The 1,070,756-nt window shown below is 41.4% G+C and overlaps 3 protein-coding genes, 3 long non-coding RNA genes, 1 other non-coding gene and 2 pseudogenes across 26 annotated transcripts; 5 read left to right on the top strand and 4 right to left on the bottom strand.

Moving 5' to 3' along the window:
• Positions 1-41,642: 41,642 nt before the first annotated feature.
• On the bottom strand, positions 41,643-44,768 carry LOC100984014 (small ribosomal subunit protein eS4, X isoform-like; annotated as a pseudogene).
• Positions 44,769-77,521: 32,753 nt separating this feature from the next.
• On the top strand, positions 77,522-206,966 carry GFOD1 (Gfo/Idh/MocA-like oxidoreductase domain containing 1). 2 transcript variants are annotated; one of them, XM_003823155.5, is made up of 2 exons: positions 77,522-78,591; positions 199,150-206,966. In XM_003823155.5, the coding sequence occupies exons 1-2, from the start codon at positions 78,339-78,341 to the stop codon at positions 200,067-200,069; spliced, it is 1,173 nt and encodes a 390-aa protein (XP_003823203.1). In that variant the 5' UTR covers positions 77,522-78,338; the 3' UTR covers positions 200,070-206,966. The 2 variants fall into 2 exon arrangements, with proteins under 2 accessions (XP_003823203.1, XP_008975004.1); XM_008976756.5 differs by lacking the exon at positions 199,150-206,966 and adding an exon at positions 94,546-95,907 and having other exon boundaries at positions 77,596-78,591.
• Positions 206,967-235,583: 28,617 nt separating this feature from the next.
• On the top strand, positions 235,584-259,582 carry TBC1D7 (TBC1 domain family member 7). 11 transcript variants are annotated; one of them, XM_008976749.3, is made up of 8 exons: positions 235,584-235,860; positions 237,214-237,390; positions 239,007-239,087; positions 243,083-243,270; positions 247,497-247,634; positions 256,788-256,933; positions 258,006-258,135; positions 259,346-259,582. In XM_008976749.3, exons 2-8 carry the CDS (start codon positions 237,279-237,281, stop codon positions 259,430-259,432), a joined length of 882 nt encoding a protein of 293 aa, XP_008974997.1. In that variant the 5' UTR covers positions 235,584-235,860; positions 237,214-237,278; the 3' UTR covers positions 259,433-259,582. The 11 variants fall into 11 exon arrangements, with proteins under 11 accessions (XP_008974997.1, XP_008975001.1, XP_003823200.1 ...); XM_003823152.5 differs by having other exon boundaries at positions 235,616-235,860; positions 237,271-237,390; XM_003823154.4 differs by having other exon boundaries at positions 235,624-235,880; positions 237,271-237,390.
• A 14,855-nt stretch (positions 259,583-274,437) lies between these two features.
• On the bottom strand, positions 274,438-849,368 carry PHACTR1 (phosphatase and actin regulator 1). Of its 8 annotated transcripts, none has more exons than XM_024928986.4 (16): positions 849,076-849,368; positions 848,418-848,462; positions 847,117-847,269; positions 818,170-818,316; positions 513,855-514,019; positions 403,789-403,869; positions 381,515-381,682; positions 379,210-379,416; positions 358,040-358,361; positions 336,273-336,517; positions 334,133-334,289; positions 291,661-291,716; positions 286,240-286,301; positions 281,002-281,142; positions 278,365-278,441; positions 274,438-277,522 (listed from the first exon to the last, which is right to left on the bottom strand). In XM_024928986.4, exons 3-16 carry the CDS (start codon positions 847,217-847,219, stop codon positions 277,507-277,509), a joined length of 1,947 nt encoding a protein of 648 aa, XP_024784754.2. In that variant the 5' UTR covers positions 847,220-847,269; positions 848,418-848,462; positions 849,076-849,368; the 3' UTR covers positions 274,438-277,506. The 8 variants fall into 8 exon arrangements, with proteins under 8 accessions (XP_024784754.2, XP_034817342.1, XP_034817343.1 ...); XM_034961451.3 differs by having other exon boundaries at positions 848,228-848,462; positions 849,076-849,367; XM_034961452.3 differs by lacking the exon at positions 848,418-848,462.
• LOC134730573 (uncharacterized) lies at positions 281,152-291,482 on the top strand. Of its 2 annotated transcripts, none has more exons than XR_010112381.1 (2): positions 281,152-283,139; positions 291,070-291,482. It is a non-coding gene; the product is annotated as an uncharacterized LOC134730573 (long non-coding RNA). The 2 variants fall into 2 exon arrangements; XR_010112380.1 differs by lacking the exon at positions 291,070-291,482 and adding an exon at positions 283,412-284,526.
• On the bottom strand, positions 349,983-350,146 carry LOC112440299 (U1 spliceosomal RNA). Its single transcript, XR_003028465.1, has one exon. It is a non-coding gene; the product is annotated as a U1 spliceosomal RNA (small nuclear RNA).
• Positions 558,554-594,883, top strand: LOC134730574 (uncharacterized). Its single transcript, XR_010112382.1, has 2 exons — positions 558,554-573,978; positions 576,419-594,883. It is a non-coding gene; the product is annotated as an uncharacterized LOC134730574 (long non-coding RNA).
• Positions 819,262-823,059, top strand: LOC117980526 (uncharacterized). The gene is made up of 3 exons (XR_004671836.3): positions 819,262-820,663; positions 822,671-822,819; positions 822,922-823,059. It is a non-coding gene; the product is annotated as an uncharacterized LOC117980526 (long non-coding RNA).
• Positions 829,009-829,158, bottom strand: LOC112440323 (U2 spliceosomal RNA; annotated as a pseudogene).
• Positions 849,369-1,070,756: the final 221,388 nt, after the last annotated feature.

Genomic DNA, 1,070,756 nt, shown 5'->3' with positions numbered 1-1,070,756 from the left:
CCAGCCTGGACAACATAGGGAGACATTGTCTCTACAGAAAATTTTAAAAATTAGCTGGGTGCGATGGTATGTGCCTGTAGTCCCAGCCACATGGGAGGCTGAGGTGGGAGGATCGCTTGAGCTGGAAGGTTGAGGCTACAGGGAGCCTTGGTCTTGCTACTGCACTCCAGCCTGGGTGACAGAGTGAGACCCTGTCTCTAAATAAATAAATAAATAAATAAATAACAACAACAATAACAAAAGGAGGCTAGGTATCTCAGAGTCACCGAGGCCAGGTCTAGGACCACCTGTCAGGAGCAATGCTCAAAATTCCACTGCAGAACTGCTGCAGAAGGAACACCTCAGTAGCAACTACCAGGATCAGATCTGAGCTTGAACCATGGATGCTGCACATTGTGGATATGGAGGTTACCCCAGGCACACTCTCTCTGCTGCCCGAGAAGTTGAATTTCTGAATCCTCTGCCATCATCAGTGAGTTATTTTTGGTCCCTTCTTTTTGTCATTTTTCTAAGTCAGGGTGGATGCCTCTGCAGAACATCAGTCCTGCGGCTGTTACCTGGGAAAGCAAGCATCTTGCATTTTCACCTTCTGGAGTGGAAGACTGACTCTGCTTCCCACCAGAGCTCACAAGGTAGGAGAATTCCCCAAACATGGGAAAGAGGTACAGGTACTGAGCAGCCAAAAAGAAGGACAATGCCCACTGCAATAGCAAGTACAACCTTCTTACAAGTGTTGCCTTATATAGGCCTCTTTGGGTCTGGAAATGCTTCATATTACAGCAGCAGACTTACATGTTTTCCGAAACATGAGGATGAGTGACCAGGTATCCGCTTGCCTGTGCGTCTCTTCTTTCACATACTCCACTACAGTTTCTAGACAGACCCTTACACACTCTAACCCTGTTAGCGTTTTCTGCTCCAGCATGCTTCATAACACAAACTTTTCTTTCTGCCTCCTTGGCCGATAAAGGCCAAAGGCAATGAGCAGAGCTCAGGCTTTTTGACACTTTATAAAGACAGCTTTGAATCACACATCACGTCCTTACAGTACACCCAGAGGGAAGTGAGTAAAAGGCAAGTTTGCAAGTGTCCTTTACTTTGATGTATTTGTCCCTTGGCAAAAGTTCCGTGGTGGAGTAAGGATATCCTTCATCGTCTTACATTTCACTGAATGCCAAAATGGTACCTATGCAGCTCATTTCCACCATGGCAGCTGGCTACCATGCTTCACTTAGGCTATCCATATATTATTGAAGGAGAGATTTTTATAGCACACTATAGGTCCTAAGTGCTTTCACATCATTAGTAAGATATTTTTCCCTGAATCTTCACGTCAATGTTAACATCTTTTGTTTTAAGTGCAACTACTTGGACATACAGGTTATGTGATGGGCCTAAGGTTAGGGAGTGAGGCACTGTCAAATCTGGGATTGTGTGATCTCAACATTGTATCATTCATTGGTAGAAGGCTGCACTAAATCCAGGCCACTTTAAAAGTCAAAAGCAAGAGAAGAATTAACTAAGTGCTGAGCTGATTCTTTTGGAAGCTTGGCTTAGGGAAGTGCTGGCTTGAGAAGGGTCTTAAACCTTGCTGCTGTAAGACTTCTAAATCAATCCAGCTCAGCGCCTTAACCACAGACACTAAAACGGTCACTAGAGATCTCTCTCCCTGGGTTTTTGCATATTCACACACATGTTCCAACATGACCTTCTTAGGGGTTAATGGAAGAGGTGGTTTAGACCCAAAGTCACTAAACTTGATATAAAGAAAATATTTACCTAAATAAAGCAGTCATTTCTTGGCTGTTAGCCAAGCTATCAGTTATTCACAGTTGCTAGCTAATATTTTATTATTCTTTTCTTCACAGTCAGTTTAAAATATATTTTACAAAAATACTACACTTTCTTTTTCTTTTTCTTTTTCTTTTTGAGGCAGAGTCTTGCTCTGTCACCAGGCTGGAGCTGGAGTGCAGTGGTGCGATCTCGGCTCACTGCAACCTCCACCTCCTGGGTTCAAGTGATCCTCCTGCTTCAGCCTTCCAAGTAGTTGGGACTACAGGCGCGTGTCATCATGTCCAGCTAATTTTTGTATTTTTAGTACAGACGGGGTTTCACCATGTTGGCCAGAATGGTCTTGATCTCTTGACCTCATGATCTGCCTGCCTTGGCCTCCCAAAGTGCTGGGATTACAGGCGTGAGCCACTGCGCCCGGCCAATACTACACCTTTTTTAGGACTCTCAGTCAAGGAAAGGTTAAAAGCACTGAAGTGAATCCTAGGGCATTGCCATGCAAAATCAATAGTTGCTACCTCTGGGCTTTAGCACCAGAAGAGTGCTTGTCTTTCAATTTTTAATTTTACCTTCCTCAAAAAGGCTGAAGGAAAGCTCTAGAAGGGAATTCAAATTCAGTTCTCCTTGCATTCTAGAAAACCCTACAATTAAGCAATAGTAATCTAAAGAGAGAATCCAAGAGAGTCAATCATTCTTCAGCCTAGTAGAAAAAGCTTCTACCTAAATGGACTTTTTTGTTCACTCTTGCATTCTATCATCTCAGCATCAACTAATTTTCTGAGCTCTTCACTGTCAGCTATTTATTTCTGAGGCAGCATAATGCAATATTGTAGAGAAGGCAAGTATTTAGGTATTTGACCCGGACCAGGTAGGAATGGAGCCTGTTGAGTGTGGAGTAACAAAACCCACCAGCTAAACTATTGAAATGTCATTTCCAAATCGGCCATTGAGTAATCCTGCTGCTAGCTCAAAAAGAAAACGAGTGACTTTTGGGCCTGCCACATGTCAGTGTTCAGGTCACAAAAGGTCAGCAGAGGCGAATGTTGGAAAGAACACTTAGCTGGAAGTTCAGGCCGAACACAGCGAACCAAGCTCACTGGCAAGTTTCCTGTTTGGTTAAATTGGGGGAGATTGGGTATATCATTTTCAAGCTTTTTTTTTTAAGATGCAGAATATTTTCTTCAAATGAACCCTTCACACAAATCTGATGGGCAGGATGTTCCACATTTAATGACGTATGTAAACAGAAATGATTACAAAACAGAAGCCATGCAACATTAGCAATACAAGCTGAAGATTCCTTCTTTTAGGGGCTACGTTTAGCATGCAATGAAGCTGACATAGCTTCATTTAATTAGGCCATATAAGCGTTTTCCCTTTGACAAAATATTAAACTGGGAGGTGGTTGGAAATTGTGTTTTTCTTCAGGCCACATAAGCAAAACAAAAACAAACACTTCCGATTTTTAAAAATTTTGTATACACTTTTGAGAACTTTTTTTTTTTTTTTTTTTTTTTTGAGACCGAGTTTCCCTTTTGTTGCCCAGGGTGGAGTGCAGTGGCGCGATCTCGGTTCACTGCAACCTCTGCCTCCTGGGTTCAAGCGATTCTCCTGCCTCAGCCTCCCGAGTATAGGATTACAGGCGCGTGCCACCACGCCTGGCTAATTTTTGTGTTTTTAGTAGAGACGGGGTTTAGCCATGTTGGCCAGGCTGGTTTCGAATTCCTAACCTCAGGTGATCCGCTCACCTTGGCCTCCTAAAGTGCTGGGATTACAGGCGTGAGCCACCGCGCCCGGCTGAGAGCATATCTTAATAATAACAAACATTTATGGAAGACTTAATAGGTGTCAACCACTGTGCTAAGCATTTTACATATTGCTTTAATCAGAGCTCGTGTTGCAAGAGGCAGAAACCTACTCCACACTGGCTTACGGAAAAGAGAATGTATCACGTACAGTTGAAAAGCCCAGAAGTATAAGAAACTTTAGAAATGCTGAAATGCAGAAACTTAAGCTCTTTTACTCTTTTTATTCCCAGGCAGACTCTCCCTAGGTGATGGTAAAAATGGTTACCAGCAGTTCTAGGTTTACATTCCCTTTTCAGGAAGAGAATGCCTCTTTCCCACTGGGGATCCTAATAGGGGCTGAATCTCATTAACTTTGCTTAGGTCATGTGACCACCTAAAACTTACCACTAAGCCAGGAGGCTGGACTATCCTGATTGGCCAGATTTGGGTCACATGCTCTTCCATGCAGCATGGAGAAGTCAGTCAGCTTCATCTGTGCTGCGTGTACTAAATAAGAATTGAAGAGGGTGATCATCCCAGAGAAAATTAACGTGCTATTAGAAGTCAAGGAAGAAATAAATTCTGGGCAACCAAAAACAACAGATGTCACTGCAAAAGTCTATTTTATACATCAGATAAACGAAGGCTCAGAATTTTTAAGTAATATGGTTAAGGCCACATAGCTGGTGGTTCACTAGGCTTCACACAAACTTAAGTAAAGATTAATAGCCTAAGCTTTGGGATTAGATAAGTTTGAGTTTAAATCTTGCTCCCACTGCTTATTGGCTATGTGGTCTTGGTTAAGTTAATAGTTTCTCTGAGCCTTAGTTTCTTTATCTGTAAAATGGAAATAATAATAATACTGTTAGTGATCAATGGGCTGCTTTTCCAATGCATGTAGAGGCCAATACCATGGCACTGACTTTTGAGAAAAGAAATGTTTAATTGTGAGTTGACTGGCAAGCAGACAGGGAGAAACATTCAAATCTGTGTCCTCAAGCTGGGGCTGGGTCAGGTTTTATAAGCATGAAATAATAAGATGTAATCTGATAGGATCTTGGATTGAGGTGACATAATCTGATTGGATCCTGCCATGGGGTGACACCAGAGCTTGATCTGATTGGATCCTGGATCCTGCCATGCATTGTCTGCTTCTTAATTGAGACCCCGCTCCTCCATCCCATCTCTTAGATTCCCCTGGTGGTTGCACACCTGGTTCATTGAGGCATGCTCAGATTATGTCACCTTCAACCTGGGAGTCTATGGCTATTGAAAAGCAATTTACAACATTGTTACATAAAAATTGAGCTGGAGTGGTCTGGCGTGATTACAATATCTGTTTCACAGAATTAAATAAAATAACATATAAAGCATTTGCTGTATTGTTCAGCACATAGTAAGCTTGTATTTATAATAAAGTTATACTAACAGTAGTAATTTTAATATTATAACTCATTATTTTTGGCCTTGCTTCAAATCCCATAACTATCTAAAGGTATCAGTCTATTTTGGCAAGAATTATTAGTAAATTTAGACATGTATAACTAATTGATGTTTTAGGGTTATAAGGCCCTACATAAGTGAAAATAAAGTTTAGAAGTTTGATTAATTCTGATTATATCCTTCCTACTATTTTCTGGTGGCCATCTTTCTGGTGGAAATACTACCTATCTTTTGCCCTATTCCACTTTTAAACCTTTAAAAAAACAAACAAACTGGCATCTTCCTATTCTGTCAATGAGTGGCCCTGACCCCAGGGCAAAGCTCTGGTCTCTGTTTGGCTTGTTGTGTTGGTAACGATTTTCACCTGTGAGTGAGGTTTTTGGCACAGCCTCTGAGCCCTCATTTCACTCATTCTCAATTCAGTTTGAGTAACAACTAAGGTTGTCAGACATGGAAGGAGACACTTATGATGATTTGAAATTCAAACCACACACATTCAGTTTTGAAGCAAAACAATAGGCATCAGTCAAGACTCTTCCCTTTTCCAAACTGTAGCTCTTTTATTCCAAAGTAATAACGATGACCTCTGTCATCAGATTACTCAGATATAAGGTGACCTAGAAGCCAGGCTTATAGCACTGTTATTTTTATTAGTCTGATTTTTCTTGGGAGTGTTTTAAGGACTGGGGAATGTATGCTGTTCTCAGAGAAAAAGGGAAATACCTTAATCATGTCGAGAGTTTACATATTGGACTGTCTGTTGGCTTTAATATATTGTCTTGTGATAATGATAGTTTCATTAATAACAACAATATGTTATTGTTGAAATTGGCTAATCTTCAATCCAGTGTCAGGTTGTGAGCCAAATTAATTCCTCCCCGTGCCTGGCACTCCTGTGCCTGACAGCCCAGCTCTGTCCCAGCCCTGTTTCCTGCGGCCTGCTGTCTGCATCTCAGCCTGCATCTCTGCCAGAGGAAAGCAATGCCTAACAGTCATCCATACCACTTCTCCCACTGCTTTTGGGTGGGCCAAACTGTTGCCAAGGGTGCTACCAGCCCACCTCTGGGAGGGTTCTGGGGCAGGGGTTATAGGACCGACTCTTGTCTGTCTCAGCTTGGAGACTATACTTCAAGAGGACCTTGAGCACCTGGCAGCACCTGGAAGGAAATCAGAGAAATACAAGGATGATCCAAAGGGTTAAAAAAAAGAAATGGTAGGGTCAGGCGTGGTGGTTCACACCTGTAATCCCAGCACTTTGGGAGGCTGAGGCAGGCGGGTCACTTGAGGTTAGGAGTTCGAGACCAGCCTGGCCAACATGGTGAAATGCCGTCTCTACTAAAAATACAAAAATTAGTTGGGCGTGGTGGCAGCTATTTGGGAAGCTGAGGCAGGAGAATGGCTTGAACCTGGGAGGCAGAGGTTGCAGTGAGTGGAGATTGTGTCACTGTACTCCAGCCTGGGCAACAGAGCGAGATTCTGCCTCAAAAATAAATAAATAAATAGATGGTTGTTAGCTCACTTAACTTGGAGAAAGGTAGCCCAAGAGTAGTTTTAATTAGATATTTTAAGTATCAACTTTAATAAAGAAATATTTATTAAGAGTCCACCATATCCTGGGTAGGTGTTATACATGAAGAATCATTACCTGGAAAACAATGGCTAGCCACTCTGTCTCTGCTGAGGATGGAACAAAAGCAAATGGATTTGCATAGCAGAATAAGAGTTTCAAATTAGCTGTAATGAAGAATTTTCTACATCACATAATGAGAGCTATTAAATGCTGAATGGCTTGCCAAGGGAATGGAGCAGCCAGGAGGGGGCCTGGGGCTGGCTTTGCTAATCAGTTCTGGGTGGGTTGAGACCCACAGCTCACAGCAATCAATTGTCCAAGTAAACCTGGGGATGTGTTGTTTATCTCTCTGTGTTATTTTGAACCATAATTTTTACAAATACTACTGAGTAATCTCTCAGAAGTGTTAAAAACATGTTACTCAGAGAAAAGAGAAATGAATATCTGAACTCTAGATGAGAAATCTCACAATAAAAACAGCAAGAGGTTTCAGTAAATATTTTCAAATATGTAAAAAAAAAAAATGTTAAAGGGAAATAGCAACCTGAGGACAATACTAAGTCTATAACAAATGACAAATATTTGTGATCTAATTATTCATTCAAATTGATTAGAAAAACATTAACTCCCCAATAGATAACTGGATTAAAACAAAAACAATCCATAAAAGGAGACTTATGTCTGGCCAACGAATGAAAAAAAAATCACTGGACCTGATTACTTATAAAATACAATTAAGTCCAAACAACTCACTAATTCTTGATTTTAAAAATCAACTATATTTTTAAGTAATAGTTTTTATTGCTGATGAAGATAGAGAGAAAGGGGTCTAGTTGGACATTAGTATGACTCTCTATATGTAAAGCTACTTGAAACATTTATAGCAATTCCATTTTCATTTTTAGAAATCCATCTATCCTAAAGAAAATCTAAATCTAAATATAGTTTTGCTCAAAGATGTTCATTGCATTATCCACAATCACAAGAAAAGTTCAACATTATCTATAAGCAGAAAAAATGGGAAGTAACCCAAATGTCCATTAATAGGTGAATGATCTCATAAATTGTGATAAAGCAACTCAAAACATTGGACAACAGCTACAATTATGTTTAAGTAGAGTTATTATAACATGGTAAAGGTCATGTTCAATATTAAGTGAAAAATGCATGATATGCCTGGTTGTGCCACTTTCTAGCTCTGTGGCTAGTAAGAGATTCCATTTCTCATCTGTAAAATGTGAAGTAACAAAACTGTCTTTCCATCAGTTTGTTTTGATCATTAGGTAAAATTAGCCCAGCACTTTGGGAGGCCGAGGCAGGAGGGTTGTTTGAAGCCTGGATTTAGAGATCAGCCTGGGAAACATAGCAAGACCCTCTACAAAAAACAAACAAAAATACAAAAAAATTAGTCGAATTGGTGGTGCACTCCTGTAGTCCCAGCTACACAGGAGGCTGAGTTGGGAGGATCACTTGGGCCCAGCAGTTTGAGGCTGCAGGGGGCTATGATTGTGCCACTGTACTACAGCCTGGGACAGAGGGAGATACTGTCTCTAAAATATATATCTATATGGATATATAATTATGTACACAAAGTGCTTAACAAAATGTCTGGAAAATATCAAATGCTCAATACATTATAGCTTTTTTTTTTTTTTGATATGTAGTCTCGCTCTGTTGCCAGGCTGGAGTGCAGTGGCACCATCTTGGCTCACTGCAACCTCCGCCTCCTGGGTTCAAGCGATTCTCCTGCCTCAGCCTCCCGAGTGAGTAGCTGGGACTGCAGGCATGCGCCACCACACCCAGCTAATTTTTGTATTTTTAGTAGAGACGGGGCTTCACCATGTTGGCCAGGATGGTCTCGATCTCTTGACTTCGTGATCCACCTGCCTCGGCCTCCCAAAGTGCTGGGATTACAGGTGTGAGCCACCGTGCCCGGCCAGCTTTTTTTTTTTTTTTAGAGTGAGATATAACCTTGCATTTAAGGAGTCATCACAAGTATTTAAATTCAAAAGCTAAGCCTACAGAAAACCCTAGAAAGAAACAGGTCAAAGTCGGGGGTGGTGTCTGTAAGTGATTAACTATAGGTTCAAATATGTTTCAACTATTATATACTCTACTTTTTACTTTTTTTGAACTTTCCAAGTATTTTTCCCCCCTTCTATATCTCCACTACTTTTATAATGGATGAAAAAAGCTGGGTTCTTTTCTTTCTTTTTTTAAAAATTTAGTTAAGTTTATAACAATAGTTTCCAAAGATGAGTGGCAGAAATAGATTGCCACCAAAGTTCAGGTAGACATTACAAACATTATTTGGCAGTAAATTCAGTGACTTCACTGGTCATGGAAAAGGGAGGGGTTGCCACCTCACGCCCCCAGCTCCTCTCCCCCCACTCTGCTATCTAGGCCATGCCAGGACACAGCTGAGCCTAAAAAGGGCTTTTCTAGTGTTTATAAAGCTGCCCCCACGGCCTGTCTTCTTGTGCTTCTTGCATTCTTTTCTCCCGCAAGCAGAGAACTGCAAAGACAGATTTTCCATAAAAAGCCGAGCTTTTATATAACCAAAAGCCTGATTCATCTTGCTTTACTTAATGAACGCCCAAATGGATTTTTATTTTTACATTCTCAAAAAAACTCCCTTCTTTATCCTTGAGTTAGAGGTAAGTGGTATTTTTGTTTTTGTTTTCAAGTTGTCATATTCTTTACTGAAAAATAAACTATAGGGAAAAACTCTGCTAGTCATTCTTTTCCCAGGACCATCGTCTACAAATTTTGGGGATAAGGGTGCATGCTCACTCTGTTTGCACATATCCTCACAGGTGTGATGTGGAATACAGGGATCTGTGGGCAGGGAAGAAAATGGGGGCAAGTCATTGCAGAAAAGTCACGATTATCCCTGAATTCTAATGTTCTGGTATTCATTTCAAGGACAACCGTGAATAAGGCTTGGGATAAATATCCTCAAATAACCTCCCATGAATTTATACACATCCCATAACCAGAAAACATTCAGAACTTTCTCCACCCATTGCTTCCTTCCTCTCCAGTCTTTTTAAAAGTTGTTTGATTCACAGCCATGTCATACTGTCCCCACCTAGCGCTGCCTGCTCCCCTCCACCCTGGCGCCTGCAAAGAAAGCGGCTCTTCATGGAAAGGCAGCTGCATGTGGCTTCCCTCCCTCCCATGGGCTGGGAAGGTAGAACTCCCGCCTGGAGGAGCTGGGCAAGCCTGGCGCCAACCCCACCCCCAGCCCAGCTCTTCCCAGCTGCTTGGTGAGGCTGGCTCTGAGCCTGGGATTTACCAGGAAAAGGCTCAAGGAGCATAGGCAGGCTGGCCTTCATGCCCCTGAACTTGAGATAAATGCTGTCTCCTCTTGGCCAGCACTTCCTTGCAGTGCCTATTAGATAGAGAAGAAAACTAACAAGAAAGACTATTTCAGTCTTTGCTGTGACCATGGAAAAAAGATCATGCTGAGATTTATAAAATAGATGAATGTGCCCCAACCCAGGCACAAGAGCTTTGCCTTAGAGTGAGGTTTCTCAACCTTGGAACAATTGGCATTTAGGGCCAGATAATTATTTGTTTTAAGAGGCTGTTCTGTGTGTTGTGAGATATTTAGCAGCATCACTGGTCTCTACCCACCAGGTAGAGACCCCCACCCCAAGCTGTAACAACCAAAAACATCCCCAGACATTGCCAAATGTCTTCCAGGAGGCAGATAAAATACAAGGTGCCCAATTAAATTTGTATTTCAGATAAATAATGTGATATTTGGAAGGTACTTATGCAAACAAATTTTCTGTTGTTTTCTGAAATTTAAATTTCACTGAGCGCCATGTATTTTTATGTGCTCAATCTGGCAGCCTTACCTGGGGAACAAAATCATTCCCAGTTGAAAACCACTGCCTTAAAGATACCAGAAACTTGGGGGACAGTCTTGGGGCTTGGGTTTCTCATCAGCGGGATTGATCGTCTGCCCAATCTAATGATTCTGAAAGCTGGAGATTTGGAATAGTCTCACCCCCGAGCCCCTCCATCTTGCATGCTCTCCAGCCACCTCTGCCCCAAGGCAGACCTGCAGGGAAGAATTTCTCTCTGGAGAAACTGACTGGGGACACAGAAACCACCTCATCACATTGATATTTGGGATTCTGCAAAGAAAAAAAGGGCAGACCCTCTGGTTGATCATCCTAGCAAGAGGCCTGCCCTGCAATAAGCCTCACCCAGTGGAAGATTGCTTCCCACTAGCAATTTTTGATGCCTCACTCTTGGATAAAAATGGACAACCAGTGATTTAGGAGGGAAATCTCCCAATATGACAGAGATAGACTATAGCCTATCCTGCTGGTCTCGTTTCTTTCTTTTAACAAAGCCCTAAATGTATTCAGGGTAGTAATGTGCCCAGTTCTGTATGATGAATCATCATTGGGCCACGCCAGAAATGGCTGGCATTCCCTTTTCCATTATTTTTTCTTGCTATGAATGCAGATGTGATGCTTGGAGCTATGGCAACAATCTTATGGTCATGAGGAAAAAGCCAAAAGAACTCTAGTGCTACCAGCCAATATCTGGTTGGCATTAACCAATGCCAACATCTACCTATTACTGTATTTCTTGTGATAAGAGAAAAATAAACTCCTTTTTGTTTAAGTTTTTTGTAACTTGTAGCTGAAAGCATTCTTAACTGATACGAAGACCAAAGTAAATAATTCAGGACACAGAAAAACAAAAGAAACCCACAACTTACTCAAATCTATGTAACATCCTTAGAGAAATCAAATATTGATTAATCATTCCTCCAAAAGAGAGTATTTTTATGAATTTCTCATTTCTAGTATTTCTTTAAGTACAATATATATTCTTTTTTTTTTTTTTTTTTTGAGACTGAGTCTTGCTCTGTCATCCAGGCTGGGGTACAGTGGCACAATCTCAGTTCACTGCAGTCTTCACCTCAGCAGTTCTTCTGCCTCAGCCACCCAAGTATCTGGGACCACAGACATGCACCACCATGCTTGGCTATTTTTTTTTTTTTTTTGTATTTTTAGTACAGATGGGGTTTGGACATGTTGGCCAGGCTGGTCTTGAATTCCTGACCACAAGTGATCCACCCACCTCGGTCTCACAAAGTACTGGGAATACAGATGTGAGCCACCACACCCAGCCCAAATACAATATATATTCTTATTCCCTCCTTTTTACACTAAAGGTAGCATACTATATACATTCAATCAAATAATATTCTGTACACTGTTCTGAATTTTGCTTTCATCACTTAACAATACAGTCTGTGATCTCTCTGCATCAGCATGAGATCTACCATATTTCTTTTTACAGCTCCATCAAATTGGTGTACCCTAGTTTGTTCAGCCAGTATTTGACTGTTCAATGCCTGGGTTGTTTATAATCTTTAAATTTTACATATTATGCCACAGTGAATAGACTCGTACATATGTTCTTTCATACTTATGTATGAGATTGTGTAGGATATATTCTCAGAGCGGAAAATATGTCTGTATTTTTGGTAGCTGTTGCCAGATCCCCCTCCATAAGGAGTTGTATGATTTTGCAATAAGAAAATACAAGACCAGCCTGGCCAACATGGTGAAATGCCATCTCTACTAAAAATACAAAAAGTAGCTGTCATGGTGGCGGGCACCTGTAATCCCAGCTACTCAGGAGGCTGAGCCAAGAGAATCGCTTGAACCCGGGAGGCAGAGGTTGCAGTGAGCCGCCAAGATCGCGCAACTGAACTCCAGCCTGGGTGACAGAGCAAGATTCAGTCTCAAGAAAAGAAAAAAAAGAGAGAAAGAAAGAGAGAAAGAGAGAAAGGGAAAGAAAGAAAGAAGGAAAGAAAGAAAGAAAGAAAGAGGAAAAAGAAAATACAGGAGTGTCTATTTCTCTTCAGCCTTCCCAACAAAATATGATGTCAAATATTTAGGATTCTTTTCCCCCCCCCCACCATATTAGGGAAAAAATGGCAGCTTGGTATAGTTTATATCTATATTTTTCTTATTATAAGTGAAATTGTTCCTATTTTTATATGTTTAAGGGTCATTTGTAGTTCTTTCTTCCATGAACTCTCCATTGCTTCTACTTTTTATTTTTGTCTTGATTTCTAGGAACACTATAAAAGGAGATTAGCCCTTTGTGATACAATTTACAAATATTTTCCTACTCTGTCTTTTGATTGCACTTTTGATGTTTTTGCCACATAAAAGTCTTTGTTATTTTATGTGGTTATCAATCTTTGATGACTTCTGAATTCCAAATCATAATTAAAAATGCCTTCTCTGTCCCTTAAAGAGGAGTTTACCCTATTCTCTTTTATTAGATATTCATATATTTTGCAGTTTAATTACTTACATTTAAATCTTTGATCCATTTTGAGTCTACCTGGCCATATGGTGTGAAGTGTGGATCTAGCTCTATCTTATTTCAAATGGCTGACCAATTACCCCAATACCTTTTGCTAAAAAGTTGGTCTTTATTCCATGAACTGGAGATGACACCTTTGTCATATATTAAATTTCTCTGTAAGGTTGAATCTCTCTGTGGGCCTTCTATTCTACTCCATGGATCTGCCTGTCTTTCATGCATAATACCATACTGTTTTTATTACTAAGGCTTTGTGTGTTTTAATATCTGGTAGGACTTGTCCTCTTTCAATGTGTTTCCTCTTAGAATTTCTCTGGCTTTTCTTGCTTATTTATTTTCCCAGATGAATGTCAAAATCAACTTCAATATTTCCAGAAAAAAATGGTTATGTTTACTGAAATAGCATTAAAAACAGATTAAGAATGTTGGCTGAAATAAAAATTAATGATGAAGTTTGAAAATAATCAAATAAATCTTTCAGAAAAAAATGGACAAAAAGAAAATTTGAGAGAGAAAAAAAATATCTGAAAGCTCAACTCAGGAGGTCAAATGATCAACTAGTAGGCATTCCAGAAAGTGAACATAGAGAAAATGAAGGAAAGGAAATTAATAAGGAAATAATTTTTTAAATGTTTAACATGAGCTTCCTGACTAAAACAGCCCAGTATATTCCCAACACAATACGTAAACACATATTCCCTCTCCCTACTTATTCCCACCCTCTCCCCAGGAATAATTTGAAAACACCAGAGATAAAGATTATAAAACCTTCCAGAAAAAATAATAGGTCACAATCAAATTAATGAAAATTACAATAGCATCAGGCTTCTCAACAGCTCCACAGGGTTCTTGAAGAATCTCTAAGAACAACACAGGATTCTTGAGCAACGCCTTAAAATTCTGAAGAATAATTATTTTCCACATAAACTTCTGTGCACAGGCAAACTACTAGTCAAGAGTAAGAACCAAATAAAGACATTTTAGTTAGACATTTAAGGACTCAGAAAAATGTATATCTGATGCACACACCTTTCTGAGAGGGTTACTTGGAGGATGTTCTCTATCAAAATGAGGAAATAAACCAAGGAATAGTGAAAGATAAGGAAGTCAGTGGCTGCAGCAGGCCTCCGCAGGACTTATGGTTCTTAGATGTGGCTGTACATTAAAATTGACTGGGGAAACTTATTAAGCATATGACTATATCCCTCCACTTCACCCTCCCCATCTCCAAATTCTGATTTAATTTCTCTGGAGTGGAGCCCAGGTATTAGTGTTTCTTCAAAGTTTCCCAGGTAATTCTATTGAGCAGCAAAGGTGAGAAACACCAAATTATGAAGAAAAGTATCTTTCTATATACAGACTTTTAGTCATTATGGATGGAACAATCATTTGCTGCTTTTATTGTGTTTTTCAGCCAGATCTGCAGGTCAGAACTTTAAACCACAGGTGAATTCCATGTATGATACAGAGTATTTATGTATTAACTACTAGCTTTAAATGGTTAATATTCACAGGGGAAATACAATAGGTTTTTAGAGTTTTTCAATATATCAGAGAAAAAAACAAAAAAGATAAGAAGGCTGGGCGCAGTGGCTCATGTCTGTAATACCAGAACTTTGGGAGGCCGAGGTGGGCAGATCACGAGGTCAGGAGTTTGAGACCAGCCTGACCAACATAGTGAAACCCCATCTTTACTAAAAACACAAAAAAATTAGCTGGGTGTGGTGGCGGGCACCTGTAATCCCACCTACTTGGGAGGCTGAGGCAAGGAGAATCGCTTGAACCTGGGAGGCGGAGGTTGCAGTGAGCCAAGATGGTGCCACTGCACTCCAGCCCAGGTGACAGTGCGAGACTCCATCTGAAAAAAAAAAAAAAAGATAAGAATAAGATGCAATGATTGGGGGACAGTTTGTAAATTTCTAACCTTTGTAAGAAAGTAGGGATGTCTTGAACGCTACTCTTTAATATTCTTTAAAAGAAACAACAAACGTAAGTAACCCTCTCCATTGGTAAATAGAGTGCTCTCATTAATTTCTTGGTAGGAAGAGTCTCCCAATTAAGCTAAAGGGCACAAGTCATAGATCCTGTATAACTAGGATTAACTAGTTTTTGCCTGGTGTGGCCGACACCAAGACTTTCTCTGCCTTCTCCTGCTCCACTCAGCTATCAGTGTCTTTGGCAACACCAAGGTATTGGTTTCTAGATCATAATTTTTGCCTGGATAACTAAGGGCCAGGGCCTGACTTGGTTTTTTGTTTTTGTTTTGCCAATTAATAGATACAGGACCAGTGCCACCATAGCCTTGCCTCTTGTGAACACTTCAGATGTTCTGAAAAGTGATCGGATGAATGATGTTTTGGGCATCCTCAAAGAACATGATCGTCCCAGGCTGGGCTTGTAGAGGAGTACCTCCATCTGCCCAGTCACCAACAGCCCTCTGGTGGGAAATGAGTAGAAGAAATTGGGGAAGATTTTAATTTCTTTTCTTTCTGTGTTAGTTTGTTCTTGCACTGCTATAAAGAAATACCCAAGACTGGCTAATTTATAAAGAAAAGAGGTTTAATTGGCTCACATTTCTGCAGGCTGTACAGGAAGCAGGCTGGGGAAGCCTCAGGAAACTTACAATTGTGGTGGAAGGCAAAGGGGAAGCAGGCACATCTGACATGGCTGGAGCATGAGGAAGAGAGTGAAGGAGGAGGTGCTGCTACACACTTTTAAACAACCAGATCAAGTGAGAACTAACTCATTATCACGAGAGCAGCAAGGGGTCAGTTCACCCCCATGATCCAATCACCTCCCACCAGGCCCCTCCTCCAACGTCCCACCAGGCCCCTCCTCCAACACTGGGGATTGCAATTCGACATGAGATTTGGGCGGGAACACAAATCCAAACCATATCTCTTTCTTTCTTTCCTTTTTTTAGAGATAGACTCTTACTCTATTGCTCAGGCTGGTCTCAAAATCCTGGGCTCAAGTGATGCTCCCCTCTCAGCCTTCCAAATAGCTGGGAGAGCATGCGTGTGCCACCTTTAGTTTCTTTTTTAGTTAACCTAAGGGATTTGGACTTTACACTTTAATTCACAAGGGTAAACAAATTGGATTAATTCCTTTGAACTGTAACATAAAATTCCTGGACTTTAACTTCTTTGAGATTTTAATCTTTGAACTTTGATTCCATGGTGACTTCATGACAGGAGGCATGTGTTGTTGGCATTTTATTGTCATTATGATGTCATTTGAGCTCACTGCACAACCTTTGGTAGGCTGTACTGAACAACATGATGAACTTAATTTGAGATGGAAAATAGAAGAGGAAGTTAGTACCTCAGAGTTAATTTGATTAATGTGGGGGTGGGGGGATGGATCTAGGTTTTGTGAGGCCTGATGTGTATACAATATGAGGGAAACTTTTAAGAACAAAATTATGAATATCAAATTAGATATGAAAGTGAATATTTGTTTAGATTGAAAAGAGAAGTCATAGCCAGGCACGGTGGCTCACGCCTATAATCCCAGCACTTTGGGAGGCCGAGGCTGGCAGATCATGAGGTCAGGAGATCGAGACCATCCTGGCTAACACGATGAAACCCTGTCTCTACTAAATATACAAAAAATTAGCTGGGTGAGGTTGCGGGCGCCTGTAGTCCCAGCTACTCGGGAGGCTGAAGCAGGAGAATGGTGTAAACCCGGGAGGCAGAGCTTGCAGTGAGCTGAGACAGTGCCACTGCACTCCAGCCTGGGCAACAGAACGAGACTCTGTCTCAAAAAAAAAAAAAAAAACAAAAAAAGAAAAGAGAAATCACAACAAGTTATGATTTTATAAAACTGACAAAGACCACAAATACTGCTCATCTAGAAATTGACATGTTAATATTATTTTTAACCAAAAAATATATTTATTAAATACATATTAATAAATATTGTCACTCTTCTACATTATTTTGAAAGCTTTATTTTGAAGGTTCTAGCAGGGGAGCGCAGCTACTTGTATACCCTTGACTGAAGACCGGTCCTCCTCTATCGGGGACGGTTGTCCTCTTCGACCGAGTGCGCAGCTTCAGGAGGGACACACATAGAGTGGTAAGGGAGGAAGGGGACACCCACCTAGCCAGCCAGATCAGCCGAATCAACCCTGACGATTAGTGGGGTGACAGATGTCGCAGCCAGATTGCCCTCACATCCTCTCTACATTATTTTGGCTGCATACTCTTTGATTAACCCTTCACAAAACAATGGTTTTATAATATCATTTTATGTAGAAAGAATAGAAAGACAATTCAGTCTTCCAGTATGGTTAAATAAAATTTTCCTCAATTGCACAACATTTTTCATTAGCAACAAAACTTTACTTGGAGATCTTGAGCTTGATCTTAAACCAAATATAAAAGGGACGATGACTTCTGTGTAAATCATTTTCCCAAAGCAAAAGGCACAAAGGGATTACTTGTATCAAATTCACCACTTTGCTGATTCTCTTTCCTGAGAATCAATGAGGAAGGTGTGGCAAGACTGTTTGGGAAAAAAATCCCTCTTCACAGTACCAGAAAAATGGAGTTAGAGGATTGTCTCTCCTACTGTCGATGAAAAAAAATTAAACTCTGTAAAATATTTGATGAGATTTATTATGAGCCAAATATGAGTGATCAATGGCCTGTGACACAGCTGTCAGGAGATCCTGAGAACATGTGCCCAAGGGAGTCAGCCTACAACTTGGTTTTATACATTTTAGGGAGACATAAGACATCAATCAATACATATAAGATGTACATTGGTTTGGTCCAGAAAGGCAGGACAACTGGAAGTGGGGGCTTCCAGTCATAGGCAGATTCAAAGATTTTCTCATTGGAAATTGGTTGAGTTATTATCTAAAGACCTGGAATCCGTAGAAGGGAATGTCTGGGTAAAGATAAGGGGTGGTGGAGACCAAGGTTTCATCATGCAGATGAAGCCTCCAGGTAGGAGGCTTCAGAGAAAATAGATTGTAACCATTTCTTATCAGACTTAGAGTCTCTTCCATCACCCTTAAGATGTGTTTTAATGTTACTGTTGATCAGATGTGTCTGAATTACAAAAGGGAGGAGGGAATAATGAGGCATGCCCAACTCCCGCTTCCTATCATGGCCTCAACTAGTTTTTCAGGTTAACTTTAGAATGCCCTTGGCTGAGAAAAAGGGTCCATTCAAATGGTTGGAGGGCTTAGAATTTTATTTTTGGTTTACATTACCTTCCCCAGCATTTTGCTCCAATAACTTGTTGGGCATAACCATTAAATCTACGGTCAAAAGAATGCTGTTGGTCCCCTTGGAGGAGAAGACCACAGTGGATCAGGGAGGTCCTGCTCCTACCTTCCTTCAAAACCAGGCCCTGCTGTTTTGCAGCAGCTGTTGGCTATATTGGCAGGCAGCATTGATTTTTGTCCTCAGAAATGTTCTCAAAGTGGCTCAGAAGCCCAGAAGTACATTTACTTTAAAGCAAATGAAATTTAAGTTCTAGAGCTCCTCCATTGTGCAGGCCTCTTCAGAGGCTCACTGTATTCCATAGAGAAAAAAGCTAGGTCTTTATTGCCTTCTGCAACATCACCAAAGATCTGGGCCTCAGGTGGCTCAAGCCATCTTTCTGCCTAGGGAGAAATGAAATTTGTTAACACCAATAAGGCAAAGAGAAAGGTAATTCTCTGCTTCTGACATGGAAAACAGGATTATGCAGCAAGATTTCAGCCATGGGAGGCAGGCTATAGTGTTAAAAAGGGATTTTCTAAATGCCTTTATCCACCCTCCTTTTCTCTCACCCTGAGACCAAGCATGCCTTTTTCCCTGCTAAATCCCTAGTGCCTCCAGAGCTCCTGGGACAAAGCTGGCACTCAATTAATACAAGTTGAATAAGTCAGTGAATATATCCAGAATCTAATCCTGTTAATGCATCAAAGGATACTGTCAAGAGAGTGAAAAAGCAACCCACAGAATGAAAGAAAATATTTGCAAATCACATATCTGATAAGGGATTTATACCCAGGATATATAAAGAACTCCTACAAAAACCAAAAAACCTAAATTCATAAAATGGGCAATGGACTTGAATAGGCATGTCTCCAAAGAAGATACATAAATGGTCAATAAGCTCATGAAAAGATGCTTAACATCACTAGCCATCAGGGAAACACAAATCAAAACCACAGTGAAATGCCACATCATACCCATTAGGAAGGCTATTATGAAAAAAAAAAACAAACAAACAGAAAATAACAAATGCTGGCATGGATGTGGAAAAGCAGAAACCTTCCTGGGTTGCTGGTGGGAATGGAAAATGGTGAAGTGCTATGGAAAATAATTTGGCAGTTCAAAAAATTTAACAGAATTAAACAGAATTAACATATGATCTAGCGGTTCTACTCCTAGGTGTATACACAAAGCAATTGAAAGCAGGGGCTGGAACAGATACTTGTACATTGATGTGCATAGCAGCACTATTTACAATAGCCAAAAGGTGAAAGCAATGCATGTCCAATGATAGATGATTGAATAATCGTCATGTAGTATATGTACATATGTATATAATATAACATCATGTGGTGTATGTGTATATATGTATATTGTAATATGTATATATGTATATAATAATATATATATGTATGTATATATATACAACAAAATATTTTTCAGCCATAAAAAGGAATGGAGTTGTAATGTTAGCAGTGGTGAATTCATACGGGTCTGCAGCAACCTCAATGCTTGCCTCCTCAGAAGAAAGAACTCGACTGAGGGGCATAAAGCAGGGGGAGAGACCGAGGCAAGTTTTAGCGCAGGAGTGAAAGTTTACTAAAAAGTTTTAGAGCCAGAACGAAAGGAAGTAAAGTATACTTGGAAGAGGGCCAAACAGGTGACTTGAGAGATTCAAGTGCATGGTGTGACCTTTGACTTGGGGTTTTATACATTGGCATTCCACATGTGCAGTGGCCTGCCAGCACTCGGGAGGGGCTCCATGCACAGTGTGTTTACTGGAGTTGTACGCACGCTCCCTTGAGGCGTTTTTCCTTTACCAGTTGAATGTTCCTAGAGGAAAGTCATATACGGGTTAAACTCTGCTATTTTGCCTCTTAGTGCAAATGCTTGAGTCCCATTTGCCTAACTCCTGAGATCTTACTGGGAAGCTGCTGATCACAGTTTCAGGTGTTTCTATCTACTGGGAGACTGCCTTTCCCTGGTACCGGCTGTGATCCATTACTATTCTAGAGAAACAGTATGACAACTGCCTGGCCATTGCCTGCTGGCTCCCTGACATTCCTGATAGGGGTGGGGGAGCCCTCTCCTGCCCTGCTGATGTCTACCTAACAACCTACTCTAACAGTGACACATGCCACATGGATGAACTTTGAAGACATTATGCTAAGAAGCCAGACACAGAAAGATTGTATGATTCCACTTATATGAGGAACCTAGAATAAGTATATTCATAAAGACAGAGAGTATAATAGAGGTCACCAGGGGCTTGGGGAGGGAGGAATAGGGGTTGTTGTTGAATATGGGTACAGAATTTCTGGACAGATGAAAAATTTCTGTGGATGAGTGGCACTGAGCACAATGGTGTCAACGTCCTTAATGCCACTCAACTGTACTCTTAAATATGGTTAAGATGGTAAATCTTGTGTTATGTGTATTTTACCACAACAACCACAACAACAAAAAAATTTGGGAGGCTGCTAGGGAAAAAGGTCTAATCCTATTGACTCGACTTACATATCTCTCAAAGAGCTGTGTGCTCTTTTCTGTTCTCACTGCTACTGGCCTAGTGAGTCCAGCTCCCATGGCCTGTACCTAGATTATTGCAGTGGCCTCCTCATCTGTCTTCTGTGTTCATTCTTTCCCTAATTGATTCTCCACAGAGCAGCCCGAGGGGACCTTCAAAATGTAAATGGATTGTGTCAGCCCTCTGCCTAAGAAGTGCAGAATGCTGGAAGGTTCAAGCCAGGAGTGCTATGACTAGGTTGACCCTATTTAAAAAACTGTGGCTCCTGTAGGGACATCAGATTTGTAAGAAACCAAGAGAAGTGGTTCTCAGACTTTAGTGCCATCAGCTGGAGGGCTTGTTAAGACCCAGATTTCTAGGTCCCAACCCTAGAGTTTCTGACTCAGTAGGTCCAGGGTGAGGCCTGGAAACACGCATTTCTAACAAGCTCTCAGGTGATGCAGTTGCTTCTGATCCTGGAACCACTGGGGTTTTTTATTTTAAATTTTTATTTATTTCATTTTTTATTGTATATACTTAAGGCGTATCACGTTTTGATGTACACATACATGGCAAAATGATTACTACAGTCAAGCAAATTAATATATCCATTATCTCACGTTTTTTGCGTACATGTGGTTAGAACACCTAAAATCTACTGTTAGCAAACTTCCAGTATACAACACACCATTATTAATTATTGTCCCCTGCGTGCAATAGATTCCAAAACTTATTCCTCCTAACCGAAACTTTGAGACAGGGTTTTGCTCTGTCACCCAGGCTGGAGCGCACTGGCACGATCTTGGCTTACTGCAAACTCTGCCTCCCGGGTTCAGGTGATTTTCATGCCTCAGCCTCCTGAGCAGCTGGGATTACAGGTACCTGCCTTGGCACCCAGCTAGTTTTTGTATTTTTAGTGGAGACGGGGTTTCACCACGTTGATCAGGATAGTCTCTAAACTCCTGAACTGAAGTAATCTACCCACCTCAGCCTCCCAAACGGCTGGGATTACAGGTATGAGTGACTGAGCCTGGCTTGAAACTTTGCGCCCCTCAGACGAACATCTCATTACCACCACCCCACCCGCCCAACTTCAGACCCTTGGCAACCACCATTCTACACGGGTGTTTCTATGCACGTGACTTTAAGACTCCACATGTAAAGTGAGATCATGCAGTATTTTCCCTCTACCGGGCTTGTTTCAGTTAGTGTAATATCTTACAGATTCATCCATGTTTTTGCAAATGGCAGGATTCCCTTCAAGGGCCAAATAATATTGTGAGCAACATTGGCGGGTTCTTGGTCTCACTGACCAAGAACAAAATCACAGATCCTCACAAGAAGTGTTAGTTTTTAAAGGTAGCGTTTCGGGAGTTCGCTCCGTTCGAAAGTGTTTGGAGCTTTTTTTTCCCAGCAAAATCACGGTCTCGCTGGCTCAGGAAAAGCTGCTGGACCTTCGCAGTGACTGTCACAGCCCTCAAGGCAGCACCTCTGGAATTGTTTGCAGTAGGTTCTACAGTCTCTTTGAACTTGAGAAACAAAGCTACACCCTCCGCGGCCAGCGTTTTAACTCACAAAAGGAATACAGACCCCAACTGAACTACAGCAGGAGTTATTGCAAAGAGCGAAATGAACGAAGCCTTACACCATATATACAAGGACCTAAACGGGTTATCACTGCTGGCTAGGCAGCCTGCTTTTATTCTCTTATCTGGCCCCACCCACATCCTGCTGATTGGTCCATTTTACAGAGAGCCGAGTGGTCTGTTTTGACAGGGCACTGACTGGCGCGTTTACAATCCCTGAGCTAGACACAAAGGTTCTCCACCTCCCCACTAGATTAGCTAGATACAGAGTGTCGATTGGTGCATTCACAAACCCTGAGCTAGACACAGGGTGCTGATTGGTGTGTTTACAAATCTTGAGCTAGATACAGAGTGCTGATTGGTGTATTTACAATCCCCTAGCTAGACATAAAGGTTCTCCAAGTCCCCACCAGAGTAGCTAGATACAGAGTGTGGATTGGTGCATTCACAAACCCTGAGCTAGACACAGGGTGCTGATTGGTGTGTTTACAAACCTTGAGCTAGATACAGAGTGCCGAGTGGTGTATTTGCAATCCCTAAGCCAGACATAAAGGTTTTCCAAGTCTCCACCAGACTCAGGAGCCCAGCTGGCTTCACCCAGTGGATACCGCACGCCGGCCGCATGGAGTTACCTGCCAGTCCCGCGCCCTGCGCCCGCGCTCTGCAGCCTTTGAGCGGTGGATGGGACTGGGCGCCGTGGAGCAGGGGGCGGCGCTCGTTGAGGAGGCTCGGGCTGCACAGGAGCCCACAGAGAAGGAGGAGGCTCAGACATGGCGGGCTGCAGGTCCCGGGCCCTGCCCCGCGGGGAGGCAGCTAAGGCCTGGCGAGAAATCGAGTGCAGCGCCGCTGGGCCGGCACTGCTGGGGGACCCAGCACAGCTTCCGGAGCCGCTGGCCCGGGTGCTAAGCCCCTCATTGCCCGGGGCCGGCAGGGCCGGCTGGCCGCTCCGAGTGCGGGGCCCGCCAAGCCCACGCCTACCCGGAGCTCCACCTGGCACGCCGGCGCCGCGCGCAGCCACGGTTCTCGCTCGCGCCTCTTCCTCCACACCTCCCTACAAGCTGAAGGAGCCGGCTCCGGCCTTGGCCAGCCCAGAAAGGGGCTCCCACAGTGCAGCGGTGGGCTGAAGGGCTTCTCAAGCACGCCCAGAGTGGGCGCCAAGGCCGAGGAGGCGCCGAGAGCGAGCGAGGGCGCACGCTGTCACCTCTCGATATGACGTTAATGTACATACTATAATTTCTTTACTCATTTACCCAACGACAGACACTTAGGTTGATTCCATCTCTTGGCTGTTGTGAATAGTGCTGCAATGAAAATGGGAGAGCTCTTCAATGCACTGATTTCAATTCCTCTGGATATAAATCCAGGAGTGGGATTGCTGCATCATATAGTAGTTCTAATTCTGATCTTTTGAAGAACCTCCAAACCATTTTCTGTAGTGGCCAGTTCACATTCTGGGACCACATTTTGAGAACCACTGTCTTTACATGTAAGCAGGGAGAGCACAACTCTGTGGCCTGGTCTTACTGTCTTAATTCTTGCCCTTCTGTCCCTCAAATAGAATATTTGCCAACGTATCCATTTTTTTTTTCATGTTCCCCAGGCTGTCATCTAGTAAGTTCTGTCTGCCGGGAACACTCTTCTTTCTCTATTCCTCCAATCTCCTGTACTCCCGTGTTCTGCCTGGTTAATTATCATTCATCCTGCAGGTATCTGTCTATTTGGGTGTATGTTTGTGCATCTATTTTTAAAAAGCAAATGTATTGAGATAGAATTCACATACCATACAATTCACCCATTTAAAGTACACAGTTCAGTGGTTTTCGTAGAGTCACAGATACGTGCAGCTATCACGATCGTCCATTTTAGATGATTTTCACTTCCCTGAAAATAAATCCGTTTGTCATAAGCTATCACCTCTCTGCCTCTCCCTTTTCCACTCCCAACCCTAAGCAACCAGTAATCTACTTTCTGTCTCTATAACTTTCCCTGTTTAGGATATTCATGCAGATTAAATCTTATAGTATGTGGTCTTTTGTGACAGGCTTCTTTCACTTGGCAAAATATTTTTAAGGTTCATCCTTGTTGAAGCATGTATCGACATTTTATTCCTTTTTATAGTGGAATGATATTCCATGCCTCATTTTGGTTCTCCATTTGTCCATGTGTAACCCTGGACAATTGGGTTGTTTTCATCTTTTGGCTATTACAAATAATGCTGCTGTAAACATTCTTTTTGTGAGATGGAATTTCACCTTGTAGCCCATGCTGGAGTGCAGTGGCATGATCTCGGCTCACTGCAACCTCCGCCTCCTAGGTTCAGGCAATTCTCCTGCCTCAGCCTCCTGAGTAGCTGGAATTACAGGCGCCCGCCACCATGCCCGGCTAATTTTTGTATTTTTAGTAGAGACGGGGTTTCATCGTGTTGGCCAGGCTGGTCTTGAACCCTTGACCTCAGGTGATCCACCTGCCTCGGCCTCCCAAAGTGCTGGGACTACAGGCATGAGCCACTGCACCCGGCCCTGTAAACATTCTTGTACAAGTTTCTGTGTGGACAGATGGTTTTATTTCTCTTAGATATATATCTAGAAGTGGAATTGCTGGGTCATATAGTAACTCTTGTTTAATTGGTTGAGGAACTACCATCTGTTTTCTAAAGCAGCTGCACCCTTTCACATTCCTACCAGCAGTGTGCGAATGTCTAATTTCTCTACATCTTGCTAACACTTGTTATTGTCTGCCATTTTAAAAATCATAATCATCCTAGTGTGTGTGAAGTATTATCTTATCGTGGTTTTGATTTGCATTTCCTTGGTGTCTAGTGATGCTGAGCATTTTGTCATGTGCTTTTTGGCCACTTGTATAATCTTCTTTGAGGAAGAGTGTATTCAGATATTTTACCCATTTCTGATTGGATTGTCTTCATAAGAGTTCTTTAAATATCCTAGATGCAAGTCCCTTATCAGATGTATGATTTGCAAACATTTTCTCCCATTCTGTGGGTTATCTTTTCACTTTACTGGTGGTGTCCTTTGAAACATAAAAGCTTTTAATTTTGATGAAATTTAATTTATCTATTTTTTTCTTTTGTTTTTCATGATTTTGTTGTCATATCTAAGAATCTTTTGCCACATCTAAGGTCATGAAGATCTACCTCTATTTTCTTCCAAGGGTTTTATAGCTCTTGCTCTTACATTTAGGTCTTCGACCCATTTTGAGTTAATTTTTTGGAGATGGTTTGGGTAGAGGATCCAACTCCATTCTTTTGCATGTAGCTATCCTGTTATCTCCACACCATTTGTTGAAAAGACTGCCCTTTTCCCATTGAATGATCTCAGCACCCTTGTCAAAAATCAATTAACCATGGGTATATGGATTTACTTCTGGACTCTATTCTATTCCATTGATTTATGCATGTCTCCGTGTGCCAGCACCACATTGCCTTGATTACCCTTTCTGCTTAAATGTTGTTACAGTATTTCATCAAATGCATTGTGATCTTGCAGATGTTAAAGTGTAAAAAGGAAGGATCAGTGTTTCTTGTATCCCAGTGCCTGAGATGTTAAGGTCTTAGGATTGATTAAACGCATGTGTCTGGGAAAACTTTCTCTATCCCGATAGACTAGATTAATCCTCTGCTCTGTGTCCCTGTTTCACCCGGGACTCATCACAGCATTTATCATACTATTGTGACTGTTCCTCTTAAAGCCAGCGGTTCTCAAAGTGTGGCCCGCAGACCAGCAGTATCACCCTCACTTGGGAACTTGTTAGACATGCAAATTCTCAGACCCCACCCCAGCCCACTGAATCAGATACTCTGGAGGAGGGGCCCAGCCATGTGTATTTTATCAAGGCCTCTGAGTGAATCTGACACACACCGAGGTTTGAGAGCTCCTTGATTCAGAAGGTCTGTGAGGGTAGAAAGCACACCTATCTGCCCACCATTGTGTCCCTAGCACTTGGCATGGTGCCTGGTATGGATTAACAATCAATAAATGTTGAATAAATAAATAAATGAACGAAGTGCCGTGACTTGCCCAAGGTCATATGGACAGTAGGTGAAAGCTGAGAGCTACATCACCTCTTTCTGTCTTGGTTGCTGGGCTTATGGTGTGAGGTTGACAGGAATATCCTAATTCATTCAACAAGCATTTGTTAAAGAATTACTGCGTTCTCAACATTTTGCAAAATTTGGCCAAATGCTCTAGCTTTGGTAATAAAGTGTGAGGCATCAGTTAGATAACTTTGTAGGATCATTAGAAGCACTTCAGGTTCAGAAAGAATTGGGGAAAGTTAGACTTTATTAAACAGCAGGGGGAGCTTTGTGAAGAAGAAAGCAGCCCATGTTGTAGGGCAAGCCAACCCAGCATAAGGACACTTATTTATTTATTTAAGAATAAATTGGTTCAAAGCTGCTTTTACACTCAATTCCTATAGACAAACCCTTCTTCCTATTGGATTTCATTATCTGGACATTCTCTTTACACAGGCTTAATAAAATCACTCTTAAGATAACAACAAACCTTTAAAGAACATATTTGTGAAAAAACAACAGTATTCTAATATTCTGAAATAAAAAATTCAGCTAATCACAAAATAAATGCATGTCACTGGGGTTATATATGTTTTATATTAGGCATATTATGCCTAATAGTTTTAAGTTCTAATGAGGCAAAAAAGGTGAAAGGTTAACTAAACAAAGGACATTGTTCTCCTTGATTTTTGAATGGTTATATGGATTCTGAGGATGTGTTTTCATAATTATTAGAACATCGATGCTTTTCTTTTAAATCTTTGAGAGTATTTAAAGTGCATTCTAAACAATGTTTGGCACAGTAGTAGGAAACCACTCCTGTAAATTTTATTAGATTGCTTTGGGAAGGTACAGGTTATCAGAACAGAGGAAACGGAGTTATGCAGAAGACAAAACACACTGTTTATGGCCAACTTCTGCATCTCCACAAAACACACTGTTTATGGCCAACTTCTGCATCCCCACAAAACACACTGTTTATGGCCAACTTCTGCATCCCCACAAAACACACTGTTTATGGCCAACTTCTGCATCCCCACAAAACACACTGTTTATGGCCAACTTCTGCATCCCCACAAAACACACTGTTTATGGCCAACTTCTGCATCCCCACAAAACACACTGTTTATGGCCAACTTCTGCATCCCCACAGAGTCTCATTACTAAGCAAAAGCCTTCCTCAATCATCCAACTTTAATTTTATAACACTGTTTTAATAGAAATCCACATTGTATCCTGCTTTATTGGAAGTGGGTCTCATTTTGATGGAGCCAGTCCTTTGCACAAGTTTTCCCCTGAAACCTCCTGAGACTTTTATCAGTGTGCAGAGGAGACAACCTACAGCTGTTTTGTGTGAATTGGCTGCTGTTAAAACAAGACAGGCAATAAAAAGAGAAGGCAAATTTAAAGCTGTAAAGCAAAGACTTTGAAATCAGAGTGCAGTGCCAGCCAGTCATTCTGGAAATATTTTAATCATTCAATAAGAAAAAAAGGTTTTCTCTAGAGTGGATGATTCTACAAAAATTTTCAACTATAAGCTTTCAACTTCAATGGAGATGGAACAAATGAGTGGATTTATTAGTCATATGACTTCAAACAAGTTATTTAGCCCATCCATGCCTCAGTTCCCTGATTTTTAGAATGGGGATAGTAATCAATAGCACTTACCTTGCAAGCTGGTTGCGAGGGCCGCACATGTACAGAGCTTGGCAGAAAGCCTGGCAAACATTCACCGTCCAGTAGATGTTTGCCACTATGTGCAATTGTTTTCTTTGATGCTCATGTTCACAATCTCTTATCTGCATTTCCCGAATCCAAAAAAAGCTCTGCAAACCCCAAACTTGCTGGTACGATCTGTTCTGAATTGACAGGAGGCTGATGGGAGGCTTTTTTTTTTAAATCCCATTTGGGATAAATTTTATATGTTTTGCAGTACAGATATTAATGTATTTACCCTTCTAAAATCCAAAATGTTCTAAATTCCAAGCCACTGTAGCCCCAGGGGTTTCAAATACATGATTTAGGGCCTATTTCTACAAGATGCCAATGCGACTCAGAGAAAAATGAACAAACAATGGATTCATAGATACCTGGATTTGAATCCAGATGTGGCCATCTACCTTGTGGGCCTTGGGCAAGCTACTTAACTTCTCTAAAGTCTCAAGTGATAGATACACAATTCCTGTTACTGCACAGGGTGCAAACTTCTTCATATTCTTGCACCTCCACTCACAAAGGTATCTTTCCCTTCATTCATCCTTACAACCAACCACTTTTGGGGATTGCCACATACCTGGTTTGTTCAAGGCCACTCTCCCACTGCACCCTTAGCTAACTATACCACAGGTGAACTGCGTATGAGCCAATGAAAAAGTTCTGTGGATTCCAAGAAGGGAGGGAATGATTCAGAGGAAGGAATTGGTTGATACATTTCTGATACCAGCTAACAATCAACTGGGATAAATTCCCAAAGGGCTGCTGCCCCACAGGTAATTTGCACCAAGGTAAAAATGGTTAACAGCCCAAGGTGGTGATGGGTTTAATTCACTTGCAAATTAGGGAAAAAGTAGAGTTTCACCTCACCATGTCATTGCTGGCTGCCAAAAGATTGGAGAATGTGGGAAAGGCAAGATCCAGAGGTGGTTCATTGGCCTGGACTGATTTATTAGAGAGGTCGCTTTAGGCCAGAGAACCTCAACCCTGACTGCACAGTAGACTCCTCAGCCAGCACCTTAAACAATGCCCATCCAAGGCGAGCAGATCGCTTGAACCCAGGAGATCAAGGCCAGCCTGGGCAACATGATGAAACTCCATCTCTACAAAAAATACAAAAATTAGCCGGATGTGGTGGTGCATGCCTGTGGTCCCAGCTCCTCAGGAGACTGAGGTGGGAGGATCGCCTGAATCCAGGGAAGTCAAGGCTGCAGTGGGCTGTGATTGTGCCACCGCACTCCAGCTGGGGTGACAGAGTGAGACCCTGTCTCAAAAAAAAAAAAAAAAGGAAAAAAAGAAAAGCCAGGTCCCTGTTCAGATCAACTGGATCCGAATCTCTGGTGTGGTGTGTGTGGGGGCGGCAGGGGCAGGGGGTGGGCCGGGGGTGTGCAGGCAGATGTCAGTAGTGTAAAAAAAATCTCCAGGTGATTCTATATTCAGCTTGGTTGCCACCTGCTCACTGAAGACACCTGGGAGTTTTAGGAAATAAGTACTGATGCCCAGGTCCTCCCCCAGAGATGCTGAGCCAACTGGCTTGCATATAAAAGGCCTGGAATGTGATGGATCATCAGGATTTTTTTTTTTTTAATCCAGAGTGATTCTCAGTGATCCAGGTTATCTCCCAATGTGCAGTATTCATTTCGCCTCACAACTAGGTTTCCTGGAATTTTTATCAAGAATTCCAGCTACCGTAACAATAATGTTCAGATAATACAATTTGAAAGTTTATTTGGTTCTTTACTGAAAATTCACCTTTTCAGGAAAAGATTTAATTTTTGAAGTGCCTTAAATAGGCTGGGCATAGTCTAGTGAAAATTGAAAACACAACTGACAGCCATTGAATTGATTACCTGCCTGGGTATTTTTCTCATTACCAAGAATTACTATTATCAGATGAAGGAATGGAGAATACAGAACATGATTCATGGTTGTTTTAAGTAAGTCTGCAAGGTTAGTGTGTATCACATACATGATGTACCTTTACCTATTACTATATGTTTCATGTTTGAGAATGTCTTATTTTTCACTGGCAGCTAAATAGTTGATTGACATCCCTGCCTTTATGGCACTTCACCAGGTACCTGAGGCTCCAGAAGTGAGGTGACAAACCCTGCCTCTCAGAGCTGAGCAGTGACTGAGCAGTGGAGACTGAGCTCACTTACTCTGCTCTTTCTCATCATTCCACGACTTTGCTTTGCATCTACTGTTGGCAGTTGGAAGGGCCAAGGGTCCTTGCATTGCCCTGACCTTCAAGGGCTCCAGATTTCCTGTGAGAGATGTCCAAGCTCCTTATCTGGGCATGCACAGCCTCGTTGGATCATCAGCCTCTTCTCCTGCCCAGCCCCAACCATGCCAGCCACGTCGGGCTGCTCCCTGCTCCTCCAAGGCCTTTCCTGGCCCCTGCACCTTTGCCACTCTCCACCTGTGATGCATATAAATACCTCTTTGGGGAAAATAAGAATTAAAGCCCTAGTCCCTCTATGATCCAACAGAAGTGTACTCGGTTTGCTTAAGAGAGCCCTGGTTTGTATCAATATATGTCGGCACTTTAACTTTCCTAGCGCAGGAGTGTTTTATATTTATTTTGATAAAAACATAATTCAGAATATTAGGTGAGCCTTTTAGGAAGCTTCGATTTATTCAATGCATTGGTGAACTCCAGAGTTGACATAAATATGCTCTTTTGGGTGAGAACTCATCCTGCCTCTTGTTTACAGGACCTAATGAGATAGAATTATAACGTAATTTTTTTTTTAAGACAGAGTCTTGCTCTTGTCGCCCAGGCTGGAGTGCAATGGCATGATTTCGGCTCACTGTAACCTCCACCTCCTGGGTTCAAGCAATTCTCCTGCCTCAGCCTCCCAAGTAGCTGGGATTACAGGCACCTGCCACCATTCCCGGCTGTTTTTGTATTTTTAGTAGAGATGGGGTTGGCCAGGCTGGTCTTAACTCCTGACCTCAAGTGATCCACCCACCTCGGCCTCCCAAAATGCTGGGATTACAAGCGTGAGCCACTGTTCCTGGCCAATGTTTTTTACATATAAGAATCCTTTCCATCCAGTCAAAACTCTAACACTCACTGAATGGTCATTGCGGAGTTTGAGAGGGAAATCCACTTAGAGCATGAAGGACCAGCCTGATACCCTGGGCCTTCTGATTTCTGGTTTTGAGACATGTTCTTTGCAGTGAGTACTCACTCCTTCTTCCTCTGTCTTCTCCTTGACTTTATTTCTCTCTGTGGGCTTTATGTCCACTAGGTCAGGCTCCAAAATCCCCAGATATTGCTTTATTTTAAAAATAAAATGTAATTAGTGGTACACATGAACATAAAGATGGAGAAAATAGACTCTGGGGACTCCAACAGGATGGGAGGCTGGGTTGAAAAATTACCTACTGGGTAAAATGTCCAATATGTGGGTGATGAAGACACTAGAAACCCATCTCCCACCATTATGCATGTAATGCCCATGTAATGAACAAGCACATGTACCTCCTGAATCTGAAATAAAAAAATAAAACACAACTGGTATTTGACAGGCAGTGTGGTCAGAATACAACCGGTATTTGACAGGCAGGGTGACAGGCAGTGACAGGCAATGGTAAGCACACAGAGCTGAACTCAGCCAGTTTGGGTTCACAGCCTGGTTCTGCCACTGACTAGTTCTATGATTGTGGCAGTGAACTTAATTTCTTTTTGCTTCAATGTGTGTGTGTGCGTGAGTGTATGCGTGCATGTGTGTGTATGTAATGTAGGCTTCAAGCTCTAAGCTCTAATGAATTGAAAGTTCCCAAGGTGGGGAGTGGCTAACAGCTTGTCTTTCTAGGTTCTGAAATCGTGCCTGGTCTATCACTCACCTGTCCCAAGAGACACACCACCACCAGGTACTCACTCTTTATTCTGAAACCTAGCTCCTGCCCTTAAACTTGCTTGCTTTCTCACCTGGTAATTGAGTTGAAAAACTAGAGCAGCCTGAGATGTCAACTTACTGGTTCCTTATTGGGGGCCCCACCTGGATCCCTTTTGGTTCCTGAAAGTAAAAGTCATTCTATACCCTGAAATGTACCTCCACCCTAGAACAGTTTTCAAAAGACAATTGCCAAAAAATCCTTCCCTAATGTCTATTAGCTGTTATCATATGTCTCCCCTTTCAAATGTCTTACCCTCAGCTCAATCATTCATTCATTCAACCAACCAACCAACCAATCAACCAACCAACCCACCCACCAACCCACCAACTAACAAGTATTTCCTGAGTTCTAGGCACTCTGTGGGAAGCCCATTCCCATTTGAAGTTAGGTATAAGTGATATATAATATAAGTTATAAGTTAGGAAGCTCTGGTGACCTGGGAGCCTGGAGGAGAGACAGACAGTCCAGCTGAAGGGTAAAGGGATAACCATGGCAGGCTTCCTAAAAGAGATCACTTTGAGCTGAGTCCTAAGGGCAAGTGGGAATCAGCCCTGGGAGGGGCTGGGATATGCAAGAAAGGCTTTCCAGGTAGAAGACAAAACAACCAGGTTGGGAGAGGGTGCAGCAAGCCAACTCCCATGGCTCCTTCTGGGAGCTGCAGAGCCTGCAGAGGCTGAGTTCAAAGTTTGGTTCCACTCCTTTCTTGCCATATGAGCTGAGGAGTGGAAGACAGAATAACGGCTCTCCAAAGATGCTGCCGTCCTAATCTCTGTATCTTGTGACTATGTTACCTTACCTAGCAAAGGGATTTTGCAGATGTGATTAAGTTAAGGATCTTGAGAAGGGAAGATTATCCTGGATTATCTGAGCGAGGCTAATGTAATCACAATGGCCCTTAAAAAAAGGAGGCAGGAGGTCAGAAAGGAGAGCAGGAAATGGATGATGGAATCATAGGTGGAGTGATTGTAGCCTTGTGGCGAGAATGCAGGCAGCCCTAGAAGGTGGGAGTGGTAAGAAAATGGATTTGCCTCTAGAGCCTCCAGAAGGAATGCAGCCCTGCAGGCACCTTCATTTTAGCTCGGGGAAACTTGACTGTGGACTTCTGACTCCAGAACAGTAAGATAACAAATTTGTTATTTTAAAGCACTAGGTTTGGGCCGGGTGCAGTGGCTCACATCTGTAATCCCAGCACTTTGGGAGGCCGAGGTGACAGAACACTTGAGGCCAGGAGTTCGAGACCAGCTTGGCCAACACGGCGAAACCCCGTCTCTATTAAAAATACAAAAATTAGCTGGGTGTGGTGGTGCACACTTGTAATCCCAGCTACTCCAGAGGCTGAGGCAGGAGAATAGCTTGAACCTGGGAGGCAGAGGTTGCAGCAAGCCAGGATCGTGCCACTACACTCCAGCCTGGGCTACAGGGTGAGACTCTGTCTCAAAAACAAACAAACAAACAAATAATAATAATACATAAATAAATCACTAGGTTTGTGGTAATGTGTCACAGCAGCAATAGGAAACTCACACACGGACAAGATGAACATCCCAGTGCACGACTGCCTCTCGTATAATGGGGCTAGAATAGGATTTCCATGGGAGTGCTGTTCGGAGAGGTAGGTTAAATAACATAGTAGACAGTGCTTACAATAGTGCCCTGCGTGTGGGAAGTACTAAATTATCATCTCTTGCTAGAAAGTTTGCCTTTGTATTCCACATGAAGTAACGCTACAGGAGCATTTTAAGCAAGAAAATAACGTGAGAGATTTGCATTTTAGGCGGATCCAATGGGAGGGTGTGGAAAATGGGTGCAGGGGGTGAGAGAGAGCAGGAGAGAGCAGGCTAGTAGCTGGAAGACCAGCCAGGGGGCTCCTGCCATAGCCCCGGGCAGTGGCAATGGGGACAAGATCTAGGGCAGCCTTTCCTGAGCCCTCTGTCTCACTACCCTATTGGGTTTTTAAATGCCCTCTTAGTGTTGTCAATACTGTTGGCTGCCAACCCAGAATTTGTTTCCCTCTTCTTCCTCCTTAAAGGAACCCTAATTCTGGTCAGATTTCATCTTCCTACATACCTCCTTGGGGCAGAGACTCCATCCTGTTTGATCAAAAGTTAATTTGATTCCCTCTGCCAGTTTTTGGTTCTGGGATGCGCAAGTGACCCAATTCTAGTTAAGGAGACATGAAAAGAAGTCTGTGAGATCTTTTAGCGAACAGTCCCTCTCTCCTTGGGGAGTCACAGGAAGGAAAGGCCTCTTCTCCCTCTGGCCCTGGTTATACCTGAATGGATGCCTGGAGCTGCTGCAGCCACCTTGCTTCTAATCTTAGGATACAGCAAAACAAGAGAGGTGGAACGAACTCCAGTCCTTGTTGACATTTTTGAACCACTAAGCATAACCCCTTGTAAGTCGTTTCCATAGCTAGAATTAAGCCAGTTTCTTTTACCTAACAGATAAGAGCAGGCTTACATACAATCTGAGGCAGTTTTATTTATTTATGTGCTTATTATTGTCTCCCCTGATAAGATTGGAAACTCTTTGACTGTGAGGCCTTCATGCCTGCAATCCCCCAGTATCTTTTTTTTTTTTTTTGAGACGAAGTCTCACTCTTGTCCCCTAGGCTGGAGAGCAATGGTGAGATCTCAGCTCACTGCAACCTCCGCCTCCCAGGTTCAAGTGATTCTCCTGCCTCAGCTTCCTGAGTAGCTAGGATTACAGGTGCGTACCACCACGCCCAGCTAATTTTTGTATTTTTAATAGAGACAGGGTTTCACCATGGTGGCCAGGCTGGTCTTGAACTCCCGACCTCAGGTGATCCGCCCGCCTCAGCCTCCCAAAGTGCTGGGATTATAGGTGTGAGCCACCGCGCCCGGCTGCAATCCCCCAGTATCTTGACTGTGCTTGGCATATTGTTGCTGCACAGTAAATTTTTTTTTTTGAGATGGAGTCTCACTCTGTCACTCAGGCTGGAGTACAGTGGCATGTTCTTGGCTCACTGCAACCTCCGCCTCGCGGGTTCAAGCGATTCTCCTGCCTCAGCCTCCTGAGTAGCTGGGACTACAGGCGTGCGCCACCACACCCAGTTAATTTTTGTATTTTTAGTAGAGATGGGATTTCACCATGTTGGTCAGGCTGGTCTTGTACTCCTGACCTCAGGTGATCTGCCCACCTCAGCCTCCCAAAGTGCTGGGATTATAGGCGTGAGCCAACACACCCGGCCATAAATATTTTTTATTTGACTTTTAAGACAAATCTGATGACTTGGATGCTGAATGGTGAGGAAAGGGAAGAATCCAAGATGACTTCGTGGTTTGGGGCCTGAGTGAGCAACCAAGTTGAGGAGTGTGCCACTAGCAGAGTGAAACTAGAGGCGGAACGGCCCAGACCTATGACCCCACTGGGCATTTTTACGGTGATCCTTTTGACTTCTCTCTCTACTGAGTCCCTGGTTGTTACCATGGGTGCTTTGTGGAAACAGTGAGTAAGGAAAAACATGTGGGACCCCAAAGACAAGGCTAAGAAACAAGGATTTGGCCATTTACAATTCCTCATCCCACCTTTTCCCATACTACAGTGTTTTGGGGACATGCTAGTCTTTAAATATGGGCCTCTCATCCTGATTTGGCATTTCGTGAAATCGTTCTTCACTTGAGAGCAGTTCTTGTCAAACAGTATCAGGATTTTGATGTTAAAGGTGCCTTGGGAGATGAAGCTGACTGACAGGTGATATAGGAAGCAGGAAAACCCTCCCTCCTCAATCCCATTCAAGTTAAATAAAACCCATTTTTATTGCTAACTATATATATAAATTCCTCTTCCAGTCAGCCCCCATCCCTCGCCTGCCCAAACATTACAAAGCAGTTGTCACCTGGGCTTTGAGATTCTGGGTCTCCTAAATGGCCCAGCAGGCTGGGAGGGCCGCCCCAGGTTGCTGCGGGCCTCACGGTTTGGCCATAAGCAGGCCCTCCATTGCCTGTATTGTTTTGGGGCCCTGGAGGTTGCTTTTTGTTTTCAAGCTTGCTTACCTCTACTCTCTCTGTTTTCCTGATTATCAGGAGAAAGCCCTTCCTCTCCCCCTTCCATGGTGACAGCCTGAGCTGTGCGTGCGTTTCCCGCCCTCTCCTTTCCTCCTTTCCCACTCTAAATGCTTGGCAGGCAGACACAACTCCCTATCAGAGGTGTTGGTGCAGAAGTTGTCACCTCTGCCTACATTGACAACTACACACTGTCTGCTCCAGGACTGTGTAAGCACAGCCAGGCTGGAAATTGATTTGCTCTTTGTTGCTGCCTTCCTCTTGAATTACATTTTTTTAAAAAAAAGAAAAGTGAGAGAAGCTAAAAGTAAAAAGACAGATGCAGAAGAGAAATACAGCTCTCAGATCTTGCTTCAACTCATCTTTCTTTTGGGGGAGGGGATTTCTTTCCCTTGGCTTTATTGAAATATAATTGACAAATAAAAAATAGAAATTAAAGGCATACAACACGGTAATTTGATATAAATATATATTCTGAAATGACTACTAGCATCAAGTTAATCAACACAAATGTCACCTTATATAGTTACTGTTTCGTTTCTTGTGTGATGAAAACACTCCATTTGCTCTCTTAGCAAATTTCAAGTATATAATACACGATTATTAAATATAACCACCAGGCTGTGCATTAGAGCCTCAGAACTGATTCCTCTTACAACTCAGGTTTGTATCCTTTGACCATGTCCCCATTTCTCCTCACTTCCCAGCCCCCCAAACCCCATTCTACTATGAGTTTGACATTTTTAGATTCCACATATAAGTGAGGTCATGCAATATTTGTCTTTCTGTGTCTGGCTTATTTCATTTAGCATAACGTTCGCATCTATGTTATAAATAACAGGATTTCCTCCTTTTTATCAATGAAGAATACATATATATGTGTATATATGTACATATACACATATATATGTACATACACGTATATATGTACATATATATGTATATATGTATGTATACACATATATATGTACGTATATATATGTATACACGTATATATGTACATATATACGTGTATACATATATATATATATAATGTGTGTGTGTCCCATTTTGTTTAACCATCCCTCTGCTAATAGGCACTTAGATTGTTTCTACATCTTGGCTACTGCGTGACTAATGCTGCAATGAACACAAAGGTACAGATATCTCTTCCACACGCTGATTTCACTTTTTGTGGATATATACCCAGAAGTAGGAATGCTGGATCATATGGCAGTCCTACGATTATTTTTTGAGGAACCAACCCATTCTTTATCAAGGTGGAGGAACCAAGAAGGAAGTCCTGTTTAATATATGAGGCCAGGCAGTAAGGCCCTGCAGTCACTGATTGAATGCCACAAGAAAGGGAAGACGGCACAGCCTCTGGGAAAAGATATTGGTGCTCCTTTTAATGTTTGGTGTGCTTAACACAGTTGCTTTTTTTTTTTTTTTTTGAGATGGAGTTTTGCTCTTGTTGCCCAGGCTGGAGTGCAATGGCGTGATCTTGGCTCACCGCAACCTCTGCTTCCCGGGTTCAAGTGATTCAGCCTTCTGAGTAGCTGGAATTACAGGCATGTGCCACCACGCCCAGCTAATTTTGTATTTTTAGTAGAGATGGGGTTTCTACATGTTGGTCAGGCTGGTTTCATACTCCTGACCTCAGGTGATCCGCCCACCTCGGCCTCCCAAAGTGCTGGGATTAGAGGTGTGAGCCACCACACCCGGCCCACAGTTGCATTTTTAGAGAAAACATGAGCCAGAGCACATTGGTGCTGAAGCAACTAGTGCTCAAATGCTGTGTGGCTTTGGCTAAAGCCCTTGTGTGGGCAGGGTCAGGATGAGAGGGGTCATCCCCATTCATTCTCCACCTCTCTCTACCCTGACTGTGTGGCCCAGGAGATGCATCTCTAGGGACAGCTTCACCAAAGCTCTTTGCCCGACAGCTTCTGGGCATTCCTGGCTAATGGGGGCACCTGGCGGGGATGGAAGGGAGGAAGGCCGCCCTGGCAGTGGCTTTGTCCTACAGCTCCTGGGAAGCAGTCCCTCTCCCAGCTCTGGCGGTCACTGGGCTGCGGCACCATATTCTGTCCCTTTGCCCCTGCAGTGCTAGAGGGGGTAACCACTCGCAGCGTTTGTTTTCTCTGGTGCCACACCGCCCCTGATAGAGTCCTTTCATCCTGCCTGCACTTCCGTAAATAGTCCCCTCATTACATTTTTTTTTTTTTTTTTTTTTTCAGTTAAGCAATTTGGAGTGTGCCATCTGTTTCCTGCCCGGCTCTGGCTGATACTGTGACTAACCTTTTCACTGAGGCTTAAAATAAGTTGGTGACGCCTGTTTACACGGATTTAGTAGCCAACACCTGCAGCTTGCTGTTTTAGGTCTGAACTTGCAAATAAGCCCCTCTTGCCAGGGTCTTAACTGTTGACTCTGTACTTTCCAAATTTTCTATAGGGGTGCTTATTATTTTGTTTCCTAGCCTGAGTTTGCAGTTTGCAGTGAAGTAGGACTAGCAAAAATTTAGGAAGCTATAGGATAGAGTGGTATGGCTGCATGACCGCAGCAATTGCTTAACCTCCTTGTGCCTCAGTTTTCCTCATCCCTAAGATGGGCATCATAATAGCACAACCTTATCTTATAGGGTTTTCCTGAGGGTTAACTAAATTTAAGTGTGTAAAGTACATAGCATAGGGCATGGCACATAGTAAATGCTCAAAACAGGTAGTTCTTATTATTATTTTATTGGAGGAAGGGTTTTACTCAGAATTATATGATAAGGTTAGAATCCCAGCTCTGCCATTGAGTAGATGGGTGACCTTGGAACTATTGCTTAAACTCTTAACTTAAACTCTTAAACTCTTCGAGTCTAAACATCTACATGGGATTAGTAATACTTGTCTCACTTAGTGGTTGTCAGACCAAAATGTGATCATGTGTAGGAAAGGTCTTTGTAAATATTTGTTTTGTTTTGTTTTGTTTTGAGACAGGGTCTCACTCCAACGCCCAGGCTGGAGTGCAGTAGCACGATCTCAGCTTACTGAGTTCAAGTGATTCTCTTGCCTCAGCCTCCCGAGTAGCTAGGATTACAGGCATCAGCCACCACGCCTGGCTCATTTTTGTACTTTTAGTAGAGACGGGGTTTCACCATGTTGGACAGGCTGGTGTTGAACCCCTGTCCTCAAGTGATCTGCCTGCCTCAGCCTCCCAAAGTCCTGGAATTACAGGTGTGAGCCACCATGCCCAGCTGGTCTTTGTAAATTCTAAAGCACAAATACGAAGTACAAACTGAAGATCATCTGATCTACACATTGTAGAAGATTCCTTTTTGTCCTGCATGGGTCTTTGCTCTGGTTCATAAGTTAGGACGGTTTCCTAAAGGAAAAATGGGTGTTTGTTTCTCGTCTAATCATTATGGGGAATGTAGTTTTATCCGGAGAAGAGAAGAGAAAAGGCAGTGTGGTGATTTTGGAGGGAATTTGTCATGGTGATGCAGGAGGAGTGAGCATGTGTCAGGGAGGTATAATTTATTTTTCAGCTTTCTGGAAGCATGATGCTCTTCAGAAGCCTGAGGCCAGCACTCCCTGGCTAGGAGGCAGGCATGCCTAGAAACCTGGGTGACAAGGAAGGATAAGGCAGGGGAAGACCTGTGTTAACACTTGCGCCATGTTGGCCAGGCTGGTTTTGAACTCCTGACCTCAAATGATCCACCCACCTCAGCCTCCCAAAGTGTTGGGGTTAGAGACGTGAGCCACCACATTAGCCGGGCATGGTGGTGGGCACCTGTAATCCCAGCTACTCAGGAGGCTGAGGCAGGAGAATCGCTCGTGCCTGGGAGGCGGAGGTTGCAGTGAGCAGAGATTGCGCCACTGCACTCCAGCCTGGGCAACAGAGCAAGACTCCGTCCCAAAAAAAAAGAAAAGAAAAACTTTAGACAAGGTGAATTTAATAGAGTTTAATTAAGCAAAGAGTGATTTGCAAATCGAGCAGCCTCCGAAATCAGAAAAGGTTTAGAGAAACTGGCAATTCCGCATGGTTGGAGAGGATTTAGGGACAGAGAAATGAAAGGGACAGTGACTACTGAAACAGCCAGATTGGTTACCGCCTGGCTTCTGCCTTATTTGCACATGGTGTGAACAGCTGGCTGCTTGTTGTGATTGGCTGAGACTCCACTACTTGTTCCTAGAGTAATTTACAATCTGTTTATACCTCTAGTTGGGTTACAGTTCACTGTGTATGGAGACACCTTTAAGCTGAATGTAAACTATGTAAGGAGGCAACTTCAGGCTAAACTGGAATATTCAGCCATGAGAAAAGAGACAGTGCAACTGGGCTGGAATGGACGGAGAGTTGAGGGGCTACAGAGACCACCACTGCTTATCTGAAGGGCCCAGCCTGGGAGTGAGACACTAGACTGCATGGGCACCTAAGGCTGTCCCAGGATGTTTGTGTTTACATTTCCTCTTAAGTGGGCCTCCCTCTACAGGAGCCAGTATATGGGATGCTGCTTAAATAGATCGTGCTCCCCACTCCCAAAAGTGGTCCTTGTCCACATCTCCGGCTGTTTTTGGTACAGAGGTGCAGAAAAAAGTTTGCTGTTACAGTTTCCGGTTCTGGGCTCCAACCACCCACATATAATTTGCTCTGGTCTTCTTGCCCTAGGTGATTTCTGGAAAATCCTGCTGGCTCAGCTCCTCTGTGATCTTGCTGACTTTCCACAGCATGGCCTGAGGCCCATAGCACGCTCAGAGCCCGCAGTCCTCCCTGAGCCTGGCCAGCTAGCGGCAGGGCCTTGTGGCCTGATGCAAATGCTACCACTACCCAAAGGCCATTTATGAGACTCTCCAAGCAGCTGCCTCTAAAGGCCATCCTACCAGCATTTAAATGACCCTCATACAAGTTTTCTTCATCTCGGGGCTCTCCTACCAGCTCCTGCTGCCTTTTTTTTTTTTTTTTTTTCTGGCAAACATATTCTTCTGTGACTTTCTCTTGATTGACATGGGGTGATGGGATGTTTCTATGCTCCTATTTGGGTATTTTTAGAAGCTGACTGACTGACCTGCTCCTCCTTCCTAGAATGGTTTAGTTTTTTGTGTCACTTGGCAGAGACACTGCAGGGCACTGTGTGGCATCTGCCTGGTCTGTTTGTCAAACACCGGCTCAGGGTCGCAGCTGTCAAGTCTGGAGGGCCCAGAGCACAGGCAGCCTTTTCCTGCAGCCCAGATGAGTTGACATGGGACCTGGGCTCTCGCCGGGCTCAGCCCACACCTCTCAGAACAGAAGGCAGTTGGAGGAGTGGAATAGCGGACTGAAATGTTAAATCAGGGAGCCCAGAGGTTCTCTACCAAAAAATTCACGCACCCTGATTCCCACTTCCACTTAGAAACAATTCTGCTTAGTCCCGTCTTTCAAGCCCACTGAGCACCACCTATGAATTATCAGGGGCACCAGGCAGATGAGCGACTCTTTCTGTCCACTTCAACATGCTCTCTGACCCAGCCCTGGCTGGGGTGAAATTTTTAAATGATTTTTTCATTTGCATATTTCCATATGGACTATGAGATTCCTGAAAATGCCTATGCTTAAAATAATGAAAATAAATAATTAAAAATAATTAAAATGCTTCAACCTTCAAGAGTGCATTTATTATTAGATAAAAAGGCTTCCATTATTCTCAAGGAAAAAAAAATCAAAGATCCAAAATAACAACTTTGGTTCTGGTCGTTTTATATACAGATAGATAGATAGATGATAGATAGATATAGATAGATAGATTTTTGTTTGTTTGTTTCGTTTTGTTTTTTTTAGATGGAGATTCACTCTTGTTGCCCAGGCTGGAGTGCAATGGCACAATCTCGGCTCACTGCAACCTCTGCCTCCCAGGTTCAAGTGATTCTCCTGCCTCAGCCTCCCAAGTAGCTGGGATTACAGGCATGTGCCACCATGCCTGGCTAATTTTTTTGTATTTTTAGTAGAGACGAGATTTCACCATGTTGGTCAGGCTAGTCTCGAACTCCTGACCTCCTACCTCAGGTGATCCACCCTCCTCGGCCTCCTAAAGTGTTGGGATTACAGGCATGAGCCACTGTGCCTGGCCCAATATATTTTTCTCTTTTGTTACAGGATGCATATGACAATGTGGTACACTATCAAGGTCTTTGGAAGGCAAATCTCAAAACAGGGTTTCAGTTGCAGAAAACTGAATGGCACACTCTGCCGTAGGAAGGGAATTTTTTTTTTTTTTTACAGTGTTCTTCCCACTATATGATTTGATGATCATTGCAATGAACCGTATGTCCTTGAGTCATATCCTAATGCGAAATTGCTTGCTGACTAGGAAAAAGGAAGCTACGAATCAGAGCTGTACAAAAGTATTTTAAAATTTTTATCATGAAAACATTAATCTTCCAAGGATACTTGGAAGAGGATGTATGAATTCTTCCTGTCATTGTTGGGTTGGAACATGATGGTCTCATGAATATTTATTTTAAGTGGTTTATGATAGAAAATTTCAGATGATAATGTAATGAAACTCCACCAATCTGTTGACCAATTTTAACAATTATCAACATTCTGCCAATCACGTTTCATCTATCCTCCTTGTTTTGGTGTGTGTGTGTGTGTGTGTGTTTTTCCAGTATTTTAAAGCAAATCCCAGCATATATAAATGCTTTTAAATGCTTTGATACGTATCTCTAATGACAGGGCCTCAAAAAAAAAAAAAAGACCCATGCACAATTATACCTAACAAAATTAACAGTAACTTATAATATCATCCAACACAGATCACGGTCAATTTGTTACATTTGTTCAAAAAGTCTTTTTATCAGTTGGTGTGCTTTAATTGGGGTTTAACAAGAACTATGCATTGTGTATGGTCGAAATACTTCTTGAGTATTTCTCCCTTCCACTCCTTCTTGCATTAAAAAGATTTTTTACTATAATGAAAAATTTCAAACATATACAAATGTAGAGAGAATAGTGAAGTAGAGCCCCAAGTGCCCATAACCCAGTTTCAATTTTTTTTTTTTCTATTAATCATGCCACATTATTTTTAATTACGTACAAAGATCTGACATGTCACGCAGGGACCATTTCACCCAGTGCTCTGTTTGGCCTCCAGTCTCTTGTCTCTTTCTTCAGCAATGGTGAGGCGGATACCCTTTCCTCAGGGAAGAGAAATCCATGGTTTGTTGCCCTTGCCAATAACAAAAATGTTGGAAAGTTGAGTGGCAAAGCTGTGGCCATTGGCATCTTTCACGTGAAACACGTCAAAAGATCCAGGGTGCCTCTCTCTGTTGGTGATCACACCAATTCTTCACAGGTTAGCACCTTCAGTCACCATACACAGGTTACCAGTGTAACTTGATGAAATCAAGTAATCTTGCCAGTCTCCAAATCAATGCGAATGGTATCATTCACCTTGATGAGGGGATCAGGGTAGCAGATGGTGTGAGCATCATGCGTCACCACATGAGGGATTCCTTTTGTGCCCACAAAGATTTTTCTCACTTTGCACAACTTGTACTTGGCTTCCTCAGGTGTAATACAATGTACAGCAAAGTGACCCTTGGTGTCATAGATCAGACAAAAATTCTCTCCCATCTTGTCAATGCTGATGACATCCACGAATCCAGCAGGGTAGGTTTTATCAGTTCGGACCTTGCCATCGATCTTAATGAACTGCTGCATGCAAATCTTCTTCATCTCCTGTCAGGACATACTTAAGTCTGTTCCTTAGGAAAGTGATGAGGGGGAGACACTCTCTCAACTTGTGGGGACTGGTGGATGGACGAAGAGCAAACACACTGGTCAATTTATCCAGCATCCAATGCTTTGGAGCTGCTACCTGCTTTAGATGCTTCCTGGGACCATAAGCCATGGCTGTGTTAGGCAAGGAAAGGTGGCCTTAGTCTTCTGGTGCACATAGAAATTCATTGTTTTTTCTGTTTTGTTTTGTTTTGTTTTTTTGAGACAGGTTCTCATTCTGTTGCCCAGGCTAGAGTGCAGTGGTGCAATCACAGCTCACTGCAGCCTTGACTTCCCAGGGCTCAAGCAATCCTCCCAGCTCAGCCTCCCAAGTAGCTGGGACTACAGGTGTGAGCCACCATGCCCAGCTAATTTTTTATATATTTTTTTTAGAGATTGGATATCACTTTGTTGACCAGGCTGGTCTCGAACTCCTGGGCTCAAGTGATCCTTCCACCTCGGCCTCCCAAAGTGATAGGATTAGAGATGTAAGCCACAGTGCCTGGCCTTCAATAGTTACTGATAGATGGATGATCTCATTTCATCTATATCTCCTTTCCAACCTCTACTCCTACCGCTAATATGTCATTTTAAAACAAATCCCAGGCTTTATATAATTTCAAAGGTAAATACTTCTGTATGTATCTCTAAGAGATAAGGAATTTTAAGAAAGCAACCACATCTTTGTTAGATCTACAAAAAATTAATGATTCCTTACTATCATCTAGTATCCAATAGGTGATGTTACCATTTCCCTGATGAGGCTAAGTGTAGTGGCTCACACCTGTAACACCAGCACTTTGGGAGGCCAAGGCAGGAGAATCACTTGAGCCCAAGAGTTTTAGACTAGCCTTGGCAACACAGGGAGAACGCCTTTCTACAAAGAAAAAAAAAAGAAATTAGCCAGGACTGATGGTGTGTACCTATAATTCCAGCAACTTGGGAGGGTGAGGTAGGAGGATCACTTGAGCCCAGGAGTTTGAGACTGCTGTGAGCCATGATTACACCACTACCCTCCAGCCTGGGTGACAGATGAGAGCCTATCTCAAACAACAACAAAGACAATTTCCCTGATTGTCCCATAAATGTCTTTTTACAGTTGGTTTCTTACAAGTGGGATTCAAACAAGGTCCATACATGGCATATGGCTGATACATGCTATGGACTGAATTGTGTCCCCGCTAAATTCATATGTTGAAGTCCTAACCTCTAACGTGACTATATTTGGAGATAGGGCTTTTAGAAGGCAATTAAGGTTAAAATGAGGTCATAAGGGTCTTAATCCCATAGGATTGGTGGCCTTATAAGAGGAAGAGAGAGAGATCTTGCTCTGTCCACGAGCATGCGCTGAGGAAAGGCCATGTGAGCACACATGAGAAGGCAGCCGTCTATAAGCCAGAAGGAGAGCCCTCACCTGAACCCAACCCTGCTGTCACATTGAGCTCAGACTTCTAGTCTCCAGAACTGTGAGAAATAAATTTTTGTTGTTTAAGCCACCCAGTCTGTTGTATTTTATTATGGCAGCCAAACCAATACAATATGCTTCTTAAGTCTTTTACATTCCCCCACTATCACGCCCTTTTTATGCCATTCATTCGTCAGAGAAACTGGGTCACTTGTCCTATAGAAATTCCCACATTCCAGATTTCACTGGTTGTATTCTCCTGGTGTCATTTAACTTGTTTCTCTATCCCTGTATTTCTTATGAACAGATAGACCTTGGTTTGATTTAGGTTCATTTTGGTAAGACTTAAAGGTGGTTTGGTATTCATTCTGATTGTAACATATCAGGAAAAATATGATGTCTGATTTTTCTACCTTTACAGGTTTAAGCTGATGGGTTAGTGCTAGGTGTTCTCAGCCTGATCCATCCATAATAAAGATCCTCATCAACCTATTATCTAATGGTTTTTGCAGCCATTGCAGTTCATTGCCAGAATCCATTAATTCAATAAGGACTTGAAAATGATAATTTTCTAGTTCTGTCATTTCTTTTTCTTGGCTGTGATCCTTCTATAAAGAAGAAATTTCTCATATCAACTACTCAGTTATACTGAAATACAGTTTATACAGAAAAAGACAGGATAAAATCCTTTCCTTTTATTTATCAGCCTGTCAGCAGTTGGTGCCCTTACAATCTCCATAGGTGACCATGGATTTGTTTTTAAATTATCATTATGTGAACTATTGGATTTTTAGATACTTGATGGTTTCACTCTATTATCTTTTTCCATAAAACTGACCCAACTATGGCCAGAGAGAACCCCTTCAAGTTAGCCTCTGCATTCTTTTGCCATCATCCCAGGATTCTTTCACAGTGCCTTTGCTTTGGGGCATAATAAGATGTTCTAGCCTTATATCGAAAAACTCCTGTCCCAGATCATGACTCAGATGTTTTCCCAAGGGTCCCTGGTGTCTTTTTAGTAAGAAGTAGTATTTAGAAATCATATCTGGTGCTAGAGTTGCTCATTGCTGCTGAATTGTCATTGCTTCTAGGTCTGATGGACAGTGCTGAGGATTGCAAATGTCTTCCATCACCAGTGAAACTGTAAATAGCTCTTTGAAACTTAGTAAATTGCTCAAAAAAAAATTTTTTTTTTTGAGACGGAGTCTCACCCTGTTGCCCAGGCTGGAGTGCGGTGGCACAATCTCGGCTCACTGCAAGCTCTGCCTCCCGGATTCACGCCATTCTCCTGCCTCAGCTTCCCAAGTGGCTGGGACTACAGGCGCCCACCACCACTTCCGGCTAATTTTTTGTATTTTTAGTGGAAATGGGGTTTCACCATGTTAGCCAGGATGGTCTTGATCTCCTGACCTCGTGATCCGGCCCTCTCGGCCTCCCAAAGTGCTGGGATTACAGGCATGAGCCACCGCACCGGGCCGACTTTTCTTTTTTTATTCAGGGTCTTACTCTGTTGCTCAGGCTGAGTGCAGTGCTGCAATCATGGCACACTGCAGCCTTGAACTCCGGAGCTCAAGTGATCCTCTTGCCTCAGCCTCCCGAGGTAGCTGGGATACAGGAGTGTGCCACCATGCTTGGCTAATTCTTTATTTTTTGTAGAGATAGGTTCTCGATGTGTTGCCGAGGCTGGCCTCAAACTCCTGGACTCAAGTGATCCTCCTGCCTCTGCCTCCCAAAGTGCTAGGATTACAGGCATGAGCCACAGTGCCCAATCAAAGACTTCTTAAGCGTTTTTTCATTTTACTAAGAGAAGAGGGCCAGTCATGGTGGCTCACACCTGCAATCCCAGAACTTTGGGAGGCCAAGGTGGGCGGATCACCTGAGGTCAGGAGTTCGAGACCAGCCTGACCAACATGGAAAAACCCCATTTCTACTAAAAATACAAAATTAGCTGGGTGGAGGCACATGCCTGTAATCCCAGCTACTCAGGAGGCTGAGGCAAGAGAATTGCTTGAACCCGGGAGGCGGAGGTTACAGTGAGCTGAGATTGCGCCATTGCGCTCCGACCTGGGCAACAAGAGTGAAACTCCATCTAATAAAATAAAAAAAAAGAAAGAAAAAAAAAGAGAGAGAGAAGAAATAAAGAAATAATAACTGAGAAAACTGAGCACTGCTAGAAAATAAGTACTAAAAGAAAATCAAAGTATCAACTTGGACAGATAAATGTTGGATACAAATGATGGCACAAATATTAAATATATATTTTGCTGAACATTGTGTTTTTCATGTTATTTTACTCTTTCTAATAATAGTGGTTTATTCAATATATAACAAAATATTAATTATTTATACTTGTTAGAAAAGGCCCAATAATGACAGTTAAATGCATGAATGACACTCATAAATCAGGCTAAATTTGTTTGTCAAGCCGTGTGTTCTGATTTGGGGTTCAGACATATGCTTACCTCTAGTGGACAATGGTACATCAAAATGACCATAGCTGCATTATTTGACCAGTAGCCCTTGTTCCAATTCTTTACTCACACATTAACCTTTTGATCATCATTTGCATTCCCCTACAGATTGCTTCATAGGGAAAGGAATGCATTCACCAACAGACCTGAATATTTCAATCTGCTAGGTAGTCGTATTTCCTGTGTCAAAACTATACATAGGCATTTTGATTTATACATCTGTTTTCTGTGACTTTGGTCAGTGTGAGTCAATCCTCTGACTCTAACTGATCAGATGAACTGGAAAAACTGGATTTTTGGACGTTCTCAAATCAAACTCTGGACTGACAACCCCACCAAGATTCCACCATCCTGGGGAAGTCCTGTCTATGAAGGCAGCCTGCCTCTCTTTTTAAGGTAGTACATTATTTTGGTCCTTTTAGGAGAGGGTGCTGTCACCATTTAGAACAATGGACGGAGCATTAGCTTTGTTTTCTGTTTCCAACATGTTGACTAACTGTGTGTGCTGTGGCCCTGCATTCGGTTCTGCCTCAGTCTTTGCACGCTTTGGCCTGGAGCCATCCACGGCCACCTACAACATACACTCTAACACAGCCACCTCCCGGTCACTCTCCAGGTCTTGACTCAATTACCCCTTCTTGGGGAAAACTTCCCCTACCCTCAGACTAGGCAATGTTCCACGTTCTCATGGCATGCTATGCCTTTCCTTCCCACCACCTGTCACAGTTCATAATTAAACATTTATTTGTGTGATAATTAGATTAGGGTTGAGAGATAGGGACCCCCTCTGTTGTGTGCACCTTTTATCTTCTGTGCCTATCATGGAACCTGGGATGACCGTAGGTGCCCATTACCCATGTGAGTACCTGAATGAATGACTGACGTCTGCCCAAGAGAGGCCAGTGAGTGTGGCACACTGGGAAACCAGCTCATGGGGGCCCACATAAGGGGCAAATTCAGCCTCACCCAGATTCTCTTTTCCTCTCCTGTAGCTCAGCACCCCTTAAGCCTGGGCTAGAAGTTCATTAGCATTCTCAGACCCACCAGCTGGCTTATCCATGGGGTGTAATCCTTCATCCTAGTTAGTCCTGTGCTGAGGTTGGGATCGAGTGTGTTCTTGGGGTATCATGCTCATTACTCTTACCTCTGCCATGTTGGCCCCTGGTTTCTGATAGGGTTCCCACCTTAAATCCAGTGTTCTTCTGTGACAGCCACCCTACCCCAAATGTCAACCCACTCGATGCTCTGCTCAGCATCCTCTCTCCTGTCCCTCCAGGGGATTCCTCCACTATCATGTGACTTGGGCTTTAGTCTGTCCCTTATTTATTGTGTGATCTTGAACATACTGCATTGGCTCTTGAGCCTTCATTTCCTTAATTAGAATACCGTATAGGGCTTATCTAAGCGTGCCACTCCACTATCATGCCCTGGCGCTTGAGGAACTAACTAGATAATACAGCAGCACTTCTTCACTGAAGGTAACAAAAGAGTGCCTGGCCAGTCCACATTTGGGGAAAGCATCTCTAAAGAGGGCACCTTGGAGGTGAGAGCTGAAGGACAAACAGGAGGTACTTTAAAAGGTGTGAGGTGGCTATGATGACAACTTAATCCATTTCAACAAGTATTTAATGGAGCAATGTCTGTTTCTGGAATTGGGTTATTAGCCAATTTGGAGAAAACAAAAAGGCACATTATACTCCTGGGCTTCCTGCTGCTGACAACTGAGCTCTAGAGACCACATATACACACAGCCCCGTGGTTCTCAGCCACGGGGGGTTCTGCCCCACATAGGAGGAAAATTTGGAGACATTTTTGGTGGCAGGGGTGGCATGCCACTGGCGCCTGGGGGTAGAGGCCAAGGATGCTGTTAAACATCCTGCGATCTGCAGGACAGCCCTCCATGACAAATGTGAAGCGTTGAGACTGAGAAACCCTGACACAGCCAAAGCAATGAGCCCAAACCACAGTACTGAACATCAAGGGCCCAAATCAGGGCTGCAGACATTTCCACTCTTAAAAATTTTTACTCATTTTCAAAATTTGTCTCAAATACTCTCTCACCCTTGAAGCCATCCCCAGTGCCCCTAGTCAGCCTTCCTAGGGCCCGTTGTTTAAGAGCACGGGGCTCGAAGGCAGACACAGCTGGGTTCACATCCCAGCTGCACAACTGATTAGCTGGGTGGCTTTGGGTGAGTCTCCTCACCTCTACAAGCCTCTGCTTTCTCATCCATAAAACACAGGTAATAGAACTGGTAATACCACAGTGGTACTACTACACAGTGTTCGAGTGGTGATCACATGTAAATCACAGCATCTGACGTCCAGCGTGCATCCAAGAAAGGGGAGAATTCTTTCCTTTGTATTCCCACAGGGGCTTTGCCTGTAAGCTGCTGAGGTGACTTGGCTAATTTCACCCTGTACCAGGTATTGCTCCAGTGCTTAACATATTTTAATCCATTTAATTTTTATAACAACTGTGTGTTCCCCTCCAAATTCATATGTTGAAGCCCTACTCCCAATATGATAGTATTTGGAAATGAGGTCTTTGGGAGGTTATTAGGTTTACATTAGGTCATGAGAGTGGAGCCCCCATCATAGGATTAAGAAGACAAAGAGACACTAGAACACTCTCTCTCCTCTGCGAGGATTTGGCAAAAAGGTGGCCATCCTCAGACCAGGAAGAGAGCCCTCACCAGACATCAAATCTGCCAGCACCTTGATCTTGGTCTTTCAGTCTCCAGAACCGTGAGAAATAAACGTTTTTTAAAGCACCCAGTCTATGGTATTTTTTTCATAGCAACATGGACTAAGACAACAGCCTCATGAAATGGGAAGCATTTTTATATGCTTTTTACAAATATAGAAACGGAGGGCAGGAGAGATCGCATGGTCCCTAACGTTCAGCTAAGAGAGATGCAGGATTATAGGTATGGCTCTTCCTTTTGTTCTTTCAGGAGCCTTTTCTAGCATGTGCTATTTATCAAGGACTTTAAGGATTGGGATATAAAATCAAAGGAGACGCTTCCAATTTTCACCATCTAGTCAGAGAGTCATGCAAATCAATGATTACAGGATTTTATGACAATTCAAAGATACAGTCACACAGGGAGCTGCGGGGGTAAGAGAAGGGAGAGTTAGGTCAGGGCCACAGGATGGGTACAAAACAAAACCTGACTTTCAATCTCTGTTTTAGCCTTCTGTGAACCACTCAACCTCTCCAAATTTCGGTTTCCTCCTCTGAAGAAAGCGCACAGCACTTACTGGCACCTGGTAAAGATTAAATTGAATTGTATATGTGGAAGGGACTCCCTAAAACGCCAGTGAGCGCCCTGGGGCCTTGTGTAGCTGGGAAGGCTTCTTGAAACAGGTGGTGTGTTTGGTTTGGAGAGAACAGGTTGCTCTAGGATGTGAGGACAGCACCTGGGTAGAGGGTTGTGGTTCACCAGAATCCAATTGCTAGAGTAGTCCTGAGTTGAAGTTGCCTCTATGAATGGACATGGTCTAATGTGGCTTCTTCACTGGCCCACTCTGCATAGCAAATCGCTCTCTGCCTACTTCCCTTTGCCCAGCAGCTGTGGTGAGCCCAAAGGCCTCTCTTTAGCTAATGAGGAAGGAAATACATCGCTAGATGTGGTGAAAGAAAAGAGGGGGGAGTGGCTAGGCAGTGGCTCATGCCTGTAGTCATAACTCAGAAGCCCGAGTTGAGTGGATCACTTGAGGTCAGGAGTTCAAGACCAGCTTAGCTAACATGGTCAAACCCCATCTCTACCACAGATACAAAAGCCAGCCAGTTGTGGTGACACATGCCTCTAAACCCAGCTACTTACTGAGGCAGATAATTGCTTAAACTCAGAAGAGAACAGCAGCACGCCCAGATCGTGTCTGGAATTAGCAGGTTCTTGGTCCTGTCGACTTGAAGAATGAAGCCACAGACCCTCATGGTGAGAGTTACAGTTCTAAACGATGGTGTGCCTAGACTTTTTCTTTTCTGGTAAGTTCATGTAATCACTAACTACAAATCTCCACGGTGTTACAACCCTTGAAAGTGTCACGTGTTAAGTTTATTTTTCCCAGGGGGTTTGTAGTCTGTCCTAACCTACGTGAGTGAAGCTACAGACCTCCACAGTGATTGCTTCAACTCGAAAACGTACGTATCCTAAATTGTTCACGCCCACCTGCCCAAAGTTTTTTTCTCTCCCAGCAAATTCATAGTCTCCTAGCTTCAAAACCCAAGCCACAAACCTTTACAGTAAACGTTACAACTCGCAAATCTCACGGACCAAACACAAAAACCAACACGATGAAACCTCCACCACCCGCCTAACAACATCCCAGTGATTTTTCCCATTCTAGAGTCGGGTGGCCTGCTTTTATTCCCTTATCTGGCCCCACCCATATCCTGCTCATTGGTCCATTTTACAGAGAGCTGATTGGTCTGTTTTACAGAGAGCCGATTGGTCCATTTTTAACAGAGTGCCGATTGGTGTGTTTACAAACCTTTAGCTAGACCCAGAGTGCTGACTGGTGCGTTTACAATCCTTTAGCTAGACACAAAAGTTCTCCAAGTCTCCACCCGATTAGCTAGACACAGAGCACTGATTGGTGAGTTTACAAACCTTTAGCTAGACACAGAGTGCTGATTGGTGCATTTACAATCCTTTAGCTACACTGAAAAATTCTTCATGTCCCCACCCATCCCAACCCAGCTGGCTTCACTTTTTCCTGGTACTCACCAGGGAGCTTTGCGGCACCTAGCCCAGGCACTCCAGCAGCTGAGTAGAGCTCGTCCCAGACAACTAAGAGGAAAAGAAAGGAAGGAGAAACAGACGGAGACTCTCCATTGTGGCCAGCGACCCCGTGAAGAGAGAACGGAGATCCACGCAGGACCCAGCCTCTGATCAAACCCAGTAGGCGCCGGCTCACAAGCGCCGCCCGCAGCCGCGGTTCCCGCTCGCGTCTCTCTCTCCATACCTCCTCCAAGCAAAGGGAGCCAGCTCCGGTGTCAGCTAGCCCCAGAGAGGGGCGCCCACAGCGCAGCGGTGGGCTGAAGGGCTCCTCGAGCGCTGCCAAAGTGGACGCTGAGGCCGAGAAGGCACTGAGAGCGAGCGAGGGCTGTTAGCATGTTGTCACCTCTCAAGATCACGCCACTATACTCCAGCCTGGGAGACAGAGCGAGACCTAAGGTCTCTGCAGCACCAGTAAGGTGCCCCACCGGTCATCAGATGAGACATTGCTATCGCATGCTTGGCCTTCTGAGTTCAGCCCCCTTCAAGATGGCCCTAGATGTTGAGCTTGTGCAGGAGGTTCCTCACAGTCGGAAATAAAGAGCGCTGAGCCCTCACAGTGGAATTTGTCCCTCTAGGACTTCAGGAAGGAGCCTGGGCTTTGGAGCAGATGCTGGCTAGCTGCCTAGCTCTGGGCAAAGGTTAAACATCTCTCAACTGTATTTTTTTTATTTGAGAGCTAGGGACAGCGTCAGCTATTTTGAGTGTCTGTTGTAACGACTGGAGTCAATTTATGTGTTGGACCTAACACAAAGCATAATATACAGTTGTTATGCCATAAAACGGTAACCATTCTTGCTAAAGATCTGAGGAGGCTTTGTGCTCCTGAGCAAGGAATGAGCTATTTAATATCTTAAGCTACTAGACTGTTGGGAAAAAAAATCATGCTAATAGACCACACTTTCTCTAAACAGCAATCTTATTTTTTTAGAATACTAGTCTGTCCGGGCAAACGGAACGAAAAATTCTAGGCTATATACAACTACGCAAAGGCCCCAACATTGTAGGTCCCTACGGACTATTACAGCCTTTCGCTGACGCCATAAAACTCTTCACTAAAGAACCCTTAAAACCCTCCACTTCAACCATTACCCTCTACATCACCGCCCCACAGTGGTTCACACCTATAATCCCAGCACCTTGAGAGGCCGAGGCAGGCAAATCACCTGAGGTCAGGAGTTGGAGACCAGCCTGGCTAACATGGCGAAACTCGGTTTCTACTAAAAATACAAAAATTAGCTACTCAGGAGGCTGAGGCAGGAAAATCGCTTGAATCTGGTGAGAGGTGACAGCGTGCTGGCAGTCCTCACAGCCCTCGCTCGCTCGGCGCCTCCTCTGCCTGGGCTCCCACTTTGGCGGCACTTGAGGAGCCCTTCAGCCCCCCGCTACACTGTGGTAGCCCCTTTCTGGGCTGGCCAAGGCCGGAGCCGGCTCCCTCAGCTTGCTGGGAGGCGTGGACGGAGAGGCGCGGGCGGGAACTGGGGCTGCACGCGGTGCTTGCGGGCCGGCGCGAGTTCCGGGTGGGCGTGGGCTCAGCGGGCCCCGCACTCGGAGCGGCCCGCCCGCAAGCCCCGGGCAGTGAGGGGCTTAGCACCTGGGCCAGCGGCTGCGGAGGGTGTACTGGGTCCCCCAGTAGTGCCGGCCCACCGGCGCTGCGCTGGATTTCTCCCCGGGCCTTAGCTGCCTCCCCGCAGGGCAGGGCTCAGGACCTGCAGCCCGCCATGCCTGAGCCTCCCGCCACTCCGTGGGCTCTTGTGCGGCCCGAGCTTCCCTGACGAGCGCCGCCCCCTGCTCCGTGGCGCCCAGTCCCATCGACCACCTAAGGGCTGAGGAGTGCGGGCGCAGGGTGGGTGACTGGCAGGCAGCTCCACCTGCTACCCTGGTGGGGGATCCACTAGGTGAAGCCAGCTGGGCTCCTGAATCTGGTGGGGATTTGGAGAACCTTTACCTCTAGCTAAGGGATTGTAAATACACCAATCGGCACTCTGTATCTAGCTCAAGGTTTGTAAACACACCAATCAGCACCTTGTGTCTAGCTCAGGGTTTGTGAAGGCAACAATCGACACTCTGTATCTAGCTACTCTGGTGGGGCCTTGGAGAACCTTTGTGTGGATACTCTATATCTAGCTAATCTAGTGGAGACATGAAGAACTTTTGTGTCTAGCTCAGGGATTGTAAATGCACCAATCAGCACCCTGTTAAAACAGACCACTCGGCTCTCTGTAAAATGGACCAATCAGCAGGATGTGGGTGGGGCCAGATAAGAGAATAAAAGCAGGCTGCCGGAGCCAGCAGCGGCAACGTGTTCTAGTGTGCTTCCACCCTGTGGAATCTTTGTTCTTTTGCATTTTGCAATAGCTCTTGTTATTGCTTACTCTTTGGGTCTACACTGTCTTTATGATCTTTAACACTCACCATGAAGGTCTGTAGCTTCACTTCTGAAGCCAGCGAGACCACTAACTCACTAAGAGGAAGGGCTAACTCCGGATGCACCGCCTTAAGAGCTGTAATACTTTAGAGGTCTGTAGCTTCACTGCTGATCACAAACCCACCAGAAAAAAACTCCAGACACACCGACTTTAAAAATTCTAACACCGCGAGAGTCTGCAGTTTCATTCTTGAAGTCGGTGAGACCAAGAACCCATTAATTCCGGACACGCTGAGAGATGGAGATTGCAGAGAGCCGAGATCGCACCATTGTACTCCACCCTGGAGGACAGAGGGAGATTGTCTAAAATACGTATGTACGTAACAGAAAAGTGCACCAATCATCACACCTTGGCAAACTATTACAAAGTAAATACACCCGTGTGACTAATAATCCAGATTAAAAAAACACGACTAGCACCCCAGAAGGGAAGCTCAAAACTCCTCCCAATCAGCCCTGTGTTTCGCATGTGATTCTGACCCATGTCGCCATAAATTGGTTTCCTATAAATAAAATCACACAGTATGAACTCTTTTGTGTTTGGCTTCTTTCACTGATTGTGAGATTTGTCTATCATCTCTAATAGTTGTAGTTCATTCGTTCTCATTGCTACTTAGTATCCCACTGAGTGAATACACTTTAGTTTATCGCTTTTAATCACGACTCTTAAAAACCGTTTTTAATGTGAGGTATCAGGATAATTTTCTTAACTGGCTGTGTAACTTTGTACTTGTACATACAAAAAAGTATCTTAACCATGGGACCTTGCTAAACTTGGCAAGAAGTAGGTTAAGTAACCCAAGGGGCGCTGGTGAGCCCATTCTCTCGCGATCTTGTCAGAGAATAAATTCAAAGCTTTACAGGGGTGAGAAATACAGCCGTACACGGAAAAATCAAGTTTCTGGTGGAGAAGGGAACAGCCCCAGTGGGTATTTTAGTATCCTTTGGAAACCTTACCCACTTTATTTCCAACTACAATTGCTTGTTTCGTATCAAGAAGAAGGAAGTTTCCAACCTTAGATACTGTGGAGGTTTACTTTTTTTTTTTTTTTTAATCTTCAAACCTGTCCTACTTCTTGGTGGAACTATGGGAACTGTGGTTATATTAAAAATGTTTGCTTATTTACTTAAGCTCCAGTGAGTGACATTGCTTGATAGTGGTGAGTCTAGCTTCTCTCAGTATTTTGTTTTATTGAAATCCCCATGATACAAGAAAGTCAGAGGTTGTCCAGCCCAGCTGTGAATTATTTGAGCTTAGCATCTGGAATTCCTTTTCAGCTATTTTGGCAACAAGGAAATCCCCAATGTATTTTGCCCCAAGCACTTTTGCACTTCTTTTTTTTAAAAAGTCTGTCGTTTAGAAAGTAATTTAATCTCGAAACCCCTAATTATAGTATTTTAAACTTACTCATTCGAATGGTGTTTGTAAAAAGATACTTGTTCCAAGAAACCTGTAAGACATTAAAAATCCTACTCACTCGACTTTCCCTTGCCAGAAATAGAAAGAGTGGCTGCCAAGAATAAATGAAGCTGTACAACCACTTTGTAAAACTATTTGGCATTATTTCTCAAAATTGAACATTCATATAACCTATGACCCAGCAATTTCATTCCTGGGTATCCACCCAACAGAAATCCATGCAGAGATATGCACAAGAAGACATGTGCCAGAATGTTCATACCAGCACAATTTGTAACAACCTCCGACTGTAACCAAAGCCGAATCTCTCTGAATAGTAGAATCAATGAATAAATTGTGGTATAGTCATACGATGGAATATTACACAGCAATCAAGTGAATGAAATGCAGCTGTGCATAGCACACTGACTGAATTTCCAAAACATCATGTTGAATAAAGGAAGTCGTATGAAACAGAATACATATTATATCATTCCATTATATGATGTTAAAAAAAAACCTTTGTCATTAGAGGTGAGAATAGTGGTTGCCTTTGGGGAGAGGAGAACAGACAATGATAGAGGGGGCTAGAAGGGGACTTCTTGGGTATTGATAATGTTCCATTTCTTGACCCGGAAGGTGGTTACACAGATGTGAGCACCCTGTGATAATTCACTAACATCACTTTTGGTTAGTGTACTTTTTAATAAACAAGTTTTTAAAAGTAAAACAGAATAAATGCATGCTAAACCTCATGAATTTTAATATTTTTGAACAGCAATCTAACTCTGAGAAAATATATGTATTCCCCACCCACCCACATCTCATCTTTTTTACTTCATCTAATTAGAAGGTAGCCTCCATTATACATTAGAAGGTAGCCTCCATTATAAAGTACATAGTTATGTACCTTAATCATTTGCAATACCCAAATGTACCATCAGTATAACAGTTTAGTTATAACAAAAATATCTCATCAATTGGTCTCCTGATTGTAGCAGATAAAAGATCCTTACAACTCTCTTTACAAATAAACTATGGTTTTCTTATAATTCATTAAAAATACTTCTCTATTAGTTAAAAAATAAAAACTAAAAAGAATTCCACAATAGACAGCTCATCTCATTTCTAGAGCAATATGGTTTTTTGAATCATGACACAATTTTGACATCAGATTATATGTATAGAAATATACATATAGAAACTTTCCACGTCTCCACATGATAAAATATATTCTGTGCATTTCATTTGCTTCCTGATGAGTTACATGCTCCTGCTAAGAGTAACTGTGAATTGAGTTCTTGAAGGATTAAAACCAACCACCCAGATTTTCCTTCAAAGCTCCTGGGTCTTTGGTCAGGTCATGAATATTAATGAGGTTGGCATAGTGTCCAGCATGGGTATATTTAGGTAGTTAGGTCTCCATGTAGTGGATACAGTGATAAGTGCTTCCACTGTTCTCAGACAAAAAAAAAAAAAAAAATGTGGCTACTGCATTTTGGAGCCAGCTTTCAGGGAGTGTTCTGCTTAACCACAAAGCCTGTGCACACACAGGTTTTATAAAGAATATGCGATGGTTAGAGGGAGTGAGAGGGAAGAAAAGCAAAGGCAGCCTTCTGCCTTCCAGAGCAACATCTGGACTGATCTGAACTTCCACTACAGACCACCTATTTCTGTGTATATATATATATTTTTTTGAGACAGAGTTTCGGTCTTGTTGCCCAGACTGGAGTGTAGTGGCACAATCTCGGCTCACTGCAACCTCTGCCTCCTGGGTTCAAGTGATTCTCCTGCTTCAGCGTCCTGAGTAACTGGGATTATAGGCGTCCGCCACCACGGCCAGCTAATTTTTGTATTTTTAATAGAGACGGGGTTTCACCATGTTGGCCAGGCTGGTCTTGAACTCCTGACCTCTGATGATCCGCCTGCCTCGGCCTCCCAAAGTGCTGGGATTACAAGCATGAGCCACCACGCCCAGTCTTATTTCTTTGTACATTTTTTAAAAATTGATTGAGTCAGTGACTTTTACAGTTTCTCTTTTCCCCTATGGCACAAGCTTGGATTTCCAAAATAGTCCAGCATGGTACCTGGCAGGTATTTACTGTTCATGGAATGAATGGCTACAAGGCAGGGGATACTGGGACTGCATGGGACCTTGGGCACCCACTAGCACAATTCTCATTTTTCAGATAAGGAAACTGCGGCCTCAACAGCCTTGAGGGTAACTGGACGTACAGATGCAGAGAGGCTGCGGGTTTCCCTGCTTCTTGTCTAGTTCTCTCGCTGACCCCCTGCCTGGAAGAGTTGGGCATATGTCTGTTACACTATTTAGCAGAACTTTGGGTCGGGAAGCCGATCAAAGAACCAGGACTTTTCTCTCCAGCACTGGGCACAGTGCCCAGCCCATACTAGGTTCTCAATAAACACTTGACTAATGAATATGTGCGGACTTAAGAAGTACATTCTTGGCCAGGCTTGAGGGCTCATGCCTGTAATCCCAGGGCTTTGGGAGGCAAAGGTGGAAGGATTACGTGAGGCCAGGAGTTTGAGACCAGCCTGGGCAACAGAGCAAGACCCTGTCTCTACAAAAAGTTCAGAGAAAGCAACTGAAAAGAAAACCTCCAAAATACAACAACAACAAAAACTTAGCCAGATGTGGTTGTGTGGGCCTGTAGTCCCTGCTACTTGGGAGGCTGAAGTGGGAGGGTCACTTGAGTTCCGGAGTTTGAGGCTGCAGTGAGCTATGATTGTGCCATGGCACTCACTCCAGCCTGGGCAACAGGGTAAGACCAGGTTATATATATATATATATATAATATATATGTTCTAACAGGTTAAGGTCACAGAGCAGGGTTTCTCAGCCCTCGTCATCTGCCACCCACTCATACTTGGTGTCCCTGCCTTTAGAAACCTCTCCTTTTTTTTCTTTCTAACTTTTAAGTTCAGGGTACAAGTGCAGGTTTGTTACATAGGTAAACTTGTGTCATGGGGGTTTGTTGTACAGATTATTTCATCACCCAGGTATTAAGCCAAGTACCCACTAGTTGTTTTTCTTGATCCTCTCCCTCTTCCCACCCTTCGTCCTCTGAAGGGCCCCAGTGTGTGTTGTTCCCCTCTATGTGTCCATGTGTTCTCATCATTTCCTCCCACTTACACGTGAGAACGTGCAGTATTCAGTTTTCTGTTCCTGCACTAGTTTGCTAAGGATAATGGTCTCCAGCTCCATCCATGTCCCAGCAGAGGACACCATCTCGTTCTTTTTTATGAGAAGCCTGTCCCTTTGCTGTCACTCTTCCATCCCAGGGCTCTACTCTGTGCTTCTGTTTCCAAAGCTTGGCTTCCAAGTCACTGTCTCGGAAGTTGCCAGTAAAAGTCCTACACTCTTACCTCTACTGAGCATTCTAAATAGACGCTGTGATTACCGTTCGACTTTGTACCCGGTTTCATTCTAGTGAGTGTTTTTTCCCTGCTACTCTGAACTATTCTACTGACCCTTATGCAATAAAACCGCGGCCTCGTTGTGTTTCTGCAACCTGGGCAAGAAGAGACAGGTCACCTGCTTGACACTCAGTCTGAACAGAATCCTTCACAAGTTGAAAATTGAGAGCAAAACTTACCCAGAGAAGGAAGAGATTCTGAGCAGTTGAAGGGCCAACTAATTACAAATAAAACTGGTGCTTCTAAATCCGGAGTCCCTTGAATAAATAACATGGAACGCCACTCCTGGGGCAAGCTCCTGCCTTTAGTCTGGGGGCTCAGTGGTCACTGGTGCACAGCCCTGGCAGAAGCCAGGCCAGGTTACTTACACAGAGGATGATGTGAACACCTGTATGTCCCGTGACCTCCACAAATGCAGGCCTCATTTCAAAAGGAGCCAGAATTTGGTTAGCAATTCTGGGTGCCTTCCAAGAGTGATTGAAATGAAAATATGTTCCTCCTAAACAAGAGGAAATTCCAATAGGCTAAGGACCTTAGGGGACCTTAGTGGGACCTTAGGACCACTGAGAGCACATATAATTAACTCAGTACACATTTACTCAATACACATCCATCCATTCTTGAAACATATGTATATTTAAAATATAAATTAGTATTTTAAAGATTTTTCAGGTTGGTGTTGGTACAAACAAAAACTGTTATTGGTTAAAGATTTGAGATTTTATTAAGAATTCCAGGAAGTTAGATGCTTCCTGGAGATAATACAAAAGCCACAGAGATGTCGGTCCAGATAGTGTTGAAAAGTCTAGCTTTTGGTGTTGGCAAGGGTGTGGGAAAGTATAAATTGGGACAACCTGTCTGGAAGGGAGAGTAGCTTGCCAGTGTGTTTCAAAAGTGATTAAAATATAGCTATTCTTTGATTAACTAATTTCACTTTAGGAATCTATGCTTAAGGAAATAAAAAGATAAAAATGTGTATATTTGAGGATTTTCATTGCAATAATATTTGTTAAAGAAAAACCCAACAAACAAATCTAGAAACAACTAAAATAGCTATAAATAAGAGATTGGTTAAATAAATTAGACTTCAACCATTCTCTGAAAAACATTATTCAGTGTTTCAAAATATTGATGTGGGAAGATGTCTGTTAAGACTTTTTAAAAATTATTATTTTAAAATTATTATTATTTTTTAGAGACAGGGTTTCTCCATGTTGTCCAGGCTAGTCTTGAACTCCTGGGCTCAAGCAATCCTCCCATCTCGGCCTCCCAAAGTGTTGGGATTGCAGGCATGAGCCACCATGCCTGGCCTTGTTAAGACTCTTGATTGATAAAAGCAGGCTATAAAACAGCTATTTTTATAAGGTGGAGGGAGTATATATACATGCAGGTATGCCCTATGTATATGTAAAGAAAAGGTCTAGAAATATATACGCCAAAATGTCAACAATTGTGGAATCTTGAGTAATTTTTACTTTCTGTAAAAGTAATTTATACTTTACTTTCTGAATTTTGTATAGAGGGCAGTTTATTCCTTTTTGGAGAAATTTCAAAAATAGAGCAAAGTATGAAGAATGATATAACAACAGCTGTCAATCCACAACCCAGAAATGATTATCATTAGCACTTTGTTATGTTTGTTTCAGCCTTTTTAAATAATAGAAATGAAATATTGAAGTTTAAGTAGCCGTTCCCATTCCCCTTTCCTTATCTGAAGAACGAACTGCTACTGGGTGTTTAGTGTATGTACAGAGGACATACACTGAGATTGGTCAGGGTTTCACAGAGGGAAAAAACAAATAGAACAAATATAACATATATACATTATATATACTAATGTATATTGTACATGTAATTGTCTATACTAATGTGCAACATGTATACATTATATATACTAATGTATACTACATATATAATACTACTAATATGTACTACATATATACTACTAACATATACATCTATAACTGCAGTATATTTTTTTACTCTGGTTTTATATATACTAATGTATATATGTTGCACATTAGTATATATAATGTATATATACATTTTACATTTGTTAATTTTTGTCAATCTGATGGATGGGAAATAGAATCTCACCCTGGTTTAATTGGCATTGCTCTTGTTACTCAAGATGGCTTAATGGTCATTTAGGTTTCCTCTTCCATGGATCATCTATTTATTTATTTTATTTGTTTTTCTATTGGGCTGCTTATCTTTTACTTAATAATGGATTCTTTTTATGTTCTGGATATTGTATGATGCAAATATACAATATACTAATGTATATATAGTGTATATATGTTGCATTATAATGTGTATATATAATATATATACTAATTTACTAATGTTATATGTATATTTTATATATAATATATGTAATATCACATGATTATGCAGGTGGGAAAGTCCCAGGAACTGCAGGGTGAGTTGGCAAGCTGGAGACCAAGGAGAGCTGATGGTATAGTTCCAATGTGAAGGTGGCAGGCTCTACACCCAGAAAGAGGTGATGTTTCAGTTTGAGTCCAAAGGCAGGAAAAAAGCCAATGTCCCAGTTTGAAGGCAGTCAGGGAGGAGAAATTCTCTTTTACTCAGGGGAGAGCTGGTTTTTTGGTCTAGTCAGGCCTTCAAGAGACTGGATGAGGCCAACCTCCACCTCTCCCAGGGTGAAGGCAATCTGCTGAATTCAGTCTATGGATTCAAATGTTCATCTCATTAAATGTTATTCTAGTATTCAGACATCCACAATAATGTTTGACCAAATATCTGGACACTTTCTGGCCCAGTCATTTTTACATTTGACATATAAAATTAACCACTGCAGTCTTCCCAGTCTATTTTTTAAGCCATGTATTGAAGTTTAATTTACATACAGTTTTAGCACACAGTCCTATGAGTTCTTCCAATTTGTTTTAAACAGACACACACACACATGCACACACACGTATGTATTCATTAAAATGCAGAATTGCTTGCATGTGGTTTTAACATCAATATAAAAGTAATCACATTTTTATTTTAATCAATGTTATGTTTCTGAGACCAATGCATGTTGACACATATAACTGTGGTATATTCTTTTAGTCTGGTATAGTATTGGTTTAAATATACTATCTTTTTTTTTAAGTTGTTCTTTTTTTGAGGCAGAGTCTTGCTCTGTTGCCCAGGCTGGAGTACAGTGGTGCGGTCTCAGCTCACTGCAACCTCTGCCTCCTGGGTTCAAGCGATTCTCCTGCCACGGCCTTCCAAGTAGTTGGGATTACAGGAATGCACCACCATACCCAGCTATTTTTTTTGTATTTTTAGTAGAGACAGGGTTTCATCATGTTGGCCAGGCTGGTCTTGAACTCCTGACTTCAAGTCATCCGCCCGTCTAGGCCTCCCAAAGTTCTGGGATGACAGGCGTGAGCCATTCTACTTGGCCTTAAATATACTGTATTTTATTTATTCATTTTATAAATGGACATTTAGGTTGTTTCCAATATTTCCCTACTGTAGTCAATTCAGCAATAACTACCTTGTATGGGTCTTCTTGTGCTATTGTGCCAGAAATGCTCGATGGAATCTCTGGAACTGCTAAAAGTGGACTTGTCAGTTCACAGAGTATGTACATATTAGGTTTAACTACATACTGCCAAATTGCTTCCATAATGGCTATAACAATATGTATTCTCACCAGCAATGTCTGAGAATTCCCATTTTCCCACATCCTGATCAACCCTCAATATTTTTATATTTGTTAATTTTTGTCAATCTGATGGATGGGAAATAGAATCTCACCCTGGTTTAATTGGCATTGCTCTTGTTACTACAGATGGCTTAATGGTCATTTAGATTTCCTCTTCCATGGATTATCTATTTATTTTACTTGTTTTTCTATTGGGCTGCTTGTCTTTTACTTAATAATTGATTCTTTTTATGTTCTGGGTACTGTAGGATGCAAATATCTTCACCTTCTTTGTCATTCATCTTTTAACCTTGATCATCGTGTCTTTTTCTTTATTGCGTGTGTCTACGTGTATGTGGATATGTGTCTGATTTAAGAAACATTTTCTACAACCACAGATATTCTCCTTTTATTTTCTAAGAAGTTCTAAAGTTTTTTGTGTAAGGTGTGATCCAATTTTACTTTGTTTTAGGGATAAGGCATTATATTAGTTATCTACTGCTGCATAACAAACAATCCTCAAGTTTAGCAACCTAGAAGCATATACATTTATTATCTCATAGTGTCTGAGGGTCAGGAATCTGGGAACAACTTAGTGGGTGGTTCTGGCTCAGCAGTTAAGCTGTGGGGCAGGGTTGCAGTCATCTTGCTGTGGACTAAATGCTTGTGTCCCCCCAAGTTCATGTGTTGAAGCCTTAATCCCCAGTGTGATGGTATTTGGAGGTGGTGTCTTTGGGCGGTGAGTAGGTTTCGATGAGGTCCTGAGAATGGAGCCCTCATGATGAGATTAGTGCCCTTACCAAAAGAGGAAGATACCAGAGCTCTTTCTTTCTCTGCCATGTGAGGACACAGCCAGTCAAGAGACAGGTCCTCACCAGTCACCAGATCTGCTGGCATCTTGATCTTAGACTTCCCAGTCTCCAGAACTGTGAGAAACAAACGTTTGTTGCTTAAGGCATCCAGTTTGTTGTTGTTGTTATTGTTGTTGTTGTTTTGTTTTGTTTTTGAGACGGCTTTTCACTCCATCTTTTTGCCCAGGCTGGAGTGCAATGACGTGATCTCGGCTCACTGCAACCTCTGCCTCCTGGGTTCAAGCGATTCTCCTGCCTCAGCCTCCTGAGTAGCTGGGATTACAGTTGCCTGCCACCACACCCAGCTAATTTTTTGTATTTTTAGTAGAGACAGGGTTTCGCCATGTTGGCCAGGCTGATCTTGAACTCCTGACCTCAGGTGATCCGCCCGCCTCAGCCTCCCAAAGTGCTGGGATTACAGGCATGAGCCACCACACCCGGCCTGTAGTTTTTTTTTCATAGCAACCTGAGCAGACTAAGACACATCTGAAGGCCATGCTGGAAGATCTGCTTCCAAGATGGCACATTCAGATGCTTGTTGGTGGAAGGCCTCGGTTCCTCCACAAGGTTGCCTGAAAGTCCCCATGACATGGCAGCTGGCTTCCCCCAGAGTGAGTGAGGCAAGACAGAGAGAAAATGTGAGTAAGTAGGAAGCTGCAGTGCCTTTTATGACAGTTTCTAGAGTCACTCACTGTCCCTTCCATTTTACCCTGTTCATTAGAAGTGAGTCACCAAGTCTAGCCCACAGTCCATGGGAGGGGAATTACACTCCATATCTTAAAGGGAGGAGTATCAAAGAAGTATAGCAGTTGAAATGCATCATAGGTACAAAGTATCATTTGTCCCACCCCTACTTTTAAAAGTCTATCCTTTCCTTACTGATGTATAATGACACTTCTTTCATCAAGTTTCCACATATGCAGACATGTTTCGGGGGTCTCTATGCTGATCCATTGACTGATTTATCTAGTCTTGCACCAACACTACAATGTAACTTTACTACAATGTAACTTTACAAACACTATACTGTAACTTTACAAATCTTGGTGGGTGATAGGCCCCTGGTGGCAGATTCAATGATGAACACACCTCCTGTATACAAACCCTTGTGTAGTCCCTTCCCCTCAAATCTAGGTTGGCCTTGTGACTTGTTTTAATCTTAGCATGAACTAGAAATAATACTATGTCAGTTCCTGATCTAAACCTTAGGCAAGGGGCTGGGCCTTGTGGCTCATGCCTGTAATCCCAGCACTTTGGGAGTCCGAGAGGGGCAGATCACCTGAAGTCAGGAGTTTGAGACCAGCCTGGCCAACATGGCGAAACCCTGTCTCTACTGAAAAAACAAAAAAAATTAGCCGGGTGTGGTGGCAGGCACCTGTAATCCCAACTACTAGGGAGGCTGATGGATGAGAATCGCTTGAACCCAGGAGGCGGAGGTTGCAGTGAGCCGAGATCATGCCACTGTACTCCAGCCTGGGGGACAGAGGGAGACTCTGTGTCCAAAAAATAATAATAATAATAATAATAATAATAATAATAATAAATAAATAAATAAATAAATAAAAATAAAAAATAAACCTTAGGCAGGGCCTTGCATTCTTGGAGTCCTGAGCCAGCGTGTAAGCAGTCTGGCTACGCTGCTGGAGAGACCCACAGGAAGAGACCACAGGCCCTGAGACTTCCTAGGCAAAGAGAGGAGCGCCCCCATCTTAGCAACCCAGCTGACTGGTCCCCAGCTAAATGGGGCCACCTGAGTGACCGCCTGCAAGCACAACAGCACTGCAAAGCTGAGCCCATTCCAGACTGCAGAATCATGATGGTTGCTTCAAGCCATTAAGTTGTGGGAGGTTTGTTATACACCAATAGATAATTGAAACAGCTCTTTTCCCATCCTTGTACTTCTTTTTCCAAATTACCTTTATTGAACTATTGACTCATCTGGGGAAAGAGTATTAAATCTTTCTTTTTATTCATGTATTCAGCTTTTCTTTTTCCTTTTTCAGCAACTTTTGCTATTTTCCCTATAAAGCCCTGAATGTAATTTGCTTAACTTATTCTCAGGATCAATATCATTTCTGTTGCTATTGTGAATGAGAATATTTTCTTTACTATGTTTTCTAATTGGTATCAAGGAATGCTATTGATTTTTATGTGTTGATCTTGTATCCAGAAACTTTGCTGAATCCTCTAATAGTTTGCCTGAAGATTCTCTTGGGTTTCAAGTAGACAATCTGAAAATAATGGCCATATCGGCTGGGCACGGTGGCTCACACCTGTAATCCCAGCACTTTGGGAGGCCAAGGTGGGTGGATCACCTGAGGTCGGGAGCTGAGACCAGCCTGGCCAACATGGAGAAACCCCGTCTCTACTTAAAATACAAAATTATCCGGGTGTGGTGGCGCATGCTTGTAATCCCAGTTACTCGGGAGGCAGAGGTTGCAGTGAGCCGAGATCACGTCATTGCACTCCAGCCTGGGCAACAAGAGTGAAACTCCGTCTCCAAAAAAAAAGAAAAAAAAAATGGCCGTATTATCTTTTCGTCCGTGATTCTTTTGCCTTTTCTTTTCTTGTCCCTTTTCATTGGGAAGAACCTCCAGTGTGATATCAGGTAGTAGGAATGATAATGAGTACACTGGCTTAAGTAGAAATGTGTTTGAAGTTTCATCAGTTATTATGACATTATTACAGGTTCAAAAAAAATCTTTATTAAGTTAAAATCTCCATCTATTCCAAGTTTGCTAAAAGTTTTACTATTTTTTAAATAAATGGGTGTTGAATTTTATTGCCATCAATTTATGGCTGTCCTCCCTTTAATATCTTCATATTTTAAAGTAACTTAATACAGGTTTCTAATGTTGAGTCATGGATATTTTTACAGGATAAACCCCACTGAGTTATGATTACTTTTATATACTGCTAAATTAGATTTGTAAGGTTTTTATTTAGAATTCTTTATATTCATAAATTATACTGGCTTATAATTTTCTTTTCTTTTCTTTTTCAGACAGTCTCGCTCTGTCGCCCAGGCTGGAGTGCAGTGGCGCGATCTCAGCTCACTGCAAGCTCGGCCTCCCGGGTTCACGCCATTCTCCTGCCTCAGCCTCCCAATTAGCTGGGACTACAGACACCTGCCACCTCACCTGGCTAATTTTTTGTATTATTAGTAGAGATGGGGTTTCGCCGTGTTAGCCAGAATGGTGTCGATCTCCTGACTTCGTGATCCGTCCGCCTCGGCCTCCCAAAGTGCTGGGATTACAGGCGTGAGCCACTGCACCCGGCTGTTTTGTTGTTTTTGTTAAAAAATACATACTTTTATGTCTATAGTAACCTCAAAAAATGAGTTAGATAGCTTTCCCCTTTTGTTCTATTATCTGGAACTGCTTGCCTAAAATAAAATTGTCTGTTCTTTGAAAGTTTGGTTAAACCTGCCTGTAAAGTTGTCAGAACATACTGCCTTTCTTGAGGAGAGATATTTGACTAGCCATTCAATTATTTTAATAGTTATTGGCATATTAAGATTTTTTATTTCCTTTTGAGTCAATTTTATAATTTCTATAAAGTTGACCATTTCAGGAAAGTTTTCAAAATTATAGGCAAAGATTTATTTATAGTATTTTTTCCCAAATATTGTTTTAGCCTTTTCTCTTTTTTCTAATTGGTCTTTCCAGAAATTTATCTATCTTATTAGTCTTTTTATTAACAACCTTTTGGTTTATTAATAATATTTATATTCTTGGTTTTAGATTCTTTTTATGCTTTTATATTTATTTCTCTTTTCTTCTAGTTTTTTCTTTCTAGAGTGTTTATTATTGTTTCTTTCTAGATCATTAAGTCGAATGCTTAATTCCTTAAATTTCAAATCTCTTTTGTTATCTAAAAAAATGAATTTAAGCTCCAAATTTCTACTTGGGTACAATTTTAGCTGTACCTCATATGGTTTTATATGGGTGCTTTTATTGTGTTTCATTTCTAAATATTTTCCATTTTCATCAGGGTTTATTTTCTAATCCGGAAATTGCTTAGAATAATATTTTTAATTGTCAAATTTATGAGGTGAGGGGATACGTTCCTACTGTTGGTTTTTATTTTCAGTGCCCTGTGGTGAAGGAACACGACCTAATGACCTCATTCCTTTGGAATTTGTTGAGATTTCCTTTGTGGCCCAATAAATTGTCAAGTGTGTAAATGTTCTGGGTGGGTTTATAAAAAATGTGTATTCTTTGTTGGGTAAAGATTTTTTTTTCTAAATATCTATTATTGTTTCTAAATATAATGTAAATTTATTGTTTGGAAAAGAGGAAGAGAAAGAGTCTACATCTCAGGAATCTAGTCTTATCAGAAAGGAAAGAAGGATTGCAGAAGCAGAACTTGAATAATATCCTGGGAAACCAAGAAAGCTAATGGTTTGCAGTGTGTGTGTGTGTGTGTGTGTGTGTGTGTGAGAGAGAGAGAGAGAAACAGAGAGGAGGCTCCCATAGAACTGTAGCTTACCTCTGTGATTGCACTTCTCACACACTATATTGCAGTTATCTGTTTGCTTGTTTGATGCACAAAGCCATGAGTTCCTTAAGGGAAAGCTTAAGGATGGAGCTTTTAGCTCTGTATTCTCAGTGAGCATCTCCAGGACTCAAACACAGCAGGCAGTAAATGAACAGAAGTGGAAAGAAGGTAGGGCTGCTGGTCAGCTGGTATACAAGTACCAGGTATGATTGTGCTGCTTGGTGAAATATTCAGCTGCTGCCCTGAGCTTTGAGTACCGCTTTGCCACCCACTGCCTTGACCTCTTCCCAAGATCCCCCAAGCCTTACTGTGATCTAGTGAATGAAAGTGTTGAGGCTTGGTCTAGCAAGGAACCTCCAGGACTCTGCTCCAGAAATATACATATTTGCTCTGATTGGTCGGTGCCCATGGCATACCAGTTGTTAAATATTTTTTCTATAATCTCTGGTTGAAGAAATGAATAGTCTTCGTTTCCTTCTACACCTTTTTTGCTGAGTTGTGTGATGTGTTCTCTCTGCCATCCTTCTCCCAGGCTGCACTTTGGCCCTGGTTACTTCTATCTAAAAACAAACCCAGTGTCTCTCAGCCTTTTGAGTGGCTTTCTTTTGGACCTTATAATTACAAGGCCACAGCCTACGTATGGTGTTACTGCCTAGATACTTCCAGGTCAAGTGATCTATCTTGGATTCTGCATGTTGCATCTATTAATAAATAGGTGAGATGTTTGAAATGGAGCATGTATTGTTTTATATATCTACTCTTTAAACCAGAAACTAAGGGCCTAAAATAGTACTCTTAATTTGAATTGCAGATGCCATGTCATTCTCCTCTCTCAACTGGAAATTAAAAATTTAAATAGTATTTATTTACTTTCTGCCAGACTGTTATAAAGGTTATTTTTCTGGTGCACTAAATCTGTGTGTATAAGCAGCGTGTTAATGACTTGGGACGCTAAATAGTTTTCCTATGTGCTTATTGATCTGCCTGGAAAGGGCACCATCCTTGCTGTCTGTTTATTTATAGCGCAATTATATCATCTGCCCTACACACCTTAATAGGCTGACAGAGGCAGCAGAAACGTACACTGAACAGCATTACCCCAGAGAAGCTGTGTGCATGAAGAGGCCAAGCACCCTGAGACCTTCACACACCAAAAAGAAAAGTTCTGTATTTTGCTCAGAAGCTTCTGTGATGCCTAAACTCCTATGCATTGACGTAAGGGCATTCCCGCTCTCCAAGAGCCACGGATTGGCTGGTGGTAAGTCAAAGAGTGTCTAGGCTTCTCTTGGCCTGGTGGGTGACACAGATAAGCAACGTGTTGCAGTACAACCTACTTGAGTCAACTATTATTTTGGGCATTTCAGAGGACTAGTGACTAGCTAGACACTTTTAGGTCTTGACAAGTTCATGTACTCAGAATGGAAGAGGAAAGAGATACTGAAGCATCTGACCAGAACTGTTAGTTCACTTACACATTTAAATGGTTTCTTTTCCTTATTGTGACTGTAAGAAAAAAAAATGGAAAAACCAGAAATGCAGGCAAAGGTGTATTACTTTTCATTTTCTAGGCTATTTATTCTTAAAAATTTATAGTTGTAGGCACAAAAATGTGAATTACTTAATGTCAGTGTGGAGTTAAAATAATTAAGATGGTAGCTTTTCTATATTTTATCATATACATATGTATATTTTATCATAACACAAAGACGAAAATATGTAGTTGTGATCATATTATACATACAATACTGACTGGCATTGTAAACCCAACGTCATGCTATAAGCATTTTGTCATGCTATTACATGACGTTAGAAAATGTTTTCATGGCCGGGTGCGGTGGCTCACGCCTGTAATCCCAGCACTTTGGGAGGCCGAGGCAGGCAGATTACCTGAGGTCAGGAGTTCAAGACCAGCCTGGCCAACATGGTGAAAATGCTGTCTCTATTAAAAATACAAAAATTAGTAATCCCAGCTACTTGGGAGGCTGAGGCAGGAGAATTGCTTGAGCCCAGGAGGCAGAGGTTGCAGTGAGCCGAGATCGTGCCACTCACTGCACTCCAGCCTGGCCGACAGAGCCAGATTCAGTCTCAAAAAAAAAAAAAAAAAAAAAAGTTTCCACGCCTTTGTGGCTAATTTGTTCATTCAACAAGTATTTATTATGTATTAGTGAGGTACCGAGTACTGTTTTAGGCCCTGGGATATAGCAGTAAATAAACCAATAATATCCCTTGCCCCAGTAGGCTTACATTCCAGCCAGGGGCCAAGGAAGTGAACTCAAAGCAGACTGTGGTAAGTGCTGTGAATGGAATTAAACAGGGTGGTGTTGGAGAGCAACAGCAGGGGTTTGGGAAGGATGGCTACCTCAATAGGGTGGGAAGGATGCAACATGTGAATTGAGCCCCAATGGCCTCTCCAGCCAGGAGAATGAAGGGCTGAGGGAAGAGCACTTCCCAGATGAGAAAACAGAAAGTCCAAGTGTCCTGAGACAGGAAAGATCCAGGCAAGACCAAGGAACCAAGGGGAGGTGAGTGTGACTGAGGCAGAAGGGGCATCAGGTCAAGAGTGGGTGGCACTAGAAGTGCAGAGAACAGAGCCACCTGGGTCATGCTGAGGGGTTTAGATGGCATTGTCAGTGCAGCGCAGGGAGCAGGGGAGGGCTCTAAACAAGTCAGTTTCATGAGTGATGCTTTTGAAAGCTCTCTGATTACCTATGGATTGCAGAAGGCAAGAGAGTGACAGTGAGTCCTGTTAGAAGGCTACTGCGGTAGTCCAAGGCAGAGTTATGGTGGCCGATACCGTTCCATGCCTCTGTCCCCGAGGAGCCGCACCACAAACACAGTGTTGCTTTTCCTGACCTGGACGGCAGCTCTAGTAACCCCCTGCTTAGGGAGCCTGTTGACCTGTGTTAGAAGGGGAATTAAGTGTGCTTCCCTTCCCTACAGGGACCAAGTGCTTGCAGGGGAAAATAGGGGCTGTGGTACCCTATTGTACCACAATGTAAGTTCAAGGGCAGCATGCTCAGTGGTCACATACTCTGATTTTGAAATTAGGTGATTTAGTTCAAATGCTTGCCTTTATGATCTCAGGAAAATTACTTAACTTTAAAAAATCTATCAGTTTCTTTTGTAATAATGGGGATAATTGTATCTTCCTGAAAGAGCTAAATGTAAATATATGCAAAGTGCTTAGCTTAAAAACAAATTGGACCTGGCTTGTTGGCTCATGCTTGTAATCCCAGCACTTTGTGAGGCTGCAGCGGAAGGATCATTTGAGCCTAGGAGTTCGAGACCAGCCTGGGCAACATAGTGAGATCCCATCTCTCAGAAAAAAGAAAAGTGCTTAGCTTAGTGCATCATGTATAATGAACACTTAGTAAGTGGCACCTATTATTAACAACAAAAAGAACAAAGAGTTGAATGTATAATGATGAATGGATGCTTTTAAAACTCTCCTAATGAAAACTAGTTCTGGAGCATATCTCAGTGCTATGAATATTAGACTGTTTATAGACCTTTACTATTCAAGTTTTTGAACCTGGCAAAGCTATAATTCCACAAAAAGCAAAAGTATTTCATTCCACAGATATTAAGATTTATAGGAACACTGGGCATTTATGGACAGTCAACTAAAAAGAATCAAAGCCTGTTTCTATTTTGTGTCATAAAGAACAATAAACAAATCTAATTAAAGAGCAAAACTTTTCTATTTCATTAAAATAGTAACATGTTTCCAATATTGTGGAAGCAAGTAAACCAAACTATTTACAGTGGCTGTGTAAGGATAGAATGATTAAGGCTGACTTCGTCTTATTTTCTAAAATGTCTGTAATACGTACAAATGACTCTTACAGTGAAAAATACCTTAAATTATCATTAAACTAAATTAATATGAGAAGAAATTCCATTTTATCATCATCTTAGAGATAGGAATACAATTATTTCATTTATTTTATTTCATTTTATTATTACTATTATTATCATTTGAGACAGGGTCTTGCTCTGTCTCCCAAGCTGGAGTGCAGTCAATCATAGCTCCTGCAACTTTCAACTCCCGGGATTATGCAGTCCTTCTCCCTCAGCCTCTCAAGTAGCTGGGGCTACAGGCACGCACACCATTCCTGGCTAATTTGAAAAAAGTTTTTGTAAAGACAGGATCTTTTTATGTTGCTCAGGCTGGACATTTATTTTCAGTGACATTCAAGTGGGCCTAAAATCTTCACACAAATGCAAAAAGTAGAGGCTGGCAGCTAAATCATGGATGGAGGGAAAGAAAATTTTAGGCTTATTTTCAGAACTGTTTTAAAATGTCAGAACCTCAGGTTGTGTTACAGGTTGGGATTCAGGATCCACGGTTTAAGAGGGTTTCACATGAGCCGGGCGCAATGGCTCACGCCTGTAATCCCAGCACTTTGGGAGGCTGAGGCGGGCGGATCATGAGGTCAGGAGATTGAGACCATTCTGGCTAACACGGTGAAATCCCATCTCTACTAAAAATACAAAAAATTAGCCGGGTGTGGTGGCGGGCGTCTGTAGTCCCAGCTACTGGGGAGACTGAGGCAGGAGAATGGTGTGAACCCAGGAGGTGGAGCTTGCAGTGAGCTGAGATCGTGCCACTGCACTCCAGTCTGGGTGACAGAGGGAGATTCCGTCTCAAAATAAATAAATAAATAAATTAATTAATTAAAAAAAGAGGGTTTCACATGAAGAACTTGAAGAATAAGACTGGTCTGTGGGGACCATGTGCACAGGCACTGTGTGTGCAAAGGTCTTTATCATCAGAACCTCAGAATAGATGCATGCTCAGAGTTATCCTCCCATGCCCAGGATGGATGAAGCAAGACCTGCCTAACTAGTGAGCACACAAGTGCACGCCTAGCTTCTCCACTAGCCTCAAGCTGAGAAATGACGCCAACATTTTTTTACTCTCCTCCCATGTCCAATTAGCTGCCAGGCCCAGGAGACTTCATCTCTTTGTTATGATATCTCTGTGCTGGTATTTTCATTCCCATAACTGCCACCTTTCTTAGTCCTCTTTCCCTCACTCTGGGGTCACTGCAGTGGGCTCCCTGAAGGGCTGGGTCCAGTGGCCCCTCACGAGACACCCTCTGTACTGGAAGTTGAGTAGTGGCTCTAAAACACCAATCTAATTATTCATTCTCCCCACCATGCTGGCCTCCGCATACACCTTTCCACCTTGAGTTAGCCTGTTCATAGCTTTCCTCTGTCGAGACTATTCTCCTCTCTTTCTTCTGGCTAACTCCAGGAAGTCTTTCAAAACCTGGGCCCAGCCCACTTCTCTCAGTGCATGTCTTCACAGTCTTCCCATTCAGATTTCAGAACCCTCCTCTGCTCTCGAATCAACCCATGCAGACCAGTCTTATGGGTGCGTCATGTTGTGTTGCCATGGCCAATTCATGTCATCAATCAATGGGCTACCAGGCGTAAGCAACCTGGGGGCAGGGGCTCTGTCCTACTCCACTGTGCATCTCCATTGCATGCGCCATTCTTGCACATGGCACTTGGCACGGTTCTGATGACTTTATAAATATTAACTCATAACAACACATGATTGTTAGAGGAATGTGCAAGCATTCATTCAACAAAAGGGTACTGAATATTTAGCAGGTGCCAGGTACAATTTTAGGTGTTGGGGATTCAGAAGTGAATGAGACACCCAAACTTCTTATCTCAGTGAATTTGTAACCTGTCAAGGCAAATGAATGATAAACAGATAGGCAGGCATATAATATAATGTGAGGCAGTGACAGGAGGTATAAAGAAAAATAAAGCTGGACAAAGGGATGAAATATGACAGAGTTGTCATTTTAGATGAGATGGTCAGGCCAGGCAGTCTGAGCAGAGGCTTGAGCAAAGTGAGCAGAGAGCCCCGTGGATTTGTGTGTGTATGTGTGTGTGTGTTGGGGTGGGGGGAATGGGGTGTCAGGCAAATGAAACAGCAAGTGCAAAGGCCCTGGGGCAAGAACAAACTCAGCCTGTAAAGAGCACAGCAAAGAGGCCAGAGTGCTGGAATGCAGGGTATGGGGAGGTATGCAATAGGCCTATGGGTTAGGCCAGGTAGAGTCTTTCAGGCATGCTGAGGCCTTTGGAGTTGATTTGAAGTGTGAAGGGTATTCACTGGCAGGTGCCAAGCATGACGGGTGATGATTCAACTTATCTTTTATGGGATCTATGGACTACGAGGGGCATCACTGGAAGCAGGTAAACCAGTAAGGACAGTGGTCCTGATAGTGATGATGGTGACTTGGACTCCCCAACCATGGCAGGGAGAGGTGGGCAGACTCTGGATGCATTCTGCAAGTGGAGCAGACAGGATTTGCTGATGGTTGGCTATAAAGGATATGAGGACCAGATGACTCCATGGCTTTTGGCCAACTGGTGAACTGGTGATTTTATTTATTGATGAAGGAGGAATGGCTTGAGAGTAAGGTTGGAAATGAAGTGTTCTGTTTTAAACCTTTAAGTTGGACTTGCTAGCAGGACATAGTTTTGCCTTCTATGAAATGGAGATAATGTTTATTTATAAATTTTAATGAGAATAAAATGTGATCATTTTCTTTGATGTTATATAGATAGAAGGTCTCTTTTCTTTCTTTTTTAGAGAAAAGGTCTCCCTCTGTCACCCAGGCTGGAGTGCAGTGGCATGATCAAGGCTAGGCCCACTGCAGCCTTGAACTCCTGGGCTCAATCCCACCTCAGTCTCCCAAGTAGCTGGGACTACAGACACACAACACACCACCATGTCCAGCTAATTTTTAAATTTTTTAGGAAATGAGGTCTTGCTACGTCGCCCAAGCTGGTCTAGAACTTCCGGCTTAAGCGATACCCCTGGTTAGGCCTCCCCAGTCAGTGGGATTATAGGTGTGAGCCACCACAGCAGGCTTAGAAGGTCCATTTTTTATTCACACTCAAGCTAGGGGTAGAGTTCTTTTTAAAAGAACACAAACAAAACTCCACCTTATTACTTAGATATTGCTTCACTGTACAATGGTCTCTCTCATCAAGAAATGACATTGGTAACAGACCCATTCTCTATATTTATTTATTTAACATTTATATAGAACTTACTATGCATCATGCCTTATTCTCAGGACTTTGTAAGTATTAGTGAATACGATCCTGTAAAACCCCTTGTGGTATATACCATTATTACCCACCCATTTTACAGATGAAACTATGCCGCAGAGAAGTGATTTGCTCAAGGTCCCACAGCTAGTAAATGGCAGAGCCAGAAGTCAACGCCAGTGGCTCTAGCTGTGCTCCGACCACTACTGCACATCCTCTGCTCCCTGAAAGCCTGGCCATCTCTGACATGTGACAAGCCTGTGATGTATCCAGCCCCTTGGGTCTGACACCACTGCCTGCCCCTGTGCCCAGATAGGCGTTCCTGCCTTGGTTCTTACAAAACCCCTGCTCAAAAGAAGCCTGTTAGTATTGAGGGCAACACCCCTCTTTGTCTCTCAGTCCTCCCCAGGCTGCTGCCAGCCACCCAGCACTGTGTCCTTTGTGCCTTTCTTCTAATGCCCTAGGTCAGCCTCCACCCCGCATTGCCACACACAGCTTTTTTGGTATCCTGCTCTCTCCACGTGCCCCGCCTCACTGCCAGTTGTTACAAGTTGTTTTAAACTCTTGCAAGTATCACGTTTTCCACTCGTGTTGCGGCAGACCATGTGCTACATTGAGCCCAGTGCTGAAGACAGGAGATGAACATGACCTGACCCATGACCTCTCCAGAGACCTTCAGCTAGAAGACGTGCCTTTCACTTTTTAGTCCCCTCTCCCGGCACCAAATGGGTGCGAAGCGGGCATTCGATGAATATGCATTCATTTATTTAGCAAATGTTTATTGAGCGCCTACTACATACAGGGCAAGGCAGTGTGCCAGGTGCCAAGGATATGGCGGAAAACCAGACAGACGCAGAGTCCCCATGGCTCCAGAGGTGCGGGGCCAGCCTTGGCCAGTCCTCCTCAGTGCCCCCTCGAGGGCCTGGGAAGGGTGCAGGGTGGTGGAGGTGGGGGCAAGCTGGGAGAAGTAAAGGCTGCGGTAAGTGGCGACGGCAACAGGAGCCGAAGCAAGAGGCGGGCGTGGCATGTGGCCAGGGCGACATATCCGTCTCGAAACTAGACACGAGACGCACGTGCCGCAGCGGCCTCGGAGACCCCCTGCCCCGCTGCGGCCGTCCACACCACAGCGTCTACGCGGGGGCGGGCATGGGCCTAGGGGCGGGGGAGGTGGGAGGCAGATGGGAGCCCGCCAAGACTGGACTGTCTTGGAAGAAGGCGGCTGAACCGTGCGTGCGCGGCCGGAGCGGGGGCGCGCGATTGGAGCAGGCTAGCTTGGAAGGAGACCGTAGAAGTCTGCGGTTCCGTGCCCAGACTCTGGGGCCTGGATTCCAATCGCAGGCCTGTTGCTTATATATGTCACCTTGCGCAAGTCCCTTAGCCTTCATTGCGGCTCATTCACATCACTGGTAAAATGGGTTTCCAATAACCTTAGGTTGCTGCGAGGACTAAAAGGGACAATACCTGGAAAGGCGTTAGTATGATGCTCAGCACGCAAGAAACGCTCCGGGAGCCGAGGTTATTATTACCGGCTGTTCGCACCTCGCCGGGTCCCCTCACCTACCCCAGGCCAAGGCGCCCACTGCTCTCTTCCAAGGGACAGGCGACTAACCTATTAGGGCGCGCCCTGCCTGGATAGATGTATTTGCTTGCTTGGGGCGGGGTTTGGAGTGAAGCAGGGAAGAGAAGGAGATGGTGAGGGCAAAGAAAGGGAAGAAGCGGAGGGGCAGGAGGCGGGCGAGGCGGGCGAGGCGGGGCCGGGGAGGAGCCGGGCTGGGCTCCCGGGGCCCGGGCGCAGCGCGCACCCGGAGCTGGCGGCGGCGGGGGCGGGGGCGGCGCGCGGCGGCCAATGGCGCGCGGCGCTGCAGCGAGGGCGGTGCAGGAACACCGGCCGCTGACAGCCAAACTCGCCAACTCCGCCCTCGTCCCCGCGGGATCCCGGAGCCTGAGCCGGCCTGGGGCCGAGGCCGCCCGAGCCGCGAGGCGAGCGAACATGGCAGCAGAATGAGGAGGCTGGCGCCGGGTCGTGGCCGCCGCTGCCGCGCTGCAGCTCGGGATCCCAGTCCGGCGCGCTCCGGGCCGCATCCTTAGCCGGCCTCCTGGCGGCCGCGGGATTATTTCATTCCCAACGGAGAGCTAGGGAGAAAGGAGACTCCCCCGCGGAGCGGTTCCGTGCTCTGGCAGGGTGTAGACGTTTGTCTGTGCGATTCGCCGGCTGCGCAAACGACGCGGGAGAGAGCCGGTCCCGGGCTGCGGCGGCGCGGCCGCGGGGATGAGCCGGCCATGGAGCGGCCTTGGCGGGGCGCACGCAGCGGACTGGCGCTGCCGCGGGAGCGCAGCCTGAGCCGGGGCTCCAGGGGGCTTCGAAGCCTCCGGCCCCCTGGAGGGGTCCCTGCCGCCGACTCCGGGAAGGACGCGAGCCCCGCGTGGCGGACACTGCCGCAGTCACCGTTCTGAGGCGCCCCGAGCTTGCTCCGCCTGCAGCTCGGTGCGCTCTGGGCACCCGGGCGCCTTGCCCGGTGCACGGCGGCTGGCGCACCGCGGCTAGATTGGCTACAGGAGCGGGGTGCAGGACTGGCTAGAGGTGGGTGTGTGCGCGCGTTGGACTGGAGATCCGAGCAGAAGCAGAACCAGGCGGCTCTGAGCAGCCATGCTTCCCGGGGTGGGCGTGTTCGGCACCAGCCTCACGGCCCGTGTCATCATCCCGCTGCTGAAAGACGAGGGCTTCGCGGTGAAGGCGCTGTGGGGCCGCACGCAGGAAGAAGCGGAGGAGCTGGCCAAGGAGATGAGTGTCCCCTTCTACACTAGCCGCATTGATGAGGTGCTGCTGCATCAGGACGTGGACTTGGTGTGCATTAACCTGCCGCCGCCCCTCACCAGACAGATCGCTGTCAAAACCCTAGGTGAGCGACCCCTACCCCGCATCCTCCGTCCCACCCCCGCCCTTTAACCTTCTCTGGGTTCCTTCCCCCCTGCCTTTCCCTCTCCGCATCCCAGAAGCTTACCCTGCATCTACGCTGCCCCGGGGATCTGAGATCCCAGATCCAACTCAGAGCTCCCTCCTTCCTCGTCCCCGGCCTTCCCCACCTTTGCGCTTCCCTCCTGCCTCCTGGCACCACTTGGACGCGCTTCCCCACGTGTGTAGATTGCAGGCTGGAGAAGGCGTGTGTTCCGGGGATCCGAACTAGGAAGATCAGATGCCGATAATAGGGGATAGGGTGCTCCGCGAGAAGAGGAAAGTTAGTCCTCAGCTGTGTGTGTAGTGTCCAAGCGTGTGTGTGTGTGGGGGGGATGGGGGGGTGGAGGAGGGTTGTGCGCGCGCGCGCCTGGGAGAGGCGAGTGCGCGCCCAGAAACGCCTGAATAAAAGGCCGCACACGTGTGTCGGGTTTTCTTGGGTGCGATAGAGGACCTGCCCTTCAGCAGCTGTGGCGCCCTGCTAGGGTCGTTTGTTTCTTTCTGCTGTGAGTTAGTTTAGCGTGAGATTGCAGATGTTACCATCGGCTGGAATTATTTCGTCTGCGCTGGAGGCAAGGACGGTGGGAGTGGTTGGATGGGGGTGATGATGTATTAGAATGTTTTCAGAGGCGTCATAGGTTAGTAAAGACTGACTTGGTAAAACCAGGGGGTTTTAACTTTTGACTGCAGCCTCCCGGGAAATGTCTTCTGCCCCAATTTGGAGTAATAGATTTTAAATTTTTAGGAGGATGGGCGCAGTAGCTCCAGAGGCATGGATGCTTTGCATCAGAAAAGGCCCTCCCTAATCGCCTTCAGGAATAGTTTCGGAAGGCACAGTGTTGACCCGCGGGCTGGAGATGAGTTCAGGGTGCCTCACCATCTGGTCCCTGCTCCCCTCAACTCCCAGGCAGTCTGAACAATCTCTGAGGACAGAGTAGCAGCCTCTCAGCCTATGCTCAGGGGAAAGAGAAGGGCATGTTTTGTTCATCATCAGTTCTTGCACGTAACCTAAAACAATCCCAGGAAGGTTGCTTGATCTTACAATTCCAAGAAAATGAGCAGCTCACCTTTGAAAGCTGAAGTTTCTATTGGTGAGGAAAAACACAAAGCTTATAACAAGAACAAAGCTTATAACCAGATGAAGCGAATAGTAGAACAGATTAGAAGGGAGGAGCTGCGAAGGAACAGAGACAACATCCAGAAACCAGCCGGAAGTTATGTAGTCTTGGAAAGACTGTTTTATTTGTTAAAAATAGGTATGGATTCAGGGTAGGTGAAATATACGTGTGTTTTAATTCTGTCTTCGAAGAGCTATGAACAGAATGTAAAACTCTTTCTCCATAGAAAGGCATTTTCATCAGGCCATTTGGCTATTGACTCAGATGCAACATCTGATAGAATTCCTAAGAAGGCTGCCCACATTGTCAGTTTTAATTGTCAGTTAATTTTATTAAGTGTCTGCCCTTTGTGGCCTGTTTCTTTGGCCTTGAACTGAATGCCATTGAGTCTGGCTAATATTTATTTTCTGTTTAATGGAACATGTATGTTGGGTGGATAACTCCCTTGTTTACATTGGCTCTTTGCATATCAAATATTTTATAACGATCTTATGGTATAATTCTATTAGTGCAATTTGTACAAAACTGATCCCTGATGAGCCCTGCGTATACTGGAGAGCTTAGGACTGGTCATATCTGAAAGACCATGTTGTTAACATCGTTTCTCCACCATAAAGATGGCAGTTCCTGTCCTGGGTTCAGACGCACAGAGCAAACCTAGAGCAGGAGGGTGGCAATTTGGGGAACAAGGATGACCTTGTTTTCTGGCTGTCTCTGGGACCGTGGCCATGAAAGTGTCTGGGGGCTCTGGTTTCAAGAGATGTGACACAAATTAGACATTTCTGGATACTTCTTCTGTTCTTATTTTTCAAATATCCCTGTGACTTTAATGAACAAGACATGTCTGTTACCTCTTCAAAACCAGCGATAAGAGGCATAATAGACCTAGTTTAGTAATGGTGATGACAGAATAGGGTTTTGTTCATGTTTTTAGGGTAGGTTTTGAGCTTCTTTCTTCTTTCTTTTTTTAACTCCTTCTTTTGCAGGGTGCCCCTGCGAGTGCACAGTGGGGTGGTCGTCTTGGTTTGCTTTACAGTCACTGTTGAAGGTTCAACACATAGAACGTAGGAAGTGAAAAACCCCAAACAGTTATCAGGCTGATCTGGCTGTTGGGAGTGTATAGATACGAGTGTTTGCCTGGAATTGAAACTAGCTACTTTGACTCATCCTGGTAAATTGTCCTTTTAGCAAAGGCCTGGACTTTGAATTGCTTGCCCAGTGAGGGTGACAGGTCTGTAGCCCTCGATCCACACTCATAACTGGTCACAGGCCTGTCAAAGTAAGGGGCTAGGGACCCTACAAAGTGTGGTCTAGGGACCACAGTGAAATGAAACTTCAGATCAATTGAATCACACACGTCCTCCTTTAATTTTTAAAAATTTCCTCAAAATCCCTACCTTTGTGAATGAGGCATTCCTCTGTTGTAGAGGCATTTCTACCAAGTGTACTTTCTACACTGTCCAAGGCTGCCTCTTATTAAGTACATACTTTATGCCAGGCAGCATGGTAAGTGCTGTGTATAAAGCATTTCATTTCATGACTAAAATAATCCTCTAAGATAGATATTAGCTCCATTTCACAAATGAAGCAACTGAGATTCAGAGACCTGAGTCACTTTGCTCCTAGACCTACAGCTAGAGATTTGAACCCAGCACTCTACCTCCCCCGGAGTCATTTCTTCCTCTTCCATCAGCTGTACCTGTTCCTCTGCCATAGATCATGGCAGCCCAGGTCAGACTGTTGGAGTTGTCCTTTATTCCATCCCAGCCCTGGAATCGGTTCCTAAACCTGTTTGATGCCATCTGAAACTCTCTGTGTCTGTTCCCCATAGAAGTCAGGTCCTTTCGTAGTTTCTGAACTAGGTTCCAGTCCACCCCACCCAACCCTGCCTCTAGCCACTATCTACACTGCTGCCAGGTATGGAGTATCTGGCAGTGCTAGAGACCTGGTCATGTCATTGTTTCCCCTTTCAGGAAAAGCCCCAGCTGATTGGCGTGACATGCCCAGCCTCACATCCTGAAGAAGTGAGCCCAGCCTCACGTCCTGGTGGCCATTCCCGAACCCAAGGGCTTCAGCGAGCCCACCCTGCTGGGGTTTCCTTGAATGGGCCCTGTTGGCGCACATATCCAGGTCTCTGTCAGGAACTTCCTTGTCCCTTGAGGTCTCCTTCCATGTTCGCCCTTCAATACTCAGCCCAAGTGTTACCGCTTCCTGTCCCTCAAACCCCCCACCCTACATACCCTTCTGTTGTCTCAGCACCGTGTGCCCCCATCTTGCCTAGCACCTATTTTAAGGCATTCATTTAACATTTAAATTTTATTTAGTTATTTTGAATTGGCTATATATTCATGTGGTACAAATTTCAAATGCTATAAAAGTACACAGTGAAGACTGAATGTCCCCTAGTCCCTGTCTTTGGACAGGAGGCAATCATTATTACCAGTTGTTTATGTCTCCCATTCAAGGCCATATATATATGTATATATAACACATAATATATACATATATTTTACATATACACTAATATATAGATGTATATATAACATAAAATATATGCATATATTTTACATATACACAAATATGTGAAACTCTGAATGTGAAAGTATTAAAAATAATATATATTTTTCAAGGTATATCCTGGCAAGTATATGTATGGGAATTTAATTTAATTTAATCTAATTTTATTTTATTTTTTGAGACGGAGCCTCGCTCTGTTGCCCAGGCTGGAGTGCAATGGTGCGATCTTGGCTCACTGCAACCTCCACCTCCTGGGTTCAAGTGATTCTCCTGCTTCAGCCTCCTGAGTAGCTGGGATTATAGGTGTGTGCTACCACACCCAGCTGATTTTTGTATTTTTTAGTAGAGATGGGGTTTCCCTATGTTGGCCAGGCTGGTCTCAAACTCTTGACCTCAGGTGATCTGTCTGTGTTGGCCTCCCAAAGTGCTGGGATTACAGGTGTGAGCCACTACGCCTGGCCTGTGTGGGAATTTTAAAAACCTTTTACACAGTTGGTAGCATGCCATTCATTCTTATGGACCTTACTTTTGTCATGCAACAATATTAGCTTGAAAATTTATATATGTTAAAATTTAAATATTATTTTAAAAATATATTAAATGTATTAAATTTATTACATAAATTTAATATAGTAATATAATCAATGTTAAGCAATATAAATATTAATATAAATTAATTATATTTAATCAGTTAATATGCATTATTAAATTTATGTTTATATCTTTACATATACAGCATATACATATACACATTTGTATATATACATATATTAACATATTTATAGATATACATGTATGCACATTTTTATATATATTACAATATATAACATATAATATATACATATATTTTACATATACACAAATATATGAAACTCTGAATATGAAAGTATTATTGTTCCTATTTTTGGCTACCTAGTATTTCATTGTATGGATACATCAAAATTTATTTAAGCAGTTCCCTGTTACTCAACATTTAGGTTGTTTCCAATTTTTGCTTATACAACCATGTAATGAATAATCTTGAGCATATGTCATTTTGCACACATGCCAGCTTGTTTGTGGGATAGATGTGTAAATTGCTGGTCAGAGAGTACATGCTGATTACATTTAACAAAGATATTGCCTAATTAACTGGCACCTAAAATGACACTGTATTTTTTGTTAATTTCCTTGTTGCTTCTCCCAGCAAGCGTCTTGACGGTCAGGATGCAGATAAGGCAAAGAAGCCTCACTCACCTTTGTGTCCCCAAGCCAGCCTGCCTGGGTCCAGTCTTGTTTCTTATGCAGTCTACTCTGTACAATGGGGAAAGTGAGCACATGTGCACACGTGTGTGTGTGTGTGTGTGTGTAAGGTATCACTCTCCACTTTCAGTGGCTCCCACAGCACCTAGAATAACATCCAAGCTCCTTGGCATGACTTTCTTGGCCTGAAATGGCCCTGCCTTGTCCATCTCTCCCACTTCTTGGATGGCTTCACACACTCCTGGACTCTATATTCCGGCCACCTGGCCTCTTTTCTGTTCCTCACATGCCAATCTCTTTCCTGACTCTTGGCCTTTGCACCAGCTCATCCCTTTGCCCAGAAGGTTCTTGCCTCACTTTTTGGAATGGCTAGCTCATTCTCACTTTCAAGTCTCAGCTTACGTGTTACTTTGGGTGAGAGGCCTTTCTGGATCCTCCCCTCCCAATTAGAAGGTTCTCCTCCAACCTCAGTCCTGCCTCTGTCATCCTCTTTCTCTTCCTGGTAACACTCTTCATGGTGTGTGATGATCTCTTTCATTTGCTTGGTTGCTTTCTTGCTTGCTATTTGTTTCCCCAGCTAGAATGTGAGTTATTTCAAGGTAGGACCCTTGTCTGCTTGGTTCACCAGGGTACCCTTATCTCCCTTAGACAGTGCCAGACACTTAGTCACCTAGTAGACACACTATAAATATTTATTGAATGACAAATGAATGCATTTTCACTGAATACATGTATGCCTGGGGGAAGGCAAAAGGTTCTAAACAGAATGTGTCAATTAACACATAGTATTCTTATCCTCCTGCATGCAGTAGCTGAATGCCTCTCAAACTTTCATGTGTGGTTGTTTCACCTGGGGATCTTATCAAAAAACAGATTCCAGGTCAGGCACAGTGGCTTACGCCTATAATCCCAGCACTTCGGGAGACGGAGGCAGGAGGATTGCTTGAGCCCAGGACTTCGAGATCAGCCTGGGCAACATAGTGAGATCCTGTCTCTAGCCAGGCATGATGGTGCATGCCTGTAGTCCTAGCTACTTGGGAGACTGAGGTGGGAGGATCACCTGAGGCCTGGAGGTCAAGGCCGAGATCATACCACTACACTCCAGTCTGGGCGACAGAGTGAGACCCTGCCTCAAAGTAAAATAAAAACCAGATTCCTGGGTGGGACCTGAGATTCAGAATTTCTATCCAGCCCTCAGGCAGTGTAGATGCTGGAACAGTCAGACACTAGAGATGAGATAGCTCTCTGCCTTTGGGAACAGAAGACATACCCTCCTGTGAGTAATTAACCTGGCAGGGGAACCCTGCTAAAATACCTGTTGCCTTGTGTGGAATGTGATGACATCTGTTTTCATGATCTCTGTTTTTGAGACAGCAGTGCAGACTCTCTTGGTGAAGTTTCTCCATGGGAGTGCAAGGCTCTTTTGGGGTGGTGAGTAAGGCCACAGGGTTTCCATGAGCTTTGATCTTGCTGCACATTGATCTTGTCCCAACTTGTTTGGCGTCATCAGCTGAGGACCTGGAGCAATTGGCCCTTTTCTGTCCTTCTTCATGGTGTCAGCAGTTGCTTCATGTTGAAGAGGGCTGCCAGGAACAGAGGTGAGGGAACAAGGAGGAAATGGGGTTGAGAGAGGATTTTGCTGGCCAGCATTGCCACGCCAGCGGAAATAAGGCTGCAGATAATGCTCATGATGCACTTGGACTTGACAGCAGCCATTCTGACATCCTAGCAAACCCTGCATTTCCAGTTCTTGCTTGAGGTCTCTTCTGGATCTATGTGAAAAAGGTGATTGCATTTTTCTCTTTGGGTTCCTGCCCCTGAGCACTGAGTGAAATGATTTTTGGTCTATCAATTTGTCGTAGAGCCGAGGAAGCCCTTGGGCATTATTGTTAGGAAAAGTCAAGCATTACCAATCTCATTTCATCTAACTGAAATTAGGTGCAGTTGAATGATTATTTTGTTGATGATATCTGGCTTTGATAATGTGCAATTCTGCAGAAGTTTCCATTGGAGGGAGAAGAAGCTAAATGAAGAAGTTGGACATTTTGATACCTTAAACTGGGGAAGAAGAGCAACAACAAAAAGTGGAAGTCAATAGCATGTTTTAAGGGTTTCACCAAGAATGAAATATACAGGCACTTAGTTATATATTTGACTCAGGGCAATCATAGCCCAGGAAAGAGCATCATTATATAAGATGTTGTGCTTCATAACACTCATCAATGAAAGGAAAGGTTGACAGGTTACTACTGTGTGACTTTGGGAGTCATAATCATCCTTCCTGAGCCTCAGTTTTCTTACCAATAACACACAGCTAACACTATCATATAGGGTTGGTGTGATAAGTAAAATGAGAGGGAAAATATAAAGACCTACCCGGAGGCTGCCCTCAGCTCTCTGCATCAAGCTCAATAAACAGTAGTTTTTACTTTGCCCTAATTCAGTTAGTTCTTTTTAAAATTTTTAAAAATTTTTAAGTGAGTAGTTCTTTAGACTCTTCCAAATGATGCTTTTGAAGATTTTTTAAAACTATTTTTTGAAGAGATGATTCCCTCCTGCAAGACTCAGAGACTATATTTAAATTTTTTCTTTTTCTTTTTTTTTGGTAAAGGGACGGTACCTAAGCCAAGCTTCAGGTGTCATATTTGCTGTGAATCCAGTACGTGCTTCACAGCTACGTGATCACTCAAAGGTACTGATGGGGTTACCAAGAGCTCACCATGCTGCTGTGAAGATTTACTATCCCTTGCAGTGGGGGTGCTTAGGGGGGTTTCCCACATGACGCAGGAACAGGGCTGCAGCAGGGCTTTAGTAGATACCTGGAAACCGGAAACCCTCTGAATTTTATTCTGCTTCTCTCTGTGTGTCTGCTTCCTCATTCACCCCTCTCTACACCAGCATCCTCTGCTTCACATGTTCATGTGGTGGGTGAAAGATTGTCCACACGCAGCTCCCAAATATGAACATGACAGGTTCAGCCACCTGAAAGGTGCAGCCCTGCCCCCCGCACCCAGCTGTCTCTGTTTGTACCAGATGCCTTCTCCCTGCTCAGTCTTTCCTGTGGTTACCCACGGTGTGGGGGATACATGACCAAATGCTGCGGAGACCACCCTGCTGGAGGGGTGGAGGGATTGTTAAGAGCAGTCATTCTGATCTAGGCTGCACTCTCCAAGAAAAGTGCTGATTCTAAGAATCTAGATGGTGGAAGTTATTACAAATATAGACATTTCGGCTGGGTGTGATGGCCACGCCTGTAATCCCGGCACTTTGGGAGTCCGAGGTGGTGGATCACCTGAGGTCAGGAGTTCGAGACCAGCCTGGCCAACATGCTGAAATCCTGTCTCTACTAAAAATACAAAAATTAGCTGGGAGTGGTGTTGTGCACCTGTAATCCCAGCTACTCGGGAGGCTGAGACAGGAGAATCGCTTGAACCCAGGAGGTGGAGGTTGCAGTAAGCCGAGATTGCACCATTGCACTCCAGCCTGGGCAACAAAATGAAAAAAACTCTGTCTCAAAACAAAAACAACAAACAGCAAACCAAATGTAGACATTTCTTGATTGTGTAGGTTTTTTTGGTTTCTTTGTTTTGTTTTTTTTTTTGAGATAGATTCTCACTCTGTTGCCCAGGCTGGAGTGCAGTGGCATCATCTCAGCTCACTACAGCCTCCACCTCCCAGGTTCCAGCAATTGTTGTGCCTCAGTCTCCCAAGTAGCTGGGATTACAGGCATTTGCCACCACGCCTGGCTAATTTTTGTATTTTTGATAGAGATGGGGTCGCCGTGTTGGCCAGGCTGGTCTCGAATTCCTGGCCTCAGGTGATCCACCCGCCTCAGTCTTCCAAAGTGTTGGGGTTACAGGCATGAGCCACCATGCCTGGCCTGATTGTGTAGGTTCTTTATCCACTTTGTGAAATACAAATTTGGCATTTCACTGTTTTGATAATAACCATAGCAAAACAGTGAAAGAAATAGTAGATGTGATCATCTATTAATACCAACCTAGTTATTATTATTAAATTATTATTAAATTTAAGACATATATATTTTGAAGAGTGTGATGGGAAAGTAGATAAACATGACCAACTGCATGGAGTTCTGTGGTCTTGGTAGGTTTGTAGACCTTTACCAAGAGCCTCCTGGGTAGTGTGTGCAGCAGGTCACAGGAGTGCCACGAGACATAGTCCCTTTCTGCTCAAGTATTGTCTTAGGAGCTTGAAGGAGCCAGGAGTCAGGAAAAGATTGAGGGAGAAGGATTTCTGCCTCCAGACTGCCTTTGTACTGGAAACTGCAACATCAACTCTTCTATGGGTCTCCAGCCTGCCTGTCTGCCTGCCTGCCTGCCCTGCACATTTTAGACTTGCCAACCCCACAATTGTGCGAGCCAATTCCTTAAAACGAATCTCTCATCTATACACACACACACACACACACCCTATTGGTTCTGTTTCTCTGGAGAACCCTGACTAGTACCGATTTTGCCTGGATCAAGGCCACCTGGCTAGGCAAGCTGAGCAAGGAGATACCTGGAAGACGCGTCGGTGGAGAAACTGCTCTGGTTAGTTCCGCTGGTGGGTGTGGGCCCCCTAGGAGAGCAGCAGGCCTCTGAGCACTTGTCCTCAAAGCAGGAGACCTGGAAAGCCAGCGTTCTTTTGGGTTCAGACTTGAGCTAAGGAGAATGTTGGGAAAGAGGCTGTCACACTCACCACTGAGAGCCACAGTGACACTTCACCCCGACCAATTCTATACCCGTCTACAGGTCTTTGACTTCTAGGGTTTGGGCAAGTCTGGGATGCCTTGGGGTTTAGACTTTCCTTGAGAATTGTTGATATCCTACTGTGGAGAATTAAAAAGTGCAGGAAAAATAACTTTACATTAAAATGTTATGATTTAAAAAAATTTTCCAGTCTCTAATTTTAATAGCCCTTAGAGTATTAAGATGCTTCTTTGATTAATGTCCTTAAACTGAAACTATAAATTACTCCAAAATTGTAAAGCTCCAATTAAGTTGGTTTGCAGTTTTAACACTACTTTTAAAAAAAATAGCTTTATTGAACTATATATACCATAACATTCTTCATTCTTTTTATTTCACAATATTCACCCATTGTAAGTGATTCCATTATTTTTAGTAAATTTATATATTTAGAACATTTTCAACACACTAAAACATTTCCTCATGCCAATTTGCAGTCAATCCTCACTCCCACTTCTGGCTCCAGGTAACTACTAATCTACTTTCTGTCTCTATAGTTTGCCTTTCCTAGAACTTTCATATAAATGGAATCATGAAGTACGTAATCATTTGTGCTTGAGTTCTTTCACTTAGCATAACGTTTTTGATGTTCAGCTATGTTGTTGCACGGATCAGAAGTTCATTTATCTTTATTGCTGGGTGATACTCCATTGTGTGGATATACCGCATTTTGTTTATCCATTCACCATCTGATGGATGTTTGTATTGTTTCCAGTGTTAAGTGATTGTGAATAATGCTGCTGTGAACATTTGCATATAAGTCTTTTGTGGAGCCATGTTTTCATTTCTCTTGGTTAAATACCTAGGACTGAAATTGCTCAGTTGTATAGTGTGTATATATTTAACTTTTTAAGAAACTACCAAACTGTTTTGCAGAGCAGTGGCATTATATTACATTCCCACTAGCAATGTAGGAGAGTTCTAATTTTCTGATATCATCACCAACACTTGGTATTGTCAGTCTTTTTTTTGAGATAGTCTCACTCCATTGACCAGGCTGGAGTGCAGTGGCATGATCTCAACTCCCTGCAACCTCCATCTTCTGGGTTCAACTGATTCTCCTGCCTCAGCCTCCCAAGTAGCTGGGATTACAGGTGTGCGCCACCATGCCTGTCTAATTTTTGTATTATTATTATTATTATTATTATTATTATTATTATTATTATTTTGAGATGGAGTCTTGCACTGTCACCCAGGCTGGAGTGCGATGGTGTGATCTCGGCTTACTCCAGCTGCCGCCTCCAGGGTTCAAGCAATTCTCCTGCCTCAGCCTCCTGAGTAGCTGAGATTACAGGCATCCGCCACCACACCCGGCTGATTTTTTTTTTTTTTTTTTTTTTGTATTTTTAGTAGAGACAGGGTTTCACCATGTTGGTCAGGCTGGTCTCGAACTCCTGACCTCGTGATCTGCCTGCCTTGGCCTCCCAAAGTGCTGGGATTACAGGCGTGAGCCACCGCGCCTAGCCTAATTTTTGTATTTTTAGTAGAGATGGGTTTTCACCATGTTGGTCAGGCTGGTCTCAAACTCCTGATCTCAAGTGATCCGCCCACCTCAGCCTCCCAAAGTGCTGGGATTACAAGCGTGAGCCACCGTGCCCAGCCTTGTGAGTCTTTTTGATCATAGCCATTATAGTTGGTATGTAGAAGCATCTTGTTAGGACTTTGGTTTGCATTTTGTTAATAATAATTAATGATGTTGAACAGCTTTTCATGTGTTTATTAGACAGTCACATTTTTCTTTGATAAAATGACTATTCAAATCTCATACTCATTTTTAAATTGGGTTGTTTGTCATTTATTGATTTGTAAGCATTGATTTTGTGATTTTCTTATTTTGTTGAGGTAGCAGACTTCACTTCGGGGAAGGGGTAGAGTTTTTGTTTTTGGTTTTCATATACTTCCTCTTATTTTTGATTTTGGAACTAGTACAGCGGAACGAATTCTCCAACCCAAGAGAAATTAGTTTTGCCAAGTATTTACTGAAATGGTTCATGGAGTAGAAGAGCAAGACTACCAGGTGAGGGGTGCTCATGCCTGGGGCTCTGGCGTTGCCCAGGGCTGTGAGAATCCACTGAACCCTCTGCCAGGGGCATTTCCAACTTGAAGATTGTCTTCCAGTAGGGTTTTCTAACCACCTATTCTGCCCAGTGTCTGGAGAGTGTTTCTTTTTTTCCATTTATTTTTAGTTAGTAAATGCCTTTTGAATCCCTGTAGCACTATGTTAGCTGTGGTGAGAAATGCCCTATAAAGTAAGACATGGTCTTTGTCCTTGAAAGAAGAGCGCATAGGCAAACATGGAGCAATGCAATGAGATACATGACTAAGTGTAGAGTGAATGGTTATATTGCAATGCCAGGAAGAGCTTGCTTGAGGCAGTAGAGTAATCCCTCAAAAATCATTATTGGATTAAGGGTCGATCACCTGGGTAAGCTTCCCAGTGCCAGTCTACAAAAGGCACTAAGGCAAAGGGGAAAAAAATGGCATTTTAATTTTAATTTTATTTTATTTTATTTTTTCCCGAGACGGAGTTTTGCTCTTGTTGCCCAGGCTAGAGTGATGTGGCACGATCTCAGCTCACCGCAACCTCTGCCTCCCAGGTTCAAGCAATTCTCCTGCCTCAGCCTCCTCAGTAGCTGGAATTACAGGCATGCACTACCACACCCAGCTAATTTTGTATTTTTAGTAGAGACAGGATTTCTCCATGTTGGTCAGGCTGGTCTCGAACTCCTGACCTCAGGCGATCCACCCGCCTCGGCCTCCCAAAGTGCTGGGATTACAGGCATGAGTCACCGTGCCTGGCCGCAAAAAATGTGTTAACAGGATCCCCCTCATAAAACATTTTGTGTGTTTGAATGAGACACTTGCAGCACCAGGGGCCCGGAAGGGGCTTCCTCTAAGAGCTGGTGAATTATTGCTTCCAGTTTACTGCTGCACATTTGTTTTGTTGAGTAGGGAACATGAGCTTGACATCAGAGATAAAATGAGTGGGGCCCCATTCGTCCCGGGTGCAATTCCCCTCTTTGGTGGGTTGCTGAGAAGGTGGCACTGCAGAGAGTGGGTGCTGCCTGAAAGCTGAGGAAAGGGGCATTCCTGAGAGCTGGAAGGGTCCCAGAAGACCTCTTGGAAAAGGTGGGTTGGTCTTCAACTGGGCCCAGAAGAGGGGGTAGGATTTAAATAATTGAAAAGGTAGACATGGGAGGCTCTATGATGTAAAGTCCTCCTCAAGGAACCACTGGTTCTGCGAGATAAACTGTGTGGCTTGCAGTTGACCTGCTAGGGCAAAGTTAGAATGGTTTAAGAATGTCTGAAATGCTACAAATACTTTTCTTCATCAGCAGTAAGTGTCACTTGCATCTTTCTCTCCCTTCATATCTCAAATGGTGACAGCCACAAATGACAGAGCTCTGGGGTCAGTCAAGGCAAACAGCTTGCTGGAGTGTTGGAAAGGACCCTGTTGAGAGGAGCCCAAATGGCCGCCTTAGAGGGCGTGGGAAGAACTGCAAAAGTTGATTCAGCTAGTAATGCTGTCAAGACAGCTCTGTGTCTGATGGAGTCAGGGGCATGCTATGGTAAACAGAGTCAGCTGTTGAGAGGATGCCTTGAAGGGTGCCCAGCCCCTGGTTTGGTGCTTACATCCGATGGTGGTGGGAGCACATGTTCTCTTGTTATACAGTTGATACCTGATGGTGCAAGGGTCAGGGCTGGCTGCAGCAATAATTTACTAGATGAGCAAGGATGCAATAATCTCCTTGGAGAAGGACATTTGCATATGACATGTGGACATGCCTCTCCCATCTTTCATGGTGGGTGGGGCTACAAACTCTGGATTTGTGTCACTGGTGTTTCAAATCCCTTTCTCACCTCCCTTTCTCCTCCCTTTCTCACCTCTCAGCATTCAGAAGTGAGAGCTCATGGAAATGATGATTGTGAGGCTCTCTCAGAGTAGTCTGCCATCTTGGGAGATGGTTTGAGGAAGAGGCCACAGTGGTGGAATGAATAGTTAACTCTTGACTTGGGATCCAGAAGTCAGACAACAGAGCCTTGCAAAGTTACTATGCTGGCTAGGCTTTTAAAAGATCCCTAGATGTGACAAAAATTGTCTATCTTCATTTTTTCTATTTCAAAAGGAAAAGTTCCTTGGCTAATTTGATGTCATTCTGGTGAAAGTAAAGTGATGCTCCTGAAGGCTTTTTATGGTCAATGGAAAAGGCAGTTTGAAGAGGCTGTCCCATCAGACTTCAGAAAGCTGGAGGCACTACAGAAATAGGTGTGTGGGCACTGCCCGGGGTTGAATCCTTGGCTGGCCATGTGCTATGTGGGTGTGGGCTCCTCACTTAACTCTTTGAAGCCCCAGTTTCTTTATCTGTATAATGGGGATAATAAAAGTACCCATCTCAGAAGGTTGTTGACCTAAACAGGGCTTTGTTTAAAATGAGGACTCAATAAATATGAGAATCTTGCTTAATCAGAACTTATTATGGTGAACTATGGTCCACTTATGATTTTCCTTGAACAAAGATTTATTGAGTGCCAGCTACATACCAGATGCTCTCTGGGTCTGTGCTATGCAGTACGGTAGCCATTAGCCACATGTGGCTGCTTAAATTTACATAAAACTAAATAAAATGAAAAATGCAGTTTTGATGTGGTTTGGCTGTGTCCCCGCTAAAATCTCAACTTGAATTGTATCTCCCAGAATTCCTATGTGTTGTGGGAGGGACCCAGGGGGAGTTAACTGAATCATGGGGGCCGGTCTTTCCTGTGCTATTCTGGGATAGTGAATAAGTTTCACGAGATCTGATGGGTTTATCAGGGGTTTCCACTTTACTGTCTCACTCATTTTCTCTTGCTGCCACCATGTAAGAAGTGCTTTTCACCTCCCGCCATGATTCTGAGGCCTCCCCAGCCACATGGAACTGTAAGTCCAATTAAACCTCTTTTTCTTCCCAGTCTTGGGTATGTCTTTATCAGCAGCTTGAAAACAGACTAATACAGTTTCCTCAGTTGTCCTAGCCACATTTCAAGCACTCAAAGGCCACATGGGGCTGGCTGGTAGCTACCATATTGGACCATGCAACATAGAACATACCCATCATTGCAGAAAGTTCTACTGGACAGCATTAATGGATATAGCAACGGGCAAATCAGTCACTTATGTGAGATCCAAACATGGATTTTTGAGCAACCCCAACTTGTGGGTGTGTTTCATTTTCTCCTGGGAATGTGTTGATAGTCTCCACATTGGGCTATGGGTGTCTCAATACTAATTAGTAGAGGTTTAACAAGGTCTGGGTGCTGCTTTCTGGATTTATTAGTAAGGACTCTATTATTAATGAGAAGAAGATGTGCTGTGGGAAGTTTCCTAAATTCTTTATTAGACACAGGGACTGAGCAACGAGATAAATGACAGTGCCCCTCCCTGCTCCACCCGCCTTCCCTCAGGTTTATTACAGGACTTTAGGTAGCAGATGGCACGGACCTGGGTGGGGTGATGCCAGGGCAGGAATTCTGCCTTTGCTCATAGGTAGCATCTTCCTTAACCCTCTCAGCCATCCTCTCGGGGAGGTAAGAAAGACATTTTCCCTCCTCAAAGCACCAAGAAGCAAAGGGTCTTAGTAGATGGCCCAGGAAGGTGGTGAGGGGAAGGAAGTATATGCCAGGCCTCTTTGTCCTGCAAGAACTTTCGAGAACACCTGGCAGCTAGCTCCTGAGGACCTGGGCCAGGGGGAGGAATTTTGACTTCAGAGTAAGGTGCTTTCTGCCTTACTGCCAACATGCTGTGCAGTTCCATGGGCAATGGGGTTTCCGACTTTATTCCTCCTCTCTCCACTCCCTTGTCCTTTCCTTCAGCCGAGGGGAGAGGCTACATAAATACTGAAGCATGAAACCTCAACTAATACGTACTTACTGTTTTGCTAATTATTATTGCTTTTTTTTTTTCTTTCGAGTCCCATTAATGTTGTGAAAGCCACATCCATCTGTGTGAGCAATCTTTAGGGAACTGGGACTGCTAAGTTCCAGCTTGTGGGGGCTTGGAGGGAGAGGTGAGTGTGCATTTGTGAGAGTGTGAGTGCACACACACTACAGTGTGCTGCCCACAGAATGTCTCCTGACTGTAGTCAAGGGCAAAGTAATGATTTTAGAGTACTTGTTATTTAAATGTGTCCCTGGCAGGCTCTTCTTATCTCCCACATGAATATGAATAATCAAAAGTGGGTGGTAGAAAATGAGATGTGTTCCTCTTCTCTGTCTCTTCTCCCTTTCCAACAGAACCAGGACACCAGAGGAAGAAAATCAGCAGACAGAAAAATACTGGGGAAAATAAAATGCCACGTGGTTCTGTTCAGCTGAGCTTCTGCTCCCTCCAGCACCCCCACGTGGGACATTTGTTTACCCCCCACGATGCTGCTCTTGGAGAGTCCCAGGGGACAGGTTTCAAGCCCTTGGGGATGCAGCCTGTCTAACTTAATATGCACAGCCGTTCACATCCAGGGCACAGAGGCAGCCTGGCTTTCCCTGGAGGCCCACGGGGACCACAATGCTGCATTTGTCTGTGGAACTGAGATTTAGCTGCACATTCTTGCCTGAATGCAGCGGGCCTCCAGCCACAGCCTGCTGGCATGGGGGATTCCAGGAGGGATGTGCTTCATGAGCCGGCAATTGCTCTTCTTTCCAGTCCCCAGACCCAGCCAAGATTACAGATAGATGCGTTCATCGCGCGCAGGTGCTGGGGAAGCCAGTGGGACATCACTGGCTACATTCACCAACAGGATTTTCCAACTGCAGTATTTATCGGTTTTTCAAACGAATTCAACATCTGTATTCCTCACCCATTTACTGAGTGGCTACAATGTGTAAGGCAATATTCTCAGTCATGGGGAGTTAGAAAAGGTCAAAGGCATATAAGATATGACATGTGCTCTGAGAGAACTCATCATCTATCCAGAACCTACTCATCACATTTGGAAAGAGAAGAGAAACTAGCATTCTATGGAGTACTTACTATGTGCCAGATTTGGAGTGAGGCATAGTATGAGTGTTACTCATTTACATCTCATGGCCAACCTCCAATGTGGACATTTAGCATCTCCATCTTACAAGTGAGAAATTTCACTGTAGAGAGGTTAAATATCATGTGTCATTGATTCTGTGACATGTATTATTTTCACATTTGGACATCTGAAATATAGATATGTCTAAAAGGGCTTTTTTTCTTGGTAGTAAGATAACTGTAGGTCTTTGCAGTAGTGTCTTAGATTCTGTGAAATATGGTATTTTGGCAAGTGTACATGGCTAAGAACAAGTGGAATCAGAATTCAACTTAAGTTTGCTTGACTCCAAAGCTTATGTGTTTTCCAGTATAATGTGCTGCAGTATCAATGGTCTGTATGAACAAAGGCCATATCATTTTTATTGGCAAAGTATAGAAACGGGGAAATGGTGACTGAACTGGAACTTGCATCATCTAATTCCATAACTGAGGAGACAATAGCCTGGGGACTGCATGTATCCCACAGGATGTTAAAAAATTGAGAAAATGTTATTTCATGATCTTCACTTCTCTGTTGATTATAACTTATTTTTGAAGAGGCTAAAATAAATGGCAAACTCTTGTATGGATAAGATATAAAAGGCGAGTGTGATGTATTCCTCCATCTGTTCTGGTGTGCTCCAGGCTGAGTGTGGTGCTGTTACCAACAGGGATTCTTTAGGGGATGTGACCAGTGGCCTCTTTACTGTTCTGGAGGGCCATAATAGGAGACACAGGCCGACTCCCTCTCCTACATAACTGAGTTCTGGGAAGTCCCCAAGAGCAGGCCCATGTGTGTTTATTATTGTCACAATGCCCCGTGGCCAGCACTTGCAGAGAAGAAGCAAGGTCTGTTGAATTCCACGAATGACCTGGATTCAGAAAGCAGTAGCAAGGGCTCCATAGGGGAGGAAACAGCTGATCCTGCTGCTGGCTTTTGCACACCATAGGCTTGATCTGCCTGGCTCCATATGCTTAAACACATTTGGTTCCATAATGGGCTTTGATTAAGTCATTTTCTCGAGCAGCTGATGTGAAAAGCAGAGAACTGGAAGGGGGATTGGTCAGGGGGGCCTTGATATCTCAGATGGGAGGCTGTGGGGAATAGTGGAAAGAGAACACCGCTGGTAATCAGAACACCCAGGACAGGCTGGAAGCTCCCTCTCTCCTAACACCCAGGGGAAACCAAGTCTCAGAGGAACTGAGTGGCTTATCCAGGTTGTCACAGCTGATCACTGACAGCTAAGTCAGGACCAAACCGAGGTCTCTGCAGAGTGTGCCTATTACCTTATGAGGTCGTTTAATCACTGGGGAACTGTGCTTTTCCAACAATGAAGAAAACGAGGCGGTTGACTTCTTGGAAGTTTCTGAAGGAAATAACCTAAAATAACAACAATGAAAACACCTACATGCACAATAATGTTCAGTGAAGCCTTATTTGTGATTACTGAAACACTAGAAACAACATAAATGTTCCACAGTAGGAGAACAGTTAGGTAAATATGATAAATATAATTGATAAAATACTAAATAGCCATTAAAATTATGTGTAGGAAGACTAGCAATATAGGAAATTTTCTTATTATAAATTTCCTATATTTTAGGTAAAGAAAAAGGACACAGAAGCATTTGTATATTATGATGATAGCCTTGTTTAAAATCACACACACACACACACACACACACACACACACACCCTAGAAAATTAAAGTCTGGTAAGGAGCCCAAATCCTAATGATGTTTGTTATCAAATAATGGGATTATAAATTTTTTTCTTCTCTAAATTTCTTGTTTTAAAAAAAATCATAATGAAAAAATATATTTTTCAAAAGAAAGAGACAATAAGATGGGAAAAAATGGTTTGGTTGGGGTGACTCTCCAGTTCTTATATTCTGTGATCCTTTGGCTCTGGACTGGCTCTTCCCAGCTGCAGGTACTTGTTTTTCATAGGGCAAAAATGAGTTTAGCCTTGGCCAAAGGAAAAAGGCAGTCTTCTAGGAAGTGGAAGCGGTTGAATAAAGGTCTAGGGACTCTCCCGTTGTTTAGGAGAGTAATTGGGCATGACTCTGAATTTGGGGAGAAACCATAGACTCTTGGCTGCAGGGTAATTTATTTGTATTTCTAACCTTGTGTGCCCAAAACCCAAACAGGGCAGAAACAGCTGGAACAGTCCTATCATTTTTCTCTGCCTCCTGCATTTGCCCCAGGGTGGGAAGTAAAGCTCTTGTTGGCTTCATTCAGCCTTCCAAAGAAAATGTGCAATTCAGCCTTCCAAAGAAAATGTACAATTGCAACATTTCCATTTTTTATTTCCCCTTTTCTTTGCAGGCAGGTTTCTTTTCAGTCAAACCTGTGTTGGTGTAAATGGTTAGCAGTTTTAGAACCCTGGGCCTGAGAAAATTCATCACCATCTGCTTGAATCTCTTTATGGGCTGTGTGTGTGGTGGTGTGCAGCCAAAAGGGTGTTGGCCAGAGAGCCTGGACAGGCGGTTCTTGTCCTGACACCATACTAATTAGTGGTGTGACCTTGGGCAAGTGACTTCACCCTGCTAGACTTTCATTTCGTTACCTATATAACACAGGCACCAGAGTCAATTTTTAAGAGTTCCTTTTAGCTCCCACCTTTTATGTTTATTCTAATAACTCACTTTAAAAGCTTGGTATTGACTTAACCAAATTATTTAATTTGGTAAATATTTTTATGTGCTGTTTTATTATGACTGCTGTCATATGGTTGGTTCACTTGGCTTCTGCTATTGCTTCTTTATTTTTTTTTGAAATCAGTTACACAAATATACACAGCTCTCCTTTATACCAGGAAGCATTCTTACTTTTATCTGTAAGGGAGGAGATGTATTCCAGGGCAAAGTAGCATGGCTCATTCTTGGTTAGTGGGATGGCTGCTTGCCAGTAGTGTGTGTGTATGTATACGTGTGTGTATGTGTGCATATGTGTATGTGTGTGCCCATGGGTGTGTGTGCACATCTGCCCAATGTGTCGTGCCTTATTTTTTTCCCCTCTTTAATGGCACTGCTGAGAACACATCTGCATGAATAACTGCTAATACCAACTGTCAAGCTAGCAAAGCAGTGGGGTTGGGTATAATTTTCTAGCACAAATTTATCAGCACAGTGGGCGTTTGGGGTTAGCTCCTTCTGCAGATGCCTCGTGAAGCAGGTTGTGGTCCACTGCACCAAGGAAAGATGTAGTTTTGCCAAAGAAGAAGTACTGCGCCGTCAGCAGCAGATCAAGGGGATATTATCCATCCCAAGCAACTGCAGGTCAGAAATTGTATCATGGACAGTTCACAGGAGGCCACAGGGAGGGAGGTGATTGAGAATGTCACCCTGTCACACTTGAGTCATTGGCAGGTACAGCCACTTTTTATGTGGGTGCCTGCCACTGACAGGCTCCCTCGGCATGTAGTCACCCTTCTTCAAAGGTGGAGGATGTGACATTAGTAATCTGTGTGGGTGGAAAGCCTGTTGTTACTGGTCATAACCCTGACGGAAGAATTAGTGGACCTCACCAGGCCAGTATAAATGTAAAACCCAGAGAGGGTCTTGAAAGGAAAAGAAATCTGTTTACTTTACTTCTCTCATCTTTTCTGTCTATTATCTTCTAACTCAGATCAAAACTCCATGCCATATGGCAATAAAGAGAAGGCACTATACCATCATCTTGTACCTTCCAAAGAAGTGACATAACCAAAGCATCCCAGGATCAGCAGAGAATGAAGGAGCCAGTGGAGACTTGCCTGTATCCACATGGGACATTTTTGGGTCCTCCGAGATCAGAGGTGGCACCCACCTGCCCTAGCAGTAACTTTACTCTTGGTGTAAATTTGTCAAATTTGGTGTTTGACAGTCATTTTAAATGAGAAGTGTTCCTAAGATCCAACCTAGGCTGAGTCATTTCTTTTATTTCTAGAGAATCCTGCTGGTTCCTCCCTACAGAGGAGATATTTGGTATGATGACAGTTTCCTGTGTCAGCTGGGTGTTGGATGACCCAGGTTTCATTATAAATGTGCTGATAGTGCACATGGATCTTTTTCCTCTTTCCTTAAAACATTTTTAGGGAGACAGGAAACCTTGGTAGGATTCTCATTCCTGATACTAACTCACTTTATGACCTTAACAGGGGTCCCTCAGCTTCACTGGGCTCAATTCTCCTTCTAAGACAAGGGGTTTGTTACGGTGGTTCTCAGGCTTGGCTGTGAGTTAGGAACACCTGGGAAGGTGTCAAACATCCTGAAGCCCAGGCCGCACCCCAGACCGGTTACATCAGCGTCTCTGAGGGTAGGAACTAGGTATACGTATTTTTTAAAGCTCCTCAATGTTAAGAAGCACTTGTTTACAGCAGTGCTGCTTAAATTTTAATGTGCGTGTGAATCACCTAGGCATCTGTTAAAATGCAGATTCTGATTCTGTAGGTCTGGGGTGGAGCCTGAGATTCTGCATGTCTAGCAAGCTTCCAGGGCATGCTGATGCTGCTGGTTCACGGACCAAGCTTTGAGCAACAAGATTTAGAATCTAAGCTTTAGATCAAGCTTGTCCAACCCCTGCCCGTGGGATGCATGTGGCCCAGGATAGCTCTGAATGCAGCCCAACACACATTCATAAACTTTCTTAAAACATTATGAAAATTTTTTGCATTTTTTTTTTAGCTCATCAGCTATTGTTGTATTTTATATGTGGCCCAAGACAATTCTTCCAATGTGGCCCAGGGAAGCCAAAAGATTGGACACCCCTGCTTTAGATGATCAATTAATGATAGTACAAAGCTTAGTAATTGTTTGCAAAAATGTGGCACAAGAAATATACTATGAGAATGAGCACAGAAGAAGAAGCAGTTATATCTGGCAGAGGAAATCAGGTGTGGCTGCACAGAGGAGGTAGCATTTGAGAGAGCCTTGAATGACGAGAAAGGTAGTAGTCAAGGAAACTTCTGTTTCTTCAGAGAAACAGAACCAAAAGGATACACACACACACACACACACACACACACACACACACACACACACACACACGGAAAGAGGAAGAGAGGGTGCAGGGAAGCCCTGCAGGGTAGACCTGGCCAGTGGGCTAGAGACCTAAAGAAGAGTTAATGTTGCAGTTCAAGTCCAAAGCAATCTGCTGGCGGAATTCCTCCTCTTCAGAAGAAATCGGTTTGTTTCTTGTAAAGCCTTCAACTGATTGGATGAGGCCCAGCACATTATACAGGGTGTCTGCTTTACTTAGTATCTACTGATATAAATGTTAATCTCATTTAAAAAATACTTTCACAGGAGCATCTGGAAAAGTGTGTCACCCAATATCTGGCTGTTGTGGCTTAGCCAAGTTGACATATTGAAATTAACCATCACAATGAGGGAAAGAGTATTTCAGTTTCTTCTGACCTCTAAGAACTATAGAACTATAGCTGGACAGGGAGGAGCTTGTGGTCCTAGGGAGCAAGAATGATTTCTGGACACTGTTGACATTCTAACAAGTCTTTGTTCTGTGGTAAGGATAGAAGGGCAGGACTTCACAAGCCATAGCATGGATGCTGGCTCAGCTGTGGTCTCCCTGCCCACTGCCTTCTGCCCTTACTTGTGCTGGGGGCACTGGAACCCAGATGAGCATCTGGAGCCTTCCACTTGCCTGGCTGTGTGTCCAGAGGAAATGGGTTTACAGGGAAGAGTGCATGGAAAATCAGGTCTGCAGGAAAACCCATGTGTGGCAGTGTGGAGCAGACACTTTGGCCTCACTCTCTCGTGATCTGAGTCATTTGGGAAAGGGGAAAATGAGTGGGGGTAAATCACCCAAACATCTGCAGGCCAGCAGAGTAACTTTTTCTGATCCTGACTTACAGGGAGAACAAATTTTATATTATGATCCGGTATATACGTATATATGGTTTGTTTTTTGTTGTATGTTGTTTGTAAAGCCAGTGATTAAGTTTGAGGTTTGGCAGATAGGATTTGTTTAAATTCCAGCAGATGGAACTAGAAAAGACCCATGATTTCACTGACCTCAAGACCCTGCTGGATAGATATATGTTTATCTTTGTATTTATGTACTGGATCATAATTAATGTATATAGTATACATATATAGCATATATATACTATATCAGTGTTAAAAAATTTACAGATAACCTACATATGTATGTATGAATATAAATAAAAATAAACATAAGGTTTATGACATGATGCTTACCCTTGTTTCATTGGCACGTGAAATGCTATCGTATTTTCTTTCTGTCATTTCATTAACAAGAAGAGGAAAAGCTGGCTGTGACCCACTGAACTGATTTCACCATGCTTAATGGACGGATAACTGTGGGTTAAAAAAAAGACCCACACCCTGGTGATGTGGAAAGAGCTTGTGATCTGGAGCAGTCCTGTCCATAGACGTTTCCAAGACAATGAAAATATTCTGTTTTGCACTGTCCAACATGGTAGCCACTGGCCCCGTATGGCTACTGAGCATATGAACTGAGGCCAGTGTGAATGAGGAGCTGGATTTTAAATTGTCTTTCATTTTAATTAATTTGTGGCTCCTGTGATGGACAGCACAGATCTGGGTTGCTGCCCTGTGCCTGCCCCTAACTCGCTAATTGGCAGTGAGACCCCTTTTTCCAAGTGCAGCATCTGTAAACTGGGAGGCCAGACTCAGTCATCTCCCCAGGGGCTGCCAGCCCCACCCTTCTGCATTCCGGTGGTCTGGAAAGCCAGGCTTTGGGCTTTCAGCTGGGCATGGAGTTAATTAAGTACCCTGGGCAGTGTCACAGATAATGTGCTTTGCATTTTTAAATGCTCTTTAAGAAGCTGGGTCCTTCTTCCCTTTCAGTTGCTTAATTGCTCACCTGTATTTCTTGACAGTTTGAAAAGAGAGCTGCTCTCTGCCTCGTGAAATCTTAGCAGCCCGTCTTCGCTGACTTGCTGAGCTCTGGGATGGCATTTGCAACCTGAACAGGAGATGCTTCACTTTTATCTCTCTGTTGCTTTCTTCTCAAGGATAAGAACTCTCTCAGCTGAGAGGCGGAATGTTCCGAACGGAGATGACAGTGGCAGTTTGGTGCATAGGTTAACCATCGGGTTGGGTTTAGTTTGTTTTTGTTGTGTGTTGTTTGTAAAGCCAGTAATTCTGTTGGAGGTTTGGCGGATAGGATTTGTTTAAATTCCAGCAGCTGGAACTAGAAAGGACCTATGATTTCACTGACCTCAGGACCCTGCTGGGAACATTAAGGGGCCCAGGAAATGATGGGGGAGGGGTGATTTCTTCCTCACTGTCAGCAAGAAGAAAAATAATGATAGTCAACCTTGACAGAGGAGGTGGGTTTGGCAGACTGTATCACTTGGCTTATTTGACTTCTCAGAAAGCACTTCCTTCTCCCAGGTGCTCACAGTTGACCGGACTGAAGATGAATTGGGTGTGAGGCTCACACAGCCCATTGATTTGTGCTGAGCCCAGAAGTGATCTGAGACGTTCTGACAATTCCTTGTGGCTCTGATGGGTGGGGTACAAATAGGGGCAGAAATCCTAGGAAGAACCCTAATTTATGACATTCACAAATTGGGAACAAAAATATCCATTCCCTGATTAGAATGAAGCGGTCCAAGGTTGCGAGGTCCTTGTTTGCTTCTTATTCTCTCTGTATAGAGATAATGAGGGGCATTTTAAAAAATAGTGCAATACTATTGAAGACACACTATATCAGATCCTTCCTCACCCGCGACATAAATGCAAACCCCATGGTATTTGCCATGTGCCAAGCATCTCACTTAATTCTTACCACTACAGTCTGAGGAAGTGACTCTTCACTTGCACATGGAGAAACCGAGAGGTTAAGGACCTTGCCCAGCGTTACACAACTAGGAGCTGGTGGTGTCAGAGCTTGACTTCCAGCATTTGTGCTGTTGCGCTGCTCTGCTGCCTCTCAACTTGAGGCCTGACCAGCTGGAGGTGGCCTGCTCTGCCCCAGGACATTGGTGACTCATTGCACCATGCTTGGTACACAGGGTGCAAGTGGCGTTCTTGGTGCCCATCACTCTGAGAGGTGGGAACCCTGGTCCTCCACAATCCAGCTCTCTTGGTAGAGGCTGAGCCTGGCTCGTGTGTTTTCTGGAAAGAGCTGAGCCTGGGGTGAGGTGGGATGATGGAGAAAGAGCCTCCTTTCTCTCTGAAGTCAGAGGCAAGAAGTTCATGTGAGGGAGAGAGTGAACCCTGGTACACACCAGCTTAAGGGAAAAACACCAGCACACCACTCACAGATGCAGCTGACAGCAGACAGCCACAGAGGTGACTGGGCAATGTGGGGGCAGAGTGGTGCCACCCTGCTGCGGAGGGTGGAAGGTATGAGCTGACAGTGGATGTAAAAACAAGCGGGGGCCGGCAGCTTGGGCTCAGCCAACTGAGGCCATGGTGATGGTGACAAGTCTGCACTGGAGGAATCCCAGCTGTGGTAGTTGACTTGGGAGCCCCAGCATGTTTCAGATGGCATTGGAGCAAGGGTCTGTGTGGGGCTGGGCCTGTAAAGGCTGGATGCCTCCCTTCCCCTTCAAACTCAGTGTCCCTCCTTCTCCCTAGCAGCTCTGGCTCAATGACACTACAAAGAGGGCCGAGGGCTGCTCCTGATCAAGAGAGCAGCACACTTACTGAGGACCCACCATGCACAAGATACCCCACCAAGGGCTGTGAAGGAGACTGCAAACATGGTGAGGTGGACTCTGGGCTTCTAGGGAGTCAGTGTGGAAGGTTAAAAGTAGACAGTACACACACTCATAACCCATGCCAATAGACAAAGATACATCTTAGACAGTCTTGTGCTGCTGTAACAGAAGAGCACAGGCCAGATAATTGATAGCAAACAGAAATGTATTTTTCACAGTTCTGGGAGACTGGAGTCCAGGACCAAGGTGCCAGCATCTGGTGTCTGCCGAGGGCCTTCTTGAGGTGTCCTCACGTGGCAGAATAGGGCAAAAACTGGCAAACTCTGTGTCCTCACATGGTGGAAGGGCAGAAGAGAGTAGACTTACTCCTGCAAACCCTTTTTAAAAAAATGTTATTTTATTTTAAGTTCTGGAATACGTATGCAGGACATGCAGATTTGTTACATAGGTGAATGTGTGCCATGGTGGTTTGCTGTACCTATCAACCCGTCACCTAGGTATTAATATGCATTAGATATTTATCTTGCATGCATTAGATATTTATCTTGCATGCATTAGATATTTATCCTGATACACTCCCTCTCCCCACACCCCCAACAGGCCCCGGTGTGTGTTGTTCCCCTCCCTGTGTCCATGTGTTCTCATTATTCAGCTCCCACTTATAAGTTAGAACATGTAGTGTTTGCTTTTCTGTTCACAGGAACAGAAGTTTGCTGAGAATGATGGCTTCCAGCTCCATCCATGTTTCTGCAAAGGACATGATCTTGATCCTTTTTATGGCTGCATAGTATTCCATGGTGTATATGTACCACATTTTCTTTATCCAGTCTATCATTGATGGGGATTTGGGTTGATTCTGTGTCTTTGCTATTGTGAATAGTGTTGCAGTAAACATATGCATGCATGTATCTTTATAACAATGATTTATATTCCTTTGGGTATGTACCTAGTAATGGGATTGCTGGGCCAAATGGTATTTCTGGCTCTAGATTCTTGAGGAATCACCACAGTGTCTTCCACAATGGTTGAGCTAATTTACATTCCCATCAACAGTGTAAAAGTGTTCCTATTTCTCCACAGCCTTGCCGGCATCTGTTATTTCTTGACTTTTTATTTTTATTTTTTGAGATGAAGTCTCACATTGTCTCCCAAGCCGGAGTGCAGTGGCGCGATCTCGGCTCACTGTAACCTCCGCCTCCTGAGTTCAAGTGATTCTCCTGCCTCAGCCTCCCCAGTAGCTGGGATTACAGGCACACAACACCATGCCCAGTTAATTTTTATATTTTTAGTAGAGATGGGGTTTCACCCTGTTGGCCAGGCTGATCTTGAACTCCTGACTTCAGGTGATCTGCCCACCTCAGCCTCCCAAAGTGCTAGGATTACAGGCGTGAGCCACCATGCCTGTAATGAGCCTCTTGACTTTTTAATAATCACCATTCTGACTGGCATGAGATGGTATCTCATTGTGGTTTTGATTTGCATTTCTCTAACGATCAGTGATGTTGAGCTTTTTTTCATATGTTTGTTGGCTGCATAAATGTCCTCTTTTGAGAAGTGTCTGTTTATGTCCTTTGCCTACTTTTTGATGGGGTTGTTTTTTTCTTATAAATTTAAGTTCCTTATAGGTTCTGGATATTAAACCTTTGTCAGATGGGTAGATTGCAAAACTTTTTTCCCATTCTGTAGGTTGTCTGTTTGCTCTGATGATAGTTTCTTTTGCTGTGTAGAAGCTCTTTAGTTTAATTAGATCCCATTTGTCAATTTTTGCTTTTGTTGCAATTGCTTTTGGCAGTTTCATCATAAAATCTTTGCCCATGCCTATATCCTGAATGGTATTGCTTAGATTTTCTTCTAGGGTTTTTATGGTTTTGGATTTTATATTTAAGTCTTTAATCCATCTTGAGTTAATTTTTGTATAAGGTGTAAGGAAGGGGTCCAGTTTCAGTTTTCTGCATATGGCTAGCCAGTTTTCCCAGCACCATTTATAAAATAGGGAATCCTTTCCCCGTTGCTTGTTTTTGTCAGGTTTGTCGAAGATTAGATGGTTGGAAATGTGTGGTCTTATTTCTGAGATCTCTATTCTGTTCCATTGGTCTATGTGTCTATTTTGGTGCCAGTACCACTGCAAGCTCTTTTGATAGCAGCATTAACCCACTCATCAGAGCAGAGCCCTTGTGGCCCTGGCACCTACCATTAGACCTCACCTCCCAACACTTTTACATTGGGGATTAAGTTTCCAATTCATATATTTTGGAGGGCACACAAACATTCAAACCACAGCAAGATAGGACAAAATCTCTGGATCCTTTCTGCATGTGCCTTTCTTCTTGCTGTCCACCTGCCTTTGATAAACAAACACAGGCATTATCTATCAGTTACCATTCTGGCTGTTCTTTAGGCTTCTCTTCTCACTATTCCATCATCACTTCTTACAAGAAATCATGCCCCAAATGCTCTTCAGCCCCCTCTCACTTTTTTTTTTTGCTCAAGGGGAAATGGAATCTTTTTGCTGGCTGCCTTAGTGACAATACCACCTGCACAAAGCACTTTCATATCAGCATATTTTTGTCCCTCTAAGGTCCCAACAACCCTATAATGCAGGTATTAGTACCATTTTGTAGAAGAGGAAAATGGGGCTTAGAGAGTTTAGGTCACTTGTTGAAGGTCACACAGATAGTACAGGAAGGGCTCTGGGACTGAAATCAAGGTCAGTGTGCCTCCTCCACCATGCGAGATCACCTGATGAGTTCAGTGGAGAGCATTATTGATTACATCTTCATTTCAAAGGGGTTTGGAAATAGTATATAAAACATTGTATAATACAGGCTGGACATGGGGGCTTGTGCTTGTAATCCCAGCACTTTGGGAGGCCAAGCGGGGGCGGATCACAAGGTCAGGAGTTCAAGACAAGCCTGGCCAACATGGTGAAACCGTGTCTCTACTAAAAATACAAAAATTAGCTGGGCATGGTGGCAGGCGCCTGTAATCCCAGCTACTCGGGAGGCTGGGGCAGGAGAATCACTTGAACCCAGGAGGCAGAGGTTGCAGTTAGCTGAGATTGCACCACTGCACTCCAGCCTGGGCAACGGAGCTAGACTCCATCTCAAACAACAACAACAACAACAACAACAAAAATTGTATAATTCAAAGAGGGTTTAAAATTATGGATGAGGAAAACAGGGCGAAGGTACTAGGAAACCGTACTTTTGCATTTTAATTGTCATTAGTTCAAACATGAGCTTTTGGATGAGGTGAGACTTCTGGGTTGATGAGAAGGAATGAAATAATCCTTTTGAGCCACTGCCTCCAGGCAGAGCTCCAGGCATCGCACTGGGACCTGTGCTGTTGGCTGGATAGAAAATGCTTCTTGATTTCAGCTGCAGGCTGCCGCTGGAACGGGTCAAGCGAATGATGAAGAGCACACTGAGCCAAGCCAGTGGAAGCCCCCAAGTTCATTTTTCTTGCAAGAACAGGCCGGCAGCCACTTTCAAAGAACATGTGTCATAGAGTCTAGTTTAGAACTGCGTTAAGGATGACTTGCTTACTCTGAATCACATCCAACTGCAGAGCTTTGTTATAGATGGTTGTTGGCACTTAGAGGGAAATACCCGGTCTCTATCAATAATCAGTCATGCTCTGGCACAAGAGAAGCAGCACTGAGTGGGGCATTATCCGACCACATTCTAGTCGCAGCTCCATCATCCCTGGGTGTGTGACATGTCGGGATCAGTGTCTCTCAAAGTGTATCTGAGGACCACTTCAGGAGGACCCTGGGTTGGGGGTAAGAGGGAGACTCTGGGTCCTGCCCCGGAATATTGGGTGCTCCTGGTGCTGTGTGAGCCAAGTTTCTTGGTTGGCTCTCTGCTTATGGCAGGCTGATTTCTCATCATCCCCAAATGTTTATTGAGTGCCTGTTATCTAGAGGGCACAGTTTGGGATATTGTAGAACTTTCTAGACACCATCCCTCCATTTTAGACTCTGGAAAATTTCAGAAAGTCCAGGTCACCTCTCAAATTCCTGGCAGGTGCCCATTTGCTTCTGGCAAGGTCTGACTCAGGATCCACAGGAGGGATTGTTTTCTGGGAAGGTTAAGATCCTTTTGCAGTCTGTTTTCACTTTCCGTGTTGGGCAGATGTGGACCTGCTCTGCTAGCTGTGGGCTGTGGGCAGCATTGCCCATTTGCTTCCTGTTTATGAGAGAAAAGCCCCATCTTTGATTTTCCCAGGTGGGCCACTGAAATCACCTGAATGCTCTGAAACTGTCCCTGACTTCTTTGCTCAGGTGCCTCCGAGTTGTGAAGTGGCTTAGCTCAAAGCCTCCTGCAGGGCACCACAGTCTGTAGGAGGTCTCTGGTTCTTATTTGAAAAGTTCACGTGAACTTTCTGTTCTACTCAATAATGTCCCTGTGTTTGTCTGAATAGGAAGGTTTTCATTCCCAGGAGGCTCAGACCTCCTGGCTCCCAAGACAGATCTGTGCAGGGCCAAGACGAGCAGCGTGCAGGCCGCCCACTCTATATGGTGCAGCCCTAGGAGGCTGTATGTCAGGACCTATCATCTGTTCAGGTTTAATCACCTGCAGTAAGAGAGCAGTCTAATCTGTCTATATATTTATTTAGATTCTTGCTTTAGTCTAGAAAGGATTAGAGGTGACCGTGATGGGTAGTTCAAAAATTAACCTGAATTTAATGGGCAAAAGAAAGTGGAATAAGCTTGCACCTGTAGTCATGACAATATTCATGAGAAATTTTTAAAAGCTAAAGGAGGCCAAGTGTGGTGGATCACACCTGTAATCCCAGCACTTTGGGAGGTCGAGGCGGGTGGATCACTTGAACTCAGGAGTTTGAGACCAGCCTGGGCAACATGGCAAAACCCCGTCTCTGCAAAAAATACAAAAGTCAGCCGGGCGTGGTGGTGGATGCCTGTAGTTCCAGCTACTCGGGAGGCTGAGATGGGAAGATCGCTTGAGCCGGGGAGGTGGACACTGCAGTAAGCCAAGATCATGCCATTGCACTCCAGCCTGGCATGAGAGAGGGTGACAGAGCCAGACCCTGTCTCAAAAAATAAAAGATAAAAACTTCAAAAAGCTAAAGGAGTCTCTTAGAAGCCTCATTTCCTTTCAACCCTCTGAGATCTTGCTTCAAGGTAGGGCTGTTGCACTTTAAAACCCACCTCTGAGACCCATGTCCTTCTTGGGATGATGGAACTTAGCCAAATGAGGAGAGAGCCCCCAGCCTGTCAGGCCTGCTATAGCAAAATCGTGCCCTGCAATCTTGTCTGAATAAACAGCAGTCAAGACAGAGGTGTGCCTCTAGTAAACTCCCATCCTGTCTATTGGACAATGCTGTCCCAAGAGGGCTGACGAGGCCAGTGTTAAACTGTGACCAACTGGGAGTTGAGGATGCTCCGGGTAATGAGTCCCCCTCCCTGTTAGCAGAGTTCCAGTAGGTGGGTGTTCCAGTGCCTAAGTGCAGGCAAGTCACGGGGCAAGGTGACCTTCTGTGCCTGTCATGATCTAATAGAGCTCTTTGTGTGGGTGTCTGTGCTTAATTTGGCTGAAACATTTATTTCTCTTCTGAATGGGCTTCCTTGTTTCACACAGAAAGTTGGCCCATGTGGGGTGCTGCTGACAGGCAGTAGCAGGGCGTCTGGTGGGCTACCGTTTTGGCTTAATGTTACTCCTTTGCCTGCAGTTTTAGGCATCCCTCTGTCAAACTATCAACCCTTGGTAAATATCATAGGATTTTCTCTTTAGAATAACCTGTGTTCGCATCCCAGGTGTTTTTATAATTCAATTCAAACCAATGACAAGGTGGCTTTCCCATTCATAGTAGCCACCCGTCTGGGGACCATTCCCCACGGTTTCTGTGAGTCCAGAGTTGGCTTCACTCTCAGGAAACAAAATCCCTGATGGGCATCTGGAATTACCAAGGTGATTTAGTGATAGGGACTTCTAAAAGAACTAACCCCAAGCACAAAACTCAGTTCGGGTTGGGTCAGAAACCTGACCCACCCCGCACATCTCTGGGTGTATTGCTCACTGCCAGGCTTTGGGGCTGTTTCAGGAGGCTATGTTCTTGCAGGGACAAGAGCCAGTGTGTGTGCGTGTGTGGGTGTGTGTGTTTGTGTGTAGAGCCCTGGTGTGTCAGGCACACGTGCAGAGAGATTTAGATCAGCAGACCTCAGATGACGAAACCCTAAACTCTAGCGGAAGCAACTGCATCAGATGGTGGAAAATCTCATCCAAATGCCTTTACAGTGTCTTTCAGGTTTTTGTTTGATATCAAGGCAACCAGAAATTTGCTGTGAGTGACAGCCAGGGGGTGACGCTAATATCCTGGGGTCTGAAGATTCCTCCCGTCCCTCTACGAAACTCTTGCTCTGGTGTCCATTTGTGGGGCCACCTCTCTCCCCCTCTTGCAGCCCACAGAAGGACTGGGAAGCATTGACAGTGGTCCCCAGCTGCCACCTGCTGTCTGTGACTCATGCACTGTCTGTGGGAGGGTGGAGAATATCATCAGTGGGTTGCGGGGCAGAGAGTGGGAAGTGTCTGCTTTGTGGCTGATGTGTGAGTGTGGGAACATGTGTGCTCCTGGACGGGAGTGGTGGCATTGCTCATTCTGAGGAGCTGGTGGGTAGCATGGAAATGTGTCTTCACTTGGTTTTTTGGGTTTCTAGTTTCCTTTTTTCTTTTTTTAAGACGTAGCTACTGAAAGGCCAGGAAGTAGGACTTGGGGGCATGCCAGTGAGTTGGAAGCCCCATTAATGTCCTGTATCTTTAGCTCTTCAGTCCAACAAAGGTGCAATTATTATGTTATGCACATGCCTTCTGCAGGATTATGTATTGGCATTGCTGATTCTAGCTAATGTCTTTTAGCAGTTTGATGGGCTCATATTAGTTTCCAGGAGTTGCCGTAACAAAGTACCATCAGCTGGGTGGCTTAAACAACAGAAATTAATTTTTTTCAGTTCTGGAGGCTGGAAGCTGGAGGTATCAAGGTGTGGGCAGGGCTGGTTCCTTCTGAGGGCTGTGAGGGAGTCTGTTCCAGCCCTGTCCTGGCTTCTGCTGGCCTGCCGGCAGTCTTTGATGCTCCTTGGCCTGAGGATGCATCACCTCGTCTCTGCTTTCATGTTCAGTGGGGTTCTGCCTGTGTGCGTGCCTGTGTCTGAATTTTTCCTTTATATAGGTGGCACCAGTCATATTGGATTAGGGCCAACCCTCATGACTTCATCCTGACTAATTACATCTGCCACAACTCTGTTTCCAAATAAGGTCACATTCACAGGTACTGGAAGTGAGGACTGTGACATCTTTTGGGGAGACACAATTCAACCCATAATGAAAGCAAAAGGGGGTTTTGTGTTCCCCTTATGTGAGAGGTCATGTGATCATAGGTTATGGAGGCTGATGGCCTGGGATTGACAGCTGCCACTTACTAGCTGTGTGTCTTTAGGCAACTTGCCTGTCTTGTTTCCATATCAGTAAAATGAACAAATTTTAAAATATGGTTGACAGTTTATAATTTAATACACATAAAGTTCTTTAAAGAATACTTGGCATATTGTAGCTTTCACTAAATCTAAGTTGCTTCTGTCACTTCTGCTACTACCTCTATTTCACTTGCTTGTTTAAAGTTATGGGAATATAGTTTTATTGAGGATGCTTTAAAAAGGGTGAATTGAAAGGAATAAGGACATTGCCACCTGAATTTTTAGATTTATGTATCTTCAAATGACTCAATAATTGCTCAGTCTAGGAAATCTGCAACTATGCATTGTGTTTTGAATACTGAAAAGAAATTATCTTTGAAACCGCATTTATTCATTTGATAAACATTTATTCAAGCCTCGCTGTACATGAAACACTTTGCTAGGTAGTGAGGTGCATACAAAAATGACTGTGATAATAGCTCTGGGTTTTAAAGAGCTTGCAGCCCAGTGAGAGACACAGACATAAAGTGATGCAATAATAGAAGGTAACAGGCGTTCTTCAAAATGCTGCACCTGGATCGACCTGGAAGCAGGATGGAAATTTCAAAAGAACCCAAGGAGATAAACACAGTTCCTTACCTTCAATTCTGAATTTGAAAAACAAAACGAAATGAACCTTTGAAAATTGAATTCTTTCTTTGATAGGTTTGGTGCAAACTCAATTGCTTATAAAACCTGAGCTGAACTGATGTGAGGCAATAGTTTTATCTTCTTTCCCGGCATGTGAATGTTCACAAAGTTTGCTGAAAAACACCAGGGATGGTACGTAACATCCAGTAAATGCATCACCAGATTCCCTTTCACATCTGGCCCAGAATCCCTGGAAAAGGGATGGTGGGACTGTCTAACTAGATATTTTACAGCCAAGGAACACTGAGCTTCAGAGGAGTCAGACGGTGTGCTCCAGTCCCAAAGCTTGGGAGCAGTGCGATCGTGTCTTTAGTCTCCTTTCATCTGGAACACTTCCACAAGCTTTATTTGTCATAAAGAGTGAAGAAGCCAAGTCTGCCTGCTTGGCTCAGCCGATCCTAATGGTAAATGTTAGGCCTGCTTTGTTTACAAGTCACAGAAGCCTGCTTGAGGAGTAGACAAAAAGGGGACAAGGTGGGCAAGGTATGATTAGGATATGGGGTGCTCTGGTTGGAAAGTTTGTATCCTTGCAAAATTTATATGTTGCTGTGAGGACACAGCGAGAAGGCGCCCCCTGTAAACAGGAAGGGAGCGAGCCCTCACCAGATGCCGAATCTGCGGGCACCTTGATCTTAGACTTCCCAACTCCAGAACTGTGAGCTACAACTGCCTGTTGTTCATAAACCACCCAGTTTATGGCGTTTTGTTATAACAGCCAGGATGGATGCCATTAGTCCATCCATTAGTCTGAAATACTTCAAGTGTGTGGTTCCTAAGAACTGGCATGTTTTCTTACATAACCACAGGAGAATGATCAACTTTAGTATTTTTAATATCGATGCAATGCTTTTATCCAATTCACCGTCCATATGCCAGTGTCTCCAGTTGACCCACTACAGCATCCTCCCCCTCTCAATATGATCCAGTCTCGGGTCAGGCATTGCATTTGGTTGGATCTCATGGAGCCCCAGACAGAGCCGTGGCTTAGCCTCAGGAAGGATCAGAATCAGGGACACAGGGAACCCAGGAATTTTCTTCCTTTGCCTCCCACCTGAGCATCTCTCTTTGACCATTCACTTTTTCTGCTTCCCAGTCCACGTGATAGAAAACAGCTACTACCCGCCAAACCTAACTTTTTATCTCCTGAATTTAAGACAGTGCTGAGCCGAACTGGAGCCTTTTAAATCCAATCCAAATCCCCATGTGTCTGCTTCCCGTTTGCATGAGGATGGAAAATTGTGGCGGTGAGTGGGGCCCTAGTCAAAGAGAACATGACATGGAACACACACATGAATGCAGTGGAAACCCTCACTCCCGTGGTGCATTTGACACAGGATCATTCGTTTGCCGACCTTAACCTGGTGTCCAGCGTGTCTTTGGGGTGAGCATTCCCAACCCTGGTCCTTGCCACCTTCTGCAATTGCTGACTTGCCCGCCTGCTCCCCTGAGTTAATGGTGCATCCTGTTTGCCTGGGGCCAAGGCAAGCTGCTTGGCCTTTGGCCGCCCCTCTCCCCCAAGCTACTGGTTTCAAATTGATGGACCCTAGAGCCCCCATGCCACCACCTGCTTGACAGCTACTCGGAGGGCTTTGCTGATGAAGTCTCAAGACACCTCAAGGTGACCCTGTGTTGATCAGAGTGGACTGGCCCTGAGCCTGTGTTCTCTACAAGCTCTCGTACATCATGACTGAACTGCTGGTGATGGCTCCCTGACCTCACCAGGCCTGGTTGCACAGCCAGGCCACTCCCTAGGCTCGGGCCTCCGTGTTGCTGTTCTGTTTCCCTCCTCTCAGGCCTGTGGGTCATGGATGAGGGCCGTGGATGAAGGCCTCGTCAATGTCAAAGCCCTTCCCATGTTTGGGGCCAGTAGAGTCTGGCGGAAGAGGAAGGTTTTCAAGGCCAGACTTAGTCTGGGCAAGTCACTAAACCTCGCCACATCTATATTCCAAGGGGAATGAACCAGATGTTCTTTCAGGGCCCTGTGGCTCTAAGAAATTCTGTGATGTCACTGAAAACTCCGGCAGGAGTTGCCCGAAGTGTACAAAGAATGAGCACCATTGCATCACATGGGGCCAGCCCAGAGGTGAGGGCTACTCTAAGGTCAAGGTGTGGTAGGAAACCTTAACAAGGACAACCAATCACAAAGCAGCTGAGGCCTGGGATTTACATACCTCACCGGAGTCTTGGTTTATTCATCGTGCAGGCCCTAGGCTGCTGTCCTTATAAGGGCCTGCCTGCAAAGTTGACCCTTGGCTGGTGTCTGGCAACTTAACTGATAAACAGTTTCCTTCGCCAATATACAATTTTTCCTAAATCATAAGATGGGCTTGCTGTGCCGAAGCTGCTTGTGCAAACAGTATGATTTATACTGAACACTGCTTTCCATTTGGGAGTCTGGAATTTTGGGACATGGTAGGCAGAGGCTGCCTGCATCAGCAGCCCCACGATAAGGTCCCTGGGTGATGAGTTTCTACCGAACTTCCCTGGTTGACAACACTTCACATCTGTAGCCACTGCTATTTGCTGGGGGAGTTAAGCACGTCCAGTGTGATCCACTGGAAGAGGACTCTTGGGAGCTTGGGCCTGGTGGGCTCCGGTCTTCATCCCATGCACCTTCTCTTTACTGGTTGTGCTTCATCCTCTTTCACTGTCATAACTCTTAGCCATAGGAACAGCTGTATGCTGAGTCCTGCTACCAGATCACCTCTTACCAAACCTGGGGGTGATCTTGGAGACCCCAAACACACTCATGGATTTTCAAAGTGACTAAGCGCAAGTGAAGATAAGCCCAGTGTAATTCCCTGGTGCTAATTCATGCTACAGAGGATTGGGCCCCTCTGCCTGTGCTAAAAGGAGCTTTAGCTTAGTTGACATCTGCAACTGTGGCGTCATGATTACTTACATCCCCCTCAGCCCCACCTAGAATCCAAATGTTGTGCTGTCCATTGAGAGGCCAGATCATTTGTGGTCTAGGAGTAAAAAATCACAGAAATCTTGGCCTGGTTTGACATTCTGGAATATGGAGGAAATTCTCAGGAACAGAATTTGGCTGGTGTGCCTTCTCACCTGGGCAGCTCTGGCAGTGTTCTTCGGAAAGAGCAGCAGCAGCATTCCTTAATTGAATGGTGGTGACAGTTCTCCAGAACCAAGTCAGGAAAGCCAGTTAGTCTTATAGAAGTTGGGAAAATTTACTGCTGGAGGAAATATTATTTGAGAGGAAGCACAAAGTCTTAACCTTAGTGTATTAGTATGTTTTCATGCTGTTGATAAAGACATATCCGAGACTAGGTAATTTATAAAGAAAAAGAGGTTTAATGGACTCACAGTTCCATGTGGCTGGGGAGGCCTCACGGTCATGGTGGACGGCAAAAGGCACATCTTACATGGTGGCAGGCAAAAGAGAATGAGAGCCAAGCAAAAGGAGAAACCTCCTATAAAACTATCAGATCTCATGAGGCTTATTCACTACCATGAGAACAATATGGGGGAAACCGCCCCGATGATTCAGTTATCTCCCACTGGGTCCTTCCCACAACACATGGGAATTATGGGAACTGCAATTCAAGATGAGATTTGGGTGAGGACTCAGCCAAACCATATCACTTAGCATACTTAGAGTTTCTATGAGCTTTGAATAGAAACCACATAACTTTTTCTGAATGCTTTAGGTACCCATAGAGTTCTGTTCTGTGAAGGCAGAGTTTTTGCACCCTTCATGGCAAGAACTGTGGCTCTGTAACTAAGGAGAGGAGAGTATGCACTGTCATGCTTGGCTGTCGCATCATTTATGGGCCATGAGAATGCAACAAAGGCTGTTCTTTGTTTTTCTTTGAGATAGGGTCTCCCTCTGTCACCTAGGCTGGACTACACTGGCACAGTCATAGCTCACTGCAGCCCCAACCTCCTGGGCTCAAGCAATCCTCCTACCTCAGCCTCCCAAGTAGCTGGGACTGTAGGCATGTGCCACCATGCCTGGCTAATTTAAAAATTTTTTTTTGTAGAGACGGTGTCTCACTAGGTTGCCCAGGCTGGTCTCAAACCCCTGGTTTCAAGTGATCCTCCCAACTCAGCCTCCCAAAGTGCTGGGATTACAGGCACCAAATCAGTTTTTGTTTTTTTGAGTAGCCCTTTCTTCTTCTTGCAGTTGCCCTGGATTGCCCAGGTGGCTCTCCAAGGGCAGAAGGAGTCATTCCACCTCTCTGTATTCCAGCGTTAAAATTAGCCCCTGTTTTAGAGACTTTTGGTTCTGTCTCCAGAGCTAGGGCTAGAAGTCAGCAGCTTTAAGAACAGAGCATCTCAGGAGGTACAGCCAGATCTCTGTCCACCAGGTTTCTAGAAGCATGACCCTCAGAGGCTGTTTTGGAAAAGTTTATAAATTCCTTGGTGGTTTAATGGTGCGAGACACTGACTTTAGCTGTATGCCCAGGAGCTGCTGCAAAAAACATGCAGGCAGTAGGCAGATATTGTGCCTCCCTTGACACTTATGAGGAAGACTGAGTGTTGCAATGGCATTTGGAAACTTCCATTTTCTATTCAGATTTGTTCACCAGATCCTTATCAGGTGGAAGACTAATAAGAGCACAAATAGTGAAGGGGACCTGAGGCTTACCCTTTCCTTGAGGCTAAAGCAAGAAAAGGAAACCATTGGCCAGCCACTTTTGTCAAGCACTTCCTTTGTGCAGAGAACATGCTGTGCTCTGTGCCTTATAGGGGTGGAGGATAAACAATTGGGAGGAGGGGCTCCCTTCCAGAACATCCCATGGGCTGCATGAGAGGGCAACACTGAAGCCCTCACCATCACTTGCAAGAAATGACTGATGGGCACTTACAAAACAACAGGTAAATGAACGAGTACATTAGCGTTCCATGTATAAGATGATTGTCCCCAGAGTCAGGTGTGGCCAATTAGAGAAGTTGCTAAGAATGAGGTTTTTGAAGGAACTGCTGAAGCCAGACCTTTATAACAAGCATGGTCTTGTTCCCTGCTGCATCAGCTTGCTCCGCTCCTTTCTTCCCTGCCTCTGTTCAGGGCACCACGAGTGCCCCCTCCGTCCCTCCACCCAGGCACACACCAGAGACTTGGAAGCCATGCTAGATGTCCACCTCCCTCCTCCCTCCAAATCCACCCCAAATTCTACCACCTCCATTCTCTCCATTGTGGCCAGTAATGCCCAATGCTTCCAGTGACTCCATTTCACCTTCAGGATAGAGTTCCAGCCCTCCTCAGCCCTCTGTGCCTCTTTCATCCTCACCTCCTACCCTCAAATGTTTGAGGCTTTATAACTCTGTTCTCTTTACTTTTTTGATTGATGCCTTTTCCCTAATGGCTTTGCTTTGACTGGAAAACTCTTCTTTTTTTTTTTTTTTTTTTTTTTTTGAGAAGGAGTCTCACTCTGTCACCCAGGCTGGAGTGCAATTGCACGATCTCAGCTCTCTGCAACCTCTACCTCCCGGGTGCAAGTGATTCTCCTGCCTCAGCCTCCCAAGTAGCTGGGATTACAGGTGCCCGCTACCATGCCTGGCTAGCTTTTTTTGTATTTTTAGTAGAGATGGGGTTTCACCATGTTGACCAGGCTGGTCTCAAAGTCCCTAACCTCAAGTGATCTGCCTACCTCAGCCTCCCAAAGTGTTGGAATTACAGGCGTGAGCCACTGCACCCAGCCTCAGAATATCTTAAGTTCATATTTTAATATCTTAAAGGTAAAATGAGTTCACTAGGATGGGCCCTGATACACCATGTCGGATGTTCTTATAAAAAGGGGGGAATTTGGACACAGACACACAGAGAGAGCACCAGCACCTGACTTGTAGGCTGATGCATCTACCAGCCAAGGAATGCCAACGATTGCCAGCAAACTACCAAGAGATAGGAGAGAGGCCTGGAGCAGATTTTCCTTTACAACCTTAAGAAGCATCCAGCCCTGCCCACACCTTCATCTCAGATTTCAGCCTCTAGATCTAAGACAATAACTCTGTTTATTGAGCCACTTGCTTTGTGGTCCTTTCTTACAGCAGTCCTAGGACACTAATAAGCCTTCTGACACCGATCTTCTGTGATCTTTTGGGATGGTGGTGAAATCAGCGGATTGTTTATTTTAACATCTAGGAGATCAGATAGGTTCCAAAAGCATCCCTTACAGATGAGCCCATTTTTGCCAATACTTATTGTTACTTAGAGCTGGATGGACTCAGAATTGGGGAAACCATCTCTGTTTTGGACACCTAGAAGATGGGCAGAGAAATGACTGGTGGGGATGAAGGATGTTGTTGCTGCCAGTTGGTGAAAGGAGAAAAGGCTCAAATATGTGCTTCTGATCTCTAAAATCCCTTTCCACCATCAGCAGGACAGATGAGTGGGATCACATCGGCCCTTACCCTTTTTCTTGGGACCCCTGCTTCCATGCAAGGCTCCCCTTGCTGTAGCTGGTGGCCACTTGCATACATGTGCTTGGGGCAGTGGATGTGGCCTACACATGTGATTCGCTGCCAGTGTCGGGGTGTGTTTGCTGACACTGCTTGATAAGCCACTTTAGGATTAGCAGGTGGCCAGAGTGGGCCTGGTGTATCCCTTGGCTGTTGCTCAGACTCTCCCGGCTTCACCATGTCCTGTGTCTGAATCCCAGGCTCTTTCCAGGCTTTTCAGGATGTGGATCCTCCCCACACTGTAACAACCTCCAACCTAGAGATCACAGCCACCAGTCAATATAATTAATGACCCCAGTGGTCCCCCGGGTTCTAACACATACTGTTCTCTGTCTTGATGCTTTCCCCCTCATTCTCCTGGGGCAGCCTGGGCATGCTGGTTCTTAGGATTCAGTTTTGGGAATTGCAAGTGTACAGGCCTGTGTTTGGAGGTTTTAAAGGTGATTTGAAACAAATTCCATTTAATGATGTGGCTATTTCAAAAGCCTGTCCCTGTCACGTTAGAATCCCCAGAGCTGCAGCTTTGTTAACTTTCAGTTTGTTACTGGGCTAGGAATGGGCTGTGATTATTAGCAAAGTGGACAGAACGATTGGTTCAGACTCCGGCATGGTGGTTTTGAGATCCCGTCTCCCTCTGCTAGTCTATTTTTGACCCTGCCAGCATCATTTTTTTCCTTTTGAGGTTGAACAAACAGACATTCTCTAACCTTCCTCCTGCCACCCAGCACTCTCCTTCTGATCAAGGTTGACACATTTAGTCCACTCTGTGGTGTGATGCTCTATGAAAAGATCAGACCTACATTGTGGCGTCCACCTGAGAGGTGTAGGACAGCTGAGGTTGGACGTCTGGACTGTGCAACCCAGCAGGACAAGCCTGTGTCACACATGGCCAGAAGCTATTGATCTCTTGAAGATTAGTCCTGAGTTTTACTTGGTTTGTGTGTCTTCTAAGTGGCAGCATTAAGCTTTCTTGTTTTAGAGCAAACCTCTTGATTCTGCAGAAATAAGGGAAAAAATGTTGCCTTTCTTTTGAAAGCAAGCCTGTTAGGAAGAACAGAGATGCCAGACCCAGCTGTCTTTTCCTCCTGGTTCTTTGGCTGTAAGAATCTTCTTCCCACTTCAGAACCATACTTGGAGGGGAAAGAAGCCAGGCATTGCCAAATGACGAGATCTGTTTGTCCTTGGCTCTGGATAATGTGAAACAAGAGCTTGTTTCCCTAAATAGTTTTAATTCTATGGCTATTCTGATAGGGAAACGGTGGGATTGGATCTTGGTCTCTTCAGATTGAGGGCCCAGTACAAGTACAGAACATTATTACTGTGATCGATAGGAGATTATAGCCATGGGCAGTCTCTGGAACTCATTTATATGCATATTATTTCCTTAGTATTCAAATATGAATCTGAGAAGTGGTGCTCAACGAGCATCAGGAAATCTGGCTCCTGATGAAGACAGGAGTTGGTGAACATCTGCAAGCTTGGAAGGCTGCCAGCCGACACCTTCACCGGAATGCTAACTCCTCCCTCCTCCCTGTTCAGCCTCGGTGCCTGTGGCTGGCTGCTGAGCCCTCTTCCTTTGCCGTGTTTAGTCCCCGCCAGTGTATGCAGAAGTTGGTGTGTTACTGATCATTAATGTGGTGTTATTGCCAGACTGGTATTTGTATTCTCAATCAATTTCCTTTAGAAGGGGATTCATTTAATACTTAGAGGGGGTTGATTTTTATGGTGGAGCTGGGGAGATGAAAAGATACATATTTAATTTTTATGTTTTTAATTAACATATAAAAATTGTATATATCGATCATGTACAATGTGTTGTTTTGCAATATGTATAGGCTTACTTTGGAGAATTGTGGGTGCGGTTCCAGGCCACTGCAATAAAGCAAGTCAGACACATTTTTATATTTCCCAGTGCATATAAAAGTTATGTTTACACTACGCTGTAATCTGTTAAGTGTGCAGTAGTATTATGTCTAAAAAACAATGTACATACTTTCATTAAATTTTTTTTTATTTTTAAGTTTCCGGTTACTTAGACATAAAACGTTCTATATTAAATATTAAATAATTGAAATTCAATCCCAATAAAAATATTGAACATAAATGTAAAGCACTATCTTAGATGTGAACATATATTTTCATTAGGATAAAGAATTTTCCAGATTTTTTTTAAACTCTAGGGAAATGTTCTTTTTTTTTTAACAGGAGCATGTGTATATTTGTTAGCTAGGTAAACTCATGTCACAAGGGTTTGTCATACAGATTATTTTGTCACCCAGATACTAAGCTTAGTACCCAATAGTTATTTTTTTTTGCTTCTCTCCCTCCTCCCACCCTCCACCCACAAGGAGGCCCAAGTGTCTGTTGTTACCTTCTTTGTGTCCATGAATTCTCATCATTTAGCTTTCACTTGTAAGTAAGAACATGTGGTATTTGGTTTTCTGTTCTTGTGTTAGTTTGCTAAGGATAATAGCCTCCAGCTCCATCCATGTTCCCGCAAAATACATGATCTCACTCTTTTTTATAGCTGCATAGTATTCCATGGTGTTTATGTACCCCATTTTCTTTACCCAGTCTGCCATTGATGAGCATTTAGATTGATTCCATGTCTTTGCTGTTGTGAATAGTGCTGCAGTGAACATTTGTGTGCATGTGTCTTTATGGTGGAATGATTTAGATTCCTCTGGGTATACCCATAGTGGGATTGCTGGGTCCCAAATATTTTAATTTGCTACAAAATGCTAATGATCATCTGAGCCTTGAGCAAGTTGTAATCCTTTTGCCGGTAGAGGGTCCTGCCTTGATGTTGATGGCTGCTGACTGGTTAGGGTGCTGGTTGCTGAAGGTTGGGGTAGCTGTGACGATTTTTTTTTTTTTTTTTTTAAGTCTGAGTCTTGCTCTTGTCGCCCAGGCTGGAGTGCAATGGTGCAATTTCTGCTCACTGCAACCTCTGCCTCCTGGGTCCAAGCAATTCTCCTGCTTCAGCCTCCCGAGTAGCTGGGATTACAGGTGCCCACCACCATGCCCAGCTAATTTTTGTATTTTTAGTTGAGACGGGGTTTCACCATGTTGGCCAGGCTGGTCTCGAACTCCTGACCTCAGGCGATCCACCCACCTCAGCCTCCCAAAGTGCTGGAATTACAGGCATGAGCCATCGTGCCTGGCTGGCAATTTCTTAAAATAAGACAATGATGAAGTTTGCTGCATTGATTGATTTCCTTTCAAGGAAGATTTCTCAATATCATGTGATACCGTTTGATAGCATTTTACCCACAGTAGAACTTCTTTCAAAATTGGAGTCACTCCTTTCAAATCCTGCTGCGCCTTTATCAACTAAGTTTATGTAATATTCTAAATCCTTTCTTATCATTGCAACAGTGTTCAGAGCATCTTCAACAGGAGTAGGTTCTATCTCAAGAAACCACTTTCTTTGCTCATCCGTAAGAAGCAACTTCTCATCCATTCAAGCTTTATCATGAGATTGCAGCAATTCAGTCACATCTTCAGGCTCCACTTCTAATTCTAGTTCTCTTGCTATTTCCATCACATCTGCAGTGACTTCCCCCACTGAAGTCTTGGATCCCTCAAAGTCATTCATGGGGATTTGAATCAATTTCTTCTGAACTCCTGTCAATGTTGATATTTTGACCTCTTCCCTTGAATCACTAATGTTCTTAATGGCTTCTAGAATAGGGAATTCTTTCCAGAAGGTTTTCAGTGTACTTTGCACAGATCCTTCAGAGGAATCACTATCTATGGCAGGTATCATTTTACAAAGTATATTTCTTAAATAATAAGATTTGAAAGTCAAAATTGCTCTTTGATCCATGGGCTACAGGCATGAAAACAACACTCATCTCCTGGGACATCTCCATGAAAGCTCTTGGGTGACCAGGTGGATTGTCAATAAGCAGTAATAGTTCGAGAGGAATCGTTTTTTCTGAGTAGTAGCTCTCAACAGTTGGCTTAAAATATTGTGCTGTCATCCAAGCTTCGTTGTTCCATGTATAGAGCACAGGCAGAGTAGATTTAGCATAATTATTAAGGACTCTAAGACTTTTGGAATGGTAAATGAATTTTGGCTTCAACTTAAAGTCACCAGCTGCATTGGCCCCTAACAAGAAAGTCAGCCTGTCCTTTGAAGCTTTGAAGCCAGGCATTGACTTCTCTCTAGCTATGAAAGTCCTAGATGACGTCTTTTTCCAAGAGACGGCTGTTTCATCTACATTGAAAATCTGTTGCTTAGATCACTATGTTTCATAATACCAGTAATGAAAAAGTCTGAAATATTGTGAGAATTACCAAAATGTGATAGAGAGACATAAAGAGATCACATGCTATTGGAAAGATGGTGCTGATAGACTTGTTTGACGCAGGGTCGCATAAACCTTCAATTTGTTAAAAAAAATGCAATAGCTGAAAAGTGCAATAAAGCAAAGCACAATAAAGTGAGGTGTGCCTGTATATACTGTGGAATGGCTAAGTCAAGCTAATTAACATAAGCAGTACCTCACATACAATGTTCAGCATCCTTTCATTATAATGATTAGAAAAAAAATTGATTCCCAGCCTTGGCCACTGTCTGTATGGAGTTTGCATGCTCTCTCCATGTCTGCCTGGGTTTTCCCCAGGTGCTTTAGTTTCCTCCTACATCCCAAAGCTGTGTTATTAGGAGAATTGGCGTGTCTACACAGTCCCCATCTGAGTGAGTGTGGGGGTGTGTGTGTGGGTGTGTCTGGCCATGGGATGATATCCTGTCCAGGGCTGGTTCTCTCCTTGTATCCTGAGCAGCCAGGACAGGCTGCAGCCACACATGCTCCTAAACTGGAATAATTGGGTAAATGATTATCTTACTTGTTTTTGTTAATCTTTCTTAAATATGTATCTATCTATCTATCACATTTACTTCAGTATGTAATATTATAAGTGTTTTGGGTGTTTATTTAGAAGTTTGGTGATATTTTTGTGACCAGAAATATGCCATAGGAACTTAACTCTTGTTTATATCAATTAGTCTATGTCAAATTGGTTTCACATTGGTATGTTGTTATACCAATACAATATACTCAATATACTTTAAGTGCAAAGTTGCAATTTCCAAGAACGTATTGATGAAGGGAGAACTGACTATTCGTAACATTTATTTTTGCAGTGAGACTAGTTAAAAATCTACTATCTTACCAATTTTCAAGAAAAGATACATTTTTTAACACAACGTATGAAATCGGACAGAACCCTAAATTCAGTTATTTTCTCCTTTTTGTTGGGTGTTTATGTGATGCGTAAGTTACGTGTGCCACATTTCATTTGAAAGAGATTTATCACTTGCAGTGGTCTCAGATTTGTCATTTTATAGGGAGTTTTTCACCCCAAACCCCACTCATTTAGAAAGAAGAAAAGTCAGAGCCCATAGGTGTGTGCTGGCAGCGTGGATATGGGATGATGAAGAAGGCCAGACATCCACGGTGGACCTCATGCACCTTCAGAGCTGGAGGGAGGTCTCAGAATCCAGAAATAAACTTGGGCCCAGTGTGGGCACCGCACTACCCTAGCTTCTGTGGGAAGGGCTGGGGAAGGAGATCTTACTGTTAAATGCTTATTGTACCAAATTATATCAACCTTAGTAGATGTGGACTGTGTGATGACTTCTTCACGATGATCTGATGGACTTTTAGGTTAGCAGATGAAGGAATCTGTGTAATAGGCCAAACCCTATTCTTTTTATTCCCATCCATCTGAATACACAGCTGATTGCAGCAGTTCCTTCTGTCTGTGGGGAGGAACAGTAGGAGAAGAGCAGTGGAGAATGTATCCAGAGCAGGACAGACACACACCAGGGAAATTTTGGCAAAGCTGGGGCTTTAAAAATAACAAAATAAGCACTATTTTAAAGTATTTAAAGAGCTCTGCATTTCTTGAAGTGAACTAGGGATGTTAGGGTAATTACCCAACTACTGTTTACATTGAAAGCTGTTCTCTGATTTAATAGGAAACATATCTGGTTTTGATTTCTGAAAACATTTGGTAGCAAAATTGCTGCCAGGAGACCCAGCCAGTCCTGAAATGGGAGGAAGTCCGAACTCTTGGTTTTCTAGCGATGAGGAGTGCTGCCCAAAGCTAGGGCTCTGAGAGCAGTCATCGTAGATGGACTGATTACAGTCCAGGAGGTGTACATGGTTCACAAATAAAGAATTCATGTTGGCCACACACGGTGGCTCATGCCTGTAATCCCAGCACTTTGGGAGGCTGAGGCTGGTGGATCACCTGAGGTCAGGAGTTCGAGACCAGCCTGGCCAACATGGTGAAACCCTGTCTCTACTAAAAATATACAAAAATTAGCTGAGTGTGGTGTTGGGTGCCTATAATCCAGCTACTTGGGAGGCTGAGGTAGAAGAATTGCTTGAACCTGGGCGGCGGAGGTTGCAGCCAACTGAGATCACGCCATTGCATTCCAAAAGCAAAACTCCATCTCAAAAAAACAAAAAAAAAGAACTAATGTTAACCCTTAAATGGAAAGACCTGGCACTCCGTGGAAGAACTGAACAGCCTGGAATGATAGGATTGATCAAGCTTAGATATCCTATAACAATTATCATTGATTGCCAACATCCATTATTCTTAATTTCAGCTTTAGGGCAGTATAGGGCAAGCAGTCAAGGTCTCAGGTTCTGGGATTAGAGAGGCCTGGGTTCAAATCCTGTCTCCTCTACTGACTTGCTTTTGTGCAGTGGTTCTTAGTCTTTGCTGTACATTAGAATCGCCCGTGAAATTCTTAAAACTCTTGATGCCCAGGCTGTATCCTAGAGCAAGGGTGTAACAGTCTCTAGGGGTGAATCATAGACATTGGTGTCTTTGAAAGTATTCTCCCTTCTTCTCACCCTGGGTAAACATGTTGAGAGCCACTGTTTACGTAAGACTTGAAAAGTTTCATAGCTCAATAGTGGAGTTTCATCATCTAGAAATTGGGGATAGTATTATCTAACATACATGTTTCCCATGAAGATTAAAAGAGATAATACATGCATGGTGATTAGTCCACTGCCAGGACATAGTAAATGCTCAGTAAATGACAACCAACATCCCCAGCTCAGCTTCTTGAACTCCTGGCCTCAAGCAATCCTCCTGACTAAGCCTTCTGAGTAGCTGGGTTACAAGATGAGCTACTGTGCCTGGTGAGCTCAGTTTCTCTACCTGCAAAGAAAACTTCTGAAATGCAAATGTGGTGGTTCCCACATATGCTAGAAGGGAGGCAAGGGAATGCAATTCTTGCATTTGTTTGACAGAGACAGTCAGATACTCTAAGCCTATGGTGTTGTTGCAGAGAATCACTGAGGGAAATGGCTGGGCGTCAGAGCCTCTTCTGACAACTGTGCCACTTTCTTAGACCTACAGGTACACCCAAATCCACTTGAAATTACAGAAACACATTACCTTCTTTCAATTTTCAGTTGTTTGTTCCCAGATTCTCCTTCTTCTTATTGTGATAAGTTTTCAAAATGTGACTTTATTGTAGTGTTAGACAAGGGGCAGTCTTGAGAAAATTAAATGTGAGGAAGGTTTGGGGAATGTACCCCTAACCTTCTATCTAGCACATCTAGACCAGTTAATCCCTGAGTACCCTGATTGCAGAGATGGATGTTTCTAGAAGTCAATAATGCAAATTGGCTTTCATTTCTATGATTCTGTTCTCATTCACTGGTATAAAATCATGTCTACTTATAGGATATCAATTTCTGTCAATGTTTCATAAGTATTAATTATAAAATCCATTGTGTCTGGATTAACAATTCTGCTCTCAGAACATTACCAGCTAACACCTTCACCTAAGTACCAGCTCCAGTACAGATTCACTTATTCAGGGGTTTTTACTGGCATTTATTAGTGCTAGGATGTTCACCACTGGGCTGGGGTATGGACTTCAGACCTCAGAAGGTTTGGGTTGAATCCTAGATCAGTACTTCGTCACTGAACCTTAGTTTCTTTATCTATAAAATGTTAACAGTGGGTGTTCATTTTACAGGGTGATGGGTGATGACGATTAGAGATGATATAAATAACATATATATGTTGGGTCCATTATAAGTGCTCAGCAGTGTAGATGAATATATATTAATATTAATATATTACTAATTGAGAGACTAGTCATTCAGTTTTTCAAATTTAATTTTTTTCATTCATTTTTGAGAAGGTATAATTTTACATTCAGAGATGGTACTGAATTTTCTGTGAGGCTTGGGAACTACTCTTGAGTGGTTACAGGCTATAGTAAAAGTCTGTGTGTGATTACAATTGGCTTTCTTTGTAAAGAGGGTAATTGCATCCTCACTTCCTCAACATTTTTGTTGCCTTCTTGCCTTCCATGTTGAAATGAACTTCCCTTTCTCTTCATTCTTATGTAAACACAATGCACACAGCTTTTGTATTCTAAGTTTTAACAGAAGATCACAACTGTGCACTGGGGGTATTCAGGGCTGGGTTCATCAATACTAAATCTTCAAAATCTCACTTTGGAATGGAAGAGGAGGCTCAAATTAGTGTATGCCCTTCGATCCTCCCCAAGTTCTTTGTGTGTAGCCTACTAAACCCTTCATCACATAACATGGCCATTTGGCATTTATATGCCTCATCCACTAAATTAAATAAATGGAATAACATGTTAAAAAGTGTGCACTGAATGCTAACCACATAGTTTGTATTTTTCTTTGTCTTTCTTTCCATATTTTATTTTATTTTTCTTCCTTCCTCCTTTACCCATTTTCTCCCTCAGCATTTTATTTCTCTGTAACCCCAGGGCCTAGCACAGCATAGCTGAAATAGATGTTTGCTGAACAAAGAATGAGTAAAGTATCTTTACTCTTGCAAACTCAAGTGCACCAGTAATGATTTCTGTCTGGTATATGGCAGTGTGCTGACCAGACATAGCAGTGACTGCCAAAGGTCATGATCAGTATTTTGGCCCATAGTGTATGCATTGCTGTATATCTATACACATCCATCTGTTACATGATTGCTAGAGGGTGGGTTTGTCTTTTTGAATGGGCTGATTATAAGAGGTTTGAACTAAAAAGGCACCAGTACTTTAAAAACAATGATAGCTGTTCTGCCCAACATAGTAGCCGCTAGTCACAAGCAATTATTTACATTTAAATTAATTAAAAAAGATAAGATGAAAAATTCAGTTCCTCAGTTGCACTAACCACATTTCAAGTCCTCAGTGGTCACATGTGGCTAGTGGCTTCCATATTGAACAGCACAGATAAAGAGCAATTCTAGCCTTGCAGAAAGTTCTATTGGCTGCATGTGAGGGAGTGTGAAGGGATTTCAGGTGACTTTTAGAGTTGAGAGGGTCCTACTCAAGCCTGTCTCCTGCATTTGCTGTGGTTAGAGAAAGGATGATTTCAAAGATAAAATCTTCAGCGAGGCTTGGTGTGTCATCAAGGGAACTCGATGATGGAGCAGGGAGAGGCAGAAACCCAATACCAGGTTGGGTATTGGGAGAGCTTTGAGAGCAGGGAGAGGCTTTGAGGGTGGAACTTCCTGACTTTTCATCATTGCCTTCACCAAGACCCACCTCATTTGGGTCAGCCTTTCCCTTTTTCTCATACCTTACTCACACTTTCCCTCTGAAGGTGGTTTTAGGAGGTAAACACAACTTGGCCATGGGATATCCAGGCCCTGCTTTTCCAGATCCTCTGAGGCTGATGCCGTTGGACCAGCAGCTTGGCCTGGGGCTGTCCATATGAGCTGGCTCTGCACAAAGCTCTGAACTGGAGTTCTCAATGAACACAGTTCCTTTGATAGAATGTCACATAAAATGATCTCGCTTCATATTTCTCAGGCTAGCCAAGCCTTTTGTAGGAGTAATCCGATTCATCAATCATTTTCTGATATACGAAATGGAGAAAATAAAGCCACAGAATGATTAAGTATGTGCCCAGCAATTCAGCAATAGCGGTCAAGGTGAAAATCGTCACCCTTCACCTTTGCAAATCGACTTGTGGAAATTCATTTAGCTATATTAGCACAATTATTTATTGCAGCATTGGTTATAATACTGAATAACTGGAAACACCACATGTGTCTACGTAAATAGGGGAATGGGTTAAGTGAATTGTGTCATATTAATACAACACACTCTTATGCAGCCTATAAAACCATAATTTAGATTTGCATATGCTGATATGGAAAGATCTCTAAGATACAGTAAGTGAAAACTTAATATGTGAAATTGAATGCAGAGCATGATCCATTTGTGTTAATTATGTTTAAAAGATAGATATTCCAGGAGAATATACAAGAAACTTTTACAACCGTTTTATTTGGGGAATGAACAGGAGTTGGCAAGGGAAAAACTTAATTTCATTTTATTTCCTACTGTAGTGTTAGACTTGTTTTAACAAGGAACATATTCATGTTTTACTTTCATTTTAAAATTAAATTTTATTTATGTGCTTTCAAAATTTAATTTTTAAAAACATGTTTGTATACTTTTAGCTCAGGTAACACACACATGTGATTCAAAATTCAAAGGTACAAAAGAGTAAAGTATGAAATGTTAATCTTCCTGTTTCTCCATCCTCTGGTCACCCAACTCCCCTTCTTGGAGAAACCACTGTTACTCCCCGATAACAGAGATGAATGTTTCTAGAAGTCAAGAACGCAAATTGGGTTTCATTTCTGTGATTCTAGTATCTTGTAAATCCTTCCAGACATTCTACTCATGTAAGAGAAAGTTCATTAAAGTTAGTTTCTAATTATATTTGTAAACATGAATGTGTGCTAAAATCTTTGACCATCACTCCTAACCCCTCTCTTCCATTCCTATATTTATAATATTAGGGTTTTAAAAACATAGCTAGCTGGAGAAGAAACCCAACTTTTCCAAGTTTATTAGTCAAGAACAGCAGGCAAAAGTTCAAAGTTCCCAGCTAGCCTGTTACTTAGGGCCCACACTTTGTGCACAGGAAATGCTATGAAACCATATTATAAAGAGTCATTGCATGGTTTGGATCGAGTCTAGCTTCCGGGGAAGGCATGCAGTGGGCTTGGAGCAGTAGCTGTTTACCAACCAGCACGGAAGTTTCTCAACAATGCAACAACCTGCTTGGATGTACTGGGGGTCTTACTGGGGCAAACCCACCTGGAGGGATGGTGCCCATCACTGGTATAGTTTCTTTGGAGCTAACAGTCTAGTACAGGAAAACACACCATTGATTATTTAATTACAATTATAATAAGAGAGATGAAAGAGAAATAAGAGCATATGCCAGGGGTCTGAAGTAGTTCGTGAGTAAAGGAACTCTTATTTGAGAGGAGAGTATGAATAGGAAATTAGAGAGGGAGGAAAAGTGTATTCCTGGCAGAGGGAACAACATGTGCAAAGGTAACTTGTTCAGGATGCAAGTAGGGAATTAGCACCTCTACCACAACCAATATTTTACAGGTCAAAGACACATTCTTCAAGGGTTCTCTGCTGCTCTGTGTTTGAGTTCCATTACTTGTTGTTTCTTTATTAGCACTCTGTTCCCGGGTAGGTAAATAGAGACGGCAGTTGTAGCTCAAGGCTGCAGTCCCCAAACCCCCTTCTGTAAGGACATGAAGGCTGGGATGTTTGTGAGTATAGCACAGAATGTGCTTGGAGGTGCTCAGAAAGAGAAAGCTCTAGAAAGGGGCAGGTCTACGGTTGCCCTGGAGGTGTTTGGTTTGAGACATGTGCCGCTCAAGATGTGTGGGTTTGTGCGGTGACCTTGCTGCTGCAAGTGGCCTGTTGAAGGGTCAGATGCTGGTTGAACATGTAGCAAATTCTCTAGGCCTCTGATTTTTCCAACCACGTTTTGCCTTGCTGTTTTTGGTTCTTCTGCTGTGTTCTGGCCTGTAGCCTGCTGTTCTGAGAACCTACTATGCTTCTATTTACTGTCTTCAAGGAGTACCTTCCCTGTTTCATTTGCCTGGCTGATTTTTACTGGTCTTTTATGTTTTGCTTTTCTGGATGTCTACTTCTCCTTCCAGTTCAAGAGTTAGGTGCTTGACTTCTGTGCTCCCGTGTACCCTGCACTTAACTTTTGTGTTCTCATAATGCCCTGCACTTGACTTCTGTATTCCCATAAAGCCTTGCACTTGACTTCTGTGTTCCCATAATGCCCTGCACTTGACTTCTGTGTTCCCATAATGCCCTGCACTTGATTTCTGTGTTCCCATAAAGCCCTGCACTTGACTTCTGTGTTCCCATAAGGCCCTGCACTTGACTTCTGTGCTTCCATAATGCTCTGCACTTGATTTGTGTTCTCATAATGCCATGCACTTGATTCCTGTGTTCCCATAATGCCCTGCACTTGACCTCTATATTCCCCTAATGCCTTGCGCCTGACTCCTGTGTTCCCATAATGCCCTGTACTTGACTTCCCCATTCCCATTGTGGCCTCCACTTGCCCCACACAGGCTGTAACACTGGCTGTGACTCTTGATGCTCTCATAAGTTGTGGTGCTTCTCAGGACTGTGTTTACTTCCTCTTAGTATTCAGGGGCCTGGTGCAGGCCTTACAATAAGACTATGAAAATGTTTGTTGAGACGATAGTCTGCAGATAAGCGCCTTTGGGAACTGGAACAGGTGATCTGTACGGGCTGAGGGAGCCTTGATGGAAGAGTCGGCTCTCTGACTGACTCTCATGGTTTGGGCAGAGGAGAGAGGAAGTTGTAGGCATTCTGGGTGAAGCTGTTGGCAGTGCACTGAAGAGAGAGGGAATGCAATGTGGTGTGGTGGAGGTCAAAAGAAAACTCCCCCCACCCCAACCCCACATGAAAACTCCCCTCAAGGCTTTCTTCCATGAAAGTCCTCCTTTAGCTTAACCCAGTGATGTTCAACTGGGGGATATTTTGCCCTCCAGGGAATATTTGGCAATGTCTGGAGACATTTTTGGTTGTCCCAGTTGAGGAGCTGTCAGCATCTAGGAGTAGAGGCCAGGGATGCTGCTAAATATCCTATGATGCACAGGACAGTCAGCTCCCTACAGCAAAAAGTGACCCAAAGGCCAGGGGTGGTGGCTCATGCCTGTAATCCCAGCACTTTGGGAGGCCAAGGCAGGTAGATCACCTGAGGTCAAGAGTTTGAGACCAGCTTGACCAACATGGTGAAACCCCATCTCTACTAAATACAAACAATTAGCCAGGCGTGGTGGCAGGTGCCTGTAATCCCAGCTACTTGAGAGGCTGAGGCAGGAGAAGTGCTTGAACCCTGGAGGTGGAGGTTGCAGTGAGCTGAGATTGTGCCATTGCACTCCAGCCTGGGTGACAAGAGTGAAACTCCATCTCAAAAAAAAAAAAAAAAGGGACCCAGCACAAAATGTCAGTCATGCTGCCATTGAGAAACCCTAAATTAGGCAGACTGTGGCTTAGCCACATGTTGATCATGTAGACTGGGGCTGCATGAGTAAATGTTGGATGTTTCTAATTAACTTGTACATGCGACCAGTGATGTTCTATGAGCAGTGTTATATGACCAGAGATATAGGAGAGGAAGCTGGTTTGGGGCAAGTTGCTGCTTTGTTTATTGACACTCTGTCTTCTGTCACTGCATGGATGAAGGTTTGGTGGGATATGCAGTTACAGTGTAGGAAGGGGAGATAGATGCACAGGAGACAGAGCAAGGTGTGAGGAGAGGCTGCAGTAGCCTCTGTGCTGCCCGCTCAGGGAACAACCATAGTGATATGGCAGGATGTGCACAGGCCACAGGCTGGAACCTCAAGGGAAACCCTGTAGCTGGGTGTTGTGATAACAGCAAGGTAAGGGACTGGATGGGGTTACTTTCTTTTTTGATGCCCTTTCCTGAAGTTTCCCTCTAGCAGAAGCGTCACCTTTGGCTGACGTGGAAATAGGAAATTCACCCTGTCTCCCTCTTCTGTTTTCTTCCTAAGGTTCTTGTCTGTTTAGAATACCATTAAGCTGGGCGTGGTAGCTCACACCATAATCCTAGCACTTTGGGAGGCCAAGGTGGGAAGATTGCATGAGCCAAGGATTTTGAGACCAACCTAGTGAGATGCCATCTCTGCAAATAATAATAGTAATAAAAACTAGCCAGGCATGGTGGTGCACACCTGTGGTCCCAGCTACTTGGGAGGTTAAGGTGGGAGGATCACTTGAGCCCAAGAGGTCGAGGCTGCAGTGAGCCATGATTGCACAACTGCATTCCAGCCTGGGCCCCCATCTCAAAAAAAAAAAAAGAAAAAGAAAAGAAAAGAATATTACTTAACCAGGAAGAAATCTGGTGAGTAGTTGTGTGGAAAATGGCTGTCTTCTGTTTCTGAATGGACTTGTGCTGTTACACCTGTTGGTTTTTTGTTTTGATGTTTGCCTGCTCAGAGTGGGTTCAGAAGCCATGTGGTGTGTGACTTGGGCCTTGCTGGGGCTGAGTCACTAGGGAATGAGAACTCTCTCCTCTCTGAGCTATGTTAACAGAGTAGAGGCAGAATGCTGCTGAGGAAATGGTCTCTTAGTGATTTTGAATACCGAGGGTGGAGAGAATTGCTTTTTTCATGAAATCTGCCGTTAGAGGCACAGGCTCTGAACAATCAACTATTTCTGCCAAGCTTTGGATTTTGAAGGCAGGCAAAAGGAAGGAGGGACTTTGGGAAAATGACTTTAATTAGAGATTTTTAGCTGGTGACATTTCATACTTGGTGCAACCTGGGAACTAAATGTAAGTGGTCATTTAAGTTTGTATTGAGGTGCTGGGTCCTTTATTGCTTTGGTTTCTTTCTCATCACAGATGAAAAGCTTCATTCTTAAAATAAAATTTGCATAATGCTAATTGGAGTAGGGCCGTTCAGAGAAGAGAGTGGGTGCAGTTTTTTAGTTAGAAAAGTGCCACCAAGCTCTGTAGCTAAAAGGGCATTTGGCCCTATGGGTGAGTGTGGAATTATCTGGAGGGAAGGCTCTTTCAGCGTATGACTTTAAAGAAAGATCACAGAGAAAATGAAAGTCCAAATGAACCTGTGTGAAAGTGCGGCTAGTCAAGACAAGGTGGGACCATCATGCTCCTTTTGGACGAGGAGAGAATATGAGTGGTAGAGTAGAAAGAATAGGAGGTCCAGGATGGAATCTTGACTCAGACTAAATGACCTTGGAACAATCGCTTAACATTTCTGAGCCTCAGTTTCTTCATCTGCAAGATGGGCAATAATAATAATCTTACTTGCCTAGAGTGGTAAAGATTGGACACCATGACCATGTGGTACACAGCACAGACCGTGGCAGAGCAGGTGCTATCATCATAGTCCCCACCACCACTAACCTCAGGCCCATAGATTTCAGTTTCCCTTCTCCAACTCATTCTTCTTTGCAGAATATAGCATAGTGATTCAAAATAAGCAATGCAAAATTAAATGGCCCTGATTCAGTCCCAAACCCAGACTTATTAGCTGTTTGACCTGAGACAAATGCCTTCACTGCTTTCTTTATGCCTCGGTTTCCTGATGTATAAATATGGCAGTGAATATCAAATGGGATGAAGCACATATAAGGCATTCGTATGATGGCTGGACTGTAGAGAGGGCAGGAGAAGATTACCTGAAAAGTTGGAGATGGAGTGTCCTCAGGTAGGTATCCTGATGGGAGGGAGTCCTGGAGAAAGAGAGGGTGAGGAGTAGAGTTTGGTAGCGAGCCTGACAGGAGGAGGAGGGAGTAGGGCAGACCACCCAAGACCCACAGATAGCCCTGGTTTCCACTGTCTGGAGGCTGTGCTGGAGGCCACAAGGATACTTTTCCCTACCCGCTGTCCCACTACTCCTGCCATAGGTGGACTCCAAGAGCTTCTTTCATTAAGTCTTCCCCATTGTACACAAGCTGCCCGTCTCTGTGGGAACCCCATAATAGGAGTGTTGAGAATATGGATAACACTGTGGCCAATCCCTGCACTCTGTTTATGCTTGATGCCATACCCTATGTGGCTTGGGTTCCTTCACAGTGCAATGGCTGGATTTTATTTTTTAATTTTTATTTATTTACTTATTTATTTATTTATTTTGAGGTGGAGTCTCGTTCTGTCACCGAGGCTGGAGTGCAGTGGTGTGATCTTGGATCACTGCAACCTCTGCCTCCCAGGTTCAAGTGATTCTCCTGCCTCAGCTTCCCAAGTAGCTGGGATTATAGATGTGTGCCACCATGCCCGGCTAATTTTTGTATTTTTAGTAGAGAGGGGGTTTCGCCACATTGGCCAGGCTGGTCTCGAACTCCTGACCTCAAGTCATCCACCCGCCTCTGCTTCCCAAAGTGCTGGGGTTACAGGCATGAGCGACTGCTCCCGGCCTGGCTGGATTTTAAAAGCAAGCATTCCTACAGAGTGCAGCTACACGGAAGCTGTGATCACCTTTTATAGCTGACCCTTGGAAGTGACATGGTGCCATTTCCACTGCATATTTTTTCATTAAGCTGGTCCCAAAGATCCATCCAAATTCAAGGGGAAGGACATATATTTCACTTCTTCATCAGGAAGTGGCAAGGTTCTGGAAGAACATGTGAGATGAGAAGTAGTGTGATCACTTTTGAAAAATACAACCTGCCATACCACTCTATACATGCATGTGTGTGTATATATATGTATAGTAGCATATTTGTATAATAATGTATATATTACATATCTATGTAATATTCATACATATGAATATATAAAACTTAAATGTTTTACAAAATAATACTTCCCTTATTACCTAGGGTACACTCTATGTTCTCTTCTATTCTTTTAAGAAAGATGCTCTTTGCCAACCCACTCAGTTGATTTCCTGCCACACTATTGTGTTGTGCCCTGTTCTATTTCTTCCAGATAGCCTTGGGCAAAGGGCTGTTTCTTAGAGCGCCAGTGTCTAGGCTGTGCTCAGGGCACTACCTGACTACGTTTCTGGCCAAGCTTTATGACGTCAGCAGTTCCTGTTGTACTCCTGGTTTTTGGCTAGCAGTAAACCCAAACTTTTCTGTCTGAGAGGACCATGGAACTCACCCTCTCCCTGTGTCTGAAATTCCCTGAGGTCTTTGCATTCGATAGGCATTCAATTGCATTCAATAGTTTGTCGTTCTTAAAGCAGCAAGCTGGCAGAGCATCCTGGTTGATGGTATATAAACAAACCAATTCATAAGTACAGCCATTATTTCATGTTGGGGCCACACAACCCTTTGACAGCCAGTGTCTGCCGCATAGGAGACCAGCTCCTCCAGGCAGCCTGTGGCGCTGTTTCCCTTTACTGGCAGCTGTGCTATGGCCAGCCAGGGCTTCTCAGCCCAAAATGAGATAGCTCCAGTCTTTTCACTCTCATGAAAAGAACAGCTCCCCACCCATCTTGATTTCTGCTGGGGTCTTTCCTCTTTGTGCCATTTGAGAGCCACCTGGGAGCACATCTTAGTAAATATATGACCTGGGCTCATGTTTGTAGAGTCCTGTCTGAGCATCTAGCAAGCTGGCTCACGTGCTCAGGGACTTGGTACCAATTAAGACATTTATTCCCACTTTTCATGTGGTCGAGAAGATGTATGTCCAACACAGTGCTTTTAACTAGGTCAGAGAAAAAGCAGGCGGGAAGCTATACGTTTTACAATACTTAGTGGACCTTCTTACTAGAATTAGTGAATGGTCAGAAAGTCCGCTTCTGATGGAGGGCCAAAGGGAGCTCTTTCAGCTCACAGCCGGGCTGTGGTATTTGGGGAGGGAAGTTTGAGAGTGGCCGCAGAAGTACAGATGATCAAAAGCAGTACTCCTGCCGCCCGCCCTGGGAGGGGGCCTGGACTCCCTCAGGGAAGGCTTTTTTGGTGCTGTGGGTAGAGAAGCTGGAGATAGCAACTGTTGAATTTCCCCAGGCTTTGTGATTTAAAGCCCTGAGCCTTTTTCCATTGTTGTTCTTGCAGCGGCCTTTAATGTGCTGGGTGTGAAAGGGAGTGGAAATGAAAAGCCAGCGCATCGCACAGGGGGCCTGAGATCAGAAGGTGATGGAAAATGGAAATGTCAAGTTTGCGTTTCCACTGCTGGCCGCAAGGGCCTCAGGCGGCACCCCCTCCTCCCGCCTCGGCTTTCGCATCCTTCTCACTTCCTCCCCAGCCCCCCAGTTTTCACACGGCCCAGTGATAAGTGTCACTCTGGGCTGAGTGAGGCTCGTGGCTTGTCAAAAGAGGCACTAGGACGAGAACAGAGAAATTTAGCATGGGCTTGAGAGGCACGTAAAGGAACTGGCCTTCTAAAGACACCGCAGAGAGACCGCAAAGTGGGTTGGTTTTCCTTTTCTAACACTGAGAAGAAAAGGAGTTCAGAATTCACACATGGTTGATAGAAAAGGCGATCTGTTTCCACATGGACTTTCCTATCTCTGTGGTGCCCAGGATGCTTAGACCTGTGAGTCTTTGAACCCAGCTTGTGTTGATGTAGCTCGGGGCACTGTCAGGCCTTTGTGCCCAGCCAGGCGTGGAGGTGTTTGAAAAGAGAGCCATCAACACCTTTCCATCGGGGACTTGCGATTTTTCTCTTTTGGTTGAGTCAACTTTGAAGTTTAGTAGTTCCTTCCCATGCTTGGTGGCCACAATGTCACGAGGCTCAGCCTGGTGTCGTGGGGCTGCTAAAGATTCCGTAGAGGCTGGAAAGGTGCCTGTCAGGGGCACCAGGAATTATGTACAAGTCTAAGGAAGCTCCAGGCGTAGGAAATAGTGGGATAAACCTTCCTTTATTATCGCATGGGATAATCACATTTGTGAAATGTAGATGTCTCAAATTTATACAAATTGAATTCTGAAAAACATCAGAAAAGTTTATTACCAAGCCTTTTTTTTGAGACAGGCTCTTACTCTGTCACCCAGGCTGGAATGCACTGGTACAATCACAGCTCATTGTAGCGTTGAACTCCTGGGCTCACGCGATCCTCCTGCCTCAGTCTGCTGAGTAGGCGGGACTAGAGGTGCACACCACCGTGCCGGGCTAATTTTTGTAGCGATGAGGTTTCACCATATTGCCCAGGGTGGTTTCAAACTCCTGGGCTCAAGGGATTCGCCTGCCTTAGCCTCTCAAAGTGCTGGGATTACAGGCATGAGCCACTGCGCCTGGCCGACAAAGTCCTTTTTTATCATCATGTTTTTACCTCTTCACAGTTTTCTATGTCTGTTACCTCACTTGAGCCCAGCTGGATTTTTGACCATTTGGATAACAGTTATTGGATTTTTCTGGAAGTCTCTACATGCATGTTCTCTGTTCAAAGGCTTGAGGTGGACAAGTTATGCATGGCCTTCAGTTTTGGGAAGACTCTGTATGATCCTGATAAATGTAATTTCAAGATGATTATATCAAACTGAAAAAGGTGCATGGTGATCCTCTGTTACCTCAGTTTTGTCCTGTGAGGTCCAATCACACACAACATCGGAGCCACTGCCAGCTTCCTTGTAGTTTACAAAAAATGCTTTGCCACGCTCATCACAATAACTGTGAGAGAGATATGATTATATTTCTGCTGTGCAGAGGAGAAAACTGAGGCCCAGAGAAGTTAAGTAACCTCCCCCAAGACACAGATATGAGAAAGAGATGAGACTCAAACCCCAGCCTTCTGGCACCAGGGGCATGTTCTTCCACCAACAGATGCTGACAGCCGTTGCCAGAACAAGAGAAAGCTGGGCAGAAGTTGACACCTTTGGCAAAGGGCTGCCTGTCCTCTGGCCTTGCTGGTTGTTAGCCCCCCTTCTGCTCATAAGGTCCTGCATTATCCCTTGCTCAGGGGTTGCCTTGCGATGGGCCTGGTCACTCTGCTTCTGCATCCTCAGGGGGCTTGTTCCTTCTGCTTGTCCCAGGTGCTCCCTGGACCTCACCTACCTCGGGTGCCTTCAGAACACCAGCAGGGGATTCATTCACCTTCTTAGTGGGTAGAGGCCACTTCCCGGGCTTTTAAGGGACAGGCAATGGAAGTGGGATCCTTGAGAGACCAAAGGACAGTGAAGCAAAGGTCATAGTTACTTTCCTGGGAACAGGGTAGGTTCGTATCTGGTTCCTGGTCCAGCTCCACTTCACTGCTCCCATTTCCCTTGTGACCCAGATGACACAGTAAGAACTGGAGTCTGATGAATCTGGGGTTGTGTGTGGGACACCAAGCCCCATTGACGGCTGTTTCTGTGGCTTCCTGGCTCTCATATCTTCTGTATTATAGGACCAGGCAGTCTGGGCCTGTGGCCTGCCTGGGGGCGTGTGTGGCCTTCTTGGCCCAGAACTCCCTCCTAGGAGGCACAGCCAAGCCAGGGGAGAAGGGAGAGAGCTGGAGACTGAATCGTAGCCTGACTAACCTGCTTTCCATGTCTGCTGGCTGCCTAGAAAGCTCTGTGATATTTGCATCTCGCATCGTGTGCCCTGGAGACTTAGAGGTAGAGCTACTTCAGAAACCCAACTGGCACTGCCTGGCGTGAGCCTGCTTCTGTGTGAGCAGCATGGCGGAAGACCAAGCTTGTCCAGCCTGCAGCCCAGCACGGCTTTGAATGTGGCTCAACACAAATTCGTAAACTCTCTTAAAATGTGAATTTTTTTCTTTCTGCGAGTTTCTTTTTCTTTCTTTCTTCTTTTTTTCTTTTTTCCTAGCTTATCAGCTATCATTAGTATATTTTATGTGTGGCCCAAGACAATTTTTTCTTCTTCCAATGTGGCCCAGGGAAGCCAAAAGATTGGACACCCCTGGCCTAGACCCTTTTCCTGAACCTGGCTGTCATCATCATTTCTGTCAGAGCCGGATGGAGACTATTTTTAGTTGGCTTTCTGGGTGAGATTTGACAGAGGCCAGGATGGGAGATGTCAGACTGTGTATACTGGTGAGGAAGCTGCATGGGATGAAGATCTTGAAGCTTTCAGATCTGAATGAGGACTGCCAATTCTGGTTTATCTCTCTGAGCAACCCCATGAGGGACTTTAACAAGCTCACAATTTTCAAATAGATTTTTGAGCTGTTTCCCAATCTTCCTAATCCTGTCTATTTTAGCTCTGGCCTGGGGAACATCAGCCCCAGGGTAGTGGCCAAGAACACAGGACACCTGGGGCCAGACTGCCTGGATTTAAGCCTGGGCTCTTCCTCTTACTACTTCTGGGACCTGGAACAAGTGACTTAATCTTTCCAATCTCAGTTTTCTCGTCTTTAAAATGGTGGCAACAATGGTAACTAACTCAACAGGTTGTGGTAAGAAATAAATGTGTTAGGCCAGGCTCAGTGGCTCATACTTGTAATCCTAGCACTTTGGAAAGCTGAGGTGGGAGGATTCCTTGAGCTCAGGAGTTTGAGACCAGCCTGGGCAACAGAGAGAGACCCCATCTCTACAAAAAATAAACAAAAAATTAGCCCAGTATTGTGGCATGTGCCTGTAGTCTCAACTGCCTGGGAAGCTGAGGTGGGAGAATAGCTTGAGCCCAGGAGGTCAAGGCTGCAATGAGCCTAGATTGCACCACTGCACTCCAGCCTGGGCTACAGAATGAGACCCTATCTCAAAAAAAAAAAAAAAAAAAAAAAAAAAAAGAATTAAATGTGTTAATATATATAAAGCCCTCAGAATGCTGCTTGGCATATGCTAGGTGCAATATAAATTTTGGAGCTGCTGCAGTTATTGTTCTTATTATTATAATGTTTATATGATTTGTCCCCTCATGAGAAGTTCTCTAGATTGGATGGATAATTCCAAATTTGTTTTTAAAACCTTTGTAAAATTTCAAAATGATGCAAAAGTATAAAAGGAAGACTTTTTGAAAGAAAAAAACCCTTGTATCAATGAGGAATAACCACTATTAATATTTTTGCATTTCTTTCTATATTCTATACATTTTTATATGCACATAGTTCTTAAAACAAAATAATGATTATACTGTTTTTCCAATTTTCTCCTTAAGAGCGTGTGGGTATCTTTACATGATATGGAGTCTTCTTTGAAACCTGATTTTAATAGTTTTATGTTGTTCCATTATTTAGGATAAGTATTAAAGTATTCTCTTGTTCACCTGTACATGTCCAATATGTACTCAATGGGGTAAGTTTGAGAGGGAACCCCTTGAAATATGGCTTCTCTGTTTAAAGAGGATTTAAGATAAGCGTTGATGTGATCACCGTGGTCACCATCATCGTCATCATCATCATCTTCCTAATGTTTGGCAAATCTGTTAAAGAAATGAGCATACCCAGAACCAATGCATCAGGGTTATGTGAGGGCAGCCTCCAACCCAGTGTAGAGGCAAAATTTTTGGCCACTAGACCTGAGCTCAGCAATGGAGTGGTAACTCTCTGAGCCCATTATAATTATTTAAAAAAAAGGGTGAATGACCAGGCTGGTCACAGTGGCTCACGCCTGTAATCCCAGCACTTTGGGAGGCTGAGGCGGGTGGATCACCTGAGGTCTGGAGTTCAAGACCAGCCTGACCAACATGGAGAAACCCCATCTCTGCTAAAAATACAAAATTAGCCAGGCATGATGGCACATGCCTGTAATCCCAGCTACTCAGGAGGTCGAGGCAGGAGAATCACTTGAACCCAGGAGGCAGAGGTTGTGGTGAGCCATGATCACGCCATCACACTCTAGCCTGGGCAGCAAGAGCAAAGCCGTGTCTCCAAAAAACAAAAAAACAAACAAAAAGAAAGGGTGAATGACCATCTGCTGAGGATGCTCTTGCTTCGGGCGGGAGGTAGATCAAAAAGGATGTCTAAGGAAGGACTTATCTCTGAAATACTTCAAGTGAAGGAACTTCATGTAGGGCCATGTAGTGGGAAGAGGATGCCTTCCATATCAAAGTGGGCCCAGTCCCCGTTCTGCTACCGACTCACTGAATGCCCTTGGCTCAGTAACCTGCACCCTAAACACCCTCCTCCTCTGTATGGTAAAGTTGACCTGACCACATTCTCAGGGCAACCTGTGACACTCATGGAGAGCCGCTTGCCTCGAGCTTTGCGCATGACAGGTCCTCAATGAACAGACCAACTATCATATATTTCAGGCGTGTCTGTGTGTGTGTCATGGTGCATGAGTTTCATCTGTCATTGGGAATCTGGCCTCAATGCTGGGGTGAGGAGTTTGGGTATTTATACGTTGCTTCCTGTGTGTCAGGTATGGTGTCAGGCATATTACACAGATAAATGCTCCTTGACCTAAGGTGGGCTCAACATTCTAATAAACTCATTGTCAGTTAAAATATTAAGTTGAAAATACATTTAATATCCCCAATAAACCCATCTTAACGTCAAAACATTGTAAATCAAACTGTTCTTAAGTAGGGGACTGTCTATATTTATCTTGAAATCTAACGCTGTCTGGGGTTTCATTCCCTTATTGTCTTTTGGAAATGAGACAGACTTTCAAAGGCATTCACTTGGTTGGTTTTCAAGAATGTGTTCAGTAACCCAGCTGCAAGGGGGTGTCTCTGCCACCCTCGGACATGCAGTACTTTGTAAGTGCCCTGTTCATTCCTGGACTTGCTCTTCTACCTGGAGGATGTGTGTGTAAAATGAGGTACATGTAAAATGAGGTGTGTAAAATGAGGAGAAATAGCCAATTAACGCAAGCTGGGTTTAAAATAGCTCCTTGGGTGAACCTGCTAGTCACACACATTCACACAAAGCCTACCTCGCCACACCAAATTTCCAGAATTGTCAAACCAGGCCAAGACATTCCCACCAGGGCACTTCCTGTTTCACTAAGAGAAAATTCTTGCTAAGAATTCCTGCCCTCTGGTTCCCTGCAGCTTTCAGGAAAGCTTTTGTTTAAACAAAGGAACCAGCCTACTGGTATCTGGGTGAACACAGGCTTCCGACTTAGATGGAAATGATCTGAATGGAGGGGGACACGGGTTTCTTTTTTCTTTCCTTTTTTCCCTGTCATCCACCTGAACGCTAGTGACTTACTTGCAAAGGATTGGAGTAGAGACACGTAAAAGACGTCTTGACTTTTGGGGAAGTGACTTTCTGCTTCTGTCTTGTCAAGGCATTATTTTAAATAAATTGAATAAGCAGGAAAGTGGAGGATGAAGGATTTGTTGGATGAGATTGAAGCTGGGGAGAAAATGGACACTCTTTGTGTAGCATCTTGGGGACACTAAGTGTCACTTGGTGGACCCTAGTTTCCTCCACGGGGTGGATGGGGTCTCAAGCCCCCTCCAGCTATGCCATTTTCTGCATTTGCAGAGTCAGATTTTCTCTCCTGAGAATCCGTTCGGACAGCATGTGTTTTAGGGTTCTTTTACTCCACTTGGGGTTTTTGCAACACAACAAAACATACAAATGAGCTTCTTGTGCATTTTGTTGTCACCAGAACCTAAGTATTGAATGGCAGCCTTCATTGGAAAAGGGCACGATTAGAAGAAAGGGAGAGAGTGTGTGTTTGTGCATGTGTTCTTGTCCTGTGTGTGTGTTTGTGAGTGTGTGTGTGAATGAAGGTGAAAAAGGGGAGGGGACCCAACCAACCCCTAGTTTTTCTGAAAGCCTGTTGATTTATTTTCTTCCTTCCCTGTGGATATATTTCCCCCCCAAAGGAATTATATAGCTCATGATTTCAGATTTTGGCTCAGTGGTGCTTTCTGGAGAAAAAACGCAGCCGTTGCTTTATTCATCACAGGTTGTTGTGCCTGTTTGATTTGCAGCCCCCGGGAAAGGCCTCGTGTGCCCGGCAAATCCTCTGCTCCCTCACTAGAGATCCTCCGTAGGCAGGATGAGCTTCCGGCCTGATCTTCTCAACAGTCCCTTCTGTGATGTTCATCCTAGTCAGGCCTTAGAACATAATAGATCCTAAAAATGCTGATCGAATTACAGAAGGTTTTTTTTTTCACTTGCCTCTAGGAGGGAAGGCTAATAAAGATCGCAGTGGTAGGGTGGAGAGAGTATCTGGTGGGTGGCATATGCCTTTTGCGCAGTTGTCAAATATAGAGGTTGGGATAGTGTGGAAATATTGATGGATTTTTAAAATATGGATGGATATCCTGCAGAAAGTATAATTTTTTAAGCTTTTCTTACTTTTTTTTTGAGACAGGGTCTCACTTTGTCACCCAGGCTGGAGTGCAGTGGTGTGATCACAGCTCACTGCAGCTTTGATCTCCTGGGCTCAAGTGGTCTTCCAACCTCAGCCTCCAGAGTGGCTGGGACTACCAAGTGCATGCTACCATGCCTGGCTAATATTTGTTTTTAACTTTTTATAGAGATGGGGTCTTGCCGTGTTGCCCAGGCTGGTCTCAAACTCCTGGGCTCAAGCGATCTTGCTGCCTCCACCTCCCAAAGTGCTGGGATTACAAGCATGAGCCAACATGCCTGGCCAGTTTATTTTTTACTCACATTTTTATATGCATGTGATAACACCAACAGAAAAACAAAAGCTTCAAAAATATCCATCATATAAATGTACCATACTCTCTTTAATTATTCAAAATAACAATGTTGTATCTACCCCTTATTGAATACTCACTGTGTGCCAGGCACTGGGCTAAGAATTTTACATACATTATTATTATTATTTTTAGACATTTAGGTGGCTCGTGGCTCCCCCTCGCCACTATAAATAGTGCTTAGATGAATATCTTTGCAGATAATATTTTGTCTGATGTATGGCATCCTGTTTAGAGTGAATTCTTCTATGTACAATTACTGGGCATGGAATTTTTTAAAATACACTTGAAACACATCACAACCTGCTTTAGTGCCATGTTATACTCCCACACAAAGGAAGAAGGTGCCTAGGCATATGTCCTCTCAAAGACCCGGAAAAAATCAGTCCTTTGTTGAAGTAGAGCCATTGGCCTGCTGGATAACTAGAAGTCTTGTTAATTTAAGATAAATACCTGGCAGTTTATTCTAGAGACTTAGGAAAAAAGACAGCAGCTCTTGACTGGGTTTTCACTGGATGCATTTTGAGGTACTGCACAGGAAGAAGAAAACACGTGCCTTTTGTCTCAGGGAGGTCAGGAGTTTTCAGGAGGGCTCTGGGATCCATCTCGATTGGTGACAGCTTTTCTCTTTCCCCTGCTTTTCTCTTCCGCTCCTAATTCCCTTAGTGTTCCACTCTCAAGCTAGCTGTATCTAGGAAGTGGGTGGGATGAGCTCTTCCTTGGAAAGATGCCCAAGAATTGGACTACGCTTGGGATCTGAGAGTAGGATGCCCTCTTCCTGCCAGAATTCGACTGCTGTTCCCTCGCCCTCAGACCCCTGCCAGGCCTCCATGTGTTGTGTCCTGAGGCTTGGTTGTCACTCTCTAAAACAGGGCTGCATGGATAGATGGGAGGATATCTATTTGGAAACAAATCTGTGTATACAAAGAAACTAGAGGGCCCACTGGCCTTGGGTTTTCCACTAGAAACTGTGTTTTCTCCATCCAGACCTCATTCAAAGGCACGGATCCCATGCGAGCCAGAAGGTATGGACTGAGCCCCTTCTCTGTGCTGGCCATTGTCTCAGACACCGGAGGGAGACAGGGCAGTGAACAGGCAGACCACGTCCTGCCTGCATGGAGCTCACACACCTTCTCGGAGGGGAGAGAGATGACTGCATCCCCTCAGCAGGTGATAAACACATTGCCCCAAAGCCCGGCTGGCGGGGCACAGGAGTGATAGGGGTGAGGGGTGAGCAAAGTGCCAGCCTCCATGGGGTGGGCAGAGAAGGTCTATCCGAAGAGGGGACGTTTAAGTAGAGATTTGAAGGAAGCAAGGGAGGGAGACATGAACATTTACGGACAGCAGGTTTCAGGTGGAAGCAACAGTGAGTGCGAAGGGGGTGGGAGTGGGTTTCTGTGTCCCGCAACCGTGAGGAGGCGGTGAGCTGGAAAGAAACAAGTGAGGGGGAGAAGTCAGAGGAGTGGCGGCACGGGCGCTGCAGAGGAGGATGCAGATCGTGGAGGGTCCTGCAAACCACAGGACTGACTCGGGGTTCTACATCAAATGTATTCAAAGCCATCGGAAGGCGGGTAGCAGGGGAGTCACAGGATCCAATGCCCTGTTTTAAGAGGTTGGCTGTGGCTCTGGTTTAGCCATCGGCAGGGATAGAAGCAAGGAGACCAGCAGCTACTGCCACAGTCCAGGAGAGAGAGGATGGCGGTCTCTGGGGAGAGTGAGAAGTGGCCCATTTAAGAGCACATATTGTAGGGCGATCAATGTCATTTGCTTTCACTCATCCCTTGGGAGGAAATCTGTGGCCTTTAGAGGCCTCTGGCATCCTTCCTTCCCCCAGGGAAGAGTAGAAACTTTAAAAATAGCCTGTTCTCTCTTTGGAGTCTTGATCTCCAGATCTCAGTCATAGTTTTTAATAATCCTTGCCTCCATCTCGTTTTGGAAGACGCTCACCTCTCAAATGGGCATGAATCTTCCAAGTTCTTTCAGCAACAGGGAATGCAGTGGAAGTCCAATATGGCAACCTGGACTTCAGCAAGAACCATCTGCTTCTTCTCCTCCATGCCAAGCCTTCTGCTTAATGGGAACTTGAGAAAAACACAAAGCCAGGAACCACCTGCTGGGGCTCCCAAACTCCATGATCTGACCAGGAAACACTGACCGGACAATTGGCAGGATGCATTTGAAATCTGTTAGCTCCAGCACCTGTTTGACTTCCTTCTAGGGCTTTGCATTATTGATTATATTCATGAAAAGGACTGAGAAACATTTCCCAGTGTGGCAGGAAGGCTCTCACTGGACCAGTGCTCAGGAGACCTTCTTTTTCATTCCAGTTCTGGAATTGCCGTTGGCCAGATGTGTGGCAACAGGCACCCATCCTTGCTGGGACTGCTTCTTTATCTTCAGCATGAGTCCCAGACAGCTTGATTTCTAAGATGTGTGCCAGCTTTAACATCTCACAGTTCTAAGCTAAGAGTATGAATAAGAAATGAGGAGCAGAGGTGACAGATGACACCAATACTCTGGGCTTCGGGTGATTCCTTAAAGTGGTGTCTCAGGTTCAAGTTCAGAGCAAGCTCCCATGTGTCACCTTTTAGGCCTCTGCATTCATTATTTTCACAGGCTGCATAACTTGATTCATTCCATTAAAGGACACATGAGCAAACTGAAGGCTGAGATAAAAAAATAAAACTTCTTCATGCAAGGAGAATCATCCCTGATGGCTGCATATTCTGCAAACGGACCTAGTTTGATCAGTGATGTGTCAATCAGACCATGTGCCCAGATTGGATTTTTGCAGCTCCGGAGGGTAATTAATGAGAATGGGGCAATTCCCCTTCCAAGAAGTGGCTGTTTCTTCCAGTTCCAGCCTTCATTTTTCTTTTGTCCCTTCTCCATCTTGTTATGATTTATAATCCTGCCTGTCCCCTGCAGTGGCTTCGGTGTAAGATTTTTACTAAGTAGGTGAATGGCTAGCTTCCAAAAATGACAAGCTTTGTCCAGGTCTGGGGCTGAGGCCAGGTCAGATAAGCATGATACCTTTCTCTCTTCTTACCTGCAAGTTAACACATTCTTTCCAGGTGCAGGAGGATGACAGACCCAAGGCATTCAGCTTTAGAAAGTGTTTTTCTCCTCTCACTTTGTTTTTGTTTTCTCACTTGGACTGTTGCATATTGTTTTGAAAGTCACCCATGCATTGATGAAAATGGCCAAGGTTTTCCAGAATGCCTGCAGGAGTGTACGTGCTCTCCATGGTGAGGGGTGGGTTAGACCCTTTCAGCTTAATCTTTTCCCAGCAGGTTCTGAACCCAGACATGCGTTGTTGTTTCCACAAAAACATGGCAACTGATATTGTTACTCATGCTATGGTTGAAAGAATCCATGTTCCGGGAATTATTCTCCTGCTGCACTTACGAGAAGCCATTCCTGGGCTCAAGGCTCTGTGACTGTTTTGAGCCTGATGTTGTTCTGCGTCTGTGCCTGACAGGCTGTGTGACACAGTAAGAAGCCCTTTGTGCTTGGTTACACCGACTGTACTAGCAGCACTGTTGTAGTTGCTAAATAGCACTAGGACTTTGGGTCTCTAGGTTAATTCTCTGGTTTTGTCCTTGGAGCTGATTTAAGTCTATTGGCTCATTTAGCAATTGTCAGGTTCTTTTGGAAAATATTTCTAGACTCAGCCATTGGAAATAGGTTAATAAAAAGTCCCCAGCCTGTAATCCCAGCACTTTGGGAGGCCGAGACAGGCAGATCACGAGGTCAGGAGATCGAGACCATCCTGGCTGACATGGTGAAACCCCATCTCTACTAAAAATACAAAAAATTAGCCAGGCGTGGTGGCGGGCACCTGTAGTCCCAGCTACTCGGGAGGCTGAGGCAGGAGAATAGCGTGAACCCGGGAAGCGGAGCTTGCAGTGAGCCGAGATCACACCACTGCACTCCAGCCTGGGTGACAGAGCGAGACTCCGAAGTCCCCGAGCATGGAGTACTAGAGTTCTCTAGACTGCAGAATAACTTAGCATGTGCTTCTCACTTAGCACATTGTGCAGTGTTTATAATGGTTTTAAAGAAATTGACTAACTGATTTAATCTTGTCTTGTTCTTTGGTTAAATGATAGTTCTGATAGGGATATGATAAGAATGATGATGATGGGATAGCTTGAGAAGCCAGTGGCAGTGTCTGAGCCGGGCTCTACCCTGGGTCCTCTTCACTCTGTCAGCAAAGCCTGACCACTTTCTTTTCCTTTATTCACTTCTCAAATCTCTGCACTTTTCTCCATCCCCATCTCCATCACTCTAGTCCCCATTGCTACCATGCCCTGCCTGAATAATGCATGCACAATTTTTAGCCTAGAGCCTAGCACACAGTGAGTGCTCGATAGGAGTAAATAGGATTTTTTATTGTGAATAATTAAAGTCTGGTACTTCTATATGAGATACCCTCTCTTGGTTAAAACCTTTCTGAGACTTTGTGTTACCCTTAGGATAAAATTTAAGCTTCTTACCAAGGACTACAGACCTAGCCCCTGCCCAGCTCTCCCCCTCACCAAATGACACTATCCCTTTTGTGGATAGTGTCCACAAAAAAAAAAAAGCAGCCGTACTGACTTTTTCATTTCTGGGACCCATCAAGCCCCTCCTCTCCACATGGCTAGCTTCTTCTCATCGTTCCTTTTTAGCTTAAATGTCACCTCAGTGAGGCCTTCTTCGACTGCTGTTTCTAAAGTAAGTTCCTTGTTGTTATCCTCTGTCACAAACTCCATTGGTTTCTTTCATAGCATTTTCACAACCTGAAATGATGTTTCTTCCTTTCTTTAATTGTTTTCTGGCTGTCTCCCTGTATTAGTCCATTTTCACACTGCTATAAAGCGTACTTGAGACTGGACAATTTATAAAGGAAAGAGTCCATTTGTAATTGACTCACAGTTCTGCATGGCCAATGAGGCCTCAGGAAACTTACAATCATGGTGGAAGGCAAAGGGGAAGCAAGGACCTTCTTCACAAGGCGGCAGGAGAGAGAGAGCATTAAGGGGGAATGGCCAAACACTTTTAAACCATCGGATCTCATGAGAATTCACTCACTATCATGAGAATGGCATGGGGGAAACCACCCCCTTTATCCAGTCACTACCCACCAGGGAAGTGACACATGGAGATTACAGTTTGAGATGAGATTTGGGTGGGGACACAGAGCCAAACCATATCACTCCCCAACTAGACCCTAAATTCCTCGAGGGATGGGACCACGTTTGTCTGTTACCACGGTGTGCCAGAAACATGGTTGATGCTAGAAAAATATGTCAATGCTCGTTTAATGAATGAATAGAAAACTAGACACCAGTCACCATAGCCATATAGATAATAATGGTGGTCAGTTAGGCGGATGGCCATCATGGCTCAAACTCTATGTGCTTCACATTCGTGATCTCATTTAACCATTTCTACATATCCATCTGATGAGTAAGTGGACCATTGAAGAGGTCAGCTTGCCCAGCTAGTGAATCCGGACACATAGAAGGTCTGCTGTCACTGGATGCCCTGTGGAACTTAACCCAAACATCCCCCTGCCTCAGGACATGGGCAGATGCCTCCCCTTAAGGAAAAAATGAGAAGTAGGAAGGCTTCTGAAATCTTCAGCCACCCCCAGGTCTGGACTGTGCCCAGTAGCATCCACTTCTTCAGAGTTGTGTTGTGTTCTGAGCCGGAGAGGCCAAGGCAAGGTGGGTGGAGGAGGTGGGGGTGACTCAACGACCCCTTCTTCACTCCCATAATGGCAATGCCCTCCCTCAGAAGGGACATTGATGTTGAAAGGAAGGGGGCAGAAGGGCAGGCCAACTGGAAGGCAAAGAAAGACTGTGCTTCCCACAGTCAAGCACATTCTAGAACTGTCCCATGTGCTCAAGTTCTGGAAAGAGTGGAAGACGGGAGGGGATTGGCTTTAGGAGGACCTGAGAAAAGTTAGGTGTTGGTGTCTAGTCTGTGAGGAATATTTTAAGTGTCCTCCCCAGACAGGGCACGAGTGCTGGGGAGGAATCTGGATATAGCAGTGAAGGATGAAGAGGGGGTCCTGCCAGCAGGGAGTTGGGCTTGTGCCCTGCTGCTAGCTGTTCTGGGATATCATGGCTGATGTGCTTTCTCATTGGTGCCTAATTCCCTTCCCTGCTCGGATACTACAGTTGCTGTTCCCTGGCAGGAAAAGCAGGCCTCATTCTGTTTCTAGCCCTTGCATTTGTTGGGATTACAATGGCCTTTACTTTGAGTCACAGTCTCTTCTGACTTATGCCATGTTCATAGGATTCTAAGCCCTCCCCTACTACCACCCAAGAAAATCTAATTTAACATGAAAATTACTTTGAGCTACATAATCTGTCTTTGGACTCAGAGTGGATATTCTGATTCCTGCCATAAACAAAAGGGAACCCCTTTAGAAGTTTAGATCCAGGATAATAGCCAACATTTATCAAGCATTTCCTACATGCCAGCCACTGTGCTGACATTTTTCCCAACATGCCTATGATATGCATGCTGTTTATTGGTCTCCATTTTACAGATGGGGCTATGGAGGCACAGAGATATCACATGAGGGACCTAGGTGGCCATGCCAGGAATTGAACCCAAGCAGAGTAGCTCTTGGACTAGATCTCATCAACTCTGTGCTGTGCTACATGCCTGGCCAGAGATAGCTGTATTCACCCTGGGCTACCAACCTAAGACAAACAGCTCAGCTTCTCAGCCTCTTAAGCCTCTGCTGGCTAGTTTTGTTCTGTTGGTTGGATTTGCAGGGCGCTGGCTGACTCTGCCCAGTGCTTCCAGCACTCACAGACCTGCTTCACAAGCCTGGCTCTCCTGCCAGTGTGACTGCACTGCCATCTCAAGTCATCTCCAAATATGTGCATCTTTTCTCGCCATCCACATTGCAAGATGCTAAGGAACAGGGCCCATGCTTTGTTTGTGTCCAGTTTCCCCAGGGTACCTAGCTTGTTAGTGGGTACTTATAAGTGGTTTAATGCCAGTTAGCCTGGCTGGGGAACACGATAGTCTCTGCTGAAGAGGCAGCCTACTAATAGTAGATAAAAACCTGCTTTTGATTGGTGTGAGCAAGCCCTTATCTGTTTTTAGAATAAACGTGATTTGCTTTGGCAACTGTAAAGCAGATGGAAAGCATCATCTGTAGAATCTAGAAACTGATTTCTGGGAGAGTCTTAGGGGCTTGGCCCTATTATGCATTCTATATTGGCCTCTTTATATCAGGCATCTCTGTGCTGCATAATTCCTAAGGTGACTCTTGGTCCCATTAACCTGTGCAAGGGACGGAACCAAACTAAGCTTTGAGATTGAACCTCGTTTGCTTGGTAGAGCCTTGGGGTCTTATCTGCCAAGCTGTTTGTTTGGCTTTGCTGTGGGTTGCTTTGCACACATGCTTGTTTGGACAAGGCAGCACAGGCTGTCCCATGGTCCAGGGGGTGGTAGCTGGGGCAGCCTTGGAGGGCAGGGTCAATTCTTGCTTCAGAGTGGTGCTTTTTTTCCCATCTTGGCCAGGGAATGCTCATACATTCTTTTCAGCCTGCCTCACTCTTGGCTTACCTTGGGTAAGGAGAGTACAGAGCTAAACTACAGCCAGCTGGAAGTTCCCTGCCCTTCTAGAGCTGAATGCCACTGTGGGGACCATTCATTAGAGAGGATCACGTTGGTTTTTCTTGGATCGGACCTCTCCTTTTGATTATCCTTTTGATGAGGCATGTGTGCTCATTACTTGTCATTGTGCATGCTGACTCCAGCTGTGCTGATGTGTCTTGGTGGCAGGAGAGAAAACTGGAGGCCAATGACAGGCTGAACAACCCCTCACAAGTGGGTGGCCTACTCCCCATAGTGCCAGTCCCCAGGTAGATTTTTTAAGACTGGCAGGTCACCTCCGTTCCTTCTTCCTGCCTCCCAGGAGAGTGTGGAAGGATCAAGGCCCTGTGGGCAGATGCAGTGACAAATTGTGTGGCTGGTAATGGAAAAAGAGGGCAAAACATCAGGTACGAGTGGCCCCTCAGTCTAGGGTGCAGGCACTCCAGCGGAACATGTTGGCAAAGGCTGACTCAGTGGCAGAGCCAAGAGGGTGGGCCATCTGCCTGGGCAAAACTTCATTCCCAGTTCAGATTTCTTTGGGCCTCTCGTGTATACAGTACCTGCCACTGAGACCACTTGAAAGACTGAAGATGCTGGGCAAACAGGATCATGCTTATCGTCATAGCAACACACACACTCTGAGGCAGACAGGATCCCCAAGGCCTTCTCAGATGAGCATTTGATAATAGCTTTGCTCAGAGGAGCCCTCTCCACCCCGTCACTACACTTGGTCATTACAACCTTTGTGCTTCAAAGGAGGGCGGGGGAAGTGCTCAGAACACAGGGCATGCTGAGTTGTGTTAGCCCAGAAGCAAAGGCAAGAGGAGGGAGCGGAAGGCAGTCCTGTTGCCACTGATTTCTGCAGCCCACGCTGGTTCTCCTATCCCAGGGTCGACACCCCTGGAGTAACACTAACAACGGGGGGAAGGGAGTGGACATTAAAGACATTTGAAATATTTCATAACTGATACTGCCAACCAGAAGTGACGTTGGCTCTGCTTCCACACTGGTTGAATATCAGTTCTGCTAAAAATACCAGTCAACCTTTGTATTCGTTTGCTAAGGCTGTTTACGCTGGGTGGCCTAAACAAGGAAATTTATCTTCTCATAGTTTTGGAGGCTGGAAGTTCAAGATCAAGGTGCCAGCAGGGTTGGTTTCTCCTAAGGCCTTTCTTGTTGCCTTGTAGGTGGTGTCTTCTCTGTGTCCTCACAGGGTCTTCCCTCTGTTGTGTCTGCATCATCTCCTCTTCTCCTAAGGACACCAGTCCTAGTGGATTAGGGCCCACTCCAATGACCTCCTCTTAACCTAATTACCTCCATAAAGAACGTGTCTCCAAATATAGTCACATTCTGAGGTACTGGGGGTTTGAGCTTCAATATATGAATTTTGGAGGGACACACTTCAGCTCATAACACTTATAATGTACTAAGTGGTAGTCTAACCCTCATAGCTAATATTGGAGCTCTTGCTAAGGCTGGAATTGCTCTTAGCACTTGCTGTGGATTATTTCCTTTAATCCCTGCAATAGCTCTAAAGTAGCTCTTCTTATTTCCCTCATGTTTCAGTTAAGGAAACAGAGGCACAAAGACGCTGAGTAATTTGACCGCAACAGCTAAAAAGAGGCAGAGCAAGAAGTTGAACTAGGCCGTCGCATTCCAAAGCTTGTGCTCTGGGCTTCCTGCTCTGGTCTCTGAAGTAAAGGCTTTCCTTGGGCTTCTCACTGGAAATGCTGTCAATGAGCGGGTTGTAGAAAGGGATCATCCTAATTCCTTGAAGAGAAGGAAAAGTTAAGGTGCTCTTTCCCGCTTCTGACTGGCTCCTATCACAGACTGGATGGCAGGCCTTCATCAGTGCAGCCACTGTACAGGAAGGAGGCCTTTCTGGTGACACAGTGTTACTGCGTCTGAGGAAACCGGGCTGCAGGGTACAGCTGGATTAAAATGGACAGCTGAGGGCCAGGCGCGGTGGCTCAAGCCTGTAATTCCAGCATTTTGGGAGGCTGAGACAGGTGGATCACTTGAGGTCAGGAGATCGAGACCAGCCTGGCTAACATAGTGAAACCCCGACTCTACTAAAAATACAAAAATTAGCCAGGCATGGTGGCATGCACCTGTAATCCCAGCTACTCAGGAGGCTGAGGCAGGAGAATCACTTGAACACAGGAGGTAAAGGTTGCTGTGAGCCGGTATCGTGCCACTGCACTCCAGCCTGGGTGACAGAGTGAGACTCTGTCTCAAAAAAAAGAAAAGAAAATAGACAGCCGATGTCTTTGTGGATCCTTACTTGGTAATGAAGGAGGCAGGCCCTGGAGCCACGGGTTGGATTCAGTCAGGGTTTGGAGCCCTCTGTCTTCACAGCTGGCTTCTCTGTTCTCCTCTGTGTTTCAAGGTGTCCCTTTGCCTGGAGTCTTCCTTCTGTTTTTCACCCTTCCTGCTGACAGTCTCATTTGTCCTATAACGCAATGACAGCATACTCAAAGGTCTGCATACATGCTGGCTGTTTGCAGGAGCTGGGCTCCTCCTGGTGAAAGCTCAGGTTTACCATACAATTATGTGAGGCTTCCTTGTTACTTTGAAAGCTTTCCTTCTGCATCCGTGAAATTAAACTCTGTATTGCTGTGTGAGTAATTATGTGGCCCTTCTGTGCTGAGGCAGAGGGTGAGGGGTAAGGTGTTGATTCTCAGCATTAGTGTAGGGAGTCAGGTCTCTCTCCTCTACCCTCCTTCTTCCTCTTTCTCCTCACTTTTTCTCCTTCCATCCAAATTGGTCAGACCTATATTGGTCTGTCCTGGGATCCCATGACGCTGACTCTGAGCTTGCAAATTGTTCTCTACTTTTTTCTGCCAGCATATTGGGTAATTAATGCCCCTTCTTTCCACCTTTCTTCCTCTCTTCCTTTCCTCCTTTCTTTCTTTCTTCCTTCCTTCCTTCCTTCCTTCCTTCCTTCCTCCCTCCCTCCCTCCCTCTCTCTTTCTCTCTCTCTCCTTTCTTTCTTTGACAGAGTTTTGCTCTTGTTGCCCAGGCTGGAGTGCAATGACGCTATCTAAGCTCACTGCAACCTCTGCCTCCTGGGTTCAAGCAATTCTTTTGCCTCAACCTCCCGAGTAGCTGCGATTACAGGCATGCACCACCACCCCCAGCTAATTTTGTATTTTTAGTAGAGATGGGGTTTCGTTATGTTGGTTAGTCTGGTCTCAAACACCTGACCTCAGGTGATCCACCCACCTTGGCCTCCCAAACCTTCTTTCCAACTTTCATTGTTGTTGTCAGGATTTACCAAGCATTAGGTAGAGCCTCCTTCCTATAAAGATGAGATAACCCATCCAAACACAGGAGCAAGCCAGCTGCATTGCCAGAGCCAGGGCTCCCAGAACACAAATTCCAGAGTAGCTTGCTATATTTATCTGAAGTTAAGGCATCTTCCCAGAGTGCCAAAGAAAACATTTTTGCATCATCTGGGGCTTTTTTTCCCTACGTTACCTGCTTTTCTGATGTTGTTTACCTCAGTTGGCCTTAGAGGTTTACCCTGCCAATCTAAAAAAAAAAAAAAAAAAACTAAAAATCTGTATCATTCTAGAAATTCAGTAGCAGATCCTATTTCAATTCAGTTTCTTTTTTTTTTTTCTTTTTTTTTTTTTTTTTTTGAGATGGAGCCTCGCTCTGTCACCCAGGCTAGAGTACAGTGGCACGATCTTGGCTCACTGCAACCTCTGCCTCCCGGGTTCACACCATTCTCCTGCCTCAGCCTCCTGGAGTAGCTGGGACTACAGGTGTGTGCCACCATGCCTGGCTAATTTTTTTGTATTTTTAGTAGAGACGGGGTTTCACCATGTTAGCTAGGATGGTCTCAATCTCCCGACCTCGTGATCTGCCCGTCTCGGGCTTCCAAAATGTTGGGATTACAGGCGTGAGCCACCGTGCCCGGCTGCAATTCAGTTTCTTTCTTATCTGTTAAGTTCAAATAGTGGAATCTTTATTAAATAAACTATGTGTTATACTCCCTTTAAATTATTTCTGCTTGTAAATCTATCCTTCCTACTATCTCTCTGTGCATAAAGACGTAACTAAAATTGCAGTCCCCTAATCTCATGATGGTTACTTGACGGATGGTGGGTTTGGAGGCATTTCATTTTCTTCTTAGGATTTGTCTCTTTTATTTCATTGTGTTTTTCCTTCCTTCCTTCCTTCCTTCCTCTGTCTCTTTCTCTCTTTCTCTCTCTTTCTCTCCTTCCTTCCTTTCTTCCTTCCTTCCTCTCTATCTCTCTATCTTTCCCTCTCTCTCTTTCTCTCCTTCCTTCCTCTCTCTCTCTTTCCTTCTTTCTCTTTCTTTCTTTCTTTCTTTCTTTCTTTCTTTCTTTCTTTCTTTCTTTCTTTCTTTCCTTCTTTCTTTTCTTTCTGATGGAGTCTCGCTCTGTCATCCAGGCTGGAGGGCAATGGCACAATCTCAGCTCACTGCAACCTCCACCTCCCTGGTTCAAGCAATTGTCCTGCCTCAGCCTTGCAAGTACTTGGGATTACAGGCACATGCCACCATACCTGGCTAATTTTGTATTTTTAGTAGAGAGGGGGTTTCACCATGTTAGCCAGGCTGGTATCAAACTCCTGACCTCAAAGTGATCCACCCGCTTCCACCTCCCAAAGTGCTGGGATTACAGACGTGAGCCACCACGCTGGCCTGTGCTAATTTTTAAAAAATGAACTGTCATTTTTCTAAAAACAATGGAGTAATTCCAAGATAAGCGACTATAGAAGTGAACAAATCTATCAGCCTGACTATTCCCTTAACAAAGCTGTGTTACCCGGGTGAGCACAGAGTACCTTCGGACATGAAATCGCTGAAGGTAGAGGGGCCCGGGCATCAGGTGATCTCCTGTTCATTAACTCTTCTGTTTGCTCCTGGCTGGATTTTATTTTGACCCACTGGCCTACTTTCCTCAGGTCCTGAGTTGTTCACCTGAGCTCCTCATTATCTTTTCTCCCTGCCAGGTCACATGGGGAGGTCCTTGCAGGCAGACATTTTTGCTAGAAAAGCAGCCATCAGTAGAAAAGCTATTCTCGCTTCACAATTAATGCTGTTTTTTAAGCAAAATGTGCCCCTCCTCAAAGTTCCACTGGAAACCACAAGGAGGAACAAGGGGAAGCTTCTACCTCACTGCCCAAGATAAGGAGCTTGCTATATTGTGCGGAAAATTGAGTTAGGCAAAGCGAGGCAATTGGAACTAGGTCCTGCTCTAAGAAGGAAAGGAAATTAACCTTTGCCTGCCATAGTCTGGCCCAAGGCCACATTCAGTTGTGTTCTGATCAGGCAGCGGCTATTGCCTGAGCTGGAGAGAGAAGGTGTCACTTCATAAAGACTCTATGTGGAGGATAGATGCTACCGTGGCCGGGCTCTCAGCCACGTTCTTCTGCAGTATGCAGTAGGGAAGGGCACATTTCTCACATGCCTTCACCAGATTATAGTTTTCTAGGAGCAAAGCCAAGTGCTCCCACCTTTGGGTGCTGACCCAAGAAGAGATATTCTGTGAACTTCTGCTCTTTGGTTGGGCAATCTCCGAGAGTCAGTTGGGTGAGTACAGGGAGGAGGGTGGTTGAGATGGAGTCACCCTATTTATTTCATCACCGTCTACATTAAACAAAGGGTTTGTGTTTGCAATTCTCTTCTGATGAAATCCAGTGGCTCAAGAAAAGCCATCTGACTGAGGCCTATTGTAATAGCTGATCCTCTGAGCCCCATTTGATCTTAACTTTACTCCAAGTTTGCTACATAGAAACTCAGAACTGGGCAGAGGATGACATTTGCACAAAACCCCATTCCCGCTTTTGATTCAAAGATAAGCCCTTTGAACTTGGCCATCTCAGGCAATTTTCTCGGCCATTGTAACAGGGTGTTTTGAAGACACTCCCTAGAGACATAACAAAGCGCTCTATTTTAATGTCATCCTTTATTCCAACTGTCTGGGCCATTCTGGTCAAGGAATGCTGCTCTGTGCCAGCCTGGGAGTAGGCAGCCTACAGAAGAAAATGGGGACAAAGAAAGACGAGGAGGAAGATGTAGTCTCTGAGGCCCGGGAGCTGGTAAGGATGTAAGATTCTTCATCAATAAGAAAAGTAGGAAGAGCTGAGGCTGGCTTTTCAATGTGAAAGCCAAATGGTGGGGTCATCTATTTTAAGGGTATCCTCCTTTCTTCTCTTCAGCAAATAGATCCCAAGCATACAATTTCAGCTGCAGTAACCCAGATCCAAAATAAAAAGTTCTTCCTCCCATAGCAGTCCCTCTGTAAGCAGTCTGGCAGCTCTATAGTGTTTGGGATCCAGGATCCTCTGTCTTGCGCCACCATCCCTAGAGTATTGTCTTTGCCTTCATGGCCCAATATAGCCTTATGCTTGTCACACAGGAAAAGGGAAATGGAGGGTGCACCATGGAAAGTTTACACAGCTCTTCCATTCACATCCCATTGGCCAGAACTTAGTCACATGGCCACACTTAATGGCAACGGAGACTGGGAAATGGAGTTTTTTATTCTTGGCAACCATGGGTCCAGCTGAAATGAGTGGTTCTGCTGCTGGAGAAGGAGAGAACTGACAAGGGCAGAGGAAGGACAGCCAGAGGTCTTTATACTTGCTATCACACTGTGTACAAAATGCCAACATGGGGATAAACACAGGCAGCCAACCAGAACAGGACTGTCAAAGAAGGCCTCCCAATCACCTACTGTCAGACACTTTAAAGGCCCAATGGATGAGAGTCCACTTTCTTAAACCCCAGTTTCAGCTGGACCTTTATTTCCCCTTCTTTGTCAGGGAAATTGAATTTAGAAGTTGAGGTTTGATGAGCTACTCTAGATCTTTGCACTTAGCATCAAGTAAGGCGATGGAAAATATTCCTGGAAGCATGAATTTAAAGCAAATAGAATTCTTCTCTTCTCACTCTCGATTGTGCTCTCGCTCTCTTCTTTCTGCCCTCCCCTCCCGTCTGTTTAGGATTAAGGAGTTGTACAGTCCTAACATGAACACAGGCGCCCTTTCTGAAGCCGTGTTACCTTGTACTTGTAGAGCGCTTGCAGGCTTTGCACAAGCTGTCCTTCAGAGGGTTGCAGGGCAGGGGCCAGGGGAGGAGGGGTGGTACAGAAAGCTCTTATGTAATGTGGTAAACAAACAGCAAACGGCGTTTCATTTTCCATTAGCCAGAGAGGCATTTTATTTCCACTAGAAATGGGAGCAGACGTGAAAGCAATTAGTGCTAGTGGGTTTATAGTGATGTCCCTGGAGCCAGCAAAATCCTGGGGCCAGATGTCTGTACTTTACTGGTTCCTTGTTCCGAGAACATTTGTGGGTTCTTTCCACCCCTGCCCATCTCCACCTCCTGCCAAAAGGACCCAAAATATAACAGTTGGGAGAACATAATATTCCCTGAATAGCAGAGGCGGGAGGCCTGTTCTTTAGAGATAGAGGATGCTGCCTCAGAAGTTGGGGTGGGGAGGCCAAGAATGAAAGGAAAATCCTTGCCAGTGTCCCCAGGCTCCTCCTGGCCCTGGAACCCTTCAAGCCACTGATGAGTTGAGGCTGGGGCTTGCGAGTATCTCTCAGGAGTGGCAATGTCTCAATCCCGTCTTTTATGCTTCTTTGTTCACTTTATCTTCAACTCTGCCCTATCCCACCCACAATACACATATAGTGGGAAAGACAGAAGGAGAAACAGCAGCAAAAATAGAAGCTGTGAATGTCCTCCCCTCCTCCTGTATGCTGGAATAATATGATCTAAGTTTCATTCCATCTCAAACTTTACTATAGCCACGGTCACCAGCAAGACCACCAAAACCCTGGAATCTGCCACTTACGTATTTTCTAATGTAGAGGTTCTTTTCCTATGTAACCTCACATCTTCTTTCAAGGCCTCATATTGGATGATTTATAACTGGTCGTCTCAATCTGTGCTGTCCCATTCAGAGTCACTAGCCACTTGCTAGCTATCAGCACTTGAGCCAGTCCAAATTAAGATGCGCTGTAAATATAAAACATACACTGGATTTCAAATACTTCGTTTGAAAGAGAAATGTTTATACTGATTACATGTTAATAAAATTTTGGATATATTGGGTTAAGGAAAATATATTATTAAAATTAATTCCACCTGTTTTTTCCCCTTAATTAACATAGCTATTAGAAAATGTAGAACTTTGCAAGTGGCTTGCATTTGCAGCTTGTATTTTTCTCCTATTGGGAAAGTACTGGTCTATGTTATCTTTTAAAATACTGTAGCACTTTTTTTAAGTTATTGAAAATATTTAAATGAACTTTTAAAAACCTTCTAAAGCTTGAGAAGACTTCAAAAGAAAAGAAGAGGCTCTGCAAACCTTTATAAGAGGAAAGTTGGATAGCCAACAAAGAGATTTCCTAGCATTTGAGATAGAGTCTAGAAACTTAATCACCTTCAGGGACCAGGTACTGATGTAAGGTGAGATGGGGTTGAGGATAGACAACAGAGAATGGTGCGGCTTGTGGTGCACTGGGGAGAGAGGTGCCCTACATAGAGGCATTTAAATTAAAACATTTTTAAACATTGGGTGCCTCATAAAGCAATGGTGAAATTTGACCCAAAGGTGGAATTTGGCACAGAGGACTCTAGCATGTTATTCTTGGAACCTTTAAAAACAAACTATTTTACATGGCTGATCCCATGAAAATTACTCATGCAGACAACTCCAACCAGGTTTTGTAAATGAGAATTTCCTCTTTACATCTTGAAATGACATTACTTTAAATTTTGCACCCAAGTGGGCATGCAGCCTCCACTGTGTAGTTCACATGTTCTTTTGCTAAGAATGTGGCTAACAGTTAGCTCATACCGAGTTCCTGTTCTGGGAGATGCTGGGATAATGTTGCCTCATTTAGTTCTTGTAACACCCTTTTGAGGCTGGTGGTATCTTCATTTTTATTGAGGCTGAAGGAAATTAAGCCACCCCCTTGGCTGTAGCAAAAAAGCAGCAGAACTGAGGTTCAGGCTCACGTATTTCACATACTACAGTTCTAATCCAAAGGATTTATAAAACTTCATCATACACATTGTCTCATTTGATCCTTAAAAGAATTTCATGAAAGGCAGGAAGTTTAGGCAAGTTCCTCGGTCTTCCTGGCTGGCTGCAGTTTCCCTCAGTTCTAAGAAGGGGCTGGACTAGATGACTACTTGATGAGTCCATGGCTTTGTGACTTCCTGGTGCAAGAAAAGGCTGAGCCTGGATCAGACTTGGACCCTTGGGATCCCTTAAATGGTTCCCCATCTTAGAATATTTTGCACAGTCTTTTCCAGTAATTTTCTATGTGCATTAAAATGATAGTCAATATTTTAGACATCACAGAAATGTATTCCAAGTTTCATTTAAAATTAGGCTGATTTCAAACTATCGTTGTTTACTTTTTAACTTTTAAAAATATATAAACATTCAAACATTTTGCTATTCATATTTCATCTATAACTTCCCACTTTTTTCCTGCCAAAAATGCCATGTATTCACAGAGTTGTACAACCATCTCCATAATCAATTTTAGAACATTTCATCACCCCAGAAATAAACCATATATCCGTTAGTAATCACTCTTCCAACATCCTTCCACTGCAACCTTAGGCAACCACTATTTTTTCTGTTTCTATAGATTTGCCTTTTCTGGAGATTTTATATAAATGAAACCATAAAATAAGTGGTCTCTTGTGAGACTTCTTTCACATGTCATAATATTTTCAAGGTTCATCCATGTTGCAGCATATATCAGCACTTCATTCCTTTTATGGCTGAATATATTTCATCGTATGGCTATACAGTCTTGCAACAAATAACAATGTTTCAGTTAATGATGGACCACATACATAATGGTGGTCTCATAGTATTGTAACTTTTACTGTACATTTTTACAGATACACAAGTACTTACCCCTGTGTTACAATTGCCTACAGTATTTAGTGCAATAACATGCTATACAGCTTTGTAGCCTAGGAGCAATAGGTTGTACCATATAGCCTAGGTGTATGGTAAGCACATAAAAACCTATCATCAGGCTGGGCATGGTGGCTCACGCCTGTAATCCTCGCACTTTGGGAGGCCGAGGCAGGCGGATCACCTGAGGTCAGGAGTTTGAGACCAGCCTGGCCAACATGGCAAAACCCCGTCTCTACTAAAAATACAAAAATTGGGCATGGTGGTGCATGCCTGTAATCCCAGCTACTCAGGAGGCTGAGGCGGGAGAATTGCTTGAACCCAGGAGGTAGAGGTTGCAGTGAGCTGAGTTCGCACCACTGTACTCCAGCCTGGGCGACAGAGCGAGACTCCGTCTCAAAAAAACAAAAAATACCAAAAACAAAAAAAAAACCACACACACACACACACACACAACAAAACAAAAAAACCCTACCATTTAGGTTTGTGTAAGTACACTGTATAATGTTTGCACAGCAAAATCGCCTAATGATGCATTTCTCAGAACATATTCCCATGAGAAAATGATGCATGACTGTACCACCTTTTGTTTATTCATTCATCGGTTGATGGACATTTGGATTGTTTCCACCTTTTGGCTATGGTGAACAGTGCTACTATGAATATTTATGTACAAGTATTTGTTTGAGTACCTTTCTTCATTTCTTTTGGCTATATACCTAGGATTGGAATTGCTGGGTCATATGGTCACTCTGTGATTAACTTTTTGAGGAGTTGCCAGGATGCTTTTCAAAGGGGCTACACCATTGTACATTCTTACGAGCAATGTTTGAGGGTTCCAGTTATTCTACAACCATGCCAACACTTGTTATTTTCTGTCTTTTTTATTATAGTCATCCTAATGGGCATAAAGTAGCATCTTATTGTGGTTTAGATTTGCATTTCCCTAAAGACTGATGATGTTGAGCATCTTTTCATGTGTTTATTGGCCATTTATATGCCCTCTTTGGAGAAATGTCCATTTAGATCCTTTCTCATTTTTTATTTGAGTTGTCTTCTTCTTACTGAATTGTTAAGTTATTTACATGTTATAGATACCCTTTTTCTTCTCACATCTGCTACTGGCAAATATATTCTACCATTCAGTCGGTGGTTTTATATCTTGATGATGTCCTTTAAAGTACAGTTTTTTGTTTCGATGAAGTTCAAGTTATATATGTTATATATAGTCACTTGTCTTTTGGTATTATATCTAGAGAAGGCTTTGCCTAAACCCGAGATGTCAAAGTTTTACTCCTGTGTTTCCTTTGAAGAGTTTTATAGTTTTAGCTTTTACATTTAGGCTTTGATCCATATTGAGTTAATTTTTGCATGTGATATGAGATAGGCCTCCAACTTCATTTTTTTGCATGTGGATAGCCAGTTGTTCTAGCACCACTTGTTAAAAAGACGATTCTTTTCCCATTGAATTTTTTGGCACTTTTGTTGAAACTCTGTTGATTGTAAGATAAAATTTATTTCTGAACTCTTAATTAATTCTTCTCATTGATCTATTTGTTCATCCTTATGCCAGTAGTACACCATCATGATTACTGTAGCTTTGAGGTAAGTTTTGAAATCATGAAGTGTTAAAATAGTCTTCCTACTACTTTTAAAGGGGATATTCTTTCAAGATAACATTTGCTATTCTGGGATCCTAGCATTTTCATGTGAATTGTAGTACCAGCTTGTGAATTTCTACATAGAAAGCAACTGGAATTTTGATAGCAATTGTTTTGACTCTGTAGATCAATTTGGATAATATTACTGTCTTATCAATATTAGGTTTTCTGATCCATGGACGCAGGATGTCATTCCAGCGATTAAGATCTTCTTTGATTTTTTTCAAATATATTTTTAAATTTTCATAGTACATATTTTATACTTCTTAAATGTATTTCTAAGTATTCTGTTTGATACTGTTGTAAATGGACTTGTTTTCTTAATTCATATTCAGATTGTTCATTTTTCTGCAAAATTTTAAAGTAAATAGTGCCCCATTATCCATAAATACTTTTATGACATTCCATTTGTAAATACCATAGCTAGCATCTCTAACTAATAAGGACTGGTTGCTTCCCTTTCCCTTTTTCCCTTTTTCCCTTCCCTTCCCTTCCCTTCCCTTCCACTACTGGACCCATGACAATGAACAAGGATTCCCTGCTCTCATCTACTACATGGCTCAGATTCAGATATCCTGGATTATCTATAAAATGTCGTCTCATGGTTGGCCTTTTGGAATAGGGATCCAAACAGGCCTGCGCCTTATGCCTGGCAATTAGACCTTTCAAGTCTCCTCCGTTTTCTAAGAGTCCCTCTTTTTTCCTTTTTGTGCTTTAAGGGTTTAAATTCATATTATTCCAGTGCAATAAGTCTGTCACCTCACACAGGCTAACATCTATAGTCAGACATCCTCCTTAAATGGGTCTCGGCTCTCTCGCACCTCACTTTATAGAAAGGAATTTGAAACATAGACTTATGGTCTTCACAAGTATGTGATGCTGTTGTTGGCTCTCCAGGCACCTGTTGAGGGGAAGTAATCCTTGCTGAGGATATTGACAGAACATCATTGTTTCCTGTCCCCACCCCCTGTACTTGAGAATCAATGACTAATAGTGATAAAGAATGGTGGAGAGGACTCTCGTGCCTCTTTCTTTAATAGGGTGAAGAACCAGTCTCCCTTGTCCCACAGAACAGTTTGTCGTTCAGGGCCTCCTGTGTTCCCTCACCATCTTTACTCTCTAGTCACCAGATATGGTGTTGTCTCTGGTCTCCCAAGACTCTTCCCTCTTGCTTTGAAATGTTCATCTGCATGTAAGACATGAGTCTGACTAGGGTACAAGCAGAGCTTAAAAGTGGAAAAAGATTCTCCCACTTTTATGTATTTTTCCATCGGCAGCACTTCATTCTGACGAAATGTGTGCTCTTTTGATCACTATCTGCTTCGAATTACTCCTAAATTGTTCAAAAGGATAAACTTGAAATGGAGGTTCTACCTGGTCTTGTATCAGCATTTTCCTGATCCCTGCTAAGGAAGTGAGCCTCGTAACAGGAGGAATGGGACATCTGAAATATGTTTTTATTGAGTATGGCCAGGCACCAACCCATCAGCACAGAGGTGCCTAGGAGCTGGAGTGGGATCTTGGTGGCTCCCGCAGTGGTAACCACCAACTCTTCAAGTTGCTAAGCTTTGGAGAGATGGGGAGGATTCCTGGATAATAGAGAGATATTCAGGCATTTCAGGGCAGTGGCTATTTACTAACTGATAAATAGATATTTTAACATTTATCCCACCTCCAATGTGACTGCCATTGTGTGCTGGCTGAATCCCTGCCCGGTCCTGCATGTCTTAGTGTATTGGCCTGCACTATGTCTATTTTAGAGCTTTTGCCATCCAGGAAGTCTTTATTTTCTCGTCAATATATCAGGAGGCCAGAGGCCTCTTAAAAAAAAAAAATCAGAATCCCCACAGTTGTATAGATTAAAACAGCTTCTCAGTAACTGTGTGACCACGTGGAGGATCTTAGGAGAAAGAAATGATGTATTGGCTTCCCCAAAAGGCAGCACCCCTCAGAGACATCAGATCACCCTTCTCCTTCTCCCTGCTACTTTCGTTGAGGTAATTTACATGCAATAAAATATACCTATTTTAAATGTATAGCTCTGTGAGTTTTGGTAAATGTATATACCTGTGCAATGCCACTGCAATTTCAAGATATGGAAATTTCCATCATTCCGGATAGTTGCCTTAGTTGACTTTTTGGTGCATTCTCTACCCTCCCAGCCTCAGCCCCTGTCCCAGCCCCAGTAACCACTGCTGTGCTTTCTGCCCTGATAGCTCACTTTGCCTATTTTACAATTGCAGATAAATAGAATGTCTGCATCCTTTTGCCTCTGGCTTCTTTTCACTCCGCATACCATTTTTGAGATTTCTTCATATTGTTGCATGTCTCAGTAGTTCATTTATCTTTACTGCTGAGTAGTATTCTATTTTATGAAGGTATCACAATTTATCTATTCAGCTGCTGTTGGATGTTGAGTCGTTGCCAGTTTTTGGTAATTATAAATACAACTGCAACAAACATTCATATTTGGTTCTTTTGTGTAGATATATGTTTTCATTTCTCTTTGGTAAATTTCTAGGAGTGGAATTGCTGGGCTTTAGAGTAAGCCTTTGTTTTACTTTATTAAAAATCTGTCTTGCTGGGTGCCGTGGCTTGCACCTGTAATTCCAGCACTTTGGGAGGCCGAGGCGGGCCAATCACTTGAGTCCAGGAATTTGAGACCAGTCTGGGAAACATGGAAAAACTGTCCCTACATGCCACCCCTCCCTCCCCCACCACCAAAATTAATCCAGGCTTGATGGTATGCTCCTGGAAGCTGAGGTGAGAGAATCACCTGAGTCCGCGAGGTTAAGGCTGAAGTGAGCTTTGATTGCGCCACTGCACTCCAGCCTGGGTGACATAGTGAGACCCTGTCTCAGAACAAAACAAAACAAAAAAATCTGTTTTCCAAAGTAGTAAAGTGCTTGTCTAGCTCCTGCCTTTTAAATGCCCAGTGTTACTGTAACTGGCTCATGATTTGTGCTAGAAGAAATAACAACGAGTCAAATCAACTGGTGTCTGTGGCGTCCTTGTCAATAGAGAGCTTTCAAAAGCAGCTGAGCCCCTGGATGTCCCTCCCTACCTCCTGTTCTGGGATGCTGCCCTGTGGTGGCCATTGACTGGTCTGAGCCCTGACCTGCGGGAAAGTGGAGTCGCCATTTATTGAGAAGCCCGGGAGGCTGAGCAGGCGGCAGTGAGGTGCTGATGGCTCAACAGAGCTTCTTTCTGCCTGCAGGCAGCTGGGATCCTAAATTACCTCCTTTCTGAGTCCAGAAAAGCCCATTAATCAAAACTAGACACCCGATGTGAGCTCCTTGGACGCTGCATTTGTGCACTGGGGTGCACATTCTGGGTTAAATATACAAAATAGGTGTTTAAGGACAGAGGAGCAACTTTTTTTGAAACAATTTTTTATTCAGGTAAATTTACATACTGTGAAATAAGCAGATAGAAAGTGTATATATACTTTAATGAGCTTTGCTAAATGCATATACTCAAATCACCACCAATCAAGATTTGGAACATTTCAAAAGGATAAACTCGAAACGGAGGTTCTACCTGGTTTTGTATCAGCATTTTCCTGATCACTGCTAAGGAAGTGAGCCTCGTAACAGATCCAAGTTTGGTGTCTGTGAATGCTGTTAACAGTAATAACTGACTAATGTGCAAGGTATGTACATACCTGATCTCATTTAATCCTCAGAACAGCCCTATGAGGTAATAGTTCTCATTTCCATTTTGAAGATGAGGAAGCCGAGGCTCAGAGCAGTAACTGACATTGTACATAACATAGTATACAGTATAGTACAGTAACTGACATGAAACAGCTCGTGCTGGCAGCCCCCGGAGTCAAACCCAGCGGCAGAGGCTCCAGGTTTGCACTTTCCCCTATACACAGCTTCTCAGACTTCCTTCTGCAATAGCGGTTAAGGACAGGGGAAAGAAGATGCATACTTTGGAATCTGGGGATGTGGCCTGTAGTCGGAAATGTCTTCTTTTAAAAATTAATGCAAAATTTGTTTTCAGTTCCAAATGCGACAGTGTTTATTTTCATATAAAATATGTTTCATTTGCAAAGGTTTGCCCCTGTCCCCATTCAAATTGTTAGTAATAGAATGTGCCAGGATAATGCCACGTGGGCTGTGTGTTATTCCTGGTATGCCCACTGCAAGACATCACCATCTTCTGCTCATTCCTAAGACTGAATTGGTACTTGGCCAAATATTTGTCCTGTTCCCCACCCTGCTCTCCTGTTTTGCATTGGCGTCTAATGTGGAAGCAGGTGGAAGCAAATATCTGCCCTCCCAGGTGGTATCAGTGCCTTCTGTTCTCCCCAGTGGTCCGGCCCCTGGGTTTTATGATACGAGGTTGGGCCTCCACCCTTCCATGTTATGGCAGAGGCTGCCCCAGAGATGCTAGAGGGCCTGGAGGTGAAAGAGGAAGTGAAAAGTGAAGATGCAGATCACTTTCTCATGGCAGGCCCCAGTCCTCAGATGGAGAGACAAGGGGCCTGAGCTGGACACCACTTTTCATTTCAAGGGTGGCTTCACATTTGGATGTTTTCTGTTGATATTTGTTTTCATTTCTCTTTGGTAAATTTCTAGGAGTGGAATTGCCGGGCTTTAGAGTAAGCCTTTGTTTTACTTTATTAAGAATCTGTCTTGCTGGGCGCCATGGCTTGCACCTGTAATCCCAGCACTTTGGGAGGCCGAGGCAGGCCAATCACTTGAGTCCAGGAGTTCGAGACCACTGTGGGCACCCACAATGGGTCTGCTTCTGCTCCCTAAGCAAAGGTTCTGGGTGCTCTTGTCCCTTCTCTGAGCACTGTTTCCAATATCTGGCCTCTCTGTGGCTCTGAAGGTGTCGGTCACTGCACACCTGTGATCACCACCACTCAGGAAGCCCTACCTTCCTCCTAGGAGGTAAATATCCCTTCCTCTGACTTGAAACATCCCCAGGTATATGAGTTTCCCTTGCTGTTGTAATAAATTGTCACAAATTTAGTGGCTTAAAACAATACAGATTATTCTCTTCACAGTTGTAGAGGTAGAAAGTCTAAATTCAGTGTGCTGGCAGGGCTGTGTTCCTGCTGGAAGCTTCTGGAAAGAATCCATACCCTTGCCTTTTCCAGCTTCTAGAAGCTGCCTGTATACCTTGGCTCATGACCCCTTTCTCAAGTCCCTCCAACCTCTTGCTTCCAGGACGCATCTCCTATGACCCATTCTGATCTCCTGCTTCCTTCTTGTAAGAGTGGTGCTTACATCCCACCCACCTGGCTAATCCAGGATAATCCTCCCAGTTCATGATCCTTAACTTCATCCCACCTACAAAGTCTCTTTTGCCATTCTATAAGAAAACATTCACAGGCTCTGGGGATCGAGATGTTGACATTCAGTCTGCCACACAGGAGGACTCAGAATCCTTGGCACCAACTCCTAGGAAAAGGCCACCTGCCCTGTAGGTGACGATGCTATGGGCACAGCTCTCTGTAACTCAGTGTGGCGCTTACTTTGAGAGGTACATTGGAAAGCACATGGCCCCTCAGACCCAAGTTCAAATCCTGACCCAATTGTTAGCTCTGTTAATCTGGCACAGATTAAATATGCTATTTCAGAGCCTCCATTTTCTGATCCATAAGATGGAGGTAGAGATCTGCAGGGAAGATTGAAGATAAAGCATCTAGTACTGTCGCTGGCAAACAGTAGGTGCTCAACAAATGATGGCTATAATTCTTTGGAGGATTTCTAGTGAGCTACATAGAAGCAGAAGTGACACTGTTCCTCAGCTTAGTTCACATGGATAATTACATGGTTACTAAAAACAAACAAATGAAACATGTAAATGCGTTCCCCAGGCCTCCAAATTCTAAAACCCAGAGCTACAAGTTTGGAAAGGGCAGATGATAGTGACATACAACGATGACATTCTTGCATCCCCTTCCGCCTGCCCTCTGCTCATCCCAGGCTCAGATCCCCCACGGAGTGAACAAAGCACAGCTAGACTAGAATTGCCTCAGTGCCCTGGACTGGGGCTACCACGGCCTGAGTGGGACCCTCAGGGTCAGGTCCTCAGCTTCTGTGCTCATGGCTGGGAACTAACTGGTGCACAGTGGAGTGGCCGTAGCGTTGATGCCAAGGAAGTTTCTTCAGTGGGAACAAAGACCAGGGAACTCATAAAGCCTCTGGGCTCTTTATCTCAAGTGGAAAAGGGCTGACATTTCTGACTGAGTACTGGCAGCCAGTTGCTTTACATAAGTTATCTTTATTTGATCCATCAGGATATTGCTGTCTACATTTTACTGATGAGGAAGCTGGAGCCCCGAGAGCTTAACTCCCTTATCTGAGCTCACACAGCTAGGAAGGGGCTGGCATCTGTCCAACCTCTAAGCCAACCAGTCCATGACACAGCAGTATCTGAATTTCTGGCTAATTCATGAATCTCTATTGTATTGCAAGAAAGGAAAAACAAGATCCCCTTATCAGAGGCAAGGGAATGATATATGAGTTTTATCGGGTGGTTTATAGGCTCTTTATCATGGATCCAGTGCCTCTTGGGAGACGGCCATGCCAAGGCCATGGCTGTCATGCTGATGGATGTGCCATTCCTTGTTTAATCCAGCCTGTCCCTCCCTCCTGAAACCTTAGCCCCCATTTCCCATCTAAGGGACATTGTGAGGGCAATTTTTTCATTTTTAAATACAAATTTTAATTTTATCTATGTATTTTTGAACTGGCAATGTAGTCACCTTGTTCAAAATTAAAAGAAGCCTGGGCAACATAGCAAAGCCACTGTCTCTATGAGAGAAAAGAAAGAAACCTAGCCAGGCACAGTGGCTCACACCTGTAATCCCAACACTTTGAGAGGCTAAAGTCGGGGGATTCCTTGAGGCCAAGAGTTCAAGACCAGCCAGGGAAACACAGTGAGACCCTATCTCTACAAAAATTTTTAAAAATTAGTCAGGTATGAAAGGCCAGGCATGGTGGCTCACGCCTGTAATCCCAGCACTTTGGGAGGCCCAGGCTGGTGGATCTAGTTGAGGTCAGGAGTTCAAGACCAGCCTGGCCAATATGGTGAAACCCCATCTCTACTAAAAATACAAAAATTAGCCAGGCATGGAGGCACGTGCCTGTAATCCCAGCTACTTGGGAAGCTGAGGCAGGAGAATCACTTGAACCCAGGAGGTGGAGGTTGCAGTGAGCTGAGATCATGCCACTGCACTCCACCCTGAGCAACAGAGCGAGGCTGTCTCAAAAAAAAAAAAATTAGCCAAGTATGGTAGCATGCACCTGTAGTCCCAGTTACTTGGGAGGCTGAGGCAGAAGGATTGCTTGGGCCCAGGAGTTTGAGGCTGCAGTGAGCTATGATCACCTCACTGCACTCCATCCTGGGCAAAAGAGCAAGACCTCATCTCAAAAAAAAAAAAAAAATTCAAAGGGTACAAAAGCAGATATGCTGAAAAGCTCCTTCCATCCTTCCCCCCGCCAGACACCCGTTCTCCTGCCCAGAGACGACCAAAGTTATCGGTGTTCCTTCCGAGAGATATTCTACATAAATTCAAGCAAATATATATTTATTCTTTTTTCTGTACAGATGATAGTATACCATGCACATTCTTCTGCATCTTGCCTGTTTTTGTCTAACCTGTCATATAATACATGAAGAACTTTCTCATTTTTTCATCTGAAGTACAAATTTTATATAAAATTATGAAAAAGATAATGTGTGACTAACAACAAGGTACATCTTTTTAAATGAGTCTATTTATCAGTTGCTAGCTTGCACAATAACTATACATTATTTAAGAAATTGGCCAAGGAGCCAGGCACAGTGGCTCATGCCTGTAATCCCAGCACTTTGGGAGGCCGAGGTGGGTGGATCACAAGGTCAGGAGATCGAGACCATCCTGACTAACATGGTGAAACCCGTCTCTACTAAAAATACAAAAAATTAGCCGGGCGTGGTGGCGGGCGCCGTAGTCCCACCTCCTCGGGAGGCTGAGGCAGGAGAGTGGCCGAACCCGGGAGGCGGAGCTTGCAGTGAGCCGAGATCACACCACTGTACTCCAGCCTGGGCGGCAGAGCGAAACTCCGTCTCAAAAAAAAAAAAAGAAATTGGCCAAGTAAAATCATGTACTATTTTGTAGAGTCCATATCAATTGAATAGGTAACAACTCCCTCTCTGAAAAAACAGTTGTTTGTAATCAATGATTTTTTTAAAAAATTAAAAACTCAAGCACTGGTTGGCACTATTGAAAAGAAATAGTTCAGCAAGTTTTGTTATCACCAGACTTGAGAAATGAGAGGAGGAGACTCTGTTTTCAGGAACCCCTGTTATGGTACCGTGATGGAGAGCTCTACAGGAGCTGCCCTGTTGCTGTGTCTGCAGGGTCTCTCTGGACTGGCCCGTGGTCCTTTCTACAAGGATGGCAAGCAGGGGAAGGGGCATGACTACAAAGGCTTCTGTCCCATCTTCTCACTTCTTTCCTTTTTTTTTTTTTTTTTTTTTGGTTGTTGTTTTTGAGATGGGGTCTCGCTCTGTTACTCAAGCTAGAGTGCAGTGGCATGATCTCCACCCACTGCAACCTCTGCCTCTCGGGTTCAAGCGATTCTCCTCCTTCAGCCTCCTGAGTAGCTGGGATTACAGGCATGCACTAGCACGCCCAGCTAATTTTTGTATTTTTAGTAGAAACGGAGTTTCAGCATGTTGCCCAGGCTGGTCTTGAAATCCTGACCTCAAGTGATCCACCCACCTCGGCCTCCCAAAGTGCTGGGATTACAGACATGAGCCACCACACCCAGCCCTTTTTCTTTTTTCGATAAGGTCTCACTCTGTCGCCCAGGGTGGAATGCAATGGCACAGTCATAGCTCACTGCAACCTTGAAGTCCTGGGCTCAAGCAATCCTCCTGCCTCAGCCTCCCAAGTGGCTGGGGTTACAGGCACATGTCACCATGCCTGGCTAATTTTTAATTTTTTTTTTTTTTGTAGGGACAGCATCTTGCTATGTTGCCCAGGCTGGCTTCAAACTCCTGGCCTCAAGCGATCCTCCCACCTTGGCCTCTCAAAATGCTGGGATTATAGGTGTGAGTCATTGCACCTAGCCCTTCTTATTTCTCTTCTTCTCTGGAAATCTTCCTGACTTCTTTGTTTCTACCTACCTGGCTCATCTGCTTACCCCCTCTCTCACAATATGAAATGACAAGAGTCAGTTACCTGAGAGGATCTGCAGCAGCAGCTACAGGCCAGCTCCTGCAGGCTCTCTCTCCATCAGGGTACAGCAACAGGGTCTGCTGAAGACAGGCTCCTCCTCTCTCATTTCTCCAGTGTGGTGATACAAAAACTTGCTGAAATATTTGAAATACCAAAACTCTTTTCAATACTGCCAACCAGTGCTTGAGTTTTTAAATTAAAAAAATTAATTAAAAACAACTTTTTATTTTTTGGTGGAGGAGTTGTTACCTATTCAAAACACACTGACCAGAGGAAACAGATTTTCTTTTGTTTCTTTTCTTTTTTTTTTTTTTTTGAGATAGGGTCTGGCTTTGTCACCCAGACTGGCGTGCAGTGCAACCTCTGCCTCCCGTGCTCAAGTGATCCTCCCGTCTCAGCCTCCCAAGTAGCTGGGACCACAGGTGCACACCATCACACCTGGCTAATTTTCGTATTTTTTTAGTAGAGGCGGCATCTTGCTATGTCACCCAGGCTGGTCTCGAACTGCTGGGCCAAGGGATCTGTCCACCTCAGCCTCCTGAGCTGGGATTACAGGCATGAGCCACTGCACCCAGCCTAGGAAGCAGCTCTTAGTGTGGCAACAGGGAGTGGGCTGTCTCCTCGTGTCTACCAGAGTAGTCCCTGGTCTCCAAATTTCAGAGCCTTGAGTAGTTCCCTGCTATGCCATGGGCAGGCCTGTTCACCAACTGTCTACTACAAGTAACTGTTTATCAACTGTTTTAAAGAATAACCCACAACAGCCATTGGTAACAACAACATAATGACCATCGGTAGAATTGATTGAACATGGACTGTGTCCCAGACCCTGTGCTAAGCTCTCAAGATGGTTCTCACCATTCCAATGAAGTCGATACCCTTATATCCCCATTTAACAGATGAGGAAATTGAGGATTAGGGAAATTAAGTTACTTGTCCAAATACGTGGTAGAGCTTTGAGGTCAGACTCAGTGCTTGGTCTGGCTCGCCTGCTGGCATCCTTTCCCAATATTCTCTACTGAAGCTTTCTTTTCTCTTTTTGAAAAGAAAAAATGGAGTCGTTACCTATTCAATTGATATGGACTCTACGAAATAGTACATTATTTTCCTTGGCCAATTTCTTTTTTCTTTTTTTCTTTCTTTTTTCTTTTCTTTTTTTTTTTTTTTTTTGAGACGGAGTCTCGCTCTGTCGCCCAGGCTGGAGTGCAGTGGCACAATCTTGGCTCACTGCAACCTTCACCTCCCAGGTTCAAGCGATTCTCCTGCCTCAGCCTCCCAAGTAGCTGGGATTACCGGCGCCCACCACTGTGCTCAGCTAATTTTTATATTTTTAATAGAGACGGGGTTTTGCCATGCTGGCCAAGCTGGTTTCAAATGGCCAATTTCTTAAATAATGTAGAGTTATTTTGCTAGCTAGCTAGCACCATCAGATAATTCCAGCCACGATTACTGGAATTGAAGTCCATTTCTCACCTTCTACCTTCACTCAAACAAAAAAATCGAATGTTCACCATCCACTGTGAAATAACCAATCATATCCTTGAAAATCTTAATTAAGTGTCCTGTGAAACTTTCCTTCTCTGGGCTTCTTTCTTCCTTTCCCTGTTATGCTAACTTCAAGCAACAGAGGTTTATTGAAGATGGTCTTTGCGCTGGGCCAGTAGGGGACACCAAGAAATAGATATTCCTGGTTGTGCTCAAGGGTTTCAGCAGCTGGTTAAAAACCGCTGAGCTAGTGTTTATTCGGCACTTCCTGTGCCAGGCACTGTGCTAAGTAGCTTGCATGCATTGCCTCATGCAGTCCTCATAACAACCTTTTGAGGTAGATACTCTTATTATCCTTCCTTCCTTCCTTCCTTCCTTCCTTCCTTCCTTCCTTCCTTTCTCTCTCTCTCTCTTTCTCTCTCTCTTCCTGTCTTTCTTTCTTTTTTTTTTTTGACAGGGTCTCACTGTCACCAGGCTGGAGTATAGTGGTGCTAGCATGGCTCACTACAGCCTCAAACTCCTAGGCTGAAGCAATCCTCCTGCCTCAGCCTCCCTAGTCACTGGGACTACAGGCATACACCACCACATCTGGCTAATTTTCTAATTTTTTGATAGAGATGAGGTTTCGCTGTGTTGCCCAGGTTGGTCTCAAACTCCTGGGTTCAAGGAATCCTCCTACCTCCACTTCCAGAGTTGCTAGGACTGCAGGTGCATGCCACGGCACCTGGCTATTTTTTGTATTTTTTTTAGAGACAGGGTCTCACTATGTTGCCCAGGCAGGTCTCGAACTCCTGGGTTTAAGTGATCCTCCTGCCTCGGCCTCCCAAAGTGCTGGGATTACAGGCCTGAGCCACCATGCCCAGCCCCTATTTTATATAAACAACAACAACAACAACAAAATGGAAGCCCAGAAGGTTTGGAGGAACTACCTCACTGTAATAGAGTTTACAAGTGGTTGGGACCTCAATATTCCACAGGAAAATATGCCTAAGAATTCCAGATGTCATATGATTAAGGCTCGGAAAGTCATAACTGGCTCAGGCAGCAAGTATTAGAGAAGGAGAGATACACAAGGCTTGGGGTCCTCAGGGGGGATGTCCCAGAGGTGGTGGGACTTAAGTTGGACCTTGGAGAAGAGTGGCACAATGGGGACTGGAGAGGCAGGGAGTAAAGGAGGGAAGGTGGGAATGTGCACGGGGGGGCTGAACTTGTTTGAACTTGATGACTGAGCAGAGGAAATGCAGGGGGTCCTTTTGGTGAGGTAAATCATGGTAAACATGGGAAAGTAAAAAATGCATATCATGGGCAATGGCAAAGATTAAGTTCTAAACAGAAGGAGTGTGTATGTGTCAGTATTTGGAAAATATTAATAATATGGTAGTTTGGAAAGGGGCATTAGATTTTTTATTATCATTATACTTTAAGTTCTAGGGTACATGTACAGAACTTGCAGGTTTGTTACATAGGTATACATGTGCCATGTTGGTTTGCTGCACCCATCAACTTGTCATTTACATTAGGTATTTCTCCTAATGCTATCCCTTCCCCCACCCCGCACACCCCAACAGGCCCCAGTGTGTGATGTTCCCTGCTCTGTGTCCATGTGTTCTCATTGTTCAGCTCCCACCTATGAGTGAGATCATGTGGTGTTTGGTTTTCTGTCCTTGTGATAGTTTGCTGAGAATGATGGTTTCCAGCCTCATCCATGTCCCTGCAAAGGACATGAACTCATCCTTTTTTATGGCTGCATAGCATTCCATGGTGTATATGTGCCACAATTTCTTAATCCAGTCTATCATTGATGGACATTTGGGTTGGTTCCAAGACTTTGCTATTGTGAATAGTACTGCAATAAACATATGTGTGCATGTGTCTTTATAGTAGCATGATTTATAATCCTTTGGGTATATACCTAGTAATGGGTTCACTGGGTCAAATGGTATGTCTAGTTCTAGATCCTTGATGAATTGCCACACTGTCTTCCACAATGGTTAAACTAATTTACACTCCCACCAACAGTGTAAAAGTGTTCCTATTTCTCCACATCTTCTCCAGCATTTGTTGTTTCCTGACTTTTTAATGATCACCATTCTAACTGGTGTGAGATGGTATCTCATTGTGGTTTTGATTTGCATTTCTCTGATGACCAGTGATGATGAGCATTTTTTCATGTGTCTGATGGCTGCATTAATGTCTTCTTTTGAGAAGTGTCTGTTCATGTCCTTTGCCCACTTTTTGATGGGGTTGTTTTTTTCTTGTAAATTTGTTTAAGTTCTTTGTAGTTTCTGGCTATTAGCCCTTTGTCAGATGGGTAGATTGCAAAAATTTTTTCCCATTCTGTAGGTTGCCTGTTCATTCTGGTGATAGCTTCTTTTGCTGTGCAGAAACTCTTCAGTTTAATTAGATCCCATTTGTCAATGTTGGCTTTTGTTGCCGTTGCTTTTGGTGTTTTAGTCATGAAGTCTTTGCCCATGTGTATGTCCTGAATGGTATTGCCTAGGTTTTCTTCTAGTGTTTTTATGGTTTTAGGTCTTACATTTAAGTCTTTAATCCATCTTGAGTTAATTTCTGCATAAGGTATAAGGAAGAGATCCAGTTTTAGCTTTCTACATATGGCTAGCCAGTTTTCCCAGCACCATTTATTAAATAGGGAATTCTTTCCCCATTGCTTGTTTTTGTCATATTTGTCAAAGATCAGATGGTCGTAGATGTGTGGTGTTATTTCTGAGGCCTCTGTTCTGTTCCATTGGTCTATATATCTGTTTTGGTACCAATACCATGCTGTTTTGATTACTGTAGACTTGTAGTATATTTGCAGTCAGGTAGCATGACGCCTCCAGCTTTATTCTTTTTGCTTAGGATTGTCTTGGCTATGCAGGCTCTTTTTTGGTTCCATATGAACTTTAAAGTAGTTTTTTCCAATTCTGTGAAGAAAGTCATTGGTAACTTGATGGAGATAGCATTGAATCTATAAATTACCTTGGGCGGTATGGCCATTTTCACGACATTGATTCTTCCTAACCATGAGCATGGAATGATCTTCCATTTGTTTGTATCCTCTTTTATTTCATTGAGCAGTGGTTTATAGTTCTCCTTGAAGAGGTCCTTCACATCCCTTGTAAGTTGGATTCCTAGGTATTTTATTCTCTTTGTAGTGATTGTGAATGGGAGTTCACCCATGATTTAGCTCTCTGTCTGTTATTGTTGTATAGGAATGCTTGTGATTTTTTGCACATTGATTTTGTATCCTGAGACTTTGCTGAAGTTGCCTATCAGCTTAAGGGGATTTGGGGCTGAGATGATGGGGTTTTCTAAATATACAATCATGTCATCTGCAAACAGAGACAATTTGACTTCCTCTTTTCCTAATAGAATATCCTTTATTTCTTTTTCTTGCCTGATGCCCTGGCCAGAACTTCCAACACTGTGTTGAATAGGAGCAGTGAGAGACGGCATCCTTGTCTTGCGCCAGTTTTCAAAGGGAATGCTTCCAGTTTGTGCCCATTCAGTATGATATTGGCTGTAGGTTTGTCATAAATAGCTCTTATTATTTTGAGATACATTCCATCAATACCCAGTTTATTGAGAGTTTTTAGCATGAAGGGCTGCTGGATTTTGTCGAAGGCCTTTTCTGCATCTATTGAGATAATCATGTGGTTTTTGTTGTTGGTTCTGTTTATGTGATGGATTACATTTATTGATTTGCGTATGTTGAACCAGCCTTGCATCCGAGGGATAAAGCTGACTTGATCGTGGTGGATAAGCTTTTTGATGTGCTGCTGGATTCGGTTTGCCAGTCTTTTATTGAGGATTTTTGCATCGATGTTCATCAGGGATATTGGCCTAAAATTCTCTTTTTTTGTTGTGTCTCTGCCAGGCTTTGGTATCAGGATCCGACATTCCCTTGACTATGAAAAGGAGTTGTCAGATTATCTGGGCATTGCTCTATGTTGCTGCTTGGGTGCTCATGTAAACATTAATGGCTCTGAGAAGTATTAATACTGTGCTGCATTAGAGAAGCCTCTTCCATGTGGGAAAGCTGCTTGCAATTTCAATTTCTTGTGTGTATGCCTATGTAACTGAGTGTTTAAAATTGCTTCAAAAGCTATCAAAACAGAAGCACACAGAAGTACACCTATTAGGCGAGGGTATCGTTGGTCTAATCATCTATCCTGGGACTGTGAGAAATGAGATGGAGGCTGGTAATGAGGATGGAATGCAGAATTGATGCTTTTTAACATTTTTCACCAGCATTTCCCAAACTTCTTGACCCTAGCTTCTGTTTTTAATGCATGGCACAATCTTGAACCCCCTGTAGGGCCGGTGTTCCTCAGAAATGCTTCGGAACAGCTGTTGTAGTCCCATCTCCTCGCTTTGCCAATGAGTAAATGGTGCCCAAGGCCACACAGATGGTGGCTGAGTCAGGACTGGGACATGAGACCACGGGTGCACATGAAGTCTACACCTGCCACATGCCCATATATGCTGATTATTCAGCCTCTGAAAGTAAAGGTGTGTGTTGAGGTGAGCACCACCCATTGAAAGCCCCCAGGAAGAATGGCAGAATGAGGATCGTTGGGGAGCAGAGCTTTGTGGGCAGCTGGTGCTCACTGGCAGGATCCAATGATGGCTGGGAAGAAGAGATTCTGCCCCAAACGCTAGCCCACCTGTCTGCCCAGGCAAGTGGCACTTCTGCTGATGCTGGCTGCTGGCAGGGACAGCTGCATGTCCTCCGAGGTACGCGAGATTCCTTCACAGTCAGGCCAGGTGCTACCTGGAGTCAGCTTTCACCTGTGCGGTGTGTATCTAGTGCACAGGTGTATCAGTTTGCTTGCTTATATATGAAAAGGGGGATTTGGACCTGACGGATAGGAGGCTCCTTAGAACAACTCGACATCATGATCCTTTAGGATCTGGAAATACAAGGGAACCGAGGATTCTGAACACTGAGGCTGTTGTTTAAAAAAATAAAGTAATTTGGGAAGCGGAGGCAGGAGAATCGCTTGAACCTGGGAGGTAGAGTTTGTGGTGAGCCTAGATCGTGCCACTGCACTCTAGCCTGGGCAACAAGAGCAAAACTCTGTCTCAAAAAAAAAAAGGAATTACCCAAACTCCCTGGCCTGGGGCAACAGATAGGATAAGGGAATGGAGTCTTATAAGCTGGTGATTGAGGGAAAGATGGAGTGAAAGGAAATCTAAAGGAGAAGAGAATTGCTTAGACCTGAGTACTTTTTCTGTGCTGCGTACTTTTTTGTAGAGCAGAGAGGGAACTGAAGGGGAATAATTCACTGGCTTTATCCTTAGAAGTTGGGATTTAATGTACTCTATAAGTGCTTTGACTTCCACAGAGTACATTCTGTGGGCTTTAAGCCCTTGAAGAAGGCAGGTAGCTTTGTTTTAGTCACTGTGTTTTACCTATACCTCACTTATACTCTATTTAAATAAATACTTACATTTCTTTTTATTCTTCAAGTAGAAATTAACCTGCATGCAAAAGTTGCTCAATGAGCTAACAGAATAATTTGGCAAGTTCTACTCATAAAACCCTTGATGATTGGCTTGTCTTGCTGCACTGAGAAAGCAGAAAAATGATTCTGTGATTTTCTTCTCTTGTCTGGCAAAAATATAGGACAAGAGTTCTCTTTGGACCCACATTCCTATCTTCTGTCCACAGCCTCAGCAGAACAGCCACTACTCTTTGTTGCAGATTGGTTGGTCTTTAAGGGAAGCTCCCACCATAACTATTTGCCAGTGTTGAATGACAGTTCCATTAACTGTGTCACATGGTTCCCAATGGCACTTTTATGTTACAGATGTCATCTTGCAGTTTAGTAGGACCAGAGCTCCATGGGGGCAGGTACCTGGGTGGAATCTCTCCTGCCTGTCCTATCTTGAGATACCTACACGGAAGGCTGGCACACGCCCGAGATTAGACTGTCAACCTCACACCGGACACACACCTCCTCTGCTGGCCCCAGTATTGGATGGCAGTGGTTGCCAAGCAACCAGGTTATCTGCACTCTCCCGGTTACTGAGCAGATACAGAAGACAGGCCTGCAACTCTCATTGTAGGGTACAGCTGTGAGATACCCCAGGGGGCTGGAACTTGAACTCTGCTGCCACCAGCTAATCCTCCCCTGTGACCTAAGGGTCTCTGCCTTCTGGACCTGTGAGTCTGCCTTTTGAGAATGGAAACAACCATCTAAATAGATGAAATGATAATAGATTCAAGCTTCAATAAAACGGAGCCCCAACCTCATGGGCAAGGAAGTCTCCTAAATCCATAGGAGTTTAAACTGATTTATACCTAAATTTTCTATCTTCATTTGTATGCAAAAGCCCTTTAAGAGGCAATTGATTATTTTACAGTGCATCAGAGAGCTCAGAAAAATGAATTTACTCTCGAGGTCAGAAAGGCACTGTGCGCATCTCTGCCTCCCAGCCTGTGGAACCGGCGAGTTAGCGTGTCAGTGGTCTCCCTGTAATCACTCACACCTCGCTGTGCTGCTGTGGATCATTGAGGGCCTCTCATGGCCACATTCTGTTGTAAATCATCAACGAATACTAAAAAGTCTCTACAGCAAGTGAAGTACGCAGAGGAGACTCCAAAGTATTGACCAGTATGAGAAGGCTCCTGCGTTTCAGGAACTTATAATTATGGTTGGGAGTAGGAGGACGCAGACATTCTGGAATAGAGGTGCCCAAACATTTTCCATGCACAGTGCCTTTAATGTCTCAGTAATTTTCTTGATGGTGCTCCTAGGCCAAAAGAAAGACCTCACAAGTTCATAGAGTAAGTGACTAAGTCCAAACAATAAGTATTGATCCTAATAACTTAGCAGGTGCTTTAAAAAATAACTCATAAATCGAAAGAGTAAAAATATTTTTATTTTATTTTAGTTTAGTTTAGCTTAGTTTTTGAGATGGAGTCTCACTCTGTCACCCAGGCTGGAGTGAAGTGGCGCAATCTCGGCTCAATGCAACCTCCACCCCCGGGTTCAAGTGATTCTCCTGCCTCAGCCTCCTGAGTAGCTGGGCTTATAGGCGCATGCCACCACACCCAGCTAATTTTTGTATTTTTAGTAGAGACGGAGTTTTGCCATGTTGGCCAGGCTGCTCTTGAACTCCTGACCTCGGGTGATCCACCTGCCTCGGCCTCCCAGAGTGTTAGGATTTACAGACGTGAGCCACTGCACAGTACCAATATGTTTATTTTGTTCTTAATCACAGTGTTAATGGTGTTAAAAAATGAACGTAGGCCCATTAACATTTTAAAGCGCTTACTTGAACATTCAGCAATTCATGAGTCCAGTAGTACCAGACCAAAAATGGTTCAGTGCTCCACCCAGGGGTGTGAAGAAGCAAGTCAAAGTGGAAAGTCCCTATTAGATGTTAGTTGGCATTTCTAATTGGTTAAGCTTCAGTTTCATTTTACTGTTTACATAGGGTTGGGTTTTGATTTGCTTACATAGAAACCCAAGGCGTGAGAGCCACCTCAGCCTAATGGCCTTCCCATTAATTATTTTAACAATGAGATGTGTATGCCTGTGGGGCACTGCACTTCTCAAACTTGGAATCAGATAGAACTCTGCCACCCACAGTTCCATCCCACATCTTGATTTTTCCCTGGTGTGTGTTTGTTCTAATCACAGCAACTGCCAAAAACTCAGCTTCACAGAGATAGGCTGTCACTGAAAGGAATCTTGTGTAACTCAGTGTTGAAACTGTGGACTTTCTCCAGTTAGCAGTTCCTGCAGTATCCAATAGATGTCAAGTAACAGAATGTTTCCCTCTAAATTTTAAAACACACTGCAGTTACCCTGAGTTCACCATGGGACCTCTGGATGCCTTAGGTTGGGAACCATGGTTCTAAAGCACAGAAACTAGTTGTGGAAAATACAAGATTTGATGGCAACCTGGGTGACCCCCCATCTTTTCTCCAGTAGGCTCTTAATAAATGTTTGTGGGATTACAAAGGAATATAAATCATTCTATTACAAAGATACATACATGCATATGTTCATTGCAGCACTGTTCACAATAGCAAAGACATGGAATCAACCCAAATACCCATCAATGATAAACTAGATAAAGAAAATGTGGTACATATACACCATCGAATACTATGTAGCCATAAAAAGGAATGAGATCATGTCCTTTGCAGGGACATGGATGGAGCTGGAAGCCATTATCCTCAGCAAACTAACACAGGAACAGAAAACCAAACACTGCATGTTTTCACTTATAAGTGGGAGCTGAACAATGAGAACACATGGACACAGGAAGGGGAACAACACACACTGGGGCCTGTTGGGGAGTAGGGTTGGGGGAGGGAGAGCATTAGGAAAAATAGCTAATGCATGCTGGGCTTAATACCTAGGCGATGAGTTGATAGGCTCAGCAAACCACCATGACACACATTTACCTATGTAACAAACCTGCACATTCTGCACATGTACCCTGGAACTTAAAATAAAAAATTTTTTTAAAAGTCTGTGGGGTTGAATGGTTACATGAAAATCCACAATTCCAACTTGTATTAGTCTGTTCTCACACTGCTAATAAAGACATACCTGAGACTGAGTAATTTATAAAGGAAAGAGGTTTATTGACTTACAGTATCACATGTCTGGGGAGGCCTCACAATCACGGTGGAAGGTGAAGGAGAAGCAAAGTCACATCTTACATGGCAGCAGGCAAGAGAGTGAGTGCAGGGGAACTCCTCTTTATAAAACCATCAGATCTCATGAGATTTATGCATTATCATGAGAACAGCACAAAAAAGAACCCCCCCCACCATGATTCAATTACCTCCCACTGGGTCCCTCCCATGATACCTGGGAATTGTGGGAGCTACAGTTCAAGATGAGATTTGGGTGGGGACACAGCCAGACCATATCACAACATGATTTCTTCACCATCATATTTGACTGGCTGCCAGATTGCATTCAATATTGTAATATATTATAATCAAGATAAGCACAGATACACAGAGCCAGATTATGGGGGTTTGGATCCTGGCTCAACCACTTGCTAGGATGTGAACTTGGGCCTTGACTCTTGAGGGTTTGGCTTTGTGTGTGAAATGGGAAGGACAATAACCTCTTCAGGTTTTGGGAGGATTCAGTGAGATGATTCCTACAAAGCACTTCGCAGGTACTTGGTGGTAGTTACTGCTTCAATCAGCAAGTTTTGTGTGTGTGTGTGTGTGTGTGTGTGTATGTGTGTGTGTGTGTGTGTGTGTTTTATTTCTGTTACTCCAGGGGGCACTTTTAGACTTCAGTGTGATTGAGCATGGTGACCTGTCTCAGGAGGAGGTGTTCATGAGAGGAGGGTGGCTGAGGGCTGGGGGAGGAGGAGGGGAGGGGATAAACCACCTGTCCACACCCCTTCCCACTGGAGCACAAAGCAAGCCACACTTGGGCCTTTGTCCTTGTTCTCTGCATCTGACACACCTTTAGGGCATTGCTGTGTCTGAGACATCTAGACATCTCCCACATGCTCCACCGAAGTCCTGTGCAAATGTGATGAGTGGCTGATTGTCCAGGAGCCCCAGGCCAGACTTGTTCCAGCACTGTGTCCATGCAGAACCCTTTCCTGGGAATCAGTGAGTCCTTTCCATATGGAAGCATCCCCAGGATGTAGAAGGGAACCTTTTCAGCTCTGCTGGGACCCTTTTCTCAGGGACTGGAGCCATTATTACCTGTATCCTGGCCTCTTCTAGGGCCTCACGGTATTATGTGGGAGAGAAAATATGAAAACTTAACTCCTAGCCCATTTCCTTGTCTGTAAAATGGGGCTGCTGCCACCTGACATCACCAAGCAGGCTGTGGGCTTCCAGCTTTTCAGATTTTGAATGAGTGTTGCTGGGGCCAACACAGATTCAGGTGCACTCAGTTTTCTGGGAGTTCTTGCCAACTGGGTTTCTGTCTTCAAAAACAGTCTGCATTATTTTTGCATATTGTTGCAAAAGAAAACAAAGCACCAGGACTCAGCCCAGCCAGCACCAGGGGCAGCATGACTGCTCTCCACCCCCAGGAGTGAGCAGTATTTCAACCTTTCAGCCTTGGATAGCTGGGCTTGCTGAAACCCCCATCTCATTCAGCTCAGTGGTTGTCATTGGGTCCCTAGGTGAAACATTAAGCACTGTCCCTTGGAGATAAGAGGTTGTAGGAGGGAAGAAATCTGCTGGCTTCTGGGCTGCAGGAGGAAGCCTGGGCAATCTGGGGTCAGATGCTTTGTAAACATTCCCTTACACTTCCCACTTCTGTGTCTCGCCTTGCCCATCTCTGAGGTTTCTGAGCTCTGTTGATAAGATGAATTTCCCAGCGATCCTCAGCCTCGTGAGGATGGTAGCATAGACCTATGAAAATATCAGCTTGCAACCAAAAGTGAGGTTTTGTGATTTGGAAAGAGGAGTTTTAATCTACAGCCTTGCATAGCTAGCTAAGCCTTCCTTATTTCCTGGGAGCAGTTAATAATGTGTGCAGCTAAGTGCTCAGGCAACCTCTACCCTCCATTTTTCCAGCCTTGACTCCCTGTGGCCACCCCAGCCAGCCAGCAATGCCAACACAAGTCTCCGCCAGGGGTGTGTGTATGTCATAAATTGAACTTGACATTCGCTAAGCTGCTCCCGCCAGCACCCCATCATGATATTCACGTGGGCAGATCTGGGGGCTGCAGTTTTGCATTTTGTTTTCATTCATAAGAGCATCTGCCCAGGGATCCCTGGAAGAGAGCCCTACAGTAAGTGTATTCTTTGGTGTTATTTGTAACTACATCTCAGTAATAACTTTCTTCTTGCAGTAGCCCTATTCCTTCCACAAACTTTCCCATATACTATTCATTTCATACTGTCAGCAGTCTTAACAAAGCTGGCAGGACCAGATATCAGCTCTGTTTCACAGACGGAATGGAATGAGTGGCAAAGCCAGATCTAGAACCCACGTAGCTTTTGAGTCTGTATCTTTCCCATCCCCTGTGCTGCCACGCACTTACCTCCCTGCCACCAACTTGTTTTGAATTCTTGCAGCTCTAAGAGCTGACCTGTGTAGTTTTTATTTGGGTCTGTTATTGACTTGAGCAGACATTTATGAGCACTTTTCATGGGTCAGGACAGTGCCCATCTGTCCTTTCATCCTCAAAGCAGCCTTTTGAAGAAGGTGTTATTATTCCAGTTTTACAGGTAAGTGAACTAAGCTTCTTTGGGCCACATGGCTTGCAAATGCCAGGTGAGAATTTCAATCCATGTCCCCTGACCCTCATTTCACTTCCCTGTCTGACAAATCACACTAGATCTTGGGCTGCTTTACTAATAGGCACTCAGAGCTTCCTCCATGTCCAAATCAATCTTTTCAGAAAGGGGTCCAGAAAGCTTGGAAACCTGTTGTACTCAAGAGGCATTTAAATTGCCAACAACAGAAACTACCTGGCTGATTTTAGCAGAAGGGAATTATTTGAAAGGACCTTAGTTCCTCACGGAAATGTATGAGAGGCTGGGGAAGTCAGCTTGAGAAACACAAGGAACAAAGAAAGGCTTGGCAGCTGGAACCACAGTCCAGATCACACCAGAGAACCCATCAGGTGTAGACAGAGTCGGTTGCTTGCCGTGGTGCTGGCGCTGGGTGATAGAAGCCGTCATTGCATCACGGGCATCACAGCCCTAGAAACTAGATGCTGCTACCCCCACTGCCAGCACAGATCTCCACCTTCCTCCATTCTCATGTACCAGGCCAGAGTGGTGTCCCTGGTTGGCCAAACCTGGGTGTGTGCCCATGGCTTTGCTGCAAAGGCTTCTGGGAAAGCAAACAGCTGGCGTGCCTTCTATGGGGGGAGGCTGTACCGCCCACCAAGACTCTCAGGTGGGAAATTTCCCAATCACAGCAAGGAGATTCAGGGGCTGGGCAGCTCCCCAAAATCACACATCTCTACTACCTTTCCTCCCCCAAACACACAAACACTCAATTATTGCCCTGTAGGTTACTTGTCAGTTTTTACGATTACCATCTTCCCACCACTCCCTGGGCCTTGGCACAGACTGCGTCTACCATTGGAGCTGGTGCAGGTGAAAGTGCTCTGGGCAGTAGCACGTTAATCATGTTTACCACCTGCTGTGGGTGGAACCCTGGAGCTGGTTTGCCTCCTGGCTGCAGGAGGGGTTTATTGCCTCTGTTAGGCCACACCAGCAGCAGATGGGGTTCTCATAAGCTGATTGTTTCCCTCTGCTTCTGGCTGAAGCAGGAGGATCTCTTGTTTCTTGGGGAGGAAGCATGGAGCACTGGGCTGCTTTCCTTTCTTGGGCAGGCTTTGGCCACTCTAGGTGTTTTTATCCCTCCAAGGACATGCGTTCCTAGGCTGCAGGAGGTGGGGTTAATGTGGTCCCGCAGTGGCTTTCCTGCTGGCACCTAGGTTCATGGAAGTGGAGTATGTGGCATGCCCATCACTGCCTGGTTCCTTTGGCTGAGATGAGAGGTGCCCACTTGCGGAAGGCTGGGGCCCTGGGAGGACTTCTTTATTCAGCTGTGGGAATCCCGTAGGAACCCCAGCACTATAATGGCTGGTTTCCCCATCCTCTCTCTTTCTCAATAATAATCTTTCAGTTGTCCCGGCAGGTTCACTGCCATGGATATGGAGCAACCAGCTATTCGCCTTCAAAGAGAAGAGCCACTGTGTTCTCCCATGTCAAGCCTCCAGCCCTTCTTGCTTTCCAGTTCTTTCATCTTCAAGCTCTAGACTCTGCCCTCCTTTCATTGATTTCCCAAATCTTCTCAATACAATGCTGGGGCCTACTGGGGGCGGAGCCTGAGGGGTTGGCGCTTCCTTTATTAACCCATCTGGTAGTTCTGAGGCTCAGTCGTTTCATCCTATCCCCCATTCCACTCATGTGAAAAATGGAAAACACGGGGCTTTGGGACCACAGAACTGAATTTGCACCCTGGATCTGCACATATCTCTGACCTTGGGCAATCATAATCTCTAAGCCTTAGTTCCCCATTTTCTACAAATGGGGGTGATGGTGCTGGAGTGGTGCTTAAGTGAGCCAAAGGGAAGCCCCTGATGCCAAGTGGATACATACAATTTTAGCTCCTCTTCTCTTCCTTGTGCCCTTTTCTGCCCCAAGACTGAGGCTCTGGCCCTGCTCTGCACCTGTTTCTGTTGCTACTGCCTACAGGGAGCCCAGAGATGGGGACACAATCTCATTGATAACAAGGGACTAAAAATAGATCTTAAAAACCCTAGAGCACCTCACTGAGTCTTTCTTTTTGATGGAGTAAAAACTACTGAAGGAACTCAGAAACAAAGAGAGGTTTGGAAGGAATGTAGACATATGTCTGAGAATACTTAAGACTCTTCCTCTGTGGGGGTTTCTAGAGCTTGCAGGCAGGTGACACAGTGAGTGGACGGGGCTGGAGAAACTGTGGGAGGTAGAATTCTAAGAGGACCTTTGCCACTTGGTGTTACTTCTGTGATTAGTTCTACGGCAAAAAGGGGATCATCTGGGTGGGCCTAATCTAATCACAGGAGCTCTGGAAAGGTGGCAAATTCTCTCTCACTGGTGGCAAAAGAGGAAGTCCAAGGGCTTACAAGCATGAGAAGCATCCAACTTCCACATGCTGTTGCTGGCTTGAAGATGGCAGGGCACACAGCAGGAAAGTGGGCGCTGTAGAAGCTGACAGCCAGCAAGGAGATGGGGACCTCAGTCCTACAGCCACAAGGAACCAAGTTCAACCAACAGCCTGAATGAGCTTGGAAGCAGATTCTTCTCCAGAATGATTGTGTGAAACCCTAATCAGGGATCCAGCTGAGCCCACCTGAACTTCTGTTCTAGAGAACCGAAAAACAGTAAATGGGTGTTGTTTTAAGCTTCTCAGTTTGTGCTGGTTTGTTATAGCAGCAATACAAAACTAATACAGGACAGCAATGCACTAGAGACTGGTGAGGACTGTGGTATACTGGAGATGTACATGCCATCTAACTGTGGAAGCCACTAGATAGCTACAACTGAGTGTTGTCATGCAGGAGGCTCTGCAGAAGAAACCCAATGTTTCTGGATTTTTGCATTTTTTGAGACCAAAACTTAGGACTGTGTGAAATATATTGGCTTTAAAAAAAAAAAAACATATCTGCTGGGTAAATACACTTGTGATCCCTTCACTAAAGCACAACCCACCTTGAATAGAGAATTTCCTACATTTACTCTGAGATGTTGCCTAGTTTAAAGTATCTTGCCTTCCCACTGTACACACAGTGAGGATAGTGTTTCTCTTGAAGTATTGACTTGCAATCAACAAGGAGATTCTGAGGTTTTGTTGGGGACTAAGTGAGGGCTTTGGGAGATGATAGGAGGTTCCCAGCCTTTTGGATGTGTGATGAGGTTTCACGCCATACTTGGGAAGAGAAAGAAAGCATAGATTCCTTTATTTCTCAACAGCCAGGCTGACCGCCATTCTAGGCCTCCATCCTGTTAGGTGGGTGGGTAGGAAATGGAATTGTTCAACCTAGCAATCTCACCCAACCCAATCATTTGTGTTTTCTTGTATCTCAGCCTCTTTTACATGACTCTGGTGACCCAATGTTTGGCATTCTGCTTTTTCCTCTTCCACTCCAGAAATTGGCTCTTTCTATGGGGGTAGTGTGGCTTATGAGACTCTGGCTCTGTCCCTTGGATCCAGGGGGTGCACTGTGAATCCTGGCTTGTCCAAGCGTGGAATGGTGGTGTAGGCTCAAGAATGGCTGTTCTAGGCCACTCTCTAGAATAGTGACCACCGAGGTACAGTGGTTGTCATTTGGCTATTTTGTACCAATATAGCAGGACTCAACTGCTGGAGTTCACAGTCCTGGCCATTTTCCTCTGTCCGCAAGTCCCTGACCACTGTCACCACTGTATCCAACTCTAAACCTCTGTTCTCCCATGGGACCTCTTGCCCCCATCCCACCTCCCTGCCTCCTCACACTCTGGTCTGTATGTGCCACTGACATGAAGGGGAGGGCTGCCCCAGACCTCCCTGCATGGGAAGCTGGCCACTAGCTTGGAAGGTCTCTTGGTTCTACATACCTACCTGTTGTTTCTAGACCTCTACCCTCAGTCTCCCTTGGGCTGGAAGTAGCAAGCTTTTCTTTTCTTTCCTGGGGAATGCCCCTCCTGGAAGGAGCTGGCTAGTGACTCCCCAATATCATATCTGCATTCTCAACTGTAGCCTCAAATATAAGCTGTAGAGATGGAGATGTATGGGATTTACCAATAAGGTAACAGAAATTCGAAAGTGTTTCAGGAGTAAATGCTCATTACACATGTGATAGTTTCCGTCATTAGATGACCAAATGCACACGAAGCAATCTGAGAAAATCCCCGTGCTGATGGGGGTTCCTGGGCAATAAGAGGGCCCAGGCAACAGGCTTGAGTCATGGGGGAAGGTCCACAAAGGGGTTGGTGGGATAGGGGCTTGGCCTTATGGGCGGGTTGAATGTAGAAAGCACTTGAGCAATTAATTCAGTTCAACACCAAGTCCCATCAACATCAGCCATCCCGACTTCCTTTCATTGGCTGTAACCCTCTTTCAGAGCCCACTGATAGCCCCAGGAGCTTTAACACAGGAGCTGAATATGAGTCACTCTGACCCATTTCCGTTTCAAGTGTGAAATTAGGATGGAAACTTAATCAAATTGCCCTGAGACTTCAGATGTCACCCAGCAGAACATCGGGCCTCCCATCCCCACCGCCCTGGTTTCTGAAGCTCACTGCAGTCAGTCGCATGATTGTCTTCAGAGCCCTCCTTTTGTGCTGTGTGCTGCAGACATTGCACATATGTGCACAGGCATGTGTAGCCAGTAAAAATAGGAGCGTGTATCTCTGGGTGACATGGGTGCAAAGAATAACCTAGCCAGCCTTAAGAGAAGGGTGATCAGAAGGCAGCAAGAGTGCAAAAGTTCAGATCAGACCCAAAGTACGACTTGATGGGAGGAATAAGTCCTAGCATTCTATAGCACTGTAGGGTGACTGTAATTAGCAACAATTTATTGTATATTTTCAAATAGCTATAAGGAGAATACTGAATGTTCCCAACACAAAGAAATCATAAAGATTTGATTTCTTTGGCATGGGTGCGGTGGTTCATGCCTGTAATCCCAGCACTTTGGGAGGTTGAGGTGGGCAGATCACCTGAGGTTGGGAGTTTGAGACCAGCTTGACCAACATGGAGAAATCCTGTCTCTACTAAAAAATACAAAATTAGCCGGGCTTGGTGGCACATGCCTATAATCCCAGCTACTTGGGAGGCTGAGGCAGGAGAATTGCTTGAGCCCGGGAGGCAGAGGTTGCAGTGAGCTGAGATTGCACTGTTGCACTCCAGCCTGGGCAACAAAAGACAAGAGCGAAACTCGATCTCAAAAAAAAAAAAAAAAAAAAAAAAAAAAGATTTGAGATGATGAATATGCTAATTACCTTGATCTGATCACTATACCTTATATGTATTGAAACATCACTATATACCCCAGCAATATGTATAATTATTACGTGTCAATTAAAAAAACTTATTTTTGGCTGGGCATGGTGGTTCACACCTGTAATCCCAGCACTTTGGGAGGCCGAGACGGGTGGATCACTTGAGGTCAGGAGTTCAAGACCAGCCTGGCCAACATGGAGAAACTGTCTCTACTAAAATTGCAAAAATGAGGCAGGTGCATTACAGGTGCATGCCTGTAACCCCAGCTACTAAGGAGACTGAGCAGGAGAATGGCTTGAACCTGGGAGGCGGAGGTTGCAGTGAGTTGAGATTGTACCACTGCACTCCAGCCTAGGCGATAGAGTGAGACTCTGTCTCAAAAAACACACACACACACACACACACACACACACACACACACACACAAAACATATTTTTAAAAAGACTAGGCTGGCTTTGTAGCCAGACAATCTGGGTTCAAATTCCAGATTTGACTCTACTACTATCGAGTTGTGGAATCAGAGGCAAGTTGCTTACCCCTCAGAGGCTCAGTTTCCACATCTGTAAGATGGGAACAGGACAAGTACCTAGTTGTGTAGACTAAAACATGAAAATGCATGCAAAATACATTGTGCCTCCTCTGGCACAAAGTAAGCACTCAGTAAATGACTGTTGTTGCTATTTGAAATTGTGCCATTTGTGCTATGAGCAGATCAGACTAGTCTTTTGAGTTGGGAAGTTGTATTGATGTTAAGAACTTTCATGGGGATTGAAAATCGGGGATTTAGTCCCCCCAAATGGCCTCTTTTAATGTATATGGAGGAAGGGACAGAGGGAAGAGTGGGATTTAGACAAGTCAACCCTGATGATACTTCCACTTCTTTTGCAGTTTCTAACTTCAAAAAAAAAAAAAAAAAAGCGTAGTGTGTGTATGTGTGCGTGTGTGTGTGTGTGTGTGTGTGTGTTGGGGGAGCAGGAAGGAGATTAGCAGGAAGAAAAATAAAAGGGGAAAAAGAGCTGGGCTAAATGGAGTGTTGCAGTAAGTGAGTGAGAGAGTGAAAGTGACTAAATGTCCCATGTCTCAGGGTGCAGGGATGGAGGGATTGTAAATAGCTCTGTTCATATGCTTAGTTCTGTTGAAACCAGAGATTTGTCTTTGACCTGCCTTTTTTCTTTTTCTTTACTCTAAACTCCACTTCTGCTTAATCTTTCTTGAATCACAGATTATTTTAAGAATCTAATGAACCTCTCTCAGAAAATTGCACATCGGGATATACACACAACAGTTTTTATAAACAGTCCAGTATTAGCAGTTTCCCAGATTCCACATTAAACACCATTAATCTTATTTTAGACCATTTTTTATACCTGACCCAAACTTCTGAATGATGAATAGGCAAGCTCCTATGCATGCTTCAGAACCCAGCTCAAACGTTCCCTCTCCAGCAAAACTTTCTTCCATGCCCAAATCGGTTGGGCAGCCCTTCCTTCATGGTTTCATTGTTTATCACTTTCTGAGATCTGCATTCCATAATCACGCCTTTCCTGATTGGTCTCCTCTACTAGACTGTGAGCTCTTATTCATCTTTCTTACTCATTTTTTGGTCCCAGTGCCTAGCACAGAAATGTTGAAGGAACAAAGTATAAATGAAGATAATGAGTTCCCTACTTGAAATGCAAAGCAAGCCGTCTCTACCTTCTGCAAATGCGAGGAAAAAATAGGAAGCCATATCTGATGGGACTTCTTTTGGGGGCTCTGCCAATCTGCTGGGACAGCTGCAAGCCAGCCTGCAGAACTAGCATCCGTTTTGGCTTCTAGAAGATAAGGGGCTGTCAACACAAGTGGAATGATGGGGAGGAACTCGTGGAAAGTAGCATTGCCTCTGAGATTTCCACCATGATTAGATCAGGGAGTGTGTGATTGGAAGTGTGCTCACGGGGAGGGATGCTTGAGGTTCCAGGCTGATTATGTTAGGGAACAGCCCTGGTCCCTGGGTGGCCAGGTGTCAGCCATCCTTCAGGTACCCAGGGATAACTTCCCTGATGAAGGGCAGCAACGGGTACCTGCTCTGTGGGACAACAGAGCTCCATCTTTCCCTAGAGGTGTGAATGGGAAGCCCCTTGCCCAGACTCCCAGGGGTACCATTTGGATCAAGTGTCAGCCCCACCAAAGCTCTGATCTGTCCTGAGATAGGAGCAGAGACTCAGCCACAACTTGGAGACCCTGAGCTTGGAGGATATAAGGGGAGCAGCTGCCTGAAGGGCTTTAGGGTCTCTGGGCTGGAAACTCTTCCCTATAGCACAGATTTCTCAGGAGGGCCATGAATATTTTGGCTCGGTTACAGAGAACACATTCAGCAGGCTTCGGAGGGAGCTGATTTTCCATTTCCCCATGAGGGATCTCAGGAGGGCAGTAAAGCTCCTTCTGAAATTATTTAACTTAAAAGCTTCTGATGAAGAGCAGGCACACTGCCTTGCACATAGCACTCTAACCCGTCAGAAGTTTCCCACGGATCTCATTTTGCTCCTAATTACAGCACGGCAACATAGGTTGGAAGGTATCTCTCAGCTCCACCATTTTAAAGACAGATAGCTTCGCTTTATTTGCTGCTGAGAGGATATTGTCTTAAAATTTTAAGTTGGTTCAAGCCCCAAAGCCTTCAAAAGACCCAGCTTTAGCTCTTTGTTCTCACACAAAGGGCTGCCTGGTCTTTGTGGAGTGAGTTGTGAAGGCCTCCCCAGAAGACCCAGGCCAGTCCCCGTGTGCTTTCTGCCACTCACCCGTGGTCACACTGCATCACATTGACAAATGCAGCAACCCTCCAAGACAGCCATTTCTGGATGCAGGGACAGAGCCCTCAGGGGGGCGAGCTGAGCATGGAGCTGTGGCATGATGGTTCACAGTTCTGGATGGATGCAGCAGAGTGACCCTCACCCATCATCATACCTGCATGTGCACAGAAAGCCCCTCCCGTTCCTCTACCACCATTGAGAGCACCAGGGGACTTTGCCAGACCTCTCCCACCACTTGGGAAATGTTTGGGGCTTGGCAAAACACAAAACATACTTTCTCAGGCACTTCTTGTTTTCATGGTTTTCATTTTTCACTGCCTGTTAATCTGGAGTGAAATAGAGTCCATATGTTCCAAGTCCCTTTGCCTAATTCTCTGCAGCATGATTTTTATCTCTGAAATTGTTTGAAGTCCCAAAGTTTTTTATCTTTTTGCCTCAGAAAGTGGGCGCCACATTTTGCCACAAGAGGATGTAAACCTGAGACCTGAAGAACGTGTGTTGGCCTGGTGCTCCCAGAGGTGTGTGGACACAGCATGGGACAAGTGGCTCCCTTGTCTTTTCAGGGAAGTTGTTCACCTAGGAGTAAGAAAGTGCAGATGGCCTCCTTAGGCTGTGCACAGTGACCTAGGGCAGTATTCTTTTCTCATGGCAAAAGGGGGAAAGCCTTTGTAGGTTTCTCCATTAGGAAATTAGCCATGGCTGTAACGGGCTTATAAAAAAAAGGGCCTCTGCCTCTGCCTGAACCCCTCATTTTCTGTCTTCCCGGTAGAATCTACTTACCCTCAAGTCAAAGAAATGTCATAGCCACGTGCTTAGAGAAGAGTGCAAGACTGCCTCTACTTATTTCCTACATTAAATGGAGAGAGAGTGCTTTTCTCTAAAGAGCCATTTTGGTGCTTTCTCCTATGCTAAGACAGATGATTGTCATGAGAAGATCAAATACCTGTGGTATTTGCTGGAGAGCCGAGTCCAAAGCCCAGGCTGACAGACAGGCAGTTTGCAGAACAGGTACCTCTGTGCTTTCTTCGGGAGAAATCCCAGCATACAGTGAATGGCATCTGACACACCCAGGATTGTGGGGTATGTCAACCACACACTCAGACAATGCAAGTTCCCTTTACGTTGCATGTGGTTTTAGGGATGAGGGGAATGCTCTGTGCCACACTAATCCACCTACACACATACACACACACACACACACATAAACACACATACACACACACACAGTGTCTGACTAGAAGTCTATACTTAGAATTGTGCTCCTTTAGCAAGAACCTTTTGATAGCGAAGATTTGGGTGGGGAAAAGCTGGAAAAAGAAAAAACCTGAGGATCTTGAGGATCTCAGAGTGGGCTTTTCAGAAGCCCCCCGAGAGAGGTAGGGTAAGGGAAGACTGTCCAGAATGCAGAGAAAACAAACTTTGCTTAGCAATTCATGAAGGGTCTGCTGGCTCTGCATTTTGGGTTCCTTTTGGAACTGGAAGGATTATCTTATTTTTAACAATATGTCCAAAAGCCTTTAAGAAGTTATTGTGAATGTATGATGATGCCTGGGCCTCAGAACCGGAGGGGATCCGTGCATGGGCTTCAGGTTGTGGCAGAGTTTTGTGCATCTGTCTGAGTTGCATGTTTTGGAGAGAGAGTCCACGGCTTTCAGTAAGAATCATAAAGAGGTCTTGAGCAAATGGAGCAAGAAGACCTGGCGACGGAGCCCGGGGCCTCGGAAGCTTTCAAGATTCCGGGTCAGCAGAGCCTTCTACCAGCTCTCTGGGGCTCAGGAACTGGGATGGGCCCATGAGAGCTGGGACCTGCCAGCTCCCCTAGACTTTGGAGGACCCTTTTTCCATTATTGTGAGTGCTGTCCTTCAAAGGTCTTCCTGTCTCTTTGTGGATTTTTTTAATTAGCTTTTTTTTTCTGACCATAAAATTACAAATTTAGAAAATATGGAAAAATGTAGTGAAGAAAATAAAATCAATCATAATCCTACTAATCCAACCACTCCTACCAATCAGAGTAAACCTCCTAGGGTTTTTCTTTTTCTTTTGTCATTTTAGAGAGGGTTGAGATCATATATGTCTATGAATAGAGCCCTTATCATTTAACATTACATCATAATCATCTTACTTGCCATTGAAAAGTCTTCATAAGCATCATTTTCTATGGTTGCACAATATTCTATTATATGGCTGCATGACAGTTGACTTACCCCTTTTTCTGTTGGGTATTTGCGTTGTTCATAGTTGTTTTGTTTTTTGTTTTGAGACAGGGTCTCACTGTCACCTAGGCTGGAGTGCAGTGACACAGTCATAGCTCACTGCAGCCTTAAACTCCTGGGCTTAAGTGATGCTCCCACCTCAGCCTCCTAAGTAGCTGGGACTACAGGCATGCATCACCACGCCTGGCTTTTTTTAAGAAATGGGATCTTGCTATGTTGCCCAGACTGTTATCAAACTCCTGGCCTCAAGTGATCTCCCCAAAACTCCAGAATTATGGGCGTGAAGCCACTGCATCCAACCTCTGTTCCCAGTTTTTTGCTATAATAAATAATGCAGTCAAAACTATCTTTGGGCAAGAAGCCATGCTTGCATATTGGATTAGTTCTTTATGAGAAATTCCTAGAAGTCTCGTTTGACTTTTGAAGATATCGTGTGTTAAGATGTTGCCGAGACCCATCTGTAAAGTGTGAATGTTGCAAAAGACTGTGGGCAAAAAGGTGGGACAGGCAACAAGGTTTGCTGGGTTCCTGCTGCACACTGGATGCACCACAGGGTGCTGTGGGTATTAATGGAGACTTAAGCGTTAAACGACCCAGCCCTTATCCTCGAGGACCTTACTGTATAATGTGGAGCCATATCATATATATTAGGTTGGTGCAAAAGTAATTGCAGTTTTACCATTAAAAAGAGGGCACCACAATTACTTTTAGTGGTAAAACCACAATTACATTTGCAGCAACCTAATAAATAGCCTGAAGAGATGTGTGTGTCTCAGATCCCTGGGGAATCCACATGTGAGTCTCAGGATGGAGTTGCATTTTTGTATATCATGTCATGTTCATTTTACATCTTCTGGAGCTTTCATCAAAATCTCTTTATCTATGGAGCTGCAAAGAATTCCATGCAATCATTATTTTGGGTGTGTAGGGAAGGGGTGTGGATCATTTTTCTCTAATTATTCTTCTGTTATTATTTTATTTTATAGTTTTTATAATAGAAAAAAATAAAAAACTTTTCTTAAGTGCCATTAATATGACCAATAGCGTATACTAAGGAGATGGCAGTCAGGATCCTGCTTTTGGGGACCTTGAAATAGGGTGTAGTAGAGGCCAGAGCCTACACCCAATGGGTGTGAGGCAGATTTTGGCAGTATTTATCACCTGTCCCTGCAGTGACCTACCACTGCATTTACATATAAATCTGTTCCTGGTAGCATGAGCTGGTGTTAGATGAGCCTTATGCCTACAGGATCATATTGTCAGAACATAATGTTACACAGGTGTGTGGCACTTTTGGTGATACAAACCAATGTTATCTCATCTCTCTGCTGGAGCCTCAGTCCTCATCTGGTTGCTAAGCACTAAAAGAGCTTCTCACTGCTATTTCATGGCCATCAGGGGCACCAGCCCAGCTCTGCCAACATAGAAAAAAAGGCAAGGAGGTGTGGTCATTCTGTAGGCTCCAGGCTTTTCACTCAGGGCCAGAACTAGATGTGCATGTGGAAACTGACAGCCATGGTTTGTATTTCCTTTCTCCAATCTGTACCGACCAGTTCTAGGATTTGGCTAGCTCTTCCATTGGGAAAATGAGAAAGCCATGTGCCAGGCTGTGGCCCTGGACAGACATCTGCAATCTCACGACTTCTACAAAACCCCATCTTAGCTCAGCATGTTGTAAGGGTTCGTGGATTTTTTCAACTGAGTGTCTGTAGTCAGGACAAGTGGGATAGGGTGGCGTATGTCTCATCACCCCATTTCTCTTGGGGTCTCTCCCACATCTGCGGCTGGAGTGCCCAGGTCTCCATTAGAGGGTCTATGGGTGAGCATGCCTAGACCACAGAGACCTGCCCCAGGACAGGTGCTTTGACTCCCAAGTCTTTTTGCCTAGCGTCTGTTTTATCTGACTTGCTAACAAATCTGTGTCATTCTTTTTTTTCTTTTCTTGCCCTCCAGTTGGCTGTTTCTCCAGGTCCAGCTGAGTTGTTTTTCTTCTTCCTTGACTCTTGGCTTCCATGAAATAAATCCCTTTCTCATTCCCTGCCACTCTCCTTTCCTTTGATCCTTTGTTTTCCCCAGACCCAGAACCACTTAGTCTCCTAAAGGGCTCAGAGAGGCATTTTGGTCTCTCTGTAATTTATACACACATCACAGTCATCACATAAGACTAAATCTTATTTGGCCTGACCTCCACTGGCCAAAAGCAACATACCCCACCCTGAAGCAGATGGGGGTCGGGAAGGAAGCAGGCACTGCCAACTCCTCAGATTTAGGTGATATCCGCTCTTTATAGGAAAAGAAAAACTTTAAACGAACACATCTGCGACCACTGCCAGCCCTAATCCGGAATGCAAAATAAACAAGCATGATAATGCTCAAAATACAATCCTGGGGAATTGTGGGGGGTGGAGAGGGGAAGACGTCAGCCAAAAGCTTAGACCTTCAAAGGGTATCATTAAGAAGTTCTTCAGACTTAATTAGACTTACCTTGGCTAGGATTTAAGTTTATGTATTCTTATTCTGTCCAAATACAGGCACTCTTCTCCTTTCACTATATGATTTTTAATAATAATACACTTTTACTAAAAATGATATTTTAAATATAAAATACAACATATAAAACATTTTATATATAACTGTAACAATATATTTTATATGTAAAAAGATTTTATTGTATACTTTAATAGTACTATCTAATATTTTGTATTTAAATAACATAAAAGCAAAATCTATTTCTGTTTAAAATGTTATAGATTTATATAAATAAAATATAAAATGAAGCATTTTATACTACCTTAGCAAATATTGTTAAACATTTCTAAAATATAGGTTACTTAAATATCTTAAAATAAACCTTACTATTTAAATCAATACCAGACATTTAACATTAAAATTAAGTAAGTCGTGGCCTTTTGGGACCAGGACACCTGTAATCCCAGCACTTTGGGGACTTAGAGGGTAGGGGACCACTTAAGACCAAGAATTCGAGACCAGCCTGAACAATATAAGGAGACCCCTGTCTCTTAAAAAAAAATTGGAGACCCCATCTCTTTAAAAAAAAAAAAATGGCTGGGCGCGGTGGCTCACGCCTGTAATCCCAGAACTTTGGGAGGCTGAGGTGGGCGGATCATGAGGTCAGGAGTTCCAGACTAGCCTGGCAAACATGGTGAAACCCCATCTCTACTAAAAATACAAAAATTAGCTGGGCATGGTGGCAGGCACCTGTAATCTCAATTACTCGGGAGGCTGAGGCAGGAGAATTGTTTGAACCCAGGAGGTGGAGGTTGCAGTGAGCCGAGATGGTGCCATTGCCCTCCAGCCTGGGTGATAGGGTGAGAATCCGTCTCAAAAAAAAAAAGTTTAGCTGGGTGTGGTGGCACCTACTGTCTTAGCTACTCAGGAGGCTGAGGCAGGAGGATTGCTTGAGCCCAGAGATTTGAGGCTGCAGTTAGCTATGATCGCACCACTGCAATGCAGCCTGGGGAACAGTGAGATTCTGTCTCAAAAACAAACAAACAAAAAACAACAAATTAAATAATGCAACATAAATATCTAAAGTAATATTGAAATATATAGAATATCTTTTTTATTTTCATTATTTTTTATTTTTTGAGACAGAGTCTTGCTGTCCCCAGGCTGGAGTGCAGTGGCCAGAACATAGCTCACTGCAGCCTCAACCTCCTGGGCTCAAGTGATCCTCCCACTTCGGCCTCCTGAGTAGCTGGGACCACAGGCGTGCACCACCACGCCCGGCTCATTATTATTATTATTATTATTGAGACAGGATATCTCTATGTTACCCAGGCTGGCCTCCAACTCCTGGGCTCAAGGCCTCCTCCGGCCTTGGCCTCCCAAAGTGCTGGGACAACAGGCATGAGCCACCACATCTGACCTTCTTTTTCTATTAATGTGAAATATTTTAAGATTTGACCCAGGGACGCATGCTCGGACATGGTCCTGCCCCGCTGACAGCTGTCTTCCTCCCACCCGCAGGCATCGGCAAGAACGTCATCTGCGACCGCACGGCCACGCCGCTGGACGCTTTCCGCATGACCTCGGCCGCCCACTACTACCCCAAGCTCATGAGCATCATGGGCAACGTGCTGCGCTTCCTGCCGGCTTTCGTGCGCATGAAGCAGCTGATCGAGGAGGGCTACGTGGGCGAGCCGCTGGTGTGTGAGGTGCAGGTGCACGGCGGCAGCCTGCTGGGCAAGAAGTACAACTGGAGCTGCGACGACCTGATGGGCGGCGGCGGCCTGCACTCCGTGGGCACCTACATCATCGACCTGCTCACCTTCCTCACCGGCCAGAAGGCCGTCAAGGTCCACGGGCTGCTCAAGACCTTCGTGAAGCAGACTGACCACATCAAGGGCATCCGACAGATCACCAGCGATGACTTCTGCACCTTCCAGATGGTGCTGGAGGGCGGGGTGTGCTGCACCGTCACCCTCAACTTCAACGTGCCCGGCGAGTTCAAGCAGGATGTCACTGTGGTGGGCTCAGCCGGGCGCCTGCTGGCCGTGGGCACCGACCTGTACGGGCAGCGCAACAGCGCTCCGGAGCAGGAGCTGCTGGTGCAGGACGCCACGCCGGTGAGCAACTCCCTGCTTCCGGAGAAGGCCTTCAGCGACATCCCCTCGCCCTACCTGCGCGGCACCATCAAGATGATGCAGGCGGTGCGCCAGGCCTTCCAGGACCAGGACGACCGGCGCACGTGGGACGGGCGGCCCCTCACCATGGCCGCCACCTTCGACGACTGCCTGTATGCCTTGTGCGTGGTGGACACCATCAAGAGGTCCAGCCAGACGGGCGAGTGGCAGAACATTGCCATCATGACCGAGGAGCCGGAGCTGAGCCCCGCCTACCTGATCAGCGAGGCCATGCGCCGCAGCAGGATGTCCCTCTACTGTTAGCACAGACTGAGAACCTCGGGGACTTGAGCCTTCTGCAGGGGATGTCCACAGAGAGGGAAGGGCCGAGGGGAGAGGGTGACCATGGGGAATGTGGGGATCAGGGAGGTGGAGGGACAGTGTGAATAAATGGCATCTAGGAAGGTAAACTCCAATCCCGGTGACCGACCCCAAACCAGACTGTTGGTGGGCTGAGCTCCTAGCCTGGAAGCATTCAGGAGAGCCTGCCATTCCTGGGATGATCCCTGCTGGGTATTTGCACGAGAGTGGTTTGGTTTAGCTGCCTCTGCTGCCCTTTACTGTGACAAGCAAGGAGGGGTTGCTTCCCTCCCTACCTCATCCATCCCACACACCTTGGCCTTCTGCAAGCCAAGTGGTTCTGCAAGGTCAAGGCACTAGTATCAGATGGCAAGCTCAGTGCCCGGGATACCCACTGCTGGCAGGAGAAGGCCCATTTTCACAGTCCACAGAAGCGTGTTAGGCTGGGGTTGGGGGTGGGATGGGCTGGTGAGAAAGTTCAAATTCCAGGAAGCCACTTTTTATTGGATGTAAGGTATCTAACGGCAAAAGTACTTAGTAGCAAAGTGGCCACCTTTTGATTGATTGGGCTTCCTCATAGGAAGCGCTGAGGGTGTGTCTTTGTACTTGGTTCATTGCCCTTCACCTGGTGGAGAAAGAGAGGTCAGAAATAGCAAGCAAAAAGCAGGACTTCCAGGAGCCACAAGAAAAGAGCACAGGCTGCACCAAAGCAGGGGCAGCAGAGAATAAAATATCCCTTTGAACTTGTCAACAATTAAAAAACTGCAAGGAGTCACCTTATAACACTATTTCCAGTAAAGGTGGAATTGAGTATCAGAGGGATTACTGCGGTGTTAAGGTAGCCCTGCCACGTGGCTCTCCAGGCAGGGCCAAGAAGACAGCACAAAGTATGGGTTTGACCGTAAGCTCATATGTTGCCCCCAAAGACTGGGGAGAGCTGTGTGCCTCAGTGTTGCAGTGTGAATTCCTAAATAGAGGGTAAAGTGAGCCTAGCCAGGAGGTGTTTGGGGCTCTATCGCGCATCTCTCCTACCAAGCTGGGCAAGAGCTTTTAGGAGATTCATCCAGCTTTGTGGATTTAGAAAGGAAGCCTTCAGTTCCAATCAGAATCCTCTTTCCTTAAAAAAAAAAAAAAAAAAAAAAAAAAAAAAGTATTTTCCTTAGCTCCAGCATTTGCTTTCAGGATTCTGACACCTGAGAATTTGGGGGTAGGTACTAAACAAAACAAAACAAAAGGACAACAAGGAACATTATTTCTAGTGTTTCTAAAATGGGGGTTTAGAACCCCTTAAGGGGCCATACTTAGGCTTGAAAAGGCTAATGTTGGAAAAAACATGTTCTTCTAATTGGTCTGCTGTCTGTCTTGTCCTTGCACACTCTGCTTACAGAGTTTTGTTAGAGATGCTGAACTACAGGCTGGGAGCAGGCAGTGCCAAAAGGGAACAGACACACACACACACACACACACACACACACACACACACACACACAGATTTTTGAATGGTTGCTACCGACAAATGTTGCTGAAACCATTCTTTAAAAATTCAGATCTGGTCTTGAAAGAAAGAGCCAATCAAGTGCATTCAGAGAACAGGGAATTATCCTTTGTTATCTTTGTTTAATTCTTCACCCCACGTAAGACATTTGTCAAGTGTGGACGTGGAAGCCATTCCTCGTAAGTCTACGTAGCTTTTGTTCACAGGCTCACTGAAGTCCAACAGGTGTCTTTACATGCAACTGAGGTTTAGAGTTCTTTTCAGATAGCTGCCATTGGAACTAGAAGGGAATCTAAGAGGACTGGAGTCCACCCCCAGCCTGTGTAGGCAAAATCTGAGAATGAACAGCCCAATCAGTTGCATCCTTCATTGTCCTCCCTAGGGTCAATATTCTTTGAAGCCCAGGCTACTCATAGGTGCAAGTGTGGTGTGTCCAAACACGAGGGGAATGCTGGGCATTTTCTAGAACAGAGAAGTAAGTACTGCCTTCCTGGAAAGAGTCACCCTGCTTCCTGAGGCTTTGCTACAGCACTGCAGGGTGGGTCAGCTGAAACTCCATGCGTGGTTTGTTGTGGTCCCTGACCTATTGCTGACAGACTTCATGGGCAGCATTCCAGCTCTTGGAGCTATCAGTTCCAAACCAGAGATTTGCTGGAATGGAAGTCTCCCAATAATAGTTTGAACAGAGGCCCATGTCATGGACTGCTTTGGTTCACATTCTTCTTTTTTTTTTTTTTTTTTGAAATGGAGTCTCGCTCTGTCACCCAAGCTGGAGTGCAGTGGTGTGATCTCAGCTCACTGCAACCTCTGCCTCCCAGGTTCAAGCGATTCTCCTGTCTCAGCCTCCCGAGTAGCAGGGACTATGGGTGGCTGCCACCACAGCCGGCTAATTTTTTGTATTTTTAGTAGAGACGGGCTTTCACTGTATTAGCCAGCATGGTCTCGATCTCCTGACCTCGTGATCCACCTGCCTTGGCCTCGCAAAGTGCTGGGGTTGCAGGCATGAGCCACCACACCCAGCTGGTTCTGGTTCTTCTAAATTGCTCCCTGGGAAAGTAGTTTTTGGGGAAACATTGGAATTATTATTATTATTTTCTAGCTAGCCTGAAGGGCTCCGATTAAGGATGAAGGGAAAGTAAACAAAATGATTCAATGGGTTTCATTTTTCTAAGTCATTCATAACCTAAATAGGGATATTCCTGGGGTTTCAATTGTATGTTTCTGTACTAAACCATAATACTCACGAAATCTTTTCCCAAAACTTGGGGTTTTGGAGAGAGGTCCCCACAAAGGCCTCTAAGCTCTGTAATACATATTTAATGTCTAAAAAAAAATCTCATTTGAAGCTGGGGTATTAGAAAGAACATATATTCTCTAAAAGAGGCATGAAAAAATATTTTAGTGAGTGTACTCAAATTTTATCTACTGAAATGCATGTAGTAGGTAGGTGAAGGAACAAGAGAAAGAAAAGAACTGGATAGTTCATTTTCTTTAAATATAAAATGTAGCAAATGGGTTTGAGATACTCCTTTAGTGCTCCATTTGCCCTTATCCCACCACATGCAAAGACTTGATTTGGGGTAGCTATATGAAGCTGAAATCTCTAGCCTTCAACAGTGTTCTGCAGAAGGACTTTGTTTCAGCCCAGCACCGTTCATCATGCCCTTAGGGGTCTGGGTACCCACAGCTGACTTTGACCTAGGACTAAAACCCAGCAATCTTTTGGCTCCTTTCTGCTTTGTTTAAGGTGTTTCAAGGGCCTTGATGCAAGGAGGCAGTGCTTTAAGAGTCTTCCCATTTAGTTCCTGTATGCCTGTTTCGTTCCCATCAATGTGCGAATGGCCTAGATTCCAAGTTATGAGGGAGGGTGTAGGTCAGAGTTCTTACCTGGTATTTAAAAAATGTTTGGGAGTGCCCTGGGCCTATTTGAAAAGTTTGAATCTGTGATCACTGTCAGCTCCTCCAAGACTTCTCCTCTCAACAGACAATTGCATTGTAGGGCACCCCAGACCCCCCTTAGCCTACATGGCAGCAAATACCACTGTGCCAGGTATATCTGGACTCTAGGGTAGTCTTGGCCAACTCCAAGACTGGCCAACTCCAAGACTTGTCCACTGTGTGCAGAGTATTTTAAGTATGTTATACAATCCATAAAAACAACCCTATAGTGTTGGGTATGGCTATTTCTTTTATACACATGAGAAAATGGAGGCAGTAAGAGGAAGAGGAACTTGTTCAAAGTCACACAACTGTTAGGCAGAAATGAGGTCATTCAAATCCATAATCTTCTCCTCCAGACCACACTGCCTCCCAGGAAGAGATGTGGGCACCTCCTGCTCTTGCCAGGCAGGAAACCGCTCCTTATCAACGTCTACAGGGGTCTGCTCTCACACCCAGGAAGGACTGTGACAAGCATGGACTGGCCTGTAGCTCCACTCAGCCTGCTGTCAGCACCCTCCTGTTCAGCAGGATGCAACATCTGATGTTCTGCCAGGAGGCTGTAGAGCTGCACATAGAAGTAGACAGTGTTTCTTCCCATTCCAAAATGGAAATATCACTCAGCCTTTTTTAAAATTGACTTCCTATGTTCATTTTGATTGTAGGTGATGCAGCAAGCCTCAGGGCTGGGGATTTTCAAAATCTTGTTGGCTGACTATTATAGATGGCCTTGGAATTTGCTCTTGGGGGTCTGAATATAACGTAGGAAAATGTCATTTCTCAGGGAGTGGGGCTTTAAAGTTCGTTTGTTTGTCACTCAAATTTTAGCTGTGCACTGCACCTTTCTTTACACCCTTACTCTCTTCATCTTGTCTCATAGCCACAGCTATTGAATTTGACCTGTGATCATAAGTTGGGTTTCTGATCTGATCTCTTGCATTCTGGTGGGTACTGGGGGCAGAATCAGCTTTGTTAATGATTTTCTGGGCAGAAGGTAAATTCAGCTGCATCTGAAGGGGCTTCACAGTCCAATAGCCGTCCTTTTGTTTTACATAACAGAGAGTGATGGTCAAGGCCACCCACATCTTTAGTGGTAGAGCCAGGACAAAAAGTCAGGTTTTCTGCCTCTTAAGTCTCATGCTGCCTCACATAGCACCTCCAGAGCTCTAGGGAAAGGAGGCTCAGAGAGATGAAGTGACTTGTCTGAAGTCCTGTGGCTAGTGGCAGAGAAGTTGGAATTAGACCTGCATTGGACCTCAATTCGCTGAGCAGTTGCAGGGAAATCTGGAAATCCTTTTTTTTTTTTTTTTTTTTTTTGAGACAGAGTCTTACTCTGTCACCCAGGCTGGAGTGCAATGGCGTGATCTCAGCTCACTGCAACACCGCCTCCCGGATTCAAGCGATTCTCCTGCCTCAGCCTCCTGAGTAGCTGGGATTACAGACGCATGCCACCATGCCCGGCTAATTTTTGTATTTTTAGTAGAGACAAGGTTTCCCCATATGGGTCAGGCTGGTCTTGAACTCCTGACCTTGTGATCCGCCCACCTCGACCTCCCAAAGTGCTGGGATGACAGGCGTGATCCACCGTGCCCAGCCGGGAAATCCATTTTTTAAAATAAATTCAATTATGTCTTGAATGTACTCAGAAAACGAGCTGTTTAAAATGTCCCATTGTGACTGTAATGTGAACAATGACCTCTAACTTGTATTTTATTTGGCAAGGATGGGGGATGTGCATCAAATCTTCACCTCTGGGATTTCCTGAGGCTTGGTCTACTTGGCTCACCCTCCACCCGCATCCCCACCCCACTCCTAGATATTAATACAAATCTAGCCTTGACCACCGCCTACTGCTCCACCACCGCCTACGTTTTTGGCCATCAGAGCCTTGGGGTTTACAGAGCAGAGGCCATGACATTGGGGAGCTTGTTTAAAAATCAATGATCAGAACCCCACACTTTAGTTTCCTTTTGGGGAGAAAGAGGAGGGCCATGGAAGAAAAGGGGTGTGCAGCTGGAGCGTTATTATGTCTTTCTCAGCGGCAGGCATGCCCGCCTCTCCACCTTCTCCCTGCCAGGCACAGAAGCCAGCAGCTGGAGCGTGCTCTGAGTTTCAGGGGACCCCCCACCCAGACTGACTGGGGCTTCTGGGACTTCTCATAGGAGGAGTCAAGACCTCCTGCGCTTCTTTAAAAGGTGATGGGCTCAGTGTTCCCAGTGGCATCTGGAGGTGAAGCCGGTACTGTCTCAGGAGTGGAAGCAATGGCCCACTGGCCTTTTTCTCCCCCACGTCACAGTCCCCATTTGCTGGAGCCCTTGAGGGGGCCACCGAACTGTGGCTCTCATTCAGCCTCCCAAGGTGTTGCACTACTGAATACTCCTTTCTGTTTACACCAGCAGTGAATAGAGTCATGAAAAGAACATATTATATGCAATGGCTTGATGCTTAGTGTGGCAATCAAAAGCTTGCCTGGGCAGATGTAGGCAGGGGCTAGACAATAGTCATGGAGTTGTCACCAGGTCACTGTCTCTCTCCTTCCCCTTCCAGGTCTCTACTGTCCCCTGCAGCCACCACAAGGGCTAAGCTGTTGAATGAGCCCCTTGGTTTTTCCTTATAAACGCAATGACTTACTTGTGATTCTTAGTCTAATCCCAGGCTAAGAAACAAAACAAAAGCTTGTGATCTGACCCACTCCTTTGCCGCCTTCCTTCTCTTTCAGGCACCTGGACGTATTTAGTATTCTGCCCTGTGCCTTGCCCAGGGGAGGGAGAAGTTTCTAGCAAATGTGGCTTTCTGTCTGCTGCCTGGTGCTTTTATAGTACTTCATCTGCTTTTTATTGTTGTTGTGTTTTTTAACCAAAATGGCATTTGTTTGGCTGTCATTGTCGAGTATATATTTATTGTGTTTTACAAACATGAGTATATATGTATGTATATGTATAAAACCAAACATATATATAAGAAGTCAAGGCATGTATACTAGATATTTTAAAGAGTTATTTATCAAGGGAAAAAGATGTGTGTTATAAAGTAAACAGAGTCTATATTTTCTATATAATGTAGATAGTCAAACATAGCTTATAAATTATAGGAGGTTTTGGTTTTCTTTTTTATTATTAAAGGAAAAAAAGAAGAAAAAAAAAAGACAATGAATGCAACTGTTCTTAGTGTTTTTAAGGCCAAACTACTGTGGAAGCTGGGAGGCGGCCCTCCCTGCGGGCCTCCAGCAGCCCTGTGCCTGCCGCTAGGAGCTCCAGAGCTGATGCCCGTTGTGACCTCTGCGATGCTCGATGCTCGGAGCCAGCGGTCAGCATCACTCAGCCAGCTGGCCTGTGCCGCTCCGACGTGGCTTCCAGCTGTTCTCCGCAATTTGCATTGGTGGGATAAAGGAATGAAAAGGATAAATAAAGATTTAAAAGAAAATACAATTCCAGCTCTTTGCCTGTTTTTTACACCCTGCTGCTCTCAATATAGGCGCCTGATCAGTTTGTGGGATCTGAAGCATGAATGGGTGCATCCAAGGTAGAGGGGTGTGGGTGCCTGTGGTGTTTGTGCGTGTGCTGGGGGAGGCTGTTCATGAGTCAGCATCCATGAAGCTGAACAATGGAAATCAACAGACCTACAATTTTGATTGAAAACCAACGCGTGTGAGAACTGGAGGCACTTCAAAGCCATCTGGTTCAAAACCTCATTTTGGAAATGTGAAAATGAAAGGCAAGTAACCTACCTATGGCCTCTGGGTATGTGTTTGTGTGTCCAAAGCTAGTGTGGACAACCAAAGCCAGTGTAGACAACAAGAGGATGAGAACATAGCTCTTAGATTGGGGGAGCAAATTTTAGAATTCTCTAGAATTCTCTAGTATTTTAACACCGTAACCTAATACTTCACACCAAGCACTGAAAAACAATTTTTTTTTTTTTGATACAGGATCTTACTCTGTCACCCAGGCTGGAGAGCAGTGGCATGATCACAGCTCACTGCACCCTCTACCTCCTGTGGCTCAAGCGATCCTACCACTTTAGGCTCTTGGGTTGCTGGGATTACAGGCACATGCCACCACGCCCAGCTAATTTTTTTTTTCTGTATTTTGTAGAGATGGGGTTTCATCATGTTGCCCAGGCTGGTCTCGAACTCCTGGACTCAAGCGATCTGCGTGCCTCAGCCTCCCAAAGTGCTGGGATTACAGGCATGAGCCACTGTGCCCCGCACTGACCATTTAAAAGAGCGTCTTTGCTTACTTCCTTCTTAGCAGTGTTTAAGGGCAACCATCGCAGATTGAGCTCAGCCTAATTTCAAATTTGCATGACATAGAGTGTTTTATGGAGGGGCTGGCCTTTCCTTTCTATCTTTTGCTGACTCTTAGAGAATGCTCATGAATGTTCCTTCTGGTCTATGGTTTCCCCTTCACTTAAAAATAAGAATTAATACTGCAAAATCTGAAATCTCATTCACTCCTTCATGAGCAGGTCCTGATATAAATACATCCAGAATTCAGTCCATCTATTATGATAACATTGTAGCAACCCCCTGTATCCACATAGATTATTGTCTTGAACATATGACATTCTCATACCACATGATTCTGCAGTAAATCTAACAGCAGTTCTAAATAAGGCCAAAAAGGAGAGTGCTTTGTCAAAACTAAAAGCACCATCCACCCAAATGTGAAGTGTCATCACGATGGCATCCATTCCCCTAAGTTTCTTTCAGCAATGTGACCTGAGAACCAACCCTCAATGAAAACTCGAATCTCCTAACCAGTTATATAAATTTTAAATCTAGGAGCTAGTTCTTCTTTCATGGATTTTGGATTCTCTTTGTGATGTTGGTTTGTCTCAATTTAGTCCCATTTCTTGCTTTGTAAACCTGCGATTATATGCCTCCTAGTAAACCACATGATATGATCAGCGCTGCTTTCATAGTCTCTGAACTGTTGCTTAAAAAGAACAGATATAATTGCATGGTAAGTCATTCAGGTTGCTCTTTACTGGTGAAATGAAGAGAAACCTGGGTGTCCTCTGATGTCTGTCTACACACCCCACCTCCCAGATTCACAGAACCATTTTCCGGTTTCACTTCTTGCTTCTTTTATCTTGTGCATTTTTAGCACCTGTTGTGACAAGCCTGGGTGACTCGATCTAAAAAATGAAATGACTGTTACAATTACTGTAAGAATGAATTACAGATACACGATGTATGCACAACTCTGTATAGAAATGAAAACAAAAATAACTTCACCTCACTCTAATTCATAGGCTACCATGTTATTGACCCTTATTTACCTAACTTTCGCTTAAGCAGGAAAGATCCCTCTGCCTAGATATCCCCTGGGCTTGGCGCCTTCACTCCTCCACCCCAGCCCTTATGCATTTGGCAGTAGTAATGGCCCCTGCAGGGAATGTTGTCCAAGAAGTCTAGATGATAGAGATGAAGAAGGCACATCACTTCACAGAGTTTATGCCAAGTCACCGCCAGAAGCGCAGTGTTACAATTTACTTAAGCCAAGACTGCTACAAAAAACTGATGCAAATGGAAGCTATTCAAAATCCTTTGCCTTGTGCATTCAAGTTGAGGCTCCCTTTTGAATCCTATCTCTGAGTCTACATCTGCTGGGTAAATTCCTGAACGATGACTTGAGCTGTGACAGCTTTTGTAGCATTGCTGTGGTCCAACCACAACTCTGTAAGATAAACTACCTAAGCTGGTTGTTGGACTTCCTCTAAAATGTCATTCTAATTATAGAAACACCTTTCTTTCCTGATCTTATACAGATTCTAATCACCTTAACTGCTTCTCTTCAGCCATGAATGAAAGCGAAAGATTAAGTCACTTTTAGAAGCCTTCTTGGGCAATTATAGATTAATTCATTTCTCGCTCATTGAAGGGACTCAATCCTAGAACAACAGTCTAGAATACATGTGTATGTATGCCCCTTTGTCTCTGACCTGCTCATCATTGGCCATCAATGCCCTGGGAAGGAGGGACCCTAGGAAGGCCTGAGGGGCTGCACCTGATGTGCAGGTCATGTGCACAGACCCCACAGGTTCAGGCTCAGTGTTGAAATTCCCCATGTCACTAACTCCCTTGTAGGAAGAACAAAAGGGTCTAAATCAGATTTAAGTCAGACATAGGCTATTTGAGGCGCCTGTGGGAATGGCAAATCACTCCAGACTCCTCAGAAGCAAAGGCCAAGCAGGCCTGAGAGCTAGTGAAACTCCAGGGAGAGGAGCAAGACCAGGATCTGCGCTTTCTCAGCTTCCCAAAGCTGTCTGTCTCGGAGCTAACAAATGAGGCTGACTCTTCAGAGTTCTAGGCCAAGGGATCCGGACTTGACAGTCAAGTTTCTGCCATGAAGCAAAAGACAGAGCTAGCCTGGAAAGAGCAGCTCTGTATCACTCCGGCTGTGAAGTGCTAAAACTCGACATCTCCCCGAGGAAACAGGAGAGAAGAAAGGATGGGGAGAAAACAAAGAGAGGAAGGAGCTGGCATTAATGGACCAGCAAGGGAAGGAGAGGGGAGCAGGAAAAGCGGTAGTTCACGTAGGGTAAATTAGATGAAGGGGAACAAACAGCGAAAGGTCAGAGGGCTCTACACTTAAAATAAGGAAGCTTGTGAAGATAAGTAAATGTTGCCTGAGATATCTGAAGTATGGTTCCTCTTTGGCTGACAAGCCTTAATCTGCACTCTGGAAACAGCTTGTATGAGGAGGAGGACGGCAGACAAGGAGGAATGAGGGAGGAATTCTTACAGGAACCATCTGGCTGAGTCACTTTTAGGGCTGTTCAAAGCTACCCAACTGTTGACATTTCCTGGAAATTCTTTAATGCCAACAATTGTGTTAAATGAGCAACATCCTTAAGACCCCGAGTGCACCTTGGATCCCCTCGTCCTTTCTTGTTGCTTTTGCGATTTGCAAATCCCCTGAACCTGAAGTCTTCAAGGATTCAGCATCTGCCATTTCACCATGTGTTAGTCCCCTCCCTAGGCCCCTTCAAACACACTCTCCACTCAGAAATCTACCATTTAGCCTGCCTTTATTTATTTATTTATTTATTTATTTTATTTTATTTTTTTGACGCACGCACAAGGCTTCTCACTCCTCCTCAGCTTTCAAAGAATCCACCCACTAGGCTGTCACTTCAATCTGCTGTCTCCTCCTGCAGCACAGAAAGTCCCCAGGTGAACCAGCCTGGCCAGCAGAAATGGATGCTCACCCACTCCATCTAGCCCCTGGCCTCTGCTCTCCTGGACTCCCTGGCTCAGTCCTCAGATCAGTTTCGGAACTTCTCTCCTTAGGTTTCCTGTAACATCCGGGTTTCTCCCTTACTTGCTTAAAACAACCTCTTGCTTTCATTCATCCATTCATTCGCTCTGAGGCCATCTGAGGAAAGCTTCCTTACCTGCTTTCCTGATGACCTAATATATGCTGTACCCACCTACTTCCTCTTCCTTGAATGGGGAAACCAAGTCACAGGGAAAGATACATCTCTCCCTTCTAATGCTGGATCTCATTCCTTACAAGCCTGCTCTCATTCTCCACTCCAATCTCTCTGTGTCCATTCTTCTCTTCCTTTCATCCGTCAGTTATGCCAGTGGCTCCCAGCCTGGAGTATGAATCTGGGGGCAGGGGTGTCTCTGAACTTAGGTGGGGAAAAAAATGCATCTTTATTTTCACTAACTCTAAGTGAAATTCAGTATTTTCTTTGATTATGACAACAAATCACAATTGTGTAAGCAATATCTGTGTCTTTATCACCAATAGAAATCACATCTATTTTCATCTTTTTTTTTTTTTTTTTCAGATGAGGGTCTTGCTCTGTAGGAGTGCAGTGGTGCAAACACAGCTCACTGCAGCCTCAAACTCCTGCTCTCAAGCAACTCTGCTGCTTCAGCCTCTTAAGTAGCTGGGACTACCAATGTGGACCCATGCCTAGCTAATGTTTTTAAAAATGTTTTGTAGAGATGAGGTCTTACCATCTTGCCTAGGCTTCACATCTATTTTCAGATCTCATTATTGGTTTTGCAATATCTTGAAGTGGCATTTATAGTCATTACTTCTCTGAGATTATGGAAACCAGTAGACCACAACCAGCTTTTGTTATTTAATACGTCAATGAAAGGCTTATACATTGTTTTATTGATAATTTTTTTAAATTTGGAGAACGATACATCAATATAATTTATTATTTTGTAATTATATGCATACTGTTTTGCACACTTAAAAACTTTATTGGAGACCAAGACAGGAGGATCCCTTGAGGCCAAGAGATTGAGATCAGCCTGGACAACATAGCCAGATCCCATCTCTATAAAAAACATTTAAAAATTAGCCAAACATGGTGGTGTGTGCCTATAGTCCCAGCTACTCAGAAGGTGGAGGTGGGAGGATTGCTCAAGCCCAGGAGTTTGAGGTTACAGCAAACTATGATCGTGCCACTGCACTCCAGCCTAGGTGAAAAAGCAAGACCCTGTCTCAAAAATAATAGTAATAAAAATAATTTCTTTTAAAAAAATCTTATTGGGCAGGGAGGGGGGCCATTATTCCCAAAATTGGTCATTAGCTTCACCAGATTGCCAAAGATACATTTCTTAGTCTGTTTTGTGTTACTGTAACTGAATACCTGAGGCTGGGTAATTTATAAAGAACAGAGATTCATTTCTTACAGTTCTGGAGGCTGGGAAGTCCAACAGCATGGCACTGGCATCTGGTGAGAGTCTTCTTGCTGTGGCATAACCTGGCAAAGGTCATTACACTGTGAGAGGGTGTATTAGTCAGGGTTCTTTAGAGGGACAGAAGCAATGGAATATGTATGTATGTGTGTGTGTGTATATATATGTATGTGTGTGTATCTCTATGTATACAAGTATATACGTGTATCTCTATGTATACACGTATATACGTGTATCTCTATGTATACACGTATATACATGTATCTATGTATACACGTATATACGTATATATTTTTTTTTAAATCCTTTTTTTAAAAAATAAGGATTTTTAACATCTCTCCACATCAGCACAGAACAATCTCATTCTTTTTCAATGGCTTTACTGAATGAAATCTGCATTAAAAAATTATAATTTAAAATATGTATTCGGCTGGGTGTGGTGGCTCACACTTGTAATCCCAGCACTTTGGGAGGCCAAGGCGTGCAGTCACATGAGGCCAGGAGTTCAAGACCAGCCTGGTCAACATGGTGAAACCCCATCTCTACTAAAATTACAAAAATTAAAAATTAGCCAGGTATGGTGGCACACACCTATAATCCTAGCTATTCGGGTGGCTGAGGCATGAGAATCGCTTGAACCAAAGAGATGGAGGTTGCAGAGAGCCAAGATCACACCACTGCACTCCAGCCTGGGCAACAGAACAAGACCTATCTCAAAAAAAAAAAAAAATCTGAGGTTCTGGTGATGGACAGTGGTCATGGTTGCACAATCATGTGAATGTACCGAATACTACTGAAATGTACACTTAAAAATGGTTAAAATCGGCCACCTGCGGTGGCTCACATCTGTAATCCCTGCACTTTGGGAGGCTGAGGTGGGTGGATCGCTTGAGCCCAGGAGTTCAAGACCAGCCCAGGAAACATGGTGAAACCCCATCTCTACTAAAAATATGAAAATTAGCCAGGCATGGTGGTGTGCACTTGTAGTCCCAGCTGCTTGGGAGGCTGAGGTGGGAAGATCACTTGAGCCTGGGGAGTGGAGGTTGAAGTGAGCCGAGATTGCACCACCGTACTCCAGCCTGGGCAACAGAGAGAGACCCTATCTCCAAAAATATATAAATAAATAAAATGGTAAAATGGTAAATTTTATGTTACATGTATTTTACCACAATTAAAAAAACAAAAACAAAAACAAAAAAAACCTTTTTGAAGCTCTTCAGGTAATTGAGCTGCTTTGCTCCTCCTGCCCCTGGTCCAGTCACCAGCCTGACATTTTGGAGACACCTACTCTCACTTTGCCTCTTTTGCCACCATTCTGAGTCCACTCATTCTAGAGAAATTAAAAGCAAAAAGACGAGTTGTATTTCTTCATGGAAACAATTCCCTCTCCACGGGCGGCTGCTAACACGGAGCTGTAGCAGTATGAAAGGGCTCCTTCCTAAGCCTGTCAGGGGTCGGCAGACGGCTGTTATGCTGTTGGTGCCACCGACAGCCCCAGTACTCTGGGAGGACAGAATCCCTTTCAGCTGTGGAATGCCTTTCATCTTCCGTGTTGAAAAGCTCTGTAGAAATCAGGCCAGGGGGGCTTGTGAAGCGCAATTCAAGCCCAGGCCCAAACAGCCCAAAGAGCCTGCTGTGGCAGAAGTCTGCATGGAAACCTACCCTCCCCGTCCCTGCTAAAGCCTCCTTGTACTTTCTTCCACTTGCATTTCCATATCCCTGACCCATCTACAGGGCTCGGAAAAAGCCTTTTCACACGTGATATGTTCAGATAAGTTAAATCCCCTGAAATTCTGCGTGACGTGGTGTATCTGTGCCATTTAGTGTCGTTCCATTAATCCACAGACTTGGGAGCAGTTCAGATCTGAGGGAACAAAAGCTGGTCCAAGGACATCATTGTCAAATCTTCAACCCACAGGCAGGCTCTCCCAGCACCTTGGGAACTCTGTGTCACAGCAGTCCATGGGAGTATTGCCTTGGCTACAGGCAGACACTTCACAAAGAGGATTTTGTGACCTGGACAAGTTACTGTGGTATGCAAAATTATTGCATCTGCCTGTTAAGGAATCACTGAATGTCTGGGCGGATCTGTCTTCATATTTTCCACATTCACGCAGCATGGCTCTAAGGTCTGTCCGAGTCCCATCAGTTGGGTCCTGGCAGGGAGATGACTCCATTGGAGACCCAGGATTTTCCTCTCCCCGGCTGGTTTCTCCCAGGTCATTGCACACACCAACATTTCATCATTTCGTGGAAGTTTTCTTAGGTGTAGCTCTGACCTCATCTCATAGGTTCATTCAAGATTCTTCATTTTCTCCTTCCTACACAACAGCCACTATACTATAAGAGTCGCTTCACTGAAGCCTCTCACCGTGCACCACTGCCACCCACTGCACTGCCAACGCTGTGTCCACGCACTCAGGAACCGTCCCTTCGGTTAGGTTTTTACCTGCTCAAACGTCATTCCTTTCAGCTATGGTGGCCTTGCCTGGCAGGCCTGGTTCATTTTTAAGAATTGGAATCCAGGGAGTGGTGAGACCTGGCTGTTCTATTTGGAGAACTAGGGGCCGCCACTCTCAACGCGTTTTCATTTTCCTGCTGCCTTCCCTCTGAGATCAGACATTCTCAGACTCCATCCTACGGCTGAAATCCTGGCAATTGCTCTATACTGAGGTATGGGAGTTGGGAACAAGCCCTGTGTAGGTCAAAACAGGCTCCTGAGTTCCTGGCAACTGGGTTTCCTAAGATAAAGGTCTTGCTCCTGGTTGCTGGCTTGCCATGGTGCCAAATAGGCCCTTTACAGCCTTCTTATGGCATGGCTGTTTTCCAAAAATTAACCAGTTCTAGTGTGCGTTTCAAGAAACTTTACTTTCAGCACAGGAAACAAGTATCAGCTTCTCATTCTGGTTTTCATGCTCTGGGTTGCTAGCTGGCAACTTTTGTCTGCTCTGAGACTCCTGAAAGATGTCACACCCTCCATCATCAGAGTTGTGTGTTATGTAATCGGTTTTGCTTGGATTCTCAATCAGAGCTATCATCTTCCCCACCTGTGCACCCCAAGTTCACCTGGGTGATACAGCAGTCTTTAAGGATGGGGACCGGACAGGTGTGGTGTGGAAAATTACCTCTAGGTCAGCAGTTCTCAAAGTATGGCCCCCGCTCAGCAGCATCAGCATCACATAGGAAACTTGTTATAAATGCAAATCCTCAGTCCCGCCCCAGACGTGTCGAATCTGAGGCTGGATCCAGCAAGCCCCCCAGCTGAGTCTAACGCATGCTCACTGGGGCCACGGCTCTAGGTGAGGCTTTGTTTGCCCTTCACCTGTCCCTTATCACAGGGGTCCGCAACCTCCAGGCCATGGACGGGTACTGGCATTATACTCTCACAGGAGTGCAAACCCTATTGTGAACTGTGCATGTGAGGGATCTAGGTGCATGCTTTTTATGAGAATCTAATGCCTGATGATCTGTCACTGTCTCCCATCACCCCCAGATGGGACCATCTAGTTGCAGGAAAAGAAGCTCAGGGCTCCTACTGATTCTACCTTATGGTGAGTTGTATTATGATTTCATTATATATTACAATGTAATAATAATAGAAATAAAGTGCACAATAAGTGTAATGCACTTGAATCATCCTGAAACCATGCCCCCTGACCCCTGGTCCATGGAAAAATTGTCTTCCGTGAAACCCGTTCCTGAAGCCAAAAAGGTTGGGGACTGCTGCCTTACAAGAATCACAGTTTTAGGCTGGGCGTGGTGGCTCATGCCTGGAATCCTGGCACTTTGGGAGGCTGAGATGGGAGGATCACTTCAGGCCAGGAGTTCAAGACCAGCCTGGTAAACATATTGAGACCCCATCTCTAATTAAAAAAAAAAAAAAAAAGAGTCACAGTTTTAGAACAGTGGCTCTCAGCCCTGGCTGCATCTTAGGATCACCTGGGGAGCTTTTATAAAGTATAGATACCCTGACCTCACACCTAGAGGTTCTGATTGAATTCATCTGCTGGGTCACAGCTCTTCAGGTGATTCTAATGTTCAGATAGGGCTTTAAGAACCATTCACAGCCAGGCGCGGTGGCCCACGCCTGTAATCCCAGCACTTTAGGAGGCTGAGGTGAGTGGATCACCTGAGGTCAGGAGTTGGAGACCAGCCAGGCCAACATGGTGAAACACCGTCTCTACTAAAAATACAAAAATTAGATGGGTGTGGTGGTGTATGCCTGTAGTCCAAGCTATTCTGGAAGCTGAGGCAGGGGAATTTCTTGAACCCTGGAGGCAGAGGTTGCAGTGAGCTGAGATCACACCATTGCACTCTAGACTGGGCTACAAGAGCAAAACTCCGTCTCAAAACAAACAAACAAACAAACAAACAAAAAACCACTCACAAGCTTCTCCATGCAGAGTTTGGCAGCCTTGCGAGTAACCACCCATTTGTTCCTCACCACCTCCTCCCAGCACAGAAGTAATTTATTTTTTGCAATTCATCATGATCACTCGTCAGCCAGAGAGGTAACAAAATGTAGGACACAGCATTGCCAGGTTCAGGGAGAGACTTGGATTTCTAACCCGACCCCTCACTGGCTGCAAACCTTTGGGAAAATTAAATCATCTAATCTTTCTAGGCCTCAGTGGCTTCCTTTACAAAATAGGAATTATATTAACATTTATTGGATAGTCTCTTAAGGTCTTTTCCAGGAAAAAAATAAATCTTTGGTTCTAAGAGCTTCTGAAGGGTCTGAACTTGTCTTCAGCATAGAATTGCTAATATTGAGTTTTCATCCTTCAGGATGAGCAGAAGATATTGTGAGCCAGTCCATTTTGTGTTTTTTCCAGTATTCACAAATATGGGCCAAGCCTAAAAGAGACTGGCACTCAGCACCCAGATGCCAAGAAGGAAGCCATGACAGTGGTATGTTTGTACTCCTGCTCCGTGCCCTAGAATGTTCCAATGGGCACTCTGCAGCTGCTCAGGAGAGAGACTTCCACGCTCAGTGTGCCCCCGACTGCCACCCTCCATGTTCACAGACATCCTCGTCCTTCTCACTGCCACTTAGCTACCCACCCTTCCTCCTGACTCCTCTTCACTTTCCTTTTATTTTTTCTGAGGCGGAGTCTCACTCTGTCAGACAGGCAGAAGTGCAGTGGTGTGATCTTGGCTCACTGCAACCTCCACCTCCCAGGTTCAAGTGATCCTCCTGCCTCAGCCTCCCGAGTAGCTGGAATTACAGGTGCCCACCACCACGCCAGGCTAATTTTGTATTTTTAGTAGAGACCGTGTTTCGCCATGTTGGCCAGGCTGGTCTCGAACTCCTGACCTCAAGTGATCCGCCCACCTCAGCCTCCCAAAGTGCTGCGATTACAGGCGTGAGCCACTGTGCCCAGCTCCTCTTTGCTTTTCTTTTTGGCCCTGCAAAGACTACAATAATCAGCCTGTGACTATCTTCATGGAGCTCATCCATCCAACCCTACTAACACGAAGACTCCTATGAAAAACAAGTCAAGTGTTCCAGGAAGGAGAAGGTGAATAGGTCAAGTGTTTCCTGAATCAGTTGCTTAAATTAAAAAAAAAAAAAAATTTTTTTTTTTGCATATTCACTTTCTTCCCTGAAAACAAAATAGTTTTATATTCCCCTCCCTCCTATAGCCCCACCGGAGGAAGTAATGGGATTAGAAGGCTAAGAGAAGATAGTAAGTTGTTTGAAGCTGATAGTGTGTCCTCAATACTATGTTAAAAGTCAAGTAAACCTGTAATTTCTAGGAATCTCTTCACAGAGAGAAAAAAACTATATAAGGACCCCAGGAATTTGGCTAGAGGACACGGCCAAGCCTTCCCATGGTCCAGGTTGCCACGGAGAGGCAGGGATGGGTTCCACATGCTGGTGTCCCAACTTCAATTCTTCTGCCCACTCTGGACTCCATTTCTGTAATCAGGGAACACCCATCCCTTCTCTGGAGGAGAGGTGTAGGAAAGGGCTTCAACAGGCACTGGGCTGTACAAGTTCTAGTCCTTTTCCCAGCCTGAATTTGGGAAACTCAAGTGCAGTTGGCCAAGAATGACAGTCATGCTTTTTATCCACAGGGGATTAGGTGTGTTCTGATCAAGCTGAGAGCCTTTTATTCTCTTTTCCAGATCCTTCCCTTGCTACTGGCAAGATGTATGCATATTCCGGATCCCAGGTCTGTTGTCCCCTCATGCCATGTGGAAGTTTCCCAAGACTATAGAGAAATGTTTAGATGTGCAGATGCCACACACTAATTCTTAGTTTCTACAGCTATTATGACTAAAGGGATTTTTGTATACTGTTTAATTTTTTGGTTGGGTCTTTGTTTCACTTTTTTTTCTAATTGAGGGGGATTTTTAAATTGTAACCGTTGTTACACCCTGAGCAGACACAGTACCTTCAAGACAACTTCTCCATCCTTTTGGTTTTCTAATATGTGCATCCTAAGGCACCCTTTTCAAAGTTACTTAGGTGTCAACCTCAGTGTACAATTCTACAATGAGTAGAACCTGCATCACAGTGAAATAAACTGGTCCAGCTGGTATGATTCGATGGTTCTGGCACTTCCCAAGCACAATATTCCTCTCTTCCATTCTGTCATTCATACCTGAAACTCCACCCTACTGATTAATGACATATCCATGCTGAAGTACAAAAATCTCAGGAGAAAGCAGCTTATTGATGTTGCCTGAGTGATACTTTATTTATCAGATCCTTTTCAATATGGCATTCACTTGAGAGCCGGTTTACAAAGCGGGGAAATGTGGGCAAGAGCATGGTTTATGCAGAGACGGCCTGAGATAGGGCCCTATTCGGCTAGGGAAGTGTGACCAGGCCCTCATGTAATCCTCACGACCATAGCAGCTATTGTTTAATGCACCAGCCCCCACCAGCCCCACCTTTTGTTTTCTTGTTTTTTTCAAATTCAAAGCTCAGAAAGGTTAACTAACTTACTAAGAGTAGCACAGATAGCAAATGATAGAGGTGGTGTCTAAACCCATATCTCAACAGGAAGCCAGATTCCACCGTGAAATGCCAGTTAATTCTGACACAATCCTACCTTTTTCTTATAACATCACTCATCTAATCAATTTCGATAGTTTCCCACTGTCCTGGTGATGAGGCAAAGGGCCAAAAAACATGGAGCTTCATGTAGTACCTGAGAGACCACAGCCAAGGAAAAATTACTCCAGTGATCCAAAGAAAAGAAGCCTCTTTGGGATCTCCAACATGCAAACTGTAGTTTTGTATTGTTTGTTTAAAATAATTAATCAGGTCAGTTTGGCTTCTGAAGGTGGGATGGTGGCAAGATAGTTTAGGCTTGAGTAGAACAACGAAGAAAGTATAGGTTTCTCAATGAAGAAGGGAGAGGAGGATAAGATCAAGAATGAACGTAACAGGACCAGAAGGCCAAAGGTGCCCAGGATTGGGGCAGCAGGGCCTCTCATGAAGTCTGTTTTTCTTAATTGGCAAAGAGCTGGGCTCTCTGCCCTCTGCAGCTGCACTTTCCTATGAACGTAAGATTGGCACGTTTACATCTGCTCACATCTCTGTTCTAGGGGTTTCATGGCATTCAAATAAGTGGTCCTGCAGGGATATTTTTATGGAAATCAATTTTTTTTGGATATAAGTTTGGTTGCATAAAACAGAGTCTCAAAGTAATAGAAACGTAATCAAGATACAGGTCTCCTTCTCCTTCATGCAGCAGGGGAAGCTAGAATGGCGGCTGTTCTGACGAGCTGCCGGGGGTTGGACTTACCTATCTGGTTGTCCCATTTTTCCTATGGAGTCATCCTTGTCTGGATGGTTCTGAATGGCTCACCCCTGTGATTGTATTCCAGCCATCAGGGAAAAGGAGAAGGGAGTGTCCCTTCCCTTGAAGAGTATGACCCCAAAGTTTCACATAAAACATCCCTTTCCCATCCTTTGACCAAGACTTAGTCTCGTGGTCACAATGACCTGCAGGGGAGGCTGAGAAGAGGCTGACTTGGCTCACGGTTCTGCAGGCTGTACAGGAGGCATACAGGCATCTGCTTCTGGGGAGGCCTCAGGAAGCCTTCACCCATGGAGGAAGGCAAAGGGGGAGCGAGGCACCTCAGAAGCCTGGGGTAGGAGGAAGAGAGGGAGTGGGGAAGTGCTACACACTTTTAAACAGCCAGATCTCACAATAATTCACTCACTCACTATCATGAGAACAGCATCGAGGGGATGGTGTAACCCATTCATGAGAAACTGCCCCCATGATCTAGTCACCTCCCACCAGGCCCCCACCTCCAACACTGCGGGTTACAACTCGATATGAGATTTGGGTGGGGACACAGATCCAAACCATGTCACCCTATTATACCCACGAGAGGTTTCCCCACTCTGGGCCACTTTGACCTAAACTTCCACGTTCTCAGTTGCTACCATACTTGACTTTCCATTTAGATCACTCCCTAAAGACCCAACTTCAGCAATCCTAGAATAGAAGTGGATATATCCCTCTTACAAAAAATTTTTTTTTAATTCAAATAAGACATTTTTGAAAAAGGAAACTAGGCCGGGTGCAGTGGCTCACGCCTGTAATCCCGGCACTTTTGGAGGCCAAGGCGGGTGGATCACTTGAGGTCAGGAGTTCGAGATCAGCCTGGCCAACATGATGAAACCCCATCTCTACCAAAAATACAAAAATTAGCCGAGTATCTTGGTGCACACCTGTAATCCCAGCTACTCAGGAGGCTGAGGCAGGAGAATCGCTTGAACCCGGGAAGCAGAGGTTGCAGTGAGCCAAGATCGCACCACTGCACTCCAGCCTGAGCGACAAGAGCAAGACTCCATCTCAAAAAAAAAACAAAAAAAGACAAAAAAACAAAAAACAAACAAACAAAAAACAAAGAAAAAGGAAACTAAAACGAAGGGAAAAGCAACATTAAAAATACTAACTGGTATGATCTAGTGCTCATTATTTATATAGTGTCAGCTACTGTTGTACATGTTTTAGATACTTAACTCATTTAATCCTCACAACGGCCTGTGGTGCATGTATAATAATTATCAAGATCATTCTTTATAAGTGAAATAGAAAGAAATTAAGTTTTTGTTTTGTTTTGTATTGTTTTTATCCTTTGTCATAGAGCTTGTGAGAGCAGAGTTGCAATTCAATCCCAGTGATCTGTTCTGGAGTCCGTACTCATTCTCCAAGTCTTCATTCTCTAGGTCTCATTCTCTCCCTGTTCACCAAAGCATGAAGACGGGCACTCACAGGGCATGCTCTCCTTGGCTAAGCTGCCTGGTCAGTAGCTGTAGTTGGCTTGGAGGGCATGGCTTCCTGGCAATTCTGCTCCATTCCCAAGTCACACTTCCCTTTGTCTAGGCTGTCTCCACCTATGGATAAGCCCAACTTTTTCTTTGGTTGTTTCAATCTGGCCCTTGGGGGGACCTCGAAGGCCCTGTGTATCATCCCTTCACTTGCACTCCTGACTCTAGGCCAACCATCCTCTACTCAAAAATGAGGCTCCAGCATTTCTCCCCCTTCTTGCCAAATCAGCAATTATTCCTTCGCTACCAGACCATTTTCATAATCTCAGAAACGTGCTGCTTCTTCCTCTTGGCACTACCTCCTAATGCCCCCCATACCCAGCTACTACCCATTTATTTGCTTTTCTTTGCAACAAAACTTCTCAAAAGAATTTCTGAAGGTCTCTGTCTCAATTCTTCCCTTTCCATTCTCTCTTAAAAACATCTCCATCGGTCTTCTTCCTCACTGATCTTGTCAAGGTCACAATGGCGTCCCATTGTCATCTCTCAGAACTTTTACTTGATATATCAGCAGACTTTGACACGGTGGATCACTCCCTCCCTGATACACTTTTTAAACTTGGTTGCCAGAAAAACCTCTTGATTTTCCTCCTACCTTACGGTCGCCCCTTCCCTGTCATTTATGCAAATTCCTCATTTTCTCCCTGATCTTTTAATGTTGGCGTCTATTTTTTCTCCTCCTCCATCTGTCCACTCCATTAGTAATCTCATGGCTCCACACGCCTTTATTTGCTGACAGCTCCCAAGGATATACATTCTCACTGAAGCTCTCTGCTGAACCCCAGATATCAGCCAGGGTCCACTCAGGAGGCAAAAGCCACAGAGTAGTTTGCACAGGAACAGTTTAATATAATTATAATGGGGGACTGGAGTAATGGATGATGGGCTAGCAATCGGTAAAGAAAATGCCAAAGGATACATAAATAGATAAAGGGAGCTTCTGCCATCCATAAGGCTGAGACAGAGTGTTCAAGAAGAGAACAAATCTGGAAGAGGAGGACCTCCACTCATACTCTAGGGCTGAAATCCAGACCTTATTGGAAAGGGTGCAGCTGTGGCTCATGGGAAGGTGGAAAGGTTTGCTGAGCTGCTACCCTGATGTTACTGAGAATCGGCCCTCTCTGGTGCTGGGGGAGCTGCCTGTTGGTTGGTGCTACACCTTGGAACTTGCTGCAAAGTCTGCTGATTGGTGCTGTGCTTCGGAACTTGCTGCAAAGGTATGGAGGGAAGCCAACCATAAGAGGTGTCTTATGCTGCCAGCTGCCAGGTAGCGGCTGCAGCTCACTGTAGGACTTGGGTGCTGCACACACTATGCACACTGTAGGGGCCTGCCACGAAGCATTCACCAGGATTGGGAAGAGAAGCCTTTCCTCCTGCAGCATCCCTCCAGTGCACTCTGCTGAGAAACTTTCACATCATTCCAGAGGGCAAAGTCAAGATATTGACATGGCCCAGCTCCATTTCCACAGACCAGATAATGAAAGGTGGATCTGGAGCTGAGAGGCAGTTAATCGATAACTGGTGTACTCCAGAGTTGGGACCAGCCATCTACTTGACATTTCTACTGGATGTCTTATAATCTCAGAAGCACCAAGTCCATGCCTGCTCTACGTACACCTTTCCCCGTTCTTCTGGCTGCTTAGGTTCGATAAAAGAGGTCACAGTTGACTCCCATCTTCTCTCACACCCCACCTGTAAATTGTGGGGAACGCCTATTGGCTCTACCTTAAACATATATCTATAATCCCACTGCTTGTCACTCCACCCACTGCTGTCCCCCTGGTCCTGGTCATCGTCATGATCCCTTGCTTGAATTGCAGGAATACCTCTCTGTCTCTGTTTCTTCCCATGTGCCCTGACATCTATTTTCAACATAGCAACAAATGCAGTTCTTTGAAAATATGAGTCATATTATATCAATTCTCTGCTTAAACCTCCACATTTCACTTAAAGAAAAGGCCAAAGTGCTCACAGTGACCAAAGTGATCTAACTTCTCTCTCCCACCCTGTAACCCTTCTGCCACCACACATCTACTCTGTCCTTTTGTGGCTCCAGTTCAATACTGGTCCCCTTGTCATTCCTGAAATAAATAGACATGCAACCTCACCCCCAAATACCCAATCAGCATTTCCCTTGTCAACTCTTTTCTTTCTGAAAAATAAATGTCCTTATTTATTATATCCATTGTCTGTTGCCTGTTTGCCCCACTAGACTATATATCCCTATCCTCCATAGGGTAGGGATGTTTTATGTATGCATTTGGACATACCCAAGCACTTAGAAAAGCCCCTGGAACATAGTGGGAGCTCGAGGAACATTAGGTGAATATTGAAGATCTAGCTGTGCATCCTCAACAGAGGACAGTGTTCCGTGGCCACACCTCCTGCCAGCTTCCTATACGCCTGAAGAAAGTTACTTTCTCTTCCTGTTAAAAGCTTGTGCTTCTACTGAAGCCTCTTCTCAAGTGCCTGCTTCTGATCTGGGAGCACCTTTGTTCCGTCCCTCTGTCAGTGGCTCCAAGCTCTCTCTGCAGACCCATTCAGGTGTTCACATGCTACTTCTTCCCTTCAACCCTCTCATCCCAGCCCCTCTTATGCGCAGTGAGAGAAGAGGCCTTCCCACCCCAACAGCCCCTCAGGTCATCAAACCATCGGGCGTGGATTAGCAATCAAAGTAATCATAGGTGCTTTATGGGTTTATTTATTTTAATCCTCATGACAACCTTGTGAGGCAAGTAGTGCCAATATGCCCATTCTACAGAAAAGACAAATGAGGCATTGAGAAGTTAGTATTTTGCTTAACTAGCACATTGAGGAGGTGGAATGTGTCTGTGCCCTGTTGCCAAAATGCAGTTTTATGTCATGAAAATGACAATGACTAATTTGGAGGGAGCTAAGTCTGACTTGAACTTGAATTAAACATTGGTTTTGAGCTGAATCGTGAAGGGATAGAAGTCAAAATGTGATTTTCCAAAGTGAACAGTCCTTAATCAGTCTTAATAGGCTCCAATGGGAACCAAATCAGAACAGCCTGACATCATCCCGGGCTTCGTGTCCACACCCCCAAGACTGGCTGGTGTGCAGGGTCTCAGGTTCCTATTTTTATTCCAGTTGTACCACCTCCTGGCATTATCTGAGCAATGGCTTCCCATTGCTCTGAAATCCCCCATGTATGCATTAGCGAGTTAATTCTTTCTCATATTCTACTACCTCTCACAGTCTGAATGCATTCTTCTCTAACCCTTATGTAACCACCTACTGTGCACACAAAAGCGCTGGATCTCCGCATGGTTTTCTGGATTCACTCACGTCTCTTTCAGTAGATCACAAGCTCCTTGAGGGTAGGGGTGTGAGTTCCCAGTGCTTGGCATGTAGGGACTCAAATGTTTGCTGAAGAAGGAATGTCCGGAGCCCCCTCCAGTCCCCTCTATCCCTCTTATCAAATCAAGCTCTCTGGAGAGGATCTGGTTAACTCATACCAAATGATCCATTTGGTTGAATGTATTACTCCTTCCTTTGGCTTTTTAATAGTGGAGAGAGCCTTAAGCCAAGGAAATGGTATTAAATACAGAGGAGGGGCAGGGAAGAAAGATTTGGGGCAACTGGGGAAGACTGCCTGGCAAATCATATTATATAGTCGGACATCTCCTTTATCTCCGTGCACTGCTACGCAAGTACTCCAGAGTCAAAACCGAGCCAGTCATTTTTCAGTTTATATCTTCAGAGAAAGAAAGCACCTGCACATGAACAAACAATGCTGCTTCCCCTGACTCCTTCACTCTAACAAACTCTCCCTCCCATTTTAAAATTTTTCATTTGCCGCGACAAGTTCCTTTATTGTTTTGATTTTTGTTTTTCCCTAAGACATGCTACTTCTCCTAAAAGAACTTTTTTTCTTTCTTATTCCTAAATGGTGACTTTTTTTTCTTTCTTTGAGACAGGGTCTCACTCTGTTGCCCAAGTTGGAGTGCAATGGCACAATCACAGCTCATTGCAGCCTTGGCCTCTTGGACTCAAGCTATCCTCCCATCTCAGCCTCCTGAGTAGCTGGGACCACAGGAGTGCGCCACCACGCCCAGCCAATTTTTTGTATTTTTTGTAGAGACTGGGTTTCTCTATGTTGCCCAGGCTGGTCTTGAACTCCTGAGCTCAAGTAATCTGCCTGCCTTGGCTTCCCAAAATGCTGGGATTACAGGTGTGAGCCGCCTCACCCCACCCTCAATGGCGACTTCTGACTTGCAGCTTGTTGAAAATCAAGTATTGACTTGTATAAGTGAATGGAATAAATCAATGTGGAAGCCTGGCCTAGTACAGGGACTTCAGGATCATTTGCTGTATCAAATGTGTATGCAAAAGGTGCAGCAGTCATATCTAAGAGCAGGGTTTTGTTTTGGTTTTCTTTTAGAAAAAGTATTCCTTATTCCATTTGCTTCTTTTTAATTTTGTGCTTTTCCTGTACTCATCGCAGTGACGTAGCCCAAGTCCCCCCGTGAGAGTTGTCAAGACTGTCCCTCCTCAAGTTCCTCTTCTCCCATTCCTCCCCCTCTGCCACTTTCTCCCTCTTTATTGTATTTTAATCTTGACAATCAGTGAAGCCGTTGGAGGATTTAGGGGAGCAACCCTCCATGTCTTAATACTTGTGCTGGGTTTTGTTTCCCCTGTGAAAGGAACTATCCAAAATCCTCTAGACTTTTACGTGTGTGTTATAAACTCAACTGCAGTGCTTCTTGAGCAATCCTGTGGGCAAGGAACTAGCCACAAGTTACTAGAAAAACCAAATGAAAAAGACATATAAAATACAAGCTCATAATGAGATTCAACAGACATAAAATGAATCTGTCAAACTGCTATCAAAGTATCTAAATGCTCTCGATTTCTGTACTTACCTCACAGGCCCCTGACCAACAGCTCATGGACAGCACCAGAGAGGGGACCACACTTGAAACAGCACTGCTCCAGCAAAGTATGTTGTTCACGCCTTACAGTGTTTTGGTTTAAAAGAAGAGATGAAGACTGGGTGCAGTGGCTCGTGACTGTAATCCCAGCACTTTGGGAGGCTGAGGCGGGTGGATCACCTGAGGTCAGGAGTTCAAGACCAGCCTGGCCAACATGGTGAAACTCTGTCTCTACTAAAAATACAAAAATTAGCTGGGCATGGTGGCGGGCAGCTGTAATCCCAGCTACTCAGGAGGCTGAGGCAGGAGAATCACTTGAACCTGGGAGGCAGAGGTTGCAGTCAGCCAAGATTGCACCATTGCAATCCAGCCTGGGCGACAGAGCGAGGATCTGTCTCAAAAAAAAAAAAAAAAAAAAAAGAAGAGATGAAAACACGCATAAATTCTTCACCTTTCCCCAAAATCTAAATAAGCTAACAAAAACTCTCTGTGCACCAGAGAGCATGTGTGCACGTACACACACTCGAATAACAACACTTTGTAGACAGGTAATACAGTGGAAGGGTTAATTAAACCAATGGACTCAGGAGCCAGATAGCAACCATTTATAAGTTGCTTCCACTTAAACTCATTTACAATAAAATGTGGATGGTAATAATAATGCCAGATTCTTAAGACAATTAAATGGCATAATATGCATGCAGCTCTTAGAAGAATAGGCACTCAATGCCTTTAATTCTTCTTCTTTTTTTTTTTTCTGGAGACAAGTCTCGCTCTGTCACCCAGGCTGGAGTGCAGTGGCACCATGTCAGCTCACTGCAACCTCCGCCTCCTGGGTTCAAGCAATTCTCCTGCCTCAGCCTCCTGAGCAGCTGGGACTACAGGCACACGCCGCTATGCCCGGCGAATTTTTTGCATTTTTAGTAGAGACGGGGTTTCACCGTGTTGCCCAGGTTGATCTCGAACTCCTGACCTCAGACAATCCGCCCGCCTCGGCCTCCCAAAGTGCTAGGATTACAGGCGTGAGCCACCGTGCCAGGCCTATTATTATTCTTTTTGCTTCGTGGAATAAGGCGATCCCTGTTGCTTTGCTCAGTATTTCCATCTGGAAGGTGTAGATGAAACTGCGGTTTACTTGGCAAGCCAGGGCCAGTCGTCTCTTCCCCAGCATCTGGAAACATCTACCGTCAGTGGGTGGAGCCAGAATCCCAAACCTCATTAAGGAATGAAGTTTCCCTTAACTCGGTGTGAGGAGTATCCCAACCGTCTACTGCTGCTGCCCTCTGCTGCTGCCATTGAGAATTACACCAAGCCGAGTTTCTGCCACAAGACCAGCAAAATCTAACCTCATCTGGGGGGAATTAGCAATACAGGTTGAGTATCCCGTATCTAAAATGCTTGCGACAAAGTGTGTCTTGGATTTGGGATTTTTTAAGATTTTGGATTATTTGTGTATACACAGTGAGTTATCTTGGGGATGAGACCCAAGTCTAAACATGAAATTCATTTATGTTTCATATACACCTTGTCCACATAGCCTGAAGGTAATTTTATATAATATTTTAAATAATTTTGTGCATGAAACAAAGTCTTGGCTATGTTTTGACTGCAACCCATTGCATGAGGTCAGTTGTAATATTTTCCACTGGTGACATCATGTCAGTGCTCAAAAAGTTTTGGATTTTGTAGCATTTCAGATTTCCAATTTTCAGATTAGGGGTGCTCAACCTGTATGGACTTTGTTTAGGATTTCATTGAATATCCCAGAATTCATTTTTCACAGTGACTTTAACATAATAGCACTGCATTTTTATAATCTATAACTATTTCTGGACATTTTCATGGAATATTTTTTTATTTTCCTTTAAAAAAAATTCTATTATTATTTTACAGACAGTCTTGTTTTGTCACCCAGGCTGAAGTGTAGTGGCACAACCATAGCTCACTGTAACCTGGAACTCCTGGGCTCAAGCAATCCTCCTGCCTCAGCCTCCCAAGCAGCTGGGACTACAGCCATGTAACCAACCACCATACCCAGCTAAATTTTTTATTTTTTGTAGAGACAGGGTCTCTGTTGTTCAGGCTGATCTCACACTCCTGGCTTCAAGTGATCCTCCCGCCTTGGCCTCCCAAAGCATGCTGGGATGAGCCACTATGCCTGGACAGCAAACGTTGCTCTATGTTACCTCAAGCTTCTGAACATGGCCGATTCTCTCCTTTTTTTTTTTTTTTTGAGACGGAGTCTCGCTCTGTCGCCCAGGCTGGAATGCAGTGGCGCGATCTCGGCTCACTGCAAGCTCCGCCTCCCGGGTTCACGCCATTCTCCTGCCTCAGACTCCCGAGTAGCTGGGACTACAGGCGCCCGCCACCACGCCCGGCTAATTTTTTGTATTTTTACTAGAAACAGGGTTTCACCGTGTTAGCCAGGATGGTCTCGATCTCCTGACCTTGTGATCCGCCCGCCTTGGCCTCCCAAAGTGCTGGGATAACAGGCGTGAGCCACTGCGCCCGGCATGGCCAATTCTCAAAGCTACTCTTCTCTGACTTTCTCATTTTGGTTTTCTGTACCCCAGTTTCCCAGAGACTTAAGGCCCCCAGTAGCTGTGACCTCTCTTTTTTCAAGTCCTCTCAGTGGCTCAAACCAACCCCTCCCACCCTCTGCAAAAGCTTTTAGCACCTCGAGAGAGGCACTCCTGCCTCCAAGCCTCTCCCTTTTACAGGTCATGGAAATCCATTGTTCAAAGGCTCTCTCTGCTCTGAGTCATCTCTCCACAGCCCATGCTTGGCCCACACTCCTTGGGCCTCCTGCAACCCACCCTGCCAGCTCCAAGCCTTATCTCTCATGACCCCAACACAGCTGCCAGGCTGGCTCCCATCATCCACATACACATTGTCATTTCCTGCCTTTGCGTTTTAGTGATTGCTCTTTCTTGTGTTGAAAAGGCACTCTTTTCTATAAAAATTATTCACTGCACAGCTCAAATGCTATTTCCTATATAGTGCCTTCTCTAAACACTCCAGGGAGTACCTTAACTTCTATGACATTTCTTGTGTCTTACCTGGGTTGCGCTTATCAAATGCATTGTTACTTGGGCATATTTCTTCTTAAAATTTTTTCTACTCTCATATGACCCAGCAATCCACTACTGGGTATATGTCCACAGAAATGGAAACCAGTATGTTGAAGAGCTGTCTGCACTCCTATCTCCATTGCAGCATTAATTACAATAGCCAATGGGTGAAACAACTCAAGTGTACAGCAAGAGATTAATGGATAAACATCTACTGTCAGTTGGTGGAGGCACAATCCCAACCACTGTTTAGGAATGAAGTTTTCCTAAGCTCACAGTGTGAGAAATATCCCAATCATGGGTATATTCATGGGTAAAGAAAATGTGGTACATATATGTACAGCCTTTAAAAAGAAGGAAATCCTGCCATTTGCAGTAACATGGATAAGCCTGGAGGACTTATTATGTTGAGTGAAATAAGCCAGGCCCAGAAGGAGAAATACTGCATGATCTCATTTATATGTGGAATCTCAAAACATTGAACTAATAGAAGCAGTGAGCAGAATGGAGGTTATTAGGGGCTGGGGTGGGTAGGTGTTAGAGAGATGTTGGTCAAAGGGTAAAAAATTTTAGACAGCAGGAATAAGTTTAAGAGTTCTATTGTCCATAATGGTGACCAAAGTTAATAACAATGTATTGTGTTCCTGAATTTAATGTAATACTTTTAAAAACTTAAATGAAATAGAAACATTTCTTCAGAGACCTAAACTACCAAATCTTTCTTTCTTTTTTTTTTTTTTTTGAGATGGAGTTTTGCTCTCGTCGCCCAGGCTGGAGGGCAATGGTGCCATCTCAGCTCACTGCAACCTCCGTCTCCCGGGTTCAAGTGATTCTCCCACCTCAGCCTCCTGAGTAGCTGGGATTACAGGCAACTGCCACCATGCCTGGCTAACTTTTTAAATTTTTAGTATAGACGGGGTTTCACCATGTTGGCCAGGCTGGTCTCGAACTCCTGATCTCAAGTGATCCAACAACCTCGGCCTCCCAAAATGCTAGGATTACAAGCGTGAGCCACCGCGCCCAGCCCTAAACTACCAAATCTTAATAAAGAAGAAACAGATCTCCTGAATAGCCTCTATCTATTGAAGAAATTGCATGTAAAGTTTAAAACCTTCTCACAAAGAAAACTCTAGACCCAGATAGTTTCATTGGTGTATTCTACCAAACATTCAAGGAAGAGACAATACCAATCTATACATACCGTTCCACAATACAGAAGAGAAGGGAATACGGAACCTGTTCACTTTCTACCAGTTCCATCGCCCTCCTTCTCCTCTTGCCTCCACCTCCATGATTGGGAGTTCCTGTGCATGTGTACAGGCACCCCAGACCGCAGGCCCATGCTTCAGGCACAGCCCCTGCAAACCACCACCACACCCCCAGGGCCAAGGGGTGAGCCCACCAGTGGCTTTGAAAATGGGAAGCTTACCTGGTGCTGTTCCATTCTTCCAAAGCTCAACACCCCACAGGAATCCACCTGCTCTCGGTTGCACTAAAAACACCTGCAAGTACTTGTTTTTTATATTTCGTCCAGATTTGATCATTGTTATCTTCAGGAGAGTGACCTGTTTTTTGCATCACAGAATCTAACTTGGTTGTGAGATGCCCTTGTCACCAGCCTGGTTGTTCTATTCCCAAGATGGCACACAACAGAAATACATATTGCTTCTCAAGGTAAACCCCTCACCTTTGAGAAGTGTGTTTTGCTGGCTATTTCTGAGATCTGTAGCTTTGGACCTCTCTCTCGTTCTCTGCCTTTTCCTACACATGCCCTGCTTGGTTTCCACTGCTTTTGGAAACTTCTCCACCTACTTGACATATTATTTTCTAGTTTCACTGAAAATAGAGTTTGCTTTTCTACCCCGCTGACTGTACCTACTGTTTTGACACTAGAAGATTCATGCAAAAGAGAAGACAGGGCCGAGGTCAGATAATTATCAGTGGTTAACGGAATCATATTTGTTAAATGACCCCATATGCACTAGGAAACCTATGGCTGTAACCAGAGGTTTCTATATACCAGGACAGTATTGGAAGTCTATAATCACATGTACGTAAGACATATGCCACCCGTTTTGACAGGTGAACCAATGTCTCCTCTCTGTAACAGCACATTTCTGGGGTACAGTTATGCATGCTCAGGAAGGGCCATGAAAACACACCACTGTGTTAAGTGATACAGGTATAAGCTTGGGTTTACTAGAGGAAAAACATACAAGCAGAAAGTAGTAGAGTGCATGCCATCCCTGGAATCGAATTATCCCTCAGCTTAGACCAGGCATAGAGGTTTACATGTGCTGTGACCAACATTCCAATAAAGACTGATCTCCATGCCCTTAATATTGTAAATATTTACAGTGATGAGGTGGTTCTGCCTATCTGACTAACACAGACCTGCTGAGCCAGTTTTCTGCCAAATTACCACAATGAAGAAGAAATGAGTGTCCAGGACCATCCAGGTTTGTCTCTCTTCAGATGTTTTGGAGATGTGGTTTGACCCATGAACTATCTGAATGTATATGTTCACCAATTATGCTGTGATGGGATTTTTACTACATTCACTTTAATGGCTTCTCAACATGAAGACAGTTGTCCTACAGCCATAACCTCACTCCATTTCCTTATCTCTAGAAAACGAGGCGCAAGGATTGAGGCCAGTGGTATGTGACAATTACTATTCTGCCAAAGTAAATTTAGAAACTGAAAGATAGGATGCCACTTCTGAAGATATGCGGCTGTTTTTATGCCCTGAAGCTTAGCTCTCTGCACCACACTTCATGGGACTCGCTGACCTTTAAGTCCCTTTCAACCTTGAGATTTGATTCTGTAACTAGCAGTACGGTGCATTTTTTAAAAAATAATTTAGCAAAAAAGGCTAACCACTAGAGGGCAGAAATATTACAAGTAAGAAAGGAGCGATGCCTGCTACAGTGAAGTACACCTGAGACTTTTACAATTCTTATTTCAATTAAATTCCACAAAATTTTATTGCCTGACAACTCCATTCTATAATCTGTGTTATGCTAAGAGTCCAGTGACTAATAATGCTCTCTAACGGTTCACAACTCAAATATGCAACTGTAAGAACGAATGGCCACCTGTTCACATTGTGTGATAGCCCTTTTCATTTGTTTAGAAGTCTATATTAAGCACTTACTGTGTGCCAGGCGCTGTTCTATGGGCTCAGGATACATCAGCTACCGAAGCAAAGATCCCTAACCTTGTGAAACTGACATTCTGGTGGGAGGACAGATCCAATAAAAACTAAAATAAATAAGTCAGTGATGTAGTGTGTTAAAAAGTGATCGGTGCTGGCTGGGCGCCGTGGCTCAGGCCTGTAATCCCAGCACTTTGGGAGGCCGAGGCAGGTGGATCACTTGAGGTCAGGAGTTTGAGACCAGCCTGGCCAACATGGTGAAACCCCATCTCTATTAAAAATACAAAAAATTAGCTGGGTGCAGTGGCGGGTGCCTGTAATCCCAGCTACTACAGAGGCTGAGGCAGGAGAATCGCTTGAACCCGGGAGGTGAAGGTTACAGTGAGCCAAGGTCGCACCATTGCACTCCAGCCTGGGCAACAAGAGCAAAACTGTCTCAAAAAAAAAAAAAAAAAAAAAAATGGGATCATTGCTGTGAAAGAAGGAAAAAGTAGAACTGCATACAGGGGATTGGGATTCAGGTAAAGTGTTGCAATTTTAGGTAGGGTGGGGAAAGTAGCCTCAGGGAGGGGACATTTGATTGAGACTGAGGTAAGTGAGTGGGCCATGTGGCTAGCAGAGGATAATGTGTTTCAGGCAGAGGGAACATGAGAAGGTCCCAAGGCAGGGGAGTCACTCATAGTAGCTGAGACTGAGGTACAAGGAGGTAGACCATGAGAAGTGTTGTAAGCTGTTGTGAGCACTTCAGTTTTTCCTTTGAGAGAAATGGGGAGCCACTGAAGGATATTTGCGGAGGGATATTTTTAGATTCATTCTGGCTGCAGAGTTGACAAAAGTCTCAGAGTGTTATCTCTTAGGGAAGCTTCCACATATTCTGTTATCAGCTCATCAAAAAACAGAATGGAGGGCAGTTGAAGGCACCCATATTGCTGTCACCATTCAGTGAACAGCAGCCTTGAAAATTGATTGTATGAATTGGGGTTATCTTCATACCCAGCTAAATTAGAGTCCAGAGATGAGGGAGAAGAGAAAGCAGTTGGGGCACAAAGTGCCTGCCCAGGAATTATATTGAAAGCCAGCTGCCAAGGTGACCTGCTATAACCTGAAGACCAGTTTCACCCAGTAGCTGCTGAAACGAATTGCTGTAACTCTAAGACTAGTTTTACTTACCACCTTCTCTCACAAATTAGAGCTTGCCTGCTCCTAAAAACTTTGCGTAGGGTCAATGAGCTATCTTTCAAGGTAATACATAACATTTCTCTAATGAAACCTCCAACCATCTCTTTGTTGTTCTGAAGACCACCCCAGTCTGTGTGTATGCCCTGAACTGCAATTCTGTTTTCCCAAATAAAATGATTTAGAGACTCATCTTTGCATTTTTAATTGATCTTGACACAGCCACTTCACATATATCCCTACTGTGCCACATGCCAGGCACCATGCCAAGCACTTTACATACTTTCTTATTTAACCCTTCCCACCTTCTATATAATCACCACTATTGGTGATGATTTTATTTTATTATTAATATTTTTTGAAATGGAATTTCTCTCGTTGCCCAGGCTGGAGTGCGGCGGCACCATCTCAGCTCACTGCAACCTCTGCCTTCCGGGTTCAAGCGATTCTCCTGCCTCAGCCTCCAGAGTAGCTGGGATTACAAGTGTGTGCCATCACACCCAGCTAGTTTTGTATTTTTACTAGAGACAGGGTTTCACCATGTTGGCCAGGCTGGTCTCGAACTCCTGACCTCAGGTGATCCGCCTGCCTCGGCCTCCCAAAGTGCTGGGATTACCGGCATGAGCCACAGCGCCCAGCCCTGGTGATGATTTTAAAGACAAGAAAAGGAAATTATAAAAGTTAGTGACCGGCCCAAGGTTTAGATGAAGTAAATGGAACTTGTCTAAGGTAACTTGAAGAACTCTGCTTACTCATGTGAACACTACCCAAGTAAGGTTTAGTACCCCAGTACTGAGGAACTAAAGATGGTGGTGGTAAGGGGGTGGGGAGGGGCATCAGTGTTTGAGTTCAACTACCACACGTTTCTTCATTTTTAAGTTCTGTCTAGCCATTATACACACATTTGTCTGCACTATAACTGGACTTCTGCACTGTTGATAGTCCTAAGTTTCCTTCAAAGCTTGGCATCCGTGTGGCTTATTTGGTAGAGATTTGAACTTTCAAAGGGACGATACCCATCATTGGGGATTTCTCTCAAACCCTGGCGGTTTAAAAACCTACTTGGGCACTGCTGCTCAGCCAGCCCGAGGACCAAGGAGGCAAGCACAGAAATAGAAAGCATTTGTAAGCGTTAGTAGCTACTTTAAAGAGTAACTCTGTTCTGTTAGACCTACTAATAACAAATTAGGAGCTTGCATTTAGCACATCTTTTTTTAAAAAAAAAACAAGTTCATTTTTCTCCTATGTTATAGTGTTTTACCTGAGAGGCTGAATATACTAAGACAATGGCCAAATCTAATATAAAAATAGACCTCCAATCCACAACCTGCAGCAACCTGCCCAGAAAACCAGTCAGTTACCTACAATAACCAACCCAGGGAGCCTGCCTGCTCTAAATCAGACTTGCACTCCTCTGCCTGCCTTTTTTCTTCTCATTCGGATGGTCTTCATTTATTCCCACACACCTGGGGTGGGGAGGAAATTAGCAAAAGCAAAACCCGGGTCCTGCACGCAGGCAGCTTAAGAACGGCCCCAGGGCTCGGGTCTTCCCTAGGCAAGAACCTCGAGGGCCGGACACGGGAGTGCAACCCAGGCACGCGCCTTCGGATGGCCGGAGTAAATGGTCGCGAGATTTTGCGGGGTAGCAAGGGGCCGGGTGCCCATGGCGGGAGAAACTACACTACTCTGGAGGCGAGCCTAGCCCTTCATCCCGTCGGGTTTCACAAACGAAGCCAGAGCTTCCCGGAGTGAGGGTGGAGCTTCCTGCCCGCGCCCTCTGCGCATGCGCCCGCCCGGCGCCCGCCCGGCGCCCGCCCCGCGTCCTGGAGTTGATGTCACGTCCGGCGGCGGCGGCAGCGGCGCTGAGTTTTGTCTCCCGGGCCGTCGGGGCGCGCGCGGGTGTCCCAGGTGCCCCGCCGCCTCCCTCCTTCCTGCAGGACTCGTCCCTCCTGGCCCTGGGCCCCAACGGTGCCCGCCTGCCCGGCGGTCGGTCAGCGCACAGGGCACGGCTTCCTCTGCTTCTCCCGGACCACTTAGTCTCAACCCGGGTGTGTTTGCACTACTAGAGGTGAAGCATCCATCATAGAGAGAATGGGACCTGGGGTCTTGGACCAGGGTGTTTTTACTTTTCCCATCAGGTTGGACGCGCATGGGCAGGAGATATTATTTGCAGCATTTCCTCCTAGAGGACGCCTTTGTCATTGTAGTGCAATCTAAGAATGGGTGTCCTTAGACAACAGGGACCGACCAAATCGTCATGCAGCTGTTTGGATGCTTTAAAAAAATAAATCCCCACACTCATTACGCGTTTGATGCTGCTGACTTTTTTATTTTTAAGACATCTGCTCCCGAAAGCTCAGAGCCCTTTAGCATTTCATTTTCTAAACGAATCCTAATCTTTCCTGTGACTGAATCGGTTCAGAGGATATCTTTTCAATAAGGAAGGAAGCCCTCCCCTGCTCACTGGGGACGTCGCAGGATTTTTAAACCTAAAGATTTACTCTTTTGAGCACAGACGCTGGAAGCATTTGGGTGAGGCAGTGCAGTGGTTTTTGGGAAATGCATCAGATCTTTTGTGTTCTTGAAACGCCAAATCTAACTTGGTCTGTTTTTGGATGAATTACCGCCAGTATTATGAAGGTTACTGTGAAGGAACTTGAGACCACTGAACTTTTTGAGTTCTTGCGGTAGATTTTAAATCGTTTTTCCGTCTTCAACTCTGACTTTGGGATCACTGTCAATTGGCTACATTCTTTACCCTCTTCTAGTTATAATTTAATGCGATTTATTTGTTGTGGGTTTTGAATTTCGATAGCTACACTTAATAGAATTGTGTTTAAAAGAAAGATAAGTGAGGAACTCGTGGCTTTTTACTTTTATATAACTTAATTTTTCATTTTACAAAATGCCCATTTAAAAAAACGTAGCTAAGCAAAAGAAAGGAAATTAAAATCATCTAGAATCCTACTATCTAAAGATAACCATTGCTAACATTTTGGAATAGAGTGTTAAGTTTTAAAATACATGAAATTTGTAAAAAAGAAAAAATGAAATCATAGTGTATACTGTTTGAGTATAATTTGCTTGACGTATCTTGCCTGGCTTCCATTTCACTTATTTTTTTTCTTTGTGCATTTATAATAGCTACAGAATGTTCTATTGTGCTAGGCACTCATAGGTATAGTGGGAAACCTAGTGCATAAACCTTGTGCCATCTATTTTACCAGCTCAGAGAACTTTTAACTTATATCTTGGTTTTTAGCCAAGATGCATAGGTGAGATAGTTGCAGAACTGAGTTAAAGGAAAAATTTAATATTGGGTCCTATGCAAGGGTACATCATATTGAAAAGGTGGAGAACATCATTGAAAATTATTCTAATTCTTGACTCTTTGTTTCTAGACTCACTTTTCCCCTTCGTCTCTCTGTCTCTTTCTGTCTTTCTGTGTCTCCTCCAAGAATGAAATATGACTGAGGACTCTCAGAGAAACTTTCGTTCAGTATATTATGAGAAAGTGGGGTTTCGTGGAGTTGAAGAAAAGAAATCATTAGAAATTCTCCTAAAAGATGACCGTCTGGGTGAGTACTTTTAAAAATTAATCTCATTGGTTCTCAATCACTCCACATGTTCTGAAGTAAATATTTTCTTAAAAGACATCCAGAAGCATTGGTTACTTGCTGTATTTTTTAGTGATGTGGTGAAGCAGAATGGTGTATTTTGAGAAAAGATTTTTCAAATTTATATTTCACTGAGCGTCAGAAGTTTTTGAAAGGTTTCTTAAGAAAGTCAGTAGTATTTTTTTCTTTTATTGAACCCATATGTTTTCATGTATTTTCTAGGTAAATTTGCTTCTGGGTAAATTTGCGATAACGCTGGTCATGATTCTCTCTTTTTTTTTTTTTTTTTGAGACCAAGTCTGACTCTCTTGCCCAGGCTGTAGTGCAGTGGTGTGATCTCGGCTCACTGCAACCTACACTTCCTGGGTTCAAGTGATTCTCCTGCCTCAGCCTCCCAAGTAGCTGGAATTACAGGCATGCACCACCATGCCTGGCTATTTTTTGTATTTTTAGTAGAGACAGGATTTCACCATGTTGGCCAGGCTGGTCTCAAATTCCTGACCTCAAGTGATCCACCCACCTCGGCCTCCCAAAGTGCTGGGATTACAGGCAGGAGTCACCGTGCCCAGCCCATGATTTTCTTTTATGGAAATACTAAGAGTGCATTGTATATTGACATTTTAGTTTAAGCCAGTCTGAATAAGGTCTGTTGTTGACTAAAGTAAAATAAACTGAACCGTAGTTAAAGATAATACTTTATTTGCATAGAGTACTTTTAAAGTTTCTGAAACATTTCTCACCTTATCTTTGATCTTCAATTGTGCGGTCTTTGCTTTAGTATGTCTGGTATTCTCCTTTGATAAGTAGAGGAATTGAGGGTCAGGGAAGTCACTGTAATTTATTGGAAAATGTAGGGATTTAAAGGCAGACTGTACCACTTAATAGCTATGTTAGTTTGATCAAGTCATTTAACTGCTTTGAACTTCAGTTTCTGCATTTTTAGAACAAGAACTACCTAACAGGCTTGCAGTGTGAATTAAATAAACCCTGTGATTAATAACTACCACTGTTATAGGGAATGTAGTAATATATGCAAAATGCATCTCCAATGCTGTAAAATGCAAATTGTTTTTATTTTTATTATTATTTTTAACACAGAGTCTCACTCTTGCCCAGGCTGCAGTGCAGTGGCACGATCTTGGCTCACTGCAACCTCTGCCTCCTGGGTTCAGGCGATCCTTCTGTCTCAGCCTCTTGACTAGCTGGGATTACAGGTGTGTGCCACCATACCCAGCCAATTTTTGTATTTTTAGTAGAGATGGTGTTTCGCCATGTTGGCCAGGCTGGTCCCAAACTCCTGACCTCTAGTGATTTGCCTGCCTCAGCCTCCCAAAGTGCTGGGATTACAGGCATGAGCCACCGTGCCTGGCCGCAAATTGTTTTTAAATAACTTAGTTGGCAGAAGTCTTGGGCTAGAAATCAGACTAGTATTGCCTCTCCTAAACTTACAGACCATATGGTAGACTTCCCCTGAAGAAATGTCTTAACTATTCTTTGAGTTTTAAAAAATGAAATGTGCCTTGACATACTGTGATCAGCATGAAAAGCTTCTAACAATTGTTTTCTTCTTCCTCTAGATACTGAGAAACTTTGTACTTTTAGTCAGAGGTTCCCTCTCCCGTCCATGTACCGTGCATTGGTATGGAAGGTACTTCTAGGTATGAGACCCAGGAGTTGGAAGATTTATCTTAAAAAATATTGAATAAAGGGATCATTTGCTATCTTATCAGTCAGAAAAAGGAGAATTTGTTTAGGCCTTTTACTGAATATTGGATCTTCCCCAGGAGGTTCAATTACCACTCATTATTTTCTGTTCTATTAATGATACTATAGAAGAGAAAATAGCATATGTTCCTGAGACATGATCTGGGAAGAGCATTGGACTAGGAGAAATGGGAATTGGTTTAGGCTTTGCTATCAGCTGGGTAACCTGGAGGAAGGCGACCCCTCTGGGACTCATTTTTTGCGTCTATAAACTGAGGCTTTTGAGCTAAATTACTCCTAGTTTTTAGCTCTAAATTTGTAAGATTTTGTGATTCTCAGCTATAGAGGTATAACTTCCTAATCTGTCAAAGAGGAATTGGAGACTTACTACTCCCTAGAAGTGTGAATGACTAAATTCCAGTGGTGCGAGTGGCTGAATGAGAAGGAAAACTGATCTTACTTAGTTTCTATGGAAGAAAACGTGAATTAAGTGCCATGAGTAACTGGCAGCATCCCTTTTGAGCCCAAGATTTTCTTTCCCCTATCATTGCTGAGCCTGCTGGAGCATATAATTCCTATCCATTACCATCCTCCTTTTCTTTCTTAAAAAAAGTATTTTTGGCTGGGCGCGGTGGCGCACACCTGTGTTCCCAGCACTTTGGGGGGCCAAGGCGGGCAGATCACGCGGTCAGGAGATTGAGACCATCCTGGCCAACAAGGGTGAAACCCCCTCTCTACTAAAAATACAAAAAATCAGCTGGGCATGGTGGCATGCGCCTGTACTCCCAGCTACCCGGGAGGCTGAGGCAGGAGAATCGCTTGAACCCGGGAGGCAGAGGTTGCAGTGAGACAAGATGGCACCACTGCACTCCAGCCTGGGCGACAGAGCGAGACTCCGTCTCCCAAAAAAAAAAAACCAAAAAAAAAACAACTTACAGTTTGTTCACTGTAAGATAGTGGCGAGTACTAAATTCCCTGAAGAATATAAACTGTGATTGCTCCTTATTGGGCATCCCTGTATGCCTGTCAGTAGGCTGAGTAGTTTACATAGATTATACAGAGTAATCCTAGAATCGCTGTGAGGCAGGTATTGGTATCCTAATTTTGCAGATGGGGAAAAGACTCTCTCAGGCTAAATAACTTGCCTAAGGCATTATAGCCTGTAAGTGGCAGAGCTAGGATTTGAGCTTAGTTTGTGGAACTCATTTGAAGGTAAGATAGATTGTGGACCTCATTTTCTTTCCAAAATGTAGTATCTTTTCAGGGCTTGAGAAGCCTGCAGCCCTGTCTGGTTATGTAATATGGAGGCAGCGAGGGAATATAAGCGGTACTAGGAAGGCCTGCAGAATGACTTGTTTCTTGTTCATCCTGGCAGTCTCCGTGCACTTTTATGTCTGGTAGGTCAACGTGCAGTTACAATCTGGAGAAGCGGTGACAACTATTTTAGTTTTTCCCAGAGCACTTTTCTTTAAATGTTACTGTTCTCCGTGCCTTCTGGGGTACATTTTAAGTGGTATTGTCAACAGTGTCGATTTATGGGAGGTGCTGTGTGTCTATTAATAACTGCAGTGGATTAATGGGAGTTGTGCAGTTGTGCTTTCCCTCACTTCTTGAGTGCTACAGCCTATCTGGCTTATTCCTCACTTCTACTCTTCTTAACCTTTCTTTCTTTTTTTTTAATTTTTTTATTTTGAGACGGAGTTTTGCTCTATCACCCAGGCTGGAGTGCAGTGGCGCGATCTCAGCACTGCAACCTCTGCCTCCCGGGTTCAGGCGATTCTCCTGCCTCAGTCTCCCGAGTAGCTGGGACTACAGGCGTGCACCCCCACGCCCGGCTAATTTTTTGTATTTTAGTAGAGATGGGGTTTCACTGTGTTGCCCAGGCTGGTCGCAAACTCCTGAGCTCAGGCAGTCCACCTGCCTCAGCCTCCCAAAGTGCTAGGATTACAGGCGTGAGACACCGCACTCGGCCCACCTTTCTTTATCATGTCATAGTTATTTTTTGAGGACAAGGCACTGGAAGTTTAGAGCTGTCGCGCTGTGTAGGACACAGCCTGACTCTTCCCAGCACAGAGTTTTGATTACTTAGGGATCTTTACTTCAAATGCCTACTTCCTGATACTATTTTAGTTAAATATCAAAAAGAGACATTTTAGGACTAGCTCTTAGAAAACAGGTTTAAGGGTTAACGTGCTGCCTCTAGCAGGGTGATGAGGGTTTGGTCACAGCTGTTTAATCTGTATTAGCCGAGATGTAGGAGACACTTTAGTGTGTTCCCTTGGCTTTTCTGGAAGCCTGGCACACAGTCTCATAGCATGAGTAAAGATTTCTTTCAGGGAAAAGAACATTTAAGCAAGTTTTTCTTCTAACATTAACTGGTATCATGTTAGCTACTATTGTTTTTGTTTTCTGGGGTGTTCTTTAGAATACTAAACCTGTGGCATTTTGCACCAAAGAGGGATTCATAGTCAAATGTACTAGCTAACACTTATACAGCTTAGTGTTTGCTGAGTACTCTTCTGAATGCTTTGTGTGTGTTGATTTGTTTATTCATCTCAACAACTGTATGATATTAGGTATTGTTATTCCCATTTTTCAGATGGGGAAGCTAAGACATAGGGAGATAAAGTAATTGCTAAAGGTCATCACCCAGCCAGTTAATTGTAGAGCTGGAATTTAAACCCAGGAACTTTGCTCCAGAGTCTGTGCTTCTGTAGAGCCTCATTAAGTTTAATGAGGCTTGAGTAAATAAAATGGTTTTTTTTGTTTTGTTTTTTCTTTTTTTTTTCTTTGGGACAGGGTCTTACTCTGTTTTCCAGGCTGGCGTGCGGTGGTACGATCACAGCTCACTATGGCCTTGACTTCCTAGGCTCAGGTGATCCTCCCACCTCAGCCTCCCACTTCAGCCTCCCGGGTAGCTGGGACTACAGGCATGTGCCACTGGACCTGGCTAATTTTTTGTAGAGAGAGGGTTTCCCAAATACCTTCACCCAGTTGCCCAGGCTGGTCTTGAACTTCTGGGTTCAAGTGATCTGCCTGCCTTGGCCTCTCAAAGTGCTGGGATTATAGGCGTTAGCCACCATACCTGACCTAAAATGTTTTTCTTTATGGCAAAACTTAGTGCCATGAAAATTCATTGTCACCATTTCCCAAATCTGTTTGATGACGGCATTTTTTTTCTCTTGGGGTTAGCATTCAGTGGAGAAGCATTTGGTGAAATGCTTATCCCATTTCCTGCCTCTGACAGGTGGGGAAAACAAGTGCCCAGAAAGACACATTTCAGAGTCCTAGTATTATCCAGTCCGAGGCTAGAACCCAGGATGGCTGGCCTGTCTAGTGGTCTTTCCACTGTGTTTTCTCAGAGCCATTTGTTTGTAAAAAAGATATGACACCATGTTTAAATGGGTTAAGGAGCTTAATATGTCATAGAAATGTCCTGTAAGGTGACCTCACCAATGAAGATTAAGGACTTTTGTGACCTGGAGGATAGGATACTTAGTGAGCAAGTTTTAACTGTTGGGGAAGAGAAGAATTCAATGGGCTGTTGGTGGTTCTGAGATGTAGGGGCCAATTACAAAGACTAGGGTGAGACCTCTAGGAGCTAAAGGCAGCCTGAGGCTGCCATAAATTAAGTTAAACCATTGTTACGATTGATGTGGTTGCTAATCTTGAATGTATGTGGCATACTTATTCAAGGGCTTTGCCAGTGTTGTTTCATTTCTCTCTCATATCAGTGATGCATCAGCACTCAAACATTGATAATATTTCACATTTAAGATTGTTTTATAGTGAGAATTTCTAAAAGAGGTTCTACATGGTACTTGAATGTCTGCTTGAATTCTAGCCTAATCGTGTGGGTCGCTTCTCACGGCATCCTCTTTCATAGATGAGGGATTTGGAGTGATGGCTCAGTATTTTGTCCTTTTTTCGTTTTTCCTATTCTCTCTAGGAATCTTGCCTCCACACCACGAGTCCCATGCCAAGGTGATGATGTATCGTAAGGAGCAGTACTTGGATGTCCTTCATGCCCTGAAAGTCGTTCGCTTTGTTAGTGATGCCACACCTCAGGCTGAAGTCTATCTCCGCATGTATCAGCTGGAGTCTGGGAAGTTACCTCGAAGTCCCTCTTTTCCACTGGTTAGTGGTCACTTTTGTCTAACACTAAGCTCAACTCTAGACCATCCCATCTTGCCAGCCTTTGATTACATCATGTTTTGCCTTAAAAACTTTTGGTGGCTCCCTGTTGTTATTAGAATAAAAGTGACACATCTTTACTTGGCATTCATGGCCATGCACATTCTGACCCAACCTTTTTACTTTTTGTTTTTTTAAAATACGTTTTATTTTGAAGTAATTTCAAACTTCCAGAAAAGTTGCAAGAATACTACCAAGAATTTGCATATACCCTTTACCCAGATTCTCCAGTTGTTAACATTATGCAACTTTTTTCTACATCCAACATTATTTAAAAAGTTAAAAAATAAAGAATTGTAGGTGCTAAGTAGCTTTAAGCATCTGTTTTGCTTTGTGTGCATCTGTTTTGCTTTGTGTGCATCTGTTTTGCTTTGTCGTTTTAAAACGTATTTTTTTAAACACATTTTTTTTTTCCGAAATCATTTGAGAGTAAGATGCAGACAGGATTCCCTATTACCTCAGATTCCTTCAGTGTACACTTCCTAAAGACAGGACACCCCTGTAGATAGCCATAGTACAGTCCTCAAAACTAAGACATTAACATTGATACAATATTAACGTAGTCTACCAACTCCATTTGAATTTCACCAATAATGCCTTCACAAATAATCAAACAGTCAAAGTTCTGGGTGAGGATTGGATCCTGGTTTAGGCATTGCATTGGGTTATCATATTGCTTTAGTCTCCTTTGACTTGGGACAGTTCTGTCTTTTTTCATCTGTCATGCCTTTGACATTTTTGAAGGGCATAATCAGATGCTTTGAAGAAAGCCCCTCCCTTTAGGTTTGTCTGGTGTTTCCTCCTGATTAGATTCAGGTTATTCATTTTTGGCAGGGATACCAAGTAGGTGATGCTGTGTCCTTCTCAGTGTCTCTTATCAGGAGGCACATAGTGTGGATTTGCCCCATAAGAGGTAGTGTTAACTTGGATCACTTGGCGAGGGTGCTGCCTGCTGGAGTTTTCCGCTGGAAAGTTTTTACTTTTCCCTTTGTAATTACTATTTCTCTTTGTGGGGAGACACTTTAAAACTGCTGTGTAAACATCCTATTCCTTATTAAACTTTTGCTCATGAGTATTCTCATTTGACGATTTCTAAAAAATTTTTATTTTTTAACTTTTTAAATAATGTTGGATGTAGAAAAAAGTTGCAAAAATAGTGCAGTGTTCTGAAATACCTTCACCCAGTGTCCTCAAATGTTACATCTCATACAACCGTAATGTAATGATCAAAACCAGAGAATCACAATACTGAGAGCTCCTCTATAGGCCTCACTGGGATTTTGCTGATGTCCCACTGATGCTCTTCTTCTGATCCAAGATCCAGTTCCAGATCACACATTACATTTAGCTGCCACGTCTTAGTCTTTAATCTGAAAGAGTTTTTTTTTTTTTTTTTTCTTTTTTTTGAGACAGAGTTTTCCTCTTTTTGACCAGGCTGGAGTGCAGTGGTGCGATCTTCGCCCAACGCAACTTCTGCCTCCTGGGTTCAAGCAATTCTTGTGCCTCAGCCTCCAGAGTAGCTGGGATTACAGGTGCGCACCACCACGCCCGGCTAATTTTTGTATTTTTAGTAGAGATGGGATTTCTCCATGTTGGTCAGGCTGGTTTTGAACTCCCGACCTCAGGTGATTCACCTGCCTTGGCCTCCCAAAGTGCTGTGATTACAGGCGTGAGCCACTGTGCCTGGAACAGTTCTTCAGTCTTTGTCTTTCATGACCTTGACACTTTTGAAGAGCCCTGGCCAGTAGAGCATTTCTCAATTTGGGTCTGTCTCATGTTTCTCCATGATTAAACTCTGGTCACGCATTATTGGCAGGAATATCACAGAAGTATGGGACTCATTACTGTTGCTGCTAACTTTGATCACTTGGGTAAGATGGTGTCTGTGGAGTTTCTCCACTGTAAGGTTACTATTTTCCTCTTTGTAATTAATAAATAACTGTGGAGAAGTACTTTGAGACTTGTAAATAGCCATCCACTAATGATTCTTGCCTGAACCAATTTTTACTATGCTGATTGCCAAATGGTGATCTAACTCCCTCATTCTTTCTGCATGTATTAGTTGGCATTCTTCTCTAAGGAAGAGTTTTCCCTTCTCCTTCTTTATTTATATCAGTATGAAATTAAAGTGTTATTTGTTTGACTAAAACAGTGAATTGTTCAAATGGATTTGCTGGAACACTCCTATTTTACAAAATTTATTTTTATTGCAGATCTTATTTTTTTTTAAGTTAATGATGGGGTATCCATGGACAAACCTTAGAGCTAATAAAGATCATTTGTATTTATTACGTTTATCAAGAGAGAGAAGGTCCCTAAAAAATAATTGGAATAATTTAAGCAATCGTCTTTAAATTTCACTTATTGGCAAAGTGAAGTTGATAGTACTACACAAGTTCTTAAATTATATATCAAATTAAATTAGATAATCTGTTAGTTCAAGGAATTGAGATGACAGGGTATAGGTTCCCCCTCATCACTACTCAGCTTGTCTGTGTTCCAAGCTGAGACACCTTTACTGCAGCCTCAGGCAGATGTGCTTCTGAGTGTGTGTTTTGGACTCTGCCATCCCACATCTCCCAGTCATGATCCTCATTGTATTAGTCTGTTTTTGATTGCTTATAACAGAATACCTGAAATGGGATAATTTATTTTAAAAAGGAATTTATTTCTTACAATTCTAGAAGCTGGGAAGTCCAGGATTCAGGGGCTACATCTGGTGAGGGCCTTCTTGCTGATGACTCTCTGCAGGGTCCTGAGGTGGCACAGGCTATCACATGGCGAGGGGGCTGAACGTGCCAACGTGCTCACCCAGGACTCTCTTCCTCTTCTTAGGAAGCCACCAGTCCCGTTCCTGTGATAACCCATTAATCTATGAATTGACCCACTGATGAGGGCAGAGCCCTCATGATCCAGTCACCTCTTAAAGGCCCCACTTCTCAATACTGCCACAATGGGGATTAAATTTCAACATAAGTTTCGGAGGGGACAGATATTTGAACCGTAGCACCTACTTAGCGCCCACTCTGCCTCATTTTTTAATCCATTAATAAGAGGGTGCAGCAGTGCTCATCACAGGGCCAGGAAGGACGACATGGGTCCTCTTCCCTTGACCTGTCAGTGGTCAGGAGCAGTCAGTGATATGCCACCTTTCGGGGTGCCAAGCACAGTGCACAGAACTGCACGGGAGTCCAAGAAAGGAGATTTTCCTTTCCCTTTTCTTCCTACTTATTTTCCATTCTCCTCTGACACATTAATAAAATGCTTAGAGAAAGCTTATTCCCTATGATTTAAATTCTGTTTTTCTTGACATTTTATAGAATATTAACAAGTTGAAAGAAGGGCTTAGAATGAAATAATACATTAAAATAACAATTTTGATTTAAGTCGGTACTTTTTAAGGGGAACTGTGATACTTCTTAGTTTCTTTTTAACATTAAAATCCTTCAGCTGTTAAATCCTAGATGAAAATGTAAAGCTTTTTGTATATGATATGGTGTTTGAAAGCAGAAGAGGTTTTCAAATAAGGTCCCGGTTTTTCTGAGATTTCTCTGTTGAAATTTACCTGAGAGTTTACTTTCGCATTCTGAGTATTGACACAAGGTTTGAGAAATGCCATTCTTTTGATTCCTAAAATTCTGATTCTAGGAACATTTTAACTTTTGTACTGCTTAAGATAGAACAAAATTCTGAAGGTATGCATGAATGCTTTGAAATAAAGCAAATGCTTTATTAGTCTTTTTGGAGCTCTTCAATATTTGCAAATTACTGTGCTGGAAAATGTCTCCAGTTACTGATGGTGCTGTTTATTACACCCTTTTCAAAGACATTCTCACCTAGTACTGAGAATATTTTTGGGTGGAGAGAGTCAGTGACTTGCTTATGATTTATGTTGACTCTGTGAGGGGCTTAATGTTAGAAGCTGGGGAGTCTCTGTACACTCAGCCTGAAACCTGGTCATTCATAAGCAGCACTGACCCTGTAGTTACTCTTCTTTTTCTGCCCCTTGCTCCCCTCTTCAGGGATGGACTCTGTGCTTTTTGACCCTACTTTGATTTATTAATGTAGCCTTTTCAAAATTTAGGGAACAAGGTTTCATTTTTTATTAAAGAAATATGTATTCCTCTCTTTCACTGCCTTCCTCTTGAGATTTATTATTAATCTTTCAGGAGCCAGAAGATGAAGTGTTTCTTGCCATAGCTAAAGCCATGGAGGAAATGGTGGAAGATAGTGTCGACTGTTACTGGATCACCCGACGCTTTGTGAACCAATTAAATACCAAGTACCGGGATTCCTTGCCCCAGTTGGTGAGGGCTTTTTCTTTTTTGGCTATTGGAGAGTGAACAATGGTAGTGGGGGTCTTCAGGGAGTGCTCTTACCTCCTGGGGCTGCTGCAATTCTGAATAACCCTTTATAGTAGAACTCAGCAAGTGTTTTCTGTAAAAGTCCGTATAATCTAAATATTTCCAGCTTGGTGGGCCAGATGGTCTCTATTGTAACCACTCAACTCTGCTGTTGTTGCACAAAAGCAACCTTAGGCAACGCATAAAATAATGTTCCTGGCTGGATTTGCTCTGCTGCAGGCCAGAGGTGGCCAGTCCTGCTCTATAGTATTCCTTATTCTGGTCTAGAATCCGCTGGTCTAGAGTAATCCCTCTGTATAAGTTAAGGTTTTCATTTGGCTGCATATAATGGGAAGCCCAAATACCAGAAGCTAAGAATCCAGGCAGTGCAGAGCTGGCGCTGCAGAACCACAGTATGGAGAGGGTTGCAGACTGCTGCCATTCTGCTCCAGTAGTCATAGGAATGATCTTTCCTCTCGTGCTCACAAGGTTGCTCTTGGACCAGCGGCCATGACGTCTGTGTTCTAGGCAGAAGGAAAGGGAAGGCAAAGGTAAACACAAAGGAATAAGAGGGACAAGCCAGCCACAACTGTGGCCCATTAGGCTTTCCCTCTGCATGTACAGCTGACCTTTGAGTAGTGTAGGTTTAGGAGAACTGACCCAACCCCAGCATAGTTGATACTCTGCATATAACTTTTGACTCCCCCAAAACCTAACTACTAATAACCTACTGTTGACTGGAAGCCTTACTGATAACATAGATGGTTGTTTAACACATATTTTGTACACATACTTTGTTTCCATTTTTGTTTTTTTGAGATGGAGTCTCATGCTGTCGCCCAGCCTGGAGTGCAATGGCATGGTCTCGGCTCACTGCAACCTCTGCCTCCTGGGTTCAAATGATTCTCCTGCTTTAGCCTCCCAAGTAAGTGGGATTACAGGTGCCTGCCACCACACCTGGCTAATTTTTGTATCTTTTTTAGTAGAGACGGGGTTGCATCGTGTTGGTCAGGCCGGTCTTGAACTCCTGACCTCAAGTTATCCGCCCACCTTGGCCTCCCAAAGTGCTGGGATTTACAGGCATGAGCCACCACACCCAGCCACATATTTTGTTATATGTGTATTCAGTATATTCCTGTAATGAGGTAAGCTAGAGAAAAGAAAATGTTAAGAAAATCATAAGGAAAATTAAATATGTTTTCTATTTATGAAGTGGAAGTGGATCATCACAAGGTCTTTATTCTCATTGTCTTCACGTTGAGTAGGCTGAGCAGGAGGAGGGAGGGAAGGATGGTCTTGCTGTCTCAGGGGTTGGCAGAGGTGGAAGAAAATCCATGTTTAAGGGGACCTTTGCAATTCAAACCCATGTTGTTCAGGGGTCAACTATATGTTAGTGACCAGGACTGTGTCACTTGGCTGCCCTGTCTGCAGTAGAGGCTGCGAAAGGTGTTCTTTTTTTAAAAAAAGCCGTGTGATCTCCTACTAAAACAGGGGCTCTGTGAGTGACATAGGAGGGGCACATGGGAGTGTGGCAGGCAGCAAGCTGTTTCTGTCATAGCCTGGGTTGGGAAGGCAGAGAACTGAATGGTACTTGCTGCATTGCACAAGCTAGTCTTCCTTTGCCATTTTCTTTTTTTCTAGTTTTTTCCCCTTATTTATCTCATTTATAAAAATAAACCTTTTTTTCTTAAATCATTGGGTTATTTCCTTTTAAAATTCTACTGAAAGTGGTAACCGTGGTACAGGGTGCAAGATGAGATGCGGGGCACTGATGATGGTTGGATGAGCATTGAGGATCACTGCAGTTAATTGTTAATAAGGCAATGTGCAAGACCCTTCAGCTTCTGAGAACACTTAAAAGAGCAGTTTTTATATATTTCAACTAAGTAAAATTTGATTTTTAAGATTTTGAAATTTGATCCACTTTGTTGATTTCAATAAAAATAATTTCAGCCTGGAAATGGAGCTTAAGTAAATATGTCAGTTGCCTAATCAAATCAGGAGGTCTCAGTTATATCATACCATGATCTAATTAGCTTTTCTTATTTAATATTCGAGTAAGTCAGTAGCATTTTGATAGTTTATGCTATTCTTTAAAAATTCATCCTTTATTTTTCATAACATAAATGGTGAATGCATTCTCAGAAGAAATTCAGCAATTCAGATGAATCCATGTTTCCCTAGACCTGGACTAACCACCCCCCATCCCTGCAATTCCCCACTTCCCCTTCTAAGAAGTAAACATTTGTCATTAGCTTGGTGTGTATTATTCAAGATTCTCTTATGTGCATGCATCTATGATATGATTTTTCTTTTCTTTTTTTTTTTTTTCTTTTTTTTGAGATGGAGTCTCGCTTGGTCGCCAAGGCGGGAGTGCAGTGGCGCGATCTCGGCTCACTGCAAGCTCCACCTCCCGGGTTCATCCCAGCCTCCTGAGTAGCTGGGACTACAGGCACCTGCCACCACGCCCAGCTAATTTTTTGTATTTTTAGTAGAGATGGGGTTTCACCGTGTTAGCCAGGATGCTCTCAATCTGACCTTGTGATCCGCCCCCTCGGCCTCCCAAAGTGCTGGGATTAATCACATTAAGTAGTATTATACTGTACATGTGGCCCTATGGTTCTATTTTTGTTTTTTAACTTACTGCCTTGGAGAACTTTACAAGGCAGTTTAGACAAATCACTAGTTTTCAGTCCTGACTTCCTGTTAGTACCACCTGGGAGCTTTTAAAAATTACCATCACCTTTCCTCCACCTAGACAAGTGAAATCTGAGTCTCTGAAGGTAGGGCCCTGGAATTCTAATTTCTTAAAAGCTCCAGGCAATTCTGAAGTGTAGTTAAGGGTTGAAAGGCACTCATTTAGAACCACCTTTTAAAAAATATTTACTCCTAGCATTTCCTGTTACGAATTTGCTCTATTTAAACCTAAGAGATCCATACTGAGAGTAAGCGTGCCCTTGTCCACGCTCCCTGTGTGTATGCGTATCTCTCTAGGCTTGGTACCTACGAGCAGATGCTCAAGCGGAGGGGAGACATATTTAAAATCTATTCATTTATTTTTGACATATTTAAAATTTGAACTGCCTGGCTGCTCATCCAAAGGCCATATCAATTTATGCTCCTACCAAACAGATGATGAGATTTCCCATTTTCCACCCCATTGCCAATACTTGATAGTATCAATGTCTTACATTTTTATCCATCTGATAGTGAAATGGCATCTCATTTTAATTTACCTATCCTCAGTTTCTAGTGAAGTTGAGTATGTTTGCATATGGCTATTGTTTTGTTGACTTTTTTTCTTTGTAAGAGTTATTGGGGCCGGGCGCGGTGGCTCACGCCTGTAATCCCAGCACTTTGGGAGGCCGAGGCGGGCGGATCACGAGGTCAGGAGATCGAGACCATCCTGGCTAACACGGTGAAACCCCGTCTCTACTAAAAATACAAAAAATTAGCCGGGCGTGGTAGCGGGCGCCTGTAGTCCCAGCTACTCGGGAGGCTGAGGCAGGAGAATGGCGTGAACCCGGGAGGCGGAGCTTGCAGTGAGCCGAGATCGCGCCACTGCACTCCAGCCTGGGGGACAGAGCGAGACTCCGTCTCAAAAAAAAAAAAAAAAAAAGAGTTATTGGTATATAGTCACTCTTGGATCTGTAGGGGATTAATTCTAGGACTCACTGAGACAGTAAAATTCATGGGTGTTCAAGTCCCTTACATAAAATGGGACTTGCAAATAGTATTTGCATATAACCTACACATCTCTTCCTGTATACTTTAGATTACTTATAATACATAATACAATGTAAATGCTATGTAAATAGTTGTTATACTGTATTATTTAGGGAATAATGACAAAAAAATCTGTGTCTGTTCAATACAGACACAACTATCCATTTTTTATTTCCTGAATATTTTTGGCCCATGGTTGGTTGAGTCCATGGATATGAGGGTTGACTGTACCCTGGATATTTTATCCTTATCCCTTACGTTTGTTGAAAATAGTTTCTGTTTGTTGTACAAAATTTTAGGTTTTGATACAATGAGATTTGCCAGCATTTCTTTTTTTTTTTGCTTTTTGGTGTCTTACTGGTTAATTAGCCCTTTCCAACCCCAAGATTAAAAAAATATATTTTTTTTGTTTTCTCCTAACTTTTTTTTTTTTTTCTGAGGTGGAGTCTTGCTCTGTCACCCAGGCTGGAGTGCAGTGGTGCAATCTCAGCTCACTGCAACCTCTGCCTCTTGGGTTCAAGGGATTCTTCTGCCTCAGCCTCCTGAGTAGCTGGGACTACAGGCACGAGTGTGGCACCATGCCTGGCTAATTTTTGTATTTTTAGTAGAGACGGGATTGCGCCATTTTGGCCAGGCTGGTGTCGAACTCCTGACCTCAGGTGATCTGCCCCCACTCGGCCTCCCAAAGTGCTGAGATTATAGGTGTGAGCCACCACGCCCGGCCTGTTTTCTCATAACTTTTAAAAATGCTTAAACATTTTAAATTTAGCTCTTTGTCAGGGATTTATCTTTGGTTGGCATCAGACACATACTGGATTTCACTCTTACGCTTACCTGCAACACCTCTACTTCTACCAACACATCACTCCTCCTCCTGTTCCTCTTCCCCCCGTCTGGTTGGTGTATTACTGAGAATGTACTTCATGTCAGGCAGTGCTAAATTTACATTGTTAGTGAGCACTTCATTCAAGCATATTATCTTTGTTTTTACAGATGAGGATACTGAAGCACAGAGAAGTTAAGTAAGACCAAGGTCTCAGTTAGTAAGCAGTAGAACAGCACTTACACGGTGTATTTGTCAGTTCATCCTTTTTCCACAGATTTGAAATGCCACCTTTATCATATACTGGATTTCCATATATGTGTGTGTGTATATATATATAAATACATTTTTATATATATTTATATTTATATTTATATCTATATCTCTTTCTGGACTCCTTTTTATTCCATTGAGGTATTTGTCTATTCCTGGGCCAAATCACATGATTTATTTAATGCAACTTTCTAGCGTATTTTGATAGCTGATAAGGAAAGTCTCTTATTGTTGCTCTTTTTCAAAAATGTCTTGGCTATTCTTGAGCTTGCCTTTTTCTTTTCAGAAATGAATTTTAGAACCAGCAAGACACTTCATGTCCCTTAAACCTTCGTTTCCTCATCTTTAAAAATGGGGCTTCTTTTTGTGTATGCATTACAGTGCCTAGCAAGTAGTTTTAAGTAGTTATGAAGTTCTCAAAAAAGTCATCCAGAATGTATACAAAACTTAAACTTCCTTGTGTTGCTTGCTGTTTGATTTCGGCATCAAGTGATTTGCTTAAACTTTGCTCTCTAGTGAAACCATCTTTAGTCTATCTTATAACACACAGTTTAGGTTGCTGCTTAGTTCTATGGAAATGTGTGTATGATGGACAGTGATGGGCTCAAAAGAAGATAACGATGCCCCGAGTGGTGATATGTCTATTCTGCCATACTATCCTGATTCCTAGGATTGCATCATAGCCTCTCTCCTTACAAGCTTTTCAAATTGAATTCGGCTTTTTGACAAGGTCTCTCATAGTCAAGGAGAATAGAGGCCAACTTCAATTGTATGGCATGGAAGGTTTTTCTTAAGCCATCTCAAACTTAATTGTGTTAATCAGTAAAGTAAGTGATCTTTGTTTTATTGCTATTGACACAGTTTTTTAAAGCTCTGTTAAAGAGGTTTTTTTTGTAAGCACTATTAGCAGCTTCTTGCTAAGTTTAATATAAATTCCTCTCAGAGTGATTAAGTACATATTTTTGTCACGTTTTGCCTTCTGTTGATGATGTATAGTTTATTGTCCTCATGAAGTAAGACTATGGGGGTCATAGAAATATTGAAAATAACCAAAATGTTTAGGAGTAAAACATAATTATGGTTATAATAAATCACATCTATCTATAATAAATCACATCTATGTTATCTATCATTTGCTAAGTATGAAAAAGGTCAGGCAATATAAATATTAGCTCCTTCCATTAAAAAATATATATACACATATGTATTTGAATTCACCTTCTTTCTTAGATGAAGCAGTAGCATACAGTACACATTCTTCCCATCTTGCTCTTTTTACTTGCTATGTGCTGGAGATCATGCCATATTAGTATACAGAGATACTCCTTATTCCCTGTCATGGTTTCATACTACTGTCCTGTGTATATATTCTTACACAATATTCTTTTTTTTTTTTTTTTTTTGAGACGGAGTCTCGCTCTGTCACCCAGGCTGAAGTGCAGTGGTGCAATCTCAGCTCACTGCAACCTCTGCCTCCCAGGTTCAAGTGATTCTCCTGCCTCAGCCTCCCAAGTAGCTGGGATCACCGGCACATGCCACCACGCCCAGCTAATTTTTGTATTTTTAGTAGAGATGGGGTTTCACCATGTTGGCCAGGCTGGTCTCGAACTCCTGACCTCAAGTGATCCACCCACCTGAGCCTTCCAAAGTGCTGGGATTACAGGCGTGAGCCACCACGCCCAGCCTACAAAATATTCTCAGGTTAGTATATTCATACTGTTCTATTGTGAATATAGTTTATTCAACCTGTCTTTATTGTTGGCTATTTGGGATGTTTTCAGCCTTTTGCTGTTTGTTATACACAGTGTTACAGGTAAATAGACTTGTGCATGCAGCTTCTCATGTGTTTGCTAGTATATTTGAGTTGGATTCCCTGAAAATAGATTGGCTGGATCAAAGGGTAAATGCATAAATTACTTAGCTAAATATTGCCAAATTCCCCTTCATAGAGCTCATAGTCTTTTGCATGCTCACAACCAGTAGATTGTATCCCTACAGCCTTGCCAACATGGTATGTCATTAGTCTTGAATTTTTGCCACTCTGATAGGTAGGCAGTGATACTTCAGTGTAATTTTATATTGCATTTATTTTGTTGTAAGCAAGGTTGAGCATGTTTTTATATGGGTAAGAAGCAGGTGCATTTTTTTTCCCTATAGAGTTCTTGGCTTTTTTCCTTCTCCATTTTAAAAAGCTCTCTTTAGGTAGGGATATTAGCCTTTTAAGATTATTCATTAACCTGGGAAAATGTCCACAATTTGAGTGCGAACAGCAAAATACTAAATCGTGCATTCAGTATGAGTTCAACTAATAAAAGAAAGAGAAGTGTGTATGTATGCAGGATAGATGCTCTATAACCTAAGTATTACCAGTAGTTATCACTGGGAGTGTGATTATACTTGCTGTCTATGTCCTCTTTATTCTTTAATAGAGTTTCAAGATTTCTTATAATAGGCTATAATAAACCAGGAAAAAGGTTAAAAAATTAATTAGATATTGGCAAAAAGATGTATATTGAGCGATTACTAAGATATTGATTGATGTATTTAAAACTTTATATTAATTCACAGTATTGAGTTGCTCACTCAACAGTTATATATTGAGTGCTTACCATGCCAAGTGATGTGCTAGGTACTGAAGAACCATCAGTGAACAAAACAGATACAGTAGCTTCCCCCCGTGAGCTTATTGTCTGATAAAGGAAAAAGACAATACATAGTTTTAAAATGTTCACACATCTCCATCTTGTTTATTATTTGTACTGACTTTTGGATGAAATTTTCTTTGCTCTGAGACATAATATATAACTCTGTGTGTGTGTTTTCAACCAAGTCAATAGGAAAAAAGTGCATATATCCCCTTTGCAAAACCAACCAAATTTCCTTGTTTGGGAAGTTGTCTGCAGTGTTATTGAGAAATTCTAGGAACCGTTGAGCAGTATAGGGAGGTTGGATAAACAGGAAGAAGAGATATCCTGAAACAGAAAGGGGAAAGCTGGACCAGATATTATGATGTGGGCCCCTCTTTGCCTGGCTAACTCCTGTCTATTCTTCAGAGGTCAGCTCAAATGTCACCTCTCCTGAGAAACTGCTTCTGCCTCCTACAGCCCAGGTTAGGATTTTTCTCCTGGATGTACCCAACATCTTGTGCTTGTTCCCATCATAGCATCACAGCGTTACAGTGTATTGTAGTTACCTCTTTACTAGTATGTCTCAAGCCGTAAGCTCCTTGAAGGCAGGGATTTTCTCTTACCTTTCACTCCATTCATTGTGTGTAGCACAGTCTCTGACTATAGTGGACATTGTAAAGGTGATGAATCTCCTCTTTAACAGAAGCAGAGAGGTATAGATATTGAGTAAAATAAACATTTACATTTGCTTAAGTGATGCGGGCCCTGGTTGTACTCCTGCAGATAGTGAGTGTGGACTTTAGGATTTGACTCTTAGAGCCCATTCTCAGCCAGTGGACCCTAAATATAGCAGCCAGCCTAAATATAGCAGCCAATGCAAGATGGATTTGGCCAGGTTTGGGGAGCTGGCTTTATTAGCTCTCCAGTCTTCTAGTGTTGGCCGCCACCTGACCTCATGAGAGAGAGGCTACCAAGTGGAATCCAGGTGCTTTGTTCCCTCTGAGTTATCCCTTGAATTCTAAGAAATTCTTGTGCACATTTATGTTGAATACAGAGTTCACCCTCTGGACATCCCTGTTGTGTGAGCCTGCTTGGCACTGGTGCACAGTGGTGCTCAATCCAGGGCAGTGTATGTATGGTCAGTGACTGGTCAGCCCCTTCTCATCACCATCACTTTTTGTCTTACTCTTCCTAATGCCCTCTCCCCACTCTAATCCCACTCTATTTCTTTGGTTTTACCTTTCCTCTTTCCCCCTTTTTTCCTTAGTATATAATCTGCTGCTCTAGACCAGCCAGTAATATAATGGGCCTTCCTTAGCTCCTCAGAACAATTGAATTTTGCTTTGGACTTTTGCCTTAGGCTGTTGAATCTGGCTAGTGAAGTTAGCATTAGGGTGACCAACCATTCCATTTTGCCTGGGACTGCCTCAGTTTTAGCACTGAAAGAGCCCTGTGTCCTGGGAAACTCCTCAGTCCTGGATGGTTTGTTACTTTAGTTAGGGCTGACCTAGGAAACTGCTGTGTCACAAGTGACTTGGATAATTCTGAAGTTTTGTTTTCTAATACTTCCTTGAATTCAGCATGTACTTTTTTTTCATCAGAGACTATAATATCAGATGATGTTATGACACAGAAAATGAATAATCTCTGTTCTCGCTTAATCTTTAGCCAAAAGCGTTTGAACAATACTTGAATCTGGAAGATGGCAGACTGCTGACTCATCTGAGGGTGTGTTCCGCGGCGCCCAAACTTCCTTATGATCTCTGGTTCAAGAGGTGCTTTGCGGGATGTTTGCCTGAATCCAGTTTACAGAGGCAAGTAGGTCTTTCGAAGACATATTGAAGGCTTGGCGTTAGAGCAGAGTTCTGGCCTTTCATGTGGCCATCCCTCAGATTATAAATTTGCTTTAGAACAATACAGTAATTTGAAGCTCAATCCTCCAGCAGCTACCGTAACAGCACATGATTCTGCTTATTCTTGAATATACAATTAGAAAAATTAAGGGCCCTCAGTGCGTTAGATGCTGTGAAGCAGTCACGCCTCAAATGGTCTCCATGAGTTTATATAAGCGTCAGCCCCTTTTTTCCAGAAATGTGACAAATCTTCCTCTAGTAGAAATCTTAGTATTAGTTTCATCATGATATCTTTAAAGAAGCTGAAAGCAGTCAAAGATTTGACTAAGTTCTTCCAGTCAGTTTCAGACATGTCTGGGTATTTCGGAGTCCAGGTGCCACCCATTAAGACTTTGTGATGTAGTAGAATAGTAACTCTTAAAATAAGTTATGGCATTGAACAGTGCAATACACAGAGAACATTATAAGATAATATGTAACTAAGTGTATGAAGTAGAATACCAACTTTTAGGAGTTACAGGAATGATCAGAATTATTATTTTAGAGTGGTTATAGATCAGTAACTGGCTCCTTACGCCCTTGGAGAAGTTTAAGGAGTCTGTCCCCAGAATCACTGGCAATGAAATTGAATTTATCCCATTTCATATACATCTTTTGTTGTCCCTTAGTAGGCTATAATTATATTAGCATTATGGCATATTAGCAGAATATAAACCATTAGTTTAGGATTTTCTTTTTCTTCCTCAAAAATGTCAGGTTCACAACATGAGGGAATATGATTTTGGTAGATTCCTAGTGGAGCAGTAATTTTTAGTAAACTTTCCTTTTTCCTTCTAGTGCTGATTGTGTCTAGAATAGATTTCAAATGGCTTCTGTATTTTGTTGTTGTTTTGGTGATTATTTCATAAAAGTTGTTCTTTGAAGCTTTTACATAAAATTGGAGCAATTTGATTTTATTTTGTAATTTGAGATGTCTAGGCTAAACATAATTCTGAAACTCATATAATTTGATTATATCTCCTTATTTTTGTAGGGTTTGGGATAAAGTTGTGAGTGGATCCTGTAAGATCCTAGTTTTTGTAGCTGTCGAAATTTTATTAACCTTTAAAATAAAAGTTATGGCACTGAACAGTGCAGAGAAGATAACAAAGTTTCTGGAAAACGTAAGTGTGCTTTGATTTGATTTTGAATCTGGAAATGAAGTTACCTTAGCAAGTCAGATTTTCCTGTTACATTAGATTATTTCAGAGAAATAATTACATTATTTTAGAGAAATAATACCTTAGAATGTTTCAGAGAATAATTATAATAATGATTATTTTAGGGAAATTATTTAAGAGAAATAATAATTTGATTTGATTTTGAATCTAGAAATGAAGTCACTTTAGCAAGTGAGATTTTCCTGTTACATTAGATTATTTCAGAGAAATCATACAGTATATTTTTACATTATAAGAAACATTTTTCCCTGAAAAAGTTTGGCCTAAAGTTGGCCTGAGGGTTAGTTTGCATCCTGTCTTTGGGAAATGATGGTCTGAGACCATCTCGTGAATGTGTCCACTTAGAACCAGAGTCTCATCCTCCATGTGACTATCAGCAGGCATGTCAGGAAAAGGAATAGGTGGGATCTGTCATTTTACAATGAGAAATTTTTGTCAGTTCAAAAGGGGTTCTGTATTTTGGAGGATTTTGTAAGCCATTTCATTTCTGTTACTGTCTCTGGTGTAGTCCCAGTTGGGTTTATTAATATACAGTATTAACCTAGTATATTGCTGAAAAAGGCAATGGTAATGAAATTAACTTTTCCCTCGCTATGTATCTTGGAATACCCTTTACCAGGCAAGAAGTAGGATTAAAGAGACTTATGCCTGAATGATTTTCACAGAATCCAAAATCTATTCATTTTTAAAATAGTATTAACATTTGAAAAATGGCCTGGTAAATTATAATAAAGTACTGAGTCAATATGCGTTGAATAAATGAATAATCATCATTATAACCAGAGGTGGCTAGCAGTGCGAAGCCTGTGCTAAGTATTTTCCATGGGTTACCTCATGTCCTACTGTGAACAGCTCTGTGAAGTCAGGCTATCATTTCCCCCATTTTAGAGATGAGGATCTGAAACCCAGGTAGCTTAGGTAACCTGCCCGGGGGTGCACAGTTAGTGAGCAGTGCAGGATTTGAACCCAGGCAGGCTGACACTGTAGCCCTTTCATGTCCTCAGGCAGCATGTGACGCAAGTCTTTTATGCTGTCACTTTCTGAAAAACAGTGCAAACTCCCATGGAAGTGGATTTCATGCCACAGCGAATGAGGGAAGACACTGAAGTTGTCAACACTGAAATTTCACAAAGACTGATTTGCTTGCCCACAGATTCCCCAGGACAGCTCAGACGCGATCGTGAGCAAGGCCATTGACTTGTGGCACAAACACTGTGGGACCCCCGTCCATTCAAGCTGAACGCACCCGCTGGTTGTGGACCGTCTGCCAGGCACCACAGTGAGCATTGTGTTCTTGGCATGCGATCTGGGAAACTGATTGAATAATACACTTTTCTTGCTTTGGTGCTCAAAGTGGTTTTTTTCCCCCAATAAAATTATTTAATTGAAATGCCTGGTGTTGCTGTGTTGGCGAGCAGCATCTTGCAGTTACATAGAAATGTAAAGTTCATCTCTGAATAGCATTTCAAAAGGGTTGTTAGAAAATAGCTCCCTGATTTTAAAGCGGTTTAGTCAGGGTGAGTGGGTGCGTTAACCAGCAGTGCGTAACTAAGCCTGCCCTGCCTGTCTCTAATTAGCACCAAGCTAGTTACTTTCAAGGTCTGCTTCTAGAATAAGAGTGACTTCCTTTTGTTGTCACCTCAGATTTGGCTTTTGTTGATGCAATACGTGTTTAAATCCAAGCCAACTGCCTTCTGAGGCTTCATCTTGCTAAACAGGCTTTAAACAATTCCTTACTCTTTTTTCTCTTTGGGCCAGTTGGAATGAAACCATTATTGAACAAGATGTGTTTGAATTGCTCCTAGGAGCAAGTACTTGTTGGATATTTTGCTGCACTCACATTTTTCTTGATGGGGTGTTAAATGTGGGATGTTAGGGTGCACTGTGCCACGCACTAAAGCAGTGAGAGAAATGGCCGGTGAAGGTGAACAGCTCATCACCCCTGGGCCACCTTGTGCCACGTAAATGGCATGGCCACTCTTCACTAGATAGTTCCCGGCTTTGGGAGTAGTGAGTGAAAGGGGACCCTTTGTTTCACACCGGTTTAGCCTTCAGACCTGCAAGAGCCTGAGTGGTGAGTTGGATTTTCCACCCACCCCCTAAAAGACGAGGGCAGCTATGAACTTACAGAGGTACAATTCTGAGAATTCAGGCCCTCCCTAGTGTGTGAAATATCTGTTGAAAAAAAGTTCAGAGAAAGTGTGAGTTGTTGAAATCTGCTGCTTCCGAATACTAACATATCCAAGAGTATTTAATTTTTTAAAATAAAAATGCACTCCAAAGAAAAACCTTTTAAAGCAAAATTGCTGCCTAGAGTTAAAATTTTAATAAAAAATGACTTATTGCCAACCATTTATGCCGGAGCCAGGCAGGAGCGCTGGTACTCTTAGGGAGCAGGAAGGCTTAGGGGCTGAAGTTCCTCTGACTTCGCTGCTTTGGCTGGAGGCCAGCTGATCTGAAACGAAAGACTCTTACTGTACTGCTGAGAGATCTAAAACTAAATATTCTGCAAGTATATTCTGTCAAACCCAGTTTGGTAAAACCTTTCTGGCTGTAGGGTGTGGGGCGGCGATTTTTTCTTGAAGTTAGTCAATCTGAGAGTTTTTATTAAAACACTGATTGGCGGAATGATTTTTTTAAAACACTGATTGGCGGAATGATTTTTTTAAAACACTGATTGGCGGAATGATTTTTTTAAGGCCCACCCTGAGAAAGTGGTGGATGGAGAGGATGCGCATCCAGTGTCGCTTCATAGCAGAATTTCACTTTGCTGAGAGCTGAGTGTTTTGAAAATGTTTGTGCCTGCTGTCTTGGGTGAGGAGCGCAGTTCCTGATAAAAATACATCCATATGCCTTTTCTTCAAAACATTTTGTCAGGATACTGCAGAATTTCTCCTTCATATATTACAACCCACGGTTCCTGTCACAGACTATTGCGGCTAAAATGTGGGATTCTTTCTCGCCCTTGGAAAGCTGGAATTTAACATGATCAAATTTAGTTTCTGCTCTTTCCCGTCTAGAGATTTGCCTTAAACACAGATGAGAGAAGATCTCAGTCCCCTTGGCCAGGAGAAAGGAAGGCCGAGGAAGGTTGGAGAGTGTGTGTGTGTTGGGGGTGTGGCTTTGGCCTGCTGAGAAATCGAATGGATGGATTGCGTCGAGGTACAATTGTGTAGAGGATTGTGTGTACACAGGCTTGTGTGTCAAGGCTGTTTCAGGAAATGAGGTCAGGGTTCATGAGAATGAAGCACTTTCTTTGTTAATGGAAAGTTCGCCTGAAAATTATGAGGCAACACTGAAATCATATGATGCGCTGAAGGAGCTCCGAGGACCTTCTTGCACTGTAGCTCTGGGTATGACAGGCACTTGCCCTGTCTTGAATTGCATAAGTTTCCTGTCATGTGGTTATCACGTCCCTATGGTGACTCAAGGTTTTGGTGTTTTCTGTCTGAAAATGAAGAACCTGGAGGGAAGCCAGTGGGGATGAGGAGGGTAAGCAAAGAGCTTAGATGCCCAGGACCAGATCCTAAAATGAGTCACTGGCTCACATGGCCCAAGTGACAGCGCCTGCTCGAGCTCTGTGACCGTAAGCAGCAGAGTGACATCCCAACTTCTCCAGCCAAGGCAGCCTTTGGGGAGCCTGGTGAGGGATGTGGGGTGTGGACAGTGAATCTGCCCGGGTCACATAAGGTCAGCAGCTTTTGTCTTTAGCTGGGTGTTTCGGGTCTAGAAGGGCCAGAAGGTGCTTTCCTCTGCCCTTGACAGAGAGGGAAAGGAGTGTGGGAATTTGGGGAGCAGGAGTTGGTGGCATCTCCTCTGTTGGTGAAAACAAAGAGCCGTTTCTCCTTGAGACTGTGTGCCAAATGAAACTGTCCGTGGCTCTTGGCACAAGCCGTGGCTCCTAGATCAGCTGATGTTCCTCCAGAGCTGGCACCAGTTTGAGTAGGAGGGAGGGGTGATGGATGGCGGTGTGGAGAACAGAGGGTGGTAGTGATTTCTGGGGGACCACGGTGGGGGTGCTGGCCTTTCATGGCTTTCCCGACCAGTCGCCCTTTCCACTTTGGTCCTTCTGTCAGCCTTGCCTTGGGGAGGTTAAAAAGTGAGTGGACAGTTTCTAGATGAGGTGATAACTCCCCATAAGGGGAGCCCCCTCCCAGGGGCTGATTTTACTCCAGGACAATGACAAAGGGAGTTGGAGAATGTCATCAGAGAAGGACACACAAGAATCCTAGAAGCTCATCCTAAGCACAACTCCAAATTGAATGTCGTAGCAAGCGCTTAAGGTTCACATCTCCAACTCATACCTAATACTGAGGTTTTCCTTTGCAGTTTACCAGGAACTTACATGGCAGGCACTCGGGACTGCCAGAGCTTACGCTAAGCACTGGCTTTATCACAGAGTCACTTCCTGGTCTTCTCCATCATCCTTTCCTAGAGTCTTAATAAGTAGCAAGCTGGTGCTTGCTGGACATTTTAGCATCTCTCTTTTCCCTGCTTCTGCCTGCCCTCTGGACATAATACTAAGAAGATTTGAGAGGGGGGCAGCAAAGAGGAGAAGCTTTGGAAGATTCACTCCTAAACATCAGGTGGCTGCACGCTATACCGCAGTGGGCCTGCATTCCCACCTCCCGTTTCTCCCTCTTCTGACCGATATGTTTGGTTCATTTGTCCTTTTATTTGTTTTCATTCAATCACAAAATATATGTGAATACACTCTTAATTATGGGCCAGGTACTGAGCTTAATTGCTGAACAAGACATGGTATCTGCCCTCTCGGAGTGTACAGGCATGCAGGGAAGACATATTTAACAGATAGATGTTTTGTTCCAGACATCTTTAGGAGAAACTCTCAACTCCTGTGCTGCCACACCAGGGAGAAGGTGGACTGAGTCTGTCCAGAAGCTCCAGAGGAAGGGTAGAATTGCTCTGAGATGTGTGATTCTGTGTCCCCTTCACTTAGTAATGGAAGAGGTGACAGGAAGAGCCTTGGACCGGACAGGGGGCATGAGCATCTGCCCCACTCACTAGTTTTGCAAACCAAGCCAATCACTCAGTCTGTGTCTTGGTTTCCCCATCATCAAACAGTGATTCTGTGACATCCCTCCCTCCCCAGCGTGCTTGTGAGCATCACATGAGTTGGCTGTGAAAGCACTTTTAGAAGCATGGAACTCTGGATATTTAATATTTTCAAGAGCATCATTTGCAAGAGTGTGGCTAGGCACTGTCTCTATTTGAATCTGCTGTATGCTTGGAGGCCTAACTCAGCTCTACCTTCTCTGAAAATTTGTTAACTGCCAAGCTCAAAGTGCATTTTCCTAACTCTGAGCTTCTGTAACATTTCAGGGACCACTCATTTAGCAAGAATTGTTTGGAAGTCCCTTGTTCGGTTGTCTTGAATTTTTATTAAGTGTTCCATGTGGTTTCCCTCTAAGATGCAAGATTCTTGAAGCCAGGGACTGCCTTTAGCACACCCGAGGCACTGGCAGATTCAGTGTCAGGCGAGGGCCCTCTGTGTGGTTCATAGATGGTGCCTTCCTGCTGTGTCCTGGTGGAAGGAATGAACTCTGGTCTTTCAGCCCCTTACAAGTGTCCTAATCCCATGCATGAGGATCCACCCCAAGACCTCACCACCTTCCAAAGGCCCCACCTCCAAATACCATCACCCTGGGGGCTAGGATTTCAGCACACACATTTTAGGGGAAGACAAACATTGAGACTAATACATTGGTTTAGAATGATCTGTTTACGTCCCAGATTTATGTGACCTCTTTGAGGTTAGTGGTAATGACTTATTCTTTTTTTCATTCCCCCAGTGTCAAGCACATCTCCTAGCCCACGTGGGCTCTTCATGAATATTTGTTGAATATGGGAAGGCCTGGTTCAGCATTAAGACGCCTCCATTGACAAGTAATAGAGTTGTTCTGAAGCAAGCTTGCTTAAAGGAGATTTTATTATAGGATGCGGGGGTGAGGCTGAGAACCTAAAGAGGGAGGGCTTGGAGTCTGGGATGGGACTAAGGAGACCCTGGACCCTCTCGTCCTCTTATCTATGATCCACACAGTGTGTGGGCTCTGTCTAGAGTCTGTGTCTCTGCAGTCTGGATCACTCTGGTAGAAGATGCCCCACCCTAAGACACTAAATGTATACATTACAGGTCCAGCCTCTGGAGACAGAGTCTCGTGACGCAATTTCTAAATCCATGGGAAAGAGGCTGTGGTCTGGCCTGGGCTTGGGGCTGCCTATGGGCCAATCATGTAGAGCCGAGTGGGTGGAGGCATCCCACAGCAGACGCAGGGCCACCAGGAGCCTCCCTTGTGTCTATTGCAGTGCAGGGAGTGGTGAGCAAGGGGCATGGTGGACAGGTCCACTGTGAACTGGCAAGAGACTCTCAAAGACTCTCCGCTCCACTTAGATCTGTTGACCAGATAAATGCCTTGTAGAAGGGCCAGGGGGTAACAAGAAGCCTTCTGCCTCGACTAAGTCTCAGTGACTTTTCCTGCACCACTTCTTTCTGGTTTCTGCCAGCCAGGCATGTGGGCAGCCAGCCCTTTCCGACGGGGGTGGGCAGAGGGGTAATATCACACCAGCAGCCTTGGTGAACTGACTCACATGGCCAGGTGCTCCCTTTGCGAACTTTCATACCAAGTCTAATTCAGTCCGAAAGTCTACAGGAAGTCGACTTTGCCCAGCTCCTTCCCCTCCACCTGGGTCAACTGGGGGGCTTCGCTGGCAGCAGCTGTGTTTATTTGTCTCTGATTGCTCAGGAGGGTGTATAGTTTCCCTGCAGGGTGTCCAACATCTGGGTGTCCAGACCAAGTTGGGCTGTGGCCAGGCTGGGTGGCAGTTGAGTGAACTGCCAGTTAGGGGAGGCAGCTGCTAAGGCTGACTGATTTTCCGATCATACGGAAGGCACGTCCGGACCCGAGGGACGTCAGAGCTGGAGGGGAGCTTGCAGATCACTCCATACACAGATAAGAAAAGTGAGGTTCCAGGTGGTCTAGTGAGTTATTTATACAAGGTCACAGTAGCTGAGCAAGCTCTGGAACCCAGGCATCCCCGCTGCCTGTCCAGAGTGTATTTCACCAAGCTGCTCCCTCATTCGGAAACACTGACCCATCTTTCTCTGAGCCTTAAAATCTCTCTATCTGGGCAAAACATTCCAGAGAGGCAGCATCTGCTTGGACCTATTGCTGGCTGGCTGGCTGGGTAACTCAGCACCATGTCCTTATTTGTACCCCAGGGGAGGGGATGAGAGTACGAGCTCCCACTTCACAGAGTGGTTAGAAGGATGAGCTACAGAAACAGACGTGAAATCCTTAGACCAGTGTCTGGCACAGAAGTTGGTAAATGTTAGGTATTATAGTTCTACACGTGTTTTAATGTGCATTCTCCTCAGAGAGTGGCGCTGTGATGCAGAGTCTCACCAAAGACTAAGAGTCCCAGAGCACACTGCTTCCTGAGAAGAGGTTTTTAGGAGAGTGGAGGCCCATTGCAGACTCTTGAGGGCATTGCATTGGAACAGGGCTTCTTAAACTTGAATGTGCCTTGGGAGCCCCTGGGGTCTTGGTGAACTGCAGATTCTGTCTGTAGGTCTGGGGTGAGCCTGGCTTTCTGCATTTCTAACAAGTTCCGTGATGATGCTGATGCTGCTTGTCCAGGGGGACCACAGTTTGAGTAGCAAGGGCCCAGGGAATGTAGATTTCACCTAATGATGACAGGTTTAACGCTGATTGCAAAAGAAAGAAATATGCCACTTGCCTGTGCCTTTTTCTCATTTTTAAGCTAGTCTGACCTTGTTTCTAAGCTATTGCTAAAGTTTATAAAACACTGGAATAGTTTATCAAACCTGGAATAAAATCTCGATACTGAAATGTGAATGTTTTCCACAAGTTGTTCCCTTTCCATGCTAGGAAGTGGTGTCACTCTAACCATATTACAAATCAGCTCATTACCAAGGACAGCTCTGTGGCAGCTCACCAACTACCAACTACCTTATAGTTGCCTACTCATTCTTCATCCTCTCTCTTCCTTACTAACGACACCCCAATTTTATTTGAGGCAGGAGTGTGTTAACATAACCTTATTCCCCAGGCCCTCTTGCTGAAAGGAATGGCCAATAAGATGGAAGGTAAAGTCATTAGGTAGGACTTCCAGAAAAGGTTTTTAAAGAGAATTTATTCAGCTGGCAGGTAAATTTCCTCTTCCTGGTATTTCCTCTTACTTTCTGCCTGGAACACATCCATAATGGCGGGAGCTTCAGCAGCTATCTTGGAATGTGGGGCAGCATCAAGAATGGAAGCCACATGATAAGGATGGTGGGGCCGAAAAATAGAGCTACACGTTGATGGTGTTGCTACCACACAAGCTCTTTTCTGCTTCATTCCAGACTGCCTTTACATTTTAAAAAATCCCGATTTGTTTCAGCCACTATTATTTGAGTTTTTGGTTATGTGAAGACTGTTAGACTTAATGCTAACTGACACCACCAGAGCAGATGCAGATTAGCAAGGCAGATATGGGTTTAAATCTATGTCTAAAACCATCATCTTTCTGACTGCCCTTTATGGGATTCACTAGTGGTATAGGGTCAAGGGAACTGGATTGAGAGTTCTTTGCTCATCTCTGCTACTAACTGTGTGACTGTTTTTTCTTGGCCTCAGCCCCTTCATCTGTAAAACGGGGATGAGAGATGAAAGTGACCAGCACAGTGCTGGGGTGCAAAACTCATTCCGCTGGTGCTGGGGGCAGGGGTGTCTCAGGATGATGGTGTGGGGATGTGATGCAGTGGCCAGTGCTAATGCAGCAAGGAGGGGCCCCGTGGCGTGAAGCTTGGGTGCTGGCAGCAGTGCAGCTTCTAGTCCTTGCTTGCTTTAAAAAAATTCTTTTTGAGATAGGGTCTCACTGTGTCACCCAGGCTGGAGTGCAATGGTGTAATCACAGCTCACTGCAGCCTCGAGCTCCTGGGCTCAGGTGATCCTCCCACCTCAGCTTCCCCGGTAGCTGGTAGCTGGGACTACAGACACATGCCCAGCTAGTTTTTTGCATTTTTAGTAGAGATGGGGTTTCGTCATGTTGCCCAGGCTGGTCTCGACCTCCTGGGTTCAAGAGATTCACCCACCTCGGCCTCCCAAAATGCAGAGATTACAGGCATGAGCCACTGCACCCCACCTTCTAGTGCTTTCTTTAGGGGTGTCCCCCCTTGGTGTGCTGAGGGCAGCAGAGCACCTTCCTCTGTTGTGACCAGAAGGGTTGGACTAAGTGACCCTTTTAGCATGAATGGCCTTTGGTTTTGTTGGGAGGGAGCTGGGGGCAGCACAAGCAGCTTTCCACTGGGCTCGAGAAACCTGCCTTGGCGTCTTCCTCCACCTAGGCGTGTGATGCTGAGGCCTGGGAGGCAGCCCAGGCAGCATCTTGCCTCCCCGCACAGCTTTGCTGCTGAAATCTAAGTGACTCTACCCCGCTGCTTGCTCTGAGCCAGCCGAATGTCCGGTCAAAAAAAGAGCGTTTGTGCTGTCCTGTTGACTGGGGCCTATAGTAAGATTGAAACCACAGCAGAACTGTGCACACCTCTGCTGTCCAAATCAGAGATGCTTTTTGCTTCTAATATCACTCAACTACTCTCCAAACCTGAAGCTGTCACTCTTTGTCCTTCCCCTCCTCCCCACTCCAATCAGTTACGTTCGGCACCTGCAGGGTTTCCGCTCATGCATAGCTGGCTGATTCCTGGAGGGCAAAAACCATGTCTTTACAGTGAACTAAAAATATCAAGAGACGCACTTACCTCCCCGCACAGAGGGGGGTCACTAGGGAGACCTGAACTAGGATGGCTCAATTGGAGCCTCTCACTGTTTGGCCCAGTGGGTCTCCGTTTTTCTGCCCAGCTGCTGGACAGCCTGAAACATGCCTGCCTTTCCTTGCTGTGGCCGGTTCCTGGATTTTAAAATTGGGTATGATTGAAATAAGGTCTGTCTGGGTGTGCATGTTACACGCAAGTTAAATTTCCCTGTTCATGTTTTGTCCTACAAAAGGCAGTCAGCCCTGTGTGTTCTTTCTGGTCTTCTTATTTTAAAAAAATAATCGTAACTAAATTTTTGATGGAAAAGGAACATGTGCCAATAGAGGGGAAAGGCAGCCAGGACAAAAGGGTCTACAGTGACCGGTGGCTGTTCTCCGTGTCCCAGCCCCAAGGACCCTTCCTCAGCACCAACTCCTGGAGTCTAACAATGAGCGTGTTATTTCAGGTACTTTTCTTGGAAGAAAGAAGGGGTTTGTCCTGCCTGCTTTGGGGCTGTCATCACCAAGTCAGTGAGATGGAATTGAGGAAAACCCAAGGTGGCTCAGCTGCCACAGGGACTCCTGCCGTGATTGCGTGGATGCTGACGAGTGGGCTGGGGGCATGGGGGAGTGGGGCTCGCCCAGGTGACAGCTCATATTCTAATGGTGGCTTGGAAAATGTCCCCACCACCCCAGCGACAACGCAGCACACAGTCTGAACAAAGCCAGCCTCTTGCCAGATGGCATTTTTGCTATTTTAACCCCAGGGCCTTGCAGAGCCAGTACGCTGGGGCTTCAGTGAGGCGGCCAAGGCCTTCCAGGAGGCTCAGGTGTTGAGCCATAAAGCCCCAGATGTGCTTCATGCATGACGGCCTCGGTCGCACAGTGGCAGGCCTGCCGCACTGCGGGGACTGGCCACAGGGTTGCTGCGTGAGACCAAAGCCTTTACCCTGATGCCGTCCCTGATCAGGACTGTCTGAGATAAGAAGTTCAATCCATGTGTGAAGTGTTTTTTTACCTGTGTAGCTGAAGACTGGCTTGTCCTCTTCTGGGTGGGGGCTCTGAATGGACCCCAGGACCATGGACCCCAGGGACCCCCTGCCACACTGGACAAGGTGTCAGTGACCACTCCAGGTTGGTGATTGGTGATTAAGGAACAGACAGCATTTTCCTCCCTCCCTCTACCATTTCTGTTTCTCATTTTTGTTTTGTTTTGTTTTGTTGATTAAAGGTAGAACAGCAATGGTATCTCCACATAGGAAACACCAAGCCTTTGTGACCACATGAGCCGCAGCGTCTTCATCATGGATGAGGAAGGGAACCAGTTCTGGAATTCTGGCTCGGGGTAGATGCATCTTAACGGAAGAAGAATTAGTCAATTCTGTTTCCGTGGTTTACTCTTCCTGTCTCCTGCAGATGAATTCATTAGTTTAATTAATGAGAGCCCTTTGCCTTCCTCTGCAGTGTTGCCCATGGAAATAGTGGATGATCATGGCTCCCTATTATGAAATGTGGAGAGCATTGTTTGATTAGGAGCAGAACCCTTTTTCCCCCCAGAAAATAGCCTCTAGGTAAGGGACTGGACGCTCACACACGATGAAGTGTCTGGTGTTCTTCTCTCTCATTAGGTAGCATGCCCTTCTCTTCCTGCCTTTGCAACAGCTCTAGGTAGGACCCACACTGTACAAGTGCCTCATTCGTGACTTCTGCTTCCCTTGCAGGAAGGCATAAATGTTGGCTGACTGTCAAATGCTTGTGGGAGGTCCCCACGGAGTGGAGAAGCGGGAGACTCAGCTTAACCACAGACAAAGTTGTGCATGAGAGGTGAGAGGGAGGAGCTGGAAGCCGGGGCTTGGAGGCAGTCCATGATCTTTCCGTCTGTGATCCTCAGTGTCAGAAAACTATGTAATCACTCAAGACAGGCAAATGGGATAACTGGATGGATGCTGAGGAAGTGTGAACTCAAGAAGGTAGAGGGAAAGCCACGACATGTCGGCGTAGCAGGGAGGTTAAGGGCATTGCCTTAGAGTCAGGCAGACCTGGGTTTGGAAGCCCCTCCGCCACTTACCATCTGTGTGACTTTGCCCACGTTGTTGTTTGGGGACCTGAGTTTCCTCATCGGTGACCAAGGTGTTGTAAGGGTTAAGGAAAATGGTGCATGAAGATGGCCTAACAGAGTGCCTGGGGTACGGTGAGTGTTTACTGTGTGGGAGCTGTTAGTGGTGCTGTTGGTAGGGATCAAGTGACCAGGTAGCCAGAGTTAGAAATCAGGGCCACCACCTGCCAGGTGTCAGAAGAGACAGCTATTTGTTCATACTTTTTTTTTCTTTGTATGCTTCTCATTGAGTTCCAAGGTTGCCTACATGAGACCTCTCTTGGACTCCTTTCAGGAAAGCTTAGTTGCTCAGTGCCCGAGGGCCCTTGTTAAACCCCGATTGTCCCTGAGGTGGTCACCACAACATGGCCACATCAATAGCATCCCTCACAGGACTCCCAGATCACACACACCAGAAGGGTCTGCTCGGGAAGCCTGAGCAGAGTGATGTAGCAGGGGACAGGAGGTGAGGCTGGCGGAAGTGAGCAAGGGCCACACTGTCACTACGGATGACACACTGCAGAGTGGGGCTTGATGGGTAAGACAGTGGAGGCAGGTACCAAGAGGGAGGGTGGGGTGAGCCCATCTGAGTTTGGAGACATGACTCTCATGGCAGGACTGGATGCTGAGGCCACAGGCAGAAAGATCATGGCTGCCGTCATCCAGGTGGGAGAACCTTTTTCAAAAATTAGTATATCTGTATTTTATTTTATATTTATTTATGTTTCAGTAGCTTTTGGGGTACAAGTGGCTTTTTATTATTTTTTGGAGACAGAGTTTCGCTCTTATTGCCCAGGCTGGAGTGCAATGGCACGATCTCAGCTCACTGTAACCTCTCCCTCCCGGGTTCAAGTGATTCACCTGCCTCAGCCTCCCAAGTAGCTGGGATTACAGGCACCCACCACCACACACAGCTAATTTTTTGTATTTTTAGTAGAGATGGGGTTTCACCATGTTGGCGAAGCTGGTCTCGAACTCCTGACCTCAGGTGAGCCACCTGCCTCGGCCTCCCAAAGTGTTGGGATTACAGGTGTGAGCCACTGTGTCCGGCCTCACAAGTGACTTTTTGTTACATGGATAAAGTATATAGTAGTTTATTCTGAGATGTTAGTGCTCCCATCACCTGAGTAGTGTACATTGTACCTAATGTGTAATTTTTCATTCCTACCCTCCTCCCACCCTCCCCCTTCTGAGTCCCCAAAGTCCATTATCTCATTTTTAGGCCTTTGTGTCCTCATAGCTTAGCTCCCACTTACGAGTGAGAACACACGATACTTGGTTTTCCACTCCTGTGTTGCTTCACTTAGAATAATGGCCTCTAGCTCCATCCAAGTTGCAGGACACTCTACGATACCCTGCTGCTTTTTAGAAAACCTGGGCCAGGGGCTTGGGACAGATCTGAGCTACAGCCGTAGACAGGGAGTCATCTGAAGCCACACCCGTGGAGGAGATCACTTAGGACCTGTGGAGAGTGAGCCAGGGAGTGTTTCCCGAGTCAAACGAGTCAAACGTGTCCTTTGGCTTAACAGGTTAAGTAGCTACATCCGCAGAGCACCCTCAAACCTGCGATGCTGTAGGGGACAAAGCATTGTGTCGTAGACATCACCCATCAAGACCCAAGAGCACTCCAGGGTGTTTTGCCCAAGGGCAGGGAGAGGCAGAAGGATGTCAGATAACCTGATTGATGGCGGCTTCGGGATGAGGCCCCATGAAGGCACTTGGGAGGGTAGGTCCCAGGGCCACCAGCTCTCCAGGAGGGCAGTGCATGGCAGGGAGGGACTGCAGGGACAGATGGCAGATTTGTGGTGACCTGAAGGAGAGGAATCTAAACTGTTAGAGAGACAGGCCTCAGCCGGACTTGCTTTAAAGTTAACTCTTTCTTAATGACTAAGTTGAATGTTTTAAAAATGCCAGTATTCCCAAATCATGGACAAGTTGATGCTCCAAAGAATATTAGGAACATCTAATTCACTGTCTCTGTTTTCCATATGAGGAAATTGAGGCCCAGATAAACAGATGCGATAGACACACCAGGCTGCCCCTTCCTGCAGAGAGAGAATGTGTAGCCACAACCTTTGTTTCTTTGGGAAAGGGCTCCCTCCGTAGCAGGATTATGGCCAGTTTCCTTCCCTCTTGCCAGGCAGTCTGCTAGGAGTTTTATCAAAGCTGTTTCTTTCTTGTCCTTTCACTGCCCTAAAACTTGCAATCAAGTTCTCAGATTAATTTATCAAAAGTCAGAGAGTGGCCGGGCGCAGTGGCTCACGCCTGTAATCCTAGCACATTGGGAGACCGAGGCGGGCAGATCACGAGGTCAGGAGTTCAAGACCGGCCTGACCAACATGGTGAAACCCTCTCTCTACTAAAATACAAAAATTAGCCAGGCGTGGTGGTGGGCACCTGTAATCTCAGCTGCTCAAGAGGCTGAGGCAGGAGAATCGCTTGAACCCAGGAGGCAGAGGTTGCAGTGAGCTGAGATCATTCCACGGCACTCTAGCCTAGGAGACAGAGCAAGACTGTGTCTCAAAAAAAAAAAAAAAAAAAAAAAAAAAAAGGCTCTGCAAGGACAGAAAGAAAGAGAAGAGAAACTGATGGATTTTTGAAATATGAAAACCTTTTTGTAAACTACTTGCCCCTTCTGTCATAGCCACTGCTGCTCCAGGGGCCCCCTGGCTGCACAGGTGAGAGCTCTGGGCACAGATACTCTGATGCAAATACTGCAGGACCTGAACATCCAGGAGGGCTTCACTGCTGCTTCCCAGCAAAGATATGAGCAGTACATGGGGGCACTCAGAGATCTCAGGCAAAGGAGAGGTGGCTCCCTTTGGGGATTCTTCTCCTAGCCTTTGAGACTCAGAAGTGGGATTCCTGGACCAGCAGCATCAGCAGGTCCTGAGAGCTTATTAGAAATGCAGACTCCCAGGCCCCGTTCAGACCTACTGACTCAGTACTTGCATGTTAACAAGACCCCCCAGGTGATTCCTAGGCAAGGTGGTTTGAGCAGCACGGCACGAGGTTGCCCTTTACCAGAACAGCCTTTCTACGCTGCTGGACCAAGGATATGCTACCCAGCAACGTCCCCCACCTAAAATGCAGCCCCTCTGCTTCCGCTGAAAGCCTTCAAAGACAAGTTAGTAACCAGAAGGTTATGCAATGCAGTTCTTTGCTTTATAGATCAAATACTCAGGCTTCTCAAGAACGGAGATAGAGGCCAGGCACGGTGGCTCACACCTGTAATCTTAGCACTTTGGGAGGCTGAGGAGGGTGGATCGCCTGAGGCCAGGAGTTTGAGACCAGCCTGGCCAACATGGTGAAACCCTGTTTCTACTAAAAATAAAATAAAAATGCAAAAAAAAAAAAAAAAAAATAGCCAGGTGTGGTGGTGCACGCCTCTAGTCACAGCTACCCGGGAGGCTGAGGCAGGAGAATCACTTGAACCAGGGAGGCAGAGGTTGCAGTGAGCCAAGATCTCCAGCCTTCCCAGATCGTTAAAAGGACAGTTGACATTTTAGATATTCTTATAAAAATGTTGAGGAAGGCTGGACGCAGTGGCTCACGCCTGTGATCCCAGCACTTTGGGAGGCTGAGGCGGGCGGATAATGAGGTCAAGATCAAGACCATCCTGGCAAACATGGTGAAACCCCATCTCTACTAAAAATACAAAAGTTAGCCAGGCATGGTGGCGCGTGCCTGTAATACCAGCTACTTGGGAGGCTGAGGCAGGAGAATCTCTTGAACCCAGGAGGCGGAGGTTGCAGTGAGCCAGGATCGCGCCACTGCACTCCAGCCTGGCGACGGAGCAAGACTCAGTCTCAAAAAAAAAAAAAAGTTGAGGAAAAAAATCCTAGTACACAAAAGAAGTCTTCTAGAAAGTTAATGTATGTGCTACAATACAATACTTCCTTCCCCCAATAATACCAGAGACATGTGGTTGTCCCGTATGTCCACTCACTCTCACTATGTATTTTGCAGATGAGCTGACCTCTCCCATTCCTGCAACCTCCCTTTCCCAGTCAAAGCATTTTTGGTGGTTTCTGCTGCTGGTTGATAACAAAACACACAAGAGTCAAGAATTTTTTTTTAACTTTTTTTTGGTTTGTTTTTAAAGAAACTGCATACATCATCAGAGACAAACAATAATTTAAATACCATGCAGTTTCTGTATGTACAAAACCTAGGCCACAGAGATCCAGTTTAATTTGTATTCTCTATTTACATCGTTTTCCTCATACAGCCATCATCTGTTAAATTAGAACCCGGGAGATTAGGGGATTGACGGTCACCACACTCACTCCTATACAAAGACAAACTATGTACAGACACCCAGGAAGCAACTGGAAAATGCAACCGGTCTGGGGATTAACAGACAGATAGGGAGAAAAAGTCATTTAAGGTGACCTTTGCCCACCGGCTGTGCACAGGGAGAGCCTGAAATTCCATTCATCGAAGCAACACACCACGATTTTCATTCGGCAAATAAAAATACATGTTCATAAGCGGGAGAAAAATAAACTCAGAGCTTTTCATCACATGTACCGTCACGTTGTTTGGTTTCTCTAATCTGACATAAAGGCTAAAGTTTTAAAAGTTTTACAGGGCTTTGAGGGCCTTTGGAGATGAATATATCAGCCATTTAAAAAAAGCTAGTTGGCTGATGGCTGTCTCTTCTGTCACTGATTGGGGGCGGGGGCAGGGTCGGGCAATGTCTAATCTTTAGAAGGAAGCATTTGATTTGAGACATTTCACATTTTTCCTCTCACGCTAATCCAAATGAAAAAATGCTCAACTGGGAATTTACACACATAAAATAAACTGTGACTTGCCAACTGCAGCTTTTTCAAAAAAGAGATGCATTTTAAGTCATCTAGCTCACCTTTTTATTTTTTTTCCCTTAATTAATGTCAAATTGTCATCTTGGAAAGTAACACAAATTGCTGCAGTTGTCATGACATTGTAGTGAAAAAAAAAAAAAAAAAGAAAATTGAATAGGTCTCTAGAAAGACCTTAAGGTTTTAAGAAAGGAAAGAGACAGCAGAAGGCCCATCCTGCAGGCCACAGAGGTTGCTGAGCCTGTGTAAGAGCCACTTAAAACGGGCTTGAAATAGCCCATCCTGAAGGCGCAGGACCTGTCAATGGCAGGGGAGGTGCACCCCTCAGTCTGAGCAAGTGACTGCTGGAAAGGAGGCCCTGCAGGAAGAGCAGTGGAAATTGTGTTCAATATCTTCCATGCACAAAGTGGACTGCAACATGAGGGCACTTTGGGCGGAAACCCTGGGCTGTCTGCTGGCTGGCTGCAGGGAGATCCGCTTGGGCCTTATATGCCCAGGGAATCTGAAGGGCCAAGAACTAAGGCCAGCAGAGAAGCCATGGGCCTATCATGGGAGGAGTCCGGTCAATGGAATGAATTTCCTTAGGACTCGCTCCTGGCCAGGGAGGACCATCATGCCAGGGCACCGCGTGTGCCAGGAGCCCAGCTGCAGTTAGAGGAAGTTCAGACTCAAAGCCTGGCCGGCAGGCAAGTCCACCTGGAACACGTGCCCGCCCGCCCGCCGTAGAGAAGTTCAACGAAAGAGCCCTACATCTTTCGTCATACCATTTGCACATTCAAACGTCAGTAAGCCTTTCGGGAAGACTGTGTTTACAGCCACACTAAAATCCCGATCACATTTTCCCTGAACAATACCTCTCCCCACGGCAGGAACTATTCAGATTCAAGAGTTAAAAAAAAAAAAAAAAATAGGATCTAGTGATGGCATCCTCCTTGGGTCGGGCAGAGGCGTGCTGGCTCCAGGTGGCAAGGCAAAGCTGCAGCTGGAGGCACCGCCCAAAGAGCTGCCCTGAACTCTCCCCAGCAGTTGTTTGGCTCCTGGGTTAGTGCCTAGATGGGAGCCGTTCATGCCTGCAAAAAAATGCAATGGCCTCGTTGACAGGTGTGCATCCTAAGAGTAACCTGCTCCCACAGGGTTTGTGGTGGGGAGACTGGTTAACTTTTTGGAAAGGCCAAGCTGGCATCTTTCTAAATGGCATGTGTGGTGGAGTGTTCCACCACCTAGAAAGACTGGAGTAACGATGGAGTCACTCCAGAAGGTGAGAGAGCTCTGCAACTGAGGGCCTGCGAGCTCTGTTATGAAGGAAAACGAAAGCTGCAATGGGCCTCGTTAGGATGCTGTTAGGGTTTAGGAGGGTCCTGGCCTCATTGCACACCCTATCCTGGGTGTCCCAGTCAGAGACACACCCACAATCACGCTCCCTGGCATCATGAGGGTAGAGGGAGGAGCTCTCTGGATCAACTGGAGCAGGAAGGGGCACTGTGGACAGGTGTGGCTGGTGTTGGCCTGATTCTGGCACATGCCCAACTCTGGGGCTCCTTCACAGAAACTCTTCAGTGCAAAAAAAAAAAAAAAAAGGCGGCCATGGAGTGGTTCCAAGTCCCTCAGTGGCTGGAAAGCCAGTCCTACAGGAGTGGTTTCTGGCCTGCATGCACTGGTCCTATACACAGAAGCTAAGAACTCCCAAGCCATATAATCATCAGCTTCGAGGCGCACAGAGAAAATAAATGTCAGCCAAGCAGTTTCTGACCCCACAGGATTCAATAGGGTCCTCCCACTCAGACTTATAAACAGCACAGGAGTACCTTAGCAATGGCTGTGTGTGTGCGTGGGTCACTCATGACACTGGACACTCTGGACACAGTTGGGTTGATTATTTGAACTGAGCATATGACATCTTTCCCCTTCTAAACCAGAGCTTCCTGAAAGGCAGCTCAGCTCAGGCAGAGGGAGCAGGATGGGTGCTCAGTGCCAGCCTTCGTAGCCAAGAGGCAGCCAGACTCCCCCAGAAATGGGCCCTTCCCTTTTGTTCATTGTGTGGATGGTGGCTGAAAGGAGGGAAAAGCCAGGGGCAACTGAGAAGTGTTCCCTCCTTCTTGGCATCAACTTCAAAGGGCCCCCAAACCAAATGTCATGTCTGGAGCCAGTACATTTGGCCAAGTGTAGAAGTCCAACCGGATCATTAGCTTTGCACAGTACCCCCCAAAACAAACCCACCCCTTCAGCTTTCTTTGGACTCAGATGACAGACACTTGTGAGGAAGAGGTTTGCTGGAGACTTCATGAAGGTAGTGCCTGCTGGGCCTGGCTGGAGAGGACAAGGACCGTTCCACCTGCCAGACAGTCTTCAGTCAGGGCCCTGCTGGTGCCCTTGGCACTGCCGGGGGTTGGGATGCATTTTGGTGTCAGAAGTGGGACCAGCAGCTCGGACCGCCGAGCCATCACTTTTGCGTTTTCACACATAAAATCCTGATTGTGTTTCCTTGATTTTTCTTCTTTTTTAAAAAAAGGCAGTTCAGAAGATTTACATCGTAATGGGGAAGTGAATAAATACCAGCACTTATGGTTCTTATAAATTTATGTTTTGAAGACAGCATAGCACTCAAGAGGAATTCGACTGTTAAGGTCGGTGAAACCTAAGGAAACAAATAATTACATCAAGACCAAGGGGCTGCCAAAGGTGCAGGATTCAACAGTCCAATCTCCCATCTTCAGGGAGGTTCTTGACCGTGAGAGGGAGGTGCGAGCTTCCCACCGTCATCCCCACAGGAGTACCACTGAACACACACCTGGCTTTGAAAGTTTCATCTGGGGCAGCCCTGGTGGCCTCCACTTCCTGCCATCAGCCTGGATCCAGCAGCAAGGTGCAGAACCCAATCTGTGTCTCTGAGTCTCTAGACTAAATACTTGCTATATCCTATTTCTCTAAATGTTCCCCCCAAAAGAAAGTCAGAATTAAATCAATGGCTCTGTTGCTAACTAGCAATGCAACCTTATATAATCCTCTTAATCACTCCATGCCTCGGTTTTCCCAAATATCATCATGATGCTGGACTGTCAGGGAGAATGTCAGGGAATAACAGAAGTGGTTCACTTTGGAAGTCCCGTGTGGATGTGGTATTTTGTTCAGGTTTGGCCTCTGCTGACTGGTTGCAAATTGGCAACAATCTTTTCTCCTTGACTTAAGTTTTCACAAAAACCCACCTTGGGGTCGTTGGTAGTCTGGTGCTTATCAGACCTTTAGTTTAAATGAGTGAAACTCAGACTTTGCAGAAAGTTGGTTTTAGCCCGGGCCATCTGTGTTCCACTTCCTCGTTTCAGTAACCTAAAGTGGAACCGCATGCCTACCTTCCTACTATCTTCCCTCTCATGGCACCCTCCAACCCACTCATGTCCCACAAGTGGGAGAGCTTCATTTGGAGATAAATATTGCAACTTGAGGGAAAAGAAGGAAAAAAAAAAACCCCTTAATACTAACCTTGTTAAGTGTCTACTCAATTCATGAACTTCCATCTCAGTGCTTTTGAATTCGTTGAGCTCCTTTCGGATGGCAGCCTGGAATCAACAGAAGCCCATCAATGTGCAATGGGAGAGAGACAGAAAAAAACTCCCCTTTCAGTTCATTCCTAACAACATATTTTTCTTCTTCAACAAAGACAAACAAGTTTAAGATGGATTCTTCCATTGGGAGGAAGAAAAATCACCTGAGATGTCCTTTAAAACAAAGATTCCCCTCCTTCCCTAAATCTAAGTTGCAAATGATGACAGGCTATTGCCCAAAGTGTGTTTTTCTTCCTCTTTTCATAGAGCTGTGGCATTGAGGCATCAGTGGTGGTGTACACCTACCCCACACTCCTGGGGGCCCAAGAACACATTCAATGTCAACCTCTCATCTTCCATAAATAAACAAAGCTCAGCACAGGCACAGTGATGCCTCGAGGTGGAGACTTCCAGAAGGCGTGGATCAAATTCTCCAACCAAATTAGGGGGACAGGTGATGGCCAGCTCCCTACCAACAGTTTGCTTTTGCTCTTTTACAACTTCCCTGACTCTTCAGTGATGTATTTCACCATGTGAGATACATTTTGAATAACCTCACATGTTCTGAGATGATCCCGAATCACCCCATCCTTATAATACTGCCACTGAGGACGCAGAGCCTGGAATCAGACAGCAAAGAGAGGCCATGAGAGAGCAGGGGAGGAGGAGGGGCTGGTAAAGAAGGCAGCTGGGGCCGGAGACAACCTCACTCCTTCCTCAAGGGTGGAAATTGCAAACGTGTGCCTTCTTGCATAGCTCTGTCTATGGCTGATACTTGCTTTGATGGGAATATCAAGGCCCCAGGAATTTGAGGAGAGAAAAGTCTTCCTGTAGGATCAGAATGGCCCTCCCCAGGAAAAGAAGGCTGGCTTAGGTTTAAGTGCCTGGGTAGCAGCTTTGGGGGTGGGGGCAGGGGTCACCCCGTGCTTCCTGTCTTCTGTCCCCAACAGCCATTGAGAAACTGGATATGTTTTTGGCCTAAGAGCTACTCAGAACTCTATGAGGGTGCAAGTAGAGATGCCTGTGGTTTCCTTGCACACTGGCTAATATCCTTATCCTTGCAAGCATACCGCAGAGAGAGTGTGGACAGGAGAGGACAAGAGTGAAAGCCCCTTCCTCTTCGTATTTAGATGACACACTCCTGGGGAGCTGGGTTTGTCTGTCAGGGGCATGGCAGTGCCAGTTCCTGGGTTGCTCCCACAAATTCCCTTGCAGAGAAGATGTGAATGCTGTGTTTACAGAGGAGGGCACAGTCTTCCACACGTTGTGTCTGTGGGTTGACCTGCCACAGGCGAGGTCGTCTCTGGAAGTCTATCTGCCTCTTGCTGCTTCCGTCCCAGCCAAGTGCAGCAACGTGCCTGCATACATGTTTCCTGCACCTCCTGGATCCAGGGTTGGTGATAATGTAGCCAGCCTGGGCCATAAATGACTTCCTGCTGTATCATATAAGAAAACCCTGGGTCCCTGAAACGGACAGTGAAGGCAGGACTGTTGAGCAGAAGGCCCCTGACACACTCCATAGTTTCTATCGTTACCTACACATTGGGCAGAATCATTATTCCAGTATATATATATATATATATATATATATATATATATATATATATATATATATTTTGAGACGGAGTTTCACTGTTGTCATCCACACTGGAATTCAATGGTGTGACCTTGGATCACTGCAACCTCCACCTCCTGGGTTCAAGCAATTCTCCTGCCTCAGCCTCCCGAGCAGCTGGGATTACAGGTGTGTGCCATCACGCCCGGCTAATTTTGTATTTTTAGTAGAGATGGGGTTTCATCATGTTGGTCAGGCTGGTCTTGAACTCCTGACCTCAAGTGATCTACCCGCCTCGGCCTCCCTAAGTGCTGGGATTACAGGCATGAGCCACTGTGCCTGGCGCACAGACTACATTTTTAAAAAGGCCCTTAACCCTCCAGCTCCTCATGGTGACCAGACTAGAATCAGAGAGGATTACCAAACAGAGGTTCATTCTGATACCTTGTCTGGTGGACAGAGAAAATGATTTCTCATTGGCATCACTGCTTTTCCTAAAAAACAAACTGAACCTCAGATTATTCTTTTTGTTTTCTAAATCGGCGAGGGGCTAGTGCAGTGAGATATGTTTTGCGACGTCTCTTTGATTTGTGCCCTATTTCCCTCCTGAGGTTATGCGTCTACTTTGTCTTCTCTTTTGGTTTGGTGAATCCCTCGTTGGATGCCGGCAGCACCATCCCCTATACGGAAGGTCTGTGATGAGCCTGGAGCCTCTTGCCTTCACCTGTCTACGCCTATCCAGTGCTATTCTCTTTCTCTGGGCACAGCCTCCCAGGCTGCTGCTCCTCCTCCTGTAAAATGGGCACAGTATTATGTGCCTTGTGTTTTCTCCGATTCAGCAGCCTTTCCGCAGATTATCTGTGGCCCCTGGGGAAAGGTGTTGGGGTCCCAACACTCCATTATGGGGACTGCGGCTGAGGCCTGGCTGCAGGTCTCCCTACACGCTCCCCAGCGGTGAGCCCAGCGAGACACCCAGCAGACGGTCCTGCCTCCCACTCTCCAGCACTCCCCTCTGCTTACTTTGTCTGCAGCGGTGAGGCGGGTCCACGGCTTATCTGCCCTGCGGTCATAGTCCTGAGCGTCAGCCACCTCCACGTAGTCACTGAAGCGGATGAGGATCTTTCTTTCCCGAAGCTCTTCCACCGTGGGCCTTTGACTGAGCTGCAGGGAGGGAGAGAGATGGACCCAGTCAGCCAGAAGGGTTGACCATGGCACTTGGTCCTGTCTGTGAACTTGCAGGTGTGGAAAATAAGGTTCAGTGAGGCGATGGATGCATCGCATAGTGAGTGAGGGGCAGGGGCAGGGGGAGGGCCAGGGTGGGGGGACCCAAGTCTCCTGACTCTTGGGACTGGGACCTTTCTAGGTCCTAAGAGAGAGCTTTGTTATCCCTTACATACCCTCTAGGCCAAACTCTATCTTTTTTTTTTTAAACTTAAAAAAAATCTTTTATTATGTAAATTTTCAAAACAAGGAAGGAGACTAATATAATGAATTTGGTGTATTATCACCAACTTCAACAATAATCAACTCTTGACTACATCCACATGTAGATTGCTTTGAAACAAATCACAGGCATCATATCATTTTATCTGTGTATAGTTCAGTATAGAATATATAAAGATTAGGACTTCAAAGCATATTCACAGTACTGTTTTTACACCTATACAAATCGATAGTAAACAGTCTCTATCTTCATAACATTGCTGAATCCCAGTCATTACTAGAAGCTTGTCTTTCTGTTTGGCTGTGGGCGCCTGTTGTGGATTTCTTCTTATCTGTCCTACTCCCACCAGGTGACAGGGACATTCTACAATGATTCTGTCTTATTTTGGATTTGTGAATCCACATCTGTGTCACATCGAGTGCTTTCTGCAAGGGGGGTTTGCAGTGCATTTTGTGTGGGTTTTAGATGCAAAAAAGCATATGTGCAAATGGTATGCAAACTCTGGGGTATGCAGGGATGGAGATCTGCTGGCTGAAGAGGTCAGCCCAAACATTGCTGACGGCCCTCTGCAAGAAGTTCAAGGGGAAGGTCAGTCAACAAATGCGGAGTTGAGTAAGTACAGAAAAAGGCCACATTTATGCCAAGGGAGACTCAGGACCAGCCCTTTGGATGGTGCATGATGAAGGACTGCAGGAATGAGGGATGAAGCAAGTAAAAGGAAGATTCGTATGAATTTTGCCATCTCCCGATATTAGCCATGAAGACCCTTCCTCTACTTTAGCAACATAAGGCTGACATTTCTATTATCTCTTCCTGTCACCAGGTTTATTTCTCCTGGAGCAACACAGTTGCTCTCTTTAAGATGCTGTCAAATGATGTTCAACCAATGCTATTTAAAAGCAATTTTCCCTTTGAGCCCTAGACTCTGTGTAATTCTATTACTAGAAGACACTGTCTCATAGAATCTTGCAACTCAGGCCCGTAAAACAAACACAATGGAGTCCAAACCACCCTGGCAGTTTCGACTCTGCAACAGGCAGCTTCCAGACACCCTTGGCTGGTGCGAGAATGTTCCAACTTGCTCCCACGCTGGCAGAGCACAATTAGAGGATGGCTGGCAGGTATCAAATAGAGTGGTGGCACACCCCGGACAGGGCCAAGGCAGGCCTGCAGCTCCCTCTCAGCCAAAGGCAGGAAGCTCTGGGGATCAGGGGCTCAGCCGCCTCTGGTGCCGGCCCCCCTGCCTAGACTGCATGTAGGCCTCCCTTGGCTTTCTTAGGCACGACAACATTCTGGCACCAGTGTGGGCCTGTCGTGGGAACCCACAGGCTTCCCAGGCTGTTATGGCTATGGTCACCGTAAACAAAAACAGCAGTCATCCTGACTCCAAAACATGTTCTCCACAATGTGAGTGCAGGGAGATTTTGTGCTATAATTAAAATACATAAAGACATGCAACATTTGCCATATTTACTCCAGATAAACAGACTCCTACTCAGAATCCTGTCTGTGTTCCTCAGGACTTGCTGGGTTTACCCCAAGGGGCCGGACAAAGTGTTATTTTCTTTTCTTCATTTTTCTTTTTTTAGACGGAGTCTCACTCTGTTGCCCAGGCTGGAGTTCAATGGTGCAATGATCTCGGCTCACTGCAACCTCCGCCTCTTGGGTGCAAGTAACTCTCCTGCCTCAGCCTCCCGAGTAGCTGGGATTACAGGTATGCGCCACCTTGTCCGGCTAATTTTTGTATTTTTAATAGAGATAGGGTTTCGCCATATTGCCCAGACTGCTCTCGAACTCCTGATCTCAAATGATCCGCCGTTCTCAGCCTCCCAAAGTGCTGGGATTACAGGTATGAGCCACCGAGCCCGGCCCAAAGGGTTATTTTCTAACTGCACCCATGATGTGAGAAAAGTTGTTAAGCCCTGACTTTCAAATTTCTCTTCCTGGAAACTGACCTGGATTTTACTAATATCCTATCTATGGCAGAGTCTGGAGTGAACCGAAGACTAAGCACAAATGCTGCAGGTCAGGGGCTGTTTCTTATGCCTGAACATCGCGGGGCCTTGGACACCGTCTTTCCAAATCAAGACAGCATAGAGCACAAGTGCTCAGAGGGAATGAGCGAGGATGCAGCCGGCTGCTGCCTCTGAGAGTCACAGTTGGTGCACGGACCCCAGCACTAACAAACGGCCACCAGGACGCTCCTCCATGTGCATGGGCTCATGTCCCTGACCACGAAAGGCTCAGAAGACGCACCTTTGGCCTGGTGCTGGCTGTAGCCTTCAGGGCATCTGGAACCTGAAGTCCTTCCTTGAATGCTGCAAAAATAATCTTTGCAGCCAAAGTCAGGCCCGCCTCGGCCTCCCAAAGTGCTGGGATTACAGGCATGAGCCACTGCGCCTGGCCGCAGGCATGTTTTTTTTAAAAAGACAAAGCATGTAATTTTTATATTAGTCTCAGTTTGGTCAGAGAAAATGACTGGTCTGTTGCTATCAGCCTCAGTTACTACGTTTTATTTTTTATTTTTCTTACTAGTGCATTACAGTTAAATAGAATTTTATTGAAGAAGTTATTGGGCTGAAGGCAGATCACTGTAAAGCAGCCACCATCACTGGCATCTGGTCTCAGTGTGATAAATGCTCAAGAGGAGAAGAACCTTCACAGGGCCAGGAAGTGATGATGTAGGTTCCCTACCTGCCGGAAGGTGCCACATCTCTGCCCGCAAAAGCAGATGTGGAAGTTGCCCCTCTGTTCTCCAGTCTCTCTCTTAGAAGCAGTTATCCCCTCTCAAGCTCCTTATTTCTAACCCCCCCAGCCAGTCCCAGGGGAGGGCAAATGCTAAAATTCCAAGGCCATTTCCCTGGGAGAAGAAAGGAGAGGTGAGCAGGAACAAAGAGGCAATTATTTGATTGTGGAGACCTGCAAAAACTATGAACTATTTGGGGTCCCCATCCCTAGTGTTACCTACCCTAGGGAGATGGGTGTGGAAAGGAAGACTCTTTACTCGCTCATTACCAAATCATGCAGTTAGTCAAGTTCTCCGCAAAATCATATCAACTTTGTTAAGAGATAGGAATTAAATAAATGTCTAAGTATTTCTCTATGACCGTCTTTTAGCAAGCAACCTTAAAACTGGGTGAATTTTGGGGCTCCAGCAACCAATTCTGAAAAATTTGATGAAAATCTGATTTAAACAACTTTTTTTTTTCTAAGTGTCTAGACCTTTCTGTATCAGAAATGAAAGTTTATCACAGTGTCTTTTTCAAGCCCCAGTCATTTCAAGGACACGATGAGAAAAAGCTAATGCATCTCTCCTGCTCTTCTCACTACTCAATCTCAGGAAAAACTGCACCCTGCATCCAAAGAGTGGGTGGGCTTAAGGATGTAAAGGGTCCAGCCTTGACGGGTGGGACAGCGACTGGCTGGTGAAGTCACTTAGCTCTTGCTCTAGTCTCCACCAGGGTGACGCCAGCCAGTCGTCTGGCCATTCAGGCACTTGTTTGTCCTGCTCTTGCTAATTGGGTTGGCATTTGGCTTGTCACCAGGTATTTGGGATGCTCGCAGGGAAAGTGTTGAGAAATACAAACCATCACCTTAATAATTGGTATGATATTTCAGGATCTCTGAATTTCTTCCTTTGTGTGATATTTCTGGAGAGAAAAATCCACTAATAAACCTTTTTAAAATTAATATTAATGGGCCTCTTAACTGTAGCTAAGATATGAGAGTATCTTTCTCTCAAGATGGTCACTGTAGGAGGCTGATTAAAAACACTTTGACTTCGTCAGACAGAAGGGAGTATTATATCTTGCATGTCATCAATTAATTAAACTTTTCAGCATCATCCAAGAATAGCCTTAACAATGCGTTTATTATTAAAGAGGACACTCATGTGGAATGAGATGCATGCGAGGCTACAGTGCATTGCCAAACCATCTATTTCTGGGGTTAAGACTATATTAAAGTTCCAGTTTTATGACTTTAATCTATGTGCTTCTCAAACATCTGCTTTAAATTTGTCAGTACTTTCGTAATTTAGCCTAATAAAGTTGCATAGTTCTTAATTCCTAGGGAAAGAATAGTGTCAGGGGGAGCAAAAAAAAAAAAAAAAAAGTCTATACTTTCCCAGGGTCATAGCAAATAATTGTGTAATATTCGAACTAGTAATTTTTTTTTTTTTTGAGACAGAGTCTTGCTCTGTTGCCCAGGCTGGAGTGCAGTGGCGCGATCTCGGCTCACTGCAACCTCTGCCTCCTGGGCTCAAGCAATTCTCCAACCTCAGACTCCCATGTATCTGGGACTACAGGTGCACATCACCATGCACAGCTAGTTTTTGTATATTTACTTTGACAAAGACAGCATTTTACCATGTTGCCCAGGCTGGTCTCGAACTCCTGGCTTCAAGCTATCCACTCACCTTGGCCTCCCAAAGTGCTGGGTTTATAGGCACGAACCATTGAACCTGGCCTTTGAACTACTGATTTTGATTATGAATTTCCCATTGCTTAATGGGATTATAGTGAATTTTGTAAAACAAAACATTTAGTATAATCAAAAATACAACGCAATAGCCATTGAGTTGTTAGGGAGTAGGTGGGTGTCACAAAATCAAACAACATTGAGTGTCACCAGCTGAAAGGACTGAGGGTCATGAAGCTGAGTGGAGAGGTCTTATAGAGTAAGAGAGTGGCACTCTCTGACACAGGAGGAGAGGAACCAGGCAGCGGCGAGGCCACTGAGGCCAGCAGAGGGCAGAGGTGTGGCAGGCAGCCCACCCTCTCCTGTCCCAGCTCTTGGCATGGAGAACCACCTACCTTTCGGGTTAGCCTCCTCTTGATCTCTCTCTTCTCCTCCTGTTCCTCTTGTTCATTCCGAGCTAAAAAAAAATATTTAAGATGTTTTTTTATTTCAGTAAACAGTGTTGTGTACAGGTGCATCCTTTGGACCTTGGCAGGCTCTAGGCCAAGCATCTCATTTTAATAAAGGGAAGAGAGTACTCCTGTCCCCTCCCCCAGCTGCCCTTCTCCTTATGGGGATTGCTTTCCAAACTACCTGCGTTGTTTCAAATTGCTACTGAGCAGGCTGACCTTGTCATTTTGCCTTCCTTACATCACATGGGGTTTCAGGTCTCCAGGCAGAGATGCTGGGTTGAGAAATGTGGCTACAAGGCAGGAAGGTAGGTTTTTTTTTTTTTTTTTTGACACGGTCTCGTTCTGTCTCCCAGGCTAAAGTGCAGTGGCACAATCATAGCTTACTGTAGCCTGGAACTCCTGGGCTCAAGTGATTCTCCTACTTCGGCCTCCCAAGTAGCTAGGACTACACATGCACGCCACCACACCTGACTAATTTTAAAAATGTTTTGTTGAGATGGGGGTCTCATGATGTTGTTCAGGCCGGTCTTGAACTCCTGGCATCAAGCAATCCTCCTGCCTTGGCCTCTCAAAGTGCTGGGATTACAGGTGCGAGCCACCGCACAGCCCAAGGAGGTGGGTGGGAACGTTGACACGGGGACACACAGGCATTTGGGGAGATGTGAGGCTCCTTTCTTTGGATAAGACTGGGGCTCACTCATTCTTTGTTGAGCCTCCCAGACACTGAAGGAGGCTCATTGTGGTATAGTCCTTGTGTCTGGTGCCCTGTGGGGGTAGAGAGAGCAGAAGACTGGCCTCAACCTGCTGCAGGAACAAGACAAGGCAGGAGGAATTTCAAAACGCTCACCTTTCACAAGCCCTGATTCCATCGATTGTTTGACTCTTCCAAGAAGTCCACAGAGCATGGGTGAGGCCAGAGTGTGGGATACAATTGCCTGCATGTAGACTCTTTAGGAGTGGCTCAGAAGAGTAGACTGCAGAGCCTGAAAGCTCTTGGCTTAATATGTGGGTGATTTACTCATCAGATTTTTAAATAGCTGTACATGGGAGAGTCTGGGGTAGGGGGCAGATACTTGATGGGCAGAGAATCTGGGCTTATTTCTCCTTTTAAGCTAACTGGATGACCTGGGGTAGACCATTTCCCTTCTGAACCTTGGAAGAATTCCTTGATATCTGTGGAAGCACAGATATCAGCGTAGCATTGTTGGACTTGAAAAAACTATGGAAGTCAGCTTGTATCAAAGAAGGCCTGTGATTCTCAGCCGTTAAATTTCAAATGGCGTTAGTAAAAGGAAACACGTTGATTGTGGCATAGGGTGCATCACGACTGCCTGGGACACTAGTTGGCTCATTTTGAAAATCACAGTTGTTGAATTATATTTCGGTAACTTCATTAGTTTGTTGTATTGGTGCACACGTGCAATTCAGGTATGGTTGCTGATTGTCTCAGTATGGGACAGGTCTTTATTTTATTTTTTTAATTTTTTAAATTTTTTTAATTTTTTATTTTTTTGAGATGGAGTCTTGCTCTGTTGCCCAGGCTGGAGTGCAGTGGCATGATCTCGGCTCACTGCAAATTCCACCTCCCAAGTTCAAGTGATTCTCCTGCCTCAGCCTCCCGAGTAGCTGGGATTACAGCTGCCTACCACCACACCCAGCTAATTTTTGTATTTTTAGTAGAGACGGGGTTTCGCCATATTGGCCAGACTGGTCTCGAACTCCTGACCTCAGGTGATCCACCCGCCTCGGCCTCCCAGAGTGCTGGGATTATAGGCGTGAGCCACCGCACCCGGCCTTGGGACAGGTCTTTAAAGGAAGGAAACCCCCTATGCCTAGAAAGGGGTGGGTACCATCTGATAACTGTGTCACCTTTACACTCAAGGTGACTATACCTCCCACTAGCACAAGTGGTGTAAGGTCAGAGCAGAAATCAGGCCCTTGAGGGCCACCCCCACGGGCCTGATTTGGCCCCCCAACCACCTGTGGGCATAAGGCTTTGTAGAAAGGCAGCACAAGAAACAGCCACATCTTGCTGTGGGCTGAGGTCACCAGAGGTCCCTGCTCCAGCCTACCCTACAGTGCCTGAAACCGTCACCATGAGTGTGCTTTCCTTTGGATTTAGAGATCCTATCTCCCTCCCGGAGGGGTTTTTTTTTTTTAATGCAAATTTCTCTTGAATAAAAGCCCATTAAACTAGTCAGCCATTAATAGCTCAGTATGAATTAATCTAGTAGAGATAAACTGGGGGGCAGACAGCAACACCCGGAAGTAGGGAGCCCCCAGACAGTGACATTTGTACAAATGCAAATTTCAGTGGGATAAAACCTATTAAACTAGTCAGCCATTAATATCTTAGTATGAATTAATCTAGCAGAGTTAAATGGGGAGGCAGACAGCAAGAACCAGAAGGAGGGAACTCCCATTTTGCGATGTCTCAGGTGGGAAAACGGATGGAAGAAAAGGTGGTCTGGATGTTGGGTCACCAGGGACAGCTAGAGGGCACACTGTGAAAATTTACAGAAGCACAGAATACTAGGGCCATGAGCGGACCTAGTGACCACCTCGTCTACCACTCCTGGTTTATAACTGAGGATCTGAAGGCTCAGGGGTGTTAAGTGGCTAGTCACACCCTACCTGGCTCAGTGGTTACACAGATAGGTTTTTTCCTGTGGTCATGTTTTGTGTGGGGCCGGCTCTCCTCCTCATTACTAGCCTCAGACTTCTGATCCTACAGGTCCCTTCAGAGCCGTGAAGGCGGGCATCCTGTGACACAGCTGACACAGCATGGAGCCTTCATCTCCTATGTGCGTTTCTTAGGTCACTCTGAGGGGTGGGGCCACAAGCTACCACCTACAGAATTGATACCTTTAGTTCAAAGCCATTGACCAACCCAGGTTCATGAATTTTCAGGCAGAAGGTACCAAGACAACCCCATTAGGCAACTGGGAAGACAGGCCAGGAAAGGCCTACGATGTCGTCATTACAGCTGCCACCATCAGAGGGCTCATTATGTGCTCAGAGGTGCACCGGGCCTCACTGGCTGCTGGACAGAACGGGGGCTGCTCCCAGGACCAGGCAGGGTGGGGCTGGAAACCAACCCAAGGCTCTCAAAGCTCCAGGGCTGAGCCATGGCATCTCTGTGCCCTGTTCCCCACCACCCAACACCGAGCAGTTCCTCAAATGGCTGAAAGCTCAGAAAATCAGTTTTAAAACAAACTATTGGAGGATGTTTTCTTATACCACTAGACATTTTTTTTTGTTTAACAATCGCAATAGATTAAATTTAAAAAAATATTTAGGAGAACATAGTTCCAGAATACAGGGAAAAATAAGAAGCTATGGGAAAACAAGTTGATTTCTGAAAAGTTTCAAAACTATGAAATGATCAACCTGTTAGAATTGGTCAAGTAGTTCTTTAATTTGCAACTATGTGGCCAGGACAAGAGGGATTAGGGAAGAGAATAAAAGAGAACCATGGGAACAATCTTTCACAACTCCTTTTTGGTCCCCTGAATCTAAGTTCCCTGGCTGATGGCGGTAAAAACCCAAGCTCAAAGGACCTGTAGTCTCCCAGGGATCTGGACAAGCCACAGCGGGGATCTGATATCTTTGAGAGAGCCCAGAGCTGAGCTAGGGGATTTTAGATCTCTCCAGAAACCGTACTCCTGGTGTGATAAGCACTATTTTCTGAAACCTAAATAATCCCCCGGAGGCTTTTAGCTTCTTTGAGTTTAGGTCTCAGGTCAGAGGCCACAAGTACAGCGGCGGGCTGTGAGTAAGTTGTACAGGTTCACCTGGCTGTTTATCTTTCTCTCCAACAATGGGAAGTTTATAATGGCTCAGGTACCAGATTGGGGCCGAAAGGAAGACATCCTACAAGCCAAATGCTTCCCTGACCTTGGAAATGCTTTGAAAAAGCTCTGAATTCATTATATAGAATATTAAGCTTGGAAACTTTAAAGGGTACCCCTTGGGCAGAAAAAAGTAAACACACATTCCTAGAGACCTAGGCAATGCGTAGGGTTCCCCCATGACTGAGGAAGGCTAATCCTGAAAATAACTTCTACTGAGAGTTGAGGAAGTGGCGGCTGGCGTGGGGACGGGAGGCAAGACATTGATAAAGGCAGAGTTGACATAAACGGACATGCGGGGGCGTCGGGCGGGGGGGGGGTGCTCTAGGCAACAGGCCTCCCCATCAAAGCGGAACCCAGCACCCACCTTCAGCAGACTACGAAATGCCGACCAAGTCACAAGGCCACAGTGAGCACGGTAGAAAGGTAAAGTCAAGAATATCTTAGTGTGGTTTCAGTGGAAATTCCCGGCAAACTCACACTGCGGTTGCATGTGATTTACTGGGGACGGGGCGGGGCGGGGGGGCCGGGGGAGGCAAGGAGTCAGTCTGTACAACATAGCATTTCTAGAAAACTCTGCATAGTATATATCTTTCTCTTCTGGAGAGAAATTAGAAGTGTGGGGTAGGGGGAACAGGGTCATGAATTAAGCCAGAAATATTTGTTCACTATCTTGAGGCCAGTGTTGGCGAGAATGGTAGCAATGAATGAATAGAATGGTTTGATATTTAAGTTACTTAATATCTACCACTAAACTGACGCATACTGGTGTCCATCAAATGCTTGATCTCTTTTAGTATTTTGTATCCTGTTTTCTCTCTCTCTTTTTTTTTTAAAGCACCAAGTGGATCCTCTGTACATATTCAAATGTCTCTGTGTCCTAAACCAAACAAGCGGCTCATTTATTTTTTTCTGTCTGCAGCAATGGTGAAAGGCAGTTTTCCTCGAATGAGAGCATCAGACAGGCATGCCCGGGACCAGCTGTGGGAATCCTGAGAGACAGACATGAAGCACTTCGCATGGAAATGCTTTCTTAGTCTTTCAATGTAACATTCAAAGGGATGACGGACTTTTATCAACAGCAGCCAGCTGCAATGCAAAGTCATGCTTTCTAGTCTCAGTTCAAATGGACATTTCCCTTATTTTAGCCGCGCATATCACAGTCTCCATTTTCAAGCCAATTCTGGTTTAAAGGTGACCCTGCTCTTAAAAATCATTAAATAATAAGTGGTCTCACTCTAATTTTTCAGCTTCTCTCTGACTTTACAACTCACTAAAAGGAAGGTTCTGCCTGCCGCCCGTGAGCTTCTAAAGAATAAAGGGGAATAAAATTTGCCTTCTCTTTGGGGAGGTCATCTTTGGTGTTCTAACATGCACACATGAAGCTTCAACCGTTAGAAAGGTTTTCAACGCTTTCCGCAGAGGCGCAAGGTAGAAACCTTGTGGCCTACCATTAAATAATAACAAAAGCCGCCACAAAACATCAGGGATTGCCATGGGCTTAGTCACTTACGTTTCAAAATGTTCCTCTGTTCCAGTTCCTCTGCAGTTGGCCTCTGGCTCAGCCGCCTACGGAAAAAATCCAGGAAAAGTTTTTGGACCATATCATAGCCTCCTTGGGTCATTAATTTCCTCGGCCCTTGCAGATACATGAGACAGTCAGTGGCTGGAGTTCTTGTTCCATCCTGTGCTCTGAAAGACTGACTCTCGCCACCACCGCCTCCTCAGTTCCTCAATTTCAAGCCCAGGAGAGGCACGTGCGTCATGTCACAGCCGCTGACCCCCGCCCTCCTCCCTGCAGCGGCCCCTCCCCAGCCCCGTCTCCTCCAGTGGCCCCAGGCAAGTGGACTGCAACTCAGACGGGACTCTTTTCTTCACAGAAGTCCTTTTCTTTCCTTGTGGCCTCCTAACTTGGGGACTGTGGCCTCTTGCCTCTCTCTCCCTCCCTTGAGGCTAAAGCCTGTCTCCTGCCTCTTCTGTGCAGACCCAGTTAGAACATAAAGAGGTCTGTGGCCCCGGGGACATGTGAGAGAATGTGTCTGTCTGCAGAGAACAACGGCTGCTCTTCTTCTGGTCCTGCTCCTCTTATTTCGGAGGCTTAGAAGACATGAGTGGCAAAGGCACAGAAATGATACTTCTGTGGCCAGGCGTGAAATTTAGCCACCGTACATGAAACATCATAGACAGGACATGAGCCTGCAATGACGCAATGGGTGGAGGTGGGACAGGCAGTGGATGGCACGTAGTGACAGAAGTAGCCAGGGAACGGGCATGGCATCTGAGGGGAGAATGCCTGCCTTAGGTCCCAGGAATGACTGACATGGACTCAGGAGCCTGAGCAGGAACAGAGACATCTGTACCTTTGAAGCTTTTGGTAATTGTTTAACAACCCTGCAATTATCCAGCATTCCACTTCACCCATTGGGATGAGGTGTGTGAGAAATTGAATCATTGTAGAAGAAATTTTAGGCTTCTCAGACTCCTCTATTGGGATCTAAGGGGTAGAAATGATGCTCTCCTAGTTGAGGAAGTTGCAGTCCCTCCTTGGGTATTAGAAACTGGTGTCTATAGTCGGCAAGATGTTCACATCTTGAAATTTAAAGAGAGATCCTAGAGTGAAAATATCAAGTCAATGAAGTCTCCAAACCTAACTACAGTTGGTCCTCTGTGTCCATGAGTTCCACGTTCTTTGGTTCTACCAACTGCTGACGGAAAATATTAAAAAAAAAAACACAAAAAACAATAGTCTAAAATTATTGATATAGCATTTATCTTGTATTAGATATAAGTAATTTAGAGATGATTTAAAGGATATGGGAGGATACACATAGTTTTTTGCAAATACTACGCCATTTTATACAAGGGACTTGAGCTTCCTTGGATTTTGGTATCCAAGGGAGTCCTGGAATCAGTCTCCCAGAAAGGACTATATTTTTAATTCAAAGCTTGTTGTCATTTGTGTTTTTCTTTATTGCGCTGGGCCAGAATCAATTGCTTCTGTGACATTCCCGTGTCACCACCACACATCCTATATAGGGAATGGGCTTCAATGTCTCATATAGTTTGGATATTTGTCGCTGCCCAAATCTCATGTTGAATGGTAATCCCCATTGCTCGGGGGGAGGCCTGGTGCAAGGTGCTTGGATGGGGAGCCCTCATGGCTTGGTCCTATCTTCTTGACAGTGAGTTCTTGCAATATCTGGTCATTTAAAACTTTGTGGCGAAACCCCGTCTCTATTAAAAATACAAAAATTAGCCGGGCATGGTGGCACATGCCTGTAATCCTAGCTACTTGGGAGGCTGAGGCAGGAGAATCGCTTGAACCTGGGAGGTGGAGGTTGCAGTGAGCCGACATTGTGCCACTGCACTCCAGCCTGGGTGACAAAGTGAGACTGTCTCAAAAAAAAAAAAAAAAAAAAAAAAAGCATGTGGCAACTCCCTGCTCACTCTCTCTCTCTCTTGCTCCTGCTTTTGCCATGTGATGTGCCTTCTTCTCCTTCACCTTCCTCCATGATTGGAAGTTTCCTGAGGCCTCTCTAGAAGTCAAGCTAGTGCCAGGGCCATGCTGCCTGTATAGCCTGCAGAACCATGAGCCAATTAAACCTCTTTTATTTATAAATTACACAGTCTCAGGTATTCCTTTATAGTAATGCAAGAATGGCCTAATACAATGTCAGAGAAAGGATTTTTGGTCATATACCTGCTTATAAAGCCTATAGCACCCTGAAACTGTTGGAAATTGCATTCCAAAGTGTTTTTAAGAGTATAAGAACATTTTCATATTTATTATTCCTTTTCAAAATATCCCTGTGGTATAATATAAAACATATTTATCTTCGACCCAGTTCCTATCACAGAGCACCTAAAACCCCTGGAATTTCTGGGGTGTCAGGAGTGTATTTTGTTACTTGGAATGAGTCCCTTTGGATTACACCAGAGTTTGTGCTAATTAGGTGACTTAGGATGGGGCTGGCCACCAGAAAGAACACATAGTTAGAGGCCTGGAGCTTTCAGCTGGGAAGCAGGAGGGTGGGGGGCTGGAGGTGAAGTTCTATGGAAACTCTTAAACCACAAGATTAGATGAGCTTCCAGGTTGCTGACCACGGGGCTGGGGGGCACTGCTGGGAGGGTGGCACCCAGAGAGTGCACAGAAGCTCTGCCTCTCTCCCCCAATACCTTGCCCTGTCCATCTCTTCATCTGGCTGTTCATCTGTAACCTCTGTAAGAAACTGGTAAAGTAAGTGTTTCCCTGAGTTCTGTGAGCTGTCTTAGCAAATTATTTGAACACAAAGAGGGAGTTGTGAGAACCCCAGTTTACAGCTAGTGGGTCATAATATATGTGACAACCTATGACTTGGTATTGGCATCTGAAGTGGGGGCAGTTCTGTGGGACTGAGTCCTTAACCTGTGTGATCTGACACTGTCCCAGTAGAAAGGGTCAGAATCAAATTGAATTACAGGATGTCCAGTTCATGTCTGCTGGAGAATTGCTTGGTGTGTGGGGAGCTGCCTCACACAGAAATGTGTGGGGTCACAGAAGTGTGTTAAGTGTGAGAGTAGAGTGAAAAAAGTTTGTTTTTTTCTTTTTTTGAGACAGAGTTTAGCTTTTGTTGCCCAGGCTGGAGTGCAGTGGTGCGATCTCAGCTCACCGCAACCTCTGCCTCTCGGGTTCAAGCGATTCTCCTGCCTCAGCCTCCTGAGTAGCTGGGATTACAGGTGCGTGCCACCTTGTCCCATGCTAGTTTTTTTGTATTTTCAGTAGAGACAGGGTTTCACCATGTTGGCCAGGCTGGTCTTGAACTCCTGACCTTAGGTGATCCACCTACTTCAGCCTCCCAAAGTGCTGGGATTACAGGCATGAGCCACTGCTCCTAGTCAAAGTTTGTTTTTTTTTCTTTGCAATCCCATTAAGACATTTTTCATCCCCATTGACAAGGGCCAGCTGTGTATTTGGAAATTCACAATATTAGGGGGTCTAAATTTGGATGCAGTAGTCTTTGAATTCTTTCTAAAATAGCATTCTCAAGCTGCAGGAGGAAAGCGATGATTATGCAACTGAGTGAGCCGGTATCAGAGGTCTGGAATGCAGCTTACCAACTCCACGTTGAAAGATCTTAACAGCTCTTTCTCACCTGCCAGTTTATTTTCCCTAAAAATACTTGCTTCTTTTATAAGAGATGCGCAGCCACTTTTATGGAATGGTTTGGTGATACCCAGGCTTTAAGTCAAGCTAAGTTTTGGGGGCAGAATGTTTTGAGAAAGCCTTGTAAATGTGGGTGGCGCCTACATCTTGGAGGTCAGGCCAGTGTTTTGGAGTCTTATGCAAAGTGTCTGCAGACTACATTGTTCCCTCATCAGCTTTGACGGTGCCATCCCATTGATCTCATTAGTGAACATGACAACTGGCTCTGTGGTGGCCCCCCCCCTTTTTTTTTAATGGGTGGTCATATTTGGAGGGGGCAAAACTGAGTGACTAGACTCTGATCAGAGAAAATTCTGTTATTAACTAGGCTGCTTTATAGTCAAACACTCATAATTTCAAACGAGTTCCTCTGTTTATGTTTCATTTCTCTGGAAAGCGACTGAGAACATCAAGACTAATCATAGCTATAAAATGCAGCTGAGCCCGCCAGAAGGGCCTGTGCTATAGTTAGTTGTTTTGACCTTGAAAATGAGATTTGGGAGGAAAATGATATGGTGGCATTGTAAGGACAAAGCACTAAGTAGCTCAGGAGCTAGGAGGTTTGGGTTCTAGTCCTGGCTCTGCTCTGAACCTATTTACCTCGGACAAGGTATCAGATCCTGCTAGGCCTATGCTCTTTTCTCTGCAAATCATAAATACTAATTTAATAAGCTAAGGCTGATTTAATGCCTATAATGTAAGGGTATGGTTCCAAGCACTGTACATATGTTAGTTCATTTAATCTTTATCTTAAGATTTTTAACTGAATTCCAGTTGCAAAGTCTCCTTTGCCCTGGGAGGTTACATATTCATAGATTTGGGGATGAGGATGTGGACATCTTGTGGAAGGGTGGCCAATATTTTGTCTGCCATAACCATGATACTTTACTAGTCAGAGGTTGCAAACTGATGCCTGGTGCACTGGATTTGACTCTATCAGTTCTCTTTGGCATGCTCAGAGGTTACACTTTTTTCTCTTTTTTGAGACAGAGTCTTGCCCTGTCACCCACGCTGGAGTGCAGTGGCACAATCTCAGCTCACTGCAACCTCCACCTCCCAGGTTCAAGCGATTCTCCTGCCTCAGCTTCCCGAGTAGCTGGGATTACAGGTGCGTGCCACCACGCCCAGCTAATTTTTGTATTTTTACTAGACATGCGGTTTCGCCACGTTGGCCAGGCTAGTCTCAAACTCCTGACCTCAGGTGATCCACCCACCTCGGCCTCCCAGAGTGCTGAGATTACAGGTGTGAGCCACTGAGCCCAGCTGGTTATACTTTTTTGGAGCCTGAATGCCTTTAGACAGAGTGTGTGTGATCAAATTAGCCCACTCCCCAGGCCTCACTTATGTAATACAGGTGAGCACGCTCACATCTGTCCTGCTTTTTTTTTTTTTTTTCCAGATCATTCCTGGACCCCGAGGGCCTCTGAGTTTGAGACGCTGGCTGAGATCAAATGATAAGAATTCCAATTTTTGTTTTCCTAAGTCTTTCATCTGCTAATCTACCCAACATGAACCACGGGCCACGTGGAGGGCCAGGCACGTTCTTAAGGGGCTCACAGCCTAGAGGTGCACATCTGTGATTACAATGTGCAAGGTAAAACTTGATCAACAGTTTCCAAGGACTGGCATGTAATAAAATATCCTCAAAACAACAAGCAAGTTGGGCGTGACTTAGACTTTCACTGCCCAAGTAGAAGGCACTGTACATTCTTGCAGCATCTCAGTTGGCCAGCAAGAGGTGAGTCAGAAAAAAACCATTCAGCAGCCACACGGAAGTGGGGCTCGCTGGGCACAAGGCAAAACTGTGAAGGAGATAAAGTGTCTGTGGTTCTGCATTGACTCTATTCCCTGGAGTCCTCCCCTCTCGAGTTCCTAGAATTATGTTATCACTCTTGCTCTATCTCATTCCTATCAAGACTTGTTTTAGAAATGGGTGCCACAGACTCAGTTACATTCAAATGTAAACCCATTCATTCATTTAGCAAGTTACTTATTAGTGCCAGTGCTGTGTCAGGTTCTACATTAGGTACCAGAGTACAGTGATGAGAAAAACCAGTCCCTGCCCTTCTGGAACAGAGAAGATTGGAAGAGGATGGGGGGTAGCCATTAATCAAACAGTCACAGAAATGAGTGCAAAATGTAGCTGGAGTAAGGGCTTCCATGGTGAGGCACTTGGTGCAGGGATCTCTGGATCTGACCAAATCAGGAGGTCAGGAAAGGCTTCCAGGAGGAAGTGACACTGTGCCCAGAGCTCAGGGATGGAAGAAGGATGCTCCTTCTGGGCAGAGAGTAAGGAGAGAAGGTTGGTGGGAAGGAGGGCAGGGGCCAGATGCCGTGGGTGTGATTTGGATCTGTGTCCCTGCCAATCACATGTTGAATTGTAGTCCCCAGTGTTGGAGGTGGAGCCTGGTGGGACGTGATTGGATCATGGGGGTAGTTTTTCATGAACGGTTTAGTACCAACCCCTTGGTGCTGTTCTAGTGATAGTTGAGTGCATTCTCGTGAGATCTGGTTGTTTAAAAGTGTGTAGCACCCTTCCCTCTTGCTCCTGCTCCTCCAATGTGAGACTCCTTGCTTTCCCTTTGTTTTCCACCATGATTGGAAGATTCCTGAGGCCTCACCAGAAGCAGATGCCAGCGTCATGCTTCCTGTGCAGCCTGCAGAACTGTGAGCCAATTAAACCTCTTTTCTTTATAAACTACCCAGTCTCAGGTATTTCTTCATAGCAGTGTGGGAATGGCCTAATACAGATGCTTCCAGGACTTAGATCTTCTTTTTCTAGGAGCAATGTGAAGCCGTTGAAGAGTTTAAGTTTTAGGGTGTGAGAGGGGAGGAGTGAATGAAATGATCAGACTTACAATGGAAAAAGATCATGCTGGTTATTATATGGAGAAGGGACTGGGAGAGGCAAGAGGAAACCTGAGCAGAGGCTTTGGGAGGCTTGGCACACCTGGTGAGAAATGGTGGAGGCTTGGGCGAGACTGTGGCAGTGATGTGCAAGCTCTTAGAAGTCATGTAGCCACAGCATACATGAATGGACAGGAAGAAGCAGGTGTACAGGATATCTCCTTAGGTTTTCTAACTCATGCAACTGGATGGATGGGAATGCTGTTCACTGAGGCAGGCACACTGCAAGAGAACCAGCATGTTTGTGAAGAGTGGAAGAAAACCATGAATTTGAATTTGGATCTGTTACATCAGAATGCTCCTGAGACATATGAATGAAGCTGTCATGTAGGCAGCAGGATACATTTAGCTCAGTGGAGAGGAGAGGACTAGGCCAGTAATAGAAATCTGAGACTAGTCTGCAATATAGACAATATTTGAAGCCATGAGTATGGAGAGAGTAGAGAATGGGAAGAAGGGAGGGCTTAGGATGGAACTTTGCCGAATTCCAGTATTTAATGCATGGACTAAGGAGGATGACCCTGCCATGGATTCTGGGGAGAGGCAGTTCTTGGAGGTAGGATGAGGACTAAAATGTCATATCATGGAAGCAATGTAATGGGAAAGAAAATATAGTAACTAATGCTAAGGCTTTCTGAAGTGGAGTCGAAGGTTGCAAGAGGATCGCACTCACACCTGCTGAAGGTCAAACCAGGGGATGTTCCAATAGACTCAGTCAAACAACTGAAGTCAGCATCTGCTGGCCTTCAACACCTCAGCTGAGAGTACTCTCATTAACTAACCAGTCACAACAGCTTTGTGATTTAGGATTTCTGCCTGGCCAATGAACTACTTCCGAAGATAACTTTTTATGACAATCCTCTATTTTAAAAATTCTCTCCTGCAGCCTGCCTTACAGGGCACTCTTCAGGGCTGCCCTGATCCGCTGTACCCCAGCTGCCATTTTTGCTTCCCAAATAAGTGCTATTTGCTTTGACCTGCATGTCAATCTTTTCGTTAACAGTAAGATGATAGGTATGGCCCACAAAGAGTGCTCAGAGCTGCTGTAAGGTTAGATGAGGCCTGAAAAAAATGCCCACTGGGTTTAGCACCATGGAGGCTGTTACTGACAACACCTAGAGCCCCTTCAGTGGCGTGGCAGGAAGAGAAGCCAGATTGGAGAGGGCTGAGGACAGGGGTGGAAAAATGGATGCACCAAAGCTGGAGGACTTAGCCACGAAGCCTGGCTTTGAAGGGGGTGAGAGAAGTAGAAGTGAAGGAGGCTGTGGTGGAATTTTATTTTATTTATTTTATTGGTTTTTTTTGTTTTTGTTTTTGTTTTTTTTTCAGAGATGGGGCCTCACTCTGGTCACCCAAGCTGGAGTGCAGTGGCACCACCTTGGCTCACTGCAGCCTCAACGTCTTGGACTCAAGTAATCCTCTCACCTCAGCCTCCTGAGCAGCTGGGACTATAGGCATGCACCACCATACCTAGCTAATTTTTAATTTTTGGTAGAGACGAGGTCTTTCTATGTTGCCCAGGCCAGTCTCAAACTCCTGGGTTCAAGCTGTCCTCCTGCCTTGGCCTCCCAAAGTGCTGGGATTACTGTTATAAGCTACCACACCTGGCCAAATTGTATTGTATTTTTTTCTCAGACGAGGGCTCACTCTGTGGCCCAGGCTGGAGTGCAGTGGCGCAAACTCGGCTCACTGCAACCTCTGCCTCCCAGGTTCAAGTGATTCTCCTGCCTCAGCCTCCCGAGTAGCTGGGATTACAGGCACATGCCACCACACCAGCTAATTTTTGTATTTTTAGTAGAGATGGGGTTTCACCATGTTGGCCAGGCTGGTCTCGAACTCCTGACCTCAGGTGATCCATCCACCCTCAGCCTCCCAAAGTGCTGGGATTACAGGCGTAAGCCACCACACCCAGCCCAAATTTTATTTTTTTAATAGATGAAAATGGGGCATGTTTAATGGAAATAATCCAGATTAGATGGTGGGGGGTGGAGGGGGAAGCTGAATATATAAAAAGGGAGAGGCCCAACTGGTAGTGCATGAGTCTTGAGAAGGTAGGAGGGCTTGGGATCCAAGGGATGGAGGTAGTATTATTTTTGAGTGGAAGAAGAACAGCTCTTTACTGGGACAGCAGGGAAGCAGGACAGATTGGGTTGCATGTAGATTTGCAATGTTCCGTATTGGAATTATAGAAGAGTTCCCAATTGATAGCTTTTGCTTATTCTTTCAAGTTGAGATACACTGAAGATGACTTATTTTAGTTTAAAATTTTACCTTTCATTGGGAGATTTGTCTTTGATCAGAGACAAATTCACAAACCCAAAGCATAAAGCTCCAGCTTTGGAATTCTAGTCATCAAAATTTTCGGGGGACGCCCAGGGCATCTTGTCATCTTCATCAAGCAAAGCAGCCATCTGCTTGGCTCATTTTATGATCGATGTACCTGGTGCATCTCTTAAGTATTGGTTAACATAGAAAGCTAAGCAGCAGAGCACGATGACGTGGCCACCTGTATGAATCATCCCAAGGAGCTGCTAACTCCAAGAATCAAAGTCAAGATGCCTCCTGAATATACTGTATCTCCTTTGCTCCCACCTTGCCAGTAGATTTAACTAGTTGTATCTGATTAAAACTAACATTAAATTAAACAAAATTCCTGACTATATATCTAAACGTGATCACTTTGCTAGGTGTCAAAGGCAATGATTTTTGGAGATAAATTTTTACATAAAATGAATCATCCAAAATTAAATGTTTAATGTACTTTCAAGGGATCTTAAGTAGCTTTGCTACTATATATGTGACCCTGGTTTATAAAATATGTCTGAGCAGCAAAATGGTTTCCATGCCTCAAATGGTTTTTTCTTTACCATGGACTATGGCTAAATGATTCAGTGAACTGAAAAAATCTCTGGGTTCCTGTTTAAATGCCACATGCTATCAAGTGCCATATGTGAGCCTTCTATTTTCTTTAAAAATTTAAGAATGGATCTTGCCTTTTTTTTTTTTTTTCAGTCTGAACAGTGCTGTCTCTACTGGTGACCATAAGAAATAATCAAATAAATTGAAGTTTTCTTTTTGCATGGAAAGACTGAAAAAAATAAAATAAATAAAATAAAAGCCCAAAATAAAGGACACTTCAGTTTTGACCTTGGAAAAAGAAGACTGGTAGAGAATGTAGTGGCAAGATACTTTAAATGTATGCAGAGCAGGCAGCATTGTCTTTGCACATTACAGCATCTCCCTAGAGAAGTGACAAAACACTTGTAGGTTTTGTTGGTCTGACTTGTTGAGGCCGACAGAGATTAGTTGTGCTGCACAGAGCTAATGGGCTTTCTGCCGTTTCCAGAACACCAAGGTCACAGCTTTCATTAGCATTTACAACTGCTTATTGTTTTGAGGGCCTTGATTTTAAAGTCTGGATCTCTGAAACTGTATCTGCATTTCAGGACAAAGGAAAAACAGAATTAACTTGGGTTTTCTGCAACTCAGCACCAGAGAAAGGTAACTGCATTTTCAGACAGATGGAAAGAGGAAATGCAAAAGTCCTCACAGAGAATGACAGAAAATAAGATCCTCTCTCCAAAAGTAGGAGGAGATGGGGTTTTCTAACAGGTATCCAGAAGTGTAGATGGGCTTGGTGGGATCAGGGGAAAGGGAGAAGTGCTGAATTCTATCCCCTCTACATCTTTTGGAAACTTCCTCCTGAGAACCTATGAGTTCCATGAGGATTGGGGCATTTCTGTCTGGCCTTGGTTATTACTACATCCCCAGTTCCTAAGAGAGCATAGAGAGCATAATAGATGCTCATTTAGTAACTATTTAACCCAGATCCCACCAGTTCAGATGCCACACATGCTCCTTGGATGATCTCATCAACACTCATGACTTCCAATAGCATCAATATGCTGATGATTCCAAAATCTAAACCTCCAGTCATATTTTTGAGTTCTGGCCACCTTTCTAACTGCTGTCTTGTACTCCTATGGGCCATCAGACTTAAAGGGTCCCAAATGAATTAATTCATCTTCTTCCCCTGTACATCTTCCTCTCCAAGTGGTCTTGCATGGAGTCCCAGTGAGATGCCCAGGCCATGAAACTGGGAATCATCCTGTCTGAACTTCACTCTTGATGGCCAATCAACCACCAAGAGTCCTATATCCAAACCATCTCTGATTCCATCTACCACCACCTTGGGGAAGCAGTCCATCAGCATCTCTCCCAGTTGCTGCCAGCCTATCCCACTCTGGTCCTCCTCCAGCCCATACAGAATGATCTTTCTAAGGGACTGATCTGATCACACCACTCTGTGCTTGAAAAGTAAGTATGCCTTTACAGTGCTCACAGGACAGAGTCAAAACACTCAATGTTCTGAAAGATTCTTCATGATCTGGCTACCTGCCTGTCAAGAATCTGCCCATTCTGTCCTTCACCCAGAATCTCTTCTTGGTTCCTTCCAGATTTGCATGCCCTTCCTCATAGCCTTACCATTCTTTTCCTTCCTCTTTGTCTGGCTAACTGACAATAATCCCTAACGTTACAGCTTAAAGCTTCAGTATCACTTCCTCTGTCTGCTAATCTCTTGGTTTAGGTGTCCTACAGTGTGCAACAATATTCCTGCATGTTCCATACCCCAGTGCTTGTTTTACTTTCTTTTATTGCCTGTCCTATTCACCAGACAACAAGGCTTACGCTCTGTGAGGCCAGGGCCACCTCTGCCTCACTTAGACAACCAGGGATAGCTTCCTGTCCATAGAATCTGAGCAGGTGCACAGAACACCCTCCTACTCCACCCCTGCACAGAAGGGCTTCCTGCTTGGGGTTTAATGCTCTGTTGCCATTTCAAACTTTTCAATATTTTTTTATCTTTTGAACAAGGAACCTCTCACTTGTTCACCATGACATCTGCAGAGCCTGGCACAGAGTCTGGTAACTGGAGATGCTTAATGTTTGTGAAATAATTAAATGGATGCTACTTGGTGACTTTCCCTTACCTTTAACCTTTACCTCTTTCTTGGTTCTTTCCTTAGGGCAAAAACTGTATTCTCCATTAGAAATAAAACTCATTAAAACAACAACAAACGAACAAAGCTGTCCTCCTACGCCAGCCTCTTCCTCCAGCTCACCCCTCTCACCTGTCTGCTCTTGGCTGCCAGACCTCTTGAAAGGGTGGTCCAGGCTCGAGGTCTCAATAACTCTCCAGTCTGGCTTCTGTTCACACAGCTCTACTGTGCTGGTTCTCAGCATGGGTGATTTTGCCTCCTAGGATGCATTTGGTAATGTCTGAAGTTATTTTTGGTTGTTGCGATTGAGAGGGTGCTATTGGCATCCAGTAGATAGAGGCCAGGGTGCTAAACATCTTCCAATGCATGGGACAGCCCCCATCACAAAGATCATTCAGTCCAAAGCATCAACAGTGCTTAGGTTGAGAAGCCTTGCTCTACTGAATCAATTCTTGATAAGGTCATCGATGATTCAATTGTCTAATCCAGTGGCCTTTTGGAGCCCTTATTTTACTAAACCTTTCTCTATTATATGATACCTTTGACTAATAGTCTCATATTTCTCTCTTAATAGTTCCTAGTTCCTGCTACTTAGCAGATCTCAGGTGTGATAAAAGCCCATGGGTGCCCTATCCTTCAGAGTGGCTTTGGGCAGTATGATGCATGCCAGTCACCAGCTTGGGTCAGCCTGCTGTTTAACAAGTGTGAGATCTTGAATGAGATGGCATTCCTCTCTAAGCCTCAGCTTTTTCATCTCTGTGCGATGGAACAAAGAGAATACTTTAACTGCCAGTCCTGGTCAAAATTCTTAGTATTTTAGTGCTAAGAAGGGGCAGAGGAGAAGTTGGGAGGCGGGTAGGACATAGCTTGGTTGTTTTACTCCTCTGCTACCAGCCTTCCACCGCCTGACATTGCGCTAAGAATAATGCTTGAATTCACTCCACACCACACCCTGGCCACAATGCCTCATTTACGTTCACTCCCTTATTCACAGTAGGACAACCCAGTAGCACATTCACGGTTTAGGAAAGCTGAGATGCCTCCTCTGATTCTACCAGGCAGGGGTAGTAGTTCTGTCTATGGAGTTCCCCATCTTGATGATGGCCTTATCCATTACATTGATGATACCTGCGTACATGAAGGTCTTCTCAGTTGGACGATGAATGCTCCAAAACCACCAATTACATCTTATTTATCTCTGTGTTCTTAGTACTTAGTACAGCAGCTGGCACATAATAGGGGCTCATTTGATTTTTTATGTTAAACAAATTAATAATCTCTCGCCCCTGGAGTTGTGCCCATGGGATGAATGAGAATGCTGGCCGTATGGGAAGGCGTTCCTGCCACAGAAGAGGGGCTGCTGGGAGGGCTGAACAGCAGTTTTGCTTTTATTCCTCAGTACTATGCCCTTTTCTCTCTGCAAACTGAGCAGAACAACTCTTAATACTATTGATCCGCACGCCCAGCTCTTCCCAGGCATTTCCATCAATGATTTTCAAATTTCTGTCATTCCCCTCAAGCTAAGAACAGTTAGCCTGGCTAGAGGAGAGAGCACAGAGGGGGGAAGATGAACTGGGGCCCTGAGGCCCGCATCCTGGCCTGCCTGCACCACTCATCAGAAGGTCCCTTGAGCACATGACATCCCCTTACCCCTCCATGCCCAATTTCACTATATGACAAATGGTCATAATGACATCTAGCCCGCCTGCTGTGTAGGACTGTCAGGAGGATCAAAGGAGAATTAGATGTGAAAGTCCCTTTTAAAAATAAGTACAAGGCATGAAATACTATTTTTGGTAACTTGAAAAAAATCCCTTACCTGAAATAGATAAACAGGTTACGCTTAAAAGAATATTTTTGGCTTTATTCTCTGGAGGCTATGACCCCAGTGCAATGGCCTGTGGCTAAGATGAGACACTGTGAGATAATAACCCAAAAAAGTATTGTAATATTGCTTGTCATGTTGAGTGGAAATCACTTTTGGAGTAATGATGGGACTGTGTGTATTACTAGGCATCAAATCCATTAAAAAACAAAACAGTAAGACGGTTGAGAGCCTGCACAGTGAACATTTTCAGTATTATTAGGATTATTGGACATAAACCCCATGTCAGGATGATTCCACTTTGAAAGAGTATCTGAGTTGTTATAACAGAAATTAAGGTAGTTAATTACAACAGAATTAAGACAGTCATTTCAACAAGGCTATTTTTACAAGAAGAATCCATCAAAATGAGTGCCAAAACATTGTGATGCCCGAAAGCTGGGAAATACAGAGTAAAAGACAAATGTCCAGTGCTCCACCACTTTAAAGTGACTCAGGAGATTTGGTCACCTTTAGCTTAACTCCTCCAACCATCCCCGCGTGTATTATGTGCCAGAAATTGGGCTAGGCTTTCAGTTAGAGCTATATATAAAAACAACATCAGCAAGAATGACCACGCACAGATGATTTAAAAAGCTCTGCCATCAAATATAGACCATGTTTTATCTTTTGCTATTAGCTTCTCCTCACACCTTAAAAACTAAAATTTAGCCTTTGCTTTTCCCTGCTCCTTTCCAATAAAGAGCTCTACTAGGTACCTTTGGCAAAAAATGAACCTTCTTTCTAGGAGCACAAAGCATTTTTTAAGTAACCCTCTGTCAGAGTCTTCAAGAAGCTTAACATGATCTGATCAAGGGAAAAGACTGAGATTGAGGCAAAACTGGTGCAGGGCCACCACTGCCAATCATCACACTTCACGAGACTAGTGGGAACAAAAACCACACTGAACTTATAACTTCAAGCCCATTGCTGGTCCTCTTCCTACAGCATTTTGTCTCTTTTCCTGATCTCTGCTGTTTGCCATGGTTTCTATGTCAGTGGTTCTCAATCCCGTAGCACCTTAGAATAACCTGTGTTACCTTAAACCTGGGCCACATTCTTAACCAGTTAAATCAGAATGTATGAAAGTAGAGCTTAAGCACTGTTTTTTTTCTTCTTTTTTTTAAGACGGTGTCTCTCTCTGTCGCCGAGGCTGGAGTGCAGTGGCGTGATCTCAGCTCACTACAACCTCTGCCTCCCAGGTTCAAGCAATCCTCCTGCCTCTCCTAGAAGCTGGAATTACAGTCACGCACCACCATGCCCAGCTAATTTTTGTATTTTTAGTAGAGATGGGGTTTCACCATGTTGGCCAGGCTGGTCTCGAACTCCTGACCTCAGGTTATCCATCCACCTCGGGCTTCCAAAGTGCTAGGATTACAGGCATTAGCCACTGCTCCCAGCCTGTTGTATTTTTTTTTTTTTTAAGCTTTGCAGGTAATTCAAACCTGCACTGAGGATTGTGAAGAATCCCAGGTCAGTGCTTCTCACAGTGTGGTCCCCAGCATCAGCATCACCTGGGTGCTCTCTAACCTGCAAACCACTGGGCTCCGGAGCTACTGAATCAGAAGGTCTGAGAGTGGGGCACAGCCATCTGTGCTGTTTTTACAAGCTCTCTCCAGGAGATGCACGTGCATGCTAAAGTTTGAGAACAACAGCTCTAGATGCTGTCATAAAAGGTTGAAGGAGGCTGCTTCAATAGGTGGGTGGACATGCAAGCAGGTTAGGTTAGAGAGATGTGAAGATTTGGAGACAGCCTGCATATGACTCTACTGAAAAGACAGAGGTCACTGAGCAATAAGGAAAGAAATAGCATGTGCAAAGTGTCAGCCTCCATCTACAAGGGAAAAAGTGAGATTTGTGTTCTATCCTGTGGAAGTAAGAAGATCCCAGAGGAGTCAAGAGCTGTGATTTAAACCAATGGGTTTAACCTTTATTTATTTTATTTTATTTCATTTTATTTCCATTTTGCTTAATTCAATATGATTTAAGATATATCTGTTGAACGTTTTCCAGATAAGGTGCTGGATGGGTGGGAATTAGAAAGATGATTATGATGTATAATAAAGCTCTATGAAGTTAGGGATTGATATGGTTTGGATCTGTGTCCCCATCCAAATCTCATGTTCAATTGTAATACCCAGTGTTGGAGGTGCAGCCTGGTGGAAGGTGACTGGATCATGGGGGTGGTTTCTCATGAATGGTTTAGGACCATTCCCTTGGTGCTGTTCTCCTGATAGTGAATGAGTTCTCATGAGATCTGGTTGTTGAAAAGTGTGCGGCACCTCCTCCTCTGTCTCTTGCTCCTGCTCCTGCCATGTCAGATGCCTCACTCCCCCTTTGTTTTCTGCCATGATTGGCAGCTTCCTGAGGACTCCCCAGAAGCAGAAGCTGCTAGGTTTCTTGTACAGCCTGCAGAACCAGGAGCCAATTCAATCTCTTTTCTTTAAAAATTACCCAGTCTCAGGTATTTCTTTGTAGCAGTTCGAGAAAAGACTAATACAGAAATTTGAAACTGAGGAGTAGGGTATTGCTATAAAGATACCTGGATATGTGGAAGTGACTTTGGAACTGGGTAATGGACAGAGATTGGAAGAGTGTGTAGGGCTCAGAAGAAGAGGAAGATGAGGGAACATTTGGAACTTCCTAGAGACTGGTTGAATGGCTGTGACCAAAATGCTCAAAGTGATATGGACAGTGAAGGCCAGGATGATGAAATCTCAAATGGAAATGAGGAACTTATTGGGAACTGGGGCAAAGGTCACTTTTGTTATGCTTTAGTAAAGAACTTGGCTGCACTGTGCCTCTGCCCTAGGGATCTGTGGAACTTTGAACTTGAGAGTGATGATTTAGAGTATCTGGCAGAAGAAATTTCTAAGCAGCCAAATTCAAAATGTAGCCTGGCTGCTTCTAATGATATATGCTGACATGCATGAGCAAAAAGATGACCTAAAACTGGAACTTATATTTAAAGGGGAAACGGTAAAAGTGGAAACTTTGCAGCCTGGCCATGTGGTAGAAAAGAAAAGCCCATTTTCAGGGGAGGAATTCAAGTAGGCTGCAGAAATTTGCATAAGTAAAAAGGAGCTAAGTGCTAATAGCCAAGACAATGGGGAAAAGACCTGGAAGCCACTTCAGAGACCTTCACAGCAGCTCCTCCCATCACAGGCCCAGAGGCCTAGGAAGGAAGAATGGTTTCATGGGCCAGGCCTAGGGCCCCGCTGCCCTGTGCAGCCTTGGGACACTGCTCCCTGCATCTCAGTCACTCTAGCTCTAGCTATGGCTCAAAGGGGCCCAGGTGCAGCTCAGGCTGCTGCTTCAGAGGGTGCAAACTGTACGCCTTGGTGGCTTCCATATCGTAGTAAGGCTGTGGGTGTTCAGAGTACAAGAGTTGAGGCCTAGACTTTAGAGTATGTATGGAAAAGCCTGGGTGTCCAGGCAGAAGCCTGCTGCAGGGGCAGAGCCCTCATGGAGAACCTCTGTTAAGGCAGCGCAGAGGGAAAATGTGGGGTTGGAGCCCCCACACAGAGTCCCCACTGGGACACTGCCTAGTGGAGCTGTGAGAAGAGGGCCACTGTCCTCTAGGCCCCAGAAGATCCACTGGCAGCTTGCACCCTGTACCTAGAAAAGCCGCAGGCACTCAACATCAGTCCATGAGAGCAGCTGTGGAGGCTAAACCCTGAAAAGCCACAGAGGCAGCACTGGCCAATGCTTTGGGAGCCCACCATCCACACCAGTGTGGCTGGGATGTGGGACATGGAGTCAAAAGAGATTTAGGAGCATTAAGATTTAATGACTGCCCTGCTAGGTTTAGGACTTACATGGGGCCTGTAGCCCCTTTCTTTTGGCTGATATCTCCCTTTTTGAATGGAAGTATTTACCCAATGCCTATACCCCCATGTATCTTGGAAATAACTAACTTGTTTTTGATTTTACAGGTTCATAGGCAGAAGGGACTAGCCTTGTCTCAGATAAGACTTTTGAGTTAATGTTGGAATGAGTGAAGACTGGGGATTGGTGGGAAGGAATGATTTTATTTTGCAATATGAGAAGGACATGAGATTTGGGAGGCGCCAGGGGCAGAATGATATTGTTTGGATCTGTGTCCCTACCCAAATCTCATGTTCAATTGTAATACCCAGTGTTGGAAGTGGGACCTGGTGGGAGGTGATTGAATGATGGGAGCAGTTTCTCATGAATGGGTTAGCACCATCCGCTTGGTGTTGTTCTCCTGATAGTGAATGAGTTCTCATGAGATCTGGTTGTTTAAAAGTGTGTGGCATCTTCCCCTCACTGCCTCTTGCTCCTGTTCCTAGCATGTATGACACATTGCAGCCACTTTGTTTCCTGCCATGATTGGAAATTTCCTGAGGCCTCCCCAGAAGCAGAAGCTGCTATGCTTCCTGTGCGACCTGCAGAATTAGAAGCCAATTAAACCTCTTTTCTTTGTAAATTACCCAGTCTCAAGCATTTCTTTATAGCAATGCAAAAATGGACTAATACAGAGATGTGTTGCTTTCCTGCCTTGGGGAGCTAAGAGGTGGGTCTTTCTCAGTTCAGAATTTATGTCCTCTCTTAACTTGTTGCATATAAGAATTTCCTGCCTATCTATAATGTCTTTATATAAAAATAGATAAGTAGTCTATTGCTTTCTTGGCTCTTATGGAAGATGCAACTAACAGTAATCTACATGAGTCACACTGAAAAACAGGTACAGTTCATTTGTCAACTCTGGTTGGTTGGTAAAGGCAGCCTGGAGCTCTGTGTTGAGAAGGATTCTGAAGCCTGCCCACACCTTTATAATTAGTTCTGTTGTAAATAAACCCTCCTCAGGTTATCATAATTAGGAGCCATCTGTTTCCTGCTGGAACCTTGACTGATGGGAAGATCCTGATAGAGAACGTCTTCCTTTTTGATGAAGTTATTCAGATTTGGGACACTATGGATATCCAAAGAGGAAGGAGACACTTGCTTTCATAGTCATATAACCACATCAATCCTGGTGATCAACAGTGACAGATAATGGCAATCAGATTAGATGACCTTTGCACCATTTCTCTTTAAGGATAGAGAGTTACACTGGGCCCAATACTCCAACTAAGAGGACTAAGCCAAAAAATATTCAGATGACTTATAAATAACAATTTTCCATGTCACAAAAATACATAACCTCTAATGTTTGCAAATTACCTCAATTAATTCTGGGATACCCCAGTTGGTTTTTTTTTAAATTTATTTTATATTTATTTTATTTTTGAAATGGAGTCTTGCTCTGTTGCCCAGGCTGGAGTGCGGTGTTGCAATCTTAGCTCACTGCAACCTCTGCCTCCCGGGTTCAAGTAATTCTCCCACCTCAGCCTCCCGAGTAGCTGGGACTACAGGCATGTGCCACCACGCCTGGCTAATTTTTGTATTTTTAGTAGATATAGGGTTTCACCATGTTAGCCAGGCTGGTCTTGAACTTCTGACCTCAGGCAATCTGCCTGCCTTGGCCTCCCAAAATGCTGGGATTACAGGCATGAGCCACTGCACCCAGCCACCCCAGTTGGTTTCTAATGTGTGCCCCAAATCAAGTCCTGCAATTATCAAATGGCATTGGGCATTTTCCTCCTTTACTGTCTTAGCCCTTCAGTGAGGTCTCCCAGCAATGCCTAATCACTGCCACTGCCCAACGTGGCGGCACAGATGTCCACGTCCATGCAGCTGACCTCCTGCAGGAAAGGAGACTGCTGGTGGACCCAGGATGCACCCACCAAACATGCCCACCACTGTGGGCATGCTTAGGCTCTGCTGAGTCTAAAGCAGGTCTTTTGCTGAGATTCAGATGGTGGTGGACATCCAGATTTCCTTTTCTTAATTGAAGGCTTACCCTAGGTATCACTGTACTTATTGTCCTTACTTCTCTAAGCAGTGTTGCTTCTGATGATTACAGAACTGTGGGGCAAGGACAAAGAGTGATCGAATAAAGAGAGGAAGTTCTGGCGTTTGCTATAGAGAGGGACTGTCACGGGCAATATTGTGGTTAGGTTGATATGCACAGCCCAGACAACAGAAAAATGTCATCATTCATTCATTTATTCACAAAGTACCATGGTTCTAGATTTCTCCAATGCCTGTGCTTAGTTGGGCCTCAATAAACAACACATGCACCCACCAATCATTTTTCAAAGATAAGCAAGGGATGAAACGTTAAAAATAGGCAACAAGGTGCCTCCTTCCATGTCTTTCTCTGACTGCAACACGTGGATTCCTCCTAGGAGCTACAGAACATGTCCAGCTCATGTGTTTTAAATGTCACCTGCAAAGGGCCAATCTCTCATTTTGGGGCGATCATACTTCCCAAGGAGAGGGCTGAGGATAGAGGGTGGGGAAGAAGCCAGGAGACAGGTGGCAGGAATCCCGATCCTTTCCCTCCTCATTCAGTGGGGCCACAGCTATTTTCCTTCCAGCTGTCTCCCAAAGTCTCTTCTGAACTTGTTTCTGGAAACAATAACAACTCAAGTTCAGATGAGATCTCATGCTATTTAGAAACCTGGAAACGAAAACACAAAAACCCCAAGGAATCTCAGATGCTCAAGTGGAGGGGGGTTTTGGCTGCAATATTTTGCTAAGTTTTCTATAATTCTCCTTTAATGAAAGTCTCATTTTCCCTACCTTTCGTGACCCATGGTCCATAAATTTAAACATAAAGCTTCATTTTTAAGCCAATAGCCTTGTAGCCCAAGGGAATGGTATGAATATAGATACTCTCATTAATCTCTAAGTGTTTTCCTGCGGCCGATACTCTTTCACAAAATACATTTTTCTGCAGATGTGACACAACAACAAAGAGACCCCTCTCCTCTCCCCCAAAACTTTTTTTTTTTTTAATAACAGCAGCATGGCAGATTTTAAGAATGTCTAACCAGTGTAGATTTGTATTTTTGCATTCTTTGAAAATTGGTTAATTATAATGAGATCAGGATAGATGGAATTTTAATAATGGAAATAATGGAATGAGTTATTTATCCAGGAAAGGATCTATTTATATGGGAAACAGAAAGAAGGAAAAGAATGGAAAATGGAGAGTCAAATGGAAGTTTCAAATAGACTTTATCCTTTTCTTTTTTAGACTTTTTTCTTTTCTTTCTTTCCTTTTTCTTTTTTTTTTTTTTTTGAGACAGGATCTTGCTCCATTGCTCAGGCTGGAGTGCAGTGGCACGATCTTGATTCACTGCAACCTCTGACTCCCAGGCGCCTGGCTAATTTTTTTTTTCTATTTTTTTTTTTGTAAAGGCAGGGGTTTGCCATGTTGCTCAGGCTGGTCTAAGCGATCTGCCCTGGGCTCAGGCGATCTGCCCACCTCAGCCTCCCAAAGTGCTGGGATTATGGGCATAAGTCACCGTGCCTCCTGGCCTTTTCTTTCTTTCTTTCTTTCTTTCTTTCTTTCTTTCTTTCTTTTTTAAGGCAGGATCTTGTTCTGTTGTTCAGGCTGGAGTACAGTGGTGCAATCACAGCTCACTGTAGCCTCAAACTGCTGAGCTCAAGTGATCCTCCCACTTCAGCCTCCCCAGTAGCTGGGACTATAGGTGTGTGCCACCATGTCCAGCTAATTTTTAAATTTTTGTAGAGATGGGGATCTTGCTATGTTGCTCAGGCTGGTCTTGAACTCCTGGCCTCAAGCAATCCTCCTGCCTCAGCCTCTCAATCCCCTTATTATATATATAAATTTAAATGATTTTTCACTAATTCTTCAGCTAATCTACTCAATGGCTTGAGAGAGAGCCCTTGAGAGCGGAGATAACTGCTTTCAAATAGGAGACTCAAAGAGAGGCTGAATTTAGAGCTGGTATCTGCCATAGGACTGTCAGAGCTCAGCCTGGCACACATTAGTCCATGTTCTCTTCCCTTCCTTATGGTTTTTTGTTTTATTTTCTCACATTCCGGTCACATCAAATACACTCAACACACACACGCACCATGAATACATCCCCACCCTCCCCTATACGAGGCCAGACAGACATCAGAGACCACAGCGCCCCCAGCACATGGGCAGGCAGTTTCTTGATGCTGAAATGCCCCAGCTGGAGGCCGGCGAGAACCTGAACAGATCCTATTTGCAGCCCTGCACCCGTGACTGTAATGTCCCTCTCAGGGAGCACCAGCCAAACCAACTCCTGCAGTGAAAATAAACACCTGCCTCCATCCTGAGGGAACGACTGATTGTGTAACGTTCCCCTCAGTCACAGGAGCCATCTCCCCCTTCTAGGAGAGCGCCCACCTATGGCCAGCATCCCACCCGATGTGTCTCTAACAAGAGGTCACTGGGAGGCTGGGTGTGCCTGGCAGGCAGAATCCTACCCACAGCAGACAGGGACACACAGCCACTCGGGGCCCTGAAAGCTGCCCTTCTCAGGTGGCTGCCACTCATGGGAGAGGCACGTGGACCATGCACAGGGACCACTGTCAGTAGCTCCTTTCACTGATCAGAAGATCGATTGTGTGTGTGTGTGTGTGTGTGTGTGTGTGTGTGTGTAAAATGGATATGTTTTCTTCATACAGTAAGTGTCATGTAGAGGATTTGTCAGCCTCTCTTCACCGCAGTGTTACACACATCCCAAGCATATTCCACGGTTTTGCAATTTGCCAGAGCTCTTGCCACATCTCTTCCTATCTGTGTGACACTCCATTTGTGCGCCACCTGTCTTGAGGATAGACCTGTCTTGCGCCCAGACCTGTCTTGCGCCCAAGGAGTCATGTTTTAGTATCTGGCTCTTACTCGTTGGCGACCCTCCTTCCAGCCCCCCCCTTTTCCTGCAGGACTTGGAATCTAGCTTCAGCTGCAAAAACAGGAACATACTTCTCACACCTGCTGATATTTATTTTCAAGCTAAGCCTGCATGGCATGGCTGTGGCCTTCCTTTCTTAAGGACAACACACATTTTCTGCTTACATAGATTCCTTCTCTCAGTCTGTCTGCACAGCCAGCCCCTTCTTATCTGGCCGGCAGCTGAGCTGAGCTGCTTTCAATGATACCTGGTTGTCCTTGAAGTAGCTTTTCTAACTGCTCAGGTAATAAATCAAGTTTGAAAAACTGGACCGTATTCCCAGCATAATCTGTATGCTATATGATGCTTCACAGGCGGATCTGGACTAAGAAGTAAAGGTAAATGGGATCATTTTGATGATTACAGTAATGAGCACAAAGGAAATCCCTATGTGTGTGAGGATGAATTTAGTTTCTTTCTCGAATGGAGATATTTCGGGCACATGCACTTTCTAAATAGATCTAGGATCAGCACTGTGAGAGGAAGGCCACATTCTCTAATGTCCTCAGTCTAGGTCCTTAAATGTCTCATTTCTTTTTTCTTCAAAGGGCCAGATAGTAAATACTTTGGGTTTGTGGGCCATACAGTTTCTGTTGCAGCTACTCAACTCTGCCATTATGGTGTGTAAGCAGCCACAGAGAGCAGGTAAATGAATGAGTGTAACTGTGTTCCAATAAAGCTTTATTGACAAAGACAGAGAGTGGGGTGGGTTCAGTCTGTGGGCCACAACTGGTGGGCCCCTACCATGGAGTGTCACCAATGTCTGAAAACTATTTCCTTGAAGCATCAGCCAGTGGAGCAGAACCACATAAATGGTCATAACTTACAAGACGGAAATTATTTTGGTTTCCCAATGAAAAATGAAATAGGTGATTCTTTAGTCACCATACTTTTTTTTTTTTTTGAGACGGAGTTTTCTCTGTTGCCCAGGCTGGAGTGCAGTGGTGCAATCTTGGCTCACTGCAACCTCCGCCTCCCAGGTTCAAGTGATTCTCCTGCCTCAGCCTCCTGAATAGCTGGGATTACAGGCACCTGCCACCACATCTGGCTAATTTTTGTAGTTTTAGTAGAGATGAGGTTTCACCATGTTAGCCAGGCTGGTCTTGAACTCCTGACCTTAGGTGATCCACCTGCCTTGGCCTCCCAAAGTGCTGGGATTACAGGCATGAGCCACCACGCCCGGCTTAATCACCATACATTTTAGTGTAGTTCATACCCCTGACCAGAAAGATGTAATCTGCTGGGGCCTTTAACACACTAGACCAGCTGTCCCCAACCTTTTTGGTACCAGGGGCTGGTTTCATGGAAGACAATTTTCCTATGGATGGGGGTTTGGGGGCAAGGTGGTTTCAGGGGTTGGGGTGATTCCACCTCAGATCATCAGGCGTAAGTTAGAGTCTCATAAGGAACGTGAAACCGAGATCCCTCACATGCACAGTTCTGAGAATCTAATGCCGCCACTGATCTGGCAGGAGGCAGGGCTCAGGCAGTAATGCTCACTCCCGCCACTCATCTCCTGCTGTGGGGCCTGTTTCCTAACAGGCCACAGACTGATACCAGTCCACAGCCTGGGGGTTTGGGGACCCCTACACGAGCATGGCCAAAAGGCTGCAAAGAATAATGCTGATAGGCCACGAACAGTTAATCAAACGTTTAAAAATGGTACAGTTAGGAACTGTGGCTGGCAAGGGAGGACGGAAGACCTAACTTCTCCTCTCGTTCTTCATCATCCTTATCATTCTCAATAAAATATCTAGAAGACATTATAGCTTATGCATTGGCTTTGCTTAGTTGGCACACGATTTTGATGTTTGCAGAGTGCTTTTTATGCCAACTTTCTCTCCGCTGTGGCTTCCAGTCTTCTGTCCCTTGCTTGTGCTTTAGCCCACACATGCGGATTAGATTTTTGGTAGCTCTGCAGTCAGATCAGAGCTGCAGGGATGTGGCTGCAGCTGTGAGTTCCTCCACTTACGGCAGCTAAAGGCATGCTTCTCCCAATATGAGTTATTGCCCCGTCTACTAATTGGCCTTACAATGATGATTTATCTCCTCTAACAGGGTCTCTCACTTTGGGGCTTTGCGATCACCTCAACATGAGGATAACCGTGATCACACACAAGAGACCAGAATTTCCCCCTATATCAAGTTTATTTGCCAAACAGGCAGTTTGAAAGATTTTATAGAAATGACGAGTTTTCACGTTCAAAACATGTTCCATAGAATTTTACAAATACCTCGATGCTATATTATCAACAAATTAATGCATAGAGATCACTTAATATGTGATACACATTTATGATACATTTTAACTAATTAGGTAGCCTGCAGCTGACGTGATACAATGTTTTTCATTGTTTTGTTTTGAATGAATGAGCTCACTTTATTTCTGCCTAGACAAAGCTATATGCATTTATGGTTTCCTCCTGGGAGCTGCCTGAGCATATCCCAGTGGCTCTGTTTGCTGACTGTGGGAAGAGAATCAGATTTCACAGGCTGTGGCCCCAGATGGCTCTGTTCATTAAGAACTGTGAAGAGAGAGGGAAACTTGACAGAGAACCACCACAACGAGGGCCAAGGCTGCTCAGCAGAGATGCTTCAAGGATGTGCTGTACTGATATGGAAGGCTTCAGGGAGAAGCTGCCTGCTCACAGTTCCATGAATATAAAGGCAGTGCCGAGTAATTGAAGGAGGATGTGCTGAGGGCTTCACCTGAAATGCCACATTAACCAGGCTTCTTTGGGTAGAATGGGCAGGTGGTAGATTCGTTGGTTGAACCAAATTTGTCGATGGTAGCTCCTTCATAACGTCATTTAAAATTTTTGTTATTTTTTTAAAGAGGCAGGGTCTCACTATGTTGCCCAGGCTGGAGTGCAGTGGCTATTCACAGGTTTGATCATCGCAGACTACAACCTCGAAGTCCTGACCTCAAGTGATTCTCTAGCTTCAGCCTCCCGAGCAGCTGGGGCTGTAGGTGCATGCCTAGCTTCCACAATGTCATGTTAGTGTATAGGAAGATGCAATTATCTGTCTTGGCATCTTTTAAGAGGGAACTTGGGCTGGGCGCGGTGGCTTACGCCTGTAATCCCAGCACTTTGGGAGGCCAAGGCAGGCGGATCACCTGAGGTCAGGAGTTCGAGATCAGCCTGGCCAATGTGGTAAAACCCCGTGTCTACCAAAAATACAAAAATTAGCCAGGCATGGTGGCCGGTGCCTGTAATCTCAGCTACTTGGGAGGCTGAGGTGGGAGAATCGCTTTAACCCAGGAGGCGGAGGTTGCAATGAGCCAAGATGGCACCACTGTACTCCAGCCTGGGCGACAAAAATGAAACTCCGTCACACACACACACACACACACACACGAGGGAACCTGATAAGTTACAATGTGAAGATTAGCAAAATGAGGAAAATCCTAACAGTCGAAAGGACGGTTGGATTTACAGGAGAGGCAAACCTCTTTTCAATACGCCGATGACCTGTCTGCACCCACTGTTTATCTGTCTACCTATTTCTTTTCAAAGACACTAAAGAGGCTGCCCATTTTGAATAACTGTTGTTTTAATGAGTTGAAGGGCACAGAAGATCAAATTTTCATGAACACACTTCCTAAAATAGAAGTGTATTCACTTATATTTCAAAGGAATTGCTTTTAGAATTAGAGGAAAAGTGATTTTCCAGGGTTGTATCTTTGGATGCTTTTCCCTGTTTACATTCTGCCTCAAAATTACTATTTAGTTAGGCATGTATGCAATTTTTGAGGCCATTATTAAAGTCTTGGCATCCCAAGAGGAGTGAAATGATCATAATGAAGATAAATAAAATGAATTATTCCTATTAGCATTTTGCATGAGATTCGAGGTGTTTTGCCAGTAAACAAAGATACATGGGGACACGTGAAGAACAACTGTACTGCAAATTTCTCAGTTGTAATCTCGTTCTGCTCTTTAAATATTCAGGTCCATGTGCAAGCTCTGTATAGGGGCTACAGAAAAATCACATCCCATCAAGCCTGAAGCCAAATTTGGTGGGTGAGGGAGAAAGAGCACTATATGCAATGGAAATTATAGACTGGAAATGCCAACTTCACCACTGAAACAAAGAACAGATAATTCTTAATAAGTATACATGATTAGAGTTTCACTTATCGTTTGAAAGAATCACAAGAATAGGCCAACTCTAAATTAAGGTACCAGCAAAAGAATTTTCCAGAGTACCTGCCTAGTTTTCAAAATGATTAATGAGACTTTGCTCAGCTGTAATGAACCATCAGCCATCCAGGTAGGGAAACATCTTTCGCTTGCACATTTAATTTCAGTGTTCTTTTGGCTAAGTGGGATCAAGGAAGATCATGGTGGCCGTGAAAGAATGTATCTGTGGGAGAATTCAAGGATTCCTTTTACATGGGCCCTTTGATAACTGAATATGTTTTTTAAATATTTCATTCAAAACCTCCACATTATTTATTTTTCTTTTGAGAAAATCAACGAAGATATATGAGTTGTTATGGTTGCTAACAAACAACTGGCCTGTTTATTCCAGTAAAACATGATCTATTTCTCTCTCTTTTTTGAGAGATATTAATTTTAAGCACCGACTGGGTCAGAGGACTTTATTTTAAATCCTAGTTTGTCAGAAATTACTGTGTGAACTTGGCTAGTAGTGTAGCCTCTATCAGCCGTTTACCTGTAAAATTAAGGCTAGATGCAGTGATAGTAAATGTCCATTTAAGTTCTAAAATGTTCTATTACACTCTGAGATCCTAATGATACAGTTGTGAAGTGGGTGAAGAAACTCACCAAAGAACTGGGATAACTGGCTAGCTATATGCAGGTGATTGAAACTGGACCTGCTCCTTACACCATATACAAAAATCAACTTGAGATAGATTAAAAGACTTAAAACCTAAAACTATAAAAACCCTGGAAGATAATCTAGGAAATACCATTCTGAACACAAGACCTGGCAAAGATTTCATGAAGATGCCAAAAGCAATTGCAATGAAAAAAAAAATTGACAAATGGCACCTAATTAAACCAAAGAGCTTCTGTACAGCAAAAGAAACTGTCAACAGAGTAAACAGACAAGCTACAGAATGGGAGAAAATATTTGCAAACTATACGTCCAACAAAGGTCTAATATCCAGCATCTATAAGAAACTTAAATTTACAAGCAAAAAACAAACAACCCCATTAAAAAGGACATGAACAGACACTTTTCAAAAACAGAAATCCATGTGGCCAACAAACATGAAAAAATGCTCAACATCATTAATTATTAGAGAAATGCAAATCAAAACCACATATCATCTCACACCAGTCAGAATGTCTATTATTAAAAAGTCAAAAAATAATAGATGCTGGTGAGGTTGTGGGGAAAAGAGAATGCTTACATGCTACTGGTGGGATTGTAAACAGCCATTGTGGAAAGCAGTTGCTATTTCTCAAAGAACTTAAAACAGAATTACCCGTCGACCTTGCAATCCCGTTACTGGGTATATACCCAAAGGAACAGAAATCATTCTACCATAAAGACACATGCACATGTGTGTTCATCACAGCACTATTCACTGCCCACAGTGAAGACATGGAATCAACCTAAATACTGTTGCGGGAAGTCAGGGACCCCAAACAGAGGGACCGGCTGAAACCATGGCAGAAGAACATGGATAGTGAAGATTTTACAGACATTTATTAGTTCCCCAAATTAATACTTTTGTAATTTCTTATGCCTGTCTTTACTCAATCTCTAAACATAAATTGTAAAGATTTCATGGACACTTATCACTTCCCCAATCAATACCCTTGTGATTTCCTATGCCTGTCTTTACTTTAATCTCTTAATCCTGTCAGCTGAAGAGGATGTATGTCGCCTCAGGACTATGTGATAATTGCATTAACCGCACAAATTGTACAGCATGTGTGTTTGAGCAATATGAAATGTGGGCACCTTGAAAAAAGAACAGGATAACAGCAATTGTTCAGGGAATAAGAGAGAGAAACTTAAACTCTGACTGCCGGTGAGCCGGGCAGAACAGAGCCATATTTCTCTTCCTTCAAAAGCAAATGGGAGAAATATCGCTGAATTCTTTTTCTCAGCAGGGGATATCCCTGAGAAAGAGAATGCGCACCTAGGGTTAGGTCTCTGAACTGGCCCCCCCAGGGCGTACCTGTCTCTTATGGTTGAGACTGCAGGGGTGAAATAAACTCGTCTCCCATAGCGCTCCCAGGCTTATTAGGAAGAGGAAATTCTTGCCTAATAAATTTTGGTCACACTGGTTGATCTCAAAACCCTGTCTCCTGATAAGATGTTATCAATGACAATAGTGCCCGAAACTTCATTAGCAATTTTAATTTCGCCTGGCAGCTGTGGTCCTGTGATCTCGCCCTGCCTCCACTTGCCTTGTGATATTCTATTACCCTGTTAAGTACTTGATGTCTGTCACCGACACCTATTCGCACACTCCCTCCCCTTTTGAAAACCCCTAATAAAAACTTGCTGGTTTTTGTGGCTTGTGGGGCATCATGGATCCTACCAACGTGTGATGTCTCCCCCGGACGCCCAGCTTTAAAATTTCTCTCTTTTATACTCTGTCCCTTTATTTCCCAAGCCAGCCAATGCTTAGGGAAACTAGAAAAGAACCTACATGATTATCGGGGCAGGTCCCCTGAAAAAATACCCATGAATGGCAGACTGGATAAAGAAAATGTGGTACATATACACCATGGAATACTATGCAGCCATAAAAAAGAATGAGATCATGTTCTTTGCAGTAACACTGATGGAGCTGGAGGCCATTATCCTAAGCAAACTAACACAGGAACAGAAAACCAAATACCACATGTTCTCACTTACAAGTAGGATCTAAACACTGAGTACACAAAGACACAAAAAAGGAAACAACAGGCACTGGGGCCTACATGAGGGTGGAGGGTAGGAGCAGGTTGAGGATCAAAAAACTACCAAACTACCTATCAGGTACTATGCTTATTACCTGGGTGACAAAATAATTTGTAAACCAAACCCCCACTATATGGAATTTATCTCTATAATAAACCTGTACATGTACCCTTGAACTTACGGGTTTTTTTTCTTTTAAAAGAAACTCATTAAAGAGTTTCCAACAAGTCATAGGCCCAAGGTCCACACAGTGACAAAAATCTCTGTGCCAGTCTGAAAGGCCTAGATGAGATATTTGAATATTCCCTGCAGTAAAATTGCCTTTTAACCAAGGTTTAGGCCATTATTTGGATGCTTCATAAAATGATTTAAATCAGAGTTTATTCATTGCCTCCTGGTAAGTTCACAAGTGACTGAGAAATCCTTTCATGGTAAAACTATGAGAGAAATGACACATCTTTGTGGCTGTTTTAAGCTTATAAGTGGTTACAAGGTTGTAGAAAAGAAAAAAAGAACATCTCGCCAAAAAAAAAAAAAAAAAAAAGTGGTCTGACAACTCAAGTTGAAGTTGTTCACATTAATGCACAAGTTTAAGAGGAAAAAAACCTCAGAATCAGATGTTTAGATTATTCAGTGTTTACATGATCAGAGCCCTGACTCATTCCCATTCTTTTGGGGGATATTTTAAAGGAAAAAAAATGGCAAGAGAAATAATCTAAAATACATTCACACCCATAAAAAAATTTGCTACAGAGAGATCTGTGCCTTCTTCATGGAACTTGCTGCGTCTTTTCCAGATGAAAGCAGAAAACAGTAAGCATACCGTGACTCACTCATCTAAACCTTCTGAGAAGCATAATTATCTAGCTACCTTTTAAATAACACCCATTACAGAGCTGTGCACACAGTTGGTGCTTAATCAATAGTTTCCAATTGAATCAACTGGCTGAAGCTGAGGTTCCCATGTTCTCCCTTAGTAACTTGTTTCCCTGGAAATTTAACCTTAAACTCATATAAAACAAACTCACTCGAGCTCAAAGTCCACTGTTCCTTTTTGTGATTTCTCAGTTGTAGTTAAGCTAGTTTTTCCTTTAAAGCAAAAGCAATGTTGATTTTTTTGAGTCTGTTTTCTCAAATTGAGATCATTTTGATTTCCATAAGTTGCTTTACTAAACTTAGCCTTAGGTGCAAATTCATTGATATAGACCATGGGCATTAGTGACCTCCATGTACTCGCCCCAAGACAGACCCCTCTGGCAATCCAGGTGATATGCTCCATTCAGATGTACCTGGTGCCCCTGAATTCCAACTGCTAATTGTGGAAAGTCTTTTAATCAAGTCTCTTATAGCTGTGACAGTCCCTTTACACAAGTGCAAGAATCATGACCTAAAGACCCGTGTGGCAACTGTAGGCTCAGTGGAATTGTGGAAAAGGTCCTTTACGCTCATCCAACACTGCGTGTGCTTCTCTATGTTTTCCACACTCCCTTGAAGTGAGATTGGGTTCTGATGAATGGACTGTGAGCAGAAGTGATGTGTGTGCCTCCTCTGCCTGCTCTTCCCTTGCTATTGAGATTGGAGTCATGTGTTCTAGAAGCATGTAATGGCTATCTGACGGATCAAGGCTACCAGATCCACATTAGGCTTAACTCCAGTGAGAAATAAACCTTTGCTGCTTTAGGTGACTGGGATTTAGGATTTTCCTGTTAGGGCAACTAGCATTACTCATTCCTTTTTTTTTTTTTTTTTTTTTTTTGAGACAGAATCTCACTCTGTTGCCCAGACCGGAGGAGTGCAGTGGTGCAAACTCAGCTCACTGCAACCTCCATCTCCTGGGTTCAAGCGATTCTCCTGCCTCAGCTTCCCAAGTAGCTGGGACTACAGGCCTGTGCCACCACACCTGGCTAGTTTTTTTTTTTTTTTTTTTTGCATTTTTAGTAGAGATGGGGTTTTACCTTGTTGGCCAGGCTGGTCTTGAACTCCTGATATCAAGTGATCCACCTGCCTCGGCCTCCCAAAATGCTGGGATTACAGGTGTGAGCCACTGCGCCCACCCAGCATTACTTTTTCTAATAAGAGTCTAGCATGATACAGTATTCAGACTCACCAGGAGAGGGAAGGAACTAGCATTCATTATCTACTACAATTGAAAGTCTTACTCATTTGGTGCTCTGGATGACCTTGTGTGGGAGGTCCATTTTACAGATGTGGAAACTAAGGCTTGACAGGGGCCCAGCTAGTAAGTGGTGAAGAGCTTTCAAGCTCAGGTTCAGCTCCAAAGTCTTTGATTTCTCTTCTTACTAGCCCATTGCTTCTCAAACTTTAGTGTGCATCAGAATCATGCTGGTTAAAATGCAGATTCCTGCACAGCACCTCCCACCCGGCCTAAGAATTTCTGATTCTGGGTCTGGGGTGGGGCCTGAGAATATGCATTTTCAACAAATTCCCAGGGGATGCTGATGCCATTAGCCCAAGGGCCACACCAGGAGAACCACTGCATTGGACCTCTGTTCCCCACATTGCAACAGGCACAGGTATTACTGAAATGCAATAAAAAAGCCCAGTTAAGCCCGAGATAGAAGAACATCTCCTTTCCTCTTCTTCATTCCATGCCTTATCTCTCCCTTGAGGACATTTGCACGTAGCTTGACCCACTGCTCTAGAACTCTACAGTCCACCAAGATACCTACCAAACCACAGGTCCTTGGGAGGGAAGCTCTGTTCAACATAAAAACTCAACCAAACTACACATTTTTTCCAGTGGGTTTGCCAGAAATAGGAAAACCCTGGATTCAGAAGATGTGCTTCTCTTTGCCCTTTATCATCTCTGAGATCATTGGTTCAGTTTCCTCATCTACAGAATGGGATTCCCAGTAGCGGCCGCCTTGCAGGGCTGCATGGAGATTATTAGATGAGGTGCTGATGGGGAAACACTTTATCTACAGCAACAGGCTTTAAAGTGATAAATGGCACGTATCAGGGACCTTCGCCCTGAGAGGTCTTTAAAGGTAGATGGGTTGATTCTTCTTTCACTTAGCCAAATATCCTGGCTGGGTACAGTGGCTCATGCCTGTAATCCCAGCTCTTTAGGAGGCTGAGGTGGGCGGATCACTTGAGTCCAGGAGTTTGAGACCAGCCCAACCAACAGGTTGAAACCCCATTTCTACTAAAAATACAAAAATTAGGCAGGTGTGGTGGCACACTCCTATAGTCCCAGCTACTTGGGAGGCTGAGGCACGACAATCACTTGAACCTGGGGTGGGTGGAGGTTGCAGTGAGCCAAGATTGCGCCACTGCACTCCAGCCTGGGCAACAAAGTCAGACTCCATCTCAAAACAAAACAAAACAAAACAAAACAAAAACAAAAACAAAAAAACCCACAACGAATATCCTAAGAAACACAGCCTTTCTTTCTGCCTTCTGCTTAGATTAACAAACAAGAACAATCATTACAGATTAGGGGAAAATCACCTGAGAACAAAAAGTTGCTGTGAGTAATAAACAGCCCAGTCTTTGAAGCTTCCTCTTCATCTACCCTAAGAAGAGCCTCTTAAAATGTGACCATGCAGCCCAGAAGATTCATCCATTCCCTGCTTAGTCTGCAGCTGAGTATAACTGTGCTCTCCCCACCCCCTGCACCCAAAATTTGAAATGCTGCTGGAATAATCAGTTGTTTAAAAAAGCTATGAAATATAAAACAAAGTAAGACTCACAACCTCCAAGAATGGCCACTTTTTTTTTTTTTAAAAGAAACTTTGCAAGTTTAAACACTAAGATCGATTGTGTTCCCACTGGGTAAAAGGCAGCTCTTTGTCCACCACACTTACTGTATCACTGAAAAATGTACAGACTGCCGGGGCAGCCGCAAGTCACAGATGCAGAGAACTAACGGTGCTCTCCAAGATGTGGCTCTGCTCCTCAACATGCAGTACTGGGCTTGCAGACGGGGCCTCCTCTCCTCCTGACACACAGGCATGGACATACACACAGAGTTGAGGCTCAGAAACTCTGTCCTAGCAACAGGATGTCAAGAGTTCAGTCTTTGCTGTAGCTCTTAACAGCTAGAGGCTGGGGTAAGAGGGCAAGAGGCCATGCACAACCCTGCAAGGGCTCTGAGACATGTTCAATGGCTGTAGGTCCCTGTGATGGCTGTGACCCATGGCTCAATGCCAGAACCTCTACATGTGTGGTTTTGAAGTTTTATTCTACCTCCTTCCAATGCGTCTTGCTCAAATCTTCTTATCCAGACAGCTTTCTCACCTTCCACTGATTTTTTTTTTAAATAAACCCCAGTGAACATGTGGTTTCTTTAACTTTCTATCAAACAGGTAGTGCTATAGCCTGAGCTCATCTGAGCACCTTTCAGAAGATGTCAGCATTCCCAAAGGGCTCTCAAAAAGGATTTTCTATTGCGTGCAGTGAGTTCATAAAAGATGTCAAATTATCTGAAAGCAGCTTAGCTACACTAAGTCCATGCATTTGTGGGACAAATGTTGTAGAACTCAATAAATACATTCAAGTTATGCTCACCCTGACCTGACTTGTTCCCAACACACAATTTCAGTTTGGTGACTGGCGTCTTCCTTCAGTTTTATGGGAGGTCTCCGAATCCTCCCAGTTTTATGGGAAGTCTCCCTGGCCTGAGCCACCCCCACCCAGGCTTTGTGGATCTGAAGATGAGCGAATACCAGGGCCGTCTTTCCATTTCTCTCCTGTGCCCTCTAAGCTGTGCCCCACTCCCTGCTCCTCCACAGCTGAGATGAAGATGAGGATGAGGAGGATGATGATGATGGTGATGATAATGGCGCACAACCGCAAGGGCTAGGCCTACAAGCATGGCCTCCAAAACTTCACTCCAGTCTATTTTCCTTCCTTTTTTCTTTGGAGTTGTAATTCACAGTGACACGTATCCAGGGACACTAAGTAAGTCCAAGTTGAATTGACATCATAGAGCCTTTTATTGTTATTCCTATTTTTAGAAAGTGTTTCTGCAGCAGAAGAAATTACCTAGCCCGGGGAGATGCCAGCTCACACTCAGCATTAGTCCTTAGATTCCTGGGGAGACACTATTTGGCACTTTGGAGCTAGGGGTCGGTGTGTCAGACTCACCGCACCAATTTTCCCCAACCATAAACACTACCCAAACTACATTTAGACGTCAAGATTACTGTATTTTATTGCCTGTGCTACAAGCATAAAAAATGGATTTCAATTTTCTCTCTTGAACACCGTACCATGATTTAAAGCAGCGCATAATCCTTGGTACATATTATTTCATATTCTGCTTATAGCAACAATGGTGTAGACTACTTAGGAGTATAAAATACAGATTTAGGATACTTTTTCTATCTAGCATATTATGAAATTCTAAATAAGACAGAGTAACATACTAGGTTTCATGGAGATGATCAGACTATTATCTCACTATCTCATTCACTAAGTCACAGTAATGATAAAGTAGTGAGGAGGAGAGAAAAGAGGAAGAATTTCGGTCCTTTACAAAGGAGAAAACTACATCTGATCTACCACATGGGGCTTAGTGCCGGTTTCCACGCCTTCAGTGTAGATTGAAGCTATCAGCGTCACTAGGTGCTTTAACCTTAAACCCTTCTGATTCCCAGGCTGTGGGTGTTAAGGAAAAGAAATCAGTGACGCTACTTCACCAGCCTCAACCAAATTAATGTGTTCTTCAGGAGTCACTTGTAGACATTCTGCAGCAAGCTAACTAAATTCCTAAAACAAAGACCTGGAGCAAGTGCTCATTTTTAGGAATATGGCATACTGATTAACGATCAATCCACACAAATAAGTAAAGTCATGCACCTCATAACAACCTCTGGGTAATGGACTGCATATGGGACTGTGGTCCCAAAATATTATAATACTGTATTTTTATTCTACCTTTTCTATGTTTACATGCACAAATACCATTGTGTTACAATTGCTACAGTATTCAGTACTGTAACATACCACACAGGTTTGTAGTTGAGGAGCAATAGGCTTTACCATCTAGCCTAGTGTGTAGTAGACTCTACCATCTCGGTTTGTGTGAGTACACTTCATGATGGCCACACAATGACAAAATTGCCTGACACATTTCTCAAAATGTAATCCCATCGTTAAGCAATGTATGACTGTACATTCAAACTAATTTGGATTCTACAGATGCTAATTTTACATTGCTACTGATATACACATACACGTGCTCACATTTACGTTTACAACATACCTACTATTCCTGTCTCATTGTCTCCTCGGCATGTGCACTGCATGCACACAGACTTCATGAATATACTATAAATAGAATAAACTACACCATCCAGGTCCAAGATTTAAAACAGGAGGCCCAGAACTGAGATGGAGTCATTGGGCTGAATTCAGTCCACAAATATATATTTTTGCCTATCTCTTTTTTTTTTTTTAAAGAGGGGTCTCATTCTGTTGCTCAGGCTGGAGTGCAGTGGCACAATTATAGCTCACTGCAGCCTCGACCTCCTGGGCTCAAGGGATCCTCCTACCTTAGCCTCCCAAGCAGCTGGGACTACAGGTGGACGCCATCATGCCCAGTTAATTTTTAAGAATTTGTTTTGTCAACATGGGGTCTGTGTTGTCCAGGCTGGTCTCAGACTCCTGGGCTCAAGTGATCCTTCTACTTTGGCCCCCCAAAGTGCTGGGATTATAGGCATGAGCCACTGTGCCAGTCCTATAAAGTCTAAAAAAATTGAAATTGTCATTTTAAAAATCCAGATTCTTTTTTTCAGAATTGCTAACAAACTAGTCCTTCATTTTTGCAAAACAACAGGGGGTTGAAGCTGAACAGTGATGGCCTCTTGATGCAAGGGTGGACTTTTCATTTCGCCCCTGTTCCTAACACTCCCTATTCATCTCCTCACTGTCTGCTTCACTTCTGTGCAATATCTGTCTCTTCCCACATGCATTTGGGGTCATGGTCCCTTCTCTAGGTAAACTCACCTGAAACTTCTCCAAGGGTTATGGATTGAATTCTGTCTTCCTAAAACTTCTAGGTTGAAATCCTAATCCCAGTACCTCAGAATGTCCCCTTATTGAGACAGGGTCTTTACAGGGATAATCATGTTAAAATGAGGTCTTTAGGGTGGGGTGGTGGGCCCTAATCCAGCATAACTGGTGTCCTTATAGAAAGGGGAAATCTGAACACAGAGATACACACAGAGGGAGAGCATCATGCAGAGATGAAGGCAGAGATTGATGTGATGCATCCACAAGCCAAGGAAGACCAAAGATTCCCAGCAAACACCAGAGGCCGGGAGAGACGCCTGGAACAGATGCTCCCTCGCAGCCCTCAGAAGGAACCAACTCTGCTGACACCTGGATCTCAGACTTCCAGCCTCTAAAACTCCGAGACAATGCATTTCTGTTGTGTATGCCACTTGATTTGTGGGACTCTGTTATGGCAGCCCCAGCAAATGAATACACCAAGTAGCTTAAATAAAGTCAGTATCTTCCTTTGATCATTGGGAATAATCATAGGTGAGTGGTCTGCATTATTGGCTATGTCTAGCTTAGGAAAAGGACATCACAAGGAGAAATATTCTTTCCCAAACCAAGTGACCAGGCTTCCAAGAGCTTCTACATAGAGATGCATCCAACTAGAAGTGGGGAGTCTCCCTGCTGCAGCTCAGGTGATGAAAAAATTCTGGTCAACTCTGACTGCCAAAAAAAAAAAAAAATGCCCATAGTTCACTCCTGAGTAGGAGGGTGATATTTCAAGGGTGAAGGGATATTTTAGGGGAAGGAGTATGTCAGGGAGGTAGACAGCCCCAATCCTCATTTACTCCTGAGCTCACTTTAGATGATAAACTCCTGTGTATATGGTGAGGCACTTTCCATTTTATTTTTCTTTTGCAGGCTTTTTCTTTCATCTGGTCCAAACAACAAAGAGGGTATGGGTGGGGACAGAGGACCTCAGTTGGAGAGGACTGGGCCAGTCGATCCTCTGTTGGGTCTGAAGAGCTAGCTGCTCCCTAGGTGAGGTCCCAAGTAGACTGGCTGTTGTCTGACCACAAATAGGTCATGTTTTGGAGTCTTAGTCCCTTCCTTTAAAAATGAGTAGCCCTATCAACTTACTGAATGATGACTTTTTATAGGATGTTTCAGAATCGAAAGCACAACTTGTTAGGCATTAGGTTACTCTTTAGTTCCAGAACACCCCATACCTAGTGATCTGAAGCTCCAACTTCTGGGGGTTTCACTTCACCAATCTGTCAGTGTCACAGGCTGGAAAGTGAGGAAGTGCCAGAGCATGCTGTCTCTGGCAGATCACGAGGTCGCCCTGACAGGGCACCCTAACTATGAACTTTGAGAAGCAGGGCTCTGTGTCTAATTTTTTAATACTGATTTTTGGGAGTAGTATGTTCAATTATATTTCAAATAAACAAAATGGAGTCATGAGGGAACATGACTCTGGTGGGAATAAAAAGCTTGGCAAATGAACAGAACTAGAAGTAGATCTGACGGCTAAGATCCCATAGTCACGGCACCTCCTAGTTCAGGATGTGGAATCCCAAGAGGAGATCTAGAGAGAATGCAGAATGGTTTTGCATGGGGCAGGGTAGGTGGGGTGAGGGATTGCCCTGAGGTCTCTGTGTGTCCACTGGAGATGAAAAGTGCTACTCATGTAGCACTGAGAAGTGACACTCAAACCAGTGGATTCTAAGAGAACTTCATCAATACGAATCTAAGCAAATGTCCCCATAGGTACCATTCCTTTATGTATAAGACACAGGTACTACTGCAGTGATACACCATGCACATTACAATTCAGGCACAAATAACCATATTAAAAAGGATCATATGAAATGAATGTAAATAGAAGCTCTACAATTTTCGCCTGGCACCCCAGTGGATGGCATCATTCACCACCCCTTGGTCCTCTGTGCCATCCTGAAGTTCAAAGTCTGTATACATATGGAGGAGGAGCCACGTGAACCCTGTTGACCAATGTTCATGTCTCTGGGGCAGTCCACACGTCTCCAACGGCAGTGGACTGAAATAGTTATTTATTAAAAAATCCAGATGACTTGCTTATTGAGACTTAGTAGAGTCTGCCCAATAGCCTCAACAAGTAAACATTTTTGGAAGCACACTAATTTTGGCATTTTTATGTAGAAACTCTGCCTTAATGCTGGGAGGTTCTGCAGAAGTTGACATCATTTTACTTGGTGTTTCTGTTTCCCATTCCTCACCCTCAATTTGGGATTATTCTTAGAATGCTACACATCGTGGTCTTTTTTTTTTCTTATGTTATTGGAACTGTCAGGCTAAAATTATGTTTTCTATCTTGCTGACTCCATGAGGACCACAGACTTGGCCACATGCTTTTCAAAGAGCCTAAGATTTCCAGTACATTAATAGCCAGAGAATGCTGCAGCCTTGTAGCTTCAGAAATGCCAACTCTACAGCACATGTCTACATTCTTTTAGTTACTTTTTGTGATCATAAAGCACATATTTTGCACACAGTAATCAGATGACCTAGTCTAATGCCCTCAGGGCAAATGACTAGGGAATGAAAGAATCAGAGCCAGAACCCAAACTTCTACTCCAGAGTAGCTCGCTCTCTACCACAGTCACTTTTTGGTTCTTGGATTTCCCCTTCATTCTGCCCTGGCTTCAGGATGAATGGGTGGCTAGAAGCACAGAGTTGAGCTCTCAATTCTAAAGGGAATAGTCCCTAAAACTCTTTGGGTCTGCATTAATGGCTGTGCTACCTCAAAAATGACCTTGAGGTATAGATATGGCCTATCTGCCTGATGTGCTGAACTCTGTACAACTTTGCCAATTTGCTAGGCATGCCTGACAGTCTGTCCTTTAGGTACAGTCCCTGCAATCTGGCTAGAGCTTCCAAGGGTCTTACCACAAAGAAAGAAACTCCCTAGTTGAAAGAGTGACGGACAAAGTGGATTCAGAGGAAGGATGCAGGCCATCTCAATGGCTTGAATATGCTGCCTTCTCTACTTTGTCTTTCTGTCCCTAGTTGATGTGTCTTCTCCTGCTGGTAAGGTTTGGTTCTGTGTCCCCACCCAAATCTCAACTTGAATTCTAATCCCCATAATCCCCATGTGTCAAGGGCAGGACCAGGTGGAGGTAACTGAATCATGGGGGCAGTTTCCCTCATGCTGTTCTCATGATAATGAGTGGGTCTCACGAGATCTGATGGTTTTATAAGCATCTGGCATTTCCTCTGCTTGCACTCATTCTCTCTCCAGCCACCCTGTGAAGAGGTGCCTTCTGCCATGATTGTAAGTTTCCTGAGACCTCTCCAGCCAGGGGAAACTGTGAGTCAATTAAACCTCTTTTCTTTATAAATTACCCAGTCTCAGGTATTTCTTCATAGCAGCAAACTGAATAATACACCTGCCATCCACCATAATGAAAGAGGGCTGGGAACAATGTATACTATGGTAAACCTTCAGTGGATGTTACAAATTCCAAGCAGTATTTAAGCATCCTTATAAGGGGAAGAGTTGGGAAAGGGCTGATTTACCAGGATAAGATTTCAGATGCAGATAACTTCTTTCAGGGCATGGATGGTTTATGTCTCTTCCCACCTCTGGGTTTTGTGGCTGCCTTTGCTAGCTAATCATGGTGGTGGCTTGTGGATATGTATTCAGGCAGGAGAGGCTGGGATTGTCTCCCTTTTTAGGAGTATGCTCTGGGGCAATGGTGCCCTTTTTTACTGTGTTAGTCTAAACCAGGTGCAAGGACCCCACAGTGAACAAGCAGGTGGCCAGCCTCACAGGCCGACTTCCTATGCTTCCCATCTCTCTCTCACACTTGGCACAGAAGAGGTCACTGGGGCAGCCAGATGCTCTGGCATCTCACTCCCATCTGCAGATAAATCTTCATTTGCCCCTCACATACCTGGGGCTCTCCTTGTACTGTAGCAGAGCTGGAGGAATGGGAAGTGAGGGGAAGGAGCTATAATAAAAGATCTGCTCCTTCTCTTTTTTCTGATTCCCTAGAGGATAATGTGTAAACTTGAACAAGCTGGGTCAGGAGTAGCCCAGAACCGCACCCACCCACCCCAACCACCCTCAGAACTGAGATCTGGTTCTATGTAACCTGAGAGAGATTGGGGAAGCCAGGATCATTGTTTTCAAGTATGCTACAGCATGCCATGTTATGGGGGATGAGGGTGCAGAAAACACAGAATAAGACCAATGAGTGGGAGTGGCATGGACAGATTTCAGTTAAATATTGGAAGAATGTCTAAGAATAAGGCTCTCCAACAATGGGACAGGCTCTCTAGAGAGCTGTAACTATCACTGAGGTATTAAAAGAGAAGGCCATGTTACTTCAGTCAATGACAGAAAGTATGTATGTGTGTGTGGCAGGTGGTTAGATGTTTTCATTCTATGACTCTAAAGACTGCATAACACTAGGTCCAATCATCCATCAGTGTTGACCATTTTACAAAGCCCTGTACCATTACAATATCCTCCAAGAGGAAACCAAGTTAATTTTGAAAAAGAAGCTGCTCTTAGGTAGCAAAATAAATCAGGTGGGAGGGAAGAATACTGGCATACTGTTGGATGACGCCTATGTCTACATAACCTCTAGGCACCACCTTTCTCACTTGTACAATGCAAAGGTGATGGTGAAAACAGGTAACTGATTGCTTGCTATGGGCCAGATACTGTTTTAAATACTTCTATTAACTTGCTTAATTTTCACAACTCACTCTTTTACATATGCAGAAACACAGGTAAGGAGAATAAGTGACTTACTTAAGGCTATACACCTAGTAAGAGGGAGAATCAGAATTAAGCCCTGGTAGACTTCCACACATTATGTCCAGGCACTCACAACAGTGTCTGGTACAAAGTAAGGGCTCAAGAGAGAGAATTCCAGAGCTGTGCTGTGTGACATTATGCAAAGTAACCAAAGTTCTCTATGCCTGGTATTCTCATCTGTAAAATGGGTATACAAATGGTGTATCTTATAGACAGGCTCAAAGACAAACAATGTAATACATATAAAACGTTCAGAGAATGGTGGCAAATAGTAAGTACTCAACAAAGGTTACCTAATGTCACATAAACATGCCCTTGATTACAAATACATACATGGGTGGTTAATATCTTAATATAACATAAAGCTATGCCCATGTCTGTAATATCCATACATAAAGGGCAATCACTCAAAATGAGTCCCAGTGGAGTAATGAAGCATCACTACCAACCACTTAACCGTATATCAGAGAGTGTGTTTGTCTGATTGCTTTGTGCTTAATCAAACCACACCTTATCTCTCCATAGGTCCTCAATTCTATTACATGATGGAGGCTTTTCTTCCTTCCTTCCTGCTTTCCTTCCTTCCTTCCTTCTTTCCTTCCTCCCTCCCTCCCTCCTTCTCTTTCGCTCTCTCTTTCTCTTTCCTTCTTTCTTTCTCTTTCGTTCTTTCTCTCTTTCCTTCTTTCTTTTCCCTTCCTTCTTTCCTTCCTTCCTTCCTTTCTTTCTCTCTCTTTCTTTCTTTCCTTCTCTCTCTCTCTCTCTGTCACCTGGGCTGGAGTGCAGTGGCACAATAATGGCTCACTGAAGCCTTGACCTCCTGTGCTCAAGCCATCCTCTTGCCTCAACCTCCCATGTAGCCGGGACCACAGGCATGTGCCACCACATCTGGCTAATTTTTGATTTTATGTAGAGATGGGGTTTTACGTTGTTGCTCAGGCTGGCCTCAAACTCCTGGGCTCAAACAATCTGCCCACTTTGGCCACCCAATGTATTAGGACTACCGGTGTGAGCCACCGTGCCTGGCCAGATGATGGAGTCTTTTCTACAGATGATTATTCTCCCTGGAAACCTGCCTCTCAATTTCTCCCTGAACCTTGAATCAAGTGAATTTTCCAAGATTTGGATAAATAAAGGAGAGGGCACTATAGAAACAACCTTGGAGACAAAATGGGATGTTTTCCATTGTCTCTTCCTTTTTTTTTTTTTTTTGAGACAGAGTCTTGCTCTGTCACACAGGCTGGGGTGCAATGGTGCGATCTCGGCTCACTGGAATCTACACCTCCCGGATTCAAGTAATCCTCCTGCCTCAGCCTCCCGAGTAGCTGGGACTACAGGCCACCATACCTGACTAATTTTTGCATTTTTAGTAGAGATGGGGTTTCACCATGTTGGCCAGGCTGGTCTTGAACTCCTGACCTCATGTGATCCACCTGCCTTGGCCTCCCAAAGTGCTGGGATTACAGGCATAAGCTACTGCGCCCGGCCGAGACCGAATTCTTTTGCTAGAACCTGGAGAGCTAAAGGCCCACTGCCAGGGAGGCAGAGGGTGCCGCTGTCCTACCTGGTGAGCTTGGTGCCAATCTGTTGCCTCAGCTCCAGCCGCTCCTCATCCGTCTGCCTGGGAAGGATGTTCTTTTCTTCCAGCTCTCGCTTGGAGGGCCTGTTGCTGAGTTTGATGGCTAAGGAGTCCTTCCTGCAGACCTTCATGGCCAGGGAGCCTGTAGGAGACAGAAATGAGTCAATTAAGGCTTACATATCTGCCTGGGCTCCCACAGGGCCAACCCTGGGTCATAAGATACAAGGCAGGAAGGAAGTCATCAAGGTTTTAACACCTGAAAGTGGTTAATGCCTCAGTTCCTAGAGTTCCTGCCATTGCCACACACTCTACCCCTAGCACTGTGTGGGGCACATGGACAGCACATGGGGAACCTGTGATTGGGTGTCTGCTCTCCAGGAATGTCTAGCATGCAGGCGACATCAGAAAGGAGGGCAGGACTGGCTGTGGGGTGCAGTGGACTGCAAAGGGGGAGATAGGACAGAGGCTTTTAGCAACTAGGGGAAGTTTCACGAGGAGGAGGGGCTGACACCTGAAGCAGAGATGAGAGTCCAACAGGCAGCAGGTGGGCGGGGATCTGTGTCTGCAGAAGTTCAGCGGTGAAGGCTACACCAGGAAATCTCAAGAGACAGAAAAGATCAACTACACTGGAGCTTGGGGGACGTGAAGGAGAAAAAAGGTAGGTGGACAAAGTGGGGCTGGTTGGGGGTGGGAGTGGAGGTGAGGGCTTTGAAACACGCAGTATCCTGGGATGGGTTTTTTCTTTTCAACCCCAGGGTTTCTGAGCAGCTGAGGCAGGGCTTCCCTAAATCTGATATAAATCAGTGGTTCTCAACCAGTGGTGATTTTGTGGTGATTTTGCTCCCCAGGGAACACCTGGCAAAATCCCAAGGCATTTTTGGTTGTCAAAACTAAGGTGGCAGGCAGAGGGTGCTACTGGCATCTAGCGGACAGAGGCCAGGGATGCCTGGAAACATCCCACAGTGTACAGGACAGCCCCACACCAGAGAATTATCTGGTCCCAAATGCCGGGAGTGCTGAGGTTGAGAAACCCCTGTATGAAACATTTAATTCTCTGGATACTGAACAGCAAACAGGGGCTGAGCAGCTGCTCCTTCCATTCATGGATCATTGAGGTCTCTGGCTGCCCTGTGTGGTTCTTTCCTTGACATCACTTGGATCCCTTCATAGCTCGCCAGGTCTTACTTGGAGCCAGCTATTTGAAGCCTGGTAAGTAGAGAGCAAGAGAAAACGCCAGCAGGCAACAAGTCTGAGGATGGCTTTGGGCTTGATTGAGCAGTGCTTTTCTTCTTTCTTCCTCCACTAGTTTTAGAACATGAGCTTCAGAATGTGACAGAGCCCGCATCAAACCCCAGCGTTGCCCCTTAGCAGACGTGAGGCCCTGGGCCAGCGCCTTGTCTCTCCATTTTCTGCCCTTATCTGTAAAATGAGGCAATAGTGTCCATGCCTCAGGGTTGTTGTGAGATGTAGGTGAGAGATTAAAACCGTAGCCCATTGTCAGGCACACAGTACATGTTCAAGGCATGGTTGCTATTCTCATAAGTTCATTTATTAAAAAGTTGGCCAAATATCAGGCTGTACTCACGTAACTAAAATTTATTTACTGTTCATGGCCAGAGTGATAGGTTTTGAACTTTGCTTTCTTCATTTCTTCTCTTGTCTCTTGGCACATTTAAAGGTCATAAATAAGAAATGTAAATTGAGGCCTTCTAAAGTTGCTGAGGTATGCTTAAAAAGTGAATTTGTTGCATACACAGTGAGTAGTATTTGAGTGTTTGCTAGACAGGGACAGAGTTTTAAACTTCTGAAAGTTTTTTTTGGGTGGGGGAGAAGTTGCATCCTAAGAGAAGCAACAAAGAAGCCATTTAAAGAGGTAGGAGGTGGCAGTAATTTTTAGAGCTAGGAGGGAATTTAAGGAGGGCATTTAGAGGACATTTACCCTCTCCTCTTACTGATGTAGGAACTGAGGCCCCAACAGGTAGACTAAGCTGCCCTACGACCCAGGACCAGTCAACACCAGAGCAGGGATTAGAACCCAGACTGCTGGGCTGCTGGGTCCGCTCTCTGCTGCCTTTCCACAATGGCATGCTTCCCCACCCCTGGTGATGAGTTAAGATGAACGCACTGGTGTATAATGAGCTGTCGTCATCTTCATCCTCCTCTTCCTCCTCTTCTCTTGTATACAGGCAAGAAGAGTCTTCGTAGTCTGACTCATGAGGCACATTTTCTTTATTGTCATCACATTCAATCACAACAGTTGGCACTTGTCTTATTTCTGGAAGGCCCATAGGTCCTGCTTTGGTGACCCCATCACCCGAGTGCAACCCAGAGCTGTGGTAAGAAGTGGAACAGGGGACCCGCTGCTCAGAGCTGTTTAAAGACAAGGAGGAAAGAGGAAATTCACTTTGGCTAATGTGCTATATAAATGCATCAAAACCATTTTAAAACTCAGTTGCCCATCCCTAAGAGACAAAGGGTCTACTGGGCAAGTAAAGTTCCATTGCTCACCTTACAGGGAATCACTTTAAGACGGCACGGTTTCCTGATGGGAATAGTGGCGTGGGATAGGCTCCTCGTGGGTGGTGTGATGGTTGCACAATGATGTGAACGTACTTAATGCCATTGAACTGTATGCTTTAGAATGGTTAAGATGGCAAATTTTATGTTATCTGTATTTACCATAATTAAAAAAAATTAAAAGCAAGGGTAAAGGATTAATTTGATAGTGAATCTACAGATTCAGGAGAGAAAGATAATAATTGAGGTTCTAGTTTTCTAAAGCTACACAGGGCGACTAATAGGGACTGAGTGTGTGAAAGACTGAAATGCTGTGGCTGGAGATGCTGAGAAAGGGAAGAGGGGGATGGACACAAGGCTGGAGACCCATGCATGACATTGTTAGCGATGACCTAGAGAAAGTTCTCTCCCACAGGGAGCCACAAGTAATGCCAGTCTGGATATTTTGCAGGTCAGTTTTCTAAGAGGCATCGAGGATGATGTTTTTGGTTCCACCTCTTAAGTTGAACCAACTTGGATCAAATATCTTTGTTAACTAAAAAAGCTATACTGCTGGGCATGGTGGCTCATGCCTGTAATCTCAGCACTTTGGGAGGCCGAGGCAGGCGGATCATGGGGTCAAGAGATCGAGACCATCCTGGCCAACATGGTGAAACCCTCTCTCTACTAAAAATACAAAAATTAGCTGGGTGTGGTGGCACGCACCTGTAGTCTCAGCTACTTGGGAGGGTGAGGCAGGAGAATCACTTGAGCCTGGGAGGCAGAGGTTGCAGTGAGCCAAGATCGTGTCACTGCACTCCAGCCTGGCAACAGAGCGAGACTCCATCTCAAAAAGAAAAAAAAAATCTATACAAGTTTGTTGTTCGAAAGTTACTACATGGGTGTCATCAAAAATAAAATAATTATTTTCTTAATCCTCTAGCTGAGGATTATGTAGTAACTTAGAACCCTTTTTTATGACAGGCTTTGCATGAAATCTAGTAAGAATCATAGAATATGAAGCCAGAAACCATAGTTAAATTTTGTAATTCTTTTTCAGATTAACTGGAAGTGGAATTTATATCTTTCATTTAAGGAATTTCTAAATACAGGAAACTCAATGCATTTTACCATCCAAAAGTGTTTGACATGCCTAAGGAAATGGAGCATGAGGTTATATTATATATCAGTAAGTCCTACATTTGAATATTTTATCCAAAAGAAATCTGACTTATGACATATGAATGCATGCCTCTCCTTTGAAACTTTCAATTACGCTTTAAATTATTGCTATGCCTAATGTAAATTCAATTAACTTCCTTCCTTCCATTGTTTGCAAAGAGCTGTTTTTCTCTTTGTATTTTTCACAGAACTCTTCAGTGACACAAATGGAAAAATCTAGTTAACACATTATGAGCTATGATGTTCAAGGCAATGAACTAAATCAACTTAAAAAAAAGCCAACTACTGAATAGGATTAAATCACGTATTTACAAAATGCAGCATCTTATTAGTGGTTTACCACATTAGTGGTTTACGTTGGTCCATTTCCCACCTAATTGAATACAAATGACAATGGGAGCAGGAGGGTGAAGTACACGATAGATGGCCTCCAGGGTGGCGAAGGGTGATGAAAGTGGGGCTAGGGACTTGGTGCCCACCCTGCAAAGCAGCCCTTTTATCAGTGACAGCCACTCCATTCCAACTGCGCTTGGATTTCCACATTGGGTATTATAGGAAGTAAGGATGGAAGAGGCCAAAAAATGTAATTCCATGGCTCATGTTTTGCCTGAATCCTGTCTTTTCCTCTCTCTACTTTTTGGTTAATTAGCAATGGTTCCTATAAAGGCACAGAGCTGGGGATAACAGCAGCCGGGAGCTGGGGATGAAAGCAGTCAATAGATTCTTGTTTGGTGGGAAGAATCTTTTAAGGAAAAAAGTTGGAAACTAGAGAGTATGAGTTCCTTAAGGTAGAAGGCTCCAAGTTGATTCAAGAAGATAAAGAAGAGAGAAAAATGCAAAGGAAGATAAGAAACTCCACCTCATAGGTAGTGTGTAATCAACAAGAGGCTGTGGTTTCCTCTCTTTCAAAGATACATGGGCAGCGAGAGACCTTCTTGCATAGGATGGGATTAAATGGAGGACAGCTGGCTACTTTGAAAGGTACCAGGTACCATGCTACTGGGTTTGTCAAATAGGGATTGGTCAGGTGGCCAATGACTGCCTGTTGGGGCACTAGAGAAACAGCTAAAGACTTCTGGGGCCAATCAGGTCATCTTATTGATGTGTGAACCCTAGCATGTGCTTGAATGCCTAATTTTCCTTAAGAATGAAGGAGGTAGTTTTCCATGAAGCTAGGTGAATCCACCAAAAGAATTGTAAAACATTCTATTAATAAATATCCACTGAATGCCAACTATGCATCAGGAAGAGTCCTGAGAAGAAGACAAATGCCCCGATAAACCCACCCCTTTTGTAACTATGGAGAACCACAGGAGAGCAAGAAAAGAAAGGAGAGTATAGAAGTTAGCTGAAAAGGAGGCTGGGAAGGTTAATATGTGGCCTCAGTTTGGGGAGTCCAGACAGATCTGAGTCCACGTTTTGCCACTTACTCTCTTCTTGACATTGGCCAAATTGTAGGGCTGGTGCATGTGAAGTCGCCTGTTGACACGGCCTCAGATGAGACCCTCACTGGTTATTGACAGACATGGCCTTCCAAGTGGTTTCAAAGCAGGCTCAGTTTCAGTCCAGTCTCCAGAGTTGTCGGAGCGGCTTTCTAAAACTCGGATCTAAGAGCCTCACCCATGAGAACTTTGAATGCCTCTCAAGTCTACAAAACTACTGCTCTAGGAGTGATGCAAATGAAAATTCAGTTAACGCATCATGAACTGTACTATTTGAGGCAAAGGACCAAATCAACTCAAATGCAGCATCTTATGACATGTGGCCTGTGCCCTGCTGCTGACAGACACCCAGCAGAACATCAGTCTCTGTAGCACGAGTTTTTTTTATAATATAGTTATTACCTACATCTGCTCTAAATACAGGCTCTCATTCCGAAAGGAAGGTGAAAACCATTAGCCTGCAAACAGTAGCTTAAACATAATGTCACGTGCCTGCCACACCCTACATAATTTGGCCCAAATTATTAACCCAGACTCATTCCCACTTCTTTACTTCTGTCTCCAAACAATTGACCCCTTGATCACCTGCAACTATGCATTCAATGCTCTTGGCCTGGAATGTGTTCCCAAACCATCTTCACCTCATTCATTCCTATTTCTCTCTCAATACTTGTCTCAGTCAATGCCTTGCCTGTGTTTATGGGAGAGAGTCCTCAAGGGTGAAAACCATGATCATCTGTTTGCTTACTATCTTCTCTTCACCACCCAAGGCTGTAGGCTCCTTGTCGGGCAGAAGCCACATCTTCTGTTTGTATCTGGTTCCTATTACTATGCTTAGTGCCTAGTATCGTGCCTGACACAAAGTAGATGCTCAGTAATTGTCTATTGCTTTAGCCGAATGAAATAAATATGGGCTGGAATGACTGACATTTAGATATATTTGTAAGCAGTCAGCAAAACATGTTCAAAAGGCATTAACTAAGGGATGTTTTTTTAATTTTCAGGGAGGCATCTAGTGGTGTGCTGCAGGGATGTGGTGCTCTAGACTTGGTTAGCATCTTTATCAATGGCAATGACAAAAAGGGCATCCTCAATGAATAACTGAAAGAGTTGAAGGAGAGAAGGAAAGAAGGGAGAGTGAATAGAGAGAACATTTACTAAATGTGTAATTTTCACACACAGTGTTGCATTTCACCTTTCCAGCAACCGTATGGGACAGGTGCTGTTCTCCCCATTTTATGAAGCAGGAAATTGAAGCTCTGAAAGGGTAATGAATAGGCCCACAAGGACACAGTTAGTAAAGGAAGGGCTTGAAATTTGAACCTACTCTATTACAAATTCTGCATGCAAAAGTTGAACTGTGATACTTATGAGATGTGTCCTTTGATAAAACACACACCTGACTAAATGTACCCAGGCAAGATGGAGGAAATATCATACCTTGTCAACAACGTGTGTAAAAAATGGGCATCATTATTTATAACTATTTTAAGTCCTACTAACTAGGGTAGGTAAAAGTATTCTACCCTGCCATGACCAGGCCACTCCTGGGGCACTGAGTTTAATACTCAGGGCGTTCAGGAGACCCATCCATTCACCGATTCACCTTGGCTGCTTTTGCACCAAAATAGAAGAGTGGAGGAGTTGCAATAGAGCTGAAAATATTTACTATCTATCTGGTTCTTTAAAGAAAAAATTTTCTGTGCCCTGATCTGAACCAGTGTTTTCTAAACCTTGATTATACTCCCACCTCCTTAATCTTTTTTGTGTATGGCATCTTTGAAGTCCATTTACACTATTATTTACTTTGTAATTTTTTAAGTCAGTATGGTATTTTTTAAAAATTTAAACACTATTGTAACCTCATCCTAAGCAAATGATATCTTTGTAATAACAGGTTTTGTATGTAAATCATATAGGTTTATAACATGTTAAGATATATTTTTATATTTGTAATACATATATTTTCAATATTGATATATGCATAAGTACATACAATATTCAATAAAATATTAAAACTAATAAAAGGTTGTCCTAAACTCATTTTCTGTACCACCAATGATGCAGATATCACAGTTTGGTTAAATGTTGCTCTAGACCAGGCTTTTTCAACACAGGCATGACTGACATTTTGGGCCAGATAATTCATTGCTTTGAGGGTTGTCCTGTGCATTGTAGTACACTTAGCAGTACCCCTGGCCTCTGCCCACCAGATGCCAGCAGCACTTCCTCCAACTGTGACAGCCAAAACAATCTTCAGACATCGCCAAATGTCCTCTGGGGGACAGGGGGACAGAAATCATCCCAGATTAGGAGCCACTGGCCTAGAGCATCTACAGTGGCTTTGCTGCTTGCTGCATTCTCAGCACTGTACCATGTGAGTCTCTTCAAGAGCCACTTAGGTATTAATTATCAGGAATCTGCAGCATTCGCTGAATGATGAAGAACTGTCCAGATCCTCTCATGTGAGTTCCTGACTTATCAGGTGTGAGGCTGGCATTCTGGGGGCTGCAACAAGATGCTGATGCTCGTGGGGTTCTACTTACTCAGTTACTTGCACTCCTGCCTTCAGTTCCTGAGCTGTTAGTTACCCCATGAATGCAAGAGCTCCAGGCTGACGCTTGAGTGAAACAGGTTTTCTCATTCTTTGCCCAGATCAGTGATTTACTGAATGACACTCAGTGGTCTGAGAGAGTCACATCTTCCAGAGTACCTATCAACAGGAACTGCTGACTCGTGTAATAAAATCTATTCTAGATCACTCACATCAACATTCTTTGGCATTAAGCATTTAGTTGGCTTCAAATTCAAATGGACTTCATTGCACATGGGTTGTGTTCACCCTCCCTCTTCCTAAGGGCTAACTAGCTTCTAAAACCGCAGGTAAACATGAGGAATCTCATCCTAACCTCCGAGATGGAGTCTTTGTTCATTCTTTTTTTTTTTTTTTTTTTTGAGATGGAGTCTCACTCTGTCACCCAGGCTGGAGTGCAGTGGCGTGATCTTGGCTCACTGCAACCTCCGCCTCCCGGATTCAAGCAATTCTCTGCCTCAGCCTCCCAGGTGGCTGGGATTACAGGTGCCCACCACCACACCTGGCTAATTATTATATTTTTAGTAGAGGCAGGGTTTCACCATCTTGGCCAGGCTGGTCTTGAATTCCCAACCTTGTGATCCACCTGCCTTGGCCTCCCAAAGTGCTGGGATTAGAGGCGTGAGCCACCGTGCCCGGCCACCTTTGTTCATTCTGACTGGATTATTACAGATGATGATGGAAGTTAACATTTCTAAATGCTCACACTGTCCCACGTGTTGATTCACTTAAGCCTCACAAGGATCCTAAGAGATAGGTACTATTGTGATCTTCCCGTTTTAGATGGGAAAATGCAAAGGCACGTGGCCAAGGTCACACAACCAGAGGGGTGCAGACACTGAATTCAGGCCATCAGACTACAGGACCTGATCTACTGATGTCACTATACCACTGCCTATGTAGAAGTAGTGGTCCCCCAATGGTTGCAAACTTTAATCTTCTTCCAGACCCTCCCCCTCCCCACCCACCCAGTCCATCCTCTATTCTGCTGTCAAACTGGTCGGATCATGTAATTCTCCTAATCAAAAGAGCCAGGAAAAGCCTCATTGTAAACTGGATCAACTCCACCCTCTACAGCATGGACTAAGAGGTGCCTCACGATCTGACCCCCCAACTCCTTTCAATCTCATTTGTTATTATTCCTTAGCATCTTCCTAGGGTTCCAGCCATATCAGACCACTTGCCATTGCCCAAGTACCCTGTGGACTTCCCTGCCTCCTCCCTCTGCTCCTGCAGTTGCTCCACCCCAGAACTCACCCTTCAGATTTTGGCCTAGAGAGAGCATCCTGCCTATCTTTCAGAGATGACTCAAATCTCATTTCATTTGAGCATCCTTTTCTGAGTTTTCCAATGGAAATCAGTCCCTTCTCTGCACATCCATAGCCTCTGTTTCCAGCTTTGTTATAGCATCTGCCACATTATGTTATAATTACAGGCTAAGCATTTACCCCCCACGCCAATTAACTGTGAGCCTCTCCAAGACAGAGGCTGATGATCTTCCTGCCTCTACCTCTACATTGCACATGTGTTTGGAACTGATGGATAAGTTGATCAAATATTTGAATTGAAGTCACACACAATCAGAATACACCACATTACATTTTCAACTACTTAATTTGCTAAAATTAGGATCCCTGACCCTTAGATAGAGTCTTGCTGTTGTAGGGAAATTATCTTTGTGAAAGGAGCATTAGGATTTTTGGAAATAGTGCTCTAGAGGTCTTTTTCCTAAGAAGACAACTCAAGGAGCTAAGGCACAGAGATCTATGCAAGCAAGAGCACATTGGTACCGTGTGGCCTTCATTCCAGGACTGTGTGTGCACAGAAGAGGTAACAGAGAGAGCCTATGATATTCCAATTTCCAATTCTATACTCACAGGCCGTCAGCCCACTTTAATTCAGACTGTCCAAAGTTAGGCTGCTTTGTAAGGTGACGTCATTAAGCTTGATGAGGTCTATATGGTTTCCTCCTATACTAACATTCTATAATGAATTTAAACAAAGACCAAAGGCCTTAAATTATTTTCCAGGGGAAAAACAGATGAATTTCTGCTCCCTATCACCTAGGTAGCACCAAATAATGTCATTTTCTTGACAAATGTAATAGGGATGAACATGCAGAAACCGAACAGCATTCCATGATGTTCACAAGATGTTGGACAGATGCACCATTTCGGAATATTTCCACACAATGTCTTAAAGATACCAGCGGGTTCCACAGCTCAGGATGAAGGAGCAGGAGCATCTTTCAAAACCACCACATGGCTACTGCAGATGGTCCTTTAGTGCCCTATGAAAGTGTGTTGTAAATGTTCATCATCTCATTTAATCACCACAAAAACTTGCAGAGTTAAGAAGGGTATTGTTATTATCTTGATTGTTTATGAATTGGGGACATGAGGTTTCTGAGAACACAGTGATCACTCGGCAGTGATCACAGCAGGATGTGAACTCAGGTCTTCCCACCCAGGGCCTGTGTTCTTTCCATGAACCACGTTGTTTTCTCCTGGAGAATCAGCAAAGCCCATCATTTTTTCTGTAGATGTATATGCTGACTATGAAATGCAATTTATACCGCAAATTTTAAAAACCGTGGACTATAATATTTTTATAACAAAAAGCAAGGATAACAGATGTTCACACAATCCAGCTACTCTCTTGCTATGAATTTTGCTGTGAAGAGTCCCATGATGAGCGCTATTATGGAACACACAGGGAGGGGGTTTGAATTCTAGACTTGGGGATACAAGTTTTGTGTGAGTAGCACATGGCTGGGGGTGAGTAGGTGTGCGGAGAGAATAGGCGACAAGAGGAAGGACAGAATAATTACCAGGCTGGATAATCCAGCCTTGCACAACGGAGCGCTGCTGATAAAAAGGGGTCGTGCAGTGGGTTTTGTATCTGTTGTGGCCACTTTAGTAACACGTCTCCTTGAGGATAGAGAGGCATCACCACCACGCTCCTCCCATGACCCTGCATGATGGTTCTTCAGTGCCCCGTCCCTGCCCGACATCACATTACACATTCATAGGCTTATTACCTGTCGCTCCCACTAACGAGTAAGCTCACAAGGATGAGGACTTTGTTTCATCCTCATTTTCCCCTAGAGGATGGAACAGCTTAAATGAACAGAAAATAATGAACAAAAGTATCCCTAAAACAGAAGCCTTGCTATTTACACAAGAAACACTGAAAAGAGACATATTTGGAAAGCTTGAGAGGAAAATGGCAGTCCCGAGTCAATAAAAGGCACACATTTAAAACTGCCTTCCTCTCATCACATCTACAGGATGCCTTAGGGAGGTGAAAAGCTGTACTCTATTCCCTTGGTCTTGTTCCCACCAAGAATGACCTTTACCAAGCCTTCTTTTTGGAAAACTCGACTCTTCTCTTTAACTCTGTTAAACTAAGTAGGAGATGCATAGGTTGAGAGCCCGGGTAGATAACCATTTCTGCCTCCTTTCCCTTTTTCTACCTTTTCTCTTCTCTTCTCTTCTCTTCTCTTTCCTCCTCCTCCTCCTCCTCCTCCTTCTTCTTCTCCTCCTCCTCCTTCTTCTTCTTCTTTTTAAATAGCTCATTGCAACCTTGGACCTTTGGGCTCAAGCAATCCTCCCGCCTCAGCCTTCTGAGTAGCTTGTACTAACAGGTGTCGCCGCACCTGGCTAATTTTTTGATTTTTTTTGTAGAGATGGGGTCTCGCTATGTTGGCCAGACTGGTCTCAAACTCCTGGGCTCCCAAAGTTGTTAGGATTACAGGAGTGAGCCACCGTGCCTGGCCTTTTCCTACCATTTCAATGGCCGAATATTTTTAAGGGATCTCTAGACTTCAAAAATGAAGACACTGACTTATCTTTCATGTTCATTACTGGATAAGGGTAAGGCCCAGACCTTACTTTCAGTCTTTCATACAGGAATGAATGCCAAGACATCTACAGTGAGTCTGGGTCATTATAAGAGGCACTCCCTTTTCAAGGGAGCTTTGTAATCATCACTTTATCTCCATTCCACGGTACAGGCTGATGAGTAGGAAATCACTGTGACCCATCCATGGGAGGGGAATTACTGGCCGGCAAACACCTTTGAAACTCTTGTAGGGAATCAAGGGCAGGTCATAAAATTGAAAATCACTGTCTCTTTTAAATCCTTAATCTTTCTCTAAAATAGGTGGGATCCATTTCACCATCATTTCTAAAGAAAAACATGTAATAAAGGGAATATTGCTTTCTGATATCTGATTTTAAATGCATCCACTGTTAAAAAAAAGAAAGACATTAATCTCCTCAAAGGACAGAGAAAATTTATTATCTACAAATATGACACTGAAAGCCAAATTAAACTTCAACAGGAACAGCTTTTGTAATTTAGTCTGCACAAGTTATGAAGAGAGTTTTCAGAGGGGAGAGAGAATAATCAGCCACTTTCCTCTTGGAGACCAAAAATGTGTGAGAAATTATGCTGCAAATTGCAGTGCCTGAGGCTGAAAAATAGCAGAAATAACCAATGTAGCCTAAGAAAATAGTTAATCAGCTTCTTTTTAAGAAAGCAGGCATACATTGTGTGGTTTATCATGGCCTAGGATTAGCCTTCTAAGATAAGACATGTAACATTAAAGCTTTTGTTTTTTGTTGAACTTTAGTCAGCAGGAAACTATGCTGTTCTATATATAGACGAGGGTACTGAGCCTTCCTGAATAGAAAATGTATTTTGAGTTTTTTTTTTTTCAGCAGTGGTAATGGATTTAAATTAATTTGTTCACAGCCTCTGTCCTTTCAGGGACCAATGACCCACATTTCTGAAATATTATCTGGGATTGGGATGTGATGAACAAAACCATAAGACACACAGAGTCTGACCAAGAGCCCATCCCTCCCAGCACTCTCTATTTCTGATGGAGAAACCAGTGGTGGCTTTTCTACTTGACTTTGTCCCTAGACACTGGTGAGTGTTCTAGCATGCTTGGCTGAGCATGGGTACTAAAAAGGCAGGACACAGAGTCAGCAGAATGGTGCGAGTCCCAGCTGGGCCATTGCTAACCTTGTCTCTTGGTGTTTGGCTCTTCATCAGTTAAATGGAGAAACCTAGGTGCCCACCTCCCAGGCAGCTGCAAAATTAGAAGACAATGCTGGTGCAGTGTGCTTCCTGGACAACAACGCTGAGAGTTGCCGTTTTAACTAGGAGTACATGTCAACACCAACATTTATCATAAATTAGTCATTATAGATATTACCCACTAATTTATTAAAATATTTCCTTTAGTGTTTTAATATTTTTGATCCGCAAAACTTTCTGGACGACGGTTTCCAAGAAGATCAAAGAGTCAATATTTGTGCATTGGAAAAGGGCAGTATTTCTATTGAAGCAAAAAAAATCAAAAGCAGATTCCCTTTCTTTTGAAAATACACTTCCTTTTTTAAATCCTCTTAAGCCTTAAAAAGGTGTTAATGGTTTGTACAGTTTCATTTTAACTTCCTTAAAGTTAAGCAACTTAGGAAATTGCTTAGACAATTTCCTTGCCAACCTTATAGGGAAAGATGGGTCTTGCTCATAATGACATTACTTTGCACTAAAACCACATCATGTACCTTGGAATAGCAGTTAAATCTGAAAAACAACATGTACGTGTAGGCAATTAAAGATGATAAATATAGGCTTTAAAATCAAAGAACTGACCTAAAGTAAGAGATTGACATGCTGGCTTCCAAGGGGCAAGGACAAATGTCTAGCTGGAATTGCGTGAGATTTTGAAGAGATGATCATCACCATAAGAAGAGAATCTTTCCCTGGAAACATATTTCATTTAACAATGTAGGCCATTTGTTATGTCATGAAGAAACACGGAACTACAAAGCAACACCACTTCACAAGCAAACAACACCTAGGTGTTCAGAGTTTCATTCTTGCTGAGGCACTGATTCATATCTGTGTATTGTCAGGGAACACCCTAATTAGCAGGTGAAACATTACAGACATAAGCCAATACAATAATTATTTAGACTGTTAAGGCTAAAAGAAACCCTAGGGATCATCTAGTTTAGGAGGAAGAATTATTCTTTAGAATTTCCTGTGACCCTTGAGGCAACATGAAGAAAAGTAATTGTAACCATGAAATGTATTTACCCAAGGATTATAAATTGTATTGTGCTCTTTGAAAGGCCTAAAAATAATCATGGGATAATAGAATTCTAGAGCTTGGAGGGATTTGAGGGTCTACTGATTTCAATTTCTTCTGTCCAATGTAAAAATGATTCCTTTTTCAATATTCTTGACAAATTCATCTCTAGCTAATATGTAAATGTAAAAAGGGGACATTATAAGAAATAATAAACTATTCATATAAACTTATCAATGTTATAATTTTAAAGGAAAGATTGCTTTGTTACTCTGTGCCTATCACAATGCTTGGCATGCAGTGATCAATGGGTGTTGCTAAGAGTTCAAGACGACTCTGGAACTTTCCTGCATCTAGTTGATCATCCAGATTGGACTGGCTTATCCATGTTAACACAGATGTACATTGACTATGCCAGCAGAGGTAAAGCCATTCTACTTCTCCAAAATTTCACATTACAGTTAACCTACTTCAATATATCTAATCTGCAGTTAGAGTTGGATATGTCCTTAGCAGCTGATCTGACCTGTATGGTTTTTCTTTACATAAGTACATGAGTAAACCATTTGGGACTCCTATTAGCCTGATTTTTCTTAAAAAATCTTCAGTGTCCTCTCTGTTGGCTCTTGGGTTCTTCCTTATATCTGATTACAATGTTACGTCATCAATCTCATTCTCTACGCTATGTCTTCTAAAAACCTGGAAAACAAATGCCAACTCCCTTTTCTTATCAAAAACCTCATTCTCTATCTGGAGACAGTATATCACCCCTTCCTCTAATCTGCCTAAACGTTCTCTCATTCCCATTCTCCTCTCCATCTGGTTATTCCTCTCTTTTAGCTTTTAGTTTAAATGCAGTTCTTCAGAGAAGACAACTCTGAATTTCATAGACCAGTTGACATTCCTGTTGCACATTCTTCTCCCTCCCTGCACTCTCATGGGTACTGATCTGTCCAGTCTATACTCCCAGCAGGTTCTAAGCTGCACTGAGGGTTATCTTCTGTATTTTGTTCACTGTTACATCCCCAGTGCCAAGCACGGAGCCTGGTCTAGAAAATGTACTCAGCAAAGAATTGGTGGATCTTCCATTTGCTAAGCAAACACAGGTACCATCTTTTCTTTTTGCAGGGCCTGTTTTCATTCAAGGTTTACAAGTCAGTAATTGCCTGAAATTTTTTCCTGGCAAATGTCAGCGCTTTCTTCATTTAGCTGCTCAGGGACTTTGGGACAGGAAGAGGTAGATAAAGAATGAATTTATTAGAAACGTATTTATTTTTTCATTTTTAAGGCCCATAGGTGGCAATTTCCATCAGAACTAAATGTATGGTACTTAAAATTTTCCTAAACTAAAACTCACTGGGTGTAAAGAAGGCATCATTAAAAATATCTATTGATATTTTGCATCAGTTGATAGCATGCATCAATGATACTAGTAACAAAAACTCATTCATATTTCGCCTTTTTAGATCAAACTCAGAGATTTCAATTATTCTTCCCATGTGAACTCACCTGGTCTACCAACACACTCCTTCCTCTAATCCGTCTAGAATGTACCCGCATTGCCTTTCTCCTCCTTACATGATTGCTCCTATTTTTCAGGTCTCAGCGTAAAATTCTGGAAGTTAACTTTCAGGTTTAGTCTGAGGACACTGGATAGAGCTGAACTATCAAATACGATTCCCTACACCTTAGCGATCTTAGCATCCCTACCTTAGCTAAGGATGATGACCCCTCTCCCATTTTATCATTCATGAAGGATTTGCTCCAAGAGAATTAATAAGAAGGGACGATGTACTTCAATGATGGCTAAAGTTCATAATCAAAATTATAGTATCTGGAGCTCTAGTTTGATATTATCAGGCATGACAAGTAAAGATCTAGATTTAATTTTAAGGGAGGAACTTTGTACGTTGTTTCTAACATCAAACACAACACAACAGGAATGGCCCAACAGGGGAAGCAGGAGTGGATCCTCAGCAAAAGCCTGTTTCTTTTCTTGCTTTTTTTTTTTTTCAAGGGAAAGCGCAAGCACAGTCCCCCACTACCACAAATTATGCAGTCGAGTTTCCCACATTTGGGAAAATCGCAGGGGTCAGCATATCCGGAGTGCGATGGATAAGCCTCGCCCTGGGAAAACCACCTTCGTGATCATGGTATCTCCACTGCCAGGTAAGTATGCAAAAGCCTGTTTCTATAATTGAGACAGTTTGTAACAAAACATTGATCATAAAAGTAAGATATTTTTCTATTTCAAAGATTAGAGTAACTTTTAATGAAACCCACTCCATAAATAGTTTCAGAATACTTCCTACATGACAGGTACTATGGCAGATTGTGGCCCATTTGTGCTGCTATAATAAAATACCCAAGACTGGGTAATTTAAGAAGAACGGAAATGTATTTCCTCACAGTTGTGGGGGCTGGAAAGTCCAAGATCAAAGTGCTGGCAGGTTTGGCTGTCTGGTGAGGGCTGCAGTCTCCGGCTGGGAGAAACACGGCACCCTCACATGGTGGAAGGCCAAGAGGGCTTTATGCTGCTGTGTGAAGTCCCGTTCACAAGGGTCTTAATGTCGTTCATGAGGGAGGAGCCCTCATGGCCTAATCACCTTTTCAAGGCCCCACTTGTTAATACTAAGACATTGGCCATTAAGTTTCAACTCCTGAATTTTGGAGGAGAGACACTCAAACCATAGCAAATGGGGAGACGAGGATGGTTCCCATCCACATTAAAGAGAGAATATACAGAGAAACACATAACCTGTTGCAAGTATGCAAAAGGGGTGTGTGCAGGAGGGCAGAGCTCTGTATGGGAATCTGAGAAGGGATCACAGAGGACCTGGTATTTTAATGTCTTGAAGAACAAGAATTTTTCTTTGTGAAAGAAGCTGCTCTGGGTGGTAGAGGACAGGATGTAAGAGAGTGCATTCCAAACAGAGGGAACAGTTCAAATTGTTAGAATAAAGAAAATATAAAAGGTTAAAGACCACTAATACTGCTTAATATTTATATAACATATGCCTTGTGAGAACTCAATCCATCAATAGGAAGCAGATTAATAAGTGAAAGAATATCACTGCAGCTATGAGAGGCTCTCCATTCATTCAGTTATTCTTTCACTCACTCACTCACTCACTCACTCACTCACTCACTCACTCACTCAAACCTATAAGCCAGGCCCTGTTGTAGGCACTCTGGATACAGCCATGAACAAAACATTTCCTGCCCTTGTGGACTGTATGTTCTATTAGGTGAGAAGAGCAACAAACCGAATGAAAGGCAAATGACACAAAACGTTAGATGGTGAAAAATGCTTTGATAGGAATAAAAGGAGTTGGGGAACAGGCTTTGTTGCGAGGAGGGTTGCAATATTGAACGGGAAGGGCCTCATTGAGGATGTGACATTTGAGTAGAGACCCGAGGCAGGTGAGTGTAGGAGCCCTGAGGATATTTGAGGGAAGGGCAGTCCGTCCAGGGGAACAGCCAGTGCCAAGGCCCCGTCAGGAGGTGTCCGGCACGTCCGAGAATGTCTGAGAATGTGCGAGAATGGTGGGAAGGCCGCTGTGTGAGGGAGGAGGGAGCAACACAGAGGGGAGCCGATGAAGCGAGGGAGACCACAGGGGCAGTCCGTTAATACTCAGGTTTCAACCCTGAATTTTGGAGAAGAGACGCTCAAACCATAGCAGATGAGGAGACAAAGATGGTTCCTGTCCACATTAAAGACAGAGTATAGAGAGAAACACATAACCTGATGCAAGTATGCAAAAGGGGTGTGTGCAAGAGGGCAGAGATCTGTACCAGAATCTGAGAAGGGGTCACAGAGGACCTGGTATTTTAATAATGTCTTGAAGAGTAAGTAGATTTTTCTTGCAAAAGAACTTGGAGTGGGTGTGGGCTTCTGGGCCATGGGGAGGATTTTGCTTTTTACTCTTAGTGAGTTGGACAGCGACAGAAGCATTTTGGGCACAGCCATTGTTAAGAGCTGAGCTGTGTCCCCAGATAAATTCATATGTTGAAGTCCTAAGTCCCAGTGCCTCAGAATGTGACTGTATTTGGAAGTAGGGTCTTTAAAGAGGTGAGGGAGTTACAATGATGTCAGTGGTGTGGGCCCTAATCCACTATCACTGGTGTCCTTATAAGCAGAGATGAGCAACAGCCACACACAGAGGGAAGACCACGTGAGGACACAGAGAGAAGACACCACCTACAAGCCAAGAAGAGAGGCCCCAGGAGAAACCAACCCTGTTGGCACCTTGATCTCGGACTTCTAGCCTCCAGAACTGAAAGACAATAAATTTCTGTCATCTAAGTCACGCATTCTCTGTGTGTGTGTTTTTTTAAATGTCAGTCCTTGCAGACAAAGACAGTCACAATCTGACTTTCCTCAAACCCTGTCTCTTTTGCTGTTGTAGTGGGGATGGGCTGCAGAGCAGGTGTGGACGCAGAAGAACAGGTGGGAGAAACTGCAGTAAGCCAGGCAAGGCCGACTGAGGCTCAGGCAGGGGAAGAAGGAGCATGTGGAAGTGTTGATCTTATCCCTGTGTATGTACAGTGTGGACCAGACAGGATTTGTGGACAGTCAGATGTGGGGAACCAGAGAAAGGAAGGGGTCAAGGGTGACTCCAGGTTTTTGGCATGAGCGACTGAAAGTGTGAAGTTGCCTTTAATTGAGAAGGGAAAGACTTCTTTAAAGTGCATTCCATTAAGAATCTTCCTAAAATTCCTTCAGGGTCCACATGGATCCACATTCCACCTTCATTTTACTAATAGGAGACTGGAACACAGAGATCAGCCGAATTAAGATCAGAAAGAAAAGGAGTCCTGATTAGGACTTTACATCTGACTTCTAGGATCGATGCCAACTAGATCACGGAGCTTACTGCAGATATTAAAAATAAAAACACTGCATCATCTTTGAAATGATAACAAAGGCATAAAAATGATATAATGGACTTTGGGGACTCAGGGGGAGGGGTGGGAGGCTGCTGAGGGATAAAAGACTACACGTTGGGTACAGTGTACACTGCTCGGGTGATGGGTGCACCCAAACCTCAGAAATCACCACAAAAGAACTTATCCATGTAACCAAAAACCACCTGTTCCCCCAAAACAATTGAAATAAAAATAAAAATAAACAAATAAAAAGTTGTTCCACAACAGGGTCACTAAATAACCATGAATTCAACTCTTTAATGACTTTAAGAAAAGCTTGTTTCTTAAGAACAAGAGTAAAGGCTAGCAAAGATTTAAGTACAAAAATGGGGAAAAAATGCAGTGTTATTTATTAGAATGGAAAGTTGAGGGGAAATCTAAATGCAAAAAAAAAAAAAAAAGAAATGATAAAACACCATCTTCCAAAAGATGTGGCTCACCAGGGTGAGGGGAATGAAGATAATCTAATTTGAGGAAACTTACCCAAACAAACAGACTTACCCAAACCATTCTAGGGTCACTGAAGACAAATTTTCCATGCCATTTGCTTACTGTGTGACATGCAATAACCCCACTGATTTGGATTCATTAAATAATTTGATCCTCACAAATGACCCTAATGAGGCTGCTGGCATTATGATTATTTTTATTTTACAGATAAGGCATGAAAATCAAAAAGAGGTTGAGCCATACGCTTTGGGTCACACAGCTAATATGTGGTGTGTCTAAGACTCAAACTCCGGCAGTTAATTCTGGAACCCACACACTTTGTCCTGAAGTAGGGGTGCGTGATGCCACCAGCTCGGCCCCCACTGCCTAGGGCAACCCTGTGATTTTGAATAAATATGACCCTTTAAATTTGCTTCAAGTGGACTCTAGCTCCTTCCCCCAAATCTTGTGAGCCAAAGCTGTGAATAACCACGCCATTGTTTAGTGCCATCAAGCAGGCTTAGGCAAGGTAGTGTCTAAGAACTTCTCTGCAGGTGTGTGCCATGGCTTACACCTGTAATGCCAGAAATTTGGGAGGCTGAGGCAGGATGATCACTTTAGACCATGAGTTCGATGCCAGCCTAGGCAACATGGCAAAACCCCATCTCTACAAAAACTATAATAAAAAAAAAAATTAACTGGGCATGGTGGCGTGCACCCGTGATCCCAGCTACTCAGGAGGCTGAGGTGGGAGAATTGCTTGAGCCTGGAAGGTCGAGACTGCAGAGAGACATGATCATGCCACTGCACTACAGCCTGGGTGCCAGAGTGAGATGCTGTCTCAAAAATAAAAAATATAAATAAAAAGTAACTTCTCCATATAAATCAGAGCAGATGTGGTATAATCTCAGGGGAACACGAACAAGATGGTATAAGATCTAGAGAAGTCCTTAGATGAAGGGAATGGTAGCTATCTTCAAAGATTTAAAAGCCTTTTACAGGAAAGGAAGATTAGAAATAAGATCGGGAAGGGGCAGATACAAATTTCAGTAAGTAAAACTTTTAATAGAGAGGGAACTTTGTAACAGTCAGACCTTCTTGACAATGAAGCAGGCTATGTTGGGACCTGGAGAATGTCCTGTTGGAGCAGAGACCAGAGGATAAATGGTCAGGAACACTGCGGTGAGCAGGGGCTTGGTGGCCTGGACGGTCTTCAAGGCCCCTTTCATTGATGAGATGACTTGTGCAAACGTATGGTCCAGTGTCAGGCATTGATGCTGTTTAATTCACCATTCAACTTTGTATATTACCTGTAACTTTTTCATCAGGATCAGACTGTCCATCTGGACCGATGGCCTATGGTGTGACATTCTTTGAGATTTCAGGGGGCAGCAATGGCCCAAACAGGGGGTCGGTCCAAGGAACTTTAAAGGCAGGATGCCTGAGTGTTTGGTAATGCCTCTCCCTTCTTGCAGAGTTTTTTGGGGTCACTGGAAATTGCCAGGAGGATAGAGAAATGATTCTTTCTTTCTGTATAAGACTTGGTTAGAACAAGAATGAAATCATGTTGACAGGCAACAGGGAGAGTTTTTAGGCAGTAAAAATCAGGGGGAAATCACCCAAGACAGCTGGTGATGCCCTCCCTACACTGAAAAGTGTGGCCTGTGACCTTGGCCTATTTTGAGATTCTTCCTGGAGATGACTGGAGACACTCAGAAAAATCTCTCCAATCTTTGTTTGGGAAGAGGGCCTCTGGGATGGTCTTTGTTTGGGAAGAGGGCCTCTCTTTCTCTGGGGTGGCAATCTTGTCAAACTGATGCATGCATTAATCTCTGCAGCCTGGTTGGTCTGTTAGGACAACCCTATGCTTTGACCTCGAGTGGGAAGTGAGGGAGAAAGAAGGAGGAAATGACTTTGAGTTGGGACAAAGCATAGAGACTGCCTTGGCTCTGCTGCCAAGATCATGCTGCATACCCTGCCCCCACCAAAATTCCCTTATCCCACTAGATCTACCCATTGGTCTAAATTAAACTCAAATATCCCGCAAATACCCACAGATATTATAAAACTTGTCAGTTAGCATCTTTAATTGAACCTTTTAATATGGTGTTTTTTTAAAGTGGAAGCAGATTTAGCAATATACTATTAACATGCTATCCAAGTATCTTTTCTGATGATTGACGCTCATGAGAGATATGAAAACTTAGTGGGTGCATGTAGACATGGGGTGGGGGGCAGCAATGACATTGGCTGCTACATGTCCTTAGGAAGCAGCTATGTGTTAGTACAAAGATCTCTGGACTTGGAGAGGGAAGACCCAGGCTGGAGGCTTAGCCTCTCAACTTACTACCTAGGGTAGTGTTTTCCAAACATCTACAGGGAAGAAACAGTTCTTACTGTTTAGTTCTTTCCATTTTCAATCCATCACAAACTGATGCTTTTGTAAAATATAATACAAATGTAAAAATAATGAAGCCCTTTTTAATGACAAGATTCAACAGACATGAAATTATTCTGTCATATTGCTGTAAGAGTATCTAAAACTTGTTCTCAATGTCTGCACTTACGTGGTTGCAGATGTGAGATAAGCCATTTGTGGGCCACCCTTTGAGAAGGTGGCTTTGGGGAACTTAGTGAACCTCCCTTAGTTTCTCCATCTACTCAGTTTCCATAGATGATGTGAGGATTAAATAAGATGACAATGACAGTGATGACAATGTGTATGTGTAATAGATTAAAACGTGCCAGCCACATTTTAAATTATTATTGTTCTAATTAATAACAAGAATAGTTGCCAATGATAGCAAGGGGCCAAATTAAGTTTTGTTTTTTTCCTTTTGCAGCAAGGGCAGGTGTTAACACCAAGAAATCAAGTCAGAATTCCTAGACACAGCAACCTCCCAGTGAATCACTCCTTTCCCAAATGCAGAATACTCAGCTGACAGGCAGGAGCAGAGAAAGCCACCGAGAGTCAGGAAAACACAACCCAAAGCTCCCGCCTGTGCATCTCGCTTTTGGCTCTCTGGTGATTCGATGGGACCTCCATACTGCCATTTTCCATCTGTAGGACCCAATGACCAGCAGCCACTACTATGGGACAAGCATTCAGCTCACAGTCAGAGATACCCTTTGTACCTCATAATCACACTTTCTCCTTGTTACACCAGGGCACTCAGTCAAGCAATGTGCCTCAGAGCCCCAGTGGGAAATCCCAGTGCCTTCTTGGATGTGAGGTAGGTGGCGGTACACACACACACTCATGTGTGTATACACAATCAAGAGTAATTGAGAACCAGTTTGAGAGATCTCCCTATGTGGTGAGGAGTTAGGGTCGTGGCTGCAGGCCTGCCTGTGGGGTCATCTTTGCAGCTCTCCCTGAAGAGCGACTGGAGGCATATTCTGGTGAAAGAGGGAGCTGCCTTGGTAGTGGCCAAATATTAGCCTCACAAGTGCACATAATCAGAGCCTGGGACTCTGCTTCCTCCATCAGCAAGAACAGGGTATATCTTCCCACCTTCCCAGCCCTCTTGTTTCCCTCCAACACCTGCCAGCCCTCATCTTTTCTTATTTCATATTTTAATTCTTTTGAGTATCATAAAAGTAATATACACAGAATTAAAAATTACCATAGAAAAATATGAAATATAAAAGTATTTTCTCCCCATTTCACCACCCCAGGAATAAACGCTATTAATGACTACGTATACATTTTTCCACAAAACATTAATGCTTATACAGACACAATATGTGCGTGCATGTGCATGTGTGTGTGCATGCATGTGTGTGTGTGTGTACACGTGTATGTGTGTACACCCACACAGATGCAAAGATGGATATACAGCAGGTTCTTGAATAAGGTCATTTCATTCAATGTCATTTTGCCATAACATTGATGAGAAAAAGAAAAAAAAGCTGATTCCCAGCTGGGGCCATTGTCTGTGTGGAGTCTGCACGTTCTCCCCACGACTGCATGGGTTTTCTCCATGTACTCAGGTTTCCTCTCACATCCCTAAGATGTACATGTCAGGTGAAATGGCGTGTCTACACTGTCCTAGGTCTGAGTGAGTGTGGGTGTGGGTGTGGGTGTGAGTGTGCCCTGTGAGGGGATGATGTCTGACCAGGGCCAGATCTTGCCTTGTGCCTTGGGCTGCTAGGACACGTTCTGGCTAGCCACCACCCGGAACTGGAATAATTGGGTCATCATCTTCTTTGTTTTTATTAACCTTTCTTAAATGTATGTACAGCTCACATTTATTTCAATGTTTAATATTAGAAGTGTTGTGGTCTTTATTTAGAAGTTTGGTGATATTTTTGTGACCAGAAATATGCTATAGGAACTTAAGTCTTGTTTATATCAATTAGTCTATGGTTAAGTTGGTTTTGTCAGATTTTATTTTACTGAAGTTGCAATTTTCACGAACCTACTGATGACACTGAGGATTGTGTGTATATATAAGCATATACATATATATATATATGAATGTTAGTTTTTCTTTCCGATAAATGTGGTTATTCTAGAGCTTTTCAATTGGCAACATTTTTTTTCTTCCATGCTTTGCCCTTCAGTTTTTTGTCTCATTTTACTTTCAAACATTTTCCCCCCAGTGGGGATGAACCCTTGTTCACATTCCTAAGTTATGGTCCAAATCCCTAAGCCCCCCTCCCCAGCCAACCCCTCTCCTCCCATCCTCCCTCCTGGTGCCCACCTTTACCTTTCCAGCCTCTGCATGGTCATGGCCAGCGTTTTGTTGAGCTCGTCTATCATTCTGCAGCCCGAGGGGTGCATGGGGAGGGAGCCGGTGGTGGAGGGGAGGTGCTGGCCGTGGCTGCCATACTGCAGCTGGTGCTGGATCTGGGAGGGCAGGACAGTGTGGTGGTGCTGGGCCACACCCTGCTGGCCACTCTTCTGGGCTGTGTAGGACACCAGTGAGAGGTCTGGCCCCCCCACGGGCATACAGATCATGACTTTCTTTGGAGGTAGCGGAGGCGACAGTTTCACTGGCAGACAAGGCAATTTCACAGGGGCGCCAGGATCTGTGGCAGAAAGAGGGCGAGAGGCAGATGTGAGTTTGGGGGCATCAGTAGAAACTCAGAACACCAGATGCGCTCACCTGGAGACTGTGGCCAATGAGTTGAGCCTCTTAGGTAAAATGTGTCAATTGGAGACAACAGCGTGATGAGTGCTACTCAGCAAGTATCCATTGACTCTTGTTTCCTACTCCAAGTGCACTTGCACTGGCCATAAGGGCCTTCAGGAACCCAGACATTAGTGGTGTCTAATGCACAGTATGTCAGAGACTTGGAAGCAGCCCAGATAGTGAGGCAGGAGGAAGGAGGCATGTGATGAGCTCTTCTGCTCATGGACACTCATGGACTGTCAAGGAAACCTTTGCTAGGATACGCCAAACTATGGTTTGGATGCAGTTTGTCCCTGCAAAAACTCATGGTGAAATTTAATTGTCAATGTAAGGATGTCAGGAGGTGGAACCTTTAACAGGTGGGGCCTACTGGGAGGCACTTGGGTCACGGGTGTGGATCCCTCATGAATAGATTAGGGGTGGGTGTGAGCGAGTTCTAGCTCTCCCAGGAACGGATTAGTTCTCAAGGGAGAGTGGGTTGTTACGAAGAGTCTGGGTTCCTCAGTTTCTCTCCTTTGCTTCCTCTCTTGCCATGTGCTCTCTGCACACACCAGCTCCCCTTCCACTTTCCTCCACAGGTGAAAGCAGCCAGAGGCCCTCACCAGAAGCACCATGTTTCTCATACTTCCCAGTCTGCAGAACTGTGAGCTAAAGAAACCTCTTTTCTTCATAAATCACCTGGCCTCAGGTATTGTTACAGCAACACAAAACAGACCAAGATATGCCAGTCTACAATATGTGTCTACAATTTTGCCATTATGATGTGAACAGATCTTTCGAAGCTGGAACTTTCCAACAGGCATGAGATTTAAAGCCAGCCCTAGGATCAAGTCCACCAACAGCATGTCACTCTGCAAGTGCCTTTACTGCTGCCAACCTTAATTCCCTCTTCCGTCACCTAGGGACGACCATCCTGCCTTGAGAGGATGCTTTGTGAAGATTAGTTTTTGCAGATCCTGGCTTGGGTGCACGAGTGGGGCAGGAGTGAGAGTGACTGCTGGACTGGTGGGCCCACTCAAGTGTGGGCTACTGAAACAGTAAGGAGGCTCCCACAGGGGATTCCAGGCTGCTGGAACCTACCTAGGACCAACTGCTGGGTTCCATGACAATGCCATTGAGCTACCTAGAGATGCTCCATATTTGAGGGGCTCAGGGTCAGACTAGACCCCATGGCATTTCTGGGGAGATGTAGCCTGCTGTTGTACCCCACATTTCTGGAAATCACCTAGCACTGGAGGGGAACCTGGTTGAACCCTGTGGGTTGTAGGCTTGCCTGGGAGAAGCATGGTCTGGAACAGCACAGCAGGGAGGAGTAGGGAGTCTCAATGCCCCACTGGCACCCCCTGTTGGGGAGCACCACGCAGTTCTGACTCTCCATCTTGGAGGCCATAGATTTTTCTCTAATGATCTATCTGCCTTGAACGTGGCCTTCCTCCAGTCTAACTTACAGTCCTGCCAAAATGACATTCCTAGAGCACAAATCTGATTACGTAGCTCCCCAGTTTAAAACCCATCCATGGACTAAACCTTCCTGATGCATCATTCAAGGCCTTCCATGGGCTGGCTGCTGCTTGGTTCATCTCTTCATGTCCACATTGTACCTCTATGAAGTCTGCTCTGGTTCCCCCGGTTGGAAATAACCTTACCTATGGCACCTGAAAAGCTGGAGCAGAATCTCTCCTATGGCCCAGATCACTTTTCTCCTGTGGATTCTACTTATTTGGTGGCCCATGGATTCAGGGTCTCCATGCTCAACAAAGTTGACCAGGTGGCCTTGGCCATTCTCCCAAGAGCTGCTGCAGTCTTCCCCAGCCTCCTCCAGGATCCTCACCTTCCACAGATGCCTCTCCCTATCCCAGTGAGGAACTGAAGAGGAGCACTCACGGCTTCCCCACCTCCTGTTTAGTTCCAGCCCACTTTTCTCACCATTACCCAGACCATCCACCCTCACTCCTGAACTGCCGAGTTTCCTAAACTACCTGATGTTCCCATAACCCTAGGCTTTTGCATGTCACTTTCCCTCAGTTTAGAATATTCTCCTCTGTTTTGTCTTATTGGTCAATTACTAGTCGCCCTTCAAGATCCAACTCACAAACAATCACCCCTGAAAAGCCTTCCTTGATCATCACGTCCCTCTTCCCACTCTGTGGAAAGAGAGTGGGAACGTGGGTGCATATTATGTCCGTGTTAATTGTATTAACGATGATAGCAGGAATGACGACAGTCATGATAATCAAGACTTCTATCATGCTTACTATGTGCCAGATACTGTTCTAAGGGCTCTTTGTATTCTAACCGGTTTAATCCTTACAACAAGTCTGAGGTAGATGCCATTATTATCTCATGTTTACAGATGACGAAACAGGATCTCTGAAGACACTATGCTGCACTTCCTGTTTACATAACTGTCTCCTCTCCCGGAGAAGAGTGACAGTGTGTAATTTATTATTGTACCTCAAACCTCAGCATCTTGTTCAGTGCCCAGCTCACATCACAAGAGATGCAAATCATGTTTACAGAATGAGCCAAAGTTATGATGATCTGCTGTGGGATGAATTCACACCTTCCCCAGAAATAGATACTCTAGGAAGGAGATGTGAGCCTGAAATGGATTACAATTTTAGGATCACGCAGTTGTGGCATATGGACACTAAACTTCTGATCCTACCGCTGAGACACAGAAAATTCTAATCATTTCAGGGGGCCTGATAAGATTGCTCCCCAACACCAGAATGCAAACCAGTCATAACCACAGGCTTCCGCATGTTCATTCCCGAGGGCTTGTCCTGTTCATTGTGACCCCTCATGCATATGGTGCAATGTCACCACATTCAGGAACTTAACAGGCAGGCTAGCTAGTTCCAAAGTGCTGAGACACGGAAAAACTCAACACCATTGTCCAGCTCCTCTTACTGAAGGGTCCACTTACATAGCTCTTAGAAGCTTCAGTGCAGGCGGGCGCGGTGGCCCATGCCTGTAATCCTGGCACTTTGCGAGGCCGAGGCGGGTGGATTACTTGAGGTCAGGAGTTCAAGACCAGCCTGACCAACATGGTGAAACCCCGTCTCTACTAAAAATACAAAATTAGCTGGGCGTGGTGGCAGGTGCCTGTAATCCCAGCTACTTGGGAGGCTGAGGCAGGAGAATCACTTAAACCCAACAGGTGGACTTTGCAGTGAGCTGAGATTGCACCATTGCACTATAGCCTGGGCGAGTGAAACTCTGTCTCAAAAAAGAAAAAAAAAAAAAGCTTCAGTGCAAACCTAGCAAATGCAGTATGTCCTGAGGTGTTAAGGATTTTGCTCCAGGACCCTTAACCCATAGTCCTTCATTTGAAGACACTGGTTCTCTAAGGCAAGTAGGTGCTCACTTGCTTGGTCAGGAGAAAGAACCAGGAAGGCAGAGTGGAATTCTCTGCCTAGGAAGGAGCAGTGATTATATTGAGTTCTGCCCATCTTGTTAATCAATAGCTTCTTGTAACATTCCACCACTTCTTGTGACTGCTTCCATAGCAAAACCTACTTGGTTTCATCACTAGAAAATTGGCCAAGTGAGCCCCAGCAATTCTATGAAAACAGGCAAGGAAGAAAAGGCCAGCTGGACCAAGTTAGTGGAGACGGTTATTCTTATTGTTCCAGGAAAGGCATGCTGGGGCCTTGGGGAACCCCCCTCCTTCTTTCCTGCTGCATCTCCTTTCTGGTCGTTGTGATGCACATAGCTATGAATTAAAGAAGGGCAGCGAATAAAAGTGAATCATTTAAAATCATTTTTGGCTCAGTGGATTTCATAAAAATGAACGAAAGTAAGAAAAGGGCTAAAATCAGGTAGAATTACCTGCTTTCTGTGAATTAGCCATGCAGTCTCTATCTTTCCCCAAAATTGTGGATAACTGAGGAGCGGCTGGGCAGCTCATGTGTTTGTTAGAGTGGCAATGCCTATTTGTATATTTTTACAACATCTTTACACCAAGTCATTCCCCATAACATAACTAGAGGCACGATTTGGAACCAGCTGCATATTATCTGTCATTCTGAACTTCCATCTAAGCTTTTAATCTTCCTTTTCCCACTCAAACTTCTGTATTCTCTGGCTTCTTGACCACTACACCAGTCTAGGACACTCATCTCCTCTTATTGTGTGGATAATGCAGTCCCAGCCCTCTGATCTGTCCCCACTCTGTACCAGATATCTATCTCCCTACAGCACCTGCTGGGCATGCGTGAGGTCCATGATGGCTCCATGCTCAGTCCATGCTGCAAGTCCAAGTATGACTCTGTCTGGACTCCCACTTACATCTCTCTCGTCCACTCTGGCCTCTGGGTTTCCCGATAACCACGCTCCTTCTCTCTTCAGGGCCTTTGCTGTACTCACCTCCTGAAATGCCTTCCTGTTCCTTGATAATAAAAATTGCATTCGCCCTTCAAGTGGCAAATGAAGACCCGCTTTCCTCTGGCAGCCTTTCCTCCCTGAACTCCTACAACCCTGGTGGTCAGCAGCACCAGTGAATTTGGCTCTGTTTTGTGCTGGTTACTGCTGGCTCCATTTGGGTCAGCCCTGTCTTCCCAGCAAGTTCCCGGATGGCTCCTCCTACATGTGCTGCAGCAGGACTCTGAGGCCGGGCAATGATGGAACGTGCTCACTGCCCTGTGGTCCTCAGGCCCAGGACTGGGGGTGCATCAGAATCACAATGATGCTCATTCGTCTTTTCAGGGATTCTAGGTTGGGGTCCAGCATTATATTTCTTTCTTTTTTTATTTATTTTTTATTTTTTTATTTTTTTGAGACAGAGTTTCGCTCTTGTTGCCCAGGCAAGAGTGCAATGGTGTGACCTCGGCTCACTGCAACCTCCCACTCCCGGGTTGTTCAAGTGATTTTCCTGCCTCAGCCTCTGAGTAGCTGGGACTACAGGTGCCCACCATGACGCCTAGCTAATTTTTTTTTTTTGTATTTTTAGTAGAGATGGGGTTTCACCATGTTGGCCAGGCTGGTCTCAAACTCCTGATCTCAGGTGATCCACCCACCTCGGCCTCCCAAAGTGGGTGGCCACCCAGTGCTGGCCACCTGGCCCAGCATTGCATTTGTAAAAAGCCACAGTCAAAAATAACTCTTGGCCTCTTACTTTTGTCCTTTGCTCTGAACAAAAGGGCACTATTTCTTAGAGCAGAGTCCTTGGAACACCTGCAATAGTTGCCTGATGCAACTTCATGTTCCTGGGCTTTGGACCTGCTGAACCAGAATCTTTGGGCCAGACATTTGGATTTAAGATGCTTCCTGGCCGGGTGCAGTGGCACATGCCCGTAATCCCAGCACTTTGACCCCGTCTCTACTAAAAATACAAAAATTAGCTGGGCGTGGTGGCACGTGCCTGCAATCCCAGCTACTCGGGAGGCTGAGGCAGGAGAATTGCTTGAACCCGGGAGGTGGAGGTTGCAGTGAGCCGAGATTGTGCCACTACACTCCAGTCTGGGTGACAGAGTGAGACTCCATCTCAAAAAAAAAAAAGATTCTTCCCAAATGCTCAGCATATACAAGGAGCTGAGAATCACTGGCTCAGGGTGCTAAATCGCTTGGTGTATGGTGCTGCCTGAGGCAGGGATACTGCAGCACTCAAGGCCAGGATGCATCAGTTCCATCCAGCATCTGGACCAATGTCCATTCTGGGGGGTCATTGGGATAATTTCCAGATTCTATTTCTATGCCCCCAACATGTAAAAAGTAAAAGAGCAATTTTCCCTAAACCAATTTATTAAAAGCTAATTTGCCTAAAGTCTTTTCACCTAATGATTATCTTGTCCACATTAGAATGTGCAATTAAAGGATACTTCTTAAACCAATTTGTCTAATGGCACTTCCAATTGAGTTTTATAAAAATCATTTGTCATTGAGCCTTTTGTAAATGATAAGATGTCTTATATCCTTGTGGGTGAATTTTTCTATTTTATTTCTATCTATAGAAATAAAATCTTTTATTCTATTTCTATCTATATCTTGTCTAAACTTTAAGGATGTTTTAGAAAAGTCTGCATAAAGAGCCTTTCTTCAAAATTTTGTGTCAAGCAATAAGTACTTCATCAAACAATTAGCTTTTCCTACATAGTTGATTCAAAGCATTCAGGTTCTTCTGCCTTCTTGCTGATCTTTTATTTACCCTATGTGCACTCTGTAAATTTACTAAACAAACCAAGAAATATATATCTAGTACCCATTTCTGTTTAGTGAGGCGATTACATTTTTATAGTGAGGATGACAAAGGGAATTGGGTAGATCAGGATTCTACCGCATGGCATCCATTTTTCAAGATGCTAATTTTTTTTTTTTTTTTTTTTTTTTTGAGATGGACTCTCACTTTGTCGCCCAGGCTGGAGTGCAGTGGTGTGATCTTGGCTCACTGCAACCTCCGCCTCCCGGGCTCAAGCAATTCTGCTTCAGCCTCCCAAGTAGCTGAGATTATAGGTGCACGCCACCAAGCCTGGCTAATTTTTTGTATTTTTAGTAGAGATGGGGTTTCACCATGCTGGCCAAGCTGGTCTCGAACTCCTGACCTCGTGATCCACCTGCCTCGGCCTCCCAAAGTGTTGGGATTACAGGTGTGAGCCACTGCTCCCAGCAGCTAACTTCTTAAAGTAGTGTTTCCATCAGCCTCATTAGGGAAGCTTGGGAGAGGCAGATTCCCGGGCCTCACCTTCAGAGTTCAGATTCAATAAGTCCACAGTGGTGCCCAAGAATCTGCTTTGTAAACAAACTCCCAGATCACTCTGATCTACCTGGATGGAAATGACACCTGGTGCTGCAAGTTCTCATCGGGCAAAGAGGCACAAAATCATTACCCACATTTGTTGGTCTAAAAAGTATAAGATAAACTATAAAATCATGCACTGATTCAGTTCTGTTGGCTTCAGCAAATTGCTTAATCTCTTTGATGTTCAGTTTTCCAATCTGTGAAATAATGTGTTATGGCAAGGTTGTCCAACCGGCGGCCTGCATGCGACCCAGGACAGCTTTGAATGTGGCCCGACACAAAATCGTAAACTTTCTTAAAACATGACGAGATTTATGCATGGATCTTTTTCTTTTCTTTCATTTTTTTTTTTTTTCACTCATCAGGTATCATTAGTATTTGTATATTTTATGTGTAGCCCAAGACAATTCTTCTTCTTCCAATGTGGGCCAGGGAAGCCAAAAGGTTGGACACCCCTGTGTTATAGGACAATTGTAAAATTAAATAAAGTACATAAACTGTGTGGCATAGCGTCTGACACTCCAGACACTCCAGACAGTTATTCCACAGAGAGTAACCATAATTCTTGATGCTATCACCATCCTCATTATTAATTGCCTCCTTTAGGAAGCCCATCGTCCCGAGGCTGGCTGAGGCACCTGCCCATGGGACCCCCAAGGCCTCGTGCTTCCCTGTGTCACAGCATTGCCTATTGAGTCAATTCAATCCCTTTCATTTTTCTTAACTTGTTGCTGATTTTTCCTTGCAAGGGCTATGTGTGATGTAGTAATTATTAAATTTCACTGAGCGTGGCTATTTCCTCCTGTTTTACCTGCTAGAATGAACTAAGCCTAGTGCATAGTAGATACCCAATAAACATCTGTTTACCTTTTCATCATGTCTTCAGGGCAACGGGAAAAGGTGGAACTCAGTGACTGGTTTCTGCTATATTAAAGGTCTGCGAGTCAAAGTGTGGCCAATGGACTAGCAGGAGCCACACGGCCTGGGACCTTATCAGAAAGGCAGATGCTCAGGGCCCAGCCCAGACCCTCTGGCAAGATCTCTAGGGGACGCTGATCTATCAAGTCTGAGAAGCACCCCTGAAAGAGGCATTCCTTTCCGAAGAGGCTACTCCCTCCACAGGCAAAATGACAAATGCCCAGAGCCTTGTGGAGGAGGAGATTACCCCAGCACTGCTCTGGGAGGGCTGGGAAGGAGGTGCAGAGGCTTCTGCTGTGGGCCGAGGGCAGAATGTCCTGGTGAAACCACCACTGGCTTAGAACTCAGAAGAATGATTCTAGACCCTTGAGAGATAGCATTAGGAGACATACCTAATGTAAATGACCAGTTAATGGGTGCAGCACACCAACATGGCACATGTATACATATGTAACAAACCTGCACGTTGTGCACATGTACCCTAGAACTTAAGGTATAATAATAATAATAAAAAAAGGAACTCAGAAGAGCTGGGGTTTAAGTACAGCTCCAAGACCAAGAAACTTTGTTACTCTTCCTAAGACATTTAGCTTTCCTGAGCCTCAGTTTTCTCATCTGTAGAAAGGGAGTATTGCCCAGAGTATAGATCTGTAATGAGAAGTAAATAGATTAATAACTACACAGCTCCATGCAAGGTGCTGAGGGGAACTTAGGGTTGAAATCTAGCCTGAGGCCTGCCCTGGTGTGGGGCTGATTCGCTCTAGAGGAAGGGGCATCCTCTACAGGGCACTTTTTCTAATTTTACAAAGTCTCCATATAGGTCAGCAGAAGGCCTGAGTATAAAGTACCCCCCGTACAGTCCTTGATGCATCAGAGGAGATCAGCAAATGTAGTCTTGATTCTGAGACAAACATCATAATACATTCCCCACCTCTGCCATAGGTTGTTTGGAGGGTCAGACAGGATCACGTGAACGTGCTTTGTAAATTGCAAAGTACCTTATACAGCTGCAGTGTTGCTAATAGGGCTTTCACCACACTTCTGAAAATCCACCTATCCTGATGCTTTCCAGCCTGGGGTGGGAAGGTAGAAGCCAAAAAAACAACAGAGAGTGTTTAATATGTGGTGGTACTATCATAAGTAAGCAGTGGAAAAGAGCAGAGGTGATTGGAAAGTGAATCAAGTAATAGAGCAGAGAGGCTTGCGAAAGACTTCCATGGCGGTTCTCCATGCTTGCAACAAAACACCACCACAAAATGCTCCAGGAGAGGTTTCTAGGTTTCAGTGTATTGTTCTGATGCACACCGCACTACATCGGTATTGAAAACTAGTGGATGGGGCCAGGTGCAGTGGGTCAAGCCTGTAATCCCAGTACTTTGGGAGGCCAGGGCGGGCGGATCACGAGGTTAGGAGTTCAAGACCAGCCTGACCAACATGGTGAAACCCTGTCTTAAAAAAAGTACAAAAATTAGCTGGGCGCAGTGGCACGCGCCTGTAGTCCCAGCTACTTGGGAGGCTGAGGCAGGAGAATCGCTTGAACCTGGGAAGCGGAGGTTGCCGTGAGCTGAGATTGTACCACTGTGCTCCACCCTGGGCAACAGAGTGAGACTCTGTCTCAAAAAACAAAAACAAACAAACAAACAAAAAAAAAAAACAAAAAAGAAAGAGAAAAGAAAGAAAACCAGTGGATGACCTAGGAGTCTGAAAACCTGCGTCCTTTGCTTTTAACTGCTTGAGGAAGACATCTAACCTTCCTGGGATTTTGTCTCTTTACCTCTAAATATCCTAGAATAAAAATGCCTCCTTTCCCTTGATTCCTGGGATAAAAATGCCTCCTTTCCCTTGACAGCACCTCACTAAATAAATGGTTTTGCATCTATCTGATGCATGATATTTATTAATTGTTGGAGGATACACACTACTTCTTGCCTTTCTAATGATGATGGTGGCTGCTCCTGCTGGGAAACACACAGAACTCTCTGCTTGCTGACTTATTTCTGCAGCTAGACTGATTGAGATGCAGTGTATTCATAAAACTGTCTCTGTTGATGGAGTGGAAGAAGCAAAAACGACCAGTTCCAGAGAACAAGGAAAATAAACTCAAACTGTGAATGTCACAGAGCCATAAAACCCAAGAGGGCTGTATTTCCAAACCTGACACAGCCCTGGCTTATGACTTCAGACAAGGAAAGAAAAAGCAAAGATGACTTCTAAAGTTGGTCCTCGTGCCGTATGGCTGTAGCCGACACACGGAATAAGTGTGGACTAAATAAATACACCTCTAGCCTCTCTTCTTACCACCACAAATGAACTTTTTTTTTTTTTTTTTTTTTTGAGACGGTGTCCCTCTCTGTCGCCCAGGCTGGAGTACAGTGGCGCGATCTCAGCTCACTGCAATGTCCGCCTTCTGGGTTCAAGCAATTTTCATGCTTCAGCCTCCTGAGTAGCTGGGATTACAGGTGCTCGCCACAACGCCCAGCTAATTTTTGTAGTTTCAGTAGAGATGGGGGTTTCACCATGTTGGCCAGGCTGGTCTCAAACTCCCAACCTCAAGTGATCCATTCATCTCGGCCTCCCGAAGTGCTGGGATTACAGGCATGAGCCACCGCGCCAGGCCACAAATGAACTTTTTAATCAGCACCTGCTATAGAGGCCCATTTGTAACTGCTGCTGTATCGGCAGTTACTTGTCAATGAGCACAGCACTTAGTGCCCAATGAATAAAGGTGTTGCAAAATTTTCTCAGTCATTTGCCAACTAGTTGCAGTGAGTTGGAATTACTTATCTCCTTTAATTACTTAACCTTAGATATAGGTACTCCACCTGAAGATGGTGGACTATAATACAGGGCCTATTGGCAGTATATTTGGAACAGAAAAGAGAGTCTAGCATCGCTAATCTACTAAATCAGATTCCCCTTGGCTGCAAGAAAGAGGTCAACAGGAGCTCCATCAGTTCCTTCAGAACACGAGGCCCGCCTAGGGATGATCACTCGCCTGGCGTTTTGCCTTGGTCAAAGGCAAAATGTGCTGACTGACCCCTTGTGGTGAGAGGGATGATGTTGAGAGAAACAAGAGTAATGAAAAAAATGTTATTTTTGTGAAATGCCCCAAACCTGGCTTTCCCTTCCAAGCCAGGTCAGCATGTGAAAACCACAGCAGACATCTGGCCTCCGTGAGGACCGTCCTCAGATCTGGAATCATAACCTCAAGGGCCATGACAACATACACAACCCTGGCACCCTCAGCTGACTTAGTTTCGGAGCCGCTTTCTACAAAGAAACATTAAATTTAAAAAAAAATTGTACTAGACAAATAATAATTGTAGATATTCATGGGATGACATTTTGATACATATTTGTAATGTGGGATGATTAAATCAGGCTAATTAACAAATCCATCACCTTACATACTTATCATGTTTTGGCAGTGAAAACATTTAAAATCTTCTGTCTTGGCAATTTTGAAATATACAATCCATTATTAAATGTACCCTGGGAAGATGGCCATGAGTAGGGAAGGACTGGAGAGGAGAGTCACTCTCCAGCTAACTGAGTCACTTAGGCACGTCACCCTTGCAGGGCATGTAATTCAGTTAGTTTTTTTTTTTCTTCAGTAAAATTACACAGTATTCATTGCCAGAGAACTGCTCTCTTTTCTTTTTTCTTTCTTTCTTTCTTTTTTTTTTTGAGACGGAGTCTTTCTCTGTCACCAGGCTGGAGTGCAGTGGTGTGATCTTGGCTCACTGCAACCTCCACCTCCTGGGTTCAAGCAATTCTCCTGCCTCAGCCTCCTGAGTAGCTGGGACTACAGGCAAGCGCCACCACGCCCAGCTAATTTTTGTATTTTTAGTAAAGACAGGGTTTCACTATGTTGGCCAGGATGGTCTTGATCTCTTGACCTCGTGATCTGCCCACCTTGGCCTCCCAAAGTACTGGGATTACAGGCGTGAGCCATCGCGCCCAGCCCAGGAAACTGCTCTCAAAGAGTCAAAATGGTAGATGTCCTTCTAATCATGGAACAAACACCTGTTGAGAGGATCAGTAAGTATTTTGTGAGAAATTATAAATCACCTATATAAAAACACATCATATTGTTTATGTCTGCAGCCATGGACTGGTGCTGCTGCTCCTAGGGAGACCGGAAGAGAAGAATGCCCTTCAATTGATCACTGTGCTGTTGAACCTGGGCCTTCTGCAGGACAGGCATAAAGGAGGGTGAGAAATGCAGAGATGGAGAGATGAAAGGATCATTCATTCATCCAAGCAGATAGGGAATCAAATCAAAGTCACCACATCATCAGGGTGAGCATCGACACATTCATCTGCTCTCAAAACATGCAAAACAGGAGATAGACGTATGAAGTTTGAAAGTAAATTGAGATCATATAAAAGAAAATACTGAGCTGGATGTGGCAGATCTCGCCTGTAGTCCCAGTTACTTGGGAGGCTGAGGCAGGAGGATTGTTTGAGCCCAGGAGTTGGAGATCAGTCTGGGCAACATCGAGAGACCTTGTCTCTAAAAAAATTTTTAAAAATTTGCTGGGAGTAGTGGCGCATGCCTGTAGTCCCAGCTACTTGGGAGGCTGAGGTGGGATGATCATTTGAGCCCAGGAATTTGAGGATGCAGTGAGCTATGATCATGCCACTGCACTCCAAGTTGGACAACATAGTGAGACCGCATCTCAACATACACTCCCCAAAACTATATATATATATATATACATACAGAGAGCTATTAAGAGGTAGAATATTCATGGTGACAGTGTAAGTTCAAGCTAGATCCATAAATACTTTAAAGGAAAAACAAGGATGGCTGCAGCTCATCTCTTACCTTGCATCTCTTGGATGCAGGATGATATTTATTCACTGTTGGAGGTCACACTCGTATTTTTTGCATTTACAGTGATGTTAATGGCTGGTCTAACTGTCTGTAGTTGGTGTGTGTAAGAGCATGCCTGTTTCCTTCCAAAATTCTTAGTGTACGGCCTGAGAACTACGGCTGGACCATGAGTTTGACCAATATGGATGACTGTCATGTTCTAACTGCTACTCTTTAAAGGGGTTGCTTTTACATCTAGGTTATCATGTTTCCTTCAAACACTACAGAATACAGGGGAATCAGGGTTAATTTATGGCAGAACTTAGAACTGGAGAACATTTTGCTAACTTCCCTAAAATGCAAGTATCCTGCTATGAAGATACAGGCAAAAGATCATCAAACTCCTCCTTCAGCAACAGGGCTTCTCTCCCTCACAAAGCCTTCTGTTCAGCATTAGCTAAGGACTCAGCAGGGAACACATCAGATTAAATCCCTGCCCTCATGAAACTTACCCCTGTGATGTTTAGAAAATATGCAAAAGGAAGGAAGCTTGGTGCCCTTTGCAATTTCATGTTGATGTTGGACATGCCCCAGTTTATTTATACAACCAGTTATAAATCCATCGAACAGCATTACTGTCCATCTTATTCACAGGAACAATTGAGAGACATGCTTGGCTGAAATCAAGCAATTGCTGCTAAAAAGTGCACAAAAGATGCTAACTTCCTCCTACAAAGTTAAATCCTTCCTCGTGACATTCACAGCTCTCCAGTTTCACCACAATCCACTTTTCAGCCCCAATTTTCCTTACTACACCACAAGAATCCTACATCCCTGCTGATAGGACTATTTGCTATTTCTTGAACATAATAAGCCTTATACCCACGTGCCTGTGTGTCCTTTGCGTCTTGTTTAAGAACAACCTCCTCTTCCAATCCTACCTGTCAAAATCCCACTCATCTTTAAGGCTTGTCTTAAATAACTCCTCCTTAATGATGCTTTTTCTTGATTACTCCAAAAGGATTTGACTTGTTATACTTGAATTTATTTAGAGCCATGTTTACATCTCCTCCTATTAAACATTTTCTGTAGCTTATCACAGCCTGCAGCTCCTCCCGCTGATGGCCTTAACCATTTTTGTACATTGTATGAGGGCTGGCAGAACACCTTGCACATAGCAGGCATTGAAAACATAAGTGCTGAGTGAATTAAATCTCCAACCTAACAGTGCTACAAAAAAGACAGGTATTTTGCTACGCTCTTTGCCCTGGTTATAGAAATCAGAGCAGAAAGCATCCTTTAAAAACTGTCTTAATCAACAGATAGTCCTTGTACGCACTGCAGAAAAAAACTTCTGCATTTTGAGAATAGAAACAAGACTGGAAAAACATGGAGAAATGGGTAGAAAAGTGAGTACAAAAAGTAAAATCAGCTAACTCCCCCATTCGTTCTGTGTTGTTTCCATTTTTTATTTTTTGTATGAGTTTTGACATCTTAAAAACCTTTCTGGCTGGAGAGACTGTCCCTCCTGGGGCTGGCCAATTCTCAGAGTTAGCAAGGGCCAAGCCAGGAGCAGCCCTTTGATATGGAAACAAGCCAGTCCAGAGCCAGACTTCCTCTATCAGGCCTGTCCACCCCAGGATGCATTATTCCTCTGCCTTAATCATCCCATGGCCAGGTACCAGGCAACTATAGAACATTTGTATAGCTTAGAGACTGCTGACACCATGCAAACTAGCCAGTCCTAAAGTGCTCTGTCTGCCCTGCTTTGCCTTTCTGCAGAAACCCCAATAAACACTCTGGCCTCGGCTTTCCCCTCTCCTTGCTTTCTGCCTCCTGACCACCCTGAGGCTTCCCCATGTGCCCTGTATGGTGAGCCGTGCCTCCCGTCTCTAGGGACCGTGAGTATAATAAACCTTATGGCTGCACTTGACCGACCATCTCACAAAGAACACAGAACACCTTCAAATTATCAGTTACCAAGAGAGTGTAAACCTTAAACCTCTGAGACTTCTATGCAAACACTCATTTTTTTTCCATTTAAAGGCATAGATAAAGTCCAAGTTCACAGTGGTCTAATCTTTGGTTTTATTGCACTGGGATTACTGGGAGGGAAGGCAGGGACAGAGGCAGAAGCAGCCAGGTGGTTCTGGAGGGTTGGAGAGGAGGACATGGATGGTTGGGAATGTGGGGATCAATGGGGGAGAGAGAGCATCAGAGAAAAACAGAGACATATAATGAAATTACGCAGCAGCATGTGACTGTAGAACAGTGAAAAAGTCCACAAAACTAGAGAGATAGCTATAACCAGGAATATTGGTCAAGCATGGAGAGAGGATTCTTGTTACACAGGTACACATGCTGGGGCTGAAAATAACACAGGTCATGGACACCATTTGTCAGGCAAGGTTGTAGTAGCGAATACTTTGGTAACATTGAAATGAGCAATCAACTAAGTTCTGAGAATATATTAAGTTTCCTTGTATTTTGAATTCTAACCACTGTGCAAATAAGTCCTGGGTAGGTGTGTATTATCAGTAGGACTTGTTTTCAAGGATAAGCCTCAGTTTCCTTTCTTTGCTGAAGTGTCAGTAATCTCTAACTGTGGTCAGATGCTTCCCATGTGGTTTACCCCTGCTCCTGACTCTTACACAAACTGTCTCCTTTGGGTCTGTTCTTTGAAACCCGACCCAAGTGAACTCAGATCCTCCTCTTTATAACCAAGTGCCTTGAGTATATGACTAATTTTTGAAGAACTAGATAATTTTTGTCCTTGAGTCATGCTGTGGACTGAATTGTGTCCCCCCACCTCCTAAATTCATCTGTTGAAACCCTCACCCCCAATGTGACTGTATTTGGAGTAAGGAAGTAATCAAGGTCAAATGAGGCAATGAAGATGGAACCCTAATATGATAAGATTAATGTCCTTATAAGAAGAGACATCAAGCCGGGCTTGGTGGCTCACGCCTGTAATCCCAGCATTTTGGGAGGCCGAGGCAGGCAGATCACTTCAGGCCAGGAGTTCGAGACCAGCCTGGCCAATATGGTGAAACCCCACCTCTGCTAAAAAAAAAAAAAAAAAAAAAATTAGCTGAGCATAGTGGCACAAGCCTGTAATTCCAGCTACTCGGGAGGCTGAGGCAGGAGAATCGCTTGAACCCAGGAGGTGGAAGTTGCAGGGAGCCAAGATCATGCCACTGCACTCCAGCCTGGGCGATGGAGTAAAAACTGTTTAAAAAAAAAAAAAAAAAGCAGAAGAGATATCAGAGATCTCTTTCTCTCTCCCTGTTATGTGAGAACATAGAGAGAAGGGAGCTGTCTACAAGCCAGCAAAAGATATGTCACTAGAAACCGAACCCTACGGACCTTGATCTTGGACTTTCCAGCCTCCAGAACTAAGAGAAATACATTTCTGTTGTGTAAACTACCCAATCTACATTCTTTAGTTGCGGCAGCCCAAGCAGAATAACATAACTTTTAAAAACAAAAGGGCCGATTTTCTAACTTCTTAAGCAGATGAAAACATACAATGCTAAAACACAAAGAAAGCTGATTTTTTTAAAGATTTGGGAATAGGCCGGGCAAGGTGGCTCATTCCTGTAATCCCAGCACTTTGGGAGGCAGAGATGGGCGGATCACTTGAGCTCAGGAGTTCCAGACCAGCCTGGGCAACTTTGTGAAATTCCTTCTCTACAAAAAAATACAAAAGTTAGCCAGGCGTGGTGGCATGTGCCTGTAGTTCCAGCTACTCAGGAGGCTGAGATAGGAGGATCACTTGTGCCTGGGAGGTGGAGGCTGCAGTGAGCCGTGATTGTGCTACTGCACTCTAGCCTGGAAGATACAGTGAGATCCTGTCTCAAAAAAAGAAAAAAAAAAAGGGGGGGATGGGAATCTTGGTGGAGATAGTATAAACAAATGGTTATAAATGAGGATTCTGGAGTCAGAAAAAATAGGTTCATGCTTATCTGTCACTTACTAGCTAAGTAACTACGACCAAGTCCTTTAATTTCTCCAAATTTCATGCTCATCTGTGAAAAGAGGTAATAATGATAACAATATCAAAGAGTATGTGGTAAAGTTCTCAAAAAAGGCTGACATTATTATTACCCAAACTTGAACATCTGACTGTGAAGTCCAGCTAAATTGATTTATCCTTCATTCAACTGGCATGCCGGGGGCACCTGCCACAGGTACCTTATGCAGAAGGCATAGGTTATTCATGCAGCGTTGAACATCTGACTTCTGGAGCCAGAATGCCACAGAGAAGTGACTGATGATGACTTAGAGAGGTAGGAGACAGTGGCTTTTGCCTTCATCACCCTTTTGGGGTCACCCATCACTCCAAGGATTCCAAGAAGGATGCATTTCACTTCAGATCACATTCATTACACAACAAGCTCTGTCGGACACTGTACTTCTGGAAACAAAGGAAACTGATGCCAACAACTCCTGGCCCTGTATCGCATGCTGTTGCATGGTTGATGTTGGAGGAGGCGAGATGGAAGGAGATTTTAACAAGAAATGAAGTAAGACAGACAGGGAGAATGACAGAACTTCTCCCCACCTGGCTGATGAACAGAAGAAATTTGTAAGACAAATACTCTCCAAATTAATTACATTTTCCTGATAAAGTGGAAGCAAATGCCACAGCAGAGGTATTTCTGCATGACTTTCCCTGACTGTGAATTTGGTAGTAGTTCCAGTTCAGCCTCACATTTCCTCCAGCATTCTACCAGACCATTAGCCACTGTCACTCCCCATTAATCACGCTTGGTGTCTTTCAATTGTCCTGTGTTTCCTTTCAAACATGTCACCAGAGCAGCAGACACTGAGAACAGACTAAAACTCATGAGTCTCAATTTAGAGTTCTAGACTTCTTAGTTTATTAATTCCTTCTGACATGGCCCAGATGTCTTCAGAGCAATTAGTAACAGAACAGAGTTAATGTAGCTACCTCATGGTGATGCAGATTCATTATAACTGATTGCTCACTTATAAAAATTAAGCAAGTCTAATTGAGTTTAAGCCCAAAAGGAGAGCACTAGATTTGCAGTCCACGGACTTCTCCACCTGTCTTGCTTTATCATGTTTAAGAGGTTACCAGGTACTACATAGTAAGGATATTAGCTTTTTGTGTATTTTTTATTCATTTGATCCAAGCTGTATAGAGGTGAGGCATATAGATAACAGAGTCTACTCTCTCAGGAAAGGACCAGGGAAGCCAGAGAGATGGGGCCAATTGAGATATCTTCGGTCTCTCATATGTAAAGAACCCTGTGGATACCAGGCCACCTGAGCTCCTGGGCTCATAGATGAAACTCAAGTTTGTCTCCATTAATGAGATAACTAGATAAATCAGAGGTGTCGTCAAGTTAAGAAATTCTGCTGACTCTTCTTTTTACAATGTCATATCTACTGGTTTGCTCTCTCTCTTCTCACTGATATCAGTCAGAAGCTTGTTAGCTCATATTTCAATGACTGGAGAAGCCTCTTCAATGGTATCTGTGGCTCAGGGTATCCCTGGCTCAGTGGTATCCCATGGCTGAGTCCATTTAGCTGATCTGACTTTGGAGTGCATGGCCTAGAGCTAGCCTTGGTGGTGGCTTCTCTGATAGGCCTTCAACCTGCTCCTCTTTCTGCTCCTTCTACATGGTGATCCAAGATCTCTTAAAGGCTAGTTTTCATCATATCACTCCTCTGCTTAAAAACCTCCAAAGTCTTTTCACTGCCTAGGGATTAAAATCTAAATCTTTTTATGCCTTTTTCTAGTGAGTCCTGTCTCTCAGTATACTTCAGAATGAAGCTTCCACCCCTACTCAGCCAACTCTTCAATGACCCAAAATGTTGCCACCTCTGAGGTTTTGTCTAGGGTCTTCTTTCCTGGAATACTCTTCTCTCATTTTCTATAAATGTCCTTCATGCTTGAAAAGTCAGTTCAAGCTTCAGCCTTCTCTTTATCAGACTGCATTGAATTGCAAGTGTTACTGCTAACAGTAGCTATGTTAGTACTCTCTCTCTACGTATATATATGCATTCATCAAACCAGGGGTCCCCAACCACCAGGGCCATGAACCTGTACTGGTCCGCGGCCTATTAGGAACCGGGCTGCACAGCAGGAGGTGAGTGGCGGGTGAGTGAGCAAAGCTTCATTTGTATTTACAGCCACTCCCCATTGCTCACCATTACCTCCTGAGCTCCGCCTCCTGTCAAATCAACAGCAGCATTAGATGAGCGTGAACCCTATTGTGAACTGCGCATGTGAGGAATCCAGGCTGCATGGTCCTTATGAAAATCCACTGCCTGACGATCAGTCACTGTCTCCCACCACCCTTAGATGGACTGTCTAGTTGCAGGAAAACAAGCTCAGGGCTCCCACAGAGTCTACATTATGGTGAGCTGTATAATGATTTAATTACGTATTACAATGTAATAATAATAGAAATAAAGTGCACAACAAATGTAATGCACTTGAATCATCCCGAAATAATCTCTCCCGCCCCACCTCCGGTCTGTGGAAAAATGGTCTTCCACAAAACTGGTCCTTGGTGCCAGAAAGGTTGAGGACAGCTGCATTAAACTGTTACATATTCCTATCTACTTTGATACTTAGTACAGTATTCTGCCTATTGTAGATGTGTTGAATAAATATGTACTATATGTAGGGGTTTATTTTGTACAATGTTTAATCTTTCTTAAGGGAAATTTGACATCAAAGCCTTAAAGGGTGCATCATCTTTGACTCAACAGTTCTAATTTTAGAAATAAATTAGAGAAAACTCAGAAGTGCTTATGAAGATATATGCAGGCTGTTGCAGTTGTTTGCTGTTGCGATTTAGCAATAAGGAAGATGGAAAAACTTTAAGGGGTCAGTCAAGTAAACCCTGATCCATCCAAGCAGCTAATAAAATCATGTTGTGGAATTGTTACTAACACGAAAATCAGTTTACAATATATCACCAAGTGCAAAAAGCAGGTGACAAAACAATACGTACAGCAACATTCAATTTTTATTCAATAGACAGACAGATGGACAGTGGATATTGCCTAGAAGGAGGCTTATGGGACCTTTTCTCCTTAGTAGTTTTCTGTGAATTTCAATTTTTGGACATCGAACAAAAGTGTTATTGATATGTTAGATGGTTCCGTTAGATGGAAATTTGCTCTTTCAAGCCATACACATCTGACTTGGATGGACATACACATTAATAGATTAGTTTGACATGAGCCCATGTCTAAGATGGACTCTTACAGAACTCAGTATCACGTGAAAGACAGCCTGCTCTGGAAACAACATTAGCTGAACTTGGAGTTGAGAAATATAGCATCGATTGTGCCTCTATTACAGAATTCCTGTCAGCCCTGGAAGTCACTTATTTTTCTTGAACCTCAGTGTTTCTCCTATAAGATAGGTGAATATTTTTCCCTAATTCCACCCCCATTACATGTTACAAAATGTTACAATGATTACCTAGGTATTATTTGTCAAAATAACGAGTGCTTTTTAAAAAGGCAGTCGATCAGCATCAGGCGAAACTATTATCAAAGTTGGAGAAATGACCCTCTGAAATATTTTAATCTCTGATTATACCACAGCCTTCAATCACAAAGTGGTATCTAATTCATGTGCCAAAGTGCAGTGAAGTACAATTTCACTGAGTGCTCAATTTAATGCCTGTGGCTACGTTCATTAAGGAACACTTCAGAAACACTGCAAAGGATGTGCGCAATCATTTCAGAACAACAGTGCTAAGCTTACTCTTCTTTTAAAAGTATTTACCACATAATTTGCAGATTGTCTTTTTTTTTTTCCCTAAGAGAACAGACAGCACTGACATGAATTTTAATAGGTGAAATACACTGGGCTTCAGATCAATAACTTAAAGACAAAAAATTTAAAACCTTGACATACTCATATGGAGAAGGCACTATTCTTTATCTTTGCAAAAATGTTGACATTGAATCGATTTCACCTTGATGAGCAAATAATCTTGAATTAGTCACTTAAATACAATGTACACATTTACAGATACACATGACTGAAAGCTCTTGGCATATGGCTGGTAGGTGGATATCAAATGCTGCTTGACACAAAAACACAAACCCTGGTCATGACTGCAGATATCAAGACACACACAGAAACACCCAAACATCCCACAGGGCAACCTCCCCAGAGAGCTGCCTTCAGGCCTCAGTTCAAAGAACAAGAGAAAAAGAAAATCCCTTGAAGGGAAGGAGGGACTGCTTGCCCCAGAAGACGTCTGCACTCACCTGTTAAGTGGTTGGCAATCCTGGTAGTGGGTTTGGGAGGCAGGGCCGGGGGCTGCTTGAGAAGGGGCAGCTGCTTCACTGGGGTCTCTTCATGGTCTCCAGGGAAAGCAGCAGGTTTTTTGGGGGGCAGTAGCAGGACTGGTTTGGCTGAAGGATCTTGGGACAGGAGGACTCCAGACTCACTGGCAGAGGGACTCTCTTCAGACACTGAGGGGACAACCACATGATACACAGGAGACATTACACAAACGCAGTGCAGGCGGGGCCAGCGGGGAACACAGGACAGGGACTCGGGTTGGCAACACAGCGGAGCACCGATGCTTCAGGCCGCCACACATGTGTAGAGAGCTACAGCGAGGACGCCAGAAATCCAGTGAAGCAGGAGGACAGAGAGAGGAGGCAGAGGAAGAGAGAGAGTGGAGGCGGGAAGAGCAACAGGGAGAAAGAGGAGGAGCATGTTTTCTCAAAACCATCAAACGCTTGACCATTTCAAACTCAGCTTTGGTCATGCAAACCCTACACATGCTCTAAGATGGGACTCATGGGGCACAGCAGGAATCACCAGGGTGGCCAGTGCAGAAGGCCCAGGGTGCAGAGCCCCTCTAAACCAAACCAGAACTGAATGCCAGCAGCCTCGCTGGGGCCTGCTTGCCCTTTGCTGAGGGGCAAGAGAGAGTGGATTCAAACAAGTGGAGGGGCTCAGTTTTGTCCACTGGGTCCGCTCTGTCTCTGCTCTCAGATCTGCGACACTGGGTACAGATGACAGCCTGGAACGCTGACACCTCATAGGCTGCACCCCCAGGCACTGGACGGCTGCTCCTCCAGGTTCTGGAGTGCCCGGCGCTGAGCAGCAGCCTCTCAGCCCAAATTCTGTAGTTTTAGCAACAGCATCCTGCCCCCGCCAGCTCCTGTAAACTTTGACGAGGCAAGGGATGCTTTAAATCAACCTTTTCATCTTCCCCTTTCCTCTCTCTTCTTGCTCACCACAACTATAGTTTTCTTTTGTCAATTCCTCCACTTTGGACGCGCCTCTTCCTTTCTTTCATGGGGGAACCCCTGACTGGCTTTCATGAAGAGTTGTCATTGGGTGGTGGCACACACCTTCCTATCATGCCGGTAGCTTGGCTGGTGACAGATTGAAACTCTGTGATTCTGCTGGAATGACAGACTTTTACTATAACGGTCAAATCTATCTGACTTCAGTGTCACAAGGAAGTCTGGATTCTTTTTAAAAAAGCACTGCTTTCATTGGGAAACCCTCCCTGGGGTGGGAGGGTGTAACTCCACTGCATCTCCTCTCGCCTCCCGCCACCGCCTCAGTGAGAAAGCCTGTAAGGGACTCCTCCCCTCCCCACCCTCCTTCCTCCTCCCTGATCAGGTGTTCTGTGCAGCACCAAAGCCCTGCTGAAAATCCTCATGAGCACTACATTCTCCTGTCTCAGGGACACTATTATTGTCAATGTGGCACACAGTGATGGAGCAATGACTCACCGGGTCCCATAACGAAGCACGGGAATTAACCCTGTGAAACCTCATCCCTCCCACCCTCCCACGTGACTGCCTATGGATGTGGATTTTGCACATGATGGGGAGAGAGGCTTTTCTATCTATACTCTGGATATTGCCAGAGGTTCCTTCTCCCAGACTCATCTCCTGACAAGTACCACTGCTCATTAGCTGTCAGGAGGGACCTATTTTGAGGCAAATTGGGACCACTCTGCAAACCTTCTGAGAGGATGAGTATTGGCCACTCAGCCACCTTTGGACCAAAGAAGGAGATGACAGTCAGATGGCATCAAAAATCAGCTATCAGCAGGATACAATTCAATCAGTAAATTATATACGGTTTAATAGACAATTAAATTAATTGACTATATCCAGTAAATTGATACAAGTATTAACTGGCATACTGGGACTAAGACTAAAGGACCTTTCAGACAGACGAATTAGATAGGTATCATATAGAAATGTAGGATTCCGCAGCTTTATCTTAACAGAGATGAATGTTAAAAAACAAAATAATAATATTTTAAATCATTAATGTTACAAAAATAAGCCATATCATCTTTAAAGAGATTAAGGTAGTAAAGAGTTTTTTAAACACTGTAGGATAATAAGTGTAAGTATATTCCATTTTTAAAAATACTCAGTATGTACTAAAAACTAATCTGTTTCACTAAATTTCCAGATCCTTACGCTCAGGATAGTCCAAAATAGAATTCCAAGTCCAGCCAGGCCAAAGATCCCTGGTGCCTGGCTGGACTTGGTGTCTGGGACCTGCTCTACAATCCTGCCGGGACATTACCTGGCCCATCCATGATGTCTGACGGTTGGAGCACCTCATATGAGCAGGGATCCCTGGGCATTGGGACTGGCTCCATTTCGGACAGGGCAGGCAGAGACAGCTGGCTGGAGCTCAGGGACTGCCCATTTTCTAGGGAGTCCTCTTCATTGGATATAGAGAGTTCCCCATCTGTCAGAGAGAAAAGGAGATTGCAGAGTTAGACAATGTCTACCTTTCAAGAAAGAGTGGCACTTACCGCCTGCTGAGTCTAGATGCTGCTGAACAATCAAGGTCAGCCTCTGAAACCAACATCTGTTCTTTTGCTTTTAAGACATTTATTTCATCGTTAGAGATATGTTGTCTAATCATCAGGGCAAAAATTTCCAATGATCTTCAGCATTTTGCCTGTTTTCTCTGTGTCTTTCTAACCCGAATCCATCACATTTTCTATGTATTATTATTATTACTTTTTTTGAGACAGAGTTTCACTCTTGTTGCCCAGGCTGGAGTGCAATGGCATGATCTTGGCTCACCGCAACCTCCGCCTCCCGGGTTCAAGCGATTCTCCTGCCTCAGCCTCCTGAGTAGCTGGGATTACAGGCACCTGCCACCACACCCAGCTAATTTTGTATTTTTATTAGAGATGGAGTTTCTCCATGTTGGTCAGGCTGGTCTCAAACTCCCAACCTCAGGTGATCCGCCCACCTGGGCCTCCCAAAGTGCTAGGATTACAGGCATAAGCCACCACGCCCGGCCATTTTCTATGTATTTTTAAAAATAAAAAGTAAATTAAAATTATTTTTTTCTCATAATTTCTAAAAACTTGGGAAAAAACTCAGCAAGCCTCAGAGATTGGAAGACCAGGATTGGGAATTCCTACTTTAGGGAGCAAAGGGCTTCATGTCATTCAACATGCACCAAGGTCCTGTCTTCTGTTTGCCTCCACGCTGGTCCAATTTCTCTACTTGGATAAACTATTAGGACAGCTCTCATCTGCACCTAACAGGCTGCAGCCACTCAGCGATGCTGGGAAGTGCCAGAATTCTCCCGGTGCCGACCACCAATCATGCCACGTAGAGCAGACTTTGATGTTGCTTAAAGCTCAGCAAAACAAGGACCACGGTGCAGGATCAAAGGCTCCCATACAATGGCCATTTGTCAAATCACAATTCCCCCTGTGTGATTTCATCCTAGCCCAGGGGAGTCTTAGATAACTAGACATTAAAGTCAAATTAATTTTTAAAGAGGACTGAAAGCTGTTCCAGCGAGATGAATAAACACCAGATGAAAGACTAAGTTCTGCCGAGTCAGAAACAGAAACCAGCAGAGCAATTATCCGACTTAAAACCAGAAGCAAGATGACAACTCGTAGAAAAGAAAGAGTGAAGTGACTCCAAGGTGATTCTTGGGTAAATAATCCTTTCCTTTTTGCTATGTTCCACCTCTAGTTTAATTTTATAAATCACTGATCTATGGTGGCACAGAATCCCTCCTTGGCCCACCCCCGCCCGATTAGAGTCCGTCCAGTGAATATCTGTTTAACAGAATAATCAACAAACCAACAGGCCTGAAACAGCATTTGATTCAAGGGCATATGGTGTTTGACCTGAATCTTCTATAAGCATAGAAAAAATATAATGAATGCCAAAAAAAAATCATCTGAAGCGGACAGTGTAAAGCACCAGCATTTGAAGAGTGTGTTTTTTCTTCTTTTTTTAATTCCGCTTTTTTATATGCCCAAAATGGTAGCAAAAGTTATTATAATTGGGATCAATAATATGATGATTACTAATTAATAAGAAAGCAAAAGCAGTGCAGACTGTAAGCCCATGCAATGGAAATCACACAGATGAACTGGGAGTCTTTGGGATGGGAAGGGCTGAGCATCAGTATGTCGCTATCCCATCATGGATGCTCCCCAGTCTTCTTAACGTGCCTTTATTTAGCATGTTCAAACAGATGCCGTGGGAAGTAACTCTGTTTCAATTTCCCAGTTGGTGGAATAATGATGCAGCTGTCATTCAGCCTAACACATCTCTAGGAAACCGCTTTGATTCTTGATGTTCCAAAGTATAATAAAAGTGCTGGACGAGACAACCAGAGGGGACGGAGGTCTCAGGGCTCTTGCCAAGTTCTGCTTCTTTGGGGGAAGGATGCAATCAAATGATTGCCATACATTTTAACAGTTAAGGGTACCATAGAAGCAACATTAGAAAAAAGAGATGTATCTGCGGTTGGATGACTCTAGACTCTCTCCATGAATCCTGGGCTTGGCTGGTAACAGAGAAGCAATATTGCTTGCTCCTCTTGGGACATACTAACTCTTGAAAAATTGGGCTCTCTATAGATTAAAAGTAATGTGGCTAAATCACAAAGGCCCAAACCACTTTGGAGAGGAAATAAGCTTGGGAACTCCACTGTTATAATTGCTAAATACACATTTCCTTTGAAAAAGTAAAAACAGGAGAAGAAGGTGTAAGACACTGATCATATCACCACCCTACCTAACAGAAACAGTTTCCTCTTTCTGAACATGTTTTTCAAGATTGTAATCTTACTGTGTGCCAAATTTTATAGCTTGCTTCCCCCATACTATTATAAGCATAACTATCATCTTAATGATTATACTGGATGACTATATATCAATATTTACTTGGCTAGCTCCCATTTGGTTGGTCACAAAGGGATAGACTTATGCTATTATGAAAAAAATGCAGTGAGGACCATCGTCTTGCATACAACTTTTCTGCAATTAGAATTCTCCCCCTTTAGGATAAATTCCAGTAAATGAAATTTTCATGTATTAATATTCCAATGTCTACTGACACATACATGGATCCTGTGAAATTGTTTTATTAAAGGATTTTCCAATTTACACAATTAGAAGAAATGTACAGACCATACACATATTTTAGCTTTTGGCAATTTCTTCAACATTAATATTGATAACCTTGTTCTGTCTATCTATCTATCTATCTATCTATCTCTATCTACTTATCTATCTACCTACCTACCTATCTTCCTACCTATCTATCAACCACCCATCCGTCCATATATGTGTATACATATCTAGTAGAAAGAAATGAAAACCATTCAGTAAGTACAAATTCATTATTAATATCATTTATGACCAAGATGGGTAGCAATAAAAGTAAAAACTATTTTACTTGGATTCATTTAAGGATGGAGTAATACTGCCACTTTTAAGTAATATTTTAAATTTTTTATTATGACATTTTTAAACACACACACACACACACACACACACACACACGAAACATTAATGTAATGGGCTGTATATACCCATCATTAAGCTAAGGAATTATCTGGGAATTCCTAATGCTTGGTAATTCCAAGTGTTATGAATTTGAAGACTAGTCTCTCCATGTCCTGCTATTTATATATCAGTACTGGGTTTGTTGTTGTTGTTGTTGCTGTTTGTTTGAGACAGGGTCTCACTCTGTTGCCCAGGCTGGAGTGCAGTGGCATGAACATGGCTCATTGCAGCTTCCATTTCCCAGGCTCAAGTGATACTCTCACCTCAGCCCCCAGAGTAGCCGGGACCACAGGCCCACACCACCATGCCCCACTAATTTTTATATTTTTTGTAGAGACAGGGTTTTGCCATGTTGCCCAGCCTCATCTGGAACTACTTGACTCAAGTGATCCACCCACCTCGGCCTCCCAAAGTGCTGGGATTACAGGTGGGAGCCACTGCACCCAGCCAATTGATAATGTTTATTAGCATCTTTACCAGCATTAAAAAATTCACATTATTAAAAAATTCTCCCCAGGAAGAATGTAACTTTCCTCACTAAGGTGAGGCTTAGGCATTATCTGTATCCCCATCTAGCTAGGTCATCACCATCTTGTTAGTGTGGATGAGACAGTGTTCACTGAGTGTTGGAAATTATGCTGATGTTTTACATGAACTTCTAAAGTCATCTGTGATAATGGCTTTGAAAAATGGTACACAATAACCTCCAATCATGAGCTGCTTCCTATTAGAATTAGTAAAATCCAAACAGCAGGAAGAAAGAAGGCAGGATGAGACATGGGTTAAGACAGTGGTTCTCAAACTGCAGCTGGCATAGCAACCCGCTGGAAGCTGTTAAAACACAGATTGCTGGGCTTCACCCCCAGAGCTTCTGACCCAGTAGTTTCTGGGTGAGACCCAAGAATGTGCACATCTAACAAGTCCTTGGGTGATGTTAGTGCTCCTTTTGCTGGTCAGGGTACCACGCTTTGAGAAAACACTGAATTAAGGATAAAGAGTAAAGGAGCCAAGAGAAACTGCAGTGTAATTGTGCCTCGTCCTGATGAGGTTTCGGGCAGGAAATGCTGGCTGTGTGGCTAACATGGGACAGACAGCATGAGGAAGCAGGAAGTTGTGTTGTCTAACCGTGGATCATGAATATGAATCTGACACAAAGGACAATGGGGCTGGAGAGAGCAGAAGGATGAAGTGGAAAAGAAAAATGTGTTTCAGAGGCAGACACGTCTAACAAGGTAGAAGCAGGTTACAGAAGCAGCAGAGAATAGTATGCAGACGTCAGTGTAGGTCAATGTCATAAGTCTTAAATCATGAGACATAGAAAGCAACGGATCTAAGATATAGAGCTGGCCACCAAGATTGTGCCAGCCTTACTCTCTTCTTCTGGTGAAGCATAAGAAACAAAGATGTTAGGAGAGTCAAAGTTAACACCAAATCAGAGAGAATGAATAAACTCATTCAATAGACAAACACCTGTTGATGACAACATGCATCATCTACCAGAAACCTCCAACCCCTGACAATGACCTCATGGAGAAGCCAGAGGTTTGCTGTTAGCTCATTATGATACTCGTAGAAACAACTGCTCAGTAGGCTGCTGCCAGGGCCCTGGAGCTTACCCACACCCCAGCCTGCCGCTCCTCCCATAAGTGAGGCATGAGCCAAACACCTCAAATGGATCTTGTCCAAGTGGCTTAAAAAAATGGTTTGTTGCTACATTATTGTTCTTCATTTGGCTTTAGGGACACCCTCTGGTTTTGGGGTGATCAATATCAACTTCTGTTCAATTACATTTTCTTAAATCCTCATGGTTAACCGAAGTTGTTTTTTTATAGATGACTGTCACTATGGAGAATGGGTGATAGGAATTCTTTCAGGCTCTCATGGGTACCTATGTAACAAGAGTTTCTATTTAGAAATAGATATAAAAATCTGATATGTATATATATATACACACACACATATATATACACGTACATACATATATGTGTGTGCATGTCTGTGTGTGTGTGTGTATATATATATAGAGAGAGAGAGAGAGAGCGCGTAAGAGAGAGAGAGACAGACAGAGAGTGTCTTGCTCTCAGAGTGTTGCTCCATCACCCAGGCTGGAGTGCAGACTTTACGTCCTAGGTTCAAGTGATCCTCTCACTTCAGCCTCCCAAGTAGCGGGGACTACAGGTGCACACTACCATGCCTGGATTTTTTTTTTTTTTTTTTTTTTTTTTTAGAGATGGGGTCTCACTATTTTGCCAAGGCTGGTCTTGAACTCCTGGGCTCAAGTGATCCTCCTGCCTCAGCCTCCCGAAGTGCTGAAATTACAGGAATGAGCCACCATATCCGGTAAAATATTGTATGAAGGAAGGACATTTTATTCTGAAAAGGCCTCTAGAGTTTAGGATTTTTAAAAGTGTCAACTCTAATTCTGAAACACAAAAGTACATTAATAAATGTAAGCTCACCACTAAATCTGATTTTCTATGATATGAATTATGGTTCATATTTTTGAAAACCCATGTTTAAAATGTATCTCTAGTGAGCTAAGAAATCCTTATTTAATAAATAACCATTGAATATGACTATGAAGAATTGCTTTATATCTATATATTGAACCAATATGGCAATACATTTCACACAGATCCAAAAACTAAAAATAAAACTTTAAAACCAGAATAAAAATGTACAAAAAATAGAATAGTAGAAACAAATATATATTTATTTATTTATTCAGGTTGTTCAAGAGGGAAGCCAGATGGATAGTTCTGACTTCCTTATAGAACTTTCTGATTTTTAATTTGCAAAAGGAAGCGTTGTACACCAAACAGAAGAACAAAAGCAGCACAATGGAAACATACGTGCTACACAGACCTAATAAAAGAACACACTCTTCCAAGTAGGAAGAGTGTTTGTTCTGGTAAATAAAAAATCAAGTCCCAGGTGCCACTTGTAAAATGCATAACCTTGCTAGGAATTAGAGAAATGCAAATGAAATGACCATGTGAGTGACGTGGATGCATGAAATGTGTTTGAAATAATGTCAAGCACAAAAGCAGGAATGGAGGACAGTATGCACATGTGGATTACAATGACATGAAAATGAACTATGTGTGCAGGTTGGCAAAGCTCTGAAGTGAATCTGGCATGATATGGAACTTAATGATCATTCACTTTTTTTCCCCTGCAAGATGCTTACATTTATTTTTAAAAATACAAAAAAATTGCATGCTGCCATGTTACACTAAAACAATAATAGCTTGGTTAGAGGGGAAACCCATTCCTCATTCCTCTGGTTTCTACATGGAGACGTTTTCCCCAGGGCTCCTGCTTGCCTACCCTCTCGCCCCTCTTAACTGCTGCCTCATTGCTGGGGTTTAAGCACTGGCCCCTGTGTCTCCACTGGGGGAGCCAATCCATCCTTTCCCTCCTGCCCTGGACCCGTGTTGATTCCAGACTCAGGCTTTCCCAGTTGGTGGGCTGATTTGAGGTCAAGGCTAGGGGAGGAGCATGATCAGACCCATCAACGACTTCCTCCAGCCCAGCTTTTGCCAGTGATAAAGGAGATCCCCTACTTCGATCTCCCATTTGTCTTATTTCTCACATGGTTCAGAAACTCAGAGACAGAGGATGGTTCAGAAATTCAGAGACAGAAGAAGACTGCTAATAGAGGGCCCCTCAAATCCTTAACAGTCTGGAGACTCAAGGGAAGAGAATGCTTTTTCCGCCTCAGGTAAAAAGAAATCGAAGGAGGCGCTGACAGGTGATAGAAAGAATGGTGTTAGAAACCATGCTCTCCTGGGGGACCTGCTAACCTCAGTTAACAGAGGTGTGCTGGTGAGCGCCTCTAATTTGTTCTCAGGAGAGACAGGTGGGGTGAAGCGCAGCTGCAATGGAAAGAAGCCCTGACTCAGAGCACAGGGAGAGCCCTGTTATCCTGGCCATCACTAGCTCTCAACAAGCCACTTAGCTTCTGGGGACCTTAGTGTCTGCCCCTTGAAAAGAAAAGGACTGTGTTGGATGATGCCTGACTTCCTTGCAGATCAAAGTATTCTCTGCATGAGGGCTGGAAGAGATGAGAAAAAGCGCCCCCACCCAAACTTGCAAATCATCCTGAAATATCAGATGAGCTAACACAGCACAGCATTTTATATTCAGGTTTTCTTTTTCTTGCCTGACATACGGTTTAGAGCTATTACAGCAAGAACTAGAAAGTAAATGAATGAATTTCTGCTTTATTGTTGGCTAAACAAAGTTTTATATTTTTATTTTTTAAAAACTTGTAAGTAAAGTTTTCACATAGATCTAGAAATCTGTGCTCTACACAAAAAGGCTCTGTACACAGCAGAGAGACAGGGAGGAAGAAATGAAAGGAGAAAGAAACATTTCTGGAGCATCTTCGGTGTCCAGCATTATGTTGGACTTTTTATGTATGATAGTAATAATAACAACCTCTGAAACAATATTTCAGAGAACTTACTATGTGCCAGGCTGTGTTTATTTTTTCCTTCCTTCCATCCATCCATCCTATGAAGTTAGTACCAAAATCACTCTCATTGTTTAGAGAGAAGTGAACATTAGAAAGTTAAATAACTTGTGTGAAGTCCCTAGCTCAGTAGATGCTGAGCTAGTACTATATGGTAAGAGAGAGGGAGGGGGAGAGAGAGAGAGAGAATGTATGTGATTTAATTTAAAATGGCTTACTTGGAAATTTTAATTCCTTAAGGATGGCAAGAACCATATAGAATCCTTTATAAATAAGACATGTAGTTGTCATTAACAAAACTCAAACTCTCTTAACTGTTAGTTCTTGTAGAAGAGAATAATGAACATCATGAAACCATGGCTACATTTATGCTTCCATTGTAAAGAAACATTATGTAAGTGAAGTGCCATGCGACAATTTTAGAGCAAAAATCATAAGAAGAATTAACTACACTGCATCTTTGTTGGTAATGCAAATGTGTTGAATTTACACATGCATGCTTGCAAAAATTCAAACACATTTTAATTTACTGATGATCACCTATGGCTATAGTTAGCAAAATAAAGAAGTCAAGCCACCCTGTGTTAAAGCAAATAATTATCCTTGTGAAGACACAGAAGAGGAGGCTAACGCAAGCATTTGCTAATTGCCTTTTCTCTCTGAGACAAGAGCTGCTGTTCAGCATGTTCTGTGTTCCCATTTTAGCTTCCCAGACATGCCCTTTGTGCATCTCAAATGGAGAGTCTAAGGTGCTTCCCACACAAGTGTCATTCTGGTGTTAGTGGTCCTAACATTAGTGAGGCTGAAATAGAGCCTTCGTCTTATGTACTTTTTTGACATTGATATATGTTTTCTATGTGAATAGAAAAAAAAATCCACTCATTAAGGGGGCATAGCTATTGTTTTCAATGGAAAACGCTTGTTATCCCAGCACTTTAGGAGGCCGAGGCAGGTGAATCACGAGGTCAAGAGATCGAGACCATCCTGGCCAACATGGTGAAAACCCGTCTCTACAAAAAATACAAAAAATTAGCCGGGCGTTGTGGCGCATGCCTGTAATCCCAGCTACTTGGGAGCTGAGGCAGGAGAATCACTTGAACCCCGGAGGCAGAGGTTGCAGTGAGCCGAGATTGCGCCATTGCATTCCAGCCTGGGCAACAAGAGTGAAACTCCATCTAAACACCTCAGAGAGGTGTCATTTTAGCAAGAAGATGCAGAGCTTTGAAAGCTTCCGTTAATCCCAACAACCTTTCAAATCACTGCAATCGAAGCTGCCAGTTGCCCTGATAGTCAGTCAAATGATGTAAAATGATGTGTTGAGTAACAGTTAACTAAGTAATAATTTATCTAAGGATTTCCTCGATGGATTAAAAGCTCTAAGCCTAAGAAGTTGGAAATGTTTCTGAGGCATTTGTCAATCTCTGTTGGAGATATTTTCTCCAGTTTGCCTGAGTTTAGGGAATTGGTGTGATTACATGGTGCCATAGTTGTCATTTTAAAGAATTTTAAATGTAGAGCATAGAAAGCAATATATTCTTATTAAATGTTGCCTATTTACTAATGAGTGTGACTATCATTTGATGCTTGGGCATTTAAAAAGACTTGATAGTCTTACTTGGAAGAAGAAAAAAACAAAAAACGATTTAAGTTCGTGCAAAAGTAATTGCAATTTTTGTCATTACTTTTCATTAAAGCTGCAATTACATTTGTACCAACCAAATACATTAGTTCTTTGGCACTTTTGGACTTTTCCAAGTGAAGAAAAGTCATTTTGTTGTGTGTGTTTGTGTTTAAAAGTCTCTGTGCACTGTCAGGATTTGAGGCAGACACTACAGGGGTCTGTAGGACCAGGGAACCTATATTTTCAGAATCTACAAGTCAGAGAATCTTCCAGTTTTTTTACCCCTACCTGCAGCCAAGTCTTTGGATTATTCTGACCAATATGCAAGAACAATCTGGCAAGAGCCGTGATGTTCTTTTCTGCCTCACGCAGGCATCTCACAAAATCCTTCTGAATCCAACTACCTTGAAAATCTGTGCAAAATTTATTTTCATTCTCAGAATTTAATTGATTCTGTGTTACTTGGGGTGGATATTTTCACACAAGGAATGAAATGGTACCTGTTTTTGTACTCAAAGAATCATCTTGCTTTTTGTTATTGTGGTTATTGTTCTGAGTTTATTATCCTATTTTGATTTTAATAGGCTTCTCCTTCTTGCTGAGAAGCCTTTGCCTAAAACATTAAATAGGTGAGATGCAATGACTTTCCATCACAAGAGTGGCAAAGACATTGACCCTGGGTAGCTTGTTTCAGCTGCACTTCCCTGGAGCTGTTTCCTGCTGGATTTATTAGTATTTGCTGCCTCTGACTGCGCCTCATGGTCAATAAACCATGGCTCATGTGGAGTCTGGGCTGCTTCCCCTGCCTTCAGCCTCCTGGTAACCTGAGCACCTCATTACATGGAATTGTGTGGTGCCTGTCTCCCGGGTATGGTTATACCTCCCCAGCAGTCTGCACGCCAAGTGCATGGTTCTCAGATGATGTATCCTCATGAACTATCAGGGCTCTGACCACTATTTCCAAATAATGACTCTGGCTCCAAGGTTTGTAGCTGAAAGAGGAGATACCATCTTGCTATTTCTGGGCATTTTGATATAAAAAATGCAACTGGGGCAGAGATTGAATATAAATGAACAGAATGTCACAGTTTCTCTCCTATGGAATCTGATAGTCTGAATCTCACAGAATCAGTCATTGCGAAAGGGGCCTCTTTCATCATTAATAGGGTAGCCCAACTGAGCCTAGCATCCAAGATTTTAGAAAAGGCTAGAGTTGACCGGGCGTGGTGGCTCACACCTGTAATCCTAGCATTTTGGGAGGCCAAGGTGAGCAGATCACCTGAGGTCAGGAGTTCAAGACCAGCCTGGCCAACATGGTGAAAACCCATCTGTACAAAAAATACAAAAAATTAGCCGGGCGTGGTGGCGCATGCCCGTAATCCCAGCTACTTGGGAGCTGAGGCAGGAGAATCACTTGAACCCCGGAGGCAGAGGTTGCAGTGAGCCGAGATTGCGCCATTGCATTACAGCCTGGGCAACAAGAGTGAAACTCCATCTAAAAAAAAAAAAAAATGGCTAGAGTTGGGGGAGGGAAGTTATAGGGGACGGCCATTTCAAAATTTGCACAGCTCTGTTTCTCTAGCTGGGCTCTCAAATAGGGTATTCACTAGACACATGTAGTGGTGTTCAAGTTCGTTAAAATGGAATAAAATTCACAAAGCAGTTCCTCAATCAGAGTAACCACATTTTAAGTGCTCCACGACCACACATAGCTAGAGGATACTGCATTGGCCGATGCAGATGACAGAACATTTCTGTTACTGTTGAAAGTTCTACTGGACAGCACCGCTCAAGGTAGACTTGAAAATCACAACCATGGGCCTTACATGTGTGCAAAAGTCAATCCATTTCTGGAACAGAGAGGTTAAAATGATGCTGCTACACTGATCTCCACCATAATGAGTGTCTGGCTCAGTGTACTGTAGTCCTATTAGAGAAACTGCAGTTGTGGGAAACCTGGAGTGCTGGGATGGGGGATGAGCTCCAGGGCACACATGGACAGTGGGAGCTCTGAGAGCAGTGAGACAGAACTACAGAGGCACACATGGCCCTTGGAGGAGTCCTGAGCCTTCAGTGCATCTCGGCTCTACCTGGGCGGAAGTGGGGTGGGGTGGGGACTGTGAGGAGGGCTTGAGAAAAGCATGAAAGGAGAGCAGAAGAGCAGGGAAAGTAGGTGGCTGGTGGAGACCATAGCTAACCTTGATCGAGTACCTGCTCTAAGCAGGTGATGACCTAACTTCCCACATTGGATTACGTCCTTTAAGCCCAAATGGGATTATGTCCTTTATGAGATGACAGGCAAGGGCCAGAATGGAGTTGAAGAGTTCATCATTCCATGGGAGGATGGAATGATTCCCAGAGACTCTAGGAGGATCACCCGGTTGGTAACAGACTGCCTTCAATCAAGCAGGCTTGGGCCTGGGAACAGTGAGAAGGGATCAAAGGAAAGCATGGCCTTGCTGGCGGCAGCAGTCTAGGGTCCTGGGGTTATATTCAATCAGAAACCAGAGTCTAGAGAGATGAAAAGATGCCCTGTATCTTCCATAGACAGAACACGATGGAGCCAGAACTGGAAACCCTGGCTCAGGACTCCTGCAAGAGTACTGTTCTTTTAGACATTATGAATGGGGTGGCATGCCCCATTGACTTGTCTAACTTTACACAAGTCTTGGGCAAAAGTATGAAATCTGGAACATTTTTCTAAGCTATTTCCAGCTTAGCTACTAGACTCCCAAAGTTTGGCTGGCTTTCCAGTTATAAAGGTCAATGCATGTCAGTGGCTGGGGAGTAATAGAGCATTGGAAGGCCGGGGACACGTGGATGAGGTATTGATGCCCACCATGCCCCACGTACCCCGCCCTGCCATGAGTTCACAGGAGGGGTCCAGGTAAGCAGTTAGAAAGGGTGGTTTCATGGTGGATATTCCAATATGAATTTACATCATGCAGCAGCACTCAGGCAGGTGACTGTACTTGCAATACTTAAATTCAGGAAACATTTGTCAAAATTAGAGGAAAATATCTGATGGTTATCTGCCCAAATTTTCATCTATGAGACATGAGGGTAATCCTGAAAAACCTTTGGTGCAAAATTTTCTTGCTGTCATCAAGATACCAAGAAGATATAGCCTTCGTTTGTTCCCTGTACACTGTGGTATACGCATGTGATGTAGGAATTACTGCAGCCATCTTGTCACCATGAGGAGTTACAGCCAGAGGATGGCATCCATTAGCCATGGTATACAGCTGATGAATGAACCAGCCCTGGAGCTGCCCTACAATTGGACTTTATTATGTGAGTTTCATTCTTTCACACAATAAATATGAAATGAGCACCAAGAAACTCTAAGATTGTTTGAGGCATTTGGGATACCTTAGAGGACAAACATACAAAAATTATTAGCCTGCAGACTTTCTAAATTTGCTTATTGTTTCAGTCTCTTTAACCTTTTTATTACCTGCATCTAGAGCATCTTAACTTATACCCTGCTGCCTGCATATTGGCTTCACAGGTAACTGAAGAATCTATATAATAGCATAAATGTAATCAAAAGGGCACTTTTATTCCTGATCTTTTTCTCATTCCTTGTCTTATTTGATGTGTCTGCATTTGACAGTATGGGCCATTTTGTCCCCAGCTGAGCAACAGTCTCTTGTGTTGGCTTCCATGATGCTACACATTTTTGGTTGACCTCCTATTTTTTGACCACTTCTTAGTTTTTGAGGGTCCTTCTTACTCCTAGGTCATTTTTTTACTCCCCAAACATTAAATGTTGGGGTTCCATGGAGTTTTCTATCAGGGCCACCTTATTTTCCTACTCTACATTCTCTCTGAGAAATACCATCAATTTACATGACTACAGGATGTATACACTGACCAGTCCAAACCATCTCCAGCCCAGCCCAGCCCAGATCTCCCTTGAGTTTCATGTCTGTATACTTAGAGGTCTACTTAGATATTTGGATATCTGAGACTCAATGGGGACAAATCATCACAATGTTTTGTGTCCTAAACTCACTTCTCTCGGGATCCCAGCTCAGGGAATGGTCTACCCAGTTGCCCACGCCCAAATCCTGAGTCTCAGCACTGCCTACTTCCTTTCCTCACTTCCCCAAATCTAAGTGGTCACAAGTCCATTTAGACCTCACCTCCTAGAACTCTCCAGTCTGTCCTCTCTTTTTCCCCATGCTTACTACCCTTTTCCCCACTACCCACCATCACATCATCTGAATCCCAGCAACGGTCAGCTAGCTGGTATCCCTGATTCATGTCTTGCTCTCCTTGCAAGTCAGTCTCCCTGCAGGCAGTGTGATGAGGCTGCAAATCTGATTACGTGGAAAACATAATTTTCCAGTCTGCATGATCTGTCCTGACTCCCCCTTTCCTTACAGACATGCTGGGCACTCTTACCCCTTCTCTTCATTTATTCCTGACTCCGTGCCTCCAACTGTACTGGTCCTTCGGCTTGTAACATTCCCTTACCCCTCCTATCTTCTCTAGCATGATTCTTACTCACCCTGCAGGGTTCCTCTAAGATACCACTCCTTCCAAGATGCCTTCCCTAAGTCCCCAGACCTCGGTGGGTGATGCTTCCACATGCACCTGAAAATACTATCCTTTCTCCATTGTAACTGCCAAGCAGCCTAAACCCGTCATCAGGACTGTAAGTTCTATTAGCCAGAGATGCCTGGCTTGGCCTTCCTAGTATTCCTGGTGCCCGGGATGGTGCCTGAAACACAACAGGCACTCACAGATATATAATGAATGAATACATTTATGTGGAACGCTTACTCATTACAATAATAATTATTATCTCACTAATTCTTTAGGTTTGGGATAGTGGTTTTCTGAAAGAACAGTGTTGCTTAAGAGAATTGTTATCACAATTGCTCTTTATTCTTATTGTTTAAACCACTTTCTATCTGTCTTAATTTAACACCTTTACATTTTCAAAGGTGGATTTTGTTAAAAAAGCAAGTCCAACTAAACCTATTGTATTAAGTGCTTAGGTGCTACACAAATGATTATAGGTTGTTGATGCTGAAAGTAAACACTCTTTTCATTTTCGCATGGTTACTCCAAATCACAGCTTTCAGAAAATGCCATTTCTAGGTGAGACGTCAGAAACAGCTAAAAACGTGACAAACAATAGTGCCTGGTAAAGGCTGTGAAAAGCATTTCCTATAAACGTCAAGATTTAGAAGTCTATGCACCTGGAATACCAGATAAACTATGGGATTTAAGAAGGCTCGAGTCTACATTTGTCTCCTCTAATACAGAGAAGAAGTTTTATTTTTATTTTTAAAATACGATGACCTTTTAATTTAAATATTGGGCTTTTTCATCTTGAATGTCAGAAGACGAAAAATACGACCCCTGTGTAAAAGAGTTGTCCATTTCAGGAAGCTTCTGTTTGTGTTTATAATTAAAAATAACACCTTCCAACCTGATTAAGGTTGCTCCAACCTGATTAAGGAAAAAAACATACCTCAATGCACTTTATTACTTGCTGTGGCATGTTATCTCTAATTTCCAGCACACAATGGAAAGCAAAGTTGCTCACTGGCACACTGTCAGTTTGATTCTTTCCTTGCAGGATACATGCCCTCCTTATCTCTTTTCCCCTCCCTGTGGGATTACCTCTTCCCCCAGGTCTAGGTAGGACTGCAGTGGAAACTACCAGGTGAGCTGCGGCAGCTTCAGTGATCTCACAGCAGGCTGCCACATTTAGGGTGTGGAATTGTCTAACATGCAGGGAAAATGTCATTTCATCGGATGGTAGAGAAGTGGTCTTCTTTTCCCTCCCCATCCTCCCAATAAAAGATACATCCACGTGAATTAAACATACCCATACCATACAAAGTGAGTGACACTGTGGTAGAATTGAGGCTTCATAGAGAAATTCAGTGATGGAAATAGCACAATCACCACTGTTATCCCCTAACATTCTACAAATACAGCATCATGTTTATTTGTAGAGATTACTTGCAACAGCTAGTAATAGCAATATTTATTAAGATTCTCAGACAACCAATGTGCATAGCTTTCCTGTGTCCCTATAAATCCCACATGAAGAACATGTGATCTCAGCAGGGGTTTTAAGAGTTCACACTCACCGGCTGTGACTTAGGTTACATCAACAACCTTTCTGGGCTTCAGCTGCTTCCTGCCTACATTGGAATAATCAGTAGCTAGCCAGGTGACTTCGTGAGATCCTCGCCAAGTGTGAGAAATATTATCACTATTTTACTAATGGCCAAACAATATACAGTTGCTCCTTGAATGACACGGGTTTGAGCTGCATAGGTCCATTCATATGTGAATTATTTTCAACCCAACACAGATTGAAAAACCTGTGTTTGGAGGGCTGATGTTCTGTATACATGGGTTTCAACAGGGCTGACTATGGGACTGGAGGATGTGCGAAATTTGGTACGGGAGGTGGTTCTGGAACCAATCCCTTGCGTATACCTCGGGATGACTATACTATTGACTGACATTGCTATATTTTTCCCATACCACTTAAAGTCACTATCTGAAAGTAGGGCATTTGGCATCCATGTATACAAATATATACATAATATAATATTACCTATTTAAATAACTGGCAATAAAGTTTTATGGACCATAAAACTGAATAAATAAGGGGGATCAGTGTTCTTAGTATTCTGGATTTCGCCAGTGCAGTGAATAAACCAAGTCATGTGAACATGCAGAAATTACCTCATGCCTGCATTCATTGCTTTCTATTAGCATTTGCTGAACATCAATTTTGTCCCAGGCACTGCTATAGACACCTGGGCTACAACAGGGAACAAATCAGACGAAGACCCCTGCCCTGCTTGGTGGAGCTTATGAAGTGAGGAGAGATCGGCAAGAAAAAATTAACATGATAAATACATAATTTACAGGCGTCTGAAGGTGGAAGGTGATAAGAGATAGAAGAAAAAAGGAAGAAGGAGGGTAAGGGGCCTAAGAACTTAGAGGAGGCGGCAGCAATTTTAAACTTGGTGGTCGCAGAGTAAGCTTCACTGGGAAGGTGACACCTCAGCCAAGGCTGGAAAGAGGAGCCAGCCATCTGGATATCTGGGGGAAGAGGCTTCTGGAAGAAGGTGCAGCCAACGCCAACCTCAAGGGCCAGGAAGCAGGGCTGAAGTGGCACCAGGGAAAGGGAGTTTGTAGGAGGGATGAAGAGAGTGAAAACAAAAGTTAGGGGTTGGAGGGCAGACCATGCAGGGCTTTACGCTGTTGTAGAAACCTGGAATTTCTGAGTGAAATGTGGAGCCACTGCAGGCTTTGAGCAGGCAGTGACGGGCTCTGATTTACAGGGTAATGAGAGAGAAGCAAATGCCACAGAGAGGCCTTTATTGAAAAGAAACATCCCGGGGCAATCTGAAGAACTTAAGGGCTCATGAATGAAGTTACAAGTTGCCTTAAAGTCGTAGTAGGACCAGGTTTCAGAATCTGGGTGCCCATGCCCCTGTTTGAGCCACTCAGTCACTTCGTTTAGGTCTCTGTGAAAATGTCACCTCCCACAAGAGGTCCTCCATGATTACACTGACCTAAAATCACAACCCCCTCCCCCTTCGCTTGACTTTATTTCCTTATCCTGCTGCTTCGTTTTTCTTCAGAGCGCTCATCACTCCTTGGCAACAAATACTATATGTATTATTTCCTATTTCTGAGTAGAAGGTAAACTCTGAAATGGTAAGATTTTGCAATTGTGGTTATCACTGTAGCTCCATACCGAGGCAACTCCTTGGCACGGAGGGAGCACCTGGTGCCAATTTGTTGAATGAATAAATACATGCATAGCCCGGGAGCGAAGGAGAACTTTGTTTAATTAAACTTTGTTTAGTTTGTTTAAATTAAGTTCAAATTTAAGCAAATAGGTCGTAAGATTGAGGAATAAATAAAAATAAACTGTCGAACTATAGATTATTTTACGCCATTAATTGGTTTAACATTTTTACTATTTATAGTGTTGGCAGTTCACCTTAACATTTAAGTTGTGTTCTTTATAAAACAATCATATTGTAGAAAATCAGGAAAATGAGAAAAAAATAACCTACAATTTTCTGTCCATGCTACCATCACAACTAACATAATTTAAAATTGCCTTTTATGTGGTTTTCAAAGTGTGCTGCATTCTTACCTGGCCTCAATATATCTAGAGATCAAACTATTTCCTCTGATTTTAAAACTTTTATCTAAATCTCTGGATTGTAAAATTATGTGATTCAATATGGAAGCCAATAATTAAAAAAAAGCTGTTGAATAACTATGCTCTTCTTGTCTAACACACTCTGTTAAATGAGGAATCTCTGTGCCGGTTCAGTCGACATGTGAGATTACTTTTCTTAGACCCAAGCTCTCGTTTTGCCTGAATTAAATTCATTGACCAGTTTGGGATTTTAACCCATGAAGAAAAATGGAAAGAATTTTGAGAACTGTCAGAGTAATAAAACCTCATTAATTTTGTGTGTACTCTGCCCAAAGAATTATGACTCTCAAATCACTAGTTTATTTTCATGGTTTCTATGAACAAGTGGGGCATTATCAGGCAAAATCAATAATGTAAAAAGCACTGGAAGGGAAAATCCTACCTAGTAAAGACAAATTATCTTCCACCACATTAGTAGTATCGTGCACACAAACAGCATAACTGCGGCACAAACAGAGGTGGGGCCTGGAGGCTGCATGCAGGTGGACAGGCTGACACAGTCATTACAAATCAATGCGGCAGCTGTCAGGGTCCATGCATCGCTGGTGGAAACGATTTTGCTGCCGGTAACTAGCTAGAGTCATGTGCGCTAACACAAGGAGATGGTGTAAAATGAGGAATGACCAGCCAGGCAATATGGAATGATTGCTCCAAATCTATGAGATTTATCCTTGAAATGAACAACTTAAAAAAAGAAAGTCTCTTTGCCATTTGCTGTTCATCAGGTTGTGGCAATAAAATTCTATTTGATTTACCCCCCCGAATCTCAGATACAGGAAAAAGAATGATATTATAGAAAGGGAAGAACAAATGACAGGAAAACGACTTGCTTAGAGGCTAAGAGGAAAGCCAGGTGGAACCGAATTCGGATACAGAAGACTGGGTTCTCGGTGGACACCGACACGAAGGCCATTCTGAGGAGGTCACAGATCTTTGTACTTTTTAAATCCTCAGACAAAAGGGGACAGTGATGTTCACCCTTCTGAATTCTTGGGCCTGTTGATAGGGTCACCTAGGGTGAGGCACATAAAAGGTTTGAAGAAAATATAAAGGACAATGATGATGATGATGAGACTACCAACAATCACAGCATGTTAACCCTTATTGAGAATTTATAGATTACTATAAAGTCACTGTTATAAAAAAGTCACTGTTCTATTTCATATGTGCTATCTCCTGTAATCCTCATCACAACATCACCCATACTTTCAGATAAAGAAAGAGAAGCACAGAGAAGTCAAGCAACTTGACTAAAGTTGCACAGCTAGTCAACAGTGGAACTAGAATTGAAACTGATTCCAGGGCTCATGCTCCTAACTGTAGATATACTATAATATGAGGCAATGAGATTAATATCCACAGAGATACAAAATGAATGCTTTTATCAGAAAATCCCATAGAAAACACAAACCTATACACTACTATGTGCAATGAAGTTTTCATTTTAGCCTGTCTCTTCTTCTCCTCTTCCCAACATCCAAACAGTAAACATTTTTGAGCATCCAAACTATATCAGACATGATTTGGGGCTTGGGGAATCGCAGCCTCTGAGGCCCCTGCTCTCCTACAGTTTATGTGCTAGTGAGCAAAGTCAGTCAACAAACAACAGAAAGAACAGACAGTGATAAGTGCAAGGATCAAAGTAAAACAGGAAGTTGTGGTGACAAGTGACATGTGGGGACTAGACTGGTCCTTCCCTCTGCAATCACTTATTTATGTATGTATGTACAGATTTACTTATTTATTTCCTTTTTTGAGACAGAGTCTTGCTCTGTTGCCCAGGCCAGAGTACAGTGCGCAATCTTGGCTCACTGCAACCTCCACCTCCTGGGTTCAAGTGATTCTCCTGCCTCAGCCTCCCAAGTAGCTGGGGCTACAGGCGCATGCCACCACACCCGACAAATTTTTGTACTTTTAGTAGAGACAGGGTTTCACCATGTTGGCCAGGCTGGTCTCGAACTCCTGACCTCAAGCGATCCACCGCCTTGGCCTCCCAAAGTGCTGGGATTACAGGCGTGAGACACCACGCCCGGCCCGCAGCCACTTACTGAGTGCAGGTCCTGTGTCAGCTCCATGTGTGCTGATGGAGAAAGAAGCAAGTGTGACAGAGGCACAGTGCCTGCTCTCAGGGAACTCCTAACTGTTGGTGAGGACTTGGGGCACCAACAGTCTGGAGTTCCTTGAGAGTAGCCTAAGGGACCCTCCAGTCTCAGGGATCCTGTTTCTTTCCCTATCAAATGAGGCTTTTGCTCCAACAGTTTGTGACTTCTTTTTATAAGTCAGGAAGCCACTTAGGCAATTCTTATCTTAACCCAGTTATTAGATGTAACGGAAATAATAAATGCTACTGTACATGTATTCTCTACTTCAGAATATTCCTGAGGGAGAAGAGGGATTGTTTAAGTGGATCTGAACAAGTTTTGGCTGTAACAATAATATTTATTTAAGCACTCGGGTGCTTACTATATAATACTATACCTTTAGTTAAACATTTTCCATCTCTCCTGGGGGGTGAATATGGGGAAAGGAGCTTATGATGAAGCATGGAGATTTAAAATCAGAACAAGGGAGGGGCCGGGTGCGGTGGCTCACACCTGTAATCCCAGCACTTTGGGAGGCGGAGGCGGGTGGATCACCTGAGGTCAGGAGTTTGAGACCAGCCTGGCCAACATGGTGAAACTCCATATCTACTAAAAAAACAAAACAAAACAAAACAAAAGTAGCCGTGCATGGTGGTGCGCACTTGTGGTCCCAGCTACTCAGGAGGCTGAGGCAGGAGATCCACTGGAACCCAGGAGGCGGAGGTTGCAGTGAGCCGAGATCGTGCCATTGCACTCCAACCTGGGTGACAGAGGGAGGCTCTGTCTCAAAACAACAACAACAACAAAACAAGGGAGGGTTGGGGGATCATACAGGCAGCAAGACATTGAAGAAATGCAACAAAAGTATGGATTCTTTTCCTGGAGAGCTTAATCCATCAAAAAAGTGGTATGCTGGTATGGTCGTACACAGAAATCGATGGATAAAACTGGCTTACCATAGGGCTTGCTTGACCCCAGGAGGTTCTGATAATGACAGAACGTAGTTTGGAATCATGCACCTTCACATTCTGCCTCCATTATGCCTTGCCACCGGGGCAGGGCAAGAGCTAGGCCACTTTTCTCTTGCATTTCAGGCTAATAATTTGTGCTAAGAGAAAATACTTCAAAATACCATGGGGAAGGCCCATGACAAGAATGAAGGAGGTCAGATTCACCAGAGGAATAAGAAGCAACCCACAAAACAGTGGAGTCTGAAAGATGCGCCAGAACCCAGAAGTACCACCTGCCTCGTTGTAGTAGAACACACATGAGGCATGTAGAAGACCTACAAAAACACAGCAAATGGACTGCGTCGGCAGATTACAGGAGCACTTTGACTATCAGGACAGATTGTTAAAGTAGAATATTATGTGATTTAATAATCTGGCCCACCAGATAACACCTGCGTGAAACAATCAGAAGACCTGACATAGAAAACCACTGTTGATGATTTTAACAAGATTGGAAGTGACAGTCTGTTATTTCACTTAAAGCGCTAACAGAGGGAGTGTGGTCCTCAGAGTGAGAGAAAGAGATAAGAGGGAGAGGAGGGAGGAGGAAGAAGAGGAGGGAGGAGCAAGAAGAGAAGGTGCACGCATGCAAGTTCAATTGAAAATTGCAAAGGCCAGGCGCGGTGGCTCACGCCTGTAATCCCAGCACTTTGGGAGGCTGAGGTGGGAAGACTGCTGAGCCCAGGAGTTTGAGACCAGCCTGGGCAACATAGTGGGACCCTGTCTGCACAAAAATACAAAAATTGGCCAGGTGTGGTGATGCACACCTGTGGTCTCAGCTACTCAGGAGGCTGAGGCGAGAGGATCCCTTGAGCCTGGGAGGTCAAGGCTGCAGTGAGCCGTGATTGCATCACTGCACTCCAGCCTGGGCAACAGAGCAAGAACCTGTCTCCAAAATATATACATAATAAACTAAAATACCATAAAGCTCTTAGAAAAGAGGAGTGAAGGATACTTCATATGCCATGTAGATCACTGCATACATTCATATTCAAAGGCAATAATTCAATAAGCAAAGGACACGTGGTATTCACCAGCAAATATCTGTGGACACATTCACAGAGCATTTGAAGCACCATAATATTATCATTTCCAATATCTTAAATGTACAGTCATATATCACAAATTGATCTCCTTCAATTTATTCTATTGTGGCAAGATGGACCACCAAAAGCAAACAAACAAACAAACAAAAACAAGTTAAGGAAATCCTAGATGAGTATGGATTTCTCACACTTGTCTTGGGAATCCTTAGTTGCTGAAAGGGCCTAAACAGGTGACTGCACCCTGGTCGTGTGTATTTGCATACCAACAGACTCACAACCAGTGCCTGCATCATTCCTGGGGCCACATCATTTTGCTTAGCCTCCTGTGGTTTGATTCCAATGCTCAGAAAAGGGAGTTTTATTTCCTTCGTCTCATATGATGCTGACAGCTTCAGCACTGTCTGCTATGTTCTCTTTTCTCTCTAGAACTGTCTGGAGTTTTAACGGTTCAAATCCTGATATCTGGTGATGCAGAAAATGAAATGGAACTCCAAGCAATATGCATGCAGATTCCACGCATGACTCTTTGACCCGGGGATGACAGACCAATCCTCCTTACCTTTATCATAGATTTCCTTCAGGACTCCTCGCTTTATCAGCTCTTCTCTGCTTTGCCTCATAGATATTTTCCTTTCCAGGGCTACAAACAGAAGACAAACAGGGAGGCAGATGTGAGCAGGTAACAAAGCTGTCTTCTAAAGGATCCTATGTTAACACATATGGCAATGTAACGTACGAGAAAGCTTCTGTAAATCGTGCTTTGCTAATGTGAGCTAATGAGACATACCAGTTAATATGTTCTGATACTATCATAATAAACCTTTTAATCAGATTATGTCATTTAAGCTTCCAAATAATCTTCAAATTACCACCTATGACAGGGTAGGCATTCTTTTTTTTTCTGAGACAGAGTCTCACTCTGTTGCCCAGGCTGGAGTACAGTGGCGCGATCTCAGCTCACTGCAACCCCTGCCTCCCAGGTTCAAGCGACTCTCCTGCCTTAGCCTCTTGAGTAGCTGGGACTACAGGCACATGCCACCACGCACAGCTAATTTTTGTATTTTTAGTAGAGACGGGGTTTCATGGTTTGAGCCAGGATGGTCTTGATCTCCTGAACTCGTGATCCACTTGCCTTGGCCTCCCAAAGTGCTGGGATTACAGGGGTAAGCCACTGTGCCCAGCCGAGGTAGGCGTTCTTATTTAATTGAACCCCAATTTATGGTTGAACCTGTAGCACAGAAAAGCTCAACAACTTGTCAGAGTCACATCGCTATTGAGTAAAGGAACTGGGATTCAATGCTAGAAACGCCACCTTGGATGTCAGCCGAGCCTCATGTCTTACTGAACTTTCCTGGACATGGTACTTCCTCCCAGGAGGGACTGCTGTTCCAATGATCTAGTTCATAGAGATCATGCGTCACTGAGGATTCCGTTGCTTTCCAACTATTTTAAAAAATGGTGTGAAAATATCTTCTGAGAAGCTCTCTGGTGTGGCCTCCCAAGGTCCGGAGGTGATACTGTCTAAAGGTAGGGGTGGCTTCCATGGCACGGCCCCTCCACTGCCTTCTTCTCTTAGGCTCCAAGCTGGAACAGCCAAATGAAGAAGGAACCATTCAGTTACCCAGTGCACCTCCACCATGGCGCCACCATGCACCTAGGTCAAGTGCTTGGGAAGGTGGCAGCGGGGCTGGAGGAAGGAAGAGGTAACAGTGGGTGTGCTGGGGGGCAAATCAAGTAGAAACAACCCAGGAGTGAGGAAATGAGGGGCTGCCCAAGAGGCAGGCCTGTGGCTCAAAGGAGGGACACGGGCGAACATGGGGAGGAAAGAAGGCTATTCCAGCAGCTGGCGTAGTCTCTGGTACACACTGATTCAACCTCCACAGCCTTTGAAAACATATTCAGGGGAAAATCATCAGCTATAAAATAAGGAAACTACTTTATGCAGACAAATTCAGATACAGATTAATTAAACACACACTGCCCTCAACGGAATTTAGTCCAAAGAATATGAAGAAGAACTAGAAAGAAAGCAAGCAGCAAGGATTGTGATTCTAACTCTGCCACCCTCTAAGCTACGGGACATGAGTCGAGTGACCTTAGTCAAGTCACTTTGCCACACTGGGAAAACACTGATGCCTCAGCCCAGCCATTCCAATTTCATAGGTCCGGGGTGGGACCAGGACATCTCCATTGTGATGAAAAAGCTCTCTGGGTTATTTTCAGGCATGACTCGGCTGAGAATCACTAATTATATATTTTGGAACTTACTATTTTAAAAATGTTACGTTCTAGCTCCCTCTCTGAAATTATAATGAATTAAGTGGTATGAGGGAGAAAAATAAATGTTAGGTTAGAATGCACTCACACAGAGCTGACGGAGAACATATTAACCCTAAAATAGAGACATAAATCTGTACCCACAGAAGTGACGGCAGGAGGGCTATATGGGAGGACAAGGGGGAAAGCTGGGTGCAGGAAACATGGAAACAGTGTTTGTGTGGGGGTTCAAGAGTTTTATTTGTCAAACCAGATGACATTATATGGTGGCAGGAAGGCAGAAAGATGTTCTATTCGGAGCTTGGGGAAGGGCTGGAGAAGGGACAGGGAATTGCATGCAGTTAGGTTAGAAAGTTCTGCCTGATTTGAAAAGATCTGCTAAGCAGCCGGGCGCGGGGGTTCACACCTATAATCCCAGCACTTTGGGAGGCTGAGGTGTGTGGATCATGTGAGGTCAGGAGTTTGAGACCAGCCTGGTCAACATGGTGAAACCCCATCTCTACTAAAAATACAAAAATTAGTTGGGCGTGGTGGCGCATGCTTGTAGTCCCAGCTACTTGGGAGGCTGAGACAGGAGGATTGCTTGAACCCGGGAGGCAGAGGTTGCAGTGAGCGAGATTGTGCCACTGCACTCCAGCCTGGGCAACCCACGGAGACTCTGTCTCAAAAAAAGAAAGAAAAGAAAAGAAAAGATCTGCTAAGCAGCACAGCAGCACAGCGGAAGAAGACTGGACAGGTAAGGTGAAGCAGGGGGGCTTTAGGTACGGGGTTTGTTACAGATGTTTGGGTGACAAAAAGCCATCCAAATATAAAGAGATGCTTTCCCCTTCTGTACTTAACCGCATAAATAAAACGGATTTCTCTTAAACAACATGAGGTTTTCTAGGTGTTGTAAACCACAGACTAAAGTGGAGAGACCTGGTCTACAGCACTAAAGGAAGATCTGCAATGAGGTGAGCAGAACCCTGGACTTGGAGGTCCAAGATCCTGAGCTATTAAGAGAAATGTGGATGTTCTCAGGCTAAGCACTCAGCCGTCTGGACATCAGCTGTCACTCAACAACTGTGGATCCGCTGTCCACAGTCAAAGGCACCGGCTGGGGCTGGAAATAATGGTGACCAAAGAGACAGCTGTTGCCGTGATAGAGTTTACAGACTCATGTGACATTCAGACCATCATCAAATGATGATATTACTTAATGTGTGATCACAAGTTAAGATCAGTCCTCCTTAAGAAAAGGGACAAGTTCCTATCAGAGCATATGGTAAATATTGTCCCTGATTGGGGTGTTGGAAAAGGCTTTTCTGAAGAAGAGATCTTTGAGCCGAGGGGGGCTGGGTAGGGGCCGAGGGAAATGCTCCAGATAGAGCAGCCTGCTCTAGATGGAGAAATCATGGTGCCAGGAAGGAACAGAAAGAAAGCTGGTGTGGCTGCAGCTGCCAGCATCAGATGAAGAATGTTTGAGATGGGGTAGGAGGCTGGGCCATGAAAGGCCTCATGGACCATGTTATTCTAAGAGCAATGGGAAGAAATGATCAGCTTTGAGGATACGAAAGATGAACATTCACTTTAATATAGGGAATGGATTGGAAAGAGGCCAATGACTAGGTGATTACAGGCATCTAGGCAGGGGATGATGGTAGCTGAGATGAAGATGCTGTTGACAGTGACAAAAGATGCACCCAAGACATGTGAAAGTGGCAATGTAGACACGACTAGATGTTAAAGCTTGGACAGGGATATGCAGGAAAGAGAAAGGCCAAGAAGGATGCCTTGGTTCTTGACTGCATAACTCAGTGGACGGTGCTGTCCGTGACTAAAGCAGGGAATACGGGGTGAGAATCGGGGTTGGAGGATGCATGACAAGTTCGATGCTAGCCACATCCAAGAGACATTATCAAGCATGTGCTAGGGAAATGCAGTTGGATACGTTAACAAACAGACATGGGAAGTTAAATCAGAATGTGCTACGTGGCACAGACTATGCCAGATGCTTTCACGCACCAGTGCTTCTCAAACTTTTCCATGGAAACATTCCTTATGACAAAGGGAGAATACTAGGGGCTCCAAGGGTATGACTCAAAGTTGCCCATGCCAAGCGTTAAATAAAGTACATTTCTTTAACGTACTAAGTTTCCTTTAAAAGTAAATGTAGAAATCACATAATATATCTGTTTTAATTTAAATAAGAAAATACTCCTGCTCCATCACCACCAATTTCCAAGTTAAAGTGACATGCTGGAAAGAGATGGCTTATTTCTTCTATGGCTTTGTCCATTCCTGGTATAGAACCCTGAGCCCACAGCGAATGCACAGATTCTTTTGAGAAGCATGAAAAATTGTTACTTAACTTAATCTTCACCACAATCCTGTAAAGTATAATCATTCCCAATTTACAATGAGGTACCTGAGGCCTAGCAAAATGAACTTACTCAGAGTACCACAGCAGTAAGTGGAAGGGCAGAAAGAGATTTTAATGCTCTTCCCTTTTTCTCCATGACGCAACATCATTGTGAGAATGATTATAATGTATAGGAAAACAAAAAGGCTCTAAAAACAGAAGGCAATCTGATTTGAGTTTACTTGGGTTGAAAGTCATGGTAAAGTGACATAATTCCACTTTACTCTCAGGAGCTTCTTCCCTGTAAGGAAATCTTCAGGTTTTTTTGTTTTTGTTTTTGTTTTTTTGTTTTTTTTTTGAGAGGGAGTCCTGCTCTGTCACCCAGGCTGGAGTGCAGTGGCATGGTCACGGCTCACTCCAACCTCTGCCTCCTGGGTTCAAGTGATTCTCCTGCCTCAGCCTCTCCAGTAGCTGGGATTACAGGCGCCTGCTGCCACGCCTAGCTAATTTTTGTATTTTTAGTAGAGACGGGGTTTCACCATGTTGGCCAGGCTGGTCTCGAACTCCTGACCTCATGATCTGCCCGCCTTGGCCTCCCAAAGTGCTAGGATTACAGGCGTGAGCCACTGTGCCCAGCCAGGAACTCTTCTTACCATCTCTCTTAACAAGGTATGCATGACGCCTCTCTTCTGGTTTTACTTTAAGCAGCTCTTCCAAAGTCGGAGCTAAGTTTCAGTGGGGTCAAAGTGTTCTGCAGCAGGCAGGTGTATGCACACCTACCCCCCCATGTCTGAGGAAGCTGAGAGGACAAAGAAAAGCTGAGAAATTAATCTTCTGAATTTGTACTAGGGACTCACAAACAGAAGCCAGGGCTGGGTCTTGGGCAGCAGTGAGATGAGATAGTGGATCCCCAGGCCATTATTCTCCCAGACCCAGGGCTTATATACTATATGGAAAGGGTCTGCATGATTGAAAAGAAAGTGTAGGACAACCGAAGCATGGTAACATTAAGGTTGTTTTGACCTAAGGGCAGCACTTACGATAAGTACATGCTCTTGCACAAAGAACAGTAGATAAATTGGAAATCTCAGAGGCCTTCTAAGACCTGGGGTTAATCAGAAGCCAACATGGTGGATTAGCATCCAAGATGAAGTTGCTTTAACTTTTACACTAGGACAAGCTCACCACTGCTCCAGGAAGTAAAATACTGTGGGCTGTCTGGTGCAAAGGGACAACCATTGGACCTGGTTTATGACTGACCCGTAAAACACAGCGGGAAATGGGGTTAATATGGGGAAAAAAGAAAATACAATGGTTTCCCTTCTCACAAACCGGGTATGGTCTGACCCTCCTTCCTCGATAATTTTGGCTTTGGGTAGAACAAACATGAAAAAGGAAGAAAAAAGAAGGAATTATGAAAAGTTAAAGAATTTAGAAGAAGAGGAGTGAGCCACTGAGAAAGAGAGAAGGTGTGATGTGTCATGTACCAGCCCGACGGATGGCAGGGATAAGATAAATCAGCTAAATGAGAACCGAGGTGTGAGGGTGAGCTGACTGCCTGGGAGTGTTTGGTCTTTGGGAGGTAGAAAATGAAAGTGAACAGAACAAAGCAATCCATCCCTTTAAGCAAACATCTGTATTTCTAGAGGTGCTGGAAAAGCATGAGAGCAGATATTATTTTTATACAAAAAAATAAAGTCAGAAGGACTTATTTTAAAACAAGAAAACCTATTCTCAAATCCAAAAATCACCCTGATATTATACAGTTATTAAAATACACGGCAGGCTGGGGCACGATGGCTCAAGCTTATAATCTCAGCACTTTGGGAGGTTGAGGTGGGCCTCACTTGAGGTCAGGAGTTCAAGATCAGCCTAGCCAACATGGTGAAACCCCATTTCTACTAAAAATACAAAAATTAGCCAGGCGTGGTGGCCTGTAATCACAGCTTACTCAGGAGGGTAAGGCAGGAAAATTACTTGAACCCAGGAGGTGGAGGTTGCTGTGAGCTGAGATTGCACCACTACACTCCAGCCTGGGCAACAGAGTGAGACTCCATCTCAAAAAAACAAAATAAAATAAAATAAAAAATAAAATAAAATACAGGGCAGTATAAAATCCAAGTGTCCACACAAGGGGATGCTTCAGTGTAAACCATTTGGTTATAAAACTGGATTGCGGTGATGGCTGCACAACCCTTTAAATTTACTGAAATCATTTACTGAAATATACTTACAATGGGTTCATTTTATGGTATGTAAATTATACCTCAATAAAGTTGTTAAAGAAAAATGCCTGTAATAGCAAAAGCATTAGTTAAAAAAATGAAAATAGTGAATCTAAGCAGACTAAGAAATTAATAAACTTTAGGTCACAAAAAGCTAGGAGGCCAACATTAAAATTGAAAAATTAGAAATATAGCATATAAAGGTAAATTTCTTTTCAGCAATGTTTTAAACCTCTAACACCTCATTGATCAGTAGAACCAAAACAGAAAAATCCGGAATCTAGTTCTCCCCACAATGAATATGTGGCTTAGAAGGTGGCCAAGGCAACTCCCTGATCTTTAGAAAATAACCAAATTTCCAGCCTGCAGTCAATGCAGAAAACCATCAGAGGCTTTACAATGTGATGCTGGGAACTGAAACATCAAAACAGAACTACATAAACCAGCAAAGGTGCAAAGACTACTTCTAGAAACATCTAGTCTACAATTCAAAACCAACATATGAGAAGCCTGAAGACAGAAAGGAAAAAAGCAAATTGTGCTTTGCTTTTATAGACCAACAATGTTAGCTGACAAGATCCAGACATGTAAAAAAAGAGATTTTGCATATCTCACTTGCCTGAAATATGACTGGGAGAGTGATTTCTCAATTAGAGTGCCAAACATAGCCAAAAATGGCCCCAAGAAACTGTATTTAAAGGTTGGCATGTCCAAGGAAGGCTCTCTAAACTTGCCTTCAAACTCTGCCTTAATATAAAAACTAGGCATGAAACCTCAAAAGGCATGGCTATTCTAGCATCTTTACCACTGTGTATTCACCATGCCCTTTTATTCTGTATTACTGATGCTCTGACACCTCGGAGCCTTGCCGACCCTGGATGGACTGCCTCTCCTGTGGCTGGCTGATTCCCAGAGAGAGTGAATAGAATTCTTTGAATGTGCCTTTCACATCCAAATGAATCTATTCAGAGCCCACAGTCCTGACCACCTCCTTTAATGAGCTAGTACATTCCCAGTCACTGTGCACCTGTCCTCAGCACTCCAGGGCCGGTACGAGATGACTAGAGACCACCCCTATGTGACAGAGCCCACTGAAAGTGTTCCCGCTGGCCAATCCTAAGCCTGCTTATTCTGTCTTGCCTGTTCCTTCCCATGGAAACCACAAACAAGGATCACACCCACATTTTCCTCCCATACCTCCCCCTGTGTGGCCCTTCTTGGGTGGCATGCCCCTTGCTCTTGGGATTTGGGAGTAAAACGATCTTTTCAATGGCAGTTGTCTTCTTATCTGTTGGCCTCACCATACCTGAAGAATAATCAAATCTCCAGTTTAAAACACACCAATCCTTGCACTGGTTTGTAAAGAAGGAAAAAACAGGAAAACTAGGGAAATTCTCACAGCATTCTGTTCCACTTTGTTGTTCTAAAATCTGTCTGCATGTGAGCCAGTACTTTAGAAATGAGCCGTCTGGAGATAAAAGACCAAAGACCACCTCTACTAATAGTGACAGTAGTTCTAGTTTAGTCATTTTTTAAACTCCTCTTCTGAGCCACCATGTCAGTCTATGCTGTATTTACGAAAGCCAGTTCCCCATGATACCTCCTTAATGTATTTTCCCAATCTCCCTCTCCATATGAATTTGTGATGAGCCAGGGAATCCTATGTCTCTTTGACATTGATGAATTTTTTTTTTTTTGAGACGGAGTCTTGCTCTGTTGCCCAGGCTGGAGTGCAATGGCTCGATCTTGACAAACTGCCACCTCCACCTCCCAGGTTTAAGCCTTTCTCCTGCCTCAGCCTCCCAAGTAGCTGGGACTACAGGCATCCACCACCACGCCTGGCTAATTTTTTGTATTTTTGGTAGAGACATGGTTTCACCATGTTGGCTAGGCTGGTCTCAAACTCCTGACTTCAGATGATCCACCCACCTCTACTTCCCAGAGTGCTGGGATGATAGGTGTGAGCCACTGCGCCCAGCCTGACATTGATGAATTTAAAATAAGCATCTTGGATGGGCTCATTCTCCTTGGTGGAATACCTAGGTTAGATGAATTTGTTAAAAATAGGGCATTTAAAAAAAATGTCTTGCACATACACACACACGCACACACTTATTTATAAAAATAATACATGAAAATATTTTACTGTAAAAAACTCAAGAAATCAAGAGAAAACAGTCCTTTTCACTCTCTCTCCCTCCATAGGCTAACTCATCAAATCCACTACTGCCTCCATCTTTTTCCCCGCCTCTCCCCTGCAACAGTCATATCTTCCCACACCATATACAAATACCATTTTAAAAACATAAATGAAATCATTCTATGCATGTTGTTCTACAAGTCTTTTTCTTCCTCTAACTTATCAAATGGTTCCATAGCTCTTCCCACCTCATTCTTTTTGAGTACTGCATGCCATTTCATGGGATGTAGGTACTATGATTTATTTAACCAGCCTGCAGCTGAAGGCAAGTTAAGTTGTTCCCACGTTGTGGCATACAAACATCGCTACTGTATTCATACTTGTTCAGGCACTCATGTAAACATGTATAAGGATTCTTCTAGAATATATAGCTAGATGTACAATTTCTGGGCCGAGTATTTTCTATGTGCTCCCAGTACTGATGGAAGAAAGAAACTCTTACGTTCCATAACTTTTAAGTATTGATGAAGTAAAGATGAAGAAGTTGGAGAAAAAGCAATATTGATGTTAGAACAAGTCATTTGGTCCTGCTCAGATTACCAGAGCAGAAACTTATTTAGATTTCTCTCCAGGACAATCTATCTCTGTTGAATTCTCTGCTCAACTGCCTTTAAATTACATTCTGAAGGGAATAGAAAGTTGAAGGGGGAAAAGCAATTGAGAAATGATGAAATTTGTGGTAGCTTACTGCTGAGTAGTTTACTTGCAAGTAAAATCTATAGCTTTTATCCTTTGTAAATCTTACAACTCCAGTGAAAGGAACTTTTTAGGCTAGAAATCTACAAGTGACAAATGCAATGAGCCTCCAGAACCTAGAACATGCCTCCACTTCCCATCTGGCTTCATGATAATGAGAATTATTCATATGATACAATAACTGCAGCCTAGAAAGACTCAAAACATAATAATCAACCCACGTATTAGTATGATGCAACACCTATAGCCTAGAAGGATTCCAAATGAAACAATCAATCCACATTTATGCTATCTCTAGAGAAAAATGCTTTCTTAAGATAAAGAGATGTTTCAAAATTAAGTTTATATAAACAATATATAAAAGAGGAGAAAGGGGAGCAATGAGAAAAACCTAGTGGTCTTCCATTTCAAAAGACCAGGTGGCAAATATCAGTTGATCTTTTATGTCATAAGGAAGTTAATGAGAAAAGAAATAAGGCTGTCAATCTAATGATATGTTGAAAATGGAAAGGAATGTAAAAAAGAAAAAAGAATGCAACTCTGAATGTCTAATTTTAGACAACATGATATGCTAAACATATTCAATAAAAAGTCATATTAATCTAGAGGCAATTTGTATGAGTACCACATATTGGGTCTTTCACTACCTCAGGTACCATGAATATCTAAACATTTTGCCAGTAACCTAGTTATTACTAGGTAAGAAGGTTTTCAATTACTTGATAATCCAAGGAAAGCTTATCGAATCACTAATTCAAAATGAAAGAAAATTTATTATTATTATTATTATTTTCTGAGGCAGAGTCTCACTCTGTTGCCAAGGCTGGAATGCAGTGGTGCAATCTTGGCTCACTGGAAACTCCACCTGCCAGGCTTAAGTGATCCTCCCACCTCAGCCTCCCAAGTTGCTGGGACAGGCATGCGGTACCACACCAGGCTAACTTGTATTTTCTGTAGTGGTGGGGTTTCGCCATGTTGCCCAGGCTAGTCTCGAACTCCTGGGCTCAAATGATCTGCCTGCCTCGGCCTTCCAAACTGTTGGGATTACAGGTGTGAGCCACTGTGCCCAGCCAGAAAATTCTTTTTATATTTGGCAACTAAGGCCAAGTGATCCTCAAGAGCAGAGAGAGGCAGGTCAGTTTAGTACTTTTTTCCCCTCTAAAAATCCAAACCACATGGAACTTCTATCTAAATCAGGGATGTCCAATCCTTTGTCTTCCCTGGGTCACATTACAAGAATTGTCTTGAGCCACACATAAAATACACTAACACTAACAATAGTTGATGAGCTAAAAAAAAAAAAAATCGCAAAAAAAAATCTCATAACCTTTTAAGAAAGTTTACGAATTTGTGTTGGGCTGCATTCAAAGCTGTCCTGGGATGCATGTGGCCCAGGGGCTGCAGGTTGGACAAGCTTGAAATCTGAGGGCTCACTGTCCTTGTTGCAAGACAATAAGCATAGATCCTGATCTCTGCTCTCTGTTAGCCCCTCCCCCATGATCACAGTAGGAACTTTAGCAGAGTCTACATGAACAAAATCCCTCATTTCCAACACAGACGCCCAACCACTCTACTTGTGTAAAGCTACACAGTGAGCCTGGATAAATTCTTCATGGCCCATGAGGTACGAGATGAGACTTTATTTACTATGGTTTGCAATTATATCCAAGTCATCTACATCAGCACTTTCTAAAGTCTGTTTCTGCAGAATAGTAACCCACAGAGATGCTCTGAGAAAAGGGTTCTGCGCACAAACAATTTTGGGAAATGCCATGTACTGCTGGAGAATCACCATGTTCATTAGCACACTGAAGGCCCTGAGAAGACTTGGAATAAAGGAAGCAGTGCAACTCAGTTTCACCGTTCCTCCCCAGTTCGTTGGACAATATGACCCTTTTATGGAGTACCATGGGGCTGGTACTCTGAGAAAAAGCCTCTGGGAGATGCTGATCTAAATACCAGATTGCAGAAAGCAAATGAGGTGTTCTGTTATAAAAAGGCACCAGGGAGTTCAGCTCGCTCAACAGGGGCCGTGCTTTTTCATCAAGAGCTTTCTGGTAAACATTTGAAACAAACACAACCGAAAACCCTAAGTCCAGCAATATCAAGTTAGGAAGACATGATGACCTGGAAGATCCTAATAGATCAGAATGACCAACCGTCTACCTACCTGCACTCCTGTGGTCTTGGTAGAAACTTCAGTCAGTAGAGACCTGCATTCCAATGAGCTCCCTTGGCTGGGCCGGCCCTCATGTGCATTCCCCTAATAAAGAAAGCTATAGACTTCCTGAAGAAGCTCAAGCAGCCCAGTACTACAGAGTATCTCCTCAAGATAACAATTTTGGTTTTGATTTCATTTCTATTAGGCTTGTCTTCTGAAAGTAATTCAGATAGCATACTTTCCTCTGGAGTGATACAGTATGAGGTAGACCATGTCATTAACACAGAGGAGGCTACTTGTTTTCCTCTTGACTATGGGATAAGTACCTGAAGTCAGGTCCTATGGGAGCTCTGTTAACTGAGTAGGTATATGTGAAAAAAAAGGAAGGAAACAGCCTCATTTTCAGCATGCTGTCAAAAGTGCATTCTTCATGAATTTTGATTGGATCTTAGTTTGAACAAACCAGCTGTTGAAGCATTTTGGGGTCAGCTAGGTAAATATGAATATGAACTGGGTATTAGATCATATTAGGGAATTATAATTAGTTTTGCTACATATGATAATGGTCTTGGATTACACAGAACACTTTCCTTATTTTTTTTGGAGATGTATGATTACAGATGTCTGTAATTTACATTAAAACACTTCAGAAGTAAAAAGCAATTGATATAGGCAAATCTTAGTCATGTGATGGCAATGCAATTATAGAATATATAGTTATATCATTATACAATTCTCTCAACTTCTCTTATGTTTGCAAATTTTCAAAAAAAAAAACCAGTAAACACACAAATGAATCTTACAAGCCATGCTGAGTGAAAAAAAAAACAAGGCAAAAGAACACATATACTATGGTTCCATTTATATAAAGTTCAAAAACCAGAAAAACTCAATATATGGTTTAGAGAAATGTATCTCTAAGCTTTAGAACTACAAAGCAAAGGAAGGCTATGATTACAATAAAATATCAGGACAGTGGCTACCTCTGGTGGGGAGGGGAATTACAATTAGAAAGGTACATTAAGGGGCTTCCAGGTGCTGGCAATATTTACTTTTTTTGACTTGGGCAGTGGTTACACGGTGTTCACTTTATGACCTAAACTGTTAAACTGTATATTGATGCTTAACCCATTTTCTCAATTTATATTTTATTTCCCACATAAAAAAAATTAAACGACATTGTTACTAACTCTGCTTCTTTGTACTATTGCAATAGTTTCTGAGGGGGAATAAAACACTCAGTCATCATATAATAAAATCATGCAGCTGGCCAGTAAACTAACTCCTGTTAATGAAAGAAAGGGTGGTTATAAGGCAATAAATGCCACAATAAGTCTTTTCCTGGTCATTTCTTCAAATAGGTCAGACAAGAGTGCAGAAGGTTGCTCTTAACAAACACTTGCTTAGTCTCTTTCCAAGTCTCCAGAGAGCAAGACGGAAACTTGAAGTATTGGGGGGAAGAAAGCCAGCAGAAAGTTTTAGAGGTGAGTAATTTTACAGAAGTAAGGATTCTGAATTTGGAAAATAAGATTGACTATCCTTGAAGACCATGTTTAAAGTGACAACTCAGAAGCAACTGAGAGAAGATAGCTTTGCAAGGACCAGGCTGCATATTCTTGGGAATGCACTGAGGAAAATTTATGTTACAACTTACAGATTCCATTTTCTATCTCTCTGCACCAACCTGCACAGGGAACTTCAAATCAAATTCGAACAGAATAAATATCAGTTGTGTTTTCTGAGAACGATGAGAAATAATTCCTTCTCCATTTATTGGTCCCTTATTACGGGAACGTGGTAAAACATGACTTGATAAAACTAAGATCTGAAAAATAAACTATGCTAAGCCCCACGTACAACCTTCACTTTGTCCTTTCACCTATATATCACCTATTAGGACAGACTTTTTCATTAAATGTGAAACAGGTGACCCTGCAGTGAAAGAGAATGTCATGTGATGAAAGTGTTGATGTTAGACACAAACGCTCAATGCTCTGGGGCTTGCTTCTATTACTTGTAAGAGGGTGTATCATAACATCTAATTTTTTTGTGATTGCACTCAGATCCACAATTCACATTTCCACCCTGTTCTCTGCTGCCTTTAACACTCCCCCCAGGAATAAAAAGAAAATTCATTGATTCAGAGCTAGTGAAGTGGGTTTCTCCTTCCAGATGTAGGAAGTATAATGGTGTACTGTATTTCATTCCAGACACCTAATTATTATTGATCGCCTTATGATAGAAGTGTATTGCCCAAAGCACTGAAGAATGGAAATCTGAAATCCTGCCCAGAACGGCTTAATATCCCAGCTACCACCTGTTACCTAAAAGATAATAGCACCCTTGTTCAAAGTGTTTTGTGGTGCCAAGTTAATGGAAATAAGCTTGCCTGCTTGGCGGCTTGCTTTTCGACTCATGGTTGGATCAACCCTGCTGCAATGAAGTCTTCAGAAGACAGTGTTAAGATAGTCAGGTTTTACGTTCTTACTGCTTTGACTTTTTATCAGACAGAGAAAGACAGCAGTGTTAGATTGAGGGTTTTTGGTTGTTCTTATTATCTATGGTTAGAAGAAAGTTAGCTAATAATTTTGAACCAAAATTTTAAAAATCATAACTATGCATAGCTATGTCAGATGTCTATCCAGACAAATATTTTGCCTGAAGGGGACATTTTGTGTGAAGACTTGATTTCTCCCCATTATCACCATGGTAACACTTACTATGTATTAGGAACCATGCACTCTGTGCTTTCCACATAGTACTTTATGTAGTAAGTCTTACAACAACTCTGAGAGGTTGGCACTATTATCCACACATGACAGATAAAGAAGATGTTACATGACCTGCCCAAGGTGCAGAGCTGCACTTGAACCCAAGCCATGGGATTCCATTGTGAGAACACTTAAGGATGACATTATCACTGCCTTCTTAAGCCTTACAAGCTAGGGATATGGCCCACAGTTTGTCAAGCAGATCTGCAAATGAACAAACTTGTACAGATAGGCTTTCGTGTATATACAGAAGAACTAAAGATACAATATTTTGCTCTCTCCTAGGCAGAATTTTGGCTTGATATATTAGTCTGCTAGGGCTGCCATGACAAAACACTATAGACTGGCTTAAACAACAGGAATTTGTTTTCTCACAGTTTTAAAGACCAGAGGTCCAAGATAAAGATCTTGACCCTTTTGGCTTCTGATGAGGGCTCACTTCCTGGCTTGCGGATGGCTGCCTTCTTGCTGTGTGTTCACAAGGGCTTTCCTTGGTTCGTGTGCTCAGAGAAAGAGAGCTCTCTGGTGTCTCTTCTTGCAAAGACATTAATTCTATCAGATCAAGGATCCACATTTATAACCTCATTTAACTTTAGTTACTTCCTTACACCAAATACAGTCACGTGTGGGTTAGGGCTCCAACATATGAATTTGGTGGTGGGGCGAGCACAAACATTCAGTCTATAACATTTATAAACTGTGATCACTTCTTAAATCATTTTTATTAAGTTTAGCAGTTAATTGTCATTGAATGAGACTTCACATATGAAGACCAAGCACATTGCCTTAAACATAAAACTCAATCAGCTGTGACTGTTATTATTAGCACCCTCCTACTTTAGGAAAAAATTAAACTATTCAGAGGAAATAAGTCACAAATGTATAATTTAACTTTCTTCTTATATACATATATGATAAGGTAATATCCATATTTAGGAAGGCAAATATTTGATCAGCTACTTCTCAAGAGTCATTTTAGGTGGTGAGAACTACACAGGGAAGAAATGTGCAGATTTTCTGTTGATTCTGATGCCTATCCTTGAAATACTGAGCTATAACAAGACTTTTATACCAAAGCAGAATAGACATGCTCAATGGAGGATATGCATAATAACTGCTTCTTAAAAATAGATAACCAATTGATTAAACATCATTTATTTTACAGAGCCTATTTCATTGCAACAGTAATTTTCCCTTGAATTAGATGGTTATATATGTTTGAATTGAAATCTAGGCACTTTCTTATTTTCTACTTGTATCTTTGCCTATCCTGCACCTGTACTACATTGTTCTAATCACTGTAGCCTCATCATTAGACTGAACATCTAGTAGTATACATCCTTTAACTTGGTTCTTCAATTGCTCTTACTATTCTTGGTCCTTTGAATTTCCACACATACTTTTTTTTTTTTTGAGACAGGGTCTCACTCTGTTGCCCAGGCTGGAGTACAGTGGAGTGGCATGATCATGGCTCACTGCAGCCTCCACTTCCCGGGCTCAGGCAATCTTCCCACCTCAGCCTCCCAAGCAGCTGGGACTACAGTCATGTGCCACCACATTTGGCTAATTCACACATATTTTAGAATCAGTTTGTCAATTTTCATAAAAAAACCTATTGGGGTTTTTATTAGAATTACACTGAATCTTGAGATCAATTTAGGGAGGACTGGCATCTTTACAATATTGAGTCTTCCAGTCCATGAATATGCTTCATCTCTTCATTTTATTTTTATGTGGCTAAAAATAGGATTTAAAAATTATTTTCAATATGTGTTGCTGGTATATAGCAATACAATTTATTTTTATATATTGACCTTGTATCCAGAGATCTTGCTAAATTCATTTAGTTCTAAGAGTTTATGAGTAGAGTTTATTGTATCTTGTAGGTACATAATTATGTCATTCACAAATAATGGTTTTATTTATTGCTTTCAATCTTTAAACCTTTATTGCCTTCTCGTCCTTTATTGCTCTGGCTAGGTCCTCTAGTGTCATGCTGAACAGAAGAGGTGAAAACAGTCCATCTTTTCTTATTCTAATTTCAGGAGAATATCCTTCACTATTTCACAATTAAGTTGGTTACCTACTGTGAGTTTTCTTCTTAGTTTTTGTAAATAACTTATATCAGAATTTAGAAGTTCCCTTCTATTTCTACCTTGCTTCAAGTTTTAAGAATGAATGTAAAATTGTATTAAATTTTATCTGCACCTATGAATTGATCATAAGATATTCCCCTTTATTCTGCTAACAGTACAAATAATATTGGTTGAGTTTGAATATTAAAAAAACTACGCATTCACAGGACCAATCCAACTTTAACTGTGACATATTATCCTTTTAAATATATCATCAGATTCAATTTCCTAATATTTTATATAAATTTTTTATGTTTACATAATGAGAGATATTGGCCTATAATTTTTCTGTCTTATGGTATCATTACCATGTTATGGAATCCAATTTATGCTAGTCTTTTAAAACAAGTTGGGAAGTCTTTCCTCATTTTATTTTTTAATTTATATTTATTTTTATCACTCAAGTGTTTGAGCACCAGGGGTAGCAGTATCACTTGAAGGTTTACTTTAAAACGCAAATTTCCACAATTGAAAATGTAAAAACATTTTTTAAAATGCAGAATCTCAGGCCCCCACCCAGAACTACTGAATCAGTATCTGTGTTCCAACAAGATCCCCAGGAGATATCTGCACACACAGTTTGAGAAGAAAACGATTTATATATCTTTTTAAATTTTAAGTTTTTGTGGATAAATAGTAGGTGTATATATTTATGGGGCATGTGGGATGTTTTGATATAGGCATGCAATGTGTAATGATCACATCAGAGTAAATGGGTATCTATCACCTCCAGTATTTATCCTTTGAGTTACAAACCATCCAGTTATACTTTTAGTTACTTTAAAATGTACGATTAAATTATTATTGACTATAGTCACCCTGTTGTGCTAGCAAATGCTAGTTCTTATTCATCGTCAACTATTTTTTTGTACCCATTAACCATCTCCACTTCCCTTCCTTTCTACCCTCAACTACCCTTCCCAGCCTCTGGTAACCATCATTCTATTATCTAACTCCATGAGTTCAATTGTTGAAATTTTTAGCTCTCCAAAATAAGTGAGAACATGTGAAGTGTGTCTTTCTGTGCTGGGCACTTTCCTCTTTTTATATTATCTAGAGTCAGTTTGTGTAAAACTAATATTATTTCATTATTAAATAGCTGGGAGACTTCATTAATGAAGCAAGCTGGGCCTAAAGTTTTCTTTTGGCAAGGTTTTTAATTACCAATACAATTTGTTCAATAGGTATAGTAGTCGTGTTTTTTTTTTTTTCACACTTCTCAATTCTAATATTTACTACAAAGCCACAGTAATCAAGACAGTATGGTACTGGCATAAAAACAGGCATAGAGATGAATGGAATAGAATCGAGAATCCAGAAATAAACTCTCATATTATGGTCAATTGATTTTTGACAAGGGTACTGAGAAAATTCAAAGGGGAAAAATAGAACTTTTTAAACAAATGGTATCAGGACAACTGAATATCCTCATGCAAAATAATGAAACTGGACCCCTACCTTACATTATATTAAAAAATCAAGTGAAAATGAATCACAGACCTAAACAGTAGAGCAAAAACTACAAACTTCTCACAAGAAACAGGTGTAAGTCTTCATGACCCTGGATTAGGCAATGGCTTTTTAGATATGACACCTAAAGGATAAGTACATACACGTACCCAAAGTAAAACTATTGGATTCTCGGCCAGATGCGGTGGCTCACACCTGTATCCTAGCACTTTGGGAGGCCGAGGCAGGTGGATCACTAGAGGTCAGGAGTTCAAGACCAGCCTGGCCAACTTGGTGAAACCCTGTCTGTACCAAAAAATACAAAAATTAGCCAGGTGTGGTGGCGCATGCCTGTAGTCCCAGCTACTGGAGAGGCTGAGTCAGGAGAATCGCTTGAACCCAGGAGGCAGAGAGTAGTTTGTGTTTTCTATTTCTTCTTTTTTCTTCTTAAATTTCTTTCAACTGCTTTTATTTTAATTGAATAATGAAACCTTCAACCTTAATGTCCAAGTAATTTAGAAATGTGCTTTCCCGTTCTGCACACTAAGCATATTGTGTTTTGTTCAGCCTCAGCCCTCTCCCCTTGCATGGCAAGACGTTTCAACCAGAAGCAGGGTCTGGGTTTAGCTGGATTGCACCCAAGCATTTGTCACCTAATGATAAAAATAGTGTGGAAAATATCCATTATCCTCAAATAGGGGCAATGAATTGTTCTTCTGTATTTGGGAAAAATCAACCTTTAGTAACTGCATACTATCATGGAAAAAAACAATCCCAGAATATTTAAGTGGCAGGTTTGAGAATCAAATGTTTACCCTAACTGCAATTGAAAAAAGCTGAAAAACAAGCACAACAAAAAAAAAAAAAAAAAAAGAAAGAAAGAAAGAAGAAATCTAAACATGTGTGGAATAAAGAAAATAGAGAAGAAAGGTCTAAAAGCACAGTGCTACTCAAAGCTCTAGTTGAAGCGTTCTTGATCTTACAGAACGCCATCATCCTCACGGTAATGACAAGGCAGCGAGACAGGGCAGGAAGCACACTGCTCCCTTAAATGAGCACCCGGACTTCTCCACTAGTTTTTTGTGACTGCAACTTCTGATTTTGTTTTTGACGAGTAGTTTTACACTTATTTTGAAATAAATGTTACACGCAGAGTGGAAGCTGACGAACAGGCAATCCTTAATTCACAAATAAAAATAGCAGACATCATTTTCTTTCATTTGTTTGAGTCAGGTTCTTTAGGACATCATGAATGGAGCTTTATTCCATAATATTGTCCAGCAATTTCTTAGTTCTAGAGACTGACCCCCAGTTGATTTGAGTTGGGTTGATCTGAGTAAAGGTCTGAGCCAAGGCAGCAATTTAGAATTCAACTTCTGCTTCTTAGTACAATCTTGGCTGGAGTTAGGGAGGGGATAAAGGATTTGGCCATGGGGCTGATGGGAACCCAGCTGATCTCAATGGTGTTCAAAGGCAAATGCAAACTGTCAAACCCATTTTCTTTTTCTTTCTGGCATACTCATAAAAGGGACTCTGCTGGTCCTCACCATTGGGTTACTAGAAACTCTTGCCCGAGGTTATATTCTACACAATATTACAGGAACAAGTGATGAAAACAGATCAATCAACTTGATTTGATTTCTCCCCTCACTAAAACATCCTGTCACCTGACAGAGCTAAATAGATAAATTAATTTCTGTGAAACCATGAAGATAGAGGCTAAATAGAAAGTTTGTCTGGACTCTGTCATGCATTATATCAAAACTATTAGTTCCATGGTACTGACAGCTTCATTTTTTACAAACATTTTGGTAGACTATAAATAAGAAAATTTATCATCTTAACCATTTATAAGTGCACAGTTCAGCAGTGTTAAATAGATTCACATCATTGTGCAACCATCTCCAGAACTTTTTCAACTTGTAAAACGAAAACTTTGTATTCACCAAACAGTAACTCCTCATTCCCCTACAACCCAGGCCCTGGCAACCACCATTCTACTTCCTGTCTCCATGAGCTTGGCTATGATAGGTATCTCATTAAGTGGAATCATACAGTATTTGTCTTTTTTGTGACTGGCTTATTTCATTTAATACAATGTCCTCGAGGGTCATCCGTGCTATACAATGTGTCAGAATTTCCTTTCTTTTTTAATGATGAGTAATACTCCATTGTATATATAGACCACTTTTTAAAATCCATTCACCTGTCAATAGACACTTGGGTTGCTTCCACCTCTTGGCTTTGGTGAACAATGCTGCTATGTACATGGATATGCAACTCTCTCTCCGAGATACTGTTTTCAATTATTTTGGATATATACCCAGAAGTGGAATTGCTGGGTTATACGGTAATTCTATTTTTAATTTTTTGAGGAAATGCCACACTGCTTTCCAGAGCAGCTGCACCATTTTATTTTGATTAGCAACAGTGTACAAGGGTTCAAATTTCTCCACATCCTCATCAATATTTGTTATTATCTGTGTTTTTAACCATCCTAGGGATATGAAGTGATCACTTAGTTTTAATATGTCAAAATTCAGAGAGAGGAAGATCATGAGAATCTAACATTACATATATTTGGCTATGAGCTTAAATACTTTTAAAAGTTGCCCTTTCTTCACCTCAGAGCACAGAAACAATAATATTACAAACTAAAGTCCTCCTTTGACCCTTTTGGATTATAAGACTTTTGAATTCTCTGCAAAGGGAAAGTGGAGATGAATTTTGTCAAAAGCATGAGTAAGTTAGGAGGAAGGGTTGCATTTTTTTTTCCAGAAAAGGAAATGAAGGTTTTTATTATTGTGGTTTTATTTTTAATTTCAAAATAGAGACTTAGCCACAAATTTCTTTATAATTAATGAAGAACAGTAGCTTTGCTGAAATTATTTATATCTTCCTCTGTTGTGTGTGACGAAAGTCTTTAATTATGTGAGCCAATCAAAGTTTCTAGTTAATGAGGAAACCTGCTTAGCTTAGCTTGGTATGTAACTTGACTTGACCTCTGTCTTTGAAGCTTCACTGGGGCTTGAAACAATGCTGTTCTTTCAAGTTCAGTTCCTCAAATGAAAGTTTTTTGGGAATACAAAGGTACAATATGAGTTCTGTAAGCCTTCCAGTTCAAGCAGATTCCAATAGATAGAAAATATAAATATAACGGAAAAAACAATTTGTGAATAAATAGAGCAGGTGTTGGCAAACTTTTTGTGAAGAGGACCAAACAGCTGATACTTAAGGCTTTGCAGGTCACACTGTCTCTGTGGAAATGACTCAATTCATCTGTAGCAGCTGCAGACAGTATGCAAATGGATGTATGTGGCTGTGTTCCAATAAAACTTTATTTACAAAAATATGCAGTGGGATGGATTTGGCCTATGGGTCATAGTTTGTTAACCCCTGTTGTAGAAGACCCAAAGGAAAGAACTTTGAAAATTGGGGTCTTTTTTCAAAAGTAGAAGAGGAACAAGCTTTCAAACTCTGTGGCCAAAAAAAAAAAAAAAAAAAAAAAAAAGGCAAATAGCAAAATTAACCCTCTTGATATGATTTCTCTAACTAAGTATAAAACTGTGGCTTTCATGTAAAAAAAAATTATTTCATGGCTCCATGTCATGTTCAAGCTTCTGATCCTTGATCTAAAGAAGCTCAAGATGGATGAAAATCAACGTAAGCTTATATGTGAAACCCTAAGTCCTAACACTTCCTTGCAAGATCATATTTAACTTGACAAACAAGAAAATGTCAGGAGACAGCCAGGAAGTGCATCCTTAAACAGAAGTCACTCAACAAATGCTTTTTGGTATATAAGGAAACAACATTTTCCTCATGAACATACAATCAAAGGCTCCAAGGTCACCACTGGAAGGAAATGCACCTAGTTAGTGGGTGGCTGGGCCAAGGTGCCTCTGACAACCACTCATTTTCCCCTTTGAGTTTCTCCCAAGGTGGTGACAAAGACTCTCTCCTTGAACAAACTTGAGTCAGTTCCTTTGAGGTCTCTTTCCAACTAGGCTTCAACCTTGGCCTGTAAGAACTACAACATTCAGTACAAATGATTTCACCCACTTTTCAACACTAAGGGACTTGAACAAACACTACCACAGTTTCTAGCAGCTCAAAGCCATGTCCCTAGGAAGATAATCCCAGTAACCTTAAAATGCCTGCCTGAGAAGGTTCAACACCACCAAAAATATTTGCTGTTTGTTCTAATCAACACTTGAAAATAGACCCCTAAAATTCCCTTTTCTTGGAGCATTTACTTTAGAAAGCTTACAATGGTAAACCCTTTCTCTGTGCCTTTGAGATGTACATGTATCTTCTACAACCCAGGAGTGTCTTTCCAGAGACCTGAGAGCCATCTCTTTGACATGTAATCATCGAGAAGTATTAAGCCCCCATCTTCCAGTCTCTGGGGGAGGCTAGGAACCTAATTTCAATAAGCACCAGTTAGCACACACAGATAGCCTCATCACATCCCTTAAGGCCCTTCAGTACGTTTCCTTTAGTAGCTCCCAGTGCTTATGAGGACTCCTACATTTTAGTTTCCATAGAGTTGAGCTCAGTATACACTGGGGTCTCTCTCCTACTGCAGTAGTACTGGAGAAAATCCATCTCACTGCCTTTAATTAGCATCTGGCTTTCTTTCTCTTTGACAATGGTTGCTGCTCCATGCTGCCTTCAGGGGAAACTGCTCTATCTTTAATGCTCAGGACACAAGAGGGTGAGAATTCTCTCCCCTTATTTTCCTTAGCATGTCTTGAGATATAGCACCATTCCTATTCCAGGAGGCCCAAGCTGACCTTCTGAATGAGGTTTTACAGGTGAGCCCAACAGACATATTTTTCTCTTCTACCAAGAGCTTGTCCTCTCAGTTTTGTATTTCTGGAGAAACAAGACTCTCTCCCTAGTGAATGATGCCAGCAATGGCCTCAATCATTTCCATTCCCAGTGCACAAATGCATGGGTCACCTGTGCAGCATAAACACATCTTAGCATGAAAACAGTTGCATGGGATTCAAACAACAGGAACTGCTAAACATAGAAACTTGAATGTTATTTAATCTTTATTTTAGATAACAGAGGACAGAAAACAGTACATAGATGAATTAATTCAAATAGTTTAACTTTCAAAAATTCCATTTTGAATGTAGAATTTCTGAATTAAGTTGACATTTCCAAAACCAGTTCAGTTATTCATTTATTCTATCACCACATACCGAGTTTCTTCATAGTTAAGACATTGGAATAGGTTTAGGTAATAGGCACATTCCATTAACTCAATGCCTAGGTACATCTTGAAAAATTACTTTTTATGTTCTATAAAAAGAAAAACAGAGCAGAAACAACCAAACCAAAACCAAATGCCTCCTGTTTCTAGGCTTTGAAAAGATCCTTGCATATTCTGGGAAGAAAAGACTGTTCATTGATTAACTCAAGCTGCCTTAGTGACTAATTTGCCCCAATGCTCTCCAAACATAGCTTTTTCCCCCATAACAAAATACAAGCACACCTTGTCTTAGTGCTTAGAAGACAGCATTTTATACAAATTGAAAGCTGAAAGCTGGTGACAACTCTGGATTGAGCAAGTCTATCGGCACCATTTGTTCAACAGCATGTGCTTACTTTGGGTCTCTGTGTCACATTTTGGTAATTCTTGCAATTTTTCACACTTTTCATCATCATTAGGTCTGTTATGGTGATCTGTGATTATGGCGATCTGATCTTTGATGTTACTATTGTAATTGTTTTGAGGTGCCACAAATGCACCCATATAAGACAGTGAACTTAATTGATAAATGAAGTGTGTGTTCTGACTGTTCCATTGAGCTGCCATTTCCCATCTTTCTCCCTCTCCTCAGGCCTCCCTATTCCCTGAGACACGACAATATTGAAACTGGGCCAATTAACAACCCTACAAAGATCTCTAAATGCTCAAGTGAAAGGAGGAGTCGCATATTTTTCATATTAAATCAAAAGCTAGAAATGATTAAGCTTAGTGAGGAAGGCATGTTGAAAGGTGAGACAGGCCAAAAGCCAGGGCTTCTTTCGCCAGTTGGCTAACTGGCCAGAGTGCTACTTCAGTGAATACATGAATGATAAACAAGTGAAACAGCCTTGTTGCTGAAACGGAGAAAGTCTAAATAGTTTGGATAGAAGATCAAACCCAGCCACAATGTTCCCTTAAGCCAAAGACTAATCCGGAGCAAAGCCTAACTCTCTTCAATTCTATGAAGGCTGAGAGAGGTGAGGAAGCTGTGGAAGAAAAGTCTAAAACCAGCAGAGTTTGGTTCATGAGGTTTAAGGAAAGAAGCTGTCTCCATAACACAAAAGTGAAAGGTGAAGCAGCAAGTGCTGATGGAGAAGCTGCAGCAAGTTATTCAGAAGACCTAGCTAAGAGCATTGAGGTGGCTACACCAAATAGATTTTCAATGGAGACGACATAACCTTCTATTGGAAGATGCCATCTAGGATTTCTTATGGGGGAGCAAAGAAAGCAGTTTCTTGAGATGGGAGTCTACTTCTGATAAAGATGCTGTGAACGTTCTTAAAATGACCAAAAAGGATTGAGAATATTATATTAACTTAGTTGAGAAAGCAGCAGCAGGGTTTGAGAGGACTGACTCCAATTTTGAAAGAAGTTCTATTGTGGGTAAAATGCTATCAAACAGCATCACATAGTGCCAAAAAATCTTTCATGAAAGGAAGAGTCAATCAATGCTACAAGCTCCCTTGTTGTCTTATTTCAAGAAATTGCCACAGCCACCCCAACCTTTAGCAACCCTGATCAGTCAGTAGCCATCAACGTAGAAGCAAGGCCCTCCATCAGCAAGAAGATTATGACTTGCTGAAGGCTCAGATGATCATTCGCATTTTTTTTTAGCAATACGGTATTTTTTTTTTTATACTTTAAGTTTTAGGGTACATGTGCACATTGTGCAGGTTAGTTACATATGTATACATGTGCCATGCTGGTGCACTGCACCCACTAACTCATCATCTAGCATTAGGTATATCTCCCAATGCTATCCCTCCCCCTTCCCCTGACCCCACCACAGTCCCCAGAGTGTGATATTCCCCTTCCTGTGTCCATGTGATCTCATTGTTCAATTCCCACCTATGAGTGAGAATATGCGGTGTTTGGTTTTTTGTTCTTGCGATAGTTTACTGAGAATGATGGTTTCCAATTTCATCCATGTCCCTACAAAGGACATGAACTCATCATTTTTTATGGCTGCATAGTATTCCATGGTGTATATGTGCCACATTTTCTTAATCCAGTCTATCATTGTTGGACATTTGGGTTGGTTCCAAGTCTTTGCTATGGTGAATAATGCCGCAATAAACATACGTGTGCATGTGTCTTCATAGCAGCATGATTTATATTCATTTGGGTATATACCCAGTAATGGGATGGCTGGGTCAAATGGTATTTCTAGTTCTAGATCCCTGAGGAATCGCCACACTGACTTCCACAATGGTTGAACTAGTTTACAGTCCCACCAACAGTGTAAAAGTGTTCCTATTTCTCCACATCCTCTCCAGCACCTGTTGTTTCCTGACTTTTTAATGATTGCCATTCTAACTGGTGTGAGATGATATCTCATAGTGGTTTTGATTTGCATTTCTCTGATGGCCAGTGATGATGAGCATTTTTTCATGTATTTTTTGGCTGCATAAATGTCTTCTTTTGAGAAGTGTCTGTTCATGTCCTTCGCCCACTTTTTGATGGGGTTGTTTTTTTCTTGTAAATTTGTTTGAGTTCATTGTAGATTCTGGATATTAGCCCTTTGTCAGATGAGTAGGTTGCGAAAATTTTCTCCCATGTTGTAGGTTGCCTGTTCACTCTGATGGTAGTTTCTTTTGCTGTGCAGAAGCTCTTTAGTTTAATTAGATCCCATTTGTCAATTTTGGCTTTTGTTGCCATTGCTTTTGGTGTTTTGGACATGAAGTCCTTGCCCACGCCTATGTCCTGAATGGTAATGCCTAGGTTTTCTTCTAGGGTTTTTATGGTTTTAGGTCTAACGTTTAAATCTTTAATCCATCTTGAATTGATTTTTGTATAAGGTGTAAGGAAGGGATCCAGTTTCAGCTTTCTACATATGGCTAGCCAGTTTTCCCAGCACCATTTATTAAATAGGGAATCCTTTCCCCAAGCAATACAGTATTTTTAAATTAAGGTATGTACATTGTTTTTTGGACATAATGCTTAATGGCTACAGTATAGCATAAACATAACTGTTATATGCACTGAGAAACACCAAAATTCGTGTGACTTGCTTTACTGAAATACTCACTTTATTTCAGTGGTCTGGAACCAAGCCTGCAACATCTTAGTGGTCTCTCTAAAAATAGAAATCACCATCACTATGTCACAAACCATGACATCGTGAATAGACACTTGCTAAGCATCTGCTATGGGCAAGACATGGAGGACAGTGGGAGAGCACGGGTGTCTGCAGAACATGCGATCTAACTAGGGCACAGTCTCTAGAGAAAGCTGATAAGCTGAGGGCCATGTGATGAGAAGAGAGACTAGGGGCTGCTATGGGCTTAGAGGAGGGAGCAGTCACCACAGGCAGGTGCCAGTAGGTGAGACTTGCACTGGAACTGGAAGGGAAAGAGTTTGGCTCCATGATGACCTGAGCCAGGAAGTGCCACTAGTTCATCAGAACTAGAACAAAGACCTCAACCAGTTCTCCCACTGAGTTATTGTAACTCCTCTGAGTTACTAAATCTGAAAGATTCTTTTGAGTGGGTTAGTACTTAAACCTCTACTGTAATAGATGAATTTGATGCCTGAGATGAGAGTCAATTGTTTACAGTCATGGAGTGGGTGACTATTTGAATTTCTTCAAATTTAAAGGGGTCTAGTGCACTGTTTTACTTACAGTGGTTCTTGGAAAGGATGCTGGAAAAAAGGAGATTAGGAAATATGAAGGTCAGATTTTGAATGACAGCTGAGTTCAGCTTCTTTTTCTAAACTTCCAGCTTTGTGAATTCCCTTTCTACATTAATAAAATAACAGGAAAGGATTAAGGGAGGTTATGTTTGTGTTTGAGGTACAGTCAAATGATTGAAATGCATCCTCTAAAATATTAACAGGTCTACCCAACCATTCTGAGCAAGCTTTAAAAATATTTTAACCATTTTCAAAGCAGAATGCCACATGTTATCAAATTAAAGGAAGATAAAATCTCTCGAAAATTTAAACAGGATTTTGAACTGAAGGAATTTAAAAATAAACATTGCTCTTAACTTATTGAGAGTTACAGAAATTTTTTTATTTCAATTGTTTTTGGGGAACAGGTGGCTTTTGGTTACATGGATAAGTTCTTTAGTGATAATTATTGAGATTTTGGTGCACCCATTCATCCGAGCAGTGTATGCTGTACTCAATGTGTAGTTTTTTACCCCTCATCCCCCTCCAACCCTTCCCCACAAGTCCCCAAAGTCCATTATATGATTCTTATGCCTTTGCATCCTCATAGCTTAGCTCCCACTTATAAATAAGAACATACAATATTTGGTTTTCCATTCCTGAGTTACTTCACTTAGAATAATGGTCTCCAACTCCATCCAGGTAATTGTGAATGCCATTATTTCATTCCTTTTTATAGCTGAGTAGTATTCCATGGTGTGTGTGTGTGTGTGTGTGTGTGTATGTGTGTATATATGTGTGTGTGTATATATACACATATATATACATTTATATGTGAGATATATATGTGAGATATATACACATATATACATATATATGTATATATACACATATATACGTATATGTGTGTATATATACAGATATATGTACGTATATGTGTGTATATATACATATATGTATACATATATGTGTATATATACACATATATATGTGTATATATATATGGTAGTTTTAATCATAAAGGGATGCTGGAATTTGTCAAATGCTTTTTCTGAACCTATTGAGATGATCATATGATTTTTGTTTTTAATTCTGTTGATGTGCTGTATCACATTTATTCACTTGTATATGTTAAACCAACCTCACATCCCTGGTATGAAACCCACTTGATCATGGTGTATTATCTTTTTGATATGCAATTGGATTCAGTTAGCTAGTATTTTCTTAAGGATTTTTGCATCTATATTCATCAGGGATATTGGTCTGTAGTTTTCTTTTTTTGTTATGTCCTTTCCTAGTTTTGGAATTAGAGTGATACTGGCTTCACAGAATGATTTAGGGAGGATTCCCTCTTTCTCTATCTTTTGGAATAGTTTCAGTAAGATTGGTATCAATTCTCCTTTGAATGTCTGATAGAATTCAGCTGTGAATCCATCTGGTCCTGGACCTTTTTTATTGGCAATTTTTAAATTACTTTTTCAATCTCACTGCTTGTTATTGGTCTGTTCAGAGTTTCTATTTCTTTCTAATTTAATCTGGGAGGGTTGTATATTTCCAGGAATTTACCCATCTCCTCTAAATTTTCTAGTTTGTGTGTGTAAAGGTGTTCATAGCAGCCTTGAATAATCTTTTGTATTTCTGTGGTATTGGTTGTAATATCTCCTGTTTAATTTCTAATCGAGGTTATTTGGATCTTGGATCTTTTCTTTTCTTGGTTAATCTCACTAGAGGTCTATCAAATTTGTTTATCTTTTCAAAGAACCAGTTTTTTTTTGTTTCATTTATCCTTTGTAATTTTTTTTTTTGTTTCAATTTCATTTAGTTCTGCTCTGACCTTCATTTATTTATTTATTTGTTTTTGTTTTTGTTTTTGTTTTTCTGCTGGGTTTGGGTTTGGTTTGTTCTTGTTTTTCTAGTTCCTTGTGGTGTGACATTAGATTGTCTATTTGCACTCTTTCAGACTTTTTGACGTAGGCTATGAACTGTCCTCTTTGTACCACCTTTGCTGAAGCCTAGAGGTTTTGGTAAATTGTGTCACTATTATCGTTCAGCTCAAAGAATTTTTAAATTTCCATCTTGATTTCATTGTTGACCCAAAGAGCATTTAAGAGCAGATTATTTAATTTCCATGTATTTGTATAGTTTTAGGGGTTCCATTTGGAGTTAATTTCCAGCTTTATTCCATTGTGGTTTGAGAGGATACTTGGGGCACTTTCAATTTTCTTAAATTTATTGAGACTTGTGTTGTGACCTATCATATGGTCTATCTTGGAGAATGATCCATGTATTAAAAAAAGGTATATTCTACAGTTGTTGGGTAGAATGTTCTGTAAATATCTGTTAAGGCCACTTATTTTAGTGTATAATTTAAGTCCACTGTTTCTTTGTTGACTTTCTGTTGTGATGACCTGTCTAGTGTTGTCAGTGGAGTATTGAAGCCCCTCCACTATTATTGTGTTGCTGTCTAACTCATTTCTTAGGTCTAGTAGTAATTATTTTATAAATTTGGGAGCTCCAGTATTAGGTGCATATATATTTAGGATTGTGATACTTTCCTGCTGGACTATTCCTTTTGTCATTATGTAAGTCCCTATTTTTTTTAACTATTGTTGCTTTAAAGTCTGTTTTGTCTGATATAAGAATAGCTACTCCTGATCACTTTTGATTTCCATTTGCATGGAATATCTTTTTCTACTCCTTTACCTTAAGTTTACATAAGTCCTTATGTGTTAGATAAGTCTCTTGAAGACAGCAGATATTTGGTTGGTGGATTTTTTTATTCATTCTGCCATTATATTTTAAGTGGAGCATTTAGGCCATTTACATTCGATGTTAGTATTAAGATGTGAGGTACTGTTCTATTCATTATGTTAGTTGGTGCCTTAATACCTTGTGCTTTTTTTCCACTATGTTATTGTTTTATAGGCCCTATGAGATTTGTGCTTTAAGGAGGTTCTATTTTGCTGTATTTTGAGGTTTTGTTTCAAGATTTAGAACTCTTTTTAGCATGTCTTGTAGTGCTGGCTTAGTAGTGGCAAATTCTCTCAGCATTTGTTTGTCTGAAAAAAGGCTTTATCTCTCCTTCATTTATGAAACTTAGTTTCACTGAATACAAAATCCTTGGCTGACAATTATTTTATTTCAGGAGGGTGAAGATGGGACTCCGATCCCTAATGACTTGTAAGGTTTCTGTTGAGAAATCTGCTGTTAATCTGATGGGTTTTTCCTTTATAGGCTACCTGATACTTTTGTCTCACAGCTCTTAAGATTCTTCCTTTCATCTTGACTTTAGATAGCTTGATGAATATGTGCCTAGGTGATAATCTTTTTGCAATGAATTTTCCAGGTGTTCTTTGAGCTTTTTGTATTTGGATGTCTAGATCTCTAGCAAGGCCAGGGAAGTTTTCCTCAATTATTCCCTCAAATAAGTTTTCCAGACTTTTAGATTTCTCTTCTTCCTCAGGGAATGCCAATTATTCTTAGGTTTGGTGATTTAACATAATCTCAATTTTCTTGGAGGCTTTGTTCATTTAAAATTTTTTTTCATTGTCTTTGTCTGATTGGGTTAATTCAAAAGCCTTGTCTTCAAGCTCAGAAGTTATTTCTTCTACTTCTTCTAGACTATTTTTGAACTTTCCACTGCATTTTATATCTATCTAAGTGTATCTTTCACTTCCAGAAGTTGTGATTGTTTTTTCTTTGTGATATCTGCTTCTCTGGGGCATTTTTCATCCATATCCTACATTTAAAAAAATATTTATTTAAGTTGGTTTTCACTGTTCTCTGTTATCTCCTTGAGTAGCTTAATATTAATAATTAAATTTCTAAATTATTTATCTGACAATTCAGATTTTTTTTGGTTTGGATCCATTGCTGGGAAGCTGGTATGATCAGGGGGTATTACAGAACCCTGTTTTATCATACAACTGGAACTACTTTTCTGGCTGCTTCTCATTTGGGTAGACTAATTCCATGGAGAAGTCTGAAACTCAAGGGCTGCTGTTCAGATTTTCTTGTCCCAAGGGGTGATCCCTTGATGTCATGCTCTCCCCCTTCCCCTAGGGATGGGGCTTCCAGAAACCTGGACTGCAGTGACTGTTATTGCTCTTCTGGGTCTAGCCACTCAGCAGGGCAACAGGCTCTGTCTGAGCTGATGCTGGGGGATGGCTGCAAAGAGTCCTGTGATGTGATTTTTCTTCAGGTCTCCCAGCACCTGCTCTGGTAGAGGTGGCAGGGAAGTAAATTAGACTCTATGAGAGTCTTTGGTTATAAATATGTCTGGTGTGCTGGCTTTCTTGAATGCTGGTAATGCTAGTGGTGAAGCTGTCAAGTGTACACCTGCAGGACCTCTAGTTAGCCAGGATATTGCAGGCAGTGGAATTAGATGTTGTCTTCTCCTTCCTGGAATCAGAGTAATTTTGTTCTGAGTTGCTGTAATGGCCTAAGTTGGTTGGCCTCTAGTCAGGAGGTGGCACTTTCAAAAGACTACCACCTGCAGTAGTAGTAGGGGGCTCTAAGTTTGTCCTAAGATGGCCAGGGTAAGTATTTTTGTTTCTCAGATGATGGGCGGGGCCATAAAGCTCCCAAGAGTTTTCTTGCTTTGTGTTCAGCTACCAGGGCCAGTAGAGAAATACCATCAGGTGGGGGCAGGGTTAGGCGAGTCTGGGCTCAAACTCTTCTTGGGTGGGGCTTGCCAAGGCCACTGTGGGGGATAGGGGAGTGGTTCTCAGGCCAATGGGGTTACGTTCCAGAGGGTATCTTGGCCACCTCTGCTGTGTCATACAGTTTGCCAGGGGCATGGGGGATAGCTGGTAGCAAGAGGCGTCAAGAAGCCTCACTCAGCTCCCATGCAGTTGGTGAGGCCGGTCTCGCTCCCACAGTGTTCCCTTGGCACTGTGCTGTACCATTTCTTTCAAAGGCTCTGTGAATTATTTTGGTTTTCCTGGTACATTCCTGCAGTGGTTCTTGGAGCAAAATATGACGTGTGAGTCTCCACATGCTGTTCTGTCTATTCATGTGGGAGCTACACGTTAGCCCTGTTTCGTATCTGCCATCTTCCCCCTCCTGAGTCACAGAAATTAAATGCAGTACCCACGTCTCTTCTCTTGTGACTTAAGTTAATTTTACAGGAATATTGTGGGCTGGTCTCACTAGTTGTGCTTTACTTCCATAAGATTCAGCCCAAACAGGAGGCTGATCCTGCCCTGGTTCCAGGACTTCACATCATCCGGGAAGGGCAACCAGACCTCAACTCTCCATTCTGCTTGAAGTCAGTGAGCACATTTTGAATGAGTTGCCTTTGAATTTCATTCATTCTTTCGACAATTTTTGTCTTGTTTTTAGCACATCCCATGTCCTAGCACAGACCTAGTCCTGTAGATTGAGTGGTGAATAAGACACCTATTCTGGTATTTAAAATGCAGAGCAAATCAGAGCTAATATTGCTCTCTTCAAGTATTCTGATTCTGGTACCTCAGTTTCAGTAACTCAGTGTTTTTCTTAGTTTCATTCTTGAACTCCCTACTCTTAGGGACTAAGATCCTAGTCCTAAGGATCCTATTTCTTCTATGTTTGCCAGGGATTTTTTTCTAGAAAAATCTAAGATCCTATTCTAGAAAAATCTAAGATCCTTATCTAGAAAAACTAAGATCCTATTTCTTCTATGTTTGCCAGGAATTTTTTTTTCCTAAGGATTTTGCTTGAGAATGCAATTATGTACTTGAAGCTAAAGGCCTGTGGCTGAGTCTCTACTGGGTATCTCCCCAACCCTGACTACCCGCCCACCTATATTATACTCTAACTGTTTGCATTCAGGCAACTGTCTATAATTTTCCCATTCCCCTAATCATGTAAGCACATAATTTTCTATATTTCAATCCCTTACTGCACTGACATTGAGTGAGGCCCCAACCATGATGGGGAGGTTGAAAAGAGGTCTGCTTTGGGCTGCAGGTGGGAAGAAGGAGGTCATATTATCTTTTGGATGAATTGGGATTTTCAAATGAAAATTTTTTATGGTCAACTGAATATATTTGAAGAAATGGCAAGAAATCAGAAGAAAAGAGACAACCAAACGGAGTTCAGTATCAAATCAGGGGAAGGAAATTAGAGAAAGAAATTAGATGAGAAACAACCAATGGGCAACGACTGAGTCTTAGAGGCAACCACAGTGATGAAGCTGGTTGAAAAACATTCGGCAGAAAGTACAGGGGAAAAAAGCTGTTGCTTTAACATATTTTAGGTTAGAATGTTATATGTAAGGAATACTACCAACAAGGGTTGTGTAACTATTTTGAACACCTTTAGTGGGATTTACTATATCACCAGTAAAAGTATAATTTTTAGATTTTTAAATGTTCATTTTAAAGTTACTGTTATTTCCTAGTTTGTGTAGTTAAGAAAAGGCAATTTAATTTTCCAAATAAGGAATTTTCACATTCAAAAACATATATGGAGACTCCATTTATGTCTGCATAAAACTGCATTTATGTCTCAAAAACATGTATGGAGACTGCCTGCAACGAACTTATTCTGATATATGGAAAACACAATTTTCTTCCACTACCAAGACTCCAAAGATAAGAAACAGATTTGTAGAAGAAAAAGGGGTTAAAGAACTTTAAGTCTCAGGTTATAAACTTGAGGTGGGGATTTGACAGAACTGGCTTTATTTTAAGGCATATGAGTCTTTGTTAATTTAGAATGCACCTAAAAGGTTATTTTAAAATGCACCTGTGCAAAACTACAGGTTTGATGAGTTTTTAAATGAGGTCATGAAACTATTTTCAAGCCTCATATTGTTAGTTTATGAGAAAGTTCAGTTAAAATTTTGATTTGCCTCAATGGAGTTACAAAATGTATACTGAGCTCATAATTGCTTAACAAAAATATGCGAGAAAAAAAAAATCCTCCAGAATGTGAGCTGAAGCGAATGGAAGAAAAAGTCTTCCCTACTGAGTCCATTTTTTCCCAATTCAAAGAAACCACTGGGATAGGTGATCCAATTAATTTTGAGAATGATTTTGAAACTCAGTTAATATTTTTTCTTTTTTATTGTTGTATTTTAAATTAGAGGAATTTCATTGTTATTAATAATTTGAAATGGATTTAACAAATTTTCTTCCTCTATGTGAACCCAGGAATTACTTCAAAATGCTTTCAGGAGTTTTAAGTCACCGTAGCATTCACTTGTCTAATCACATAGTCAAGTTTCTAGCCAGCAGAAAGCCAAGAAGCAAAGGAGCTGGCAGCACAAATTATGCATTAAAATTCACCTAGTTAAAGCATTTTGAGCATTCCCCCAGCTCCCACTCTTAGCTAGTTTATTTTAATTTTAGGTGCAATTTAAATAGGCTTTGTAGTCTGGTTTCCCAGCCCATATCTACTTAGAAACATAAATTAGAAAGCAAGAGGCTGGCTGAAAGGAGAAGCAGCAGCTTGCAGATATGCAAACGGGTGAGGGGCTTTTAAAGCAAAAAAGACAAAATCCTCCTACACCATTTATTAGCCACTGTGAGCATCATTATTCTGGGCATGGCATGGTAAGAAACATTTTAATAAGGACCCTGAAGCATTAGGAAAATATAAAACTAGGTTTACTTTACACTAAGGAGAAATGGGAAATTCCATATTTTAAAGAGATGTCTATTGAAGATTGGAAATTTAAAAATTCTTTAACGCATTTAAAAAAGATAGTCCTTTGGTAAAAACAGAACATCTAATTTCCTAATGCTTAATAAAGCACTATATTTCCATAATGATGTAAACTGACATAAATCATAGGGAGACATGATTATCCATAAAGCTATAAAACTGTGCTTAAGACATCAAAGAAATTATCAATTTAATAAAGGCAGATTTATGCTACTATTTTCAAAGCACTTCAACAATTTTAACACATATTCTCAGAAATTCAGAATGATGACTTTTTCAAAGTGATGAGGCCAGAACACAGTTCTCTTAATTTTATAACAATTATGTCCTTCAAACCTACTTCATTTAAATCTAGATTCCTAAAGGCCAGTGGCTAGAATTTCTGGCTGCTGTCATTAGAGCATTCTACTATTTAGAGAAGAAGAGGATACTCTGGCAGGTCCCACATGGTCTCTTAATTCTTAGTCATATCTTCTTTGGTCAAACACAAGAGGATGTAAATATGGCTCCAATTAAGTCAAGATTTGTATAAACCATCCAACCCAAAGACAGGGCAAAATCTAGTACAGAAAAAAATGTCATGGCTTTCAAGCATCATATATCATCTACCCACAATACAGCATTAGAGAAACATATATGTTTATATTCTTGTATAAAAAAGTCACTTTAAATTCTTTCTGTACATTATATAGTGCACACCTTCATACTATATGAATATATGGTAAATATTAAAGAGATATGAAATCAAATGTTTTTCGAATAAGTCAGAAGTCAAGGATTTTCTATTCCAACCTTCTGAGCCACAGAGGCTGTGAGAGGTTTCAGTAAAGCACACGCTTAAGGTTAACACTTAGCAAAGTGGTGCAACTAAGACCAAAAGCTAAACTCTAGTAACCACACTGTGAATCAATCCCGTCAATGTCAGATGCACACTAACATGCTGGACACAAAATTCTCTCACTTTGCATTTTATTCTTTGAATCTTATTCCCTCAAAATAACCTGACAGATATTTCATATGAACCTTACATCACGGAGTCAGGTGGGAGAAATGGAAAAGGGAAAAGGAACTTTTCCATAGTCAATGGCTGAAAATTTCTCCAGGTAGTCAGTATTGCCAAAACCTAAAAAACCTCTAGTCAGATGCTTTACTTCTACAGCCAACTTCCATACGATTCATTAGAAATAGTGTCAGTTGTTTTCATGATATGGTTTGGTTGTGTCCCCACCCAAATCTCATCTTGAATTGTAATTCCCATAATTACCCCCATGCTGCTGTTCTCATGATAGCGAGTGACTTTTCACAAGATCTGATGGTTTTTTAAGGGGCTTTTCCTCCTTTTGCTCATACTTCTCCTTCCGGCCGCCATGTGAAGAAGGATATGTTTGCTTCCCCTTCCGCCATGATTGTAAGTTTGCTGAGGCCTCCCTAGCCATGTGGAACTGAGTCAATCAAACTTCTTTCCTTTATAAATTACCCAGTCTCGGGCAGTCCTTTATAGCTGCGTGAGAATGGACTAATACAATGCATATGTTTGAAACACTGAATAAATACATTATGCTATGCTGCCAACTACAGCTTCCACTACAGATAGAAAGGGCAAACAAGAATACTGAAGCACTGTGAATCAAATGGGCATCCAGAAAAAAGTGTGGGTGCTGAAGGGCTTAAGAACATACCACCCCCAAAATATGCCACTCTGACATATTGACTATTTTGAGTAAAAGGCACTTAAAAACCAGTAAGTATACAAAGACCATTGGTGACCTTCCTTCTATTTTCCTTTCTTTCTTTTTTACAGGGTCTCTCTCTGTCACGCAGCCTAGAGTGCAGTGGCATGACCATAGCTCACTGCAACCTCAACCTCCTGGGCTCAAGTGATCCTCCTGCCTCGGCCTCCTGAGTAGCTGAGACTACAGGCATGTGCCACCATACCCAGCTAATTTTTTTTTTTTGGTAGAGATGGGGTCTCACTCTGTTGCCCAGGCTGGTCTCAAGCCCCTGGCCTCAAGCAATTCTCCCACCTCTGCCTCCCAAAGTGTTGGGATTACAGGCGTGAGCTACCACTCCTGGCTTCTTCCTTCTGTTTCTTAAAAGCAGGTGATAATTTCCATGTGAAAGATGCCCTTCTTACACCAGAAGGAAAGTATTCTTATCATCAAGCAAAGGAGATCGAGGCCCAGAGAAATCTATTTAAACCAACCTTGTTAAACGAACCCTTATCTTCCTAGCCACTTCTCCACCCAATTAACTACCTTAGCCCAAACCACTTTACCTTGTTATATTTTCATAATTTACTGCTCTGTCCAATTCAGCATATAAGCGTTCATTTCTGTGTCTTAATTTTCATTTCTTGATGAAGGCTCCCATTGTAAAACTTGCATTAAATACATTTGTATGCTTTTCTCCTGTTGATTCTGTCTTATATCAATGTAACTCTCAGGCCCAGCCAAAAAACTTGAAAAGAATAGAGGTAAAAATTTGCCTCTCCTACGATGTATATAGTAAAGTTTTGACAATTGGTTAGAAGTACAGATTTCTATAGTCCAATAGACCTGAGCACAAATTCCATATCTACCATTTACTAATTGTGTGATCCTGGGCAAGTTACTGAACCTCTTTACATTTTAGTTTCCTTGTTTGTAGAGCAGAAAAATATTTATCACATAAGGTGGTGTGATATTTAAATGAGCCCAGATATGCACTTAACACATGGTGGATATTTAGCTTGGATACCATGGTGGGTCACCTTTTTAAATGAGCCAAGAAATGCACTTAATATGTGGTAGATATTTAGCTTGGATACCACTGTGGGCCACCTTTTTGGTTCTAGGGCTAAGAGGCTTGTTCAAGGCCATTCTTTAGTGGGAAGAGTTTGGTCTCTTGATGCAAACCATCTCTCCATTCTGCTAACTTGCAGAGGTTCAGCTAGCATTTAGTATACTTTCAATAGCAAGTAATATTTTATGGGCATCTGGGTTTGTCCTTCTTGCAAATTTTAAGAAGTAAATAGTGAAATTCTTTCTTCCTTCCTTTCCTGCCCTTCTCTTTCTCCCTGCCCCTCCAGACATTTATTTGGCACTTACTAGGTTCCAGATACACTGATGTTTATTGTTACTTAAATGTAAATGCAGTACTTTTGCCAATTAGTGAACTGACTAACATAAATTCTAATTTACACACACTCACATACAGCCAATTCAGTTGTATGATTTGAACCATTTTTCTTTCTTCTTGCACCATTATTTGGTCTGAGTCCCGAGAAGGAAATCTTACTTGAGTAACATAAATGTTTTTAAATATTATTAAATTCTTAATATCAAATATTAACCAAGCACAGATGCACAATCTGGACATCTTCCATGTGGAAATATCTTCATACAAAAGGCATTTATTTAATTTGGACTATGTTTAACATTTTTTTTTTTGAGACAGGGTCTCACTCCTGCTGCCCAGGATGGAGCGTAGTGGTATGATCATGGCTCACTGCAGCCTCAACTTCCCAGGCTCAGGCAATCCTCCCACCTCAGCCTCCCAAGTAGCTGGGACTATAGGTGTGCACCACCAAGTCTGGCTAATTTTTTGTATTTTTAGTAAAGATGGGGTCTTGCCATGTTGCCCAGGCTGGTCTCAAACTCCTGGGCTCAAGTGATTTGCCTGCATTCGCCTCTCAAAGTGCTAGGATTACAGGCATGAGCTGCCATGCCCAGAAACACAATATTTTTTAAAGCACAAGAAATATACCACTAGATATTGGGGATTTTTAATTTAAATTCTTTAATTTTTTATGAATTTTTAAGAGTGACATATTTTTTCCTTTGCTGGAGGGAGACAGAAGATAAAGTCATAGGAGTAGAAATTATAAATTACTTTTCAATAGGTTTCTTCCATTGAAGCTAGCATAAAAAATGACTGAAAGGTAAATGAGAACAACTTCAAAAAGCTGCTGGTCTTAAAAACAGATAAAATCAAGCTACATACAAAAAAAATCCAGTGCAATAGAAAGACTACCATTGTATTTACAAATCAGAATACAAATACAAATTAGAGCAGAGCAGATATTTGAGAATTTTCAGGAAAAATCCCTTCTAAAACCATCTAAGACTGCCACTATAGCAGGAAATTATTACAGTTGATTCTTGTTACTTTTCATCTGTCCCTGGCTTCTCCACTCCTCAGCAGCTGGTTTTCAACTTTCTCTGGTTTGCTTAGTCAATTCACCTGCTTCCCAGCCGGGAAAGTTTGAGGACTTTTCTCTTTCCTTTTGCCTCTTCCACTGTTCTCATTGTCCTGTGGATTCATGCCTCTATGCCCCTTTATCATTTTACTGGTGCTTCAGGAGTAGATGGAGACAAAGTTCTGTGTTCAACACCCTACCAGGACATCTTTAGCTTGAATCTCAAGATTTGGGTCATATTAAGGACGGGCCATTTTTGTCCTCTCAAATTCCTATATTTAAGATCTAACCTCCAATGGGTGATGGGATTATAAGAAAAGACACCATATAAGACATAGAGATACTTATAAGAAGAGACACCAGAGAGCTTGCTGGCTTTCTCCACCACGTGAGCACACAGTGAGAAGGTGGCCGTTTGCAAGCCAAAGAGAGAGCCCTCACCAGAACCCCACCATGCAGGCACCCTTATCTCAGACTTCCAGACTCTAAAGCTGTGAGAAATAAATTTCTGTTGTTTAAGACTCCTAGACTGTGGTATTTTGTTATGGCAGCGCAAGCTAACCAACATGGGTTTGTGTCTTTAATCAAAAGGCCTTTAGAGATATGAATGAAACAATATTTAACTGAGGATAAAGGCAATTTTGAACTGTCTTAGTGGCCAAAATGTCCACAGGTGAGGGGGTATGAAGGAACAATAAAATGACCAAATGACTGAGTCATGTGAGCCTGTTCATTGGACACCAACTACTGCATGTGCATACCTAAATGCTCTCGGATGATTTTGTATTATAGGGAACATACATAGTTATTTTATTGACTCATTTCAGAAAATAAATGGAAACAGATGTTATTATAGCCTTCAGTGACATGAGCCCCAGGAACACAATTTATTGGGAACTCCATGGTATGGGAAGCTGTGCTCTGTGGCATCCCAAGTTGGGTGGGATGCATCACTCTCCTAGCATCAACAAGAGGTCCCAATGGTAGCTTCTGGTTAAAATGCTGTGGGGAGGGAGACCTGCTTAGATTTTGGAGCAGTGCTTATAACCCAGCTCTCTGCAGTTCATACTCCCATGTCCCTTGGATTCTTTTGATGAGGATCTTGGCTCAGCCTTTTGGATAGTGGGGGCACTCTATTTCCTTGGATCATCTGCACATGGGAGGACCTGCATCCCCCACCCAGCTAAGATGGCAAGCTCCCTGACTCCTTTGAGACTTGGGCTGTCTGACTTCGGGTGCAGGGTTCTTCATCTTCAAACCTGCCATTTGAAACACGGCACCTCAGGACTGCCTGTGTCCCCAGCCTCTGCCTCAGACCACACACCACTGTGAAGCCTGAAAGCATGCAACTCCTACCTGGCCCGGGCCACAGGTAACACAAGGGAATGTGATGGGAGCCTCTAGTGTGTGTGAGTCACAACATATACAAACACAATTCATCATGGTTTTGATTTCAACCTGCTGTTCTTTTTTCTGTTTCAGAAGAATGGTTATGCACACTGGCACTCTTGTCAAAATTTCAGTGATTCACAACAACAACAAAACACCCCAACTATACCCCTCCACCCTCAAATCGGCAAGAATGAAAGATAGCTTCTAATTTCATGGAGGATATTAATGACTTTCATTTTCCCTCATCAAAGCTGGCTGTAGGATCTAAATTTAGGTGGCCTTCCTGTTCCCATTTTAATATACACACCCATTATAAGCCTTTAAATGTTTAATGCTTTGCACCTGGGTGAGAGAAAGGGCCAAGCTGTTAAGCTCCTTGCTCTCCTTCTTGTCCTTCATTTATACTTCCATGACAGCCCCATTCAATGCTAACTCTGCTCCTCACTGTAAGAATATAAAGATTTGGAGATTCCCTCAAAACCTTTAAAATGTTCCCACTACTAAATCTGATCCCTGGGGAGCTCAGCTGGGATTTCCCCATGCAGAGGGCAGAAAGGCGATGCGATTCTCTCCTAAGTCATTACCTACACCCAGGAGCTGGATACAGGCTGAGCTGGCTTCAGGTGAAATCATATAAGAAATGTTTATCTTCATATCCAAGCTATTTATTCTTTCACTCTTTTTTGGGGGGCCCTTTTCTCCTCCCAAGTTCTGAGAGCCATCCTCTGGGAAGTTTGCTACGTTCTTGATTTTTCTTTACGTTACTTCCAAATTCATCTTGTGAGCACTTCCTGAGACACTTCCTCCCTGGTTTCTAAGCCAGGTAATTAAACAAAATGAAAGAAACAAAAAACACTGAATATGTGCTGCCTCGAATGAATTTGTATGGCACTGTGTAAGCTCATAGGTAGTAACCCTTGTTTGTCTTTAAAAGAACTAAAGGCAGTGACTTTAACTCACAGAGTTGATCTCATGCTGAGAGCATCAGGCTAGACTGGATAAGTGGTCCTTCCGATGGCCCTAAAATCATGCCATGTACTCTCTAAGGGAATTATACCTAACAGTATCTTCCAATTTCCAACAGTTGAATTCTCTTTAAAAATAAAAAAGTACACATACAAAAGATTTTAAGTATTTAAAAGTAGAGAGATCAGTACAATGAACCCCCATCTACTCTACCCCCCATTTCAACAACTGTCACTAAAATTCTTACAAGTTTGACAAACAAATTGCCCTCATTCTAGTGGGAAAGTCCTGTATTGGGTAAGCCAATATATCAATAGCTTGACATTGTCAGGGCACGTTAACCTACAAGCACCATGCTGATGTGCACACACATTTTTAAAGCTTTATTTCTTCTGACAGTTATGAAGCTCTTCTGAGATCAGGTGTGGAGGAAGCTCACCACATCTCTTCCCTTCAGAGGGTTCAACTTCACCTAATTACAGACATAAGCTGAATATGAATTTGGGGAATCAGTAGCAGGTTATGCAATACCAATTAAAAATAACCTTTGAAAATACAAGATACCTAGATGTAAAACACAAAGTCCTTACATACTGAAACTCTTAAAAATGTTTTCTTAAAACACTTATTTCAATCCTCATTGGATTGCCTACCATTTGGACAGTGCGGGCAAGTATTCTATTATGGAGGATGAGTCTTTATTGAAGAGTGGTGGCTGTCGGGCTCAGGAACAGACTGCCTCAGTATCACACAGAAGCAAAGGCAGTCACACCATAAATGTGTGGCATGTCATAATACTGCCTATAATATTTATTATAAGACTTTATGTATATATTTACACATACATACTTATATATGCATATACACATATATATTTAAAACTCATGCAGTCCTGAACTTCACATTGCATGATGCATTTTCTGAACTCAGTAAGTCCCTGTTCCCAAGATTCCCAAACTGATTCACTGTGAAGCCTTGCTCATATGATCACCATCATTTCATGCACAGCCTGCTTTCCATGAAGATTGCTGCAGCCCTGGGCGAGGCCCTGTCTAGATTGAAAGAGACATCGATGTGTCTTCCTGCAGCCAGCCTTGCCTGTTCCCACCTAGCCTTCATACAGCTGCCAGATCTATTTGCTGGAAACCATGTCAGATCATATAAAATGTACCTTGAGTCCCTTTCATGTCTCTCCGTTGCTTAGAGAATAAATTCACATTCATCAAATTGGCATGTGAGACCCCATGCAAACAATGTATAAAATAATAATAGCTACGATAATATCCTACATAGTATAGTGTAATCGTTAACTCCTGTTTAATAGTTAACTATATAGACTTCTATGTTATAATTATATAATTAGTATATATGGTCAATAATATGAGAAGACATGACCTATCTGAAGGAAGTACTATATTACCATTTTACAGAGGGGGAAACTGAGGCAGAAAGTGATTGGGTAGCTTTCCCAAGGTCACCTAGCTATTAAGTGACAGGATTGGGAGTTGGACCCAGGCAGCCTGGCTCTGGAGTCTGTGCCTCTCACCATTCCGTCCCCTGCCAGATCTCCATTCTAAGTGCCTCCATCCCCAGCCCATCCACATTCTAGTGATTCCCTCCAGGCACACTGTACTTCTTTGCTGGCATCGCTTCCCCTATCTGGAAAACGCATCCATCTCGAGCTAGTGAAAGTTCCTTCTGCAGACCACCCAAGACCTAAGTTAACATCACTCCCTCCACATGGTGGGTGCCCATGCCTCCTTTACACCCTTATCTGGTTCTGTCTTGTGTAGCTGGCTGTCAGCTGCACCTGTCTGAATGCCCGGCAGACCTCATGTTCTTTAGACTAGGGTGCCAGGCTTGTTCTTTGTCATCTGGGGGTTGGCACAGAGCTCCCAATCACCCTGTCACTGAGTTTAATGATACAAATGTGAAGACATACAGAGGCATCGCACACTGCAATGCTGGGTAAAAGTTTTCTCTACAAGAGGCAAACAGATGCTTTAAAATGACAACAATAACGAGGACTGCATGGAGTCCTTGCAGATGATGTCTTGCCTTTCCCCATGCCCCCTGTTTTTCCTACAAGTGGGGGCAGGGAAGAGAAGAGAGGAAGGGCAGCATGCCCTCTGCAGCCACAGCCATCCTGGCTTGCAGGATTACATAAAAGAGATGAGCCTAACAGTCTGTCAAGGAAGCAAGGAGGTCCCACACTCAAGGGCTAGCGAGAAGAAAGGAGAAAACCAGCCACCCCACCTTCGGCCTCCTCTAAATTGCCACCATCTCAAACCACTCCTACCCTTTCTCCTCCCCACCCTGTGAAGACAGAAGCGGCCAGCAGCGTGCTTCGACAGTCAGCCTTCCTGGACTCTGTCCTTAACTCATTTAAGATCATCATTTTCCTATTAACTCTCCATGCCAAGAAGTCCTATCTCAGCAGTGTGGGTTTAGGATGTCACAGTGGGGCCCCTTGTTATTCAATTTCACTGGGTCTTCTGTTTTCCTACTTTGTTTAAATGGCATGTTTTTCTCCAGGAAAAAAAAAGGAGGGGAGGAAGAGAAGGAGAGAGGGAGAAGCAGGGAGGGTGAAGAAAGGAAGGAGGAGGAAAGGAAAAGCTAGTTTGCAAAGCTAGATTGTAGACCAGGAGGGAAGTCCTTCACATGTGGCAAGAATGAAGAAAATATTTGTAAACTCTTGCGACACTGGCAAGGGAAGGTGTTTTCTCCACACAGAAGAGGAGGCACCAGGAGAGGTATTTCCAGAACTAACGGACCATGTGTCCATGGGCCCCTTCACCACGTATTTCATCCAGCAGGTGGATTTGATGTGACAGGCAGGGTGCATCTCCAGGAAGCGACTCCCTCATAAATAAAGGTGGGTTTGAGTTGGATGTTTCCATACAAAGAAAAAACTGTGGCACACGCTCTTACCACTCAGACTTTGTCTCTACAAGTTTGGATTCCTGGAAAATGACACAAGGAAGGGTAACTGGGAAAAAGAACACCCGTCGGCTTCTCATGGAAACATCTGTTCTGCTGGAAGTGTTCCCGGAGCTGAAGGTGAGCTGTTGAGACCCCAGGCGCTAAAGCTTTAGCATTAGCATTTATCCGCTCAGCCTCTCTCAGGCCCTGCCCTTCAGGGATGACCTGCTGGAGCACAGGCAGAGGTCTGAACCTCCTCCTCAGTAGGAAGCAGAGATGCAAAAGCAACAAACCTGGGATGTGAGTTGTAGCTGCAGCGGCTGGGAGCTCTGGGGGCCTCTTCCCCCAGCATCTATTCTGGGCTAGTGGGTCCCTGAGAGGCCTTCTTAGGGAACACCCTCAGCACTCCCCATACATCACAGAGCCTCACCTTCCTCTAATGTGGAGAAAATTCATTTTCCCACTAGTGAGGTCAGTATGTGTAGGACTATACGGTAGCTTTCTGATGTTGTGAGAAAAGTGACCAAATTATCATGAAATTGGTAAACTTTACACGTGAAAAATCTCAAGTCAATTCTGAAGCCAAATGCTGTTTTCCAAGTAGTGTTAGAAGTTTAAATTAATCCCAGTGGGTTTTCCAAAGTGTATCACATGACGCTAGTCTCTGTTTGGGTATTGTTCTGGAAGAGAAGCTTTTCTTACCATGCACAAGGCCTAATTTGCTATCTTCCACCATGTGAGAAATATGCTTGGGGAGAAACAGAAATGAAGTTTAAAAAAACTATTTTTTTTATGAGGTAGATAAAGAGAGAGGCTGAAAAGAGAAGACAAGGAGAGGAGGTTTTTCGTAAGCCCTCTAATAAGGCGAGATGAAACCTTTGTTCAGGGTCTGTTATGTGCTAGGTGCTTTTTGACTCATAGGAACTCTCAATAGTTCCTAGCATTAGAAGTAGTATCATTCCCATTTTACAGATGAGGCAACTGAGGCTCAGAGCACCGCAAGAATCATCCAAAAGTGAGTCTAGTATGTAGCTAAACAGAGTTGCAAACTCAGGTAGTTCTAGCTGCAGTGCCTGGGCTCTTTCCACTGCGCCATGCTGCCCTTCTTAGAAAGGGCCCTGGGCCAGGCACAGTGGCTCATGCCGTAATCCCAACACTTTGGGAGGCTGAGGCAGGCGGATCACGAGATCAGGAGTTTGAGACCAACCTGGACAACATGGTGAAATCCCGTCTCTACTAAAAATACAAAAATTAGCTGGGCATGGTTGTGCGCACCTGTAGTCTCAGCTACTTGGGAAGCTGAGGCAGAAGAATAGCTTGAACCTGGGAGGTGGAGGTTGCAGTGAGCCGAGATCATCCCACTACACTCCAGCCTGGGCAACAAAGCGAGACTCCGTCTCAAAAAAAAAAAAAAAAAAAAAAAAAGGCCCTGGTTGGGCAAGCTTCAGAGCAATGAACTCACAGAGAAGCTTCACGAGGATGTTATCTGATAAGACAGAGGGACTTGGGTAAAACTCCCAGGCAAGTGGCTTCTTGATTCCTTGCTTCCCTGAGGTCAGTACAGTTCTGGCCTTTCTGAGGATGTGGAGGGATCCCAGGCATAACTGGGGAACAACTGCCGTCTTCACATACATCCATGAAACCTAGGTGCTTCTGGATGTATGTGAACAATAGCACATGTTCAAGCCTAGGTGCTTCTGGCAGGAACGGTGGAGGAAGCAGAAGACCCATCAACACATTCAGCTTACAATCCATTTCTATTTTAGAAAAGATATTTCTCGGAAGCTTTAATTCATCGGTAGAAACAGACCAAATGTTGAATTTCTTATTTGATTCCATCTAGCTTCTAGGACCAGCATTAAGCACTAAATATTGGTTTAAGGAGGAAAGTAATATGAGATTCTGTGTGCAACGTGAATATTTAAAATTATGCTCCGGCTTGTAAAAATCAAAAGTTGAGTGGAGAGGGTGTGGTTGCACTCATTTATGTGAGACATCTGTGGCATGCTTAGCACGTGCAGAGCTCTGCGTTAGGTGGGATAAAAGCACAGGAAAGGAGATGGCTAAGGAAGGAGATTACAATCGCCAGGGGATGATGGACGGATATGGCGCTACTCTCACTGATGAACATAATGTAGAGAGAAAGTCATGTGATCTGTGCAGGCTAAAATTATAAGGTGAATTACTGTAAATTGTGTTACATGCCATTTTAAAAGCCTGTCTCAGTGGGATTTAAAATATGCACACATTCACATATATCCCAGCTCCTTGACTAGAGACCACATTTTTTGTGAAACTTACAGTGTGTACTAACTGGTTTACACAACAGGTGTGAAATAAAAACTTGTTTGGTTGAATTAAGCAGGTCAGATGGTGATGGGAATTCAAATTTTAGCCCTTTACAAGCCAAGGATGTATTTTAATTTGACATTTCATGCCCCTTATTAATAGTCCACTGAGGTTATTCACAGACACCCATTTCCCAAACAAATCCATATGACATCAATACTGAAAAAGAGCCCAAGTTTCAAAAAATGACCAGATATAACAAACAATGAAAAGGATATCAACTAAAACCAAACCCTAAACTCACTAAACATGGCATCTTGCCTAGGTCAAGTCTGCAGAAACGAAACCAAGTGGTCTCTTGTCTTTACTGCTACAAATAACCAGTGACTTTTAATTTAAAGGAGAATCCAAGAGACTGGGGAAAAGAGGCAGGTTTCCAAAGAAAAGTGTCAGCGGCTCTGAAACAACATGGTGGCTGACTTCTTCCCATGGGACACCTTGTCCTTGGCATTTCTGGGCTTCAATGTTCTGCAGATTTAAGGCTGGGTCTGAGTGACTAAGTCAGCTCAGACCTCACTCAGGTTTTGAATAAACCAAGATGCGATTGAGCACCTCACTTTAATAGGCAAGCTCTGACACTTTAAAAAGTGAAAATAACATGTCTACATATCAAGCCTTACCACCTACTAGCAGTGTCACCTGGGACAAGTAATTTAATCTATATGCCTCAATTTCCTCATCTGACAAGGATAATAATATTGTCATGTACTTTACAGGGTATTGTGAAGATGAAATGAGATCACTCAAATAAAAGGCTCAAAAATTTCTCACCATTATTATTCTCTCTCCAGCAGTTATTTTTCCATTTAGTCATTAAATAATAATTTAACCTTCTTTAAAGTGCAAAATATTACACACTTTCAAAAAAGTATATAGCAAGTGGAGGTATTTTTATTTAAAAGGGCATACCTCTGTATCCATTACCTGGAAATAAGAAATAGAAACCTGCCAGTTCCCCAGAAGAGCCTCACACAGCCCCTCCCCACCAATTTCCTCCATCCTCCCTAAAAGTAAACACTGTTATGTCTTCTAAAATACTTCAAACGTTTTTCAAGGCAGCCTTAAATGACTTAATGCATGGGAATGGTAAGTGGTCAACAAATGTTGGCTACTTTTTAAAAAAGACAATATAAGGTACACTCAAGAAGTTTACCACTTCCTCATTTGACATTGCTCTCACTTCATAATTGCACTTACATGCAATGCTTCTCACTTTTCGCCTGTCTCAGGGCATAAGCAGTTTGCATTTATCACTCTGCATGAGGCTGTGGGACGTCACACCATGCTGGATTTGTAATGCTGGCTTTTGTTAATTTAATGCATGTTCCTCCAATTTCAGTTCAGTTATCTGCCTACTGGTAGGCTCCTCAATAGTGTCCACGAGGACTGGAGCCATAATGATTGCATCTTGTTGATTGAATTCATCTAGAACTTTTACAGAAAAACCAGATAGTTCCAGTATAATTTTGGGAGAAAAAAGTGGAGAACTGGTGTGTCAAGAGACAGTCTGCAGCACACTAAGCATCCCAGGGCCACTTGGTCACATACATGGCAGATCCCTGTCACACCAGCACATCTTTCTCTAGTCATCTGAAGCAGAAGATTGACAGCTTAGCTGAGAAATCCCCTATGCACCTGCTGTTCTGTCTCTGGGCTTGGTGAAATTTTTTTAGAAGAAATGTGTTCTCATCCCTTAGGCTTAACTCTGAATTCAGCTGGAGCTGCGGTGGACAGTTCTGTGTGAGCGCAGACACAACCTCACTGAAAGCACCCCTTCTCAAGCATGCAGTGCTCACATGCATTTTTCCATTATCTGCCCCAAGCCCTTTATACAGCCTACGTGGAGCCTGGAAATGCCTGGGTTTAAAGCCATGAGGATGGGAGCTTCGAATGTGGCAACCTTAGTAACTAAACGCATCTTGATAGTGGCTTTTCTCCCTCTCTGACTTTGCCTCATTCCTGTTTCCTGAGACCACCTCCCAAATAAACTATCTGCATACAAACCCTCATCTCAGGCTCTGTTTTCAGGCCAATGATAAGTAAGACATGGGTAGAAGGGAGAAGAAGGTGTAGCTTAAAAAGGAACCCCTTTAGGAGGCAGAATCAAGTGCAATGAAGACTGATAAGTGGTGAGAGAGAGAGAGAGAAAGGGAGAGAGAGAGTGTTTGTGTTGAAGGTTTGAGAGAGGGGGTTTTTCTCAGTTCTTCCTGAATGTACTGTGTAGCTGTAGGTTGGTCATTTTATGTTGAGTTGGATTGCAGTAAAATCAGAGATATGTAAGTCTTCAACCAAACAGTTCTCTGGCAGTGTAAAAATAATTCTGGGCTGAGTCTGTCCCAAGTCATTATAGCATTTAACTATAAGGACGGAAAGAGAAACAAACCTACGTTAAGATCTCATACAGTTCTCTTATCTATAAAATGAGGGCATTGGTCCCAACTTGGGAGGCAGTTTAGCCTAGTTAAAATTTCAGGTCCTGGACTCAGACCAGTTTGAATTCCAGCTTTATGCATCAGTCACTAAGTGACCTTACATAATTTTTTTTTAACCTCCCTAAGGCTGTTTTCTTATACATAAAATAGGTATAAGACTAGTTCTGTGAGAATATGTATGCAGTTTACATAGCACCAAGTCTGGGATATAGTAAGTGCTCAAAAAATGTGCACTGTTATTATTGTGATGATGTTTTAGATTTATAACTTTTAAACCAGGGCTTTTCAGTCTCAGCACTATTGAGATTTTGGGCCAGATATTTCTTTGTTGTTGGGGAGCAGGTCTCTCCCATGTAGTGTACGCTGTTGAACTGTATCCCTGGCTTCTAGCTACTATTTGCCAGTAGCACATCCCCTACAAGTAGTGACAACAAGTAGTACCTCCAGATATTGGCAAATGTCTAGCAGGGCAGGAGAGTAGGTGGCAAAAATGCCCTGGATTGAGAACTGCTGAGCTAGAGAAATTACATTTTAACTCTAAATCTGTTGATTACTGATTGTTCTGAAATTTAACTTATCACATGGTATATGTGTATATTTGTTACTTTACATTTATGCTATGTTGAAGCTCTCATCCTCTAATAGAAGAACATTTCCCTGGGGGAAAGGAGGTTGACTCGATGCTGCAGATCAAGTCAGACAGGATCACCTGAGCCTGGAGAGACTATCCATTATTCCTGAGAATGTACCAAGAATATGAGAGCCAGGGATGAACTCAGACCAGATGACTTCTGTCTCCACTCCAGAGACTTAAACTCTGAGAGGTCTCCGGGAAACACGGAGTTTTTAGAAAGGAAAAAAAAAATAACTGTATTCTTTTCTGATCTTGAGCCAACTAGTGAGAGCAGCTAGAGCAGGTCTTGGCAGAGGAGAGGGAGAGAAAGTAAAGCCATCAGAGTGAGTCTGCTTCTGGGAGACTGGGAAATGGGGGGCAGGGAAGCCACGGATGAAGGAGCACCAGCAACCTGTGTGCATTCACCTACTTTTAGGACCAGAAATCTGCCCTGTGCATGGCTGTTAGTGAAATATTTTTGCAGACCTTTATGTTTTCTTTTTGGATTTTCTTAGCATTTTATGTTTCTAAAATTAATATAGTTTTATTGCTTTTTCTCCAGTTGGAACCTGGTTTTTGATACTTGCAGGTTACCTTGCTCAATACTTTCAATATTTCTAACAACCAGCCTTACAACTTTAGTCTTAGAACTATCATAGGGTCTGCAAATAATAGTAGTTGGTTCCTTCCTTTCCAGTCCTCATAATTGTAAAATAGTTTTCTTGACTTACTACACCGGACAGGGCCATGGGTACATTGGTGAGATAGAAGCCCGATTAGTTGGGAGCCTTGTCTTGTTTTAAATGCTGAAAATCATTAAAAGTGATGCTTCCTCCCATTTTGTGTGGTATCTGGTTTTGTTTCTATTGTTATCAGGACCCTTTATTAAGATAAGGGATCTCCCTTTCTACTTCTGCTGCATTGGTTGTTAATCATGAGCAGGTGTTAAATTCTGTAATATAATTTTTCTGTGTCTACTGAAATGATCATATCTATGTTCTCTTTTGTTAATGTGAATTATTAACCGAGTCTAATGGAATGAGGTAGGGTGCGTCCCTTGCTTTTCCTTTCTCTGGAAGAGACTGGTTGAAATTGTAATGATCTGTTTCTTGGAAGTCTGGTAAAACTTGTTTTAAAATCTTTGATGTATTCTCCCTTGAAAGAATTCTATCTAATGATTCAATTTATTTAATGGTTACAGACTTACTCAGATTCCTACTTCTTCTTGGATCAGTTTTGACCAGTTATCTTTTACTAAAAATTTATTTCATCTAAGTTTTTTTGTTTTGTTTTGAGACAGGATCTTGCTCTGCCACTCAGGCTGGAGTGCAGTGACACGATCATAGCTCACTGCACCCTCAAACTCTTGGGCTCAAGTGATCCTCACACTTCAGGGCACTTCATATGCAGATGACTGAAATTGGACCCCTTCCTTACACCACATACAAAAATTAACTCAAGATGGAATAAAGACTTAAACGTAAAATCCAAGACCATAAAAACCCAGGAAAGCAACCTAGGTAATACCATTCTCAAGATAAGAATGGGCAAAGATTTTATGAAGAAGACACCAAAAACAATTGCAACACATGTAAAAACTGACAAATGGGATCTAATTATACTTAAGAGCTTCTGCACAGCAAAAGAAACTATCATCAGAGTGAACAGACAACCTACAGAATGGGAGAAAATTTTTGCAACTATGCATCTGACAAAGGTCTAATATACAGCATCTATAAGAAACTTAAATTTACAAGAAAAAAACAAAACAACCCCATTAAAAAGTGGACAAAGGACATGAAAAGACACTTCAAAAAATGACAAGTGGCCAACATATTTTTTATATGAAAAAAGCTCAACATCACTGATCATTAGAGAAATGCAAATCAAAACCACAATGAGATACCATCTGACACCAGTCAGACTATCATTAAAAAGTCAAAAAATATCAGATGCTGGTGAGGTTGCAGAGAAAATGAAACACTTATACACTACTGGTGGGAATGTAAATTATTTAATAGTTCAACCATTGTGGGAGACAGTTTGGCAATTCCTCAAAGACCTAAAAGCAGAACTACCATTTGACTCAATCCCATTAGTGGGTGTATACCCAAAGGAATTTAAATCATTTTATTATAAAGACATATGGACATGTATGTTCACTGCAGCACTATTCACAATAGCAAAGACATGGAATCAACCTAAACGCTCATCAATGATAGACTGGATAAAAAACATGTGGTACATATATACCATGGAATACTATGCAGCCACAAAACAGAAAGAGATCATGTCTTTTGCAGGAACATGGATGAAAGTGGAGGCCATTATCCTTAGCAAACTAATGCAGGAACTGAAAACCAAATACGGCATGTTCTCACTTATAAGTGGGAGCTAAATGATGAGAATACATGGACACACAGAGGGGAGCAACACCCACTGGGGCCTAATGGAGGGTGAAGGATGGGAAGGCGGAGAGGATCAGGAAAAGTAACTAACAGGTACTAGGCTTCATACCTGGGTGATGAAATAATCTGTACAAAGAACCCCCATGACACAAGTTTACCTATATAACAAATCTGTACATATGCCCTGAACTTAACAGTTAAAAAAAATGAAGGCACTTAGTAAATATCCTAGAGCTAAAAAAGAAAATCAAAGGGAAATATTGCAGAAAGAAGAGAAAAACTATTAAATGCTTCTGGAAAGAAAAAAACCATGCAAGAATAGAACTGTAATGAGATGATTATTAGCTCTGTAGAGAATATCACAGGCACAGTGATGTGAACACGCATTATTGATTTAACTATATACCTATATTGAGAGGATGGGGGAAGGAACACAGAGAGTTGGAGTAAGAGTCTAACTTAAGAGTAGGAAGTAAACATCTCAAATTAATAACCGAGGTTGTGACATTATAAGATCCAATTTAGAAATCTAAAAAGAGTTAAAATTGGTTTCTTTTGAGCAATAGGACTAAAATAATGAGGTGTGAGACAGGGAATGGCTGTTTTCATTGTAAGATTTTCTCTACTATTTGATATTATAAAACACATACATATTTTAACTTGACAGAATTTAAATTAACAAATGCAAATAACCAGAAGACACATGCAAATTCAAGCATAGCAATAATAAAATAAATGGAGTTCCAAATAAAGTTCCAACAATAAGATACAAATTTTTACTTAAATTGGAAATTTAAAAAAAATTGAGTATCCACTACTAAAGAGATCACTGTGGCATGCACACTGTCATATAGTGACCCTTTGGGTTTAAAATAATCTATCTAGATGGCAATATGGTAATTTGTACAAAGAGCTAGTCAAATATCTCCTTCCTTTGACACAGTAATTTCATTTTATCCTATGGATATAACAAAAATGTACATTAATACTAATGCAGTGTAACTGACGGTCTATGTTCTTATTTGAATTGTGGGGATTCTTATGTAAATTGTGGTATATCCATTCAAAGGACTACTCTCCAGTCATTAACATGAGAATTCCTGAATATTATAGAAAAGACTTCAAATATAAAAAGAGAGAGGGAAAAGGAAAAAAACAAAAAACAAAAAACAAAAACCCAGGGCACAAAACTCTGCAGGAAGAAGAGAATTTCAGCTTCCAGCCATGATACTACAGTAGCCAGATCTGACCTTTGACTGTAAAAAAGTAGGAACCTGGACAAAACTTAAAAACCAACTATTTTCAGATAGTTCAGACACGCAGAGCAGTTCTGTGAGACATAAGAAAAGAAAACAAATGAAGTGAGCCCTGTGATCTCCCCAGTTTTCTGTCTGGAGACACTTTCCAGTCTGTGGTACAGGAACGGGAATACCAAAGAGCTTAGCAGTCCTACTGAGTTGAAGAGATGGAGGTTGTAGTTCACAAGGAGACCAGGGTAACTGGAATATGAGAAACAGAGTACTAGAGAGGAGAAAGCGGCACAGAGCAGAACTACAGAAATCCTCCTGCGTTTTTAGCTGAGATTCAAAACTGTTGAGCACATCACAACCTTTGGGGAAAGAAAAACTACCAGAAAGCTGAAGTCATTCAAATTCTGACCATTAAAAGTGAAGAAAACTCAGTGAACACCTGCAGCATTGTGCACAGACCCCAGAATGCCTTAATAGAAGGGTTAAACTACGCATAGAGGAAAAGCTACCTTACATCCATCCAAAACAAACTTAAAAGCAAGCTTTGGAGGGATCATGCAAATTACTGCTAGCCAGAATAAAACTTAATACTCTATACAGAACTAAAATAAATGCTTGGTATTTAATAAAAAACTACAAGATACACAGAAAAACAAGAAAACGTGAACCACAACCAGGAAAAAAAATCAGTCAATAGAAACAGATGCAGAAATAACAGAGATAATGAAATCTGCAAATGAGGACTTAAAAACAGCTGTTTTATTTATGCCCAAGGATTTAAAATATGAACATAAGAGAAACTGAGAGAAGCTTAAGATATTAAAAAAATCAACAAAGAAATATAGAACTGAAAAATACTGTATCTAAATTAAAAGTTTCTCTGGATGAGAATAACAGATTAGACAATATGAAAGAAAAGATCAGCGAACTTGAAGACACAAGAATAGAAACTATCCAAACTGAAACACACAGACACACAGACACACACACACACACATGCTGAAAAAATCGAACAGAGGCTAAGTGATTTCTGAAACAATATGAATGGTCATCACATACATACAATTTTCATTCCAAAAGAAAAGGAGAGACAGGGAGGAACAGAAAACTTTTATAAAAATAATGGTTAAAATTTATAAAATTTGATAAAAAACTATGTAAGTATAAATCTACATATCCAAAAAGCATAACAAACCTAAAGCAGGATACATGTAAAGAAAATGACTCCAATGCATACCTTAATCAAACGATTCCAAATTAGTGATAAGAAGAAAATTTTAAGAGTAGCCAGAGAGAAAAAATATTAGATACAGGTGAAAAAAGATAAGAATCATCTTTGACTTCTTATTAGAAATAATGTAATCCAGAAGGCAATGAGTGAATAAGTTTATATTATAGAAAAAAAACATCACCTATAATTCTATACTCAGAGAAAATATCCCACAAAATTAAGGTAAAATCAAGAACTTTTCAGATAAACAAAAGTTATAACAATTTATCATTAGTAGGCCTGCACTATAAGACATATTAGAGGAAGTTTTTTAGGGCTGAAGAAAATAATATCAGATGAAACTCAGATTTACATAAAAATAAAAAGCAGGATGGAAAAAATACCTTTTACTCAGTTTTACATTTATTTAAAAGATAATTACCTGTATAAAAAAAGTAATAATGCATTGTGAGGTTTACATGTTGAAATAAAGTGCATTTCCACAATAGCACAAGGAGTGAGGAGGAAAATGGAGGTTTACTGTTTTAAGGCACTGATATTACACATACAGTAGTATATTATCTGAAGGTAGACTGTGATAAAATTAAGATGAATGTAGTAAATCCCAGAGCAATCAATAATATAACAAAGGAATAGAGCTACTAAGCAAATAGAGTACATAAAATGTTTTTTAAAAAAACTAAAAATAAAACTCAAATCAAAAGATGGCAAAAGGGGTGAAAAGGAACAAAGAACAGATGAGACAAATGGAAAATAAGTAGCAAGAATGGTAGATGAGATCCAACCATATTGATAATTGCACAAAAATAAAATCCTGATCACTATATGCTATCTATTGGAAACCAAACATAATTTAAATGTAAAGACACAGATTGGTTAAAAGTAAAAGAATGGTATAAAGATATACTATTTAGACACTAACAGGAGAAAGCTGGAATGCTATATTAATGTCAGATAATACAACCTTCATGACAAGAAATAGTGCCAGATATAAATAATATCATTACATAATAATGTGAGTCAATTTTTAAAGACAACATATATAATAATCCTAAACAACAGAATTTGAAAACACGTTAATCAAAAACTGACAGTATGAAAGGAGGAAAAAACAAAGTCCATAATTATACTGAGAAATTTTCAGTATTTTCTAGGAAAGTAGACAAAAACACAGTAATGACATGGAAAACTGGAAGAATACTTTAAACCAGCTTGATCTAATTGTCATTTATCAGATACTTTACTCCAAATTGCAACATGCACATTCTTTTTAAGGACACATAAAACATTCACCAAGTTATTTTATACACCAGGCCATAAAAAAAGTCTCGTTAAATTTAAAATGTCTGCAATCATATGGAATATGTTCTATGACTACAATGAAATTAACTTAGAAATCAAAACCAAAAATATTTGAAAAACAGTTATATATTACAAAATTAAACAACACTAGCATACATAATCAATGAGTCCAAGAAGAAATCATAAAAGAAACTAGAAAATATTCAGAAGTGGATAATAATGAAAATGTAAACTACCAACTTTATGAGATGTAGCTGAAGCAGTGCTTTAAGTGAAAATCTGAAAACCTTAAATCCTTTTATAATAAAGAAAATCAATGATACAAACATCCCACTTTAAAGAAATGGAAGAAGCGAAATCAAATTGAATTCCAATAGAGGAAAAGGAAATAATAAAGACTGGAAATCAATAAGAAAGGAAATGAATGGTTGTTCATTCATTCATTTTTCTTTCTAGAAACTAAAGGCTGTGTCTTTGAAAAGATGAGAAAAAGTGATAACCTCTAGGAAAACTGATTATGAATAAAAGATAATTTTAAAAATTATGAATATCAGGAATGGAAGAAGACCTAAGGGACATCACTACTGATACTATAGACATTAAATGGATAATAATGGAATATTGTGAACAACTTTTGGTTAATAAACTCAACAACTAACAAGAGATGAAGAGATTGTTTGAAAGACATAAATTATCAAAAGCAACATAATAAGAAAGAGAGCAAATAGTTCTATAGCTATTAAAGATAGTGACATTGAAATTGAAACCCTTCCCACAAAGAATACTCCAGGTCCAGATGGCTTCTTTGCTGAATTCTACATTAAAGAAGAAATAATAACAAATTTACACAAACTTATTTAGATACAAAGAGAAAGAGACCAAGCATGGTGGCTCACACCTATAATCCCAGCACTTTGGAAGGCCAAGGTGGGAGGATTCCTTGAGCCCAAGAGTTTGAGCCCAGCCCTGGCAACATAGTGAGACCCTGTCTCTACCAAAAACTTTAAAAATTAGCCAGGCATGGTTGCATGTGCCTATAATCCCAGCTACTCAGGAGACTGAGGATTGCTTGAACCTCAGAGGTCAGGGCTGCAGTGAGCTGTGAGTGTACTACTGCACTCCAGCCTGGGCAACAGAGCAAGAGTCTGTCTGGAAAGAGTGAGAGAGGGGCGAGAGAGTAAAAGAGAGAGAGAGAGAGAAGGAAACATCTCCTAACTCATTTTATAATGTTAACTTTCCTCTGATAACAAAACCTAACAAAGACATTACAAGGAAACTACAGGCCATTATCTCTCATGAACATAAACATGAAAATCCTTAACAAAATACTATCAAATTTAATCCAGTAATATATAAAGAAAGTATAATACAGTATAAACCAAAATATTTAAACTGACTGATGTTTATCTCGGTCATGCAAGGTTAGTGAAACATTCAAAAGGCATTGAATTGCAATTCGTCTTTTTGATAGAAAAAAGGAGAAAAATCATCTGCTCATCCCAAAAGATGAAAAAAAATTGGACAATATTCAACATCCATTCATGATTTTTAAAGAAAACTAGAGATGAAAAAAATTCCTTAACTTAACAAAGGCAGCCTGAGCAACAAAGTGAGACCCCATCTCTAAGAAAAATAAAATAATTAGCCAGGCATGGTGGTACACGCCTGTAGTCCCAGCTCCTTAGGAGGCTGAGTTGGGAGGATTGCTTGAACCTGGAGGTCAAGGCTGCAGTGAGCTATGATTGCACCACTGCACTCCAGCCCAGGTGACAGAGCAAGACCTTGTTTTTTAAGAAATAAAAGAATAAAAAATAAACAAAGGGCACCTGCAAATAACCTGTAGCTAACATCATACTTAATGATGAAAGACTGAACAACTCTCCTCTAAGAACAGCAACAGGGCAAGGATGTCCCCACTCACTACTTCTATTTAACACTGTGCTGTATTATAAAATGCTCTTAAAAATATCCTCAGTAGCCAGCACAATCAAGCAAGATAAAAATAAATAAACAAAAGGAATCCAGATTGGAAAGGAAGAAATAAATATTTATTTGCAGGCAATATGATTGTTTATATAGAATATCCTAAAAACAATGTCAATGAGAAAAGAAAAGAACTTTTGTCTGAGGAATGTGAGACCTTTTAAATTATCAGGCCCATAGAAATGTTAAAATGATACAGCAATCATATCCTACTTCCTCCTTTAACTATATATTCATCCTTAAAACTGTTTGCTGTTGCCACAAGTAGTCATAAATCAACCTACTAATGCTGCACCAGACACTATAACTCACACCCTATAGCTTAACAACAGATAGCCAATCACTAATCAATGTTATTTCTGTAAACCATTGAGAATTCCTGATAAACAACTTTATATCAGCCCACTCCCTGTTACCCTTTTATTCTTAAAAAATCCACTTGTAACTGCTGCTAATGGAGTCTATGTTCAGAGCAACTTGAATCTATGCTCCTTGTTGCAATCCTCAAGCTTGGCCCAAATAAACTCTCTACTTACATTAATTTTGTCTCAGCTTTTTCCTTTAATTACGTGTAAGTGCTTCCCTTAGTTCTGTGAGTCCTTCTGGAGAATTACTAAGCCAAAGGTAGAAACCCTTAGATTTGTAGGCAGTCAGTCAGAAGCATGGGTGGCAGGGGGACCACTTGTGGCCGGCATGTTCAGTAAGGGCAGTCTTGTTAGGGACCACAACCATGCCTTACAACTTGTGGGGTTTGCACTAACTGGATGGTTAGTGTCAGAATTGAACTGCTGTATACTCAGTGCCAGAACTGTTGAAACAGAATTAAAGCGGGGAAAAAACCTTTTTGGAACTGGGGCACGTGTATCTCCATTTAATAGGCATACTTCCCTCCACACCACCCACCCCTCCCGCCCCCGACACACACACGCCAGAGACAGTGTCTCACTCTGTCACCCAGGGTGGAATGCAGTGGCATAATCATGGCTCACTGTAGCCTCAACCCTCTGGGCACAAGTGATCCCCCCAACTCAGCCACCAGAGTAGCTGGGACTACAGGTGTGCATCACCATGCTTGGCTAATTTTTAAAATTTTTTTGTAGAGACAAGGTCTCCCTATGTTGCCCAGGCTGGTCTCAAACTCCTGGGCTCAAGCAATCTTTCCTCCTTGGCCTCTCAAAGTGGTTGAATTACAGGTGTAAGCCACCATGCTGCACCAACAGTCATTCTTAAAGACAGGTGAAGTGTTGAGAATTACTGCCACATTTACCTATCAGACCATGCTCACGATCCTCTTGCATACACATGACTATGGTGGTGGAGAAAGGACAGAGGATAATGTACTAAGAGTAGATTCGTTTATAAATAGTTCAAATGCTCTGCAAAATCATATTCTAGTAACAAAACTTTAAGATTCTGACACAATAAAAACCTGTTAATTTGAATGATATTAATTTGAAATTTATAGAATATAGGTAAGATTCAGGCTTTGGTTTATCTTTGCATAGCCAATACCTTTTTATAGTGGAATAAAAAAGATAAGGTCCTTCCTAGGGAGAATATTTAAGGAAGAAAATTACTTTTTGAAGTGGACATAATCTACCACATACAACTAATACTTATGCTAATTCTAAATTGGCCTTATATATTCAATGGGATCTCCTAGACAACAATGAGAACGAAAGGCTATATCAATTAAGAGTTTTATAAGTTAATGGAATAAAACTTGATCTATTTGCAAAATATAATTTAAAGTAAATTTCAGACTCTTTTTAAAAAAACTAAATTTGGTGGCTTTTTTCAAGTAATCTGAATTAGTAAAGTTTGATGGATTAGGCTAAGTTGTCATATGTCATTAACATATTGGCAAGGTCCCTGTCATATTTCTCTTAAAGCAAACAAGGAGTTCAAATGTTTCCTGTTCAGTCACCATGTGTACCCCTCAACACACACACAGGTATGATCTTGCATATATATTTCACCAGATTACATAAAACATTTGCTTTAATAAATTTTTTTTTCTTTTTTACCTTTCCTAAGGTGCTGAAGGAAATATTTTTATGAAAGAGAAAGACTGGTAAGTTGTTACAGACAACAGGAGACTAAAGAGAAAGAGAAATATTAACTAAATTCAATTTGAAGTCCTGGATAGGATCCAAGAAAGAAAATAAACTTTCATGGAAAAAATAGGTGAAATTCTTTTCGAAAAAAATTTTCTTTATTTTTTTTTTTTTTTGAGACAGAGTCTCACTCTGTTGCCCAGGCTGGAGTGCAGTAGTGCGATCTCAGCTCACTGCAACCTTCACCTCCCGGGTTCAGGCGATTTTCCTGCCTCAACCTCCGAAGCAGCTGAGACTACAGGTGCGTGCCACCATGCCCAACTAATTTTTGTATTTTTAGTAGAGATGGGGTTTCGCCATGTTGGCCAGGCTGGTTTCAGCCTCCTGAACTCAAGTAATCTGCCCACCCTGGCCTCCCAAAGTGCCGGGATTACAGGCATGCGCCACTGCGCCCTGCCAATATAGGTGACATTTTAATGAATGCTGTAGTTGATAATATGGCACCAATGTTAAGATCCTGCTCTTGATCACTTTACTACGGTTTTGTCAAATGCCAACAATGGGTGTCACAAGGTATGGGGTATAAGGATGCTATGTGCTATTTTCACAACTTTTCTGTAAGTTTAAAATTAGTTCAAAATAAAAAGTTCAGAACAAAGAAACACTTCTACCCCATAACAACAATTATATATACTTTTTGTTTTGGAAAGAGAAATGCTCATCTCAAGAAGCTACTACAGGTACTGGGAGATGAATTGAAATAATAGTAGTCCTGAAAATTTTAACATCTGTTATTTCAAGAATAATTTCTTCTTACAAAAGTAACATAATCACCATGCAAACACTACAGAAAGTATTTGCAAATTCTCACAACAATAACAAACCACAGTCAGCATTTTTTAGCAACTTTCCTGTTTCTCCTTGGAAAAGAATTCAGATACCACCTATATCCAAAGCTATTAGAGATCTCATGCTTAAGAGTGGTCATCTCATCTCTAATTTATAATGTGCCTCCAATTATATCTACTGCTGAACACTAATATGCTTGCCAGAAAAGCAATGCAATTAACAGCATGGCGTTTTTTTCCAACAGGACGAAGTAATTTATTTTGCATGTTTCCAAGCCACATTTGCGACAAACCTTAATAGGTGGAAATAAGTAGAAAAATTTCTCTCTTTTGTTTTGATGGTATCATAAAATGAATTCCAATCAATTCAAGCCGAGGCAAACTGAGCCTCTTAAGTTCCAGAAAGAAAGAAAATAGCATGGCTTGGACTGCCTCACACTACAAAGAACGAAGCAAAGGTTGTGAGCTCCTTTTACAAGCTGGCTTCTTGGACCAAGGTTGGCTGGCCATAAAGTAAGCAATGGGGGTCTGTCTGTCACGTTAGAGATTATTTTTAAAGGTGTGATTTGCATATGAATAACATAATGCAACATCAACTACATTTTCAAAATAGTACACACTGCTATCACACCAGGATGTTTTGTGAGCTTTTCAAAATAAGAACAGTTTTCACTACTAATGTAGACATTTAGAAACTGGAAACAATGGCAACATGTTTTTCTTCCGGGGTGATTTTGTACATTCTTGAGGTCCCACACAGTCTACCTAGGTACCTAAAAGAGATCTGGCAACAGGCTTGGTTGCTCTGTAATGTTACCAAGCCAAAAGAAACCACACCAAAATTGACACCAAAATATGCACAATTCATAGTGGAATTGCTGTGAATGGACTGGCTATGATGTTAAATGCTCAAGTTCTCCCTGTCTTTCATTTATAATTATAAAACCTACTGTGGGGATTTACAATTTTTATTCACTGTGTTTTTGGTTCCTTGAGAGTAAGAAAATATTCCAAATTTCAGAACCATGGTTTTTCATAAGGCCAATGACCTTCTCCAAAAACCCAGAAACTCCCTTACTCCGAGCCAAAGAGAGGGGTTTTAATGAGTCTCCAGGACAACTTGGTCAATGTTGAATTCTGATGATTAGTCTGAAACTTGATTGTACTTGTTTTTCCTCCAGCCCAATCAATAGTTCCTTCCATGGGGCTTGTTAGATGCTGATTGCTAAATACTTGGCAACTCCTTTGCCCTCTGGGAAAACAAAGAAAAGTGCTATTCTAATTACAGAGGTGAAGCTCTGGGTCAGTAAGCAATGCAAGTGTTTTTTAAGTTAGCCAAATTTTGACAAGCATCCTCTGGCTAGGGAGGAAAGCCTTTTCAGATAATTTTTGGGGTATCTAGAGAATGGATGTTCAGCAAGACCTCTTTGAAACCTAGTGGTATTAACCCTTGAGCAGCAAGCATGCTGTAGGGAAACCCCGTATTCTATGCATCTGGCTTTACCCACGAGGCTCCCTCCATGAATAAGTGGGTCTTCCCTGAGTTAAGAGCTCTTCACTGATTATGAGCAGCACCACTGAGACGTACCATTGAGTTTGTGACTGGCATTCTTACTGCAAAAGTCAAGCTCCTCTTTGTCTTTTCAGAAATCTCGTGTCCTTTCCTACTTATTCAGATTCTGGCAACATACTTTTTGCTGGTCAGCCCACGTGCTGCTTGTACCAATGGTGAAATACTGTCCACCACTCAATATACTGTTTTGAGTACCATATCCACCACGTTCTGAACACATCACTCTGTGAGTTACATAACTAGAGGTTCTTCTATATTTTTTCAGCTATTCTTTCATTTCTTACAACACAGGTTTACTGCAAAAGTGGTAGACGGAAATCACGTGAGTCAGCTGCTCCTGTTGTTGGCTAGACTAAACCAGGTCTACTCGGTGTGGTCAGACCAGCAACATCCATATCTCTTGGAAGCATACTGCTATGGTCTAAATGTGTCCCCCAAAGTTCATGTGTTGGGAACTTAATCCCTAGTGCAATGGTCTTGGGAAGTGGGGTTAATAAGAAGTGATCAGGTCATGAGGACTCTGCTCTCATGAATGGACTGATGTGGTTATTGTGAGAGTGGACTGTTATAGAAGTGAGTTCTGCCCTCTCTTGCTCTTGTCCTTACTTGCCCTTTGGCCTTTCATCATGGGCTGACACAGCATCAAGGCCCTCAAAAGATGCCAGCACTATGCTCTTGAAATTTCCAGCCTCCAGAACCATAAGCCAAATACATTTTTGTTCATTATAAATTACTTATGGTCTGTGGTATTCTGGTATTCTGTTATAACAACACAAAATGGACTAAGACACATAAAAATGAAAGTTTATGGGACTATTCAAGATTTACTAAATCAGGATCTCTGGAGGGTTGGGGGAGTTGAGCCCAGGAACATCAGTTTTAACAAAATCTTTAAGAAATTCTAATGTACTGTATACTACTATCTGAGAAGTAGCTTAAACAAGCTAGTCATTGAAATTGCAATCTGGAACACCTGGTCACCTTTTCTCTTTACCCTTTCCTTATTATCAGCATTATCTTAGCCTCCTTAAGTAACTGAGGAGGTATAAACAGGGCACAAGCATCAATCGTCTTACATTCTGCAGAATCCTTCCTCTAATTCATAGTTAAATAAATGCTTGTTGATTGATTAATTCAACTCCACAGAGGATTTCCTAAAGTTAATAATCACACAATTTGGTGAGGGTAATCATGCTAAAACACAACCATCCAGCTAGCTTACAATTTGGGAATTTAAGCAGCCAAGAGATGGAAATACCAAGACTTCCATTGCAAGGTAAGAGAGGAATAACTGAATAAATATAACGTGCAACAGTGTGGTACTCAGGTATGGAGTCAGAGAGTTTTGGAGGTGAGCGAGTGGAGAGCTGAAAAAAGAAATTTTTTCCTCCACTCCTTTACTGAATGGTGTGTCTTCGTAGTTTTGTGACATACCTACTACAGGCAGACAATTTATCAAGTTTAACGGTTGGGGTTTATACACATGTATAAATAGTTCTTTTTTGCAAATACTAGAAAAAAATCACTACAGACCCTTTTGCCTCCAATCGTATTTCACTATAGCTAACCACTTCTTCATCAAACCTAAGCATAAAAATAACAAGTTTACCTGTTTCTTGGGGTCTTTATCCCCCAAAGCTTATACTAAACTTAACATTAAATAAATTTGTATGTTCTTTTGCTTATGAATCTATCTTTTGATTGATGTAGGGGCATCAGCCATAAACCTAGTGATGGTTGAGGACTAGATATTTTCCTCTTCTACAGTATTTGGCTTCCTTTTCTAGTTTTATTGTTATTCTTTCCCTCACCACCAGGGTTTCATAACACACTCAATATTTGCTTGTTTGAATATTGTTGATTATTATGCAGTCAAGCAGACTAAAACTAGCCCTTGTTGTGACATTAAATCAACAACACTTCCTGATTTACTATCATCCATAAGGCTTACAAATTACAGAAGACTTTGACTGAGGCTAGTGCTAATTTTTAAATGTGTGTCTTGTTTGTTTCTCAATTTAAAAAACAAGCAAACAAACTATAAACAATCTTGGTAAAGAGAAAGCTGAAAAGTGTGTTTATGCATTAATATCTCTTGTTGAAACATTCCAAGTTAATGTCATTTTATTGGGTCAATGTAGTTATGTTTGGATTTTACCTAAGTTATCTTTCATGTTCATGTAGAATTCTTCAAGATTAAACACTCTTTAGAGGTAAAAGGGTATACACCCACATCCACATCCACACCCACAGAGTATCTTCACCAGGAGTGAGTTTTTATGAAAACAGGAACACTCTACCTCACAAGCAAGCTGCACCCCATGGGAATGGGAGCCTGTCCCATCACCAGTGGCTCTAAAAGAGCCAGTCTGAGTGACCAGAGAATTCAGTCCATTCCAGAGGATGTTCCTATTCATCACTCACTCACTGATTCACTTGACAACTATGAGTGGGCATCCACCACATGCCAGGAATGTGTAAGACTCAACAGACAGACAGCCTACAACTTGCAGTCTACTGGAGGTGACAAACGTTAGATCATCAGAAGAGGAGACATATGATGGCGAATGGAGAAAAGTTCGAGGGAAACTAAAAGGCATGATGAACAACTGTGATAATTGTGCCTGATTTAATTCAGAGGATGTCTAAGCAAGTTACATTTAGACAGAGATGGAAGGGATAACTCAGACTTTACCCAGGTGAAGACTGCGAGGTCACGTGCAGAGGCCACAGAGCCGGAAACACGGAGCATTGAGGTGGCTGTGTGGCTGGAGTGACCAAGCCAGGGAAGCAGGCAGGGCCTCATAGGCCACATCAAGGACTTCATGTGTTGTAAGTTACTGAAGTGTATTAAAGAGGAAATGATATGACTATGTTTTTGCTTTTATCCCATTACCATGGCTACAGGGCAGAGACTTGATTGCAGGTTGCCCACGTGGATGTAGGAAGATGATAGGAGGCTGTTGTGATGGCTCAGGCAAGAGATAGCCTAGGATAGCTATCTTATTGGATAGCCTAGGAAGGAGTCACTGGAATTAGAAAAAAGTGAACACATCCCAGAAATAATTAAGAGCTATGATCAGCAGGATTTAGAGACTGACTGGATGTGAGAGGTGGTAGACAGTGAGGTGTTCAGAATTACTGTTTTCATTCTGAGTGAAAGAGTGGATGTCAGGCCATTTACGGAGGAAGGAGACACAGAAGGTGGATCAGGTCTGGGAAGTGAATGATGAGTTTAGTTTTGGCCATCTTGAATCTGAGGTCCTCACAACACAGACTAGGGATATCAAGTAGGGGTCTGGTGCTTAGAAGGAAATCCTGTTGGAAATATAAACTTGAGTTGTATCAGCTGGTAGATGATAGCTGAAGCCAAGTGTGTGATGAAAATCCTCAAAAGAGGGAGTCCCAAAGCGAAGGCCTAGATAGCAACCCACAGGGATGTAACAGGTAGAGGTTGGGGAGAGGTGGAGGAGTAGCAAGGGAGAGAGAAGGAAAAACAGGAAGGCACAGTGAAACAGAAGCCAAGAGAAGAGGGCCTTAAATAAGAAGGACTGTTCAATTGGGTAAATATTCTTGGGATGCTAAGTAAGAGGAAATCTTTCAAGTAGCAACATGGAGGGTGTGGGCCTTACAAGAGCAGTTTCAGTAAAGCAGTGAGCAACTTGAGAAGTTCCATGATGAGAGGTGAAACTACTAGTAGCCAGAGGAAAACATAAAGTCAAAGGAGTGTTTTCTAACATGGGAGGTGCTTCAGTATGCTTGACTGAGTAGAGGAAGGATCTAGTAATAAATGAAAACTGAGATCCATAAGAGAGAGGAGAGGATGTGGGATTCTGAGTAGGTGGGAGAACAGGACACATGCTAATCTTTAAAAAGCAGAGGGACATTTCTTCTATTGTAACAGGAGGAGCAACCCAGATAAAAGGTAGATTAGACGGTGGGAAGTTGGGGGCATTCCTGTCTGAGGGCTGCTGTTTTCTATATTAGGCTCCTAAGGCCAAATCATATAGTGGGGATGGGAGTAGGAAATTGAAAATGGAAAGGAGGAGATCTGGGGATACTAGAGGAGGAGTAAGTCTCTGGGTACAAAAGGAAAGTGAATATTCTAGACAAACATAGTAGGATGGCTAAAGTGGTATGGAGGCCCCACTGAGGCTGCCAAGTTTGCAGTAGGGCAATGTGCCATGGTTGAATGGGAATCTGGTTATTAACTACTCTATGACAGGCTAGATGGTTAGCCAGGGCAAGAGGGGCATTCTTCGGCTTTAAATTAGTTTCCTTGCATGAAATTAAATGGTTTTGTAAGGTTCAAAAGTAAAATAACTTTTCCTCTGCTCTTACAATCAAGAAAGTGTCAGAATACTACTACAAATCACTCACGATCAGTGTAACAACAAAAATAAATTACCACAATGAATTATTTTAGAATACAAGCATTCCTTTATACTATTTCTGGTGGAACTAGGGGCAGGAGGTGAAGAGGGGTGGGGGCAGGAGGCCAAGACATGAATTGATTTGCATCAACAAGAATAATGTTTTTTTAAGAAATATAGGCCGGGCGCGGTGGCTCACGTTTGTAATCCCAGCACTTTGGGAGGCCGAGGCAGGCGGATCACGAGGTCAGGAGATTGAGACCATCCTGGCTAACACGGTGAAACCCCGTCTCTACTGAAAATACAAAAAATTAGCCGGGCGTGGTGGCGGGCACCTGTAATCCCAGCTACTTGGGAGGCTGAGGCAGGAGAATGGCGTGAACCCAGGAGGCGGAGCTTGCAGTGAGCAGAGATCACGCCACTGCACTCCAGCCTGGGCGAAAGAGCGAGACTCTATCTCAAAAAAAAAGAAAAAAAAAAAAAAGAAATATATCCACCTTAAATAAGCACAATGCTTTCCATTTTCCATAGAAAACATAAAACCAGTAGACCATTTGAAGATCTAGAAATAGTATTCCTTAGTTAGAATGCCAGAGCCTCAAGGGAATTCAAACTGACCCTGTCTATAACTGTGTGGGTTACAAGGAGTTAACTTTGTTCTGGAACAAGAGTGTAAACCTGACTTGTCAAAATTTGCATTATGTTTCCAATTATTTATCCTCTACCTTATTAATGTTCATAGTAACAGAGAGCTTGAGTCCTCTTCTTTTTTAATATCAGATTAATTATTCACTATACATTTAAAAACTTATATTATGCTGCCTTTCTATGTCACCTTTGTTTTTTCTTATTGCACACAGATGCAATTAAAAGCTCTTTCTGTATTCCAGAAGTCACGCATGACAGAAGGGAGAAGCTACATGCCTCTTGAAACTATTCATAGAATAGATCCAATCTCTCCTTGTTATTTTTCCTGGCATCTCTAGACACACAGACTTTCCTTAAAAATAACACTTGCGAAAGCTATGCTTAATAAATAAATTTGTCACTATGCTGACATATCCAAATCAGAATGCTTTAAAGACAAACAGAAAACTAAGACCATTGGAGTTTCTTCACGAGTTTCAATTCCCTGAGTCTCATCACATCCTCAGTCTTTGCACTTGTTCTTTTCCCTACAGGACAAAATGACATATTTTTCAAGTGTCCACAGCCTCCCAAGTGTAATTACTAATATTATATTAATCTGTACTCACAGTGTCACCAACACTTGATTTGCTTTCCTAAGAAGCTTCCCAAGTATGATTTCCCCAAGGTTAAAGAGTGGAAAAGAAGACACAAATGTAAGAAGCTTTGCCCGCTATGGCTGCCCAACGATTTCTAATTAGCATGTGTATTTGAAAGATCTGAAGCATTGGTTTAATCTCTAATCAGAGAAGGAATTTCTCTTGTACCTTTAGAGAGGCTTGTGAATGAGCCAATCGCTTGTTTGGCTCCTAGGATACCAGAACTAACACCAGGGGGTGGAAAGCAAATGATCAAATTTATTTCCTTTAGCTATCAATTTGATTTCTATCCAGAAAAGTCTGTTGTTTAAAAAAGGAGGGGTGAGGGGAACTGTGGTTTGGAAAGGTTCTCATTTTAACCTCTGTAGGCTGTCGATGTAGATTGACATAAAACTCAAAAGTTAACAACATCTGTGGGGATGTGGTTAAAAAAACAGGGAGCTCAAAGGAGAAGAAGGTCATTCCCAGTTGTAATAATTTCAGACTCTAACTACTGGAAAGCACACAGTTAAAAGAAACAGCACACAGATCAAAAGGGACCACCCTGCTACCTTTTGGGTTTCAAAACCTGCAATTTTTCCTATCCACTTGTTTTCTTGTACTTCATGACTTAACACATAAAACGTGAAATGTGATAAGCCAATGGGTCAAAACCCAGTTCTTCCTCTTGATAGGTTACTCAGTAAGCTTTACAAGCCTGGTCTAACAAAAAAAAAAAGCCCTTCACAATAATTCACTTTAAAGTTTAGTATCCATTTACATTTCTAAAGTTCAAGGTCATGTCCCTTCCTCCACCCTTTGCCTGCATCCTCCATTCACTTCAATCTTTGTACGACCTTCCAGCTGTGAGCAGATTTATGTTTTGAGTCTGCCTATTCCTATTTAGGCATGCCAGAATAAAGTTAGGATAGTGGGAGGATCCCACAATACACATTTTTTTTTTTCTGGTTAAAACACAAACTATCAAACCTAGAATGAATCAACAGAATACTCTGCAAGGTAGAGACCAAGTCTATTTTACTTGCATCCTGCAGACCTAGCAGAACATCACCCAAAAGTGAACAAAAGTGAGTGCTGAGGATGGTGATGCAGGCTGCCATTTACTCAAAATTTAAATCACTCACCCTGAAAAGTAATATGCTCTGTTCTCTATTTGCTTATTTTATGAATTAATAGCCCATTAACAGTGCCACATCTTCTACAGGGCTTCCTCTCTTAGGAGTGACATTGGAAATAGCGTTATCAGTCTGCTCAAGCTGCTGTAACAAAACACCACAGATTAGGCCACTTCAAAAACAGAAATTCATTTCTCACAGTTCTGGAGACTGGGAATTCCAAGATCAAGTTGCTGGCAAGGTAAGTTTCATTCTGAGGCCTCTTCTCTTGGCTTGCAGGTGGCAGCCACGGTGCTGTGTATTCACATGACCTCTTTTTTAAGAGAGAGAGACACTAGGCTAGCAAGCTCTCTGGTGAGTCTTCTTATCTAATCCTTCCACATCAGGGCCCTGCTTTGACCTCATTTAGCCTTAATAACTTCTTTAGAGGTACCACGTCCAAATACAGCCACACTGGTAGTAAGGGCTTCCACATATGAATTTGTGGGAAGACACACTCAGTCCATAAAAGGGAGAAAGAAGGGGTGAGTGATTAAATAATGTTGCATATTTTTTTCTCCAAACTTTGTATTATATTAGTGTAATATATATAGGTAATAATCAAATGTACTTAATCTTATGCTCTCTTCTGCATCAAAAGATTGTAGTATAATTGTGCTGTCAAACACACCTATCAACTTTATGCTCCCATCTCTGTCGCCTTCAGCCTCGTTCCTGGGCTCCTTAGCTGTCTCCTGTTTCCTTCTCTAAACCAGAAAGATACTCTATCACTGGGTGCGGTGGTTCATGCCTGTAATCTCAGCACTTTGGGAGGCCGAGGCAGGCAGATCACCTGAGGTCAGGAGTTCAAGACCCGCCTGGCTAATATGGTGAAACCCCCCTCTCTACTAAAAATACAAAAATTAGCCAGGTGTGGTGGCAGGCACCTGTAATCCCAGCTACTCAGGAGGCTGAGGCAGGAGAATTGCTTGAACCCAGGAGGCGGAGGTTGCAGTGAGCCAAGATTGTGCCACTGAACTCCAGCCTGGACAACAGAGTGAGATTACATCTCAAAAAAAAAAGACACTTTATCATTTTTAAAAAATAATACAACCACAGAAAAAGTATCATACAGGTAATATGTTTTGATTTTAAAATAGAAAATCTGTTTAGCTAATTTTAACCTAAAATAAAAAATAGCTGGCCATGTGTGGTGGCTCACACCTGTAATCCCAGCACTTTGGGAGGCTGAGGTGGGAGGACTGCTTGAGCCCTTGAGCCCAGGAGTTTGAGACCAGCCTGGGCAACATACTGAGACCCTGTCTCTATAAAAACAAAAATAAATTAACCAGGTGTGGTGGCACACGTCTGAGGCCCCAGCTACTTGGGAGGCTGAGGAGGGAGAATCACTTGAACCTAGGAGTTTAAGGCTTCCATGAGTTGTGATTGCACCACTGCACCCCAGCCCGGGTGACAGAGCAAAACCCTGTCTCAAAATAAAAAGAAAATCATAATATCTGACCTTGGTGAAAGACTGGCTCTTTGAAATCAGATTCTGTCCAGCATTCAAGGCTATCTACTTACTGGACTACTTTAACTTTCACTCCTAGTGTTTAGTCCATTCTTGATACCTTTTGTCTTTGCTGAACAGAAGTGAATAAATATAATATTAATAAAGAACTGGACTAGAACCCAATATAGAGGATAAGGACTGGGACACATTTTATTCAAAACCTGCAAGGAATTCACTTGAGGCAAGGAGGCCCAGTTATCAGTCTCCTGAATACCTTATTTGTACTGAGTTGTCTATGTTAGTGTGGAGGGTATAACCACTAACTAAATTGGTGTGAAATGTGTAATACAACTGTGATTTTGCTGACCCAGTGTTAGAGTAGCATGCTGGATGGAACAGTAATAACTGTGATAAGGAGAATGATGATGGCTGTGGGAGGCTGATTGTTTCTAATAATCGGAATGATCTTTCTTACAGAACATTTGGCTCAATTCTCAATTTATGGACTTGGATACCTTTGGTATTCTTCTGGCTAAATACAACTGAATGCTAACATATTTTTAAGTTGTTGCAATATATGCAAAACTACATGGCTGGCTCAGAAGATGCCTCTTTGTAATTCATATTAATGCATTAAAAACTAAATTCAATAAAATTTGACTTACTTGTATCTTGCCTATAGTTCATAAAACCTAATATCAGTTTCAAATATTGTAATACCTGTTTCCAAATAACAAAGTAGATACATATTGCCCAAGATCACTAAGAATTCTGTCAACCATATGAATGCAAATCACGCTTGGACTGACCCTGAAGAGTTCCCCAATTTGTCACTGACAGACACACACAAGATCATGGCTAGACCACCCAAGGCCTGTGGTTCTGTTGTAAAGATCATCAGACAATATTCCATAATCTCCTCTAGATGCCTATTTTCTATTATAAAAACTTTCAAAAATATAGAAATGTTGCTTTCCTGCCAGAATCCCTCAGGCTGGAGTTACTTGGTTCTCAGTGAAGGCAAAAAGCATCAGTCTTCATCCATGTTCTATAGCAAAGCATGTATTCTGGCATCTCTGCCACACTGTGCTAATGGGTAGAGTTCCCTTCTGCTTTTTTACTCCATCTGGGGCTTCCTACATTCTTGGTTTAGCTCTTTTCCACGTTCCCATTTCCTCACTGTTTCCCATCACCGCCAGATGGGACCGAGTAGTTGTAGGTAAACAAGCTCAGGACTCCCACTGATTCCATATTATGGTGAGTTGTATAATTATTTCATTATATATTGCAATGTAATAATAATAGCAATAAAGTGTACGAAAAATGTAATGTGCTTAAATCATCCTAAAGCCACCCGCTGTCCCCAGTCCACAGAAGAATTGCCTGGCTTCTGACATTGAGATCTTGACGATCTCAAATGATTCTTTACCATTAGACTGGAAGTTACTTAACAGCAGGAATGACATCTGCCTGGTTCACCTCTATATTTTTAGTACCCAGCACAGGACTTAGTAAATGACAACTGTTCAAGAAATATTTGTTAAAAGAACAAATCGTATACAAAAGAATGAAAATTGGGAGGCCCTAAGCCAGGGGTCCCCAACGCCCAGGCCCCAGGACTGGTCCGTGGCCTGTTAGGAACTGTGCCGCAGAGCTGGAGATGAGTGGCAGTTGAGTGAAGCGTCATCTATATTTACAGCCACTGCCCATCACTTGCATTACCATCTGAGCTCCGTCTCCTGTCAGATCAGTGGCATTAGATTCTCATAGAAGTTCGAACCAGCTGGGCGTGGTGGCTCATGCCTGTAATCCCAACAGTTTGGGAGGCTGAGATGGGCGGATCATGAGGTCAGGATATCGAGACTGTCCTGGGTAACACAGTGAAACCCCGTCTCTACTAAAGATGCAAAAAAATTAGCCAGGCGTGGTCATATGCACCTGCAGTCCCAGCTACTCAGGAGGCTGAGGCAGGAGAACAGCTTGAAGTCAGGAGGCAGAGGTTGCAGTGAGCCGAGATTGCACCATTGCACTCCAGCCTCGGCGAGAGAGGGAGACTCCATCTCAAAAAAAAGAATTGTGAACCCTATTGTGAACTGCGCATGCAAGGGATCTAGGTTGCCCACTTCTTATGAGAATCTAATTCCTGATGATCTGTCACTGTCTCCCATTACCACCAGATGGGAGTGACTAGTTGTAGAAAAACAAGCTCAGGGCTCCCACTGATTCTACATTATGGTGAGTTGTATAATTATTTCATTATATATTACAACGTAATAATAATAGAAATAAAGTGTACAATAGATGTAATGTACTTAAATCATCCTAAAACCATCTGCTACCCCCATTTGGCAGAAAAATTGTCTTCCACACAACCGGTCCCTGGTGCTAAAAAAGCTGGGGACCGCTGCCCTAAGCTATGTTCTCATTCTTGTCTCACGTCACTAAAGAACAAACTCAGTGAATTACAGCTGTAGTATTCAAGGCCAAATGCTGGCTGACCTAAGAGGCCAAGTTTGGTCCAATATAGTCATCTTGGGGATGTTACTCAACAACTTTAGTAGAAGTTAACAATGCAGTGCTGGCCAGGCACAGTGGCTCATGCCTGTAATCCCAACACTTTGGGAGGCTGAGGTGGGTGGATCACCTGAGGTCAGGAATTCAAGACCAGCCTGGACAACGTGGTGAAAACCCGTCTCTACTAAAAATACAAAAATTAGCCGGGTGCCTGTAATCCCAGCTACTTGGGAGGCTGAGGCAGGAAAACTGCTTGAACCCGGGAGGCAGAGGTTGCAGTGAGCCGAGATGCGCCATTGCACTCCAGCCTGGGCAAAAGAGTGAAATTCTGCACCCCACCCCCCCTGCCCCGCAAAAAAAAGAAAATAAAAACAAGCTCAGGGCTCCCACTGATTCTACTTTATGGTGAGTTGTATAATTATTTCATTATATATTACAATGTAATAATAATAGAAATAAAGTGTACAATAAATGTAATGTGCTTAAATCATCCTAAAATCATCTGCTGCCCCCAGTCTGCAGAAATGTTGTCTTCCAAACAACAAAAGGCTGGGGACCGCTGCCCTAGGCTGTGTTCTTATTCTCATCTCATTTTACTAAAAAACAAACTCAGTGAATTACAGCTGCAGTATTCAAGGCCAATTGCTGGCTGACCTCAGAGGCCAGGTTTGGTCCAGTATAGTCATCTTGGGGATGTTACTCTGAAGGGAAACTTGCAGGGATAAAAATGAACAACTTTAGGCCGGGCATGGTGGCTCATGCCTGTAATCCCAGCACTTTGGGAGGACGAGGTAGGTGGATCAAGAGGTCAGGAGTTCGAGACCAGTCTGACCAACATAGTGAAACCCCCTCTCTACTAAACATACAAAAATTAGCCGGGCATGGTGGTGGGCACCTATAGTCCCAGCTACTCGGGAGGCTGAGGCAGGAGAATGGCGTGAACCCGGGAGGCAGAGGTTGCAGTGAGCCAACTACTAAAGAACAACTTTAGTAGAAGTCAACAATGCAGTGCTGGTTGGATGGGGTGGGGTGGCTCATGCCTGTAATCCCAACACTTTGGGAGGCCGAGGCAGGTGGATCATCTGAGGTCAGGAGTTCGAGACAACATGGTGAAACCCTGTCTCTACTAAAAATGCAAAACATTAGCCAGGCATGGTGGCATGCACCTGTAATCCCAGTTACTCAGGAGGCTGAGGCAGGAGAATTGCTTGAACACAGGAGGCGGAGGTTGCAGTGAGCCGAGATGGTGCCATTACACTCCAGCCTAAGCAACAAGAGCGAAATTCCGTCTCAAAAACAACAACAACAACAACAACAAAAACCAAAACAATGCAGTGCTGTTGTTCCCTTCTATTATATTACTTAGCTTCTGGCATTTCGGCTTACCTGATAGCCTGCTGTTGTCCACTTCTGATTCTAAATGACATTTCCTATTCATTTCAGGAAAATTATTATGTCACAAGGAGGACAAATCCAAGTGATGCAGATGCTACAGGGCATGTGGCTGCATTTTCCTCTGGCCTCCTCTCACCAGTTTGTTCCACTGTGGTTACCGTTTGTCAGTTTTATTCACTAGCAACAAAATTGGCAACATAAATGTGTCAACCCATTCAGGAGCTCCAGTGATAGGTGCTGTGAATAGACAGCTAGTAGGACGCGAACCAGAAGCATCATCCGGACTCCAGAAATCTGGTTTTCTATTAATTGTCTAACGCTGACCCTGTCACATGACCATTAGTAAATGAGTTCATTATTTTTTGGCCTTGGTTTCCCCACTTAATGAACACTTTGGATGAGGCAATTTCTAAAGTCTCTTCAAGTTCTCAAATGCTACAATTCCGCCCAAAAAATGATGATAGCATATTGAGTCAAAATTCTTCAGGAAACAAGCTGACGTATTCCTGGCTGCACACTGAGACCCAAGAAAGCCTGCCCTGAGCCAGGCACCTAAGAAGACCTCTCCCCAGATCTGCCCTTCTATACAAAGTGAGATGTCTGGGCCAATGGAGTGCACCCCCCTGGAGCCTGCACCCTCTCAGAAATCCCACTCTGTGTACTGGGGACCCCTGGGTTCTCTGCCCAGATGGCCAAGAGCTTCCAGGGGATGCAGCTTAAGCAGATGTACTGGTAAGTGTCCCCACCTGTGCCCCAGAGGCTTCTTGTGGTGGAGGGATGGGCCCAGGGCAGGAAGAGACGGGGGCAAACCAAGAGCTAAGGGGGAGGGGACTGTGTTTGTAATCTTGTCCAGTTTGTCCTCTTGTTAGTGAAGGACCTGTAGAAGGTCCCTGTCTGATTGCACAGTGACAGAGAAGGTAAAGGAGACAGAGGAGATGAAGCAGCCCCTTCCTATCACCTCTTGGCAAATCTAAAATAAATTGCTCTGTTTTCTGGATGTTTGAAGTTTTGTATAATCCATTTCTAAATATAACTGGCACCCTCTTTTTGCAAGACTGTCTATTAGGCTCAGAAGATACAAAGCTGAACAGAAGATTGCCCGTAATCTTGAGAGCCCAGGAGGAAATATTTCCATGTGCATTGCATTGTATCCCTGTTTTCCTGCAGACAAGGGTCATTTAAATGTCAAAGCTGACCTTAGAAGGGCTCTTCAAGGTGACTATGGGGACAAGTTTATGATATCCAAAAGGCTGAGAATCAAAGGTGAGCAAAAATAAGGAGAAAGGAACATCTTATACAGAAACTAGGGTCAAAACAAAGCCTATCTGAGCCGTGTTTAGGGGGCTCTGGAGAGCAGCTGTTGGGAGCAAATTTTCCAGATTTAAAAAAGAAAACCTGCTAAATAGATGCTGGCCAAAAGAAAATGCCTGAAATATAGTTTTTACTCAAAAAAAGTTTGGGAATATAATTAAATGGATCAATAAACACTTGGAGTACAGAACCACCTAGGTAGATATTTGAAGTTAGAAAGTATAGGGAGAATCAAATTTCTCCCAGGTGGCAAGATAAAGAGCCAGGTCCAGGGTGAAATGGAGAATCAGCTACAGAAACCAGAAGCACAGCTCTGAGTACTGAGGGTTTTTTTTTTTTTTTTTTTTTGCGGGGGGTGGTGGGGCGTGGCGGGGGGAAATAGAACTGTCAAGAATAGAATCTTTTAAAAAATATTATGTTTTATTATTACTTGTAGCTGTTATATATGAATTCAATTGTTTTTAAAATCTATTATATTTTATTCACAGCAAATTTGCTAAGTCCTACATATTAGTTCTAAGTTTGTTTAGATTCTCTTGCACTCTCTGTGCGGGAATTGTGTCTCATTTTTCTGGGTCGGACCTCAAGAACTATGTTAAATAGAGGGGGTAAGGATGAACACTCTTCTCTCTTACCTGTCATCAAAGAGAAGGTTTCTAGTGTTTCGCCCTTCAATATGGTGCTTTTTGTAGGCGCACATTACCAGGTTAAAGATGTCTGCTTTTGGCTGGGTGTAGTGGCTCATGCCTGTAATCCTAGCACCTTGGGAGGCCAAGGTGGGAGGATTGCTTGAGCCCAGGACTTCGAGATTAGCCTGGGCAGCATGGTGAAATCCCATCTCTACAAAAAATACAAAATATTAGCCAGGCGTGGTGGCATGCACCTATAGTCCCAGCTACTAGGGAGGCTCAGGTGGGAGGATCACCTGAGCCCAGGAGGTCAAAGCTGCAGTGAGCTGTGATCACACCACTGCACACCACCTGTGCAACAGGGTGAAACCCTGTTTCAAAAAAAAAAAAAAAAGCCTGCTTTTATTTGTAATTTCCTAATATTGTTTCTTTCTTTAAATCATGCATATTAGATATCCTCAGAGCTTTTTCTTCTTTTGAGATAATTATATGTTTTTCTTCTTAATATGGTCAGGCAGTAAGTTATATTAATAAATTGTCTAATGTTAACCTATCATTGGATGCAAAAAACTCACTTGAACATGAATTTAGTTTGATAATATTTCATCTATGTTGCAAGTAAAATTGCTCTACAAATTTTCCTTTCTCATACTATGTGCTTTGGTATCATGGTTATACAATAAAATGATTGAGGAGCTTTATTTCATTTTCTAGAAAAATTTGTAGTTTTTCCTCGATGGTTTGGTAGAATGGTTAAATCATCACCACCTAAGGCTTCATTTTTTAAAAAGAAGGATGATTTTAAGCTACTGTATGTAATTTTTACCCAGTATATATTTTAGATATCTAAAATATATTCATATATTTTATACATATGTTATATATAAAAAATATATATGTTATATATATAACATATATATATAAAACAGTCTGAAAACTCAATAAGAAAATGAACAACTCAGTTTAAAAAATGGTCAAAATACTTAAACAAAGATATAAAATTGGCAAATAAGAACATGAAAAGATGCTCATTAGTCATTATGAAAATGCAAATTTGAATTACAGTGAGACTCATACCTATAAGAATGGCTAAAATAAATGAATGGATAATACCAAGTGTTGACAAGAATACAGAGCCACTGAAATTCTATCACCTTGTTGATGGGAATGCAAAGTGGTACAAACATAGCATGACAATTTCTTATAAAGTTAAACATACTCTTACCACATAACCCAGAAATCTTACTCTTAGTTATTTACCTAGGTGAAATAAAAACATGTATGTACATAATAGCCTAAACCTAGAAACAACCCAAAAGTCTTTCAACTGGTCAAATGGGTAAACTATGGGATATCCATGTAATGAAATACTACTCAGCAAGAAAAAGGAATAAACGACAGATACACACCATAACACAGATGAATCTGAAATGCATTCTCAAAATGCTACGTGCTATATAATTCCATTCTTACCACATTCTGGAAAGCACAAAATCATATTGGCAGAAAAAAAAGCACTGGTTACTGGGGCCTAGGGGTGAAGAAAAGTTGTCTACAAAGGGGAATGAAGGAATTTTTTAGGGCAACAAAACTGTCCTGTATCTTGATTGTGGAGGGGGTTACATGTCTGTATATATCTGCCAAACTCCTAAAACTGTACATGAAAATGGGTTAATTTTGCTGAGTGTAAATTACTTCTCAATAAAAAATGTTTTAAAAGAAAATAAAGATTTTTAAACTCCTAATTTAATTGCACACTGGCTGGAGTTTAGTTGCCTTTTCTATTTCTACTAGTATGCATTTAGGCAATTTATATTATATTATAGAAATTCTTTTTAACCTAGGTTTTCAAATTTTGGCATAAAGTTGTTCTCAGTTTTTCCTTTTGATTAAAAACTCTGAGTTCTATCTGTAGCTATGTTCTTTTCCTTTTAGCTTTTTTTTTTTAGGAATGTGTATCTTCTTTATTTTTAGGCAATTACTTTGCCTAGATTTTTACTCAATTTAGAAATATTTTCAAATAACTGTTTTTAGGCTTTATGGATCTTATTTTTTAAATTGTTTTTGATTCATTAATTTTGGCTCTTTTCAATCTTTCTTCTTTTCTAAGGTATACATTTAAGGTGATAAATTTACCTCTACATACTGCTTTATGCTATATCTCACATGTGTTTGACACATAATATATTTATTTTCAGTCAGTTCTAAGTATTTGTTTAATGCTGAATGTATAATTTATTCTTTAATCCATAAAACATTTTAATGTTCATTTTTAAATTTCCAAATCTATGATAGGTTTTGGCTGTCTTACAGCTTGTTAATCATGCATTTTAGCTTTCTATATCTTCACTTCTTTTTATCTGCCTGATCTGCCAGTTCTTGAGAGGTATAAGTTGATAGATTTGTTCATTTGTCCTTGTATTCTGCCAACTTATGCTGTATATATTTTAAGACTATAAAGTTAGATACATACATATTTTGAATTGTTGCATCTTCCTAATAAACTCTTCCTTTTATCAACTTTATAGCTGCTTTTTGCCTGAAAATATATTTGATTAATATTTGCATAGATAAATTAGCATTCTTCTAAAAAATATTAGTCTATCCTTTTATGACCTTCTAAACTTTTCTATGTCCTTATGTTTAAAGTATGTTTTATAAACAGGAGATATTTGAATTTTGTTGTATACTTTTTTTTAATGGTTAATTTTGAATAACATTTTAATAACACAGTATTATTTTCAAAAAGATTTAGTAGTGGAGTTTAGTGAGAACTCTTCATGTAAGAGTTAAAGTATAAATTATTATGGAATGAGAGATTATAACGGGATTTCCAAATTTAAATTTAGGTTTAGATCTCCACTAAATGGAGTTAAACTTTATCAAATAATGTCATTAAATGGTCATGTTTAGTGATATGGAAAAAAAGTTTGCAATAATAATAATTTGTTGTATACTTTTTAACATCCATCTTTTAATTGGTATATATTGAATATTTACATGTATTGTAATTGCTGACATATTTGGACTTATTAATATTTCTCCCCCTTTATGCTACGCTAATTGCCATAATTTTCTTAGCGTTTTCATTACTTTCTATTAGAATGATAAAGTTTTCTTTATCCTGTTCCCTCTTCACTGGTTTAAGTTACATGCTCTACTTCTATTCTTTTAGTAGTTAGCCTTAAATGTTTAATATGCTTACTTGACTCAGAAAGTTCAAAATGAATCCCTATCACCACCTTCCTCCAGAATAATACAGTGAGCTTAGAATGTCATTATTCATGCCACCCCCTCTTCTTATACATTGTTATGTAGGATACTGGTTCTTCCTTTAAAAATTGCTCATAATAATTATTTTTACTATTTTTAAATAAGGGGCACTTATTTACATTGATAAAAGAATGTTGCCAATTTATTTGCTCATTATTGCTTCCTCCATTCAAGTCCTTTATTATGTGTTCATTTTTCTTTTTTTTAATTTGTATTAATTCTTTTTTTTAATTATACTTTAAGTTTCAGGGTACATGTGTACAACGTGCAGGTTTGTTACATAGGTATACATGTGCCATGTTGGTATGCTGCACCCATTAACTGGTCATTTAGCATTAGGTATATCTCCTAATGCTATCCCTCCCCCCTCCCCCCACCCCACAACAGTCCCTGGTGTGTGATGTTCCCCTTCCTGTGTCCATGTGTTCTCATTGTTCAATTCCCACCTATGAGTGAGAACATGCGGTGTTTGGTTTTTTGTCCTTGCGATAGTTTGCTGAGAATGATGGTTTCCAGCTTCATCCATGCACCTACAAAGGACATGAACTCATCATTTTTTATGGCTGCATAGTATTCCATGGTATATATGTGCCACATTTTCTTAATCCAGTCTATCATTGTTGGACATTTGGGTCGGTTCCAAGTCTTTGCTATTGTGAATAGTGCCGCAATAAACATACGTGTACATGTGTCTTTATAGCAGCATGATTTATACTCCTTTGGGTATATACCCAGTAATGGGATGGCTGTGTCTAATGGGATGGCTGGGTCACATGGTATTTCTAGTTCTGGCCAGGGCAATCAGGCAGAAGAAGGGAATAAAGGGCATTCAATTAGGAAAAGAGGAAGTCAAATTGTCCCTGTTTGCAGATGACATGATTGTATATTTAGAAAACCCCATCATCTCAGCCCAAAATCTCCTTAAGCTGATAAGCAACTTCAGCAAAGTCTCAGGATACAAAATCAATGTACAAAAATCACAAGCATTCTTATACACCAATAACAGACAAACAGAGAGCCAAATCATGAGTGAACTCCCATTCACAATTGCTTCAAAGAGAATAAAACACCTAGGAATCCAACTTACAAGGGATGTAAAGGACCTCTTCAAGGAGAACTACAAATCACTGCTCAATGAAATAAAAGAGGATACAAACAAATGGAAGAACATTCCATGCTCATGGGTAGGAAGAATCAATATCGTGAAAATGGCCATACTGCCCAAGGTAATTTATAGATTCAATGCCATCCCCATCAAGCTACCAATGACTTTCTTCACAGAATTGGAAAAAACTACTTTAAAGTTCATATGGAACCAAAAAAGAGCCCCCATTGCCAAGTCAATCCTAAGCCAAAAGAACAAAGCTGGAAACATCACGCTACCTGACTACAAGCTATACTGCAAGGCTACAGTAACCAAAACAGCATGGTACTGGTACCAAAACAGAGATATAGACCAATGGAACAGAACAGAGCCCTCAGAAATAATGCCGCATATCTACAACTATCTGATCTTTGACAAACCTGACAAAAAGAAGAAACAGGGAAAGGATTCCCTATTTAATAAATGGTGCTGGGAAAACTGGCTAATCATATGTAGAAAGCTGAAACTGGATCCCTTCCTTACACCTTATACAAAAATTAATTCAAGATGGATTAAAGACTTACATGTTAGACCTAAAACCATAAAAACCCTAGAAGAAAACCTAGGCAATACCATTCAGGACATAGACATGGGCAAGGACTTCATGTCTAAAACACCAAAAGCAATGGCAACAAAAGCCAAAATTGACAAATGAGATCTAATTAAACTAAAGAGCTTCTGCACAGCAAAAGAAACCACCATCAGAGTGAACAGGCAATCTACAGAATGGGAGAAAATTTTTGCAACCTACTCATCTGACAAAGGGCCAATATCCAGAATCTACAATGAACTCAAACAAATTTACAAGAAAAAAACAACCCCATCAAAAAGTGGGTGAAGGATATGAACAGACACTTCTCAAAAGAAGACATTTATGCAGCCAAAAAGCACATGAAAAAATGCTCATCATCACTGGCCATCAGAGAAATGCAAATCAAAACCACAATGAGATACCATCTCACACCAGTTAGAATGGCGATCATCAGTAAGTCAGGAAACAACAGGTGCTGGAGAGGTTGTGGAGAAATAGGAACACTTTTACACTGTTGGTGGGACTGTAAACTAGTTCAACCATTGTGGAAGTCGGTGTGGTGATTCCTCAGGGATCTAGAACTAGAAATACCATTTTTCTTCTTCCTGAACTGTTTCTTCCACATTTCTTTTGGGGACTATCTCTTCATGGTCAGCTGTTTCAGATTCCTATGGCTAACACATCTTTATTTTACCTGAATGCTGGTTTACCTAGGCACAAAACTGTTGGCTAATGGTATTTGCCTTCAGCACACTGAAGATATAATAATATTTATGGCCAGCCATCTCCAGTGTGTTGACTTTAAGCAAAGTGATACCCATTGGAGCCATTGGTGACTCAGTGGAGGAGAAGGAAACATACAGAGACCAGCATACACTCCTAACGGTGGAAGGAAAAAGGATGAAGGCATCGCGATGAGTGGAAGTAGGAGGCAGAATAACATGGAGTGTATGAGAGAGGGGGCCATCAGTGAAATCCTCAAAGTCTGCACCTAGACCAAATGATCCCACTTAGGCCCCTAATTGTTCTTTCCTTTAAGTATTAACATCTGCTCTTGCTCAAAAGAAAGTGTGGCCAGATTGATCTTACCTGCAATTCTTTGTGAATTGTTAATCTACGAAAGAAACAGCAATGATGAAAGAGACACCACTTGTTCTAGTATTCCTAAATTCTTGTAAATGAAGTCTATCGCTGTAGCATTTAAACAGGACAATCCACGCTTCCCTTTGACTTCTTGTTTTTATTGTTTTAGAGACAGGGTCTTACTCCATCGCCTAGGCTGAAGTGCAGTGGTACAATCATAGCCTACTGCAGTCTCAAACTCCCAGGCTGAAGTGATCCTCCTGCTTCAGCTTCCCAAGTGGCTGGGATTACAGGTGCACATCTGCACACCTGGCTAATTAATTAATTTTTTTTTGTTAGAGATGGGGGTCTTACTATGTTGCCCAGGCTAGTCTCGAACTTCTAGCCTAAAGTGATCCTCCTGCTTTGGCCTCCCAAAGAGCTGGGATTACAGGCATGACCCCAGCCTGGCTGCTTCTTTAAGTACACTTTTAGATAACATCATACAGTGCTTTCGAATAGTTGTAACCAGGAGCAGTGATTCGGAAGGGCATTGTGCAAAGAGATATTTTGCTAACAGAACAGATACATGTTGCGTCTATCATTTCTGCTGCTACTATATTTATATGCAACTGAAAACAAAATTTGACCTGTTTTTCTTAAATTCGTTGTTTTAAAATCCAAGAATATTAGGGTTGTCAGGAGCCTCAGAGGCCATCTATTCTAAACCCATCACTTCACGCATGAGGAAACTGCTGTAGGGGAGTTCATCTTCTAGTAGAACCCAGTTCAGAAAGTACAATGGAGTTATGCCAAGAACTTCAAATACTGGCAGAGCCCTGCTCAAAGTAATTACTACTATAACCCACTGTTTTATTTTTCAACTTTTGGGGTACATGAAAAGACTGAGACTTTTAGGGTTTTTATGCTCGGTGTTTTAAATACTGCGCTCTGGACTACTCTCTATTCTTATGAAGAAAATAATCCATTGGTTATTCAACATGTTCTGATTTAATGTTGATGTAACAAATTGTCTGTACTCCAAGTGCTTGCTGTATTTTTCCAAAAATATTCTCCTTTTTAGCTTAGCCTGAAAATTCCTCTGGTTTTCTATTAGTCATGGAAGCAAGCCATTAAAAACTTTTTTTTTCTTTTACAAAAAGTTCTTTCGTAGGATGACATAAAATTTAGGTGGAGAAAGCTCTATCATTACTGTAGTACTTAATTCCTAACACATATTTATTGTCATTTCTACCAGGTTTTCTTTTTATATTTTCCTTCTTGTGACATCATTTATTATCCTCAAGGACAATGTAAGGGAATTTGTCACAGACAGCATTCCTGGCTGCTGATCAAATGAGTTCATTCCCAAGATAATTACTTGTAGACAGCAAATACAGGCCACAGAAGGTGACAAAACCCAGCTTTTATCCTATTTTGTTCACTGGTTATTTGAATTATTAGTTCTTGGAAGACCATCTATACATTCAGAAGGTTATTTCATTTTAGAAGACTTTGGCAAAGCAAATCACATGCACCATTGGTTTAGTTGGTTAATGAACTAATCAATGAAAAGTCTTATCCATTTTGACCCTTACACACCCCAGTTCCAATTAAACCAGCTGGGTAAAAACTTCAATAGGGTTAATTTTGCCAGCTGAATAAGTTCATGCTCACCAAGACTCTAGGCTTATTACAGAGCTCTCTGGATAGACACGTCCTACAAAATTCTAAACTCCAGCACTTGAAATAACTTTTTTAAAGGCTCCTAAAGAAATGCATTCAAATCTTCTAAATCAGGATAGTTGTGCTGGGTGGGGGTCAGGGGTCAGGTGGAAAGGAGGGGCAGTGAAGTTCAGAGACATCCAATGTCACAACATTGGATGACAGGGTTGCCCTAAGTGGAAGACACATGTCCTATGTGGCATGTTTCTTATACAAAACTGGGTATGGGTGAATTTTTGAGCCTTCCAACACAGAAATCCTGTTCATGGCTAGAGAAACAGACATCAAGGGAGACTGGTTACATGCCGTTTCTCTGTATTTGTAGAAAAGAATGCTCGGTGGCTGTCAAAACGAGAGGAAGGTTAGATGTTATAAAATCTTGGAGGTGGTCTAGCCTAGGATACATATTTTGAAGATGAAGTGAGAAGTTTCGAAGAGGTGAACTCACTTGTTCAAGGTCATATGGCTAGTTATAGCCAGAGTGGTGATCTTGCTGGTATATCACACTGCTACTTTTAATTTAACATCCAATTAAAAAAGAATGAACAAATCACTGCACACCCTGAGATTGGTACATAATGCAACCTTCTCAGGGTCTCATGGGAACCCCATAATTAGATTGCAAGCAGGTACTGGGCATTTTACTTGTCAAAATCCCTTGAGGTATGTTTCTGAAACTTACTGCTGGATGCAGCAGTGGCTTGCCAAGCATTCTTTGGCCAGCAATCCCAGTGCCGTCTATCTGCGTGTCTCCTGCAGCGAGAGGAGTGAAAAATTAATGAGAAGCTCAGAAAAGCTCATTTTCAAGGCTATAGAGATTGGGAGGGCAATGAAAACTGGAAGGGAAGGGAAAGGTTTTAAGCTATCAGCCTCAAGCTTTGACAAATCACATAAACGGAGTGTAAATGTAAATATGCCCACATGGAAATGGAATGTCACCTAAGAGCTATTTAGGGAAGGGCTGGATCTGAATTATAAACACCCAGGGCAGAGCTCCTTGTGATTCACTCATGGGTATCTGTCCATCTCTGCGATGCCCAAACCTCCAGCCATCGCATGTAAGCAGTAAGGCCTGTGTCTCCATGAGTTGGCATTGCCTCTTCATGAGGAAGAGCCGTGATCATGATTCAAATGTGTTTTTCTCTGATCCTGCTTGGGCACAACAGCCTATATGCCTTATGAGGATGAAGGTGGATCTGGAAAAATCAAATATCTTAAAAAAATTTGCTCTTGGAAAACTTTTTTTCTTTTCAACAAGGCGATAAAATTCATTTTCCAAGAAGAAAAAAAAATGAGTTTGGGTTAAAGACTGTAAACTATTTTATTGACAAAGCTAGACCCCCCCCAAACAGCAAAATGGGCACAGATCTATTCCCAATAGGAACTGAATGTGGTGGGACTTTATTTGCACCTGAATGCCCTGGTTACCCACAGCTCAGGTTTTTGCCTTTACTTGTTCTTTCTCTTAAGCAGTTCTCTAGCCACTGGGCACGTGCTCCTGGCTATACAACTATTCTGGAATATGATCTCTGGGGGAAGGATTACTATTACTCAGAAGTACTCTTGAGCTGGGAAACCAGGAGGATGCTAATCACAGGAACAACTCTTTTGCTGATTAAACGTATCTGCCAGTCTGGTAATGAGCTGCTGATAGACCACAGCTCTGGATAATATTTTTAAGATAATAATGAATTGCTCGCAAACCTCCAGAAAATGCCTAAGGAAACTAGAAACCTGGCTATCTTTTGAGAGCAATAGTCTGTCATCTCATTCACTGCTGTTATGGTTAGAACTACATTCCTCCAAAATTCACATGTTGATGTCTTAATCCCTAGTGTTTAGAATGCAGCCTCATTTGGAACAGGGTTGTTGAAGATGTCACCAGTTGGATTAAGATAAGGTCATGTTGGAATAGTATAAGTCCCTAATCCAATATGACTGGTGTCTTTACAAAAAAGGGAAATTTGGAGACAGACAGGCACACAGGGAGAATGCCATGTGAAGCCGAAGGCAGAGGTCAGGGTGATGCTTCTACAAGCCAAGGAACGACCAAGATGGTGAGCAAACCACCAGAAGCTAGGGGAGATACATGGAACAGATTCTTCCTCACAGCCCCCACCCCCTCCGCCCAAAAAAAACAGCTCTAGGGAACTGATACAGCTGCCCCATAGGGTTAAGAGTGTTCCTGTCCTTTCTGAGACATGGTAGAATCCAGCCTTGGCGTCCTATACTCCCAGTAGATGACCTCTCCTTCATTGTGTGATGGGGGACCCCTGGATCCTCTTTGGCCATGAGTGTTCCTTGTCATAAGCAGATTCCCCTTCTTTTCTCATCTTAATTCAACTCTTATCCATGGCTGTTAAAGCACCCAGTCACCCAGGGTCAGAACCTCTAGGCTATCTTTGATTTCTCCTTCTCCCTCACCCCGACATTTTGTCTCGCAAGTCTTGTTATTTCTCCTCCTCTGTGCCTCTATTTCTTGGCTTCCTTTCATTCTGGATGCCACCACCTCATGCTGGGTCCAATGTCTCTTGCCTAGACTGTTACGATAGCCCCCTAACTAGCCTCCCTGGCCAGGCTCCCGCTGTTCCTGTTGGTTGTATCTCTAACTGCCAGTGAGTCACCCAAAGGCCAGCTGTGATCATGTCACCTCCTTACTCAAAAGCCTCCAGTGGAATGAAAGCCCAACTCTGTAGCTGTTACTGCTTTCCATGATCTAAACCCAACTTATATCTCCCAGCAGTTGCCTGTTATAACCCCTGATCCAACTGAATCAAACTTCCAAAACACACTTCTGATCTGTGCCTTTGTATATTCCACTGGCTGTGTTTGAATATCCTCTCTCCTAATTCTGCTGTTCAAAATCCTGGCCATTCTGCAAGGACTGTAGCTGTGGTGGTGCCACGGTTGGGTGTGCAGGCCCTGGAGTACAATGAACCAGATCAACTCACTGAGATATGAGCTTGGCAAGTTATCCAACTTCCCTGTGTTTCAGTTTCCACAAATGCAAGATGGGAGTACATAATACCTCATTGGGTTAGAGGGAGAATTAAACAAGTGAATGCATAAACCACACTTAGACACATAAGCATGCAATCACTTTCAACTATTATTGTTGAAAGCAATGACCCTCTGCCCTGACCTCTCAAAGCGTTCCAACTAATCTGCTCTTTTGGCACTTAAGTTCCTTCTATCATTCCTTTTGGACATGCTTCTCCTTAACTCTATGACTTTGCAGCATTTCTTCCTGCATCTGGAATGTCCCTTCTCTCTTTCCAACCTTGAACACCAGCTTCAAAAGCCCCAGGGAACCTCACTCCATCTTGTTTGCTTCTCAGAGCTCTGTTGCCATCTCCACTCCAGCTCCAACTGGGCCACACTCAAGTCTCTCAGAGGAAGGAATTGCATTTTTTCATCTTTGTAACCAAGGGCCTAATTCTGGGTTTAGCACTTAGTATGTACAAAATAAATGCTTGCAAAACATGCAGAAGACCAAATGTTGGTGTGAATACCCCAATGAACGTAACTCTATCACATTTTTCTCTATGCAGCCACCAGAGCCAGTGTTGCTAGGTGTTCCGTGTTTGTTGCATGCATGTATGAACAGGTGAAGGGCTGAAATAACCCAAGGCATTCGTATTTCCCAGTGGAGACTGAGGCCATTTCCCTGGGAAATAATTATCAATTGGGACTAAATTAAGACAATTAAAGGATTACTTACTTTGTGCTTCCAGAGCACTTTTTATATGCTTCATAATCACTTATCTTGCAGCCTTGTAATTATTGGCTGCCAGTTCTATTTCTTCCATTAGTGTGTGCTCAGTGTGGGTGACTGTGTCTTATTTAGCTCTCTATTTTTTGTACCTGGCATTAAGGAGATCTTAGGTAAGTATTTGTTGAACAAAGGAATTTGCTCAGAAAACTGAGCCAAACAATGGGGCACAATGAGCCATTAAGTAACATCAGCCAACCAGAAACAAAAAAAAAAAAAAAAAAAAAAGATGCTCCCTTGCATTGTTTTTTTTCAAATAATTCATTGCTAAGAAGGTATTTCTGATCAAATCCTATTGTCATTTCCATGACATAACTGAAAAGAGAAAAATTCTTAGCTGTATTATTCTAGTTATCCTGGCCTTGGATCTAGCTCGACTTACAGTATTTTGTTTTCCAAGCTTGCTGCAGGGAGTCGGAGGGCAGAAAGATCCTTTGGCATATGACCTTGAGCTATAAAGCATTCTGTTAAGGGGTATTCAGGGAGCTCAGGCTGGGAGTCTGGAAGACTTGAACATAGCCTGGCCAAATGCTGGACATTCAGCATGCCTGGAAGGGATAAATCCTCTGTGTATTTCCCTTTCAGAAAGCAAAACTAGGACTGAGAAAGAAGGACGGCTGCAAGGGGCACCTGTGGCCTTTATGTATTGGACTCGTTGTCTTCAGATGAAAGCTGAGCAAATTATGCATGGAGAAAAGAGGCACTTGTTGGAGCAGGTGCCAGAACCAATTTTAACCCCTTACTAAATACAACGACTCACAGACTGAACTAAAAGAACCTCAAGTCAGTAACAAGCAACAGTACCAGGGTCATTACAAAGACCTTACTCAAGGGATCAGCTTCTTCTTTCAATGGTGGCAAATCAAAATCATTGAGGGAAGCTATAGTGGGCTGGGGTGCCAGGCTACTAGAGTTCAAATTCTGGATTTGTTCTTTAAGAGCCACGCGACCTTGGGGCAAGTTGCTTAACCTCTGTGTCTCAGTTCCTTCTTCCACAAAATGAGACTATATGAATAGTTCTTATCTCATATGGGTTTGTGATAATAGGAGCTAATATATGTGATGAACTTGGAAGAGTGAATGACACATAAGTATTATATATGTTGATAAACCAAGATTAAATTAGGCAAAGGTGATGTGTGGCTAATAGTCAGTGAAAATGTCTTTTGTAATTACTTTTTATAAAAGCAACGCATACATATGACAATGATTCAAATAATTCCAATCTCAATACCCAATTCTATTTCCCAATGATCACCACACTCTTAAATGTTTCTTTCATGTTTTTGCAGAAAAAATTATTCAGAAATCAACAGGTGGATATATACAATCTATCCCTTCAAATGAATAGGATCACAATATTCATACTGTTCTCCACCTCATCTTGCTTTTTTCCGTTAACTGTGTATCTTAAAGTCCTCTCCGTATCTGAAGATATACGTCTTCTTCATACTTTTCTATGACTCACTGGTACTCCACTGTGTAGAAAGATCATGATTTGTATAACCAGCCCCCATTGATGGCATTTACCTTGTTTCCAGCTTTTTTGTGTGTGATTATAAACATTCTGTAACAAACAACCTTGTACATCCTTCTTATTATATTTCTGCAAGTATATATATGTAGGTTAAATTCCTGGCAATTTGCCATTTCTTCTGGGCATGGCCTTCCTCAAATCTGAAACTTTGCAGCATCTCTTTTTCCTGCATGTGGAATGCTCTTCCTGTCTTACTATCCTTTGCCGGGTTGATGAATTACAAGGTCAAGGGTAAGTGCATCTAAAATTTTGATTATTTTTGCCACATTGTATTCCAAAAATCTTGCACTGACTCCTCTTTCCACGAGTGCTATATGGGTAGCTGTTTCCCAGTCTACTTTAACACCAGCTGACAGAGTGTCGTTATCGATTTCTTATCTTTGCCAAAGTCATAAGTGACAAATGGTATCTCAGTAGTTTCAATTTGTATATCCTTAATTATATTATGAGTGAGGGTAAGATCTTTTTTATGTTTATGGGAATTTGCATTTTTCTTTGACTTGCTGGTTCATATCCTTTGCCCAGACAATTTGTCTTGAATTGAAAATATGGGCTAGGTGCAGTGGCTCATGCCTGTAATCCCAGCACTTTGGAAGGCCAAGGCGGGTGGATCATGAGATCAGGAGTTTGAGACCAGCCTGACCAACATGGTGAAACCTTGTCTCTACCAAAAATACAAAAATTAGCCAGGCATGGTGGCATACGCCTGTAATCCCAGCTACTCGGGAGGCTGAGGCAGGAGAATCACTTGAACCTGGGAGGCTGAGGTTGCAGTGAGCCGAGATTGCACCACTTCACTCTAGCCTGGGTGACACGGCAAGACTCCATCTCAGAAGAAAAAAAAAAAAAAAGAAAAAGAAAATATGAACTCTAACTACTTCCCTGCTTAAAGCCTTTCACAGTGACCTACTGCCTATGGGATAGTCTGGAATCCCTAATATGAAAAAAAGGGGCTTGTGTGTCATCTGGTCCCATCTATGCCACTTCTCTCAATGGTTTATTCCTCTTGTCTCAAGCTTGCTGGCACAGAAACACCTGGCCACTTGTGGTCCCAGATCTCTTTGTCAATAAAAATTCATAGAATGGGTCAGGTGTGGTGGCTCATGCCAGTAATCCCAGAACTTTGGGAGGCTGAAGCGGGCAGATCACAAGGTCAGGAGTTCGAGACCAGCCTGGACAACATGGTGAAACCCCTTCTCTCCTAAAAATACAAAAATTGGCCAGGTGTGGTGCCATGCACCTGTAGTCTCAGTTACTTGGGAGGCTAAGGCAGAAGAATCACTTGGACCCAAGAGGTGGAGACTGAAGTGAGCCAAGATTGTACCACTGCACTCCAGCCTGGGTGACAGAGTGAGACTCTGTCTCAAAAAAAAAAAAAAAAAAAAAAAAAAAAATTCATGGAATGATTGGTTGAAGGAATTCCAATTTTCATATAATTCATCTTAAGGAACTACCTAAGAAACATTCAACTATTTTCCTCAAGTATTTTTTTTTTTTTTTGGTTAATCCTGTTATCAGATACCATTTGTAAATATTATGTCTTTTCTGGTTTCTGCTTGTTTATGATCCGGAGATCTTCCAGCTGGCTCTTACTAAAGTTCTCACATGCTAAACTTCAGTTATTCTGATAGGGAAAATGTGGGACTACGGTGGATTGGTCCTTTGCACCATTCACAGCAGGAGTATAATAAACTACAAAAGACGAAATCAGTCTAAATAAAGGCCAATGATCACGGCTTCCCTGAGGCCACTCTGGACAGACTGTCTAATGCTGGAACATCCTACTTCCCTACTTGATTCCTCACTAACCACCTTAACTTCACACCATTATACATCTCTATCTTCCAGCCCTGCTGAGTGTGAAGTCATTACTCTCCATATCACAGGAGGTGTAAATTGTTACAACCTTTTGGGAAAGCAAGGGCCCATAAAACCATAAAACTATTCACACCCAATGCACCCCAGAACCAGATCTCTATCCCAAAGAAAAAAAGTACAAATAAAGGAGAAATGCATAAAGAAAAAATAAAGAAAAGAAACGCATACATGTTTGTGGCAACGTTATTTATAATGGCATACAACCAAGGGAATGTTTTAGAATTAGGAGGGTGACTACTCAACAGTGAGCTAGAGTTTCTACTATGACATAAGGTCAACTTTAAAAAACAAAAAAGAGGTAAAATTAGATCTATATTTTGATTTCAACTATGTGGAATTATTATGAAAAAATGAAAGCAAGTATGTATAAATGATCATAATGTATAAGACTGTCAGAATTAAGGGTGCATTTTTGTCTCTGCTTTCAAACTTTAATATCGATTATTTATATTTTTTAAAAATTCTCAAGTTTTCTTCTAGTCAGAATCTACATACCAAATTATGACAGTAAAGACCTTCCATAGGCATGCTGTTGGTGACAAACAAGTTAAATGACTGATCTAAAGGTGTTTAATTAATGTATCCACGATTAGGATTCAGCATTACAAGAGCCCAGTCTTTTCAGAACTACTGGAAACAGATGTGATAATGGGCACTAGGGAATGGCACGTTATTATGAGTATCCTTGTAAATATCTGACCTACTTCTATCAAGTGATGTTTCAGCCATTCATCAGGAAAACAAAGATCATCCTTGTTGTAACAACAGATTTGCTAATGAATCTTTTCAGTTGTCCACAGATGAAATAGAGTTTTGTGCTACAACAGATAAATTGTATAACCTTTTTTTCATATAAACATATTATTATAAAATGATGCTGCTGAATTACAGTTCATAGTTGCTTCATATAATCTTCTTAGAAACATCTGGAAATATAATTAACATGAGGCTCAAACTACAGCATTAAACAACCCCTTCCTGTATGCTGGGAAGCATTTAGAAGCCCCTTTTCCCCACAACGACATGCAGTGGTAGCAGGCAGCTTCCTACATTTTAACAGAGGTTTTCAGAGAAGGTAAACCCCAGCAATATGGAACAAAACCACTATTCAGAGGACCTAAAAATGCTGCTATGCCATAGAAGAGATTTTTTATTTTAGAAACTCCCATTTGGTTAATTTGAGGACCAAAATAGACCGAACATTACAATAGTCTTCTACGGCCAAATTACATCTGCATCTGAACATCATTAGCGCTCTGACTTCTACTCCACACAGACCTCTCCCAGCTTTGTGCTAATTTGATTTGACAGAAAAAGTCCTCAGAGGCATTTGAGGTTATCACCCCATCCTCTTAACTCAGGTCAGAATACCACGCAATGTGGGTTCTTGGTATACAACTTTCTTTTTTTTTTGAGATGGAGTCTCACTCTGTCGCCCAGGCTGGAGTGCAGTAGCGTGATCTTGGCTCACTGCAACCTCTGCCTCCCAGGTTCAAGCAATTCTCCTGCCTCAGCCTCCCGTGTAGCTGGGATTACAGGCGTACACCACCAAGCCTGGCTAATTTTTTGCATTTTTAGTAGAGATGGGGTTTTACCATATTGGTCAGGCTGGTCTCGAACTCCTGACCTCAGGTGATCTGCTTGCCTCGGCCTCCCAAAGTGCTGGGATTACAGGCATGAGCCACTGCACCCGGCACAACTTTCTTTCATTCATGCGATGTCATTAATATTCTGCATGTTTTATATTCACAAATTGCCTTCACCCAACTCTCCTTCAGGGTAACAAAAAGAAGAAAGACCTTTAAACCTGACCTTCCAGAACTATTTGATTCAGTCCTTTTTTTTAAAAATTATTAAGGTTACTTTATATTTGTTTTAGTCAAACAAGTTCCAAATCCTCATTAATTCATTGCCTAATGTTATTTCTCTATCTCCTTCAACTTAACAAAGAAATCACCATCAACAAAACCAGTCAACCAACAAAAACCTTGTTTTTTTTTGGTTGCTGCTGTTTTGTTTTTTTTTAAGCAGGCAAATTCATATACATCATATAGGTATCTTTCTCTGCCTTGGGAATCCGGAATTAGTGAACAAAATCACCAAGTCCTATTTCCAATAGTTTCTGTTTTCTTAATGAGATTAGATTTCTGAATTCAAGTATGTTTAAAACTTACCTACCCAGATATGCATACATCTTAACCTTTTCACTCTGTATGTTTCCAAGTCATGGGTAACTGTGATATTTCCAAGTAAAGCCCAGAAGACTTTGGGGTGAGACAGCCTTGCAATTCCAATCCTCTAGGGCTATATCATTAACCAGCCCTGTGACCCTGGGCAAGTTACTGGCCCCTCCTAAGCCTCATTACCCTCACCTATCAAACAGGTATTAGGCATAACTAAGTAACTGCCTCAGAGGACTGCTGGGGCGCTGAGAGCCAGACTGCAGCTAGTTCACGCTTGTCAGGTGGGCACTCAAGCACTAGCTATTACCATTGTTACTATAGTGCTAATGTATATTAATAACATAATTATTAAGTTTTTAGTGAATAAAAGTCAAAGGGAAAAGGTCAAAGAATTCTGGGGAAACCCAAAAGACACCAATGAATATCTAGATTAAAGTGACAGTGAAGAAATGAGAGGACACATCTGTAATTCGACTAGATAAGGAAATGAAATTGAGGCTTAATTCAGAAGTGTCCTCAAAGGCAATGATCATCATTTCATAGAGTCAGGGTGCTATTGGAGGGGAAGCCTGCTAGGGTGAAAATGAGGCATTTGGTGTACACATACTTATTTGAAGTTCTGCAGAGGGCTGGTCTCAGGGCAGAAGTTGGACTTGCCAACAGAGATCGGAGTCCAGTGCGACCATGGAGTCGGACACCAGCACTGTAGCCTTAGACTACAGGTTAAGTTCAAATTCCAGCTTGGTCATTTCTAACTGGCAATTATTGAGTCTCCCTAAGCTTCAGTTTCCTCACTTGTCAAATGAAGTTAATAATACTATATAGGTCTGTTGCAAGATTCAAGTCCATAAGGCATGGAAAGGGTCACGTGTATTTCATATTATTAATACATAGTAATATGAGCAGAGCACAACAGAAGATTGCTCCTGCTGCAGTCAACCGATATGACATTGTTGAAGCACATTCTCCCTGGGAAGAAGGAAATCAAATGAACTTAGGAGACATCTAAGCTTTATGTGGAATAAATGAGTGTTCCAAGAAGAAAAGGAGAGGGAAAGAATGGAAAGAAAACCAGAGCCGAGGAAGAGGAAGAAAGAAAGAACAATATGTTGAACATGAAGAGAAGTACTCCAGGAGAGTCAGGCATGACTCCCAGGACTGGTCCAAGTAGAGGCAGTGGTAAGACGTGTGTGCCATGCAGGTCTAGAGGGCCTGGAAGTGGGGCAGAGGCACTAGACCTGGTGGCATGGGAGCTGATGATGGGAGCCATCAGAACTTTGGAGAGAAAAAGAAGTGTTAAAGGAATAGAAAATAAATTATTGGTGAAAGAAACGGCACTGGGACAGAATTTCCAGACAAGACATTCAGCAGAAGAGGTGCAAGAGAGGTGGCAGAAACAGTGCGAGGACTGGGAACAAAGAAATTCAATTCTGTACAGAAGCAAAGATACTCAACCTCCATTAATTAATTTAACTGAGATGGCAGACAGTGGAGGGCCATGTTAATGTTCCTCTGTTTCTGGGGTCCAGTGATCCCTTCTGTTTTCTTTTGAAAGTTAACTGGCGCTTCTTTTCTGTTTGTAAAACAGCACTGACCTTGGGGCCTGCACTTCTGTCTCTGTGGTTTTGTACAGGGTGACCCTGTACAAATATTCTTAGGGAGACTAAATAAATATTCTCCCTGCTTTGCTTAGCTCAGGCCTGGTTTAGATTATCGTTCAGCCTAAGTAGTTATAGCACCCCATTTCACTCTCGGAAATGCCCGGGTTTGGAACGTAAAGTAGAAGGTCGCTCCATTTAGTACCTTCTATTTTCGAGCCTTCTGACTTGCCACCAATTTCTGCTTTTCGAAAGGATACTGTGCTCACCTTCCCTCCCAAGGACATCTCTTCCTCTATCGTGCATATTTCTGCCCGTGACATAGCAAAGGAGAAACAGGATAAAGCACTTCCTCAGTGGCCATTGTGTTTGCTCACTTAATTGTAAATTCACAGAGAAAAGGAAATACTTTAGTGAAGAAACTTGCTGATACCCAGGAAACTACGGAACAAAACTCCAGCTTTGTGGAATTGTACAACGTGTCTAAAGGCAGGCTCCTAAACCCAGCACTGAAATGAACACTGCCTAGATCTAAGAGAAGCTTATCAGAATCATGAAGTTATCCATACACCATCCACAGACTGAAAATAGGAAATAAACCTTTCCTTATTCTTAGATGTCTGTTGTGTTTTTCAAATGCATGTATAGAAGAAAAAATAATCATAGATAAAACTTAGCGCAGAGTACTATTCTAAGAGCTTCCCATCAGTTAACTTCTTTTTGAATCCTTAAACTTATAGAATGCCAGTTTTTTGTTGTTTTTTGTTTGTTTTTGAGGTGGAGTCTCACTCTGTCACCCAGGCTGGAGTGCAGTGGTGCCATCTTAGCTCACTGCAACCTCTGTCCCCCAGGTTCAAGCAATTCTCATGCCTCAGCCTCCGGAGCAGGTGGGACTACAGGCGCACGCCACTATGCTCAGCTAATTTTTGTAGTTTTAGTAGAGGTGGGGTTTCACCGTGTTGCCCAGGCTGGTCTCAAACTCCTGACCTCAGGTAATCTGCCTGCCTCAGCCTCCCAAAGTGATGGGATTACAGGCGTGAGCCACCGTGCCTGGCCTAAGGTGCCAGTTTTATCCCTATGTTAAAGATGAAGGAACTGAGGCAGAGAAAACACAAAAAACTTGGCCAAGATAACTCAGCAGTCAGGCTCCAGAGTTTGACCCCTAACCACTAGTCTATACCACCTCTCCCATAAAACTCCTTATCTTAGAAGTAAGTAGCCACACATACATCATACAATAAAAAGCCTGTATCTTTTTATAGAAATATTTCTGTGCCTATCTAGCCCCAAATCTAGCAACTACTGAGGCCTGTGTGATTACTGTCTGATTACCTAATCAATGCATATTTTGTTCCTATATATCATACAGCAGAAAGAGATAGTTATATTGAAAACATAAATGGAATGATTCTGAAGGTTTGTTTCATGCCAGTATCAATTTACTCTTTCTTAGCTATTCAACAAATAGAGTGCATCTTCCAAGTACATGGCATTGAACTAGATACTGTGGGGTTCATACAAAGACGAGTATGCTACACCTTGACTTTCCTCTTTAAAGACTTTCAATAAAGACTCGTATCATGGCTTCCAGTGTCAGTTTTTATTGAAGAGCTTCTCTTCCTTCACATTTCTTTATAGAGATACGTCAAAAAAGGAAAGCATCTTGTAATATCACTGTTATGTGTAGAAGAATTATGTTTTAAAGCATCTGAATTATCGATTTCCACCCTCATGGATCTGAAATGTGATATATTTGAGAAGACTGCAGGCTAAGTTCAAATTCCAGCTCTGTTATTTCTAACTGGCAATTATTGAGTCTCCCTAAGCTTCAGTTTCCTCACCTGTCAAGTGAAGTTAATAATACTATATGGGTCTGATGCAAGATTCAAGTCCATAAGGCAAGGAAAGGGTCAAGTATATTTCATATGACATAGTAATATGAGCAGAGCACAACAGAAGATTGCTCCTGCTGTTGTCATCAGTGTAACATTGTTGAAGCACATTCTACCTGGGAAGAAGGAAACAAGGAGCAGCTGTTGTCTTGCCACACTTTGAACAATGGTAGTAGCTGGCTTCCAAAGACGAGCCCCAGTGAACCTTGTTCTGGCATCCACACCCTTGTTTAGTCCACCCAACAATGAATCTGGGCTGGTCCCATGGCTTGCTTTAACCATTAGAATAATGTGACTGTAATACTAAGCCAATGTTGTACCTAAGCCTTTAAAAGGCATGGAAGCATCTTATTTTGTGCTTTTAGGGGCCCTCAGCTCCCTGCTGGAGAGACCATTGGAAGAAACCCCATGGAAAAGCCCTGAGACAACATAAACAGGGAAAGGGGCCCAGCTTTCCTCGCACCTTAGGGAGCCTCCAGATGACTCCAATGCAATCCACCTGAAAATGCATGAGAGACCCCAAGAGAGACCAGCAGAAGAACAATCTCACCGAGTCCAGTCAATCCCGAAGCCATAAGAGATAATACAGAGGTTGCTGTTTTTAAGCCATTATGTTTTAGGGGGTTTTGTAACACAGCAATAGATAACCCAAACAATAATGCTGTCCAAACAACCTGAGCTTTTAACACACGCAGTCATTTAGCCTAACCTGTGCACAACTATGAAAAACTGGAAAACAATCATGAATGATGGCAAATTCTTCAAACTCTGGGACCTTCCATCTTATGCATCCATAAATACCCTACCCTCCTCTCTTCTTTCAGATCTTAGTAAACAGAGAAACTTAAAAATATATTAATATCTGGCTGGCTGTCTTACTGACTTTCAGTTCAATATGTACTTATCCGGTACCTATTCTGTGCCAGATGCTCTGCTCAACACTAGAAGACAAAAGGATATCAGCAGAGTCAATGCTATTAAGGATTTTATAGCCTGGACTTACACGCGGAGAGTGCTGGATAAAGTTCACTTTGAGAAGAAACAATTACATCTTTTATCCAGCCCTAGAAGGTAACAGATTTCCATAGTCTTTAGTCTGTACCTGTTAAGAGATTTTTTAAAAACATAAAACAGGACCATTAAGTCTGCTTTGCTTTCTAACCACTAGATGGTCCTTTTGTGGGTCATGATGAATACACAACTAAAAATATTCCCTGCTTACCTATGCCGGATCTTTTTTTTTTTTTAAAGAAGAAATGAAATGCTCCAATCATTCACCCAAAGGGAATATGTGATCTGGCCAGACGCTGAAGGCTATTCAACTTGGTTTGATAGTTTCTTATTAAAATCAGATGCTAACTAGTGCTCTGATTATTTGCATGTTTGTTTTTCCTAGTCACGAGAATTGTCATTGCTGAAAAATGTGTGCAATTATATTTACTTGGCTTAACAGTCACTTTGCTGATGTTTCAATTTCCCTGAGAATGCCACAGCCATGTTAAGGCAAATTTTGCAGCTTGACACAATCTAACCAATCTTAAAAAACATCCCCCTCAAGCTCACATCCCCTTTTGGTGGTTACTATATATTTCTCATTTTCCCTCTCAACCAAACATCTTAAAAGAAGATGACTCCTCTCCTCTCATTTACTCCTCAACCATATGCTATCTAAATCCCAGCTACGTGGCTTCCCTAAAGCCATAATCCCAAAGGACACCAATGATGAGTTGTCTATGCCCACCGGACACCATCTTGTCAAGATCTGCCAGGGTGGACTCTTCTTTCTGAAACTCTCTCCTCTGGTTCATCGAGACCACCAGTCCCTCCTGGTTTTCCTCCAAACTCTAGCGGGCCATCTGTCTTCTCTGTAGGCTCTGCTGCCTCTGTTCAGAACTCACAGGCTGGTGGCCCTCAGGGTGTTACTGTACCCTCGACTTTGCTTCACACTTTACTTTCTCTCTTTGGAGTTTTCATCCCAGGGCTTCCATGATCATCCAGGTGCTGATGACTTCCAATCTGCATTTCTTAGACCTCTCCTGACCCCAGTTATCTATACCCAAGGAGCCCTCCTCCATCTGAATGTCTCAGAAGCACAGGAAAGCTGGCATGGCCCCAAATAAATTCATCTTTTCCCCTCACAAATCTGCTCCTCTTCAGTGTCCCTGACTTAGTCAATGGTACAATGTGGAGGAAAAGTTAAATATTAAATTTGAACTCAATTGAACATGGACACAAACAATGGTCACCAAGTCCCGGAACAGATGAGTTGAGGCGTTCATCCAGCACTGTTTTGGAGAAATCTGTATTTCAATCTATTCCTATATATTAGTTACTGAAAAACAATAGACAATCACAAAAATCAAGTTGACTTTTTGTGTTCCTTGAGCCCAGTCGCAAAGGGCCTTTGTGACTGGGCCTCATGCCAAACAACTTGTTACAAAAAGACCTAGGGTCCCAGACCACGCTGAAGCTTCATGAGACGTCTCCTCATCTGTGCAGAGACAAGCGGCTGACTCTGGAGCCCAGGCTGTTGCTTCCCGGTCTGGTGGTGAATCCTCCATAGTCTGGCAAGTGTGGATATATATATATATATATATATATATATATATATATATATATATATATATATCTTTTCCCTTCTCCCCTTCCCGTTGCAATTTATTATATTAATTTGCTTATTATACCATTTGCTTATTATATCATTTGCTTATTATATCTGCATTGCCATTTACGTGGGATAAAGCTTGTTTACCCTTAAAGATATTGTGTGTGTGTCTTTTCTTCTCCCCTCGTGCATCTCCTGCACAGAACATACCTCCATCCATTTAATTGCTCAGTGAGAAATCCAAGAGTGGTTTTTTATTCTTCTCCCCACTTCCACATCCAATCTGTAATCAAGTCTTGCTCATTCTGTCTCCTAAATATCTCTTGGATCTGTTCACAGTCTTCAGTTCCTAATGTCACTATTTTAGTCTAGGCTATCTCCCTCTCTCCCCAACATTATAATCAACCACCTGCTAACCAGTCTTCTTGTTACCAGAATCAATAAGGACACAATATTCCATTTGATGTGATAGGAATGAGGTATCATCTTAATTCTATCACAAGTAAATTTTCTCTCATTACCAACACAACATTTATAGAAGTTGTTATATTATAAACTTGTAAACACCACTTGGTGCCACTCCAAGCTTTTCCCATAATATAGAGAATAATCTTTCTAAAATGCAAGTCCTCTCATAATTTCCTATTGCATTAGGATAACACCCAGACTCCTTAACATACCTCATAAGACCCTTCATGAGCAGATTCTTGTCCATGTCTTCAGCTTCATCTCTCACTACTCTCTGTCCCTTCCCCCAACAATCCTTTTCAAGTCATTTTTTTTTTTTTTTTTCAGACAGAGTCTCACTCCATTGCCCAGGCTGGAGTACAGTAGTGCAAACATGACTCACTGCAGCCTTGATCTCCTGGGCTCATGTGATCCTCCCACCTTAGCCTCCCCAGCAGCTGGGACTACAGGCATGCGCCATCACACTCAGCTAATTTTTAATTTTTTTTTGTGTGTGTGTGGTAATGGGCTCTTTCCATGTTGCCAAGGCTGGTCTCAAACTCCTGGGCTCAAGTAATTCTCCCGCTTTGGCCTCCCAAAGTGCTGGGATTACAGGCATGAGTCACCGTGACTGGACATAATTTCTTTTTAAGCTGTAGACTGTTAACCTCTCCTCTCTTCCCTGGCTCTCCTACATTCTGTTCTGCCCACCAGGAGAGATTTCCTCACATGCATTGCTAACCCCTTGGTTAAATATCCCTTTCTCTAGCAAACCTTTCCCAGTAACTTGCCACTCAGTTGGGCTTGTCTCCTTCAAGCTCTCAGAGCCCCTGTGCATCTCTTATCACTTCACTTCTGCTTTACTGTAATTGCTGGCTTTATTGTCTGTTTTCCCTTTAAGACATAACCTTTGGGAGGTAGGGGCCATGTCCGTCCTCACTGTTGCAATGGTATGGACTTCTTATGAACAATGGCAGCATCTGGCACATAAATACATTCAATATGGTAAGCTGGTATCCTTTATGAATTTCCTATAGTTTATAGAAGTCCAACAGCCTAGATTCTGAACAAGTAGACTATATTACTCTGTTAGAATGAGAAATAGGAACACCAAGGGAGCACTTAAGTTAGAGTGCAAGGCCTGTAACCCTCCATCTTTCAAGCACGTAAGAGCCTACTCAAAATCATCCATTTTTTCAACCTATCAATTTTGTCTCTTTGCTTTAAGCTTCCAGCTCAAGAGCTATGCCAGTGATGGGCCATAGAGTCTTCATGGTGGACACAGCTAGTCTTATGCTGGATAAGAGGCCATGTTTCCCTTTACCAACAATAATTTTCCATCCCACACTACAAAGATGTCAAGACAAAATGTGATGTAACTAAGGGTTTATTTCTCTACTCCAAGAATTGCAAATGTACTCTGTCAATGACATGGCATGCTAGGGTTTCCTGACAGAGAAATGAGAAATCTGGGGCTAGCATGGAAGGCAACCATCTTGGACACCAGGGACAGACTCTTCCAGAACAGCCCAGAAGCCTATCACCATCAGGTCCAAAGGCAGAATCCAATGTAGACTGCCTTGACTATCCAAGGAGTTTTATTTAAAGAAGAATAATTCTAGAAACATGGGCTTCCATGGAAGTGATTCCTGGGACATAGTGGTTGTTAAAGTCATAAGCAACTCTGGGTGAATTGATGGAAGACATAAAGGAAGCAGAATCTAGCCCTGTGGGAAAGGGGAAGCCGGGAAACTAGGCAAAGTGGTTGGCTAACAGCCCAGGGTTAAGGGCTGGTTCTTGTTTGATTGGGGGATTTCAGGATAAGTGGAACCTATAGCAGAATGACAATTAGGCAGAGGGGTCTTAGGGAGAGGACTGGAGATCTATGCTCACCTGAGTACCTGAGACTTTCCTGTGCATACATACTATTACATCAGTCTTCTGTTGCAAATAAAATACAGGTAAAAAGCAAGGAGACTGTTTCTGGATGCTGTCATGAGTATCAGGAGAGTTCCCAACATATTTCTGGCCCAGCCCTTCATCATTATCATCAATTACGTGAGGCTGACAGAAGCAGACTAAGGCTATGTTTCACAGGTTCCCAACTGCATGGAAGATGAACAAGCAATCAATTATTTGTATCTGAAGCTGCTGCCTGATTATCGTACTACTTTACCTATATTAGGTGGGTCTCCTAATAGCTGGAGTGAAACATTCAAAAGCAAATTTTGGTTTTGATTTTCTATGAATCAATTGAATTGCAGTACTTTATTGCTTAAAAATATGATGGGCCAAAACATCTCAATTTGGAAAAGGAAAAACAAAATTTTTCCAAGAAAATATCAATTCAAAATTAGTTTAATGCAAAAACCAAAGAGGAAATTTCCTTTTTTTCCTCGATTGAAAATGGCAAATTAAGTCAGCACAAAACTCAGCAAATAAGATATATAGTTGTTAGTCTACTAGTAAGTAGGATCATTTACCATGTTTTGAATAAGGCAATTTCCAGTTTCCTAACTTATTCCTCCACCTCAGCTGTCCACTCCCATGGTTTGAGTTTGTATCTTGTCTCCATAACTGTATCACCTAAAAACCACTAATTCAAGAATGCAGCTGTTTACTCATAAGCTCATGATCTTCTGTATTGCTTCTGCAATTGTTCCCACTGACCAATTTAAACTTCTTTGACCTCTTTGGAACTTAATATTTATTGATTTTTCTAATTCCTCTGAACCCCCTGGACCTTTCCTTTCCTATCTAAAATTCAGTACTGCAGTGGGTCCCCTGCCAAACGGTGTGCCCTAAAAGATACATCCAAGTCCCAATCCTTTGTTCCCATGAATGTGATCTTATTTGGAAATAAGGTCTTCGCAGATACAACAAATTGAAGGATATCTGAAATAGATTATCCTGGATATATAGGTGGTCCCTAAATCCAATGTCTGGTACCCTTATAAGAGAAAAGGAGAAAGAGAGAGACTTGAGACACAGAGAGATGCCATGTGAAGGTGCTGGCAGAGATTCAAATTATACAGCTGCCAGCCAAGGAACACCAAGGATTGCCAGTGGCCACTGGCAGGGAGGAGAGAGGCATGAACAGATTCTCCCTCAGAGTCTCCAGAAGGAACCCACCCTGCCAACACCTTGACTTCAGATTTCTGGAACTGCAGGAGAAGCTCTGTTGTTTTAAGCCACCAAGTTTATAGTAATTTGTTATAGCAGCTTAGGAAACTAACCCAATCTCCCTTGCCCTCCTTTTCTTTCTACTCATCTGGCAAAACTCCAGTTCTGGATGGACCCAACTATGAGCTGTACCAGGACAGCCAAAAGCCAATGAAAAAAAGTCACCAGTACCATGTAGAGTCATAATCATCAATCTGGAATGGACTTCACCCTGTACGTTCTTCTCCTCCTCTCCCTGTTAGGAGATAACCTCGCTTATTACCTAGACAAACTCAGTCACCATTGGAAGAGATCACCAAATGTATTATTCTGTCTACTGCTGCAGCTTCCCTCTGATTGCAGTAGAGTTCATTCCTTTTCTGATACTAGCCCTTCTTTCTGTGCCTTGTAACCCACCTACTCCTCACTTCTCAGCACCCTTCCCCTATCTCTTCTGTCTCATATTTTCTAACTCCTTCTACTGCCTCTTTCACATTTGCTTTTCCTATTGATCTCTCGTGCATCATAAAACAATGGTGACAAATCAGAAGGCACACATACAACCCCCTATAGACACACATAGATTTCCTCCATCACCCATCTTGTCCTATCTCTTACCCACTTAGCTGCCAAACTTCTCAAAAATGTAACCCCATCTTACCCCAGCTCCCACTAACTTCTCACTCTACACTAATCTGACATCTGCCCCAAACAATCAACCCAGGCAGCTCTTGCTAAGTCACCAATGATCTCTAGTTGAGTGGAGCCACTAGTGTCAATGGACATTTTTCTGTACTTCTTCCACTTGACTTCATGGTATTAAACACGGTTAACTGTAGCCTCCTGGATGCCTTCTGTTCTTGGTGTCCACCACATCTTAGGCTTCTGGTTTTCCTCCTACCTCTCTGGCCACTGCCTCTCTATCTCCTTTACAGGCTCTTCCTCCTCTATCTAGTCTTAGGGACAATAATCTTCCCTCATCTATAAGACCGTCCTTGGCCCTCTTCTTTCCATTTTGTTCTTGTTTCCTAGCCAATCTTACATCTAGTCATCACTCTAATTATTATATATATGCAAACGACCTGAAATTTACATAGCCAGCCCAGACCTCTCTTTTTCGTCCCACATATTCAACTGCCAACTCTGGATATCACAAAGTTGACTCAAACACATATCTACACACCTAAAATTGGAATCATACCCCCAAACCTGTCACTCTTCCAAAGTACTCATCTCAGATAAAGCCACCACCATAAACCAACATTAGGGTGTCAAACTTTACATTTTAAAACCATTTTTTTATTTTAAAAATTGTCAACTTTATTGAGGTATAATTGTGTGCAAACTGCATATGTAAATATACAAGTAGATGAGTTTGGACCTACGCATACAACCATGATATCATCACCACAATCAAGGTAATAAACACATCCATCACCTTCAAAAGTTCCCTTGTGTTCCTCTGTGGGTTTTGTGTGTGTGTGTGTGTGTGATAAGAACATTTAACATAAAATCTACCATCTTAAATTTTTAAGTGCACAATACTGGATTGTTAATTAGAGGCACTGTATTATACAGTAGATCTCTAGAACTTATTCATCTTGCATAACTGAGCTTTTATGGCCATTAAGAAACAACTCCCCATTTCCCCCTCGCCTGGCAACCACCCTTCTACTTGACTTTTCAGATACCTCATGGAAGTGGGCTTATGCCACATTTGTCCATCTGTACCCGGTATGTTTCACTTGGCATGGTGCCCTCCAGGTTCACCCATTTTGTCACAAATGGTAGGATTTCCTTCTTTTTTAAGACTAAATAATATTGCCCCCAAATGTCAAAATGGAACATTCCATGCCAAAGGCGACACTGCTTCTATCTCTCCTTCTCATGTTTGACCCATTACTAAGTCATTTGTTCCTTATAAATTCTCCCAAATCCATCCTTTTCTACCACCAGACATTAGTTCAGGCTACTATCATCTGCATAATGCCTCCCACTGGTCTGTCTGCAGCCACTCACACTCCTGAATTTGCTCTAAACGAGGCAGAATCAGTGGGGAGCTGGTCTTTGGTTACCTCTCCAGCCTCAACCCACACGACACTCAGCTCTCCATTCTCCAGCCACTGGTCTTTCTCGCTCTCCTAGACTGCTCACCTCTCCTTCTTCTACCACAGGGCCTTTGCACAAGCTCTTTCTGCTGCTCATTTTCTACATTTCTACACTTTCCTCAGACTCTAGCCCAAACCTCTCTTCCTTAGGAAAGTTTCCCTGACCCCTCAAGACTAAGTGAAGTCCCCCCTCTCCTTCTCCCAAGTACCTTTCCTTCATTGCCCTTATCACAGGTGAGACTTTACCTTTATTTTTATAATTTCAACATTTGACCAGCTGTTTCTCCATTATATCATGCATGCCAGGAGGTCACCGACTAGGTCTGGTTTGGCTCATGGCTATATACCCAGAGCCAGGTGACATTCCGGCATGTGGTGGACACTCAGTAAAAGTTTTTCATGTTTTTCTCTCCCCACCAACAACCAAGACCCTAGGTGTGCAGAAAATCTTAGAAGCACAAAGGGAATTCTGACACATTGTAGATTTCCACGGCCAACCCCTGCGGCTTATGATTTTCTGTCAAGAGGAAATAAAAGCATAACTCGGTGGTGTCTTCACAGTTTCTGCCTGCCAGTTCTACTTTTCTATAAATACAGTCCTCATTTTCAAGGAATTTGGATAAGATCGCTGCAGTTGACTATTTGGGGAGGCACTGCCTGTTCTATTTCAGAGGGGATGTTATCATCTGTCTTCATTCCTGGGGCAGGTGTGGAGATGCATTGTGGACCCCATTGCAGATTCACATAAGAAGCTGAATGTATCAGGCTCATAGGTTCGCAAGCCCCGGGCAGGGCCTCAGAGGGCAGACTGAAAGGCATGTGAGGATCGTCTTCCCTGAGGACCCATTATTTTATGTTCCATCCATTCCTGTTTTCCTCCTGCCATCCTGTGATGCAGGACTTCTGCTGAGAGCTACTCCATGTCTCAATAGTGCTTTCACCACCATCTGGAGCTCAGCCCCTGGGTCTTAATGCTCAGGGCCTTTTAAGGATGGCAGCCTTCAGCTTAGAACAGGAAGGATGTAAGAGCAGCATTCGAAGTGGAGGTCTACTTTCAAAACATCCATGTAATCGTTGATGTCAAAATTGAGGGAAACGTTGAAATCATAATTTTCCAATGTAGTTTTCTTATTGCTATACAACTGGTAAATAAAATTTCTGAGTGTCCCCTTGTATAAGGTACACTATCTACTATCAAATATTGTAATTTATTCCTTGTATAAAGGTACACCCAGAAATTTAATTACAAAGAGACACATAAGCCCCTGTAACAAGTTACAGTTAAACCACAGTATACCTAATCATGGCAAATTATAAATGTAACCCAGTCTGTAAACAATAACAAGCAAAGTAAACATTGTATTGATGTCTTTTTGTGTGTTCAAAGAGGGATATAATTTTAAATACAAATAAATAATATGAATATATGGACTTATTCTTTCTTTTTAAAATGGTGGATAATATTGTACATATGAAAGGATATGATATAGACTGAGCAAGATTTTCTCATTAACCAAGCTCTACTCAGCCTCCCCTGAACCCCTTTTTCCTTTTTTAAAAAATTAATACACAATAGTTGTATATATTTTGGGGGTACATGTGATATTTTGATGCATGTATACAATGTGTAGTGATCAAATCAGGGTAATTGGGAATATCCGTCATCTCAAACAGTTATCTTTTCTTTGTTGGAACATTCCAATTCTTCTCTTCTAGCTATTTGAAATGTATAAAAAATTCTTAACTATAGTCTACTCTATTATCAAATATTATACTTTATTCCTTCTATCTAACTGTAGTTTTGCACTCATTAACCAACTTCTCTTCATTCTCCCTTCCCCCACCCCGAACTCCTTTTCAACTGAGCCTGACTTTGGCCTTCCATGTTCTTCTTTCCATTGTCCAATTTTAGCAAGGATCCTGATAAGTCAGTTTAACCAGAATCTCCCCATCCTCAATATCAGATAATTCTCATTATCTAATCATTAGGTTCCTCAGTCCCCACCATCTCTCAGGTGATATCTGATCACCCTGGCCTGTCTTCAGCAAGAATCCTATTAGATTGGCTTAGCCAGAATCTCCCTTACTCCTGATGTTTCCTTTTAGTAATTTTCCACCTAGGGACCCTCACTCTGCTCCTTGGTTGTAAATTCCCACTTGCCCATGCTGTATCAGAGTTAAGTACTGACCATTTCTCCCACTGCAAGACCCTATTGCAGTGGTCCCTATCCTTCTTTCAGTGGTGTTGAATAAAGATTGCCTTATCTTCAACAAGGGTCAATGAATAACTTTTCCTTTAACAACACATACATACAAGACAAAGATAGGTATACTAGCTAAAATTGGCTAACCAATGAACATTCCCTCAATCAACCAATTCCCATGTATATTTACTTAGATATGACTCTTATACACACATGGAAAAGTTTGCTTTGCATATGTGTGAGATTGGGTCTCAGCTGGTCACCCAAGCTGGAGTACAGTGGCACGATCACAGCTCACTGAAGTCTTAAACTCCTGGGTTCAAGCAATCCTCTCACCTCAGCTTCCTGAGTACCTGGGACTACAGACATGTGTCCCCATGTTAATTTTATGTTTTGTAGAGATGAGGTCTCACTATGTTGCCCAGGCTGGTTTTTAACTCCTGGGCTCAAGGGATCCTCTTACCTGGGCTGCCCAAAATGTTGAGATTGCAAGAGTGAGCTACTGTGCCTGGCCAACTTTTTTAAAACTAGCATACCTTTAGTTACATCATGCACCCATCCATCTATCATGATATAAAGATATTCTGTAGTGTATTCTCTACTTTCTCTAATTCAGGAGTGGAATGTCTCTAAGAAAACAAAACAAAACTGCACACAAATATCACATTCAGCTGCCACGTTAATCAATCTGGCCACAGAGGTCACAAGAACTTGCTATGATCATTAATGACAAGAATGATTTAAGGTTAGCAACTCTGCTTGTCACGTTTCCATTCTTTCTCCCAAATGAGCTTAAAACAAAATTTTTGAAGACGTTTAATAATTCATGAGTAATCTGATGCCATTGCATCTGCACCTATCAGGTGATATGTTTTCCAATGTCTTGAAGACATTGGCATAATCGGTCATGTGAGAAGCCTCAGGGCTTTGCCTTGTGGCCTTGTCAAATGAACTAAACAAAGCCCTTGACTTGCCAGGAGGAAATGCATCCATCACCCCATCATTCAGAGATTCATGGTGACAAATGACAATTACCGAAATGTGTGTACAAACTATTTTGCTTAGCAAAGTCAGGAAGAGACCTCATGGCATCTTTGTTTTATATATATATATTTTTTTCAATGCTTACAAAACACTCCCATTTTCTTTCTTGTTTCAGTGTCTTACATCTTACTTTGCTTAAAGAATATATTTCACTTAGATTTCTTCTCTCTGAGACAATGACCTAAGTACCCTTTTCTGTCTCAGTGGAGGATACACATTTGGAGTTTTGCTCACTTGTAAATCACTCAGTTGTTTTTAAGGATGCACAAATGACCTACAGGTTTTGTGACACCTTAAGGAACCAGCACGATGACTGAGAGAGTGAAGAATGCAGAGTCAGAGTGGTGGGACTTATATGGGTAATGATTTAGAAATGTATGAAATTCAGAGATTCATTCGTATCTCAGGGATTAACAAATATAACATCAGGATGGTGGGGCTTCCATCTAAGAAACAGAGTCAGAAAACATGGGTATCATGAGAATTAAGATTTCAAGACTCTGCAGATTTTCTATGTTATTCTCTTTCTTTCCCAAAAGTGATTAGCATTAAGATTCTCAGATCTGTGGACTGATATTCAGGTACAAGAAGCACATCTCCTATTTCAAGGTTAGTTTGGGGGTGAGGCAAAGAGGGAGGAAACCCAAGAAATGGAAGAGGTGATGATTCTGAGCAGGCGAGAAGGCAGGTTGAGTTTTTGAGGATGTAGAGGGAAGAAGGAAATGAAAACCTTGGGGTAGCCCTGGCAATGACTGGACACGTGATTAGAAAAATCAAAACAAAGTGCCATGGACTTAGTTGTCCCAAATTCATATGTTGCAACCCTCACTCCCCATGTGCTGGTATTTGGAGAAAGGGGACTTTGGGAGGTGATTAGGATTAGATGAGGTCATGCAGGTAGGGCACTCATGATGGAATTAGTGTCTTTATAAGGAGAGACTCTCAACAGTCTGCTCACACTCGCTTACGTACATGCTCTCTCTGTGCATACAAAAATGAAGAGGTGATGTGAGTGTACAGCAAGATGGCTGCCACCTACAAGCCAAGAGAAGAGGCCTCAGAAGAAAACCTATCTTGTCAGCAACTTGATCTAGGACTTCCAGCCTCCAGAACTGTGAGAAACACATTTCTGTTGTTTAAGCCACCCAGTCTACGGTATTTTGTTATGGCAGCCCAAACAGACCAAAACCAAAGGGAATCTGTATAGCTCTTCCACTGTCTGATCACAGACCCAATGGGGTGAAGTCAAAACTCTATGTCTTTCCCTGTAGCATATTTCCCTCTGCACACCCTTACTTATTTAAAAAATATCCACCTAAGATGCCATACAAACTCTCCACAAATATTAACTCTTGTAAGGTGTTATTCTTACTTCTGTTTTACAGATGAGGAAGCTGAGGCACAGCATTAATAAACTGAGCAAGATCATATAACCAGCAAGTATCAGATTTGGGATTCAAACCCAGGAAGTGTGGCTCCAGGATCTGTGCTCTTAACCCCTCAGCTGTACTGATTTCCCCCACATTTCTTTGCTGTCCATTGAGCCACAAACCATACAGTTATCTTTGCCACCACAATGATTCATTTGTATTCTTTGTTTTCCTGCTATGTCCAAGAATCACTTATTCAAGGTTTTTCCTCCATGAAATAACCTATTCTTATCTGCCAGTAACCATATAACTTGTTTTCCGCTATGTGTTCACTTCTACTGGAATAGTGAAAATAACAATGAATATAATAAACGCATCATCAATGCCAGAATGAAAGCATTCAATTATAGAAAAGGCAGAGGCCTAAATTCAGATTATTCGTAGATCAAATTAAAAGGGTGGTTCTTTAGTTTAAAAACAAACAAAAAACCATGAGATAGGAGAAAACACATAGGATATAAAAGTCATTCTTGATCATACTGAAAAAATTTTAAAGACAAGAGCCATTCCAAGGCCTGATATTTTTTCTCCTTTGGTTCAAACAGCCTATTGCAATTAAATTCTGTTAAGATAATAGAGTTGAAGGCAACAAACACCAAATGGGAAATGAAAGAACAAATCATCTTACCTGCTGACGTGTGTTTGAACTTTTCGCTTTTCTTCTTCCTCCATTTCCAAGGCTTGAAAATCCTTCCCAGGTTGGCAAACTTACTTCTCCTGCGGATGGGTGGGGTGTGGGTGCCTGGGACGAGGGAGTCAGAACGCATCGCCGCCAGCCTCTCCACTTCCTCAGCTTGTTATTTCCAAGAAAGAGATGAAAATAAAGAGAGAAAAAAAGTGTTAAAATGGGAGCCTCACAGATGGCCAACGTTTTCCATGGTTACAGATAACAGAAACCACGTGACTAGAGTTTCTCTTTGCCTTTTGGAATGGAAGTCACACCAGTGTGTTCTGAAGGCTGAGGACAGTTGGCCAACCCCTAGAGATTCAAAACACCCCAACCAAATTTGCTCAACTTCTATTTAGGCTAGAAGAGGAAGAGAAAGAGGAGGAGAGCGCTCTGGACAAGTCAGGGACTATCGCCCAAAACAGGGAGAGGCCACCAGAAGATTCAAATGAGAGTCAGTGTAACTACTGGTCCGGCAATTTCTCAAATAAGACTTGGCAGACACAATCACTACAGCACTGTCTACTGAGAAAAAAGAAGGGAGAAAACATTTATCAACTGTCTATTCCAAAGCCAACGTCTCCAATACCCACTGCTGTCTACTTCCTACTACCTGGCTTTACCTAGACCTTCAGCAGCACTGAAATCTGTTAAGCAAGTGACTGTACTTTAGGATTACTGATCGATTTTGGAGTCACTCACACTTCCATTAGATTTTACAGTTGTCTTAATTCCACTAGTTTTTCTTTTCCTGGAGTCTTGCTTAAAAAAAAAAAATTCTTAGAAATTGAGAGCTGGGGGTATCTTTAGGGAAAATCTATGCTAATCCCATAATAGAACACTTGAGCATATTCAACTTTCAATCTCATAATGCCTAGTGGACCCTTCCTTAAAGGCCACAATCATCCCAACCTCTTTTTACCACATGAAATAAAACAAACTCTTTTCCATATTTACAGATTCCAATACCCCAACTTGAATTTTTAAGAAAGGAATAATCAGAGAAAATAAGCTCTTTGGCAGAATTGAGGGCATGGAAGGAATTCAACTTCCCAGAAAGCAAAATGATATCTGAAGCCATGGCAAATCCCAAACCACTTTGTTCCCTCAAAAAAATCATCCAGACTTCTGCAACCTATGCATTCCTTGCAAGTTCAACCTGCCAATGACCATATAAAAATGATAGTCAGCTTGTTGTGGTCTGAACATAGTTTTAACTCAGGAGATCCATTCATTAAATACATATGGAATTCTGAGTGTGTGCTGTGGCAGTTGTATTGGTGACAGATGTGATAAGCTAGTAAGAGCTCCCCACAGCAGGACTGAAAGAAAGTAGATGGAATTGAGAGACACGTCAGAAGTAAAGTCAAAAGAACTTAGTGACTGATTGAGTGACCAGAAGGACTGGAGGCAGATCATTGGCAATTCCAAGATTCAGGTCAGCAGAGTGGTACCCTTCATTCATAGAGATAAGGAAGACAGGCGAGGGCACAGGTTTAGGGGTGAGGGCAGTGATGATTTGGACATGCTGCAATGAAGAGGGCACTTAAACCTTTACTACCTGGTTCAGTGCACTGGGAGCTCCTCTTTTCAATCATTTAATTAAGTGGCCACTTAAATCTCTGCCAGATACTATGATCATTTCTGGGGAAGACACACAGGAAAACTGGCCTTGAGCACAGAGTCCCAAGGAGGAGACAGAGAGATCAGTGTGTAAGAACATACCACAACAGAGCTACAATATAAAACTCAATGTAAGTGAAGAGGAGAGAGCAACTAATTCTGCTTCACAGCATTGGAGAAGACCTCGAGGGAGGTCACTTTGGGCTTAAGTTTTGAAAGAGAAGGGGCTGTTCTCCTGGCAAGGGGAAGAGGGAGAAGTGGATCCCTGGGAGGAGAAACAGACCCAACAGGAACAGAGAGGGCTGAAGGCATGGAACGTCTAGGGACTTCAAGGAACTCAGTCAACTGTGAGCCTCAGTGACGTTAGGTGAGATGAAGCACTAGTGGAGAGAGACAGGGGTTGGAGGGTCTGGAACCAGATCATGTAAGCTCTTGAAATGAACTGGCATTTGGGGTTCATCCTCTGAGCAGAGGGACAAGGAAAATTTGAAAATGGGAAACTGGTATTATCACATTCAACCAAAATGTACTGCATGCCCACTCTGTACCAGATGCTTAGGCTATGACGGTAAACAAAACAAATAAAAATACCAACTCATAGAGCTCACATGCAGAGGTAGGGTGAAGGGCAGACAGCAAACACTGAAACCAAATAAATTATAGAGTATGCCAGAAGATACTTGCTTTGGGGAAAAAAATAATGAGTGGAACCTGGTAAAATAGATCAAGAGTACTTTGGGTAGAATGGGGGGGTCGGCCTGATCGAGAAGGTACGTGATCAGGATGCAATTAGATTTGTTTCTTAGGAATATCTTTGCAGCAGCAAAGGTAACCTGACTCGGAATATGGGGAAATCCTTGACGGCGAGAACAATCAGGAGGACACTGCAATCACAGTAACTAGGATTCAAGCAGGGGCATGACAGAAGGATAGCAAGAAAAGATGGGATTCAGCCAGGTGGGAGAATCAGCAGATTTGGTAACTCTCTGGATAAACATGAGAAAGTACCAGGAAGCAAGAATGGCTAACATTTTTAGTTTTCATGACTAGGTCAATGTGATGATTTTACATGTTTTAAAGAATTTGATGATAAAGGAAGAAGCAGAATAGGATGGCAGCTCAATGGGGACAAGAACTTTGCAGCCAGATAATTCAGTATTTTTGCAAAGGCTTTTTAGGGGTTAGAACTTTATTTCCTGAGGTAATGAAGACTATTGAGAGGAAAGTTGCCAAGGTAGGAAGGAGAGACTTGATTTGGGGGTCAGTAGGCTGAGCTGCCAGAGCCAGGGGAAAGTGACAGATCGAAGATGTAGAAAAAATGCTGAGAAATGTATGAAACATGGTTCTTAGGAAGGAGAAGAAGTGGGATCAAAAGTGCACAAAAGTATTACTGATCAGGAGATTTTATGCTGAGTGATTGAAAGTTTGAACTGAGGTCTCTGATCACAAATGGCACAGATCAGATGTGGGCCTCAGGGAGATTAATTTAACAGCAGTGGTAAAATAACAGATTACTGGAGGCTAAAGGAGGAAGATAAAAGATTCAGAAGGTTTTAAGTACGGGTTGTGGAATGGCTGAAGAGAGTGGTAACAATAACAACAACACAGCTACGACAAGGAATAAAAAAAGAAATCAAATCAGGCAAGTAAATAGCCTCAGAAGTAACACCGAATTTGAGCATTCTGCTTTTTAAATGGCATCAGCTGCTTGAATTGGTGCTTCTTCAACAATGTCAGCAGAGCCACACAAGTAGTAATAATTGTGGGAAACCACAGCAAAGAGGTGTTGAGTCCAGGAGAGAAGCAAAGTCACCATAGTCCAGAGGTCTGATTCTCACAGGTCACTTCCTCTTTCATACTCATCACTTTCCCCTCATTCCTTACCTTGGTGTATAGTCTTGTTGCTTTTGACCAGATTTTACAAGTCTCCAAACCTACATTCCCAGACTTACTCTCCTGCCTTCAAACCTGTATTGGATACTTTTACTAGAAGCCTGTTCCTTGTAGGAACTGCAGGTGGCTCCCCACAGCATACAGTAGGAAGTTCTAATTTCCTGTACTGGCCTTCAGACAAGGCCAAGAATCACTTATTCAAGTTTTTTCCTCCATGAAATAACCTATTTTTTATATTAAAACAACCTGACTTATTACTCTCAACCTGAGTAAGCTGCTCAGAATGATCTTCTAGTACTTCTCTAAACACGTGTTATAGCCAAAATGAAATACTCCCGGTAGAAGCACTCATCCTGGGATCTCTGGATCCTAGTGGGCTTCAAGGGGATGGGTATCTGCATTTGGTTGGAAGATTTCCTATCATTCTTTGATTCTCAAAACAGCCTAAGACACAAAAGTGAAGTTTTTAAAATATTCAGTTTGAGAATTCTCTGAGTTCAGCCAACATCAAACATCTGCTACAGGTTAAAGAGAAATTATATACAGAATCCTCTAAAAAATCAAGATAGTAATTATTCAGGGTTGATACTGAGTTTGCTTCTCATAGTTGGCACTCAATAATGACTTATTAAATAGATAACTGGATAACTGCATTTGATTCAGTTCATTTGCTCACATCTTCAGAGGTATGAAAATATGTATCGTTACTTGTCTTAAAAAAAAAAGTGCTATGAAAACTGAAAGCCCTTTCCATAATCACATCTTTAAGAAATGGATACAAATTATTCTGAAATTGCCCCATTAAAATAATGATATGAAATTAGAAGTGCCTTTGAAAAACCGAGAGTGGCAAGGAACAGAGGGTATTATAAAGGTATAATTATAACTCAATAGTTAAATGAATCCTTAATAAGTATTATTATAAAATTCATGATGTTTAGCTCTTAAATTCAGTAGATTATTGAGCAGACTGGATCACATTAGGTTTAGCTGATTTATATTTTAATCACCCCATTACATTTTTCTCCAATTAATTTGATGATGGGGCTAGCTTTGCCATCAGATAATGATATTGGAAGGCTTAAGTGTGAGGATGGCTCAAGAGTGAGCCAACTTATGAACACAGTTTGAAAAGGAAGGGAAGGCTTGGTGCGGTGGCTCATGCCTATAATCCCAGCACTTTGGGAGGCCAAGGCAGGTGGATTACCTGAGGTCAGGAGTTCAAGACCAGCCTGGCCAACATGGTGAAACCCTGTCTCTACTAAAAATAGAAAAATAAGCTGGGTATGGTGGCATGTGCCTGTAATCGCAGCTACTGAGGCTGAGGCAGGAGAACTACTTGAACCCAGGAGGCAGAGGTTGCGGTGAGCCAAGATTGCACCATTACACTCCAGCATAGGTGACAAAAGTGAAACTCCATCACACACACACACACACACACACACACACACACACACACACAAAGAAATGGAAACCAAAAAACAGGTCTCAGGATAAAGTGGTCTCCCATTGCAGGAACCAGAGAAAGAAAGGGATGAAGGCAAGTGGGAGAGCAGGGCGTGGCCTGCCATGTTTTGGAATCACAAACAGCCTTTTTTGGAAATGGAGCATGTAAAGACAGCTTCACTTTGGCCTGCTCAAAGGTGGCTACCTCATGCTGTCTGGAGAAAATGCTGAGCCACACATGAATCAGCTTGAATGTCAACTGCCAGGACTGAGCATGTTGAATCAAAACGTTGGAAGCTGGGCAGCTGAGCTCCTTCAGAAGGCTGAAGTGAGGAGCGAGCCATGGGCAAGCAAACTCCTGGGGTCTTTCCTGCTCTACCATGCAAGAGAACACTCTTTAAAGGACCACACAGTTTGGGCTCCCACTTATGACAAAACTGGGTTTTGTTTTACCCATAGGGTGGAAATGATTGGGAGATGATTTTTCTTTCTCCTTAGAAAGGCCAGAAAGAAAATATTTGATGTATGCATGATTTTAATGAACAAGAACCAAAGTACCTAGGCCGGATGGTGTTCTGAACCCCAGCCCTTGTGGCAACCTGGGATTACTCTTGGTGGGCTCCTAGGGCATGCAGCGGGAGGAGCTGGGCCGGGGCTTGGGGCGCTCCTCAGGTACACCATATTTCTCATGGTGGTTTGGCTTTCAAAAGGCGTGTGCAAGGATGGCACCACCTTGGCTTCCTGCTGACCTAGAAAGTGCTCGTCATACAGTATCCCAGGGAGCAGCCTGGAATGAAGGAAGCATGGTGTCTGTGCCATCTGATGTCTAGTCAGAGTCAGCACCAGAGGCAGGAGGGCAGCCCATTTGGGACCCCAGTGGAGATCTCCCCATGTGCTAAATGCTCCTAGGGTTTTTGGAGGACCTAAGATTCTCATAAATTGGATTCTTGTTTCTTAACCCTAAGTGAACTCAATAACAGAACATTTATGTTGCAGGATCTGATAACCTTCGCTTTTGCTTGTAATTAGAAGGGGTTGTATACCCCCCTTATTTCACCACCCTAGGAATGGGAACCAAAGATCAGAGTGGAGGTAAGGTAGGCTCACTATGCTGAAGCAGCACTGCCTTTTTTTTTTTTTTTTTTTGAGACAGAGTTTTGCTCTGTCACCCAGGCTGGAGTGCAGTGACATGATCTCAGTTCACTGCAACCTCCACCTCCCAGGTTCAAGCCATTCTCATGCCTCAGCCTCCTGAGTAGCTGGGACAACAGGCGTGCACTACCACACTCAGCTAATTTTTGTATTTTTAGCAGAGACAAGGTTTCACCATGTTGTCCAGGCTGGTCTTGAACTCCTGGCCTCATGTGATCCGCCCACCTTGGCCTCCCAAAGTACTGGGACTACAGGTGTGAGCCTCCACGGCCAGCCTGCGCTGCCTTTTCCTGCCCTGCAAAATGACGCCACACAGGTGCCCAGCCATTCAGAAAGGTCCCTTTTATAAATGTACTGTCACTTTCAGAGCTACCTTATCATAAATAAATGAAGGGTTGATATGAATTATCAGGCATATGAGGACACTATTTTTCCTTTTTCATTCTAGAATAAGTCATGCCATACACTTACAGAGGCTGGATCTCTTGGAAGAGTTTCTGACAACCTAGAATTGATTAACTAGAAGATTTTTTGTTGTTGTTTTTTGATTTTTTTTTTTAAGAGTAAAACATGTTTATTCTAAAAATCCAGAGTGCCTACCTGGTTTCATTAGGAATGGGAAGGGGATGTAAAGTGGGGAGTGGATGGGACAAAGATTGGGCATTAAAGAGGGAAAATGATGAGGACAACAGAGACTCTTTTAGCACAGAGAGGTTGCCTTGTTAAAGGAAAAATATACACCATGAAGGAGCTGGGAGATAAATCAACAAGGCCATGTTGTCCAAGAGCTATTGAACACAGACACAATGCCTGAGAGAGTACTCATGTTAACATCGGTGAGTACGAGGATCACTGACCTTCACTGCCCTCACTTCCTTCTTTCAGGCTCTTCTGCGCCTCTGTGCACCACCCTCCTCCACCCCATCCCTTAGCATCCAGTCAAAGAGGGATCCAATTTATGTATTAGCACCAAGCTGTGGACACTGATACTGGCTGAGCATATGGTAATGAGACGGCAACATTTAACTAAGGGTTTATCTGTCTGAATCCAAAAACTGGATGACTTGAGTAATGCAAGTCCCAGTGGGGATGGGTAGGAGGAGGGAGCTCTGGTGCTCCTCAGCTGCTTGGACACACAGGTGGCTATCTTTTCTACCTAGGAACCATCAGAGGAAACGCCACTTACATTCCACACAAAACAACACCCACACCCCAGATGCAACCATTATGCCGCATCATGACATCTGGCAGTCTTCCCCACTACATCTATGGAGGGAGAGGTCAATGTTTACATTGAGAGAGTTGCTTATCAATCTTATTGCTTGCAAGAATGGTAGTCCTCATGGGGGAAGAACCAATAGTGTGTGCATGCCTATATGACAGAGTCCTGTGGTCTGGGAGTGGTGGAGAAAGGAGGGAGGCTCCATATACCTGGACCAAAACTTCTCAGCAGATTTGCTCAGGCTCTTGACCAACTTCCTCCTTTGTCTCTGGCTTCTACAGAGTTCTGCCTGGTAAAGGCAGCTCTCCTCACCGCCGGGGGCAAGTCCCTAGGGATGCTTTCATCATAGGTGTACTGCTGCCTCCTGCACTGTGGACAGGCAGAGCTGCCCTTTAGTGGCCCCCTGGGAAAACGCTGTGCTGACATACAATGCGGGGAGATGGGAAGGAAGGAAAACTCAGGGATCCATAGGTCCAAAGATGGCCCATGTTTCTGTTAATTTGCTCCTGAAGCATGAATTGACAGCCAAGAATACAAGAACATCCATAAATCCTGGTGCCCTAAGATGTACTAATTTTAAAGAAAGCAAGAGGGTAGCTCTACTGGTTTTGGAATCGTAGGCCACTGTATCAGAAAGAGGCCACATGACTAATGTGGTTTATGGGACTCTGCGTTTCCTCCTAAAAGGAGGGGGGATTGTAAACGGTACAGTGCTTCCTTAGGTATCGGTGCTGATGACTATTATGATGGTAAAGATGATCATTGATGATGACGATGATGATAACAGCATCCATAACAGCTAACATTTTTCAGTCACTAAGTCTATTCCAGACACTGATCTAAGCACTTAAAATGTGTTACCTTATATAATCCTCAAATTAAACTTGTGAGCGAGGGCTATATATTATCCCCATTTTAGAGCTGGAGAAATTGAGAAGGGACTAATGAATAGGAAAAAGTGATTCTCGAAAGAAGAGAAACACATGCTTTTAATTGAGACATGCCTATTTGCAAGAATGTCTCCTCAATGTGTGAGAGTCTGGCTTTTTGAATCTTTGTATTACTCACTAAAGTCATAGGAGGGCTTCAGGGATGAGGGACGAAATGAGCTGCTTTTTTGAAAAGGCTGCAAAATAGATGCCAATTATAAATTGATCCTACTGTAGCAAGAGAAAAGAGGAGCTATCTTACCATAAAACGTCATAATATAGATGTACACCTGTCTGTAGGTGCCCTGGAGAATACCCGCCCTAGATCACTAGGACAAGAAGAACCGGTAGGACATTATCTACTAAGGACCTGTGCTCAAGCTACAATTACGAACTCAGCGGGTGTCAGTCAGGCCTGGAATAGGCTCAGATCTGCTTCACTTAGAAAATGCTAACCATTGTGTATAGGGGAAAAATATTACGAAACCAGGAGGATGTGGGTCCAGATCCGGAATCTACCACCTAATAGCTGCTGGTGGAGGTGAGCTCTTTCTGGCCCCCACCAGGTGGCAAGGGCTTCCTAATTCTCCTCTGGAGAGTCACTCCTCCTCTCCTCGCACTCTGGGTGGTTCAGGAAGTTCACCTCCGTCCTGACGCCAGAGGTGGGCATGTGACCCAGTGCTGGCCAATCAGAGCATTGCATCTCCACCCTCCACCCACAGTAATTAATTCAGGGATGAGTCATTGAGCTTGGCCAGGCAATGAGACTCAATGCTGGAATTTGTTGGAACTACTGATAAACATGCTCTTTCAACTGGGATTGCAGATTACATAGGCTCTAAGCCTAATCAAAGTAGGGGTCACAAACTAAAACATCTTCATTTAGCCTTGGTTAATATTAAAAGAATTTCCAGGTCACAATGATGATTCATAAGCGTTGAGAAGAAACGATCCTATTATGTCAAATACTTCATATTTCCTAAGAACTGTGTTAGAAGGATGAAGATACTTCTATTCCATGAACACAGGGCAATGAAGAGAGCACATTGTGAACGGACCAGACAGGTAGGGAGGAAAGTTCCTATTTAAATTTAAAATTATAAAATTTAAAATATTTAAATTTAAAATTATAAAATTTAAAATATTTAAATTTAAAATTATAAAATTTAAAATATTTAAATTTAAAATTATAAAATTTAAAATATTTAAATTTAAAATTATAAAATTTAAAATATTTAAATTTAAAATTATACAGGTTCTATATTGTTAGACTTATTGAGCTAATAGATGTTATTATCAAAATTCTTAGATATTCAGTACAAAATTCTTGTTTTATCTCCCAGGAACGTATCCTTCAACCACTAACACATATAATGACTACAAAAACTTATAAAACATTCTGTTGTTCATTTAATCTATAGAATACATTTGTGTTGGCAACAGAACTTATTTAAATTGTAAATAAACTCCCAAGTCTTGTGTTAATCCAAAGCAACAATCTTTAAATAACGTAGATCCTTTTTTCATCTTAAATCTTTAGACCCTAGGGTCTGATATTCTTCTTGCAGTTAAATAAATAGTGCCTTTTACAGACTCAAATCCCACCTCAACAAAGCCTTGTTTCCCCTGCAGGGGTAAGCAAACTCTTTCTGTTAAGCCAAATAGTAAGTACTTTAGGCTTTATGGACCATATAGAGTCTGTTGAAGTACTCTACTCTGCTGATGCACTGTAAAAGCAGCAGTAGACTAATATGCCCAAATGGGCATGTCTGTATTCCAATAAAACTTTATTTATAAAAACAAGCATCTGGCCTGCGTGGCCATAGCTTGTCAACCCTTGTCCTATAGAGCTGTGGATAATCTTTCAGCCTCCCCAACGCCACCCCCCCACCCCGCCTTTTTTTTTTTGAGACGTAATCTCACTTTGTCACCCAGGCTGGAGTTCAGTGGCTCTATCTCCGTTCACTGCAACCTCCACCTCCCAGGTTCAAGCGGTTCTTGTGCCTCCTCCTCCCAAGTAGCTGGGATTACAAGTGCACACCACCACGCCCAGCTAATTTCTGTATTTTTAGTAGAGACAGGGTTTTGCCATGTTGGCCAGGCTGGTCTCGCACCCCTGACTTCAAGTGATCCACCCACCTCGGCCTCTCAAAGTGCTGGGATTACAGGCGTGAGCCACCATGCCCAGCCCTTTCAGCCACTTTAATGGCAGAGGCTGCCTGATAATTGAGCCACAACAGAGACAAAGAGAACAGAGATGACTCAATGAAACTGAAACCTCATTACATCACTTGGTCTTCTGGATCCAGCCCTGCCTGAAACCACTATAACCCTGCATATTTTCCTTATACGAAGTAATAAATTCTCTTTTTTACTTACACTAGGTTGAGTGGGGTTCTCTTTTACTTGCAACTAAAAGGGTTCTAACAAATTCACTGTGTGACCTTAGGAAAGTCCCATCAGCTTCCTCTCTGTAAAATGGGGATAATACAGACTTATAAAGATTAATAGGCATATACTAAAAGCATTCTTTTGGGGCACAGAACATGGGCTCAGCTAAAGTTACCTAAAAGTGAAAAGTCTCCTCTGGTATCAGCTTATTACCACCTGGCTAATAAGCGTTCCACTAGGGGTGAAATTCGTTACCATGTCACCACTAGAATATCCCTTAAGGACTTACATGAATTTAAACAGTTTTGGAGGCTCTCAACTGTGCTGTCTCTTCAGACTAGTGGATCTCAAAATTTAGTGCATGTAAGAATCAACTGAAGTACCTGTTAAGAATTTTAATCCATCTCAGACCTACTGAACCAGGAATATGAATGCATAAATAAGCAGCCCAGGTAATTTTGACAGCAGTGTTCTGAGAATCACTCTTTTGAGGCCTGCAGCATTCCTAATGAACCCTAGGATCCTACTCCCTTCTTCCCAACTATATCCATTGCCTTCAGGTGGCTGGCTAAGAAGAAAGATCCTTAGTGTAGAAAATTCCATCATACTTCGGTGCTGCCTGCCAGTCCCTAAAACGTGAAATCACTGGGAATAATTTTAAAATGCCTAATGTTCATGTAGTGCTTTATTCTAAGTGCTTTTAGATCTATTATCTCATTAGATCTTCACAACACCCCCATTATGTAGGTGGGGTATAACATTTCATTTGTTTCTCTATATATAACTATGGTACTATTTTCTCAAATAATCGAATTACAACTTAGCCTTTTAATGGCTCTGAGAAGGTCTACAATAAACCTTTTAAACTCTGTTGAACCCTTTATTTTCCAAACTTAATTTAATCACAAATATGGTTGGATGGTGTTTTTTTGTGGGACACCATTAAGGTCTCATAGACTTGTGTTCCATGAAACACAATTTATCAAATGTTGAGTATCGTTTTGTACCATTCTATAGTTAAAGGAACCGAGACACAGAGGAGTCAAGGGATTTGCCTAGAATGTGGCAACTCACACAAAGTTGCCGTGGTCCGGGACTGAGTCTAGAGACATGTCATTCACACATCTTTTCCTGTGGATGGTTTGAGGATGCTCAAGACCAGGCAGTGCAGGCTTTTTGATTCAACCTTTGCAAAATCTTTCCCTCCATTAATACTGTCAAGGTTAATACACTCCTGGACATTTTTTCTCTCTTGAACTCATTCCAAAATCTCATGGTAACAGCCACTCTGTTACCTATTAAGTGTAGGATGATAGAGAACTTGATGAAACGTTACATTCCATTTGAGAATCACTTCTTGAGTCTACTTCCTTTTAAGCTCAGATTTCTCATTTTCTCTCTCTGATGACATTACCCTGTTTCCTTATGTAGCTCCCATTACCTCCCAGGTGAGTTTTTCAGTGCCATTTATCATTTGTGTAGTGACGAGGTGAAATCCAAATAGTACTGCTGAAGTGAATATTTTTGCAAGGGTGTTGATCCTTGCTAAAACATTCTTTTCTTCTTCTCTTCTGTGTGTGTGTGTGTGTGTGTGTGTGTGTGTGTGTGTGTGTGTATTTTAATTACCACCAGTGGCCCTAACTTGGACTTGTTTTGATTATTACTCAGAAAGTAAGGAACCCTGCTCATATCTTTGTCAAGACTTTCACAAGGAATTCTTAATTTTCCTTGTCTCAGAACACAGAAATTGACTTCCATTAGTCTTTTTTCAGAGGTAAATGTCGTATTATTTTTGTCCTGTTAATTCCTTTGGGGACTTTTTATTATTCTTCTGCATGAAAGATGTTAAATTTTTAAAGAGGTCTCAACAGAGAAAGTCACCTGTTAATTTTGCCACATAGGAAGCTCTGAATTCACATTTGATTTAGCGTTTATTTTTAAATTATTATTTTCCTTAAGTTCTTTCTTCCAAATGTCTGGCTATAAGGACCTCAGAGCCTAGAATTGGGACTTTGAACATCAGGTTTAAGTGCATTTAATCATGACTTGCTGTGTAACCGCAGGCAAGTTAATCGGCCTCTCAAAACTACATTTCCTTAACTACAAAAAATGGGAATAGCAATATCTAGCTCTCTGATTGCATATACAACCATTATATTAATACATGGAAACTCTAGTATAATAAGTGGCATTTTGTGGGTGCTCATTAAAGATTTCCTGACTCCAAATTTAGAGTGTTGATTGCTTATAACCGTTTCAGTCTGTATACACTCTTGATTTTACTTGAATCTCACAGGAAGGTGGTGGCTGGTGGCAGTGTCCTGTGTCTCAGCTGGAGGGTATGAGAAAGAGCAGCTAATGACTATCCAGTAAGACTCATCAATGAAACTAACCAAGCCACACCAGATCTCAGTGGGAATTTTCCCCAAGTTGAATTGTTGGCTACAATTTGGGCTTATCATCTGTCAACTATGTTTTCCTGCATTACTTGCAATATGGTTTTTTAATGTATATAGTATCTTTTTAGTTTTCCTTTAGGACACATCATGAAACTCATCTTAACTATATTAGCTCTATTTGTGCTTGTTCCTTTTTCCCTTTCCAAAATTTAAGCATTAAATTATAAGGCAACAGGTCAAGGAAAGAAAAAAGGGCAGGCACAAGAAATAGAGAAATAGGCTGATGTCAAGGGTCCTGCTCTCAGCCCTGTCCCTTCAGGACCTTTTGGGAAATACTAAGGCCCATGAGTGCAGGAGGTTATGATGTATTGATGTGGCAAAAAATAGTTAAGCATTTAGCGTACATACATCTCAAATTATGAGGGTAGGGATTTTGAAGAAAGAGAAGAGGAAATTTCTGCTCTTTAAAATCCTAAGATGCAAAGTACTGTGCAAAGGAAAACATTATGTTATTTTTAGAGGAATTAACATATAAAGCATGTATATAATGAAAGATAATAGAAACTGCCCCGTGTGGTGAAATAATCTTAAAGGTCATTATTTAATGCAAAAGCATCATCTGTTTCTGGGGTCAAGCTCAAAAGTTAAAAAGATTATCAGTATTCACAGATAATTCCTGACTACCCCAGATTTATTTTAATAGGAAAAGAAACTTCATTTACTTTTATCCATGCCTGGGAATCTCTAAGCACAATAAGTAGCTACAGTTTCCAGAGTGCCCTGCTATCTTTGCATTCTGTTTCTTAATGATCATTTCAATTGGTTTCTGAATTAAAGAGCCATTCTCTTAAAAACAGTCACCACAAGGGACCTTGGTCTGGCATCCTTGTTATGTTGCAAGTCAGAATTGTGAGGACCAGGTGGGTTAATGACATGAGCTGCAATCCCCACAAATAATTCTTCTACTTTATCTACCAGAAAAACTCAGGAGAGTGCCTGAGTTCAGCAGAGAGTAGGCAATATTGATGGGAACTTTACTGCAGAGCTAATCAAATATCAATCTTGGCTGTCCTGAAATTGATTCTGAAGGCAAAGAAAGGCTTTGTCACTGAAATGCAAGATTTGCAGAAAAAAATTCTCTCTTATCAATCCACATTTCCTGCTTTAGACCCTACAAATCGAAAATATTTTTGAAGGTTTTCTCACTGAAAACATATTTAAGTGATTACCGTGTGCAAGAGGAGTAAATGGTCATCCTCACAGCAACTATCTGAATAGTGTTCTATCATTTATCAAACACTTGCCTAGTTATTATATCATTTGATCCCTACAACAAACCAATAAGAAAGGTGAAGTGAATATTTTAAATCCTATTTTACAAAAGAGCAAATTGACAATGGCAGAGAAAACTGGCCGCCTGCCAAATCCATTCTTCTATTTAGTGAATACATCTTGATTTTTTGCCCTACTAAAAGAATGTTTCCCAGCCTCCTCTGAGGGTAGGTGTGGCCTATTATAAAGCTTTTACCAATGAGATATGAACTAAAGTGTTCCAAGTGACTTCTTGGAAATCTGCTTAAAGATAAGAGATATGCCATTTCTTTGGTTTGCTTTTCCCTTCATCCAGTTTTCTAGATCAGAGAAGTGATGGCTGGAACATGGCAGGCACTGTGAGGACAAGGGCCACTTCATAGTAATAATGGAGTTGTAAGCTAGGAGGAATCTTGGTCTTTAAGAACTTTCTGGAGCCATCAGACATAGCAGCCTTAAACTGACCGCCTCTGTGCTTCTTTTATATGAGAGAAAAATTCATCCCTATCTTGTGTTAGTTATTACTATTTTGAGTTGGTTTTATGCAGCTGAACCTAATCCTAATGCAAAGAAGTAACTTGCCTGAGTTTATACAAACTCTATAGTTTGTAAGTGGCAGAACATCAAGTGCTAACATGCATGTCCATATTTCACACTGTCTCTGGCAGAATTTCAAAACCTTTTATAAGCTGCTTTTTAGTTTGTAAAGGAGCCAAGTCCTTCCTTTTTTTTTTTTTTAAACACTTGAACACTCATGCAAAAGTAGCTGATCCCCAGGGAGGCTTCCTCCCTTTCCTTTTCCTCTAGAGTACTTTTGTACCTCTCAGGCTTTCAGTTAAATTATGGAATTTCCCATGGTTCAGTTCTCCCTAGACCATTTCATTTGTACCTATGGCTCTAACTACCATTGATAATCTTAATATTTTTAAATTTATATTTCCAGCCCAGAAGGCTCTTCTCATTGACACAGTTCTTACTAGCTGTGTAACATCAGCCAAGTTTTTAACTTCTCTGGGTCTTAAGTTACCACATCTGAAATATGGGGATAATAACAGCATCTGCTTCATGGGTTATTGTGAGAATTATATTATTTCATACAAAATAATATTTGGAAAAATATCTGAATTACTACTAGTCTCATCATGACTCTGCATCTCCAAATAACATTTCATAGGCACCTCATCTTCACTTTATCTAAAGTGAGTTATTCTTACCCTTAACTGGATCATTCTTCAGTAATGGCAATGCCAGTGATGTAATTGCTCAGAGAGAAACCAACGAGTTGTCCTTGATACCACCTTTTCCCTTATGGCCACCAGCTCTAACTCATCATCAAAACTGGTCAAAGGTAACTCTTAACTATTTGCCAACTCTTCCCACTTCTCTCTTCATGTAGACCAGTTATCCATATCATCAGTTTCTGTGTTCTGACTTTTTCTACTTGCCCTCAAGTCTTCCACACAGCAGCCAGGAACATCTCTTCTAAAGATGAATCAAAGCATGCCATGGTTCCTCTATGAATCCCCCAATGGGTCCTCCTTGCTCTTAACACCCTGGAGTCTTCACATCAGCTTAGAAGGACATGTTCTGTCCCATCTCCAATCACTCACTGGCTCCAATTCTACTCCTCACTCTAGTCTTCAAACACAAGAAACCCATCATTTCTGCCTCAAGGCCATTCGGTCTGCCTGGCTAATTAATTAGCCAGTCACTGATGCATGCTAGTTTCCTCTGTAAAAGACAATGCTGCACCCTTATCTGTCCATCTTCCTTTTTAATATAACCCAGACTGTGCTCCAACATTTAGCTTCTTCACCAGACCATGAGCTTCCTAGAGGTTGATCCCACCCAAGCTCTAGTGGGTGGATCTCTGGTTAGGAATTGGTTAACAGGTAGGTTAATGGGGGGTTTGGGGGGGTGCCTGTAGGTAGTGAGGCTTCTAAGAATGGCTTCCTCACACTTAGAGAGAGATACCTATTCTGTATCTCTAAGTCCTACTTCTGCCTCTGATCACTATGGTGTCAGGATGTGAGGCCTGAACTATTGTAGCCACCTTGCAACTGGCCTGAGGATAGAGTCCTGAAGCAAAGGTGGGCAGAGCAGAGAATCACGGGGTAATCAGGCCTGGAACCTGCCTCATTGATACATTTGCTATATAAGATAATAAATGACCTTACTTTTTGGGCCAAGATGCAGGAGAACTTCTGTGACAGCAGCCAAATGCATCCTAATTGATATGACCCTACCCTCCATGTTTGCTATGGAGGGCAAGGACCGTTTATGACACATAGGAAGTAACCAGTGATTATTTTTTGAATGGATAAATGAATGAATGTTTCTCAGAGAAAGGATAGGCTCTGGTTTCAGTATGTATATTTCCCATCTCCTGGAATATTCATGGTTAGGACAAACCACTGTAGTTAAGATTTATCCTTTATTTACTTCCAGGCAGAGCCATGGCTGGAGGTGGGGCTATGGAATAAAAGACAGCATCTACCTCCAAACCACAGGTAAGAAATGACATGTGGAGAATTTTCTCGCATGACAGGGTAAGATTAGAGGCTACCATGTTTCCTTAGAAATTTGTCTTGGTTGTAAGTTTATCTCGAGTTTGAACTGAGGCTGTTGTTTCAAGGTGACCTTTGGCTTTTCACATGAATTTGTCCCATATGCCACAAGAGGATTTGCTAATTTTGGTCAAATTTGACATATTATTGAAGAGTGACATCACAACTTAAGCTCTATTTGTATTTAATACTGTAAAAAGATAATGACCCCTATGTTCAACCATGACAGATTGATTAAATGAATGAACAACCATTTAATGCGTGTCTATGCAGCCATTAAAAATTATAAACAGCTCTCATTGACATGAAAAATTGCTATAGTTTGTTGCTTAGTTTTGCCAAATATTATGTATAATTCTATTTTTCTACAAGAATGGCTTACTTGCCTATCTTCATATCTATTTATGCATAGGGATAGGATTTGGAAGAAGAAACTCAGCTGACAGTGGTTCTATTTGGGTGATAAAGTTATAGACAATTTTAAGCTTCTCTATAATTTTCTTTTCTTCAGTCTTTTTTTTTTGGAATGCGGGGGTGGATTTAATCCCATCACTGTCAGCTACTAGCCATATGCTAAGCCTCAGTAGCCACCTTTGTATAATAGAGAAAATATGAGAACCTATCTCTTAAATTGCTATGCGAAATGAATATATGTAAACATTTAGCAATGGAGTTGGCATGTGGTAGGCACTAATATTAGCTATATGAAAAGTATATATCATCATTGTAATATAAATATTACGTTTGTGTTTAAGCCTAACAAATCTACAGATGGTACTTAGTGAAAGTTGTGGTTGAATGTGCAGGGCATAAAGGAATGACTGATGACCTTGAATGTGACCTTTCCTCCCCAAGGCTATCACTGACGTATGTGCAATGCAGCATGTAAAAGCATGGCTTCGGCATGGAGAGTCATGAGTCCCATGACCTAAGGCAAATTTCGTCACTTTACAATGAGAATAATAATAGTTTCTTCATAGGGCTCTTGTATTCCAAAAGATAACGTACTTAAATACTGAACACAGTTCGTGGACATGGTTAAGTGCCCAGCAAATATTAGTATTATAATTCATCATAAAATAATACTTTAAGTATAATAGATTTTGCCTTGACATTCCACTAGTTTTATTTTTACCTAGAGAATTGCTTGCAATTTAAAATAAGGTTGTAGGAATTATTTAAACAGAAACTAGAACAATGCAGTAAAATGGGTTGTTAGGTTTAAAAAAAAAATCATATAGAACTTTTCTGGAATATTTATATTTTGAAAAGATAAACCCCGACCTAAAAAATGGGAGGGGGGAATACGGAGATTCTGAGAGGAGGGTATATAATAAAATAAGTTCAGGCTTAATTGGATGCCAAATTCATTTTTATCTGTTAGGATTTAATTTATGTGAAAATGGCAGTCTAATGAAAAATGGAAGTATTTATAGATTAATAACAACAGAGCCCATTAGCTGGTGTAATAAGACATATCTATGATTAATTTTTGTCTAGGGAATATAAAATAATTTGGGTTTTAATCTTATAGCTAAATTCACTAACAAAGCCAAGAGTAACTCAAATACATTCACAATATTATCATGCCAGGCACAAAGCAAACATCCCATGAATACTTTGAAGGCTTTAAGGCATTTATGTAAATAGAAATTGCCTGAGATCTGGTGTAGATCCACTAAGCAGAAAGAAATTAGACAACATGAAGTCAATATTTTCATAGGTCTTCTAACAGCATTTGATATTTGTTGAACTATCCTTCAAGAAACATTGAAAGTAATTTATCTATTTCCTGGCTTTTCACTACCAGAAAAGGACTTTTTCTGTGTGCCATTTATACTGCCTCAAATGCAAATACAATTGTTCACTTTGATACTTATAAAAATTAGTTGCACCTACAGGATTGAGCTGGTTCAAGAAAGATTCAATTCAGGAAGACGAGCCAGGCTAAGGAAATCTTTATTTGCAAATATAGAAGCCATAGTCAGAAAATTTAAGTCTGGCAAACAAGTCCTCTCTATAACACTCAGATAACAACCCAGCCCCAACCCTAATACCAGTAACAGGAATTTTTCTTTTAATTATCTGCAGAACTCAGCCACATGTCCACTGGGGGAGAAACAGTAGCTTTTCATCTTCAGCTCTTTCTCAGCTCTCTAAGAGAGTAATAACTGAACCTCCAAGATAAAATATGAGAGGAAGTGGTTTGGAGGGGAAAAATCTATATTAAGTACTTTAACAAAAGGTTTCTCCAACAAACTGCCTTTTATGAATTTAATTCAACAACCATTTATTGAGCATCTGCTCTGTGTGCAGCTTTGTGCATTAGAAAAAGAAAAGTCCTGGCCGGGCACGGTGGCTCACGCCTGTAATCCCAGCACTTTGGGAGGCCGAGGCGGGCGGATCACGAGGTCAGGAGATCGAGATCATCCTGGCTAACACGGTGAAACTCCGTCTCTACTAAAAATACAAAAAATTAGCCAGGTGTGGTGGCGGGCGCCCGTAGTCCCAGCTACTCGGGAGGCTGAGGCAGGAGAATGGCGTGAACCCCGGGGGGCGGAGCCTGCAGTGAGCCGAGATCGCGCCACTGCACTCCAAGCATGGGCGACAGCGAGATTCCGTCTCAAAAAAAAAAGAAAAAAGAAAAAGTCCTGTCCTTCACAAGTACTCAAAATATTGTGGGACACACACTCATCTATTGGCTTAGACAAGACAACAATTTCAGATTTTCTTGAAGATAAGTTCATACGGAGGTTTTAAAAGAATTATTTCTTAGGACCATTTTGCTTTATTATATTTGGTGTAAAGTATGAACAATTTTATTAAGTCATAAACTAGCTCTTTGTTTAGGGCACTCTATGGGACAGGAAGAAAGTAAGTCAGTTCTATCTTTATAGCACTGAGAAAGTTCTTTTCTAGAATAGTTCATACTATAAAAGTTGAAACAACTTTTATGCCAGTAGCCATGTTTGCATGAATTAAGCTTCAAAATTCTGACAGATTGAATCAATCCTGTGTATAGCATTTTCCTTTCTGGTTCTCAGGCTGACCAGCTAGGATAAACGGCTAGAAATAAACAGCATTATACAGTTGCCTTAAATTCTTTTTTCTTTATCTAATTGCCAATAACTGCTAAGTATGGCTGTTTATCGAAGGAATCAATGATATAATGGTGCATTTTAACAGAGCATGGCCATATAAGACAACTTGTCCATAAAACAGGCAGTAATACTCTCATGTATAATAGTATGATGATAACCTGGTAGCTAGAATATGTCAAGTGTATGCAGTCATTGCACAGTGAAAATGAAAAGTCACTTCAAACACATGCATGTCTACAGTTTGGTTAGGGCTGGAAACAGGTACAGAGGGGAAAATAGTCTCATTTCATTCTTCCAAATCATAGCCCTGCCAAAAAGCAATGAGAAGAATTTTGTTGACATTAAAAATCTAAAGTTTAAATAAGAGAGTTTAAAGGCAATTTTGTGTAATTCCTAATTTTGGGGAGTCTGGCTGGCGTATTCTTCCTAGAGTTGCCTCCTTATATATGTAGTTGCAAGTTAGGATGAATGCCTTAGCACTCTGGAAAAACAATGAAATCATAAGAGTGGGAAAAGAGAAGTCACGTTAATTTTTACGACTTTCAGAAATAGAGGCAGAACTTTTTTTAATTTCACAAAATCGAGACTTCCTCTAATGGGAAATTTTGACCAAAACTAAAAATAACAACATAAAAGAATAACAAAACATCTCTCATATCGCTGGGCACAGTAGCTCATACCGGTAATCCCAGCACTTTGGGAGGCCATGGTGAGTGGATTGCGTGAGTTCAAGACCAACCTGGGTAACATGGTGAGACCCTGTCTCTATAAAAAATAAAAATTAGGCAGGGCATGGTGGTTGCATGCCTATAGTCCTCGTGAGGCCGAGGCGGGAGGATCACCTAAGCCCAGAGTTCAAGGCTGCAGTGAGCCATGTTCGTGCCACTGCATTCCAGCCTGGCAACAGAGCTAGACCCCATGTCAAAAAAAAAAAAAAATCTTTCATAACATCTTCCATATTCTCAAACAATAAAAATTTTATGACAAAGTAAATATCATGTAAATATATAAGGCACAGGGATATCCTGTATGCACAAATAAAAAGAATCTAGAAAACACTGCTGTAAACATAGCAACAATAGGATTTATTCTACTGCATAATCATGACCTCACAAGGACTAAGGGCTCAAAGCTAACAGATGCTTTGTCATTTGTTTATATAGGTCTTCTGTTACAGTAAAATGCTATAAAATAAAATGGAGAGGAGAATAAAAGCACATTATTACATATAAACAGACTCCGAATAAAATAAATAAGCTGAACTTAATGTTTTAGGATAGCCAACATTTAAAATACTATGGGCCACAATTATTTTTCAAGGTACTGATGTTCAGTATATAATGTGTCTCTTCAACAAATGGTAAATATAGAATAGACTAAGGAATGAGTTGGCAAAATTATTCACAGGCTATATAATATCTGAAATATATCTCCATGGGTAATTATTCTGCAGCATTAGGTAACATATTATATTCTAGAATTGCTTTTCCTGATGCTGAAATTTGGGTGTTTCATTACACTAGTAAATTCCATAAGGGTCAGAATAGTGATACAGAAAACTACATATGTTCTTACTGTAAATATTTTCAAGATAATTTAAATACTGACATCTTTCTCCATATCCTCTGTAAGTGGCCATCTTAATACAGGTTAAACAGACATTTACATTTAGCACTTGGTGTCAACCCAGTAAGAAATGCAAACTTTGATTTCATTTTTCTTACTACTGTTGTATTCCTTGGGCAAAGGTGAGTCAAAAAGAAAAGTGGCAATTTTTAATACTTGTTTTAAAGATATGAGTAATGTCAATCTTATTTTACAAATGAAATGCATCCTAAAAATAAATGAACTTGTTTCAGGGAATATAGCCAATGTGCCAGAATTTACCTGGAAAGGTGTCCTGGTAGACAGGTAGAACAACACCTCCCTCATGCACCTAAAAAGTCATCCCTTCCCAGCCACATGTAATGTGGCATATTACTAAAAACAATCAATGACCATGCTTTCATATGAGAAGAATCAGACCAAAAAATTGTATCACCCCGCATCTTAAAGTTTTAATAGAATTCGTTTCAATTAAACTAGTGGTAGACTTACATCACTCTTGGGATATAACCACATTCAATGTTGCTAACCAGTATGAAGTACATCAACTATTTGTCTAAGCAAAATTCACAAAGTCTAAAAGTGAATGGTGGCACAATAAACATATTCCAACTAAGTATTCCAGCTAAGTCCTAAAATAGACAAACACTGCATAGGGATGGTCACTCTATTTTCAAATTGAAAAAAATATCAGAATACATGGGGTTCCAATTACATTAGATCAGTGGGGCAGAATACCCGAAATTAAGACTATCCTGAGAAATCAGGCATATATTCCAATATGAATAAGTTATTATTGCTTGGATATGTTGGGACATAATGTCTCCAGGCACTGTTAAACATCAGTCTACATCAGTGGTTCTGGACCAGGGGTAATCTTGCCTCCCACGAGACATTTGGCCAAATATCTGGGAATATTTTTGATTGTCACCACTGGGGTGGGGTGGGGGACATCTGCTACTGGCGTCTAGTGGGTGGAGGCCAGGATACTGCTGAACATCCTGCAATGCACCAGACAGTCTTCCATAATAAAGAATGATCTGGCCCAAAATGTCAGTAGTGCTCAGGCTAATAAATCCTGCTGTCTGTATCCTCTGAACACATGATCCTAAAGAAACTAGACCTAGTTGAGTGAGTTCTGCTTTCACCTCTTCTATACATTACTGAATGATCATTGTCTCAGCACATGAATGAGTGTTTGTAATGAGTATTCTCAAGGTGTAGAACAGAAACTATTCTTCACTACCAACAGACAGCTGTTTCACATGTGTGATTTATCTTGTTTCAGCTATAATACAAACAGATCATTTTGAAAAGCAAATGCCTTGACTGGCTTTAACATTCCTAGTTTATGAGCAATGGATTCTACTTCAGGGAATCCCTAATTAACAAAGCCAAGCAATTAATTGATTCCAAACATGAAAAACTAAACTGTTTATGTACACTGAATGCTAAAATCTCCCCCATCAGATTTCCTATTTAATTGAAATTCCACAAGACTTCTAAGTAATTAATTTTTTTATGTTCTGCATTTTAATACTTTATTTTTCAACATCTTCTCTTCCTCCCCGTTAGCTATAATATATTGAGTGCTAAGTGACAGGAAACTCTGTGTAAGTTTCTTCACATGAATTTTATACTTATAACAATCCTCATTGGTAGGAACTACAGATATTTTCCTTATTATCCTTCAAACTCAAGAAATCTAGAGAAAACAAGTGCAAATAAAACATCTGTTGCACTCACAAGCATGAATTCAGTGTGAATGCATTTAATACAATGAAAATAAAGAAGGAAAAAAGGCCAGGAGTATAAAAATAATACTTGTAACCACAATAACAATAAAAGCCACAATTTATTCAGCACTTACTATATGCTAGGGTCAGTGCCAAGCACTTCACATTATCTCACTTAATCCTACCACCAACTCTAAACGTGGATGCTATCAGATTCACCATTTTACAGATGCAGAAACTGAGGCTTAGTCTGAGAAGGTCGCACAACTAGCACATCTGGGGTCTGTGCCTGTTCTGTCTGTCACACTTGAGAGTCCACCAGGGGTGCACAAATCTGACCTTCAGTTCAAATCTGGCCTGCTGCCTCTCCTTATAAATAAAGTTTTATTGGAACACAGCCATTCTTATTTACATATGCACTGCTTCTCACTGCATTTGCACTAGAACAGCAGGGTAGAGTCATTGCAACAGAGACCGTATGGTGAAAGCCTAAAATATTTACTATCTGACCCTTTACAGACAAAGTTTGCCAACACCTGTTGAAACTCTTCAATAATACGTAATGTCAACTCAACACTGTACTCCTAGCTACGTAGCTTCATTTCATGTCAGTATGCTCCTCCATCTATTTTTGTAGCCATCTTGAGAGCTAGTAATTACCTTCTCTTTGTATTTTGCCTGCTGAATGATGGCAATACTATATGAGTGAAGCCCGTTAAATTCTGCCGTCACTAGCCATGCCAAGCCCCACTCCTCCACACCTGTACTATAGCTTGCTCAGCCCCACATCATCTCAGCCCACTTCCAATCAATTCCCCATCCCTTCTGCACGGCTGATGCTGCGAGATGAATCCAATATGCCCTTTTCACCAAACCACTCCTCTGCTGAAGACTCTGCCGTTACTTTATGCAGGGCATCCCCTGAAGTCCAGACATTTCTGTCTACAATTTAACATTCTTTAATCTTACCTGATGTTCTTTCAAATTCATATCATTTTAATACAGTCTTGTAATTAAAAGAAACCTGGTTTCAAACTCTAACCCCAACACTTACTACCAGTGAGACTCAGGCATACTATCTAGTTCAACTGAGCCTCATTTTCCTTTTCTACCAAATTGAGATAAATAGTATCTATCCCGGGAAGATTAGATTAATTCTCATAATTGGCACATAATAAGTGAATAAGCAATGTTATTACTGCTAATATCCAAAAAGCCAGTACACTTACTCTTCCTTCCTTCCCTCTGCCAGTGTTCATGTTATTCCCCCACTTAGCATTTCTCCCTTCCACAATCTACTAATCCAAACCAGCCTCTTCATACAAAGCCTCCTCCTAGACACTAGTCCACACTGAACTCTTGCTTTGGTGAACTCACTCGTGGTCAGCAGTACCCACCTTGCTCCTTATTCAGTGGCTCTCAACTCAGGAGCAATCTTGTCTCCAAGGTGACATTTGGCAAGGTCTAGAGATACTTATGGTTGCCACAAATGGGAGGTGGGTGCTACTGGCATCTAGTGGGTAGAGTCCAGGGATGCTGCTAAACATCCTACAATGTATAGGACGCACCTGACACTCCCCAATAGTAAAGAATTATCCAGCATAAAATGTCAACAGTCCTCAGCCTGAAAAACCCTGACCCGAAATATTCCAGGCATTGCAATCACAAGGTCTCCAGAAGCATCAACCCTGCCCTATCATTCTGTCATACTGCCTGCTATGGAAAAGAGGAAGCTCCTGATTCCTGGATTGATTGAAGCAAAAGTATGATTGATATAATAATTTAATTTGCATTTATATCTCTGTTAACTAAAAATCACTGAATAAGTATATCCAGCAACAGTGGAAACATTTCTTCTCAATTACTATGCTATAGTTTCAAGCTAATAGCTTCTGGTAGAAAAGAACAAATCACAAAGGAATCTCAGTGTTGTGTGTGTTTCTTTATCTCTCACAAGTGGGAATGTAGTCAGTCAATACAGTACTTTCTATTGGAAGATTCTAACGCAGCACATTAATTTTCCTCTAGGACATTAGTCACCTGTGGCACTCTGCAAAACAAACAAACAAAAAACAAGACATATGTGTGATAAAATGCATGTGGGTAAAGAAGCATCTATACCCTGTTCTTAGAGATTTCCAATGCACATTTTCACACCAGGGGCTCTGAGACAAAAACATTTGCTTAACTTTGTTCCGCTCAGTTTTCCACCCTAGTGTGATCCATACATCAGGCCGGGCGCGGTGGCTCACACCTGTAATCCCAGCACTTTGGGAGGCCTAGACAGGTGGATCACCTGAGGTCAGGAGTTCGAGACCAGCCTGGCCAACATGGTGAAACCCCGTTTCTATTAAAAATACAAAAAATTAGCTGGGTGTGGTGGTGCATGCCTGTAATCCCAGGTGCTTGGGAGACTGAGGAAGGAGAATCGTTTGAACCCAGGAGGCAGAGGTTGCAGGGAGCCTAGATTGCGCCACTGCACTCCAGCCTGGGTGGCAGAGTGAGACTCTGTCTCAAAAAAAAAAAAAAAAAATTCCACATATTATTGTTACCATCCTGTGCAGCAAGTGTTAGGTGGAACACATTTTGGAAAACATCTCATTGAAGTTGGCAAAAACCTCAACATTGAACCATAGAACTTGAATTATAGTTTCTCACAGTGTAATCAGAGCTGCTCTGGGACACTAAATAGCAAAGAAGCACAACATAGCCCCCTTAACTTGAGAAGTGTTGGTAGGAAGAGCACTGCTTCTGCTGGTTTCTGTTGCAGTAACATGGACCCGAGGACTAGCCAGACCACACTTCCCGTTGGCATAAAAGACAAATGAAGGAACTTGTCTTTTCTGCCTTATCACCTTGGACTGGATACAACAGTACTGACCTCAATATATTTAAACACTAGGCAGAAAATTATTATTTTCTCACAAGCAATAAGGCTAATTTAAACTCTTGCAGGACAAAGAAAGAAAAAAACCCCAACAAATAGTGACTCTGAATATCCTTAAGCAAGCAAAGTAAGAGAGCATTTGCAAGAGACCAAAGGAGCAGGTACTCGGTACCCGGTACCCTCTTTCTCCCCACCCACTTCCCAACCAGTCCCTAATCCTCTCTAATCCCTTATATCCCTAAGTCATAGACCCAGCTGTTCATTTTTTAAATTCTGTGATACCTGTGGATTTAGCTGTATTGCAGAGGACTGAATTCTGAAAAGGATCTGTGCTTCCTAGAAGACCTCAGCCCAACCACCTTTGCTTAAGACATGCAGACTTCTTATTTTTTAATTTATTTTTATTTTTTATTTTTATTTTTATTTTTTTGACAGGGGACTGGCCATCAGCAAGGTACTCTGGTGTCTAGAGCAGCCTTCAGGACATTGATCTTTAGAGTTGGCCATTACTCTGTGACCTGCACAGTCTGAAGAGGTTTGGCTGGGCACGGGGGGAGCACATGCACAGCCAGAAGCAATGTAGCAGCAACAACGCTGCCATCTGTTCCTCTAGCTCTAGGGCTCCCTCTGCGCTTTCACCTTGAGATGAAAGGGCTGTCATCCTCCCACCCTGTGAATCACACACACATGCCTGTTTGGCCCTCCATTCTCCCACCCACCACCACCATGAACAGAGAGGAGAAGACGGGAAGAAAAGAGAACTCCGTCTCCTTCCTCCCTCTCTACAAGCCAGCACTATGGATATAAAAGCACAAGACTCCCTGTGTTTTTTGTTTGTGAAAAGTCTCCAGATACCTCCTACATCTTTTCAAGACCCTCTGGAAAAAAAGCTTGACCCTCCTATACCTGGCGCCCGTTTGCAAGAAGGAAAACAGAGAATTTTAAAATATCACAGAATTTTAAAACACAGGGAGACTGAATGACCTGTCTGAGCCCAGTTGGTTTGGAGGCTACTGGAACTGAAACTTAAGAGCCTGATTCCCAGGGGCGCTCTGTTTTCCTAACCCTCCCAAGAGGCTGCTAATTCCTTCTCTCTGGTAAACACTGCCAGGAATTGCACTCTTAGATTTCTGCAATAAAAATAAGCCATACTTGCTTTCTAAAATCATGGTGGAAATTCTCCCAGTTAAATCTGACTGCGATTTAGGCTACGATATTTTCAAAGCAAATTTGTACCATTTTATTATGGCTAATTATGTATTTGGAGTTAGCAATGCACACTGACCCATCTGTCACAATTATGGCTTAAAAGCGAAATGTCATTCCTGTCTGGTCCTCAACTCTTGTTTATAAAACCAGGGGTGCATTTTGGAACCATCAACAATGTTAAGAGGAGAGCACAGGGACTATACAACTGTTCCAACTTCATTCTGAGCAGTTGCTTTTTTTAAAGAGGTGATTATTCACGTTGGCATGAGATTAAACATTCTTCTGGAAATAATTTGAATCTAAAAATGTTATATTCCTACCAATTTCTATATGATGTAATGTAATTCTTTAGCCAATACATACATGTTTCCAAAACTAACTCTGCCCTAGGACATTCCATACACACCCATACACACAGACACACACCTGCACACACACAAATAACATATGACTTATCTGGTTATACCTGACTTACATCACAGGTTATTCTATTAGATGTCGTCTTCCTAGAATTAAATTTGGGATATAATGTCCACTGTTATGAGGTGATGCTTATATTCTAGAGATGCAAGTGCCACCCTACAATACAGTGTATCTCATCTAAATGGAGGACAGCAGGGAACAACTTTTAAACTATCGGTCTGAAAAATTCCAGGACTCTACGGCACTATGTCAGGGCAGGCCTGCCAATCTGGCCTAAACCAGAGCAATCTCCCTTTTATCTGGTTTGTATATGGGCGTCTTCCAAGATGCTTGTTAAGTTTTCTTTTTCCAAAGAATAACTCTTCTATTATATGTTTCTTTACTTTCTATTTCTTGACTATACTCTTTTTTGCTTTTTGTTTTATTTTTGAGATGGAGTGTTGCTCTGTCACCCAGGCTAGAGTGTAGTGGCACAATCTTGGCTCACTGCAGCCTCAACCTCCCCAGCTCAAGCAATCCTCCTACCTCAGCCTCCCAAGCAGCTGGGACTATAGGCACGCACCACCATGCCCGGCTAATTTTTGTATTTTTGTAGTGATGGTGTCTCACTATGTTGCCCAGGCTGGTCTTGAACTCCTGGGCTCAAGCAGTCTACCAGCTTGGGCCTGGCCTGATACTCCTTTTTGTATAAGTTCTCCTTCTTTTGCCCTCTAGAAAAACTAAAAAAATTAACCTAGGCATGCAGCCCAATGACTACTACACTTTTCAGGTATTCCAAGCCATTTCTAGTGTCTTACCATAGGAATCTGCATTGATATTCACAGATTCAACCTCAAAGACCTGGGACAAGGATGGGAGGGGTCCAGTAGCCCATCATTTCTACTCCCACGGCAAAGGGCATTTTCAGCTGCAGATATTAAAGCCTCTTCTTTTGTATTCAGTTTTACTTTGGGTAGTGGTGTTCCGACCACAGGCTGCTTAATAGTGCATGAATAATTCATATCATGACTAGTAGAAAACAGCCACATACTATTTGTTCTGGATATGAGCACATTAAGGCTTTGGGCAGGCAAAAAAGGTTCACTGTATGTTCATTTTGAGGATGATGAGCTCCTGTCTGGTGGCCTGTTTAATTTTCAGGGGGATGGTAAAGGGATGCATAAATCAGTGAGTTACTGAAATTTGCAGATGTGATTCTTGAAAATGTAGCAGATCAGCGATGTCCCTGCAGCCAAGATCTGCTTCTCTACGCATCCTCTCATCATGTGGATTAGGTCAGCTCATCAGACCGGTGACAGTTTCCAAACATAAATAAACACAATCTATAGTTTCCACTGGATATGTCAGACAAACAGTTGCTCATAAACAGACTTCAAGTCTTTCAAGAAAGAACCTAATTCTGGTAGATGTCCAGCCTGTCAGAGAGGGATGGTCCCTAATTGTGCAGCAGATTTCAGCCTTCAAGTTGTGCGAGGACATACTGGTGCCAAATCTTACTGAGAACACCTTCAGAATCAGCAACGTCTCCCTATAATGCATCTCTCAATAATTCAAACTAATATGCAATTGAGTCTGGTAGGCTGTTATTCCCGTTTTTTTTTTTCTTTGAGACAGAGTCTCGCTCTGTCACCCAGGCTGGAGTGCAGTGGCTCGATCTCAGCTCACTCCAACCTCTGCCTCCGGGATTCAAGTGATTCTCCAGCCTCAGCCTCCCAAGTAGCTGGAATTATAGGCAAGTGCCACCATGCCCGGCTAATTTTTGTATTTTTAGTAGAGACAGGGTTTTGCCATCTTGGCCAGGCTGGTCTCGAACTCCTGGCCTCAAGTAATCTGCCTGCTTCGGCCTCTCAAAGTGCTGGGATTACAGGCATGAGCCATCGTGCCCGACCCCATTTTTTTCTTTTACTTTCCATGGCCAGAAGAATTCCATTCACTTTTGCTTTCCCCTTCTGTTACTTGTTCCTCACTCTTTCTACTCATAGACATGGAGCAGTGCTACTGTTTCGAGGAGACTGCATCAAAAGAAGATGGTGCTTCACTACCGATTGCTATTGTACTTGAAATAACCTCAGAACCGAGGTAAGGGGACAAGGGAAGCAGAATGTCACAGTCCTAAAAATGAGAACGAAAGAACGGGAACTTTTTCCCCCCAAGAGCCTCTGCTGAGGTTACAGCTTGTTTAGAAGAAAATTATTTGATTTTATAATTACTTTTGTGGGTTGCAAAATAATTACCGTGGAGGCAAATCTCCATGTGCCAAAATAGCAGAGGCAATTGTTCTAAAGTTCACATTGAAACAATAACAGAGTCAAGATGATTAACTCTTAGGTGGGGATTAGAAAAGTCATCCCTCTTTGTAACATGTGCCAGCCTGAAGCCCACATAAAGGTCAGGGTGGGAGTGGGAACACTAAAGATACTCCACAAACTGAATTCAGATCAGTTATTTCTTTGTAGGCTGATTTTCATTTTAAACCTGTGCCTCTGAGTATCCCACAACATCAAATAGCTTTTGAAAAGACCAACACTGCAATTCAGGTGAACGACACAGATATGTAATTGGACACTGGATAATCTACAGGGTCATTTTCAATTCTAAAATCAGACTATGCTGCTAAAATGGTCAGGAGTGGTACTTTGTTTTTGTTTTTTTATTATTATTATTATTATTTTGAGACAGGATCTCCCTCTATGGCCCAGCCTGGAGTGCAGTGGTGTGATCTCAGCTCACTGCAACTTTTGCCTCCTGGGCTCAGGTGATCCTCCCACCTCAGTCACCCAAGTAGCTGGGATTACAGGCATGCACCACCACACCTGGCTAATTTTAGTACTTTTTGTAGAGATGCGGTTTCGCCATGTTGCCCAGGCTGGTCTCGAATTCCTGGGCTCAAGCGATCCACCCACCTCAGCCTCCCAAGGTACTGGATTACAGGTGTGAGCCACCGCACCCAGCCAGGAGAGATACTTTCTATTTACAGCAACTTTGATGTCACCAGGAGTTGGCAAAGTTTTTTTTTTTTTTTTTTAAGGCCAGAGAATAAATATCTTAAGCTTCGAGAGTCTCTGTGACAACTTAGTCTCTGTGACAACTTAAGTCTGCAGTTGTAACTTGAAAGGTGCCATAGACAGTGTGCAAGCAATTTGCATGGTTGTTTCCCAATAAGACTGTATTTACAGACACTAAAATCTGAATTTCATATAAGTATCTTGTTTCATGAATTATTCTTCTTCTTTTGATTTTTCTCCAGCCATTTAAAATCGCAAACAACATTCTCAACCTACAAACATAGGCAGAGGGCCCATGGGCCATAGTTTACTAACCCCTGATCTAGATAGGTTTTAGGCACCTCCAGCGGAATGGAAGTAAATTCATTTTACAGGTGGAAGAAACTTAAAAGCAGGTAGAGGCATTGGAGGTCCCCTCGGCCTCCTCATTCTAACCAAACACCCTCTTCATCAGATAATTTCCACTTCAACTTTTCAATGAATTGACGGTTTGCTTTGGGTGTTCATCTTTGCCCAAATTTCCCTGAATGATCATATTCACATTTAATTAATTGCTTTAAGAAGTTAAACTTAATTGGCCAAAATAAACAGTCACTCCTCAGAGGTTCAGTAAAGTGTGAATCTCCAGGCAGCTGAAAGTGGCTTGATTGCCCGAAGGTGGGAGCCAGAACTGGACAGACAGCTCAGCTGCAGCAGCATGGGCAGGTGACATTTAGGAAGCCATGAGCTACTCTGACTCTCTGACCCTCTTCTCTTAAATGGTCACAAGAGTAATTCCAACTGTAAAAGGTTGTTCTGATGACCGCAAGGAAATAAGATACACAAGCTATAAAGCGTAATTTAAATACATTTATGTAAGGTGTCTAAAATCACTAGTTTTCTTAAGTGGACTGAATTAACTCTTTTTCTTGACCACCAACTCAGTTAGAACCTTCTGACTTTCTTTCTTAAAAGTCCTGCAGGGTGGCTATTATCCATAACAGATAATAACAAATGTCAGAAAAATTGTAGAGAAACTGAACTTTTATATACTATTCATTGCTGGGGGGATGCAAAATGGGGCAGCCAGTTTGGAAAAGAGTCTGGCAGACCCTCAAATGGTTAAACATGGAGTTACAATGCAATCTAGCAATTCTACTCCCAGGTACATACATAAGAGAGATGAAAACCTGTGTCCATGCTAAAGCTCACGCATGAATGTTTATAGTGGCATGTTCAGCAAAGCCAAAGAGTGGAAACAACCCAAATGTCTATCAACAGATGAATGGGTGAATAAATGTGATATATCCATACAATGAAATATTACTCAGCCATAAAAAGCAATGAAATTCTGATACATGCTACAGCATGAATACATTTTGAAAACACTGTGCTAAGTGAAAGAAGCCATATATTGCATGGCTACCATATATAAGGTACCATATATTGCATGGTTCCATTTATGTGAAATGTCCAGAATAGGGAAACCTATAGATTAGTGGCTGCCTGGGATTTGGGGATGGGGTGTAGGGAATAGAATAATGAATGGATAGGTTAAGGGGAACAGGGTTGCTTTTTAGGTGTAAGGAAAATGTTCTAAAATTGATTGTGGTGATGAATGACAATTCTATGACTTAAACACTATTAAATTACATACCTTAAATTAGTGAACTCTGTGGTGTGTGAATTATATCTCAATAAAAATGCTTTTTTAAAAATCCTCCAGGGAATACTACAACCCGTCATGGAGCAAGTCCCAGCTCCTTAGTGTGGTATCCCAGGCCCTTGGTATGTGGCCTCTGTCCATCTCCCCAGGTGCCCTTCTCACCATCCCCCAGCCACATCACACCACTGTCCTTACAGCCACTGTAATAAAGGGACACACATTCATCGACTAGATCCATAATAAACGAACATGTACATTCATGTACTGAACATATCTTAAGTGGATAATACCTGTGCACCGTTCTCAGCACTAGAAACATAGCAGTCATGAGGAGATAGGACAGACCCTCGCTGGAAGAGCAGCATTCAATGCCCTCCTCTGGCCTCTTGACCTTTCTCTACCCTTGGTCTTTGTCCTGCTTCCAGTGACTCTTTCCTTCAGGTATCTGCCAGCCCAACCCTATTCATCCTACTCAATTCAGCCCAAGTACCATCTTGTCCTACATGACCTGCTGGCCTTCACCCCCAGGGAGGAGATGGGTTCCCCACCTACGTGTCCATGACATCCTGAGTCTGCCTGTCACAGCAACGTCCCTCACTGGACTGTTTCTCTCAGAGCAGGAACTCATTCTTTACCTCTCTACTCACACGTAAGTTCACTGTAGGCATCAATGCTTGATACATGAATAAACAAATGACCATGTTTTATCCTTCCTCTGGCCTTGGGTATAAAAACAATACAACACTAAAAACAATCATTATATGACTTCTCTTGAATGGTCTACTGCTAACCTTCTGGCTGATTTTTTCCCCTGGGCTGAAACTCTCTACAATTCATTTCTTCTTTTCCAAACCAACAACTGGATTCTTGTTTAGTTCCTGGTTCTATTGCAACTTTTGCCTCCTTGGACTTACCTTTTCTCCCTTACAGCCTGTGGGGTGAAGTAAGGTCACCTGTGCCCCTCTCTCTGGCTACCTGGCCTTCGGCAAACTCACCTTTATCTCTTGGCTTTCAGCTCAGCTGTCCCCCTGGCACAGGTAGCCTGTCCACCAGCAGTACCACATTGAACATCATCAATGGTGGCTCCTAACTGGCTCAATGGACTACCACCCTTCAGGCTTTTAGACACTTCTAGAAGGCCCCAAAGCCTAGTCAAGTCCAAAAAGTTCTCACCATTCATATAGAAGTTAGTGAACCGAAGAAACTGAAGTTTAGGGCTAGGAAACAAGTACTGATCCTTTCACCCACCCCCATTAAAGTTTTATGGATATATTTTATCTATTACCTTTTTCAATGTGAGTGTTTTTATCTCCTTTAGACAAATCAGGATATTTCAAGCTATAGATTTCACAAATTGTTTAAATATGTCTTCTCCTAAACTAAGTGACTATTTACAGATGTCTGTAAAGTGTCAGAGCAATATTAGAACAAAAGGGGAAATTATTAGTAAAATTATATATGAGCTCAAAGTTATGTTAAAAATAAGACAAGCTGACTTTGAATTGCTGGTGATTGAAAGTGTATTATTGGACACACTCTGAGCCTGAAACAGATATTGCAGAATCTTGGCCTTTTGGCTGCTCAAGGTCTTGAAACATCCTTTGTTGAGCTATGAGCAGCACGGAGCTGGGTCCTTGTCTTGTCTGGTCCTTGCCTAGGCACTAGCAGCAACAGCATCGTAAAAACTCACTCAAATTTGCTTTAACATAATACAAGAGTAGGGGAATCTGAGTGATATGTCTATGGCAATTAATTATCCTATTATGTCTACTTTTGCATATGTGTACAATTTTTCATAATAAACTTTTTTTAAAGGGCATCTTGGGCCAGGCACTGCAGCTCACACTTGTAATCCCAGCACTTTGGGAGGCTGAGGTGGGTGGACTGCTTGAGCCCAGGAGTTCAAGATCAGCCTGAGCAATGTGGGGGAAATCCTGTCTCTACAAAAAGAAAAAAAAAAAAAAAAAAAAAAAAATATATATATATATATATATTTCAACTGTAAAAGTTTAAAATATATGTATATATATACACAAATTAGCTAGATGTGATGGTACATGCCTATAGTCCCAGATACCAGGTGGGAGGATAGCCTGAACCATGATTTTGCCTCTGCACTCCAGCCTGGGCAACAGAGTGAGACCCTATCTCAAGTAAATAAGTAAATAAATAAACAAACAAACAGATAGATGAGTTGGTCACATCGCCTCTGCTTAAAAACCCTGTGCCATCTTTGGTACTTGCAATCTGAATTCCTTTGGAAGTGGATGCGATCTGAACTGCTTCTGAAACTGAAAGAGGCTTTTCCTGACCTTCCTTCTCTTGCCCAAGGTGGAACCTACCACTCTGTCTTCAGTCTGACCCTTACCTTATTTGTCTTGTTAGAAATATATGTTTAAATATAGAGAAGAAGTGGGTGCTCTCATCTTGGACTCAATCCAAGGAAGTTTAATTACAGAAGAGGCAGAGCAGCACAGTATAGCAGGGGGAAATGCCCAAGGCAAAACTGGACTTGGGGGGTAACAATACAAACGCTAGCAATCGCAGCTAATATTTCTCAAGCACTTTCTCTCGCAAGGCGCCGTGCTAAATGCTTTGTACCAAATATCTCATTGAATCCCCACAACTAATATAGTAATATTCCCAAATCACCCAGCCAGCAAGCAGAGGAGACACTGAAAACAGGCAGTACGTTTCCAGAATTCAGCTGTGAACCCCAATTGAAAACTGCTTCCCTCTTCAAGGACAGGTTCTGTTAGCAGCCCTGACACCAAATGGTGGTTCGACCTCGGTAGACTGCTCACTTAATCCTTATGCATCTTCATTTTCTCACCTGCAAAATGAGGGATGTGATCCACAGGAACTCACAGGGCATTCTCTCCTAAAAGGCTGTCTCAATGGATGAACTCTACAGTCAGTACAACAGAGAATTAGTATGACAAATTGTTATTCCTAAAGTTCACATTGGAATCCATTAGAAAATATGCTAAATGTTTCTAATCCCTAAAACAAAACTTGGGAAAACATCTAGCAAGTCCATGGATTAGTAAATTTCTATATATATGTTTAAAAAATAGGAATCATATATAGTAAAATGAAGACAACTGTGATCTACTGATAAATTACATGTAAAAGGCACTGACAAGCAGTTGCAATCAATACATCTTGTTTCTAAATCCATCATTTTATTACTTTTTAAGTGTCATTATAAAATAAGACTGAGAGGCTTCAAGATATTTTTAAAAACTTAAAATATTTTATTTCTATTGAAATTACATCTTAATACATAATTATTAAATATATTATAATTCCTAAAATTATTCTTCACTATTAATGGACTCAAAAGGAGTTCAAATGCAAATAGAAATGTGTTTGAAATTAAATACAGAAAACACTTTCTAGAATAGATTTTCTCTAAATTTGATTTTTAACTATTTGTAAATTAAATCATATGCTCCTATTAACTTCTAATATAAGTTCAGCGATGACTTAGCTGTGTTTCTTATGGCTTTATGATGTCCATAACTTCTAATCTACCTGGTTGTAAATTACTCTCCCTCTATCCCCACTAAAGTCTGCCTCTCTATCAAGTAGGTAAGGAGGGAAAAAACAATTAAATGCAGAAGAAAATTCTGCAATTCCTTCTCATTCTTTACCATAATAAACCGAGCTTATTGAGACTGCACATGTATACATCACACACACACACACAGATATAAACAGACACCACAATACCTAATGTTCCACATTCAGTGTAGGTGGCAGAGATAAATGGCCATTAAAAAAATCAACTTGATGGTAGGTACAGTGGAAAGTGTCTTGGTTGTTGTTGATGCTTTTTTTTTTTTTTTGAGACAGAGTCTCACTTCTTCACCCAGGCTGGAGTGCAATGGCGCAATCTTGGCTCACTGCAACCTCCACCTCCTGGGTTCAAGCAATTCTCCTGCCTCAGCCTCCCCAGTAGCTGGGATTACAGGTATGTGCCACCATGCTGACTAATTTTTGTATTTTTAGTAGAGACAGGGTTTCATCCTGTTGGCCATGCTGGTCTCAAACTCTTGACCTCAAGTGATCCACAGGCTTTGGCCTCCCAAAGTGCTGGGATTACAGGCGTGAGCCACCGCGCCCAGCCGCATCTTGGTTTTAAAGTGAAACAGATGAGGGTGTGAGTCTTTGTTTTCCCCTGTATTTACTCTGTGGCTTTCCTATGTAAGCTTGTTTCCTCACCTGAAAATAGCTTTAGTATTGAACCAAAACAGCAAAGACGGAAGGAAACAAAAACTGTCTTTGGCCATTAATGGTGAATTGTGTTCTATGGTTTCTTAACAATACAGAATTACTTAAAATAAGTTTAGCAAAACATCTTTAATACTAGTTAGTAGATACCAGGAAAAAAAAAAAACTCTTGAGCAAAAAGATAATTGCTAAAATGTAATTTCACCTTTTATGTACCTCTCAATAACCAGAAATATTTTATCCTTTAAAGTTTATTCTTTAGTTATAGATTGTCTTTAAACTGCAAGTTATTAAAATATGCTTTAAATAACTATTTCATATGCAAAGAAATTAAGTGTGAAAGAAACTCAGTGAACAATACCTTTGTAAAATTTCATCTGTGTAAAATTTCTAGCAGGGCTTTCAAGCTGTATCAGAATTTTCTGTGGGTGTCACCAAGTGGCCTCTTCGGTGATGAATGAGGAACCAGGCACGCTTATGGTACTGGACATAATACAGGTGTGCCTCACCTTAAGAAGCATCTTCCTCTATAGAGCCTGACCAAACAGGACATCGGGGAAATCTGTTTGGCTCATTATGATCTTGAGCATACAAATGTTTTAAAATAGCTGGTGCTCCTGGCATGTAGAAAATATCACTCAAATTGCAAATCGCTTCCAGAGAATTTATCTAAAAGAACATCCACTCCCTACAGACTATCATGGGAGGGCAATCTTGCCCAAAGTGAAATTTTATTGGAACTTCCACAGTGGGCAGTGCTGCTTTGGTTTCTGGCAGTAAAAGAAGAAGGGTTAAACTCCTGACCTCATTCCATTTTGGTGATTAAATGAGTGCACCACACAATAGATTGGCAGGATTAGCAGCATGAAATTAGGCAAAAATTAGGCACTATAACATTCGGTCTCCCCTATTTAAGAATCCTTTGAGGGTAAATAATCCTATCAGGTGATATGTGAGCATCCATACATAGCTCCTTGGAAGTGTGTGAGGCTGTGGAGATGACGCACGTTTCAAGAAGAACTATGTGCTGTAGGTTAAAATACGTACCTGTCTCCATTGACGGGGTATACCGCATTTACCAGTAACAGCACTCATAATGACACTTGTAAACACACATCCTTGAATATGGACATATACCTTTCCTTACTGCAGCAGCATTTACAGATACTAATTTAAATAAACTCCCAGTGTTGTGGAAGCAGCCCATCTGGGCAGCAATTCAGTCAAGAGAGCAACTGACATTTAATAACCATTTTAGCCTGCATCTCAAGCTCTGTTGCGTTACATGGGAAAGGTCTGGCTTTGGGTCATCTGATTAATCCATTTGTATTCCATAGGTCTCGATGTTATCAGCTGATGTGGTAACCAACACATGTCAGTCAGTGTGTGCTTCTCAGAAACGTATATCCCCCCTACACCTAATAGCAGGGGCGTTCATGTGTTTTGTGTGTGCGCCTTCCTCCAGTGCCGTCCCAGTTTTCCTCTTGGATGCCTGGTGGTGTCCTGCACAACCTCTCTTGCAGTTTAATCAAAGAAAACGATAATGACGCTAGCAGGACTCTAATTTTGAAAAGACATTAGCCAAGCCAGAGTCATTTCATTACTCTGCACTTCAGAGGCCGACTAAGAACGGGAGGGATCCTAAGTAATGTTTGTTCTTCCAAAAGGAACAGCAAAACCTGCCTAGCTGATAGGAAAATCTGCCTGCCCAAGCAGGTGTGCGTGTCAGGCATGGAGACGAGCTTCAGGCCGGCCAGTAGCTAAGGCTTTCAATGTAAAATCTGCTGCCTAAAACTTTTCCATGACCTCCAGCGGCCCTGCAGAGCCTGTTCGGTGAGCTGCTCGGGAACCGCCTGGAGGGTCGCGCGAATGCACAGCCACACAGGGGCGTCCACAGCTGCAGAGGCTTCTGCCTGGTCCGCGCCGGCGGTCCCTCGCTCTGGGCTCCTCCTGCCCAGAGTCGCTGGCAGCCCGGCACGCCTTCACTGCTCTGCTTCAGATTAGATTGCGGGAGCTCTGGCTCGCACACGCCCAGGCTCACCTGGAAGATGCGGCTGCGCGCCCCCTCCCCCACCTCTCCACATTTTGGCCTTTGGGCATCATTCCAGCAGGGACCAGCAGCAGCACTCCAAAAATCACAGCCATGTTTTACTCTAAACAGGCGTCATTCAACAACTCCACAAGTCTCTAGGGCTCTGGGCGCCGCCGCCAAACCGCCTCTCCAAACTGATGCCACCCGAAGGAAGCCCATGTCCGTAACGCAGTCCAGCAAACCCTGTATCCCATCATAATACGAGGACGGGGCAACAGTTAAGAAGCCCATGGAAGGAAAAAGCAGGAGTCAGCGCTTTTGCTACCGACAAATCCCCTAAGCCTCGGCTTCCCAAATGAAAATCCCAGACTTGCTCTTTTAACTGTTTCAAAACCCTCATTTTGGGGACCATATACGTCAATGGGATGTGCAGGGTTGCGGGCCCGGGTTGGGCTGTGGGTGGCACTCTGCAAAGTGCCGGGCGGGCGGCTGTCATGTCTGGGTGGAGTGCGGATGTCCCCGCAGTTTTCCAGGCGACAGACGCCGGCGGTGCCCCCAAACTGAGACAGCCCGAGCCACCTCCCCGCCTCCCGCGCTCGCCGCCGCCGCCCCGACGGGCCCCGGCACTCACCGTCCCGGGCGTCCTCCCCCCGACTGCAGTTGCTGCAAATGTGTTTGATCTCCTTGCCTAGTTGACAGTGGATCACAAAGGACACGTTGTTGTTGTTGTTGGGGGCGGGCTCCTTCAGGGGCTTCATCCTCAGCAAATAAAAAGCTTTCTTTTGGGGTTTCTCGGCGCTCGCGCCTGGCACCGCGCCCTCCCTGCAGCGCGGCGAACGGAGCGCAAACCTCCCCGGCTTCGCTGAGCGCGTGGGCTCCGCCATCCGGCCCCCGGGCGCCCGGGGCCGGGCGCTGCTCCGGCCCCCGCGCGCTGCCACTCGCGCCCCTCGGCCTCGCCAGCATGCCCCCGCCCCGCCCGCGCCGGCCGCTCTACATAAGCACCGCCGCGGCGGGGCGGGTCGGGGAGGGCGCCGAAAGGGTCTTGACCTCGCCGACCTCGCTGCCCCAGCCAATCCGGATCCCGAAGCCGGAGGAGGGGGTGGGCAGGGCGCTCCGGGGTCCTACCTGAGAAGCTCCACTCCCACCTCTCTCGGGTCTCACGTGCACATCCTCCTCTGGCAGCCCCACCCCTCTGGAAATCTCAGCACCAGCTACTGAGAGCCTGCTGGGTTTGAAGCTGCCTTCACTCTCAAGAGCTCCAGGGCGGAACGCCAACCCCCTCCCCCTTTTCTTCACGCCTAAAGCTGCCGAATGAAAGCAAAATGTTTCACACGGAAAGCGCTGCACTGGGAAACCTCGGGTGCAAGCTCCCTTCCAGGGCCACAGCAAATTACCCTCTCCGGCGGGTCCAACCCGTAGCCCTTGACTTTCACTGGAGCAGACAACCTGTTACAACATAATTAATGTTTTCACCTCCCATAGAAATTCTCCGACCCGAAGGAGATTGTTTAACGCCAGGGTCATTAAAAAGGAAAAGAAAACGCTGATTTTATCAAAACTCAGAAACAATTTGCGACTTTGGGATTGTCAGCTAATTTGGCCAAATAACTCTCCAGCTGTTTTAGCACAGTGACTAAGGCTTAGCAAAGCGAGTGACATCTACCAGGATTTCCAAAGGGAGAACAGGGTCTTTTCTTTAAAAAACAAAACAAAACAAAACAGAAAATTGTTTTTAGAGATGGGCTGTCACTCTATCGCTAGAGTGTTGTGGCACAATCACAATTCACTGCAGCCTCGAACTCCCGGGCCCAAGCGATCCTCCTGCCTCAGTTTCCTGAGTAGCTGGCATTGCAGGGAGAACAGTGCCTTTAACAAACCATGCAGAACAAATCAAAGCTCAATAACTTGTAATTATTATTCTTCAGCCATGGATTTGCCTTATTAAAATCATGCTATTTCTAATAAACCACCAATTCACACAACAATCCCAAGACTCAGATATCGCCAGTCCGATATCACCTTTTAGAGAACTAAGGCTTAGAGAAGCCCTATATCACAATCACCTTGTGTGCTTATTTTAAAAATAGAGATTACAGAGCCCCAAATCCAGATATTCTGGTTTAGTAGGTCAGTGCAGGGTCCAGGAGTCTGTACCTTTAACAAGCTCCCCAGGTGACTTCAATGCAAAGCATAAATGGAGAAACAGGTGTTTACAGCCAGGTGTACCTGCTCCCAAGCCTGTGTTCTTTCCACCCTACTGCATTCACTCTGAGTCACACCCTTGTCCTCTTTTCCAACCTACTGGAATAGTGTCAGTTAAAGAATGCACTGTCACTACCAGTTGTTTCTAGGAACTTCCTCAAAGCTAATTTCACAATTCCCTGTCACTGCCTCTTCCACAAAAGGCAGGTCTTTGCTAGTCTCTCCTCCAACTGGGCGAATTCTACACATACAGTTGCCTCACAGGTAACAGGGTCAACGATCCACTGAGGATATTAAATTACTGTATTACAATAGGCTTCTGATCACTCCAATTCTACCACTCTATCATTTCTACTACTTCTCATCTGCAAGTAGTCTGCACAAATCAGCACAATAAGAGCTTCATCTTCATTCTGGAGTTAGGAAAGTCAGGTGTCCAGCTGCCATCGCCTCCCCTAGAGGGGGATGGATGTAGAATGCAGGTCTCTGTAATTAGATCTCGATCCCTCTTGGTACCCATTGAGGGCTTCAGCAACCACCCCCCTTTTGCTGGACTACCAGCCAGGCCAACCACCGGTGAATCCACTATGTCTGCTCATGTCAGATTCATGTCACCTGGTCCCTGGCTAATTATAAGCCTTATCTTAGAGATTACAAAGGACCTGTTTGTTATACTGGTTGAGTGCACCAGGGAATTTGCTGCATTGTGTTCTGAGCAAACATTTGTTATTCTCTTTTGTAATTCCTTGGGTCCCTCCTCCAAACTATCACCCCTTAACTCCCTTCTGAAAAGAGGAGGTTGTGTATTTACCAGCAAATTACATGTTTCCTTAAATGTGTATTTTAAATTGCATGCCTTTTCCGCCTTATTCTCTGCCCCACAGGTTAGAACAGTGGACCTGCAGAAACCCCATCTGACCTCATTAAAGCAACTAAGACTGAAGCAATCTTTTATTTCCCTTGCAGAATACTAAAGGGCTCTGTATGTTTCTATCTTAATTGGCCAACGGGCATTGTGATTGTATCATACCAAACACTGACACAGCCGCCAGCTTAGCCTCAAATATTAAAGGATGTGCCCTGGGCTGTAGGGGCCCTTTGTTCAAGTTAAGTGTATAAAAGGCATGAAGTTTACCTGGGAGAGTCATTTCTCTTGTTTGAGGATCCATCTTTCTGAACTGTCCTCCCTGAGTTTGCAGCCTCTAATGGTGCTGTGCAATATAGTATCCACTAGCAACATGTGGCTGTTTACATTTAAATGAATTAAAATTCAATAAAATTCAAATTCATTTCCTCAGTTGCACTAACCACAATTCACATGCTCAATGGCCGCATGTGGCTAGTGGCCACTGCATTGGGTAAGGCAGATTATAGAATATTTCCATCACTATTGAAAGTTGTATGAGACCATGCTGTTCTTAGCAGATGTGTGCATTTTAGTGTCTCAGACTAAATTCAAGAATCATTAGTTTAAGTTTCAGAAGCTAAGAAGTGCCATCTCTTATTGTTACAACAGAAGGTGTGTGAAGAAGGGCCCAGGATGGAATATAGCTTAGTATGGGCAGCAGTTTGGAAGGTGGCCGAATCTGGCAGCTTCCAGCACTACCTCCTTGCCTCAGCAGGCAGCAGGGCTGATGTGCGCACTGTCCCGCATTTCCTCTTGACCCTGCTCTGTACCCTGAATGCTGCCTCAGTGAAGAATTACTACTGGTGTCCATTATTATCGTTTCCTTGTAGCTTTTTTTTTTTTAACCAAGTTGATCTAAATGAGGACGAGCTCCTGTGATCACGCTCAGTGTCACTTAGCTGTATGACAGTCTCCTTCCCATCCCTTATTTAGGATACACTTAACTTGCAGATCCCCTTCTGAAACTTGTTGGGTGCCCTAAGACCCCACTACCTAAAATATGACCCCAAGGACCAGCAGATCCCAGGTGCCTGAGAGCTTGTTAGAAATGCAGCACTTCAAGCTCTAGCCCAGAATCTGCATTTTAACAAGACCTCCGGGTGATTTGGATGCATATTGAGGTTTCAGATGCACACTCTAGAAATCAGCCTACCAGAGGAACACATATTTTCATTCCAAAGTAAGTCATGGATAGGACTCCTGATCTCATGGAACTTGAAACTTAATGGGAAGGGCCGGGTGTGATGGCTCACGCCTGTAATCCCAGCACTTTGGGGCACTGAGACTGGTGAATCACCTGAGCTCAGGAGTTTGAGACCAGCCTGGCCAACATGGTGAAACCCCGTGTCTACTAAAAATACAAAAATTAGCTGGGTGTGGTGGCACGAATCTGTAATCCCAGCTACTCGGGAGGTTGAGGCAGGAGAATCACTTGAACCTGGGAGGCAGACTTCGCAGTGAGCCGAGATCACGCCATTGCACTCCTGCCTGGGCAACAAGAGCAAAACACCGTCTCAAAAAAAAAAATTAATAGGAAAGAGGGTGCACTCAATACAAGGACATATAAGAATAACAGAAGACAGCCAGCTGAAAACATGTGTGGAAGTTTGTAACCAAGAGTAGCCACAGAGATCTATGCATTTAACATCAGGGGTGTGGGGTGGGGTGAGTCATGTGTAAAGGGAGTTCTGCAGTGATTATTGTGGAAGAGATGGCGTATATGCAGGAGGAGTCCCCTGAGAAAGTTGATCTGAAGCAGTAGGGGGCAGAGGGTGGTGGTGGTGGTGGTGGTGGTGGCAGTGTAGGGAGACTGCAAGCTCGCAGACTAGGAGTTCATGGGATGGGGAGGTCAAGGATGGGCAGCCATTGGCCTGGCAGGACATGTTACAGCCAGCAAATGGAGTTTTCCAGAAGATCCCACCATTAGGGTGATGTGAGGGCAACTGCAGACCTTGAAATCCCCCAAGGCTGAATGTGAGAAGCAGTGTGTGATCTCCTGTGAACTGAGGCTTTGTTCTGCTTTCTGCTTGCCTATGCTCCTCCCCATTTTGAATGCCCAGCTGTTATGAGACTTTAAAGAAACCTACAATCAAAATTAAGGGTAGAAATTTAAAAATGCTCACAAAAGTGCTTTAACTCTTACGGAGAAAGACACAGTAGAAATACAAAATATTAAGGTCAACACAGGGCAAAGCAATGGAAGTGTACTCAAATAGAAATTACTATACATATTTAATGTAAGAAAAGATTTTTATAAAAATCTTCTTTTCCTCCCCCAGTATTTTTTCTTTGATTTGAACTCAAGCTATTCATTCAATTTCTGCCCTGCTTCTATGTGTCCTTTCCTGTTCCTATCCACCCTGCAGTGGGTTGAATGGTGTCCGCCTCTCCCACCTGGAACATGTGAGTGTGACCTTATTTGGAAAAAGTGTCTTTGCAGGTTTAATTAAGTTAAGGATCTTGAGATGAGGAGATCATCCTAGATTCTCTGCGTGGGTTCTAAATCCAGTGAGAAGTGCTTTTTATAAAAGGCACACAGAGGAGAGACAGACAGAGGAGGAGAAGACAATGTGAAGATGGACTCGGAGATGGGAGTGACACTGCTGCCACAGGAATGCCAACAGTCACCAGAAGCTGGAGCAAGGGGAAGAACAGACTCTCCCCAAGAGCCTCTGGAGGGATCTTGGCCCACCTTGAACTTGAACTTCTGGTCTCCAGAACTGAGTGAGAGAATAAATATCTGTTGTTTTAAGCCGCTAACTTTGTGATAATTTGTCACACCATCCCTAGGAAACAATACACTCCCTAAACATCAACAATATGTGATATTCTTATTACAAGAATAGCATCTATTTTTTTCCAGGTTTGCTCTAAATGTGCAGTATGTTAAAACCAGAACTGCAAGCTCATCTACAAAGTGTAGATTAAGAACAAGGTTAAAAAGTACTTCTAAATGGTTCATGGACACAGAATGGTGCAGCGCTGCTGCTATGCGTGTGTGTGTGTGTTGTTGTTGTTGTTGTTGTTGTTTTGGGGGTATTTTTTGGTTTGAGTTTTTTGTTTGTTTTTTGCAGATGCTAGACTGGAAGTATGGAATGGAATGGAAGAGAAGACTGTGATTAAGAGGAGATATAGCTTCCAGGCTGTCTCATATTTGATATAATACATTTATATTTCGAGCAAGGAGATGTGATCAGAGCTTGCTGTGAATGGCTAGTGAAAATTCCTTAGGAAATTTAGGGGTATGTAAGTGGAGGTCATATTCAGGGCCTCAGCACTGGTCCAGCTGTATGAATTGTTTATGGCTGGCATCTATTCCAACAGATTGAATATTCTTTCTGACTCTTGCACGTCTAGTTATTAAATATTTTGAACGTCACTCCTGCATATGATTGACAAGCTTTGATTGCCCTGCAAGTGAGGCTTTTCCACCACGGTGTTTTTCTGCCAACTGTGTTTTGAAGCCTAAAGCGAAAGTTCCTTTGGCTTTAGCTTTTCCCTTATTATCTCTTGATCAAACCTGGAAGACTTTTGATATAAGCTCCAGGGAGAGGTTAGTGGACAAGGAGTTTACAGAAACAATTCCATAAAACAATCTAGTTGAAACATCTAAATGTGTGAGCAGTTTTTTGTGTGTTTTGTGGGGTTTTGTTTTTTATTTTTTATTTGTTTATTTTAGCTGAGGGTTGTTTCCCTGAAACTTTGAATGGAAAGTAGTTTTACTTCTAGGCTTGTGATAATTATGCTTACTAAGGGGATTGCTCTGTGAAAATTATTCTGTGAACACTTACCAGACAGCAACATGATGAGAAGGAAGATTGGAATCATTTTAGATAAAACAGGTGGAGAAAGAGGTGATTGAAGGAGAACTATCCAGAATATGATTCCTGTAGTTTTTTGATTGCAGCATTATTTCGGAAGACTGCTTTCTCTTCCACATTACCACTGATGAGAAGAGGGCTGGGGTAGTCTACCTCTTAAGTTAAAAAAAAAAAAAAAAAAAAAAAAGGATCTCCAAAATAGGCCATGTTTTCAGAGTGAATATCATCGTTGTGGACATGACAGAAAGAAGATCAGGTCTGGCGGAAATTTTTCTGCAAAGTCTTGTAACATTAAGCATTTCTAAAGCCTGTATCGCTAATATCCAAGGAAGACTCTTATTCTAAGTTAAAAAAAATTTAGGATCAGGTATAGCTGCTCATGTCTGGGGATAAATAGGGGACAGATTAGGTAGAGGTTGAAAATTATCAGAGATTAGTGAGACTTCTAGTTGTTCCAAAGTATTCAGTTTCTTTACATTTTGCTCCAAACTATAAATCCCATTCTAAGTGAGATTTATAGACTGATAAACATAGCCTTATGTTTTCTTCTTTTTGGCAGATTTAGACACTTCCAGATATTTGTCTTATAGAAATAAAAGTACCAGAACATAAAGGTGCTATTAAGTGTGTTTACATTACAATAAAATAAAATAAAGCAGCTGGGAAGTCAAGCAATAAAAGAATGACTGCATAAATTGTGGTATATTTATAGCATGATGCCACTAAAAAGAATGAGTTAGACCTAAATAAGAGGACCTGGAAGGATTTCCACAATATATTGTTAAATGAGAAAATTAAAGTTCACAAAACTGACTAAAATATGATCTCATTTTTGTCAAACAAATATTGTAGACATTGCTAGTGCCCTCCAAATATTTCTGACGTGCTGTCTTCAGGCACATGGTAGGATTGCAGTTGGCACAGCCAGAACCCTTTGTGAGTGGGGCCATTCTGACCTATAAAAGATAACTGAAGTTCAAGATAGCAGCTACGGCTTCCCTTTGGGTTCTGAAGTGACGCAGTGATGAGCTCAGCCTATCTAACGACCCACAGCCGTCCTGTACCATGAGACATGAACTTGTGTTGTGTCATGCTGCTGAAATTTGGGAGTTGTTTTCACTGCAACACGATCTAGCCTATCGAGACTAATAAAACAATGAGGTGTGTGTGTGTGTGTGTGTATCATATATCACCTTATTTAATATAAGTTGTGTATGTATCACCTTATTTAATATAAGTTGTGTATATATCACCTTATTTAATATAAGGTGTGTATGTATCACCTTATTTAAACATCATACTAACATCATAAGATAGAAGTAGTATTTCCATTTTTTATACTTCACAAAACAGAAGATCGGTGAGATGAAATGAATTTCCCAGGTCACACAATTAGCATTTGGCCAAGTAGAACTCTGAGTCAAAATGAGTTTACAGCAAAGCTCACCTTACTGTCTCTAAACATTCCACTGACATTCAGAAAGCGGCTAGGTAGTTTTTCTTCAGACGACCCTCAGCACTATTTTAGGATAGAGCATATGGCATCATAAAACACAACCAAGAAAGGTTATCGGACTACAGGGACAGGACACAGAAACCTTGGCTGCCATGCCGAGCATCGCTGCTGGTAGTAAATAGAACAGGGATAAAAATAGGATGCATAGGTTCTTATCTATCATCTGTATTGGCAGATCCTGCTCTTTTAATCTTTAAAACACACTGCAGTTGTGTACTGGCTGATCTGATCCTTTTAGGGCTGGGATTGTATCTACATTGTGGTGAGTCCCTCAGGGCCGTTTAACAAAAGCTCACCATCAGCTAATGATAATTGGCCTTTAGGACAGAATCCTAATTGTTTGTACTGAGCAGGTGCTGGAACAAGGTAATAGGATAATGTAACATTGGTGAGAAATGGAGAGTGGAGTGGCCCTTTTTCCAAGTGTGAGAACTTTAGTTACACATGCAACATAATTGTGGGGGGTGGGGTGGGGCAGGGAGTTGTAGGTAGTCAGCTCTGGGAAGATTTTAAGTGGATGTCACTGGTGTGTTAAAGTGGGACATACAATTGATTTCTTCCATGGGAAATACGACGTCTAATTCACCGAGGAAAACAATGGAATATGCTCTAAGACTTGTGAAGTGAATGATCAAAGGAACACCTCTACTTCTAACAAGGCAGGTTGTATCTTGATTCCGGCACTCCAGGGTCCTGTGATCCCTGAGCTTCCAAACCAATTTTTTACAGTACAGAAGCCATGCTGAAGAGAAAGGATATTTATATTTATATATTATATTTCAATAGAGCTTTTCCTCTGTGATTCATATTATATCCACACAAATTAATATAACAGTTTGTAGCCATTTTACATGTAAAAGCAATGTTGTCTGCAAGAATCAAAGGGTAAATCAAAAGCTAAGAGGAGTCTAAAGAGAGCTCATATAAAGGGAGCTTAAGGGTAGGACAGCAATACAGGAATGTTGTATGTATGTTGTATGGATGCATGTGGATATATATATAGAGAGATATATACTGTATGTATAGAGACAGTATATGTATATACTCTATATACTCCATACTCCATAGAGATATAGTCTAAGTTCAAGGTCAGCCTAGGCAACGGTGAGAACTTGTCTAAAAAAAAAAAAAAGAAAAAAGAGAGAGAGAGATTTAAAAAACCCATTCATGTTCATAGCAATGAGTTTGCAGGGAAAGAAAGACCACTAGCAGGGAAGAAGGGGAAGGATGTAAAGGGTGTATCATTTAGTGAGCTTTTGGTGTATCTGAGAAACTGCTGGGCTTTTTATTAATAAAAAATTGAAAGATATTCATTTGTAAAATATATTTAAAGAATAAGAAATATATTAAATATATATTACAAGCAAATGTTATATAGTATTGTATATTTTACATAGATTTTATATTTTTAACCGCAAATTTTATCACTTAATGCTTACAATGGTTACAAGGTTTGAGGTGTTTCCCTTATAAGGAAAAAGCTGGCGAGAGGAAGTTGCACAAAGCTATATTGCACAGATGTGCCAAAGCCCAGATCTGAAGTGAACGCAGGCCAGTCATATCCACTCTCCAACATATCATGCTGCCATCCAGAACTTTGCACATAAGAAAGAGGCAAGGGGAGGGAGAGCATTAGGACAAATATCTAATGCATGTGGGGCTTAAAACCTCGAAGAGAGGTTGATAGGTGCAGCAAACCACCGTTGCACATGTATACCTATGTAACAAACCTGCATGTTCTGCACATGTATCCCATAACTTAAAGTAAAATTTAAACAAGAGGATATATTGACAAAGAACTAATATTCAGAATCTACAAAGAACTCAAATAACAATAACAATGACAAAAAACAAATAAGCCCATTAAAAATTGGGCAAAGGACACAAACAGACATTTTGCAAAAGAAAACATACAAAGGGCCAACAAAGATATGAAAAATGCTCAACTTCACTAATCAGAGAAATGCTAACTAAAATCATAGTAAGATACCATCTCACACCAGTCAGAATGGCTGTTACTAATATGAAAAAGTAAAAAAATTAACAGATTGTTGGTGAGGATGCAGAGAAAAGGGAGTACTTATACCCTGTTGATGGGAATGTAAATTAATACAACCTCTATGGAAAACAGATGGAGTTGTCTTAAGGAACTAAAAATAGATCTACCATTCAATCCAGCAATCCTACTACTGAGTGTATACACAAAGGAAAATAAATCATTATATTAAAAAGATACCTGCACCCATATGTTTATTACAGCACTATTCACAATAGCAAAGATATGGAATCAACCTAAATGTTCATCAACAGATGACTGGATAAAGAAAATGTGATATATATATAAAGGAATACTACTGAGCCATAAAAAAGAATGAAATCATGTCTTTTGCAGCAACCTGGATGGAACCGCAGGCCATTCTCTTAAGTGAAACAACTCAGAGACAGAAAGTCAAATACCACATGTTCTCACTTATAAGTAGGAGCTCAACAGTGGGTACCCATGGACATGGACATAGAGAGTGGAATGATAGACAGTAGAGACTCAGAAGGGTGGGAGGATGTGGGAGTGAGAAATGAGAAGTTATTTAGTGGGTACTATGTACTCTTAGGGTGATGGCTACACTCAAAGGCCAGGCTTCACCTCTCCATAATATATCCATGTAATAAAAAACGACACTTGTACTTCCTAAATCTATGAAAAATTTTTTTAAAAGAAGCAGTAATGAAGGCAAAAATATCTTTCCAATGCACTCTAGAAAAAAAAATTCCTGGAAGACTTCCTAAAGATGAAGGATCTATCTATCCATCTATCTATTTACACTGGAAGTAAATCTATCTTTTCAATTTATAGATTATTTTTAAAGTACTGAAACAAATACTCTATCTCAAATCTTGTAATTTATTTTTAAAAGCATTTTAAAACATGCTATTTTTCTTGGCAGTCAGCAGGTGAAAAAACGGAATTATTAAACTTTGACAAAAAGAATCAATCCTTAGAGAAAGTCTGAGTTATGATAAAAAATGAATGAAACATTCTGACTCTATAGATAATAAATCAACATATATTTATATTTTACCAAGTCTAATGCACAGAAATAGTTTAAAGGAATCTTGCAAAAATTTTAACTATGTGAAGTCCTTCTTCCAGTTTCTCTTTTTTTAGTTCCCTTTCTCTTTCTTTTCCCAAATTGGCAATATATCAGGGAGACCTGAACTCTCAGGTTAAAATCTTCTGATTTCATGAAGATAAACCTTCAAATCTGTCCATTTCTTAAAGGCAAAGAAGCCCTATCATTTCCACTTAACTAAATCCTAATCTCAAATTTACCTTAAAAATGAAACACACTTGTTTTGCATGCAAGGTAAACGTATAGACACTGCTCCATTACCTAAACCTGATGTTCAAAAGTTTAAGTTCTCAGACATACTTCAGGGCATTAATGCATGTGACTTACCAGCATAACTCCTCAAGCTTTTCTGTTAATACATTCATGAGCCCATAGAGGGCATATTATCATATTTGCATATTCAGATTAGCTAATTTTTCTTAAATGGTGCATATTAAGACAACTGGGAACTGTTTAGAACACTTTATACACAGTTTGGGAACCATTACCCATCATTACATTCATTTAGAGTTGACTCTCGAGGCAGGCATTGGTACAGCCAAGTTTGGTTTTTGACAGTTGCACATGATCAACCAATAGATCACACTGCTTCGATCTTATGTATATTTTCCAACAGAGAAAGAGTTTGGCCTTTTCCTCATGGTGCTTTTAAGCCTGAGGGTAATATAGAAGACACATGATAATCATAGGAAATGCTTTCTCCTAAAATTTTTCCTACGTTTTGTTAACAAATAAATAATGAGAGAGATAGGTATTTCCATGCAGAGTACTGAAATAAAAAAAATAGAGCTGAGACATTTTCCTGTGAATAAATATTTGTAACTGCTAACCAAAAAAAAAGTGGACATGTGTATAATGCTTTATAGTATATATTGACATTTTGCCAGGCCGTGAAAGAAATAGGATAGCTGAGCTAATAGAGCAGGCATTTTTGCCTTTACCTGAGACAGAGTGTTGTTTGCTGAAACAAATGAGCAATGTGCCACTGTGCTCTCCAAAATGATCTTAGCTCAAACTTTATAAAAGAGGGAAAAGACAGGTGACTCATAAAGGAAGGGCTCATTCCTTGTAAATGCATAGTTCAGTGTTAATTGTAAATACCAGCATATGCTTGGTAACATAAAGAGACTGCTGAGAACTGTTTAGACCACCAAGTATTGCGGGGAGGAATGAACGAGTCAACAAAATCTTCACAGTTCAAATCCAAATCAATCTGAATCCAGGTTGATACTACTATCCATATTGCTACCCGCAGTAATCACTTGTCAGTCACCCAGACTGAAACTTCCAGTGATGACAGCCTTAGAAATTAGGGAAATTCCTCATGGATATTCTGTTAAAATCTACCTATCACTCAAGCATGATCAGGAGGATTAGGAAACACAAAGCTTTCACACCAAAGTGAGAAGGAGGAGAGAAGACCAGAAACAAGACAGTGCTTCCCCAAAGTGGGGGGCACACTATTTATTGGATGTCACTTTCTAGGCTGCCAGGTTTCTGTTGAGAGGTGGCACTGAATCAAGAAAAGGGAGAGACTGACCTTTTCTGGGAGAAACTGAATTTCAGAATGCTACAGAGAAGCCTTGAGAAAGACTTCTGGGCTGTTGCAGGTCATGGTGGGGAGAGGACAATGAGAAAACTAGAGTTGGAATCTGTAGTCATATGCTGAATGTCAAGTCCAGCCCCAAACCATTTGCACTGTCCTCGTGTGCAAACCATCCTCCTTTCAAGGTCACCCTTTCTTCTCTGCACTTGAACCCTCTGCACTATCTTTTGGTCACTTCTTCCGAATACAGTGCCAAGACTTATTCATTTTTCTTCCCAATTTTTCTCTTATTTATGATGAAAAAATACTCGAAAGCTGAGAGTGGGATGAGATGGCATCCTCATTTCATTCTTTAGAAAATGAATTAAAGTAACAACCTCTTTCATTATTGATTTTCACAACTAAAAATCCATCAACATCATTTGTAATTTATTAAACACCTGTCTTTATTTATCACAACATTACTTGCGTGACATTTTCTACCAATGGAACCACTTCTGACACAGTCTATCCCCTGATTCCAACATAAACCTTTCCTAGGAATCAATGATTCCAGAAAGCCAACTAAGTTAGCTTTGATTACAAAGACAAAACCTTTCAGAGGGGTTAATCCTCAAAGTGATCAATACATTCTTCGGTTGCTAAAATGAGGGCATTGGACTAGTAGAAGATTGTTAAGGCCTTTCCAAAAATGTAATTCTTTGACTCTAATAGATGCTAAATTGCAACTGGAAGATTATCTTGGGGAAGAAAGAAACATAAATAACCTTGTTGGAAGAGGAAAAATGACACTCTAGATTGAAGTGAGAGCTTGCCGTGAGCATTTACCTTTCTAAGGTAACAAATGGTGACCTGCAGCCAAGACAGGCTTAATCTTCCTCTATAGCTGCATCTTCCACCACCTGTGTTTTTCTCTCCTTCCTTCCTTTCTTCCTTCCTTCCTTCTTTCCTTCCTTCCTTCCTTCCTTCCCCCCTTCCTCCCTCCCTCCCCACTTCCTTCCTTCCTTTCTTCCTTCCTCCCTTCCCTCCTTCCCTCTCTTCTCTTTCTCCCCCTCCCACTCTCTCTTTGTCTCTCTCTCCCCTACTTTTTTTTTGGAGACTCTGTCGCTGAGGCTGGAGTGCAGTGGTGCAATCATGTCTCACTGCAGCCTGGACCTCCTGAGCTCGAGAGATCCTCTCACCTCAGCCTCCTGTGTAGCTGGGACCACAGATGTGCACCACCACACCTAGCTAAGTTTTAAATTTTTTATAGAGACGGGGTCTCACGATGTTGCCCAGGCTAGTCTTGAACTCCTGGGCTCAAGGGATCCTCTGGCCTTGGCCTCCCAAAGTGCTGGGATTCCAGGTGTGAGCCACAGCACAGGGTCATCCGGCAACTTTGGTACCTGCCACCGCTTCAAGCTTAGCTGCTCCAGATGACTTACAGCTCCTCAACAACACCATGCCTTGTCGTGGATTCCCACATGCCCTTTCTTCATATGTTTCTGGAGCCTCTTTCTTGTTCTTCTGATCATAGCAGTGAGGGTGCCATTTTGGAAGACACCTGCAGCACACCCTGACCAACAGAGTTCCCTGCTCAGTACTTTGTGCCACCTTGGAACTTACTGCTAACTGAACATTTATTGTAACATCCTGTAAGTATTTAAGTTTTTCTTCATTGAATATTTCAAATACAAGACAAAAAATGATGAATATAATACTTTCCACCTGGGCATTATTTAGGTTTAGAAATGTTAACATTGAGTCCTAGCTGCTTTAGTGTTTCAAAAATAATGTAAAGGAATACAAATTACAGATATAGCCAAACATCACGGATGCTCCCTTTTCCCACACCTTTTCCTGGAGGCGACTACTACCCCGAAGTTAATGTTTGTGTGTCCTGTTGAACTTTTACCATATAGGTATGCATTTGCGAGCATTAATATAAAATATTGCTTCATAGGCTTCCAATGTCCATACTTGGTATCACACTTTAAGAATCATTTGTAACATTCTATATTTAATACAACACTATGTTTTTGTTTTTTCTTTTCTGAGACAGAGTCTCACTCTGTCACCCAGGCTGGAGTGCAGTGGCGCCATCTCAGCTCTCTGCAACCTCCGCCTCCTGGATTCAAGCAATTCTCTGTCTCAGCCTCCTGAGTAGCTGGAATTACAGGGCCTGCCACCACGCCCGGCTAATTTTTGTATTTTGTTAGTAGAGACAGGGTTTCACCATCTTGGCCAGGCTGGTCTTGAACTCCTGATCTCGTGATCCACCCACCTTGGCCTCCCAAAGTGCTGGGATTACAGGCGCGAGCCACCATTCCTGGCCTCAACGTATTTTAAGATTATTGCATGTTGGTTCATGTAAACCTAGTTCATTCATATTTCCTGTTGCATTAGTATTCCAATAGATGATTATATCACAAGATTCTTCAACCCTTACAGAGGGTTATTTAGTTGGTATGTAAATTTTTGTCAATGACAATCCTCCAGTGAGCATCCTAATCAATTCTCTTTTGTACCCTTGTGCAAAGGTTTCTCTAAAGAGTATAAGTAGAACTGCTGTGTCATGGGGTACGTGCAACTTTAGCTTAACTAGATATTGACAGATAGCTCTTAAAGTGATCGTTAACAATTACCCTCTCATCAACAGTGTATGAAAGTTTCTCTTTCCACTTCATCATTACTTGGTACTACCATTATTTCATTTGGGTTTTCAGAATGCTGGGTGATTTAATTGCTATATCTTGACTACCTTTTAGGTATTCAGGTTTCTGCGTCTACAAATTACTTGCTCATGTTTTGTCCTCTTGTTTATTGATTTTTTTTCTCATTGATTTATATAGACTCTTTTTTCTTCTAGTATAACCACTGTTTTTGGCTTTATGTGTAGTACCAGTCTTTCAGTCATAATTTTGTTTGTGAGTCCTTTGTCATATAAAGATTTTTTTAAATTTAAACTTACCAGTTGTTGACTTGATGTTTTGCGCTGTCTTGGGACTTTTACTTTTTCTTTTCTTTTTTTTTTTTTGACCAGGTCTTGCTGTGTCGCCCAGGCCAGAGTGCAGTGGCAATATCATAGCTCATAGCAGCCCTGAACTCCAGGGTTCAGACAACCTCTTGCCTCAGCCTCTTGAGTAAGTGGGGACCAGAGGTGTGCACCACCACGCCTGGCTAATTTTTCTTTAAGTAGACATGAGATCTCACTATGTTGTCCAGACTGGTCTCTAAATCCCTGAGCTCAAGGGATTCTTCTGCCTCAGCCTCCCAAAGTGCTGAGATTACAGGCATGAGCCACTGTGCCTAGCCTATTTTTGGACTTTTAAATAAATTCTTTTCTATGATGAGGTTATGCAATCTTCACCTATATTCTCTTTTTAAAGTTTCAAGGCTTTGCTTTACATATTTAGGTTGTTAATCCATCTGGAATTTGTTTTTATATATGATGTGAGCCAGGAAGCCAATTTATTTTTTACAATATGGAGAATAATTTTTTTTCCTGAGTACTGCATATTGCATAGTTGATTTTTCCTATACTGATTTATAAAGCTACTTTTGTGATGTACCAGTGGACTGAGTTATATTGAATATTTTAAATATATTTTTATGTATAAGTCCTGACGTTCTTTGCACACTAGGGTAACTGTAGTTAATAATAATGTGTTGTATATTTCTTTTTTTTGTTTTTTTCTTTGAGACGGAGTTTGGCTCTGTCGCCCAGGCTGGAGTGCAGTGGCGTGATCTCGGCTCACTGCAAGCTCTGCCTCCCAGGTTCACACCATTCTCCTGCCTCAGCCTCCTGAGTAGCTGGGACTACAGGCGCCCGCCACCATGCCCGGCTAATTTTGCTATTTTTAGTAGAGACGGGGTTTCACCTTATTAGCCAGGATGGTCTCCATCTCGTGACCTTGTGATCCGCCCACCTCGGCCTCTCAAAGTGCTGAGATTACAGGCGTGAGCCACCGTTCCTGGCCAATGTGTTGTATATTTCAAAATAGCTAGAAGAGAGGATTTTGAATATTCTCACCACAAAAAATGATAAATGTTTGAGGTGATGGATATGCTAACTATCCTGATTTAATCATCACGCAATGTATAAATGTATTGAAACATCTCATTTGTACCCCATAAATATATGCTGTGATTATGTGTCAATTAAAAATAGAATAAAACTTGAAAAAATGGCAGGCAGAAGAATAAAAAGACTCTCTCCTCCCCATCCCCCATATATTTATTTATATATAAATATATACAATATATATTTGCTTTAAATATATATTTACTTATATATAATATAGATTTACTTATATATATAAAATATATTTACTTATACATAAATAATATACATTTACTTATATATTTACTATATACTAATATATATTTACTTATATATAAATATATATTTATTATGTAATAAATCATATATACATGTATTATAAGTTTATAATACATTTATAATTTTTCTTTTTTTGAGATGGAATTTCGCTCTTGCTGCCCAGGCTAGAGTGCAATGGCGGGTGATCTCAGCCCACTGCAACTTCCACCTCCCAGGTTCAAGCGATTCTCCTGCCTCAGCCTCCCGAGTAGCTGGGATTACAGGCATGTGCCAACACGCGTGGCTAATTTTGTGCTTTTGGTAGAGATGAGGTTTCTCCATGTTGGTCAGGCTGGTCTCAAACTCCTGACCTCAGGTGATCTGCCTGCCTTGGCCTCCCAAGGTGCTGGGATTACAGGGGTGAGCCATCGCACCCGGCCATACATTTATAAATTTTAAAAATTTATCAAATAGTTTGCTGGCTTGGGTTAAAATATTATATTTAGAATTTCTGCATTTAATTTACGTTCATAAATTAGATTGATCTGTACGTTTTCTTTCTCATATGGTCCTTCTCCAGTTTTTAGATCAAGGGTTGTATCACTCTAATAAAAAGATTTGTTGAACATTCCTTCTCTTTCTATTGTCTTGAAAAGTTTATATAAAATAGAGGTCACATATTTAGTCTCTGGAATAGCTTAAATAAGTTAAGGGTAACCCTTCTTAAATGTTTATTAAAACTCATCAGCCTAATTGATTTTTACTGTAGATCTGATTTCTTCAGTGATTGTAGTGATTTATTTTCTATTGCTTCTTCAGTCAATATTGGTAGTTTATAGTTTATCTAGAAAATTTTCCATTTTATTTAAGTGTTCCAATTTACTTGCATGAAGTTGATCATAATATTTCCTTCAGTTATTTTAAAATTATCTGTTAACTGTGTCCTTCTAATAGTCTGTTTGTGCCTTCTTTTGTTTTGTTTTTGATGCCTCTTGCCAGAGATTTGCCTATTTTATTAACATTTTCAAAACAAGAAACTTTTTGTTTTCTTTGATTTTTGAGTATCCATTGTATCTTAGATTTTCTTTCTATGAATTTCACCTCTTATTTCTATAATTTCTTTTTTCAGTCTTTGGGATAGTGCTGCTGTATCTTTTCTTATTTATTGAGTTGACGGCATGGCTAATTCACTTTAAATATTATCTATTTCCTAACACATGCATGCAAGGCTACACATTTCCCTCAAAGTACTATTTGCAAATCTCATGTATTTTGTAAGTAGTTTTAAATTATTGTTCAGTTCAAAATATTTCATATTTAGAAATGATTTACTTTTGATGTACAAATTTCTTAGGTATTTATTTAATTCCAAACATATGTTTTAAGCAATATCTTTGACACATATATAGCTTTATTGCATTTTAGAGAAAATACTTTGTATATTAATAGTTTGAGTTGCTCAAATCTCCAATAAAATTACTAAGCTAACTAATGTATAAGTTACTGTGAAAAATGTGTCTTAAAAAAATTCATTTATAATTTTGGATTAGTTTTCCCTTGTAATTTTAATCATTTATGCATTTTATATTTGGAGACTATTTTGTTAAATTTTTACATCTTCCTATGAAATATTCCCTTTATCATTATTAAGGAAATCATTAAGTATTAATCATTTACCATTAAGTATTAATACATAATGATTTATCTATAATCATTTACCATTAAGTATTAATGGATACGTAATCAAGTATTAACGAGTATCATTAAGTAACAATTTTCCTTATCTTTAATAATGTTGTTAGCTTTAAAATCTATTTTATTTAATAGTAATATTGGTATGCTAGTTTGGTTTACTTTCGGTTAATATTTGCCTATTGTTTCATTGGTGCATCATGTTTTTTTTCTACTTTTAGCAGAGAAGTTTAATCTATTTATAGTTGTTGTGACTCATTTGTTTCACATTATTTTGGTTTTCCATTTGTCTTTGCACCTCTTGATCTCTGACTGATGGGGTTTTCTTTATTCTTTCTTTTCCTTTCCTCTAATTTGGAAGTTATATATTTTGTTTCTGTTTTTTTTTTTTTAAATAGTTGTCGTTACAACTTTAACATATTCTTATGTTTCTGGCCAGTATATCCTGAACAAGCCCAGAATGCTGAAATCCGATCACCCCTCTCTGTTACTTAGGTTTGCTTTCAGTTCTACCTTGTCTGTAATCCCACCCCTTTAGAAAACATTCCATCATTGTTTTATGTTGTTTTACTTTTACAAACATATTTATCAACTTCACATCTGCTTCTTCAATCTCACTCCTTCCTTCTTGGTTCAATTTTCTTCTTTCTGAATAGCAGGCGATTCCTTTGTTTAGTGAGGGTCTATGATTAACAAACTCAGACCCTGAGTTTACTAGCATGAATCTTTATATATTTTAATTATCATTATCTAATAAATGTATGTAAGTAGTTAAAAATTTAAATAGTGCTAAAAGTAGTAGTCTCCTGTTCCTCACTTCCCCAGACATAACAATTTCCAACTGTTTTTTCTTTCTGAGCTATTCCGTATGGTATTTAACTCCAAGTTTCTAAATAGTATGCTTATAATACTCTCTTAATTCATTAATTTACAATACTATTTATTAACTGTATATTATAGTAGCAGACTGAGGTCTCTTAAGCCTTCCCATTCCCCTTTTCCTCCTCCATTTTTATATCATATTTTGTAAAATATTCAAATTTTACGTATTTCAATTTTGTTAAAAATGTTTCTTTGGAATTCTATGATTACACTTCCTAGTTTAAACAACTTTTCATTTTTCCTGGAGTTAGTAATCACTTAATTTTTTTCCTGAGTCTTCTTTGAACTGATCTCTAATTTTTTCCACACCCTTCAATAGCTTCTCAGTATAACACCCCAGTCAGCCAAATATTTCAGACAGGGTGCCTCATTTTGGAGCTATGATTATGTGCCTAAATCCAGATGCTTTTGGATTTAACTTCTCCAAGGCGGGGAAAAATCCCATCTCTTGAGGGAGTGACAGAGAAGTTGCTTTACACTATCCCCTTTTACTATCTTTTGTGTCACCTAATATATCATATTTTTCATCTCATTTCTCAGGGCTTCATTCTGGCTGATTTTCTTTGATCTTCCAGTTTATTAATTCTTTCTTTGGCTGTGTCCACTGTGCTATTTAATTAGTGTTTAATTTCAAAGACTATATTTTTCATTTCTAGTCTGTCTTTTTTACTGTTGTTTTTCATAGTGGTTTCTTTTTCACTATGGCTCCTATTTATTCTCTATTTCTTTTCTTATTGTAAGCATATGTATTTGATAGAAACCTTTATATTTATATCTTATTTCTAGTTCTTCATTTGTTGAATCTGCTGACTTTATTCTAGTCTATTTCTTCATGTGATCTGGAGTTTTTTCATTGTGAGTTTATACTTAACAGGATGCTTTTCCACTCCTTACAGAGTGATTTTTTATTTGCTTCTGTCAATATTCCAATGACTCTAATGGCCTGGAGAGGGGAAAATATGTTCGCTTTTAGCTCCAGGATTCCCAAATCCTTTGGGTACTAAAAATTTGGATCACATAGGCTTTCAGTTTCAATTTCTTATAGGGAATTTCCTGCCTCTACAGAGATCCTCTGGGCTTACAGCTCCTTCCTATTTTCCTGACCTTACAGGCAAAGTGATTGTTTTGTCTTTTTTCCCAATTTCCAGATTTATCTATGGGCAGGACTTCGAGGAGGCTTCCCTTAATCAGAGTCTTAGCTCTGGCCTGAAGCAAATGCAAGCCTGTCACATCTCTGCCCTTAAATTGAGAATTGAAACTCCAGCCCTCCGTGTCTTAGGTATGTATCCAGGTCAGACACCCCACAGTAAAGTCAGTTCAGTCTATTATGCTGCTGAAAGTTCTTCTGATTATTTCTTTACGTGTTTGTCTCTCTCAACTAATGAATGAGCATTTCAAAGGCAAGAACCAACTTATTAACCATTATTTCTCTCTGCTCTACTATCCCAACTCCTAGCAAAAAACCTGGCAGAGAGTAAACAAGAGCATGGCTAATATTGATAGAAGAGCTAGAAATAAATTATTTAGGCAGATAGTGAGGGTAAGAGAGTCCTCAGTAAGGTTTCCTTTTAATAAAAAGCAGCCCCAAAATCATTTCTTTTCTAACAAAAAACGGCCTGAAAAATCAAGCTGCAAGCATAGATAAGCAAGCTAGAAGCTTACACAGGTGAATGCTGGCAGCTGTGCCAATAAGAAAAGGCCACCCGGGGGCTAGGCATGTTCAACATGGAGGCTCTATCTTCCTTTTTCTTTGTCAACTATGTGTGCGGTAAAGAAGCAGGCAACATGGCGCCAGCCAGGTAAAGAACCCATTTGCATAATAAAAGATTAAGGTAGGGAGGCCAGCTTCTTCACGCACTATGTAAATGGCATACCTGGTCTGACCAATATTTTGTGCCCTATGTAAATCAGAAGCTGCCTTCTCAAGCTGGTCTATAAACCCCTGCCCCACCCCGGGCATTTCACCACAGAACCGGAAGACCCGCTCGGGAGCCCCTCTCTCTCTGTAGGAGAGAGAGCTTTTTTCTTTTCTCTTTGTTTTGCCTATCAAACCTCTGCTCTTAAACGCATTCCTTGTGTGCATCTGCATCCTCAATTTCCTTGGCATAAGGCAATGAAAAACAGCACCGCTTCAATATTTGGTAAATGAATGAATTTAGTTTAGGTGAGTTTGACATCTACTAAAAAGTTCTGTACAACTTGTCACTTGCAACATGGTGTCCAAGACACAGATAAGAGATACGTCAGAGAATAAAGAGAATTAGCAATAACTGGGAGATGTCTATGGAACCCGATTGTTCTGACCTCTTCTTCAACTGGTTTTCTTCCTCACTGTTTGAAATATTGTTTAAATTAAATAATTAACACTATATTAAGAGCCAAGAATAGCACTCAGAGGCTATATTTAGCTTCTGGCTACCTGGTTATGCCGTGCAGTGAAATGAGGCAAGAAGCTTTTTGACAATTTAATTAACATCTTTCTAGATTTTCAATTTTTAAAATATGAAGCCCCATGAAGGGACTTCATTTTCAATTTATTTACAGTGTAAGAGGAGGAAACTCTGATTTCTCCTTCAACATTTATCACTGGGGATTTGGAGGGGATTGGAGAAGGGAGAAAGAAGGAAGAAAGGCCTTGTCTTCTATTAACCTAGAGCTCACCCTTCTCTGCAGCTTCCTTTAAGTCAGTGGTTTAACTTTGGGACGTGGTAAAATAACAAGGTGTGTGTTGTCGGTGGATCTGGGGTGTTAGAAAATAGCAGATACTAATTAGGATTTTGAAAGACCTTTCATAAGGGTAAAAAAAAAAAGACACAGAAACATACTTATGTCAGTGCCATAATTGAGTAAGACTGTGTATTCTGATTGGAAATTTGCAAAGCTTATTACATTGAATACTTGATATTTTCATTATTTGAGGTCTTGAGCAAGCTTTAAATAAAGTGTGTTTAGAAAGTACTGTGCTCGTGATCTCCTCCTCCCCAAACACAAAACCATTATAGTTTTATCTAATTATTAAACTACTTCCATTTCTTCCTCAGTGCCTACCATACGAGTGCTGGCCTCTGTCAATAGTGGTCCTCATCATCCAGCTTATTTCTCCATATGGCAACAAAATGCTGATGAGGAAGTTTCAGTTCAGTTATAGTTATTTTTTTCTTAAGAAGAAAATGATGTAGGACAGGACTTTGTAAGAGAAGAACAAACCAAAAAGTAGAAGGGAATATTTTTAATGACATCAGAGAAACTGCATAAGACCACTTTTCTGTATTGCCGGCCTCTTTAGAAAGTATTCAGTTGGCAGGTAACAGAATGACCTGTTGTAATCACTGAGCACTGACATATTGATCAGCTCTGTAAGGGGAAAATTTTCCAGTATGGGGCAGTCCTGTGGAGACACAAGCTAAACATGCTCATCTACTGCCCTGCAAACCAGGGCCACCCCTTGGGTGCCAGGGTCCTTGTCTGTAGAAGCAATTTGTATCACCCTGAGTCAGTGTGTTAGCACCCATCTCACCTGATTTATAAAAGAAATGGCATCCTGGTCAGCAGGGTAAACTGCTTGGCAGGCTACCCTCCTGGAACAAGAGACAGGTAATAGCGATATGGACAGGAGGCAGGGAAATACTGGGCAGAAGAGGGCGGTTCCCTGGCAAAAGCCCCACCCTCAAGCCTGGAAACTATGGCCCTAAATGAGAAAAGTTATCCCTGTTTTCCAGCCCAAATGTTGCCTTTTTGGCCTGCCTCGCCCTGCTATCCTGTGCCCATATAAACCCCAGACCCCAGCTGGCAAAGAGAAAAGTGGCTGAACATCAAGAGAAGAAGCAACAGAGCATTGGAGACTATAGATAGATGTGGCTTAACTTTAGATGGCATGACTTCAGAGAGGAGCCCGGTCGTCTCTGGGAAAGATCACCTTCATCCTACACCATCCCCTCTCCAGCTCCTGATTCTCTGAGAGCCACTTCCACTGCTTAATAAAATCCTCTGCATTCATCACCTTTCAAACAGTTCATGTGATCTGATTCTTCTGGATGCCAAACAAGAACTTGGGTATCAAAGGGGCAGGTGCAGAAGGCTGTCACCCTGACCTACCACTGAGCTGTCAACACTTAGCCATCCATAGACAGCAAATTGTATAAATTTGCTAAATTTACAAAAAGCTAAAATTGTAGCTAAAACTGTACACACCCTTAGAATGCTGCCATGGGGCTGAAGCCCAAAAGCGCTTGGCCCGGCCCTGGCACCCACTATCCTGTGTGCTCCCTCTTGTGAGGGTTTCAGCCTAGCAAGTTCGAGCGAGTGAAATTCATTCCTGTTGGTGTTGAAGTGGTCGGCTGGTCCCAGAGCTGGTGCACTCCAGTTCCTGCCCACGAAAAGGTCAAGGGTACTCTTCAGTCTCAACAGGGCCCAAGGCCAACCACATGTGGGAGTGCTGAGCTCCTTGGGACATCTGATCAACTCTCAAGGCTGGGGGTGGGTGGAATGGAATTGGAAGATTGAAGAGTATCCCAAAAAGAAGAAACAGGGGTGTAACGGTGGCACAGGTCTGGTCTGGGCCCAGGGCTCCTAGCTAAGACAACTACTGCTTTGCCATCCAGGCATCTCATAAGACCTTGGCAAACTGTTGGGAAAAGGGCTTCTGGAGTGCCTGTATAAACTGGCCATAAAAATACGGGACAATAAGTTGTGGAAAGCCACAAGAGTCCTCTGAGGAGGAAAGCCTCCTAATTGCCATCATGTTCCCATGCTCAGAGTGAGACCTGCTCTCTTACGTGTAAACACTGTGTTCAAGGAGAAAGACACTCCTTTAGAACACTGAAATGTGGACAGACGTATAGGCTCCTAGTTAAGCCTTCTCCCACTAGCTACTCTCCGATAAGTTAAAGATATGCTGTTTGAGCACAAAGGAGATTCATTTAAACCACTATTGCTATAGATTACGCCTATGACACATTGCCTCCCTTTCACTGTTTCGTCCTGAACATCTGCTTCTTTGATCTAAGTGACTGTACTCAATAAATACTGTGGAGACCAAAACTCTGGGCCTTTCGCAGCCTCCATTTTGCAACTGGCCCCCTGGCTCCCACCTTTATAAACTCTTAACTTGTCTCTTCTCAATCCTTTGTCGCCACCGGACTTTAGATACCCTACGGGTGGTGTTGAGACTGGTCCCCAACAGAAAACATCAAGAGAAACTCTCCAAAATGGGAGTTGCAGGGGCGAGGTGCTTCTGGCCTGGGTCAGAAACTCTGAAGTTGCACTGGAATGAGCAACAAAGCCAACATCTATCTTGCTGGCCTCCCAGACTATATGTTGGTATAATCTGCAACTCAGATAGCACCTCCTGATGATAACTTTCTTGACTACCCAGACAAAGTTATTCATTCTACCCTCAGTGACCCTGAAGCATTTTCTTCATGCCTCACCTCTCACTTGGCTTTGTGAATATATGTTTATATCTCTATCTCCCCCAGTAGACTTTGAGACTCTGTGGAAAGCAATTATATCTTCTTTATATTTGTGCCTTTAGTTCCTGGACACATGAATAGCAGTGATGTTTGGAAAATTAGTGAATAGATGGCTTGCCCACCTGAAAGTCACCTTTTGTATTAGTATTTCAGAGGCAGATTACTAATTACCATGTATAGGATTCAACGTTATAAGATAGGCATTATGATGCCAGGGTAAATATTCATCTTGAGTGGTTAATACAGTAATTGCCTTCTTGAATCTTTGTTGCAGCAACAGGCAGAGTGAGACACACATTGTTCTAGGAGATCTATATTCCTTGGAGGACTCTGCCAAGTTCAAAAATGTATAGGAGCTTTACCTTCTAGTCACACTGACGGTACCTTGCACCTAAATCCTGCTTTCACACCTATTATCTCTTTGATCCTCTCAAAACCCCTGTGAGATGAGTAGGCTCTTACTGTGATCACCATTTTACAGCAGGAGGCAGCAAGGCAGACTGGTTAAGTGATGCATCTCTGGTTCTACATATAAGGGCGGTGCTGAAATTCGAACATGACTGTCTTGGCCAACCAGTGTTTTTCCCACTATCTATTCACCACCATGATGCTGGTCAAATTGCTTAACCTCTCAGCTTCAGGTTTCTTATCTGAAAAGAGGAATAATATGCTCTACACACTGGGGAGGTAAGATCAAGGAATTTAAAAGATATTTAGGTACTTTGCGAACATTATACTTTTGCATCTTGGTGGTTTTCCATGATTGCCTGATGGACATATCTTCATTCATAATGCATCACCTCTATTAGCATCGCGGATAACTTTGTAGCCAAGGATCAAAGGGGAGCCTCCGCTTCAATACTTCATTATGAATATTTAGCATGGCATCCAGACAGTTTTCACACACTTCTGCTACCTACCCATGGTAATTGGTGATCAGTGTGATGTGGCTTCGTGCCACATAATACTTTGAGATGATTTCTAGGTCAGCTCCAGCAATCAGTCTGGATGAAGACTATTTAACTTGTAATTGCTTATGACAATTCTTCCATCTTTTAAAAAGCTCTGACGGAAATGGTACTCTTATTCCTCTATGTCTTTTACCTGCCAATATGTACTGCAAATGGACCCTAAGGCATTCAGTTTCCAATATTAATTCACATTGATGACCTTAGTTGGCTGCCACATGATATGTTTAAGATTAGAGTTGAAGGCCCACCCCTGTGATCAGCTAAGTTGACTGTTCCCACAGCCACAGGCTAGCCAACCCTCTTAGAAATGTGCACCAGTGGCTGCCAAGGGGCCTCAGCAGGAGAGTGTAAGTGGTTAGTCCCATCTAGCACAAGTGCTGGAAAATTCACAACATCCATGCAGTCATAGTGGGGACTGGTGTTGCCATTTTCATGTGAGTGAGATTCTCTGGCAATTTATAGTTATCATCAGGACTTTAGAATTCTGCTCTACAGTAGAAACACCATTAACCCTTCCATCTTATTCTAGCAAATCTTCACCCTTCTAAATTTTTAAATTTTAAAATGGGTTACCTCTGCCGCTCTATTCCTACTTCTTCCACTGTCAGCACCCCACATACAGACAAGTGCCTCTCCTGCTGCATCTGCCTAAACACTGCTGCTGAATGAGCTTTATTTGCTCAAGAACTATTTTTATCCCATCATTCTGCTTGAAGATCTCCTCTGGCTTACACAATCAAGTCCAAAGCCATCCTTTTGGAACTAGAAGCTGCCTTAATCTCCCGTGGTTTCACCTGTGCATCCCCAGATCTCATTATTTCCAAACAGAAACATTTGTCCTCAGCACTTTGCTTTTGCTCATGCTTTGCTTCAGCTAAAATGCCTTCTCCTTCTACCTAACTATTACAAATTGTTCCAAGTTGAGCTCTGATCTCATGTCTTTCTACAAAGCCTTTCATTAATGTTCTGGTCCACAATGCTATTTTCTTCTCTGACTTGTTGCATATGTTGATGTAACATATTTTGGAGCTGAATCAAATACTCTTTTGAGCTGTTCTCTAAGTGTTTTTCAATGGATAATGTCATTCTGCTGTAAAAAGGCCTTTCTTATCTCCCACTCACCTGCAGAATAAAATAAAAATCCTTAATATTCTGTATCTTTCTAAACCTAGTCATAATAGATTATTGGCTATAATCATAATCGTCCATATTACATTTCTTTTAAAATCATATACACTTATATGTGTATACATATATAGATGTGTGGATATATATATTCCAATTGTGAATACAGTACATTCCTATTGTAAAAAATGCACAGATGACAGTCTTATATAAAGTAGGAAAAATCATTTACAAATCAACCACTCTGAGGTAGCCCCTATTAGCATCTTGACAGGTGTCTTTCAGATGCATTTCTTAGCAAACCATAGGCTTTCACTTCTCTAAACCTTTGCTTACCTTGTTCTCTCTGAACTATATCGCCCTTCTGAGTCCTCTCTGATAAGCATACTGATGGATCAAGGACTGCTCAAATACCGCCTCCCCTTCAAATCTCTCCATACACCCGTCCTCACAAGTAAGATGGATCCTCCTCCCCACCAATCTTCCGTAGGTGTCTTCTATGCTGGCATCATGGGGTCTGGCATGCATATGCAAATCTATCTGGCATGCACACCTATCTGGCATGCACACATATCTGTCGCCCAAACGAGACTGGAAGCTCTCTGATGGCAAAACGTGTTTTATCCATCCCTTTCTTTAGCATGCTGCCTAGCATAGAACTGGCATCAAACAAACACTGGGGGAATAATGAACGCAAGAGCATTACTATGGCTTCTCATCTAGTGAGCTGAAGACTGAAACCATACAGTAGTAGGCCCATAGCACTCCATGAATTCTTGTCAGCTGTGTTTCTAGCACATCAGATCTTTTATGTTAGAACTATTGTCTATTTAGTAATGAAAGGTCTGAAAAGACTCTAGGCAATACTTTTTCAGCTCCACAATACACAACTATGTGTGTCACCGGTGCAAGGTCCTGGGATGCCCATGCAGACATCACCCAGATCAAGAAAACAAACTTTGCCAGTGTCACTGAAGCCCCCACTGATGCCTCATCCCAATCTCTACCCACCCCTGCTCCTGAAAGCTCAGGGCAAGTTGTTTCTAACATTATAGTTTAATTTAGCATGTTTTTAGCCCAGGCGCGGTGGCTCGTGACTGTAATCCCAGCACTTTGAGAGACCGAGGCAGGTGGATCACCTGAGATCAGGAGTTTGAGACCAGCCTGGCTAACATGGTGAAATCCCCTCTCTACTAGAAATACAAAAATTAGCCGGGCATGGTGGCAGGTGCCTGTAATCCCAGCTACTTGGGAGGCCGAGACAGGAGAATCACTTGAACCTGGGAGACGGAGGTTGCAGTGGGCTGAGATAGTGCCATTGCACTCCAGCCTGGGCAACAAGAGTAAAACTCCATCTCAAAAAAAAAAAAAAGAAAATTAGCATGTTTTTGAACTTAATATAAATTGAATTATACAATACGTGTTCTAGCTTCTTTCCCTTAATATTATGTTTATGGGATTCAGCTACATAATTGTGATTTTGTTACTTCTATTTCTGTGAACTATACCATTGCATAATTACACCATAATTAATTTATCCATTCTATTCTTAATGGACATTGAGTTGTTTCTAGGTTTTGGCCTTTATAAAAAATACTATTAACTTTCATATTCGTGTTTGTGTAAGTGTGTGTATGACTCTCTCTCTCTCTCTGTATATATATATATATATATACATATATATATTTTTAATTTGTAGTACTTTACAAACTTCTGATGATGTAGTATGGTCAATATAAACAGTAGCCACATTTAAATACATTAAAGTACAAAATAATTTGGTTTTTCATCGGGAAGAAAATTACAGGAGGTACTTACTGGTATACAGGAGATCCAACTGCATCTACCTTCAATCAATTTTAAACCTATGCCTTCTATTTGAGCCCATGCAAAATCTAGTCTCTACAGGTTAATTTCTCAATTGGAGTAAGACCTTAGGCTTATATTTTTCCTATGGTTCAAGAAAATTGAACCATAGAAAATTTGGATTATTGAGATAATTTATGGAGATGAGGTGTGAAATAGAGAAATTATAAACAGTACTTTTCAAAGTGCATCTTAAAGTATCAACTTAGAATGTTGATGATGCCTATGAACCTCATATTCTATTAATAAAAAATAAATTTTAGTTGGTTTCAGTTGGATGAAATTGTATCTATATATACTAGTGGAATATTGTGGTTTAGATGATTTTAACTTAAGGGACAACCCGGCTTTTGCCAAGTATAGAAGCAGTTCCAAAACTTGTAAGTGAGAAGTTTCAAACTCAAAATAACTATTTTAGTCATTTGGTCTTGCTCAGATTTTGTTCTTACATTTCCATGAATGTGCTATAAAAATTTCCTGGGCTTCCTGTTTATTAAGAGCATGTTCTGAAACTGTGATTGATGAACTCTCCAGTATTATAGATTCATCATTAGACGGTTTGCTTTTTCCTTATGAAACAAACTGCTCAGTTGGGGGAGGTGTAGACAACAGGACCCATCCTCTCCCCAGTAATGATCCCAAAATTATTTTAAAACTAGTTTTAGCTAATATCCTATAAATGAAAGGTGTAACCAGGTTAGTACCCATGGAATGACAAAATCGAAAGTGGTGACCATATATTAAAAGGGATTCTTTCTTGGAACACCAGAGGGGATAACTTAGAAATAAACAATGATATAAGTTCCTAAGGTTAGAATTGTTGACTTAAATCCAGCCCTGACATGGCATGTTTCTAGAACCAGCCCTTCTTTCTATTCCCACTATCTATGCCCTCTGGCTCTTCAATCTGTCCAAACATCAGTTCTGGAAGGAGCTACTTTGTTGAAAGATTAAATTATCTCACATCGCCTGCCTCCTTAACTACCTCCAATGGTTATCAATTTCCAAAAAACAACAACAACAAAAAAGGCCACACTCTTGACTATATGGCCCCAGACTAGTTAGGTTTTAATCTAAATTCTAAATACATCTCCTTACCATCTCATACCAGTTAGAATGGCGATCATTAAAAAGTCAGGAAACAACAGGTGCTGGAGAGGATGTGGAGAAATCGGAACACTTTTACACTGTTGATGGGACTGTAAACTAGTCCAACCATTGTGAAAGACAGTGTGGCGATTCCTCAAGGATCTAGAGCTACAAATACCATTTGACCCAGCCATCCCATTACTGGGTATATACCCAAAGGATTATAAATCATGCTGCTATAAAGACACATGCACACGTATGTTTATTGCGTCACTATTCACAATAGTAAACGCTTGGAACCAACTCAAATGTCCATCAACGATAGACTGGATTAAGAAAATGTGGCATGTATACACCATGGAATACTATGCAGCAATAAAAAAGGATGATTTCATGTTCTTTGTAGGGGCATGGATGAAGCTGGAAACCATCATTCTCAGCAAACTATCGCAAGGACAGAAAACCAAACACTGCATGTTCTCACTCATAGGTGGGAATTGAACAATGAGAACACATGGACACAGGAAGGGGAACGTCACACATCAGGGCCTGTCGTGGGGTGGCGGGAGTGGGGAGGGGTAGCATTAGGAGATATACCTAATGTAAATGATGAGTTAATGGGTGCAGCACACCAACATGGCACATGGATACATATGTAACAAACCTGCACGTTGTGCACATGTACCCTAGAACTTAAAGTACAACAATAAAAATAAATAAATAAATAAATAATAAATACGTCTCCTTAGAATTCCTACCCTCTACTTAACATTATCCTCTTCTATATTCCAAGTCCTCACCATGTACCTTCAAGACTCTTTGGTTTTACTTTTGTAATTATTTTTGTCTGGAGTGCTCTTCCCGCCCTCTACTTCTCCATGTCTTCAAATCTTTCATAACTGTCAAGACCCAGGTTAAATGCCACCTCCTCTTTTGAATCAGATAAATTACAATCAGATTTTGCTTTATTTAGCACTTAACTTCACTCTGCCCTGTATTAATTAGTTAGTGACCTATCTTTATTCTCTACTTGTTCATAATCTTTTTGAAAATCGAAACTAGGCTTTCTTTTTGTATTTTCAGTGCTATCCACAGTTCCTTGCAGCAAGCATTAAATTAATTTGTATTTCCTTGAGTTTGCAAATTCAACTTGTTATACAAGAAAAACAAATCAAGGGACTGGAAATCTCAAGCATTGGTTTTGTTCTCAGCTTTTCTACTAACTAAATGACTGTGGTATGGAGGAGCACTTTCTTCACATGTAAAATCAAGATTGGTCTTCATATCTTTAGGGGTCTTAGCCTTAATGATCAAAGAAGAAATTCAAAAATTCTCTCATTTACACCAGATGTAACATCTCTAATTGCATAGTTATTGTGAATATACATCTCATTAGTTATAGCTAGAAAAGTAGAGCATTTTTTGAGAGTCAGGAACTTATCCACTGGATGGATGAGCAAACAGAGGCTCAAAAAGTGATAGAAACAGGAGTTTGGACCCCAGTTGTTCAATTTCAAGTCTAGTGATTTTTGGGAAAGTAAACTGACTCTTGAGAGCAAGCCTGGAAAGGGAACTTTAGATAGGTTTGTTTGTTTATTTATGTATTTATTTTGAGACGGAGTCTTGCTCTGTCACCCAGGCTGGAGTGCAGTGGCGCAATCTAGGCTCGCTGCAACCTCCACTTCCCGGGTTCAAGCAATTATCTGCCTCAGCCTCCCGAGTAACTGGGATTACAGGGGCTCGCCACCACACCTGGCTAATTTTTGTATTTTTAATAGAGATGGGGTTTGACCATGTTGGCCAGGCTGGTTTTGAACTCCTGACTTCATGATCCACCTGCCTTGGCCTCCCAAAGTATTGGGATTACAGGCGTGAGCCACCATGCCCGGCTGATAGGTTAATTTTAACTGAGTAAACAACTGACAAGCAGTAGAAAAGTCATTCATGTCTCAGAGGAAAGGATTAAATAGGGTTCTAAGCAGTAGCTCGAAAAAGTTGCTTTGGGGACTAGAACCTGGGCAGTTCTATCTAGAGGACTATTAGGGGTTGTCGGGAGCTGCAGAGAGCTGCCAGGAGGGGCCAGCTAACTTGGGGGAAGTCACATGAGGAAAGCCTAAGAATGAGGATGTTAAGACCTGTTGATTAGGTGAAAAGCAACCTTACAATTTACCTGTTTCAGTTCTGGAATTTCAAGTCAATATGCAAACATCTAATCTCTTCTCAAAGGTCATTAGTAAAAGAGGCTCATTGGGATTTGGGAAGGGAGAGAGTAAGCAAAAAAGATGTAGAAAAGTCTAACAAGAAATCAAACTGGTGGCAGAGAGGGGCTTAGAGAAAGAAAGCAAGCCCAGGTGGATTCGGGAGATACAAATAATTTGATGGGGTTCAAGCAACTGCCAACTCATTTGGACCTGATCTAGACCCTGGGAATAAAGCAGAAAATATTGAAAATACATATAAAAATATATATGCCAAGATGCACTGAGGCATACATTTAAGCTACCTACTACAAACTGCCCACTTATACATGGTTTGTACCCTGAAGTTTTCTTCCTTGTAGTTCAGAGACTTCCTGTTTCAACCAGTTCACTGGTCATGTCATGCCCAATCGAGGATGGGAAATGAATATGAGTCAAGACAGCGATCCCATGATAAAATTCTGAATGGGAGAACTCCTAACCTCTTAACCTGGAAAAAAGATTTGGCAATTCAAATAACAGGTAAAGAAAAGTGCTTACATCTGGGGATGCTTTGTGGAATTTTTCCTACGTAAGCATGATAAAAATCTTTCCAATGTGAGATTTTCTCAGATTGTTCATATTCTAATAGGAGAAAGAAGGGAAATACTGTCTACTTCATTTAATTTAAAGGTTTTCTTCCTATTCATGGTAGTAATCAGAAAATGCCAAGGCACAAAATCATATCAGTAACAAGACATTTGGCTGGACAGTTCCAATTAGCTTGCTTTGCAAGAGAGGCAGGGATGGGGAACAGTTTTTATGCTATTGTCTTTAGCATCCTTTTTTTGATTACTTTTTTCACCAGTATTTTATACTATTATATTTATGAAATCAGCTCTGAAAAAATTATGAAGTTCTTGGCGATTCTAGTCACATTCACCTATTGAAAAGGCCAGTTTCCTAAATGCAGCACTCATGCAAGAAGATAGATTAAATGCAATGTTGCAGGAATAAGCTGACTGTTGCAGGCTGCATAACTGAGGACTTCTGATTTGTAATCCTGTTTGGCGAGCATTCCCACCAGTTATCCTGAGGGAAGCTGACCAGGTTTATGTCAAGGAGAATGGAAGCACATCCCCAGGCATCTGTATAACCCGCACACACCTCAAAAATGGGAGGAAGAGTAGGCGGAGCTATGAATACTGATGTACAAGTTTAATTTTAAAGACATCGTGTAGGCAGATTCAGTCCTACTTGGGGATTTCTGAAAAATGAAAATATGACTAAGGAGAGACTTCATAAAAATATATAAATAACAGCAAGGATATATCTCTTCCGGGCTGTCTTTGTCTTTGGTCTGCACCAGTGTCTCTAGAATGAAGTAAAAAGAATTTACCTAAGACTTAGGACATGGGAGTCTCAAATAGTTTTCATAGACTTTTTTTTTTAAACTGCCCACTTCATCCTATCCTCCTTGCCACAATCACACATAGAAGTCATTCTGTTTGTGACTCAAAAATAGTGAATCTAAACTCACCACAATTTTAACCCCTAACTCTCCTATGGATTCATTCCAATGACTACTGGGCACTATTGGGTAAGTGCAAGTCACCGTGCTATTTGACAAAACATACTTTGCTCTCTGGGAGGATATAATATCACTTGTATGGGACATGCTTGACACGCCAGATCCTGGTGCCCTGAGTCTAGGTCTGGAAGGGTGATGAGGGGAGATAATGAATCCTTCTCTCATCCTGGTCACTTTAAGGCTAGTGGGCAGATGGATTTGCAAGAGCAAATGTAAATCAACAGGCCAAATAATAAACCTTTTAGCATCTGTCATTTGTCACACACGTGCACACATGCACACGTACACACACATACATACACACATACTCCATGCTTCTTTTTCTGTATGCACTTAGAATAACAAGTTTTCACTATTAGATAAAAACTGTTATCTTGAGGACTTATGCCACCCTCCTTTTGCTATGACACAAAACAAAATAATTTGACCAGGATCTCCTAATTATGTCATCAGCTTTTCCATCAGTAGATTGAACATTTCTACGTACCATTAAGAGAACTATCTCCACTTGTGGCTAACAAGGCATGCTAATTGTGAAAGTGATTTCATCCTTATGCAAACAAAAAAGAACATTTTGGAGAGCCATTTTCTGGGTGAAAAGCAGGTCTTCTTAAATCAGTCATTCCAAATAAACTATGTTATTTACCAGGTATTCAACAACGAAAGGATGAAACAACCTTTTAGCGTTTGATTTTGTTCCAGAAAGAATCACAGTGGCTTACAGAATTCCCCAAATGCACTGTAACACTTGTGGTGTGGGGTTTTTTTTTTTTTGGAGGGGGGGTCATTTTCTTTAAAGGAAAACTCACTGCATTGGAGGTCCATACAAACATAGAAAGGGAACGTTTCTCTAAACAATAATGCCTGTGTGCGAGGCTCACAATGCTACAAAGTTACACCAAAACAACACGATGCAAGCAATGAAAATGTGAAGGTGCATTCTAATTGGGTGTGCCACCGTTCTGTGGATGAGAGTAGGATCTCTTCAGAATGTCAGACCACCAGAGACCCACTGCAACTGCAAAACAGAGCTCAGGAGGGGTCTCTGGACCTCGCCAACTATTCTCTCATAGCTACATGTGCACTGTGAACTCCTGAAGGTAGGATCTGCTGGCTGACTTGCATCCTTTGTTCAATGCCTGGTGCAGCACCGCCATGTTTAGAGATGCACCTAATGGATTCAGAGACATGCTTAATGATTATGATAACGATTAGAGGGAATCTGCCCAAAGTGAAGAATAAGGGGCCAGGTAAACTTTTCAAGCAGCAAAAAGAAAGCAGAATTCACTCTTCCACCTCCTCCACCTGAAGAAAGGTTAAATATGACAGTCTCTGGCCAACACAGACCCTGGTCCACCAGGGACAATGTGCTCAGTGGCTGGGTTGGAGGTGGGAGTGGAGTGGTCTCCTGGCCACTCTCTTCTTCAGCTTCTTCTAAAGAAAGGGCCTTAAAATCTACAATCATTTTGAGCATATTAAGGACAAAACAGTGCTAGGGGCATCTGCCTCCTCTTTTCACCAGCTGCCCTTTCTTATTCCTGCTGCAAAGGTCTACAAAAGCAGAAGACCAAGCCCAGTAATCACTAGGAATATTCCAGTTAAAATCTATAATGATCCTGGTGGTCAAACAACTCAGATGGAGGCATTTTGAGTTTCGTAACTTGTTAGTACTTAATTTCAGTCTGAAAAGCTGGAAAACACTTCTTTCCCTTGAGACTTGATACTGCTGTGGTAAGTAAGGAGTTAATATGAAGTCGACCCCATGCAACAAACACATGTCATCAACTATAAGCCAACACCGTCCTAGCAGGCACTGCAAATACAAAGAAGACATATGTGACTATTGTCAAGCTTTGTAGGTGGGAGAAGCTCATCAGAGCAACAATGTATCCCAGATGTTAAGACATAGGGTGCAGGGAGGGAAAGAATGCTTATTTTTATTGGGGAGCCCAGAGAGACATCACTATTGGGTGTCTTGGGAGCAAAGTCTTAAAAGAGAGATATGGCAGCCAGAGTGCTGAGGAGGCAGAGCAGGACAGCAGGCATGGAGGTAGGCGAGCCCTGACTGCGTGGAACGGCAGACAGCATGAGTGGCTGGGGTGTGGACGTGGTCCTGAGAGCCTGGCAAGAACAAGTATTGGAAGGGTAAGGACTGGACCCTCCTGGAAGGCCTTGGATGCCTTTCTAAAGAATTAGTGATTATTCTTAAGACGATGGAAAATCAGGGAGAGAGGATTTGCACAAGGCAGGGGGGGTGACACGATGAGATTCAGATTTTGAACACTGACTCTGGCGGCCAGTGGGAGATGGAGCAGTGGAGTGGATGGGACTCAGGGGCCTAGCCAAGGGCACTGCTGCAAACCAGGCCAGGCAGGATGCGGTTGGATTTCTAGAGATGGAAGGAAATATCATGCAGGATGCTGAAACATGCAGGCAGATTTGCCTTGAAGATACGGGAGCTGAAATTAGGCCTGGGCCCCTTTCCAAAGGCCTTGGGAGAGGACCTAGCCACGTGTTCACATGCACATATGTTTTTCCTAAATTTTCAAAATCAGATATTTCTATATTTTTCCTTAGGAAGACCTCCTCCAAAACAAGATCTACCCCAGCCAAGAAATGTTATTTCAACAGGGGGAGGCTGAGGTTCAGAGATGTTAAATGACAAAGACATTGGAACAGATCAGGCGAAGAGAAGCTGAGAGAATCAGGACAGAGCCACACTTTTAAAAGCCTCACTTTTAAAAGCTAAATGGCCCACTATGTTTCTCAAGATGGAGATCTAGAAAAAGACTTTCCATGAAAACATCACCTTTCCCCATTAGTGGCATGTTCATTTAACTTCGATCCTTACATTACACTAATTACTGAGCTCTCATTGCTAATCAAATGATTCACACAAATCCTTGCAGACCTTGTTTGAATGCAGGATTCCAGTGTTTTACTTCCATCCTTGTAAAGCCAAGGATAACTTTATAAGTTTTACGGGGAGAGAGTGTGTGAAGCTATTACATATAGGGATAAGCTAAAAGAAATGGGTCCTAGATAGTTGTCCTTTCAAGTTGAATGTCTTGTTTAAATGTGTTGTGTGTCTGTGTGTGTGTGTGTGTGTGTGTGAAAGAGAGAGAGAGAAGTAGAAGAGGAGGAAAAGGAACAGCAGCAATATATAGCCGTCCCCCCTTATCTGCAGGGATGTACATTCCAACACCCTCAATGGATGCCTAAAACTGCAGATCATTTTTGGCCAGGCGCAGTAGCTCAAGCCTGTAATCCTAGAACTTTGGAAGGCCAAGGCAGGTGGATCACCTGAGGTCAAGAGTTCAAGACCAGCCTGGCCAACTTGGTGAAACCCCATCTCTACTAAAATACAAAATTAGATGGGCGCCTCTAATCCCAGCTACTCAGAAGGCTGAGGCAGGAGAATAGCTTGAACCCAGGAGGCAGAGGTTGCAGTGAGCCAAGATTGCACGATTGCACTCCAGCCTGGGCAACAGAGCGAGACTCTGTCTCAAAACAAACAAACAAACAAACAAACAAACAAACACTGCAGATCATAGCGAACCCTATACATACTATGTTTTTTCCTATACATACATATCTATAATAAAATTTAACTTATAAATTATACACAGTAAGAGATTAGCAACAATTACTTATAATAAAGTAGAGCAATTAAGTAAAATCAGTTACATGAACACAAGCACTGTGACACCAGGACAGTTGATCTGATGACTGAGATGGCTACTAAGTGGCTCACAGGTGGGAAGCATCTTCAGGAGAGACACCAGATAAAGGAATGATCCACGACCCAGGCAGGACAGAGTAGACGGAGCAAGATTTCATCACAATATCAGAACGGAGTGAAATTTAAAACTTACGAATTGTTCATTTCTGGAATTTCCCATTTAATATTTTCAGATCATGGTTGACGATGAGTAACTAAAACCACAGAAAGTAAAATTGCTGATAAGCGGGAAAGACTATAGCAATGGGGTAGGGCAGAAGGAGCCCTGGACACGTATGAGAACACTTTAGTCCAAAAGTTCTGGAGTCCTGGTGGCCAAATCTCTGAAACTTTCAAGGTCCTGGTTTCTTCTTGAGTCAAATGGAAGGGTTGAATCAGATGCTCTACAAAGTCCCTTTTTATTCTAAGATCCCAGGTTACACATAAGTCAAATCTTATTTAAAATTCACCCAAAGACTCACGTTTTACCTGTTTGATTGTTTCCTAAAGGAGTTAAACCTATACTTGACTTTATTAGAATATTCCATATGCCGCTCACGCACTACCTCTGAAAAGAAATCTAAAAGTCAGCAATCCTGCTCTCTTGTTCTGAACTACAAAATGATTGAAGCTTAGAATTCCTTGGCCAGCTGTCTCCTTCCCCTTCCATCACCCCCTCCCCCAGTGATTGATTGCTAAGCCTCTTCTATTTTTCATAGATGTTGGCAAGTTGAGTTCTCAGAAATAAAGTTCAGAAGGGGGAAAACGAATTAAATTATCCCATTCCTCCTGCTCCATATATTTCTAAAAGCATATCTAAATGCCAAATCTTTTCAATGGATGATCATAAGACCATTCGGCCCATTTTACCTATAGCACTGGCTGGTGCATTTAAAGAAAGATTCAGCCTACCAAGGCAGCTCATGCCTGTAATCCCAGCACTTTGGGAGGCTGAGGCAGGAGGATTACTTGAGCCCAGAAATTAGACCAACCTAGGCAACAGCGTTTAGTGAGATTCTGTCTCTACAAAAAAATTTACAAATAGCCAGGCATTTTGGTGTGTTCTTATAGTCCCAGCTACTCAGGAGGCTGGGATGGGAGGGTTGCTTGAGCCTGGGAGGTCGAGGTTGCAGTGAGCAGTTGATCACACCACTGCACTCCAGCCTGGGTGACGGAGTGAGATCCTGTCTCATAAAAGAAAAGAAAGACCCAAAATACATAAAGAAAGGCTTTTGGCCAAACTGAACCTTCTATACCAAGCAATTGAAAATGAGCTCCTTAATAGTTAAAATGTCTCAGTGCTATAACATTTTAATGTCATTTCTGAAGAATGGATATAGAGAAAAAAATTCATTGCAGATTTTTGCAGAGTGAAGTTTTAAGAGTATTTTCATATAAATAATACAGAGCAGCCATAATTTATTAACATGTCCCCCTTTTCACTCTGGTCAGGATCTTAGTGAGCTCTTCTTTAACGTGTAGCTGCAAATTAATTTTCTGGTCCATGTCCATCATGGAGGTAGCATGTTTATGCTGCTAAACATTGCAGAACAATGCCTTGTAATCTCTAGAAATGTCATAGCAAGTTTAAAAGAATGCAAAACACAGGCCATGGGCTTTCCTATTTCCTAATTTATTATTCATTTCCCATACTTCCCCCACACCTCTCACACTCATTGTAACAGATAGAGTCAGCACTCCCTTGGCCCATAACCCAGTAGCACTTACTTTTCTAATTAGAAGCTTACTGGGAACATCTACAATTGTACAGAGGGCTTTTTTCCCTGACTGTAGGAGTATGGGAGACAATGCTCAATGAAGCAGTGATCATCCAATGATGGAGAGGAAGTAAGTGAATACATACCCCAATTTCTACACACTTAAATTGGAATAACTTGGAGGTATGTTTCACACAGTGGTCAGTGGCTTGAAAATAACACCTTTTACTGACTTTCTTCTCTTTTCTGTCGTACTTCCCCAAATCTCTGCTGGTATTTTCTGTGTGCACCTCTCAAAATATCGCTTGCACTCAAAATCTTATCTCTGGGTCAGCCTTTTGGAAACCCCAAACCCCAAGACGCAGCACATACTTCCTGTATCCACCAAATGTTCTGAGTTTATGAGATTGGAATTGAAAGGCACCGCAATTGAGTTGTCACCCAATTGAGTTTTCACCCAATTAGACAATGTTGGTGAACTGATTTTTATCTGGAAAAACTGAGATCTTGACAAACTGATCTCAAGGTCACATGAGTAGTTAATGTCAGAGAGCAGATATCCTGAGTCCACCAGTTTTTTACTCTGTGAGTGAGACAAATCTGGTTAACGGGCCGGGACATTTGTGAGCTAAAATACTACTTCTAGCAGAAGCCTGTCATGAGATTTGAATTGAAGGATAGAAAAAGTCCATGGTGATATGCTGAGCGTAAGAAGAGAACAAAAGATTAAGAGGATGATACAGTATGTGAAGGTGACAGGAGTTACAGAGAATGGCATTGCTTGCATTAGTCAAGGAGAAATGAGAATATATAGGGAAACTCTGAAAAGGAGCTTAAAAAATCTCACACTCCTGGCCGGGCGCGGTGGTTCACACCTGTAATCCCAGCACTTTGCAAGGCGGAGGTGGGTGGATCACAATGTCAGGAGTTTGAGACCAGCCTGGCCAATATGGTGAAACCCCGTCTCTACTAAAAATACAAAAATTAGCCAGGCATGGTGGCGCATGCCTGTTGTTCCAGTTACTCGGGAGGCTGAGGCAGGAGAATCGCTTGAACCCTGGAGGTGGAGGTTGCAGTGAGCTGAGATCATGCCACTGCACTCCAGCCTGGGTGAGAGAGTGAGACTCCAACTCAAAAAAAAAAAAAAAAATCCCAGCCTCTTCAACCCCTAATATATATGTTTGTTTGTTTGTTTGTTTATTTGTTTAAAGATGGTTAGTTCTCCCACCTTGAAAAGACAACCCCTTAGAACCCAGGACCCTTGAATAACAATCAATAAGCTCCTTTCTTTGCAGCGTGCCTTTGGTCAGAACAGTCAAGGCTGTCTCACGGCCTCTGGTTTTGTTCCTCTTCTGTTGGTGCCTTGACATTGACAATTTACAGCTCTGGCAGTAAGTGAGCAACCCTAGAGCAAAATAGATAACACAGATCCTTTAAAAAACAACACGCTGACCTGTTGAAAAAGAGCTTTATGAAGCTCATATTTGTCTCGAATGAAATGGTAGAAGAGAAAGTATACCTCAAAACAGTTTCTAATGCAATGTAAACATTATTCTACGTGCCTGTTTGTTCCCATTTGTCCACATTTCCACATTCCTTTGTCATGAGACCTCTCTGAGGGCTGAACATATGAAAGTTATTTTGTAATTTATTAACTAATAATAATAATGCTTTCCAAGGAAAATGATATTCTTCATGGCACATGATCAAGTCTTTATTTTATTCCTCTAAAATTTCGAGTGGAGGAGATTTAAAATTGGAGGCAAATAAATAATAGTATTATTTAATCTAGTCTTGCTTTTGTTATTATAAATAAAGAAAAGGTTTTGAGCTTATGTTCAAGGTCAAAATGTGGAAGACTACATTTATTCTCAGACTCCTTTTAAACAAAGGGTTTCTAGAGCAGGGTGGTGGCCTAATCCTGACCCTGTGAATATGGTACCTTACATGGCAGAAGGACTTTGCAGCTGTAATTAAATTAAAGGTCCTGAGAAAAGGTTATCCTGGATCATCCAAATGGGACCAATGTAATCACAAGGGTCCCTATAAGAGGAATGCAAGAGGCCCAAAGTCAGAGAAAAAGGAGTTGTGATGGCAGAAGCAGAAGTTAGAGTGATATAGGCCAGCCACGGTGGCTCACGTCTGTAATCCCAACACTTTGGGAGGCCAAGGCAGGTGGATCACCTGAGGTCAGGAGTTCGAGACCAGCCTGATCAATACGGTGAAACCCCGTCTCTACTGAAAATACAAAAATTAGCCAGTGTGGTGGCGTGTGCCTGTAGTCTCAGCAACTTGGGAGGCTGAGACCGGAGAATCGCTTGAACCCAGGAGGTGGAGGTTGCAGTGAGCCGAGATTGCACCACTGCACTCCAGCCTGAGCAAGAGTGCAGTGCGAGACTGCAGACAGAGCGAGACTCTGTCTCAAAAAAAAAAAAAAAAGAAAGAAAGAAAGAAAGAAAGAAAGGAGTTAGAGTGACAGCAGTGCAAGGAAAGGGCCATGAGTCACGGAATGCCGGCAGGCCAGAGAAGCTGAAAAAGACACAGAAATGGATTCTCTTCTAGAGCCTCCAGGATGATCCAGCTATGCCTATACCTTGACTTAATTCCAGTGAGATTGATTTTGGTCTTCTGACCTCCAGAACTGTGAATAAATCTAGTGTTGCTTTAGGCCACTACATTTGTGGTAATTTATTATAACAGCAACAGAAAACTAACACAAGGGTTATGTGTAGGAATTAATGCTGGGCAATCTACCAAACAGTTCAACCTCATGCTATGCACGTGAATTCACCCAATTTCAAGGTGGCAGAGTGGAGTAGAAAGAGCAAAGCTTTAGATGAGACATCCCCTGAGTTCCAATCCTGGTTCTGCCACTTCCCGTCTGGTCTGCGTGCCTCTGGGCTATTTACCTCTCTGAGTCCTAATTACCTCACAGGTAAAGCAGTGGTTGTTTATACTATATCACATCCAATAGAATCACAACCCTACTGCAATGGCAACAAACCATCCAGATATAGTAAAAGGTATCGGTAGGTTGTTGTGAAGTTTAAATGAAATAATTTGCGTAAGGAGTCTCTACACAGTGTTTCTTATACAGTAGGTACTCAACAGAAGTCAGTTCTCTTCCTCTCACCCCAACCTTACATAGCAGGGGCTGTGTATAATACCCCAGGGAGCTTTCTAAAATGTAAAGGCTTGTATCTGCATCATTAATACCTTCCTGCCTCAACTGGGATAACAACAAAACTCCTTAGCAGGGTTTGTGAAATGCTTTTTGTATTTTAACAGCTTATTAAGACATAATTTACATATCATAAAATTCACCTGTATGTGATTCACAGTAATTTCATGGTTTTTTTTAGCATATTTGCAAAATTGTATTATGCATAGTGCAGAATTGCCATCACTACAGTCTAATTTTAGAACAGTTCCATCATCCTAAAAAGGAATAGGGTGGTGATTTACCACCATTCTTTATTCCCATCCTACCCCTCAGTAACTACTCATCCATATTCTGTCCCTGTGGATTTGTCTTTTTGGACATTTCGTATACATGGACTCATACAATATGCGGACTTTTGTCCTGGGTCGTATTTACATTTCCAGGCTTACCTTACCAATTTCCCATCCCTCAGTGATAGGACAGCAAAACTGTAATTACTTTTAGTCGTTTGAGTTTTCACAGTTCCCACCCTTCTGCCTTCAGCCCTATCTATGTGCATGTGCCTTTGCCTGGAACAACCTTTGCATCCTTCAGGTATCAAAGAAGACAGCTAAGTATGATGTGCAAAGAGCCCAAGAAAGATGGTGCAAACAGGCCAAGAAAGAAAGACTAACCCTACGGCTAGTGTTGGGTGAAGATGGAATCAGAGAAGAAACAAACAAGAGGGACCCTGATTTGTTTCTTCCAGCCCTAGCTGGTTTGTGCTGCTCAGCCCTGGGACACGAGTGGGTTACATTAACTCAAAGGGCCAGGTCAGAGCACACAAGGTCTCAAAACAGGGTATTGCAATGAATAACAGGAAACACTTCATGACTATCCTGGCCATGTCTATTCTATTAATGATCATTCTACTACTTATCACTACTACACAGTTTCAGCTTATGGAGAAAATGGTTAAGAAGACATTGGCAATGATGATTGTTTTTGGTCAGCCTTTGGTTCATGCACATGAGCTACCCACGGCATAAAATGGGAAATGTTTATATGGCATCAACATCTTTCATTCTAATTTTTAATTAATTGTAATGTTTAATTAAAGCCTGTCATCATACTACTGCTGGCAAAAAAGATGGGGTAAATAAAAATGGCTTTTTGTTTGTTTGTTTGTTTGAGACAGAGTCTTGCTCTGTTGCCCAGGCTGGAGTGCAGTGGCGAGATTTCAGCTCACTGCCACCTCTGCTTCCCGGGTTCAAACGATGCTCGTGCCTCAGCCTTCTGAGTAGCTGGGACTACAGGCACACACCACCATGCCTGGCTAATTTTTGTATTTTTAGTAGAGACAGGGTTTCATGTTGGCCAGGATGATCTCGATCTCCTGACCTTCTGCCTCGGCCTCACAACGTGCTGGGATTACAGGCGTGAGCCACTACGCCGGGCCAAGAATGGCTTTTTGGTGGATTAGATTTAAATTCTAAAATACTGCTGTGCACTGAAGTCTTCTCCCTTTGGGTTTAATATTTAAATAAGTTGATGTGTTTATTAGCTAAATTGGGTCTGCATCATCTGCCAGAATAAACAGGGACACATTCTTTTCTATGTTGCCATAGTTTTATTATCAGAAATTAGGAGTGGCCTTAAAAATAACTGCTCCTGTTGGCTAATTATTGTGAGGAAGAGAAGTTTAGTCTCAATTAAGCTAAACTGACATAATTGTCTTTGGCAGGCATTCTCTAATGTTTAAGTCCACAGTATTTAATTACCCCAACCACAGACAGCACATTCAGCTTCTTAGAGGTGCACTTTGCAGGTGACTCATCCAAGAAGATCCATCAGGACGCAGTTAAAAGCAGAATCAGATGTTCGCAGAAGCAATATTACATTCATTTTATGCTAGAGACAAGTGGATTGTAACATTTGTTCTTAACATTTGTGTTTTTTGTTTTTTTTTTTAAGATGGAGTCTCACTGTATCACCCAGGCTGGAGTGCAGTGGCATGATCTCGGCTCACTGCAACCTCCACCTCCCAGGTTCAAGCAATTCTCCTGCCTCAGCCTCCTGAGTAGCTGGGATTATAGGCGCGTGCCACCATGCCCAGCTAATTTTTTGTATTTTTAGTAGAGATGGGGTTTCACCATGTTGGCCAGGCTGGTCTCCAATTCCTGACCTCAAGTGACCCGCCTGTATTGGCCTCCCCAAGTGCTGGGATTACAGGCGTGAGCCACTGCACCTGTCCTGTTCTTAACATTTTTAAGATAACATTTTCTCCTGATATTTTTTTGGTGCAAGATTCTGAGTTCTCAATTATGTGTCTAAGTATTTAAACATATATTTTTGGTAGAGATGGGGTTTCACCACATTGCCTGGGCTGGTCTCAAACTCCTGGGCTCGAGTGATCCTCCCACCTCGGCCTCCTGAAATGCTGGGATTACAAGCATGAATCACCATATCGGGCCTAGGAATACCCTTGGCAGGGGTGAAAATACAAGACAGGTTGCTAGATTCTCATAGCTGAATGTCAACTCTGTAGTTAGTGTATTTGGAATCTAAAGCATTTGGCTCTTTCTTTTATCAGGAACACAGAAATAGCCACTTAAGGCTTTTACTAGAGAAGTCAAGTATGAATTCCCTGCAATCCAATACTCAGCGACTCAGATAAGATATCTGATTTTAAGAGAGGCAGACTAAAAATATTAGCTCAATTTCTCCAGGTCAGAGGTTCTCAGTGCTAGCTATACATTAGGATTGCCTGAGGTACTTTAAAAATACCTATGCCCAAGTCCCACCCAGAATATCTGAGTTAGAATTTTTAAAAGGCTGTCGAGGGTCATGAACCACTCTTCTAGAACCTTGTTTCTCCAAGTGTGGTGCGTGGACTAGCAGCATTACCATCACCTGGGAGGTTGTTAGAAATGTAATATCTTGAGCCCCACTTCAGACCTGCTGAATCAGAATCTGCGGATTGACAGGATCCCCGGGAGATTCTAATGCATTTGAAAGTTTGATAACCACTTTCTTTCTTTCTTTTTTAAAAGAAGATTCTATACATTTTTACTATCAGATCATCAAAAAGCAGCACAGCAGCAGAACTCCCTGGTGAAATGCCTTCATTGAACTCTAGTTTCATGATTTGCCTGGGGATCAGTGGAGTCCATTTGTGTCAATTATACAATTCTCATCAAATCATCAAAGACATTTTCCTACTATATATCCAATATCCCTTGTTCAAGAATCCACACAACAAAAGTCCTTTCGCATTTTAGTGACAAAAAAAGCTCACGTCACCAGATGAATTTAGTTACTCCGTAACTGAGACAGAAAGTAGAATGATGTTTCCAAGGGGCTGAGGGGAGGGTGAATGAAAAGTTATTGTTTAACGGGCAAATGTTTCACTCTTGCAAATGAAGAGTTCTGGAGAGGGATGGATGGTGGTGATGGTTGCACAATACTGTGAATGTACTTTATGCCACAAGCCTGAAGACTTAAATATAGTCACGATGCTAAATTTCATGTTATGTGTATTTTGCCATGAAAAAAAATTAAAGAAACTCAGGAAGAAAGAGAATTTTGCTTTTCCTTTTCCTGGAGTCAATAGCTCCTTTGAAGCTGCTGTTTTCCAAGCTCCTTTGTGAAATTCTACCTTAGGCTTTTAACGGCTACAATGCCAACATGATTTCAGTAGAGAAGTTATCTCTGAACCATCATTTAGCAAATGGAATGTGGGGGAAGCGGGCATGTGATTCCATGAAGGGCAAGGAGTTTGAGTGGAAATCATGGAAGCCCGTGATCACCCTTCCCTTGGGTTCTTTTCCCTGAAAGAGTTCTATAATTCTGGTGAGTGGAGAGGGCACATAACACAGACTCCCTGAAGGAATTATAAAGCCAGCTCTGCCATGTTGGAAATCTCGGTATCCAGGGCTTCTGCCCCGATAACCAAATCCAGAGCCTCTGCTCAGGCGTCTGTTAGCTCTTGGCAAAACGGAACTTCCTGTTTTCAAGATAGTGTTTTCAAATGGCTCATAAAAGCTTTCTTGGACAAAACTAGTCCTTGCAAAACAATATTTTGATGATTAAACTATAAATGAATCAGAAACATATGGAGTGAATTTCCCTTGGGTTTGGCAAAGCACACTTTGGACTTGATTCCGTCCAGGATACTTGAAAGATGGTTGCAAGTGTTTGTGGAATCAAATGCGGCTTCACTTTTCCCAGTTCCATTTCTAGGGAATGGAAGTTTAAGAAGAGATCAAAGATTTCTTAGGTTTCTTTGTCATAGCCTTTGTTTCTACACTACCAGATCTCTACACACATGCAGAATTTACTCACCTAAGAGTTACAGTTGACTGAGTATATAGCACAGTTGCCAGCAACATTGCTTTTCTCTCTCTCCCTGGTTTCAGTATAGTTCAGCAGGTTTCTTCTTTAATTTATAAATGAAGGGTTTCAGACTTGGGTTATTTCAAAGAATAGAGACTCCCTTGTAGGAGAACTCTTTTCCACTTACCTACAAAGATTCGAGCTTACTTTACTTCTCGCAACCCTCAGCATTTGAACTCTGTGGGCAGAGTTGTTTAATGGAGTGCCACAGCTCTGGAGAGAGCACCTTCCATGTGGTCAGAAAGAATGCTCACCTCCTTGGACATCTTGGAGGGCCATTTGTGAAACAAGGAAGGAGCCCAATATTCTGATAAGAGTTTTTCCCTATTATGTATTGTCCACATTTTTTAATATATGAAGATGAAACATTTGCTGTATTTGGAAACAGTTTTATCCATAAGAACAGTACTAAGAGGGCTGTGGGAACAGCCCTTAATACTTAAGTATTGAGGATTTTTTAATTTTCTAATATCTCAGGAACATGGGCAAATAATTCTCAGCAATACAAATTTGGGAAACATAAAGAGAGACTTCAGGTCTTTAAAAAGGTTCAGAGATAATTCATATCAGAGATGAAATGTAAAATGAGGACCATATCTTTTTATTCCAGCTTATCCAAATCTAGTGGAAAAATAGCATAAGCATGCTTCTCCTCTGTTCACGAGCGCATCTGTAAGTCACCTGTAGCTCCATTAATGTGAAATGCAAGAGTCACTTCTCAGTAATATATATTATATTCTAGGAAACACTGAAATGTTCACATATTTTTACTAAACAGCACAATATAACATAACACAAATAAAATGTCCAATTTTTTCAGCTACCAAATCATTTTAACCACCCTTTTGCAATATCAACAAAACAAAACAAGAAAACCTAAAGACCAGAAGAGAAGAACAACCTTCCTGTGGGAGAAAAGAATTTGAACAAAAACATGAAGGTAGAAAAATACGTGGTGTAAGGAGAATGTTGGAAAAAGTAAAAATAAAAACAAGAAACTAGAGAACAAGGTCAGGTATCATTAACATTAGTGCTTCTCTTCCTCCAAGATCTGAAACTCCAAAATGTCTCACTGTGATCACAACCAGCCAGGGTCCCCTTGCCTGGGTTTGCATTCCCTGTTCTCTGCTTTATCAGCAGGATGTCCAGGGACAAGTTACTTTACTTCTTTGAGCCTCACTGTCCTCATCTGTAACATGGGTATAATAGTCCCTCTTTCTCTCTTATAGGGTCGTGAGGATTCAATGACATCATTTAGCAAGAGTCTCTCAGCAGCATTTAGAACACAGTGAGTGCTCAGGAAGTAACAGCTGGCCCGTCTGCCCCCAGCCTGAGTCCTTACTTGCTGCTGGAGCTGCTTCCTACCCTCCCTGCAACCTTGACTCTCAGGCCCTCCAGACTCGACCTTCCATCACCTTCACCTGACTTCAGGGTCCTCCTGCACCCCTTCCTCCTCGTAGCCCTCCACTTGTGCAGTCAGTGGCCAAAGCCTATTGATTCTACTCCCTCAATCATTTATACTTTGCCTCCTCTCTTCCATTCCTTGCCATCGCCATGTCCGGGCCCTTTAATGTCTTTAGAAATGTGTGCCATTTATGACATTCCAGTCTGAGTTCATGCTAGCTGTGCAGCTTCTGACAAGTTTCTTATTTCTCCAAGCCTCAGTTTACTTTTCTGTGGGAAGGAAATAACTAACGGATTCTCACTATTTATGGCAGTTTTGTCTCATAAAGTCACTGTGAACACTGAATTAGTGAATACTGAAACACTGCTGCTGGAGGAAATGCAAGGTGACGTCTCCGTGAGCACCTTTTCTTCAGCCCACCTGTACGTACCTTTGGTTTTCTGTTTGTTTCTGTTGAACCATGCCAGATTTAACACATACTGTTGATTCAACAACATTGAAGCCACATGGCCAACAGCACTATCACTCATGCCTGAGCCACGCTCACTGTATGTTCTCCATAAAGCTCGTCACAGCTTCCCTGAAGTTAGAAGCACTGCATCGCACTTCAACATGATGCTTGGGGCCATTCTAAACAGCAAAACCACCGACAAAAAGCACCAAAATGCAAAAAAAAAATATGGCACAAAATAGACTGCGAAAAAGACACATCAACAGGATGAGAGCTCAAACAGGGAGGCAGAGCCTCACTTTGTTCCATCTCAGCTCAAATTTTCGCTGCTCTGCACATGTCTGTGAATGGCTGTGAAAACGCCACAAGGACTGATTTTTGGGGTTACAAATACATTCTAGTGAGTAGGCAAATTTTGCAAAAGCAGACTCCAAGAAAAATGAGGATTGACTGTACAGCCAGCCCTCTGTTCAATCCATGGGGGGGTTAAAAATGTGAGGAAAAAATAAAAAATAACAATACAGCAGTAAAAATAACACAAATGTAATAAACAATACAGTATAACAACTATTTACATAGCATTTACATTCTATTAGGTATTATACGTAAGCTAGAGATGATTTAAACTGTGTGTGAGGATGTGCATAGATTATATGCAAATACTACGGACGCTATTTTATATCAGGAACTTGAGCATGGCGGGGGTAGGGGGACTGTGGGACAGAGTGGAGATGTCCAGGAACCTGCACTGTGGTTCCCTATGGATATCAAGGGAAGACTGTGTTTATACCTAAACAGATCTTGGAAAAATGAGGAACAGCTGTATTTGTACCTACCATGCAGGCTTGCTGTGCAGATTAAAGGACATAATCTAAGAAGTAACTGCTAGGCAATTAACAAGTGAGAGCTATTATTATTATTTATTATCATTATTATTTATTACCATTATGTTCCCCACTGCTGCAGTTGCATTTGTAACTGATGGTGCCCCCATCAACTTCCATTCACTCCACCTAACACACAGACTTAAACTCTGACCATGTCACTTCTGGGCTTGGTATTCAAATTCTTTTCAATGCATCTACCATCGGTCCCTTTCTCTCTACCCTCTCGTTCAACAAAACTGGCCTGGCCACCATGCCTCATGTACACTCCAGGCGTGCCTTGCCCTATGAGTTGGCATTCCATTTACTCTCCTTCCTTTGCTGAAAATGTCTCCTGCCTCCCTCCTTCTGTTCCCCATTCTCCTGTATTAAAATATACCTATTCAGCTCTCAAGACTCTTAGGTTAAAAACATCTCTAAAGCCTTTTCTAGCCAGAATTAATATCTCCCTCTTATCATCCTCAATAATCTTTTTTTTCTGTTCTCATGGAAGCTGTCATTTTCTATATTTTGTTAAAATTTTATGTACATGTTTTATTTCCCTGAATAGGTATGAGTAGCTTTGATTCCTTTTCTCATATACTGCGGAACTCTTTGTACCATACCTTGTCTTTAGAACAGTAGATAATAAATGCTTACTGATTAAATACAATAACAAAAATACTCACAGGGTAGTTGGCTTTGCTTTACTGAAAAAGACATCATATCTATAAAAACACTTTTTTTTTAACTTGAGAAATTCTACATATGAACAAACCAACTTTAAGTTAAAAAGAGAGTTCGTAATTTATACAAAAGCTAAAGGGAGCCAATATTAACTAGTTTTCTTAAAGTCTGGTGACTTGTTTCTGAACATTTGTCCTAAACATTTTCAGCCTCCAGGCCCTTTTTTGGGCAAGTTATGAACCTTGAAATCAGAGCTAAATAATACAGGTGCCAACATACTCCGAATTACATCACAGGGTCTTTCAACAGCCTCATTCTAATAACAACAAGAGCCCTTCACACTTGGCGAGTTCACTGTATCTAAATAGCTTGAAGCTTGGGCAAACTAATTTTGTACACTAACCTGTTGCTTCTCTGCCTCTGAAATGGAGCCTGGTAGAGGGTAAGCCTGTCTACTCATGACTGAGTATGTTCCTGTTTGTGAGAATCAGGAGGTGGGAATCAAAACGCCTAGATCATAACGCCCAGGGAACAAATCCTTCTCGGGCACTGGAGGCATACCGTATTTTTAATGAAGAAAGACACGGCAGGGTGTTTTACAAGTTACTAAATGTGTGCTCCTTTGTTCCTCCTAATATATTTTTTCACCATCGTCAGTTGGTTTGTTTGTTTTTTAAAGAAAATCAAAGTACATGTCTTGCCTGAATGATTTCCCCCTTTATGTTGCATTTTCCTGTTTGAATGGAGGATCCAGGCTGCTACCAGGGAACTGGTCTATGCCTTACCAAAGTGTGCAAATGGTCCCGGTAACGGTGCAGCTGTGGAGGGGAAGAGGAAGCAGTGAGCAGCCTCACCCTCATCTGTGGGCGCCTGCAAATCACCTGCTCTACTCTTGTTATTACTTTTTCGTCCATGCCTTTTCATGTCTGTTAATTTGGAAGAAGCGTCAGTTCCTCTGCACTTCCCATATTTGTGAGAATACCTCAGCTATGAGCTGGACTTCCTGTCTCTTTCTCTGAATTCTGAGATCCAACATTTAGAAAGGAAGTGACTTGTAAATACCACTTGCAAATCCTCTTCCTCTGTACTGACCAATTCTGTTTCAAAAATATATAAATCAATGTGTATGTGTGTGTGTGTGCATGCATGTGCTGAGGTGTGTGTATTTCAAGGAACCATATCCTTGAATATCACTGTTCATGCTGAATGGAGACAGGGAGAGCTGGAGACTGACTGAAGAAATGGAGAAGGCCATGCTTGATTCTGCAGAACATGGCAGGAACCTGGATGACAGGATCAATCTTCCTGTAAGTGATGAAACAGTGAAAGGAAGTGGGAAATTATCCAGAGACATGCCGTAATCCTTTTGACCTCAAAGGAACATCTAATTCAAAACTATGTTAAATCCATTCTCCAAGAACAGCTGTCACCACAGAGCTGCAAAACTTGTTAGGTACAATCTACCAGTGCTTTGACAGAATGCCCAGGTGGAAGTCAATAAAACAAGGTCCTCCCTTTCCCTTGAGATTAATATACTCTAGAGAGTCAAGCTTCTCTGGAAGCTTGGCCCAGGTCTACCAGGCTGCCTTTCCTGGAGTCTCCTCACAGCAGTTTGGTGATACCATTTTCTTCTAAGGCTGTACCATGTTCCCTAATGGATCTGATCAATTCCTAAAACAAGAAGAATGCATTTTTAATGAGTTTTCTTCATTAACTTGATAGCTGTTGGGGACCAAATTGTGCTCCCTCCTAAATTCATATGTTGAGGCCCTGACCCCTAGTATGTGACCTCAGAATGTGACTGTATTTGGAGAAAGGGCCTTGAAAGAGATGATTAAGGTTAAATGGGGTCATAAGGGTGAGGGATAATCCAATATGACTGGTGTCTTTATAGAAGAGATTAGAGCCAGGCACAGTGGCTCATCCCAGCATTTTGGGAGGCCAAGGAGGGAGATCACTTGAGCCCAGGAGTTTGAGACCAGCCTGGATAACATAGCGAGACTCTGTCACTACAAAAAATTAAAAAATAAAGAAATTAGCTAAGGTGGTGTCATACCCCTGTGGTCCCGGCTACACAGAAGGCTGAGGTGGGAGGTTCACTTGAGCCCAGGAGATCAAGGCTGCAGAGAGCTGAGATCACACCACTGCACCCAAACCCGGGTGACAGAGACAGATCCTGACTCAAAACCAAAAACAAAAACAACAAAAAAAGAGAAGGAGACTAGGGCACAGACACCCACAGACCAAGGGGCAACTATGTGGGAGGATGAGGTGAGAACGTGGCCATCTACAAGCCAAGGAGCAAGACCTCAGGAAAAATCAACCTTACCAGTACCTCAGTCTTGGACCTCCAGCCTCCAAAACTGTGAGAAAATAAATTTCTATTGTTTAAGCTACCCAGTAGTATTTTGTTATGGCAGCCTTAGCCAACTCATACATTAGCTATGGACTATCCAAGGTGATTTTCTTCATTACTATCTATAAGAAAATCCTGGTTTTCAGTAACACACATATTCCTTCTTTGGGAGGTCAATTTCTTTAATCCCAAATAGTTATCAACACAAGTTTGTACTTTAGGTTCTTGTCTTCCTTTCAGTTTGGACACAGGATATCATATGTTCCTCTTCAATAACCTGACAGTAGGGTAGGAATTATTTTTACTATTTTATAAGTGAAGAAACTGGCTCAATGGCATGATTTACCCAGGGCACATGAATTTATAACCAAGTCTTTCAATACCGCTTTCCCTGCTGCTTCTCCAACATTCCACTCCTTCTTCTTTTTCCCTAGCATTAGAATATACCCAAGTTTGGGTGTTTTTCCATCTCAATTGTTTTTGAAACTTGTTTCTCATCTTTCTGTATTCTGTTGGATTACTTTTTTTTGTTTCTCTTAATTTTAGACATTTGTGTTATCTTTGTCATGGATTTCTTAGAAGAAGACACCCTACACTATTTTTCACTCTGCCTTCTTTAGGACAAGTTCCAGGAGAGATTTTTTTATCCAGTTAGTTTCCTAGAGAAGCTCAAGCTATACCTAGAGAACCTTTTATGAAACCCTTTCCTTGCAACCGTGGATCCTGAACTTTGTAGGAAGCTGAATACTCATGGAATGCCAAACTTAAGGGCCTTTGGCATCTTTACCCTTTAGAGTAATTATGCTACTGTCTTTGGACTTTACAGTATACTATCAGGAGTTTGCTTTATGAGAGGCATTAAATCCCCATGTTAGGAGACTGCAAAAAGAAAATAAAAACACAGTCATTAAGGGGCCACTTAAGGGTAGTAGATTCTGTGTTGTCCCTAGTGGAGACTTGGAATTGTATAGTCATGGATCACTATAGCCCATCTGCGGGAATTTTCCAAGTGGGGTAAAAGCCTACAGGATCCCTGAGCCCATCAGATTCAGGATGAGAAAAGGGCAGAATCACAACTTATAGCATGGCTGAGGCAGGAAAAATCAAACCCACTACATCCATTAGAAGGTGTTTGGGGCTGTCCGGAGACAAGGGCTACTTTGTCCTTGTTGGATCCTCCCTGGTGTGGGGTCGCTGTGACCCAGTGGTAGAGTGCAGGGAGTCTGGGGACAAATATTGTTTATCTGGTGCTGCCACTGATGCCCTCTGTGGCTTAAACCAGTTCAATTGACCCTTCTGTCCAAAACACGCAGACGCTCATGCCTTCTCATCTAGAGAAATACAAGTGTTATTGAATTAATTCCAAAATATTTGTAGAAGCACAAATGTGAGCTAAAGTTTCACACATAGTCTTTACTCACTGGCACATTCAAGGGAAAAAGTGACCTGGTTTTTCAAGTACTTTGTGGTCACTAGACACCATAAATGATAACAATAATAGCACGTACTTTTTCAGGCACTAAGTGTGCCAGGCACAGCACTACGCGATGTTCTATATAATTTACTTCCCATACAGCCTGTGAGGTAAAGCAATGTTACTCTCCAATTTTATGGATGAGGAAACTGAGCCTTAGAAAGGTCAACAAACTTTCTCAATGTCACTCACTGAAAAGGTAGCAGAATTGGAATGGAAACCTCAGTCAACCTAACTAAAAAAAAACTTAAGCTTTTAATCAAAGCACCTTGATTTCCATAAAGACTGAATTTTCAAAATCTGTCCTATTTCACCAGTTGTCCCATAAACTGTTGGACTATCCCAGAAATGAACAAAACCTGGCATCCAAACTGCATTTCTCAGACTGTTTCTCACGCTGAAAGCAACATAAAAGTCCTCTGTAAGATCACAAGTCCTGGTCCTTGATATAGAAAATGTGGGCACCATGATCTATGCAGAGGAGCAAATTTTAGAGAATTAGAGTGGAAGGCAATGCACTCAAAACCAAAACTATTTTGAGCATCTTGTTATCTTCTGTGATTTGGGAGGCACTAAAGAGCCTTGTAGTACCTGGAGGTCATCCTCATGAATCTCAGTCCTCATGATATTATTGAAGTGTAGAAAGGTAGGTTTCCAGCAAGTTTCAACAGATGGAAATCCAGATAAAAGGAACTCACTCTGCTGATATTAATTATTTAAGCAATGTTTTCTCGAGGGACTGCCATGGCCTTAAAAAGGGGCTCTATGAGCTGTTCTTTTATATTATGAATATTTGTAATACTATAGCATCTACATTTCAAGTGTGGGCTTTAGTGAAAAACTTTGTTATGCTTTTTTAGCTTTGTTGTTTAGTTTTGTTTGTTGAGCATCAGAAGAGATGGGAGTGATAGGGCCACAGTAGAGAAAAGACTAAAAATTCATGATCCACAGTCTTTTTGCTTCCCAAATGTGGACCATGGTTTTGAAGATTTAAGAACCACAGATTTAAGATCATTTTTTAATTCCGATATACAAATATCCTCTTAAAAGATAATTGTACCACTTTAAAGAGTTGTTTCTATTTTCTTTTCTTTTCTTTTTTTTTTTTTTTTTTTTTGAGATAAAGTCTCACTCTATCACCCAGGCAAGAGGGCAGTGGTGAGATCTGGGCTCACTGCAGCCTCCACCTCCTGGGTTCAAGCTATTCTCATGCCACAGCCTCCCCAGTAGCTGGGACTACAGGTGTGTGCCACCACACCCAGCTAATTTTTGTATTTTTAGTAGAGACAGGGTTTCACCATGTTGGCCAGGCTGGTCTTGAACTCCTGACCTCAAGTGATCCACCTGCCTTGGTCTCCCACAGTGCTGGGATTATAGGCGTGAGCCACCGCGCCCGACCCCTCTTTAAAGAGTTGTTTCTATCAGATACATTCAACTCATATAATTTGCCCAAACTGAGAGAAAGGCAGAAAAAGAAGGAAAGGCAGTGAAAACTTGAAGACCTCTTTGTAGATATTATTCTAAGGACACTTTCCTTTTGGTTCTAACATCACCATATTTTGTTTAGAGCAGCTCATGGGGCCAAACAATAAAAAAGAAATAACAATTAGAAATGAACTCTTTCAAACTAACACCTTGTCTATTTCTCAGGCTCTTTAGAAGTCAGTGTTAAAAGACTCCATGTAGCATTTCTTATTCATGCTGAGTGAGCTGTTATCAGTTCCCGTATTGATTTTTATCTCCACGTAGCAAGCCTCAAAATGCCACTACCCCAAGCTGGAATCCCACCAAGCCTATCCCTTATGTTTCCGTTTATTTTCCAAGTCGTCTTTCCCTTTTCTTCAGCCATAAATTCTCCCTGAACCCACTTTCCCCAAAATAACAGCTGCGGATTCAATTTTTCCTTTCCTGTCTCTTTAAGTCAGAAACTTCCTGAGGTTCCTAAGAGCTGCCTGCCTCAGCAGGCACCAGGACTCCCAGCAAGTCTCCATTGCAGTGAGATTTGCAAGTGAATCTCCTTTGAAAATCATCACCAGTTTTGTATCCATCTCTTCTGACTTTGAGGCGTCTACACTAACACCGTGGGCTCCAGCCTATCCTATGAACCCGGCCCGAGGATTTCAAAACCAAATCTATTGATACTGGCAGCTCCATCAAAGGAAAATTCTCTAAACCGAACAAAGCATAAAACCAATACAAAATCCATCTAACAAATAAACAAAAGGCAATAACATGATTTCAGACGCCAATGCCTACCTTAAAGGCTGCCCAAAGCTCTTTGCTCCCACATGCATCCGCCTCTCTGGGTCTGTTTCCTGGCTTTCCAATAGCTGTGCTTTCTTAAATTGAGCAACAGTCTCCTCAAGTGTCGGGCTCTGAAAATACACATGCTACACACGCCCATGCAGCCTCTCGGTGCCAGGCAGCCCCTTCGCCTTCCTTCCCGGCTGTGCCAATTCCCTGGCCGCTGACCAGCTCCCACGTGGGATGGAATGGAGAAGGGGAGGGTGTCAACCAAAGTCGGGGGATGGATTCAACTCACCGTGGACTAGGTGGCCACCCATCTGGCATGAAGGGTCCATTTTATCCCTTTTCTAACCTAAAACCGCCTCCACGATGGTCTCTCCAGCCTCACTCAGAGCCCAGAACAGTTGGCAGGCACACCAACCCCTCCTGGGTGTGACCTGCGGGTACTCAGACCTCTCTACAGTGGCAGCCTCCAGCCGGTGGGGCACAGACTGCCTCTTACCTTCACAGAGCCCCAGTCCTTAGAAGCCCAGCTGGCGTCTCCAAGGAGTCCTGCGTTTTACTTGACATCGGAGGCAACCGGTTTCAGAAACAGGGAACATTTCAAAATGAAACAGAAAGTAACCGGGGGATCCAAACCAGACCCCCGACCTGCCTCGGCCGTCCCCAATCTCTGGGAGTCTTCTGACTCAGCAAGCCCGTACAGCTGTTTCAGCCTGGAGAGGATTCAGAGGAAATGCAGCTTGGAAGTCTGGAACTCACGGCCTGGGCTTTTTTTTTTTTTTTTTTTTTTTTTTTTTTTAGAGTATTTGTTGAGCTTTTTAACATGCAGTTTGTCTCCTTCTGCAGGGAATTACTCAGTGATCCCATCACCTGACTCAGGGCAGTTCCATTATATAATTCGAACTGCTATTAGATCGCTGATCGGAAAACCACACTTGCCTCCCCTTTCCCCCACCCCCCAGCATCATCCACCCCACCCCGCCCCCTAGGAAGGGAAGAGGGAGGGAGACCTCAAAACGTGACACAATGACAATTAACTTTCCTTGAACCTTCCCTGGAAGGACTGCATTTTTGCAATGCACTTTAGTTCCCTTCGGTTCAATTCTGGAGGAGAGGACCTCCCAAATGCCCATGAGGAGTGAGTGGGAATTTCTCAGGATGGGACGGTAGCAGCTTTCTCGATTTTCTTTTAGGATGGTTCTCTGTAGGTGGGATAAGGCGCTGAATGGATTTTCAAATGATCAAGTGCGTCATCAGTTGAAAAGCTTCAGGTAGATTTATAAAACATGTGCAAATAAAACCTAAAACCGAGAATCTTCTATTATTTTTTGCCACATTTCCGCGAAATGCCAAAGGGGTGGCTTGGATTGAGGGGTCTTGAGCCGAAACCCCTGCCCTGACCTCGATCCTCATCAACCCTCTCCAGCCACCTCAAATAAGCATAATGTCCAAGGGACAGCATCTTGCTTTGCTAGGCAAACACTTCTGAAAGGGCAAGCCCCCAGTCTCCACTTTCAACCATATTGCAACCCCTCAGGCCACTCTAGATAGACATTTTGAAGCCACGCCTGTCCTAGGTGAAGGTAATAGTAATAATTCCTCAATGCCCCCAGTCCCTGTCTTAGCATCTGTTATCTCTGTCCAGGTGATACCCACTAAGGAGCAAGCATGTTCAAACAGAATCGACCCATGAGTGGAACTTAAGTGGCAATCAATGAGGGTAACACCTAAAGCATCACACAATATGATGATCAAGTTAAAAAACACTCCAGCCCATTTGCTTTTTCCATGTCAAAGCGCAGATGAACTATCTGCATAGCTCTCGGCTCCCAATCTTCTCCCAGCCAGTGGAGGCTTGTTGCTGAATACAGGAAAAGAACTATTTATGTTGATGAGAACAAATGCTAATGTTGGTCAGCCTTGTATGGGTTTTTCTAGTCTCACTCCTTTTCTCTCTCCTGGATCTTCCCAACCCATAATCACCAGAGGAAACTACTTTCTCCCTCCTGCCTTCCTCCACTATTGTAAGTAATGTTAGATACTATTTTCATGTTAAAATATGTGACATTAGACAGATACTGTACCCTAAGAATCACTTTCAAAACACTTTGTAACTATCTATCCACATACCCCCCTGAGGTCAGCATGGGGTAATGACTGTTCTTATGGAGACCCAGAGAAGCCAGTGTCATAGGCGGGAGTTAGAAGACGGGTCTCCTACTCTTGGTGTTCCGCTTTGCAGAGGAAAACCCAGATAGACATGAGAAAAATATAAATGTGTAACCCTGAAAACCTGAATGACAGATTGATGTCTGTTTAGGTCTCTCCCTCCAGGTGTAGTAAATACAAGCTATTGTGGCCGTTGCTATAGTAACTTCTTTCTTAATAAGAATAAAGACACATAGGAAGGTGTTAGAAAACATCAGGTGGTGAGACATTCCTCAGTAGTGGGAGGAGGACGCAGTAATAAAAAATATACCCTTGGCCTGTACACAGTCCTTAAATACTGGCACTGCAAATCTCAAATTTCTTAGACCAGCACTGTTCAATAGAAATATAATGTGGGGCCAGGCATGGTGGCTCAATCCTGTAATCCCAGTGCTTTGGGAGGCCAGGCGAGAATAGGAGTTTGAGACCAGTCTGGACAACATAGCAAGACCCCGTTGCTATAAAATTTTTTTTTTAATTAAAAAATTAGCTGGTTGTGTGCACCTGTAATTCCAGCTACTGGGGAGGTTGAGGTGGGAGGATCCCTTGAGCCCAGGAGGTCAAAGCTACGGTGAGCCACGACTGTACTACTGCACTCCAGCCTGGGCAACAAAGCAAGATGCTATCTCTCTCAAAAAAAAAAAAAAAAAAAAAAAAGAGGAAATACAATGTGAGCCATAGATGTAATTTTCAATTTTCTAGTAGTCATATTAAAAATTTTTAAGGGAAATTATTTTTGTAATATATCTTATTTAATCCCATATACCCAAAACATTATTTCAATATGTAATCAATATAAAAATTAATGAAATATTATGTATTCTTTTCATACTGAATATCTGAATATTGGTAAGTGTTTTATACCCTCATCACATCTCAAATAAGACTAGCCACATTTCAAGTGCCCAGTAGCCACATGTGGTTAGTGGTTATCACATTAGATGGCCAAGCCCTGGATTATATATGGCCATTTTGAGGTTAGAATTTATTTTAGGGGAACAAATTTGTCTATCCCTACTTGCACATTTTAGAAAAATAAATTGTATTAATTTGGTTCTAGCCCTATGGCATAATTCAAGTGGTAATCTCTTGGGTGGAACAATAAAACATCAAATAAGCCTGGAATTGAAATAGTATTAAAGATTCAACTTCTTTCTTGCCACTAGAGGATCATGAAGATTAAAACATCAATCTCAGGTTTGTAAAAAGTTCTTTCCTTGTGTTGCCCCAGTTGCCCAAGCTCAGGCCCCCAAAGTCTTATCTTGACTTGACTCTACTTTCTACACATCCTCTCTCTCTGCCCATTTCCCCTAGCCCTCCTAATAGACCCCTCAATCTTATCAAGTCTACCTGTCACCTTTTCTCAAGTGGCAGGGCCTCAGCCAGTACCCAAACTATCACGAGCACCCCTGCCTGGCCCTCCTGACTCCACTTTCTGACCACTTGAGTTCAGTTTCTACCCTGCCTTCAGTGTGAGCGTGTGTCAAAGCAGACATTTAATCATATAGCTTCTCAGCTTAAAACTTTTAATAGCAACCTACTGCCTTTCAAATGGAATCCACACTCCTTGCAGTGATATGCTAGGCAATCATAAAGCAGCCCTGGGAGCATTTCCAGCTCAGCTTTTTGCTGCACAGTCTTTGAATTTACCCTAGTCTACATGCTTAACTGTGGCATGGCTTCTCGGTCTCCCTGCCTTTGTTTAAAGTCTGTTTCGTCTGCCTGGAATGTTCTTCCTTGAAATGCCTACCCCTTACCAAATAGCAAAATCTTTCAAGCCCAGCTCAACTGTTTCCTGTAGTTTTTCCTAATCTTGTAGTCAAAATTAACAGCTTCCTCACCTATGTCATCACGCCACTTTTATTAGTCAATGTATTATAACTTTTATCACATTCAACTATAATGTTATAATATGCTATACAAGGACCTTTCCAAGAATAGGAATTATGTGTGTCATTTACCTGTGAATTCACCTTGGGACATAAGAGTATTTCAATAAATGTCTGAGGAATTACAATACTCTTCCTTTCTACTCCTCCTTCTGACTCTCTAATCCCTTGGTGTATTATCGTTACCACCATCATCGTTCTCGTCATTACACAGCAGCCAATATGATCAGCACTTACTAGGTATCAAACACTGTGCTAAGCATTTTACACAGATTTCATTTAATTCTAACCAAAAATCTGTAAGGCAGGGACTTATAATATCCCCAGTTTCTAATAGCTGTGGCATCTTGAATACAGTTTCATTCTTTCAGCCAGTGTTTTTAGGTCATTCTTATAAACACCTGTTTAGACAAGTTGATGTGCAGTTGTGTCTCCAAAGTGCACAGGGTTACATATTTGTTAACTTATTTGCAAACAGGCTAAGGCATGTATTTTTGTTTTATATTCTTAGTGTCTCTGACTCTTTAAAGCTTCCAAATTTTAGTGGGCTGGGAAAATAGAAAACTAGCTTACTAGCATTTTGTGTAGAATGAGAATATTGTAGCTTTGATTTTATTTTTATGTATTTATTTATTTTTGAGATGGAGTCTGGCTCTGTTGCCCAGGCTGGAGTGCAGTGCCGCGATCTCGGCTCACTGCAATCTTCACCTTCCAGGTTCAAGAGATTCTCCTGCCACAGCCTCTCAAGTAGCTGGGATTACAGGTGCCAGCCACCAAGCCCGGCTAATTTTTATGTTTTTTGTAGGGACGGGGTTTCACCATATTGGCCAGGCTAGTCTCTGACTCCTGACCTCAGGTGATCCACATGCCTCAGCCTCCCAAAGTGCTGGGATTACAGGCATGAGCCACCACGCCCGGCAAGAATATTGTAGCTTTGAGTAAGGGCACAAGGGGCACTGCCATGTGGATGTCACAGGACTCGACATTCAGCCTTTTTCTCAGAGTCATTTTTGGCACTATTTTTGGCTCTCTAGTAGTTTCTACCATAATTCAGTTTATTGGTGCTTTAAAAAATGGACAGACCAACCATCCAATGCTGGCAAGGACAGGAAGGAACCCTCATTTATTGCTGGTGGGGACTCAAAATGGTACAGACACTTTGGAAGACAATTTGGAAATTTCTTACAAAACTAAACATATTCTTATCATATGATCCAGACATCCTGTTCCTTGGTATCTACACAAAGGAGTTGAAAACTTCATGTCCACACAAAAATCTGCACAAGGATAGCGGCTTTATGCATAATTGCCAAAAGTTGGAAGCAATCAAGATGTCCTTCAGGAGGCGTATGGATAAATAAACTGGTACATCTGGACAATAGAGTATTATTTAGCATTGAAAGCAAATGAGCTCTCAAGCCGTGAAAAGACATGAAGGAAATCTTAATGCCTCCATGGAAAAGAGCCAGTCTGGAAAGGCCACACACTGTTTGAGTCTGACTACATGATATTCTGGAAAAGGTAAACACTACGGAGACAATGAAAAGATCGGGGTTGGGGGAGGGAGTGATGAATGAGTGGAGCACAGAGGATTTTTAGGGCAGGGAAACTACTCTGCTCAGATGATACTATAGTGGTGAGAACATGTCATTAAACATTTATCCAAACCCACAGAATGTTCAGCACCAAGAGTGAACCCTAATGCAGGCTGTGGACTCTGGGTGATGATGATGTAGGTTCATCGATTGTAACCAAGGGACCACTCTGCTGGGGGCTATCCACAGGGAGGCTGTGCACTCGTAGGGTAGGAGGTATATGAGAAATCTCTGTTCCTTCTTCTCAACTTTGCTGTGAACCTAAAACTGCTCTAAAGCACATGCCTGTTTTTTAAAATATGAAGGGACCAGAGAACGTCTTGCTAACGGGTGCCCAGGGCTGTGCTCACTGGCTCGAGTGCAATGCACCAGTTGTTTTTCACTGGGTTGTCAGTTACTCAAGAGTATTCATTGCTTTCTGCGTTTTGTTTCCACAATGCCACTACATAAACAGCAGTGTAGGTACTAAAGGTTTAACAAACTCTTGTTGAAATGAAATGAATAGAAAATACACCGGGTGCTTCACATAATAAATACGTATTTTCACCTACTTAAACAGTATCATAGCCTCAATGTCAACAGAAAACTATTACCAAAGGGGTTTCTGGAGGCTCTGGAGCCTGGGATAGCCTCAGACTTGCACAGGGCATGGTGCTAGGAGGCCAGGCTCAGGGCTAAAGGAGAAGCTGATTTCTGAAAAAGCCTAACTCCCTCAGGGACTTGATCCAGGAAGAGGCTTTTTGCTCTGTGTCAGCCCTTGGCCACCACTGCCTGGCTTTACAACACATTGCACAGGGCAGAGCTGTCTCTGCTGGGCAAAGTACTGTACCCTCTGAGAGCCTCAGTTTCCTCATCTGTAAAAAGGGAATGAGGATATTGCAGATTGTAACTCCCCCCTTTTCTTTTATGATCTTAAAAATGAGTTTATTTTGTCTCCTTGCTATCCCTGGCCGACTAACTAAGGGTCTTTGTATGGAGATCTTTTTGCCAAGGCCATATTAAGCTCACCAGGTTGCTAAACTTAGACTAGCCTGTTTCTGCTCTCCCTTGGAAGGTCTGCGATACCATAAACAAGAAAGGTATGAGGTCAAAGGATTCTTGTTCTGAGCAAAGCGGACAGTTTCACATAGAGCTTCCCAGAATGAAGGCAGGGCCTGACAGGAATGAGATCAGAGGCCTCCAGCATAATCTATAACAGAGCAGTTATTACCTTCCTCCCTGCCAAGTCAATGCCACTGCCAATCTCGGAAGCCATTTTTCAAATTGCTTTTTGGCCAGCTCAGCACAAAATCTATATGACAGCTTTACTTAGGGAGAGCAACAGAAAAAGGCAGTTTCCTGCAGGATCAGGCCCTTTTATTGGTCCGTCTAATTCTCTCCAAGGCACCGTGTGGAATTTGTGTCATGACTTGTGCCCAAATAGGACCAAGACCCAGGGAAGATACAAGAACTCAGAGGCCTAGGTAATGGCGCAAATGAATGAGGTGTTACAAGGTAGCAACTGCAGTAGGAAGAGGCCTGGGATGGAATTCTAGTTCTGCCACTTGCTCACTGGGGCCAGGTGAGTTAGCCTCTGTTTCGTAAACTGGGGGGAGGTTCTAAGGTGATGTTTGTAAAGCACCTGTCAGGGGCCTAGGGCAGAGCTGGAGCTGAATGATCCTAGCCAGGTTGGTTTCTTAGCCTCCTTTTTCTCATGTATAAAACGGAGAAGGACAACAATGCCCCTTTTGTACAGTTATTTGGGGGAAATTAAATGAGCTCTCCAGCAAATGGTGAGTACCACATGTGTGTGCCTCTCCTCCTCCCTTCTCCCGGAAAACCTCTAAGTTGCAGATTGTGTTTTCCAAAGATGAACACAATCATATCTCCAATCCTACGTGGTCTTCTAGAATCCTACCACTCCCCCATCAAGTGGTGGAATCTAATTCCTCTCTCTCTGAATCTGAGTAGGCTGGGAACTTGCTTACACACAGTATGGTAGAAGTAATTCTGTGGGACTGCAGAGATGCCATCATAAAAGGCAATGTAGCTTCTCTCCAATTAGTTGGGATCCTTGCTTTTGAAGCCTTCAGATGACAGGTAAGCAGTTAACTGCTTTGAGGCCGCCATGCTATGAGGAAGCCCAACTTAGCCTGCATGGAGGGACCAGAGAGTTCCCAGATGCTCCAGCCCCACCCTTCAACAGTTGCTGCCTGAATTGCAACCTCATGAGAGACTGAAACAAGAACCACTCAGGTGAGTCCTCCCAAATCCTGGCTCACAGAAAGATGAGAAATTATCAAAATGATTATTGTTTTAAACAGCTAAATGCTGGGGTGATTTGTTATGCAGTGAAAGAGACTTGGGACACTCCAGTAGCTATTTAATAAAAATCCTAAGCAGCCCAGGATTGGAGCATTAGGTGTGAGACAGCAGGGGTGTATATAAGGCTTGGCCTCTTAGTCATTCTATCAGCTGTGGGGATGAGAAACTCCATTTTCAAGTAGTAATCTAATCCTTCTCTTCCTCAGAGCACTGTGTAATTGTGTGTGTGTAGTGGTATGAGAAAATCCCACCATTGATCCAGATTGATTCGTGATTTTTTTTCAAACCACAGAAGCTGTTTACTTTTATACTAAATCTTAAAGTTACCAAACCATTTTTGATTTAAAAGGATGTTAATACTTAACAGTTTTCAAAGTGTTTTATATTAGGGTTTATATATTCTTTAAATTTATTTTAAATAAACCACTATAGCACTATATTCAGACCCCCTTCCTGGTTGGAATATCCTCTCCAACTCCCATGCCTTTTTGGCCAATGTATGTCTGTCTATACCACATTTGCCTCCAGAGACTCACCTCCTCCAGGAAGCTCCCCAAACAACCACAGTGGATTTGGGTCATTTACTTAGTCTTCCCTCCCAATGAGCACTTATGCTAAGAGAGTGGTGTCTGTGCTGGAAGATGTTGCCCTTGAGTTACTATTTACTGGGCTTTCCTAGGTGTTTCATTGACATAGGTTGTATCTCCACTGTGGTGAAAATTTCTGGAGAATGTGGACCATTTTTCTTTTTTTTTTCTTTTCTTTTCTTTTTTTTTTTTTTTTTTTTTTTTTTGAGATGAAGTTTCGCTCTTGTTGCCCAGGCTGCAGTGCAATGGCATGATCTGGGTCACCACAATCTCCGCCTCCTGGGTTCAAGTGATTCTCCTGCCTCAGTCTCCCAAGTAGCTGGGATTACAGGCATGCACCGCTACACCAGGCTAATTTTGTATTTTTAGTAGATATGGGTTTTCTCCATGTTGGTCAGACTGGCTTCTCACTCCTGACTTCAGGTGACCCGCCCGCCTCGGCCTCCCAAAGTGCTGGGATTACAGGCGTGAGCCACTGCACCTGGCCCCATTTTTCTATTTCTTTGTACCCCAATGTCACAAGGATTCCTTGATCTGACCTTCAAGCATGTCTGTTATAAAAATTTATTTTGAAGTGCTCTTATGACTTTCCACACAAACAAAGAAAAACAGCTATAAATGCTTGAAGTAAAATTTAATATATCACTAAATTGTCAAATATTCAAATACTTCAGAATGTGAGAGCAACTTTGAGTAAGGGCATGTGAATGAAATGTAGATGATGAACACATAAAAAAACCTAATTGAAAGATAAATATGGCCTCAATTACCTCTTCCTAGAGGAAAGTAACATGGGGTTCAAAGCTTAGGTACCGGAATCAGGCAGGGTCAGGGTTTAAATCTTGACCATTATTACTTTAACTGTGTGACCTTTGACGAGTTCACAAGTCTTGAAGGGGGATAAAAATAAAGCCTAGATCATAGGATTATTGTCAAGATAAATGTGGTTTGTGTTAAATTCTTAGCATCATAACTGGCACAGAGAAGGCATACATCTTATAGTTTGCTGTCATCATCAGCATCACCACCATGACCACCACCAACAACCCTATCCTAGTCACCATGATGGGTTTTGCTCTTAAGGTCTTAGAGCTGGCTGGGATATACCTCTTTCTTTATTTAATCACCTTTCCTTCTGCTGAGACATTTTCCCTTCAACCCAACTATATTTCTCAGCTTTTATGTTAATGTCATGATCATGATTGTTTCAAACAATCCAAATAATCTCAGGGGCTCTGTACAGCTTACCAACACCCAGCCATGACTTGACACTAGGTGTTTTCAACTGTCTCAGTCAGCATCACCTACTGGCCAGATTACCCTAGAATAGGAAGTCTGTTTTGACTAATGATGCAGATCCATCCAGCTCCTAAGTCTGTTGCCAATCAGCTTGGCCTTTCCTTTAGGGATATGGAAAGGTTCATGGCGCACCTACAATGAGCCAACAGAGGAGAACATTAGGGTTGAAAAAGATACAGTCTATTGGAAATAACATTATAGATTAGTTGTTCATTCACTTATTCATTTATATATTAATTCATCCATCCAACAAATAGTTATTAACAGCCTGCTATGGATCTGTAGGATATACAAATGTGAAGAAAGCAGAAGTGATTTCTGCCTCATAAAGTTTTCAGACTGGTGGAAAATAACTGCTTTGTCATCAAATGACCCCGGGTTTGAATCTGACTCTGTCGCTTACTACGTATTTAAATTGTTTAGACCTTTCTGAGCCTCACTTTTCCTTAGGGTGATTGTGAGGATTAAATAATTCACGGAAGTCTACTGCTTACCACAGCCCCTGGCAAGATCTACCATTTCTTTCCCCAAAGGTCATATAATTTATAGCCACCAGAGTCAGGATGCAAACCCAGGAGCGTCTGGCTCCCACATTTATGCTTTCAAAGAAATGTTCTAAATATTTCCTTTAAGTCTCACTACTCTTGATTTAGTTTTTTCCTCCCAAGTCACTAATTCAATTCATCATCCATTCAAAAATAAGAACGTTGTTTTTTCAGATGTTTTTCCCATGTCTTCTTTATTTCTCATTGAACCCTCTGCATTAAACCACTTCCCTCTACATTAACTGATGTGAAAATCATGAGGCAACTGTTGTCATCACAGAAAAAAAAAAAAGCAGAATAGTTATGTTTCTTCAGGTTATACTTGGGAAGCCAGATAAAGTGCTGGGTTATGCAGACCATCCTGTCTCAACAGTGCAGTAGAAAGAGGCATAGTAAGCATCTAGCAGAAAGAACTTGGCTTGCCACGCAGTAATTTATGGGTATTCCTTTTTTTAATCTAGAAGTTGGAATGTTACAAAATTATATTAATGATCTAGGGGACCTCCACTAAAAATCCAGCACCATCGGCCGGGCGTGGTACCTCACGCCTGTAATCCCAGCACTTTCGGAGGCCGAGGCGGGCGGATCACGACATCAGGAGTTTGAGACCAGGCTGACCAACATGGTGAAACCCCATCTCTACTAAAAATACAAAAATTAGTCAGCCGTGGTGGTGGGTGCCTTTAATCCCTTCTACTTAGGAGGCTGAGGCAGGAGAATTGCTTGGACCGGGGAGGTGGAGGTTGCAGTGAGCCGAGATTGTGCCACCACACTCCAGCCTGAGCGACAGAGCAAGACTCCATCTCAAAAAAAAAAAAAAAAAAATCCAGCACCATCATTGCATTGTATGTGTACTGCTTCTTTCGACTCTGAGCCCTCTGCCATATTGGACACCGCACTGCAATTCTTTTCTCTCTTTCTGCAATACCACTTACTCTAAGCTACTTTTTCATTTGTTTGCTTAAACTGTACTTCTTATTTCTTTGTTTTTTCTCCATTTATCTACTTCTTAAATGTTGGGTTCTCTCTCAAGCCATTTTTTGGCCTTACTTTTCCCTGGATGATCTCACTTCTGATCTTTTAATCTATTTTTCTAGAGCCTTCTCTTCTATACCACTTGCAATTTTCCCAATTCACATCCTTACCCTCTCTTACCAGGTCTTCTGCAATAATCTAACTGGTTTCCCATTTGCAAATTGCTCATATCTCGGAGCTTTGTTTTTCACACTGCCACCAGAATTGGCTTCCTAAAACCAGGTTAGTACATGACACCCTTTCTCAAAGGTTAATATCACTCCCTTGACAGCATAATGTTCAAGTTGTTTAGCATGGCACCCAACTTCCTTCACTACATTCCTGCTCATTTTTCACTCCATCCCTCCCTGATGCCACATTTTCTGCTACTATAGTCTACTTAGTATTCTACACACTTTTCATCTTTCCCTACCTACCTTCTCACTGGACAATGCATTTCTTTATTCTTTATCTTTTGTGGCATTTCCCAATATATGCTCCTCAGAATACTGGTCTTGTGAGATGTCTACTGAAGAAAAGAAATCTGGTAATCTGGTGTAATACTGTATACTAGATCCACTTCTACCCCTGCCTTGGAGGTTTCATGAACTTTAGCATTTATTTATTTATTTATTTTTGAGACAGAGTCTTGCTCTGTTACCCAGGCTGGAGTGTGGTGGCACAATCTTGGCCACTGCAACCTCCACCTCCTGGGTTCAAGCAATTCTCCTGCCTCAACCTCTTGAGTAGCTGGGACTCCAGGCACCCACCACTACGCCTGGCTAATTTTTGTATTTTTAGTAGAGTTGGGGTTTTGTCATGTTGGCCCGGCTGGTCTCGAACTCCTGACCTCAGGTGATCTGCCTGCCTCCGCCTCCCAAAATGCTGGGATTACAGTCATGAGCCACTGTACCCAGCTGAACTTCAGCATTTAAAATGCTCTGAGAAGTCCTGCAGCAAGTAAATCAGGTTGGCTTTGCTACCCAGTGTTTCCTAAACACCAGATTCCTCTTTTTTCTAGAAACCCATAAGAATTAGCATTTAATGACCGTACGCTGGGAATCCCTGATTTATTCAAATCTTCTTCATTCATTCACATTTTATTTCATCTGTCCTTATTCATTGACTTGGAAAATATTTATTTAGCACCATGCCAGGCACTGGAGAATGTACTGAGAAAATATTCTCTTGACAGCAAGATGAACATAATTCCTGCTTTCATGAAACTTACAGTTTTGACTGAACAGTGGATAAGTAAACATGCAATAACCACAAAATGCGGTAAGAGCTATCATAGGGGAAACAGAGACAGTTGTGGCAGCGCATAGCAGAAAGACAATGAATCTGGGGGAGTGATTAGGGAGGGCTTTCTGGAGGAAGTGGTTTTATATGGGGACCTAAAAGAGAAGTAGGAGTTAGTCAGATGGGAATAAAGGAGGCAAAAGGGGAAGAGTGTAGTCAGGGGCAACTTCTGGTATGAAGCTGCTAAAACTAGAGAGAGCATGGCATGTCTGAGGTAGTAAAAGAAATCTTAACTCTCATGCCTGTAATCCCAGCACTTTGGGAGGCCGAGGCGGGCGGATCATGAGGTCAGGAGATGGAGACCATCCTGGCTAACACGGTGAAACCCCGTCTCTACTAAAAATACAAAAAATTAGCCGGGCGTGGTGGCGGGTGTCTGTAGTCCCAGCTACTCGGGAGGCTGAAGCAGGAGAATGGCGTGAACCCGGGAGGCGGAGCTCGCAGTGGGCCGAGATTGCGCCACTGCATTCCAGCCTGGGCGATAGAGCGAGACTCCGTCTCAAAAAAAAAAAAAAAAAAAAAAAAATCTTAATTCAAAAGGTGACGACGTCTTCACCGCTCCTTTCATCCCCATTCACGGGAACTTTCTCTGTCTTCTCTACGTTATCTAGCTTGCAAAGTGGGTGTTCAGAACACGCTTGGGCATTACAGTAATCTGATCAAACAATTATTTTAGGGGGACAGATATGATCTTTTGAAGCACAGAGCTACACACATACCCACTTCCCAACTCTTTCAGTAAAGTCAGAATAAGGAAGTTTATTTTTTAAAAGGTTTACTGTTAAAGGGCACTTACAGATGTTCTATTAATTTTGTTTCTAATTTATTTTTTAAATGAAAGGATTAGCAGAGGTATGTAATTGTGGATGGTGAGGGATTTTCTTAATCAACCCCATTGTTATTTTATCCTCCTTAGTATGTTCTGCATTTTTAGGCAGCTTGCTTTTGTCAACTAGCAAACAGACAGGCCAAATTATAATTGGGCAGATTGAACTAGAAGCTTAGAATTAAGCATACTTAACAGCCCAGGAGTTAGACTCAGCGTCTCTCTCGGTAGCCACCATACTGAGATGCATGCCCTCGATCATTACCTTAATTCTCAGACACACTGTGCCTCCTGCCTTTCCTTCCATGGCTGCTGTCTGGTAATAAAAGAGTCATTCCTTTTGTTATCAGTAGAACGAGGGTAATGTCTCTTAATTAACAAAAGGAAGTGGTGCAATGTAGTAAGAACATTGCAATTGTTTCCAATTAATCCCACACGCAGTTTGGCAAAGTTAATAATCCATAAAATGACCTGAGACCTAAATATGCAGAAGAGTCATCTTTTGTCCATTATTTTTCTATTGTTCCAGCAAAAACAAGAAAATTCCAAGACTAGATGCAAGGCCTACAGATTTAGAATATCATAAATTCTTAACTATTATCTCAAATATAAAATAAATTTACATGTACCATTGAGAGCTTATGAATTTCTAAATGTTTTACAACCTTTATAAATCATTACATGTTGACAGGTGTCAATTCAACCACAGTGAAGCAATTATTTACTTGGATATACCATTTGTCACCAAAGCAACAGAACCTTCCCATTCATATAAAAGCAAGAAGGACATGTGCATTTTAATTTCATCATCAGTGTATTTCTAAATTATTTGAGGATAGAGAATGTGTCTTACACATCTATGAACCCCTAAAAATGCCACATGGATCATACTATCCCAGGTCCATAACAACCTTTTCTTTTCATTGTGGCAGAATACACATATGTAAAATTCACCATTGTAACCATTTTAAGGTGTATAATTCAGTGCCAATTAGTACATTCAAAGTGTTGTGCAGCCATCAACACTACGTAGTGCTATAATATTTTCATCAACCCAAAAGGAAACCCTGTAGGCAAGAAACAATCATACCTCATTCTCCCATTTTCCTTAGCCCCTGGTAAAACCAACCTGCCTTCTGTCTCTGTGAATTTGCCTATTCTGGACATTTCATGTAAATGGAATCAGACATATGTGGCTTCTTTCTCTTGGCATAGTATTTTCAAGGTTCATCCATAAAGTACACATGTCAGTACTTTCTTTCTTTCTATGGCTGAATAATATTTCATTATACGGATATGCCACATATTGTTTGTCCACACTTTGTTCATTGATGAACATTTGTGGGTGTTTCTACCTTTTGGCTATTGTGAGTAATGCTGCTATGAACATTCCTGTACAAGTTTTTGTTTGAACATCTGTTTCTAATTCTTTAGGATATCTGCCTAGGAGTGGAATTGCTGGGTCATATGGTAATTCCATGTTTAACCTATTGAGGAATGAATAATACTTTTCTATTGAATATTACCAGGATTCTGCAAAGATTGAATGTGGTTGGTAGGGCAGATCTATACCTGCTGAAATGCCTGGGTGAAAGAGCTATGGAGCTTTAGGATATGTGTGCTTGTATCAGCATCAGTCAGGAAGATTGACTTGTATGATTCATTTCTCCACTAGCTCATAAGCTACTTTCTTCAGTGGAACTGCATTGTCAAACACTAGGGCATTGGAGTTGGACTGTATGAATTCCAATCCCAGGCTTGTCATGTATCATTGTGACCTTATTTACATTTATTTATTTGAGACAGGATCTCGTTCTGTCACCCAGGCTGGAGTGCAGCGGTATGATCTCGGCTCACTGCACCTGCCGCCTCCTGGGTTCAAGCGATTCTCCTGTCTCGGCCTCCCAAGTGACTGGGATTACAGGTGTAAACCACTGCACCTGGCCACTGTGTGACTTTAAACTAGTTGTTTGACTTCTAAGACTTAGTTTCATCACGTGTAAAAGAAAGAACTAGCTCTAACTACAACATGAAGTTGTGGTTACTTTAAACAGGGCAGGGTATTTCAAAAGTGTAGTATATCACTTGGCAATAAATACTCAAAAAGTATTAGCTTGTATTGTGTTTCTACTACTTGATATCCCTGTGGTGTTTAAGTAGCACAGTGCTAGGCACACTAAAAGGCACATAATCATATGGAAATAATGACATATTTAATGGGAAATGACTCAGATCATTTTGAGGATTATCAATTTTTTCTCTTTTTTCCTTCTTTTTTTGTTGTTGCATGCCTGTTGGAATATTCTGTTTCCTCAAGGGTGGGCAAAAGATGGGATGTGGCATTGGAAAGTCAATGTCAATGAATGTAGGCAGAGATTTTCTTATGGGTACCTTTCCTTTAATCCCACTCTGGATGAGGTCAGTTGCTGGCAGAATGGGGGAATTGATGAGCCATTTATCTCCTGCTCAAAGTGTTTCATACCTTGGGGAGGAGCTTCTCCAAAAGGAAATATCAAAGAACTCTCTGTCTGTATTAGAAAATGCATTTTAGTTAATTCAGGTCCACTCATGATGTTTTGATTGCAAGCCCCATATAATGACCTTTGAGTTCACTTTATATATTTTTCTAGGCCAGTGCAAGCCTTCAGCGTTACAAACATCAGGTTGCATATACTTTTGCTTGTATGCTTGCTTCTGGCTGAGAATCTGCCCTGGGCTCTGACTATGCTGTATCCCTGACTCATGCTGCTTCGAGGCTCGCCTGTCCTGACGTACACCCATAATTCACAACTCTGCAGCTTCCCAGAACCCCAATGCTACACTTCAAGGACGTTTGGCTCCTACTTACTGAAGGTAGGAGCAGATTCAAGTGGAGAGGCAGGAAGTGGCGAGTGAGAGGTAGTGACATCCGGTCACGAACTCTCCCTGCTGAGGAAAGGTCTTAGAGCAATGTGCTGAGGGATGAGACCCCTCCACCTCTTCTTTACTTACAATCAGCCTGGTACTACTGTGGTTTTCTGCTTGCTTCTCTTCACAGTTATGACTTGTAAGAAAGACCCTTCATCATTTTACAGAGGTGATTTATGCCATAACAAATGGCCATAAAGAGTGCCACAACTGCAGTGGGCCAAGCACCAGATGTGACACAGAATATGTGATGTAGGTTAAATATCAAGTACCTGTCAGTAATTTGCTACGACTCTGAGGATACTTCTTAAAGAGGACTTTACTGCTGGTCTGGTTTAGCCTTTCACCAGCTGAAGAAAGTTTACCCAAACGTATTGGGACTCAAGGGTTTTCTGTAGGTGAACTACAAGGGTGAGTGCCCTTGACCCTGAGCCTCACTGGTAGGTAGAAAAGGATTGCTCATATGAGATTGATGCCATAAAAAGCCCAGGAAACATAACGGCCAAGTGAAAATCATATGCTTACTCTGCAAGCACCTCTTTAAGGCCAAGCCCCCAGGCTCTCCTTCCAATAATATTGTAATTACTAAGGACAATCTATACAGACACCTTGAAGCCATTGCTACATGGGGTGACAGTAGTAAGAATCATTTCTGTCTGTCCCGATTTTTCTGTCTTAGCATCCGTCACGAGCAGATAGTAAGCGCCTCTGTCCAAATGATACATATTAAGGGACAAGTGTGTTCAAACATTAAAATAGTCCCACTAATGGGAGGCTGAGAAACGTAGATGGCACAGATGAGCAGCACAGCACTCAGAGAGTCATTAAACATGAAGATCAACATAAAAATCTCCAACCTGCTTGCTTTACCCATGTCAAAGCCAGGATGAGATGTATGTAGGACATGACACACAGAGGCGCGAATGTATATTTCCATCACTTCTGAGCAACTTCCTAGCAAAAAGTTCCATGAGGAGTTCCACCTCCTTAAAGTCAAGGCGTTTCATCTATTACGAATTCTCAACTGACTTCTGGGGCAAACATCATAAAGCAATTTTATCTCCACTGAATATTTCACCATTCTAAATAGAAACTCTTCCAGCCTCTTACCCTGTTGCTGAATTTGCCCTAAAGAAAAGTAACCCTAAAGCAACATATGCAGGCTCTCATGAGTTAAAACACAAACCCCTTACAACCGTGTTATATATACGAAATTCATCTTTTAACACAAAAAGCTGAAAAGCAGTTTTAAGAAGACTTCACAATGCCATCCCACACCATGAGTTATTTAATTGCAATAGGAATACATGTACCAAAAATCATTCCCTAATTAGCTTAAACCTAAAACAGCAGTTGTTAAATATGTGATTGGTGCTGTTGCAAGAGGGTGTGCTTTTGCCATTGTGTCGCAGAGGCTGTGATGGTGTTCAGGTTTTATTTTTAAAGTTTGGGTAATTATAACTTAAACTAACAGCAGGGGGGAAATGAATCATGTATTTGTCTCTCTTATTACAGCTTCTCTCCCCAAAAGTGTTTCCTTTCTTGCCGCATTTACCTAGCTGGCAAGGTGTTACTCTGGGTCCTGAGGACAGAAGCATCTGGGATTTGATCACAAATTGTATAGTAAACATTCTGAGACAGGTGACTGCCACCCAAATTCATTATAAAGTGGAAAAAATGCACTCAATTAATTCAGTACATTTGCTGGCTATAAAACTTGAACAATCAACAAGAAACAGTTTGGCATTGGAGGTAAAGTTCTGGACTGGATGTCAGAAAACCTGGATTTGAGCCCACCTCTGCCAGTGACTAGTGGGGCACCTCTGGCCCCCCCTAGCTCCCTGGGGTCTCGGTTCTCTTATATGCTCACTTAGGTTGCTTGCAGCTCTGAGATGTAGAATTCCACATCAATAAAGAAGAGTGGAATGGTGTGAATGTCATGAATATACAGCTACTTGTATAATCTACTGCTTTTCTCCAATTAGTATGAGCTATGCGTCAGCCTTAGACTTGGCTGGGATTTTGACTGATGAGGAAAGAGTTCTAGATACGAAAAGTGACTGGTTAACAGTCACACTCTTGGTAAATGTGGGAGACAGAGTACAAACCAGGGATTTCTATGTTAGGTGGGCTCAAATCCAGGTTTTCTGACATCCAGTCCAGAACTTTTCCTCCTATGCCAAACTGCTTCTTGTTGATTGTTCAAGTTTTATATCAAGCAAATGTACTGAATTAACTGATGCTAAGGCATCACTTACCTAAGGCATCAGTTACCTAAGGCAATCTCTCCTTCGATTATGGAGAGACCAAGTGACATCTAAATTAAAGGCTTTACCATTGTATTTTCCAATGGTTACTCATTATTCTTAGACTAGGGGACAGCATCTGGAATCCAGTAGTCTCAGTTCTGGTTCAGCATGATTTTGCCACACAATACAGCATCTATATGTCCTAGGTTTATCTTTGTTCAGAAAAGCTGTATTATGTAATAATTAAGAGTATAGGCTTGATACCAAGATTTGTGTGTGACTGTTCATAGCAGCTTAATTTGTAATAGTCAAAAACTGGAAACTTCCCCACTGTTCATTAACAGGTAAATGGACAAATTGTGGTATATCCATACAATGAAACACTACTCAGTGATTAAAAATGCATGAACTGTTGAGATCTGCAACAACATGAATAAATCAGAAAATAATTAGGCCAAGTGAAAGAAGCCAAACAAAAAAAAAAGTTCATCCTTTAGTGTTCCGTTTACATAAAATTGTAGAAAATGTAGGCTAGTCGATAGCAACAGAATGCAGATCCTTGTTGCTTGGAGATGGGAGTCTCGGGAGGGGATGAAAAAGAAGCAGGAGGAAGCTTTTGGGAGTGAGGGATATGTTCATTATCTTGATTGTGATGGTTTCATGGGTGTATATATATGTTAAAAGCTTTCAAATTATATGCCTGAAATATGTGAAGTTTATTATATACCAAATTATACCTTATTTTAGCTGTTCCAAAAAATAAAAACTAGAAACACCAGATAGGGCTTGGTGTTGAAAAACCAGATGGGGCCATGCCGTGTTATTGTCATTGTTATTATTGTCATCGTGTGGTGCTATTGCTGATGGTGTGCACGGGTTTGTGCTCCTCTATGATTCCATGCAGCTAGCCTAACATAGAGAGGTGGCTGGGCAGAAAGAAGACCTGGAATCAATTAGCTTGGTGAAGGCAAATCTCAATTTTCCTGGCTCTGTAGGTTTCACTATGCACTATCTGTGTAACCTTTGGTGAGTTATAAACATCATCTGAAAAACAGTAGGACAGGAAATAACAATTCTTACCTCATGAAGTTGCCTTGAGGATGAAATAAGTTAATGTTTGTTAGGTGCTTAATAAAAGTTAACTTATATTATTATTTTCCCAGAACACTGAGAAAGGATTCTGTTTTGTTTGTTTTTCAGACTGAGTCTCACTCTGTTTCCCAGGCTGGAGTGCAGTGGCGTGACCTCGGCCCACTGCAACCTCCACCTCCTAGGTTCAAGTAATTCTCATGCATCAGCCTCCCGAGTAGCTGGGATTACAGGCATGTGCTACCACGCCTGGCTACTTTTTGTATTTTTAGTAGGGATGGGATTTCACGTGTTGGCCATGCTGGTCTTGAACTCCTGACCTCAAGTGATCAGCATGCCTCTGCCTCCCAAAGTGCTGGGATTATAGGCCTGAGCCACGGAGCCCAGCCAGGATTCTGTTTTATCTTTTGCATTGCATTGTGTTTTCATACAATTTAAGTTCATCAGTCTATTTAAAGAATATTAACATAAAGCAATTCATACAGGTTTCCAGATTGCTACTCAGCACCCTCTCTGGGAGCTTTTGTTCTGCCCACACTCTCTAAAATAGTAGCCCTTTCCCAGTCACTCTTCAGACCTTGCCCCTGTTTTATCTTTCTTCATAACTCTTACCGCCACCTGACATATTATATATTTGCTTGTTTATTTGTTTACTCTCTATATCCCTCCACTGGAACATAAGCCCTCTGAGGCTAGGGACTTTGTCTGTTTGGCTCACTGAAATATAAAATTCACTCAATCAGAGGCAGGAGAATTGCTTGAACCCAGGAGGTGGAGGTTGCAGTGAGCTGAGATTGCGCCATTGCGCTCCAGCCTGGGCAACAAAAGTGAAACTCCATCAAAAAAAAAAAAAAATCCACTCAATTAGTATGTGTTGGGTGTTGAATAAATGAATGACTGCATTATCTTCAAGGGCCTTCCTTTGACATGGTGGCAGTGTGGTTGTGGCCATTTTTATTATTGTCTTTGTGTGGTGCTGTTGCTGAAGGTGACCATGTGTTTATGCACCCCTATGATTCCATGCAGCTAGCCTAACACAGAAAGGTGGCTGGGCAGAAAAAAAGACCTGAAATCGGTTAGATCAGTGAAGTCTTAATCTCATTTTATTCCTGGCTCTGTGGGAGTAAGAGACTGCATAGGCTGAATAAGATATTTGAGAAAATAAGACCGGGGCCTGAAACTGTTCCTTAAATGATAAACAAAGAACAGAAATCTTAAGTTTTGGAAACTTGGAAATATGTTGGCTCTGATGTGACTCATCCTCAGACCCTTTAAAAAAATAGTCAATGAGAAAAAAGACTGAAAGGAAGTTAAGTCCAGGGCAAAAAGTCATCCCAGGCCTCCAGTGGCCCTCGAAACTGCAGCCAATTTGTTTTGTTTTGGGTTACTCAAGACTTAGCACAACTGTCTTTTTTTCTTCTTTTTAATTTTGTGAATGCAAATTACATGCCTAAATCTCAAAGGAGCTAATTCTTGACCTGCTTGCAGTCTCCTGCCTTGTCCTCCTGCTGCCGCATTTCCTATAGATGCTATTTCTTCAAGTTTGTTGCTTTAGGAAAAATGTGAAAAGTGCATTAATGCATCAAAACAATATCCTATGGAACATGTGCTTGGATCTAAAATTGTACTGCCATCAATCCTCATGTGAGTGTAACACACTCAGATGTAAACAGTCACTTAAATTATTCTACCTTGAACCTTCTCCTTAGCAATCTGCAAACAACGCCATATAAATGAGTGGCAAATGTTTCAGTGCATAAAAAAGACTTCCTGAATTAGTATTTGTCATCTTTTATGTTTTAATTATCTCATTTGATTTCTTTATTGTTGCAATTACATTCTAATTTTGTGTGCAGACACTTCAGTGCCTCAGGCTAGATTAATCAATTAATATTAAAATTATTATTATACTGGTATAGATAAGTGGATAGGTGGCTAGCACAACTCCAGATCCAGGTTTGATTCTGAATAAAGAAATTCTAGCTGTGGAAAATTACTTTAGACTACTTTGAAGTGAAAAATGAGACTCTTCCTAAAATCCTAAAGTAACATAAGGGATTTGGATGGATTTTGTTTGTTTTGGTGCTATATCAACACTCATTGTTTGTTGCAAATATGTATATATCTTCAAGAGGGCAACAAGATTATCTGGTTTTTTTTTAATGACACTCAAGCTGAAATCATTAGGCAGTAGCCTTGATCAAAAGCTCTAGGTGAGCAGGGAGTTTGAGTAGGTTGTGAGAACATTAGGTTTCAGACAAAATGAGAAAACATACCTCCCAGCCATGAGATGACTTCCCGGTTCAATGCACAGGACTAACAGATTTTTCAGGAGTCTATGCATGCATGCACACAGGCTCACAGCTCCTATGAGTGAAGGGCCAAACACAGAACCCAGCTAGTCCTTGGGGCTTTGCAAAAACCATGTGGTTAGATGGAAATACAGTAAGAAAGAAAGGGCCCTAGGTTCTTCATGAGTCTCAGGAAAGAATCCCTTCCTCCAGGTTACTGCTCCCCTACCACACTAGCCCAAAACCCCAAAACATACATTTACACACACACATACACACACACACACACACGTGGGCATACCATAAATAACATACTATGTCACTGTCTGAGATGCTATTTTCTTTGTCTGAACTTCTTTGTTATAACATCAGTGTAGGCCAGGTGCAGTAGCTCATGCCTATAATCCCAGCACTTTGGGAGGCCGAGGCAGGCAGATCACTTGAGGTCAAAAGTTCGAGACCAGCCTGGTCAACATGGTGAAACCCCATTTCTACTAAAAATACAAAAATTAGCTGGGTGTGGTGTTGGGCGCCTATAATCCCAGCTACTCGGGAGGCTGAGCAGGAGAATCGCTTGAACCAGGGAGGGAGAGGTTGCAGTGAGCCGAGATTGTACTACTGCACTCCAGCCTGGGTGACAGAGCGAGACTCGGTCTTAAAAAAATAAAAATAAAAATAAAATAACATCAGTGTATAAGTTACATCATACTTTTGGTCCTTGTTTGTTCTTCAAACCATGGAGGTGTTTGGTTCACACATTAAATTATAGGCTCTTAGAATATAGTAATAGCAACTGGTAATATTTATTGAGCTTTGCTATGGCCCCCCACAGTGTCTATTATCTCATTTAATCCTCACAGCAACCACATGAAGAAAGTGCCACAGCTATCCCCATTTTAAAGATAGAGAAAGTGAGGCACAGAGAGTTGATGGTACATGACCTGGTGAGGGATAGAGCTGGGATTGAAAATAGAGACAGGGTCTTGTACATCTTGAGCAATCTCTTATAGTACAGTACAAACATGTACCCGGTTATCAGCTGGTAAGTGCTCATTAAATTTTTTGTTTGTTTGTTTGTTTGAGAGAGGATCTCATTCTGTCACCTAGACTGGAGTGTAGTGCCATGATCTTGGCTCACCGCAACCTCTGCTTCCCAGGCTCAAGCGATTCTCCTGCCTCAGTCTCCTGAAGAGCTGGGATTACAGGCACGTGGTACCACACCCGACTAATTTTTGTATTTTTATTAGAGACGGGGTTTCACCATATTGGCCAGGCTAGTCTCGAACTCCTGACCTCAAATGATCCACCTGCCTCGGCCTCCCAAAGTGCTGGGATTACAGGCATGAGCCACCACACCCGACCCTACTAATTGGAGTTTTAACACATCTGGTGAGTAAATGCATGCTCTGTTACAGTCCTGGGAGAGTTGATGCAGATCTGATAGCTCCTCAAAACCATCACTCCAGAGCCATGGAGTAAATTTTACACACTGACATGGGTTGAGTTGTGTTCTCCTAAAAGATATGTTGACATTCTAACATCCAGTACTTGTGAATGTGACTTTATTTGGAAATAGCGTCTTTATAGATATAGTCAAGTTAAAACAAGGTCGTTAGGTTAGGTCCTAATATAATTTGACTGGTGACTTTATAAGAAGAGAAGAGCCCCAGAGACTGACCTGGACAAAGGAAAGACAATGTGAACACATAGAGAGAGACAGCCATGGGATGACGGGGTCAGAGATTGGAGTGATGCATTTTTGAGCCCAGTTAACACCAAGGATTGCCAACTGCTGCCAGAAGCTGGAAGACACAAGAAGGTTCTTCCCTAGAGCCTGCAAAAGGAGCGTGGCCCCACCAACACCTTGATTTGGGACTTCAACACTCCAGAACCATCAGAGAGCAAATTGATATTGTTTTATGTCATGTAGTTTGTGGTACTTTGTTACAGCAACTCTAGGAAATGAATACACACGCCAACCCGCATTTTCCCTTCCCATATGGACCAAAGAGTAAATGTCCTCTCAGCCAAACTCTTCCCCCTCTAAAGGCAGCCAAACCACCCTCCTTCTCTTAGCTCCTTGAACAGGGCTCATACCCTGAGTAGAGAATTGTCCACCTGTACTGGGGCCTGAGCAGATATGGGTTGATGTAGTGTATGTAGGGGCTGTCTTCAGGAGGCTGTGGTTTTCCAGGGAACACAGTTCGAGCCCAAGAGGACGCCCAAGAGTTGGCACTGCTGGTCCCATTCTTGCTTCATCCATATCCCCAAAAAGGGAAACGCCTGGACATTGTGGGAACATGGAGACATTATGGTGTGAGCCCAGGTCAGATAACAAAGAGATAACAAGAAGAATCACCCTGGCGAGATCCATTATATTAAATAGTCATCAGTTCTAACTGATCTGTTTGCTGCCTTTGTGTCCATCTTCTAGTTTCTCCTTGTTTTGGTGTCATTTGGATCCTTATGTTATGATTATATGGGAATTGTTTTTAAAATTATCCCTTTAAACATCTAGTTTGTTAAATATGTCATTTTCCGTGAACATTTTAATTTATATAATTATTCTTCTGTATGCAGTTATTTGTAGGACATTTAAAGCATATAACTTACCATTGAATTTCCTACACTAAGAAAAATATGAAACCATTACTTCACCAAGATTTGGAATAAGGCTGGGTGTAGCGGCTCATGCCTGTAATCCCAGCACTTTGGGACGGTGAGACAGGGGGATAACCTGAGGTCTGGGGTTCAAGACCAGCCTGGCCAACATGGCTAAACCACATATCTACTAAAAATACAAAAATTAGCCGGGCTTGGTGGCACGTGCCTGTAATCCCAGCTACTTGGGAGGCTGAGGCAGTAGAATCACTTGAACTCAGGAGGCGTCCATTGCAGTAAGCCAAGATGGTGCCACTGCACTCCAACATACATGACAGAGTGAGACTCAAACTCAAACTCAAAAAAAAAAAAAAAAGATTTGGAATAAATTAAATGCTGGCTGTATAGTTAGATACATAATAGCAAAGGTAGAGACTCTCTGCTTGTGAATTTTGGCCCAGTCATTTCTAAGCTCCATAACCAAGGTCAGTTGTTTAACTACTGAACCTCAGTTTCTTCATGTATAAAATGGGGTAAAGTAGCAGCTTCTACTTCTTAGGGTTACTCTATGGATTAATGAGATAATAAAGACAAAAGGTTAGGAAATCACTGGGATCATTCGGAATTAAAAGATATTGTTTAAGGGGTCAGAATTGTTTAGCTTAAGAGAGAAGAATAGACAATGATTTCATGTGTCTTTGTGTATATGACAATGATTTAATGCGTCTTTGTGTATACAAACAATAACCAGAATGATCTAAGATTGAGGATTTCTTGACAAGATTATTCAAGAATAAGTAGACTTATATTATAAATAGAAGGAGTTTATTTTTTTTAAAAGGCCTATATATTGACTAGACATTGGAAGTAGATAACAAGGAACAATTAATGATTTTTATCCTTGGAGATATTTGGGAATAGCATTGGCCATACTTGCTATCTTGGAGGGCTTACATATTTACTGGCGTAGAGACAGGCTGATGAATGAGAAATTGTTTTTCCAAATTCCTTCCTAGACTAGGATTCTAGGACCAGATCTGTCAGTCTCTTCTTGTGAGATCCAGGAGAAACCAAGCTACATTCATGGGCTTCACTGTTTCTCTCCGAAGATATAAAGTGGTAATGGCCTCAGTAGCAGGCAGGAGAAACAGGTTATTGAAGCAAAGTCACTGTCGAGAGTTGTGGTCCTCAGAATTGAATGTGCATCAGAATAATCTGGAAGACTTATTTAACACAGATTTCAGGTCCTACCTCCAGCGTTTCTGATTCAGTAGGTCTTGGGTGGGCCTGAGAATCTGCTTTTCTAATACATTACTAGATGATGCTGATACAGCTGGTCTGGGACCATACTCTTGGAACCACCGGTCTATAGAGGAAGAGATGCTGAGAGTGGAAGACTCTTACTCTCTGAGTGAAATCTGAGTACCAAGGTATTGGCCTGGGTCTGAGCTGGCTGAACCTCCCAGCTGTGAGATGTTGAGACCACAATTGAAATGCATGTTAAGCCCTTTCCTCAGCACACATTTGCCATCCTCTGCTTGCCTGCACTAACAGAAAGAATACGAGGGCAATTCAGGGCATACACTCCCCTCCTTTTTTACTTATGTGAATGTTTGTGTGATTCTGCTTTGTGACTATCACTGCTGTTTAATTAAAGTCCCCGGATACTGACGTGAGCAGTCATCCCATTTATCATCTACTCATTCACCCATCAATCCAGACTTAAAAAATGTATTTGCTATTTACATAAGCAATGCCCCACAGTATGAGCTTACTTAGACTGCACCTCCAGTTTTCTCCTGGATTTATTTTGGGTCTCTGGACATTTATATTAACTTGCCATGGTAGCGACTGCTGACCTCTTTCTTTGCATAACAGAGCCCCCTGAATCTAGCTGGACACATAGCTATTGTGCTTATAACTACAGTTGCCAACTTTCCCTGCAGGTAGGTATGACCCTGAGACTAAACTTAGGCTAAAAGGAGATGAACCAAAATAATGTATGTAACTTTTGGGTTATCTTCTTGAAGGAGAAAGATACTTCCCCAAACTTCCCTTACCTCCTTCTCACTCACTGAAAAGTCACAATAGTTGGAGAAATACCAGAAACCACTTGTTAAGGATGGCACTGGACCACTCTCTTCCAGGCTATTATGCGACAGAAAACCAAATTTCGATCTTAAGCCACTATATTTTAAAGCCTCTTTGTTATAGATGCTTAGCCTTTACCTTGACCACTAAAATTGCCTATATGGCTGTCCTGTGCATTTGTCACCTTCTTTTTTTTTTTTTTTGAGACAGAGTTTTGCTCTTGTTGCCCCAGGTTCAAGTGATTCTCCTGCCTCAGCTTCCCTGAGTAGCTGGGATTACAGGCATGTGCCACCATGCTCAGCTAATTTTTGTATTTTTAGTAGAGATGGGGTTTCACCATGTTGGTCAGGCTGGTCTCGAACTCCTAACCTCAGGTGATCTGCCCACCTTGGCCTCCCAAAGTGTTGGGATTACAGGCATGAGCCACTGCGCCCAGCTCATTTGTCACCTTTCTGGACTCAAGATTCAGCTGAAACGTCTAGATTCATGGTATTCATACACCCTTTTAGATTCATGGTACCCATACACCCTTTCTCCTACTGAATTACTTGCCAACTGGCCTTGAGTTGATGTTTATTTCCACCCCTTCCAGCCAGTTAGAGTCTTGGATTCAGGCTCCTGTGCTCTCTTCTGCAGTGACTCACCACCTAGGATAAGATGCGATGACTTTCTGGGGAACAAGTTAACACTGAGGGCAGATGTGGCTGGCAACGCTGTACACAATTCTGTTATAACAGCACAAAGACAATGATTATCCAAGTACTGGTGTAATTGTTTGAGGACCTAGCCTCAGCTCTCAGGAACTTCTCTTTCTTTCCATGTATCCCCAAAGAGGTTCCCCACACACCCAAAAAAATTCTCTTAGCCAGCGCAGTGGCTCACACCTCTAATCTCAGCATTTCGGGAGGCCAAGGTGGGAGGACTGCTTGAGCCCAGCAGTTCAAGACCAACTTGGGTAATAGAGCAAGACCCCGTCTCCACAATAATTCCCCCAAATCAGCCAGGTGTTGGGGCACACACCTATAGTCCCAGCTACTCAGAAGGCCTGGGTGGGAGAATCGCTTGAGCCAAGGAGGTCAAGGCTGCAGTGTGCCATGATTGCACCAGGTTCACTCCAGCCTGGGTGACAGAGCAAGATCCCCATCTAAAAAAAAAAAAAAGTTCTTTCTGTTTACAGGCAGTGTTGGGAGATTAACTAAGATACTGCAGTATTTAGGGGATAAAATATTTTATTTTTTTTAAAAGTGGTGCAAAAAAATTGTGTAGACAATAGCTATGCTAGTGTCTCAAAAGACTGTCATTTGCAATAACATCTTAAAACAATGGTTACCCAAGCAGGAAGTGCCATGAAGGCATTCATAGAAAATTAAAATGATGATTTCTGACAAGCTTGAATGAAGGAGCAATCTCAGTAGAGGCTGATCAGTTAGAAACTATTCCAAAATATTATCTAGGGATGCTGGGTGCATTTTTCTAAACCAAGATAACACAGTGAAGAAGTTCCAGGCTTTGGCTGTGAATAAACAGTCCACAAAAGAGGTGAGATTGGCAGCTGTTGAAGTGGTGTGACTGAGGAACAATGAGTCATTTGTTCTTTGCATTTGTCTGTTTCAAGCCTGAGAGTCACCTTGTTGTTGTGTCTTCCTTGGATTAAACCATGGTCCTTCAAGTTCTTCCAATAAAGGGCCAATGCATCATCTGAGGATAACATTTGAGAGCTTATAGTTCCTCTCTCTGGGAAATTTAACCATCACTGCCAATAAATCCACATCAAATTTCTGTGATGAACAGTTTGAAGGACTGGGGTCTCTGGAGTCAGGTGCTCCAAAGCAGAGGACAGAACAGAGATTCGGGTGAACGTGACTTACTAGATAAACGCTCTCGAAGCAAGGGAGTAGGTAGGAGGAGTAGGTTAGGGCAGGAGAAGCGGCTACACCAAGGATGAGATCTTAGCTGGATTCTAGCTGCAGCCTAACCACGTGGGGAAACTCTGAAGCACAAATTGCCTCTCAGAGTTGGTCCCAGCTTTAGGCAAGGGGTCCCTCCTTTTGTTCCTCTGTGCCAGTTGATCATGCATTGGCTGTGAGCCATCCCAGGTGAGGGGGATTGGAGGTAAAGGGTGGAACATGAACTCCGAAATGGAGCTGATCCGGCTTTGCTTAACATAGTTCTCTAAAGCAGTATTTCTCAAACTTTGCTGCACATTGGAATTGCCTGGAGATCTTTGAAAAAACACCAATGCCTTGCTCCGACACTCAGACATTCTGATTTAAGGAGCTTTTTCCTGAATCACCTCGCTTCCCTCTCTTCTCCTTCGAGACTCATGTATCCTTCCTCAGTGTTACCTTTCTTTAGTCCTGCCTTAGGGGATGAACATAGCACCTTTGCCTGTCTTTGTTATAGAATCAAACACCCTCTATTGAATTTTCCTGTCCACCTATCTGCCTTGCCCAGGGGGCTGGGCTCTCCCTTTGAGAATATGAGCAGAGCTTTAATTTTCTCTCTGTCCTGCCCCCTACCACGATGCCTGCCACATAGGACAACTTCAGGACTCATCACATGAACGGATGGATGGATGGATGGATGGGTGGGTGGGTGGGTGGATGGACAGATGGAATGAATTGCAATTTTCAAGTAAGTTGCACAGATGCAAATACTCTGTGAACTCGGAAGAGGAAGCAATCCTTCAGGGCTGGAGCAGGCTTTGAGGAAAAGGTAGAAATTAAACCAGGACTCTGAAGATAAAAGAAAGACAAATCCCATCATGCCCTAGTTTCTAGGACTACCTAGAACCCTAGGGGTTAATTTCAAGCCAGTCCCGTTCGTAGGTAGTGGGATGAACGTTGAACGTGCCGGGCATTTTGAGGGGTTTCGTTCAGCAGCCTGCCATAAGGACCAACCGTGGCTTCTAACACACGTAGCGAAAACAGCTTTGGAAAGAGATCTTGCCCTTCTCCCATGGTTGTTTGAAGATGATTGCTCATCCTTCAGCAGGCCTTTCTCTCAGGAGGTGTCTGCCGCATCTCCTGTTCTATGTGTTAATGAGCCCTGGGTGAAATCGGGGGGCATGCTGGGACTGGCATGATCACCCTGGGATGATGGATAGCTGTGCTGCCCCTCCTATTCTGAGTCTGACAGAGGGGCTCCATGGCTTATTCAGAGTGGCTATGCCAGAAATTGAATGTGAGCCGACAACCTGGCTGCTGTTCAAAACAGGTGAGAGAGAAACAATGCTGGTGGCAGAGCAAGAGACACCCACGGTCAGCAATTGGAGGTGCAGCCCTCTTAACTCTGTGCAGTGCTAACCCGCCGGGAGGATAATTCCTCTTAGACTCTCATGAGACAGCAGGGGCTGAGCTCGCCCTGTTCCTGTGCAGAAAGGTTATGTCTATCTTTTTATAGGTGGACATCAGGATGCCTCTGGGTTTGCTCTTCAGCAGACTGCATTCTATAAAAACACTTCAGATTCTCAAATGGTCCTGAGCCCCAGGCATTGTCATCACGGGCATGTGAATTCTTTTTTGGTGTATGCATGCATGGTACCTATGCTGTTTGCTATAGTGTTTAAGGGCCCAGATTCTGGAATTAAACAGGCTTGGATTCAAATCCTGGCTGTGTGACTTTAAGCAAATAACTGAGTTTCCTCAAGCACCAGTTTTATAATCCACAAAATGGGAATACTAATAGTACCTTCTTGATAGGCTTAATGTGGCAACTGAGATGATCCATGCAAAGCACTTAGAGTTGTTCCTACAATATAAGAGATTTTTTAATGCTTATACAGTATTATTGTTGTTGTTGTTAATCTTCCAAAATTGATCATCTTTGCAAGCCTATGCAAGAAAGTGTGCTAGACATTGAAGATATAAAGACAAAGAAGACCTAGCCCCAAAGAGTTTATAGTCTAGAGAGGCAGATGTCCTCAGGGAGCACTAAACTAAAGTCCCTTTTGAAGTACTGGGTCACCATACTCTATATTGCACCTTTATGTGAATTAGAAAAATAGATGCTCCTTTCTGCCACTCACCTGGATTTTAGACCCTTGCCCTCTAGGCTAGGTGTCCTTGTTCAGGAAACAATCTGAATAACTGTGCATGATGACCCAGGGTGATATGTGCTATGCCAGCAGCATTAGCAAAGTTGTGATTACTGTATTGCTTGTGGGAAAGTGAAATAAATCTTTACAGAGGTGACCTCTGAGCTGGATCTTAAGCAATTGACTAGATTTAACAAGGCTTGCAGGAGCTGGCAGAAATGAGAGCTAAACAAAGGCACAGAGGCATGAAAAGACTTGGTGACTTCAAAGATGAGAAGGCCAGGCAGGACCAGGACCAACGCATGTAGGGATTAAATGCTGCACAAAAGAGATTGGTCTTTTGTCTGTAAGTACTGTGAGCTCATGATCAGCTCTGCTGGAGCATAGCCTCTGCTAGATATTTGTAAGACGGATTTGTAAACAGAGAATCAGAAGAGAAAGTCACTCTATAAATCCTGCTGGGAGGAATGAGGGTCCATACCAGATTGTGATGGAGAAGCTGCCAAAGCTAGAAATGCTACAAAGGCGGAATCTTCAGGACTCGATGGGCAGCTTTCTATGGGGACAAGGATATGAGTCAGGAGGCTTGGTGAATGTTGATGTTGTGAGACAGGGTGGAGCAGGTGGAGCCTGGACCGTCGACAAGTAACACAAGTTGGGAGAAAAAGGAATTCGAAGTAACTGTAGGGTATCCAAACATAGATATGGATCTAGAATTCATGTGAGGAATCAAGTTATAGATTTGGAAGTCATTGGTTAACAGGGTAGAACTGAAGCCATGGGAATTGACTAGATTCCCCAGAGAGGGTATGTAACCAGAAGAGAAGAGGATCTAAGACAAAAATCTTAGGAAATGTAAACAAAGGGCTGAGAGAAAAGACAAGAGTCAAAGGGAAAAAATGTAAAACCCAAATGGTGGAGAAGATCCAAGAGAGACACTGGAAAGAATGAAGGCATCAATGGTAGCCATAATTCTAGACGAGGAAGAAGTCAGGGCATTGGGCCATTAGCTGCACAGAGTTCTATCTAGTAGTAAGGGGTCTGAGAGGCAGCATTTAGGAGTTCAGAGGGGACATAACCAAAGAAGCTTCAGTAGCAAGGTAAAGGCAAAAGCCACACTGCAGAGGGGATGGCATGTGAATTTAAAGGAAGAACGTGGAAGACGGAATATAGACTATTTTCAGAGATATTAGTGAAGAAAGGAAAAGAGATAGGTGATAATGGCTTGAGGGCCAGGCAGGGTTCATGTTAGGATGGAAAGTGAAGTGGCAGAGTTTGAAGATACACGGGAGAGAGGCCCCTGAAATTTTTTTTTCCTATTTCTGCTTTGGGTTGCAGGGAAATGGGAGACTACTTTTGGGGGAGCAGAGAAATGGGAGCTCCCAGGCCATTTTGTTCTCTGATACTTCATGTTACTCACCTTTGGAGTTGAATTCTGGGCTTTCTGTAATATCAGTGTAAATTGCAAGATGGGAAACTATTTTTAAGTTTTACTAGTGGAATTGCATTTAATCACCAGCCAAATCCAGGACCTTTGAAATAAGATATGAATTCTGAATAACAAGAGGAATGGGGAAAATGTACCAATATTTATTGCAAATCTGTTAAATCCCACTCTATGGGCTAGAAGTTTTATGCACATCATCTAATATAATCTTCACAATTGCTATATGATATAGAAGGTATTCTCTTAGAACAGTTTCGTACCTTAGAAAGACATTAAGTTATTAAAATTTTATCCAACTTTTTGTGTGTATGTCATATGAAAGAGTGTTCTTAGGTTTAACGAGATGATGAACAGGGTCCAAAATATTAAGACTTGCTGACCTAGATGACCAATATATTCATAACCTAGAGGAAAAAGATGGCAGAAAAAAATTTACTTTGAACCTATAGCTAATATCACAACATAACCATGTTGAATCAACAAGTCAGTTGAGCCCTCAACAGAAAGGTGATAAAGTTGTTGGAGTTGTTGGGAGATGTTTGTTCTTGAAGTTTGCATTGCACATTTCTTATGAGATATTCGATTGTATATAAAATACAAATGACATCTGCTGTGTGTGCATTTTAGCAGCCACTGCCAGGAAAGCATATGCCAAGATAAATAAGAAACTTAGGTGATGGATCTGAATGTGAATCAAAACCAGAAAAACAATCCATGCTGGCATAATGAGCTTCTCACAGATGATTTCTGTCATAAATGGTATGTATTGAGGGGTAATGCTAATGAAATGAGTTGAAAATATGTCTATTTTCATTATGATCATCAATTTGCAATACAAATACGTAAGAAAAACCACTTCTTCATTTTAAAGTTGGGTCCAAATGAGTGTAAGCAACTGCCAAAAATGATTACTTACTATAGTTTAAATTTTTTTTTTTTTCCAGGACAGAGTCTCGCTCTGTCGCCCAGGCTGGAGTGCAGTGGTGTGATCTCGGCTCACTGCAAGCTCTGCCTCCCGGGTTCACGCCATTCTCCTACCTCAGCCTCCCGAGTAGCTGGGACTACAGGTGCCTGCCACCCTTGCCCAGCTAATTTTTTGTATTTTTAGTAGAGACAAGATTTCACCATGTTAGCCAGGATGGTCTCGATCTTCTGACCTTGTGATCCACCCACCTCGGCCTCCCAAAGCGCTGGGATTACAGGCATGAGCCACCGTGCCCGGCATATAGTTTAAAATTTTAAATCTCATTGTATATCTCATTAAGAGTTCATGGAAATTAGTGCATTGCCAAAAGATGGGCAAATCAGTGTCAATAGAAAATTTAACCAGTTTGGGATGGTTGCTTGTAGAAACACACATAAGACCAATAATAAAGCTTGAATTGTTGTTTGCATTTACTTTAAATAACCTAAATATAATTACAAATTAACACATGTTGGCATATGTATGGACACACACATTTATCTGTGCCTATATGTAAATATATTTATGTATATGTGTATTTACATACATACACATGTATTATCTAGAAACACATAGTCTCAGCAGTTTATAAAGTAGGTCAATTTAGCTTTAAGGGCAAATATTTTATATCATCTAAACTACTGCCTCCAAAACTTACCCCCAAAACAACAGCAACAAAAAGCACAGTTTGTATTTGGAGATCATGTCTTTCAAGATTGAATTAGTAAATTAAAGTGTTTGATATTCAGTTTACTTTAGAATGTTACCTTATTACCACGAACAGAAGCTCTTCATTATCCAAACCTCCACCTTTATGGTGGTGTTTAGAGAGGCAAACAATCATTGTAATATCAACATGTGACACATGAACCTACTGCTTATAAAATTAGTCATCATCTCTCTCACTTCCTTACACTACTGCCTCTTCAGGCCTATCCTGTCTTTGAAGATCGGTTTCTCATTCGTGTCTAATGTTACCTGACAACACAATTAAAATCAATTGCAAAGGGAAAGAGCAAATCTGGTGAAGAATGCATGGTTTCTTGAAGTTAGTGAAAATGATGGGGGAGAACTGCAAAACCAGTGAATCATGAGCTTCTGAAAGAGATTCATTTGTAACTGAGAAGGAAAAAAAGAATTGGCAAGGATAATGATGAGATAGATGCTTCCATGGAAATAATTTCAATATCAAAGTATTGGTATTAGGAAAATGGAGGGGGTTCTCAAAAAATTTAGCAAATGCGATTCTCTTTTGGATCATGCTGCAGAAGTCATGCATGATGTCAAGGATATTGCATTGTGCTATCATAATATTTGTTGCAAAATTATTTTTAGTGAAAATTATTTTGTGGTCTATAAATTATAGCATGTAATATTTTATCCTAAATTTCATTAAATAGAGGATGACATTAACTTACATAGATTCATTTTTCAAAGTAAATTCTCAATCATACATCTTTTTTACTATTTATTATTAAAGCATAGGTCCTTTGGGATAGATTCATTTCCATGACCTTTGATAAAGACTTGTCAGTCATATCTAGACCCCTGTCTCCTCTCATCTCTTCTAGTTTGGGCACATCCTTAGTCTCCTTTGCATTAACTTTTGAGTTACTGGAAGTCTCTGTAACTATTCCTAGCTGCACAGGCAATAGATTCATGGAGGAAGGCTCTGTTTCGGATTCTATTTTTGTAATCAAAATTGCATGGGGGATTTTTGCAATCAGAATTATGGCAGATTACATATCTCCTGACATAGTGTCTGTAGAAAACATTCAGTAAGTATTTACTAAAGGAATATAGTTCTTTCAATTTACTCCGGGGTCCGATGCAGAGTTCTAGGAATAGGGTGGGTTGTGGGAGGAGGTGCTCTTCCTTTTAATTCCTGTACCCTGACTCCAAAGGCAATGCCAATCTTAATAGACAATGGTCTCAGTGGATAATGTATACCTCTTCAGAGCTGCAGATAATTTCTTCATAGAATTAGTGAATTAGTAAGCAACTAGTAAGTCCTTCAGATCTACTTAGAAGGTATTTACTTCCATACTCCTTCTTACCACCCACTGACTAGGAATGCACACTATTGAAAATGAATGGGTAAAGGATAGTAGGAGGAGTGAAATGGAAAGTTGAAATCAATGCATGGAGAATCAGCTAGGAGATATATGTTCTTGTTTCCATCTCCATGTTTATGGATGTGACTTCTAAACACGATCTAGCTGTTCCATGCATATTCAAACTCTCATTTTAGGTTAGGATGAGAACTTTGCTTTATTCCTTTATGGATGCTGATGGCTCTGCACAAGCTAACTCACATGCCCTTGCTTTACTTTCCCTGGGCTCCAGCACCATACACTGCATGCAGTTCTCTAAAGCCAATATTATTAATGTGTACTGATCTACGTAAAATAAGACAGAGCTATGAATAATTTTACATGCTTTTGCTAAACATTACCCTCAATACTTCAGTCACAATTATGAAGTCTTAGAGTCATTTTTTATTCCAATTTTCCCGTTTAATGAATGAGGAAGCAAGATCTTGCAAGGAGAAGAGTCCTTTGTGAGGTCATACTGCCAATAAAAGGCAACCCAGAAATTAGAACCCAGGAATCCCAACTCCCCATTCAATGTTCTGCAAATGACATGGGGTATTCCTTATAAAAGTAGCTCACAGATGTTCTCTGCTTTATAGTGCCACAAAGCAAAGTGATCATCTCCTTTTGATACTTGTTTTTACTGTGACTTTGTGATGTGGATAGCACAGGCACCATCATTCTTATTTGCAGATGTGGAGAATGAATCTGAGACAGAGTAAGGGCCCTTTTCACAAGGCCTGCTGGCACTAGAGCCAGACAACACTGAGATGCAATACACAGCAATGCATGGACCAGCCTTCTTGCCTTCCTGCCTCCCTCCCTCCCTCCGTCCCTCCCTCCCTTCCTTCCTTCCCCCTTGCTCCCTCCCTCCCTTCCTTCTTTCCTTCCTTCCTTCCTTCTTTCCTTCCTTCCTTCCTTCTTTCCTTCCTTCTCCCTTGCTCCCTCCCTCCCTTCCTTCTTCCCTCCCTCCCTGTTTCTCTCCCTTCTTCCTTCCTTCCTTCCTTTCCTCCTCCCTCCCTCTCCTTCCTTCCCTTCTTCATTCCTTCTCCTTGCTTCTTTCCATCCTTCCTCCTTCCTCCTTTCCCTCCTCCCTCCCTTCCTTCTTCCCTCCCTCCCTCTCCTTCCTTCCTTTCTTCCTTCCTTCCTCCCTTCCTCCCTTTCTTCCTTCCTTCCTCCCTTCCTCCCTTCCTTCTTCTCCTTCCTTCCCTCCTTCTTTCCTTCCTTCCTCCTTCCTCCTTTCCCTCCTCCCTCCCTCCCTCCCCTTCCTTCCTTCCTTCTTTCCTTCCTTCCTTCCCTCCTTCCTTCCTTCCCTCCTTCCTTCCTTCCATCCTTCCCTCCAGCATGGGTAGGATGTCAGTGTTTCACAGTGCACTAGCATTTTAGTCTTGAAGACAAGGACTGTCTTTTTCATTTCTGTGTGTCCTGCACACTCAGCCCTGTGCCCAGCATTGGCAGATACTCATTAGTTATCGAATTTATTCTCCAGAAAGCTGGGTGTGAATGCCTGTGCTGGTTCCTAACAAAGTGGTCAAGAACATGAACTTTGGACCTGATCTAAAAAATTACTTGGCCATTTTCTTTCTAGTTGTGTGATCATGGCAGGGCAGGGATAGAGTGAAACAAGTGACAAACTTAGGGTGCTTGGTTTAAGGAGGTGCCCATTCCCAGGTGCACTGCACCAATGTGAGAACGGGCACATCCTGAAAGTCTGCACCCTAAGTGTCTCATTTGTCTCACCCTAGTCCTGGCTCTGAACTGGGGACAAGTGCCTTAATTTGTCTAAACTTCATGTATCAAGCAAGGATAGTAGTACCAAACTCAAATGCCAAACCCAGTATCCAACTCAAAAGGCTGACTTATAGCTAAATGAGATGTTTTGTACAGTGTTTGAAACATGATTAATCACTCAAAAGTGGTAGCAGTTATTATTAGGGGTTCTATTTTCCAGTCCCTTGAATTTTACAGCATAATCCCCATCCATCCCCAAAAGCTGCTTGACATAGAAATGTACACCTTCTTACAGCTACTTTCTTTCTTTTGTTTATTTTGCTCCTACTTCACCTTGGCCTGGCCTTGGCCTTGTTCAAAGGGGCACTTTGATAATGACAGTACTTTTACATTCACCATAATTCTACAATTTATGAATTATAATGTAGCTACAAATTTATTTCAATATTGCATTCTGCCTCACTCCTTATAGTGCCTGGCAGGGAAAATAGGAACAGGAAGAGAAGCAAAAACTTAATAATGAATGGATTACCATTAATGAAGAGATAATGAAAAACATTCATTAACATCACTGCAAAGTCAGACTCCTTGACAGTTTATTTCAGATGACAGATTTTTAAAAGTTCTTAATCTGCTCTTTTAAACTGATGAGTGATTCACACTGGGGAAGAAAGAAGCAGCTTAAGTTTCACAATGCTAACGATATGAAATGTTCCATCCATGTGGATTTTAAGCCTTCTACAATTTATTGGAAATTTTCACAGGTTTATGAGTCTAAAACACTTTATGCTTCACTGTACTCATTGTCAGGTAAATTGGAGGCAGGACAAAAACAAGTTTAGTTATTCTCTTAATCTCTCCTCTCTTTGTTCACCATCCGTTAAGTTTATTTGGAAACTTTCAGCAAATTTGAGCAGATATTTATCTGTTAACAGTAACAACAGCAATAATAATACCAATATTTCTTGAGCAAATAATGTATTTCAGGCAAAATATTTACATATTAGTTTCTCTGTCTCTTTTTGATAATTATCCTCCAAGGTAGATATTACAATGTTTTGAAGATGGAAAAACTAATATAGACTGAGGTCAAAAAGTGATTTTGTCAATGTTACACAAGCAGTAATGTGTGTGAATTGAATTTAGGCCCCTATGACAATAAAACCATTGCTCTTTCCATTGTACTCCAGGGCTCCTAGAGTCCTAGGCACAGTGCTGGATTCCGGGAATAAAAACAAAAGACGCAAAAGATGTAGGGCTCTCTCCTTAAGATCAGGGTCCAGCAGGGATAAAAACACTGACTACAGGCATAATACATATTTAACTCTCTACACATAAAATGATGGCTTAACTTGACTTTGGAATTAGATTGCAGTGAGGAATGCCAAGTGTACCAGAGCCCAAAGTCATGGGAAGCATCACAGTGGAAAAACTCTCCAGAACCTTTTGCATGAGAAAGTTAATTCTAAGTTTTGGAAGGCACTTGGGTAAAATATTGATCATATTTCCTTGATTCTGAAACACAACTTCTAGATTGCAGGGATCCTGTAGGATCTTAGTACCAGTGTGCACATCCAATGTGATTGTGTTTCTTTTTTTCCTTAAAAGTCTTTATAGGCCGGGCACGGTGGCTCATGCCTGTAATCCCAGCACTTTGGGAGGCCGAGGCAGGCAGATCACGAGATCAGGAGTTTGAGACTAGCCTGGCCAACATGGTGAAACCCCGTCTCTACTAAAACTACAAAAATTAGCTGGACATGGTGGTGCGTGCCTGTAGTCCCAGCTACTCGGGAGGCTGAGGCAGGAGAATCACTTGAACCTGGGAGGCAGAGGTTGCAGTGAGCCAAGATTGCACCATTGCACTCCAGCCTGGGCAATAGAGTGAGACTCCATCTCAAAAAATAAAAATAAAAAAAGTCTTTACAGGCTGGGTGCGTGCAGTAGCTCATGCCTGTAATCCCAGGACTTTGGGAGGCTGAGGCAAGTGGATCACTTGAGCTCAGGAGTTCGAGACCAGCCTGGGCAACATGGCAAAACTCCGTCTCCATCTCTATTTCAAAAAAAATTAAAAATAAAAAGTCTTTACAAAGCCAGTGGTGAGCCCTATAAAACAACTGCATTTTAAAAATCAAAGAAATTTCGCAACTTTTTCTTGTTCCTGGACTACCACTAAAAGGTCAAAGTTAAAGCTCAGGTGATCTGAACGAATGGGTGTTTCCATTTGAGTGCAAATTATATTCAAATGGTCTCTTTCACCAATAGACACCTGGTCCACTTCTAGGGGTCTGGCTGGGATGGTGCTTTTTGATTCTATCTTTAGATTTATAATGTGTCACAATGGTTTTAGGCATTGGCTAGTGATTTTATATGATGAGGCAAGATTTAGGGAGCTTAATCACCTATGACATATAACACATTGTTTTATGCTCAGAATGACATCACATCAAATTAATGAATGTTTAAAAACACAAACAGACAACCTCTATATGCTAATGAAACAATGATAACGATGGCATCTCTCACAACACATGGCTAATTTTATGTACGACAACAGAAGTAATGTCAACAAACACGATTATAAATGCGCTGCCAAAATGTGTGCTCAAGTCCTTTCACTAGGTAGAGATGCAATTAAGTATAAAACAAAATTGTGTTTGCAATTTGAAGTACGGATATGTGTGCGTGATTACAATGGCTACAGCATAAAAATTAACTCTAGACTGTTCAAAAAGAGTAATGGAAATTTTAAAATGTCAGCCTAGTGTTTCCCCAGAACTCTCTGATGATTCGTAGATGAGGAGGAAAGTGTCAAGGAGATTTGCGAGTGGGCCAAATAGCCAGCCTTCAACCTAAGGCAAGTCCTGTCTGGTGGAAATATATTTGTGGCTCTTTATAGGGATGGTTACCTGGAATGACTTATAAAGGTGATCCATGGTGCAATGCTTTTGTTTGCCTGGGAATAACACAGCATGGGAGAGCACAGGATGAAAGCTAAGAGTGACGTGCCATTCCTGTTGTCATTGTATCTGTTTCATATCACTATGAATGATGCCAAAGCTCCATATCATAGAAGGCAGGATAGCATTTTTGTGGTTCTTTTTAGTTACCATTGAACACGAATTGCATCCTGTGTTTAGTGCACAATCAGAATAGTGGTGCCTGAATTTCCAGTCACCCTAAATTCCCGAGTTCTGAGTTCCTGAGTACAACTCAGTGAGAGTCAGTATTGACATGAGGGGCGATATTCACCTCTCGGTTTGAGCTGCTTTTCCTTTGTTTGTTCATTTGTTCATTTTTATTTAGTTATGGATGGGGTCTTGCTGTTGCCCAGGCTGGAGTGTAGTGGCACAGTCGTAATTCACTGTAATCTCAAACTCCTGGGCTCAAGCAAACCTCCTACCTCTGTCTTCCTGAATAGCTGGGATGATAGGCTCATGATGCCACCTGGCTAATTTTTATTTTTAATTTGTTTACAGACAGGGCCTCATTTTGTTGCCCAGGCTTGTCTCAAACTCCTGGCTTCAAGTAATCCTCCCACCTCAGACTCCCAAAACACTGGGATTATAGGTGTGAGCCACTGCGCCTGGCCTGCTTGTCATTTATGACTCTACTTGGGGTTGACCAAAGGGAGCAAGCACAACATGAACATGAATGCTTCCGGGATGGCATGATCCCTGTTGAGGGTCAACCTAAACTGAAGGTCTGGAGCTAGGCTCCACCCCATCCCAAGCAAGGCCATCCTGAGATGTTGACTGGCTAGAGAAAAATCCAGGCTATGCTACAAGTCTTGTGACAACTTCACTCAACAACACTTATTAGCACCCTCACTATAATAGAGAGGCTGATCTGAAAAACATAAACTGGTGTACAACTTGAAAAACTGTCCCCAGCCATGGAAAACATCATTGATTAAGCCAATATGAAGATTAAGTGAAGAATCCAAGTGCAGCATTGAACTTGGAGGCTGGCACACTTGCTTTGGAAGCCACAATTAAAATCACAGCTCACCTCTGCTACAACCAACCTTAAAAAGGTAATAGTATCCTTCAACTAGAAGTCGTTTGGATTTCTGAGTGAGCATGAGTGAAGCACTACAGTATCCTTGAATGCTGATATGTTGAAAGTAAAAAAACATTAGTCATTCATCACTTTGACAATTTATTCTACTCAAGAGCCCAGGCCCAGAAATATCCAATTCTCCTGAGATTTATTAGTTATTAATCATTTTGAGTTAGCAAATGAAAATTTAGTGAGTGTCAACATTATGCTTTATATTAAGGGTGCACATATTGGAAGATCTAGCATTTTAATTTTGATCTATTTTTGTCTCCTACAAGATAGGTATCCTGACCATCTAAATGATGTTGCTCTCCCAACTGCAGAGACATGGAAATAAATTTGTCATAAGGGCTGCTGGTGCTCTTTTCATCATTCATCCATTCATCATTCAACAAACATATACAGAACGCCTACTCTGTACTAGGTGCTGGGGATAAATTGTCAAAAAAAAAAAAAAACAGTCCATGCCCTCTAGTGTATAAACACTGACAAAGCCTGACATGTAAACAAGTCATTTAAAATATTGTATCTTAAGACATAAAATGAGAGCAGAGAGAGAAAAATAACTAGCTGGCTGGAAAGATTTTAATAAGAATTGACATCTGAGCTGGAAATTGAAGGACGAATAGAAATTTTCCACTGGAGAAAAGCAAGGAAGGGTATTCCACACAAGGGCGGTGAGTTGGTTTGAAGTAGAGCTGTGGAAACTCAGGGTTTTGTATGAGAAATTCAGTCTGATGGGAACTGAAAGATGAGGCTGCACAGACATGAAGATTGTGAGTAACCTGCTGCGAAGATGAGGAGTTTGGAAAAGGGAAGTCATAGAGGGAGGGTGGTTTTGTTTCGTTTTAAGTTAATAAACTAGTTTTTGGAGCAGTTTTAGGCTTATGGAAAACTGAGCAGGCAGAGATACCAATGTATTACCCTTTTTGCCACGCATCACAGAGATACCCATGTATTACCCTTTTCTCCACGCAGTTTTGCCTGGTATTAACATCTCGCACTAGCTGATCAGGTACCAGAGGTTTTCAATCAAGGGCATAATAAAGATAATTTTGTTATTTTAGGAAGCTACCTAGTAGTCATGCAGGTATGGGGCTGGAATGAGAATGTACTGGTGGCAGGACAACCAGTCATGAGGCTGTGGCCAAAGTCCATGTGAGAGCAAAGAAGAGGATGAACTAACTCAGAGGTTGTAGGGGTGACGAAGCAGATGGGTTCAATTCTACAGACATTTATCTGCTAAGTTGTTAGCAAGATTTGGCAACTAACTATGAGGAGTGAGTAGGAAGGAGTTTAGTTTGGGCAACTGTGCTGGTCAGATTTATTATAGCTCAGCTCCAAATTCACCTTTTAGTACCTGCTCTGTGATAATAAACTGGACTCTAAGCATTTCTCTTCTACTATGTCCGTGGAGGGTACTGGAGGGACATTGCAGGAAGAAGGGCACTTCTCCTCCTGGTTTTTTTTTTTTGTTTTTTTTTTTTGAGAGAGAGTTTCACTCTATCACCCAGGCTGGAGTGCAGCGGAGGGATCTCAGCCCAATGCAACCTCTGCCTCCTGGGTTCAAGCGATTCTCCTGCCTCAGCCTCCCAAGTATCTGAGATTACAGGTGCACATCACCTTGCCCTACTGATTTTTGTATTTTTAGTAGAGACAGGGTTTTGCCATGTTGCCCAGGCTAATCTCGAACTCCTGAGCTCAAAGTGATCCACCTGCCTTGGCCTCCCAAAATGCTGGGATTACAGGCGTGAGCCACTGCCCCTGGCTCCTCCTGGTTTTGATGCTGAGTTTTGCATTTTCTTGCTCTCACTCTGGTGGTGCAGATGTGTGTGTGTGTGGACATCCAAAGGCTCCCTACCCCAGCTGCACACCCAGAATATGCAGTCCCTTGGTCACCTCGCTGCTCTGGCTTGCCCTGGCATCACATTGCTGAAGCCGTCTTTATGCAGACAAGACATACTCCAGGACTTGAGCTCCAACTCCCTTGTGAACTGCCCATCAACCTAGGCTCACCTTCATCACAGAGGGCCAGTTCCTGCTGCCGAGTGACTGTTGATCAGCTCTGGTGTGGACAACTCAGCCAAATTCTCCATCATCCAGTGGACTTCAAGGACACTTTCTCCAGTGGACCTGAACCTCAGTCCTTAGGAGGGGTCCCAGTTCCAAATTTGTCCTGACTTGCGTACTTTTCCTTAGCTCTAGACTGCCCTTGAGAGTCCTCTTTATAGTTACTCCAGTGTCATAGTTTAATGATTTTTTAATATTGTTCCTTTTTTTCAATTGACCGTGTGATTTCTGTCTCCTGATTGCTCCCCCTGAGACAGCAACTGAGTGGATGGTGGTCCTTATTGAGACTGAGAAGGAGGAAAACCTTTTGGTGGTAAAGAGAATGAATTCATATTTGCAATTGCTACATTTAAGGTGTGTGTAGGACCTCCAGGCGGAGAAATCAAATAAGTGATTAGGGCAAGAATGTAGAACTCAGGTTGGTGATACAGATGTCTTCAGTGCATCTATAGTAGCTGAAGTGAAGTGCGGACATACAGTTTCAGAGCTAAGCGAGGTCAAGAATGGAATCCTTAGGATTCCCCAAGTTTAAGGACTAGGCAGAGTGAAGGAGCCAGCAAAAGAGGTGAGAAGGAGCAGACTCAGAGGTAGGAGGAGACCTAGCAGAAGCTGGAAGAAGAAGTTGCCTCTGTTGGGAGCAGTGGCTCATACCTGTAATCCCAGCACTTTGGGAGGCTGAGGCAGGCAGATCACAAGGTCAAGAGATTGAGACCATCCTGGCCAACATGGTGAAACCCCGTCTCTACTACAAATACAAAAATTAGCTGGGCATGGTGGCATGTGCTTGTAATCCCAGCTACCTGGGAGGCTTGTGCCTGTAATCCCAGCTACCTGGGAGGCTGAGGCAGGAGAATTGCTTGAATCTGGGAGGCGGAGGTAGCAGTAAGCTGAAATTGTGCCACTGCACTCTAGCCTGGCAACACAGCAAGACTCCTTATCAAAAAACAAAAAAACAAAAAAAGAAAAAGAAAAGAAAAGAAGTTGTCTCAGACCACTCAGTGGAATTGAGTGTCTTCAGAGTCTGCTTCAGGTTGTTCCCAGAAACAACATCTTCAAAAGTGTCAAAAATGAGTAGGGTGTAAACAGGTCACCTCTGTGACCACCTCCTGTTTGTGAACAGTGACGTGTTTGTTATTCAGGAACACCTGGGATATCGCTTCCTCTTCTTCATCATGAAACATGCCCAAAGGTTTGCAGCTCAGCTGCTGATGATTCTGGGCCACAAAAATCATCAGACCCCTCAGGATTTGAGGTCCTGAGATCCTCTCTGATTTTGAGAGGGGCTGAGATAAATGTGCGATGCATTATGCTACTCCAGAGCTGGAGTTTGATAAGGATACCAGAAAAATCATCCCACCTCTAAGGAGTTCTCTCGTACTAGAGAGCATGCAGGGTGGGCCTCTGGAGTCAGCTGGGAGCCCCTATATGATTTGAGAACAGTTTTATCCATTCGGACATTTCCTGGGGAGACATGGTCTCAGATGGAAGCTGTTAGCGTTTAATCAGTCCTACCAAGTTCAAGGTTGCCCAGTGCCTAACTGTCATATGGCTCTTTGGATTTGCAGCAACGGGGTCGTGGGACTTTGTGTGCTAAAATTTGAGTGAAGGTTTTGACATTTTAAGTGCTCTTGGGACACAGTGAGAGCTCACGGCCAATTTGCCTGACAGCCTAGCCTCACAGGCTAGTCACCTGATGACCTCTGGAGCCAGTGCTGTTCCATATTCTGCATGATCTCTTTCCAAGGAGACATCATCCTTTGTGCTTTTATCAGATGGGAACAATTTAAAATGTTTTGGTTGTATGTCTACCTTGGGTTTTTCTGTAGGAAACTTGGTTTCTGATCTGATATTGCTAAAGTATGCATGCTGGGAGATAGGGGAACAGGTATGAAGCTTTTTCAGGTATGACAAATCCCTCCTACAAAACATATTTATGATGGCTTTAAAAGCCAGGTTTTTGTTTGTTTGTTTTGAGACAGGGTCTCATTCCAGTTGCCCAGGCTGGAGTGCAGTGGCATAATCTCATCTCACTGCAGCCTTGGCCTCTGGGGCTCAGGTGATCCTCCCACCTCAGCCTCTTGAGTAGCTGGGGCTACAGGCATGCACCACCACACCTGGCTAATTTTTTGTATTTTTAGTAGAGATGGGGTTTTGCCATATTGTCCTGGCTAATTTCGAACTCCTGGGCTCAAGCAATCTGCCTGCCTCAGCCTCCCAAAGTGATGGGATTACAGGCATGAGACATCGCGCCCAGCCTACAAGCCAATTTTTTAGAACCTTCATTTCTTAGATAAATGAGGATGAAACAAACCTATTCCTTAGCGAAGGTATGCTATCAGGGTCGGGGAGTGGAAGGCATGGGGGAGACAGGCCCAACGTGAGTAACATCTACATCCCTTGCATGTTTACTTTTATACCAGGCATAGCCTCGCTTTAGAGGTATGCACTAAAATTACCAGCCAGAAAAACCTTTTCAAAACTGGACAACGGAGTCTCTCTTTGGATAACACGATGTGGGCACCACAGATAATGAAAAAAATTACCAACATAGGCCCTCTGATTAGTGTTACAAACGGGGTCCCCTGGGAGCCTACCCTTGTCTGCTCTTGAGATTAAATGCTGTTTTGGGCCAAGCACGGTGGCTCATGCCTGTAATCCCAGCACTTTGGGAGGCCAAGGTGGGTGGATCACCTGAGGTCAGGAGTTCAAGACCAGCCTGGCCAACATGGCGAAATCCCATCTCTATTAAAAATACAAAAAAATTAGCCAGGCATGGTGGTGCATGCCTGTAATTCCAGCTACTCGAGAGGCTGAGGCTGGAGAATCACGAACCTGGGAGGCGGAGGTTGCAGTGAGCCGAGATCTCACCACTGCACTCCAGCCTGGGTGACAGAGCGAGATTCCGTCTCAAATAAATAAACAAACAAACAAACAAATAAATAAAATGCAGCTTTGAGGTACAACACTCATCACATGTCTCTCTGTCCTAAATGATGTATTTTCCTTTCACCTTCCTCTTTGATTGGTTTGTTTTCAGGTAATAAAGTTAATAGAGCTTTCTGGAGAGGATTTCACAGTTGGTGGTGGAGAAGACTTAGCTACTTTAAATGCCAATGAGATTATTTTGTAAAGCTGTTTGGAAAGGGTACAAAGGCACTTATAAATGTATCCATTATAAACCCCCTGAAAGGTAGCAAAACTGCAAAGGCTGCTGGTTTTCAGCTGAGACGCCAGTGGTCACCCTGGATTTTTTTTTTAAACAAAAAATCATTTGAGTATCATAGGCTCTGGACTTTGCTTTTGAACTAGATAAACTGTGCCATCCTGCAGAAAAACAGCCACATTATTATTTAACATATGTTGCCCTCTAGCAGACACCTCAGTATTGCAAGCATTTTATTCAGAAATTGCTTTTACTTACCAGCTCTCTGGCAAGTTCACAGAAAGGCTAGACTTTCTCACCAGCTAAGATAAAGGATATGCAATATTTTAAAATATGTATTTTCCTCTGGGGATTCTTTTCCAAAGTAAGATATGGTGTGATATATATTCTAATTCTCTTTCTTTCTTTTTTTTGGAAGACACAAAGCCCCAATGTTGATTTCTGAGACACAAAGCCCCCAACATCGATTTCTGCAGAAACTAGAAGAAACACAGAAAATAGAAACGAACCTACAAAGAGTTTGGAAATCACATATGGCCATGAGATCTATGGCTAGGCAGAATCCACAACATGGGAAGTCAGGAAATGAAAGGTAGTGAGCCTTCTAAGTCAACAGGGATTTCCTGAGCACCAGTTTTGCACAGCTTTGTTAAGTGTTGTAGGGGATTGGCTTGCAAACTGTTTGTGAGGTTGTGATTGGACACCTTGGGGACTGTTCCTCACCATCTCCATGCAGCCCCTTTGCCAGCCAAACTGAGCTTTCATGCCAGTCAGAAATGGTGTTTCCCTCTGAGCTCCTATGCCACTTTGCCACCCTTGGGATGCCTGCCACATGACACCATGCGCCACAGTTCTATGTGTACATGTCCCATCTTCCCATCTCTAAGGTTCCCAGAGACTCACTTGCTGAACTGCCATAGCGCAGCAGAGCCAGCCAGATCTGATTCAGATCCAGGCTTTGCCACTTAACCTGTCTTTGCACCTTAGTTTTCTCATCTGCAAAATGGGAAAATGCCCATCTTCATGACTATGTGGAAGATTAGAGAATGGCCTGCTCATAGTGGGCATCCAGTAGACGGCGGCTATTACTGACAAAAGGGGACTTCTGTCAATAATAATATGTACGTGCTCATGGTGCTGATGAACAAAGCTGCAACTGGATCCTTGGTTACTGTTTCCTAATTTACTTAAAGAGGAAAAAGTTGAAGGTATTTATTTTCACGTGGTAAAGCCTGTTTGTTTTTCTTAGCAATACATTTTCCTAGAGAAAAAAAGAATTTGATCAAGCAGATTTTCTTTTCCTATTTTTCAAAACAAGTACTATATGCATTTTGTTAGTGCATGAGTCTGCCAATTCTCATTGGCCTGGTATCCTCCTACGATTATGCTTGGGCACCTATCACTAGACACCTAAGGTTTTATAAGACATGAACTGGCAAGTGGGAGACAAATGCATCCTGGGGGGCCATTATTAGAGTTTCAGTGGTTATGGCACATTGCTGCTGATAGATACACTAAAGGGCCTGATATAATCCTTGGTCTATCAGCTTACACAGTAGAGCTCGTCTAGGAAGATGTGCAGCAGAAAACCTGCCTACTCCTCCCTCTTGGCTGGTCTGGGGCCCCAAGTGTTTTATACAAAGCCTGGACTTGGCTCTGATCTACACAGAATTGAAGAGCAGATGGGCTCATATAAAGGAGCTGAGCCAAGGGAGATTAAGCAGCTCTGTTCTCTAGAACTCACTGCCACCACCAGGCGAAGGCTGCGGAGTTTGCCAGGGCAGGGCTGGACAGATACTGAAGGCAACTGGGATCTTCGGATGTGGGGCTTGGAGAGATCACCAATGGTTGTTTGTTAGAAGTTGAAGAATAGTGGGAATCGTAAGCCCTGGGTATGCAAGAGTGGTGAGCTTAGACGCTACTGGGCATGTCTTCTAGGGAAATTTCAAATATTCATGGGGGAGGTCCAAGGGAATGCTGCCGATCTTAAGTCACAGCAGCAGCCAGGATGCTCTCCCCTTGATTTAGGCATTGGTCCAGTTTCAAATGAACTCTCATGAAGACTCCACTTGGCAACTGTACTACACTGGCATTCAACCTGGAGGGGATACATGGGTCATTGTATTTACACTGCACTTTTACAAATGAGCAAGGTTGTTTTCACCTACTCATAACAATCATTTCTTTCATCTACCTCTTATGAAGACATTGCATCCGGCTCGATGCCATGCCCTTCATATTTTTAAATTCACATCCATGTTCAATTAGTGTAATTACAAAAATAAATTTAAAACCAATTACTCCCGCATATAATTATACATCTCACAACTCAGCATTTGCAGATAAAGGAAGCCATAGCTGTTATGACAATAGTTCCTAATAGCCTGGAACTGTGAATTAATTGCAGTTTAAGACGGCACCACAATGTAAATAGTGACATCGTTATTATTGCAAGATCACTGCACCACAAGGAAGAATAGTTTGCAGTGAAATTGTGGGAGAAGGGTCACTAGTTTCCATCAATATGTAACCAAATGGTGAGGAGATGGGCAAGAGTATGACATGAAATGACTGAAAAAGTTGGAGTCTTTAAGAAAAAAATTTTGTTTTTAATCTTCCTGACCATTTGTTTCACTCACATCCACTCAAGTACTGAGGAGTCCTGGAGACTTCACCTCTGTGACAATGTGGGTCCTCACCTTGCCTCTCCACCTCCATTGCCTAAGTACTGCTATGCACTGATCATTTCTGTTTTCCCCCCCGTCTCCTCATGCCATCTTCTTCTCTCTATGCAGCCACCTGATGCATTTTACTAAATTGAAATTTAATGGTATCATTTCTAGGCTTAAAATCATCCAGTGGTTATTTATGGCTAGCAGGAAAGCGGTTCTCATGTTGTCAAGCAAACCTACAAGGACCTACAAGGAGATGTGCGGCTTCCTGCCTGCCATGGGTCATCTCCTTCCTCCTGTTCCTCCTACTGCTTGGGCATCCAGCACCCGGCTGACCTGCAGTTCCATGAGCACACTGTTCTTAACCTTTGCATGTGCCTGTGCTCCCTCTTTGTGGAGGACCACACAGAGGCTGGCCCCACTTCCCCACCCAGCTCCATGCCATAGTCACCTGCCCCATTCTTATCTGCCTTTCACGATTCAGCTCACACTTCACCTCCTTTGCCAGACATTCCTTGACTGCTGCAGGCAGAATTGTCTCCTCTATCATATTTGCACAGCACCCTTTTTTTTTTAATCTCTGCAACTGCACTTAGCACATTTTATTATTCTTTCCACTTATGCACTGGCTTCTTCACTAGACTGTGAATGCGTTAAAGACAGCCACCAAGCTTTCTGTCCTATTTATCCCTGGGACTGAGCTCACTGCTTCATCTATAATAGGCAGTCTCCATATTATTGTCCAATTCTATTTTTAATTTCGGTTTATTTTCTTTACATAAACTCATAAAGTAAAACAGGAAAAGTTTGGTCTGGAGAAGCAAAGATGAAGGGGAACTCGATAACGATCTTGAAGAATTTGAAGGGTTGTCCTATGAGAAAGGATTTGGGCTTGTTCTACCAGGGCCAGGTGCGATTCTTGGTTGATGGATGGAAGGCATAGTGAGATAGATATTAGATCAATATAAAGAAGAACATCCTAAATGTCAACTGTTCAAAAAAAGAATCAGCTGTCTCTTGAGTTAGTTGGTGAATGTCTCATAGCTACATAGGCTAAGCTGGAGATTTTGTGGGAATTATTCAAGAATCACATAGATGGACACACAGGTTGTCTTTTTATATTGTGAAATAATAATTAAAACATGACATTGATGTTCCATTATACTACCACTCTGCATCGTAAGAAAAGGCCTCAAGGAGCCTCTAACAAGGTAGAACAAAACTCACAGAAGGAACCTGGACATCTTTCTTGAAAGCTCACAAACTTTAATAGTGACCAAGCCATCCAAATTCTATCTTCTTAAAACCTTCCATTCTCATCCTCTCTTATTTAACCCCTTTGCCTCTGGTGTATAGAGGCCCTCACAAACTCCAACCTAGACTATGGTTCTACTCTTCTAATATCCTGAATGAGTACTCACTCCTTCTTCTTCAAGAAAGATGTCCAGGTTCCTTCTGTGAATTTGGTACCAGGCTGATTTGGAGACAGTGATCATGTTTGAATGTACTGGGGAAAAATTAATGAAATTTCTAGATCTTCAAAACTGAGGACCAACCTTAGATCAAAATGACCTCCACAAGTAGTTCTACCTTGTTAGAGGCTCCTTGAGTGGAAATGAATGCTTTCAAATTGCAATAACTACATAGAAATAAAAGACACTAGCAACTATTCATGGAAGTCTTATATAGTGGAGAGCACATAAGTGAAATTGCTCATGATTTTCAAACTTCTCTCCTTCTTCCCCGATCTGGTTCTCTGGAGAAATAGAAAACTCAAGCTGATTAGGTTTGGTTAACTTATTTCTACTTTAAACTATAATTATTTTTCTGATGCACTAGTAATATGAGCTTCTAAGAGTTGCCCAGACAGTTGACTAACCAAAGAGAATTTTGTAATGTAATAGAAAAAGCCAATTGTTCATTGAAGGAAAATATGTCAGTAGCTGAAAGGACTTTAAAAAGAGGAAATGCCAACTATAGAATCTAGTTAATATTTTAAATTAGATCTTCATTTTTATCTAGTGGAAATATTAAAAATTTGAAGGAAGAAATAGAGAAACCTTATAATAACATGATTACCAGTATTGGCCAACTCTTAGTTTATCTGCCTCAATTCCTTTCTCAGGGAACTACTCTGTGCCTCTTCATGTGGTTCTGATGGGTCCATCCTTCAAGTGTGCTGTCCAATCACAGTGGTCGAGCCAAGTGTCAATCAGAAAGCCTAATTTCTCTAAATGTAATCATTGATCCAGAGTGGACACGTGACCCAACCAGAGCCAATTGGAGTTCTTTTGGGGGACTGGAAAGCTTCACTGAGAGTGGGTTTCCCATTCAAAGGTCATGAAATGTATTCAGTTTCCTCTGTGTAGAAAGATCCTGCTAGAAAACAAAGACAACAGAACCAAGAGATGGAGACACATAGAAAGGGTCATGATGACATTTAAGGGTCTGTGTTCATCCTCGCCTGAGCTAGTACTATCCCTAGAGCCAAAAAATTCTCCTTTTATGTATTTATTTATTTTTAGTTAATTTTGGATTTTAAAGGAGAGAATACTGACTGATTTCATACTCTGCATTGAATAGTGCTTTTTAGTTCTCAAAGCTAAAAACATACAGATGATCTGAGAGAAGGAAATATTTTAGTTTATTATCAAGAGCACTTTTCATTGAAAGCTCTGAAAGCATCTTTAAACATGAGGTTTTTGGAGGGAGAAAAGGCTGACCCCTTGAGCACTCTAGCTCTATGATCATAGGAAATGAGAAAATAGAAACACATAATTTATATGTATTGTAAGCCAAGTATCAATTCTGAAATGTTTTGATATCCCTCCCAAATCCCTAGATTGCAGTAATTCTATAGTCGAATGCCACTGAGCATAAGAAGTAATATATTTTTAAGTCATTCTAACTGGTGAAAACCAGAGCTGTCAATAGGCCAACTACCAGAGATTTAATTTTACACTCAGACCACAAGTGACATTTCCATGAATCTGACTATCTCATATATAGACAATGACAGACACACAAAATGTGCCTTAATTAGTCTATTACATAAATAGAAAAGCAGAAATAAAGTGAGAGAAAGGCAACTTGCAAAACCATTCCACTTCTGTTCTAGAACTTTAAAATAGTTAGAAGCAATACTAAAAGTTATTCATTCAACCTCTTTACTATGCTATGTTGGGACACTGTCACACATACATCCCAGGAAATTTAATTAATGAGATGTTGCCATGTAGGAATATTCTAAGCCCCTACTATCCTAATATCATCTTAAATGTACAAAAGGTGCCCACTGACTTAAACTGATAAGTTAAATATAAAGCAATATGAATTTATGGTTGTTACATGAAACTGGCAAATACTCCTCACTCAAGCCACCAAAATCCTGTCTTTGGACCTCTCTTCTCTGCCTGGTTAATTCCTTGTCATCACCTTCTCTGGATGTGCTGTCATGCCCTCTCCCTCCTGAGCCTGTTTTAGTTATCCCTCTCCTGCTGTCTGTCACATAGAACTGTCACTCTCCTCTATCTCCTTCACTAGACCGGAAATGACAGCAAAGACCGTGTCACCCTCAGTTCTGGACCCCAGAAGAATAGCACAGTTCCTAGCATATAGGATGTGTTCGACAAATTTTGTACTTAAATGAATATATGGCTGCTGATTAGACACATAGTATGGGAACAGGCAGCTCTAGAACCAGCGCTGAAGGTCTTATTAAAAGATACCCATCACTTTAAACTAGATTGAGTTTAAGGACAGGAATATACATTCCAATGGATCTTACCTTGAAAATGTGCTTCAGTGGTTGTTTACCACCAAACCTTTGACTTCCTATGAGGACACTGGTCCTGCACCCCGTTAGCTCCATGCTTTTCCACCCAGGGTGGTCATTAGAATCCCCTGGAGAAACTTTAAAAATCTATAGCTATCTTGTCCCCATTTAAGCCAGGCTCCATGGGGTTGGGACCAGGCATCATAATTTTTCAAAAGTTCCCCAGGTGATTTTGACGTTCAGTGCAGGGTTGAGAAACATGGAATTAGTTGGTGGGTAGAAGCCTCCCCTACCATCAAGTGGGCTTTCCATTGGACTTTCCTGCTATTTTTATGAAACTAGTTGGAATCCTGGCCCAATAAATAGCACTTATTGCTGAGTGCCCACTGCATGCCAGGGACTTTGCATACCTCATCTCAACAAAATCACTATTGTTCCCTTTATATACAAAAAGAAATTGAGGCTCAAAGGGGTTAAGAAGCAGCAGCGATGAGATTGAGATCCATCTCTCTCAGAAGCCAGACCGTGCCCTTTACACGACATATTAGGCTGGTTGGATGGGGTTCTGATTGTGCTAGACTGAGTCCGGGTCAGTGCCTCGGGGTATGTAGCTGGTTCACCCTGCAGGTAAAGAGTCATTTATCCTTCCCCAAGTCAAAGAGGTGATAGGAAAATGAAGGTGGAAAGGTTTAATGTTTGATGTGATTCTTACGGCAGGTAAACTACTGTAATGAGTAGTTTCTTTTCTTTCTTCACTTTTTTTTTTTTTTTTTTTTTTTGAGATGGAGTTTCGCTCTTGCTGCCCAGGCTGGAGTGCAGTGGGAAGATCTCAGCTCACCGCAACCTCCGCCTCCCAGGTTCAAGCAATTCTCCTGCCTCAGGCTCCCAAGTAGCTGGGATTACAGGCACCTGCCACCACGCCTGGCTATTTTTTTTTGTATTTTTAGTAGAGATGGGGTTTCACCATGTTGGGCAGGCTGGTCTTGAACTCCTGACCTCAGGGCCTCCCAAATTGCTGGGATTACAGGCATGAGCCACTGCACCCGGCCATAGTGAGTAGTTTCTATAAAAGAGACTAGTTTAAAGACAAAAGGAAATGCTAAAAGAAAGCCCTAACTATTGCCTTTATATATAGTTTATTTGTTAATTCATATGTATGTTTTGGTTATTTAATAAACATAAATGAAAATGTCTTCTCTGTTCCAGATGCTGCATGATATGCTGGAGATATGTAAAAGAATAGCTCAGTAATCCCCTAAATCTTAAAATGAATGCAGGCATTCTGTCAAAATAATAATAAGCAAACTCTCTACTAAAAATTATTTTTAATAGTTAAAAACAGGAATTGACTTTAAAAGTTTTAAGGCTCTCACCTCCTTAATAAGATGCTAAATTATAAAACATATGGCATTATCAGGAAATAAGAAGAAACAAAAAAACCATAGATATTCCAGTTGAATTCCTGACCCATTTAGAATGGTTTAGGAATTGTTAGGAGGCCGAAATCTCTCTTAATTTACCACAGACTTTATACATATTTTAAAACTCAGCTCGTGGAAAATATAACTATGGCCAATGATTTTTAAGCTATTTTTATATGATCTCAAGGGCATAGACATATTTATTACCTTTAATAAAGTAATTAAAATCCCATTTTATTCATGCTTCTTAATGATTATGTACTGAGTTATTAGGGAGAAGGCTATAAACCTTTCTAAGGGCAAAGGTCAGGAGGGCAGAATAAACCAGTGGGGAGCCTTGGAGAATTGCACCCAATGTGCTCATTCTTAAATAGGAAAGAGGAAACAACCCATGTCAAGAAGGATGGAGTCCAGTCCTGTTGCCCTTGTAAGGAAGTGAAATTTGTTTAGCTTCTTCTTTAACCTTGCAGTGAGGCAACCTTTGGCTATGCTGACCACGTGCATGATACATTTGGACTAATGCTATTTTAGGTTGGTATTAGTGATGGGAACATTCACTTCTTGGCTCCTACTTGAAGACATGTCTCCCTTTAATAATATCCACCCTTTACCACGCAGTTGCTTTGTGCCTTATACTGTTCTAAGTGCTTTCCTTATCCTTATTCATTTGATCCTCTCAGGAACCCTTGATGGCATTCCCACCTTATAAATAAGGAAACTGAGGAACATAGTAGTTAAGGAAGGTGGCCCAGTCTCCCAGGTAATGCATGGCAGAGCTGGGAGCCGAAAGCAGGTGTCTGGCTGCAGGACCCTCGCTCTTCACCACCACACTTTGTCACCTCTCATGAAGATGTTTGCTTCTCTTCTTCCTTCACCTCAAATTCGTAAGTTGAAAAAGCCACCAGGGATGTTTGGAACTCATGGAGGAAGGCAGTCACAAGGGGCCGGTTGGGTCTGGACAAATGGTGTCATTGCCCTAAGTAAGCTGAGTGTCTTCTGGGGACCGGGTTGCTGGCCTGTTGAGATGGACAGTGTGGGTTTGTTCAGCTTTATCAAAATATGGATAGTTCATCCTGCTTTGAGAGAGTAGTGAGCAAATCTGCACATTCTCCAGGCCAGTTATATGTTCTTCATATATTGATGAATGTATTGATTCATTCAATCATCATCCAGTTGATCGATGGAGCGATCGAACATTCAAGAGGAAGAAAATGAATGCTGGGAAAAGAAAATCCAGGTCTATGCCCCTCAGCCTAGGAAAGATCTGGAGAAAAGTGATACCACAGAGATGAACTGGGACACTGTTTGTTGATGGAGCTGACACTATGTTTACCCGAGGAGATGTTGTATGTTCATCCAATGGAAGAACCTAGAAGTTCATCCAATGGACGAACCTAGAAGTATTGGAAGGTAAGGGGAAGATTGTTGGGAAAACTCATTATAGTAGGTTCTTTATTTTTGGAGACAGGATCTTGCTCTGTCGCCCAGGCTGGAGTGCAGTTGTGTGCTCTCAGGTCACTGCAACTTCTGCCTCCTGAGTTCAAGTGACTCTCCTGCCTCAGCCTCTTGAGTAGCTGGGATTACAGGTACGTGCCACCATATCCAGCTAATTTTTGTATTTTTAATAGAGACACGGTTTCGCCATTTTGGCCAGGCTGGTCTCGAACTCCTGACCTCAGGTGATCCACCTCCCTCCGTCCCCCAAAGTGCTGGGATTATAGGCATGAGCCACCACGCCTGGCCTATAGCAGGTTCTTAATCTCAGTTCTGCTGACCTTGAGGGCTGGATCATTTGCATTGTCTGCAAGAGGATGTCCTGTGCATGTAGGGGGCTTAGCAACTCGCTGGCTACACCATTAGATGCCAGTAGCATTCTCCAGCCCCTCCCAAGTTATGACAACCAAAAACGTCCCAGACATTGCCAAATGTCCCCTGGAGAGCAAAATTCCCCCCACTTCCCTTGTTGAGAAACCACTGTCAAGCATAGACACTGGAGTTTATTTTTCAGGGATTCCAGGCTAAGGTGGTTGATTCTTTTTTCTGTCTTAGTCTGTACAATAAGAAAGCTTATATAAAAACGCTTGGGCCAGGTGCAGTGGCTCACCCCTGTAATCTCAGCACTTTGAGACGCTAAGGCGGGTGGATCACCTGAGGTCAGGAGTTCGAGACCAGCCTGACCAACATGGTGAAACCCCGTTTCTACTAAAAAATACAAAAATTAGTCAGGCATGGTGGCAGGCGCCGGTAATCCCAGCTACTCGGGAGGCTGAGGCAGGAGAATTGCTTGAACCCAGGAGGCGGAGGTTGCAGTGAGCCAAGATCGTGCCATTGCACTCCAGCCTGGGCGACAGAGCAGGACTCCATCTCAAAACAAACAAACAAAAAAATGCGTGAAATCCATTTTATTTTCTCTGCCCTCTCTCCCTCCCTCTTTCCTCCTTTCCTCCAACCTTTCCTTCCTTCCTTTCTCTCTGCTTTCTTCCTTTGCATTAGCTTTTTGGATCACATTACCCTCTTTGGGGAGGATTACAAGAGGAGCCTCTTGTTCTTAGGTATCCTCTACTTTCTTCACTTACAATGAAGGCCAAGAAGCAGCTGTCTATGTACAGAAATAGGCTGTAGTAATGTTTTTGGTACCGGTGTGTAGATAGTGTTGCAAAACCACTGTTATAAGCAGAAAAGAGAATCCTTATTCTCCAGTAGCCCAACAGGGCCTCTATCAGCCCATGGTTTGCCTCACTTCCTGACTTAGTGCTCCTTATTTCTTTACTTACAAAGAAACAAAGTGAAAGAACATGCCTGGAATGGGCTCCTGATCCCCTTACCCTCTCCCCTAGGAGGTACCCTCAGCAAGAAAACACACATTCCTCCCAAGAGCAGGGCCGCCTTCAGATTGTCCCTTTATCAACATGCTTCCTCAACTGCCCTTCGTAAAAAAAGAAAAAGATAACATTTAAACATAAAAATGGAAGGTAACACTTACCTGAGCAATGAAAGAAAAAACAAGCAAAAGAGGTTTAAACATCAAGCGAAACGTCGAGTTAAAACGAAAACACACACACAAGAGTTAGGAATGATTACTGAAAAGTAGATAAAGTAAAAATGAGGCAAAGAATAATTCATATAGAAGTCAGACACTGAACATGGACTTTAATATAAAAATTGATATTATATATATTTTGAGACAGGGTCTCACTGTGTTGCCCAGGCTGGAGTACAATGGCACAATCTCTGCTCACTGCAGCCTCTACCTCCTGGGCTCAGGTAATCCTCCCCACTCAGCCGCCCAAGTAGCTGGGACTACAGGCACGCACCACTACGCCTGGCATAGTGTATTTTTGTATTTTTTGTAGAGACAGGGTTTCACAATGTTGTCCAGGCTGGCCTCAAACTCCTGGACTTAAGCAATCCACTCACCTCAGCTTCCCATGATAAAATATTAAAATAAGCCAAGACAATGCAAAAGAACAAACAATTTTAGAGACCAGAAAATGTAAAGCTTGAAAGCCTCTCAGCACAAGATGAGTGGGAGTTAAAGTAAGATGAAAGTAATAATAAATCACAAGATAAAGGTATCTGCTTCGAAAAAAAAAAATGATGAGCTAAATGGAAGTTGTTTAAAAACAACAGAAAGAGGAGGAAGGAGGGATTCAGACAAGTTAAAAATAATAAAGTAAAAAATCTTAAGTTCAAGCAATTTAAGAGGCCAATCTTTAAGAGGAAGAACAAGTGGTTTGAAGAAGTGAAGCAAGGAGACCAGAAGGCGATACAGTGGGGTGAGGTATGTCAGAGATAGGGTTGCCAGATAAAATATTTGTTAAATATTTGCTAAATCTGGCCAATGTGCTTCAGGGGGGGTCCACTAGACAGAGGAGGTCCCCTAGCTTGGTTTTCTGGCTGCCAGGGCAGGGGCCACTGGTGGTGTAAGGAGGCAAGCTGTGCCCCCAGTGATGATGGCCCTCTTGTGACCACCATGGAGCCCATCCCTCTCAGTGGGATAGACACAGGGAGGCACCACACATCACAGGCCCGGGCGTGCAGTCTCCTGCGCAGTGAGCTCATGCCATGCTGGAAAAAAGCAGTTTCCTGATCAATCGTAATGTCATACACTTTCCTCAACAATTCCTTCTCATCTAGAAAGACAGAGTTGATCTGAATGTGAAACCACACTGCAGGGTTTATCCTAAGCATAAAGATGTCCTTTGGGAGTCTTTTCAACGCTTAAGCTATTCTCAGTCAACCCAGAAGAGGGTGCAGGCAAACACACAGTGACTCCAGTACCTGGAAATTGCAGCTTGCCTCTCTTGTCACTGACTGCTTTATTACTTTAGTGTCTGATTTTTATGAATACTTGCAAGTAACTACAAGGCACACCCTTTTAATTATAGTTTTATTCATTCACTCAGACAAATTAAAGGAACCCTATTAGCTGGGCTATTTTAACAGTTTATGGCATACAGATATGTCTGAAAATTATATTAACAGGTAAAAGGCTGATCTATCATCTTTCTCTGGGGGTGCTTTTATTACTTTAATGCCTTTAAAATGATTATTTCCATCACTATTCCCCATAACAACCCTGCATTAGGAAAGTAAAACCTTGCTGCAATGAATATTTCTTGATCCCTTACTGTATGTCAGGCATGTGATAGGTGTGGGCAAATCATGAATAAGATTTGGCCCCTACTGTAAGGAAGGTACAGCCCTATTAAAGTGGGGAAACCACAGACAAGCAGCAATTTCAGTCCAATGTAAGAAGTGATGTGAGGGAAGCACGCACAGGTGCTCTGGGAGAATGCAGGGAGGCCACTGTCACAGATACTGGGGACCAAAGGAGGCTTTATCAGGGAAGCTGCATATGAGGAAGCATAGGCCAGAAGTGGAGTGGGGTAGCTTTGCTGGTGGAAGCACATTTCAGACAGGCCTGGGGGAACAGCATGTGCAAAGGGCAAGGGGTGAGATACAGCGAGGCAAGTTGAAGGAACTGCAAGTACTGGGAACAGGGCTGCAGTGTGGTGCAGGGGAGCTGATCAACATATAGAAGGGGGGAAGGCAAGCGGGTAGATTACAGAGAACCTCACAGAGCATAAGCTAAGGAATTTGCATTCTGACATCGATGGGGAAGTCCCGGCAACAAGGACAGATTGCGGCCGACAGAGAGAGAAAGAGTGTTCTGCCTGCAGCACGAGACTGGATCCGAAAGAATGGAAGCAATGAGTCCTGCCAGGAGCTGGCCAAGGTGGTCCCAGTGCGAGTCAATGTCAGTAGCCTGGATTAAAAGTAGCAGTGGCCAAGATAAAAGGAGGCAGATATGTCTGAGACATTTAGGAAGTCGATTTGACAGGAGTTGGCCATTTGGTCATGAAGGAGGATTGCCAGGTTTCTGGTTTGGCAAATAGGCTCTTGGCATTGCTGCTGGTGGAGACAGGAACTATAGAAGTGGGCTGAGGGCGAGTGGAGGCTGAGTCGGGGACATGTTGGGGTTGTGGGGTCTGTTGGACACATGGTTTTAGGATGGAGGAGGGCAATCTCGAATGAAGTGGAGCTTTTAGAGTCATCAGCTCCCCGTCGGTATTTGGAGATGAAGGAGTGGACGGATCCCTTGGGCAGGGAAGCTTTCCGGAGAAGAGAAAATGGTAGAGGGCAGGACAGTGTGTAAACGTAAGGTTTAGGAGAACAAAAGGAAGGAGAAGTGGCAAAAATGGACAGAGAGGTAGGAAAAAGAGAAACCCTAAGAGAATGAGGTGGCCTGAGGTCAAATAAAATGAGTGATTCAAGGAGACAGTGGTCCACAGTGCTAAATGCTGCCCCGGAAGTTCAGTAGAATAAAGATTTCAGTTCATGTCCTTTGCAGGCACATGGATGAAGCTGGAAACCATTATGCTCAGCAAACTAACACAAGAACAGAAAACCAAACACCACATGTTCTCATTTATAAATGGGAGTTGAACAATGAGAACACATGGACACAAGGAGGGGAACATCACGCACCAGGGCCTGTTGGAGGGTGAGGGGATAGGGGAGGGAGCACATTAGGAGAAATACCTAATGTAGGTGATGGGTTGATGGGTGCAGCAAACCACCATGGCACATGTATACCTATGTAACAAAACTGCATGTTCTGCACATGTACCCCAGAACTTAAAGTATAATAATAATAATAATAATAATAAAAGATTACAAAGTGCTTGTTGCATGTTAGAACAAATACACAATAAGTCATTTTGGCTGGAGAGGGCTTAGTGGAATGGGAGAGGCCACAGCCAAATTGAGGATATAAATAAAAGAGAGGAAGTGGATGCTATAAATTAGGCGAAGTCTGTGTGTGCCAGAGTAGGGGGAGTTAGGGTGATAGCCTATGGCAATAATGAGAGGATGCAGGATTGGTGGAGGCTTTATTCTGTAGCATGGGAGAGACTGGGCATGTTTAATGTCAATGGAAAACACTAGTAGAAGCAGAGGGATGACAGAGGAGGTCCCCAAAAGAGGCAGGATGGGTGGAGTCTGTGGCCAGAGGGGTGGGATTGGCTTAAAGCGGGAGGATGAACCTCTTGCGCTGCAAGAATGAGTATTTTCTATGGGATTATTTGACTTAATGACGTAGATACCGCTAAATCTCCTCCTCACATGGAGGCGAAGTGAAAATAAGAGACAAAGTTATGACATATTTTCCATGTCCACTATGCAACAGAGGGACACAGAAGCCAAGGGTGGTGAGGAGTCTCATTATTATACAGTTTAATTACATGTTGTTTTCAGAAATGGCCCCTTTAAAAAGGATGTGTGTGATCATCCCTGCTGGGGAAATTTTATTTTGGTCCAACATTTCCACGTCTGCCCTGGATCCAAGTGATGGATTTAGGTGGAACTCTTTGTGACAGTGAACTGCTCAAGAAGGCATACTGGGAGCTTAAACTTCACTATCAACAAGGGATCAATAGAATTTCCAGCTACCTTACTTTGAATTCTACCCCTAGTACATTGGAGATAACTGACCTTTCCAGTTCTCTAGAGAGACCCACTGACCCTCCAAAAAAATACAAGAAGGACACTTAAAAGGCAAGAAAGAACCACACGGATCAAAACCAATTGTGTGGGAAGAAAAACATATAACGAACCGTCAATTCACTGTAGTTTTCTAAAGGAGACACTTTATTCCCTAAAGAAGTATGTTTAGAACGGCTTTCAGCACTGGAGAATGTTTCTCTGCTGTTTACTTTGTTTACTTTTATTATTAACCAGAATCTCCCGGGGAACAGGGATCCCATCCAATGCCCTATGGTGTTTTCTGTCCCATGGGACTGTCTGGCATTTCAATCCCCTGTGAAGCACTTAATTGTACCTTAGGGTTGGGATGGGGCTCCGTGATCCGGGCATGCTCAGTTCAGACGGGATAGCTCAGAAGTCTGATAAACATAAAATGAAAGCTGAGAGTAAGCAGGTGACGGGAATTGTCAAGGGAATATGTGGTCTATGTTTCTGAAGAATCTGTGAGAAGAAACACCCTAACAAATCTATCAAATGGTGCTAAATCAATTACAGCACGTGTATGCAGTTCCCAAGTTAATTTCTCCTACCCTACAATTGAAGCCTATTCTGATACTCATGTTGAGTTACAAGGGTAATGCCTGCTAATGGGTTTACTGTATTACAACAGCAATGTGTAGTTTATGTCTTTACGTACACAAGGGCTATGCCTGACGTACATAAAGTCATTGTGGTATTGGCACGTTGTCTATTAGGCGTTTGCTCCATTTGCATTAATTCTGTTGTTAATTCCCTAAAGTAGGTTTGAAGGGTTCCAGTCAGCATTAGCATGCAGAACTTGCAGCACTGGATCTGAGAAGCTACAATATACATGGCATCATGTGTTTATCTTGAGCTGCACACACTCAGAGGGCTTCTTCACTAGGAAACAAGTACTTTAATGAGGTCTCCCTGACATGATCCCTGTGGCTCATTCTATTTAAAGCAGAGTTTCTCAGTCCTGGCTGCACATTAGAGTTACCCAGGAGTTCTGGAAAATCCTTGTGGGTGAGACCTACCCAGACCAATGAAGGCAGAATCTCTGGGGGCATCCCTAGTTCTGAAATTCCCGCAGGCAATGCTAATTTGCAGCTAGGCTCGAGAATCAATACGTAGAGTTCTGATGAAGATGATGTCACTTTGGTTTCATTTTGTTGGATAAAAGGTGTGTATGCAATCCTCCGTAGCAGAGCTTGTATTTTGTTTAGAAAGCAGTTACCACCATTGCTGCACCTGGTCTCATAATCACAAGGTTGACTGAGGGACCCCTTTACCATGTTACTGTCTAGTAAAACTCATCAAATTCCACTACCTTTGCTTATTATAGTTTTGTTAACAGTAAAAATAGAAAGAATCAGCTGGGCACGGTGGCTCATGCCTGTAATCCCAGCACTTTGGGAGGCTGAGGCAGGTACATCACCTGAGGTCAGGAGTTCGAGACCAGCCTGGCCAACATGGCAAAACCCCATCTCTACTAAAAATACAAAAAATTAGCCAGGTGTGGTGGCAGGCACCTGTAATCCCAGCTACTTGGGAAGCTGAGGCAGGAGAATCGCTGGAACCTGGGAGGCAGAGGCTGCAGTAAGCTGAGATCATGCCATTGCACTCCAGCCTGGGCAACAAGAGGGAAACTTCGTCTCAAAAAAAAAAGAAAAAAGAAAGAGTCACAATATCAGACAAGAGTAGATTAGTTAAATATATACACAATATCCTAAGAGTAGAATATTATACAGATATTAAAAGCAATTCTGCAGGTTTGTTTATTTACATTCATTCATTCATTTAACAAGTATTTACAGAGAAACTCTGGTGTGCCAAACAGTGTTCTAGGCTCTAGGGATATAGTAGTGAACAAGAAAGAGATATTCACATGTTTTAAAGAGAAGGTTTAAAAACAGCATGCATATTATTTTATTACATATAAGCATAAAAATATGGAAGGATCTACATTAAAATATTAATCAAGATCTGTGTGATGAAATTAAAATGATTTTAATTTTTGCCTTTTTGGATATTTTTTTCTATGCTGGGCTTTTATTCCTCATGTAATTCTAGGTACATAAAATAGACATTCGATTCCATTTCTCAGATGTCTTATAGCTCTAACGGAAACATGTTAAGTGACTTAACATGTAGCAGGACCTGTCTAACTCTAGTATGTGGTTAGGGGTGACAGCATGGCTGGGCAGAAAAGTCAATGAAAAGTTTTTTTGTTTCTTTTTTCAGAAGGAGTCTCGCTCTGTCACCCAGGCTGGAGTGCAGTGGCGTGACCTCGGCTCACTGCTACATCCGCCTTGCGAGTTCAAACGATTCTCATGCCTCAGCCTCCCAAGTAGGTGGGATTATAGGCGTGTGCCACCACACCCGGCTAATTTTTGTGTTTTTAGTAGAGATGGGGTATGGCCATGTTGGCCAGGCTGGTCTCGAACTCCTGACCTCAAGTGATCTGCCTGCCTTGGCCTCCCAAAGTGCTGAGATTATAGGCGTCAGCCACTGTGCCCCGCCCAAATGAAAAGTTTTGATGGCCTCTGGCAGCGACAAGCCTGGCTACTGAGGTTTAAAGTGTAGTGAAAAATAATTACATTAATTCTCCTAGGCTTTTTTTCTTATTATTTGCTTTTGTCCACTTGCTTTTCTGTGTAAGTACTTGAGATACTAGAGTCTCAAAAAGTACTTGAATAGATGAGTTAATGATTTGCAAGGTGGTTGAACCTGTGCCCAATCATTCAACTGCAATATTGAAAGTAGCCACAAGATGGCGAGAACGCTTAAAAAGTAAAGAGACCAATAAAAATCCCACAGTCAGCCAGTGGGTGATGTGTTCCCTTGCAAATTGCCATTAACGTGAGCTCACTGACAGACATGTAATCGTCAGCCTAAGGTTTCTTGTCTCCTTTGCCCCTGCTCAGCAGAGAGTGCAGCTGACATCAGTTAAATAGAGGGGTTCCAGAATCTTCTCTCCCTGCAGCAACAGGGCTGCTTTGCTAAATATGGAAGCCCATGTGACACTTGACTTAGCAAAAGGCTTTAGACTTGCGTGAACTGCCTGTGTGGAGAGCTGCTTGTCCCTGAGGGAGAAGTAGCATCTGCAGTCATGCTGGAAGAAGAGAAAAGGAAACCATACTGTATATATATAGTTTTTCTTGCCTTTGGTCAGTCTGAGGGCTGGAAAAGAGGGGCTGACAGACTGGTTGAAAGATAATAATAGTGTGATCAGCCTGCAGGCTTCAGAGGCTAGGGGTACAGCAGGTCCAAGGGAGGAGGAAGAAGGGCCCCCCCAAAATACAAGTTGTAAAAAAATCATAAAGTATGTAATAATGAAGGATACACAGGGTCATCTTGCATATATCTAAAACCTGTCCAGGGATTCGCTTTCCAGTTTATGAATGAAAGCAAGTGAACCTTAAAGCAGCATTTAAAAAAATTGTTGATGGATGAAGGCTTATTAGAAGATATAAATATAAAAATCTTGCTCTTGTTAACTTTCTTTTTTGGATTTCTGTGCCCCAGCCTACCTCGTATTTGTGTGCCTGATGTGAAGTGCATAGGCCCTGGAGCTGCACAGCTGTGTTTGGCTTCAGCTTTGAATGCATCTGTCTGTGTGACCCTTTTGACCTCTTGGAGCCCTGGTTTTCATGCCTGTAAGATATGGCTTACAGGAAGAATCAGAGAATCATATTTGTAACGTGTCTGACATGGCCCAGCACATAGTAGGGGTTCAAATAAAATGATTTTTCTTTCTTTCCAATCTCACCTTCAGCCACTTTACTTTCAAGTGTTGCCTGGACACTATATTGCCAAGACTGTGTGCTTTCTCTCTCTCTCTTCCTTCTCTGGAGGTCTCTATCTTCCTCTTTGTCCTGGAAATCCCACCATTACTTCAAGGTCTGGTTCAAGTAAAGGTGTTCCTCAGAGCCCCACTGCCCCAATGCCAAAGAGCACTCTGATGAAGTCTATTCTCCCTATCAATGATGATATCTCTTGTGGAACTTATGCTGCTTAATCAGAGATAATAGTTTCCATGTCTGCCATCCTCCTTTACTCCACATTGTGTGTTCCTGGAGCATGAGCTATGACAATGTCTTACATGTCTTCACATCTCTGAATAAATGGAAGAATGAACTTCAGTTGCACTGTTCTGTTCCTTTTTTTCCATGGGGGGAAAAAAGATGTCTATAAATGTGTCTGAATCAGTAACTGCCAATGTTTTTGCTCTGCTTGACCATTAACTCAAGTTATAGTCAAAGAAAACAAAACATTTAGATAAGACCATATTATTATGTCAACAACCAAACTCGGTCCTTCACTTGAAGATTTTGCAGTTGAGTCTGCAAAAACTCTAACTAGCTATAAATCCGTATGGGAGCGTATGTTTCATCACTTCCCTCTGACAGACCCAGATGCAGCTCTGTATTAATTAAATCCAGATCTGAAGAGCCACTATTCAAGCAAAAGAAGTTATGCATGTGTAGCTTATTACTTACATAAAGTGAAACCCTCCCTCACTAAATGCATTGTATGATAAATGAGCTGGACACTGTCCCAGGCCTTTCAGTTTTTACAAAGAGGATAATTTTCTTTAATGTCCTCCATTGGCAAAGACTACTAATTTTGACAAGAAAATTCAAACTGAGTGAAACTGCTTGCTGTCTCATATCATTGGGTTTCCCAAGACAAGAGGAGCTCAAAGCTTTTAGTAACATATTTGGAAAGGTTGAGAGTTCATGAGGAGCACAATATCACTAATGTATTAAATATGGATTTTTAGCATAAGCTAGTAGCTTTCTAGGGAATGCATGTCTCTTTAATGTAGAACCTTTACATTTTACTTGGGAATGATTGATGGAATTGCTAATAGCAGCCTTACAAGTATTATCTCATTCAATCATCCTGAGCACCCTCTATGGTGGCCCTATTATTATCCCTGTTTTACAGATAAGGAAACTGGAGCTTGGGCGTTTAAAAGACTTGCTGAGAGTTACACAGAATGTAAGTGAAATGAATTCAAGGCTGGTTTGATCTCAGAGTAAACTGTTACTATGTACAAAACCTTGTAAAGCTGTTAGTAAAACTGACTTGTTCTGGTTTGCTGTTCATAATGTAAACAAGGATAGGTTACATGTTCATAAAACACAGACTCTGAAAAATGCTACCACAGGGCACAAATACTCTAATGGAAGCACCAAACATTGTGGAACTTGGTCAGAGGAGGGGGGGATCATAAAGGCTTTTTGACAGGAGCATAAGTGAGGTCATGAAAACCAGGAGTAACCTGGAGTAGCCATTGGTAAGGTTTATCTATCTTGAGGCTTTGAGTCACATAGCATCTTCAAACTTCATTTCTTTGTTTCCTCATGATAAAAATGCAAACATGTCTCAATCTAAGTAATGACAGCACCATATTTATAAGAAAGTCAGAACATTTAGGGAGGTCTCCTTTGTATGTTTGACTTCCAACTCACATTTGAATAACTCATGGAAAAGGGGCTGTCAGGGACAAGATATGGATTAAACTACAACATCATGCTACCCACTTTAGCATGTTAACATAATTTGTAAAAAAAAAATGGTGGAGTACTGACTAGCTTTTCACACTGATCACCCAAATGTTACATGATCATATTAAAAATGGTGATATTATCCCCCCAAGAAAAATTGATACTACTTTGCAAATTACTACCTCCTCAAACACGATGAATGAGAAAAAAAATTTAACTTTCATTTGAAATGCAAGTAAAATGATAAAGGAAGTAGCCCAGCGACCTACAAAAATCTTTTTTTACAAGTTTGTATTTCAAGGAATGAAGATCAGGGCTCAGCTGGTCATTTAAGGAATGATTATTGAGCATTACTTTGTCCCAAGCATTATTATCAGCAACTGGGATACATGAGTGAACAAAATAGACAAAGGTATCTGGTCTCATCAAACTTACATCAGTGAGGGGAAAATAGATATTACACAGTAAATATAATAGGCAAATTATTAGGAAGGTTAAAAGGTAATATAGAGATACTGAAAAAAGAACAAGTAAAACAGAGTTGGAAGGACCGGAAGTGTGGTGGGGCAGTGTTCGTTTTTAAAAATGGTGATCCACATGTATATCCCTGAGAAGGGGGGATCTGAGTAAACACTTAAATGAAGTGAGGGATTTAACCAAGCAGATATCTGAAGGAAGATCACTCCAAGCAAAGGGAAACCGAACGCCTAGAGCAAAGGCCCTAAGAAGGGAATGTGTTTGATGTGTTTGTGTTCAGGAACAAGGTGGCCCATGAGGCTGGGTCAAGCGAGTCAGGGGTGGATGAAGGACAGAAATATGGGGAATCAGGACCCAGAACAGGTATGACCTGCACATAATGCGGGCGGGTTGGCTTTGAGTGAAATGGAAGCCATTTCAGGGTTTTGAAGAGAGGAGGCTCATAGTCCGCCTTGCAACTGAAAAGGCTCCCTCTGGCTGCAGTACTGGGGACTGCAGGGAATGAAAGCATAGTAGGAGGCCTGTTAGCACAGCGAGCCCCCACCTTTTTGGCACCAGGGTACCAGTTTCCTGGAAGACAATTTTTCCATGAACTTGGGGGCGAGGATGTTTTCGGCATGAAACTGCTCCACCTCAGATCATCAGGCATTAGTCAAATTCTCATAAGGAGAGTGCAACCTGGATCCCTCACGTGCGCAGTTCACAATAGGGTTCACATTCCTATGAGAATCTAATGCCGCTGCTGATTTGATAGGAGATGGAGCTCAGGCGGGAATGCTCACTAGCCCTCGCTCATCTCCTGCTGCCCCACCCACTTCCTAACAGGCCATGGCCCAGTACCAGTCCACGACCCGGGGGTTGGGGACCCCTGTGTTAGTGGACCATGGCAGAACACAGGTGATTTGAGGGTGCCCTGGACCAGGTAGTAGCAGTGAAGGTAAACTGGCAGGATGTGGTTTCCCAGGTGGGACTACATGTTTACAAGCCCCCAGATAGCTTGACTCCAATCTATGCCAGTTTGGGAGTCGTTTAAAAAAAAAAAAAAAAAAAAAAGGAAGAAGGAGAAGGAGGAGGAGGAGGAGGAGGAGAAGGAGAAGAAGAGGAAGAAGAAGAAGAAAGAAGAAAGAAGAAGAAGAAAATTGAACCTTGGAAGATTTTTGCTCTAATCAAATTTCAAGTCCATCTTTCAGTTACATCATTTGTTAAATGAGTGAATCTATGAACATAAAAACTTGAAATGTATCAAAATGGCCAAAAAAATAACACTGAAACACTAGCTAAAGAAAGACTGGTTAGCTCATTGGTAGATCTTTCTTGCTGCCAAACTACTCCCAAATGTCACTGAAATTTGAGAGAAGGCCGACAAAATCATTTTAATTCCTTTCCAAGCCTATACATTCCTAAATAACATGTTTTCTTTACATTTGTAATTCTCTCAGCATGCATTGATTAGGACATGTTGAATCATTCTATGTCTTTGAGACAGGCAGAGATAGAGGCTCATTCATCTTACTGAAGTAAACATTCATTTTCCTCTCTCACCCTTGTCTGTGGGAAGAGTGTACTCCATCCCACTGATTTTATTTGTGTGTTTTTGAGATTGGGTCTCGCTCTGTAGCCCCAGCTGGAGTGCAGTGGCATAAACACAGCTAATTGCAGCTTTGATCTCCTGGCTGAAACCATCCTCCTGCCTCAGCCTCCCACCTCAGCCTCCCAAGGCTCAAGCCACCATGCCTGGCTAATTATTTTGATTTTTTCTAGAGACAGGGTCTCATTATGTTGCCCAGACTGGTCTTGAACTCCTGAGTTCAAGTTATCCTTCCACCTTGGCCTCCCAAATTGCTAGGATTACAGGTGTGAGCCACCATGACTGGCCTTACCCCATTGACTTTGACCTTGATCTTGTAACCTGCTTTGGGCAATGAAACATAATTGGGTATGACATACATTTCATCAAAGAAGAAAATTCCAAGAAGCATTGCACATTTCCATCACTTTTCTTATTCTTTCCCTCTCAGATACCTTTGGCAGCTGTTCTGAAATCAGAAGACCCATGGGACTGAGCCATAGGTGACCACCAAGCACACATATAACATGAGAGAGATACATATTGCAAGTTACTGAGATTTTGGAATTGTTTGTACTGCAGCAAAACTGACTAATATCAAGTCATTTTGGATGGGTGTGTTCTCTAGATAGCTGAATGGTTTCTTTCTTAGAGTGCAAAACATTTAAAAAAAACACATATTTTATTTAGAAAATCTAAAAGTTGTTCCATTAATGGGCATTTAAAAGAGTTAAATAAAACTAATTTTCATGACTTGAGGTTTTAAAAAATTATGATTAATTATAAATGCTAACATAGGTATACTTTATTAAAATGTGGATTTCCATTCAAAACTTTTCTGTTAAATGATACATGTCTTAGTCTATTTGTGCTGCTATAACAAAATACCTGAAACTAGGTAATTTATAAAGAATAGAAATATATTTCTCAGTGTTCTGGAGGCTGGGAAGTCCAAAATCAAGGCACCCACAGGTTTGGTGTCTGGTGAGGGCCCATTCCTAATAGATGGCACCAGCTAGGCATGCTCATGTCGTAGAAGGAGCAAAAGGGCAAAAGGGGATGAATGAATGCTGTATCCCCATATGGCAAAAGAGCAAAAATGGCCTCAGCTGCTTCCTTCCAGCCCCATTCTAAGGCACTAATCCATTTATGGAAGCAGAGCCCTCATGACTTGATCACTTCCCCAAAGACCTCACCCAGCCATTTTTTTTTTTTTTTTTTGAGACGGAGTCTCACTCTGTCGCCCAGGCTAGAGTGCAGTAGCTCAATCTTGGCTCACTGCAACTTCTGCTTCCTGGGTTCAAGCAATTCTCCTGCTTCAGCCTCCCGAGTAGCTGGGACTACAGGTGCCCATCACCATGCCCGGCTAATTTTTTTTTGTGTTTTAGTAGAGACAGGGTTTCATCATATTGCCCAGGCTGGTCTCAAACTCCTGAGCTCAGACAATCCACCCGCCTTGGTCTCCCAAAGTGCTGGGATTACAGGTGTGAGACACCGTGCCTGGCCAATACTACTATGATAGAGATTAAGTTTCAACCCATAACTTTGGGGGACATTCGACCATAACAATATGCTTCTTGAGATTAGAGATAATGTTGTACCCATCTGTGTATCCTGAGCACCTAGAGTAATGTCTGGCACATAGTGGACTCTATAAATGTTTGTTGAAAGCATTTGGCAAATGAGGGCATGAGTAAGAAAACCACAAAGAGCGAATATCATGCTCCGTGTTGGGGGTTTCCTACTTTTCTGACTGAGAAGGTGATGTTCCATGGATAGACGCTGCTAGATGATAAGGGTCAGTGACAGGATGGAGGAAAGAGGCTATGAGTGCTTAGCTTAGCCGGCAGGTTTTCAGTTCGCAAGTAAGATTTGGGGAAATGAAGAACAGGGGCATGTGAGCTGCATTCCATGCCTATAAGGACTCAGCAGAAAGCTGCAACGTATTAAGCCTGTTATAAGGTTAAGCCTCCCTTTACTGTCTTCAGGTGCCTGGCATTTTAGCATGAAAGTCCCTCCATTCTTCCTTTTGGTGCATGTTCAAAGGAGCAGAGGATTCCCCGAGCAGAAGAACAATTGGAGTGGAACCTGAGGAGCACAGGAAGGGGCCTTGATTCTCCCAAACTTGGGAGGGACTGGCTGAAGTAAAGCAAAAGGAGGCCCCTTGGTGCTGGCCAACTGAGTGGAACAGCACATGGCTGGCTGGGAAAGTCTCCAGCTCATTAAAAAGAAAAGGAGGAGGAGGGGGTGGAGGACAAGGGGAAGAGGAGGAAGAGGGGGAGGAGGAGCCATTTTATCACATTGGAGCTGCACGCTGCTGCTCTGAAACCGACCACCACCTTCTGTTGGGATCCCGTGCTTGGAATCAAACTTTTTTGCTTCATGATTCACACCTCCCATCCCTCTTGCTACTGTTTTTTGAAGTGACAGCGAAGGCATTTTTTTTTTGGATCTGCATTCCTTAAGATTCCTAATGCCGCCTAATCATGAGAGTCCCTGCAGAAAGGAAGTATCAGACACAAAAAATGAAAGAGCACTTCTCCCCAGTCTTCTCTCCTTTCAGCATCAGGTGTCTCCATGAGCTGTGAGTGGGTTTCCTTCGGAAGGTTCTCTGTTGGGTCCTGTGTTGTTGGGTTGTGGTGTTTCCTTTTCTTCCCCAACCATGCACTGATGTGGGAATAGCAGATGTGACATTTGAGAGTTCAAGTTCAGCGAATCCTTTGGGTGCATGTCCTTGGGGAACTTATCTAATCTCTCTACTTGTCTCAATTAACTCTTCTGTAAAATGGGCATAAAATATGACTCCAAAGAGTTATTTCGAACATTTAATATGAAAAATATTGAAAGCGGTTAGTAGAAACAAGTAAGAATGTGTATAATAATAAAAAGTATGATGGAAATGCTTTTCTCTGATATGGGAATTGCTCTCATTGAGAGTGACCTTTTAACTTTTAAAAGTTTTCCTTCGTTTTCAGGAAAGTGTAAGTCTGTGACCTTTGAATGTTTTTTCTTAAGTTGCCTTTTTTTTTTTAACAATCAAACAACAACTTTAACATGAGGATTATATGCACTTGTGGTTTGCTTCATTCATAACAAGGCAACAATGAGCCAATATATTGAGGTAAAGGTAGAGTCAGTTATGAAGCTTCCTTGGACAGGGTTTTTTGTTTTGTTTTTTGTTTTCGTTTGTTTTCTTGAGATGGAGTCTCGCCCTGTCGCCCATGCTGGAGTGGAATGGTGTGATCTCAGCTCACTGAAACCTCCGCCTCCCGGGTTCAAGCCATTCTCCTGCCTCAGCCTCCCGAGTAGCTGGGATTACAAGTGCCATCCACCAGGCCTGGCTAATTTTTGTATTTTTAGTAGAGACAGGGTTTCACCATGTTGGCCAGGCTGGTCTTGAACTCCTGACCTCAGGTGATACGCCCGCCTCGGCCTCCCAAAGTGCCAGGATTACAGGCATGGGCCACTGTGTCCGGCCTCTTGGACAGAGTTCTAAATGGACAATTGTGTTCCCAGATCTTATTCCCTGTGCCTGCCATTGCTAGCATCAGATGAGAACTGCCCCCTTGATTTCCACGTTTGTAAGGGTGTAAATAAAGAACAGTATTTTTTCTAGGAATAAGGCTACATGCAAGTGGCTGTGTCATTGTGAGGATACTTTCAAACTATAATCCTTCTGGTGAAATGGTTCATTAAACAAACCCTGTAAGGGGACGGCCAGAGAGACAGAAAGAAAATGCATCTTTGCTATTTCTAAGGCCAGATTGCAATTTCCAACTTCAAAGGGGGAAAAAATAGCCAAAGCCTCAAACATCCTCTATCCCTGCTTACTAGAAAACCAATTTTCCAGATAATAGGAATTCTTTGATCAAAGGCAGGCAGGCATTTCCCTTTAAGTGGGTCAAATGATAATTGCCTACAGGAACACCCATGTTAATAAATTAATCAGTATTCTGACAGCCTGCAAGGGATGTGGACAGATGCTTGAGGACAGCCTTCCCCCAGAAGTTTTCTCAAACAGTACCAGATGCACATGGAAAGGCCATTCTGGAGCTGGATGAAAGCATTTCTTTATCATGGGGCTGTCTAGGTCCGATGCAAGGCAGTTCCACGGGACCTTCCCTGCATTCCGCAGGGATGTGTGGCAACCTCACTCTAGGCTGTAGGCAGAAGCAAGCATCAGTGGTGCCCTCAGCTCTGCATTGTCTCTGAGTGGGTTGAAGAGGGATGGTGTTAGCATTACTAAGCACAAAGAAGGCTTTCCACAAGGTAGATTGGTCCTGTTCATCCTCTAGGACTCGACTCCAATAATTTAGCAGATTGCTAAATTATCGAGAAAAGCCCAGTGGTTCCTTTATCCAGCTCTCCTATTAAAGTAAGCCATCTTGTAAGTGTTTATTTATGATTAGTCTTTTTCAAAATTGAGTTACTAGATAGCAAGGATTTGTGTGTGTGTATGTGTTTGTGTATGTTTGTGAGTGTGTGTGTATAGTGTACACAGTACCAGGTATTCAGTGGTGTTTAATGAGTGAATGAATGAATGAATGATGCATTGATGCCTGTGATGATTTTGACGTATACAAAATTCCAAAGGCCGGGCGCGGTGGATCACGCCTGTAACCCCACCCCTTTGGGAGGCTGAGGCGGGCGGACCATGAGGTCAGGAGATCGAGACCATCCTGGCTAACATGGTGAAACCCTGTCTCTACTAAAAATACAAAAAAATTAGCCGGGTGTGGTGGCAGGCGCCTGCGGTCCCAGCTACTTAGGAGGCTGAGGCAAGGGAGTGGCATGAACCCGGGAGGTGGAGCTTGCAGTGAGCCGAGATTGCACTGCTGCACTCCAACCTGGGCAACAGAGTGAGACTCCGTCTAAAAAAAAAAAAAAAAAAAAAAAAAAAAAAATTCAGTAAACCAATTATGTACTTGTCTGGACTGAACCACGATGCCCATCTCTGTGTGTATATGATCCCTTCAACCAAAGTTTGTGCTAAGTTACAAATGTACAGAGAGACATGAAAAATGAAATAAAAACCATAAATATTGACTGAGCATAGTAGTGGGACAGATATTGGGAAATAAAAATGTATGGGTCAGGTCCCTGCCCTTAAGTGCTTATGATACGCTGGAGAACATGTTTGTATGTATGTATATGTGTTTGCATACGTATATGTATGCATGTGTGTATGTGGGTACATGTGTGTGGTTATGTGTGTATATTTGTGTATGTGTGTGTATGTGGGTACATGTGTGACTGTATATATGTATGCATGTGTGTATGTGGCTACATGTGTGTGGTTATGTGTGTATATTTGTGTATGTGTGTGTATGTGGGTACATGTGTGACTGTGTGTATATGTATGTGTATGTATATGCATGCATGTGTGTGTGCATGTGAGTGGGCAGATGAAGAAATACATATACTGGAATCTTAAAGGACAATACTTAATAAGGCCAAAGGACTGGTACTAGTGAAAAGAGAATTATGATATGTATGCAGGAGGAAAGGAAAAAGAGTAGGAGAAGATAAAGAACGGGATGTGAGCACTATCAAGATGCCAGTATCCTTCAGTCCCAGAGCCAGATCTTATCAACTTGTTCCAGCTCTCAGACCCGCAGGGAGGAGGAGAAAACAGGACCTGAGCCATCCCCAGACAGCACAGGACTCAGGACTCAGGACTCAGGACTCAGGTCTCCTGGGGCCTGGAGTTGGGGTATTTCTTTTTCTCTTCTGTGTGGTTTTATTTTTTCAGACTTTCTACCTTTAAAAAAAAAAAAAAGCTTGGACGGGCACGGTGGCTCACACCTGTAATCCTAGCGCTTTGGGAGCCCAAGGAGGACAGATCACCTGGGGTCAGGAGTTTGAGACCTGCCTGGCATATATGGCAAAACCCTCTCTCTGCTACAAATACAAAAATTAGCTGGGCGTGGTGGCGGGCGCCTATAATCCTAGGTACTTGGGAGGCTGAGGCAGGGAGAATTGCTTGAATCCAGGAGGTGGAGGTTGCAGTGAGCCGAGATGGCACCACTGCACTCCAGCCTGGGTGATAGAACGAGACTCTGTCTCAAAAACAAACAAACAAAAAAAGCCTGACATTCTTGTTTTGATATACCTGAGAATGCTACAATCCAGCTGGCTCTCCCTCAGGCAGGGGCTGGGGTGGGGGGATCCTCTTGTCAAGCTCCCAACTCCATAACTCCGACTTATCTCAGCCTACCTGCGGGGACCATGCTGCTGGCAGCCTCTGATTACTTCCCCCAGGGCAGCAGCATCACTAGAATCATTAAACTTCCTGCTGGCCTAACACCTCCTCCAAACAGGTGCTTTTAAAGACCTTTGCAGGAAGGTGCTGGAGCCCCATTAATCACTTCTCCATGGGTGCACACAAAGCTGTCGTGTTATATCTGGGATAATAAAATCACTTTCAAGCATTACTACACCAGCTCACACTCATTTAAAACATACTTCTAAGTGCTTTACAGAATATTATTTTTTCTATTGAACACACACAGCTACCTCACAAGGAGGGTAAGAAGCCAGGAAACCATCCAATTTTCCAGAGTAGACAGCCACCCTTCCAGAAGGGCGATAGGGTTTGCTCCAACCTGGGGGCTAGTCTCTATGGTGACGACAGTACTCATACATTGCTTTTCTTTTTTTGTCTTTATTTTTCAAAATTTTAACCATTTTCATCTCTGATTATTTTCACATTCTGCCTCAGATGCTCTTATTTTGCCCCTAAATTGATTTTAAACAGATGAAAACATTTCTTTCTACACTGCCAAGGCATTAGTTAGCATTCTTCTTCTTTTTTTTTTTTTTGTATTTTTATATTTCTTTTCATAGGTTTGAAGCTGTGACTGCATGGTAATGAGATAAATTGCCACAAGTCATAAAAAGTCACTATGTGGATCTGGGAGTCAATTTCATGGATCTGCTCAATCCGCCTTCCCTCTTCTTGGGGGCAAAGTCCTCTTCTTATTATCATCGTCCCTATTTCTTAATCATCTCCAATCTCTCCCTTCGCAGGCCAAGTTCTCTCCAATCAAGCAGCCACTTTCATCTTCATTCTTCCTTCCTTAAGCTACTATCTTATTTTTCACCCTGTTTCCCATGCGAAGACTCCTAACAATGGGCAATAGGTGGGTAGTAGCACCTGCTTCCCTCCATCCCCCTGTCCCTCTCAGCCTCGGGTGCATCCTCACAGTGAACGAAGCCCCAGCCCCCAGTCAAATGCCCTGTTCTTATCGTTCATTGTCTTTAATTCTCCTGCAGCATTTGACCATGTTGAATTTGTCTTTAACACACCTTCTGCCCTTGGTCTTCAGGACACTTCTGTACCCTGGTTCATTTCCCACCTCTCTGACTTCATTTTTACTCTTCCTTTATCCCAAACCTGCCTCCTGCATCGTGGAGATTTCCAAGGGGTTGGATCCTGACCTTTTGCCCTTCTTTCTCACTCTCTGCCTGCATGGGACATCATAGCTTTATTTATTCACGTATTCAAGTGTATGTCTATTTACTGAGTTTAATAGTGTTTAGTACCATTTACTTAGGACATCGCGAGTCCTACTGTGTTCCAGACACTTTTCTGGGCCCTAGAGATTCCGTGGGGAACAGGACCAAGCTCCTGCCTGCTTGCAGCTCACACTCTCCTGGGGGAAGAAGAGTGATGACGTTATGAAGTAAACAAATTGGGGTGATGAAATGGAGAGGGAAGAGGGTCTTAAGAGGTGACATTAGAGCTATTCCCTGAATGATAAGAAGAGCCAATCACGGGCATGTCGGGGGGAAGAGTATTCCAGGGAGTGGAGCAAGGAGGTATGTGACATCTATATAGATGACTCCAAACTCAGGACCACACATAGTGACATTTTAAAGAGCTCTTCTTATCTCCACTCGCCTCCCAGCTATCACCATTGTCCCTGCAGGTTCAGCACCAAATGCAACCCTTCCACCAAAATCAGCTCACTCTATCTTAAATTCCCCACCTCTTCCATAAGTGCCAGTTAGACTGGAAACTTAAGAGTCACTCAGCATACAGCATCGCCCTCTTCCTTAATATTCACCATGGCAACAAGAGCCCCCACTGTCCTTCCTTTTTTACATCTGCCACCTTTCACGCAGCTCCCTGTTGTCAAGTTCTTCCCTACACAATTCAGCTCTTAGTCCACGTCAGATAACTACCATTTATTGCAAACTTACACTATTCCTGGCACTGTGCTTCATACTTTACACACCTTTGCCCAGACTACCTGTCAGGTACTCTTAATAGCTCCATTTTACAGATGAAGAAACTGAGGCTCAATATCCCCCTTAGATAATGACCTTCACTATGCCATTTCATTTCTTTTTTAAAAATCTACATGATAAAAGATCACATTTCATAGCCTGATAATCAAAAGCTCCAAATTTCCTTTTGAGCCACAGCTTGCCTGTTCTGCGAACATGAAACCTCTGACCCTGCCAATCAATGAATCAATTTGCTTTTACCCATTGTCTTTTCTCATGCTGACCTCCATACCTGGAGTGCTTTTCTTTTTTTTTCTTTTCCTTTGTTCAAATCTTGCCTAATCTTTGCACTTCAATTCCACATTTGCTTAGGTTATAAAAACCCATATTATATATTTTGGGATCCATTCTGGGGCTCTTATTTATGCATAAATTTCCTTTATACGGCTATGAACTCTTTGTGGGTACACCTGTATTACAGCACAGAATGATGGTTAAAAGTATGAATTCTAGGCCAGGTGCAGTGGCTCACACCTGTAATCCCAGCATTTTGGGATGCCAATGTGGACAGATCACTTGAGCTGAGAAGTTCCAGATGAGCCTGGGCAACATGGCAAAACCTCTTCTCTACAAAAAATACAAGAATTAGCCAGGTAGTGTGTGCCTGTATCAAGTCTCTGACAGGGACACAAAGGTCCTGTAGTTCCAGCTACTCAGGAGGCTGAAGTGGGAGGATCGTTTGAGCCAGGAAGGTCAAGGCTGCAGTAAGCTGAGATCACATCTCTGCACTCTAGCCTAAGTGACAGAGTGAGATCCTGTCAAAAAAAAAAAAAAGAAAAAAAAGTATGAGTTCTAGAGACAATCTGAGAGTATGAATCTCCAAATCTGTCCCTGAATTGGCATGTGATCTCTGGAGTTCCATTTCCTCATTTATGAAATAGACTTGGTGATCATAGTACCTACCTCAAAGGGTTGCTGTGAAGCTTAGGTGAATGCATGCATATAAGCATGTGGTGATCCTGGAGCATAATAAACACTCAATAGATGTTAGCTCTTTGCACCTCATATTCTGGGAATAATGTGGCCTTAATGAGTATCCTTCTACTAGTGATCTATTCAAATTATTAGATATGTGTATAACAGTGTCCTAGCTACTACAAGGATAGAGGAAAGTGCCCATACGAGAGTAGAATAATGGCCATTGTGGATCTGATTCATCCCTTGTTGTTTGTGGAAGAGGTGAGGTAGAGAAGTAAAGGTTATGAAGTCAAACTGTCTAGGTTCAAATCTTGACACTTCATTTCTGTGTTGCTGATTTTACCATCTGAAAAAAATGGGAATAATAATATTATCTGTTTCAGAGAGTTCTTGTTAAGGTCCAAATAGGAAAATAAATGGAAAATACTTAATACTCAATATGTGTTGTCTATTGATATCATCACGAGTTAGTGTTGACCTAGCCCTGCATCAAGTCTCTGACAGGGACAAAAAGCTCCTGAGAAAAAGGTCACAAATCAGGTCTAAGAAAGCCAGAGAAAAAAAGAATAAGAAGACAAGACCTGCTACTTCTGGTGGCTCCTAGAAAATACTGGGTACCTGGGGAAGGTGAGTGTAAATGCAGAAAAAAAGCCAAGGGGTCTCCGAGGGTTCCCCAGTTGCCTGACCTACAAGGCTTCCCTACTTAGGGTGACATTTAAAAGGGTTGAGTGGTCTTGGGCAATGCTATTATTTTTTATTCCACCCTCGTTCTCAATTTCCACACTCAACTGGGCAAGACAGACCCATGTTCTCTCTTCAGAGAGATTAATCTTCTCTGAGGTCTATCCTTTCCCCATCTGCACCACTGTCTCTCCCTTGGTTCACACTCAAGGTTCAAATTTCTTGCTCAGATGATTGTCATGGCCTCCTAAAATTTTCATCGCCTCCAGCAATAGCCTCTGCAATACACTCCACGGGAGCAAAACCAGCCTGCTTGAGAAACATGACTGTAAGTAAGAACTGTATTAAAATATTGAAACTGTGAGCCATCACACTACATCTCCAGACTATTAACAACCCCCAGTGCTCCACGTGCCTTTTCAATGCTGTTGATAAAAGCAGAGGCACAGGTGAAATTTTAAACGGGTGATGATTGCATGGAGTCATAAATTCCAAATGAGTCCACTGGAAAGGGTGCACCTAAATCTGTCTCACGCCTCTTTATCTACCTCCTCCTGTTTTAGACGACAGTTTCAAAGTATAATATAAACACTTTCAGGACCCAAGGAAGTTTAAAGGGGGACAAGGCAACTTAGTGACACTGAGCTGCTCACTGGTGCTCTAAATATTTCAGAAGTGAAATATTCACTTTTCAATATTTGTCGGAAGCCCACTAAAAAATCCCCAGAGCAACCACTATATTACCAGCCTGAGCTCCAACTTCATTTGTCAATTTTTGGCTCACCACTCAGCTCTTGGTAATAGAGAGCTTTATGTTTCTTCCGAAGTATCTGATATATGAGCTAGTTGGGGTTCCCCTGTAAGATGATAAGCTCCCTGAGAGCAAGGGCAAGGGCTTCAAGAGACTTACTTTCTTGTTCTGACTCTACAGTCACTTGGTTCTGTGACCTAAGAAATACTCAATTTCAATGTTGACATTTTTCTATCGTTAAAGTACAGGAGTTGAATTAGATGTGTGGCCCCAAGCTGGGGATTGTAAGCCCCTGGTGGGTAGCAGAGATTTTTTTCAAAAGTTCATCAAATCCATAGCAGCTTATTATATTCTCAATCTGCAGATATTAAAAATAGCTATGATTTTGTGGGGACCATCAAATTATATTTTTGAAATGGGTCCTTGTACTCATGGCAAAACATCAGCTAAGAGCCCCTGTAAGGTTCTTGGCTGCTCTAATGTTTATTCATTCCTTTGTTTAATACATATTCACTGAAGGCTTATCCTAATCAGGTACTTTGCTAAGTGTGCTGGAATCTGAGGTGGAAAAAGCATGATTTTGGCCTCAAAGAGCAATGAACACTTAGCTGCCAACTGCAACCCAGCATGATATGACTGGGAAACACATATTGGAGCCTTTCTGAGCTTTTAAGTGAGTGTATCATTTGATCTTCCCCACTGTGAGAGGGGGACTCTGATCATCTTCATCTGAGGAAGAGTCAGCTGATGCCAGAGAGTCAAGAAGCCCAGGAGGGAGAAAATTCCATTAAACTCCAAAGCCTGAATTGTGGACACTGAGCCTAAATTGCTGTTATGAAGGTGAGCGCACAGTGCAGTTGAGAACTTATGTTGGAAGGAAGATCTTGGGGGAATTAGAGAAAGTGTCACAGCGTGGGGACATGAATCCTCTGATAAAGGAGGAGTAGCTTGCCAGATGGACAATCAAGAAGATCATTCCAAGAAGAGGTGGGAGCAAACGCAGAGCCACACAAATGGGGAAGCCCGGGGCACACCTAGGGACCCTTCAGAGTTCTGTAGGCAAGGGCAGGATGATGGGGGTGGAACAGGCTCAGGAGTAAACAGACGGCTGTGATTGGGCACATTCCAGTTCTGTATGCTGGATGCTCCGGTATACAGTAGGTGGTCTCTATTCTCAGTTGATTAGGGCTGGATGATGTGCATCCAGTTCACCGACATAGTGTTTACCAGTATTTTCTTCCAGGAGATGCATTATCTCAAAAACTACTCTACTGTCACTCTAGATGGCCATCAAAGCCTTTGTTGATCACATACTGACCTTCAGAAGGCAATGGCTTCATATACCCTGAAGCACCCACATTACAGGTGTGACAATCACACAACAAGCATACATACAAGTCATTCTACTGCAACCCTTTCAGCGGTCACCCCAATGGCTTTGCTTTGTTGTGAACCTTATCATGATGGTTAATTCTATGTGTCGTGTCAACTTGACTGGGCCACAGGGCGCCCAGAGTAAACACCATTTCTACATGTGTCTGTGAGGGTGCCTTGGGACGAGATTAGCATTTGAGTGGATTCTGTAACGTAGACTTCTTTCCTCAACGTGGAAGAGTATCATCCAATCTGTTTGGGGCCTGAGAAGAACAAAAGGTGAAGGAAGGAGGAACTTGCATCCCCTCTTTATTTCCTGCACAACTGCTAGAAACATCTCATCTCATCTTCTCTTGATTTTGTACTGGGATTTATACCATCAGCACCTTTGGTTGTCAGGCCTTTAGGCTCAGACTGAATTACGCCACCAGCTTTCTTGTGTCTCCAGCTTACAGATGCAAATTATGGGACTTCTCAGCCTCCATATCCTATGAGCCAATTCCTCATAATAAACCTACCTATATCTAGTCTATATCTATATCTATCCTACTGGTTCTGTTTCTCTGGAGAACTTTGACTAATATACTTACCTAAGGATGATGCAAATTTAGGACTTTTTTTGTTGATGTGTATTTTGGAATCAATGCTTCTTAGTCTATGTACAGTCTTTTAAGTCAGACAATACAGATTAAATATCTGCATGCTTGGCCTTGCAGGAGAAGTCCTCCCTGAGAAGACAGTGATGTGTTTTTAATGCTCCAAAGGCAGGAGTAAGCTGAAGTTTAGAAGATCATTTTCTCATTAGAGCAGATTTCTAACTCTGCAGTTTACTAGCTGTGCGACCTTGGATAAGTCTCTTAACTGCTTCTTGTCTCAGCTTCTTTATCTGTAAACTGGGCATGATAATGATATTAACCTGAGTATTGTTACTTTTGTACATAATAGTCAGGTCATTGGATCATTATGAAGATTACATAATTAATATATATGCTTATATTTAGAACAGTCTCAGACACATCGTAAGCAGGGTATAAATATTTGTTCCTTGTATCAGGAGGTTTTGCAGAAGGTATGACTGAAATCCAGCCTATGCTTTGCTCACTAAGCCCTGTGTCCTGCAGAGAGGCACCTTTTCCTAAGTGGTACAAAGTTGTTCGATGGGCTACAGTAGCCCTTCTTCTAGAGGAGATGAATCTGCCCTTACCTGCTCACAGCCTTTTGTTCTCTTTATTTTGAGTTAATTGAGAAATATTTGTAAAAGCTTCAATAGATTGATTATAGTGTCCTCATCTTCCCGTTCGTGTTCCTAACCTCCCTAGCTTTATTATAACATGGGGCCAAGAATGCTGGAGCAGACCTTCCTGGTTTTTCCACGCAGCGCCCCTGGTCCTCCTCTTTACACACTTGTAAAGAGCACGGTGGGGATTCATAAGCAACACAGAAGGCATGTGTTGTCACATGGTCACATTTAGTTTCTGCAGTCCCTCTCAGAAAAGCTCGAAAAATATTGACAACACAAGCCAGGTTTATCTAGCAAATTCTCCATTAACTCGAAGGAACTACAAATCTTCAGCGCTGCCTGGGCTCACACAAATCTCCACAATAGTGATTTCCAAATGTTACGGCAGAAAATAGCATAGCAACTGAAAAATGTTTGGGGTTATAGGTTTAGGTCAAATTGGACTGGGTACCTTTTTTACTGGTCTTTCAAGAACAAGATAATAAAGACATGGTTTTTACTTACAGGGGCAGCTCAAAAAATTGCAAAAAGCCTTTCACTTGGGATCAAAAGGCCAAGGCTGACTCTTGGTTCTGCTCAGCTTTGGGTGATCTTGGGCAAATTCACCTAATTCTGCTTTTCAGAGCTAGCATGGGCCTTACTGGGCACAACGCAAATATCGAGGTGACGAGTTTAAGTGACTTGAGAAATGTTGCTGAGTTAGCAGGGCAGGGACTTTCAGCCTTGACTCCTGGCCCAGGGCTCATGGAGCACGAAGAACCCTGTGGAGTCACGATGAGTAATAAATGATTTTTCCAGATAAATTGTAACATGCACGCCATTGAATACATTAAGTACAATGTCCATGTGCAAATTTCCTGTGGGAATTCAATCCTTATGTTTCTGAGTCATTTGGTGTTAATTCATGTAAATGTTACTCTTTTGAGAGCTATTTGATGTCCAATGTGCCCTGTAAGCTTGGTTCTTTTTACATAAGCCTCATTTATTTATTTGTTCATTTATTTATTTGGTGCAAAATCAGGAAATTCTTCTTTGCCAAGGATAAACACATTTGCATACCAGATGATTCAAAATTTTCTCTCAAACTCAAGGTCTGCCAGATGAATTAGTTCTAATCCTCCAAATAATAAATAAAAGGAGGGGTGGGGGCGTTCCCAACTCCAACCTTCAAAATGACAAGCTGACATAAGCAAAGCATATGTTAAGTCATTCAGGTGCGTTTTCTTATTTTCCATCAATGTGATAAGGATTTGGGGAGGGGGAGGAGGAAATTGGCATTATTCTTATAATTGTTGGTTCAAGGCAGAGACCCACTGAATTTGCTCTTCTTGTGTTTTGCAAGAGGTTCTTTCAGTTTGATACCACATTTGGAAATGTGTTTGATGACATTTAATTGCAGATAGGAGGAGGATGTAGATGGTGGTGGCTCGATGGGGATGAGGAACCTGTGGGAGCCTTATGTAGCCTACCAATTAGATCTTTAGCTAAAAGGAATAGAAATGTAGACACAAAGAATAAAGGCAAGTCCTAGGGTGTCTACGGTATAACCCTTGTTTTGAGGAAGAAGAAAGATATGATGAATAGCCATTTGGTATTTATACAGCTGTTCTAAAAAACTAAACTGTAATTACTGAAATGAGGCTTTTCATCTCTGAACTTTAGTAAGCCAAGTTGTGTCTAGCCATGAGTTCAGCTCTCCCCTTATTCTCAACTCTCAGATGCCCCTTACTGGATTGCTATTCTGGAGGAACAAGCCCTGAGGATCCAGAGTTTCTCTAGATCCTTGCTACTGAAAGTGTGTCAAGCCATCTAGCAACACTGACATTACCTGGATCATCACAAAAGGTGAAGGAAGGAGGAATCTTAGAACTTCAGAACTCTTAGAATTTCAGAACTTTAGGCCCACCCAGTCCTACTGAATCACAATCCGCATTTAAACAAGATTCCTAGGTGATTTGTATGCACATTAAAGTTTGAGAACTATAGCATTAGAGAGAGAGAGAGTTGGCAAACATTTTCTGTAAAGTGCTAGAAAGTACATATACCAGCCTTGTAAGACCAAAAGGTCTCTGTTGCAACTACACAACTCTGCCTTTTAGTGTAAAAGTAGCCATGAACAATCTGCACACCCACAGGCATGGCAGTGTTCCAGTAAGTGTTATTTACAAAAACCAAGTAGAGGCTGCATTTGGCCTGCAGGGCCCAGAGTTACAGGCATATGTTGTTACTGTACAAAGCAGAAAACCATGTCCTCTCCCTTACAACCTTCTCTGCCCATTCACACTCTTTGGCCTTTGTACATCTACTTTTTCCTGTCCCTAAATATCTCCTCCCTCTTCCCTTGACTCCAGGCCCCTTCATTGTCTGGGGAATTCACATGCTACCTCTTCTCTCTAGGCTTTCTCTTCTGGGTTTCCCCAGAATTGATTGCTCCTTTTTTTGTGGCTTGAAATCCCTGTACATGAACACCTGATGTAAAACGTATACTTACCTGTATTGAAACTTTTTTTCTCTTCCACTAACTTCTGAGGGACTTAAAGGCTCAGTAATGCACTTATGTGTTTATATCGTTCTCTCCCACTATAATGTCCTTGAGAGCAGGCATTGAGTTTTATTTATGTTTGCATATCTAGTGGCCAGCACAGTGACACAGCATATATTGATAAATGTTTATTGCTTTTTTCATCTCTGATCCAGACTGGTCTTATCTTAAGAAAGATATTAGGCCAGGCAAGTTGGCTTATGACTGTATTCCCAGCACTTTCAGAGGCTAATGTGGGAAGATCACTTGAGCCCAGGAGTTCGAGACCAGCCTGGGCAACATGGCAAGATCCTATCTCTACAAAAGAATTTTTTAAAAAGTTAGCTGGGTGTGGTGGTGTGCACCTATAGTCCCAGCTACTCAGGATGCTGAGGTGAGAGGATCACTTGAGCCCAGGAGTTGAGGCTGCAGTGAGACATGACTGTGCCACACTGCACTCCAGCCTAGGTGACAAAACAAGACCCTGTTGAAAGCAAAGAAAGAAAGAAAAAGGAAGGAAGGAAGGAAGGAAAGAAGGAAGGAAGGAAGGAAGCAAGGAAGGAAGGAAGGAGAACAAGAAAGAAAGAAAGAAAAGAAAGAAAGAAGGGAGGAAGGAAAGAAAGAATTGATGTAAGGAAGGAACTAAAAAATATATTTAGAAATAAAGAGAAAAATGGACCTGGAAGAGCTGTACAACCACAGGAGTGCCAGGGGTTGATGGCACAAGGATTTGGGTCCTGCCCCCTTGAGGAGGTTGTACCTGGATGCAGCATGTCTAAAGGACTGTGGTGATGAACACGAATGATGAGAAACTTCAGGGGGCATTTGATGTCATGGGGGAAAGAAGGTGAACTACAAACTACAGGACTGAAAGGAACCAGGCTCACAATTGATTAACGTATAATAGGGATTTCTCCTTTTTGAAATTTAAATAGTCACATCGTATATCCTCTATATTCTTTCTTGTATCAACATACATGGAGAGTTGAGTAATTAAGTGGTGATGTACATATGTACATAAAATCAAAGAGCAAAGAAGTGAAAAGGCAGGTGTATATTTGCATGTATGTGTGTTTGTGTCTGTGTGTTTGTGAGATATTATCCCTTTCTTAAGCTTTTTATCATGGAGATTTTCAAACATCCAGTAAGAGTAGAGTTTATAGTATAATAAACTTCCATGCATCCATCATCCATCTTTAACATTTTCCAAGTTTATTTTTTTTCATTCTTCTACTTCTAGTTTTTAGTTAGGGTATTTAAAAACAAATCCATGCTCTTGTTCCATGTATCACTAATAGTTATTGCAGTATGTACCGCTAACAGATAAAAGTCTTCTTTTAATGTAGCCACAATACACTTACGTATTTCTAGCTTGGACCTAGCTGATAAAGCTTAGAGGCAATGGAAATCCAGTAGCAATCAGAACCCTTAGCATCTAGATTATGGGCAACAGAGTGAGATTCTGTCTCAAAATAAATAACTAAACAAATAAATAAAACTCATGTTCATAATGGTAAAAAACTCATTGGTCACTAACTCATTCTGAAAATTGGTAGATAAAAGGAAAAAAAAATCCATCACATGTCCTCTCTTTCACATACAAACTATTTCAGGGTAACCAAATGTTTGATGAGGGAATGTTTTTCTTTGCAGAACAATACCAGCTAATCAATGCAGAGGAAAAGGGAGAATTATTAAATAACAATTTCTAACTGCTAATAAAATAGTGAATCTAGGTGACAATCATCAACAGCTGTGAAAATGTTTAGGTGAAAGATTGGTGAGGAACTTCAGAATGGATGGATCGGGCTGACACTACCTAACTAAGCCCATTAATCAACCTTCACATCACCAAACAGGGGGCAATCAGACCTTAGATGACTACCCATGAAGTATTCTTGGCAAAGAACTGAACCTGAATCTTACCAGGCCAGTTTTCAGAAAATATCAGGTATAGAGAAGCATGGCAAATGACACTATGGGGATGAAACAAGCTAAATCTAGAATGCAGGAAATGCTGCAGATTAAAGGATCCAATTTTTCCATAACAAACCCCATAATCAAAGGGGGAACTCTCATACATTGAGACTTAAAAAGCTTATAAGTCAAATGCAATGTGAGCATCTCTTTTAGGATCATGATTATGAGAAACCAATTGTAAAAAGCCATTTGTAAGATTATTAGAACATTTGGACACAGGGAAGGGTTTTGAGGCATTTTTAGGGTGGGGCTGGGACTTGTAAATGTCTAGTGAATCAGGTGTGTGATCCATACTTATGTCCCAAAGTCCAGTAGCACATAGCGGTGAGCAAATACCAACACATTCTTTTCATCTGGCCCCCTTTCCTTGAATCTATGAAGTCCATTTTCTGTTAGAAGTCTTTCTTCTTCATCAGTTTTCAACTTTCTTAATTGCTACCATATACTTTTCATCCCTTCCTAGATAGATTAGATTTGGGTCTTTCCATAAAGTTGCAGCCACACATTTGCTAAGAGTCTCTTAGATTACTTCCACACAAGCCTAAACTCATTGATTACAGATGATTACTCGAGTCTTAGTCCCAAGACAGTCATTTTATTTCCTGAGTATGAGGATTAAGTACTTTCCCCATGTACTGATATTAGCTCTTGTTTTTGTAGAGTTAATTTATAAAAAACAAAAACAAAGCTGCTTTGGTGAAACCTTTTAGAAGCTGATAAAAGTCAGCTTCCCAACTCACCAGTCCGAGGCAATCCTGTCAGTGAGTGTATGTGGCTGTTGACTCCTAGCTGGAAATGGAAGTATGAGGATGGGCTTAGGAGGTTTTGATGTACCCAGAAGGAGAGGCTTAATGTACTTCAGCATGCAAAGGTGGAGAAAGAGAAAAATGCACGTGGTTGTGTGTACCTGTGTATCTGTATATGTGCAATTATAGATGTGCAATTATATGTATATGTGCAATTATAGATGTGCCTGATGTAGAGACACAGACCCTTCAAATAAAATTCCCAAGGAATCAGGCTGCAGTGTGTTTTCTAGATGATTGTAATTTTAAACATTTCGCAGGCTGACATTTTCTAGTAAAAATCATTCTACCAAATCCCTCTCCAAATGGGGAGTTGATAAAATCTCCTTGATGAAACATGTAATCATACATTAATGAATCTTCCATTTAAAAGAATTGAATTAGATTACATAGCAATAGTCTAAAAAAAAGAAGAAAAAGAAAAGCATTCTAAGCAAGATACGTATTTCTTTGCCTGAAATGAGAGTGTCAAAGAATGTCTTTGAATGACAGAGCACTGTGTTATTACACCTACATGTACTGCTGCATTCTCTGACATCTTATTGAAGAAAATGTGCATGTTTGCCTTGAGCCAATTAGAGATGTTGTTGATACAGGGGAAGCATTGGAGTTTTTTTTTTTTCCATCCCTTATTCATCCACAGTGATCATTCAGCCAGCTAATTTGCTTCTCCTCTTTCATTCGATCCAATAAAATGTATGAGGGCTTGTTACAGGCACTTAGCCAGGTGCTGCAGGGGAATATAAATAATCAGACTATCACATAAGGTCATCTAAGGTCACGGTTTAGTCACCTTATAACCCTAGCACCAGGGACAATGCCTGACACAGAGGAAGAGCTCAGGAACTATTGCTAAAAAGATCTGTGGTACTGTACTCAAGTTCATTGACTTTACACTCTCGTATGTGTGAAAGATACACTCAAATGTATAGAACTACAAAATAGAATGTGCTAAGTACTCAAAGAGAGGTGGCTAAAAAGAGCCACAGACAGAGAAGATAGAGAAATTCTGATCCAAAAGAATCTCATGTAGGTGGGGAGATTTCAAGAATAGAGACTGTGAAGGACATTCAGGCAGAGTGAACGTGATTAACAAAAGCACTATGGTCAGCAGGAAGGAGGAGGACTGGTTTGCAATGCAGTAAAGAGCCCAGTTTAGTTGGAGTGTCAAGCATAGGGCTGGATCATCAGGGGAAGGTGCAAGGGTGGTAGATAGGGCTGGTCCATCAGGGGAAGGTGCAGGGGCTGGTAGATAGGGCTGGACCATCAGGGAAAGCTGCAGGAGGACCAGTATTGTGGTACAAAGTGGGGGCTAGGGCTAGACAGGAAGGTGGAGGTGCAGAAGATGGACTATTGGGAAGAGGCACAGGTGGTTGAGGCTAGGACTGGATCATCAGGAGGAGGTGCAAGGGATTGGGATAGGGCTAGACTCTTAGGTAGAGGTGCATGGCGTGTGAGACAGGACTGGATTAGTAGGCAGGTGGTGCTAGGGGTGGGAAATAGGGTTGGACTATGAAGTGGAGGTGGGTGATAGAGGAATCTACATGTTCTACTAAATTTGTCCCTCATTCTGTATATGTTGGGGAATCACTGTCAGCCACAGGCTGGGAATCTATCAATGCCCTGTGAGTCTCTCGTGGCCCAGGGTTGTTCTACCTGAAGCACAGTCAGCTCTGAGGGGCATGCAGATTAGGAGGCTGTGGGTGGCAGTAGAAAGGGGCTTGGATGAAGAGAAGAGTATGTTGAACTTTGCTACTGATTGTAAAGCAGAATTCACAAGGACCTGCTACCCAAGACCTGGATCCAACTACTGGGCAAGTTTTAGGATATTCTTACCTAAAAGGGGTTCTCCAAAGTGGAACCCCTTTGGAATTCTGCTTGGAATTCCAAGCAGAATTGAGGTTCTTATATTTTCCTGGCTTTTGGTGAAAAGACAGTATGAAGCTATTATTTTCTTTTTGTTCTAAATGAATAGAATGCCTGCCTGGGGTCTAGGTCCTGGCCATGTTTTAAACTGCCCTTAAGTTTTCATAAACTGTTGCTACACTCTTTCTATGATCCTCTGGGGAAAGGCCAGGACATATGCCTTTTGCTATTTTCAGAGTAGTAAGAAAGAATTTGACAATTTTCTTCTCTTTCCCCTCTCCTCACCCTTTCCCATTGCTCCTTTCTTTCTCTGTCTGCTATTATGTGTTTCTCTGCAATATCTCCATCTTCTTCCCCAAGTGCTATTTTGGTGAAATCGATGAAAGAGTCTTGATTCACTCATCTTGATAGACTGTGGACTGTCTCCCAGCCAATCCTGGCTTCACGTGTCCTCTCCCCTTTCTCTACTGGGGTTGACATCTCCAGAATATGTATTTTCATGCCAAATGCATCTTTAGAAATGCATATCATCTCATCATGAACAACAAGAAAAAAAAGATGGTTATCATTCCTTAAGGAACTTCAGAAATATGGAAGGGTTAGAAGGGTTCACATGTGCACTGGTCAGCACCTGAACTTTTTTTTTTTTTTTTTCTTTTTGAGATAGAGTCTCGCCCTGTTGCCAGGCTGGAGTGCAGTGGCGCGATCTTGGTTCACTGCAACCTCCGACTCCCTGGTTCAAGCGATTCTCCTGCTTCAGCCTCCTGAGTAGCTAGGATTATAGGTATGTGCCACCACGCCTAGCTAATTTTTGTATTTTTAGTAGAGATGGGATTTCGCCATTTGGCCAGGATGGTCTCCATCTCCTGACCTCGTGATCTGCCCACCTTGGCCTCCCAAAGTGCTGAGATTACAGGCATGAGCCACTGTACCTGGCCTTAGCACCTGAACTTCTTATTCCCAGCAAATATATCTATGGATTGGTGTGGAACTGTGGCAATGTTAGTCTAAAAATAGAGGGGTCTAGGCATACAGACTGTCTTATATGTCTACCCACACACAGACAATAGGCCAGTTCCTCCCTTCCCCTTGCTTCATTCCTCTGGTAATCTAGTTAAATTATGCAAGGAACAAAAGGAGGAAAAAAACCCAACAAATACCTCTTGATATTTCACCATCTTGCAATGTAGTCACCTGACTTTAAAATTCTTAATACTGATAATGACAGCGTATTTGTATTTTTGAAGTGCTGCTATGTATTAGGCATTGGGAGAGGGCTCTGATAATGAACTGAGTTTCTCCAGCAAGAGGGCTAGTGTTAAAATTCTAATTCCTCCATTCATTAGCACCTTGTCAAACATCGAATTAATTAACCTCTGGGGCAAGTCAGTTGCCATCTCTGTACCTCATTCTCCCTTTCAATGAAGTGGGGATAATAACTGAGCTGGAATTCATTATGGTTACTAATAAAGGAATTGGTGCATGTTAAGAATTTAGAAAAGAGCATAACAAATAGGAATAACTTGTACATTATGTAATTCAATTGTTGGAAGAACTTGATCATTTAGGTATTGTTATTTCCAGTTTGCAATGAGCCTAGTGAGGTTCAACTCTCCCTTGCCTCCTAGAAGCAGCCACCACAGAAGATGCAGAAGACAGTCAGGCGCCTACTGTGAAGGCTAGAGTGCTAGGATGGGGATCAAGTGACCTGGGTTTTGGTCTTGACCTCTGAACTGAAGAGACCAGTACAAATACCCAGGCTGGAGGTCCAAAACTGAGCCTTTGCCTAAGTATGTTGCAAACCCCCCTTCGCTGGAGGCCTGATTTTTTTTCCTTTCACCAGTGCCTGATGCAGCTTGTAGCCTGGTGAACTTCTCTCTCTCTCTCTTCACTACAGGTTCCAAACTATTAGCTAAGCTTAAAACTTAGCAAACACAACAGGCAACTGGGGGGAGGGAGAGAGGAGGATAAAAAAGCATTTTGCAAAATGGCATTGTAGCCCTGAAATCCATAAGGTACCACGTATTTCCTTTGAAAGCTTTGTTTCAGTTCAACAGCAGTGACAAACAGAAAGCTAGTTTAGCACCTACGGGCCACTTGGTTTCCTAGCATACAAGCCTGCTGAAAATACCTCCCATCTATTGTTGGTATTTCTTCTCTGCCACCAAAGCACAGAGTCTCTTCTCAGCAAGGCAACTTGCATAATATTTTATTTGCAGAGGGAAGTTGGGCACACTGCAGAGCCTCCTTAACCATTGTGAATATAAATGGTACGTTGTGAATATGACTTCTCAATTACCCCAAATCAGCCTACAAAGACATGGCATGTGTGTGGGAGGAAAGAAGATTGAGTGGGCGGAGCCCTGTAGGTACCAATTCTTTCTGACATAAAAAAAAAAAAAAAATAGCAGTCCTGGGGTGCACGGGGAAAATTCTTGAAACTTTTCCATTCTTTTTCAGGGAGAGAGAAATGGATGAGAGAATTTCAGAGCTGCCTGGAACCAGTCCTCTACCAGGGATGTGGGTGGAAGGGTGGGGAGAGAGGAAGAGGTTAAAATAGCCCATAGGTTAAGTTTAAAATGCAACCCAAATATTTTTCTCTCTTTTTCTTTACCAGGAAAAGCTCAGGTCCTATAATATATGCAATCTGCTTGCTTGATATACCATTTGTTCTAAATGAGAGTAAGCGAAAAGCTTTCAGTCTGTAATCAGAAACACCACCATCAGCTTGAATTACTTAGGCACAGGGAAAGAATAAATTCTGGCATTATTATCATTATGGTTCTTCCCCAAAACTGTTGCTTGGGCTGAAATTTGCTGAGTACCATGCCTATCCCCATACAATATAAAACATAATTGAAAGAGTTGTAAATCTCCCTCCGGAATCACTCTCTCAGGCAGAAAGGGGATGACTCTGAGGCTCCCTCAGCTGTTCCTGTTGGAGGCGGTGCCTTTCTTAGGGTGGGGAGGGAGGAGGGAAAAGACAAAAAGCAAAGGATGGAACCTAGGGCCAAGCAGTGCTCTCCCACTGAACTTCATCATTGAGCCATCTGCATTCCCTAGGGGAAGAGAATCATTAGGTTTTATAGCTGGAAGAAAACATACCAAACTCCTCATGCAAGAAATGAATCCCCCACATCCAATAAGATCAAGGACATTTGTGGGAAAAACATAGCAAGCTGTCTAGAAGTGGAACTGTCCCGGAACATCAAGAAATTCAAACCTGTCATTTTACAGCTTTGCAAACTATTATATTTGAATGGTTCTAATAAGCAGAGGATGACAGAGCTTTCACAATGGTGAAGCTTTGTTACAGCTTCAGACTACTGAGCACGCCACTGCCTATAGGAATAGTGTACAAAGGTGCCCATTAAAGAGAGTGAAAAGACCAGAGAATCAAAGATTAAAAGAGCCTGGGGATGAAGGATCGTCTACACACACGCACGCACACACACACACACACACCCATTAAACAATTACATCGTATCTCAGCAATAGCCTCATATTGGAATCTAGACAGAAGGCAGCAGGTATGACCTTGCTGGTATTTGTCAAATTAGTGCATCAGTATTGAAGGATATTTTTCTGCTCCCATGATACCATCATTGTCAAGGCATTTCACTAGTCTGAAGCAGTGCTGTCAAGATGTCAGTATAAATAACATTATCAGTGGTCTTTATCCTTCCTCCCTCTGCCTAGTCCTCCCAGTGCCCACAGTGTCCTCCCAGTGCCACAGAAGCTGTGCCTCTGCTACGGTGGCTATCCATCATAGTTGTCCGGGACTGGGGGTTTTCCTGGGATGAGGAACTTCCCATTTTAAAAGTTGGGGTAGTCCCAGGAAAACTGGGAAGGGTTGGTCACCCTGTCTCTTGCCTTTTCTTCCCTACCCTCCACTTCTTGCCCTTGGCTAGCGCTAACCAGCACTAACACAGTGGCACTAGCACACCACACTTAGTTGTGTAGATAGCAATGAAGAACAGTCGATTAGGGCCACAAACAAGAAAATCAAGAAGAGAATGAAGTGGATTATAAATGCCGGGCTGTATAAGTCAACCATGAAATCCTTTAAGCTACTGAAGAAATCCACACTGGAAACTATGCTCTAGTCCATGGAGATCTCCATGTTTGTCTCATGGATTTTCACTGAATCTCTTCAAAAGGACAAATTAACTGAAGGAATTATTTCTTAGAATTTAAGACTGTGGGGGTGTGATTTCCTTCTGTTTTTTTTTTTTTTTTTCTTTATGAGACAGAGTCTCGCTCTGTTGCCCAGGCTGGAGTTCAGTGGCGCAATCTCAGCTCACTGCAAGCTTCGCCTCCTGGGTTCACGCCATTCTCCTGCCTCAGCCTCCCGAGTAGCTGGGACTACAGGTGCCCACCACCATGCCCGGCTAATTTTTTGTATTTGTAGTAGAGAAGGGGTTTCACCGTGTTAGCCAGGATGGTCTGGATCTTCTGACCTCGTGATCCGCCCACCTCGGCCTCCCAAAGTGCTGGGATTACAGGCGTGAGCCAGGGTGCCGGACCTGATTTTCCTCTTAATTACATGGAGTTTGCACACAGCAACACCCTTTTGAATCAGCAGCATCAATATCACCTGGGAACATGTTAAAAATGGAAATTCCCAGGCCCCACATCAATCAACTGAACCCGACACTGTGGGGATGGGGCCCAGCAATCTGTTTGTACAACCCCTTCAGGCAATTCACATACATGCAGTAAAAGTTTGAGAACCACTGAATTTGTGTACCCACCCTCACTTCCTTATTTGTGATTGACACTCAGTGGATTAGTAAGACAGTCCAATAAATCGGGTGTTGAGTCTAGCTTTTCTATTAGCACTCTATCCCAGATCAGGAAATTAAAGGTATTGAATACCACCAGCAATGGTAACTATTTCACATGGTACCAGATTCACAATACCTTAGTGTCGGTGCATGAAACTCGAACAACAGTATCCTCTCTACTACCCATTTACCTTTCCTACGTCTGCTGTAAGCTAATCTCATGAATCATGAATTGCTACAGAATTTACCTTCACTGAACTCACCCTCAGCAATTGTTGCTCCTGTGGATCTACACACACACAAAAAAATCACCTGGGCCTTTTTATTTTATTTTCAAAGATGTTTTATTACTTGAAATGCTGGGCAACATAACAAATACATTTTATGAAGAAGGTAAGTGTCAAATCAATTATCATCCTATTTTGTAGCATGAAATTGTGATTACCCAAACCCGATTTTCTTAATTTTAAACAACACATTTATTTCCTGAGAATGTCCTCCCAGGACTGCACTTCTGTGATCAGATCCTGGCCTTTGAATGGGAAAAGCTCATTCAGGGCATTTCATAATCTCACCTCCTTATCTGTTTTCTGCTGGCTTAATAAAAACAATGGTCATCTCGATATTACAGTATTATGGACTGAATGTTTGTGTCTCCCTCCAAAGTCCTAACCCCAATATGACAGTATTTAGAGGTGGGGCCTTTGGGAAGTAATCAGGTTTATAGGAGGTCATAAAAGTGGAATCCCCCTGATGGTATTGGTGCCTTATAGAAAGAGAAAGAGAGAACAGAGCTTACTCGGTCTCCATCACATGAGGATACAAGGAGAAGGCAGCTGTCTGCAAGCCAGGAAGAGGGCCCTCAAGGGGGCTAGCACCTTGATCTTAGACATCCAGCCTTCAGAACTGTGAGAAATAAATATCTGTTCTTTGAGTTGCCCAGTCTGTGGTACTTCGTTGCAGCAGCCTGAGCAGACTAATCTATACAGTAAAGACTCCAACTTCATAACTTCTCTACATACTGTATAAGTTAGCAAATGCTGCTGACAATTATACAGCTGTAGGGTTCATAAAGCCCTTTAATGGATTATTGTGATGTATTTATCAGAGTCCCCATCTAAAGGTGAAAAGCTATGGTTCTGAGAGTTTCAATGACTTGCTCAAGGACACAGGTGGTAAGGGGTAGCTCTGGGGTGGAACCCATGTCTTCCAAAGCAGAGGTCACTGTTCTGTTCATTCAACACAGTTGCTTCAATTGCAGAGGGGTCTTCCTGGCCACTTCTAGACTCTTACATATAGAATCTGGTACAAGGTTATTTATATATTGTAGGTTGCTCTAATTAATTAGTAGTAGAAGGTGCATGGAGATATAATTTTGGTTCCAAAAGTTTCTCAGTTGTGCACACACATCAGAGAAGATGTGCTTTTTTTTCAGTTTCCTTTATTCCTTGTTCTAGACCCTGCTGAACGCAAAAAAGCATGGTGCATCATGATCCCTGTGGTGTATGAAAAAGCAGAAGTATTTGCTGAAACTGTTGAACTTTTTAATGGCTGCATGAGTAGTAACTTACCACTGATCATTCTTCTCTTGTCTCGGGCTTGTAAGGGAGGGGGATGTGGCCCTAAACAGTAAGTATCTCTGTGATAAGAGCCATCCCCCAGTGTATGCCGGTGACCCTGAGATGGACAGTAGAGGTGTGTTTCCTCCTTCCTCACAGTCTCCCAGATCTAGTGCTTTCTAGTTGACCTAGACTGTGACTCCAGGGGCATTATTTCTTCCTGATGTCTCAGTAAGATCCCCTGTGCTCAAGGTCAGGCCATTCTGGCTCCAGATCTCCACAGGACTCACCAACATTGGCCAACCATGCAACTCATGCTGAATTTACAAGTGCTCTCGCTGCCTATACCCCGATACTGGTGTTTTCATACGGAATATTGAGGTTGGCTGCTTTACAGTCAGTCCACACACAAGTCTTTCTCCTTCCATCTGCTCTCTCCTTTCACACTTCCATATTATATTAGTATTCATGTTGGGTCTCTCTTCCTAGAATATAAGCTTCTTTAAAAGCACAGACAATATTTATCTGTAGATCCCTCACCTTTACTTCCACTAACATATAAATTATTGGCATAGTACCTTACACATAGTAATCATAGTTTTATGATACACACACACACACATTTTGTAATACATACATGGTACTTTACATATACTAATATATATGCCCGCATGCATTCATATATATTTACATATATGTGTGTTTTTGCGTATATATGTATTTATTTCCAATGTTAATTTTTTAAAAAAATGAACTGATCGAAATGAGCTATTCTGGCATAGAGCCAAGTTTTTTGGCTCTGGTCAGAATGTGTACTTCTTGCCAGAAATGATACGGTTAGATGTCCTACATAGTATTTCTATATGGGAGAGTATGGTTAATTGCAGTCTAAAGAAAAGAACTGAAAAGACAAACTTTTGTAAGTTACATGTTCATAACTGACTTACTTAAAACAAAGAAGACCACTGCTCCTCCTTTACTTACAGCACAGAGCCTCTACCCTGTTTCATTGAGCTATTCTTCTTCTAACAGCAGAAGAGCAATACAGTGATGGGAAGTCATTGGTAAAGGAGTTTAGCTTCTCTGTTTCCTCTTTTCAATTCAGCATATATTTCATTACAACACATGGCTAAAATGCCTGTCTTAACTTGAGGTTTATATATGGGATGTCCTAGTCTAAGGAAGACTATGGAGTTAGCATTATTATTGTTTTTGTTGTTTGGTTAACAGGACCTGTGTGTAGTCTAAAGAATATCCAGATTGGCAAACCACAGTGCAACCTCCCTTTTGTCTTCTGAATAGTAGTGTTGGGTGACTTGTTAAGCCTTTTTATGGAACCTTCCTTTTAAGAAATTAGAACCTTCACAATTGCCTAACAGGCAAGTCCCTGCAGCTCAAGAGAAGTCCCTGAATAAACAAAGTGTGTTCTCTATTAAATGTCAACACAACCAAAAATGTTTACATTTTGGTAGTTCATTACTAATTTATTTAGGAAATACTGGTCAGTCAATAACACATCAAAAAATGTGTGTGAGTGTTTTGGGAAGAAAGGCATGGCCACTATGATGGCACTGTCTATGGACCACATGTCCAGGGCAATGACATTTTGAAGATGGTGTGAAATTATAAAACCAATTTATAGTGTTGCCTTACTTGCCCATAAAAATTAGTAGAGTTTGTATAATACATCAGCAATGAATTTTGTAATTGTCAAGCGATCCTTATATCATAACCTTGGAAGAAGAGTACACTTAAGATATGCTTCTTATATGAACAGACACTTTTCAAAAGAAGACATTTATGTGGCCAACAAACATATGAAAAAGAGCTCATCATCACTGGTCATTAGAGAAATGCAAATCAAAACCACAATGAGATACCATCTCATACCAGTTAGAATGGCGATCATTAAAAAGTCAGGAAACAACAGATGCTGGAAAGGATGTGGAGAAACAGGAATGCTTTTACACTGTTGGTGGGAGTGTAAATTAGTTCAACCATTGTGGAAGACAGTGTGGTGATTCTTCAAGGATCTAGCACCAGAAATACCATTTGACCCAGCAATTCCATTACTGGGTATATACCCAAATGATTATAAATCATTCTACTATAAAGACACATGCACATGTATGTTTATTGCAGCACTATTCACAATAGCAAAGACTTGGAACCAACCTAAATGCCCATCAGTGGTAGAATGGATAAAGAAAATGTGGCACATACACCATGGAATACTCTGCAACCATAAAAAAGAATGAGTTCATGTCCTTTGCATGGACATGGATGAAGCTGGAAACCATCATTCTCAGCAAACTAACATAGGAACAGAAAACGAAACACCACATAAATGTTCATAAGTGGCAGTTGAACAATGGGAACATATGGGCACAGAGGGGAATATCACACACTGGGGCCTGTCAGGGAGTGGGGGATAAGGGGAGGGATGGCAATAGGAGAAATACCTAATGTAGATGACGGGTTGATGGGTGTAGCAAACCACGATGGCACGTGTATACCTATGTAACAAACCTGCACGTTCTGTACATGTATCCCAGAACTTAATAATAATAATAATAATAATAATAATGAAAATGTCCTTCTTAAGCCATTAGTTAAGAATTTTTACAGGAAGCGCAATGGTACCTTAGTGGGGTTGGTGCCGCCTAGCTCTAAAAACCTTCTGCAGAATATCGGCACCATTTTACAGGTTTTCTCTGGAGAATTTCTGGTGTATTTGGAATTAACATCTATTGTCCTCATGTATTAGAGCCCACGTTAGTTAATGATGTTGAACACACTGGTTTTTGGCAAGGGTACAAAGATGAGGTATCACCCCTAATCAAGAAGAGAGCTCAGTGAGCATTTGGGGGACAGGCAGGCTACTTGGTGATGGCCTAGTTCATAGCCCTGCTCTCAAAGACTCAACCTTGCACACACGGTTCTTGAGATGTGTTTGCTGCTGCTACTTAAAAAACCCTTCAAATCCTCGACTGCTACCTTTTCTCATTGCCTCTGGACTTTTACCTGCATAAAACCCATCATAAGTGTCAAATTTAGATATCACTTAGCATAGCATCATTGGTACAATATTCAGTTCATGAAATATGCTTGAGACATTCAAGCCATGGTGAAAACTACCAATATGTATAGGAAAGAAAAACTATAAATTGCTACATACACATAGTGTACATATACTATATTTATAATACACACATTAGCTGTAAGTATCATTCGCTGATATGGAGCATGTTGGCCAGCTCTTTTATGGTTATATCCCAAGTGCTGTACATTTCATTAGGAAAAAAAGTATGTGCAGGGTATTAAAAAAGAATGGCCAGTAACCTGTGATAGTAGGGTTTAAAACCAGCCATTATTTTCATTGGCTTACCCTTGTTTCTTGCCACATCCTATTAAGTCATGTTTGTAAAGGTCTTTGCAGCTCCTAAAGCTCTTTCAGATTTATTTTTATCATTTCATGAGAAATTGTATATTCAGGGTCCAACACCACAGGTTTTGGAATAAGGCAGCCAGGTTCAAATCTTGGATGTGAATCTTAATTGTCTGGTCTTGATTAAGCTATTTAAATTCGCCAAGCTTTAGTTTTCTCCCTTATGAAACTGACATCATAATATCCACATCTTAACATTGAAGAACACTGAACATCTTAACAATAGAAAAAATGCAAATTAAACACTCAATGAATAGTTGATGTTTTGATAGCTGCACTTTGTGTGTGTGTGTGTGTATGTATGTATGTGTTGGCTCTTTTTTTAAAGAAAAATAAAAGCAGTCGAGTACAGTGGCATGATCATAACTCACTGCATACTGAAACTCTTGGGCAAAAGGGATCCTCCCACCTCAGCCTACCAAGTAGCTGGGACTATAGGCACACACCACCATGTCCTGCAATTTTTAAATTTTTTTTTGTAGAGATGGGGGTCTCACTATGTTACCCAGGCTTGCCTTGAACTCCTGGCCTCAAGCAATCCTCCCACCTAGGCCTTCCAAAGTGCGGGGATTACAGGTGTGAGCCACTGCACCCCAGCCTATAGCTAGACTTTATCTCCAAACTTAGCCACATTCTTATGAAGTATACAGCAAATGTGCCACTATTATCATTATTGCTATGTTGACAGATGAGAAATTAAAGCTGAAAGTGTAAATAACTAGGGCACTGGACAGTTATATATTTACCTCTAAATTAACAAATTGGTTTTATGATTTGTATATTTCAGCCTTTTGAGAGTGTAATCAGCAAGCGTCAGCCTCCGCAAGCCTGATGTGCACTGGGACCCTGACCAGAAAGAATTTCTGTGCCTCTAACAATAAGGGTCAGATGCAGACTGCCGGAAACATTGTCAATATAAATGTCACCTCGTGAGGTCCCTTAAAGGCCTTCCCAGCCTTCTGCCAAACTCATTGTGTGCCTTGCACTCCAACTTCTGCAATTTACATTATTTTAACTTTCATGTTGCAGGGAGATTGCATATCTGTTTCTCTGCTCTACTGTAAACTTACTGAGAACAGGCTATATCTGTAATCTTTACCTCTCAAATGCCTGGAACAGTATCTGGCATGGATGAAGCATTCAATACATGTCTGCTGAATGACTGAAATGACCTCACTAAGATGACTGTGAATAAGTGGTAAATTCCCGACTTTAAACCCAGATCTTGTGACTACAAATCCCTTGTTTCATTTCTGTAGACTTTGGTTGAAGCCAGGCGATTGGGTCTCATTTCTTTACCTAAGGGTGGGAGAATCATTACCAGTACTGGGAGACATTAATCCTGATGAAGTGCTGAAAAGTACAGTCCAAGGCTTTGGTGACAGAAAACAACAACAACAGCAGCAACAACAAAATAACCCAAATTCATACTGTTAGTTCATTCAGCAAGATCGTCTTCATCACCAATGAGTGCTATTTCTGCCTGGGAGAATTTTTTTTTTTTTTTTTTAAGATGGAGTCTTACTCTGTCCCCAGGCTGGAGTGCAGTAGCGCGATCTCAGCTCACTGCAACCTCAGCCTCCAGGGTTCAAGCAATTCTCTTCCCTCAGCCTCCCTAGTAGCTGGGAATAAAGGCACGCACCACCACACACAGCTAATTTTTGTATTTTTAGTAAAGACAGCCATGTTGGCCAGGACGGTCTCCATCTCTTGACCTCGTGATCCTCTGGCCTCGGCCTCCCACAGTGCCGGGACTACAGGCATGAACCACCGCGCCTGGCGAGAATGTTGATTTTTTTCTAATGAGCATGCAAGTATATTAGTCTCACTTTAAGTGTAAATTTTAGATCTTTCTTGTAGAATAACATTTGACCTAATTTTTATCTAAGGAATAAATTCCCATTGCACTGTGGCCCGCAGGCAGAAAATAGCTCATAGGAAAAATAAAGACAAACAACCCTGTGAAGAAAATGAGCATTTGATCTACTACATACACAGAGGTCCTTATTAAGAGGAGGAAATTGTTTTTTCCAGGTTCTGTGTTCAGGAGTCATACTTTTTTTAGTTGGTTGTTTGAATCTATCTGAAACACAATATTCCTCAAACAGAATAACCCCCCGTTTCAAAAGAGAATGGAAATGACCGAAGCCTCAATTTTCAAGGGCTGAGGATTCTGAGATTTTCCTTGCCGCTGCAGGGTCCTTTTCTGCAGGCAAATTGTTCAGGAAAACACGGTCTCTGTCTCTGGTCATTAGTGAAGATGACAATCCTCTGGGTACTTCTGGCTTAATTCTCAAATAAAAACCAGCATTTTGTTTAGACTGGCCAAGGGCATATCACCGTTCTTTCACCACAGCTGCTGAGAGCTGGTTGGAGTGAACAGCCGATCAGGGAACGCAGGATCTTGAAAGCCTTAGTGCTGGTGATGGTTATAGTAAAAACCCAGCAGGAAGTGGGATTCGCTGTAATCACAGGACTCCTGTATATTTGGTTGATCATAGATTTGCATTTGGTCCTGCAATTATTTTTCAGATAATTTAAGAAAGGATGAATTTGGGCACAGTGGCTCACGCCTGTAATCCCAGCACTTTGGAAGGCTGAGGTGGACGGATCACTAGGTCAGGAGATCGAGAAGACCATCCTGGCTAACATGGTGAAACACCGCGTCTACTAAAAATACAAAAAATTAGCCTGGCGTGGTGGCGGGTGCCTGTAGTCCCAGCTACTTGGGAGGCTGAGGCAGGAGAATCACTTGAACCCGGGAGGCGGAGCTTTCAGTGAGCTGAGATCGCGCCACTGCACTCCAGCTTGGGCGACAGAGCGAAACTCCTGTCTCAGAAAAAAAAAAAAAAAAAAAAGAAAGAAAGAAAAAGAAAAGAAAAAAAGAAAGGGTGAATTTTAGATTTAAGCTTAGGTAGACAGTGACTTAATGAGTTGAATGGACCAAACAATTCTACTCCCCTAGGGTCCCAAGAAGATAGGGCTGTAGTTGAATTTAGATTCACTGAGCTTTTCCACTGCTTGCCTCTCTTAAAACCATCATTATTAAAGATATGTGTTACCTTTAGTCACAATCTTCTTCCAATTTAGCAGCTTTTGTTTGTGACTATTAATTTTAAAGTTTACATGCCCTGGGCTATAAGGCTCTGGAATTAAAAGAACCAGGATTCACTCTAAGCCATTTTGCCAGGAAGTAACCAAAGTAATAAATCTTTAATTAATGTTTTTATTCTCAGGTAATACTGTTCTTATGGCATTTTCAGAGTCTGAGCCAATTTTTTTATTTTAATTTTTTTAAACTTTCCATTTTATTTTAGATTCGGGGGTACATGGCCAGGCTTGTTACAAGGGTACATTGTTTTATGCCGAGGTTTGGGCTTCTATTAATCCCATTGCCAAGATAGTGAACATAATACCCAATAGGAAGCTTTTCAGCCACTACCTCCCTTCCTCCCTCCCTTCTTCTGGAGTTCCCAGTGTCTCTTGTTCCCATCTTTATGACCCTGTGAACCCAAAATTTAGCTCCCACTTATAAATGAGAACATGCGATATTTTATTTTCTGTTTCTGTGTTAATTCGCTTAGGATAATGGCCTCCAACCGCATCAGTATTGCTGCAAAAGACATAATTTTAGGGTTTGTTTTTTGTCTCATAGAGACAGGGTCTTGTCCTGTCTCCCAGGCTAGGGTGCATTGGTATAATCATAACTCACTGCAGCCTCAAACCTCTGGACTGAAGGGATCCTCTGGCCTCAGCCTCCTGAAAAGCTGGAACTACAGACATGCACCACCACACCCAGCTAGTCTCAAACTCCTGGAGTCAAGCCATCCTCCTGCCTAGGCCTCCCAGCATGCTGAGATTACAGGCATGGGCTATGGCACCCGGCCAATTGGTTTTTTATGGCTGTGTAGTATTTCATGGTGTATGTATACCACATTTTCTTTATCCAGTCCACCATTGATAAGCATCTAGGTTGATTACATGTCTTTACTATTGTGAATAATGTTACGATAAATATGAGTACATGGGTCCTTTTGGTAGAATGATTAATTTCCTTTGAGAGTACACCCAGTAACGGGATTGCTGGGTCAAATGGTAGTTCTATGTATTTTTAGTTGTTTAAGAAATCTGCAAACTGCTTTCCACAGGGGCTGTACTAATTTGCATTCCCACCAACAACGTATATTCCCTTTTCTCTACAACCTTGCCAACAGCTGATATTTTTTGACTTTTTAATAATAGCCATTCTGACTGGTGTGAGATACTATCCCCTTGTAGTTTTGGCTTGCATCTCTCTGATGCAAGTCAAAATGTTGAGCATTGTTTCATATGTTTCTTGGTCTCTTGTATGTCTTTTGAGAAGTGTTTGTTCCCATGCTTTGCCCACTTTTTAATGGGCTTGTTTGTTTTTCTCTTGTTGGTTAGTTTAAGTTCCTTATAGATTCTGGATATTAGACCCTTGTTGGATGCATAGTTTGCAAATAATTTCTCCCATTCTGTAGGTTGTCTGTTTACTCTGTTGAGTTTCTTTGGCTGTGTAGAAGCTGAGCAAAGCTTTTAAAAATTAGGTATTCAGGAAGTCCCTGGACAAAAATTCATCCATCTAACGGTGATATTTCCTTAGGTACACAACAAAGCATTCTATCCTGATTTGATAGAAATAAGGGAAAATGCTAACAAGGTACAAACATCCTCTGAGACAAGTTGTTCAACCAAAAATACATCCTATTAGCCTGGCCTACTACCCTACATCTGAGGGAATGAAGTAAAAAAGAAACATACGCATTTCCATGACAAAGCTTTAAGCAGATTTTGGAGAAACCTTGTGCTTGGCAGCTCTTTGGAGAAATGGGTACTTTGGGCATTTATTGTTCCATTTTAAATGAATCGATCAAAGTAGTACATTGCTACTTTCCCTCAAAAGGATTTCCATCATCTCAGAATAAAAAGTTAAATTTCCTAAGACATTGAAGGTTTTTCATGGCATAACTCTAGGTTACGTTTTGCTTCCCACTATAGCCTTATATACACCCATAACCCAGTCACCTGGGGTTGTCAACACATGTAGTTCCACCTATACGTATTGACAACTCCTATATGTCTTTGTTTCTGCTTTTGTCCCAGTCAGGAATATTCAGGCCCTAAACATCTACCTATTGGCATCATATTAATTTTGTAAAGTCTTTTGTAAGTACCTTCTCATCCATGAAGCCCTCTGATACAGTTTGGCTGTGTCCCCACCCAAATCTCATCTTGAATCGTATACAGCTCCCATAATCCCCACATGTCGTGAGAGGGACCAGGTAGAGATAACTGAATCAGGGGGGCAGTTTCCCCCATCCTGTTCTCATGATAGTGAGTTAGTTCTCACAAGATCTGATGGGCTTATAAGGGGCTTCCCCCTTCACCGGGCACTCATTCTCCCTCCTGCCAACCTGTGAAGAGGAGCCTTCCACCATGATTGTAAGTCTCCTGAGGCTTCCCCAGCAATGGGGAACCATGAGTCAATCAAACCTCATTCCTTTATAAATTACCCAGTCTTGGGTATGTCTTTATTAGCAGTGTGAGAACGGACTAATACACCCTCTCTGTTCCTTTCATTCAGAATAAATTGTCCTTCATTTTCACTCAGCACATTATTTGAATCTCTACTTAGCATTTAAAAAATTGTCTTGACTCATGACGTGACATGCCAACCAGAGTTAACAAATAAATCCTATCTCCTGTGCCAAATCTGATCAGCTTCTTTTGCCTGTCTAGGTGTTTCGTTGGAGATTCTGAGGCTGCGTCCATGAATAGGAAAGAAAAAAAGTCTGCAAGGGACACTGGAGCAGGGCAGTGGCAGCACATGTGACGTAGGTTTACCATTTCTTCAAGAGACTAACTTTTTGAGCCCAGGATTGTTTTTTATTCAATTTTATACACTTTACAATGTTTGTTTCTTGACAGTTGGTACTTAATATGTGCCTTTTGAATAAATTGAATTGAAATAGGCAGTGCTGGAGACTTAGGTTAGAAGTAAGGATGGATTATCGATGCTTCAAGTTGCAATAAGATAGCAAAGGTTCTCATAGGAGCGAAGGCACCTAGAGATTTTAGGACTTAGGTTACAATTTCTTCACATAGGATGCATTATACCCAGTGCTGATAAAGGAAGGTGATGAATTTGGGTACTCACCAGATCCAAGAGTCAATGACTTCCAGAGATTGCCATGATTTCAGCATGCTTGGATAAGGAGTTTATATCCTAAAAGCAAGTTCTATAAGCTTTGCTGTCATAAACTATCAGAGTGAGGAATGATTTTTTTGTAACATCAGTGCCCTCTTTGAATACTTTCTGAGCAACGTTTACTTTTTTCATTTCCTACCAGCAATGATTGTATGCTTTTGTGATCCATTGAGAAGCATATATCACAGAAAGCTTTCCAGGATATTGGAAGGCTTTAGGCCACAGACCTAGGGGGATTTTCAGGGTTTTTGTATGCTGCCTAGAAATATATCAGTAAATATAAATATAAAGAGATTTCAGAAATCATCTGGTCTGACTCTGTTGTTTGACAGGTGAAAGAAACGGAGTCCCAGAAAAGCGAGCTGTCTTGCTCAATTCTGCCACTTTGGGTGACGGCAGATTCAGAATCTGGTTCCTGACTTCTGCTGTACCATCCCATTCTGCCTTCCTCCATATTTCTATGTCTGGTACTATTATTTCTTAAGTTGGATTCTTCTGGTTGAGATTATGACTTTCTTTGGTAAGATTTTTGTTGTTTTCTGTTGTTAGATGTGTTTGTTTTTATAGGATAGGGAGGAAGAAAAAGAGAAAGGCATGGGTCACCCCAGCTCTGGGCCGTTGCTTGGCCCTCGTCAATTTACTGGTACTTTAAATTGGCTTCACAATTATTTCTCTCAGGGCCTCAATACCTCTTACCACATATTAGAACATAATAAAAATGTTTTTTGGCCTAGCGTGGTGGCTCACGCCTGTAATCCTAGCACTTTGGGAGGCCAAGGAGGGGGAATCCCCTGAGGTCAGGAATTTGAGACCAGCCTGGCCAACATGGCAAAACCCTGTCTCTACTAAAAATACAAAAGTTAGCTGGGCGTGATGGCACGTACCTGTAATCTCAGCTACTCAGGAGGCTGAGGTAGGAGAATCGCTTGAACCCAGGAGGCGGAGGTTGCAATGAGCTGAAATCACACCACTGCACTCCAGTCTGGGTAACGGAGTAAGACTCTGTCTTAAATAATAATAATAAATAAAATAAAATAAAATAATAAAATAATAAAATAAAAATGTTGTTTTTCAGTGGTAGTACCAAAGATCATGGAATACATGACAAAAGAAAACATTCGGCAGAGCAATGCCTGATTGTGTAAGATTTTTATTTTTTAAAGGAAAATTCAGAGTTTAAAATTCCAACTGCTTTAGAATATGTAGAATCTATTAGATTATTAAGGATTTGGGAAATCAAAGTAGAAGCATGTGAAGTCTGTGTAATTACATATATGCCGGACTCTATTCCAACCCAGCTTTCCTATTGCTGTGCATGATGAGTTACTGGGTACTTGCGTAATTAAGGATAAAATGGAACCTTTTATTGCATTAGACTGTTATTACTCATGTCTGTTTCCCTCAGGAAATTTGTAGGCTGTTGGCTGATTGAAAGGCAAAATCTGAGTATTGTTGGATTCCCTTGTGGTAACATTTTCTAATGCCATCAAAACCCACTGCTATTCTCAACAGCACTGCATTTCCTTGCATTCCCTTATTAATGTCCTAGATTGTTATTTAAATGTTCGCCTGTGTATTGTTTCCCAAGCCTCCCTTGAACTAGGCTATTTAAAGTTCAAAGCCTCACTTTATACTTGTTGCATCCGTTGCTCAGCACCCACTTCCCTGGTACAATTCTTGTTGATCAGTCTGGCCAAGGACATGTCCGATTTTCTAAATCTATTGCCTTTGTATGAGTTTGCAATAATTATGTCCAGTTTGTGGAATCAGGGTGAGGCAGAATTTTTCAGATGTGTGAACACATGAACTCTCTTAAAACTGGGAAGATTTAGATATACTACCTAGGTGTATGAAAACATTGGAATATAGTTATGGGTTTAATTATGTCCCCCACCCCAAGAAGACATATTGAAGTCCTGAATTCCCGTACCTTGGAATGTGATCTTATTTGGAAACAGGGTCTTGGCAGACTTAAGGGAGTTAAGTTGAGGTCATGAAGGTGGGACCTGATCCAATACAATTGGTGTTCTTATAAGGAGAGAAGAAGAGGCACAGAGGCACGTGCAGGAAGAGGGCGTGAAGACACACAGGGAAAAGACAGCCATGTAACTGGGATGATGCATTTACAAGCCAAGAAATGCCAAGGACTGCCAAACATCAGAAGCTGGAAGAGGCAAGGGAGGCTCCTCCCCTAGAGCCATTAGATAGAGCATGGCCCTGCTGACACCTTGGTTTCAGACTGAGACAATACATTTCTATGATTTTAAGCCACTCAGATTTTGGTACTTTGCTACAGCAGTCCTGGGAAACAAATACCAAGACTGAATGAGGCCAAAGGCTACTGGAGACCCAACTGGGAAAGAGTGATTTTCTGCTAAAGTGAGAACAAATGATGAAGAAGTAAAGTTTCCCTTCTCCAGGCAATGCCATACAGAAGGGATGGCAAAAAATTTCATCTTGTGTGCAAAGTTGATTAACTAGCAGTTGCTCCCTGGAGCAAGAGTGAAGGAGGACTTTGCATCTGCACGCGGGCCTGATGGGCAAGAGTGCAGGCATCGATCAGCAGTATCTGTGGTGAATGTAGATGAGGTAGGAGTTAGACTGTAGGCTAGGGCAGCAGTAACCATTGTTATTCTGGTGGCTTCTTGGAAGTTGTGACGGAAGAAGGAGATCCAATATCTGGCATAGGCTTTGGGATAAGAATAGGGAGTAGAGATGAAGAGGTAAAATTTGCCCAGGGCAAGAGGGAAAAAAGAATTCATGACGATTCCAAGTTTCAGTCCATGCAGTCAAATAAGATGACATGGCAGGAGAAAGGACATAGAAGACAAGAAATCCTATAAGATCTCAAAGCCAGAGCAGGAAAAAGAAGCAGGCATTAATTTTTGTAGCATGGAGTCACCCAGGAAATCTCAGTGACAAAGCAATGTATGACTCACCTAATTTTGAATAAATATGGCTTTATTTATTTTCTGGAAATTAAAACCTCCTACTGTAAGGTTTAATTAATAATTAATTAATGGTTTAATATAATTATTGGGGGTATGAATTGCATATTTTTGTTTTATATTTCAAAGATTCCTAGGAATTCTGGGGGAAAAAGAAGAAAGACATTTCCCTCATTATTATTTCATTATCTGGGGGCTGGGAAAACTTCTAAATGCTGCACAGATGATGGTTTATGACATCGTAGTTCATGGGACCTGAACTATGCCAGGCCTCATCGGTTCTGCAAAGCAATGAAATCATAACATCAGCAAAATCTCCACATTCCCTAGCTCTTGCACTTCCTGCCCATATGGACTCTGTGCCAGCCCCAGGCTGTCTGACCTACATGCTCAGTCTGTCCACTACCATTACTGTGTGCTATCTAGACTATTTTTTCTCTTCCAATCAGACCCATCATTCATGTCTCCAAAGAGTTCGGCCTGAAGCTGCTTTCCACAGGGGGTTGCAGACAACTCAGCATCCTCACATTCCCCGACATAGGGTACCTTCTCTTCCTGGCAAGTATATGTGTTCATACAAGGAAATGAAGGTCTGGCTGACCGAATCACCGACGTGGGACCTCACCACACTGAAGCCTAAGCGCTTTATTGTTAATTGTGAGGGCTCTGCACTTAAGTCTTCTAGAACTACTGGCATTGCGGCAAGGCCTTCCTAATTGGCTCATTCATTCACACGCTCCTAGGGAGCTTCCGTCATTGCTCTTATGTTGGGAAAACTGCAGCGTCTAACTCTTGCCACACTGGAGACTTCCTGCTGGGGAGAGGGGGCATCCATGTCACCTTTAGAGAACTTGCACGGTGAGATGAATCAGGTGCCATCTGCAAAGTCATTTGACTTCTGTTTAAAAAGAATAGTGCCTGTCTTTGAAATTCAAGAAAGAACAATCATTGATACTGGGAGGCAATAAGATTAAATGTGCTTTGAGAAATGAAAAAAAAAAAAAGTCTGATTTCCTTGGCATTTTAGTGGTTCTAATGAATGTCCTTTGACTGTCAGCCACTAATCCAAGAATTTACAACCCTTTCTTAAAAAAAGAAAAAAAGATTTGCTTCCTTTAAATTGAGGTAGATTTCTTTCTCAGGGGAGTTCATTTAGTGTTCTCTGACAGCAGAAAGCCATTTGAAAAAACATTTAGAACCAGAAACCTAGCTATTTTCCTCATTTTTGCTCAAGTTCCCAAGTCTTATTTTCAAAGTGATCAGTAACACTGAAATGTTTATCAGGATGTGGAAGAAAAACCTATTAAATGTCATTTAAAGTGAGATAATCTTCAGGCATGTTGCAAACCAATTGTCTTGAGAAACCTTTTATCAAATGCCCCCCCCCTTTCTAAATGAAATGCTATTACATTTCCAAATAAAAGTCTCTACGAGTTACATTAGATTTTTAATAGAAATGAGATGGGCGCCTTGATTCAGTCTAATGGAGCCTGAAGAAGCTTGGGAAAAAATGATAGTAGGAGAAAAGAAAAATGAGCAAGCACCCTTATGTGTGTTTGTGTTTATAGAAAATCTTGTAGTTTAACATATGTATATGCACATATATGTATATTGGTAAGAGTATGTCAGAGAAAATGGACAAATCTTGATCTTCCATTAGCGAGTGATCATTTCTGATGGTTAAGATAAAAATGTTAGCACACAGGTTTGATTTCTTGTGTGGGTTGGTTAGTTACTCTGTTTATAACCAATATGTGCTATTGATCTAGCCTAGTTATGGATGGATTAATGAAAATCTTGGTGCATGGCATCGAGGATAATATTTGGTTATCATGAATCATTTATTATCCTTTTCTTCTTTATGATGTTCAATTCTAGCATTGCCCAATGATCAGCTGCTGTCTCAGGAAAGGCTGTTCTTCTAACCACATCAAGATGGTGACATATATCAAAGTTCAAATAAAAGACAATATACAGGAAATAGTGAATATTTTCAAAACCTCAGTTAACTGGTATCAGTGAGATAGAAATTGTTTCAAACGGGCAAATTTTGAGGAGTTTTGTTCCTTTAAGCCTTAGCTTTAATTTTTTAAAATTAATTTTGGATGGAAACATCTCAAGATATATTAGCTGTTTTCCTGCCTTTGGAAACACAGCATCTTGAATGTAAAGTAGCACTTTTTAAATAGTTTATTACCATGAATCTTAATGAGGATACTGTGCCACTGAAACACCTTGGGATGTATTCAGTAATTTTTTTCTTATACTGGATGGCTGCAAGCTGCTGTTCTCATTGAGGTAGTATAATTGTTTTCATAGTTTTTCCGTTTTCTTTGGGCCAACAGTTTCTAGCCACTACAAATATTAATACTAATACTAAAATCAATACTAATAACCAAATGTGTTGGATTTATATGTAAATTAACATTCATAGATTCTCAGTAAGTATTGAGAAGCACTGTGCTTAAGATTAATGAGCTTTGTGTCATATAAGTTGACTACTCAAAGACCTTTAGAGTTTGTTTCTTGGTTTTTGACTCATCTCTTTTGTCATAGATGAGATTGCTGAATCTCTAGTTTACAAATAGTGAGTGGCTATTATTTATCCGTATCTATCTACCTACCTACCTATCTATATCTGTGTATTTACACATATACGCATATAATGCTGGTGTTAAAAATGACATCTGTGAATGTGATTATACCAGGTGTGGTAGAATTACCTACAACTATGAAGACCATGCAGCAACATAAAATACTTATAAGAGAACATTATCTTTAACAAAAGAAAAAAAGCAAGTTGCTGCTGGGCGCAGTGGCTCACGCCTATAATCCCAGCCCTTTGGGAGGCCAACGCGGCCAGATCCCTTGAGCTCAGGAGTTTGAGACCAGCCTGGGCTACATGGCGAAACTCCATCTCTACAAAAAAAAAAAAAAAAACAAAGAAAAAAATTAGCAGGGTGTGTGGCGTGTGTCCTAGCTGTGGTCCTAGCTACTCAGGAAGCTGAGGTGGGAAGATTGCTTGAGCATGGGAGGCAGAAGCTGCAGTGAGCTGAGATTGGGCCACTGCACTCCAGCCTGGGTGGCAGAGTGAGACCCTGTCTCAATAAAAATAAAAATAAAAATAAAAAGCAAGTTGCTAAGTGGTATATAAACTGTAGTTGCAATTACCACAAATCTCCTAAGGCCACAAAAAAAAAAAAAAAGGACGAAAGAAGCATTAATTATTAAGGTGATGATGTTATACATCCCTATATTTCCAAAATGCCTGTAAGATTAATATTACTTCAAAAGTTAACAAGCAAATATATGACTGAAAAGCTCAATAAGAGCCAAGTGTTCCTACCACACCTTACACGTAAGAAATCTGGTTTTGTCTGTTAAGTAACATCAGTGCATGCCTTGCAGCTCTGAATCTTAGACTCAAGGTCTACTCAGTTTTGTTCGGAAACATCTGCCCATAAGGTTTTACCTAACAGTAAGGATCCTTAAGATGCTGAAAGGAAATTGGGTTTATTAGAACACAGAGACCTTAAAACTGTCACTATTTTGAAGGAAATTTGCAGTATTGTCTCAAGAAAAGTATCTGACATGTGTTGGTACCAACTTAAAATTTTCCATTTACAGAATAGTTAAGATTATATTCTCTATATCAGCCATCAACATTTATCAATCCATTCATTGATAACTATTGACAAACGCACATGCTTACTAAGCTCTCATTATGTGCCAAGCAGTCCACTGGGCACACCGACCAACAATTAAATATCAACATGTGGCTAAAGTCATCCTTCCAAGTGGAGAGCGAAAGTCTTCATGTTATGTGTTTGGAACTCAGTTTGTTTGTTTGTTTGTTTGTTTGTTTTTAAAGAAATGGCTTCAGTATCGTTATCAGTTCCCTCCTCTCCACAGTTTTGCTAACTGCAAACAAATTACATTTAAACTATTCACCTTGCTGGCTTGGTTTAGGAATTGGCAGGGAAGAGATGCATACTTTCAGCAGGTGCATGAAATCTGCACACAATGAAATTGCTTACTTTGTCAGATGAAATGTTAAGGACAATAAGGGAGCTATTTTAAACAAAGAAGTCAAAGTTACTTTTGCCGAGCCTAAGAGAATACTGCCTTCTGGTGAGACAAATCACCTTTTAAAAGGAATAAGATAACGTACATTGCAGGGACGAATGTGCACAATTCCGTATCAGAGCCCACAAAAGGAACTTAATAAAGCACAGAATTCTGGCACTCAGATGTGCAGGAAGCAAACTAAAGAGATGCATTAACCTCAGTCTATCTTCCTTTCAGAGGTATTTTTTTGGTAAACCTTACACAAATGCCTTATATATGATAATAATCTCAGCACATTAGACTGTCTCAGTGCTGAACAGAAACAGTAATCCCTGAGGGGAAATACCTGCCGTGCTATGGATGATAATGCTGCCATCTGATGCTGCAAAGCAGCAGAAAGACTGCCCAGCACGGAGGGGGTGGGTTTCACAATGACATCTTGGCACTCTTCTCCTTTCTCTCTGCAAAAGAATGAGCAAGCACCTGGCAGTGGAGACTGAAATGCAAAGGAGAGAGTGGGGAAGGATTTACAAAAGATCTGCTGGCCTATGTGATGGGTAACACTTATGCATCAAGAGATCTGGTGAAGAAGAAAAGAGACCGAAATAACTGAGGGCACTTCTCCACTTTCCCTCTTATAAATCATGCATTGATGTATAAGCAGCCCAAACACATAATCACGCTGTAAATTTTTTAAAAACCCAAAATTTTGAAAAACGTCGATACAACACTCAGATGCAGATATGCATAAATATGCACACAAACACACACATATTACATGTATACCATTATGGCTTTATTAATTTTTTTCTTCAAAATCTTATACCAGGGGAGAATGGAAACATAATAGGTGGCCTTTCTGTAACCAGTTAATTTGTCTGTTGCTGCTCAAGCATTTATGTTTATACTTGCTGCTCAAGTATTTATGTTTTTATTTGTTCCCACCACAAGAGGGCTAAGCAGAGGGGACAGGTTTTTCTTCTAGGCCCACGGATTGCTTTTAACAGTAGCCCAATTTCCTCCCCAAGCCACTTTCCCATCGTTTCTTTAGTGGTACCTTCTGCTGCTGGCTTGCTTGCTTTTCTTTTTTTTTTCTTTCACCTTTAATTCTTTCCTTCCTACCTCAAATACTTCTTGAAACACTGCAGGCTCCAGAAGGCGGATGTTCCATCTAGTATTTCTCTGTGCTTTATAATGCAGTGTTTGCAGATAGTAATAAATTCTAACAGTTATTGAACACTTGCCTACCAAAATATAAACTCCCTAGAGCAAGGAACTAGTTTGTGTGCTTTACCTCAGTGTCCTGTACGCATAGAACTTTGCCCAGTACATCATAAAAGGCATCAGGACCTGGGTGCCTTAACCTATATTTTCTCTGACCTCACAGTGCGATAGTTGCTTCTTGTTAATGTTTTATTTTATTTATTTATTTGTGCTTTTTTTGGGGCGGGGGATAGGGTCTTGCTCTGTCACTCAGGCTGGAGTGCGGTGGTGTGATCACAGCTCGTTGCAGTCTCAACTTCCTGGGCTCAAGGGGTTCTCTTGCTTCAGCCTCCCAAGTAGCTGGGAGGACAAGTGTGTACTGCTACATTCGGCTAACATTTTAAAATTTTTTGTAGTGATGGAATCTTGCTATGTTGCCCAGGCTGATCTCAAACTCCTGGCCTCAAGTGATTATCCTGCCTCAGGCTGTCAATGTGCTGGGATTATAGGTATGAGCCACTGTGCTTGGCCTGATTCTTGTTAAATTTTAAATCTCATTTCATGTAAGAGGAACCTTGGGTTCAGAGACACCAACTAAGAAATAACTTTTATTTTCATGTCTTCAAAGATTGACTCAAAGTGATTATTGCTCAAGGTCACGTAGCAAGTGAGGATAGAGCTGAAATTCACACCTATGTCTGTTTGACTTTAAAATTATTTTGTTTCTACTGCACTCCATCGATGCAAAGAAACAAATGACTTTTATGACCAGCTAAAACATTGTATACAAATATTAATACAGACTTGACCTGTTTTCAGTGAAGAGTAAAGGGAACTTTATTGATTGATAGTCTACCACATGTCATACCTACTATGAAGTCTGTTACTCATACCATCTCCTTCATTTAATGTCAGTTTACCATCTTTGAATATTCAAAGTTAACCATCTTTGAATATCTGCAAAGCTCAAGTTGCCCATGTGGGTCTGAAATCCTTCATCTTATTCTCATTGGCATTGAGAAGAAGTTGTCAATTTATGATGCATGGTTTAACACATTATTTATGAGGAATCAATGGTTTTCAAGCAACTGGTTTGCTCATCAGCTTCAAAAGAAATAGGTATTTCTAGGTAAAGCAATCTTTCTATCTGTTTATCTATTTATCTGTCTATGCACACACACGTGCATAACTGCTATTTTCCACTCTCTGGGCTCTGCTCTCCCGACCTGCCACCCCCAGCCTTCAAGCTTCTACACCAGATTCTAGACCTCCTCATTTGTGTCTCCTTTTTTCCTTCTAGGCTGTCATAAAATTGTCACTGAAATGGGAAACAATGAAAAGAAAGTGAACCAAAAGACTAGACAGTTCAGGCACCTGCTGTCCAAACCTCTGGAGCTAAAGTCCTTATTGGAGCTACAGAAATAACTTTTATTTTCATGTCTTCAAAGATCAACTCAAAGTGATTATTGCTCTTAAGTAATAATAGAAAAGTTTTGAATATTCTCCTTGCTATAGGGAATTTTAACAAGAGAAAAGAGTCCTAGTTCCCACATTAAGATACTTGGACCATCAAAACATCAACTCAAAGTCTTCCTACATTCCAATGACAAAAAGAAACTACTAAGAAAATGTTTAATTTAAGTAGCATATAAAGGGGAGATAAGTCAAATTGCGACCTCCAAAACAATTATAATTATGTGCTAGATGTCCATCTAATGGTTACATTGACATTCTTTAAATAATCAATAGGTACATTACATTAATGTTGATTTTGCAAGATTTAGAAAAAAACACCTTTAGGCCGGGTGTGGTAGCTCACACCTGTAATCTCAGCACTTTGGAAGGCCAAGGCATGGGATTGCTTAAGGCCAAGAGTTTGAGACCAGCCTTGGCAACAGAGTGAGACCCTGTCTCTAACAACAGCAACAAAAAATCAGCTGGGCATGATAGTACTTGCCTACAGTCCCAGCTACTCAGGGGGCTGAGGTGGGAGGATCACCTAGGCCCAGGAGGTGGAGGCTGCAGTGAGCCTTGATCACACCACTGCACTCCAGCCTGAGTGAGAGTGAGATTGAGACCGTGTCTCAAAATAAAAAATAAAAATAAAAAACCTTTACTGTTTAAATGCATTGATTAAAATGTGTTTTACTATTTGAAATAATTTCAAAATTATAAATTACATCATTTCAACAGTTCATCAGTAATTTATGACATTGACCCATTGGGCAAAATTACACAGCCTCCTACTTACAACATTGTCCTTACAGGAAAATATGACACCCTTACTATCATATGTTTTCCCCAGTAACATTGGCAAAGTTGAAGACTGTCTATGTAGTGTGTCACACTGAGAGAAGTGATACTCATGAGTCATGAAATTATGCTTTAAATAATCAAGTTAACTGTATCTGAATAATGCAAATTACTCATCAGGATGTTTTCAGAAATGTTTCAATAGAATTTTTAAGGGTAAAACATAAAACAGGCATCATTTGTTCTCATTAAATATAGATTTTTTTTCCGATGTTATTTTACAGATTTATTTTTATTTATTTTATTTATATATGCCTTATATTAAAAGGTAGAAAAACAGTTGTCTTAGAATGAATCTCCTTATTACTAGTGGCATAAAAATAACATGATTGTTTTGAGTGATGCCACAAACTTGTATAGATTCAAGATGAGATCAAAAGATTCTAAAGGGCCTTCTTTACTTTTTTTTAAATAAAGGTGTAAGAAGCCCTTGGACAACTGAAATAAGCTGCTTAATTAAATGATAATATCATAGAAAAGAATATTGCCAGGGGTTAAGATTCCCACAACAGATACTGCAGATAAAGCAGGATAATTATCAGAATGATTTTTGGTATAAACTTGAAATGTTTACTGTACTCATTCTTGGCCAACGCTTTCAATTCTTTAAATAGAACACTGATTTTTAAAACTATCATTTCTAGTCTCCCTTTTTGATAGCTAGATAGCTACAGTAAACATTGAAATGCTGAATTATTCCGTTTGACTAATATTTCTCCCTGAGCATGCTGGAAATTTGATTTTCCATTTAGTCATCAGCATTTAAAAAATATTTCTTATCTTCCTAGTGATGTAACAAAAAAGAAAATCTGGATATCTGATGCTCAATTCATTTGTATAATGCTCTTCTCCTCTGCATTAGAAGTACATGGAGCTGAGATATTGTGAAGCCCCACTCATTTTAATCTTAATGAGAGTTTCCTAGAATTTAACAGGTTCAAGCTGGTGGCCTCTCAAATCATCCTAGTGCAGCTATGGTAGGGGCACACTCTTGAAGTAGAATGATGCGATTCTGCACAGCAAACAACAAAAAGGAGGAGGCAACACATCGGTCTAATGGAAGAAACAGGGTCTTAGGGTCAGGGCTTCATCTGACAGCTTACTAAATGTGTGACCTTGGATGTGTCATTTAATTTCTCCAAATCTCAGTTTTCTTATCTCATACCATAAGGAATTGCTGTGAGGATTAAGTGAAGTAACTCTATCCAAAGAGCTTAATGCAGTGCATACTATGCAACAGACAGTAAAAAAACGAAGTTGGTTCCTATATTTCTCACTGCTTTAATGCAGCCAGGAGACCCTGTCCTGCGGAGTGCCACTTTCGTGAGTTCCATGTTCCCACTTAGACTCCTATTTAAGGTTGTGCCCCAGCATGGCTGAGAGAGTGACCGTGCCATCCACAAAATCAACTCAACTGCTGAGTCTGTAGCAGTATGTCCTTATCAGCTCAATGCAACAAGCATCGCTTAAATACTTCCTTCATGCGTAGTACTCTCCTTTAAAGCAGTGATAATATCCCTGGAAATCTGAAGAAAAAGAGCAAGAGAAAATGGTCACTACCTTTGAATAGACATAAATTTGGGGGTGGAGGTGTAGACCTATGTACTTTCCTTTTGGTAGAGATGGTGAGACTTGTGCTGATGTATGGGTATAGGAAACCTATGTCTAAATTACCCATTTCTATCTAGGATTTTACTGAGAGCTGCATCATAAGGTCCCAGAAAGTTCCACTGCTGTGATACATTGCTGTTGCTCTTCCTGGATGAGAGAGTGGGTCCAGGCAGCAATACAGAAAAGAGCTTCTGGCAGGCTCTCCTGTCTGGACTCTTTTTCTACAAGTCGATCCCTGGACACAGGCTCCACTAGCCCCTTTCTTATGGACACAATCTTCTTTTCTGTTATGTTTAGGTTGTTCGCATGATGGAGCAAGTTAACAGAACAAATGGGCAGTATTTAAAGATAATAAGCTAGATATGCCAAGATAATGGCTTGACTAAAGCCAGTTGCTTTGCATTTTTAGATGAATTTCTATAAAGATCCATACCATGCATTCTTGAATGAATTAGCATCAAAAAAGTATAAAATACAAATGGTTTATATTTTTGAAAATAATTTTCAAAGTCAGTGATCTGTAATCAGATCCCCTTGATCAGTCAGTCCCTACAAAGGACTTGCTGTGGGGTGGAGGGGGATGAAAAATAGCCTGATTACTCCCTGCTGACTGACTTAAAGGGAAGGAATGATAGCTTGCTTGATGCCTGGGCAGCAGCAAGGATGGGGCAAGTACAGGAGCAAGGGCTGACACCATTCCTACATGACACCTACATAAAAACTCTGCTTGTGATTTCTCATCAATATCTAATTCCCCTACATTGGTGCTGGGAGTACTCTCTGAATAAATAAAAAAAAGTATAAGTCAATGATCCTCTGTTCTTGCTTTATGGCCCTGTTCCCTCTACATTCTGGTCTTCTAGTCACAGGCACTGTTTTCACCTTCTGCGCAGCCTATCTTCACCACATCTGATCAAGGTGTGAAATGTTACTCAGCATCAGCATGCCATAGACAATTGATCTTACTTCATTCATTATAATTTAACGAACCGTGTGTTATGCATAAGGGCGAACTCACTGTCTTGTGTGTACATCTTGATCTGTTGGTGACCAGTATCCTGTTTCTGTTAACTGCATCAGACTTTGGAATCAAGTTGGGAGGATGAGGCTTGAGGAGACCAAGATAATCCTGGTACCCCTATGAGGGGTCAGTGGGACCAGGCAGAAGGAACCCAGCCCACAGGCCCCATGACATATCTAGAAGGGCCAGCCTACCTCAGAAGTAGCCTGGCTACTCTGCTTTATGGCATGACAAAACCTGACTTTACTGAACCCCACAAAGGACTCGCTGTGGGGTGGAGGGGATGAAAAATATCCTGATTACTCCCTGCTGACTGACTTGAAGGGAAGGAATGATAGCTTGCTTGATGCCTGGGTGGCAGCAAGGATGGGGCAAGTACAGGAGCAAGGGCTGACACCATTCCTTGGTCACAGATACAATGTATGCATCTTCAACATGCAGTCCTGTGACATTTTGAAAAGAGTATTTAGACCCACTGTTAGCCTTCTTATTTGCATCTTCAAGTTCCCTGTTCCTCAAAGCAAATTCTGAGGTTCTGAGGTTGAACTTTTCTATGGTTAGAATCCAGGCCCTGCTACTTGCTAGCCATGTGACCAAATTCTCTCTAAGGCCGTTTCTACATTTGTGAAATAGAAATAATAACAGCTCCTTTCTTCCAGGGTTGTATTAAATTACATATATGAACCATTTAGAGTAAATGACATGCAGTAAGTACACAGTAAATATTAGCTAGTACCATCATCATTGGCAGCAGCATCAGCAGCAGCAACAGCCTTATAATTTAAAGACCTCAACATTTTCCGAAGACCCCAGAGACCAGAGACCTGAGATGCAGATAAGGCTTATCAAACATGGCCAAACTGCCCAGGCTGACTCACACCTGCATTAATGCCATTCTGCTTCATGTGGGGGGGTTGGAGTTATTTTTAACCATACTTAGGGGAACACAAATTCACAACCATTTTGAGGCTATTGAATGAAATTATTTTGTAGTGCCCATATTTCATGAGTGCTTTTGTACTCATTGATTTAGAGTTGCAATCATTTTCCAAACACATCCAACAAAATGGCATTAAAAGCACAAAAAAGAGAACACGAGGAACTCCCATTTTACGAAATTTTACTTGTTTATTTTACCAAAGACAACTTAACTTGTTATAAACTACTACTTTTAATATTTTCCAGCATGAATTTTCTTCTCCTATTTTATTTCTATGAAATTCTAAAGTACTGCCTTTAACTGAATAGACAATATTTTGCTGGACAGCAGGGGTTATATATGGCCTTTCAATCTAGGAATTGAAACAAGGAAGGGTGGTGAGATAGGAAAGGAGGAGACAGGCATCAGATACAGTGGCATTAAACACAGACACAGTGCCTGGAGGAACCAGGCATCAGACACAACCAGGCTCCAGGGTGGCTTCTGTGATCCCTGCCTTCTGATTTTCACACCCTCATGTGACCCTTTTCTCTTGTGTGTGAGCAGGAACTGTGACTTGTTTTTACTCAGTATGTTATAGCCAGGGAGATGGGCTGTCACTTCTGTAATTATACAATATAGGAAAACACTTTCACTTGCTGATTAATGCAGCTAGTAGCCATGTTGGGGTGGCCTCTTGCCACTGAGGATCCTCCAGCTGACAGCAGGTGAGAAACCAAGTCCCTCAGTCCTACAACTGCAAGGAACTGAATTCTGCTGACAATGACATGAGCTTGGAAATGGCTCCTTCCCCAATTGGGCCTTCAGATGAGAATGTAGCCCTGGCCAACACCTTTGCAGCTTTGTGAGACACTGAAGCAGAGGATCCAGCTAAGCCTGTGAGGTGATAAATATGTTGTTTTAAGCCACTAAGTTTGAGGCCACATTGCTGTGCAGCACTGGAAGACTAATACACATACCTATTACTGTCAGTCACTGGCTTGTTACTTTAACATATATATCTCTGTAGTACTCCCAATAATTTTGTGAAGGTTTTATCCACATTTTATAGAGAAGGTTGCTGCTTAGATTGTTAAAACTTGCCCAGGACCACATAGCTACGTTGGGGTAGGGCTGCAATTCATAGAGAAAAAGAGATTTTTGTGGTTTGTTTGTCTCATTTAGGTAAACTGTGTTAAGTTGGACAAATGATATCTCTTCCTTATCTTTATTTTTCAGAAGTAGAATGGAAAAGATGCTAGATATCTGCTTAATTTTTTCATTACATTGGAACTAATAGGACTGATGAGACAATGCCTTTAAGAAATTCCTGGCTCCCTGGAGAAAGGCTTGTTAATGCAGTTAATATTTGAAATAATTTTGAAGATTTAAATTATAAAGTGAATTATTGAGGAGGTGCTTGCTTTCTTAGAACAACTCTTTCCTCTTTGTAACTAAAAGACAGTAATTTTAAAAGTATATAATTTATATCTCTAGCAATATTACAGAGATATTATTTCAACTATCATTTCTAGAAATGGACCTTTAAGCTAAACGAGTCCAACTCTGGTATTTGTAATTTTTTATCATCATTCTTTACTGCATTGGTTCTGGAAAATCTGCAAAGACACTATTATAGGACCAAGAGGTTTTTGTGCTTGCTGCACTGTATCAGACCAATTACACTGAGACAGCAGGGTTTGTAGCAGAGAAAGACCTTAATGATTGCAGGACACTGAGCAAAGAGATGGGAGGAAGCTCTCAAATCCATCTCCTCAAGGAGTTCTGGGCTGGTGTTTTAAAGAGGAACACAGAGGGGGAGGGGCTGGAAAATTGAGGTCATTAATTGGTTGGGGTAAGAGGGATGCAATCATCAGAATGTGGAAACTGCATTCCTTGATAAGCCAGCTTCTGGTGGGGTGCTTTAAACCAGCTGATGTCAGCAGTTTTACTGGCATGTAGGACCTGAAAGAACATCTCAAAGGGAAAACTTAACATTTCATGATGTTCAGGTTGTTATCTATGGAACAGTTAAAGGAAACTATAATTTTGTAGCTGGGTCTACATGATGCTAGGACAACAGGCACCAAACAACTGTGAGGAAGCAGGTCAGAGAGCAGCTGACCTAGCAATTAATGCTGAATGTGCTGCAGGCTTAGATTATTTTTATTTTTTCTTTCTCTCTTCTTCCCTGATTAATTTAATAAAGTTTACAGCGACAGTTTCAATGACAGTCTGATTAGTACTTGAAGATGCCTCTTCACTTTCCAGTTCTCTAAATATTGCTGGAGATGTTCCATTCTTCTATTTAGCCTAGTATCCTTTGTGCTATTGACATCAATAAAAGGATACAACAAGGGAATAATCCTGATAACAAAGACTCAAAAGAATCCAAGGTTTTGACTTTGATTTCTTTAGCTTTACCAAACGGTGCCACAAAAAGAATTCAGGTAAATTGCTTGTCCAATGGAAAAAGAAAATCTTATTCCATCATTTGTCCTGAAATTGAAACTGAAAAAAGAAACACAGTTGGCAGGAGAGAGAAGAGGGAGACAGCAGTTGAAACTCAGTACCAGGCTGATACTTCATATTTTAAGGCTCTGTGGGTGCACTTTCTGATGACTTTAGAAGTCAGGTGAGGCTGATGGCTTCCTTACAGGTTTCAGAAAGCAATTCAAGCTGAAACAAAGTCCTCGGTACTCAGTTCAAAAGCATTGCAACCATTATTATTGTTGTTTTGTGGTTTTAAATAAAAGGCCATTATGTTTTACAGGATTTTATAAGGAAACAATGTGGGCACACTGAGGATTTAAATTTTTTTTATTTTTGTTTCAAAAAGAATTTAAAACTTTGTGCTTTGCAGCTATTCAAAAACTGAGGATGAAATTAGAATATGTGTAATTTCATTTGCAGTTATCTTTAAGTATTTTCTTTTGTGTGTGTCCCAAAAACCTGAATCTTAATTTAGATATTTCCACTAAAAAGCTACTAACTTTTTATGTTACTTAACTTTTCTGATCCTCTTTCCTTGTCAGCAAAATCGAAATAAAACATCCGTCCTATCTACCTTAAAGGGTGTTGATAACATAAAACCATGGTGAAGAATAAACTATTGCATAAAACATAGCAAATTATTAATATTTAGTCTATCCCTATTCATACTTTCTTCTCTAAAATATGTCTTAAAATGGGTATCCAAAAAATGTGTGATATTAGTTGCTGGGAGGGAGACTTATTTCTCCTGAATACCCTTTTAAAACTATTGAATTTTGAATGATAATGTACAGTCTATTAAAAATAAGGAAAGAAAATTAAAGCCAATAAATAAGTGTTTAAAAGTATTTCCTCAACTGGCCTTTCTTCTCAAGGTCAAATCCTTCAGGCCTGTCGTACTGCAATAGTCGTCTCCTTGATTAAGGGTTAGGCCAGGGAGCGGTCCAACCCTCCTCTGAACTACCCACAGCTGCTCCCCAAGCCTCACACTCTGACACAGGTGTCCCCAGAAAAACCTCATTTTCCTCTCTCCACATTTTTCTCACTGCTGGAAAGGAAGAAATGTCTTTATAATGTGACCCTACCCAAGGTTCCCCACCTGACTTCTCACCTCTTACTCCAGGTTTGTCCACACTCAGTTCTACCTTCCACAAGAGGTCTGCACTCTCCTCAGGTTCTCTCCATTTGGGATGCCTGCCTTTGCTCTGCCAGCTCTTCACATCCATCCAGGTCAACTCTTACCTCTTCTCTAGCTTTTCATCCTAAGCTCATTGCTCCCTTTTTCTGAATTATCTTCATTGCTAATTGGTTGTGAGGCACAAATAAATCATTTTGCCTTTCAAGCATACATTTTTACAAAGAGGGTATTTGAAGAGGTACAGATGCTTCCACCACTGATAGTAATCATTCTGTTCTAGGAGGTTCTAGAATGTTCTACATTGTTCTAGCAACCTATCAAAAACTAGTCACTTGAATCAATCCATATGCATATTTAAGCAGAATATATTGTATGGTGTTCTGAAGACAATATTGAGAGAAATATTTATTTGGATGTACACACTCTGAGTTTTGTTTTTATCTCATTACCTTATGACTCTGACTACTACATCTCTAAAATAGGGTAAACTATTTTTGGTATTAGGTTTTGCTTGTATTACTCAAGTTTTTGTTTCCACCCACTGCTATAGTTATCTGGACTTGTGTGTGCACCTGGCCATAGCTACATCTATATAAATTTTATTCACGGGTGCACATTTTGCATATACCTTTGTGTAGTTTAAAAATGTAAGTTATGTGCTGATACCCTTCCTTCTCTATTTTAACTTCTTGGATAACACTGCCATTTCACTTTATCATTTTAAACCTACTTAACTCTACCCAATCTGCAGAAATGTCAACCTAGAGAATCAGACTTCACAAGCTCAAACTCCCCAGGGAAGAAGGTTGAGACATTTCTACTCATATCTATAGATGTATTATGCCAATCAGGTCCCAGGGTTGACAAAATACAATTACTTCAGCCAAAGGGAACATATTTTTATTATCTTCCAGAATCTTTTGAAAAATAGTTATTGAATACCTATGTGCTAGACATTGTTCTAGTGATAAGCATCAATGGAAAGAATAAGTAAAGTCTTGTCAAATATCTTAGGGGAATGGGTGGGAATAAAAGCAGTGGACAAGTATAAAATTATGATTTCAGAGAACAATAAGTGCTATTGCAGAACTATAGCTGGTTGATCAGAGCCAAGAGTGACCATAGCCTACTGTCAGGATGGGGTTCAGGAAGGTCTCTCTAAGGGGGGCAGCTCCAAACTGAGACCTTGATTGACAAAAACGACGCAGCTACAGGATAATCAGGGAAGACCACTCCAGCTGGAGGGAGTTACTGGTGCAAACATCAGAGTGCCCAAGCATGGTAAGTACGGGCAGGAGTAGAAGGAGAGGGAGGCTGGGCCAGCCCAGGCACTGTCCACAGCAGGCTAGGGGATGGGATTTTATTCCAGTGTAGTAGGAGGCCATTAGAGGATTTATACTTAAAAGTGTTCACCCCAGCTGCCCTATGAAGAATAAACTGTGTCCACATGCATGTGCATGTCCATGTGTGTATATGTAAGAGCGGAAGCAGGAGACCAGTAAATAACTGGGATGAGAAAGGTGATGTTTTCAAATACAATGAACGTGGTGATGAACATGGACAGAAGTAGATATTCAGATGTCATTCAAGAATTGGAGGTTTGGCTGGGCACAGTGGCTCACGTCTGTAATCTCAGCACTTTGGGAGGCTGAGGCAGGCAGATCACCTGAAGTCAGGAGTTTGAGACCAGCCTGGCCAACATGGTGAAACCCTGTCTCAACTAAAAATACAAAAATTAGCCAGGTGTGGTGGTGGGCACCTGTAATCCCAGCTACTCAGGAGGATGAGGCAGGAGAATGGCGTGAACCTAGGAGGCAGAGGTTGCAGTGAGCTGAGATCGCACCACTGCACTCCAGCCTGGGTGACAGAGCAGGACTCCATCTCAAAAAAAAAAAAAAAAAAAAAAAAAGAACTACAGGTTTGTGGAGCAGAGATTATCTAGTATATCAAAGATTCCTTAGATGTGCCCAGGTTTAACACGAAAAGGAAGCCAAAACCCAAGTAGCACATGGATAGTTCCTCTACATCACAGCATTCCAGAGGCAGGAGGCACCTCACAGTGGGAAGACAGCGAACCTCATAGGTGAAGTGACTTCTTCATGGACACACAATCAACTGGCTCCACAATTGAGACTGTCTCCTCATATTCTATCTACCTCACCAAATTTGGAACCATTGCTAATTTGGAATTTGCTCTTTTGATCACATTACAGTTGATAGTCTAAAGCTGCAGGTTGCTTATCTCATGTGTCCTAAGACTGATTGTGATGGAAAAGAAGTCAAATGTTTTGGCTCAGAGAAGGCATTTTAGCATTTAGCATATTATTCCACACCCCGTGTCTATTACTGATATATCTGTGTGCCTGACAACATAAGAGGAACAAAAGATGGGGGGTGGGGGCTGTTCTTTTCCAAATAACAGCTTAAAGGTCTGAAACTAAATTATTTATTGAGGCAAAGGGCTTTGAAACAAGCAATGGGGTAAGTGAAATCTTGAGCATTACACCACATTTAATAAAAACATTCCAATTTTGCTTGCTTTGCGACTTCATTGGCTTTCATATGAGAAGTTCTTGACTCCCTAAAGAGCTTAGTATTTGTGTCCCAGTTACCAAGGCCAGGTTGAAAAAAAAACCCCAAAGTGCTTCCTGTTGACAAGAGATGAATTGTCTGATTATTCGAGACATGTTAGGCCATAAATTATTTTGTAATGCTTACAGTTCTAGAGTGGCTTATTTTTTGTTTTTTATTTTCATGCTACTGTGTGACAAATATGCTGGCCTAGCAATGACAGCAGCATTCTAAAGCTAAATGTATCATAACATTCAGCTCAGTTTTATGGTATATGAAATGAATTCCATTTTAGACTCTTAGCTAACATATGATGTTCTTTCCAAGTGTTCTCCCTATAATAAGTGCTGTACCCTGGAATTTCAGACTGCTATCTTGAGAATGTGGGAGAGAACCCCTAGATTTCACCATAGTTCTGATAGAGATGAGCATCACCTTAGTTGGCACACTCATTAAACCTTTTCAATGTCTACTTTTCACAATTTTTATGAGCCCAGGTCTTGTTCTGTCACCCAGGCTGGAGTATATTGGCACAATCATGGCTCCCTGCAGCCTTAAACTCTTGGGCTCAAGTGATCCTTCCACCTCAGCCTCCTGAGTCACTGTGACTACAGATGGATGTACCGTCAAGCCTGGCTAAAATTTTGTTTTTTTATTTCCTCCTCCATAAAATGAGGAGGGTGTTCAGATCACACAGTCTAAGATCCCTTTCCCAAGTCAAAATACACAGTAACTATTTTAAGAACTCATTAAAAATTGTGTGTGTGTCTGAAAAGACCAAGACCATATTAATGAGAAGTGTATTTTCCATCTCTTAGATTTAATCTTCTCTTCCCTTATATCTCCAAATAGCCAAGAAGAAGAAAAGTCATTACTGTATGAGCATTAACATAGGTGGTTCTAAATCACATCACAGCTGTCATTCTTGTTGTGTCAGTCAAGGAATCTGATGAAACATAGAACAATTTCAGACAGGCCAAGGCCTCCTATGAGGTAAGAAACACTTCGAGAGAAGCCACACTTGGAGTGTGCAATAGTGCAATGTGAATTTAAACAAGGGGGCAGACTTCTGACCCAGGCTGTAGGTCTTTCTATCCAAGTAGGGCCTGCATTTCAGCTACTGAGTTATGAAATAATAGATGACATTTTCTTCTATTTTAAGCCCATCCCTTGCTCTTAGGTCACTGAAGTGCAAACTGTAATCAATATGTACCTGAGGTCCTGAGTGACGGGTTCTTGTCTGGATGATTTTCCTCATTTGGGTACCATGATCCTTTCTATTTTCTAACAAACCTAATGTCTATAAAGTGCAAAGACTATAGACCCCAGTGTTCACATAGATTTCAAAAATGCATCGTAATTTCAATGTTCATTCATGTATTTGTTCATGTAGCCAGTTATCAATGGATATTTCTTGAGCAACTACTATGCACAGAGCAATGATTTTTAATAAGAAAACATAGAGAAATATTTCATCTTTATTTTCTTTTTCTAGAAGAAGCTCAAATACGATAGTTCTTTGATAACTTTGTATGTTTTAGGTTTCTGGAATTCAACTTTTTAAAATGTTAGGCACACAGTTCAGTTGATAGTTACTCTAAAAGCCGAGACTTCGCCGCTACGCAATATATCCATGTAACAAAAGCATACTTGTACCCCCTAAATCCATAAACATTTTTTTCAAAATAAAAAAATTTTTTGAGGCCAGGTACAGTGGCTCATGCCTGTAATCCCAGCACTTTGGGAGGCCGAGACGGGTGGATCACCTGAGGTTGGGAGTTCGAGACCAGCCTGGCCAACATGATGAAACCCCATCTCTACTAAAAAAAAATACAAAAAAAATGAGCTGGGCATGGTGGCAGGTCCTGTAATCCCAGCTACTCAGGAGGCTGATGAAGGAGAATCGCTTGAACCCGGGAGATGGAGGTTGCAGTGAGCCGAGATCGCGCCACTGCACTCCAGCCTGGGCAACAAGAGTGAAACTCTGTCTCAAAAAAAAATTTTTTTTTTGAAAATTAAAAATATGTATTACTCAGAAGAAATGAGTCTTCAGTTAGCATATTCTGCCCCTAGGTGATAATAGACTGGTGGGAAGGCTCTTCGGTTTCCCTCCCCCTCTCTCCCTCTAGTCATCATTTCTATTAACATGTTCAATATAGAATTCATCAAGGTGAGCTTAAATATGTGGATTCCATAAAGCAGAAATTGAAAGAAACAAGTACCTTACCATCAATGCCTTTTTCACAGATTTTTTTTTTTTTTCTAAAGCCCTTGAATCTTATCTTAAGGGCAATCCACTAAGGGAGTAGAGTAAGAGTCTGGGAACTCAGGTCCACTGCGTATCAAACTTGACTGGAGTTTTTAGTTCATTTTCAATTTTCAGCCTTCACTTAGTTGTGAATTAAATACATGGAGTGTCTTCAGTAAAGTGAAGATGTCTTTCTTTCTTTCTTTCTTTCTTTCCCTCTTTCCTTCCTTCTTTCTTTTCCTTCCTTCCTTCCTTCTTTTCTTTCCTTTCTTTCTTTCTTTTCCTTCCTTCCTTCTTTCTTTTCTTTTCTTTTCTCTTTCTTTCTTTCTTTCTTTCTTTCTTTCTTTCTTTCTTTCTTTCTTTCTTTCTTTCTTTCTTTCTTTCTTTCTTTCTCTCTTTCTCTCTTTCTTTCTTGATGGAGTCTTGCTCTGTTTCCCAGACTGGAGAGCAGTGGCACGATCTTGGCTCACTGCAACCTCTGCCTCCTGGGTTCAAGCGATTCTCCTGTCTCTGCCTCCCCAGCAGCTGGGATTACAGGTGCCAGTCACCACACCTGGCTTTTTTTTTTTTGTATTTTTAGTAGAGACGGGGTTTCACCAGGTTGGCCAACCTGATCTTGAACTCCAGGCCTCAGGTGATCCTCCCATCTCGGCCTCCCAAAGTGCTGGGATTACAGGCATGAGCCACCACACCTGGCCTCATTTTCTTTTATTATCTTTTCTTCATCTTACCCACTCCACTAATAAAATTGGAGCCTAATTTAAGATCTCTTCTGGGCTATTTTAAAGAGTTTCAACTACTAAACTCTTTCTACTGTTATTCCATACTCCAAGCCACTAATCCAGGTTGCCAGTCAACGTTTCTAAAGCATAGTAGTAATCAGATCACTCACCTACTCAAATACTTTCAAACGAGTTTTCATCACCTTCTAAGTCAAGCACAAAACTCCTTTGTCTTGTACTTGAGGCAACAATTTGGTCCCAAACTTCTCCTCTATGAAACCTAAGAGTTCCTCAAGGCTATGCTAGGCTGAGATACAACTTCATGTAAACAGTTGTTTCTGCTACTAGAAAGAGCTTTTTCCCTAGCCTCTATGCTGTTGTTTTTCTCTCTTTTTCCTTTACAGAAATCCCACTCGTGTGCACTGTGATCAGGCATTGCCTTGCTGTGATAATAACTCCCCTGGGCCGAGAGCTACAATGTATGTCTTGCTTCTATTCCAAATTGCTTTCTTGTTGTTGTTTTGTTTTGGTTTCATTATTTTCCTTTTATTTTTAGTTGGCACATAATAATGGCACACATTTATGGGGTACGGAGTGATATTTCAATACACGTGTATAATGTGTAATGAACAAATCAGGGTAACTAGGATACCCATCACCTCAAACATTCACGATTTCTTTCAAAATCCTCTCTTCTAGATTTTTGAACATATACAATAAATTGTTTGCTATATTCACTCTACAGTACTATACAACCCTAAAACTTATTCCTCCTATCCAGCTGTAATTTTGTATTCATTAACCAATCTCTCCGTATCCACCCCACCCCACTTCCTAGCCTCTAAAAGCCATACAAATTGCTTTCTAAAAGAGCTTGTTTTTTTTTTTTTTTACAACGAAGCATTGTTTTTCCCCAAAAATAATTTTTTGGTCAGTTTTTGTTTATTACAAAAGCAATACATTTTCATTCCAGAAAAAGAAAACGAAGATAAAGAAACAGAGGGAAACAGAAACCATCCATAATCCTACTCCTTCAAAGACAGCTACAGTCAAATTCTCATGTAACTCCTTCTCTTTTGGCAAGAATATTGTACCCTACAAAGGTCTCTGGTGTGGATTTAAAATACTACAAGTCACCCAATATTACAAATAAAAGAAACAAAAAGAATAGAAATTCCACCATAGAGTATACTTGATATCTACTTCTGATGATTATTTTCTTATAAAAAGAACACATCCACATAATTTTACATCCTTCTATACAATCAAAATTTGCTTTAATCTCTGTGTTTTCATGTGCAGTTTTTCACACTGAATACATATAAACATGCTATAGGAAATGTACTGTATAAGAATCAATGCTATTTAAGTAGGTAACTGCAAAAGTCAGTGACAATTCATAATTAGTGGGAAGAATAGAGAAGCAAAATGTCCCACTTTAAGCCGAGAATTTTATGATCTATAAATAAATCCTTTTGACGCATTGGCCTCATACGCAGCAAAATCACAGAGTGACAACTCTATTGCCTACCCACTCAGCCAACTGGGATTGGTTAAGGTTAGGTAGGTAATCAAAGCCCACAGCTACTTCTTTGTATAGATAATTCTAGCTCTGATTAACCTGACAATCACATTCCAAAATTAAGTTTTTTACTGAAAAAGAAGGATGTTAAACAATTGCTGAAAACCAAAGTGACTAATGAGTATCAAAAAGCCCAACAAGCCATAATTTATCCAAATATTCTATTTATTGCAAGCCCCACCCCCCTCACCCTCACATAAGACAGAAAAGAAAGCTCTTCTTGTTATTTTCATATTATCATGTAATGTGGTTGAAGGAAATTACATTAAAATTTACTTCTGCTTTCTTTATATCATTAGTATGCTTGCCAAGGGCCAGTCTTTTCAGGAAAAGTGGACAATTTGAAGCTGGTATGTGCTTCCACAAAAATACTAGATTTTGTCAGCTCCAAGAATATCTGTCCTAAACATCAGGTTCTGACAATCCTAGTAAATTGGATTTGCATCTGTGTGAGGATATATGTTGCCTTTTTCATGAATGAAATACCTCTCTTGACTCTGTCTATTGACACTGATGTGGTGGTCATTTCAAATTATCTTCCAGAGGTAGATTCTCCATACACAGGCTTTCATTCACATGGATGTATCTTAAAATAAGCAGAGCTGTATTACTTAAGTTAGAATGAATGGCATCTTTGGATTAGAAGGCCTTTGTGTAAGCTCTAAGAGGTCTACAAAATCTTTGAAATGGTACATAAAATGTAATGTTATGAATCAGTGCATTTTTTTAGGGATGGAGCTTTCATCATTTTTGCAATGGATTTGTGACCCCAAAATGTCTAAGAATACTTGCCCTACATTAAATACAATTGAGCGAATTTGCCTTCTCATCTATGTGGTGAAGTTATAGCAGCTATTTGGGAAGTCCTTATCTCTAAAGTAATTAAGTAAAAGATAGAAAAAGTCCTTTCGAGAAAACTCCGGGAATGTTAGCCAGCAACATTATTTCAAGATGGGTTGTTTTCTTAAATAATCAATAGCGTAATGACTATCAGCTTTATGCACAGAAACAACAAAGAAGGACGATAACGAGTGAGGGAAAGTGGGTATCCCACAGAATTGCAACAAGTGAGGGAAAGTGGGTATCCCACAGAATAAATAAAATTTGGGTGGTTATTAGGATGTTCTTAGCATTCAATTCTTAAGAGTGTTAAAATTAGTCCAATGGAACTCGTTGGTCCTTCTACAGTCAGTCAGGGTGTCGTGGAGAAAGTGATTCATTGAACAAAGCGTGCCCATAATGAGTCCCAGGAGAAATCCCTGCTTGATCTTCATCTCAAGATTAATTGTCCTTAACCTGAGTTATTATTTCCTTTATATTGATTTATGGACATTGTGAATCGTGCAAACCTGGAAGTTCTCTAGCACAGTATATTTCAGATGCACTGCAAGGGATTTTTATTATTACTATTAAAGTAATGAAGTTTGTAAATTACATACTTAAGACATAAATTAGAAAAGATTCAAGGACACCCTATAACAATGTCACAGTAATTTGAACTCCTGTATGCTTTCTTCCTGAGAGGCAGAAAAATAGAATAACAAGAGGCAAACTGGCTACAGCTATTTCCCCATGGAGATGATAATCTCACAGACAAAAGTCATCTGTTCTACAAGTTGAAGTAGGGAAAACATTGGGAATTGTTGCTAAATTTGATCAAGTTTTTAAATTTTCCTAGCCAATTATGTAACCGCATCTAAAAAAGACATGTGGGTCATCATGATATAAATGTTTAGTCTCCCTGGCTCTACTTTCCCAATACTTTATTTTTACTTTTTTGTGTAGGGGGAGACACACTTTAAATTCACATTATCTTATTGGGGAGTATATATCCTTGTAAGCTCTCAATTCCTTTCCAGAAAAAAAGTGGTAAGTACATGAATGGAAATACTGCATTAAATATACCCTCTATTGGCTTTCTTGGTTCTAAGTCACTCAGCCAAATGTCTGCATTTTTGGAGTTAGCCATGGGAAAAAAATTACTTTCAGTCTCTACATTACAGAACCTTGTCATCTATGTGCATGCACAAAATCATACTGAGAAACACTCCCAATCTATTAAAATGATTAATTAAAATACAAACAAAACTGTAATCTAGGAAAAACACATGGAGTTGTGAAAAGTGCCCTCCTAAATGTTTCTTTTCTTTTCTTTTCATGTGTTATTTGTAATGTTTATCTCCTCGTGAGTGGAGAGTTTACCAAGAGTAAAGGTGAGTTTGGGAAACCTGAATTTCATGAAGTGAAGATAGGAAAGGCAGTACCCTAGCAGATGAGAATGAGACAACCAGACCTGCAGAGGAACTGATGGTGAAGGAAAAAGCAAAAATGGAGACACAAGGACACTCTAGAAAGAAATTGCATAGGAGAATGTGGTAGAGGCAAATGACTGGGAAAGGAAAAAGGCAGGAAACAGGCCTTTGAGATTCACTGCTTCTGTGGGTACAACTTCCACAATCCAAACATAAAAACAAGAATGATGAGATTGATCATCACAACCAGCACTTGACCTTCAAAATACTAATTGGCTGTATTAACACAAACTTAGGTTTTTAAATTAACTTATTCTGTTCATTTATAATATGCTGGTATGTCTCCAAATAACATGGAGAAACCACACTAAACAAGAAGCTGTCCTTTCATTCAGAAATGAGCAGAAAAATAAAAGAAATAGTAAGAGCTAAGATTTATTAAGTGTCACCATGTGCCCCTTACTCTTCTAAACACTTTTTTTTTTTGAGACAGGGTTTTGTTCTGTTGCCCAGGCTGGAGTGCAGAGGCACACTCATAGCCCTCTGCAGCCTTGAACTCCGGGGCTCAAGCAATCCTCCTGATCCAGCCTCTTGAGTAGCTAGGACTACAGGTGCACACCACCACACTCAGCTAACTTTTAAATTAAATTAAATGTGTGTGTGTGGAGATGGGAGTCTTGCTATGTTGCCCAGGCTGGTCTCAAACTTCTGACCTCAAGTTATCCTCCCGCCTTGGCCCCTCAAAGTGCTGGGATTACAGGTGTGAGCTACTGCTCCTTGCCCTTTTCTAAGCACTTTAAATATATGAACTTAATACCTTTTCCATTGATTTTACAGATGTGGAAACCCCAGCACAGAGAGCACAAGTTACCTGCCCAAGGTCACTGTGGTGGTGAGCCAGGATAGAGCCCCTTTCAGACCCAAGTACTTTGGTTGCAGAATCCTTGCTGTTCACCACTACACTCTGTGTTAGACTGAAACATACATGGACAGAACTACAGATACTAAAGTTAATTTCCTGAAATATCAGGACCCAAGAACTAATATATTAATAGATCCCATTATGACATGGTTGAGAAGAAATGAAGCGTGCAATGAAAATAGTGCTAGGAAAAGAACAACATTATCTACTTTATTTCTAGCCTCCATGCCTTTCTTCACTACCCCCTCTAAACTTTCTGAATTCCATCCTTAAGTCATCTTCTTTCAGAAAGGTAAACTAAAAAGTCTTTATATGGCTTTTCTTTTCTCTTTAATAGTATGCAGATTTATAATGTCATTAGGGACATTAGGTAGGCCAGCAGTCCCCAACCTTTTTGGCACCAGGGACCAGTTTCGTGGAAGACAATTTTTCCACGGACCAGGGTAGGGGGATGATTTTGGGATGATTAAGTGCATTACATTTGTGGCGCATTTTATTTCTATATTGTTATATTGTAATATATAATGAAAGAATTATACAGCTCATCATAATGCAGAATCAGTGAGGGCGCTGAGCTTGCTTTCTTGAAACAAGATGGTCCCATCTGGGGGTGATGGGAGACAGTGACAGCTCATCACACATTAGATTCTCATTAGGAGCATGCAACCTAGATCCCTTGCATGTGCCTTTCACGATAGGATTCTCGCTTCTATGAAAATCTAATGCCGCCACTCATCTGACGGGAGGCGGAGCTCAGGCAGTAATGCAAGCGATGGGGAGCAGCTGTGAACACAAATGAAGCTCCGCCTGCTTGCCCACTGCTCACCTCATGCTATGCAGCTCACTTCGTAACACATCACAGACCAGTACCAGTCCCTGGCCCGGGGGTTGGGGACCTCTGAGGTAGGCAATAGAATTTTCCTTCTAAAGGAAGGAAAAATATAATTCAGGAATGTATGAAATCAATATGTGGTCACACCCCAACGAAGCAGTGAATGATCCCAGTAGCTAATGAACTTGAGTTTATATTTGTTTGCAGAATAAAAGAAATGAATATGATGAATTAACACTAAGTAGAAGCTTCTAACATGGCAGCAAATTAGTTCTGCCCCATTATAAAAACAGACCAACCGACAGAAGCGAAATGTAGAGTGAACCTGAAGCTCCAACTGATAAAGGGATTTTATAAAAATCAGTTAGCATAATTCAATACAAAACTGTGTTCTGAAACTGTAACAGGGTCATTTGGTTCCAGAACTTTCACATTCCATATGGATCTCCAATTGCTATGAAAATCTACAAGACAGATCTGTCCAAGTCCAGAGATGGGCTTGTTATGTTTGTAATAACCAAGAAAATACAGTTAACCTTTAATTTTGTTCACTTCACTCAAAAAATTCCACGAGTCTTACTGATTTTTTTTGAACTATTGGAACATTTCTTATATTTTATTGTTTTAAAACTCACTGTTCACTTAATGAATGGGTGCTTTCAAATTAACTGCTTGAATTCACTGTGTGTTGATTTTAATAAAGTTCATTTAAAATATCAAATTAAGCACTCACCATGTGTCATTTCTTCTTCTAAACACTTTAAATATATTGACTTATTTACTTCCTTCCCAAAATCCTAGGTCAAAGTGACTTATTCTTCCCATTTTGCAGATGTAGAAATCTAAGCACGTAGAATGTAAGTAACTTGCCCCTGTTTACACGGGTGGTAGGTGACAGAGGCCCCATAATTAGGCGATGTCTGCAGAAAATTAGGTTTTGCAATTTTGCCTCGATATATAATCCTTTTCTAATCGGAAGCCAAGGTGCCCATTACCACAATATTGTTCAGTAAATCTATTAATGAGGTTCCATGGGTTTTATCTGTTGTTACTGCTAAGCCCACTCATATCCCTGACCCAGATGTTATTGTTAAAGGAGGACTTGAAGAGTAAAATCAAACGGCATTGTCTGCTGCCCTAACCTCTCTTGCAAACTTTCTCTGTGGCCTTATGGCTCATCTACCTTCTCAGAGGTAACAAAACAAAACAAAAATCCTTCTCTCACTTTTGACCTCAGAATCCATGCATGTTAAATAATGTTAAAGCTGTGGTTTTGGGCTGCTGCTGGCTAGAAGTCTCTTCTGGGAAAGAAAGAAGGTCTGGTTCTGTTCTTTCCTGATGGGCTTCTGTCCCTCTGTCCTGCCCTTGCCCTCAAACTCCAGCCATACCCTCGCTAGATGCCCCGGCTCCTCTAACACTTGGAAGAGCAGGGAAGGGAGAGGAGGCCTGGGGCGAGGAACATATTAGTTGCTTAGAACTTTTAGGAGCCGGCTGTGGTTTCTTCTGACCGTGGCAGATACTTACAGTCAACTCTGTCTCATGGAGGGCTTGGTGGATTGTCAGGCGTCCCCTAGCACCTGGCTGGGCCCCAGCCCTCCTTCATGTGGTATCGCTCCCTTGTGCCTCCCTGACTAGAATTTCTGGATGGCTCCTCGTGGCCTCCCCTTAGGTCTCTGGTTCTTAGAAGTCCATTGTCACACAGGTTCTCCCTGTTGGGGACTCTGTCCTTCCAGGTGGCTCTCTGTAGCAAAGACCACGTAGAACAGCTCCAGGCCAGTTTCTATTTCTGCCAACATCTCCTCCTCTCAAAACACATGCCTTTGACCTTTAGTCAACAGGAGTCCAGTGACTCCAAAACCTCTGTCGTGCTGCCACAGCCAGGTTCTTGTCCCTTATATTTCCAGACCTGTGTCCTCCAGCAGCCCAGAGTGTTCTACCAACACTACAGGCCACATGATAAACTCCCCTGGGGGTTTCTTAAAGCTCCTCTTACCTGGCCCCAGGCTGAGGGGATGTGTTTGAACTATGGTCTCCTCATGGGACTTACAATTAAAATGATTTTCCCCAAAATTTCCTTTCAAGGAGTTTTCAGAATACCGAACAATATTTACAAAGATGCAGTTAAGCCTGTGACCCAAAGTCATTTGCTCACATATCTGGGCAGAATCTGGACCAGTTTGTGTGACCTTTGACAACTTATTTAGCCTCTCTTCTTCTTTCTAAATCCAATGTGCCAATAATATCTAGAGATGTTTTAGAAGTTGACAAAAACATTTATAAAGCCCTTAACCCAATACCCTGGCCCAGAATAGGCAGTCAACAGATAACATATATTATCGTTTTAAAAAACCTTGATTTTTTTCCCAACAAAATATCCTGTGAGTCCCTTCCGTTCATACAGAGACATTGAAAGACTAAATGACTGACTACACATTGGAGTGTAGGACAATAGAGGTATGAAGCTTCCTGGGGTTTCAGCCTGTGGTTTAGGACCTGAGCCACATTCATTGATGCTTAACTTCTCTCTCTCTCTCTCTTTTTTTTTTTTTTTTTTGATGTGAAAGCTCACTCTGTCACCCAGGCTGGAGTGCAGTGGTGCGATCTCAGCTCACTGCGACCTCCGCCTCCCAGGTTCAAGCAATTCTCCTGCCTCAGCCTCCTGAATAGTTAGAATTACAGACGTGTGCTACTATGCCTGGCTAATTTTTGTATTTTTTAGTAGAGACGGGGTTTCACCATGTTGGCCAGGATGGTCTCAAACTCCTGACCTCAGGTCATCCAACTGCCTTGGCCTCACAAAGTGCTAGGATTACAGGCGTCAGCCACCACGCCTGGCCAGTGGTCAGCTTCTCATGCACTTCTCCTTTATATTTGAGTATTGAAGACACAAATACATTGAATAACCACATTGGTAGGCCTCAGAAAGATTTTGTGTCCAGCCTACACAAATACAAGTAAACTAAAGGTCCTTCCTGAAAATCTTAGATCTCTATGCTAGGTTTTTCAGTAAGAAAATACTTGGAAGTAGTTTGAAAAGGTGAAAGTGACAAACAAAAGTAAAGGCATTGTTCTCATTTCTCAACAGCACATAGGGCAGGTTTCTTTTTGCCTATTTTTTCCTTTCCTGGAGGGCTCGGTCTTGGTGATGGTAATGATGATTTTTTGTTAATAAAGAGTTTATATAAACAGTTCTCATATCTTAGCAACTCAGCTTCTTTTCTCAATCAGAAGAGGTACACTTGAATATGTTAAGTTTGAAGCAATAACAAATTCAAGTTTTAAATTAAATGTCTCATGCTTTGATTTCCAATTAATTTCTGTTTTCTCTTCCCAAAGTAGAACCTGTGCATTTGTAAATCTCCTGGTTGAGTAACCCTTATGTAAAGACAAAGTATACAAGGCACTCCAAGATAAGAGAGGATGAGAGGAGAAAGCGAGAAGAGAGGAGAGCAGGAGGAGAGGGATGTTATATAAAGCATCTCTTTGCTCTGAAACAAGTTTTCATTGTACTTAGACCATTAGAAACACTAGTTGGCTAGGTGCGGTGGCTCACACCTGTAATCCTAGCATTTTGGGAGGCCAAGGCAGGCAAATCATGAAGTCAGGAGATTGAGACCATCCTGGTTAACACGGTGAAACCCTGCCTCTACTAAAAATATAAAAAATTAGCCAGACGTGGTGGCATGCGCCTGTAGTCCCAGCTCCTTGGGAGGCTGAGGCAGAAGAATCACTTGAACCCGGAGGCAGCGGGCGCAGTGAACCGAGATCCCACCACCGCACTCCAGCCTGGGCCACAGAGCGAGACTCTATCTCAAAAAACAAAACAAAACAACAACAAAAAAACTTGTTTACTGATGAGTGAATACTCAATATTTATGCAGAAGAGGTTAGGGAGGTAATAAATGACTTACACTTGTATGCAATAATCACCCCCATCCCATTCCTCCAAATCGTTAAGTTCTCAGTTTTTACTTTCTCTCCCATGCTTGAATCAAGTGCTGCTAGGGTGTAGAGTTGTTTCCTAGGAAATGAGTTGCTACGTATTTAGGCAGCAGCAGAAAGGAAGTAATCCATGCTTGGGGTGACTAGTCTCTAAATAACTGTAAATTCTGGTACCTTGATAATCCCAAGAATAAGCTAGAATGAGGATGGTTACCGAACTGGAATCGAGGATACCTGACCTATAGAAGTGGCTTTCTGCTCGCATTTGATGTTAGAGCAATTACTCATCCTAAACTCAAATCAGTAAAACAGAGCTGCGTCCCTCACTGCTTTGAATGATTCTGGACATGGCCTTTTTGAGGCTAAAAATAATAATAATATCATCTCTATACAGATTTTTTAAATTACAAATCACTTTCCCAAACACGATTTCATTTGGTCATCAGAACAACACTTCTTGGGATAGACAAGAATTCATATTTCCATTTTATGGCAGAAAAAATTGAGACACAGTGAAGTTGTTTTTATTGCCCAAATTCACAACTAATAAGAGGTGCATTGAGAAGAAGAACCCACGGCTTTTCCTAACTCCTACCTTACTGCGTGAAGTGTGATGTTATCACCTATATCAAATAAACATCCTGTGTGGTTGAAATATATGAGAGACTCAGACCAGCTGTTTGAGCTGCTCTAGTGTTCACCACAAGAGCTACTGTGGAACAAAAGAGCAAACTGAGTAACTCCATGAAATATTTTGCTTGCAGAAAATAAAGCAATACATTGTAATTACAGAGAATTTTCCTTTCAAAATTACATAATGCCCATTATCTCATTGTCACTCTGGGATATTAAACGAGAAGCCCCAAAAGACCTATAAAAATCCACAAAATTCAACAAAAGAAAAGCATTATGGTATGGAAATAGAGTGGCAGATGAGACACACTAATCAGTTGGAAGATGCCAAGGTTTTGGCGGTGGAATGCCCAGTGTTCATGGTTTTCAAGTCACCATGAGTCAATGCTTTGACTGAGAAGTTGCAAAAGGTGCAGTTGTAGTGTTGTTTTGTTTGCTTCAAATGATTTCCAAACTCTGCGCTTTATTTCCAGCTCATATCTCCTGCAAAGACATTTCTGGCATTTCCTATGCCTGCATTTTCTTGAATAAACATGGAAATACAGAACTGCTGTACTTTCCAACAGATTTCCAAACAGTAAAAAGGAAGCTGACTTGTATGGAGAGTTCTGGTCCAATCTGTTTGGGCTACAATTACCTTGGAAATTTTATACCTATGTTGGTATGGGTGAGAGGCCAAGAATCAGATGCAGATGATGACTCTGTATTCTAAGAAGTGATGTACTTTTTCCTAAAGGTTTTGATTTTTTTATTGGAACAAAGCTGTCAACTCATTAGAAAATATACTAAAGAATTCTTTTCATAGCTGTGTATGAACATGAGGAAGACTGGCCAATATAAACTCCTCATACTGTAGAATCTGAGTGACCACAAATTCTTTGCAGCAACTCCCATCACGTGAAATCTACTTCCCACTCCTTGTATCTGGGTTGGTCATGTGACTGACTTTGGCTGATTAGCAAACCAAGACTTGAAATGTACTTACCTACTGGAGTTTGCCCTCTGTAGCTGCTAGAACTCTTTTGCCATCATATGAACAAGTCTGGGTTGGCCTCCTGGAAGATGAAATACTACCTGGATACAGGCCCAAGCTAGCCCAGACATCTCAGCTGACCCAGCAGAGTCCCCAGACACGTGAATGAGGCCATCCTTGACCATCAAGCCCAAAAAGGACTGTCCTAGACTGGAAGAACCACCCAGCCAAGTCACAGATTCCTGAGAAATAATAAACATTGTTTTAGGCTAACTTCTAGGTAGGTTTGTTATGTAGCAAACACTAACTGATACACACCTGGCTCCCCTAAAAATTACAATTTAAGGCCGGGCGCGGTGGCTCACACCTGTAATCCCAGCACTTTGGGAGGCCAAGGCAGGTGGATCATGAGGTCAGGAGATCGAGACCATCCTGGCTAATATGGTGAAACCCTGTCTCTACTAAAAATACAAAAAATTAGCCCGGCATGGTGGCGGGCGCCTGTAGTCCCAGCTACTCGGGAGGCTGAGGCAGGAGAATGGTGTGAACCCAGGAGGCAGAGCATACAGTGAGCCGAGATCGCGCCACTGCACTCCAGGCTGGGCGACAGTGCAAGACTCCATCTCAAAAAAAAAAAAAAAAAAAATTAAAGTAAACATGTGCTTACCTTTAATTGGTGGTGATCTTCCACAATATATAGTTTACCTTACTAATAGAGGGTAGAATGATTTCAGTACCCATCTTTCCTGAAAAATATAACCCACATCTTCCACCTTACTGTTTGAAAAAGTCCAAAGATTTGAGCTCTTTTCTCTCACTTCAGGAGGCTGTATCAGTAATACACACTATCATTTATATAAGCAGTTACTCCATCCCAGCTACTGTGCTCAGTGTTTCAGATGCATTAACTCACTCAACTGTAGCAATAGCACTAAGATGATCTCATTATTTCCATTTTCCTGTTTAAAAAACTGAGGATCAGAAAGATAAACTCGTCCAAGGTCCCACAGTATACAGCAGAGCCCGGTTTCAATCTCAGATCTGACTCTCAACCACTTTAACTTATGGTTTCCCAAGCCATTTTTTATTGCTATGAATATGTTTATAACTTTCCTTGGTTTTGATGGGTAGAAGGGTCTGGAAAAGGTACAGAGAGGAGTAAAAGTTACCAGAAAAGGGATACATAGGATGTGATGATAAATTTCACCTGCTTCGTAATTTGACCTTCTATCACTTTCCTTGGTTAAAGTCCCCTTTGAAAAAAAGTCCACTCTCCCAAAATTCACTAAAAATAAGAAAAGGCAGCCAAGGTTTATAAATGATCATCATCTTTAGGCAACTTCACAAGTATGATCCTAATCCTATCTTCCCAACAATCAAAGACGCCATATTACCACCATAAAAATCCTGCCGTTACATGCATGCACATATATTTAATAGATTCACACAGAGGCAGGCACACACACGCACCCCCCCCACACACACAACCCTGTGTCTTCTTCCTCTCCCTTCTGTAGTAAAAATTACGAGTGTCCTTCCCGGTTGGCAAAGTGTTTTTTTCCTTTCTTTGTGGCTAGACCCCGTGTGGATGCTCACAGCAAAGACAAGCCATAATTCTACTGCACATCCTTCTGTAATCTAAATATTGTCCTGATAATTTGGTCATCTTCCTCAAAATGGGACTCCTAAATTCTTTTGACACTTGTCAACACGTCTTTCTGACCCCCTCTAGCTTGTTACTGGGATAGGGAAGATTTTTAAAACAAAGGCAACAAAAATCAAAGCCTGTCTTCCAGGCTGTGTCTACTGCCATTTTTATAGACAAAAACAAGATTTATTGCTTCTGAAAAACTGTATGATACCCTAAAGTTGTGAGAATAGAAGAAAGGTATAAGCTGTGATTTCACTGGACAGTGACACACTGACAAATGTCTCCCAACCACGATGCAGTTCAATGCAGGGCCCTCAAGAACAAAGATTAACATGTCTCAGAGTAATGATTCTTCCCCTAGGGAGCAAACCTAATCAGACTTTATCTCTCCCTGACATGAAACCCTAGATACACACCCACAGAGTTTAATTACATAAGACTAAAAGACTACGGGGAATAACTGAATTTACCTTAGAGAGAACTTCAGATTAAGAGACGGATAAAATGTTTAAGAGATGACATCATTCTTTGAAACTCAAAAAGCATGGGGCTTCCCACAAGAGGGTAAGTGGTTCACATCTCTTTTGCATATATCAGGTATCATCAAGTACATTAAGGCGATACATTAACAGCTTCTTTACATTAATGCCAATGTTCATGAATCTCTAAATTAAGAGCCTTTTATGCAGTTCCAATCCAGAGCCATTTAAGGTAGCATTGGTGGACAGTTCCAGAATCTGGTAATATTGTGCAACTGTTGTTTGCTTCTCCAATATGATATACCTGCAGGGGTGAAGAGGTGTAGTGAGTTAACTTTCTCTTGCCTTGCCCATATTGGAGGGATCCTTCTCTTTGGAAGCTGAGTATACGCCCAGGAAATATTGATTCTTTCACTTGGAAACGGAGCATAAGCCCACAGCAACCTGCCTTGCTCCCCTAGAAGATGGACATACACCAGGAGAAGAAAAAGGACTTTTTTTCATGAAAACCTTTAGTTTCTTGTGGAAAGGTACTACCTACTATTTGGTGTTCAGTTAAGTAATAAAAGCAAGCTAGACTGGGGAAAAGGGCAAAGGGTTTATACAGAGAGAAGAAGAAAATAACTGAAGACAAGGAAACAGATCCACCCTTTACCACTTTTTCCAGAGAACTGTATTTTCCCCGTTTTGGATGTGAGCTGTAGTTTCACAAATGTGACTTAATTTGGGAGAAGGTGAAGGAGTTAAGTAGCATCACGCCCTGCCAACTCACACTCAGTAAAAAGGGGAGGATGATTATTTTCTTCCTTTCCCATTTCTAAAGGACAAAGTAAGAGTGAGCTTCACTAGCAACCACTGAGTACAAGGAAACAGATTAATTTGTCACCTTTGCTGTTTAGTAGCAGTGATCTGGCTTCAGAGGGAATGATCAAAACAGGTTAAGTTTGGTGTAGGGAGATGCAAGTAGAGAAAATTCCAGAGTATGAGGTTCTCAACAGAGATAGGAATCTTGGGAAGCAAATTTGATACTGGGGAGGGGCAGTTTCAGCGTCTAGAAATACAGGGAAAAGAAATACAGGCACTATCAAAACAAAACAACCATTTGCATTGCTTCAGTTTTAAGAGGCCTCTTGAGATGTTTTAATGTGAAAAAGCAGTATCTACAGGTTGTTAAAATTTTTTCCAAAACTGCAAACAGTGTGGTGGCCCTCCTTATGGCATGGGGGTGTTTCTACATTGAACTGTAACTCAAAGAAAAGCAATTAGAACAGATTCTTTGAGCATGATTTTTAATTGTCTGCATGGGAGACTGTATCATTACAATGACAGTTGGCACCATGATGGATAAACACAAAATTAGTCTTCATTTTGTCACAGAGGAATTTGCAACTGTGCTCAATTCACTTGAAGCATGTTGTGTTTTGAGACATACTTAATGGAGGATCTCTCACAAAGGATCAAGGATTTGGGCTCTTGGTTGCATAAAGCAGCCTCCCCCAGCAACTCAGAATCACTAATGGTGGGGGATTAATGTCCATGGAAGTGGAACAATTAAAACATATTGTCTCAAGGGATACCCTTCAAGTGTTAGACTAACTGTATCGAGTATAGCTTTTTTTGTTTTTTTTCTTCCATTTGTAGAACATCTGGTGGGTGATGGCTTTCTCTAGGAGGCAATATATAATATGGCAGAGGTATAATACAGAATCTTAGCAAGTCCTGTGGTCAAAGCCTTATTTTACAGGTTGGGAAACTGCAGGGCAAGGGACTTACTCAAGTTCACACAAAACTAGGCAAAGCCTGATCAGGTGCAAGAAGAGCAGACTGGCTAGCTCTCAATTCAGTGCGCTTTCCAGAGAGTATCTGTGGCCTTTGCCAAATGACTAAAACAGCAAAGAGACATTTTTGGAGCCTCTATTCTGTGCCAGGCACACAGCACTTTTCATAAATGTCTTTGTTTAATTCTTTCCACAAGCTAATGAAGATCGGGACATTGAGGCACAGGAGGCGGTAACTTGCTCATGACTGTATGGCTCGTGAGGAAGGTGACTGGAGAACCCTGATCTTTGGATTCCTTCCCCTTTCATCACAACACTATCAATGCAGTGCAGCAAGAGGAGTTCGTACTCCAGAAATGGGCTGGAGGTCAGATCATGGGGCCAAACAGGAAACATGCACTAGAAATTGCTGCTTCCTTAGGGGACATGAGAGAACAGAAATTCCACCTGACACCCAGGAGCTAAAACCAGGGTAAAGTTAAAGGAGGGATGTGTCTTCACAGGGGAAATGGAACAGAAGGAGCTGGACTGAGAATGAACAGCGGTGCTCAGAACTGGGCATCCACTGAACTGATGCTTCTTAAACTAAGGTGTTTATGAATCCCCTGTGCAGCTTGTCAAAATGCAGATTCTGATTCAGTAGGTCTGGGGTGAGGGCCTGAGATCCTGTGTTCCTAGCAAGCTCCACAAGGATGCTGATGCTGCTGGCCTGTGGGCCACACTCGGAGTGGCAAGGCTCTGATAATTTTCTTCTTCTGAACCTCTAGAGCACTAGTTCCAGTGGTGACTTGCGCCTAGTGTTGGCCTTCATCTAGCTGCTCTTAGTTTTTGATGCAGTCTCTGGCCTGATTGTACAGTTTAGTTTACTAGTAAGAGAGGGACAGGCAGAAACTACAGAGTGGCTTTTCCAAGGCTATTATCACAGGAAGGGCTCTGAGCCTTTGCTAAGGGGCTGGTTGGTCATTAGTGGTTTGGGATGGCAGGAGCACACTCACACTCTGGATGCAAACTTCTCTAATGGCAGAGGGACTTGGTGTCTCTAAACTGTTAGACTGTGGTCTGCTGATGACTCAGATAATTGGAAAGAATGCAGTAGAGTGGTTCCTAAACCATGAGAATCTGGCAAAAGCTCTGCCCGCTCAGCCTAGAAAACTGCACACATATGTGAAGTTTTCCAGATAATTTCAAGGTGTTCATAGACCCCCCTGAAGCTGGTTCATGAAGCTAAGGTGAAGTATAAGGCCCTTCAACTCTAAAAGGGCTCTCAGAACTTGTGTGTGAAACCAATATCCTAGCACACATTTAGACAACACACATTTATAAAAATAAAAATGAGTTTCAGTGAAGTGCAATTTGTAAATATTTAAACACTTATTGAAGAGATGATTGGGGCTTCCTGTCTGTTTTTTTCTCTCTCTGTGCATCCTTAATACCTAAGATCCACCAGGTTGTAAAAAATAATTTGAATTTTTAATTGTTTTTACTATCTCCTAGTTGACAAAGCTTCACAACCAATTAGAGAAATAAATTGGCCTAATGAATTAATTATTAAAATCCACCTCTGCTGTTGCTGCCTCGGTCATGCTCATGCATATTCAAGGTACTCCCTCTCCTCAATGGTTTAAACACAGCTGAAGAGGTCTTCTTCTCTGAGGATTGCCAGGCCATGAAAGAAAATTGCTTATGGGCTTCAATTTGATGAAAGTCCAATTACACACTGCTGAAGTGCAACGGGAATTTCTGTAATAAGTCTCTCTTTTGAGTCCTAACAATCATGCGATTTCAAATGCAGGAAACCACGAGCAAGGGTCTGTTTGGCCTACTCTGAAATGCTGTGCTCGAATCACTAATGTATCAGCAGAGAATGGAGAAAGGCATGAGGATGGGAAGTAAGCAGCCTACAGACAGCAGGGCTGAATAAGCTAGGGGCGTTCACGAGCTTTCCGACAGACAACTCAGTGTAGTGCAGAAACGCTGGGCTTGGGGTCAGGAATTTGGATCCTAGGCCTTGTTGGGTGGTTTATTTGCTTTATAAACTTAGGCTAGACACTTCGCTTCTTTTCACCTTAGTTTTCAGATCAGCAACATAGGGTTAATAATTCCTTTATCTTAGTGCTATTACAAGGACTCCACGTGATGACACACTTAAAATATCAAACTTGGTGCTTTGTTCGTGTTTAAAAAATGTTAGCACTTTAGCCACAAAAAGAAATGAAGCACTGAGAACATGCTACAATGTGGATGAACTTAGGAAACATTATGCTAAGTGAGAGAAGTCAGACACAAAAGTCACATACTGTATGATTCCATTTATATAAAATGTCCAGAATAAGTAATCTGCAGAGACAGAAAGGGGAGTGGTTGTTGCTAGGACTGGGGTGAGGGACAACAGGCAGTGACTGCTAAGTGGACACATGGTTTTCTTTTGGGGTAATGAAAACATTTTGGGACTAGATAGAGATGGTGTCTGCACAACACTGTGAATGGACAAAATGCTATTGAATTGCACAGTTTAAAATGGTTAATTTTACGTTATGTGCATTTGCCTCATAAAAAAAAAAAAAAAAAGTAGCTCTTGCTTGTCTCTTCCCCAGGCACCCTGTAGATCAACTTCCTCTTTCAGAAAAAACAAAGGACCATGAATCTCTTTGACATCCTTAATGAAATTTTACCACAAGCTGAGCCCTGTGTCGGCTGCCACGGAGACATAAAGGAAACGGAGTATGGTGCCTGCCTTCAGAAAGTCTACTACTAAGTAGGCAGTCAGAGGCAGAACACCGAGTTATGTAAACAACGGTACCTGATGAAGACAGGCCCAGACCAGAGCTGCTTCAGAAAGGGTGATCCATGTGGGGTAGAATAAAAAGGCAAAAAACAACACAGTGTGGGATGTATTTGGGCTAACAGCCTCAAACTGGAGAAGATTTGGTCAAGATAAGAATAGAAAGTAAGAAATAAATCAAACCATATCTTTCTAAATTGAAAGATAGCAAACATAAAATACATCACGTACACTAATCTTAAGTGCACAGTTCAATGGTTTTACATTTTTATATACCCTAGTAACCACTACCGTGTCAAGATATATAGCATTTCCAGTAAGAAAATGTGTATACTTTCAACAAGTCAAATTACTAAAACCCACAAGTAATTTTCAGCAATGAAACTATATTCTCCAGTGTAGCCTTATATAATCAAGGATTCATTTTATGTAATGGTTTTAAATAAACCCAGTGCTACATCTTGCCCAATTTCAATTGCATTTATTTAGGAGGTTTATGTGACCAGGAAAATTGTAATCTACTACATTTTTCAATGTTGTCTTCAAACTATCACACTTACTTCCTCCTATGATTTCTGAAACTCCCTTATGTAATCTACGACTGATAATAAAACAAGCCAACGGAGCATCTTCCTCTATCATGCTAAATCCCATGTCACTTTAAAGCCCATGAAATAACCTAAGAAATCAATCTTGTATTGGACAGGCTATGGAAGAAGTCCTCAGAGCACCCACTGAATCTACACATGAGGCAAAGAAACATCTAAGAGGAGTGAGGACAGGCAACTGACACAAAGCACGCCAATGAAGAAACGGACTGCTCCCCAAGTGTGCCCTGCCTGATACTCATGGGCAACTGGGTGACCAAGCAGGCTCTTTCTTGAGGAGTTAGAATGTGAGAGACATATGGAGAAGACATACAATAGCATAGTGCAGGGGCAAAGAAGCACAGAGAAAAGGAAGTGAGCAGAAAGGAGCCAAAGGAGAAAGGAGATAGACACATGGAGGTAGTTGGTGGGAGAGGAGGAAGAAGATGCATGAGTGGTGAGAAGAGCAGAGTCAACCACCTCAGCTATGAGCAGGGCACACCACGGCAGTCACTACCTGGTGGCTATGGGGAGGATGCTGGAACATGAGCCTTTGTTGTCACTTTCTGGCAGGTGGAGCAGCCTCCCTGTCCTGCAGCTGCTGAGACCTCCCAGGTATGGAGCCTCAGGATGGGATCTCAGGTTGGAGTCCCAGGATGGGGTACCAGAAACCCCATCCACTGAGAGAACACAGTGCATCTCTGCATCTGGAAACCTGAAGAGCTTCACACAAATTCTGCCTTATATACAATTCAAAGAGAGCGTTTTTCTAGATGCCAGGGGCTGTGGAGGGATGGAAGAGCAGCGTAAATTATCTTAGGCAAAAACAAACAAACAAACAAACAACAAACCAACCAACCACAATGCAGAAAAAAGAATACTTTGGCATGAAGCCAGGAGCAATTTTGGCCCCTTTGTCTCTTATTATCAGTGAGAAAAAAATGAGTTTAAAAATACCTAACTTTGAAATGTGTATATTATATGAAGAGAAAAATAATCTGAAGGTGACATTTCATTTTCAACCTACATAGATTTCATTTGATTAATTTCGTTCTGTAACCACCAAAACTGAATGTGAATAAGACCTAAAAGACTTGTTGGGAAGCAAATGTAACTATCCAGGCAATGGATCTATCTACACACAGATTTTAAGAAAATTTGGTTCATTTATTCCGTAGTTTCATCTCCTAGTATTAGAGTCCTAGACACCTTCTTTTTGAGTATGAGGCCTTAGACTTTAATATCAAGATGATACGAATTATTTTAAAATGTATTTATTGTTTTAGCCATTAGTTAGAATAACAGAATCATACATTTTGCTGTCCAAAAAAGATAATTTTTGATACAATTTATTTTTTATTGTTTTGGATGGAGGGAAAGTTCCAATCCATAGGCCTTCCGTATGTATCTGATCTTGTAAGGACAACTGAAGTATAGAGCTTACTTAAAGCATCATCTTTTTTCTCTAAGTAAGACACCTGTGCTCACATCTACCATTTTATTAGTGGGCATAATATTCCCTAGAAGTAAATAGAATTTTTTATAAATGGAGAAACTGAAATGCTTGTTAGAGGAAAAGCTGAATGAAAGAAGATCCTTAAATCTAAATTCCTGGGAACAGAGTTGTGTTTTGTTTTGTTTTATCTGATAGAGTAGGGTTGATAAATAGGTTTCATCTCTCATGCCAGTTTGGATAAATGGATAGTGGCTGCCAAGAGCAATGCTGTGAATAACTGAGGTTTCACTGGGGCCTCTCAGGGCAGAGTACTAGGATTGATGAGTGATATCTGTTGTGGGCACAGGAATGGGGCTGGGTGTGGAATATCTATATTCCTGCACTAGGGTGATTGATTTTTTCAATGTCATAATAAAAGCACCTATGTAAATATCAACAATAGCTTTTATTTTCCATATTACCAAAGCAATAACTTTTACTGTAGAAAGTTAGAAAACACAGATAGCTTAAAAGTAAGATAGTAGATGGCTGGGCATGGTGGCTTACTCCTGTAACATCAGCACTTTGGGATGCTGAGGCAAGAGGATGGCTTCACCCCGGGAGTTTGAGACCAGCCTGGGCAACACGGGGTAACTCCATCTCTACAAAAAAATACACACCCAAAAAAACTTAGCTGGGAGTGGTGGCACATGACTATAGTCCCAGCTACCCAGGAGGCTGAAGTGGGAGGATCACTTGAGCCCGGGAAGTGAAGGTTGCAGTGAGCCAAGATTGCACCACTGCACTCCAGCCTGGGCAACAGAGTGAGAGAGAGACCCTGTCACCACCCACCGCCCCCAAAGAAAGAAGAAAAGAAGAGGAAGAAGGAGGAGGAGGAGGAGGGGGAGGGGGAAGGGGAGAAGAAGGAGAAGAAGGAGAAGAAGGAGGAGAAGGAGAAGGAGAAGAAGAAGAAGAAGAAGAGGAAGAAACTAAAAATCACTACTATTTTATCACCTAGAGATGTGGCAACAACACTGATAGGTATTCTCTTTTCTCACTGAGTTATTATTTTCTAGAAGTGGGATACTCATGTAGTTTTATAACCTGATTTTTTAAATCTTCATCTTATCTCATGAAAACCTTTCTATGTCACTTACAATATCTTCCTTGTATTCCTTTGTATAAGTTTTATGTAGTTTTACCACTATTTTCATACATTATGATGGGTTCTAATTTTTACTCTTTTAATTACCCCAATTCCATAAAACATCTGTAGCCAAATCTTCTGGCTATCCCAATTTAACGTTATTAAATTGGGATAAATTTTTATGGGTGGATTTGTTGGAACAAAGTGAATGCAAATTACTTTCAATATGTACTGATGAATAGCCCTCCTGAAATGTTTCAAAAATTTATTGTCCACTAAGTTTTTAAAAGTTAAAATATACACTTTTAAACCTATCCAAGACTGAAAAATAGTGCCCAAACACTGAATAAGATTTAAGAGACTGATAAAGAATCTCATTGTATAGATTAGTAATCAGTGCTCCAAAAACTGGTTTCTGTTCATGTGCTTACAATGAATCATATTAATGTCATATTAAGAACTATAGAGGTGACAAAATACTTTTTTAAACGTGAAGATATAATGGAAAAGTTACCTGCTTGTCATGAGTATCCTGACTCATTAGGTGGACTCATTAGGTCCAGTAGACTAAGTAGAAAATTCAATCTCTAGATTACACTTACTGACTGTAAATCTGCCTAAAATAACCAAAGCTGAGGTGTGAGTATCTAAATCTTTACTCTCCTCAAAGCAAATTCAAAACACTTTATTGGGCAACGACATTTTACGAGACACAGTGATGCAAAGAATATTGAAATGTGATTTCAGCCTTTAAAGCTATCACAATGCTATTGGGTGTTCAGGGTAACAAATACTAGAATGGATGTAAGGAAGCTCAAGATCTAGGGAGAAGAGGAAGCAACAAGCTATGCCTGTGATGCTCAGTTCACAAAGGAAGGACACAAAGGAAGGTTCACAAAGGAAGGACAATTTAAGATGGGTTCATTGGGCAGACTGGGTGGTATGAGAGTTTCGATCAGAGTTCTTATCTGCTCTTTGTAAGAATTTCACATGCTTCCGTTCTAAACAAAACAGTCTGCTGACAAACTAAAATATCTGAAATAAGCACTGATCAGCAGGATCCTTCTGTCTACTCTCTGCCCTATCTTTCTCAGGTCCTTATATTTCCTGGGGTTGGCACAATAATTAACATGGAGAATCAACTCCTCAATATACACTAGCATCCCTCTTGGTGAAAAATTCTCCAAAGTAGCATTATTTACCTCTTCAATGCCATCAGCCTGTTGCGGAATAAAAGAAAATGGAATAATTAAATATTTTATTTTTTCTTTTCCAGTTGCTATCAACATAAACAAAAAATCCATTTTAGAAAGATATGATTAAATAATCCAAATAATATTCATTCCCACATCCATTTATGAACTACTCATCGGGTACCCACTCTGTACTAAGTACTGTGTGAGATTTTTTTAAAAGCCCATCTCTATGAGATAATTAAGCACTGAAAAATCTATGAAAGCACACATGTGTTACAACATCATCTTTCAGAATCAGGCTCTTTATGTTTTGGGAAACAGAGATTTGTTTGCCAAAATACTGTAGCATGGAAGGAAAAAATAAGAATCTTTGTGTTTTTAACCACAACAGCTGCTTTGAAAAAAATGTCATCATAAAAATAGTTATGCATGAAATGGTAATTGCTCAACTTGTCATCTGATTGCTAGATTAAAAACTCCAGATTTGTAATTGCAGCTATCATGCAAACAAATTCACAATTCTGAAAATATATGTCCTGCTGGCTGTGTTTTTTAAGGACAGCCATTTTGCCCAGGGATTTTGATGTAAAGTATTTTAATCATCCTAAAGATTGAAATTTATAGCTATTACTGGTGAAAATGTATAATGCAGATCTGTTTTATAAAAAAATTATTGCTTCACTAAATAATACTGTATAAAAGATAATTTTCTAGTATTAAAGCATGCTAGGAATGGCAGAAGTTATACTCTCTAAACAAAAGGTTTTAAAACATTTGATTATAGCTGGGCGAGGTGGCTGAGCCTGTAATCCCAGCTAGGAGGGAGGCTGAGGCAGGAGGTCATTTAATCCCAGGATTTTGAGGCCAGCCGGGGCAACATAACAAGACCCCCTCTCTAACAGATTATAAAAGAGAAAATTAGGGAGGTGCTTAGTCCATGAAAGAGGGAATAAGGGCCTGAATTAGGATTCTGTGACCTAAAAGGAAGGGAAGTGAAATTAGAGTCTTTACAAAAGTGCCTCATACATAATTGGCAACTGATACAATGTACAGTAGGAGAGAAAAAGAGAAATGAACGTTTTCTTCCAGATTGAAAGTCCGTGTGATGACAAAGATGGTGCTGATGTCATGGGACCAGAATAGAGGGAAAATAAATATATTTAAATGAGAGGATGGTAGACACTGCGGTTGAAAATGGAGTCCTATCTAGGTTATGAAATGCAGATGAGGATCGCAGAAGGTGTAGATTTTGGAGGCAGGTATTAAAGCCTTGAGACTGGAGAGGATTTCTACAAAAGACAGTGTAGAGAGAGAACTGAATCAAATATAGAATACTGAGCTATATTTGGGAAAAAGGGGTAGGAGACCATAAAATTGGGATTTGGGAAGTGGGAGAATAACAAGAATGCAGCATTATGACACCAAGGAATGAAAGCTTCATGACAGAAGTTGTAGTCAACATTGGCAAATGCTGTTAGAAATCTGAAGATAAGAAAATAGGCCGGGCATGGTGGCTCACGCCCGTAGTCCCAGCACTTTGGGAACCTGAGGCAGGCAGATCACCTGAAGTCAGGAGTTCGAGACAATCTTGGCCAACGTGGTGAAACCCTGTCCCTACTAAAAATACAAAAATTAGCTAGGAGTGGTGGTGGGTGCCTGTAATCCCAGCTACTCAGGAAACGGAGGCAGGAGAATTGCTTGAGCCTAGGAGGTGGAGGTTGCAGTGAGCCAAGATCTTGCCATTGCACTCCAGCCTGGGCAACAGAGCAAGACTCCATCCAAAAAAAAAAAAAAAAAGAAAGAAAGAGAGAGAGAGAGAGAAAGAAAGAAAGAAGCGATTCAAGTTGACAATTAGTAGGTCATCCATATCTTTCAGAGAATAGCCATTCCAGGAGTATTGTGGGGCAGACGTCAGAGATGGAAGTACAACGAAAGGGAGGTGACTAAGTGGAGGCTGCTGAGTGGTGACGAGGATTGTTTGAGACTGGGAGAAGTGAGACAGAATTTAAAGCTACACAAACGTGTCACACTTCTAGAAAAGTGAGATAGGGGACTGACAATTATTTGAAGAATTATGACCTCAAGTAAACCAGATTATTTTAGAAGACATTTATTTTAAGGAGAAGTTAAAGAGTTTGGCACCTAAAAATGTATTGTTAAATAAATTCCATACAATGTGTTAATTGATGAATTTCAAGTGTGATATTTTCAACGCACAGATGAGTCATTTCCTTCGTGGTAAGAATTTCCAACTCAGCTAACAAGATAACTTGATAGGTTTTAGCCCCAAACTTCACCAAAAAATGTTAAAAAGCCAAATCCCAGCAACCCCCATATAACCCAAAAGGCAAATTCCTTTGCAATGCATACATTGAGGATAAAAGAGGGGTAAAATTCTGAATAGCATGTGAAGCAGTGATTGCTGTTTTGTATAATTTTGTAGTGGTAATCACTAGTATACAATTTTTTGAATATATGTCTATAGATTAATTCTTGTCCATTTTTGGAGTATTTATTTTCACATACGTAAGTTACTAGTATGCTCAGTTGAGGTCTATTCAAAGTTTGACAAAATGATTTAATAAAATATTATTTATTTTGAAACAGGGTGCCACTCTGTCACCCAGGCTGGATTGCAGTGGTATGATTTCAGCTCACTGCAACCTCACCCTCCCAGGCTCAAGCAGTAGCTGGGACTACAGGCACATGTCACCACATCTGGCTAATTTTTGTGCTTTTTATAGAGACGGGGTTTCGCCATGTTGCCCAAGCTCATCTCGAACTCCTGGGCTCAAGGGATCCACCCCCCTCCCAAAATGCTGGGGTTACAGGTGTGAGCCACTGAGCCCAGCCTGATAAAATAATATTTAATAAAATCCCTATAAGAAAATGTTTTATATTTCAAATAATCATTCTGTAATGGGACCAGCCATCTTCTTTCAGTGAATTGTACCTTTCCAGGTGGTTAAGCCCAAACCCTCTGTTTTATCACATCTCTGAGGTTATCACCCGCTGGGCCATTCCAAGTAAGAAAGAACATATGAGAAGAAATCAGAAAAATTTATGGGACAAAAGCCGTCTAACATAAGTCAACAATGAAAACAGCCTCCCACAGGTCACTGAATAAGAGGCAGAGTTGTTTTCTTTGATCCAAATATAAGAATGATTAGATGATTCCATAGGCATTTGGTTTTAAACTAAAAAGGCAAAAGAAGTCTAATAGCCACAAGATGGTACCAGATAATGTTTTGTAGGTGGTGTTGATCTTCTCTGAAATAGAGTGAATTTAGTCATGCTAAGGTCAGATGAATGGTATAAAACACCTCTAAGCCGAATTTTTCTCTCTATGCATGGCCTTGGAGAATTCTAGAAAAATGAATCCTATTTAGCCCTTTGCCGAGGACCAATTGATAATTTGTTACTACTTGGAATTTTGTTCTTTTCCCTGGAGATTTTCTTTCTGAAGAGATTAGAGCACAGGTTCTCAAATGGGGTGGGGTTGAGGGGCAACTTTGTCTCCCAGGGACACTTGTCAATGTCTGAAGAAATTTTTTTGTTTGTCACAACTGGGAATGCCCTGCTACTGGCATCTGGTCTGTAGAGGCCAGAGATGCTGCTAAATAACCTGCAAGGCACGAGGCAGCTCCACTCCTTCGCCAAATAATTATCCCGCCCAAAATGTCAATAGTGCCAAAGTTGAGAAACTCTAGATTACAGCACAGTTTAGAGGAATTTAGAAAAAAGAAATAGTTGCATTCCTGATATGTGTGGCTTTGTTTGGTAAGAATAAACAGGAATGTTTCTTTGTCCTATTTATTCAAGCACATTTTACACTCTAAGAGTGCAAGAAGTATAGTGTAAGGTGAGGCTGCTTGAGAGTAGCATGGTTTTGGCACATTTTTGTGACCCTTAATTTCCTCTTCTTCCTTTCGGGAGGCCCAACCTGCTGTAGAGTGTTCTTTAGTCTTCCTCACCTTCCCTAATGCGTCTCCTCCTCCTTTTCTGTGAGGGGCTGTGGACTCAGTCAGAGGAATGGAGCAGGTGCAAGGATGAGAGGGGAGGAAGTGAAAAAGAGAGACCACCAATCTCAGTCCTGCCACAGCCTCCTCTCAGCTTTTGGCTCAAGGGTGCCAGAGATGTGTGAATTATTGAACGCAGCGGGGTTGACACACAGAACTTTCAAACAAGAGAACCTGTCGAGAAGCGACACAATAATAGGACCAACTAGAAGCAGTGCGCAGTTCTTGAGCAGTGCACAGATAAGACAGTGTGGCTTGTCAGCAGATCACAGTTTAACACACAAGCTTTGAAAGGGGAAAAGTTATGGCAGCCTGGAATTTTAACACATGTGTTCACCTTCATCATATCATGGAAGGTGGCTCCTCTACAAAGCCACATATATTAGCTATCTTCACATAGGGTTTTTATCTTGCCACTTTTGTCATTCAAGAGTAAGGAATACACTGAATTGATTTTCTTTTAAAATGGGAAACCAAACTCAAAGCTTGCAGTCACTTTTAAAACGTCTTCTCTCGGAATAAAATGATAGAGACGAGAATCTTGGGTGCCAAGGGGCTTTCCATCAAGATCGTAAACACTGAGCTTAGAGAGGTAATCCATTCCTATGGAGTTAAGCTTAAAATTTTATATTTTATAGATTCCAAATTCACAGTTGTAAAAACATTTTAGCATTTAAGAAATCAGAATGTATCTTGTACTTGATGGGATAAAAAAGCATTGCGTCATAGTTTAATTGGTTTTCTCTTTTTTGGTGGCAGAGAAAATAATGGTACATCCTACGGTTGATGGCATTTTAGATTCAGTATAATAAAGAAAATACATTCCACGTTTCTTAGAATCACTCTGATCTGGCAGGTCATCTCTAATTGCTCCTCTTCTGATACTTGTATATACATCATTTTTCTTGTTTTAATTTGTTCCTGTTCTGCTTTTATTTTAGCCTAATTATATATTCCATTTGCCTGCACACAAAAATGACTAATTTTGTGTGTAGCTTTTTGTTCCTAAGACTGTTCCTTTTTCTTTTACGTTATGGTAAATTGCCAATGAGGAGTATGAACTTATAAGAACTAAGAAATAATTGTTATATTCAATAAGTTATTATGTTGGAAAAAGAAAAGCATAGGTGGAAGTCAAATCTACTCATCACCTTTGGCATTAACTGGCTATTAATGCCAGTTATATTTATATGCCCTTTAAGTCATAGGAAAATTGAGCTACATATTATTTTATATAATAAAGTACATTTATTATATAAAATAAAATTATTTTATATAATATGTAGCTCAATTTTCCTATGACTTAAAGGGCATATAAATTCAAAGGGTTATGTAAGGTTTAATGATCACACCAAACCTATGCAATTTTCTAAATTTGAATCAGATGAGGCCACCAATATAAGTAATGGTAAACAAGGTCATCAAAAGACAATGTCTGACAATTTATTTAGTCACTCCTCGGAAACCTAATTCCTGATTCCTATGAGTAAAGGCATTAGCTGAAATGTTGCAAGAGGACCTCAAATTCTAGGAATCTAACATATTGGAGAAGAACTGAGGCAGAGATTCTTCTTTGCTCAATAAAGCTATATTAAATAATTCTCGTTTGCAGACAGTTTTTCTTGCTTTTTATGTCAAGCTTTCTCAGCTTAATTTAGCCTCATTAATTCCAACCAAATCTCCAGATGATCTCTAAGATGCCTTACAGCTTTAAAATCCCACGATTCTACTAAATGCTTCCTTCCTAAACTTCTACAGACTTCTTAGCTCCTTCTCTGCAATTAATTCCTCCCCCTTCTGCCATCCATACCCCGTCATAGTCTATCAGCCAAGCAGTGAGAATATTCTGTTCTTTTTTATTTTTATTCTTATGTGTGAACCCTTATAATCACTTTCATGGCCCCTTATGAACTTGCTCTAGTTTGCCTACATTCTTTTGATAATGAGATGGCCAAGCCATACATAGTTGGGTAGTGAAGTACTGACAACATTTTGCTCAAGAAAGTATGTGGCAACAATGCCGCTGGGCAGACTAGGAGGCACGTGGCCACTGTTGACCATCTCACTAACTTAACATGCACAATGAGGCTTTATCAACAAGTTAGATCGTGTTCTTCTATGATTCATTTGCAACGACCTTTTCAGCCTTTTTATAATACATTCCCCCTTCTACAATATTATCAAAATATATTAACATGCTCTAAATCTTTGTCCAAGTTACTTCACCAATACAAATGATTAATTTAAGGCACATATCATTACATCTATTTTCAGCATTATTATCTTGAGAACAAAAATCAAAGGCCCTAAAGAATCCCAGTAAATAATTACCATATACTGTACTGTTTTCCCAATAACTTCATGTTATTTAAAAAATTATTAAACTCAAAAATGTATTGGCATAATTCACCATTTAGAAAATGAACTAATCAAATTGGCTTTTTATCTTCCTTCTTTTTTTTTCTTTTTCTTTTGAGACAGGGTCTCACTCTGACACCCAGGCTGGAGTACAGTGGCAGGATCAGGGCTCACTGTAGCCTTGGACCTCCAGGGCTCAGGTGATCCTCCGACCCCAGCCTCCCAAAGAGCTGGGACTACAGGCACATGCTACCAGTCTGTGCTAAATTTTATTTTACTTTTGTAGAGCTGGGGTTTCACTATGTTGCCCAGGCTGGTCTTGAACTCCTGGCCTCAAGCAATCTGTCCTCCTTGGCCTCCCAAAGTACTGGGATTACAGGTATGAGGCACGGCACCTGGCTTCAACTTCCAACCTTTCTTAACTCAATATTTTCTAGATCGAATAGCTCACTCTCTTCATTATGACTTCCCTAATGAACTCTACACATATTAAAATTAGGAGTCACTCTGTTAACTTTAAGAGAAAAAACAATGGCATACAATGAGACATAAAATCAATTCGTTTAACTGGAGTCTAGGAAAAAGTTTGTAATAGGGAGAAAATACTGAAAAAATAAAGTTAGTCTCCCTGCATGTGTTGCCCACTCACTCTTCATCTTCTTGGGTTGTAGCCTTTTGGTGAAGTGCCCAGACTTTGAGATTTTTCTCTTGCACATATGGAATGATAATCTTTATATTTTAAAAATGAACTCCAGAGATTTACATCCTTTGAAACTCATTCTAACCAAAGAAAAGACTAAACATCTAGCCTAGAAAATGGTTGGATTTGAGATTTTTCTTTGCCATTGCTTCTTGCTTATATGACTGTTCTATTTCATTTTTCTATGGGGTAATGAAATAAATATGGAGTTTGAGATAAGAAGACCTGGGTTTGCTGTGCCTGTCATTTATTTATTTGGATTTCAGTGTTTTTAGCAATATAATGGAAATAATAATAATAATGAAAAGCTATCACACAGTGTTGATGGAAAAATTAAAGTAAATAATGTCTGTCAAAACTTTTTGTAATTGCAAAAGAGTGTAACATGCTATAGCGTTAGTTCAAAATTAGTTCTGAGTTCTGGGTTATACCAGCGTCATCTTTCACCACATTTTTTCTATATCTATTCATAGTTGTGAATATATCTGTAACAGTTTGCTTAGAAAAAATTCTATAAGAATCCACCTTTATTTCATTATATTCAAGGTCATACTAAATTCAGGTTGAAACATCACTGACACTAGATTTTCATAAAGTCTAACCACATGGCTGTACAGCTTGGCCAGACTACCAAGGTTATTGACACATCAGAAATTTGTAATATGTCAGTTTCTAGCAATGGTGGCTGGGTTAGGTGAGGCAGGTGCCCTTCTCACTGGTCTCTTGTCCAACCCAAAAGAAATGTAATTAGTTTTTTCATTTCCTGTGAAATTACTTTGAATGTTGGTAAGTATCAGAGCACCTGGTATTGTGAATGCCTTTTTTTTTCATTATAGCAGGAAGACAATATAGTTCTTTTTCATGAAGAAAATTTGAAAAAAATCTAGTATTTTGAAAACCTAGTAACTGGCTCTAGCTTTGAAAGCTAACAATGTCTCATTGACATATTCATCTTGATTCTGGTGGCATTACACACCAGAGCCCAGCTGGTTCCTGACCACCTATTGTGACCCAGCTTGATGTATGACCTCGCCTTGCATCCATCCTATCCATAGATCATGATGACATATCCGATGGGTAAAGATCCTTTATGAATCTTATGACTTGAGCAAAACTGATTTGAATCGCATGTACCAAACACGCTCCACAGAAAGGTCAAATTAAAAAATAGATATTCCTTTTCCCAAAAGTGACTAAGGTAGAATATGACATTTAGAAGTTGTCACTTAGCCTTTTCACTATTTGACATAGTCTTAAGTCAGTGAAATGCTTTCATTTGCTACCTAGAGATCTTCACAAAGGAAAGAAAAGAGAACAACTTCAGAGAAGAAAGAATCTTAATATACTTTTGGGTGCAACTGGTGGAATCTGGTTCTTGGAGAAAAACAATCAACTATAATGAAAGAATAGAGAGAATGTTCCCTTCCACTATATAGATTCAGGCAAGGGCCATAAGCTGTTTGCATTTTGAAACCATATGAATTTATTCTAAACACTATGTCATGGTATGCATCTTGATTATGCATCAAAAATTAAAAGCCAATTGAAAGCTATACTCTGAAAGATAATCCAGCATGAAAAACAGCTTCCTTTGTGATACCCTGACCTCTTCAGCGACCATCCAAAGCATACAGGACAAGTCACCACACCCCCACTTAGAAAGCAGGATGTGCACTCTTTCTGACAAACCTTCAGAAGTAAAAAGCTGGTGGCATCACCCGGGCACTGACTTTAAATTGGTCATTTGTTACTCAGTCCGTTGTTCTATCATGCTTTATTTACTTAAGACTTAAGTAGTGCTGTCTAGGCTGTTCCTTGAGTCTGGAATGCCTTTCCAATATCCACTACTTTTTGAGTCATTAATCCCTTGAAATCTTAAATCACTTCCTACCTCTTTCCCTAGGTTTCTCCTACCATCTCATGCAGTTGTAATCTCTACCCCTCAAGTTCAATTTCATCTACACTATTCTATCACTGCCATCCATTATATTGGAGAGCTCTCCCCCTGTGCTCATGTAATTAAACAAATATCCACTCAACCTCCAGATTTCTGGAGTGAAAGCTTCCTTTCTTTTTCTTTCTTCCTTCCCTCCCTTCCTTTCTCCTTCCCTCATTCATTTAGTGAATATTTATTGATGGGTGACTCTGTGCTAACCACAGTATGGTACCAGACACTGAAGATACAGTAATTAACCAAAGTCCCTCCCCTTATAGAGCTTATGTAGGGGTGTGTGTGTGTGTGTGTGTGTGTGTGTGTGTGTGTGTGTGTGTCTAGGAAATGGTGAGACATTGACAGTCCAAGAAAATAACAATGGAAATATAAAGAAATGATACTATGTTAAATAGCAGTAGGTATCATAAATATGTAATGCAAACTGAGAAGAGAGGGAGGCTACTTTCAATATGGTGGTTTGAAATGGCCTCTTTGATGAAGTGACATTTGAGATGAGACCTAAATCACAGAAAGAAGCAACTCCAACTCCTGTGATCATCCAAGGAAGAAGTGTTCTATGTAGAGGGAACAGGTGGCACAAAACCCCCAAGGAAGAATGAGCTTGATGCGTTGACAGACAAAAAGGACAGTGTGGCGGGAGTGTGACGAGTGAGGAAGAGAGGCGTCCAGGAATAGGTTGGTGTGGCAGGTGGGTGAGGCAGTCCAGTCCAGAGTCTCCACCGGCCATGGGAGGGTGCAACTTACCTGTACTTTCCCCTATGCTCCCACTGTACTGGCTACCTCCTCCAGCAAAGCAGCTATCCTCCTGCATTATTGTTTATTTCCTTTTCCTCCTAGTCTGTAGGCTCCAAAATACTATGGAGAAGGTGCACAGGAATGACTGCTGGAAAGAAGTAACGGATGAGTTACCTTCCACTTGCATGTCCCATAGGTAGAGCCACTGCAATTATCAAACTCTGCAGGGTCAGTCAGTGACAAATGTACTGATGACCAGATTGAAAACTCAGTGGAAGTGCTTGCCTTTGAATCACTGCACAATATGCAGTCCGTGAATGTATGCCTTTTGGTTGTTGATCTTTGTTATAGAGTCTTTTCCCTGGTGCCACTGGAAGCACTTGATTGCCCTTTAGCTACTTGCAAGTGGACTGCTACAGAATTTGCAGTGGGGTTTTCATGTTATCAATCTGTCCCGCTTCATCTATTGTGCACACCTAGACTAGGCATCTCCATTACTCCTGGAAGGCCTCAGGTTTGGCAGGATCAGTTCTCTTCTCTCCAACTGGAGTCCTACATTATTCACATCCCCCTCTCTCTCTCTGTCTCTCTCTCTCTCACACACACACACACTCCTAGGCTTCGGAGTTGGACACCCTGGGCCTAATGTCTGGCTCTTCCACTGACAAACTTTGTGTCCTTGAGCAAATTTGTTAGCACATTTCTGAGTCTCAATTTTCTCTTCTGTAAAATGGAGGCGATAATAACTGCTCTTCAGTGTCAGCACACAGAGTGAGAATTTTACAAAAGTGTCCAGCACTTCCTCTGGAAATTAATGGGAAAAGATAGATATTAGTTGCTACTTTGTGTATCTGCTTATCCATTGCTATGGACTCTAGCTTTGGGGTTCTCCATTGTTCATCTGCCGTGTGGTCCAACAAAAGCTCTTTTCTGTGTGATGCTACCTTCATTTACTGCAAACCATATCTCCCACCTTACTTCTCTCCTTAAGTGTCTGCAGAGACTCTGCACACCAATGCCTAGCAGATATGTGGGGAATCCGACCTTAAAATCAAGATTAGAAATCAAATTGGTTATCAATTAAAGACCACAGGTCAAAAAATCAAGACATCCGAAGTCAAGCATTCATTTTGCAGAGGCATCTTAAAGACCCATCTTGCTGTGCATAGCATTACTATGCTGATACTCAGTTAACAGTCAGGATAAATACTGCTGCTGGTTCAGAGTCTGTACTGGGAACAAGGTCTCATGAAATACATAGCAATATAGTAGACAGTCTGGGGCATCAAGCAGTCTTCCAAGTAGCATGCCCTGGGAGAAATACTATGTTTTATTTCTCAAATTGTTTTCATTCAAATTGGGCATTATACATAATTGCTATAATACAAACAGCATGCCCATGCTTACGTAAGTCAAAGGGCACTCAAATATTGTAAAAGCAAATGCATATTTAGAAATGACAGCAATTAAATCTCCCTACCCTATATACCCCCAAATGTTATTCTTTTTCCTTCTTTCCCAAGTCTTTTCAACTTAACCTAGAAAAAATAAAACAATTTCGTTGGTTTTGGCAAAGTTTCAGTATGCTACAGAGTTAAAATCTTTGGGTTCTAAAGGAACACAGATGTATATGTTGAAAATTTTCTAACTTAGAATATTAATTCTTTATTTACTTAAATTTACTGAAAGGCCAAGGGTCTTTAAGAAATTTTAAGAAAAGGAATTGATTCTTTTCTTAAAATGTAAGATCTGGCTAAGAGGAGACAGTATTCTATCAAGACTTCCCCTGAAGAAAATTTTCACTCTGTTCCAAAAAAGGTTAATACATTTGGCTAAGTTACCTAAGTATTTAAAAAGGGGAAGAATTAAAAAAAAACAACTCAAAAACCATGATGTTGTTCCTGATATAGATCAACTGACCTCTCTCAAATTGTTTAATATGTATGGGCACAATGAAAAATTCACTGATTCTATATCCATACCCTTCTCGCCCTCTCCTCTTCCCACATTGTTTGGTTGGATGTTACCTAACTCAAACAGTAGCACCTATTAATCATACATCCAACCTTCAGATGGCCAATTTTGTTACAGTCCTGTGGTTCCCAACTCATTTGTGAATCAAAATGTTCTTCCCCAGGAGCATTAAATCACAGGCACTTTGTGCTCAAAATGTCTTTATCCTTTTAACATAAATTAATGAGTTTCCTGGAAAGGTTAAAAAAAATAAAATGCAAGATAATGGTTGTCATTCACATCCTTAATTGACACAGCTAGTTACCCGAGAAGGGCAACTTCAATGTGGGGTTCATTGCCAAGAGTAGTTTACCTCTAGACTGCAAAGTACACATGTCATTTGTTTTCAGTGGGATTATTAACTAGAATTTCTCTCTTCTCTCTCTAGGAAATATCATCTTGTAAATTATTTCTTGGTTTTTATTCTAGATCCTTGCTACTCTAAGTGTGTGGTCCATGGATCAGTGGCATGAGCATCACCCAGGAGCTTGTTAGAAATATAGAACCCCTGGCTCCACCCCAGGCCTAGAAAATCAGAATCTGCATTTTAACAAGATCCTCAGATGAGTGATGTACACAGTAAATTTTAAGAAGAAGCAAGAGTCTGTCTAGGTCATTTGTGACAACCTCCTGAGTGATGGCCCCCTTCTCTCTTCACAGCCCCCTAGAGTGATCTCTGTCAAAAACAGATCTGGTCATCCATAACTCTTCCTACAATGCCCTCTGTCATCTGGCCCCTGCCTCCCCTCTACGTTCCCTACTCTCTCTAATCCCTATGCTGCTCACACTCACAGCACTTACTCTACCTGTGCTGAGCAATATGGCAGCCACCAGACAAACAGTAGACACCACATGTGTCTGCTGAGCATTTGAAAGGGGGCCAGCATGAATTGAGACATGCTGGAGGTGGAAGACGCACATCGAATTTCAAGGACTTTGTATGGGGAAAAGAATGTAAAATACTTCTTGAAGTTTTTATGCCGATGACATGTTGAAATGATACTATTTTAGATATATATCAGGCTAAGTAAAATGTAGTATCAAAATTAATTCCAACTGTTCTCTTTTACTTTTTCTAATGTGGCTAGTCAAAAAGGTAAAGTTTCATGAATTTCTATTGCATAGGGCTGCTCTATGCCCAGCATATTCAGGCTCGTGATCTGCTTGGGCAGTTCCCTTGGTTTGGAATTACCCTCCTTACCCTGTCTGCCTGGCAAATTTCTTCCCCATCCAAGTACTTCCTCTGCTTTCCCTGGCACCTCCTTTCAGGAGAAAGCAAGGATAACCTTAACACTTCAGCAGTAACTCCACTGTATTTTTATAAAATGGTATCATAGTCACCTGTTCATAGTTTGATCTCTCTTACTAGATTAATTAATCTATGACTTAAAGGAAGAAGAAGGGGTCTCATATTTGAGGGCCTACTATGTGTGCAAAGTGCTAACAATTTTACAATGGATTATGTTCCATTTTGTTCTCATAAGTAGGCCAAGTGGGTTGAGGCTCAGAAAGATTAACTTATTTTTCTAAGGTCACCCAGCTGCTAAGTGATTGAACCAGGATTTCAACTGAAAGCTCTCTGACTTTAAACTCTGCACCCATTGCATTTTATTTCTCTTTATAGCTCCAGGACTTAGCGGAGTGCCTGGCATTTTGTTGGTGCATAATAAATGCTTTTTGGATTAAATTTCTTTCTAGTTCACATGAATTCACACTATACTGTCACTCAGATTACTAGCTGCCATTGGGTAGTTTGAGAGGATGCTTTTGGAAAGTGATATTGATTACATTGGAAATCTGATGACTCATTAAAGAAAACAGAAACATGAGTCTATTTCAAAAGGCTGATTCAGACCATATATTTATCTATAGCCTTTGGAAAACAGAGTGTTATGGTTAAAACACCACTAATTTGAGAATCATAAATCCTGGATTCTGATGTGCATCCCACCACTAAATTCTACCACTAACTTTTAAAAGTCATTCTTCTTTTCTGAGTTTGGTTTCTTAATACAATCAGAGCTTACAGCACTAGGTATCTTCCAATTCAGAATTTTGCAAAAATTTTATTTTCTCTGTGATTTTGCATTTCCTTTCAAATCTTGAAGCATAAAGAACAACATCATTTATTAAATTTTCCTTTTGTTCACTTGATATACAAAAAGATGGAGAAAAAGGCACTAGGACAGAAATCTTGCAATATCCCATTCAGTTAAGACTTGTTCCTTGCCAAATAGCATTCTTCAAAAAATGCCAATTGGGAAAAAAAATAACAAATCTGAATAAAGAAAAAATATGCAAAGCTTTGCATTTACAAGATTTTATAACCCAATAAAACTCAAGAATCGCTACTAGCGGGAGTGGTTGCCAACTCTCGCATAAGGGAAACACTCGACATTTGCTCAACTTTAATTCTGAAACACTCATAAAATACTGACTTAATAACTTCCCATTCAGAGCACTTGAGAAATACCACAGCAAAGAATAAAAACATTAATGTGAATGCTACTAATAATTGTCCTTTTATTTAATTCTAACAGGTGGTGAGGGTTGATCATGTCTTTAGGGGGAAAATGTAGCTTTGAAGATAAAATTAAAATGGCAAATCTCACGAACTTGACTGGGAGCAAGCAAAATGTAAAATCTAAGCAATGTCTCTGACTAGGAGGGAGCTTGCTGAAAATAGCAAGCCTGTAGGTGTAGTCAAGACAGAAATGCTTCAGAATTCCTTTGATGATTATTCCAAAAAAAAAAAAAGCTTCTCTTTAAAGCACAAACATAGTGGGAAACATCAAGCTTGAAGAATCTACAGCTCTATTTAATATCACTTAATCTTGAATTCCATTTTAATGAAATCTAAAAAGCTTCAGAGTCCAAAAGACATACTAGGCCAAGTTAAATTTTCAGGATTTTGAACAAAAATTGGAAGATCATGATCACAGTGAAGTAGTTTCTAAGACACAAATAGCACTGAAATTTTCGCAACCCTGGACAGCTTGAAATGCGTGGGCATGATTGTGAGGTCTATAGCACTGCATTTGAGTTTTTAGTAATAAAACCACTCTATATATTTTTATTTTTTCAGGATGATGTCAGAAATCTTCTTTTTTTTTTGACATGGAGTTTTGCTCTTGTTGTCCAGGCTGGAGTACAATGGCGCGATCTCCGCTCACTGCAACCTCCGCCTCCCGGGTTCAAGTGATTCTCCTGTCTCAGCCTCCCAAGTTGCTGGGATTACAGGCATGTACCACCACGCCCGGCTAATTTTGTATTTTTGGTAGAGACGGGGTTTCTCCATGTTGGTCAGGCTGGTCTCGAACTCCTGACCTCAAGTGATCTGCCCACCTTGGCCTCCCAAAGTGGTGGGGTTACACGCATGAGCCACTGTGCCCGGCCCATTTTCTTAGTTCTAACCACAAACTATGGTGCAATTGCATTGATATATAATCATATACATATGAAAACACACACACACATATGCTTATGTCTACTTTCATATCCATACATATATACCTGCATGTATACTAACATCTTCTTTGGGATGCTGTTCAAATGTCACATTGTTGGGGCTGCCTTCCTTGACACCCTTTATTAGATATCACCCATTACTTTATATCCCTCTTGCTTTGCTTTATTTTCCTCCATGACTCTTAACACCAACCTCATATTATGAAACACATTATGTATTTACCGTCTGCTTTCCCCACTATGGTGCAACCCTCAGGCAAGCGGGGATTTTTTTCTGTCTTGTTCATTGCTACACCTAGAACAAGATCTGGATGCAGAGGTGATCAGCAAGCATTCACTGAAAGAACAAACACTTAACGGCTGTTTATTTTGTGGTGGAACTGTGCTATGCATTCTACACACAGTCATTCATGGTCTCATATAATCTTCTGAATAAAAGTTGGTGCATTACTATATCCTTTTCAGAGGTGAGTCGTAGAGCAGTGAAGAAACTCTCTCAAGCATGAGGCTTCAAAGCCAGCCTGCCAGTGCATTTCACCACGCATCATTTCTGCCTCATTTCTCTGTCCTTTGCTAGGGTTAGTGAGTGTGCATCTCCTTTTGCTGAAGGACTGGCTTCTTCACTCTGAGGACACCATGCTCATACTTCACCGTAAGGCTTTGTTCCGGTTGTTTCATTGTGGAGTGGGATCAGTGACAAGTTCCTGGGGTGTTATTCATCTCTGAACTATTGGGCTGATCTATTTCCTCCAGTATATTCCTCCATCCCAGGGCAGGAAATAGGAGCAAGGACCTCAGATGGGCTCCTTAGCAACTATAGATGAGAAGGCTGAAGGTTGGGATTGTTAATATCCTCATTCAAAAAACATGTCCATGTCCTCTAAAACCTTCTACCTGCTTCCTTCTCCTTCTGCAGACGGAAGCAGTCACACATTTTTCTGTGTTCCCATAGCATTTTGTATAAATCTCTGGGACATTTGTCTTTCCTATTATACAAAATTGCTTACATGACTGTCCTTATCCTGCCACCTCCTCTGTGTATCCCAATGTATGACATATAATTAGTGCTCAATGAATGTGGGTTGCATGATGACTGAATAGGATGTCTATCATGTTTGCCTTCTCGTTATTCATTCTGCCTTCTTTTAATAACAGCACACTGATTTTAAAGGGGGGAATTAGTCTTCCCCCATTTGATCCAATCTTGACAGAACTGTCAACCAAGTTGTCCCACCCACACATGGCCAAGGATCAGGCAGGTGACCAAGCTAAACCAGCAAGGCTCTCTTCCTGGAATTTCAACATCGAGCTGGATAAATCTCCTGATTTTGCCTGATGGAAGGGACCTACAGAGATGGATTCTAATCCTTTCCCAAACCTAGTTCTTCACTTTCCTTAGGATTCTCTGATCCATCCTATGTACTTCTAATAATATCCTCTTTTCCATAAATTGGCCATGATCAGTCTCTCTCCATTCACCAGCAAATATTTACTGAGCACTCACTATGTCATCTTGGTTACTGAACAAAACAGGCAAGGATCACTGGTCTAAAGGAGCTTACATTTTATTAGGGAGATAGACAACGAACAATGCGAAAGCAAGAGGGCTGGGAATGGGTCAGTTTGCAATTTTAAATAGGGTGGTCAGAGGAGGCCTTACTTCTGCAAGAACTTGAGGGAGGAAAAGGAGTGAGCTACATGATACCTGGAAAAGAGCATTCCAGGCAGAGGGAACAAAAGTGAAAAGCCTCTAAGGCACCAGTGTCCCTGACGTGCTGGAGAAGAGGAAACAGGTCATTGTGGCCCATCAGGGTAAGTGAGCAGGGCAATTCTAGGGAATGCCATCAGAGAGGTTAATAAGCTCCTAGATTATGAAGGGCCTTGAGGTCATGTTAGGATTTTGGCTTTTACTCTAAGTGAAAGTAGGAATTGACCAAGGGGTTTTTCACAGAGGAATGATATGACCTGCCTTTCATTTAAAAAGGATAGCTCTGGTTTCTGTTTTGAGAATAGATGTTGAGAAAAAAGTGGAATGGAAAAAAGAAACAGGGACTTATTCAGAGGTTATCAGAGTAAACCAGGTTAGTGGCAATGGAGGTCATAAGATGTGGTCAGATACTGGAAATATTCTTAAGGAATAGCCAACAGAATTTCCAGATATAGGCAGTGAAAGAAAAAGAGGGAGGGGGGAGGGATGGCATTAGGAGATATACCTAATGCTAAATGACGAGTTGATGGGTGCAGCACACCAGCATGGCACATGTATACATATGTAACTAACCTGCACATTGTGCACATGTACCCTAAAACTTAAAGTATAATAATAATAAAATAAAATAAAAAAAAAATAAAAATAAAAAAAGAAAGAAAAAGAATAGTAGGGAAAGATTCCAAGTTTGTAGTCCAAGTACGCAGAAAGATGGAGTAGCCATCGACTGGGATGGGAAACCTGAGGGTGGGGCAAATTATGGTGGGAATGAAGAGTCCAGGTTAGGATGAATGTTGGCCATTTGAGTGAGGATGTCAAAAAGGAGTCAGCTGTGTGAGTATAGAGTCTGGAAGAGTGTTATGGGCTCAGAATGTAAATTTTGGAGTTGTCTCTTCATATATAGTATTTAAAAATCATAATAGCAATTGAGATCATTGAGGGAGTTGGTATGGATGGAGGAGATGAGAGAACCACGGACCTGGCCTTGAGATACTCCAATGTTAAAAAAAAATCAGGGATAGGATGAGGACTGTGAGAGGGGACTTGGAATAAGTAATTGATGGCTTGAGAGAATCTAACAGAGGGGGCTGTCCTGGAAACCAGGCACACGAGGAAGGTTTACCAATGGGGTAGAGAGAGGGTCTGTAGTACAAAATATTGCTGACCAGTCAAGTAAGATGAGGTGTGAAAATTTCACTTTAGATTTAATAGCATGGAAGTAAGTCATTAGTGATCTCAGCAAAATCAGTGTCAGGGAAGTGGGAAAACAAACACCTAAACCTGGGTGATTCAAGAGGAAACGAGAGCAGAGGCATTGTGTGCTAAACTGACATACAAAAGAAGAACAAAGAAATGGTGGTTATATCATCCAAATGACCTCAGCTGATGCAAATGCCTTACATTCATTTCTCCTGGAATGATTTCTTCCTTTCTTCTCCAAATCCTCTCTCTACTTCAGCTCCTACCTTCCTTTCAAAGTCTAACTCACATTATTCCTCTCATCTTGCAATGTTTGCATTGGCATTTATTTCCTATGCCTTCAAGTCTTCAATGCAGAATTTAATCAAATCTGCCTCCTCTTGTTACTTTAGTGTTCTCTTACGTGTCTTATCTCCCTCCAGAATTATTAGCTCCTAGAAGGCAGAGGCAATGATTTAGATTTCTTTTGTGTTCTTAGAAATGATCACTAGAATATTCTGGGCACAATGGGCACCCAGACAAGGCCTTGGCCTCTTTTCTCTGTCAGATTTATTGATATCCTTAAATAAATTAACTAATTTCTCACTTTATTAATATTTTGATAGGTAAGGATAATAACAACTATTGCAAAATTAATGTTGGAATCTTTTTCCATCTAAAAATCAGAACGGTGAATCAAGGTGAAATAAAATTTTACAGCCCAATATATTCTCAGTGTCCTGATGAATTTATTCTCATTTATTATATTTCTTTCCTCTCCATCACCTATGAGGTCCTCATTAAAAATAGGTGATTTTGTATATCATCACGAAGTCATTCAAAATCCTTAGAAATAACTCTGATAAGATAATATTTCCCTCCTGACCATGGCCTCTAGAGTTTCATTTCTGCAAAGCAAAGCCCTCATCTCGCTAAGTGGTAGAAATTGGAAATATCACCACTAGTTACATCAGCTGATGAGGTAGGGAACTTGGGGAGGGAAGCGTGGGTCTGTGGTGCTCAGTTTCCTTTGTTGAGGTGTTTTTTTTTTTTAATTTGAGATTGAGTCTCATTCTGTCACCCAGGCTGGAGTGCAGTGGCGTGATCTTGGCTCACTGCAACCTCTGCTGCCCAGACTCACGCTATCCTCCTGCCTCAGCCTACCGAGTAGCTGGGACTACAGGCGAGTGCTCCAACGCCTGGCTGATTTTTCTATTTTTTACTAGAGACAGGGTTTCACCATGTTAGCCAGGCTGGTCTCGAACTGCTGACCTCAGGTGATCCGCCAGCCTCATCCTCCCAAAGTGCTGGGATTATAGGCATGAGCCACCGTGCCTGGCCTCCTTTGTTGAGTTTGCCTAAGGCTGTTAGGTATGGCCCCAAGTGCCCTCTGGAATAGCAGAGCTTGGGTTGGGGCAGAAGTTGCTACCATGGTCTCTACAATTTGCCACCGTACTCATCCTGAGAGGCTGGTTCAGAATCTAGGAGGGTCACTCTGGACAGGTAGCACAATTAAGAAAGGTCCCGGGAACCTGTCGGGTCAGCACACCAGCTTTGGCCTTCCAGAATCCCTCCAAGAGCAGGAGGTCAACTGCAAATCAGAGCCACACTGAGCTTTCCCCCATAGTCTCCCTAACTTTTGTCAAAAGGCAAGTTGGAATAAACTCCCAGAATCTACCTCTGACTGTTCTTTTGATCAGCATCCTGGGAAACCATTTGCTCAGGACACATCAGAACTTTTCCAATCTTGGCCTCGAAGATATAAGATTTGCCACACAAAAGAGACTTACGCCTTTCACACTCAAGTCATGGGAAGATATTGCTGTCTTTTTCTATGGAAGTATTTTTCTATGGATAAAGTTTAACTGTGTAGCACTGAAGTAAATATTCAAAATGCCTATGCTTTACACTTGCTTTTAATCTCATACGTACTTGGCTCTAACCTGAAATAACAATAATAAGTTCTAACTTTAAAACAGCAACCTTTTTAGTAGGAAAAAACTGGCATTAAAGGTTAGCAGCAAACCCTGATTCAGCCTCACACATTGTCCTAATTCCACCAGCTGTTTAAGGATGGGGTGCTCTCTAAACTCCCTTCAATTCTAATATTTTATAAGAACTTTCCATTCAAATCATCTCCTTTTCAGTCAGTTGGAAAATGGTCCTGGCTTTCCATTGCTTCAATTATTGAAATATTTTCCTTGGCAGTATTTTGCTCCTGCTTTAACAGTGTATTTCCTAGCCTCTCTGAATTTATACAAAACTTATAATTTTCCCTCCGTAATAGAAGGTAGGGCATAGTGTCCTTGCTGCTCTCTGCTTCCCAAAATTCACTACTATCAGTGATTTAACCAGGAGTTATGAAATATGTAATTTTATAGATGGAATATTTTTATACATGACTATGGTTTCAAGCATGCCTTGTTCTGCCACAAGGGTTCAGTTAAGTGGTTCTGAAGTAGAAGAAACAAACAAAATGACTGCTTTTACCAAGGCTGACAATGATGGACCTTGAAGAGCTTTGCTCTTGTACGCCTGAACCAGCTGTCATTTTGAACTCAACTTTAGAACAACAATTTCCAGGTCTCTAGTTTCTGTGATACTTAAATTCTTCAAAGAGTGTGGGAAGAACCTGTCAGTTAATTCTGATTACAAGCAAACCTGAAGCACATAGGCACAACCATTAACAATTCGCACTTTCCAGAAACTCAGAGAGTTCAATTTTTCCCCTTCTGCTTCCTCTTACTTGAGTACTGATTTCTGAATCTCAGGCAGACATTCCACTCTGGACTGTATTAATCTGCATATTTGAAGCTTTGAAATTAATTGTTAACAAAAGATCTGAATTTGTATTAAGAATTATTTTCCTATTCAAGAGTCATCTTAGAAAGCTATGAATTTGTAATGCTGGATGTATACACACACATGCATGAATGTGCAAGAAACACGAGATAAAAGAGAAGCTCCTGGTGTGGGGTTGCCATCAGTTCATGAGTAGCATGAGCAACCCAATTACATTCCTTTATGATTGAACATTGTACTATGTTTAAAGACACAAAAAGCTATCTGGCCAGGCCATTACTACAAAGGTCCCATTCACTGGGGAAGAATATGCAGTCTTTCTAATCACTATGTTGATATTTTTGAGTATCCAAGGGCAGAGGGAGAAAACGCATTGGGAAGAAGTTTTTATTTTCCCTTTGACTAATGGGTTTAACATCTCAGAATGATGTTATTAGCACAATATAACTGTTGAAATTTGACAGGTTGGCTTTTCAAGAAAGAATTCCCTTGAGGAAAGTCAGAATAAATCTCAGCAATAGGGTGAGTACATTCAGTGGACACACCCCACTAAATAAATAAATAAAGCTATGATGAGTGAATAATATAATGAATATAATGTGAGTAATGTAATACATATTGTATATGGTACATATAACATAAACAAATGAATAAGCCATATTAGCAAAGCAAAAACAGTTTGTTCTAACAAAATGTGTTAGAGGGCACCTTTTACCTGGGAGATCGGGCCTGCTTTAAGGATCTATTTTCTACGATGTCCAGTTTCTAAGAAACCTCTAACTAGTTTTGGAATGCCAGACAGCCTTGACCCAACACATTGCAAAACTACTTTTGCTTCACCACAAGAGAAGAAATCTGAATTTTCCTTCTGGTTTTCTGCTCCCTTCAGCAACTGGCCTGGCAGGTTTGTGGGGATTAGTCAACCTTTGCACTACTTCAGTATGTTGCTTCAAGACATCCAGGCATAAGACGTAACTATGTCTAAGGTTTCCTTCCTGAGCAAAACAGGAAAAAGCTCTGCCTATCCATATGTGTCAACCTAATACATGTACCTCCATTTATTATCTTCCATCACAGCTCTGCCATGGAGTGCAAATTGGACCGGTGGTGGATACAGCCACCTTTTCTATGACAATACAAAATAAAAACTACAATGACAGTTATTGTTGGTGAGGTTCAGTATTTGTCTATATGGCAGCTCTGATGAATTGCATTTTTCGCATAGGTATGTTCTACATTTCTTCTTAGACTATACACTCCTATGGGGAGTTCAATCTTCCTTTTCTCTTTCTTTTGCTGTAGTATATGTGTGTATGTATGTGTATAAATATATAAGTATAATATATGTATATGTGTGTATGTGTATAGATATATATGTATAAATATATATGTATAATATAAAATATGGCCTGGCTCGGTGGCTGACACCTGTAATCCCAGCACTTTGGGAGGCTGAGGTGGGCGGATCATCTGAGGTTGGGAGTTCGAGACCAGCCTGATCGACATGGAGAAACCCCGTCTCTACTAAAAAAATTAGCTGGGCATGGTGGTGCATGCCTGTAATCCCAGCTACTCAGGAGGCTGAGGCAGGAGAATCGCTTGAATCCGGGAGGTGGAGGTTGCGGTGAGCCAAGATCGTGCCATTGCACTCCTGCCTGGGCAACAAGAGCAAAACTCAAAAAATAAAATAAAATACTTATAAATACATATATATACACATGTGTGGATGTGTATGTATATATCATTACATATATGTATATATCATTATGTATATATGCATGTTTATCATCATATATGTGTATAGATATACATGTAAGTGTGTATGTATATATCATGTATATGTGTATAGATATATATGTGTGTATATGTACATATCATGTATATGTGTGTCTAGATACATATGTATATATGTGTATATGTATATGTGTATAGATATGTGTGTATAGGTATATGTGTATGTGTATAGATATGTGTGTATATGTATATATCATCATGTATCTGTGAGTCTGTATATATATGTATGTGTATATGTATATGTCATCATGTGTATGTGTGTATAGATATATATGTATATCTGTGTGTGCATGTATATATTATCATGTATCTGTGAGTGTGTAAAGATATATATGTATGAGTATATGTATATATCATCATGTATATGTGTGTATATATGTATATCTGTGTGTATATGTATATTCATCAAGTATATGTGTATAGATACATATGTATATATGCATATGTATATATCATCATGTATGTATGTAGGTGTAGAGATATATGTGTATGTCTATGCATATATCATGTATATGTGCATATGTGTATAGATGTGTGTGCGTATGTACATATCATCATGTATATGTGTGTATATATGTATATCTGTGTGTATATGTATATTCATCAAGTATGTGTATAGATACATATGTATATGTGCATATGTATATATCATCATGTATGTATGTAGGTGTAGAGATATATGTGTATGTCTATGCATATATCATGTATATGTGCATATGTGTATAGATGTGTGTGCATATGTACATATCATCATGTATATGTGTGTATGTGTATAGATACGTGTGTGTATATGTATATATCATCATGTATATGTGTGAGTGCATGTGTCTACCAAGCAAGCATAAAACTAATTGGCCTCTTGTGTTGATCTTCCCTTTCTCTGAATTTCTACAGCAGTTACCTACAGTGCTGATATTTATTATTTCACTATTTTATTTATTTAACATGATATAGTAGAAAAATGTGGATTTGAAGTCAGTTACCTAAATTTGAGTGCTATGTCTAGTTACTTGCACTTAAGCCTGCTAACCTTTAATTTCTTCCTTTGTGAAAAGGAGGCAATAATTTCCAAGATTTTTGTATAATGTTTGAAATATACATAAAATATCTACCATGCAATAAATGTTAACTGTTACAGAAGCTGCTGTGGTTTTATTATTGTCTTTCTTCACAATTTGATCAAAAGCTCCCTGAGGCTGAAAACTGCTAATTTGGAGTCCACCATGAATTTGCTCATCAGAGCAGCAAGCACCTGATGGCACTCTAGAAATATGTGTTTACTTGCCTTGAAAAATCCATATTGTTTGGGCTGGAACTAAGTAAGTTTAAAGTTGAGGTAAACAGTTATCTCATAACGACACAGGTGAAGGCCATTCATGTTCCTTGTGCCCTTGTCATCTAAACATTGCACCTCAGCTGTCATTGAGCCCCATGTATTGCTATGCACAAAAGAGCAAATAAATGTGTCTTTAAAAGAGCAAATTAATAAATGAGTGTTATTAAATGTTATTATACTTTGAACCAATATTAATCCAATTTTTTTTAATGAAAGGCATTTGACCGTCATATAGATTCTGATCAGTATATTCCTATATATCTGCTAGGATGCACAGCAAACACAGTATGTGCCTTTGCACAACAAAAAGAGTATGTGCCTTTCGTGCAACCTACCTGGGCAATGGATGCAGGGAGATGACAATATAACATGATGACTTGTGACTTGAAAACAGGGTTCTGACATTAAGCAAGTCATACACAAGCAAAGCAACAGGCTGTTGACAGCCTTTCATTTTCTGTCAACAGCTCAGACGTTCTCCTAACTCATGTAAACTGAAAGTGTTTCATTTGTCTTGCTTAAATCACGATTAAACTAAACATACGGGGCCATAGTTCACAAGGAAGATTCATAACTGAACATGGTAAATGTTTGAGTCCAGGAATAATATAGGTTGAACACAAATATTTATCCTTTTTTTGGCCCTCTAAATTTCCCGACTGAGTTTCCAGTGGCTATATATTTCATAACAGGATAGGCAATAAGGTAATTACTGTGTCTACTTGAATAATTCTTTTTGATAGCTACATGGCCCCTCATTTCCCGTAATCAGGGTGCCATCCAGAACCTATATTTTCTGTTTCTCTGTTACTTTGCCTGTCTAATTAATAGTAGTCCTCTTTTTTAATTCTATGGCTGGCCATTATCCAGCTCTATCTAACATTCCCTAAAGCCTAAACACATCTCGTTTTATTTCTTGTAAGTTGTTATTAGTTCTTTTCCTATAATTATCCCATGTGCCACCACAATCCAAGCTCATAAAATGTAAAATAATAGATTTAAAGGCTTAGGTGGGAAAATTTACATTTTCCAGCCAATATTTCTATGGAAAATATTAATCATATTCCCAGTATTGCATATCTATATGCAAACATGAGAAACGCAAGCTGATTACAGCTTGTCCCTGTGAATACAGCCTCCTTATGGCCTGACATTATACTGGAAGGGCCAGTTAAGGTAACTGACACGTCGAATGTGTCCTTTCTAGACACCGGCCCAACCTGCTTGTCCTGCTGAAGAAAGTAGCCAGAGCTAGTATGCTACGTAAGGCATCATGTTCTGTGTCATGTTTTAAACCCTCAGATCTAATGAATTTGATCAAGAAGCGGCACCTGACTGCCAACCCTTGGGTTGACCAGAAACCTATGAGATGCCTTGATACAAAAGCTCAGCCTCAATTTTTTTAAAGTTTATCCCTGATGGACTGGGAAATGTTCTTTGTTGAAAACATTGAGCCAGACCAAGAAGCATCTAGGCCCCTCAGAAACATGGCAGACAGAGCAAGAGGGAGCACAGAGCAGAGGCCAGAGCCCAGGCAGGAGACAGCACAATTCCACTGCCATGGGCATTCGGGAATGAGTGTCAGATGGGTGACTTGGCCAGATAGGCCATCGTTTGAGTGACAGAGATCCTTGCCACATCACGTTCCCAGCTTCTTCTCTGTCACTGTGTCATGGTGTGGCTAAATGCCTTCTTTCACTTGGGATTTTGAAAGGAAAATTTTAAAATAAGCAGTCGGTTGATAGTGAGAGAAGAGTACACATTTACCGCCCTCCCTCCCTCCAGGAGGAGGTCAAGACAATCAGAAGCAGAACACCAAAGGAAAGATTTGGGAACACTCTTGCCTCTAACATGGTGACGTGATGGGTCCTGGAGCCCATATTAAAGGTGTGTAGACAGTGGCTGATCTCTGCCATGTGACATCTCCCTCACTGTGGCTAGGCTTTTCATTAAGCCCCTGTGGATTAGCATGACAACATTGAGCCTCTGTTCCTTTCCAGTGGAAAGCCTATCTAACAGTGGACATGCTTAATGAAAATATTCTTTCAAAGTGGAAAATCCTAGAGCCCATGTAGGCCCATTTGGAAAATAGTTTGCTAAGCATTTGAGGGGAGCAAACACTTACTTATGACCACAGGCACTGATTTGAAAATGGCTCCAGTGCTAGAGATTCACGTCCTGGGTGGAACGAGTATTTAGTAGTGAAGGAGCAATCACAGACCTTATCACTGACAGCAGGTGCACAAGTTGTCTGGATTCTGTATTGTAAAGCTATCGCAGAACAGGGGACTCACAGTGAAGCCAGAATCATCCCAGATCCAGCATGTGGGCGAAAGGAGAAGCTCAGCAGGGGATGCCTCTAGGTCTGTGCACAGAACACAGTAGGGACTCAAAACCACTTAAAGAATTTATTGATTTTTCATTCTTCATGTTCCATAGGACCAGAGTGGGGACTGACAGGGAATGGGCAGGCTCTGCATCCTGAGTTGAGAAGAATTTCAGTTTTTCAAAAATGACTACTAGTAATTTGCCTGAGAATAGTATGACTGCCAAATTGTGCAAAAGGTCCTTCAGCAGCCTCTTCTGGTAGCTGAAGGGGAAAGAGAGAGGAAAGGAGAGCTGAGGGGGAAGCACTAAGATGTCTCTCCCCATTCCTTCCCCCACTTCATCTGTCCTCCAAAGCCATCTAGCACAGAGGGGCTGACAAAGATGAAGCGTGAGTGAGGTCAGTTTGCACTCTAGTATTTCAGAAATTGTCCATTTAAGCTTTGTGTATGTTTTTAGAGTTTTGGGATCACATTCCAAAACAGTACCTGGATGCCTTTTTCAGGTGACTATCGGGCAGCTTGAATGCATGCCCTCAAATACAGGGCAGGCAGCTTACAAAAGCACCTGGTTTGAGCATGGCACTGTTTACGCTCAGAGTTGGTCATTATGCATGCAAATGAGAGAGGTATTAGGGATGTGCACTAGGCTTTGATTCTTTAGGTAGACGGCAGCCCCTAGTGCTCTATTCCTTTCACAAGGATCTGGCAAAGATTTACTCTGTGATAAATGGCTTTAATCCACCAAGTAAAATTGCCTCTGCATAATTTTGCTGGGTATGAAGTTTAGAGGAGAGTGGATTTACAATTTAAGCTCATAATTGCATAACAGTAATTACTTGTTTCTGTATGTCAGGCCCTGATTCTTTTATATGAAGCTGTGTCTGCAGAATACTTAGGTATGTACATGCACACGCACACACAATGGAATGGCTTCTCTCTCTGTCACACACATGCACACACACACACACACACACACAGAGACAGAGAGAGAAAAGATATATATATATACATATATATACGTATATATATACATATATATGTATATATATACATATATACATATATATGTATATATATACGTATATATATGTATATATATACGTATATATATACATATATATGTGTATATATACATATATATGTGTGTATATATATATGTATATATACACATATATATGTATATATATACATATATATATATATGTATATATATATATAGTTTCCACCACTCTATCTTCTAGATTTGGGCATTTATTCAGCACATACCTGCCAAAGATTTGAAATTTTAAACAACAGTAACAATAATACTAAAATATAATCAGGTTCTTGAGTCCCTAAATTCTCCTAAACTTCCTGGTTTCCACTTCCAGCATCATCCAGTTTCCTGCCACAGGTTCTTAATACATTTCTCTTCTCTTTCCTTTTCTCTAGGCTAGAGCAGGGTGGGCACACACATGGACCTCATCAAGGACTTGCATATTCAGAAATAACCTCTAAATAGCATTTAAAGCTCAGTGAGTAATATTCATGAAAACAGCATTACATAATTCACCATCACGTATTCCTACTTGAGATGCTCTATCTATATGGAAAGGGCTTTGCTTAAATTAAGCTACATATATATATATATAGTAAGCAAATGAGAATGTGAGTATATATAGCTGCATCGCTGCTGGGCAACCCTGCCATAGAAGATGCCAAAAATATTTCTTTCTAGACCCTATGGCATAACAAGAAACTAGCCTTTTCGATAAACAGAAACTGATCAAGAAGGGGTCAGGAAACTTGAAATTAGGGTTTGATTACTTGGTCAATTACACCAAATGGGTTAAAATGGGAAGATTGCCATGAAATTAGGGAAATAAGTGGAAATGGAACTAATGGGTTAGAAGGTGTTTTTTATTTATTTATTTATTTAAGAAGCGGTCACCAGGAATATTTTCCCAAGGGAAATATTTCCCAAAGCCTTTGCTTTAATTAACAGAAGTAAATATGACATTACAAAAAAGTTTAACTGAGCTAATGAGTCAATTTGAGAGTCTGGATTTCTTTTTTTTTGAAAAATTAAATGAAAAAAGAGGAAACTTGCTTCTCCAACTTATTTTTGAGATGGAGTGTTGCTCTTGTTGCCCAGGCTGGAGTGCAATGGCGCGATCTCAGCTCACCGCAACCTCTGCCTCCCAGGTTCAAGCGATTCTCCTGCCTCAGCCTCGCAAGTAGCTGGGATTACAGGCATGTGCTACCACACCCAGCTAATTTTGTATTTTTAGTAGAGACAGGGTTTCTCCATGTTGGTCAGGCTGGTCTCGAACTCCTGACCTCAGGTGACTCGCCAGCCTCGGCCTCTCAAAGTGCTGGGATTACAGGCATGAGCCACCGTGGCCGGCCGCTTCTCTGACTTTTTAATATAAAGTGTCTTCCATGTACAGTTATGCAGGATGTCATATCACGAGGGCACTGAGCCAAGGGCAAGTAGGGCTGAAATCCTGCCTGGCCCCTGTGGCTTAAGCCATGAGCCCTGGCTTGGGGCTGTGTCTGCAGGGGAGGGGGGAACCTTTTCTAATTTGCACAAAGGCACAATATAGGTTAGTAGTGACCCTGTAATATACTATATAGAAAAATCAAACTGCATTTGTTTTACGGCATTGAATTTCAAAAATTTGTGCTATTATATAGAGACTACTCTTTCATATAGTACAGGTTCATAATAAGTTTTACTATCTTCCAAGGTACTCTTTTCAAACTGGTGTCCATGGTCATCAGAAATGGGAGAGAGGAAGTGCTTGGACATGTTTTTAAGATTCTTCACATTATCTAAGGGATTTGACTTATAATACCTTTATGATTTTATTTTGATGATAAACTAAACAATCCTTTTGTGTGTAACAGCAACAAGTAGTACAGGCAAGAATTAAAAAGTGGACTTAATAAATAAATGATTTATTTGCACCAAGTAAATTTAAAGAATAAATGAAGACTTTACTGTGTTCTTCCAGAAAACTATCACCCCAAACTTGAAATATACAGGCACGCTGAGCTCAGAAGCACTATTGCCACAGCAGTCTGGTACCATATTCACATTTTAAGCAGTAATTTAATTTCAGCCAAACAACATCTTCTGCCACATTAAATTAGTTTTGTTAACTTGATTTTAAGTGATTTTGTAGCCTATATTTGATTTTAATTTGTTTGGATTTTATGGTTTCACAAGGGCTCTCAGAATCAGTTTATAACCAGGTTTGTATATGTACATGCTTAACATGTTTGTTATGTCACATATGTGTATAACAAAAATAATTAAGTCAATGCCAGAGACACAATAATTCGTTTTTTTTTCTTTTAAAAGGATCCACACCTGACTCAACCTTGAGACTTCCCCTTGTATCTCCATCACCACACCTGCAGCTTGTGAGCTGCTGCGGGGCCAACACAGTCACTGAGAGAAGTCATCCCATTCATATGCCCATACCAGTTAATAACTGTAGTCTAGATAAAGAAAAGGTGGGGCTGGGCGCCGTGGCTCATGCCTGTGATCCCAGCACTTTGGGAGGCCAAGGCAGGTGGATCACCTGAGGTCAGGAGTTTGAGACCAGCCTGACCAACATGGCGAAACCCCGTCTCTACTAAAAATAGAAAAATTAGCCGGGCACGGTGGCAGGCACCTGTAATCCCAGCTACTTGGGAGGCTGAGGCAGGAGAATCGCTTGAACCTGGGAGGCAAAGGTTGCAGTGAGCTGAGATCACACCACTGTACTCCAGCCTGGGTGACAGAGCGAGACTGTCTCAAAAAAAAAAAAAAAAGAAGAAGAAAAGGTGGTATATATACACCATGGAATATTATGCAGCCATAAAAAAGAATGAGGTCATGTCCTTTGCAGCAACATGGATAAAGATGAAGGCCATCATCCTCAGCAAAATAACTCAAGAACAGAAAACCAAATACGCATGTTCTCACTTGTAAGTAAGAGCTAAACACTGAGTACACATGGACACAAAGAAAGATACCTGGGCCTACTTGAGAGCTGAGGTTGAGAGGAGGCTGAGGATTGAAAAACTACCTATTGGGTGCTACACTTATTACCTGGGCGATGAAATAATCTGTACACCAAACCCCTGTGACACACAATGTACCTATATAACAAACCTGCACACGTACCCCTGAACCTAAAATAAAAAAAAATATATATATATATATAAAACTGTAGTCTGAATAAACCTCAAATGTGTCTACACTATAATTCTTCAGAAGTATGCAAGTGCTGATGTATTGAATAAAGTACAAAATGTTTGCGTATTACCCAATTCTTCATCATTTCCAGCAATCCATGGATATATTAAACATAGATGCTATGGGCACACCACACACATTTTTGTGGGACAATTGAAAATTTCTAACCTTGAACATGAGTATATTTTAAAATGAATGAAAATTACTGCTGTTGGAGCCTTCTATACACCACTATTATTTTGACTCAATGGAAAAAGGATTGTATTAAAGGTGGTATTTTGTAACAAGCTATATCATGTAAAGAGTCCTAACTAGTTTTCTACATTTGCTAAAGAATTTAAGACTCTTCCATGTTATTCTATCATTGAACATCTTATTTCCTCAATCTATAAGTGAGCAGTAAGAAGAACGTAAGGATCCATTTGGTTACATAACTAGTACTTGAGGTTTCTTATATTCTTAAGTTAGGGAAGAGACGTATAAATGACTAATGAAGATAAAAACAAACTTTAAAATAATACATCCATTCTGCTTAATCGTTAAGTGGGATTTTACTTAGGATACGTGAAATTCCAAATATTAAAATGGAGTACTAGAACTGATTCTAAGCAACACAAGGCATTTCTGAGTTCCCGTTAGAAGCTAAGCTCACATCTGCCCAATGACAATGGCTGTGGAATGCTCTGCAAAGCCAAGTGGAAGTCTCTGCAGGATGGTGGCATTCAGATCACCAGGGACAGGAGTGTCAGCTGCTGCGAGTGATTAAGTTTATGGTTTACCAGAGGCTGCTGAAAGTACTGATTCCAACTCTCCAGAGTAAGCTTTTTCAGCAGAAGTAGAAAGATTATTTTCTTATTTTGGACCAAATTAAATTGTAAACGGTAACGAGGAGTGTGTTAAGACAACAGAAAAAAATTCTCATGTTTTTCTTCTATCAACAAGGAAAAGGAAAATAAAGACAGTGTTGGCTACATAATCAGCACTTTCTAGGCTGATGTGGATTTGTATATTTTTAAAAATATCCCATTTAAAGCCAAAAGATACAGAAATAAACTCAGGTTTGCTTAAATATTATATGCGTTTTAAAGAGAAAACATCTTTAGACAGTAGTTTTTTTATTTCTTTAAATTTTCAAACATCACTTAAGCATTCAGACTGAGTGGACTCTTAAGACTGGAATATCTCTTAGAACAAAGAACATGACTACATCGTTCACCATTATCTTTACATTTCCTGGCAGAATGCCTGGTATAAAGTAAGCATTTAATAAATCATTATTAAATAAAGTAATTATTTTTATTAATTTATGTATATAATTAATGAATGGTTTCTCATCCATAGAATCAATGAAAATGGTTGATAATTTGTCTTCTGCCTGGAGGTAGGTAAGCCTGGTTGTACAGTATGTTCCAGGCAAAACTATTGGCAGGAGAGACTCTTGGAATGTGAGATCCTCAAATACCAAGCTTCTAAAAAATGTACCAGAGTTAGAGCAAAAGAAGACCACCTGCTCTGAGATTCCCATATGTACCAGTTGCATTTCATCCCATTTTGTATCTCATATAAATTTGCATATTTTCTCCACCACAATGGGTTTTTTATAAAGCACAATATTAAATTTTATTTTCATTTGTTTCTTGGCAATCACAAATAAATGAAATACCCCAGGATTAGCCTTTGCCACCATGGTACAAATTTAAAATGTGAGTGGCACTGTGCAGTCACATTAGGCCACACGATTAATGAGTTCAGTGAGTGGAAACAGATGTGTGTTCTCATACTGTATTTACTACATTACTAGTTAACTATGTGGCAACAGATGGCCAGATCCAACTTTGTCTAAATAAATATTTTTTTACAAACAATTAAGATATTTATTTTAACTTTTAAAAATAAGAAGTGTTATTTTATTAGGGGTATTTTTTGAGAGTAGAACATTGATTTATCACAGGTTTACAAGTATTAAGGACCTCTTTACTTGAAAAACTGAATAAAATGTGGTACAGCATGTGTGTCTCTGAGTGATAAATTAATGTGTCAAAAAGATGAAGGGAGACTAGGTTCATCCTGGAAGGATGACACAGTAAGGGCACTGAAACTTTCCCTGCTCACCCTCTTCACAGGACACTCCAGCTAGTGAGGCCCTGAGAGGCTCCTGCCCGACACCCTCATCCCCTGGACACTTCACAAGTTGGACACCTCCTTGGAAAGAAAATAAAACGTGTCTGGTCCCTCAGTTCTAGCCATGTTCTGGAAGTGACTCAGGAACTTCACAGGAACATCTTACTTCACTTTATTTGGAAATGGCTTTGCCTTTTAAAAACTTAACTGGATCTGACACCAAGGCCTGCACCTCTTGCTCTATACCCTTTCCTGAAAACTGACTATCAGAAGTAATGTGTCTGTGTCTGTGGATGTGATACTGCATTTAAACATCCTACAGATACTTAAAGCCTTGACAAAGTATTGCCTTGAATATACTCAAATATTGGTCAGGCACGGTGGCTCACATCTGTAACCCCAGCACTTTGGGTGGACGAGACAGGTGGATCAGGAGGTCAGGAGGTCAGGAGTTTGAGACCAGCCTGGCCAACATGGTGAAACCCCGTCTCTACTAAAAATACAAAAGAATTAGCCAGGTGTGGTGGTGGGCACCTGTAATCCCAGCTACTTGGGAGGCTGAAGCAGGAGAATTGCTTGAACCCTGCAGGCGGGGGGTGCAGTGAGCCAAGATTGCAACGTTGCACTCCAGCCTGGGCAACAAGGGTGAAATGCCATCTCAAAACAACAACAACAACAACAACAACAACAACAACAAAAGCCAAATATGTTCAAATTATTGATTTGAACATATTTCCTTTGAAGTATTGGGGAAATGAAATACACGCCTCTAGGTTTCAAGGAGTTTACTGTGCTGTTGAGAAGACAAGATCTGAGAGCACTTTACAAATTGTAGAGTGTTAAGCAAACATTAATCATGAATATTATATACAAAGATAGCTACTAATACCAAGAACATATGAAAGGCTAAAATAAAGAATATTTCCAATACAAACTATGTATCCATCATATCTGAACAAAACACTACTACCAATATTTTAAATTTTATTAACTCTTTGACCTTCCAGTTGAACACCTTTATTTGTACCCATCTTACTCTCTCGTTCTTTTTCCTTCCAGATGTACTCTTTAGATTCCCAGAGTGAAACCCTTAAGCTCAAATCCTAAGAGGAAACTGTTGTTGGAGTTTAGAATATACATTCTGGGCAGTAATTTTAATTACCAAATTGATGAACCAATCAAACCAAAGTGAGTGACAACTATGTTCTACCCTAGAAATGAAAAAAAGAAAAGATGAGCTCACCAAACAAGAAGTGATTTCTGACTTGTAGAATGGGAAAAATATTAGGTATTTTTGTCAAAGTTTGGTATTTTTAAGCATAATATGAGAAGTAGATATTCTGGCAAAGTGAAACATCCATGTGGTTTAAAATTTTTTTTTAAATGCCAAGTTGATGCCTGAAGCAAATATTCACAGCTCAGATATTATGAGATCTTTGAAATCTTAGGTTTTATATTAGAATTGGGCCATGAGATTAACTGACAGCCTTCTGGTTCTATTACATATGATTATTGGGGATAGTTTAAAGTGTGTTTTTCAAGTATGACTTAAAACTAAGTAACAGAATAAGCAAAATTGCATTTCTTATACCTTCAGGAAAGCGATACATTGTTTAAACTCTGAAAAATACACTAGTGAATCAGGTGAGGCTAGATGGTATAAGTTACAGTAACTGGAAGTTAATTGGGGAAATATACCATTTGTCACACTATTGTTAAAATATTGAGTTGACGCAGGGTGTGAACATCCCTTGGTTCACACAAGGGGCAACTCCCAAATGTGAAACTTCAGTTATTGTGTGTCCATTAAGAAATCCTGGCATCAAATAAAATTGAGCTGAAATTACCAGTCTTTTTATCTGGAGATACAAACATTTTTTTAAAAAACCCTATGCAAAACTTTATTTCAGAAAAATGTGAACAGAAATCATTGAACACCAATGACTGGCTGCCACTTCTACAAAAGAGATACTTCTGCTGTGTGCTCAATCAATTCACCAGAATTATTTTATTCCTTTCATTATTTTAAAGGGCATATTTTCTTATTTAAAGGTCTTGTTATTATCACATCCATATTGTATCTTCATATAAATGTCTGGAAATCCTTCTGGATTTGCTAGAAGTTTAAATTAAAAATGGGAGTTGAAAATATAGTCCATTTGTTATGATCTGTAATCACTTCTAACACTTGTCTGCGATTCAACGACACATCCTAGTGCAAACAGAAACTTTAAACACGGACTATCATGTTTTATTTGGCATGCTTTACGCAATATAAATTAACATAGACCTTTCCATTTAAGTGCAATGGTAAGGGTGGTATTTTTGATCAATAAGTTGTCGGAAGAGCTGATCTTACACTTAAGCTCAATTAGTATATTTGCTCCGTATTTGAGAATGATGAGATCCACGCCCAAGTACCATTTATCTCACAAAAAAAGTCAAAAACACTGCAGAAGGGGACCATATGGTCTGAGTACTATGGGAGAGAAAATGTTACTTAACAGATGAATGCAGGAGAAAGGCCATTGTGCAGAGTAAAGTAGGCACAAAATATCTTTAAAATAAATCTAGGCAAAAGAAAATCTCCACAGAAAGAGGATAATTGTCCATTGAATCTCAATATTTTTAATAGATTCCTTATTGCTATCTAAAATCATCAAATCTGTTCTCTCCCCTTATGAAACATGTATATGTAACACATGTACAACATATCAAGAAATTACATTTGGAATTGGTGCACACATAATTAATGCTGTTTGAATAATTCTGTGACAAAAATCAATATGTGAACCTGCATATCCTGAATTAGCATCTGAATATGCCCAGAACCTTAGAAAACAGGATCTCATTTGGAAAGCATGTAACCTAAGTGGGGAAATCAGATTAGCCACACCTCTGTGAAAACAGAAAAACAATATCGAACCTCTCTTGACATCTGTCTCCCTCTAACTAGGGCACTTGTTCTCACCTTTCACTCACAGCCAATGTCCTGGAATGGGAAATCAACTTTTAGTGCCTCTACTTTCTCGCCTCTCTTGATTCTTCTACCCACTGAAACTAGGCGTCTACGGCTTGGCTGAAAGAACATCTGATGGAGTCACTGGCCATTTTCTCTCTGCCAAGGGACAAGAACATGGTCTCCCTGGTCTCTCTGCTGCATTTGAACCTGCTGTTTCTTCCATTTCCCCAGAACACCCCTTCCCCCAGTCTTGCCCTTGTCCAACTTCTATCCCTCCCCAGAGTTGTAGTGGCCCCTATTTTTCTGCAGTCCTTTAAAATTGATGTTCCGTGGGAGTCTGATCCCAATTCCCTTCCATCTCTCTCCATGGTTTCCCTAGCATAGATCTTCCTTAACTTTTTGCCATGTCATGGCAAATATAGGAAAGGGTGGTATTTTTAAGTTACAGTAGGGTAAAGCAATAGCCTGACTGTATATGGCAGACCCTGGTGTGGGAACTTGAGCTGGTCCTACTGGAGCATCCCAGATCCAGACTTTGAAGGGATGCACACTTTGACACAATTCAATCCACTGGGCAAGAATCTTTGACCCAGATCTTACCTGCTTATGTTTTTAGTGAGGATGAATATTTCTCCTGAGTTCCCAATCCATGTATTCACTGCCTGCTTGAATCCTTCACAACGATGTCACCCCAAGACTCCCCTGTGTAAGTGTGAGCTCATTAACCAGTCCTGTGAGCATCTGCCCCCTTCTCCGATTTCTGAACTGGTAAGTAGAACCACTAGTCTACCTAAGGTGGAAACTTAGAGGTCATCTACCCCTCTCCTTAATCCTTCATGGTCATTGTTTACTAGGTCCTGAGTATCTCACCTCTTAAAAATGTCTTAATCCTAAATTAATTTTCCATTCCTATTACTGCTCTAACTCAAGCCTTTATCATGTCTTGCCAAATATTTAAGATCAACCCAGTACCTCCCTGCCTCTAGTTTCGGGCTGCTCTGATCCATCTTTCTCATGTTGCTATCATGAGCTTTTTGGAGCAAAAGCCTCTGGGGCCCTGCCTTGTCCAGCTCCCTCTCCAGTCTCATCCTTTGCATGTCATTGGTCCCACGACAGGTTCCAATCCTACCAGCTTTCTTGTTCTTTGCAATGTGTGCATGCGATTTGCACTCATGCCTTTACACACACTCTCTCCTCTGCCTTTCCGGGGGAAACTGCTCTTTCCTGAAGCCCCGCTGAAGCACAGCCTTCACCAAGAAGCCACACTGGGTCCCCAGGCTCTGCTGGACAGGCTCCCCGTTTTCTATCGCTCCCTCTAACCCCCCAGCCAGAAGCTGCTCAAGCTCTTATGCTACATCACATTCACCTTCCACACCTGTCTTTCCTCTCATGGGTGCTCCTCAATGGCAGAGATGTCTTTGTCTTGCCACGGCCAGTTCGGTGCACTGCAGATCATCTGTAAACGTTTTTGAAGGAATACATATACAATCTTGTGAACCAGGGGGACTTAAATGCCAAATGAGTTTTGTGCAGACTGTCTTCTCTGATTAGAATGCCCCTCAACTCTTGAAGCTCCTCCTCCATGTCCCTCCACACATGGCTTCATCCCTGGGAAATATCCTACTCATCCTTTGAGGACCAACCTCAGTGCCTTCCTGTCTAAAGATCCCTCACTCTCCCAGACTGGGCCAGCCTCTTCATTTCCTGTGCCCAGTGATGCTTTGTCTGTGTCTCAACTATGTCACCATCTGTTTACAATCCCTCTACCCAGCCAGACTCACGTTCCCAAAAACGAGGGGCATGCTTACCTATCTTTGTGCCCATAGTGTCTACACAGGGTCTGGGCATAGGAGATGCTAAATAGATGACTGTTGTAAAAACAGATATATTAATACCTGGAGTGCTAGTCTTGCTATCCCCACTCTGGAATAATTGTAAAATCAGTTTAAGAGTCCCCATAATGGGAGGGCACAGCAAGGAGGCTTTCCAAAGGAAAGGGCAAGAGGACCCGAAGTCTTCACTGACTCATACCCTGCTTCCCACATCCTGTGACATTTCAAATCGCATCAGCATCCCAAACAGAATTATAAGTGACTAAACACTGGTATATCACATCTTTTATGTGCCTCCTGAGTTAAATGATTTACCCACCAAGTTGAGTTACCTAAAAGAGATTTGAGTCTTCCCAAACACAGCCTGAACTATGGCGTGGGACAAATTGCTTCAGCCAAGGCTCGACTTGGGGGGTTAAAGAGATTTTCCTCTGAGCCTGTACACAGATCTATCTGTACAGAAGGAGAAGCAATGCAAAAACATCGCCTCACAGAGGGATCTCACAGCTGAGCCAGCTGGCTCTGCTCAGCCTGAGTCTGTCTGTGACTCTTCTCCCAGCAGGTGCTGAGTCGCCAAAGCTTATTAGCATCCTGGGCTGACTGGGCCAGTGAACATGTCCTCAGTGCTCACTACGTACCCACGACCGTTCTAAGACCTTTACTCATATTGCCTTATCATAATCCTCACAACTGTGAAATAGATGCTATTACAATATTATCCCCAGTTTATCCCAGAAGAAGTAAGACACAGAGGGTTCATCAATTAACTCAAGGTCCCATACATAGAGAGGCTGTAGGTGGGATTCAAACCCAGTGGGCTAGACTCTGTAAAACCCACAGACCCCAACTCAAATCAAGACTGGAATTCATTCCTTTCTCAAAAAGAGAAAGAAGGTGAAAATGTTTTAACATTTAAATTTATACTTGACACATAATAATTGTGCATATTTATGAGATGTGATGTTTCAATGCATGTATACATAGCATGAATGATCAAATCAGGGCAACTACTGTATCCACCACTTTAAACACTTATTTTTCTGTGGTGACAACATTCAAAGTCTTCTCTTTCAGCTGTCTTAAAATACACAATACATTGTTATTTCCTATAGTCACCCTACTGTGTATATCCTCCTGTTTAACTGTAACTGTACCGATTGACCAACCTCTCCCAGTCCTCCCCAGTGACAATCCTCATCTCATCCATGCTCCTCAGCCTCTGGTAACCACCATTCCACTCTCTGCTAATATGAAATCAACTTTTTAAGACTCTATATATGAGTGAGATCCTGTTGATACTTGTCTTCTGTGCCTGGTTTATTTCACTTAATATAATGTCCTCCGAGTTTGCCCATCTTGCTGCAAATGGCAGGATTTCATTCAGTTTTATGGCTCAGTAGTATTCCATTGTGTGTGTGTGTGTGTGTGTGTGTGTGTGTGTGTGTGTGTGTGTGTGTGTGTGTGTAGATAGCACATTTTCTTTATCCATTCATCTGTAGATGGCCCATTATGGAAAACGGTATGGAGGTTCCTTTAAAAATTAAAAATATAACTACCATAGGATCCAGCATTCCCCTGCTGGGTATATACCAAAGAAATGAAACCAATATGTGAAATAAATATCTGTACCCCATGTTTACTGCAGTGGCAACCATAATAGCTGAGATATGGAGTCAACCTAAATGCCCAGCTACAGATGAAAAAAAATGTTGCCCCTTCATACTAATCCACCCACCCAAACCCCTAAGGAAAGTAAAATCCAATCTCCATTCTAAAGGTCTCTCTTCGCAGGATGTGTTACACCACAGGGATTTGATGGTGATAACTGTTTCTTCCAGGATCCGTTCTTAAAAAGGATTTGGGCCGGGCGCGGTGGCTCACGCCTGTAATCCCAGCACTTTGGGAGGCCGAGGAGGGCGGATCACGAGGTCAGGAGATTGAGAGCATCCTGTCTAACACGGTGAAACCCCGTCTCTACTAAAAATACAAAAAATTAGCCGGGCATGGTGGCGGGTGCCAGTAGTCCCAGCTTCTCCGGAGGCTGAGGCAGGAGAATGGTGTGAACCCCGGAGGCGGAGCTTGCAGTGAGCCGAGATCGCGCCACTGCACTCCAGCCTGGGCAACGGAGCAAGACTCCATCTCAAAAAAAAAAAAAAAAAAGGATTTGATAGTGTTCTAAGAGATTGTCCCCATAGAGAGAGATGTTATTGTACCTAGTCATATCAAACTTGTCAAAATCAGGTAATTCTAGTTCCCAGTTGACAAACCTAATTATCCTAATGCGCCAGGTCTCACTTTCTACATCAAAGAAAAATGCCAAGCCCATTATGCAATAATATTTAAGCCAAGTACCACTAAAAATTTCTGCTTGATTCATTTGTTCAGGTAGAATATGCTACAGTAACTTAAACAAGATTTATCAATGTCTTTTAAGTTTGGCTTGTCGTTTTTCCTGGAATTCTCCATCCTGTGGATATTTTCTTCATCAATGATCTTCCATGCTGAATCATTTTCCTCTGTATGTCAGAATGCCCGAAAATGTCCTGGAGAGCTTTAAAACACACCAAGAGGGCAAATAGTCTCATGTATTACCCTACACCATCTTTGTGCATAAATGAAAAACTCTAATCTGGTTTCTTGGTGTATGCACAGGTAGTCCTTTATGGTCATCATCAAGTCACATTTTTAAAAAAAGAAAGTGTAAAGGAGATTTCTCATGTCTCCTTGCAGCAAGTCAGGTGCTCACCTGGAACCCCCATTTCATCTACACTTGCATTTACTCTAAGTTAGCAACTATTTGGAAAGCAAATGAATGAAGGAAACCTTTTTCTCCATTGCTTAAAAAACACATGTGTCTTGCAGGAACTGAAATATGATTTATAGAGGCTTCCTTTGGAAGGCCTACATATAATGACTTTCTTAAAGTTCTGATCTAGTCAAGTAATGGTGCTGAGGAGAGCGAGGCTGGGGGAATTCTGAACAGTTGTTGACTTCTTGCTTCCAGATGCACCTTGCCAGCTGGCAAGCCTTGTGTGGGGGCGCTTCAAATGACTCACCATTTATTTGACTGAAACTGGATTGCAAACAGAGTTAATGTATTACAGTGGCATTAGCTAGGAAATGTAGAAATGCTGCGTAATATGTTGGGACGCTGACCCACCTGACGTATTATTGAATGGACTGCAAAAGGCAATCCATTTTCATCTTCATACATGACCAAAATACAATGTGAGGGGACAAAATATCTCCTATGAAAAATTGTTTGAATATGCCTATATCATATAGATTTATATGTATTCTAAAGATGGAAGCCTATTTTCAATAGACATGCTTACAGTCTTTCACCTTAGCCATAGTGATTTTTCCATATTAAAATAGCAGTAAAGCAATAATAAAGTTACCTATCAACACGCTTCTAGATCCTTTCAAATAAACATTTGAACATTAAGTTGCCACATTAAATTGGTTGAGCAAAACCATTCTGATACTTTTCTTTCAATATTTTTAGCAGCAAATAAAACATGCCTAAACTATTTGTATGTGTACTTAGATAGTGCTGACAGTATGTCTATTAAATATCATACTCAACTCTGTGAACTGAGCACTGGTGTGCTGGTAAATGTTTAACAACCAACTCTCTAATTTATAGTTGTTTTTGCTGACTTCCATGGTGTATGTGTTGTCTCCATGACTGATTTCAAGCTACCAATATGACGTCACTAATCTTGAAATTGGGAAGAGATATGCACAGTCAGCTCTCATGAACCTAGAGAGTCAGCCCAACATACCCCTGGAACTAAGTTACTATGAAATTTCTAGATTCTGAGGGTTTTTCCTTTTCACTTTGTTTTTCTCTTCTTATGGACCTCAGAGTTCTGTAGGCCACAATTTCCTCACCTGCAAGATGTGTTCACTGGAATAGGCAATCTCTCAGCTTTCTTTCTGCTCAATTCTTTAAATATCTTAATAATTTTCCTTCTGTGAATTGTAAGGCAACCTGAGCATGACAACAGACTGAAAGAAAAATTCCGTTTAATCCAAGTTTATATTCTCAGGACATGGAGTTGAAGGACAGCCTCTGAGGTGGAGCACATCATTTCCATTTCAGTAAGGTTTATTTTTAAAAGTTCAGGTATCGTTTTCAGAAATATATAAAATGGGAGGCACCCATGATTTTTGTCACAGTGATGATAGTTCCTAGGGTCCAGGTCAAAAAGAAAAAAATTTCTGAGTCAATGAGGAGAAACACACTATGGTCAGGCTGTACCTGCTTCATTTCAACTTCTGCATTTTCAAAACTGGCAAAATCAAAGGCATCCTTATTTTTGAAGTGCAGGAGAAGTAACATCTAGTGTTCTTTGCAAGAATTGCATGTTAAATTTTTCTTCATGTCTAGGAAGTCACTTGGGAGGAGGCCATGAGTTGAATATTGATGAGGAAAAGCTAATGGTATGTATCATTGCAAGTGATATTGCAACCATAATATAACATGAGTAAAAATCAAAATAACCCTTTCTTTCCATATGACCTAAACACAAACCCTATAGAGAACATCAGGTCTCTAGATTATTCCAGGGGCTGAAGGAGTGGAAACAGAAATGCTAAGAGGCCTGATGGGCTTGTAGGCAGCTCTGAGGGGACAGGTTTGTCTCCTTGCTCTAGAGCTTCTGCATACAGAAATTGCCAGAATAAATCAAGGACCAGATATATGAAGATGTTTGTAGATATTACTAGATAATGAAAAAGAAATCCAATAAGTTTGGTCTAAAGATGGACTCATGGGGAAGTGGTCCATACCCTCATGCATTCCTCCATTCAACAAATACTGTTTGAGCATCTATTACAGGCCATGCCCTCTGCTAGCCACTGAGGATTTACAGGTGAATTAGGCAGATGTTGTCCCTTGCCTCGGAAAGGAAATCTCTCTCATGGATGTTGATATTTCTACTGATAGATTTAGTTGTTGATGAAATTGTTAACTTGTATTGCGTACATAGCAAGCTTCTGATGAATGTTTGTTAGATTAATATGTCATGCAATAAGTCAAAATAAAAGATAGCAAGTCATCTTTCCTTATCATGGTGATACAACATCAAGGTTTTATGTTGGTAAACAAAACTGAGCCTCCTTCTTGCCTGAATTGTTTGAAAGGTGCTTATAAAGCATTGACTATGCGAGATCCTTCACTTCCTATCCTCCTTTAACTAAATTCTCATAACTCTGAAATATGAGTATTTCCATTGTATAAGTAAGCAAGCTACCATTCAGAAAGATAATAAACTTGCTCTACAATTGCCCAACAGTGTCAGAATTCAAATCCATGTCTGTGCCTCAAATCTACACTTATCTTCTTCTGCTACTGCAATGCTTCCCAGCACCACCAAGAGCACTCAGACCATCATTTCATCTTTACCTGACCAGAGCAGCTCCCATATGTATCCATGAACTCTAGACATTTTCTCCTTCTATGCATGATGATAGATTGCAAATCGGTGGGAGCCCCACTTCCCAAGGAAGGCTAGAGCTCTACCTTTTACTTTGAACACCGCTATTTTCATCTGCTCCTGACTGTACAGCCTCTAAATCTTCACCATCATAAGGAATTTTATCCATATCCTAGGCAGCACCAGGAAAGTAATGAAAGAAGTTATGAGAACCTAAGCCTTGAAACTGTGTTCTCCCACTCAGGGGAGAAAAATAATTGAACCTCAGCAAGAGGTTTACAGAAATGAAGGACTTCAGCGAAAAAATAATAATGTTTTTATGAACCCACATAAATAACATCATTATTTTCTCTTAAGTCACCAAGAAAAACCACAAGATAAATGAAACTAGCTGTAATTTTGAAAAGATACTAGACTGTGCTCAAGATTCATTGTGACTACTGGGTTCTATTTGAGCTTTTCAGAGGTTGACAGAGAATAAAGACCTGTGGCAACCAGCAACTAGAAAGAAAATTGCACTAGCCTTAATACACAGTAATAGCTTTAATACACATTTGCTCCACAGTACTTTGTGTGCAGCAAATGCATTAAAAACTTGAATCAATGCACTAGTATTCATAGCAAGATTCTCATTTCCTTCTAGTTCTGAATGATGAGTCTTGGCAGCAGAAAAGTTTTCATTTGTACATTAACATCTACTTCTCTACTTGGTCCCCTTCTGTGCCTTTTTATTATAACATGTGATTTCTTCTCCAAATTAGTGTTACCATTTCAACTCTGTGTGGAACAACAAATTTGGTATGAATACCTTCTGCTTTGAGCTTTGGTATAAGGTTAAAAGAAATCACATATTTCTCAGTTGGGCTTTTTTTCCAAACAATATATTTTTATTAATTATTAATTAATAATATGTTTTATTAATCACTATTCTCATTTTCCTTCTGCCCCTTGCCACCAAAGGTCTTAGTTAACAAAGTACTGTGATGGTTAAATTTAAACTAAATAACCAGTTGATTTTTTAATGAATCATGCATAATTTTGTGCAAATAAATTGGTGAGATATTGACATTACATTCATATTTGTGTATAAAGACGCTGTTTACAGCTTTACTTAGGATGAAACATCTATAATAAATGAATCTGGCAACACAGCAATAGGAGAGAACTAAAGTTATGCCTGATTGAGTAATTATGCCAGCCTTTTCTGTGTTGGCTAAATTCAGTCATTGTTTCTTTCCCACCTCAATATTTTCACTTCACTGTCTTCAATAAGCAGAACCATGGAAGAGACAGAACACAGATCCCAGTAGCTATAACTCTGCTGAATTGTTCCTATAATTGGGTTTATGAAAGGACTCCATAGATGATATATTTCTTTATGAGGTAGCTTTACAACAGAAATTGTTCATACAGATCATATTATATTAGCCGTAACCCAGAGGCCAATGAAGTGAGTTTAAGGCTGATTTGAGCTTACTTTGTGTTGACCTGGTATTATTTTTGTGGATGGCTTTACTTGGTCTTAGACTTAATACATGTTGTCATTTATTTGGCTGCTGTTTTTTTGTTGTTGTTGTTGTTGTTTTTGTTGTTGTTTTTGAGACGGAGTTTCACCTTGTTGCCCAGGCTGGAGTGCAATGGCACGATCTTAGCTCACTGCAACCTCTGCCTCCCAGGTTCAAGTGATTCTCCTGCCTCAGTCTCCCAAGTAGCTGGGATTACAGGCATGCACCACCACGTCCAGCTAATTTTGTATTTTTAGTAGAGACGGGGTTTCTCCATGTTGGTCAGGCTGGTCTCGAACTCCTAACCTCAGGTGATCCACCCACCTCAGTCTCCCAAAGTGCTAGGATTACAGGCGTGAGTCATCGCACCCAGCCTGACTGCTGTTCTATGAAACAAGTCGTGACGTGGTTTGACTCAGATTTTGGCAGTCAAGAGAAACAAGGGCAAATCTTTTATTCCTAGAAATTTAAATGTTCTTAAGATACCTGAAAGGACCTGACCTACAGATGCAAACATATATATCAACTTTTAAAAACAAAGAAGAATTTTCTAATCCACTAGACAGCAAACCAAGTGTCATTTACAGTAATTATTGTCAAGGCTGCCCGGTTGCTTCATGGCACAGGGAGGAGTTCTGAGGTGAGGGTAGAGTGGTATCTGGGGTGTAGGGACCATCTTTGGCTAAGATTTCAGAAACCACACTAATGATTTATTCCTGCATATTTAAAATGAACTTCTTACATGATAGGTTAAAAGAAAACTACCTCAGGCATTTTACAGCTTGAAAAAAGATTTAGCCATTGTGAAATTTTTCACAATTGTAATAATGTATCAAGCATTTAATTTGCTCAAAGCCTATTAACCAAGTGTTATTTATGTCAAATGCAGTAAAATACAGCCATGAAAATGATGTGGAATCACAAATCACGGATAACAGAGAGGCAGTGACTAACCAAAATTTGGTGTGGTCTGCATTATCCGTCACAGCTCCAGCCCCAGACAATTGGCTGAAACATGTTGCTTTTTTTAATGAATAAAATTTATAGTTTAGGAGGGTATTCTAAACTGTAAAACTCAAAGACCAAATAAATAAATACATAAATAAATACGTAAAAACCCAGTCAGTCATAAATTTGCTTCTGCCTGTTCTATTCCAATTGAATAACCTGGAGAAACTGTTTCTAGAACTAAGTCTCCTTACACCCGGAAGGCATTTATTGGTCCCGCACCAAAACTGTTGGGAGAAATCACTTTTGTTATTGAAAGAGTTGCTTCTTCACTGATTACAGCCAGGGTCATGAACAGCTAGAGCAAGGATGTTGCTGGAAGGCAGCGTGGCGCGAGGTCTGGAAGAAATGCAGGGCAGCTGGCTTCACAGCTGTGCGAACTGTGTCATTCTATGGTTTGAGTGGGAGGTAGTGAACAGCCCTAGACTTCCGCAGATCCACAGGGGATCTTTAAGTCTCCCCACTTCAGAACGGAAGGTTTGCCTTGAACCTTGGGTTGTGTTTTTGTAATGTCAAAACAAATAATTAGGGCATTCAGTTGGGGAAACAGGGAGAGGGTGAAGAAAAAGGGAGAGGTGATTGAAAAAGAAGGATGTTCCCTGGTTACTTGGCTGAGTGTCTGCCTTGGGCTAAGTTGGACTAGCAGCCTACGTGGCAAATCACATGGTCCTAGTAGGAAGTACAGTTGCTTCTACAGTTGCTTCATGCCAAGTGCCTTTTTGATGACTGTTATCAAGTAAAAAGATGAAGTGAGGTCAGGACCACACTAAGAAGTTAAAAATGTCTGTGACTCAAAAACACTTGTAAAATTCAAGCACTTTGTCTCTTACTAATGGAACATAATATCCTGAGGCCACATTTCATATAATGATGAGAGTTGACAGTGGAAGCATGGAAATGGCTTAAATGTAAAAATTGTTAAATGCTGGAGTCAGTGTTTCTGGGCTATTAGGCTGTATTGAGTTTTTGGTCATGGCAAAGGCAACACTTTAGGGGAAATCAGTCTATGTTTTGCATTTTTATTTTAGTGCCTTAGTTTTGCCAGAGCTAGACATCTAAAGCTGTCCCATTCACCCAGACCACATCTGTTTCTTGCCTTTGTATGGCACTTGGCTGTTGGCAAAGCATTTTCACATTTGGTTTTCAAAGTAGCAATGAAAATTAGGCAGAAAGTGTTATCCACACGTTACAAGTTTCAAAGGTTCAGAGAGATGATTCAGCTCACAAGCAGCAGACTTGGGTTTTGGAACCAGCAGGTCTCCAAACCCATTCACAGAACGTTTGTGTCCATTATTCAGACAAGAGAAGATGCTCCACTGGACTTCAGAAAGCTACGATTCTGTTGTTTGTTTGTTTGTTCTGAGATGGAGTTTCACTCCTGTTGCCCAGGCTGGAGTGTAATAGCACGATCTCAGCTCACTGCAACTTCCGCCTCCTGGATTCAAGCGATTCTCCTGCCTCAGCCTCCTGAGTAGTTGGGATTACAGTCGTGCACCCTCACGCCCAGCTAATTTTTGTATTTTTAGTAGAGATGGGGTTTCATCATGTTGGGCAGGCTGGTCTCGAACTGCTGACCTCAGGTGATCCACCCGCCTCCACCTCCCAAAGTGCTGGGATTATAGGCGTGAGCCACCGCACCTGGCCTCTGTGGTTTTTGATGTGATCTTCTGACCAACATGTACGGCCTCCCAAACTGGAAGGTTGTGTTCTATTTCTCCCCCCCTTTTTCTTTGCCTCCCTCTTTTCTTCTCCCTGTATCTCTTTCTCTGCTCTTCTTTTGTTTCCCTCCCCACACAACACTTCCTCTAAGTTCAGAGGACTATTGGAATTTCCAGTAGGTCTTTCTCATTTCCACGTGGCCATTTGTAAGAGGTATTTCAAGGTTGATTCATTCAACTTTACTCAGAGGATGACCTATTCTTAATGTAAATTTTCCTAACTTTCTAAGTCTGGGGCTACTTTCTCATTTGGGGCTACTCATATTCATTCTGTTGTCTAAGTAAGAAGGATTGATTAGGGGTAAAATATAACGGCAGGAAAATTTTCTCCTTCTGTGAGTGTTTCTGAATTTGTAACTCATTTGGTCTGCTCCAAAGAGTAAGATGTGGTCATCAGAAACGAATCATTTTTTAAATTTTTGGTAGAATCCTGGAGGAACAGAACAAGCATGAAGCAGAAGGAGAAACATAATGGACCTCATTCTCCACTTCGTGCTAACAAACACTCACTATGTGTCAGGCATTATTCTAAGTGCTTTACACTTATTTAATTATTTGCTCTTTAGAACAACTCTCTAAGATAATTACTATCACTAGTCCTATTTTACAAGTGAGAGAACTGAGGAAGGGAGAGGTTAAATGCCTTGCTCAAGGTCATACAGCCAGTAAGTGGCAGAGTGAGGATCAGAACCCAGGAAGTCTGACTCTAGGGTATATCGTCATAACCACTGTGCTACCTCAGCAAAGAATGGTCTTTGTCACTGCTCCTCTTTCCCTCTTTGCAGGGCCCATGATGACTTCCATGGTCCTAGGTCCTTTTGCCTTTGTGGGCCCCTTTCACTATACAAAGTATCAAAAACTATATTTTATGACTGTGTGGGTAAAAAGACAAATATAATCCATAGGTTGGATTACATTCATTTTTTTCCTTCTGACTGTAAAAGAAATTAAAACGTTTTTCTTGGCCCCTAAACTTATCATCAGTGTGGCCCCATGCCCACTGAGCCCAAGGGCTAGGTCGGTACTTACTCTTTGGGATTTTTCTTTTTCACCTTGACTCATGTCTAGACAAGAGAATAAATTTACCACACTCTCAGCCATTTAGTACCAAAGTAGGATTTTTTTTTTTTTTTTGCAAATGCCTTTTCTGAGTTTAGAATTAGCCCCAAGAAATCCACCAATTAAGTAAATGTTTTTCAAATTGTAGGTTGCAAAGTCATTTAGGTAGGTCATAATTCACATTTTTGTAATAAAAATATATTAGAGTGGAGTGGAATGGCAAGGGATGGGATAGGATACCATAGAAAACATCAGAGTAATTTGCACCTTAAGGGTATTTTGGAGAATATTTTATTTCAATTATAATAAATATGTATGTGTGTTATGTGGGGTGCCATAAAGTGCATTTCTCACAGTGAGTTCCAGCCATTCTTTTTTTTTTTTTTTTTTTTTTTTTGAGATGGAGTCTCGCTTCTTCACCCGGCTAGAGTGCAATGGCTTGATCTTGGCTCACTGCAACCTCTGCCTCCCAGGTTCAAGCAATTCTCCTGCCTCAGCCTCCCCAGTAGCTGAGATTACAGGCATGTGCCACCATGCCTGGCTAATTTTTTGAATTTTTAGTAGAGACAGGGTTTCACCGTGTTGGCTAGGCTGGTCTCGAACTCCTGACCTCAAGTGATCCACCCGCCTCAGCCTCCCAAAATGGAGGGATCACAGGCGTGAGCCACTGCGCCTGGCCCCAATTTTCTTTTTTTAATACTAGGGTAGGATACATTCCTAGTTCCATCTCTCCTTTAGCAATGTCCAGCTTTAAATGTGACCCTATAGAAAAGCTAGTAATGTAAGCTTGCTGTCTTATGGTAAATCATGTCTATTAAGTATACAGGTTTTGAAGTCATATGAAACAGAATCCAAATTCCAGTTCTTTCTCTTATTAGCTATAGTACCTTCACTATGTCATGTAACTTCTCTGTGATTTATTTCCACGTGGATAAAATTAGGATAATAATAATAATGTCAATCTCATGGGGTCATTGTGAGAAATAAATAAGAAAATGCTTATAATGTCAACTTAAATATTTATCTCTGGGCCCTATTTTTTTTTTTTTTTTTTTTGAGAGACAGAGTCTCGCTCTTTCACCCAGGCTGGAGTGCAATGGCATGGTCTCTGCTCACTGCAACCTCCGCCTCCCAGGTTCAAGCAATTCTCCTGCCTCAGCCTCCCGGGCAGCTGTGACTACAGGTGTGTGCCCCCACACTAGCTAACTTTTGGATTTTTAGTAGAGACTGAGTTTCACCATGTTGGTCAGGCTGGTCTGGAATTCCCGACCTTGTAATCTGCCTGCCTCAGCCTCCCAAAGTGCTTGGATTACAGGCGTGAGCCACTGCCCCCAGCCCAGACCTCATTTTTAACCTGTGACTTGCATAACTGCTTTTTCATTGTTTTTGAGACAGAGTTTCACTTTGTCTCCCAGGCTGGAGTGCAGTGGCTTGACCTCGGCTCACTGTAACCTCCGCCTCTCGGGTTCAAGCAATTATCCTGCCTCAGCCTCCAGAGGAGCTGGGACTACAGGTACACGGCACCACGTCAGACTGATTTTTTGTATTGTAGTAGAGACGGGGTTTCACCATGTTGGCCAGGCTTGTCTCGAACTCCTGACCTCAGGTGAACCGCCCATCTCGGCCTCCAAAAGTGCTAGAATTAGAGATGTAAGCCACCACACCTGGCCATAACTGCTTTTTAAATGTAGCCACTTGGATGTCTGATAGAGGTCTTACACTTGACACGTCTGTCTCTGAGCTCCTGACCAATCCTCCGTGCCCCCAAATGATCGTTCTATCCCTCCTACTGCTCAGGTGAAACCTATGAATTACTGCTTGCTCTTCTCCTCTCACAATCTACATTCAATCCATCATGAACGCATACTGGCTGTATCTTCAAATACACAAGGACCTTTACCACTTTCCACTGTTTCTGCTGTACCACGCTGATGAGCCACCACCGTTCATAGCCTCCAAACTGGCTTCTCTGCTTCTTCGGTGCCCCTCTCTAGTCTGTTCTGAACTCAACAGCCCCAGTGATCCTTTTAAAAATCTGTCAGACAGTGTTACTCCTATGCGCAAATCCCTGCAGTGCTCCACACTTCACTGAGAGTAAAGTCAAAGTCTTTGCAAGGTCCACCAAATTTTTTCTAGTCCCCATTCCTTCTTAATCCCCCTCTTCGTCTGCCTTCCTTACTCCTCCCCAGCCACACCGGTCTCCTTGCCATGCCAGGAACACTCTAGTTTAGGTCCTTTTCACTTGCTTGTCCTCAGCTCTCTCTCACTCTGCTCCCCACCCCATATTGGCATTGTTCATTCTTTTACCTGCACTGAAGAACTGTGTTCAAAGCCCTTCTCCTCCATGTTGTCTATCTTGAAATCCTCTCCTCTTCCTGCTCCCATATGCTGTACCCTCTTAGTCTGCCTTATTCATTTTTGTCTTAACACATTGACTTATAACATACAATACAATTTACTGATATATCTAACGTTTCTTGCTCATAATCCATTTTTGGTAGTAAAAATTCATGAAAGTAAGATGCTATTTGTTTTGATCACTGATGTATCTCAAGTGCCTAAAAAATGGTCTAAAAAAGGGCCCAGGTGGAATAAGAGAGAAACTCACGAATAATACAGGTTTTTCTGTACCTCTGATTAAACCATGATTTAATATTCGACCACCTAGTGTTTGGTTGATAGAGATCTGGCAATAATGGCCTTTCCATGTCTACAAATGGCAAATGAACATATTGATAAAGTTCAGAATTATCTCAAAACCAAGATGTATATTAAAGTCTCATCTACAGTTACAGCCCAAGTATTTGCTATCAAAGATTCTGCTGCTGAATTGCTAGTTTAATGTATACAAATGTGGCAACAAGGATCAATAGAAAGCCTACAGGCTTTTACACCGCACTTACATTCACAAATGTTAAACAACTACTAGTGTGATATTATTCCTGTTGTCCTTCAGTAACTGTGTAGAAAGTCATGCTAATCTGTCATCATTCAACAAGGCCATAAAATTGATTTTGTCTTTTATTTAACTACCCTTCATTATATAGAAGACTTGTAAATTAAAGCAATTAAAATGTCAATACTGCCCACTCCCCCACCCCGAAATCACATCCACTTTAGCACCTACCAAAGTGGGTAAGGAAAGTGAGAAACAAAATATGAAATACTAGAGTTTCTCTTGTACCATACAATGAAGAAAATGTTATATCAACTGTTCTTTCAGGCCCTTACAAGACATTGGCTGTAATGTATGTCCCCTTTTTCACCCCATAAACTCAAGGAGAAAAAAAGCTCTACAAATTGTCTTCTGTTCCCACCTGAATTTTAATTCTTGTACACTAAATAATGATCATGAATTCAAGTTGCATATGTCAAAAAGCGACTCCATAAATAACTTTACATTTTTTTTGCTTTAGTGTTAGAATCTACGTATGAAAATGTATTAATGTGCCTCTGCCGCATTTATTATGACGGGTAGGTGATGAACCTGTCAGTTTATATGCACGTGAAGAAAAAGGGAAAGAAGTTTCTTTGTATTTCATGGCTAGGTCAGTGCTTAGAGGTTAGGATCCTTCTTTCTGTGAATTCCAAAGAGATACTTTGTTTTGTAGGATTCTGCCATTTAGCTGGTCTGCCCACATGTTTACCTTCCCTGGTAATCTAAAAGGGTAAAGGGGAAATATAGATCTTACATACCCGTTTAATTTTAATTATAAAGGAGAACAGGTTAAAAGACTTGAAATGCCAATTAGGAGCCGAATTAGTATTTAGTTTCCTCACTCTCCATTTATTGCTAAAATTTCTTTAATATCTTACTCTATTATACAACAAATATCTAGAGATCATCAATTTGAATAATCCCTGAATATTCAAATTAAAAATATAACTAATATTTTGTATATAAATGTGCCTATATAATAGAGATTCATTCTTCTTTTAACTCAAAAATTTCCATAACTTTGCTGTGATCAAATATTTTCATTCTTATTGTAATGAAGCTATTTTATATGTTTTATACAACAAATAAGACTATCTATAAAATCAGGTGTAGTATGTATCCAGTAATACAGCTAGAGTTAAAAGTATCAGTTATTTTTAGATTGAATGGGACTTCAGAGACTTTAAATCTAAAACCCTCATCTTAGAGCTGAGTGAATCAAACCCCAAAAGGTTAAATGGCTTGCCCATGGTCTTAGGAAATTGATGCATTAGAATCAAATTCTTCTGACTCTTGCCTCACATATTTCCTATAAAACACACCTCTGTGGGATTTTATAGAATTAAATTATATAGACATATATAGACAAACCAAAAAAGTAATTTACCATGTAGCCATAAGATAATTGTAAATACCATACTTACATGTTTAAAAATAATAATGATGCTCAGACCAAAGATTCTAAGAAAATCTAATTACCCAACATAGATTCTGTGTTCAAGTTGTTTCACAAATATTTATGGGAAAGGGCTTCCCATTTACTCATAGTGTTAATTACAGCCATCCCTTGGTAACCATGAGATTGGTTCCAAGATCCCCTGCGAATAACAAAATGCGTAGATACTCAAATCCCTTACATAAAATGGTGTAGTATTTGCATATAACCTAAGCACATCCTCCTGTATACTTTAAATTATCTCTAGATTACTTATAATACCTAATACAGTGTAAATGCTATGTAAATAGTTGTTATATGATTTAGGAAATAATGAAATAACTCTTTACGTGTTCAGTACAGACGCAGCCGTTCATTTTTTAAAAATATGTCCCATCCCTGGTTGGTTGAATCCACAGATGTGGAACCCATGAATGCTGAAGGCCGACTGTACTTACTTTCTTGTACCTTTTAAATATTCATTACACTATCTGGGGTGATCTTCACTGGTACCATCTTAATGCATGACATAATGAGATTATCAGGTTAGCTAGCTCTAACTCTATATAGCACAGAAGGAGGGAAGGCTTCTACACTAGAGGCTCCTGGTGAGCTGTGAGATCCACCATTTGAATTCTGCCTACCAAATACAGGAAGCAATACTTAAGAGTTTGGGCCACCAAATAAAAGCCAGACCCACATGGTCTGCCTTCAATTTACAATCAGTAACAAAAAATGTAGTGAGGAACACACTGGCATTCTTCAGCAAAAGAGTGAAGGAGGATGCCTATCAAAACCTTTAGGTTGGTGAAGCAATCTCAGATCAGGATGGCAATAATATTTACAATTTGCCAGCCCAGGCACACTGGCTCACGCCTGTAATCCCAGCACTTTGGGAGGCCAAGGCAGGTGGATCACAAGGTCAGGAGATCGAGACCATCTTGGCTAATACAGTGAAACCCCGTCTCCACTAAAAATACAAAAAAAAAAAAAAAATAGCCAGGCGTGGTGGCAGGTGCCTGTAGTCCCAGCTACTCGGGAGGCTGAGGCAGGAGAATGGCATGAACCTGGGAAGTGGAACTTGCAGTGAGCCAAGATGGCACCACTGCACTCCAGCCTGGGTGACAGAGTGAGACTCTGTCTCAAAAAAAAAAAAAAAAAAAAAAAAAAAAAAATATATATATATATATATATATATTTACAACTTGCCTAGGGACAGTTCTCATTGCTAAGTGATGATGGCACATTCTGAGCTGCCACTTCTCTATATCATGGGCCTCCATTATTTAGCTAAGCGATAAGGGTGGAAGAGAGGTACCCTGGGACCTAGTTTATAACTTCTTTTTGTAGACCCATCCATCCTTATAGGAAACCATAGCAAGCCAGTTCTGACTGCCATTGTCCTCTGGGCCTGAAAGGGTGAAAGAGACCAGTGAAGGCCATTAACAGCTATCCTTGGTGGACATCCAGAACCAAAACAGATCTCAGCTTTCCAAAGAGAATAATTATGCTGGTGTTGACCATACTGTTAATTTAAATTCTCCCCCATACAAAGCAATTCTGATATATCAACAGAAGTTAAACCTCCTTATGATTAGAAAAGGACACATTTTTCTCAATAGTGCCTAATAATGGTTTTGTGTTTTAAACTATCCTAAATCATCAGGATGCCTTGCTTTCCTTCTTTTGACACCCCTTTAAGAAATATAAGATGGGCTTAATTTTTCTACTTACTTTCATTCACTTTAGTATGTAATTATAGAGTTTTTCAGTTTCAGCAACTTCTATGTATCAGGTAATCCTCCATATACTGTCAATCTAAAGATAAATAGAATACACTAGCCCATGGGAAAGTACCTGCCAGATGAGCTGCAACTCTTCATTGCACTGACTGCAATGCAGTGAATGAACGACCTCATAAGGCAGGCTACACTCTTACAAGATAAATGTCAGTGATGGGTTCATTCTAAGTGAGAATACAATTAGAAACACTTGCTACTAATAGTGTGAACAGACTCTTCTGTTCCAGGATGTCCTTTTAACACATTTGAATTCCTTAGGGGAAAAATCCCTTTTTGAATGTTTTAATCTTTGATGTGTCTGGGTAACCTTCGACAGATATATTGACTTAATTTTCTTTTGCACTGATAACATCTTCAATCATCTATCAATGTTTGTGTCTACTAAATGCTGAACAGAAGTTAAAAACCTAGAAAAAGGACTCTTAGAAAAATAAAAGTCATGGTTCAGAAAATTTTTGTTATCTATGCTCTCAATTTTAGCTGAAACTTGAAATTAGCATCTTCATACATTGATGAAAGACCCACATTTTGGTGCTATTCTTTGACTGACTTGCCACTGTAGGTGAAGAAGTATATCCTTCACTCAAGCTGCAGAGTTATTTCTGAAATGATATTATTAAGTACTGTTGGAGATAGGGTGTAGTTGAAAAATCCTTAAGTGTTTAATTAGTATTCAAAATGCCCAGTCCACTTTATTTGGCAACTGGACGATTAGTTTAATGATTTAGTGATAGCCAAGTAAAAGGAATATATGTATATGTATTCCTTGAAGCATTGCTAAACCTCTAAAATATCAAACATGGGTTTATGTATAATTAGTGGTGTGGGAAAGCAAATATTAAACATAAATAGTTTAAGCCAATAAAAAATTTCTCTGGAAAGAATAAACAATAAGTAATTGGGGGCAGGATTGGAAAGAAAGGGCACAGGACTTGCTTAAGTGTTCATAAATTGTGGTTAAGACATAAACAAAATTATCTCTATGCCCAGATTATGTAATTTATGGGGAGTGTGCATGCTTCTCTGTTCAGCAATGCTGATAACAACACTAATAGTTTAATTACAACTTGCTGCTTAAGGAGATAAACAAGGCTGTTTGCTTTTAAAACCAGGGGTTACAATTACTCTTAAATGCGGGAGAAAGGCACATCTGTGAGTGGATCTTACTTCGTTAGGGAAGCAACCAGAAACCAGCTGGAAATAAACAAGCCCCAGGAGTGAGCAGTTGGCGCAAAATTAGAGCATAAACGCCCGATTTGAGCAGCGGGGCAGTAGGCGTGATGCGTAGTAAATAGGCAGCAAATGTAGGTGGAGAGGGATGAAAAAGTTTTTGGTAGCCTGATCTTATGCATTTTCTTTGGGACTCCATCACAGGAGGGAAAGAGTACCCATCCCTCCACTGTCCAACTTACAGTCACTTCTCTGTCTCGCTTCAGCACCACCAAGGGAGGACAGCTCCCCTGACTGCAGTACAGAGCAGGCTGCTAATGCCCTTCCTCCTTTAACAATATCCTCTCTGCATTTCTCTCTTACTGGTGTCTTTCTTGACACTTTACATTAGGAATATTTTAAGGGACATATAGAAGGGACTGAGTGCTTGTCTGGCTTCTTTATTTCCAGATGAAACAGAGATAAGTCCTGTCTGAGCCAATCTTTAAATTGGACTCCAGAGCAATTTAACCAAAATAAAAGATTGCAAGTCACTAGGTTTAATCTGGTGACAAAGTGGCTCAATGTAATTAATTGAGTAGCAGCTGAAACTTGAAACTCTTGTTTAGCACTTTGTTTTATTGTTTTGTGAGAAAAGTACTAGTAGAAGGTAAACAACATTTACTAACTGCTGCTTTGGCTCTGTTCCTCCTGGGCTAAGCAAAGGGGTCAATAGAATAATTTCCAATATCACTTGGTTGGGAAAACAATCTTGCTCCTAAAAGAAACTATTATCGATCCTTTGTGAGACCCCTCACTACCACATGCTGAATCTGAAGCATAGAAGTAGGGGATTAACAATTCCAAAGTGGGAACCATGGACTACTACAGCATGCCATAGAAAATGCCAAAGCTTTCTAAATAAACTTGTCTTCAGCTCCAAAGTCAGAGGCAAACATTTAAGAAGTGACAAGATATACATGATTAAAACCACAAATCATCAAGACAGGAAAATTATATTCCAAGGCAGTTGGCCACTCTGGCACTTTCAGTTACCATTCTTCCAGCCATAAGGGTATGGTTGCTTAGTCAGTGCATCTTGTTTTTCTATGCAGAGTTTTCTCTTTTCTCTAAACTTCTCAACAGGGCATAAATACCCATCATCTGAAGGTTCTCTTTGCTCCAACACATGCACCATGCACGCACATGTGCACACACACACACACACACACACAATTTTGTTTGATTTAGTCCCATTTCCAAGAGTTTAGTTTCCTAAAGCAAAACGTGCCATCTGCTTTTTAAACTTATTTTGAAAGGCAGTCTTCAGGAAAATGCCCTCACTTTTATTATAGTTGCTAGAATAATAAGGGACCTTGGACAGGAAGAGAAAACCAACTAGGATGGAAGCTTAGGAGTCATTCAGAAAAGGCAGAGCTATGAAGTTAGTGGTGAACAACTTCTTCCCAGTGATAGTGACCACACACGAGTAAGGCACTCTAGAGTCGAGTTGGGAGCAGCAGCAGCAGCAGAGGGAACAGTAGATGCTGGACTTTACTCATTGAGTAACCTTCAGTGGACTCAACTGAGGCATTTTTTGACTCTGAATCCCTCAGTCCTCCTTCTGTTGCTTCCCTTCCCCCTCCTCCTCCCTTCCTTCCCCGCTTCCTTCCTTCCCTCCTTCTTTCCTCCCTTCCTTCCTTCCCTCCTTCCTTCTTTTCTTCCCTAGCACCCCACTGCCTTCCCTCCTTGTTTCCTTCCTTTCCTCCCTATCTTCCTTTCTCATTTCTTCTCTCCTTCATGTACCTCAGTTACCCTTTTCACTTAATTCGATCTGGGCCACTTTGGGCACCAGTTCCAGGGACAGCATCAAGTCACCTAACGTGCATTCTCCAGACCATGCTATTATGACCAGCACGGTAGCTTCCCAGCTGCTTGGTGCAAGGAAAAGGTTCCGTTCCAGGCGGCCAGCCCCGCCCCCTCTCCCCACTCCAACACCGCAGCGGCGGCGTCAACCCGTCAAAGCCAACAGAGTCTGAATGTCACCAACAAGTTCCACCCCGTAGTAGCCGCGCCAGCCAACCTCGCCCGGGGAGCCTCGCCAGACCCCGCGCCCGCAGCCTGCGCATGGGCGCGCGGCCCGGGCTCCAGGTTATTCCCGGGATCACTGTGGTCACTGACAGCACTTCCTCCTCCCCGTGCCGGGGAAGCCCGCGTGGGACTCGGGCGGATGTGGGGCTGCACGCGCCGCCCTCCCCCACCGTAGCTCGCACACACGCCCTCTGCGCACCGGAGACACAAAGAGCGCGAGTGCTGAGCGCCCGACTGCGGGGGGCGGCGGGGAGGACGCCCGGGAGGGGCGGGGGCTCAACAGCCGGGGAGGGAGGGAGCAGGGCGGGGGCGGGGGCGCGGCGCCAGGGGCGTTCTTACCTGCCCCCAGGTTAAAGGAGATCCTGGCCTCTGCGAGGTACGGCGTGTCGCTCTTGGAGCGCACTCTCCGGATGGGCCGCCGGTCTATATCATCCTCCGAGGATGCCGCCATTAATGTGGGAGGCAGGAGCAGGGTCGCCCGGCGAGCTGAGAGGGAGAAGGAGACGGAGGGAGAGGGAGAGAGGCGGAAGGGGGAGGAGGGGAGAGGAAGAGGCTCGCGCACGGGGGAGGGGGAGGGGAAGGGGGAGGGGAGAGGAAGGGAAGGGGTGGGGAGGGAGTGGGAAAGAGAGGGAAAAAGGAAAAAAAAGGGAGAGAGAAAGTAAGAGAGCAAAGGAGAGAAAGGGGTGAAGGGAGAGAAAGAAAATCCGTTAAGGATCTGTGGACTGGAGCAGAGATCAGGCTATCCCTGGCTGGCGCCCGGGGCTCCCCCAGACTCCTCTCCCAGCCACAGGGCCGAGGGGCCAGTGCTCTCGGCTGACACCCCGCCTCCCGCCTGCAGCCCCAGTTTCCAGCCCTTGGCACAGATAGGCTCTTGCGAAAGGGACGACTCCAACGCAGAGATGCCCAGTCAGCACTGTGCCCTCTCCCGCCAAACGCGCTTACTCTGCCCAAGTGCACACTACGGTCTCCTTCACCCACAGGCTGCTCTATGTGAGCGTGCCGCGCCAGCAGTCCCAGATCCCTGCGTGGAGTTACTACTTCTGGGGTGCAAGCCCTGGTCCCGCTGGTCATGGAGGAGGGCATTGTGCCCAGCCCAGCGCTCTCTACTCCCTTACTGCCAGGCAAGAGCTCAAACAGAAAGAGAACTAGATCTGAAATCCTCAGAAGTTTTCTTATCTGCCCCCTTACAACTTAGAGGTGGGGAGTGGAGGAAAAATGTCTAAAGTTTGGGAGCCGTTTGGCAGTAAGGTTTCTAGAGTTGGTATTTTGAATGTAAAGTAGGTATATGCATGCAGAATTGAGTGGCCTTTTCTAACCACTAACTTCTGGGTTGTGTTATCTCTACATAAGTACTCATTCATTTTAACCGAATTCCTCTTTATTTGGTCACAAATAATAGTGTTTGGGTTGGACTTGTAGCCTCTACAACCTGGCAACATTGTTTCTGCAGGAGAGGTGATCAAGGAGACTTTACATTTCTTTGAACGCCTGCACTGCCCCCTGCAACCCTCCCTGTAACACAGCAGAAAAACCTAGAAAGGTTTCTGGGGTGTGAATAAGAATGATGTGATGCTCCTGCTGAACCTATTGATGGGCTAAACCCTTTAATGTTTGTCTTTCTGCAGCTGTAGGAACTTAGTCTTTTTGTGGCCTGGGTTTACCACTCTTCTATCTAATAAGTGCCCACCTGGAGTACAGATTAAATCTTACCTTGCTTCCCTCCCTGCTACAAAGGACATCTCAGTGTGGACTCAGGGGAAGTGCTGATCTGACTGTGCAAGCCCTCCCTCTCCACTTCAGCGGTCAGTTCTAACTCTCCACTTGCCTTTTCTCATTCTAGAATCTTCTTCTCTCTTCGTTGGTCTTTTACCTTCACACGTGCATAGTAACTACTCATTTTAGGAAAAATATACCTGCCTTTGGCCTTGCTGCTTCCTCTATCTGTACCATAATATTTCCTTCCCATTCTGTTTAATCTTCCTGTGGAACTCCTGGCCATCAGTCTCTGTTTTTACACTCCAATCTCATCCTTTCATCCCCGTCATTGGTTTCTGTTATTTTAAAAGCCTTCTATCCATGTCCTTCTAATAGTCAAAACTAATTCTTTCTTAGCTTCTCTGAAATACTTAGTAATCCATCATTCTTGAAATAATCCCATCCTTTGCTAGGCTATCTCCCTAATCTGATTTCTAATTGTTGGCCAGTTCTCTGTGTTAATCTGAAACTGCTTATGCTGGCATTAACAGCCCTCTACAACCTGTCTTTCCCATCCTCATCTCCCATTATTTACCTCCAGTCTGCTTGGAACCACCCCAACAAATCTGGCTCATTTTTGTATCTGCACCTTTGCTTAACTGACGCACCACAAATTTCTTAACTATAAACATTTCCTGTTCTCTCTCAGAAATGTGAAGTGACTAGCTCATTAGTTTATGGCATGAACCCAGCATATAGTAATTAAATTTTCAGCAAGTTTTGTTTGTGTTCAGACTGGAGTGCAATGGCATGACCTTAACTCACTACAGTCCTGACCTCCTTGGGCTCAACCAGTCCTCCCACCCAAGCCTCCTGAGTAGCTAGGATTACAGGCATGCACCACCATGCCCAACTATTTTTTTTTTCTTTTTTGTAGAGATGCGGTCTCAATATGTTGTCCAGGCTGATCTCAGATCCTTGGCCTCAAAGGATCCTCCTGTCTGGGTCTCTCAAACTGCTGGGAATACAAGCATGAGCCACCACAGCTGACCAACAGCTATTTTTGAATAAAGTAAAGGAAGAGAGGGAGGGAGAGAAGAAGGAAGAAGAAAAAAAAGAAAAGAAGTGAAGGAGGGTTGTGAGTACTCATAACTAATGAGTGGCTGAACTGGGGACCAAATCCATGTATGCCTGATTTCAAATCCTATGCCCTTAACTAGTATTTGGATTTGCTAAGTATATATATTTGACTGATTAGCCACCTTTCAGATTCACTTTTCTATGACATATGCCTCATTATTATGTCCCGTTTATCACTGTTAAACATAGTTTTAAAGTGAAGGCCTCCTCTTCCAAGAGGCGCAACAGAGTCCTATATGGCTCATCAAATGAATTATGAAAGTTAATACTTTCAAAGGACTAACAGGCTGTAAACCAATCTATTGGTTGCAACTTTCGGGTTCAGGTTCTTAAGGAAGTGCAAAATGTAAGGAAATAAACAATTCTAAATACTGTATGAATGGTGCCTCCTGTGAATTAATGCAATCTATTTGATTGTTCAGAATTTGGAATTCCCCATTCCTTTCTATTCTCATTCATCAGCCATGTCTCTGGAAAAATGATAAGGTCATCTGGAGGAATATTTACACTTAGCTCTGCCATTTCAGAGAAGTACATCTTTGAATTTCTGTTTCTTATTCATTTAACATTTTAGAGGATTAGGAACTTAATATTGCTACCACTTTAGCTTTATCCTTCTTCAAAGGAGTTTAAATGCACTTTTGTATTATTTCATTATAGGCTATTTTATTATTGAAATAATTCCAGATAGCTAAACTTTTGACAAAAATGGGCATAGAAATACTACATGTATCTCTGTGTTATTGAATTCTTTTTGAGACAGGCTCTCACTCTGTCACCCAGGTTGGAGTGCAGTGATGCAGTCTCGACTCACTGCAGCCTCCACCTCCCCAGGCTCAATCAATCCTTCCACCTCAACCTCCTAAGTAGCTGGGACCACAGCTACATGCCTCCACCAAGCCTGGCTAATTTTTATATTTTTTGTAGAGATAGAGTTTCGCTATGTTGACGTAGCTGGTCTCAAACTCCTGGTTTCAAGCAATCCGCCCAACTCAGCTTCCCAAAATGTTGGCATTACAGGCCTGAGCCATTGTGTCCAGCCTTGAATTCTTTTATCACATTTTTATTTCTAATTGGTATCTTCCATTTCTTGACTTCTGTGATTTACTTTCTTTGTCTTTCATCTAATTTTTTCTATTCTCTTTTTACTTTGCCTTTCTTTTCTCACACCCTTCCTTAGTCTTCATAACAGTTCCACACAGTCAGTCCCTTTTCATGTATCCCCTGCTACCCTATACAAAGGACTCATTTTAAGGGCTTGTCCCAATATTTCCACATTCTTTAGTCTCTGGGACTCCTTTCATATTCATGACCTCTTTTCATAAAACATCTGGCTGCATGACATCAGTGGAAGAGTGCTAGGGGTAGGCATCAAGATGGTGGGTGCCACTGCCAGTAGTACTACTACCCCACCCAAGTGACACTGGGCAAGTCACTCTACCAGCATGGGTCCCATTCACCTCCACTATAAAAATGCAAGGGTCAGATATCATGATCTTAAAGGCGCTGCCTAACTCCAATACTCTAGTGTTATTTGTAGCTATTCTTGTATCTCTGCTTTCCATAAATATCTGTGGTGTATTTTGTCTCTTAATCTAAGAAAATACATTGGTCCTTTGTAATGAATTATATTTAGAAAACCACGTGGCATCCATACTTCTACCCAGGTGATTTCCTATTTTTTAAGTCTATTTTATATAACTCTGCATCCTTTAGAATCTATTTTTCCCCCTCATGCTGTTTCCATCATGTGACAACACCCACGTGATTGTTTATATGTGTGCATATGTGGATGTAGGCATCTGTACAGAAGCATTGAATTCAACTGTGACCTCAATGACTTCTAAATGTAGTTTTTATGCACCCTCCCCACCCCACTGCCACCCATGATTGCTTCTTTCTAAATATGACTCCTGACTTGGGAAGAAGGCATTTTCTCTTTTCCTTTTCCTAAAACCAGTCAACATTTTAACACTGTAGACTCTTAAATGTGTGTTATATCCAGAACTACAGCCAAAGAAAAAGAAGCAGCCCAACAGAGAGCTCAGGAAAATTACACTTCATACATCCAACTGCTATGGAAGAGGATGGAGGTGAGAAGGGGAGGGAGAAAGAAGGATGTGATATTCCATCCCCATTAAGAAAATTTTTCAAGTAAGTAAACCTTACCCTTTAAAAATATTACTCAAAATATGTTTCTAGGACACTCCTACATCAGAATCACTTGCGATACTTGTTAAAATGTCTATTTTTCAGGCCCCCAATCTGAACCTACTGAATCAGAATTTGAGGAGATGAGACCTGTATACCTAGATTTTCAAAAGACTCTCAACTCTATCCACTCTCATCACTTCTATTTAACATTATACTGGAGGTCCTGGCCAGGGAAGTAAGGCAAGTAAAAAAAAATTCCAGAGATATAATGATTGGAAGGCAAGAATAAAATTGTTGTTAGTCAAATATGTTATGATTTTATACCTATGGAATTCATAAGAATCCACAGACTGTTAGAAATAAGTAATTTTCAGAATGTCACTGGATACAATATCAGCATAAAACATCATTTTTTTGCTGCTCTGCCTATGGAATAGCTATTCTTTTATTCCTTTGGATTCTTAATAAACTTGCTTTAACTTTACTCTATGGATTTGCCTCAAATTCTTTCTTGGGTGAAATCCAAGAACCCTCTCTTGGGGTCTGGATTGGGACCCCTTTCTGATAACATCTTCCTTACGAACCGTGAAGGGATGATATTGAGGAGACTCCAGACCCAAAGGAAATAGATTGCAGCACTGACTGGCCGATTTTGGAGTCAAGGAAACTTTTCTTTTTATTGACAGCTTTTAACAATTGAGTAAAGTGTACTCCTGTGAACAAAATTTGGAGCACATTTCTTTCTCTCTTCCTGATTTCTCCAAAATTTGGAAACTATTTGTGAATATTCTTAACTTATGGCAATATACTTGTTTGCATAAGTGCAATGAGAATCTGCTTTCTTTTGCAACAGGACACAATTGGAGAAACTGGTTATTTTGCCAAGGCTTTGATGGGAATGGCGTGGTTCCCTTTAAGGAAGCAAATTTGACTTATAGAGCCAATAAAAGCCCCTTGGGAAAACTGGCCTCATACCTTGTCTACACAGTACTTGTACAGGGCTCCTGACCTATGGTAAGTAAAGAATAACATTTTCTTTCAAAGAACATATTTATTTCTGCCTTCATTTTGTGATGTACCCAGTAGTCATTCAGGAGCAGGTTGTTCAGTTTCCATGTAGTTGAGCGGTTTTGAGTGAGTTTCTTAATCCTGAGTTCTAGTTTGATTGCACTGTGGTCTGAGAGTTTGTTATAATTTCTGTTCTTTTACATTTGCTGAGGAGTGCTTTACTTCCAACTATGTGGTCAATTTTGGAATAAGTGCAATGTGGTGCTGAGAAGAATGTATATTCTGTTGATTTGGGGTGGAGAGTTCTGTAGATGTCTATTAGGTCCACTTGGTGCAGAGCTGAGTTCAATTCCTGGATATCCTTGTTAACTTTCTGTCTCGTTGATCTGTCTAACGTTGACAGTGGAGTGTTAAAGTCTCCCATTATTATTGTGTGGTAGTCTAAGTCTCTGTAGGTCTCTAAGGACTTGCTTTATGAATCTGGGTGCTCCCATATTGGGTGCATATATATTTAAGATAGTTAGCTCTTCTTGTTGCATTGATCCCTAAGAATAACACTTTCTGACAGGCCCAGCAGCCCCAGGTTATCTAGGGACCTCAAGAGGAGAGGAATCATATAGATATTTAATGGTACAAAGCCATGGCTGGACTTGGCTTTAGAAAACTCTTATCTGAGTTTCTTTATGGAATAAAGTTCCATCAAAGCTAATTTAAAAGCCTATGTGAAAGGTAATTATTCTTGCTGCACTTTATACAAATAATCAGGGCAAGTATAAGACTAAGGTTTACTTTTGCAAACAAATTGGTTCTATTATGATTTGTCTTTAGCAAAAGTGGGAGACTGGAGAGAGAAAAATTATGTTTCAAGAACTGTGGTTCACCTGTTATTAGATTCTAGTGTCATCAGTTGTTTTTACGTTTGTTTTTTTTTTTTTTTCCTGCAATTTAGACTAACCCTGCTTATTCTTGTGAACTAACAAGTAATCTCTGGGTGCTGCTCAGAAGAAACAAAAATGAAAGGTAATGGGTAATGCAACAATCTGGATTAATACTCTAAATTCTGGGCACATATTGGAATCAGCTAGTGACTCCATATCAGGTTGGTTCCAACAATTGCCCAGTTCATGGAAAGCCTTCTTATTTAGTTTACTTGGAATAATTTTCCTTTACTGTTGTGGAATATATTTGCTGTTGTACTCTTTGTGTAGGAATGCCAGATAAGCTTACTGAATATTTTCTTAAATTGAACACTTATTATTCTTCCAGATATCATCTTTTGCCAGATCTGAGAGTTATGAATGACCCTTGCCATATGTATGCTTTCTAACTGAGCTCCTCTCTACCCTGAGTACCAGAGACCCTAATAATTAGGAATATCATCACCCCTATTCAACCAGAAGCAGTTATGGAAGCTGGATCTTTGTCTTTCTACAACCCTTAGGATTAAGGGTTCTCTTGTAAAAAGGGAGGAGGAAATGTCAGAGGCATTTGAACCAGAACAAATCCATCTTGAATAAGGGCTGGGTAAAATAAGGCTGAGACCTACCAGGCTGCATTCCCAGAAAGTTAGGCATTCTAAGTCACAGGAAGAGATATGAGGCTGGCACAAGATACAGGTCACAAAGACCTTGCTGATAAAACAGGTTGTGGTAAAGAAGTCAACCAGAAGCCACCAAAACCAAGATGGCAACCAGATTGACCTCTGGTCGTCCTCACTGCTCATTATGCGCTAATTATAATGAATTAGCGTGCTAAAAGACACTCCCATCAGAGCCATGACAGTTTACAGATGCCATACCAACATCCAGAAGTCACCCTATATGGTCTAAAAAGGGGAGGAACCCTAAGCTCTGGGAACCACCCACCCCTTTCCTGGAAAACTCATGAATAATCCACCCTTTGTTTAGCATATAATCAAGAAGTAACAGTAAGTATAAGCAGCTGAGTGGCCCATGCCTCTGCCAGTACAGTAGCCATTCTTTTATTCCTTTGCTTTCTTAACAAACTTGCTTTCCCTTTATAAAAACAGACAAAAAATCCCCCCAAAATCATTTTTTCTATATAGTAGCAAAATTAGAAAATGAAAAATTTAAAGTATCATTTACAATAGCATCAAAACCATCAAATATCTTGGAAGGAGCACAAAGAAATCTTTTGAAATGTAGGGAATTGTATGTTGATTTGGGTCATGGTTGTACTTTTTAGAAAAGGTGATAACTTTCGTAAAAGTTCAAGTCACACATTTTATATTTGTGCATGTTGCTCTACACATGTTATATATCACTAAAAAATAAGGCCCGGTAAAGTGGCCCATGCCTGTAATCCCTTTGGATTTACTTTGGGAGGCTATGGCAGGATGATTGCTTGAGCCCAGGAGTTTGAGACCTGCTTGGGCCACATTGCAACACTCCATCTCTACAAAATTTAAACATTAGCTGGGCATGGTGGTACGTGCCTGTGGTCAATTTACTGGTGAGGCTGAGACGGGAGGATCGCTCGTACCAAGAGGCTGAGTCTGCAGTGAGCCATTTTCATGCCACTGCACTCTAGCCTGGGCAACAGAGTGAGACCCTGTCTCAAAAATAAATAAATTTATTTATTTATTTATAAAAAGCTTCTAGCTTATTAAGATGCAGAAATCAGTTTGAGAATTACCGCATTTAACATAAGTACTAATACTTAGAAAACCACAGTATTAATAAATATGAAATTTAATCAATCAATTAAAATAATGTATTGATGACTTGGGCTGTCTTTATACATATCAGCATTTTATTATTTCAAAATTCTGTCTTTTTTTGGTGTGTCTCACCCTTATTTTTAGGCTATCATCCTGTCTATTTCTGATAATGATGATCTTTTAAAGATTCAGGTCCCAGCATTTTGTGCCGCATTAAAAATAACAACAGAACAGCAGATAACTGAGTTGGAAGTATATGTAAGGCATAAGAAAAGAATGATGACAGTGGGCTTCTTGCTGTGGACAGTTAAGCCTTACTATGTCTTGTTAAAACAGCATTCCCCAAAATGCAGAGGACATGTCACAAGAGCGTCGCAGCACTCGGTTTGAAGGGGCTTATATGGGCCAAATCTGGGACAATTTGAACACAAAAACAATGAAGTCCACTAGTGAATAATAAACCATTATATATGGATACTCATTAGTTTTGATAATAAATGGATAGATTAAAACTGGTTTAAAAAAACATAAATAATATAATAAATTCAGGATAGGGGAAGGCTCTTGGTTTTGTTTGTTTGTTTTTGTTTTTGAGATGGAGTTTCACTCTTGTCGCCCAGGCTGGAGTGCAGTGGCATGATCTCGGCTCACTGCAACTTCCGCCTCCCAGGTTCAAGGGGATTCTCCTGCCTCAGCCCACTTGAGTAGCTGGGACTATAAGCACACACCATGACGTCTGGCTAATTTTTGTATTTTTGGTAGAGACAGGGTTTCACCATGTTGGCCAGGCTGGTCTCCAACTCCTGACCTCAAGTGATCAGCCTGCCTCGGCCTCCCAAAGTGCTAGGATTACAGGAGTGAGCCACCTTGCCCAGCCTGGCTCCTGCTTATACTAGAATGCTGAGAGCTGGCTCGTCAACGTGGAGGAAGTGCCAGAAGTTGAAAAATCATCAGTTTGCAGCCATCATAGTAAAGATCAAGCACGAACTGATAAGGGATGCTAACTCTAGGGGAAAATTTTTAATGATGGGCGGGATATTTTCATGGCCTTAAAGTTTCCCCCCATACACTTACTAGTTTCAAACTAGAAAGGGGACAGCACCTTCACTGAGCAATTAAAATTATCATCACCATCGAGGGACGAATGGACATTGGATGCCTCCAGAAGTGATGTCTAGGGAAATATATAACCACCTTTGGAGCACCCCAGACTAGAATGCATAAACATAAGTCTAATCATGAGAAAATGTTAGACAAAATTAAAGGGAAAGGAAACTATATTTTTCACAAATGCCAGTGTTTTTAAAGACAAATTAAGGGTGTGAAATTATTCCAGATTAAAGAAGGCAAAAGAAGACAGCCCCTAGACCAGTACTGGATTCTAACCTTAGACTGAATTGACCCTAGACTAGTTCCTGTCCTGGAGGAGGAAAGTGCTTTAAAGGACATTTTTGGGTCAACTGACAAAATTGAAATACAAGGAGCAGATTAAATTAAAGTATCAGTGTGAAATTTATTTCAGGTGATAGATGCGCTGTGGTTATGGAAGACACTATTCCCACTGTTAAGAAATGGGCCAGGCATGGTGACTCATGCCTATAATCTCAGCATTTTGAGGGAGGATCACTTTAGGCCAGGAGTTTGAGACCAGCCTGTACAACATAATGAAACTTTGTTTCTATAAAAAATTTTAAAAATTAGCTGGGCTTGGTGGCACACGCCTGTAGTCTCAGCTACTTAGGAAACTGAGGCAAGAGGATTGCTTGAGCCCAGAACTTTGAGGCTGCAGTGAGCCATCATCATACCACTGCATTCCAGCCTGAGTGACAGAGAGAGACCCTGTCTCTTAAAAAAAAAAAAGAAAGAAAGAAATACACAGTAAAGTATTACGAATAAAGGATTTTGATGGTTCAGAAAAAATCAGATGTATATATATATATATAAAGTCATATATAAAATCACATAAAAATACACACACGCAATCATACATATATATTTCCTCCCTCATCTCTCTGGACACATATGTGTGCGTGTGTGTGTGTGTGTGTGTGTGTGTGTATAAAACAATATCTCCTCTGTATATATACCATCATGTGCCACATAATGGCATTTTGGTCAATGATGGATCACATATACAATGGTGGTCCTATAACTATACCATAGTTTTACAGTACCTTTTCTATATTTAGATACACAAATACCATTGTGCTGCAGTTGTCTAAACTATTCAATACAAAAACGTGCTGTGCAAGTTAGTAGCCTAGAGCAATAGGCTGTACCGTATAGCCTAGGTGTGTAGTAGTCTATATCATCTAGGTTTGTGTAAGTACACTGTGATGTTCATACAATGACGAAATTGCCTAATGACACATTTTTCACAATATGTCCCCATTGTTAAGAAACCTGTGAATGTGTGTGTATATATGTGTAAGGTATATATATGTATATACATTTACATGTATACACACACGGTGTAAAAATGGGTGTATATGTGCGTATATATTTTATGTGCGTATGTACACACAGATACGCACACAGACACACTACTCTCTAGACGAATAGATCAATAGAGACAAGAGAGAGCAAATGGAGTAAAACGTTATTAATAGGTGAATCCACACTTGATCTTAGCCAAAAGGCCAAGAAGCAATTTTTTAATAGGTGAATCTGAGAAGAGTACATATGTATTCTTTGTACTATATCGTTTTTGCAAATTTTTGTATTTTTAAATTATTATTTTTTAAGTTAAACAGTGATTGTAAAAAAACATGTTTATTCTTTTCTATTTAGGAGAGTTTCCAAAGGTTAGAGATGATGCCCCATCCTTACTTTTAAGTTTTTCTGAAATATTATCATTGTCAGATAGTCCCACAGGCTGTGGACAAATATTGATATTAATATTTGCCCATAGATATTGCCCACAGATTGATAATACTGTGGACAGTATTGATATTAAGGGTAATATGTCCTAGACTTACTGGCAGTCTTTGAATTTTTGTATTGATTCTGGTATATTATAGTCAGGCAGATTTAGAATCTGGGCTGTATAGATAAATTATATCTCACCATTTTGCACATCTAACATGAGTTAGAAATATAAGAACTCTTACACCTCACAATTAAACCCAGTACAATATCACTAATTATAGTGGCAATATTGAAAATCATTCATGAAAAGCTACAAAATGTAAATGATGGGGATGAATATGATTAACTATAATAACCCAACTTTCAGTAATAACTTGCTAATCTTAAATAGGTTTCACAAAAATATACCAAAAAGTTTTTTGGACTTTTTATTACAACTAAATTTAGTACATAGATCCTGGAACATTTTTCTTTTTCTATGCATATGAATACTTTGCTAGAAAACAAAACATCTGAGGAAATGTTATTAGTACATCTCAGTTCTCGCTGCTTAAACTTGTCATTAATGGAGCTGTCCACTACACAAAGTTCTGATATTTGTTCCCTTTTGTATGTGGCTGATTCTGTAGGCTACACAGGGAGAGGAGGTGGCTGCCTTGTTTCTACTATTGCAGCTCAGGGTTCCAGCTCTACTGTGTTCCTCTGGGCCCCAACTTAGGTCTTTAATGTTGCACAGCTTCAGGGATACATCATTCACTTCATAGGAAGAATCAAGTCCACAACTTGTACAGCCATACCTTGAAGGATGTAGCTCCCAAAGAGATGGAAGCCAGCCCTGTTTCCTGTAACAATATGGGTCTAATATTGACTTTGCTCTAACTCTTCTTTAAAGTGTGAATACCTAGCTTTTCTTATTGCCTGTATATATATGAATGAAAGACAATTCAATAGCTACCCTAACATTGGTATGGTGACTTCTCTCCCTGAGAGCCTACATAATTATGCAATATTGTGCCTAATTTTGAAACCACTTGATGATGTAAGACATATTAACAAAAACTGTTTAAGTGTATGAGCTATGCTCCCTCTTTCTTTTGAAATTGTCCTGGCCCTGTAAAAATGTGTGTATTGTGGTAGCCAGCTTCCAAAATGGCCCTTGATGAACCCGACTCTTGGCACTCATGCCCTTGTGTAGTCTCTTCCTACACTGAATTAGGCTTGGTCTCTGTGACCACAAGAATATGCTATAAGTGATAGTATATCACTTCTGAGGTTAGGTCATAAAATGTCTTGTGGCTTCTGCCTTGCTTCCTCTTTGGGATCTTGCTTTGGGGAAGGTCAGTTGCAACGTGATGAGACACACCAGCAGCCTATGGAGAGGCTCATGTAGCAAGGCATCAAAGCCTCCTGCTAGATGTCATGGGCATGAGCCACCTTGAAAGCCTCAGTTAAATTTTCAGCTAACTACAGCCCCAGCCAACCTCGTGACTGTCACCTCAGACCCTAAACCCCAACAGCCCAGCTAAGACTCTCCTTAATTCTTGACCCACAGAAACTGTCAGATAGTGTGTTTGTTGTTTTAAGTCACTAAATTTTGGGGTAATTTGATACGCAGCAATAGAAAAGTAATAACTGTGGGTTCACAATGGACTCAGAGCATCAATTGTTAATGCCTAATACTATCTATGTCTATCAGAAAACTGAAATCTTAACCAGTTTGATTGAACTATTAGCAAATTTTAAGACAGAAAACAAAAATTAAATGACAGCACAAATCTTTCCAGTGGAAAACCTTTCTTTTCCTTCTCCCCATCTTAACATATCTAAACTCCTCCCATCCTCTGTGGCTGAAAGGTTTTTATTCCTGTCTCCAGTACTATCATGAGACTACAGTAACTTTCTCTTCCTTTGTCTCTGCTCACCTTGTGGTACTTTATAATTTTCACTTGTATGAATATATTAACAAAATAATGTGGATATTATTTTTCTTCCAGACAATAGGAAGTAATGGTTCACAGTACAATCTTTGAGGTTAGCCTTCCTGAGTTTGTGTCCAAATGACATACTTAATAGTTACATGATTTCATGCAGGTCACTTACCTCTTACACATCTATAAGATGGTACTAACATAGTACCCACAAGTTGGGGCCATTACAAGGATTCAGGCATATAATTCAAGCAGTATTTGGCAAAGGAAATTCCTGATAAACATTTATTATGTTAAGACTATTATTACTAGCCAGCTCCAAGCAAGACTGTGGCTGAGAAATTAAACCTTGGCATAATTCCCAAGCTTATTAGACCTTGTAAAAAAGTTAGTGAGCTCTCCAAGCTTTGGTTTCCTTATATGTAAACTAGAAATAAAATAAACTCTCTCACTGGGCCTTGGGAGGATAAAACATTATGTAATAAATGCAAAACACCTAACATAGAGCCTGACAAATGGTAGGCGGGAAACAAATGTTCGTTGCTTCCTTTCCTCCCAGTTTCTTAAAGTAGACACTGTGCAGAGGGGCTGGGGGCTGGCTGCTAAATCATGCTAGATGCAGAAAAAGAAAATGTGCTTCAGGCTTTGTATGTTGAACTGAGTTGGGCAGAGACCCAAGCAGATTTCTATTATTTAAATGTCGAGCATTCCTCGTTTAGATATAGAAGTAACTTTTCCAATCTTATTTGATAGTACAGGTAACATTAAGACTCATATATTTTGATTTTATATCTTACACGTGGCTGATTTTCAATATTGTTGCTGTAATTAATGGCATCACTTGAAATCTAAAGGTTCTAGTATTTCTAATTCATATTCAGTGTACACACAAGTGATATATACTTGGACATATCTTTGCGTGGCAAACTCTTGAGCTTGGTTACTTGCAAAATAACTTCAGAGGCAAAGGCTGCAGGGGCTTTAATCCTATTTGAGCCCCACATACAAGAAGACAACAGGATGTAGAGATATGGGCACAGATGAGACATTGAGAAACTGGGTTCTGGCTCCTGCTGTGCTACCATCTACCTCCATCTGGTTTAGCTAAGCTATTTCTCTCCAGAAAGGCAGGATGTTGTAGGGGAAAGCTGTGAAGCCAGAAAGACTCATGTTTGAATCCTGGCTTCACCTCTTCCTGGTTGTGTGGTATTCGGTCAGTTTTTGATCATTCTGAGGTTTAGTTTCTTATAAATTGGGGGCAATAATATCTAACTCATAGGTTTGTAGTTTCAAATGAAACAAATATGCATAGTTTCTGTTATATGTTAGGTATTTAATAAACAGTGTTTGCTTTTCCTGTCTTCCCTAAGCCTCAGTTTTACCACCTGTAAAATGAGCTAATTAAATTAAGTCCCTTCCAGCTCTGATGTCCTATTATTGTAGTAATTACACTGTTAAATGAAACATTACAAATATCCTGTTAAATGAAACATTACAAATATCTGGCATTTGCTGGTGATGCATAATAAAATGCATCTATCTACAATAAGGAGAAGAAATATTGTGTTTGTGGAGGGGAAAGAACATAAAAATTTCTAAATGTATGAGTCTAAGAAGGAAGAACCACCCAATATAGATTACATAGATATTTTATTTGCATTCTGTTGTGTCTACAGATGGGCTGATGACAGTGATTAGATCACGAGGTATTAGTCAGAGACTCTGTCTAGTAAATAATGGCAGAACAGATCCAGGGACATCAACCCAGCTGGCAAAGTCACCCGTTGGGAAAAAGCAAAGCATGGTTGACCTTTCCATCAGAGCCCAAACTGTGTCTGATTATTTCATAATTCAGTTAGAATGAACTACTTCAAGGTAAAAAGAATTATTTTATTGTTTAAATTCAGACATAGAAAAATTAAAAGCAATAAATCTGAGGAGCTTGATTTAAGTTAGAAAAATCTGTGTGTGCCATGGAATACTACACAGCCATAAAAAGGAATGTTATCATGTCCTTTGCAGGGACATGGATGAAGCTGGAAGCCATCATCCTCAGCAAACTAACACAAGAACAGAAAACCAAACACTGTATGTTCTTACTCATGAGTGAGAGTTGAACAATGAGAACACGTGAACACAGGGAGGGGAACAACACACACCAGGGCCTGTTTTGGGGTGAGGGGTGAGGGAAGGGAACTTAGAGGATGGGTCAATAGGTGCAGCAAACCGCCATGACACACGTATACCTATGTAACCAACCTGCACGTTCTGCACATGTACCCCATTTTTTAGAAGAACTAAAGAAAAATAAATAAATAATGAAAATGTCTTAAACAGCACCCCCCAAAAAAAAATCTGTGTGTGCCCATGTGTGTAAAAAGAATATAAGAATATTCACCAGGTTGTAAAGAATACCTATTTTTAGATGATGGGGCTAGTTGAGTTTTGTTTTGTTGTTTGCCTATATATTTTAAAATTTTCTATAATTACTATATGTTGCATTGGTAGTGAGAGGGAAAAACAAGTTATGTGTATCGTAAGACACTCCCGTGGAGACTCGGGCAGGTTTCCCTCCTCCCCCACCTCCCAGGAACTGCAAGCAAATCACATATTCTGCAACTCAGTATAAGGGTCAGAGGCCCCATCGTTCCATTTTGATAGTTTCCCAAATAAAAAAAAAAGGTAAAACTTTCCTTTAAGAAGTTGAATCTGAGTATAATGACATAAAATGGCTCCATTGCCACATTTGTATCACACAACATTGAGACATTCTACCTTTGAATGTGTGGCGACACGTGAGCATCTGTCCATCCCCACATGCCCGTACATGGATGTCTTTGCTAGTATTTCCATGGTCGCCAAGATAACATAGGACCACCAGTTGCAGTGGGAAGAATCCAAAAGCTCAAGATTATAATTCTGGCTCCATTACTAGTAGCTGTGACCTTGGGAAGTCACTTGATTATTAGAAACATAGATTACTTCATCTCTAAAATGGGATCAATATCATGTGCCTAATAAATTTCCTTTTTATAGATAAAATGAGATAATAAATCAAAGCCCTTGGCACATAGTCTGAGTCTGCTTACTCTCATTTTCTTTTGCAATTTCAGTGTACATGTCCAGATTATTAAGCTAGCATCAGATATAAGGCTAATGTAAAAATATCTCTTGCAGTGTGATGTTTGAAATGTGGTCTAGCTTTTCAGAGACAAGAATTCAATTGGGCTAAGCCAAGTAGTTTCTTCTCTGCCTGTCACCTATCAAATTTAGTCACCAAACAGTGCATAATCAACTAAATGAAACAGAATATATTACTGCATGGGTTTTAAAAAGGTAATATGGCCGGGCATGGTGGCTCACACCTGTAATCCCAGCACTTTGGGAGGCCAAGGCGGGTGGATCACGAGGTCAGGAGTTCAAGACCAGCCTGGCCAACATGGTGAAACCCCATCTCTACTGAAAATACAAAAATTAGCCAGGCATGGTGGCAGGCACCTGTAATCCCAGCTACTCAGGAGGCTGAGGCAGGAGAATTGCTTGAACCCAGGAGGCAGAGGTTGCAGTGAGACAATATCGTGCCACTGCACTCCAGCCTGGGCAACAGAGCAAGACTCCATCTCAAATAAATAAATAAATAAATAAATAAATAAATAAATAAATAAATAAATAAAAAGGTAATATTCTGCATAATATTCCATGGTGTATATGTACCACAGCCATAAGAAAGAGCAAGATCATGTCCTTTGCAAGGACATAGATGGAGCTAGAGGCCATTATCCTTACCAAACTAATGCAGCAACAAATACCAAATGTTCTCACTTATAAGTGGGAGCTAAATGAGGAGAACACATGGGCACATAAAGGGGAACAACACACACTGGGGCCTATTGGAGGCCGGAGGGTGGGAGGAGGGAGAGGGTCACGAAAAATAACAAATGGGTACTAGGCTTAATACCTGGGTAATGAAATAATCTGTACAACAAACCCTCATGACACAAGTTTACCTATGTAACAAACCTGCACATGTATCCCTGAACTTAAAATAAATGTTTTTAAAAAGGAAGGTCTATTTTTAACCAGCTCTAACTGAATTCCCTTTTTCCTCTTCCTTTGCAGCATTTTGGAACAAGCTATAGTTATATACAATGATTGAGCTGCATTGAGGTTGTTTTTTTTTTTTTATCACGTGTGTTTTTTTAAATGACCTTATAAGTGTTAACTGAGAATTTTGCTTATTATAAAAATGCAAGCCAGAATTTGCAATAATCTTAGTGACTTCAAACATTTGGCTCATGTAAATATTTCAAATAGAGTATTAATTGTAAGTACTGGTGCTAGGAAGAAAATTTTGTATTTATAGAAGAAACTTTTCATTTAGAAAATATGTTTTTATAAACAATCTCCCAATCTTCTAAATAATGTGAAAGGAAAATAAAAGGCCCAGTAGAACCACATATTCAGAGGCCAATGTAAAACATGTTAGTGAAATTATTTTAGGAGTTACCAAGGAATATAGAATATTTTGGGTGGTTTTCCAAGATCTCCATACCAAGCTTTAGATCCATGGAACTTATTCCATACTGATAATCTAGGCTTGGCTATTCCATAGGATCTCCAAACTCAATATGCTTTAAATGGAGTTTCTTTTTCCTACCTTCACCTTGGTCATCCTCCTGTATTCTCCCTCTCAGGGAAGGGTTGCATCATTCACCGAGCAGGCCCAAATATAACATGTGGGAAGCATTCAAAGAACCTCCCTCTCACTTTCTGTCTACCTACTTTGTCACCACATAATCAGGAAAAAAATCTTCTTAATATTTCTAGAATCCTCTCCCCTTTTGAATTCTCTCAGTCAGTTCCCTCTTTAGGCTTTCTTCTTGTCTGAGTCACTGCAATAGCCTCCTGATGCCTCTCCTTGCCTCTGGTCTTCCTCCCCAGTGTGTCCTCTATATTAATGATCTCTATAAAAGCAGACCTGATAACATCTCCTCTGTATTCGCTGCTTTAGTGGATTCAGTATCAGCTTTGGGATTCCTTGGTCTGGCATGGCACAGCCTCACGTGCCATGACCCCTGCCTGCTGTTCTAGTCTTCTCTTATGCCATTCTCCACCTCTACAGTATAACCTGACAGCCTAGGCAGAGTCTAACACGTGCAGTTCTCCAGATGGATCACCCTCTTCCCATGCCTGTTCATGCCTTGTCACAGGCCACTTCACGCAGCCCAGAGTATTCTTTTTTATCCTCCCTCAGATGCAAGTGAATTGTCATCTCACCTTGAAGCCAACTTAGAAACAGAGCTGCATTGATGATAAACTGTAGAGTTTGCTCTGATTTCAGAGGAAATCAATACAGTTTAGCTAATGTTACCCAGAGGCAGAATGATACAGAGGATACTTTTAGAATTTGTTAGTAATTTTATTTTAAAATCAAAGTTGTGCTGCTTGTTCTTGTTCTTGTGTTTTAAGGCTGTTTCGTGTCTCCAAAGGGCTTGGAAATTTGAATCGGAAAGAAATGGCGTCAGAGAAAAGAAGTGATGGGGCGGGTGGGGGTCTCTCTTGGGAAGCAGAAGCCCTGCCTATTTCCTCTGAGGCTTGACAAAATTAAAGCATAATTAACATAAGAGCGGATACATTTATTAAACATGTATCAGGTGCTTGACGTCTTGCTTCGTGCTTTATATTTGTGTGTTTCTAAACTTTAGTCATTCCTATATGACTTTTTATGTATTTTGCTGTAGCTGAGTGCCATCTAGCCTATTATTTACTTAATATTACTCCTTAAATGGACTTAATCAGCCTATTTTTCTTGTACTGCTTGCTCTAAGCAGTGGTCTGTAAGTGTGCAGTGCTGGCTATATATTCTTATATTTTAATTAGTTTTTCTATTTATGTTTTTCTGAAACACCATAAAATAAATACATGATTATTATGAAAGAGTTACGTATTACCTGAAAATTATATATCATACCACAGTTTGTGAAACTATGGTTCATTTAATCCTCAAAATAACCGGTTGGGTTAAGAATTCTTATTACTGTCATTTGCATTCAAAAGGGAAAGGTGAGGCAGAGAGAGATTAAATAACTTGCCTAAAGTCACAAGCTAGGAAGTGAAAATCATCCTTTGAACTCAGAGCTGTGCAATTCTAAAGCTCAAGTCCTAAACACTATGATATTTTTAAGCTAATATGGGAAACTATCTTATTCATACCCCCAGTTTTATAAATATAAATATAAATATAACCTTGTAAAATTCCAAAGGTATGTGAAAGAAATTAAAAGTAAATACAAAAAAATTAAATAGTTGTGTAGGGTTGATTTTATTCTTCTTGATTTTTTTAAAGACAGAATCTCGCTCCGTTGCCCAGGCTGGTGCAGTGGCGTGATCACAGCTCACTACAACCTGGAAGTCCTGGGTTCAAGCAATCCGCCTGCCTCAGCCTCCTGAGTAGCTGGGACTACAGGTGTCCACTACCATGCCTAGCTAATTAAAAATATATATATATTTTGTAGAGATGGCATCTTGTTATTTTGCCCAGGCTAGTCTCTAACTCCTGGCCTCAAACCATCCACCAGCCTCGGCCTCCCAAAGTGCTGGAATTACAGGTGTGAGCCACTGTGCCTGGCCCTCTCATTTTTTTTCCTCTTTTGGCCAAAGGCATTAACACTCCCCTTGCTTTGCTTTTATGATTGAAAAAGGATATATAGATCTTGAAGATAACTTTGTTGAGTCCTAGTATTTCAGAAGTCCAATTTAAGACAAATATTCATTCCATGGTTTTGCATAAGTGTGTATGTCCAACTGCTTACTGAGAAATTCTTAAAAATATTAAAAATGATATTGGTGTGGGCTGATTTTGAGTGTTAGGCTCCCTATCCTTTCTTCTGCTAGCACAGGCACAAAGGGTGGTACCAACATTTTTGAGAAAACAGATTTGTTTGGGCAAATGAGGAGTGAGAATGATTTCCCTAGCACCTGGTGAATTGTTTATGCTAACTGGGTCATGGCTGGTGCTGGGTGAGTGTGGGCTGCCTCTCATGTGTGGTATGTGAGAGCAGGAATGATTGATTGAAATTAGTTCATTGTATTTTCACATCATTTTCTTCTTCTCTGGCTCTTGTTCTCTCATTTTCTCTCCCTCTTCCTCTCATCCCCATGCCCTACTTTACGTATGTGTCCTGGATCACAATACATGGCAAAGCAGATCCTTGCTGGGGGCAAAGGCACTAAGAGCATTGAAAGGCTGTGTACAGTTAAACTGTGAGCACCAAGAATGAGACTTTGCGTACAGAGAATTGTCCTGTTCCCAGGGCACACTCCAGAACAGGAGGGTTGGATTCAATGGTCATCTATGTATCTGTTGGAGTTGACAGGTTGGCTAGCTCCACGATACTTTTTCTCTTGATCTGCCTTCACTGTCTTTTTCACCCATCATGTTCCCTGTATTAAACACAGGTTTGGAAAGCCTGGGTGTGAGCAATTAGAGGTCTGAAATGGAATGAGTGGGCAGTTAGGAGGGTAGGCATGGTAGGTAGTTTGTCAGTTGTGTGTGAAGTGCCATATACTGCTTCCTGACTAGGGTGATGGAGAAAAACAATAACAACAACAAATAAAAACAAAAACAAAATAAAACAACAAGTATTTGTTGAGGGTGATGCCTCAAGCACCAAGACTGGAAACAATAAAAAATAAATTCTTATCTGAAGCACTTCTCAGAGACAAAGTTCTGGAAAACAGTATGATTACATATCAACTATTTGGATAGCAAACCAACAAAAATACAGGATATTACCTAGCAGGACTCTGAGGGGCAGGTGGGAGGACATTAGAAGGGAGAATGGAAAAAGTTATAACCCAGTTGTTTAATCGTGTCCAGATGAGGATTGGGTTGACTTGCAAGCACTGTTCCTGCCCCAGTCCTTCTGAAGCAAATCAGACCTGTAGGTCCAGATATGAGCCATATGTAAGGTCATGACATGAAGGGCTCAGGAGACAGGCATGGAGGAAGAAGACAACCTGATTTCCACTGTGCAAGACTCCTAAAACACCATGGCCAGGCTTCCAGTGAGTGGTTCTCAACGTGTGTGTTTCCAGTGTGTGGTTTTAGGTGGGTGTCTACACCTGCCTTCCTTAAAGTCTGGTTAGAAGCGTGAGTGGGATGGTAACTAGTTTGAGGATTAATCAGCCAAAAAGTATAAAAACAGGACAGTAAACATCTAAGAAGGAAGGGAAAAGGGGATCTCAAGGTGCAGCTCACAGCTGGCTTTCTGGACATGTTCAGAGCAGCTTTTAAACTCAGCTCAATTAAGCTCACCATAGTAAGAGTTGGGTGTTTGCCTATTCCATAATTCTGCTTTTAGGCAGAATGAAAACTCCATCATCCCAGACTATTCTATATCAAAAAGCCCTTTTCAGAAGAATACTACTCAGGGATCCCTGGAAGTCTATTTTAAAAGACTGATTTTTTTCAATAATAGACCTAAATTTCCCTGCTGTATATTCTTACTTTTGTTTAATTTCTTCTGTCTTATATGAGATGCAGCAGAGTTGATGACTTGCTTCCATTGCCTATATCTCTATGTATTTGAATATTATTTTTGCATGTCCTTCCCTTCAGTCTTATGCAGGTTCCATTTTCAACTAAAGATTTTAATTCTTTAAAAGTGTTAGGAGGTTCTATTTTCTAAATCTTGAATAATCACACCCTTTCCTGGAGTCTAAAATGTATCTTTATACTATGTACCCATAAAAATGTTAAAAATATAACAATTTTTTAAAAAATTCTTTTTATAGTGTAGATTTAAGCATTCTCACCCCATCAGTTCAATAGAGACATTTAATAAATGTTAGTGCTTCCACTGTATAAGAAGGATGATATTAAGCACCAAGAAGATGCTGTTTAAGGAGATCACTGTGATTGAGGTAAGTCACAGACACTTAAGTAATCGTAAAACAAGAGTATCAATAACTAATCAATAACAATAGACAAGGTACTAGACACTTTATAGGCATACCTCACTTAATTCCCAAAGTCTCCTGCGGATTCAGAGCTAGCATTATATCTATTTTGATGAGGAATCTGAGGTTTAAAGAAGTAAAGCCATTTATATGAGCTCATGCATCTAGCAGGTGGTGGAGGCAGAATCATAGATGATGACAATGGCTGTAGTGTAGGCGTGAACAGCTGTAGTATAGGCAATGGGAGGAAGGCCTGGGAAAGTTAAGCAAAGCTTCACAGGGGAGGTGACAATGGGGCTGGGTCTCCCTGTAAGCACAGCAAAGGAAATAGTATGAGCATGTTTTGTGTTTGTTACTACTGTTCCTGATTTTGAACTAATGGAGTGCTACCAAATGTCTTTGTCTCTTGGGGCCATGTTTGAAGTCCTAGAGGTTTAGAGTCAGGTTTAGAGTATATTTAACTCAAAGCTGAAGACTCAAAAGTCAGCTGCTCTGACCGATTTCACAGAGTGGGCAAAGAGTGGAGGTGGGTGGAGGTGTGAGGGGAGAGAGGGGGTTTGGATGAATTCCTCTGTATTTCCAAAAACAACTTAAAGAGACTCTTAGCTGCTCACTGTGGCATTCATCAGTTGTCAAAACTGGCATTTCCCTTTGTTGAACAAGACAATGTAGATGACAGAAAAGGTGCATTATGACAAGTAACAGTGACGACTGAGCCTGGTTCTAATGCCGAGTGTTATTTTAAATGATAAAAGAGGGGAAATCATTAGCAGGAGTCACTAGGATTGCCTAGTGACTTTTGTCATTTGGCTGCCTTTTAATGTATTTTCCCTTTAGAAGGTAATTTAAATGTCCAAGGATATTGATGGTTTTTGAGAAAAGAAACCTCACACAGTGGACAGGGCATGGATGTGGTAAAATGAGATCTGGTTCTGTCTCTGCTGTCCTCTTTTAAGCTGTGTGATTTGAGTTCCCAGCAGAATGACTCTGAGCCACAGCTTGACCATCCCTGGAAGTGTGGTTTGGTCAGGGAAGTTACCTTCGCTGATCTGCGGGGTTGATTTGATCAGTCTAACTAGATGAGAGGTTGCCTCTGCCTGGCAAGCAGCATGAGACAGCTTAAACAAAATAGCTTGGGCTTTGGAGATGGATATGTTTGAATGAAAACTCTGACTCTGCTGTTGTCTAAATGTACAGCCCTTTCAAGATACTTCACCTCATCAGTCTTCAGTTTTCTAGTCTGCAACATGAGCATAGGATTCCCGCTTCCCAAAGTTCCTTTGAGGATTAACAGATACAATGAATATACAAGGGGCAGCCCTTGATACAAAGTCATTTTTATTTTTACTTTTATATATTTATTTATTTTTTGAGATGGAGTCTCGCTCTGTCACCCAGGCTGGAGTGCAATGGTGCGATCTCAGTTCACTGCAACCTCTGCCTCCTGGGTCCAAGTGATTCTCCTGCCTCAGTCTCCTGAGTAGCTGGGATTACAGGTGCCCACCACCACGCGCAGCTAACTTTCGTATTTTTAGTAGGGACAGGTTTCACCATGTTGGCTAGATTGGTCTCGAACTCCTGACCTCAGGCGATCTGCCTGCCTTGGCCTCCCAAAGTGCTGGGATTACAGGTGTGAGCCACTGCGCCAGCCATGGTGCTTTTTAAAAGTCCATTTGCATCTTCCCCATGGTTCAAATTCATTTAAAGTGGAAGACCTAGATAGAGAAAGTTATTCGGGGAAGAATAGCTGCATGATGCTAAAACCTTTTACTATGAAACAAAGGTCAGTAGTTGTCAGCCCTGGCTCCACATTTGAATCTTGTGGGGGCAGTTTAAAAGATTACCGTGTGTGGGGCTTATCCCCAGAGATTCTGATTTAATTGGTCCATAGTGGACTCTAGCATTTAGGTTGTGAAATCTCCCAGGTGTGGCCTATAATCCCAGCATTTTGGGAGGCTGAGGTGGGAGGACTGCTTGAGGCCAGGAGTTTAAGACCAGCCTGGGAAACATAGCAAGATTCTGTCTGTAAAACTTAAGAAATTAGCCAAGCATGGTGGCATGTGCCTACAGGTACTTGGGAGAATGAGGCTGGAGGATTGCTTGAGCCCAGGAGTTTGAGGCTGCAGTGAGCTATGATCCTGTCACTGTACTTTAGCCTGAGATGACAGAGCCAGACCCCCTCTCTCTCTCTCAAAAAAAAAAAAAAAAAAAAAAAAAAAGGCCAAAACAAGGATTCCAGGTGGTGTTTGTAATGTGCACTGAATTCAATTGTTGCTTCTCAAACTTTAATATAAATTACCTGGAGATTTTGTTAAAATGCAGATTCTGATTCTCTAGGTCTAGGGTGGGGCCTGAGATTCTACATTCCTAACAAGCCCCAGATGAATGAATGAAGCTGGTGCTGTCAGTCTGGGATCACACTCTGGGTAGCAAGTGACTGATGATCCATAACGGTGGTTCTCAAGCTCCAGTATTCATCATAAAAACCCATGGGCTAGTTGAAAAAATAGCACTGGAGCCTGGGGCTGGCCCTCCCAGGGTCTGTTTCTCTTGGCTTAGGAAGAGACCTAAGACAGTCCCTGGCCTATAATGTCCATTTTAACCTAAAAATCTCATGATGTTAATTTTGTGATTTTATAATATGTCTTCTCTTCAAGTTCAATTGTTCACTACAAAATTACAGAGTCTGAAGTTGAGTGTGTGGGGTAGCATTGTCAGAAACCTGAAACACAGATGAGCTCAAATTATGTGATGCCAAGACATGTTGATATTTGAAGCCATGTGTATCTCTAACCTCTGGAGTTCTCCTTTTCAGTTAAAGGGGACTTCCGCAGAACTCCCTTCGTGTTAGGATTTACCATTGGCAAACGACTCACTAGTTAATCAAGAGAGCCTCCTTCACTGACAGGAGGCAAACAGGAGGACCCTGTACATTTTCTGCTCTCTGCAACACATCATACCTTCTAAAGCAGAATCATAAGAGAGGCAGCTGATCTCCCCCACCTTGAGGTCCAACCAGGGGAAAATGAAGTTGGGAGAAGATAACAGGTTCTTTATTCAGAAGAATAGATCAGGCAATAGATCAGGGAATTCCAAAAGAATTTTTCTCATGATAAATTGCCTTTTTCCTTCTTTTTCTTCTCACCCTCCTGGATTCCTCTTGCTTTAACTAGCTAAAACGTCCTCTATTCAAGGGAAGGCTATTGCCACTTTCCAAGAAAAATCTAAAAGAAACAACTCTGTGTGGATCAAAAACATAATTCTGGCATTGTTGCTTTGGATAAATATTTTGCACATGACTAATACAGAAGGTGTTATCTTCCTGGAACTTTATGAGTTTGTAAATAAATTGATATGAGGCTGTCATGTGGGAAATGAGAGAGGGGAACTCAGATTTTCTTGCTTTTCCCTTTAAAAACATTTACATCTGTAAGAACACTTGATCAGTCTATAGAAATATCTGCATGACAGTGAGAATAGACTACTCAAAAATGCAATAATCACACAACAGTTTAGCCAACCAAGCCTTAGGTCACCCAAGTTTTAGATACTTAACCCCATACTGTACTTTCAAGTTGGCCTTCTTTTTAGAAGAAGTAATCAAATTGGGGCTACTTGGCCTTACTAATATCCTCTGCACTGGCTGGACTGGCCAAATAGAGAACTGCCATGTGGTGGAGTGATTCAGCAATAGCATGAGACCCTAATTGTCTCAAATGTGTTTCTCAAGAGCTGGCCGCCAGCTTGCCCTCCTTCACTGGTCCTCGGAGCCTTGCCGTTGGTTCGATACAAGCTTGAATCCGGCCAATGTGTGCATCTGGTTTGGATGGGAAGGGTGCCGGCCATGGTACTCAGGCCTTCACCCATTCACTGTTCCTTTATTAGGCCTAAGGGGTGCTGGTTGTCCAGGACAGACTGTGGAATCTGTGCAAAGGGGAGGGAAGCTACAGTGGAGGAACCCATGCAATGCAGTGCCAAGCCCCAATTAATGGTAAAAGCAGAACTTGAGAAAGGAGCCTCCCAAGGTGATAGGTCCTGTGTGCTGGGGATCTAGGGAAGGTGTTGGAGGGAGAGGGACTCTCATCTTTAAAGTGAAATGAAGGACAAGACAGATGGAGAGCAGCAAGATGAGCTATTTTTCAGTTTTGCCCTGAGTTGGGTTTTGACAGGACAAGAAATGAATCACTGCATTTTTAAATGTATTTAAAATTTCTATTTTTTGTGGTTGTTGCTAGAAATAGGTTTAACTTTTTAACTTTTATCAGGCCACATTTCTTGTTTGCAAGGCAGTGGCTTCATTGTGAAGTTTTTTTTTTTTGACAGAATCTCACTCTGTTACCCAGGCTGGAGTGCAGTGGTGCCACCCCCACTCACTGCGACCTCCGCCTCCCAGGTTCAAGCGATTCTCCTACCTTAGCCTCCCGAGTAGCTGGGATTACAGGCATGCCACTGCGCCTGGCTAATTTTTATATTTTTAGTGGAGACAGGGTTTCACCATGTTGGTCAGGCTGGTCTCGAACTCCTGACCTCCAGTGATCCACCTGCCTCGGCTTCCCAAAGTGTTGGGATTACAGGCGTGAGCCACTGTGCCAGGCCCATTATGAAGTTTTAAACAGAAGAGGATGGGCTTTTGCTGGGATTTTTACTTTATTGATTTGCTCGTGTGTAGCATTTCTTATGTGGCAGACACTGTTTTAAGCACTTTAAAATCTTACCTCATTAATGCTCTTAACAACCTGTGAATTAGGAACTATTACTGTTTGCATTTTGCAGAGGAGCCTGCAACCACTATGTCATCCTGCCTCTAGTGTTGAGTACAATGTTCCTGTTGTGAGGTGGAAGAGGAGAAAACGGGATTAGGTGGACTGGTTCGTAAATACTGTCCCTAGACTGATGAACTGGCTAGGTAGCCATCCCTGGAGCTCTTGCTTAAAATGCAAATTCACAGGCCTTACACCGGGATATCTGATTCAGGAAGACTGGGGGTTTTGAAACATTGACCTAGACAATGTGTGCAGGAACCCCCGCCCCTCCTGCAAATCCAGGAATCCTTGATTGAAACATCATCTGATTACTCTAATACGAACATGACTCCAGGGAGCAACAGTAGCTTATGCTGCCACCTCCCATGCATTTTCTAGTCCTTCCAGCTCCGGTGTCTAAACCACAGTCACTGATGGTGACAATTCTGACCACTCCACCCCCAGCTCCATCTGCTGAAAACCAGAAGGCTGCCTTGAGTCCTCCCGAGCCTCCCACACCCTGCCTGCTTTCCTTCCGTAAGATCTTGGAGCCCACGGTCTTCTTAAAGGCTTAAACCATCCCCACAGCAAGACAAAATGGGCATCTTTATTCTCTATAATTAACTGCTTCCCCCCTTTCTGTTTTGCCAACAGCTATGCGGTTCAGCGGGATGACCCCGCTACGGAGCATTATTGTCTCATTCCAGTCGAATGGACCAATCACATAGCAATGTGTGACCTTGAGACTGGAGAAGGGATTGAGCCTAACTTCATCCCCCACCCCCTTCCAGCCTCCATTCTACCTCTACTTCCAGCATTTTCTTACTTGCAGACCCAGAAGAGGTTGGAGGTCCTGGCCAGTCTCTCACTCTTTTCCTTCTTCACTCACATTTTTATGTGTCTTTAAGTGGCTGGGAACAGCCATGTTGACTCCATACACCCAGAAGGTTGAGGAGAGTTTGCTATTACATCACTTCTGCTAATTTCAGCTCTGCTGATGAGCACACAGACCTCAGCAAATCAACCAGACCATTTCCAACCCCTCTTGACTTTAACAAGACTGGGTCATGCTCTGAGAAATGAAAGCAGAGAAGGAGACGGCTTGCAAGCCCCCTGAGGTTACCACGATAAGTTGGCTTGAGAGGGAGGTAAAAGCAATTCAGAGGACCACTTGGGAAAGCCCAGACAGGATATTATCAGTGGCCTGTGTAAAGTTCCCATCACCATCTAAAGGGAAAGATGCCAGAATTATAAAAACTGACTGCATTATCTTCTCAGCTCTGCTTTGTGACTTCTAAGAATTCAACTGCTTTTCTATTCTAAAATAGGGACATTGTCCTCCTTCTCAATGCATCACCTGTATCATTTGGGACATGCCCATCATCAGGTTGCTTTGACTGATCACCTTAAACATTTCATGGAAAACAGAAAATATGTGGAAAAAAAGATCTCCTCCTTGTCACGAGATCCCATATAACACTCCAGCTTCTTCTTTAATGTGGTGGAAAAACATTCTAAATACCCCAACAGAAGGGCAAGAAAACTGGAACCTAACTGACCATCTTGAAACATGTAATAAAAACAGACACATCAACCACACTTCCCAACAGGCTTGCTCCCTGAATGTACACTAGTAATTATCTGAGGCAGTAACTGAATTCAGCTAAAATAGAGAAGGCAGCTATAGAGAAGCTCAGCGCTTCTCTCAGGAGCCCCTAATCCTGCTGGATTCCAGTCCACTGGGTCATGATGCCTTAAGATTTCAAGTGCTGTGGCTGCAAACTGGAAATTCTCCAAGGGGAAGAGCATTCTTGATTCTTTTTGGACATAAGTGTTGGACACAGGTGGTAGGAAATCATTTCTAACATAGCTTTCTGAGGGGCACTTGCACCAAAAGTTGGGCATTTTTTTAACCACATCCAAGAAGTGTGGATTTATTTATTCTATTATATACCTGCCTCAATTCCAGCAGCAGTTTGGTAGAGGTTATCAACTTAGAAATACCAGTTATTAAACTTTCAGAGCAAGGCTTTAACAGCTACAGCCTACATGGCTGTTCATATAAAACCGACGTGCAAATAAGAGGAATTTCTTTTTCTTATTTTATTACCTTGAGCTCCTTGACTGTAGAAGAATCTTTGAGCTGACTCAACATCCAAGAGTCTGTGAGCAGACTCTACATCCAGAAAATAATCCATTTTGGGATAATCCATCCTTGATGTTCCAAACACAGAGTTTTGAGAGAAAATGTTCACTGGAACACCTATAAAGGGGAAAAAAAAATCCACAATATTTTAGATGTCAAGTATAAAGTGTATATATAGATTTACTTTAAAATGTTTGAATAAGAATATCCCATTATAATATTCTACTACTTGATGGACATTTGCAATTCTAAAGCCACCCCCCAGCATAGCTTTCCTACCGTATGAGAAAATGCTGCATTTAGCCAACATTCATTGAAAGTAATATATTCTACCCAGGAAAAACAGATGATCTGATCTAAAGAGAGATAACATACCAGCCTTTCCTTGCTTTATATTCTCTGGAACATATACTGTTAAATTCACATGCTATCAGTTTTCAAAAGGTCTACTTGATAAATAGCGTCATTAAGTGTCAGCCGTTGTGAGTGTTGATCCTCAGCTCATCCCGGGACTTTCGGATTCCCCTGGAGCAGGGAAAATTGCCTGGGAATCTGAGCCTCCACTCATAGATGCCGTGCGTTTATGACACACACTGACATATTTGCTGTACAAATGCTTTGAATTCCTTCCTTTCTGGCGATTCCCTTCAGCACATTTTATAAAATGCTAGAGGATCGTCACCTGCCTGTGCCTGGCAGGGGCTGATTTTTGAGAAACAATTGTGGTTGGTAGAGCAGCAACAATGATTGCAGCACTGCAATGATCCCTATGATATTATCATACACTAGCCTGTCACAAAGCTAATATACTTCCCCAGAAAACATTCAGCCTGTTGGGTTCTTTTTTCAAGCCTATGTAGCCTTTCCCTGATACTCACACAAATGAATTATCTCTATTTCTGCAGAATATTTTTTTGGAAAGAATTAACAAGACAAAGTCATTAAAACCAAGCTTGGAAGTCTAATCCAATTGGTTTCTCTGTCTAACAGTATGTATTTTAATTTAAGAAACCAAGTCCGGTAAGACAAAACTTTAAAAAATACCCAAAGGTACCCCAATAGCAAATATACTTACTGCAAAAAATAAAAATCAAAGGCTATCTGTCAGCGGTAAAACAAGAGCCGTTCCAGCCAGAGTGTCTTTGATCTTGCTAAATATTCCCGGTGAAAGTAAACGATTTTGATTGTTTGATTAGAGCAGTGATGAATAATGCATACAGTCCACTGGACTTCCTTTATCAGATAAAATGGCCAGAGCACGTTACCTTAGCAACGGAAGGTGACGCCAGCCTCAGCCTCTGCACCCTCCCCTGCGAAGGGAGAAAATTACCAGTTTCCCGTGTAAAACTTTGGCAGAAAATCATCAAATCCACATGCATACATCATGCAGGGCTATTCCCCAGCCCCCTATCTCTTAGGCAGAGAAGTGCCATAGTCATTAAAAAAAAAAAAAAAACAGATTTATATCTTCATTGTTTATTTTCATAATCCCAAATCTTAGTTTGATTTGCAGCTACAAAAGAATAGAATATGAAATGATTAAAAATTTAATATATAGAAAAGTTGTCTAGAAATTTTTTTGGGGGCACCAGTTATTACCCTAATGCTGGCCTAAGAGTGGCAGGGAATGGGGGAGTTTAGGGAAAGGCCATTTTAGCTTAGCATACGTTAGACATTCCCCTGTTATAATTAATACACAGAACAGCCACCGGCATCTAGGCTGAAAATAACTCTTCCCTTCTGCAAATCAGTCACTGGAAGAAGCTTAAAAAGCTGTCTGAAATTTCCCAGATTCTGAAAGACGTATTATAGCATAGATTTTGTGGGAGATCCCCACTCCCCCCACAACCCCCATCCCCGGCAAAGGAAAATTAGCCAAAAAGATATTTGAAAGGAAGAGTCTGGAAGTTAGCGGATACTCACCGGCACTTGTTGACCCCTTTCAACAGGACACGGTAGAGTACAAAACAAAGCAGTGTGACGCTTCTGAGCCCGCAAGCCCAAATGAACAGCTTCTAATTTTCCCTTCAATCTCGCTTCAAGAGCACTGAGCAGAGGGAAGTGATGGATTTGCCCATTTATACTGTGATGAAATGCAACCCTTAAGAAGAGATCTGAGTGGAGCTGCTCTTTAGAACACATTAGACTGCTAATTTAAGAAAATTGAAAGGTTTTGTTTTACTGTCTTTTATGTGTTCTTCTCTGCTACCCCCTCAATTTAATTTGCATTTAAAATTATTCTCATGTCTCCTCAGCTCTCCAAGGTGTGGAGTACTTTCTAATCACGAAGGCTGCTCCAGTAGGGTTTGGTGCAACACCACTTTTATGCTGAGCTGCAAAACAAGGCAGGTAGTCATAACTGTGAGCTGTTTTCTGGAGCGAAATACAGAGGGCACGTTTGATGTCACCCCTTCCCTCTTGCCTGGCTTTCTTCCTTTCCTTGCTTCTGATTGCCTGGTCAAACATCCAGTGCAGATCATGCCAGTCTGCCTAAATGCATTTCTCTCTGTCTGAATGTAACAAAATAATCCCAACAACAAAAATAAACTTTGGCTAGTATCTCAAGTTATTCTGGTTTAATATTCTTCCTACCAAACCTCAGTAATGACTTTTAGGCACAGTACTTTGAGATCTTCATGCAGGGCATAGTGATAGCCAAATGCAAGCCCTACTGTGGGTTTTCCACAACCTCTTGCACCCTTTGTTGACCAAGCAGAATTGCTCATTAGTATGGTGTGGTGTGCAGTGGGTCAGCTTGTTAAGAAAAGAGCATTTACATTTGATAAGCCTCGGAAGGAAGACCATCAACACCACCCCTGTCCCCCCACTCCCTATACACAGCTCGGCTGGCTGCCCTTGAAACAAACCTGAAAGTCCTCTGCTGTTTGTTTTGTGGGGTCTCCCTCTCCCACCCGATCAGAACAGATCAGACACCAAGCCGGTGCTGCAGACAGTTAAGCCTCATGAAAAAGGAAGCTGAAACTACCAATCATATGCCCTTGTAGGAAAGTCAACTATGGACTCTGAATTCTCAAAGCTTTGCTCCAACCCAAGGACTGACTTCTTTAAAGTTACTTTTCTATTCAGCACCCACTGGAGACATGCTGAACACTTGACATTTATAAGAGGAGAAAGCTGTCTTCTGGTTCCTTTTACTTACTGGAGGTGTGGGCGACAGGTTCTGAACTCGTTATTGTAATTCTACTGAAATTGTAATGACTCATAGGTGAGAGAAAGAGAGAGAGAGAGAGTATAAGTCTATGCTGCTGACCCAACCTTTAGGTGAGTGCAAATGAATGTGTGATTGAAGAAAGAGATGCTAAACTGGAAATGTGAAAAATAGAGTTGATTCCCAGGGGGTAGGTGGTGGATTTGGAAGTCAGTCATTTCTGGAGAGTTGACCAAGAAAGAGAAATTTAAAATACTTTACAAAGTGAACAAATAATATGAAAGGGTCATAATTTAAGAAAACTCAGGAGGGAAAATTTCAACTTAAAGAAATGTATTTGGGGCCGGGCACAGAGGCTCATGTCTGTAATCCCAGCACTATGGGAAGTCAAGGTGGGTGGATCACCTGAGGTTAGGAGTTCAAGACCAGCCTGGCCAACATGGTGAAACCCCATCTCTACTAAAAATATAAAAAATTAGCCAGGCATGGTGGTGCGTACCTGTAATTCCAGCTACTTGGGAGGCTGAACAGGAGAATCGCTTGAACCTGGGAGATGGAGGTTGCAGTGAGCTGAGATCATGCCATTGCACTCCAGTCTGGGTGACAGAGCAAGACTGTATCTCAAAAAAAAAAAAAAGAAAGAAACAAAGAAAGAAATGTATTTGGGAAGGGGATGATTATTCATTTGCAAACAGGGACTTACTTTTACTAAATAATTATCACTGTGTTCTGTAGCATCATATGACCAACTTCTGTAATAGATTTTCAAAAAATGATCTCACTCTCTGGGGAATATAGCTATAGATTACATATAGGTGTGTGTGTGTGTTCAAAAATTATTTTTAAATATGGTAAAGCATAGTAATGTTCAAAAGCCAATGTCAAAATCTGATTAGCTCAATTCTGTTTTGTAACTTTAAACTGCTCCAAAACAACACTTATAATGGTCTATTGTTCTGAGAAATAATCAGAGAGGAAGGCAAGGTTACATCAAGTATTCAAACTAACACGTATTCGGCACTGAACAATCCAACCCAAAACATTCTCAAGATTTCAGCTCTGCAAAACTTAATTCAGTGTTAACATATCTCTATGACCTAGAAATAAAATATTATTTTGAAAAATTCCAAAATCAAGTCATATGTTTTACATTGATGGCATTAAAATATGAAAGTGTAGAACTGTAATGTTGAAACAAATAATCTAGAATTATTAAAAATATGTGAGATGGTAGAGAGATACATACTTTTTTGTTTTTAGTTTGGTTGGAAGAGGATACATATGTGAGTATTCTATACACAAGCAGACGTATTCAATTAATTCAAAATAGAGGTATGCTTCATGATGGAATCTAGAGGCAAGTAAAGATATAAGCTTGTATTTATTTTTGGGGTGTGCTTATTTATTGTGTTAGATGGCAAAAGACCCAAACATTCCAGGAGAGATCACATGATTTGTAAGTAGATAACTTGCTCTTTTTACATTATGCTGTTGACTTCCATTGGAACAAGCCTGGGTTTATCCTCTGTGCTAAGAGATAAAGCAGTTCTTCTTATTTATAATTTTACAAAGAATTTTCCTTGTTTAATTACCTTATATTCCAGAGCTGCCTAGAAGACCATGTTTTATATTTGTGTTGGAATATTGAGGTCTGGCCTTCTACCTAAATGACATCCTGGAGAAGATTCTTTTTCTGCTAATAAACCCAACTAACTTTAACTTTAAACTATTAGAGACTTTCTTAAAGTGTGATGATATGTTGGATCTGTTGGTTTGGTACCTAGATTAATAATCTTTGTTGAAGTGCTAGCGTGCTAGACAACCACAGAAAACAATATTCATTCATTTTTGCAAAGACCTGACCCCAGAATGTTTCAATAGCAGTGGCTCCCTCTGCTTGATAAGTCACTTTACCTCCCAACCCCTCCCTCGAAAGAAATTTCTTTCCTTTTTTTTTCTTTCATTAAAAAAATTAATAGTGACGGGGTCTTGCTATATTGCCCAGGCTGGTCTAGAACCCCTGACCTCAATTGATTCTCCTATCTCAGCCTCCCAAAGTGCTGGGATTACAGGTGTGGCCTCCTTTCCTTTCTTTATAAAGCTTGTCATTAATTGATAGGGGTACTGCAAGTATTTTATCTAAGGCTTTATTCATATTGAAATCTTGATGGCAGAGAAAACATGTTAAGCTATCATCAGTTATTTTTGCTTTAGAGTAATTGAACTTCCAGTTCTTTCTCATGAATAAGTTTTGATGATACTTAGAAAGCTAAAGAAGGCTGGGAAGACTGGGAAAGTGTGTGGAGAAAGAAGTCTCAGGGGAGAGACCTTAATTCTATTCCGTATAAGCCTACAGTCATGTTTTGAGGGCTTCCTTAAGTTTAAGATACCTGGTACTCTGCTGTTAGAAAAGGGCATTAAATTTGTTAGCATCTTCATTTGAACCAGGGCCAAAGCTGCCTTATAGATTCAGAGGTGGATTCATTAATTCTATTCAAGAACGTTGTGCCAAAGGAGTTTCCCCTTGAGCCATCCTCAGTTAGCAGGAAAAGTCTTCACACCAAAACCACAAAGCCCTCTGCTCTTGAAACTGCCCTGGAGACAGCCACGCTGGATAAGGTGCACACTGGACAATATGGTGGGGCCAGGGCCAGGCAGAGGACATCCATTGGCCTCACTTGCTGCCCACTTCTGAAAATATCCTTTCCCTTCTGTTAATACTTTTTAGAAAGGTCAGTTGAGAGAGGAAAGAACAAGAGTTCACATGTCATCTTACCCTTCTGCCAACTGGATTCTAGTAAGTTGATCTTACTTATAATATGAAAATCTTTTTGTTTCAGAGAAAAAATAGTCAGATTCAGTCCCCATCTCTGTGCCCAGGTCGTTCATCTGGAAATAGGGGAAGGGGGAAATGTTGAGTAAGGAAACAAGAAGTTCTCTAGCAACTCTCTACTTACTATAACTGTCAAATATCTAAATATGAAGACGTTAAAATGACCACCCAATGATGGAGAAGTACATTGACAATAGTAATTTTTTTACATGAATTTTAGGATACATAATAATGATATTTGACTTATTCCCTCTGGCAAGAAAATCACATTGCCCTCAATTCTTTCATTCTCTCTCTCTCTCTCTCTCTCTCTCTCTTTCCTTACTCTCCCCCTCTCTCTGTGTGTGTGATTTATTTTCAACTCTCCTGGAGAAGGCTGACAAATTAGTCACAAGTTCCCTAGTGGGAGGACTAGCCTTTTCCTAGTCCCCCTAAAAATCCAGATAGCAACCCTGAAAATATCCAAACACATATTCAAGAAAGAAAGAACAATAATCTCTAAGAGCCACAAGTCTAATAGACCCTACATTAATGATATGGCCCTTGAGCCTCCAAAGCACATTGAACAAATAGGACTGAACATAGCAGTGAGAGCTCACAGGGAGGGAGGCAGTGTGGGTCGTATCTAAATAGTAATGGACTTAGGTGACTCATTCCTTTTAGCTTTAAAATACACTGACACATTCTACAGCAAAGTCTGTATGCTTAAATATTAACACTTAATGTTTTTCTTATGTATATGTGCAGGGACATTTGATGCATATCTTTGTATAACAAACAATTATTATTATTCATGACATAGTCCCCAGTTTAATTTGTTGTTCAAAGGTAAATGCTTTTAGGATCTGTCACCTGAAGGCATTGAAGGGTATCATATCACAGGAATTAAGTTTCCAAATCATAATTCTCTGCTCCTCGTGGATTAAAGGTAACAGAAGACTCAACTCCTCTCTCCTAAGAGGAATGCCTTTATTTGTCTTTTCTGAAACAAAGAGAACCTTGTTGGTATTCACTGCATTTTAATATATCATAAACATTATCAGTAAATGAAAGAAAAATAATCTGTCATATTTAGCCTCAAAACACTCATTGCTGTATAATGAGCACCAAAGAAATGTTAGCTAATCATCAGGAGACAATGCAGTGAAGTAGTTAAAAATATCATCTAGAGGATCCTAGTTCTGTAGCAGAACCTTGCACGCTAATCTCCTTGGGTCTCAGTTTCCATCTCTAGCAGAGGAATAAAAATCAGGGCCAAATGAGACAATGCAGAGCCTGAACACAGGAAATACATAGATAGTATTTAACAATATTTTTTGAACAGCCTACATGTATGCAAGGAGTTGAGGGAATAGAGCACCCCTTCCCATCCACCCCAACTGTATCCATCTAATATGTTGAGACATTGCCTCCATCACTCCAATTGCAAATAAGCTCTTAGTCCTCTGAAATTCGGTAGTATTTTGTCTATATCTCTAACGTATGTTGTAGTTAACTATGTATGTATACATGAAGATTAAATGAGTTAATATGTGTGAAGCAGCTGGAGTGGTGCCTGGCTCCTCGTACACACCCAAGGAGTGTTAGATATTATCATTATTTTTCTTCACAGAGAGTGCTTCAAGGCACATTTTTTTTTCCCTGGTGGGCCATATAAAGTAGGAAAGCATTGAGGACCCATGCCAAGACATCTTCACCAAAAGGACATCTGTTATTCTTTTTGCTACCCTGCTTTCCTGAGAGAAGTTTGCAACAGTGAATGACAAACTAGAGCAGAATTTTCATGAGTTCATCTTCTCTTTCCTCAGCCAAATTAAATGACACAATATATGTAGACGCTTGGCACAGAGTGGGCACTTTATACACTGGGTAATTGCACAACAACTGATGTTCTGGCAGGGTGCAGTGGCTCATGGCTGTAATCCCAGCACTTTGGGAGACTGAGGTGAGAGGTGAGAGGATCGACTGAGCCCAGGAGGTTGGGGCTGCAGTGAGCTGTGATCGCGCCACTGCACTCTAGCCTGGGCAACAGAGCAAGACCGTGTCTCAAAACGAACCAACAAAACAACTGAAGTTTATATTCTTCCAGGGATTGGTCCACAGATCTTGCCCACTGTAAATGTTCAGGTATTATACATTTATTCCTCATTGTTTCATTAGCAGATGGTAGTTTATCACTCAATATGTGCCAGACACTGTAAATAGTTGCTGGGAATACAATAAGCTAGTTTGATTCCTTCCTCAGGAGATTACAGTTTAGCCTGAACTTTGATTCTCTTAACTTTTTTTCATGTAAAAGCATACACTGAAAACTATCCTATCTGTAAATGAGCAGAAATGTCTAGAAGCAGTCATCTCCAGGGTCTCAGCCACCAACGACCAAGAGAGAGGCATTTTGGTATGCTGGTTGGGAACCTTTGTGTAGTGTTCAACCTTTAATGTGTTTAATTTCTCCTTAGCTTTTCAAATTAGATGGGAATACAGTACTTAGTTGGTGGTAGGGGAGGAAGGAGTAGACACTCAAACCCGGTACTGTGTTTAATGCTGAAATTGTAGGGTGACACTCTCATGTCTGAACTTTGAATAGCAACAAAAAGGATTAGCAGGCTGACTGATGGAAAACAAAACAAAACAAAAACATGTACCACCATGTTTTAAACGAATAATCTTTAAAAATGGTTTCAAGAGCTGTTGGTTTTAAACCAATTGATTTTTAAATGTGCTTTCACAGTACTACGATGATAATTGCCTTGAGTGAGTTACCATCCGTCACAGGCTCTTTTGTATATTTCACAGATCTCTCCTGGGAGGACAAATAATAGAACTGCATTGTATTTCACTAGCCTGGGAATTGTGGGACCCAAGGTACTTGGGAGAAGTTCATGTTCTTTAGCCCTTAGAGCATTGGGAGTAACATTTTTCAGGTTAGTATAACCTCCTCTGGCAGGGTAAACATTTGGGCTGCATTTTTTTAAAGAGCCCTTGATTTAAAAAAGCTGGTAGTGGTAAACAGCAAGACTCTACCATCACATTTTTAACATAGCTCTGGAGGAACTATGATTTAAAATCAAAAGTCTTCTCATTCCTATGGCAACCAAAGAAGTATTCAACTAATGTAACATGCTGTGTCCATTAAGTGCTGTGTTCCTCCCCCACCTTCTGCTGCCTCCCTCTCTCTGGATCAACCTGAACCTCACTAAGCTGTATACCTGGAAAAAGGCTCTTTTCCAGATGCAGAATTGGCTTGCAACATGCAAGCCATCAAACCCATGAATGTAAAAGGGAAGAGTCCTCCCAGAGGAAACCTTTACAAACCCAAAGGGAAAAAGCACCCCAAAATAGAGACACCGTCTGCTTCCCTCATTTGACATGTTTGAGAGCTCCTTGTTTTAAAGCCAGACACAAATCTGTGAAGAGATTCCCTTGAGTTACAACCCTTTTTGGGAGCAGCTACCATGAAGATAACATATGTGGTGAGACAGAGCCAACAGCACCCACTGTGCTGCAGCACAGCCATGGGAACATTTATCACACATTCCCAGGAAGCTGGAGTGGTTACTCATGCTTATAGAGAAATACCCTCCCTGAGCCACTGCCTCATGGGTGGTGGGGGTTGGCTGCCACCATTACTGCCTACATTTCAAGGAGGACTCCAGTGGCTTTATGCTCTCCTAGAGGTTCCTTTTTTTAGTCAGAAGCTGAAGCCTGAGATTCAAAGACCCCAAAATCAAGGACAAGCAGAGTCTGAATTCTGGCTAAGTGATTTTGAAATTTACAAGAAAGAAAATAATTTTCAGGGTGGAGATGGCCAGGGTGCTTTACATAAAGTCTTGCATAGATTCCAATGTGGATGGACTGGTCGTTTGCTTCTGGTTCTTTGGAGAGGTTCAGAGGAACATTCTGAATCACAGAGAAGCATCATACCTCCATTGGCTTCTCTTTGGACTCCAATCCCTGTCTTTCTGTCCCTGGGCTTCCTCAATGACAGTGTATGTTTGAGAGGAAATTGGGTGAAGACTGTCCTCAATCATTGTATTTGTGGCAAGTGTAAGGACTGAGAGGTCTGTTGCTCTGTGACTTTAGGCACAGTGCTTCCCAGCTCTGGGCTTTTCTCCCATCATTTGTACGACAGTGATGTTAAACTCTTTTAAGTTTAAAGTAAGTCCAAGTCTAAGGTATCTATTGCTCAAAAAGTTTAGAACTGAAGTTAATAGAATTGAGACCTGATGAAAACTTTCTATTTCTTTCTTTTTATAAAACGAGACTAAGATATGTACAAGCAGACTGTACCGTGAGACCCACGGTGCGGGGTCTTGCTGCTCAAAATGTGTCCCTATAGGGGCATCATCACTGGGACACGGGAGCTTGGGACCTGCAGAAGCTTGAGCCCTAGTCCAGACCTCCTGTTTCAGAATCTGCATTTTAATAAGATCTTCAGGAAATTCATGGGCACATTAAAATGTGAAAACTACTGACAGAGAGTTCTTACAGAGGCTGTGTTTCTCTAAATTTGTTGGCACCGAGGTCAACTGTTTCAAGCACCCTGACTTACTTTCCCCATATCCCTGGTGATGTTATTACTGATCATTTATTCCCATCTAACAGGTGAGAAAACCTAAACTCATAGAGATTAGGTAACTTGCCTATAGTCACACAATAGATTATTAGATGTTGGGCTGAGGTGGATTTAAGACAGACTTCCTTGCGTGGCCAATTAGCTGTGAGGGAGAAGAAACCAGGTCTTCTTCAGAATGTCCACCATAAACCTCGCTTGTTTATTAACAATAGCATCTCCTGGTATAAAACCCTTTATCTAGCCTTCCCCACCTGCCCCCCAACTTGACATTGTACTTTTGAATTTAAAAATGATCATTGGATTCTCAAGACAGCCTCATATGAAAATCAAGGGAGGGATTCTCCATTTTACTCAATTCTGCTTCATTCTACAGAAGAGGACAGAAAGTCTACAGAACCTAATGGACTAGTTGGAGCTAGTAAGAGCCAGAACAAAAGCTGAAGCCCAGATGTTTTGGAGTCAAGCCCATTGTGACAGCACCATCTTCACATTGTGTCTCATTCAGAGTGTTTATCCTGCTGGCTGCTCTGTGCCCACGCTTACCTTAAAGACCAGGACAACTGGTGATGCCTTCTTGGTGATTCTTCTTCGTGATTCTTTTTTACTTTTTTATTACAGAAATTTTATTGTGGTAAAACACACATAATACAAAACTTACCATCTTAACCATTTTTTAGTGTATGGATCAATGGTATTAAGTACTACACATGAGTGTACAAATATCTCTTTGAGACTCTGCTTTCCATTGTTTTGCGTAGTCCAGAAGTGGAATTGCTGAACCATATGGCAATTGTGCTTTTAATTTTTTGAGAAACTGTCATACTGTTTTCCACAGAGGCTGCACCATTTTACATCTCCACCAAGAGTGCAGAAGTGTTCCAGTTTTTCTACATCTTTGCCAGCACTTGTCATTTTCTCTTTTTTTAAAAAGAAAAAATCCAAATGGATATGAAGTTCTTTGTGATTCTTGAAGGAGCATTGCTCTTTGAATGGCCCCACTTGCACACTGGGTAGGCCAATGGGTGTCTGACACAAAGGCCAAAGCACTTTGATTTGAGCTTGTTATAGAGTCAAGATCACAAGCATGCTGTTGAGAGAGTGAAAAGACAAGCCACATACTAGGAGAAAATGTTTGCAAATCATATATTTGAGAAAGGGATTGTATCTGGTAAGAAAAACTCTCAAGCCTTACAAATAAGAATACAAAAATGCAATAAAAATATGAGCAAGACATTTGAATAGACACATTGCCAAAGGAGACATGTGATGACAAATAAGCACATAAAAAGATGTCCAACATCATCACTCATTAGGGAAGTGCAAATTCAAATGTATTAGAATGTCTAAGGCAAAAAAGGGTGACCATACTGGGTGCTGGCAAGGATGTAGAGCAACTGGAATTCTTACATTGCTTGTGGAAAAGTAAAATTATTACAAGTATGTTGGAAACATTTTGACAGCTTCTTGAATAAATGTTCACCTACCATATGATCCAGCCACTCAACTCCTAGAGGTTACCTAAGAGAAATGAAGGCATATGTCTTGTAAAAAGATTGTTCATAGCAGCTTTATTTTTAACAGTCCCTAACTGGAAATAAGCCAAATGTCCCTCAACAGGTGAATGGATAAAATAATTGTGGTATATTCATACAACGAGATACTACTCAGCAATAATAGGGAATGGACCACTGATACCTGCAACAACACAGATGAATCTCAGAAACATTTTGCTGATTGAAAGAAGCCAGACCAAAAAAAGGAGTACATACTGTGTGATTCAGTGTATATAAAACTGTAGAAAATGCAAACTAATACATACTGACAGATTAGTGGCTGCCTGAGAATGAAGTTGGGTAGAACAGGGGAGATGAGATTATAAAGGGCATAAGGAAATTTTGGGGGATAATGGGTGTGTTCATGATCTTGATTGTGGTGATGGTCTCAACAGTGTATGTAGTTCAAGAGTGAATTAGCCATATTACACACTTTAAATATATAGCATTTGTTGTAAGTCAGTTATGCTTCCAGAAAAGCTATTTTTAAGAATTGAAGGAAACCGTAATACCATAATGGATGTTTTCTCTTTTATTATTTCAGCTTCTATTTTAGATTCAGGAGGTACATGTGCAGGTTTGTTACAAGGATATATTGTATGATGTTGAGGTTTGGGGTATGATTGACCCTGTCACCCAGGTACTAAGCATAGTACCCAATAGTTAGTTTTTCAGCCTCCTCCACCCATTTGTCCCCAGTGTCTATTGTTGCCATCTTGTTGTCTATATGTTCTCAATGTTTAGCTCTCACTCATACATAAGAACATGGCATATTTGGTTTTGTTCCTGTGTTAGCTGTCTTAGGATAATGGCCTCCAGCAGCATCCATGTTGGATGCAGCCACAGTTTATGGCTGTGTAGTATTCCATGTAGTATTCCATACACCACATTTTCTTTATCCAGTCCACCATTGATGGTCACCTATGTTGGTTCCATGTCTTTGCTATTGTGAATAGTGCTCCAATGAATATACGAGTGCATGTATCTTTTTGGTGGAACAATTTCTTTTGGATAAATACTCAGTAATGGGATTGCTGGATCAAATAATAGTTCTAAGTTCTTTGAGAAATCTCCAAACTGCATTCCACAGTGGCTAAATTAATTTACATTCCCACCAATGGTGTATAAGTGTTCCCTATTCTCTGCAGCCTTAATAGTATCTGTTGTTTTTTGACTTTTAATAGTAGCTATTCTGACTGGTGTGAGATGGTATCTCATTGTGATTTTGATTTGCATTTCTCTGATGATTAGTGATGTTGAACATTTTTTCATGTTTGTTGACTGCTTGTATGTCTTCATTTGAGAAGTGTCTATTAATGTCTTTTGACCATTTTTTAATGGGGCTATTTGTTTTTCGTTTCTTCAGTTTTTAAGTTTCTTATAGATTCTGGATATTAGACCTTAGTTGGAGGCATAGTTTGCAAATATTTTCTCTCATTCTATAGGTTGTCTGTTTATCCTGTTTCTCTGTTGATTGTTTATTTACTCCTTCCTTCCCTCCCTCCCTCCTTCCTTCCTTCCTTTTCTTCCCTTCCTCCCTCCCTCCCTCCCTTTTCTCCTCCTTTCCTTTCCTTTCCTTCCTCCCTCCCTCCCTCCCTCCCTCTTCCTTCCTTCCTTCCTTCCTTCCTTCCTTCCTTTCTCTTTCTTTCTTTTTCCTCCTTTCTTTCTTTCAACAGGATCTCACTCTGTGTCACCCAGGCTGGAATGCAGTGGTGCAAACATGGCTCACTGCAACCTGGACCCTCCTGGGATCAAGCAATCCTCCTGCCTCAGCTTCCCAAGTAGCTGGGACTACAGACACACCACCATACCCGGCTAATTTTTTTTTTATCTTTTGTAGAGATGGGGGATAGTTTCTTTTGCTGTGCAGAAGCTCTTTAGTTTAATTAGTTCCAATCTGTCAATTTTTATTTTTGTTGCAATTGCTTTTGAGGACTTAGTCATAAATTATTTCTCAAGGCTGATATTCAGAATGGTGTTTCCTAGGTTTTCCTCAAAGATTCTTATAGTTTGAAGTCTTACATTTAAATCTTTAACCCATCTTGAGTTAATTTTTGTATATGGTGAACAGTAGGGGTCCAGTTTCTTTCTTCTGCATATGACTAGCCATCTATTACAGCACCATGTATTGAATATGGAGTACTTTCTCCATTGCTTATTTTTGTCAACTTTGTCTAAGATAAGATGACTGTAAATGTGTGGGTTTATTTCTGGGTTCTCTATTCTGTTTCATTGGTCTATGTGTCTGTTTTTATACTGGTACCATGCTCTTTTGGTTATTAACAGCCTTTTAGTATAGTTTTAAGTCTGGTAATTTGATGTCTCCAGCTTTGTGCTTTTTGCTTATGATTGCTTTGGCTATTTGGGCTTCTTTTTGATTCCCTATGAATTTTAGAATAGCTTTTTTAGTTCTGTGAAAAATGACATTGGTAGTTTGATAGGAATAGCATTGAAACTGTAAATTGCTTTGGGCAGTATGGCCATTTTAATGATATTGATTCTTTTAATCTATGTGTATGAAATATTTTTCCATTTGTTTGTGTCATCTATGATTTCTCTCAGCAGTGTTTTGTTGTTCTCCTTATAGAGATCTTTTACTACCTTGGTTAAATGTATTCCCAAGTATTTATTTTATTTTATTTTTTTGCACTTATTGTAAATGGGATTGCATTATTGATTTGACTCTCAGCTTGAATATTGTTAGTGTATAGAAAAAGATACTTTGATATTGTATCCTGAAACTTCACTGAAGTCATTTATCAATTCCAGGAGCCTTTTGGCAGAGTCTTTAGAATCCTCTATATATAGAATCATATTGTCTACAAAGAAAAATAGACTTCTTCTTTTCCTATTTGGATGCCTTTGATTTCTTTCTTTTGCCTGATTGCTTGAGTGGGACTGCCCCATAATTGACCTTAATGTCCATTTTTCTATTTTATTTCTTTTAGTTAATGTTATGAGAAATTGGAAAGGTGATTTTTGAAGATTTAATTCAGCCTACAAGTATTTCCTCCATTCAGAAAGTAGTTATACCATATATTTCTTATTTTAAAACATGTACAAATTATTGTGAAGCTTCTGCATTAGACATGAAACAATTCTTGCTATAATTATTATTTTTCATAGCATCAAGCCATCTTGACCACTGATGCTAGAAGTAAACTGGCCTTAGTGTAGTAGTGGAAGTCAAATAGCACACCCACGAGTGGCTTAGCACTAAGCAAACTCAAATAAGGTATTTCTCAGAGAGAGGGAAATATAACAAGGAAAGTACATTTTTGAGATTTTAGATGAAAATATAGTGGTTTCAAAGCCAAATTTTATTGAAATGAGATAGAAGCATACATCAAAAAGGGAAAATGGGTCTTTGGAATGGTTATAGGGTTATCTTGTGTCACTGAATGAGCTATTGTTGAAACAAGTTGTTGAATGGTAGTAAGAATTTCTCATATGATCACTTCAGCAACACAATTAAAAAATATATCTCTATCCAGTTTGATTTTGACTCCAGTATCCTTTAGCTCACAGGCTGGTCTGAACTTCTCTGAAGTTGTCTTCAGAAGGAGGCATCTTCTCCAAAGCTCACTTAAACATGGAAGAAAATCCCATATCTTTTAGAGATCGGCAGAATGACATGTTTTTCCATTTTAGTTTCTTGTTTATCTTTAAGAAATATTGAGAAAAGCCAAAAGCTATGTGTATATATATGTAACATACAAACATGAACACACAATGAAAAACTGTTCTTAGAATAAACATTTTCATATTCAAAAGAGATATAAAAATTTAATTTATTTATCAGAAAAAATGAAGCACAGAGTGCTTATTTGGTATCTATGAGAACTGAATTGTTTATGCCATAAAAACTGGACAAATCGCTATAGTATCAAGCTGGCTAGATTTGATTAATTGACTAATTGACGTTTGTTATCGATTCATAAACATCATAAAACACGAAAGTCATGGAATAAATGCTGACTTTTTTCTTGAAAAGTTCAATTCTGATAAATGGAATGAAGTAATTGAGCATTGTTTATTAAATATTGAACAGTTATTAGATTAAACAATATGAAATCGCTGGTATTAAACCACTTTTGGCTTACAAAAGCGTCAGGCACTGGTGAGGTGCTAAACGTTAAAATATGATTAAAAATAAAATTATTACATTCAAAGAACTCAGTCTACTGAAGAAAACAGACTCAAAATCTGATAAGCGTGAGTGTTCTATAAGACAGGTGTGTGCGTAGAGGCAGGGAAGGTGGAAAAACTAACTTTGCTTCAGCAGACATTTTACTAACTGCTATTCACCAGTAATAGTACAATATTTTAATAGAATAATCTACATGTTCTTTTCTGGACTCACAAATTCATTCTGAAGGTAATAACACCAACAACTGTATGTGGAATGATAGAGAATAATTGCCTGGGAATGTTTTCAGCTTTTGTGCTCAAAAACTTTAAATCGATCTGTTCTTCTGTCCTCTTAACAAATCCATTTGGAAAATTTTTGGATATCAGCAAGGAGACTGTCATCAAATGATTTATGCAGAACCAAGCAGTGATGCAGTTCCCTGGCAGTCCATTTTGTTGATAGTCATGAAGAGATCAACACTCCAGGGGCCTCTTCTATATACTTGGGATTATTATCATAATCCCCAAATTATAAGATCTTTTGGGAGATAGCTACCATCTTTCTTGATATCCCTGTTTTTAGCCATAAACACATTTTAAATTCATTGGCACTCACATGGCTTTTAATCCTTATAGAGAACTTCTTTCATGTTAAAAACATTATATTAAAAAAAAAAACCAAGCTGAACCACTTTCTAAACATTTAAAAGTTTTAAAACACCCACTCACCTTAAAAAAAAAAAAAAGTAATAGCACACCAAAACTTCTGATGTCACTTTCCATGGATGTTGACGCATTTAGGTTGTCAGTTCTATTTCTGTTCACTTAACTGTAGCCTCCAATTTCCACTTATAGCATTTAGCTTGGAAATTTGGCATTGTTCAAACTTCAATGGCTGCAAAGCCATGTAAAACATGGTACAATAAAAATACGCCTGAAACTGCCACACCTTTTCTGGACAAATCTCGAGTTGGTTTTATAATGGTGAACACGATGCTTTTTTTTCCCCCACTAGGGCTAAACTGTGGAATGAAGGATACAGAAACAGCTATCACATTGCTTAATAAAAACTATCATTTATACATTTGAATTCATCCTAATACATGACTATTTGTTTTTTCTATTTGCTAAATCGACATCTCTTAATTCTGTTGCTCTCTAGGGCAGCTAAGCAATCAATTTGAGCTTAAACAAATAAATGTTTATTGAGCAAGCTGAATTCTTATAGAGAGTCAAAGATGGCAACATTAGGATTCATTTAGTGCAAGCCATTCATTCTGCACTTCCTTTAGTGATGCTAACAGTCAAAACAAAAAAGAAATAATAGAGTTCCTCTTCTAGGGGATGGGGGGGGGGTTAGTTTTGTGGAAGGAGAGATTTGTAAGACAAATAATTGCAATTCAGTTTAAAGTGCTGTTTTTAACAGAGGCGTGGAGGAGGGAATTTAACCCACTCATCTTGGACTTTAGAGAGTGTTTGACTTAAATTTTGAGGAACTGAGTTTAACAGGAAGATAAAGTGGGGAAGAGAATCTTTGACAGATGGGGCATCCTGAGTAAAGTTGTGGAAGCTAGGGAGAGTCCAGCTTATCTCAGGAGGAATAAGAAGTTGGACAGATTCTTGTACAGGAGAGGTTCAGGTATTGGCAGAAGAGGATAAAAAGGTAAGCAGGAATCACGCTGTGAAGGATATAGTCCAGCTTCCTTCTCTAGAGTCAAGACTGAGGCAGGTAATCTTGTTAAGAAGCAACTGACAGAGTCCAGGCATAACATGAGGAGGATTTGACTTAAGACGGTGAAATCCAATTTGAATCACTTTTAATTTCAAGTCCCTCAGAAACATTCTAGAGTAGATGTTTTAAAGACAGTAGGAAATTTGGGTGTAAAGGGAGAGGTCACACCTAAAGATATGGATTCTCAATCAGCATATTTGGAAGTCGAAGCACTGAGAATGAATGTGATCTCTTGATCTCTTCTTTAATCGTTTACAGATGGACCCTTGAAGGAAGAAAACATCGAAGGAGGAAAGAGAAGGCTTTGACATAAATTGAGAGGAACAAGGAGAAAGAGGTTGGTTGCTCTGGAAACCAAGGAAGAATCAAAGAGGAGAATGGAAGATGTCACATATCTAAGAATTCTTTATTGGATTGGGCAATTGAAGATTCACAGATGATCAGAGGAGCCAGAGACAAATCAGAGTGGTCAGTCTCTGCCTACCAAATTCAGAATCTCTTGACGGGGTTCTGGTTTGGGTATGACCACATTAGTAGCTAGGGTTATCCTACTGTGTAAAAATACTTAGACGATGATTATTTTTTTAATGCCAGTAGTCAATGAAGCATTCTTCAATGTCTTCTTCCTGAATTTCTCCCACCTTTTGATCTGAAATGAAACCTTAGGGGAACTCACCCAATTAGCCTCTATGCCACAGTCTAAGCCTCCAAATTCTAGCAATTAGGTATTTTATAGCAGCAAATGCAATTCGTTTACCCAAGATAGGTTACATAAGGTAGGCTAGAACATTCTGGTTTCAGTCACTTGTTGTCCTTTGGACTTAGCTGAGGAGCTTCTTGAGCCTATGCCCTGCCCCAGAGATTCTGATTCTGACTAATCAGTCCAGTTAAATTTGCACAGGGGTTAGGCCCAGTCATCGTTATTTTTTAGGATCTCAGAATACAGAAGGAGTTAAGAACCAGTAAGTGGAATATTCGAATGCATTATATCCTTGGTAGTCAAAGTCATCCACACAGCATAATTTGTGTCATTCACCTGCAGCTTGTTAGACATGCAGAATCCCAGGCACCATCCAGACCTACTGAATCTGAATCTGCATTTTAATGAAATTTTTTAAAATTTTGTAATTGTTTTCTATTAAAAAAAATTTTTAGGGAGGGGGTCTTTCTCTGTTGCCCAGGCTGGAGTGCAATGGTGCAATCATGGCTCACAGGAGCCTCAAACTCATGGGCTCAAGCGGTCCTCCTGCCTCACTCTCCTGAGGAGCTGGGACTACAGTCGTGTACTACTATTTTCAGCTAATTTTTTAGAAACAGTTTTTGTAAAGATGAGATCTGGCTATGTTGCCTGACTGGTCTAAGATTTAAACAAAGTTTAAAATCCTGCATTATATGTTAGACTTGACCAAAGTCTTGCCTTTGTATTGCCCTGAAGATAATTGGGCAGACCTGGCTAGACTCAACTTAAGTACCCTCTAAATTGCTAAAACACTAGTTTAAACCCTTGCTGCACCTTCCAAGCACCTTCAGACCTTTAACGATATATTGAAGCTCAGACTTTCCCCCTAGAGATTCTGATTTATTTGTTCAGGGGTGAGGAACAAGCATTAGTATTTTAAAAGCTCCCCCAGATGGATTCTATTGTATAGCTAGGGAAAAAGATTCATTGTACTAAGAAGTCCTAAAGGGAAGCAGAAATCTAAATTCAATTTAAATATAATAGAATTTTTTAATATAACGAGAGCATAATGCTAGGAGTGTATTCATAATTGGAGCCTCAGCTGCTGTGCAGCAGGATGGTGTGAGGGCAATGTCTGAAGGTCTCACTGATGAATGAATGATGGCATATTCTTTAAGAAACATTCGAGGCCGGGCGCAGAGGCTCACTCCTGTAATCCCAGCACTTTGGGAGGCCGAGGCAGGCAGATCACGAGGTCAGGAGATTGAGACCATCCTGGCTAATGCAGTGAAACCCCATCTCTACTAAAAATACAAAAAATTAACCAGGTGTGGTGGCACACACCTGTAATCCCAGCTACTCTGGAGGCTGAGGCAGGAGAATCGCTTGAACCTAGGAGGTGGAGGTTGCAGTGAGCCGAGATCGCGCCACTACACTCCAGCCTGGGTGACAGAGCAAGACTCTGTCTCAAAAAAAAAAAAAAAAGAAACACTCAAGTTTTTAGTAAGCTCTTACAAGAGTTTCAATCAATTAACTTAAAACACTTATAACAACAATTTTTAAAAGTTAGTAGAGACAGCACTAGGATAAAAACTTGTCTTATGTTAAAGTAGTTTGAGGGAGCAGGAAAGAGCAAGAAGTCGGAAGAGGTACTTTTCTCCTAGCGGGAAAGATCTGTAGGCCTACATTTGCTAAACCCTGAAACAGTGGTATTTTGCAAGACTGAAAGGCTTTGTGTAGGTGTACGCAGAATGTCAAGGATGAGTCAAAGATTAATACCTAAATTATAGAGTATGAAATGGGAATTTCATGCCTCTGACTTGGAAAGTTGGAAAGAAGGAAATATTGACGGATTCTAAAGTACAGTTGACCATTGAGCAACGTGGGGGTTAGGTGTTAGGGTTTCAACCCTGTGAAGTTGAAAATCTGTGTATAACTTTTGAATCCCCCAAAATATAATTACTAATAGCCTACTGTTGACCAGAAGCCTTACCAATAACATAAACCATCAGTTAATACATATTTCCTACGTTATATGTATTATGTACTCTATTCTTACAATAAAGTAAGCTAGAGAAAGAAAATGTTATTTTAAAAATCTTAAGGGAGAGAAAATATATTTAATATTCATTAAGTAGAAAAGGATCACCATGAAGTTCTTCATCCTTATCATCTTCACATTGAGTGGCTGAGGAGGAGGAGAAAAAGGAGGCATTGGTCTTGCTGTCTCAAGGGTGACAGAGGCAGAGGAAACTCCATACATAAAGGGACCCTGGCAGTTTAAACTGTTGTTCAAGAATCAACATACTACGTATTATAGTTTAATCAAGTGGATTATAACCAACTTCAAGAACTATTCACAATAGCAAAGACTTGGAACCAACCCAAATGTCCAACAATGATAGACTGGATTAAGAAAATGTGGCACATATACACCATGGAATACTATGCAGCCATAAAAAATGATGAGTTCATGTCCTTTGTAGGGACATGGATGAAATTGGAAATCATCATTCTCAGTAAACTATCGCAAGGACGAAACTCCAAACACCACATGTTCTCACTCATAGATGGGAATTGAACAATGAGAACACATGAACACAGGAAGGGGAACATCACACTCTGGGGACTGTTGTGGGGTGGGGGGAGGGGGGAGGGATAGCATTAGGAGATATACCTAATGCTAAATGACAAGTTATTGGGTGCAGCACACCAGCATGACACATGTATACGTATGTAACTAGCCTGCACATTGTGCACATGTACCCTAAAACTTAAAATATAATAAAAAAAAAAGAATGGAGAAAGACTGAAGCCATGCATTTAAAAATAGTTTAAAATTTTAAGCTATTTAAAAATAGTTCTGCCAAATTTCTCAAAGCTTATTCACTGGCAAGTTTTCCCAAATGCCCAAATCATGCTACAATTTAAGTACAGCAGTGATCCCGAAAGTGACCTTCTAGCAGAATGATTCTTTATGAAATGTGTATAGAATGTATTTTTGTATTCAATAACTACTTGTTAAGTTTTCCAAACTGTCCTGGGTACCTAAGGATGGTATTAAATAATTGTAAGACATTCTCTCTGTACTTGAGAGACTTAAGCCTTTGTTCAATAAAAACAATTAGAGAATTGTGTATTTAGGGAAAATACTCTATTTTCAAGATACAATAAAGCTGCACTTAAATAGAGAAAAACTGTAAAGTCATAAAGCTCAAGGTTTTAAAAATTAAATGACAGCAATAATACTCTTGATATGAGAACGCAAAATAGCTGTAGATGTTTTAATATACAACATTTTAAAGAAATTACACTTAGCTCTCCATATCCAGGGGTTCTGAATCAGTAGATTCAACCGACTGCAGATCAAAAATATTTGAAAAGAAAACCAAAAAGTAATAATACAACAATAAAAAATAATACAAATAAAATATCAATACAGTATAACAGCTACTTCCACAGCATTTATATTGTATTAGGTATTATAAGTAATCTAAAGATGATTCAAAATATAAGGGAGGATGTATGTAGGTTATATATGAATGCCATACTATTTTATATTAAGGGGTTGAGCATCCTGGATTTTGGTACCTGCAGGGGTCCTGGAACCAATCCTGGTGGATACTGAGGGATGACTATATTATGTAGCTATAGTACACAGAGTCAGTACTGGCCTGAGAAGTTGTAACACTTCATAATTCTCCTTTCTCTAAGATAGAGACATAATCACCTACTCACTCCAATTCTTGAAATAGGGTGGATAAAAATATTCTTGCCTTACCTTCTTACCTGAACGTGTTAATTTTGAAAATGAAAAAAAAAAAAAGACGTAAAAGGAGAGCAGTTTGCAATCCCATCTTTCCCCCACTTTCTGTTCTCTGTATTCTGTGACGGTGGTTACTTTCAGAAGTGAATAAGCTATTGGAGACTGAGGAGAGTTGAATTTATGATAGACTTTTAGAGAGTGCTCACTATGTGCTGCACTTTCAAATAAATTCATTTTATTTCATTCTTGAAAAGTTCTTTTGGGTGATATTATGCAACTTTGACAGATGAAGAGGAAAAATGGAAGCTCACAAAGATAAATCTACTTGTCTAAAATCACACAAAGGAAAATTTCAAACCCAGTTTTTAAAACTAAATTCCCTACAGGACATGACATTTGCTCCCTGGGTTGTAGAATATCAGTACACAATTGAAAATGCCATAGAGTGAATCTACTGTTAAAGGAGCCCTGGTGTGGTCCAGGGTTCTTACTTTGGCTACTTTCTTTGAGTCTTCAACCTCAAGGTTGAGGAATTAAGAATATGATCCCTGATTCAGATTCTGGCTCAGCTGTATACTAGCTCTGTGACCTTAGCAAGCCAGTTAACAGTCATTATTGAACCTCTTTTTCCTATTTCATGAAAAAGAATTCATGATTCATAATGAATTCATTCCTACCTCCTATGGGTGTTGTGAGAATTAAACGGGTAAATTACATAAGTGCTTAGAACAGTGCCAGGCATGTGGTAAGCATTCAATACATGTTAGCTATTCTTATCGTCAGGACTCTAAAAGTCTGATTCCAAACCAACCAGCTCTTCTAAGCTGCAGGCTCATATATCCTACGTGCCGATGGTGAGGATGTTGACCTGGATAGTTGTGGACCTCTCAAAACTCATCATGCCCCAAATCGAACTCGATTTGAACATAAGATAATACAAAGCGTTCAGCACAGTGAATGATCAAGAAGTATGCAATAAATTTAGCTGTTATCACTATAGATTTCAAAACTTCTTTCTCCTGTATTCTATTTTTGTAGAATCCGCTTTATTACCCAGAGGATACAGTGAAGGAAGCTTGGGGTCATCCTAAATTCCTGAATTTTCTCTATTTTGCAAGATCCAGCAAATAATCAAGTCTAGTCACTTTTTCCTCCTCGTAAGTATCTTCTGTACCTTCGATTCCCACTGCCTCATCGTTTTTTGTTCTGGGTATTTGAATAGGCTTCTCGTGGTCTCCAGAATCCAAGGAATGCTCTCTTCAATCCATTCTCTTCAATAATACAGGAATGAATCCTTAAAATTCAAATTGAGCACGTCATTGGCTTACCCTGAAGTCCTTCATTCACACCCATCTGCTTCCAGGAAGTGCCCCTCAGTCCTGTCTTTCTGTGATGTATGAGACCACCTCCTGCTGGAGGCTTACCTCTCAGATGTACCAGTCATTGTGGCCACAGTGGCCTTCTGCAATTTTCTGTACACTCTCATTCCTGAGAATCTTGCTTATGCTCTTTTTCAGATCTGGAATGGTTTTTCCCATCTCTGTAAAGAAACATTTTCATCTGAAAAATTGGGAAACACCATGATTATTTGACACATTTAAAAAATGCCAAGTATATAAAATTAAATTAGGTAGAATGATTTTTGGGGGGAGCTAAAGAATTGCCAATTAGTGAATATACAGAATGCCCAGAAGAGAAGTTTTACAAAAATTGTTAGGGTAGAAACTGTTATTATTAACAATTTTCTGTGTAGAAACTAGTATAATCTTTTGGATGCTAAGGAAGCTGTAATCTGGAATTACAAACCAAAGACAAAACCAAACTTCTGACATTGCTGGTGCTACCACCATGGAGAAGGAGAGAGATTCATACGTAATTGAAATGAATCAGTCTCTTTCTATGGCTTAGGTGTCTTAATGGGGCAAGGTGTCAGTTTTTACACTGCTTACTGGCATTGTTTCAAACTACAAGGGCCTCTGTGCACCACCTGACCTGGGAACTTATCTCCTGGTACCCGGAGAGGGACGGATGACTTGGATTTGATCCTAAATGGGACTATTAGAGAAAAATGGCAGTTAATACATCAACAGAAAAAAGATTAATTGTTTAGTAATCTGGAAAGGGATAACTATGCCAACAATTTCAAGGAAGAGAAGAAGCTTTTCAGTAAGTGGTTAAGATAAATATTTTGCACACTAAAATTCTGCAAGTCATTTTCCTTGGGTCAAGCTGACTGTCTTTTACACACAGCTTGTCAATGTAAAAACTTAGGTCATTTAAAATGTATTTCCTTTTAGAATCTTCTATCTCAAACAATCCTAAATTTAAAAATCAGCCTAAAACCTTCAAAACAGGCAGATGTTTGCTCTGCCTAGCAACAGTGGTCTTTGGTGATTTCTTATTTCTCTGTGATGCAGTTCAGATTCCCTAGCATGACATTCAGAGGCCCCAGATTTTTCCCATTCAGCAATTGCCCTCCATCATCCTATTTCCACAAGCATCACCTCTTCTAGTCAGACCACACTTGCTGGCCTCTAATGACATTTTGCTTTCTGTCACCTCCTCATCCTTGTGCATAGTCTTCTTTCTGCCTAGTAAGTTCTTCTTTCCCTGTATAAGTCTCTTTTATCCTTCAATATTCTCACACCAACTCCTAAAGAGTGACTTCATAGCCTTGTTATATTTCTTTCCCTGACACTCCCATAATGCCAGGTCCACGCTTCCATTGTAATCACGATGATGATAACAAGTATTTCCTTCTAGGCTATGAGCTTCTTTTCCTTATCCCCAGTTTCTAACACAGGGCCTCAAACATAATACTGTCTATAGATAAAATGAATAAAGTGTCATAGTATTTGCTGGTTGACTTTTAGGCTGTTCATAGTAAGTGCTATCTATAGAATGAATGAGTAAAGCATCACAGTACTTGCTAGGTATTTGACATTTAGTTGAATGGCTCCTACTAAGAACTGTCTAAATATATGGCTGGCTTTTAAGATGGTCCAGTTATAATTGTCATAAATCTACAATATGTCTGACACATTGTTTTGTATCTGTCATGTGCAATTTGTGCTCGATATCAGGATTTGAGTAAACCTCCTCTCCTCCACCTTTCATCTAGCCCATGCCCTGTGGATAAAATGAACTGTATGTGAACTCCAAATGTCACTTTTGCTTTGACATCTAAATTGGTATAATATCCATTTATTCATCATCCATCATTCACTCATACATATTTATCGGGCACTTTCTTTTAGAATTGGGCACCAATTCTAAAATCAATTGTGTTCTGATTATGTGTTGTATTACATCCTCTTCTGTGATATTATATTATACTTATTTGTGAATGTTTTTGCTTTTGTCCCCCGGTACAGTTCCTGATATACAGGCATTCAATAAATGTTAGGTGAATAATTAAATTGAATAATTCATAATCCAATGGCTAAATTTGGTTATCTATTCACTAGTTTAAATTCCAGATTTAATTATCAAACTCAATAGGTAGCTTAGATTTATTTTCCAGTTCAAATTCTCTCTGTTCACACATTATCTCAGATGACAAGGGGCCATATAATTAGGTTGGTGGCTTTCAAATATGTTTTTAAAGCACCAGAACTTTATTTTCAGATAAGTTAAAATACAGAAGATTGTATAGAAAAAGTTAAAAAACAAGACACAATTCTATCACCTAAAAGCAATGTTTGAATTCCAGTGATGTGTATATTACCTGCAGATCTACAGTTTTGTAAAACACCAGGATGCACCATTTACATAGAATTCAATGAATTCACCGTTTACATAGAATTCAACATCTAGAGTTGTCCAACCTGGTATCCCTCATTACCTTACTACCTTTCATATATGTACATCTATGTATATAGCTCAATGAACATAACATTCTACTTTTCTAGTTTTTATTAGTATGTTCCATATTATTAAAGTCATTATACTAGTTAACCTTTTATTTAATTTACCATCGTTCTGATAAAAAAATTTATACATGTAGCATTTGTAGAGCTCCCAGAGAGAGGAGTTCATGCTTTCTGTTAGTTTTGCGTGGCTCCCGTTAGGAACCTGGCATATAGAAGTATTTCATGTGACATCATGACCCTATCAAAACAGTCTTGGTTCCCATGAATAAAATCATATCCATTTCTCATAGTGGATCTCAGAATAGGGAGTGAAAAGGTATAAAAACAAAACCTTACAGAACTACCTGCCAACAATACTCATTACAAGTTACATTTCAGTTAATATAATTCTTCTAGAAAATAGAGTTAAGAGCCAAAGACATCTTTGACTAGTGATACTAAGAATTCATCAGAAGGAACCTTTTCAGCAGCAGCAAAAATATGCTAATGGTCTTTATTACTTTATTATTTATAATAAAAGGCTGATGTACCCTTTCTCTATATCTATCTATCTATCTATCTATCTATCTATCTATCTATCTATCTACCTATCTACCTATCTATATAAAATGAAAAACTCTGCATGGACTTAACAAACTTGCACATTCTGCACATGTATCCCAGAACTTAAAGTATAATAAAAAAATTAAAAATTGAAAAAAGAAAAATGAATGTAAAAAAGTGAAACCACCAAAAACAACAGAAAATTTTATGAGACGATTTAATAAATCTGTAGGTGGTGAAAACTTTTGATACATCAAAACAACAGAAATAATAACTAATGACAATGCTAGAATATTTGGGCTATATAAAAAACAAAAACTTCTATAAACAGGAAACATCTTAGAGTGGGACACTAAGGATTAACATCCCTTCTATATAAGAACAATTGTAACTCAATAGAAGAATTGGCAAAGGGCATGAAACAAACAGAAATACAAATGACTAGTAGCCAATTAGTAAGTGGCTATTAAGTGACTAACAGAAGTGGGACTCAAGGACTGCCACCTAAGCCAGGATTCCTAGATTCATCTGTCCTAATGTGACTTATCCAAGCAGAAAAAAAATTGAATATTTTTTCATCATTGCATATAATGTTATTATAACTATATGAAGTTATAATATATGAAAATTTTTAGATCAGTGCATATAATGTTATAACTGTATGAAAAATGTAAGTGGCTAATAGAAGTGACTTTAACAAATGGAAATCTCTACTCTATTGCTCTCTTTCTCTTTTTCCAGTGACTGTCTTAATAGTTTTGACAGTCATGCATAAACCCATTTGCCTTTAGCCCTATATCCAATATAAATTCGTTTGCCCCAGATCTTGGTGCAGATTTTCCTGTGCTTTGTGAGTCCTTCCCCATCTCTCCACCAGCATTGTATACAAGAATGCATACATAACTTTCCCTCCTTAGCCTGCTGCCTGCACCATCTTTGGGGAGCCCAAGGTCCAGCTATTTGGGGCCAGCAGTCCTTCTAGTAGTCAATGTCACTTGTCCAACTTTCTGAGTAATCTCATCAGAAGACTGAAAGTAAGAAGGACTCATGGACTGCCTCCCAAGCCAGGATTCCTAGATTCCTCTATCCGAATATGACTGATACAAGCAGGAAAAAAAAATTGAAAAATATGATGCTTGTGATGTTATTATAACTATATGAAAAATATATTTTCATGAAGAAGAATGTATACATAAAGGAAAACAGCCATGCCGCAATGACAGGGTTATATGTTATTTATATATAGTTTACTGTAAAACAATATTTTTTAAGTTGGTTGCTTTTAACTTTTAATAGAAAGTTAAGAAACGTATTCACAGGTGTAGCATCACATAATAAACTTGAACTTCCAAGGGGTGGATGTAGCCTGCCCCTTTCTGAGGCTCACTAAGCCCCCTCTCCTGTTCATCTCTTCATCCCGAGCTTAAAAAAAACTCTCCTTGAAGGGCAAGGTAATGAGAGAGTTAGCCATTCTGGTCCAGTACATCTTAAGATATTTTAAGCCATAAAATCAAGTTATTCAAAATCTTTAAAGAGTGCTAAGAGACATCAGGAGGAAACTAATGAACTATTGGTGAGAAATTTATTTTATTCTGTATTTTACTTTAGATGTCAGGTAAACAGTAAAAACAAGTATTTTGGGTAACTTGTGAATAAATGATTTTTTTTTGTCTGAAAAATTAACATAAGCTGCTGAGAGGTTTTTGCTTGTTAATTCCATGAGTAACCTTACAAAACTGTGCTTCACAAGTTGACGGCTTCTCTATATTTTCTGATTGTTCAGTTCATGACTGAGAGAGGACATATATGCAATTCTTCTCCACACATTTATTTCTCCCAAAAGGGTTCTTTCAAAGACATATGTCATAGTAATTCTTTGAACAATATGGTGATTATTTTGTTTCCCTTCAGAAAGACCCACCAAATATGCAATTTTGAAAATGTTAGTCTAGACCCTAGCCTGGGAACAACTTGTACAAACCTCTTTCTCTTATGGAATCTGGGGTGAATCTACCCATCTGTTTCAGTAAAATTTTTTGAGAGGAACAGGATCTAGAAATATCCAGTTAATAAATTTTCTAACTTCTAAAATTAAAGGAACAGGTTTTTACTTCATTTAAATGGGTAGACACTCTCATTTTTTTTTTTAAAAAACCCGATAGCATTATCTTTTCCCATGTGTAGAGAACAGTATATTTAAACTTTGTATTTGAACAGTCTTACCATTGTAAGGATGAAGATGTCTCTGGTGGTCATATTTTTACTCATTTTTAAGCCTTTATAGTGCATCTTGCCATTGATTGAATCATTGCTATAACAAGCTGTAAAGAGGTAACGGTGAAAATTTTGAGAGATCAGAAGGAAGAAAAGCCCACTTTTCAGTGAAAGAGCATTGCATCTATCTTGGTTATTGGTCTCTTTGGGGCATTGTGATAAAAAACCATGAAAGCAATGCTGTTCTGTACTTACAGAGACCAGGTTTATAACCTGAATATTTCACCATTTGTTGTAAGATTTCATCTTTCCACAAACAGGTTTTAAATTTGAGCCATGACTAAGCAAACAGTTTTACAAACAATTTGCAGGTGAAACACATTTTATGCCTTAGTTTCAAAAGAGCCCAAAAGCTCATTCTGTGCAAACTGACAAGGGAAACTCAGAAGCAGTACCAAAACTGGGCATGCTCACTTGGGCATTAATGGACGTTAAGTGCCTTACTATGTTCTGAACCACTCTCTCCCCAATAACAGTGAGTGGGGGGACCCTCCTGCATGATTGATGCTCTCCTTCTCCTCCCAGTCTCTCTCCCACATACAAAGGAGGAGGCTTATGGGCTCACACAGTCCGCTTAAACCTCTCCTTTGCATATCCTAAGACTCAGTGTTCCATATGCTCCAAGCTTGTGCTTACTCCTTTTTTCATTGATTTTCAGAAGTGGAAGTGACCAATATAGAGATTAATTTCCTTGCTGATAAAATGATAAAACCAAGTCTTTCTTCCCCCAACTCAACCAATACAGAAAATGGACATCAAAACCCATCTACCCCCTTTTCCTCCTTTTACAGTGGTCAAAGGAATTCTCCTCCAATCTCAGGTTTTTCCTTCTGCATGAACTCTAAATCCTATTATCTTTTATCTCCTCACTGACCGCAATCCATCAGTCATTCCTCTTCTCTCCCTTAACTTTCTATTTTGATGTTATTTCAAACCTATAAAACTGGTGCAGCCATAGTACAAGAAAATCCCATTTACCCAAATTCACCAATTATTTTCATTTTGCCTCATCTACTTTAGCACCCCCTCTCTCCATGAGGAATTATTTCAGATCCATTGGCAGAGACAGCTTAGCTCTTAACTCCTAAATACTTCAGGTTTCTTTTCTAAGAACAATGAAATTCTCCTCCATAACCATAGGGCAATGATCAAAATCACAGTTTAACATTGACATAACGCTATTACTTAATCCAGGGTTCATATTTAAATTCCATCAGTTTTCCTATTACTGTCCTTTATAGTTATTTTCTTTATTAAAGAAAACATTTATTTTAGGTTTAGGGATCATGTGAAGGTTTGTTATGTAGGTAAAGTCATGCCACAGGGATTTGTTGTACAGATTATTTTATCACTCAGGCACTAAGCTGAATACCCAATAGTTACTTTTTTCTGCCTCTCTCTCTCCTCCTACCCTCCAGCCTCAAGTAGGCCAGAGTGCTTGTTTATGTCTCACTTTGTGTCTCACTTTGTGTCTATGAGTTATCATCATTTAGTTCACATTTATAAGTGAGAACATTAGGTATTTGGTTTTATCTTTCTATGTTAGTTTGCTAAGGATGATGGCCTCCAGCTCCATTCATGTCCCTGCAAAGGACATGATCTCATTCTTTTTTATGGCTGCATAGTATTCCATGGTGTATATGTACCACATTTTCTTTATCAAATCTGCCATTGATGAACATTTAAGTTGACTCCATGTCTTTGCTATTGTGAATAGTGCTGCAATGCATATACATATGCATGTGTCTTTATGATGAAATGATTTATATTCCTTTGGGTATATACCCAGTAATGGGATTGCTGGGTTGAATGGTAGTTCTGCTTTTAGCTCTTTGAGGAATTATCACACCTTTATAGTTATTTCCTTTTCTTGCTGTAGGATCCAGTCTGGGAGGACTCTTGCATTTAATTGTCATATAGCTTTAGTTTCCTTAATCTGAAATAGTTTCTCAATAGTTCTTTACCTTTTCTTTTGTCTTTCTTGACTTTAACAATTTTATAGAGTAAATACCAATTAATTTTTAGAATGTCCTTTAATTTGGGTTTGTCTGTGGCTTCTTCATGATCTGAATTTGTTTTTCATTTTTGGCAGGGATATCACCAGTATAATTTTGTGTCTCTTTCAGTATATTTTACAGAAGATACTTGATACTGGTTTGCTCCAGTCCAATATTGGTAATATTCACTTGGTTAAAGTGATGTCTGCCATATTACTATACTGTAAAGTTATTATTTTTCCCATTGTAATTAATAAGGTATTGTTGGGGGATAATTTGAGACTATATTAATATTCTGTTCTTCATTAATCTTTCACTCACTACCTTCCAACTCTACCATTCCTTCCACATTTATTAGTTGACATTTTACTAGAAGGAAGAGCTTTCCCTTCTCCTCCTCTATTGAGTGAATGAATGAATGACATTACCATAGACTCATGGGTTTTACTTTTTTAAAAAATGGATTATCTAGTTCTATGATAATTAATTTTAGTTGTCAAATTTCTTAAGTTTTGGCCATTGAGTCTCTCCCCTATATCCTTTTACCTCTCTCTGCTGGCTGCTTCCCGCAGCATTTAAACACTTCTCTCTCCTTTCTAGACGTAACTCTCTATGTATTGCCATATCTCTCAGTTTCCTTCACAGCTCTATTTCTTGAAAGAGTTATCTATACTTGTGCTTTCTTCTTTCTCCTTTCCCATTCACACTTCACCCTACTTATGTCTGTTTTACAGCTATATTGCTCCACCAAAACTGACCCAAATCACCAAAACCAAAACTGATCAAAACCATGAAAAAAAATGACCACTCAGTCACTAGTTGAGTAGATACAGAAACATTCTTTTTGATAACAACTTCTCCCACCTCTCTCTGTTTTAATATTTACATTATCAAATAAAAACAGGCTGGGCATAGTGACACAAACCTGTAGTCCCAGCTACTGGGGAGCCTGAGGCTGGAGGATCCCTTGAGCCCAGGAGTTAGAGGGTGCAGTGATCTATGGTCATGCCACTGCCTTCTGGCCTGGGTGACAGAGCAAGACCTTGTCTCTGCAAAAATAAAATAAAATAAAAACAGATACAGAAAATCGCAGAGAATAAGTGTATAACAGTGATTATTACAAAGTAGACATCCTGGTAAACATCACTCAGGCCAAGAAATAGAACTATGCCTGCCACCCCAGATTTTTCTTCCACAAGTAGCCACTAACCTGACATTCTTTGTTTTTGTCCCACATATTTCTAAGCATCCATCCTGACGTTTCTGTAAGGTTTTGTCACACATGTATGTATCCCTAGATACTATAGCTTAGTCTTTCCCACTAAAAAAAAAAAAAATCCATATATTGTTTAGGTCTCTTTTCATCTTCAGACTATTCATCGCTTTCATCTTTTCCACGCCTTTCTGTCCTTAACAATTTCACTGTGGAAGAACTGGGGCCCCTTGATTGTAGAGTTTTCTCACAATCTGAATTTTGCTAATTGCATATTCCTGGTGCAGTTTAGCATGTTACTCTGTCCTCCTTATTTCCTGCAAATTGCCAGCTGGGCCTAAATCACTTGGTCAGACTTGGGTGTGATTTCTTTGGCAAGACCATAGGTGGTGGTGTGTTCTTTCATCAGGAGGCATATTATGTCTGGTTGTTTATCTTTTTGTACTATTAACAGCCATTGATTCTCAACACCTATATCCATTAGATCACTGGGGTCTGCAAAATGGTTATATTCTAATCTGTCATTTCTTTTTTATTTATTAGTTTGAAAGGTTTTTAAAAGAGACACTTTCGCCCATCTGTTTGGTTAGTGGACGAAAAGCTGGATAAATTCTTGATTCATTTCTTTATAAGTTTTCAAGGTAATGACTTAGTTCCCTGTTGTCTTCTGAAGATAATCAACTGCTTGAAAAAATATTATTATGAACTCATGAATTTAAACATATTTAGTTTCAATATGTTATAAATCTTACATTGATTGAATATCAAGTTGCTCCACCTCTGACTAGTTTGAGCCTTCTTAGGTTAGATCCTGAGTCTTTTTAACATGGCTAGTGGTCTTTAATTTCTTTCTTGCTATCTGGTAGACCAAGATATTCCAGGAACATCTTGTATATTTCCTGCTCCATACCTGAAGCCCAGCATTTTCCCAACAAGCTCTGGATTTTTATTTCTTACTCTTTTTAGAGAAAGGGTCTCCCTCTGTTACCCAGGCTGGAGTGCAATTATGTGAGCATAGCTCACTGCAGCCTCAACTTCTTGGGTTCAATTAATCCTCCCACCTCAGCCTCCCGAGTAGCTGGTACTACAAGTGTGTGCTACCATGCCTGGCTAATTTTTCTTTTTTAATTTTAGTAGAGATGGGGGTCTTGCTATGCTGTCCAAAATGGTCTTGAACTCCTGAGCTCAAGTCATCTTCCCATCTCAGCCTTCCAAAGTGCTGGGATTACAAGCATGAGCCACCATGGCTGGGCTGGTTTCTTCCTTTCCTTTCCTCCTTTCCTTTCCTTTCCCTTTTCTTTCTTCTTTCTTTCCTTTCCTCTTTTCTTTCTTCTTTCTTTCCTTTCCTCTTTTCTTTCTTCTTTTTTTTTTTTGACAGAATCTAGCTCTGTCGCCCAGGCTGGAGTACAGTGGCCCGATCTCAGCTCACTGCAACCTCCACCTCCCGGGTTCAAGCAATTCTCCTGTCTCAGCCTCCTGAGTTGCTGCGACTACAGTCACATGCCACAATACCAGGCTAATTTTTTTGTATTTTTAGTAGAGATGGGGTTTTACCATATTGGTCAGGCTGGTCTCAAACTCCTGACCTCAGGTGATCTGCCCGCCTCGGCCTCCCAACGTGTGGGATTACAGGCGTGAGCCACTGCGCCGAGCCAGTCTGGTTTCTCTTTAATGGGAACTAATATTTCGAGTGCTAATATAACCTAGTACTATAGATGCTCTGTGTTACTGGGTTGGTCACTGTTTTCAGGCCTTTTTTTTGGGATGGAGTCTTGCTCTGTCGCCCAGGCTGGAGTGCAGTGGCGCAATCTCGGCTCACTGCAACCTCTGCCTTCTGGTTTCAAGTGATTCTCCTGCCTCAGCCTCCCAGGTAGCTGAGATTACAGACATGCACCACCACGCCCCGCTAATTTTTATATTTTTAGTAGAGATGGGGTTTCACCATTTGGCCAGGCTGGTCTCAAACTCCTGACCTAAAGTGACCTGCCTGCCTCAGCCTCCCAAAGTGCTGGGATTACAGGCATCAGGCCTATATTGATGAAAGGAATTATATATACATAGTATTAAGTATATACATAGATGTGTATATATAGGTGAGTGTAAATATGTATATATATGGGTGTGTGTGTATATATACATACACACACCTCAATGCTTTATCCAAGTGATTCTCAATTAGGACTGAGTTTCCTCCTAAGGGGATGTTTAGCAATTTTTAGATACTGTATTAGTCCCTTTATATAAATATATCCCTTTAGTCCCATATATATATATTTTATATATATATATGCCTTTATATATAAAGATATATATATGCCTTTATATATATATAAAGATATATAGATACATAGATATAAAGCTGATTTTATTAAGTATTAATTTACACAATCACAAGGTCCCAGAATAGGCTGTCTGCAAGCTGAGGAGCAAGGAAAGCCAGTCCGAGTCCCAAAACTTGGAGTCTGATGTTCGAGGGCAGGAAGCATCCAGCACGGGAGAAAGATGTAGGCTGGGAGTCTGGACCCATCTCATCATTTCACATTTTTCTGCCTGCTTTATATTCACTGGTGGCTGATTAGATGGTGCCCACCTGCTTAAGGGTGGGCCTGCCTTCCCCAGCGCACTGACTCAAACGTTGATCTCCTTTGGCAACCCCCTCACAGACACACCCAGGATCAATACTGCATTCTTCAATCCAATCAAGTTGCACTCAGTGTTAACCATCACAGACACATTTGAGGTTGTCACAACTGTGTGGAGGCGATGTTACTGGTGTCTAGGAGGTAGGGGCCAGGGTTGCCACTAGACATCCTAAATGCACAGGACAACCTCCCACCACAAAATATTAATCATGGTAGGTGGGATATGTGCCTGTAGTCCTAGCTACTCGGGAGGCTGAAGTGGGAGGATTGCTTGAGCTCAGGAGGTCTAGGCTGCAGTGAACTTGGTCCATCACACTCCTGCATTCCAGCCTGAGTGACAGAGGGGGACCCTGTCTCTGAAAAAAAAAAGTCATGCCAAGATGGAGAACCCCTACTATCCCATAGTATACACATATAATAGTCTCAGAGTAATAATATTGATGCTACGACCATTAGTGAGTGATGTTTACCGGGATGTCTAATTTATAATTATAATTACCAGGATGTCTAATTTATAATTATCACCAAAGCAGTTTAAAGATGTGTTTTAATATGCCAATCTGCCCATCCCCATCCCATAATGACTATATCATGTCTACATTTTCAAATCATACTGCTATTACATACTAAACACCCTCTCTCTTTTAACTCCATTTTGGTTCTACAAGTTGCTGTATATTTCATGCTGTATATTTCACTCGTCCTTATGTCAATGTCTCTGCAGTCATCTTTGTTCTTCAAAGCTTGCTTTCTATTATTTTGGAAGAAATCATAAGAGCACTGTTTCCTTTGTCCTTTGCTAGTGATGACAGTTTTTCTGTGCCCTTTGTCCTTGATGGTCTGTTTGCTAGATATAACATCTCTCGTTCACAGTCATTTTATCTGAAAATCTAAAGTATTTTATTCCTTATTTATCTGGTAAAATGCATTGCTGCCAACAAATCTTATGATAACCTGATTTCATTTCTTTTATAAATTCCCTTAAATTTCAACAATTTTACTAGATTACCTCTTAATATTGGTTGTTTTGGATTAATATCCTCAGGTGGATTTGTGCTCTTTTAATATGTAACCTCAAATCTTCCAAAAAAAAATTTTAGAACCATCCTCTGAAATTGTAGTTTTGAGTATTTGTTTGGCTTTTTTGCTTTTGGTTTTATTACTCTTCTTTGGAACTGTCTGTTTGTTGGATCACCTTTGCATATCTCCAACATTTGTCACTTTCTCCTGAGTCCCTTTTGAATGTCTTTGTTTCCTTTTAAATGTAAAAAATATTTTAATTTTTTATTCTATTAAGGCATTATTTGGTGTGTTATTCCTCTTGTATTCCTTCTAGTTTGGTCCTCATTTCTAAAATGACTTTCTTCTTTTGTTTCTAACTCTTCTTGAGTTCTATTATCCCATGTAAGTTTTTCTAATTCTGATATATGTTGATCTTTTGTGTCTTTTGTCATTTTCTTAATGTCTTTTAGGTCATTTCACATATGTAATCATTTTCATTTATTTACTTTTTAATCATTTTGAGATGAAGGCTCACTCTGTTGCCCAGGCTGGAGTGCAAGTGCATGATCTCCTCTCACTGTAGCCTCTGCCTCCCAGATTCAAGTGATCCTCCCACTTCAGCCTCCTAAGTAGGTGGGATTACAAGCATGTCTCACCATGCCTGGCTAATTTTTGTATTTTTAGTAGAGATGGGGTTTCACCATGTTGGCCAGGCTGGTCTTGAACTCCTGACCTCAAGTGATCCACCCTCCTTGGCTCCCAAAGTGGTGGGATTGCAGACGTGAGCCACCGCGCCTGGCCCTTTTTGATTTATTTTTGGAACATATCTTTTGGCATGTTTTTACTCTCTACAGGATACTACTCTGCTTATTATTCTCTTTTGTCTTATAGAAACATTGTAAGAAATTTGAACTTGATAATTCTCTGTTGCTCATTTTTGTGAAAAATTTACTTTTTCTGAACTTTTAGAAAGAGTCATTGTTCTGGTAACTTTTCTAATGTTATAAAGCACCTTTGGTTATTCTCATACAATGTTAAACATTTTTGGTGGCATGATTTAAAATATTTCTTGTCTCTATTCCTTTCTCCTAATTTGAGCTATACCTTTCTTTCCTATGCTTAATTTTGATTTCATTTGTCCAGTGTGGAGGCCTTTCCTATGAGGAGCTCTGAAGCTTCAGCTTCAGGAGTTCAGATGGGTTAAGCCACTCCAGCCTCTTGAGACCTTCCTACTGTGGGCTTCGCTCTTTTAGAAATGAAGAGCATTAGAGTGAGGAAACCCCTGTTAGTTTCAGCTGCTGTTCTCCAATTGCCCCACAGTACCTTCCAGTGAATTCCTTGGGCTAAATCAGGGTTCTGTTCTCAGGTGTGTCAAGGACCTTGTTGCTCCCATCTGCCTTCTCCCACACAGAAGCTGAAACCATGTGGCGTTTGTGACCGTTGATGGCTTATTGTCACCCCCATTGGGTTTTGGGGGGTCTTCAGGGTATCTTGTCATTGATCTCATTCTCCATATGTTTTGTTTTGCGATTTCATTTCTCTTTCTCCCTTTATGTGGGAAATTTGGGAAGATCCAAATACTGTTCCACTGTGTGCCCTGCCACCGTCTGCTAGGCATTCTTGAAACATTCTATTACCTTAATTTTTATTTCAGCAATTTCTTCTAGTCTTTCTTCTTCTTCTCTTAGCACCCCCTTTCAGTTTTCTTTCCAGGTTCTTCCTTCTGCCAGTCTCCTAAATGTTGGGGTTCCCTGTAGCCCTTTTGTTTTTCTAACTCTGCAATTTCTCTGTGGTCTCTCTGGGAGTTTGGATATAATCCACAGATTTCATTGCCACCTAGATTGTGATAACTCCAAAAACCTGTATTTACAGGGATGACTTGTAAATACCGATCGTTCTGCCTTCTGAGCCTCAGATATATACACATATATGTGTGCATGTATATATATGTGTGTGTATGTATATGTATATACACATATATATACACATATACACACAGATATATATACACAGATATATAATCTGTGTATATATATCTGTATACATGTGCATATATATACATATTTATGTATTGTATATATGTATCTCTATATATGTGTGTGTGTGTATATATATATATATATATATATATCACAATTGCCTATGGGATTGTCTTATTTGGACTTCTTTTAGGCCCCTCAAACTCGACATATTCAGAACTGAATTAATCATCTCACCCCAAAATCTCCTTCTCTGTTTTCCCCTATGTCAGTAACAAGCACCGTATGCATCCATTTACTCAAGCCATACATCGCTTGCTTTTTCTTTCTCATCCTAACCCAATTAATTCTTATCCTTACCTTCTAAGTAGTTTCCAAATTTGTCACTTTGTCTCTGTTCCATCCTGGAATACCACAATAGTTTCCCAGTTGACATCCTGGGTTCCAAAACTGCCTCTAGCAACATGCATTGGAGTTGCGATGGGTAATATGGAAGCATTTCCTCCTGTTTCCCCACTTTCTCCCTCTTACTCTTGCCCTCTGGAACCCAGGACAAGACAGGGTTGAAAGAAGTGCAATAAGCAGGTGGAGCTGGGGTCCTGTGGGATGGTGTCACCCACACGCCACATCTAGGCTGAGTTAGGCAAATCAGCCTAACTCAAAAAATCTCAGTCTGGATGTGGTGCCTCACGCCTGTCATCCCAGCACTTTGGGAGGATGAGGTGGGAGGATCACTTGAAGCCAGAAGTTGAGACCAGCCTGGACAACAGAGCAAGACACCATTTCTACAAAAATAAATAAATAAATAAATAAATATATATATATATATATGAATGAAGAAATAAAGAAATTAGCTGGACATGACCGTGCACTCCTGTAGTCCTAGCAACTTGGGAGGCCGAAGCAGGAAGATTGCCAGAGCCTGGTAAGTTGAGGCTGCAGTCAGCTGTGATGTGTCACTGCACTCTAGCTTGGGTAACAGAGGAGACCCTCTCTCAAAAAAAGAAAAGAAAAGAAAAGAAAAACATTCTGTGCTCAGAAGCTGTGGAGGAGAAAATAACATAAATCACCTCTGTTATATAATGGCCTAGTTGCTTCTTATGACATAGAATTAAATCTGTTCAAGTCTTAAACTGATGACTAATAGAAATAAAGCAGTGGCAGTTTACTTGAGGAGCTGGTTGACATTTGGGGAACAAGAGTTTGGAGCAAGATAAGATAGTAGTATATTTACCATTACTGACTTTTATCTGATCACTTTCAGTGATTGGAATTTACCTTTTTTTCTGCCAGTAATCTCTGCCTATAAAATTTTTTTAAAACATAGTATTACAATGAGTTAACGATTATCCATCACTTATTTATTAACCAGGTTTATGTCATTTGACTATCATGTGTCTCATGTGTTTCTTTCCAACTCCTTTTTATGGAGACTGGCTCTCACAATGTTGCCCAAGCTATTCTTAAGCTCCTGGGCTCAAGCGATCCAATCCCCTGCCTCAGCCTCCCAAATAGCTGGGATTACAGGCCAGCAGAACCGAAACTGACTGTTTCCTTCCAACTCTTGCACTTTCTCCATGCCTGCCCTTCCACGCACAACTTTCTTGTCTTTTGCTCCCTCTTCCTGTCCTTGTTTTCATCCCAGCTGGCTGTCCCTTTCTTCTTCTCATCTCCAGTCCCTTCCCAATCCCAGTTTTTATTCTCTCCTTCGCTGGTATTCCATTAAAGCCATCCTTATTGGCTTGTCTGTGGAAGTTGTATTTGTCACTTGACTACTGTCTGGTTGGTTTTCACTCTCATGTTTTCACTCCATTTCTGGGTGCATTTTCTTTAATTAATTAATTAATTAATTTTTGAGATGGAGTCTCGCTCTGTTGCTCAGGCTGGAGTGCAGTGGTGCAATCTTGGCTCACTGCAACTTCCGCCTCCCAGGTTCAAGCAATTCTCCTGCCTCAGCCTCCTGAGTAGCTGGGATTACAGGCACACACCACCAGGGCTGGCTAATTTTTACATTTTTGGTAATGACAGGGTCTCACCATGTTGGCCAGACTGGTCTCGAACTCCTGGCCTCAGGTGATCTGCCCGCCTCGGCCTCCCAAAATGCTGGGATTACAGGTGTGAGCCACTGCGCCCATCCTCTGGGTGCATTTTCTATGGCGGCTGCATTGTTCTGACTATGGTGGCTGCATTGCTTCCTCAATGGATACTCACATGAAGGCCTCATTATGCCAGACCCTCACTCTTTAGCATATTCCTCCTGCCCTCTAATGCTTGTATGCCAGGTAAGGAAAATGGTCTTCAAAGTAGGGCTGCATTTCCAATTTTGCAAAGGAATAAAAAATTATACTCATCCTCTTAAATGTGTATAGAATTATATTCCATTAGAATTTCCTTATTGGACTTTCTTTTCAACAGTGTGTTTCTAGCCTTTCTTAAGCCAGTTCTGGTCCCTCGGAGGTATACCAGAATTCACTGTTGAGCAGGAGAACTGTCCCCCTTTCCTAAACTGGACTCTGGGGCCCAGGAATCTGTGACTGCTGGTATGGTGGGTTGAAACTAACTCTGTACACATAGCAATTCAACCTGGGCTACCGGTTGTTGGAAGACAGCTGGGGTTTGGTGTGTAATGGGTGTTTGTGTGTTGGAGGAAAACAATCACAGTTTAGTCTCTGCATTCAACACATCTGTCGGTGGCAGGATTGGCTCTGCTGATTGCCTGGTGAGGAGTCTCTCCACAGCATGAGCTTGTTGTGCCAGGAGCTCCTGCTGGGCACCTTGCTGCTCTTTGCTGCTCCAGCAAAGAAAACCAGAGGGATTGACATTTCTTCTTAAACACGCAAGGACCTGAGCCAAGTGAAGGAAAAAAGACATCAACAAATTTCAAAGCGTCCTCTCTTGGTGTACAAGGTCTGTTAGTTTTATAGGCAACATTTTCAGTATTTCTTAATCAGGTAACACATCATGGCCATCCAAAGTTACCACTTGCCCAGTCTGAGATCTCTGCAGTGATGGGGTGTAGGCTACTGAGAAGTCAATGAATCCCCGTCAATTCCTGACAGATGAGAAGGGTGAGCCTACAAACCAAATGGAGATGTGGAGACTGCATTCCTGAAATAGGAGGGTGTGCTGAGCATGGAGAAGGTAACTTTAGAGATGGAAGCTAAGGACTTTGAGAAACTGTCCAGGCTTCCAGTAGAGAAGAGCCTTCCCCCTCCCATTGTGCCTCATACTGGTTCATTTCCAGCCTCCAGGGAGCAAACAAGCAGGGTCTATGATAGACAGTACAATGGAGTCCCCAGAATTCACATCCAGGCGGCCCAGCATTCAGAGTAGTGAGAGAGAAGAAACTGTTCTGCTTAAGTCAGAGTGGACTTTTAATCCCACCTAGATCTTCATGTAGGCTCTCAACCTAGGCTGAGTACAGAGGCTTATACCTGTAATCCCAGCAAAAGTGAGGTTGAGGTAGGAGGATCACTTGAGGCTAGGAGTTCAAGACCAGGACCAGCCTGGGCAACATAGTGAGACCTCATCTCTACAAAAAATAAAAAATAAAATATAGCCATGGGTGGTGGTACACACCTATAGTCCTAGCTACTCAGGAGGTTGAGGGAGAACCACTTGAGTCCAGGATATTAAGGCTGCAGTGAGCCATGATTATGCCACTGCACTCCAGCATGGGTGACAGAGTGAGACCCTGTATCAAGGAAGGAAGGAAGGAAAGAAGGAAGGAAGGAAGGAAGGGAGGGAGGAAGGGACGGAGGGAGGGAGGGACGGAGGGAGGAAGGAAGGAAGGAAAAGGAGGAAAGAAATAAAGAATCTCAGCCTTGTTTTCAGGGCTTTAAAGTCCTGCATTTCAAAGTGTATTAGTCTGTTTTCATGCTGCTAATGAAGACATACCTGAGACTGGGCAATTTACAAAAGAAAGAGGTTTAATTGGACTTACACTTCCATGTGGCTGGGGAAGCCTCACGATTGTGGTGGAAGGCGAGGAGGAGCAAGTCACATCTTATGCGGATGGCACAGGCAAGAAAAGAGAGCTTGTGCAGGGAAACTCCCATTTTTAAAACCATCAGATCTCGTGAGACTTATTCACTATCATGAGAACAGCATGGGAATGACCCCCCCCCCCCACCATGATTCAATCACCTCCCACCAGTTTTCTCCCATGGCACGTGGGAATTGTGGGAGTTAAAATTCAAGGTGAGATTTGGCTGGGGACACAGCCAAACCATATCACAAGGTCAATGAAATATAGTCCTAGTGACCCAAAAGTATTTCAAATCTGGCAATGAAAAACAAAAAACTATCAGTCCTCTAGGACTGGTTTCTTCAGGCTAACATCTAAAATTCAATCTGTCTTTTTCAATATTGAAAGAGATCTCAATGTTCATTATAAATGCTTATCAGATAAAGCTGGAAGAAAACAGAGAAAACGACTTTTACTATTGGACATCACTTGGTGTGAGAGCACCTGTAAATATGTCTCAAAACAGGACCATGGAGACAATGACAGCAATGTGAGGCCAGGACAGGGCAAAGTTAGTCTGAGGACATGAGAAGGCAGCAGAAATGGCACAGGCTAGGATATGAATCAAAAAGCCTTTTTATATGGCTGGTCTTTTCTTTAATTGCCTCTTTGCCTGGTTTTCATGGCAAAGTGTGTCTGCGGGAAATGCCTTAGCAGAGAACCAAGGCCTAATAATTCAGCTTGACAGCAATGCTGACTGGAAAAAACTGCAAATGCACACAAGGCTTGTCTATCTATTTTAATCATCTTTGCTAGACAGTTGCCTAACCATCCACATCTATTCACCAGTTTGATCCATCTTAAGAGCACCTGCTACGGGCCGTGTCCCATTATCTGAGTGATGGCCAGAGGTCTAGGGTTAATGGATGGCTCTGAACATTGTGGTCAGGTGCTGCTACGGGTGATTTGCACACACGGCAGTTTAAACTTTGCAGAGCTGATTCGTATGAATTCCCGATCATCTTCCACCATCCATTTGCCCTCCATCCCTCACCAACTAAGCTTCTCAAAAGAATTGACTTCACGTGGCTTCTTACTTCCTCACTTCACATAGATTACTCAGCACCCTAGGGTTTGGCTTTAGCCCCCACCACATGGACTTGTTGCTGTATTTACCAGATGCTCCTCCGTTCTTATCAGATCTGACATGACAGTTCACTTCCTCACTTGACATCTCAGCTTTTTTGGTTCTCCTCATACATCTCTGAGCATTTTAGCTCCATGTCCTGTGTGGCCCCTTTATTTGCCCCATTGCCATTGATATCCCTGTATTAGCTTCAGCCCAGTTGTTTCTCTCTCATTGGATAATCTCTGTACCCATATGCCCATTCTCATGTGCTCAACCACATTCTACATACTGATGAGTCCCACATCTGCCCAGCACAGAATTCTCTCCTGAAATTCAGATTGTTTACCTAATTCCTGATAAAGCTAACGACTCAATCTCCATCTAGGCACTAGCTCCACTTTAGCTAAACTCAACTGATCCGTGCTGATGCCATCATCTTTGGCTCTGTATTTACTCTAGCTTGATTCTATATCCAGTCAACAAACTGTGAAAGCATCTGTGAATGCTTACTGCCATCCTTCTTACTCTCTCACAAAAATATATCCCCGAAAGCCATCAATTTTTACTTTATAATTATCTCTATAATTATTTCTTCAAGCCATCACTGCCTCTTTCACCTTATGCTATCCTAGAACAGATACTCTCTAGTGGGGAATATTGTACCAGCCCCTGCTTATTTTACCATCCTTTGATCTTTTTCCCATCACATTCATTTTTCACAAAGCAAATTGTGAAAAATGCCTTAAAATCCTTCATTGGCTTTCCAGGACCGGCAGAATAAACCCCAAGTTCTTTGACATGGTGTATATATATCTGACTCTGACCTGGCCTCTGCCTGCCCTCAAATTTCATCTTTTGTATTTTATACTCTAACAACACTAAACACTGAACATAGACCATTGTTTACTTCCCTGCCTTTGCTCATGCCATGCCTCTACTGGGAAGGTCTCTTCCACCATTTTTATTTTTTACTTTTTTGATTTTGATTTTTGATTTTTTTTATTTTTTTCTATGCATTTTGATTTTTTTTTCTACGTATGTTTTTTTTTTTTTTTTTTTTTTTGAGATGAAGTCTTGCTCTGCCTCCCAGGCTGGAGTGCAGTGACACAGTCTCAGTTCAGTGCAACCTCCACCTCCCCAGTGCAAGTGATTCTTCTGCCTCAGCCTCCCAAGTAGCTGGGACTACAGGTGCATGCCACCACACCCGGCTAATTTTTCTATTTTTAGTAGAGACTGGGTTTCACCATGTTGGCCAGGCTGGTCTCGAACTCCTGACCTTGTGATCCGCTCCCCTCAGCCTCTCAAAGTGCTGGGATTACAGGCTTGAGCCACCGTGCCCAACCTTTTCTATGCATCTTTTAAAAATGACTTCAAGTTCTACCTCCTTAGGAAGTCTTTGCAGTTCCATCCTCCCCACTCCCCAAACCCACTCTGGTGGATTATGGGATCTCCTGTAATCCCATAATTTGCACATTTCTCCTTGCTTGAACTTACAATAACGCGTTGCAATGTTAATGCCTCTCTCTCCCACTAGGCTTTGAATTCCTTGAAGTCAAAGTCTGATCCCTTCATCATTGTGTGTTCAAATCCAAGCACAATTCTTGACCAAGTGAGCACTCAACTAGTGATCATTGAATGACTGACTGAGTCTGTGAACAGGTCTGGTTCTTAGTTTCCTTTGGTAAATTAAAGTATAGGAAGGGGTAAAGAATGGGATCACTATAGTACACATCATTTGTAATTGTTACACCTAATTTTAAATGCAATTACTTTAAGAGAAACACTAATGGATGTGGAATTAAAAAGAAAAGAAGAGATTGCATGCAGTAGGGGATGAGAAATGAGCAGGAGAGGGGTCAGAAAATACACTGAGGAGGGCCTGGAATTTAAATGGGAGGTTGAGGAACACAGCAAGAGGTCTGGCTAGTAAAAATGGGCTCTGGAGCCCCATCTAATTAGGGCCCTTTTTGATGTGTAGCAAAAGAAACAGCAGTAACAAATATACTAGGGGGAAAAAGCTAACTCCTTTTCCCATTCCAGCAGGGCTGGCGCATCAGCCGATGAAGTACAAGGTTCTTATTTAGGGTGGCACTTGGGAGAGAGAATCGCCATGAGGAGAAAGAGAAAAGTGGTAGGGAAGTACCTAGGAGGAGATTCACACTCTTGGCTGGCAGGATGCCCTCTCCCTTTGATTGCTAGGAAGGAAGGAAGTTCACTCAGTTTAAGCCATGAGCCAGCCCGCCTTGCTCTCTGGGGAGACAGTCAGTGCTCTGCTACCTAGGAATCAGCAGGGAGCTGCCACTCATCAAAAACACAAATTAGTTTCTCTCCCGACCCACCTATGCAGTCCTTTTAGGGTCCAAGGACTCAGACGCAACCAGCGCCTTTGGCTTATTTGTCAAAGGAGGGTAAGTTTTCGAAAAGCAGAAGTCACTGGAGAGAAAAGGAGATTTTATCCCAGGCAAGAGGAGCAGGAATATCAGGAACCTGAAAGTGGAAAAGTGTAGGGTACAAGTTATCTAACCTGTAGAGTATAGTAAAATTGGGAGCTACAACTGAAAAGCTATATTAAGTGAAATGGTATATTTGAGTTCTAGGATTTTCCTTTTGTGCTATGCGAATACGTATATATGCGTCTATTCTGCAGACTTGTCTGTGAATTTCCAGAGACCACAGTGGTAGATAAATCGGTGGCTGGACAGGGAGCCAGCATGAGAATCACTGCCACAATCACACTGCAGTTGTCAGGAGAAGACACTGCAGATGTCACCACTAAACAGTCAATGCCACAAGTTGGGCCACCACTGCCCAGCACTGGCTTTCATGCGTGTCCATGTGAAGAGACCACCAAACAGGCTTTGTGTGAGGAACATGGCTGTTTATTTCTCCTGGGTGCAGGTGGGCTGAGTCCAAAAAGACAGTCAGCGAAGGGAGATAAGGGTGGGGCCGTTTTATAGGATTTGGGTAGATAAAGGAAAATTACAGTCAAAGGGGGGTTGTTCTCTGGCTGGCAGAGTGGGGTCAAAAGGTGCTCAGTAGGGGAGCTTTTGAGCCGGGGGTGAGCCAGGAGAAGGAATTTCACAAGACAATGTCATCAGTTAAGGCAGGAACCAGCCATCTGGATGTGTACTTGCAGGTCACAGGGGATATGATGGCTTAGCTTGGGCTCAGAGGCCTGACATTCCTGTCTTCTTATATTAATAAGAAAAATAAAATGAAATAGTGGTAATGTGTTGGGATGGTGAAAATTTTTTGGCGTGGAATGGAGAGATAATGGGCGATGTTTCTCAGGGCTGCTTCAAGTGGGATTAGGGGCGGCATGGGAACCTAGAGTGGGAGAGATTAAGCTGAAGGAAGATTTCGTGGTAAGGGGTGATATTGTGGGGTTGTTAGAAGAAACATTTGTCACGTAGAATTATTGGTGATGGCCTGGATACGGTTTTATATGAATTGAAAAACTAAATGGAATAAGAGAAGGAGAAAAACAGGTATAAAAGGTCTAAGAATTGGGAGGACCCAGGACATCTAATTAGAGAGTTCCTAAGGAGATTCAGCATAGTCCTGTCAGCAAAGATTATTTATTTACTTCAAGAGTTAAGAGTGGCAGTTTGGGGATAGCACCAGGAGATATCAGCTGTGATGGCTTGGAGAAACAGTGTAAACCCGCAGTGTAAACAAGAGCAGGGCATGTATGAGTAGTTGAGAACGGTGAATAGGAGTATGACTAGACAGAAGATAGTAGGGATGACAAGTTTTTTGGGGCACAGTCTAAGTTGATCTGGCGTCTGGAATGAGACTGGGGCCTAATAAAAAGGAGCATCTATACAGGAGCTCAAATGGGCTGTACCTTGTAGCATTCCGAGGACAGGCCTGAATTCTGAGAAGGGAAAGTGGTAAAAGTATTGTCCAGGCCTTTTTAAGTTGGTGGCTGAGCTTGGTGAGGTGTGTTTTTAAAAGACTTTTAGTCCGTTCTACTTTTCCTGAAGACGGAGGACCGTAAGGGATATAAAGGTTTCACTGAATACTAAGAGCCTGAAAAACTGCTTGGCTGATTTGACTAATAAAGGCTGGTCTGTTATCAGACTGTATAGAGGTGGGAAGGCTAAACTGAGCAATTATGTCTGACAGAAGAGAAGAAATGACTGTGGTGGCCTTCTCAGACCCTGTAGGAAAGGCCTCTATCTATCCAGTGAAAGTATCTACCTAGACTAAGAGGTATTTTAGTTATCTGACTTGGGGTATGTTGAGTAAAGCTAATTTGCCAGTCCTGGGTGTGGGCAAATCCTCGAGCTTGATGTGTAGGGAAGGGAGGGGGCCTGAATAATCCCTGAGGAGTAGTAGAATAGCAGATGGAACACTGAGAAGTTATTTCCTTGAGGATAGATTTCCACGATGGAAAGGAAATGAGAGGTTCTAAGAGGCGGGCTAGTGGCTTGTACTATAGTATAACTTGCCTTTGCTGGTGTGTGGCGATTAGGCCTGGTGGAACTGCCATCAATAAATCAAGCGTGATCAGGGTGAGGAACGGGAAAGAAGGAAATATGGGGAAATGGGGTGAATGTCAGGTGGATCAGAGAGATACAGTCATGGGGGTCAGGTGTGGTATCAGGAATAATGTGGGAGGCAGGATTGAAGTCCGGGCCAGGAACAATGGTAATTGTGGGACTTAACAAAGAGTGAGTACAGCTGAAGGAGCCGGGGAGCAGAAAGTATATGAATCAGGTGCGAGGAAGAAAACAGATTTTGGCAGTTATGAGGAATGTAGAGAGTGGAGCATAGTTTGTGATTTTGAGGGCCTCTAAAAGTATTAGGGCGGCAGCAGCCACTGCACAGAGACATGATAGCTAGGCTAAAACAGTAAGGACAAGTTGTTTGGACAGAAAGGCTACAGGGTGCGATCCTGGCTTTTGTGTAAAAATTCTGACCGCACTAACCATGCCTAGGAAGGAAAGGAGTTGTTGTTTTGTAAGGGATTGAGGTTTGGGAGATTAATCGGACACGATCAGCAGGGAGAGCACGTGTGTTTTTATGAGCATTATGCCGAGATAGGTAACAGATGAGGATGAAATTTGGGCTTGACTGAAGTAATGGGGGCTGTCTGTGAAGCCTTGCAGCAGTACAGCCCAGGTAATTTGCTGAGCCTAATGGGTGTCAGGGTCAGTCCAAGTGAAAGCAAAGAGAGGCTGGGATGAAGGGTGCAAAGGAATAGTAAAGAAAGCATGTTTGAGATCCAGAACAGAATAATGGGTTATAGAGGGAGGTATTGAGGTGAGGAGAGTATATGGGTTTGGCACCACGGGGTGGATAGGCAAAACAATTTGGTTGATAAGGCGCAGATTCTGAACTAACCTGTAAGCCTTGTCTGGTTTTAGAACAGGTAAAATGGGGGAATGGTAAGAAGAGTTTATAGGCCATGCTGTAACAGGCGAGTGATAACAGGCTTTAATCCTTTCAAAGCATGCTGTGGGACGGGATATTGGCATTGAGCGGGGTAAGGGTGATTAGGTTTTAATGGGATGGTATGGGGTACATGATTGGTCACTAAGGAGGGAGTAGAGGTGTCTTATACTTGTGGGTTAAGGTGGGGAGATACAAGGGGAGGATGTGAAGGAGGCTTTGAACTGGGGGAAAAGGCAGCAATGAGGTGTGGCTGTAGCCCAGGAATAGTCAGGGAAGCAGATAATTTACTTAAATTGTCTCGGCCTAATAAGGGAACTGGGCAGGTGGGGATAACTAAAAAGGAGTGCTTAAAAGAGTATTGTCTAAATTGGCACCAGAGTTGGGGAGTTTTAAGAGGTTTGGAAGCCTGGCCGTCAATATGCACAACAGTTAGGGAAGCAAGGGAAACAGGCCCTTGAAAATAAGGTAATGTGGAGTGAGTAGCCTCCATATTGATTAAGAAGGGGACAGACTTACCCTCCACTGTGAGAATTACCTAGAGCGTCTGTGATGGTCCTGTATGCTTCTGAGGCGATCGGGCAGTGTCAGTCTTCAGCTGCTGAGCCGAGAAGATCTGGGAAGGAGTCAGTCAGAGAGCCTTGGGCCAGAGTTCCAGGGGATCTGGAAGTGGCTGTCAGGTGAGTTGAACAGTCCAGTTTTCAGTGGGGTCCCGCACAGATGGGACATGGCTTAGGAGGAATCCTGGGCTGTGGGCATTCCTTGGCCCAGTGGCCAGATTTCTGGCACTTGTAGCAAGCTCCTGGGGGAGGAGGTTCTGGAGGAACGCCTGGCTGCTGCAGTTCAGGCATTTGGAAGTTGTTGTGTGCTGGAGATGTGGCTGGGGTTTGTCTCACAGTGGAGGCAAGGAATTGCAACTTTTTTCTATTATTGTACACCTTGAAGGCGAGGTTAATTAAGTCCTGTTGTGGGGTTTGAGGGCCGGAATTTAATTTTTGGAGTTTTATTTAATGTCGGGAGCAGATTGGGTAATAAAATGTATATTGAGAATAAGACGGCCTTTTGACCTTTTAGGGTCTAGGGCTTTAAAGCGTCTCAGGGTTGCTGCCAAACGAGCCATGAACTGGGCTGGGTTTTTCATATTTGCTGAAAGAGCCTAAACGCTCACTGATTTGGGAGAGGTCTGATAAAGAAAAAGGAGCATTAACCTTGACTATGCCTTTAGCTTCAGCCACCTTTTTAAGAGTAAATTGCTGGGCAGGAGGGGGAGGGCTAGTCACGGAACGAAACTGTAAACTGGACCGGGTGTGAGGAGGGGAGGTGATAAAAGGATTATAGGGTGGAGGAGCGGAGGCTGAGGAAGAATTGGGGCCTAGCTCGGCCTGGGGAGGAGGGGAGAGGTCAGATGGGTCTGTAGAAAAGGAAGATTAGAAAGACTCAGCGATGCTTGGGGTTGGGACTGAGGGGACAGGTGGGAAGGAAAGAAGGAAGATTTGGGATGAGTTGCACTGGGCACAGAGACTAGGGAGGGACTGATGTGTAAAAGAGTGCCTGGACGTCAGGCACCTCAGACCATTTTCCTATTTTTCGACAAAAATTATTTAGGTCTTGTAGGATGGAGAAATCGAAAGTGCCGTTTTCTGGCCATTTAGAGCCATTGTCAAGTTTGTATTGGGGTCAAGCGGCATTGTAGAAGAAAATAAGGCATTTAAGTTTTAGGTCAGGTGAGAGTTGAAGAGGTTTTATGTTCTTAAGAACACAGGCTAAGGGAGAAGAAGGAGGAATGGAGGGTGGAAGGTTGCCTATAGTGAAGGAGGCAAGTTTAAAGAAAAGGGAGAGTAGAGACACAGAGGGAAGCGGTTCGGGGGTTCTTACCCTCCAGAAAAGCGGGAAAGGGGTCAGGGCGCAGAGATACGAGGTCAGGGTGTGGAAATAAGGGATCAGGGTGTAGAGATTAAGAGGTTGGGGTGCAGAAATAAGGGGTCAGGGTGCAGAGATACGAGGTTGGGGTACTTGCCCCACCCCTAGAAAAGCGGGACTTGCTGCTAAGGGTGAAGGAGAAGGGGTTGGGGGTTTCTTGCCCCCGAGAAAGGTGGAGAAGGGGTAGAGACATGGAGAGAAGGGGTTGGGGTACTTGCCCCTCCCCTAGAAGAATGGGACTTGCTGCTAAGAGTGAAGGAGAAGGTGTTGGGGGTTTCTTGCCCCCCAGAAAGGCGGAGAAGGGGTAGAGACATGGAGAGAAGGAGTTGGGGTACTTGCCCCTACCCCAGAAAAGTGGGACTTGCTGCTAAGGGTGAAGGACCAAGGCAGGCGTCCCTGCGTGGTCTGACACCTCTGAAATGTGGGTGAATAATCAGAGAGGTGTCCCTGCAATGATTAAACACCAAGGCAAGGCTGCCTTCCCAGTCCGTGACCCGCGCCGGAGTTTTGGGTCCACAGATAAAATGTGTCTCCTTTGTCTCTACCAGAAAATGAAAGGAATTGAAATTAAGAGAAGGGAGAGATTGAAGTGTGGCGCCAAGATTGAAAGGAGAGAGGCTGAGGGATAGTGAGGGAGGTTGGAGAAGAGAGTAAAAAGAGGCCGCTTACTGGATTTGAAATTGGTGAGATGTTTCTTGGGCTGGTTGGTCTGAGGACCTGAGGTCGTAGGTGGATCTTTCTCATGGAGCAAAGAGCAGGAGGACAGGGGATTGATCTCCCAAGGGAGGTCCCCCCAATCCAAGTCATGGTACCAAATTTCATACGCGTCCGTGTGAAGAGACCACCAAACAGGCTCTGTGTGAGGAACACGGCTGTTTATTTCACCTGGGTGCAGGCGGGCTGAGTCCGAAAAGAGAGTCAGCAAAGGGAGATAAGGGTGGGGCCGTTTTATAGGATTTGGGTAGATAAAGGAAAATGACAGTCAAAGGGGGGTTGTTCTCTGGTGGGCAGAGTGGGGTCACAAGGTGCTCAGTAGGGGAGCTTTTGAGCCGGGATGAGCAAAGAGAAGGAATTTCACAAGACAATGTCATCAGTTAAGGCAGGAACAGGCCATTTTCACTTCTTTTGTGGTGGAATGTCATCAGTTAAGGCAGGAACTGGCCATCTGGATGTGTACGTGCAGGTCACAGGGGATATGATGGCTTAGCTTGGGCTCAGAGACCTGACACTGGCTGTGAGACCTCCTCTGTACTTTTGCCACTGTGGTCCCTGGAAACTCAATGCAACTGCTGCTATTGAGGTTGCCCACAACCACCAAAGCTTCCCTGTAGATTTCCTCTTTTCATCATGAACTCCTAAGTCATTCTTGACTTGGTACAGTTGATGGGCCAAACCTCAGTTAGGTGCCCAAGCTGTCTTCAAGGGAGCCTGGCAAACAAGCATTTGGGAATTGATGGTCTCTCAGCAAAACTCATCAGGTGGAGATTTTTCCAAACATAGAAGGCACAAGACAGTTACCATAAAAATAAAATAAAAAATTTTAAAAATGGCAAATTCCTACATATGGTCATTTAAATCAGACTGTTAAAGTTGTAATCACTCATTCCTTCACTAAGAGTAATGTTAGAAATTGAAGTAATGCACTGTATCAATCACATGATAACTCAGTAATATTACAAGCTCTTTGTGTTTTTTACAGTAAAGGTAGTTTTCAACCTTTGAATAAATTTGTTTCACAAATTCAACTTCAACATTGGTTTGAAACTCATTTTGTTGTCCAAAGGAATGAAAGTTGTCCATGTGAAATATTTCACATGTAGTTTGTTTTCTTGGCCATGACACTTCATTTAACTCCAAATGTTATCTGAAGTATAGGAGAAAAAGGAAGGGATATTTACATATGTGTTAATTGCTTTTCAAACACCGTTTTCTCTCTCCCCTTTTTTGCAATTGCTTCTTAATTCTTTTTTATGCAGTATAGCTGGGGTGTATAGTCACTGGGTCTTTTGCATCTTCCAAACTATTTGTCTGCTGTCATTGTACGTGACAGACAGCTTGAATGGATGGGCCATTTGTAGGTCATGCTCTCTTTCTTTGACGACTTGGGGGCAGAACTCCAACTGGTTCTCACATTATGCAGAGTCTGGATCTTTTTCCCTTGATATTTTTACTTGCAGGTTCAATGATTCTTTATCTTTGAAGTCCAGTTATATTAACTGATACATTGTCTAATGTCTGCTGCTTCAACTTTACTTCTCCATCCTCAGATTAACTTCCCTGTTTTCTTCTCCTCTCCAAGAAGAAGAGTGAAGCCCAGCCTGGGACGAGTGCTCCCGCCCCATCACTTGTGCTTGCTCTTGGGCTGCACTTTTCCATCCTCCTCTCTCTCACCTGACTTGTCTTGCCTTCTTGTGGGTACCTTTTCTCTGATAATCCTGCCTGCATCCTCTCCCTCATTAAAAACAATAGATTTTTGTCTGCCCCTGCTAAACCTGAAAGCTACTACCTTTCCCCACTTGGCATCGCCAACTTTGCACACCTCCAATTCTGCTTTTACCTTTTCTCCCCTATAGAATTGAAGATTTATTCACTAAACTGGAGGATCCTTCAAGCTCAGGTTCCCCATGTATCCCAGCTTCTAACACAATGCCTGGAATACTTGTGTGTGTGTGTGTGTGTGTGTGTGTGTGTGTGTGTGTGTGTGTGCTTGTGTATCTTCAAAAGATTTATTCAAATTCAGACCTACCCCAGAATTCTCTGTGGCCATCCACTTCAATGAGCTTGAAATGAGCTAAACTAATAGGCAAAGAATAAAAAATAAATATATGGGGAGGGAGAGGAAGAGCCTGTTTTGCTACAAAGCATTCTTCAGAGACTACATTTATGAAGTCTGTTGGAGGATACAGAAGAGAGCTCAAAGAGGAACTAATTAATAAATGAAGACTCCCAGCACCATCGCACCTCATCTTTTTTTCTTTTCTTTTTTTCCTTAAAGGCAAATAAATCCCCAGAGCTTCCACTGTCACCTCTGTCTGGCCCCATGACTCCTGACCCTGGAGTTGCAGCTGCACTACACACCTTCCCCTCTACTCGTCTGACATCCTCACCTGTTGTTCTTAAATCTCAGTATATTGAAATCCCAACCTTAAACTCCCACCTAAACAGTTTCTATTTTCCTCTTGAGGCCTCTATTTTGCTGGCTGATTTCATTGGCCTCTTGATTGCCCAAGCTCAAGACCTAACTGTCCTCTGACTTCTTCCAACTTGTCCCTCCATGCAATCCCGTGCCAGGTTATTTTATTCTACTTTTGTAATATCCATGGATTCCTCCTTTCTATTCCCACACGCATTGTGTTGCTTTAGTTCCTTTTTTTCTTGGCTCACATATTAAAACAGGCTTCTACTGCACCTCTTGTCTATTCATCTTCCCAGCCATTGTATGCACACTGCTGCCAGAATAATATTCTGCTCAAACCCATTCAGTCCTCTCAATTGCCACCAAGTACAGAAGAAGGAAAAAGAAAACAAAAACATCCACAAAATAAACACTTCCTTCTGTGTCCAAAGGGATTATGCAATATGATCTCATCTTATTTTTCTGTCCACTACTCTACTAAAGCAAACTGTATTCAGCATTCCTGCCCTCCCCCTGGCCACAGTGTCTGTGCTGGGAATGCACTTTATAGAAGGTTCATTTCTGATAACACATAACTCAGTGCTCAATACAGACATTAGCCCCTTAGCAAAACCTTTCATGCTCCCCACACCTGGTTGTGACACCTTTTGCTATAAGCTGCTTTAGACCATTGTCAGAACTCTTCTTGGGACATTTCTCTTCAGAGCATATTGTGGTAACCAATGAACCTGTGATATCTCCCACGGGCTGCTAGCATGTTAACACCACATCTGATATACACCTGTGTCTGTCATGGTACTTATCCTAGAGCTTCACACCAGAAGTCTACTTTTTTTAGATTGTATACTTCCATTCTATTTAAAAAACATGTTCTAGCATATATCACTGTTGTGGGTTGAATATGGTGAAGTCCTGAACCCCATTACTTGTGACCATGACCTTCGTTGGAAACAGGGTTTTTGCAAATACATTCAAGTTAAGAAGTCATGCTGGATTAGGGTGAGTTATAAATCCAATGACTACTGTCCTTATCATGAGGAGGAGATTTGGAGGCCCAGAGACACGCAGGGGAAGAGGCCTTGTGAAGATGGAGGCAGGGATTGGAGTGATGAAGCTGCAATGCAAGCCAAGGACCACCATGAATTGCTGGCAAACACTAGAGGCTAGGAAGAGGAGAGGAAGTGTTCTTCCCTGGGGCCTTCTGAGGGCATGTAGCCCAGCTGACACCATTGGGTTTGAACTTCTAGCCCCTTAAATTGTGAGAATAAATTTCTGCTGTTTTCAGCCATCCAGTTTATGGCAATTTGTTATGGCAGCCCTAGGAAACTAATATAACCACCTCTATGGAAATTAATATAACCACATATATAGGTGGTTATATTAATCATATATGTGTGTGTATGTGTATAATTTTATGTATACATTGTATACTTGAGATACTATACTAATATATACATTATAAAGCACATAAAAACACAGGAGTTTTTAAAGTACAAGATAAAAATAAATAAATTATGATTTTTTTGTGTTGCAATGGGCATCGTTGAGTACTCTGAGTGTATTCAAGGACAGCAGCTTAGTAGATGCCTAATAAACATCTGTTGCATTTAATGAGCCTGTGAAAACTAGATATAACTATTTGGACCTTTCAGATCAAACTTCCTTTAGATTTTGCTTTCTAATTTTATGGCATTATAATCTGAAAATATAATACGTATGATATGATTTTGTAGAATTTTTTAAACTTTTGTTTTTGCCTAACTCATGTCAATTACTATGACTATTGACATGTGTTTGAAAGGAATGTGTATTTTCTGACATGTAAGTACCTGTCTATGTCTACATCTATATCTATACCTCTATCTGCCTATCTATATTTATAAGTTGTGTTGTTAAGTCTTTCTTGTGTGTGTGTGCATCATCTATCTCATCTATTTTGGAGCAGGGGCCATTAAAATCTTCAACTCCAAGCAGATGAATCTATATTAAGTTTTCCTTTATGTATTTAAGGCTATATTGTATGCAATTACATTCTATATCAGTTTAGAGCCTCACTGAATTATCCTTTTTTTTTTTTTTTTGAGATGGAGTCTCACTCTGTCACCCAGGCTGTAGTGCAGTGGCATGATCTTGGCTCACTGCAACCTCCGCCTCCTGGGTTCAAGCGATACTCCTACCTCAGCCTCCTGAGTAGCTGCGACTATAGGCGCCCACCACCACACCCGGTTAATTTTTGTATTTTTAGTAGAGACGGGGTTTGACCATGTTGGTCAGGCTGGCCTCGAACTCCTGACCTCGTGATTCTCCTGTCTTGACCTCCCAAAGTGCTGGGATTACAGGCATGAGCCACTGCGCCTGGCCGAATTATCCTTCTTATAGTAAATGATGCAACTCTTTGATCCTTAATAAAATCTTAAATTTTATTTTAACTAATGATAAAATAGTTACGATATGTTATTTTAACTTGTATTTATCTGATATTCCCATAGTTTAAATCTTAGATATCCTTTTATTATAAATATGTCTCATAGACTATATTGTTGGCTTATATTATTTTGTTTGTATTGTTTTTAATCCAGTCTGAGATGCTTTATTCTTTGATCTTCATTTACACCACTTATACTTATTGTGAATACTTCTTCCTGTCATTTTTTTATTTACTGTATTTTCTTTTTAAAAATATTCTCATTTCTACTTTCCCTCCATTAAATTATATATATTTTTCCTTCTCCCTCTGGGACTTCTGTATTATACAGATGTTTACATTTTTCTACTTCTTGCATACATTAAATTTTTCCTCCCTCTCTAGGACTCATATTAAATAGACTTTTTTCACTTTGTCCTTTTCTCTGTATCTCTTAACTTTTCTAATTTTATCTCTTATTTATGTCTTCTTGAAGAGTTTCTGGACCTAATATTACAATTTAGTAATTGTTTTTCACTCTACCCGTTCTGCAAATTCACCACCTTTTAAAGTCTGTACATAGCTATAAAGTTTTTCACGTCCGTTTTCACCAAATGCTGCTTAATTATAATTGCTGACCTCAGCTCAATGTTTGCAATATTCTCCCTTATGGAAAATACAATGGAAAATTGTCATTACGCTTATTTTAAATTCTTGTTCTTTGTGCTTGTTAATTCTGCTGACTTTAGCATAGGTTTTCCATATGTAATCTAAATTCTGTGCCGCTTGTGCTTGCCAGATACCTCCTTATTTTCTCTGGGAGCTCATATCCTTTTGGCTCTATTAACCCATATTGGCTGGCGCTGTGTACACAGTGGGAGGGACGAATACCTCAGCCCTAGCTTCTACCCCCTGGTTGGTTAGGAAAAGGAGCATATGCTCAGATTGGAGAGCCTCTGATGGCACAATCCGAGTTACTCCACGCCCATCCCCTACCATGAAGCGACTTTGCCTCTTAAGAATTCGCCTCCCTGAGCACCTCTGTTCCAGAAACCACTTATTTCGAAAAGCCCTCAAATTCTCAGTTGGTTAGAATTATCTAGCCAAGGGGGAAGTGGGGTGAGAGGGGGGCAGAGGGAATGTATAGAGGGCTGGCCAGTTTATTGCACCTGTTTTTGTACTCTTTCCTCCCAAAGCCTGTTTAGGAGATTCTCTGATGTTACCATTCCTCTCCCTGACAATGGGCTGGAACTGTAGTTTTTCCATTCTGTAATAACAGCAGATAAAATAATGGAGAAGAGGCCGGGCGCGGTGGCTCAAGCCTGTAATCCAAAACTTTGGGAGGCCGAGGCAAGTGGATAACCTAAGGCCAGGAGTTCAAGACCAGCCTGGCCAACATGGTGAAACCCCGTCTCCACTAAAAATACAAGAAGTAGCTGGGCATGGTGGCGGGCGCCTGTAATCCCAGCTACTCGGCAGGCTATGGCAGGAGAATCGCTTGAACCCGGGAGGCGGAGGTTGCAGTGAGCGAGATCGTGCCGCTGCCCTCCAGCCTGGGCGACAGAGCGAGACTCCGTCTGAAAAAAAAAAAAAGAGGAGAGAAAAGGATACCGCTAACACATGCTCCCCACCTGGCTCCCGTTCTCCCTCCTGTCCTGGCTCCCGTTCTCCCTCCTGTCCTGACTCCTCAGTGCCACTTCCGCCACATGCACCGCAACAAAGACTCAGCAACTTCTCTCTCCGCTGGGATTTCCTCTGGTTCTTTGTTAGGTTCTAGGATCTATCAGCTTCCCCTGTCCTGTGGCATCTACCTCTTTGGGCACGTGGGAAGGAGCCAGCAGCCTTTATTAGCTCTTGCCTTTAATATTTGTATGATTGAAAGATGCCAATATCCTGGACATCCCCCCAGTAAAAATCAACTCTGTCACAATACATGCATCTTCCACGGTTGCTATTCAATAGTTGAGTAAAGGATCTCACAAATAAGCTTGGGTTGCTTAAAACTTCAATAAAACCATCTGAAGAGGATCAATATAGAAAGGGGTCATTAAAACAGGGGTTAGATCCCACCACGAGGTGACATCAAGGCAGATAGCCTGGTGAAGCATTTGAAAAATCAGAAAAATCCTCAAGTGGAAACTAAACATTAACGAAGTATTGCTAGTGAGCTTTAATATCTCCAACAAACAGGCAAACCCACCTCACATCATCTGTAGCAGGAAAAACACAGCAAAGGCGAATGTTCTGGCAGCCCAGAGTTTCAAGGAAGAATGAAGTACAGTGACGACATGCCTTAGTGAAGCTTGTACATGTGTGTGGGTGCCAGAGCCAAAGAAAGAAAACATATATCTTTCCTCAATCCCTTTTTCGAAAAATGAAACTGCTGCATTAGCAAGGTCACTTGAAAAGATTATTACCTATTCTATTTTTCTTTTTTTTTTTTTTTGAGACCAAATCTCGCTGTATTGCCCAGGCTGGAGTGCAGTGGCGCGCAAGCTCACTGCAACCTCTGCCTCCTGGGTTCAAGTGATTCTCCTGCCTCAGCATCCCGAGTAGTTGGGATTGCAGGAGCGCGCTACCACGCCCGGCTAATTTTTGTATTTTTAGTAGAGACGGGGTTATACTGTGTTGGCCAGGCTGGTCTCAAACTCCTGACCTCCAGTGATCTCCCCTTCTTGGCCTCCCAAAGTGCTGGCATTACAGGCGAGAGCCACCACGCCTGGCCTGTTGCCTATTCTTTTAAGAAGGTTGTCCCAAATAGTTTTCTTTGAGAGTTACTCTGCTTATTTAAGGCTGATTTGTTTGTTTTTGCCTTCTTCTTCTTGAACTGTGAAATCAAAAGACAAGTGGAATGGAGAAAACCAATGCAAGGTAACTCAGCCAACACTGACAGCTGTCAGTCACTGGAGTTTTGGAAAGAGGAAGCACTTGTTTTCCATTGCAGCCAAAAAAAGGTAATATGAGCAAGCTTGATGGCAACGTTCTGCTACGTTACTAAAAATGGAAATGTTGCCTGGGCGTGGTGGCTCAGGCCTGTAATCCCAGCACTTTGGGAGGCTGAGTTGGGCAGATTGCCTGAGGTCAGGAGTTCCAGACTAGCCTGGGCAACATGGTGAAACCCTGTCTCTACTAAAAATACAAAAAATTAGCCTGGCATGGTGGCGGGTGCCTGTAATCACAGCTACTCGGGAGGCTGAAGGAAGAGAATCGCTTGAGCCCAGGAGGCAGAGGTTGCAATGAGCCGAGATGCACCACTGCACTCCAGCCTGGGTGACAGAGTAAGACGCTGTCTCAAAAAAAAAAAAAAAAAAGGAAATGTTTTTTCTTTGCTTTATTTGAAGATTGTCTTAAGAATAGTGAGATCATTTGAAAAGAAAATGAACAAAAAAGTCTATAATTGTTTGAAAATAAAGTAATTTAGAAATGTTTGTTTAGTTACTGATATTAAGGATAGTAAGGGAATTCATTAACAGTCAGTTGCCCTGAAAATAAATATGCTTCTCAAATATCCAGAAAAGAGCAAATACTCTCAGTTTTCATTTTAGTAAAATTAGAGTACCATTTGGATAAATAAAAAATTGTTCTAAGAAAAATACAGTGAGGTGCTAAGTGCTTCCCCTGAGTATAATTTTTATGCACAGTCATTCACATTGTGTTTATTAAGCAGACACAGGTGATTTATATGCATACTTAAGGGTTTTCTAATATATATTGGGTAAAAGCTCCATTTAAAACAATGTATCTTTTTTTACAATATTTTATTATTTAGTATAGTATATTTGATATTATAACATACAGAAAATTTTACACATACAGAAAAATTGAAAGAATTTTAGAGCAAACACTGAATACACACCAAGATTCTACCATTAACATTTTGCTATACTCACTTTATCACATAGGTATCCACCCCACTAACCATGTAGAAATTACCATCCTTGCAGAAGCCCTCTCATGCCTTTCTCCGCCAATCCCCAGCCCTTCCTCCCAAAGGCAAAGACTCTAGATTGTCATCCACCTTAGATTTAAAACTCAAATTTAAATGCCACTAATGACTTCCCGAATGCTGATATCATTTTGAAATAGTTGGAAATTTACATAATCCTTTTAATTTGTAAAGTAATCTGTCTAATGGGTATTGTCCTTTCTGGTCAAACAAATCAGAGCCCACAGTTCAGGAAGAATCATCAGTCCTCAAGTACAGTATCACTTTGGGTGACAGTTGATCTGTGGGACTCAGTTCTTCATTTGTAAAATGGAGATATCTATACCAGCCTCAGACTCACCTCTGGCATGTTGTAGGTAAGAAAAAGAAGAAGGAGTTAAAGCTTCTACCAAAATGCAAAATGTTTTCCTTAGATGTAGTGATTAGGCAAATTGAATTATTAATGGCACATTGCAGGTACAGCCTTGGCAATCACATGTTTTGCTAAATAAACATTGTGAGCTTTATTTCCTGGAAAATTTGGTAGAATTACGTAATTGGCTCAGTGTGCTATAGTTCCACTTTTCTCATTAAGGACATTTAAATTCTTGCTCTAACAAAGCATGTAAAAACACTCTTTACAAAAGTGGTATGTAATAATATGCTTATTTTCTGTCCACTCTAATAATTCAAATACATTTTATTTATTTAATCTTTGTTATTTATTAAATAAGTATTTAAGAATAAAATAAAAGAACATTGAGGTCTTTTCTCTACATGATCTACTAATGGTAGATCATTTTTAAATTGTTGCCTAAACCACTGGGGAAAAAAAAAAAAATTGACAGCTGATCATTTTGAACCAAAGAAATTTCTAGCTAAATTACTGCAGGTCTCAAGCACATGAACCATTTCAGATATAAGTCAACTTGAAAATGAGGTTGGAAATCAGTACCCTGAAAAGGCAGCGCAGAACATTTAAATCACATGGCCTTTGGTTTCCAAATTTGGTGTGTAAATGTTACTGCCTTTAGATGTGACTTTAGAGAAGTCAGTTTCCATCTCTGAATTGTGGCTTTGTAGGTTCCAGAGCATTTATTTGTCCAGGGTATGGTTTGTGGTGAGGAGTGTTGGTGAGTTCTTCCTGTGAGTCTATTTACTTCTCAGCCCAGGGCATTCCTTTGTGGCATGTGGGGTCTTTTCCATTGAACGTGCGTGATTCTCTAACTTTGATACAGTTCCCATTTAACCCCAGCAGAGCACAGAGAGATAGGATCATGATGTTCTCAAGTCAGTGATTCTCATGCTTTAATGCACCGAAGGATCCCCTAGGATGTTGATAAAAGTAAGGCTGATGTGGGATTCAAGCTTCTGCATTTCTAATAAGCTTCCTGGTGAGGCCTATGCTGCTGTTCGCCAAACCCACTTAGAGTAGCAAGATCTTTAGAGAAGGATCAAGAATGACGTGTTCCCTAAGCAGACTAGTCCATGAAAACAATCTTGCCACAGCTGGTCAAATTCATCTAATTGAGCAGCAATGGGTCAAAATATAATCAATTCCTTTCTTGTCGTTCAACTTGCCCTAGAGCATTATTTTTCCCTCTCAGGCAAAATGACTGAATGCTGAAAGGCTTCTGCTGTCTTAAATCTCAAAGTGAGTAATCAAAGCCAGGTTTTAGGCAATCATCAGCAAAGAAAAAAATATAGTGGAAAAAACCCAAACACTCACACATCTGCCTCACACCATGAGTGCAGTAATCAGGGTGCCTCTCTGAGGGACAAGTAAAAATGCATCTTTCACCTTTACTATTCCCCAACTGAATATAGAAATTCTAATTAAGTTAATAAAGTGCTTATGGTTAATAATTGAATCAGCACTAAAAGCAATAAAGAATAGAGTAAAAATTATCTAAAGTCCCAGCATTCAGATATAACCACTGCCAATAGTTATAGAAAGCATGCTTCTATGTCTGTCTCTAAATATACACACATATAAAACATATTTAATTTTACATAATTAAAATGCACTTTGAATATTGTATCAAAAAGTGGCTGTTTTTACAAAAATAAGGTTACCCATCAGTGAGTCTTACCAGCAATGTTACTTTAAATAGCTGCTTAAAATTTCATGGCATAGGTGGAAGAGCATCACTTTTTTTCCTAAAAATTTGAAGACATGCATTTAATATTTTATTAATTTTATATATTATACAATTGTAAAAGTTAAAACAGCATTGGTAATTACAGAGCAGAGAGCAAAACGTCACCACCAATTTTAACTCTCAGAAGTACATTGTAATGTTAGATGAGCCGCATTCCTGACATTTTCCTGTGCGTATATACAGTTGGAAATAGAACTAGATAAAAGAAATCATTTTTATAAAAATGAATTTTGCCATACATATTAAGTAAAATGTTTCAAATTTAATTATAATTGAAGATAATAGGGAGGGAAATAAAGTCAAATTTTGTAGAATTGTTTCTGTGTATGGAAAAAGTACCACCTCCAGGATCTATCGCTTAAACTTTCTATGGGAACTTGAGCAAATTACTTAACATTTCTGCGCTTTGGAATTCTGATCTGTAAAATGGGATTTAAAGTATCTAAATCATAGGCTGTTGTGAGGAGTAAAAAGGTATAAGGTAGAACATTGAGAATAGCACCTGGAATACAATGATTCATGCATGCTATTTCTTTTTAGATTAGCTCAATTATATAGATTCATTTTAAAGAAAATGAATTATGAAAAACAACAGGGGTGGGAATCATGGTTTTGGGTTGAGTTTAATTTTGAAAAAAATTTAGACAGTTTTATTTGGTTTTCTGCTATGAAAGGTGGAGAAATTTATCATGCTTTCTCTCCCTCCCTCCTACTTCCTTCCCAACCACATCCTGACTTCTATTCTATTATTTTTATTTAACTAAGAATATTAACATCTGCATTCTGCTCTCTACCTATAATTCTGATAGTTGTTTCATCATGATTTCAGATTGAAATTAATGCAATACTTAATACTCATTGTTTGAGGTCAGTGTGCACTTTTCTGAGACCTTTATTTTGATTCATCTTTTGATTGATTTCACATGGATTTCACTTTGGAGTCACTGCTTTCATCAAAGACTCATGGGTACGCTCTCCCCTGATTGTTTCCTGACCAAGAATGTCTGTTAGTTTAGTACCTGCGCAATAATTTAAGCTGAATATTATATTCTTCAGTAATACTTTTCTGCAGATTTTTATATATGTTTTTGTATTACTTCCTGGAATTTAATGGCAGTTATTTTTCCTTTCTGTAAGTGAATTGCATTTCCCTTGGATAAGTAAAGATTTCTTTTCTCTCATTACACTTAATGTTCAGTAACCTCTTTATGACATGTCTTCGTGCAGATCTTCTATTAATATAAATCTTCCACAGAACACAAAATGTCCCTGTGTTCTGTAGATTTAGTGCTACCTATATTTAGGTAAATTTTCTTCTGTTAGATCTTTTCAAAAATTAATTGTGAAAGATATATACAGCTGCATTTTAGGGGTCTCTAAGGCCACCTTCAGGTTCAGTGATTCACTGGAAGGACTCACAGAACTCAACAAAGCTGTTATACTCACAATTACAGTTTATTATGGCAAAAGGATACAGACTAAATTCAGCAAAGGGAAGGGGCATGTGAGGTAGCGTTCCAGACACCAGGGGTGGGCTCCCAGTTGTCTTCCTCTATGGGAGCTGTGCAGACACGGCTCACCTGTCCCAACAATGATGTGTGTCAACATGCATGGGTACTGCTAAACAGGCAGTTCAACCAGGATCTGCCGCCCAGGATTTATGCGCTTGTGTCCAGAGACATACACAGGCATGGTCGACCACCCACATGGCTGACCTTCAGCTCCAGCTCCTCCAGAGGTCAAGCTGCTATCTCTAGCCCTGGGCTACCACCATAAATCACATTGTTAGCATGGACTGTCTGGTCTGGGCCTAGGCCTGGGTAGAGAAACATACTCTTACCAGGCAGGACATTTTAAGGGATTAGAGCTTACCTACCTCTCAGAAGCTGCCCAAGGGCCAGGCCTTTTTAGGGGCAAGGTTAGTAAAGCACAACAGAAAACTGCATAAAAAACACACGTAGATTAGATAGATTGGTAGGTAGGTAGATAGATAGATAGATAGATGATAGGTAGATAGATAATAGGTAGGCAGATAGATGATAGGTAGGTAAGTAGACAGATAAATAGATCATAGGTAGATAGATAGATATATGATAGCTATGTAGGTAGATAGGTAGGTAGATAGATAAATGATCAAGAGGTAGGTAGATAGATAATAGGTGAGTGGATAGATAGGTAGGTGGGTACATAGATAGGTAGGTAGATAGGTAGGTAGATGACAGATAGATAGATTTCAGAACATTAGTAGAAAAAACAACCCTCCATTCATTCCCTACTACCCAGGTTAGGAAATAGACTATATTACCAGAACTTTTCCCAGTTGTATCATTTCCCCTCTCCACCAGAGGCAACCACTGCTCTGACTTTTGTGTTAGCCTTTCTTTGCTTTTAAAAACAGTTTTTTTAATCCATGTATGAATTTCCAGTCCCTCTCTCTCCCTTTTTCTTCTCTGTCTCCTATCTGCCCTTAATTTAAAAAAATCTAAGTAGCAAGTACAAGCCTAGTTATGTTAGGAAAGGCCCACACTGCATGAAGGAAACATAGCTGAATATTCTCTGGGTCATATTCTGGCTTCAGCTTCCCTTGGAATTAACAGCAGCCTCCTCTGAGGAAGTAAGTGGGCGAGATCATGACTGAGTCCTGGGAAACTCAGGGCTTGCCAAGGTAGGGCGTCTGGCGGAGATGAACTGTGGGCCACATTCTGGGTATCTGACAAAAATATGAGGGATTGGGCTGCTCGGTATTTTCTGCTTCTCAGCTTGTGCAGCAGAGATATAGATTGCTCACCATCTGTTCATGTGGTCTGCCACATTTCCTAGAGCCCTTGCAGTTAGTTGGGGCCATGTTTCTGGTTCTTGCTGAAGTGCCGGGAGTGCAGGAGATGTATTGTTACTTCTGAGTAAAAGATCACAAGCTGATGCTAGGCTAACTCTCTCTCTCTTTCTCTCTTTTTTTGCTGGGGAACAAGATCTTGCTCTGTCTCCCAGGCCAGAGTGCAGTGGCGTGATCATGGCTCACTGCAGCCTCAACCTCCTGGGCTCAAGCATTCCTCCCACCTCAACCCCTCAAGTAGCTGGGACTACAGGTACACCATCACGCCCAGCTACTGTTTGTATTTTTTTTTTTTAAAATAGAGATGGTGTTTCACCATGTTGCTTTGCCATGTTGCCCAGGCTGGGCTCGAACTCCTGAGTTCAAGAGATCCACCTGCCTCAGCCTCCCAAAGTGCCAGGATTACAGGCCTGAGCCACCGTGCCCGGTCCACTGGCTAACTCTCTTCTAAACTGCCACAGCAATTGTGGAAACAGCACATTAAGAATAAGCATGCTTGGCCTGGTGCAGTGGCTCACTCCTGTATTCCCAGCACTTTGAGAGGCTGAGGTTGGCAGATTGCTTGAGCTCAGGAGTTTGAGATCAGCCTGGGCAACATGGCGAGACCCCAGCTCTACAACAAGATACAAAAAATTTGCCAGCCATGCACCCCAGCCTGGGTGACAGAGCAAGAACCTGTTTCCAAAAAACAAAAAAGAAGAAGAAGAAAGCATGCTTATCAACCTGGGTGCCTCAGAGACTTTGGATGTTCAGTGTAAGAGTGAAAGGTCGCTGAGGTTTTGAGTTAATTTGTTACACAGCATAACCATGGATACTCTGATGAAAACACCTCATCATGGCATACTTTTAGCTCCCAGGGAAAGGTGAATGAAGCTCCCTTTTGTGGTTTGAAATGAGAGTCTTTAGATGTGTCAAAACATGACCCAGCATTGAGCTTGGAGGAGACAGCAGGAATTTATGCAGCACGTGGGGAAACAACCCAAGGCACAGAATCTGGAGCGGGCTCACCCAGGTGTTCTGGGTTGAAGGCCGTAGGGATCTTGGTGAAGAAAGATTTCTGTATATTCGTTTGGGACATACTACTTCAGACTGGACTGCTGCTTTCTAATCTAGAGCGTAACTATCATTCTGAGATTTTCCGTCTTCCTTGGAATTCCCTGGGAATTCTCTTTGTCTCTCTCCTTCATTGGATGATCTATTTTCCATGTCCCTATGTCTTTCTCTTTCTTGGTTTATGCACTCATTTCAAGGAGCATATCCTCCTGCAGCTTCTTGTCAAAGGGTGCACAAAGTTAATTTGTTAACACTTTACATGCCTGAAATGTCTTCATCTTACACTCTCATACTGGATTTAAAGTTTGGCTAATAATTGAATTCTAGATTAGCAGGTTATTGATGGAATTGCTGTATTTTCTTCATGCTTATAATTGCTGTTGGAAAGTCTGATGCCATTCAGATTTCCAATTCAAAACAGATGTTGAACCTGTTTTTCTCCCTTTGGAAGTCTACAAAATCTAGTCTTTGTCTTTGGTATTTTGAAATAGGGACAACAATGAAGGTTGGTTGCATCTGTTTTCATCCATTATTCTGGAAAATCAACAAATCATTTTTTTTCTTCTAATAGTTTTTTAAATTTTTTAAAAATTATGCTTTAAGTTCTGGGATACATGCACAGAACCTGCTGGTTTGTTACATAGGTATACACATGCCGTGGTGGTTTGCTGTACCTATCAAACAAATCATTTTTTAAAAAAGAACAACTTAAATGAAATATAATTCACATGCTATACAATTCACTTAAAGTACAATGAGATGATTTTTAATACATTCAAACGGTTGTGAAACTGTCACCACTATTAAATTTGGAATATTTTCATGGCCACAAAAAGAAAGCCCATACCTATTAGCACTAAGTTCTTATTTTCCCAATTCCTACCCCCACCACAACCTCCAGCCCTAAGAGCCCACTAATCTACCTTCTGTTTATATGGATTTGTCTTTTCTGGCCATTTCATATAAATGGGATCATACAATCTGTAACCTTTTGTGACTGGCTTCTTTTACAAGCATGACACTTTCTAGATTTATCCATGTCGTAGTATGTACCAGTACTTTATTCCTTTTTATTGCCTTACCACATTTTGCTTATCCATTCATCAGTTGATGGACATTGGGTTTCCATATTTTCAGTATTGTGAATAATGTATTACTTGTGTACAAGTTTTGTGTGGACATATACTTTCAATTTTCTTGGATATATACCTAGGAGTGGAATTGCTGGGTCATAAAATAACTATGTTTAACTTTTGATGAACTGCCAGACTGTTTTCCAAAGCAGCTGTACTATTTTACATTCCCATCAACAATGTATAAGGGTTCCAATTTCTTTATATCCTCTTGGATGCCTGGTATTGTCTGTCTTTTCGACTATATACATCTAAGTGGTGTGAAGTGGTATCTAATTGTGGTTTTTGATTTGCATTTCCCTGAAGGCTGCTAATGTTGAGTCTCTTTTCTTGTGATTGTTGACCATTTGTATATCTTCTTTGCAAACAACTCTGTCAGTTATCCTCTTGATTTTGGCATCTCTTCCATTTTGCCTCCCGTTCTAGAGGGATGTGAGGCTGCCACTTCATGCACCTTGTGGGAATTCTGTGAAGTAAACTGTGTTGAACCTCAACTCTCCCAGTTGCAGCCTTGAAGTCTGTATTTCTGGTACTTGCCAAATTAGTTATCATTAATCCATTTGCTTTTCAGCTTCTGAAATTTTGTTTCATTTTTCTCATCTTTGTTCCCTCTGGCATAGCATTATTATTACTGAATAATAATAATAATAGTTGTTATTATTCTGTGATTATAGTGGGGCATTAGGATTAAAAAAATTATTTGTGTGTATTCAAAAAAATTATTTGCATGTATTTAAATATACCTTTAAACATATTTTTGTCGTATTTTGTTTGTTGTTTTCTACCTAGGGATAGGAACTATCTTGATGATGGATTGTGTTTGTCTCTCTTTTATATCTCTTATCATTTTTCTAGTTGCCTTATCTGTTTGCCTGTTTCCTTAGTGTTCATTATGTTCAAAGGCTTTCCCCTTCACTAGGAATTTAATTTGCAGTCATACTTAATCTATTCCTTAACATTTTTAATTTATTTCTTTATTTGCTTGGTAAGGGTAAACTTTTTGGCTCTCAATTTGTTTTATTGGCTGGAAAGAGCATTCACATTTCCTCTTACTATATGGTGTTATTTTAACTCTGAGTACTTAACATATTAAATGCATATTCTTCTAGAACTTTTCTATGACATGAGGCACCCACTAGGAATTTTTGTCTGTTCTTTGGTTTGTGCTTTCTTTTATTGTTGTTCTTTTCTTTTCTTTTGTTCATGTTAAGGTGGGCCACTCTGTCTACGCTCGAATTTTTCTAATACAGTATGAATTAACACTCACTAATGATACTTCTAATTTATCTGATAGCAGTGTAAGAATGTGTCTTCCCCTTGACTCACACTTTGAAGCAGGGGGATTTTGGTTTGATTTGCTTTTCTGAGTTTGTGGACACTAGATGGGGGACAAACATTGGAAGTGATGGAGAGACTTCTACTGCAGACTTTATTAAATGGCAAAGACTCTCTTCTCACTTCTAAGATTGTCTCAAGTGTCCTGTTTCAGAGTTTACTCCTTCTATGTGGGGGATGTTCTCAGTTATCTTCATAGGTTCTCAGGGATATTTCATTAAGCATGTAGCACCCACAAATAAGTGATTATGATTTTTCTTGTTTTTGTAGAGATCCTGTTATCTTAGATGGTTTCCTTTATGATTGTTTTTCCTTGAATTTTTTTGAGTTGAGGATTAGTCAGAAGAAAATATCCAGACCAAAGCACAAAAAACTAAAAGGATAGAAACACAGAAAAGAGCAAGACACATGGAACATGGTGAAAAAGCCTAAAATATGTGTAATCACTGTGACAGAGGAGAAAGAAAGAGACAGGGATGATAGTTGAAGAGGTAATGATTGAGAATTTTCCAAAATTGATGAAAGACATCAAGCTACAGATTCTAGAAGTGCTAAGATCTCTAAGCAGATGAAATACAAAACACGTTATACCTAGGCCTGTCATACTAAAACTATGGAAAACAAAGAGGAAATGTAAAATCAGGCCAGAAGAACAAAATAATTCTTGCTTGTTTAAAAAAGATGACAGTATTGAAATGCAAAATCTCTTTTCCAAGTATGTTCCTCAGCTTTACTTTTCCTTGACTTTTAAAAGAAAAATAAGATGATACTACATACACCATTAAGACATTTGCATTTTCTTTTTGGAACAATGTATCTTTCAATGTCAGCAAATGTAAACCTAGATTGTTCTTTTTGATTGCTGAAGGGTGTTCTGATATATCGATGTCCACAATTGATTGAACAAATCTTCTATTGAGGGAGATAAAAAAAAAAGAACAAAAGAAATTTCACCAATAACAAAACAACACTACATATTAATTTAACACTTACTATAGTTGGCACTGTTCAGTTCAGCAAGTATCAATTGTTATTTAAGTTAAAGTTTATTTGTAATTTTTTATTAATAATGCTGGTATGAATATATGTATTTCCAGAGAAGTGTGCAAAGATATACAAATGCACATACATATGCACACATAGAAATACTTCCATAAGTACTTACACAGACAGGAATATCTTTGCATAGTATTTCTAGAAGTATTTTATGGCCTAAATTCCTAGAGGAAATATTACACTGTGTTAGACTTTTGCATTTAAGTTTTGGCAGATACTCATCATCATTGGTGAGGTGGATCTGCTTCTCATATAGTTATGCTATTTTTGTTTGTGACTTAATGATTGATATCTGTTATTTATTTTCTACCTGCTTGCCTTTAAGGTCTAGAAAACACTCGAGCTTTCAGGAATACCCAATCTCTGTTTCTTTTCTCTTTATGTATTTCTGAACTGCACTAAGCATATGGTCATTTCACTGTTCATTAACACCTCTACCAGACAGTAGGTTGAAAAGGAAGAGAAGATGAACTCCTAGCCATCCATCTGTGGTTTTGACGCACGAATCTTACCTCCCTCGCATATATTGCTAGAGCATTGTTGTATTCATGGTGTAAAGTAGAATTGCTTTTCACTGAGAAATCATTCTTACGCAACTCAAGAATAAAACTCATGGGAAGAGAATAGAGACCAGAAGTAAAATAACATTCCTCTGCAAAGTAAACAAAAAGAGTGTGCACAGTGTGTTTGTCATAGCTACAGGCATGTTTAAAACCAATTCAATGTTTTATTGTGGTGTTTTCTAGTATCCCTAGCTATTTGAAATAATTATATAAGATTTGTACAATCACAGAGACAAATTACTTTGCAATCAGTATAAATTGTAATGTTGATAACTGTTATATATTTATAGCTCTTTTTGTTTTCTATCGATTAGTTGATGATATGCATGATATATTATGCATAGTACTAAGTTACAATTTAAAACCCAACTTTTTACTTAGTAGTGCTTGTTCTGTGCCCCGCCTAAATTCTACTAGTCTTCTTAGCACCAACCAACAGAAGACCAGCCCTTGGTCTGGGCACAGTGGCTCATGTCTATAATCCCAGCATTTTGGGAGGTTAAAGCAAGAGGATTGCTTGAGCTCAGTAATTTGAGACCAGCCTGGGAAACAGTGAGATCTTATCTCTACTGAAAAAACAAACAACAACAACAACAAAAAAACTAGCCAAGTGTGGTGGTGTGCACCTGTAGTCTCAGCTACTTGGGAGGCTAAGGTGGGAGGATCACTTGAGCCTGGGAGGTTGAGGCTGGAGTGAGCCGTGATAGCACCATTGCACCCCAGCATGGGAGACAGAGTGAGATCCTGTTTAAAATAAATACAAATACAAATAAAAAAAAAAAAACTAGCCTTCAAGCAAGTCTTAATTTATCCCAAGGTTTTCTCCACACCTATTTTTAACATTCTCTCAACAGTGTTTCCTTATTATAAAAATTAATTTTAGTTTTTAAAAAAATCTATATTCACATCTATATTCATCTGTCCATCTGACAGTCATTTATTATTTGTTCTGAAAAACAGACTATTTTTCCTATTATATGTATAAGAATATGGTTGTTTGAAGTTGTATAAATATCTATAAGCTGGTATATATAAATATATAAAATAAATATATGTTTTTATTATATGTATTACATGTACAATTTTATATATCTATTATATATCTCCAAATATTAAATAGCAATTCTCCCAAATTATCACCCAATAAAAAGGGCATTGCCTTATATTCAAGTCCTTACAAATTTATCTACTAAATATCATTTCTTCATATTTTGAATACCAAAGTGTTGGTTGGGTAAAGGTGTATTTTTTCCAGATGATTTCAATCAATTCCTAATTATATATATTGAAATGTTGTGCTGGATGTCTGATGTCAACTGATTTTCGTCTATGCTTTAATCAGCTACCTTATATAACTTTAAAAAACTTTGAATAATTTTATTGATATTCTTGAATACGTTACATTGAAAATTGTATTACTTTCAAATAGTGATAAATGTATTTTTTCTGATATCTTTCTTCTTTTGTTTGTTTTATCATATGATTTCTCACTTCTAGACTATTGATAGATAATGGTGCTATCATTATACATTTTGCTTATCTATTTCTGATCTAAGTGTGACAGAACAAGTATTTCCTCATGAGGTATGATGTGGCTTCTGGTTTCAGACTAAAAGCTCTTCATTTATGAAATATAGTGGTAAGCCTAGCTCACTAAGAGTTTTTGAGAATTATTTTCTGTTTGACATAAAAATATTTTAAAAGGGAGTTTTAAAGTAATTTGATGCTTTTGGTTTAACCTTTTTATACACTTCTGGTGTTAGTGTATAAGATAGGAGAAAACAGCATGTATAATTTAATTTCTTAAAATTTATCGATTCATTTTCTTTGCAGACTAGTGTATTATCCTTTTAAAAGTATTTCAAGGGCATATACACACACATATATACACATACCTACACACATATTAATGAATCCAAGTTTATTGGATGAATGGATTTCACTTAGAAATTGATTTTGGAGACTCTAAAAATAAGTCTGACAGCATTTGAAGGTAGCCATGTCTGCTTTGTGTTTTAGAGACTCACACCTGACAGATTGTGCAGTCTATTTGTAACAATGGTTGTGATCACACTTACAGAAGAAGTCTGTTTGCAAGCTAGGGTGCCCAAGGTTCTAATGACATGCAAGGAAACAAAAGCAGTTCAGGGAGTATTTTCAATGTGTTTAAAAGTGTGATGGGTATATTACATCATCTGCAGGAAAGCTCACAAGAAAATTGTACCAGTTACTTATTGTCAAACAGCCATATCACAACAAACAACCATCTAGCTCTGTTATTTCATAGAGTTGTGTTTACCCTATGGAGTCAGCCTTAGGTTAACCAGGAGTCTTGCTCATCTTGTCCGAGCTCACTCATGCATTGGGAGTTGGCTGGTCTAGGCTTGCCGTGACTGAGATAACGGGCAACTCAGATGTGGTGGATAGGTGTCTTATCTTCCAGAGGACTAGCATGGGTGTATTAGTCCATTATTGTATTGCTATAAAGAACTGCCTGAGGCTGGGTAATTTATAAAGATAAGAGGTTTAATTGACTGGCAGTTCCATATGCTGTATTGGTAGCATGGCTGGGGAGGCCTCAGAAAACTTCCAATCATGGTGGAAGGCAAAAGGGAAACAAGGACATTTTACGTGGCAGGAGCTGGAGAAAGAGAGAAAGCTACGAGGGAGGTGCTACACACTTTCAGAAAACCAGATCTCCTGAGAACTCTATTATGAGACAGCACTGGGGGAAGCTGCTAAACCATCAGAAACTACCCCCATGATCCAGTCACCTCCGACCAGGCCCCAACTCCAACACTAGGGATCACAATTCAACATGAAATTTGAATGTGGACACAGAGCCAAACCGTATCAGTGGGCATGTTCTTATGTTGATGGCAGGGATACAAGAGACAGCAAGCAAACACTTGCAAAGCCCCTGCAGTACCAGGCATAGAACTAGCCCACTGCCATGTCCACTTATTCCAGAGGTCAAAGCCAGGCACATGGAATGGAGAAATACTCTGTCTTTACAGGAGGAGGTCCAAAGTCACTTGACAAAGTGTGTGGGTTCAAGGAGAGGTAAAGAATTGGGGTCATAGTGCAATTAATTGTATTGTTCTTAGTTATGAACTAAGACATGAGCTAGGAGGAATTCTATCAATTTCACCTCTCAAGCCAATCAGAAGCTCTGACCATCACTTATAAAGGTCCTTGATGCATACAAAATGGTATAATAAATTATTATTTAATATTTTGTGTTGCATTGATATATGATTTCAAAATACAGTGAGAAGACATGATAAAAGAGGAGTTTCACTGTGAAGAGCTTGTGTGCAATGGATGCATTTGGTGCTAATTAACATGCATCATGCTACAAAGTAATAAATACAGTGATGCTATAGTTTTTCTGTATTTTAAAGTTTCTATTTATAGTCTGATTTCCTATATCATGGCCTAATTTCCCTCCAGCCTTGGACCTGTGGGACCTAGTTAATTCTGTTTGCAGGGGAAAAAAATGTACCTCTTTTCTTCAAGCTATTTTATCTCTTTCTTTGTATTATTCTGGAGCGAGGCACTTAGTGCCTCTGGAGTTGGAAGATTGTTTTTTTCACTAGCAGAGATGACAAAAAAAAGTAAACTTTGATTCTCCTTTTATTTTGGTATTTAAATTCATGATCTATTCATAGGCTATTTTGGCTTGAGAAGCTGTGAATTTTTTTTGTGATGGAAGTTTTCAAGTGTTCTACTGAGTTCTTGCAAGCTTTCCAGCGAATCACGAACTTGCAGAGCTAGAAGGGATTTTGCAGCCCCTCTAGACAAATGAGCCATTGCAGGAATCTTTTATTATTATTATTATTATTGTTATACTTTAAGTTCTGGGATACATGTGCAGAACATGCAGGTTTGTTACATAGGTATGCATGTACCATGGTGGTTTGCTGTGCCCATCAACTTGTCATCTACATTAGATATTTCTCCTAATGTTGTCCCTACCCTAGCCCCCTACTGCCCAACAGGCCCCGATGTGTGATGTTTCCCTCCCTGTGTCCATGTATTCTCTCTGTTCAACTCCCACTTATGAATGAGAACATGCAGTATTTGGTTTTCTGTTCCTATGTTAGTTTGCTGAGAATGATGGTTTCCAGCTTCATCCATGTCCCTGCAAAGGACATGAACTCATCCTTTTTTATGGCTGCATAGTATTCCATGGTGTCTATATGCCACATTTTCTTTATCCAGTCTATCATTGATGGGCATTTGGGTTGGTTCCAAGTCTTTGCTATTGTGAACAGTGCTGCAATAAACATACGTGTGCATGTGTGTTTATAGTAGAATGATTTATAATCCTTTGAGTATATACCCAGTAATGGGATTGCTGGGTCAAATGGTATTTCTGGTGCTAGATCCTTGAGGAATTGCCACACTGTCTTCCACAATTGTTGAACTAATTTACACTCCCTCTAACAGTGTAAAAGCGTTCCTATTTCTCTACATCCTCTCCAGCATCTGTTGTTTCCTGACTTTTTAATGATCACCATTCTAACTGGCATGAGATGGTATCTCATTGTGGCTTTGATTTGCATTTGTCTAATGACCAGTGATGATGAGCATGTTTTCATATGTTTGTTGGCCGCAAAAATGTCTTCTTTTGAGAAGTGTCTGTTCATATCCTTTGCCTGCTTTTTGATGGGGTTGTTTTTTACTTGCCGATTTGTTTAAGTTCCTTGTAGATTCTGGATATTAGCCCTTTGTCAGATGGATAGATTGCAAAAATTTTCTCCCATTCTATAGGTTGCCTATTCACTCTGATGACAGTTTCTTTTGCTGTGCAGAAGCTCTTTAGTTTAATTTGATCCCATTTGTCAGTTTTGGCTTTTGTTGCCATTGCTTTTGGTGTTTCAGTCATGAAGTCTTTGCCCATGCCTGTGTCCTGAATGGTATTGCCTAGGTTTTCTTCTAGGGTTTTTATGGTTTGGGGTTTGACATTTAAGTCTTTAATCCATCTCGGGTTAATTTTTGTATAAGGTGTAAGGAAGGCATCCAGTTTCAGTTTTCTGCATATGGATAGCTAGTGTTCCCAACACAATTTATTAAATAGGGAATCCTTTCCCCATTGCTTGTTTTTGTCAGGTTTCTCAAAGATCAGATGGTTGTAGATGTGTGGCATTATTTCTGAGGTCTCTGTTCTGTTCCATTGGTCTATATATCTGTTATGATACCAGTACCACGCTGTTTTGGTTACTGTAGCCTTGTGGTATAGTTTGAAGTCAGGTAGTGTGATGCCTCCAGCTTTGTTCTTTTTGCTTAGGATTGTCTTGGCTATATGGGCTCTTTTTTGGTTCCATATGAAATTTAAAGTAGTTTTTTGTAATTCTGTGAAGAGAGTCAATGGTAGCTTGATGGGCATAGCATTGAATCTATAAATTACTTTGGGCAGTATGGTCATTTTCATGATATCGATTCTTCCTATCCATGAGCATGGAATGTTCTTCCATTTGTTTGTGTCCTCTTTTATTTCATTGAGCAGTGGTTTGTAGTTCTCCGTGAAGAGGTCCTTCACATCCCTTGTAAGTTATATTCCCAAGTTTATTTTATTCTCTCTGTAGCAATTGTGAATGGGAGTTCACTCATGATTTGGCTCTCTGTTTGTCTATTACTGGTGTATAGGAATGCTTGTGATTTTTGCACATTGATTTTGTATCCTGAGACTTTGCTGAAGTTGCTTATCAGCTTATGGAGATTTTGGGCTGAGATGACGGGGTTTTCTAAATATACAATCATGTCATCTGCAAACAGAGACATGTCATCTGCAAACAGAGACAAGGACTCTTTTACAGAACATTATTGCTAAATGATGATCTGACATTGGCTTGAACACTTCCAGTGATGGGAGCTCACTGCTGTAAAGAGAGGACTATTCCATAAATACAGTCAATAGATGAATGTGCATTACAACAATCTGTCCCTTTCCCCCAGTAATATTCTCCGCTTGATTCTAATAGTGTCATCTGGAGCAAGTAATCTGTTCACTTTTCCAATGTGACAGACAGCCAAAATTTGAAGTTCATTAGAGTTGATGATTCCTGCTGTAAGGATAGATATATAGGTCAATACAAAAAATAGCCGATCAAGAAGTGGACTGTTCAGGAAACAACAGATGTTGGAGAGTATATGGAGAAATAGAAATGCTTTTACACTGTTGGTGGGAGTGTAAATTAGTTCAACAACTGTGGAATACAGTGTGGCGATTCCTCAAGGATCTAGAACTAAAAATACCATTTCACCCAGCAATCCCATTACTGGGTATATACCCAAAGGATTATAAATCATTCTACTATAAAGACACATGCATACGTATGTTTATTGCAGCGCTGTTCACAATAGCAAAGACTTGGAACCAACACAAATGCCCATCAATCATAGATTGGATAAAGAAAATGTGGCATGTAAACATCACAGAATACTATGCAGCCATGAAAAAGGGTGAGTTCATGTCCTTTGCAGGGACATGGATGAAGCTGGAAACCATCATTCTCAGCAAACTAACACAAGAACAGAAAACCAAAAATGGCATGTTCTTACTCATAAGTGGGAGTTGAACAATGAGAACACATGGACACAGGTAGGGGAACATCACACACCAGGGCTTGTCAGGGGGTGGGGGGTGGGGGATGGGATAGCAATAGGAGAAATACCTAATGTAAATGACAGGTTGATGGGTGCAGCAAACCACCATGGCATATGTATACCTATGTAACAAACTGGCACATTCTGCACATGTGCCCCAGAACTTGAAGTAAAATTTAAAAAAATGAAAAGCTCTTGTTCAATGCAATGTAGAAATACAAAAAAAGAAAGAAAGAAAAAAAAGAAGTGGACTGTTACATTTACAGGTGGTTGCTTTTTTTTTTTTTTTTAGTGGAGTCTCGCTCTGTCGCCAGGCTGGAGTGCAGTGGCGCAGTCTCGGCTCACTGCAACCTCCGACTCCTGGGTTCATGCCATTCTCCTGCCTCAGCCTCCCAAGTAGTTGGGATTACAGGCATGCGCCACCACGCCCAGCTAATTTTTGTATTTTTTTTTTAGTAGAGACAGAGTTTCACCACGTTGGCCAGAATGGTCTCGATCTCCTGACCTCATGATCCACCCCACTTGGCCTCCCAAAATGCTGGGATTACAGGCATGAGCCACTGCACCCAGCCAGGTGGTTGACTTTTAACAAACATTTCAGGATAATTAACTGGTGAAAAACTCATCTTTTCAACAAATGGCACCAGAACAGTTAGATATCCACATAAAAAATTGAATCTTCAAATCACCTCACAATATATATATAAAAATGAACAGAAACAGACATTCACATAAACATAAAAGCTGAAAGTATGGTACTTTAAACAGAAAGCATAGAAGTATATCTTCTTCCCTTGTAGGAAGAAGATATTTCTTAAATATGATACCAAAAACATAAACTGTAAAAGAAAAAATTAATAAATTACATGACATTAAAATTCAAAAATGCTCTTCAAAAGAAACTGTTAAGAAAAATGAGAAGTCAAGTCATATGCTAGGAAAAAATTCACAATAAATATATCTGACAAAGGACTTTAGAACTTACGATATACTCTTACAACTAAATAAAAAGTTTTTGAACATACCAGGTACAAATAGGGAAAAGGTTTTAGCAGACTCTTCGCCAAAAAAAGTGTATACAGATGGTCAATAAGCACATGAAAGTAGCTCAACATCATTAGTCACCAGGGAAATAAAAACTAAGAGATCCCATTCCTCACCACCAGGATAGCTAAAATTAAAAAGGCTGACAATACCAAGTGTTGGTGAGAATCTGGAACATCTGAAACTTTCATGCATTGCTGTTGGGAAGGTAAATTGGTATAATTACGTTGGAACACAATTTGATGTTTTGTTATAAACTTAAATATTGTTTTACAGTGCTAGCCAGAAATTTTACTCCACTGTATGTACCTAAGACAAACTAAAGCATAAGTTTACAGGAAGAATTTTACACGAATGTAACTAGAAGCTTTATTTATAATTACTCCAAACAGGAAACAACCCAAATGTCCATCATCAGTTGATTAGATAAACAAATTGTTACTTATGTTAAAATCAACACTTCTCAACAATAAAAGGGAACAAACTATTAACCTATGCATCATCCTGTTTAAATCTCAAAAACATTATGCTGAGGGAAAGAAGATAAGCAAAAAAGATTATATGTTGTATAATTTCATTTACATTAAATTTTAGGAAAATCTAAACTGGTCTATAGTGACAGAATATTGCCCATGTGTTGATGGGGTTTGAAGTGATGAAATTTGACTGCAAATATTCTATATCTCGATTGTGATGGGTGTCACACGATTGTTACATCAGGATATCGTTTGTCAAAAGTCACTAAATTCTACACTTAGATTGTATACATTTTGTTGTACGATAATTATGACTCAAGTTGATTTTTGAAATGTTTTTTTCTGATTGTAAAAGTAATACAATCTTTTTTACAAAGTGTGAGAAACAAAATGTAAAATTAAAAACAAAAACTGTGACCCAATACCCAGAGAAAACAAATACAGAAGATATGATATATTTTCATTTCCTTTTCCTTCTGATATATATGTACATTAAAGATTATGTGGCATTATTGGATATTTGGGGGCATATAATTTATTGTTAGAATAAAGAATGCCAGAATAAACTTTTCATATATATTCTTTGACTAAGCTTCCAATAATTTCCAGAGCCATATTACTAGTCAAAGGGTATTACTTTTTTTATTATACTTTAAGTTCTGGTGTACATGTGCAGTACATGCATGTTTGTTACATAGGTATACACGTGCCATGGTGGTTTGCTGCACCCATCAACTCGTCATTTACATCAGGTATTTCTCATAATGCTATCCCTCCCCTAGCCCCCCACCCCTCAACAGGCCCTGGTGTGTGTTGTTCCCCTCCCTGTCTCCTTGCTATGCTTTGTAAAATTTTTTCCTAGAATGATGATCTATTTCTACTAACCATATGTAAAGCGCGACTTTGATCTTTGCCATATCCTAAGCATAATTGCTAATTACTGAATTAGTCTTTGCTCATTTGAACAAAGGTCATTTTAATTTGCATTTTTTTCTATAAGTAATTAGATTACATTTTTTCTTAAAATATGTTTATAGTTACTTATGTTTCTGTAAATTCTGTTCAGGCACCACGTCCATTTTTTTTCTGTCATAATTTTATTTATTTTGAGACAGAGTCTGGCTCTGTCACCCAAGGTGGAGTGCAGTGGCACAGTCACAGTTCACTGTAGCCTTGACCTTCCGGGTTCAAGAGATCCTCCCATTTGTGCCTCCCAAAGTGCTGGGATTACAGGTAGGACCCACCATGCCTGACCCAGTATTTTATTTTTAATAGATATATGTGCTTCCTTATCTCTTAAGGACATCACTGTTTGTGGGTCATATTGGTTTTAAATATTTTTCTCAGATTTTTTTTCCTGGTATTTTGGTTGTTCAGACCAAATTTAACAATTAAAATACCAAAAATTTCTATTTTTGTGTAGTCAATTTTTAATTTGAATTCTGCTTTTCAAGATGTTAGCAACCGAACTATACAGGAATTTGAAAATTTTCTGTATTAAGCACAAGGCAGTATGATTATTCCATATATGAAACCATAAAAGAAAAATAGACTGGACTCTACTAGAAAGGAAAACATGGAGAAACTTTTACCTGCCTCAGCCTTGCAACAAATAACATATATCATCTACCTTAAAATAAGAAATATGTAACAGTCGAAGGAAAGTAAAATACAGAAAAGAGAGCGCATGAGGTGGTGTTTTGGCATATGCCACTTCTTATAGGCAAGGAGTATAGATATGGAGTTGGTGGTTAAGGTTATGATACATGTTTAAGATTGGATACTTAAAAACTTACCTGCCTGGGTCTTAGGGAGCTACTGGTAGTGTGTATACATGGACCTCACTCATAGTAAAGAATATTTGGACATTGCTCACATGACTCTTCCTAAGATATTGGTATAAGAATAAGAACCTGAATTTCAGAGAGTATTGACTAAACCATAATGTAAGGTTCGAGCAATCAGGTGGTTTTCACAGGCCACGTAGTGTTGTCCAAGGGTTTGAGGTGATGTGAATGAAGTTTTTTGCGTTAGAGAATCAGTGACCACAGAGGTCTTTCTAATCTGTGTGTGAGCACCGCCTGCTGGCCACCACAGGGAAAATTGACCCTGGGAAGCTGTTTCACGGAGAAGCATTGGTGCCTAGACAGGGTATCGCAGTCTTTAGAGAAGTTTGGCCATATGCAAATTACAGTGATGATTCACTGTGGTATGCAAATTACAGTGATGACTCACTATGGAAAGAGATTTTTTGCTTTCAAAGTGTCTTGGAATGTGAGACTTTGAGAATTATCTTTCTAAAGGGAGCGAGTGTGGAAAAGTTATTCTAATGTACTGTTTGTAGGAGAGCAGGTTGGTTTAATCTTCAGGAAGTGCATTTTGGCAATGTGTGCCAAAAAATTAAATTGAACTACCAAATCCTACTTTTAGGAATTTATCCTAAACAAGTAGTAAAAAAAATTAGCGAAGATAATTGCAAGGGTTCTTTTTTTTTTCCAAAGTAATATTATAGTGGCGAAAAAAATGTATTCCATTGTGAAGTAAAGAGACTGTTTATGTAAACTATGGTTTGGCCACCTAATGGAATACTATGTTGCCATAAAAAGGATGTATGTATTTTGATATATATCAATATGGCAAGGTATCTATAGTATATCATTAGGTGATAAAATGCATGTCCATTAAACTTCATGTACTGTATCATGAGCTCTGGAGTCAAACGGCCTTGTTTCAAATTCTGGCTTCTCCACTTGCTGTCATATGAGTTTGGGCAATCTGACCTTTTCTGTCCTCAATTTTTTTTATCTCTAAATAGGAAATTTATTGCTAGTACATACTTTATAAGGTGGCTTTAAATATGAAAAAGGAATTCAAATAAAGGGCTAAAGCTCACTACACCTAAAAAAAAGTCAATTCTTTTGATTGTATCTTTGTGCTCATAAAATATATTCCCACTTATGTTTCTATCCAGGAACAGAAGTAAAGAATAAATCAACATAATGGGGCTATTTATCTCATAGTGTTGTAATTAAAGGTAATTTTAAAAATATTTTCTTTATACCATTTTATATATTTTAGTTTATACTTTTAATATGTATCACATATAAAACTTAAAATAATCAAAGCTATTTTCTATACAAAAAAAGAAAAGCAGCCTTCTTACTGCAGGAACAGTAAGGTATCATTAACAACATACTTTTTGAACTGAAAATGAATTGAATTTGAAATTTCAGATCATATTTAGAGCTTCATAATCGGTTTGGCCAGGTGGTGTTAGTAGTCACTGAAATTTACAGATGAAAGCATGAATCCTGAATACCCAGATAGAGTTCAAATTTTTCTCAAATGAAATATCTATAAAAGCTGGGAAACAAACTAAATTCCCCAAAGGAATGCTTTTCTCATAATCTCCATGATTTAAGCAAAAGTAGGGCATGTACTATTGATGTGCATATAATCATAATAATGACTTTGAAATCTGATTTAATGCTACAGAATGTTCCTTTTTTGTCATATATCATCCATGGAGAGGAAAAGATAAAGGAAGAGAAGGAAAGAGGCCATATATGATCGTTTTCGAAGTGCTACCTAAATTATCTGATTTTTATTCTTAATGGATTCTTATTTGAAGTTTGATGTCAGTGAATGTTGAAATAAGAAGTTATCTTAATATGACATTTCCAAAGTTCCATTTGTGTTTCTCTACAGGGTTCTATTTAATGATACTTGTTTGCAAATCTCAGTGTCTGCACATTGCCCCATACTCAAAATAGACAGCAGGGGGCAATTTCTTTCAGGATTGCCCTTTCTAAAATCTTTGTGTTGTTACAACCAGAAGAAGAACCCAGCCATAAAAATATTGATGAACCGATGTATAAGTTTCACAGTTGGGCTTATATGAGTATTAAAGTTCATGGTGGAACATGGACATTTAACCACGTGCAAGGATTTATTTTGTTTCAGATCAAGAAAATTATCTTGACTTTTCAGATAAGATGGGAAGATGACTACAACACAGTCATCTAATACTCTTTTTCCCCAAATTCCTTCAAAATAAGCAAGAAAAAACCCGCATGGCCATTGGAAAGTAGGAAAGGCACTATCGAATTTGCACTAGCTTTGGAGAATTTATTGGAGAGGTGGTGAGATGAACCCAGATTGATGAAAGTTCTAGAGTGACTCACAGCACTCCTCCTGTACAAGAGCTGTGCTCCTGGAAAGGAGGGGAGGAGATTCTGCCAGACCCAGGCTAACATCCAAAACTAATCAAGCAAGAGCTGGAGATAAGCAAGGCCTGTTTTGTAAGATTTGGACCCCACCAGTTAAGCTCCACTGTGGAATGTGAAATGTCAAAGAGGCATCAACTCACATGTCAACAGCAGTTGATTTATACTGACTGCATGCTTGTGTTGAGAAGAATTTAATGCTGTGACTGGGCTGAGCAGTAGGGTTGCCAGATAAAATACAAAATGCCCAGACAAATTTGAATTTCAAATAAACAACACATACTTGTTTAAGTATATGTTATGTCCCAAGTATTACACAGGACATGCTAAAATTAAAAACCTATTTGTTGTTTCTTCAAATTTAACTACGTACCTTGTATTTTTATTTATCAAATTTGGCAATCACGCGTAGCAGTGAAGAACATGCTGACTATTGGTTTTGTCTGCCATGATTAATGAAAAGAGAAATGGCTCCACAGTCCCAAGGAGACATGGAGTCAATTCTACTGTCCAGCATCCGCAGTCTCATGTGAAAATGACAGGTGCAATATTCACCACAGAGAATATTTATAGCTCTGCCTTCTTCCCCACTGCCCAGTATTCAGAGATGCTCAAATAACAATGTAAATTTATCTCAAGAAAAACACTCTCTCACCCCTCCCTAACTCATTTTATGAAACCAGCATCATCCTGATACCAAAACTGGGAAGAGACACAACAAAAGAAGAAAACTTCAGGCCAATATCCCTGATGAACATTGATGTGAAAATCCTCAATAGAATACTGGCAAACCGAATCTAGCAGCATATCAATAAACTTATCCACCACGATCAAGTTGGCTTTATCCCTGGGATACAAGGCTGGTTCAACATACACAGATCAATAAATGTAATCCATCACAGAAAGAGAACCAAAGGCAAAAACCACATGATTATCTCAATAGATACATAAAAAGACTTTGATAAAATTCAACATCCCTTCATGTTAAAAACTCTCAATAAACTAGGTATTGATGGATCATATCACAAAATATAAAGAGCTATTTATGACAAACCCACAGCCAATATCATATTGAATGGGCAAAAGCTGGAAGCATTTCCTTTGAAAACCCATACAAGACAAGGGTGCCCTCTCTCACCACTCCTATTCAACATAGTATTGGAAGTTCTGCCCAGGGCAATCAGGCAAGAGAAAGAAATAAAGGGTATTCAAACAGGAAGAGAGGAAGTCAAGTTGTCTGCAGATGACAGGATTTTATATTTAGAAAACCCCATCATCTAAGCCTCAAAACTCCATAAGCTGATAAGCAACTTCAGCGAAGTCTCAGGATACAAAATCAATGTGCAAAAATCACAAGCATTCCTTTATACCAACAATAGACAAGCAGAGAGCCATATCATGAATGAACTCCCATTCACAATCGTTACAAAGAGAATAAAATACCTAGGAATACAGCTAACAAGGAGTGTGAAGGACCTCATCAAGGAGAACTACAAACCACTGCTCAAGGAAATAAGAGAGGATGCAAACAAAAGGAAAAACATTCCATGCTCATGGATAGGAAGAATCAATATTGTGAAAATGGCCATACTGCCCAAAGAAATTTATAGATTCAGTGCTATTCCCATCAAACTACCATTGACATTCTTCACAGAATTAGAAAAATCTATTTTAAATTTCACGTGGAATCAACAAAGACCCTGCATAGCCAAGACAATCCTAAGCAAAAAGATCAAAGCCAGAGGCATTATGCTACTTGACTTCAAACTATACCACAAGGCTACAGTAACCAAAACAGCATGGCACTGGTACCAAAACAGATATACGCACCAATGGAGCAGAACAGAGACCTCAGAAATAACACCACACATCTACAACCATCTGATCTTCAACAATCCTGACAAAAACAAGCAATGGGGAAAGGATCTCTTATTCAGTAAATGATGCTGGGAAAACTGGCTAGCCATATGTAGAAAACTAAAACTGGACCCCTTCCTTATACCTTATACAAAAATTAACTTGAAATGGATTGAAGACTTAGATGTGAAGCCCAAAATAAAATCGCTAGAAGAAAACCTAGGCAATACCATTCAGGACATAGGCATGGGCTAAGAGTTCATGACAAAAATGCCAAAAGGAAGTGTGACAAAAGCCAAAATTGAGAAGTGGGATCTAATTAAACCAAAGAGCTTCTGCACAGCAAAAAGAAACTATCATCAGAGTGAACAGGCAACCTACAGAATGGGAGAAAAATTTTGCAATCTACCCATTTGACAAAGGTCTAATATCCAGAATTTACAAGGAACTCAAATCAATTTACAAGAAAAAACAAACAACCCCATCAAAAAGTGGGCAAAGCACTTTTTGAACAGACATTTCTCAAAAGAAGACATTTATGTGGCCAACAAACATATGAAAAAAAGTTCATCATCACTGGTCGTTAGAGAAATGCAAATCAAAACCACAATGAGATACTATCTCATGCCAGTCAGAATGGCAATTATTAAAAAGTCGGGAAACAATAGATGCTGGCAAGGCTGTGGAGAAATAGGAACGCTTTTACACTGTTGGTGGGAATGTAAATTAGTTCAACCACTGTGGAAGACAGTATGGTGATTCCTCAAGGATCTAGAACCAGAAATACCATTTAACCCAGCAATCCCATTATTTGGGTATATACCCAAAGCAATATAAATCATTCTACTGTAAAGACACATGCACATGTATGTTGATTGCAGCACTATTTACAATAGCAAAGACTTGGAACCCACACAAATTACCATCAATGGTAGACAGGATAAAGAAAAGGGTATAAATATGCTGTGTAATACTGCGCAGCCGTAAAAAGTAATGAGATTATGTCCTTTGCAGAGATATGGATGAAGCTGGAAGTAATCATCCTCAGCAAACTAACACAGGAGCAGAAAACCAAATACTGTATGTTCTCACTCACAAGCAGGAGTTGAACAATGAGAACACACGGACACAGAGAGGAGAACAACACACACCAGGGCCTTTTGGGGGGTGGTGGGTGAGGGGAGGGAACTTAGAGGATGGGTCAGTAGGTGCAGCAAACCACCATGGCACGCGTATACCTATGTAACAAACCTGCACGTTCTGCACGTGGATCCTGTTTTTTTTTTTTTTTTTTTTTAAGAAGGAATTAAAACAAAAAGAAAGAAAAAGGGAAGCACTCCCTCTCCCTAAGCACCTAGACTTGAAGAATTAGCAACAAAACCACAAACAAATCCCACAAACTCATCTTAACTTCAACTTGCCTATAAGCCAATCTGGGCAGCAGAGACTTGCTTCTGAAAGGATGGGTAAGTCACACATCTTAGAAAAGATAAAGCATTACTTTTAGATTAAATCTTGTAAAATTGCCACGGTTGTAAGTAAAAACTTGTTGAAATACTGGCAACTTTGTATGCTTCAACCTAACGTAAGAACTGCTCTGAAGAATGAAAGCAAGCGCTTCCCTCTGAAACAGATTTACCTCAAGAAGGAGTAGGGAAAAAGTTAGATGGCTTTGACTATGTTATCAATATGCCTTAAAAGAATTTGCATACATGAATCCAAAATAAGGAGCCATGAGGTTCTAAAATCAGAGTTGTATATAAAGAGATTAAAGACACAAGTATTCAGATAAAAAACCATAATGTATGCAATGCATACTAGATACGATACTGAAAATATGAAATTTTTTAAGTAGAAAAAAAACCTCAAAACTGTTCCTGAGATTAAGACAGAAAATATAGAGATAAAAATGAAAGAAGGAAGAAAAGAAATGCTGAGGCACACAGAACATAATGAGGAGCTCACATTTATGACTTCCAGAAGAATAGTGTTTCTGATGGACCCAAGGCAATAATGAAAGGAAGAAGAAAGTTTTCCTAAACACCAGATTCTAGATGAAAAGGGCTCATCAGGTGCTGAGGAAAAGAGAGTGATGCCACATACCTGTATGCCATGCACAGGGGTGACGGGACATAAACTTGGGTCTCCACCAGTTGGTCCATGTAACTGAGCAAGAAATCAAAATAGACAACTGGAAAATGCGTGGGTTATGGCAACAGAAGAAACAGCAGTGAGCAGGAGCATTGAAACTAATTTAATATGAGACAGACACCCAGTTTACATAAATATGCACCTACAACATGATAAAAATATCAGTAGGCCTTGACAGAGAAGCTTTCTATAATAGTAAAACACAAATAATTAGTTAATTAAATAATAATGACATAATCATAATTGAGTTCTAAAATTCCAGGTTAGATCAAGCTGAGGAAAGGATAGGAGGTAATGCTACCTGTTTTCATCTTACACAAGACGAATTGAAAGATAATTCTTTTCAGTTTTGACATTAAAAAGCAGAGAAAAAAGATTAAGTATAAAGGAAAATGTGGGCCGGGTGTAGTGGCTCACACCTGTAATCCCAGCACTTTGAGAGGCCAAGGTAGGAGGATTGCCTGAGTCCAGGAGTTTGAGACCAGTCTGAGCAACATAGTGAGACCCCAGTCTCTACAAAAAATAAAAATAGAAAATTAGCCAGGTATGGTGGCACAGGCCTGTAATCCCAGCTACTTGGGAGGCTGAGGTGGGAGGATGGCTTGAGTCCAAGAGGTTGAGACTGTGGTGAACCATGATTGCACTGCCACACTCCAGCTTGGGAGACAGAGTGAGATTTTGTCTCACAAAAAAAAAAAAAAAAAAAGAGAGAGAAGAAAATGTGATTAATAATAAAACAAAAAAGGCCATATATCAAAATAAAATACAGAGAAAGAGAGGGAAAGATGAGAGGGAGAAACAAAGTCTTTTTGGCAAAAGACTGAATCAGAGAAATAGAAAGGGGGAAAACCTGTTAGAAGAGTACATGGATTTAACTGCCTGTCAAGTCTCTCAAACAGGAGAAAAAGACCCCAGAATTGAATTATGTGGAGATTTTAATTCATAGACCTGAAGTAAAAAGGCATAGCTCACTGCAAAATAAAAAAGAGTCAGCAACAATTCTCAAGTAACCATAGTCAAGAGAAATATGTGCTCATGTAGGTGAAAGCATCAGGAAAGATGTATTTTCTAATTCTTAGTTGCTAGGTATTGATAGTGGTTATCTCTAGGTGCAGGTTAATGTGAACTTTTGTTTTTCAACAAGCTCTGTTTGCTTACTGATATTTGCTATTTCTTTTTTTTGCAGTGATACCTTTTGCTTTTGCCATTCAAAAAAATTATAGTTACTTTTACTTTTTAAAAACCGAATAAATTATAAGACCAAGAACAAACCAGACACAAAGTCACTACATCTATGATAAGATGTTACTATCCTTAATAGACAATTAGGATTTGCAATTCAATCAGAAAAAGATGAATTCCTGCTTAAAAATTTGGGCAAAGGATTATTGCTAACATAAAAGCTAAATAAGTAAATAACGAAGCACCAGTCCATTTGATATTCATGTGGACATTCAGCAATTGAATATAGATTATTAACCTATTTAGTTATTCACATAGATTCCGTTTGTGAATGTGATTTACTTTCTCTTAGATTGTATTTTCAAAGTAAATATTGTTTTAAAAGTTAATGGGTCTAAATAACAATCAGAAACTTTTCTAACAGTTCAGAAAACTGGAATATCACCATAAAATTTTTTGGAAAACTTGGTTGTAAGACATGATTTCTTTTTGTTTGTTTGTTTGTTTTGTTTTGTTTTGTTTTGAGATGAAGTCTTGCTGTGTCTCCCAGGCTAGAGTGCAGTGGTACAATCTTGACTCGCTGCAACCGCCGCCTCCTGGGTTCAAGCGATTCTCCTGCCTCAGCCTCCTGAGTAGCTGGGACTACAGGAGCGTGCCACTACGCCTGGTTAATTTTTGTATTTTCAGTAGAGACGAGGTTTCACCATATTGGGCAGGCTGGTCTCGAACTGCTGACCTCCTGATCTGCCTGCTTCGGCCTCCCAAAGTGCTAGGATTACAGGCGTAAGCCACCAAGTCTGGCCTTCTTGGTGTTTTAATTAATAAAATTTAGGGGCAGAGAATTGGTTGGTACTTTTAACAAACCTTGCTAGAAGCAGAACATTGCCATCAATATATTTGTCAAAATAGGAAATTAGAATAGTTTGTATAGGTGATTTTTAAGATAAAAAATAATATAAAAATATCAAGTCCAGTTTAAAAGGCATTTAAAATTATTTTGAAGTACTAATAAGTCTTCTCTTGGCTTTCCCTTAAGTCAGGTCAAGGCTCTCCTTTGGCTTTCTTGAAACATATTGATATATGTCCATCCACCACAGGCTATAGCAGACATTCTTACAATATCAACCTAAAATTAAAAGACTCCAGAAAATGTACTGAATTTATCATCAGTAAGTGTTATATCTCTATTGGTTTATAACTGATACACAAAATTTGCATTGCAAGTTCTTTTGAATCAATTAGAACATATTTAGCCAATAGTTTTTAAAATCAAGTACATTATGCCATCACTATAAGTAAATCAATTATTCAATAATTGCTTCATCAGAAAGAAGAATTAAGTTTTACGGTTAGGGTAAAAGTTTCTGACAAGAAGGATGTCTTATCTCTGTAATTAGAAGCATAGTAATTTATGAATTCTGCAAAATTTAGAATTATTAATCAGTATTTTGTGCACCCTTTTAATAAAGATTTAAAATGTTCCCCCTGTCAAAAAATAAAATTGGTCAAAGGACATAAACCGTTTAGAGAAGACATGCTAATGTTCAATGACTCTGTGTTAGGATTTTAATTTTTATTTTTAAATTTTATATTTATTTATTTATTTTGAAATGGAGTCTTGCTCTGTCACCCAGGCTGGAGTACAAGTGGCATGATCTCAGCTCACTGCAACCTCCGTCTCCCAGGTTCAAGTGATTCTCCTGCCTCAGCCTCCTGAGTAGCTGGGATTACAGGTGCCCACCACCATGCTCAGCTAATTTTTGTATTTTTAGTAGAGACGGGGTTTTGCCATGTTGGCCAGGCTGGTCTCAAACTCCTGGCCTTAGGTGATCCACCCGCCTCGGTCTCCCCAAGTGCTAAGATTACAGGCGTGAACCACCATGACCGGCTAGAATTCTGATTTTTAAATACACACATATGCATAGCTAAAAGTCATGAAAGGTGACTTTTAAAATGTTCACAAAGGTTACGTTTATTATCCTCTTTGTATCTACCTTTGTTCTCTGGAAATGAGCATGTATTACCTGTGTAATTGTGAGACAATATGAAAATAATCATCTCTCTTAACAGAAAAGAAAGTGACGTGTCGTGGCACACACCTGTAGTCTCTGCTACTTGGAGGCTACGGCAGGAGGATCTCTTGCAACCAGTGTGTGCTATGATCATGCCCATGAATAGCCACTGCACTCCAGCCTGACCAACATAGTGAGATGCCATGGAAGGAAGGAAGGGAGGAAGGGAGGAAGGAAGGGAGGGAGGGAGGGAGGGAGGGAGGAAGGAAGGAAGGAAGGAAGGAAGGAAGGAAGGAAGGAAGGAAGGAAGGAAGGGGAATGTGCCCTAAAATCTGAAAGTGGGTTTGTGAAAGTGAACAAACTTGCTCAAAGCTAAAGGGAAGATTAGAGCTGAGACTGTTCCCATCTCCTTAGAATATTTATCCATCTTTTCCATCATTGCCTAAGTTTCCTTGAATACCAGCAGGGCAGGAGGCTGGTCTACCAGTTGTACAGTCAGTGGTAGGCCTGGGATCAGAGGTCACATGTGTGAACTCTCAAACTGGAGCAGACTATATTAGAACACATTATCCAGAATAATCTCTAGGAAAACACACTTTTAATGCCTGTTTGCCAACATACCCTTTCTTGAGAGGTACTATTCTTGGAGCCTTAAAGTGGTCATGCATTCTGTGTCTCCAACTTCACAATTCCTATGCCCAAGCTTGACTCAAGTTCCCCAGTTGTCCACACAACAAGGAGAATGCAGTAGCAATTTAAAAGAAAACTGTCTGCATCAAGCAGTTGCAAGAAAAATAAACTAAAAAAGTCAATTTTGGGTACTTTTTAGGGGTGAAATACTGCATGATTTATCTATATGCAGTGCATGGCTTACCTTTCTACAATGGAAGTGGCATTTCTATATCCAAACCTACTGCAAGAATTTCAAGTTCAGATGAAGGCATTATTTTCTATTTTTATAAATAGCCCATTGAGGACCTAAAATCTAGAGCTGAATATTTGTCTCTCCCCAAAAGATTTACCAGGACAGATGGCAAACAAACCAAAGATAGAGGTAATCTTTGTCCCAAATGAAAGGAATGTAATTACTTGAGCCACTTCCAGCTCTCAAGTAGTCATCACTAGAGCTAACCCTGCATTTCTTGCAAGCTCCTGCAGATCCTCCAGGAAGAGGAAAGTGAACCAGAACTGAGCACACAGATTCTCTAAAATGTACACGTTTTTGTATTTCTGTGTAAGATCTTACTACGCAAAATGGATAATTATTTTTGATCAAATTTTGACACGCCTCCACAGACAATTTGCAACTTGAGCTTAAAAGTCCAGAAGTATGCCCACAAGAAAATAGGAGACCAGCAGTCAAGTCAGTAGGCAGGATGGGGCTCCACTGTACCGTGAGATTCCAGGGTTCAGAGAAGGCCTTCAGACATTTCCACAAAACTAGTGATTGAGCCACAACAGAAACAAACCAGAGTATGTTACTTTTATATAGCATTTTATAGTGTATAAACTGTATTCACAATTCTTTTCCTTCAGCTTCAACAGTGTTTGTGAAGCCTTCATTTCCAATTCACAGATTTGCAAATTTACTCAGAGAGGTTAAGCGATTTGCCCAAGATCACACAGCCAGTCAATATTGGAACTTCAACTTCTTTTTGCTATACGAAAGTCATCATCCTCTTGCCAATTTATAGTAACTTACCAGCTGGATGATACAGCAATTACACATTAGGGCTTCATCCCTTTAACTTGAGATAGTGCTCCTGAAATGTTTCTGCAGATGCCTGTCTGGTAGCAGAGGGTCATGACATCAATGGTAGAGGAATGGGTGGCTTTGAGGGCTTTGGCTCAAATAGCCTATCACAAATATAAGCTTTCTTTTTACAGTTTTGTGTTGTATCTTTAAAATTGTGGGGTACTTTGCCATCCCCACTTATAATGTAGCCATGCTTATTTTAGCATACAAATATTTAAAATGAGGTACCATTAATCTTTACATTCAAGAAGATGTACCGTGTTTATCCTGTGATTTTGCATACTCTGGCAGCCAAATGTACCACAGGATTAAAGATACCCTGATGTGAGAAGCTCAAGCATTGCTTCTTATTAAAATTCAGTATGGGGAAAATCACCAAAATAAAAAGACATGATGATATGTTAATTTCAGTTGCTGCTTCTAAGAAGTTTTGATGGGTTAAATCAGGTAGGTGATGTAGACACAGTTTGCTTTGGAGGACGGAAGAAAGTGGAAAGTGGAGGTTGAGGAAGGTTAAGAAAACAGATTGGGTAAACTGGGGGCGTAAAACCAAATGCTGTCTTTTTACAGTTTTATCTAAAGCCAACCCTGAGTCTGTGTCCTTGGTAAGCATGACTCAAGAAAAAGCTACTTAAACACCTTGATTAAGGTAAAAATTGTTTGATTAATAAGTTTTTAGAAATGAAAAATTAAAATCATATCCTCAAGCATTAAAAAAATTCTAATTCAAGATATATAGAAAATGTACTAGCTGTAGTAACAAATATGAGAGGCAAGACTTGTAAGGATTTCCTTATTTATACTGTAAATATTCCCCTGACTTGAACTGGTTACTGGATACCTGTTTGAAATAGTCATCATAGCAAAAACAAACAAACAAAAGATCAGGCTATTTATAATTCTACCATATAAAGGCTACTTTATTTTTTATTGTTGAAATTTCAACTTTTAGATTCGGGGGTACATGTGCAGGTTGGTTACATAAACTTTTGTGTGACGTTGAGGTTTGGGGCCTGCATGATCCTGTTGCCCAGGTAACAAGCAGAATACCCAACCTGAAGTTTTTCAGCCCTGTCCACTCCCTCCCTCCCTCACTCTTCCAGCGGTCCCCAGCGTGTGTTATTCCCGTCTTTGTGTCCATGTGTACTCAGTGTTTAGCTTGTACTTATAAGTGAGAACATGTGGTATTTGGTTTTCTGTTTCTGCATTAGTTCGCTTAGCATAATGGCCTCCAGCTGCATCCATGTCACTGCAAAGGACATGATTTCATTCTTTTTTATGGCTCTGTATATGGTTTCCATAGTGTATATGTACCACATTTTCTTTATTCCGTCCACTGTTGATGGGCATCTAAGTTGATTCTATGTCTTTTCTACTGTGAATATTGCTGCAAGGAACATAAGAGTACATGTGTCTTTTTGGTAGAACAATTTATTTTCCCTTGGGTATACCCAGTAATGGGATGGCTGGGTTGAATGGTGGTTAAGTTCTTTGAGAACTCTCTGGACTGCTTTCCACAGTAGCCGGACTAATTTACATTCCCACCAACAACGTATAAGCGTCCCCTTTTCTCCACAACCTCACCGACATCTCTTATTTTTGACTTTTGAATAACAGTAAAGATGTTTTAAAAATTACAATTTCAGTATCACTTAGAAGCCTACAGAAAACTTTGTTACAATGAATTTGGAGGTTTTATTTCACTTGTTGGTACTCCAGGATGAGAGTAACAAAACATTATTTTTTCTTCTTTTTTAAGCTTTATTGAGGTATAATTGACAAGTAAGAATGGTATATATGGCTGGGTGCAGTGGCTCACACCTGTAATCCCAGTACTTTGGGAGGCCGAGGTGGGCGGATCATGAAGTCAGGAGATCAAGACCATCCTGGCCACCATGGTGAAACCCTGTCTCTACTAAAAACAAAAATTAGCTGGGTATGGTGGCGCACACCTGTTATCCCAGCTACTTGGGAGGCTGAGACAGGAGAATCGCTTGAACCCAGGAGGTGGAGGTTGCAGTGAGCTGAGATTGCACCACTGCACTCCAGCCTGGTGACAGAGCGAGACTTCGTCTCAAACAAACAAACGAACAAAAAAGAATGGTATATATTCGAGGTGTACAGCATGATTTTTAAACGACACATTGTAATTGAACATATTTATGGGGTGTGCTTTGATGTTTTTATTCATATCTATGTTGTATAATGATCAAATCAGGGTAGTGTATCTATCACTTTATCCATTTATCATTTCTTTGTGGTGAGAATATTCAAGTCTCTCTTTTAGCTATTTTGTAATATACAATACTTCACCATTAACTGTAGTCATTCTACTGTGCATTAAAATGCCAGAACTTATTCCTTTGGGCTAATCTTAATTTTGTATCCTTTGACCAAACTCTGTCTTCTCTTCCTGCCCCCACACACCCCAGCCTTTGGTAACTACTGTTCTACTCTCTGCTTCTATGTAACATGAGGTTTTGACATACATATTCATTGCAAAATGATTTCCATATGTTAATCAGTCAAGCTAATTAACATATCCATCGCCTCACATTGTTACTGATTTTGTGTGCGAATACTTAAAATCTACTCTCTTAGCAAATTTCAAGTATGCAATACGTTATTATTACTATAGTCACCATGCTGTACAGTAAGTCTCCAGAACTTATTCATCTTATAGCTGAGAGCCTGTGCCTTTGATCAACATCTCCCCTTTTCCCCCAACCCTTAGTTCCTGGTCATCACTTTTCTACTCTCTGATTTTATGAGTTCAATGTTTTTCGATTTCACATATAAGTGAGATCATCAGTATTTTCTTTCTGCGTCTGGCTTGTTTCACTTAGCATAATGTCCTCCAGGCTCATCCAATTTGTCACAAATGACAGGATTTCCTTCTTTTTTACAGGTCGAATAATATCCCATTGTATGTGTGTGTGATATATATATATATATATATATATATAAACACAAACTTGACTTTTGAATAACAGTAAAGATGTTTTAAAAATTACAATTTCAGTATCACTTAGAAGCCTACAGAAAACTTTGTTACAATGAATTTGGAGGTTTTATTTCACTTGTTGGTACTCCAGGATGAGAATAACAAAACATTATTTTTTCTTCTTTTTTAAGCTTTATTTATATATATATATATAAAACACACACACATACATATATATATATAAAACACACACACCACATTTTCATTTCCATTCCTCTGATGCTGAACACCTAGCAACAACCACAACAACAGTAACAGAGACAACCAGCACTTACGAAGCACATGCTACACTGGGTGCTGGAATATGTGCTTTTGGTTATTAACTCATTTGATTCTTATATAACCCAATGAGGTAAATGATATTATTAACCTCATTTTGCAGATGAAGAAACTGAGGCATACGGAGAGTCAATAACTTGGCCAAGTTCACATACTTAGAGGGTGGGTTATTTACTAATTTTTTACCGTTCCAATGAATAACTTAGTAAAAATGTTCAGTCACAGAAATCAATTGATAAAGAATTGTTTTAATTCAAACTCTAATAGGTCGTTTGTACTTTTCATTCATTATATATATTTATTTCAGCATATATACACATATACTATGTATATATAAGTGCTAGTTTACACACACACACGTGCACACACATGCACACATGTGTATGTTAAAATACATATATAGATGTATATAACAGCTGTATATACATACCTCCCAAGTCCTGCTATGGGAGGATGCAATCCAAATTCGTAGCAAGTGACTTCCTGGTGTCTCCATCTCCTTATTAAGGTCACAGCAGCAATTACTGTAGACACTGTCTTATGTATCTTCTTGCTTATAGCAGTTACTCTATTTTTATGCCAAGAATCACTATCACATTTTCCAAAATCAATTTAACACTCCTTTATCAAGAGCCCGCTAGGTTTAAGGCACTGTCAGGCAGTTTCCTTTGAGCAAAGGGCTGTTTGCAATGCCTGAATCTGGGTGTATTGGATGGCTACCATTTAAGCAGAATACACCCAAGCGCTGTGGGCTGTGTTAGCCATTGTCCATATGCGGGAGGCAAATTCATCCTCAAATTATTTCTTGGACAGTTTGCCTCTAGTAATTAAGAGGTTAAAATTTTCTCACATTTCCGTTGGAAAGTTTCTTTTTATTTGATTCTCCCAGGTGTGAAATAATTTAATACTAGTCTCTGTCTCCAAGCCTCTCTGCTGGGGTTCTGAGCTCAGTCAGATAATATTTGGAAAGCACTTTGTTCTCAGAAGAAAGGTCACACTTAGAAGGGTTGGTATCATCCACCTGACTGCACCAGGGGCAAATGTTGTCCCTAGCTAAGCTTCTGCCTTCAGATGCTGTATACCAAAAGCATATGTAATAAAGAGAAACTCACTTTTCAAGCTTGAGTACAAAAGAATAAAGCAACTCCTGTGCCTGAGGGAGTCTTGGAAGCCAGGTGAAATAAAGCAGAAAGCAGTGGTTAGTCTTGCAAATCAGTGGAAAAATCATCAGACCACAATATCCATGATAGCCCAGAACCTTGCATCGGGCTTAATCAGGCTTACTAACGACACTCAGTACTCTCTATATGCTGCCTTTGCAAATCGCTTTCTTTTTCTGCTTTCTTGAGCTGGAGATTAAAAGAATCAATAAGACAACTATTTGGTGGCACTTTGGATTTTAATGAACTACACAGTCACGAAGCAATTATATTGCTAAATCATTAATTGCCTTTGAGAGTTCAACAAATGTTTATCACATCTAGTATATTTTGATCATTGTTAGTGGAGGAGGTTCTTGAATTACAGTAATGAAAAAGAAGTGACTGAGTTTATATATGAAATACATGAAAGTTAACTGAACCATTTAATGATTTCAATTTTCTTGTAGCCAACTAATATTAACTGCAGTGTGATAAAAGGTTTTTCAATTGACTATTGTTACAACTTAAAACCTATGCACAATACCTGGCACAGTGTCTGGGATATAGAATGTGTTCAACAAATGTTATCTCCTTCATTTTTGATATTGTTTGGCTCAGTGTCCCCAGCCAAATCTCATCTCTTATAATCCCCATGTGTCAAAGGAGGGACCTGCAGTCCCTACGTGTCGAGGGAAGCAGGTGATTGGGTCATGGGGTGTTCTCCCCCATGCTTTTCTCCTGATAGTGAGTGAGTTCTCATGAGATCTGATGGTTTTATAAGTGTTTGGAAGTTCCTCCTTTTCTCTTCTCTCTCCTGCTGCCTTGTGAAGAAGTTGATTGCTTCCCCCTTTGACTTCTTTTTTTTTATTATTATACTTTAAGTTTTAGGGTACATGTGCACAACGTGCAGGTTAGTTACATATGTATACATGTGCCATGTTGGTGTGCTGCACCCAGTAACTCGTCATTTAACATTAGGTATATCTCCAAATGCTATCCCTCCCCCCTCCCCCCAACAACAGGCCCCAGTGTGTGATGTTCCCCTTCCTGTGTCCATCATTCTCAGCAAACTATCACAAGGACAAAAACCAAACACCGCATGTTCTCACTTATAGGTGGGAATTGAACAATGAGAACACATGGAACCCCTTTGACTTCTGCCATGATTGTAAGTTTCCTGAGGCTTCCCAAGCCATCTGGAACTGTGAGTCAATTAAACTTCTTTCCTTTATAAATTACCCAGTGTCAGATATTTCTTCATAGCAGTTTGAAAACAGACTAATACAATTGTCTTCTAAAAAACTGGAAATTTTTGCAATTAACTCCCTGAGTGAATTTTACATTTTGGTATATCATTCTATCTCTAGTGGCCAGGGCAATTTTCATCATCAAGTAGGTGGTCCATAATGTTTGCAGATGGAGTGAGCCTATCACAGTGTTAAACTGACGTTCAAATTATTTCCTAGCAGAGTCTACAACAATGATCTAGTAAATAAGGTAAAGAGCAGGAAATAAAGAAAAATAGACTCAGTTTATTCCACTTCTGAGCCACCTTGCTATTTTTTTGGCCGTTTATCTAGACTACTGGTAGTTATTTCATCTCATCATAGTAATTGATGATGTAACTCTAAATTTTCTTTACAATGAGCACCAACAAAGGCATATTTTAACAGTTTTATTGAGATATAGGTAGTATGCCATAAAGTTCACACACGGCATACAATTCAATGGCTTTTAGTATATTTATAGCATGTGAATCTATTGCCATGATCAGTTATAAAACATTTTCCTCAGCCCAAAAGGAAATCACACACCCTGTAGTTTTCACTTCCCCAGCACCTCCTCCCTCCACCCTGCCCATTTCCCCTAGCCAAAGGCATCTATGAATCTACTTTCTGCCTCTTAGAGTTACCTATTCTGGACATCTCATATAAATGAAATCATACAATCTATGGACCTGTGTGCCTGGCTTCTTTCACTTAGCACAATGTTTTCAACATTCATCCATGTGGTAGCATGTATCAGTACTTCGTTCCTTTTTCCTGCTGAATAATATTCCATTGTATATGCATAGCACATGCTGTTTATCCATCCATCAGTGGATGAACATTTGGGCTGTTTCCACTTTTTGGCTTTTATGAATAGTGCTGCTATAAACATTTGTGTAGAAGTTTGTTGTGGATTCATGTTTAATTTCTCACCTAGAACTAGAGGAGCCTATTTTTAAATATAAAAATTATATACTCCTCATATACATTTACTTACCAGAAGAAATGGTGGGAGAATCTTCAACGTAGTGGAAAGAGCATTGAATAGGAGTCTGTAGGAAGACCAAGGCACAGGGTATCCTCTCAGTTCTGGTACTAACCGAACATGTGACCTTGAGCAAGGGGCTTTACCTCTGCCTTCTTGTACATAAGTGAGTTGGGGCTCTCACTTGAAGGTCAGCCTGCAACCTGTGCATTCTGAGAGTTTGGTGTAATATAGTGACTCAGAGTTAGTTCTAGTTAAAATTTAAGCCTAAATCCAAAAGCAATATGTCAATTAGGTCAAGGAAATGGACATACATCCAGTTTAAAAAAAAAACCTGAAGATCCAATAACAAATAAAAATAACCCTCAGTTGACTTTAGGAATAATTAAAGGTTGCACCAGAAAGAAAGAAAAAATGTATTCTCCATCCTTACATCAATGTCTATTCATAAAAAGAAAACATAGGCTTATTAGGTAGACACTTTTATACTTTCTAAGAAATGCAAAGAGAAATTGGAGTTGCAAACCTACCTTTTTATAATCTAAGGAAAAGCTTTTTACTAATTACCAAGAAGAAAAGGAATACTTTATGAAAACAGTTAAAGATGTAGTACTATTTCTAAAAGGGTACTCTATTCAAGAAAGTTCTTATGCTTTCATGAGAAAATGTTAAAAATTTTTAAATATCCTTTGCAATTTATCTTTTGTATTTGTGAACACACACACACAGAACTTAAGTAAAGTCTGTTGTACCTACTGAAGAAAAAACTAGAAATAACAGTGAATATCTGGCAATTTTTTTTACATGTTAGGAGGTAAAAATCAATGCAAATGACATAAAAAATCATAAAATGAATAGAGTAATAAAAGGCTTTAAAAAATTCTGAAATCCAATTAATGTGATCAACATTAAAGGTTTTCCTTTAGCAATCAAAATCCAGTCCATTTAGATTTATTTGAGAAATGTCAACTCTCTCCCTAGTTAATGTTATTTAGGAAAAAAAAAACCATCCTGCCCTAGATTCCTGGTTTGGTATTAATTTATATTTCCTCATGATTTTATTAGCCAGTGGCCAAAGGAAAGTCGCATACATATATATTTGAGACAGAGTCTCACTATGCCACCCTGGCTGGAGTGCAGTGGTGTGATCTCGGCTCACCACAACCTCCGCCTCCCAGGTTCAAGCGATTCTCCTCCCTCAGTTTCCAGAGTAGCTGAGATTACAGACACCTGCCACCATGGCCGGCTAGGAAAGTTGCGTATTTTATTACTGTTTTCTTAATCTAACGACTAGAAAGAATGATAATTTCATCTTTACTAGTTTCTTTTATTATTATTTATTATATTAGATAATATAAACTAAAATAGTGCAAAGTAACAAAAAAAGCCAGTCATCTACCCTATCCTCTCCCCAGAGGTAATCATTGTCAATTTTTTTGAGATTTCCTTTGGCATTTACCTTCATATTCCTAAACGCCGTTTTTACGCCATCATTTGTTTAAGCTCTGTTAGACATTGTCTGTGGATTTCCTACATGGTAGATGAAAACTTTTAACTTTCTTGTTTCCCTTCCTCTCCCTCCATCCTCTCAATAGAATCTTACCTAATTTTTAGTTTAATCTGAAACATTTAATTCAACCCATAAAAATTGAAAAATTATTTTAACTGTGTGTGTTAGGCAGCTTCTAAGATGGCCCCACTTATGTTCACCTCGTGGTTTTCATGGCCTTGTGTAATCTCATCTCCTGGAGTAACTTGCTTCTAATCAGTAAAAGAGGGCAATATCTCAAAGAATGCCGCATCTGTGATTATGTGACATAAGACTGTATACCTTCTGGCTTTCTAGCAGACTGGCTATATCACTTTCTTGGCTTTGCTGAATCACACTGCCATATTGGAGAGGCCCACATGGCTAGGATTTGAAAGTGGCCTCTGGCCAACATCCAGTGAGGGACTGGAGCTCTTTGTAACAGCCTGTGAGAAACCAAATGCTGCCAACAACTATTGAGTGAGCTTGGAAGCGCTTCCTTCCCCAGTCAGTTCTTTAGCTGAGATGATAGTATTTGAGCTGACACCTTGACTGCAGCCCGTGAGAAACTTACAAAGCTTAAGATCCAGTTAAATCATGCTCCGATTCCATTAGGAACCAAATTAGGATAACTAAAAGTCTATGTAAATATTGTTTACTCTATCTTGTTGTATACTGTGATTATATTTCTTCTTGTATAACTTTTCTTTCTGTAATTAATGATTTTATTTTTCCATTTGCTTAGTTTTCTTTTTTAATTTCAATAATTTTTGGAGAACAGGTGGTTTTTAGTTATGTGGATGAGTTCTTTAGTAGTGAATTCTGAGATTTTAGTGCTCTCATCACCTGAGCAGTGTACTCTTTAGCCAATATGTAGTCTTTTTTTTTTTTTTGAGACGGAGTCTCACTCTGTTCCCCAGGCTGGAGTGCAGCGGCATGATCTTGGCTCACCACAACCTCCGCCTCCTGGTTTCAAGTGATTTGCCTGCCTCAGCCTCCCAAGTAGCTGGGACTGCAGGCATGTGCCACCATGCCCAGCTAATTTTTGTATTTTTAGTAGAGATGGGGTTTCACTGTGTTAGGCTAGTCTCAAACTCCTGACCTCGTGATCCGCCTGCCTCGGCCTCCCAAAGTGCTGGGATTACAGGGCAATATGTCGTCTGTTATCCTTCACCTCTCTGCTCAGTTTTCTCTGACCTTGTAGTTTTGCCATATTACCTGCTAATTATGTTAAACACTTCTCAATAAAAATTTTTCATATAGTAAAGTCTATTTTGATAATGAGCTCCACTTTCTTTTTCTCTGAAGACAACCACTCTTGTTGACTTCTGTTTAATTTTTCAATATGTATTTGTTTGTCTGTGGGCCTGCTACATAACTCTTATACTGAGACATCTCTTTGCCATCTTTCTAAGACTTTTCTGCACCTCTTTCTTCCTGTTTTGGGTGCCCTATTTCTTGAATCCTGTGTTTACCTCCTTCTTCTCTTGTTTTGCTTGTTTTTGTTTCTTCTGTTATTGGCTTCCTAAGTAAGGACTGATGGAAGATCAATGTTTTGAAGCTTTGCATGTCTGACATTTTCTTTATTTTGTCCTCATACTTGGTTAATCATTTGGCTGGGTGGATACTTTTACTCAAAGTTTTGAGGATACTGATCTCTTGCTTCTAACTTCCAGTGCTGATGTTAAAATGGTCTTTACATCCCTTCATATAAATTTTTTCTTTCCTTTCTTTTTATTCTTCTCATCTCTGTTTATTCCCACTTCTGGGAGATTAGTTTAATTTTTCAACATTTTAATTAAATGTTTTATTTTGGCTTTAATACTTTTAATTTCCAAAACTCCTGTCTAGTTATTCTATTTGTATTGTGTCCTACTCTTGTTTCATGGATGCTTGTTTATATTTGACCAGGTGTGAGTACTAAAAGCCTCTCTGCAGAGACAGGGCTTACTGAGTGGAGGGCTGTGTCAAGTCATTAGTCACAGAACTAGCTGTTTGGTTGAGTGTGGCAAAAACTTCCAGCTGCTCACCAAAATCCATTCCCAGCCTCCTTGTAGTTAAGAATGCCTTTATGGGCCTGGCACAGTAGCTCACGCCTGTAATCCCAGCACTCTGGGAGGCCGAGGTGGGTGGATCACTTGAGATCAGGAGTTCGAGACCAGCCTGGCCAACATGCCGAAACCCTGTCTCTACTAAAAATACAAAAAAAAATTAGCCAAGCCTGGTGGCACATGCCTGTAATTCCAGCTACTCAGGAAGCTGAGGCAGGAGAATCACTTGAACCCAGGAGGCGGAGGTTGCAGTGAGCCGAGATCATGCCACTGCACTCCAGCCTGGGCGACAGAGTGAGACCTTGTCTCAAAAAAAAAAAAAAAAAAAAAAAAAGAGTGCCTTTGTGACTGAGTTCTGTGCAATGGAATATTAGCAGAAGTGATTTTTGCCACTTCCAGACCTGGCCCATTAAAATACCCTAATCTACTCCTTTATGGCTGGAATAAAAAAAGAGCTTCAGAAAATGACCTTAGAAATCATATGTCAAAGACAGTAGAGATTCTATCAGCTCAGGTGCCTGCAGGATGGCATGACTCTTACACAGCAAGAATTAAACATAAATGTGTTTGCACCATCAGGCTTTTTTTGAGTCTATTTGTGATGGCAGTTAACCATCTCTGATATGTTGAGTGAGGCCCCAAAATGTCAGTATCTGGGTTTCTTTTCTGGCTTGCTTCACTTTCTCCAGAGATGGATCCTCTCATCTCTCGTCTGGAAGGATGTATAAGCCTGACTACTGGCATTCTGTCAGTTGGGAATTGACAGAGGTAGGTATGTAGTATACAGACTTTTCTTCTGATTGCAGTGTAGTGATTTACTACCACCTTCCTATGTGCTTGGTGTTTCTGAATATTGAGCCTCTTTAATTTTCTTTCCCTAAATAAATTACCTCTTATATTCAGTAGCAGAAGTGGAAGGAAAGTGGCCTGCTTGTTTGGAAAGGATGAAACACTGGTATCTAACTGCTTTTGAAACAGATTTCCAGTAAAACCACTGTGTTTAGCCCTTCTCCCTGACCTTCACCTTTCAAAGTATCCAGTGCCTCCAATTCCTAAGCCTTTCCCTGGGTCTGTAAAGCAAATTGGCTTGTTGCTTGCTGGCATCACCTTCTGCAAAATTTAGATTTGACCTTTCACTCTCCTGTTAAGTTATACTATCCCAGCAACTGTTTTCTCTCTTCCTACTTTGTGGATGGGGATTGAAAATTTCATCAAAACAGGAGTTTGTGTTTCTTATTCTGGTTAATATGAAGTGGTTGTCTAGAGGAAAGACATAAAGAAATGTCTCTGCTTGACCATCCTAAAGCCAGAAGTCTCTTATAATTTTAATGAATCTAAATTAACTACCCAAAGAATTATTTTAAAAAGACAAAGAGATCCAAGGTGAGTTATTTCCAAATAAATTAACAGAATATTTTAAATTATTTTTTATTTTATTTATTTATTTATTTATTTGAGACAGGGTCTTGCTCTGTTGCCCAGGCTGGAGAATGGTGTGATCTCGGCTCACTGCAGCCTCCACCTCCTGAGTTCAAGTGATTCTCCTGCCTCAGCCTCCCAAGTAGCTGGGATTACAGGTGCCCACCACCATGCCAGGCTAATTTTTGTATTTTTAGTAGAGATGGGGTTTCACCATGTTGGCCAGGCTGGTCTCAAACTCCTGAACTCAAGTGATCCACCCGCCTTGGCCTCCCAAAATGCTGGAATTACAGGCGTGAGCCACCATGCCTAGCCTTTAAGTTCTTTCTGCTCATTTAACTGCTTAGTAGAACAATAAGTCAGATGTCGCAGAAAAGGAATGGAAACTGCATTCCATCACAAACTCAGAGTTCTCACAATCTTAACATGGACATTTAGCCATCTTGAGACTTGCTGTCTTGCAGTCTTGTGGTCTCAACGTCTCATCATTGCCTTGTCCCACTTCGTCATGGTCTTCAGTCTCACAGGCTCATGGTCTGTGGATGTGCCTAGTACTGTAGTCTCATGGTCTCACAGTGTCGTGGTATTGCAGAGTCGAGGGCTTATTGTTTAAACAAATTTTGATTATGTTTTAGATTTACTCTGGAAATAATTTTCTGAATATAAAGCACCCTGTCTTAATGGATGAGCCTTTTGGAGTTACTTGTATGTTTTGATAAGCAATTGAACATATATCTCTTTTTATCAGTAGCTAGGTCTTTGTTTTTATTTTTTCCAATATTGCCTGACATAATCTATCTCTTTGCCGTCAAAAAGAAATAGTCAAAGATTAGTGTAATATTTCTAAGAATAATACTTGTTATATTTCTGTATGTATGATTAATGGAAAACAGCCCTCTTCTGGGCGCATTGACAACCGTAATAATATCAAACGCCCAAGAAAGAAACTACCAAACACAATTTAATTGCCTCTAACACTGCAGCTGAATTTGGGTGCCAATAATCTCTTTTGGAACTGTAGCTCTTTTTATAATAAAAAAGTACTTTAGCAATAACAAGTTTCAACAGAAGCAGTAGATACGTGGGAGAACATTGAAAACAGGGACAGGCATAACATTTTATTGTAGGTGGTTTTTTCCCATTTCCCCCTACGTGATGTCAGTTCTGTACGAACTGAATCCTAGCACAAGACTGTTTCTTTGGGGACTTTTGTATCTTTTAAAACCCACTTGATTGTTAATGTCAATTCCCTTTTTTGAAGAAAGAACAATTGTTCTTCTTCAAAATAGTTTGGGATGCTTATTTGAAAATGTTCACATCCGCTGGGTTCAAATGGGGTCAGCTGAAACTGTATTCTTGACTTTGGCCAGAGATTGTCTCGAGCTGACTTGGTTCACCCTGCATCACAGATGATTTCCCAGAATTACAGAATTATTAATATCCTTTTCTGAAGAGCCCGGTGATGACCACAAATATTAGACATGAAAGGGGCTTGAGGGAGCAATTCTTTTTTTGCCTTTATGTACTGTAGAGAAGAAATGGGGTTCCCAGTCAATCTAGGAGTTTACTTATAGTCACGTAAGTAGTTAATGACAAAGGTAGGGCACTAACCTTCTGAACTGTATTCTTTGTCATCATATGCCTACATACATTCTTTTTTTGCCTTTATGTATTGTAGAGAAGAAATGGGGTTCCCAGTCAATCTAGGAGTTTATTTATAGTCATGTAAGCAGTTAATGACAAAGGTAGGGCACTAACCTTCTCAACTGTATTCTTTGTCATCATATACCTACATACAGGGTTGAAAGGGTGGGCTTTCCAATTGATTGTTTTTATGCACACACAGGTCACCAACAGCCCAGTGGGAGGAAGCTGTGCATGGCATTGTGTTGTCACTCATCCTTCTTTCCTTGGTCTTTCAAAACCTCTTGGTTAGATGTGTATAGTTATCCATGAGACAAATTCAAGAGCTTTTACTGAATGACATGAGAATTGATGAGTGAGCAGAGGATTTGGGAGCAAAGCCATCTCAGACAATGCCAATCGCCCACCCCCTCTCCCATGGGCTACAATTTACCTATGTTAAGCAGGAATCGAAAAGGTGAGAAATATTGTACCTTCCAGTTAATGCCTGAAGCTTGAATATCCACCGAATACATTCTATAATTAGATTAGTTGCTTAAAGAAATTGAGATATAATTAACATAAAAAAATGCACATCTTAGTTGTTTGTTTTGATGAGTTTTTATATTATTTGTAAACATCTGTATTATGAAAAATTTTAAACAGAGAAAAATGGAAAGATTTGTACAGTGAACATTCACATCTGATCACCTAGATTCAGGGTTGGCTGAGATTATTGAGTCTACAAATTTTGTGTTTCACCAAACATGGAAACATTTCAGCCATTATTTCTTCAAATATTTTTCTGGTTGTGGGGACGCTCATTCTCTCTTTCCTCTCATTCTCGAACTCTGAAGATCCTGTGTATGTTACGTCTTTTAATATTGCCCTGTAGGTCTCTAAGATTTTATTCATTATTTGCAATATTTTTTCCACTCTTTTTTCTTCAGATTAAATCATTACTGTTTTTCTGTTTTAAAAGTCAATAACTCTTTTCTTTTAAAATTTCCAATCTGCTATTAAGCCCATCCATTGAATTTGTATTTCAGGTATTTGATTTTTCAGATATAGAATTTCCACTTCGTTCTTTTTATCTAGTGTTGAATTCTTGGCTGCATTTATTATCTTTTTCTTCATTCTGACCACTGTCCTTTACATCCTATAGCATAGTTGTAATAGGTGCTTTAAATTCCTTGCCTGCTGGTTCCAATATCTGGAACACCTCAGGGTCAGTCTCCATTGATTGCCTTTTCTCTTGAGTATGGGTAATGCTTTCCTCTTTCTTTATTGAATAATTTTGGATTATATTCTGGGCAAATGATATGTTGTAGAGACATGCTAGCAGGCAGATGTCTAGACTCAAACTGCAAACCGTGTGCCCTGCAGCTGAATGCAGCTAAAAGTTTAGCTGTTTCTTTGGCCTCAGCTAGATGGCTGGAAGTCCACAGGTGTGGTCTGGGGGCTAAGAGACAGTTTGAGCAGAGTGTACACATAGTATTTGAGGCTCCCTGTGTCTGTCTGTCTTTTCTGGGGGATGATTTCCTCATTTCTAGCTGTAGAAGTCAACCCAACTTCTGATATCGTGTTCTCCAAGCCAGTAAGGCAGCACACGTCCAAGCTGTAGCTGCTCTGCATGGTATAGACTGTGGTATGCCCTCAGGCTAAAGCCATACAAATACCAAATTCTCTCACTTGTATTCTGTCTATCCAAACAATACTCGCCTTCCAGTATTTGTCTGATTTCCTCACTCTCTAGGAGTTTCAGATAGTTTTTTTTTTTTTTAACATTTTCCCCAGAGTTTATAGTTATTATTAGAGGGTAGAATAACCTGGTAGGAGCTACTTGGCTATTAGCAGAAGTGGAGCCCTTTCAGTCATTGAGACTTAACATTCGTATACACCCTTGTAAACTCCATCCAAAGCAAGATAAGAGCATCTCCATCCCCACTAAAAATGTCTCTGTGCTTCTTTCCAGCCACGTTCTCCTCTCAACACTAGCTGATTTTTAGAACCATACATTCGTTTTGTCTGAATTTGGATTTCACAGAAGGGGAGTCATACCCTCTAGCCTTTTGTACCTGGCTTCTCCCATTCAGCGTGATGCTTTTGAGATGCATCCAGGTGGTCACGTGTGTCAGCAGTGCTTTTCTTTTTATTACTAAAGAGTGTTCCATTATGGGAAAATACCACAATGTGTGTACTATTTTCCTGTTAAGGGACACTGGAGCTATTTTTAGTTTGGGACTATTGTAAATAAAACTGCTATGAATATGCTTGTACAAGTCAATTTCTTGTTGTGGAGATGGATTATCATTCCTCTTCTGTAAATAGGTAGGAGAGGAATTGCTGGAAGTCAAATAGTTCTCCATAGTGGTTTACTGTATGACATCACCACCAGCAAGGTCCAAGAGCTCCAGATGCTGCATGTCCTTGCTGACACTTGGTGTTATCATTGCTTTCAATTTTTGCCATTCTAGTGAGTATAAATGGTATTTTATTTATTTTAAATTGCATTTTACTGGCTGGGCACTCTGGCTTACTCCTGTAATCCCAGCACTTTGGAAGGCTGAGGTGGGTGGATTGCTTGAGCCCAGGAGTTCGAGACCAGCCTGGGTAACATAGCAAAACCCAGTCTCTGCAAAAAATACAAAAATTAGCTGGGCATGGTGGTGTGCACCTGCAGTCCCAGCTACTTGGGAGGCTGAGATGGGAGGATTGCTTGAGCCAGGGAGGTCAAGCCTTCAGTGAGCTGAGATTGCACCACTGTACTCCAGCCTAGGAGAGAGAGCAAGGCCCTGTCTCAATAAATAAATAAATTGCATTTTGTGGATGACTAATGATGTTGAAAACTCTTTCATGTGGTTATTGGCTATTTGTATATCTTCTTGTGGAATGTGTCTATTCAAAACTTTTGCTAATATTTATTGCACTTTTAAAATTGGAGACTTGTAGCAATTTTTAAATATGCTCTGGATATGCGTCCATCTTCAGATATGTATTACGAACATTTTCTCTGATTCTGTGGTATGTCTATTTATTTTCTTAATGGACTCTTTTGATAATTGGACATTTTTAGTTTTGATAAAGTCTAATTTATCAACTTTTTTCTTTTGGGGGTGCTTTTACTGTGCAATTGAAGAAATCTTTGCCTATCTAAGATTTACTTCTAATCAAACCATAGTAAATACTGGTAGGTTTCTGAAATATTTTTTCTTTCTTTGAAGCTTTGAAACTTTGTATGTATTCTCTTTATCCAGCATAAAATGCTTTTTGAGGTAAAATAAAATATTTTCTGCAGCTTGTTTGGGCTCTGGGCAAGATAGCTGAAAAGTTAAGAATATTTATACAGTGACTTACATGAAAAGATGCCTAATAGATGTTTGCAAAAGTAAATCAACTTACAGATCCGGTAGGAAACTTTGTTCAGTAGATTTGAAATTTCTGATTTATTGTTGCAAATCTATGAGGTGATGTGCTTGGAACAAGCCCCGGAGCACTGATCTGTGCAGCTGCTATGCCAAGGCATGGAGGGCTTAGCGCTGAATCTTACAGATGCACCAATTCTGCCAAAACATATGGGAGGAACTCACTTCAGCTCTTGCTTAAAAGATAACAACACTTTTGGATCAATGGCAATAATGCCAAATTAACACAAAAATCCTTAATTGTGTGTTTCTGATGAATGATTAGTCTCCTAATTCAAAAAGGCAGTGAAACAACCTCCAATTAAAAGTAATGTACTTTACTTAGATTGAATAATAGACAGCATTCTCAATATTCCAACTTGGCATGTAGCAAAGGGGTGATGGAAATTCGTATTTGCCAAGACTGCATGGCAGTTCAGAAAGTTGATTTTAAGCAGGATGATTTCAGAATAATACTTTCCCCATGAGCACTACTTTTTACAGAACCTCTTATGAAAGGGCCTTTCAAAAACATATCTGAGATGAGACAGACTATGGTAGAGTGACTTCAGTTTAGGACAGCTCTACCTTCCCAAAGACTCAACAAAGCTCAACTCCTGTAACGCCCTTTATAATGTTTAAAGATGTGCTCTAGGTACTTTTTTGCATATTATCTCTAGTTCCTCACACAATACAATTAGGTATTGTATTGTAAATGAGATTTTATACTCATTTTACAATGAAGAAGTTCAGACTCATTAAAAAATTGTAGAAACCATCCACCTGGTAAGTAGACTTTGGAGGATTCAAACCTAGGTTTGTTTATCAGCAAAGCCTGTGTTCCCCCAACCACCCCCGCCCCCCGGCACAGCACACTGCTTCCCTGGTTCAATGGCACCATAAAACTTACTACAGTGGAAGGAAATTCCAGAGTTTAAGCTATTGTCAAGGTAAGTCATATATGTGGTCTTCCATTGGTCATCTTGACAAGCTGTGAACAGCTTCATAGATATTTCCTGTTGTTTCTCTATGGTAAACCTTGACTGGCAGGTTTATAATTAGTCTTTCTGTCCAACCCCATTTCTCTTCTCCAGTGAAAGGTTTAGCTATGACACTAAGTCCCTTTTCAGTGAAACAAGGAATATGGTCACTTCTAGTTTGATTTATGCAGGACAATCGGAAAGATTGGGCAAAAGCTGGCTTTGGCTTTCTTTGTTTAGGCTATCTTTGGTTGAGAAAGTGGAAGGGAAAGTTCAAAGATCCAGAAATGGTAAGAAGAAACAAGAAAGCCATTAAGTTTGGTTTATTTTCTCAAGTTGATTATTTATGGCTAGTAGTCCACAGATGAAGAATTTTAATGATCGAAACCTAGAAATATGTGTTGTGCTATTTTGAGCCTGTTTCATTAAAATGTAAGACTGCTAGAGGTATGAAGAGAAACTTTTGTTGTTTAAAAATAGCATTCGATATTGACAATCTTTTCAAAGTTGCTCATAATCACCATTTAACTGAGTGGATTTTATTTCTGGATACCAAAAGATATGATGATGCTTTTGTTTCTTTTTTTGTTCCTCTTTTTACAGATAAAGCACACCCTGTCTACATGCACTTTCATTATGCTCTGTTGCAGGAAATTAGCTAACATTTGTGGAATGTGTCATCTTTTACTGCTCAAGGGTTTTGTTTTTCATCCTTTTACAGAAAGGATTGTTCTTAGCACCTTACCAAGAGCGCATCAATATAGTCACGCCACAACTGATGGGCATTGTCTGTTATATTCATAAAACAGTGTGCAAAAGGCTTCTCAGCCTTCTTTACATAATACAGCGAGTGTCAATAAACAGAGTTTTGTTTTGTTTTTTTTCCAACAAGCATAGACATTTTATTGGCCAGGTGTGGTGATTCACGCCTGTAATCCAAGTGTTTTGACAGGAGGATGGTTTGAGGCCAGGAGTTTGAGACCAGCCTGGGCAACATAATGAGACTCAGCTCTATGGAAAAAAAAAAAAAAGTAAAAAATTAGCTGGGTGTGTCTCACGTGCCTGTGATCCAAACTACTCGGGAGGCTGAGGCAGACGGCTTGAGCCCAGGAGTTTGAGGTTACAGTGAGCTATGATTGTGCCACTGTACTCCAGTCTGGGTGATGGAGTGAGACTCTGTCTCTAAAAAACAAAAAATAGACATTTTATTATCATCAGGCTTACTATGAAGACTAGCAATTGGTAACTCAAGTTCTGCACTGAAAATTTATGTTTTAAGATGGTTTTTTTCACAAAAGGAGCTTTTCTTTGTCTAATATTTAAGTCAAGATTCTTGTTCCTGGCTTCAGTATCTCTGCAGTATGTTCATATATTCCTCTGTGTGTGTGTGTGTGTGTGTGTGTGTGTACATATGCATATACACATATATACTCATACCTGCATGCAGGTTCCATTGCTGTTTATCATGTAGGAATTTTTTTTCTCATCAGTGACATGGTTTAGTGACCCATCTTCATTAACTATATCATGAACATTCAGGGACACAACAAAACTAACAAGATCAGAATAAATTATTCATCCAAAATCCAGTTTTCCTTCTGGTAACCAAGTACTTAATGATCAGAACAGAGAAAGAGTCTTGCCTTTGCTAGAGGCTAAACTTAATAAATGAGACTGTTTAAATGAAAATATTCAGGATTGTAAAGGTAAAGATAAATGTTATGTTTGCTGTATTTACAGCTCCTTTGTATGATGCTGTAGCATTTAAAGCCCAATATCCATGTAGGAAATGATGAAGAAGATTGGCAATCAATTGGGAAATTGAATGGGGATGGGTAAACTTTACAGCTGTGGGTTTTAACCAAACCCAATGGTTGTTTTACTACCAGAAGAGTGATTCTGTGGCATATATTTCTTGCAGAAAAGAAAGAGGAGGGATAAACATGTGAGTGCATGTGTCTGCGTATGACAGGGACAGAGAATAAGGAAGCATAAGAATTTTGAGATAATCAGTAGGGAGGGAAAGGGAGAGATGAGCAGGGAGGGAGATGTTAGATTGGCTGTCACAGTGAGGCTGATATTTTAATTTCTCTTTTTTATTCCCCGTGCTCATTTTGGCTCCAAGTCGCTGAGGCCGTTTCTTCATGAGTTTTAGTATTCTAGTCTAGTGAGACACACAGGGAGATGAGCAAACAAGACTTCAGTGTGAGCCCATCGATTGCTGAAGGGACCCTCGTCTGGCAACATCATTCCTGCATTTTGAGGTCAGCAGTTCTCAGGAAGCTAGGCTGGCTCAGTGCTTGGGATCCGCAGTGGAGGCTGACGCTCCCCACCAATCATCCAGTGAGCACAGGCAATTCTATCTTCCCACTGCTCTAATGATAATGCATTCCTTCCCTTTGAAACACTTAATTTTCAGATTTTGATAACTTCTGCCCACCTTAACTCCTATCAGTCAGACTTTATGTAACAGCACTGTGTTTGGTTCCTGAAATGAAATACATTCTTCCGAACAGCTATAAGTGGAACAGGCTTAGAAAGAAGAGTGGATGTCAAATACTGTTTGTCATATCCTAGTAAGAAGTAGACTTTCATATGTAACACATGATCCCAGTGTAGCTTGATATAAATGGAAGATTTAAGTGAAAGAGGTCTATAATTTTGTTGGCAAAATAAAGAGAAATTTCCCTTATGCTAAGACCAAGTAGCCAAAAGTATCTCTGAAAATGGTAGACCTAATTCAATGAAAATCCCTCTGAAATTCTACCAGAGCTTTCGTGATTGTGTTAGTGAAACTCATCAGGTAAGGCTGGAGCTATGAGGATTCTCATCATTAACTTAATGGGGTTTGAGACTCAGATGCTTGAAAATGTGTAAGGTGGTTTGCTGATTTAATGTGAAACCGGAACTGTTGCCACCAGCCGCTCCTACCCACCCCATGTCCTGCCATTCCCATTGTAAGACATGTGTTAATGAGAACTGAATATCACGTGATGGCATCATTGGATCAGTTTGGGAGCCATTATCATACCACCCATGTGTGCTTGCTTTTGCAGTTATGTATTTTCTGGTGAGCAGTTGGAGTTCTTCCTTCAGTTACGAAGTGTGAGTTAATAGATGACACTCTATCCTAGACACTAGGTGGCGGCAGACTGCTGAGATAAACCATTACCCAAGGGACCGAGAGGCTCAAACCTGTTCCCCAATACTCAAAAGGCAGATGAAAATGGCAGGTGGATAAAACTGAATGGTATGAAACAACACACGCAAGATTGCAAATTTTCAAAGGCATGAATCACTATTGCATCCCCCAAAATCGTGTGAAGCTGCTTAAAGCTAACTTTACTTTCTTTAAAACGTCCTGGAGCAGTTATCACCCAATGGTCCTAATACCGTATCCAGTTTTGTTACTTCTCTGGAGCCAAAGGTAGACACCCAGATATAGCTTCTCTCATTTATCATGAAGGGTTAACTCTAAATCTGTATTGTCATCAAATCTCTTTTTTTTGTTTTAAACATGTTTATAGTTGTTTTAAGTGGTAATATTTAAGTTCAAATAATTAATAGCAATATTTATTAATACAATCAGCCCAATGCTTGAGTAAAAATGCTGAAAAAAGTATAAGATGTTCAACTGTGTACAAAGCACCATTCAATGTTTTCTAAGAATATTAATTTCTTATGAAAGACTAATAATAGATTATCAATATAGTTTTAAATATTAAATATAGAACCAAATAAGATTTGACAATGAGAATTTAAAGACCATCATACCGTATTGGTGCACATGACATTCTAATTTTCATTTTTTTTTCCTATAAATGTTTCCTGTAATATGTCTTTGTGAATTGTTTTTTCCACTGAGTTTTAACTCCTAATCAGACCCAGCCCCACCTTGGAGAAGTCAACATCTTTAAGATGTGGAACATTTTAAGATTTATTTAAACTGATGACCAGCTAAAGATAAATAAGATAAATCATAAATATAATAAAAATAAAGAAGAATAAGAAAGCAAATAAAGAAATAAATAATTTTAAAAGAATAAAAACAAATCTAAAAATAAGTTTTAAAAACAGGACACTATATACTCTCAACTGGCTATTTCTGTACTTCCAGGGCATAAGCTGAACATAAATGACACTAAGTAGAAACCCTAAAAAGAAGTGGAACAGAATTCCCAATGATGAAACCTGGTGCTTCAGGAAAATTCCAGTGTTAGAAGACATTGTGTTTGGAATGAATCCCCCTACACGCTATTACCAAATAAAGTTGTGCCAGGGCAGAATTTGAAGTTTTGTGAATTTGTTTTTAGGTTTTTAAATTGATTTAGGCTTCAGGAATTTCTAAATTTCTGCCAAGTCTAAATAGCTCTTTGTGGTAAGGCTATTAGCCTGTCAACTAGATATCACCAAAGGTCTTCATGAAGTACAAGTGGAAAAATAAGAGACAATTGCACTTTGCATGGATAGCTAAAAATATTTTCCACTCTCAAATACTCATCAAGTAAAAAAAAAAAAAAATCAGAGTATGGGCCTTATATCAGGACACTAGTATTTTCTTTGGGACTCTTATTTTTTATGCATAGGCCATATGTACTTTACTAATATTCTACAATGTATAATAGAATTTGGCAATATAAATAACTTGTGGATTTATTTATATAAAAATTATATAAAGGTATAAAAAGTTTTCATTTTCACTTGCATATTTAATGCGTTGCTTTTGTAAAGAGGAGTACATTTATTTGAAGATAGAATTACCTAGAACATAAATGATGTATGGTTGCAGAATAAACACATTTAAAATGACTTCTTTAATTAATTTTTGAATTTTGAATTTTACTTTATTTAATGTTGATTTTTTTTTTAAACCATAGCAGGGTACATTTTTCTTTTGCTACCTGGCTCTAATCTTGGCCAAACCTCCCAGCCCATGGATGAGAATTCTCTTGTGTATCAATGGATATGCATGCTTTATTTTGTTTTATTCTGAGGGGATCTGTTTCTTCCCATAGCAGAAAAAGGAAAGTTGCCTTTTTCAAAGTTGCTTATGCCATAAGGCATAAGACGGTGGTAATTCTTTGCGTCGACATCTATTTCTGTACATTTTAAAAGTAGGTACTTTTTTAGTGTTTTCAAAGGGGTCTGTCCATATTTCATCTTGATACGTCCTTTTTTGCCTAGCACAGTGTCTTGCCTATGGGAAGCATCATATATGTTTTAAATACATCTATACAGTTTAATTGAATGCTAATAAATTACTCCCCCAACTCAGTAATAATGGACAGAAGGCCAAATGGAAGTGAGGGTGTGGTCATACTCGGAAGGGATTCTTGAAACTGTCTGGTAGAAATAAGGCTTCTATTAATAAATCAGTCAATTCAATTAAACACTAGACTAGTGTCCATTTAATCAGCTTCTGAATTTTGGGTGTACAAGCAAAATAGTGTATGGTTTGGGTGAGTCTGGTTTGTTTTGTGTTTTCCACTATGAAAAAAATCAGAACCACTAGAGGTCACTCCAGTTATTAGCAAGAACTGGTTAGGCTAGTCTTTGTCTTACAGGACAAGGCAGCTCTGGCAAGCCTGCCTAAATTTTGCCATCAGCAGAAGCAGAATAAAAGTTAACTTAAATGCTCATAAATGGTTAGTACAAGTCTATGGTTTGCTCTGTCCCATTACGCCATCCTGATTTACCTTCCTCCGTACCATTTCTTTCCACTGTACCATTTCAATAATAACCTCAGCAGCTGTGTCTACTATGTGTTTATTATGCATCAGGCAATATTCCAAGGATTTTGCATCATTATCATCTTTACTTTGTACAGCAACCCTATGAGGGCTGTACCATTACTGCTGCCATTTTACAGAAGATAAAATCAAGGCTCAGAGAATTCACAAAGCTGAGTGACAAGGCTGAGATTTAAACCCAGAGCCCACACTGGTAAACACAAATCGGATCCCATTAACAACAATGGGGTATGTTTGACTCTTATTTTCTATTTAAACAACAGGTTTAAATGTTGTAACAGGAGAAAAGTTTAGGAATGCATATATGTGGCAACAGGAAGCACTTTGGCATCCCTCAAATCATACTCTACAGGTCAAGCAAATGCAGAGTTGTGTGTGTGTGTGTGTGTGTATGTGTGTGTGTGTGTGTATTTGGGAGGGGAGAGAGAATAGAGGGGAGTATGGAAAATGGATCTAACAAATTAAAGGTTCGACATAGTCAAATGGCCAGGCCAGCAGACCCATAAGTCCATCACTTCCAAGTGACTTATCCAAAAGAAAAATAAAACACACCTTCCCAACCCTGCCATTAAAAAGATACTACTCAATCTGAGCAGCGGTTGTGTACTGTGTCTAAAGCCATGAAAGCACCTTTTCTACAGCATCTCAGAACATCTTCAACGATTTGGTGAAAGACCCAGGAGCTCTTATTCACACCCTGCTTTAAGCAGTAGAGAGCTCTGCTGGCTCAACAAAGCATTTTTTTTTCCCCCAAGGATTGATAGTATCTATGTATTTACATAATACCTCTGCCTGTGGCAAGCCTGACTTAGATGAAGAAGTGGAGGCTGAGGGAATTTAAAGACACTTGCCTCAGGTTACAAAGCAAGTCAACACAGATGGAGTTTAGCATCCCCAGCCCTGGAGTTTCCACTCAGTTCTTGGGCTGCTAGGACCCTGCATTGTGCTTGTTGGTATTAAACCTGAAGATCTCCCTTGTAGAATGTTCTCACAGGATCCCGCTCACCAAAAGGTGACGGGGGATTACAGTTTACCCTAACAAGGCCAACATCTTAATCTCATAATGAAACCTTCTGAGGATCCCCTCTGCTTTCACTCTGAGCCCCCATAAAAACCAATCATCATGTATACCCCTCCACCAAATGGTCGCTGCGATTGGCACCTGTCCTGGCTTGTGCCTTTGGAATGGAAAGTCAGGATAGTTTCAAAGTTTCATATACAATAACAGGAAAAAAAAATGAAACAAAGGAACATTTTAAGCAGCAGTCCCCACCTCTGAGCTGTTTCTTTCCAATCTCAGCCAAAGCTTTGCATACCTCAAATCCCCTGAGAGCAGAGAAGACTATAAAACAAACAGTTAAGATTTTTTTTGGGGGGGAAAGGTGGTGGGGGGGCCACAACAGAGGAAATAAAAATTGTTATAAGCTTTATCTTCTAGCATAGCTTGCTGCCTTTCACAATGTTCTAAAATGACAGAGAGAGTTGAGAAGAAGGAAAAATTGAACTCCAATTTATTTATCTCACACTCTCTAGCATTAGTACAAGAAGTAGTATTTGCTGGAAAGATGTTAAAGTAGCATTTGCATTTCAAGTCATTCTTCACATTTTAACTTATATATAAGGAACAATAAAAGTCCTAGATTAGAGACTCTTTTCAACTTGAAAGGTGGGAAAACAGGATTTAAAGGAAAAGAAAGAGGAAACCTGGTAATAGATTGTGTCCTATATAACAATCAATATTCTCTAGTTGATGGGTTAATTAGCTATTAAAACCAAGAGCCTTTCTAGAGAAAAATCATAAAAAGTACCATGGATGGGGCTTACTGTTGTCAGAGAGTAATGGTTATGCTAGAAAGTTCTCTGAAGAAGAAATCTGAAGAACTGCATCTTTGTGTATGTCAATTTCTCAGGACCTCAGTTTCTTCACTTAGAAAACCTGAGTAATAATATTCTATCGTTTCTTTCTTGTTAACCTTTCTTGTAGACATGTTTTATATCATAGATATTTTATTAGACTCAAGCCTTTTAATGTAATAGACACAAGAAAAAATTTTATTAGATAGCATCTTTCAATTAAGGTCTTAAAAAATTCTCAGTTGAGTATTCCCATTTTATGATTTAGAAAGATACATAACAAAGGCAGATAAAGAGATCATGTTAAATTATTTGCTTTAAGTTCCCCCCAAATTGAGCTAGTGTCACCAATGGAGTTGTAATGGCCAGTACATTCTTCCACTTGCCAGGACAAACACCTTGCTGTCAATCTTGGCTTCTTTCTTTCTCTAATGCTCCCAATTCATTCCAATAGGAAGTCCTGTGAGGTCTCTATTTGTGACATATATCCAGCATCTGACTATTTCTCATTGCTTCCATTGCCACCTCCCTGGTCTGGGTCACTATCTGCACTACTGCAACTGCCTCCTAACCGCTTCCACCTGGGCATCTCCCCACAAATCTATTCTCAAAACAGCAACCAGAGGGATACTTCAAGATGCAAGTTAGACCATTTTCCTCCTCTGCATCAAATGCTCCAATGGCTCTCATCTCCCTCAGAGAAGCAAATCCTTTCAATAGGCTCCAAGGCTGTATACATCTCGCCCCCTGCTAACTCACTATTTTCCGCCATGCAGCCATGCCAGCCTTTGCACTGTTCCCTGAACACAGTTACTTTTGCATCTCAAGACTCCCATGCCTTTGTTTTCTCTGCCTGGGTTGCTCTTTCTCCAGATATCCTCATGTTCTCACCTCATCTCACTCACCTCCTCATGTGCTTAAGAAAAGTCACTCTGTCCGTGAGGTCCTTTCTCAGCTTTATATTTAAAGTCGAAATCCACCACAACCCACAGGATTGCCCGGCCCCCTTCCCTTTTTATTGTTCTCCGCACTACCTCCCATCTTCCCATCTTCTAATACCTACTTTACTTAGTTCTTTGTTTGTTGCTTGCTTTTCTCCTCCCCCATTAAATAACTCTTTTTAAAATTATAATTGCCACTTTTATTTTAGATTCAGGGGGTACATGTGCAGGTTTGTTACATGGGTACATTGCATGATGCTGAGGTTTGAGGTATGAATGATCTTGTCCCCCAGGTAGTGAGTATAGTACCCAGTAGGTAGTTTCTCAGACTTTGCCTTCCTCCCCTTCTCCTCCCTCTAGGAGTCCCCAGAATTTTTGTCTCTTTAGTTGTCTTTTCATCCCCAGATCTTAGAATAGTGCTTGACATATAACAGGTGCTCAATGACTATTTGTTCAACGAGTAAATGATACAGTAGAGACCCAGACACCTCAGCCTTAGAATGTTTGACTTCTAAGAACCCAGGAAACTTCTATTTCACTTATCATAACTAATTCACAGTCTCTTTGTAAGGTAGGTGTTTTTAACCCATATTTTACTGGGGGAAAATGACATACCAGGTGGTTGTCTTCCTTTAAGTCATATAAGCAGTTAAAGATGAACTTCATGAGAGGCCTAGGCTTTTGGACCCAAAATTTTCACATCCTTCACTCCCCCAGGTCCCCCAAAGAGCAGGGTAAATTTTCAAAGCTGAAGTGCTATCATGTTTTGTGGATCATATCTTTTGCACATGATGCCCAGAACTTCCATTCCATATTATAAAACTATTGCTTAAAGTAATTATTTATCCAAGGAACTTAAATTCTTTACAAACAGTTCTATTTGCACAGGAAGTGTGTCTTTTTATAGTTTACTTACAACTGGGTTTTCCAATATCTGCAATTAGATTAAAATATATAAGTTCACTAGATTTGTAATCACTTCTCCATCCCAATTTCCATTTTAGAAAAGAAAAAAGTTCTGTAGACTTTAGAAGGACTTTGATATTGGATTGATCTTCCGAAAGATCTTTGAACTAATAGCTCAATTAAGCACAATTAATTCATTCAACTACCCCATAAGCCACAGTAAACCACCACTCAGAAAGCCCAACCACTTGGGTCACTGGGGCACTTTTCACAATGATTCAGTTTATGGGGCAGTCCTAAAAATGTCATTCTGTTTATCCAGGCATCTAGGAATGATGTCAAGTCTGAACACTACCAAGATATCACCTTCACTAATGATGCCTATGATGTGGTGAGAGAGATGCTGTTTTTCCTGCTGCTGTTCCCAGGGTAGCCTTTAGAAAACAAAGGCCTCAGCTATGTAGATTCTGTCATGAAGCAATGTTTAAAGAGGTTATTCATAGAATCATGGCGGTAGCAGATGGAGACTTACAGAGGTTATCAGATCTATGTCTTTCCCTTCCGGCAGGATGATATCAACCACACAGCATGGCCTAAGAGATGGCTAACTGGCTTATGCACTCTAGATCATTGTTGTTCTGGTTGTGACATCAACTGTCCATGTCATGCTGGATTAAGTCTTTAATTTCCCAGGAGGAACACAGCGATCATAGAGCCATAAAACAATCTGGTATGAGTGATAAGTAATGGAAGGAATTAAATATGATAGGGATATAGAGGAAATAATAACTAACTTTGGTTGAGATATGTGTATTTGCACAGTGGAAAGAGTAAGGAAGAATATCAAGAAATGCTTCAGAGAGGAAGTATTTTATTTGTATTTTGAAGAATAAATGCAATTTTTTCAAGTAAGTAAAATTTAAGGTATTCCAGGCTCAACTTTAAGCAGAAGCAAAAGCACGAGGTTTGAAAACCATGGCATGATTGAAAAATCACGATAAAAAATCTTTCCAAGTGTATGCTTGGTGGGTAAGGAAGGGGAGGAGACATCAGAAAAGTATATTGTGAAAAGTCTTAAATAATTTGCTGCATCACAGTGAGAATTTTGATTAAGGATATGGACTTTCTTCTGAAAGCATTGAGGAGCCGCTCAAGTGTTTTAAGAAGGATAGCAGAGAGATAAGATTTATCGCTTAGAAACATCACTCTTGCACAGCTTTAAAGAATTGGAGGGTGGCCAGAAGAGGCAGAGAGATGCATTAGGAGGCTTTTATTCTAAACCAGGTGGGAGATGAGGATGGCCAAAGCTGAGTAATGACAGTAGATGGGATGTAGAGAGGAGGTTAGAATTGATTAATGCTAGGAAGGAAGATCTAACATAAATTGCTGTTGGTTTGGTGTGAGAAGTCAGAGAAAGTAAGCCCTACAAGTGAATAAAATTGCTTGGGAAAGGTAATGGAGTGAGAATTGGGTCAAGGTCTGAACCCTGGAGACTACGAACATTTAAGGGATAAGGAATAATAAGTCAGGAGGAGATAGCTAATAGGAAGGGAACTGGTAAAGAGTCAATATTTCAGAAAGGAGAGTATTCCATGAGTATCTTACTTAGAAAGGAGAGCATTCTAAGAAGGAAGAAAAGATCAGCAATATACAATGGTGCAGAAAGGTCAATTAGAATGAGAATTAAGATGAGTTCATTGATTTTTCAATGAGGAGATTAATAAAACAATCTAAGTACTGGTAGGGGAAAAACAGATTGGGATTATTTTAATAAGAGTTTTTCTGTATGTGCGTGTGCATGTGTGCATATGCATGTTTGCTTTTTGAAATGGAGAGGAACTGAGCTTTTGTTCATGCTGAACCTAAGGAAGAGGATAAAGATGCAAAGATAATGGAGATGATGATTTCACAGCTTCCAGGTGAGATGTGAAAGGTCCAGGTCTCAGTGACTTGAAGAAAGGCTGGGTTTTATCAAGGAGGAAGAGGGAATACATTTTCCTAGGAGACCAGGTGATGGGGTGGAGGGAGATATGGTTGGATAGGTGATGGCAAAAATAAATGGAAGATTTTCATGAACGGTGGTCTCTCTTTTTTCGAGAAACAGAAAACTAGTTTATTTCCTGACAGTAAATAGATATAGGGCAGCGTTGAAGGCTCAGCACTACAAAGTATAGAGTTAGTGACTCTGAGGAAGAGTTGAAAAAAGTGCAAGCAATGTTTGAGTGTTCATTTGAGTTGGGAATCACAAATGGCCCTGTCCTGCTCCACGCTACTGCCTCCTTTGTGAATGCTTATTCACTCTTCAAAGCTCACGTTAGATGCCATTTCCTCTAGCATGTTATCTGTTATAGAAGCCATCCCTATAACTTACTCACTTTTGAATCGCTAGGTTTGAGTAAAGTGCCTGGAACACTGCAGGTGTTCAATAAATGTCTGCCCCAGGAACACACATTGCAAGGAAGAGCATGAGCGAATTCCCAGAAGAATGGCCAGAATTAATTTAGATAAAATGTTTTAATCAGAGAAATTCATCTTCATCTTCTTCCCACTTCTCTTCTCTTCCACCATCTTCTGTCTCCTGATGTCTCTGCCATCTCTCTTCAGCTCCACTTCCTGTACCCATCAATAGCCTTCCCCTTCTGAAACAGTCATCTTTGCCCTCAGCTGACTATATTCTAATTTGTCCCAAACACCACCTTAATAATTAATCCAAAAGTCAACAACACTTAAAATAAGACTCCTCCCAAGTGTATTTGTTTTAAAAAGGAGAGACACTACTATTTGCCTGGAGAAGCAAATGAGCTCAAATATTACAGAGAAAGAATCCATCCTGACACGTGGAAGCCTTCCTTCTGGGTGGCTTCCCTGCTAATAGGCTAAGCTAGTTTCTCAGGGAGGAAGCCACCATCACCACATTTTTCATTCTGGGAAAGAGATGACCTTGCTCATCATTTGGAGGAGTAGGGAAAAAAATAAACACTTGGTACATTGCCTTAATAAAAATTGAACAAGCATGTATATGAGGGACAGCCATGCTCTAAAACACAAATTGTATGTCTCTCTTCCCTGCTCCATGCTAATCTCTGTCAATACTTTTCACCTCTCTGTAAATGCTCCACTCTCCTATGACCTTTGCTGGAGTCTGTGTTGATAGGGAGAGATTTTTGTAGGTTTGCCTGCCATTCTCCTTTATATGTATTATTAATGTCAATACTGGGTCAATATTCCTTTTGCCATGAAATGTCCAGTGAAAGTCTAACATATCAATTGATTACTCTTGTATGAAGCAACTAAAAGGGAGAAATGAAATGCTCATATAGAAGAAAGACATCCTTAAAACCACGAAAAATTAAGGCATCACTGATAGTATTTACTGAGCCATCAGAGTGGGTATTCATCAGTTTAAACCTCTTGTGTGAGTCTTTTTGCTGACAAATACCTCTTGGATATGATGCAACTTTTTACAATAATTCTAGGTGATCCTCCTGCACCCAGGAAATCTGTGTGCAGAGCTTAGCATGCCTGGGACCAGTAAATAAAGTTTTCCTCCGTGTAACTAAACCGTTTGATTGCTGTTAGTGATCTTGACCACCATGAATAAATTTACAAATAGCAGGTTGTTTTTTTCTCCTAGGATGTCTGATTTTCTACCTATTCTCTTGAGTCAAATTACATTATCTCCTAGTGGCTCCATCATTTATGTTTTTCCTGGGATCTCCGAAGGCTGAGAAATACTCAAGGCTGGGTTTGCCTGAAGGATACTGAAATCTGCTCATTTGAATCTCCTTCCTCCACGAGTTTCTTATCTGGTCCCATCCACAAATTCACAAAGATGTTGCATCTGGGGGGAATCCCAATTAGATCTTACCCATCCCAATTTAGCCCATTTCAAAATCATAGATGCAGGAAGAAAACGGAACCACCACCATTATAACTTGTAGTTTCTTGGTTTCTGTGTGACCTGTTACTTTTTCTGCTTACTCCTTCCTCTGTTTAACTCTCCATCGCTTCCCCTTTTTCCTATAGACTGTTATTTACCACATGGTTATAGGCAAATTGATATTTCAAAAGAAAGGAAAAGAGAAACAAAAGTTCTGCACCTTGTTCCTCCTTTAAGGACTACGTTTGCAAAAACAATGACTTCTGAGCTGAGACCACGTGTTGGAGCAACTCCCTCACGGGACCACTTTGCAGGACCGCAACATCTGCTTGGGATGGTCTGGGTTCAGCCTTATGTGATCATCGTTCCTAAAAATAGTTTCTTTTCTTTTGTTAATAAAATTAGAGAATGCTGATAAAGTTCTCTTAAAGGTCAAAAGAGGAAAGCTCATAAATTACAGCATTCCATTAATGAACAAAGCCACAAGAATGCAGATTGAGAAACAGCAAAAATTAGAGGTCACAAGCTCTGTGATGTGAAAGAGTAGGAAGCTTCCAGCCTTTCCTCCACAGGCAAGATGAAGAGCTGGAAATGAACTCACCCTAATCTCTAAATTAACATAGATAATGCCAGTTCCCATATATCTTTTACTTATCTCAGATGAAAATGAAATTGAGGTCTGCATGAGCCCTTCTCCTCCCACAGCACATTACATTTCTTCCTTTATGTACAGGTTAACCACATTATTTATGGTCAAACTGGGACACTTTTGAAAGTGAAAGAAGTGTTACAGTAGGTAGTCAGGCAAAGATGAGCAGAGCAAGAGAGGCTTCCCCACTCCCCCTCATGGGAAAGTCAGACAACCGTCAGGTGATGGTCAGGCAGTTGTTAATTGTCTCTCTACAACAATCATTGGTTGCAACCCATGCAGGGAAAGGCAGTCTCTCAATAGAAACACCTGAAACTGGTGATCAGCGGCTTCCCAGTAAGATCTCAGGAGCTGGGCAAGTGGGCTGACACCTGTAAACTAAGAGGCAAAGTGGCAGAGTTTAACTGGATATGACCTTATGGGAACGCTCGACTGATAAGGGAAGAATGCCTCAAGTGAGCATGCGCACAACTCCAGTAAACACACTGCACCTGTAGCCCCTCCCAAGAGCTGGCAGGTCACTGCTCATGCAGACAGCCTGCCCTAAGGAAAGGCTCAGGGGAGAAGAGGCACAACTCCTCAGAAACGTGCCAACATATAAAACCCCAAGTCAGAAGTCAAATAGCGCTCTTGATCTCTCAAGTTGCCCACTTGGCCCTCTTGCAAGGGTGCTTTATTTCCTTTTGTTCCTGTTCTGAAGCTGTTTAATAAACTTTCACTCCTGCTCTCAAACTTGCCTCGATCTCTTACTCTGCTATAGGCCCCTCAGTTGAATGCTTTCTTCTGAGGAGGCGAGAGCTGAGGTTGCTGCAGACCCACACAAATTTGCTGCCACCAACAGGAGTGCTGTTAATTATTACTCTGGGACAGGAATACATAGCAGGGGCGATTGCAGGCAAACTGACACTTAACATTCACCCCACTTCCAGGTACCCATTCAGCTGATTCAATGCTGGTTTCCACTTGCTGACCTGCTGCTTTTGGAGTCCTTCTCAAGTTGCTTCTTATGCGTCAACTGGGTGGCAAACTCAGTGGCCTCTCCTCTAGGATTCCCCTCCCTTTCACACATAGGCAACATCTCAGCAAATGCTTTTCTTTCTCAAGGTCAAGGGAAAACATTAAAAACATCTCTTGTGAAAGTTATGTATTTAAAAGGCTGAAACCTGAAAAGAAGAGTACTGGTGTACATGAAAAATCTCTCTCTGGATAAATGCTTGAGGAGACGGATACCCCATTCTCTGTGATGTGCTTATGTCACATTGCATGCCTGTATCGAAACACCTCTTGGAACCTAGAAATATATACAGCTACTACATACCCACAAAAATTAGAAATTACAAATTTTAAAAAAAGAAAAACCTCTCTCCTACTGGTCTGCTTGGTTCTGATCCTGGTTCTTTGGCAAAGCTTTTTTTACTTCTGCTTTTTTTTGTCAACTAGATAGAACTTCAGGTAAAATAAAACAAATAAAAATGTATTGTGAAATATACAATATATACAAAGGAGACTATAAAACGTTTATGTGCCATTTAAAGAATAACATTTAAGAACTAGAATATTGCCAGTATTTCAGAACCACCTTCCTCACCTAGTAAATCTCCATGATCATGTCCTCCTTCCCCTTGCCAGAGGTGACAGCTCTCTTTAATTTTCTGTCCATTATTACCAGTTCTGCTTTTCAGTTTTTCACACTTGTGTGTATCCCTACAAAAGATCTCTGCTTTTTAGGGGGTCAGAGGGTGATTTCATGTAATAAGGAAAGAAAACTGTCATTCTTCTAAGAGCAAATTGTTCTTTTTAGAGAAAAAAATTACTAAAACCTGATGTGCTTTCCATACTTAACCAACACATCACACATCAACACATGTGGAAGGGAAGAGGCTTAGGGAAAATCCTCAGCACTCACACTCCACTTCTAGGGCTCTGTCTTTGTGTTCCATTTCCGTATGGATGAAAAGCCAGCTTCCATTGTTCGGAATTTACATGAACAACTAATGTCCCCGAGGAAGTGGTGACTGATGTGGGATTTCCAACTTGTGGCAATTCTGCAGGCAGAGACCATGTTAGGCAAAACTGACAACTATGTGAAGTATGTTGACAGTGGCACTCACTAAATTCCTATCCTCTGAGCCTCTGTGCCCACCTGGGGAGCCAGTGCGCTCTCTCATTTTCTATCATCTTGTTCATTCAAACCTTAAAACTCATCCTTCACATTGATGAAGCTTAAGATAGGGCTTTGTAAACATTTCCCACCCAAATGGTCCAGCGGTAAAGGATAAGGGTATTTCGAGGGGTTTCTGGACATGAGAAGGCCATGATAAGTATAGATTTGTTTATTTTCATTGTGGAGTATATCACACATACACAGAAGAATCTAAAATACAACTGCACTCTAAGGAATAGTGATAGGCCAGGCGCGGTGGTCATGCCTGTAATCCCAGCACGTTGGGAGGCTGAGGCGGGCGGATCACAAAGTCAGGAGATCGAGACCATCCTGGCTAACATGGTGAAACCCTGTCTCTACTAAAAAAATACAAAAAAATAGCTAGGCATGGGGGCGGGCACCTGTAGTCCCAGCTACTTGGGAGGCTGAGGCAGGAGAATGGCGTGAACCTGGGAGGTGGAGCTTGCAGTGAGCCGAGATCGTGCCACTGCACTCCAGCCTGGGTGAGAGAGCGAGACTCTGTCTCAAAAAAAAAAAAAAAAAAGAATATTGATAGAATGAACACCCACATGCCCAACACTGAGCTTTAGAAATGGAATATATGCCACACCTTAAATCTTTCTGGGTAAACCTCAAAGACTGCTTCTCCCGCCCCTCATCAGAGGTAACCACTGTCCTGAATTTTGTGTTCACCATTTCCTGCTTTTCTTTATGGTTTTAACACACGTGTATATAACCCAAAACAAAATATAGTTTAGTTTTTTCTTTGGGGGGAATGTATATAAATTGAAATTTTTTATTTATATTTTCTTGGGACTTGCCCCTCTTGCTCAAAATTATGTTTTGGGAAGTCGTCCTGTTGATGCCTGTGCCTGTAGCTCACTAAACTTTCACCGTTGCACAATAATCCTTCCTATGAATTTATTTACTCTCCTTTTTTGTCTTTGAGACAGAGTCTGACTTGTCACTGGGCTGGAGTGCTGTGATGCTGCTATCACGGCTCACTGCAGCCTTGACTTCTTGGGCTCAAGCCATCCTCCCACCTCAGCCTCCCCAGTAGCTGGGACTACAGGTGCATGTTACTACGCCTGGCTAATTTTTTTTTTTTTTTTTTTTTTTGAGACGGAGTCTCACTCTGTTGCCCAGGCTGGAGTGTAGTGGCGTGATCTCTGCTCACTGCAAGCTCTGCCTCCTGGGTTCACGCCATTCTCCTGCCTCAGCCTCCCCAGTAGCTGGGACTACAGGCGCCCGCCACTACGCCCGGCTAATTTTTGTATTTTTAGTAGAGAAGGGGTTTCACCTTGTTAGCCAGGATGGTCTCGATTTCCTGACCTCATGATCCGCCTGCCTCGGCCTCCCAAAGTGCTGGGATTACAGGCGTGAGCCACTGCCCCCAGCCATGCCTGGCTAATTTTTGTATTTTTTGTAAATATGGGTTTTTTGCCATGTTGACCAGGCTGATCTCGAACTCTTGGCCTCAAATGATCCACTGGCCTCGGCCTCCCAAAGTGCTAGGATTACAGGTATGAGCCACTGCATCCGGCCAGTTGTAGTACATATTTAAACTCCCACCAGATGTAGATGAGAATTCTCATTGCTCAACATCCTCTTAACGTGCTACTGTCTGGTTTTACTCCCAGTCTGGTGGGTGTGAATTGCAGTATCACAAAACTTCACTGTGATTTGTATTTGTACTTCTCTGATTAATGATGAAGCTGAGTTTCTTTCCATGTGTTTATGGGCCATGTATGTTTCCTTTTCTTTGGAATTCCTTTTTTGGGTCTTTTGCCCATTTTTCTATTGGGTCATTTCTCTGTTTCTTAATAATTGCTTGGAGCTCTTTAAATAGTCAAATTAGGACTAGTGATAGATAAAAATATTAACTAAATTTTATTTACTTTTATATATGTGATTTGTTTATATTTGCTGCTCCATAGTTAATTATTTCACCCTTTTGACAAAGAAGGGTTTTTAGTTTTAAAGTCACTGAATTCTTCAATTTTCTTCTACAGAGTTGTGCATTTTAAATTTTGTTTATAGATACTATCCTACATGCTTTTTTGGGTATTATATGGTTTTGGCTTTTACATTTATGCCTTAATCCTCTTTGAATTTGGTGTTTGTGTATTGTGCATTAGTTGAATAGTTTTTCTTTTTCTCATTGATCTCAAATACTACCCCCACCATAAATCAAATTTTCATATATCTGTGAATTTGTTTCTAAATGTCCCCTTCTGTTGTTCTGGTCTATTTCTTATTAATGTGCAATATCACATTGTTAATAAGTTAATAACTATAGTTTTACAATGTTTCAATATGTAATGGGACAAACTCCTTGTTTTTCTTCCTTGGGAACATGTTGGCCATCCATTACCCTTTACTCTTTATAGAAATTTCAAAATCAACTTGCCATGTTCCATGGAAAAACCTGTTGGAGTTATCATAATTACATTTATGTTTATGTCCATTAGAAGAGAATGGACAACTTTATGATATGAATCGTTTTATCCAGGAACATGGTATATTTTTCCATAATTGAGTTCTTTACTGAACTTCAAAAAAGCTCTCTCCTTCTTCTCTGTTGGTGTCCTGCATGCCTTTTCTTAGATTTATTCCTGTGTGTTTATGTATTTTATATAATTTATGACTTTTGTAAAAGATATCTTAAATTACATTTTCTATCTGAATTTTTTGATATATATATAAAATTGCTTTTGTTTATTCATTAATTTGTCAATTTTCTTAATTTAAGTTATTTATTTGCTGATATTTATCTGTTTAAACAATATCACCTGTTAATAATGAGAGGTTGAGCTGGGTGTGATGGCTCATGCTTGTAATCCCAGCACTCTGAGAGGCTGAGGTGGAAGGATTGCTTGAGTCCAGGAGTTAGAGACCAGCCTGAGTAACATATGGAGATCCCTGTCCTTACAAAAATAAACAGTAGCCAGGCATGGTGGCGTATGCCTGGGGTCCCAGCTACTTGGGAGGCTGAGGTAGGAGAATCGCTTGAGCTCAGAAGCAAGGCTGCAGTAAGCTACGATGGCACCACTCCATTCCAGCCTGGGCCACAGAGTGAGATATTGTCTTAAATAATAATAATATAGCAACAAGAAGAAGTTGATTTCTTTCCTTGTAATTCTTAGAACTTCTCTTTTTCTTGTTTTGTCTTGATAGTTGAGACTTCAACTGCAGTGTGAAAAAGAAGTTGTAAGACTGGTCATCCTTGTCCTGTTCATGATCTTAAAAAGAATACTTGTAACTTTTACTATTATATATCGTATTTGCCCTAGAGTTTTGTAGGTCTTCTTTATGAAGTTAAAGACATTTCCTTTCTAAGTCTTTTTACTCATTTTCTTTCTACTTTTATGAAAGTATTATCATTAATGCTTATTGATTTTATTGAACATCTTTTTTGCAACTATAGATGTAATTATATGGTTTAATCTCTTTTAACTTGTTAAAGTAGTGAATTACAATAATCCTGATCTATAGTTTTCCTATTTTGTTCTGTCCTTGGCTAGCATTTATATCAAGGTTATGCAACTCTCATAAAATATGCTGGGAAGTGTTCCTTTTTTTCTGTTCTTGAATTTATGTAAGAAATATTTGGTAGCATGAGTAAACTCTTCTGGCACATTATTTCCTGTGTGACAAGATTTTTAACTACAGATTGAATTAGATTTTACTATGCAGGGCATTTCTAGTTTTTCTTAAGTTATTTTTATGTAATATTTTCTACAAATACATATATTTCATCTGTTCACAACTTGTTGGCCTAAAGTTGTTCATAATATCCTTTTTTTTCCTTTCTAATATCTATGGAAAGAATAAGTATCTTCTCTCTTTTATGCCTAATGCTATTTGTTTTCATATTTTTTCCTTTTTGGGGGGTAAATATCACCAGACATTTATCGCTTTAAGGAACAATTTTTAGCTTTTTGAAATTTTACTTTCTGTTTTATTTGTTTTTGTACTTATTTCTATTATCTTTTTTTCCCTTTCTTTGGGTTTATTGTGCAGTTCTTTTTCAATTGTTTTAGGTTGGGTATGTAGTTCACTCAATTTTAAGACTTTCCTCTTTTCTAATGTAAGAACTATAAACAATTTTTTTCTCTGATAACTGCTTTTGTTGCCTCCTATGATTTTTAAATATAGCTTTTTGTTAAGTGAGAGGGATGGGGTCTTGCTATGTTACTCAAGCTGGACATGAACCGCTGGGCTCAGGCGATCCTCCTGTCACAGCCACCTGAGTAGCTGGGACTACAGGCATGCACCACCATGCCAAGCCTAAAGATAGCATTTTTCTTAACTCTAACTGCATCAACATTGAATAAATAAAGCAGTTTGCCCAGGTATTTATTTACATAATCTGATAATGTGTTGAGAGCATTAGGGCATAGAGTACAGTTTTCATAATTTCTAATGTACTTTTAAAAAAACTTAGATACACCTCAAATCAATAACTCCATAATTTCCTTTCCCTCTCATGTATACATACCTTAACAGGGTAAAAAATAAAATTAGCACGTTTAAAATCAGAAAACATTCTTACGCAAGGCCCATGGCCTTTTGTATTTATGCTACCTGAAACAGAGAAGACTGAACATTGTATGTATAGCTAGAAAAACCAAGACTGAATGTGCTTTTAGTTCATCCTCTTTCCAATTAGACACTTTCTCCTCTGCAGGTGGATCCTTTTAGGGGCCCTAGTTTTGGAGCCCAAGAGCTTGGTTTGTTTTAGACTCAACTTCTTAAATATATCTTTGGCATGTCATTTAATGACTTTACAGGCCGGGCGAGGTGGCTCACGCCTGTAATCCCAGCACTCTGGGAGGCTGAGGCGGGTGGATCACCTGAGGTCAGGAGTTCGAGACCAGTCTGGCCAATATGGTGAAACCCCGTCTCTACTAAAAATATAAAAATTAGCTGGGTGTGGTGGTGGGCGCCTGTAATCCCAGCTACTCGGGAGGCTGAGGCAGGAGAATTGCTTGAACCCGGGAGGTGGAGTTTGCAGTGAGCTGATATCATGCCACTGCACTCCAGCCTGGGCAACAGAGCAAGACTCTGTCTCAAAAAAAAAAAAAAAAAAGACTTTACAAACTTCAGTTTCCTTATTTGTTCATTAAAAAATCATAATATCAAATTCCTAGAATTTTTCTAAGGATTTAATAAATGTGAAAAAAGTATTAAAAATAATACTTTATATTTACAAAGTAAATAATTATTAATTATTTTTCTCCCTATAGCAGTATTTCTCCTCAAATTTTCATACCTTGTTTTTTTTTTTTCTCATTTGTTTTTCTACTTTCCTACTTCCCCTAGGAAGCTTTCACTTTCCCTCTCTAAATGTTACCGGAAAGGGGTAACAGACCACGAGACAGGGTTCTTGGATCTTGCGCAAGAAAGGATTTGAGGTGAATCCATAGAGTAAAGTGAAAGCAAGTTTATTAAAAAAGTAAAGGAATAAAAGAATGGCGTACAGAAGCAGAGCAGCTCTGAGAGCTACTGGTTGTCCATTTTTATGGTTATATCTTGATGATATGCTAAGCAAGGCGTGGGTTATTCATGCCTCCCCTTTTTAAACCCTATAGGGTAACTTCATGATGTTGCCATGGCATTTGTAAACTATCACGGTGCTGGTGGGAGTGTAGCAGTGAGGACAACCAGAAGTCACTCTTGTCTTGACTGGGTGGGTTTTGGCAGGCTCTTTTACTGCAACCTGTTTTATCAGCAATGTCTTTATGACCTGTATTTTGTGCGACCTCCGATCTCATCCTATGACTTAGAACGCCTAACTTACTAGGAATGCAGCCCAGCAAGTATCAGCCTTATTTTACCCAGCTCCTATTCAAGATGGAGTTGCTCTGGTTCAAACACCTCTGAGTCTTCTGACTTACAGGCCGAGTGTTGGAGATTCAGTCTTCACAGATGGGAAATCCCCTAGAGATCAATTACATATTTAAAGCACCTCTTTTTGCAGAGGAAAAACAAAGGGGCAGGGAATGATTATCCCAATGTCTGTAACTGGGGGAGGTAAAATTTCCTAGGAGTTAATGGGAGAGTCAAGACCAAAACACAGGTTTCAGGACTCTTCTTACCTGATGAGTGGAACTTTTAATTTTTATTTAGTTAAGTGTTTTGGCCAGTAATTAGCAACCCTTTATGAGGTAGTTACGCCTATAAGACATCCAACAATGGTCCTCTATTCAGTCTACTAGAAAAAAATAACAGTTTTATTAAAAGGCTTGATGATAACTATGTGATGTTAGTCCAGAGTACCTATTAAGTGATGAACCTCAAGATGCCTATGAATTTAGAAATAAAATAAAATTCAGTCAATAAAATACAATGCTACATTGCAAAACCAGATCTTCAAAAGCCAGTATGGGGCACAGAACGTGGCAACCGGATAAAAAGTATTTCACTGTTGTTATTTATTTTGTCATCCTTGAGGAAACAGTCCCTAACGGCAAGTCACTTGACTTATAAACTAACAGACTTCATGAAATCTATATTGATTGATTTGACATCAGCAGTCACTCACTGAGGTTCATTCAGTCCACGCATCTGAAAACATTGGGGAATCATGCTTGCCCCTAAGGTGCCATGACTTTGGTACACAACACCTAAATGTCTCCAGAAAGTTCACAGATGCCTGGCTAGCCGCCATCACTCCGAGTGCAAAGGATGCCCAGTGCCCAGCTGATTCCATCACGACAGCGTCCTTAACAATAGCTATGGACTATTGCTTGTTTAACCTAGCTTCAGGGACCAACATCATTCATGGAGAGGGAGCGAGCAGGAGTCTGGTCAGTCACGTCCAGCCTTGGCGCCTAAAATTAGGCAGGGCTGTGGAGTAACGTGAGCGGTTTGGGCGTCCACTGTCCGGCTCCAGTATCCCCGAGTCCAGAGGCAACAGGAGTCTCTAGTCATTATGCATGTAGAGAAATCAAAGAATTCGAGAGCAAGGGCCTGGAATGCCTGGCTGCCTCCCAGCTCTCTTACGAAGAAATAAATTCCATTGTTGTCTCACTCTCCTTTCCGTACTCTCAGAATCAGCAGTTACTGTACGCCAGCACCTTTCACTCTCCAAGGAGACTGCTCAGCTACAGCAGGAAGCACAGGGATCTTAAAACATAAACTCACAGTGCTCCCCACATTGATCTCCCACACAAACCCATCTCTCCTGTCACGGACTGTGGGCTTCGTGACTTTCTCCACGTGCTGGACTGTCGCATGGTCACTGTTGCCAGGGACTCTTTGAACTAATCCCAAGCCTATGTCAGAAAAGCCTGTGATCGATTCCCAGTGCCATCCTGAACCACAAGATTGGAATATCGCACCTTTCAACTGCCTGGGCTGATAAACAATACAGCATGTACTCAGCTTCATAAACACTCTGCCTTGTTACAAAGGGCATTGCAAACTCGCCGTGATAGGACTTGACCTTAAAAGCTATAGACAATCTAGCGGAGCACAGACGGTTTCATAAAGTACAATCACTTCCTGGAATTCTTGGGCCAGTGCAGTCGGAGCCGTGCAAATCCTGTTTTCCTTGCATTGTTTCCTGCATGTGAATATCATCAGTCTAGCAGGTCTGTAACCATGGCACTTGTAAATAGCCGAGGGGTGACTTCTGATAAAGGCATACAGTTTTAAGAAGCTTTTTTTTTTTTTTAAGACAAGCCTAAGTCAAGCTCTACAAATGCCATATAGTAACAACCAAGTCGACAGATTGCATTTTCTAAAGCACATATATCCAGATCCAGATTTGTTTTTAAATCACCAAAGGAAGCAGAATCGATGCCCATTGTATTGAGGGTACCGTGAGTTGTTTTTCACTGGTTGTAATGTGAATTTCCACGCCAAATCCATAGAGATGGACACTGACTACAATTGCTAGCAATTCTTTCCACAGTATGTTTCCTTTTCCACTGAATGGGGTTGGGAAATTTTAATTGCTCCATCCTTCAGTTTCTCCAATCAGCCAGAGGAAGAGAAAACACCAGTTATTTCTTGGAATGCTCAGTTTAAAACTTACTCTTCAAAAGTTTGACACCACTCTTCCTACTCCAACTTTATTTGGTGCTTGACAGGCTCTTATTTAAGCTTTGAGATGATATGGTGAATGAAATGTGCGGTCTCAGCTACTCAGGAGGCTGAGGTAGGAGGATCACTTGAGTCCGGGAGGCAGAGGCTGTTGTGAGCTATGATTGCACCACTGCACTCCAGCCTGGGCAACAGAGCAAGACCCCCACCTCAAAAAAAAAAAAAAAAAAACAGGGAGACACAAACAAATAGACTGCTTTAAGTTTCTGGAAAATCCAAAGATGCTTACTAGATTTGCTGCAAATGCCTCAGTATGTAAAGTTTGAATTGGCTGAATCAATCCTGATTCTTCTGCCTCGTATATTATTGAATTGTTGGTTGAACTGACAATATAAGTTAAAATTCTTAGCAGATGTAAAATGTGATGGATATTGGGCGAAGTGTCGACAAAAGTGTTTTAGGCTGAGAAGGATATCCTTGGGAGAGAAAGAAAAGAAGAGACCACTCATACAATAGTATGAGACTATTGCTTATGTTTTCATAGACTTATGTTTAATTTTTTAAGATTCAGAAGTCTTTCTGAAACTTTAAATTATTTTCTCTCTCTCTCTTTTTTTGAGATGGGGTCTCTCTCTCTCTCTCTCTCTCTCTCTCTCTCTAGCTTGGGCTGGAGTGCAGTGGTGCAATCATGGCTCACTTCAGCCTCAATCTTCCAGGCTCAAGTGATCTTCCCGCCTTGCCTCCTAAAGTGCTGGGATTATAGGCGTTAGCCACAGTGCTTGGCATATTTCTATTTCTGAATTTTAAATTAAAATCAGTAACATCTGACCAATATCTTCACTTGAGTATCAAGGACAAGTTTGACACCTTTGGGAGAAATTATGTCTTCTATTATGCCAACACATTACACGTGGTAAGCACTAAAAGTTTTAGGATAGTAATTAACAAAATATACATCAGTTTAATGCTTTCTCTTAATATAATGCTTTCTCTGAAAATATTTTTGATGAGTTGTTTTTCTCATATCTTAGAATGATGATCTGCTTTCAAATCTTCACTTTCCATGAAACTACTCTGTGTTTCAGCTGTCATCTAACTTTTTTTTTTTTTTGACAGAGTCTCTCTCTGTCACCAGGCTGGAGTACAGTGGGGCAATCTCGGCTCACTGCAACCTCTGCCTCCCAGGTTCAAGCGATTTTCCTGCCTCAGCCTCCCGAGTAGCTGGGACTATAGGTGCACGCCACCATAAGCAGTTATTTTTTGTCTTTTTAGTAGAGACGAGGTTTCACCATGTTGGCCAGGCTGGTCTCGATCTGTTGACCTCGTGATCTACTGGCCTTAGCCTTCCAAAGTGCTGGGATTATAGCCGTGAGCCACCGTGCCAGGCCCATCTAACTTTTAATATAGATTGTATGATGTTTTCATAAAACAAGCAGGGCTCAGAAAGGCCGTATAAAGCCACACAGCCAGCAAGCAGCAGACTCTGCATCTTAATCCATATGTTCATGGCTTCAAAGCAATGTTATTTAACTCTAACAATGCAATCAAACTAACAACTGACATCAGACACAAATATTCTGAAGAACCTGGAGAAATAGAAAAGAATTGGATAGAACTGATGGCTCTTGGGCAGAAGCTGTGCATCAGGAAGAGGAAATAAATGGCATTGTTCAGCCATGAAGCCATATAATTTCAACCTGACTTTCCTTCTCTATTGTCCTGTCTCATTGTCTAGCTTGAAATGTGGCCGCAGTCATGTCAAGTGGCTAACTTCCTGCATATTTGGTTTCCTCATGGGAGCTTAGTAATTCCTGATTGATTTAGAGCAATAAAGTAAAATAAATTCTAGTTTTTCCAACTTCCATGCCATAGAAGTGAAAATGTATTTTCACATTGATGTATTTAACCACTTCCCCTGCACGAACTAGTGATATGATGCCAATTCTCAAAGGATCTGACTTCTCTTTACATTTACATAAGTTCTCCGAGCTCAAGGGTAAGGTAATGTACACTTTCCCTGGCAGCCAGCAGGCTCAGAGGCATTCTCTGTTGGTTAAAACCACTTCTCTGGGTCCCATTACCATACTGCCTGCAACCTAATAATGCCACGCCAAATTTGGCCTTCTGATAAGCAAGAGTAACTTCCTCTATAGCCAGAGGGAGGCACATAGCATGACTTTGGAGCCAGACATAGCTTTATATATTATATTTACTTTAGGGGGCAATTCATTTACGGGCACAGGCAGGGACATAAATACCTCCTTTTCATGAGGGTCCCAGAGGGACAGCAGGCATACAATGTCGCTTCATACCACACAAACAATACAACATAGAAGACTCCTCCTAGCATAATAAACAAGCCACAGTCACCGTGTTCTTGACATTGACAATGCTTTTTAAAGTTAGATCAAAAAGGTGCTTGGGCTTTTTAAAAATGTTTTTAAACTTGGTGTCTGTCTGGACAGGGCAAAAAGTCCTCTCCATCTGTTGGATGCAATAGACCTGGAAGTCGCGTGATTTAAATAAATTGTGCTTGCAGCATTTTGAAGGTATTTTTCCTTAGGAGCTGCATGGTAAAAAGAAATTATTTGGGGTTTTCGTTCTGTCCACAATGTTTAATCAATTATAGTTTATATTACTTTTCTTTTGATAATTAGACTAAGCCTGGTAGAACAGAGAGCAATCCAATAAAGAAGTGAAATTTCAGCTTACATTTTTCAGAGGATCACTGAATACATCTAAGATTTACAATTTTAATTATTGGCTATAACTATTAACTTGTAATTAATTATATAAAGTATTTTGATAGGTTTCTTAGGAGTTTTATTTTTCTTTTTTAAGGGAGGCAGTAACTAACTTCTCTTTTAAAAGAAAATTAGCTTAAACATCAATTGGAAGTTAAGGCCAATATTAGAGAAACATCAAACTACTTCCAAAAATCAACCAGTCTGTCTCACTCCTTGTGTCTGTCCTGCGTTTTGAAAGTGTGGAAACCAATAATAGAAATTTTTCTCCAAAATAAAGTAAATATCATTTACCCAGGAACAGGAACAAAAAGTTTCTCAGTCCTAAGAATGTAGTCATCAACATATGTCTCTCTGTATAAATGTGTGCCTGTTTAGAAGAAATGAAATATTCTTCAGACAATATCTACTTATACTCATTAACAATTTATTTACCAAGAGTATGCACTCTTTCTTACTAGAGTAATACTGAGTAAGGAAAAGGAATTCAGACCTGTATCCAGCCAACATGGGTATTACTGTCTCTAACCAGTCATATCCATGTTAGAGATTGTCTGGTTAGAGTTAGAGCAGGGACTCATATATGACTGGGACACAAACTGAGATAGATAAATCCCAAAGACAGACATGGATAAATTGCTAAGGGAGGCCCTATTTGAATTTCAATAGACTCAAATGTTAACTCCTGCCATCACAAGCAGAACAAAACTTTGTATGCTCAGATACCAGAGTGTTTAATTCATCAGCGGCTCTGTTGATCCATGTGTTGTATGGGATCTCCAAGATGTTCACTTTAGTAACCTACCTGCTCATGGAAACAACCAAACTTCAGTTTAAGTATGGCTTATCTCTTTACTCATGATTGGCATTTGGAGCTTTTTTTTTTTTTTTGAGATGGAATCTTGTTCTGTTGCCCAAGATGAAGTGCAGTGGCAAAATCTCTGCTCACTGCAGCCTCCACCTTCCTGGTTCAAGTGATTCTCCTGCCTCAGCCTCCCGAGTAGCTGGGATTACAGGCGCGCACCAGCATGCCCAGCTAATTTTTGTATTTTTAGTAGGGATGGGGGTTTCACCGTGTTGGCCAGGCTGGTCTCCAACTCCTGACCTCAATTGATAACACCCGCCTCGGCCTCCCAAAGTGCTGGCATTGCAGGCATGAGCGACTGTGCCTGGCCTCATTTGGAGCTTCTTATAGACTTCTAAGAAATGATTTACCTCAGTTGAAGGAAGATGTATTGCATGTCACAGGCAAAGTGTGTTTGGACAAGCTGTGTGAGAGTTTTCATGGCTAGCAAATACATTGTCCCACAAAAGGTCATAAAAAAAAATATCTCACTCTAACACTAAGAAATACCACAATTGATGTCATAGTTTTTAAATAACAATTTGTATAGCTGTGGTCTTGACCCACAACAGTCAGTTCTATCCAAATACCTTGCAAGACTTGTTTCCAACCGTCTCTATAAACAGTGAGAGCATCATCCAGTGTCCTGAGGTAGTTGATTTAAGCTCAGAGGCGGGCCTCGCCCTCTTGAAAGAAGCTAAGGGATATTTCTCCTAATGCTGGCAGGGAAGAAGAATTATCAGGTTACTCCACAACATTGACCAGCTCAAATCACACAAAAACAGAAACTTTCCATGGTTTCCAAGCTGTGGCGCTTTCTAACAGACTTTTCTGCCTATCATTAATTCTTTCCAAGAGGTTGGAAAGATTCTTTTTAAACTTTTCTTTAAAGCAAAGGTAGAGCACCCTTTGAAAATCATAGGTTGTTTGTGGTGTCCTTGCTGTACTGTGAAATAGTCAGGGGCAGTAAGAGTTTCGGTTGTGGCTGGGGAAGAGTCTGTCTCCTCACCATCCCCCATCCCCCATCCCCATCTGCCCTTCTTAGGGATTTTATTCCATCAGTGATGGGAAGGATCATCTTCAAAGTCAGTGAGAAAAATGGCATTCACTAGAGATGTTAGAATTTGGAAAGAGTGGCCAGGCCCTGTGGCTCATGCCTGTAATCCGAGCACTTTGGGAGGCCGAAGCAAGTGGATCGCTTAAGGCCAGGAGTTTGAGACTAGCCTGGGTAACATAAGGAGACCCCCACCTTAACAAAAAAATTTTTTAAATTAGCCAAGCATGGTGGCCCCTGTGATCTCAGCTACTCAGGAGGGTGAGGTGGGAAGATCTCTTGAGCCTGGGAGGTTGAGACTACAGTGAGCAGTGTTTGCACAACTGCACTCCAGCCTGGGTGACACAGCGAGACCCTGTCTCAAAAAAAATTGCAAAGAGTTACTGGTGGGACCCCAACACCCAATTTGTCAATGGGACCACTTCCAGAGTTTCAGGATTTACTACTCCCGGAATAGAGTTGCAGTTGAATGATACAATATGTGGTAATTTATCAATAATATGATTAGTACCATTTCAACCAAGGTCCAAAAAATTCAATGGAGATTTATATGAGACAGATGTTCCCTGAGATAATTCCTGCCAATAAATACAAATGGGGCTCCAAAGAGCACCCATAAACAGGGTAAGAATTAAATAACAAAAACCGGAGACACTGGAAGGGTTATGAATATTCTGATGTACCATCATTTTTTTCTGAAAGGCTTTGTATATTATTCATTTTTTTCTTTAAGAACAATAAATAATATTGATGACTTGTTTCTGACTCTCTTGGTCAAGTAAAAGAAGTCAAAAGAATTCTAGTAGTGGCAGGGTGACCGAGTCTATTCTATATAGTGTCATTAAAATAATTGCTATTTGCAAGCTGACAAATTGTACCCAGATTCCCTAGGTTTTGTTTTTCTTTGAACCACATTTGGAACAAGAATAAACAAATCTCATTGCAAGGTGATGAATTGGATTTAGTCCTGGTTGATTCAGGCCTGGGCGATGGTTCTGAAATTCTTGTCTATGAGTCTGAACCTGTTGAGTCATTGAAAATCAGCAGTACTAGGGTGCACTATGCTGGTGTAGTGCAAACCCAAAGCCATTAAAGGACCTAACACAATAAAATATTATGCTCTGGGTTGCCCAGGGGATGAGCAAACCTCAGAATGCCCAGACATGCACCTAAAATTAGGAGGGGTCTTCACATTCTTTAACAATGCCAATTCTCCTATTGTTGAGAAACGCAAATTGGTGAATATTTCTGGATGGGTTTTCTCAAGCTGACAAGTGATTTTCTGGCTCTTTGTTAGAGAGAGAGAAAAAGGAGAGAGAGAGAGAGAGAAAGAATTGCCCTAAGGATAAACTATTGGGCTTAAAATCCAAAGTAGACTTAAGATGATTAATGTAAATTTTCTTGACTTCATTTATTTATTTGTAATAATGTTGTCACCTTTGTTCAATGGAATTCTTAGAAGTTTGTGGCATATGGCTTAAGTTACACTTGAATAACCTGACCTATACCTTCAAAATCTTGCACATGCACATTTTGGAAATTTTAATGAGTCAAATGTCAATGATTTTTTTTTTTTTAAGCAGCCAGTCGTTAACATGAAACACATAGAACACAAAATTTACTTTCAAAAAGTCAATTTCATACTCATCTGCAGCTTAGGATTAAATCACTCATATGAGGCAAGTAAACTCAGAGAATGATTCACTTTACAAGGGTTCTGCAGGAGGAAGCCTAAGACATGTTTGCCTTGAAAAAATAATACATCTCAGTTGTTTATCAACCTAAAATTCTGGGCACATTTTACACTAAAATAGAGAGGAGTAGGATTTCATTTTTTCTCTAATCAATTTCCTTCACAGAAGCAATAAAAATCAGACCCAAATATGCAAGGAGACTCAACAGTCGATGTCATTCAGTGCCTCTTTTCACTATGAAATAGATAATATTTTGTTACCTTAAGGAGATTACAGTGCTATCTGCTTCTTCTCCTGTTCCTCTTTCTCCTCCTCTTTCCTTTTTCTGGGGATGGGGATGTGAGATTTGGGAGAAGGTTAACTGAATGGCATATCATGAGGGACAATTTTAAGACATTTCAAACCCTTGTGTCTCTCAGGCAAATAAACAGCCCTATTTTTGTCTAAAGAGTGTGGGTTAGGGTCTGCAACCTGCCCTTGGGCAGCAATGGAGGGAAAGGAGAGTGACAGTTTCAGGGAGCTCAACTCACCCAGGAGGGGCAAAACGTTCTTTGTGAATTCCTTCAAATCACTGAAGCTGCCTGGCAGATTGCATCTGAGTGTTCTAGCATATCCCTGGGAGCCGCAGGCCATCCCTTGCTGCGAGGGTCCTGCGTCATTCTGAGCAGCAGTGCCTGGAATGCAGGCCCGCTGACTTTGAGGAGTGTCAGTAGGCTCCTTTCCCCAGAAGCCACACATGACCTGGGGCAGACAGCCTCTGAAAGCTAAGACTGGGAGCTGCTGGACATAGAGGAAGAATAAGACAGAAAGGAAGGAGGGAGGGAAAAGAGAAAGGAACATAGGGTAATAAGCAGAAGGAGATTAAGGAATAACAGAACATTTTGTTGTCAGGAATGAAACCTATTTCCATGCCGGCCCCCTAAGATTTGTTTACCCAGGTATTACTGCATACCTATAGCTATACACATACCCAGACACAGCCATACCTGTACATATACACATAACTATAGCTATACACGTACACACAGACACACACACACCCATACCCACACATACACATATACATATACCTGTAGCCATGCACATGCACTGACATATGGCCATAAACATGCCAATAAACATACACACAGCCATACACATACATACATGCATGTCCATACCCATACACATACACAAACACATACCTGTCCATGTACACATACACAGATGCATAGCCATAGTCCTACACACGTACACACTCATACCCATACATATACACATACCAGTACACATCCCCATACCTGTACACATTCATAGCTATGTACATATATGCATATTAACCAGAATCATGATATTGTTCTTCTTATCAAAATAGAAGAATGTCATTACTTTCAGATCATTATACATATATCATTACTTTCAGATCCTCATGCATCATAACTGGAAACTAATAACTCTGTAAACTATAAACTGTGTAACCAGACATGTTTTTCTCAGCACGCATGGCTTCCATTCCCGTTTAGTAGTAAAAGCAGATCAGGGCTAAGTCCTTGTAAGCAAATCATGCTGATTTATTTTTATTTATGTGTTGCGCGTACTGATTGGAAAGGTATTAAGCCTGTGGGACATTTAGTAGAATATTCTTCAAAATTCTTGAAATTGCTGATTCAGCTAGAGAATTCCACAGGCATGAGTTCTTACATGAACATTGCAGTACAAAGATTAATGACCTAAGCATTTCAGTTTTAGCTTCAAGTCTAAAGGTGGAAAGGGGCCCACTCATAATTAATAAAGTGATGCTGACTCATACAGGCTGGTAGGCTTTTTGCCATAAACAGAATAAGTGTATCAGCTTTAAAAACAAAATTTAGGTCTTGTCTGTTCCAGTTAACTTGGTATACATGAGTTCCATCAATCTCTATTTACTGTGTTAGACATTACAACTGAGGCATTTAAAAATATTTATTTATTCTTTCATTTTAAAATAACAATAAGCAATTCTATTACATGTTAACCTAAGTAACATATTTTTATAAAAAGCTATATTTTCCAAAACAAGAAACAAATTTAGTGAGAAGGGTGGCATCGCTTTATATTTTTGCAAGTCTCTTTAATGTCTGGCTTAACAGAAGACAGCTGGGTTCTCAAATCTGTTTCTGCATTCAATCTGCTGTGTTATGTTGATTTCGTTGAAACGTCTGAAAAAATCCAGTCTCACAGAGATAAGTAGTTGAAAAAGTGAAGAATTTGTAGCCTACCTGAAAGAGCACTGCTGTTGTAGACAGTAGCCTATCAGAATCTCACACCAGTTTCTAGCAAGATTTATATTTTCGGTAGATTATTCTAACAGGCCAATGAATTAGAATGAGCGAGACTACCGTTCAGAGGCTATTCTGTATGGCGAGGTGATAGAACTGAAAGGGTTAAGTGACCCATTCATGTTGAAGGTGACAGAAAGAAAAGAGAAGAAGGTGACAGGGAGAGTGGAGGTGGAACATAGGTTTCTGTAGGGGATGACAAAGACTGATGTTGCCGTCAACTGTGGTAAGGATTAGCCTTTGGAAGAGTAAATCTTTGTGAGATAGGAGGAAGGAATAAAGAATTCTATTTTGAATATGTTGAGTGTGAGTTCCTGTTATGCATCCAGATAAAGGTGTTGGGGAGACATTTGATTCCATGAGTCTGAGATACAGGGGAGACGCCCATGCTAAAGACTGGCAATTGCCAGTCATCAGCAAACAAAAAGAGGCTAAATATTTGAGAATGGAATAAGTTCTCCAGAAAGAACAAGTAGAGTGAGGAGTGTGAACAAGAACAGACACCAGGAAACACCAAAGTTAAGGCTGGATGGACAGAGAGAATCTCATGAAGTGACCGAGAATGAGAATAACCAAGAAGCTGTGGTATAACTAAAACCATGAGAGTATAGAATTCACGAAGACTCTGGCTAATGGATTTACAGCAGCAGGAAAATCAAGCAGGATGATGACAGAGATATGGTTAGTGGTGTTCGTAGAACAATACCAGTAGAGTGGGTTGGACAAGCATGTGGTATCAACTAGATTGTAGGGGACTGAAGCATAAATTGGAGGTATAAGTAGAAACAGTAGAAATAACTTTTTCCTAGAAATTTGGCCGAAAATAGAATGAGAAGAACAATGCTATAACCAAGCAGAGTCAAGAGAGTTTGATTTAGCACAAAGGAGACTTGAACATGTTTATGGGGTAAGGCAATGAAGGTAGTTGCGGGAAGAACTTGAAGACATGGGATATTAATCATCACAAAATATTCTAGGGGATAAAGGGAAAAAAACTATCAAGAGAGCAGGTATTATGTCTCTTTCATTCTCTCTCAAATATCACAGAATATTGATCTTACGGAGAGAACACAGACAAGTTGAAAGGATTAACAGATTCAACAATAAGCAACAACTCATTTCTGTGGTTATTAAAGGACATATTAATAATTTGTTGACATTTAGTAATATGGGATGAGAATCTGGAAATGAGTACTCCACTACAAAAAAGGACAGGCAAGACTGGTAAGTGTGGGGGAGAAGGGGAAAAGATAAAAATTAGCCTAAAAACTACTCCCTTACCCTCCTGCTTACAGGTTGGTGTCTGCTTCTCAGGAAGGAGAGACAGTGTACCAATGACACAGGCAGAGTAAACTGCATGTAGTTCTCATTACAGACAGCAGCTGTGGTTTTCCCCAACAAGCCCCTTTGTTGTCATCAAAAAGAACTGATATAAAGAATAAACTCCTTAGGGAACCTTTTCCAAATTGTGCTCCTTGGAACACGAGTGCCCTTTGAAAAATTCATAAGTCATTAAAAATTAAAGGGGGGTGGCCTGCAAGAATACATGGAGTTAAACAAAGTTAAGCAGATTTCTTAACAGAAGGACTTGACAGAATCATTACTATAATTACACACATTGGGAAGTTTTCATATGAGTGATATAATAGGCACCATTTCCCAAACTCAATCATTCAAACATTGTGTGCATTGAACACTTACTGATTTACTGATTTATGCTGTAACTGTCATACCAAAGAGGGCAGTTTGGGAAACACTGCTCTAAGGTATTGTTAAACTCAATAATGCATCCCTGATTATTACTGTCATGATTCTTGTGTCTTGTGAATAGTTAAATTAGTAGGTACCCCACTTAAATAACCCAATCTTAAGGCTTATTTCCAAATAAGTATACTACAACCCATATTCACAAGCCAGTTTTGGTGTTATGTTATGACAGTCTGTTTTTTATTTTATAACAACTATCACCTCTGAAAAAATAGTCCATGGACATCAGAGACTCTTAATAACAATGTTTTGGTTGAAAAGATGATAATAAGATGCTGTAGGGGGATCACAAAAGAGTAAAAAGCACGATCCCTGCTCTTAATGAGCTTAACAGTTGGCTGAGGTAGATAAGAGAATTACATGAAAAATTAAATGATATAAAAGTTACATTGTATTATACAGTAAATAAGAAGCACCATAATTAATCATGATGCATGATTAACTGAGATTAAAAGGTAATAGACAAGGTGGTATTTGTCACATCTACGGGCATATATTTGTATGAATTGAATCACTACCCACACTCCCAGAAATATATGCACTTCCAAAAATGTGCTGCATCAACTTGGAGCCCCACCAAGACACTAGGCAGGGCTGCTTCTATTGTTTCAGGATACAGACAAGAGTGTTGAGACAAATCTCCTCCTTCCAAATTCAACCAACAGCTGAGAGCACAACACCCTCCAACTCCCCTTGGAAGACCACAGTCTCCATCCCTAGATTGGAGTGGATCTCAGCAAGTTTACACCAAGGTCTGTTCTGAAGGAGAGACACTATCCCTCAACCTGGATCTCAAGAAGCTGGTCTGACACCCCAACCAGCCATCTGCTAACAGCCAGGCATTCCTGACATGATTGCTTGATGAGTCATTTTCAGAACTCTCAAATTTGTGAAGTGCATTGCTTTATTTCCATCCTCATTTTTTTCCCCCAGCTAGAAAAGCTTCCTGATGTCGTTCTTCCTGTAAAAACATGATTAATTTTTAGCCCTTGATTAGATTCAAATTTCTGTAGAGGGCAGTGAACAGGTTGCTTTGTTCTGTCTCCAGCTAAGAACTCAAGGAAAGAAAGCCATTTAATGTCTTTTCTACCTTCGGGAGAATTCTGTGGACTTTGTCCACTGTACCATAGCATTGTAGTCACAGGGATGTGCCCTCGGCTTTCAACACAAACTTGCAGCTCTTTGGAAATGGGCCAGTAGGAATGCGTACTAGAGAGATGGGCTAGGGAGCATTGAAAGATTGTAGACTTTGACTAGCAACTCCATTCTGTTAGCTGTTTATCCACATTTTTAACCTTTATAAAAATGCATAAAAATATAAAATGGCATTGTTTCTCATTGGGCTAGAAATTTTAGATATTCTAGAACTACCGTGGCATCAACATATATTTAAGACATGATAGGTCTAGACAAAAGAGATTAAACTAAAAGCCATTGGCATATGAAAGCATATGGTTCACTGATCATAATCCAAGCATCTAATTTTAATAAAATATTATCAATTGTGGTTTCAGTAGTCTGTATCATCTCCTGAACATGGTAAAGCCTCCTAAATATATGCCATAAATATCTTTTTCACACTGTTTTTTGATTCATATTTTATTTATTAGATTTATTTGTATCTCATTCTTTTCAAAATGTATTTGTAGTTGACATTACAAATGACACGGTAGGTAGTACAATAAGGAAGTGATAAGCAAATCAGTAAATGCATGCAATTATCAGCAAACAACAATCATGGAAACCTCAACTGAAATGGACAGCTATGGGAAAATAGAGTGATATAGATCAATAATATTTTATATTTTTATAATTGGATGAAAACATATAATGATAATATATAGTGGTTGAAATATATATGTCTACATAGATGCACGGACATAGCTTTTATAGTCTATTGTAAATATGTATATTAATACACAAAATAAACACACATGTAAAGAAAGAAGGATATAAAAATTATTAGAACTATAGGAAAATAGGAACTAATTTTTAAGCTTTAGTTCATGTTGAACACAGTAGCACAGAAAGCCAATAAGAATTTTGAGGGCATTTTATTTCCCTAATTAGCTTTTCCTGAAGATAGAAAATAAAGTGCTCTAATTTTAAAGAACAAGAAGTAAAGCAAAGAGTTAGCAATGACCCATGTAATTGTGGATAACAAAACCACTCTCTTCCATTCTTCTCAGGTTTCAATAATTATTATTATTATTATTTTGAAATTAGAAGACATTTCAAAAGATACTGACAGGGGTAGGTCCTGAGTGAACAGGAGACAAAAATGTGTGAATTGCTATTATTGCTATTATGTTTCATATATATGCCAGGTTATTGAGTTTTGAAAGGGAATCCATTATCAGGAATGGCAGATAATAGCTTAGCACTAAGCATATCCTCTGAAACATGGTACTGCTCATGGGGAGACATTTGGAGCGTCTAGATATCACAATACTAAGAGAGTAATAGCATTTACATAAAGCTAAAAATGCACATATCCAATAAAGTAAATTGGTTTTATACATCATGGGCAGAAAATTAATAATAGATCTTTGAGAGCCCCAGAATCAATTATTGCCTCCTTGAAAAACCAGATTCATTTTGCCATTATTAAGAGGCAGATGATATGGGACTAGAAGGTAGGAACTTTCAATCAGAACATTGGCTATCTTCCAACATTTAGTACCATGTTTTAAATAATTATGTGCTTATATGGTAATTTCTTGAATTGTATTTATATTTAATTTTATTCTTATTTATTTTTATTTTATTTTTTATATTTTGTTTTATTATAAGGATCTCCCTCTGTTGCCCAGGCTGGGGTCCAGTAGTGTAATCTCAGCTCACTGCAACCTTGACCTCCTGGGCTCAAGTGATCCTCCCACGTCAGTCACTCGAGTAGCTGGGATTACAGGCACATGCCACCACCCTAGGCTAATTTTGTTTAATTTTTTGTAGAGATAGTTCTCACTGTGTTGCCCAGCCTAGTCTCTAACTCCTGGCCTTAAATGATTCTCCCACCTTGGCCTCCCAAAGTGCTGGAATTATAGGCATAAGCCTCCGCGCCCAGCATTTCTCAATTTTAAAGTTGTTAATTATTTATTGACGTTTTGCTCAGAAAATGAGTGTTTAACATTCTTACATGCTTCTTCATTCCTACCCTAATTATTAATAATTGAATCATGTAGGATACTATGATTTTGTTTCCCTTTTTGTATAGCTGATCATTTTTCCTGGAGTCGATTATTGCTCTGATTTCTAGTTTGCTTGGTTTTCTATGCAGCTAACACAAATTCATCCTCTAACTCACCAATAATCAGTAAAACTCCCTTTCATGTAGTTAAATACATCAGTTAAACCTATCAGTTTCATCTTTTTCCTGAAGTCAATTATTCCAGAACCTTCCTCCTCCTGCTCTCACACGAGTTGATTGCCCTCCAGGCCTGCTACACAATATCCTCTTGGAGCAAGCATTTCTTCTCTTCCACTAGGGAATTTCTTTCATTTCTCTCATGTGTTAGATTGCCTGTTACCTGGATCCCACATCTTCCTCTTTCCTGGTGTACTTACTCCTTTGAAAACTCCTTTAATTAATTTCTGGGAATCCTTCCAGAATGTTCAGCCTAGAGCAGGACTTGGCAAACTGCAGCTTGCAGCACTGATTCATGGCATGTTTTATATAACCCTTGAGTTAAAAGTGGTTTTTATATTTTTAAGGGGTTGTTAAAAATCAAAAACAAAAATAAAAACAAACAAAAGCAGAATAATATGTGACAGAGGTTGTATATGACCCATAAAGCCTGAAAAATTTATGATTTTTTCCTTTACAGAAAATGTTTGCCAACTGCTGGCCTTGAGTCTGCTCTTCAACCCTAGCAGAGATTTTATAAAGATGAATACCCTACACCAAATCCTTTTCTTTGTAAATTAGACTGATTTACATTAGCTACACTGATGTGCCTAGTGTTTTTTCTTTCTTTTTATGATTTTAAATTAATGATTTACTGACATAAAAGGCTAGTTTTCTATTAAAAGTTTTCTGGAGTCAATTTTGATAACATAGTTTTTTAAAAATGTGTCTTTTTGTCTTGATCCATTCTGCCATGATGCTGTCAATTTTATTAGCATTTATACAGAATAATAATGGCTCTGATAATTTATCTAATTCATTTTTGCCTTTTATTTTAGTAATTTCAAATTCAGCTTTATCATTTCATTCTTCTCCTTTCTTCCTTGCTGTTCTTTTTTAACTTCCTAATTTGGTTGCTATTTAAATTTTAGCTTTAAAAACTTTCTAATGTAAAGATTTCAGCTCTATCTCCTAAGCATTGATTTTTTTCAGTGTCTCATGTAATGACATGTTTTTGATGTTGAATCATTCTTTTGAGTACTCACATTCTATTTCTTTGTAGCCATTACCATTTTCTTAAATGCTATTATTAATCTTTTTATTTGTTTAGTTAATGTATTTCCCCATTAAAATGTAAGCTTCTTAAGAGCACTTTTCTCACCTGCCTTGCTCACTGATACATGCAGAGGCCGCAGAACCCAGTAGACCCTCTAAGATATACAGCAATGATGAGCAATTGCTCTCTTTTCCTTCAAGAGCCAGTCACAATTACTTTCAGATGCTTTTTTTTTTTTTTTTTTTTTTCAGACAGAGTTTCGCTTTTGTCACCCAGGCTGGAGTGCAATAGCGGGATCTCTGCTTACTGCAACCTCCGTCTCCTGAGTTCAAGCGATTCTTCCGCCTCAGCCTCCTGAGTAGCTGGGATTACAGGCACACCATACCCAGCTAATTTTTGTAGTTTTAGTAGAGACGGGGTTTCACCACGTTGACCACGCTGGTCTTGAACTCCTGACCTCAGGTGATCTGCCTGCCTCGGCCTCCCAAAGTGCTGGGATTACAGGCATACGCCACCGCGCCTGGACTCTTTCAGATGTTTTATTCACGTTGAGACATTAATCTATAAACGAGGATAAATTATTACATCAAATTTCCTTTTACTGGGGAGAAGATTAAATACAGTAAAGTGTAGTTACTACAATATGTATTATAATATATAATAGAGGACATATGATTTACTATAGGGCAGCAAACAAGTTCTGATTTTTAAATTCTGCCATAACAATAGAATGTGTAGAAAGAAGCTTAGCGAGGCAATGTATATAGTGTACTAGAAATGTAGTTTGGATTTACTCATTCTGACTTTAGGTGAGTTACTTCATTGCTATGCTTCAGTTGGCAATGGTAACAATAATGATAACCTGCACATTAGGAATTTTATTAAATTAAATAAGAAATCATTTTAATAGACACTTGATTGAAAATGTCAGTTCCAATTACCTTCCATTCCTTAACATGGTTCAGTCTTTGGGAACTGATGAATTCTGAGACTCAGTAGAATTCACTGCTTTAGCTATATTAATAGTTATAAATGGAGTCACAGTAGATACCTGGCTAATAATATCTTCATGTGTTATTGATTTCCAGAGGTATTTACAATCTATAAGAAAGTGCAATGTGAAGATGAATAATTAGATAATTTATTAAAAGATTTAGGCTTTGATCATTGAAGAGAAGAAGGACTTAGAGGGGTCAAGACTTATTTCCCAAGGCCTTGGATTGAATTCAGTTTTCTTTGTACCAAAGTGGAAGTGCAAAATTGGGTACCAAACCCACATACGTGCCGGAATGCAATTATAAATTCTTCAGGGAGATGTTTTCTCCCGTTTATCCAATGCCAAATTCAAGACAGGCAAATTTCCTCAATGTCTTCTTCTATAGGGGAGTGTATTTCTAGTTCGTCTTGATATGTCAGTTTCCAGTACTTTTTAGCATATTATTAGCTATTTCATTCATGTTTAAAAAGCGTCCTTTCTTTAAATGTTGATATGTGCACACCAGTGTCAGAGATCATTATTTTATATTCAACAGCAGGCCCCTTGACAATTTAGAGCACAAAAACCTTAGAAAGCTGATCTGAGCCACGTGTAAATGAGGAAAGTATTAGGTCTGCAGGACGACATTCAGTCACATCCTTCCCCATGGCAATGACCTTCCTTTCTTCATCGGCTGCCTGACCAAGGAGATGTAAAATAACAGGATTGCATGGATGGTTTTTGAGAGCATTGTCATCAAGTTTGACTATCATTATTGAAACAGCTTCCAACTACTAACATCTTTGAGGTGAGACGTGTGAGGGAGAGTGGGTCAGGCTTTCCTTTTTTCCTGCTGGTATTTGTTTTTGCCTCAGATGGTATTCCCTGCTTGGTAATATATGCCTTGACTTTGTGACCTGTCTTCCTGCAATAATTCTTTGGTGGAAAAATCCAGCAATACAGCCAAGAGTTAGTTCTTCCTCTGGCTTCATGTGCCTGGCGCAGAGATAACATCTTGTAGGGTTAGCAAACACATGTAGCTCAGGTTACGGTGTTAGCCACTCAGGACTCCTTCTCCAGCACTAGGCCAATGGGGCATCATTCTGTTTCCAAGTTCAAGACTTCAGTTAATTTATGAATAGTGGAGAGGGACTGTAACTTGGCATGGATAACAATCAATGAGCTGGTGTACCTATGTTCTATAATTTTGGAATGTAAGACAGGGTGGTGCTGCTGGAAGTGAACAGTAGCAGAACTGAGAAAGAAGGGGAAGGATTTAAACTCTCAAAATGTAGACAAATCCATTCACTGAAATTCTCACAGAGACTCTGACAGAGATAATCACACTTAGTCATGACAGAAAATAACATTTGTATCATTTACACCACAGAGAATTTTATGCAGTAAATAGAATAATTCAAGGCACTAAGTTGTGTTAAGACCTGGGGCATGTTTCAATTCCACCCTGTATTATCTGTAAGGCTGCAGCATATGTCTTGGTTTCTGCATATATAATATTGCCAACTTCGTGGTATTTAAGAATCAAGTTTGACCCTTTGTGCAATGTGGATGCAAAGGTAAAATGGTGCAAATGCTATGGAAAATATGATGGCATGTCCTCAAAAAATTAAAGAAAGAATTACTGTATGATCCAGCAATTCCACTTCTGAGTGTACTGTAACCAAAATAATTGAAAGCAGAGTAACAAAGACACACTTACACGTCTACGTTCACAGCAGCATTATTAACAATAGCCAGGAAGAGGCAGAAGCAAGCCACATGTTCATGGACAAATGAATGAATAAACAAAATATGGTACAAATGTAGAGTGGAATACTATGCAGCCTTAAAAAGAAGGAAATCCTGTCACATGCTAAAACATTATGCTAGGTGAAATAAGCCAGACACAAAAAGACAATTACTCTATGATCCCATTTACATGAGCTAAAGTAGTCAAATTCATAGAAATAGAAAACAGAAAGGTGGTTTCCAGAGGTTGCTAGCAGGAGAAAGGGGAATTTGTTGTTTAATTGGTGTAAAATTTCAGTTCTGCAAGAGGTAAAAGTTCCAAAAATCTGTTTCATAATGATGGAAATATACTTTTTAAATAATTTCAGTAGTTTTGGGGGAAGAGGTGGTGTTTGGTTACATTGATAAATTCTTGAGAATTTGGTTCACCCATCACCCAAGCAGTGTACACTGTACCCAATGTGTAGTCTTTTATCTCTCACTACCATCCCATTTTTCCCTCTGAGTCCCCAAAGTCCATTGTATCATTCTTATGCCTTTGCATCCTCACAGTTTAGCTCCTGCTTATAAGTGAGAACATACAATGTTTGGTTTTCCATTTCTGGGTTACTTCACTCAGAATAATGGTCTCCAACTCCATCCAGGTTGCTGCAAATGCCATTATTTTATTTTTCATGACTGAGTAGTATTCCATGGTGTGTGTGTGTGTGTGTATATATATATATTTCACATTTTTAAAAATCCACTTGTTGATTAATGGGCATTTGGGCTGGTTCCATACTTTTTCAATTGCAGATTGTGCTGCTGTAAACATGCATGTGCAAGTGTCTTTTTCATATAATGACTCCCTCTGGGGAGACACCCAGTAGTCAGATTGCTGGATCAAATGGTAGATGTACTTTTAGTTATTTAAGGAATCTCTGTACTGTTTTTTCATTCCTACTAGCAGTGTAAAAGTGTTCCCGTTTCACCACATCCATGCCAACATCTATAATTTTTTTATTTTTAAGTTATGGCCATTCTTGCAGAAGTAAGGTGGTATTGCATTGTGGTTTTGATTGGCATTTCCCTGATAGTTAGTGATGTTGAGCATTTTTTCACATGTTTGTTGGCCATTTTGTATATCTTCTTTTGAGAATTTACTATTTATGTCCTGAGCCCACATTTTGATGGGATTATTTGGTTTTTTTCTTGCTGATTTGTTTGAGTTCCTTGTAGATTCTGGATATTAGTCCTTTGTCAGTTGCATAGTTTGAGAAAATTTTCTTCCTCTCTCTGTGTGGTCTGTTTATTCTGCTGATCATTTCTTCTGCTGTGCAGATTTTTAGTTTAATTAAGTCCCATCTATTTATCTTTGTTTCTGTTGCATTTGCTTTTGGGTTCTTGGTCATGAACTCTTTGCCTAAACCAATGTCTTAGAAGAGTTTTTGCAGTGTCATCTTCTAGAATGTTTATGGTTTCAGGTCTTAGATATAAGTCTTTGATCCATCTTGACTTGATTTTTGTATAAGATGAGAGATGAGAATCCAGTTTCATTCTTCTATATGTGGCTTGCCAATTATTTCAGCACCATTTGTTGAAAAGGGTGTCCTTTCCCCGCTTTGTATTTTTGTTTGCTTTGTCAAAGATCAGTTGGCTGTAAGTATTTGGCTTTATTTGTAGGTTCTCTATTCTGTTCCGTTGGTCTATGTGCCTATTTTTATACCAGTCCCATGCTGTTTTGGTGAATATAGCCTTGTAGTATAATTTGAAGTCAGGTAATGTAATGTCTCCAGATTTGTTCTTTTTGCTTAGTCTTGCTTTGGCTATGCAGGCTCTTTTTTGGTTCCATATGAGTTTTAGGATGTTTTTTCCAGTTCTGTGAAGAATGACGATGGTATTTTGATGAAAATTTCATGGAATTTGTAGATTACTTTTGGCAGTATGGTCATTTTTATGGTATTGATTCTACCCATCCATGAACATGGGGCGTGTTTCCATTTGTTTGTGTCATCTATGATTTCTTTCAGCAATGTTTTGTAGTTTTTGTTGTAGAGGTCTTTCACCTCCTTGGTTAGGTATATTCCTAAGTTTTTTTGTTTTGTTTTGTTTTGTTTGTTGTTATTTTTGTTGTTTTTTTTGTTTGTTTTGTTTTGTTTTTGTAGCTATTGTAAAAGGAATTGAGTTTTTTATTTGATTCCCAGTTTGGTTGCTGTTGGTGTATAGCAGTGCTACTGATTTGTGTCCATCGATTTTGTATCCTGAAATTTTGCTGTATTCATTTATCAGATCTGGAAGCTCTTCAGATGAGTCTTGAAGGTTTTCTAGATATATAATTGTATCATTGGCCAAAAAAGACAGTTTGACTTCCTCTTTGCTGATTTGGATGCCCTTTATTTCTTTCTCTTATCTGATTGCTCTGTCTAGGATTTCCAATACCATGTTGAATAGGATTGGTGAAAGTGGGCATCCTTGTCTTGTTCCAGTTCTCAGGGGGAATGTTTTCAAATTTTCCCCATTTAGTATAGTGTTGTCTGTGGATTTGTCATAGATGGCTTTCATTACCTTAAGCTATGTCCCTTTTATGCCAATTTTGCTGAGGATTTTAATCATAAAGCAATGCTGGATTTTGTCAAATGCTTTTTCTGCATCTATTGTGACGATCATATGATTTTTGTTTTTAATTCTGTTTATGTGGTGTATCACATTTATTGACTTGTGTATGTTAAACCATCCCTGCATCCCTGGTATGAAATCCTCTTAATCATGGCAGATTATCTTTTTGATAAGCTACTGGACTCGGCTAGTATTTTGTTGAGGAATTTTGCATGTACGTTCATCAGGGATATTGGTGTGTAGTTTTCTTTTTCTGTTATGTCCTTTTCTGGTTTTGGTATTAGGGTGATACTGGCTTCATAGAATGATGTGGGGAGGACTCCCTCTTTTTCTATCTTTTGGAATAGTTTTGGTAGTATTAATACCAATTCTTCTTTGAGTGTCTGATAGAATTCTGCTGTGAGTTCATCTGGTCCTGGACTTTTTTTGTTGTTGGTAATTTGTTTATCACCATTTCAATCTTGTTGTTTGTTATTGGTCTGTTCAGAGTTTCTATTTCTTCCTGGATTAATCTAGAAGAGTTGTATATTTCTGGAAATTTATTCATTTCCTATAGGTTTTCTATTTTGTGGGCATAAAGGTATTCATAGTAGGCTTTAATGGTTTTTTGTATGTCTGTAGTATTGGTTGTAATATCTCCCATTTCATTTCTAATTGAGCTTATTTGGCTCTTCTCTTTTCCTTTCTTTTCTTGTTTAATCTCATTAATGATCAATCAATTTTGTTTATCTTTTTGAAAAAACCAGCTTTTTCTTTCATTTATCTTTTGTATTTTTTTGTTTCAATTTTATTTAGTTCTGCTCTGATCTTTGTTATTTCCTTTCTTCTGCTAGGCTTGGGTTTGTTTTTTTAGTTCCTTGAGGTGTGACCTTAAATTATCTATTTGCACTTTTTCAGACATTTTGATGTAGGTATTTAATGCTATGAACTTTCCTCTTAGCACCACTTTTCCTATCTCAGAAGTTTTAATAGTTTGTGTTACTATTAGAGTTCAGTTCAAAGAATTTCAAAATTTCAATCTTGATTTCATTGTTGACTTAATGATCATTCAGAAGTACATTATTTAATTTCCATGTATTTGCATGGTTTTGCACGTTCCTTTTGAAATTGAGTTCCAATTTTATTCCTTTGTGGTCTGAGAGAGTACTTGACATAATTTCAGTTTTCTTAAGTTTATTGAGACTTGTTTTGTGGCCTATCGTATGGTCTATCTTGAAGAATGTTTCAGGTGATGATAAATAGAATGTATATTCTGCAGTTATCGGGTAGAATGTTCTGTTGGGTAGATACTTATCTGTTAAGTCCATTTTTTCTAGGGTATCTAGTTTAAGTCTATTGTTTCTAGTTTAAGTCTATTGTTTCGTTGTTGACTTTCTATCTTGATGATCTGTCTCATGCTGTCAGTGGAGTAATGAAGTTCCCCGCTATTATTGTGTTCTGTCTGTCTAATTTCTTAGGTCTAGTAGTAATTGTTTTATAAACTTGAGAGCTCCAGTGTTTGGTGCATATATATTTAGGATTGTGATATTTTCCAGTTGGACTAGTCCTTTCATCATTATATAATGTCCCCCTTTGACTTTTTTAACTGTTGTTGCTTTAAAGTCTGTTTTGTCTGATGTAAGAATAGCTATTTCTGCTTGCTTTTGTCATCCATTTGCATGGAATATCTTTTTCTATCCCTTTATATTAAGTTTATGTGAGTCCTTATGTGAGTTTGTTGAAGATAGCAGATACTTGGTTGGTGGATTCTTATCCATTCTGCCATTCTGTATCTTTTAAGTGAAGAATTTAGGCCATTTATTTCAATGTTAGTATTGAGATGTTAAGTACTATTCTATTCATTGTGCTAGTTGTTGCCTGAAGAGTATCTTGCTTTTTTCCCCATTTTTTTTTTTTTTTTTTTTTATGGAGTCTTGCTCTGTTGCCCAGGCTGGAGTGCAGTGGTGTGATCTTCGTTCACTGCAACCTCCATCTCCCAGGTTCAAGCAATTATCCTGCCTCAGCCTCCTGAGTAGCTGGGATTGCAGGTGCGCACCACCACACCTGGCTAATTTTTTGTATTTTTAGCAGAGGCAGGGTTTTGCCATGTTTGTCAAGCTGGTCTCAAACTCCTGACCTCGTGATCCATCCGCCTCGGCCTCCCAAAGTGCTGTGGTTACAGGCGTGAGTCACCGTGCCCAGCCTTTGTGTTATGTTTTATAAGATTTATACTTTAAGGAGATTCTATTTTGAGGTTTTGTTTCAAGATTTAGAACTCCACTTAGCAGTTTTTGTAGTGCTGGTTTGGTAGTAGCGAATTCTTTCAGCATTTGTTTGTCTGAAAAAGACTTTATCTTTCCTTCATTTATGAAGCTTAGTTTTGCTGGATTCAAAATTCTTGGCTGATAATTATTTTGTTTGAAGAGGCTAAGGATAGGACCCCATTCCCTTCTAGCTTGAAAGGTTTCTGCTGCAAAATCTGCTGTTAATCTGATAGGTTGCCCTTTATAGTTTATCTGATGCTTTATCTTACAGCTCTTAAGATTCTTTCCTTCATCTTGACTTTAGATAACCTGATGACTATGTGCTTAGGCGATGATCTTTTTGTGACAAATTTCTTGGGTGTTATTTGAGCTTCTTGTATATAGATGTCTAGATCTCTAGCAAAGCCAGGGAAGATTTCCTCAATTATTCCCTCAAATACGTTTTCCAAACTTTTAGATTTCTCTTCTTTCTCAGAAACACCAATTATTCTTAGGTTTGGTCATGTAACATAATCCCAAACTTCTTAAAGGCTTCAATCATTTTTTAAAATTCTTTTTTCTTTGTCTTCGTCAGATTGGGTTAATTCAAAAGCCTTGTGTTTGAGCTCTGAAGTTTTTTTTTCTACTTGCTCAATTCTACTGTTGAAACTTCCCAGTGTATTTCGCGTTTCTCTAAATATGTCTTTCATTTCCAGAAGTTGTGATTGTTTTTTATTTATGCCACCTATTTTTCTGAGTTTTTTGTCCATATCCTGTGTTATTTTATTAATTTCTTTAAGTTGGTTTTCACCTTTCTCTGGATCCTCCTTGAGTAGCTTAATAATAGACCTTCTGAATTCTTTTTCTGGCAGTTCAGAGATTTCTTCTTGGTTTGCATCCATTGCTGGTGAGCTAGTGTGATCTTTTGAGGTGTTATAGAACCTTGTTTTGTCACATTACCAGAATTGCTTTTCTGATTCCTTCTCATTTGAGTAGATTATGTCCTAGGGAAGATCTGGGGCTTAAGAGCTGTTGTTCAGATTCTTTTGTCGCATGGGGCGATCCCTTGATGTGGTGCTCTTTCACTTACCCTAGGGATGGGGCTTCCTGAGAGCTGGACTGCAGTGACTGTTATTGCTCTTCTGGGTCTAGCTACCCAGTGGAGCTACTGGGCTTTGGGCTTGAACTGGGTAGTGTCTGCAAAGAGTCTTGCGATATGATCCATCTTCAGGTCTTCCAGCCTTGGATACCAGCGCCTGCTCTAGTAGAGGTAGCAGGGGAGTGAAATGGACTCTGTGAGAGTCCTTGGTTGTAGTGTTGTTTAGTGTGCTGGTTTTCTCAAATGCTGGTTATGCTAGCAGTGAAGTTGTCGTATGGACTGGTTCAGGACCTCTGGTTATCTAGGATGTTAGAGGCGATGGAATTAGCTATTGTTTTCTTCCTCCTTGGAGCAGATTTGTTCTGTTATGAGTTGCTGTAATGACTTGAGTTGGTTGCCCTCCAGCCAGGAGGTGGTGCTTTAAAGAGAGCATCAGCTGCAGTAGTATAGGGGGGATACAAGCTTGCCCTAAAGTCACTTGGATAAGTATTCAGGTTTCTCAGGTGATGGGTGGGCCATAGAGCTCCCATGAGATTATGTCTTTTCTCTTTGGCTACCAGGATAGGTAGAGAAAGACAATCAGGTAGGGACAGATTTAGGTGTGTCTGAGCTCAGACTTACCTTGGGCGGGGCTTGCTGCAGTTTATATGGGGAATGGGGGAGTGGTTCTCAGACCAGTGGAGTTATGTTCCTAGGGGTATTATGGCTGCCTCTGCTGCTTTGTACAGGTCACCACGGACATAGGGGAAAACTGAGAGTGACAGGCCTCACCCAGTTCCCATGCAGCCAGCAAGACCAGTCTCACTTCCACCATGCTTCCCCAACAGCCAACAGAGCCGAATTTATATCCAGGCCTCCAGTGGGCAGGGCTGAGATTTTGCTTCAGGCTACAAGCCTCCCTGCTGAGAAAGTAAGCAGGGCTTTCAGGCCTCACCCCTCTTTGCCTGCCATGGTTTCTGGGCTTGTATCTGCACTTTCCATTTGCCATCCCTGGATTCTGCCCAGGAAAGGCACGCTCATTCGAAATTACTATGAAGTTTAGCTGGAAATCTCCTTCTTCCTGTGGCTCTTCCTCAATTCCACTGGCTGCTGTCTCCAAGGACTCCTGTGAGATAAAGTCAGAAATGGCTTCCCTGGGCTTACTTGGGGACTGGGAGTGCCTACAGGGCTCTTCCCACTGCTGCTTCTACTTTTACAGTTTGCTCGACTTTCTAAATTCATTTCAGCTCTAGGTACGTTTAAATCCTTCTCCCATGATGTGGATTTTCAGGTTCCCCAGTGAGGATGTGTGTTCAGAGGTGAATTTTCCCCCCTCACACTTAGGACACTCACAATTTTTTGGCTGTCTCACAGAGTTTGCAGCAGCAAGCTGCTTCTTTCAAAGGGTCTATGAATTCTTTTAGTTTCCCTGGTATGTTCCTGCAGCAGTTCTTGGAGCAAAAGTTCACCTACACACTGTTCTGTCCATCTGAATGAGAGCTGCAAGTTAGTGCTGTGTCCTATCTGCCATTTTCCCTGATATCACTCTGATGAAAGTATACTTAACACTACTGAACTGTACAAGTAAAAATGATTAATATGGTATATTTTATATGTGTCTTTTTTTGACACACACAAATAAAATAATTACATTTGTAAAGGCAGGAATGATCCTTTTTCCTGCTTATCTCATAGGATTGATGTGATGTGAGGATTAGATAAAGACAGTGAGGCTGGGGATGGTGGCACATGTCAGTAATCTCAGTTATTCATGAGGCTAAGGGAAGAGGATCCTTTGAGCTCACAAATTTGGGGCTGCAGCAGTGTATCATGATCCTGCTGCTGTGAACCATGACTGTGCTACTGCACTCCAGCCTGGGTGACAAAGTGAGACCCTGTCTTTAAAAATAAATAAATAAGTAAGTAAGTAAATAGATAGATAGATAGTGATTACACATATGACATGACACATGGCCAGTGCTAATTACTGCAGCCTTGCTTGCAATAGTAAATGACTGGAAACAGTGCAAGGATAACATAATACATTTTGTGTAAGAAATAGAAAAACATGAATGTGTTTTTGTATATTCTTATATTTCCGTAAAGAAATTCTGAAAGGATGCTGAAGAAACTAAAATATTTATCTGTAATGGGGAGGGAAAGGTCGTAGCAAGGGTGGAAATGAGACCGTTCACTGTTTCCCTTTTGGGATTGTTTTGATTTTTGAAATATGGGAATACATTGCCAATTTTTTAAAAAGGCACTATGTGAAAAGGATTTTCAGAGCTACAAAACACTATATATGTATAAAGGATATTACTATTTTTATAATTATTAATAACATATCAAAGTAACTATGTGTTTTACAGATGATTAGTCACTCAATAATTCATGATTCCAGTCCCTTTTCTACTATATGATATACCTGAAGTAAAAAGATTTAATTTAGCTCTTCCTCAATTGGACTCTTCCTCAAGTTCGTGTAAAATTGTGTAATTTGTGTTTGAAATACTCTTATTCACCTCCACTCCCCGTCCCAAATCTCTCCTGTGTTCATATAGTTTGATTCCTAAATTTCAATTGGAGGTGATGGTCACCTATCCATGACACATGTCACTTCATTGAGAGCCAGACCTAGTATAGCAGATAAGATTGGCTGGGCGATTGTCATCCTGATTCTGCAGTGCCATGTCACTCTTCCTTTAGCTGTATGGAGTGAGGGAGGGACTGTCTCTCTAGAGAGAGTTGAGCTATTCTTTGATCATACAGAGGAACCACAGCTGACACCAATCTAAGGTGTAATATCTCCTAGGAAAATGGTTGTCAATGGGGGGCAGTTTTGCCTCCTAGAGGACTTTGAAAATGTCTGGAGACATTTTTAGTTGTCGTGACTTGGGGGCGGGCTGCTACTGGCATATAGTGGATAGAGGCTAGGGATGCTGCTAAATCCTGTAACGCATGAGAGAGGTCCCACAACAAAAAATTATCCAACCCAAAATGTCAGTCATGCCACCAAGGTTAAGAGACTCTGTTTTAGGAGAAATGGCATTTTACCTGAGGTCCTTTGAATACCAGAGAGCCTTTAAGATGTCTAGGAATGACTTATTAATGGGGAAATGTCAGGACCATGGGAACTGGTGGTGAGAGAGATCTCCAGCCAGAAATCCTTTCTGGCTCTTTTCAAAACATATCACTGTGTGTGTCAGCTCAGTCCTCTGATTCTTCATGCTTCCCTTGCTCACAGTGGACTGATGATTAATGGATTAGTTTGCTTGTTTTCATCTGTTACAGTACAAGGCATACCAATTCCTAACATTATGAGACCTGTTTTTCAAACTATGCCACCCCCAATATGTGTCGTGCGTATCTTGAATAGATAAGCTTCTAAGCCCCTCTCCTGCCACCTCTAACCTGACCACTCTTTTCTGTTTTCCCAGCATGGTTTGCACGTATCTTTAGTCTTGCATGGGTTGCATTTATGGGTTTATGTGTCTGTCCTCTCTATTGTGGTGTGAGCTCCTTAAGAACGTACTCTTTGCTTTCAAATTACTTTACATATAGTAAATTCTCAGTAAATATTCATTGAATCAGGGAATGAATTCAGCTTTAAAATATGAGAAAAAATTGAATTCAAAGAGAATAACTATATAATATATTTGATTAGATAGCTAATAAAATCACATTTTTTTGTATACACCTTTTTTCTCAATAACACGTAGTTAACCTAAAACAGCCCAGCTTTATGGCAAAACACTTATTTGAAAACAGCCCATCTTTATGGGAAAGCAGATATTTTATGATGGTGATAAGATTATCTGTTCTGTTGATATTAGTTGCCATTTCATTAATTTTTTACAGCTTTTTCCTTAAGTGTTTGTTTAGCTCTCAAATAATTCAATGTTCATTTTATTCAAAGCACTATATTGTGTGCTTTAGAGATATAAGGATGTATTATACATGGCTCATAGACTTTGAACTGTGGTTGGAAATACAAGATATCCTACTTTTGAAGAGATAAATAATAGGTGAATAATAAAAGGAGAACATTTAAGTAACAAGTAATATAGGTGCAGAACTCTGTTGGCATTTAAAAGGCAGTCATCAATAAGAAAAGGTTGTTTTTGTGATTGCTGATGAGGGACAGCTGGGTTTTAATAGGTAGTGTTCCCTGTGGACTGGGCTGCAGAAGAATTTGATGCATGAGGAAGCAATCTGTAATTGTGTTGGGAAACACAATGAATAAGCCAATGGGGATGGACTGCATTTAGGAACGATATAGTGAATATATTGAATGAGAAATGGTGGGACCATTACCTCTCCACATGAGTACCCCCTACTGGGGGCTGGACCTAATTCCATGGAACTACTCAGTTGTAATTACTACATTGTCATCAGTCAATATGAAAGGATGCTTTAAGAAGAGGACCTGAGAAAGTAGGCCTTGTGTCTACAGCTATGGTTGTTGAAGTGTGGTCCCTGGAGCAAAGCAGCAGCAGCATTACTTGGGAGCATGTTAAAAATACAAATGCAAGGGCCCCACCCCAGACTTACTGCATCAGAAACTTTGGGGGTGGCATTGGCAATGTGTACTTTAGTAAGATTCCAGTTGATTCCAATACATGCTAAAGTTTGAGAAACACTGGTTGTATTAGGCCATTTTTGCATGGCTATAAAGAAAAACTTGAGACTGGGTAATTTATTTAAAAAAATAGATTTAATTGGCTCACAGTTCTGCAGGCTTTACAGGAAGCCTGATGCAGGTATCTGCTTGGCTTCTAGGGATGCCTCAGGAAGCCTACAATCATGGTGGAAGGTGAAGAGGGAGAAAGCATGTCACATAGTGAAGGGAGGAGCAAGAGAGGAGAATGCGGGGAGGTGCTACACACTTTTAAGCAACCAGATTTCATGAAAACTCACTAACAATCACAAAGACAGCACCAAGGGGATGGTGTTAAACCACTCATGAGAAATCGGCCCCCATGATCCAGTCACCTCCTACCAGGCCCCACCTCCAACACTGGGTATTATAATTCAACATGAGATTTGGCAGGGACATACGCTCAAACTAAATCACTGGTCAATAGAAAGGATATCCTTAGGGTTGTTACTTACTGCTTACCCAGTACCATGTTTATGAGGACTTACAAGACACATTTCTTTCTGGTACACATTCTTGAGCATTAAAAAAATAAACAAATAAAAAGCCTGAGTAAGACAGTGAATTATGTAATGGGTCAGTTTTTCCTTTTTCTCATTGACTGCCAGAAAGCTAGGGGTCACCTTAATGTCTCCCATAACAGCACGTATTATGGCATACATTGTTCTATTAGCCTCTCTCTTTGGTTTTATATCCCTATATGTTTTCTCATATACTTTTAATTTATCAATCTTATTTTTTTATGTGTATTCTTATGTTATTCAATTAAAAAATATAAAGAATGTGAATATCTTAGTATCAAAATGTTACTGTTTTGTTATGTGTCTGTCAAGTCTATCTAGGATAAGGGCATTTGACATTCCAGTAGGAAATAAAATGTTTTTTTTTCCTATTCTTCCTTCATGAATTCCTAATTCATCCCCATCTCTGGATTTAACTGGCTGTGAAACATGAAGTAAATAAATTTTAAGCAGGGGTATTTTTTAGGTTTTTCCTGGCCTCCAGGGCTTGAAAGAGTCTACATGCTTGAGAAGGCTTTGGAAGTCAGACTCCGGACCCCTGAGTCACTCCTAAAACATGCCTTACCAGTTGGATTTTTGCCTACTTCATGGTTGTCTCGGAAGTGTTACCCCAATTGCACAATAGTTATATTTCTTTTTTTTCTTTTTTCTTTTATTATTATTATACTTTAAGTTTTAGGGTACATGTGCACAATGTGCAGGTTAGTTACATATGTATACATGTGCCATGCTGGTGTGCTGCACCCATTAACTCATCATTTAGCATTAGGTATATCTCCTAAAGCTATCCCTCACCCCTCCCCCCACCCCACAACAGTCCCCAGAGTGTGATGTTCCCCTTCCTGTGTCCATGTGTTCTCACTGTTCAATTCCCACCTATGAGTGAGAATATGCGGTGTTTGGTTTTTTGTTCTTGTGATAGTTTACTGAGAATGATGATTTCCAATTTCATCCATGGCCCTACAAAGGACATGAACTCATCATTTTTCATGGCTGCATAGTATTCCATGGTGTACATGTGCCACATTTTCTTAATCCAGTCTATCATTGTTGGACATTTGGGTTGGTTCCAAGTCTTTGCTATTGTGAATAGTGCTGCAATAAACATACGTGTGCATGTGTCTTTATAGCAGCATGATTTATACTCCTTTGGGTATATACCCAGTAAGGGGATGACTGGGTCAAATGGTATTTCTAGTTCTAGATCCCTGAGGAATCGCCACACTGACTTCCACAATGGTTGATCTAGTTTACAGTCCTACCAACAGTGTAAAAATGTTCCTATTTCTCCACATTCTCTCCAGCACCTGTTGTTTCCTGACTTTTTAATGATTGCCATTCTAACTGGTGTGAGATGGTATCTCATTGTGGTTTTGATTTGCATTTCTCTGATGGCCAGTGATGGTGAGCATTTTTTCATGTGTTTTTTGGCTGCATAAATGTCTTCTTTTGAGAAGTGTCTGTTCATGTCCTTTGCCCACTTTTTGATGGGGTTGTTTGTTTTTTTCTTGTAAATTTGTTTGAGTTCATTGTAGATTCTGGATATTAGCCCTTTGTCACATGTGTAGGTTGTGAAAATTTTCTCCCATTTTGTAGGTTGTCTGTTCACTCTGATGGTAGTTTCTTTTGCTGTGCAGAAGCTCTTTAGTTTAATTAGATCCCATTTGTCAATTTTGGCTTTTGTTGCCATTGCTTTTGGTGTTTTAGACATGAAGTCCTTGCCCATGCCTATGTCCTGAATGGTAATGCCTAGGTTTTCTTCTAGGGTTTTTATGGTTTTAGGTCTAACGTTTAAGTCTTTAATCCATCTTGAATTAATTTTTGTATAAGGTGTAAGGAAGGGATCCAGTTTCAGCTTTCTACATATGACTAGCCAGTTTTCCCAGCACCATTTATTAAATAGGGAATCCTTTCCCCATTGCTTGTTTTTCTCAGGTTTGTCAAAGATCAGATAGTTGTAGATATGCGGCGTTATTTCTGAGGGCTCTGTTCTGTTCCATTGATCTATATTTCTGCTTTGGTACCAGTACCATGCTGTTTTGGTTACTGTAGCCTTGTAGTATAGTTTGAAGTCAGGTAGCGTGATGCCTCCAGCTTTGTTCTTTTGGCTTAGGATTGACTTGGCGATGCAGGCTCTTTTTTGGTTCCATATGAACTTTAAAGTAGTTTTTTCCAATTCTGTGAAGAAAGTCATTGGTAGCTTGATGGGGATGGCATTGAATCTATAAATTACCTTGGGCAGTATGGCCATTTTCACGATATTGATTCTTCCTACCCACGAGCATGGAATGTTCTTCCATTTGTTTGTATCCTCTTTTATTTCCTTGAGCAGTGGTTTGTAGTTCTCCTTGAAGAGGTCCTTCACGTCCCTTGTAAGTTGGATTCCTAGGTATTTTATTCTCTTTGAAGCAATTGTGAATGGGAGTTCACTCATGATTTGGCTCTCTGTTTGTCTGTTATTGGTGTATAAGAATGCTTGTGATTTTGGTACATTGATTTTGTATCCTGAGACTTTGCTGAAGTTGCTTATCAGCTTAAGGAGATTTTGGGCTGAGACAATGGGGTTTTCTAGATATACAATCATGTCATCTGCAAACAGGGACAATTTGACTTCCTCTTTTCCTAATTGAATACCCTTTATTTCCTTCTCCTGCCTAATTGCCCTGGCCAGAACTTCCAACACTATGTTGAATAAGAGTGGTGAGAGAGGGCATCCCTGTCTTGTGCCAGTTTTCAAAGGGAATGCTTCCAGTTTTTGCCCATTCAGTATGATATTGGCTGTGGGTTTGTCATAGATAGCTCTTATTATTTTGAGATACATCCTATCAATACCTAATTTATTGAGAGTTTTTAGCATGAAGGGTTGTTGAATTTTGTCAAAGGCCTTTTCTGCATCTATTGAGATAATCATGTGGTTTTTGTCTTTGGTTCTGTTTATATGCTGGATTACATTTTTTGATTTGCATATATTGAACCAGCCTTGCATCCCAGGGATGAAGCCCACTTGATCATGGTGGACAAGCTTTTTGATGTGCTGCTGGATTCGGTTTGCCAGTATTTTATTGAGGATTTTTGCATCAATGTTCATCAACGATATTGGTCTAAAATTCTCTTTTTTGGTTGTGTCTCTGCCAAGCTTTGGTATCAGGATGATGCTGACCTCATAAAATGAGTTAGGGAGGATTCTCTCTTTTTCTATTGATTGGAATAGTTTCAGAAGGAATGATACCAGTTCCTCCTTGTACCTCCGGTAGAATTTCACTGTGAATCCATCTGGTCCTGGACTCTTTTTGGTTGGTAAGCTATTGATTATTGCCACAATTTCAGAGCCTGTTATTGGTCTATTCAGAGAGTCAAATTCTTCCTGGTTTAGTCTTGGGAGGGTGTATGTGTCGAGGAATTTATCCATTTCTTCTAGATTTTCTACTTTATTTGTGTAGAGGTGTTTGTAGTATTCTCTGATGGTAGTTAGTATTTCTGTGGGATCGGTGGTGATATCCCCTTTATCATTTTTTATTGCATCTATTTGATTCTTCTCTCTTTTCTTCTTTATTAATCTTGCTAGCAGTCTATCAATTTTGTTGATCCTTTCAAAAAATCAGCTCCTGGATTCATTAATGTTTTGAAGGGTTTTTTGTGTCTCTATTTCCTTCAGTTCTGCTCTGATTTTAGTTATTTCTTGCCTTCTGCTAGCTTTCGAATGTGTTTGCTCTTGCTTTCCTAGTTCTTTTGTGATGTTAGGGTGTCAATTTTGGATCTTTCCTGCTTCCTCTTGTGGGCATTTAGTGCTATAAATTTCCCTCTACACACTGTTTTGAATGTGTCCCAGAGATTCTGGTATGTTGTGTCTTTGTTCTCCTTGGTTTTAAAGAACATCTTTATTTCTGCCTTCATTACGTTATGTACCCAGTAGTCATTCAGGAGCAGGTTGTTCAGTTTCCATGTAGCTGAGTGGTTTTGAGTGAGTTTCTTAATCCTGAGTTCTAGTTTGATTGCACTGTGGTCTGAGAAACAGTTTGTTATAATTTCTGATCTTTTACATTTGCTGAGGAGAGCTTTACTTCCAACTATGTGGTCAATTTTGGAATAGGTGTGGTGTGGTGCTGAAAAAAATGTATATTCTGTTGATTTGGGGTGGAGAGTTCTGTAGATGTCTATTAGGTCTGCTTGGTGCAGAACTGAGTTCAATTCCTGGGTATCCTTGTTAACTTTCTGTCTCGTTGATCTGTCTAATGTTGACAGTGGGGTGTTAAAGTCTCCCATTATTATTTTGTGGGAGTCTAAGTCTCTTTGTAGGTCACTCAGGACTTGCTTTATGAATCTGGGTGCTCCTATATTGGGTGCATATATATTTAGGATAGTTAGCTCTTCTTGGTGAATTGATCCCTTTACCATTATGTAATGGCCTTCTTTGTCTCTTTTGATCTTTGTTGGTTTAAAGTCTGTTTTATCAGAGACTAGTATTGCAACCCCTGCCTTTTTTGGTTTTCCGTTTGCTTGGTAGATCTTCCTCCATCCTTTTATTTTGAGCTTATGTGTGTCTCTGCATGTGAGATGGGTTTCCTGAATACAGCACACTGATGGGTCTTGACTCTTTATCCAATTTGCCAGTCTGTGTCTTTTCATTGGAGCATTTAGTCCATTTACATTTAAAGTTAATATTGTTATGTGTTAATTTGATCCTGTCATTATGATATTAGCTGGTTATTTTGCTCGTTAGTCGATGCAGTTTCTTTCTAGCCTCGATGGTCTTTACAATTTGGCATGATTTTGCAGTGGCTGGTACCGGTTGTTCCTTTCCACGTTTAGTGCTTCCTTCAGGAGCTCTTTTAGGGCAGGCCTGGTGGTGACAAAATCTCCCAGCATTTGCTTGTCTGTAAAGTATTTTATTTCTCCTTCACTTATGAAGCTTAGTTTGGCTGGATATGAAATTCTGGGTTGAAAATTCTTTTCTTTAAGAATGTTGAATATTGGCCCCACTTTCTTCTGGCTTGTAGGGTTTCTGCCGAGAGATCTGCTGTTAGTCTGATGGGCTCCCTTTGTGGATAACCCGACCTTTCTCTCTGGCTGCCCTTAACATTTTTTCCTTCATTTCAACTTTGGTGAATCTGACAATTATGTGTCTTGGAGTTGCTCTTCTCAAGGAGTATCTTTGTGGCATTCTCTGTATTTCCTGAATCTGAATGTTGGCCTGCCTTGCTAGATTGGGGAAGTTCTCCTGGATAATATCCTGCAGAGTGTTTTCCAACTTGGTTCCATTCTCCCCGTCACTTTCAGGTACACCAATCAGATGCAGATTTGGTCTTTTCACATAGTCCCATATTTCTTGGAGGCTTTGTTCGTTTCTTTTTATTCTTTTTTCTCTAAACTTCCCTTCTCACTTCATTTCATTCATTTCATCTTCCATCACTGATACCCTTTCTTTCAGTTGATCGCATCGGCTCCTGAGGCTTCTGCATTCTTCACGTAGTTCTCGAGCCTTGGCTTTCACCTCCATCAGCTCCTTTAAGCACTTCTCTGTATTGGTTATTCTAGTTCTACATTCGTCTAAATTTTTTTCAAAGTTTTCAACTTCTTAGCCTTTGGTTTGAATTTCCTCCTGTGGCTCAGAGTAGTTTGATCGTCTGAAGCCTTCTTCTCTCAACTCGTCAAAGTCATTCTCTGTCCAGCTTTGTTCCGTTGCTGGTGAGGAGCTGCATTCCTTTGGAGGAGGAGAGGCGCTCTGCTTTTTAGAGTTTCCAGTTTTTCTGCTCTGTTTTTCCCCCATCTTTGTGGTTTTATCTACTTTTTGTCTTTGATGATGGTGATGTACAGATGGGTTTTTGGTGTGTATGTCCTTTCTGTTTGTTAGTTTTCCTTATAACAGACAGGACCCTCAGCTGCAGGTCTGTTGGAGTTTGCTAGAGGTCCACTCCAGAACCTGTTTGCCTGGGTACCAGCAGCGGTGGCTGCAGAACAGTGGATTTTCGTGAACCACGAATGCTGCTGTCTGATCATTCCTCTGGAAGTTTTCTCTCAGAGGAGTACCCGGCCGTGTGAGGTGTCAGTCTGCCCCTACTGAGGAGTGCCTCCCAGTTAGGCTGCTCGGGGGTCAGGGGTGAGGGACCCACTTGAGGAGGCAGTCTGCCCGTTCTCAGATCTCCAGCTGCATGCTGGGAGAACCACTGCTCTCTTCAAAGCTGTCAGACAGGGACATTTAAGTCTGCAGAGGTTACTGCTGTCTTTTTGTTTGTCTGTACCCTGTCCCCAGAGGTGGAGCCTACAGAGGCAGGCAGGCCTCCTTGAGCTGTGGTGGGCTCCACCCAGTTCCAGCTTTCCGGCTGTTTTGTTTACCTAAGCAAACCTGGGCAATGGCGGGCGCCCCTCGCCAAGCCTCGCTGCCGCCTTGCAGTTTGATCCCATACTGCTGTGCTAGCAATCAGCAAGACTCTGTGGGCATAGGACCCTCCGAGCCAGGTGTGGAATATAATCTCCTGGTGCACCATTTTTTAAGCCCATCAGAAAAGTGCAGTATTGGGGTGGGAGTGACCCGATTTTCCAGGTGCCGTCTGTCACCCCTTTCTTTGACTAGGAAAGGGAACTCCCTGATCCCTTGCGCTTCCCGAGTGAGGCAATGCCTCGCCCTGCTTCGGCTCGTGCATGGTATGCTGCACCCACTGTCCTGCGCCCACTGTCTGGCACTCCCTAGTGAGATGAACCCGGTACCTCAGATGGAAATGCAGAAATCACCCGTCTTCTGCATCACTCACGCTGGGAGCTGTAGACCAGAGCTGTTCCTATTCAGCCATCTTGCCTGAGAAAACCTAATAGTTATATATCTAAGAAGTGGTAAATTGAACCACATGTATATCCAAGACCAACACTTAAAGAAATCTTATGATGAATCCTTCAGTATTGCAAGGAATTGGTCTCACTTGCAATTTGTGTCTTGAAATCTTATTCCCTGATGTGAGAATTTAAACACAGTGAGATTTACCTACATATGGCCCACAGTATTCTCAGCCTACTTTTACTATCAACCAAGGTAAAAGAGTTCCTTTTCTGTGATGGGGGAAATTTTTAAGAAAGATTAGAGGGAAAGCCTGGGAATAAAAATGCTCAAAATTAGAAATACAAGATGATGCTTCTTCATTGGCAAAAGTTGAGTCAGGGGAACACAATTAGGCTTTTGTGAAGGACTCATGCAGCCAAGCTCATTTTGTGAAAACAGAATTAAGTCAAACCACACCACTGCATACTAGGAATTTTTGGAAACACAGTGGAACATTCCAAGATAAAATATTAGGTCATTTCAGGGCTTGAGGTTGGGCGAAATGAGCTAAATTGGTCCTCCGATTATTGTTGTTTTTGGAGAGCTAAAACATGTACTGGAGCAGCAAGAGCAGTGGAAGGGATGTGAGGAATCATGGATTATTTGTTCATTCAACAAATATTTACTGAGTGCCTACTATGTGCCTGGCATCGTGCTAAATCCTGGAGAAATGGCAGGAAAAAAATGGGCACATGTCTTGCCCACCTGGAGTCAGTATACTTGATGGTAAACCTTGCTCTGTTGCACTGGGGCAGAGTAATTTTGGTCTAGTCATTGATCTGCTCTGGCCCTCAATTGCCTTTTTTTTTTTTTTTTTTTTTTGAGATGGAGTCTCACTTTGTCACCTAGGCTGGAGTGCAGTGGTGCAATCTTGGCTCACTATAACCTGTCTCTCCTGGGTTCAAGTGATTCTCCTTCCTCAGTCTTCTGAGTAGCTGGGACTACAGGTGCACACCACCACGCCCGGCTAATTTTTGTATTTTTGGTAGAGACGGGGTTTCGCCATGTTGACCATGCCCACCTCGGCCTACCAAAGTGCTGGGATTACAGGTGTGAGCCACTGCGCCCGGCCTCAGTTGCCCATTTGTAAAATAAAGTTGTTAGACTGAAAGTGCTAACTCTAAGGTCTCTTCCAGCTCAGGGTGTCTTTGATTCTGTAAACAGGGAATGAGTACTTCTTCGATGATGTGAAAGAACTGACACGTCCAGAGTTTCTAGAGTTTTAGGATAGCAAATTGATTGAAATGGGTCTGGGGTCTGGGGAATTTGTCTTAAAGCTACATTTCCACAGCCGAAATAGTGCTTAGTTGAGGTTGAGGGCCACTTAAGAGGATATGGCAGTGGAGATGAGAATGAGGCTCAAGTCTCCAGCCACCTCCTCGGCACTGCCTCTGCTTTCACTTCTATCTTTCTCGTTTTCTTTGTGTCGTCATCTCAGTCTGGTAAATCAGAGTTAGTTCAGAGAAGGAGAAAAATAAACTCATTGAGTTCCATTTTGGGGGATATAAAAGGAAGAAACAGTAGCCTGCCCCAACTTCAGAGTCAGTTACCATAGAGACATAAAAAGCCAGCGCAACCTGAACCAGTGTCATCCTGATTGCCGTCTGTGTCCGGGAGGAGAGAAGAGGGTCCAAGGAGCTTTCAAACAGGGCATGGATTCTCCTCTTCCAGAGCCCACAGAAACGTTAGGCTACATGTGTCCTCAAGAATCATCTAAAACTTGGGTGCCACAGTGGCATCCAAGCTACTCTATGAAGACAAAACATTTCTGATTTTCAAAGGCTTTCAGAAATGACCATTATATTCCTAACCATACATTTTTGATGTTCAACAATTCTTACTATCATAAATCTCATCCTGTTGATTGACTCCAGTCTCTAGTTCTGTAGTTCTCTTCTATCTTCTTCTTCCATTTGTTTTACCAACTAAAGAAAAACCCACCATATGCTTCCTCTCCAGTTAAACATTGTACCTCACACATGTACAATGTTTGGAAACAGTACCATAGCTGAGCATCAGTGACCTAGGGGAGCATGAAGTTTGCTGTAAATCCCAAAGGATTTTCTCCTGCCATGTTATTTTCTGTATGTGTTGCCTGGAACATGTCCTTAAAATCTTCACTAAGTTTCTCCCCACATTGAATAAAATCATTCTGAATTTTAATTTTCTCTGGGTCAACCTGGGGTCATCCGTTAACATAATGAACTCATATATGCTCTTGGTGCCATCACTGACTTGTTGCTGAAAAAATGAAACCCCTACAGACCTAGGACCTACCCAGTAGATATCATTTCCCAATGTTATCACATTTCTTTCCTGGACTCATTTGCACATAGCTTTCTTGCTCAGGAATTGCACTGCTAGTCCCTTTGGCTATGGACATTTGTTTGCTCAACATTAATTTCATGTTCTTTTTCATATTCCCCAGCTCCCTCTTGCAAAGGACACACCTTGACACCAGAGAGCATGGCTGAATGTGCTTATTTTTCTTTCAAAGATTTGTGAAACCTCTTCAAATCTGTACAAATATCACTGATTTGCTGAGATTCACTGGGGACTTATATTACATACCACACAAACAGCTTCTGCATAGGAAAAGCACACTGTGTTATGTTTGTGTCTCTTAAATCCAAGAGGATGAATCAACTCCACAAAATACTTAATAAAAACAGCAACTCATTAAAGAGCTGGTTACTTGTAGGCAAGTGTCTAGAAGATGCTTTTGCCAATTGGAACAGAATGCTTTGTTTTAGATGGTAGGTCCACTCTGCCGCTTTTGTCAGCATTTAGCAAGTTGACAAGCATGAGACAGAGTCAAAAAGCGATAGCAGCTTATCAAACAGTTCCCAGTTAGGCAGATGGTGCTCTTGACTATTTTAATGGGCTCCCTAACCTGTGAATGACTGCTGCCATTTGGACAGCAACTAAAAGATTTCTGAAATGTTCCTCTCATTTTCACACCAGATTTAGAACTCTAAATAGAGTCCTGTATTTACCTCAACTCATGTTATATTGGGGGCTGGTCAAAACCAGTTAATGGGCGGGTTGTCTGCAAACTGGAAGATATGACAACAAAGGCATGAAGGAATCTAAATCCTGGTCTAATGCCACACAATGAGTCATCAGACAACCGAGGAAATGAATTAAGATTCTTACTTCATGATCCATGGCTTGCCATCTCACTTACATAGTGTGTACTAGAAAGAGACACAGCTGGGGTTAAATTGCAGCTGTCACCTGTAGGCAATTGGAACTTAGATAAGCCACTTCTCTGAGTTTCTGTTTTCTTATCAATAAAACTGTAATAATAAAACCTATCGCAGAGAGTTGTTGTGAACATCAATAAAGAAATAATACATGAACAATGAGAGGTGCATAGCTGAATGCTCAATAAATGCTAGCTATTACATCAACACATTTCCTCCTACTACTTATTTTTTCTTAATGCTTTCCGCTTTTAAATAAATACATAAAAATGAAACCCCAAGCATTGCTAATTAGCTTCTAGAGATCTAATACTACGTACATAAAAGAGACAGGGACTATTGAACAGGGCACTGTAATGAGAATGGGAGACCTTGATTTTGGGCATAAGCCCCAAACTCATTCAAAACAGATACAAGAATGCAAGCAAAGGTTTCTGGGTCTCTCCTCTCTCTCTATTTCTCTTCACGTATGTTAAGTTTCCAATCACCACTCATTGCTGGCATTATATTGTCATACTTAACTGTCTTTATCTTTTCTTCTAAAACATATTATTCTTTATAGGTGCTTTTAACATCTTAGCTTTTCTCTAGTTTTGCTTGTTCACTTCTTGTAAATACATTAAGCCATAAAACTGGTATGTGTTCAGTTGATGAGGTCATGATTTTAGAGTTCTATATCCCAGAGAAGTATTTCACACTATTTCCTGCTATAATCATTTTATTAATAATCCATATTTCTGGGTTCCAACTTGCATCTAATGAGTCAATCTCATTAGTGAAGGTAGGTGGGCGAGAATGCTAGGAAGTTGTTTTTCACTGATGCCCACAGTAATGCTTCTGATCTGACAGATTTAAGAAGAAACATCTCATCCCATGGCCAGGCAGCTTGGTTTCCTGGCATGAGGCAGCCATACTGAAATCTTAAATCTCAGAGAGCTGGATGAGAGAATGTGAAGGAATCCATACCAGTTCACACCTTTCCCAGAAAGTATGTTCTGTAATGCATATCCTATGATTTTGGGGTTGGAGGAATCAATCTTTTTATTTATTGGACATAATGTTCTGAAAGCTTCAGAATTTATACATGATAATCTTACAAAGAGTTTTATTTTTTACATTCCATATGCATATAAATCATTCTTAAAGAAGATAAGTACGTAATCCCAGATACTCGGGAGGCTGAGACAGGAGAATTGCTTAATTAGGTCAAAGTAGACTTTGAGAAATGTCCTATTTCATGTGAAAACGTGCTCTCACTCTAAATAAGTTTACTTCTAGAGTTCACCAAAGCCCATTTTACCAATAAGTGACATTGGACCTCAAATGGTAAGCCCATTACCCAACTGCCTTTGATGATGGATAATTAAGAAGGGGTTTGTTAAAAGCCACTTTTGATAAATTGATAAGGGTCAATGCCAAGAAGAAGCAGCACATGAAATCAAGCCAGTCTGGTTAGCCAACACCAGCTATGCCAACCAAATTATTGTGTTCTGCTAGAAGGGTCAGAACAATAGCGGAACTCACCCCGCGGAGCAGACCGCACACACCTCTTCTGCTGTGTGTGCCACTAAAGCATTCCATTCACGTGTCACCAAAAGGCGAGCTTTTATTTTCAAACCTTTCTAGAAATCAGCTTATGCCATTTACTCCAGCAGGAATGGCAGTCAGCCATACTGGAGAATATTAACAGTTCTATCCAGTCTCAACAGAGACTCATTGTCTCAGGATAAAAACATTTGTTTAAATATTAAACAGTGAAATCTCTCTGGGTCATTAAAGCCTATAAAGAACAGGACGGAAATTCATTAATAATCTTAGACTTGGGCCAAGTGAGTGGCTCAGATGCCATTTGTCTTGGTGGCATGTCATGCACCCAGAGGAAGTGCTGCACATCACACTCCCAGCTTCGTTCTCACACAATGTTTACAGGCCTCTCGTGGTACGTGCCTTTCTTCTCATAAAACGTGCAGATGCTGAGTAAGATCAATCACTTTCAGTTTTCTCCAGAATTGTCCTGAATAACCTTGTGAGTCTAGATTCTTAATTTCTACTTGCTATAGATAGTGTTTTGATTTGGGAAAGATATACCGAGTAAAATTGCTTCTTAAATCAAATGCAACTCAGTTAAAATGTACCAGGTCTTTTGTTTCTTTGTTGGTTCTCAAGTCAACTCGATTCAATTCAATTCCAAAGTATTATTGGGTACCAGCAATGAGTATATTCTCTGTTTAATGGAGTGGGAAGTGGTTCAGAAGGATTATCTAACACAGATGCCACATCTTATCTGGCCAAAAGGAATGCCACTCTAGTTAACATGTCATTCTAATCCTTGACTTTCTTCTGAGTAGGATTTACTAATATGGCTATATTTATCAGCAACTCCATCACTGATATATTCTCCAGGTCTTCTTCCAACTTCTGTCTAATGTTAAGTAAAGAAGAAAAATGTCAGGCCATGCTTTCAAATCAGTGACCTATCCAAATTTGTAACTTTCTCAAACATGGATGGATGGCATTTTCAGTAGAATACTGAGCCATATGCAGAAAACTGAAACTGGACCCCTTCCTTATGCCTTATACAAAAATTAATTCAAGATGGATTAAAGACTTAAATGTAAAACCACAAACCATAAAAACTCTAGAAGAAAACATAGGCAATACCATTCAGGACACAGGCATGGGCAAAGACTTCATGACGAAAATGCCAAAAGCAATTGCAACAAAAGCCAAAATTGACAAATGGGATCCAATTAAATGAAAAAGCTTCTGACAGGAACAAAAAAAAACAAAAACAAAAACAAAAAACTGTCATCAGAGTAAACAGGCAACCTACAGAATGGGAGAAAATTTTTGCAATCTATCCATCTGACAAAGGGCTAATATCCAGAATTTATAAGGAACTTGAACATATTTACAAGAAAAAGACAGACAACCCCATCAAAAAGTGGGCAAAGGATGTGAACAGATACTTCTCAAAAGAAGACAATGATGCAGCCAACAAACATGAAAAAAGTCAACATCACTGATCATCAGAGAAATGCAAATCAAAACCACAGTGAGATACCATCTCACACCAGTCAGATTGGCAATTATTAAAAAGTCAGGAAACAATAAATGCTGATGAGGCTGTGGAAAAATAGAATGCTTTTACACTGTTGGTGGGAATATAAATTAGTTCAACTATTGTGGAAGACAGTGTGGTGATTCCTCAAGGATCTAGAATCAGAAATACCATTTGGCCCAGCAATCCCATTACTGGGTATACACCCAAATCAACATAAATCATTATACTATAAAGACACATGCACACATATGTTTATTGCAGCACTATTTACAATAGCAAAGACTTGGAACTAACCCAAATGCCCATCAATGATAGACCGAATAAAGAAAATGTGGTACATATACACCATGGAATACTATGCAGCCATAAAAAAGAATGAGATCATGTCCTTTGCAGGGACATGGATGAAACTGGAAGCCATCATCCTCAGCAAACTAACACAGAAACAGAAAACCAAACACTGCATGTTCTCATTCATAAGTGGGAGTTGAACATTGAGAACACACGGACACAGAGAGGGGAATGACACACAGCCGGGCCTGTTGCAGGATGGGAGGTGAGGGGAAGGAACTTAGAGGATGGGTCAATAGGTGCAGCAAACCACCATGGCACACGTATACCTACGTAACCAACCTGCACGTTCAGCACATGTATCCCATTTTTTTTTTAGAAGAAATTAAGATTAAAAGAAAAAGAAAAGAATACTGGGATAAAGACCATGGCTTCTTAAATACCTTAAATGAAGATAGTATATACATAACATATTGATAAAAGATGGCTATTGTGATAAAAGTACTTAATATTTTTGTATTGAAACGTGATCATCAGGCTGTAACATAAGCATATTTTGCTAACAAGCCTTCAAACAACTTCTAATAGTATCTTGATAGCAGTGGTGTGAATATATTTTGTGATGCAACAGAGGTCTAAAGTTTCTTAAACAGTTATTTTCTGAGCACCTACCATGTGCCAGGCACAGTTCAAAATGTGAACCCTGACAGAACAGAGATCACACCAGAGTGTGGGATAGTGTGGTATCTTGGAAGCCCAAGCAAGAAAGTGCATCAGGAAGAATACAGCAAACAAGTACCTCAGATGCCGCTGGTGGTAGGTCAGGTGGTATGAGGATTGAGAGTCAAATATGAATTTTGCAACAAGGTCGCTGGTACCCTTCTTCAGAACAGTTTTAGTACAATGGTTGGAGTGGGGGTGAGGAGTGGAGGCCAGGTTGGAAGAGTTTAAAAGGGTACGAAAGAAGAGAAATTGAAGAAATTGCTGAAGGAGTTTTGCTTCATGGAGATCCTATGAAATGGGACAATAGAAAGCAAATTTAGTTACAAGAAAATTTTGTTTTTAGATAAGAGAAATAAAAGAATATTGGTAAGCTAATATAAATGAATCATAGGAAAAGAAAAATAGATGGTATTGGAAAGAGAGGGAATAAGTGCATTTTACTAACTAGTTGACATTTCAGATATGGGAGAAGGCAAGAGCTATCTGTCTTTGAAGGTAAGAAGGAGAAATACAATACTTACTGTAGAGCCACAGCAAGCAACAGAAATCAAATTGCATAGGTGGGAGATTGGAAAACAAAATGAAAACCTAAACCATGTTTAAATATGAATAAATTTGTTAATTTCATAACCAGTATGTAACTTTTAACTGTAGCAATTTGAGTTAAATACTAGAGATTGTAGAGTACCATCACATTAAGATTTTTATTATCCAGGATGTTTGGAAAATAGAATGTTTTAGCTAAGAGAATTATATACTAAGTTCACCTAAAGTAGATATGAATAATATAAAATATACTTACCCCTAAAACTACATGAAGTAGACTTGAGTCTTTCATTATTTAGAGGATACATTTGGAAGTTGCAAATAGCCTCAGGGTTAATGTTTGAAGCATTGTAAATTATTGAGTGAGAATAATATATAGACAGATAAACTCATTTTATAGTAACACTTTTATACTATTCTGTAAAGGGTCAGGTAGTGGATAATTTCAGATTTGCAAGATCTGTGGTCTCTGTTGCACCTATTTATCCTTGCCCTTGTGGCTTGAAAGTAACCACAGATAATACACAAACAAATGAGAATGGTCAATGAAATTTTATTTGAAAACACAGGCAGAGGACTGGATTTGGACTGTGAGCAGTAGTTTGCCAACCCCTTCCATAGAGGATAATTTATTTCAAGAAATCCCTTAATTTTATATAATATTGCATTATGGTTAAGGCTCCAGAGCCTTGGGTAGCTCTGAAGCTACCCAAGCTGTGTGTCTGACATAAATAAACTCCGGACATGAGAAAGTATTGCCGTGCCTCTTGTCATGCTTTGAAACCAGTAAAAGGTGATTTGGGATGATCTTGCTCAAGTAGCTTTATCCCTTTAAACCTTAATTTCCTCATCTGTAAAATGGGATAACACCGATCCATAAAGTGATTGTGAAGGGCTATGAGCTATTCTTTATTGGGGCTGATTTTACTTAGATCAGCTGGTTTCCCTGGATTTGGGGCTCTTCTCTGTCAATGTTAAGTGTGAAATATTCTCCTGAGAGTCTGCCTAGCTTCTGTCATTCAGATGCCACATATGTGGTGATTGTTGTAAATCACCAGGATGAGAGACATCACTACCAGCTTCCACCTCCCCAGATCTCTTCATTCTACCTTGATCTTCCAGGTATAATAAAAATGTTCAGGTTTCCTGTGGAAGTTTCTTAGAGCAAGTGATTATTTCTTAAGAAGAGTTTAATCAGCTTCAGTTATTTGGTTCATTAGGAAGGTAAACAACTACAATTGAAGTCCTCATGTGGGAGTCTTTCTTCGTGTGAGCCACCATGTTGAGGCATGGAGACCATGGGATATAGGGTCCTGTTTGTAAGGTGATGCTATCTTTTTCCCTCTTTACCCTTAGGTTTGTCTAGACATGAAACGCTTAAAAGTGACCTATGCAGTCACTTTTAGCCAGGAGGCAATTCATAAAATGCCTCGATAGAAAATATTAGAGAGAGATGAAGGATTGTACCAGGTTAAGGATCTTTGCAGGTTACCTGGTGCCCAAGATCATCCCTTCAAGGCCATTACACTGGGCTGTCCCTCAGATTGGGTCACTTTACTTCCTCTTGACCTCCATAGCACTTACACACTGTAGTGTAATTGCCTGTTTTCTAGTCTCAGGGCTTAGCACAGTGCCTGGTGCTTAGTAGGGGTTCCATCAACTTTTGATGAATGCCCATGAGAATAAGTATCATCAATGATATTAAGTAAAAGGACTTACGCAAGAAAGAACTGGCCGAGACAATATTTAAAATAAAGAGGAGTCATTGCTGTGAAGAGAGTCATTGCTAAACCCTGCATTTATTTTAGTATCAGCAGACGCACACCCCTCCCGTGGCATAATTCTGTTTCAAAAAGTAAACTAGAATCAGCAACATCACAAAGAAATGATAAGAATAGGGGCCAATAGGGACAGGGGGAAGAAACTGCCCTAAACCCTTTTGTGTTTTTCATTCCTTGTTAATTCATTCCATTTCTCAAGTCGCTTCCCCTTCTAAGGAAAGGAGCAGAGATGCTCGGCATCTTCCTTTGGTTGCTACTTATCCAGATGGGTGGTAAGTCCATTGGGCAAAGGTCATGTCTACACTCCACAGACCTTTCAAAAATATTTACTATCTAGGTGGGAGCCAATCCTTGCTCACAAATCTGACCCACCAGAGAAAAGAATGCAGAGTCTGCAGAAACCAACCACCTTCCCCTTGTGCTCAGGTTAAACTTTCCACCCCGATGCCAGACCACAGAGAACAGCCGCTTCCTGGAAATTGGGCAGCACCGAAATGACCTTCAGCCAGTGTTGCCTTGGAGACGGTTTCAGTGTGTTGGAACCAGCCACGGGGCTGCGTGTCTCTGTGCTGACCTCACTGAAGGGAAGGGCAAGGTCAGGAGGCCACGGAAGAGCCAATTCTGTGTGGTATGTTGATTTGGGCAAATATGTTTATACATCAAACCTCCGTTTTTGGTGCTTCCATTTTCTAACTAAATGCTCTCCTCTTCCAAATTGTAGCACAGTGGCTTCTGTTCTCAGAAGGTTTGTCCCACACCAAACGGGAGCAGTCTATGTGATTGAGACTCTGGGTTTGGGGAGACCAAACTCTCCATAGCAGTGATTTAGGCATTTGAGGGATAATCAGAAGCGAACAGTGGAACCTGGCTTGCCTTTCTTTCATGCCATGCCAAGACTCTCGTCCTCAACCCTTTGCCCTCCATACCCTTAAAAGAAGACTGGGAATTGGGGGCAGTGGCTCACACCCGTAATCCCGGTGCTTTTTTGAGGCCAAAGTAGGACAGTCACTTGACGTCAGGAGTTTGAGACCAGCCTGGGCACCCAGTGAGACCCTGTCTCTACAAAAAAAAAAAAAAAAAGCCAGGTGTGATGGCTTATGCCTGTAATCCCAGCACTTTAGAGGGCAGAGGCAGGCAGATCACTTGAGGTCAGGAGTTGGAGTCCAGCCTGGCCAACACGGTGAAACGCCGTCTCAATTAAAAATACAAAAATTAGCCAGTTGTGGTGGTGTGTGCCTGTAATCCCAGCTACTCGGGAGCGTGAAGCAGGAGAATTTCTTGAACCTGGGAGGCAGAGGTTGCGGTGAGCCGATATCGTGCCATTGCACTCCAGCCTGGGCAACAGAGCGGGACTTCGTCTCAAAAACAAAACAAAACAAAACAAAACAAAACAAAACAAAATTACCCAGGTCTTTTGGCATGTGCCTGTAGTCCCAGCTACTCAGGAGGCTGAGGTGGTAGGATCAATCGAGGCCAGGAGTTCAAGGTTAGAGTGAGCTGTGATCTCACCACTGTACTCCATCCTGGGCAACAGAGTGAGACCCTATCTCAAAATACATACATACATACTTTCATAAAATAAAAAATAAAATTTCACTTCTACTGCCCTTGCCTCAAATAAGAACTTGGAATGCTCAGCCTAGTTGGCTGTAATATGGGCTTTTAGGTGCTTAGGATTTGTACTTAAGGAACAAAGAACTTGCTATTTACCAGGTAGTAAAAAACACTTCAAGTCCTTAAACATTATTTTTACTGTAAGGGAAGCACTTGTCAGCCCCCTAGTCATTTCAGATATGATTTCCGAAAGGGACATTCTTTCATTCTTCTCTCCTTACAGGCATAAACATTCTGCATTTTAAACTGGAAACATACAATGTTATCTACTTCTGGTGTCTTATGTAACTTTCCAGGAATGCTGAAAGACTTTCCGGGCTCCGTGAGGTTGGGAATGGGGGAAAGGCAGAGGGGGCTGAAGGTGGGGGTAAGGGCAGACTCGAGGGACAAGGAAAAAATCCACTTTTTCCATACATCACTACACTGGCTGTTTGTGACAAGAAGTTATTGCAATTAAGATACAAGCCGGATGTGTGGGCTAAAAAACCTCAGCTGATATCACAAGCATTTATTGATAATGAAAACTTGGAGGAAGAGATCTGGAAAATTGTTGTCTTTAGTGGTTTCCTATGCAAGAGAACAAACCATATGGATTAATAAAAAAGTGCTCTACCTTATCTAGGAGAAGAAAAAACTGTTTATTTTGCTGCAAAAAGAATGTTTCTGTCAAGTCTTAAGTGTCAATCTTCTAGGTTAGGGCTTTACATTGCACACACCACCACATAAGTACATTGTCTTGCTTTAAACCAGCTATAAGAATAAGGGATAAACATTCAGAGTAAATCAGCATCTATAAATCCTTGATCACGTGAGCCACTGTAACACAACCAAACCTGAATTAGCCTATCAGAATAGGTAATGACCCCTCTACACTTCATGAAGTAAAACGGGTTTCCTTTGAGAATATGCTATTTTCAAGCAAGACGTTAGCAAGGAAATGCCTAAAATGTGTCCTGGAATATCTTTTGCAAATGCAATGAAAAGGTAATGGGAATAACAAGTGAAAAGAAGAACCCTCAAGGGACTAGTTTACCAGTACTACATAAGGCAGAAAATAAACCTTAGATAAACGCTAAGCAGAGAGTTAAAAATCTGGAAATATTAATACAATGCAGAGTAGAGATACAATAACAGAGTAGAGAAAGGGCATGAAGCTTTCTGGAGAGTTAAGCTTTAAGGTCTTTACTCAAAAACTAAATAGTGCATACAACGAGTCTTCATAAATATACACTCACCACATTCTTTCCTGTCTTCCTAAAGAAAGCACGTTGGAAATTACCATGTTTCCGGTTTTTCTTGGGTGACCATATCAGCATATTTTCTGCATCGTCCTGTATATCGTGACTAAAAATGTCAGGTAAACTTACCACCAATAAAACAAAAATTGGATACAGATGGCTCCTCGAAAGGCACTAATCTACACACAAATATTGGCCTGCTAGGTTATTGATACCTATGAACTCAGGATTATACAAATGGGATGTTTATCTCACTAGGACTTTGATGGAACTTAAAACAGCTCAAATCTAGTCTGCATCAGCTCACATATTCTCTAGAAATCACTCAGGTAACTTGTTTGAGTTGGAACAAACCTGAAATTACAATAAGAATTTAGGTTGTTTCTGGAGACCTTCCAATAAAAGCTGAGAGCCAGAGAATTCAGACGAGTGGCCACAGCTTGTGTCAATTCTAGTTGCGAAGTGGCCCATGTTGAGTTTACCTGAGTCATAGGAAAGAGTGATGCCCTCCTGGAAGATGAGATGCATACCTATGAGGAACAATAGTAAAGCTCCTTGGTCTCTGGAGAACTCCTTATCAGAAGGCACTCAGTGGAAAGGGCCAGTTCACACCATCTGCTCTTGGCGAATGGTGGGATGGTCTACTCTCTATTTTTGTTTTCTCTCCTGTCACCCACAGTCCTAATCAGGTAACCAGGTACAGTCTTCTGTCTGGATCTTGCTGACAAAGCTGTGTGTGCAATGGATGCATATGAAGAAAATAACTTTCTTAGACATAAAGAGATTCATGTATGTTGTAGGCAAATGAAAAGACCCAGTAACTGGCACACTGGGACTTAATTCAGTTGCATTCTGACTAGGACCTCTGTTTCCCTGGCAACAGCAGCTCTGCAGACATAAAACTGAATTCCCTCCAGTGTTATAGAGAAGTGCACATAAGTGACTGTATGGGGGCTTTTATCCGGGTATGCTCGCAAAATCTTCCTGCAGCTTCCCTCTAACAGGGGGAGAAAGAGGAGATTCATAATATTTTCTAGACATGGAACAAATAATTACACAGTTTAAAGGCCCTTATCCCAAGTGTTGCTATTCTACTATTTCTGGAGTGTCTTTTAGAGGGTTCTTATGGAAGTTTCCAAAAACAAATTAACCATTAAACGAGTCAACCCATTAGTGCGACTCCTGCCATTGGTCACCTTCTATATATGTACGCACACAGGCATTCATATGTGGATCATACTCTTTGGAAAACATGGGAGAGAAGATTCTGCAGCCATTCGGTTTCTTACTTACTTTCACCTATGTAATACAATTTATAGAGAAGGAGTAAATGTCAATAAAACACCACTCTTTAATTCTTCCTACTCAATCCACTCCTTATTGGGTAAGGACCAGTACGTAAAATCACACTTGTTCAATATGCTCTGCTTGCCTTCTCTAACCTCTAGTCTTGGGGATTAGAGAGGAATTTACTATCTTGCTTTTAATTTATTCTATTTAGTCTCCATTATCCCTGTGGTTACTTTTCTACTGCACCACAGGATACCAAAATTGGAAGCAAATTTAGATACTGTCTTCTCCAATATTCTTACCTAACTAAAGTACGCATGCCCTCTACCATCCATCATTCTGGATAGACATGTAATTTGCAGCATGATGCCCCCAGTGGTAGGGAATCTGCTCCCATTTTTAGCAGCTGTAATTTTTAGAGGGTCTTCCATGCATTGAAGGGCCTCTAGAAATTCACAGGCTCCAGACAGAGGCTCCCCATGGCACCAAGTCACAGATGCAAGGCTTCCATCACCTTCAGGATGTAAATGCTGCTGCAGAAATAATCAAAGAAGGTATGATTGGAATCTATAAAGCCATGTGGCATGAGATTTTCTTTCTTTATGTTGTAGAGTGTTTTTTTTCCTTGTCGAAGAGAAAAGATTTCTCAGTATTAGTCATTAGGGAATTATAAGTGGAGATGTGTGTTCTTGCTTCCTTCTGACCACAGAAATTTACATCTAGCATCAATCTCACCTGCCAAGAAGGGAAGATGCAAATTTTGCAAGATAAAAATGTCACCTCCACTCCATCCCACCTGGGTCAAAAATAATCATCTCCTCTTCTGCGTATGGTGACATCATTTTTGGAAGAAGTGGTGATTCCTCCTCTTGTATTGGAGTTAGTGGGGAGTGTGTGTTTCTCCTCCACTGGCCTGTCAGTATATTTAGAGTGAAACTCTGTTGACTGCTTGGTTGCAATTTCCCAACCTCCCTCACACACAGGCTCAGTAGCTAGCTTAGAAGAGTTTTCTTTCAAAGACCCACCAGCTTTCTCTAGGAGAAGTGGTAGTGGATTCCAGGAACCTCCAGGGTAATGAGAGAATGCACCCACCCAGCCCTGCAGGGCCAGAATCGCCCTGATAGACTCCAGCCTTTCTGGAAGGGAGGAGGGACAGAACAGCCTTGAGGGTTTAAAGAGATGCTTATTGAAGTAATAGGCAACTGATCAGGGTAACACAAAGTATTGTCATGATTTTAGTATACTACAGATAATTTTGCTCTATTATCAAAAAAATTTAAGCTGTAATGGGCTTAGTGGTATTTTAGTATTTTTACTCATGAATGATTATATGGAATGTGACATGCCTAGAAAGAGGCAGGAATGAGTCAACATTTTGTTTTCCCTCCATATGAAATAAGTCAGGGGGAAAAAAGAAGTAAAATTGATATTTATATAACATGACATCCTTAATTGCAAATATTTTTGTTTTAAAAAAAATGTGGACTTCTAATGTGTATGTACAACTGTGAACTAAAAGGTAGAAACTATAAGAATGAGCACCCTCCCTAACATAGACCAGAAAAAGAGGAAGCTCAGACAGATCTGCAAGATTGGAATCAGAGTGATTCTACTCCATTTCTGGGTAGTCTAAGGCCTAACCCCAAACACAAACAATTGTAATCTCAGAAAGTTTCACACTGAAAGACGCAGGTTGAATTTCACTCCCTGGAGAATGACCAAATTGGAAAGGATGAGAGGATTTGCCGTCACTCTAAAAATGAATCTCATTGGTTTGGTCTCCTGGCCTCTAAAAGGCATCAATTGTGTCCATAGAATTTGATGGTAACTCCACATTGCAGCCAGTACAGAAAATGTATTGTCTAATAAAGCATCCAGAAATGAGCTCCATGTGCAGGCTCTTCAACATCCTATCAGTTTGATCAATGTTGCATTTGGATCTTTTCCTAAGCCATTGACTCAAGGAGAGACATCCCTAAAGTGGAGAACATATGTATACAGGGAAACACACAGGAGGACACACATTTATCTTCACTTTCTAAACATAAAACAGCACAACGGGAGAAACGATGTCTGACAAAAGAGTTTATGCTTTGTTTTGAGAGACGCATGTTTCTGATTGTTTATTTTTGCTTTCATTGAACACTGTGTTCTTCTCTGGTTATGATCTATGAGAAACAAGGTTTTTTCTTTTTTTATTCAAGCATTTGATGTGCAGACTTGATTTTTGCCAAAGACAGAAAGTAAGGAAGAAAATAGGATTCATTTTTTGTAAGAAATCTTCAGGATGATCTTGGACTGAGAGTTACCTGAGGGTTCACTTTTAGTGGCTTTAGGAAAAGACATCCATCTACCTCAGTTTGGTTTTGGAGGGCAGCAGACCCATCTACCGACATCATGATTATAAGAAAGAATCTAGAAGAGGCTGGGTGCAGAGCCACACACTTGTAATCTCAATGCTTTGGGAGGCTGAGGTGGGAGGATCCCTTGAGGCCGGGAGTTTGAGTCCAGCCTGCCCAACACAGGGAGACCCTATCTCTACAAAAACATTTTTAAAAAATTAGCCGGGCATTGCGGTGCACACCTGTGGTCCTGGCTCCTCAGGAGGCTGAAGTGGGAGGATCATGTCAGCCTGGGCATCAGAGCAAGTCCCTGACTCAAAAAAAAAAATTCTTGGCCAGACGTGGTGGCTCATGCCTATAATCCTAGCACTTTGGGAGGCCGAGGCCGGTGGATCACTTGAGGCCAGTAGTTCGACACCAGTCTAGGTAACATCTCTTCTAAAAATACAAAAAATTAGCCGGTTTTGGTGGTGCATGCCTGTAATCCCAGCTACTCAGGAGGCTGAGGTGGGAGGATCGCTTGAACCTGGGAGGCGGAGGTTACAGTGAGCTGAGATCACGCCACTGGGCTCTGGTCTGGGCGATACAGCAAGACTCTGTCTCAAAAGATAAAAAATTTAAAAAATTGACGATTTTCCTGAGATGATTGTGAATATAAAATTAGGTTATATATGAAAAGCCCCTTTGCAAGTTAAAAGTGCTATAAAAATGGACTATACTATTATAAATAGGCTTCCTTGTAACTGACTGTCAATTTGACATTTTGTAAAACCTAAGGTTACTATAAAACAAAAAGCTAAGTAGCAGTCTTAAAAGTATATTTCCACAATTATCTTGAAATCAGTTTCTAAACCTTTTTACATGAAAATTTATTAAAGAAAATTTCTTTCTATTATGTTTTTCTTCCATCTTTATCCCACCAAAGAAGTTAGAACGTTTCTTGAGATATGCTATTTCAAAAGCCCCAGTGGCCACCAGCCAAGACTGAATTTATATGGACCAAATTCTCTAAGAATGGTATTATGTACGTGTGAATTTCCAACCCATTCTCCCCTCAGTGTGTAATAAATTCATCCAGAAGGAGTTTTATTTCATAGAATTGACTTCTTCATAGGTCTTCATGGAAGCAGCATTGAATATTATCTCCTTTCGCTTAAGGGAAGGGAAATGAAATATATTCTGCCAATAGATAGTTACACCATAAAAAGGCAGTTTAAAAAAAAAAAAAAAACAAGGCATTGGGAACTGGGAAAAAATATGGGTCTCTAGATGTTTTGACAATGTAATGGCACAAAATGAGGGATTTTTTTTGTCCTGTTACATATTTTATATTTTATTTTTTAGAGCAGTTTTAGTTTTAAAGAAAAATTGAACACAAAGTACAGAAAGTTCCTATACACCTTTTCTATTATTAACATTTTGCATTATTATGGTATGTTTGTTACAGTTAATGAGCCAATATTGATACACTGTTATTAACTAAAGTCTGCAATTTATCTTTGTGTTTATATTCCATGGGGTTTGACAATTGCATAATGACAGGTGTCCACCATTACATTATCATACAGAATAGTTTCACTACTCTAAAAATCTTCTATACTACACCTATTCATTCGTCTCTCTCCCTGTACCCCTGGCAACCACTGATCTTTTTACTGTCTCAATAGTTTTGCCTCTTCCAGTATGTCACATAATTAGAATCATTACAGTATGCAGCCTTTTCAAGCTGGCTTCTTTCACTTACCAATATTCCTTGAAGATTCGTCCATGTCTTTTTGTGGCTTGATAGCTCATTTTTTAAAAGCACTGAATAACATTCCATTGTATGGATGTCCCACAGTTTGTTCATTTACCAATTTAGCAATTGTGAATAAAACTTCTATGAACAGTTGCGTGCAGGTTTTTATGTGGACATATATTTTCAATGCATTTTGGTAAATACTTAGGAGTATGATTGTTGGGTTGTATGGAAAGACTATGTTTAGCTTTAGAATAACTGCCAAACTGTCTTCTAAAGTAGTTGTATGAGAAAAATATTTTAAAATATTTTTGGAAGCAGCAAAAAACATATATCGCATTTTATGAATTCAGCATTTATGTATTGCATGCTAGTAAAGATAAATTAGATAATAATCTCTAATTTTTGTGCTTATATTGAGGAAAAGTCTAATACTATTCATACATGAAGAAAAGATAAATACATATTATTTTATTATATAACCCTCAATTTAACCAGCCAACACCACTGCATGCCTACCTCCTGGAACAGTCCCTGGCACAGCGTGAGCCAATGATGAATGACTCTCTATTTGCCACTATTATTCCTGTCTCGGTTTTTATCTTATCCCATGTCCTTCCTGAGTCTCAAAGTCCTTCAGCCTCCAATAAAAGCCCCCCAGAGAGTCCCTTGCCACTGTCATGGCCTAACATCTGTGCCAGAGAGCCATAAGAAGCACAAGGACACCTCTGCGTCCTTATGCTATCAGTCTTCCTCTCTGGTTGGGCTACATCCATGTCCTTGACCTAAGGCAACGTTGCTCCCAGGGCTGCATTGCTGTTGCTGTGAGGATCAACCTTTTAGTTTGTCACAGTACTCAGCAGCCCCCACACCACCTTCCCCAATCACCCAGAGACCATATTATCCCCCTCCTCGAAGAATGCATAACATTTTCTGAAAGCAGAACTTTCTTTCCTGTTCCTCCTCCTTTCTATCTTGCCCTTTTTCCTTAATTAATTGACTGTAACCTCCCAGAGTGATAGGCATAAATAGGGCACTGGTCTGTTTAGAAGAGCCCTGAATTTTAAAGAGATGAACTAATCAGAAAAGTACAGGAGAATGTTCTAAGTGAGATATGTCATCAGAATGTGCTCAGACCACAGAGAACGGCTGAAAGTTCCAGGGTGTAAGTGGGAGGAGAGGGCAAGATTTGAGCCGAGTCTCGTGGTGTGGGTAAATCTTGAGGTCTGCTTAACAGTTGGGGCTGTGGAGGGTGAACTAGAGTGAGAAGTCAGTCCTCCTGATTAACATATACCTGCGGAGGAAGTTACAAAAGTAGCTGGCTAGGAATAGGTGGTGATGTGGAGGGAGCAAAGAACAAATGAGAATGTTCTCCTGAGGCCTCCCCAGAAGAGCAGAGGCCCAGCACTACTGGGAGCCACTGGGATTGGGCAGGCTGCCTGCCGGGACCCCTGCTGCCTCGAGGTGTGTCTTCGTCCATGTGTGAGGGTTGCTTAGTCTCCAATTTTGCCTGAGGCAAATCCTGCATTCTGTGAAGACAAAACCTCAAGATTCTGCAAAGCTCAGCATGCAGGAATAAGGTGATCACTTGCTGAAATACAAACTAAAAGGAAATATCCTTGTTTTCTTCAAGGGGAAGAACCAAACCAATGCTTTAGGTTCCAGAACCAAGCAACGTCAAAATCCCTAGGGATGCTGTCAGAAATGCAAATTTCCAGCTCCATCACAGACTTCCGAAATCAGAAACTCTGGAGGTGGGGCTCTGTCATCTTTGTTTAACAAGTTCTCCAGGAAATTCCGAGACCTGCTAAAAGTTTTGGAACTACCGCCTTAGACAACTATAATTGACAATGAGAGGATGACTGAAATTTTAATCAAGACTTTGTTTCTGTCAGTAATAAACCATATTCTAACTAAAGAGAAAACACATCTAATTATAGGAATGGGGCAATTTCAGGATGTTAGTGCAACTGGGACTAAGTAACACGTTTAAAGTAATCTAATCTATTGCTTCAGTTTCTGGAGATAAAGCAAATCTTCTGGATCCATGAAAGAGCATAAAAGCGTAATAAAGGGCACTGAACTGTAAAAATTTACAGTTCTTTATTTATACATGTTGACAGTTCAGTTGTAAATGTTTATAGCACCTCATAGACCAAAGGAGAAAGCACACAGACCCACGTGAAAGACACAACAGTCACAAAGGTTTGAGAAATGTTGGCAGTGCTGGGGGCTCACCACAATAAAGCCAGAGAAAGGGGGCGAAGGGCCAAGCTGTATTGATAAATATTTACAAGCAAGTCATTGAAGAATGAGAGAGGTTCTATTATAATCAAAAGGCAACAGGTCATTTTTGAATAGTGGCATCTGAAACTGGAAACAAATTTGTTGCTGAAATACAAATTGGAGGAAATTGCTTTTGTGGGAAAACATTTCCTCTCCTCAGTGGATTTCTCTTTTGTGTTCTGCCTGTTCTGATCGTGGAATTTCAGAGGCAACTGGCATCTCCTGATAGGGGACTGGCTTCTGTTCCAAGCTCCCCTCAGTGGCCTTAGGCAAGGTGCCTTAGTCCTGTGTCTGCTTTTTCTCATGGAAGATAATGGCCTTACTAAGCCTCTCTGACAGATGTTGTAAGATCTGTAGGTGATTGTTTCTAAACGCAGACCATTGGGGTAAAAGAGGGAGAGAGAGCCTAAGGAGTTCACTAGGATTATCCCAATCTTTCCCTTCCCTTTTCACAGGAATTTCATAATTATGAAGACATTAAATCATGGCCTTGAGCGTGACACTGTTGGGAATTTTTTTAAGGTAGAAAGAAGTGTGTGACTCTGAAGAATATGAACAACAGGAAACAAAGACAGCCTGTGCTGTTCTCTAAACATGATAATTACCAAACGCTGGCATAGTGCACAAGGGACTTTTTAATTTAAAAGTGCCTATTAAGTTCACTTTTTTGGAATTTATCTTTCAGAGACTTGGAGAAGAATGATGTCACAGAATGAGGAGCAAAGGAAATAGGAGAGGTTTGCTGGTTCACAGTATGGTTTAGCTAGGAACTTCGAGAAGATAAGAGAATATACAGCAAAATACTCAAAGATTAGTGTGAGAGCATTAATCATACATGACAAGTACTAAATTGAACTGAATCAAAAATTTTAAAGTCTGTTCTTCAAAAGACACTATTAAGAAAGGAAGAGCTGGCCGGGCACGATGGCTCATGCCTGTAATCCCAGCACTATGGGAGACTGAGGCGGGCAGATCACTTGAGGTCAGGAGTTCGAGACCAGCCTGACCAACATGGTGAAACCCCGTCTCTACTAAAAGTACAAAAATTAGCCGGGCGTGGTGGCACTCGCCTGTAATCCCGGCTGCTACGGAGGCTGAGGCAGGAGAATCGCTTGAACCCGGGAGGCAGAGGTTGCAGTGAGCCGAGATAGCAACACTGCACTCCAGCCTGGGCGACAGAGAGAGACTCTGTCTCAAAATAAAAATAAATAAATAAATAAGAAAAGCTTAGATTGAGCAAAACTATTTGCAAAATGTGTCTGGTGAAGGATATCTAGAATCCTGAATATATTAAAAAAAAACTCTTACAACTTAAAAATAAAAAGACAACTCATTTAAAAATGGCTCAAGATTTAAATGGACACCTCACAGAAAAGATATTTGAATGTCCAATGGACATGCAAAAAGTGTTCAAAAGCAATAGTCATCAGAGAAATTCAAGTTAAAACCACAATGAGTTATCACTGAATATCTACCAGAATGACTAAAATCAAATTTAAAAGACTCACTAAATGACGAGGATGAGGAGCAACCATCAAGATGGTTGTGACAGTATTAACTACTATAACCACCCTGGAAAAAGAGCTTCTATTTTATAAAAGTAAATATACACTTGCTCTACGACCCACCAATTCCATTTGTAAGTGTTTACACCAGGGAGATGAAAATGTAAGTCTATAAAGGCTTGTACAAAAGTGTTCATAGTTTTATTTATAATAGCCTTAAATTGGAAACATCACAGATGTCTATCAGTAGGATAATGTAGAAACAAATGGTAGTATATTGATATGGTGAGATACTGTTTAGAGATAAGATGGGACAAATTACTGATACATGCAGCAACATGGATGGATTGCAAAAATCCTGATCAATGAAAGGAACCTTGCAAAAAAGTATACAACTGCATGATTCCTTTACATGAAGTTCTAAAACAGGCAAACAAATCTATGTTGGAAAAGATCTGAATGGTGGCTTTGTCTGAGAGACTGGACATATCTATTTACTGGTAATGAGCATGAGCGTGAGAAAACTTTCTGGGGCTGATGGTAATATTTTGGATCTTGACAGGGGTTCAGATGGCACAGATGTATGCATCTGTCAAGCTCAGTAAATGTGCACCTAAAATCTGTCCATTTCATTGTATGTAATTTTACCTCAGTAGAAAAATAACCCTGTAAACAAATGGTAAACTCTTTTCTTTTTTTTTTTGAGATGGAGTTTCACTCTTATTGCCTAGGCTGGAGTGCAATGGCGCGATCTTGGCTCACCGCAACCTCTGCCTCCCAGGTTCAAGTGATTCTCCTGCCTCAGCCTCCTGAGTAGCTGGGATTACAGGCATGTGCCACCACTCCTGGCTAATTTTGTATTTGTAGTAGAGATGGGGTTTTTCCTTGTTGGTCAGGGTGGTCTCGAACCCCTGACTTCGGGTGATCCGCCTGCCTTGGCCTCCCAAAGTGCTGGGATTACAGGTGTGAGCCACCATGCCCAGCTCAAATGCTGAACTCTTATAATATACACCCTAAAGTATTTAGGGATGAAGTACATGAATGTCTGCAATCTATTTTAAGATGAATTAGAAAAAACAGTAGATCGATTTGTAGCAGGACGAGCCGCAGACAAAACCTCTCAGATACAGAGTTAAAGAAGGAAGGGCTTTATTCGGACGGGAGCTTCAGCAAGACTCACGTCTCAAAAACTGAGCTTCCCGAGTGAGCAATTCCTGTCCTTCTTAAGGGCTTACAACTCTAAGGCGGTCCGTGTGAGAGGGTCGTGATTGATTGAGCAAGCAGGGAGTACATGACTGGGGGCTGCATGCTCCGGTAATTAGAACGGAACAGAACAGGACAGGGATTTTCACAGTGCTTTTCTATACAATGTATGTAATTTATAGATAACATAACTGATTAAGTCAGGGGCTGATCTTTAACTACCAGGCCCAGGGTGTGGTGCCGAGCTGTCTGTTTGTGGATTTCATTTCTGTCTTTTAGTTTTAACTTCTTCTTTCTTTGGAGGCAGAAACTGGGCATAAGACAATATGAGGGGTGGTCTCCTCCCTTAGATTGACATACGGTCTGAGGTTTGGATGGATGGATATGTGATAAAGCAAGTACCATTTGCCCCTTGTTATCCACGGGGGATTGGTACCATGACCCCCAGGATGCCAAAATCTGTGGATGTTCAAGTCCTTTAAATATAAAGTATTTGCAAATAACCTTTGCACATATTCCCCTACACTTTAAATCATCTCTAGATTGCTTATAATACCCAATACAATATGATGCTATGTAAACAGTTCTTACACTGTATTATAATTTGTATTACTTCTATTGATGTATTATTTTTTTCCAAATGTTCTTGATCCTCCATTTGTTGAATCTATGATGCAGAACCTGCAGATACAGAAGGCAAACTGTGCAGCAAAATGGGAAAAGTAGAATCTAGGAGGAGAGCATAAGAAATGTTGAGAGAAAAATTTGTGTGTATGAATCACCTGAGAGACTTACACAAAACATAAATTCCTGCATCTTATCTCCAGATATTCTGAGGGTGGAGCGCAGGATGCGGTGTCATCTCAGCCCTTCAGGCCCATCATGAATAGTGACCGAGAACCACTTTCCATGCGGTATGGTTCAGGTGTAGGCTAAAAATCTAAAATTATCCCATGGCTGTTTTTCCACTTTACAACCCAACACAAAGCATATTATAGAAAGGCTTAGGGTTAAATTGTTGAGTAAACTTTGAAAATATTTTTAAGCATTACCAAAATGTCCCCTGAAATGTTGTATTGGGTCTTTTCTTTTAAGCAGTAGATATTTAACTTCTTATAAAACAACAGAGTGCTTTGCTCTGAGATTTGGGTACATTACTTCTTAAGGCTCATTACAGCTTGGTATGGTAGGTTTCATCATGCCCATTTTATAGGTAAGACATTGAGGCTCAGAGAAGTTAGGGGAACTTTTCTTAGGTCACAGATTCAGGGCCAGCTTCGTGGGCTGGTGGCCAGGGCAGCTGCACTGGGTGTAAGGCTCAGAAGGACCCTGTCCTTAGAATCAATGCTCTGTGGTACCTTCTTAAAATTCTTAATTATTTTATCATTGAATTTGCGTTTTGTAAGAGAAGTCTGAAGGTACAATGGAGTGTGAGCCAGGGACTTTGAATCTCAGCTCAGAAGTGGTCCCGCCTCCCATCATCCACTTGGATGCCACTGGATTTCCCTACTTTCCCATTCCTGCAACGGCTATGACTTTACAACCAGAGAGGACCCAAATAAACACAATCAGAAATGACAAAGGAGACATTACCGCCAGCCCCACAGAAATACAAAAAACCCTTCAGAGACTATTACGAACATCTTTATGCACACAAACTAGAAAACCCACAATAAATGGATGAATTCCTGGAGACATACAATCTCCCAACATGGAACTGGGAAGAAATTAAAATCCTGAACAGATCAATAATGAGTTCTCAAATTGAATCAGTAATAAAAAGCCTACCAACTAGAAAAAGCTCTGGACCAGATGGATTCACAGCCAAATTCTACCAGACATATAACGAAGAGCTGGTACCATTCCTACAGAAGCTATTCCCCAAAAATTAGGTAAAGGGACTCCTCCCTAACTCATTCTATGAGGCCAGCATCATCCTGATATCAAAATCTGGCCGACACAATGAAAAAAGAAAACTTCAGGCCAATATCCTTGTCATAGATACTAAAATTCCCAACAAAATACTAGCACACCAAATCCAGCAGCACCTCAAAAAGCGAATCCACCACAATTAAGTAGGCTTTATTCCTGGGATGCAAGGTTGGTTCAACATACACTAATCAGTATATGTGATTCATCACATAAATATAACTAAAAACAACAACAACAACAACAACAAAAACACACATGATCACCTCAATAGATGCAGAAAACACTTTTGGTAAAATTCAAAATACACTCATGTTAAAAACCCTCACAAACTAGGCATTGAAGGAACATAGCTCAAAATAATAAGAGCCATCTGTGACAAACCCACAGCCAATGTTATACTGAACAGGCAAATCTGGAAGCTTTCCCCTTGAAAACTGGCACAAAACAAGCATGCCCTCTTTCATCACTCCTATTCAACATAGTACTGAAAGTCCTAACAAGAGCAATCAGGCAAGAAAAAGAAATAAAAGGCATCCAAATAGGAAGAGAGAAGTCAGATTATCTCTGTTTGCAGACGGTATAATTCTATGCCTAGAAAACCCTGTAGTCTCTGCCCAAAAGCTCCTTAAGCTGATAAACAACTTCAGCAAAGTTTCAGGATACAAAATCAATGTACAAAAATCAGTGGCATTTCTGCATACCAACAACATCCAAGCTGAGATCCAAATCAAGAACACAATCCCATTTACAATAGCCACAAAAAAGAATAAAATAAAATACCGAGGCATACAGCTAACCAGGGAAGTGAAAGATCTCCACAACAAGGATTACAAAACACAGCTGAAAGAAATCAGAGATAACACAATCAAATGGAAAAACATTCCATGCTCATGGATAGAAAGAAACAATATTGCTAAAATGACCATACGGCTAAAAGGAATTTACAGATTCAATGTTATTCCTATCAAACTACCAATAACATTTTGTACAGAATTGGAAAAAACTATTCTAAAATTCATATAGAACCAAAAAAAGAATTTGAAGAGCCAAAGCAATTCTAAGCAAAAAGAATAAACCTGGAGGCACTACATTACCCAACCTTAAACTATACTACAAGGCTGCAGCAACCAAAATAGCATGAGACTGGTATAAAAAACAGACATATAGACCAATGGAATAGAATAGTGAGCCCAGAAATAAAGCCACATACCTACAACCATCTGATCTTTGGCAAAGTTGACAAAAACAAGCAATGGGAAAAGGACTCCCTATTCAATAAATGGTGCTGGGATAACTAGCAAGCCATGTACAGAAGATTGAAACTGGACCCCTTTCTTTAACCACATACAAAAATCAACTCAAGATAGATTAAAGACTTAAACATAAAACCTAAAGCTATAAAAACCCTAGAAGAAGACCTAGGAAATACCATTCAGGACATAGGTCCTGGCAAAGATTTCATGATGAAGATGGCAGAAGCAATAGCAATAAAAAGACAAATTGACAAATGGGTCCTAATTAGACTAAAGAGCTTCTGCATAGCAAAAGAAACTATCAACAGAGTAAACAGGCAACCTACAGAATGGGAGAAAATATTAACAAACTGTGCATTTGACAAAGATCTAATATCCAGAACCTATAAGAAACTTAAAAAACTTAACAAGCAAAAAGCAAGCAACCTATTAAAAAAGGAGCAAAGGACATGCACAGACACTTTTCAGAAAAAGACATACACATGGCCAACAAGCATATGAAAAAGTGCTCAAGATCACTAATCATTAGAGAATGCAAATCAAAACCACAATGAGATAACCTCTCACACCAGTCAGAATGACTGTTACCAAAAAGTCAAAAAATAACACGCTGGTGAGGCTGCAGAGAAAAGAGAATGATTACACACTGCTGATGGAAATGTAAACTAGTTCAGCCACTATGGAAAGTACTTTGGAGATTTTTCAAAGAACTTAAAACAGAGCTACCATTCAACCCAGCAATCCCATTACTAGCTGTATACCCAAAGGAATATAAATCGTACTACCACAAACACATATGCACATGTATGTTCATTGCATTACTATTCACAATAGCAAAGACATGGAATTAACTTAGATGCTTAACTTAGATGCCCATAAATAGTAGACTGGATAAAGAAAATGTGCTATATACTGTGGAATACTGCGCAGTCATAAAAAAAAGAACAAGATTATGTCCTTTACAGCAACATGGATGGAGCTGGAGGCCGTTATCCTGAGTGAATTAATCAGGAACAGAAACCTAAATACTGCATCTTCTTATTTATAAGTGGGGGCTAAACATTGAGTGCACATGGACACAAAGAAGGGAGCAATAGTCACTGGGTCCTACTTGAAGATGGAGGGTGAGAGGAGGGTGAGGATTGAAAAGCTACCTATTGAGTACTATGCTTAGCACCTGGGTGTCAAAATAATCTGTATACTGCAAACCCTGGCAACATGAAATTTATCCATGTAACAAACTCATACATGTACCTCTGGAACCTAAGATAAAAGTTGGAAGAAAAAAAAGAATATGTCTCACAAAATAAAGTAAAATGAAATAAATAAAAAGTAGATACATATAAGATTAAAACGTAAATTTAAAAATTTCCCAGCTGGGTGCGGTGGATCATGCCGGTAATCCCAGCATTCTGGGAGGCCAAGGTGGGTGGATCATGCCGGTAATCCCAGCATTTTGGGAGGCCAAGGTGGGTGGATCATGAGGTCAGGAGATCGAGACCTTTCCGGCTAACATGGTGAAACCCCGTCTCTACTAAAAATACAAAAAATTAGCCGGGCATGGTGGCAGGTGACTGTAGTCCCAGCTACTCAGGAGGCCGAGGCAGGAAAATGGCGTGAACCCGGCAGGTGGAGCTAGCAGTGAGCCGAGATCACTCCAGCCTGGGCAAAAGAGTGAGACTCTGTCTCAAAAAAAAAAAAAAAAAAAAAAAAAAAAAAAATCCCTCATAGCAGAAACAACTAATTATAACATTTTGAATAAAAATATTCTATTTTCCACAGTAAAAATAAAAAGAGAAGTCCTAGTAATAAACCCAAGAAATATATACAAAACCAATAAAATAAGACCATAAAAATGTAGTGACAGATATTTTAAAAGACTCAAGTAATTACCCGTGTCTTGGATGAGAAGATTCACTTTTGTAAAATAATTGTTTTTCTCCAAATTATTCCATGCAATTAATATAACCCTAATTGAAATCTCAATGGGATTTTTCATGATACTTGATAAGCTGACTCACAATTTCATCAAATAAGTTTATAAAAGTAACCGAGAGAATTATTTAAAAGAAGAGTGAACTTGCATTACTAGATATAAGAACATGTCATTAAGCTGTAGAAATTAAAGCATTGTGGTAATGACACAAAATATAAAAATATATTAGGGCAAAAGGCTGAGAGACCAGTAGCAGACTATGTATATATGAGGTTGTAGTTTATTATTCAGCAGCACTTCACATAATTGGGGAAATGAAAACTATGCAATGTAAGAGCTTTGACCATTGCCTATGAATGATAAAAAAGATAGGACCCTCCTACTTCACATCATATACAACATGCATTCCCAATGGCTTATGGAGAGACAATATAGAAAAATTTTTAAATCTATGGCTAGGCCAGTCTAAAGCATAAGAAAAAATCCAAAAGCTTTGTATGTCAGACAAAAGATTGACGGATGGACAGAATTCATACAGATCAATTAACAAATCTATGAAAATAGACGAAAATGCAGGTATTTGTCAAAACAAAGGAATAGACATATCAGGCAAAAACAAAAGATGGTTGATAGCTCTAGAATTAAAAATCAATATCTCTGGAATTAATAATTAAAGCAACAAATATCATATTTTACCACTAGAATTGAAAACATTTAAAAGATAAAATCAATTGTGCATGAGTATATGCAAAAACAGGCACTTTTATTGAAAGTGCTAATGAGTAATTTTAGAATGTAATTCTGTGCAGTGTCTATCAAAAATGAAGGAATGCATACCCCTTCTCCCAGCATCCTACTTTTAGGAAGCGTATTCTACAAAAAATGAGTCTGTCACATGAATGCAGTATTTTTAATTAATTAATTAATTTTAAAAGATGGGGTCCCGCTATGTGCTCTGGCTGGTCTTCAATTGCTGGACTCGAGCGATCCTCCAGCCTCGGCCTCCCACAGTGCTGGGATTACTGGTATGAGCCACCACACCCAGCTCTAATTTATTTTTTAATAGCAATGAATTAGAATCAGCCTGAATAGCTATCAGTAAGTAAATCACAATATATTTACTCATGAAATGTTTTACAGGAATTAAACAGATTAAGGCAGACCTTACATATCTACATGAAAACTTCTACGAGTCAGATTGGTAAAGAGAAAATCAAGCTGCAGAATAATACATATGATATAGTCGTACCATAGACGGGGTATAATTTATTATTTTTTTCAAAAACTGACACTCAATTGTACGTTAAGAAGCACAGGAGGGAAATGCGAGATGCATAATAAGACACTTACAGTGCTCCTGGGGAGGGGAATGGAATTTAGGATGGAGAATGTGTGGGGACGTGACATGGGAGGTTCATAAAGGAAATGGTTGAATAATTCAATATCTTCTGAATATTCTACACTGAAAATCAGGTTATGCATAATATATAATTGTATAATACATAATTGTAGAATTTAAAAATAAAAAAGAATTATGGCTCAGGCATTAGCATGGATTGGGGCTGCAGTGAGATGGCGCAGGTGAACAAAAGTGAAGCAGTGAGACCACTTAGATGAGTACCTCAAAGCTGAAGTCACAGATGTGTATATTGTTTGTGGTGTGAAGTAGGAGGTTTCTATCTTTTTCATCAAATTCATAGGCAATGGTCAACACTCATTTATTGCATAGTTTGTCATTTCCCCAATTACGTGAAGTGCTGCTAGCAGGTAATCTTCCCTTGCCCAGACTAGGGAAGGTTATGTGAGGATGACCACTTCTCAAAATAGACAAATTCAAAAGTTATGAAGAAGACAATATTGAAAGGACTTGGTGATTGATTTAGATCTGGGTGGACAGGGAGTCAAAAATGATTTCAGCCTTCTGGCAATTCCTCTCTGTGCTCCTTCGTTGCCTCATTTCATATGTTCTCCATCCCAAATTTGCTTCCCAGAAGCATTGCTATGAAACATTTATTATGCATCCTTTGAGTCTTTCACTCTACTTTTGATGCATTTTAACACGTGGGATTATACCCTATGAATCATTTTTGCGAACTGATTTTTCATTTAATAAGATGCTTTGGAGAAGTCTTTGTTTCTTTTTTCTTCTATCTATCTGTCTTTCTATCTATCCATCTATCTATTTATGCTTCTCTTTCTCTCCCTGTCTGTCTCTCTCTCTTTGAGAGACAGGTCTTGCTTTGTTACCCAGGCTGGAGTGCAGTGGCGTGATCATAGTTCACTGCAGCCTTGAACTCCTGGGCTCAAGGGATCCTCCTGCCTCAGACTCCTGAATGCTGGGACTACAGGCTCATGCCACCACACCTGACTAATTTTTAAATTTTTTATAGAAAGGGAGGTCTTGCCATCTTGCCCGGGCTGGTCTTGAATTCCTGGGCTCAAGCGATCCCCCTGCCTCCGATTCTCAAAGTGCTTGGATGACATGCGCGAGCCACCATGCCTGGCCTAAGCTTCCCTTTGAATTCAGAGAATAGGGCATAAAACAAGAACAACCTATTCAATAATTGATGTCATGGATTCATGCAAGGGCTGTGTTCTTGGGCCCTGCCTTAAAGCCAGGAAAGGCAGGGTGGTTAAACTTCATAAATTTGATTTAGTAACCATGTTGAGTAGCCTATGTGAAAAACTGGTGGGAACATTTTAATGTGGCTTATAATTTATTGTCACATGACCAGAAAAAGAAGTACACTCAACAAATATGTGCCTATGCCACACATTCTTCTAAGCTAACTCCAGAAACATTTTCATTATTTCCTATTTACTCAATTAGGGATTATTTCTCAAGGTTTTTTAGTGTTAGTCCAACTTCTCTTGATGATTTACACATGGTGGGAGAACACACATTTGATTCTATCTGCAAGTGTTTGTTTGTTTAATTTTTAATTTTTTTTTAATTTTTATTTTTCATGGGTACATAGTAGGTGTGTATATTTATGGGGTACATGAGATGTTTTGATACAGGCATGCAATGTAAAATAAGCACATCATGGAGAATGGGGTAGCTATTCCCTCAGGCATTTATTCTTTGAGTTACAAACAATCCAATTACACTCTTTATTTTAAAATGTACAATTAACTTAGTATTGACTACAGTCACCCTGTTGTGCTATCAAACAAATCTGATTCATTTCTTCTAACTATGTTTTGTACCCATTAAACATCCCCACCTCCCCCACACCCCAGCCCCTCACTACCCCTCTGGTAACAATTCTTCCACTCTCTATGTCCTTGAGCTCAATTGTTTTGGCTTTTAGATCCCACAAATAGGTGAGCATGTGATGTCTGTCTTTCTGTGGCTGGCTTATTTCACTTAACATAATGATCTCCAGTTCCATCCATGTTGTTGCAAATGACTGGATCTCATTCATATTTATGGCTGAATAGTACTCCATTGTATATATGTACCACATTTTCTTTATCCATTCATCTGTTGAGGGACGCAGGTTGCTTCCAAATCTTAGCTACTGTGAACGATGCTGCAACAAACACAGGAGTGCAGATATCTCTGCTATATACTGACTTCCTTTCTTTTGGGTATATACCCTGCAGTAGGAATGCTGGATCATATGGTAGCTCAATTTTTAGCTTTTTGAGGAACCTCCAAACTGTTTTCTACAGTAGTAGTACTCATTTACATTCCCACCAACAGTGTGTGAGGGTTCCCTTTTCTCCGCATCCTTGCTAGTATTTGTTGTTTACCTAGCTTTTGGCCATAAGCCATTTTAACTGGGGTGAGAAAATATCTTATTGTAGTTTTGACTTGCGTTTCTCTGATAATCAATGATGTTGACCACCTCTTCATATGCCTGTTTGCCGTTTGTATGTCTTCTTTTGAGAAATGTCTGTTTAAATCTTTTGCCCATTTTTTGATTGAATTATTAGATTTTTTTTCTATAGAGTTGTTTGTGTTTCTTATATCTTTCCTTTATCTATTTTGAGGAAATTACTACACTTCATTTATCTGACATTATTTGTGGAATAAGGTGTTTTCATCTATTGCATTGTAAGCCTTTAAATTCCAAAATAATATCAATATTTATATTTTGTGTTCATGTGTAATCTATTTTTGTGTCTGTATTACTTTTAGATTATAATTAATAATTACATACTTCTAGTTTCTGATCAATATAATAAGAAATTATAAAACTAAACTTGCTCAAATTTAATATTAACCAACAGTCAGTGATACCCTGAGTGCTCACCAGATGAAGACCTGTGAGCATTATCAGGTGCTTGGTTCAAAAGTTTTGCTTTCTCTTAATCTCGTATTAGGAGCTATAGCCAGGAAAGTTGATGATAAAGAGGGGTTGACCTTTGAATAGTGGAGTTGACTATATTTGCCAATACTGATGTAGCATGTATAATCTGCGTGCCTCCCGTACACTGATAATCACAATGTAAAGTTTTATCTTGTAATTACTGCCCAGGCTTTTTTTCCCCCATGGCTCCTTTAGGGCCACTAAGTAACAACGGCACGTATCAATCAGGTATAAGTAAGGGATAACAGAAGCAATAAGAGATTCAAAACAGAGAATCAGATCCTAGAGAAGCAAGCCCTATCTCTATCACAATCAAAAGGCTTGGGAATCAGGAAGTCATTGTCCTGAACTTTCCTGCAGTCCAGGGCTCAGATTGTCACTGCTATGTTTGGCTATAGGATCACATGGCCTGAGCTGCGATCCGGGGATGAGGGAGACACCGTTAGACTGACTGGCTGCAAAGCCAGGTATTTCCTTTGATATTTTCATCTGAAAATGCATGTATGACCTGCCTCTCCATTGCTCCTCACTTGGTTGGTTCTAAATTCAAGTCTTTCAGGAGTGATGCTGATCAATAGAACATAGACCATGTCTATAAACCGCAGCTGCAAGGGAGTTTGGGTAATGTAGTTTCATTTTCTAACTTTGCAGTACAAGAGGACACAGCAGAAGAGGGCGGGGACAGATATGAAGGCAGTTGGCTATGTTGTGGATTCCTGGGCAGGCTCCAGTTTTCATTTTCTGTTGCTGCCTCTGCCTCTGATATTTCCCTTTCTGCTGCACTGGGGCTGTCTACTTCTTCCACTTTTTAGAAAACCATTTCTTCCTTTCCTTTCTTTTCTTCTTCTTCACCTATCCCATCTTGTCCCTTTCTCTTCTACACTGACTCATACACTCTTCTAACTATAGTTTGGCAGACTGTCAAAAGATTCATGACAACAGACCTGCACCTTTTCAAGAGAATTCAGATAGCCTTATAGAATGGCTGGTTTATTACAGAATCATCTAAAATTTCTAGCATCTAGACACACGTATCCATATAAATTTAAAATCTTGAATGTTTAGATCTCCACTTATTACTATCACAATGCAGGAATTTTTTAAAGTGTTTTGCAATGTGTCTTGAAGGCCAATGGAAAAAAATGTTGTTGGCTTTAGGGAAAAAATGATTTCAAAGCAGAAGCCCATAGCCTTGTCTTAGTCCACGTAATTATTTAGTTACATGAATTTTATTTTATTTTACTTTTTGAGACAGGGTCTTCTCCGTCATCCAGGCTGGAGTGCAGTGGCATGATCACGGCTCACTGTAGCCTTGACCTCCCAGGCTCAAGCGATCTTCATACCTCAGCGTCCCAAGGTGCTGGGACCACAGGCATACACCACCATGCCCAGCTAATTTTTGTATTTTGTAGGGACAGGGTTTTGCCATATTATGCAGGCTGATCTCAAACTCCTGGGCTCAAGTGATTCACCTGCTTTGGCCTCCCAAAGTGCTGGGATTACAGGCGTGAGCCACTGTGTCCAGACCCATGAATTTTAAAATCAAGAATAAGACACCTGAAGTAAGGGAGTTTTCCCTTACTTTAACCTCCCACTTATCCACAAAATTCCATTACACCTTAACAGCATGTATCTTTTTTTATACATCTGTAATACAATCTTCTCTCGATTAAGATGATGTATTCAGCAAAGGCCAATTTGTGCTTGCAGATAAGAAGTCTGATTAAAAAGTCAGCTTTGCAGGTTAGAAAATGGATACCTTTGAATGCAAATTCTCAGTTTGATTAGGTTCCAAAAACACTCCCTTGGAAAAATGGAGGGTAACGTGTTCAGGGCAAAAGTCGTCTCACAAACTTAGTGAAGTCAAAGTTAGAGTATTAGTTGATGGTGGCCAGGCATTTTTATATGCAAATGTTCAAATTAAATTAGGTTATATAGCATAAATAGCCAAAGGATTAAAAAATCACAAGACAGACACATTCCAACTCTCTAGTGTGTTTCTTTAGCCTTCAAATATCTTTTAAGAGCTTATATGTGTATATGACATTCACTGCTGCTGACCACACTCATACTGCTGTGTATTATTAATCCCTCTTGAGGAATCTGTCAAATAAAAGCATTTTCTGTCCATCTTCTTCATTTGTATCTTTTTCCTCGGAGATGTGTGTGTGTGTGTGTGTGTGTGTGTGTGTGTGTGTGTGTGTGTGTGTGTATGAGGCTGTTGCAGAAGGTTAGCAGAGGAGGTACCAAAAAACATTGTAAGGTGTGTCAGGGCAGGAATACTTTTCAATATAGTAGTAGAGAGGAAAATCTGATGAATGTAATAACAATAGAACAACTAAGCGGCAAAATAAAGTTCTGGCTATCAGCACAATGGAACTTTCAAGTAGAAAATGTGAGCTATGTTCTACCCCAAGAGCTGATACAATCTTCAACCTGTACTTTGCCTCCAACCTCACCTTCCTCTATCCTCCATGCTTGTTCCAAAGATTTTTCTAAAACATACATCTTCTCATTTGCTCTCATTGTTTAAAAACCTTCAGGGGCTCCCTGGTTTCTTGAGGACAATGCCTAACTTCTGTTGAATGAACAGAAAATGATCAGGATTTAGCATCTCTTACCTTTCCCTAAATTATCTCTTGCCTCACCCCTCTGTGTCTATCTCATGCAACTTCTTGCAGGTCCAAATAAGACAGGATGCTTTAAGCTCTTGTGTTTTCACATGTGACATCCCTCTTTGAGGAATATCCCTCTCCACTATCATTTATATCCATTCTACTTGATGGACATCTGCTTGAGTGTAAGGGATACTTGTGTACACAGAGTCAGATTCAGGACCCCATACCCATGAAGTGTTTTCTGCACCGTATCACCTTGACCAAGCTGAATTGACCGTTTGGTTCAGTCTATGGTTTCCTAATCCCTTTAGTCTAGATTCTGTGATATTTGACTACATCCATGTTTTTGTATTTCTGGCTCTTGAATTTAGACTTGTGGAAGGATTCACATGTTGTCTTCTTTGTCTCCATAGCATGGTGCCCTGCATCTAGTCATCCCTTTATTTGCTGAATAAGACAACAGTGGAAGAACGATCAGAGGAAATAGTACTTGATCTGAGTCTTGAGCCATTGGTAGGATTTGGGCAAGATTCTGGGGAAGAGAAGGCATATGAGCAAGAGTAAAGAGATGTATGTGGGGAATTTATGTGCCTGTGTGTGAGAGAGAGGAAAAAAGAAAGAGATAAACAGCTAGAATAGTGGAACTTAAGTTTGAATAAGCGGCACGATACCAAAGTCTCAAACCCCAAGAAGCTACAACCTGATGCCACCACCATGAAATAGGTAAGTTGAGAAAAAGTGCCTGTGTCTCATGTAAAGTGTGAACAATAAAATCACACTGATTGAGAGGTAAAGAAGCCCTATGAGCTATGGCTGAGATATATTAGTCTCCTGACATGTCATGTCCTGTTATAAAATCTTCCTGCCAGTGGAATTAATATGCATATTAGAATTTTTTATTTCACTGTAAATTGGCAAACTAGATTTGTATATATTTATAGGATACCAAGTGATGTTATGATTTATGAATACATGTGGAGCCATTAAATCAAGCTACTTACTGTATCCATCACCTCAAATACTTGCCTATTTGTGGTGAGAACATTTGAACTTTATTCTCTTTGATACATATGTGTGTGTGTATATATATGTGTGTGTGTGTGTGTGTGTGTGTATTTTTTTTTTTTTGAGACAGAGTCTCACTCTGTCACCAGGCTGGAGTGCACTGGCGTGATCTTGGCTCACTGCAACCTCTGACTCCCTGGTTCAAGCGTTTCTCCTGCGTCAGCTTCCCAAGTAGCTGGAATTATAGGTACATGCCACAATGCCCAGCTAATTTTTGTATTTTTAGTAGAGACAGGATTTCACCATGTTGGCCTGGATGGTATTGATCTCCTGACCTCGTGATCTGCCTGCCTCAGCCTCCCAAAGTGCTGGGATTACAGGCGTGAGCCACCACACCTGGCCTCCCTTAGATACTTTGAAATGTACAATATGCTATTATCAACTCTATTGACCATGCTGTGCAATAAATCTAAAACAAACACGTATTCCCCCGTCTGAGACTTTGTACCCATGGACCATCATCTTCGCATTCCCCTCACCTCCAGCCTCTGTAACCACCATTCTACACTCTGCTTCTATGAATGATTGTTTCAGATTCCACATGTGAGTGAGAACAAGAGGCATTTGTCTTTCTGTGACTGGCTTATTTCGCTTAGCATAGTGTTGTCCAGTTTCATCTGTGTTGTCACAAATGACAGAATTTTCTTCTTGTTAAAGGCTGAATAATGTTCCAATGTGTATATATGCCACATTTTCTCTATCCATTTATCTGTTGATGAACGCTTAGGTTAATTCCATTATGTGGCTATTGTGAATAATGTTACAATGAACTTGGGAGTGTAGACACCCCTTCCACAAACTGATTTCAAATATTTTGGGTAAATACTCAGAAGTGAAATTGCTGTATTATGTGGTAATTCTATTTTTAGATTTTTGAGGAACTTCCATATAATTTTCCATAATGGCTATACTAATTGACATTCCCATCAACAGTGTCCAAAAGTTCCCTTTTCTCTACATCTTTGCCAATATTTGTTATCTTTAGGTTTTTTTTTTTAATAGCCATTTTGTCTATTGTGAAGTGATATCTCATTGTGGTTTTAATTTGCATTTCCCTAAGTGACTAGTGATGTTGAGTGTTTTTTCACAAATCTGTTAGCCATTTATACGTCTTCTTTGCTGATGTCTCTATTCAGGTACTTTTCCCATTTTTAAATTAAATTATTTTGTTTTTGGTTTCTTGCTATTGAATTTTTGAGTTCCTTTTATATTTTGGATATTAGTCCCTAATTGAATATATGGCTTATAAATATTTTTTCCTCAATCTGTAGGTTGTCTTTTTGTTCTGTTATTTGTTCCTTTTGCTGTGCAGCCTTTTAGTTTGATGTAATCTTATTTGTCTATTTTTGCTTCTGTTGCATGTGTTTTTGTGGTCAAATTCAAAAAAATTATTGTACAGAGCAATACTGGGTAGTCTTTGACCTATGTTTTCTTCCAGCAGTTTTACAGTTTTGAGTTTTACATTTAAATCTTTTAATCCATTTTGGGTTGATTTTTGCATATGCTGTGAGATGTGTCCAATTTTATTCTTCTGCATGTGGACATCCAGTTTTACCAACACGATTTATTGAAGAGACTGCCTTTTTTCCATTGTATATTCTTGGCATCATTGTCAATAATCAGTTGGCCATACTGTGTGAGTTCATTTATGAGCTCTCTATTCTGTTCCTTTGCTTGATGTATCTATTTTTATACCAGTGCCATGCTGTTTTATGCATATTAGGATTTGAAGAAGCGTTAATTAAGTACTCTCTGGCTGGAAAAATAATATTAAAGTATATTTCACTTATTGCCTTTGATAATGGTTATAACAGTATCATAGACAATTTGCATACAATCCTTTGTTGATTAAATCCATTAATAATGAATAAACTTTGTTAACACAGTAGCAAGGAAGACTGATATATAGTTGAGGTTGAATGGATTTTAGGGAAAACTAATACTGAGCACCTATTATAATCCAGGCACCAAAGAATTTGTATAGTTTATCCAATTAAATCCACATGACAGCCCTGGATGTTAGGAATCAACCTCATTTGTATACATGAAGAAACTAAAATTCAAAGAATGGAAATAACATCTTCAAGGTTACATAGCTATGAGTAGAAGAGCTTTTATTCAGTCCCAGGTCAGCAGAACTTAAAAATGAGAACAAAGTTTCCACTAATTTAAACTCCCTTGATTCTTCAAAGAGCTAAAAGCAGACTACCATTCAACCCAGCAATCCCATCACTGGGTATATACCCAAAGGAATATAAATCATTCTACCATAAAGACACATGCACATATATGTTCATTGCAGCACTATTCATAATAGCAAAGACATGGAATCATCCTAAATGCCTATCAATGGTAGACTGGATAAAGAAAATGTGGTAAATATACATCATGGAATACTATGCAGCCATAAAAAAGAACAAGATCATGTCCTTTGCAGCAACATGGATGGAACCAGAGGCCATTATCCTTAGCAAACTAACACAGGAACAGAAAACCAAATACTGCATGTTCTCACTTATAAGTAGGAGCTAAATGATGAGAACACATGGACACAAAGAGGGGAACAACAGATTCTGGGGCCTACTATGAGGGTGGAGGGGGAGAGGATGAGGAAAAATAACTTTTGTGTACTAGGCTTAATACCTGGGCGGTTAAATAATCTGTACAACAAACCTCCATGACACGAGTTTACCTATATAACAAACCTACACATGTACCTCTGAACCTAAAATAAAAGCTTAAAAAAAGAAAATGAGACACAAAAGTCATCTTTTTTAGCATCCTAGCAAAATTGTTAGCAATATGTCTTATACCAAAGAATATTTTAGCATCTTAGTTATCAGGAGAACATTTCTTAAGGAAACTTCTAATTCTGATCACGTCGATTTTAATACACACACACACACACACACACACACACACACGTACTTTTTGTGAAAACTCTAGAAATGAAGGCTTGGGGTGAGGTGGAGGAAGGAAGAAAACCTGTCCAGAAACATTGATTAAATCACTATTTGTAGCCCCTAAAAAATTTGTAAGATTTAGCTACCTCCATTAATTTAGTTACTTTATATCACACATCCCCCCCAGAGAGTCTTATCTTAGCATATTTAAAAAACTGAATCTGAAAGTCACATACTGATGACTTAAAGTGTAGAATTCTTCAACAGGCTTTAAAGAAGACTGGGTGTGTGATTCTTTAGCGAGATGTCCTCTTGCCTAATCCTTCCACCCCACCCCTACAATTACAATGGAAAATGACTAAAACTGTCTAGGCTTTCAATGCCATAAGTCTTAATGTAAATAGTACAGAGGTTAGCAAAGACAAGTATCAGGATTCTTGGCTATTCCTTTAACTAATGCTGCTACTATTTGTAAACCGTTTGATTTTCACTCCTTATATCAGTCTGTTTTCACACTATGAAGAACTGCCCAAGACTGGATAATTTATAAAGTGAAGAGGTTTAATTGACTCACAGTTCAGCCTGGCTGAGGAGGCCTCAGAAAACTTACAATCGTGGTGGAAGACTAAGGGGAAGCAAACATGTCCTTCTTGGCATGGTAGCAGGAAGCAGAAGTGTTGAGTGAAGTGGGAAGAGACCATTATAAAACCATCAGATCTTGTGAGAACTCACTCACGATCACGAGAACAACATGGAGGAAACTGCCCCCATGATTCAATTACCTCCACCTAATCTCTCCCTTGACACGTGGGTATTATGGGGATTACAATTGAAGATAAGATTTGGGTGTGTGGGTATTATGGGGATTACAATTGAAGATAAGATTTGGGTGTACTCACACCCAATAGTCATTATGGGGATTACAACTGAAGGTAAGATTTGGGTGGGGACACAAAGCCTAACCACAGCACCTCTCTTACTGAAAACATAATTTAATTAAAATGCAGTGTAGTCCAATGAACTAAGTGGATGATCCTTAACTGGAATAATTAGTTCTATAACCAGTTTTCTGGATTTTAGAGTCTTTTATAACACAGTTACAGTGTTCTTGACATGGTCTTATTCCTTGGCTACAGCAATCGAGTGTTCATAGGCAGCAATAATTTGCTATTTAAATAACATAGTAAAATGACTTTGTGCATCTGCATGACTATATGTGAATGTTTTCCTTAGACTGCAAGCCATTTAGGCAGCTTTTCCCCCAAGGAAGCAGCTTTTCATGATATTTCCAATTTATCATTTATGACCTTTCATGCTACTCTTTCTTAAAAAGAGACATCCCTGCATAATCACAACCTGTATTTCAAAAACTATGCTGTGAACTATTGGAGTCTAAAATATAACTAAGCTCTGTTGATGTTTATTACTGTGTGTAATTTGTGTCCATTTAAGTCTTCTGCGCTAGAAGTTCAGGGCAGAATGGAAGGAAGAAATTGAATTTTAGAAGCTTTCTCTTTTTCCCTTCTAAATCTGTGTGAATATTTTCTAATATTTTGTTATCCTGGTGGGGCAGAAATTATAATGTGTGTGACATCCCCGAGTGGACTCATTTAACACAGATAAATTCCATCAGTAGCTAGGAAGTGTCAGCTCCCTTGATAAGCTTTCCTAGTTCACAGAAATCGAGCCATAACATTCCCATTAACTCCGTTTGGAGCAGTGACTAATGATACCACATAGAGACAAATTCAAGTTAATATAGATATGGAACTGTTATTTTCCTCATCCTCCAAAATTTGGCTATCATTGGATAAACATTCCCTTCTGTGGAAGCCTTCCGTCTCCCCACACACTGGTATGCCAGCAATGTTGTAGACTCTCTACAGAGGGATAGAGCCCCTCTCCTTGCCTGACTTAGTGCTCCCACCCTTCAAAGCCAGTGTTCTCCCTACACCATTATCCCCTCGATTTCCCCAACATCCACCTCCAATTTCACAATTCTTTTGCTCACACAGCTTCTAAACTTCCTTACAACAAAAATACAAAGAACATTGTAGGAGTTTAGAATAGTCTCCGCATGGTGATGCCTGAGAATTTCCCCTGGGGAGAAGACCAGCGGTCTGACCACCCACAAAGGCCTTGGAGAAATTACCTACCATGGACCACAGTCTGGCTTTCAGCTTTGTGGACTCTGAAACCAGATCTTGTTAATGCAAAGAGATCACCAGGCAGACTGACACTAACCAATGAAGAACATCATTCATATGTATCCAAAGTACTATGCTGCAGTGAGAAATAGAACTGTCATAAAATCAGAATACTCATGCTGGCATCATTAGTGAATTTCAGACCTACTTGGGGAGACAAATGACAATCAGAATCTGTTTAGACTCAGAACACGAGGAATTAGATGAACAGAGTGTTAAAATACATCAAGCTCTCAATAGGGAGTGTCTGAACTTTGCAAGGATTTCAGCATTTAATGATATACTGTATTTATTTATAAGGCTCCCTAGAAGACTTACCGAGGCGTAAAACTTGAATTATAGATAACTGAGCAATTGTTTTCTGGTTAGTATAACAAATAGAATGTTGCCAACACATGATTCCAACTTAAAGATGATCCCTGTGCAAATAAAAGTTTTCAAAATGTTCATGATCAGATAGGGGAAAAACCTATAATATAACCAATTCTATGAGGTACTGACAAACCAGAAGTTAACCCCGAAAGGTAGGTCCTGCCAGTTGACTGGAAGTTGCCCTAACAACCAACATCAAAGTATCAAGTTTCATGACTCCCATAATGGAGAAACAGTATTGTCCAACTCAATTTTTCTGTCAGCCAGATAGGCAAGTTCTAGAAATGCCACCTGCAAGTACCAAGTAAATATACTAATAAATAATAGTCGTTCATTTCATGCCCTCTTTCCCTACCTATCCGTTTGATTATGAAAGAATTTGATAGATAATCTCAAGTAGGCATTTTCATTTGTTTAAAGAATTTAGAGAAAGAGCAGAAAATGTTTAGCCTACAGGGCACTTTCCCCAGAAGGTTAACTGCTTGACAAAAATGAACTTAGAAATATACCTTCTTGAGAAAAACTACAGCATTGGTTTTGCAGTTTATATCATGTGTAATCACTTCACATGTCAAAAAAGAAAAAAAATAGTTGGCTGTCTTAAGATACTATCTGCAACAAGCCTGTGCATGCAGCTCAATCTCTGTTACTTCTTTCTAAGGTAAGATCAGGTCCAAGAAGTGGCAGAAGTTGAAATGCGTTTTTATGCCCATTGTCGCTATGCATATTCACACATATGGAAAATTCTTATTAGCCATTGCCAAAAGACTTTTCTAAAATATTTTGTAGTGCATGGTTGCTTGGAAACATTGAGATCTCAAAATAAATAGTTGTGCCTTGTCCAAAATGTGTACAAATTGCACTAAACATAGATACTCAGACTCCTCCAAACCTCTAAGATTGATATCGTAAGGCCTGCCTCAAATGCATTTCTGGCAAAATCAAAGTCTTTAATTATCTTAAAAAGAGTAACATGTTAAAAATGTGCATGCGATTATCCCTTAAAAACACCATAAGAATATAAAGAAGGCCTTTCTCCTGACAGTACTCCAGGGCTACTCATCTGAGTGTTGGGAAGTCTAGGAGAATTTGCTGTTATTGACAGTTACAAATCACTCTCCAAGCACTTGTGTCCCATTCCCTGGATTTGACCAATAGTACAGAGGAAAATGTTATGTTCTTCCTGGAAATCAGTGTTCATGTTGCCACTGATAATCACCTGAATAGTAATTTTGCCATTGTACCACTGCACGAAGGCATGCCCAGGAAGCCTTGCTTAGATCTGACATGTCTGCTGTCTTAACCAGCAGAACAAATAAGCAAGTAAACATGAAAGGTCTCGAGAGAAGCCCATGTGGATCAGTCTGGGGCTGAGATAAGAACTTGGGTATGCTTCTCATAGTTCAGACAAATGACAATGACAGTTTGAGTATTTCTACCAATCCTTCTTTTGGTAGTTATTAAGGGACACTGACTTAGTATTGCAAAACAAACTGAGCTACATCGATACGTGGTCCAATTTTTAAGACACCCTTTCCAGTCTTATTTATCTCATATAGTATGCTAGATAAAAGGGAGATAAACTGTTTCCCACTTATCTAAATTGAGATGATGATTTGTCTTGGCACCAAATACAATTTGCAATTGGGATGTTGCTCTGGCATCTCGCCTCATCTGGGTTGTCTCGTCCCTTTTGTACACCCCTACTTGGAAATACTTGGAAATTCTATTGGAAGTTGAGAATAAAGGGCTCTTTATCTTCAAACATGATTTCCCTATTTATTATGCACTTTTTCTTTCCTTTGTTTCCAATCAAAATTCTGAGTTTCTCTCTGTTTATCTGTGAATCCCATGGCCTCAGACTTTAAAAATGGACTAAATAGTTAGAAAATTTGAATTTAGGGCTGATTCGATTCAGAAACCAAGTAAACATTGTCTCCAAACATGAAGCCATGTTTCTTTGTAACCAAGGCTGCCTGTTTAGGTGGAATTTCTGTCTAAGATCACCCCTGGGTAACTAACAATTGAAATCTATAACATTTTTGAAGATCAACTTTTCCTCACTCAATGTATTGAAATTTTCAAATGTTCTCTTTGACAAGAGAAAAATAGCTTCAGATTTCATATTTGTACTAATGTGTTTCTAATTAATTGATTTTAATTTGATTCTCTGTGTTTTCTTCTTTGTAAGCTAATTCTGCTGTTTTCATACATCTTTTAGATAATGGCCTTACTTTTGTTTGCCTGCCTACAACATAAATATCAGAAAGAAGAAAATCATCATTAGCATTAAATCATGGTCAAGCCAGAGAGTTCATGTAATATGGGGGTTTTATGGTTCACTGAATACAATCTCATCTCAAATTCATTTTCCGGTTGGTCTTGAATTTTCGAAAAGTCTAGAAGTGCAGCTGCGTTGTAGGTCATCATTCTATGCAGTAGTCATAATCAAGCTAGACACTAGGGGGCTGTGTGGAGTGAGGTGGTGATAAGCTTAGTCTCCTGAATCAGATTGACCAGGGTTAGCATATCTGCACTTACGCTGTTGTCTCTGTGACCTTGTGTAAAGCACTGAACTTCTCTGAGCCTCAGCATTCTCATCTGTTAAATGGAAAAAAAATGTGTATTCTGTCTCTATTAAAGGGCATTTACTGAAATCACCATCTTCACATAATGATAATAAGTGCTGTGTAAAAAGAGAAAAGCATCTTGTGGGTAATGCTTGATTAAATCCAATTAAAGTTAAACGGGGCTTTTTATTGCAGACGTTCCTGATACATTACTGCATAAGATAAACCTCCATTGGAGGTATGAATTACATAGCATTGTCCAGACTTATTGGGAGACTCACAGAACACATGTTGGGAAGAGCTTATAGGCTTCCTAACACTGATGTGACAATTAAGCATAATTATGTACATTAAATGCTTATCTCAATATCTGCTGCATATCAATGCAGGCCGACATTTACTGAGCATTTCCTGTGTGCCACATGTCATCTCATTGCATAATCATGGCAATCTCGTGAGGCAGGTACCCTCATTCTCATCTTACAGGTAAGAAAACTGAGCCTTGGAGATGTTGACCAACTGCCCAGGGTCATATGGCAAGACAGTGTCAAACATGGAGCTTTTTGACTCCCCAGAGTCTGTCTGATGCACTTTAATAAATGCTGTTCCCGGGTGGGTGTGTGGCTCACCCCTGTAATCCCAGCACTTTGCGAGTCCGAGGTGGGTGGATCACCTGAGGTGAGGAGTTGGAGACCAGCCTGTTCAATGTTGTGTGACCCCGTCTCTACTAAGAATACAAAAATTAGCCAGGCATGGTGGTGTGTCCCTGTAATCCCAGCTACTTGGGAGGCTGAGGCAGGAGAATTGCTTGAACCTGCAGGGCAGAGGCTGCAGTGAGTCGAGATCGCACCAATGCACTCCAGCCTGGGTGACACAGCGAGACTGCATCTCAAAAATAAATGAATAAATAAATAAAAATAAATGCTGTTCTCAGTGTCTTCTTTTCCTTAGCTATCCCTGGGACAACTGTTACATTCTAATGCAAGCTATTAGCAGGACAGGCATCAAAGACAAAGATTCCCCTTAAGAGTACTATCTTGCTTTATAGTTTATCCAGAAATATTGCTAGACAATTCCAGGCCCCACATTCATTTCGTCATTCTTCCCTTCAACAAAGACATAGTAAGTAAGAACTTACTGTGTACGGGTCACTATTCCAGGTAACGGAAATACGACAGTGAATAAAGCAGACAAAAACCCTTGCTCTCATGGAGTGCATACTCTCCCGTGAGAAAACAGACAAAAACAAGTAACTAAGTAAAACAAACAAACAGAAGTCATGGTAATAAGTGCAATGCAGAAAAATAAAGGAGGAAAAAGGAAAGAGAGTGACTTTGGTAGTGGGGAGAGGTTGGTGGCTGCACTTCTAAATAGGGTTATGCCAGAAGGCCTGGCTGAGATGGTGCCCTCTGGGCAAAGACTTGGAGGAAGGGAGCAAGGGATGGATCCAGACGGTATCTGGGCAGAATGTTTCAGGCTAAAGAAAGAGCAAGTGGGAAAATCCCAAGGTAGGGATGTGCCTGGTGTCTTCAGAGAACTGCAACACGCTCTCTTTTTTCCTATTTTTTTTTTTTTTTAGAAAAATCAACTTTTATTTTAGATGCAGTGAGTATATGTGCAGATTTGTTACATGGATATATTGCACCCAGGTAGTGAGCATAGTACCCAATAGGTAGTTTTACAACCCATGCCCTCCTCTCTCGCTCCCCATCTATTCATCCCTAGTATTTTTTGTTCCCATTTTTATGTCCCTGAGTACCCAATGTTAAGCTCCCACTTTTTTTAAGTGAGAACACATGATATATTTTGTTTTCTCTTCCTATGTTAATTTGCTTAGTATTCTGGCCTCCAGCTTCATCCATGTTTCTGCAAAAGACACGATTTCATTCTTTGTTATGGCCACATAGCTTTCTGTGGTGTATATGTACCATATTTTCTTTATCCAATCCACTTTTAATGGGCACCTAGGTCAATGCCATGTCTTTGATATTGTGAATAATATGGCAATGAGCATACACGTGCACCTGTCTTTTTGATATGATAATCTATTTTCCTTTGAGTATATACCCAATAATGGTATTTCTAGGTTGAATGGTAAATCTGTTTTAAGTTCCTTGTGAAATCTCCAAATCACTTTCTACTGTGGCTGAATTAATTTACATTCCCACCAGCAGTGTATAAACATTCTCTTTTCTCCATAGCCTTACCAGCATCTGTTGTTTTGGGGCTTTTTAATAATAGGTATTCTGACTGGTGTGAGATGGTATGTCATCATAGTTCTAATTTGCATTTCTCTGATGATTAGTGATACTGAGCATTTATTCATATGCTTCTTGGCTGCTTGTATGTTCTTTTAAGAAGTGTTTGTTCATATCCTTTGCCCACTTTTTAATGGGATTGTTTTTCGCTTGTTCCATTGTTGAAGTTCCTTATAGATTCTGGTTATTAGACCTTTGTCAATGCATAGCTTGTGACACTTTTCTCTCATTCTGTAGGTTGTCTGTTTACTCTGTTGATAGTTTCTTTTGCTGTGCAGAAGCTCTTTCTTTTAATTAGGTTCCACATGTCAATTTTTGTTTTTGTTGCAATTGCTTGTGGGGAATTTGTCAAAATTCTTTGCCAAGATCAATTTGTTGAAAAGGGTATTTTCTGTTTACTTCTAGGATTTTTATAGTTTAAAGTCTTGCATTTAAATCTTTAATCCATGTTGAGTAAAGTTTTGTACACAGTGAAAAGTAGGGGTCTAGTTTTATTCTTCTGCATATGGCTAGCCAGCTATCCTAGCACCATTTATTTAACAGGGAGTCCTTTACCCATTGTTTGTTTTTGTTGGTCTTGTGGAAGATGGTTGTAGGTGTGTGGCTTTATTTCTGAGGTTTTTTTTTTTTTCTGTTCCATTGGTCTATGTGTCTGTTTTTGTTCCAGAACCATGCTGTTTTGGTTACTGTAGACTTATAGTGTGGTTTAAAGTTGACTAGTGTGATATTTCTGGCTTTGTCCTCTTTGCTTAAGATTGTTTTGGCTAATTTAGGGTTATTTTTGGTTCCATGTGAATTTTAAAAGAGTTTTTTTTTTCTTTCTAATTCCATGAAGAAAGATGTTGATAGTTTGATAGGAATAGCATTGAATCTGTAAATTGCTTTGGGAAGTATGGCCATTTTAATGATATTGATTCTTCCAATCCATGAGTATTTTTCCTACTTTTGATATGAAGAAGATGCAAAGACAGATGGGTATAAACTCACTATTCAGCCCATCTCCTAGGCGTACCTTCCTATGCTGCTTGGAAAAGAAAGAATCATGCCATAGAGTTTATTCCTTACCCAGAGGAGAGATCTTTCATGGGAATATAAATTTTAAAACTAACGAAGAAAATAAATTTACAACACAAGACAATTTTGTCATGTATTTTTGAAAGTGATTTTGCGTTTGAAGGTTTCTGGTAGGCCCTGAGTTATTTCAAGAGAATTTGCTAAAGTTCATGGTAATTAATAAAAGATAATTTATAATAGTATTTGGAAAACTCTTAAGCAGGCTGCAAATATAAGGGATTATTTTCATTATTAAAGAAATGGACTTTTAAAAATTGCTTGCAAAGTTTCCCCAGCTACGAATTATGAATATATATATTTGTGTGTTACCATAAATTTTTTATTTTTATTTTTATTTTTAACTTTTAGGTTCAGGAGTACATATGCAGGTTTGTTATACAGGTAAGCTTGTGTCATGGGGGTTTGTTGTACAGATTATTTCCTCACTCAGGCATTAAGCCTAGTACCCAATAGCTATTTTTCCTGATCCTCTCCCTCCTCCCCACCTCCACTCTCATAGTAGACCTCAGTGTTTGTTGTTTCCCTCTTTGTGTCCATGTATTCTCATAATTTAGCTCCCATTTATAAGTGAGAACGTGCAATATTTGGTTTTCTGTTCCTGCGTCAGTTTGCTAGGGATAATGGCCTCTAGCCCCATCCATGTTTCTGCAAAGGACATGATCTTGTTCTTCTTTATGGCTACATAGTATTCCAAGATGTATATGCAGCACGTTTTCTTTATCCAGTCTACCACTGATAGGCATTTAGGTTGATTCTATGTCTTTGCTATTGTGAATAGTGCTGCAGTGAACATAGGTGTGCATGTTTTTTACAACAGAATGATTTATATTCCTTTGGGTATATACCCAGTAATGGAATTGCTGGGTCAAATGGTAGCTCTGTTTTTAGCTCTTTGAGGGATCACCACACTACTTTTCACAATGTTTGAACTAATTTACACTCCTGTCAACAATGTATTAGCATTCCCTTTTCTCTGCAACCTTGCCAGCATCTGTTATTTTTGACTTTTTAATAATAGCCATTCTGACTGGTGTGAGATGGTATCTCATTGTGGTTTTGATTTGCATTTCTCTAATGATTAGTGATATTGAACTTTTCTTCATATGCTTGTTGGCCGCAAGTATGTCTTTTTTTGAAAATGTCTGTTCATGTTCTTTGCCCACTTTTTAATGGGGTTGTTTATTTTTTTGTAAATTTAAGTTCCTTACAGATGCTTGATATTAGACCTTAGTCAGATGAATTATTTGCAAATATTTTCACCCATTCTGTAGATTGCCTGTTTACTCTGTTGATAGCTTCTCTTGCTCTGCAGAAGCTCTTTAGTTTAATTTGATTCCATTTGTCAATTTTTGCTTTTGTTGCAATTGCTTTTGACAATTGCAAAATTGTGTCTTCATCATGACATCTTTGCCAGTTCCTATGTCCAAAATTGTATTGCCTAGGTTGTCTTCCAGGGTTTTTAATAGTTTGGGGTTTTACATTTAAGTCTTTAATCCATCTTGAGTTGATTTTTCTATATGGTGCAGGGAAGGGGTTCAGTTTCAATCTTCTGCATATGGCTTGCCAGTTATCCCTGCACCATTTATTGAATAGAGAGTCCTTTCCCCATTTCTTTTTTATCAATGGACTTATTTCTGGGAAATTCTGTTCCACTGGTCTATGTTTCTCTTTTTGTACCAGTACCATGCTGTTTTGGTTACTATAGCCCTGTAGTATAGTTTGAAGTCAGGTAGTGTGATGCCTCCTGCTTTGTTGTTTTTGCTTAGAATTCCTTTGGCTATTCAGGCTCTTTTTTGGTTCCATATGAATTTTAGAATAGTTTTTTCTAGTTCTGTGAGGAATATCATTGGTAGTTTGATAGTAATAGCACTGAATCTGTAAATTGCTTTGAGCAGTATGGCTATTTCAACGATATTGATTCTTCCCACTCATGAGCATAGAATGTTTTTCAATTTGTTTGTGTCTTATCTGATTTCTTTGAGCAGTGACTTATAATTCTCATTGTAGAGATCTTTCACCTCCCTGGTTAGCTGTATTCCTAAGTATTTTATATTTTTTGTGGCTATTGTGAATGGGATTGCCTTCCTGATTTGGCTCTCAGCTTGGCTGTTGTTGATGTATAGGAATGCTAGTAATTTTTGTACATGAATTTTGTATGCTGAAACTTAAGTTGTTATCAGATGTAGGATCTTTTGAGCAGAGATGGTGGGATTTCTCGATATAGAACCATGTCATCTGCAAACAGGAATAGTTTGATTTCCTTTCATCCTACTTGGATGCCCTTTATTTCTTCTCTTGTCTGATTGCTCTGGCCAGGACTTCCAATACTATGTTGAATAAGAGTGGTGAGAGAGGGCAACCTCATCTTGTGCCAGTTTTCAAGGGGAATGCTTCCAGCTTTTGCCATTCAGTATGATGTTTGCTGTGGGTTTGTCATAGGTGTGTCTTATTATTTTGTGCTATGTCCCTTCAATGCCTAGTTTGTTGAGGGTTTTTAACATAAAAGGATGTTAAATTTTACCAAAAGCCTATTCTGCATCTAGTGAGGTGATCATGTGGTTTTTGTCCTTAATTCTGTATATGTGATGAATCACATTTATTGGTTTGTGTTTGTTGAACCAACCTTGTGTCCCAGGGATAAAGTCTACTTGATTGTGGTGGATGAGCTTTTTAATGTGCTGCTGCATTCAGTTTGCTCATATTTTTTTGAGGATTTTTGCATCTATATTCATCAAGGATATCGGCCTGAAGTTTTCTTTGTTGTTATGTCCCTGCCAGGTTTTGATATCAGAATGATGCTGGCCTGACAGAATGAGTTGGGGAAGAGTCCTTCCTCATTATTATTATTTATTTATTTTTGGAATAGTTTCAGTAGGAATGGTGCCAGCTCTTCTTTGTTCATCTGGCAGAATTTGGCTGTGAATCTGTCTGGTCCAGGGCTTCTTTTTGTTGGTAGGCTATTTATTATGAATTCAATTTCAGAGCTCATTACTGGTCTGTTCAAGGATTCGATTTCTTCTTTGTTCAGTCTTGGGAGGGGGTGTATGTGTCCAGGAATTTATCCATTTCTTCAAGATTTTGTAGTTTGTGTGCATATAGGTGTTCATAATAGTTTCTGTTGGTTATTTGTATTTCTGTGAGATCAGTGGTAATTCTAATTGTTTTTTTTAAATCTCTCTTTTCTTCTATATTAGTCTAGCTAGCAGCCTATTTTTCTTATTAATTTTTTTCAAAAAGCCAGCTCCTGGTTTCATTGATTTTTTGAGTGGTGTTTTATGTCTCAGTCTCCTTCAGTTCAGCTCTCATTTTGATTATTTCTTGTATTCATCTACCTTCGGGGTTGGTTTGCTCTTGTTTCTCTAGTTTTTAGTTGTGATGTTTGATTATTAATTTGATACCTTCTAACTTTTTAATATGGGCCTTTAGTACTATAAATTTTCCTCCTAATAGTGCCTTAGCTGTGTTCCAGAGATTCTGGTATGTTGTTTACTCAAAAGTCATCCAGGAGCAGAATATTTAATTTCCATGTAAAAGTATAGTTTTTAACAATTTTCTTCATATTGAGTTCTATTGTTACTGTGCTGTGGTCCAAGAGTGTGGATGATATAATGTATATTCTGTTGTTTTGGGGTGGAGAGTTCTGTAGATCTCTCCAGGTATCAGATCCATTTGGTCCAGTGTTGAGTTCAGGTTCTGAATATCTTTGTTAATTTTCTGCCTCAGTAATCTATCTAATACTGTCAGTGGAGTGTTGAAGGTTCAAACTGTTATTGTGTGGGAGTCTAAGTCTCTTTGAAGGCCTCTAGGAAACTTGCTTTATGAATCTGGGTGCTCCTGTGTTGGGTGCATATGTATTTAGGATAATTAGGTCTTCTCGTTGAAATGAACTCTTTACCATTATGTAATGCCCTTCTATATATATATATATATATATATTTTTTTTTTTTTTTTTTTTTTTAGTGGAGACAGGGTTTTACCCTGTTAGCCAGTATGGTCTCGATCTCCTGACCTTGTGATCTGCCCGCCTTGGCCAGGTGTGAGCCACCACACCTGGCCCTTTCTTTGTCTTTTTTGTTCTTTGTTGGTTTAAGTCTGTTTTGTCTGAAATTAGGATGGCAACCCCTGCTCTTTTCAGTTTTCCATTTGCTTGGTAGATTTTTCTCTATCCCTTTATTTTGAGCCTATAGGCCTCATTGCACGTGTGATGGGTCTCTTGAAGACAGTATACCATTGGGTTTTTATTCTTTATCCAGCTTGCTACACTGTGCCTTTTAATTGGGGCATTTAGCCTATTTGCATTCAAGGTTAGTATTGATATGTGTGGATTTGATCCTGTCATTGTGATTTTAGCTGTTTATTATGCTGAGTTGTTTGTGTGGTTGCTTTATAGTGTCACTGGTCTGTGTGCTTAAGTGTGTTTTTGTAGTGGCTAGTAATAGTCTTTCCTTTCCACATTTTGTGCTTCTTTAAGAGCTCTTTTCAGGCAAGTCTAGTGGTAACAAATTCCCTCAGCATTTGCTTGTCTGAAAAGGATCTTATTTCTTTTTTGCTCATGAAGCTTAGTTTGGCCGGATATAGAATTCTTGGTTGGAGTTTCTGTTTTTAAAGAATTTTGGATATAGGCCCCTAATCTCTTTTGGTCTGCAGGGTTTCTGCTGAGAGGTCTGCTGTTAGTCTAATGAGCTTCCCTTTGTAGGTGACCTGTCCTTTCTCTCTAGCTGCTTTTAACATTTTTTTCTTGCATTTAGACCTTGGAGAATCTTATAATTATGAGTCTTGGGGGTGACCTTCTCATGAAGTATTTTGCTTGGGTTGTCTGCATTTCCTGAATTTTAATTTTGGCCTCTGTAGCTAGGTTGGGGAAGTTCTCATGGACAACATCCTGAAACACATTTTCCAAGTTGCTTCCATTCTCCCCATCTCTTTCAGGGACATCAGTAAGCACAGATTCAGTCTCTTTACATAATTCCATAATTCTTGAAATTCTCAAAGGTTTTGTTCATTCTTTTTCATTCTTTTCTTGAAAATTCTTGTCTGACTGCCTTATTCCAGAAAGCCAGTCTTCAAGCTCTGAGATTCTTTCCTCAGCTTGGTCTATTCTGCTGTTAATATTTGCAATTGCATTATGAAATTCTTGTAGAGTGTTTTCAGCTCTTTAAGGGGTCAGTTACATATTTTTCTATGTTGGCTATTTTGTCTGTTAGCTTCTGTGTGGTTTTACTGTGATTCTTTTTTTTTTTTTTTTTTTGAGATGGAGTCTCGCTCCCATCACACAGGCTGGAGTGCAGTGGCATGATCTCGGCTCAGTGCAACTTCCACCTCCCAGATTCAAGTGATTCTCCTTCCTCAGTCTCCCGAGTAGCTGAGATTACAGGCGTGCACCACCAAGTCCAGCAAATTTTTGTATTTTTAGTAGAGACACGGTTTCACCATGTTGGCCAGGCTGGTCTTGAACTCCTGACCTCAGGTGATCCACCCACCTCAGCCTCCCAAAGTGCTAGGATTACAGATGTGAGCCACCACGCCCACCTCTTATTGTGATTTTTAACTTCCTTGGATTGAATTTCAACATTCTCCTGAATCTCAGTGATTTTCATTCCTGTCCATAATCTGAGTTCTGTTTCTGTCATTTCAGCCATCTCAGCCCAGTTAAGAAAACTTGCTGAAGAACTAGTGCAGTTGTTTGGAGGAAAGAAGATATGGTGACTTTTTAAGTTGTCAGAGTTCTAGCACTGATTCTTTCTCATCTTTCTGGGCTGATATTTCTTCAGTCCTTGAAGTTGCTCAACTTTGGATGAGTTTTCTGGGTTTTTTAAAATCCTATTTGATGATCTTGGAGTTTGTGGTGTAAGGTGGATTCAGTTGACTGGCTTCCTTACTGGAAGATATTAGGGGATCAAGGCTCAGCTCAGGACTCCTGTACTGCATGCTCTAACTCTGGGAGCCTGGTATTAGGCCCTGGATTTGATCTCTGGCTCCTCAAGTTTAGGAACCTGCTGTGCTGGAGGGGCTAAGGTGCTCTTGGACTGCTGGTCACAACATTCTGATGGGTGGTGCCAGCTAAAGCACTTTGTAAGGCGGTGGCAGCAGGATCCATTCTTGTTTACATGTGCCAGCAGCAGTGGTAGTGGCAGTGTCACAGGGTGCGTGCTTGCATGCTTGTTGGCTGCAGCAGGGGGCTACCCAGGGCCAGGGTGCTGGCCTCCGCGTGGGCCTTCCCAACAGTAGTGGTGGCAATAAGGCTCAGGGGGAGTGGGGACCCCCCCAGCAACTGTGCACACATTCACATCAGTGCAGTGGTGGTGTTAGCACAAGGGCAGGGTGCTGGTGGGTGTAGGACTCTGTGCACCCTTTGTGCTCATTCACATGAGTGGTAGTGGCCATTCTGGGCTGGGGGCAGGTCCACTGGTCTCCATGCCTGATTTCCCACTAGCAGCTCCAGCGCAGAGTGAAGTGCTGGCAAGGGTGGGGCTAGAGGGCTCCATGACTGCCAATGTGCCCATGACAATGGTGGTATGGCGAGAGGAAGGAGGGCGGGGTGCATTCGCACTTGCAGCAGTGGCTTGGCAGGGTGCACATGCACCCACACACTGGCAGGGAAGGGAAAGGTAGGCCCACCCACACATGTGTGCTGGGAAAGCAATATAGGGGGTGGCCTTGGGCGAGTGTCTGTAGGCAAGGTGGCATGAAGGAGGCTGCAGTGGGGGCGGGGCGCAGGTAGGCTGGTTCCTGTCCACTGGGGCCACTCTACTGGAGTACTCTGCTGGTCGGGGACACAGTCCACCAGTGCAGGAACTATGATGTGGGACCCCAGGAGGTATCTGGGGGCTGCATTGCAAGCAGGCATGGCCAGGCTGGGGCTCCAGAAGACACCAGCAGACTGAGGGGTGCTCAGATCAGACTGGCTCCTTCTCATGGGCAAGATCGCCCTGCAGCACACAGAGCAGACAGTTTTCCTAGGGTTAAAGTCTCCTATAGGAGCAAGTCAAGCCTAGTGGGGCAGGCATCTCTGGACGTCCTCCACTACCAAATACTGTGGGCTCCACCGTGGCTGGAGTTCTGCCCTTACAACTTCTCTAAGCAGCTTTCCCTGCCAACTCAAGAGTCTGTGGTGGTTGAGGGGTCTCCTCCAGTAGGGATTCAAGAGGCCCGTGGTGAAAGCTGGTTGCTCCTTGCCAGTTAACTCACCCCCTCTGCAGGAATTGTTGGGGGCTAGGAATAGTCCCAGTGCATGGCAGCTCTGTGTGGGGTTCTCAGCTTCCTCCCTCTCCAGCCCAGCTTCTGTCTCTTCCCTCCACCTGTTCTCAATGCCTTCCCTCTGAAGATCTGCTAGGAGTGTGCCAGTCTTCCCAATATCTAGTCTCTTGGAGAGAGATGTTCCTTCCAACTGCATCTATGTGGGAGGAACGCGGGAGGAACATCCCCCACTGAGGGAGCGGGACATCGGGAAGACTGGCACACTCCTAGTAGATCTTTTTAAATTCTCAGCATTTATTAGCATTTTAAGGATGCCTTCTGCCTTCATTTTATCTTAAACAAAAATATTTCAATTGTTTATCTTCAACCAATGCTCTGTTTACCATAAGCATAAATTCTCACATGACTATGACTAAATTAATGAAGCCTAAGGGCATTCTCTTTTTGTATTTTCATCAACTTCTGTTGGGGCATAAACTGGTACAACCTTTC

Source organism: Pan paniscus, chromosome 5 (assembly GCF_029289425.2).
Source record: "Pan paniscus chromosome 5, NHGRI_mPanPan1-v2.0_pri, whole genome shotgun sequence".
NCBI lineage: Eukaryota > Metazoa > Chordata > Mammalia > Primates > Hominidae > Pan > Pan paniscus.
Note: the sequence above shows the minus strand (reverse complement) of the source record. Positions and strands in the feature narration are given on the sequence as shown.

Bases quoted from the DNA above. Each gene is read 5' to 3' on its own strand.
- GFOD1 (XM_003823155.5), top strand. From the start codon at position 78,339: ATGCTTCCCGGGGTGGGCGTGTTCGGCACCAGCCTCACGGCCCGTGTC. The intron at 78,592-199,149 runs GTGAGCGACCCC...TCCCACCCGCAG, and splicing joins GATCGCTGTCAAAACCCTAG to GCATCGGCAAGAACGTCATC.
- TBC1D7 (XM_008976749.3), top strand. From the start codon at position 237,279: ATGACTGAGGACTCTCAGAGAAACTTTCGTTCAGTATATTATGAGAAA. The intron at 237,391-239,006 runs GTGAGTACTTTT...TTCTTCCTCTAG, and splicing joins CCTAAAAGATGACCGTCTGG to ATACTGAGAAACTTTGTACT. The intron at 243,271-247,496 runs GTTAGTGGTCAC...TTAATCTTTCAG, and splicing joins GAAGTCCCTCTTTTCCACTG to GAGCCAGAAGATGAAGTGTT.
- PHACTR1 (XM_034961450.4), bottom strand. From the start codon at position 553,589: ATGGCGGAGCCCACGCGCTCAGCGAAGCCGGGGAGGTTTGCGCTCCGT. The intron at 379,417-381,514 runs GTAATGTCCCGG...TTGTCCCCTCAG, and splicing joins AGACATCATGGATGGGCCAG to TGTCTGAAGAGAGTCCCTCT. The intron at 336,518-358,039 runs GTAAAGGTGGGC...GTCTTTAAACAG, and splicing joins ACCATGCAGAGGCTGGAAAG to CTCTGAGCAGCGGGTCCCCT.